Source organism: Symphalangus syndactylus, chromosome 4 (genome assembly GCF_028878055.3).
Source record: "Symphalangus syndactylus isolate Jambi chromosome 4, NHGRI_mSymSyn1-v2.1_pri, whole genome shotgun sequence".
Lineage (NCBI taxonomy): Eukaryota > Metazoa > Chordata > Mammalia > Primates > Hylobatidae > Symphalangus > Symphalangus syndactylus.
In genome coordinates, this window is record NC_072426.2 from 75,028,483 (window position 1) to 76,146,875 (window position 1,118,393).

Here is a 1,118,393-nt window from a genome sequence, read left to right on the forward strand (position 1 = left end):
AGTCTGTTTTCTTTCTGTTTCATTTTGGATCATTTCTACTGCTATGTCTTCAAGCTCACTAATCTTTTCTTCTGCAACATCTAATCTGCTATTAACCACAGAGATTTTTCATCTTAGACATCATAGGCTTCGTCTCTCAAAATTTGACTTTCTTTTTTTATATTTTCTATGTCTCTACTTAGCACATTTTATCTTTCCTCTAGCTTTTTGATCATACAAATACAGTTATAATAACTATTTTAATGTCCTTATCTATTAATTTTTTCAACTGTGTCAATTCTGAGTCAGTTTTGATTAATTTATGTTTATCCTTATTTTGTATTGTACTTTTCTGCTTTTTTATTTTTTTTCGTGAACCAGACATTGTGATTCTTACATTGCTGGCTTCTGAATATTTTTGTATTCCTCTCCATTTTGGTTTTTGTTTTTTTTTTCTGGTATATGATAAATTACTTCAAAATACTTTGATTCTCTTTGGTCTTGCTCTTAAGCATTGTTAGACAGGACCAGTGGAGCATTAATTTCAGGGACAATTTTCCTCCCTACTGAGGCAAAACCCTTCTGAGTATCCTACTTGATAAACCATAAATTGTGAGGTTTCCCACTCTGACTGCTGAGAAAATGGGCATTATTTTAGAACCTGATTGAGCTTTGGGTATATTTCCCACTAATTCCTCTGACTGATTATTTCTCTAGCATGAGTAGTTTCCTTACTGACATTCATTAACCAGTATTCAGCTAAATACTTGCAGAGGACACCTAGCAGATTTCCTGAGTTTTCTCTCTTTGCAGCCCTCTCCTTTCAGGTACTCCACCATGTGAAATCTAACTACCTTGATCTCCCTGCTCCCCTTTCCTTAAATCAGAGAGACTCCTAGACTCCATGTGGCTTCTTCCGCCTGCATCATGGCCTGGAAACCATCCACATGATAGCCTAAGTCAATCATAGGACACACCTGGTTTGTTTCCTTGTTTCAGTTATCCTTGCTCTTCATGACCCAGTGGCCTGATATCAATATCTTGTGAACTTTTTTTCCAATTTATTTTAGATTCAGTGAGTACATGTGCAGGTTCATTACCAGCGTATATTGCATGATGCTGAGATTTGGAGTACAAATGATCTCATCACCCAGGTACTGAGAATATACCCAATAGGTCATTTTTCAACAGTTGCCCCCTCCGCTCTAGTAGTTCCCAGTGTCTATTGTTGCCATATTTATGTCCAGGAGTACTCAATGTTTAGCTCCCACTTATAAGTGAGAACATGTGGTTTTCTGTTTCTGTGTTAATTTGCTTAGGATAACGATCTCCAGCTGCATCCATGTTGCTGCAAAGAACATGATCACAGGCTGGGCTCAGTGGTTGACGCCTGTAATCCTAGCACTTTGGGAGGCCAAGGAGGGCAGATCACTTGAGGTCAGGGGTTCGAAACCAGCCTGGCCAACATGGTGAAACCCTGTCTCTACTAAAAATACAAAAAAGTTAGCCGGGTGTGGTGGTGGGTGCCTGTAATCCCAGCTACTCAGGAGGCTGAGGCAGGAGAATCGCTTGAACCCAGGAGGCAGCAGTTAAAGTGAGCAGAGATCACAAACTGCACTCCAGAGTGAAACTCTGTCTCAAAAAACAAAAAAAAAAACAAAAAGATGATTTCATTCCTTTTTATTCCTTTTCATGGCTGCATAGCATTTCCTGATGTACATATCTCACATTTTCTTTATCCAGTCTACCATTGATGAGCACATAGATTGATGCCATGTCTTTGCTATTATGAATAGTACTGTAATGAATATGTGAGTCCAGGTTTCTTTTCGATAGAAAGATTTATTTTCTTTTCTTTTAGACACATACCCAGTAATGAGATTAATGAGACTGCTGGGTCAACCAGTAGTTTTGTTTTAAGTTCTTTTTTTTTTTTGCAACAGGGTCTTGCTCTGTCACCCAGCCTGGAGTGCAATGGCGTGATCCGCTCACAGCAACCTCCGCCTCCTGGGTTCAAGCGATTCTCCTGCCTCAGCCTCTCGAGTAGCTGGGACTACAGGTGCACACCACCACGCCTGGTTAATTTTTTGTATTTTTAGTAGAGACAGGTTTCACCATGTTGGCCAGGCTGGTCTCGAACTCCTGATCTCATGATCCACCTGCCTTGGCCTCCCAAAGTGCTGGGATTACCTGCGTGAGCCATCACACCTGGCCTTCTGTTTTAAGTTTTTTGAGGAATCTTCAAACTGCTTTCCACAGTTGTTGAACTAATTTACATTCCTGTCAGCAGTGTATAAGCATTCCCTTTTTTCACCAGTGTCCATTGTTTTTTGACTTTTTATAATAGTCATCCTGACTAGTGTGAGATGGTATCTCATTGTGGTTTTGATTGTCATTTCTCTGACAATTAGTGGTAGTGAGCATTTTTTCATATGTGTGTTGGCTGCTTGTGTGTCTTCTTTTGAGAAGTGTTTGTTCGTGTCTTTTGCCTGTATGTTGTTGTTGTTTTTTGTTTTATTTAATTTTATTTTTATTTTAAGTTCTGGGTCCATGTGCAGGATGTGCAGGTTTGTTACGTAGGTAAACATGTGCCATGGTGGTTTGCTACACCTTTCAACCTATCACCTAGGTATTAAGCCCAGCATGCATTAGCTATTTTTCCTAATGCTCTCCTTTCCCTGACCCACCAAAAGGCCCTAATGTGTGTTGTTCCCCTCCCTGTGTCCATGTGTTCTCATTGCTCAGCTCCCACTTATCAGTGAGAACATGTGGTGTTTGGTTTTCTGCTCCTGCACTAGTTTGCTGAGGATAATGTCTTCCACTTCCATCCATATCCCTGCAAACGGCATGATCTCATTCTTTTTATGGCTGCATAGTATTCCATGGTGTATCTGTACCACAATTTCTTTATCCAGTCTATCACTGAGAAACTATTAACAGAGTAAAGAGACAACCTACAGAATGAGAGAAAAAATTCACAAACTGTGCAGCCGACAAAGGTCTAATATCCAGAATCTTTAAGAAACTTAAACAGTTGAACAAGCAAAAGACAAATACTCCCTTTTTCAATTAATGCATTTGCATCTAGGTAAGACTAAGAAAGAGCAATAGAGATGGACAGAAGTGGATAGATTTTAGAGATATTCGGGAGGTAGGATCAACAGTAGTTGGTGACTGAAGGATTGTGCAGGAGGAGGGGCAGAGGAGGGAAAAAGAGGTGTTGACGTGTGCTGCCAGGTCGTGCTGACACTACTTCCTGACATAGCAAACCTAATTGTTTAAGTTTCTTAAAGATTATGGATATCAGACCTTTGTCAGATGCATAGCTTGTGAATATATTCCCCCCTTCTGTAGGTTATCTGTTTACCCCATTGATAGTTTCTTTTGCTGTGCAGAAGCCCTTTAGTTTAATTAGGTCCCACTTGTCAGTTTTTGTTTTTGTTGCAATTGCTTTTGAGGACTTAGTCATAAATTCTTTCCCAAGGCCATTGTCTGGAATGATGCTTGCTAGGTTTCTTTTAGGATTCGTGTAGTTTGAAGTCTTACATTTAAATCTTTAATCCATCTTAAATTAATTTTTGTATATAGTGAAAGTTAGAGGTCCAATTTCATTCTTCTGCTTATGGCCAGCCAGCTATCCCAGCACCATATACTGAATAGGAAGTCCTTTTCACATTGCTTTTGTCGACTTTGTCAAAGATCAGATGGCTGTAGGTGTGTGACTTTACTTCTGGGTTCTCTATTCTGTTCTATTGGTCTATGTGTCTGTTTTTGTACTAGTACCATGCTGTTTTAGTTACTGTAGCCTTATAGTATAATATGAAGTCAGGGAATATGATGCCTCCAACTGTTCTTTTTGGTTAGAATTGCTTTGGCCATTTGGAATCTTTTTTGATTCCATATGAATTTAAGAATGCTTTTTTTCTAGTTCTGCAAAAAATGACATTGGTAGTTTGATAGGAATAGTATTAAATCTGTAGGTTGCTTTGGGCAGTATGATCATTTTAATGATATTGTTTCTTCCAATCCATGAGCACAGAATGTTTTCCCATTTGTTTGTGCCATCTATGATTCTTTGAGCAGTGGTTTGTAGTTATAGAGATCTTTCACCTCTGTGGCTAGATGTATTCCTAGGTTCTTGTGGGGGATTTTTCTGTAGCTGTTGTAAATGGGATTGCATTCTTGATTTGGCTCTCAGCTTGAATCTTACTGGTGTATAGAAATGCTACTGATTATTCTACAGTGATTTTTGTATCCTGAAACTTTACTGATGTTGTTTATCAGTTCCAGGAGCCTTTTGGCAGAAGTGAACTCTTGTTTTGTATATTTATTTTCTAGTCTTTCAGTTTTACAGGTAAGAGGATGTATCTAGTACCTGTTAATTTCTTTTGGCCTGAAATGGAAATTTGACTCTTATATCCTTTATATAGAAAAGTGACCTGGAAGGAACAGGTGTAAACATGGAGGATCCAGTTGGGCTTTGCATTTGCATCCAGGTAAGAGGAGGAAGGAGCAGTAGAGATGGACAGAAGTGGATAGTTTTGAGAGATATTTGGGAGGTAGGATCAATAGTAGTTGGTGACCAATGGATTGTGCACGAGGAGGGGCAAGGGAGGGAGACAAAAAGTGTTGCTGGGTGCATGGTGACACTACTCCCTGACATAGCAAACTCTGAAAGGGAAGCTGCTGTGCATTGAGGTAAGATCAAGCTGGGATATGTCCGACTTCATTTTGATGGGTCAAGTGCTTATGGAGTAATAGAGACTTATTAAAAGGTAATCTTGAAGATGAAATAGTAAGAAAGAACATAGGCTGTAAAGAATAGAAAAAGAAAAAAGCTGTGATGATGCTTTTTTATGGTAGTTATGGATCATTGCTGCTCTCTTTTGTTAGAGGTATTTATTTTATTTGACACTTAGAAACATGGATGTTTCACTGACCACTGCTGACTGCTTTTGATATGTCAATAAAAAATTTAAATGGCCTCAACATCTGACTTTAAAATTAGGAATGTTCAAGATTTTTATTAATGGAGTAAATGTTTCATAATGAATATCCTATGAGTCACCATCTTTACGTATTTAAAAATTCTTGATTTGTACCATCAGGCTCTTATGTTACAAGCTGTCACATCCTATCAAGAAAACACTACTGCTAATGTAGAGATGGCAGAACTATATCAGTGGTCCCCAGCCTTTTTGGCACCAGGGACTGCTTTAAAGGAAGATGGTTTTGCCATGGATTGGGGTGGAGCGATGGTTTCAGGATGATTCAAGCTTATTACACTTATTGTGCACTTTATTTCTATTATTATTACATTGTAATATATCATGAAATAATTATGCAATTCACCATAATGTAGAACCAGTGGAAGCCCTGAGTTTGTTTCCCTGCAACTAGACAGTCCCATCTGGGGGTGATGGAAGACAATGAAAGATCCTCAGACATTAGATTCTCATAAGGAGCAGGAAACCTCCTTATGCATGCACAGTTCACAATAGGGTTTGCGCTCTGATGAGAATCTAATGCCACTGCTGATCTGACAGGAGGTGGAGCTCAGGTGGTAATACTAGTGATAAGGAGTGGCTGTAACTACAGATGAAGCTTCACTTGCTCACAGGCCACTCACCTCCTGCTGTGCTACCCAGTTCCTATCAGGCCATGGACAGCTACCAGTCTGTGGCTGGGGGTTGAAGACCTCTGAAGTGTATCCAGAGAAGTCAAAGCATTCAGCCAGATTGACAAAGCAAGGTATAAGAATTTACTTTGGGGACTGAGCATGGTGGCTCATGCCTGTAATCCCAGCACTTTGGGAGGCTGAGGCAGGTCGATCACTTGAGGTCAGGAGTTCCAGACCAGCCTGGCCAACATGGTGAAACCCCATCTGTACTGAAAAATATAAAAATTAGGCAGGGCGCGGTGGCTCACGCTTGTAATCCCAGCACTTTGGGAGGCTGAGGCGGGCGGATCACGAGGTCAGAAGATCGAGACCACAGTGAAACCCCGTCTCTACTAAAAATACAAAAAAAAAAAAATTAGCCGGGCATGGTGGCGGGCACCTGTAGTCCCAGCTACTTGGAGAGGCTGAGGCAGGAGAATGGTGGAAACCCGGGAGGTGGAGCTTGCAGTGAGCAGAGATTGCGCCACTGCACTCCAGCCTGGGTGACAGAGCGAGACTCCGTCTCAAAAAAAAAAAAAAAAAAAGAAAAATACAAAAACTAACTGGGTGTGATGGTGGCCACTTGTAATCCCAGCTACTCGAGGGGCTGAGCCAGGAGAATAGCTTGAACCCAGGAGGCAGAGGTTGCAGTGAGCCTAGATCATACCACTGCACTCCAGCCTGGGCAACAGAGCAAGACTCCATCTCAAAAAAAAAATAATAAAAAACATAAAGAATTTACTTCAGCATTCAGAGAAGATGCTGAGCTTGGACATAACACAATCAAAGAGAAAAAAAGCCTCATGGTATAAACTGAGAATTTTTAAATATGAAAAATAACTGTGCAAGAAAGTTATTATAAAATATTTATTCCATTAATAATCATAATAATAACTTTGAAATTCCTAATTCTAAATACAGCAGTTGAAACCATTTTTATTTTCTATTGACATGTTAAAAGCAGACAAAATTGTTTCAGGCTGAGTCTAAATGATCTGATTATGAGCCGACATCAAAAGTGTAGACAGTGTTAAGCAGGAATGGCAGACACCTGCTGAACTTACCATCATGTTTAATCCTGTGCTGAATTTTGAGATATAAGATCACGGTTTAAATACTTGTCTAACAAAAGAGCATCAGGCTTATGACATTGACCTTTATTTGTGTAAAACACACAGAATGCTCCCTCCTGTCAGTAAGCATAGCTGTCAGATGCTCTGTGCACAGCTACTAAACACTCTCAAGATTGCAAGTTGAGGCATGGACATTAAGTATACATTTAATCAGCTGCGGAAGGTGAGAAGGTGCTTTACACTAATTTCAATAGCAACTCTAATGCGCTCTTATTTATATTTGGTGTCTGGTAGATTCATTTAGTCACTGATTGCAAGGCATAGTGGCAAATACGGAGCAGGTTTACCTCTCTTTAAAGATAGTGCACATTTTAAAAATAAATCTATATTTTCAAAGTATATTGTCAAGAGTGGTAATTGGGGGAACATCTTTGGAGGGCAATTTGGCAATACCTATCAAAATGGAAATGTATATTTCCTTGAACCCAGAAATTGAGTCTAATATTTTATCCTATAGAAAGTCTTACATGTGTGCACAAAAACATATGGACAGAGATAGTCATTGCAGAGTGGAGGAACACAGTAAAATATTGAAAATGGCTTAAATATTTATCAATAGGGAACTGGTTGAATAAATTTTGGTATCCCCATACAATTGAATAAGGTATAGCTACGAAAATAAGAAAATACTACTTCTACATATACTGATGTGGAATATTTTCTTAGATGTGTAGATATATGAAGAAAACAAAACACAGAACATTGTATAATATTTTACTATTTGTGTAAAAGATGAGGAATGAGTGTAGATGCTATATGTATATGCTTTTCTCCGAAAGTATATATAAGAAATGCGTAATCGGCTGGTTGCAGTGGTTCATGTCTATCATCTCAGCACTTTGGGAGGCCAAGGTGGGAGAATCATTAGATGCCAGGAGTTTGAGGCCAGCCTGAGCAACATAGCAAGACCTTGTCTCAAAAAAAAAAAAAAAAAAACCCAGGCATGGCAGCATGCACTTGTAGCCCCAGCTACTCAGGAGGCTAAGGCAGGAGGATCGCTTGAGCCTGGGAGCTGAAGGCTGCAATGATCTATGATCGTGCCACTGCACTCCAGCCTGGGTGACATGCTGAGACTCTGTGTCAAAAAAAAAAAAATTCATAATCATGGTCATCTCTGGAAAGGAGAATTAGAAATGGAAAAGCAAGGGGTAAAGGATGGGGGAAAGGTTTACTTTTCATATATATCCTTTATCTCCTTTGAATATTTTACTATGCAATACATAATCTATTCAAAAATTAAAAATTAAAAATTCATCAAATATTAAAATGATATCAAACTCCATTATAAATTTTGACATCGCTTCACGAAAAAATATTTGACTAGAAGATGGAATAGAGGTACTCAAGAATGTACCAAGCCTTGTTAAAATTGCATATTTAAAGGAAATTAGAAGTTTCTGGTAAAACTAATGATCATCAGAAAGAAGTCAGAAATATATAAATAAAGGCGTTGGGATGCTTTCCTTGCTTGGAACATTAATTTCAAATTCTAAGAGAAAAATAATGACAGCTTTCCTGAACAGAAGACAAGCCTGAAAAGTCACTTAGTTCCTAGCAGTCCCTCCTCTTTGTCTTTGGTTGTTCAGAAGCTGCGGTTACCCAGCACTTACTAGGCTTTTATAAATAAACAGGTTGGTCTGGCCAACAGGGGAAGAAGAATCAGGAAAATGGGAAAAGAAACCATTTGAAATGAAATTGTACATGAACAAAGGAGCATGTTTATGGGGATTTGCATCTAAAAACAGTTCCTTTTAACATTCTGGAACAAAAATATTTTGTCAAATTTTTATATAATGAATTGTAAATATCTATCAAGAATGACCTTCTTTGTACATTACTTGTAAGTTTGTGGAAGAACATAGAGCATAAACAAGAGCATACAATAACATAGATGATAGGTAGTCACCACCTGAGCCTCCCTGCAATGCTTTGTAGCCCAGGGAAAGAACATCTAGGTCATAGTGAATATCTCTTCGTAAACTGTGTTTGAAGATATAAAATCTAAAATTATAACCACTGTTTTGCATCTATAAATGTCAGGAACTTTGTTAACACTTCGTTTTCTATCCTAAGAAGTACTTTTTAATGGTCCTTGTTCAAAGCCTTCATGCATACAGGCAGAATTTCTTTTTTTATTAGACACAAAGAACTCATGTTTTGTTTTCCCTTTCTGGCTTAAAAATGTTTAACAGCGCTTTGGGTAGCTGAGGTTGGGGGAATAGCTCAAAGCCAGGAGTTTGAGACCAGCCTGGGCAACATAGTGAGAATTATGTCTCTACAAAGAATTTTAAAATTACCCAAGTTACCAGTAGTCCCAGCTACTCAGGAAGCTAAGGCAGGAGGATCACTTGAGCCCAGGAGGTCAAGGGTGCAGTAAGCCATGACACTGCCACTGCACTCAAGCCTGAGCAACAGAGCAAGACCCTGTCTCAAAAAAAAAAAAAAAAATTGTTTTAACAATGATAAGCTGGTGGGTTAAAGGGTACTCATGAGGACAGTAGCCTTCAGTTAAAGAAGCAAATCACCAGGTTGAGGACATACTTCAAATATCAAATTAGCCTGGTTATGAATTGTCTTTGAGAAAAGTCACTTTTTAGGTGAATGATTGGGTTCATCAAGGTTTAATCATATTCCACAAGTTGTTCGATGTTTTCTTGGGCAGATTCCACTCTTGCAGAACTGTACTGACTCTAAATACAACTTATGAGAGGATTAAAAGCATATGCTCTCTCACACTCACAGGTGGTCGCATTTTAAAGAACTGAACCGATGCCAAATACAGACAGCAATTTTTATGGGAGAGACAAAAAGAGAGAAGAAAAGGAAAACAAAAAGACAATAAAAAGATGGGATACATCAGAGGATAAAAGGAGCTCATTTCCTGTAGAGGAACAAACTCCTTTCCTGTCTTCCTGTCTCACTCCCCCAAGCAGGACAGCTCCTCTATCTACAGCAGACCCTAAGTCACACCTCCGTTGACCCAATAAAAACTGGTCCCTATCACTTCTCTCTCCATTCGACTGCGTCTCTGGCATTCCACCCTGTCTTGAACAACTTTTTCATCCACCTTGTAGTCATTTATTGAATGCCTCCATAGGCTTTAAGACAGAAGATGAGCCAAGGATGGTTTATCACCAAGGTCACAATTGAGTAAATGATTTCTACCTCTTGACTTTGAAGCTTGCACCCAACAAGGCGGACCAGACTTCAACATCTTCCACCTTCACACAAACTTCCTACTGAAACAGGAAATTTCCCCTGACCCCTTTGTGGGACTCGTGACATGGGTGGCTTGTTTACTTATCCCATAGCTCTCAACCCCTCACGGGAAGGGGACCATGCAGGTGACCGGGTGCAGGGGCCAGGATGAATGCTTCTGGGTGCCAGCAAAAGCAGAACTCTGTGTGGCCCTGCGGCAGCATCTAGGGGGCACCCTTGACTCCTGGACCCCCAGAGGGTGTGTGTTACAGTGTGCTCTTTTAGCTTTGCCATCCGTGGACAGCTTAGGTGTTTAACAGCTCAGTGTGACAACCCTCTGTATCCCCAGCTCTTGTTCAGTGTCCGGGAAGAATTGGGTCACACAAATGAGTTGAAGATGGTAAATTCAGATTTTATTGCTGATGAAAGTGGCTGTCAGTGGGATGGAGAGCTGGAAAGGGAATGGAGTGAGAAGGTAGTCTTCTCCTGGAGTCTGGCTGTCCCCAGCTGAACTCTCTCTGAGGTTCCGCCATCAAGCCATCGCTCTGAAGTCAAGCCGCTTCTCACTGATGTTAAACTGCTTCTTCTCTTCTCTCCTTCTTTGCTGCTCTGCTTCCAGTGGAGACTGGAGTTTCTATGGGTACAGGATGGGGGCATGGTGGGGGCCAGGATGGTTTTGGAAAAGGCAACATTCGAGCAGGATAACAGGAATGCATGTTCTTGCTTTGGGCCGCTGGTCCAGGCTTGAGGGTGGGTGAGGCTCTGCCAGGGACCCTACCCTCTTCTACCCAGTATTTCTCTGTCTCCTGCCCATATCATCATCTATCTAATAACTAGATATTAGTCTGATTGTTGGACTGAACTATTTCCTCCAACTGTGGTTATTATTATTTCTATTCCTGAGATTTTCTGCACTGGACATCAAGTATTTGTATTGCTTCCTAGCATTCAATAAGGAAATGCTTTGTCTGCAACATGGAGTGTTGGAAATGTTCTCTCAAAACCATCTCAGCACTTGGGTTATATGAATCTGTGGATCAGGTCACCAAAATTCAGAGTGGAGCCTTAGTGACTGAATCATTCGTTGATTCTATGCCTTTTTTTCTTTTACTATTGCTGATTTATTAGAAAGGATACTAGAAAGGAGGCAAATGAACAGCCAAATGAAGAGATGCATAGGACAAGGTATAGGAGAAGGCATCCAGTGCTTCCATGTGCTCTATGGGTGCAATGCCCTCCGATCATCTCCTTGTGTTCAGCAACCTGGAAGTTCTCCAAGCCAAGTCATTTGGGGTTTAATAGAGGATGTATTACATAGACATGATGGATTAAGTCATTGGCCATCGGTGATCAGCTCAGCCTTCAGCCTCTCTCCATTCCCAGAGGTATAGGGGAGGGATCTGAATACTCCAGCGGTCTCATCACAAGGTTGGTTTCCAGGCAACCAGCTGCCCATCCTGAGGCTACCCAGGATCCCCTAGCCATTAGTCATCTCATTAGCATACAAAATGGCATTTGTCACCTTGGAGAGGGCAAATGTTTTAGGAGCTATGTGAGAGGAAACAGGGATTAAGACCAAATGTATTATTTGTTGTTATAAATCCCAATAACACAGTTGACCTCCGGTCTTGGAACAAGATCCCTTACAGCAAAAGGATCACAAAAGTCAACAGACACTGGCACATTCCTAGAATCCCATTAGTCCAGTCCATTTCATGTTATATGAAAATGTTTCCCAGGGAAAGGCCATTTAGGTTTGCAGGCTTTCATTCTCTCAGTAAACACAGCTTCGCCTTTTTGGGCATCTGGTGTAATGGAGCTAGGAGACAACATCTTGTCTTGCTCTGAATCTCTTTTGAGACATTAACATAATGGATGCTGATAGAAAACACAAGATTCCTGGGTCAGAGACAAAGGACTTTGTTACTCACAGCACAGTGTGTCTGTTCATTACCTCACCCACACTTAATTCCCATGGGTATGAAGCAATGTGGGCCCAAGTGGAGACTGTGCACACAGTGGGATTGAGGAGAGGAGGTTCCTCACAGCTGAGGAACACTATGCTTGGAGAACCCACTCCTTGTACACAAAAGGAAAGCCTGTTCGTTGTCTGGGGAGAGATGTGACCTGAAGTCTAAAGATTGCTGGCTTCAAACACAACCCTGAGAACTGGCCTAGATAAAGAGCCTTGCACCCTGCATACACCCTGCAAGATCCATAGAAGCATGACTGACAGTCTTTCTCACAGAAGGCACATATTTCACATCTGGGGAAGGGGAACATGAAAATAATTTTATAACCATAATAGGTTTGTTGCCCAAAACATATGGCAAGTCAATACACTGAGACACTGGGTTGCAGCAGAGAAAGAGATTTAATCATAGTGTCACCAAATGAGGAGATGGGAAGAAACCTCAAATCTGTTCTCCTCAAAGAGTTTGGGGCCAAGGTTTTTAAGGGTTTTGGAGTGAGCCAAAGTGTGCACATTATTGATTGACCAAAGAATGCAGGATGAAGTCATGGAACAGGGAGATAAACAAGCTGTACTCTCATGCTGATTTGGTTTCTCTGGGAAGGATATTCACTGGTTGGTGTCAGCTGTTCCACTAGAATTCAGGATCTGAAAAGCATCATAACCAATTCTTAAACAAAAGCCTTGTGATTCTAAGGTCAGAAATCCTATCTGTAAGAACAATGGGGGCTAGGCACAGTGGCTCATACCTATAATCCCAGCACTTTGGGAGGCTGAGGCAGGTGGATCACCTGAGGTCAGGAGTTCAAGACCAGCCTGGCCAACATGGTGAAACCCCTTATCTACTAAAAACACAAAACAATTAGCCAGGCATGGTGGCACATGCCTGTAATCCCAGCTACTCAGGAGGCTGAGGCAGGAGAACCACTCGAACCTGGGAGGCAGAGATTGCAGTGAGCTGACATCGTGCTATTGCACTCCAGCCTGGGCAACAAGAGTAAAACTCCATCTCAAAACAAAACAAAACAAGCAAACCAAAAAAACAAACAATTGGGATGTGAATGTATCTAGTGCCACACAACTTTGGGTTACAAGGAAGTGAGCGGGTCAAAGTGCAACCTGATTTATGCTTAATTCTAATCATATTTCTGTCCAGAATTCTCATTAACCCTGTGAGGACAGCTTCAATTAAATGAATCTGAATATTTTGGAATTTTGTTATGCATTTCTGTATGTGCCATTCTAGTATCCTCATCTCCTCAATGACAGGCTACATTAGAATCTGAGGCTGCATCAAGCTCTTACTATTCCCAGCACTGTGCTAGAGCTTTACATGAAGCATCCATTTAATCTTTACAACTCCATGAGGTAGGTACTGTTTATTAGTATCAGCATTTTGTGGATGTTGTAAGTGAGGTACAAAAAAGTTAAAACTAAGGTCACTCACATGGCAAAGTTGGATTTTTAATGCAGATCTGATTGACTTTAGAGCCCATTCATTGTTAGGAAACTTCTCAAATACCAAATCATTAATCAAGCCCTGCAAGCATATGTTTATGGCCCTATCAATTCAAACACATTTCATACTCTAAATAACATCTCTTTTCTTGGGTAGCCAAGATAGTCCTGGAAATATTCCTGGGTTTGCCACACAAGAAGGCAAGCCACATTGTCATGTTGAGAGCTCTGGGGAAGTAAAATGGGTAGAGATTCTTGGAATGAAGAGGTGAGAGCCAAGAGTAGGTGGGAAAGGAGCAGGAAGGGTTCTGCCTCATCTTCCCCTCACTTTAAGAATGAACATTGTTAGTTTCCTCAAAAAACTAAAAATAGAACTACCATGTGACCCAGCAATCCCACTTCTGGGTATATACCCAAAAGACGAGAAATCAGTCTACCAAAGAGATATTTGCACTTCCGTGTTTGTTGCAGCACTGTCTACAACAGCCAAGATTTGGAAGCAACCTACATGTCCATAAACAGATGAATGTCATATGGTTTGGCTGTGTCTCCCCCCAAATTTATCTTGAATTGTAGCTCCCATAATTCCCATGAGTTGTGAGAGGGACCCAATAGGAGATAATTGAATCGTGGGGGTGGTTTCCCCTGTACTGTTCTCGTGATAGTGAATAAGTCTCATGAGATCTGATGGTTTTATAAGGGGAAACCCCTTTTATTTGCCTGTTACCATGTAAGACATGCCTTTGGCTTCCGCCATGATTGTGAGGCATCCCCAGCCATGTGGAACTGCGAGTCAATTAAGCCTCTTTTTCTTTAAAATTACCCAGTCTCGGGTGTGTCTTTATTGGCAGCATGAAAATGGACTAATACAGAATGGATAAAGAAAATGTGGCACATATACACAATGGAGTACTATTCAGCCTGAGACCCTGTCATCTGCAGCAACATGGATGGAACTGGAGATCATTATGTTTAGTGAAATAAGCCAGGCACAGAAAGACAGACATTGCATGTTCTCACTTATCTGTGGGATCTAAGTTAAAACAATTGAACTCATGGAGATAGAGAGTAGAAAAATGATTACTAGAGGTTAGGACGGGTAGTGGGGGGACATAGTGGTGAAGGGGAGGTGGGGATAGTTAATGAGTACCAAAAAATTAGTTAGAAAAAAATGACTAAAATCTAGTATTTGATATTGGCTATAATCAATAACAATTTAATTATACATTCTAAAATAACTAAAAGCATAATTGGATTGTTTTTAACACAAAGGATAAATGCTTCAGGGGAGGGACACCCATGATGTGATTATTTCACATTGCATGCCTGTATCAAAACATCTCATGTACTCCATAAATATATACATATACTGTGTACCCACAAAAATTAAAAAAAAAATGAACGTTGTTAGAGTCTAAATTCAAAAAATCAATTGAGTACCTGTACAACTCACAGTAAGGATGTGTGGAGACCAGAGCATGACTCGGCTATTCAGGTCTACCTGTGAGTGGGGCCTGCCTGAGACTCTGAGCTTCTCATCAGAACAGTTCACGGATAATGATGCTTCTACCGCTGTGAGACAGATGGCATTCCTTGAAGGATTGTCCATAGAATCACCTAGGATGGGAATTAGAATTGTTATCAGAAAATGGGGTAGGTGTTAAAATAGGAAAGTAACAGCTTGGTGCTTGACACTGGGAGAGTAAAGTGGGGCATTGTAACAGGAGCATGGAGGCACCAACGAAGAGTGGGACAGGGTCAAATGTGTCTGGGTGGGGAAAGGGTGATGTCCTGAAGTGCTGGGCATCTATCCACAGAGTCCTTCGAGGGCCAAAGTCCCTCCTCTCCATGTCCAATCTACAGACTTATCATTACACATATCTTTGTTTAATAAAATTCTGTACTGCTACATTTTTTAGGGGGATGTACAGGTACATGGGGTAGAAGGGATGACAAGTGCTGCCTATATACCTAGAAGTACTTCAAGAGGCTACACTCAGCAACAAGTGATAGGGACAGGAGGCAGGGAAATTCTAGGCAGAAGAGGGTGGGTCTCCAGTGAGGGCCCCACCTTCAAGCCTGGAACCGTGGCTTAAAGTGAGAACATACATTCCTGTTTTCCCACTCCAAAGTTGCCTTTTCCAAAACCACCTATGGCCCACCCCACCCTTCATCCTGTGCCCACGAAAATCCAAGGCTCCAGAGGCAGAAAAGAGGAGAAGAGGAGAAGCAGCTGGATGTCAGAGACTACAGTCTAGGAAAAGCGGCTTGACTTCAGAGGGACAGCTTGATGGGGTAGCTCTGGGGGAAGAATACCATCCCGCTTCATCCCCTTTCCAGCTCCTCTTCCCACTGAGAGCCACTTTTATCAGCAATAAAATCCTCCCATTCACCACCCTTCAATTGGTTCATGTGACCTGATTTTTCCTAGACACTGAACAAGACCTCAGGTACCACAAGTGCAGGTGCAAAAGGCTGTCACACTGAGCTGTTAATACTTAAACCATCTGCGGACGGCAGAGCTAAAAGAGCACTGTAATACACACCCTCTGGGGCTTCAGGCATTGTGGGAACCCCCTTAGATGCTGCTGCAGGGCCGGTATGAAGTCCATTCCCGCCATTACCCAAAAGTACTTGCCCTGGCTCCTGCACCCACTCACTTGTGTGCTGCCTCCCAGGAGGGGTTGAGCATGGTGGGTTTGAGTGAATGAAGTTTACCCCTGAAGTCACCAAAGTGGCTGGCTAGCTACAGCACCTACACTCCAGCTTCTGCCCACGAAGAGGTCAGGGAAAATTTCCTGCTTCACAAGGATATCGTTCAAACTAAAGATTTGGCTTCTCAAGGAAGAGTGCAACTAAAACAAAGCTTACTTCAGTATGCACACACTTGTTTAAGCATTGAGGCACACAAAGATAAAAAAATGACACACACATATCAATTCAGTTCCAATCATCTGAAGTATCTAGAAAGAACTTCTCCCTCTCAGGTGAACTCACCATGCTGTCCTACCCCTTGTTCATCATTCCACTGTAATTGTGGGACACTGCTTGTGTGGATGCTTCCTCCAATCTGCTTTCTAGATTTCTGATTTCCTAGGCAGAGGACATTGACAATATAGAATCACTTTATTTTTATTTTATTTTATTTTATTTTAGAGACAGGGTTTCACTCTGTTGCCCAGGCAAGAGTGCAGTGGCATGATCGTAGCTTACTGCAGTCTCAAACTCCTGGGCTCAAGTGATCCTCCCACTTCAGCCCTGCCCCTCACCATCACCCCCCAGTAGCTGAGACTACAGGTGTGCACCATTATGTCAAGCTATTTATTTATTTATTTATTTATTTATTTTTAGAGATGGAGTGTTGCTATATTGCCCAGGCTCGTCTTGAACTCCTAGCCTCAAGTAATCCTTCCACCTCAGTCTCCCAAAGTGTTGGGATTACAGGTACGAGCCTCCACACTCAACCTTACAATCACTTTAGAAGTTGTATTTTAATGTTGCAGCAAGTAAAGCTGGAATATAAAACCAAATAGATCTTTGGGGACATTTTTAGTTACTTTTCATTCTTTCTTTTTACATTTTACAACATGAGAAATAGATTCAGTTATTAGTTTCAAGGGCTAAGGACCAAAATAGAAGATAAGTATCTTTACCCCCCTTTATTTGGACTCACTGACATTAATGGATAGCGCTTTAGGGTTAATAATTGGTAAATTACAAAAGTAATCATGAGAAAAGCTCATTTATGGTTGAGAGGAGTCTCTATGTATGGAACACTAAATTTTTTTAGATGGAGTCTTGCTCTGTCACCCAGGCTGGAGCACAGTGTTGCAATCTCAGCTCACTGCAGCCTCCACCTCCTGGTTCAAGCAATTCTCTTGCCTCAGCCTCCTGAGTAACAGGGATTACAGGTACCACCACCACATCCAGCTAATTTTTGTATTTTTTAGTAGAGATGGGGTTTCACCATGTTGCCAAGGCTGGCCTTGAACTCCCGACCTCAGGTGATCCGCCCGCCTTGGCCTTCCAGACTGCTGGGATTACAGGCATGAACCGCTGCACCCAGTCTGGAACACCAAATTTTTTTAACACTCTATTCTCACATGCACATGTCAATGAAAAAATTAATGAGTCAGTAATATACCACAGGACAGCCCAAGGGCAGATTATAAACAGTAACAGAGGCACAGGAATTTACAACCAGAGGCTATCACCTTCTTACTAGTCATACCCATAGCTGCCTGCCATAGGATCTGCTTAAAATACTTCATTGCAAATTCCAAATTATAATTACCAATTATTTATTGCCTGGCTCAGGGATTATAGATTTTAAAAAACTTTGAATGATTAAATAATGCCTAGAAAACCTGTCTCAAAATTTTACTTTCTACTATTTAAAAAAAAAAAGAAAAACACCTTAATTCATGAAGGGAGAAAACCCAGAAGATGTAGATGATTGTAGCTTCCAAGTCAAATCATAATTTGGTGTTATGTGCTATGTTAATTTCAGTTTTCCTACAGAAGAGTAAGGCTAATTGAAGGTTTATCTGACATTTCTTCTCTCAGTGCTGTGAATTCTATCCCTTGCCATTTTTCTCTGGCAAATTGATGCACACCATTACTCTTGGAGCACACTTGGAGGCAGCTGCTTCAGCAGAAGTTACCTTTTGCTGAATTCCACAGATTGAACCAGCTATCCATTAGAGAAGACAGCTTTGGCGTGGAATTCAGTAGATGGGCGTCTAGTCTCAGCTTCCCCACCAGCTTGCTGTGTGACCTTGAAGAAGTCATCGCCCCTCTGGGACCAGATTCTTTGAATCTAATTTTAGAGGGCTGCAGGAGATGGTCTCTGGGGTACCCTCCAGCCCTAATCTGATGGTCTGTGGCTATAGGAGAGAAATGTAGCCATGGTGAGAATAGAGAAAAAAGATGAGTTGCCTGAAAGCAAACTGGTTCAAGCTAAAAATCCAGGCCAGAAGTGGGATCCAAAAAAATGGCAGGTGGCAGGATTTCCAGTGCCTGCTCTTTGGTTTCATAGTTTCCATCTCAGGTCTTGGAAAACCAACGTCTCCAGACAGTCGCTTTTCCATTTTGGCATCCTCTGACTCCAAGTCAGCCCTGAGACCAAACAGTTGCTGCTAGTGCCCTAGTGAGGGACTCCCCATAGTCTGCACCTCCTCTTTCTTCCCATTTCCCTTTCTCTCTAATGTTGACATACCCATAGAATGAAGAATGAAAAGGCTAAAGGCACAGAAGCACTAACTTTCATGTTCTCACTCATTCACGAAACCTAAACATTAAAACAATTGAACTCATGGAGATAGAGAGTAGAATGATGGTTATCAGAGTCTGAGAAATGTAAGGGGTACAGGGGAAGTGGGGATGTTTAATGGGTACTAAAATATAATTAAGAGAATGAATAAGATCCAGTATTTTATAGCACAACAGGGTGACTGCAGCCAACAATAATTTATTGTACACTTTAAAACAAGTAAAGGAGCATAACTGGAATATTTGTAACACAGATAAATGATAAATGCTTGAGGTGATGGATAGCTCATTTACCCTGATGTGATTATTACACATTGTGTGCCTGTATCAAAATAATATCTCATGTACCCCATAAATATATACACCTACTGTGTACTCATAATAAACTAAAGATTAAAAAGAATGAAGAGGCAGAGAAAAAGTAAAGAGAATTTATGAATATGTAGCAACAAAATAAGGAAGATGAAGGACAACTCACTTCACAAAGGAATCCTAAGCAGAGTTTACCAAAAGGACAACTTAAGAGAGATATAAGATGCCCCACATCTAGCTAATGGATAATCTTGGAAAATATGGAAAGGAGAAGTAAGTGTCCCATAAGCGAGGGCTGGCTTGGCCATTCCCAGGAAGGATTGAATAAATCAAGAAATGGGAGTAAAAAAATGCTGAAAGCAGGAAGAGACTATATTATCAACTCCCACGGGAAGAAGCCACAGTCCTGTGCTGGCATTATTCAAATCCAACGAGCTGGGGCATCAGAAAGCCATTCCAGAGGGAACACTCCCCAGGGTCAGATGACTGGGCTGGGCCACAAGACTTAACACGTTCATCCTCGCTAATCTATTTTGGTGCAGCTACGGCCCACGGGCTCCAAGAACAGGAACCACATCGGTGAAATTACTCGAATTGATAGCAGTTGGACATTGGTTTATGGGAATAGCATCATAAATTGCTGGTTTTGGCAAACGGTATAGTGGGATACAGTGTGTTTTCCTTCTGGACACCCAAGGTTTTCATCGCCATAAAAGAAAAAGCCACTTCTCAATAAGCACACATTTCATAACGTGGAGGTCCTCATGGGATTTTCAGGTGGGTAAAGAGGTACGTGTTGGGAAGGGGACCATTTTATATTCCATCCATCGAGCTAAACAGAAGAATGTAACAGAAATGTTCAGACCTAACTAGCATGAGGAAAATATTCCAACCAAGACCCCAGCTGCTTCCATAGGCCTGTCCAGTCCAGCTGGAGGGGGTGACAGACTGCAGTTGGAGCAGCCTTGTCCCCTCCATGGCAAACAGTTACTGGGAGTGTCCTGCTAAGAAGAGGACACTGGTAGGTATCAAAGAACAATGATGCTTACTGGAGCCCCTCCAAATGTATTCCTGTTTCTCCCAGAGGACACTACCCTGTCACCCAGGATAGTCACTTCTTTTAGAGGAGAATACCTCTCATTGTGATGTAAAACATATTTGCAAGTGATTTCTGCTCCAAAACTGCAGCACCAAAGAAAATAGCAACCAAAGTTAAGCTATGCAGGGAGCAATGCGGTTTCAGGTCACCCACTCAGGTCAATCCACTTCATTGGACTCCTGAAATGGATTCCTCATTCCTGAAATGAATTTTTCTATTGCTACTGTGAAGCAAGTGAGTTCCTAGCTAACAAGAATTCAGGATTCATTTTCTCTGCAGTTTCTAAGCAAGCTCTATCTGATGGAGTTTTGAAATTCCAACGACCTTTTCTACAAGAATAGGGTGTCCTCCAGGATAAAACTTGACCTCCTTCTTAAACAGCTTAGATCCTAATCAAAGATTATAAGATTATACACAGGTTATAAAAGAATAAAGTTCCCTCCCTAAAAATCCAAACCTGTTGCCCGGTAACAACATTTAAAAAAATCAGTGGCTATTTAAAGTTAGTCCTGGGTTCATTAGAGTTTCAATACCATACCTACTACTGAGCTGATGACAGGTAGGGATTTTACAGAAATCAGTGGATCCAATTAGCACCAGGGGTCCACAAGTCAAGCACTTCCAGGCTACAAATTATTGGTGACATTTCTAAGCACAGATTGACAGCTGAATCCAGGACAGCTTTCTCTATACCTTTGAAGCATTATTAGGAAGCAAATACCCTACCCAAGTTTTCTAATCTACCATATTAAAAAGAGAGCTTCCTAAGAATTTTATTGTCACACCAGTCCATATTGCTCAGGTGACTGGTACATGCTTACTTTAATGAACCCAAAATAGGCTTGTTAGTGCTGTTTACATTTTATACTTTTAGGAACAGACATCTGCAGGCAACTAGATTGTGTAAAATCCATTATCATGATAAGATTATAAAGTTTTTGGTTAGTAATTGAGTAGATTCTCCTGTCCCTGTAAAATTTCAGAGCCCTGTCTTGCAATAAAGGAGTTAGAGTCCACTTCTGTTTTAAACTTGTCATTCTCAAACTGTTCCCATAAAATAATAGTGCTCTATAAGCCGTGTCAAAATATCCTGCAAATAAAATCCAAGGATATCAGACACAAACAAGTCCCGGGAAGGATATTGAGTTAATGACCATCAAGCTGGTTTTCCAACATATATTTTTCTTACACCCTCGGTGTTTGCTCCCACGTGTCTGTTAGAATACCACTGGCAGATGACAAAATAGAAGAACAAATAGCAAATGATCAGATGAAAACTCAGTAACTGAGGATCCCCCTGCTTCAACGGTCTGTTTCTTTTCCCATGTATCTGTGTGTTCATAGCTGTGGTTTTATGTCATAAATATACAGCATGCTCCCATTAAGCTTTGCAATCTTTCAGAAGAGGAGGGGTGTCTCACACACAGCTCAGTTGACTCTAAAACTATGTGTCTACCTCAAGAGAGGAAAAATCACACATGCATATTCTAAACACTGCTCAGGGACTGTGGCTTTTAACTCATTGCCCCTCAGTAGTAAGCGAAGGTCAGTTGAGGAAAACAAGGCTGAACGATATGTAGTTCATCCCTTTCTCAATCATCTAAAGCAGAAGTAAATTTTACCTGTAAAGACCAGATAGTAAAAACTTTAGCCTTTGTGGCCCACGTGGTTTCTGCCTCACCTATTCAACTCTGCTGTTGTAGCAAAAATGCAGGCATAGACATTAAAATAAAGGAATGTGATGCATGCCAACAAAACTTTACTTACAGACAACAGAAGTTTGAATTTTATATAATTCTCACACATCATGAAATATTCTTTTTTTCAACCACTTATTTTTAAATAAATCATATTTGACTCACAGGCCATAGTTTGCCAATCCCTGTCCTAAATTCTAGATCCTTTAAAATGCATCCTTGGTGTCTCAGTTTTCTGTTGCTTATAAGAGAATATCTGAAACTGGGTAACTTATTTTAAAAAGGGATTTATTTCTTACAGTTGTGAAGGCTGAGAAGTCCAGTGTTGAGGGGCTGAGTCTGGTGAGGGCTTTCTTGCTGATGCAGACTCTCTGCAGAGTTTCCAGGCAGCACAGGGCATCACATGGTGAGGGTGCTGGTTCAGGTTCCTCTTTCTTCTTCTTATGAAGCCACCAGTTCCCCTCTCTTGAAAACTCATTAATCTATTAAGCCATTAATCCATTAATCAATTAATCAGAACCTTCATGACCCAATCACCTGTTAAAGTCTCCACCTCTCTACTGCCACACTGGGGACTAAATTTCAACATAGTTCGAGAGGGGACAAACATTCAAACCATAACATGACTATTGGAGGACTGAGCACCTGGACTTTCTCATTTTGACCCTTCACCAAGTTACATGTGCTGAATTGGCTTTGCCACGGTACCATCAAATTGCACAAACGGAGGTATATGAAGCAGCAAATGAACCTCATGATTGGGTTTACTGTGAATATGCCACCAGAACATCATACAATGTGTTTCAGGGTGGACAATTTCTCTAGGGTAGTGATCACAGGAATGGTTGTACTCCTGGGAAAATGGCTTATCAAAAAGAATCAGAACACTGATCACTCTCCCTCTTTTCATCTGCTAGAAAGTTCACAGGCCAATTTACTCAGGTCTAGCAAGTATATGGGATTGCATAGCATATGTTCTGTGTAAATATACTCCACCTTTATCTTAGTTTTCCAGCCTAATTTTTTCCTTTATAATGCATTCCTCACTTTTTAAACATTATTGTATTGCATGAATTTCAGTAATTAGCTTAATAAGGCAGGATACAAGTAAAATAATACAAGTAAAATATATACATTATGCTCCTGTTTCTGTACTTAAGATTGTTGGCAATTTATTAATGAAAGGTGATTTGCCATAGTGTCCCCAAACAGAGCATGATGACTCCCAGAGCATGATGAGTAAGACCAGTGCATTTCTTTCTTTCTTTCCCTCTTTCTTTCTTTCCCTTTCTTTCTTTCTTTCTTTCTTTCTTTCTTTCTTTCTTTCTTTCTTTCTTTCTTTCTTTCTTTTTCTTTCTTTCTTTCTTTTCTTTTTCTTTCTTTCTTCCTTTCTTCCCTTTTTTCTTTTTTTGACAGTTTCACTCTTGTTGCCCAGGCTGAAGTGCAATTGCAAGATCTCAGCTCACTACAACCTCCGCCTCCCAGGTTCAAGTGACTCTCCTGCCTCAGCCTCTCAAGTAGCTGGGATTACAGGCATGTGCCACCATGCTCAGCTAATTTTTTTAGTACAGACAGAATTTCACCATGTTGGTCAGGCTGGTCTCAAACTCCTGACCTCAAGTGATGCAAACGCCTCGGCCTCCCCAAGTGCTGGGGTTATAGGCATGAGCCACCGCACCCAGCCAGACCAGTGGATTTCTGACTCATGGAGGCTGAACAGCCATCTCCTTGAAGGGAATCCTGGGCAAAAACCTAACAACGCAACATACAAAATGGAGCGGCTCTGAGTGAAGTGGAACTGAGAAGTGGGTACAAAGGCCACCTGAAGACACTGAAGACCACTGGGAGTGCTCTTTAAAATGACAGGTTTCCAGGCTCTGTATCTACTTCTCTCTAGCATTGAGCATGGGAATCTGCATTTTAAATGAAATCCTTGGGGGATTCTTTGAAACAGTAAAGGTTGAGCAACAACATTCAAGAGGCCTGCTAAGGGACAATTTGAAAAACAGTTTCAGGCAGTAGCACTCAGTACTGGGGAATTTGGAGAGGGTGGGGCTTTGGTGGGTTCTTGGTGTAAAGGCAGAGGCGTATGGTGATGAACACAGTCTCCCAGGATTTCTGGGTTTGAATCCTCGTTCTGTTGGTTAGTAGCTATGTAAACATGAGCAAGTCACTGAAGCTTCCTCTAAGTACATTTGTCAGAGGCATGTGAACCACAGCAACTCCATCTGGAGTGGGGGCTGGGTAAAATGAGGCTGAGACCTACTGGGCTGCATCCCCAGATGGTTAAGGCATTCTAAGTCACAGGATGAGATAGGAGGTCGGCACTAGATACAGGTCACAAAGACCTTGCTAATAAAATAGGCTGCAGTAAAGAAGCCGGGCAAAATCCACCAAAACCAAGATGGTCACGAGAGTGACCTCTGGTCGTCCTCACTGCTACACTCCCATCAGTGCTGTGACAATTTATAGATGCCATGGCAACATCAGGAAGTTACGCTATATGGTCTAAAAAGGGGAGGCTTGAATATTACACCCCTTGTTTAGCATATCATCAAAAAATAACCATAAAAATGGGCAACCAGCAGCCCTCAGCACTGCTCTGTCTATGGAGTAGCCATTCTTTTATTCCTTTACTTTCTTAATAAACTTGCTTTCACTTACTCTATGGACTCACCCTGTATTCTTTCTTGCATGAGATCCAAGAACCCTCTCTTGCGGTCAGGATTGGGGCCCCTTTCCTGTAACACGTTCTTCACCATCTCTGTCCCCCGTTGTAAAAGAAGGATGTTGATCAGCAAAGGTATTTTGGAAAGATGTTGTGAATCATAATCAGGTGCATAAAACAATCCCCATACCACAGTGAAACCCTTCTTCCTCTTCCCATCCACCCATCTCTTATCAGACAGTTCATGATGCTCTTTCCAGTGTCTCCTCCTATTTTTTCTTCTCTCTTTCCTCACTTTCTGTATCACCTTTTTTATTCCTTTTTTTTGTATTTGCCCTCTTTGATACCAAAACTCAATGTTGCAGAAGTGAACTCAATGCTGCAAAAGCGAAACTGCATCTTTATGGTTGAGGGTGTCAGGATCAAGCTAAAAAGATTAGGAGGAGGGTAGAGAGGGAGAAAAACTTTTTTACCTTGAAGCCATAGTGGAAACCCTACGAAATAGAGTGCAATGTACACATTACACTTAGCTGAAGTCACTTTCGCTTCCACAGTGGATAGAGCTAAATTCTGATGATTCACTGTAGGCCAAGAACTGTTTTCTGATGTCCAGCTTGGGTCCAAATATATCCTCACTCCCTCATCAGCCCAGCAGCTGCAGGGCTGACATTACCAGCAGGAGATGCACATACAACATGTGAACCTTAATCGCAACTTCTTTTCGAGCAAAACATTAAAAGTATATTGCAATCACATTGTGGTTTTGATTTGCATTTCCCTGATCATTAGTGATGCTGAGCATTCTTTGATGTTTGTTGGCAATTTGTAAACCACAATGCGATACCCCCTTATTCTTGCAAAAATGGCCATAATAAAAAAATTTAAAAAAAATTCGATGTTGCTCTGGATGTGGTGAAAAGGGAACACTTCTACACTGCTGGTGGAAATGTCAACTAGTACAACCACTCTGGAAAACAGTGTGGAGGTTCCTTAAAGAACTAAAAGTAGAACAACCATTTTGTCTGGCAATCCTACTACTGCCAGAGGAAAAGAAGTCATTATACGGAAAAGATACTTGCACACGCATGTTTATAGCTGCACAATTCACAATTGCAAAAATATGGAACCAGCCCAAATACCCATCAATCAACAAGTGGATAAAGAAATTGTGAGATATATATATACACACACACACACACACACAATGGACTACTCAGCCATAAAAAGGAACAAATTAATGGCATTCACAGCAACCTAGTTGGAACTGGAGACTATTATTCTAAGTGAAGTAACTCAGGAATGGAAAACCAAACATCATATGTTCTCACTCATAAGTGGGAGCCGAACTATGAGGACACAAAGGCTTAAGAGTGTTATAAAGGACTTTGGGGACATGGGGGAAAGGGTGGGAATGGGGTGATGAATAAAAGACTACAAATTGGGTTCAGTGTATACTGCTCAGGTGATGGGTGCACCAAAATCTCACAACTCACCGAACTAAAAAACTTACTCATGGAACCAAATACCACTTGTTCCCCAAAGACCTATAGAAATAAAAATTTTTTTAAAAAAGTACATTACAATCAGTAGCCAATTATTTCAAAAGGCTTCAGTCACATGTAGTGTATTAAGGAAATAAAATGTAATGTTTACTTGGTAGTAGAGTTTGCAGATGCATATTTTAGTACATGCATTTAAAGTTGGGGAATGAAAAATGGTTCCTGGGAGGCAAAGAAAAAAAAATCTTGGCTATTATGTTTTGTGGCTATATGGAGGGCCACATCACACAAACAGATACACAGTATTATCTGTGGAATTAAAATTTCATGGAAAGGAGAACAATTGAGGAAAAAAATACTTTAAAAAGGCACCAGTGGGGTGGGGGATTAATAATGAAAAAAAGATTGAGAAATAACACTTTAGTGGAATACATTGGTGGAAATATGGTGGTAGAAAAATCCTAGAATGATCAGAAGAGATTTTAAACTCTAGCCATTAAAATAATTCTGATGCCCTCTAAGGATTCAGAAGGGGCCTCAGAGCTGCTGGAAGACATCATGATTGGCAGAAGTGTTAAGATTTCCTGTAGGATGGGATTACATGAAATCAATGTATAGTAAAGGATACTACCTTGTGTTCTTAGATCATGGCCTGATTCTAAAAAGTCTTATTGGAAACTGAGAAATCATTTGTTAGAAGAGAGGAATCTATTCTGTGTTCTTGAATTAAAAATTATGCCACATGAATTCTAAACTGTAACAATAGCTACTATAAAATGATCGAGATGCTCAAATTCATCTAATCTCACATTCTGTCTGGCCCATTCAAGCACACACACTGAACAAAAGAATGAGCCGTGGCCTTTCTTCTCTCTGCTATCTGTACATAAGACGGAATGTAGGAAAGATTATGATCAAGTTCTGTCATAAACACTCAGACACAAAATGAAGATAGTGTTCTAGAGAGAAGATCAGTTTAAAATTTGGTCTATTAAGAGGAGGTAAAACCCCAAAGTTGAAAACAGCAGTATTAATATTCTGTTCAAATCATCCCTTAATTTCTGTTTCAAAGGGGACCGTAAGACAGCTTGATTTTTATTACAGTGAAGAAAAAGAAAATGACTCCTTTCCATTAATCAGAAAGAACCATAAAAATAGGTTTCACTAAAAGCTAACACTGCCAAGTCCAAATGGAAAGTTTGATTTTGTCAAAAGATAAAGAATATCTTTAGAAATATTGTAATCAATTCTGAAAAACCTAATTTTTTTCTTCCTTAGATTTTTAGCTATTGTGATCTTCAATCCCAAGTGCTTCTTTGAGCGATTTTATTCTATCCCACAGAAGAAAATGAACTATTTAGCTCCACGCTTAATGGCAAACTCCATTTCGGCATACACATTAAGCCCAGACTCCAGCAGGCTCTGATCAATACATTTGGTTATGAACCAGAGCCCCTTCACACAGTCAAAGATCCTCACTAGTGATAAAAGACTGGGAGCTGTCAATGATTGATGCCCTCTCAGCAGTGCACTGACAAGCCAGGCCCCAGGAAACAGAGAAGAAAACCATATGAAAGTCCTTAGGGAGATGCTGACCGGCATGGACCAGAGATCACATCTAAAAGTCAACAGAATTGAGATCTGGTGTAGCACAGGGTAGTTAATGTGAAATCTGGACTCTGTCTGCAAATTCTGCACCAAAGAAGTTCTACGAACACAAGGACTCTCTTGGACTCAAACTGGGGAAACTGCTTCAAGGAGAGGGTCATGGAAGTTCTAATTAAGTAGAGTGCTGTCACCACACCTCTGCAGTCACACTCTGTAGCTGGCTTTGACTGGTGGCTGTGATTAGACTAGTTACTACAACTACATTCTCCCTACTGTTTGCACTTAGCCTAACATAGCCCACAGATCAAACATCTAGAAGGGCAAGTGGTGATAGAGAATTGGCGATGGCAAAGTTCTTATCACAGACAGCTCTCCAGTGTGACAGTTCACCTGATTAAGATTCAGAGTTATTTCACTAGACAGGTATGTAGCAATATAGCAGGGTTCCTTTTTCTGAATGGCCTGCCAAATATTACACAATTTTGCTAGGAAACTTTGAAGCACATTAAAAGTTTTGAGGGCCGGGTGCAGCGGCTTACGCCTATAATTTCAGCATTTTGGGAGGCCGAGGCTGGCAGATCACAAGGTCAGGAGTTTGAGACCAGCCTGGCCAACATAGTGAAACCCCAACTCTACTAAAAAAATACAAAAAGTTAGCCTGGTGTGGTGGCGGGTGCCTGTATTCCCAGCTACTTGGGAGGCTGAGGCGGGAGAATAGCTTGAACCCAGGAGGCAGAGGTTGCAGTGAGCCAAGATTGTGCCACTGCACTCCAGCCCAGGCAACAGAGTGAGACTCTGTCTCAAAAGAAAAAAAAAAAGGTTTTGAGAGTAGCGATGGTAATTCAACCAGACACACAGCAAGCAATAGTAAAAAGTTAGAGAAAAGCAGCCACCATGAACATTTTAGCAGCTAGTCATGGATGGCTCACACAGTGAGAGGAGTGACAGGAACCTGGGTTCCTGGACTCTACACCTCATCTGAAGTGAAACCACAAATAGTCAAAACAAACAAACAAACAAAAACAATTCTGCCAATATGTGCACTACTTCATAGAGAGGATCGGAAAAGTCAAACAGTCAAAAATGTTTAATGCCTTGCTGTTAAACAGAAAAAATAAATAAATAAATAAAGAGGGAAAACATGTTTCAAGAAAGAGCTGACATGAAAGCTGACATTTGATTTCCAAAGATTACTGGAATAAACGTGCCCTTCGAGTCTGTGAGATGAAATGATTGTCACGCTTTCTAATGCATCTGCCCATCAGTTGCTAATGGAAGGACAGAAAACCCTTGTTTTTCACTCAGCGACTTCATACAGTTTGAATTCCCAGAAAAACTAATTACCGTTGAAACCAGATAACCCAAGTGAGAGTGTCTTGCACACAGTAGGCCCCTGATAAGAGCTAGTTTCCTTCCTAATATTTGATAGGTCAAGTTGCTTTTTTTTTTTTTTTTTTTTTTAGCACAGACACAGGCATGGCTATAGGAAAAGATGGCCAATAGTAAATATGCACAAATTCTCTCTCAGAAGACCTGAATATATTCCAGCACAGTGGCCTACACAGCGCTCCTCCAGTTTTGAGGTGAATTTTGATGCACATTATTCATTTGTTGCTATTCCAGGAAATCCATTTGAGAAGATATTTTGCTGCGATTTTTTCCCCTTCTCTTCTTTCTTTTTGATTTTGTTTTTAAATAACAACAGCTGTGCTCTGAATTTGCTTCTTTTTGTTCCTTTTAAAGTGGCTGGAATCTGGGAGGTTTGAAAGATGCTTCTCCATACCATTGATCAAAGATTCTTTTCCCTGAGAACTGGTTCACTCCCTAGCTATACATTAATCAAATCCTCCCCTTTTTCTCAAGCTCCAAACGTGTTTTCTTTCCCTCCCTCTAGCTGTGAGTCTGATTCCACATTAGGAAAGTTGATGAAGTAGCTCTGTTATGAGAGAGACCCAGAGGGGCTTTCATCTCAAAGGCCACAGATTCCATCTTGTTCAGTCAGACCTGTTTGCTAAACCATCAGGCCACATCTTATCTGACCCCTCGCAGCCCTCTTCGTCGTGGGGTTTGAAGGCAGCACCTGAGAACTGGCAGTGACCAATCTGGCGTGTTTGTGAAGTGCCGACCTACAAGGGACAGCCTCCTGTGGGCCATGACCCTGGAGCACACATCCCAGATCCTCTTCCAAAGGACAACTCTTTCCTTTCTTCCCTGTCAGCCTCTGTGCCATTCATCTTTAGTCATTCATTTTGGTTTTCACAGTAAATTTTTGTTGATCATCTATAATTCCATTAGATCTGAAGCTCTCTAATTAGGAATCGTCTTGGTCACACCCAGTCCCCTTTTGTCTGAGTAGCATTAGGGAACCATCGTTTCATCCCACAGAGCAAATGCCTTATGATGTGCCCAAATTTTGACTTCCTAATCATGTTCTAATTGACTGCATTTGCGCTTTTTCTGGCTTAGCCAGTCTTATTCTGAGACCAATCATTCTAATTCACAATGAATAAGTCAATAAATAGATAGTATTTGCAAAACCAAAACATTGCACCAGTCCTTTAAGAAATGAGGAGAACAGAGCTTAGAAATCTGTTGCCTAGCAACATGGTACTAACTTTGCCTTCCATTTTCCAAACCAGTTGATAGCCTCCTGTTGGTTTGTCAGCATTCCAATGCAAAACTTTTCCCCCTTTTAAATTAGAAATGAAATTTTGTTTTTTGCTTTTGGGTTTGTTTTAGTTTTCAGGGAATTGACTTTAACCATCATCACGTTTTTCTGCATTTCACAGTAATCCTGTTTCCCTGGTTCCCAGTCAATCCCGGTTTGTTTTCCTTCCCTGATAAAAACTACTTCTATCTTCCAATTAAGTACTATATCTAAGAACGATTTGCATATTTCTCAGAAAAGGACACAAGCCTCACATGGAAGTTTAATTGACTTTAATTAATAATAATAACACCAGGCAATTAAATGGCAGTTTATCCTTTGTACCATCCTTTCATGTCTGCTCATTCGTTTAATTAAAATTTTGGATGCTTATCCAAACTTCTTTGGTTTATGATACCATGTTCCAAGTTTTTCTGAACCGTGGTAAAGGGTGGCCCTTTTTCTTGTTTTGCTTTAAATTGGAAGACAGTACCCTGCCACTGTGTTTTCACATGGTAATTTGGCATTTCAACCCGCGTCTGGTCAGAAATCTAGGAGAATATCAAAATCAAATCTTTTCATCTGCTCCTTTTTCTTTTCTCCAATGCTGAACTCCCTTGTATAGGTGATAAGCCATGGTGGTGGTAGGGGCGGGGGTTAAACAGTGCCAAGTCCCATTTCCATCTCTTCCTGCAGCACCAGCCCCTGTGGGTCTTTGACTGACAGTGTCACCAAGACACAAGGAGAGCTGTGTATCCGCAGAGGCTCCTGTGTTCACAGTTATCTTGATGCCATTTTCTTGCTATTCAAGGTCTTTGAAAACTTCTCCAGATAAAAGATGAAGAATCTCTGACAAAGCATTTCCTTATATTTCAGAGCACGATTGCTTTCAAGATCACTATACGAACACATCAGCTGTGTCAAATTGGTTCACGAGGGTTAGTTTTGACACTGGCCTTCCTCACTGCACGTTGGCTTCCATGTTGATTCACATCATGGACTCGCATTAGATGTCGCCAACGTTGCAAGCACAGTGATTTCTATTCTTTGCAAATTCATGTTAGGAAACAATTTCCTGGTAAAACAAAATAAATCACCAAGTTGATTTAAATCACCCACATCTTTTCTCTTCAGTGAAAATCCTCGACAGGGGTCTTGATCTTTGCTTTTGGAGGTTGGAAACAAAGCTTGAGCATAAGTCGTCATAAAAACCATCCAGATAGTCAATGTAAAGATGTGAATAAATTAAGTTAGACGAGGGAATTTTCACTTCAAAGGTCTGTGTTTAGACATCAACAAAATGTAAGAGAAACAAATGTGTCCTAAAATATCCAAATCCTTTGGCAGCTGTATTATTTGGTTTGTGTTTCAGGATATGTGAATATGTATATTTTAAGGCTCCAAACATGTAAAGTAGAGAAGGAATATAGTTAAATAGTCATGCCGACTTCCCACAATGCTTTCACTGACCAAGTAAACCTTAGTAAAAAGGTGTTTCTTTCATTGTTTTTTTTTTTAATTCTTTCATGCCAGAAAAAGGATTTCCCAAGAGTCTCTTCCATTTTACCCCCTCATCCTCCTCACAGCAGGCAGGTGGCCTAGCCATCACCTTCAAGTGGTTCATCTCTTTGTAAAGCAGGGGGAAAACATGCCTGCACTTGTATACAGAACAGGAATATGCCACCGAATGAATGCCCTCTGGTCTGGACCAGTTACATAATTTTTGAGTCCAAACCAAAATGAAAATGCCAGGCCCCTGTTTCAAAACTTATTAAGAATATTTAGGTGACAATAGTGGAGGATTCAACCAAGCCCAGGCTCTTTTAAGCACAGGTCTCATTCCCTAGAAACCTGCACAGGTCTCATGCCCTGGGCGGACTGCACAGGTGTCATATGCCCTGCCTCTGGCAGAGGGAGCCCCACCCAAATGGGGCTGGACCCTCCAGAAACACACAAACAAAGCAGCCAAGGAGAGGATCTTCAGCAGGAGCAGGACAGAGAAAAGTGACATCATTGGTATTCTCCCTCAGCCTCCGTGTGTTCTCCTCTTTGTTACTAGGAGAGGCAGCTTGGGGTGAAAAGGAAAGGAAAAGAGCATTGATCAGTGTCAGGCATTATACAGATGGTCGTATTTAATACCTAGGATTGCATTGAACCCTAGAACAACATTCTGAGGAAGATATGCCAATTTAACAGATGAAAGAAACTCAAAGAATGTTAGCAACAAAAGCTCCCAAATTTTACAATTTCTAGTGAGAGAGATTGTATTTGAATACTGGTCAGGCTTCTCTCAAAGCTTGCCCCACTGCTGTCTGTAAATGCAGGAAAGCTTATCCATTTTTAATTTTTTAAAAAATTTTATTGATACAAATATCTGTACGTGCTTATGGGTAGATGTGATATTTTGTTACATGCATGGACTGTGAATGATGAAGTGGGGGCATTTGGAACGTTTATCACCTTGAGTATCTATCATTTCTCTGTGTTGGAAATATTTCAAGTCCTCTCTTCTAGCTGTTTTGAAATATACAATGTATTATTGTTAACTACAGTCACTCTGTAATTCAATAGTAGAACTTATTCCTTAGGCCCAGTAGGGTGGCTCATGCCTGTAATCCCAGCACTTTGGGAGACCAAGGCAGGAGGATGACTTGAGGCTGGGAGTTTGAGACAAGCCTGGGCAACACAGCAAGACCCCATCTCTACAAAAAATGAAAAAAATAGCTGAGCTTGGTGGTGAGAACCTGTAGTACCAGCTATTCCAGAGGCCAGAGCGGGAGGATTGTTTGAGCCCAGGAGTCCGCTGCTGCAGTGAGCGAGCTATGATCGTGCCACTGCACTCCAGTCTGGGTGACAGAGTGAGACCCTGTCTCTATTTTTTAAAAAAGACAAACTTATTTCTTTATCTAACTGTATGTTTGTAACCATTAACCTACCTGCCATCATCCCCCTCCCTACATCTCCTTCCCAGCCTCTGGTGTCTTTCATTACACTTGCTACCTCCATGAGATCAACTTTCTTAGCTCCCATATATAAAAGGGAATGCGATATTTGTTTTTCTGTACCCAAGGAAAAGGCTATTCTTAGCAATTCCTCTTTGCCATGGGACAAGCCTATTACATACAGTGAAAGAGGAAAATCAATGAGGTGATAAGAATGTTCTTCAAACAGCATCACAGTGCTCCCCTAACCTGGTGCCTACTCCCTCCAATTGCACCACACCCTTTGTCTGACCACTCACAGCTTTCCCAGCCAAACCCTGGGCCTTTCCCAAACTTTCCTCCCATCAAAATGTTCCTATCTTCCATCCTCTCACAGAAAGAGTAAAAAGAAAGTAAAAAGAGAGTACAATTTTAGGACTTTCTAGATTTATTATGCCAAGGGGAAAAGTTAAGCCCTGGAAACTGAGTCACATAATATGGCAGTTTTTCTTCTTTGGGGCATGACTGACCATGGCTTCCTGACCTTTGTGTTGAGTGAGATGTTATACAGCAGGGGTGTCCAATCTTTTGGCTTCCCTGGGCCACATTGGAAGAAGAATTGTCTTGGGCCACACATAAAATACACTAATACTAATGATAGTTGATGAGCTAAAAAAAAAAAAAATACAACAACAACAAAAAAATCTCATAATGTTTTAAGAAAGTTTACAAATTTGTTTTGGGGTGCAATTAAAAGCCGTCCTGGGCCACAGGGTTGGACAAGCTTGATACAGATGACCCAGGCTCTCTGTTCTTCATTCAAACCTAGACTTAATGATGTTGGCGATAGAGACCCTTGTGACTGGTATCTCTTTAAACAGAAGGTTAAGCAACTCCCTTAGAGTCTAATCAATTGTAGCCAATCACATCCTGTATCTATATGTTAGCCTTTGTATGGAAAATGTTGTAATTCTGTCAGCACCTCAATTTTTGTCTGTATAAACGATCTTTATTTTCCCCACATGAGGAGCGCTGGTCCATTTTTTAACGTCCATGTGTCTGGGACAGCTGCCCTCACACTTTGAACATGAATATACTCTTTTTAAGTGGATCCTGGGCCTTTTGGTCATTTTAGGTTGACAAATGGAAGGCTATCACCAGCGTTAACTGATCAGATCAACATGTTCATGAGTCAACGCTTTAACTCAACCCCAAAACCTGAATAATGTGTGACTTTTAAGGCTTCATAGGGAGACCAATGAAGTGAGCCTTCTTTTTTCCTCTGAAGGATGCTTTTCCGTATCCCTCAAATTATACCTCCTGGTTACCTTAGGCCTCTTGTGTCAACAGCATTTTTATCCGTATAAAACAAAATAAATGATTTAGCCACGATGATCAGATTTATAGGTGAGGTAACGGGTTGTAGGAAATAACTTCGGGTAACACCGAGCTTTCCCAGGGGGCAGCAATAAAATGCTTTCCTTCTGATCTGTAATATCCTGTATCCTGTTAGTGCCAGCCCTGCAGTGAACAAAATTGTCACTTCTGCCAAATTTCATGGTCAGTGATTCTGCGATATGGAGAGATGTCTGGGATGGATTAAAATGAAATCATCAACGACCTTACATTGACGACCTGTGACAGACTTGGACTGGCTGTCCCAAAAGCACAGAATATTTAGGTGCTTTCATTGTTTTTTTTTTTTTTAATTCTTTCATGCCAGAAAAAGGATTTCCCAAGAGTCTCTTCCATTTTATCCCCTCATCCTCCCCACAGCAGGCAGGTGGCCTAGCCATCACCTTCAAGTGGTTCATCTCTTTGAAAAGCAGGGGGAAAACATGCCTGCACTTGTAAGTCAAACCACTTCACTATGGAGTCCACTAAAACAGTATGAAAATACATGCGGAAGCATTTGTATAAAAGCTTACTGAGACTACTCATCGCCTTGGCTGGGCATGGTGGCTCACGCCTGTAATCCCAGCACTTTGGGAGGCCGAGGTGGGAGGATTTCTTGAGATCAGGAGTTTGAGACCAGCCTGGGCAACATGGCAAAACCTGGTCTCTACTAAAAATACAAAAATTAGCCGGGAGTGGTGGCCCACACCTTTGATTTCAGCTACTTGGGAGGCTGAGGCACAAGAATCACTTGAACCCAGGGGGCAGAGGTTGCAGTGAGCTGAGATCATGCCACTGCACTCCAGTTTGGGCATCAGAATGAGACTCTGTCTCAAAAAAAAAAAAAAGAATACTCATCACGTCAATATTGTCCTTACTAGAGATAATAGACTTTTATCTCTCAGGGTTCCCTGATTTTAATATTCAAATATTTGTATTTGACAAGAAGCCATATTGTTATCAAGCCTGGTATGTGCACAAATTTCAAACACATAGAAAAGAATACTCCATTTATATCTGGCTTTGGAATTTGATCTTACCCTTGAATGTGTACATGGTTATGTGTGATATTTTAAGAAATGACTTCTAACAAGATAAATAAGTCACACTATGCAGGTCTGATCCAGAAGAAACCAGAAGACTTTCCTAATCTTGTTCTTTCTGCTCATTCTCTGCAACATTTGCCATTATTTGCCTTCTTTTGCAACTCTTTTCTTGACTTCCTGAACAATGATTAATCTTTTCCTCTCCTAGTCTCTTTCTTCTTTGAGGTTCCTTTTCCTTTCCTCTGTCCTCCAAAAGTGATCGTGGTTCTCTCCTCCTTCGTTCTTTCTCACTACATCAGTTATTTCTCATAGCTACTTGTCACAATGTCAACTTATCACCTTGGCTCCAAACCCCTGTCTCCAACTCTCATCTCTACCTACATGAAATCCCGCATTTCCATTCATCTGTATTGCCTCTTTTCACCGTGAGTTCTAGAAATCTCAAACAAAACTCTGAAGGCTGAACACTGTTTAAGGAGAAAAAATGTCCCTGTTGTTGGTTTTATCTAACCTTGGGCTAAATGTTCCCTTGGCAAGGTGAGGTAAAGAGGATCTGAACACTGGAAGTGAGGTTGGACTGAGGAGCTTTGGTTAAGGTCCCATCAATAGGGAAACAGGGAGAGAGGGAGAGGGAAGAAGGAGGGAGAAGAGGTAGAGATTGCTTCACCTGGAGAGAGCACAGAGCTGGGTCTCGGAAAGTGAATAGGATTTTTTTCAAATGAAAGGAAGGCTGTTACAGGTAGAGTGACTGACACATCTAAGGCCTGAGAGAACAAGAGAATGTTTTAATATGTACCTTCTAAATCACCCAAGATTAAATGATGCTTAATGTAATTTTAACATTGAATAAATTGCATTTTAATTATTTAGAATTTTTAAATATTATAAGGGAGAAGTATTCCCAGAAAAAAAAGGTGATGCGTTTTTCACTGTTTTATTTTTTGAACCAGAAAGTGCTGGCAGTTCTTTATGAAGACATCAATTCACCAATGATGCATATCTTCTTTGACCTGGCAAGTCACCAGAATGATCCCTGCTTACTGAGATTTACAGAAGGGCTAAGATTGGTGGAAAGATGTCCTGGTGCCCCAGAGAGGAGACATTGTGTGTGAGTGAACTGAAAGATAACTGTCAGTGGAGATGTTAGGGGGCGATGCTGACTTTACATGGAGAACCCTGGCTGTGCTTGAGACTGGGGAGAAGCGATGACTGTGGCGTTAGTCACTCTGAATCTGCTCCAAAGAACATACTTTGGTTCAAGCTACCAAGCCCAATCATTTCAGTGGTCCAATCCATTCAGTGCTACCAAAGACTGAATATGTAAAAGATGGAAGGAAGCCCTTCCAGGAAAGAAATCTGGCAACATGTATCAGAAACTTTAAAAAAAAGGTTTATTTCCTTTGGCCCAATAATCCAACTTCTAGACCCAAAATGATTCAAAATGTGGCCAAAGAAGGCAACAGAAATATTATTAATGAATTCATTATCATAACAAAGCAATCTAAAAACAGTTGGAAGCAACCTTATGGCCTGGCATTTTGGTTATGGTTGTGTAAATTATCAAACATCCCTAAAATAAAGCATTTAGATGCAGTCATCTGAAGTAGTGCTTATGAAGAGCTTGTTGAAATGATAGAAGATCTTCATGATATTATGCTAAATTAAGGAAAAAATCAGTTTCTGACTGTGTATAGAGCATGATCTCAATTAGCCAGTGATGCCTCCTGTTGCCTTTGCTATCTCTTCCTCCTCTCCCTGTATATCAAATCACTTGACAGTAACTTCCACCTGCGCAGAAATCTTGTCTGTGTATCGGTTATGAACACAGTGACTCACACAGAGTAAGCACTAGATAAATACCTTTTGATGAATAAATTAACTTTGTAAACAATACATACAAACTCTTTGCTAAGCCCTTAATATTTGGATAAACTGAAGGCCTGGCCCATTAAAAGAAAAGCCTGATTATTAGTTTTTCAGGCACATAGTAGAGTTCAAAGAATGATGCCAGAGAATCATCACCTCCAAGTGCCGAGACCAGCTGGGTCGGGGAGACCTTAACCCAGCGGCGCTAGAGGAATTAAAGACACACGCACAGAAATATAAAGCTGTGAAGTGGGAAATCAGGGATCTCACAGCCTTCAGAGCTGAGAGCCCCGAACAGAGATTTACCCACATATTTATTAACAGCAAACCAGTCATCAGCATTGTTTCTATAGATATTAAATTAACTAAAAGTATCCCTTAAGGGAAACGAAAGGATGGACTGAATTAATTGCAGCAGGAACATGCCCTTAAGACACAGATCACTCATGCTTTTGTTTGTGGCTTAAGAATGCCTTTAAGCAGTTTTCCGCCCTGGGCGGGCCAGGTGTTCCCTGCCCTCATTCCCGTAAACCCACAACCTTCCAGCTTGGGCGTTAGGGCCGTTTATGGATATGTTACAGTGCTGCAGAGATTTTGTTTATGGCCAGTCTTGGGGCCAGTTTATGGCCAGATTTTGGGGGGCTTGCTCTCAACATCCAAGTTTTTATGGAGAATTCCAAGGCAAAGAATAAGAACACAAGCCAGGACTCCTCCTCTTCTCTCACATGCCCCTTACTCCCTAGATCACTCAACTCTTCACCATTCCCCAGATTCCATTTTCCACTTGGGTTTTCTCTTTCCCAATCAAGCCGTGGGGTGAGACATTTACAACAACAACAAAAAAAGACTTCTATTACAAAGTGGATCTGCTAAAAGAGAATTATCTTTTAGCATAACTCTACTATAGTAAAAGAGTCACTATTTTATTTTCCCCTGCCTTACCAAACACCTCCTTTTGTTCTGTAATGTGTCACTTGTTTGGGTCAGCATTTCCATCAGTGCTAGCAAGGACTGAATATGTAAAAGAAGGAAGGAAACCCTTCTTTGTCATGAATTTAAATGCCTTATGAAACTGGTAAGAGATTTATATACCAAATAGCAAGAGTGCTTTCCTCTGGGCAGTAAGATTCCAAATAATTGTTAATTGTATTTACACATACACACTTTTGTTTCCATTTCCTACTATTGGTATATAAAAATTAAAAAAAACAATAAACATTCTACAGCTATTGACAACATTTGCCAACAATGTTCAACATTGTTCTCTGTTTGTCCACAAGCACATTAAAAGAAACCATAATATAAAGAAGAAAATTAAGTGGCCATTAAGACACCCCTACAGAACAGTGTTTTCTTTGAACCAAATCTGAACAGAATCTCACATCACCTTCTTTATATGCTCTAATTAGATCATACCTCCTAAATTATTTTAAGGCAACACACAGCTTGTACAATGTATTAGTCTGTTCTCATGCTGCTAATAAAGACATACCCAAGACTGGGTAACTTATAAAGGAAAGAGGTTTAATGGACTCACAGTTCCACATGGCTGGGGAGGCCTCACAATCATGGCAAAAGATGAAGGAAAAGCAAAGAGACGTCTTACATGGTGGCAAGCAAGGGAACATGTGCAAGGGAACTCCCCTTTATAAAACCATCAGATCTTGTGAGGATTATTTACTATCACGAGAAGAGCATGGGAAAGACCCAACCCCGTGATTCAATTACCTCCCACCCAGTCCCTCACATGACATGTGGTAATTATGGGAGCTACAATTCAAGATGAGATTTGGGTGGGGACACAGCCAAAGCATATCACACAGTTTCTCAAAAGTTTGCTTTGCAAAGCTTCTTCCCAGTCGCCTTGGATGTCCTGCAGTTTAACTGCAGTGAAGCAGTGAGTCTGAATGCACTCTATACCCCTTCTCCTTAAGACTCCAGTTCAGTATTTATTAGGAGATTTGCATCCCCACATAAGGCAGGGAAATCTGAATCTCAGCTTTGGTGATGAAAGTGTTAATTACTATGAGAAGCCAGTCTAGATTTTATGCATTTTGCTGGCCTTACTAGTCATTGAATATACACCACTTTGGAAAAGAGAAAAACTTAGAAGGCATTCATAACAGTTATCATCGATATATATGTTTACCTAGTTACTTTATTTATTTCGTTAAATACAAGTCAGTTAAGTTTCAACCATGTTGTTGATCATTATGAGAGAATCAACAAATAAATGCAAAAGAGTGAATGTATATTTTGTCAGCGTGTGGCTCTTTTTTTTTTTACCCCGTGTGCAGCCATGGTACATTGTCTGTCAATTGCAACCATCTTCCTTAGTGACTCCCACATCTTTAAATGTGCACTTTGCCACAATACCCACATTCTCTGGCCCCTGAAAACAGACTAATTGAGAGGGCGTGCTGTATCACAAAGCATGATTTGCCTGAAAAAAAAGATTGCCATCTCGCTCATTAATTTTACATTACCATACTGTGCTTCTATTGATGTTATCACAATGCTTTCTACAGCTGCTTACTGCGATTGCAAAAATACACAGATTGTTCTGTCATTAAGAAGAGTAAACGATTTTTGGAGTGATGTAAGGAAAGGAAAAAGTTTTATGATCATTCTCTCTGGCTATGGTAAACTGTTCTTTGATTACAGTATGAGTTTATGTGTAAACAGTCGTGTGTAATATACATCGTGGTAGAGCTACTTCACTGCTCTGGTGTAATTGAACCATTTTGAGATGTCTTGGTCGCCTGCAGAATGTTAGTTTTATGGCACATAAACGAAAGAGGGTATTGACATTGTTATAAAGATATGACTCCATCTCAATTTTTCCTGTTATTCCTAAATCACTGAAAAATGAATGAGAAAGGATGGCCACAGGGGAACTACCAGAGTAGCTGTCATGCAGGCATGTCAATAGACCAAAAAACACCACCACCGTCGAAAACACTTTGGAAACAAAAATAGTATTTTGTTATGGAAAAAAAAGCACTGGACTGGGAATCAGAAAATGGGTTTGAGATCCCAGTCTGTCACTTATTTATGGAACACTATGGGTAAGTGCAGCATGTCCCTTTGCTGAGAGCCTGGGCTTTATAAGTAAGACAGAGCTCCACCACTTACACTGATGCGTGACCTTGAGCAAAGAACTCCGTGTGCCTCAGTTTTCCTCATCTAAGAAAGTGGGATAATAATAGTACCGAACCCATGAAGTTGTAAATATTACATGCAATAATGCATGCAAAGTGCTTAGCAGAGCGTCTGCTAGACAACAAACATCCAATAAATAATATATATCATTATTGTTATTAAGACATGATTCCTGGGCTTTAAATTCTTCAGCTCTGTAAGATAACTAGATGAGACAAGATCTAAGGGCTCAGCCAGGTATAGTAGTCTATGACTGAACTAGAGAATGATTATATTTTATTCATTTACTTATGCATGTATTTATTTGTTTGAGATAAGGTCTTGCTCTGTCCCCCATGCTGGAGTACAGTGGTGTGATCCTAGTTCACTGCAGCCTCTCTCTTGGGCTTAAAGGGCCTCCCACCCCAGCTTCCAGAGCAGCTAGGACTACAGGTGCATGCTACCACGACTGGCTAATATTTATTTATTTATTTATTTATTTATTTATTTTTTGTAGAGACAAGATCTTGCTATATTTGCCCAGGTTGGTCTCAAACTCCTGGCCTCAAGCTATCTTCTTGCTTCAACCTCTCAAAGTGATGGGATTACAGGCATGAGCCTCTGCATCTGGCCCTGATTATACTTTACAAAAGAATTTCTCACAAAAAGATTCAAATAAAAATCATATGTCATTTTATTCATAAAACATACTAATCAGGCCAGGTACAGTGGCTCACCTGTAATCCCAGCACTTTGGGAGGCTGAGGTGGGCAGATCACTTGGGGTCAGAAGTTTGAGAGCAGCCTGGCCAACATGGTGAAACCCCATCTCTACTAAAAAAAAATACAAAAATTAGCCAGGCATCGTGGTGCATGCCTGTAATCCCAGCTACTAGGGAGACTGAGGCAAGAGAATCACTTGAACCCAGGAGGCAGAGGTTGCAGTGAGCCAAGATTGCATCATCGCATGCCAGCCTGGGTAACAGAGCAAGGCCCTGTCTCAAAAAAAAAATTCATCTATATTTTAGAAAATTTATGTGTGGTAAAGACCTAAAACTAGCAAAAGTGTGGGGATTGAGACTGTGTTTCTCTGTGTTGTCTATATTTCACAGTAGACAAAGATTTTGCAGGCAGGGATTATGTCTTATTTGTCTTGGGAATCCTGATGTTCAGCTCATTGAGGGATTTTAAAAAAATGTAAATGAATAAATGATTTAATGTTAGAAACAAGAAGCCTAAAATCTCTGCCTTTACAGAGAATACTGTTGAGTAATAGGTACTTTAAAGAAAAATAAAGACATTAAAAAAATCCTTCACGAATTCTGAAGTTTTCAATAGAGTGTTTTAGAGTTGGGGGAGGAGAGCAGAGACCCTCAAGAACTCATTAAGACCATGAATTCTGTTTAAGTTTCAGTCTCAATCCCACATTCTCATTTCAGAGTAAAGACTAGAATTAATGTATCTCAAATGTATATGCCTTTGAGAGTGGAAGCTCCATCTATTCATCCAACCACCTGTCCAACATATTCTTCCTATTCCTTTGGCTTCATTTGAAGAAGGGAGCTGAGAAGAGTTTAGCTTACATCTATGCGACATTACTAGGCCACGATTCCTAGTAGTCTGTAACTTAATGTTTCTTAAAGGACTGTGACCAAAAATCCGTCTCTCTTGCTATCTGCCATTTCTGAAGGCTAATATTATGCCAATGACATGTGATTCTGTTGGGTCAAGCCATTGTTCTCTGCTATTAAATAAGTTTTCCTATCATGAAAAAGAAAAGTATAAAAGGGGCTAAAAAGGAAAAAAAAAAAAAACCCTTGGACTGAAATTTGCAATTTTAGTGAGAACGGCCAAAGAAGGCCTCACTGAGGATGTGACATTTGAGTACAGACAAGAATGTGAGGGAGTGAGCCACTTTGATATCTGGGGGAAGAACATTCCAGATGGAGGGGGAACACCAGATGCAGGGGAAACAGGTGCAAAGGCTCTGATGGGGGCGTCTGATTCGTGTGTTGAAGGAATAGGAAGAAACTGGTGTGGATGAGATGGAGGGAGCACAGCGGAAGATAAAGTCAGAGAAGAAAAGTGGAGGAGGCCCAGGTCCTACAGGGCCTTTCAAAGGATTTGGCTTGTACTTTGAGTGAAAAGAAACTCCTTGCTTGAGGCCAGAAGTTCAAGACCATCCTGCACAACATAGCAAGATCTTGACTCTACAAAAAAATTTAAAAATTCTCGGCCAGGCGCAGTGGCTTACAACTGTAATCCCAGCATTTTGGGAGGCCAAGGCGGGCGGATCAAGGGGTCAGGAGATCAAGACCATCCTGGCCAACATGATCAAACCCCATCTTTGCTAAAAGTACAAAAATTAGCTGGGCATGGTGGCGCATGCCTGTTATCCCAGATACTCGGGAGGCTGAGGCAGGAGAATCATTGAACAAGAGAGTCGGAGGTTCCAGTGAGCCAAGATTGCACCACTGCACTCCAGCCTGGCAACAGAGCGAGACTCTGCCTCAAAAAATAATTAAAATAAAATAAAAAAATTCCAGGTGTGGTAGAATGCACTTGTAGTCCTAGCTGTTCCATAGACTGAGGTGGGAGGATCTTTGAGCCCAGGAGAGAGGCTGCAGTGAGCTAGGATCACATCACTATACTCCAGCATGGGGGAGGAAGCAAAACCCCATCTCAGAGAAAACTGTTTTACTTTGAATGAACAGAAAACTCTGTTGTCCAGGCTGGAGTGCAGTGGCACAATCATAGCTCACTAAAACGTTGAACTCATAGGTTCAAGTGCTCCTTCTGTCTTAGCCTCCCAAGGGAGTGTGAACGGAGTCTTACTATGTTGCGCAAGCTGGTCTCAAACTCCTGGCCTCAAGTGGCCCTCCTGCCTCAACCTCCCAAAGCACTAAGGTGTAAGCCACGGAACCCGGCCAGATTTTGGAGTCTGAAGAGAGAGGCGACTTGACCTGAGTTGTTCAAAGTGGATTCCTTTGGCTGCTATGCTAAAGATAGTTGGAGAAAGGGGAAGAGGAATAAAGAACATCACTTAGGAAGCTGTTGCTTCTTGGATAGAGAAGTGATCATGGTGGTGGCTTGGCGCTTGATAGTAGAACTGATGACAACGAGTTACATCCAGGATAAATGGTGAAAGTAGAGCTATAGGATTTTCTCACAGATAAAATTTAAGATAAGAGACAAGGAGAGGAATCAAAGATGAGCAGCTAGAATGAAATCAGTTCCATTGGCTTCGATGTTAAGACTGGGAAAAACAGGTTTAAAGGGAAATATTAGAAGCTCAGCCTTTGACCTTTTTGGTTTGAGGTATGTAGGAGCAGGCATCTGAGCAGAAAGCTAAATAGCGAGTCTGAAGCTCAGGGTCTGAAGAGGAAAATTCCCTGGTTTGAGAAAGGAAAATACCTACTGAACAAGTTGAGCAGTTGGTTTTAGCTAAAGATCAGGGACAGTTCCTTCATAATCTTCAGCAATGAAGACGAAGAAGAAATGGGCAAGTTTATGTGGTTCTTTATTTTCATTCTTTTCTAATGATGAAAATAGATGGGCTTTTTTCTTAAGTTCGCATTTGATTAACAGAACAGCCCCGGAGTTATTATTCTAACATTGCAGATGTTACGGAAATCATTTTAATTCAACAAATAGCACTTTAACCTGACTTTTCAGGAATACATCTGTTGCCTGACATAAATTACTCCTAAACAATATAGCTCACTTCTGGCATCAGCCATGGCACACTGGTTTTTGGGAACAGACTTTTAAATATAAGTTTATCATACAGCATATGATTTCTTTATAACAGAAATATGTAATAATATCTCATATCTGAATTATCTTTCTATACTATGACACAATAACCTTTTAGGTTCCCTTTGATCACTCCCCATCTTCTCAGAATACCAATAGCCCCTATCATATATGTCATTTGTTCAACACTTCATCAACTAGAACCTTGTATTGTTGTCTATTTCCTGTGTGTGTGATATATACGCGTGCGTACACACCTATCCATGAATATGTTATGACTAACTATAGAATATGGTCCACTTTTGCTTGTATTTCTGCATTACTGATGATGACTGAAGCAGTGACCTCAAACCAAGCAAAACAAGGAAATTCCTGGAGAAGCAGTCATTGCCATACAGTCATAAATGCAGAGGGAGAAAACAAATAGAAGCATGAGTTCATGGTGAAATAAGTCTCCTGAACTACTGAGATCAACACAAATGGCGAGCCTATATGCATTCCTCAAAAGATGAGGCCGGGCGCAGTGGCTCAGGCCTGTAATTCCAGCACTTTGGGAGGCCGAGGTGGGTGGATCATGAGGTCAGAAAATTGAGACCATCCTGGCTAACACAGTGAAACCCCGTCTCTACTAAAAATACAAAAAAAGTAGCCGGGCGTGGTGGCAGGCGCCTGTAGTCCCAGCTACTCAGGAGGCTAAGGCAGGAGAATGGCGTGAACCCAGGAGGCAGAGTGCAGTGAGCCAAGATTGCGCCACTGCACTCCAGCCTGGGAGACAGAGCGAGACTCCGTTTCAAAAAAAAAAAAAAAAAAAAAGATGAGACAACTTCCTAAGACTAACATCAGATCATTTTTATTTTTATTGTATTTTTTTTTTTTTGAGACAGTGTTTCACTCTTGTTGCCCAGGCTGGAGTACAGTGGCGCAATCTTGGCTCATTGCAACCTCCGCCTCCCAGGTTCAAGCGATTCTCCTGCCTCAGCCTCTCGAGTAGCTAGGATTACAAGTACCCTCTACCACACCTGGGTAATTTTTGTATTTTTAGTGGAGACAGGGTTTCACCATGTTGGCCAGGCTGGTCTCGAACTCCTGACCTCAGGTGATCCACCCCTCTCAGCCTCCCAAAGTGCTGGGATTACAGGCGTGAGCCACCATGCCCAGCCATCAGATCATTTTTTAAAACAATTTTTTTCTTTTAAAAATTAGGCAAAAAAGGTATCCTGAGGAAGAGATGAACTGAAAATAAAATTCTTAGGACATACATCTTCCAGTATAAACCTCATATAGGGAAGTTGAATGTCACATATGCAGAATATGGAAGGTCAAATGTCATCCTTCATTGTGATTTGAGATCACAAGGATTTTCACCCTTGCACCGTGTCAGGTATAACTTGTACCAGTTCTTTCCCACGTAAGGTTGATTCTCCTCTAAGACTCACAGTAGGACTTTCCTTCTCACTGTAGGTTTCTCAAAGAAAAGTCTTATATTATCTTATATTATGGTAGCAGGCACATAATAGCACTGGCAATATATTTGTTAAATTAAATATTCACAGAGGGATCTTCCAATGATAACAAACATTTTTGTGGATTGCACTTCTTAGTTACTGGGTAGTACATGTTAAACCAAAATTGTGGCAAACATTATTTGCAGTAATGAACTAGAAAGTGCAAATTACAATGCTAATCAATAGCTTCTCACTGAAAATGATACATTTTAACATTTATTAGACTTAACTCTGTTGACAAAAAGTTACAATCATTGTATTTTCTCCATTTTCTGAGAAATGCAAAAAAGCACAAAAAAAGAAACAAATAATCTGAATTCATTTTTAACAGTTTATTATTCACTGGGATAAATATTTTTCCATATAGTTGGCATTTTATAGTACCTGTTTTAAAACATCATTTTTGACATAATTAATAATATTATGTGAATAGATTTCTATGTCATTAGTTTCCTAAAACATCCTTTTTAATGGCTGCATTAATATACAGATACACTATAATTTATTTAGCAAATTCTCTATTGTTGGTCATTAATATTATTCCTAATTTTTTAGTATCATAAATGATGCTAAAATAAATTTTTCAGTGAATCAATTGCCTAAAATTTATATCTATTTCTTTAGGTTAAATTCATCAAAGTGCAATTATTTTATCAAAGAGTAAGCATTATCAGGGCTTTGAATGCATGCTGCCAAATGGTTCTACAGAGAAACTAAGTTACATTCATTACAGAGAAAAATACTGTTTTCTCTATGATCTGATATTAGTCTGGGCAAGTTTCCTCCTTCTTTAAAAAGAGAGTATTATCAATTTTGAAAAAGCTGACAGATGAAAAAATAACTCATTTTAATTTGCATTCCTTTCAATGCTGGTAAGTCGGAGTTTTTTCAAATTTTCTGGTTGTTTATAGTTCATATTTTGCAAATTCTATTTATGTTTTTGCTTTGGTATGGTTTTCTTACATTGATGTGCTCTTCTTTTGCTTTTAATTTGTATATTTGTGTATCAAGGGCATTAGCTATTTCCTCTCACACGTCATAAATATGTTTGTTTTTAATTGTATTAAATGTTGTTTTTGATCTACGGGATTTTTTTAATGGTCAAATCTATTTATTTTTAGGTAGGAAGTATTTGTATTTTGACTTCCTGGCATCCATTTCCAGTTTCCTTTCTCCACTCTATTTAGGTACAACCTAGGGGAACTGTAATTAGAAGCCCCACCCTACTTTGGCCACAGGGTGAATATGTGATCAAAATTAGGCCCACAGGACATGCACTCTTCAACATTTAAATTTTAGCTGAGGAACAAAGAAACTGAAAAAGGTTAGAATTCACCTAATTCCTGTTGAAGTGCTCTGATCAGACTGTTTCTTGCTGTAAAATTATTTCTACAGCTTTCAATTTCCTAGTCTCCAAGGTTTTTATGGGAACCACCATTCCCCCAAGCCTTCCCATTTCTAAGTATTTCCATCCATTCTGTGAGCTCTTGATATTAGTCCAAAGACTACCTTTTTCTTTAATGAATCAGTCAGTATAAGCAAGACTATGCCAAGGTAACAACAACAACAACAAAAAACCCCAGAAACCTCAGCCAAGTTCATTTCTTACTCAAGTTCTGTGTTGGCAGGAAGGTTTTGTTCCTTATGGACACTGGGGACTCCAGCCAAGAGAACTTTAATATTAATACATGCTGCCGTGATTACAGGGACAGGGAAAAAAGCAGGTTAAATCTCTGAAATGTTCTGCTCAAAAATGAAACACCATCATTTTTGCTTACTTTTCATCAATCAAAGCATGTCACATGGCCCAGCAAGATGCTATAGAGGAAGAAAAGTATAACCCTTCTCTGAAGAGAAGCAGTAAATATTTGGACCTCATATTAGAATCTACTATCCTTTTTTAAATTTTTTCCATAGGTTATTGGGGTACAGATGGTGTTGGCTTACATGAGTAAGTTCTTTAGTAGTGGATTTCTGAGATCCTGGTGCACCCATCACCTGAGCAATATACACTGCACCCTATTTGTAGCCTTTTATCCCTCACCCCCCTCCCATCCTTCCCCCAAAGTCCCCAAAGTCCATTGTATCATTCTTATGCCTTTTCATCCTCATAGCTTAGCACCCACACATCAGTGAGAACATACAATGTTTGGTTTTCCATTCCTGAGTTACTTCACTTAGAATAATAACCTCCAATCTCATGCAGGTCACGCAAATGCCATTAATTCATTCCTTTTTATGGCTGAGTAGTATTCCATTGCATACATATACCACAGTTTCTTTATCCATTTGTTGATTGATGGGCATTTGGGTTGGTTCCACGATTTTGCAATTGTGATTCTGCTGCTATAAACATGTGTGTGTAAGTATCTTTTTCGTATAATGACTTCTTTTCCTCTGGGTAAATACCCAGTAGTGGGATTGCTGGATCAAATGTTAGTTCTACTTTTAGTTCTTTAATGAACCTCCACACTGCTTTCCATAGTGATTGTACTAGTTTACATTCCCATCAGTAGTGTAGAAGTGTTCCCTGATCACCGCATCTATGCCAACATCTACTGTTTTTTTTTTTTAATGTTCATTCTTGCAGGAGTAAGATGGTATTGCATTGTTGTTTTGATTTGCACTTCCCTAATCATTAGTGATGTTGAGCATTTTTTCGTATGTCTATTGGCCATTTGTACATCTTCTTTTGAGAATTGTCTATTCGTGTCCTTAGCCCACTTTTTGATGGGATTGGTTTTTTTGTTGTTGTTTTTTTCCTTGCTGATTTGTTTGAGTTCATTACATAGAATCTACTGTCCTTAATCAGAGGGTTTTCCAGTTGCTTATAACCAAAGAACCTTAATGGTACAATTTTTCTTTTGGAGTTCTGTCTTTGATATGTTTAGAAAGATCTTCCCAAGAAGAATTATAAAAATGTCTCTTGAAATTGTTCTCTAGCTTGTTTAGAGCTTTTAATCTAAACTTCCCCAAATTGGTGTTATACTTTGAAAATAAAAAGAGTTCCATGTAATTATGCCAAATGTTGCATTATAATAGTTTGTGAATTCACAAGGCACATTACCATTATTTTTAGAATTTTTGCAGTGAAGAAACCAGTATAGTTTAATTTGGAATTTCACAGATTTTGCCATAAAACTATTTTTTCATGTTAACCCTATTAATAGCTCACATGTTAGTGTTCCTTCAAACACATTTAGAAAATGCTATTTTCTCTTAATTGGAATTTATTTTGTTTGCCAGGAGGTAGAGGTCTACATTTTTAATCCAAAGAGGTAACCAAATGTCCTGACACCATAGATTAAATAAACTTTACTTTACCTAGTAGTTTGATATGTTATTTTTATCAGAAGCCGAATTTTTATCTATACTCGGAGTTGATTCTGGTGTTTATGTTTCATCGCTCTTTCTTTCAGTTTTGGCACAAGCAATACACTGTTTTAATCCTTATGGTTTTATCATGTTTATTTATCCATTACTGCAGGTCTTTCGCAACTTGTTTTTTTTTTTTTTTGAGACAGAGTTTTGGTCTTTCACCAGGCTGGAGTAAAGTGGCACCATCTCAGCTCACTGCAACCTCCACTCCCCGCCCAGTTGAAGCAATTCTCCTGCCTCTGCCTTCCAAGTAGCTGGGATTCCAGGTATGCACCACCACGGCTGGCTAATTTTTGTATTTTTAGTAGAGATGGGGTTTTGCCATGTTGGCCAGGCTGGTCTCGAACTCCTGACCTCAGATGATTCACCCACCTTGGCATCCCAAAGTGCTGGGATTACAGGTGTGAACCACCATGCCCAGCCTTTTGGAACTCTTTATCTGTTTGTTTGTTTCCATATTTCCATTCAATATTTTACCAAACTAGAGTACCTACTAATGCAGGGAATTGTAATAGGCAAATCACCTGAGAGGCATGAGTCATACATACAACTTATATTCCAATGAATATATAGCTATTAAACAATTACAAGTTATTTATTACAATTTTTATACATTGTATCTTCATACAATGTGGGGCCATAAAATTAAGAGGAAATATACTTAATTCCTCCTTGAAATATGTGACTTTGAACTGGTTCTTAAAGGACAGGAAAGAAGTAACCAGGACAAAAGGAAGAGAAAGAGAAATTAAAGCATGAAAAATAGTAAAGGTCTTGAGATGCAAACACACTAAGCATTCAGGAAACTAAAGCCATCGTGCCCAGGGCACGGAACAGGTCAGGAAAAGAAGCCCAGGATGTGCCTGGTGAGGGCAGGGGGAGCCATGTGATCCAGAACCTTGGAAACTGTAATGAGAATTTAGCTTTGATTTTAACAGTAAGAGGAAGCTATGAAAGGACTTTAAGCAGTGGAGTTACAAGATCAGATATTCCCCTTTGTTATTGTTTAAGAAAAACTAAATAAATTGAGGCTGCTGTGGACAGGAGTTGAAAAAGAAGAAACCAGTTAGGGCAGTGGTCCCCAACCTGTTTGGCACCAGGGACCGGTTTGGTAAAAGATAATTTTTCCATGGATGGGGTAGAGGAGATGGTTTTGGAATGACTCAAGCTCATTACATTTATTGTGCACTTTATTTCTATTATTACATTGTAATATGTAATGAAGTAATTATACAAGTCACTATAACGTAGAATCAGTGGGAACCCTGAGCTTGTTTTCCTGCAACTAGATGGTCCCATCAATATTTGAGTGTCTTCTCCACATATTTCTTGTAAGACTAAATTTTAGGAGTTGTGTTTTCTTGTTGCTGTTATGAATTATAATCTTTTTTTTTTTTTTGAGACAGAGTCTTGCTCTATTGCCCAGGCTAGAGTGCGGTGGCATGATCCCAGCTCACTGCAACCTCCACCTCCTGGGTTCAAGTAATTCTCCTGCCTCAGCAATCCCGAGTAGCTGGGATTACAGGCATGTGCCAACATGCCTGACTAATTTTTGTATTTTTAGTAGAGATGAGGTTTCACCATGTTGAATTATAATTTTTTAATGTATTTTTCCCCATTGCCACTTTCTCCGATGTGAAAGAAAGCTTTTGGCTTTGGTAATAATAATATTCATTATCACATCTAAATTTTTTGCATTTTATTCTTTCGGGTTTTCAGCAAATAATAATCACTTAATTTCTCTCTCTCTCTCTTTTCTTTTTTTTTTTTTTTTGAGACAGAGTCTTGCTCTGTTGCCCAGGCTGGAGTGCAATGGCACAATTTTGGCTCACCACAACCTCTGCCTCCCAGGTACAAGCAATTCTCATGCCTCAGCCTCCCGAGTAGCTGGGACTACAGGTGTGTGCCACGATGCCTGGCGAATTTTTTATATTTTTAGTAGAGACAGGGTTTCACCATATTGACCAGGCTGGTCTCAAAATCCTGACCTCAGGTGATCTGCCTGCCTTGGCCTCCCAAAGTGCTGGGATTACAGGCATGAGCCACCGCGCCCGGCCACTTAATTTCTCTTTTCCAGGGGCTCTACCTCCATCCATCAACTTCCTTTGCCACCTTACTGCATTAGCAGTAAATTCTAGAGATGATAGCAAGTATTCTTGTCTTATTCCTGGCTTTAAGTAGAACATCAAAGTGCAGTACTTTCAAAGAACATTTTATACCCATCTAACAGAGTTACACAAACAAAAGATTCCAGGGTCAAATGAGTTTGGGAAACACCAACATGACCAAGGCAAAACCGATTTCTTCAGTGCATTTACTCTCTCAGAATCCTTCATCTGTTTGTCCTGAATATCCAAAAAAGAATCTAGTATACACCATTTGCCAAATTTATTTGAACATACAAGTATACCACAGAGCTATTGTAGGTTCACTTCCAGATCACCATGATAAAGTGAATACAGCAATAATACAAGTTATACACATTTTTTGGTTTCCCAGTGGATTTATAAGTTATGTTTCCATTATACTATAGTCTATTAAGTGTGCAATAGCATTATGTCTAATAAACAATGTATATACCATAATTTTAAAAATTGTATTGCTAAAAGTACGCCAATGATCATCTGAGCCTCTATGTCGATGGCTGCTGACTGATCAGGGTGGTGGTTGCTGAAGGCTGGAGTGGCTGTGGCAATTTCTTAAAATAAGACAATAATGAAGTTGGCTGCATCCACTGGCTCTTCCTTTCACAAAAGATTTCTCTACAGTAGGCTATGCTGTTTGACAGCATTTCACCCACAGTAGAACTGCTTTCACAATTGCAGTCAGTCCTCTCAAACCCTGCTGCTAACTTTATGGAATGTTCTAAATCTTTTGTTGTCATTTCAACAATGTACACAGCATTTTCACCAGGAGTAGGTTCTATATCAAGAAAGCAATTTCTTTACTCATCCATAAGAAGCAACTCCTCATCCATTCAAGTTTTTTCATGAGATGGAGGCAATTCAGTCCCATCTTCAGGCTCTGCTTCTACTTCCAGTTCTCTTGCTATTTCTACCACATCTGCACGTACTTCCTCCACTGAAGTATTGAACTCCTCAAAGTCATCCACGAGGGCTGGGATCAACTTCTTCCAAACTCCTGTTAGTGTGGGTATTTTGACTTCCTCCCATGAATTACAAATGTTCTTAATGGCATCTAGAATGGCGAATTGTTTCCAGAAAGTTTTCAATTTACTTTGCCTAAATCCATCAGAGGAATCACTCCCTATGGTAACTATAGCCTCACAGAATGTGTTTCTTTTTTTTTTTTTTTTTTTTTTTTTTGAGACGGAGTCTCGGTCTGTCGCCCAGGCTGGAGTACAGTTGTTCGATGTCTGCTCACTGTAAGCTCCACCTCCTGGGTTCACGCCATTCTCTTGCCTCAGCCTCCCGAGTAGCTGGGACTACAGGTGCCCGCCACCACGCCTGGCTAATTTTTTGTATTTTTAGTAGAGACGGGGTTTCACCATGTTAGCCAGGATGGTCTGGATCTCCTGACCTCGTGATCTGCCCGCCTCAGCCTCCCAAAGTGCTGAGATTACAGGCGTGAGCCACCCTGCCCGGCCTAAATGTGTTTCTTAAATAGCAAGACTTGAATGTTGAAATTTCCTTGATCCATGGGCTGCAGAATGCATGTTGTGTTGACAGGCATGAAAACAATATCAATCTCCCTCTTCATCAGAGCTCTTGGGTGACCAGGTGTACTGTCTATAAGCAGGGATATTTTGAAAGGAATCTTTTTTTTTTTTTGAGAAATAGGAATCGTTTCGTATCAACAATGGGCTTAAAATGTTCGGTAAGCCATGCTGTAAACAGATGTGCTTTCATCCAGACTTTGTTATTCCATTTCTAGAGCACAGGCAAAGTTGATTTAGCATAATTCTTAAGGACCCTAAGATTTTTGAAATAGTAAATGAGCATTGGCTTCAACTTAAAGTCGTCAGCTGCATTAACCCCTAACAAGAGAGTCAGCCTGTCCTTTGAAGCTTTGAAGCCAGGCATTGACTTCTCTCTAGCTATGAAAGTCCTGGATGGCATTTTCTTCCAACAGAAAGCTGTTTCATCTACATTGAAAATCTTCTGCTCCGTGTAGCCACCTTCATCAGTGCTCTTAGCTAGATCTGGGTAACTTGCTGCAGCTTCTCCATCAGCACTTGCTGCTTCACATTGCACTTTTATGTTAAAGAAAGATGGCTTCTTTCCTTAAACATCATGATCCAACTTCTGCTATCTTCCAGTTTTCCTTCTGCAGCTTCCTCACTTCTCTCAGCCTTCATAAAATTGAAGAGAGTTAGGAGCTTACTCCGGATTAGGCTTTGGCTTATGGAAACGTGGTGTGGCTGATTTGATATCAGCAAAAAGGCTGTTTCACTTTCTTATCACTGTTCACTGGAGTAGCACTTTTTTTTTTTTTTTTGAGATGGAGTTTAGCTCTGTCTCCCAGGCTGGAGTGCTTGATCTCTGCTCACTGCAAGCTCCGCCTCCTGGGTTCACGCCATTCTCCTGCCTCAGCCTCCCGAGTAGCTGGGACTACAGGCGCCCACCACCACGCCTGGCTAGTTTTTTGTATTTTTGGTAGAGACGGGCTTTCACTGTGTTAGCCAGGATGGTCTTGATCTCCTGATCTCGTGATCTACCTGCCTCGGCCTCCCAAAGTCCTGGGATTACAGGCGTGAGCCACCGCGCCTGGCCCAGAGTAGCACTTCTGATTTCCTTCAAGGAACTTTTCTTTTGCCTTCACAACTTGATTGTTTGGCCCAAGAGGCCTAGTGCTGTCCTGTCTTTCCTTTCCAAATGCCTTCTTCACTAGCTTAATCATTTCCAGCTTTTGATTTTAAGCAAGGGATGTGTGACTCTTCCTTTCACTCAAACACTGGGGGGCCATTGTAGGGTTATTAATTGGCCTAATTTCAATACTGTTGTGTCCCTGGGAATAGAGAGACCTCTTCTCCAAAGAGAAAAGAGGGAGAGAGAAAGAAGATTGGCCCGTCAGTGGGGCAGCCAGAACACATGCAAAATTTAGTGGGGTATGGTGGCAGAAGCCTGTAATCCCAGCACTTTGGAGGCCAAGGCGGACAGATCACTTGAGGTCAGAAGTTCTAGACCAGCCTGGCCAACATGGTGGAACCCCATCTCTACTGAAACTACAAAGATTAGCCAGGCGTGGTGCTTGTACCTATAATCCCAGCTACTCAGGAGGCTGAGGCAGCATAATCGCTTGACCCTGGGAGGCAGAATCTCCAGTGAGCTGAGATCGCGTTGTTGCACTCCAGCTTGGGTGACAGAGCGAGACTCTGTCTCAGAAAAAGAAGAACACATGCACAATTAATCAACTAAGTTGACTGGCACCCCAAAACAATTATAATAGTAACATCTAAGCTCACTGATCACAGATCACCATCGCAGATATAATGATAATGAAAATGTTTGAAAGAATTACCAAACTGTGACCCAGAGACACGAAGTGAGCACATGTTATTGGAAAAAATGGCACTGACATATGTGCTCCAGACAGGGTGGCCACAAACTTTCAACTCGTGAAATAAACAAAGTGCAGTAAAACGATGTATACCCATCTTTACCCCCACTTTTCTGTCCTCTTCAGTATCTTTTAGGCTTCATATTTTGTGAGACAAAAATTGGACAATGCTGCCCACCTGTTCCACCATTGTTCTTCTCTTTGGTTGTGAGAAAGAACTACTCATCTAATTTTCCTAGTCTCAGTCCCAGAGTCCTGAGAGAGGGAATCTGCTTTGCCCAGCTAGGGCCAGAGATTCTCCCCACCCTCAGGACTGAACAAATTCTACACTCTGGGTCCCTAAGGGCTCACCCCAAGGGTAAGAAGACACAATTCTCAGTTCTGTAAATTCTGTAAAGTCAGGCCACCAGGCAAATCCAGCCCCGGCTTTCCACTGTGATTATATGAGCTACTCAAAAGATGCCTAGAAAAATCTCTAATGAATTGCCTCATTTGTATCTGGATAAATCCAAAAAACTGGACTCAGTTTAAAACTAAGGATTAAGGTCAAGTGTGGAGGCCATAATCCCAGCACTTTGGGAGGCTGAGATGGGAGGAGCACTTGAGGCCAAGAAGTCAAGACCAGCCTGGGCAAGAGAGCAGACCTCCTCTCCACAAAATAGTTGTTTTTTAATTAGCCAGGTGTAGTGGTGCACACCTGTTATTCCAGTTACTTGGGAGGCTGGGAGGCTGATGTGGGAGGATCACTTCAGCCCAGGAGTTTAAGGCTGCAGTGAGCTGAGATCATGCCATTGCTCTCCAGTCTAGAAGACAGAGCAAGATCCTATCTCTATCTCTGGAAAAAAAAAAAAAGAACACTAAGGATTAAGTGATTTTTCCTCCATTTTACCCACTGACCTATGCCTCTGGCACTGTCTGGCCACCTGATATAATGCTAGAGACTAGCGAAGATTGCATAGGTGGGAATAACTGATATTCTTCTTCTTAGTGATGGCCTAGTTCCAGTGACCTCCTTGTTTATATATGACAATTCCTCCCAAATTCAACCTACTCTTTCAGGATTAAATAAAAATACATTATCCTCCTTCATTTAACTTTTAACTTTTTCTAAATCACACATCAAAGCAATCAGTTCACATTACCAAGTGTAGCATAAGTTCAATGGATGTGTTAGGAGCAAAATACCCACCTCCATCTTTGCCTGATGAGGAAGCCCACAGGTGTGTTGTCTGGACTGGCACCCAAGTGCCTCAAAAATATAACCTTAATGCACAGAGGAGTATGCCTCCTAAGGCATTAACCATCTGTAGCAGTGTTATAACAGAGGCCCCAATCTATTTTTCACAGTGACTTCTTCATGGCGCGTGGTTCCACAATAATACTCAGAACTCAAATTGTTTCACATCCAGAAAGCCACAAACTATGAATACATATATAAGCTATACCAATAAACAGAGCCATTGCTTGAATAAAGGTATTTTTATTGCCACTCATTAAATTACTGTGTTTGAAATGTCTTAAACAAATGCTTTGGAACAGTATCATGCCAAACGTACCCACACACACAGAAAGGCAATTCGGCTTCAAAAACAATGTGCTCACAGCCCCCCATGCTCTGATTGGAGCCCCCACGCTCTGATTGGAGCCACCATGCTCTGATTGGAGCCACATGGTGTTCTGGGCTTCCATGTGTTGGCTTTTCCACCAAAACCAGCTCAGAACATTTCCTCCAAGAACCCCCTTTCCCATTTCCTCCCCTCTTCTGATTTTGGACACATTTGAAGAAACTTGAATGTTCTTTATCCTTTATCCAAGGGTAAAAGAAAACACAGAATGATCGTCATCAGATGTTTATTTAACATCTATAGAGAGCCCATATATATGTGTTTTTTAATCCCTGAGCCATCAAGACTACATTTTACCTGTTCAAATAAAGACTAACCCACCTCCCAGCCATAATCAGTATCCTGTTAATTTTTAGGAGGATGATAGGAGGATGATATACCACCTGAGTGGCTGCCTGGAGCCTGGGGCATGGAGTTGCAGTGCTTGGTGTGATTACCTGGGCAGAGCCAAGGTGCCTCATGAAGCTGCGGATGGGGAGAAGCCCTGGGATACTTCTCACCTGAAACACAGATTGGTAGAGCACAGCCCCAGCTCATGGGAGAAGAAATGAAATGATGAAAACTTACTTTACATAGGAAGAAGCTGAGACGTGAAGTTGATTCCGCTTGTCCAAGACCCCACAGCTCCTGAGAACTGGAAGAAAGAGTAAGACTAAGGTCTAACAGGCTTTAAAGACCAAACAGTTCCTGCCCCATCATTTGGAATCTAAAGAAATCCTTACAACACGATTTCACTTTAGCATCAGAAAAGAGTACATTTCAACCACAAAACAATAAAATATTTATTTCATTGAACGTCAGTTGTTCAATAGTTAGTACTGTTTAAAAGCAGAGTTTGGCCGGATGCGGTGGCTCATGCCTGTAATCCCAACACTTGGGGAGCCCAAGGCAGGCAGAGCACCTGAGGTCAGGGGTTCGAGAGCAGCCTGGACAACATGGTGAAACCCTGTCTTTACTAAAAATACAAAAAATTAGTTGAGCATGGTGGCACACATCCATAGTCCCAGCTACTCAGGAGGCTGAGGCAGGGGAATCACTTAAACTTGGGAGGAGGAGGTTGCAGTGAGCAGAGATTACACCACTGCACTATGGTCTAGGCTACAGAGAAAGATTCCATCAAAAAAAGAAGAAGAAAGAAAGAAAGAAGAAAGAAAGAAAGAGAAAGAAAGAAAGAAAAAGAAAGAAAGAAGAAAGAAAGAAAGAAAGAAAGAAAGAAAGAAAGAAAGAAGAAAGAAAGAAGAAAGAAAGAAAGAAAGAAAGAAAAGAAAGAAAGAAAGAAAGAAAGAAAGAAAGAAAGAAAGAAAGAAAGAAAAAAAGCAGAGTTTTACTAAAATAACAACAAAAAGCTTTGCCTTTAACTTGACTTGAACAGAGCATGAGTGTTTGTTTCATTACAGTAGTGCTTCCTAATGTGGACTATGTAATAGATATAATAAATGAAACACTATCTGACGATAACCAGGACACACATTTAAATGACCAGTGGCTTGGCAATATTTGCTGCAAATGAGCATCCTGTAAAGATGGCGCCCTGCCCCAGCTGTGCATGAATGTAGACACAAAGCTCTGAGATGCAATAAACAAGAGCCATATACTGAGCATTCTCACAGGGGCAAGAATTACATTTGCACCTCAATTCTCACTGTATTGCCTCCTTGCCCCTTGGCCTCCTGTAAATGCCTGGACCTTTCCTGAACTTCAAGAGAAGTTAGAACCTGCTCATCTGCTGCAAAAGAGAACTCAAGGATAGCTACTCCATGCCAAGAAAACAGATGGTCTTATTTTCTGGAAGAAAGGATGGAAGGAAAGGGTTCAAAAGGTGATCGATTTATTTTTAGAGGAAAAAGGTATTGAAAGGGGAGTGAGTTAACTAAATTGTTTTAAAGAATAATTTTAAAAGACAGGTGTGCTAGACCAGGGGTACCGTTTCCTGAAACCAGATCACATTAAAAAAAGATCTTAAAAAGGAAATGTGTGTCAATGCATCATCCCCTTGATGTTGGAAGCAATAAGGTTAACCATTCACCCCACGACCCTGTTTTCACCACCTGTCTCTAGGTCCCACTGCTACAGCCAGGCAGGATGCAAGACAGTGGTCTACAGAATGAATGATGCCTCTCTCCATTGGTTGATACCTTTCCACTCTGACCCAGTAAGGGATTTATTCATCCACTCAAAGGTGCTTTCAAATCTCCCCTATACCGAAGCATAATGTAAAACCTCAGAAGTTGTGAGCAAATATCTAGAGAATGTTCACAGAGAATGTGAAAGCCGCAGGACCTAGCAAATAAGGAAGTTGTTCCTAGGCCATAGTCACTGATGACAGGGGACATACAGAGTGCACAGGGAAACAAAGCCTCCCTGAGTGTCGTTTTGCAGATTCAGTCCTTAATATGAACTAGGAGCAAGAGCAGAAGTGGAGGATGAGGATATCCCCCAGCTGCTTTTCAGGGCCTGGCTCTATGCACTCAAAGGACACATGCCAGGGCCAAGGGCAGAATTGTGCAGACCCGCAGAAGAACAAGGAGGTGGTCTCATAGAAGGAGAAATATGGCCCAGATTCTAACAGAACCTGCTGTCCTACTCAAACTAAACTCAGCATTCTCACCAATTCCAACTAAGAAGAAATTGAATCTTTCTTTCTTTCTTTTTCTTTTTCTTTTCTTTCTTTCTCTTTCTTTCTTTTTCTTTCTTTCTTTCTCTTTCTTTTTTCTTTCTTTCTGCTTCCTTTCTTCCTTCCTTTCTTCCTTTCTTTCTTTCTTTTTCTTTTTCTTTTCTTTCTTTCTCTTTCTTTCTTTCTTTTTCTTTCCTTCTTTCTCTCTCTTTTTTCTTTCTTTCTGCCTCCTTTCCTTCCTTCCTTTCTTCCTTTCTTTCTTCTTTCTTTCTTTTGCCAAAATCCTGATAAATTGTGGTACCAGGATTGGAATGCAGATAAATTCATTTGTTGCCTAGATGACATTTTAACCATATGGAAACTACATGCAATTCTCATTGCATTCGTGGGTCCCATCATTTGTTCATTGCTGTCTGCAATTAAGATGGCTCCCTTATTTGTGGGGGTTGATTCTCACTATCAAAGCTCTACGATCCCCATAGGGAGAGCAGGTGGGTAGCCCTGCTGATGAACAGCCCAAGTTGAGCTCAATCTGCATGCCCCACGCCTCACATCCAGGCACATGGGAAATGTGCACTGTTGATAACTAGATTATACTTTCACTGCATTCCTAAATACGGCCTGAGTGCATGGCCTTTCAGCCATGGCTGTGACCCCACAAGGGCCTGAAGTCCTTTCCTATGACTATCACCTTCCAAGCACAGCCCTTCTTAGAGAAAGACCTCACTGGAGACAGGAACCATGACTTACTCATCTTCGTAGTTCACACCCTTCGCCCAAGTCACTCCCCCAATTCCCAGAACAGTGGCTTTTACACAACTCGCACTCGATAAATATTTATTGAAGTCAATCTGCTATAGCCTTCTTCATGCTAGCTCTTTGATGGTGCTGAACATCTATGCCAGTCATCTCGAGAATAACAAAGACTGCTTTCCTAAGGAGAAAGCATATTTTCCAATGACACTTGTGAGCTCTTTCTGATTACAAAAGTAATGCATATTCATTATAGAAATTTGGAAAATTCAGAAAAGCATAAATAAAAAATACAATAATTAATAATCCCATCATCTACAAGACAACTGCCATTAACTTTTTGCTGCTTATTCTTCCTGGTTTCTATGTGTTCCTCTACATATGTAAATTATAAAATTGGGATCACAGTCATTACTATTTTTAATCTTTTTAAACATAACTGATTAGCTTTGTCATACGTGCCCTTAAATATTCTTGAAGAACATGATTTCTAATGGTTGCAATGTGTTCCACCATATGGATGTTCTAGTATTCTGTAATTTAACCAATTTCCTTTGTTGGGCATTTTGGTTATTTTCAATTTTCTACTGTTATAAATAAGGATTCAGTGAACATCCTAGTCCATAAATCTTTGCACCCATTTTAATTATTTCCATACTTGAAATTCCTAGAAATGGAATTGTGCAAAGACTAAAAAGCAAGACTATTTTGAAGATGAAAAATGGTATGCAGGCCAGAATCTAACTTTATCTATTTGAGGAGATAAAAACCAGATAATGATCTGTTGGCTCCAAGGCATAACCTCTCGAAATCTGACTTTCAGTTCATGGACCTGTCATCTGCCCAGTCTAGGAAAAGACCATCCTCTGTTGAGAGTCAATGCCTCATGAAGAACAGAGACTTGGGCCAGGTGCAGTGGCTCACACCTGTAATCTCAGCACTTTGGGAGGCCGAGGTGGGAGGATCACCTGAGGTCAGGAGTTCAAGACCAGCCTGGGCAACATAGCAAAAACCCATCTCTAGTAAAAATACAAAAATTAGCTGGGTGTGGTGGCATACGTCTGTAGTCTCAGCTACTTGGGAGGCTGAGGCATGAGGTTCACCTGAAGCCAGGAGGCAGAGGCTGCAGTGAGCTGCGATGGCGCCACTGCCCTCCAACTTGGGTGAAAGAGTGAGACTCTGTCTCAAAAAAAAAAAAAAAGGAACAAAATAAAGAACAGACTTGGCTCTAAAGTATTACAGGCTTGTGTTCTAATCCTGATATGTCCACTTAATACCCATGTGCCCTGAGCTAATGTATTAAGCCCTACTATCTACAAATATGAAATTAAAAGTAAGACTATTGTGTAGAGAATGATAACTACCCCAAATTAGTTCTGCCCTTCTTCCTTACTACCATATAGGAAGGTACTGTACCTAGTCAATTTATGACAAAGTTTGTTTCCCTTGCAACTAGATGTGGCCTTCTGTATTAGAACTTAATCATAAGATGTCAGGAAAAATTGTTATGGAACTTCTGGAAAGACTTAAAAGCAGGGATAGTTGGAGAAGACCCCTTTTGTACTCCCTCCTGACTTGGTTTGGACCTGTCAAACCATGGTGTCCCCACCAAATCTCATGTCAAAGTGGAATCCCCAGTGTTGGAAGTGGGGCCTGGTGGGAGGTGATTGGATCACGGGGTGGGTTTCTCATGAATGGTATAGCACCAACCCCCTTGGTACTGCCCTCACGATTAGTGAGTGAGTTCTCATGAGATCTGGTCATTTCAAAGTGTGTGGCCCCTCCCCCCCCCCACTCTCTCTTGCTCCTGCTTTCTCCATATGGATTTCCTGCTCCCACTTTGCCTTCCATCATGAGTAAAAGTTCCCTGAGGCATCCCCAGAAGCAGGTGCCACCATGCTTCCTATACAGCCTGCAGAACCATGAGCCAACCTCTTTTCTTTTACATTACCCAGTCTCAGGTATTTCTTTATACCAACGTGAGAATGGCTTAATACATCTCCTTCCTGATGCTTGGAATGCAGATGTGATGGCTGGAGCTCCAGCAGTCATTTTGGGCTCTTGAAATGAAGACATACTCTGAAAATATCGGTAAACAAAAGCTGGTGCCTGGGACCCTTGTGATAGCATGGAACTGTCACATCTCATTCACACTGCTTTAGCTGACAGAATAAACCCTGTGTAGTGAAGCCAGCATTGTTTTGAGTTTTCTCTTACAGGCAGTCAAACCTAATCCTAACTGATGAGATATACATACATAGTCATTGTGGGGATAAAACAATCTATTAATATGCCTGGCACACAGCAGGTTAGTGGTACAAGTTGGGTCTTTTTTTACATAAACCAGAGAATGTCAACCTTCTGCTGATTCTCTCTCTCTTTTCCTGCAATATGAAGCCACAAAGAACCTCCTTCTCTGATGTCCAGTTGAGGATTTCTTCCTGATAATCTCAGCAGTTTATCTTCTGACATAAATTTCTTCTTCTCTCACTACTTTCTGCTTCCACCTTGAAACCTGGGTTTTCATTGATTTCCTAAGATTTCTGGACTCACACACCTCTTAGGGACACCAAAACCAAATCTGAGTTTCTTCAATAATGAACTTAAACATTTACTCCTAATATTTATCATCAATACATAATCATTAATCACACATTACTCCCGATAGCTATTACATACTCAGACATATTTGTGCCTGAAGTTCTAATTTACAGCTTGGATTACCTCACTGACCAGATCTGGCAGATGTCCTGGACTTCAGTGAAAAAAAAAAAAAAACTTTATTGTCAATTTGGAAATAAGAAAAATTACCTAATTGCTCCTTCTGAAGTACTGAGGACATGTCACTCAGATATATCTCTGTACTACTTTCTCTTAGTGGACTGAGAATCTGTAACCAGGGCAGATTCTAATTCTTGAATGCTTGAAATTAAATTAATTTAACCAGTCACAAAATAATTAGACTCAATTTGATCAGTTGTTAAATAAAAAGAAAATTATTTGAATTCAAAAAGTGCCTTCAAATTTGTTTGCAAATAGGCATGCAACTATAAATGAGACAAAATTACATTTAACAGCAAAAAATTGGAAACAATTTAAATGTGGCAGAGGGTACACACATTATGTTGCAAACATATATATAACTGTTAGTTATAAAAGTAATGTTTATAAAATAGATAATAACGAAAACATCTGTTTTATTATTATTATTATTATTTTGGAGATGGAGTTTCGCTCTTGTCTCCCAGGCTGGAGAACAGTGGCATGATCCTGGCTCATTACAACCTCCACCTCCTGGGTTGAAACAATTTTCCTGCCTCAGCCTCCCTAGTAGCTGGGATTGCAGGTGCCCGCCACCACACCTGGCTAATTTTTGTATTTTTAGTAGAGATAGGGTTTTACCACGTTGGCCAGGCTGATCTCGAACTCCTGACCTCAAGTGATCCACCCACCTCAGCCTTCCAAAGTGCTGGGATTACAGGTATGAGCCACCATGCCCAGCCAAGGAGAACATTTGCAATATTAGGAGAATAAATTAAATAGATAGGTGGCATAAACAACATGACTACTCTGTCCTTTCTAGTCTTTGCTATCTGCTAATTTTTTCAGTGATTCCCACACATTCGTGGAGCATTTTGGCATCTGAGTAAACACATTTCTCTCCACCCTACTTTTACTCAGTGTTCCTGGATGAGATAATTGTCCTAATGCAAGATGCATCTGCTAACCTGGTCTATGCATGTCTGATTTTGGGAATTCCAATGATACGCCTTTCTATGTAGCAACCTACTTCTAAAATCACTCTGGTTGTTACTAATCAGAATTCTTCTGTCTTATAAACCTTAAAATCCAGTATCCCATTTGCTAAGTGAATTATTATTACGGTTCTTCTACATTCTTACACCCCATACACCATTCTTTAAACTTATTTCTACCGCCAGTCGCTTAATCACTCCCTTTCACTCCCTAACCAATTCCTTTCCTTGCTCACTTTTCCCCCTTCAAGCAGTACACTCTGCATTCTCCATGCTCCTTTGGTTTTCTCTCGACCTCCTTCCCTCCTGTTCTGTGAAACATCACCCTTGCACTGACCCAAACACCAGAGTTCTCTGATTCTACTTTTGGGCTGCTGAAGAGATGGACCCAGCCACACACACTGGTATTGAGTCATGATTTCCAGTCTCAGCTGAGCCCAGTGCTCCCTGCTCACATTCTGAGATGTTCCGATTTCTAATTATTTCAGAAAAAAAAAAAAAAAACCCACACCCTTCTATTTATCAATATTCTCCTTCCTGCTTCCTTGCTGACTGTTCATAAGCAGAGTCCTGCTTCTGTCTCAAATTTATCCATTATTTTTGAGGCCCTCATGTCCCATTCCCTGGGATGCTCCTCTGTCAATCACTACCAATCGTTGTAGCTTCAATCTTTTTTGTCAGCATCAGAATCACTTTGCTGTCATCTCAAAAAGGGTGTGTTTGCCTCATGTCCATTCCAGCTGCCAGTCTTTGCTTTTCCTTCCAGAGTCAAGCTACCTAATTACCAACATATGGTCCCAGTTTTTAACCTTTTTTTCATTCATCAATGTCTCAAGTCCCACCTTTCTTCCCAAATCTGCTCTCCAAGATTACCAAGTGACCACTTTGTTGCTCAGCTCAATGGATAAACTTCGGTCTTCATTGCATTGACTACTCCGTAGACGTGGATATACTTTCTTTTGTTGGGTTGGGGTTTTTGTTTTTGTTCTGGGAAACATCTTTATTGAGATACAATTTACATACCATAAATTAATCCATTTAAAGTGCCCAATTCAGTGTTTGTTTTAGTATACTCAGAGTTATGCAATCATCACCACAGTCAATTTTAGAACATTTTCATCACTCCCAAAAAAAGCCTAAACTCTTTAAGATTCACCCTCATTCCCTTCATATCCCTCCCCAGCCCTAAGCAATTATGAATCTACTCTCTGTTGGTACAGTTTTACCTATGCATGTTTCATATAAATGGAATAATAAATCATACAATGTGTGTGTTTTCTGTGACTACTTTTTACTTAGCACAATATTTTCAAGGTTCATCCATATTGTGCTAAGGCTCACCACTTCATTCTTTTTCATAGACAAATAACATTCTGTTGTATGAATATACCATATATTATTTATCCATTCATCAATTGATCAATATTTGTATTATTTCCACCTTTTGGCTATTATGAATAATGCTGCTGTGAACATTTGTAGCAGAGATTTTTCTGTGGACATATGTTTTATGTTGAATATATACCTAGTAGTGGAATTGCTGGGTCACATGGTAACTTGATATTCAAACTTTTTAAAGAACTGCCAGACTATTTTCCAAAGGGGTTGCACCATTACATGTTCTGACCAGCAGCATATGAGGCTTCCAATTTCTCCACATCCTCATCAACACTTGTTATTATCTGTCTTTTTTATTATAGCCAGGTGAGAATAACATAGTATCTCACAGTGGTTTTAATTTTCATTTTCCCGATGACTAATGATGTTGAACAACTTTTTAAATCTTTTTTAATTAATTTATGAGATCCTTTATGTATTTTTTATGTAGTTTATTGTCAAATAAATAATTTCTGAATTTTTCCTCCTATTCTATGGGTTCCAGTTTCACTTTCTCAATGGTGTCTTTTTAAGAACAAAAATGTTTGATTTTATTTAGTCTAATTTACCTATTTTCTCTTTTATTATTTGTGCTTTGGTATTATATCTAAAAAACACCATCTAATCTGAGGTTATGAAGATTTTCCTCTTCTTTTTCTTATAAGAGTGTTATATTTATAAAACTATAGTTTTAGTTATAGTTATAACACCCTCATAAGTGTTATAGTTATAAAACAATAACACTCTCATAAGAAAAAGTAGGGGGAAATTTTCATGACCTCAAATTACATTGCTCTTACATTTAAGGCAATAATCCATTATGAGCTAAATTTTGTATATGGTGTGAGGGAAGGGTTGACCTTAATATTCTCGATACTTGAAACTCTACTTTCTTGGCCTTCAAAACTAGATTTCCCTAGTTTTCACCCTGTCTCACTTTACAGCCATTTAGTTTCTATAAAAAGGGCTTATTTCTTCTCCAATGTCATTGGACCCCAGGTTTCTATTGTAATTATAGGTTCAATTTTAACTCCCTTATTTAATTGTAAGATTGAGAACAGAAACTTCCTTATTTGATTTTGTGTTCACCAAAGCCTCTGACAAAGACTGGAATTCTGTGGGTATGATAGATATTTATATTAAAAACAAAACTGGCAGCAGAACAAAGGCCTGAAGGTAAAATAGAGAAAGCGTATGTGTGTGTGTGTATAAACATTATACATACACACAGATATATAGGTATAAGTCTTGCCTTTTTTCTATTCCTCAGGCTTTATAATAAAAATACTTGGAAATATAATAATTGTATGTTTTAAAATAATTAAAAGAGTGTAACTGGATTATTTGTAATGTAAAGGATAAATGCTTGAGGAGATGGATACCCCATTCTCCATGATGTGCTTATTTCACATTGCATGCCTGTATCCAAACATCTCATGAACCCCATAAATATATGCACCTACTATGTACTCACAAAATAAATTATAAATACATTTTTTAAAAATTGAAAAAAGACACTTGGAAACAATAAGGAAAACATCTGTATTTAAGGAAAAGAGGAAAAGAAGCTAAAACTTTTAACAAGAAGAATAAATTACTGCACTAACCACCCCACTGGATTGTGAGATTAAATGAAATCATGTAACTGAAAGCACCTTTTAATAGAAGCACTACACAAATATAAGGTAAAGCTCTAAACAAACCCCAGATATTGACACCCTTGTCATCACCTGGTAAATTCCTTTAGAGCAGGACCCATTTTATGTATTCCTGGCACAATGCCTGGCACATAGCACATCTTAATTCTTTTATCTATTCAACCAATGTGTCTGGAGGAGCCACCATGTGCCAGAAACCATACAACGTGCTGGAGAATTCAGAAGCCAGAAGAACATGGTTCTTGACTTCATGCCCTACTATGCAGTTGAAATAGGAAATAAATATTTACTGAGAAACATTAAATCAGCTTCTGTTCCTGATATGTTATCTTTTTAGAAATGAAATAATAATGACATTATATATTTCCAACAATTTTTTAGAAAGCTTTGGGAAAAAAATTAAGGAAGTATTAGCAAAATGAAAACCTGTTCAGCATTTACAGAGTGCCTGCTCCACATGAAACACTGTCCTAGAATCTCTGAGGAATGAAGAGAGGAGTGAGACCTGGCTCCCACCCTATTAAAGTGCAAAGCCTCGTGGAAAGGACAGGTAGACAGATATCTACAAAGATAAATCTAATCCAAAGCAAGTTATGGGAAATGCTATAATGAAGGTTTAAACAAAATGTAGAGACAGTTCAGGGGCAGACAGGATTCTGAGATGAGCATAGTGTTATCTTAGGGAGGTTTCTGCTCATGCCTGTCTGTCTGGCAACTTAGACAGCAACAGCTTTACAAGCAGATTCAAGTATCTGTGCTCCCATGAAGCATTTCCACCTCCCTGCCCACACAGATAGGATGATGGTGGCTCTGAGAGTGATCAGGGGATGCTGGGCTCCTGTGAATGTCTAGGACAAGACCTAGGTATGGATGAATTTTCCATTTCTTCTGAAATATATAGGTTCAGCACCGTAGTGCAGGAAGGGAACTCAGAGACCATCATTTCGACCTCCCACGTGGTACATTACTGTCTATTTGAGCCTATGTCCATGTTCAAGAATGAATATTCTTTAGGCTTCACCCTCCAGCAGACTATTGGATTTTTGGAGTTACCCACACTTAAAGAAAAAGTAGAAGAAATGAACATTCAATTAAATATAATTCAAACAGTCTGTTTTATCAAAGCAAGTTGACCATAAATCAGAAGAAAAGGTGGGGTTTACATCACATAAATGAGACAGGAACTTGGCAATGGCCCATCTTGGCAAGCTGTCATGCCAGGTCTACACAAGGTCAATATGGTAATTCATTTCCTGAAATTACTTAATTCTGCTGTCTGTAACCAAACAGCTATTTATCTTCTTATACAGGAGCATGTCACTTCAAGGTAAAATTGATATTTGGCAATCCAAGTTTACAGGCAAGTGAATTGTTACTATACCATAGGACTTGACTCTTTACAGAGGAACATTTATTAAACACACTAAAACAGGATTCTGTTTACAGATTTTTAAAAAATCTTTTTACACTATATTTTCTGTCACATAGTAATTGCACAGAACTGAATGTTTTTCTACAAAAAAGACTTCCCACTATGGTCAGCAGATAATGTTGGTGCTAAGGCAAGTTCCAAAATTTTTTTTTTTTAATACAAAAGATTGTTGTGAGGTGGGGGAGGGGGGAGGGACAGCATTAGGAGATACACCTAATGCTAAATGACGAGTTAATGGGTGCAGCACACCAACATGGCACATGGATACATATGTAACAAACCTGCACATTGTGCACATATACCCTAAAACTTAAAGTACAATAATAAAAAATTTAAAAAAAGTTCCAAAATTTTGAATGGTAAATGTCTTTCTCCTGCCAAGCCAGATTGCGAGAGATCAATTTTAACTTCTTTTCAAATTACAGTAATTAATAACAGATTTTTTTTCCTGTTACTGACCCAGGCATAAATGTAGGCTTGAAAAATAGCCAAAACAGATCTACACGATGCTCTAAAAGAAAGTTCCCTCTACGGATGGCATCAGTGCAAGCCTTATTCCAGATTTCTGGCAAAGCTCTTCTCAGTTGCCTTTCTCCAGCAAAGTGGGCCTACGCACACTGTAAAATAAACTCAGAGAATGTTCAGCAATCTGCTGGTGGAGGTGCCTGCTAAGTGAGCATCTCTCCCCTCCGTAAGCTGAAGTGTGATCATTTCTCTGTTCACCTCATTTGCATGATCTAATGAAAAATGCACAACCTTGGATTATATCTGAAGCTATGAATCTATTAGATCTTTACAATAAGAAGTCAGGCTCATGTAGATAGCTTCATTGCATATATATACGTTATGTTTTATTGTTCCCAAGACAGAGTCTTACTCTGTCACCCAGACTGGAGCGCAGTGGCACAGTCATAGCTCACTGAATGAAAACCTCAAATTCCCAGGCTGAAGGAATCCCTCCCTCCTCAGCCTGGGTAGCTAAGACCACAGGCACACACCACCATGCCTAGCTAGTTTTTATTATTTATTTATTGTTATTATTATTTTGTAGAGACAGGGTCTTCCTATGTTGCCCAGGCTGATCTTGAACTCCTGGCCTCAAGTGATCCTCCCACTTCTGCCTCCCAAAGCGCTGGGATTACAGATGGGAGCCACAACACCTGGCCTCACTGCATACATACTAAATCAAATAGGACGGCATATGCATTATTTGAAGATGTTGCTGAAATGCTTTATCTCTTTATAAAAGTCCGAGCATTTATTCAATAAACATTTCACAATCTATAAGAAGGCAAGGTAAGAAGCTTACGGTTTGGTAGAAAGAGATAAACATGAGGTAGAATGGAAGGTTGGATATGTTCTAAGAGAAATGGGTGGGCCCTCAGGAGAGAAGTTGATTCTATCTTGGGCCAGAGGATGCAAACTCAGTATATTTCATGTAAAAAGTTGGGATGAGAATCAAACCAGGTGATTCTACAAACATCACGCCTTCCTTACTCCAACATGAAAGCTTTCAAGTAATGATATCTTTAGCAGAGATACAAATATGTTTTTATTTTCCTAAAGTTGAAAGTGTATTTGGAATAAGTCAGGGGATGATGGCACTGAAAACTCTTTCTTCCAAAAATAATTGTTATTTTATACAGATGCGACTGCATCAGCTAGACTTTCTTACTGTCTGCACAATGCTCACCTTTCTAAGTTAGATGCTGCAGGTGAGCTGATGATACTTTCCCTCCTTTCTTTTGAAGATGAAAATGACAGCTGTACCTAACACAAGGCTTTGCCATCTGTATGCATTAGACAAGCCAATTTAACTTTTAGGATAATAGGACTTTCCAAGCCTTCAAAGCTAAAGGCAAAGGAAAAAAATTAAGGACAGCTTAGGCTTACTCAGATTCTGGAAGTGATTTTTCTCTCTTCTCTAAATTGAGATAATGGAAACTATCAATACCGCTGTATTTACTCCATAAGATCTGTTCGGTAATTGTATTTGAATACATATTACAACAAAGGAATAATAAAAGGTAAAGTGGGATGATGTGTCCGTGTTGGAGCTTGAGAGAACATACACGTTGGTGCAGATGGGGTCCTGTGTGGAGCGCTTGTGAATGTCAGAACACATCAGGGGCATCAGAAGGAGTCAGCGATTTCAACATGTTGCGAATCTGGGCCGTCGTTCTGTGTTTCCTATAGAAAGGCACAAGCAGAATCAATCAAATTGGGTTCTAATTAGAACACGAGTCAATCAGGGGACTAAATTCCAAGGCTAATTCTAACACTGTCCAAAAACCAAAACAACAAAAAAAAAGAGCTCAATTAGACATTGTCTTCTCGTTCCCAGCTAAAACGGAAGCATCTGCCTAATTAGAAAAAGACATCATTCATCCAACACAAATTAGGAGGCTCTTCCATGACGGTTGCATGCAAAATTATATGAGGATGGGTAAGAATTTCTATAACTCCCAAGAACATGTTTACAGAATTACACAGCCTTTGATGGAATTCTCACTGCATCCTGCTCTCAGGGTTGCGTGAAGGGAGTTATCTTTAAATGAACAAATGCCAAGAATATCCCACCCAATAGCCTCTCGCAGCAGAGCAAGAAAAACGTGTAAGTTTTTTTTTTGACTGAATGCACATTTAGCTTCCCTTTTTCTGTGCTGATTATATTTTCCAAACTCATTTCTATTGAATTGGCCTAGCTGAAAATTTAATTGGCTTCATTTAAGACAAAAATAGGTTTTATAACAGCTGTACTGATTTTTAATGCAAAATAGAAAAATAAAATAATGCAAGTGTATTATTTATTCAAGGGTGCCCATCTCACCCCACATTCCCACGTGAGTGATTCAATCCAGACCCCACATAAGTCATCTTAAGATGCCCAGAAAATTATTATACTTGTGAACATATAAAGCAACTTATCACTTGATTGAGAGGGAGTAAAAATTACCCATATTACAACTCTGCATTTTAATATACAGAAAGTAAGTCCATTCAGTCACACATTTAGTGAGAGCTCCTCACCAAAGAACACCTATTAAGAATCCGCCTGCACATATGGCTCTATAGAGTACAAAACAAAGCTCACCTGTTTCTGAGGAAACCGAAATGTCAGTGCCTGCAAATAATATACTGTGCAAAGATCATATTTTGTTCATGTGGAATTCAGTTTTCATGTGCAGAGTAAATTTTTAATGAAATATTTTTCTTCTCTCTACCCAAATATCATTCCCAGAATATTCTTCAGAGACAAAAAGACATATAATCTTCAAACTCAAATCCTTTTTTTCTAGTTCAAGTTGCACTCAGATTAAGATCTAGGGGTTTTATATATTAATAAACTGACTGTGTATGTAATAATGACTCTAGTTACCTGTGGCAGGTTGGTTAGTGCTTCTTCATTAGGAAAGATCTTTTCTGATTTGGGAGCAAGTCAGGGAGTAGTGTGAAACACAGCTCCAACCTAGAGAAAGACCCACCAGGTCATGGAGATGACTCAAGTCTCAGTACCAAGGAAAAGGATTAAAATGGTCCACCCATGAAAATCTCTTCCATCTCTTCCTCAATCTCCTGCAGAGAATGCAGCCTCAAGCCCTTGAGATACTAGAGAGGGAAAAATATTCTCTCTCCAATATTTCTGCGGAAGACTGTTGTAAGGCAAGAAGAAATCACCTGCTCTTGTGGGAATTCGTGGCAAAGAATTCAGTATACACCAAATTACCCATGTGCACTGCAAAAAAGAAGTGGAGAAAAATGTACATCCCTTTGCTCCTGGTCTTCAAGCCCCTTTCTTGCTCCAAATACATCTCCTTTCTTGGCATCTAAAACGTGCCTTAAGTACTCAGCCCCAGTTTGGTCTATATCAACCTGTCCATCCAACTATCTTTACCTCTTCCAAAAGATGTCTCAACAGATTCCTCACCTCTTTCATTGTCAAGATTTCCAACTTTCGCTCCTTTGATTAAAATACTCTAAGGCCTGTGTTCTCTCAGTTCTTTGTTTTGTTGAATACATCACACATCCATACAGAACTGAACAGGGTTGAGGTATCAATGGAGCCCATCACAGCTAACTCCTATGTGCAGCTTCCTTCCAGCCTCCACTCCCGCTCACTAGCACAGCTCTCATGCTGTGCTTTGCCTGGGAACAGCCATTGTTAGGACACACAGAAGCGTCCCACAGGCAGTCCATCCAGGGCCCAGGTTTGTGCCAGGTGTAGCACTGGCCAACGGGGTCAGTAGTAAATTGCTAACCAAAGTGGCTTTCTTGGGATTCAAACTGGGCATACAGAGAACGGTCAGTTTGTATCCACAGTAGAATAGAACAAAACAATGAAATACATCATGACAAAGAGACTGCATTGATCTGAAGAGGGCAGAGAGAGTCGCCAGATCCTTGATCTATCTCCAAGTCCAAGGCTCCAATTCTAGTCGGCATCTATCTTGAGTGAGTCTGTTGGTTAAAACAGAAAATGCCTAAATAAGTACTAAACCATCCATTTTGTCTCCAATTTTACCTCCTTCTCCTCTCCCCCCACACCCAAGGATCCCAACACCATTCTTCATGACTCTAGAATCTTCTGCCTCCCTCTACCCCTGCTCCTTCAGCAAATGTATCTCCCCCTACCCAACCACGGAGGCTGTTAGAGACAGCTAAGGCAATAGTCCTATACCATCTGTTGAATGCAGAAGAAACGTTCTAAAGCCACTTTAGTTTAAAAGCATTGGCTAGTATGTAAGAATAGTTGAAAGAAAAATGTCTGAAATATACAAGAGAAGCAAATTTTTGGAGACCATATCCAGGAAGAAAGCAGAGACCAGAACAAGTGAACATGTGTTAGCATCATCAGTTTCAGAAAGCAGTTTAAGCAAACGACAAAGACTGGGGGTAAGAACCAACAATTACTCATGATTTGGCTCTATGTTTGTCTGTTATTGGTGTACAAGAATGCTTGTGATTTTTGTACATTAATTTTGTATCCTGAGACTTTGCTGAAGTTGCTAATCAGCTTAAGGAGATTTTGGGCTGAGACAATGGGGTTTTCTAGATATACAATCATGTCATCTGCAAACAGGGACAATTTGACTTCCTCTTTTCCTAATTGAATACCCTTTATTTCCTTCTCCTGCCTGATTGCTCTGGCCAGAACTTCCAGCACTATGTTGAATAGGAGCGGTGAGAGAGGGCATCCCTGTCTTGTGCCAGTTTTCAGAGGGAATGCTTCCAGTTTTTGCCCATTCAGTATGATATTGGCTGTGGGTTTGTTGTAGATAGCTCTTATTATTTTGAGATACGTCCCATCAATACCTAATTTATTGAGAGTTTTTAGCATGAAGGGTTGTTGAATTTTGTCAAAGGCCTTTTCTGCATCTATTGAGATAATCATGTGGTTTTTGTCTTTGGTTCTGTTTATATGCTGGATTACATTTATTGATTTGCGTATGTTGAACCAGCCTTGCATCCCAGGGATGAAGCCCACTTGATCATGGTGGATAAGCTTTTTGATGTGCTGCTGGATTCGGTTTGCCAGTATTTTATTGAGGATTTTTGCATCAATGTTCAGAGAGCCAAATCATGAGTGAACTCCCATTCACAATTGCTTCAAAGAGAATAAAATACCTAGGAATCCAACTTACAAGGGATGTGAAGGACCTCTTCAAGGAGAACTACAAACCACTGCTCAATGAAATAAAAGAGGATACAAACAAATGGAAGAACATTCCATGCTCATGGGTTGGAAGAATCAATATCGTGAAAATGGCCATACTGCCCAAGGTAATTTATAGATTCAATGCCATCCCCATCAAGCTACCAATGACTTTCTTCACAGAATTGGAAAAAACTACTTTAAAGTTCATATGGAACCAAAAAAGAGCCCGCATCGCCAAGTCAATCCTAAGCCAAAAGAACAAAGCTAGAGGCATCACGCTACCTGACTTTAAACTATACTACAAGGCTACAGTAACCAAAACAGCATGGTACTGGTACCACAACAGAGGCATAGATCAATGGAACAGAACAGAGCCCTCAGAAATGATGCCGCATAGCTACAACTATCTGATCTTTGACAAACCTGACAAAAACAAGAAATGGGGAAAGGATTCCCTATTTAATAAATGGTGCTGGGAAAACTGGCTAGCCATATGTAGAAAGCTGCAACTGGATCCCTTCCTTACACCTTATACAAAAATTAATTCAAGATGGATTAAAGACTTATATGTTAGACCTAAAACCATTAAAATCCTACAAGAAAACCTAGGCAATACCATTCAGGACATAGGCGTGGGCAAGGACTTCATGTCTAAAACACCAAAAGCAATGGCAACAAAAGCCAAAATCGACAAATGGGATCTCATTAAACTAAAGAGCTTCTGCACAGCAAAAGAAACTATCATCAGAGTGAACAGGCAACCTACACAATGGGAGAAAATTTTTGCAACCTACTCATCTGACAAAGGGCTAATATCCAGAATCTACAATGAACTCAAACAAATTTACAAGAAAAAAACAAACAACCCCATCAAAAAGTGGGCAGAGGACATGAACAGACACTTCTCAAAAGAAGACATTTATGCAGCCAAAAAACACATGAAGAAATGCTCATCATCACTGGCCATCAGAGAAATGCAAATCAAAACCACAGTGAGATACCATCTCACACCAGTTAGAATGGCCATCATTAAAAAATCAGGAAACAACAGGTGCTGGAGAGGATGTGGAGAAATAGGAACACTTTTACACTGTTGGTGGGACTGTAAACTAGTTCAACCATTGTGGAAGTCAGTGTGGCGATTCCTCAGGGATCTCGAACTAGAAATACCATTTGACCCAGCCATCCCATTACTGGGTATATACCCAAAGGACTATAAATCATGCTGCTATAAAGACACATGCACACGTATGTTTATTGCGGCACTATTCACAATAGCAAAGAGTTGGAACCAACCCAAATGTCCAACAACGATAGACTGGATTAAGAAAATGTGGCACATATACACCATGGAATACTATGCAGCCATAAAAAATGATGAGTTCGCGTCCTTTGTAGGGACATGGATGAAACTGGAAAACATCATTCTCAGTAAACTATCGCAAGGACAAAAAACCAAACACCACATGTTCTCACTCATAGGTGGGAATTGAACAATGAGAACTCACGGACACAGGAAGGGGAACATCACGCTCCGGGGACTGTTGTTGGGTGGGGGGAGGGGGGAGGGACAGCATTAGGAGATACACCTAATGCTAAATGACAAATTAATGGGTGCAGGAAATCAACATGGCACATGGATACATATGTAACAAACCTGCACATTGTGCACATGTACCCTAAAACCCTAAAGTATAATAAAAAAAAAAAAAAAAGAACCAACAATTAAAATATGGTTCAAAACTGTCTTTGGAGGCCTGTGGAGAATGAGAATGAGAATCCAAGTAGCCTTTTTGGAAATGTGATATGTAAGTGAAGATGGCTCTAAATGATGACAATTTTCACCTCACTGAGGGTAATTGGCAGATTTTTCTTCCTCTGGCATACTTTATTTTTATGTTTATTCCTGGTTCCTGACATCTGATTAAGAGCAATGAAATCAACCCATCTTAGATCACGGTTAAGTAGCATTTAGCATTATGCTAGTCTGCAATTGGGGATGGGGGCCGTCTTTACCACATCAGTGACAGAAATCCAGCTTGCTTTGCCATACCATTGCAGTGTAGTCCATTTTGTAAAGGGTAGAGCCAGTAATTAACTCAAAGGGCGAATTAAACTTGTGTTTTATAGTAAAATAAATGCCTTTTAATCTTTTTAAGCCAAAAAGACTCATTCCCAAAAACCATTTAATTTGATTTCAACTCTGAAAAATCATCCCATAATCACCGCATTTTCTCCTTGCCCCTGGAAGATGGTACTTATATCTAAAAGCCAAAGTAGGCACTTTGATTCCTCAACCCAAGTCCTCATACCCTGGTGTTTCAGCCAGCAAACAGTCCATGCACCATGCTATGAGGTGTCTCTTCATCGCTTCCCCTGCCACAGTATATGTCATCATCAGCAAAATTCCTGGATACCAGGAAGTTCCCACAGATTAAAGTTTTATTCTCTATAGAATGCAAGTATTTGAATTAAAGGGAACCACACAAAGTGGGTTTGGCGTTAAAATCATCACGAGGAAGAAAACATCTCCTGATGTTTACTTTGTGGTCGAAAATGGTCCTCAAAAATCAAACAACAGAAACTTCTTGATGAAGCATGAACTAAAAAAAGATATCATTGGCTCCACTCTAGTTTTTGAATAGTCTCAGATTTCTCAGGACAAAGCTAATTTTAATTTGTGCATGCGTGTGTGTGTGTGTGTGTGTGTACATCTATAGGTTTCAAAAAGCACCTACAGAAAAAGAAATCCATGAAAAACATGATGAAGCCAAATAATATTAGACACAAAATAATTGGAAATACTGGACTAGACAATGTGCACAAAATTTTCCTTTACTTTTTAAACAAAATGCCACTCTATCCACATAATACCCAGTTCTCATCTTTCTCCAGTTCTCACACAACCACCTCATGCTTAGCAGAGTACAGTGCCAATATGAACTAGAGAAAAACCAGATATGGACCATTTATCCTGGGTCTCTTTGAAGATGTCCGAAAGCCACGGGACTGGAGGGGAAGTGCCTGGCCAAGAGGGACAGGTCTTCTCAGGCTCGGACATCAGGTCACAGTGGGTGGCCCTGCTGCCTTCCTGGCCACTTGACAATCCCTCTGAAATAGAGTTATCCTGGAGAGTGACAAATTACCAACCCTGGAGGCTATGGCCCAGTACTGCCAGGGCCAGAACCGTGCAAAGGGAAGGAAAGCCACAGCACCTAATCCATGACCCAGAGACAGCCCTTCAGGGAAACGGAGCTGCCAAATTTCAATTGGGTCAATATTTGGTCTTTGTTTTCAAAGTTGCCCTTGAGCTACAACTGTTTTCCTTTTGTGTGGGCTTTGGTGGAATAAGAGGCATGTCTATTTCTTGCAAAGGGGCTTAAAATGAGAGGCAGTTTCCAATCATCTCCGTTAATGTCAGTAGGATAAATATTTCTCTGGTAAGAAACTTCTGTCTTCCCATTTGTACCATGAGTTGTATCCGTCACTTTAGGATGTCATCTCTTCTAAGGAATACAGTAGCTATTCTTGGCCCTAATTACTGGGTGGAAACAGAAGATGTTAGTAAGAGTATGTTGTCTTTCTCAGAACTCATGTTTCTGAGTTTCTTAAGTATGAAATGTTCTGATATCTGATACATTATAATGATGATTTATAATGAGATCCAAATCTGGCCCCTGGATACAGGTACTGAGACGAGAGAGTTACCTGGCCCCCTTACAGGGTATGTGACAGGGGTCCAGCTCTCTGTTCAACTGCCAGGAGCCCAAACCCCTTGTGAGAGGGGGAGTGCAGGAGCTGGGGTGAGCACTTTGGGCTCCACCCCTATAGTAGTGTCTAGGGGTGGGTGCCTGCAACCCCAGTGTTACAATGCTCTTTTAGCTCTGCCATCCACAGATGACTTAAGTGTTAACAAGCTCAGTGCCCCCTCTGCCTTTCTGCAAAGGCAGAGGGCCAGTGTGACAGCTTTCTTTATCCCAAGATTTTGTCCAGCGTCCCAGAAGAATCGGGTCACACACAGACTCGAAGGATGAATGCGGAGTTTTATTGAGTGGTGGAAGTGGCTCTCAATGGGATAGATGGGGAGCTGGAAGGGAGGATGGAGTGGGAAGACGATCTTCATCTGGAGCTTGGCTGTCCCTTGGTCAAACTCCTCTCCAAACCCCCCTAGCCAAACTCCTCTCTGCATTTAGGAGTTGCTTCTCTTCTCTCTTTCTCTGCCACACTGTTTGTCTGCTTATCTCCTTGTCTGTTCATCAGCTTCTGAAGCCTGGGGTTCAGGGTTATATGGGTACAGGATGGGGGCACAGCAGGCCAAAAGGCAACTTTCTGGGTGTGAAAACAGGAATGCCTGTCTCCATTTAGGGCTGTAGGCCTCCAGGCTTGAGGGTGGGGCCTTTGCCAGGGAACCATCCTCTTCCACCCAGTATTTTTCTGTCTCCTCTCCGTGTCAGTAACATGTACAAAATTAGGTGACTTTATCAGCTATTTTCGTCAAAGAAGAACAACTCTCCCAGTGGTCCTTCCTCCCTGGTCTTGTTATCTGGCAATTGACTTACGAACACTCCCAGCATTAACTTCCTGCCTTCAACATATAAGACAAAGCAAGCCTGTCTCTTCTAATTCTCACGATGAAAATGTCTAAGTGTTTAAAAATGCCTTTCAAAATACCCACATGAAGAATCTTCCCACTTAGACCCTATTATGTTAAAAAACAAAAAATCAAATCTTTGCAGTGAATGTTAACCTGGGCTTAGCTATGTCAATCACTGAGGCATGACATCATACATTATTCATCCATTTAATGCAACTTGGGAAGGGCCTAAGTGACATAAAGACAGATTGTTAGTGTTGTTTAGAAGAAAAAAGTGATACACTACCTAAATATTTAGGACATAAATACTTTACAAAATGGTCCTTTGTAACCTAATTTCTGTCCTGATTTTACCAGGTAAACTTGATTCACTAAGTACAGAGTAGCCCCCTAGTTCCTTCAATGGGTACACAGGTCTAGAGGGAATTAAGTATTTTGTAGTTTTCAAGTTTTATACATTTTGCCAAATGGATCACGAGAAAACCTAATTTATGCCATTTCGCAAAAAGCTAATGGGGTTTCTATATCCAATATAGATTGATTTGTAGTTTTATAAACATGCATTGTATGGTAAAATAATACTACTTTTTTTTCTTCTTGATTTTAATAGAGCCACATTTTTTTAAACCCTCGGGAACGTATTATACATTGGGCTTTTGCGAATTAGATTATCAGATTAATTTTTCTTATAAATGTGAAGGACCTACCACCTTATCACCTTACCACTAAGCACTAAGTAAGAATAAAAGAAGAAATGCTATAGGCTTGGCATAGTAGAGTTTCCATACTGCAAATGGCTAAGAACTAACCCTTCACTTTTCCAAAGCCCAGTTGGCTAAGCTGGGGTTCTATAAGGAAAGGAAATTTTAAAAGTCATAGAATATGAGCACTGCCAGGGAGATTATTTGACCATCTACTATTTCACTCACTATACCTGAACTAAAAAGAGAAGAAGAGAGGGAAAAAAAGATAAATCAACACCTTTGAATGAAATGAGCCACTTTCAATATGTCAAACAAACATAATGCATTTTGTTCACACCTTTCCTTGTAACAGGTTTCTTTCAAATGCAAGGTATATTTTTACACTAGCAATTCTTTTAAGATCAGCAAATGCTGAGTTAAAAAAAAAAATCTGCAAAGTGCCTAATTCACATATGGACATTTTAAGAGGGGATGGAGCTGGTTAGGCCCAGAAGATATTCAGCATTTTCTAAATGCCTACCAGTTCATCCCTTTCCTCAGGAGGAAAGGCAAAAGCTGGCTTGCATTTTCCCTCGCTGTAAACATCGGTGTATTCATTTTCTGATCATAAAATAATAATGATTTATAATAGCAGCCCCTCCTGGTCTAAAATCTATTGGCTAGAATCATGTTACTAATGGAATTTAAGCTGTTTTCACTTATTATTCATGGTAATACTCAGGTTCGGCTCTGGGCAAAATTGTTAAATAGGCAAAACTGATCTTTGGTGCCTTACTTCTCAGTACAAATTTCTCCTCATGGGGAAATCTAGACCTAGACCCCTACTTTCTGAGGTGTTTATAGCTAATACAGCAAAACATTCAGTATTAACTCTTCCAGGGGTATTTGCACATTAATAAGGGATTCTTAACATCCCAGGTAAAGAAGTGTGATTCTCTGATTTTGAGATGCCTGGTCCTGATGGCCATCTAGAGTGGTGTGAGGGTCGCGAGAACTCTGCATAGCACCCTTCACTGTCTTCCATGCCATCTCCACCAACTCTGCCAAAGTGGAAGCTGACTCTTGGAAAATCAGGAAACCACTAAATGTTAAGCATAAATGTATCCACTAGTTATAAGTATATATTAAAATAAGCACTTCAATTTAACATAGAATTGCACTTTGCAATCTATGATGTAGAATTTCTGTTTCCTGTGCTTTTTCAAAGTGCAGAGAGCAAGACAAGTTACATTTTATTTTTTGTTTACCTAAAGGAAATTTCCATGAACTAAGGCAAAGAGGAAACTGTAGACTGTAGGTGAACTCACTGGTCTCCATCTCTCCATCTCTACCTCATCTACAGACATTACAGACATATTTCTTTTTTTTTTGAGACGGAGCCTTGCTTTGTCGCCCAGGCTGGAGTGCAATGGCACGATCTCAGCTCACTGCAACTTCTGCCTCCAGGGTTCAAGTGATTCTCCTGCCTCAGCCTACTGAGTGGCTGGGATCACAGGCATGCACAACCACACCTGGCTAATTTTTGTATTTTTAGTACAGACAGGGTTCCACCATGTTGGTCAGGCTGGTCTTGAACTCCTGACCTTGTGATCTGCCTGCCTCGGCTTCCCAATTTTTTAATTTTTTTTTTTTTTTTTTGAGACAGGGTCTCATTCTATTGACCAGGCTAGAGTACTATGGCGCCATCATGGCTCACTGCAGCCTTGACCTCCCAGCCTCAGGCAATCCTCCCACCTCAGCCTCCTGAGTGGCTGGGACTTCAGGTACATGCCACCATGCCTGAGTAATTTTTTTAATTATTTTTTGTAGAGATGGAGTCTTGCTATGTTGCCCAGGCTGGTCTTGAACTCCTGGGCTCAAGCAGTCCTCCCACCTTGGCCTCTCAAAGTGCTGGGATTACAGGTGTGCACCACCAAGCCTGGCCTATATCTTATTGATGAGAAAGAACAACAGAATATCCATGGACCTCATTGCCATCGCAACACTCTGTTTTCAGAATCATTCCTGGGGAAAGAGGAGAGCAGAATGGAATGAATTTTGGACAAAGAACTAAAGTTCAAGTCATGGACTTGCCATTGTGAGACCTTGAGCAAATCACATCTTCCTGAGCTGCAGATTCTTATCTATTTTGAGAACCAGTCATCAAAAATCCCTGCCAGCATAAAAAACATCTCGAATTTAAGAACACAGTAATAGGCAAACATGAATAATAGTCCAACCAAATCCCCAACTAGGAGTGATAAAGTATTATTTTAAATATTTGAATTACTAGAAATAATGAATGCCATTCTTATTTCCTCTTCCACATCCATTTTCACACTTGCACCTATTACAGCCATCCAATTATGATTCATTAAGAAGGAAGAAATCTTTCTTCCTGATTTAGTGAAAGCCCCATTTTTAATGTAATTCGGGTCAAAGTTGCCTTTTCTGTCTCGGATAAAATTACGTAACTAACTCCAGAAATAGGATTATAGAACTGGTAAGATAATGGCATTTCCAGTAACTAATGAGTCTGCTTGCCTGGTCTACACAGTTGATGTTTCATACAGATCTGTATTTATCCTATAGTCAGTCACAGGCCAAAATGAGAGGAATAGCTGAATGCGAGTTTTGGTTTGTGCAATCATTACAAAGGGAAAGCCCTGTCGATTGCCCTGCTTCACCGTATTTTGAGAAATTGCATTTTCCCTACTTCTTCTCAGGCAGGAACCAAAAACAGGAGAAAGTCTAAATATGGTTAACAGAACTTTCTTCCAGACGATTTCCTGAAGCTGAATGAGGATCATGGGCTGGATCGGTGCCTTTATTTTCATTTAATGTCGTTGTCAGATGAACACTTTTTAATAATAGACTACTCTTGGAGTCTCTGATTTAAGTAGTGACTATTGATTGACTAGTTAGAACTTCCGTGCTTTATGAATTGTTCTCTAGAGGTGATGAAATGAGGAAATCAATGCTCTTATTTGCGTTTATAGTCAGTCTACAGACTGAATTGGATTTTCAAACAGCAGAGACAAAGGGGTATTTTAGAATGTCATTAGTTAAGGGATAAAATTAAAGAGGGCTAATCATATCAAGGCAAATACTGCTAAAGATATTGCTAAACACTCCGAAATCAGTGATTCATATGAAAAGAGTCACACGACATATGGCTTTCTTTCTTTTTTTTTTTTTTTTTTTTTTTTGAGACGGAGTCTCACTCTGTCATCCAGGCTGGAGTGCAGTGGCGCGATCTCGGCTCACTGCAACCTCCGCCTCTCAGGATCAAGCGATTCTCCTGCCTCAGCCTCCCAAGTAGCTGGGATTACAGGCATGCGTCAACACACCTGACTAATTTTTGTATTTTTAGTAGAGACAGGGTTTCACCACGTTGATCAGGCTGGTCTTGAACTCCTGACCTCGTGATCCACCCGCCTCAGCTTCCCAAAGTGCTGGGATTACAGGTATGAGCCACTGCGCCCAGCCTGGCTTTCTTTAAAATAGACATTGTTGGCTGGGCATGGTGGCTCACGCCTGTAATCCCAGCACTTTGGGAGGCCAAGACGGGCAGATCACAAGGTCAGGAGATCGAGACCATCCTGGCTAACACGGTGAAACCCCATCTCTACTAAAAATACAAAAAATTAACCAGGCATAGTGGTGGGTGCCTGTAGTCCCAGCAACTCGGGAGGCTGAGGCAGGAGAATGGCGTGAACCCGGGAGGCAGAGCTTGCAGTGAACCGAGGTCATGCCACTGCACTCCAGCCTGGGCGACAGAGCGAGACTCCATCTCAAAAAAAAAAAAAAAAAATAGACATTGTCGCATTCATCACCATTTCCTTGCTACCTAATATATGCAAAGCCATCTGATGAGCTTGGAGTCAGGGTTCCTTCTGGCTGCGTGGCCTTTAGCAGGGCGCTTAGTTTGAATCTGAATCTGAGTTCCTTTTCCCATAAAATGGGCTAATAATAGTTCTTCCTCCTAGGGTTGTAAGAAAGAATAAATGAGACAACACTTGATATGGCATCTGGCTTATGAAAAGCAAATGATAAGCGTCATTTTACTCACAGTATTGCTATTATTATCACTAGTACATATTGAGTAGAGCCTCAGTTAAATGTTGATGGAGTAAACTTTGGAACAAGTTTTCAGAAGTCTGTCATTCCTTGGCCTGCCCCATGTCCCATCCTCACTCCCGCTATTTTAGCTTCAAGTGTCCTAGAACTTAGTAGTCCAAACCAAGACCCGTGACTCTGCCATTCGGACCTTTGCCTTTGGGTGTTAGTTGACTGAGTACGCTCCTGTACCAACAAGATGCAGCCTCCTGAGCCCTTCTCCATCCCCATCCCATATAACTAACACTTCTCAGCTGGCCGCATTTCTGTAACGATTGACCCCCCATGTGTAAACTTTACTGTGATGGGACTCCTTTTGTGCTTATTATCCTAACTGTGCTCAGCCTGAAGCCTCTGCAGGCTCACTACTTTGCCCGCACTGGCTAAGACCTGGGACCCTCTTCCATATTTGGCCATCCAGCTCACGTTCCTTTCTGTTCCTCCATCAAGGCCAGTGACAACTCCTTGCAGTTCTTCAACATTTTCAACCCTGGAAATATTTATCTGTACTTCATTATTCAGATTAGAACCACATCAACACCCTGAACCACTCTGGTTTCTATAAGTCCCAAGTCAGGGAACTCCTGTGCCTTCCTGTCCTCCCATTCACTTCACTCTTAAAGGGACACTAGAGCCGTTCTTTACTGATGAACACTAGTGCCCAGCTTCTTCCTCTTTTCTTCCAGACCAACTGCCCCTCCTAACCTCGCTCCCCTGCATCTCGTTTCCCCACCTCCCTTGTGTCAATGAATTGTTTTATAGAATTGTCCACTCTCTCATTCACTTGCCTTTCTGTCTACTCATATTCTGCATTCCTAACCCTAGGTAGGCCCCGTAAACTGCTCTTTCTTAACTGCTGACTGCTGTTGGAGATCAGAGGAATCTTCTGTGTGATTCATTGAAAACGCATATAATTACCCTTTATTTGGTACTATTGCTTTGCTTGGCAATTCATCTTTACTTTTTTTAAAATTTTACTTTAAATTCTGGGATACATGTGCAGAATGTGCAGGTTTGTTACGTAGGTATACGTGTGTCATGGTGGTTTGCTGCACCTATCAACCCGTTATCTAGATTTCAAGCCCCACATGCATTAGGTATTTGTCCTAATGCTGTCCTTCCCCTTGCCCCCCACCCTCTGACAAGCCACAGTGTGTGATGTTCCCTTCCCTGTGTCCATGTGTTCTCATTGTTCAGCTGCTATTTATGAGCAAGAACATGCGGTGTTTGGTTTTCTGTCCCTGTGTTAGTTTGCTGAGAATGAGTTTCCAGCTTCATCCATGTCCCTGCAAAGGACATGAACTCAGTCTTTTTTATGGCTGCATAGTATTCCACGGTATATACATGCCATATTTTCTTTATCCAGTCTATTATTGATATGCATTTAGGTTGGTTCTAAGTCTTTGTAAATAGTGCTGCAGTAAACATACGTGTGCATGTGTCTTTATAGTAGAATGATTTATAATCCTTTTTATTTTTTATACCTTTCCCAAAGTCACTATTCAAGTCCCTTTTCTTGGCCTCAAGCCATGGCCCTGGTCCTAACTTCCTTAGAAATGCTTAGGCCTACACTTTACACACACACACACACACACACGCATGCATGCACACATATGCACACACACACACAATTGTGTCCCTTCCATCCCGTATCCTCTCTCCCCTACCCACATTTTCTTCAACACTTATAATTTCAAAAGAAGTATCTCTTCTCTTTATAGAACTAATCCCGATTCTCATATCCCTAACCAATCTTTTCTGCTTTTTTTTACTTCTACCTAAACTCATTCTTTTCTTTCCTTTTTCTATAATTTATTTCTCTTGCCCGAATTCATTTCCCCACTATCCACAAAACATTCTCAAATCTGCCCATTCATTGATTTTAAAAACTTGTATTTCTTAAGGGGAAGGAAAAATGAAGGGAGAAAAAAGAATATAATGTATTTATACCACTGAACCGTACACTTAAAATGATATAGTAAATTATATACATATATTTTATCTCAATAAAAATAAAATCTGTATGTCTTCATTGACTACTTTATTTATCTACCATCATTCCCAACAAAATCTGTGAAAGACTAATTTCTGTCTGCCAACCACTCATTCCTCTGCTCTTTCTAAAGTGACTATACCTACAGCTGTTACTGAACCAAACATAGATCCACCTGCCCAAAGCACCAAAGCCAAACACTGACTTTGGGATTGCAGAGAGACAAGGTGAGGCATTGATTGCAGGGCTCCAAGCAGGGAGAATCAGGCAGCTCATGCTCCAGACCCAAATTCCCTGATGGCTCACAGTTAAGGGTTTGTAAAGGCGGAGAGGCAGAAGTTACAGCCAAAGTCATAAGTTCATACATGGAGGTTGCACGTTGGTTTGACTTAAAAAGGTAAGACATCTCAAAAACAGGTTCACAGGTTATGGGAGATGCAAAGACAGAAAATTTCTGACTTGTGATTGGTTAAGGAGATGAAGCTTTGTCTAAATATTTGGGGTCAGCAGAAAAAAAAAAATGTTATCTCTGGTTTGCGGGCATGACATCCTCCAGGCCCCTCAGGAAAAATTTAGAAAAACAAAACCGGTGGTCAGAGTTCAAGTCCTCAGTCTCCACTTATCTGAGGTCTATGTACCAGCAGATCCATTTAGTGAGGTTTTAAGTTTCTGAAAAACAACTTAGGAATGTAATGCTAAGATGTTATCTTTAGTTTCTCTAGAGAACAAAACATCTCCTGACTCTAACTTCCTTTGCTATTGTTTTCAGCTAGTATCACCCTCTTGCTTATCAAGTTGCCTACTTATTTCTCAGGGCTAGCTAGGTGCCTGAAATTTTTCTTGAAGGAACTCAAGGTTTTCCTTAATTTCATGCTCAGGGAAAGGGAATGTAGTCCCTTAAGAGAGGTCCCTGCTCCATCTCACATTCTCCCAAAAGGATCTCTTGACTCCAAAATAACCAATGACCCATGAGTACTCTAGTTTTCTAATCCCCATTCCCTTGACTTCTCTGCATCATTATAAAATAGTTACCCCTCCTCCATGAAACATGCTCTGTCCCTTCTTTTCTCTCTACATTCTTCTCTGGGCACATTTAAGTTACTTATATTCTTTGGCAAGCTCCCAAAATTTTCATCTTGCTTATCTTATCTCTCTTATACTTCCCTTCTGGCCATTTTATCTACTTCCATGGCATATATGAGGATAATTACTAAATATGTATCTCAACCTCAAACCCAAGCTTCTGACCATAGGGTATATCCATGAGTGTTCCAAAGCCTTCTCATCCACAACATGTCAAACAGCTTTATCCTTACATCCATACATCTATCTACATCTATCCTTTTATCCATCTATTCATCCATTCATCTATCTATTCATCCATCCATCCATCTATCCATCCATCTATCCAATCTATCTCTCCATCCATCTATCCAATCTATCTCTCCATCCATCTATCCATCTGTCTATTCATGCATCTGTCAATCTATCCATCCATTTACCTATTCAATTATCTGTCCCTCTATCCATCTGTCCTTTTCTCCATCTATCTATTCATCCATCTAACTATCCATCCATTTAGCTGTCTATCCATCCATCCATCCATCCATCCATCCATCCATCCATCTATTCATCTATCTATCCATCCATCTATCTATGAAATCTATCTATGAAAGCTGCCAAAAAAGCCCAGGTGCTCTTCTTTTGGTCTTGGAGGGAAGTTCAAACCATAGGCAAACAACCCTTTCTCTTGCCCAACTCTCTAACCACCATAAAATCTCCAAGCTGCTTTTCTTTGCTGTTCTCTCAAGCCAATTTTAGACTTGCTTGGGAGCCACTCTACTCTCCCCTAAAAAGCCTCACTATGTGAGTAAAAACTTTCTCATCCCTTCTTAGTGTGTGTGTGGCATCATCAGTCTCAACATCCAAGTCAAATTTTGGCTAAGATTCATCCTGATTCTGTAGGGTGATTACAACATGTACCTTATTAATGATCTATGCCTTACTGCAAATGTCAAACTACTCTGCCCAGCCTAGTTGCCTCATTAAATCCATTCACCAATTTTCATGAAGCTTAGATTCATTTATTTTACTCTGAAGAATATTCCACAATAAAGTAGAATATTCCCCTCTTTTCTTATTCCTTCAAATAAATTTTTGACCTAGCATTCAAAATCTTCCATGACCAAAATCTCAACCAAAATTTCTATACTTGTTTTCTATTCTCGTTCATGTACCCTAAAATTTCACTAAATTGTTGCCATCCACCTACCCTCAGCAGGCCTTGCATTTTCTTCTCTCTCTCTATTTTTTTTAAGGAGGGCGGCTGTTGCCAGGGCAACCAGCTGGGCTTGGATTTTGTTGAGAATTCCACCCTGCATTTTCTACACTTGGCACTTTTGCTCACAGTCTATTGCCTGAGATTGAATTGTCCTTGCCCCATTGCTTGCTGTCCAGACCACACCTGAATGGATCAGCTAGGACTTGTGGTTGGAAGAGACATAAAATTCATCCCAGATTAGAAAAATAATAAAAAATAATTTATTGGCTCATATCATTTAAAAAGCCAAGAGTAGTTCAGGCTCCAGTTGAGGCTTGATACAGGGGCTCATATAATGTCCTCAGGATCTAGTTTCTCTCTTTAACTTGAAGTTCTGCAAAATTTCCATTCACCTCTCTTCACAGTCCCAAAGCCAGTGGAGAGGTGGAGGTTATTTTTCCATGATTCCTGAAAAACTCCTGTATTAACTCTGAGTCATCCTAGGTGATATGTTACCCTGAAGCCAATCATAGCTAAAAGGATGCAAAGCAATGAATGGCTTGGGCTCCAAAGGAAAATGGAGTAATTTTAATGTGTATATTACTAACAAAGGAGTTTTGCTGAAGGTTTTCAAATAACAGCGGCTACAAATATACTCTTAAACATTTTCCAGGTTAGCTGGGCATGCTGGCATGTGCCTGTAGTTCCAGCTGCTCAAGAGGCTGAGACAGGAGGATCACTTGATCCAAGGAGTTCAAGGCCAGCCTGGGCAACATAGTGAGACTTCATCTCAAAAAAAAAAAAAAAAAATCCTGCAAGTCATCTTCTGGTTTTAGAGCAAAAAGCAACAGAGTGTTAAAGAGAAGTTACCTGTGTAATGCTCTTGTAGAAAAAATTTCTTTCTGGGAACAAAGTCTCTCCCATACTCCAGGACTACTCGCAAGCCAAGGAAAGAAGTTCCAAAGGCAGGGCTGCAGGAAAAGACTCAGGGATCACCTAGGAACTGAGGCTGCATGTGCTGGCTCCCCAATTTGCTATTGCTTCTTCTTCAATCAACAGACAATGTGTCCCAAATGGGAATTACAACGGAGGACATGCCAGGGGTGTGGAAGAGAGAAGGCCAAGGAAACAAGCTTGCATAACTAAAGTTGTCTTCTTGAGTTATTATTATAACTAAAGGTGTAAAACATGCCAAATTAAATTGCAAAATCTCTAAAATTTCTGGGAAATAATCAGCCTAGCTCCCCAGAATCCAATGCCAGTGAATTTTAATTTTTGGCTTTAAAATAAACATCATTACTCGAACTGGGAGGTCATTATGTTAAGTGAAATATGCCCAGCACAGAAAAACAAGTATCATGTGTTCTCACTTATATATGAGGGCTACAAAAGTTGATCTCATGGAGGTAGAGAGTAGAATGATAAATACCAGAGGTTGGGAAGGATGGGAGGTGGGGGGATAAAGACAGGTTGATTAACGGGCACAAACAAAAATTTAGAAGGAATAAGTTTTGTTTGTTTGTTGTTTGTTTTTGTTTTTGTTTTGAGACAGAGTCTCACTCTGTTGCCCAGGGTAAAGTGCAGTGGCACGATCTCAGCTCACTGCAGCCTCTGCCTCCCAGGTTGGAGTGATTCTCCTGCCTCAGCCTCCCCAGTAGCTGAGATTACAGGAGTGTGCCACCACGCCTGGCTAATTTTTGTATTTTTAGTAGAGATAAGGTTTCACCATGTTGGCCAGGCTGGTCCCAAACTCCTGACCCCAGGTGATCCACTAACCTCAGCCTCCCAAAGTGCTGGGATTACAGGAGTGAGCCACCGTGCCTGGCCAGGAATAAGTTATAATGTTTGATAGTAGAGTTGAGTGATTACAGTTAACAACAATGTATTGTATATTTCAAAATAGCTAGAAAAGAGGACTTGACATATTCCTGATACATAGAAATGATAGATACTCAAGGTGATGGGCAGCCCTCAACACCTGACTTGATCATTACACATTCAACGCATGTAACAAAATGTCACATGTACCCTATAAATCTGTATAAACATTATATAGCAATAAAATATATAAATGAATAGCATTTTTGACCAGGCACAGTGGCTCCTACTGCAATCCCAGCACTTTGGGAGGTGGCGGTGAGAGGATTACTTGAGCCCAGCAGTTCCAGACCAGCCTGGGCAACATAGTAAGACCTCATTTCTACAAGAAATAAACAAAATTAGCCAGGTGTGGTGGTATACACCTGTAGTCCCAGGTACTTGAGAAGCTGAGGTGGGAGGATCATTTGAGTCCCAGTTACTTGAGAGGCTGAGGTGGGAGGATCACTTGAGCCTGGCAGGTTGAAGTTGCAGGGAGCTGTGATCATGCCACTGTGCTTCAGCCTTGATGACAGAGCAAGACCCTGTCTCAAAAATATATTAAAAAAAAAATCATTACTATGCTCATCAATAGCATCTTTTGAATGGTTAAATTTAGCTCTCAGGGTTACATGTTTTTTCATTCCATCTCGCCTTACGATAATTTGAGTAGAGTAACAATCACTCTAAAAAAAAGTTTGAGTTGACATATTCAGCCATTAACACACTCTAACCCATTTGCTAAGCTTCATGACAAATCATTGCAAAAATTGTGAATGACTTATGACTTCCCTCCATAAGTGAAAACCCTGTACTTGGTTTCTTTGGTCCTTTCCCTACAATTGCTGGCCTGGGAGCTAATTATGAGCAATGTGCACAGTAAATAAATCAAAATGTAGAGGTTACTGTTTGGGCATCATCATGACAATTCATGTTAACTTAGGTTACCACAATGGGTCTTGCACATCTCCGAAATGGTATTTTTATTTTCTATTAACTTTTTCAGCATTGTAAGTGCTATCAGGCCAAATGACTAAATAAGTTCCAGTGAAGAGAGGAGAGAATGAGAATTTTGTGGTGTTATTTTTAAAAATTATATTCAAGGCTAGCAAAATATATGCTCAATGTTTTGATTTCAATCAGAAATGGAAGTTTCCTCCCGTCACTGCATGTCAATATTTCTTAGCGCAGCCAGTTTTACAGAATTTCATTCCATTTAAAATCATCTTATCTTACAAGTAAAAGTGACAGCTCTGAGTGAAATAAAGACACTCTCTTGAGTCGAAGCAGTAATTATTTCCATTTTTCATTAAAGCAACCCATTCAGTAGTTAGGATCAGAGAAAAATTTAAATGAAGGAATAAAATTGCCATTAAAACAGAAATGAGCTAATGGGAAAAATATGTAAACAAGATGAGCATGAATACTTCTGAAAATTAAAAAAAAAGCAAGTAATGATCAACACTAATAACAAATACTTTGCACTTCTAAACCTTATATCTAGAAACCCTAAGAATCAAAGGCAAATGAACAAATAATTATAATGCGTAAGAAGAAAGGTAGCATTCCCTGTAACCCAAGCAAAGAAAAATAGAAATCCAAAAGGAAAATAAAAATGCAAGAACTTTTTTTTCTGCTTCACTCTTCTCTCTTTAACATTCTTCTAAGAACTGACTTTTCTTTGAAGATATTTTTCTCTCAGTGGGTTTTCTAGACTCTGTGAGCTTCCTTGGATCATAGAGCAAGATATGCTTGGTGTGCGGGGGCCAGGAGGGTCATGTGTATTTTGGAAGGATACACTCCTTTCCCCCTCTGCTTCATTTTTCCCCCTGCTATGGTGTTCTGAGTTAAAGGCAAAAACAGAATGGGAAGGCACGAACTAAAATCCCTCCGATCCAGTGATGCATCCTCTAGAAACCTCCTGGGACTTATGCTTATGCCAAGCTCATCTGAATATATAGACAGGAGACCCAGAACCCACAGCATTCATTGGTAGCACTCATTGTGCCATGTGGTAGCGCTACAAGAACTCAGTCTTTGTGTTTTTTCTCTACCTAAACCAAGACATACCTTCTGTGACTGTATGTGGCCCTACACACTAGAAATTCCAGAAGAATCTTAATTCCACCTTGATCAAAAGAAATGTGGGGTTTCTTGTAAATCTCAAGATCCTCACCAACATTGTAGAAATTTTATCTGTTCTTCCGGGTGCCTACACTTTCAAAGGAAAAAATATACATATTGCATTAGTCTGTTTTCAGGCTGCTGATAAAGACATACCCTAGACTGGGTAATTTATAAAGAAAAAGGTTTAATGGACTCACAGTTCCACGTGGCTGGGGAAGCCTCACAATCATGGCAGAAGGTGAAACGCATGTCTTACGCAGCAGCAGACAAAGAGAGAATGAGAACCAAGCGAAAGGGGTTTCCCCTTATAAAACCATCAGCTTTTGTGAGACTTATTCGCTACCACCAGAACAGTCTGGGGGAAACCGCCCCTAAGATTGTATTATCTCCCACCAGGTCCCTCCCACAACACACGGGAATTGTGGAAGGTACAATTTAAGACGAGATTTGGGTGGGGACACAACCAAACCATATCAAATATATTAAGGAAAACAGTTATCGGAACCAAAGGAATGCTGTATTTGACATTCTGCCCACATCAATGCATGTATGCTGCCACCATCACAGTGGTGTCTGCTCCCTCAGCCCAGCGGGACAGACCTGATGCTGTCTCAGATGCAAGAGTCCGATTTCTCATATCCAGGACCGGAAGTCACTTAACTTCTACAGGCCTCAACTTCCTCATCTGTAAAATGGGAATTCAATTCGATCATGTGGCCTGCCACATAATCTGTGCTCAATAGCCATTCTATATTAATTATTAATTTTAGCCAGTGATGATTAAGAAACATGGAGGGTGGCCGGGTGCAGTGGCTCACGCCTGTAATCCTAGCACTTTGGGAGGCTGAGGAGGGCAGATTGCAAGGTCAGGAAATTGAGACCATCCTGGCTAACACGGTGAAACCCCGTCTCTACTAAAAATACAAAAAAATTAGCCAGGCGTGGTGGCGGGCGCCTGTAGTCCCAGCTACTCAAGAGGCTGAGGCAGGAGAATGGCGTGATCCCGGGAGGCGGAGCTTGCAGCGAGCTGAGATGGCGCCACTGCACTCCAGCCTGGGCGACAGTGCGAGACTCCGTCTCAAACAACAACAACAAAAAAGAAACATGGAGGGAAAAGAGCCATTAGTAACAAAGAGGCAAGTCTGTTTTAGAAACCATTTCTAGCTCACACCGTGTTTAAGTTTTATAATGAGCAGTTAATATCCCTCAGCTGATGGGGGATTAAGGTAATCATTCTACTGCAGTATCTGGTAGAGGGATATGGGGATAAGGAATACGCTAGAATACTTTCCTGACTTCACTATACATTTTCCCCAGATTCTTATAAACCTATTAGCCGATCGCTTGGATTCCTTTAAGACCAATGAAAGGTCATGTTGAGAAGAAACATTATTGCTTCCATACAAAGAAGATACCTGTGATGGTCAATTTTGTGTGTCAATCTGGGCTAAGAGATGCCCAGATTGCTGGTAAAATACCATTTCTGGGAGTGTCTGTGAGGATGTTTCTGGTAGAAAGTAGCACTGGAATTGGTAGACTGAGTAGAAATCACCCTGACCGATGTGAGCAGGCATCATGGGATCCATGGAGGGCCTGAATAGAGCCAAAAGGTGGAGGAAGGACAGATGCACGCTCTCTGCTTCGGCTGGGACGACCATCTTCTCCTGCCTTGGGTACCAGTGCTCCTGGCTCTCAGTCCTTCACACTTAGGCCGGGACCTACACCACTAGCTCCCAGTTCTTGGGCCATAGGATTTGGACTGAAACCACACCCCCACTTTTCTTCGGCTGCCAGCTTTCGGACCGCAGACTGTGGGACTTCTCAGCCTCCATCACTGCATGTGCTCATCTCTCCTAATACATCTCTTTCTATCTATCTCTATATATCTGCTGGGGTCTTCATGTTTGTGACCTCCTGAAGTCATATGTTGAAATCCTACTCCCCAAGGTGATGGCACTAGGACGAGGGAGCTTTGGGAGGTGATTAGGTAATGAGGGTGCAGCCATTGTGAATGGGATTAGTGATCGTATATAAGAGACCCCAGAGAGATCTCTTGCCCCTTCCACCAGGTGAGTGTTACCAGAGGTGAATCCTTACGGGTCTGCAACAACCTCAATTCTTGCCTCCTCAGAAGAAAGAATTCGACTGAGGGGCATAGGCAGAAGGAGAGACCAAGGCAAGTTTTAGAGCAGGAGAGACAGTTTATTAAAAAGCTATAGAGCAGGCCTGGCACAGTGGTATGCACTTGTAATCCCCGCAATTTGGGAGACCTAGGCAGGTGGATCACTTGAGCTCAGGAGTTTGAGACCAGCCTGGGCAACATGACGAAACCCTGTCTCTAATATATATATATACACACACACACACACACACACACACACATATATATATATACACACACATATATATACACACACATATATATACACATACATATATACATATATACATATATGTGTGCGTATATACATATATACACATATATACATATATGTGTGCGTGTATGCATATATACACATATATACATATATGTGTGCGTGTATGCATATATACACATATATACATATATGTGTGCGTGTATGCATATATACACATATATACATATATGTGTGCGTGTATGCATATATACACATATATACATATATGTGTGCGTGTATGCATATATACACATATATACATATATGTGTGCGTGTATGCATATATACACATATATACATATATGTGTGCGTGTATGCATATATACACATATATACATATATGTGTGCGTGTATGCATATATACACATATATACATATATGTGTGCGTGTATGCATATATACACATATATACATATATGTGCGCGTGTATGCATATATACACATATATACATATATGTGTGCGTGTATGCATATATATACATATATACATATATGTATGTATATATATATCTCCTGTGTGTGGTGGGGCATGCCTGTAGTCCCAGCTACTCCGGAAGCTGAGGTGGGAGGATAGCTTGAGCCTTGGAGGAAGAGGTTGCAGTGAGCCAAGATTGTGCCACTGCACTTTAGCCTGGGTGACAGGGCAAGACTCTGTCAAAGAATTAAAAAAAAAAAAAAAAAAAAAATGCTTTAGAGCAGGAATGAAAGGGAGTAAAGCACACATGGAAAACGGCCAAGCAGGTGACTTGGGAGATCAAGTGCACTGTTTGACCTTTGACTTGGAGTTTTATCCCTTGGCATGCTTGGGCCGGAGTGCATGGCAGTGGTGGTGTTTGTGTCCCTTTTTCCCCGATTCTTCCCTTGGGGTGGGCTGTCCACATGCGCGGTGGCCTGCCAGCACTTGGGAGAGGCCGCATACACAGTACGTTTACCAAAATTGTGCACATGCTGACTTGAGGCGTTGGTCCCTTACCAGGCTGCCATTTTGCCTCTTAGTGCGCATGCCTGAGCCCACTCACCCAACTCCTGAGATCTTATTGGGAAGCTGCTGATCACCAGTTTCAGGTGTTTCTATCTATTGGGAGACTGCCTTTCCCTGGCACCAGCTGTGACCAATTATTATTTTAGAGCACGGCTTAACAACTGCCTGATGGTTGCCTGACATCCCTGATGGGGGGAGGCCTCTCTGGCCTTGCTCATGTCTGACTAACTATGTACTGTAACACGAGGACACAGGAAAATGAGGCCATCAACGAACTAGGAAGTGGACCCTTACTAGACACCAAATCTGTCAGTACCACAGTCTTGAACTTCCCAGCCTCCAGAACCATGAGAAATAAATGTTTGTTGCTTATAAGTCATCCAGCTGGTAACAGTTTTGTTTTAGCATCCAGATGGACTAAGGCAATAGCCTCTTGGTTCTATTTCTCTGGAGAATCCTAATACAGTGTTGTAAGAGAAACTTACTGAGAAAAAAAATGAGGAATGTGTGGCCTCAACCACTCCTGCCTCCCACAGAGCTGTGTGACCTTGGGCATATCACTTTTTTTTTTTTTTTTTTTGAAACTCTCGCTCTGTCGCCCAGGCTAGAGTACAGTGGCACAATCTCGGTTCTTTGCAACCTCTGCTGCCTGGGTTCAAGCAATTCTCCTGCCCCAGCCTCCTTAGTAGCTGGGATTATGGGCACCTGCCACTGCGCCAGGCTAATTTTTGTGGTTTTAGTAGAGACAGGGTTTCACCATCTTGTCCAGGCTGGTCTTGAACTCCTGACCTCATGATCCATCTGCCTCAGCCTCCCAAAGTGCTGGAATTACAGGTGTGAGCCACCGCACCTGGCCCAGTATATCACTTAATCCTTTTAAGCAAGGCTCTGCTTCATCATCCATAAATGGTAATTTTATTTTTTATTTATTTTTTATTTTTATTTTTTGAGACAGAGGCTTGCTTGTTGCCCAGGCTGGAGTGCAGTGGCTCAATCTTGGCTCACTGCAACCTCTGTCTCTCAGGTTCAAGAGATTCTCCTGCCTCAGCCTCCTGAGTAGCTGGAATTACAGGCACCTGCCAACACCCCCAGCTAAATTGTTGTATTTTTTAGTGGAGATGGGGTTTCACCATGTTGGCCACGCTGGTCTCGAACTCCTGACCTCAAGTGGTCCAGCTGCCTTGACCTCCCAAAGTGCTGAAATTACAGGCGTGAGCCACTGTGCCCAGCCTAAATGGTGATTTTAGCAGGATCTGCTTCACCAGTTGAATGGTTCACTTCTCTAATGCTTAGCCAATGGTGGACTTTCAGTAAATATTACCTTTTATTTATTAATATTATTGCTTCTCTCTCAAACTGCAAAAGTTAGACAGTAAGCATTTAGAGGATGTTTCCATAATGAGGTCAGTTTAAAGATGTTACTCTTGGCCTTGTGCCTACCTAGTCCAGTACCTACAATAGCAAGTTCCCAACAGTGAAGCGGCTATACTCCAGTGAAAGAGATTAATTGCCTGCTCTGAAATCTGAACAGGAAGTAAGCACCTAGTGTTTGGTTATGAAAACAGAACTACCCTGTTCATCTGAATCCCACTCTCACCCCCTCCAGCCGATCCTTCCCCTCTCTTGTTTGCAGTGACTAGGATGTCCTGGTGACTGGTAATATCTAGACTCACCATCACTTCAAAGTGCTGAGACAGGAGCTGCATCTGGAAGTTACGTTACCTTTTAGCAGATGACTACAGTCCAGAGGCAGTAATCATTTCAAACTAGCCAGGAGACGGAGAAGGAGAGAACTATAATAATGTGAGTCAGGTAGCATTTTCTACCTTATCAGCTCCAGCAGATGCGAACATGCACTGACAAATACTACACCAGAGGGCAGGATAAAAGTGGAATTAGAAAATAACTACTTTCAGGAGATACTGGGCATCCAAATTCGATATGCAGTTGTAATACAGATAACATGGAGAAACAGATAATAAATACAGCTTTTAATTCAAAAATGACCTTCAAAGAGCTTTTTCCTTAGAAACACAATTGAAAAGCCCCAGTCTTTTGAAAGAAAAGATCCGAACAATAAGCTTTCTTCCTCATCCCCCCAGCCCTGATTACAGGGCACATCGGAGACCATTCTTCTCAATAATGGCCTTGCAGCATGCTTTTATCACATTTTATCGCATATTCTAAAGTTCTTTATCACATTGGAAAGATATGCTTCCCTTACCACGGTTTATCTGATCTGAGAAAGTATCTTATCAATATTCCCTGGGCGAGCATATGAGTATTTCTAAATGACAGTACAGAATAGTATATGATAAACGGGCACATTGCTGCCTCTCTGATCAGTGGGTGAGATAAAGAGAATGTGGCTAGTTGGAAAAATCAACTGGGCTTGGATGAAGTGTAAGGATCATCTGTAATGTGGCAGGGAATGATTCATCACTGAGCACAGGCACCCTCCTAAAGTTGTAGGGACCCAAGTAGCACAAGGTCGGAATGCCCAAAGTTCCTTGCAAAATTGCTCCCAACACAGCCAAGTGGATGCCATCCATTGTCCTTGAGAGGCAAGGGCAGCTTTGCATTAAACTGTTCTCTCCTGGAGCCATATTTTATGGGTGCCAGAACCAAAGCACTTTAATTGAGCTCAACTACGTGCACGGGCCTCTTAAGGACCAAGCAGGCTCCTTCCCACGGTGACATTGAAATAGGGACTGGTTCTGCTGCTTAACAGTTTGTAAATCACATGGAACATCTTGCAAGGACAGAGACCCCTGTCCTTGCTCCCTTTTCCACTTTCCATATCTTTGGTCTCCTTTCTGACGTGGACCATTTGTGTCACGTGTAGAAAACTTTCCACGGGATAAGAGGGTAAAGGAGCCGAGGGAAAACTTCCACTTTACCCTCCGAAGGTTCGCTGAAAATTAACTGTAAAAGGCAGATTAATAGGAGAAAAGGCATGCAAATTTATTCATGTGCATGGAGGTGAAAATCACGGAGTGATCACCACGTCATGAAATGGGGTACCGATGATTCTATACCCTTTTTCTTAGGGGAAAGGGAGATGGGGAAGAGTGGGTGATTTTTGAGGGATAATAAATGATTTTTAGGGAATTCAATGGGCTTGAAGAACACACAGTGGCTTGGGACAAAGACTATTGGGCCCACAGAGCAGATAATGATTTGTGACGAAAGTCTGTCCAGGTGTGTTGTCAGACTTTCGTCTTTCTTCCTGCCGTGAGTTCAGTTCATGAAAACTAAGGGAAGGGACCAGAGGTGATTGTTTTCTTCCTTAGTAAGTCCAGACTTCAGGCAGAAAAGAGAACTTCAGAGAACAACTTCATCCTGTGCTTTCAGAGAGACAGAAAAATGAGAGGCCGGAGGAGGAAGGTCTGAGAAACCACAAGGCTTCTTCAGCTCATCATGTCAAAGGGCCACATTTTGGGCTATCAGTTTCTGAGCCCCAACAGGGGTAAACATAAATCTTCCTCTCTCAAACAAGCATTCCAACATCCAACAGCTCTATTAATTTCCAAGAGTACCGTAAAATATATTTTTTCAATAAAATTATGTGAAAGGTCTAGTTAAGAAAGGCTGATTAAAATAAGCACATAATATGCCCATAGTACTGTTTACACAGAAGACTTAAATTCTACCAAATATAACAAGATGCACACACTCTCACTTCTAAGATAAGACCTGAAAAGTATTCTCTGATTAGTGAAATTAAAAAGGCACATGTTTGATCGGTAATAAGTAATAGGAATGCAATCCTAATAATTAATATATTAACTAATTCCAAAAGCAGATCAAGAGATACAGTTCAGAAAACTTCCTAATCTTATCAGTCACGTGCCTGTCAACCAGGTGCAAAACCAGCCAAAAAGTTGTGATGTTACAGATGACCTCTGAGGCAGGTCCGTGACCCCAATAGACACCACGGTCCGTTTTGCTGGACAGAGGAACTGCAATTCACAGGCAATTGGGCAGAAATTATTTCCTCTCTGGGGCAGTTGAACTAGCATAACAAAATCACGAATGCTGTGACTGGGTTAGCTTAGTTGTTTCAAAAACAATGCTAATGATGTCAGGGTTGCCGGGTCAAACCCCATATGGGCTCATTGTCTTTGGAGAAGGAAACATAGTATTCTCTGGCCTGGGTCACTTTGGGAGCAAATGTCTCTGGTCAAACATGGGCCTGGCACCAGGACTTCACCAAAACCCATCAGCAGTTCAGGACAAGTTATCTCCATCTAATTATACCCAATAAGCATGATCCCTGAAAGAAAGACACAGGTTATAATAGAATCTTGTCAGCCCAGAGTACAAACAGACAGCGAAATGGTCTGACTTTTATCTTATGTCGCCAAGCAGTCACAGAAGAGACAGCTAGGAAATCAGGACCGGAAGCATAATTGCTTTAGGGAGAGAAGGTCTCTCAGAAATAAAGATTGATCGAACAATCGCAAATGACTTCAATGGGAAGAAAAAGGAGAACAAGGTAAGAAGGCATAGAGAGTTCTAAAGATAGGAGGGTATCTCATGGCAGCTCCCAACCTCTAACACTCCCACCCTTCCTCCAACTCCAAAACCTTTAACACAGTCTCCCCACTGTACCCTGGAACTGTGCCCCCTGTTGCAGGGGAAAGCAGTTGTAGGAGACATGGCTCTTTCCTCTCTGCTACGATGCATTCTAAGTATAAGGCACATTCAACACACTACTGGACATTAATGCACAAGCACTAAGTTTTGTTTTGTTTTGTTTTGTTTTGTTTTTTATTGAGATGGAGTTTCACTCTGTCATCCAGGCTGGAGTACAGTGGTGCGATCTTGGCTCACTGCAATCCCCGCCTCCCAGGTTCAAGTGATCCTCTCACTTCAGCCTCCAGAGTAGCTGGGATTACAGATGTGTACTACCATGCCAGGTTAATTTTTATATTTTTAGTAGAGTTGGGGTTTCACCATGTTGGTCAGACTGGTCACGAACTCCTGGCCTTAAGGGATCTGCCCACCTCAGCTTCCCAAAGTTCTGGGATTATAGGCGTGAGCCACCACACCAAGCCACACTAAGTTTTAAAGTAACTTATTTATCATACTTTTCACTTTTTTTTTTTTTAAGACAGAGTCTCACTCTGTCAAACAGGCTGGAGTGCAGTGGCACAATAACTGCTCACTGCAGCCTCACCCTCCCAGGATCAAGCAACCCTCCTACCACAGCCTCCTAAGTAGCTGGGACTACAGACATGCACCACCACACCAGGCTAATATTTTTAATTTTTGGTAGAGAGAGGATCTCTCTATGTTGCCCAGGCTGATCTTGAACTCCTGGGCTCAAGTGTTATCCTCCTGCCTTGGCCTCCCAAAATACTGGGATTACAGGCATGAGCCACAGCACCTGGCCATAGTTTTCACATTTTTGTTTTTGCATCACTACTAGTTAAAGATTCCAGTGGAACAGAACAGAGGCCTTAGAAAAAATGCCACACATCTACAACCATCTGATCTTTGACAAACCTGACAAAAACAAGCAATGGAGGAAGGATTCCCTATTTAATAAATGGTGTTGGGAAAATTGGCTAGCCATATGCAGAAAACTGAAACTGGACCCCTTCCTTAAACCTTATACAAAAATTAACTCAAGATGGATTAAAGATTTAAACGTAAGGCCTAAAACCATAAAAACCCTAGAAGAAAACCTAGGCAATACCATTCAGGACATAGGCATGGGCAAAGACTTCATGACTAAAACACCAAAAGCAATGGCAACAAAGCCAAAATTGACAAATGGGATCTAATTAAACTGAAGAGCTTCTGCACAGCAAAAGAAACTATTATCAGAATGAACAGGCAACCTACTGAATGGGAGAAAATTTTTGCAATCTATCCATCTGACAAGGGGCTAATATCCAGAATCTACAAAGAACTTAAACAAATTTACAAGAAAAAAAAAAAAAAAAAACTCCATCGAAAAGTGAGCGAAGGATATGAACAGACACTTCTCAAAAGAAGACATTTATGTGGCTAATAACCATATGAAAAAAGCTCATCATCACTAGTCATTAGAGAAATGCAAATCAAAACCACAATGAGATACCATCTCACACCATTTAGAATGGCAATCATTAAAAAGTCAGGAAACAACAGATGCTGGAGAGGTTGTGGAGGAAAAGGAATGCTTTTACACTGTTGGTGGGAGTTTAAATTAGTTCAATTATTGTGGAAGACAGTGTGGCAATTCCTCAAGGATCTAGAACCAGAAATACCATTTGACCCAGCCATCCCATTACTGAGTATATACCTAAAGGATTATAAATCATTCTACTATAAAGACACATGCACACGTATGTTTATTGTAGCACTGTTCACAATAGCAAAGACTTGGAACCAACCCAAATGCCCATCAATGTTAGACTGAATAAAGAAAATATGGCACATATACAGCATGTATACACCATCTACAGCCATAAATGTAGCACATATATGCCATTTATACACCACGTACAGCCATAAAGAAGGGTGAGTTCATGTTCTTTGCAGGGACATGGTTGAAGCTGGAAACCATCATTCTCAGCAAACTAACACAGGAACAGAAAACCAAATTATGTTTTGTTTGAAAACACTGCATGTTCTCACTCATAAGTGGGAGTTGAACAATGAGAACACATGACACAGGGAGGGGAACATCACACACCAGGGCCTGTCAGGGGGTGGGGTGCTAGGGGAGGGATAGCATTAGGAGAAATACCTAATGTAGATGACAGGTTGATGAGTGCAGCAGACCACCATGGCACATGTATACCTATGTAACAAACCCGCATGTTCTGCACATATACCCCAGAACTTAAAGTATAATAAAAGAATAAAATAAAATAAAAAGATTACCACTTCTAAAGAGGAATTTGGTGAGTCAGCACCTGGAAAACAAATTAGTTAGACAGCAGCAGCATCAAAGAGCTGGCCAATAAGAGTTGTTCACCAGTTCAGACTTCAACCCTTTCCTACAAATATGTTTAGATCCTGCCTTCCTGCCAGGCTGCTGTATATGCCGATTACAATTCTCAATTTCATTTTTAAAAAGAGAAGATGGAAAAGGGTGAGTTGATTGATTAACACAGCTGACCAATCATTAAAAAAAAAAGATTGGATCCTGAATTCTAGCATTTCTCCAATCCAACATTTACCAACAGCTGGCATTCCTGAAAATGTAAGATACAACTGGTAGAGACGTTAGAAAAAGAGGCAGTGACTACAAAGGATTTGATGGCTGAGCCTGAGAAATACGTTCATCATGTCTGTGAAGGAGTCAATAATTAAAACCTCAGTTTCCCTAAAGGATTAGCCTTATCTTCAGACCTACAGATAAATGCTCTGATATTTTTCATAGTTTTTTAAATCAAGGCGTATGACCTTGGGAAACAAATACAATTGTTTCTCTTAATCCCAGGCCATTTAATTGCATCACAGTCAGAAACAGGCTTAGGGGAACACTACTCCCAAATTTTGCAGCCTTTTAGGTCATTGTCCTGGAAAACAAAATCAACAGGAAAGTCTAGGCATGTCTACACTCTTGTAAGTTAAAACTATGATTTGAGGAAGACTCTTTAAATGGTTTTCCTTGAGAATATATTTCTAGCTGTAACTGATCAGGAGAAAGTAGGAGAGAAAAGATCAACAGCCAAGAAGATAGTATTAACATGTTAGAGGATTCAAATAATCAACTTAAAAAAAAAAAAAAACTAGGGTTAATAAGAAAAATGAGAAATGTAATAAGCTTTTTTTGCTCCACTATAAACAGAAGAGTGATTTACTTTCTTAGCATCTTAATGGCTGCCTGCTGCCTACGTTGACAGAGCGGAACTTTTCACAAATGAATCAACCTGTGAAACCTGGTTGTGCCTTCTGAACCATCTTTTCCATCAATCCTTTCTTCTGATGCATTGTGTCACATCTGAATTCTATCTCAGCATTACTCCACCCCTTCCTGGGAATTTGTGATTGTTTAATTGATGTTCAGGGAAAACAGATAAGAAGGAGGGTTGATTCTGTTACTGACATCCTTGAAGTCTTGTAATAATGTTCAAGCCTTTTCAATGCCAAGCCCAGACTAACTGCTCTCTTCCTTTCCTCCCTATATGATCCCATCTTTAACATCCACTTAGTGAAATCACCTTTGCAAAAATTACAACAGTAGGAAAATTATGGCAGTGAAAGAGATCTGATTTAACCCACCCCACCATCTTGCCTTTCCCTTAATCACTCCTGGGCTTAGGCTAAGCTAACTTTGGAAGACATTAAGATTTTATATATATATACACATATATATATATACGTGTATATATATATATACACGTATATATATATATACATGTGTATATATATACACATGTATATATATATACATGTATATATGTATATATTATACATATATAAAATTATATACATATATAATTATGTATAAAATTATATATATAATTATATACATATAAAATTATATATATAAAATTATATATATAATTATATACATATAAAATTATATATATAATTATATACGTATATAATTATATATATATAAAATTTTATATATATATATATATATATAATTTTTTTTTGAGACAGAGTTTCACTCTCACCCAGGCTGGGGTGCAGTGGTGCAATCTTGGATCACTGCAAACTCTGCCCCCGGGTTCAAGCGATTCTCCTGCCTCAGCTTCCCAAGTAGCTGGAATTACAGGTGCACACCACCACATCCTGCTAATTTTTGTACTTTTAGTAGATATGGCATTTCGATATATTAGCCAGGCTGGTCTTGAACTCCTGACCTCAAGCGATCCATCCACCTTGGCCTCCCAAAGTGCTGGGATTACAGGTGTGAGCCACTGCACCTGGACTTAGTTTTTTGTTTTTTTTTTCTCGAGTCGGAGTTTTGCCCTTGTTGCCCAGGCTGGAGTGCAATGGCGCAATCTCAGCTCACTGCAACCTCCGCCTCCCAGGTTCAAGTGATTGTCTTTCCTCAGCCTCTCAAGTAGCTGGCATTACAGGTGCGTGCCACCACACTCGGCTAATTTTTTATATTTTCAGTAGAGATGGGGTTTCACCATGTTGGCCAGGCTGGTCTCAAACTCTTTACCTCAGGTGATCCACCCACCTCGGCCTCCCACAATGCTGGGATTACAGACATGAGCCACTATGCCCAGCCCTTAGTTTATACTTTAAATGATAATAGCCCTTCCCCTAAACTAAACCTCCTTTGTGAAGCTAATGAAAGGTCATCAGGCTAGGGTGATGGAGAGGAATGGGAAGATATGCAACAACACTATTGCAAGTTGGAATTTGAGGTATCTTTTCAGGCTTTTTGCATGTCTGACACCCATGGCTCTACCTGGACCCAAGGACCCCCTCACATCCTGTGGCCCCACCCAGAAGCAACTCAGCTTAACAGGACAGCATTGACCCCTATGATTTCATCTCTGCCCCAACCAATCAGCATCAAGCACCCATTACCTGGCCATCCCCAGCCCTTCCCCCAAACTGCCTTTGAAAGAGCCTTGAATGAGATTGACTTGAATACTATCTCCTATGTGGTATGGTTGATGCTGTGTCTATTCAACTCTTTCTTTACTGCAATGCCATGGTCTTCCTTTGTGCAGTGGGCAGGGAGAACCCCTCAGGTGGTTACATTAGTACTTACCCTACACCATGAGTTAGTTGTCTGTTTCTGTGTACTATTCATGCTTTCAGAGTAGATGGTCATATAATTGACACAGGAGCCATTAAGTGAGATAAGGAAAGTGATTAATGTCATATATTTCTATAACTTTCCCACACCATATAGCACAATACCTTGTATAGTAATCAATTAATATTTATTAAATATATGTATATTTTTAGAAGCATTTTGTTAAATAAGCTAAACTTCATTACTCAACTGCACAATGAGAGATTAAGATTAGGTGACCTTTAAATTTCTTTTGAGTTTTACTAGTCTATGATTGTCATCATTAATTTGCAATCAAATGTTACATTAACATTTCTCTTTGCACAATCTATAAGAAAAAAATGCTGACAAACTAATGGAAAATGTTTGAATGAAGGCTTTTTGTTGTTGTTTTTGCACTTCAGATGCAGATACTTGATTCAGATTGATAATTATAAATCCTTTCTATGCATTCATTTTGATAACATTTTTTCTTTGGTACCTGTTTTGTTCTTTTTTTTTTTTTTTTTTTGAGATGGAATCTTGCTCTGTTACCCAGGCTGGAGTGCAGTGGCATGATCTCGGCTCACTGAAACCTCTGCTTCTGGGGTTCAAGCAATTCTCCTGCCTCAGCCTCCCAAGTAGCTGGGATTACAGGCGCCCACCACCATGCCTGGCTACTTTTTGTATTTTTTGAGTAGAGACAGGGCTTCACCATGTTAGCCAGGCTGGTCTCAAACTCCTGACCTCATGTGATCCACCCACCTCGGCCTCCCAAAGTGCTGAGATTACAAGTGTGAGCCACCATGCCTGGCCCTACATTATTTTCTTTTTCTTTTTTTTTCTTTTTTTGAGACAGAGTCTCACTCTGTCACGCAGCCTGAAGTGCAGAGAGAGGGAGAGAAAGGAAGGAAGGAAGGAAGGAGGGAAGGAGGGAAAGAAGGAAGGAAGGAAGGAAGGAAGGAAGGAAGGAAGGAAGGAAGGAAGGAAGGGAGGGAGGAAGGAAAGACGGAGGGAGGGAGAGAAGGAGAGAAAGAAAAAGAAAGAAAGAAAAAGAAAAAAAAAGAAAGAAAGAAAGAAAGAAGAAAGAAAGAAAGAAAGAAAGAAAGAAAGAAAGAAAGAAAGAAAGAAAGAAAGAAAGAAAGAAAAAGGAAGAGAGAGGAAGGAAGGGAGGCAGAGGAATGAGTTGGCAAGATCTTGCCAAGTTCTTGTGTGAAATATTAAGAAGTTGAGGGCCGGGTGTGGTGGCTCACACCTATAATCCCAACACTTTGGGAAGCCGAGGTAGGAGTATCACTTGAGGCCAGAAGTCCAAGATCAGCCTGGGTAAAACAGTGAGACACTGTCACTAGAAAAAAATCAAAAAATTAGCCAGGCATGGTGGCACACTCCTGTAGTCTCAGCTACTTGGGAGGTTGAGGCAGGAGGATTGCTTGAGCCAGGGAGTTAGAAGTTGCAATGAGCCACGATTGCATCACTGAACTTCAGCCTAGGTGACACAGCAAGACCCTATCTCAAAAAAAAAAAAAAAAAAAAAGTTTGAACTTTATCTTCTGAGTGATGAGACAACTCATTGATGTTTTCTAAGATATAGGAGTAAAATAACCAGATGGTATGAAGCTGTAGTGCAAAGAATAAATGGAAAGTGGCCCAGACTTGGCATGAAGATAGCAGTTAGGAGGATGAGGAGATGGTGACCTGTGTCAGGGCAGTTACTACGTAGATAGAGAAGTGGTCAGTCATCCCAGACACTGAGGAAGCATCTGCAGGAATCTGTGGCTGGCTGATTACAGGAGTGAGCAGTGGAGAAGTTGAGGATCCTGCCCAGGGTTCTGCCTGAGTCACATCATTCATTGCAGCCGAGAACAGAGTGTCAGTGGTTTTGTGGGTGCAGTAACAGGGAGAGTGGGAGGGGCAAGGAGGTGTGAAGTCGAATTTGTGTGGTGTTGAATGCTTTGTGAAATATCCACTTGGAGATGTCTGAATGGCTACATGGGTCTGCAGGTCAGACAAGGGCTCTAACATGGAGATAGAATCCCATCAATAAACACACAGCGATTGAAGTCATTTGAAGACAGAAATAGAAAATTAAGAGGAAAAGAGAACAGGGACAGAAAAACTAATTAGTACTAATATTTAACAATGGTTAGAGGAAGAAGCTTGAGAAATAGAAAAATTAGGTGAGTGTGGACTCATAAAAGGCAAAGGAAGAGGGTGTTTGAAGAAGGAAAAAGAGATCAATGGTGCCAAGACCTACTAAACCATCTTTTTCATCAATCCCTTCTTCTGACACACTGTGCCACATCTGAATTCTATCTCAGCATTGAAATAGAATTGGAGATGAAGACACAGCCATTGGAGTTAGGGACAAATTAGTCCTTGGTGGTATAATTCAAAAATAAATTCTAAGCCCTCCGCCTGGCCGAATGGACCCCTCTTCTTGGCCAAGTGCATTCCAAAGCAAACCCAAAAAACTAGTTCAGGCCATGATGGGAAGAGGGGGTTGGACAGGCCTCATTACACCCTCCTTCCTTTGAAGTTCAGGCCCAATTGACCAACATTAACATTAAAACAGATATCTGGAGACTGAACAAAACAGACTCTTTGTAGCAATAAGATACCAAATTCCAATCTGACTCTAGTATAGCATCACATGGCAGATAGCAGGCCCTGAAAAAAATCAAAGTATTTTACCCTGAAATATATTTCTTTGACATATTTTTAAATGGCCTTGCAAAGCTGTGTCTTGTGGGGAAAATATACATTCTGTAGAGAATCCTCTTGCATTTCCAGGTCTTTTCTTGATCTAAGAGAGATTAACTAAGAGTCTGGCACTTTTAGGGTCTGATAAGAGACATTTACCATCTACTCTCTCCTACCTGGAGACTTCATCTACATAATAAGAAATTTGGCTTCTGTAACACCCCCTATCTTAACTACAAACAGTTATTTCTGCTGACTTCAACTCTTCAGGTATAGCTTAACTCTTACCAACCAATTGCAATCAGGAAATCTTTGAATTCACCTGTGAACCCACAGCTTCATAACCTGGAAACTCCCACTTTGAGATGTCCCACCTTTCTGGACAGAACCCATGTACATCTTACATGTGTTGATTTATGCCTTTGCCTATAAAATAAAATGTCCCCATAAAATGTATAAAATCAAGCTGTAACCCAACGACCTTGGGCACATGTTCTCAGTGCCTCCTGAGGCTGTATCATGGGTCATGGTCCTAGTATTTGGCTCAGAATAAGCCTCTTCAAATATTTTACAGTTTGACTCTTTTTCATTGACAAGGGCCTGGTTGAGAACAATTTAGTAAAGTGATTATTAAAAGCCACATTGGGCAGGGCACAGTGGCTCACATCTGTAATCCCAATACTTTCCGGGGGGCTTAGGTGGGTGGATCACCTGAGGTCAGGAGTTCAAGATCAGCCTGGCCAACATGGCAAAACCCAGTCTCTACTAAAAATACAAAAATTAGCCAGACGTGATGGTGGGCACCTGTGATCCCAGCTACTAGGGAGGCTGAGGCAGGAGAATCACTTGAACCTGGGAGGCAGAGGTTGCAGTGAACCGAGATCATGCCATTGCACTCCAGCCTGGGTGACGACAGCGAAACTCCATCTCAAAAAAAAAAAAAAAAAAAAAGCCACATTGTAGAACTCACCTTGCAGACCTCTCAGCAGTACTAGCCACAGCTGCCCACTGTCCCTTCCCTTCAACCCCACTGACCTCTGGCTTCCTTCACTCTAGGTTCTCTCTTTTCTATCCTGGACTCATTTCTTCCTGTTGGTATCCACTGAGCATGAGCGCACTCTAAGGCTTACCCCAGACTCCCTGCTCCTCTCCCCATGCTCCCCTCACCTCCTGACCCTGAGAACCATCCTCAGGCCTGCATCACTTCCCTGGCCAGACCCCTGCTCCTACAGCTGCCTCCCAAGAGTGCATCTGCCTCTGCCTCCCTCTTTCTATGTCTCTCTCCCTCTGCCTCCCTCTCTTTCTCTCCCTCTGTCTTTTTGTCTCTCTGTCTCTCTGTTTTTATCTCCCTCTGTCTCTCTGTCTCTGTGTCTCTCTGGATCTCTGCCTCTGTCTTCTGTCTATTCCTTTGTCGTTTCTCTCTTTTTCTCTTCTTCCCTCTCCTTCTGTCTTCCTCTCTCTTTGTCTCTCTTTCCTCCTTTTCTCTCTCCCTGTCTCTGTTTCTTTCTGTCTCTCTCTGTCTCTGCTTCTGTTTCTCTGCCTTTGTTTTTCTTTTCCTCTTCCTCTCTCTTTCTCTCTCTCTCTCCTTCTGTCTCTCTCTCCCTCCCTTCCTTCCTCCCCCTCTTTCTCTTTCTCTGATAGTGACTTCTGTGCCTTGTACCAGAACTATTCCATTACCTGTGCACTTTGCTTCTGTAATCCCTTCAACTAAAAGCGTCTTAAACTCATGATAACCCAGCTGAACACTTCACCACCTCTCCCTCTCCACCTCCCAGTCCCATTTCCCCATTCTAAAACAGAGGGAGAATTTTTCTCTTCTCTTTTGGTCCCTGCATCCAATCTGTTGAGAAGTCACATTCACCCTGTCTCCCCAATGTTACTCACATCTTCCCTGCCTTCTGTTATGCATTTGCCATTCTAGTCTAGGCCAGTCGTACCCTTTCTCTACATGAAAACCAGTTCCTCATCAGTCTTTTTACATCCAGCCCTTGCATTGGCCTGAGACCCAGCTCCAATCACCTTTCTCCTGCTTTGAAGTTTCAAGCCTTCTGTCGCTGAATGAATCAAGTGCAAACCTCTCCAGTGTGCCTTCAGAGCCCTCCATAACCTGACGTGTTATAGCCTACCTCCTCGGGGCACTGTTCCTCGACTTGCATGCCATGTCCCAAGCAAACCAGACCACTCACCATTCAACAAATTCAGCTGCTTTTCTTTTAAGATACAAGGACTTGCTTGATTGCTTAGGCTGGAGTACAGTGGCACAGTCATAACTCACCACAGCCTCGACCTTCTGGGCTCAATGGATCCTCCCATCTCAGCCTCCCAAGTAGCTAGGACTACAGGTGTGCTCCACTCTGCCTGGCTAATTTTTTTATTTTGCCAGACAGGGTCTCACTTTGTTGCCCAGGCTGGTCTCAAACTTCTGTCCTCAAGTGATCCTCCTGCCTCAGCCTCCCAAAATGCTAGGATTACAGGTGTGAGACACTGCACCTGGCCTCAACCCCCATTTTGCATCTGGCTTCTGCCTATTGTGTTTGATCTCTAGAAATACTTCTATCCCATAATGCCCATCTCCAATGCAATTCTTACCAACTACCAACCCCTCCCCACCAACAACTGTCTCACTGCCCCGCCCCCCAAAAAATCCTCCAGCATTTTTATGATACTTCTCTTGTGGCACTTAATGTTTATACTTAATTACAATCATTTGTGTCCTGCAATTATCACCCTCTGCTACAACCCAAGATCTTGTAGACCATATGCGTGTCTGCTCACCTGGGGCTTTTGGTGGGCAGTAATTGTCTGCTGGACTGAAGTCATGTGATTCCACTGCACCAATGTGAGCATTTGTTCGTAAGAGTTAATTTTCCCTTTTCTAATGGTATCTAGAACAGAGGTCCCAAATTGGCAGCTGGAGGCTGAATCTGGCCCACAGATGTGTTTTGTTGAATCCACAGTTATTTTTTTAATTGAGTCAACATTTTTAAATGGAATATTTTACACAATATGTCAGATTTTCAGCTTCTCTATAAAAGTAGACTGTTCTGGCAACACTCAAGCCCATACTCACTTCTGGCAGAAAATGCTTGAAGCTGGGGCCTGCACAGCCCCTGTGGATGAGACGTGTGTGCCTCAGTTCCCCTCTCTGCAGCCCTGGGGTATCTTTGCATTCCTGGTCCCCTTCCTCACTGATGTTACGGATGGGTCTCCCGTAGGTGTTAGAGTTTGCAACCCCTAGTCTAATGTCCTCACAAGGGTGGTCTGTAGATCCTATGTCAACCCCTGTTTCTAGCCTGGGACTGCTCCTAGAATCAAATTTGAGGGGTACTTTGGGCATGGTGGCTCATGTCTGTAATCCCAGCACTCTGGGAGGCCAAGGTGGGGGAACTACTTGAGTTCAAGAGTTTGAGACCAGCCTGGGCAACAGAGAGATCATATCGCTACAAAAAAAAAACAAAAACAAAAACACAAGAAATTAGCCAGGCAAGGTGGTACATACCTGTGGTCTCAGCTACTTGGGAGGCAGAGGTTGCAGTGAGCCAAGGTCACACCACAATACTCCAGTCTGGGCAACAGAGCAAGACCCTATCTCCAAAAAAAAAAAATGTGAGGGGTGAATTAATTGGATCACGGCCTTCCTTGTCTTCCTTTCATAACAGCCCTCATCTTCACTTTTACCCCACAATGCCCTCAGGGCTCTGCTGAAAAATCCTTCCATGTGGTGTGCCCTGCTCCTGTCTCACCAAAATGCACCTGCCTTCTAATGCAAGCTGGGTGATTAATATGTGTTCTAATGTTAATGAATTAATAATGATAATATTTCCTGCATGGGTATAGTATGACAAATCTGTGTCAAGAATGATGCTGTTTGCACACACATACACTCACACATCACAGCAGACATCACAAATTAGTCACCATTCTCTTTCCAGCTAGGTCTAAATAGATGTCAATACAGCACTTCAGGAAGCCACAGCCAGTGGCTTGGAGCTCCATTGCAGCAGGTCCCCACACCCTCCACAGTGCACCGGTGGCACCCAGATCTCACCGCTGGAGTCTCGCTGCCGAATAGCGTAGTGGACAGAAGAGGGATGACCATTACCATTTTAAAGATGAGAAAACAGATTCTGAAATATTTGTCCCTAGCGAACATCAAGGAAGATAAAGTTATTTGAGGTACATTTAAAATCCTGCCCCAGGTAGTGGGGGCGGGGTGTCAAAACCTGCTCTCCTATGAGAAGGGAGAGGGGTGACTTAAATAACAGCTCACCAGGAAAAGATTGATGGCGTTAGTTGATCTTAACTAAAAAGGAATGAAAATATGATGTGCCTCTTGTGTCTATCTGGAGGTGTGAGGCTGCCGCTCTCCTCTGTGCCTCTCAGGGCATCTATGGTGGGAACTGGGAACATTCTGGTTGCTTCCATTTAAAAGAAATAAACCTGTGGGGGAACCAGCAGCAAAGCATGAGAAGGTAAGTTGAAGGGATCGAGGGGGCCTCCGTTAGAAAACAGAAGAGGTGGGAATCTCATGAGAGACACCAGAAAGCTGACTTGGACTCAAGAAAGCAAGGATGTTTAAATGAATACGGTTGCTCACTTTGCAAGCCCTGTTATTGCAAACATTCCTCTGGGTAAGGAGAATCACAATGTGGGTCTAAGATTCTTTTCATCTCTAATATTCTAGGCTTTCATAGAAAAGTCGCTTAGCTGGGAAGGCCTGAAGCCAAATTTGCTGACACCTGGTCTGACACATGGACCCCTTCTCTAAGTCCTCTCAGATGATGTATTTGCATTTTAACACAGAACTTCAAATGTCTTAGAGCAAAGGAATGCATAATGTGGTGAATTTCAGGAACCTGACTGCTGGAGCCATTCCAGTTCTATTTTTATTGTATAGGGTGAGTTATCCCCAACACTCGTATTATTCCACAGAGCATTGCCTTCTTAACCTATATATAAGCTTGATCCTGCTGACAAAACTCTATAAAATGTCCAGGGATATTTTCTTCTGAAAGAAAAAAAAAAAAAAAGAGGCTGGATGCAGTGGCTCACGCCTGTAATCCCAGCACTTTGGGAGGCCGAGGAGGGTGGATCACCTGAAGTCAGGAGTTTAAGACCAGCCTGACCAACATAGAGAAACCCAGTCTCTACTAAAAACACAAAAATTAGCCAGGTGTGGTGGTGGGCACCTGTAATCCCAGCTACTTGGGAGGCTGAGGCAGGAGAATCGCTTGAACCCAGGAAATGGAGGTTGCAGTGAGCCAAGATCATGCCATTGCACTTCAGCCTGGGCAACAAGAGTGAAACTCCATCTCAAAAAAAAAAAAAAAAAAAGGATTAAGGCAAATCTACATAATCATCTGCATGAACTGTACCTTTTTGGATCTTCAGTTATTTGTTGAGTTTTGTGTCAACAAATAACCCACCTGCAGGAGCTCTGCTCTTCCTCTGTGGCACCTGGGCCTTGGAGGAGTGGAATCCATGAACTAGGGGCTCTGTATACAGGGAGGAGAGAATCAGAAAACAGACGGTTACAGAGAAGGGGTCCTCTAGACTGTGAAGCCAGCCAAGGCTTCTCACCAGACAGACAGCAAGACCTGGGTCTAAGAAGAGTTGACCCAGAAGGCACACAAGAAGCAGGTGACCAGAGGTACCAACAACAGCACACAAGGGCTTTAGGGGTTAAGATACAGCGGCCAGGGATGGTTAATGGGAACAAAAAAAAAGGAGTTAGAAAGAATGAATAAGACCCACACTTTGAGAGGACAGCAGGATGACTATTGTCAATAATAGCTGAATTGTACATTTTAAAATAACTTGGCAGGCGTGTTCAATCTTTTGGCTTCCCTGGGCCACACTGGAAGAAGAATTGTCTTGGGCCACACATAAAATCCATGAACACTAATGATCGCTGATGAGCCAAAAAAAAAAAAAAAAATCCTAAAACAATCTCGTAATGTTTTAAGAAACTTTATGAAATTGTGTTGGACAGCATTCAAAGCCATTCTGGGCCGCATGCGGCCCTGGATTGGACAAGCTTAAGAGTGTGACTGGATTGTTTGAAACTCAAAGGATAAATGCTTGAGAGGATGGATACCCCATTTTCCATGACATGCTTATTTCACACTGCATGCTTGTATCAAAACATCTCATGTACCTCAGAAATGTATACATCTACTATGTACTCATAAAAATTAAAAATAATAAAATAAATAAATTTTTTTTAAGATATAGCAGTGAGTCCGGAGAGCAAGCAGACCTGACCGCCACCCTGAGGCCCCAACACCCAGAGGACCCAGAGATGATCTGCATGTGGAGGAAAGTTCTGAGTCATCCAGGAACTTCAGCTGTGCTTCCTGCTAGGTCAGAGGCCCAACCCACAGCAGTGGTAGCCCAAAGGTCAAAACTGGGAACGGTTAGAGAAGAGAATATACCTACAGAGAAAGGAGAGGACATGGACGCTCAAGAACAAGTGTGATTCATCGTAATGGAAACCATCCCCCAGATTCGGGGACCTGCTTTGCAGATTCATGGCCGCTCCTCATGTTGTCTAAGATCTGCAGAGCTTAACGAAGAGTATGGCAGACAATCACTTTGTAAATTTCCAGAGCTGAGAAGTAATAAGTACATCATGGCTGGTGTACACGCACAGACTCAGGTAAGTTGCCATGCACACACACACACACACAGACACATCCATATCCACACATTTTTACTTATTGGTATCCTAAGCCAAAATATGACTCAATTATATAGCTTGACAACACAAATGGGGAACATGGAAACAGAATATTCCTGCATGTCACTATCTGGCAATGCTAATCTTACTCCAGTCTACCTCCCCAGTGGAGTATAAGCTTCACCTTCTGCTAGATTTTCAAAAGTGGTAAAACAAAACATACATTCCCAGAGAGCAAATACTTCTCTGCCTCCTAAGTGGCCGTGTTGTACAAAGCACTGTACACAGGTGGCTGCCTATTAAATGCCTTTCAATGATTCTGGTGCAATACCAGGACTTACCCAACCAGTGCAGAGAGAACAGGTTTCCTAGCCTGTGTTTTAAGATGTGCTGAATTCCCTTAGCACCCTAGGCTACATTTGTGGGAGAGAAAGGGCTAATAGCATCTCCTTTCACTCAAGTAGTCTTTCATACCAAATAACTTTGCTCCAAGGCAAACTATTAAAAAAAAGTTTCTTGTTGAAAAAAAATTCTAAAAATAATGATTAATGAGTATACTTAACAGGGTACTGCTGGCATTCATCTCTGTCGTGAAGTTGCCTTGATAGCTTTTGGAGGAAGTGGGTTTCTGGATGTCACCTTTTATTTCTTAAGACTGGCTGGTAGACTTTCCAGCCTGGGCAACATAGCGAGACCCCATGCTTAATGAGGGTTCTGTGCCATTGAGATACGAGGGACTGGAAAACATTGTCTGCCTTTCTCTAAACAGAAAATGCCACTATTTTTCCAAGTGCCACGTTCAGGGTCAGGATCAATGTCTAGTTTTAAGAGTCAGGCTTGGTTAATAATTCAATATTAAATGCTTGCTGAACAGGGTTCTTTCTAATCAGCTGTAGTATGCAATCTAAATCCCATTTCTAGGAGTGCAGAGGTAGGAAAAAAAGAACAAGGTCTCAAATAATCATACTCTGTTTAAGGAAAGAATATGAGGTCTGCTGTCAATAGACAGGATTGGATAGCATGACCCCACAACCCTGTAACTCTAAGGAAGCTCTGTCAGAACTTGGAACTGCTACTAGGTGACAGAGAGTCTTACTTACAGAAGCTGGAAATCTTGATCTTTCTTTCTAAATGCCTTCTAAAGTAATAGAGAGTTTTGTAGACCGCAATTCAATTTCTCATATATAAGTGATTTTATTGAATAAAATGTTCAATTAATTGGCCCACTTGCAATCTGTAAGAAAGTTACACCAAATAAGATGCAATTTATTTATTTATTTATTTATTTATTTATTTATTTATTTATTTTAGTGATGGAGTTTCATTATATTGCCCAGGCTGGAGTGCAGCGGCACAAGCATAGCTCCCTGCAGCTTTGAAATTCTGGGCTCAAGTGGTCCTCCCACCTCAGCCTCCCAAGTAGCTAGGTCTATAGGCAAGTGCAACCACACCCAGCTAGCTTTATCTATTTATTTATTTGTTTGTTTTTGGAGACAGAGTCTTGCTATATTGGCCAGGCTGGTTTCCATCTCCCGGACTCAGCAATCCTCCTGTCTCAGCCTCCCAAGTAGCTGGGACTACAGGCAAGTGCAACCACACCCAGCTAATTTTATCTATTTATTTGTTTGTTTTTGGAGACAGGGTCTCCCTATGTTGCCCAGGCTGGTCTCCAACTCTTGGCCTCAGCAATCCTCCTGCCTCAGCCTCCCAAGTAGATGGGATTACTGGTGCAAGCCACCATGCCCAAGATACAATTGTAAAGAAGAAACTAAAAAGAAATGAAACGGCTAAGCATGCCTGATACCTTCCTAATACTTGGCTTTAGCATCTGCTTCCATTGCACTCTGTGGCTCACTGGTGGGACTTCTGGGCCTTGAAGAATGGCTCCCCATCCACACCCACCACATTGATCACTACACTGACATTCACCAGGCTGCTCAAGCCAGATTCCTGGGTCATAGTCTAAGGGTGGTTTTAGAGAAACAGAAACAGATCCTCTCCATAAATGGGACATTCAGACAATGGTGGCACTTTCCATCTGAACAGCAATAGCCATTATACAAATCTTGATTTTACTTGGATAACATCAAAGTTGTCTTGTTACTGTTGATTTGCAGATTTAGGTCTCTTAGGACATTTTCTCATTGAGTGATCTAATCCCCTTTTAGTGGTTCATTTTGGATGTCAACTTGACTGGGCTATGGAGGTCCTCAGATGTTTGGGTGGACATTATTCTGGGTGTGTCTGTGAGGGTGTTCCTGGATGAGATTGATATTTCAATCAATAGACTAAGTAAAGCATCTAATATTGGTGAGCCTCAACCAGTCAGTTGAAGGCCTGAATAGAACAAATGCTGAACAAGAGAGAATTCACTGTTTCTGCCTGAAGGTCTTAAGCTGAGTCATTGGTCTTCTCCTGCCCTCAGGCTTGGACTAGAACCTACATCATTGACTCTCCTGGTTCTCAAGCCTTCATACTTGGACTAGAATTTACACCGCCAGCTCTCCTCTTGCAAGCCTTTGGACTCACACGGAAATTCCCACCCTGGTTCTCAGGCCTTCAGATTGCTGATCCTGGGACTTCTCAGCCTTCATAATTGCATGAGGCAACTCCCTATAATAAATCTATCTGTCTAAATCTACCTATCTACCTATCCATCCATCTGTCCATCTATCCTATTGGTTCTGTTTCTCTGGGGAACCCTGACTTATACACATCTGATGCTCAAGTATGGCTGTATGTTGTTCCACTCGTCACAAGCAAGTAGCACCTATGAAAGGATTTCTTTCTTTAAATTTTAAGTTCAGGGGTACATGTGCTGCCTGTGCAGGTTTATTATGCAGGTTTAAAAAAAAGGTGTGCCATGGTGCTTTGCTGCATAGATCAACCCATCACCTAGGTATTAAGCCCAGCATCCACTAGCTATTCTTCCTGATGCTCTCCCTCCCCACAATACCCCTCTGACAGGCCCCAGTGTGTGATGTTCCCCACCATGTGTCCATATGTTCTCATCATTCAGCTCCCACTTATAAGTGAGAACATGTGGTGTTTGGTTCTCTGTTCCCGTGTTAGCTTGCTGAAGGTAATGGCTTCCAGCTCCACCTATGTCCCGGCAAAGGACATGATCTTGTTCCTTTTTATGGCTGCATGGTATTCCATGGTGTATAGGTACCACATTTTCTCTATCTAGTCTATCATTGATGGGCATTTGGGTTGATTCCATGTCTTTGCATAACGTTACCTATGAAAAAGCTAGGCTCAGAAGTATTAAAGTAACGTATCTAATGCCCTGGGGCAAGTAAGTGGCTGCACTGGAATTCAAACTCAGGTCTACAGAATTGCAAAGCTCAGGGTCTTTCCATATGATACTCATGACGTTTCAACTGGTTCACCCCAACTTGCTCTCTCTGAATGGAGAAAGAGCTGAAAAAAGAGAACCAGGCAGCAATAGGTTCCAAGACTAAACAAGCCAATAACATTCAAGATGGAAGTAACAAAATTCAGGTCAAGGCAAGAAACTCAGAGTTCAAGTGAAGGCTGTCGGGTATTGCAGCAGCAGAGCAAAGAAGGCCAGAAAGAAGCTGACAGTGTCAGCAGCCCGCCGCCCTAGAAGGGAGGGCAAGGTCGAGGCTGGCTAGAAACGGGGCTGGCAGCACAGGGAGTGACATCACCCTGATGTCGAGACAAGGGACTTTCTCAAGACCAGATGCTTTTATTCTCATCTCACCTTGGTTGCTCCAGTCCTTGGTGAGCCTGGCCTAAAGCCCTGCAGGTGAGGAAAATGAGAAACAGCTGATGGGCCAGTGTGTGTGGGAGCAGGGAGCAGACCCTCTTCTCTGGCAAAGGCATTCCCCTGACAGGTGGCATGAGGAGAGCCTGTTCCCAATCAAACAGAGTTGGATGGGAATAGCTAAGATGAAACACAAACTATGCCATCTCTTCACAATCCCCACATGCGGGGGGAAGCAGTTGCAGATCTGGACCTCGGTAGGGGACAGAGAGGTCTTCCTGGCTGAGAATTGACACAGAAAGGTCTGTGGCCAGCTCCCTGAAGGCAGCAGAGTCCTGAATCCAGATGCAATTCTAACTCACAGGAGTCATGGTAACAAGAACAAGAACTCTTATGAAAACTCTTCACGGCCAAAGACCTGTCACACATTTCCTCATCTTATCATCCCAAGAAGCCTGGAATTCTCCCATTTTACAAGTGAGGAGAGGGTGTTCAGAATGGCTAAGTGACTCACCCCCCTTAAGGAGAGGCATGCACTCTTGTCAAAGAATGTCCCAAAGTTGAACAGAAGGACAGAGTCAAAAGCTTGTGCTCCTCCTACTGCAGCCTGTGGAGGTCTTTTTCCCTAGTCAAGACATTGGAATGTGGGGTACAAGGGAGAGGAAATGGACTCGGCATGCTGTCTGTCTATTCCTTGGGAAAGGTCATACACACATATGCACGTGCACACACACACGCACACACACACGTTCACAGGCTCACTCTCTCTCTCTCTTTTCTTATATCAAACTTTGCAGGCTTCAAAGTCATCCCCAAATCTTTCTGATTTTTTTTTTAATTTTTTTACTTTTTTGATTCAGGGTATCCCTCTGTTGCCCAGGCTTGAGTGAAGTGGTGCAATCTCGGCTCACTGCAACCTCCCCTTCCAAGTTCAAACAATTCTCCTGTCTCAGCCTCCTGAGTAGCTGGGATTACAAGTGCCTGCCACCACACCCAGCTAATTTTTGTATTTTTAGTAGAGACAGAGTTTCATCATGTTGGCCAGGATGGTCTCAAACTCCTGACCTCAAGTGATCCACCCGCCTTGGCCTCCGAAAGTGCTTAGATTACAGGTGTGAGCCACCCGGCCCAGCCCCAGATCTTTCTGTTTTAAATGTGTGTGTTTAAAATGACCACACACATCGCTTTTTCTCCCAGAAGATATATCTTAAAACCTATTTAGATGGGCTCATGGTTTTTAAACGGGAATATGAAGTCATTTATTCACATTCTTCTTAAAGGCAGGTTGCTTCATGATCATTGCCCAGAACTAAACTTTTTTCAAGATGGATTTTGTTTTACTTTAAAAGAATTATAACTCCATTTTTAAAATTTAAACAATATAATATAAATTAGTTATATAAGTTATGCAACACAGTCTTCATCCAGTATTCCTTAGTGATCCAGCTGAATTCTACCATAGTTAAGGGACTTGGATGAATTCCATAGAAATAGTCTCAGCTAGCATATTTAATCCTCTGATTTTAGGTCGGGAACTGTGGAATCTACCTGTCAAAATGTAAGTTATTTCTGCACACACACACTCACAAAAACTTAGACTTTTTTCCCATACCATTAACTAAAATGTAGACTATTTAGTACTTTTGCGTATCAAAGGGACAAGAATTAGAGGGTGACACACACACACGCAAAACTGTATCTCACTAGTTCCTCTCAAATCTTCATGTTTAATCTTAAACACACTTCATCTTTTAAAACTCAGTTCAATGAAGTTGGTTTTAGGGCCCACACACATTACTAGTCAGTCGTTCTTATCTGCAATTTTACTAACAATACCAGACAGACCCTTCAAAGAAACTCCCAGGGCCTGTCACTCCTAGAAGAAGTTCATCTATTCAACTGCACTGTTCTTGTTCCCAAATGGGCTCTCCCTAACAAGCACAGAAGCTGAAAACACCACCGGAAAAAATACCCTGGAAAATGGTTCCCAGCATTCTAATGGGTTACAGATGGGCTGGGAATCTTCCTGCCATTTTTTATTGTTAGCTAGCTTCCTTTCTTCTGTCTCAGGTTTTATTGCTTGTTTTCCTGGTTAGCCTCCTGGATGCTTGAATTAACCCACTGAATCTTTCCTTTGCCGTGAAGGTCTGCAGATCACTGAGAGGGTCCTGAGGCTTTCAATTGTATTAATATTTCCACACCGTCTGTAACAGGAGCTGTTCCTCTTAGCCAAGCCCGGCAAGATGGTTCTAAAGTATATTTCTGGAAAGATATTAAACGTACTTTAACAAAAAATTTTTTTAAATCCCCACAGTTAAAATGATGTCCTTGGAGACTAGGGAAGCTTATCCAGATCAGCCTTATTAGGTCGAATATCAATCAGTGAAGTCAGACTGCCAGAGGATTATGTTGTTGGGAAAGAAAGTCAGCATGTTAATGGCTCTGCCTGTTTGCAGTGTTAACTGGTTCACAAGACGGAGACGGATTATGCGCTGACACTTGTGTATCCTTGCTGAACTTGGAATGCGACAGCTCAGATCCAACCAAAATTAACTGCATCAGATGTCGCTGATGTGAAAATAAAAATCAACTAAGCCAAATAGCAGAAGAAAATGTGGATGGAGGAAGGGGAAGTCTTAAATTCAGTCCTCAGTGGCGCCCCCTTCCTCCAGTTCCCTAAGGGAAACTTCCCTGGGTGTTTGTCCAGCCTTCCTTCCCCTGCTGCTTCTGGGAAATGCTCTTCCTTCTCACTTCACCACGTGCTTCTAGTGGCTGCTGTCAATCACACTGCTCAGCCTGCATGTGACCCAAGCCAACCAATCACAGCCGTGCCCTGGGAATTTTTGGCTTTGAACTAAGAGATGAATCACTACGGTGTGTACTGCAGTCTGAGGGCTGCTGACAAGCATGTTCCTGCCACTTTTAGAGGAAGCAGGCCTATAGTACAAAAAAGGATGCTGGCCCCGAGAGCCACAGAAATAAGCAAACCAGAAAATTCCATGATTGCCCAGGTCCAATTCCATCATTCCTGAGGCCCAGATCCAACTTTGCCCTTCCATAGTTTGGGAATCACTACATTCCCCTTGACTTGAGTTTCTCTCACTTGCAACAAAAAAGTGCTGGTGGGTGAAAATGCTATAAATTAATCTCTCTAAGCGACGGTGTCTTTGAAGAAACTTTTAAAGGCCTTGTATTACTTAGGATGTCAGTTTCTCTGCTGTCAAAGAGACCTGAAATAACACTGCCTGAGTGTAAGGCAGGTAACATTTCAAAGCGAGTTTGCCACTCTGCTCTGTGAATATGTCAAGGACTCAAGCCCCTTCAGGAATTACCAGAGTGCTTTCCAAAGAAATGACTGCATGACCAGGGATCTGTTGCTATTTCTTCCCTGCAGAATTTTATCATTATTGGGGATCAGTTGCTATTGTGTTTCCCATTCTTCCCTTTTTTGAATGGGAGTGTTTATTGTCATTAATCTAACCCTGCACTACCATTATGTGTTGAGGAGGAAACAGATGACTTGTTTATACTGTGTAGAGGAAGCTCATGTAGACATGACAGAGATGACTGTACATCACCCAGAGGTCCTAGGCTTGGAGCTGGGTGCAGTAACTCCCTGGGACTTCAGGATGGTCTCCCTTGGGGAAAGGCTGGCTGGTCTATGAAGGAAGAAGAATACGCATGTGGATGTTTGAGCAGCCAAAATAGGGTACTGTGACAGAGACTGCCAATTGTCCCCCAATATCTCCTCCTTTATCTAAGAGAATGCCCAGTTTTTGACTGCATGGACCATTGTAGAATGAAGTGTCATTTCCCAGCCTCCTGGCAGCTCGGAGTGACCATGCGATTAAGTTCTGTTTAATGTGATATGGCAGAAGTGACTCATTCACCTGCAGGATCATGCCCTAAAAGGGACAGACATGCCCTCCTCTTTCTCTTTCCACCCCTCCTGATAGCTGATATGCAGAAGGGATGGTCAACCATCTTGGACAGTACAAATGAGAATGATGAATACTTTAGGGATGGCAGAGCTCCTAGACAGGAAGATCCTGGGTCCCCAACGTGGTGAAGCCACCCTATCAGCCCTGGACATGAGATGGAGAAATAAACTTCTCTCTTATTTAATCCACTATTTATTTATTTATTTATTTATTTTAGAGAAGGGGTCTTGCTCTGTGACCCAGGCTGGAGTAGAGGGGCACTACCGTGGCTCATTACAGCCTTCAACTCCTAGGCTCAAGTGATCTTCCTACTTCAGCCTCCCAGGTACCTGGGATTATGAGCATGAACCACAGCACCCCACTCTAGTCTACTTTATATTGGTGGCAGTTAGGGCAGCTGGATATTATTTCCTACTATTGCCAGCTATTTCCCAGCACTATGTAAATGCATACCCTGGTAGGTACTCGACTCAGAACTGAAGTTCCTAGAAGTCGAAGACTAGAAGCACTCAGTTTCTGGCGTGAATGTGAAAAGTGTAGTAAACACTGGAGAAAGAGTTGAAGGTGATTATGGCAACTAGCAGTGCCTCTACCCGGCCCTCCTTCCCCACCTCATGGGGCAGCTGGTACCTGCCTTCCTCCTGGAAGCAGGCCTCTTCCCAGGGCCACTTCATTTTTGCCAGGGGATAAAAGGCTCACCAAGGCTGTGCTGCAATTGAAATGAGCTTCCTCTTGGAGAGCTTGTTTTTTTTGTTTTTTTTTTGAGATGGAGTCTCACTCTGTTGCCCAGACTGGAGTGCAGTGGTGCAATCTCAGCTCACTGCAACCTCCACCTCCCGGGTTCAAGCGATTCTCCTGACTTAGCCTCCCAAGTAGCTGGGGTTACAGGCACGCACCACCACACCCTGCTAAAATTTCTGTACTTTTAGTAGAGATGGGATTTCTCCAGGTTGGCCAGGTTGGTCTCGAACTCCTGACCTCAAATGATCCACCCACCTCTGCCTCCCAAAGTGCTGGGATTACAGGCGTGAGCCACCGTGCCTGGCTGAGAGCTAGTATTATTATATAAGGCACAGGTGTGGCTGCTAGGACACAGCAGAATGATAGGGCCTTCATGCCACTGTGCCAGGCATGAGTGTGGACAGTCCTAGCAGCAGGACTGACACTTATACCCCAGTACCCCTCACCTTGCCCCTTACCTCCAGTGTCCAGCAATTGAAAGGTTAGTATATAACTTCTGGCTAGCAAAGCTCCCTGGGAATATGATTTGAGGCTAAATCTAGTGTCCATTCTTATGTATTGGGCTGTAAGTATGTGAATAATGAAATATTTCAAGTCATCTTTGCCTGTAGGTGCTGGACAATATTTTCCCACCCACCTGCATAATCAGGCCACCTGAATTGTCACAACCATGTGTCCTCTCTGTTTCCTGCCTGTTTTTCTGTGTTTCTATTGGAACTGGAGCCCCGTCCAGTCTGGCCTGACACCCTACCACATTCTTGCAAATTATCTTTCTTGCTCATTGGTCCCTGCCACAATTGAAAACAATTCCTAATTCCATTCCCCTGCCTGCCAACTTGACACATACAGCCATGCACAGCCCATCCAATGAGAGAGCCTTGACTGACACATGCCATAACCACAGTCATGCATGCTCTGTGGATTGCAGTTTAAGCTGTGCATTCAGAAGACTTGGGCTCAAATCCTACTTTCATCAAGTAATGAATGTGACCTTGGGAAAATTAACCTTTTTTTTTTTGAGACAGACTCTCACTCTATCGCCCAGGCTGGAGTGCAATGGCGTGATCTTGACTCACTGCAACCTCCATCTCACAGGTTCAAGCAATTGTTCCACCTCAGCTTCCTGAGTAGCTGGGATTACAGGCACCTGCCATAAGGCCCAGCTAAATTTTGTATTTTTGTAATTTTGTATGTTTCACCATGTTGGCCAGGCTGGTCTTGAACTCCTGATCTCAGGTGATCCACCTGCCTTGGCCTCCCAAAGTGCTGGGATTGCAGGCGTGAGCAACCGCACCTCGCTGGGAAAATTAACCTTTCTAAGGCTCAGTAGCTTCATCTTCAAAATGAACAGAGTAACGCTTGCCTTATCGAGTTGTTGTGAGAGTTGAATGGCACATAGTAAGCATGTAAGAAATTATAGCTGCATGGAGTGGTGCACGCCTGTAATCCCAGCTCCCTGGGAGGCTGAGGTGGGTGGATCACTGAAGCACGGGAGTTTGAAGCCAGCTGGGGCAACGTAATGGAATCCTGTCTCAAAAAAAAGAAAAAAAAGCAAGTCCAGGTGTGGTGTGCATACCTTTAGTCCCAGCTACTATGGAAGCTGAGGTGAGAGGATCACTTGAGCCCAGGAGGTTGAGGCTGCAGTGAGCTGTGATCACGCCACTGCACTCCAGCCTGAGCAGCAGAGTGAGGCCTTGTCTCTAGGAAAAAGAGAAAGAAGAAATTATCCGTTTTGTGGAGCATATATTCAAATGGGGGAAAGATACACATTTTAAAGTGTTTTTTCAAGATACTGGCAAAGAAAAAAACATTTTTTTTAAAGAAAGTGTAGCATCATGACCTGAGCTCCCCCTCCACCTGGCCAGTCACTGAGCTGCTTCTCAGCAGTCAGGCAGCCTCCGCGGCTGAGATCTTCTCCTCGAGCCATCTGGTCCGGCCTCTGTCCCTGGTCTACCTGACAGCGTTGCCAGCCCCCACACGTGAGTGTGCTCAGTGCCACCCACACCACGATGACCTTATTCATGGAAGGCTCTCAGTATGTGTTTAAGGAAACAGTGAACGAGAGAATGAATTAAGTACAGTGCTGGTATCCAGTGTTTTCAGAGATGCACCAAATATCATTTCAAAGCAAAAACCCATCCTGATTGCCGCAGGGAAGGCGCAAAGCTGGTAAGCATGGTGGCCTTCACCAAGGGGTTCTCCATCGTCTGTCCCTTACTGTCATTGTCAGAAAGGACAGTGTGAGTCAGTGGGCACATCATCTCTTCGTCGCCACACTCCCAGTCACATGCTAGGCCTACCAGGAGGGAAGATCACGCTTGCTTCTCAGTTCCTGGGGTTGACCTGATGCTAACACTCTGGTGGCCTCTGCAGTAGGCATGAGTCAGTCGAAGCAATCTGTGCTCTGCTCCCCAGATGGGACTGCCTCCTTCCATCACCCTGTGGTGTCCTGTCCCGCCGAGGGGCCAGCCAGCAGGAGAGAAAGGAGGGAACAAGGATGTGCGTGCCACCATGAGTCCCCTGCTAGGAAGGAATTCCCAGGCCCTGGCGCAGAAGCTGGCAGCAGTTGCTCCTGTCCTGGGAGCAGCTTGGCCTCTGAGAGCAGAGAAAACTGAGAAAATAGCAGGAGTGGGAAACTTACAACATAGCACCTGCCCCATGGAATGAGACAGGTTCCCACTCGGCCACCACAGTGTTTCAGCCCTCCACACTGCCCTACGGTTTAGAACAAAGACAGGTGTTCAGGTGGCTTTACTCCAATTATCATCTCAACCTTGCCTTGGGGAGCTGTATAAATAGCTGAAAACATTTCTTTTCCCCTTTTAATTTTTTTAGAGAGAAGGGGTCTCGCTCTGTTGCCCAGACAGGAGTGCAGTGGTGCAATCACGGCTCACTGCAGCCTTGACCTCCCAGGCTCAAGCGATCCTCCCCTGTCAGCCTCCCAAGTAGCTGGGACCACAGGTGACTGCCACCATGCTCGGTTAATATTTTTACTTCTCTGTAGAGACAAGATCTCATTAGAGCAGGCCAGGCTGATATCGAACTCCTGGGCTCAAGCAGTCTTCCTGCCTTGGCCCCCCAAAGTGCTGAGATCACAGGTGTGACCACTGTGCCTGGCCTCTTTTCCCCTTGCTGTTCTCTATTCTCAAGTGTAAATGTCAAGTCTTGGAAAGAATTTTCATCATTTTACAAAGAGGTGATAGCTGGGTGTGCTTATAGTCCCAGCTACTTGGGAGGCTGAGGTGGGAGGATCACTTGAGCTCAGGAGCTCAAAGCTGCAGTGAGCTATGATGGTGCCACTGCACTCCAGCCTGCACAACAGAGCAAGACCCTGTCTCTAAAAAAAATTAAAAATTAAAAAAATTTTTAACATGTTACAAAAGAAAGGGGTTAGGAATGAAAATGATCTTAGCAAGGGCTGCAGTGACCCAGGAAAAGTAAGCAATTTGATGAAAGAAGGCTGAAGATCAAGATAGATTGAGCAAAGGGAAGAGTTAATTCTGGAAGAACAGTTGATGGTTTTACATAACCGGACACACACAGGCCAATGACACCCTGGAGGGCTCACTGGTGCCAGAACCCATCTGCGTCTAGCCCTGCTTGTGGCATCTACAAGAGACACAGATGATTGAACTTAAAGTTTGAGTGCATGGCGGCAGGGTCAAAAATGTTATCAGAATAGTTTACAATGATTTGTCTCCCATCGTCTTGCCTATTTCATCAGTGGCTCTAAGGACAAGCAAGTGTCCCTGGAGAGGTTCAGACCCGTCAGCTGTGTGTCCCTGAGCTGCAGGACTCCCCCATGGATGCTTATTCTCTTCTTACATCTCCATCTGCCCGGCTTTGCTCCCAGCACAGGGAATGTTCCTGTAGGACTGTACCCCGCAACCAGGCCTTGGCAATCTGGCCTAGAAGGCCAGCGTGGCTGGAGGGCAGACAGGAGATTAGTGTGGCTGTGCAATTGGGGTCTCCCTTGGGCTCTGCTCCCCTAAAGCCCAGGCCTGCATTGCAGAATATTCCACAGGCCAAGCAAGTGATAGACCAGAGAAGGAAGGGCCATTTATTTCAGTACTTAACTTTCTTCACTGGAGCAGTCGATTAATTGCTGGTGCATATTAGCCTTTTTCTCTGCATTGTGTTACACGAACTCTTTAAGGATAAGGTGCTCATCCGAGTCATGGTGACTTTTGCACAGTGCAGAGCAGGATGCCAGGGATATATTGGGATTTAGAGTTTGAGGGTGGATGCACGGGCTTTGAGTCTCTGTTTTTGAGCCTCGTTCCCCATCCTAACCATCCTCTATCTATGAAAATGTGACTTCCATCTGTGGCAAAGGAGCATGAAAGTTTGCCAAAATTTTCCCTGCTGCAGAGCTTCTCTCTGGCCAAATATGACTCATTCAGGTCTTAAGCAAAAGGCCTGGAACGTCTGTCACTTCCAGAGGCCTCATGCCAAGCACAGGATGTGAAAGCTCACTTCTTCCTCCTACTGCCCACTTACACTGCACAAGAGAAATCTCGCCTCCACTCTCCAGTGACCTTCCTCTCAGAAGCACAAAGGCATTAGCTCACTTTGGGCTCAACATTGCCAGCAGTCACAGATTTCTGCACCATGGTGTCTCTTCTCTTTCCCTGGAGGGAATCCCAAACTTGCTCTCACCTTGGAATATTTTTGGGGCCCTGTGAACTGGATAGCAATGGCAAAAGGACTCAAAGCAGCTGGGCTTCCTGCATTTCCTTCTGAACCTCCTTGCTACCTCTAACTTACACTGGAATAGTAGACATAGAGCCAGGGCAGTGTCTAGCACATAGAAGATGCATAAATGGTTGTTGAAAGTTTTAGTGCAAAGACATAAACTGTCATGGATTTTCAAGTGCTCATGAAAGATTGTTAGACAGCCTTTCCTGCAGGTTACCTCCTGGAATCCTGTTAATCGGATTATTCTTGAAGCATGGATAACAACACAGTAAGTATCTTATACCTAAGATATATCAAGATAGACAAACAACCATTAAAGAATTACTTTCTCATCATTTCCATTAAACTCAACTAATATCAATTATATGACTTCTCTACACAAACCTCTATGCCAGCTGCAAGACCAGAATGAGAAGGACAGAGCATCTGTTTTCAGGAAGCACAACTCTATTGCAAGGATGAGTTTACCAGGCCAATGGCTTCCTGCTTAGTTAACAGGTTCTCAATGCATCTTCATCATGACGAACATGATGAAGATGGCTACCTCCAAAGTATGGAGCCAGCGTCAGTATTGATGTGAGGCTGGCTCTATGCTTTGAGTTTCTATGTAACAAACTGCAACCTAACTTGGTAAGTAAACAAAGAAAAACCTAGTTTAGGAATATCTTTCTGTTACAAACAGCCAATCATAGGCAGCCAATCATAGGAAGCTTCAGCCAATCATAGGCAGCCAACTGATCACCCCATGCCCAAACAAGGTAAATGCCTAGCTGTAGCCAATTAGATGATTTCTCTACTTCGCTTCTCTGTTCATCCTGTAAAAGCTTGCTGGTCATGCTGCTGAGTGTGCCTCTCTTCTGGTTCTGAATGCTGCCTGATTCATGAATTGTTCTTCGCTCTGTTAAATTTAATTGTCTATGCTGAACACAGTGGCTCATGCCCATAATCACAGTGCTTTGGGAGGTCAAGGCAGGAGGATGACTTGAGGCCAGAAGTTCAAAACCAGCCTGGGCAACATAGCAAGATCCTGTCTCTGCAAAATAAATAAATACATAAAAATAAAGACATTTAATTGTCTAATTTTTTTTTAACAGACCTAAGTCTTATAACACCCACTAGCATGATTGTTCCTGGAAGTGGGGATGGTGCAGGGAGGCAGGGTCAAGGTTGATTTAGGAAGTGATGTTGCCCTGGGCTTTGAGTGAGAGCTAGGGTTTTCCTAGATACCAGGTATGTATGGTGGGGGTGGGGGTTGCGGGAAGCAGGGTTAAGTGAGAGTGCAGAAGAACAGACTTTCCTGGCAGGGGAAATCCTGAGCATAGCCACAGAGGAGTGAAGACACGTGAGCTCTTTAGGAGCAGTGACTAACCTCACGTGCCTGCCTTCAGTGAGAGGTATGTAGGGGATGAGGAGTGGCCACAGGGGCTGGAATGACGCAATGGGCCTCATTAGAACTGGCATTACTTACCATGCTTGGGAAGCATCCTAGAAGCAGGTAGGGTTCCCCCACCCAATAATTTTATTTTATTTTGTTTGTTTTTGTTTTTGTTTTTTGAAATAAGGTCTCACTCTGTCGCTCAGGCTGGAGTGCAGTGGTGTAATTATAGCTCACTGCAGCCTCCAACTCCTGAGCTCAAGGGATTTTCCTGCCTGAACCTCTGGGGTAGCTGGGACTGCAGGTGTGCACCACTATGCCTGGCTAATTTATTTTTTGTAAGGATGGTGTCTTGCTGTATTGCCCAGGATGGTCTCAAACTTCTGGCCTCAAGCAATCCTCTTGCCTTGGCCTTCCAAAGTTCTGGGATTACAGATGTGAGCCAGCAGGCCTGGCCAAGATTTCACTTTAGAAATGATGTGATTATATCTGTGTTTCAGAAAAGCTAACCCTAGCAGAGGCATTTATTTCATCCATTTTAAAACTGTAAGAGATTAAGTATATGCTCTCTTACCTCCAGTGTCAATATACTGATATTGATACAAAAATGGCACCATTACAGGGAAAAATAAGATGCCATCAATGTGCTTGTGTAAAAGGCTGTGCTTTACAATTACCCTGGCCCAGGGGGACCTTCAGCTTGTTACCAAGCCCAGCTGAGTACAGGTAGGAGGGGAGTCTTTTTCCCTTTCATTCTCAGGATAGGTGTCCAGAGCCCTACCTCCTTCCTTAAGCATTTGCAGGGACATTTTCAGGGAGGTCCCCGACTTGAGGCTAATCAGAATGCAAAGCATTGGTGGAGGCACAGACAGGTCTCCATCAGCTGAGCAGCCATGGGTGGGATGCTGGATGTGGCTCACCCTAGGAGAGGCAGAACATGCATGAATCCCCTTCCCGACTGCCTGGTCTCATCTCCTGTGGGGCCTCCAGCCCTTCGCTCCATCCTCCCTCTCTGCCTGGACCACCCTAGACAGTTGTGCAGGAGGCTGAGAGGGAGGATGTGGTGAGGAGCCATGTTCTTACTCATAAGATTCTCTCACAAATGAGTCCTTGCCTTTCCCATTTGAATTTCACTGAAAGTCCAGAAAGAGCCATCTTTTTCTTTGCTTTCTACTCGCATTCCCCCTTTGAGATCAATGGTTACAGAATCGTCCCACAGCTTGAATGAGGGTAAGGATAAAATGGGAAATGGAAAGACTGGAGAAAATTGATATCATATTATTATTCTCCAGCAAAAGGATCCTTGGAAGGTTATCAGATTTTATTAACATGTCTACTTCTTACACATATGTAATGCAAAATTCTTGAGATTCATCAAACGCTTTCCTATGGGGTTTAAATGCATCAAAGTCACCAGAGCACAGGTATTGATAGACTAGGAGCTATTAGTAAATCCATCCAAATCTGAATTAATGCAGTTGTATTTCACCCAGATACAGCTTCACAGTCCTTATTGTGGCTCAATGACCATAATTGTGGCTAGTTCCTCCTCCATGGTGTCACTGAGTAATTACACTCAGAAAATATTTTAGATCACCTTTCTAAAAAAGGAACTCGAGATAGATAATTTAATTCACCCCTCATCTCTACATCTTAATCCAGTCTAAGTATATTCATATCTCTTTTAAATAGTCTCTTTAGTCTCCTTAAGCTTTCTTTTTTTTTTTTTTTTTTGAGACAGAGTCTCACTCTGTCACCCAGGCTGGAGTGCAGTGGCACGATCTCGGCTCACTGCAAGCTCTGCCTCCTGGGTTCATGCCATTCTCCTGCCTCAGCCTCCTGAGTAGCTGGGACTACAGGTGCCCACCACTATGCCCAGCTAATTTTTTGTAATTTTAGTAGAGACGGGGTTTCACCATGTTAGCCAGCATGGTCTCGATCTTCTGACCTCGTGATCCACCTTGCCTCAGCATCCCAAAGTGCTGGGATTACAGGCGTGAGCCACTGCACCTGGCCTAGTCTCCTTAAGCTTCCTAATCTCTTTTTTCAAAAAAAAATTGCTCAGTTCTGAAAAATGTCTCCCCTGGCAGCATACCTGGTCTTGTGAATTCTGTCTTGGATGACTTCCAACTGTGGAGATTCCACCACCTGGAAACCATAGGACAGGGTAACCCCACAAGGAGCTTTATGTCTTCCATGTCCCTGAGATACCGAGCCTCTCGGTAGAATCTCCAGAATGCCATAACACTGGTCTCATATCCTATTTTACTCACTGGTGTAAAGGTGTCAGAAGGTTTTATATCTGTTGTACCAGATGACATGGTCTAAAATGTTGGAACGGGATCACCCTAAGGGTGGTCCACCAAGAGATTCCCAATGACACAAAAACTGTCCTATTTTAAGATGCACTCACAGCATGACTGGGACAACTTTTTCTTCATTTTTAGCCAAATCTTAACCTTGGATCTTCACTAAGTCCAGAAAGGACTTTTCCAGGAGTCATCAGAAGCTAGTGAAAGAGGCTATTGGAGATTCTTGCCCTGCATTTATTTTTCTAGACCTAATATGTATATTTTTGAAAACATATCATTCCACCTGGCCATCCAATCTAGGTTTTTTCTCTGGTGATCAGAAGAGAATGGTTTGGGAAAGATGCCCTTGACTTGGGTTCCATTCATTTCTCTCAAACCTCAAAGGATTATTATTATTATTATTATTTTAGTATGCTTGTCACCTTACAGTGGTTTTTGCAAAATTATACATAAATGGAATCAGTTACTCACATAGTATGGTAACAGGTAGGAGTTCCCTTAATCCCTTCAAAACACTATATATGCAAGAGTGAGTGGGTGCCTGTGTGTGTGTGTGTGTGTGTGTGTGTGTGTACATATGTACAATTTCTTTTTTTTTCTTTTTTGAGATGGAGTCTCACTTTGTCACCCAGGCTGGAGTGCAGTGGTGCAATCGCAGCTCACTGCAACCTCTGTCTCCAAGGTTCACGTGATTCTCCTGCCTCAGCTTCCTGAGTAGCTGGGACTACAGGTGTGAACCACTGAGAGGTGAATGGCTACTGCTACAGGAACTGGAATAGCTGGTTTATCTACTTCATTATCCTACTACCACACACTCTCAGAGGATTTCTCAGACAGTTTGCAAGAAATAAAATCTATCCTTACTTTACAATCCCAAATAGACTCTTTGGCAGCAGTGACTCTCCAAAACTGCTGAGGCCTAGACCTCCTTACTACTGAGAAAGGAGGACTCTGCACCTTCTTAGGGGAAGAGTGTTGTTTTTACACTAACCAGTTGGGGATAGTACGAGATGCCACCCAGCGTTTACAGGAAAAGGCTTCTGAAATCAGGCAACGCCTTTCAAATTCTTTTTTTTTTTTAACCAACCTCTGGAGTTGGGCAGTGTGGCTTCTCCCCTTTCTAGTTCCCATGGCAGCCATCTTGCTATTACTTGCCTTTGGACCCTGTATTTTTAACCTTATTGTCAAATTTGTTTCCTCTAGAATTGAGGCCATCAAGCTACAGATGGTCTTACAAATGGAACCCCAAATGAGTTCAACTAACAACTTCTACTGAGGACCCCTGGACCAACCTGCTGGCACTTTTACTGGCCTAGAGAGCTTCCCTCTGGAGGACACTACAACTGCAGGGCCCCTTCATCGCCCCATCCAGCAGGAAGTAGCTAGAGTGGTCATCAGCCAAATTCCCAACAGCAGTTGGGGTGTCTTGTTTAGAGGGCGGATTGAGAGGTGACAGTGTGCTGGCAGCCCTCGCTCACTCTCGGTGCCCCCTTGGCCTTGGTGCCCACTCTGGCCACACTTGAGGAGCCCTTCAGCCTGCCACTGCACTATGGGAGCCCCTCTCTGGGCTGGCCAAGGTCAGAGCCGGCTCCCTCTGCTTGCAGGGAGGTGTGGAGGGAGAGGTGCGAGTGGGAACTGAGGCTGCACGTGGGGCTCGGGGGCCAGTGTGAGTTCCAGGTGGGTGTGGCCTCGGTGGGCCCCGCACTTGGAGCAGCTGGCCAGCACCACCGGCCCCAGGCAGTGAGGGGCTTAGCACCTGGGCCAGCAGCTGCGGAGGGTGTGCCAGGTCCCCCAGCAGTGCTGGCCCACTGGCGCCGTGCTCGAATTCTCGCCAGGCCTCAGCTGCCTCCCCGCAGGGCAGGGCTTGGGACCTGCAGCCCGCCATGCCCGAGCCTCCCCCACCCTGCCGTGGGCTCCTGTGCGGCTGAGCCTCCCCAACAAATGCCACGCCCTGCTCCACAGCACTGAGTCCCATCGACTGCCCAAGGGCTGAGGAGTGTGGGCACACAGCACGGGACTGGCGGGCAGCTCCGCCTGCAGCCCTGGTGTGGGATCCACTAGGTGAAGCCAGCTGGGTTCCTGAGTCTAGTGGGGACTTGGAGAACCTTTATGTCTAGCTAAGGGATTGTAGATACACCAATCAGCACTCTGTGTCTAGCTCAAGGTTTGTGAATACACCTATCAGCACTCTGTATCTAGCTAATCTGGTGGGGACTTGGAGGACTTTTATGTCGAGCTGAAGGATTGTAAATACACCAATCAGCACTCTGTCTAGCTCAAGGTTTGTAAATGCATCAATCAGTGCTCTGTATCTAGCTAATCTAGTGGGGACTTGGAGAACTTTTGTGTCTAGCTCAGGGATTGTAAATGCACCAATCAGCACCTTATCAAATCAGACCAATCAGCTCTCTGTGAAATGGACCAATCAGAAGGATGTGGGTGGGGCCAGATAAAGGAATAAAAGCAGGCTGCCCGAGCCAGCAGTGGCAACCCTCCCGGGTCCCCTTCCACACTGTGGAAGCTTTGTTCTTTCGCTCTTTGCAATAAATCTTGCTGCTGCTCACTCTTTGTGTCCGCACTGCCTTTATGAGCTGTAACACTCACGTGAAGGTCTGAAGCTTCACTCCTGAGCCAGTGAGACCACGAACCCACCAGAAGGAAGAAAATCCAAACACATCTGAACATCAGAAGGAACAAACTCGGGACACACCGCCTTTAAGAACTGTAACACCATGAGGGTCCGCGGCTTCATTCTTGAAGTCAGCGAGACCAAGAATCCACCAATTCTGGACACACTACCATGCCCATGTAATTTTTGTATTTTTAATAAAGACGGGGTTTTCTTTCTTCCTCCCTTCCTCCCTTCCTTCCTTCATTCCTTCCTTCCTTCCTTCATTCCTTCCTTCCTTTCTTTCTTTTCCCTCTGTGGCCCAGGCTGCAATCTACTCGGCTCGCTGCTGCCCCGCACCGCAGACTGCCTGGGACTGCCGGCGCGCGCCACCACCACTGCCTGCTTTTTCACCTCTGGCTGCAGGCGTGGTTTCACCATGTTGGCCACGCTGGTCTCCAGCTCCTGACCCTGAGTGCTCTGCCCACCTCGGCCTCCCGAGGTGCTGGGACTGCAGACGGAGTCTCGCTCACTTGGTGCTCGGTGTTGCCCGGGCTGGAGTGCGGTGGCGTGGTCTTGGCTCGCGGCAGCCTCCGCCTCCCAGCCGCCTGCCTTGGCCTACCAGGGTGCTGGGATTGCAGCCCCTGCCCGGCCGCCGACCCGTCTGGGAGGTGGGGAGCGTCTCTGCTCGGCCGCCCCTCTGCCCAGCCTCCCCATCTGGGAAGTGAGGAGCGCCTCTGCCCGGCCACCCATCATCTGGGAGGTGAGGAGCGCCTCTGCCCGCCCACCCATCGTCTGCCCAGCCGCCCCATCTGGGAAGTGAGGAGCGCCTCTGCCCGGCCACCCATCGTCTGGGAAGTGAGGAGCACCTCTGCTCGGCCGCCCATCATCTGGGAAGTGAGGAGCGCCTCTGCCCGGCCACCCATTGTCTGGGAAGTGAGGAGCACCTCTGCCCGGCCGCCCCGTCTGGGAAGTGAGGAGTGCCTCTGCCCGGCCACCCATCATCTGGGAAATGAGGAGCGCCTCTGCCCGGCCGCCCCGTCTGGGAAGAAGTGAGGAGCACCTCTGCCCAGCCGCCCCGTCTGGGAAGAAGTGAGGAGCGCCTCTGCCCAGCCACCCATCATCTGGGAAGTGAGGAGCGCCTCTGCCCAGCCGCCCCGTCTGGGAAGAAGTGAGGAGCGTCTCTGCCCGGCCGCCCCGTCTGGGAAGAAATGAGCAACACGTCTACCCGGTTGCCCCGTCTGGGAAGTGAGGAGCGCCTCTGCCCGGCCGCCCCGTCTGGGAAGAAATGAGGAGCACCTCTGCCCGGCCGCCCCATCTGGGAAGAAGTGAGGAGCATCTCTGCCTGGCCGCCCCATCTGGGAAGTGAGGAGCGCCTCTGCCCGGCCGCCCCGTCTGGGATGTGGGGAGCGCCTCTGCCCGACCGCCCCGTCTGGGAGGTCTACCACGGAGGCCAGAAGCAATGTGGGGGCTGGACGTGGTGGCTCACGCCTGTGGTCCCAGCACTCTGGGGGGCCGAGGCGGGTTGATCACTTCGGGCTAGGAGTTCGAGACCAGTCTGGCCAACATGGCGAAACGTATGAAAAATACAACAGACAAACCAACCAACCAACTCAGTGACAACAAAACAGGTCTACCCTGGAGTCATACTCTAATTTTTTCTATTTTCCTCCCTTTCTGATCCTTTATCCCACTTTCTTTTTCTTCCTCTTCCTTCTTCTTCTTCTTTGTCAAATAGAGGATTGAGTTATTATCACTGATCCATATAAAAAGTCCCTCTCTCATTTATTTAAATTCCCACCCCCCATTTCTATTCCCCGACTTCCCATGTGCAACCTTCCTAATATGTTTAATACGCATCTTTTTGTTTGTATGTATTTTTAGAAAATGTTTATTGTTTTTGTGTGCAAAAAAAATTAATTAAAAAAAAACAAAAAAAGACGGGGTTTTGCCATGTTGGCCAGGCTGGTCTTGAACTCCTGACCTCAGATGATCCATCCACTTCAGCCTCCCAAAGTGCTGGGATTACAGACGTGAGCCACAGCACCCAGACAGAATTTTTTTTTTTTTTTTGATACAAGGTCTCACTCTGTGGCCCAGGCTGGAATGATGTAACCACAGCTCATGACAGCCTTGACCTCCCAGACTCAAGGGATCTTCTCCCCTCAGCCTCCCAAGTAGCTGGGACTACAGGTGCACACCACCATACCCAGCTAAATTTTTAAATTTTTTGCAGAGACAAGATCTCACTATGTTGCCAGGGCTGGTCTCGAACTCCTAGGCTCAAGTGATCCTCCTACCTCAGCCTCCTAAAGTGTTGGCATTACAGGCATGAGCCACCACACCCAGCTGCAATTTTTTTTTTTTTTTTTTGAGATGGAGTTTTGCTCTTGTTGCCCAGGCTGGGGTGCAACAGCGTGATCTCCGCTCACTGCAACCTCCACCTCACAGGTTCAAGTGATTCTCCTGTCTCAGCCTCCTAAGTAGCTGGGACTACAAGCACATGCCACCACGCCCGGCTAATTTTGTATTTTTAGTAGAGATGGGGTTTCACAATGTTGGCCAGGCTGGTCTAGAACTCCTGACCTTAGGTGATCCACCTGCCTCAGCCTCCCAAAGTGCTGGGGTTACAGGTGTGAGTCACTTCATCAGGCCTGCAATTTTTTTAACCTAAAATCTCATCATTAATAAATCACCCACTTGGAATTAAACGTGTATGTGTAATTTTTGAAGAGTTTTATTTTTAGATATACCTGTAATAGGCCTACCAGATTAAGTCATTCTTTCTGCAAGTATCAGAACCCCCTGGATTATTCTTTAAAACTGCAGCTTTCTGGGCCTTTTCCCAAGCCTTCTAAATCAGAATCTTTGGTGGCAGAGGCCAAGCATCTGTGTTTTTAATAAATGCTCTAAGTGATTCTTAAGAACCCTAAAGTCTGACAACCACTGGATTAAACAGTAAGAGTAGCTATCATTATTCTAGCATATGAAGTCTCTCCACAAAGTAAATAAATAAATTAAATAAAAAAAAACTAAAAAGAAAACAAAAAAAAAAAAACACCATGGTCTATCAAGACTTGGTCTTTCTGTCAACTTGAATTCAAAGAAATAGTCTGTTGCCAGAATCCACGAATAAATTTTTTTAGAATAGATTCCATGACAATGACAGGGCGTGATTTTTAAAGAATAATTTATACCAAAAAGATTCCTAATAATCTTTTGCAGGCATCTCTCCTGCTTCTCCAATTTCTGTGGCTTTTTTTTTTTTTTTTTTTTTTTTTTTAGACAGAGTCTCTCTCTGTCGCCAGGCTGGAGTTCAGTGGCACGATCTCGGCTCACTGCAACTTCTGCCTCTCGGGTTCAAGCGATTCTCCTGCCTCAGCCTCTCGAGTGGCTGGGACTACAGGCGTGCACCACCACACCCAGCTAATTTTTGTATTTTTAGTAGAGACAGGGTTTCACCATGTTGGCCAGGCTGGTCCCCAACTCCTGACCTCAAGTGGTCTGCCCACCTTGGCCTCCCAAAGTGCTGGGGTTACAGGCATGAGCCCCATGCCCAGCCCCAATTTTTCTACTTTCAAGGAAAGAAAAAAAGCTATTGGCCGGGCGCGGTGGCTCACGCTTGTAATCCCAGCACTTTGGGAGGCCGAGGCGGGCAGATCACGAGGTCAGGAGATCGAGACCACGGTGAAACCCCGTCTCTACTAAAAATACAAAAAGTTAGCCGGGCGTGGTGGCGGGCATCTGTAGTCCCAGCTACTCGGAGAGGCTGAGGCAGGGGAATGGCGTGAACCCGGGAGGCGGAGCTTGCAGTGAGCCGAGACTGCGCCACTGCACTCCAGCCTGGGCGACAGAGCGAGACTCCGTCTCAAAAAAAAAAAAGAAAAAAAGCTATTACATATCTTTCATTCTTATGCATTGAAAAATAAAAGTTAAAAAAAAAACTTTGGGTATTTGAAGCAATGTGAATGGAGCTGTATATCAAATATTATAGCTAGGTGCAATCATAATGGTGTGGTGATGTATGTGAATGTCCTTGGTCTTTGGAACTACATGAGCCAAAGTATTTAGGCATGAAGTGTCATGACACCTTAAACTTACTTTCAAATAGCTCAGAAAAAAGGCATAGATATGTGTATGTTTTTACATACATGCATATATAGACACATATACATATAAATATATGTATACATGCATATATTTGTATACATGCATGTATACATGTATGTGTGTGTGAGAGAGAGAAAGCAAACCTGGCTATGGCCAGGTACAGTGGCTCATGCCTGTAGTCCCAACATTTTCGGAGGCTGAGTGAGGAGGATCACTTCAGGCCAGGAGTTTGAGACTAGCCTGGGCAACATAGCAAGACCAAAAAAAAAAAAAAAATAGCAGGATGTGGTGGAGTGCACCTATAGTCCCAGCTACTCAGGAGGCTGATGTGGGAGAATCACCTTTAAGCCCAGGAGTGCCACTGCACTCCAGCCCAAGCAACACAGCAAGACCCCATCTAACAAAAAAAAATTAGCAGGGCATGGTGGTACACGCCTGTTAGTCCCAGCTACTTGGGAAGCTGAGATGGGAGGATTCCTTGAGCCCAGGAGTTCAAGGCTGCAGTGAGCTATGGTCACACCACTGCACTCCAGCCTGTGTGACAGAGTGAAACCTTATTAAAAAAAAAAAAGTAGCTAAACGATGCTTGGTAAAACTAGGGTATTTGCTCTGTTTTTTTTCTTTTCAACTTTTCTGTAGATTAAATTTTTTTTAATAAAAAGTTGGGGAAAAATAAATCTCTTTCTGTTTTCCTTACTGCTCTCTCCCCTACCTCCCCTGTCCATTCCCACATCCCCCACCTTCCAGCTGGGGGTGACCACCACCTGCTTGACTATGTCAGACTCTTTGCCACCACTGGGGGACCCAAGGGTGATGTACTTCCCAGGTTTCCCTTGCAAGCCACAGAAGCAAGCAGATGTCTCCCCAGCCCCATCTCCTCCCAGAATCTGACTAATTTTCTTTTTTCTTTTTTTTTTTGAGACAGAGTCTTGCTCTGTCACCCAGGCTGGAGTGCAGTGGTACTATCTCGGCTCACTGCAACTTCCCCTTCCCGGGTTCCAGGGATTCTCCTGCCTCAGCCTCCCAAATAGCTGGGAATACAGGCATGCATCACCATGCCCGGCTAGTTTTTGTATTTTTGGTAGAGACACGGTTTGGACATGTTGGCCAGGCTGGTCTGGTCTCAAATTCCTGACCTCGTGATCCACTTGCCTCAGCGTTACAAAGTGCTGGGATTACAACCACTGTTCTCTAGTAAAGTATTAGTTCCGGATTCGCTCACACCATCCTTAGCACGAGATTGTTATACAAAAACATGCTTGATCAGCCAGAGAGGAGAGCTTTGACGATGTTCTGGGAAGCCTCTTGGCGTTGGCATCTGCCAAGAGGGGTCCCCAACCTCCTTGCAATTGCAGCTCTTCCGAGAGCTCACACGCAATAGGCCCCCAGCCCTCAAAGTCAAATAGGAAGGTGAGATGCAGCATCCAGCAGCCATTCTGGGGTGTTAAGTAAAGCAGGCAGCTGGAATTTCGTAGAGTTTACTGACGCTAAGCAAAGCCTCATAAGCAATTCCGTGATAAATGTCACTGGAGTTAAATGCCCTCTGGTTATGTGTGAGATATCAAAAAGCAACACCTCAACACAGAGCCACGCTGAAGGAGGTGGGTAAGGGGAGGAGGAGGAGGAGGAGGGTGGGAATCCCCCACCAAGGAGAGGAAGCAATAATTAAGATGGAACACAGAATTTAAATCTGAATAAAACAGACACTCGTCTCTTAGCCATACTTTGTGGAGAGCATTTCCTATCCCTTAGTTGAAGTGAGAAATCAGAAACTAACCATGGCAAGCCAAATAACTGCCACCCAAAGGTGCGCAAGTCCTACTCTGCAGAAGCTGTGACTATTACCTGGCAAAAGGGACTTTGAAGATGTGATCAAATGAAGGCTCCTGAAATGGGGAGATGATCCTACACTGTCAGGTGGACTCTGGAATCACAAGAGTCCTTTTAAGAGGGAAGCAAGGAGGTCAAAAGAGAAAGAACACCATGTGGCAATGGAAGTAGATTAGAGTGATGCAGCCACGCAGCAGGGAAGGCCGGGAGTCTTTAAAACCTGGAAATAGGCTGGGGGCGGTGGCTCACACCTGTAATCCCAGCACTTTGGGAAGCCAAAGCGGGTGGATCACCTGAAGGCAGGAGTTCGAGACCACCCTGGCCAACATGGTGAAACCCCATCTCTACTAAAAATACAAAAATTAGCCCAGTGTGTGGCAGGCACCTGTAATCCCAGCTACTCGGGAGGCTGAGGCTGAGAATCTCTTGATCCTGGGAGGCAGAGGTTGCAGTGAGCCGAGATCGTGCCACTGCACTCCAGCCTGGACAAGAGCAAAACTCCATCTCAAAAAAAAAAAAAAAGAAAGAAAGAAAGAAAGTGGATTCTCTCCTGGAATCTTCAGAAGGCATCAGCCCTGCAGATGCCTTGATTTTAGAAGTCTGAACTCCAGATCTGTAAAAGAATGCCTTTTTGTTGTTTTGAGCTGCTAAATTTGTGGTCATTTGTCCTAGCAGCAACAGGAAACTAAGCCACCAACCATGTCCATGTCTATTGCATATGGTTTATTGCATAATGGCTATGCTAAAGTTAGCTGGCTGGGCATGGGGATTCATGCCTGTAATCCCAGTGCTTTGAGGGGCTGAAGCAGGAGGATCGCTTGAGCCCGGGAGTTTGAGATCAGCCTGGGCAAAATAGTGAGACCCTGTTTCTACAAAAAAATTTTAAAAATTAGGCTGGTGTAGTGGCACAACCTGTAGTCCCAGCTATTTGGGAGGCTGAGGTGGAAGGATTGCTTGAGCCCAGGTGGTTGAGGTTGCAGTGAGCCATGATTGTGCTGCTACACTCCAGTTGGGGCAACAGAGTGAGACCTCATCTCAAAAAAAAAAAAAAAAAGGCAACTGATAGCAAACTGCAGCTCTCATTTCTCAGTGTAAGTTCAGTATTTCTCATTAATCCCCATATTTTATGTCTTCGTAAAATTTTGCATTAATGAATTCTTTCAAGAAGTGATGTAAGCTATAGAAGGGTTATCTGGAGGTTGTCAATCCTGCCCACCATAGCAATCCAGACAGGCTCTGATGGTGAGAAGAGGGAAGGACTCCACCAGTGCTGTCTAATGCGGGCATCGCCATCTTGACTGCAGAGCCCAGTCTTGGGATCCAAGAACTTGGGGGAAACCTGGAGGCAGCTTAATGGGGTGCCAAGGAGGCCAGTGGGAGGCAGTCTGATGTAGCAGAAACACAACACCCATGCATTTGCATCTCAGCTCTGCAATTACCAAGTATAAATTCTGAGCTTCTGTTTAATCTAAAAATCAGAACTAGGCCAGGGGTGGTGGCTCACACCTATAATCCCAGCACTTTGGGAGGCCAAGGTGGGCAGACCTTTTAAGGCCAGGAGTTCGAGAGCAGCCTGGCCAACATGGCAATACCCTGTCCAAAAATTAGCTGGGCGTGGTGGCGGGCACCTGTAATCCCAGCTACTGGGGAGGCTGAGGCAGGAGAATCGTTTGAACCCCGGAGGCAGAGGTTGCAGTGAGCCAAGATCGCACCACTGCACTCCAGCCTGGGTGACAGAGACTCAGTCTCAAAAAAATAAAATAATAAAACAATAAAATAAAAATCAGAAATAATAATACTTACTGGCCAGGCGCAGTGCCTCACACCTGTAATCCCAGCACTTTGGGAGGCCAAGGTGGGCAGATTGCTTGAGTTCAAGAGTTCAAGACCAGCCTAGGCAACATGGCAAAATCCTGTCTCTACGAAAAATACAAAAATTAAGCAGACATGGTGGTGTGTGCCTGTGGTCCTAGCTACTTGGGAGGCTGAGGTAGGAGGATCACCTGAGCCTGGGGAGGTTGAGGCTGCAGTGAGCCATGATCACACCACTGCCCTCCAGCCTGGGTTATAAAGTGAGACCCTATGTCAGAATAATAATAATGATATTGCCTAGCTTTCTTGAGTGGATGAAATTAGATTATGGAAGCAAAGTTCCTAACATGGTAACTATTACAGTTATTGTTTGTTAATAATAGTAAATGACTTTCCCAAGTCCATAGAGAGTGTTTTTGTCCAGAAGAGGATATTGTCTCTGGTGTCACTTCGCAACACAGTGCATTCTAGGACACCAAACACGACATCATTTCAGGGTTCGCCAGGCTGCCTTCGACTACCCCAGAGCTCCTGTCCCCCTGGCTGTCTGTCAATTCCATCCTTTTTCTGGCCACCCATGACTGCTGCCTGGACTGCCCTTAGTCCATTGCGTCAAACATTTGCATGATGCCAGCTGCATGATGTGTGCTGAGAGATTTGTGCTGAGAGATTTGAGGGGGTGGGGAGGGACTTGGATGAACAAGACAATGCCCCTCCCTCAAGGAAATGATATTTTAGTGGGTCTAGACAAGAACAGAATGGACATTTGTGATGTAGAATGAGTGAAGAGCCATCAGAGGCAGAGTGAGGTGTCACGACCATGCACCGGCAGATGAAATGTTCCCCAAGGAGAGTGCTGATTGAAGTAGAGACCCCTGAGAGCCCCAGGACCATGACAGATGGTGGAGGCACAAGGAGTATGTTATAAAAGCAAGGAGCAGGGACATCTGGGGCCTGCCTGGACCAAGGGCATGCTGTCTGCGTGGGTGGAATTTAGGGACATTGTGGACACACTTCCAGCCACTCCACTCGAAGTGTGAACACCCCGTCTCAGTCAGGACAGTTCTGCTCCATTCTTTACGGTCAAGACAGAGTGCTGAGAAGGGCGGGTTTTACCTGATGCTCAGACACTTCTCTCTTCCTCTGTGTAACCAACAAGTAAATACGGAGCTGATTTTCTTTTTTCTTTGTTTTAAAATTGTTTTCAGAAATGGAGTCTTGCACTGTTGCACAGGCTGGAGTGCAGTGGCACCATCACAGCTCACTGCAGCCTTGAACTCCCGGGCACAAGTGATTCTCCTGCCTTCACCTTCCAAGTAGCCAGGACTACAGGCGTACACCACTGCGCTCAGCTAATTTTGTTTTTTATTTTTTGTAGAGACGAGATCTCACTGTGTTGCCCAGGCTGGTTTCAAACTCCTGGCCTCAGGTGATCCTCCTGCCTCAGCCTCCCAAAGTGCTGAGATTACAGGTGTGAGTCACTGCACCCTGCCCGGAGTTGACTTTCACTCTTAGGAAAAGAATAGCTTGAGCTGCTTCTCTTAGTTAAATGATTGTAGAGCCAGCAGGCTCCCATAGGTGTGAGGAAAATGCAGAAGAAGACACGTTTGTGGCTGGAGGAAGATCCCAAGGAGCCCCTTGGCATAGACAGTTCTGCAGAGGGGCGTGCCAGTGTCCAGGGGGAGTCTAGGCCCTTGGTGTCCAATTCAGAAACTCTGATAAACTGGCTGGCACAAGCCAGGGGAGGGACCCTGACTGTGGTCTGTGGCTGGAAAAGACCCAGAAGATCCCAACAGGATGTTTACAAGAGGGAAAAAGGAGCCAAGCACAGTGGCTCACACCTGTAATCCCAGCACTCTGGAAGGCCGAGGCAGAAGGATTGCCTGAGGTCAGGAGTTTGAGACCAGCCTGGCCAACATGGCGAAACCCCGTCTCTACTAAAATACAAAAAATTAACCGGATATCGTGGGCGGCACCTGTAATCCCAGCTACTCAAGAGGCTGAGATGAGAGAATTGCTTGAACCGAGGAGGCAGAGGTTACATGAGCCAAGATCGCGGGGTGACAGAGTGAGACTCCATCTCAAAAACAAAACAAAACAGAAAAGGAGGGAAAGGGGAAGGTCTGTGCTGGGAACTGGGGCTCAGCAGGGGCCAGGCCAGCACGGAGCAGCATTTGGGAACAAATGCCTGGGAATGTGGGCATGAATGAAAGGGGCGGCATTCCTAAAGCCCAGTGAACTTGGGATATACAACCGAGACACACTAGGGATCCAGGCCAAGCTGTCAAGCAGAAGAGAGCCGTCCATCAGGCATCATTGCAGGATCGCTTTTTCCAGCGACAACTACCTCATTCTGAGCACAGAAGCATCCGTGCTAAACAACCGATCGGGCTCTCAGTTCTTTCTCTGCCTGCTGTTTGGAAGCAGAGCCAAACTTTTTAAAAATTTTTCATTTTATTTTATTTTAAGTTCCAGGATACATGTGCAGGACATGCAGGTTTGTTATATAGGTAAACGTGTGCCATTGTGGTTTGCTGCACCCATCCACCCATCACGTAGGTATTAAGCCCTACATGCATCATTAGCTATTTATCCTGATGCTCTCCCTCCTCACCCCGCCAACAGGCCCCAGTGTCTGTTGTTCCCCCTGTGTCCATGTGTTCTCATTGTTCAGCTCCCACTTATAAGTGAGAACATGTGGTGTTTGGTTTTCTGTTGCTGTGTTAGTTTGCTGAGGATAATGGCTTCCAGCTTCATCCATGTCCTTGCAAAGGACGTGATCTCATTCCTTTTTATAGCTGCATATTATTCTGTGGTATATATGTACCACATTTTCTTTTTCCAGTCTATCACTGATGGGCATTTGGGTTGATTCATGTCTTTGCTATTGTGAACAGTGCGGCAATGAACATACATGTGCATTTATCTTTATAATAGAATGATTTATATTCCTTTGGGTGTACACCTAATAATGAGATTGCTGGGTAAAATGGTATTTCTGGTTTTAGATTTTGAGGAATCACCACACTGTATTCCACAGTGGTTGAACTAATTTACACTCCCACCAACAGTGTAAAAAGCGTTCCAATTTCTCCACAGCCTTGCCAGCATCTGTTTTTTCTTGACTTTTTCATAACCTCCATTCTGACTGATGTGCGATGGTATCTCATTGTGGTTTTGATTTGCATTTCTCTAACGATCAGTGATATTGAGCCTTTTTTCATATGTTTGTTGAGCCAGACTCTTAAGACTCCTTGAACCCCCAAGATCCCCCAGTGTTGAAGGTGATGGAAGTGTCTCAAGGAGAAAAGCTTAGGCTAAAACTAGTGATGATGGGTCACACAACTATGTGGAGAAATAGAAGAGTGTTTATCACACAAGTACCAGCCGACCAGAAAGATCCTGCCATTCCCATAGGTACCAGTCGTGTGAGTGGAGGTTGTGGCCAGGCCAACATTCACATGTACACCTGCACCGGTGTCATCACTGTGACATGGTGACTTCCTAAGGGACTCTGGGTGTCAAGCATGCATGTTCAGCACAGAGGGTGACAGCCACCCCACCTCTGAAATGCTTTCAGAGGAGAATATTGGCGAACAAGCACTTGTTAAACATCTTTAGAATCTTTCCTATAACAGGATCTACGTGGATTCTATTAAATGCCTGAGTAACACCCTCATCCATTTGTCTCATTTGTATTCAGTCCTAGATAGAGGTCCCCTTCTTCCATGGCTTGTCACATATTATTTTTTAATCAGATAATTTAACATCCAAAACTTCACTGGTATGGAAGAAAGCAGAGAAATGTAAAGGAGATCAGACTGATACCAGTTGGTCTTCTGAAGTTCAAGCCCGGGTGCTGAACTGAGCATCTGGCTACATTCTTTGGTGTCTCAAATTCACTGAGATCAATAACCGTCCTTTCTCACGAGCACTCCTCATTTCCAATCTGTCTCCCCAACTGCACAACTTTGTGGGATCAAAGAGGGAAAGATGGCTCCTCAGATGGACCCTCAGAGAAAGATAAGATCAGGCCCTCAGGGAGGCCAGCCGTGTGTTCCTTCCACCTTGATGGTCACTGTCAGAGGATGTACAGGGAGTGTGGTGACAATTGCCCAAGGCTACTGACCTAGGAGGCCATGTCTTCCATTTTGCGAGGGAGACACTGGCAGACAGCTGCTCCCGGCATGTTTGTGTGTATGTAAATATCCACACACTCACTCTGAACTCCTAGAGCTGTCTGGCCATCTGCCACAAATGCAGCTTGTGTCCCGACGATGCAGCCCTGTGTCACAGATGGAGATGGGGCAAGCACCGTGCACCTCCACCAGGGTCTTAGACCTGGGCACACAGACAATCCCAGAACTGAATTTCAGAGCCTTTGAGGTTTTGCCTTCACATTATTACAATAAATCAAAACCACAATTTGAAAAAAATCTTGTCTTATGCTTCCATTGTTCTAAATGGGGCAGGAACACCCCAAAGCGTTATTAACAAGACAAGGTCGAAAATGCCCAGACAATAGGGTGTCCAGATACCCTTTCTCTCTCTTATCCAAAGCTGTACTCCAAACACAACCAATAACTCTCCCTCTCAGTTCAAAATCAACAGCGCATTGTAAAAGTTCCTACTTCAGATCCCAGAGACAAAAGTGAATAGCCAAGTAGAGTCTCAAATAAATCCTATTATTCCTTCTCCCGCCCTCCCTCTCTTCTTTCGACCTCAAAGCTTTGCTGTCTTAGCTTTTCCATCTTTCACTGGATTCTCAGCACTGCTGCCTTGTTTCCATAGAATCACAGAAGTCAAAGCTAAAAAAGACTTTGCGTATTTCCCTTCACACAAACCCCCAAGGGCAAAATGTTACCAAACTCCTACTCTTAGATCCACAACAGACTTTTCTGCTGGGAGCCAGGCGTAAACATGGAGTCACGCGTGATTATTGAGTTCTGTCATCCACACCAGGAAACAGCAGTGGCAGGAGAAGGTGGCTGCGGGAACATTTTCTCCTTCCAAAAGAGCTTTCATCACTCTACTTAGCTTTCATTTCTGGCTCAAGCTTAGAAGCCTCCAGTTCAGTGTCTTTCTAGGCAGTCTTGTGGTCCACTCTATCACACCTACACCAAGCCAAGGAACACTCAGAGAGACGGCTAGGGCAGAATACAGAGAGACAGGAAATCTCCATGCAATTCGGTCTTATCTGTGCCGCCATGGGACCTTGGGCCCAAGTTGTAGCGCCCAAGCCCATGGCAAGCAAGCAGGAAGGCAGTTGTTCAGGAGATGATGATCATTCAGAGCATCGGCCTTGGAACATCATTTAGTTTTGTTCAGCACCATTCACAAGCCCACTACGTACACGAAGAGATGTAAAGCTGCATAATGTTCCATGAAGCGCTTTTGTTGAATGCCTGAGTTATCGTCCCCTTTTCAGGGGGTGGCTTCTACCCATCTGAAGACCCAGGAAGTCTGCTTGGCCCCAAAGTCCAAGTTTCTCGGTATTAGTTTCAGATGCCTTACAAGCCGTACCCCCAATTATTACCAAGAATAAGCCCACAGAAACTTCACTGAGAAAAGGCTCCCTTTTCTCATTGGAAAGTAGCTTATCTTTGTCTATTTCAAAGTTGGTGCTAATGGTAATTGTTGACTGTTTTTGTCCTCTGATTAGGGGAAGACAAAATCCAGTTACCAGCCATCCCTTCCTTCTCCCAGACCAAAGCGTGCCTACCTCCTGTGCCATTTTGGGGGGGTCTGCTTGGCTAGTTAAGGTGACCAATTAACCCATAAAGCAGTATTAATAAAGTATGAAGATTTTTTATGTGACCCAGGGTACATTTTAACACCTTCAGTATCTTGATACTAAAAGTGCTGCCTAAAGATAGAAATGTAGGGCATTGAAAGCTAACTAGTGAGAGAAATATAGAAGAACCCAGTATAATGATGGTAGACGACCATCAGCTACTCGGCAGGGTCCTGTGTTCAGTCTTAAACAATAGAATTGGCAATATCAAGTTGATTTTCCACAAGTCTTCACATGGCATCAGTTTCATGTCACAAACGGGAATGGTGGGGCTCTAGGTGGTACACCAGATAGACAATAGGGACATGATAATGGCCCCAAACCTTTCAGCCTATCAGTCAGGCAATGGTGGGCATGTCACATGGCCAAGGACAAGTCTTTTCTATTGGACCAGCTCACCGGGGCAGCTTGGACCATTGCCCCTGTCAATCAACAGAGTGCGGGTTCACACAAAGAACAGGTACTTCATCATGAGCTGTCCAATTTCAAAACGATAGTCATTTTCTCTCCACACCAGTCTGAAAACCAGCCCCATTAAAGATCATGATCAGACCATACTGACCACTTCTCTAAGCATCTCTTCAAGGGATTCTCTAGACATACTTGACTGAGCTGGATTTAATTTAAGCACTTTACTGTCTACAAATTCTATCAGTTTAGCCTTGTGAAAATTAGGACATTAGGGCTCCAGCTTCCCTAAGGAACTCTAAGCACTGATGTTCTCGATGCCCTGCACCTCCCCTGCTTGGGAATGACCACCCCTCCTTGCCAGGGGAACCCTGAGTTGCTGGCACCTACTCATCCATCAAGCATACTGTCTTGCTACCCAGATTTCTCTTCGGAAAAGCAATGGCCTACAGAGTGAAAACTAAGGCCATATGCCCAACACTCTTAACACATTCCTTCCAACTCTGAGAGGCAAATTTGCCATTTACAAGGGGAGAAGAATGAAGCCACTTGAAAAAGCCACATCCCCTTCTCATCTAGTTTTTTAAAAAACATCTTTGCACAAAGAAATGACAAGTGCTTGAGGTGATAGATACCCCAATTACTCTGACGCATTATGCATTCTATGCCCATCTCAAAACATCACATGTACTCCATAAATATATCCATCTACTATGTACCCATAAAAATTCAAAATTTTAAAAAATCATCTTTGTTGCCGCCAGAGGGTCATTCTGGCCATGCCTGCTGGCCTGATTCTGTGAGTCACTGACAGTGGGGCAGAGTGGGAACTAGGGATATGCAGAGGAGATAGATTTTCAGCCCCTTTACTTTCTTGAAACTATTTCCTCTCATCGTATGAATGGAATTTTTAAAATGATATCTAAAGCACAGTAGGAAAATAATGTAAATCAAGTGCTAGGAAATTCTTCCCTCCAGGCACCATTCAAAAACCAAACTCATTTGAGAGAAGTTCCAGGGGTTCGGAACAGTTGAGAGGGGGCTTGCTTTAGCCTTGCTGGATGACATCAAGGCAAGAGATGAGAGTGTGCGGGGGATCAGTGCGGAGGTCCTGAGCTCAGAGCAGGAGCTGTGAGTCAGCCTTGGAGACACCCACTGCAAACAAGCATTCAGGCTTGTCGAGATGATTTCTGGAGGTTAAGTGTAGGTGGATCTCGTGTTTCAGATGCTTTCAGCGTATTTTGTCATCTCATTTGTTCCATTAAGGTTTGTTTAAAAGAAAAAAATCCCAGGAAGCTAACGTCAACAACTAAGAGAATTTTGTAAATATCATTCCTCCCACTTCAAGCGACATTGCCTACATCAATGCTCACCCATACATTGGTAATGCTTTTGAAAGGAATTATGTGAAGACAACAGTCTAAAGTTCCTATTATTGCAGAAAGCTTTTACCAAATATCTGCTTTCATTTTACACTTCTGAACACAAGGAACCAGGACCATACTTTTAAGTGTAAGCCTTATTCTGAAATGGATGAGCAATGTTGCCAAGAAACCAAGAAGCCGGTGGGCAGCAAAGCAGAAACGTGATGTGGAATAATGACTTCTGTGCAGTTCTTCACACTTATATAACATATGTCCCTGCATCTATGGGGGGCAAGCCTGTATGCTTAAATAGCCCACCCAAAAGGGGTAGAAAACTCTTAAACAACAATAAGAGCAGAGCGTTCCTCTAAGGAAGGTATGGTTGTAGTGAGACATCAAGAAACAGTCAGAGGCTGGGCATGGTGGCTCACGCCTATAATTCCAGCACTTTGGGAGGCCGAGGCAGGTAGATCATGAGGTCAGGAGTTCGAGACCAGTCTGGCCAACATGGTGAAACCCTGTCTCTACTAAACATACAAAAAAAAAAGAAAATTAGCTGGACTTGGTGGTGGGTGCCTATAATCCCAACTACTCGTGTGGCTGAAGCAGGAGAATTGCTTGAACCCAAGAGGCAGAGGTTGCAGTGAGCCGAGATCTCACCATTGCACTCCAGCCTGGGTGATAAGAGCAAAACTCCATCAAAAAAGAAAGAAAGAAAGAGAGAGAGAGAGAGGAAAGAAAGAAAGAAAGAAAGAAAGAAAGAAAGAAAGAAAGAAAGAAAGAAAGAAGAAAGAAAGAGAAAGAAAGAAAAAGAAAGAAAGCAAGAAAGCAAGAAAGCAAGAAAGAAAGAAAGAAAGAGAGAAAGAAAGAGACAGCCAGACATAATGAAGAGGCCAAGTGAAATGGTAGTCTTTTAGGTAACACTTGGATTGAAAAGGAGCTATGGTTTTTGTGTGTTTCTCACTTAAAACCAGAGTGTTATTATCCTTTACCATTGCATCAGCGGGAAGCATTGAAGGTTGTGAAAGTTCTTTTGGTTGGTTGGTTGATTGGTTGTTGGTTGATTGGTTGGCTGGTTGGTTGGTTGATTGGTTTGTTGGTTGTTTGGCTGGTTGATTGGTTAGTTGGTTGGTTGGTTGGTTGGTTGGTTGGTTGTTGGATTTGGGATACAGAAGCAAAGAAAAGGGAGGAGAAAAAGAGCAGTCAAAATGCAGTTGGTGAACAGTGTGCAGCTAGGAAGGAAATCTCTGCTCCTGGTGCTCCACTCAGAGAAAATAGAGGCTGCTATTTCACTAGGACCACAGCAAAAGCATCACAGTGTAGTACGGAATTTTCTGTCTCATCCTAAGGATGGGGTTGAAGCCAGCTCAAGTTTGGGACTGATTCAAACTAACTGAGATAATCTTTCCAACTAAGAAAAGACTTGTAATCCAAATTATGAAGTGTGGTGTGGCCCTTCCTCTTCCTTCCCTTCCCTGAACTATGTAGTCTTAGAGCTATTAGGTGGGGTAGAGCAAGGGTTGCAGTGAGGGAGATGCAGCAGTCCAGAGTGATGAAGAGGCCAAAAAGGATGAGGAGGACATCTGCTCAGATGGGTCACCTGCAAAGGGCATCAAAGCCCAAGCAGGGAAGGAGGGTGTCCTCCCCTGGGGCACAGCAGTAGGGGAATCAGTAGGGGATCACTGTGTTCAGAAGTGTAAAATCAAAGTAGATGTTTGGTAAAAGCTTTCTGCAATAATAGGAACTGTTGACTGTTGTCTTCACATAATTCCTTTCAAAAGCATTTCCAACGTATGGGTGAATGTTGATGTAGGGGTGAGCCTGGGTGGGGTGAGGGGATCTCTGTATGGGGATGGCTTCAGTAAGCACTGGAAACATACCGAGGAATTGAGCAAATAAGCAAACAAGCAAACCAAGAACAAGAACAATTGAGCAAATAAGGAAACAAGCAAACCAAGGACAAGAACAATTGAGCAAATAAGGAAACAAGCAAACCAAAAACAAGAACAATGGGATTCAGGTTTTTCACTGTCAAAAGAAGGAAGTTATAAATATGTAAAGAGAGGAATTAGAACTGAAAGTATTGATATGATTCCTTGGGATTTTCAAAATAGATGGATAGATAAATAGACTTTGATATAGATGCAGACATGAGTATAAGGGTAAATGTATATATATATGTATATGTGTGTTTGCATGTACATACACTGATCCCCTACAAACATATATACTCTGTCACTCTCTGTCCACTGACAGGGTAACATTGCAATAGCAATGGGCACACCCAGTACCCAGAAGTTGGCCTCTAAATACCCTCCTCCACGAAAGGAACTAGGGCTCCTTGGGGAAATGGATGATTCCATGGCCAAGGTAGGAAAAGTAAGAATGAGTTGAAACATCTAATTGTTCCAGAAAAGAAGGAAGTGTTCAAATAATAACTGGGGACAATGAGTCACAGAAGCCAAACCTAGGGCATTTAGAGAATCAAAATAATGCTAAAAATGGATCATAACTGATATGGTTTGTATCTGTGTCCCCACCCACATCTCATCTTCAATTGTAATCCCCAGTATTGGAGGTGGGGCCTGGTGGGGAGCGATTGGATTTTGGGGGCAGATTCTCATGAATGGTTAAGCACCATCCTCTTGGTGCTGTTCTCGTGATAGTGAGTGAGTTCTCATGAGAACTGGTTAATAGTGTGTAGCACCTCCCCACCCTCTTGCTCCTTCTCTCGCCACATAAGATGCTTACTCCTACTCTTCCTTCTGCCATTATTATTTTTTTTTTTTATTATACTTTAGGGTTTTAGGGTACATGTGCACAATGTGCAGGTTTGTTACATATGTATCCATGTGCCATGTTGATTTCCTGCACCCATTAATTTGTCATTTAGCATTAGGTGTATCTCCTAATGCTGTCCCTCCCCCCTCCCCCCACCCAACAACAGTCCCCGGAGCATGATGTTCCCCTTCCTGTGTCCATGAGTTCTCATTGTTCAATTCCCACCTATGAGTGAGAACATGCGGTGTTTGGTTTTTTGTCTTTGCGATAGTTTACTGAGAATGATGGTTTCCAGTTTCATCCATGTCCCTACAAAGGACATGAACTCATCATTTTTTATGGCTGCATAGTATTCCATGGTGTATATGTGCCACATTTTCTTAATCTGGTCTATCGTTGTTGGACATTTGGGTTGGTTCCAACTCTTTGCTATTGTGAATAGTGCCGCAATAAACATACGTGTGCATGTGTCTTTATAGCAGCATGATTTATAGTCCTTTGGGTATATACCCAGTAATGGGATGGCTGGGTCAAATGGTATTTCTAGTTCTAGATCCCTGAGGAATCGCCACACTGACTTCCACAATGGTTGAACTAGTTTACAGTCCCACCAACAGTGTAAAAGTGTTCCTATTTCTCCACATCCTCTCCAGCACCTGTTGTTTCCTGATTTTTTAATGATGGCCATTCTAACTGGTGTGAGATGGTATCTCACTGTGGTTTTGATTTGCATTTCTCTGATGGCCAGTGATGAGGAGCATTTCTTCATGTGTTTTTTGGCTGCATAAATGTCTTCTTTTGAGAAGTGTCTGTTCATGTCCTCTGCCCACTTTTTGATGGGGTTGTTTGTTTTTTTCTTGTAAATTTGTTTGAGTTCATTGTAGATTCTGGATATTAGCCCTTTGTCAGATGAGTAGGTTGCAAAAATTTTCTCCCATTGTGTAGGTTGCCTGTTCACTCTGATGGTAGTTTCTTTTGCTGTGCAGAAGCTCTTTAGTTTAATGAGATCCCATTTGTCGATTTTGGCTTTTGTTGCCATTGCTTTTGGTGTTTTAGACATGAAGTCCTTGCCCACGCCTATGTCCTGAATGGTATTGCCTAGGTTTTCTTGTAGGATTTTAATGGTTTTAGGTCTAACATATAAGTCTTTAATCCATCTTGAATTAATTTTTGTATAAGGTGTAAGGAAGGGATCCAGTTGCAGCTTTCTACATATGGCTAGCCAGTTTTCCCAGCACCATTTATTAAATAGGGAATCCTTTCCCCATTTCTTGTTTTTGTCAGGTTTGTCAAAGATCAGATAGTTGTAGCTATGCGGCATCATTTCTGAGGGCTCTGTTCTGTTCCATTGATCTATGTCTCTGTTGTGGTACCAGTACCATGCTGTTTTGGTTACTGTAGCCTTGTAGTATAGTTTAAAGTCAGGTAGCGTGATGCCTCCAGCTTTGTTCTTTTGGCTTAGGATTGACTTGGCGATGCGGGCTCCTTTTTGGTTCCATATGAACTTTAAAGTAGTTTTTTCCAATTCTGTGAAGAAAGTCATTGGTAGCTTGATGGGGATGGCACTGAATCTATAAATTACCTTGGGCAGTATGGCCATTTTCACGATATTGATTCTTCCAACCCATGAGCATGGAATGTTCTTCCATTTGTTTGTATCCTCTTTTATTTCATTGAGCAGTGGTTTGTAGTTCTCCTTGAAGAGGTCCTTCACATCCCTTGTAAGTTGGATTCCTAGGTATTTTATTCTCTTTGAAGCAATTGTGAATGGGAGTTCACTCATGATTTGGCTCTCTGTTTGTCTGTGATTGGTGTACAAGAATGCTTGTGATTTTTGTACATTAATTTTGTATCCTGAGACTTTGCTGAAGTTGCTAATCAGCTTAAGGAGATTTTGGGCTGAGACAATGGGGTTTTCTAGATATACAATCATGTCATCTGCAAACAGGGACAATTTGACTTCCTCTTTTCCTAATTGAATACCCTTTATTTCCTTCTCCTGCCTGATTGCTCTGGTCAGAACTTCCAGCACTATGTTGAATAGGAGCGGTGAGAGAGGGCATCCCTGTCTTGTGCCTGATTTCAGAGGGAATGCTTCCAGTTTTTGCCCATTCAGTATGATATTGGCTGTGGGTTTCTTGTAGATAGCTCTTAATATTTTGAGATACGTCCCATCAATACCTAATTTCTTGAGAGTTTTTAGCATGAAGGGTTGTTGAATTTTGTCAAAGGCCTTTTCTGCATCTATTGAGATAATCATGTGGTTTTTGTCTTTGGTTCTGTTTATATGCTGGATTACATTTATTGATTTGCGTATGTTGAACCAGCCTTGCATCCCAGGGATGAAGCCCACTTGATCATGGTGGATAAGCTTTTTGATGTGCTGCTGGATTCGGTTTGCCAGTATTTTATTGAGGATTTTTGCATCAATGTTCATCAAGGATATTGGTCTGAAATTCTCTTTTTTGGTTATGTCTCTGCCAGGTTTTGGTATCAGGACGATGCTGGCTTCATAAAATGTGTTAGGGAGGATTCCCTCTTTTTCTATCGATTGGAATAGTTTCAGAAGGAATGGTACCAGTTCCTCCTTGTACCTCTGGTAGAATTCAGCTGTGAATCAATCAGGTCCTGGACTCTTTTTGGTTGGTAAGCTATTGATTATGGCCACAATTTCAGAACCTGTTATTGGTCTATTCAGAGACTCAACTTCTTCCTGGTTTAGCCTTGGGAGGGTGTATTTGTCAAGGAATTTATCCATTTCTTCTAGATTTTCTAGTTTATTTGCATAGAGGTGTTTGTAGTATTCTCTGATGGTAGATTGTATTTCTGTGGGATCGGTGGTGATATCCCCTTTTTCGTTTTTTATTGCATCTATTTGATTCTTCCCTCTTTTCTTCTTTATTAGTCTTGCTAGCGGTCCATCAATTTTGTTGATCTTTTCAAAAAACCAGCTCCTGGATTCATTAATTTTTTGAAGGGTTTTTTGTGTCTCTATTTCCTTCAGTTCTGCTCTGATTTTAGTTATTTCTAGCCTTCTGCTAGCTTTTGAATGTGTTTGCTCTTGCTTTTCTAGTTCTTTTAATTGTGATGTTAGGGTGTCAATTTTGGATCTTTCCTGCTTTCTCTTGTGGGCATTTAGTGCTATAAATTTCCCTCTACACACTGCTTTGAATGTGTCCCAGAGATTCTGGTATGTTGTGTCTTTGTTCTCGTTGGTTTCAAAGAACATCTTTATTTCTGCCTTCATTTCATTATGTACCCAGTAGTCATTCAGGAGCAGGTTGTTCAGTTTCCATGTAGTTGAGCGGTTTTGACTGAGTTTCTTAATCCTGAGTTCTAGTTTGATTGCACTGTGGTCTGAGAGACAGTTTGTTATAATCTCTGTTCTTTTACATTTGCTGAGAAGAGCTTTACTTCCAACTATGTGGTCAATTTTGGAATAGGTGTGGTGTGGTGCTGAAAAAAATGTATATTCTGTTGATTTGGGGTGGAGAGTTCTGTAGATGTCTATTAGGTCCACTTTATGTCGAGCTGAGTTCAATTCCTGGATATCCTTGTTAACTTTCTGTCTCGTTGATCTGTCTAATGCTGGCAGTGGGGTGTTAAAATCTCCCATTATTATTGTGTGGGAGTTTAAGTCCCTTTGTAGGTCACTGAGGACTTGCTTTATGAATCTGGGTGCTCCTGTGTTGGGTGCATATATATTTAGGATAGTTAGCTCTTCTTGTTGAATTGATCCCTTTACCATTATGTAATGGCCTTCTTTGTCTCTTTTGATCTTTGTTGGTTTAAAGTCTATTTTATCAGAGACTAGGATTGCAACCCCTGCCTTTTTTTGTTTTCCAGTTGCTTGATAGATCTTCCTCCATCCCTTTATTTTGAGTCTATTTGTGTCTCTGCACGTGAGATGGGTTTCCTGAATACAGCACACTGATGGGTCCTGACTCCTTATCCAGTTTGCCAGTCTGTGTCTTTTGATTGGAGCATTTAGCCCATTTACATTTAACGTGAATATTGTTATGTGTGAATCTGATCCTGTCATTATGATGTTAGTTGGTTATTTTGCTCGTTAGTTGCTATAGTTTCTTCCTAGCCTCGATGGTCTTTACAATTTGGCATGTTTTTGCAGGGGCTGGTACCGGTTGTTCCTTTCCATGTTTAGTGCTTCCTTCAGGAGCTCTTTTAGGGCAGGCCTGGTGGTGACAAAATCACTCAGCGTTTGCTTGTCTGTAAAGTATTTTATTTCTCCTTCACTTATGAAGCTTAGTTTGGCGGGATAGGAAATTCTGGGTTGAAAATTCTTTTCTTTAAGAATGTTGAATATCGGCCCCCACTCTCTTCTGGCTTGTAGAGTTTCTGCTGAGAGATCAGCTGTTAGTCTGATGGGCTTCCCTTTGTGGCTAACCCGACCTTTCTCTCTGGCTGCCCTTAACATTTTTTCCTTCATTTCAACTTTGGTGAATCTGACAATTATGTGTCTTGGAGTTGCCCTTCTCGAGGAGTATCTTTGTGGCGTTCTCTGTATTTCCTGAATCTGAATGCTGGCCTGCCTTGCTAGATTGGGGAAGTTCTCCTGGATAATATCTTGCAGAGTGTTTTTCAACTTGGTTCCATTCTCCCCATCATTTTCAGGTACACCAATCAGACGTAGGTTTGGTCTTTTCACATAGTCCCAAATTTCTTGGAGGCTTTGTTCATTTCTTTTTATTCTTTTTTCTCTAAACTTCCCTTCTCTCTTCATTTCATTCATTTCATCTTCTATCAGCGATACCCTTTCTTCCAGTTGATCGCATCTGCTACTGAGGCTTCTGCATTCTTCGCATAGTTCTCGAAACTTGGCTTTCAGCTCCATCATCTCCTTTAAGCCCTTCTCTCCATTGGTTATTCTAGTTATCCATTCTTCTAATTTTTTTTCAAAGTTTTTAACTTCTTTGCTATTGTTTTGAATTTCCTCTCGTAGCTCAGAGTAGTTCGATCGTCTGAAGGCTTCTTCTCTCAACTCATCAAAGTCATCCTCCATCCAGCTTTGTTCCGTTGCTGGTGAGGAACTGCGTTCCTTTGGAGGAGGAGAGGTGCTCTGTTTTTTAGAGTTTCCAGTTTTTTTGGTCTGTTTTTTCCCCATCTTTGTGGTTTTGTCTACTTTTTGTCTTCGATGATGATGATGTACAGATGGGTTTTTGGTGTGGATGTCCTTTCTGTTTGTTAATTTTCCTTCTACCAGACAAGACCCTCAGCTGCAGGTCTGTTGGAGTTTACTAGAGGTCCACTCCAGACCCTGTTTGGCTGGATGTCAGCACCGGTGGCTGCAGAACAGCGGATTTTCGTGAGACCACAAATTCAGCTGTCTGATAGTTCCTCTGAAAGTTTTGTCTCAGAGGAGTACCCGGTTGAATGAGGTGTCAGTCTGTCCCTACTGGGGGGGTGCCTCCCAGTTAGGCTGCTCAGGGGTGAGGGACCCACTTTAGGAGGCAGTCTGTCCGTTCTCAGATCTCCAGCTGCGTGCTGGGAGAACCACTACTCTCTTCAAAGCTGTCAGTCAGACAGGGACATTTAAGGCTGTGGAGGTTCTCGCTGAGTTTTTGGTTGTCTGTGCCCTGCCCCCAGAGGTGGAGCCTACAGAGGCAGGCAGGCCTTCTTGAGCTGTGGTGGGCTCCACCCATTTCGAGCTTCCTGGCTGCTTTGTTTACCTAAGCAAGCCTGGGCAATGGCGGGCGCCCCTCCCCCAGCCTCGTTGCCGCCTTGCAGCGTGATCTCAGACTGCTGTGCTAGCAATCAGCAAGACTCTGTGGGCATAGGACCCTCCGAGCCAGGTGCGGGACACAATCTCCCAGTGTGCCGTTTTCCAGGCCCGTTGGAAAAGCGCAGTATTAGGACGGGACTGGCCCGATATTCCAGGTGCCGTCTGTTTCCCCTTTCTTTGACTAGGAAAGGGAACTCCCTGACCCCATGCGCTTCCCGAGCGAGGCAATGCCTCGCCCTGCTTCGGCTCGCGCACAGTGCGCTTCACCGACTGTCCTGAACCCACTGTTAGGCACTCCCTAGTGAGATGAAACCGGTACCTCAAGCAGAAATGCAGAAATCACCCGTCTTCTGTGTCGCTGGGGCTGGGAGCTGGAGACCGGAGCTGTTCCTATTCGGCCATCTTGGCTCCACCCTCCCCTTCTACCATTATTGAAAGCTTCCTGAGGCTTCCCCAGAAGCAGAGGCCACTATGCTTCCTGTTCAGCCTGTGGAACCATGAGCAAATTCAACCTCTTTTCTGTAAATTTCTCAGTCTCAGGTATTTTTTTTATACCTGTCTGTGAGAACAGACTGAATAGATTGATACAATAACTTAATAAGTAACAAAGAAAAACAGGAATCTATATTGATATAAATACGAATAGATTGAAAGTTTATGGAGCAACAGGATACTTACATAATTCCTAGTTCCTCTGCTCAAAACGCTTATTAATTACAAAGGGTAAAAGAATAAATGTGATGTGGAGGAGTCTGATAGATATCATAACCAAATATCTAAGTCAACCTCACCATTAACGGGACAAATTGGCTGAAGTTGTGTACCTCCTGGTAGGATGCATTAAGAAGAACACAGTGTCATCTCTGTGATATTTCTGCCAAAAATACATGATCAAAATCAAATCATGAAAATGCATCAGACAAGGGGTCATTCTACATTCATATGGCCTGTAATCTTCAAAAATGTCAAGGTCCTAAAGTCAAGCCAAGACTGAAAAACTGCTCCAGACTGCAAGACTATGGTGACATGATAACTGAACACAATGCCTGACTCTAGATTCTATCCTTTTGCTATTCACACCCTTACTGGGACGACTGGTAAAACTGGAATGAGGTCAGAGGATTCAATCGTAGAAATGGATCTTTTTTTCTTTTTTTTTTTTAATCAAGTTCTAGGGTACATGTGCACAACGTGCAGGTTTGTTACATATGTATACATGTGCCATATTGGTTTGCTGCACCCATTAACTTGTCATTTATGTTAGGTATTTCTCCTAACACTAACCCTCCCCCGTACCCCCACCCCACAACAGGCCCCGGTGTGTGATGTTCCCTGCCCTATGTCCAAGTGTTCTCATTGTGCAATTCCCACCTATAAGTGAGAACATGCTGTGTTTGGTTTTCTCTCCTTGCAATAGTTTGCTCAGAATGATGGTTTCCAGCTTCATTCATGTCGCTACAAAGGACATGAACTCATCGTTTTTTATGGCTGTGTAGTATTTCATGGTGTATATGTGCCACATTTTCTTAATCCAGTCTATCATTGATGGACATTTGGGTTGGTTCCAAGTCTTTGCTATTGTGAATAGTGCTGCAATAAACATAACGTGTGCATGTGTCTTTAGAGTAGCATGATTTATAATCCTTTGGGTATATACCCAGTAATGGGATCACTGAGTCAAATAGTAAGAAATGTATCATTTTTAACATCATTACTTTGATGATTGCATTATGATTATATAGGACAATGCCCTTGTTTGTAGAAAATACTCAAGAATTCAGAAATCAGGTGGGCATAGTGGCTCACATCTGTAATCCTAACACTTTGGGAGGCTAGGGAGGGAGGATTGTTGGAGCCCAGGAGTTTGAGACCACCCTGGGCAACACTGGGAGGCCCCAGCTCTACAAAAAATTTAAAGATTGTCCAGGCTTGGTGGTGGGTGCCTGTAGGCCCAAGTGCTTTGGAGGCTGAGGCAGAAGGATCACTTGAGCCCAGGAGGTCGAAGCTGCAGTGAGCTATGATTGCACCATTGCACTCCAGCCTGGGTGACAGAGCAAGAACCTGTCTCTAATAATAATAATAATAATAATAATACAGAAATCATGGGGCATTTGTTCAACAACTTAATCTCAAATGGTTCCAGAAAAAGGAAAGTACTGTGTTTGCAACTTTTCTGTAATTTTGAGATTGTTTCAAAATTTCTTTTAAAAGAACCTTGTAGGGAAAGTGAATTCTACAGGGATTTTGCATAAATTAACACAGCAGTGGGGCTTACTGGATAGTGATTGTAACCCAACAAGCATAACAGAATTGTCTAGAGAATTTTTTATAACACCCAGATACACAGGAAGAATCATCCGAGTTTAACTGCTTTCCTATCTGAGTGTGCTCTAGTAAGGAAGCTTTGACACGGGCTCACAGTGCTGGCCCATGGCTATGTGTGCCTCTTGTTACAAGGCAAAGGAAGTTTCTAAAGGAAGCTGGGCGAATGTGAAGAAACATTTGCCATCTCTCCTCCTATTGATATGGTACCAGATTAGCACCTAAGGCTGATAACACTCTTTGTAACCTACATGGTTAATTCTAAAAGTTTCTGTCAGAGTAACAGCAGGTGCTCAGTCAGCAGCAGCCATTGTCATCACTGCATGCCAGAAGCCCTAACAGTGGTGTCCCAGATCCTCACAATGACACTGCAAGCTATGTATCAAGGGAGTTATAATGACCCACTGAGTGATGAGAACCTGCCCACCTGAGACTCAGAGAGGCTGAGGCTCTTGCTCAGGATCACACAGCCAGGGGGACAGGTTCATGCCTGTAATCTCGACACTTTGGGAGACCAAAACAGGACAGTCACTTGAGGCCAGGAGTTCAAGACCAGCCTGGGCAATATAGTGAGACCACATCTCCACAAAAAAAATTAGCCAAGTATGGTGGCATTGAGAGGTGACAGCTTGCTGGCCGTCCTCACAGCCCTCGCTCACTCACGGTGCCTCCTCTGCCTGGGCTCCCACTTTGGCAGCACCTGAGGAGCCCTTCAGCCCGCCGCTGCACTGTGGGAGCCCCATTCTGGGCTGGCCAAGGCCGGAGCCGGCTCCCTCAGCTTGCAGGGAGGTGTGGAGAGAGAGGCGCAGGCGGGAACCGGGGCTGCGCGTGGGGCTTGTGAGCCAACTCGAGTTCCAGGTGGGCGTGGGCTCGGCGGACCCCGCACTCGGAGCGGCCGGCTGGCCCCACCAGCCCCGGGCAGTGAGGGGCTTAGCACCTGCGCCAGCAGCTGCTGTGCTCAATTTCTCAGGGACCTGCAGCCCGCCATGCCTGAGCCTCCCCCGGCATCCGTGGGCTCCTGTGCTGCCCGAGCCTCCCCGACGAGCGCCGCCCCCTGCTCCATGGAGCCCAGTCCCATCGAGCACCCAGGGGCTGAGGAGTGCAGGCGCATGGGGCGGGACTGGCAGCAGCTCCACCTGCAGCCCCTGTGTGGGATCCAGTGGGTGAAGCCAGCTGGGCTCCTGAGTCTCGTGGGGACTTGGAGAACCTTTGTGTCTAGCTCAGGGATTGTAAATGCACCAATCAGTGCCCTGTCAAAACAGACCACTCGGATCTACCAATCAGAAAGGTGTGAGTGGGGCCAGGTAAGAGAATAAAAGCAGGCTGCCCGAGCCAGCAGTGGGAACCCGCTAGGGTCCCCTTCCACACTGTGGGAGCTTTGTTCTTTCGCTCTTTGCAATAAATCCTGCTGCTGCTCACTCTTTGGGTCCACACTGCCTTTATGAGCTGTAACACTCACCGCGAAGGTCTGCAGCTTCACTCCTGAACCAGCGAGACCACGAGCCCACCAGAAGGAAGAAACTCCGAACACATCCGAACATCAGAAGGAACAAACTCCAGACACACCACCTTAAGAGCTGTAACACTCACGGCGAGGGTCCGCAGCTTCATTCTTGAAGTCAGTGAGCCCAAGAACCCACCAATTCCTCACACAGCATGACTGCGGAGGCTGAGGCAGGCGGATCGCTTGGGCCCAGGAGTTTGAGATTGCAGCGAGCTGTAATCGTGCCACTGCACTCCAGCCTTAGTGACAGAGTAAGACCCGATCTCGATCAAAATTCAAAATAAAAAAGATAACAGCTAGGAATGTTGTTACTCCTTTCTCTTCCTGACCCTGGATAGAGGCTGGATAGCCCTCCCCGCAGGCACTCTTCACTCAGCTGAACAAGATCCCCCACCCCTTTGATGACAAAGACCTACAGGGAAAACATGGAGGGATTTTTGGTGTTTCAAGAATCAGGAAAAAAAATCCCTTCTCTCAACACAGCACCTCTGAATAAGGCAAAGCTACTGCAGTGTCAAGACAGTGTCACTCTCCCAACCTGGGAAGGAGACTGGGGGTTAACCCCTCCCTTCCCTGCTAAGGGGATCACCCACTTTCTCTGCCAAGGATGTGACTGGGAAGAGAGAAGCTCAACAAAGAAGACTCCAGCACACTGGGAACCAGAGTCCTCCTGCTGTCCTGACCATGTGCAGGGGGACGAGATGCACGCCCCTGTCCCCACCCGCCTGTGCTAGATGTCCTCTACCTTTTCCCTAACTCCCATAACCAGCCTCATCATCACAGCAAATGTGATTAGGCAACTTTTGTTTGGTTGGTTTTTAGAGAGAGGATCTCACTCCATCACTTAGGCTGGAGTGCAGTGGCACAGTCAGAGCTCACTACAGCCTTGAACGCCTGGGCTCAAGCAATTCTCCCACCTCAGCCTCCCAAGTAGCTAGGACCGCAGGCGTGCACCACCTGCCCTGGTTAATTTTTTAAATCTTTTTATAGAGATAGGGTCTTGCCTTGCTGCCCAGGCTGGTCTTGCACTTTTGGCCTCAAGCAATCCTCCCATCTTGGCCTCCCAAAATGCTGAGATTACAGGTATGAGCCACCGCGCCCAGCCTATCCTAGCAATTCTAATGCCTGGACATGCAAGGTCTTTATATAGCCCCTGAGCAGCGCAGAATTGCTGTTAAATTGTTTGCAATTTTGTGAGATGCACTATATTTACACGAACTCTTAGCAAATTTTCATATGAAAATGTTTATAATTCCTACTGAAATGTGTATGAACTGAATGCAACTGGATTTCAGCCCCTGTCCTCGTGTCTTAATTTGATAAACAAGCAATTACCCTTAACACAAGCAATAGCACTTTGATCAGCTTGAGTGTGGGAAAACTTCCTCAAGTGAGTAAGGGAAACTAATATATGGACATTGTAGGCAATATAAAATGGGCAGAAATGCACAGATTAAGTGGTGGAAAATAGATTCAGTTTCAACTGTTACTTCCAAGAGGTGAATGGTCCAGTCCATTCACACATTTCACAAATATTTACCAAGAATCTGCTACATATTGGGCACTGGCCTTTCCTCTGAGTATACAGAGATGAACATGACAAACTGGGAACCAGTGGAGTCCCTTCCTCAAAGAAGACCAGCTTGGATGAAGAGTCAGGGAAGTCCAGCCAATTTGTACCAGCAGAGAATCAATTGCTCAGTCAGTCACTCTGCAAACAGTTATGGCCCACACAGTGTTCAAGGCTGGTGTAGATGGCTCATTTCTGGCTCTTCTAGCCCCAGTGCCATTCAGCTACTTAGGTTTTTAGGCAACATGGCCACGCGCAAGCACTTCCTTTGGCATACGTAAAAGAGAAGGTTGTGAAACTCTCATCTTTCTTTCTCTCAGTCAACAATACAGAAGTCAGGAGCTGATAATTACAAATTCTATCTCAAAGCGGGGCATGGTGTTGCCAGACACCAGCCATGTAAGCTTTGGAGTTGTACAGGGTCACTAATTGAAAATCAGGCAGTCTCATTTACTCTATAGCAAGCTTGTCCAACCCGCAGCCCACGGGCTGCATGCAGCCCGGGATGGCTTTGTCTGCTGCCCAACACAAATTCATAAACATTCTTAAAACATTATGAGACTTTTTTGCAATTTTTCTTTAGCTCATCAGCTATCGCTAGTGTTAGTGTATTTTATGTGTGGCCCAAGACAATTTTTCTTCTTCCAATGTGGCCCAGGGAAGCCAAAAGTTTGGACACTCCAGCTCTGTAAGAAAATGCACATCGCCTAAATAGACAGCTTTAAAAAATATCCTGGAAAGGAAAACTAAGAGTGACCCTCCCCTTCCGCAGTCTGAAGAGAGTGAAAACCCACCACCAGCTGGTTCCCGGGGCCAATTAGCTGGCCAGCTTGTACCCTGTCTGAGTGCAATGAGGCAGCCTTCAATGAATTCCACTATTTTTATGGCAAAGACAAACTTCTAGAGTTGTCTGGGATTTATTTCAGGCCCTCTTTATGATGGGAAAGTAAAGCCTCCCTATTTGTACAAGCCACTGCGTGTTTACAGAGAGATTCTAAACAGACTGCCAACCGGAGAGCACAGGGCTGGCCTAGTTTTAAAGAGAATCTTAATTAGTAACACCAGCAAAAATCCCATTTGGACCAAAATTTCATGTTCTAAAAGTTTTCCTCTCAACTCCCCTAAGGCTTATGGCTGACTCTTTATTTCTGGAACAGTCTAGTGAAGAGGGAGGAAGAGAATCCAAGATCATATATTTATCTCGTTATATCAAAGGAAAAATTTCAGACAACTCCAAAGTCACAAGTTGGAACGTAAGAATGAAACCGTATAAACACTGTTAAGGCCGGGCCTTGCATTTCCTTGAGAAATCTGTCTGTGTTAGGAACGAGTTCACCAAGAGCCTTTCTCTGCTTTCCTGGCCAGGCCACAGTCAGGCCTTCAAATTTGGTGCCGGGAAGAGCATCTTCATTTAGAAAACACATCTGTTGGTCGGGCACTGTGGCTCATGCCTGTAATCCCAGCCCTTTGGAAGGCTGAGACAGGCAGATCACTTGAGGTCAGGAGTTTAAGACCAGCCTGGCCAAAATAGTGAAACCCCAACTAAAAATACAAAAATTAGCAGGGCATGGTGGTGCATACCTGTAATCTCAGCTATTCAGGAGTCTGAGGTGGGAGAATCACTTGGACCCAGGAGGTAAGCGTTGCAGTGAGCCAAGATCACGCCACTGTACTCCAGCCTGGGTGACAGAGCAAGACTCCATCTAAAAAAAAAAAAAAAAAAAAAAAAAAAAGAAAAAAAGAAAGAAAGAAAAAAGAAAATGCATCTGCTTTCTAGGTCAGCGTTTCTCTAACACAAATGGGCCCATGAACCACCAGGGGATCTTGTTAAAACTCAGATTTTGATTCAGGAGATCTGGGATGCATCCTGAGAAGCTACACTCTTAAGAAGCCCCGAGGTGATGGCTGATAGTCTGGTCCATGGACCACGCTTTGAGCAGCGAGGTTCCAGATGATGATTGTGAGGCTGAAAACTCAACCACGTTGCTCAGAAGTGATTCCCAAATAAAGTCAGGAGGAGAATGCGATGCGGTAGAAGAGTGACTGGGCTGAGCAGCCTGGGGAGGAAGGCACTCTGGCTCCCAGAGACCTCAGCCTATGCACGGCCTCTTCCAGCCTCTCATGGGAGATGAGACTCAAAAAGATGCCACCTGATGCCCGGCAGAACAACTTCCAAAGGCTTTTCCCCATGCTTGCTCAGTGTTGCCCAAATCTTGTGCTGCCAAAGGACATAGAATCCCAGGTGCACTTTAGATTTACTAGAGCCTTGCTTTCGGGACTTTCCTCACTCTTACAAATTGGCAGACTTGCCTGACCCCCAAGCTGAGCTGAGGTTTTTTTTTTTTTTTTTTTTTTGAGACAGGGTCTCACTTTGTTACCCAGGCTGGAGTGCAGTGGTGCAATCTCGGATCACTGCAACCCCTGCTTCCCAGGTTCAAGTGTTTCTCCTACCTCAACCTCCCGAGTAGTTGGGACTGCAGGTGCTTGCCACCATACCCGGCTAATTTTTGTATTTTTGGTAGAGACAGGGGTTCGCCATGTTGGTCAGGCTGGACTCAAACTCCTGACCTCAGGTGATCCACCTGCCTCGGCCTCCCAAAGTGCTGGGATGACAGGCGTGAGTCACTGAGCCCACCACTGAACTGATCTTGGACAAAGGGACTCCGCTTGTCCTCAGTTTAGCAGGGCTTGTTATGAAGAGTCCTCACCTAGGATTTGGGGCTGCTGGACTCTGTGGTTCTGAGAAGACTTCTGGTATCTTCTCTGTCCCCCACACATCACTGATTAGTGGGTTGCTACCTGATGAAGCTTTTTGAATAAATATGTTTTCTTAGAGGAAGCAAGGAGTAAGATGGAGGAGGTTAATTAAAATATAACCTGGGGGTGGGGGAGAACAAGAAAAATAAAAACAACCATTCATGAGTGTCTTTTTTTGTTTGTTTGTTTGTTTTGTTTTTGTTTTTGTTTTTTTCATAGAAACAGGGTCTTGCTATGTGGCCCAGGCTGGCCTCTAACTCGTGGGCTCAAGTGATCCTCTTGCCTCAGCCTTCCAAAGTGCTGGGATTACAGTTGTGAGCCACTGCACCTGGCCATCATCAGTATGTTTGATGAAAGAGTGGAGTGTGAAACTGCTGGCTGAGATTGGCTTAGGTGTTCTGCTTCTATAGGGTGCCATGCAGCCTTCTGTTTTTCCTACATTTTTGGGCCCCTGAAAGATAATCCCAGTTGTGAGGAGGTGGGCCTGCCATGCAGCTGAAGCTCTTCATTGCATTGCCAATGGGGATGGCTCCTCTCTTGACATCCCAGTTCTTACTAAATCCAAAAACATTTTCCATGTGTGGGAAGGCCTGGTGTGGGGACAAAGGCAGATCCAGGTTCAATGTGAAATGTTCTGAGCACTACAGAACCTGGCTTCTCAAAGTGTGGTTTGAGGACCAGCAGCATTGGAATCACTCGAGAACTTGCTGAAAAAGCAGAATCTCTGGCCCCACCTTCAATCTACTGAATTGGAACCTGCATTTTAGCAAGATCATCACGAGACTTTCAAGGGCATTCATCTTTGAGAAACACTGCTGTAGAGTTCCAATGTTTATGGAATCTAACATTTTGACAACTCTCATTTGAGGCCAATTTGTTTTCTCAAGGAACCAGTCCTGAAATTAAAATGAACTGGCCACATAGCTTGCAATTCCATCCCATAATCTCTAGTCTGGAAAATAAAACTCGAGTGCCCTTCTTTCAGAGAGATTCTTCTAAAGAAAATGAGGGATATGTTTGAACATGAATGGACATTCTCATTTGTCTTTAAAACAAATTCTAGGACAGACTAACAAAGGTCCACAAATTCTGCTACATGGACCATAGCTGATGGATTGTAGTTTACTCCACCTCATGTTACATTTGTGGTATTATACCCAAGTCACTCAAGAGTCAGAGCATGGGCTTTGTTCTGTGTCACTGAGTAACAAGAGTAAGTAGACTTCCTCTTCTTCATGGCTGTCTCCAGTCTCTTACTACAATGATCTTTCTCTCCTGCTAACCATTACTGAAGTATTTCTTCTATTAGTCATTTGCTTGCTCCAAATTATAAATAGAAGTGGCTTTCTATTTAGGGGAATGATAAGAAGGTTATTTTGAACCAATCATTCTGCTGATAACAATAAAAATTTTCTGACTAAAATAAATAAACTACCGTCTTAAGGATATAAGACGGAAAGGAACCCATAGCCCTGAGAGGTACATAAGGACAGAGCACTTTTGCATTGAGAGCACTAGCTAATTTGGGAAAATAGGGATTTCATTCTGATCAGTTTGTGATGAAAGAGGGCACAGATCATAGTTCAGAGTTGACGAAGGGTAAAGTGGCTCCAAATAAACTGGCACACAAAAGAGGTACACTCTTAGGATAAGAGCAAACCAAAAGTAACAAATCCTTCTTAAAGATTTGCATCCAGATTCACATTATCTCAAGTTTTACACTTGGTTTAAGTGCCTGAGACTGGAATTAACCCCAAGCACTTTGCAGAAGCAAACATAAACCCTCTGCAGAGGAAGGGACTTTTAGGCTAGACCTCAAATTATTCCTAAACATAATTTTCAAGTAAAATGACCAACAATCAGTCAAAGATAATGAGGCAAACAGACAGGGCAGACACCATAAGCAGGAACTAACAGAAGCAAGAGCTTTTGATATTAGAGTTGTCAGACAATAATTATGAGCACAGTGTTCATTATATTAAAAATCAGAAAATGTTATCTAGAATGCAACCTGGGGAGACAAAAAGATAGAAAATATAGAAATAAGATTAAGAGGCATAGAAAACAAACTGAAATATCTAACATACATTTTATTTGATGTCCCAAAAGGAAAAGGAAAAGAAGAGGGAAGAACAAATATTAGAAGAAATAATAATTTAAAAATTTTAAGGATAATTAAAGATACTAAACTACAGATTTAAGGGGTACAGTAAATCTCAAGTAGAGTAAATAAAAAAACTCACACATCTGAAATAGGAATGCTTTTACACTGTTGGTGGGAGTGTAAATTAGTTCAACCATTGTGGAAGACAGTGTGGTGATTCCTCAAGGATCTAGAAGCAGAAATACAATTTGACCCAGCAATCCCATTACTGGGTATATACCCAAAAGATTATAAATCATTCTGTGATAAAGACACATGCACATGTATGTTTATTGCGGCACTATTCACAATAGCAAAGACTTGGAACCAACCCAAATGCCCATCAATGATAGACTGGATAAAGAAAATGTGGCACATATACACCATGGAATACTATGCAGCCATAAAAAAGGATGAGTTCACTTCCTTTGCGGGGACATGGATGGAGCTGGAAACCATCATTCTCAGCAAACTAACACAAGAACAGAAAACCAAACACCACATGTTCTTATTCATAAGTGGGAGTTGGACAATGAGAACATATGGACACAGGGAGGGGAACATCACATACTGGGGCCTGTTGTGGGGTAGGGGGCTAGGGGAGGGATAACATTAAGAGAAATACCTAATGTAGATGATGGGTTGATGGGTGCAGCAAACCACCATGGCACATGTATACCTATGTAACAAACCCGCACATTCTGCACATGTACCCCAGAACTTAAAGTATTAAAAAAAAAAACAACCTCACACATCCATACATCATAGTGAAACTGTGGAAAACTAAAGGCAAAGAGAAAAATTTAAAACAATAAGAGAACAAAAGACTGACAGCTGATTTCTCAAAAGTAACACCAAAAGCTGAAAGCCAATGGAAAAACATCTTGCACGTGCTGAAAAAAAGTTACCTTCAATGTAGAATTCTGCAGCTACTACAATAGTCTTCCAAAAACATGGGTAAAGGAAAAAATAAAAACGTGTCAACAGCTTACTTGGTGAAGGACCAGGTTTTGTGGGTTTTATATTTTTTGAATTTCTGATCTGTTATAGACTTGAGCTTTTGGTTTATACCTCGTTCAACAAGTCAAGTAAACTGATTGTGCACTTGAATATTGCAGCAATGTTAAATTGGTATGCAAGTTAGACTCTCATTTTCTGTACTTATGGTGAACTGGTAACAGTTTGCAAACTTACAACCATTCCATGGATCACACCTTCAGTAAAAAGTTTTAAAGGATGCCCTTTAGACAAAAGGAAAGTGATCCCATATGAGTGAGCAGAGATACAAGAAAGAATAAAGAGCCAAGGAACTGATTGATCTTGTTGAGTTCACACAGGAACAACATCACAGCTCTTTTTAAATAAAGTAAAGCTTGGTTAGCTGAAGTGGCTCATTATAGAAGTTTTGTAACCCAGCTTTTTACATGTGGAAGAAAAGAGTTAATCTCATTGCAAAGAGAGAGAGAGAAGTTTCCTACTCATTTTAAGATTAATACATTGTGTAATGATAGACACACAAACTGTTAGGGCTTATTACATTTCCATGACGATATAGGTAACTGTAAAAAACCACTTAAGAAAATTGCCCCAGAGAAACCTGCTAAAACAAATGTTAAAATCAACTGTATTTTCTCTTTGATATGATCATGAATAGCAAACTAAAACAAACTGTGGCTAGAGTGACGTAAGTTATGGAGTTCTCAGGATGAGATCCAATAGGACATGGCAGGATCAGGAGTAATGCTTCTATTTCGATTACTTTCATAAATAATAATGTGACAGTATAAAAGAAACATTTACAACCCAAGTCTAATATTCTTCAAAACAAGGAGGGCTTAAAAATAAGATTCTCACTGCTGACTGCAGAGGAACTGATCCTACCAACTAAATCAGAAACTGGCACTCCACTATTTCATGTTCTTTATATAAGAGTAGCAAAGACATATGTATTTGAATCTTGTCATTTCCTCTCCCTGTCTGAACTTATTAATTTATTTTCTTTTATCTTCATACATTATTTTCTTTCCCTATTCCTCATTAAAACCCATGATATTGTGTGTAATGTGTATATAGTCTCACAAAATACATATTGTTGTTTGTTGCACTGGTATTTTTATTATATACAAATGGTGTTGTATTGTACATTTCACAAATCCAGTGGCACCTTATTTTATCAACTCAGAGTTTCACAGAAGTTAAATTGACTTTTGAAGTCAAATCCATCTCTCCTTCCAGTATGGCTTTCTCCTACATCATGTATGATGTCCAGGCTGGATGCCTAGGCTGGCTTCAACATTTGAGTAGTAGGAATTGCAGCTTTGTAAGGGGACCAATTCCATAATGACAAAGTCAAAACTATGAGTGGTCTGATATGGTTTGGCTGTTTCCCCACCCAAATCTCATCTTGACTTGTAGCTCCCACAGTTCCCACGTGTTTTGGGAGGGACCCCATCGGAGGTAATTGAATTATGGGGGTGGTTCCCCCATACTGTTCTCATGGTAGTAAGTGTCACACAATCTGATGGCTTTTATGGGCTTCCCTTTTTGCTTGGCTGTCATTCTCTCTTGCTTTCCGCCATGTAAGATGTGGCTTTCACCTTCTGCCATGATTGTGAGGCCTCCCCAGCCACACAGAGCTGTGAGTCCATGAAACCTCTTTTTCTTTATGTTACCCAGTCTTGGGTATGTCTTTATCAGCAGCATGAAAATGGACTAATACATGGTCTCTTCCTTCCCCGGGGGCGAACGGGCTACCTGAAATGCCACCCATGGTGTTGACTCTGCACCAGGACCCGCTGCAGCATTGTGGCACAGCAGATGTCTCACCAGATGTCATTCTGCCATCTAGTTTTCTGGGCTTAGATTTAGGAATTGGCTTTTTCAAGACTTACTCCCTGGCCTGATCTTTATGAACTTTGCTTCCCTTGGGTCCATTCCCTGTTCAGATGTCCTCCTAGGCTCCCTGGCTTCTCCTGCATTATGTTTTGCCTTCCAGTGTCATTTCCGTTCTGGCCCCTTGCACACCCACTCCTCTTTGTCACTATTCCCTGGTGCACACCTGTCGCTAGAATCAAGCACTCTCTTCACCATCCCACCCACACACCTGGCTTGTGTGAGGCCTTTCAGGGCTTTGCTAACACTGCCCTTTTCTTCTAGCACCAATTCCTGTCTCTCCTCCAAGAACCAGGGCAATTTCCACTTCCTCTGTGATGTGTTAGAGACACCGACCAAGGGAGGGGACAAGTCCATGGTGAAAAGCGGCTGAGGAAAAATAGTCCCAATATAGGAAGGTTAACATAATATGGGGCTATGGCTGTTCTTTGTTGAACATAGCAGATTCCAACTTTAGTTGATTTAAATTATAAAGGAATTTAATATAAGGCTATCAAATATATCCTTGCACATAGAATATATCATAAAATCTAGAGAAGCCAGGTATGGTGGCTGATACTTGTAATCCCAGCACTTTGGGAGGCTGAGGCGGGTGGATCACTTGAGGTCAGGAGTTCAAGACTAGCCTGGCCAACATAGTGAAACTCCTTCTCTACTGAAAATACAAAAAAAAAAAAAAAATTAGCTGGGTGTGGTGGCAGGTGCCTGTATTCCCAGCTACTTGGGAGGCTGAGGCAGGAGAATTGCTTGAAACCAACAGGCAGAGGTTGCAGTGAGCTGAGATTGTACCATTGCACTCCAGCCTGGGTGACAAGAGCGAAACTCTATCTCAAAAAAAAAAATAGAGAAAAGATTTGGCAAACAGACTGGCGAGCAGGAAACAGAGCCAGGTGTCCCACAGAGCCTGTCATCGGACTGCCCCATCACCACTGGCATGAGGACATGGCCAGCACCACCACTGCTTCCAAGCCAGGCAGCACATCTTCCTGCTGCACTCACCATTCTTCAACTTTGGGTCTGTCTTGGATGCACTTCCTCAAAGTTTTTTATTATTTAGGGTTTGTGTAAACTTTTTTGTTTCTTTCTTTTTCTAGACAGGGTCATCTTGCTCTGTCGCCTCATCAGGAAGGCAGTGGCATGATCATAGCTCACTGCAGCTTCTAACTCTGGGTCTCAAACAATCCTCCCACCACAACCTCCCAAGTAGCTGGAACTACAGGTACACACCATCACATTTGGCTAATTTTTTAAAAAAATTTTTTGTAGAGACGCATCTTGCTATTGTTGCCAAGTCTGGTCTCAAATTCCTGGGCTCAGTTGTTCCTTCCACTTTGACCTTCCAAAGTGTGGAATGACAGGCATGAGCCACCCTACTCAGCCTACTTCCTCATCTAATTGCCAGGAAAGCATCTGATTGATTGCCAGGCCTGGATCTTCTACCTGCACCCCATTATCCAGGAAGTAGGGAGAGGGAGTAAGTGGCCCCTAAAACATTGTTAGTCACAAGTGAGGTACTTCCTCCACCCAAGCCTCACATGATCAGAAAGTTGAGACTCTAGACAGCCAGAAACTCATCATTCACAACAGATAGTTTAAAAAGTTGGTGGATGCGTCCAAGATGGCCAAATAGGAACAGCTCCAGTCTACAGTTCCCAGTGAGATCAACACAGAAGACGGGTGATTTCTGCATTTCCAACTGAGGTACCTGGTTCTTCTCATTGGGACTGGTTGGACAGTGGGTACAGCCTGTGGAGGGCAAGCAGGGTGGGGCATCACCTCACCTGGGAAGTGCAAGAAGTTGGGGGATTTCCCTTTCCTAGCCAAGGGAAGCCCTGAGTGACTGTACCTGGAGGAGCAGTACACTCCTGCCCAAATACTGTGCTTCTCCCATGGTCTTCGCAACCAGCAGACCAGGAGATTCCCTCCCATGCCTGGCTCGGTGGGTCCCATGCCAACAGAGCCTTGCTCATTGCTAGCGCAGCAGTCTGAGATCAACCTGGGACACGGGAGCTTGGTGGGGGGAGGGGCGTCCACCATTGCTGAGGCTTGAGTAGGTGGTTCTATGCTCACAGTGTAAACAAAGCGGCAGGGAAGCTTGAACTGGGTGGAGCCAACTGCAGCTCAGCAAGGCCTACTGCCTCTATAGACTCCACCTCTGGGGGCAGGGCATATCTGAACAAAAGGCAGCAGACAGCTTCTCCAGACTTAAATGTCCCTGCCTGACAGCTCTTAAGAGAGCAGTGGTTCTCCCAGCACAGCATTTGAGCTCCAATAACAGACAGACTGCCTCCTCAAGTGGGTCCCTGACCCCCATGATGCCTGACTGGGAGACACCTCCCAGTAGGGGCCAACAGACACCTCATACAGGCGGGTGCCCCTCTGGGATGAAGCTTCCAGAGGAAGGATCAGGCAGCAATATTTGCTGTTCTGCAGCCTCCACTGGTGGTACCCAGCCAAACAGGGTCTGGATTGGACTTCCAGCAAACTCCAACAGACCTGCAGCTGAGAGGCATGTCTGTTAGAAGGAAAACTAACAAACAGAAAGGAAGAGCATCAACATCAACAAAAAGGACATCCACACCAAAACCCCATCTGTAGGTCACTAACATCAAAGACAAAAGGTAGATAAAACCATAAAGATGGGGAGAAACAAGAGCAGAAAGGCTAAAAATTCCAAAAACCAGAATGCCTCTTCTCTTCCAAAGGAACATAACTCCTTGCCAAGGGAACAAAACTGGACATAGAGTAAGCTTGATGAGTTGACAAGTTTGCTTCAGAAGGTCAGTAATAACAAACTTCTCCGAGCTAAAGGAGCATGTTCTAACCCATTGCAAGGAAGCTAAAAACCTTGAAAAAAGGTTAGATGAATGGCTAACTAGAATAACCAGTGCAGAGAAGAGCTTAAATAACACGATGGAGCTGAAAACCACAGTACGAGAACTTCGTGAAGCATACAAAAGCTTCCACAGCCAATTTGATCAAGCAGAAGAAAGGATGTCAGTGATTGGAGATCAAATTAGTGAAATAAAGTGAGAAGACAAGATTAAAGAAAAAAGAGTGAAAAGAAACAAAGCCTCCAAGAAATATGGGACTATGTGAAAAGACCAAATCTATGTTTGATTGGTGTACCTGAAAGTGACGGGGAGAATGGAATCAAGTTGGAAAACACTCTTCAGGATATTATCCAGGAGAACTTCCCCAACCTAGCAAGGCAGGCCAACATTCAAATTCAGGAAATACAAAGAACATCACAAAGATACTCCTCAAGAAGAGCAACCCCAAGACACATAATTGTCAGATTCACCAAGGTTGAAATGCAGGAAAAAATGTTAAGGGCAGCCAGAGAGAAAGGTCGGGTTACCCACAAAGGGAAGCCCATCAGACTAACAGTGGATGTCTTGGCACAGAAACCCTACAAGCCAGAGAGTGGGGGCCAATATTCAACATTCTTAGAGGAAAGAATTTTCAACCCAGAATTTCATATCCAGCCAAACTAAGCTTCGTAAGTGAAGGAGAAATAAAATCCTTTACAGACAAGCAAATACTGAGAGATTTTGTCACCACCAGGCCTGCCTTACAAGAGTTCCTGAAGGAAGCACTAAACATGGAGAGGAACAACCAGTACCAACCACTGCAAAAACATGCCAAATTGTAAAGACCATTGACATTATGAAGAAACTGCACCAATTAATGGGCAAAATGACCAGCTAGCACCATAATGACAGGATCAAATTCACATATAACAATATTAACCTTAAATGTAAATAGGCTAAATGCCCCAATTAAAAGACGCAGACTGGGAAACTGGATAAAGAATCAAGACCCATCGGTGTGCTGTATTCAGGAGACCCACCTCACATTCAAAGACGCACATAGGCTCAAAATAAAGGGATAAAGGAAGATCTACCAAGCAAACAGAAAGCAAAAAAAAAATCAGGGATTGCAATCCTGGTCTCCAATAAAGCAGACTTTAAACCAACAAAGATCAAAAGAGATAAAGAAGGCCATTACACAATGGTAAAGGGATCAATTCAACAAGAAGGGTTAACTGTCTTAAGTATATATGCACCCAATACAGGAGCACCCAGATTCATAAAGCAAGTTCTTAGAGACCTACAAAGAGACTTAGACTCCCACACGATAATAATGGGAGACTTTAACACCCCACTGTCAATATTAGACAGATGAATGAGACAGAAAATTAACAAGGATATCCAGGACTAGAACTCAGATCTGGACCAAGCGACCTAATAGTCATCTACAGAACTCTCCACCCCAAATCAACAGAATATACATTCTTCTCAGCACCACATCGCACTTATTCTAAAATTGACCCCATAATTGGAAGGTAAAACACTCCTCAGCAAATGTAAAAGAACAGAAATCACAACAAACTGTCTCTCAGACCACAGTGCAATCAAATTAGAACTCAGGATTAAGAATCTCACTCAAAACCACACAATTATATGGAAAATGAGCAACCTGCTCCTGAGTGACTACTGGGTAAATAACGAGATGAACGAAGAAATAAAGGTGTTTTTGAAACCAGTGAGAACAAGGACAAAATGTACCAGAATCTCTGGGACACATTTAAAGCAGTGTGCAGAGGGAGATTTATAGCACTAAATGCCCACAAGAGAAAGCAGGGGAGATCTAAAATCGACACCCTAACATCACAATTAAAAGAACTAGAGAAACAAGAGCAAACAAATCCAAAAGCTAGCAGAAGACAAGAAATAAGTAAGATCAGAGCAGAACTGAAGGAAATAGAGACACAAAAACTCTTCAAAAAATCAATGAATCCAGGAGCTGGTTTTTTGAAAAGATCAACAAAATAGATAGATCGCTAATAAGACTAATAAAGAAAAAAGAGAGAAGAATCAAATAGAAACAATAAAAAATGATAAAGGGGATATCACCACCAATCCCACAGAAATACAAACTACCATCACACAATACTATAAACACCTCTATGCAAATAAACTAGAAAATCCAGAAGAAATGGATAAATTCCTGGACACATACACCTCCCAAGACTAAACCAGGAAGAAGTTGAATCTCTGAATAGACCAATAACAGGTTCTGAAATTGAGGCAATAATTAATAGCCTACCAACCAAAAAAAGTCCAGGACCAGACAGATTCACAGCCGAATTCTACCAGACGTACAAAGAGGAGCTGGTACTGTTCCTTCTGAAATTATTCCAATAATAGAAAAAGAGGGACTCCTCCCTAACTCATTTTATCAAGCCAGCATCATCCTGATACCAAAGCCTGGCAGAGACACAATAAAAAAAAGAGAATTTTAGGCCAATATCCCTGATGAACATTGATGTGAAAATCCTCAATAAAATACTGGCAAATCGAATCCAGCAGCACATCAAAAAGCTTATCCATTACGATCAAGTTGGCTTCATCCCTGGGATGCAAGGCTGGTTTGACATAGGCAAATCAATAAATGTAATCCATCACATAAACATAACCAATAACAAAAACCACTTGATTATCTCAATTGATACAGAAATGGCCTTCAACAAAATTCAACAGCCTTTCATGCTAAAAACTCTCAATAAACTAGGTATCGATGGAATGTATCTCAAAATAATAAGAGGTATTTATGACAGACCCACAGCCAATATCATACTGAATGGGCAAAAGCTGGAAGCATTCCCTTTGAAAACTGGCAGAAGACAAGGATGCCCTCTCTCACCACTCCTATTCAACCTAGTATTGGAAGTTCTGGTCAGGGCAATCAGGCAAGAGAAAGCAATAAAGGGTATTCAAATAGGAAAAGAGAAAGTCAAATTGTCTTTGTTTGCAGGTGACATGACTGTATATTTAGAAAACCCCATCATCTCGACCCAAAATCTCCTTAAGCTGATAAGCAACTTCAGCAAAGTCTCAGGACACAAAATCAATGTGCAAAAATCACAAGCATTCCTATACATCAATAACAGACAAACACAGAGCCAAATCATGAGTGAACTCCCATTCACAATTGCTACAAAGAGAATAAAATACCTAGGAATCCAACTTACAAGGGATGTGAAGGACCTCTTCAAGGAGAACTACAAATCACTGCTCAATGAAATAAAAGAGGACACAAACAAATGAAAAAACATTCCATGCTCATGGATAGGAAGAATCAATATCATGAAAATGGCCTTACTGCCCAAAGTAATTTATAGATTCACTGACTTTCTTCACAGAATTGGAAAAAATTACTTTAAACTTCATATAGAACCAAAAAAGAGCCCACATATCCAAGACAATCCTGGGTAAGAAGAACAAAGCTGCAGGCATCATGCTATCCGATTTCAAACTTTACTACAAGGCTATAGTTAACCAAAACAGCATGGTACTGGTATCAAACAGATATACAGACCAATGAAACAGAATGGAGGCCTCAGAAATAACACCACACATCTACCACCATCTGATCTTTGACAAACCTGACACACAAAAGCAATGGGGACAAGATTCCCTATTTAATAAATGGTGTTGGGAAAACTGGCTAGCCATATGCAGAAAACTGAAACTGGACCCCTTCCTTACACCTTATACAAAAATCAACTGAAGATGGATCAAAGACTTAAACATAAGACCTAGGACCATAAAAATCATAGAAGAAAACCTGGGAATACCATTCAGGACATAGGCATGGCCAAAGACCTCATGTCTAAAACACCAAAAGTGATGACAACAAAAACCAAAATTCACAAATGGGATCTGGTTAAACTAAAGAGCTTCTGCACAGCAAAAGAAACTATCATCACCGTGAACAGGCAACCTACAGAATGGGAGAAAATTTTTGCAATCTATCCATCTGACAAAGGGCTAATATCCAGAATCTACAAAGAACTTAAATTTACAAGAAAAGAGCAGACAACCCCATCAAAAAATGGGCAAAGGATATGAACAGACACTTCTCAAAAGAAGACATTTATGCAGCCAACAGATATATGAAAAAATACTCATCATCACTAGTCATTAAATGCAAATAAAAACCACAATGAGATAACATCTCATGCCAGTTAGAATGGCAATCATTAAAAATGTCAGGAAACAACAGATGCTGGAGAGGTTGTGGAGAAATAGAATGCTTTTACACTGTTGGTGGGAGTGTAAATTAGTTCAACCATTGAGGAAGACAGTGTGATGATTCCTCAAGGATCTAGAACTAGAAATACCATTTGAGCCAGCAATCCCATTACTGGGCATATACCCAAAGGATTATAAATCATTCTATGATAAAGACACATGCACATGTATGTTTATTGCGGCACTATTCACAATAGCAAAGACTTGGAACCAACCCAAATGTCCATCAATGATAGACTGGATAAAGAAAATGTGGCACATATACACCATGGAATACTATGCAGCCAAAAAAAGGATGAGTACATGTCCTTTGCAGGGACATGGATGAAGCTGGAAACCATCATTCTCAGCAAACTATTACAAGATTGGAAAACAAAACACCACGTGTTCTCACTCATAAGTGGGAGCTGAACAATAAGAACACATGAACACAGGGAGGGGAACATCACACACCAGGGCCTGTGGGGGATGGGGGGCTAGGGGAGGAAAACATTAGGAGAAATACCTAATGTAGGTCGATGGGTGCAGCAAACCACCATGGCACGTGTATACGTATGTAAGAAAACTGTACGTTCTGCACATGTACCCCAGAACTTAAAGTATAATAATAATTAAAAAAATTAACTTATTATCAGCTGGGCACAATGGCTCATGGCTGCAATCCCAGCACTTTGGAAGGCTTAGGCAGGCAGATTACTTAAGCCCAGGAGTTCAAGACCAGCCTGGGCATCATGGTGAAACTCTGTCTCTACAAAAAAATACAAAAATTAGCCAGCTGTGGTGGCATGCACCTGTAGTCACAGCTACTCAGGAGGCTGAGGTAGGAGGATCACCTGAGCCTGGGAAATTGAGGCTGCAGTGAGCCATGATTGTGCCACTGCACCCCAGCCTAGGTGACAGAATGAGATGAAAGAAAAAAAAGAAGAAAGAAGAAATGAAAGAAAGAGAGAGAGAGAGAGAGAGAAATAAAGAAGAGAAAGAAAAGAAGAAAGAGAAAGAAAGAGAAAGAAAAGAAAGAAAAAATGAAAGAAGAAAGAAAAAGAAAGAGAAAGAGAAAGAAAGAGAAAGAAAGAAAGAAAGAAAGAAAGAAAGAAAGAAAGAAATGAGAAAGAAAGAAAGAAAAAGAAAATTAGCTCATTCTTTTTGAGGCAGGGCCACATTTCCCAGTCCAATTATGTAATACGCATCTTGGCAAACTTGTGAAAACAATCTCAATTCTCTCAAAAAAGGAATGTAAAATATTATCAATATCTGATGAATCTTAAATGACAAATATCCGAAGCTTGGTGGAAACAGGGCTGCAGCTCCTGCTTCTCTCGTGGTGAAAGACACCAGGTCAGGTTGTGAAAGGTGTCAAGAAACACAGGGAGCTGTGATCACAAAGATGTCTCTTTCATCAATTTTCTTTCCTAGCTTGACTGTGTGAAGACCTTTTTTCATTTCAGAACACTTGCATGATTCTTTCCAAGGGCCTAAACAGTGATGACTCACTTGCCGTTTCTAATGAGGTCAAGTCTCAAGGCCATCCTGTATGGAGTTAAATGTCACTCTCATAAGTATACCCAGAAATATCTGCCACCGCTGTCTGTACATTGTTGTGGTCAGAGATGCTTCCAGCTCTGTCTTGGTCGAACAGCTTGGGGGGCAGCCCAATGAGCTATTATTGGAGAGGTAGCTTAGGAGGGGATGAGGCTCTGGAACTAGGTCTTCTCACACAAGTGGAGCAGGCTCAGAGACACCTCACCAGCTGGACAAGTGGGAAGGAAGGCAGGCAGGCTAGCGCAGGGCCGAGTTCACAGCAAGGTGGCTCTCCAGCCAGCCGCCAGCATCATTCTCAGCAGGTGAGAAGAGCAAGATGCCACAGAGACTGTTGGGTACTTAGCCAGCATCCAGCCTTCCCTGCTTCCTCCGTGACTGCAACGTGCCATTCAGTGTGGCCATGCGCCCAGGGGAAAGCCTGCACTTCTCCCTGCTCCTGCAGCTAGGAGTGGGCAATGAGATGTATGTGCAAATTGTTGAATGGGATTTCTGAGAAAGCTCCTCTATGGCTGCTATTCCTTCCCTTTTTTCTTGTGTGGAATATGGACCTCAGAGCTGCAGTTCCCACAGCCATCATACTGAAGATACCCGAAACATCATAGAGATAGGAGGAGCTGGGGTCCTCAATGACTTCATGAAACCAACATGGCTGTACTGGATGGCTCACCTTTAAGCTTTCTTTAATGGGAGTGAATGAACGCTTCCTCTGTTTATGCCGTATATTTGGGTCTCTCTGAGCCCAACAATCCTCACTCATACTATGGACAAAAACAGGCACAGGAACAGGACATTCAGAGGCCCAGGCAGGGAAGAAGCTGCAGATGCTGGGGAGGAAGGCCAGTAAAGAGTGAGGTGTGAGCCACCACCCCGTGTGCAAGTCAGGGCTCTCCCTCCAGCCTCCCAGGGACCTGGGCTGCTGGTCATGCTGTCCAGATGGAACTTTGTCCAGGGAAATGGATGACATCCAGGTTCCAGACTGTGTACTCGAAACCAGAACCGAGTTCCAGGAACAAATAAAAGCACAATTATGAAGACCAGCTAGGGCCTGATGTCAAAGCTGTATGAGCAGCAAAAGGGATTTGGTGCCAAGTTCTTAAACCCCTCTAGCCTGGAGTCAGGACGGGTGTAGAGAGCCAGGTGAGGGTCAGCATGTGGGCGGATGTCTCTTGGCTTCGGCCCATGGCAAGGGTGAGGGAGGATGTTGAGGAATGGCAAGGCCACAGGAGCAGGCTCCCTCTCTCCCCTCTGGGATGGTGAGGAGCCAGGTCCTCCCAGAGGGGTGAGCCCACAGGGTCTCCTCTCATGAGAAGCTCCATCAACCTCTGTCCCCATCAGATTCCATGCCTCAAACAAGACTGAGACAAAGGAGGGAGACAGCAAGGAGCTCCCTATTGCTCAGGGAGAGTCAGAAGGAGGTCCTGGCGTCGGGGAAGCTGCTGACTATGCCAGCTCCTGCTCTTGGAGGCACCCATGGAGAATTCTCCATCAATGGCCCTCCTGTAGTTGACTCCTGTGGGGACGGGCCCTCCTGAGTGCAGCTGAGTGTTTCCTCGATGTGTTAATTGGGAAGCTGCAGCTGCCCATGATACTAATCTCTATGAAAATGGTGCTAGAGACCTAGCAGAGTGGATCCTGCCTGTAATTCCCAACCCTTTGAGAGGCCAAGGTAGGAGGATCCCTTGAGGCTAGGAGTTCGAGACCAGCCTGGGCAATGTAGTGAGATCCCATCTCTATAAAATAATTTTTTAAAAATTAGCCAGATGCAGTGGTGTGCATGTATAGTCCCAGCTACTCAAGAGGCTGAGGTGGGAGGATTGCTTGAGCCCAGGAGGTCAAGGCTGCAGTGAGCCGTGATTGCACCACTGCACTCCAGCCTGGGTGACAGAGCAAGACTCTGTCTCTAAAAATAAATAAATAATAAAATAAAATGGTGTAATAAACTGTGTTTGTGTCCCCCTAAAATTCATACGTTAAACCCTAATCCCAAATGTCATGGTACTGGAGGTGGAGGCTTGGGAGGTGATTAGGTCATGAGGGTGGAGCCCTTGTGAATGGGATTAGTGGCCTTATAACAGAGGCCTCAGAGAGCTCACTTACCCCTTACACCACGTGAGGACACGGAAATGGCCATCTATGAACTAGGAAGCCTGCCCTCACCAGATGCCAAATCTGTAGGCACCTTGATCTGGGACTTCCCAGTCTCCAGACCTGTGAGAACTAAATTTCTGTTTGTTGTATAAGCCACCCAGTCTATGGTATCTTTGTTATATCAACCCAGACTTAGAATAGACAAACACAAACAGCTTAAAGGTGAAGGACATTTATTATTTCCCTTAGCAAGAGGCCTAGAGATAGTTTATTTCAGGTTTGCTTAATTCAGCAAGTCAATTTATTTCAGGGTTGGTTAATTCAGCAGGACAGTAAGCCATCCATCACGTCCATGCTCAGTTTACTGACCTTGCCCTTCTGCCTTGTCCAAACTGTCCCAAATGGCTGCCACCGTCTACAGTGCCATATCTATATTAAAGAGGAAAGCCTTTCTCATACTTTCCCTTGTATCTAATTGGCCCAAATTGAGTCATATGACTGTGCAGGAGGGAATGCCAAAATAAATAGGCAGGGCATGTTTTCAAGTCTTTGTGAGAAGTGGCTTCTGCCAGCAAAGAAGCAGGATGGAAATGGATGTTAGTAGACAATGAGGGGTGCCTACCCTGGGGTTGGCAGGCATTGTTCTGCAAGAACAGCCTACACTGAGGTCTTGGGAGCTTCCTAGAGCCTTATGTCATGAGAATTTATCTACATACTTAAGAAAGATGGCATCGAAATAATTGTTTTTTCTTCACCCAATCTTGAAGGAACTGCCAGGCAAGGTATGCTAAACTAGCATTGGCCAAGGGGTGGGCCTGTGGTCTTGGCACTAAGAAGGGATGTCAAGTGTCACAAGCCACTCAAAACTCTTGCATCTGGTTGGGCATGGTGGCTCACGCCTGTAATCCCAGCACTTTGGGAGGCCAAGGTGGGCAGATTGCCTTGTTCAACCAAGTTCTGAATCTCAAACAAAGTAATAAAAATAGAGGAAATGATGAAAGATACAGTATTCAGACTCAGCTGTCCTTTAGGCTCCCTCATACACATCCTTCCAGATCCCTGGTTGTGCAGATTTCTTTTTCTTTTTTAGATATGTGAGCCACCCAATATCATTTAAATAACTCCTTTCAAATCAGGGGCAGCAGTGTTGCTGTTGCTTGCAATCAAAGAACCCTGGCCACCACAGGTGGCATACAACCTGTGACATGTGTTTGCAGGGAGGCAGAGGCAGGTATAACTCCCATCTTGTAAAAACACAACTCTAATTCTACCCACTAAAAGATTTTTAAAAGCCAATTTTTGAACTGCTTTTCTTTTACTCAGGCCACACTTTTAACACTGAAATCAGCCCCTCAAGGTGAAGAACAAAACATCTGCTTGAGGTCTTATACTAATCGACAGTCTCAACTCAACCTAAGCTTACATCTGATTTCTCAGCAAATAGATATGAACCCAATCTTGCAGCTACATGCTAGAAAATTGCCTAGCAAACAATGCATGAAACTTCTCTGTCTCCAAAGTAAAAGAACACATTAATTTTATCAGGGCATTCAGAGCTGGGATTATGTGCCTGCCTCTCTCAATCGCCCCCTAGAGATTTAGCCAAACAATGTCTCTCAGTTGTGAAAAACAAAATAGAAAGCAATTACTATTAGGAATATTAAACTTTACCCTTAGCTTTTAAAATGACACTATAGTCCTTTCTCCAAAGAGTTCTTCAATCAGGTATTCGCTCTGTACTGCAAAAGAAACCAAGGATGCCTCTGTTAAGCAGGGATTATGAGATAAGATCCATAATAGACATCCAGCCTTATTGAAGTAACAATATTTCATTACCCTGCATCAAACTAATGCACCATTATAATGATCTGATCATTAGAATAGTGGTTCATTCAGACTAATAGCCCACAAAATGTCAGACTATAAAACAAAGCTCAGCTTGGTTATAGGCACAGATAGCCCACTGTAGGGCCATATCACAGACTGGGGAGAGAGAATCTTGTGTCTGCAATCACAAATCAATGCCTCCACACCCTGGGAGGAAAATCTGGAAAGACACTTGTGTATTATGACGTGCCTGTTGTGAGAAGTGGCCTGATTGTCAGCTGGGCGCTGTGCTATTCTCTTGACGTCTGCATGGTATATTATCGTACTATAGCCACTCGACCCAATGTTCAATTAAAAGAGGGTTTCTTAGCAACCAAAACAATATTATTGTGCTGTCAAAGGAAAAACACCAGATTAGCAGAAAATCTCGATTCCAAGTTCTGAATCAGGACTTCCGGCCAAACACATGCTCTGCCCTTGACTCAAAGAGGCCTCCACAGCCAACACTCCCCACGGGGCTCTCCTTCTTGGCCACAACAACATCTCTGGCACCGCGTGGTGCGTGGGTGCCGAGTGAGGCACCAGTCCCAGTGCTGGGCCTGTAAGTGACCAGGTGGGGGTGTGGGAGGCCCAGAAGGAGCCATCCCAGAAGCACCCGCCGTAAGTACATTCACTGTTGCGGTGCAATCTGCGAGGCCCTGCTTGCCCCGGCACCATCCCCGGCCGCCCTGTACGTTCCCTCTTTTGGAGGCACCTCCCTCCTGTGCTGCTCGACATCATTTCAGGGGGTATCACAGGATGTCCTTGGAGCTCTGCTCTTTAAACAGCTTGGATTCCTCCCCTAAGAGCTAGCAGCCTTCCTTGCCCCACGAGAAAGTTGCTGGAGCTACATCTGGGAATGACTGTCTGGGAGGATGGACATTGCAGAACCGGGTTCTGTGCACGAGGGCCTGTGGAGGCTCGGGGCGGGGAGGGAACGACTGAGCTGAGTCCCCATTTCCCTTTCCCCATCTGCCACTCTCAGCTCAGTGTGTGGGGTGCAGAATGAGACAGATGCCCTCGCTCTAGGACTCTTCCCTGAACCCTAAGTAAGATGTCCCTCCCAAATGCTGTCACAGTAACCTGTGTGTATTCTTGTGATTTTCATTCACTGTAGTAGCACAGACCACGTTATAGATTAAAAACGCCCAGAATTTCTGCTTTGTGGGGATGAGACTTTGCCTTATTCACTGCTTAACTCTTCCGTGTAACACAATGCCTAACGGGGGGAAAAAAGGTGAAAAACATTCAATTCGCTTCATACACAGCACAGGAAGAGTGTGTTGCAGGGGCCACGGTGGTGCTCTTGGCCACTGAGAGTTTAGAACCTAGGAGAAAATGAGGATAAAAGTGTGGACTCCAGGGAAGCAGGGGCTGGCAGAGAGGTTCAGCAGGCGGTTGGGTGAGCTCCCAAGCTGGGGAAGGGACCAAGCCTCCAAGTGAGGAGCCCTTCCCAGGCAGCGCCTCTCCCACCCACCAAGCCCCAGTGTTGGCTGTTGGAGGAAACAAAATGAGTTCCTCTCTTCCCTTAAGAGGAGCCCTATAAATGCCGGCTGCTTAAATTTTCACCTACGATGTTTTACATCTCTCTCTGTTAGGCTGCCTTTTAAAACCCCAACTCAAAACACAAAAATTAGCCAGACGTGGTGGCACACGCCTGTAATCCCAGCTACTCAGGAGGTGGAGGCAGGAGAATCACCTGAACCCGGGAAGCGGAGGTAGCAGTGAGCAGAGGTTGCAGTGAAGGGAAGTCCTTAAATGATCACATTTTAAGTAACACAGCCCCTCTCCTCAGCCAGGTCATATTGGATTATATGTGGACAACTGATCAACAGGCAAGCCAGTCTCTCTACTGATCAATGGCACCTGCCTGGAAAAATGTAAGATGTGCTAATCAGATTCTTTTTGTGAGAAATCTGAACTGTGAAACTGAATCAAGTTAGCAGCAAGAATCTTATCTGAAAGGGTGCAAAGAAATTGCTCCCAGAACACGGGAAGCGCTGCACGTTTATTGAAGGGATGAAAGGCACTCTGAGGTAGAGTCATGGCCAGCCCATGTTCCAAAGAAGCAGGAACTAAAAGGTACAGACCAGGTGGACAACATGGCGACCCCCTTCCAAACGTCAGCTCGAAACACGCCATATTCTTGATACATGATGCTGCTACTACCAAGGCTAGTCTTCAAGGTCTTCCTTCCGGACAAACAATAGGTTTTGTTAGGAAGCCCCACATGTGGCATATTTTCCTTTGAGGGTGGATTCGCTCTTATCCTGGCATTATTTATAGCCAAGTCTTAAGCTTACTGTTTGTGAAACAACTAGCTGAAGAATGTAATGAAGACTGTCCCTGGGATTGAGCATGCAGATCTGCAGATCAGGGGTTTGGACAAGGACATCACTGTAGTCTTCTCAAGAGCCACCATGGGACATTCTGCCACTGTGATTCCCACCAATCCCTTCCCTTCCGCACTACGTATAGATATGAAGAAATACAGGAAAATTTCCCGGGAGGATGAGACCCCATAGAAGGCAGATGTTGGGAAACTTGATGAAAAGCTTAATAAAATTTAGAAAATGATGCTTATTGCCAGCAACATCAGCAGGACTATGTCATCCCTTGACATCCCTGCCCCCACCTCCATGTTCTGGTCTTGACCTCTGGATTGCAGGCCGTCTTTCTGTTACAGTACTGATTCTTCCTGCCAAGGGATGGTTGAGTTACTTTCCCAAACATCTCTAACTTGGGTTGTGGGACCTACATGTCAAATTTCAAAAGGAACCCTCACCCCGGGAATATGTGATTGCAAACATTGACTTTCCATTTTCTGATTTTCTCTGTTAGCGGATTTCCCAGTAAGCATCGTCTCTGGAGACACATAGGTACAAACACAAGAGCACAAATCGAACCAAAATTTCCCTAGAAGAAGAAAGCCAGGGAACTGTGGAGAGAATACCAAAGACAGCGATACAAGTTGCTTTGGGTGGTTGTGAATAGAGGAAATGGAACAAAGCTCATGGTTCAGCGCCTGGAAAACTGGAGCCCTGCCAAGTGGCAAACCCAGCCACTGTCTCTTCTGGACAGGTGCATCCGGCACTGCAGAGTTTCTTCATCTGCCTTGGTGTTTGCTGCTCGTGATGTTTGATCTGAGGCTGAGGGTTGGGATTTGATAGAATAATCTCCCCTGTTTTGCAGGCATGTCATGGATACACGGTTACTCTCTCCATCACCACATTTTGAGATGCCTATAGAAAGTGTCAGGAAACATTAGGTGGAAAATGTTCTGAAGTGAAGGCTGGTCAAAGGGAAATGGCAGGAGAGAGGCTTTATTTGCCTGTCTGGTCTCCCAGCCACTGAAGTCTGATGGTGCCATTGGATTCAGGACAAAGCCAGTGGCTGGCGAGGCTGAAAGAGGAAATGCGTGCCAGGCAGGCTCTGGGACATTGTGTGAGCTGTTTTCCGCAATCCTCCTCCCTGTCAGATGCATGCATTTGAGAAGGATTTGAGTTCGGCAAGGTGAATGGAATTCAAATCTCTTATGGGGAAAAATGATAAAGGAACAATGTCTATAGTTCACCGCCTTCCCAGGAAGAATTGTTCAACAAAAGCTGCAATCTGGGCTCCACGCTAGAAGACCGTATCGCCACCAGAGGTCTCAGCATGACCTCACAGCACAAGCTACCACTGAGGCCGCTCTTATTCTAAACTTGTCCAAATGGAGCTGAGAGAAAAGCGGGTGACCTGGTGGCCCCAGAAGTGGAGGATGGTTGGGGGCTTCTGTAACTGAATGACCAAGTCTCTGAGCTCTCAGAACATTGACTTCTATGAGGATGTAGAACTGGAACTCCCATACACTGCAGGTGGGAATGTAAAATGGCACAACCACTTTGGAAACAGCTTGGCAATTTCTTAAAAAGGTAAACATACACCTACTGTGAAATTCAGCTGTTCTACTCCTATTTACCCAAAGGAAAGAAAGTTCCTTCCATGCAAAGGCTTGTATATGAATGTTCGTAGTAGCTTTATTTGTAATAGCCCAAACCTGGAAACCCCCGAGAGGTCCACCAACAGTAGATAAATTATGGGGCTGGGCGGGGTGGCTTATGCCTGTAATCCCAGCACTTTGGGAGGCTGAGGTGGGCTGATGACCTGAGGTCAGGGGTTCAAGACCAGCCTGGCCAACATGACAAAACCCTGTCTTTACTAAAAATAGAACAATTAGCCAGGTGTGGTGGCACATGCCTGTAATCTCAGCTACTTGGGAGACTGAAGTAGGAGAATCGCTTGAACCAGGGAGGAGGAGGTTGCAGTGAGCCAAGATTGTGCCACTGCACTCTAGCCTGGGTGACAGAGTGAGACTCTGTCTCAAAAAAGTAATGAATAAATAAATAAATAAATAAATAAATTATGATATACCCATGCAGTGGAATAACACTCAGTCAAGGAAGGAAAGAACAATTGATATGATCTGGAAGAATCTCAAAATAATTATGCTGAATAGAAAAAGCCAGACCCCCCCAAAAAGTACATACTATATACTTTTGCTTATATAAAGTACTAGGAATTGGCTAGGCGTGGTGTCTCATGCCTGCAATGCCAGCACTTTACGGTGCTGAGGCAGGAGGATTTCTTGAGGCCAGGAGTTCAAGACCAGCCTGGGCAACATAGCAAGACCCCATCTCTTTAAACAAAAATAATTAATTAATTTAAAAATAAAATTCTTCACATGGACACAGGGAGGGGAACATCACACACTGGGGGCCTGTTGGGGGTTGGGGGGCAAGGGGAGGGAAAGCATTAGGACAAATGCCTAATGCATGCGGGGTTTAAAACCTAGATGACAAGTTGATGGGTGCAGCAAACCACCATGGCACATGTATACCTATGTAACAAACCTGCATGTTCTGCACATGTATCCCAGAACTTAAACTATAACAAAAAATAAAAATTAAAATAAAATAAAATACAAGTTGAAATTTAAAAAATAAAAATTAAAGTTCTAGAAGGTGAAGGCTAATCTATATTGACAGAGAGCTTACCAGTGGATGCCTGGGGATGGGGTGAATGCCAAAGAGACGTTACAAAGGAGCACAAAGAAACTTTGGTGGTGAGGGGTGTGTTCATTTTCTTTACTGCAATGGTGATTTCACAGGTGCGTTCACGTCACAACTTACCAATTACAGCCTTCAAACATGTGCAGTTTTTTATACATTAGTTGTACCTCAGTAAAGCTGTTTTTAAACATATGCGTTTTTCACACTCTTCCTGGAACTGCCTCCTGTTTATCCTTAAGACTCAACTTCAGCATCTGTCACCTTCCCAAGGAAGGGTTCTTGGCCACGGCTCCTTCTCTCTCTCACATGTTCACTCTGCTTAGGCCTCCTCTATGTTCACCTGTTTCTCTGTAATAACATTTATTAGAGTGTTTGCTAATGACTGATTGGAGTGATGAAGGATGAAGGACAGGGCTTCATCTTTTAGATGTATCCTTGGAACCTGCCATAGGGCCAGGCATATAGATGCTCAGCAAGTGTTTGTTGAATGAATGAATAAATAAAAGAATTTTATAATGCAGGAACAGAAAACCAAGTACTGCATGTGCTCACATATTAGTGGGGGCTAAATGATAAAAACTTATGAACACAAAGAAGGAAACAACAGACACTGGGGTCCACTGGGGGCAGGGGGTTGGGAGGAGGGAGAGGAGCAGAAAAGATAGCTATTCCGTACTGGGCTTAATACGTGGGTGACAAAATAATCTGTATAACAAATCCCCGTGACACATGTTTGCCTGCATAACAAGCCTTCACATGTACCCCCGAACTTAAAATAAAAATTAAAAAAGAAGAATTTCAAAGTATTTAGTTTGAATCTTCTAAAACACTAGACACCTCCTTTGGGACAAAATATATGCTTACTCTTCAATAAATGATGGATGGATGGATGGATGGATGGATGGATGGATGGATGGATGGATGGATGGACGAATGGATAAATGGATGGATGGATGGATAGATAGATGGATAAATGGATGGAATGATGGATGGATGGATGCATAGATGGATGGATGAAGAGTTAGGGATCTAACAGCCTAACCATACCTCAGCCTGAAGCATCTGCGGCCAGGAGTTCAAGACCAAGCTCTATTTCCCTATGACCTAGAGTTAGCTTCTGAAATCTCCTCTTGAACCCTTCCCAATAACCACAGCGCCCCCACGCCAGCAGCCCAGATGCCCTGCTCCCTCCACATCGGGCATCCCTAGGCTCAGTCCACTCCAGAGCCCTGGCTCAATCTGTTATGACATCAGGACTTTTGCCAGGCCTTTCCACAACAATATTTCACCCGGAGAAGGTTCTACTTTGTCACGGTGCTGAGTGGGGGAAAATGGAATAATTTATTCCAGTTGGATGCTTTCCTTTCTTTCTAATAAGCCCCAATTTCCCAAATTATAATTAAAAGAAAAATATTAGAGCACAAATAGCATTATAACATTGAATCGCTGTATTTGGTGGACTTTTTTCTCTAAATCCACATCAATAGGCAATTTAACAATAGGAGAAATCTCAATGGGAGTTCAGCAGATGAAATTAACACAGTGCACAGCTCTGGACTGAAATATTTCTTTGCCCATGTAATTGCTTGCAGCCACCCTTGTGTAAAAGCCCCCATCAGATTACAGGATTTGTTGTATGTAAATTGAAGACTAAATGGTTGGTAGCACCTTTCAGCTCTGCAATGCTGGAAATGAGTTTTTTAATAGGAAATTAGATTAGTAATATTTTAGTCAACAAAAATGTGGAAAAATTCTGCATAAAGATGAGAAAATTATTCATGCAAAAAGACTTTTAGAATCAACAGTGAACAATTGTTGAAATTTGTAAATGGTTACTCAAAAGAATTTCTCTACCCTTCTCCTGGTCAAAGTTCAGGGCAAGAGAAAAAAATGATTTTCTTCATACCTTTATCACAGGATTCCACCGCAATTAATAGTGCGGATAATGACAGTGCAGTCCCTTTTTCCACAGCTCCCTATAGTTTGTGTGTAATCTGGAAGTTTAAATCGGTTGCAGGGTAATTACTTAGCCTTCTGCAGCCTAATGCACTGGTGTGGGCAGGATGCTTCCTTAGAAAGTTGGCATGTTCTGGAAGCCTGGAAGGTGGGAGGTGGAGGTTATGGGGAGGGCGTGGGCTGGGGCAGATAGAGTAGAATCTGGGTGTCTGACCTTCCTTTTTCCAGCCAATGCATCTGGCTGGGTTCTAGGAACCAGGGCTAGGCAGGCCTTACTGTGATTCTAGGCCAAAATAAGGAGAACATGGAACTGCATCTTTCTGTCTCACCCTAGGAAAGCTGGGGTTGGGAACCCAGTACAGGGCACAGTCCCAGACAGAGCAGTACTTACGGAATGGGTCACAGAGGCCTCAAGTGCCATACTAAGGGGGGCGCACCAGAGGGTTCTTTTTCAGGGACAGCACCCAGAAGAATCCCTTGAGTAAGGATCATGGTTAATGGAGTGTGAAACTCGTACAATTAGGGGATGACTCCTTAGGAGAATACATGGCCCGGCACGGTGGCTCACGCCTGTAATCTCAGCACTTTGAGAGGCCGAGGCAGGCAGATCACTTGGGGTCAGGAGTTCGAGACCAACCTGGCCAACATAGTAAAACCCTGTCTCTACTAAAAATACAAAATTATCCAGGTGTGGTGACACACGCCTGTAGTCCCAGCTACTTGGGAGGCTGGGACAGGAGAATCACTGGAACCCAGGAGGCAGAGGTTGCAGTGAGCTGAGATTGTGCCATTGCACTCCAGCCTGGGCAACAAAGTGAGACTCTGTCAAAAAAAAGAAAGAAAAAAAAACAAAAGAGAGAGAGAGAAAGAAAGAAAGAAAGAGAAAGAAAAAGGACGGAAGGAAAAGAAAGAAAAGAAAAGAAGAAAAAAGAAAAGAAAAGAAAAGAAAAGAAAGGAAAGAAAGGGAAAAGAAAATTATGAATACTCCATTAGGCACAAGGTCTTGGAAGGGGCTCTGGAACTTAAGCTTCCTGAGTTACCCTGTGAATCCACCTCTGCCCACGAGACAAACTGCAAAGAGGCCGGGAAGATTGTATGAAGCTGCGACCCAGGGCTGGGGAGAAAACTACACCAAGAGGTGAGTGGTTTTGCTTCCCCGAGGTTGGGTAATGCAGAGAAAGCAGGCAGTGCGGCGGTGTCTGGGGCTGGTCCCCAGAATGGAACCTACAACTGGCTGGAGGTGGCCCATTCAGCCCTCCTCCACCGGAAGCAGGGACGATGGTGCGTGCGCCACCGATAGGTGCGGGCCTTCTAAGAGCCGAGCTCCTCCTTCAAAATGGACACTCAGGGTCGGGCGCGGTGGCTCACGCCTGTAATCCCAGCACTTTGGGAGGCCGAGGCGGGCGGATCATGAGGTCAGGAGATCGAGACCATCCTGGTTAAGACGGTGAAACCCCGTCTCTACTAAAAATACAAAAAAAATTAGCCGGGCGCAGTGGCGGGCGCCTGTAGTCCCAGCTACTCGGGGGAGCTGAGGCAGGAGAATGGCATGAACCCGGGAGGCGGAGCTTGCAGTGAGCCGAGATTGCGCCACTGCACTCCGGGCTGGGTGAAAGAGCGAGACCCCGTCTCAAAAAAAAACAACAACAACAAAAAAAAAAAAAAAAAAAAGGACACTCAGAGACCTGCGCTGGCTGGAATCAAGTGCCCAGGGAGCCCCGAAACGGGGCTTCTGGCTCCCTCCTTCTTCACTGGGGCAGCTCTCCAGGGATGGCTCTGTCCTGTGCCCAAGGCTGGAATGCCTGAACGAGAGGGAAAAGGGCCTGGGGAAGCAGCTCACGTGAGAGGGAAATTTAGCAGCCGGAGCCATTGAGAAGTGGTGCCAGCCACTCCACACAGCCAGTCCTCAGATTGCCCCGGTTCCATGTCTTACTTGTCATAGTGGAGAGCATTGACTCTAGGAAGAGCCACACTGCCTAGGCTGGAATCCTGGCTCAACCACTCATTAGCTGTGTGACCTTGGACAAATAACAGGCCTGTCTGTGCTTGTTTTTCACATCTGTAACCTGGGTACTGTATTAGCATCTACCTCATAGGGTTGTTGTGCATTAATGTCCATAAAGCACTTAGGACAGGGTCATCATAAATATAAGCGATTATTATTCTCATCTGTTCTCTTTTAAATGACAATTATGCAGACCAGTGGATCTCCAGTGTGGTGTACCGTAGCATCACCCAGCAACACTTTTTAAAGTAAACCTTATTTGAAATATAACGAACAAATGGGAAAAAAATATACAAATCATAACTCTGCAGCTTAATGCATTTTCTCAAAAGTACCTACCAGCCAGACCATGAACAGAACACGGCTGCACATGAAATGCTTTCATAAATGCAGATTCTCCTGCCTCTTTCTAGAATTTCTGATGATGGAAAATGGTCTTAGAATTCCCAGCACCAGGCCGGGCACGGTGGCTCACGCCTGTAATCCCAGCACTTTGGGAGGCCAAGGTGGGTGGATCACTTGAGGTCAGGAGTTCAAGACCAGCCTGGCCAACATGGAGAAACCCCATCCCTGGCCAACATGGAGAAACCCCATCTCTACCAAAAATGCAAACAATTAGCCAGGCGCGGTGGCAGGCGCCTGCAATCCCAGCTACTCAGGAGGCTGAGGCAGGAGAATTGCTTCAACCCAGGAGGTGGAGGTTGCAGTGAGCTGAGATTGTGCCACTGCACTCCAGCATGGGTGACAGATTGAGGTCCCATCTCAAAAAAAAAAGAAAAAAAAAGAATTCCTTGCACCGGGAGGCATGATGGGGAGGTATTTAGAAGCAGCCTAGAACAGGTGTCTTTCCTAAGTTGAACACTTCTTCCCTTCTCAGCCACATCTTGGAGGAAGAGAGGGGTGAGTCCTGGGGGCTGCACCAGGTCAAGTGCCCTCCCTCCCAGCTCAGCCTGCCACCTGGGGGTCCCACTGGCTGGGCAATGGACAAAGTGCAGTGCTAGGCACTGCGTTTGCAGTGGGCAATTTACTTAACCTGTCTTAGAGACTCAGCCTCTGTGATATGAAGATAAAGTACACCTTGCAGGCACTATGAGTAGCAAGTGCGTTGGCAACTGCATCACGCCTAGTCAATAACTAGTACTCAATTTCATTTCCATTACTCCATGCTTTGAGATATCTCTTGACCCTCTGCAAGAAAGCAACATCCATCCTGGCCTCTTCCCTAAAAATTTCTGGCTCTTCCAGGTCCCCTTCACCCCCAAGACTCTTCTTTGTAGCTTTCCTTTCTGATCTCTCTTTTGTCTTGGAACCCACCACTCACTACCTTTCTACATCTAACTCTGGAGTCCAGTCAATTTAGCACTTTAATGAATATGGTCTTTTATTTTTGGCTTTTTCCTAATTCTTTCACGTTGCAAATGAATTCTCCTCCTAAACAGCTGGCTGTTTGAAGGTAGGGGATGTGCCCAATATATATATATTTTTTAATATTTGGCACTGTGTTTATCCCATGGTACCTGCTCAACACTTGCTGAGTTGATTTGAATTAGTTCTCATCCCTTGATCAGAAGGAAATTGATTGGATCATGTTGTCTTTCTGTGCCACCATTAGGCAGGACTTGCAGGATTGACAAGCTGACAGGTTCCCAAAGACTCTGGACTGGTTTTAAATTAATTAGTGAGTCAAGCACATTTCAGGGAAGCCCATGTGTGGAAAGCACTGAGGGGGAGATGAAGAAAGAAAGTGCAGTCTTCGTCCCTCAGAAGTTGACAGATCAGTGAGCCCAATAAAGTGTGAACACACAAAAGAGTTTCCAATGAAGAACCAAACACGAGTGCTCCACGGGAAGCTGGACATGTCACCAAAGAGCCCTGTGTGTCAAGAAACCATGAGGTTAGAGCAGCCAGGGAGAGTTTTATAGAAAGGAAATAGAAATTTAGGTCGGCATAGTGGCTCATGCCTATAATCCCAGCACTTTGGGAGGCCAAGGCGGGTGGATCACTTGAGGCCAGCCGTTTAAGAAATTGGGTTGGGGCTAGGCGCAGTGGCTCACACCTGTAATCCCAGCACTTTGGGAGGCCGAGGTGGGCGGATCACGAGGTCAGGAGATCGAGACCGTCCTGGCTAACACGGTGAAACTCCTCTCTACTAAAAATACAAAAAATTAGCCAGGTACGGTGGCATGTGCCTAAAGTCCTGGCTACTTGAGAGGCTGAGGCAGGAGAATCGCTTGAACCCGGGAGGGAGGTGAAGGTTGCAGTGAACCGAGATCGCGCCACTGCACTCCAGCCTGGGCGACAGAGCGAGACTCCGTCTCAAATAAAAAAAAGAAAAAAAAAAAAGAAAAAAGAAATTGGGTTGGACATTGAGGGGTGAGTAGGATTCAAGCAAGCAGAATGGCTGGGGATGGGGAGACATTTCAGTCCGGAGTAATGGCGTGGACCAAAGAATCAGACAGAAACGCAGGATATGATTTGATAGAAGGAGAAGTTCAGGGATGGGACGCGATGGGAGAAAAGGCTGGGATGGTTAAGTCTGGCTCATAGAAAGCCTTAAAGCCAAGCTAAGGAAGTTGGATATTTCATCATAGACCATGAGAATCAATGAGACTCTGGGGCTGCAGAATGACTTGATAATGTCAATTCTGAGAAGGGCGGATCTGGCTTCAGGGTATAGCCCAAACTGGAAACTCCAAGTATAGTTGGCCCCGATTCATCTAGAAAGTTACCCCATGGCCACAGGACAGCCTGGTCCTGCCCACCAGGGACTCTTCAGGGTCCTTCACTTTTCCCGTGTCCACCCACACATGGACATTTGTCACTCACTCACGTTTGGATATTCCTTCTACATGCTGGCCTGTCTTTCAGGAAGGCAGCCCCTCTTGTTGCAAAAGAAACAAAAACAAAAGCAAGAATGAGCCATTTGAGAATTCTTGCAACATCCGTGCAAGCTGGGTAATCAACAAATATTCTCTTACCTGGGACCGTATCCTCACTGAGCTGCAGAACCAGGAAAATTAAAGAACTAATCAATTTAATAGGTTTTTTTAGTATGTCCCCCCAGACAGTACCCAAGTGTTCCCCACAGTGTAGAATTAAATTACTCCAAAGTACAACGGCTTCCTGAGAAATCAGATAATTTTAATAATTTAAGGAATTTAGGAAAAATAATAAGCTTAAAAAACAAATTATGATTTTGAAGTTATTTATGCAACTTCCATAGAAACACGTTGGGGAATTCACTCGGAAGCATAATAAACCTAAAAAGCTGTCAAAGTAAACATCCCAAATGCATCTCCCTCATCCTCAGGAAGCAATGGTGTTGTCACTCACAGCAGGCCCCAGGGTGAGCTGGCTCTCTTGGGAACAGGAATGGTGGTCTCTGCTCGTGGAGGAAGAGTCGAATCCATAAATCTGGAAAAATTCTTGGGAATGGGGTCCCAGCCTTGGAATAGGAGGCTCTGATCGAGTGACAAGAAAGCAAAGCATCCCATGGTCAGTTTATACAAAAGGCTTCAAGTGGAGGAGATGAGGGAACAAGGAAAAGGGGACCATGGATGGGCAAGGGACAACATACCGATGTTCTTTCTGGGACATAGGTTTTTGTACATCCCTTCTAGGCCCCGTGGACAGAGAGTGACTGCAAGGAAAAACAGGGAATACTTTCCCAAGGGAATTTGTGAAGAGTCTACGAATCTACATTCTTTTTTTTTTTTTTTGAGCTGGAGTCTTGCTCTATTGCCCAGGCTGGAGTGCAGTGGTGCAATCTTGGCTCACTGCAAACTCCACCTCCTGGATTCAAGTGATTCTCCCGTCTCAGCCTCCCAAGTAGCTGGGATTACAGGCACCTGCCACTACACCCTGCTAATTTTTGTATTTTTAGTAGAGACAGGGTTTCGTCATGTTGGCCAAGCTGGTCTGGAACTCCTGACCTCAGGTGATCCACCCAACTTGGCCTCCCAAAGTGCTGGGATAACAGGCGTGAGCCACCACACCTGGCCAGAATCTACATTCTGAGGATGGAACTAGGCACTTGCATTACCAGTTAATCCTCCTAACAACTCCATGAGATAGGAATTGTTACTGTCCCCACTTGATGGTTGCAGACACTGAGGCTTGGAGGAGTTAAATGACTCATCCAGGATTAGCCAGTCAGTGGCAAAGCTGGGATTCAAAACCAGGTCAGCTGACTGTGGAGCCCACGCCCTTAGACTCTGCACTAAACTGTGTCACAAGCAAGGCTGAGAACAATACTACGCAGAATGGAGGAGATGAGAGGGAGATGGGGTGCCCCCATGGGGCAGCCTGGGCTCCAGGACACCAGGGCCTTGAGCAGAGGCATTGCTGAATCCACAGAGGGCACCTGCAGTGGAGGCTGTGGCTTCTTGGGTGGCAGATGGGGGTAAGGCAGGCCAGAGTGGACACCACGAGAGAACCAAGGGGCCCCAGAGACACTGGGGGCTCAGCGTCTTCAACATGCAGATGGTATGGAAGAGACTGGTCAGGAAAGGGACAGAGAGAGAAGAGGACATGGCACCAATCCTAGAGGAACTCCAATACTTCAGGGACGAATGAAGGGAAGGGATCTCAAATTCAAAACCAGGAAGGAGAGGGTCAGGATTCCGTCAATTCGACTTTATTCAAATACGTGGAATTTCATCGGGGTAACTCCCCAGTGCACTCAAGAGCCCAGGAGTATTTGCCTTCTTAAGTTTCTCTACTTCAGACTCACACCAACATCTCTTTCCCCATAAGCTCTCCTCCTCTATTATCATTTATAGGAATATTCCATGTTTTCTTTAAGCACAAAAAGGAAAATGAGACTCTACAGCAAAAGAAAAAAAAAGTATTCCTTTAAAACTTCATGCAAAGAATTCATTCCACAAATATTTATTGAGTGCCTACTATGAGAAAAAACCCAGGAGGTGCCAGATTAATTTCATAGTCAATTAATTTCATGAGATTAACCTATCAGAAATGATGGATATTACTGCCCCAGGTGCCATCTGGGGATGGCAGAGTGTGATCCAAGCCTGAAGTGCACTTGAAAAGATACAGCTGAGCTCTTTGGTCAAACCACAGAATACTGGAGCACTGGTGACCAAAGAAAGACTTGCTTAGGGTAGAAGTAAAACCAAAGCCAGAAATAAACCTAAAACACAAGACTGGGATTAGACGAATCCTTGAGGTTAGCTGAGTGAAAAGATCAATATGGGGGAATGTAGGCAGCGGAATCCTGCCTCCCAGCTAGGCTGAGAGAAGGGACACAGGGTACACAAGGGATATCAAAGGGCTCCAGCTTTTTTTGAAAACAATAATCCAAAGTTTCATCTGGATTTAAATGGATCTGAGCCCTATGGCATCTGGGAAAATCACTTTATAAGGTGTTGCAATACCCCTTTGGAAATCTTACCTTCAGATTCACCAAAATGGAATGGAATGTGTGTCTCTAAAAATCCTGGTAGCAGTGGGGCTTTTTTCTCCCCAGCTGATGATTCCATTTTCACAGGAAGACCGTAGATCTTAGCAAAGAAAACTCTATAAAGAAAAATGTCTCAGAGAAGATGCACAACGATTAAGTCAGGGTAGGGGAGACAACATCTGAAAGGAAAAGAGAGCAATAAAGGATCCATTAAAGTTACGCTGTGACAACAGTCAGAAAGCATATTCTGGCAACAGATACTCCTTAATGTCGAGATTTCTTTAATGTAGGCTATTAACCATGCCGCCCACCTTCGGCCTTTGTTCTCCTTTGTAAGAGACTTTTAATCAGAGAGGGAATGGCATTTCCTCCCCTTCAAGGGTGATCAATACTCACACTTGTGCCAAGAGACCATCTGCCAGTGCCAGCCTTTTCGCCAGTCTCTCCCAGACTCAAAAGGAAAGTCGGCTGTTCTGAGCGGAAGATGAATCTTCGATGGTCTCCTAAGGCCAACATTATTAAATAGGAACTGTGTGTCTCTAGACGCCTCAGCCTCTTGTCAGCTCAGGATTCCAAGGGCAGCAGAAGCCCCAGGCTCCCATCCCTTGTCTCATCTCCTCATCCTTCCAAGCATAAGCTGAACAACTTGCTTCCTCAATTCCCAGGATGTGACATGAGTTCTCTGTGTCTCTGGCTCACCGTCAATTTGAGCTCCACGGAAAAAATAATCATCTTAGGAACACATTCTGGAAAAGTGGTGGTTTGGCCACAAGTGAGAGGAGAGAGCTCTCAGGAGGCCCACCCTGTCAAGAATGTCTGCATTCCACAGAAAGCTCGGGTCCTCTTCCTCCACTAGAGTCTCGCTCTCCATCCTGGATATCAATCAGCAGACATTGTGAAGGTCCTTATTTCTGGTATTTGTAAAAATTGAGCTCCTAAGCAATTCTTTTTCAGATTAAACTTTAAAATCTTTCAAGGCCAGTGGGAAAAGATCAGACCAAAAGTTCATCAATGCAAGAGAACTCTCACTTGGTCTAGGCACTGCATTATGCAGAAGAAAGGGGATGATCCGAATGTAAGGCTGTGGCTTGAGAGCAGTCCTGCCCATCTAGGGACCTAGAGAGAGGAACGCCCATCTGTGCTTCCACAGGCAGGCCAGCCAAATTTGGCACTACAGCCATGGAATTCAGTTCCAGCCCCTCTCACCTGTGGTCTGAGGGCAGTCCTGCCTGCCCAGGGACTCACCAGGAAACATACCTGTCCATGACTCTGGAGGCAGGCCTGCAGACCTTGGTCTCAGCTGTGGACCCTCAAGCAGCCTGTGACTCAATCCCAGTCCCTCTCAGCCATGGTCCAAAGCAAGTACTTTCTGCCTAGGGGCCTACCCAGTGGCTCAGGGAAAGCCCTCCTAGAGACCCAGAGGAAGCCACACCTGTCTGTGCAACTGGTAGGAGGCCCACTTTCTGCAGAAGCAGACTATCATTCCAGCACCAGCCTTACTGACCAAGGAACTGGAGGTAGTCCAGTCTACCCAGAAACCAGATAGAATCCACACCCACTAGAGCCCCTGGTAAGAGGCTCACCAGCCCTGGGCCCCACTGAAGACTCAACAGCAGCCCCATGACCAGGCTCCAGGCCCACTTGACTGCAAACCTGGAGGCAATCTTCTCATCCTGGGTACACGAGACAAAGACTTTACCTATCAAAACCAGACTGTAAAGACTTGAAAAGGTGTGGCTCCTTCAGATTCACAGAAACCAATGCAAGGCTGCACAGATAACAATCAAGTTAACACCACCAATGGAGACTAATAAAGCTCTAATATCTGACACCAAAGAAATGGATATCACTAAATTGGCTGAAAAATAATTTAAAATAGGCATCTTAAAGAAGCATAATAAGATCCGAGAAAATGCAGATAGATTGCTAAATTAAATTAGAAAAACAATGTGTGAACAAAATGAGAAGTTTAATAAGGAAATAGAAACCATAAAAAGGAACCAAACAAATCCTGGAGCTGAAGAATATAGTGACAGATCTGAGAACTTCAAGAGCGGATACAATCATGCAGAAGAAAAAAATTAGCAAACTCGAATATAGGTCATTTGAAATTAGCCAATTAGAGGAATGAAAAAGAAAAATATTGAAAAAGAGCAAAAAAAAAAAAAAAGCATAAGGGACCTATGGGATACTATCAAGCATATGAATATATAAATTATGGCAGTCCTAGGAGGAGAAGAGAGACAGAGAGGAGAAGAGAGCTTATTTTAAAGTATACTGTCTGAAAACAACTGAAATTTTAAGAAAGATATGGACATTCAGATGCATGAATCTCAAAGGATCCCAAATAAGATAAACCCAAAAAAGAACACTCTGAGACACATTATAATCAAATTGTCAAAAGCCAAAGACAAATAGGAAATCTTGAAAGCAACAAGAGAAAAACCTCATCGTGTATACAGGAACCCCCATAAAGTAGACTTCTTGCCAGAAACCTTGAAAGCCAGAAGGAAGTGGGATGAGATATTTAAAGTTTTGAAAGAAAAAAATTGCCACCTAAGAATCATATGCCCAGCAAAACTGTCCTTCAGAAAAATATAAGGACATTCCCAGACAAATAAAAGCTGAGGGAGCTCATTAGCATGAGACCTGCCTTATAAGACATGCTAAAGGTAGTTCTTCAAGTTGAAATGAAAGAATGCTCAGTAATAATATGAAAACATATGAAAGTATAAAACTACTAGAAAAGATAAATACATAGTCACATTCAGAATAATACTGTAATGGTGTTGTGTAAATCACTTTTAACTTTAGTATAAAAGTTAAAAGACAAAAGTATTAAAAATAACTATAGCTAGAATAATTTGTTAACAGATACACAATATAAAAAGATGTAAAATGTGACATCAATGGCATAAAATGTAGTGGGAAGTAATCAGTGTGTAGAGTTTTTGTATGTAATTGAAGTTAAGTTGTTAGCAGCCTTAATTAGAATGTTATAAGATGTTTTATACAAACCCCGTGGTAACCATAGAGAAAAAAACCTCTAGTAGATACGCAAAACATAAAGACAGAGTAACCAAAGTATACCACATAAAGGTTTAACAAATCACAAAGGAAGAGAGCAAACTGGAAGAAAGAAACAATGAAACTAAAGAACAGTCAGTAAACAATATCAAAATAACAATAGTATTTTCTTACCTCTTAATAATTACGTTAAATAGAAATGGATTAAATTTTCTAATCAAAAGACACAAAGTAGCTAAATGGATTTAAAAAACAAGATCCAACAATATACTGCTTACCAGAGACTTATTTTAGCCTTGAAGACACACAGGCTGAAAGTGAGAAATGAAAAAATACATTCCATGTAAAGGGAAACCAAAATAGAGCAGGGGTGGCTATCCTTATATCAGACAAAATATACTGTCAATCAAAATCTGTCAAAAGAGACAAAGAGGGTCACCATATGATGATAAAGATGTCAATTTGGCCGGGCGCAGTGGCTCACGCCTGTAATCCCAGCACTTTGGGAGGCTGAGGCAGGCGGATCACGAGGTCAGGAGATCGAGACCATCCTGGCTAACACAGTGAAACCCCATCTCTACTAAAAATACAAAAAGTTAGCCGGGTGTGTTGCAGGTGCCTGTAGTCCCACCTACTAGGTAGGCTGAGGCAGGAGAATGGCCTGAACCCAGGAGGCGGGAGCTTGCTGTGAGCCGAGATCTTGCCACTGCACTCCAGCCTGGGTGACAGAGTGAGACTCTGTCTCAAAAAAAAAAAAAGTTCAATTCATCAAGATAAAATAACAATTAGAAATACATATGTATCCAACATTGGATCACTTAAATATATAAAGCAAATTTTAACAGAAGTGAAGAAAGAAAGTGACAACAACACAGTAATAAGAGACTTCAATATCCCACTTTCAGCAATGGATAGGTCATCCAGACAGAGAATCCATAAGGAAACAGCGACTTGAATAACACTCTGGACCAAGAGGATCTAATGAACATATACGGAACATTCCATCCATTAGTAGTATAATACACATTCTTTTCAAGTGCACATGGAACATTCTCCAGGATAGATCTTGGGCCACAAAACAAGTCTTAACAAATTTAAGGAGATTAAAAATCATCTCAATCATTTTTTTTTCTCACCACAATAATATAAATGAGAAATCAAGAACCAGAAAAATTTTGGAAAATTCACAAGTATGTGGAAATTAAACAACACAGTCCTGAACAACAAGTGGGTCAAACAAAAAAATCAAAAAGGAAATCAAAAATTATCTTGAGACCCAGAAAAACAGAGACACAAAATACCAAAACTTGTGGGAGGCAGCAAAAGCAATGGTAAGAAAATTTTAGCAATTAATGTCTACTTTAAGAAAAAAGAAAACAAAGAAACAGTCCAACTTCACACCTCAAGAAACTAGAAAAAGAAGAGGATAAACAAAGACCAAGTTAGCAGAAGAAAGAAAAAAGATTAGAGCAGAAATAAATGAAAGAGAATAGAAAGACAAGAGAAAAGATCAACAAAACTAAGAGTTGTTTTTTGAAAAGATAAACAAAATCAATACAACTAGCTAGACTACCAAGAAAAAAAGAGAAGATTCAAATAAATAAAATTATAAATTAAAAAGAAGACATTGTAACTGATAGCAAATAAATACAAAGAATCATGACAGACTAGTGAGAACAGTTATATGCTATATATGGGGATATATTCAGAGATGGGTTAGGCAATTTTGTCATTGTGTAAACATCATAGAGTGTATTTACACAATCCTGGATGGAATAGCCTACTATACACTGAAGCTATATAATATACACTAAAACCTGTATATCTTGTTATCATACTGAGTACTATAGGCAGGTGTAACATAATGGTATTTGCATACTTAAACAAAGAAAAGGTGATGAATCGCACTACAGTGTCACAATGGCTATGAAGTCACTAGGTAATAGGAGTTTTTCAGCTCCATTATAATCTTACGGGATTACAGTCATATATGGAGTTCATCATTGATCACAACATTGTTATGTGGCACATAACTGTATTGAATAACTTAGAAGAAATTGATACATTCCTAAAAACAGAGAACCAATCAAGACTACATTATAAAAAATAGAATATCTGAACAGATCAGTAACAACTAAGGAGATAGAATCAATAATCAAAAGCTTTCCAACAAAGTAAAGCCCAGAACCAGCTGGCTTCACTGGTGAATTTTACCAAGAGTTTCAAGAAGAATTGATGGCAATCCTTCTCAAACTCTTCCAAAATACTGAAGGAAGAGGAACACTTCCAAACTCATTTTACAAGGCCAGTATGATCCTCATACCAAAGCCAGATAAGAATGCTACAAGAAAACAAAATTATAGGCCCATATTCCTGATGAATTTAGATGCAAAAAATCCTCAATAAAATACTAGCAAACCAAATTCAACAGCACATGAAAAGGATCATACACCATGTTCATGTGTGATTTATCCTTGAGATGCAAGGATGGTTTAACATACACAAATCAATCATATACACCATATTGACAGAATAAAAAGATAAAAATTATATGATCATCTCAACGCATGCAGAAAAAGCTTTTGACAAAATGTAACATATTTTCGTAATTAAAAACTCTCAACAAAATAGATGTAGAAGGGATGTACCTCAACATAATAAAAGCCACATATGACAAGTCTGCTGCTAACAGCTCTTCCTCTAAGACTGTTACCAGAAGTGAGGGAATCCTCAGTTCTTGCCTAACCTGGAAGAAAAAATTGAGCCAAGAGATGCATAGCAAGGGTTAAGCAGCAGAGTTGACTGAAGGAAGATAAAGTACATGCCTAGAGAGCAGTGGAAAAAGTTCCAGGCTGGTCCAGCTGGAAAAGTCATAGTAGCATAGTAGCAGTGTTTATTTAAAGAGGCAGTAAGCTCTGAAAGACGAGAGAGTAGGCCGCACAAAAGAAAGAGCCAGCAGCCACTAGTGCTGGGGAAATGCCCTTCATGAGACTCTTACATGATTATTCACGAAGGGGCATGAGGGGGTGTCACTTACAATCCTGTTTCAGGAGGTCCCTTTGGGCGCACATGGTTGTACATGCCATTACACACATCGTGTGTCTCATTAGCATTTAAAATCTCCATCCAGGGGTGTGCTTTTTACTATTATAATGAGCAAAAGGCTATTCTAGAGTGAGTTTTTGGAGGAGTGCACGTGCTCGTCAATGGGGAAAGTCCTTAGCATGGTTACCTCCAGCTAGGGCTTGATAAATCCCCTTCAGGGCTGGAGGAGCCCCAACCACAAGACCAGATGTGATCTTGTCCTTTTTGCTGACTGCCAGTGGGCAACATCTCTAAGACTTCTTTTCCCAGGGGGCTCCTGGGCTGCTCGTTTCTGGCTATCTGCTACTCTAACAAGATCAGGAACAAGACTCAGGTGCCCACTCTCAACACTTGTATCCAACATAGTACTAGAAGACCTAGCCAGAGCAATTAGGCAAGAAAAAAAATAAATCAAAAGCATCCAAATAGGAAGGGAGGAAATTAAATTGCCTCTGTTTGCAGATGACATGGTTGGATCCTGGCTCCTGCCATGTGGTGTTTGCATCTTAATTCAGTCCCCACTCCTCCATCTGAACGCTTAAGTTCTGCATGAGGTTGCACGCTGGGGTCATCAGGGCAGGCTCAGGTTCCATGACCTTTAACCTGAGGGTGTCCATGGCAGCTGAAAAACAATTCAGCTTTGCTACATAATCCAAACACTAGGTGATAACTTGTTAATATTGGGGTTATTTCTTCCCTTTCTGTACACACACACACACACACACACATAAGCACACATATGTATCTATACACACACATTTACACATATACATGCATATATATGTGGCCATGATGAAGGCACAATTTGATATTTTAGTATCTTTTATTGAACATTATATTGTGACTATATTTCTATATTGGTGGAATTTATTCATAAACATTAAATTTAATAGCTATAATACACTACTACATTCTATGCCATAATTTCCTTAGCCATTTCCTTAGTTTGGGATGTTTACGTCCAATTTTTCTGGCCTATAAACAATATTGTTTAACAGCTTTGGGTATAAATCTCTGTCTACCTTTTGAGTTTCATCAGCTATATTCTAGAAAATGAAACCTTAGGGTCACAGGGGATCAAGTTTTTGGGATCTTGATATATTGCCAAATTCTTGTTGGATTTTCAAATCCTTCAAGACTCAGTTTACAAATCACTCCTCACAAACTTTCACTGTCTCTTTTTTTTTCTTTTGAGACAGGGTCTTGTTCTGCCACACTGGCTGGAGTGCAGTGGCGCAATCATGGCTCACTGCAGCCTTAACTTCCTGTGCTCAGGGGATTCTCTTGCCTCAGCCCCCCAAGTAGCTAAGACTACAGGCACACATGACCACACCTAACTAATTTTTGAATTTTTTTGTAGAGATGAGGTCTCCCTGTGTTGCCCAGGCTAAGTGATCCTCTGGCCTTGGCCTCCCAGAGTGCTGGGATTATAGGTGTGAGCCACAGCACCTGGCTCCCATCTTAATTATGTCTCCTTTCCCTCTTATTCCATCACAGCAACTCTGTTTTCACTGCTCTTGTCACAACATAATGTACTCTATCTAGTAGTGTGTTTACTTAATTAATGTTTGCCCCTGCCTCTGGACTGTCATATTTATAAGAACATCAAGGTCTCTTCGTTGTTGCTATAGTTGTGGAGATGGGGTTTCACCATGTTACCTAGGCTGGTCTCAAACTCTGAGCTCAAGTGATCCACCCACCTCAGCCCCCAAAGTGCTGGAATGAAAGGTGTGAGCCACTGCGCCCGGCCTAGGGTGTCTTTAGTTCACCACTGAATGCCCAGTGATGAAGACATTGTCTGGTATATTGTAGGCCCTGAATGAATGAATGAATGAACGAATGAATGAATGAATGAATGAACGAATGAATGAATGAGTGAGTGAGTGATGTCTATCATCAACACACCAACACACAGCAGGGAAGCGGGATTGGGAATTGGGGCTGCTATGATGGGTGGAGCTATGACAGCCACCTCTAGGCACAATGCCCGCATGCTCCCGGTGAGTCCTGCCTCAGCTCCTAGGGGTGGGCAGTGTTTAGAGCTGAGCGTCTGCCTCCCCTCAGAGACCCCATGACACATCCTGCCCCACACCCCTTTCTGCTTCAGATGTCAGAAGGAAGCCCAAGACCTCTAGGTCCCATCTTTAGGTGGTCTCACCTCCCTCAGGGATTGTGCAGCCCCACTCTATTCTTGCCCTCACTGACACTTGCCACCTTCCCAGTGGTGGCTGCTGGAGGCTCCCCCTGCACATATTTGGGGGTTGGAATTGGGACAGGTGTCTTTCTTACTCCCGCTGACACTTCCAGGTTGTCGTTCTTCCTTTCTCAGGAATGCCTCCCCTTCTCCCTCAAAGCCTGTAATTAGACCATGCGTTATTTCACTCCTTCTCACCATCTCCCATAGGCTTGCATTCTGTGAAGGTTTTAGCATTTGAATCGCGGTCTTGCAACCATATTTGTTGTTGATGATGATTTTGGTGTCCTCCAGCACACTGGTCTCCCTGCTCCTTGACTGCTTCACTATCTCGCCTGCCGCCTCGTGTCCACCACGTGTCCCAGGCCACTCCTACCGATGTCACTCCTGCCAGTATTCCCTCCAGAGTCTCTAATGAAAGCAACCTAGTCTTATACAACATGGATCCCCCAACTCCAACCCGTCTGCTCCTTCTCACATCCTAGTCCTGAATCCTGCTTTATTTTCTCTGCACCAAGCATCACTGTCTGAACATTACATAGCCTGGCTATTCCCCGTTAGTGTAAGACTGGTTTATTCCCTAGTGAGTTTCCAGCATATACATGGCACCTAGCCTATAGCAGGAGCCATGAATGAGTGAATGAATGAATAAATATGAGATAATTATTTTCCCTAAACTGACTGCATATTCTACATAGTAAATTTCAGGCCACATAAAGTGGCATCTTAAAAAAAAATCAGTATTGGCTTCTTTGTGGCCTTACAATTACCTTGAACAAATCACACACACAGGATATCTCTGAGTATCAATTAGTCCGGAGGGAACCACTAAAAGGACTTAGGATACAGAGCAGAAGATACCAGCGTAGTCTGCAGAGTAACCAGTCCGAGATTAGAAGTCCCTGATGAGCCATCCCCGAATGAATGGAGAGAACATTTCCTGGCTTACGGGAAGGAGAGCCAGAGCCAAGGGAAGTGCCTCGTTCAGCTGGATTAGTTATTGGAAACTCGTTTCCCTAGGCCAGCCAGTGCTTCCAGACGCTGAGAGTCTGTGGCTGTCTAGTCTCTTCTCCAGGGGCGTGGGATCACGGGAGATGGGCCTGCTGCTTCAGCTCCTGGCTCCTGCCTTCCAGCCCCCGCAGTCCATTTAAAGGCGCATGGAGGAGAAGCGCCTGTGCCCTGAGGGCCAAAGCCGCTAGCCAGTCCTAGAGAGCTTCCAGAGAGAGGCCCTCTAGTGCTAGTCGGCTTCCCCAACTCTGCCTCCATGCTCTGAAACTGACCCAGAAAAGCAGGCATGTTAGCAACTGGCAGTGTTTCTCTCTCAGATACGGGAACTGTGCTTGATTAGGATCTTGAGTGAAATAAGCCATCGTTTCATTGGGAATGTCTCAGAGCTCAAAGTTTCTATGTATGCATAATTAATATTCTACCTCTTTGAAGATAAATTTTATCTATCCAACTCTGTAAATGGATCATTTCCCCTTGGCTATTACTATGTCATCTCCTTTCCCAAAATAAAATAAAATAAAATAAAATAAAATAAAATAAAATAAAATAAAATACAAAGACAAAATGGTATGTAAAAAAAAAAAATCCTCGCTAAAAATGATTTACATTTTTATTCCCAACATGAAAAGCTCAAGAATGTTTTTAATGCCTGTCCAGCTTGAAACCCGCTGCAAATGTCTTACAACATTTTGTAACAGGCTTTTCCCATCTGTGCTGAAAGCAGCTGATGATTTAATGCAAATTGTTATTGTTTCACAATCTCCCAGCGATCTTTTCTATTTTGGATTAGCATCCGAGGCCTTTTTTTTTGCATCTGCTACAGAAGCCCGCCTGTGAGGAAATGGCGTTTCATCATGGCCATTCTGTGTTCCGCAGAGTCCTGCTTTCCTCATGTTTCAGATCCTCCTCAGTTTCCAACATTTTCACTTAACTCTTCCTTTTCTCAACCTTGAAACCTGGCTTAGAAATGAACCCCTTCTGGTCTGAGGGTCTTAAACACTGAAGCAGAGGAGGCAGAGCATGAAACCGTGGTCACCAGCAAGGGAGCCCGGGAGGCTCTGCACATCCACATGGAAGCCTGGCTAAAATGTCTATTTCAGTAAACGTTGCAAATTTATGACACCCAGTGCCTGAAGTGTGAATGAATCACTATATGTATATGTGTATAATGTGTTTGCATACATATATAATATGTAATTTTATAATATAAATGGTATTATGATTCATAAAATATTTTAAATTAAAAAAATTTTTTAGAGTCTCGTTCTGTTGCACAGGCTGGAATGCAGGTGCATGATCTTGGCTCACTGCAACCTCCACCTCCTGGGTTCAGGCGATTCTCTTGCCTTAGCCTCCCTAGTAGGTGGGATTACAGGCATGTGCCACCACACCCAGCTGATTTGTTGTTGTTTTTTTTTTAGTAGAGACGGGGTTTCATCATGTTAACCAGGCTGGTTTCAAACTCTTAACCTCAAGTGATCCATCTGCCTCGGCCTCCCAAAGTGCTGGGATTACAGGTGTGAATCACCGTGCCCAGCTTTAAATTAAAAAAAAAAAAAAATTGTTTAAAGACATGGTCTTGCTCTGTTGCCCAGGCTGGAGTGCAATGGTGTGATCATAGCTCACTGCAGCCTTGAACTCCAGGGCTCAACCAGACCTCCCATCTCATCCTCCCAAGTAGCTAGGCCTATAGGTGCATGCTGCCATGCCTGGCTAATGCTTTTTTACTTTTTGTAGAGATGGGGGTCTTGCTATGTTGCCCAGGCTGGTCTCAAACTCTTGGCCTCCCGCTTGGCCTCCCAAAGTGCTGGGATTAAAAGCTTGAACCTTTCACTGTACCCATAAAATTAATTTTCAAAGGATTACTAATTTTGCAATTGTTTATACATTATGTTGTGCTTATTTTCCCATCAACGAAATGTACAATGACCATCAAGTAAGGAATTTAAAATTGCCTAAAGTAAAATCTTTTTATTTGATGAAACCTTTGTATCACAAGTAGGGGTCACAGTTGGGACAATGAGTTTTGGGTTCTGATTGAGCCACTCATCACCTGGCAAGTCTCAAATTCTTGGTTTCTCAGTGTCCTCATGTGTAAAATTGAACTATCATCTCTCTAGCCTGCTTCCCAGGGTTTGGGGACTCAAGAAGAAAAGATGGGAATGTTTTGCAAATTGTAAAGTGCTACACAAATAAAGCGATCAAAAAAAGTAAGAAGCCAGGAGCGGCTTGTGGACTTTGCGGGTTCAAATTTTGTGGGAATGCTTTGGTTGCTGGGACCGGAATGGGGGCCCCTTGAGCCTGGATAGAAGTCAAGCCAAGCAGATAAAATTAAAGCAAGTTTGGAAATGGAGCTCCAAGTCAGGGCATGTGCGCAGCAAATTCACTTTGAGGCTTTACGAGTTCAAAGGTTTGCTATATTCCAAAGCACCCCACGTTCTTTGGCCAGCCCTAATCTGACCCATCTCAGGGTTGTCAGCCCACGTTTTTACCCATTTAATCCCATCATAAAAAACTGCAATGGATATGTTGCTGCTGACAACTCGAGCTGGGTAAACGCAAGTCAGATACGAACTGAACCCTGAAACCAGATCATTAGCCCGGGTCATGATTGGTTTAGAAATTTGTGTTGTTTTCTTTCTCTCACTTGCCAGCAGTCTATGGCACTTTCCCCCCTCATAGTTTGCAGTCAGCTGGGCCCAGAGCCATGCGAAGCTGTTTTTAATGGCAAAACCTTCAAAGTTGTACTTAAAATATTTGCATCATAAAATCCCTCATGGAAGCCAAACCTCGGTTTCAGAAGGAAGCTTCCTGCAAGCGGGGAGACTGCCTCCAGGGAGCGAAGAAGGGCCCCTGCTCACGCTCCTTCCTCCCGCAGATGATCCGCTGAGGCTGCCGACACCCTGCGGGATCAGATCATCGAGAGGCATCCACAGCATCTAGGAACAAACTCGAAATAGCTTTTCTAAGCCAGCAACGGTGTGAGGTGACTCAGCAGTTCACCGTGCAATTCAGAAAAAAGGTGTTTTCACACATTTAATTGATCCTGTGAGCAAGTAAGTGCTAAGCAGGAAAGATGAGGAATTGTTCAGCTTCACAGTGGGAAGACTCAGTTCCTTGACTCCTGCCCTCTACTCCCATGTCCAGTGTTAAACAGACCCATCCGGAGTGGGGCAGGCCAGCGCAGACAAAATGTGCTTAAAAAACATACAAATCAGGAAATAAAAAATGATGATTTAAATCGGAGCTCAGAAAGGGGAAAAAATATGAGAAAAAGCGGTTATCTTCTTCAGAAAAGGATTCTCGATCTTAGGGGATCCATAATGGAATTCTTTAAAGGTGAAATTCCCTATCGTGTCTTAGCCTTTTTTGGCTAAGATCAAGTGTGAAAGTGATGGGGCTTATGATGGGGCTTAACTGAAGGCAACGAAATTTATCGACAGAGGACATCCATAGGCTTTTCCTTTGCTGAATGGAATATGAAAGTCTAGGAGAGGAGAAGGATGCGTGCTGGCGAGAAAGATGCTAAATTCTGTAGACAAGAACCCATCTAGCTGGGTGTGGTGGCTCACCCCTGCAATCTCTGCACTTTGGGAGGCTGAAGCAGGGGGATTGCCTGAGGTCAGGAGTTTGAGACCAGCCTGGCCAACATGGTGAAACCCCGTCTTTACTAAAAATACAAAAATCAGCCAGGTGTGGTGGTGCACACATAATCCCAGCTACTTAGGAGGCTGAGGCAGGAGAATCACTTGAACCTAAGAGGCTGAGGTTGCAGTGAGCTGAGATTGCACCACTGCACTCCAGCCTGGGCAAGGAAGCAAGACTCTGTCTCAAGGGAAAAAAAAATCCTTCTATGTGGGATGCAATGAGAATCTTTCCTTTCCCCCATAAGCACCAAAGCAGAATATCAGTTTCTTGTTTAAAAAAAATTCTTTAAAGCTTATGTTCAGAATTACAACCCTCATCCCTGACACATTTTAAAAAAGTCAATTTTGTTCCACCAGCTTTTGTGATCTAATCATTACTCAGAGCTGAAGGTGGTTTTCCATTAAAGCATCTCCGTCACTCTCACTTTCTGACCTGTGAACGTTCTTATTAGCTGCCTTATTAAGATGATATCCTGTCTCTGAAGAAAAGATTATCTCCTTACCTGACATGTCATTATCCAAGTAATTTTTGTTCCCTCCTCCCCACCCCAGAAGAAAAAAGCTGACTGTTAACTAGACATTTAAATATATGGTACACTGTGCTATCGGAAGGAGGACGTTTCTAATGAAATGTACCTGGAGGCGGGTAGTTGAACCTCATGACTTACTCTTCCATGACTAGCAAACAAAGCCAGAAAGTAAGAACTACCTGCCTCATCCTAGATTGGTTTCAGAAACACCTGAGCTTTAAGGACTCATCGTATGAAACAAGAAACCCATTAAAATAACCAAATATAGAATGACATATGCAAAACTACATTAGAAAGTGCAAATGTGTGCACTTTCTAATAAAAAATACTGGAGCAGGGCAGCATTCTTGACGACTGCCGTATGTGGGTGAAACAAGGGCAATGGCATGGACAGAGAAGCCACCGGGATGCCTGGTCTCCCACCCGCTGTCTCCTCGTTGTGATACTTCTTGCGGCCAATGATCACAAACAAGATTCCTGACAAAGTAGTTTGCTTATTTTCCACCTCTTTTCAAACTCCATGAAAACAGAAAATTCACTGGGTTTGCCCTCTCTCATTGGATCTATTGGACTTCATTGGCAGAAACCCAGAGAAGTTGGGGTCCTGCTCTCTGCGTGTTCTGGGACAGCCCTGTCAATTGTGGGGTGCTTTTGTAACCCAGGGTCCCCGGGTTTTCTGGGAGCCTGTGGAAAAGTGCCCACTGGTAACTGTTGCACCCTGAGTTCTCCTTGCTTCACAAAAGTTCCAGGAAGCAGCCCAGACCCAGCAAAATAAAAACTAGTTGGATCCAGAGGTGCCTGGTTGGAGGGAACTTTGGTGAACTCTTTTTACTGCGCTAAACACCCCGCTGAGGGAGGAACTTATTTGCCATTTTCTACCCATGTGAAGGATGTAGAAGCATGATCAATGACTGTCCCTGCACCACCCTTACTCCACCTCACAGGGGTGGCCAATCTTTTGGCTTCCCTGGGCCACGTTGGAAGAAGAATTGTCTTGGGCCACACATAAAATACACTAACATAAACGACAGCTGATGAGCTAAAAAGAAAAATTTTTTTATTCGCAAAAGAAAACCTCATAACATTTTAAGAAGGTTTACGAATTTGTGTTGGGCCACATTCAAAGCCATCCCGGGCCACATGTGGCCCTTGGGCTGCAGATTGAACAAGCTTGACATACGATGACTCAGCTCACCAGCCCAATAAAAGCTGTTTTCACCTCGTTCAGGGAGGTACTGCTTTTGGGAACTATCCCTGGCGTCCTCCTCACGTGTTGCCAATAATAAAACCCTTGGTGAACTCCTCCTTGGCTGTGGTCATTGGACCATGAACCGCCAAGTGATTGAACCCTAACACTTTGACCTTTGAGCTGCCCTCGGTCTGACCACAGAAAGAGAAGGTGGATGGCAGTGCTTCAATTACATATAACATAGATACACTATGCAGTATTATTTTTATAATTTCTAATACAAATGGACTAAGAGTAGAAATGATGCCATAGTGGAGACCATCTTTTCCAAAGGACAGGTGAGTTCCCCTACCTCCATCCTCATCTGATAGTGGGCTCCAGGGTCTCCCTGGCTCCCCTTTCCTGCAGTTTTTGCTGGGCAGATCCCAGTGCCCATCTCGACAGCACCTGGGCCGGCTGCTCCTTGGGACAAGCCCTCCCAGGGGATACCCTTGTGTCTTAGCAAAAGGTCCTGAAGCCAGGAGGCTGGTCCGCTGAGTCAAGATTGCTTCATAGAGCCTATTTTGACTTCTGGACCATTCCTACTTCTCTTCCCAGTGCCGCTCAAACTGTCAGTTTCAACCCACAGGTCCCTTTGTGACTTGAGTCCCCACAACATGCGATTATTGCCTCTCCTACTCTGCTGTCCGCTGTCAGTTGAGACAAATAAGCCATGTGTTTTGGCATTAGCAATGGGCCTCCTGCTCAGGGAGAAAATGAACAAACCTGTCCATCTTCCCTTTTCACTTCCCACACCTGGCATGCTTGAAAGAACCAAGGAGGTGGTATTGCCTCGGCTTGCCACGCACCCCTCGTTCCTAATCTCGAGGTGACAGAATTTGGATTTAGTGACAGGATGAGGGTTGCTATGACAACCCACTGATGCTAGGTGCTCCATAAGAGGGCATTTTTGACAGGTCCTCGCAAAGCCTGCCATTTGCGTGGCGACCAAATCTCCTGTATTTGTGCACAAGACATATCTAGGGACATAGCACCCTTTATGCCTTCAAAACGCCACACGCATATTTGTGGGTGTCCCTCTTAAAGAAATAGCAAAGCCTTACTTTGTAATTTGGGAAAAAGAACCAGGTTTGTATTGGAAGTGGATGCGAATCTGGACCTTTCTCTGGGCTCACAGGACTCAAGGCCAGGACTCAATCAAAACATCTGGCTTGCTAGGATGATTCCAAGGGTGCAAAGGGCAGTCATGGGAATATCATGTCGCTTTCTGCATAATTTTTCATTCATTTAGTTCGAGCTGTACTGGCTCCTTCAATTCAGAACTCCTCAGGCTTCTTTAGGCAGCCTGGGCCTTGCAGTGGACTCATGAAGGTTCTTCTCTCTCCCCTTCCCCTCTCTCCTCAGGTGCTCAAATATGCAATCAACCACCAGTTCCTGTGTTTGCAAACTTCCCACTTTGAGACTTCCAACTGTAAGACTGTATATTGTCTTAATGGACTAAGAGTGAGAATGATGTCATAATGGGGACCATCTTTTCCAAGGGACAAGTGAGTCCCCTTCTCCATCCTCATCCAAGAGTGGGCCCCAGGGTTCTCCTGCCCCCTTTCATGCAAAGTTTCCTCAGATGTGAGGAAACTTCCAACTTTCTCTAAATATAAATATATATATATATATATAAATATATATATAAATATATATATATATAGATATATATAAAAATCACATCTGTTAATATACCTTTTAAAAAACCCCAGCTAGGCAAGGTTGCCCAGGAACACCAGAGACACCAAAAGAACAGGAAGAAATATGCCTTTTATTAGGAGTCGCATATGTACAGAGAAAGCTGTTTCTCACAGCTCAGGGGAGGCTGTGAGAAAGAGCCACTGTCATCCAAGGTCACTGCGCGTACACTGGTAATACCACTTAGACACCACCGCACATGATTAAGAAACAGAACCATGACACAGAAATGCAGAAGAGACACAGGTATGTGTGTGGACACATCATTTCTAAAAACAAGTCAACACAAAAATACAATGTGCCAATAAAAAAAAATAGGTATATCCATACATGTCTTTTTTTCTGTTTTTCAAGTGAATACATGGTATGCTGAGCTTTCACCTCCAGCTTTTTCCACATCGGGATTCACAGGCACTTTAGCACCCCAGCCGCAGTTTACAATACAGGATGTTCAGAACGATGAAGGAAGATGGGAGTCACCGAGGTCCCCGAGACCCACACACACACTCAAATACTGACGCAAGAGTGAACTTCCTGCCACCGCCGCTGTGGGACCCAAAAATGTTCTCTGTGTGATGTGTAACGGCTTTTCCTTTGTCTTTTATGTTTCATGGCAGAATTACTTAGGAGCGTGGCATCGCCAGTCAGACATGCAGTGTGTGGATGCGTTAGACAAGCATCAATTGCCTCTGACTTGAAAAACCGTAGAGAGCAGATCAAAATGACTGTCTGGTTTATCTCTGTCCCATTCTGTGCCCTTCCTGACAAGCTGTCAGAACAAAAACTAATTAAAATAATTACGGGGATGTACTGGGCCATGAGCTCTTCCCAGGAGAATTTCTTTCTTAGCTCTCCCCTCATGATAGACACAGGGCCAATGGCAGGCCCAGCTTCCCCCGGCAGGAGCCACTCCTGTCTCCCACGTTCCCCACACAGAGCTGTGGTGACTCAACCCACGTGTCAGGAACAGGAGCGAACAAGCGTATGTATAAACGCAGACTAGGATCATCACTTTATTGGTAATGTTGAGTTATAAGGCAGTTACAAAAGGACCCCCATGGTGACCAAACAATGTTGGACTATGGCTTAGCTTCTGTAATAGGATGACCGACTCTCCCGTCACAAGGAGCTGAGAAAGGAAAGAGAAAACCACACTGATGACAAAGTATGACAAATGGCTGTGCTGTGAAGTACCAGAAAGCCCCAATTTTTGGTGCATGTCGCCCACTTTTCCTCCACCAAAGGCTGAGATGTCATCCCATAGCTAAGAGAACTTAGAGGGAAAAACAGGGCCGCACGTCATCCTCCACTTCAGATGAATTTGTCACTCCAAGTGGTGCAGGGATGTTACAACCAAGCCGTGGACAACTCATGAGTCAGGCCGAGATTCCTGGTACTGTGGAGAGGCGCAGAGCATATGAACGCCTCGAACAGATGATTGTCACAGGGTGGGAAATCCTTCCATGAAACAGACACTTGAGACATAGTGGCAAAGACATTAAGGCCTTCCATTTCTCTGCCTACACCGCTTAAAGGCACTGATACCAACAACAGAAATACTCCATAGTACCATCGAGGTTTTAAAAAAACTCCCAAAATACAAGTCTTCATAGGAAAATGTCTTTTATTGCATGACATGAAGCATCCGTTCTTTGCGCACTCAGGAATAGAAGGGCCTCCCTTTCTCAGGAGTCTGAAGTCTGTTCAGCCTCGCAACCTGAGAAGGGGAGGGGGGCACGTCTTGCCGGAAGGGCCCCTTAGGAGGGGCGTAACTGGGGTCCTGGACTTTCTTATACGAGTCATAGTTGCTGGGCCCCTCGGAAGGAGGCTGCTTCTTCATCTGCTGCTCCTTCCGCCTCTGTTCCTGGCGAAGGAGCTCCTGAGTTTCCAGCATGACCCTGGCGTTGAAGCCATGTCCTCCCAGGTAGCCGTTCCTGGAGCCTTGGTAGCTGGAGTACCTGGGGTTCTCTTTGGCACTCTGGAAGCCTTCCCCGGGGGAGTAGTTCTGCTCCCAAGAGTCCTGGGAGACCGAGCTGGCATTTTTCCTGCTTTGCCTAGAAAGCAAAACCCAAAGGTTAGTGTGAGGGTAGGAAGAAGGAGGGAGAGGGAGGAAAGGGGGCACGATGGGATGGAATATGCATTTTCATGTTTCAGCAAATATTCCTGTTCTCTCATCACATGCCAGACACTGCAATAGGGGCTGGAGAATTCAAAAATGACTGTCCTCAGCAAGCGCATAGTCTTAGACAACTAAACTAACAACGAATGAACAGGAGAGAGAACTAGACTGTGCAGCTACTTAGAAACAGGGTCATCCTCCTGTATCTGAGAAAGTTGTGTCTGTTCTGCTTAGGGTACCAATATCTCCTGCAATTTAGACACACTGGCAAAGTATAGAAGCATTAGAGGTTTGGCAGCTTCCATGGCAGGAATAATTGCTCACCTTAGAACATTACAATTCAATTCTAAACAAGCACAACAAATATTTTACACAGCTGCCACCATAATGCCAGAAGCGCTAGCTAATATGAAGTACATGTAATGGATGACAGTATGAGTTCGGTTATGAAAGATTTAAGTCTAGACTCCTTTATGATAAAAAATGCAACAGGCAGTCCCTTAAAGCTCTGGCTTTCGAGTTGTGTATGTCAGCAACTTACACTCTCCGGGACACCTGCTCATCGAGATTGGACGGAGAGTCCGGACGTCTGTAGAGTAAGCACTATTTTCTTATACATTTACCTTCACCAATGGCCAGGGTGACCTACTTAACTTGCTTTCTGTCGCCCCAGGATAGGCAAGTAAATCAGAAATTTCAAATTCTTCCCACTTCTGCAACAGAGTTGCGCGTGATTTCCAGGAAACATTATTGTTTTGAAACATCTTTAATTTACTATCAAGTCTCTAGATGATTTTATGAATTTACAATAAGATCGGCTATGATGAAGTAAAACAATTCTGTGCCAGAAAGGAAGACATGCCCTAATTTTTTTGCCTTGAAAATAGAAGAGGGGGAGAGACAATTGAGTAATGAAACAAAATATATTGCTCCATTTATCAATAAGAAAATCATTTGGCAACAGTATGTATTGCTCAGCCCTCTCCATCAACACACGCAACACGGCTGAATGTTCACAAAGACTTTCACGGAAGGAAAAGAAGGTCTGGGAAGCCACTGCATCTCCTGCAGGAATGATGCAATTTGCATTTTTGGACATTCACAATTGCATCAATATGGTTTGGAGTGAAACGCACCCATTCTCCATATGGCCTAAAATGTAGTTGGGAACATTTTCAGTAAGGAAAATGACCGTAATGTCCAGCATCATCTCTGGCTACGACGATGACTGGATGAGTATTCCATAGAATGTCTGTCTGGGTCTCTTTTAACGGAAGACTGCACTGTTTGTACAGTCGGCCCAGGCAAGAATCCTTAGATGTGATGGAATAGTTTGTTTGCCTAAAGCACTGATTATCTTCACTTAAAAAGTCATAAATTAATCTGCCCAGAGACAAGACTGTTGGAAAATGCCGGCATGAAACCAGGGATTTGACATTAATCGTGAAACTTTAATTAAAACAAGGAACTTGTGACTGATATTACAGCAACAAAAATGGGATTCCTTTATGAGTTATCAGTCTGAAGATAATCAGAAATAGGCTGCAGACATTTCACCTCTTTTTCATCCCTGGCCTACTAAGATCCACCAACCCCCTTCCTCCCCAGCTTCATGGAGCCCCAGGCTTCACTCTACGGCAGCTGTGCACCCTAAGTGGATTCTGCATCATCCCCGGAAGACACGGTCTTTCTACATTTAAACAGGGAGAATTCACTAAAGGTTTGTTAGGGATGGAAATTACAACAATGTGGGAGAATGAATTTTTTGTAGCTAAAATTTTCTTCAAATTAATCAGTATAGAGAGAAGGAAGCAGACTGCCCTGAGGTCTGAAGTAAGATATGTGGGTAAAATGCACATAAGACAAACAGACACACACACACACACACACACACACACGCACGCACACACACACACGCAGACACACACAAACGCACACACACACAATTCCTTGGTAAGGAAGTTAGCAGTATCTATGTGCTCTTGATTAAGGAGAGAATGAGAAATGGGCCAATTGTAGAGACCAAGGGAAGGAAACAGACAATAAGAGTTTCCTGCACTAGGAAATCAGGCATCCAGGCAGCAAGGCAAGGTGGGAGTGGCTTAGGCTCAGAGCAATGTAGATTCAAATCCTGAGCCTGCCACCGCCTGGCTGTGTGACACTGGGCGAGTTATGCTCACTGGGCTCAAGTTACCTTACCTATGAAACAGGCATAATCTCTAACCCTGAAAGGTTGTGGGGAGACAGAAATGAAATAACACACGTAAAGTGCTTAGAAAAGTGACTCGCACTCAGTAAGTGATTGACTAATAGGTCCCGGAGGAGTAGTTTGAAGACAAAGTCACTCTGCCTTCAAAGATTAGGCTCTGAGCCTGGGTGTGGTGGCTCAGGCCTGTAATCTCAGAACTTTAGGAGGATGAGGTGGGAGGACTGTTTGAGGCCAGGAGTTTGAGATCAGCTTGGGTAACATAGTGAGACCCCATCTCTACAAAAAATGTTTTGAAAAAATTAGCCAGGTGTGGTGATGGGTGCCTGTAGTCCCAGCAACTTGGGTGGCTGAGGTGGGAGAATTGCTTGAGCCCAGGAGGTCGAGGCTGCAGTGAGCCGTGATTGCACCACTGCACTGCAGCCTGGGTGACAAAGTGAGACCTCATCTCTAAAAGAGGAAAACAAGAAAAAAAGGCTCTGGATTTAGGGAGGCATCTTTTTGACCAAAGAAGAAAATTGTTTTTAATTTAATTATTTTGTTTTTGAGACACAGCCTCACTCTTTTGCCCAGGGTGGAGTACAGTGGTGCAATCTTGGCTCACTGCAACTTCTACTTCCTGGGTTCATGTGATTCAACTGTCTTAGCCTCCCAGGTAGCTGGGATTACAGGAACAAACCACCACACCTGGATAATTTTTGTATTGTTAGTAGAGACAGGATTTCACCATGTTGGACCAGGCTGGTCTTGAACTCCTGAACGCAAGTGATCCGCTGACCTCAGCCTCCCATAGTCCTGGGATTACAGGCATGAGCCACTCTGCTCGGCCAAAAATTGTTTTTTTAAAGTTAGCTTTCCCTTCCTTGGTTGGAGGGATTGAGTAGAGATACCAAGACACAGAAAAGCACCGGAGGAGAAAGGAACCCTTGCTAAGCGAGGGCAACTTTGGCACACTGCTGCAGAGATCAGAGGGAAGCCCGTGTTCTTCCTGCTGTCCTGTGAGCCCTTGGCTAAGGCCACGGGTAACAACAGCAACAAAATATCAATCTCCTTCCACTGAATTTCTTTATAACCAACACATAGGATTGCTTGGTCCTGCAATGAGCCCCTGGACATTGCTAAATCCACTCAAAGCAATTACTGCGGTTTGGCAATAACAATCACCTAAAGATTATCACCTAAAGATTACAACCACCTCCAACATGGCCTGGAGACCATCAGCATGGAGAGGACTCAGACCAAAGATCTGATGCCCGAGGAAAGCCATTAAGCCACCAGGGTGAGGGGGACACAGAGAGATGGAGGAAGACAGAGGGAGCGAGGCTAAGAAGTTGGGAAGTAGATTGGAGACATAACAAATGGGTCTCGTGGAGAGAACGTGGGAGGGAGCAGAGACACAGCTTGGAGGGTGAGGTACACAAGGCTTTCGAGGAAGTCAGACCACAGCAGACGGGGAGCCGAGGGAGGGGAGAAAGATGAAGAGGAAATGGAGAGGCAGGAAAAGAAAATGAAGGGAAACACCAAACCAAGAACCTTATGTCTCTTTACCAGTGCCTGTGACTACGCACGCCTCTATTCCGTTTGGGGGCTGCCTTTTGGATATTAAGGAAAGAAACTAATTTCGGAATTAAAAAAAGATGATGTCAAAGGGTACAAATCTCAATGACAGAAGAGCAATTTTTCTGTTTGTTCTATTGCACAGCATGGTAGGTATAGTTAATAACAGAGTATTGTACATTTCACAACTGCTGAGAGAGTAAATATTTGAGGTGATGGATATGTTAGCTAACTTGATTAATTAAACTTAATTAATTCTTTTATGCTGTATTCATAGATCATAACATCACTTTGTGCCCCACAAATTATACAATTATAAACTGTCAATTTATAATTTTTTCTTTTTTTTTTTTTGAGACGGAGTTTTGCTCTGTTACCCAGGCTGGAGTGCAGTGGCGCGACCTCGGCTCACTGCAAGCTCCGCCTCCCGGGTTCACACCATTCTCCTGCCTCAGCCTCCCGAGTAGCTGGGACTACATGCGCCCGCCACCACGCCCGGCTAATGTTTTGTATTTTTAGTAGAGACGAGGTTTCACCATGTTAGCCAGGATGGTCTCGACCTCCTGACCTCGTGATCTGCCTGCCTTGGCATCCCAAATGCTGGGATTACAGGCGTGAGCCACCACACCCGCCCTATAATTTATAATAAAAAATAAATTATTTTAGAAAAAGAAAAACAAACAAAAATCCTACTCTGATTGAGAACTGAGTGTGGGGCCACCACACAGGTCCCTTTTCCTGCCAACTAGTGTTACCACCTGGCCAGTGCTTCTCATTGACATTCCAAAATATGACTTGAATTCTGTCCATAGAGTTTCTTACTTACAGTTAGAATTTACAAACCACTCTTTCTCATATACATGCCTCTAATTCAAACCACCTTATCTAATGCAAGTGATACAAAGCACAGACCATTTGTTTTATTTTATGCTCCACTTTGTAACTATACTTTTTTCTGTGTGTAATCTTTTTGGTTTCTAATGCCATACCAACTTGTTTAGACAAAACTCTGTTAATTGTCAACATCCGAAAAGCAGAGGTCAAGTGTCTTTGAAGAATATCACATGTCAGAAACTTGGACTTGACTCACGCTCATGGAGGTGGCTGCGGTCCCCCTGACCTCCTGTTTGCTTTCTTTCCCTTCCTTCAGATCTCTGCACAAAGCCTGCCGCAGAGTGGGGCTGCTTTGCAAGGCATCAAGCTGGATGCAGGGTTCTACGTTCCTAATCTCCCTCACAGACAGGAAGATTCCCATTGATAAACTGTTCTCTAAAGGAAGACAAGAAGATACTGCAGAAGCCTACCAGCCTCTGCTGCCCAAACTTACATAACCCTTTAAGTTGAGGATGTCTGCTTTTCTCATATCTAAATAGGATAAAATGACTAAAAATAGGGAGCTACAATTAACCCAGAGGGAAAGCTGTAGTTATTTAGGGCAACACTAAATAACAGCGGAGGCACTAGCGGTAGCGGCTGCAACCCTCCTCTGCATGTAAATATAGATATCTCTACCAGGCGCTTCCGCAGGGAGAGGCGGAGAAGGGAAGAGATGTCGGGGCTGAGAGTAAAGAAGGGAGAGGAATGGGAAGGTGAGGACGAAAGGTTCGGTGGGAACGCATGAGCTACTTTGGAATGCAACCAGGAGAAATTCAGTGGAAGCACCTGCCTCTGTCTTTTGCCTCTTCTGAGGACTGGGACCCAAGTGCCCCTTCTCCCTTGCAACTGCCCTGCCTTCCCGGCCCACCCACCGCTGTCTCTCCCTCCTCCCTTTCTCAGCCTTTGGCAGCTCCCACGTCACTGCTCTCATTATACACACTTTGTTATGTTTCTCTTTCAATCCTTAGAGACACTCTCAGGCACGACCAAAATATATGAAGCCAAACAATTGGCCAATAAAAATAAGAACACAGACCCTGCCCTGACAACACCGTCCACACAAGCTATGAAGTGCCCTGGCCCACCCGTGTGGTCGTGCAGACAGGGCCATGCCAGGTGGGCCAATTCGTCCATGCTGTCAGCTCACCCTTCTGATGGAATGCAGCCACACAGACTGGAGGGCAGTGGGGGGTGGGGGGGAGTGGCGGAGTGGGGGATAGGGTGGATTTTACACAGACGAACCTTGATGTCTAATTCTTCAAGTGCTTAGGCATTTGATTCACTGGGTTGATTCACACAGTGACCTCCTTCTAAATGCTGAGGGCAGGAGAGCACTGAGGGGAACTTTGCACCTGTTAATATCCCAAATTTGGGGCCAGGCGTGGTGGCTCACACCTGTAATCCCAGCAGTTTGGGGGGCTAAGGTGGGCAGATCACTTAAGTAAGGCCAGGGGTTCGAAACCAGCTTGGACAACATGGCAAACCCCTTCTCTACTAAAGATACAAAAATTAGCCAGGCGAGGTGGTGCACGCTTGTAATCCCAGCTACTTGGGAGGCTAAGGCATGAGAATTGCTTGAGTCTGGGAGGTGGAGGTTGCAGTGAGCCAAGGTCACGCCACTGCACTCCAGCCTGGGCAAGAGAACAAGACTCTGTCTCAAAAAATTTGGGAGCAGAAGCCCTTGATAGCAACAGGCCTTATAAAATCATGGTTTAGGGCATGGGCAGGTTCAGGTTTGAATGCTGGCAAAATGACTTACTAGCTGTGTGAGCTGGGGGAAATTTACTTACTCTGAGCTGTTTCCTTGTAAGATAAGATTATCTCAAAGGTCCTATAAAGACCAAAACTTTAATGACTCTTACCTAGAGCAGGCTAAAGAACCTGGCAATTCTCCTCTTTAAAGGAAAAAATAATTTAGTACTCAAAGGGATATATATAGCCTTATGGATTGAAAAAGAACAACTGAATGAATAAACTGCTGCAACAGATGGCACTCATCCCCATGGAGACTCATTCACATCCATGTCCCCTTGGCTGACCTGTGTCCATGTGGTGAAGTCCCTCGTGGTTGTTACAGTGATTATTTAACATGTAAAGAAATTCATCTTTTCAAGACAGGGTCTTGCTCTGTCACCCAGGCTGGAGTGCAGTGGTGTGATCTCGGCTCACTGTAACCTCTGCTTCCCAGGCTCAAGCGATCCTCCCATCTCAGCCTCCCACAGAGCTGGGATTACAGGCATGTGCCACCATGCCCGGCTAATTTTTGTATTTTTTATGGAGATAGTGTTTTGCCATGTTGCCCAGGCTGGTCTTGAACACCTGGGCTCAAATGATCTGCCTGCCTCAGCCTCCCAAAGTGCTGGGATTACAGACCTGAGCCACCGTGCCTGGCCAGGACTCATCTTTATTAGAAATTGATCAAGATCACTCTACATTGGTCAGTCAAGATAAGCATTTGTCTCCTAACTCCCCAAAACCGTTTTGCTCAAAGTCAAAAGTCTACCTGATATCAACATGGCAAATGAATCTTTTCCCACTTAAAATATGTCTTTGTCACCTGATTTTGAAATACAGCAACAAATGCCTATAAGAATTGTGACTACAGGAGTCACCGGTTTTGGGAAGTTTAAAAAGCTGAATGTTTTTCAACATTTTTATTCTTTACTATGCCTGGAAGAAAAACTTTGATGGAAAAATAGTTACTGTTTCAATGTACTGGCACTCAGTCACCCTGAGACCCTTGCAGGCCTTTGTCAGAGAACTGGGCCTAGGCGTCTCCCCTGGGGAGCAGGCAGGTAAGGGTTTCTTGCTCGGTTCCCAGCTAACAAGCTCAACATCCCTGAGACCCTCTAAAGTTAAACATGGGTGACAGCAGTGATGATGGGACAGTAAGAGAGTGAGGTTTGGGACCACGGATCCCACACAACCACGGCGTATGCAGCACTGACTCTCGAGCCTTTTATGGAGCTCTGGATTTATGAAGTATCATTTATTCTAATTACCCTATGTGCTAAGCCAAATAAGGGTTATCTTCCCATTTTTCAGATGAAGATACCGTCTTGTCCACACAGGAAGCAGGAGAGCCAATACTAAGAAGCCAGTACACGAGTCGCTTCACTTTTTTAGGGAGCTTGTGGGTGAAAATACTGGCATCTCCTGCAATGGGCATTTCCCCTGGCCTCTCAGTACGACAGCCCCCCAACCACGCTAAGGAACAGTAGCCACCGGACATTTTTATTGGTTCCTCTGTTGCTACCAGGGGCAAGCTGGAGAGGCCCCAGGGACTTGGGAAGGAGCGCGTTCCTAAAGGGCGGGGGATCTTAAAGGGCCGGGTGCATCTGAAGGCTCGGCCAAGCGTCCTCATACCGAGGCAGAGAGCTGTACTGGCGCTGGGCCTGCTGGGAGCTCTCGCGCTCCTCCTGCCGCTGCCGCTGCATCTGCACCTCCACGGACACCGAGTGCCGCCCGCTCTGCGTCGCCGGCCGTGCGTTCGGCTGGAAGAGGAAAATACAAGCACATCGTTAACCAGAAAGATCTGTACAGATCACACAACTGGTTGACTCCATTTCGATTCTTATGAATTGACTTTGAAAATTTTGAAAATTCTGTGATTTGTTTTTCAAAATCGTTTCTTTGAAAAAAGTGGCATACATATATTTGCTCTTATGAGCCCACAAACACTCAATTTTCTTAAACTGTGATTTTGGCTTTGGCATGTGGTTTAAATTGAAGAGATCAAACTTTCTAGTCTTCTTTAGTTTTTTTTTTTTTTTTTTTTTTTTTTGAGATGGGATCTCACTCTGTCAACCCAAGCAGGAGTGCAGTCGTGCAATTATGGCTCACTGCAGCCTTGAACTCCTGGGCTCAAGTGATCCTCCCACCTCAGTCTCCCGAGTAATCGGGATTACAGGCACAGGCCACCATGCCTGGCTAATTTTTTTTTTTTTTTTTTTTTGGTAGAGATGGGTTTTCCCTATGTTGTCCTGGCCTCAGGCAATCCTGCCTCAGCCTCCCAAAGTGCTGAGACTACAGGTGTAAGCCACTAAACCCAGCGTCTAGTCTTTTAAATGAGGCTTGGTAAATGCTGACATAAGACACCATTTACCTCTCTCCAGAATACACAGAGCAGATACAATAAGAATGAGGCTCTTCCAAAAACTAGAAGATGTTAATGCCAAAAAAATAAAAATAAAAATTTGCTCCAGCTCTCAAAAGTGGGAAAGTCCAGGAGTGCACACTTGTGAGGTGGCCATGTTGATGAATTTTGGGGGGTAGGTATATATTTTAGTTTTACAGCAGGATACAGTATAGCTGATTCCCCTTTTATTACAGGATGACAGTGAAATTTTAAGCCAAGATTAGTTTAAACTAGGTACCAACAGGTCTCCTGCAATCCATAGATGGCAGCCAAACAGGGAACAGAAATGCCTATCAAAAGAACAAACCCAAAAGCTAATCGCTACTTAAATTGGTTATTAGGTGATGCATTTTACCTTAGTTATTAGGAAATGGCAATTTACCTAGGTTAATCATCCCCTATAGAGAACACTTCAATCCTCCTAACTAAATACTTTGGTTAGCACTCCATTTCAGGAGTTCAAGACCAGCCTGGGCACCATAGTGAGACCCTGTCTCTGCAAAAAATATTTAAAAATTAGTCAGGTGCAGTGGCACATGTCTGTGATCCCAGCTACTTGGGAAGCTGAGACAGGAGGACCACTTGAGCCGAGGAGACTGAGGCTGCAGTGAGCCATGACCGTGCCATTGCACTCCAGCCTGGGTGATGGTGCAAGATCCTGTCTCAAAAAAAGAAGAAAAAAAAAAGGAAAAACGAAAAGAAAGAAAAGAAAAAACATACTTTGGTCAGCAAGTCATTTGGTGATTGGTGCTTCTCACCGAAATCAGATTACTGAATGTGTATACTGCATTGTACAGATCAGGTTTCTGGGATGCTTCAATTTCTCACTGACAATGGTTAGCTTACCTTCTAGATCTGGCCTTTTGAAATAAAAGTAGCTGTGCTCAAAATAGACAATGATGCCTCTACATTTACGAAACATCCCAATGTTTGTCACAGCATCAGCAGTAGGCCCCTTAAGTGATCCTTTTCAGTCCTGGCCACCCTCAGTTCCCCCTCTGTTATGCAACGTTGTGCAACAGGCATAGTCTGAGTGAGGAATGTCTGTTAGAAACAAGTTATTGATTTTCTTTTAGAGTTGAAAGCTAATGGTAGACTTTGCCCTGATAATGATTTTCTAAAACAACAGAGTCTGAGCATTCATTTGGCGAGTTGTAAGATAACAGGTAGCCTTGTTACCAAAAGAATGGCTCCTATGGTTGGCTTTGGCCAGCACAGAAAGAAATCAAGCATCATCTATTGTTCTCTTTCTGCAAAGCCAGCACAACCTTACTTGTTGACAAGCAGTAATGAAGCAATATACAGGACAAACATTTCAAAGCATATGGGCTTAGTTAGTGAGCATATTAAAAATATCCCGATACAAAAATAATGTGTGAGGAGATTAGGCTTTACAACACCCCAGTCTCTACTAGGGGCTTTATAACCACACTCACTGGAACAAATGTGTGTTCAGAGACCCGCTTCACAACACCGTTCAAATAACACATCAGTGAGGCCGTCAGCAAGAAAAACACTTCGCTGAGCGAGTTCTGCTTATGCAAACAATGTTCATCAACTGCATTAAAAGAGACAGACATTTTCTTCCATAACACTTGACGAGGCTGGCCAAAAAGGAAACTGAGCTGTTTTCTTGTCATGGTGAGCAATGGGAAGCTTGAGATAAACCACTGGACAGAAAGAAAACACTACACCATTTCCTTTACACCCTCAAAAGAACCACATTTCCCTTTCCTTTTCACTCAGTGTAAGCTATATGCATGTGTCAAACAGTCTTGAAAGATCTGGCATTCTGCAGCAGGATTTAGTAACCAGCTTTTTAAGCTCGTGCTGTTCTGTGACAAGCTGCTTGTGGAGATGTGAAGGGAAATTACAAGGTCTTGTAGAAATTTCAGGTGTATTTTTAAGTTGTTTCTCCCATAGGCCTGAAAATTTGATTCTGACAGAGAAAAAAGAAGTTGAAGGACTTGCTTTTTCTGCTGTGTGTTTTCTGACACTGTTCACCTCAAACTTTATCAGCTACAAGTATCTAGTTGGATCTGGATACATTCCAATGATGACATTATCAGCATATGGGGTCTGAAAACTTAAAAGGAATGAAAGAGTTTGGGATCAGCAAACTGACATATTTCATACTATCATGCTCACCAAGAAGAAACATAAACACTGGCTTCACCATTAATATTTTACTCCATTTCTCTTTTCAGAACTTGCAAAAGGGTGGGTTACTAAAGAGAATCACTCTTATCTTTAAGATAAAACTCTCTAACAAGTCACATATTTCAAGGAAGATTGCATACATGACCAGCCCAGAGCAACAACTAAATAAGTTCATCCTGGCAAGTTTGACACTTGGCCTGAATAAAAAATCACCCCTCTAATTCACAATTTAAATGAAGACCTCTTAAAAACAAAAACTGGATGAACAGCATTACAATGGCAATCTCGAATTTTACACACTGTGGCTTCAATCCCTATGGCAGGAACAAAATAATGTATCTGAGTCCAAGCACAAAAATAAAGTGAAGAAAAGAGGTAATTTGTAACCTCACAGAGAAGTGTATGTTTTCAAATAAAATATCATCAACAACTGCAGCGACAAAGTAACACCCACATAGGGAAATACCTGGGTAGGCATAATTGTAATAACTCTGGAGATTCACCAGAGAACAAGGCGAAGCTCTGTTCTAACAGTGCAAATTACAAATAACCCTGTGATGAAATTGGTTACAAGCAATGACCTTTTAAATAAAAAAACAACCACGGCTGCCAGGGCCATAATAACAATAGAGACTGTAAGATGGAAATAAACACACGAGTATATATTACACAGGATGCTGGAGAGCCACGATATGTGAATCTCTTCATGGCCTATGTTTAAAACCACAAGTGAAAAATATGTATTTTTTTTGTAAGTGGACTACAAAGTACTTGTCTTTCTCATAGATTATAAAGGGATAATAGTTCAAGCTTGAGGAAGCTATACAATGTTGGTATCATTTAGTAGGGTAAAATATAAAAAATATTTTCACAGTTGTTTTTTTTTTTAACATTTTTTGTTTTTATTTTAGAGTCAGAATTTTGCTCTGTTGCCAAGGCTGGAGTACAGTGGCGCAATCATAGCTCACTGCAGCCTCAAACTCCTGGGCTCAAGCTGTTCTCCTCAGTAGCCAGGACTACAGGTATGCACCACCATGCCTGGTTAATTTTTTTTTCTTTTTAATTTTTGTAGAGGCAAGGTCTTGCTGTGTTGCCCAGGCTGGTCTTGAACTCCTGATCTCAAGTGATCCTCCCACCTTCACCTCCCAAAGTGCTGGAGATTACATGCTTGTAATGGTCTCATACGGTGTTTTATGAATTAAGTCATTAAGCATTTCTCTTAATTAAATAAAATCATCGCTTCAAAATAAAAATAGAAAAAAATGAAAATACAAAACGAAATATTTAATAGTTAATAAAGAACAAACATGAATATCCACAGTACAAAGTTTCAGTACTAATTAGAACTAGGTAATACTGTAAGACTTTGACAGCTTAATATGCAAGTGTGCTGCCACTTATGAAATAAAATCATTGTTATATTAACATTTACATAGAATATTCAATAATTTCATATAATCTATCATTTTTCTTCTTATAGATAAGGAAAATAGTGTGTAAGTATGTGTGGGTGTGCATGTGTATATATATACCCACACACACGTAATATTTTTATAAAGGATCATTTTAAGCAGATTTTCTCCTTAAATGATGAATGATAAAAATCTGCAAAATTTCGTATGTCCAAGGGCACATATAGAAAACAAAAAATAAAATACAAAACATTCAAGCACTTTGAATGAAAACCTGTGATGAAGATGATGGTGAGAATGATGCTGATGACGAAAAGACCAATGGCATTCCCTTGAGATTCACAATCCTTACTTTAGCAATTCATACGAGCTGTGACCCTAATAGGAATTCCATATTCTGATAAGAGTAGCAATTTAAAGATTTGGTAGGGAGCAGAAATCATTTTTATGCCATTAAATCATGTAAAGAGTGTCAACTGTTGACTCTGTTGAAAAGTGGCCAGTGCTAATATTGGTAATTATTTTCTTCAGTAGACTTATGTACAACTTTTAATCAAAACAACGTTAACTTTTGTCTACCCATCCTGCCTTCCCAGCCTTCCGCACCCACCCACACATGCCATAATTATGTAACTATTGACTGAACTCTTGTGGGTCTTGAATGTTGAAAAGCTTAATTGCTACTAAGGATGTGAGTAATGGCTGAAAAGACTGCAAAGCACACCCGTTTCCCTCATGAAGTTTTTAGAAATGAATGTTTTGGTATTAATAGTATTTGTCTTCACCTCATCTTTCATAGCAGTGCTTAGATCTTTTATCCCCGCCCCCAACTTAAGCAACAGGAACACTGAAAATAAAAAGGTTGCTCTACAAAACAAGCCAGGCACTTTAGTATCTGGGCTAATGGCAACCCAAGGTAGCTTCAGGAGTGCCCACCACCCAAGGCTTCTGAGCATAGCATGGCCATGAGTCACAGAGCCTTTGGCTAGGGGACAGGTCACAGAGCAGAACAAAGTGCTGACTTTGCGACAGTACAGAGGCTCTCTCCATGTGTGATGGGCACCTTTCTGCAGATGGCTTATCTCCAGGTCTATTTCTTTCTTTCTTTCTTTTTTTTTTTTTTTTGAGACAGAGTCTTGCTCTTGTCGCCAGGTTAGAGTGCAATGGCGTGATCTTGGCTCACTGCAACCTTCGCCTCCCGGGTTCAAGTGATTCTCCTGCCTCAGCCTCCTGAGTAGCTGGGATTACAGGTGCCTGCCACCATACCTGGCTAATTTTTGTATTTTTAGTAGAGACGGGGTTTCACTATGTTGGCCAGGCTGGTCTCGAACTCCTGACCTTGCGATCTGCCCACCTGGGCCTCCCAAAGTGCTGGGATTATAGATGTGAGCCACCGTGCCCAGCCCTCCAGGTCTATTTCTATGGGAGGTGATTTCCACCCAACTAGAGCTAGGGTCATACTCATTTCAAGGCTGTCAACTAAGGCAGCATTTTTTGAGTCAAGGCATGGAGGCCGCTATGAGAAAATGACAGCAGATACTTTTTAAGTCTTAAAAAAGATGGAAACAAAAGGAAAACCACCATTTTCTGAAATTCCCCAGGCACAGGGAGGCAATCTAGTGGTACAGAGTGGCTGTGTGCTGTGATTGCCTTGCCAATTAAAGCAGGCAGAGCCCTAAGAGGGCAGGGAGAGCTATTAAAGTCTGAAACAGGAAAAGGGAGAAAAGGACAGATTTTGTTATTCATTGAAAGACAGACAGCTAGGAAACAAGCAAGCTTGAGGGAGAAGAGGATATTCACATTGCAGAGTATCAATTTTCTACCTGAAGGACTAAACTACTTTCAGTCACTCCCAACCTGGGATGGAAAGGATTTAGCAATACAGCTATTATTAAAGGCTCCATTATCCCATCTATCAATCGTCTCAGCCAGCAAGTCTCCTTGTGAGCAACACTCAGGTATCTGCAAAGTTTTTAGGGCATACTGTACTTATGTCTGCAGCCTGCAATTTAGTTCTTTTAAAAGCAACACTAAGTCCTGTACATATCAAAGCTCGGTGATAATAACCCTAACCTCACCTATTGTTCCATTATCTTAAGACAGATTTAAAGCAACTTGCTGCTTTATTTATGTTGCACCTGGCACTACGTGAGGAAGAAGTTGCTTTTTCTTCTTCTCTTGCTCAACTTGGGAGAGAATTCACTTCAATTATGGAGCTAAGGAAATTTTCTGGGCCTCTGCTCATCTAAAGAACTTTTGTGCCCCAAATCAGCTCCCTCAGGCCCAGGAACAGGTGCATTCTGTACTGCTAGAGCTTATAGAGAACATTTTCAAAATAGGTGGATTGAAAGGGCTACTTGGATGAATTTTCTGCAGCATCCTGCTCTGTATGTAAAGTAATTGGCTTACATATTTTTCTATATGACACATCTGGCTGCACTTTGTGTGTGGGCATTTCTAACAAGCATGACAATTTCAACTAATATGGGCTCAGTTGTACACACAGCTTGAAGGTGAGTTTGTGGTTCCTTAAAACTAAAATGATTACAAACTATTCCAGTGAATGAGATCATGGTCCTATCCCTTCCAAATACAGTGACCCTTCAAGGTCAGAATACATAAGAGAAGAGAAGAAAAGGATTCCAAGATGCAAAAAGCTCATTTTGTAAAACAGATAATTAAAACCACAGACCAAGCTACATTTTAAACAACTGAGCAGCTCTTCCTAAGATAACCATAAGAATTGGTATGAAAATTAATACACTAAGTAGAATTCCAGTCACTTTAAGCTCATTTACATGATCAGTAAAATGGTGCAAGATCTCAGTTGCTTGAAAATGGAAAAAAAGAAAAGAAAAGGTCAACTTGTGACCCATAATTTAGGAAATTATTCCATTTCTAAGGTAATCAGCCTGTCATCCAAATAATTCCCTGCTCACTCATTACCAGAAATGCTAATACAAGCCAAGTTGTCTGTCTGAAGTTGCTATGGCATTTTGATATACAATAATTTGGTCCATGACCCTCAGTAGTTGAGTTTCCAAAGGTACAAGATTTTTTCAAACATTTTCCCTAACATGATTGTTCATATTAAGTAGATAACACAGAAATGCATTCCAGCCTATTCACTGTTCTCATTCAAAGTTAAAACCTTATAAAGAAACCAAAACGAATTTCAAATCATTTTCACTTTTCCCAATGAAAAACATCTAGAACTAAGAAGTAGGAAACACTCATTTAGCCTCAAACAAACCTGGAGGTCTCGCATGTGGATACGATGTCAGAAACCAGAAATAAACTCATCAATCTGAGTTCTCAAAGACATATGTCTGCTTCTCTGTTATATATTTAAAATATATTCCAACTTCAAAGAGGGGTTCTTTCAAGCCTTTTCTGACCACCGCACACTGATGTGGTCCTCACAGCTCCGTGGTTCTCAACACCCCATGCACACCCCTAGCCTACCTCTGCTATATGGTACCAAGTATTCCTTTATTTTTTATCGGTTCCACTGGAGAGTTCTGAGGGCATTTTTTCTTTTCGATCTTTGTTCTCCCATACCAACCACAATGCCTGGGACATAGTAAGAACTCAATGAATTTGATGAATTAAGTAATTAGTTAAAGAGTAAATGTCAAGATGCTGGTTTGGAATCCACATTCCCAGGCAAAGTCAAATGACGAACACTGCTCCTCATGGCATGGTATGGAGAATGATAAGCTCAGGCGAGGCTGTGCCAGGTTGGAACTGTGTGCATGTGTGTTAACTATTTCCATATTCAGCTGCTGTTTTCTCCTTCAGCTTGACACCATGCTCATTACTCTTTTCAGCCTCTTTGTGTAAAAATACATAGTTAAGAATGTATTTATCACACATCACAAAAGAATCCTGTTTCAAGAAATGTAGTAGGAATGGATTGAGTTAATTATGCCAAACAATATAAGCAGATTAACATAATTCTGTCATGTTGCTACATGGAAATGACTCAATTTGCTTGATCATCTAGGAAAATGAACTAAATACCTTAGAAAAATGCCATTAATAGTAATATTGTTGCAGAAGACAATTAGAGATTTTCCAGGGAACTTGTTTTATAACCTCCCAAAGTTAGGCAAGAATTGATTTCACGAGGTGCTTTTACACCTGGATGCTGATCCCACATTGCCAGTTGCCCCATCTTCCTCACCTGAACTAAGTTAAAGCTCTTCAAACTACAGTTGACCCTTGAACACCGTGAGTTTGAACTTTGAGGGTCCACTGACACACAGAGTTTCTTCCACCTCTGCCAACCTGAGACAAGACTTACTCCTTTCTCCTCCTCCCCTGCCTACTCAATCTGAAGACAATGGAGAAGATCTTTATGATGATCCACTTCCATTTAATGAAAAGGAAATGTATGTTCTCTTCTTTTTTTCTTAATAATATTTTCTTTCTAGTTTATATTACTGTAAGAATACAGCATATAATACATATAACGTACAGAGTGTGTATTAACCAACTGTCTATGTTATTGGTAAGGTTTCTGTTCAACAGCGGGATATTAGTGCAGTAGTTAAGTTTTCAGGAAGTCAGAAGTTGCATGGGGATTTCTGATTGTTTGTGTGAGGAGGAAGGGGGATGGCCCTCCAACCCCCGTGTTCTTTAAGGGTCAACGGTAGTACTGCTTCTCGCATATTTTCCTCTTTGCCTTTCCTCCAGAAAACTAATCTTCCTCAAACTCTAATTTGGTCACTAAATCCCTTAATGAGCAGCATTTATTGGTTTCTTGCTTTATGTAGAGTAATATATTGTGAGCATTGGGTTTCAGGACGAAAAAGGACCTCAGAGATCGTCTAGACTTTAGAACAGTGATTCTCAAAGTTGAACTTGTTTCAGAATGAGTTGGAAAGCTTATTAAAATACAGATTCCTGGGCCCCACCCGTAGAAGTTTAGATCTAGTAGGGTCAATGCAGGGCCCAAGAGTCTGTATTTCTAACACGTTTCTAGGTGATGCTAAAGGTGCTGTTCTGTGGACCACACTTTGAGAAGCTCTGATCTTCAGCAGCAGCTAACAGGATCCAGCCTCTATAGTCAACTAGAGGGGTTCTACTTGCATCTGCTTTACATTCAGCTTCTTCTTAAACTTTCATTTCATCAAAGGGTTTAGTAACTGACATCCAATCATTTATTCTTTTTTTTTTTTTTTTTTTTTTATGCAGAGTCTTGCTCTGTCACCCAGGCTGGAGGGCAGTGGTACGATCTTGGCTCACTGTAACCTCCGCCTCCCGGGTTCAAGTGATTCTTCTGCCTCAGCCTCCCGAGTAGCCTGAATTACAGGCATATGCCACCAGGACTGGATAATTTTTGTATTTTTAGTAGAGATGGGGTTTCATCATGTTGCCCAGGCTGGTCTCAAACACCTGGCCTCAAGTGATTCGCCCATCTTGGCCTCCCAAAGTGCTGGGATTACAGGCATAAACTATTGTGCCTGGCCTGCAATCATTTATTCTAATCTTGGTTGAGAGATAAGAAAACTGAGGCTGGGAGAGCCGGGCCACCTGGCTACTGGGCCAGTGTTCTTTCCTAGCACTATTTCTCTTCAAACTTTCAATCTAGCATTGAAGGCTCTTCCTACATTTCTACCTTTAATCTCCCCTTCCCTTCAACATAACCAACCTCTCAGTTCCACATCAGCTGGGTAGTTTACCCTTCTTCAAATAAAATGCTCCTTTTTTTTTTTTTTGTAATGTCAAGCCTTTTTTTTTTTTTTTTTTTTTTTTTTTTTTTTTTTTTTTTTGAGACAGAGTCTCACTGCAATCCCAACCTCCCAGGTTCAAGCAATCCTCCCAACTCAGCCTCCTGAGTAGCTGGGACCACAGGCGTGTGCCACCACATCTGGGTAATTAAAAACATTTTTTTTTTGTAGAGATGGGGTCTCCCTATGTTGCCCAGGCTGGTCTCAAACTCCTGGGCTCGAGCAATGCTCCCGCCTTGGCCTCCCAAAGTGTTGGGGTGATGGTATGAGCCACCATGCCTGGCCTCCAGCCTTTTATAACACTATTCTTCCTTCTGTCCTACTCTTCCAAATATCTAGTAAATGATATTCCCAACACTTTGTCTGAACTGAACTTGTCAACTTTGTGGACATTAATCTCCACTCTACTTCTGTAACTCACATGCAAAGATGGCACGCCTTAGACCTCAACATCGTCTGAACTATCACCTCTACTTCCAAGATCCTAGAGTCCAAAAACTACACTGTTTTGACCACAACCTCCTAGGCTTGAGAACCCCTAGATCCTGAGCCCTCTTGCACACTGCTAGGCTGTGAGGCTAATCCTTCCTTGAGCTATACTTGCCACCCCACCTGGACCACACGATGCTTCCCCAGTGTCCTTGGTAGGACTCCAGCACCTGCCTTGGCTTTCTGCCATGTCTATCTTCCAACCCCCACTAAAGAATTAATCCACAAATTTATTCCTTCTATTCCCAGTCCTCTAAGCATTGCCGGTTAGGTCAAATTACCATGCTGCCTGGACTTCCTAATACCCCATGCTAGAGTTTCCTACCTTAAGGAGCTTATTTATTCACCTCTAACAGACTCACTCTCAAGTCTCCCAAAGAGATTCTTCAAACTCCCCATCATCTCAAAAAATCTGCCCCAACACCTCCACTCTCAGAAGTGCTGTCATCTCTAGAGTGAGACACAAGATCAGAACACAGTTCTGGCACTGAGAAAGCCATCTGAAGTTTTTTCACTCTGGTGGCTATGTGGAGGATGAACTGGAATAAGACGGATTCAACAAATACACAAGGGGGATGCAAAAGATTAAAGAATCAAGAATTACTAGACCTGGCACAGTGGCTCACAACTGTAATCCTGACACTTTGGGAGACTGAGGAATGAGGATCACTTGAGCCTAGGAGTTCGAGACCAGCCTGGGCAACACAGTGAGGCTCAGTCTCTACAAAAAACTAAAAAATTGGCCAGGTGTGGTGGCACTTGCCTATAGTCCAGCTACTCTGGTGACTGAGGTAGGAGGATTGCCTAAGCCTAGTAGTTTGGGGTTGCAGTGAGCTATGATCGCACTACCGCACTGTAGCCTGTGTGACAAAGCGAGACCTCATCTCTTAAAAAAAAGAATTACTAAACACTGTACTTTGTACATTATAGGCACAATGGAGAAGTGTTGAACACATCAATTTTGGCTCTGATTCTGAGAATATCTATCTATAGAAAAATATTTACTAAATTTAAAAAAATGCTTAGTTGAGAGTGAGAATACTTTTGCTATGTCTTGTCATAAGGCTAGTGAAACCTATTAGGCAATGGACAGATGGTGGAACAAGATATAAAATGAAATTAGCAATGATGAAACCTAGATGGAAATGAGGAAAAGGTCAATATGTTAAAGGTCAAAGGAATTTGGCTCCATCTTGTCTCGTTTCATAGAGCATTGAGGTCATAGCTTAGTGGCCTTTGCTGCAGGGAAGTTGTAGGACCATTCAGTGTGCTGAAGAACCAATTACTTACCCAGGGTTGCTCAAAGCTATAGGTCCGTCGACGATCTTCTACATCTTCATCCTGCTTTGCTTGCTGAAATTCTTGCCTCAGACGCTGTATCCGATCATGGTTGCTAGGAGTTGATCTGTTACTGAAAGAGAGATGAGGCGGCAGTGAATACCCTTCAGAAATATTATCTGTGCACTACAGTTGCTAGCAAAACATGGCAACTTGCTGTGAAATGATGCCATTTAAGAGAAAGTGAATTTTTATAACAATATTTGGGCATTTAAAATATGTTTTCATTTTGGTTTTAGGATTAAGGCTTATTGAGGTATTTTAGATATTCAAGAGGGTAAACAATATTTTTAGATATTCTTTTTTTTTTTTTTTTTTTGCACTGTTCTTTAAAAGCTTGATTTCCTTTCTGTTATCTGGCAAGGTGTTGGCAGGGAAGTTTTTTTGGAAAGGACATTGCATTAAAAGTCAGAAACAACAAGGTCTGGTCCTAGCTTCTGTACCTTCTTAGACTAACGTACTTAAGGTTTCTAAGCTGAAGTTTTTTAAATATATGAAGTAGAGATAATAATTTTACTCTAAATATCTGAGTTGTAATAATCAAGTAAGAGGACACCATGAAATACAGCTGCACAAATGTACAGCAATATTTTCATGACACGAGGTTCCTATTTATGAGTCATCAGAGGTCTATAAATAAAATGCGATTCTCACAGCAAAAATGAAAAACACTTTAAAAATAAGTTCAAGTAGTAGTTTGATTTAACCAGTTAGTTAATAACAATACGGCCTTCTTTTTGTATAGTATTGAATTTTGTTTTATTCTCAGAAATGCCTTATAAGATAGGTGCAGAACGTAGTATTTCACACACCCACCCACCCACCCACCTACGCACACGTTTACAAATGCAGTAACTGACATTTAAAGAAGATAAGTGGTTTGTTTGGGGATCTCCCAGCTGGCCAGTGGGGAAAGTGAGACCAAAATCCAGATTTTCTGGCTCCCAGTCCAACCCTCATTTCACTATGCCATGCATATCACTTTGTAAAACATGTATCAGGCTCCAAAGCTCTTCATTTGTAAAATACGAATTTTAAAAAGAGTATTTTCACAAGAGTAATAGAGATTGATGACCAAAATTAAATCAATCATAAATCTCACAGCACTTTTGGTCTATGCCATTCACTAAAGCAGTAAGTTTCATCCTATCAGTGATGTGGACAGGAGACAGGGAAATACTGGGTAGGAGAGGGCGGTTCCTCAGCAAAGGTCCCACCCTCAAAAGTCTGGAAACCCATAACCCTAAATGGGAACAGGCATTCCTGTTTTTGCACCCAAAAGTTGCCTTTTTGGCCCACCACGCCCCCCTATCCTGTACCCATATAAACTGCAAACCCCAGGCTCCATGAACAGACAAACAGAAGGGCAGAAGAGTGGCAGAATGGTGCGGCAGAGAAGGAGCATCTGAATGTCAAGAGGAGTTTGGCTGGGGATGGCTGGAGAGGAGACTGGGCCACTGGATGGCCAAACTCCAGGGGAAGATCATCTTCCCACCCCATCCCCTTTCCAGCTTCCCATCCATCCCACTGAGAGCCACCTCCATCACCCAATAAAATCCCCACATTCACCATCTTTCAAGACCGTGTGTGACCTGATTTTTCCTGGATGCCAGACAAGGGCCTGGGTACCAAGGGGGGCACTGGGCTGGTTAACACTTAAGCCATCTGAAGATGGGAGAGCTAAAAGAGCACTGTAAGATGCCCACTGGAGCTTCAGGAGCCGCAGGCACCCACACCTAGACACTACCGTGGGGCTGGAGCCCCGGCTCCCGTACCTGCGCTTCTGCATGCTCCCCCTCCCCTAAGGGGTTTGGGCACGCACAGCAGTCGAATAGACGAGCCACACACCCCTGCTGCATGTCCTGTGAGGGGAGGCAGGGAACTCTCTCATTTCATCAGGAAAGCTATTCAAGCCCATCAGGCATCTACTGTATCCACAACAGAACGTCAGACTTCTTGAGGACAAGAACCACATCTTCTTCTTATCATATATACCCTCCAAGCTGCTAGCAGAATGGAAAGCTGCAAAGCTATTAGGAAGACCAGGTCTCTTCACAAAAGCATGTTGCCCTGGTTACTCAGTGTGTGCCAGGGTTCTGCTGGCTGCACCCCTCCTGGGTGATGTGATTTGTGAGAGGTAGCTTGGAAAGAGAAATTCTGTCACAGTAGAGTACATAAAATTCTCAAACGGACATAAGTCTACATATAATTCCACACATTTTGAAGAATCCCAAAGGTTTAAGAATCTAAAACTGAACATGTTCATGTACAGGATCATCATGTTAACATCTTCTAAAAATATGGAATAGTCTTTCATCATTTAACATATTGGGAGGGGTCCCTGTACCTTCATGTATCAGTTTCACTAGAGCTTCTAGAATATACTGTCAATACATTCAATTTGATTATTTTCTCAGTCAATAAAAGCTTGTCTTTCTTTGCTTTTCTTCTGACAAATCTGAACTGATTGGCCTGGAACATTAAAGGTGAACAGGTCTGTAAATTGGGCTGCTTGATGACACAAGGCTTCAGTCCACGTCACTTCAAAATGTCCCTCCACACTTTTGAGACAGGCAGGTTGTTATTCCTACTGGCTTTAAAAATATATAGTGTCCTATATTGTTGCACTGTCCAATCTAAAAAGCACTCTATTCTTTATGTGAAACCGTAATGGTGTAGGCATGAGTGAGGATGGTTACCTTCATAAGACAAAAGAGATAGGAAAGTGGGCATTCCTGAATCTCACTGCCATTTTTCCACCTGTGCTTTTTTGTTTCTGGCATACTTAACAGCTTTTATGGGAGGATTATAGGAGGTTTGACTGACAAAGTATTTTACAAATCTAACCAGAAGTATTCTTCTATTATTTTCATGCAGCACAGAGAGTTTTAAGCCCATAATTATTAGGATCATGAAGTTGAAACCATTGATAGAAACTGACCTCCTACTATTTGCAATTCACTGAAAGTCTGTTTTCCCGACAAAGAGAGTTGACCAAGTATCCTCAATGTTAACTTCTGGTGACACTGGTGTTTTTCACAGCAAAAGATAAGTTCTGGAAGTCACTTCTGCCCTTGTTTCCAAATCTGGGGAGCTAGGCAGACCTTTGGTTTCACCCTCTTTTCCTCTGCTCTTTCTCTCCCAATACTCTAGAGAAAGCTGGCTGACTTGTCTAAGACTGGCAAAACCACTTTAATGGCTGAAGTTGGAAAACAGGCTGCAGTGGTTTTCATGATTGATGATGATTTCCAAAGACTGGAAGACCGTCAAGCCCCCTTGGGGAACAACAATTGGCAGTCTGAAGGTGAAATTCTGGCTTTGAGAGATGAAACCATTGCAACTGCTCAGTTCTGTCTCTCAGGCCAGTCTATAATGAGCCAATAATTCAAATTTGGACTTTTAAAGTTCTTGGTGGGCTCTTCTGCCAAGAAAGCTAAAGGAAATTTTACATATTCATTAGCAATAGTGACTCATCCCTACACATCCTAATCAACTTATATTTAGGTTCACTGCCAACTTAAAGTTGGTCATGATTTTTTGTGTGAGAAATATAATAAAAATAACATCCGAGTTGATCAGATGGGTGAGACAATAAAACCCTTAATGAAGAATCAGAAATTCTAATTTACAGATAGTCCACATGAGTGGGATCAACACAGGGATGCTGAGAGGAACAGAGAGATACTTTCTGTATAAAACATCCACACAGACAGCTGTAAGACAGTTTCAGTCCAATACCAACACTCAGCCTCCGCCGACACATTGGCTTTGTACCCAACTGGAACTTAATTTCATGTTCTAACTAAATGAAGAGGGTTTGCTTTTGGTTCAGTAATGATCTGGGTTTTGGTTTTTGTTGTTTTTTCCTGACAGGTTTAAGGAAGGGTACCTAGGATCACACACTACAGAGATTCCTAGCCCAGCGTGCACAGAACTATGTGACCCTGAATTATATGGAACGTCCATATTTACCACGGGGATTGCAGTCTTTGATGTCAGAGGCAGACCATGCGGTGAACAAGGCTTCTACATCTTCAAACTGGATACTACTATGTGTTTCCTGAATGTGGCTAAGGATACCCACGCAGGCTAAAAGGAGCAACGAGCCTATCTGCAGGGAAGCACTGAAGCCTGCCCCGCACCTGTGCCCCACAGGCATGCCAACTCAACCACTTCCTTAGGTGCGATGAGAGGGAACAGAAACCTTAAAACAGCGGTTCTCATCTATATGCACTGTGTATATGAGAACCATTCAGAGAGCTTGTTAAAAAATACTGATTGCCAAGGCTTGCCTTGAGAAATTCTGAGTCAGTCTAGTGCAGGGCCCAAGAATTTATACATATACGAATTCAGAACATACTGCAGGTATATGGACAGCACTCTGAAGATAATGCCTGCAGTTAGCAGACTACTGCCACGAAGGGACGCTGGCCTGGTGTTGCTTCTTACTTAAGAGAAGCTGGAAAGACAGTTTTCTCTCCCAAATTTAAAATGTTCACTTACTTTACTTTTGAAATTCTAGGTAAGCCAAATAACAATTTTGTCCATTGGTGGCTAGCCTGTAACCACTGGTTCACGTTATGCAACACTGCCTATTTTATCTGTCGCTTCTCCAGGCTATTTACTTTCATTGCACCAAAACAATAAGGCTGGTGGTCCTCTAGTAACAGTCCCCCAAAATATGTTAAAACTGATAACCAGGCACTGTCCAGATAGTCTTGTTTCTCCCAGACTGTCCCCTCCTTCTGAGCTGCCTAACCCTGAACCTGGGTATCTTTCCTTGCAGGCTTGAAGTCTCACCTATCTATTCAGAGGAGTCTATGCTGAGAGAGGAGTTTGTGATGTGACTGATTAATTCTTCATGGATTAAAAGTACTTTAACATTTGCATTTTTAATTATGCAAAAGGAATCTGGAAACCTGGAAGAGATTAGTTTTAAGATCCAGAATTCAATAGAAGGGAGAAGTAACCACTCTTTTTTTAAAGTAAGGTGGTCTCGGTATACACTATGCTTCCCATAGCAGGGGGGAAAAAAAGGAAGAGAGAAGGTAGACAGGAGGAGGAAATGAATTGTGGCAGGCTCTCCACATTGTTCAGAAGGCAGAGATGATTATAAACTCTGGTACAGGAGAAGAGAAGCTGCCAAAGAAGAGAGGAAAATACAGTTGCTCAGGTTTTTCTTTCCTTAATACTCTCTTCTTTCCTTTCCATCTTTCCAAATTCTACCAGTAAGTCTAAGACATCAATCTACTTCCTCGCAGCCTTTCCTCACTACTCCAGCCCATGTTCATCTCTTCCTTTCAGTTCATCTGTAATTGTCCCCTGACCCAAATACTGACTTACAGAGTTTACTAGAATTGGCATGTGTATGGGCTTTTCTCTCTTAGGTTTGTGCCTTCATCACAGCCATTCAACATGCACATATCTTGTATGTCACTTCCCTGTGGCACAACAAATTGATCACCAAATATTTGTGATGGATGGATTTAAGGTGGCCCTAATGTCCACACCTTCTGGGGTTCACAACTTTATGCACTCCTCTATCCTTAAATGTGGACAGAACCCACACTTGCTTTTTTTAAGATTTAATTTGATTTTAAGTGCTGGGATACATGTGCAGGATGTGCAGGTTTGTTACATAGGTAAATGTATGCCACGGTGATTTGCTGTGCACTTGCTTCTAACCAATGAGAAATGCAGCAGTGATCATGCAGTGTTTGTGGTTACAATCGTGGTGTCCCTCTTGCTTGCCTCTGTCTCTCTCCTTGCTGGTACCGAAGTTGCAAGAAGCCAAGAATCCCACAGCTGCACGGAACAGAATGCTGTCAACAATGATGGAAGCAAGGAAGCTGATGTTTCCCTAGCAGAAGCCTCTATGTGAGAACCCAGTCTGGCTGACTCCTTGATTGCACCCTGAGGGAGACCCTGAGCAGAGGATCCAGCTCAGTCATGCTGGAACTCCAGGCCCACAGACACTGTGATATAATCAATGTGGGTTGTTTTAAGCTGCAAAGTTTGTGTGACTTTGTTTTGTAGCAAAAGAAAACGAATACCCCAATGTTGTTGGCCTTGGCCATGTGACTTGTTTTGGCCAACAGGATGTTTGTGGATGTGACACAAAAGGAGTTTGAAACTGATTGTATGCTGGGTGTATTCTTTGTGCTCCTGACTTCTACCATAACAAGAACATGCCCACAGTCTAAGAGACACATGGAGTGAATATGAATCCAACCTGCAGCTTAAAGTCAAGCCCAGTGGAGCCTGGCCTAGATCAGCCAACCCCTAGTCTCTCTGTAGATGTCTGCGCAAAAAATAAATGCTTGTTATTAGAAGCCACTAGGTTAGGCAATTTGCTATGTGACAGCATTGCAGCAATAAACTCTCTAGACCTCCCTCCTCAGACCACCCCCACATCAATACTACCACCCCATCACTTTAAACAGCATTATGGGGGCTGTATATTCTTGTTAAATTCAAGGAAATAAAGTATGGACGCATTTAAGGTGGACCTAATGTCCTAGAAACACATAGGCCCTTCCCACAAGTGGAACCAAACAAATGGCACTTGTTGCAAAAGTATGTTGTTAGAAGAGTGGAATAAAAGACAGGCATCACATTTTACGAGTGAGGTTTACCACAATCATTCACAGAATTAGCCACTGCAAAGTTCTGGTCTCTGGGAAAAATCGCACAAAGTAAATACTATTGCAGAAGATGTAACTGAAAAATGCTCACTGCCAGATCTTAATACATGAAACGAATCAAATGTGCTTTCCAGTGAATACCAGTCTATAGTCAAGAATGTCCCATGGAAATCTATTCAATTGCTTAGGGTGATACCTTTTGTCAAGCTCCCCACTACTGCACCCAAAACACCTCACTAGGGCTCTGTGATCTCCGAAAGTCAGCCTCCCAAGAGACCAAGGCAAGAATGTGAGTGCTTTCCTGGAGCCTGGTGAAAATATACCTGTCAACCAGGTGATTCGGTAAAACTGAACTCAAGGGCTCATTGCTGGTTTCTCTTTCTGGCAGAGATTGATGACCTGCTGGGATCTGGGTCAAACACACGACTCACAAAAAGATAATCCCTGTTAACATTTGATTTACTTAGTTTGCCAAGAGCTCAGGACTTAAAAGATGCCCTTCAAATCCACTACTTACAAAAGCATAGGTACATGGTAAAGATTTTTTGTTAACCATATCAGCTTATATCGTTTGGCCATTTTCCTTTTGCTATCTACTTCTCAGCCCTAGCAATTTACTTTTTGGCCTATGTACAAAATTCTATTCCAAATGCTAGTGAATTTCACACCTGCACTTGGCATCCAATTACTGCAGATGAAAAAGGGACATTATTCTTTACCCAATTAAAAAAAAAATTCAAAAAGTTAATTTCCAAATTGTATCAGCAATCTTGGAAATAATGCAATACCACACTCAAAAAAAAAAAAAGCTTTTTCCTATTGATACATTTCTATCACTCTGACAGTTTTCCCATGTACACATCACAGGGCAAAAAAAAAATTCTATAGTTCTGCTAGCTGCCAAGCTCTCTGCTTAAGAAAACCTTTTCTCTTTCACCAGTCAGCATTCATAGTCCGACAACTTAAGACACATCACCATGGTCTGCATCTCAGCACACAGAAAGGAGAAGATAGTAGGTTAAAGCTTCTAAGACTCAATTCATTTATACTCAAAGATCCTATTTTCTTGAACCCTGACTTTTCCAAGCCTTGCTGATGTCTTTGGGTAACAACTCAATCTTCACAGGAGGTTCTTGCATTTCAGTCCCGTCATTTAAGAAAAATGTATCTCTTTACTGACTTCCTTCATAGTTCCACAAGTGGAAGAACTCAAGATCCAGCCCATTAGTAAAAAACCCACTTTCCAAGAACATTGCTTCATCTTCACTGGAGAAAAATGAAAGCATTTTTTCCTTCCTTGCCCAATGACTAATTCTTCTTGTATCCTGGGAAAAAAATAATCTGGGTTATTTTACTTGTACCAGTGGTTAAGTCCAAACTTCAGCTATTTCATGGATGTCATTTAAAGCAGACACCAGGACTGGAGTAGGCAAAAAGTGACTCCAGGAGAAACAGATGTAGGGCAGACCTGTCATGAAGCCTTAGTAACAGGCAGCCAGCAGTGACCACCAGCGTCTCAGATCATTAAGCAATGTCTTACTGTGATGTCATGCATGGATGTACAGAGTTGTAATCCTTTCAAAACAGACAGACTGTCAGCATGACAAAGTGGATACAAACAAGTTCTTGAACTGGGATGACTAAAGCATTGGGGGGATAAATGTCACTGAACTAAAAAGGGATCCTATGATACAGAACTACCAGATATTGACACCATTCAGGGAGGCAGGTAAACAACCTGCTTCCCACTTAGATATTTTTCTATACTGATTAGCAATTCCATAAAATATGCCTGATCTCTAGATAAATAGTTCTAATCTAAAGATGTCAGAACTGAGTTCTTAATTGCTGTAAATTAGTGAGCAAACACAGGTTTCTCATTAAACCCATTATACCCCGTATATTAAAATGGAACACTTGTCATTTGCTTTTGTTTTTTGCTTTTGTTTTTTTAGAATATTTTTCTCCTGGCTCTCAAATCAGGAGCATTCTTGGTAAAATTCTAGATATAAACAGTGAAGCAGAGATACATGGTCAGGATATGTGTGGCAGGTTCCTGCCCCTTGAAGTGTTTATTCTTGGAGAAAAAACCTTTAAATAGCAATGGATTTGTCTAAATTTTAATGATGAGCAGTATTGTGCCTTTATCTTTGCTTTCTTAAGAAATGGTAAATTGATGTCACCCCCTGTGAAAGCATTTGCACTTTCTCCCATGGTACCTGTTCAAAGCACACGGTGTGCCTCCTGTCGCCTGTATCACCTGTACAGTTTGTGAAAAAGTATTAATCACTAAATTAAGACAGAAGGGAAAGAACAGACTAAAATGTCACAGAAAAGCAAGCTGTGAACTTTCAAATTAGTTAAGCATGAGACCAAGCTGGCTAAAAAGACTGTGGCTATTCACTATGGCTCTATCTCTCAGGCTGGAAGACTTATGAGGAATGGAGGAAGGGTGGGAGGGTTAAACCAAGAAATGTATCAATTATCAAACTACAAATAAAAATAGCTCCTCTGCACAAGCTTCATTAAGTTTTATCAACAAGTATCTTGGGGTCTTACACTCAAATCACAGGTCATAAATTCACAGTAAATCCCCCATATGTTCACCAAACACCTGAATTCAATTTCTCTTTTGGTTGTGAAGTAGGAATGTGGTGCCCACATTAATTATGCATGCAGAGTTAGTTTCTAACAAGGGCCGCTTTTTTTGTGATGCTTAAGGGTATTTATAACATCTGAAATTTTGGGATAGATCCTTCTTTAATCTTACCACTTGTATACTAGTATGTAAGTCTAAACTCCCTTTTCCAAATTTGAACATTGAAAAAAATTATAGTTGGTAAATATCTTGTTATAGTCTTTGCATTTTTCTATGATAATCCCAGACATTTATGATATTGCACAAATGGTCTTGATACTGACTTTGAGGTTTTTAGACAAATATTTCTGTGGTTATGTACAAATCACCCTGAATTATAGAGAAAGTCTAAACTGAGGCTAAGTGGCTATATTTATATGTGTCTACGTATACATGTGAAATTAACTACTTAGGAAATATCATGTCATTTTCAGTTTATTTTCAGTTTTACTCATCATCTGTAATATAAAAAGAATTATGAGAAACTCATGCAAATCCCAAAGGTACTCACTTTGCTCAGCTGATAAAATTCATTTCCAGATTCTGACACCCATGATTTGTTGTCCATTTCACACCAATTTCAGTGTAATAAATCATAACAAATTAAAAACATACAGCTATGTTCTCTGGGTTAAAAAGGTGGTCTCCAAAGCTGTTAATCCTGCATTTGCTTCTGATGTGATAGTTCCAGTTCTCCGGATGCTTTATGGATCACAGGGAGGTCGTCTCTCTATTGGAAAGCCTCAGGACTAGATCTTACTCCGAGTCCCTCTGTGGTCTCTGGGTAACAGGGCTATCATTTTATAAGCGACAAAACCTCAGGAATGTACCCCTCGCCCTATTTTATTACCTTCATCACTCTTCCTTATTAGCTTGTCATTGGTCTCAGGCAGGAGTGAGAAAAATTTAGTTTTACTTTTTGAGGGGAAGTCCTCCAGTAACAGAGAACACACACATGCACAGACATACATAATTTCAGGACCCAACAATAAATACACACAAGAAATCCCTAGGTAGCTGATCTTACCTAGTGTCACAAAAATGATCCAAGCTGGTTTCTACTCAAAAGGACAGCTGAATCTATCACAGCCATACCTCCAATGGGGCATCTGCTGAAAACTCAGCACTAAAGTAACACTACTTAGCAAGTTTTTAAAAATTATCATTGTCAAACTAATTGTCAAGGTTTTGGTTTAAGAAACCATATTCGAATAAGAGTGACTATTGTGAGAATGTGTGTTAAGAGCTTTAAACCTCAAAGATGGTGGACTTCCTCAGGATCCTGTGGGGTATGTGGACAAAGGGCAGGGGCTGAGGTCTCGGCCTCTCAAGTCTCTTGACTCCCTAGCAGGCAATCTTAACATAGATTTAAGCAAGTAAAAGATGAGAGAAAATGTTTTCAGGGTATACCTATGAATTTAAATGCATTTTAGAAAATAAAATGTTGGCTGGGTGGCGGGGCTTGTCCCTGTAATCCCAACACTTTGGGTGGCCAAGATGGGAGCATCGCTCTAGCTAGTAGTTTGAGACAAGCCTGGACAACATCACAAGACCCCATCTCTAAAAAAAAAAGAAAAATTAGCTGGGTGTGGTGGTGCGTGTAGGCCTAGCTACTTGGAAGGCTGAAGCAGGAGAATTGCTTGAGCCCAGAAGTTTGAGGCTGCAGTGAACCATGATTGCACCACTGCACTCTAGCCTGGGTGAAAGAGCGAGACTCTGTCAAAGAAAAAGAAAGAAACAAAGAAAAGAAACAAGGGAAAAGAAAGGAAGTGGGGGGTGGGGAGGGAGGGAGGAAAGAAGGAAAGATGGACGGATGGAAGGAACAAGGAAGGAAAGCAAGAAGGCAGGAAGGCAGGAAGGCATCATTTTTCTTGGCACAATGCAAGAAAGCAGTTATAATGGTTAATGCCCAAAGTGCACTTACTTTGCATAGTGTGATTTTCCTGAATTCTCTAACAAATGGCAAGGACGTGTAAGGGATTCTAATAGGTTGGAGAACTGAAGAAAGTTTGTGGATTATATTATTCATTCAATAAAACCACTGGGGATACAAAGTTTAGCCAGTTGTGACCCACAGTTGAAGTCTGTGCCTCAAACTAAAATATATATTTAGGTGTCTGATTAAAGAGCAAATGAAATTCAATGTTACAGGTGAAAAATCTTGACAAACTAAAAAGAGTGAAAAACAGGAATACATTATAAAAATTTGAAATAAAGGCTGGGTGCGGTGGCTCATGCCTGTAATCCCAGCACTTTGGGAGGTCAAGGCAGGTGGATCACGAGGTCAAGAGATCAAAACAATCCTGGCCAACACAGTGAAACCCTGTCTCTACTAAAAATACAAAAATTAGCTGGGTGTCGGGGCATGCGCCTGTAGTTCCAGCTACTTGGGAGGTTGAGGCAGAAGAATCGCTTGAACCCAGGAGGTGGAGGTTGCAGTGACCACCTCCTGGGTTCAAGCGATCTCAAGGAGATTGCGTCACCACACCCCAGCCTGGCAACAGAGCAAGACTCTGTCTCAAAACAACAACAACAACAAAAAATTGAAATAAAAAGGCAATGGAAATTAAATACCAAAACCTGATGGGTTTTGATGACACGATAAAATGATTATCATGTTCTTCTTCATATTAGAAAGGTTTTATCATACAGGCATAGAAACTAATTATAGAACCATTATTTTAATTCTTTAATCATGAAATGATTACAAAGAATTCAAGGAGAACATTTTCTTTGTTTTTGCTTTCTGTCTTTAATGACAGCATAATTGCAAAACACTATACGAAACTAAGCTATGTCTTTTTAAAAGAAAAAATTCCAGTGCAACGCAGTACTTAATTCTAAATCATGTCATAATTCTAAATCATGGCTAAATTCTACAGGCTTTCTTGAAATGACTCAGAATATTAAATAATGTAACAGGAGATATATCACCTGTAAGTTTCTTAAGAGGCTAACTCTGAAACTTCTTTGAGAATTAGAATAAATGTAGTGAAACATACATCTAATAACCAGTTTTCTAAAAAGAAACCATTAATGAAGAGTTTGTATTACTGTTTTTAAAACATTTTAAAGATCATTAAAATATTCTTCCTGATTGATTTTTTTACTTCTATTTAAGCTCTTGATAAACTTCATAATTATTCATTAATAATTTTCTGAGATTTTTTTTTCTATTTACAACTTGGCCATTATTTATCTGGAGAGAGGAATAAATGACATAGAAATGTTAATTAATTTAACTTCTCATTTCAGATTTAGTTAAATTATTATATTAGGAAAACAAAAACAGTGTGACCATATTGGTTTGGAGTTACTGATAGATTTTGAAAACCGGAGTTACTGACAGATTTTGGAGTTATTGATAGATTGTGAAATGGCTTGCAACATTCTTTTGTCAATTACATTTTTTCAAAGTAATACTACAGGCGCATAGTTTACATTTTAAAATGTTAAAATCCTTAAAAGAAATTTCTGCTTCATCACATCTTGTCTCTCTGACCACCCAATCCTAAGACTTTTAAAGCTTTCAGTCGTTTTCTATGACATTTCTTTTTAACTCAACCTGAGATACTCTGAATCAATTGTAATTCCTGGTTTGTGATACACTCTTGCTAGTGATGGTTTCATTGCTCACTTTCATTTAATTATGATTTTCAGTGCCATGCTCAGTATTATTAAATGTAAGTTGCCAATATGAATCTATTACACAAAGCAAAAGCTAGAGATTTAATAATAACCCATGTCTAACCAAATTCCTCTGGTATTTAGATATTTCTGAGTAATATATTTATATCACTATCTCCTGATTTATTACTGTTAAACACACCTGTTGACTTCCTACGAAGGTAGATGAAGCATTAGCTCTCTTACACTCAAATCCAAATTCTGACTCCAAATTCCCATCTTCCACATCTTCCCAATATAATTACAGCAAAATGTATATGAAAATTTTTCAATCTGATTTTTCAGATTTCCAGGAGAACAAATCTATCATGGCTTATTAAGGCCAATTTTTTTCCTGGAGCCCTCTAACCTCAAAACCTCCCACCACATACTCCAATCTGGGCTGCCTGCTCCCTGGTTTTCTGCACAGCAGAAGTCCTGGGGCTTGTTAAAGCACACATTCTGTAGCTGCCTAAAAGGGTATTAGAAGTAAAATATTTTGCATTTGCATGCTTTACATGTATATATTCTATCATTACCACTCACTGACAGTTTGGCTAGGTATGGAATTTCAGGTAACAAAACATTACCCTTCAACATTTGTATGTGTTGCTCTATTATCTTCTAGCTTACAAGATTGATGGAAGAAATCTGATTATATTCTGATTCTCAGCTCTTCACTGTATATATATATATATATATATATATATATTTTTTTTTTTTTTACAGGATCTTCTCTTTCTGGTATTCCAAAACTTCACAACGCTGTGCTTTTTGAAAAATTGATTTTGCTCAGCACTAGGTGATTCTTCAATCTGGAATCTTAAGTTCTCTGGTTCTGGAAAAGATTCTTGTGTTACTTCTCTAATAATCTCTCCATTATTATCTCTGTTCTCTCTTTCTAGAAATTGTTTTCTTTAAATGTTGGATCTCCCAGAATGAACTTTTCACTTCCTTTCTTTCTCACTATACTGCTCTTTGTCCTATAGCTCATGTTTTCCTTTATGGGAAACTTCTCAATCTCATCTATCAAGCCTTCTATTATGTTTCTTAATACTGATATCATATTTATTATTTTCTAAGAGTTCTTTCCCATTTACTCAATAATTCTTTCAACAGCCTCCTGTTCACCTTTGATGGTTTTAATATCATTTCTATTTCACAGAATTACTGTTTATAATCCCTTAATATTTTTCTCTTAATTTTATGTTTCCTCCAAGTTCTTAAAAAAAAGAACAAACTTTGTTGTTTTGGACTCTGTATTCCACAATTATGGCTTTTCTGAAATGTTTCACATGTTTTTCTGCCCTTTTCTATTTAAGAGTGAGGCACTAAAAAGCAAATTAGTCACTGTGTGCTTCAGGGGGGTTTATGAAATGGTGGACAGGAAGGCTGGGCAGAGCGTCACTTTTTTAGTTGGGAATTCTCATGACAGTGTATGCGGACTCCTTTTCCAGGGCAATTCCATGTCTTCCGAAGAGAATCTAGCAATCTTTGGTGTGGGGTGCATAAGCTTGATTCTTGACATTCTGGTGTGACTCTGTCATTCTATATTAACTATGCCCATTTTCACAAAAATAGAGTTACTATTTCTGTATCTCATTCTGTTTGTTGTTTTGGAGTGATTTCCGAAAGGAAAAGAGGAAGAAATAGCTTTACTCTCTAATGTTAGACTTTCTAATTTCTGTTATTCTTAATTCTCCATTATTTTCAAATAGCTTAAATATCTTTTCAAGAATAAAACTGGTATATGGATGCTTATATATTTAAGTAGATGAAAGACATAGATGTGAATGTTCCAAAATGGTAACGGCTACTGGTTATAATCACAGAATTATGTCCACCACTTCCTAACACACTTTAGGAATAATTTCTGTATTACTTTTTTACAATATTTATGGTTAATTTCGGGAGTAAGTTTTTAAAACATTGAGTTTGTAATCTACAAAGCTCCAAATACAAATACCGTTTTAAAGATTTAACCAAGTCCTCCAAACTTTTTCTCCCAAGCACATGACCTGATGCTATACTCAAACTAGTTTTCCTTTCTTTGACATGTGATGAAAATCACAGTTTGGCTTTAGTTTTTGCCCACGTTTACTTCTGATGGTCAATGTGGTGACTGTGACATACAATTTTTAATCCTCTGTTTCAATCTTTGCTGGTCTTCACTCTTTGTTCTCCTGCTAGAGTGACCAGCTCCTATTCTGATCTCTCAGGAGTATCCCACTGATGCTGGTGATAAAGAACGTATCCCACTTTTCCCACTGCATGCTCCTATCACCACTATGGAAGCGCATGCCTCGAGAATACAATTTCAGGCTCCAGCACATCCCCACCAGTAGATACTGTAGTTTTGTGGCTAAGGCGTGCAAATCGATACAAGTAAACTGAACCTGATATAAGTTCCTGAAAATCACCGTCTTAGAAGAGCCAAGTGGTAAGCTGATTAGCCAAAGGTTTACTGAAAGCCTTTTTTGTTTGTTTCAATCCTTGTGTTTGAAAATCCTTCTAGAAAGCAATAAAGGTCTCATCCATCTTGAAAAGAAGGAACAATGGATATTCAAATTAAAAAAAAAAAAACTTTTGAGATTTTCATGACTCATTGTTGAGTACTTTGTAGAAAAAAAGGACGAAATTGAGTTCTTTTGCTTTCTCACTATTTTTCTGACAGACCCCCCACCTCATCCCAATAACAGCACTTTTATAGGTATCTACCTCTTGTTTCTAAAAGTGTAATTTGGAAACATATTGGCTAACTGTGGGTTTGCTTGGTTTCTAGCTAATTGGGACTTTATTGTATTCTTGCTTAATACATGATTTTAAAATTATACTGCAGCTGATTAAAATGAGAAAAATATATCTTTACTATTGTGGCAGAGTTTTTTCTTTTTTTTCTCTAGTTTGACTTTTTTTTCTCTCAATTTCAGGGATTTTCAAATTTCTAAAACAAAAACAAATCAATATTTAATTCCAGACTCAAAATGCTTAATACGTGGATAAAGACCTTTTGATCTTTATAAGTTTACATATATAGTAAAATTTTCCCTTTACAATGTCTACATTTGTCTCTACATAATAAAATTTGTCTCACAATGATATCTACTTTAATTTGATACTTTACTAACTTTGTTTTGGGAAAAAATCCCAACTTAATATGATTATAGATTTTTAAAATATTTGTTTTTCTGTTTATATATATAATTTTTTTTAAAAAAACCTTTCAGCTCCTATGAAAGGGCTGGGAAAACAGAGTACCAGTATTACCCAGCCAAGGTGCTGCCAGATCATGAGCACAAGGGCCAAAGGTCACAGGAATTCAGGTGCACATTTCAAAACCACCTGGTGCCTCAAGGCTCAGTAAGGAAGAGGCAGTGCCAGCTTCTACCTGAGGACAGAGGAGAAAAGAATGGAGCAAAGCATCTGCTAAAACTCAGCATGATCCTTCCCAAGCAGATTGGAACACTGCTTTGCCTGTATTTTATACTTCCGACTGATGTCCAAGTACTGGTGTGTAGGGAAACTAAGCCAAGACCAAACGGGACTAATGATGGGTTTGGAAGCATCAGAAGCCCAGAATGAATAGAGAGAGATACAGACAAACACACTGACATACATACGGACATAGGCATAGATTTAGATATAAATATCAGCAATTGTCTAACCCAGCCACTTACACTGAAGAACCACTTTGGGATTCCTTTTCTTGAGTTGGAAAAGAAAAGACTTAGAAAATCCATACTGAAATAATAGCCATGTTTGCACAAGCCAACCACCTGACATGAAGCTACATTAAGCCTCAGAAGTCACAGGCCTCCACAGATACCGTTTTGTTTTGTCTTTTCTCATATTGTAATGTCTCTACAGACTGGCGCTGATATTGTTTCATTTTGATATCATAATAGTGTCTCCATGGATTTTGGCTGACATTTTGTTTTGACATAATGTTACAACAGACCTCCACTGACATTTCATTTTGTCACCACGACATTGTTTCTATAGGTTTCTGCTACGTTATTTTGTTTTGACATTAAAAATGCCATCTCTGTGGTCTCAGTACATTGTCTAGAGAACTTTTGGAGAAGGTATGGGGGTGCATGAAATAGCTAAGTAAAGTGGCATCATGCAGAACATTTAATGAAGTTGAAGATGTTTTCCATAGAGATAAATTTATATGATACTTAATACCCGCAACATTGTTTCCAAGTCCTAGGGTTTATTACAATATGGATTCAGTTAAGGTGTTAATGCTCTGTCTTTCCAATAAAAGGAGACCCCACAATCCCTTTTACATGTCAAAAACTTCAAACAATTAATCCTCTATCCCTCTATTGCCAGAACCAAGTTTTTTTTTTTTCTAAATGAATATGGTCTGAATTTTGTGTTGCAGAACTGTAGGAAGTATTTACGAAGTAAACAACTATAACCCTTTTAATTGTTGAACTTAAGAAACCATTGATCATGACACATTTTATAAATGTCTAAGAAGACAGAAAATGCTGTCAATTAAAATGCCATTGTATAATAAGTATCTTGATATCAGGGATTTTAAATTGTGAAAAGCTGAATCTTATAATGGATTAAAAATGGTGATGGTATGTATTAAAATTAGCACTACCAGAAACAGCAATAAAAATAATTGATGACCATTTGAGTATTTTTAAATAAATAATAGGATAAAAACATGAATCTTAAACTGATTTTGCAGTTTTAGGTAGAAATCATCTAGTGATTATCCTGAGAGAGGTTTGAAACCGACTTCCCCCTTTCCTGGTAGTCTCCTCTTTCTACTTGTATTCACAAAATTATCTATGAACATTTTACTATTTGTAATAAGACCAAGCATATTGATCTCTAAAGCTGCATACTTTTAAATTCTATTAACTTAAATCCCAGGAAAATATCTTTACAACGTAATGATATATCTTCAGATTTGACCAAAAGCCAGTATGACAAATGGTCATAATGGGAACATTTCTGTGTCTTTGCAAGCCTATATTAAAAAATGTTATTTGATTTGTTATATAATTTTTCCTCTATAATGTATATAGACTTCACAGTGAAATTATATAGTACAATTTAATGCCAGAGAAGGTGTTGCTACAGATGATCTCATATTTATCAAACAATTGAGCATAAGAAAATTCATGAATCTCAAACAAGTCTTCGTTTGAAAATGCTTATTCTGTTTCACAATTTATCTGTTACAAGTATATACGTTAAGAATACTCCTAGAATTCAGCACTAGTGAAAGTATTCTCCACATGAACTAACATATTTCCTCTGATCGCAGATTAAGGATTTGACGTTGTTCTTTTTGCCGTGGCTGCCAGGAAACTCTGAGATAAAATTGATGTACAATTATAATTACTCGGTCTTTCCAATTAGGTAGTCATATCAATTTTGTAATGTTCTTTTTATCATTTTTGTGTCCTTGTAAACTTCATTTGAACAGCTATTTTAAGAGGCTGCTTCAAATAACTTTTTGGAAATAAGGTGGTCTTAACTGAGAGGGTCACAATGACCAATTTGTTAAGTATGAAATATAAAGCACAGAGTTTCTTGTCCTATTTTGAATAATTTCTTTTGATACCCCTTATAGAAATAATTGTATTGGCTTCAAGTATATGTGAATAATATGAGATGAGATACAAGTAAACATCTAATCCAGTGCTGACCACAGAAGAGGCACTTCATAAACACTCAGTACAATGAAGAATAAGGACATCTAGGGAGAGACATAGAGTGGGTCATTAGAAACCCATGCCTGCAGCTCAGGAGAGAAGTGAAACTGAAGATACAGCTTTGGCAGTCATCGACATACACACAAGTGTAATGTAAGTCATGGAAGTGGACGAAATCACAGTGACAGAATATGGAGAAGAGGGCTGGAGATATATGATAAACCCAACCAACAACATTCTTAGAAAATAACGATTTTTACTTTTCATAGTAGTTGAGTCACAGCAAGAGAGAAGCAAAAAAGAAGCCTGGCTTGCTCATGAAGTCGGGATCTTGTGGGAAGTTACAATGTGCTGGGTTTGAGAGCAGTATGTGAGGTGATGTGCCAGACTCTGTCGCAAAAGATTCATTGCTGGGAGCAGGTGGGAGACCTGAATCTCGCTGCTCCCTCCAGCTGGGCCTCAGGCTTGGGGAAATACCTGGGCTACGGCAGGTGAATCTGCTTTGCTGGTGAAGAGTTTTCTCAGGGGCTGCCAATCCAATTACTTCTATGAGTGCTAAGGTTTCACTAGTTACCAAAAACTCTAAAGTAAATTAAAAATTTGTTTAAATTAATAAAATATGACAGCTCTAATGTATTGTTATCATAATTATCCTCTCCAAGTCCACCTCTAAGACTAACCTTCCTACTTCCTCAGTGTGAGATGAATACCTGTTGTCAAATACATGTTTTGTCCCTTCTATAGTTTGGCTAGATTTCTCATGAAAAGAGGGAAAGAAATTGTATCCTTCTCTTGACCAAGTTCACCATATCCTCAGGATTTCTTTGCAGAAGAACTATTTAGTTAATGCAGTTTCTAAGGCCCAATGACTAGTATTGTGAAAGAGATTTTTCAAAGAAAGCTGATTGGACATCTTCAGTATACACCAATACTTTCCAAATGAACAAACAAAAACTTTGTAAGCTTCATTTTTTTTTCCCCTTATAACTTAGGACTATGAGTCTGTGCAGGATTTAGAAGTAATTATCAAGTTAAAGATTTAATTAAAGATTTCACCAAGAAATGTAGTCTGATTAATGACAACAAGGAGCCAAAGGACAGTAAGCTTTTTGAATTTTTGAGAGAAAAGTCAGGATTTGTTATCAGTAACTGTGGCTTTAGTCGATGTTTGGAAGATCAAGATGTTTGGCACTGCAGAGAAGAGAGGTTTTTTTTTAAATTTTATTTTACAACAGTTGTAATAAAATCCTCATTGTAAAAACATGAGCGTATATATGTACAACTCCAAATTTTCCAATTAAAGCTTCAGTTTGATGTATACATTTTTTTATCCATTTTGTATGCATTAGGGAAAAGGCCATGAGACCACACTCAAATTCAATCCATAAACGACACATTGTTCACATCTTGCCAAGTCATAACTGATGTTACAAAGGGTTGAAAAGCTTCAATTTTAAAAAATACAGGCATCCTCTCCTTTTCACCACATTGTGTTCTTAGAAACCACATCATCAAGCGGATCAGATTTTCCCATAGGAGCAATGCTATAATTGGAGGTTATGTTTCTGACCAAGGAGTTGGCTCCATGATATAGCAACAATGGATCACACAGGCAAAGATATAATATCTCTAAATCTTTATAGTAATTTTAATAGTAAAAGTAGATTGCAAGTACCATAAGACAGCTTTAAATATATTCTGTTACTTATTCAAGAGACCTCAAGATTCTATAAAATATACATATACAGTACTAAGGAATTTTTAGAACTTTGGCAAATGAACATGCTAATAACTAAATATTATAATACTTTTGCCTCTTCTTAAAAGACCTAAAATGGCTCTGCAGAGGTCTTAGATCCGAGTTCTTGAAGAGGAAGAAGGATGTCTTCTGGTTAAACCCTTTAATTTTACCCCAGAGACCCAATGTGCTTCTTATGTGATTTTTCACAAGATCTTTCTTTTACTTTGGAAAAATGTCCCTGTAGCTAGTAGAGACTTAAAAAAAAATTCCATCAACCTTAGAACTACAGTCATGCACTGTTTAACAATGCAGCTACATTCTGAGAAATGGGTTGTTAGGCAATATCATCATGTGAATATAATAAGAGTGTACTTACATGAACATAGATGATGTAGTCTACTACACAGCTAGGCTGTCTGGTGTAGCCTATTGCTCCTAGGCTGCAAACCTGTACAGCATGTGACTGCACTGAATACTGCAGGCAATTGGAACACAATGGTATTTGTATATCTAAATATATCTACATATAGAAAAGGTACAGTACAAATGTGGTATTATAATCTTATGGAACCACTGTGATATGTGCAGTCTGTCATTGACTGACCTGTGGTTATATGGCAGAGAACTATATTCCAAAATGCTACAGCCAGGTCACAGATTGCATCATTAAGTACTTCGATGTGTGCTGATCTCTATCATGGCATCTAATACTTTATGGTTTTTTCAAAAGAATTATTCAATCATTTTTCAAAAGGATTATTCAATCATTTCCCAGATAATTGATAGAACTGGCATAGAACAGTATCCAGTCTGTACTTGGATTGTTTGCTTTCCTGTTTTCCCGTTCAGACACTGGCTGTACATAGCACTGAATGGAAGGTTAAAGACAGAGAAAAGTAAGATGTAGGTGTAATTGTTGTGGAATGAGTGACAGAATTAAAGAGCATTCCAATGACAAGGTAGCTTTGTGATTATCAGGAGCAACCTCTTCGCCTTACTGATGAGGAAACTGAGGCCCAGAGAGATCCAGTGACATGACAAAGCTAATAAACTAGGCAGATGGATGACTTGGAGCAATGCAGAGGTGTAGGTCCCTGCCCAGGGCTACTTCAGCTTGGCTAATATTCTAACATTCAACTGCTAAAGTCTTCCTGATTCACAGAAATTGGGGGAAAACTTTTTTTTTGAAACAATTTCCCTCTATCACCCTGGCTGAAGTACACTGATGCAATCAAAGCTCACTGCAGCCTTAAACTCCTGGGATCAGGCAATCCTCCCACCTCAGCCTCCTGAGAGGCCTCAAGTGATCCTCCCAACTTGGCCTCTTAAAGTGCTGGAATTACAGGTGTGAGATACTGCACCTGTCCGGGAGCCATTTTAATCTGTGTCATATTTGAATTAGGGGAGAGCTCTCCCTCACACACACACACACATACTCATGTGTGCACAGACACACACACACATATAATAAACTTTTAGTCCATAATATGAATATAAAGTAAACCTGATACTATTTATTTCACATGAGACCAGCCAATTGAAGTCCTTAATGTACAGTATTACTAGATTAGTACATTTGAGTTTAATAAACAACAAAAAGAAACCATCTTTTGGCCATTTAAATTCAGATTCCCTCAGAGCAAGCCAAATTTACATAACTCCATGGTCCACACTGTATGTTTTATCAGTAGTCAGTTTAATTCAAAAGTCTTGTAGAAAAGATGAATTAAATATTCATCAAAGTCCAGAGAATTTTAAGCATCTATTCCATTATCTTAAATGGAACTGCAGACAAACCACCAAAGCGAACCTCTTTTTTCCCCCTTACCCTTCAACATAAATAAGCCTTTTAGTGTTTCCCCTTATGGTGTAACTCATACCAAATGATGACACTATTTACAGTATCTTCTTTAAAAGGGCATAGCTCCTATGCTTATTTCAATTAAAGCCCTTGTGCAATTATGCTTTCAAGAAACAATTAACAGAGGGAAAAACCATTTCCCTCACTCCAGCCTTTTTAGAACTGGGAAGTGAGTACCCTTTCTTAGCACTAGCGGCATTGAAGTAATTATTTAATGTTAAGGTTCAATTCCTTGGGTGTAAATTTTGGTTTTAGTTGACACTAAAAAGAAACATCAATTTATTAGGAGATAAAACTTGTTCTCCAGTAATGGAGCAGCTGCATACATAAATTTATTGCAGTTTAATGTTCTCACACATAAAGCAATTAGAGCTTTCTGACGAACAGACTTTGCCACTAAATGATCATGTGTATCGTGGTGAGGATGGCCTGTGAGACGGGAAAGTAGAATGTGAGGCTTCCATGAAAAAAACTGCAGAAATGTAAAACAATACTACTAAAAATAATATGTGTCGGGCAAATAAAAGTGAGACCCTCTCCTCCATCCATGAGTTTGAATGAAAAGAAATGCTGCAAATTTAGTAGTCATGGTGAACCCCCACACTGCAGCTTTCCTGGCAACAGACTTACTTAATGATGCCTGGAATGAAGCCTGCTCAGATCCTGAGCAAGGGAGGATAAAACACATTATCTTTAAGATAAGCATCACCTGATTTTCCTCATCAACAAGGAACAACAGCAGACAGGTGAGCAGTTTAAAAGTAATTCCAATTGCTGAATATCTAGGTCATATTTGCCCTGTAGAAGACTAAAGCGCATTCACGGATTTTGTTTCTCCCCAGACACTGCCCTCATCTTTCACATACCACCTCTCACGTTTCGAGACAGAGAGAGATTTATTTCTTTGCATCCATCCCTTCCCCTCCCCTGCAACACTATTCTGCCAATGTAGTAACTACCTCCAGGTGTTGAAACTCATGGGTTGTGCCTGAGCATGTTTCTTTCCCGGTTAATTTGGGAAGACTGATTGAGACTTAGAACTACTATAAACATATTTTTGTAATTTGTAGTGACAATTACCATTGTTATTTACTAAGCACCTACTAAATGCCAGGCACTAAGTAAATTGTTGAGAATACAGAGGTGTGACAATGGTTCCTATACTCAATGGTCAGGTAACAATAATAGACAAGACATTAAGTGATAAAGTTAGCGTATGCTTTTTGGGGAAAATAAGAGGAGGGAGTGATCATTTCTGAAGGCAATGGTAGAGACCAGGCCAGATGCATTTCCATAGGTTCCCTGAATTTGGGCTGGGTTTGGAGTGAGGAATGGAAGTCAGGTTGAGTGGTCAGCCTATGTGAAGGGAAGGCAGGTTTAAGAAGTACCAAGTGGTTCCAGGGGTCTCTGGACCGGGGACTGATTATTCTTTAAAAAGAGGCTGCTGAGATGTTCAAATAAACAAGACAGATCGAACACATCTATGCAGCCTCGACGCTCTTCTAAAACCCCACTAAAATGCCAACAAAGGTATAAAAAGTCTTTAAATCACTAGATAACAAGAATAACAATAGAGGAGACTACAGTAAACGACAGATAACATTTTAGGAGCTGTTAATGCTAATGCATGGGGCTTAGCATATTGGAAAATGTAGAACCCTAAGTTTACATGAAGGGATAGAGTAAACGGCTAAGTGTTGGTTCAGCAGAACTCCAGAAAGACTTGGGAATTGGAGGTACTGGGTACCTCTGAAGACGGGTGATGGGTCAGGGCAGAAGATGAACCTTGGGGCATTTTTGCTTTTCACAGTTTTTTTTTTTTTTTTCTTTTGTCAGCTTCAGAAACCACAAGCCCTCTAAAAATGTGTGTGTGTGTAGCATATATATTTATATTAATTTTATTTTGCTCTCGTGGCAGCAACAACAGGATCAATGAAAGGAGCACAGTGGAGCAGTGCTGACCATGGGGGGTCATGCAGATGCTCTGTGAATTGAGCATCTATTGCTGGGACCACTGTACTGAGAGGCAGGAGGCAGATCCAACACAGTCCACTCACAATGCACAACCTGTGGCTTAAGTTGACTTACAAAAGCAGTACAACAAACACAGCTATTTAGCATAGTCCGAGAGGCCACAGCTCCCACCTGATCTAGAGGCTGCTCCCACTCTGATAATTTTAAGACAGTACTTTCAGCAGGAAGTGGGAAGCCTGTGCAAGGCATGTGACCTCAAGGCTACAGATAAGTATTAAATTGGATGACTGATTCTCATATTTTTCTGGTTATTATTGTTTTTAGAGACAGAATCTCACTGTCACCCAGGGTGGAGTGCAGTGGTGCTATCACAGCTCACTGTAACCTCGAACTCCTGGACTCAAGCAATCTTCCTGCCTCGGCCTCCCAAGTAGCTGGGACTACAGGTACAAGCCACTAATTTTTTCATATTTTTAGAGATGGGGTCTTGTTATATTGTCCAGGCAGGTCTCAGACTCCAGGGCTCCAGTGATCCTGCTTCCTTGGCCTCCCAAAGTGCTGGAATTACAGGTGTGAGTCACCATGCCTGGTTTATATGAAAGGAAAGAAAGAAAAGCTTCTGTACATTTCATCTTACTATAAATACCCAAGTGAAGAAAAAAGGTAACCATGAAGGCTCATCCCACTCAATTTATTCCTGTTGGCATTCTTTCAGTGGAAAAAAGGAGGGGGAAAAAAACCCTGCCCTTGAGGAGGAATGCAACATGTAAAAACCTGTGCTGAATCATGAACATGATTATTGTATGAGAAGATTCAAACTGAATTGTAAAAACCTCATTTTATAGCTGTTAAAAACCCTGAGAATAGATGTACATTGATCTCAGCAAACGTACAAAAGAACACGCATTATCAAGGGCAGAGACCTGCACCCTTGCTAGGGAAGACAAGGGTGATGAGGGGGCAGAAGATCCTGGCTTGGACAAGGCAAGGTTCCAAGGATGAAAATATCCTTCTGCTGGCTGAGTCAGATGCATCCACACATCTGAGTGCCCTCTGTGCTCAGCTGTCTTAGATTCATGCTGCGTTGTGGCTGTTTGTTTACTGGACTTGCCTCTTTCAGGAATTCAGAAGTCAGATTTTGAGAGCAGGGAGCCAGTCATATTCACCTTTGTTTCCTTAGCCCTGATGCCAGTGTCAGACAAGTAAGCACCCCATGAACTCGAATAAATAAAGACCTCTGATCTACACTGTCCAGCCATGTGCACCTTTTCCTCCCATTTTTTCTTCTTTTACAAGTATTTATATTCTCTGTCTGCACCTCCTAACACAGATGATCATGAGTCCATGTACAACAATTTTCCCCATAAAACTAACTAGAAAGGACTCCCTATTCCCAAATCTGCAAATTTCACAATAAAACTGTTTTGTGTGTGATTCTTCTACCAAACTTGTGACGCATACTTAAAATCTAAACCATCATCTCCTTCCTATAGAGGGTTCCCTATTCCCAATGACACATGCCCAAATGAAGCACTTGTTTTTCATGGTTCTGATACACATAAAACGGTGATATAAAACATATGACAAAACAAGGATAATACTGTTATGGAAAGAGATGTTGGAAAATTAGAAAAAGAATTCTGTTTATCATGTTAACTACAATTCTAACCCAGGATTTTTCAAACTTTGACCACAACCTACAATAAAAGTGACATTTCATGTAGCAACCAGTACAAATGTACATAAATATAAAACTGCAACAGATTATGAAATAAAACCATTTCTATTTTCAACATACTCAAACATTTTCTATTCCTTTTACCTCATTCTCTTTAAACATTGCTGATGTCAGCCTACTCAGACAATTTCAAAGCCTGACAATGCAAGGTAACTCATGCCTGTAATCCCAGCACTTTAGGAGGCTGAGGCAGGAGGATCTCTTGAAGCCCAGAGTTGGAAACCAGCCTGGACAACGAAGCAAGACTTCGTCTCTCCAAATAAAAAACAAACAAACAAAAACAAACAAACAAAAAACCACAAAAGAGAGAGAGAAAAGACAAATTAGAGTCATCAAGACCCATGAGGTAGGAGACAACTTTTATGGGAGGCACTAAAGAACCTAGAATCTTCTGAAGTCATCTCTCTCCATTTCTTCTCTCTTTGGCATCTCCACTCCTGTGGTTTTCTTGGATAGCTTCTGTGTGTCTGATTCACAATTCTTTTCCATTTCATGTTACCCATGCGGCTAAGGCTAGGGTGACAGCTAAGCAAGATGCAGGGTGGAACCCATGGAGACCTAAAGAAGCGACTGCTGCCCAGGCCTGACTGGGTCAGTAGAGCTTCATTCACAAAGGCAAGAGGAAGACTTCCAGCCCACCTATAAGAAACCAGGTCCCAAGCCCTGGCTAGTGAGAAAGAGTGTGTATATGGCAACTATCTCTGTGATGATCCCCCTAGAATGCTGTCCAACACAACTGTCTGCCACGATGGAAGTGTTCCATATCACTAGTTACTGTGGTTGCCACTAGCTACAAGTGGCTATTAAGCACTTGATGTGTGACTAATTCAACAAAGGAATGAATTCTTAAATTTATTTAATTTTAATTAATTGAAAGTTAAAGAGCCAAATGTGGCTGTGACTTCCATAGTGGACAGACATAGCCCTTGAACCTATCAAAGATGGGTAAGAGAAGTGAGGTCGAAAGGCTTTGGGACAAGTGAGAATTTGAAGACGAGACATCTAATGGAAAGGATGAAGATTGAATTGCAGCATTTTGCATTCTCAAATCTTGAAAAAGAAACAAGAATTTATGGGACAAAACAACCACAGAGATTCAACTATGAAATGTATTCACTGGTAATAAACAATTCCTTTCAACTAGAACTGCAGTGAAAGGTGCTGTACAAACAGTTGCATATTCTTTTAAGTTGAGGGGAGGCAAGAATCTAGTTCATTCTAAAGTTTTGGAGAGACCTAGGTTTTAGATTCTGCATTGTCACTGATTCGCTGAAGACCTGGAGGAGATTATACGTGTTCTCTTTAGCTTCTACAGCTACTCATGTGCTGTTGAGTAGCAAATGAGTTGGTATAAGTAGGGAAAGCACTCAATGCTGTGGTTTATGGTGGTTATTCACCACAGTCAATAGTGTGTGCACTCAGGCAGATTTGCAAATAACTCTTTCACTCTGCCTTAGGATAACTACCCATTAAATCACATAGGTAGAAAGAAGGCTAAGTTTATTCATTTTACATCCCTGTAACTCCCAAGAAATGATGAGGTAATCAAAAAATTGTGGGAGATAGGATAATCTGAATAGCAAATGTTCCAACTTCTAACATCTAGGCAACTAGTAAGTCCTGAAAGCTGGAATATGGCTGGTCAAAATCAGAAGTTCTCTGAACTAAAAGACAGTTTCAACAAGGTCCTTATCCATTAGTGTATCTACAACAAACAAAGCTAATGTAGCTATTTAGCGCTTTCTATACACGAGGCTCTATTATAGGCACTTGGACCTCATAACAATTCTAGTAGGTGAGTACTATTATGCCCATTTTATAGATGGGGTTAAGAGAGTGAAATTGAAAGCTTAAGTAACTTGCCCAAGATCAACAGCTACTAGGAAACCGAGCTGGAATTAAACAGAGTGCACACTTTTCATCACTGCATGAATCTGCCTTGATATGAGGAGTGGACTCTACCAAGAGGGCAGTTATCTTAACATTTTCACCCAGGAACTTGTGTTTAAAATAAGCATGTTAATAGCATCAAGGGTGCACTGGAAGAACTGAAAAATCATAGAGGACTAGAGAGAAAGTAGATAGAATATTATCAAAAGAGACTAAAGTATTTTAACGTTTTGGAGTTATTTAATATAGAGGCAATCAGTTCCTTATGTCTTATTAACTCAACAAAATAATCAATGCAACAATGCAAATAGATGGCCTAGAACCATAAAGTAAGGCTCAGTTATCATTTGAATGCACTGTTGAGAAGGCAGGGAATCATTAAATCCTAAATATAATATAGGGAAAAACTTTGATTCTTAAAAGTAATAAGTGTTGGTTATTTGGATGATTCACTGTATTGAGCACATTGCACACTCATGCAGAACTAATAAGGCTTCAATTAACAAAGCAGATTGATCTCAATGTCCTCTAAGCACTAATACTCAAGAGGCAGTATACAGCTTTGTACAATCAGTAGGCACCAACACATCAGCCTTCAAGAGAACTTCAGTTTCAACACTGCTGTTGATTACATTTTAAAAAAATGTGCTAAAATGATGGGCAATTGAAACATTCTGAAATTAGGTCTAACACAGTGAATAATTGCTGTGCAAGTCACACTACATTTTGCAGACTGTGTTCTTGCATTAAACAAGATGCAGAGATTGCCTTTAAAAGGTATAATCTTCTATAATCTTTTTTTTTTTGGTGCTCAAAGCAATTGCTTTCCAATGGAAAAATAAAGCAAGAGAACAATGGTGCACATCCCCAGACTTCTTACCAACATGTAAACTTTGACTGTTCACAGTATGCAGTTATTGACAGCTGGACTAAAGGACAGTGTCGCCATTAACTTACTGCAACCTCATCTGAAAAGGAGTGAAGTGCCTTTGGAACCTGTTTCTAGTACCTAGGTCTAACTTAGGGAGCATGTAGAGGAAGATTTAATCATCCCATATGAGGTTAAGTTTTAGGCCAGTGCCAACTAGGAAGAAGTATTATAGTTAGAAGAGAGACTCAAGGCCAGGTGTGGTGGCTCATGCCTGTAATCCCAGCACTTTGAGGGACTGCTTGAGCCCAGAAGTTTGAGACCAGCCTGGGCAATAGTGAGACCTCATCTCTACATAAAAAATTTAAAAAATTAGCCAGGATGGTGGTGCACACCTGTAGTTCCAGCTACCTGGGAGGCTGAGATGGGAGGATCACTGGAGCCCAGGAGGCTGAGACTGCAGTGAGCCAAGACTGTGCCACTGCACTCCAGGCTGGGCAATAGAGTGAGACCCTGTCTCGAAAAAAAAAAAAAAAAGAAGAGAATCGAGTTAGAATTAGCATGAAATGGGGAGGAGAGGGAGTGGGGAGGGAGTGCTCAACTGAAATTCAATGCCAAGAGAGTAAAGAATGAATTAATTCAACTATTTTAACAGTGTATAGTAAACATTACACTGTTACCCAGTGTAATGCCTACATGACCTAGGTAAATTTCTGCCTGCCTTAATTCTGCTTTACTTTAGGAAACACGATGCTTGAAGTCAAATCCCCTGCATAACCAAACTGGCTAAGACTGGTGGAAATCCAAAGATGCTGGCTCACTTGACCTCTGAAGAACCTCTAACTTCATTATAATCTAATTTCCATGCTAAATGACACTTCCACCAGCACCATGATGGTTGACATTCACTATGACAATAGCTGGAAAAAAACATAAAAGAACAAAAAGGAAAGTGGCAACTCTGGTTCCAAGAAGTTTGCTGTTCAAGACATGAATATTACTCCCTTTGCTTTTAGTGCCCAATCCATTCATTAAAGATGCCCTGTATCTGTGACTTCCTGGCTCTCACAGGCTGAGAAGCTGATCTGTGATTCAAGCTCCCACTCAATTCCATGGCCATCCAATTAAAGCCTGCACTCCTTGACACTCGCTTTCAGTTTTCCCTGTTTGGTAACAGCAAAAGAGCCCATTTGGGTGGGACCAGCTTTGTCAGTAATATTAGTGTTATACCTATAGGAAATACAAATATGAATGAAACATAGTCATTGTAGTTGGAAATGCATGACATATATGCACATATGTTAGAGGCAGGAGGCAGAGAACTCTCCTCGGTAGATAGGGGAGGGTCCCTGAAGAATCTCCAACCCACCCCCCAAGTGTTTATACCACATGTTTTGTGCAGATAAGGCAACCTGCACAGGGAGTTTGCCTGAACATGCCCAGAGCAGACTAAGGGACCATATGCACACTGTGGGGAAGGGGTGGAGCCACCAGGAATTCAAACCTTACACAAATAGGGAACCCAGCGCCATCAGCTTGGATATATAGAAGCTCTCTTATTCAACTGTTAAGGGGGGCAACTGGCAACCTGCTTTCGGGACCCCTCTTTTTGCTGAGAGCTTTCCTTTTTGTTTAATAAATTCTATTCCAGTCACTCTTCGATGTCTGCATGCCTAATTTTTCCTGGTCAGGAGACAAGAACCTGGATCTAGCTGAGCGAAGGAGTTTAAAAAATCCTGTGTCACATACACATGTGAGTATGTATATACACACACACGTGTTATTATATGCATTTTGGCAGTGCCTACTATGCTATGTGTTATGCATAAAGTGATCACTAGAAGAGCATGTTTCCTGTCCTTACAGAACAACTGTGCTAGTAATAAATCAACTAGAATTGTGTTATGTGCTGGGAAAGAGAAGAAGAGAGTGTAACTTGATTGAGCTAAGCTTGCTACATTCACCTGAATTCTGATTTTGTGAACTAAATGGAAATGACTAGTAAGGAAACTCCACAAAAATTTGACCTGATAGGCTAGAAGGGCCCCACAAGGAAGGAAAGTGTACTCCAATGGGCAGTTAAAGGAACCAGCCTGGCCACACACTTCCAACAGGACTGTGAGAATTCAGACCCACTCCCTCAACTCCTGGAGGAGCTGCCCAGATAGATGCCACCACCACCACAAAGGAATCTGAAACCACATAATTTCAGGGCTGGACATAGTTCAAAAATCAGCAAGTAGGGTTCTGGGTGAATGCTCTACACACAGAAGTAGATTATTACATTACATTACATAATTACATAAAAAATAATTACCTAATTACACTAGGTAATTATTTTTGACTTCAGAAACAAATGACTTGTCGCCACTACATGAAAGACAATGGCGTTTCAGTCCAATACCCTTGGCAGGACTTAGAGTGGCCACCACTCCTGGGAGGGAGTTGAGTATTCACCTAGGAAGCTAAGTCTTGGGGATGAGGCTTGTGTTCCTGGCCACTCCACAGCCGGGGGGTGGGGGAGGAAACACCCACAAGGCATGGGAGAAAACAATTAGACTAAGATTGGAGCCATCCAAGCTGGAGGAACCAGATAAGGCTTCTTGGGTGAGGTAGCATATATGCTGGTTCTTAAAAGAGAAGCAGAATCTGAAAAGATGAAGAATGGGCATGAGATAAAAAGATAGCACAGGCAAAATGTTGTAGTTAAATAGAAAGGAATGTTGGTTTGGCTGGGACACAGAACACTCAACCACAGAAAAAGAAGAGTGGAGATCACACTAGAAAGACACAGGGACAAAATCCTTTACAGTGGAACTGGGAACCACTAGCAAACTTTTTCTATAAAGGTCCTAATAATAAATATTTTTGGCCTTGTGGGCCAGTCTGTTGCAACTACTCAACTCTGCCATCATACTGCAAAAGTGATCACAGGAAATGCATAAACAAATAGCCCTGGGGATCTGGTCTGTGGGCATAGTTGCAAATCCTTCTGTCAGAGAGATGTGATCTGCTCATGCACAGTTATGGGGGAACTGCTCAGGCAGAAGAATGAGAATCCAGGATGTTTTGCAGCAAGGATCTACTGGAGGAAGGAAGGAGTCCAATGAGTAACATTAATACTCTGAAATAATGAATTCTTGTTATTCACATCAAATGGCTACAAGAGCAATAAACACTTGAGGGAATGAGGTAACAAGGAGCAAAGTAACTAAACTGGATTCATATTCCATTTGTTAGTTTAAGCAATTATTATTATTTTCTTAATATGTCAAGAGTAAACATGCACAAAATATGGTTGATTAAACCACCACACTCATAGGTCTTGTGAAAGGACAGCGAGTAGTAAATCACACATACAGACATTGCGCAAAGTGGAATGAGAATTCTACTATGAGAATTCAAAACAAAGAGCCACGAACTAAGGAAGAAAAGGAAGAATTGGCCATAAAAAAACCTGCTTCTGTTTTTGTATCAACTTTGAAAGATGAATAGGAAAGTCTTTTTATTTCCAAGGTGAACTTTAATCAATGAACTGTTAACATCATTAAATACACTGAAGCATGTGCACCATTTACTTCTGCAAAGGGCAACTGTATGCAACTTCTGAATGCAACTGCCCTCATCATTCTTGTAATCTCCAGGAATTAATCAAAAATCACAAATTTCAGGTCATTTGATGTGATAAGAATACACTTATAACAAATACATTTTGTCACATCTGTAAATATTCCAGAAAGGAAAATTCTAAAGCTTTCAACTAAGAGTAGTATTTGTTGAACTATTCTCAGCAGAATATGACAACGTAAGACAACAGAATTGTGATGATAAGCAGGGGTCTGAATGAACCAGAGACCAGTCATTTATTTTTCTGCTTTGAGAAACATTTAAGCAAATTCCAGTGACAACTTTTGTGGATGTGTTTTATAGTTACAGCAGAAGATGACATGCAGTTTTCCCGTGCAGAAACAGCCTAAAACTGAATTGTATGCAAAGTTGTTCTTTATTCAAAAATCAGAAAGTACTACTTGTAGTTTCCCTCCTAGCTGGATGCACACACATACACACATACACAATTATTTCCACAGTCATTTTTGGGGATTAGCGAAAACAAGCAATAGCATTTCTGAAGCACACTGACTAAATGTATTCATAAGAGTAATCAAGTCATTTATTGAAAAGGTTCTCAAGAAATCACCGGGCCTTGACCCATCACTTTCAGCCAACTGCATGTAAGATAATTTAACATTGATACTAGACTCTCCTTTTTTTCTCTTAAAGATTCTTTGTGGCCCCTGTTAGAAGACCACCCTAACATTTCATTATCTTCTAAGATACAGACCAAAAAAAAAAAGCTTCCTTGAATTTCAACTAATTTCTCTTTATTTGGGTCTCTGGAGAAACGGGGAAAACTTGTCAGACTCATCCTTATAAAACCCTTTGTGTCTCTGAGAATATGAAATAGGTCTCACCCAGTTTTCTCTTTTCTGAGCTGAACTGATCTCAATTTTAACTGACGTGGAACCTCACATCCATCCCTTCAGTAGTGTCTGCTGAGCTGGCCAGCTTCTTCACTTCCCTTTTGAATGTGGAGGATATTAAAAATTTTACTGTGGCCTGCCATCACTATTTCTAGCATGCCAGAACAGTCTTATATTAAAATCAGGAAACTTCGAAATTTTAAGAGCCAGAACCATGTGTTTGCTGGAGTTTTCCTCAACGTCTAGCATTTTGCAAGGTGCCATCGGGCGACAAACCTCCTCGTGCCCCAAGAGGAAAAACCGCTTTGTTCTTGCACAAGGCTAATGCACAGAGCCAGTTCCACCCCTCTCTGCCTTCTCAGCACCCAACAATTTGGCCTTAAGCTCCCACTGCATTCTCAAATGATGGTCTAACAGCTTAATAGAGTGAGTGGCCTGTTTTTGGTCTTCATATTTCTTGCAGAACTTGACCCTGCTGGCTCTCCTTTGTTGACTAAAATGTTAATTCTCCATATTTGTTAAGGAGCTACCCAAATTACTGCTCATCTTTTATATCTCTTTGTTTGCTCCGTTCTCATTCATTGGCTGGTATATCCCATATCATGAAAATGGTCATTTTCATGCAGTGAAATCTACCTCATCTAAAAAACACAACCATTATTCTAATCGCCTGGTAAGTGTTTCACCCGAATATGCTGACAACATTTTGAAATAGACATATACAAGAAAGAGCTATCTTTCTCTCTAACCTTCCTCTATTTCTATTGTCCCTTTATCGGTTAATGCTATCACTATTCTGTTTTTAAAATCAGTCACTTGTTTCTTTCTTTCCCTAAACCTTCCCTCAAATTCACTGAGCTGGACTTACAGATGTGAAGTACTTTATTGCTGATAAAATGTGAAGCTTTGAAAAAGTTGTTCTATTGGGAAAAAATTAGAAAACAAAATTAAATTTAGCAATAGAGCTTGGTGTGTTCCAAAGCATGGACTATGCTTTCTTAAGTCTTGATGGATGTTAACTCTTTCCCTGAGTCTCAAGGCAAAATTCCATGTGACCCTGACATAAGCAAACACCAAAAATCTCACTTGCATTAAAAAAAGCTCAGGCCTGGGCGAGGTGGCTCACACTTGTAATCCCAGCTCTATGGGAAGCCAAGGCAAGAAGACTGCTTGACGCCAGGAGTTCAAGACTAGCCTGGGTAACATAGTGAGATCCTGTCTCTACAAAAAATATATATTTTTTAATTAGCTGGGGGATGGTGGTGATAGTCCCAACTACTCAGGAGGCTAAGGCGGTGGGGGGCGGGGGATGGAATTGCTTGAGTCCAGGAATTTGAGCCTACAGTGAACCATGACCATGCCGCTTCACTCCAGCCTGGGTAACAGAGTAAGATCCTGTCTAAAAAAAAAAAGAGCTCAGAAAGGACTCTAAACCCATGTACCCTGGCTGGGACTGGCCTGAGGTCCCTTCCTTCCTCCGGGATGAGTGTCCACTCACAAAACACCAAGCAAGCACCCCAACAACACACACAATAGCCAACCTATAATTCTCCTTAAATACTTCTTTTTTAAGAACACAAACTAAACGAGAACCTTAAAGATTGTTGTAAGATGTGTTTTTTCCTCCACTCCTCCTTAAGGAAAGGTGGCTGGCACGATTCAGCATCAACATTCCAAATATTCTATCTGAAACTATACACTCTGTTGGAGTCACTATTTGCAAAACAAAACTATCACACTAGTGAAGGGAGTGATTTGTGAGAACAAATTAAAGACGCATGACCAATTTGTCTGGGCAGTAATGATGTAAACCTGCTGTACCACTAAAGATTTACACCTGCTGCAGTGTCGAGCTTGGATTTTCTGCTGTCTAAATCTGCTGCTTAACGGGCCTGGGTCTGTGTGAGGCAATAACCTGTCAAGGAAATCTCCCACTTATCCACAATCACCAATTATATGCTGTTCACTAATAAGTATTCATATAGACCTTACCTCCAAAATGTTTGACTATAATAAAGTATCCTTAGTTCAAAATTACGCATAACACCTCAGGGTCACTGTGAACCTCAACCATCGTTGCATAGGTCTGCCAGCATGTGCATTTTGGTGTGTGATGGGTTACTGTGCTAGACTGCATGCTATGCCATGCACAATTAGCCTGCCAGTAATGCTTTTTCACTTTAATGGTCTACACTAGGAACAGCAATGCGCAGTTTTCGTGAAAAGGTGATCCATAAATGACAAGACTTTTTCCTTCTCTGAAGAAATATGAAACATTAAAAAAAAAAAAACCCAAAAGCCCCAAAAACCCTCAAGTCCTGAAGTTACTTCTGGGTTAGCAGTAGAAAATGGCAAAAGGTAATATTTAGGTATATATAAGGAAGAACATCTGAAATGAAAAAATATGAGAAAGCATATGGAAAGCAGAACCGAATAAAATAGAAAAACGTTTTGCTTAAAGGCAGTTTTTTCTTTGATATATGCTAAGCTTATTCTATCAACTTCAGCCAGAATAACTTGTTTATGCTTGAACATGTCTCTGCTCTAGGAATGGAAGGTCATTTTATAAGATGTATTTAATTTCTAATTTGTTTTATAATTTAATTATTTTGATAGCTTCTCATTTGTGTCCTCTGATACAATAATTAACTCTTGATACTAATTGAAATATCTACTGACCCTATGTCCCCAAATCATGGACTACCATGAACAAAAAAAGGGTGACCTCTGGCCTTCATGTTCCCAGGGGTGCAAGAGTGTTATGTTGAAACATGGGTTTTTTGGAGCAAAGGTCGTGTCATAGTAATGACTTGATATGGTTTTTTTCTTTTCTTCTTTTTTTCCTTAATGAAAAGGCTGAATATTTGATAGAACTGTAACATTCATTTTATAGCTTTGGTATCTGTTGCTGAAATAGTGTTCTGAGATATGAAGCTTAAATATTTTATGAAAAATACCTCCTCCAACAGAAATGTTAATAATTTAGTATATGATAAACTACACATGAAGTTTCAGAAATAGTTATTTAGTGGTAGTTTTATATTTGATATGAAAGCCTAGTAGATCACTCCCCTGCTACATACTCTGATTTAAAATGGCAGTTTTTCTGCAAAATTATCTAGTATAAAACATGTCACTAATTTTAAAGTGACTTTGATTCTTTATTTTTTGCCTTTAATCCAGAGAACTGAGAGCCTGTTGATGAGTGATGCCAACATGTCTTGCCAAAGCACGATTTTGATGTTAAATATTCAAGGCCACACATCGCTATGTGGTTCCATTTAGCCAATACTTCCTAAGACACTGGTGGGCCTCTCTAGGGCAGGCGTGTGATTCGGTAAGTCATCGGGAGGGCGAGGAGCTGCGCTCTGATGTGTCCTGACAGGCTCTCCCCGCACAGAATTCTTTGGCTCTGAGGCAGTTACTGAAAAGAGCAGCTATAATCAACAGCTGTGTCCTGATGTTTTGCCAGTCTGTGCTCATAAAACATGATGTTTGGTAACATATTTCCAACACAGTTTGCCTTTGTCTTTTCAACACCAAAATTCCCACTTCTGTATTTTCTTTCATCTAAGAATTTCTAAATAGTTTGAGGGCATTAATTATGCCATACAAAATCCTCTCACAGTAATTATTGATGTTCCTGCTTCCTAATTATGTGTAATACCAACAAATCCACTTTCTATACTGGATTGCACCAACACTACCTAGAAATATCTGCTGCCTTGTTGACAAATAAAGAGCTCTCAAATGTAGAGTACAGAATCTTCTCTGCTCTGCATCTTGCTTTTGCACATTAGATTTTGGTGCTGAGCTTCTCTATGTAAAATGCCTCTTCTGTATACAGTACACACTTTCCCCTGTGAATAGGAATTAAGTTTACCGGCTACATTTCTTGATCAATTTCAGACAAACTGGGGCTAGGTATATCAAAGACAGAAACAGCTGCTAGGAAATTCAATTTCTATGTGCTGTGCATTGCAGAAAATACAAAGAAGATCTGTGCAATCTTTACTCTCAAGATGCTTACAATTGCACAAGAAGATAAAATATAGAGCACAGTGCAAGAATATAAGTTCCATTTTCCACGATGGTGACAAAAGGAAACAGAAAATAGCTTGGGAGAAGACACGCAGGAGAGCAGGAGATGACAAAAGAAGCTGGATATTCTGGCGATAAACTTGGAGTTGAAAGTTCATCCCTTCGTTTTACTGACAAATATAATGAGAAACTTGAAAACTCTAAGGGGATGATACATGAGGCAGGGGATGGACAGAGAAGAAAACTTTGAGGTGGTCAGCTGTTCCTCCTCACTACTAGGGACCAAATGGAGAAAAATAGGCATGTGGGGATTTAGATGAGAGAAAAAGAATACCTTTCTGACAGAAAGACTTATTAAACACACGATGGAACAGGTTAGAGAAGGAAACGATGAAGATGTCATCTGTGAAAGTCTTTAAAACTGGGATATAGTTTCAACAACCTAAAGAACAGAGTGAAGGATGGCACGTACAGACTCGTGGAAACTACAGTTAAGGCATTATGGCATTAAGTTCCGACAACTGAATGAAGGCTCCTTGGATACTTCTGCCTGGGGTTCTCTCTCTAAGAATGATGGCCATAGTGGGCCACCAGCTTCTTTTACACAGCCTCCCCTGCCCTGCAGGATGTATCTGCAGGGTGCCCAGCGAAGAGGAGCCCAGATTGTAACCAGAGAAGCAAGGCTCAGCTTCTGTGTGACATGAGCTGACAACACTAGATTCACTTGCAGAATCCTTAACATATACTCAATCCACAAACTCAAGTTTGACATTATTAGATGTTTATAGCTTTTCAGAGCTAATTTAGGATACTTTTGTTTTTGCTATTTTTTGAGACAGGGTCTCACTCTGTTGTCCAGGTTGGAGTGCAGTGGTGCAATCATAGCCTACTGCAGCCTCCAACTTCTGGGCTCAAGAGATCCTCCTGCCTCAGCCTCCCAAGTAGCTGGAACTACAGTTGCACACCACCACACCCAGCTAATTTTAAAATTTCTTGTAGAGACCAGTCTTGCTATACTGCCCAGGCTAGTCTAGAACTCTGATGTCAAGCAATCCTCCCACCTCAGCCTCTCAAAGTATTGGTATTACAGGTGTGAGCCACCATGCCTGGCCCTTAGGAAACTTTTTCAGTCATGGGTTTATTAATTCAATAACTTCATTGAGTGCCTCATCTGAGTTAGGTAGTAGACACAGAGATGCACAAGACAGACACTACCCTGGGGAAGACTGGCATGTAAACAGTTAATTATACACCACTGTGACAAACATTAGGATAGAAGTAAGCATAGAGTGTGTGGGAAGCACAGATTGTAGACACTGACCCTAGACAGAGGGGTCCAGGGAAGGACCACAGACAGACACTGGGTTGATCCTAGAAGGAAAGAGGCAGCTGATGGAGGAGGAGAAAAGCCTTCTTTCTAGATAAAGGGCATGGCATGATTAAAGACATTCCATGTCACAACAAAAGAGGATTATGAGAAAGCCTACAGCAAGAGGGAAACTGGCAAAAACACCATCTAGACTAGAGTTCTATTTGCCTTCTACTGCCAAGGTTGCTTTTTAAAATATTTAAGTAAGACCTTCAGCCTTGATTAGTGCATCTGTCATATGAATATGTATTTGCTGGCTCCCTGGAATAATGTGCTAGACGCAGAATTCAAATGCTCTTTCATTTACCAATGGCTACTCAGAGCTGTAATCAAGCCAGGTCGTCTTATCTAAACAAACTCACTAAGTTTAGGGATAGATGTCTAAATAGAAAACATGATTAATTTGATCATTGTTTTCCTCCACCATAAACACTCTCTCTTTATTCATGACATATAGTCTCATATGTATACACACGTTTATACACACTATCCATCCATCAAAAAAAGATGGTATCCATACAATCATTGAATGTATAATTTGACAAGCTAAAACTCAAGCTTTACTGAAAGGCAAAAAGAAGGTTAATGGATCTTTTACATTCCCTGGTTATGCATCAGCTCAAACTGAAACACAAAAGATAATCAAGGTTGCCTTTTTCAGTTCATCACACATAGAGGCTTTTGCAGCATCATGTTCAGCAATTTTTCCTCTCACCTTTTGTCAACATTGCTAAGATGCTGGCTAATACTAAATATGGACAAGATCTCTGCTGGAGCCCAAAACCAAAAATTCCACAAAGTGATATTAATTTAACTTGTAGAAGTAAGGGAAAGAAATGTTAATGTATGTTTAGTAAAAATAATGGATTTTGACAATGTTGCAGGAACTGTGTGTCCACTGTTTCAACGCATGAGACTACATGGTCCTCCTACCCCTCCTGTCCTCCCTCAGATGTTAGAAAAGAAGTTATTCACAAATACAATCTGCACAGTCCTGTATCAAGATTCAGAGTCCTCAGGCCAGGTGCGGTGGCTCGCACCTGTAATCCCAGCACTTTGGGAGGCCAAGGCAGGGTGGATCACCTGAGTTCAGGAGTTCAAGACCAGCCTAGCCAACATGGTGAAATCCCGTTCCTACTAAAAACATAAAAATAAGCCAGGTGTGGTGGTGTGTGCCTGTAATCCCAGCTACTCAGAAGGCTGTGGCAGGAGAATCACTTGAACCTAGGAGGTGGAGGTTTCAGTGAGCCAAGACTGAGCCACTGCATTCCAGCCTGGGTGACAGAGATGAGACTCCATCTCAAAAAAAAAAAAAAAAAAAAATTCAGAATCCTCAACTCAACCCCCAACTTCTCTGGGTCTTTTCAGTGACTTCTTCCCATTTCTCTTTTTCCCAATCTCTCTACCCTTGTGAAAGATTTACTAAAAAGAGGTTTTTTTGGACAGGGAATTGCTGTTGTAATGCAACCTTCTCAAGGGTTAAGTGTAAACGAATCAGAAACATGTGGCTTAAATTTCCCACAAAATTGAATTCATATGGGCTTAAATATAAAAGGGAAAATAGTGTTTTCCAAAATATGACTTGAGTTTTGAAAAACTCCAAGTGCTGGGAAAATAGTTTAGGTATTCACTAAACTTTTAACTACGGTCAGAATCACTCATCCATAGTACTATAAAACTTCATTCTACTAAATAATGTGTCATGCTCAGAAAAAATTGCATCTATAGACATTAAACACCCACCTTCACAATTTTGTAAAAAGCTCCAACATAACAGAATGAGAATGGAACACTAAAGGCTTAATGCAAATATCTGAGACGAGTGATTTCTACCATGCAACGTGCATGCGTGTTATTTAGGGATCTTTTAAAAATGCGAATTCTGATTCAGTGGGTCTGGGGCGGGGTGTGAAAGTCTGTGATGCTGAGACTGCTGTGCATGGACCACATTTTGAGTAGCAAGGACTCAGATCTCCCATGCTGTATGTCACAACTCACTGCACAAGTCAGTTTATGCTGTTACAAATCTTCTGAGATTCACCATTTGGTGACAAAAAACAAAACAAAACAAAACAAAACAAAAACCCACCCAAGCGAAATGACATAAATGGGAGTTAAAATATCCTGCTAAAAAGGTACAGATAATTGCTGTGAAATTTACATAACAATATTCACTGATCAGAAGTAATGAGTAATATATTCATTATTACATATGAACAATGAGAAAACAAATAAGAAACAGTAAATATTCATCATTACCAGCTCTGCTACTACTTTATATCCTACTCCATCGGGAAACCCTTTTATGAAATCCTCCAAACCACTTCAGACATCAGAGATATTGCCTGTTTTGAATTCAAGCACTTCTTTATTTACCGCATGACTAATTAGTCAGGAATCGTCTAGCCCTATTGCAGGCATTAATTTTGCACATATGGATGCCTTATTTTCACAACTACATCTGAATCTCTGTGCAGGTATGGGCTGTGTCTTCCTCCTTCCTAAAAACCCGGAAGACTTGCAACATGGCTTCCTGGTTGACTGTGAAATAAACTGTACATCCTGACAGAGTACTGGCAAACCTCAGCTTGTAATATTTCACGGCCATGCAATAAGCAAACCCATGTCCACAGTAACAGGATTTGTGGTGTTCAGGTTGTAATACATGCAGTTCTGTTTGTCAATGGGGATCAAGAGTTGAGGACAGGAATGAACTTTGGGAGCTGCATACAAAAACATCCAATGATCTGAGAACACATTTAATACTTATCCACAGTCTTGTTGTAAATATTGTAACTTTTTTCCTCCACCTGGCCCATTTTTCATATATGTAACTTTACAGGGATCTTGTTAAGATGAAGAATGCTATAATTTTCCACTTGAGTAAACTGAAGTATAGAAGAAATTAACTTTTACATATACCACACCTGTATACCACAATGGCAAAGCTAGGGAAAGTGTTTATCAAACCCTCCAACATCCCAGCCATCATTTTCACTTTTCTAAGAGGAAGACACTAATTTGACTGCCTCTCTAAGGGCAGGTCATCACCAGCTTCTAGAAAACCAGCTTACACACTCTGCTACTGAATAAGCCACCCAGTCACTGCCCTAAATTTCCACATCAGAGCTCCTGGCTTCATTTGCCAAACACCCAAGGCAAATGAATAAGTTTAACTGGTGAATGTGGCCCCAGGAATTCTAGCTATCATCTCCCATCTCTGTTTTGAGTTTTTCTACAGCCAAATCCCAAGGTCCTAGGTCCCTATCACCAAAGGAGCTTTACCTAGACACTGCTGCAACCCCAAGGCAAGAACTGATATGATTTCCTCATATCAGCATGTTACATGGTTGGTCATGAAAGCAACATGTGCCGGCTGGTGGATGGACTGTTAGACCTCCGTGTCAGGGATGTCACCAAGCATAACGATGCTTCATTAGGAAAATGTACTTCAGCATACACGTGGCCAACTAGAAACACACTTAAGTGCTCTATTCTAGTGGGGCTGCTCAGATTTTCGGAAAGATACTACCATCATAAATTCATCCGGTGAGAATTAACAACTATATGCATGAGTACTGCATTAGGTTGAGCTTGAGAAGAGTGCAAGTGTTTTTCCCTTACTTTTTACTGAAGACACTTGCAATCTAGATGGGAAGATAAGATGTACACACATAAGCAGGTAAGTAGTTTACAGAGCCAAGGATCCCAATGCAAGAGATATTATGAAACTGTATCCACTACAGAAAAGAAATGCTTGTGTTACACATTGAAGGTCAGGAAAAATGTGTAAGAAAGAGGGGAAGAGCATTCAACGTTGGTAGAGTGGAGTCCTAAAACCCTGGTGCTTAGTGCACAGTGAGGCCACCTGTCTGGCTGGCATAAAAGGGACAGTATCAGGCAAAAATTTAGGTTGTGGATGAAGTGAGGAAGTCATCAAAGAGCTTGGGTTCTATCCAGAGGATGATAATTTTTCAAACAGTATTTCTCAGAATTCTATGAGTCTACAGAGGTGCCTCAATATTCTCAAAGATTGATATTAAGAATAAATAAATGTGGTGACTTTGACCTTAAAATAAATTGATACTAGTAAAATAAAATTGGTTTGATTGTTCTTCTAGATTATGGTTCTATATATGATTTTATTGGAAAAAAATAATGACACTGATAATGGGAAACCATCTTTTTAGTTATCACATGAAAAACATTATTTGTTAAAGTATTTTACTTATAATACAATTCACTTCAAAATTAATTTAAGATTCATTGTATTTTTGTCTTCTTAAGGCCAATTCATTGTATTTTAAAATTAATATATGTGCTTATTTTGACACCCGGAGTTCCTCATATCTAGAATGGGGAAGTTTTTACTAACATCATTATTAATTATATCAATCTGGCTGCATCCCATTATGTGATGAGAACTAATTAAATCGGAGCATGTACCATTATGGGATTTAACTGCACATGGTAAAAAAGAATCATTTGCCTTTATATACACAAAACCCACATTAACTTCATGGAGAGCTAAGCATCGAGCAGGGCTGGCAGATGATGTGCTTTTGTCCTTGAAGACTCTAAAGATAGATATTAATTTCAGTTTTGCAACTCATTCAGAAAATGCCTGGATAACTTGGGAAAGCCCTGTTTATGCTTTCTGCTAGTGTGTGTGTATGCTTATGCCTGTGTCAGAACCCAAAGAAACCATGCCAGCCATAAAGGAAATTAAAAATAAACTTAAATATGCTTCCATATGCCAATGCAGGGGCCCCAGAGACTGGATCATAAACTTGCACATTTAAATTGTCTACATGAATTTTTGATTCAAAAAGTATACTAAGCAATTTTATCATCACAGTCACATAAAGTAAAATATATTTTCACCTGGGGAAAAATATTCCTTAGGCAAGCAATGGGATATTTTATTTAGACATTCAAGTAGCAGACAATTTATAATAAATGAATGCTCTGGATTTTAAAGAGGCTAATAAAGCCAGTACTTTCCCTTGTATTAGAAGGAAATACAAAGTGAATATTATAGGATATAGGAAAGGGAGTTTAAAACAATCAGTTTTATAGGATGACTGAGAATTTTAAAGTAAAATTATATGAACAATTTAAGTGTTAAATCCCTACATGTCAGTTTATTCAAATCCCCTTATATTGCTAAACAGAACAGGTGTTTATGTTCCTAAGCTACCTGCATCACACTCATAACAATCTCTTCCCTTCTTACTGAATTGAGACAATTTTCAAACGGTGACTTCAGTCACTCAGCATTCTTCACACACTGAGAATAATTCACAAACAGATAAATTAGTAGGTAATTAGTTTAGCAAATATGTTTCTCTAAAACTTTATTTCATATTTTTGAACTAAAAGTGATCATTCTAATTTGACATGATTTTTACCATAAGGTGTCAGTATAAAAAAAGGCGGCTATTCTCATGCTGCTAAAGTTACTAGGTTTTGTATGCATTTGGGCTCCCTTCTTTGACGTATTAGAGCCAAGAAAATGAAGAGTTAAATCAATTTAATTTTAATTTCAATTTTAAAAATTGTCCTACAATAAAATGGCAGTCACCAATTTCTAAGCCAAGAGGATGCAAAAGGAGAGACTTTAAGTCTAATATGTAACATTATTAAGAAAAATTGGAATGAGTATAAATAAAACAGGGACAGGGCAGGAAAGCACAAGAGATTAAAGTTGTAGACAGATGTGCTTGTTAGCAGAAAATCCTCTTGTTTATTGAGAGACAGCCTCAATTAGCTGATGGTGGAAGTAGATAATATGTTTATTGTTTCCACTTTGAGGAATGGTTTTCTTACGCATTTCCAACCAAAATAACGGCCCCAGTGGTGTTGACTTTGTCTCTGGGGCAGCTCCTGCCACCTGTACCGTTCCCCATAATCTCCACTCCCGGCTCTCAGGCTTGCCAGTCACTCTCTCCAGCACCATCAGAAAGAAGCCTGGACTCTGGGGTAAGAGACTTAGGTTTTGGAAAGGCTGATGCAATCAGATCAGAAAATGACTACACTTAAAAACAAACAAAAAATACAGCTTGCAAAGGAGTAAGCAAGGCTGTGCTGTGGAGATAAAGTCAGCCAATGGTAAAACCAGGGCTTTCCTTGGTTACAAAATTGTCAATGGAAAGTGATTTGTAATTGTGCACAATCAAGAGTGTTTTTCTCTTTAAAGTCCTTCCTTAGGAGAAGCAGGTGTGTGTGTGTGTGTGTGTGTGTGTCAGGGTGTGTGTGTGTGTCAGGGTATGTGTGTGTGTCGGGGTGTGTGTGGTGTGGTGTACATGTGTGTTTGTGTGTCAGTGTGGGGTCTGTGTTTGTGTGTGTGTTGGTTTGGATGGGATGATTTACCCTCTCATTGAAGGAACCTATACTATTGTTTTGCTTTTATTATAGATGTCTTGGTCTTATAATTTAAGGCTAACATATACAGGTATGCTGAAGGCAAGAAAGAGCAAAAGGATATATAATATTTAAAAAATATGAAATATTTCAAATTTCACCATAGCCCAGCAGATGTGGAAGGTAGTAGCAAAAAATAACCCATGTGCTGTGCACCGCTTTGACCCCATAACTTTTCCAGCCCCTCCTCATCTCCCTATGCAGCTCCTGTGCTATTATTTTTTTCCATTGGGAGCAAACCTCTTTCAGAGCTTTGATTTTCATTCATGATCTGATAGAATAAGATAAAAGATTAGACAAATGCCCCCCAAATCAGTTTGACAAGTATTCATCAGCCAGATTTCAAAATGTTTAAGAAGGAAACCCTCTACCTTGGACAAAGTAATTAAGAAGAAGAAGAAAAAAAGTCATTCTTCGTTCTCTCCGATTTGGTCTGCTCACTGGGTTGCTAGCTTTCAAGTCTGACCTTTCCTTGATATCCACTTATTGTCCCCAAACCTCAACCCACTGGGCAATTAGAACGCAAGACTTGCCTCCCAGGGCTGCCTCGTTTTAGTAGAATGCATGATCAAGGAGTTCTCTTGAAAGGGCAGGAAGCCCACGCCACTCAAGAGAACATCACAGGCGCTTTAAAGACTGGTGCCTGCGAACCGCTCATATCCGCCCTTCCAGTTACCAGAAAGACACCAGAAAGTGGGGGTCCTCGCTTTCCTTGGCCCTTTCCCCTTAATCTGCTGCATGTGTGCTTCTTTTCCCTGCTGAGGACTTCTGGCCCTCAGCCATTCTAATTTCTTCAAGTGCTTCTCACCTTATAAAGTTATTGACACAAATTACTATCACTGGTCCAGAGACATACTATTGCAGGAAAACATAACCTAAAATATACATATCAATGTCTGCATAAGTATTTTCTACTGACTTAGCTGTAAAAAAATAACATATATACAGGAAAGGTTTATGTTTGACAAAAGTAACCTAATTGGAATAACACATTTTTGGCTGCAAATCTCTGAAAATCATGCATTTATTAGCGACAAGGGGATAAAAGATGCATTGTGAATAAGCTAAGCCTTCTCTAATAAAATGAACACTGACACCGATGAACTTGCCTCTGACATAATTACCTACAGCAAAGTTGGTTTCTTTTATTCATAAATCCAGTTTCAGCAAGCGGAAATCCTAAAATTTCAGCAACAAAAGAAAAGATGAATTTAGATCAAGACATTCCAGGATCAAGTCAGCTTGGTCAACAGCCCACAGATCACTTTGCACCAGACCACAAAGACGGAGGTGCCAACATTTTTTAATCTTTTCAAGGCAAGATAATGACTTTTAATGTCCCTGGGCAAAAAAGAAATGCAGGAGGGATAGCATGTTTCACAAACACTGACCTTTAGCGTAAGAATTTATCCCAAGGAAAAACAGGGATAAGAAAGTAAACCTCCTGGATCCCCCTGAAAATAGCTCCTCAAAATCTGCAATCACAAGGGAGAACAGACTGGTCCTGCCTCCATTAAACTCATCACAGAGATGCTAAACCTTTAGGCACAGGGTTTGGGACCTACAAAGGAGTAGACATTTGCCAGCTCCAAGAAAGAAAGAAAGCTCTGTGGTAGAATGAAAAAACAATTTGGTGATAATGGATATAATAATTTTAACTTCCCATAATTTGCATAGTGGTCACCTAATAGAATGCTTTCATAACTTTAACAAGGACCCAGAATATTATCATAACTGCCTTACCAGTGATGGAACTGAGGTTCCACGAAGATAAATGACTTGGTTAGGATGTGACAGGAAACAAGAATTAGTGTCAGGACTTGATGCTGAGTCACAGCTGACGACCTCTGCAAGTTCACCCAGACCACCAGGCAAACACACTGACCCTGCCCCAAATGCCTCACCTCCCAGGGGAACTGAGGAAGGCAGAGAAGAAAGCAAGGGAAAATACCAAAATAGGGAGAAAAGACATCAAATATTTCTCCCTGTCCTTCTAACACAGAAATAGCACATAGGGAATTCATTTATAGCACGCGCGTGCGCGTGCACACACACACACACACACACACACACATAAAATTTAGAGACTGTATTTTTAAATTTATTGCAGGTCACAGAGGCTCTAAGTGGAGGTATCTATAACTAGCAAGGGGCTCTGGAAGGATAGCCCTCCAGCGGAACATTTCTGCTGTGTGAATGCTGCTCCTTCTCCAAATACCCGTGGATAAACTGCCATTCTTTTATTGGGAAAGCAAGGAGCAGAGAATGGTTTCTATCATCATGGTAATATGAGATACCTGAGTGTTTCAGTGGAGGAAAAGCAAAGCTTCATATAAATCAACTCAAAATGTAAACATACCACTTAAATATTAATCAAGGTAATTATAGAAAAATAGTCCAGAAAATCGCTGTAACAATCCAAGATAAATAAGTGTCCCTTCGCTAAAAGGAAACTCAGAACTCACTTGTTCATAACCTAACTTGACTTTCTTTGCACAACTCATACCAAATACCATATGCTTGGCTATATCTGTTTGAAATGAAATTATCTAATTTGAATCCAGCAAAGCTACACGACATGCATATTCAGGTTTATGAAAGGAGAAGACTGAGTCCAAGGTAAAAAGCAAATAAAATAATCACAATATACACCAAACTGAACCACATTATATTTTAATAGAGCAGGTTTCTCAACTATGTCCTTTAGGAAAAAGCAAAAGAGGAGAAAGGGCACATGTGCAGGTAGCACGTATGCTTTAGGTGGGACTGTGGTTAAAATGCCTTATTTTTTTTTAATTTTTAATTTTTGTGGGAGCATAGTAGGGGTATATATTTATGGGGTACATGAGATGTTTTGATACAGGCATGCAATGTGACATAAGCACATCATGAAGAGTGGGGTATCCATCCCTTCAAGCATTTTTTTTTTTTTTTTTGAGACGGAGTCTCACTCTGTCGCCCAGGCTGGAGTGCAGTGGCACGATCTCAGCTCACTGCAACCTCCACCTCCTGGGTTCAAGCGATTCTCCTGCCTCAGCCTCCTGAGTAGCTGGGATTACAGGCACCCGCCACCACGCCAGGCTAATTTTGTGTTTTTAGTAGAGACGGAGTTTCACCATGTTGGCCAGGATGGTCTCGGTCTCCTCACCTCATGATCCGCCTGCCTTGGCCTCCCAAAGTGTTGGGATTACAGGCATGAGCCAATGCGCCTGGACCCCTTCAAGCATTTTTCCACTGAGTTGCAAACAATCCAAATTACACTGTTTATAAAATTCCTTATTAACACAGGATAGCAATAACAGAGGTGGAGAGATTAGAGAGGCTAGTTCTAGGTAACTGCAGGAAGGAGAGTCTCCCTTGAGTGGTTTGAGACACCATTTTGCTGCGACAGCGTGGTCATAACTTGAGAAGAACGTAAAAATGATTTAACACATGAAAAAATTATTTAACCTTTTCATTTGACTTACACTGTAGTAGAAACATACATGTGTGAACATAAAAACCTGAAAAATTCACATACCATTAATTCCTACAACTTGGAAAGAGCTAGACTACTGAAATTGGCTTTTCTACTAATTTATAAAGTTTTGTGCAAATTTGTGGAAAATCTAAATCAATGGGAATCTAAGGAAACAACCGCCCTCCTGTTTTGCTGGGAGGAGGAGTCTAAGTGCTGGCCTGCTTGAGCTCTCTAAAGAGAGGGGAGTTGAGTCCTAAATGACAAAAAGGACCTTCTATCATGAGAAAACAGAACTGCAAACAGAAGACACAGCAAGTGCAAAGGCCCTGGAGCAACACCCAATGTGCTTGTGGAACAGAAGCAAAGCCCAATATTTTTGGTCACCAGGGGAGCAACAAACACAGGTACTTATGACTAGCTGTGTGTCCTGAGGTGAGCTACTTTACCTCTCTGAGCCTTAATGTAACATGGGGCTAATTACTACCATCTTGATAGACTGTTGTGCTGATATACAACTGACACACTATACCTGTGCAACATTACTGCTAACACAATATAAATATTCCTGGCTTATACCCATATCTTTAAAGGAGAACATTCTGTAGTGGATTTTCTTTTAACAGGTCATCAACTTCTTGAGGTACTTCAAACTAAAGTTCAAAGACCAATGACAACACCAGACCAACTATAAACACTGATCAGCCAGCTCTGAAGCCTTAACTCAGTGGGAAGCTATGATCCAGTTAACAAAAGTTGGGTTTGTAAATCACTGTTCAAAAATACGTAGCTGTATAACGACCAGTTTGCAAGTTGAAAAACATTCATACGCAAAAACTCAGAGGGATGATGATATTGATTTTTAGTCTCAGAATTTCCCCACCAAGCCACGTAAAGTGCTATAGAAGAAATGAGTGAGAGAACATAAACGATGCTTTCAAAAGGCAGATACAACCCAAAGTGTCACATCACCACAATCTCTCATTGTTTCTCCGTATGTGTTTAGTAGATGCATACACAGGTTTCTACTCTTAATATTTACAAATTTCCTCTGAAATTAGTTAACACTAGAGGTCTCCTGCTTGTAACAGCAACAGGTAGCCAGTCATCTTTTTGGAACCTGCTGACATCTGGTTACATGAGATTGCTCTGAAACTTCATCATTCAGGAAGCTCCTGCAGGAAACATTGTGTTTGACCTCTATGCAAATGACTCTCTGGACTTTCAGAAATCGCTACTGACAGTGCATCTGATGCCTCCAAAAAAGACATACTTCCAAATTTTAACATCAAGATTCTTCCAAGGACAGGGTAAGGATAGAGGGAAAAGGTGCACAGTTGGAAACAGGACTCATCCTCAGAGACTGCCCCAGTTTATCACATTAGGGTAAACCAAATGTGTCAGATAAGAATTTGTTGAATTTACTTCGGCTAACACTGCTCTCTTTCTGAGTCTATACGGCTGATGAAAAGCCAGATGTTTTCAATCTGGAAAGCTTAACACTACTGCACAGCAAAACCAGCTGGCAGCAGCCTGAGAGAAAGTGCATGTCTTGCTGGGAGGAGGAGTCCGAGCGGTGGCTTGATGGTCCACAGACCAGACAGAGCTCCCCTGCCCCCGGCCATGCCTACCTTGCTATTCTGACAGGCAGCTCCAGCAAGGACTGGCCTCGTTAGCATCATCTGTCCTAGAGTTCAAAATACTTGAAGAGAAATATTGACACTTCTTTACACATAGATTTCTCTACGTATACTAGTTAACTCGAAAGTAACATAAAAATGATTTAACAAAAAATGATCCACTTCATCTGACTTACACTTTAGTAGAGATGTATGTGTGTGTACATAAAAACATCTCAAGAATTCATATACCATTCATTCCTACCACTTAGAGCTAGACTGAAATTGGCTTTTCTACTAATTTATACAGGGTTATTGTGCAAATTACTTGAATTTTGGGTACATCTAAAAGAATGGGAATCAATTTTGGAAAACACCTGCTATATCCAACTTTTGAGGACCTGAAAAGTAACCTATCTGTTCCATTGTGATACCAGCCAAAAGATCATGAACAAATCTTATCTATTCAGTAAATGCAAACTCCCTCAGTACCACCAATAAGTGGCACTTTGTTGGTTTAGCCTCAAACTACATTTCTTTAAAAAAAAAAGTCATGAATACCAACAGTCCTTTAATCTAACAGGCCTGATTTAGTGAGACGTAACTATTGGTGTAAATGGGTTCTCTTATGCCAGGTCATTACTCTCCTCTGTGCATAGTGTCTTTCTCATCAGAAATTCAAATATATACAGCAATGTTTACTCATAAATTACATCAACATTGCAAAAACATTTCAATTATCCTAACATCTATGTCAGATGAGCAGACTGGGGAAACAAAAAACACATGATAGAGAATAAAGAAAGTATCACTGAGCCACTAGACCAAGAGCAGGGAATTGCTCTTCTCATATATAAGCCTTTGGGGGATAACCCCCATGTCTAACAGGGAGCAAGAACTCAAAAACTCCTATCTGTCAAAGAAAGCAGTGACTAAGTGAATAAGTCAACGCATGAATGAATCTCTGAACTGACTATTAACGCAGCAACAGAAATACTGATTGCTAGTATGATCCAGCTGCTGCATATCTTTTTGATACAGGGTCTTGCTCTGTCGCCCAGACTGGAGTGCAGCGGGGTGATCACAGCTCACCACAGCCTCCACCTCCCCGGGCTCAGGCGATCCTTCTAATACAGGAGTTATTAAGAAATAATTTTTAGGCAGATAGAAAGGGTAAAAAGACTTCTTGATAAGGGTTTTTTGTTTAATAAAAGCAATCTCCAAACTGTTTCTCTTCTAACAGAAAGGCAGCTTGAAGAGCCAGACTGGCAAGTTTCAATAGGCAAATGCGGGCGAGTAGAAACTGGGTCTACCCAACATGGCGATTCCTGCCCTCTTCTCCTCACCAGGTGTACCAAGTGTCATGGCCACCTGCAGATAACACCATGTGTTCAAAACATCATGGCGTCTGCATTTGCATATTAAAAGTCTAAGGTGGGAGGGCCAGGTTTGCGCGGGGCTACGTAAACAACACACCTGGGCCCTATGCAAATCAGACACCATCTCCTCCAGCATCCCAGTATAAGCAACCACTTTTCTGCCGCACATTGGGTTTCTCTTTGTTCCAAGCCCCGCCCCCTTGTCTCTGTATGGGGAAGCTGTTCTCTTCTTTCTTGCTTGCCTTAAACTTTTCCCTCCTTAAAACCACTCCACGTATATACGTGTCGTTAATCCTATTGGCATGAAACCAAGAACCCTGGCGTTCCTCCAGTCATCGGAGCCATATCACTCCAACTTCAGCCTCCTGGATAGCTGAGACTATAGGTGTGCGCCATCACGGCTGGCTAATTTTTGTATTTTGTGTAGAGACAGGGTTTCTGCTGTGCTGCCCAGGCTGGTCTCTAACTCCTAGGCTCAAGCAACCCACCTGCCTCAGCCTCCCGAAGTGCTAGGATTACAGGTGTGAGCCACTGTGCTCAGTCTGCACATCCTTTTATATTGGGAATAGCGAACTGAGTCCAGACCTTCACACTGAGGTTTCCGACCAAGTATAAGCAGAGCTTTGAAAATGAAGAGGCGAACAACAGGAGAGGAACTGAATTGTTAGTTGATAGCCTTCACTCATGGTCATAACATCCAGGTTTGTTTCCCACACAGTCTGATCAACATTCTACCTTGGTTGTTCTTTCTCATAAAAATTCCACTCAACCTCTTCAGCTCCCAAGCTCGCAGTGTTCTCTAACTTGCATATCCACTCTGTCAAGAATCACTGGCCCTCCTTCATGATTAGTTACTGATGGCACCCCCTGGCTCATAGGGGGTTTAGAGAATTAATTGTTTGCAAAGTGCTTGCAGATCCACAAGCCGGGGGGATATTATATAAATGCAAATTATTAGCATTATTCTGTTTTCCAACGGGGCAGACTGCCCAGAGCGTTTATTCATGCCTTATAAGAAAACCAAAGTCTCTTTAACTAGGTCTTCCTCTGTTCAAGGGATTGTCGATTTACAACCCCAGCTCACCAATGCCTGCACATTATCCTGTGTTCCAGGCCTTTCGGTTTTTTTTTTTTTTTCCTCAAGGAGCTATTTTTGTGCCCTTGGTTCTTATGCTCAAAGCCTGCAAAAGAGATCAGAACCTACCATGAAAAACACATCCCATCTCCAGAAAGGAGCTTCACATCTCACTTTCTCATCTTTTGGAGGAGATAAGACAGAGGTCTTGACTTTTAGAAAGTTCACTGCATCCCTTGGTGGGACCCTGGGAGGCCCTGGCCAACTTCTACTTTGAGTGATGACATTCTGCTCACCCCAAGCTCTGTGCTGCTTCAGTTGCACAGAGGAGTATTTATTGCTACTTCCTGCCCTTGAATGTTTTGCAGACTTTCTCTATTCTGTTTAAACAAATGCTGTGTTTCACCTGTCAGAGCCCCATCCCCTGGAATAAAGGAGGCCCAGAAATCTAACACCACGGCTATCACTTTTAGGGCCTAGACCCCTGGTTTATTTTGTTATGTAGATTGGATGAGCTATTAATATATCAGGTTTACATGTGTAGTTTCTGTCTTTGTCTCTGTTATTTGCACTTGAAACCTGGAAAAACAGTTGAGAGGTTATGTAAGCATTGTCCTGGGTCCTGATCTGCAAATTTCTTTGCCAACTTTTATTGGTCTTTGAAAATTGCATTCCTTTGTCCTAAAGAATGCTGTCTTTCATATCCTGTCATTAGTATTATATAATGTTAGGAGCCAATTTGTCATATAGATCTCCAAACATACTTAAAAAGAGAAAAGGGTTTAAATTAGTCTTCGTGTATATTAAAAACAGAAAAAGACAAAAGGAAAAGACTGAAATCTTTTAAAGTAATTCCTTCATTTACTGGATTTTTTTTCTTTTTTCTATTCAAGGGCTCATATCTCAACAGTTACTGGATATTTATTGAATTACTATATGCAACACAGACACGGCATTTATCTTTAAGATATTTTTTGCCTCTCATGTTTTAGCTCCAAGACATCTAAGTCACTTTGGTAGAAAGAAGCCAGGGCAGGCAGTGCCCACATCTCCTACTCGAGGCTTCATTTCTCAACTAGAGCAGTTACAGAGAACATCACAGGACCCTGAGTAGGCAGCCAGGTAAAATAATAAAACTGAACAAAGTAACATCTTCTATATTATATTATATTATATTATATTATATTATATTATATTTGCATAGGAGTATCCATATTACACATTATATTGCAGAGTTTTACAGTTCAAAAAGTGCTTTAAAATGTGCCTCCTTTAATTCTCACAACCCCAGGGGTTACATATCATCTTCATCTTACAGAGAGGAAACCTTTGCTTCCAAGGAGTTGAGCGGCATGTGTAAGACTGCAGGGCCAGTGAAGGAGCTCAGCTTGAACTTAGGCCCAGGGAGCAGTCAGGACTTGGAGAAGGTTCTCTCTCTCACCGTGCAACCCAAACAACAAGCAGGAGGGAGGCATCACATGGGGGAGGAGATGCAGGAAGAAAAGGAAAGCTCAGGCCACGAGGACACAACTTCCTCAAAACCCAGCCCTAAGGCCGGACGTGGTGGCTCACGCCTATAATCCCAGCACTCTGGAAGGCTGAGGTGGAAAGATGGCTTGAACCCAGGAGTTCAAGGCTGTAGCAGGCTATGATTGCACCACTGCACTCCAGCCTGGGTGACAGAATGAGACCCTCTTAAAAAAAAAAAAAAAAGAAAAGAAAAAAAAAAGAAACCCAGCCTGCCTCCAGGATGCTCCCCAATCAGATTCCCAAACACTGGGATTTTCAGGTGCAGGCTGGAACATTGTCCCCTAATGGTTCTGACCCTCAATCTCACCTCACTGTTGGACTGAGAGAGCCATTCTGGAAGAAGTCATCACCAGGACCACAACCAGTTGCAGACTTTATGTATTACAGTTTCTTGTTTTCCCTCTGATGAGCCCAGAGTGAGCTACCATTCCCAGGGAAGAACAAGGGGAGCAGTTGGGGAACAGGAGGAGGACATAAGCAGTGGTAACCTCAAAGGGCCATGTAGGATGCCATCCTGTGACCCGTCAGCCTCTCCTTCCTCTTCCCTGGGTGCCAAGGACTCAGCCATCTGTCTCTGCCCACAGACCTTCTGCTGTCAGCCCCTCTCTCCTGTATTCTTAATGGCTGAGGTCTCCCCTCTCCACTCCAACCCTTCCCAACAGGACTGTGACTTCCTAAAGGCAAAAGCAGGGCTTCATTTTTCTTGGTCCTCCCTGTAGAGCTAGCTCCAAGCCAGGCATTCCAAAAATGCCTACTGAATTAGCTCTTGAAAAATCCCAAGTCAAAACCTCCCTTTCCTCTCTCCTGCTGTTTAATTGATAGTATGAACTCACAATTCAGTGCTTAAGAGCATTACCTTCTGGAGCCCCAGCACTGGCCCAGCTGTGAACAATGAGTGGTGTTTCAGTTTATTGCTACGTGAAGTCTTGGGTCCAAGTTTTGGGGGTCCCAGGGGTACATGGGGGTAGAGAGTGGAGATGTTAAAGAACCGCCCTTGAAAGCTGCCAAATGCCTTCACGTTTTACCATTTAGAGATGCTTTAATAGCAGCAAGAGACAGAGTACTGGGCAAGAAGTATAACAGAGCATCTCAGTGCTATTGAAGGGGCTCCACCATGACAATGCAGGGAACTGTCATTTAAAATTTCCATCTGTTATAAACATGTCTAAAAGTCCCAGGTCAGAGCCCACACATTCCTGTACCCACCACAAGTACAACAAAAACAGATGCTTGGAAGCTCCACTTTGAACAAAGGCAGGCTCATTCCTAGTGCTGATTAATTTCCTCTGCATTTCCTCTCACAGGGGGGGGAAAATCAAACCACAATATTCATCAAGACATTGTCTAAAAGGGCAAAACAACAAATTCCATGCTAGAAAGCCTTAGCACAAGGAAGTCACAAAGCATCTAAACAACAGTTTAGGGGAGTGATGTAAATTTAGCCTCTAAAATGTTTTACACCTTAACCGCCTTTCTGTGATTCAGATCTCCTCATGTTTTACGGCTAAATTGACTTACATGACATTCACTATCCACATTGGCGAACTGTTCTCCAGCTGAATGGAGATCAGTAACATGTTCCTTCTTTTTCCTGGGCAATGTTAACTATGCTCTCCAAAGGAAAGCAGCAATGCTTTGATTTTAAGGTATTCCACTAAATTACTTTAAACCAACATATTCAATCTAAGATGAACGATATCTTATCTCTCTACCGTGGCGACGAAAAACTTCCTGTGACCCTTTCTAGGATGGGACAACTAGCTGTCTGGGTAAATATGGCTGCGGAGGAACGTGGAGCTGCAGATAATTAAAGTGCTTTAGAACACTCGCCAATTGATTTTCCTCTTGTAAAGGTAGCTCAATTGAAATGTTCAGCATAAATCATGTGTTAGAATTATCTTCTGAACTAAGAGCTGAGAGCATATTGATTAATAATTATTTGCACTAACAGACTCAACTAAGGCAATATCATCAATTACCTCAAAAAATTGGCTCAGATCAATCACAATGGAATCGCCTGAGTTGGAAGATTCATTGTCTTTTGTTTGGTATTTAAAGAGATCAACAGAGAGGCAAGGAGGCTCTTGAACAGAGTCCTAAGTAAGCACTGCTGGGTTGGTTAGAATCATTTGCAATTACTTCTGAATATTATATTGATCTAGACCTTTTTAACTCAGGAATGTGTCTCCCACACTTCCACTGACTGGGAGGTCTTTAGGGTAAACAATCGCTTTTTACTTATGATCCAGGATAACATGTAGAGTCTAAGGAATGCACTTCTGAAGACAAAACACAAAGACAACCTGGGCCAGAAAAGAATTGCCCAAGATACCCACCAGCCAACGGTACACGCACATACAAGCTTTACGTACACTGACACATGTGCATGCACACCCAAATTCATTCACAGAATAGAAATAATACTATTCTGAAATAATACCAGAAAATACTTCAACCTAGTTTCACACAATTGAATGTGATTTGGAATGAAAACATCACTCCAAAGGGTTGAAGAATTTGGGGCTTACGTAATCATCCTATATTCATATGGCAACTTAAAATTGCTATTTTTTTTTTTCAGCAATGATGTTCAGTTCCAATTTTCCACCTCCCCAGAAGATGCTCCACTCTCTTGCTACCACGGTCATTCTAAGAAACAAATCTGACCACAGCACTTCTCCCCTCACACCCTTCCCAACATAGCATGGACTCTGCAACCTGGTATGAGGGGCCTCTGCTTCACTCCAGTCAGTCCCATGGCCCCCAAAGTGTGGTCTGTGAACTCCTAGGGGTCTACAAGATCCTTCCAGAGGTTTTATGAGGTCAAAAGTATTTGATAAAAATACTAAGACATTTCTTGGCTGGGAGCCATGGTTCATGCCTGTAATCTCAGTGCTTTGGGAGGCTGAGGTGGGAGGGTTGCCTGAGGCCAAGAGTTCAAGACAAGCCTGGGCAACATAGAGAGACCCTGTCTCTACAAAAATAAAAATAAAAATAATAAATAACCTGGGCATGGTCCCCAGCTATTTGTGAGGCTGAGGTGAGGGGAGGAGCCCTTGAGCCCAGGAGCTGGAGGATGCAGTGAGCCATGATAGTGCCACTGCACTGCAGCCTGGGTAATAGAGCAAGACTCTACATTACAAAAATAAAAATAAATTTTAAAAATGCTGCTAAGACATTTCTTTCCTTCTTTATGGAGTTAACACTTTGTTGGTGGTACAAAGGCCATGGGGGGGGCAAAACAGCTGTCAACTTGGCACAGATCAAGGCAGCCAGTGTCACCAAACAATACTAGTGTTCACTGCATTTGCCCCTCTGAGCACTTGAAGGAAAATCAATGCCAGCATCACTTAGGCATGCCCTGGATGAGGCAGTAAGTATTAATTTGGTAAATCTTGATCCTGAGCAAGTATCTTTTAAACAGTCTGTTAATGAGAAGGCAAGTACATGTTTCCATGACCTAATGAAGTATGATGTTTGTCTCAAGGAAAAGCACCTGTGCAATTGAGTTGTGAGCTGAGCTAGCCACCTGCTTCACAGAACACCACTTTTCCCGAAAAAGGACAACCTACAAAAACCTGTTATTCAGACTTTGGCATTTAAAAAGCCATTTTCTTGAAAATGAGCAAAATGAGCCTGTCCCTTTGAGGAAAACCACTGACAGTATTTGTTGCCAATAATAAAATTTGAGCTTTCAAGTGAAAATCAGAACTTTGGAAAACTTGTATCTACCATCATGACTTTGACGGTTGCATAATTAAGATTTCTGTTATCTTTTCTTATTGTATGGCAGAATGTACCATCTGTTGGAGGATTTGCATAACTCAGTGGTCTCATATTTTCCAAGTGACCAATGCATGGTATAAGTAAAATATTCATGGGCAAAAGGGCTATTTGAGGTGCAAGAGAGATAAGCGGTTTTAAGGTAGCCGTAAGGAAAGTTTCCTCAGGTTTCAGGTTTCACATTACAATATCTAATAAGAAGCTACCACTTGTCAAGTTTTGATGCAGAAAAATATCTGCAATTAGATTGTATTGTCTTCACAGACATTAAACAACACAATGAATCAGACTGACTAAAGGAGCAAATAGGAGAATCTTGTTGTCTTCCCTTCATAAGCCAGACACAAAGAAATTTCTAAAAATCTAAGACAATGCCACTGGTCTTACAATTTTTTATTCTGCACAGTTATTTATATAAAATGTATTTTATAATAATACTTAATAAGTTCATTATTATTGATTTTGAAGGAATAAATTATTTTTAAATTTCCCAGTTTACATTTCAGTGGGAAATATCAACAGATATTTACCCAAATAATAAACTAATGTCCTTTGAGTTTCTCAACAGTTTTTAAGAGTGTAAAGGGATCCTGGGGTCACAAAGTTTGAGAAACACTGCGCTAGTCTTATCTCTGGGCACCTTCTCACCCAAACACAATTTCTGCCCTTGGGAGCCCATGGCCTAAATGGGAAATACACCAGGAAACAACCCTTTAGAGTACTGCATGATAAATGCTATAACCAGAGGCCCGAATGCAACAAAAGAGAGCGTGACAAATTCAGCCTGGGAGGGTGAGAAAAGAAAAAACTCTCCAAGGAGTAGGAAAGTGAGTAGGAGTTTTCCAGGCCAACTTGGAGGATGTCGGTGAGGAGGAGCAGAGAAAACAGCATATGCAAAGGCACAAAAATATAAATGGCAGCATGGCATCTTGTGGGTCCTGTAGTTCAACTAGGCTGGTATGTGGAATGTGGGGAGGAGAGGAGACATATGAGTGCAATGTTAGATACAGCCCAGACCCCTTAAGACAGGAAAAAAGTTAACAAGGGAGCATCAGAAAGGCCTTAATCAGGAAATGTTATGTGAGATTTGTGTTTTAAGAAAAAGCTGTTTCATCAACGGTGTGGAGAAAGGAGTGAAGAAGTGTGTGATGAGATGGGAGAGCAGCTAGGAGGCTATTGCATAAACTCAGGTAAGAAATAAAAATGGCCTAATGATAGCATTGGCAATTTGCAAGGAGAAGAGGGCTGATAATGGCGTCATCAACCAGGAGAGATTTAGAGTGGAGAATAAGCCACTACAGAGGAAAGTTATCGAGCTGGATTTGGAATATGTTGACTATGGTGAATGTGGGGTATCTAGGAAGTGGGCAGCTAGATGTAGTCTGTGCTATAAGTAGAGGAATCACTAACCCAACCAGTCACTGGCTGAGAGGCAGCCACTGAAAGTATCAAGCAATCAAAGAGGGAGAGGAGCTTTAATTGACTGGAAGGCATCAGGCCCAAGTCCCATAGGAGAAAAATCTCCTGGCCCAAGGAGGAAACACCAACTGTGACCCTTCTGATTAAACCTAAGTAGACTTGCTGGATATTTGGAAACAGATGTCACCAGCCAGAAGATGCTTTTCAACTCACAGTCCTGGATGGTTTGGTCTGTGCTTCAGCCTTGGGGGTGGGGGTGAGGATGGGTCTGGGAGCCTAGGGGGAGGGAGGATGAAAGAAGTCTGGCATTGATTCAGAAGGATTCCTGGCCCTGCTGAAGAGACAGAGCAGATCCAACTCCCCAGTGAAGAATAACAGTCTCAGCGTCATTTTCTAATTCCCCAGCTCAGACACAGACAGGAACTTCAGATTAGGGAACCTGAGTCTAAGAGAGAAATTGTACACTGCACATGATCAAAACTTAATGAATGATTTCTCATCTGTGAGGCCAGCAAATAGAGACTATAGGCTTACAGGCTAAAACACAGGCTCAGCTGAAATTGGAGGAATATGTGATCTGGCAGAAAGCAAGAACTCTCACTAAATGAAGTGGTCAGTGGAACACTTCAAAATCAGGCATTCTGAAAACTAGCAAAAACCACTTTCCTGTTTGTTTTTTGTTTTTTTTTGTTTGTTTGTTTGTTTTCCTTTTTGAGACAGGGTCTGGCTCTGTCATCCTGGCTGGAGTGCACAACTCATTGCAACCTCTGCTTCCTGGGCTCAAGTGATCCTCCCACCTTGGCCTCCTGAGTAGTTGGGACTATAGGCATGTGTCACCATGCCCAGCTAATTCTTGTCTGTGGGTTTTGTTTGTTTATTTTTGTTTTGTTTTGGGTAGAGACAGGGTTTTGCCATGTTTCCCAGGCTGATCTCAAACTCCTGGGCTCAAGACACCCTCCCACCTTGGCCTCCCAAAGTGCTGAGATTCCAGGCGTGAGCCACCATCCCCAGCCCTGCTCGTTTTTCTATCTGTCCTTTTGGTTCTTGTGTCTGAGACAGAAACAGCGCCAACCTTAGAAGTCAGTTTCTGTCTTCTCCACACAGATCTTATATTTCTTCAGTACTTTGCTTGTTGCTTAATGCTTCGTAAAAAAATGTTTCATCTACTTAAACAAAAGGCTTCTAAACTGAGACCAAATTCCTCTCCTCCTCTCCTGTGCCTGGCACAGCTGGAGGTTGGACTGGACTCACGTGGCCCCAAAGAGTAAAGGTGACCTCCTGGACATCAGAGTGTGGAGGGGCTGTTGATGGCACAGGCCGGCATCCTTCCTGTCTTGCTCCTAGAATGTCCTTAAGATCCAGGGATAACTAGATGGCTGTGATCTGTGTTATCTCCAGGCTTTCTAAGAACCCATGAAATCCAAGTACCACGTGCCATTTCTATGAATGGGATAGAAATAGTGATCCGCACATCCACCCACTCTCACTCTCAAATTATCATGCCCGCCTCTCTAAGTCTGTTTTTGAGGTAAAGGCATTAAAACTAGAATGTATTTTTATGGCATTCCAATTCTTAGCTTAAACCCAATTTTAAAGTTTAACTGAACCAGGGCAAGCTCCTAAAACTGATTTTTGGAGCTTTGAAGGAAATGGAAGTACCGCTAAGGACAAGCTTCTCAGAATTATACAAAACACCTTTTGAATTAAACAAGTAAATTCTTTCCACTGAAGTATCTAATTTGAATTTAAACATTTCTTTACATGCTACCTTAATTAGATGCACGTTTCTCTCAGCATCTTAATTTTATGCATTTTACACTTCTAAGCAGCTTGCTAGTGAGGATTGCTTATTTGCATTCATTTACATACAATTTGCAAGAAATGTTGAAAAACCTAGAAAGGGAGAGATTGTAAATTCATGGTTTTTTCCCTAAATAAAAATGTCAGTTCTATGAAGAAACAAACAGTGCATTTTTTCCCCTTGCTTACCTATGGTACTTTCAAAACTACTTTTAATATTTGTATACACAAAGAGCTCCGTTTAGTGAATATTGGAATAGGAACATTTTCCCCTACAAGTTAATAACAACGACGAAAAAGGCTCCAAACTTCTAACAGCCTTCTTACTAAGAAGATGAAACGTCCTCAAGCAGATGATGCCTCCCGACAAATATTATTTGCAAAGTGCATCTTCTCATACAATAAGGACATATTTGATCAATTCTGCTCTAAAGATTCATTCAATTTAAAACCTATTTCTTTTAGCAATAGGTAGTTTATTCTGTATGACTTTCACTTCAGTTAATTGGATTTTCTGCACTTCCCTCTCTTCTCTTCAGCTCGAATTTATATTCACAATAATTCCTGCCCGTCCTTACAAGAGCTCTAAGTGAAGCTGGAGGACCAGCGTGGGCCACCCTTTATGAGAGAAAATTCAGTTGGCTATTTTTCAGAGATGAAGGCTGTTGATACTTCCCTGGTTTTCAATGCCCTGAATTTTCTACTAACATCACAAACTACGGGGTGCTTCTCTTCCTGTGACCTTGGGCATGGGCTTGGACAGGGCTCTAGAAATAGATTTCCTATAGCAGCTGCTTCTGCAAGGACTGCAGAAGGAGCAAAATGGTAGAAAAGCCTCCAACATTAAAATTTTATCTCTCCGATTTCACTGAAACATGGCAGGGAGCTCCCCCACCCAAGCTTCATAAATAACCACTGCACTTCCAGAAGGCTCTCCCTCTACATATTGAGAGTAATTTTAGGTTACTGCTCTGAGCTTCAGAGAAGAAAGCTGCTTCTCCAAAATAAGACATACTAAGCAAAATTTGAGTTGTGACATTCTTCTAGCTGTAAAATAATGTTATCTGGCAGATGGAGTTTATCCTTGAGAAACAGTTGAAAAGGCAGACGTGGAAGTTGCCCACCCAGAGCAGTAACAGGAGGCACACCCACCACTGTTTCAGAAAGCTCCTGACACAGCACACAGCAGGTTCAGGAGCTGCTTGTGTGGCCCGAGCCGCTCTTGTACGTCCCTGTGCCTCACTCCTCCTGATGTAAAACCAAGATCTCACAGAGAAAGCAAAAAACAGATGCTGCACTTGAGATGATCTCTCTAAAGTAAACAAATTAGGGAATTTATGCATCAACTGTGGTTTCTGGAAATCAGTTGGAACTGTTTCCTAAAATAACTCAAGAAATCACTATGAATATCCCGGAATATGCCAAAGCTTTTTTTTTTTTTTTTTCTTAAATTAACACTTTTTTTTCCCCTCCATGTTCAAGGCAGTGTTAGGTGGCTAATGGGGAGATGGACTGAAGATGAAATGTATAAGTTATTATTCACAGTCCCTGAAAGGGAACAATCTCTGTGCTTAAAAATACTTAAGTTTCTTAGTTATAGTTTGTTAAATACTTGTTTATAGTTTATTAAGAATACTTACTAGTTTACTGTCACTGAATACTTAAACTATATAGCTGAGGTGGTTACATGTATTAGCGAAAGTAAAATTTGATGAACTTTATCTAAGATAAAATTTCAAATTTTATTTACTTATAAAACAGATGTGCCACATTTGGCCTGGCAGAATAAGCTTGTCCTGATTTTGTACCTTCCTATCTCAAGATATACCAATGTAATTTCTCTATGTAAAGTTAACAGGAGAATCCAAATTGCTTTACTTCACAAATAAATATGCCAAACAATGTCTCTTAAGGACAATTGCAATCAATAATTAACGGAGTAGCTACAAAATAAGTTGCAAAAAGTTGAACACAATCCAGTGTTTATGCTTTCTTTAATAAATATTCATCTTTTCTAATACTAACTTCAAGATAAACTTAATTATTTTTGTATGCCCATTTTCAGACTTGTAATAGGATCCTCAGGGCTGACGGGATTTTCTTCACCATACTGAGCAAAGTGTCTACTCTTTTCTTTGTTGTTCAAGTAGTGCCTGGCACTTAGAACTGGCATTCTGTGCATATAATGAATAAAATGCATATGGACAGAAAGCCTGCTACAAATACACACACACACACGCGTACTAAAATGAGTATTAACTGAAAACACACAGTAACATGCTAGGTGCTTATCAGAGAAAAATCCTTTAAATAGACATAATCAAAAGAAACACATCAAAGGCAAACACTTCTAGAGTGCTTATGTATTGGACAGGAAACACATTCTCCATCCTCAAGAAATCAGCTCCAGTTTAAGAGACAAGATGTTTACATAACTAAGAATATAAGGCATCATATGTTCGGAGAAGAATGAGAAGGGACAGAAGGTGACATAGAGGCAACACTGAAAACATGTATTCAGAGTCATGTGGATGGGTACAAACATCCCAATCCAGATTCTAGGAAGAGGTGTATGATGTCATCAAATAGCACAGGACAGGGTGTATCATCGCAAACCTGAAAATCTTGCCACTCGCTAGCTATGAAAACGAGGCCAAGCTCCTTAACCACTACCCCAAACCTTAGTTTCCTGGTACGGTACACGTGGATAACAGTGGTAACTCACTGAGTTGCTGTGAAAGTGAAATGTTGTGAAAACTAAACCCACGTAAAGGGCTTATGCAGTGCCTGGGGCACAGAATACGCATTCAAGAAATATTAGCTATAATAGAATTGGTTTACTTTCAACTTACTTCACTCTTTCTTAGCCCAATTATTCATACTTATGCCACTCAATTTGCTCTTATCATGACTCTTCCTATCATTTTAATCAATTCTGTTGCTGGCCTGTGAGCTCCTTTGTCTACAGCTTTCTAGAAATAAGTGACCCAGACGGAGTTCTGTACTCCTGTGCTCTGCAGGGTTACGTGGCGTACAATGACCACATCTCCACTTTGTGACATAATACATAATACCTTTGAATAGAGTACATTAAGCTCCGCTTGTTAATACCCCATCAACTCTAGTTAAAGAGCACTCTCATTTGAGAGTCACTTAAAAAAATCACCTTTATTCTGAATATCTTGGAATCTCCTTATATTGCCCTGGTTCTTATGTTGATGACAATTTTTGATACCATACAGGATGGTCCTAGCTCCCATCTTAAATTGAACAATGCTTGAGACAAATGATTTTCACGACAGTAGCATTTCTTGTTACTTACTTTTGACTGTATTGTCTTTTGAGTTACAAATACTTTGTGCCCTTTTCTTTTCTTTTTTTCTTTTTCAGATGGAGTCTCGCTCTGTCGCCCAGGCTAGAGTGCAGTGGCTCAATCTCAGCTCACTGCAAGCTCTGCCTCCTAGGTTCATGCCATTCTCCTGCCTCAGCCTCCCGAGTAGCTGGGACTATAGGTGCCCGCCACCACGCTTGGCTAATTTTCTGTATTTTTAGTACAGACAGGGTTTCACCTGTGAGCCAGGACGGTCTCTATCTCCTGACCTCATGATCCACCCACCTTGGCCTCCCAGAGTGCCCTTTTCTGTTCTGATTGCTAATGCAGGTAAGGAGACCAGCCCAAAGGCCTGTGTCTGGGTGACAGCCCACGAGGTGCCTCCCATGCTAATTCTTTTGATACTGACGTTACTTTGTCCATCCACCTCACGAAATGGCTGGTGGTATCTGGAGGCCAGGGAGGCATTATGCTTTGCCACCCTGTGCCTTCCCATTTGCACCCTCTACATGAGCAATGTTCAGCTCAAAACCAAGTTAAATTAATCTGAAGAATGCAGGGTCTTCAAAAACTGTGTTCTCCCGATTTAAAGTGTGTGTATGTACACACACTTAGCTCATAATCTTAAATGATTTATCACAGTGACCAAATACCATCTATTGTTAGGAAAAATGCTTGCTTGCTTCTCAAGATTGAGCTGGCTTCTGACTATTCACAGATGCTCTTCATGTGTTAACTACTCAATCTGAGGGGACTCACTGGACCAGGCCTGGAATGAAACCTTCCCCCTCCTGGTTTTTGTCCACGAACTCCTAGTTCAGAATGAACACTTAGGACTACACGTTCTCCTCTCAGAAGAAACACAGACCACCTGCCCATTCCCACCAAACAAACCTCCTCAGAAATCAACCTCCAAGCTTCCAGCATGTGTTCCTTTGTCAAACCTTCAACAATGTAAACATCATTAATTTGCATTTAATGACTTTGGGACATAAAAATTGTTCTATCCCTTCTCTCTTACTTAGACTAGGTGTATGCTGCGTGAGCTAATAAATTCAGGCCTCCAGGTTACCTTAAAGTATTTTTAACACAAGTTAACTAGTTCTTCGTTTGAATTCTCCACTATATTTTGCTGGGTAACCTTTGCTCCTACTGCAGGGGGTGAGCTGTTATTTATTTATTTATTTTGAGACAGAGTCTCACTCTGTCGCCAGGCTGGAGTGCAGTGGCGCGATCGCAGCTCACTGCAACCTCTGCCTCCCAGGTTCAAGCGATTCTCCTGCTCCAGCCTCCCAAGCAGCGGGGACTACAGGCGCACACCACCATGCCCAGCTAAGTTTTGTATTTTTAGTAGAGACAGGGTTTCACCATGTTGGCCAGGATGGTCTTGAGGTCTTGATCTCTTGACCTCATGATCCGCCTGCCTCAGCCTCCCAAAATGCAGGCGTGAGCCACTGCACCTGGCCAAATCTGCTGTTATTTAATGAGAAGCTAAAAGTGAAAAATGGTTTTCGGACCTTGCTATTCACATTGCAGCTTCTAACATTAACAATGATAACAGCAAGATTCAGAAATTAAAGTTGTAAAAAATTCAATAAGCCAAGCAAATAGATACTTTCTAGCCAATTTTAAAATTACTTCATTTTTTGATCTTAAGGAACCATATTAAATTCAGGATAATGCAGCTATTTTAAAAAGAAGATAAAAATCACACATAATGCTGGTGATTATGAGTTTCACATTTTTGTCTTTTTTTCTGGAAACAGTCAACATTCACTTCGTGACTCAGCAAAAGACAGATTTATCATATTTCACTAAGTTCCAACCTGGGTATCAATTTTAACTAAAGTTAATTAAAAATCCAGAAGAATGCCTATTTGAAATCACTAACTGCTGTGTGTGTGTGTTTGTGTGTGTGTGTGTGTGTGTGTGTGTGTGTGTGTGAAGAGATAACTGGAAGGATGATCCTAGAAGATGTCAGTGGGAAGTGGGGTCATTATTATTTTTTCTTTATATTTTTCTGCATTTTAGAACATTTATAATGAATGCTGTTACCTTATTTAAAAAGTTAAAATTATTCTATTTTGATAGAAAATTTTCACTACCTGTCATTTTGTTTTACAACAGTCAACTGAACTGTACCTTGATGTCCTTTAGAGATTACAAAAATTGCCCCAAACAGTCAACCCCTTAGAAAGGTGTCAAAAAACAGACAAATACAGAGGGAAAGTCAAACAGTCAGATTTAACCCCAGGCCTCCCATGTATTTGGGACTGTGTCACGATGGGTGATCATTAATGCTCAGGAGCCCTGCTCCATTGTGGAACAGCTGTAACAATGTCAGACCAATCTGGTTCAACTTTTATGTAACCAAGCTGTGAGTTGCTTTTCGGTTGCCATGGACTCTCAGGTTAAAGGTCACAAAACCTGGGCATCCCTAGATGATCCAAGCATGCAACCATGGTCAGAACCTAAGCACTGGGACCAAGGAATGGGACAGAATTAAGTGGACATTACATGGCAGGATCCAGAATCCAATAAGATGGAGCTCTGGCATCACCCCATGACGGGATCCAATCAGATTGTGCCTCCCAGCATCACCTCATCTCAAAATCCAATCAGATTGGACCTCATTATCCTATGCTCATAAAATGCAACCCAGGCCTCAGCTTTGGGAGATAGATTTGAGCATATCTTCCTGTCTCCTTGTCAGTCAATTCACAATTAACCTTGCTTGCTATAAAAACCTAGTGCTTTGGTGTTTGGCTTTCTGTTGTGAACAGGCAAATGGACCCAGTTTGGTTCGGTGACAGGGCTTAGCCTGGAGAAGCCACAGACATCTCACACATGGAGCTGGTATGAGGTCTAAGGGGTATTTGCCCTAAGCTGACAATCCCCAGTGGCTGGTCAGTGAAGGCAGAGCTCAGAGTCAATGAGGTCATGGCCATGGTTTCATGAGGGTGACCAGGGAGCTTTGTTCTGCCCTACAGCCATGGGCGGCACCCCTAACCCCGGTTACCTTCAGCAAAGCCTGGCCTGCTGTGTTAAGCAAATCTGAAAAACCTGAATAAAAGCATGAATAGAATTTTAAAAAATAGGAGTATCAAACATTTACTTCCTACTAGTTGTGGAGCAAGAGCACCTCCTTCCTACTTTCAAGAATAAAGGATGCAAGCTTTCCCTTCTGAGCAAGTGATTAATGAGAACCAGAGAAATCAGTAACTGGGCCATAAAACCAGGCAAGTTCCTCGTTAGAGCAATTTCTACCTGGCTTCTCCTAGGTTCTTTAGCAACAAAGACTATTCGAATGTGTTACAACTGCCCAACCCAAAGAAAACAGAATACCACGTCCATGAAAAACGGTTTAGTGATTCCAGGATATTGTGTTATTATCCTGAATTTGGTAAAGTAGAGGAAATCATCTTGACAGCCATGAAACATGATTGGTAAATGAAGGTCATGGTCAAAGAAAGTGGATTTTTATAAATGAACTATCTTTGTGAGCTATGATCATGTGGATCTTGGTTACAAATAACAATCATAATCACAATTGATCTCTAGCCATGTTAAGCGGCTTCAATTCATTATCTCAGTTCATCCTGAAAACAACCTTGTAAGATAGGGAGTTTTATAATTCTTCTTTCATGGAAGAATATAGCTTATAGAGTTTAAGTAACTGGTATAATGTCACCTAGCTAATTAGAGGCAGGAAGAGCAAGACCCGAGACTGCTGACTTCCAACACCTCTTAAGCAATAACAGGAAAAAAAAAAAATCTTCGTTCTCCTGCAGAGAGTAAACTTATTGGGGGATGGCTGATTATTTGTGGTTGCTGCCCAATGGAACTTTTGCCAAAGGCTGAAGAGTTAACAAACCCTCAGGAGAGGCAAGAAATGCAAGTCAGGAAATGAATCTGCGGCAGCAGATGGGGTCTATCTGCCTCCTTGCCTCATCTCTAGTTAAGGAGTCTTAGTCTGTAGCAGAAAGAGGAAACTGTTGCCAGCCCTCTGCCCATCCGTCACATGGCTTAGTACTTATTGAACCCTGATAAGGCATCAACAGCACATCAGTGATGGTCCAGCCACTCACTAGATGGACAACAAAAAATAGAGGACTAGCTGCAGACACAGAGTCATGACAACAGGAAAAGGAGGGGACAAAGCATTAGTTACTAGGCTACTGGCTTTCTCCACTCTAGGGATATTGCTGCATTATGGAACAAAAGCTCACACGCAGACGCCAGGGCTATAAGAGCAGATGGTTTTTCAGCTGGCTGCAGTGGTCGACACAGGCATCTCAATGAATGTAGCTGTTCCTGCATCAGCTTCTGCTATTTCAGAATCAGAAACAGGGAAGACACTGAACAAACCCTCTGGCAGCTCCTTGGCAACCCCCTGCCCCCCACTGCCTGCCTTTCCTCCCTCCAATGTATGTGTGAGTGCCTGTGTATACATGCAGACACACGCACCTGCCAAATTATCTTTATAAACTGTATCTGTTTACAGGGAGGCTTCTTGGAATACGAAAGGCATGGGATTTAGAGACAGACAGAACTGGGTTCCAATCCCATCTCTGTCACCATGTACTATGGGCCACTCTGAGTCTTTAAGTTCTCATCTGTCGAAGAAAGATGCAGTCATGTACCTTGGGGGAGCTCTGAGGATAAAGGGAACCAAGGCAGGTTACTGAGCTAGCAGTGTGGCATACTGCACTCAATGAATGCTGTTCACTAACACTTCTGTTCGTTGCTGCTTCAAGAAAGGCTAAGAAATCATTTTATTTCCACTGAAAAACTTATTGGAAGAAAACAGTATTCTCTCATTATTTAAAAGCAGTATTTTATAACAAAGGCAGATCCTTATCTCGGCATAAAAAGTTTATTTAAATAAATTATGAAAAAATCAAAGAGAACTATAAATAGAAGGAAATGAAAAGCCATTTATACTAAGGGCATAGAATGCTTTGGAGAGAGAAGTTTCAGTTGCTGGTTCATCTCTTCAGAGTGCTGAAAGTGACTCTTTCAAAAGGGGAGCCATGTTTTAAAATTTTATCTTTAAATTAACATACAGTAAAATGGACTTTTTTGTGGTATGCAGTTCTGTGTGTTAAAATTCAAAGAGTTGTCCACCCAAAAAATCAACTCTAGGGTATGTTAAAAAATAAAATGAATTTTAACACATCAAGAGATTCCTGTACTAACCACACCATCAGGATATTATTGTAAAAACTGAAGGGAAGAAACGTGGTTCTGTTTCGCAAACATTCACTGAGCACTCACTTCTGCTGACCCTTGTGCTGGATGCCAGGGAGGAAACACTGAAGGACAGGAGCCCCGCCCCAGTGCACCATTGCTCTTGGAGAAAAGGATCAGGGGGCTTGCAAAGTATCGTTTTTTGTTTTTATTTTTACTATTTTTAGCCAGTCAGATTTTAGCAGTGGGGGGTTAACACCAACTTTTGTGACACTAACATTAATAAGTTCTGATAACCCACTACCATCGAACCAGACTATTTTTATTTCTTTTAGAGACAGGGTTTCTCTTTGTTGCTCAGGCAAGAGTGCAGTGGTGTGATCATAACTCACTGCAGCCTCAACCTCCTGGGACCAAGCAATCTTCCTGCCTCAGCCTCCGGTGTAGCAGAATTACAGGCACATACCACAATACTCGGCTAATTTTTAAATCTTTTATAAAGATGGGATCTCACTATGTTGCCCAGGCTGGTCTTGAACTCTTGGCTTCAAGCAATCCTCCAGCCTTGGCCTCCCAAAGTGCTAGGATTATAGGCATGAGGCATTGCATTTGGTGAAAATATTTTAAAGACTTCTGAACATATTCATTATGTATACCTTCAACTTTTTACAGATAAGAGGTGTGAAAGAGCCCACTGATATTGACAGCCACTCTTTGGAAGAGGAAAGCATCATTTCTAGTCCAAATGTCCACTGCATAAACGATACAGGCATGTTAACAGAGGTACAGAAAGCTAAGTGACTTTACCACATCACACAGATGATCAAGAACCAGGCAAGAGACTAAAACTTTGCTCAACATATCTGAGAACTCAACAAAACATTCTCTTCCTTTTACTCCCTGCTGCTTTTGCAAAGGGTGGCATTTCTTATATGCATCAATATAGCCAAATTACATTCTAGAATCTATTCTTTATACGAGTTTATCTCCAATTTAATAACAGAAGGAAAAAGAAGGGTCTAAGTATGTGCTTAATATGTTACTTTCCTGGCAATACTTGAGGCACAATACATGAATCTATTTCCCTTACTGTGATGTACAAATGGCTCAGATTCAGAAAAAAACACAATGGTAAACCCTCTCAGTGACAATGGCTGTACTGAGCTGGCTGTGACTGAGAAGCAGCCACAATGTCTGGCATCCTGAGAGGCTAGAACTTCAATTCACTGAGGTCTGCACTTGAACACAACCAAATGGGCACAGTTACCTTTTGCTAACGCCCCTACTCCAGCACCCTGGCCGCACTGCCAGCTGCAGCCCCAGTGCACACATCCCCAGTTTCTCGCTCTGCCTGTGCCAAGAAAATATGATGGTTTAATTTTGAAGGTCGTTTTATGGCACTTTGGAGTGTGGGTACACTGCAAGAGAGAGAGAGCTCTGTTTCTATTTGCCTCTGCCAATAGATAGAAAAGCAAAACACTTCAATCTATACGCCAAACCACTGAAGAATGAAGGCAAAATGGATTAACCACCCATAGCTCATACAGAGAAATTCTCATTCTAGACACAGATCAAATGAACGGCTGTTCTGAGGTTAGTAAAGCTCCCACTGACTCCCAGCCTTCTGCATTCATCTGCAAAGCTTCTGAAGCTTTCCAAATACAGTTGTCTCTTGGTATCTACAGGGGATTGGTTCCAGGACACCTTGTGGATACCAAAACCCACGGATGTGCAAGTCTATTATATAAACTGGTGTAGTATTTGCATATAACCTACCCACATCCTCTTGTATACTTTAAATCATCTCTAGATTGCCTATGATACCTAATACAATGCAAATGCTATGTAAATAGTTGTTATACTGTGCTGTTTAGGGAATAACAAGGAAAAGAATATCTGAACACGTTCAGTAGAGATGCAATCATTCATTCATTTTTTTCCCCAGGTATTTATGATCTGTTGTTGGTCAAATCCATCAATGCAGAACCCATGAACGCAGAGGGCAGACTGTATATTCAGAGACAAGTACCACCAGGAATCCACACACCTGAGTTCTATTGATCTGTCAATGCCTGGTTTTGCAACAGCAGAAGATACACTCAAGTTATAAAATAAGGGATAATGTGAAGACATTTTGTTCATGTGCAAGGGAAGTTTGGGAGATATCTAATATCTTTCAAAGAAGGTTCTAAATGCCTCAAAGATGCCTCTCATGTTATGATTAAAACTCAGTGGCAGCTAGATTGTAGTTAGAATTTTCATAAGTCAGAGTTCTATCACTTGATTACAGGTTTCTGAATAGTAAATGTGTTGACTAAGCCTAGATCTCACTTAGCAAATGGGAGGTATGTAGAAAGGTAAGTACATCAACATTTACTGATAGTGTTGACAGTATTGATGTTAATGATAACATATTCCTTTTTCAAAGAAAGTTGCAAGTACTGTGTGGAACCTCTATTAACCTCAATAGGGAAGGCACCAAGTTCAAGAGGCCACAGGAGAGACCCAGAGCAAGCGAATGACACATGGGGTTTTATTAGGGGCTTACATAAAGGAAAGAGAGTCCAGTGGCAGTGGGATGGACAAGATATCCACCTTACATATGGTCCAGTGGTGGCAGGCTGGACAGCATAACCTCACGGCGCAGTGTTGGCAGGCTGGGTAGGAAAACCACAACCACTTGCAAACAGCATGCAGTTTATACAGCGTTTTCATTTAACACCCTCCCCTTAACGACCTCCACCTCGCAACCTTCATTTAACCCAAAACTCAGGGCTCCAATCCTCCATACAGCTTGTGTTCAACAGAACAAGATGGGAGCTCAGATGTTCCTCACAGACAGGGAACAAATCTCTGGGTTGGCTACTCCTGGATGCCCTAACTTGGAACACACATTCAGATGCATCTGCCATACAGGATCATCCTAAGGGTGTGCTTATGTTATTGCTATCAGATACATTCCCCCTACAATAAGAGGATCTGAATTCATTTTCAAATTATCTTTCTTGATGTAAACACGAGCCAGCATAAGATTTTGAATTCGTGGTATCTATATTATGGCCTCATAAGCAGAAATGTGTAACTTCATAAGTAGAACACTTGTTTATTTGGCAAACTTTGGATGTGCTTCTCTTATACCTGATTACAAGTCCATTAATTTTTATAATCATATTAAATAACTCCAATAAAACTTTCAATGACTCCAGGGGAAGGTGGTTTTAGACAGTCAACTGTAATTAAGCCAAACGATTGTACCTGCATCATTATAGCAACTATAGGGAGTAATTTGAGTCTGGGGATGATTATCATCAAAAAAGTTGGAAAACAACACACTGTAAACCTTTGCATCATAAGCACATTTCACCAACATCAGCCTCAGGGCTCCAGTGAAATCAGTTAGGTGTGTTATATACCTGCGGGAAAAAAAATCTTTGATTTTATATTTCTCAACTAAGAGACATCTGATGCTGAAGTCACTGGGACTTTCAGGTGAGAATCAGCAGGAAATGAGATCTTTAACACCTGTTTGTTGAACTTGCCTAATCTGACTATATTTAGCCTGTTATGATGACATCTGAACTCAACTGATAAATATTCCTATGCTGGCCTAAATTCTCTTAACATGCTAGATAGGCCAGGTGAAATGAAAAATGTTTTCATGCGTTAGAAAACAAATTAATAAAGCATTCAAATCCATCTGCAGTGTTTTTAAAAAATTATTTTAAGAAAAACACTCTCCTCTGTTCACTTCATCAGTTTTCAGAAGTCAAATCCACAAACCTTAATCCCGTATGAGTGCGGTAAGGTGTCAGATGCAAAGGCAAGCAGAGGGACTTGAATTTTGAAAGAAGAATGCCAGGCTCTAAGAAGAGGAAGTGGTCGGCCAGGAAGAGGGTGAAGCGATGTGTGTGGTGAAAGCCTGGGAGCTGGAGAGGAAGGGGATGGCGGCAGCAGAGGCTGGGCCTGAAGATGGGCAGGGACTCACCTCCTGCACTTCCTCTTGCCCCTTCACTTTCCTAGCTTCCTCTGGGGTCGAGAAGAAGCCACATATCTTAGGATTTTGACTTGTTCCTGCTGTGGCCATTGTGGTTGGTGGCAGGCAGAACACCATAGTGTATGCTCTGGATACAGTCCCCCCATCCCTTGGGGCTGGGCATCTGATGGCTGCTGCCACTAAACTACAGCACTTCATGGCTGAGGACCGATGCTGATGTTGGGAGGAGGGGCAGCACCTGTGGCAGTGTGGGGTCTCGCCTCCTACCTCACTACTAGATTGAGGTCTTGTCCCACACAGCCAGAGAAAAGCAGATAAAGCAGATCCACATGGATCATTTGAAAAACCCTTTCACATGTATAAATCACAACAGTCAAGCATAATTTGACCGCCTCTTCACTTAAGTCCACGGAAGGGAGGAGAGGCATGGTGGGAGGTCCCAGTGCAGGTGTGGAAGGTGGCTGCTGGGCCAGGAGGAATAAGAACAGTGGCAGTCAGTGGCACAGGCTGCTTGCTGGTCCAGGGCTCTAGTGCCCCTGGCTATTCATTGCACATCTTCAGCACATTGGGGTATAAAACCAGACTACAGGTCTCAGATGTCATTTGCTATGGTGACAGTTTCAGCAAATCCAGCACAGGTAGGAAATAGGAAATGGGCGACATTTGCCTGCAGTGAGCCCCTTTTATGGCCTTCCTTCTGCTACTAAGATTTGTCAGCTCCTATTGATACACGACAGGCAAGCCCCAAAATTGGGGCTTAGCCCAGGAAGGTTCTTGGCTTCACTCAGGAAAGAACTCCAGAGCCAGTCGGTGATAGAAGAAAACAGCTTTATTGAGGACGTAGTGTTACATCTCCCTGACTGCTACTGCAGAGCAGAGCTACTCCCTGGGCAGTGGGTGGAGAGAAACAGCTCGAGGCAGTTCTACAGTCATGTTTATACCCACTTTTAACTACACGCAAATTAAGGGATGGGTTATTTACACATTTCTAGAAAAAGGGTGGTAACTTCCAGGCTGCTGCCATGGAAAGCAGTGGAAACTTCCAGGTGTTGCCATAGCAATGGTAAACTGACATGGCACCGGTGGGTGTGTCTTATGGAGAGGTGCTCTCACCTCTTCTGTTTCACCCAGTCTTCAATCTGGTCTGGAGTAAAGTCTCACCTCCTACCTCACTACTAGATCGAGGTCTTGTCCCATACAGCCAGAGAAAAGCAGTATCACCTATAATTCCACAGGATCAATCCTGGACTCTAGATTACACAGCTTCATCAACTGACAAGCACCTAGCTGTCACTTACTGTGTGCCCAGCTTTAAGCCACCATCTGCCATGGTGTGTGTTGGCACACAGGTATGCTCACCTGTGTGTTTGGTTGGCATGGGTGAGGGCTCTCTGCTTACAATTTAACTAGGAAAACAAGACTTATCAAGCCTACATCAGCAATTCACGCCTCAAATACTTCCTCCTTTATCTCACACAGGGGCTCATGATGAGTTAAGATTCAGTATTCTGATTATCTCCCATTCAAATGGTTGGTTGTTTTGTCACTCTTGGGTGGGGACAAAAAGGGAACCAAATATATTTAAAAATAAGCACAGCAGCAAGTGTTTTCAATAAGCAACCCTCACCCTAACTGCTGAGAGATGGAGCTGATTTCCTACATCTCTCAGCATTAAAGTAATTTAATGCAAACAAGTCAGGACACAGAAAAAGTGAAACCCCAGCCGTGGGGTTCTGGCAAAAGCATTTCCAATGGTAGGAGTAGAACAACAGTCCTTGGTCCTCAGATGGAGTGTCAGAGGTCACTGCAGGCTGGGACACCATGGATCAAGTTTCACTCACTTCAGGACAAAGCAAATTACACAAATAAGGCATAGAATCATTCAAGGGTTAAATGCATACACTACCTTTTCTTTTACCAAGATGGTATTTTCACCCTTTTTACAAATCCCCAAAACCGCCCACTAATGAAGAGACACAGTAAACTTTATGGACATTCCAACTGATATTTACCAAGAGTTTCGTTTTAAATATCTTAATCCCTATTTTAAATAGAAATAACCAGCATGAATCTAGTTTTTAAGGTGACACAATTTTCTTTAGAATGAACATCGAGGCTTTATTAGAAAACCCAGAATGACTGATTTTAAGAAGAATGCCTCCTGTCCTTTGTCAGAAAATAGACATTTTTCTGTCAAAAGAGGCTGTTATCTAACTTTCTGTAAAAGAGAAAAAAGTAATGAGCTCTCTCTGGATAATATATGCCTGAGCTTCTCATGCAAAGAACACACCTTTTTATTTCTCAAAGCTTGAGTACTGTCTGTGGTGTAAAACAATTGTAAGTGCCTTTGCTAATTAACAGGCTGCTTTAGCTAGAAATCAGCAGAATTGCATTTTTTAGAGACATAACCATGAACACATGATTTATTTTTTTTCTTATGTGTCTTCTAAAAAATAAAAGTCTCTGTCATGGACACAAGTCAAATCAGGTTATCATGAACTACGCTGCAAAGTGTAAATAATAACATTCATTAAAGAAGAAACATTTCAGCGAAGAAAAGTAATTGGCAATAAGGATGGTACCTAATTGAAGACTGCCTGCAGGTGGCCTGAATGGGGGCGGCAGAACCAAATTATAGAGGCTTTGCATAACTAGTTATCCAGTTGTTCAGTAAGAGAACAGCAATATTAGTGACTTCTCATCTAACGTTACTAACACGTCTCTTCTATCTTATGAATCCTTGCCAGGACCACCAGGGGAATGCCAACCTTTCAGTACGTTTTTAACAAGGCTGTTTACTAATAGATCACCCCTCATGGCACAAGCATCTATAGCTGATTTCTTGTGAAATCATTTTGCAGAGGGTTAAGGATGCAGAGAAGAGAGGTAGGCAAAGATGGCTACAGAAATGTGTTAGGCATGACCCAACGGTCCCCTAGAACTGCTCATACAGGGCAAGCGTTCAGGAAACAGGAGCTGTACCACCCAGCTATCAGTCTTTGTGAACCTCAAGGAGCCGAGGGCCATCAGAATCCTAGGCAGCCAGGTAGCTATCAGCATGGTGTGGGGTTAAATGTCTGAGGTCCTTTCAGACATTTAACAGTCGAGGGTTTTGATATCATTGAAAAAATTAAAAAGGGAGCCCACAGTTCTTCAATGAATATTAAATGTTTGAAACTTCTATAAATAAACAGACATGTTAGAATTACTCCAAGAATTTAAATACCTCAAGTTCTTTCAGCTTTCAGAAATATACTTGTCTAATAGATACATTATGGTGAAAAGTTAAAGTAATAGTATTTGAGAATGACCATTTTAATGCAAACTAAAATTTCACATATAATATTCTGACTAAGAATAAAAAAAGTAAGACAAAGTAAACTTTAACTAGAGGGAAAAAGATGACTTCAGATTTTCTTTCTACTTGGGTGACCTAGAATCCCTTCTTCCTTTAATTCTATTTCTTGGGTCAAGAGATGAACAGCACTTTCACTGAAAAATGCACTGGTTGTTTGAATGAGAAACAAACTTCATTTCACAGGAAATTTCTCATCAAAAATCTAGCAGAATATTTAGTTGGAGGGTTATTTGGTTATCAGGAGCAGGAGCCGCAAGGATTCTTTTAATGTCATGCTATTAAATATTCTCGACATGAACAAGGCAGAGCTGATGTGGAGATGTCATCAGGGGCAGTATCGGAGTTTGAACGAGGAAGAGAATTGCTTCAAGAAGCCAAGTATGGTTGATTCTGTCTTCTGTGAGATAAATGATTTTAAAATTAATGTTAGATATTAGTGTGTTGTGGGGGACAGTCAAAAATTAACATCTTTTATAAATGGAGAAAAATATTCCTCAATTCAGTTTTCCTAACCAAGAGCAAAGAAATGGGTCAGAGAGACATAGGTTCAAATCTAGGTTCCCACCAATTACTAGCTATGGGGTCTTGGCTGAGTCACTTCTCTAAGTTTCTACATATTCTGTGTACTATAATGTGGTTTTTTAAAAGTGTTCACCTCACAGGGATGCTACAGAAACCAAATGAGAAAATGCATGCAAATTCTTGGGAGAGAAAACATTTAGTAAATGTTAGCTATTATTAGTTATCATTAACATTATTACTTTTATCACAAAGTTGTTATAATGATAAAACTGTATCAGGTAAGATATTTATGGATAGAAATCCAAAATAAGTCACCACTTTAATATTTATATGTAAAATTCATCCTCAGTTACCAAAAATCTTACCTAGTGGAGATGAGACTCATTGAATTTCTAACATATATTTTATATGCTGTAAATTTATAAAATTAGCCATACATTGCAAGGCTAGAAAGTTTTAGAATTCATACCAAAATGTGAACATGTGAGTGATATTGTATCTTTATGAAATGTGCTCAATGGGAGGCCAGGACTAAGGACTTCCTAACATATAACATATAAACACCTATCTTCTCTGTTATCATAATCAATGCAAAAACAGGTCATGTGTGCACTCACACATGTATTGTGCATGTATGTATGTGTGTGTGTGGTGCAGGTGGTGGAGAGAAGAGGAATTGGAAGAGTATGAGGAATATTTGAGTTTTCTTTCTTTTATTCAGTAAGCTTGTGGTTTAATTCTTCCGTGACATGTTAATATAAGTCAGAACCACTCTTTCACTAGTGAATTGCTCCCACATACTTTGCATGTGGATGTTGGTTGAGACATTTAGTGGGCTGAGTGGCGATGGGGAGTATTTCTTTTAGACACCACCTTCTGCACTGGAGCCTGCTGGCCTGTGGAGTATACGTAACAGCTCAAGGTGTTATGACCTTTCTACTTACAAGGAGAAGAGATACATCCAGAGGTACAAAGTGGAAATAATTGATCATTCTCTCCTGATTGACATAGTAGATATTAATGATCAAAAACTTGATACCTGGGAAGGTGCTCAGACTTTCACTTCAACAAGAGTGACTCTAACTCTGTGGTCTCCTAGAGGAAGTTCACCACATCACTGTCATCACAGCCACGGCCTGGACTTGGTTCTCAGGAAATAGGGTGTCTGGGATGATTTCAACCATGTAATTTCTAGGAAAACTAGAATTCAGTGCACAATGGTCATTTAGGAATACAGACAATTTCTTCCTGACTTTTCAACACAGTGTGGTGGTAAGGGGTTGGCTGCACACTCTCCTATGACCCTGTGCCCCCAATATTAAAGGAACGTACTGTTTTTCACCTGTTCAGGTGATACCTACCAATCATAAGGGAGGACAGGTGACATGTTTATGGGCTTAGGAGGAGTGAGGAACTGTGTCAATGTCTTTGCATATGTTATCTCATTAACACGGATTAACAGAACCTACTTCACTGGGTTGACATGAGAATTGAGAACAGATACACAGCTCTTCAGCCTGTGACAGGCTCATGAAAAGCACAGATAAACATTCTTCCCTGGACCCTTCATTCTTACATTTCTGTGAGGGCAGAGAAATCACCTCCAACCAAGAGATGTGGAAATGTGTCTAGGGTCGTAAAGATAAGAAGGCGGCTGCATAAGGATTTGGGCCCAGTTCTGGCCCATCTGACCCCAAAGCCCTGGTAGGCCCTTGCCTCTGCCAAGTCACCTCCTATAAAGTGTGTGTTTCCTCTTTCAGATCACAGTTACGCCAGCGGGAAGGGAGTGAGGATACATTTACAAATGCTCAGAACTGAGTGGGGCATATGCAGAGAGAAGGCAGAAGAAAAAGGGAAAGCAGGAAACGACAGAGGAAGGGAGCAAAGTTCTAGTTAGAATATGGAAGCCAGGAGTGATGGCTCACGCCTGTAATCCCAGAACTTTGGGAGGCCGAGGCAGGCGGATCACTTGAGGTCAGGAGTTCGAGACCAGCCTGGCCAACATGGTGAAACCTCGTCTTCTAAAAATACAAAAATTAGCTGAGCATGGTGGTGGGCACCTGTAATCCCACCTACTGGGGAGGCTGAGGCAGGAGAATCGCTTCAACCCTGGAGGCGGAGGTTGCAGTGAGCCGAGATCAAGCCACTGCACTCCAGCCTGGGTGACAGAGCGAGACTCCATCTCAAAAAAAGAAAGAAAAAGGAGTAGAGATGCCTGTTCCTTTCCCCAGGATTCTCACTGTCTGTGAGCACATCAGTATCTCCACCTTCCCCGGGGTTATCCCAAAGATCTTCCCAAGGCTCTTTCTGGTATTTGGGGACACTACACTTCCTTCTTTCCATCAAGAGAAAAGGCCACTTTTTGGTATATCACGTAAGATATTACTTCTTTGGAATCTCAGAGTGCTCTAAGCTTTTTTTTTTTTTTTTTGCTCCCATATATTTCTGCTCTATTTTGCTTCCATGTGTATTTCTGCCCTCTCCTCCCATTCTCACATCTACTAACTTAAGTATGCTCAAATCACTATTATCCTAATTTAACTGATGATGCTATCAGGTGATCCATGCTGGGGAAATCAACACTTACCATCATGACTCCTCCCCCACCCCCGTGACTTTATTCCGCTGTGTTCCCACAACTTCTCCAGTAGAGATTTCTGAAACATCTCTAATAAAATCATGTCAGAACTTGAAGTCCTGTTATCTAGGTCATTCTTCTGGATCTGGTGGTTGTCAACACCTCTCTAAGCAGGCTTCAGTTTTCCTCATCTTTCTAGCCTGACCCCTGACAGCAATGTCTGCTAGCTCAAATTGGTATTGTTATTTTGTATTCTGTTCTTTTCCCACAGCTTTGTTTCCATCATTCAAAAGTCTGAATACTCTGCTAGGCTATGAGGGCACAGATATATTCAGAAAAGGGTCTCCCTTAGGGAAATAACTCCCAATGTGTCACCATAAAATGTTAAAAATACAAGGCAGACATGACCAGGACTGTACCTGGTGCCCGTCGTGGAGTAGGGAACAATGGGAAGGTCAGTCGGGGCGGGGGGTGGAGGGGGGTTTCTGAGGGGGGCAAAGGCTGCAGAGGTGGATGGAGTTCTGTGGAGCAGCTTGAAAAGCCATTAATAAATCAGGAGTTCAACCTTGTCAGAAAACCCTTACATTGAGGATGAACTGGAAAAAAAGAAACTCACAATTAAAAACCAGTTCAGAGGCCTTGCAAACATCCAGGAGAGTCTAACTTATCTTCACCAACACTGCCACCAAACCTCAGGCTCAGAGGCATCATCAGAACATTCTTCTCGAAGCCCCTTCATCTTTCTTCATCTATTTCACTCTTAAAATCAGCTTAAGTCACCCTAAAAATTCACTGGCTTCTCTTTGCTCTCCACACTATCTTAGGCCTTTCCAAAGCTTGCCCAAGTGTTTTATCACATTATCTTAATCTGTTTTGTGTTACTATCACAGAATACCTAAGGCCATGTAATTTACAAAGAAAAGAGTTTTACTTCGCCCACAATTCTGGTGGCTAGAAGGTTCAAGATCGGGCAGCCGCATCTGGCAAGCGTCTCAGCCTGCTTCAACTCATGGCAGAAAGTGAAAGGGGGGTGGGTGTGTGCAAAGAGACCACATAGCAAGAGAGAAAGCAAGAAAGAGAAACTGAGGAAGCCGGACTCCTTTACTCCTTTAACAATCTGCTTTGCTGGGAACTAATCCACTCCCACCAGAGCAAGAACTCACCCCTATGGGAGGGCATTAATCTATTCATGAGGATCTGCCTCAATGACCCAAGCACGCCCACCATGCCCCACCTCCCAACACCACCACACTGGGGGTCAAATGTCAATATGAGTTTTGGCAGGGATGAACTATATCCTAACCACAGCGCAGCTGAAGCCAACCTTTATTTCATTCTCACTTCTTACATTCCACTCAGGCCTGGAAAGCCTATTGGTCTAACTTGACTCAGTTAATGATTAAATAAATGTTTACAGACAATTATAAGGGTTTGGTTTCCTATTTGGTTGTGTGGGAGATGTAAAGATAAAAGAGAGAGGCCTTCAAAGGGCTCTCAATCCTATAGCAGAGATAAGATGGCTACATGATACCAGGGATAAAGGCGAGGTAAAACCACTGCCTGGCAGCAGAGGACAGGAGGTGATGTGGGCAGTGCTGCTCCACGATTCATGAATGTTTCATGTGATAATGACAAACGATTGACTTTTTTCTGTTATACATTTTTCAACTTATTTTGATTTTTTGCAGGATATCTTTTTATATTAATTCTTTTTTTTTGTTTATTTTTTTAGAGACAGGGTCTAGCTCTGTTGCCCAGGCTAGAGTGCAGTTGCAGTGGTGTGATCATAGCTCACTGTAGCCTTGAACTTCTGGGCTCAGGCAATCCTCCCACCTCCGCCTCCTGAGTAGCTGGAATGACAGGTGTGCACCACCACGCCCAGCTAATTAAAAAAATATATTTTTTGTAGAGATGGGGTTTCGCTACGTTGCCAAGACTGGTCTTGAACTCGTAGCCTCAAGTGATACTCCCACCTCGGGCTCCCAAGCACTGGGATTACAGGTGTGAGCCACCGTGCTGGCCTTATATTAATTCTCATGTGTGGATGCTTTTGATTAAGTAGAGTACCTAAATTTATAGCTCTTCAGGGTCCACAAATTGGAGGCAGTGGGTGTTGTGATTTCAGAAAGGCCTAATAACGTTATTGCCATTATTAGTCTGGCTATACATGTGATTCTTATCAAAAAATTTAATAATTCTTCCTTGCACATCATCGATGACAAGCTAACCTGACCACAAAGGCCCTTATGGTTTTGAGCAGCATAAGCAACATGGGGTGGTGATGCCCGTTTCTGGGCACATGGGAGAGAAAAGCAGCCTCCCTTTGGCTCTTCCTTGCAGACACCACCACCAATATATAAATGAAAAGAAGTGGCTCATGCCTCTAATTCCACCACTTCGGGAGCTCAGGCAAGAGGACTGCTTGAGGCCAGAAGTTTAAGACCAGCCTGGGCAATGTAGCAAGACTCTGTTTCTGCAAAGAATAAAAAAATATATATTATTTTCAAGTGTGGTTGTTTACATCAGGTTAATCATTGTATAATGGATATCTGAAAGTATCATATAGAGAGGACCCTCTTTCTCAGGAGAAGCATAACATCAGAAGTGACATTTTGAAGATAATTAAAAATTTACAAAGTCAAGACATTTCAGTAAAGAAAGACTATGAGAGGAATTCTCAGTACTTCGAAGAGTCTAGGCCCGTTGAAAAAAAATCTAAAATGATGAGGCCTGGTTTCCTTTAAGGGTGAGACGCAGTCAGGAATGTAACATGCTAGTTTTGTTAAGGGTTGTCACATCAACATTAATTGCAGTGGCCCATTTTGCTTATCAGGGCCCTCTCACCTATTGGCATTCCGGGCACCTTGCATCAATCCTGCAATAAAACCAATTAAAATCTCATTAAAAGATAAAACCTAAAACTTTGCCAATAAATGCTAAATACACTTTAAATACACTCATTTTGCCTCATTCTTGGAAGGTATAAAATGGAAAAGAATGGTGTGAATGTTGCAAAGGCTTATTGAGGACAGTACCAATCTCAGGAGGTCAGCCTGGAAAATACAATTAAGTTAGTAAACTGTGCCCAGACTTGTCAAATTTCCAGGTCTGGTTTCCATCAGTATTGTATTTGAGGGATTTCCCAAGTTTTATGTGAAACTCTGTTTCTACCTGTAATAAAGTAAGGGAGATATTTCTGAGATAAATATGTATTGAAAAATACATAAAATGTCATGATGGGCAAGCTGAAATGTCACTTTCAAAACTCTATCCTTTAATCCAATTCATAGCACATATGTTTCACCAGAAAGCGTGGAATTCGCTCTGTGAACATCTTTTACAGAAATAAGAAGTTACATTTTAAGCATGAAACTTAAGGACAACTTGCATGAACAGAGCTGACCCATCAAGAATTTTGAAGACTTCCAACTCCATGGATTATAAAAATGTCTTTTAGTTACACTCTTCAGAAGTACATAAACATAGGCTTAATTTCTATCCTTCTATAATGTTTGTAGGACTGCAAGAGGTAAGAATCTTCTAAGGAAAGCCGTATTTCCTTTAATCAAAAAAGATAGCGAATTATATTCGCAGTTAAATGAGTGCTTAGCAAAGAAGTGTGTGTGTCACACGCAGGCACAGGTGAATGGAGGAGGGTGTATTTAAAAATAATACCTAAAATACTGCTAGCATCCAAAAATTCAAAATAATTGTCATCGGGTGGTGACATCTGTGGTTTGCATTTGCTTTTCTGTATTGTATACACTTTTTGCATTAAATATGTAGTTGTTAGTATTTAGAAAAATAATTGCTCTATGAAAACAAATAAATGGGTATTAGAAATACAAAGAGAGTAGCTGACTGAATCTACTTGACTGGTCCCAGAGAAAAGAAAATATCCAAGTCAGATGGTTGACATTTATTTCTTACATCAACTGCATTCCCTCATTCAGGCACAGCTGATGGTCTAAGATGGCGCCACAACATTCTTGATGTCCTACTACCCAGTTCAATATTTGTATGCAAATATTTAAGAAACATGCACGAAATTGAGCAAGTGGGATATACCACTTTAACAATAAGCATTCATAATGCTATTTGTACGACTACCTGCAGAGAATAACACTGGATGATCTCTTTGGAAATTTTATAAATGGAATACTGTCAAGTTTGTAAGCAACATTTTAGACAGCAAATATGTTGCTTGGATTTTAGCCGTCTTAAACACTGCAAGCGGCTTAACCTTATCTCCTAGTGCCACTGCCTTCCTGGAGTAATTGATGCTTGGAGTCCCCAATTTCACATAAACCAGGACACTGTGTTATTGTATACAGCAATCTGACCGCTGGCAGAGACAGGAAACTGCACTGAACCCAGATCAATAGACATGTCAACAGTAAGCTGCTTAATCTAATTCAGCCTATCTCATCTTAGGGCACAGAGTTTGCAATTTGGCTGTTGGGTCCCTCTGGCAGGAAATGATTTGGAAAGTTTAGTCTTAAGAAGTTTAAGTGATATGCTTATCCTTCAGGCTCTTGAATGTTTATTCAGCAGAATAGCTGCTTTAGATGTTTATAAATGGCAGTAATGTAAACAAGGCATGTCTGACATCCCTCACATGTGAAAACTATAATGGTAATTTCCATGACTATGGACACAAAGATTAACACTACAGCCAATTGCACTTTGGAGGAAATTGCTTGGGTCCACATTTTTAGCTAATGCCATCTTTAAACTCTGCCCCATCTCCATCCTCATTGAATGGCATTCTTCTGAGAAAAAGAAATGCTTTGATTTATATAAATATTTGTCTTTTTAACTATATTAGGCAAATGAATTCTGTGGTTATGAAACCTCAAATGATTATCCATCAGAGCATCATTCTTCTTCCTTGGAATAGTGTGATAGTGTGGGTGACAGGAAATGGTGGGTTGGTATGGAAGACACAGTGTGAAATCCAGTAACTCTAGCCCGCCTTAGACATCACCATCTTGGTGGGAGGATGTCCACCTCACTGCTTCCCTGTCCCTGGGTGCTCGCACTTGCTTGTTCTTGCGCTGTCTCTGTCTCTCTCCAGGAAGGGAGAACTAGATCGTACACGTCATCACTTGGAAGATAGAGAGTGTTAAATACCTGATAGTGCTCACAGCTTCGGTGCAAATTGTCCTTGAATTATCAAAAAAGGAAGGGTACATATCATTTTCTACCCTTGTAAAAACACTCCCTTTGTACAAGACTCAATACTTGCACGTATAAGGATAAGCCTTTGGAAAGGCTAATTCATTATCACTGTCATCCTTAAAATGACCGTTACAGAGGTGTAACAGGTGGTGCGATCCCACTTCATGGGTAAGGAAACAGAGGGCCGGTCTGTCGAGTGCCACAGCTTGGAGCAGACAGCAGACTACAGGGATAGACGGGCATGGAACCATGCTCGTGGTGTGCACTGAGACAAGGCAGTGCATGAGGAGAAGCTTTATAATCATGAAGTACAGAGGCAGTCAGGTATGACTGTGGCCTAAGGGTGAGATGCTTTTGGATTTTGAATCGTGGGATATTTATTCAGCTCATATTTACTGAATTCCTATTGCAGGTCAGGCTTTGTTCTAGGTACTAGGAACACAATGTTGAACAAGACAGGCAGGATTCCTCCCTCTGAGACTCTAAAGAGGGAGGCAGACACCAAAAGGTATATAAATAAGTGATATAGTTTCAGATATTGATGGACACCTTAAAAAATATAATGAAGTCATGAAGAGTGATGGTGGGAACTGGACACACTGGGGGGCAGGAGCTGGCCCCTGAAGACGTGACATCTGGGCCCATGTTTGTGACTGATGCCAGAATACTACCTCCCTTCCACAGGGACCTCCTGCACGCCGCTACGTTCCTGAAACATCACTCACAAAGGAGATTCAAGACAAGGAAGGAACACCATGCACACCTGACTGTTGGTCTTTTAACCTTCAAATACTTGTAGTTTCCAAATTATGCTCTGAATCTCAGGACTTCTCAACCCATTAGACTCTATTCTGGAAAATTCTATGGAAGGCACATGACATCTTTTCATTCTTAGTATAGGAGTTGGAGGAGTTGGCACACAGGACCACACTTGGTGCTCTGTCATTGTTTGCTGAATGAATAAATTAATAAATAAGACCAGAAAAATCTCATAATCAACTTCTGTTAACTAACCATCATGAAAAAATAAGCTACAGATGATCACCCTGAAGATGCGAGTCATGAGAGTATCTCTAAGCACCATTTAAAGCAGACTAGCTTCTAACCACTCCGTCCCCACCCAGCCCTGCACAAACCTACTCAATTCTGAGATGTGCCCAAGTAACGGACTGACTACTTAGCAAATCACTGGTAAAACTGGGAAGGGCAGGAAATACTTTGCCATTTGGGGCACTTCTCTAAGGGAAAAACAAAATTTTTTTTTAAAGTTTTCAAACTCAAAGAAGGTGGTGACAGCAATGAAGAGGTTGGAAGAGGAAGAAAAAAGAAGAATTAGCCATGAGTGGAAAGATGGATTGGAGAGGTCATGGAGGACAGGAGATGGAGAGGGCATGGGAAATGGGGGACGGGAGATGGCATGGGGGAGGAGGGATGTCGTGGGGGCTGGGGGATGCAGAACCAGAAAGAGGAAGAGAAAGGGTGAAAACCTGACTGTTCTATAATCAGTGGCACCTGAAAATAATAGCCCATAAAGGTATTTTAAGATCAGATCCACATTCCAAGTCCATCAACCAACACCGAATAAATAGTTCAAATCATCACGGGATTTCAGGATGGGCCAAAAGTAGCCATAGTATTTAAAGGCCTAGAGCAGGAAGAAGAACTCACTTTAAATGTTCACACTAAAAAGTCAAAATCCTTTAAAGGTATAGGAATTATTAGTTCACTTTTTCAGCTGGGCCTGCCCACTTTATGTCAAAATCAAAATGAAAAAATCTAGTAACCCATTTTCTGGATTTCTCAATAATCTCAGCCTCCCACTTTTTTCAAGGTCAATCATACAAGGCGGTCTTAGGAGGCTGATATCCCAAATGCAGCAGAGGGGCCCGGCAGTAGGAAGAGTTGCAGAGAATGCCTGAAACACTGAGAAACAAAATACTGACAAACTCCATTAGCAGAAAGAAAATAACTGCAGGAAAAAAAATGGTTCCATTCATTATGGTACATATTTTTTAATTAAAGATGAGGAAGAACCCCCACAAAAGATGCCATTAGCTCTTCCACTTTAGCAGGGGTATGCACCCCCGTCTTAATTATGAAACAAAGCACACCTTCATGCACCTGGTGATTTTCTATGCAATGGCGTAGTAGAATGTTCAACAGGGATTGTTTTAATAGGGCTGGTAATGAGATCTGGGTGAAAAATCTCTCTGTTAATTTAGCAGGCCTCCTGAGATGTAAAAATTCTAGTTTGCAGGTGTTTTGAAGTTCCTTGCTGAGCCTAACCTCAGCCTGCCCCCTAGTTTTGATGTTAGGATTTAAATATCACCTGTAAATCTCTTAGTCATTTTGTCCCCATCAAAAATCACTTCTAGTCTCTTCCTGCCTCTCCACTAGTGTGAGTCTATTTTGATTTGCCTGGTACTAACTAAAATGCTACTAAATTTGGCACTGTACTAATCTATAAATTTTGAAAGCAAGACTCTACAGAGTTTAAACCCTAAGATCTTTCCGATCAAAGGCTAGGCAACCTCAAATGGCCAGGATCGAATGGAGCAGCTGCTGTCATTTCATGACCTTTTTGTTTTACGAACACATCAGTCCCCGTAAGCCTACTTAGATAAATGACTTGCAAATTAAAAGAAACATTTTTATGATTCACTGCAGTAGCTTGCTTTTTGGGATACAAGGTTAAAAGTGAACAGTAAACCTTTTAAGGTTATTGAAACTAAATTATTAACGCGGGGTTTCACCTTCCTTTTGTCCTCTTTATGGCATTCTTCCTAATTACTCACTGCAACTCCACTCCTACAAGTTGTAAATCAAATAAAAAAATCTTTAAAGCACAGAAACACCTGATTAAAATATTCAACCACAAGGGAACCACAGAGATGATGGGGAGTGACATCCCGCATTTTAAGAAAATACGAAGCTTCTGATAGCCTTTGAAAAAGTATGTTGTGAAAATTGCACTTTCATCTCCGGAAGTAACCAAAAGAACAGTCCCATGTTTGAAATCCACTTGTAACCTTCGAAATAATGAGCATTTTTCTCTACTCAGATTGCACCTGGTGCCTCACACCCAGAGTGCATTTTACCTGTGCGATTTTGTGCTCAAACAAGAGCTGTTTCAAAAAGGGCTGGTGACTCTCGGCGGAGACTGAAGTTTTCCTTCAGCCCTCTGAATAGGGGGTGATTGACAAAGCTCTGAAACCAGAATACAGGTACCCGAAATGTAATGGAGGAATGCCTAATTCCGCCTTACCTACTCGGGGCCTCCATTTCCTAAGCTGTGAAATGGGGGTGATGGCACCTTCTGCTTAGGTCCTGGTTGGGAAGATTATGTGCACTTCTCAGCACATAGTTGGTTCAATAACATATTCACAGTGGGGACTAATGTGCTACGTATTTTATAAAAGTATGGTTCTATGATTCCCCAAACAGTTTGAATTAGTTAAATGGATTCTGACTAATAAAGCCTACCCAATCCCACAGCTTGGTATCGACGCATTATATCTGGGATAGCTGCGGGAGAGAGCTATTGAATGTGAGGAAAGGGCTAGGAATGGGAGCGGGGCCACCTTTGGGAGACGGACTGGCCGCTTCAAATGGTCTGATTTAAGGGGCTCCCAAAAGCAGTGCCGTCCCCAATATCTTCCCTTCCTGCAGGGCTGGGTGAAACATCTGCTATGAGCAGGACCTCCTCTGTGGGTATGCGACCCTGACAGGCACACAGAGCCCATGCATGGAGGGGCTCTGCTGTTCCCGTCTTGCCACTCTCACTAATTTATCTTTGAACTTGTGTAAGTGAAGTCTGATGGGTTAAAGGCGCACGTGCATGGTGCATGGGAGAGGCCATCCGGTGATGTGCACGTCAACCGCTTTCCTTGTAGCCACATTTGTATGGCCACCCTTGACGCCCTATGAGGGCAAGCTTCCCATGGACCCAGGAAGCCTGGGAGTTCTGCAGAGGTGCTGAGAGCCTCGGGAGGCCATTCTTTCCATTCAAACCAGGACTTGCCTTTTTTTTTTTTTTTTGGTAAGTAAAAATTGTAGCTATTTATGGTATACAATATGATGTTTTGATATAGGTATAGGTGGTGGAATGGCTAAATCAATTAGCATATGCATGACTTCACATACTTATTTTTTTGTGGTGAGAATACTTAAAATCTACTCTCTTGGCAATCAGAACTTGCTCTGAATGCAGAAAGAAGGCAATGGCATTTTATAAAACACGAATGACCAGGGAGCCCTATCCGTTCCTTTCTTAACAAGTGTGTTATATCTCTGTTAGTCAACCACTTACACCAAAGATGACATAGAAAGAAAAAGATCAGGCAACCTATAGTACCCTTCCTTTTAGTCCTTCCTCACTCATCAGTAAGCCAAAAGTCAAGGGCGTGGGCACAATGTCCATGTGTAAAGAAATGAGATACAAACTGCTGAGTTAGTTTTGTGTCGTGTTTCACCATTCTACTGACAATGCAATACACATGCACGTATAAGCTATGAAATACGAGTTAAGTCATTTCAGTGATTCTACATACCAGCTAAACGCTCTTACATTTGCTTTAAAACTGACATTCATCACAACAATGTGAATACACTTAATGTTACTGAACTGTACCCTTAAAAATGGTTAAGATGGTAAATTTTATTAAAAACCTCTAGCATTGCACCATGTAAAGACAAATGGTAAAATTCATGCTAACGATTTAAAATTTTATTTTATTTTTCTCAGAGTAACATTCAATAGCAAATTAAAAACATCATGACAAGTCGGGAAGGAGACCACAGAAGAAAGAAACATGCCTTTTATTTTAATACCTTCAAATGGATTTTTTTCTTGCGCTCTGAATAAGGGGCCCAGCATTTTCACTTTGCACAAGACCTCACAAAGTATTAACAGCTAGCACCGACCAGGAGCCAGTTATTTGAGTCAGTCTTTGTCCCTGGAGTGGCATAAGGACAACTAAGGCTTGCCCAGGAAGGATTAGGACTTTCCCCTTGCCCTGCAGAAAGCAGTCCCTCCTACTAGGGACTGACAACACGAGGCCCCAAATGGGAGACTCCTTCAAGATCTAGGAACCCTCTATGTACGTACCTGGCTGCTCTTGCAGTAAATGTGAACAAACAAACAGCAGCAACAGCAGAAGCTTTCTGGCATAACCAGGATAGTAATAAATGGAGAGAGAGAGAGAGAGATCCATCTGGTGGTGAAAGGAGAGTGTGGTTCTCACCTACGTGAAGGTACCCCAGGTCTGTGAGCGTCCCCAAGGTCCAGAAAGCACTTGCCAGATGCTCAGAACTGGACCAGCATTTTACTTAATTTCTACCTTCAAAGGGAGGTTTTCTGCTCTACCGGCTCTGCTGAATCTGCTGCCTCAGTTTACAGAGTTGCATTGCTCCTCTGTATTCCAAATCACAGCACAATAAATCCAAGAAAGGAAAACAAAAACAAAACCGCTCTTTTAAGCATCTGCTAGCTTTGACCACACTCAGGACACTCTCTGCTCCCATCCTCGCCTGGCCCACCCGGCTCTCCTCTCACCTCTCTGGGGAGCACTCCTGCACCTATTCAGCTGCTGAAAACCTTTTCGCAGGTGTACCATGTGCCTGGAATTGTTCAGGCCTTCTCCTCAGTCATCTCACTGGGAACTCATAGTAACCCTCTGTGTTCTGTAAGTCCCATGGTTGGAAGAGAAGCAGGTTCTGAGAGATGAAGCTGGACGTGTGGAGTCTGAGAGCAGGGGCAGAGCAGGAAACACACGGGGCCTGCAGACCACACTTTCCCATCACCTCACGAGGCTCGCAAGGCAGGAGGAAGCCACTAGGCAGGATCGGAGGACAGGACATTACACAAGACAACTGGCCCAGATTCTGCCAAAATGCCACCATCAAGAGGGACATAGAAAGGGGAAGGGTGGCAGAATGAATGTTCCAGGTGAGAAGAAACTGAAAAAGACATGACGGCCAAATGCAATGCACACAATTTAACTGGATCCCAGATCAAAAACAAACTATCCCAATTAGGGGAACTTGAAAACAGGTTATATATTAGATACTGTTGAATCAGTATGTTTATTTAGTGTTGGGTGAGTTTCTAAAAATAAACAAGGGACACAAACCCATCTCAGGAGACTGCTTAGCTCTTTACGTGCGGAAGGCAAACAGGGTGAGAGATAAATTTGACCATATCCATAATGTGTGGTTTATTTAATAAGAACTCTAAAGGATAAAAAACAATCAAGAGATACCATATAAGCTGCAGACTGCTATGGAGAAATTGTATGGGCTTAGCATAATCAAGTTCATGTCAGCACAGAAATAGTTGAAAACGGTAATAATGACAGCCATCTATTAATAACTTCTTATGCACAAAGTAGGTCCACCCAGCCTCTATGTATTTCCTCGTTAACCTTTGTAACATCTCTGTGAGACAGGTATGAACACTGCTTGTATAGAATCGGAAACTGGGGCTCAGAGACCATGTCACACACTCAAGGACACAAAGCCAGCAGGTGGCAGCCCATGGATTCTAACCCAGGTCTTCACGGCTCTAAATCCCAGCCTAATCACTTTTCTAAATGATATGTCTTAAACTACATCAGAGGCAAGACAATAAAGGTGGATATTTTAAAGCTTGTTCTTAAACCTTGAGCGTGTACTTGATCCTTACAGTTTGATATGGTTCAAACTCCTGAGCAGGTCAGCCTCAGGAGGGAGAAGTCGTCTCATTCTGACAGCCTAAGCCAGATCCTATAATCATCAACGCCCTTATATTCCTGTCTCAAAACAACAAACTTTAAGAGATTGACCTAAAAGCTTTTCATAAGACATAGTTAAGAAGATCAATATCTGAATACATTGCTCAGTGAATCCTGCTTAAGTTGACAATATGGAAAGATAACTTCTTGGCTGGATTGGGGAAAATCTCACAAGATTTTGCAGAGGTACATGGGGGAATTAGAGCAATATTTCTTCTTCTTTCATCAATGTTTTAAGCATATTGAAACTCTCCCTCAGGGGAAGAGGCCAGGTGTCACTCGAGTGTGCATGTGTCTTCCACAGGGCATAGGGCACAGAGCTTTACACACTCTAAATCCTCAGTAAATATCTGTGGAGAAAGGAGACTAGATTCTCTCTCACCTAAATATGCAGAGATATAAACAAACTCCAGTGCAGCAAATTTAAGATAACTCTCTAAGGCACTGGTTGTTGTCACACCTGTGAAGTAGGAAAACTTAGGTGCCATAACAGGAAGTGCACAGGGCAGGCAGAAGGACAAGTGCCCATCTCTTCAATCAACAGGGGGCCGTGAAACCCTCGGCCGAACAAAGCACAGAATGACTGGGAGTAAATAGCAGAGTGGAACTGGTCGCGTGTCTGCTGTCATTTGAGGGTTTCCAGGTTTTCTTAGACATGCTATTTCATTAGGCCTGGAGCACTTATCCATCATCCTGTTCAAGTCCCATTAAATCAGTGTCCCTTTTTATATGTCTATCTCAAAAAGCTACAAAGCAGGTCTACTGAGTATTGTCAGCTAGAATGATTTATTCCTTTTCCTGAACAAGTTGGTTCCCTGGCTCTATTTTCATTGTTGTTGTTGCTTCAAATGCTTGAGTGTTTTAAATTTTGAAAGAGAGACGGAAAAAAAGGAGACCAAGATTTTCAAGGTTTAGAGATGTTAATATTTAATCAAATTTAAACAAAAATATTTTAGGTCCTACTATGTTTCAGCCACTGAAAACACCAAGATGAATAAGCTCATATTCCAGTAGGGAACACAGACATATATACATCATGACAATACTGGATTTCATATTCAACAACAGACAAATGTACACAGAGATAAATAGGAGGAAGCTGTATCAGAGTGGAGAAGAGAGGACATGGAATGTACCACAGAGAGCTTAAATATCCAAGATGGGTTCCGGAAGACAAACGGAAGTTCACCAGGCAGACTGGCCTAGTTTTTTTTTTTTTTTTTTTTCTTTTTTTTTAGGACAGAGTTTCACTCTTGTCGCCCAGGCTGGAGTGCAGTAGCACGATCTTGGCTCGCTGCAACCTCCACCTCGCGGGTTCAAGTGATTCCCTTGCCTCAGCCTCCCAAATAGCTAGGACTACAGGTACGTGCCACCACGCCCAGCTAATTTTTGTACTTTTAGTTGAGACAAGGTTTCACCATGTTGGCCAGGCTGGTCTTGAACTCCTGACCTCAGGTGATCCACCCACCTTGGCCTCCTAAAGTGCTGGGATTACAGGTGTGAGTCACCATGTCCAGACAGACTGGTCTATTTTAATTATCGGTTAAAACATACACACATGCCAGCAAGATAACTTGAGTTTCTTACCTCATCTCATATGCAAAAATTGTCTCAAAATAGACCATAGGCATGTATATAAGAGCTAAAACTGTAAAATTTCTGGAAGAAAACATAAGAGAAAAATCCTCCTGGTTCTGGGATAGGGAAAGAGTTCTTAGATATGACACCAAAAGCATGATGAAGGAAAATAAAGTTGATAAATTGGATTCATCGAAATTAAAAACTTTTATACTTCAAAAGACAACAGTAAGTAAATTAAGAAACAAGCTACATTGTTGTAACATTGGGCATTAAAAAAATAAAAAATAAATAAACAAGTCCCAGACTGGGAGAAACACTGGTAAATCATATATCTATTACAAGACTAGTACCCAGATCTATAAATGACTCTTACAATTCAGTAAGAAGATAAGCAATCTTATAAAAACGGAGGCAAAGGATATGAATAGTTTACCAAAAAAGAAATAAAATGGGCTATTAATCAAACAAAAAGATATTCAACATCATTAGAAAAATGCAAAATAAAATCATAAAATACCACTTCACACTCACTAGGATGGCTATAATAAAAAGGACAGACAATAGGCTGGGTGTTGTGGTTCATGCCTGTAATCCCAATGCTTTGGGAGGCTGAGGTGGGTGGATCACTTAAGGTCAGGAGTTTGAGACCAGCCTGACCAACACGGTGAAACCCCATCTCTACTGAAAATACAAAAAGTAGCTGGGTGTGTTGGCACACGCCTGTAATCCCACCTATTTGGGAGGCTGAGGCAAGAGAACTGCTTGAACCCAGGGGGCAGAGGTTGCAGTGAGCCAAGATCGCACCACTGCACTCCAGCCTGGGGGAAGAGCAAAACTTTGTCTCAAAAAAACCAGACAGACAATAAGTAGTATTGGTGGAGATGTGACTATATTAGAACTCTCCAAACATTGCTGGTGGGAATGTAAAATGATTCAGCCACTTTGAAAACCAGTGTGGCAATTTATTAAAAAGGTAAACATACAATTAGCATATAACTCAGGAATCTCACACCTGGGAAATAGAACGTGTCCACAGAAAAACTTGTATGCGCAAGTTCATAACAGCATGATTCATTGTAGCCCCAAACTGAAAAGCTCAAATATTCATCTACTGTTGAATGAATAAAAAAAAAAGTAGTATATCTTATAACGGAATACTATGAAGCAAAATAAAGGAAAGAACTATTGATATATACAACAGCATGAATGCTAAGTTAAATGAACAGATGAATGCTAAGTTAAAGAATCCACATGCATGGCAACGATTTCATGAAGAAGACTCAAAAGCAATTGCAACACAAACAAAAATTGATAAATGGGACCTAATTAAAGAGCTTCTGCACAACAAAAGAAACTATCAACAGAGTAAACACACAACCTACAGAATGGGAAAAAATACTTGCAAACTATGCATCCGACAAAGGTCTAATATCTGGAATCTATAAGAAACTTAACATGCAAAAACCAAACAGCTCCATTAAGAAATGGGCAAAGGACATGAACAGACACTTCCCAAAAGAAAACATACATGTGGCCAACAAGTATATGAAAAAATGCTCAATCAACATCACTAATCGTTAGAGAAATACAAATCAAAACCACAATGATCTCCACACCAGTCAGAATGACTATTATTAAAAAGTCAAGGCTGGGTGCGGTGGCTCATGCCTGTAATCCCAGCACTTTGGGAGGCCGAGGTGGGCAGATCACCTGAGGTGGGGAGTTGGACACCAGCCTGATCAACATGGAGAAACCCCATCTCTACTAAAAACACAAAAAACTTAGCTACTCGGGAGGCTGAGGCAGGAGAAGCGCTTGAACCCAGGAGGCAGAGGTTGCAGTGAGCCAAGATTGCACCATTGCACTCCAGCCTGGGCAACAAGAGCGAAACTCTGTCTCAAAATAAATAAATAAATAAATAAATAAATAAATAACAGATGTTGGTGAGGTTGTGGAGAAAAGGGAATGCTTACAAACTGCTGGAAGGAATGTAAATTATTTTAGCCACTGGTGGAAAGCAGTTTGGAGATTTCTCAAAGAACTTAGAACTACCATTCAACTCAGCAATCCCATTACTGGGATTATATATATATATATATATATATATAATTTATATACCCAAAGGAATATAAACATTCTACCATAAAGACACATGCATGCCTATGTTTATCACAGCACTATTTACAATAGCAAAGATAATGGAACCAGCCTAGTTGCCCACCAATGGGAGGGAACAACAGACACCGGGGCTTACTGGAGGGAGGAGTGTAAGGACTGAAAAACCGCCTAACCACTACTATGCTCACTACCCGGATGACAAAATAATGTGTACACCAAGCCCCCACGACATGCAATTTGCTCATGTAACAAACTTGCACATGTACCCCTGAACCAAAAAATAAAAGCTAGAAGAAAAATAAAAAAGAATCCACATGCAAAAATTATACATATTAATGGTTCCACTTACATGAAATGTCTAGAAGAAGCAAATCCACAGAAGCAGATAAGCTGGGGTGAGAACACTGTTGGAATTTTTGTGGATAGAAATGTTAAAAGACTAGATTGTGGTGACAGTTGCACAACTCTATGAATTTACTAAAAATTATAGACTTGAGAACACTGTTGGAATTTTTGTGGATAGAAATGTTAAAAGACTAGATTGTGGTGACAGTTGCACAACTCTACGAATTTACTAAAAATTATAGACTTGTACACTTTAAACGGGTGAATTATATGATATGAACATTATACTTCAATAAAGCTGGTATAAAGTATTGGTTAGGATGAAAATGGCGGGAGAAGATATGGGATTTTAGGCAGCACAGGAGCTGAATCGTGTTCAACAAAATTGCTTAAATGAAAAAACAGACCCTGTGCTCCCAAACGCAAGCTGAGACATCCCTCCACCAGGTGAAACTCTCTTCATCTGTCCCTTTATTACGCATGTGTGTTTCTGAGGCAGGTAACTCTGGGATTATATTCTCTCTTTTTTGCTTTTTATTTCTGTAGTCACCATACCTTGTCTGAGATCACACTTCTTTCCTCTTTATATCCAAGTTACTCCACGGCCCTGGTCTGTTTCTCTTGAGTGGAGGGCTGATAAGAACATCATAACAGTGTTTCCTTATTATTTCCTTCAGTCTCCAAACCTCCAGCAACTGGGTCCTCTGTCCCTTTGACTCAGCCCTCACAACAGCCGCACACCTAGCCAGTGGGATCACCAAGCCCAGCTTCTCAGCATCAGCTATATGACTGCTTCTGCATGAGATGACTCTCCTCCAAATACAGCTTAAAAAATTTTCCTCCTCCTTATTTTATTTAGAGACAGAACCTTGCTCTGTCACCGAGGCTGGAGTACAGTGGCATGATCATAGCTCACTGCAGCCTTGAACTCCTGGGCTCAAGCAATTCTCCCACCTTGGCCTCCTGAGTTAGCTGGGACTACAGGTATGTACAACTATGCCCAGCTAATTTTGGAATTTTAGAATTTTTATTGTAGTGTAGAATTTTATTGTAGTAATAAGGTCTCGCTATGTGACCCAGGCTGGTCTCTGAACTCCTGACTTTGAGTGATTCTCCTACCCTGACCTCCCAAAGTGCTAGGATTACAGGTGTGAGCCACATCTGGCCCAGACTCTTCTTTTTAAATATATTCCACAACTATTAAGCCTAAATATGTCTCTTTAATACTATAATTTTGCTCTTGTTCATACATCCCTTGGTAATTCTTCTCTAGTTAAGGGGTGTGTGTGTGTGTGTGTGTGTGTGTGTGTGTGTGTGTTCAACCTGCTCAAAAACTAGAGGTCACAAACTCTGTTCTGCCCCATATTTCTTATGTTTTCAGCACACCTAATCAAGTTTTGTGGTTTTTGTTGCTGGGCAATGAACAAACAAGCATACAAATAACCAAAGAAGAGAATGAGTGAAGTGCTGATGCAACAAAGAAACGTTTCTTTCATTTTATTCATCCAATTTGTGCATTTTAGTACCTTTTCTTACATAAAAGTTTTAAGTGAGAATTATTCATCTAGCTTTTGTCATGTGGCTCTCAAACGAATTCCTATTTGCATTTGGACACCTTAAAAACACTGAAGCTTTAGTTCATATTTATACACTTGGGCAGCAATGAGGTGCGACAGAAAAGGCAAATACATTACTGTCAAATATGAATAACCTTTCCTTGCCCAGCTCTGGGGAGGCCCTGAGCTGAGGAAACAATGTGGCCTTCTGTTTTTATTTAATACATTGAGCAACCACAAATCAAAGACTGCAACCAATAAATAAATACATACCATAGAACATAAACCTGCCCAGCCACAGAAATCGGGAAAGACTCAACATGTGGACTTCCTCAGCAGGGAGAAACACACCAGGGCTTAGTCCACCCAGCAGCAGCAGGTACTATCTGGAAGAACTGTGTGCCTCTTCCATCATCCCCCTTCTACCTCTACTCTAGACCTCTGTATGAAGACAGATTCCGTTCTAAATTCACATTGGTAAAGCTAAGTATTTTGTCTATATTTGCCAAAAAGCAATGTACAAAGACATCTCAATACAGCCAATATCTAGAGAAGAAATAGACTGAAAGTTTTCCATACCTAGCAACTCCCACTAGTCACCTGAATATAGGTCTGGACTGGCTCTACCTCCTCCAAATTATTTTTCCTTTAGTCAACTGAATACTGAGGATGTCTTGTCATATTTTGGCCTTTTCCTTCTCAATGCAAACCAATCACCAGGAAAGCTAGAAACTCTTTTTCTCTCCATTCTAAAATGACAAGTTTAGAGAGTAGAGAGGAAACTGTACAACCGGCAACTTAAAAAAAAAATAGGGGCTGGGATTGGTGTGGTGGCTCACGCCCGTAATCCCAGTGCTTTGGGAGGCTAGGGCGGGAGGATCACTTGGGGCCAGGAGTTTGAGACCAGCCTGGGCAACACAATGAGACCTCATCTTTATCAAAAAATTTAAAAACAGCTGGGCATTCGGGTGGGGATACAGTCCCAGCTACTTGGAAGACTGAGGTGGGAAGATCTCTTGAGTTCAGGGGTTCAAGGCTGCAGTGAGCTATAATCGCACCACTAGCATTCCAGCCTGGGTGACAGAGCGAGACCCTGTATCTTAAAAAAGAAAATGCCAACTCAAACTCAGGTTACTCCAGTTGTATCCAAAAGTGGAGGTTCATCCTAGCCACAAAAATGTCTCAGTTTGTCATATTTGTTTTAGACATCCACATATATATACATGTTCAACAAAATTTATTAAAATAGCTTTATATATTCTATTCTTACAGGGAAAAATATATGCATGAAAAAAATATATATCCTAGTGTTATTAATATAATCTTAGGCAAAAAAAAAAAAAAAAAAAAAAAAAAGAACTTGTTCGTGAATTATTTGCTACAAAGAATCAACTTTTGGTTCCTGAACTATATTACTTCCAGAAGTCACACTACTGGAAATATATTAGTTACCTCTGAAGGTCACAAAATTTCAATCAGTTTTAGAATGTCAGGGTTGTCTATGGCATATTCCAAACCTCGGCATTCAAAGTGGCAGCTGTGGCTTACAGATGATCGTCTTTCAGGTCCATCTTTAACTGACACAATTTCCACAGGGCAGAGATGTGCAGAAAACTTGTATGAGGCAAATGTCTTCTCCTGAATGTCTCTACCACTCTCCCTAAACAGCCACCCATTATTCTCTGACATGGACAGATTTGCTTTAAATCTTCATCTTTTTTTTTTTTTCTCTTGAAGCTCTCTTGCTTGTTAACGCCCTGACCTTGGCATCTGTGCTCAGATGACAGCTAATGTGATCTGCTCCAACAATGCCGACTATTGGCAAGGAACATAAGCACGCTCAGTGATGTCACTGAACTCATTAGGGATATATTTGACATTCTGGCCCAAGAGAACATACTTATTAAACACAACCTTAGTGAACAGCAGTGTGGCCTGTTGATAGGTAAAGTAAAACAATACATGTTTTGTCCTCCTATAAAAATAGCACTTTGACGAAGAAATAGGCTTTCTGTTCTTATCTCCTTAATTATAGCAGCAAAGCAAACTAAGAGATAACTTACATACCAAGAGATAATAGGCCGAAACACTCCGCGCTATGTTAGAAACTTTACAGAACTGGAATAAAGGTCCAAATATTGATCAATCATTAAGCAAATACTTCATTTTCCCAATCCTGGTTTGAGAGCAGAGTCAGAGGTTAATGCTGCTGAGATAATATTACCAGATAACATGTCTTATAGGTATTCAATAGCAATATCTAAATTATACTATTAGTCCAGATATGAGATATTTGGGGACCGATAAAACTCACAAAATGTTTCTTCCAAGGACTCCAGTCAACTGCAATTTTATGACCCTATCTATTCAGTAAAGATGACTTGACCTGGATATGACAGACAGAAAGGGGAGCTTGAAAAGGTTACAGTAACATTTCTGATCTTTAGCATCACAGCATATACCTAAACAGTTTAGGAAACCTGCTAAAATGCTGCCATGTGGGCTTCTCTTTAGACCTCATGAGAGGCAAACCTTTAATCAGGACTTAAAATCCCAACAACTTATCTTCTGAGATTTTTCAAACAAGATGACTTTTATACATGTGAATAAAATTTTCCTCATTTATAGAACAGTATGATAGAAGAAAGTTCAACACAAAAGTCATAAACTAATGAATATTGTGCAATACAAACAAGAACTTGATCCCCAAATTACAATATAGAGAAAGTAACTGGGAAGGGTAGGTAGGATTGCCGCCCCATGGCAGGTATAGTCAAATGTTTTCCTTTTGTCTTTTAGAGACAAAGTCTTGCTGTATTGCCCAAGCGGGAGTGCAATGGTGTGATCATAGCTCACTGTAACTTTGAACTGCTGGGCTCATGCAATTCTCCCATCTCAGCCCCACAAGTAGCTAGGACTACAGGCACATGCCATCACGCGTGGCTAATTTTTTAATTTTTTGTAGCGATGAGATCTCGCTATGTTGCCAAGGCTGGTCTCAAACTCCTGGGCCTCCAGCAATCCTCCAGTCTCAGCCTCCCAAAGCTCTGGGATTACAGGCCTGAGCCACCGTGCCTGGCCCATCCTCAAATGTTAATTTTTTTTTTTTTTTTTTTTTGCCTAGCTCCAAGTAGGCCCTGAACTGAGGAAACAATTTGGCCTTTACATTCCCTTGGACTCTCTGTGTCAGAATGGAGCGCCCTTGCCTCCCATAAACTCTTCAGCCTACTACCCCATCAGGCATGTAGCCAGATATCCTCATGTGGCTAAATCCATGGACATCATTCTGTTACATCTTAAGCATCTCTTAGCTCCACTAGAAACAGTGGACCGCTGCCTCCTTCCTGTCTTGGTTTCTATAGGACTGCACTCTCTTGATTTCTATTATTCCTGCTACTCCATCTCAGTTTCCTTTGCTCCTTCTCGCTTCTGTACTGATCTCTCAACACTGGAGATTCCCAAGGGCTTAGAACTAGCCCTTTTCTCTCTTCCATTCTCTCCCTAGATGATATCATCCATTTCCATGGTTTTAAATACCATCCGCATGCTGATTTCCACATCCATAACTCCAGCCTACATGTCTTCTCTGTCCACCATATTCATATATCTAACCATTTGCTTGACATCTCAAACTGAGCATGTTCTGAACTCAACACCTACAATGCTCTAAGCCTGTTTCTCTTGCTTTCTCTATCTCAAAAAGCAGTGCCCCAGGTATTTAGTTGTTCAGGTCAGAATCTTGTCAGTCATTTTTTATTTCCTACCCAATAAGCATCAGGTCCTATAGGCTCAAGGTTTAAAATCTCTCTCAAGTCTATTTATTTCTATCCCATCCCACTTCCTAGTGCAAACCTCCATGATTCCATCCCAGGACTGCAGCAGCAGCTCCCTCACACAGGCTTCCCTGCCTCAAGGCTGCCCACCATGCTGGGTATTCACCTACTGTCTCTGAGCTCCAAGGTGGCCCCTTACACTCTGCACTGTGATGTGGGAGCTGCCTTCTGCAGTTATTATCTCCAGTTACCCCTGTGTTGTCTTTTTCTTCTACTTCCAACACCTGTGTAACCAAGCCCCTATACTAAATCTCATCTGTTTGAAGTACCTAGTGCAATTTCTGATATAACTACTGATAATTAACTACTTTGTAATCAATTTCTGATATAACTACTGATAAAATTACTTTGGCTGATGTAACTACTTTGTAATCAATTTCTGATATAACTACTGATATAACTACTTTGGCTGATATTACCACTTTGTAATCAATTTCTGATATAACTACTGATATATAACAACTTTGTAATCAATTTCTGATATAACTACTGATATAACTACTTTGGCTGATACAACTACTTTGTAATCAATTTCCCTCACAAAAGCCATAGGGATGTTTCAGAATTATGAATTAGACTATGCTCACAATCAAAAGAACACTATATGGCTCCCCATGACATCCGGAATAAAATTTCGTATTTTAGCCTTGCCTCGGTAGGTTCATCTGCCACATACCTCTCTGATTTCTTCCCATACCACTCAACACATTGTAGCCACACTGACTACCTTCTAGTTTCTGGCCCATGCTAAACATCTCCCTGCCTTTTGCTTTGTCTACATAGCTCCCTTCTACCTGGATGGCTCTTTCCTCCCTTCTCTGCATGAATGACTTCTTTGCATCCTTCAGTACTCAGCCAAATATCATCTTCCCAAAGAAACTATTCAGCACCTTGATTATGCTCTTATCATGATGTATTACTAAATATTTATTCATTTATTTTATTTTTTAGTTAACTCCCATCCCCCATGCTAGAAAAGGCAAGGACTTTATTGAACTCACCACTATGTACCCAGCACAGTGACCTCCAATATATATTTGCTCAATGAATGAATGAATGAGTAAATGGATATCATTCTTATGTTTTTGTAAATGAATGACTTTCAAATGCCACAAATATTTGGTAAAAACAGAAATACCTCTATTTCTTATTAAAATGATTTTGCAAGGCAAATTGATAACATACATGCACTTTAGGGAGAAAATAACTTAAAAATACTAGTCCATGGGGCCGGGCGCGGTGGCTCACGCTTGTAATCCCAGCACTTTGGGAGGCCGAGGCGGGCGGATCATGAGGTCAGGAGATCGAGACCGCGGTGAAACCTCGTCTCTACTAAAAAATACAAAAAAATTAGCCGGGCGTGGTGGCGGGTGCCTGTAGTCCCAGCTACTCAGAGAGGCTGAGGCAGGAGAATGGTGAACCCGGGAGGCGGAGCTTGCAGTGAGCCGAGATTGCGCCACTGCACTCCAGCCTGGGCGACAAAGCAAGACTCCATCTCAAGAAAAAAAAAAAAAAAAATACTAGTCCATGGCAGATTCTTTAGAAATTGCTTTATTTACCAAGTTTTGTGCTATTTGTAAATTTTCGTTATCTATTTGCCAAAGCAATTTCTCCAAGGAACTCCACGAATCTGACAGTAATTAAGTTACTATTAATTTTTTAAAAAGATTCTACAATTCAGATTACTAATTTGGTTAGGTCTTTCTCCTGCTTAATGTGAATTTATTAAGTTTTGCCATATTTTCTTCATTCATTTTTTAAAGGTAAAATTATTATGTTATAGAACTATAAAAAATTCTTAAATTACTAGGTTGAAATTCTCAACAAATCTTCTTGGAACTATAAAAGCTAATGTCAGGGCTGAAGCATCTGAGAGATTTGCAGTCAGCTCAATTCTGCTGCTAAACATGACAATGACTTGGGTGAGAATCAGCTCATGGGTTGGTAAGATTCTAGGCATGCTTCCAGAGTCGACCACATTGACTTTTCGTATAACCTCATTCAAATTGTTTGCCCTTGTCATGTTCTCTCCTGCTCACAGATATTTTTGTGATGGATATGGCATTATTTGCAATTGGTGGCTATTTGTGGATAATTTGCTTTCTTCCCCCAATTCATCTATGTGTTTATAAAACGCCACATTAACTACCACTGACGTTTAGTTACTGAGTTCTAATGACTGATATAAACAAACAAATGTGTGTGTGTGAATGTGACTGGCATGAAATTGGACCTTGCCGAGTTCTGACTAATGATATCCACTTGTGGTCTTACTGGTCTGAATGTGAGTCAGGGATGCACATGTATGAAGAAGGAAGGTTGCAATAATTGCTCTGGCTTTTGCATGTCTTTTATATTTTACATTGTACTAAATGATTTTGATTTGTTCTCAGAAAATGTCGGACAATAATATGCAGTTCAATGCATTTTCCAGTTGAAATGTTTCCAAACACGGTATTTCTCTCTAAAAATATCCAACCATATAAGTACATTCAAACACTTTTAAAAGTATTTGAATTAACAGAGATACCAAGAAAACTCTGCACAACTAAAAGGGTGTCACTAGGACAATGTCATCTTCTCTATAGTTGGTGAATGACAAATGTTGGAATCAGAGTTTAAAAAGACCTTGAAGATTATACCTAATCCAACCATCTATTGAAGTACAAGGCTAGTTTTGGGGTATGTGACGGCTATAATATGGGTAACCTACAGCTTATGATCCAAGGAAATGGGGAGAGAGAGCACTTACTGGAGAGCTGATGACTAAATTTCACAATCTACACAGCCTACTGTCTGTCCAGTGATATAATATCCATCAAAGAAAACTGCATCTGTAGTAATAGACACCATTTACTGGACTAAACACAGATATTGAAGCTTATTTTTTTACTTCCCACTCTTATTCCACTTATTTCAGTTTCCAGGGCTGCCTGACCGGGACTACTTTAACACCACCTCTACTAAAGTTTTCCAGAACTATAATAAAGAACACGTAACACATTTGTGCCAATACAGGACTAAAGATAACAACATTTTCCAATAATGAGTATATGACAAATAACTAAAAGCTTTAATTATAAAAATATTCTTTTCCTTTTAGCAAGGTAGAAACCTTTTGTTGCGCTATTGTTGTTTTTCCTGTTTGGTATTATGGAAAAATTGTCTTGCAACCCTGACCACCTTGCAACAACTAGTTTACAGGAAGGAACAGACCTAGACCCATGCTAGTGCTCAAGACGGAAAATGTTAACAGATGTCCAAATCTCTTAAACCCAATGTGAAATGTTCAAAAGTTTTAGTGGGATTCAATAAGAAATAATGTGGGGCTAAAGACCTTCACAATTCTCTTAGCACCAATCAAGTCTATTCTCCAATAAGTCTGGATGACTGCAACTCTTTTCATCAAGGGAGTGTAGGGGTAGAGTGAGAATTAGGGTTCTTAAAAGGATTGGGAAACTAAGAATAATTTAGCTCTTGGAAAATATTATTCCCAATATTTATCAAAGTTGACGTTAAAATAACATAAAATTAGATCCTCTACAAAAAGAGTGTTTAAATTTATCCAAATAACAGAGAAGCTGTAACTGACAGATGCTGAGGTCAAGACATCTAGCCTTTTACAGCTAATACAAAACCTATTACAGCCCTCAGTACACATTGCTGGGTTGTGAGAATGAGCATGTGTCTGTAAACTCTTAACCACAGATTAGAGGCTTGCTTCCTGAGGGTTTTTAGTTTCTTTTAAACAGATGGTCCAAAGTGAGGATGAAGGAAGCTGTTTTGATCCATTGTGTAGGTACAGAATGTTATCTTTGTTTTGTTTAAGCACTACACTGCCTAGAGTTAAATAATTGGATGAAAATTCTCAGCTTTAACTTTGAAGCTAGAGCACATGGAGGCAGAGTGTTTGATAATTTTCCTTAGTGTATTTGCATAAATGTTTACTCTCCTGCAAATATGAATATAAATACAACTATTCTTATTTATTTAGTTAAGGGTTAGGTGTACTTCTATACACACTGTATATATATTTTTTAACAACTATGATAGTTTTTTGTAGAAATAGGAGAAATGCTGCTGTTTAACAAGTTTAATTAAGGATGGGGGAAATACTTATATGTAAATTTCCATACAATATCTCAAACAGCTTTCAAAAGGCAGGAAGTAAATCTTCCTGACACATCTTTTGATTATATAAACTATAAACATAAACAAGTGAATATAACTCTGAAATTTTGATTTACTCAGGGACATTTGATTAGGACATTATTCTGATATATGTTATAATCCCACATTACATTGTTAAAATAATAAAGCTCAAAGTAGTACTTCTCCATGTATGGAGGATTGGGAATTAAGCACGTTGTCTTTTTAAACTTAGCATTTGAATGCAGTATTTTATATGCCTCTCCTGGCCTGGCTTCACACTGGTAAATGGTGTTTCATCAGGCCAAATGATGGGAAGGTGGTCCATGAATTTAGTTTATGAATACTGACATATTTCAACCCACAAATAGGAATATAACATTGCATCAAAATAGAGTGAAAAGAGAAAAAAGCAGCAGCCAATAGGAAAATCTAGATGAACTAAACAAAGGCACTTAATTTAATAATGAAAACCACTCCAACTTACAATGTACTGTACTCCACCTCTAGCCATTGAATTATTAAAATAAATGCATATTCAGATGTTTCCCAAAGATGCTTTCCTTCTCTTTCAGATTCAAAAGAACGCCTCTCTAATCCAATACAATTCTTTTCACTCTGCATTTCAGCAGCTGTCTTTCCTGATTTCTAATCAAAGCTGATGATAACTGGCTTTGGCAACAGACTGTAGTATCCCAAATGAGTAATTAAGGCTATAAATGTGCTCACTTCTTCCTCAAAACCCAGGGTGCATTTCATAGCCTAACAGATTCAGGCTCAACAAGGCTCTCCTGGTTGTTTTAATTTGGTCAGAATTTTTAATACATTAATAAAAGAATAGCTGAGGTTTTGTGTTAGCATTTTTCAATAGCTAGTTCTACTTAAACAATACAAATGTCAGCAGGGCTAACAAACTCCCCCAGTCCCAAACATCTCCCACACATAGGGGTCCCAGACAAAGAAGCTGGTAGCCAATCATCGGTTTTGACTAAGAAAGAGAAATACATGCCATTAAAAAAAAAGCCTAAGAAAATATTATCAAAATCACAGAAAATGCGTTTTAAAAAACCATGCAGTGCTGAACACTTTAAAATCTTCTCAGAGTAACAGTGGTGATGGGAATAGATGCTCACTTGGAAGATGACTGTAACCTGAAGGAATATGTCTCTCTTCTAACTCACTCTACCTCCTATAAGAAAGATTCTGAGTAACTCATGAAATGGAGGAAAAACCTAATAAATCCACTGTGTCAACCTGATTAAAAATAAGCAGCATTTTTTCCAGCTCTTAATAACTGCACTGTATAACCATGAATATACATGGTTTTAAATATACATAACTTCAGAATAGAAATTTAACACTGACAAATCATTTTTAACTTTTTTTTTCTTCCTCATGCCACCTAGTTTAAGAGCATTGACATATTTTAAAAGGAGACTAGACCTTCATTAGAAATATAGATGGGTATTTTAAGAAAATAATCTAAAATAAGAGAAACAGTTCACCATTTCGGAATTTGTTTGCTTACATGCTTGACATGATTTGTTTTAAATTAAATCGAACGTTTTATTTAAGGTCATGTGAATTCTTAAAGATAATTGGTGAATTACTAAGCTCTGATAGGCCATTTCTTTAATCTAACACCATCCTGAGGCTGGCAGCCCACTAAGTGCTGAGAGGATAAGCAGAAAGAGAATCTGGAGAACAGCTCCAGGCACGGTGGACGATGGAAGGGTGCTCTCTGGCTTCTTTCTGAAACAGCCTGGTGGGAATCAGTACCAAAAGCGGAGCCTCAGCCTTGAGCAGAGGGCTCAGTGGAAGAAGTGTCAAGGCAGAGGCAGACACAGCCTGAGAGAAGTGGGCTGAAGTCTACTTTCAGACGGAATCCTGGCTCCCCTAAGATCTTTCTGCTAAAACCAAAGTTTTTAAAAACTGGTGTTTGTGGGCCTGGTATGGTGGCTCATGCCTGTAATCCCAGCACTTTGGGAGGCCGAGGCGGGTGGATCACTTGAGGTCAGGAGTTCGAGACCAGCTTGGCCAACCTGGTAAAACTTCGTCTCTGCTAAAAATACAAAAAATTAGCTGGGAATGGTGACGTGTGCCTGTGATCCCAGCTACTCAGGAGACTGTGACAGGAGAATCACTTGAACCTAGGAGGTGGAGTTTGCGGTGAGCCAATAACGCGCCACTGCATTCTAGCCTGGGCAACAGAGTGACAGTCTATCTCAAAAAAAAAAAAAAAAAAAATAGGTGTTTGCCTTAAGTAGAAATACCCTACCATCTTTTGATAATATTATCTGAAAATGAAAAAAATACGAGTATTTTTAGAGTTTAAAAATATTTTATTGGCAGGAAATAGGACAGATCATGGACATCAATCATAGTTCATTTTAAGTTGTTACAAGATAGTAGGAAATTAGATAAACAGAAACAGCAGCTAACAATCACTGAGCAATCCTACGTGACAGGAACATTCCCAGTGATTTAGCGTATGACCCCCCGTCTAATTCCTTTAGGTTGTTTAAGGCACAATTATGATTCCCTTTTACAGACCAACAAACCGAGGCTTAGAGGTTAAGCAACTTGACCGAGATAAATCATGTAGCCACTTAAAAAATGTTCTCGTACGAGAATACTGCGTGGTCTGGAAAGATGTTCGTGACATATTAGGTAAGAGGGCACATTACTAAAGAGTTATGTAGAGGATAGAGTATGATTTTATTTTCAGTTCTGAATAAGTACAGACGTGCAAATAACTGTATGTGTCTAAGCATATACTCTAAAATATTAAAAATTATTGTTTTGGGGGCTGGATAATCTCTTCCCTTTTCTATGTTTTGTAAGTTTTATACAAAAAAGTATCACTTTCAAATTCAGATAATTTTAAGCTTTAGTCAAAGGGATCATTCTATTTTTGTATTCAATGATAATAATTATTAGGAGTTTTAGTTTTTCAGAAGGCATGTGAAATTTTGAATAGCAAAATCTTTGACAGACAGGCTTTTAATTATAGCTGCCTTGAGGTAAGGTGGGATTTTTGGATTTGGTGAAAAGAAGTTGCTTTAAAAACAAGAAACAGCAAGCACCATAGAGGGCTTGTTTTGCTTCCTGGTGGAGACTGTCTTCTTGGTGGCACACCCAGGAGTCGGCCTCCTTTTCCCCAACCTCCCCCTTCCTGTCTCCAGAGCAAGATTTTCTGAGGAGAGGTAAACAGTCCCTCCCACCAAGCAGAATTCAAAACTATAGACAGAAGGACCTAGAGCAGACAACACAGACAGAAACTGCCTGAGCGTGCACTACCAAACAAAGAAACGCTCACAGGTGAGGATCCCATACCCTGCACACACACATCCATGAAACCAGTGTCAACTGAGCAGCCACCGTCTGCCAGCCGCTGTTTCGGGGCTTGCAGACACACAGCTTTACAGGACAGATGGGGTCTCTGCTCTCCTAGAGTTACACTTAAGAGGGCAGAATCAGAAATAGAAAAACACAGGGATGAACAGGGCAATGTGAGATATGGATCTATGTATAAAAAGCCTTCAAAAGGGACCATGTGCTTGAGAGGACGTGTCTGTGGTGGGGCTTGGCTTGTGCTTTAGACGGGACGTCGGGGAGACCATGCTAAAGAGGAAACTCTGAGTTGAGCCTGGGTAACAGGAAGATGCCAGTCATTTCAAGATCCAGAGCAGGGCACCCAGCAGATGAAATGGCAAGGGCAGGGGCACTAGCAGCCTAGGACTCTACATTTGGCCTAGTCAAGGAGTGCAAGGAGGCCAGCGTGGCTGGACGGTGAACACTGAGGAGCACGGGTGGAGGGGAGGGTGGTGGGAGACCTGGTGGTCCTGGTGGGCCTCAGCAGCGGGAGGGCACAGGGTGTCTGGTGTTCACAGAAGTGAAAAAGCAAAGACAGGTCCATAAAAAGAGAAAAAAGGAAAAACACAGAACAGAGGAGCGGAAAGCAGCACTGTAGTAGGCAAAAGAAGAAGGAAACAGACTGAGCTCTCAATACAGAGCAGGGCAACACGTCTTAATCACAGCTGCAATGAAGGGCCATCAAGATGTTTCACAAGAACCTGAAATGAACTGCACAATGGCCACAGGTGCACTCCAGGGTACTACCACCACTTGAGCCTGCGGGACATGGAATTCAGGAGGGAGTGAGGTCTCAGTGCCAACGCCAGAAGAAATGGACCCAGATGTCCCAGACCACTGCATTCTTACCAGGTTCTAAATAGGCGTGATCAGTACTTCAACATTCAAATCACATTTGTCTGGCTTACTCACAAACAGCTGTATCTGTTTAACTCTCAAGTCAACATAGTTATAACTATCAGTATTGTGCATATTGAGTCTCTCTTTTAAAAAAAAAACTCTTCTCATTTTAAGTCCAAGTAAGACCCTTAACTAGGTATCATTTAAACAGAAATACCTCAATCCAGGTATATTTATGATAACCAGCTGGCATGGTCAAGTGTATTCTACTTTCCAAAGTTGCTATCATATACATCTTTGCATTTGAATTCACTCCTGGAGCTCATGGGAGAGGTCAGTACACGGGTCATTATAATCATAGTGGAACATAACACTCTGGTACAGCTTTATGTTTTTATGCACGCTTTCATATGTATAATTTACTTGATCAGTCTATCTTCCTTTTAAAAGGAAGATTTAAAGGAAGATTTCCTACTAAAAATACAAAAAATTAGCTGGGCGTGGTGGCACACACCTGTAATCCCAGCTACTCGGGAGGCTGAGGCAGGATAATCACTTGAACCCGGGAGGCGGAGGTTGCAGTGAGCTGAGATCGCACCACTGCACTCCAACCTGGGCAACAGACCAAGATTCCATCTCGAAAAATGATAATAACAATAATTTATGGAACCAATTCTCCATTTGTAGCCACAGTTTAAGAAACAGGAAAATCCATTTGCATTTCTATCTTGTTAGTATCTGTGTTATGCTGGTGTTAACTAATAACATACAATATTTAAAATTTGTGTTACACACAGAACCAATTATAATTACCTAGTGAGAAAACAGTTTTATATTGGGAATCTTAAAATAATCTATTTTACCACTACAACAAATCACACACGTTATGAAATACTACTGCCAATTAATGTTACAGTGGTTCATGTACTGACAGTTCAAGTTTGAAATGCTCTCATCCCACCTGATGCCCACATTCAAAACACAGGACCTGGAAAACACTAGATAGCTGCAAATCATCCTTATGCATATGTAATGTATATTAAGTACATTGCCCAATATGTCACATTCAGAGATTATTTCATTTTGTTTACTCCATAGATGGCCCGCAGTTTTTACAGATTAAATTCCATTTAAAATAAACTCCAAGATGTTTTCCAATATTTTATGATGTGCTAAAATGAAATGCTTCTTCAAGTAACTGCGCTACTCATTGAAGTCTGAAGATCTACTTACTGAAAGAATTTTTTAAAAATCATAATATGGCCGGGCACGGTGGATTTCCTCACGCCTATAATCCCAGCATTTTGGGAGGCGGAGGTCAGGAGTTCCAGACCAGCCTGGCTAACATGGTGAAGCCCTGTCTCTACTAAAAATACAAAAATTAGCTGGGCGTGGTGGCGCGCGCTGAGGCAGGAGAATTGCTTGAACCCGGGAGGTGGAGGTTACAGTGAGCTGAGATCGTGCCACTGCACCCCAGCCTGGTTGACAGAGCGAGACTCCGTCTCAAATATATATATATACACACACACACATATATTTTGTCATCAAATTTGACCTGTGCCATAATTAAATATATGTATAATACTGCAACCCGTCACTATGCCAAATGTTTTAGCTAGGTTAGAGCATTCATCCTGCACAATAACCCTACAAGATAGTGACTATAATTATTTATTTGTATACAGTTATCTAATTTTACAGATAAGAAGAGAAAGGTGTTATGCTTCCCAAGTTCTCAGTGCTTAAGTTTGAAAAAAGAAAAATTCCTTGTCAGTATTAGTTTTTCTATGTGGCTGATTAGTTAAAGAATATCAATAAATTCATAAATGTGGTAATAAGCTTAATATTTGTTTCTATTGCACCTCAACTTCAATATTGCAGTACAGTAACAGGATGTTACTTCAGACAATGTCTAATTACCAGTACTTTTGCTCAGAATTTGAAACTAATTGAAGTAAGATTTTGTTTAGTATAAACAGACATCTCAAAAAGAGGCTGATTAAGGGATAATATATTTCTTACTCAGGAAACATTTAAAGGAATCAGCAAAATGTTGCGTCTAGTTAAACACAGTGCCCAGTCTTGCCTGAATAACTGCACAGGAAGAAAACACAGACGAACAGAGATACTGAAGGGCCTCAAAATAACCTACACACTTTGTTTCCTTTTGATACCTGTTCTTGAATCCAGCAGTATCAGGAGGATATTATATCATGACCACTGCTTAAGAAAAAAATGCAACGTTATCAATTCTAAATTATGGTTACTTCTGAGGAAAGAAGTCCTAGCAAAAAATTACAGTGTAATAATAGATTTGTAAAGTGATATATTCTGTCCCATGTCATTGATATGTTACTAAAAATCTTACACAATCTAATTTAAAAAATTGAATCATTTTTACATGCTGAGTTCACATGCTATATAAAGGAATCTTCTTAAATAGATGAATCGAGTCATTAAGTATCTTGAAGTCATCATTTTTCATTCATTCATCTTACATACTGCCTTTAAATTCTCCAAAAATGTACAAATGCATTTGGAGGGGATAAGGGTGAATTAAGACATGGTCCTTATCCTTATCTCCTTAAGATAAGTTCTTATTTCCTTACAGGAGAGCTTGCCTTGTACACAGTGATCCCACAGCCCTATGTATGAGACTGTTTTCTAGCAGCAGTGTGAGTCCTAAAAACAGATCTCAGGAAATGCCTTAAAGACTTCCCAACATCACCAAAGAAGACGTCCAGAGAACACGGGGATAAGTACAAACTGTGCAAAAAGTGGAGGGGATACAGATAGCTTTTAACAATCCTGTTTAGACACCCAACGAAGTCTCAGCAGACATACAAACTCTGTCAGATCTGAGGATGGGAAGAGATTCATTCCAACTAAAAGTACTAAATTTGCAGAAAAGATGGCATTGGAGAATCAGGAGAGGGCTGCAGCAGGGCATTCCACACTGATGAGAAGGCATACGTAACAGGAGTAGGAAAATGCTAGACGCAATCTGGGATGGGAAAGAGCCCTAGGTGACTAGTTTCGATGAGGATAAATACTGGGGATTGAGTCAGCAGGGCTTCCCTAGAATGAGAATGCCACGCCAAGTACGTTGGACTTAATCCTGCCGTCGTTCTTTGGAGAGGGTGAGTGAGGCCACCCTGACTAGAATTTAGAAAGGTAACAGACAGGACTAAGAGGGATCAAGGGGGCTGAGAGGGGTGTGGACATGTAAATGCTGTGACTTCATTATGCCACACAAGGGGTAATACATCCCTGAAACAAAACAAAACAAAACAAAACAAAACAAACAAACAAAAAAGGAATGTGTGGAGAAGAACTGATCTGAGAAAAAGTATAGAAATAGAATCAATAACACTCCAGAACCAGGTATGAGGGCTAAGGACGGAGAAGCAAGAAGAGCACAGGAGATGGGCAGGGTGCTGGTGAAAAGAGCAGAGAGATGGTACACGGTGGCAGCCATGGTCTGGATAATAAAGACCCCACCAGATCTGTCCCTGTTGAGTTTGTGATGCTGTCAGGATGCCCAGAGACATGTGTGCAGAGCCAGGCCTGGTGTGTGGCACAGAGCGGAGCTACTCCGGTGTCAATGGAAATCATACCAGTGATAGCCAAAGACGTGATAGGGAGAGACCTAGACAAGGGAGTAGGCACGTGAGAATCACAACAGGGACAAATGAACTCCCCAAAAGGTGGGGATCAGCAGTGAAGACACAGGACAGCACTAGAGACCAAGGAAGAAGGGTGTCCTGTAAGTCAAATGTGGACACATTTTCGTGATGGCCTCCAGATTTGGCAATTTTGTCACCTGAAAAGAATCTTCTTTAGTAGAGAGGGGCTGAAGCCCATTTTAAGGGGTTAAGAGTAAGAATGAGGTAAGGAGATGGTAGAAGCCTTTGGCAGAACAATTGTGCAAATTGTTTAAGGGATTTCCACTTCCAGCAATAAGAATATACAGTAGTCCAGAATTAACTTCCTACTATAAGCAACTAGAAAACTAGTCAAAATATAGGAAACAACTATTTTCAGCAGGAATTGGGGGCCAAGATGGATAAGACTGTAACCCCTGAGAAAAGGAAATAAAGAAGGGGTGCTCCACCATCACCTCGGCTTTCTGGGCACTGCAGTGCAGGGAGCAAAACCAAACCACATTGCAGCCACCCTGAGTTGAGGGGACAGAATTATGAATTTGGGAGGCTAAGGTGGTCTGCATCTTTAGACAGATGACCTGAGAGGAGAGAGCTACACAGAGAAAGAGCTCCAGAAATCAGCACAGGCCCTCTTCAGTCTTTGATTCCCACCCTGGGCATGAGTAAGGGAAAATCCTGCAACCCAGACAAGAACAACTTCAGTGAAAAGAATAAATACCCGGCGGTCGTAAGATGAACAACTGTGGGCACCCTAACAGGTACCCACGCAGAGGAAGAGATTGCATTGACCATGCTGGCTGAATACCCTGGGTATTCAGTCAAGGAGGGCTACGCCTTGGAAATGGGGCTAAATTAGGCCTTAGAATGAAAGTTACGCTGAAACTGGTCTAAAAGCAATTAAAAAGCAATTTAAATATAAAAGATTAGCATGTAACTTAACTGCCTGCCAGGAAAGATCCAACACACACAAAATACAATGAAGCCAGGTGTGGTGGTGCATGCCTGTAGTCCCAGTTACTCAGGAGGCTGAGGTGGGAGGACTGCTGGAGCCCAGGAGTGTGAGGCTGCAGTGAGCCACCGTACTTCAACTTGGGTATCAGAGCAAGAGCCTCCTTCCAAAGAAAAAAAAAAATGAAACCCAAGCCCTCAGTAATACAAAATGTATAATGTCTGACATCCAATAAAAAATTATTAGATATAGAAAGGAAGAGGGAAATGTGGCCACAATCAGGAGAAAAATCAATCAATAGAAACAGACAGGATAGACACGGTGGTTCACACCTGTAATCCCAGCACTTTGGGAGGCCAAGGTGGGATCACCTGAGGTCAGGAGTTTGAGACCAGCCTGGCCAACATGGTGAAACCTCATCTCTACTAAAAATACAAAAATTAGCCAGGCATGGTGGCAGGCACCTGTAATCCCAGCTATTTAGGAGACTGAGGCAGGAGAATCGCTTGAACCTGGGAGGTGGAGGTTGCAATGAGCCCAGATCAGCGTGACACAGCGACTCTGAAAGAAACAAAACAAATAAAACAAAAAACACAAAAACAGACCCAGAATGGACAGTGACGATAGAATGAGAGAAAAAAGAACTTTTAAAAAGATGCTTCAAATACATGCTAAAGAACATAAAGAAAAACAGGAACATAAAGAGGAGAGAAATGAAAGATAAAAATATTTTGATGGTACCAAGGAGGCTTGGGATGGAATGAATACTTAATTCACTGATTAGACTGAAAGACCACTAATACTAGTTACATTGTTTCATTGCTAGATACAGAAATTGGTGGTATTCTGACTCAGAATGATGTATACATTGGGCCTTTTGTTAAGAATCGGAAAAGTACAGTCATCCTCCTTTAAACCTTAACTGTTTAAAAAAAAAGTTACAACTAAGTACTACGATACTCCCATTTTTTACATTCAAGTATTACAACATCATTCAAAATAATGTAACCTGTGCTTTGTACTGATAAGTAACTGATTTACGGTAGTCCTACACATTTTTAGGCATCCCCAACCACACTAGGTACATTCCTTTCTAGATCATTTCACATACCAGTTACCTACAGTTCTTTGATGCAACAAATTTCCAATGACTGATGAAAGATAATCTGCACTTTATCCCTTAAGATGGGTGTTTATATCACCAAGAGCTTGGAAAATGGATCAATTCAAGATAAAACATTTTGCTAACAACTTTCATGGTTCACTGGCAAAGAAAAGAAGGCTTATTAGCTTGGCACTCCAGATATGGCCTTGTCCATATGGCAAAAAAAAAATACCAGATTTTTCAAAAGTCAATCAAACCATTCTGGCCTAGCTATTAAAATAAACAGCATGGTCAATAAAAACCGGTGGTGGTATTTAAGTCCGTCTGTTATCTCCCAAAAGACTGGAAGAACATTACTATCAGAAATTGAATCTGTATTTCTCTTTCAACCCCAATAGCTTCTAACACAGAACATGATGCATGGCAAGAACATATTCTCTAAATATAAAAATCAGGACACAGCTGACATATGGTCTAACAATAGGACAAAAAAATGGAAATACAGATGAATATAATGATGCTCACAGAGGTCAGATAATTTGCCCAACATCCAAGTAAGTGGCAGAGCCAGGATCTGAATCCAATGCCTCATGCGTCTGTCTACAATAGCACCTCTCGGCACCAGCACACACCTGCACACACAGGTAGAACAATACCTGTGAAGCCGCAAAGGCAGGCTGAGATCACAAAGTTAAGGCCCAATGAAGAGACAGTCTATACTGAAAACTTCCAGAATCCTGAAGATCATCATAAGCAAAGAATAGTATTAAAATTCATACTCATACAAAGCAAGCCATGTTAACTCTCTCTCTCACACACACACACACACACACACACACACACACACACACACACAAAGTGTTAGAAAGCACTATCAATAAATATTCCAAAGGTAAACAAAATGTGAAGAGTAGCCTTAGTTAACCGGGGATTGATAATTTTAAATGGTGGTTAAAATCTCCTAACACATAAGAGTTCTTTTACTTTTCCATCAGTAGATATTTATATTGGTGGCTCCTTAATTTTTTTAGACTTGTGTTTGAAACAGAAATCTAGGGGTAAGGGAGACCAGCATTATGTTTCATGGAAAGTACCAGTAAGTTAATAAAAGGTCTAGTCCAATGAATATACTTACACTTCTGAATACATATACATCTACCAAATTTTTTCATTTCTAATTTTTAAGAGTAGGCATCTCATTATGTTGCCCAGGCTGGTCTCAAACTCCTGGCTTCAAGCAATCCTCCCACCTCAGCCTCCCAAAGTGCTGGGACTACAGGCATTAGCCAGCATGCTGGGCCTGCATATACCAAGCTTTTAAGGACACAAATTTATTCCTTAACATTTAGCAATTTTTACTCAGCATCAAAACTGGCACAGCTAGTGAAAGTTAATAATATGCACTTTATACAAACCATTTAACATGGTTATAAAAGACAGACATGCAATATTTCATAATCTGGAAGAAATGAAAAATACCTATTTACACATTTATCTATTTTCTTTTCTCATTGCCAGCATCAGCCGGTCAGAATTCCAGTCTGTGCTGGGTATATTTTTACGTTTTAGATTAGCTACTCTCCCCAAAAAAAACTAAGATATAACTGTGTTTAAAGACAGGTGCCTGGAATTTTGGCTTTTAAGAAGTTCCAACCATATGTCCCCCACCCTGTAGGGTCTGTCCCTGGCTCTGATCTGATCATTCATATAAAGTCAAGGTACAGTTTAAGAAGAAGAATGGCTCTTTTCTGCACAAGCATCCTATTAATCTGAGGGCCCATCTCTCAACTTCGCTGCATCAGAGCCATACTCCCTAGGTGGCAGCACAGACGCCTGGGATAGCAGCCACTACCTGAGTCCACCAGGCACGCTGCACATCCGAGGACACGTGCTAGGCTGCATCCAAAGCAACTAGAGAAATATTCTGAAAATAAGGTATATGCATGGATAGCGATCTCATCTGGTGAGCATGCCACACATGAGATGCTTTGTTCTTTCCAATTGATGGCATACTCTAAGAATGTGGCCAAACTACGTACTTCCTGCCTGCTGCATACAATAAATCCATCTTAACTCTCAGAACATATGAAATAGAAAATTTACATGTTATTATCAACTGTTTAAAGAATTAAAGAACACTGCCTAAACACACACACACACACACACACACACACACACACACACACACACACACACACAGAGAGAGCTTTCCACAGCCTAGAACTCTTAGCTTTAAGTACAGTTAAAAAAAAGAAAAAAAAAAGTTGGATCAATTAGCAGCCTTCTGAATGTTGGAAACATCTTAACAGTGTCTCAGAGATGAAACAGCATAATACAGAACGAGAAAAAGAGAGAAAGTTAAATTATGTCTGCAGTCATAATGAATCAAAGCCCAGAAGGAGGTCTGCAAATCAGCAGGTTCTAATGAAATATTAAGGTAAGTGATTATTGATGAAAAATGAATAAGGCTTTTTGATTTCAGCAACCTTTAAATCACACCTAGCTAATTAAAACAACTCAAATGCATTCATTTATTCCTTGACAGGCATTTAGCTATCCTTGGATATACAGAGACTTCATTTTAGGAGGTATGTATGTAGTTGACCCCAGGTAAGTGGAAAAAACGTGCCAGAAAAAGACATACTCGGTAATAAAAGAAAAAAAGTAAGCCCCTTTACAGATTTTATCATTTCCAAGCTGGAAATAAAAAAAAAAAAATCACTCAGGATATTTCCTGTTTACCATAAAGCAAACATCAATAATAGTACACTACGTATTTATTAACATAGAACTTATTTTAATTAATTATCATATAATGATACAAAGCATTTATAATACTAATATTATACAATTCCATGGCAGATTTTATTTAAATGTATCATAGAGCTATTGAAGACGGCCTTATCATTCCCCTCCACACTTCCAGGAGGAAAGCAGTTCTCTCTTAAGAGTGAGAATTATCCAGGTTGCATCACAAGCTCTGAGAGAATCTGACTCCAGGCCTGAGGTCTGCACGATCTTCAATCACATCCTCTAATATCATAAACCTCTTTCACGTTAGTCTCCTGTTACAGAAATTAATCTTTAGCTATTCAAGTGAAATACTATACCAAATTACTAAAGATTAAGATGCTTCCTAATTACAGAAATTAATCAAATGTCCATAACCATGCCCATTTTAGCAGCAGTATGTAAGGTAAAGAGGTACAGACATCAGTTGTATCAAAAAAAATACAAAGGTGAGAAATCTAACTTAAGTGGTGTTTACATATAAAAGATGCTACAAATAAGATACAGAATCCAATATCATACCCATGCAAAAACAATCTCTGTGGCAAACCTTTTAGCTTTGAAATGTCCTTAGAACTCAAGAACAAAGACGATGGTGATGGTAGTGGTGGCATCATACTAATAATAGCAACTAACACTTATGGGACTGCTCTGTGTGCTAGACAGTGTTCAAAGTGCCTTATATGTAGTCAGTCATGTCATGCTCACAAAAAAACCCCAGTGAGGTAAGTGTTATTATCCCCATTTTGCACAGAAGAAGTAAGGCACAGAAGGTTAAATGGCAGAGCTGGGATGTGAACTTAAGCTGGCTTCAGAGCTTGTGCTCTTAAAAATACCTACATCACATCTTACCTTATCATCTTATGGTGTGGTGTTGTATCAAATCCTCTTTTTCTTCCCCCCTCCCCCAAAACTATATAAGTTATATGAAACCTGTAAGAATTATAAGTTTAACGTACAATAAGCAAAAGGGACTTTAACAGTTAAAATATTTAACTATATTTTGCTGATAGAAATTCCAGGTTTCTTTTCTAAAAACAGGCCCTCTCTGCTCCTACACAGCTTACAGTCTTATCACATATAAATCCCATAAACTGTCTTTGCTGTGCTGATGAAGAGTTTGGTTTATCCATTCCTTAATTTATTGAACATATTTGAATGTCTATGTGGTAGAACTTAGAATACAGCAGTGAATGAAACAGACAACACCCCCTGCCCCACTCTAAAATGCAACTTCATTCTAGTTGGAGGAGACAGATGATAACATTTTTAAAGTGCGTTTATGCCACATCATAATGCCATAAGGACTAGTAAGAGAAGGCAGGGAAGGGAGTCAGGGTGTGCTGGGGAGGGGGAGGGGAGAGCTGCACTTTTAAATTACCTGCCTGTTGTCACGTCAACTAACTCCAGTCACTGCGTGGTGGTGCTGCCTGCCTGCCCCCAGCTGCTGTGCTGTGGGGACAGAGCCAGGCCTCTCAGAGGCAACTGAGGTAACTACAGGTGTGTGCTCCTGAGAGCGTGACATTCCATGCAGAAGCACCTCTGACTCACTCCCTCCTAAGGACTGAGGCTCCTGTGACATCCCAGAATTTGCCCGGGCTGCCAACCAACTTGTTATCTCCTGGCCCTTCCTCTCCCTTCCCAGCTGCTCTCCTTGGAAGCCACACAGGCAAACTTAACCCTGATGGCCATGGGCAAGCGCTGGCAGAGTCCAGAGAGGGGTCAGGAGAGACAGTTCATGGAAAAGGGTGCTTCCTGTCTGCACACACCTCTCTACAGTGATGGGGAAATAGTAGCCTTGCTGATCTGTGTCTCAGCCCTGGATCATCCCGATACAGTGGAGTTTATCACCAGTACCTGCAGGAAACATCATTGTTTATTTTACCATTATTCTGAGAATACAACTTCTGTGAATATATATGTTTATGTGTATGTATATATATAACTTTTATATATATGTGTATGTGTGTATGTATGTCTATATATATACATATATATAGGCACAGTTGTTGGTTACACATTTTCAAGAATGGACTAGATATAAAAGTGGGGAAATGGTGCTCTCATGCCCTTGCTGTAAAGGAAGTCATAGTGAACGATCAGAAAACCACCTGCACTTTTAAAAATCAACTGACATACTGTTTCAGTTATAAATGGGTAGGATGTAGGAAACTGGAACCTGTTGGTCTGCAACAGTGGTCAGCAAGGGTAACGCTACATTTACATCTAGTTTGCCTTGATCTGGTATAAAAGCTGGAAATCTTATTAAAAAAACCAAGACAATTCAAAGATGTGCTGGTCTTTATAAGAAACTGTGGGAGTAGGTTTTAGATTTGTCTGTTACAAAGAGAGACTAATGGAACTCTCCCAGATGCAAATAAAATTCCTTACAAATAAATATCAGAAGCAAGGTGTGGACTCAATCATTACTTTGTGACATTTGTCTGTGTCTCTGAAATGGCCTAGTAAGGTAGTTTGTGTCAAGTAGGTGCTCAACAGATACTGTCCTTGACTCACATTAGTTCTTTCACCCCTGACGCTCCAGCAAAGCCCACAGGCCCTAGCAATACTGTAAATCATGTGTCATTCGCAGTCATGAATGGCCAAACCAAGAATGTTAAATTCCTCAAATGCTTAAAACTATATTAAAGACATCGATATTCTGACAGACCTACTCTGGAACTGATCCATACAGTCACAATCACCACCCACAGTGATGAGCCATGGTACCTGAGGCCTAGAAGCCATCTGGTTGCTACCTTGGAGGGTCTGCAGCATCTCTTCATGGCCTGGCTCTCCCTCATTATCCCGCAGGTCCTAAGGCCTCAGCTACCTGAGGTTTCAGGACATCATGAGTGTAGAGGCTAAGCAATCCATAATTGCTGAAATATCATGGAAAGTTTCAAAGAATCAGACCACTCAGAGAGGACACAGCAGTCTGCCGGTGGCTTTGGGGGGCAAGAGGTATCTAGGAACTTTCATAGTAAAGTGTTCATCGTATTTAATATTTACCAGGAAGATATAAATCCAGTACCTTAACTAGGTCCCCTGTCGGTCAAAACTAGGTCAGCATATTGTCACTCATAAGTGGGACATTAATAATGTGGACACATGGAAGCAGACTGTGTATGACGGGCAGCAGAGACTTGGAGGCGTGGAAGTGGGAAGCAGCTGGATGATGGGAAGTTACTCGGTGGATACAGCATGCACACTACTCCAGTGATGGGTGCACTGAAGGCCCTGACTTCCCACAATATAATATACCAAAGTAGTAACACTGCACTTGTACCTGATGAATATAAACAAATTAAAAAATTTTTAAGGCTGGGCATGGTGGCTCACGCCTGTAATTCCAGCACTTTGGGAGACCGAGGCGGGTGGATCACAAGGTCAGGCGTTTGAGACCAGCCTGGCCAACATGGCGAAACCCCATCTCTACTAAAAATACAAAAATTAGCTGGACGTGGTGGCAGGTGCCTGTAGTCCCAGCTACTCGGGAGGCTGAGGCAGGAGAATGGCGTGAACCGAGGAGGCAGAGCTTGCAGTGAGCTGAGATCGCACCACTGCACTCCAGCCTGGGCAACAGAGCGAGACTCTGTCTCAAAAAAAAAAAAAAAAAAAAAAAAAAAATTAAGATAGAGTTACATTTGCTATAACATCTATGATCTCTCTTTTTGTCATTGTAATTGCGTAATCAACATTTAAAAATAGTGATGAAAGGTATTAACATCTAGGTAGGTATACGTGTGTGTGTGTATGTGTGTGTATATATAAAAATTTAGCTCTTTCCCATTTAGGAATTCAGGATGCAGCTCCACCACACCACCCCTTAGAAGCCCATCCTTCCTCAATCCGAGTCAGTCTCCTTAGCATCCTATTTAATTCTTATCACTCTGTAAACAATACATTGAGTGTGGTCTGCTATGTGATACTAGGTGGGGTGACCTTGAGGGGTGAACAGGTCTAATTCATTTCCACCCCTACCACTGGCACCTACCACAATTCTTGGCCCACAGTCACCGCCAAATTGTGGGGAAGTGAGTAATCAGTCACAAAGGCTGCCAGATACACTGACAGACAGATGTGTACAAGAACTTTGGGCTTAGGCAAAGACTTTAAACCCTTGACTGTTTCACAGGGCTGAAACATACAGACCAAAGGAAAGAAGGAAATAGAAGGAAAAGAGTAACTGGAAGTCTGTATCCTCAATCAGCTTTAGTTTTTGTTACAAAGGAGGTATTTTTAAAATTATGCTAATAGCTTGCAAAACCCCCAAAACCCTCCCCCATAAATTCTGTTGCATCCAAATTCTAGCAATTTACGATTTAAATCATTTTTTAGGTCTCCCTCCTTTCCGCCACAGACCACACAGTGACTTTGTGAAATACAGAGAAAACCCTCATTCCTCAAGACACTTAGCTGCCAACTGCCAGAAAAAAAAATTACCGCAAGTGTTCCACTCCACGCTGTAGTTTGATAGCACCCCTTGGAGTTGTATTGTCTGTACCTTGCTCAACTGGTCCTCTAAATCCCCAGGACACCCCAATTCCATTTGCATCCTGCCCTTCCTTTCTTTAAAAATCCTAGGTAATAACAATTAAAAACCAACTTGGAGTTAAACTTTTATTTTACCACTGCACTGCCTTCTAAGTACCTGATGCAGGTTCAGTGTATTATATAACTTTCAAAAGACTAAAAAATTATTGCTTTTCAAACTTTCTGCCTGGCAATGAATGACCTGTTAAGTAATCAAAGCAGAGGCCAGAGAAAAGAGGAAAAGATATCTGTTATGTGGCTGTCATGCAGATTTATCTGGAGGGAACTGTTTTCAGGTCATGATCATCAGTAAGCTGTGAAATGGCAAACTTTTTTCCTTTTAAATAACACTTTTCTTCATGGAAGATGACAAACTCTTATTTTTAAAATATATTTTCACAATTCCATAATTATATGAAGTCAACATGAAACTATAGCAGTATTTTTCACAGAGGTGATTTATAATTATTTTACATGTCACTATTTGTAGCTTTTGAAAATTTATAAAGAAACTTACTTTTCCATTATTAAGTACATTTTTCTATATAAACTTACAGTATAAATAAGATTGTAGGGGGATTCATTTGAGGGGAACTTAGAATAACTACCTTCTATTCCAATGGTGTTGGAATCAACACATGAACCACATCAAAACAAAATTTAAGCAAATCTGATTTCAAAATTGGAATTAAAAACAATCTATAGTAGAGTTTAAAAAATAAAGATTTACTAACTGAAGCAGTGTGAGCCTTTCATCTGAGTTGCTGGATACACTTTAAAGTTCAGAATGTCATATCTTTCAACATATTCACTAATTATTCACTAATTCAGACTTTATATTATTTCCTCTACTTAGATGGACATTATCCATCAGTTCCAAGTAGTGAAGCTTTTGTCCGAATTTGTGCACATCAGGAAATCCTCTGGCCTCATGAACTTGGTATTCACCATTTCATCTGGACAGTCTGCAGCTTTGGTAATGAGCTGAGCTCCATGGGCTTCTGCTCTGTCGTTTGCTCCACACTTGGTCAGGCCCCAAACCCTGGCAAGGGCCAGGCTGGCCTCTCTTGGAGGCAGTCAGGACCTTCAGTTAAAATAAAGGTGATAAAGAAGTGCAGTCTCAGGCTAAGATCAGTTTCTTGTCTGTAAGTGATATTTAATTTGCATTTAGACTCTGTAAAAACAGTTAAGCTGCAACAGACATCCACCCACCTCACCAAAAGGAATCACCTTGGAGACAACTACCTGGCCCAAAGCATTTTGTTTTAGGAACAAAATACTTTCAAATCCCTGTATTCTTAAAGAGTCAACACAAGACCCCCTATATAGTCTATGGAATAGAACTAGTAATGAAAGGCATAAACTGATACAGAAAATTCAGTTTAAAAGTATCTGTGAGTTTTAAAGAAATGTATATATACAATAATCTACATTAATTCACTCTAACATTGGAGTCCATTTTGTGCAATGTCAAATGCATATTCAAAGTAGTTATTACATAGCCATAGAACAAATGAATTCTCTAGTTACTTCCTGTTCTGTAACAACACAGAAAGTTTATAATTTTCACATTTCTATGTACACACCTGTTTTAATGAAAAATGCTAAGGATATCTCAACTTGCTTGATTGGAAAAGAAACAGGTATCTTAAAATCAACTACTGCATCTCCTTTAGTTACACAAAATCAACCAATGGGGGAAAAAATGGAAGAAGAAATGAAACAACAAGAGAAAGAAAGTAATCATATAGTTATTTACACCAAGGACTTAGGGCACCCAAGGAAAAGCTCTAGAACATCTGGGAAGTTAATTTAAAACTGGATTGTGGATTTAGGGCTCGATAAAGTCTCCCAAGAAGTTGAAAATGCATCTCACAACGGGACTCCACATAAATCCTCATGAATTTTTATTAATAGTTGATTGATATTCCATCCTTATGCAGGAGCACGGAAGAAAATAACGCAAACTTAAGATCGAAAAATACCAACAAGATTGGTACTTGAAGCCATGGGTTTGGACTTTCTAAAGGACAGGAGAACCAAGCAATTAGGTTGAAATAAAAAGATGAGTTATCATACCAAATTGTACATGAAGCAGGATCTTGGAGCTTTTGTTAGAAGGCTAAAATCAAAAGAAATAGCAGGCACTTCCAGGAGATTTTGATCATGGAATGGCCTAAAATCTCTTTAAAGACCCAAAAATTCAGTGGTTCTCGAAGGGAAAGACATTAAAACAAAAATGCAGATACTCTGCTGGAGGATTATTTCCCTGCTAACAACCAAAGTCTAAAACAGTTTTCATTTATCCCCATATTTCTGCAGAATATTTAAACCTCCTCTAAGGCTAAAATAAATATATAAATAAACAACCCCCATTACACATTACTTCTACAAACAAATTGTGGTTTCAGGCAATGTTAATCAACAAAAAGAATTAAACAAGAAGTCTTTAAAATTAGCCATGACCTTATTTATGGCTTCATTACTTTCAAGATTTCATTTGTTGGGTGCTTTATGTCACCTCAGCCTTTAATTTCATTGCTGCATCCCTAACTATATTAGAATAGCTTAATGGATGGTGATTGCTTGTTTTTAACTCACCAAAATTTAACATTTGCAAAATGTATAACACCAAAGAGCCATGTAATTCACCCATTTATTAGATGCAATTGGATTTATCCTTTCAAACTGATCCTCTAGTATGATGTGAACCAATATGACACAGTCTGATATAATTAGCCTGAGACTGGACGTCTTATAGGCCCATAAACACCATACTGAGGGCTTAGACTGCATCTTGGAGGCAATAAGCCACAGAATTATTTTAAGCAAGGGAATGACATGGTCATATTTTGTTTCAGGTACAAAACTCCAGGTACTGGGTGAAATATGGACTTGTGGAGAACAAGACTGGAGATGGGAGAGGGGTCAGGAGATGACCATCAGTATCTATGGGCCGCACGACAGAAGGAGAGAAGGATGTGGAATTACTTATAATTGCAAATTGGTAGGGCTTTGTCTCTGACTAGGGGAGCAGGCTACAAAAGGCTCTGGCTTGAGATGTGTGGGTTGTGACTGCATTTGCTGAGATTAGGCTGTTGAAACTAGAGGGTTTAGAATAAGAATGATGAATTCTGTTTTGGATCGGTTGGGATCAGGTGACTGATAGGCACAGGAAATGTGCATTCCCAGCTGATGGTGCTGGAGAAATCTGGGGCTTGTAAAGAGAGAACTGGGCTAGTGAGATCAGGCATCATAATACCTAATGGTAGTTAAAACCTTAACCAAGAAAATCATATAGGAAATAGCAGTGGTCCAGAGCTATTTCCCTAGGGAATCCAAAATCTAAGAGGAAAAAGTAGAATAGAACCTCTAAAGAGACAGCTAAAGAATAGTTCAAAAGGGCACAGTGGCTCACACCTATAATCTCAGTGCTTCCGGAGGCCAAGGTGGGAGGATTGCTTAACCCAGGAATTCAAGGCAGTATAGCAAGACCCTATGTCTACAAAAAATTTCAAAAATTAGCTGTGCACGGTGGCACATTCCTGTAGTCCCAGCTACTCGAGAGGCTGAGGCAGGAGAAGCGCTTGGGCCCAGGAATTTGAGGTTGCAGTGAGCTATGATTGCACCACTGACTCCAGCTTGGGTGACAGAGCAAGACTGTCTCTAAACAAAAAGGATAGTTTCAAAGGAAGAAGAAAGCAGTACCACAAAAACAAAGAGAACAGAGTTTCAGGAATGCCACAGAGTAATCTAGAATGCAAAGGACTCAAGTTTCATTGAATCAGCCTTCTAGGAAGCCATTAGGAAACAAATACACCATGGGTACTGCAACAAATCACCACAAGTGTATTGCCTTGAGACAACACACATTTATTATACTATAGTTCTGGCAGTCAGAAGTCTGAAAGGTGTTGGCAGGGCCAAGTTCCTTCTGGAGGCTCGAGGAGAGAATCTGCTTCCTCGCTTTTTTTCCAGCTACTGGAAGCCAGCTGCATCCCTTGGCTCGTGGTCCCTTCCTCTGACGTCAGTCAATAGGGCAGCATCTTCAGTTCCTTCCTCACTCTGCCCCTTCTGATTCCCTCTTTCACTAATAAAGCCTTGTGATTACACTGGGCCCAAAAGGATAATCCAGGAAAACCTCCCCATTTGAAGGTCCTTTTCGCCTTATAACATTCACAAGTTCCAGAAATTAGGGCGTGGGCATCTTTGGGGAAGCATTATCATGCCCATCACACAATGAGAGGAATGAACCAGAGATGTGGGAGAGAAGATACGGCAGTCTACGTCAAATATATTAATAATCCTTCAAGAAGTCTGAATTAGAAGTGAAGTAGAAAAATAGGGAAGCAAATAGCTAGATGGTAAAAAGGGAATTTTTCTTTTTTTCTTTTTGGGAGACAGAATCTCATTTATCACCCAGGTTGGACTGCAGGGTCTCATTCTGTTGCCTAGGCTGGAGAACATTGGTACAACAATCATAGCTCACTGAAGCTTCAAACTCCTGGACTCAATGATCCTCCTGCCTCAGCCTCCCAAGTAGCTGAGACTACAGGTAGGTGCCACCATGCCCAGCTAATTTTATTTTTTGTAGAGACGGGGTCTCACTGTGTTGCCCAGGCCGATTTTGAACTCCTGGGCTCAAGCAATCCTCCTATGTCAGCCTTCCAAGTAGCTGAGACTACAGGTGGATACCACCATGCCCAGTTAATTTTTAAATTTTTTGTAAAGATGGGTTTTCGCCATGTTGCCCAAAGTGGTCTCAAACTCCTGGGCTCAAGCAATCCTCGACTTGCCCTCCCAAAGTGTTGGGATTACAGGCATGAGCTGCCACACCTGGCCAATTTTTTTCTTTTTAAACAGTATGGTAGACATTAACATGTTTACATGGAAGTTCCAGTAGAAAGGCAGAGGCTGAAGACAGGGGCTCAGAGGAGACACTGATGGAGCAGGTACCTTGAAGGGGTGGGGCTGGGATCTGGAAGACTGTTTAGAGAGCTGGCCTGGAAGGAGGAAAGATGATCTTAAGCTATTAAGGAGAGGCAAGTGGCCCAGGCACAGATGTGGATGGGCTAGAGGTCTGGAGCTGAGTTGTGTTGAAGGGAGCAACAAAGTTTGGAAGAGTTGCTAACATGAACGGAGAAGAAGCTAGCCAAGGCCAGAGATATTAGTAGACAGCCAAGGACACTGAGATCAGGCCCAGGTTGGATGGAGCACATTAATTAGCAAAGGCACCAACTTGCAGAACTCACATTACAATGAGATTGACTACCTTCAAGAATTACTTTCTCATATTTCAAGAAAAGCAGAGGTAAGTAATACTAAGCAAACATAAATAAAGTGGTATTTGACTTTTTCAGTAGCAAATACAACTTTGTTATATGACCCAACATTTCTAAAAGAGCACATGTTTAATAAGTGCCTATATCTAAGAAAATTAGTTTTGTTCTGTGTTTGCCAGGCTTCCCTTTGACACAACCAGATTCTGATTTTAACGGGAGGGGAAACAAGTTCACAAAGGTCTTTTCTTTTAAAATCGACATTTTTCTCTTTAGTGGTAAAATGCATGCAAAAAGCATGTGATTATGGTATTTATGTTTCCATTAAGGTGTCCTCAGCAAGCAGGGGGAGTCTAGCCTACTATTTTCTTGCTATTTAGATTTATAGTGACACAGTCCGTATTTTATTCCCATTATATTTGAGGACAATGCACTCCTGGTGGCAAATGATTGCATAGTGACAGTCAGCAAATGTCCATTAAAGCTGTCTTTCTGTAGAATATTTAACTACAGATTCTGGTCTCTGGATATAAAAATACAAATTGCATGGTGTCCTCAAGCAAATAAGAAAACATTATTGACTAGGATTTTATCATTTCTTTGTTAAGAATTTAAAGTGTACTAAACTTTCCAAATTAGAATTGTGTAACCTATAGGAAAAGAAACTTTCTGGTGTCAAGAAACACTGAACAGGGGCCGGGCACGGTGGCTCATGCCTGTAATCCCAGCCCTTTGGGAGGTCGAAGTAGTTGGATCACTTGAGGTCAGGAGTTCGAGACCAACCTGGCCAACATGGTGAAACCCTGTCTCTACTAAAAATACAAAAATTAGCCAAGCATGATGGCACGTGCCTGTAATCCCAGCTACTCAGGAGGCTGAGGCAGGAGAATTGCTTGAACCCAGGAGGCGGAGGCTGCAGTGAGCCATGATCACACCACTGCACTCCAGCCTGGGTAACAGAGTGAGACTCTGTCTCAAAGAAAGAAAGAAACAAACAAACAAACACTGGACAGAATGCAGTTTAGGAATATGACACCTGCAAGATGACCTTTTAAACAAAATGATTATTTGATCATAGATGCACAATGGCCATTATAAATGCCAGGATAAAGCTGTGTCTGACAGAAATGATAAATTATTTCACAGCTTCACTGTTAACAGTAACAAACTAACTCATACTGGAGTTCCAAACTGTTTTTTTATTAGCCCAAGAGTAATATTTTCCAAAGGATGGCTGCATCAGAGTCAACTGGGGTACTTGTTAAAAATGTGGGTTTGTAGTCAACTACATCTACTGAATCAAAATATCTATGAGGGGAGGTCAGGATCTTTGAGAAGTGCTCCAGGGTCTTTCTACATATGCTAAAATTAGAAAAACCACTGTTTTAGAACAAAGTCTATTACAGTTTTTTTTTTTTTTATGTTTTTATTTTTTAGAGACGAGGTCTCACTCTGTCGCTGATTCTGGAGTGCAATGCTATGATCATGGCCCACTGCAGCCTCAAACTCCTGGGCTCAAGCAACCCTCCCACCTCAGCCTCCTGAGTAGCTGGGACTATAGGTGTGTGACCACCATGCCCGGATAATTTTAGTGTTTTTAAGAGACAGCATCTCGCTGTTTTGTCTAGGATGGTCTTGAACTCCTGGCCTCAAGCAATCCTCCCACCTCTGCTTCCCAAAATGTGGGGATTATAGATGTGAGCCACTGTGCCTCGTCTTTACAGTTCTTAAGATCATGATTCAGGCTTGCCTGTCCCTCTAAGATATAACTTGATGTAAACAGAAATGCCAACATTTTAGACAAGGTTTGAGACGTTCAAGCGGCCCTATTTCCATGGAGTATTGCAAATTCAGACTCAGTAAGAATTTTATGAAAGCAAACCAGGAGGAACTTCAAAGAATTTCATGCAAGCACAAAATGAAAACCTTCAAATTACCAAACCAAAGGCTGAAATTGATTGAGAGGTCAGGTCCTTATACCATGACCCGCCTGTCACTCTCAAATAAGGCATTTCATGCTATCCAGCATTTACTTTATTCTAAATATTTATATTATAGAAGCCATCTGGAATGCCTTATCCTGAATTCAGTAACTCCTAATTTAAAGAGAAACAGTTCATGATGTGATGTAATTTATGGAGAATACTTAGGAGACCAAGCTATTTAATGAAGGAAGTGGCATCAGCAGAATTGCATTCCCACACTCCTATATCTATGTTAAGTATAAAGAATCAAACCTGTCTTTATTGATTTCAATTTCATTCCTTGCTTGTTTCTGCATCTATGTGGCGATGCTGAAAGCATATGTGCTTTCCTGAGAGTAAAAGCCCATCTCCTAAGTAACCGTTGCAACAGCAAACAAATAGTGCTTACTACAGACCATGATCAGTGTGAAGTGCTTTATATGTCATTAACACAGTTAATCCTTCCCAAACCTAATGAGGCAAGTACCATTATTATCCCCATTTTATAGATGAGGAAAGTGAAGCAGAGACTTTACACAGCTGATGGTAGAAGAGCCCAGGAGGAAGAGCACGGTGGCTCACGCCTGTAATCCCAGCACTATGGGAGGCTGAGGCAGGTGCATCACTTGAGCCCAGGAGTTTCAGACCAGCCTGGGCAACATAGCGAGACCCCATCTCTACAAAAAATAAATAAAAATAGTTGGGCATCATGTCATATGCCTGTAGTCCTAGCTACTCAGGAAGCTGATGTGGGACGATTGCTTAAGCCCGGGAGGTTGAGGCTGCAGTGAGTCCAATCATACTCCAGCCTAGATGACAGAGTGAGACCCTGTCTCAAAGAAAAAAAAGAAGAGCCCAGGATCAAACTCAAGCATTCTGGCTCCATAGTTCATTCTCTTGTACATTACACTCAACTGCTTCTTACTTTTATAGCAGGATTGTTGGTGGAAATAGGAGTTATCAGAGGATAGTAGTGTCTTAAAGAATTAAGAAGAATAGCTGCTGGCAGACATTTGATTGGTAACATTTCTTTAATTAGACGCATAACAAAATGAAAGGCAGAAGAGCTAATTGAGCAACACTGGAGAATACTGCTCATTACTTAATTTCACAAAATATTGTGGAAATTATTTGACCAGGGGATAGTTCTCCAAAATATACACAATCTTGATCAGAAGACAATGATTTCCTTTGAGCTCTTCTGTGCACAATTCATTATACAGATGGTCCCGGACTTGCTATGATTCAACTTAAGATTTTTCAACTTTAGATAGTGCAAAGGTGCTAACTATTCAGTAGAAACCATACTTTTAGTACCCACACAACCAATCTATTTTTCACTTTTAGTACAGTACTCAATAAATTGTACAAGATATCCAACACTTCATTATAAAATAGGTTTCGTGTTAGAATAGATGATTTTGCCCAACTGTAGGCTAATGTAAGTGTTCTGAGCACGTTTAAGGTAAGCTAGCTAACCCATGATGTTTGGTAGGTGAGGTGTATTCAACGCATTTCCAACACGTTATTTTCAACTTATAATGAGCTTATCAGGACAGAACACCATTGAAAGTTGAGAAGCATCTATATTCAGAATGGTTTTTGGCTTCATGAAATAGAAACCTGATTGCAGGTAACTTAAACAAGTAACAAATTCACTTTTCACAGGTGATGAGAACTAGAAGAGCTGCTCACAGGACCAGACTGCTATCCTCTTCCTTCATGTAGCCTACACCTTTAGAATCAGGGAAAATGGTAAAGGACAAAATGAGTCAGCCCCATTTCACTCAGGAAAAGACTAGCTTTATAGGAAGTCCCCACTCTAGGTCTGCTCCTCACTTAGGAGTAAGAACTATGTCACAAGGTCACCTCTTAATGCAAGGGAGCCTGGGAAACTTTTAGCTAGGCACTCTGCTAGCCAGAAAAAAACTGAGATTTCTTTTTTTAAGAGACAGAATCTTGTTCTGTCGCCCAGACTGGAGTGCAGTGGTACAATCATAGCTCACTGCAGCCTCAAATTCCTAGGTTCAAGTGATCCTCTTGCCCTGGCCTCCCAAGTAGCTGGGACTATAGATGCATGCCATCATGCCTGGCTAATTTATTTTTATTTTTGTAGAGACGGGGTCTCACTTTTTTGCCTAAGCTGGTCTCAGATGCTGGGCTTCAAGCAATCCTCTTGCCTTGGCTTCCCAAAGTGCTGGGATTACAGGTGTGAGCCACTGTGCCCGGCCTACGCCAACATTTTTGTGAGTTTTAAGCCTTGTTATTCATATCAAACACAACGATAGGATCTGCTTCTCTTTAGTATCAATCCAACGTGAAAAATCAAAATGTTACCCACGACACTAATAAACAGTAGTAACAGTGGCACTGTGACTACAGCCTACAGTTCATGTTATAATAAAATTAAACAGACATGGGACTATTTCTAGACATAGCATGATGCTATCTGATAAAAAGCATTTTATAAGTAATACGTGGAAATTGAGAAAATGTCCGATTTTGATGCCAAACTCACCACATTTAATAAATCATCCCTGGCTGTTTCCATGTGGGGCTACCAGATCCATATTTCTGACTATAAGATCAATTAAAATGACTAAGCAGTGAAATGTAGAACACTGCTTCCTCACTGAACAATGAAAATCCCAGAACAGATGCAGGCTACGCGTCAGACTGTCAACTGCCTGCATTCCCATGAAATCCGAAAATTTGAATAGTAAAGGTCACTGGACACCAATTGCAAATTTTGGTGGAATTTAGTCGGCTGACAGGAGTTTCTCTATTGTGTCTCTTCTTCATACAGGAAATAATCTCTGCGGAGTTCCAAGTTGCATGTTTCCACTTGAATAATTACTTTTCAAAAACGTTAGTATAAGCATATTCTAGATCTTCTTACAGGCATGTTATTTCACTGTCTGAATTTGGGTTTACACACATGAAGGCACTATGGAATGCTATTTTCACTGTCTCCAGTTAATGACAACAGAAGCGGGCTGAACTTCGTGCACACATGATGTCCCTGTGGGAGGTGCAGGCCAAAGGCTGCTGAACAGGAACATACAAAAGAACTGCAGAAATTCAACAGAGAAAAGGGATGGGCAAGACTGTGGGGGTCGGCAAACAAACCCAAATGAACCTGCCATGGAGCAGCCACCACCATATTCATGATTTGTGCAAGAGTTTAGATTTAAGAAACATTACTGGCCACATTAAGTTAATGTTGTTCATTTGAATGTAATGGCTTTGCCATTTTGTTTGTATTTAATTTGTAAAGATGTTTGGCTTTATGGTTGTATAATGGTTGTCAACAGAAGGAGTTTAGTCCTATTTTATTTTTACACATATTTAAGTAACATTATAATCAAAACAATTTAGTTCAATACTGCAGTAGCAAGAGATTGTCTTTCCATAAAAAAAAAAAATCCTATACTCCTCAAGTCTGAGAAACACTTTTCTATATAGCTTTTTCTCCAACAGGAACAGACAATGGAGGTGATACCATGACATCAAAGCCAAATTCACATTCTGTTAAAGGTAGGTGAAGAAGTGCTTTACAGGTACGATCATTCCCAACTTTTTGGATTAGTAACATCAATCTTTGTTTAATAGACATCTTATTCTCTGCAAAAATAATAATTACAAAAAACTAAAGTTTCCATAGTCCTTTTTCTTAAAAATATAAATTATGTCTCTCCTGAGTTGGAAGCATCTCACAAATTATCTAGTCTAATCACCCTTCTGGAGCACAAATGCATAAAAGTATCATAAGTCTGACAGCTGCTTAGGCTGTGCTTGGGTTAGGATGAGAGGGGCTTTTGAATACAGCAATGTCTAAGATGTGATTCTGAGTTACTTACTGTTTGGTGTAACTCGTCCTCATGACTAAAGTCTCCTCCAGAATGTTTCGCTGAGTGCATTTTGGCAGAAATTGGGAGGCTGAGTTTCAGCTTGGGGTTAGCACAGTACAGGGTACGGACTCCAGGTGGGGATGCTGGAGTCCAGAAGCAGAGGCTGTTCTGAGCATGTAAGTGCGATTGAAAATTTGCAGACATTTACATGCAAGATTTAGACTCTTGGAGGGCACTATGATTTAAATTGGGGTTTAAAGCAACCACTTCTGGGCCTCAGGAGCTGGGAAGACAGAACCCATCTGACTCCTGGCTTTGATGTCACGTGGGACTTCTGAGCTGTGTGAAAAACTGCTACCTGGTAGTCTACTATTTTTCAGGTTTTCAAAGTGGATGTGGAAGGTGCTGAAAATGATGAGTGCTTTTATCAACGATCAATAATATGTCAACTAATTTTTTTTTTTTACTTCCTCCAAAAGTTACTAACTGACAACACCAGTGTTCTGGTGTCCTTTCTCTCAGGAAAACAATTCCAGTGGGACATCCATGGCCTTCAAATGCTGTTTGACCTTCTATAAGCAGCATTCACAAGTATGGCAGAAACCAAGTAAAAGCTTTTAAAGAAAATGTCACTGTCACTGATAATAATTGTATTCTTTGGATCCTGACATATCTGTGGTTAGATAATAAGCAAGTGAACCTTCTAGGTGATCACAGCAAATAAACCATATGCCTCCTATGTTAACTTACATTATTCAGTCATTATAGTCAATATCAAACAGACCTACAGATTTTCATAAGACCATAAGGAAAACCTAAAACCCAACAAAGTAAAACAAAGCAACAAACCAAATACTCTGGCTATAGCATTTCACATTAAGATCTGGCTTCACAATTGTTATTTTTAAAAATATTTCTTCCTGGGTTTGCCTGAGAGTTACCTGTTGCATCTGCAAACCTCTATTAAAAACAGCTGGAAGTAGCTAAAATAGAAACTGCGTGCAAAAGGTAGCAACCAATAACACATGGATGCTATGGATGAAGTAATTCCAGTACACCTCTAGCCTTGTGAGGGTTCTTACAGTGCCATCCCCAGGACCAATGGTACCAGCATCAAACCTGGACATGGGTAAGAAATGCAAATTATTGGGCTCAACCTCAGACCTACTGAATCAAAATTTGGGGAGAGTCCATCAATGTGTGTTTTAAGAAGCCCTCCAGGAGATTCTGACACACACTAAAGCTTGAGAGTCCCTGGTTTTAATGAAACCTGCTGTTCATGATGTTCAAAGCCCAGTTCCTAAATAGAGCAACACTTATAAGAAACCACTATAAGAGATGATGGGCTGAGGGTATCATTTATGACAATAACATGCATATGTCTGACATAAAAAGAAATGATTATTTGTGAACTAAACTCCTCATGGTGCTTGAACATACAAACAAAAGAGCGGGAAAAGATCTGTTTAAAATTGTTTCAGTTAAAATTTTAAATAAATATATAGCCATTAAAACACAAATAACATGCAAATCAAAACCACAGTGAGATACCATCTCACACCAGTTAGAATGGCGATCATTAAAAAGTCAGGAAACAAAAGGTGCTGGAGAGGATGTGGAGAAATAGGAACACTTTTACACTGTTGGTGGGACTGTAAACTAGTTCAATCATTGTGGAAGACAGTGTGGCGATTCCTCAAGGATTTAGAACTAGAAATACCATTGGACCCAGCCATCCCATTACTGGGTATATACCCAAAGGATTATAAATCATGCTGCTATAAAGGCACATGCACACGTATGTTTATTACGGCACTATTCACAATAGCAAAGACTTGGAACCAACCCAAATGTCCATCAATGATAGACTGGATTAAGAAAATGTGGCACATATACACCATGGAATACCATGCAGCCATAAAAAAGGATGAGTTCATGTCCTTTGTAGGGACATGGATGAAGCTGGAAACCATCATTCTCAGCAAACTATTGCAAGGACAAAAAACCAAACACCGCATGTTCTCACTCATAGGTGAGAAGTGAAAATGAGAACACTTGGACACAGGAAGGGGAATATCACACACCGGCACCTGTCATCGGATCGGGGGAGCGGGGAGGGAAAGCATTAGGAGACATACCTAATGTAAATGACGAGTTAATGGGTGCAGCACACCAACATGGCACATGTGTACATATGTAACAAACCTGCATGTTGTGCACATGTACCCTAGAACTTAGAGTATAATAAAAAATAAATAAATAAAATAAAATAAAACACAAATAACAGATAAACAAATACTGAAGCTGAGGGATACCCCAAATATCCTGACATGATCATTACACATTCTATGCATGTAAAAATTACTCACATGTATCCTATAAACATGTAAAATATTATGTATCAATTAAAAATACAGTTAACATTGCACTCCTGTGTGCTACACTGATATACATAATTCAGACCTGTGGTCTGTGGCTGTTAATAAGCAATCTGTTATACTACACTATTCTTCTCATTTACCGATTCTTTCATAATATAAAGTTATGCTGCCTAAGAAAAAAAAGTGATCCATGTAAATCATAAGTGGAACAAATCATGTCATTCCCCATCTATTTAATTGCCACACCTAAAGGCTCTCCTAGCAATAAAAGGACATATCACTTAAGTAGAAGAGTCATAATTTTAAGTTTGCTTTTTATTTGAGTTATAAACTAGAGGTTGGTTCTCAGGTATAAAACCATCTTAAGAACAAAATGAAATATGTTGGAATCATTAGAAAAGCCATCAAAACCTCTGCTGATCCTTCCATTAGGTTTCAATTTGTGTAAACTCAATACTTTTAGACACAACAGCTTTTTAAAGGCCATTAATAAAAGGCAATTCTGGTTTGAGGATTGATGAACGGTCTACTCCCTTGTCAGAAGCTATATAAAAGTTGATTTGGAAGCAATACCATGATTGCCCCTGGCGCCTACCTGTCTACAGGTGAGGGTTTGGAATTCCGCGGCTTCTTGACTTGGGCATACAAAGCATCCATCACATGCCCTTCTCGTGGGCTCTGAGGTCTAGCGTTGAGAGCCATGGAACCTTCATAAGAAGAAACTCCCCCATACATCAACTCATCATCACAGCCAAACGTCCGATGAAAATCTTGAATTTCAGCATAGTCACGCTCTCGAGCTTGTCGTTCTCTAAATTCTCGAGTTTTGGCTTGAATCCTATGAAATCAGAACAAAGTCGAAATAAGAGAAACCTTTCCTTTTCTAGGAACTGCATATAGAAACATTCATCAAAATATGTTGTAAAATATATTCTATTTCTTGCAGCTATAGAAGATTAGTGGTATAAATGATAGGTCATACACATTCTAGATTGTTAAGTAATGCTATGGATGCTCAAAAAGAATAATTTTAGATGCCCTTTGTTCATGTCAACAAGATTGCAGTCATAATTTAAATCTTGTTTTTTTTTTTTTTTTTTGAGACAGAGTCTCACCCTGTCCCCCAGGCTGGAGTGCAGTGGCATGAGATCTTGGCTCACTGCAACCTCCGGCCTCCCAGGTTCAAGTGATTCTTGTACCCTAGCCTGCCAAGTAGCAGGGATTACAGGTGTGCACCACCACGCCTGGCTAATTTTTGTATTTTCAGTAGAGATGGGGTTTCACCGTGTTGGCCAGGCTGGTCTCAAACTCCTGACCTCCAGTGATCCTCTTGCCTCAGCCTCCCAAAGTGCTGGGATTACAAGTGTCAGCCACCGTGCCTGGCCATAATTTAAATCTTAAGTTTAAATTTTTACTTATTAACTAGCTTTAAAAACTCACAAGGAACAGATCATTTCTGGCATCTACTTGGATACTACTCATGAATTTGTTTAAGGCAAGAAATAATTTTTTTAAAGTTATATACAATTTATATATGAAAATACTTCTATGTAATATGTATCTATCTTACTCATTATTGATACACCATAAACATTCAACCTACTATGAAGCTTAAACACGAATCCACACCGTAATTCTTCATTAGTGGCAAAAGAGGATCTCAGCTTAATGACATTGACTCTGTCATTTTATGGGATGCATACAGAAATGGGGAATCCTTAAATTAAGGACTAGAAGGCATGCATCCAATCAAATTTTGAAGTAAAACTTGCCTACATTACAACTAAGAAACAAACCTTAAATGCTCACCTTTACTGAAGTTAACGTTTCGTTTACTATGATTTTATTAAACTATTTGGTACAACGTCCTCTTCAACTTATAATATATTGGTATAATTTATGCCCTAAGTCAATCTTAGTTACCTGGAAATAATTTTAAAACCTTCAATAGAATTTTAAAGGAAAAAATATCCCTTTATATACTTACAAATTTAAATATATACTTAAATGCAGTAAAATCTTACTTCTATAAAGCAACACTTTAGACTGAATTTAATCTTTTATTTCAGTTACTCTTTTCATGTTTGAAGTAGACCTCTGCTAGCAAAAACAATACATAAACATATATTCAAAAGAATCCAGAAAAGATACCAAAATCAGATAAAGACAGCAGCAAAGAAAAGGAAGAAAGAAAAGAAAGCCATATAGGCCAATATTCCTCATGAATATGAAAGGAAAAACCCTTAATGAAATATTAGTAAATGAAATTCAGCAATATATAAAAGAAATTATACACCATGACCAAATGGTATTTACTGCAGAAATTCAAGCCTGGTTCAATATTCAAAAATCAACTACGACAATCCATCATATTAACAGATCAAAGAAGAAAAGTTACATGATCGTATCAATTAAGGCAGAAAAAGCATTTGACAAATTCAACACCCATCATGTCAGAAAACTAGAAATAAAGTGAAACTTCCTAAACTTAAGAGCATCTACCAAAAACCGACAGGTTCCATCGTGCATAATGGACAAAGACTGAATGCTTTCCCTATGATAAAGTAAGGATGTGTGCTCCTACCACTGTAATTCCACATAGTGTTGGAAGTTCTAGGCAATGCAATAAGCCTAGAAAAGGAAATAAAAGTCCACAGATTGAAAAGGAAGAAACAAAATGCTTCTTACTTGCAAATGACATGAGGAACTACAAAGAAAATTCCAAAGAATTTACAAAAATCTCCCAGAACTAAAAAGCAAGTTCAACAAGGTCAGAGGATACAAGATCAACATATAAAAATCCATTGTATTTTCCATATGCTGGCAATGAACACATAGTCACTGAAATTAAAAATGCAATGCTATTTATAATCCCTAACAAAACAAAACACACAGATACACATCTATAGGCCAAACTTTAGTTTATGTAGATCTGTGTAAGACAGATACGTTGAAAACTACACAATGCTGCAGGAAAAACAATTCAACGTAATAAAATAGTTTTTTCAACCAATGGTGCAGGAGCCATGAGATATCCATAGGCAAAAAGAAAGGGAAAAATAAATTTCATACCTTACTAAAAAATTAACTCAAAATGGGTCACAGGTTTAAATGTAAATGTAAAAGTATAAAACTTAAGAAAAAACATAAGGGATTCTTTAGGAACTAGTGAGTGGTGAAGGGTTTTTAGGACTAATACGAAAACCATTATCCATAAAATTTTAAAAGTATATACATTGAACGTCATCAAATAAAAAACTTTTCCTGTGAAAAGCTCTAATTAGAAGATGAAAAAATAAGTACAGACTAGAAAAAAATATTTGCAAGGCACGTATCTGACAAAGGACTTATATCCAGGAAATATTTTTTAAAACACTCAGTCAGCCTTCTCGGCTCATACCTGTAATCCCAGCACTTTAGGAGGCTGATGGGGGCGTGCTGCTTGAGCCCAGGAGCTCAAGACCAGCCTAGGCAACACAGTAAAACCCTGTCTCTACAAAAAATGCAAAAATTAGCTGGGCATGGTGGCGCACACCTGTAATCCCAGCTACTTAGCTGAGGTGAGAGGATTGCCTGGGCCCTGACTGTGCCCACTGCACTCCAGCCTGTGTGACACAGCAAGACCCTGACTCAAACAAACAAACAAACCCCTGAAACCTCAACAATGAGAAAACAATCCAATTAGAAAATGGCAAAAGACATGAAAAGATGTTTCACTGAAGGGGACATATGGATGACAAGCATGTGAAAAGACGTTCTCCACCACCAGTTAATAGGGAAAAGCAAATAAGACTATGATGAGCTATTACTATACATCTGACTGGTTAAAATAAAAAACAGTGACAATATCAAATGCAGCCATGAATGTAGGGAAACCGGGCTTCTCATACGTTGCAGCTGGAAATTTAAAATGGTACTGTCACCCTGGAAAACAGCCTGGTCGTATCTTTAAAAATTAAACACATACTTATCATACTGTCCAGCAATTGTGCCTCCAGGTACGTATCCCAAAGTTGTGAAAACTTATGTCCAAGCAAAAATCTGTATGGAATTGTTCATTGCCAAATATTACCTTATTTGTAATATTTAAATATTGGGAACACCCAAAATAGCTCACAATAGGTAAATAGTTAAAAAAAAACAAAACAAAACTGGGGTGTGTCCATATCACAGAACATTACTCAGCTGTACAAATGAACAAACTAGTGATACATACAGCAACTTGAATCTGTCTTAAGGGCATTATGCAATGTGAAAAAAACCCCAGCCAATCTCACAGGTCATATATGATTTCACTTATATAGCATTCTCAAAATGACAAAAGTATGGAGTTGGTGAACAGGTTAATGATGGCTAGGGGTTAGCTACAGAGGAAGACCTCTGTGATGAAATAGTTCTGTTTCTTTACTGTAGGAGTCGCTACACTAACATGCACAGGTGATGACACAGAACTACACACACCCTATACCAATGCGAATTTCCTGGTTTTGATGCTGTACTACAGTTATCTAACTTAACCACTGGGGGAAACTGGATGAAGGGTACATAGGACCTCTTTGTACTATATTCATAACTTCCTACGAATCTAAAATTATTACAAACTTAAAAGTTTTTTTAAAGACAGGAAATTGTCACATAGCATTACAAGCAAACTTTGCATTTTCCTTGTTTCTTTCTTGTATCTAGTGTATCACCATCATCCTGCTCTTGTTTTCCAATTTTGAATACAGGGGATCAAATCTGTCTGACTTTTCTTCTCTCCCAGCTATAAAAAGTACATAAATTCACCTAGCTCAGTGTTTCTCAACCCAATGACATTTGAGAAGGAGCTATTTGTCATCACGCAGGACTTTTACCAGAACTGGTCATAGCCACAGGTAATCCAGCAGTGTCCCCAACAGGGCAACCAAAACTGCTTCTCATGTTCCCCAAAACTCCCTAGGAGAAACTTATTTCCTGAGGTGACAACCAATGACTTTCTTAACTCATAAGTGAATATTAGAAAGTTAGAAATTTTTATCAGGACTGTTCTAGATTCTAGTAACTCTAAGACTGTAGGTTCCACAGACAGAATACCCACAAGAGAAACAGCAACTCAAATTCTAATGTCAAATTTAGCTAAAATTCTACTAGACATTTTTAAAATTTTTACTCCATTTATCCATTTAAGAGCAATTATGACAGTTAAGGATGCTATTATAAAAGCTGGTTACCACTAAATACTAGCTATCCATAATGGAAAGTTGATAGGAGTTAGGAGATAATTTTATTCTTTGCACCATAATGTCTTTTTGACTCTTGATTTGGCCAGAAATCACTAGCAGAAAGAGGAAAATGAGTTCTTTCTTATATTCAATGGGATATTAATTTGAAACTCAATTATGATCACTTATCTGACAACCCACTATACTATGATATTTGGTCACCATTCGTCAATCACTTAATCATAGGTAATATCCAGGGTGACTAGGCATTCACATAAGTCTTGAAGTTTGGCAAACTAAAGAAGTTTGAAGGAACACAACAGACCTAAGTATAATTATATAAATATAAAGCTGAAATTTCTGAATCTGAAGAACCTCCAAAAATCAAAAAGAATGACTCTGACTGATTTATTAATGACTAAATTCTATGATACATGAAGCTCAATTCATTAAAAGTGAAAAATCCAGCTTACCTATGTCAGAAAATGCATCCCTCTTAAGAAAGAAAGCTATCAGAAAGAGAATAGGAACATACTCTTTTCAAGGGAGGCATAAACCTAAATAATCTCCCAAACTTCTTGCACATCAGTTTCATTATATTACCGATGGGTTCTGGATTTGAATATTCTTTTGTTCCAAATGACACAGAAAATAATATTAATTAGCGGTCAATTTCTAACAAGTCAATCTCTCAAAAGAAGTGCTCAGCAGCATGAAGTACTATTTATAAAGCCCAGATCTCAACTGACTTCTTTTACCCAAATTTGTACATTATGACTAATCGCCACCAGTCATTGAGCCTAATAAACATTAAAGCCCCATCTGTAGTACCTTCCAGAAGCACTGATTTTTTTCAAGGCTCCAATAATGAAGGAATTGTATTTGTATTGCTTATCTTGTCATCACCAATAATCAATAATGTTGTCCCCAAAGTTCTAAAATCTGCATCACTGCTTTCCAATGTGGCAGCTTACACTGGTGATGAAAACCTTAGAATAAAACTATAGCATACATGTGGTCCACCAGGTAGAACTACTGCCACAAAAGGCTAACGGATCTGGTCAGTAGCCTGAACTAATGTGCATTCTCAAGTTCATTCTAGAAATTAATGCTAATGAGCCTTGCTGTACAAATAGCACTTTAGAGTAGACTTTTGAAACTAGGCATGCACTGTGATTTTCATAAATTTTAGTGGCAATTCACAAGCAAAATTAACAAAAGACACAAATGAATTTATTATACTCTTTGATATTTGAATGTCTTGTTACAAAGTGAGAAAATGAACTTTCTAACACAACCAAAAGGTTATATTTGCATGTTATGTATTTCCACGCTGTGGAGATGTGTATTTCAGTAAGAAAATATTTGGCTCAGGAAGAAAACATGTTTGGTGTCCTCATAAAAATAACATGACTTCTTAAGGAAACTTTGAAAAGACAGTGAGTATCTTGCAGTTGAGCCCTTAATGGATCCAGATGGCCAGGGCTATAAAAGCATACCCCCTTTACTCTTTTATTGCGACCCTGAGGTCACAAATTATCTCCAAGATGTAAGAGTCACTCATTTTTCTGAACAGTCAGATTGTTGTTCAGCATTCTGTATCCCATTTATCTCAGGCCAAACCTCAACAACGACAGAAGTAACTGATTAGTCCAAAACCCAGCAAAAAACATAAATGTCTATTGCTTTAAACATTTCAGTAAGTCCTTCCTGGTTCTAAAAAGAACTATTCTGAAGTTCAGATTATCACAGGCAGTTGTACCACCTGACATTGATGGACAACATTTACACTGTTTCCTATCCTTGAAAATTGAAAAAACAAATTCAAACAATTAAAACCTTTTTATCAAGTCATTTTTAACTTAATAAAGAACTTATCATTTCAACTTGTTATGTTCAAGCATAAATACATCTTTCCCTTTTGTAAAAAAAAAAATAAAGTGTTCCATTATGATAATGAAATTGCCTTGAACCTGCACAGAATACACAAAATAATGTAATATACTAAATAAAGTAATAAGGTTAATTTCTTTCCTGCTGTCACTAAATTCATGCTAACAGTCTCTCTTCAGCTTGACATCAATTAATGATTTTAATTCCAGGCTCTTGTCACAGTGTTCACCATCCTTTTTTCTAATTAAAATGGATGACGCTCGATGAAGATAAAACACACAAGACTTCTGTTTTTGTAACATTTCTATTCATTAGTATTTTTGCTTTTACAATAAATGGCTTTTAGCACTAATTGCAGTAGAATAGGATGAAAGGAACTTTTTACAAACATAAAGTCTAGTCTTTATATATCCAGAAAAGGTACCAGGTATGGGAATAACCACCAAAGTGACCAAACTCCTTAGGATGGAAAACCAGTGGTGTCCTTAAACCTCTCAGTTACATACCAAATACCTCCATTTCCAAAGCTATGATGCTGCAACACATCTCTTTTTTCATGGTGTATTTTTTTAAAGACTACAAGAAATAGAAACTGTCTTTTAATAATTTTTTTTTTTGAGACGGAGTCTCGCTCTGTCGCCCAGGCTGGAGTGCAGTGGCACGATCTCGGCTCACTGCAAACTCCACCTCCCAGGTTCATGCCATTCTCCTGCCTCAGCCTCTCTGAGTAGCTGGGACTACAGGCGCCCGCCACCACGCCTGGCTAATTTTTTGTATTTTTAGTAGAGACGGGGTTTCACCGTGGTCTCGATCTCCTGACCTCGTGATCCGCCCGCCTCGGCCTCCCAAAGTGCTGGGATTACAAGCGTGAGCCACCGTGCCTGGCCTTAATAATTTTTAATAAAAAAAGTTGTTATGTCTACAGAAGATAGAATATACTAATATTAGTTTAACAGAAAAAATGTTTTTAATAAATTTCAGATTGCTACATATCAGATAGTTGTTGACTATCTTCAAAACAATGTTCAGGATCTTGAAATCAACTCTTTTGGGAAACATTTTACCCCCAACTTACTGCACTGCCATCCAGAAGCCTCATTCTAGGAACAACAGTTCGTGGATCTTTTCCCAACAGTATTTCTTCTCTCAAAAAGTCAGTATTATAGAAATTGATCAAATAAAACCCAAATTCATGGCGAAATGAAATTTAAGCTACAAAACAACTGGAAGGAACAGTTTGTTGCAAAAGCAGTTTTAGTCACTATGGAAGGCTTTATTTGGCCCTCAGAGTACTTCAGCAGATGGCAGACTTCAAAAATACTACAGCTCAACTCATCCATCCTTTGGGTGATCCTCCCCCTGCCAGGTGAATCTAACAACTGCCTCCTAACAGTAGGTAAGTTGCCAGTTTGGTGCCTATGCTGAATTCCCAAAAGAGAGATACTATTCCACTAAATTTCTTACTCTGGTAACAGTTCCAATTTTAAGTGGGATTTTAATATCTTTGTCTTATTAGGGTAAAAGCTGATTGAGAAGAAAGGACTTCCATATTCTAAATGGGTCCTGAAAAAAATTTTCTTGAGTGAAAACAACAGTTTTAAAGGTACACTTCCAATTCCAGGGAAGAATGCAAGTTGCTGAAATACATAGTGGTCCCTCAGAATAGGTGGGAGGGAAAGTTAACTTGCATCCCTCAATGCTAAAATGAGATGAAACCGGTTTTAAAATACAAAATGGTTAAAAGTTGAAAAAGAGATAAAAGAAAGCATTAACAGGGAGACAACTAACCACTAATACAACCACAACTCGTAAAGAATCCAGGCAGTTAAAAGACTGCCCACCTTCCATAAGCCTTTGTGCTTAGGGGGAGACTGAACGTGAGGGTAGAATTTTTCTAGTTTGCTAAATTATACATATTCTTGGGAATAAGATCTAGCTCCCAAACTACCATCTCTATGAAGCAGTCACTACTAACTCCAGCCCCACTGATCGCTCCCCTTCCCAAAGCTCTGTAATCATCTATTTTAACAATTGATTATATTGTCTTTTCCCCCCCAGCCCAGAGACAGGGTCTTACTCTGTTGCCCAGGCTGGAGTGCAGTAGTATAATCATAGCTCACTTCAGCCTTGAACTCCTGGGCTCAAGACATCCTCCCACACCAGCCTCCTGAGTATCTGGGACTACAGGTGTGTACCACCATGCCCTGCTAATTAAAAAAAATTTTTTTAGGGAAAGAGTCTTGCTATGTTGCCCAGGCTGGTCTCGAACTCCTGGCCTCAAGTGATCCTCCCACCTCAGCCTTCTGAGCAACCTTACATCAATTTTTTAATGTTAATGTGTTTAAATCTTTTTCTCTTAACAAAGGTAAGGGATCCCTGAAAGAGGAAAAAACATTTTAAAATAGTAATTTTAAAAAGACTTATACTATCTGATATGGTTTGGCTGTATCCCCACCCAAATCTCATTGTGAATTGTAGTTCCCATAACCCCCACGTATCATGGGAGGAACCAGGTGGAGATAATTGAATCATGGGGGCGGTTTCCCCTCCTATTCTTGTGATAGTGAGTTAGATCTCACAAAATCTGATGGTTTTATAAGGGGCTTCCCCCTTTGCTGGGCTCTCATTCTTCTCTTTCCTCCCACCACATAAAGAAGGACGTATTTGCTTCCCGTTCTGCCATGATTGTAAGTTTCCTGAGGCCTCCCTAGCCCTGTGGAACTGAGTCAATCAGACCTCTTTACTTTATAAATTACCCAGTCTTGAGTATATCCTTATAGCAGCATGAGAACAGACTAATATACTGTCTGATACACTTAATATATTGTGAAACAACAAAAACAGTTGTCTTATACTGACTAATAAAACACTAGAATAATATTTCCCTAACCAACAGACACAAACACATCTCAATAGATACTCACTCAAGTCATGTTCAGGCTTTCATGGGTATTAAAGCACCTACAATTATTGCCAATGCAGAGAGATGCTCTTAAGCCAAATATATCTAGGACAGCTCTCATCAGAAAGCAAACTGCATTTTCCTACTTCATTTGCAGTATCTGTCAATAAAATCAGTTTCAGATATATAGTATGCCTAAGGCTTAATTTTTCTCAAGTAATCATCTATATTTTTTCCTGTTTTTTTTTTTTTTTTTTGTTGTTGTTGTTGTTTTGAGACAGGCTCTCACTCTGTCGCACAAGCTGGAGTGCAGTGGCACAACCACAGCAGCTCACTGCAGCCTCGAACTCCTAGGCTGAAGTGATGCTCTTGCCAAAGTGTTAGGATTACAAAGTGTTAGGATTACAGGTGTGAGCCAACACACCCAATCACGTATTTATCTAAGTAGTTAAGTTCTACAAAGCAGGTTAACAGATTCTTAAAAATTCTCATTTACCTGTGCAATAAAAATTTTTAAGAAAAACTTGAAACTTAGCCTATTGATTAGAATTGACTTTTCTAAAGGATTCACAAGGTCAAAGAAACATGAAAAATGCTGCTACAGGATAGAAAAAATGTTTCCCATAAAAGGTTAATTTTTAAAAGGCAATCTTCGCATGACAATAAGTGATCTAAATGCAAAGATTATTGTTAGGAAAACAAACATGTATCACCTGCTGAAAAAAATCCTACCAACTGAGATGACAAAAAAGTTCAAGTAATTACTCAAAGCAGGTTACTGAGAACAGCTGGTAAAATTAGAAAGAGAGGAAATGGCATGCAGAAAATCCACATAAACTTGCAAAATGACACACCAAGAACGGGGAGTATCCCACTGAAGGACACAGACAGTTCAATGGTCTGGTATAGAAAACACAAGGCTTTGAAAGATGATTAGAACATTGAATAATGGAAAGTTTCAGATCATCTATTTCCTAAGGAGATTTATAAATATTCCTTCTATACTGGGAGGATTTCATAAGAAATTAATTAACTTTTACGTATTTCCACTAGAAGCATTCCGTATCCCTGGAAATGTTCCCAAGCACAACTTACTATGTAGATATAGATAATAATATTGTAATAGCTTTCAGTGGCTGAATAATTACAAAATACAAGCCAGCTAACATTATAAACCTCATTTAATAGAATGAATAACATGAGGAGAATATTATTTGAGAGTTGGGAAATTTGGCCAGATATCATAGCTAATATTTCATGTTTCAGAACATCTTTCCTTCTTTCTGTCCCTCTTTCCCATTTGTCTGTTCACACAGACCTGACCGTGATCCAGAAAACATTTAACATGATTTTCTAGGAATGCATAAAAATGCAAAATAAATAAAAATGAAAATAGATCTCAACTTCTTAAAAGTACATAGGTGTGGAAAATGTGTACCTTATAGGAAAAAAATGATTAGAATGGCACAGACCAGTATGTTACCAGTGTGTTAATACAGATAAATTTTTGTTTTCTGATTGTCATTTTATGGGTTTCTCCCAAATTTTTCTGTAGTTTTTAGTATTAGAATAAACTTGGAAGTAGAGCTTAAAAAGGTAAATGTTTTAAACAAGTGAGAAAGATGGGAAAGAGAAAACTGAAAAAGGAGGAGCAGTGGTAAGCACGTACTTTCATTAAGTCCACAAAACAGAAGCCAGAAAGTAGAGACAGGTTACAACACTGCTTTAAACTTGCTCGCATTTCTGGAAAACAATCAACTCCGGTTTCTACAGCCAGTTAGAGGAGTAAGCTGGACACGGCTGAACCAGGAGTCAACGGTCTTTACTTGCCCTTGGTATTTCCCCAGTGACTCAGAATGCTGCGGGATGTCAGTATTCCAGGAAAAGCAAAAAGTGAGGGGTTGGGAAGCTGTTTTGAGAAGAAGTAAGTTTGGAGAATGGTGACTCTCTGTTCCTATTTTGGTGACTCATAATGTACATGAACTTGGTAAAATTTTGTGAAATAACAGAGTAGAAAAATATGCATATACTGGTTTAAACAAGTGTTTTTCTAACATACTTGTAAATAGAACACATTCTCTACTGCTGAACACTGGGCAATCCTGTACCACATAGTGTATATACTACCATTTAAAAATACACGGAGGTATCACTGGAGCAAAAACAACAGAAAGCCAACATGTTATTTGTGATGCTTGGTCAATAGAGAAATCTATCACTGGGCTTTGTGCGGGAGGCTAAGTAGACATGAAGTTACTCACTTAATTGGAACATGTTCTGTTTTGAGTTTGGAGCCTAAACCTTTAATGTGGTGGAAATGATCCAGTAGAGGCGCTGTCCCTAGGCATGCCTGAAACACAAGTCAGAGGCACGAAGCACTGAATTCACATTTTTGCTTAGCTTCCCAGTCTATCTCCAATGTAGCCAACAGCATCTCTGAAAAAATAGGGTACCTAGGTTCAGTGCTCCAGAATGAGAAGTCAAAAATAGCATGGCGGAAAACCCGTTAACTTCCCCCTTGGCATCATGCCCAGACTCCCCGCTTCTCAAGAAGACCGTACTCATGGAGGCTCTAGTCTGAGGCAGGGCAGGGCTAGTAGAGCGGAGCACACATCCATACAGTGATCTTCCTAGTCCATTTCTCCCACATGGATGGCATTTACTCAAGACCCAACCTCACAGTGTTGGTAGAGAGTGACGGAAAGGGAAGGAAGTTAGCAAGAATGAAGTCAAACTTAATCTTGGACCCTGTTCAGAACAATCTAGTTTATTGTCACCATCTAAATAGATCTTAACATTGAAGAAAACACATTTAAAATTATATTCATAGCCCTTTTAGTTTTTCAATATTTATATCTTGAGCAATATTCAGGATTCGCAGATGTACATAGGCAAAAAAAGTTCTGGTTTGTGGACAATCATAACTCATGGGGGAATGTTGGGTTTTCTATTTTTATATGGAATCATCCAAAATAATTTTTGGAATTCAAATAGCTACAGTGGTAAATAATACCCTGAGAGATATTTCACTACTAGTCAGCAGTGAGGGAAAGGTTGTAAGGAGAATATAAGTGGTGGTTTATTTATTTTTATTGATTCCTCCAGTCAAAATTTTTTCAAGGAAGCTGCAGTTTCCATTCTCAGAAAGAACACTGCCAATACCACAGACAGAACAGACAGGACGACATATGGAAGAAGGCTTGCCCTATTAAAATACAAGTGCCAAACCTACTCCACTTCATAGTTCAGTCCGTTTCTTGCATTCACTTGCTCTATTACAAAATCCATAAGTTTAAATAAAACATACTTGCAAAAAGTTGTTACTGAAATACAAAGTATAATAATTTTCTTAAATTATGAACCTAATTGATTTTTTTAATGGACCATTCACTTATTCCTTGACCCTGAAAGATTTTTATTTTAGGCCTCCTGTACATTGTAAATTCATTATGATCAACCTAGTTCCCAGAAGTATTGCATCATTAGAGGTACAGAGATGGAAATTAAAAGCAAAACTGAGAAGTGAACTGTGCCTTAGGCAAATTAATAATACAAGTGAAACCATTATGTAAAAATCATTGTTGGGCTGGAAATATTTGACTAAGCATCATAAAAGTATTTTGGAAAATGTTGATAGAATTCTGCGTGGAAACAGAGCAGTCACCTTAAACTGCAAAGAAGAAATATTTAGAAGATGAAAAATAGTACAGGATTAATGAAGCTATCTATCCCCTGTGGAGGGTATCAAGATATAGGGGAGGTATAATGTTTCTGTCGCTCAGATTACTCTCTAAGTAAATTACATATTTGCCTGTGGATGAATCTGAGTTCACACATTTACCTGGTATAGTCTCCTCCTTTAGGGAGAAGAAATTCTTCTAGGATAGAAGTTTATACTTCCGAGTCACTAAATGCTATGGCACACACACTCAGGAACACTATGCACCCAAACCCCAAAATAGTGAGTTCACTAATAAGTTTGGGAATCCCCAAATTGATGAGGATTAGAAAGAGTCCTGCAAAATAAGGTGAAATGATTTTTTAAAAATAAAAATTGAGGAAGAACCAGCAGTCTCGCTTCATAAATTTAAAATCCATATTTTTTCCCACATACATTTTCTACCCTGAAAAGCTACAGAGACTCAGAGTAACCATTCTATTCAAGAAGAACCTCAGAGGTATTAGAAGGATGAATGAAAAAATACCCAAACACTAATTTCTTTTAAATAAAACTGTTGTAGGATACTATTTTTAGTTATTTCATTCATTAAGTATTAGAGTAAAAGCATCCTAGCTTTAGAATTATGGTAGGAATATTGGACTTAATCTTAAAGATGCTGGGCTACAGTCCTAGCTATGGACAGTACTTAGCATTATAACCTTCATCAAAGTACCAGAAACTCACTGAAATCCCAGATTATTCAAAGTAAAACAGGCATAGTACCTCTCACTGTGGCTGCTCAGAAAATGAAATGTGATGACAGAGAGAAGCTCACTGTGAACCTGTAAACTCTAATAACAAAAGTGTGAGATGGCTTTCTCACCCCCTGGAATTATAATGAGAAAAATTCTAATCACTTAGAAAAATGGTTTTCGAGTGCCTGCTTAGAGTAACTCTTTTCATTCCTTTCATTGGTCTTTAAGTTCTCAACATGGAAATGATTCAACAATAGGTAACAATCTATCTGGAAGACATGGAAAACTTAAGTGGAAAATGTCACAAAATGTGAAGATGGTAAAATAGAAGGAGAATCAAGAAGTAAGTGTCAGGTTTGAAAGAAAAACAACATAATGAATAACAGCCTCCTGAATTCTTATTATATTTAAAATGTGATATAAAAATTCGGAGTTTTATTTCCAGAAGAGTATTTCTTTAAAATTATTATAATATGCTAAATATCCATATATCAGTGAGGCAGGATTTTAAGTACTTTTTGTGTTATTTTAAAAAATCATAAATTCAGTATTAATGTTCATTTATTCATCTAATATGCTCTTCTATTTCCGATGCAAAAGATCTTAACTAAAGCAATTAAAATCCACTTTGATGTCACAAATACATATAAGGTTTTTTTTTTTAATCTCTCTTTACAATATATTCACCCACAACCGGCAATATTTGGGTTGATACAGGAAATATAAAGAGTAATTAAATGTAAAATCTTTACATTAAAAAAGTAGAAAGTAGAAAGAAAAAAAAAGAACCTCTTTCTAAGGAGGTTTAATCAAGTAACTGAAGTCTACCTCTCCTGTTCCTGCTTCATTCGTATCCTCTCCTCTTCTGACGTAAAGGATTCCTGTATTTTTATTTTACCCGTTTTCTCAATCTTGTCATCTTTTCGATGTTTGCCAAACCTGTTAATAACAAAAAATTCTAACTTGTCAATATATACAAAATGAGCTTTCTTTTGTTTGTGGTAATGACATATACCCAATGAAATGCATGTTAGCTTCTTCAAAACAGGGACCAGGCGTCTTCTGCAGTCAGTAGTTTGAGTCAAGACTAGTATTTTGAATCAGATTATTTTATTCAGTTTTAATTAGAACTTCCCAGAGAAAACTCTTGAGGAAAATGATCTCAATAGCAGTTTTTCTTTTAGCAAAACAAAAACAAACAACAAGAGTTGTGGTTTATCCTTATTAAACAATTAATATATCTGTAGGACTAAGTGCTGAATACTTTAGATGCTAGAGGAAGAAAGATCTGCATTGGAGTGGGTTTTTCTTAGGACTAAAGAACGATAATCCACAATTATCTAGTTAATAATCTCTCCATAAACAACTATTCTTTATTTTCACAGCCAGGCTTATTGGAAACATTCATCATAGTTTAAAAACTGACAAAGAAGGCCATGTTTGCAAGGTTTAAAGTACAATGGATAATTTACGCTGCACTTTAATTAAATTGAAAGGTTTAAGGTATTCTCATCAAATACTCTCCTAAATGTGATAAAAAGCAATTGCTAAATGTGGCATCTATGACTTATAAATCCACATCTGATCAAAAACAAACACATGGAACAAACCCATGATTGAAAAACAGTCCACACAAACTTCTGCAGATCAGTGCTGAGCTCTTTAAGAAAACACTAACATTATTCTTTTCTGGCATCCAAAATATCCCAGTTTGATACTCAAACTTGGTATCAATTCCTTTCCCTGCTCTGTTATTTTTCTCTATAAAAGACCATATTGCCTGGAATGCATGCACTCTATATCCATAAGCAATCTTCATCTGTAATGCACTGGTCACCAGATGTTTCAAAAAAGAAATATTTTATAGACAGTCACACAACTAAGCATTCAGAAATAATTAAAGCATATTGAGTATTTCTTTCTGAAGAATAATAGCAATCTGGCTTACTGTGACAATTTCATATCAAAAAAGAGGGTCAGGCCCAGTGGTTCACGCCTGTAATCCTAGCACTTTGGGAGGCTGAGGCTTTGGGAGACTGAGGCAGAAGGACTGCTTGAGCTCAGGAGTTCAAGATCAGCCTGGGCAACACAGCGAGACCTCGTCTCTACTAAATATCAAAACAATCAGCCAGGTGTAGTGGTGTGCACCTGTAATCCCAGCTACTCCAGAGGCTGAGGCAGAAGGACCGCTTGAGCCTGGGAGTTTCAAGCTGTGTGAACCGTGATTGCGCCACTGTGCTCTAGCCTGGGAAAAAGAGGGAGACCCTGTTTCACAAAAAAAAAGAAAGAAAGAAACAGAGAGGAGGAAAGGGTCCCAAAGTTAACATAAAAGAGAAAAAATTATTTCTATTAATGGCTTGGTTGATAGCATCGTCTTTTTATTAATACAAATCTAATTTCCAATACTTGTCTACATATGAATTAAAGTATATGTGGGCATACCTCATATGTTGATTAAAGTAACACTATGTTTGAAAGGGGTCTCTAAATATGGAAAAGAAAGTATTCTTAAAATGTTAAAACAGAAAAAAGGTAAAACACCACCACCACTACTTTAAAAATTACATATATTATTCAGTATATTATACAGTAATCAAAAACTGGCTGTAAATTAACTTTATAAAGCAAATCTATCCTTAAAATTAAATTTTTGATCACTGCAATTGCAAAAAAGAAAAAGAGAAAATTCTCCAGAACTGAAATCCAGAATCTGACCACATTTCACAAGGTATAAAATACATGCTATGCATTTAAAACTAATAAATACAAAAACTAATAAATACAAAACATTAAAAATAAAAGACTTTGCACTATTTTTGTCAATATATCAATAATGCCTCAGAATTATGCATAATGATGGGCTTTACAGAATGAATGAATAAATGAAAAAATATTAAAAACTGATAGATCTCAGGAGAAGTCAACATCTAAAACTTCACACTCATTCATCAGACAAAAATGTATTGAGCATCCACCATGCAGTCAGGGCTTATTTGGGACACCCAGGCTATAAACGGTAAACAGAGCACATTAGGTCATTTCAACTGCCATAGAGCTTCTACTGCTTATACTCAGGTAACGAATTAGCATATAACACATCAGAGTGCACAGTGCTAAGGGGGAAAGCAAAGCAGAGTAAGGAGACCAGGAGTGATGGGGAGGGGGATGGCCTCTCTCCTTAAGTCGACATGTGAGCAGAGATCAGAACTAGAGGGAGCCAGCCACATTGGCATGAGTCAGCAAGGCAGAGGAGCAGGCAAGTACCAAGGCCCTGAGACACAGGGAGGCTGAGTGTCTTTGAGGAATGGCAAGGGCAGTGATAGGGCTAGAATGGGAGAGAAAAAGAGAAGGCAGCAGGAAATGAAGAAGAGCAGCATCAGGGGCCAGACCACGTGGATTTTGGATTTTACTGAGATGACATGAAAAGCCACTGAAGGATCTGGAACACAGGAGCAGCACTGGTGACATTTTAACGACCCTGGATGCAGTGTGAAGAACTGCAGGTGAAAAGCTGAAACCAGGGAGAATGGTCAGGAGGCTATGGTGATGAACCAGCTGGTAGTGGAGGAGAGTGAGAGAAATGCTTAGTTTCTGGACATATTTTGACAGCAGCACCAATAAAATTTGCTGATGGGGAGGTCATGGACGTTAGGGAAAGAGTCACTGATGATTCCAGGGTTTTAGCCAAGCAACTGGAAGAAAAGAGTTACCATCCAGCAAGATATTCAGGGCCAGGGAAGGAAAACGTTTGGAGGACTTGGGGGTGAAGATGTCATAATAGCAAAAATTCAAGGCACAGCTTAGGGCTGGATGGATTAATCTGGGTGTCAGCAGACAGCATTTAAATCCAGGGCATTCACTTCGTCCTGGAAGTTCTGCAACACTGAGGCATCTCAAAGTATAAAATGTACAAATCCTAACTTCCAGAAAAGTGTAAGTTCAAATTTTAGTACATCATTTTACTTATAATGAGGTATTCCGAAGGTAAATAATTTTAACCATTTAGTGTTTCTGTTCATAAATCTTTCAAATGATACAATGTTGCCACGTTGACTTACTGATTTTTAAGACACTGTGCTGGTTCACATTCCTACATCCCACATGACAGAAATACAACTCTGCACCATAATTGAGAAACACCATGCAGTGACACAGAGAACAATCTATTCTCTATCTGTACCAAAAGGTACAGTTTAGTCTTTAAGAAATAGTGTACATATGCTCCTTAAGTTAGTAATGGTGAGGAAAGATTTAGATCAGTTGATTGCACGTGTTTTAAAACAGTTTAGATATTTTCAGCCAAAACCTAATGTTGAGTTAATTCGCTATGTTAAAATCTTTGTAGAAAATGGTATTGGTCCTACATTGTAAAGAAGGTTTCAGTTTGCCCACGTAATCTCATATATATATGAACTCAGTCAATCAACCTTCCTCTTTTTCTCTTAAGTACATGTGACATATTTTAAAGAGTAGATTCCTGATTCATACTTAAGGATTGTATATTTTCCCACTGTGTTTGGTATCAAAATATTAATTAGTTTCCTAGACCACCCCCTAATCACTGGAATAACTATTTTATTATTTGTAAATGTATTACCAAACTGTTATAACACACTTTCCTTTTTTAAGAGTACAGATTTGACTGGGTGCAGTGGCTCATACCTATAATCCCAGCATTTTGGGAGGTTGAGGTGAACAGATCACTTAAGGTCAGGAGTTCAAGACCAGCCTGGACAACATGATGAAACCCCGTCTCTACTAACAATACAAAAATTAGCTGGGCGTGGTGGTGCACGCCTGTAGTTTCAGCTACTCAAGGGGCTGAGGTGTAAGGACTGCTTGAGCCCGGGAGGTGGAGGCTGCAGTCATCCATGATTGCGCCACTGCACTCCAGCCTGGGTGACAGAGTAAGACCTTGTCTCAAAAAAAGAATATAGATTCAAGATTAACGTATGAAAATTAAAGAAACCATAGGTAAAATGTTCATAGGTCGGAATTGGACATTTCTTTTAGTAATTGCTTTAGCTAATAAATTATGTGATTTCTTTAAGGTATACTATAAAATCACAGCATATTATTTTATAATTGGGGCAAAAATGGATCACTCACAGCTGTAATTTTTTGACAAATGAAATCAACTGTAAATAAAAAATACACCAGCCATTCTAAAATGTAAAAAAGAAAAAAAGTATCTATATCCATATTCACCCTAATAGCCAATATTACTGTACTTCCTAATTTATAGTTGCTTAATTCCTGAAAAGGGGAGGCAGTCATTGAAAAATTTCACCTATACATATACTCGCAAAGACAGTTTCACAGCTGAAATCGGCAATCAACCTATGAAGACAACCACTTAAGAGCAAAATGCTCAAAAACCTGGAAGATATCAATTATTTGTATGTTATCTTTTAAAAGCCATGGATGAATGTCAGATGAGCCACCTTTCAAGAAACAGCATAGCTGAAGAAATACTGTGCTAATGGTTTCTCCACAACCAAACCCATTCTCAGCATAGAATCAGAGTTTTGCAATCTGCTCTGACTCACACAAATGTTCAAAGAGAAAACTTTACTACCCAGCAGGTGTCAGGCTGAAAGGTAAAGTGGCCACCTACACTGGTACCTCAGGAAGAATTTGCTAGTCATGCCTTAAGTCATATTAACATAGAAGAATGACCTTCTTTTTTGGAGACAGGGTCTCACTCTGTCACCCACGCTGGAGTGCAGTGGTGCAATCCAATCTCAGCTCATTGCAACCTCCTGGGCTCATGGCTTCTTCCCATCTCAGCCTCCAGAGTAGCTGGGACTACAGGTGCATGGTACCTACCATGCTCAGCTAATTTTTGTATTTCTGTTGGTAGAGATGGGGTTTCCCATATTGTCCCTGCAGGTCTTTTTTTTTTTTTGGTGGTGGGGGGAACATAGGCTTGCTTTGTTGCCCAGGCTAGAGTGCAGTGGCGTGATCTCAGCTCACTGCAACCTCCGCCTCCCAGGTTCAAGTGATTCTCCTGCCTCAGCCTCCCAAGGAGCTAGGACTACAGTCATGCGCCACCACACCTGGCTAATTTTTGCATTTTTAGTAGAGGCGGGGTTTCCCCATGTTGGCCAGGCTGGTCTCAAACTCCTGGCCTCAAGCGATCCACCCGCGCCAGACTCCCAAAGTGCTGGGACTACAGGCGTGAGCCACTGCATCTGGCCAGATCTTAATAATAATAATAATAATAATAATAATAATAATAATAAAAGTAGAGGAATAAAAAGAAAATACCTTTAAAAAGTTGAGGGAAATAAAAATTGCTTAGTTGCTTAGAGGTAGCGCTGCATTAGGAGTGAAGGTACACTTTTAAAAATGCCACACTCCACCAGAAACTCCTTCACAGAAAGATGCAGTGAGTGAACCCTGTCTTATTCAGAGCAGAATTGATTGTAACACGTCTTAAATGTATGGCTTTCTTCATAAAGGACACAGCAATGTCTTCATTCAGCTAACGTAATCTCAAACTAATCTGCTAAATGGGTTTTACAATAACGCGTTACAAATGAGGTCCTGCTATCTGCCAGATCAGCCATATGTACCATTACAGTCAACAATGATGGACAAAACCTGAACTTGAGGATGAATGGTGAAAGCAAAAAGCAAACAAAATGACAACAAAGGATGGCAACAAATTCTATTGTTTTTATAATGAAATAAATGTCATTGAAAAGTAACTACTGGCAAGAGTTTCCTTGCTATTAAAACCATCATTTGGGGTTTCAGCAAAGTAACATAATTCTCTCTGCAATATAAATACAACTGAAATATTTTACTATTTAAATAGTAATATTTCTGCTGCTATCAAAATTAGAGGTCTTAAGAAAAAAAATTACGTGGAATAATAATGCATAGCATCCTGCGATAAATAAAAATACAATTAATTTTGTAATGAATGTGTTTTTCCTAATACCATACTTTGAAACATGATACAGTTTTAGAAAAAGTCTTAAAAATCTGCTGCCATATTTAAAAATCGATGAACAGAATATCCGGAACCAATTATCTTGTAGGGTTTAGGGATAGTCTTTCAAATAAGTTTTCTTCAAAACACCCCACTGAAATGTCACCTAGAAATCTGGTATTTCTCACTGCTAATTACCCAGGTCTTCATGTCTAAGAAGTCTTTGCTACACCGCATGTCTATTTACCCAAAGAAATTTGTAGGTTATGTGATACTGCTTGGCTGGGGAAGAGAATTTAAAATGAATCTAATATGAGTTCAATGTCAGCTACCAGAAGCCACATATCCTCTGCAAATGCCCAACTCCTGCCCAGGAGTGGTCAATATAGTCACTAGTTCAGTATTCTGCCTTGTGTCTGCCTCTCATTTCTACATATTTGCACTATCACATGATCCATTCTGTCCTTTTCTTCAGGAATTCATTTTTTCTTTCTGGAACCTTCCTGTTCTTTTTGAAGACCATGTGTTTGTACAGCCATTGCATAACCTGTCTTTGACCATGGCCAGCTGTGGTAATGCTGTCATTTGTCCTAAAGATCCTTGAGAGATACCAGCTGCCCAATGAGCTGGCCTCAAGATCCTGTACAGCAAAAGCACATACCCTGTCCTGTGTCATTCCTGTGTCTCAATCCAGTTCTCTGCATAGTCCAGAGCACATTATTCACTCAAATCAAAACAAACCCATGAACTTTTCATATCATTCCTCTATTCCTCTGAGTCATACATCACCTAAATGGTTTTTGATCCAAGTTTCTCTGGGAAACTTTTAATTGATTCTCGTACTTTTTCCACATTCTTGGTGCAGAACTAACTTCCCTCAACCAATTACCCTGGTCTCTAACACAATAACAAACTTATTTTTGCTTAAAGTCCTAATAGGTAATTGCTCTAGATTTTATTCAAAGGAAAAAAAATTTAGCCATATATCTTTGTAGATTGTCCTACTACACTCCTGTTCATATGCACTGAAGATGTATGTCCACATGTTTCTGAAAACCAAAGAAGATTAAAAATCCCACTGCAAGCTAGGACAAGGGTTCAGTTCAGCTTGTAGCTAGTTTAAAAGGTCTCAATTGGTCTGAACTTGGATACGCTTAAGAGAAAATGAAATTCCAAGACCTAGGAAGTTCACTTTGTGTAATTCCTAAGTGAGACATAATTATGCACTTGTTGAATGTTCTTTTGATTATTACACTTAGCTAGAATTTATTGAATTCTTATTATGTGCTTTTATCTCATTGATTCCCACAACCAGCATGCAAGACAGGTGTTATCATCCTCATGCTTAGGGGAAACCTCAGTAAGCACAGGGGCTTGAAGGATTTGTCAGGTCATATAGTGAGTGAGCAGCAAAGCTAGAATTCATGCCCAAGACACTTTTTACCACAGCCAGACACCTCGTAAACTTTAGGAACCAAAGACAGTGACTCTGTGCTCTCACACTGAAAGTAGCTGGTTAATAAGTCTATGTTTAAATAAATGAGATGGGACTGGGTGCACTGTCTCATGCCTGTAATCCCAACACTTTGCGAGGCCAAGGCAGGAGGATCACTTGAAGCCAGGGTTTCGAGACCAGCTTGGGCAACAGAGCGAGACTACCCTCTCCACCATCAATCAATGAGTAAATCTTGCATTGCTGGTGGAAATTAGGTCCAAAGGACATTGTTCCTGAATAGAACTTATCTCGGAAGGCCAGGGATTAGAAGGCAAGGTCAGGAACTGCTCCTAATCATTGCAAAGGATCAGAAAAACTGCCCACATACCCATTCACAGGATGCTGCCAACCTTTCTAAATGCAGTGACACTCCAAATGTCAAAATCATCTGTGCTGGCATATGCAAATACTGTCAGGCAACAGCAGAAGCACGTCAAACTGCCCAAACCCATTCAGAGGGTAAAATAACAAGGAATTCACTGCATGCAGTTACAATTTGTAATGACATGCTCATGGATTCTGGCCACATTTTTTGTACCTCAGCCTCCATTTTACAAATGGGAAAAAGAAAAAGAAAATAAGTCACTTCTAATATGTCCTTCCTGTACAGGATCTTACATATTTTAGTGTCATTTTAAGAAATCGCTACCATGAAAGAGTACTGATTTGCTCAGCAGTAGATTGTGGCAATGCTGGATGAATCAGCGAAGAGGAGGTTGATTATGAAAAGCAGAAAGCTCCTATTTAGCCAAAAAAGCATCTTGGTAATCAACAATGATGAGAGAGGAGCCTTAGAAAGGGTACATGACAACTTGATAGCGCTTTTGTAAGACAGGATGCTGTTTTAAGTTGGTGGAGTTTGGCAGAGGTTCTCTTTAAAAGGAAATTCACAAACTTGAGAATAATTATTTGATTGTGTACTTTTCATCAGTGCCAATCTGATTAGATTTAATAAAATAAATTTGTATTGCTTGGCATCTTGGGAAAAAGAGGTAACTTTATTATTATTATTATTATTTTTTTTTTTTTAAGAAAAAGCAGCTTCTACTTAACCAAGCTAGAACAATCTTTAAATGTGCAATGCAACCTTAATGAATAACATATCCCTTTCAGGACTACCATTAAATGTCCTTATAAGTGCACTCCTACTCCAGCATAGCTTGTGTTAGCTAATCAAGGATGCACTGATATGCCTCGTAACCTGACACTTCAGAAATCCCAGAAGCATATGGAACAAGGAAATATTAATGCAATAGATGAGGAATTGGAAATAGGGGGGACAAAGGGAACCCAGCACAAAATCAATTTTGACTTTACAAGAACCACCACAAACTCCACAGATCTAAAAATCAAACAAATAAACAAAAAACTGTGGGACTCAAACATAAAGATTTAAGAGAAAAGAAAACACAGTAATCCTTCAAAACACAAGATAAATACACAAATCACTGAAATAATATATATAATCTATACTTAAAGCCATTCCAGTAAAATGAAAGAAGATGAGTGAAAGCATATCTTAATTATGATGCTGAAGCTTTTGGGATATCAACTAGCTCATAGACAAGAAGACATAATTTCTGTGGCAAAATATTCCCTCTTTGCAAAAGATACACCTTTGCTTGACGCACTTGATTTTTTTCATATTATACCCATCCAGGTAATCAAACCACACTAACCCCATAACCCCAAATACCCAAATGCAAATAATAATCAAATTATATTTCTGTTTCCCCCAACTAAATGGACTTTATTATAAAATATATACAAACATACTATAGATATACTTTAAATATAGTAAAAGCACGGAATTCTGATTTTTCTAAATGCTTAATTTGGCATTGAAATCAGTCATGTCCACGTAAAATGATTTTGAGAGTGCCTTTCACACTACTACTTCTGTGGATCCTTTCTTTATGATTATACTCCTAATTCTTGCGCTGTTCATTTTAATGCATTATTGTTTCATAATACAATACTACAAATTGCAAATTACATTTGGCTCAAGGAGTGATTATGAAAAATACTATCACTGCTGCCTTTGCTCGAATAACTCTGATAATAATGAGAGATTGATTGAGCTTTAAGCAGCCCAAGTGATGAGAAGGGTCAATTTGAACATTTCTATTAAGCTTCTTTTGTTAAACCCAACACTTTGCCAGGTCGGAGGCAAATAATCATACCCTACATCTGGTTACCATGGTTTTCCTTTTCCTAAAGCAAGGGAACAATTTAGTAAGTGGTACTGCCCTGAAGGCAGTCCCCATAAGAAATGCTAATGAGACCTAAGTCACAAAAGCACATCCATTTAAAAGGGCACTTGAAGGAAGAAAAAGGAAAAGGTGGAATGATATTTCACTACACACCTTTCTCTAGGAGGACAAGCAACAGGAGGTATTCAGTAACAAAGATAATAATTCGGGTTGCCATCTGCCTAGCTAATCAAATGGCTATCCAGGTTGTAAATGCTTATGAGGTAGTACAAACACACGCACAAGGTAAGGATATCTTTTTTTGAGTTATAAACATCCACCCTCAATTAAATATGCATTGTGATTCAAATTCTATGTTTCAACTACTGATAGGAAGTGATACACATACATACGTTACAGCAACTGAAACACCCTCAAATATTTTCTTACCCTTGTATGTTCATAGAGCAGACTAAAGTCACAAACACAGACAAATAACGTGATCATTAAAGTTTTGGGATTGGTGGTGGGGGAACCCCAGGCTCTTTGCATAGCTTCTGGAAACTTTGAAAGATTAAAGCTTCCCTAAGGATCTCATTATCTGTAAAGTTAAGGTGTCCGTCAGCACTTTTTTCTGTCGATTACAGGAAACAATTTCTTTTGATTCACATTTCTTAGTGAATGCTCTCTACAGAGTAAATTAAGAGGTGCAGATTTTCTTTTTTTTATCTTTAAGTTAATTCGCATATTCAGATTCTACATTAGGGAGCTGACATGTTTTTAAGGCCCAATAAAGGGCTCTCTGGACAAACTGCTAAGAATTGGAGACTAAACCTAATTCTTAGAACAGGGAAGAAAAGACTCCCACAGACGGAGCAGGTTCAAGTCAAGAGGCAAACACCCGCCATCTACCTGTGTCACAACGCCCTTTTGAAGAAAAAGGGACTAGAGGTCACATATTTGCTTAAAGTCACCATCTGTGCAGCATGCCTGTATCCTGGAGAGTTTAACACACAGAGAAAGCTCGGCATGGTAGACCACGCCTGTAATACCAGCACTTTGGGAGACAGGGGTGGGAGGATCCCATAGGACAGGAGTTCAAGACCAGCATGGACAACATAGTGACACCCCACCTCCACAAAAACTTAAAAATTAAAAAACACATACAGAAAATGATGGTGAGACACCAAAAAATGTCAATTCTCTTCCAGAAAAGATCCTTCACTCTTTGTGCTGTGGTTTCTCTCTACCAGGATGTACAGCACTAAATATTATTTATGACTCAACTGTGGTTAAGAAACCAGCTAGAAGTAGGATCTGAAATCCTGGGGTGGGTTCAGGGATGAAGCAGCAAGGAGTCAGAACACGGAGATGTGTTGTCTCATCTCCAGTCTGAATGCTGCTCATGTAAAAGGGAACAAGAAATTCGGCAAATGTCAAACCACCACATTCTTCCTTATTTGACCAAATAGTTCAACAAGCGTCCAAATACACAACTTGTTGATTTGTGCACTGGCCTGGAATTCCCCTCATCCCATTTCCATCTTCTCAGAACTGTCACGTCTGCACTGCCTGCTGTGTGGTCTCAGTCCCTAGACGGGCTCGCTGGCCATCACAAGCAAGGGTAAAGTTCTGGGGGAAGCAGATCCTGTTTATCCAAGACGGCATCCTGGAACTGAAGGCAATGCTTCATCACTGCCTTCAGTCTCATTGTCTGAGTCTCCTCCAGTCAGAGCTGCTTTTGCAGGATATCATCATGTTGCTTTTCCCTGGTGCAGGTGGAAACTATCTTGTCTAAACTAGTGTGTATACTCATGACGTATTAGCAAAACTCACTTCACTGCGGACAGTATATACACAAATCTCAGAGGGTAGAAATAACCTATATATCTTTTTTTAGCAAAGGAGTTCAGAGACTCTATTGAGGAAATAATACAGGAATAATTAAGTTAAGGGCAGAAAACCCTGCGAAAAGGAACTTAGTGAACAACATGAGCAGACAGATGTACTCTGCCTTAAAATTTCAAAAGCCTTCCATACCCATTCTTTCATTTAGTTCTTAAAATTAAATGTGAAGAACGTGGAAAGAAGGAAAACTGAGGCTGATATGTTTAAATGCCAGAGGCGGTGGGGCAGGATGGGGCTGAGCTAGCTGGGTTGGGCAGGGAAGGCTAGAAAGTCTAAATCCCAAATTCTCTCTACTACGGTATACTCATCTCTCTCTGATTTACCTCCACTGCTTTCAATGACTAGGTTCTTCATTTAGATTTACACATTAAGAGTTCATGAAGTAAACTATATTACATTTTAAAATAAGTTATTGACGACCCAACTATTAGCCTTTGCACAAAGAACACGTTGGACTAGAGACAGGGTCTTGCTCTGTCGCCTAGGCTGGAGTGCAGTGGTGCAATCATAGGTCACTGCAGCATCAAACTCCTGGGTTCAAGAATTCTGCTGCCTCAGCCTCCTGAGTAGCTGGGACTATAGGCATGTACCACCACAACCAGTTAATTTTTAAATTTTTTGTAGAGACAAGGTCTTGCTATGTTGCCCAGGCTGGTCTCAAACTCCTGGGCTCAAGCAATCCCTGTCTCGGCCTCCCAAAGTGCTTGGATTACAAGCATGAGCTCATACCTGACCAACTCATTATTTATTATACTAAAATTTATTAAAATAAACTTTAAAAAGATCGGTATATAAGAATCTTTAACTAGACTGTAAAATACTTGGATGTGGGAAATGTAACCTGGACTCTTAAACGTCTACCAAAATGCATGATGTGATATTTCTTAATACAGAGTAACAATCAGTACATGCTGATGGTGGATGGGCTTGAAAGTATCAGACATAAAAGTATCAAAGCATTCTATCTAAGTCCCAGAAGACAAGATCTAACATGCTAGAACAAGAATACTTTGAGGGATATTTTCAAAGTAATCACAAGAGAGCTAGGCACCATGGCATGTTCCTATAATCCCAGCTACTTGGGAGGCTGAAGTCAAATGAGTTTGAGAACAGCCTGGGCAAAGAGCAAAGCCATCTCTTAAAAACAAACAAACCAACTGACCAACAAACAAGACCTACAAGACTAAAAAGACACCAAGGTCAGTACAACCAACATTAAAACACCATGATAAACAGCCTCACTCAGCCTGGGCATTGTGGCTCACAACTGGAATTCCAGCACTTAGGAATGCTTGAGTCCAGAAGTTCAAGACCATCCTGACAACACAGTGAGACTGCGTCTCTAGAAAATATACAAAAATTAGCCAGGTACAGTGGCGCACGCCTGTCGTCCTAGTTACTTGGGAGGCTTAGGTGGGAAGACTGCTTGAGCCCAAGAGTTTGAGGCTGTGGTGAGTTATGATCACGCCACTGCACTTCAGTCTCAGTGACAAAGCAAGACCCTGTCTCTAAAAAAAAAATAAGTAAATAAATAAGAGCTTAACTCTAAAATCAAAAAGACATGGGGTATTTCATGTGTGATAACTGGCACTATTAAATTATAATAAAACTACTGTATAAAAAATAGTAATAGCAAAGATAAAATGCAATCATTTTTTAAAACACATAGCACACTGCTGGCAGAAATCATCACTGAATATGTAACAGACACTATTTCCTGACAAGAGTATCTAAACACTGATCTCCTCCTCCATTTCCAGGTAGCTACTCTAGTCTACCTCAGTTTGGAAGCCCATGACCATTTCAGTGGTAGCATTTTCCATCATTTGTGGTCTATTGTGTGTCTTTTTGGTTAAATGAAAATGATCTGGCCAGTGGTGGTTAGTCTTGGCCAGCACAATAAAGTAAGGGTGGACAGCAGCCCAGAGTTACAAAGCAGCTGCACTTTCAGAGGCCCGAAGCCACCTGGCTTCAGAGCAGAGCAGTGAGCTGGAGAGGCAGGTGCTGCGAGCTGCTCACCCAACCAACGTCCATTCTCTTCTTTCTCCTTACTACTAAAACCCTGATGTGGCTGGGAGAGGAAATGTACCTATTTGGGATCAAACTACATTCCCCAGCTTCCCTTGAAAACAGGAGCTGAAGATAAAAGACAGCAGTTAAGAGCATGGCCTCTGGAGCCAGAATCCTGGGTTCAAATTCCAGATCTGCTTCTTCCTAGCGTTATGCTGTGAACTGGCTGTGAGGGGCAACTCATTTAACCTCTTTAAATCTCAATTTCCTCTTTGGTAAAATGTAACCATTCTCACAAATTTATTGTGAAGACGAAATGAATTATTCAGCCCTGTGTGTTGGCACGTAAAAACACTAAATAAATATGAGCTATTTTATTATCATTGTTATCCTTAATTTCTGGTTCATAGAAACCGATGAGTGGCACTTGTGGAAAAGATCTGGAGAAAGAAGCTGACTTAGCTAGAGTTGTAACCCTGAGGTGACACTGAGGATAAAAATGCATGTTAAGACACTCACGTTCACAGCAGCCTTATTACAACAGCTAATGTGCATCAACGTGTGAATGGATAAACAAAATGACGTAGATACATACAATAAAATACGACTCAGCTTCAAAAGGAAGGAAATCCTGACACACACTACAACACAGACGAACCTTGAGGACATTATACTAAGTGAAGTCAATCAACGGCAAGAAGATAAATACCAATTCGGCTTATATGAGGTAGCTTGAGTAGTCAAACTCATAGAGACAGAAAGTAAAGTGGTGGTTTCCAGGGGCAGGGGAAGAGGGAACTGCGGAGATAGTGGCTGATGGGTACAGAGTTTCAGTTTTGCGAGATGAAAGTCGTTCTGGAAATTAATGGTGGCAGTGAGGTGCACAACAATGTGAGTGCACTTACTCCTGCTGAACTAAACGGCTTAAAAATGGCTATGGTGATAAATATTAGGTATATTTCACCACAATTTAAAATGATAATATTAATAAAATACAGATTAAGGATGGTTGAATAAAAAGGTGGTGGTGACACTGACAACACTGCAGCGACCTATGATCTTTGGACTTCCAATCCCCAGACTTAATGAGAGAAAATAAAACTCTGGCTTGTTTAAGCCACAAGTTTTTGAGTCTGTGCTACAACCAAGACAATTTCTTACAGATCAAGGCACAGAGATAAGCAAGCAAGGAGTGTCTGCTTTCATCTATTTGGCTTCCCAGTGAGAGAAAAGAATATATCCTTTGTAACATCTTTGGAAATGCTCCCATCTTCAGATCAATACCTAACTTGTTCAGTCTTATAGTTCCCAACAACTGATTTTGTCAGGATGGTACCCTCAAAGTCAACCCACAGTGGCCAACAGGGTGCGAGGAGGAGCCCAGTGCCTCCCAAAAGGCTAAGGGCAGAACTAATTGAGACAACTGCAAATAAACACCAATAGCTATTCAGGCCAAGGCTGCTATTCCAGCTGACAAAGACTGTTAGTACTGAAAACAAAGGGAAAACAACAATCCATGAGTCAGAACTGATTTTCATTTTCTCTTCATTGTTTCTGATGCTATTTGGGTACTCTCCAGTTGGTGATGGCTTCATGCACTTTCTATTATGTTGGCTGTTAATAAGTGCTTTCTCTCTAATCAGACGGCTGTCCACCAGCTGTGTGTATAGACAACGGTGGAAGACACTTCTAAAGGGAGAGGTCCTTTTCCTTTGCTGACCAGACTAAATGGAAACAGGATAAAAATTCTGCTTTTATGACTCAGATAATGTCCATCTTACGAGATAATGTTTAAAGAAATTCTGTCAAATAGACAGGAGTGTAGCCAAAGAGTAAAGCATAGAACTTTGAGAATAAAAGATAATAAGGCCTGCATGGAAAAAACTAATTTGAATGTGGGACCTTCTGAGAAAGGAGTTCCACAGGAAAAATGCTATATAAATTTTTCTGTTTGTTCATTAAAATTAACAAAGATAAAATCTTAGTGGTAACCCATTTAAAGACTGCAATGGTATCTATTACCAAAATTACCAAACAATGGCTAACTGGTTACATGGTCTACCTTTTTAAAAATAATAATTAGTTCATAATACTTTATTACTGAAAATATAAAAGAAAATCAAAATTGTGTCACAGTGGGAAATACATATAAGTCTACACTTTTCTGGTAAATATACTTTCAGAAATAATTCCAGTTAAAATGTTTCTGAATGCAATAACCGAAGAGTACATAATACACAGAATGACTCAGAAATTAAAAATGCATGTACAAATAAAAAGTTCGCATTAATAGTTTGAACATACCAAGGAATTTATGTCCCTTTGGATAGACATGAAAGATGGACACTGTTGCCCTGAAAAACAAAGATATCTGCAAATCATAGTATATTACAATTTTTTTGGAAGTCATGGGAATAGAAGCATTCACGAATCTTGGAAAAACAAACCCTGGGAAAACACAGTCCGGAAATGTATGCAAGTACATAGTGGGGGCTCCTGATTATGTGTTATAATGGTTAAATGTCACAATATTGGAAAAGAAAAGCTTCCTAAAAAGGTCATTTTGGCCAGGCATGGTAGCTGACACCTGTAATCCCAACACTCTGGGAGGCAGAGATGGGAGGATCACTTAAGGTCAGGAGTTCAAGACCACCCTGGATAACAAAGTGAGAAACCATCTCTACAAATAAACGAATGAATGAATGTGCATGCCTGTGGTCCCAGCTACATGGGAGGCTGAGGCAGGAGGCTGCAGTGAGCCGTGCTTGCTCTACTGCACTCTAGCCTGTCCAGCCTGGGTGACAGAGCAAGACCTTGTTTTAAAAAAAAAAAAAAAAAAAAAAAATGGTAGGGCTGAGGGCAATTTTAAAGCTTGGACTTTGACAAAACAATTTACTGACTATAAGTACTTTTCTTGTTCTGTAAGCATGAGAGAAGACTGGAACTAGGCAGCTGATTTAGAGTAGCTAATACCACGAAGATCCTTAACCCACAGATACCTCTAGGAAGGTTGTGTTCAGCAGGACAACTCCCAACATACAAGAGAAAGGCAGAGACAGTGAATGACAGTCTCTCACCACGGAGGGTAAGAAGTGATCCTACAGGCAGCAAAATCAATCACCAAATTTATTTTTCCTGCAACTTTTATTTGTTAAGTATTTACTTACAAATTAATTCCTTATATCCTAATAGCTACAATCCTTTGTGAGAAGCTGCAATTAGGATTCACCTAATGTCACCTAAAACGTCATTTCTATTGCTCAAAAACTATGGAAATCTGGCACAGGTTTTGTGCCTGTGTTTTTATCACAGTGCCACGAAAAAAGCTCTGCTTCTTAAAACAGGGATATGCAATGTTCTCAACTTGAACAAGCAGTAGCATCAGGGATGCTAGCCACACCCGCATCATATAGAAATATTCAAGTATATCACAGAGTGCTGAGTAACCCTTCAAAATAGGTCCAGTTGACACCTACTGACTAATCACTCCATGTAGCCAAGACCAGGAAGACTTTCTGACCTCTCAGCAGGAACAATGTTGACCACATCATTCTAATTAATTAAAAACACATCCTTGCTTTAATGGCTTAGTGACCGCACTCTTTTGGTTTTCCTCCTCTCTCTGCAGTGGCTTCTTCTCAGTTACCAACAGCTCCTTCCTCTGCCCCACTCCTGCCCTGAACTCCAGTGATATTCAAAGGGGCCTTAGAACTCTCTCTGGCCACCTTCTATTACTCCTTCCCTCTATATGCACTTCCCAGACCATTCGTTCACTCACACTGCCATGGTTGCAAGCACCACCTGACATGTCTTTCATTTCCAAATCTCTATGGTGCCAGCCCTTCCCCCTCTTCCACCCTCCAGTTACCTCCAGGTAGACATATCAAGGGCTTATGAGATACAACATGTCACACGTCCTCCAAATAGGATCCTCTTGCAGTATTTACTAGTCGGTGTGTGACTACCCACCCAGCTGACCAGGCTAAAACTGTGGCAATTCTTTCTTATTGTTCTTTCTTCTTTTTTTTTTTTTCTTAACATCAAATCAAATAAGCAAGTCCCCTAGAGTCTACCTGAGAAATACATCTATATGTCTCTGTCCCTACGGCTACCTCCATCACTGGCCACAATTTTTACAAAAGCTTCTTCACAGTTCCTGACATCACTCCGGTCTAGCCCTTAGGTTCACTCTACACACTGTGGTTAGAGGAATCTTTTAATTTTCTAAACACTGTAAACTTTATCAAGCTATTCTCTTGAACGGCTACCTACTATCTTTAGGAGCAGAGTCAAGCCATATCAAGAGTCATTTATGAGAGGCCACCCGCCTCTCCAATGCCTCCAGGTTCCTCATCCCACCCTCGCAAACCGAGAGAATTTCCACCATCTAAATGGTGTTTTTCAAATTTTGTTTTGGAACTCACTGAAGACCTGAAATTGATTTAGTGGCACTTACTTACCATTTAAAAAAAAAATGAATTGCAGAATATTAGAATCAACAGCAGCAGCTAATACCCACAAAGTACTTACTTTGTACCAGGAGGAGTTCTAAAATGCTTTGTATCTATTAATTCCCATTAGCTTCAAAACAACCCTGTGAGGCAGGTACCATTATTATCCACATTTCACAACTGAAAAAAGTAAAACACAAAGAGGTTAATTAACTGGCCCCACATACAAGGCTGGTGAGCATACAGCTGGGATTTGAACTCCAGACATCTAAATTTAGAGTTTAGGTTCTTAGCCACTACCCTATGCTGCTGCTCAATAAATATATCACACTCCATCACATTGAGAAGGGCAGGTATCATCTGTTTTGTGAAATGTTTGTTTTAGCTATTTGTGCCCATACCTGTACATGAGGTTGCAAGGTAGGATGTATTTCTTCTTACAGATGATATCAAAAAAGGTTAAATCCCACTGATGCAAAACACTCCTTTTTCCCCTTTGAGTTCAGAGAAAGAAGTCAAAACCTCTTTCAGACCTCAGTTTTTTGGTTTTTTTTTTTTTTTTTGAGACAGAGTCTTGCTCTGTCGTCCAGGCTGGAGTGCAGTGGCGCGATCTCGGCTCACTGCAAGCTCCGCCTCCGGGGTTCACGCCATTCTCCTGACTCAGCCTCCCGAGTAGCTGGGACTACAGATGCCCGCCACCGCGCCCCGCTAATTTTGTTGTATTTTTAGTAGAGACGGGGTTTCACCATGTTAGCCAGGATGGTCTCCATCTCCTGACCTTGTGATCCGCCCACCTCGGCCTCCCAAAGTGCTGGGATTACAGGCGTGAGCCACCGCGCTCGGCCCAGACCTCAGTTTTAATGTCATTTTTCAGAAGAAGGCAGATGGCTTCTAGTCTGCGCTAGGCCCATTTGTGGCAAGTTCCCACAATTTCCCCATCTCCCTTTCATGAGGTCCTGGAGCAGGACCTACTTACTCAGTGACTGTCATGTCTCCTGTATCCACCACTAAATCCCCAACACCTCTAACAGTGCCAAGGATGTAGTTAGTAGGCACTCCAGTAAATATTTGTTGAATGTATGAAACAAATGGTTTTACCTCTCAATTACTAAAATCATCACACCTGCTCCACAACCAAGTTTAAAAAAATCCACCTGCCCATCATTAGAAACCATTTTTGCCAGGTGAGCAATAAAATGCTCAGAATTTATTTTAGAATTTATTTCACTGCCCAGGTGAATTTTTTTTTGTGTGTGTGAGGCAGGCAAAATTTTATGTGAATGTGTTCTGCCTAAGTGATTATCAATGCTTTGCCACTGTGCTCAAAGTAACATCAGGCAACTGGCTGTTGCCACGGCCTAGAAAGAATATCAGAGGAAAATTTCCATCCTGTTAGAGTACCTACTTGCAGTTGATCTAAACTTTACTTTTTCAAAATTGTTCCAGAATCAAGACATCCTGAGATAAATTAAACAGACGTCATCACTTTCTCAATTAAGAAAATGATTTTATTCTTGACACTGAGCTTAAGACCTCCATTCCAGAAAAAGGAAAATCTTTTTACTACTATAAAAGGAGATAAAATTTTTAAAAAGGAAAGAAATCTGAAATTCTAGGAATTGAAAAGTTCAACTTGGGATGTTTTCCTAATAGCTAAAATCAGCTATAAAAGCATGAATTCGATAAAATGGTTTTTTTTTCTCTACAATCTTCAGTTAGTGGAAATTTACAAAGGTCAGGTTTGAGGATCCCAGACAGATGTGAGACAGGTGATGCTGAGCTTGAATAGCCTCCCAAGGAGCAAAGCCCTGAGAGGTGAGCCTGTGTACCCGCCAAGGATCAGGCAATTGTGATCTGGGCGGCACTGACAGGGCATCGGTTGAGGTGGAGATGAAGAAAAGGAAACAGAGGTATGAGCAGAGGATGCAAAAACTGCTAACACAGTCTGCGGAAAAGAAGTATGACCTCATAATTGTTTTGATAGGGAAAAATAAGAGGCAGCAATGGTGGAGCAAGATAGAGGTACAAGGCGGCATGCGGTAAGGAAAGGGGAAAATGAGGGTGGGAACAGGAAGAGGCAGAGACAGGACAGAGCCACCTGGAAGGAAGAGAGCCGGAGGAAAGAGGGCATTGTTTTAAAATCATCCTCGTTCGTGTTCTGGAGCAGGGATGGCTACCATCACATCTACACAGACAGGTTTGAGAGTCTGTGAAGAGGGAGAGAAATTAGACAGCTGGTAAGCTTTTCATTAGCAGTAAAAATCCTTAAGAATTATTTTGGCGCCAGGCATTGTGTTCCATGCCTGTAATCCCAGCAGTTTGGGAGACCGAGATGGGAGAATCACTCGAAGCCAGGAGTTTGAGACCAGCCAGGGCAACAAAGTGAGTCCCCATCTCTACAAAATTTAAAAAAAAAAAAAGAATTATTTTGGGAAGAGAAGAGACCATAGACAGAGAAAGCTATGGAAATCAAGTAGGAATAAAATGTGAAAGTCAGGTTCAAAAAATACTAACTTCTACATTTCCAAGCTAGTAACATGTGAGTGCTTTTTTCCATAGCACTCACAATAGCAATCCCATGTGGCATAGCAATCTTGGCTCCCACATAGGTTTTATGGGTGGCAAAACCTACCCGGAAGAGTAAGAAGGCTCAGATGGTGCAGGAGAGTGTTAGGAACATGGCCTTTGAGGTTGACCATTGTTCAAATTCGGTGTGACTCTACCACCAATTACCTTGTTACCTTGGTAAGTTCTTCTCCAAACCTTTATGTTTTAGTTTCTTCATTCATAAAACAGGGCTAAAATTAGTACCTTATAGGGTTATTATGAGGTGTAAAGGGGTTATTGAAAACAATGTTCTCTGCAGTGTCCACCAGTATCAACATGCAATGAATGAATGCTGACTGCTAGCCACAGTATTGGCTACATGAGAAATAGCTTATTGTTTGCCTTAAAAAGTCAGAATGACCAACATACCACCTAACAAAATCAGAAATGGAATAAAAACTGATAATAGAGCATCCTCTAAATTAGCCAGGAGAGTGGAAATTGAGAAACCTTAATATAGCAAGTTAGAAAAATTTTGTAGTTGGTTTCCATCATTTTAAAGTATCTGTTCAGTTCATTTCAAAGTATCTGTTCCTTTGTATGAGCAGAGACTGTAAAGTTCTTCATTTCATTTTTTTTAAAAAAGACTAACATTGTTAGATAATATTGTCATTATAAAAGAAATGGAAGGCACAATATAAATATTATAAATGTCATGGGAGAAGAAACTAAGAAGGTGAGGTTGTCATCAGCCTGTCAAGGCATAGCTCAGATTCCAGGCCCCAGGTGTGGGCTGGGCCCTGGTGCCTCTGGAGAAACGTGTGGATACCTAGCAGCTGTAGTGAAAGGGAAAGCCCAAGAGCGCCTCCAGTGGGCGAGGCAGAGGTTGTCTGTAAGTGGCCCATGGCTGGGGCCTTCAGAAGGGGGGCCTTCCACCTGCTCATTTGCTCTGCAGCAGCTGCCCACAAAGCTTGTTAAGGAGTAAAACCAGTTTTGACTTCTTTAGAAACAGAATCTTACACAACTCCTAGACTCTGATGTTTTCAGGCGTAGGCAAACATGAAAGGGCAATTTTAACACAAACTCTTTGCTTAAATCTATCACCACTCAACTATACAATCCTCAGCCTGAAAACAGGGAATTGCCCAACATGGAATATTTAATCTGGTAATCATAATTATCTTTTCTGACAGTCTTATGTAGAGAATACTTAAATCATGGCTGGGCACGGTGGTGCACGCCTGCAATCCTAGTAGTCTGGGAGGCCAGGCAGAAGGATCACTTGAGGCCGGGAGTTTGAAAATACCCTGGGCAATACAGTGAGACCCCGTCTTTACAAAAAGTAAAAAATAAAAAAAAATAGCTGGGCATGGTGACATGCACCTATAGTCCCAGCTACTCAGGAGACTGAGGCAGGAGAATCACCCAGGAGTTCAAGGTTGCAAGGATCATATTAATGCACTCCATCCAGCCTGGGTGACAGAGCAAGATCCTATCTCTAAAAAAATTCTTTTTTATTAAAAAAATTCAAAATCAAGCCAGGCACGGTAGCTCACGCCTATAATCCCAGCACTTTGAGAGGCCCAGGTGGGTAGATCATTTGAGGTCCAGAGTTGGAGACCAGCCTGGCATACATAGTGAAACCCCATCTCTATGAAATTAGGTGGGTGTGGTGGCTCATGCCTGTAATCACAGCTACTTGGGAGGCTGAGGGAGAACTGACTGAACCCAGGAGGCAGAGGCTGCAGTGGGCTGAGATCGCGCCAGTGCACTCCAGCCTGGGCAACAGAGCAAGAATGTCTCAAAAAAAAAAAATCAAAGTTAAATTTTTTTTTAATTTACAAAAATCATCTATGGCTATTTTTAGCAGAATAAAAGAACCTCAATAATAAACCGGGCCGGCTGTGGTGGCTCACGCCTGTAATCCCAGCATTTTGGGAGGCCAAGGCAGACAGATCACAAGGTCAGGAGTTTGAGACCAGCCTGATCAACATGGTGAAACCCCGTCTCTACTAAAATTACAAAATTAGCCAGGTGTGGTGGTGCATGCCTGTAATACCATCTACTCGGGAGGCTGAGGCAGGAGAAATGCTTGAACCTGGGAGGCGGAGGTTGCAGTGAGCTGAAATTGTGCCGTTGCACTCCACCCTGGGCAACAAGAGCGAAACTCCATCTCAAAATAATAATAATAGTAGTAATAAACCAAATACCATGATGTAGATCCATGGAGCATGAAAGGCTGCTCTTTGGGGACTGTGTGTGCAGTCACAGGTATGTACATATACAAAGGCAGAGACGGCAGTGACACTGCCTTCCAAAGATGGGAACGCCAGCACTGTCCTGGTATGAAGACTTGTCATAAATTGCAAAATTACCCCCGACAGAAGTTTCCAGCATACACTATTTACCACTGATTCCAAAAGTTGTTTTTTTTTTTTTTTTTTGAGATGGAGTCTGGCTCTGTCCCCCACGCTGGAGTGCAGTGGTGCCATCTCGGCTCACTGCAAGCTCCGCCTCCTGGGTTCACACCATTCAGCCTCCCAAGTAGCTGGGACTACAGGCACCCGCCACCATGCCCAGCTAATTTTTTTTGTATTTTTAATAGAGATGAGGTTTCACTGTGTTAGCCAGGATGGTCTCGATCTCCTAAACTCATGATCCACCTGCCTCGGCCTCCCAAAGTGCTGGGATTACAGGCATGAGCCACTGCACCCGGCTCAAAAGTTTTATTTATTCATTCACTCAACACTGTTTTAGTCTGGATTTAATCACAAGCAGACCCTGGGACAAGGATTCAGGACAGTGGTTTAAGGGAAGAAACACTTGGGAGGGAAGTGGAGACGCCATAGTGGGGAGGAAAGGCTGTCACAAAGGGGTGTTACTGAGCCTGTGACACTGTGGGTAAGGGGAACACAACCCCATAGGCAAACTCTGGGAGCAGGGTAGAGGCTGCTGCCTCTCGACCTGAAATGTGCACAGGAATCCCCAGGGTTGTTAAGCTGCACATTCTAATGTCAGCAGATGTGGGCAGGGCCTGGGATTCTGCATTTCCGACAAGCTCCTGGTCTGAGGGTGAAGGGTGCAGACCTCATGACTTAGTGCTATAAACCCAAGGGCCATGGGGACTGGGGTACATTTACATTGGCATTGAAGGCTGCTCCAAGGTGTTGTTATTCCTGGACACATCCAGCAGGCCCAGATGGAAACACAGAGCTGCCTTCCAAGGCTTCGGAGAGGCCTCGGACACAGAGACAGAGAATGGCTATTGAAGGGGTTTGGCAATGGGCATCTGTTACACTTACTGGGCACTGATGATGGACGCATCATGCAGTCTGCCAGGGATACATACAGCAGGGGAAAAATGGGTTAACATTCTCTGTCAATGTCAATGTATATTTACATCAATGAGTGGAATCTATCATATCTCAGGTGGGAGTGCAAATGCGAAAAATGATGCCAAAAAGTGGGTTAGAAAAGTGTCAGCGTGGGAGGGAGCAGAGTTTGCAATTTTGGCTAGACCCTCTAAAAAGCTGACTCTTGAATAAAGATGTTAAAGGTGCAAGAGTGAACCTAGGAATACCTGAGAAAAGGCTATTCCAGATAGAGGGAGGATCAAGGGAAAAGGCTCTAGTGAACCTGGTAGGTTCAGGGAAGAGTAAAGTTACTGAAGGAAAGAGTGGTAGGGACAAGGTCAGAGAGGTTGGGGTGGGGGACCAAGTTCTGTAGGACCCTAAGGATTTGGCTTTTGCTCTGAGTGGTGCCAAGGGCTACTGGGGGGTTGAACAGAGGAGGGAAAAGTGACTTCTGGCTGTGGTGGTGCGAATACACTGCAGGAATCAGGGGTTGAGGCAGGGAGCACAGTGAGAGGGCTACTGCCTACGCCAGGAAGAGAGCACACAGAGCTTGGACCACTGGGGCACAGTAGCAGCGGCGGCGGGGCTGAAAAGTAGGATTGCAGATGTGTACCAAAAACAGAGCTAACGGACTTTTGCTTTTATACATTCATAAACTACTTGTGAGGCATAAGGGAAAATTAGGTGTCAAGGATCACTCCAAAGCTTTGGATGTAACCAACTGAGAAGACAGAACTGCCATTATCTGAGAAAGGGAAGGCTCGCAGGAGCAGTTTGCAGGGAGGGGGAATCCAGCAGTGAGTTGGGAGCGTGTGAAGTTTCAAGTGTCTGGTTGATCTCCAAGTGAATGTGTCAAGAAGACGGTTGAAACTACAAATGAAGAGTTCCAAGAAAATGTCCAGGCAGGAGAGGTGAATTTGAGAGTCATCTGCCTATAGGCTGTATTTGGATCAAAAAGGCTGTTTCCTGAGAATATCAAAATTCTGTGTTACCGAAAAGAGGAGGAAAAAAAAAAAAGGACTTTGGACTGAGCCCTGGGGCACAAGACCTGGATGACAGAGTATGGCACAGAATTAGCAAAGGAGACAAGACAGGGTAGGCCAGGGAGGAGGAGGGAAAGCTGGCAAAGGTGATCTCAAAGGAGAGCCATGATTAACATGCTGGGTACTGCCAGTGGACCACGATGAGGGATGAAAATGGACCCCGACTTCCCAAGAACGAGGGAACTGGTGACCTGGACGAGAACAGGATTTGTTGAGTGGAAAGGGTGAAGGATTCACTGAAGCAAGTTCAAGAGAGAATGGGAAAAAAGAGACAGCAAATATATCAAAGGGTCTGCTGTGGTGGGCACAAGAGGACATGAGATCACAGTTGGAGAGTAAGTAGGGCTAAGACAGAATTTTCTCTAAGATGGAGGAGGTGACAGCATGGCGCAAAACAATGTGAATGATCCTGTAGAGAGAAGAGCAATGCCAGGGGCAGTGGCTCAGGCCTCATCACAGCATGCTGGGAGGCAGAGGCCAGAAGTTTGAGACCAACCTGGTCAACAAAATGAGATCCCACCAATATATAAAATTTAAAAAGTAGTAGGCACAGTGGTGCACGCCTGTAGTCCCAGCTACTGGGAAGGATGAGGTGCGAGCATCACTTGAGCCCAGCAGTTCAAGGTGCAGTGAGGCATGATTGCACCACTGTACTCCTGCTGAGCAAGACCCTGTCTCAAAAAAAAAAAAAAAAAAAAAGAAAAAAAAAAAAAAAAAGGCAGTCACAGATGGATCAGATGGATTTAGAAGAGAGAAGACATAATTAAAAATTGTTGGGGCAATGTCCTGCAAGAGGGAAGAGAGGACCAGAATGGTTTTTTGGGAGCTTGGCCTTGGTTTACAGCATAGGATGGCGGGGGGGTGGGGGGGCAGAGGTTCAACCATCTCCCCCGCCCCCCCAAGAAAAAAAGAGTAGTCATGGATGATGCAGAAAGAATTAAGAATTGCCTGCAAGAGGCAAGAGAGGACCGGAATGGTTTGGCTTTTGGCTTAAAGCATGAGATGCAAGTGGGGAAAAGGGTCAACTATCCAAAAAAAAACAACAAAAATTGCAAGCAGAAAGGTTAATAGGAGACCTGGTTATTTCACAATGATCCAAAATTTAATCTGATTTTAGTCTTTTGCTTCTAAATTGGCTATTATTAAACATAGGTCAGAAGAAAACCATTCAACACTCAATTAGGAAAGAGGTCCCCCAGTGAATTCTTTAAAAGATTGTCAGGATAAAACAATTACCTTTATATACTAATTTGTGGCTTGATAAAAATACATTTAGGAATAACATGTACTTGATCTATTATATTTAATGTAAACAATATGGAACCTTAATGGTAACAAGTAAAAGCATTCACAAGGAATATTTCCAACATATGTTGTGGTGAATATCATTAGCTGAGCTTGTCTTCTAAGTGCATTTTTCAGTGGTGCGATAGTATTTATTTACCCTGTGTTATTAGAAAGTGAATAGTCAGTAGCCTTCAATTTTCACATCAATTGCAGAAAAAAGATTCCATTTTCCACACAGCCTGGAATTGAAATTGACTTAGCATCTCAGAACTGTCAAGAATTTCTTTTGCGAAAAGGTTTGCTTTACAGAGACTATAAAGTAGGTGTCATCCTTGACACTTGCATTCTATATTCACGCCACAGGTCTATGGAAAAGAAACATTAAAGAATGTCAGAAAAGGTCTGAGAGAGGCCCGGCCGTCATGCTTTGTGCCTCCTCAGCTTCCTCTGCATTCAGCCTGGGCGCTGTGGATGTCAGAGGTTCTCTATTTAAAACTGCTAACCAGGAAAAGAAGAATACTTGAAGAATATGATATCAGCTACCTTAGAACTTGTCTTTGCTAGCAGGTCAGTTGGACATTTATTTTCCTGTGTTAAAAATGGGAACCTCTGTTTCAATTCAAATTAATAGAAGCATACATTAAGTCCTTAGGATTTACAAATTCAGAACTCATTCCAAGGAAACCTCCCAGGGTGTATAATCACAAAACAGAGCTGTTCTTTGTCCAGGTGACAAACAAGAAAGCAAATAAAATTATGTAAAATCTCACTGTGTTTCATTTGGAGAAGCATTGTTTTCTATGTGCTTACTTTAACTGCATTCCTTAAATCATCAGCAGATTGCACAGGATGCCACTTGATGTACCAATGTGAAGCTGGTTACATTAATCCCCATGGCAATTAGGCCCAAGTCATAAAAAACTAGCATGACAAGTAAACACTTTTCTGTGTGTCTCCTTACTAGAACTGAGGGGTTTCACTTGGGCGGGGGTGAGGGTAGAACTGCAAACTGCTTTCAAGTCAGAGCAGAGGTCAAGCCTTCTCACAGGCACTCAACCCAATCCACAATACTCTTTATCAGATGGTTTTCAAGACTTTAGTTATTTTTTATTTTTTATTTTTTTTTAATAGAGACAGGGCCTTACTGTGTGGCCCAGGCTTGTCTCCAACTCCTGTGCCTGGAATTACAGGTGTGAGCCAATGCACCCAACCCATGTTTATTTTCAGTAAGAATGCAATGCTAACATTTTCAGGAAAAAGAGTTAACTAAATATACAGTCTCTGTCTCAAATCCTGGGAAGCCATGAATAATGAAACTGTGAATTAAGGCTTCTTACAAGAGAGAAGGCTTCAAACCATAGTAAGGACCACTGGAGATCCACCTGCACTAGCATTGGATCTGTGATTCGAACACTTGGCCAGGCAGACTCTTTCCAGAAACATTTATGAAAGAGTGTGTGCTCTCTCGACACGTGGTCTCAGCACACCTTGGGATTACTATGTGCCAAAGTAGCTCTGCTTTTTTCACACAGGAAGAACCTGCTGGTTCAGCCATCTAAGCACAGAAATTTATTTTCCTACACCACCATCCCCCCCAAAACCACCCATTTTTGGTCTAAACTCTGTAATCCACAAAGGGACTGAAACCTTTGCCAAAAAGGCCCTTTCAAACTGGTCCATCTGGTCATGAATCTATCCGTTGCATCTCATCCCTGATGGGCGACTGTACCAGCCCACATACCTCTTTGCCTCTGCCCTGCATCACCTGTGACATCTGCCTGTGTCCCAAAGTCACTGGTGGTTACACAACACAACCAAATGGGTGGTGGCCCTTTACAGAATCTTGAAAACTCTGATTCTAATATCCGATGGGTGTGTGCTGATGATTTCTGAATACGCCAGCAGTGAGAGGACTATGGTTTTCCACTATGAAAAGGGGCCAATAAAGAAAGGAAAGAGAAAAAAACACGTCTCTGCCTTTTCAAGCATAATTTAAACCCCAAGCTTAAAATCAAGATCCAAAAGTTCCAAATGGATTAATAAAGAAATTACTAAACCATCAAACTGCTGATGTCGTAAACAAAATTCGTCAACAGCCACTAAGAATTCATTAAAAGTAAATTTATTGTTTGTTTAAAAAAAACAACAACTGTGCAATATGTGTTGCTCAAGACATGTTTTGAATCGCTTTGTTGTTCATCTCTTCTCGGGCTTCAGTTTGGCAAGGCTAAATGAGAGACACGGTACAGACACACAGTTAGTACAGGTGAGGAAAGCAACAAGAATCTGTGTTTGTTCTTTTCTCAAACGCCTAAGATGTATAATCCAAACTACGACATTCAGTTTTTAAAACCTGATCATGTTCATTGTGTTCTGAAAATGATCATATTCTAAAAAGGAAAAGAGAGCAATATATCTGATTTCAACCAAACAAGGTTACAAACTAAATTATCTATTTCCTCTTCAAAACTGAATAAAACAATGCTTCAGGGACCCAGGTAATCATTTTAAATGTAATTGGAGGATTCAATTTTAATGGTAATATTGCAACATTACTTTTGCTTTAGCTTTCTGCAGTGATAGGTTCTCAGCTATCACATACGGACAACAGCTAGAAATAAATCTGAGACATGTGCAATAAGGTCATGTCTAAGAACCTTCAGTTTTAGAGTACATACAATTCTATGATATTCAAACGATAACAGTTCCAATTTTGCAGCAAAGCAATACCAAATTACACTTACTTTAGGGCTCACAAAAAGATTTTAACTTCTTAATATCTGAGAATACACTATTTTATTATCTTGCTGGTTATTTCAATTTGGAGATTAAAAACTAAGGCAAAATCACGTTGCTTAAGGCGGCTGCTTTCCTTTAAAAACGAACACATTTAAAACATTAAAAAACATATCTCCCTCCTTCTAAAGTACATACTCAATTTCCTCTTTCATGACAATTTCATACAATTGAAGAATTCTCAGAAATATCCTCCAGTATTAAATTTGAATAGCCGAGTGTCTGAGAATCAAACATACACAGACTCAAACTCTGTGCTCCCCGCTCTGTTCTGCAATCTGCACACAGAATGATTACAAGTCATGTTTACCTGTTTTGCAAGCACACTCAGGTTTCTTAGATACAAAGCCATTTTAATTAAGGTGACAGAAGCTCCTTGTGTGCAAAAGATGTAGTATGTATGAGGAGTAATTAATACAAACAGGAAAAACTTTGCATTTGTTATTTGATTCCTTACAGACTTAAATTTCTGATTTAAGATGTGCATTAAGGCGGCTTTTGTAGTTCATACACTCCATAATTTATAAACAGAAGAGTGATTCATATGACTCACATTCTTTCCTAGAGCTGTTTATCAATAATTAAATCATCTTTGTGACTACCATTCAATGTGTGAAACAGAAAACCATGCTATCTGTATATGCCAATGACAAAATATCTACTCAAGGTACCATCATTTCCTCTGGTACAGTTTTTAAAACAAGGCCTATCTATTTGACTCTCATCATATTTAACCAAATATCATAGACAACCTGCTGGGGTAGGAATAGTGTATGAGTGGGGGTTGCGAGGAGGCAACAGGATGATGGGGGTAGGACAGGATGGTAGAGGGAGGAGAGTCTGTGAGCCTGTTTTTAAAGGAAAACATATTACTTCTTCAAGCAGACTAAAGAGAACAAGCTCATATGCTGTTATATTTACCTACAAAGCTAGACTCCCAATACCGAATGTCCCTTAGCCTTTTGTTTTCTGAGCTACAAGATAGAAAGAAAAGCATCACACACACCCAGACACACCCCTACTTTATACTTCAGGCCTGCATGGTCCTCCATACTTGAACCCTCTTGCAAACCGTACTAAGAAATGTATATGCACATGCATGTTCTGATTAAGCTGTTTAAAAGCAGAACTGCTAAGGAAACCACATCCCAGTTTTCTTAAAAGAACAAAGAGAAACGAAGAGACCAATTTTTAAATCTTATTGTAGTCCCCTATGTTGTTAGGAGAAAAAAAAAAAGAAGGAAACGTAAAAGAATCAACCTGAGGATATATTCATCTCAAACAATCAGATCCAGTAGGTATGGAAGGAAGGTAGTTTAAAAGAATGTTTTGAAAAATCTAACAATGCTTTAAGAGTCTTCTCGAAGACTAATGACTATCCTCATCGTGTGAAGGAAGGATCAAGAGCCAACATTCAATAACAAAAAAGCTTATTTCGTGTTTAATATATTATTCTGAACTCATATTCAAGGGGCAATATGTGGCAACCCATTGGGAAAGGGCTGGCGCAGCGGTCTGCAATCTGATAGAACCCAGCCATGCCCAGGGGCACTAGACAAGATGCTGCCACTCTGGTCAAAGGTATTTACATTCACCGTGGGGTGCTGTGTTGCTCTGCTGGAAGAAGAACTCTGTTTTGTGGAATTCCATAGACTTCCTAGTATAAACACTGCCACCATGGCAAATTTTCAGCTACCAGCATGATGTCACTAAACATGGGGCTGGGAAAAGCTGCACAGTCGTCGTCATATAGTATTAGCCCCATGTCCGTGCCATAAATGTAAATAATTTCAAAAGCAGAGATCATAGTAAAGTATAGCAAAAATAATTAGGAAGTGATGCATTTTGAGTATTAATTACCTTTGCTTTTTAGATAATGTATTTAATTTTTAATAATGGCTGTGTCTGACAACCAGCTTGCAAAGTTTCTAAAAATTGACCAGTTGGCTCTCACCAGCCAAGGTGGGCTGACTCCAATAAACCACTGATTCTACATACCTAAAAAAGTATGAATGTCTGTTATTTTCTTAACAGTCATTCTTAAACACTGGGAGAATATCAGCCTAATTTTTAGGGGGAAAAAAAAAACCTTCAGCCCCTGCACCTGCATATAGAATTTTATTTCCAAGAATATGCAGGGTCAACTTCTTTATCATAAAGCTGGCTTTCATTATAGTTATGGGGACAGGCTGTAAATACTGCTCTAGAGAAAGCATCATGTAATGCTTGATAGGACTCCTGGAAGAAAGAGAGTTGTGTGGTGGTGTTCTTCAAGGTCCCTTAGAAACAATACACATTTCTCCCACACTCTGCTCCTCTGGCCCCAGATAGAAAGCTCTACCACAGGCCTTTCTTCTGGAGTTGCAGGTTACAGAAAAAGATCACTTATAATTAATGGAATTCTAAGATACTAGAAGTATATTTTTTATTCCATGACCAGAACAGAGCACTTAAACAGATAAATGCTGGCCAATGAATGAAAACTAACAAGCCGTTAGCGCTTTCAGTAAGACGTCAGGAGAGCCCCTGGAAGTGAGTGTGTGCCACAAGTCTCAGGGGAAGGTTTCTCCCATCTGTAACTCTGTAATTTGAAGAAGACAGTAGTACAGATTCCTTCCATGTTAACTGATAGGCAGCAGCCTTATTTCTGTGCACTGTGGAGGTGCCAGTTTATGAGCTGTCAGTCTGCATATATGGAACAAAGAGACCCTTGGCTAACACAGAAACTGAAATAAAGTGGCAGTTAGAGCAATTTCTTCCTGTATGATTCTTGAACACAGAGTATAATGAAGAAACATGATCTGACTGAAAATGCATTTGGGCGGGGGGGCCTATATAAACTAGAAAAACTCTAATGAAAAACTATGAAAATCCCACAGTTCTGAAGTACTGAGAGACAGAAATCTAATCATATTGAAAGAAAATACTGCTCATAGGCCAGGCTTTGTGTTAATGCAAGTCTAGAGTTAACTCTCCCTCTTCTATGCACTTAATCAGACATCTACAGAACACATCTGTTGAGCTGTATAGCCTTTAGGCTGTGCCATGGTTCCTCAACTTTCCAGGTCTGACTTATCTATAACTCCCTGAGTTATGGAGGTCAATTTCAGGATTGTAAATCAACTAATTCTATGAAAATGAAAACTGTTGTTCACATTTTGCAATTTAAAAAAAAGTTTTTTAAAAGGAGGGGATCCATAATGCAGGATAACTACTTTTCGAAAAGTCAAATGGCTGTGCTGTATGTTTTCAATTTTAAACCATCACCTTGATATGTTTAGGGGTTTAATTTATGGAACAATCAAGCAATCTTTATATTTAACATTAAATGCCTGAATATTATAAATCATCTCAGATGAACGTTTATCGGAGAGTTTCAGTGCAACTTCTGAACAACTTGTCACTTTTATTGTATGGCAATGATTTGTAAAAAATGATATGCTAAGTAATCCTAGAGTATAATTTAGGGGCACAAAAACAACTGTCAAGAAACAGCCAGAGACCACGTTTAATGAAATCTTTACAGACCGAAGTAATAAGTATTAAATTAATCAACACAGCTTAATTGAAGCTGTATTTAACTTTTTTTATTAGACTTGTTATTAATGAACCTTTAAATGCTACCACTAACTTGAGCTCTATGTTTAAATTTAAATAATGAACCATTGTTCACACACAAAAAAGGGCAAACACTGCTTCAATAGCCCTTTGTCTCAATGGGGCTTTCACTCTTACGCATAACTAAGATACAGACATGTCCCTCCTACCTCTCAACAATTATTTACATGGTTGGCAAGATATAATCATTTAGGCTGCTAAAATAGTCTGAAAATACCTAACATGAAATCCATAACAAAGTAAAAATGAGGTAGGAAAAGATTATGCAAGAATTTTGGTTGATCTCAAAGATAATGTTTTCAAATCTGTGCTTTCAGTGCTTTTATTTTATTTTTTTTTTAGAGAGAGAATGGAATGATCTGTTGCCCAGGCTGGATTTGGAATCCTGGGCTCCGGCATTCCTCCCAACTCAGCCTCCCAAGTAGCTGGGATTACAGGTGTGCACTACTGTGTCCAGTTTTTAGTACTTTTTGCTAAGCTCACACTCCTGTATGTTTAAGGAGATTCTGGTTTGGGATGGTAAAGACTTACCTGAACATGTCTCCCAAGCCCTTCAGCATTCCCTTCTTGGCTTTCATTTTATCCTTCTCCTTGTCTCTATCTTTCTTCTTTTCCTTTCCAGTTTTATCCTTTTTTCTATCAGTCTTATCACCTTTCTCTTGGTTTCCATTCATTTGTCTCTCCAGAGAGTGGGAAGGCTGATCACTGGCTGTGGATACAGACTCTCTCCCTGATCTTGAACTTTCTTCTGTGTCTTCTTCCACTTGGAAGGAAAGAAAAAAAATACGGACACAGTGAACCAACGCAACAAAAATAATAAAGCTAAAATACATTCAAGGACTTTACTTTCCCACACTTTTACTGCAGTACGGCCCTGCCAGCAACATGGATTGCAATGCTGTTTAACTTTGAGTAGAATTAAAATGGAATATGTGACGTGGATGCCTCCCACGTGAAGATCGTGTGCCAAGTCAGTAGTAGCAAAGCAGCAGCTTTCTGGTGGGATGCTGATGCACCCACAGAAACACCCTCTAAGAATCAGACTGTACACTACTGGGGTGCCCAGCAAGACCTTGTTATACAGCGCAGACCTCTAAGGGTACCGTGTACTATATGTGCAAGATGAAAAGAAAGAAAACAAGCAGCCCTTCCCAAAGTGCTTCCTTTCTTCTTGGGTAAGAATAATGCAGATACACTCTGGCTCCTCACTAATTTGCTGGACTACACCATTCAATGTCAGCACAAGGACTTCTTTCCTTAGGCTCCCAACATATCCTGCTCACACAGAAGAGCAGATTATTTTGGCTTTTATCTACAACAGATCTGCACAGCCTCTGTAACGTTTCTTTGCATAAGGCCAACATCAGAAGTAAATGCTACTATATATTCTAATCCTAAACAATCTTGCACGCCTATCTGCGTCATGGCAGCTGAACAGAGGTAGAGGAAGCCATGAAAATGAGTAAATCAATAAGAGCACTTCTCTGGACTTTGCAGATAAAAGATCTACTTAGTGATAACAACATTCCATTCCTTGAACCAACACTTCGTAAGCACATGGTCCAAGGGCACTTCAATACTCCAAACTTTTTGCAGTTGAAAGAACGACAAGTAACTGAAGTAGGTCTCCCCCTACCAAAAGAGCTTTAAACATTTCTCTATTAAGTAAGAAGCAGAGAGGCACATATGAACAGCCACTCCCAGAAATCTTTCTCTCGAGACTGGTCACCTAAGGTTCTCCTCCAAATACAATGAGAATTATAGGGGCCATGAGGTTAATTACTCCGTGAATTCTTAAGTCATTTTTCTTTTTCCAGCATCAACAAAGAAAGTATAGATCATTATTTCTGAGTTTCTTACAACAAAGAGCCAAACAGAATGGTTCGGCCTCTTCCCAAACTTTTGCAAAGAACTGACCTCCAAATCAAGTTAATATATCCTCAGTAAAATTCAGTCCTTCCTCTCCACCAGCAAGGAGCACTTTCAATAGCAATATACAATTATCATGGGTATAATAAGACCAGCTAAAAGAGTCCCAATATCTTAGATTTCTGCTATTAAACCCTTACAAATCTGAAAAGAGACTATCAAATGATGGTACAGCTATGCCCAAGTAACACAGTTGTGTTTTTTTGTTAAAATGCCAGCTATTTGTCATAATGCAAAAAACAAAACTCAGAATTTTTTTATTTTTATTTTTTTGAGGCAGAGTCTCACTCTGTCACCCAGGCTGGAGTGCAATGGTGTGATCTCGACTCACTGCAACCTCTGCCTCCTGGGTTCAAGCCATTCTCCTGCCTCAGCCTCCCGAGTAGCTGGGATTACAGGCACCCACGACCACACCCAGCTAATTTTTTGTGTTTTTAGTTGTTTTGTATTTTTAGTAGTCGAGTTTCACTATGTTGGCCAGGCTGATCTTGAACTCCTGACCTTATGATCTGCCCGCATCCAGCCTCCCAAAGTGCTGGGATTACAGGAGTGAGCCACTGCACCCAGACTTTTTTTTTTTTCCTTTTCTTGAGATGGAGTTTCACTCTGTCACCAGGCTGGAGTGCAGTGGTGTGATCTCGGCTCACTGCAATCTCCACCTCCCGGATTCATGTGATTCTCCTGCCTCCGCCTCCCAAGTAGCTGGGACTACAGGCGCACACCACCACACCTAGCTAATTTTTGTATTTTTAGTAGAGATGGGAATTCACCATGTTGGCCAGGATGGTCTTGATCTCTTGACCTCATGATCCACCAGCCTCGGCCTCCTAAAGTGCTGGGATTACAGGGGTGAGTCACCGCGCCCAGCCCAAGCATATAAATGACTTCAGAAAGGTTAGCCTTCCTCTGTACTGCGAGTTATCTCATTGTAAGCCATTGTCTTCCTCCAAAGGACATGGTGGCTTTTAAGAAAATTTGCTCCTTTTCCTCTGTATTAAGATATAAATAGTAATTGTGCAGGTTTATTAGAAGAAGCCAGTTACAACTAGAAGGACATAGTGAAAATCCATAATCTTACAAATAATACTGAGTTCAGGCTATAATTTTTTGTGGTGTACACAGAGCAGGGAAAGAACATCCTGGCAGTTGGCCCAAGGGCTTGCTAATTATGTGTAGCCTTTTCAAATGAGAGCTCCCCCAAAGAATGTAAATATAGCTCAAGAAGGGCTGTAGTGTGTTGCTTAATGCCCTTGAACGTGGCTGTGTTCTATCTGTTTCTGAACCAGTACTTCAGCTCTTTGAGATATGGGTGTGGCCACAAATGTGAGACAGTTGACCAAATAATTACAGAACAATTCCCAAAAGTTCTCTGGAGCTATAAAAACCTAGGACTATTGGTATACTCAAGCTAGATAAATGGATGCTAGTGAATTTTGTATAATTCCTGCATGGAAACCTCCTTTCACCTATACTTCCAAAGCCCTTTCTTTGTACAATCTTTTGTTATTGCACTTCTCATATAATATCACATACATGTCTCCCTCCCATTCTCTAAGCTCCTCAAATGAAGACCGTGGGGCAAACAGCAGCTGCTCATAAATGGCTGCGTAAATGGAAGACTTTTGGTAAAAACTGACTTGTGACTTTATCCTGACCATACTTTATCTAATTGCCAGGTATCACCATTCCTCTAGCTTTAGAAAAATGCTTACTGTTCTCTCATCAAGCCTGACAAGACTAGCCACAATCTGACTACAGTAACACTAGGTAGGAATGCTCGTGATATTTGGTTTAGCTCTAATTAGTTTCTGGTATATTTTCATGCTATTATTGTTAGTGCTAGATGCATCATTTAATAGATTTTACGACCCTCTACAATGTCTGAAACTATAAACAGAAAAATGAGCTCAATAAATGTAAATGATTTAGTCTTCCACAGCAACCATTATCATAAATCATGAATGGAACTATCAGTAGCGATTCTGTTAGTTTTCTGCCTAATAGTTTTGGCAGAAGTTCAAGGGGCATATGTCGGCTCTTGGCTTGGGAACAGAATAATGGCAGTGCCTTCACAACTCACTATATGCTGAAGTCATGTTTGTTGCCAATTCTTTTCATATTCAAAATAATTTTCTGGTGTATGTAACGCAACTTATTTTCTAAAGTATGTGAAATAAAGTTAGTATGAAATCAATTATTAGCTTCAGGTTTTGTAACCTTATTTTATAAAATTAAAAGTCCTACCTCTGTTTCCTGCCCCAAGCCAGTGGACTGTTTAAAATGATACTTGCACATTGGAGGATTCTTTATGCTTGTTCTGAACATTCTAAATTAGATAATACATTATCGCAGAAACTCTTCTGGGGGTGTACTGATTTAACTAATCCCTTTGAATGCCAACTAATTAAAAATATTTAGCAATATGTAGCTTCATATGTACAAACATAAGATGTTCTTTTAAAGTACTGAATTATATATACTTCAAATTCTGAAATTATTTGATAGAGAAAAATCTTTATCCTGCTCCTATGCAGAAATATTGTAGTTTCAAAACCTCAAATAAATTGGTTACACATGCTTAATTTTTGAAAAAAATATACATATTCAAAGTCACTGATGTACTAGTCAGATTTTAGGTTTTAAAATAAATACGTACATTTAATATTAGCTTTATAATTAGGTACATAAAATATCTTTATTCCCTTAAACTAAGAAAACATGCATATTAACCATTTTTCAAGTAAGAAAAGTACTAGTAATATATCAGCAATAAATGGCTTGATCTATTGTGTTCATACAGCAAATTACAAGGTAAGAACTCATCATAAATCTACATTTAGATAATGTACTATTTTAAGTGCTATATACATTTCTTGATTTTTTTCTCTTTAATTTTGCTCATTTTGACAGACTATTTGCTTTCCTTTTGCAGATAGCCTACACAAAGAGAGATGATTATCTCCTTCCAAACAAATAGAAATTTCTATTTTTGACAACATTTCTGCCTGTTTAAACCTGCTCTACACACTGAACTATCAGCTATGTTTCCATGTGATTACCTATAAAGATGGGTACTTTCAAGTTTCTTTTTTTAAAGAAGGTGTAGAATGAAGCTGCTTATTTCACTTTAATGTGGCAGAGTCATTCTGCAATTAAGACATACCTAATTACCATGTTTTCAACAGATGCAAATGTAGCTCAATTAAAATTCTAGTCCATGTTACAAATTAAGTCACTCAACTCTGAAAGGTATCATGTTAGGACTGGATCACCAACAAGTTTGGAAAAGATCAGGCATTTAAGTGCTAATGATGATGGAGAAAATGACTTTGGGTTTTCATTGAAGCACAAAGTTCTGCAGCTTCTGCCATAAATAATCTATTTCTATCTAAACTTTACATTTTATGGTCAAGGTTGACTCAAAGCCTCAAGGTCATTAGAGTCTATTTTTTCCCCCCACTGAGAAGTGATGTTACTGTTGATACTATAATGATTTCTGTTGGCTGCTTATCCAAAATCCATTTCTCCCTTTATTCTTCCTAATAGAACTCTGTGTCCAGGAATGCAACCTAGCTCCAAGGGGTGAATTCATTACTAAGTTTATGGATGCCATAACCCCGCAGATTTGCCAGTCCAAGGTTATCAGACCAAGAATGGCCCTGTTGGACTCAATGGACATATTCCATGCTTAGGGAGAGGGCTCATTCCCTTCTGTTGGACAGGAATAAGACAGTAAAATTACCCTATGGATAGCTGAATTATGGAATTATTTTGTGGGTAGCTGACTCATGGATAGCAGAGCAGAAGGGGCAGAAAAATGTTGGGTCTTTGGAGAAATCTCTCTGAAGAACTCTAGAACTCAAGTTATGTAGGAAAATGTATTTCCTAATTGTTTGAGTTGGTCTGAGTTGCACTTTCTATTACATACAGCTGAAAGCATCCTAAAAGGTACACTGCATAAAGCAAGTGTTAGAGCAGCTGTGGAATATCTATTGTGTTATTTGTCTTAAGTGTATAATTTAGCAGTAAATATCATTTTAGGTAGCTTTGGCAATTTTATTAGATTTAAATAATTTGTTTAGATTTGCTACTAGATTAAAATGAATTGTTCAATAGGTATAAAGAGATATACAAAACAAAAATAACATATTACTTTTTATTTAAAACTCAACAATACTCTCCTCTGAGGGAGAGGCCCCAAGAAGCATCATTAAATACTAACTAAGCAATTAAATGAAGGACTGAATAAGCAGCCAACAATATGAAGAACTGCCCTTTGTTGCACCCATTTAACTACAAACTACCCTAGAATTAGGAATACTTAATAATAGGAACACAGATTCTTGAGCAATTTACAATTTATATTGAAAGATAAAGGATGAAAAGTAAAAATTCTACACAGGATGACTCAGTCTTCACAAGCTATATTCTTAAAACAAAACTTTTAAGTTAAAATGAGACATTCAAAATAGAAAATTTCACTGGATTTAGTAAATCCACTGACCACTACCAATTTCTATTAGTGTTAGGTAAAAAGGTAACACAACTAAATGAGGACTGGGCTTTCAGTCACTGCAAACTCCTGCAAAAGAATCAAGAACGCTGGGGACATAGATATTGTTTTTATTTCTTATTTTGGTGGAACACTTTGACTTTGGAAGAGAAAGACAAGATGTAGGAAATGAACAGCTAGTGATACACAGATGGTGTCGAATAACAGGATCTGCTGTTCTGGACTCTGACTTTTAACATTAGAATGATGAGCTCTTGGCAACAGAAAAACTTAGCTTTTTCTGAAAACCAAAAAAATAAAACCACACACACACAAAGCTGGCATGAAACAGGAAGACTTTGGAGCTTTTAGACTAATACATGGGGTGAGAATAACAACTGATACGGCGAAGACTGTGAGGAGGTAAAAAGCTATGAAGGAATCAGGTGACATTTATTAGTGGTATTGTAGAGCGGTTTCAGTAACTGAGAGAAAGTTCAAATAGATGACTCCTCAGACACTCTACTCTAAAAATAGCTTTATTTCATTTTTAAAAAACCTTTCAATATATGTGGGTGAAGAAAGGAAAACAATAGGATCACTCTTTTAAAGAGTTATTACCAAAAACCTTTCTTCACTTTTACCTGACATTCTAAACTTCTCTTTAGCCCATCCCCCTCAAATGAAGCAGGTAAAATGCTCCCACAGATAATGGTAGAATGTCACCTCCATTATCCCTCCCTTCCCAAGACAATGTTGCACAGCATGCACAATGAGGGTCACACCCTGAATTTTCTGAACCTTTGCAAATTCGCTTTTAGTGTCCAGTTGATTTTAACATTCAAATGACAGCGCACAGTGGATGCTGTTTTCTGTCCATGGGGACAATTTAAAATGAAGCTGAAGGCTTTTTAAAAACCAATTCTGACCAAAAGGGCTGGCTACACAATCGAAATGACAGCATTCCTAACCCTACAGTTGGAATTGCCACTAAGAATTTTATTTTAATCAAGGAGTGAGCTTAACGTACACAACGTCTGTTTGAACAACATACAAACTTTTACGGTCAAAGAAAGAGATTTCAGGCCACTGCTCAGACTCTTTTAAGTGAAACACAAAAATTAATAGCATAAAAATGTTTAGAGATTATAAAATCGTGAATGGCTAGCAATGCTTTATTTTGCTTTTGTGTGTGTGAGAAATAAGAATACCTGCTCCCCAAAAGCGGATGTTCTTAACTACCATCAAACATTATCTATATTGAGTGATCCGCAAAAATTTCCTGATGTTAAAAAAATAATTTGTACTAGAAAGTCTCGGATGCACTGTGTAGAATCAGCTGGAGCTTAAGAAAAACTAGATTGTCAGGGGAAAAGTTTCTTGGAGAAGGAAAACGACGTATAATATACACACATTAGAGGGTTGGGGGAGAAAGAAGATACACCTTATGAAGTGTGCACCGCATGGCGCAGGCAATGGTAAGCACGGACACTTGAGGGGCTGTGAGAGTCAGAAGGTGACTGCAGAGCTCACTGGGCACATCTAGAGACAGGAGGCCCAGTTGGGAGACACTAACAATACCTTCTGATATTAAATAGAGAGGGTCGGGCCTGGACTGCAAGTAAGGGGTGAGATTAGATTACATGTGGAAAGATTAAGAAAGCTTGGTAATGGAGTGGTGACACAGTGAGATGATGATTCCAAGTTTCTGAGCCTGGGAGTGCTAATGAGAGAAATCACATCATCATCATCATCCATCTTTGTGTGAGAGACGCTAAGCCCGTAAACAGTTTCTTCCTTTGCTCTGGCACTGCCAAGCATCATCACTCACCTGGATTATTGTACTACTATCACAGAAATGAGCTCCTTGCCCTGACATTACTACTTATCATCCCATCCCCGATAAGCCACCCTGTACCCCAGAGTCCCATCATATTATTTTATTTGAAATGCAAGTAATTTAAAATAGTCTGTGATTTTGCTGTCTACATCTTTTTTTTTTTTTTTTTTTTTTTTGAGATGGAGTTTTGCTTTGTCGCCCAAGCTGGAGTGTAGTGGCGTGATCTTGGCTCACTGCAACCTCCACTTCTCGGGTTCAAGCAATTCTCATGCCTCAGCCTCCGAAGTAGCTGAGATTACAGGCATGCAGCACCACACCTGGCTAATCTTTGTATTTTTAGTAGAGATGGGGTCTCGCCATGTTGGCCAGGCTGGTCTCGAACTCCTGATCTCAAGTGATCCACCTGCCTCAGCCTCCCAAAGTGCTGGGATGACAGGAACCTACATCTTAAACCTCACTCCTCACTATGCTTTCACGTGCCCCACACACACCAACCTAACAGAACTACCGCAGCCCAGAGATGGCTCCCCATTTCCTATGTTCCATATTTCTCCGTGCATCCAGTTAGACTCTCAAGTAGTAACACTCAACTCAGCCAATACCTCTCTTCTGGAAATCTCCTCCTCTACTTTCCTCTCCTCCCTAATTCCACATCAGCTGGGCACCCCTACAACCCCCTCCCCAGTGTCACACTAACCTACACACTACAATGGAACTGAACCACACTCCTTATCAAGTGCTCATTTATCCACTGGGTTGAATCATCCCCCAACCCCAAGCCCTTAGGAACTAACGGCCCAAATAGCAGACTTTAGGTATACACTCTCCAGCAGTTTTAGCGCAATGGGCTTTCTGTTTAGAAGTGTGTTTCATATTCTAGAAAAACCACAGGACTGGGAATTAGAAGATATGCATTCTAAGATTCAGTTCCTATGTGTAATCTTAGTCAAATATATAAATACTATTTCCTCTTAAAAAATGGGGCCTGGCGTGGTGGCTCACGCCTGTAATCCCAGCACTTTGGGAGGACAAGGTGGGCAGATCATGAGGTCAGGAGTTCAAGACCAGCCTCGCCAACATGGTGAAACCCCGTCTCTACTAAAAATACAAAAATTAGTTGGGCATGGTGGCACAGCCTGTAATTCCAGTTACTTGGGAGGCTGAAGTAGGAGAATTGCGTGAACCAGGACCTGGGAGTTGGAGGTTGCAATGAGCCAAGATTGTGCCACTGCACTCCAGCCTGGGCTACACAGTGACACTCTTTCTTTAAAAAAAAAAAAAAAAGTTAGAAATGAGGATTCTATCATTCAAACACTTCAGATGTGAATATTCATTGTACTTTCTGCTAAGTTACATCTTATCTAGAAAAAGAAATGTAAGGAATACCTTTGGTTATTTCACAACATACACCCATACTATGATCAGAAACCTCCTAAAAATTCATCAAAGCTCCCTTTCTTAAACTGCAGGTTAAGTATATGTATCATTTTATTCGCATAAAATGATGTGATAGTTTATTCTTCTTCTTAGCATTTCAGAACAAGTATTTTTATAGATCAACATCCAATTATCCATTAAAATGGATTAACCAAATAGCAAACAGTTTACAAAGTACTCTGACTTTGAAATCTGATCCCAAATTCTTCCACAATAGATTTACTGTAATCCACTGTGTTTTGCTTATGATAAAATTATACTTAGTTTGCATTATTTTTGCTGAAATAGGTGGTGATGAAAGGTGGCTAGGAGTGGGTAGAATACTGAGAGTAGAACATCTGAGATATCAAATGCAATGTTACTTCACAGCTAATAAAACAATAACAAAATTCCTCTAGAAGCTCTCATATTAGTTGATTTAATAACGTAAATTCAGTTTCTTCAAATTTCATACTGAAAACCTAAATTATGTGTATTCTGGAGCAGTGCTTTTCTCCTATCTCCTAATAAGAGCTCTATTGGAAAGTATGCAAGCTACCTACTTCATGTTTGAAGAACAATGCCTTCATGTTTGCGAGGCACAAAGTTTGTCACATTTAAAATTCTGAACTTGATATATCTTAAAATCAATAGGTACAATTAATAGGAGATATTTAGTTTTGCTGTTTCCCTTCTTAACCTTAACAAAAAGCTGTTACAAAACTGAGTGCAGCGCTTACAATTTCTGGCAACTTTTAATTATGAAAAAGCAGAATTAATGTATTTTTTAAAAGAAAACAAAGCAATCTTACTGCATGCATTTTCTTGGTAGCAATAGAAACGGATTTATCAGGGGGAAAGTAGAAGTCGCTTGCTGAGAGCCAGGCTGGGCATGTAATTTGCATAGAAGAGGGAGCAGATTGTCAATGCCCTGACCTGTCAAACACAGGTAGGGCCTCGGAGATAATGGGTCCCAGAATACAAAGCTCCATCTTGATCCAGACAGACGCACACAACGTGGAGAGGCCAGATGGATTAAATGAGAGACAAAAATGCTGGCTTCTGCCATCTCCACAGGAAGAACGTAAGTGCTGCAGAAGATGACAGATACCAGATACCACATGGATCCCACCCCAGTCTCTTGGCCCCATTGCTGTGCCCATGCCATGATTTCCACACTGCTGAGAAGAGGCCAGCCTGTTCAGTGCCATGAATATAGTCACTGGGGAGGGGCTCGACCCAACTGACAAGAGCAATCAACCATGCCTACGCCTACATGTCTTACTTGTAAAGAGGAAAAGTGCCACATGATGGTAGAAACCAGAGCCTGCAGCATGGTGCAAGGAGCTCTCTGGTCCTGCTGACCTCCATAACTAGCTTTTCCACAATGGCTCAGTCTCTAGCCACATGTTTCCAGGGTGCACTGCATCCTTAGGAAATGTCCCATGTGACAAAAAGACCATCTGCCTAGACGATGGTCCTCTTTTCAGATCCAGGTTCAAGGGGTATGTGGCTTTTTAATTTCTACGGGCAGCTGTAACTGAGTCGGACCATCGGGACAAGAAAGAACCCACTTCCCCTGAGGCCCACTTAGCACAGACAATGGAGGATGTTGGACATGCAGCCAGGGGACACATAGCTAAGGGACAAGCCCAGAAAGGCAAAAATGCAGGAGCACAGCCACAGAGACAGCAAGTCCAGAGACTCTGCTGTGCAGGTCCACAGGCCAGACCCTGAAAATGGTGTGGTTAGGAAACCGAAGGAGGGCTAACTGAGCCGGCCTTCTTTCCAAAGCTGGAGGCAGAAAGTGCCTTTGCGTCTTCAGTTTTACGTAAGCTGATCGCCACCGGCAGTAACACCACATTTGATAGACATTTTTTTTAAAACAAAAACAAAGAGTTTGCTGAAGTATTGAAGACCTAGTGCATACAAGGTCCAGTGTTGGATACCTCACTCACCCACTCAAAGATTTGGCAGACATTCATTTAATTCTACGATTTGCCAAGCTTTGTGTTTGGTAACGCAAGATGAAAACAGATGGAGTGTTTTCCACATGGGCCTCGCAGAAGGTGAGGGGGTTAGCACGCCAGATGTAGGGCAGTGAGGGGGTACATAGAATCATGGAATGTTAAACTAGGAGGGACTTCGGAAACCATCTAAACCATCTAAGCCAGAACTTTTACAGCTTTTTCCTAAATACTCAAAAACACCCTTTTTAAAAACTAAAATTTACAAAGGATCCCCATGTACAGAAGTGAGTAAAACAACTGTCAAGGTGGTGGTGGGGGAAGGTGACGCTGGTGGCCTTTCCCACTCTCCAAACCCATTGAGGTACTGCTCCTGACCAGAGATCACAACACACCAATTAAAAGTCAATGATCTAGTCCAAATCTTCAGTTTTACAAATGAAGAAATTAAAGCTCAAGCAGTTGAAGTTTTGACTAAAATCCCAAATTACTTAGAAGAATGTAGAGGAGGATGCAAGTCACTTGAATTCCACTTCTGTGTTCATTCCACCCTACAAACACGATTTTAAGAACCAAAATTGGAAAAGTTTGGAATTTACAATAGTTGCCATTCTTTTGCCATATGCAAAGTTCAGAAAACTGGTATGCAAAAAATAATAAAAACAGGACTTTTGAAAAATACGACATTTGGTGGTTGTAGGTGCAACGTGTTTTAGGGCACCTACCACACATGTATTTCCCAGGTCTTATCCAGAACTTTATCTTTGGTTTGCAAATTGTAATTTGTCTATCCATGTGTTTCATTTCACTTTTTTTTTCTGAAGGACAGATACATGAATGAATTTGAATATACTGTTATTTCTCATTTTGTTTTTAAAAAATAAGTTTACATAGGGACAAAATCAGATGTCCACACTGGTGGGACACTCCAGAGGCTGTCCCTACAGAATTAAAAATATGCCTTATATTCATATGTATTCTATCTCCTGTTACATTTGAAATGAGTGAAATATTGTAAGAGCAAACTGCATCTTTTAAGGAAAATTAAATAACATTTTAACCAGAACAAGAAAAAAGTTCAAAAGCATCATCAATTGTAGATACTTAAAAAATATATACCAAGGGGCCAAAGCATAGTAATTTTTTATTAAATATACACCCAAGACAGACAGAAGCAAGCTCTATAATTGTCAAGTAATATTGATTAGGATGGCAAGGAACCATTATTACAAAGGGAAAAAAATCAATAGGATCAAAAGCTTATATGACTCAGGATCTTGCAGACCAGGTTTGGCAGCAAAAATAGTAAATATGCTCTTCATCCTGCAAGAATGGGCTGCATATATTCACAGCTGGGAGGAAGTGGGCCTGGAAAGGACGCTGGGAAGCTGCAACTGGGTCTGGAGAGGCCGACCTAAGGAAGTTCTGGGCCTGGAGAGGCTGCCAAAAGGGAAAAACTGGGCCTGGAAAGGCCCAGTTGTGAGGAATCTGATCATAGTGAAAAAACTGCCTGTATTGAGATGGAGAATCAGGCGGAGGTGGAGAGAAGTGTAGCAATCCTCTAAGTTATGCTTCGCATATTACGTTATGACAGAAATATTCATCTTCCCAAACGCATTATATGTATAAGCAAAATACATAAGTTTTTCCTTATTCTCAAAATGTGATCTTTGTTACTTAAAACTCTTCTTCCCACAAAAGTCTTCCTTAGGTATATGTGATAGAAGTGGTCCACTCAAATGTTGAATTGCAAGTAATTTACAATCTACACAAATTATCTCTGGTCTCTGCTTTAGCCTTATTCTGTGGTCCCTCCAACTATTCTTACAATAGTTTGATGGGTGAGTCACATTTGAGGTTAAAACACTAGAAGGTAAATTAGTAGTTATGAACAATATAAGATACTCAATAATTTTCACTATTAGGACTCCTAAGCCCTTTTGCTTCTTAGTAAATATATCAGTAGAGTTTTTCCATTATTTTTTAATAGAATGGTTACTTTAATATAATAAATGTTTAACTCTCTAGAAGGATATATTTGTACCTATCTATAAATTTATTTTTTCTTCAATAAACCATGGAAGACATTCATATTAAGCTTTGACTTTTAATAATCTTGGCTTTAAATATTTTGCAATTTCAAAATATACACACACAAATATAGCTTCCTAGTTTAGTTATCGGAAAGCAAGAGTAATTCCTGAAAGCAAAAAAAGAAAAAAAATGTGTTTTTAAGATCACAGATTATTAGAGATACTCAATGGAGACATCCTATTTGAGACACTACAAAGTAGTGGTTTTCAAACATTCTGATCTCAGGATGACTTTACACCCCTGAAAATTATTAAGCACTCGAAATAACTTTTTTATATGTGGATTACATCTAGCAACATGTACTGAATGAAAACTGGGAAAGTTTTAAAATATTACTTTTTAAAAACAAGCAACTTCATGTTAAAAGAAATTACATTTTTACCAAAAAATATATATATTCCAAAAGAAGTGAGAACAATGGCACTGTTAAATATTTTTTCAAAATTTTTAGTTTAATATTGGCCTATAAGACAGATTCTCATATCTGCTTCTGCATTCAATCTAATGCAGTATCACAGGACATGTGGCCTGCAGAAAACCCCAATGTATACTTAGAATGTGAGTAGAGGGCAAATAATATCGTCTTCTTATTATGAAATGAGAGATTATTAGACCTCAGAGATCTCAGAGATTCCCCTGAAGAGTCTTAGAAAACCCCCAGGGCTCCCTGGAGCTCACTTTAAGAAATAGAGTCTAATTTTAATGTTATTCTTTCAGCCATTATAAACTTACAGGTCTCCATGCCTTCATCATCATCATCTACTGTGGGTTTATCATAAGATTTGTCGATGGCAGCTCTGAAGCTCTCATTGCATCCCCTGCCTCTGATTATCCGTGGCCGTGGACGATGGAAAGGAATATCCCCATTCAAAGTCACCTCAGCAACTGCAGTCTGCAGACTCTCTAATGAGCTTGACTTCTTCAGACCCAGAGAAGGACCCACATCTCTGCTGGGAGAACCTGGGAGGTTTACAAAAAAAAAAAATGTTAGTGTGAATTAGTGAAAATTATGTACCAGAATATGCACTGTCGAAAACTTCAGGTACGTAACAATTACTTGCTCAATGATGAGTTCTGGAATGTAGATGGAAAAGACAAAGAATAAATGAAGTAATAGTTACTAATTTTTATTTTTCCCAAATTTATATTAGACTTGGTCTATTTTCTCTCTTTGCATTAGGAAAAGCTCTAAGTCATTACTTTTTTAAAAAAATTTCAACAGATGAAATTGTTGTCAAATCATTTTGCTCCAGTAATAGAAATAATCTAAAAGAACCAGAATAACCCGGAAGCTCATTTGAAAAGCAAGGGAAGATGAGGAGAAGGCTAAGGTAAATAACCAAGAATAAGCTTTGCACTTAATTAAAACCTTTTTTTTTTTGGCAATTTAAAATTATTTAGAACAGAAACTAGACATGCACATCAATGTGCTCTGTCAAGTCTTCCTTGCTAAAATGTAGACCCACAACACTGCATAAGGAGTAAGACCACGGGGGCTGACATGTCACCAAAACAGGGCAACCTGGCAGCAGGTAGAAACCCAACCCTGGGAAATATGGATATTCTATAGAAAGAGTAACACTAGCTTTGAACGGAAACAGATTACATAAGGGCTCTCTCTCAGAGGGAAATAAAAAAGGAGAGACTGGATATGAGTACTTCTATCTCTAGGCCTGGGAATAATATGTTTGAAAAACAGGTGATGGACAGAAGAAAGACAACTTAGCAATTAACCAGAACATTTCATGAGGATGACAGGGACAAATTCCGGGAATTAAAAATTTGGCTCTATTTCCTGAGGATCTAGGGCAGAAGGACCCAAGATAATACCAATAGTACCAAGCTGTGGAAGGCAATCAAAACTGATCTCTTTAACGGGTAAGACAGCCTCATCCATCACTGCCTGACCTGACACTCAAAGGTAGACTAATTTAGCTTCCGGATGACTGAAATACCAGCTCTGCACCACCACCTGGGCAATCCAGGTTACAGAACTGGTTCTTCACATATACTGTTAAAAAGACAGGTGAAAAAAAATAGAGGGTAGGAGAAAGAAAATAGTTTATCTCTGCATGGGGTCATCAACCCATATGTTGATAATGTTATTACCCAGAAGACAAATAGTTGTGACATAGGCTTTCCACAGCTCAGAAAATAAAATAGAATTAAAATTACACTGAAAGACTCAAAACAAAATTTAATTTTTTAAGATTCATTGATGTTAAATGAAGCTGTTTTAGGTAAGAATAGATATGTTTAAAATGTAGCACAAACAGGAAGGCAAACACATGATTCTAATGAAGACATAATATTCCACAAATTGTTGTGCTGGAAAGAAAAAGATGTCATATTTAGCTTTCTCAATGCAGGTCTGTCTATATTTATTTGTTTTATGACAAAAGGTCATGAGATTTATTTCTTTGAATGAGATCCATCTTACTTTTTCTCTGGGTAGCACTACAATTTTTGACAACTGCATTTTCTAAATTACTCATAAAAGTCATGTCATGGGAAGGAAGATGAATTTTGTTCCAAAAACCTACATAATAAAAAATCAAGGAATCAAAAAGAATGGGAGAAGATCATTCCTGAGCAGGGATATTTACCTTTATAGTTCCTAGAATTAGCACTAGAAAGATCTTTTTGTGAATAAATGCCTATCAATTTTCATAATTTACCAGCTATATTTGGCTTCCATAAACATGTATTGGGCAAATATTTGGTGCTTTAAGTTTATGAAGGATATGTGTATGTGTGTATGTATTTGTATGTGAGTATATATCATGAAGATTTCATGCTTCCAGAAAAAAATTCTCATAAAAACACCATTTATATATATTAAGCTTTTCTTTATGTAAAGTTAGCTGAGATTTTACTTAGTGTACTGACAGCAATAAAAACTTAAATAATGAATTTCAGAAATGGCATGAGTATTCATTAAAATTGAGTGTCCCTAAGCATAAACACAGGCAAGCTTGGAAAGAAAAACAATGGTCAAAGTATAATTCAATAAACGATAATTTTGTAAGTGCAATTCAGAGTTTACCTACCTATTTGTTTCCCTAAATTCATAACAATAACCTTTTGGCAAAATGTTGACCATTGTGGATGGTGGGCCCTGGGTTTGTGGAAGGTCAATGAACTACTCTCTGTATATTTATGTATAGATGAAAACTTGTATAATAAAAAATTATACAAAATGTCAATTATCTACAACTTCTGAATCTGCAACACAGATCAGCAAACTGTGAGTCAAATGTGGAAAATTTTACTAGAACACAGCCATGCCCATGTATTTACATATTGTCTATGGCTACTTTCATTCAACAATGATAGAATGTAAAAGTTGCAACAGAGATCTAAAATATTTATCATCTGTTCCTTTACAGAAAGAGCTTGCTAACTTTCGATTTATAACATGAGTAACATACATTTTAGTACTATATTTGACCAAGAAACCATAACAAAGATTTTGAATGATATGTTAGGATTTCTCAATGAAGTTATTAAAATCCCTAACACATTGATACAGTCAAGTGCCTTTAGAAAAAATTAAAAGGATTCCCTAACAATATAAACTTAGCATTTTACTAGTAATGAAAATTTAAAAAGTCTTTTTGTACATAAAATATATGGAAAAGACTGTTTTTATTTACACCATAAAAGTCAGTATCTTTTGTCTTAATTTTAAGACAATATTTTAAGCTCTTACTTTACACAAATCTTTTAGGTCATTAGCATACTTTGCTAATCTTTATACTTCAAGAATGAAACCATTAGAAATCCAATTCTCTTCTTATACCTGTTCTCCCTTGTTATAATTTGGGAAGAAATATTTATCCCCAAGATATGATACAAGATTCCTAAATCTGGAAAAAATAAAAAGGGAAATCATAATCATACTATTTTCCTAGATCTGTTTTCTATTCCTACTTAGTAATATCCCTCTTGCCAAAAAAGAAAGGAAAGGATGCCTTTTGCAAGGGGCAGGGGGAAATGTAATTCAATTTTCATTATGAAAGGCTTATGGCTAGGCTAGACAGATGTTCAATGCTAAAATGCCACTATGATTCTCCCAAAAACCTTTGGACTAATCTATAAAATCATAATCTTTCTTGAAAACTCAAGTCAAGAGAAGTGACGAAAGAAAAATAAGTGAAAATCTTTTCACTCTCTAATACTAGGGGACAGGGACATAATAAAATATCTACTTTAGGTATTTTATTCATTTAGATGTAAAATCAACAGACCAAGTATTTTGACATCTTTGTAATAGCTTTTTGCCCCAAGATTTTCTAATTTAATTTGGTAGAATAGACTGCACAAAGTGCAAAAAAAAAAAAAAAAAAAGTTCTTTTTCTCTAGAATCTAGCACAGTTTGATTTTTGATTAGACTATAAAATCTGCCTTGAAACTTACGTAATGACTTTCCATGAAAGTTATCTAATGTGCTGAGTTATAACTTGGATATCATTATGTTGTACATCACAATAAACTGTCCTTTTCCTTATAGTAGCTGTGAGTTGGTTAAATTAAGTATTTTTCTTATTTTACCTAACTGACATTGTATATGAAGTCAGGTCCTTTAACCTGAGCAGCTCAATTTGGTTTTTATGGCCATTTACTTGGATCAGGGTTATTGCTTATACTGCTAACTCTAAAAACTAACTACTATTTTACATATGTGAACTATCCCATAACATTTCTCTTTAGCTCTGATTCAATAAACTTTAGGTTTCATAAGAAAAACAAACAACTCAGTAAGGGATAAGGCTACGGTTAATTGCCTTGCAATACAGTTAATCTTATGATTTATTAGATGTCTTTTTTACAATCTATCTTATACTCCACAGAATATAACTCCAACCATGTCCACAATAATCTTTACATATATATGTGGGATACACATTTTTTAAGCAGGCTAAAACTAATTTACTACTGCAGGTTAAAAAGGCAAACTGAAGCTAATTAGTGCTAAGTAGTGTAACTACATCATACTGGATACAGATTAAAACACTATTCCAAACTTATTGTCATAAATGGTCAATTATACAAAGCACGTTAACTACACTTAAAACAGTTTCCTGTGGGCCGGGCGCGGTGGCTCACGCTTGTAATCCCAGCACTTTGGGAGGCCGAGGCAGGCGGATCACAAGGTCAGGAGATCAAGACCATGGTGAAACCCCGTCTCTACTAAAAATACAAAAAAAAAAATAAGCCGGGCGTGGTGGCGGGCGCCTGTAGTCCCAGCTACTCGGAGAGGCTGAGGCAGGAGAATGGCGTGAACCCGGGAGGCGGAGCTTGCAGTGAGCCGAGACTGCGCCACTGCACTCCAGCCTGGGCGACAGAGCAAGACTCTGTCTCAAAAAAAAAAAAAAAAAAAAAAAGAGTTTCCTGTGATTACTGTCATACAATAACATAAAAAGCAAAATCGATTACTATAATGCAAACCCAGTTCAATATAATCCATTGTTTCTATGGAATGATTTGGCAGTATTTTAGAAGTAATGAATTTAGAACAAGCTCAGAAAGTTAAGATATGAAGCCATATACATTATATAGTCTAATCCAATGTCAGGTTAATTATAAGCTAATTCCAGCATCAAAAAAAGAATACGCCTTTCTGAATGACTAATGATAGCAATAACAGACGTTGTCCTACAATGAAAAATATTTATATTGGCACTATTATCTTTCAAATCAAAATCACCACTCTGAGAATCACTTTTTGGATGTTAACCTAGACATCACATAGCTGACTTAAAAACCTAGCAGTCTACCATTACAGATCATGTTTGCAGGATTTTGATTTTTTAAAAATTGGGATAAAACATCCTTACATGAATATAATTAAGAAAATCTAGGTTGTTTCTGGCCTTTTTGAAGCAGTAAATTATATTACTATTTAGTAAGTACACCACTGATAAATTTCTACTAACAGAAAATATTTCTTTTCTTATGTAATTTGATTTCTCACAATGAAAACATCTGTGTAAGACTGGAATATGTATGTTTACATGGCATATGATTGGCAGCTCTATAATTGTGATAAGCTCTGTGGGCCATGGTTTCTATGGCAACAGTCTAACTGTCCATTCTTACCTGCTTTCTGGTCATCCACTGTATTGAGTTTAGTCTCGTCAGCTACTGTTAAAAGGTAAATGTATAATGGTTAGCCCAGTTAGTTCCCATAGCCCATCATGCTTCCACCATTCCCAGATCTTTTCAGTTAGGTGACGATCCTCAGCTAATATTTCATGCAAATACAATGAAACATCAAGCAAACATTCATAATCAAAAAAGGAGGAAAAAAAAGCAGTGTCTCCATGCAATATGCCAGTCATTTCATTTCACAGACATGTGTGTTATATGTTAGCATATCACAATTAGCCAAGGCAATGCATCACCAAATTTTTCTTTATGCATATGATAAATTAATGCTTTTAGTCTTGGAATACAAACAGCCACCAGAGAACAGCATAAGTTACAGTTGATTAACAAAGGTTTTAAATCATTCAGTGTACAGATATAATTAATTATTTTATTTTTTTTTTTGGTGGATTTGGATTTAAAGAGACACTACCTGATTGGTGTTTGAACAACTATGATTATTTTCCTCCTCTCATTTGCCCTTAAATACTTTCTATAATAAATACTCTCAAATTATTACTTTGATCAAATGCCTTAATGATCAAAATATGAAAGCTTCCAATAAATAAACCTTAAAGAACAGCAATGAAAGGAAGACATCATGAAGTAACCAAATTCTAGACATGGATTGAGATAATGGTTTCTCTCCAAAATTTTCTCTTCTAGTTCAAAAATCCCACAACCAACCAAATACAATTTCAATGAAATTGGTTTTAAATAGCCAAAGTCTTAAAACATTTCATTTTGTAAAATAAAGATACATGGACATAGCATGATATGCACATGTGTTTGTTTCCATTCTCTTAAGAAAACATATATTAACATATTGCATATTATGTAAACATGCCACTTATGAGTAATATCGTTATCTCAAACTGGGAGAAAAACTAATTTTTGCCAAATTGCCACATTTCACATTTATTTTCTCTATTGCTTAAAGTAAACAGACATCTGCTTGGGACCATCAATTTTATCCTGAAAGCATTTAAACCTTATTTAGATAAAGATTCATGGAGATTGTACTCACTACCTAAATCCATGCTTTTTGATTTTCGTGTTTTAACGAAATCCAATTGACTGGCATCTGAAAATTGCTTTGTGCGTTTTTCTGACATACTCTGACGTCCAAATCCTTCTCGTTGAAAAGCAAGAACTGGATCAACATCTGGACTCAAAGAGCTGGAGTGAAGAAAAATATAAACATAAAAATATTTACTAAAAATAGCACACATCCATTTTAGGGAGGTTCATACATACCTGCACGTGTAAATATACATATGTATATTCCTCAAGAAAAATTGAACTAAATAATACAAATACAGTCCATTAAAAGAAAAACTGGCTGTATAGAAGGTGATAGAAAAATACAAAATTAATTTAACATTTAGAGTAACTCTTTCTCCATGTGAATTTTCTCCTTCTCTACTTTCCCCTCTGTTTCTTCACTCTATTTGACAATACAGAATTATTTCAAGGTGATTCTAAAAAATGAGCCTGATATTGGAACGACTGAATTTTTCAGGAAACCTGTCATATATTATATACAAACACTAGCGGTGAACAAGTGACCATATAAATTGTAATTAAATAGAAGTTTCAAAAAGAGTATATTCTAGCCTTCTTATGTATCTTTTATGTTGTGTTTTAAGGAAAGAAAAAGAATATGTCATTATGGCATGCCATTTCATAAAGCTGCAGTTTCTCTGAAATATTAAATCAACAAAGAAATCAATTCAACAAACATTTATTAGAACCTATTCTGATGAAGGTAATGTGCCAGGTACATAGGTCCAAATAACAGATAAGAAAGATCCCTGTACTCTATGAACTCATAAGAAAAATACTAAACCAGAAGTATGAAACAGATGCTGAGGATGCATAGAGTGAATAAACAGTACATGAGAATCAGGAAGAACATGACTAAGTTTAGATGACATTTGATTTGGGTGACACCAACACAGTGGCTCAAGTGGGCATGATAAGGAAGCATATGGCAAATCCCTGGTAACAGGATGCCTTCTGAAGTGTTCCTCCAATGCAAGTGGTTGAAGATGTCCCAGAATCACTCCTGTTTGTAAAAATCTGTGAACACATTCTAAAGTGCTATAAGGTGTTCTAGCCACAGTTCATAATATGAAAAGGGTTTTCTTTGTGCTGGGCACATTGGGTAAGTAAGTATACTAGCTCTACTATATCAGGTCCAGCCACCTTGCCTATCTGGCCAGGTGAGAGAACATCCCTCTACAGCTAACTGAGCACACTAAAAATGCCAGGGCTCCTTCCACTGTCAGCTGAATTTATGATAGTCTTCCTCATGTTTCTGATGGAAGCAAGTTTTTCTAACCCTTTATGGCCTTATAAGAACTATCATCCACACTAGTAAAAAGACAGTCAATCTTTGGATGTACATCAGAAATTTAGTTGCAATTACTGTGCATGAAATGAGAGTTGGCTCTTAAAGAGCTATGGTAAAAGTTTGAAAAGTAAGATAGGCAAAAGCCCTGCCACTGGGTAGGGTGACTTGAAATGTTTTGAGCTCGTTATGTATTCAATAAAGAGAATAGTTGTCTCATTCACTTAAAAAGCTAATGAGAGAATTTAGCAACCTAAGGTGAAAGCCCCCATGTAAATTGCTAACTACTAAACAAGTCAGTCGTTATCCAATGAAGACTATCTCAAATTATCAAATACAAATTATGATGACAGACATCTACCCTCAGATGCTCCTTCACATACTACTATGCTTTGGTGTAAATGGCTTACATGATGAGAGCACATACACCCAAGTGAAAAAAACACACTTCTAGAAGTAAAAAATTAAAACCCATATGATAAGTAATATGACAATCTTGCAGCAGCAAACTCTAAATAATGTATTTCCAATAATTCTTTTATATATTGTCAGTGGATCTCTTCAGTCACTCTGTACATGCTAACCAATTCTTTTTACCTCTTCCAGAATAATTTAAAACCTCAACTCCCTACTAGGGAGGCTGAGGCAGGAGAATGGTGTGAACCCGGGAGGTGGAGCTTGCAGTGAGCCAGGATCGCGCCACTGCACTCCAGCCTGGGCGAAAGAACGAGACTCCGTCTCAAACAAAACAAAACAAAACAAAACAAAACAAAACAAAACAAAACCTCAACTCCAATACTGCACCAAACTTGTGAACAAAATGCATTTGAAATACAGTGTTAGTAGAAATTGTTGGTAAAAGATTTTTCAAAGAAATACAAAGTGTCACTGCCAATCTTGCCTGAAAACCACATATTGGTGTATCTTTAATTTTATATCCTCTAAAATTATGTTACCATTAAGATTAGAATTTGCTATTATTTCCTTTCCCCCAGAAACACATTATTAATGTTCTCTCAATTGATTAATGGATTGAAAATAGTATATTCTATAAGTAAACAAGTAAGTTTAGCCATTTGACATAGCCTTCGACAACTGTGCAGTGAACTACAGATACAATTTAAAATGTCAAATGAGTTTGTGCATTAGTAAGAGTCTTAAAATAACTAAATATTCTTAAACTATGAAAAAATTAATTCTTCCCTATCAATATTCCCATTAAACTAATTTCAGACACAATAAACAGTACACTGGCATATTTAACAAGTTAGATTGCAGGAATGACAGCTGATTCTTTAAAGAATGTAACCATATCCTGACCCCTAATGTTATTAAAATTCCAGTTATTAATCCTGTCTTATTGGCCTTTTGTTTTCATAGCATTTTCATCAAGGATTAAGGAAGATATTGTCAGGCTGGAAAAGCTTGCATTTTCTGCTATGATTCAGAACAGCTGGCATTCTTGTTTGGATAACCCTTCATTCATATTATTTTCTTTGCCCCACATTCCCCACAGCAAAATTATACAAGTCCTCACCATTTTGCAAATCCCCCTTAGGGAAATTAATGCCACGAGCTATCCCTTCTAGTTATTTATCTATTTTCACTAATATACTGCTTTATAAGGCCCCAAAGACTATGACCACCTCCACAATTTCGCATCATGGTGGAGATTTAAAGGCTTTTGTCCCTAAGATGAACACTGCGTCTATCTAATCCTTGCTTTCTCTGTTGTTACTTTCATTTTCAGAAAGAGATATGAGACACAGCAGTCAATGTAACACCATCTGCAGATTTCAAATGGGTTTTTACTTTATATTGTATGTAGTCTTCCCTTCTATGTTTAACCAAAAACCTCATTCAAAGACGGGCCATTATCATGCAAGTTTGAGTGTAGTTCTATTTTTAAATCCTGTGCTTTCAAAAAGAGAATTAAAAAAGAAAGAAATGAAAAGCTAGAGATGAACTTTTCAAGGTCCCAAATAAGAGGTGTGATTTATTCCAAGAGAACATCTTCATAATTAACAGATAAATGAACTGTATTTTGTGTGTTCATGTGGAGAGTCAGGGAAGAGGACTGGGGGAGTGGTTCACTTTGTTAAGATCATCACTAAAAGTGTTAACACAAATAAATGCCAGTCCCCCAGACACCTCCTATCTAATATTTAATGTTGACACAAGCCAGTAAAACACTAGGAAGCAGGAATGGCTAAGTGGTGAAGGAACAACACCATAACATTTAAATATGATTTTGCTGATACATTCATAAAAGACACCAGAGAAAGGGCAATGAGAAAATTCTGGTACAATACTTCACATGGTTTGTGTTAATTATCACTACAACCTTGCGAGGTTGTCCCCAAGAGGAGCTTTGCTTTTGCTTATTGATGTCTATAATTACTAGGCATAAACATTAAGGCACACATCCACATTTATGAGCCACACATTGGCTCAGTAGTATCAAATGCTTTCTTCTATTTTGAAAGACACAGGAAAAAAAATAGCAGGGAGTGCCCCAGAAGTCACTATGTTAAAAGCAATTACAAAGCATTTTAAACAATATGGTTATAGCACTCTGAAAAAAATAACACACTTTAAAAAAAGCCTCCTCCCACTCTTAGAACACATCAACTCTTAGTTTTGCAAAGTTATCTAATTGTTGCCATCAATTTAGGGAGTTGCCAAGAATTTACTTATTTAATTGAAAAACAATGCATCAAATTAACACAGATGTGAAATAAATGATAAATAGTGAAAGTGAAAAACAAATGAGCACGGTTTTTTGATTGGTAGTTTCGTCACTGTTTTGGTTACATTACTAATTATAGCTCTTGAAGGCTAAAACAATTAAATTTACAGGGTTGGGGTATAATCTTTTATTAAAAGAGTGATAAGTATATAAAAACCATAAAGACAGAGCATGGCTATTAAAAAAATGATTAACTGTATTTAGTGGTAAGCCACTTAAACATAAAATGGGACTGTAATTAATTCATGTTTTCCAACCCTGGATGATAAGCTTACCAGTCGGCTGAATCACTGATTGCAGCCTTCGCCCAAGTACCAGCATCTGCTGTCACGAACCCCACATCATCATGTGAGCTGGAAGAAGACTGGTCAGAGAGATGTGGAGGAAGCACTGGCAACCTGTCATCTTCTATAATGACAGTGTCATCTTGGGGCATATTCACTGTAGGGGACAGCTGGTATTTACCTGTCCAGTGAAAAAAGAAGAAGAGAAATTCTAGACATCGATCAAAGTGTTACATCTATTAATTTTAATACTTTGATATATTAGTAAACGTCTAACTTTCCACATATCTGCTCAACCTGGTAGAACGAAACAGAATTTAGCACATTTACTTTTCATAAATGATTGTCAAACAGAGACCTTGAGTCTATTACTACTTCTGATGCTACAACTATATAGCTCAGGGCAATGGATGCAATTTTTCTGGTTTTAAGTTTCCTAAAGCCAAAGATAGTCTCTCAAATGTCTTCTAATGTGAAAATGCTAGACGCATTCTAAACTGTGAATGTCCTTTGAAAAATTATCGGTAAATTTACAAAGAAGCCCCACTAACTCGCATTGGTTATTCATTCATTCATTGAGCAACTGCTGCAGAGCAGGTACTGCAAGACACAGTCTCTGTCCTTAAAGGACATATGCCCTAGTGAAGGAGAAAGAATTACAAGCAGTGATAATTGTATGGTAGTGTAGAGATGAGCCCAAAGCCATTCACTTGTGTTGTAATTGCCTGGGTTACTGGGGGTAGGAAGTGCTGGAAATCTTGGCAAAAGTTAACATCAGAATTAGGTTTTAAATAGTCAATATGATCTTTTCTGCCAGAAGAAATGATGATATTTATTTTAGATATCAGCAACATCATTACTAAATGCATGATGGAGAAAAGCCCATTATGCAGTCAGGTGACACTTAAAAGATGAGTATCACCAGAAACAAAGCCTAGAAAAGGAGAGATAACTTGAGTGATCTTGATGCAAAAAATTAGGATCTGAGTGGCCAGAGGTTTTTCAGGCCATAACTGAGGATGTTGGGATGGCATACACAAGCGTGAAGGATTTTAAAAAGTCTGTATTGTATTGTTCTAGACATTTCAGCAAAGGAGCAAAATTTATTTAAATTGCTACATCTTTTCAGGATAATCCGCAAAAAGTAAACTTGCCAGGGATTTCAATTGCATTCCTCATTTAAGATCAACTACACTATTGTGGTAATACTGTAAGTTCACTGAAACCTCTTCTCAGCATGTTACCAAGAAAAACTTTCTACTTTGATTTCAAATGCACCCATTTTGACAAACTATGAAAATTAACAGCTTATATAAATGCTAATGATAAAAATGTAAATCAAATGTAATACTTAGCCATTTCCCTTACCTGAATTCAAATTACTCATTTATTTCTAATACAGTGTTAGAATATTAGGATAGAAACCTGTTCAGCAAAAGTATCATTCATCAATAAGGTGGGACTTTCTAGCACTATTAGCCAAAGAAATGTTTCCTTCTCAAGACATACTTTTTTTCTTCAAAGTATATAGAATTATAAAACCAGTTACCCCAATGGACAACTCACCACTGACGAGGCATGTCACAATATTAAATACCAAATCCTCACACGGGCATAATTTATTAAAAGGAAATATTACAGTATAATCATAGTGCATTCATTCTTAAACACAAAACTAAAACTTCTGGTTTTACGCAATATATTCTGAGAGATGGCCTAATAAGCAATATGGAACACTGAAAGGTGAATATGATTTTTTTTGTAATCTGTTGTTCTGAGTAGAAATATTATACCTTAACTGTTGTGATACAATATTGTATACATAGATAAATGGCAAGAAATCTTCCTCATAGTAAGAAAATAATTTAGCATTATTTTTCTCACCCATGATTTCAAAGGCTAATATTTCACAAGATTTGAAAACCCATACTTTCCACTTCTTAACATGCTTGCCAGGAATATAGTTTTGGGTTATGGCTCCAAGATTATACCAGGGTAATGGACAGCTAAAAAGTTAACTACATATTCTACTAAGCTCCACCTAGACAATACAATGATCACTTAATTATGTTTCCTAGTAGTTGGCACATCATAAATGTGAAACCTTCTATGACTTGAGAAGGCTTCAATTTATCTTTGATAGGTAAACTTTCCTCTTTCTTCAACTAGTTAACTAGTGACCTACAAACTAAGTAAACTAGTCAGTATCTTGTAGAGGCGTGAAACAATGAAATACAAAATGTTTGTTTACTAAACATTTATTCATTGGCAAATTTACATAGAAGATAACACCACACATGATACTAGAGGAAAACTGTGCCAGTGACATGACTCACAATAAAAACATTAATGTTCCATTTTTCCATGTCAGATTGCTAACAAGATAAAAATGTTCTAAATATGTCTTCTTAAACTCACCACATATATATGAATATACAAACTACTGAGATAAATTCTAAAATGGATACAACAGATTTCAGTTTTCTTTTAAAAAGAAAAATTATTCAGCTAAAAAAGTTGAGAAATAGTTAAAGTCCCAGGCTTACAAATGACAATGTGTGATGTCTTTTACAAAATGGATGTGCTGGTTAAATTAGTTATGCCAATTATCCTTGTTGCTGGTTTTTTGTTTGTTTGTTTGTTTTTGATATGGACTCTCACTCTGTTGCCCAGGCTGGAGTGCTGTGGTGTGATTTCAGCTTAATGCAAGCTCTGCCTCTTGGGTTTAAGTGAGTCTCCTGCCTCAGTCTCCCCAGTAGGTGGGACTATGGGTGTGCACCACCACATCCGGCTAATTTTTGTATTTTTCATAGAGACAGGGTTTTACATGTTGGCCAGGCTGGTCTTGAACTCCTGACCTCAGATGATCCATCTGCCTGGGCCTCCCAAAGTGCTGGGATTACAGGCATAAGCCACTGCGCCCAGCTGCCTTGTTGCTGTTTTTTATTGTTAGTTAAGAGAGACCAACCATTAGAAAAATGTTTAAGGCTTTTCAAAGGAAGAATCCTATGTAGGCAGCCCCACTACAGGTTACTTTCTGACGAATGTCCAGGACTATTACAAAATCCATGATTGTGGAAATTCTGTCAACAGAGATGACAGTTAGAGAAATCTTGCCTTTGGTCACAATCCTGGCTGACCCCAACAAAAGCTAAGGAAATCCTAATCAGGTGTGACTCCTGATAAAGAAAAACATGCATCCAAATTTTGGTTCAGAAGTACAGAAAGCGTGCAACTTCTGTCAAGTTAATTAATGTATTTGCTCCATAACTCCCCCACATATAAGGTAAGTTGGTTGGAGTATGTGGTTTGAAGGCTGTTTTCAAAGATTTAACGTCTTTGATTTTTTTAGTCACCATGGGTGCCAGGATAGAATAAGATCTGGAGACTTTCGAATAACTGCTTACAGATGTAGATAATTATAAATTGATAATAATAAAGAATGAAGATCTCAGCATTCCCCAGAGAGGGCTATTTTTAGAAAAAGGAAATAGCCAAAAACAAAGTAAAACAAAAAACATCATGGGATATCAGGACTTAGTTCCTTCATCTGTTAAGTGAGAAAGTGTGACTGATGACATCTGACATCCTTCCAACTCTAAAGGCTCTTCCTTTTGGGGTGTATCTTTTAAAAGCCTTTCTCCAGGGATGTGTTCACATAGGAATGCATCACAAAGCCTCAAAGCTCTGTTTAGCCTAGAGTCCTATATAGGGGATTACTCCATATGAAAATTCAACCTGTTAACATAAAATTAATAACTCCCTAAGGTAATCAGCCAGAATTTCAGTACAAAGTTCCTTTTGTATCATAGCAGATCATGAAGTAAATACCTCAACCTCCACTAATGTCTACAGAGGAGTGATTCCAAACATATAGAAGACAATCATTAACCAAACAATCTGAGGAATTTCCATGCGCCTAGATACTGTGCAAATCAATAAACACTGTTGTTATTGGTTTAGGTGAATGGAAATCCAATGTCCTGATGTCTTTGGAACTATGGAATTCATGACTCAGAAAAACATAAATCCAAATTTTGGTTCAGAAACTGTGTGATTTGTCAAGCTTCTTAATTTTTTTGTCCCATACCTCTCCTAATGCCTTGTTTGGGCATTCTGTTGCAAGGTAACATCTTGAACAGGATGTCTAACTTTAAGTGGTAACTAATTTCACAAATCGTATTTGATTCTTACGGCCAATGATACTAGAATAAGGACTGACAAAGAGTGAGGAATTTTCAAATTTGCAAAACACAAGATGAATCAAAATATGCATATACACTTGTCAGGGTAAAACTATTTAGAATCCCTAGTTTCCGGTACAATTGTAAAAAATTATCTTAAGAAAATATCCAAATCATAAAAACATCAATTTAGCCTACCCTTAAATAGTAATGCATCTGTCACCCCCAGCCCAAAGTGGTAAAAGGGCATACACATCACAAAACACAGAACTGGGAGAGAAGTTACTGCCCTGGGGAAGCATCTGGAGTTTTAAGAGTTCAGTACATATCTAGCAGAAGGAAGAGGAAACAATGTCAACTGTAATGCAAACCAAAGAGGACTAATGAAGCTGTAGCTAACAAAATCAGGGCAACAGACTAGGAAGAAAATGAATGACTCTTCAACTCATATATACAGCATTTCAAAAGGTTACTAGCTGAATTTAGGGATTTTTTTGGTTTGAGTTTTAGTTTTAGTTTTTCGCCTTCCTCTGAAGCATCAGGGATTGGAGGCAGGATGCAGGTTACAGGAACTGGTGGACCAATGGTCTGATTCAGTATGGCAAGTCCTATGTTCCTATAATAAAGGGGAAATTACAGCATATCACTTTGTGTGCACACATATCTAGGGACACATGCACACTCTCTCTCTCAAGGGGATTGAAATTTCATCAATAAAAAGATAATTTAACAAAGATAAAGATTTATACCAAAGCCAAGAAAGTACGGAAAATCCAACAGCAGTGAAGAGAGTGGTAAGTAACAAGGAAAGATTTAAAAGTGATAAACTATGTACAAAGCCTTTCACCTGACAGGTGTTCAACCCAACAGGTGTGGCACTCTTCCCTGACATTCACTTAGGCCAAGCATGTAAAAAGAAAAATGTTGACAAAGTAAAACCAGAAAGCTGGCTTGTCTAAGTTCCACATGTAACAAGATAAGAAATTACATATTCAGCAATTTTTCTAAACTAGAAGGCTAGAGAGATTAGAGGAAGAAAAACAGACAATTCTACTAGACATGTTTATGTATGTTTTTGATCATGCCCAGTAGAAAGTTCTTTGAAGGCAGAGATTGCTTCTTACTCATCTTTGTATCTGCAGCAAAAGTATATACACAATGTCTTGCCAATAGCAGGCTTCCCATAAACACCCACTGACGAATAAATTACTGTTTCAATGAAGCTCCATAATGGAAACTTGAATTGTATTAAATCTGCATTAAACGTACTAAAAATGGAGTTAAATTTAGGGTTTTACTTTAAATGAAAGCCTTGCAAAATATACCAGTAATAAAAGTGTTTTATGTCAGGTGTTATTTTAATCAAAATGGCTTCTTGTGTTTTAAATTAGAAAACTCTCACAAGCTAATCGCAAGATGAGCAACTCAGTAAATCCAACCACTCCTCTGGCAAAGCAAGTCTTTATTAACTGGATCTGTTAGTAGAAAGCTGAACTGCTGCAAAGCAAGTGCAAATAACCTCATTACCCACTGGGGGCCATGCAGATAGGATGGTACTGAATCCAAACAAAGGATGCAGAAGACTAGTTTCACGATTTTAAAACTAAGGCTTCAGAAAAGTAAAATACAATTAAAATACAGTAACATCCTATTAAATACAAACCAGATACATGTGAATATTTTACATATGTGTGCATATATCTGTATATAAATATTTTTTCTCCCCCCTCCAGGCAGTGCCACTGTGAATGATATGTAACTTTTGAATCCTTTTTGCCACAAGCCATTAAATTTTGATTTCTTTTTAAACATAGCTTCACATATTATCTCAAGTAAGTAAAGAATATCTTGATCACTAGAAAACATTTCCATATGATCCCTTTCTTTTTGGTTCCTTCCTCATGTTACAGGATCTAAAAGTCACTTAAATCAATGGATTGATTTACCTCTTCACATGAACACTTCCTGAATGATTTTAATAAACCTATTCTCTTTTGTCTTGAAAACATTAATATTTTTATTTACATTAATATTACACTAATATTACATTAATATTACACCAATAACCTCTCAGTAAACCAGTGAAAGCATCAAAATAAGATGTGATAAACAGAGTTTTACCTGACTCACCCATTATTCTACTGAGGGCAGCATTTCTGCTGGGTGATTCATCAAGCCCCTCAATCCCACTGTAGAGGGAATGGGAAATTCTTCGTTCTCTATCATCCAACGCTGTTTCAATGGGCAGCTCAGGTCCAGGGGGGCTCCCAGGTGACTTCAGCTACAGAGTAACAGGCATGGGGCAAAGAAAAATCAGTACCTGGAGGCCCATTAGCAGCATGGGAGAATTATAACAACTTGCCCAAGGCCTGTATCCAACTGGGTACCAAATGAACTAGAACTTTTCACCCTGTACCAAAATAATTTGTGATGACAGCTCTGCCTAATGACCAACTTTCTGTGCCACTTTATACCATGCCTCCCATGAAGTTCTGTCAGATTTCAACCACTGGAGGAAAAATATGTATATTTAAGGCTTTTTTAAAATCAGAGCTTGTTGTTTATTTTTCCAATTTGACTGTTAGTGTCTGTTTAAGTCAATTTAAGTTACAGTGTAATTCAGAATTCTTTACTAGATGTTACTCTATAAAAGGCACGCTTGATCAGAATGGAAGCTGCAATTTAGCTATAGGTCTTATACTTATGGTATGTAAATACATCTAACAATTAGCACACATTTTTCCATGTGTGCTGGTGGAATTATTACCTACTCTACAAGACCTAAAGACTCTATCAGCTCAGGTGTCTTGAACAACACACTGATTTTAAATTCCTCCTACTAGAAATTAAGAATAATCATGGTATTATCTTTACTGTAATGTTTAAGTACAAGATAGTAGCTGCAATAATCACTTTAGTAGTGTACAGAACAATATGCAAATCAGGACCAAATATTCTAATAAAGCACACAAAGATAGGAGGACTTCAAAAACATATACAATCTAATAAATAAGCAATGAATGTATGTCAGTTTTGATGACAATACATTAAAATGGTATCGGGCATTTCTTAAAACAGCTAGCTGTGTCTAATAAGTCATATTTTACATAAAAATAATATAAGTAAAAAATTCATCTTAGTAAGGCCTTCAAACAAATCTGTTTTAATGAAGAACAAAGTACATTTAACTACAATCCTCACGACGCAGACTGTGAGGTTCACCACAAGGACTGGTATCTCATGATGCTTTGGTGTTAGACAGACAGGGAGGGCCAATGTGGGGGAGTGGGCAGGAGGGCAGCATCACACAGCACAGCGAGAGAGAAGGCGCTCCTCTCACACAGGAAACCACAACTGTCGCACTTCCTTCAGCTGAACAAATTATTATTTCTGTTAGAAGCTATCATCTGTTTAATATAAATGAGATATTTAATGAAGTTCCGAATTGTAGACTTATCTCTCCCAGTTTGATAAGCACTGGGGAGATTTAATGCATTGAAGGGTCAACACAATTACAATTGGAGGCACGTCAAACTGCAGGAGAATAATAAACTTGCAGCTCTAGTGAATTAGGCTCAATAAGGTTTAAATTGTGAAATGAGGATTTGTTTTATTAGGTTTTTTTTTTTTAATTGTAGATTACAACTGACAGCTTTACTGAAAAGTAAATTAAATATTCAAGGTCTCTGATGTAAAGAAATAAAAGAACAGTTTCTAAAAAAATGTAACATCTAAATTCCAAGAGACTCTGGGAAAGTAAAAGAAAAAAAAAGCTAATAAAAAGAATATCCTATACCAGTAAGAACAAGCATGGTTTTTAAATTAACACACACACTAAAAAGTATACCTACATAAAGATTTGCTATACAAGACTCTATAAACAAATCCTGCTTACTATATAACAACTTATCAAAAGACAGACAACATATCCTCAAGCTCGCCTGAAAAATGTATTTAATTGAACTGTATAATGCTGCAATTTTCTACATGATAAAACCTTTATAAAACTTCTTGAGAAATCCCTAAATATCCCAAAAGGCTATTTTAAAATTTTATAAAGCCAAATAAAAATTCCACTAAAAGGTAGTACATGCAGGTTTTCTAGAGAAAAACAGTAAGAAAAAAAAAAACAGTTCAGAAAAAAACCAAGCACTTGAACATTTTCATAGGAAAGATTCTCCACCTCCCCTACCTCTCTACCCATGTTTAATTTACATCTCAAAAGACAGATTTAAATGAAGACATCAATAGTTGACTACATAAATATTTAACAGAAGATACAATGGCTTTTAATTTCTTTTAAAAAAAACTGGGGTTACAGTTTTGTTTTAAATCTTTTGATGATTTCTTGTTGTTGCAAGAACACCAGCTTAGGAAATAGAAATGTGTCAGAGGGGGCACCAGCGAAACTGAGGAAGAGAGGTAACCTCAGTGGTCCTGGGAGAACGGCTGGCCTCTGCTCCCCCGGCTGCTCTCACGCCCTTGCAGGCTCCTTATATTAAAATCTTATTAAAAGTAAGCTTTGGTTGGGTGTAGTGGCTCACGCCTGTAATCCCAGCACTTTGGAAGGCCGATGCAGGTGGATCACGAGGTCAGGAGTTCAAGACCAGCCTGACCAATATGGTGAAACACTGAATATACTAAAAATAGAAAAATTAGCCAGGCGTGGTGGCGGGGCACCTGTAATCTCAGCTACTTGGGAGGCTGAGGCAGAGAATTGCTTGAACCCAGGAGACAGAGGTTGCAGTGAGCCGAGATCACGCCACTGCACTCCAGCCTGGGCAACAGAGAGAGATTCCATCTTGGTGGGGGGGGGGGGTGGGGCGGGAATTAAGCTTCATTAGAAGAAGAAACTAAAGTAAGCACAACTGCGATTTTCATTTTGTTGTCTATTTGTGGTTTAATGTGCAAAAATTTTCTTGACTCCAACTAAATACAGTCCCCTGTAGTAGTGGCTGTTTAGCCCCTCAGTTCCATCCCAAGGAAAGTCGTTCTACTTATTAAAGAACAAAAACAGCTTTAGGTTGCAGCAAGATAACTCACACTCGTAGGAGTGTAAAGTGATACAGTCTTTTGCTACAGTAACTTGGAAATATATTACCACAGGGCAAAAAAAAATCTTATTTTTAACTCTTTGAACAGGCCTTTATTTCATGTTGTGGTCACTATCCCAAAGGAAATAATAAGCTAAGTGAATAATGAAAAGTCATGTGAATTTATCTGTGAGGTTTAATAAAATCTCCGTTTGTTGTGAGTATGCATTAGCAAGTCAAATAGTGTCTTTCACTTCAAGAAAATGTATCCCACCATCTCCACTACAAACACTGAGAAGTTCGTATTGGAATGGCCTTAACCCCCTTCAACAAACCTAAAACTGGATTCTCACTGGTGATTGGCAAGATATTATTCAATATTTCAGGGTTTTTTTTTTAGCATATTGTATTTTATCCCCAACGCCTAGCGTAGAGCAGGCACTGGTGGAATAATTAGATTAATAAATTCATTCCTAAAAGTGAGTGAGTCATATTTTCCTTAAAACACACTACATTATGTGGAAATAGGCTGTTAAAAACAAGGACACAGAATAATGTTGAAATTAAAAGACATTTAACCTAGATTACAAATATACATTCTGGAAAATATTAGCTTCCAGAGGACAGGTGAACATAAAGCAACTAATGAAAAGACAGATTTTAGTTTTGGAGGAGAGTGAAGGAAGATTTAGAGTACAGTTCCACATTCTCTTTTCAAACAGGACCACATTTATTTTCCTTCACATCCCCATGAGGGCAATGGCAAGAATCAGAAATGTGAGGTGGGCTCCTCAAGTCAGCACATGGCAGAACCAGAATTTCAGCGATTACATCAGATTGTAAAGCCCATGCTTTTATTGTACACTACTTCCCAACGCAACTGGGATATAAAGTGCCTGAACAACACAATCGCAGTCAATTAGATCCACTCACCTGTGTAAGAGAAACAGACATTTTGCTTCTAAATTACTTTGCCACCTATGTTGGCCTTGCAGCCATTAAAGCAAATCATTTGACCTCTTTGCATTTATTTCTTAATACAGAAAAAGAAGAGATTCATAAATGATACCTTAGGCCCCTTTCCTATTCTAATACACCTTTCTCATTCTAAGAGGATTAAGCCTAGAGAAAAAACTCATTTTAAAGAAGTCCTTGATGACTAAATCCCCCAATATGAGGTCTAAGACAGAAAGCTCACCTGGCGATACTCTCTACTGGCACTAAGAAAAAGCTTTACATAAAATCACTTCTAACATGGATATAATAAAATGCCTGGAAGCTATGTTAAATTATAGTAATTTCTACAAATATTAATGTCCTTAAAATATTTAAAAATCAGCATAATTCTCATATAGAGGCTATTTTCAACACTCAAGGAATGATGCCTGGCATTTACTTCCATTCCCCTCCAGTCTCGTTTAAAAGTCTTCAACAAATGTGTCCTTTGGGGTAAGTGAAAACAATTTTTCTCTTCTTATTTTGTGTATTCCAAAACTGAAACAATGGAAAAGAACGCCGGGACTCAGTTTTTCTCTAAAAAAGTGAAACAATCCTTTAAGGGCTTTAAACAATGGGAAGCCATCTCTTTTTCTTTGAAGCAAGAAAAAAGAAAACAAACAATGATTGCTTATACAATGTTTTTAAGTGTAGTTAGGTAAAACCATTAGATCTATGGAAAGAAGGAAAGCAAAGGAAATAAAAATTACTGACACCAAAATCATTGTGTTTGACTTGTCTGAGGGTGACTTTGGAATTTCAGTTTCTAATACTAACAAGACCTCTTTTTCTTTAAAAAAAAAAAAAAAAAAAAAAAAAGCCAGATGGTAGCGGGTACCTGCAGTCCCTGGCTAACACGGTGAAACCCCGTCTCTACTAAAAAATACAAAAAATTAGCTGGGCGTAGTGGCGGGCACCTGGCAGTCTCAGAATCCACAATTCCAGCAAAAGAAAATCAAAGAGGAAACCACGATAGTGTGACAGCTGCTGGGTGAAGGGGAGTACACAGGGCTATGAAAATACTTTGGAAGAGAAAATGGAAAATGAAAGACTGTGTAAGTCTTTGCTAGGATGAGGGGCAGATAGACTCAAGTGGAAGACCTAGAGGTGTAAAAGAGCATCCCATGTCTGAGAAAATACCAGAAACACTGAGTAGCTAGAGCAGAGGTGCTGCAGGGGCTGTAGGGCACCAATGACAATCAGGCATGTCCCAGTGGGCCCCATGATGGAGACTGGTTGATCCTGGAGATGTGGAAAGCCTCTGAAGGGATTTCAGCAGGGACTGACATGATCAATGTGTTTTGTAAAAAAATTTGCCTGACTGCAGTGCAGAGAATGGATTGAGGGAGAAAGCCTGATTGCAGAGAAACCCCTCAGGGAGCTGCAGCAGTGAGCCTGGTGAGAGGAAGAGGTCTGAACTCAGGCAGTGGGAGAGGGGAGAGAGGGGAGCGGCTGAAGGAAGAGAGATTCTAGGCCAGGTGCAGTGGCTCACAGGTATAATTCCAGCACTTTAGGAAGCTGAGGCCAAAGGATTACTTGAGTCCAGGAGTTTAAAACCAACCTGGGCAACATAGTGAGATCCCATCTTTAAAGAAAAAATTAGTTGAGTGTGGTGGTGCATGCCTGTGGTCCCAGCTACTAGGGAGACAGGTGGCAGGATTGCTCGAGCATGGGAAGTCAAGGCTACAGTGAGCTGAGACTACACCACTGCACTCTAGCCTAGGGGACAGAGCCAGAGAGCAAGACTCTGTCTCCAAAAAAGAAAAGAGGGAAATTCTAGAGGTAGAAGCAACAGGCAACAGGCATAGTGACAGCATTTGAGAGGTCAAGGGTGACCCCAGATCTCTGCCTTCTACAACAGAAAGAATGTGGTGCCTTGTGAATTAGGTGCCCATAAGACATGCCAGGAAATATTTCCCTAGGCAGGTGGACAGAAGGATCTGGTGCCAGAGTGGAGTTGTGAGCTGGAAAGAGGATGATGATATTCATCCTAACAAGTGGTTTCAGGCGGCAAGGGAGTAGAGATCAGCTAGGGAGCATGAGCAGAGTAAAAACAAACAGACCTGGTGGGGCGCAGTGGTTCACGCCTGTAATCCCAGCACTTTGGGAGGCCAATGTGGGCAGATTACAAGGTCAGGAGTTTGAGACCAGCCTGACCAACATGGTGAAACCCCATCTCTACCAAAAATACAAAAAATTAGCTGGGCATGGTGCACACCTGTAATCTCAGCTACTCAGGAGACTGAGGCTGGAGAATCGCTTGAACCCGCGAGGCGGAGGTTGCAGTGAGCTGAGATCGCGCCACTGCACTCCAGCCTGGGGCGACAGAGCGACACTCCATCTCAAAAAAAAAAAAAAAAAAAAAAAGCAGACCCAGAGGAACTTTGAGAGACAGGAACAATGAAAGAACAGGCAGAAAAGAGGAATCCTTAGAGAAGACCCAGAGTACGGTAGCAGAAAACTAGAGAGAGTAGATAGGAGACACTTTGAGAATGAGAATAGTGCCTGCAGATTCCTGAAAGGCTAAGGAAAATAGGCTAAGAAATAGCTCCCAGAGAATGTCTCCAATGTGCCCTGTCGGGAATAATGTTAGGGAAATACAGGGCTTTACCATAATACCTAGTGAAGGGGGCTGACAAATAAATTTAAAGAAAACATATTGGACCAGGTGAGGTGGCTCATGCCTGAAATCTCAGCACTTTGGCAGGCTGAGGACAGGAGTTGGAGAACAGCCTGGACAACATAGCAAGACCCTGTCTCTACAAAAATGAAAAATAAAGAAGACATATTAAGATAATACATAGCACTTCCATGTATAAGAGAAAGAAAAATGTGACAAAGAACAAAAGATTTTCTTTTACACAATCTCACCTTCTCTAACTAGAAATTAAATATGCAAATATGAGATAGCAAAATACATTTTTCTGATTGGCAAGGATTGGACTATACAGCTGATTAAAAGACCTAGAAAGAAAACTCAGCACATTATTTTGGCTTGAGATTTGTTCAGGACAGCATGATGCCCTATGCTTATATCAATATTTACTGTAACATAATTTACACATACCCTCCCAGTGTGCAAAGGAGAAAGTTTTCCAAAGGTAATGCATAAGTACAACAGCAGAAAAATCATGTCTTATGCCTTATTGGAAGCTAAATTGACATGTTCTGTCTTCATGTAATTCTTTAGTTAAACCCTATCAGTACAAAAGGGTTCTTGCTAGTATTACAAAGATAGCACAGCACTCATAAGATTTTTTTGATATAATTGCTTTATAAACTTATGCTGTCCTAAGAAACAGTAATAACCAGCAATGTATGAAAATGATACCATAAGGAATATTGAATATTGCATCTATTACTGTCTATTGCAGCTGTTTCCTTACTTAAATCATATTCATTCACAAAAATTCATATGGAGAAGTGAATAAGACACAGAGATATTTCAGGGTGATTCCAATTTCATGTCTCTTACAGGACAAGAGGGAATAAAATCAGTGCTTTTATCAAAACATTTTCAGGCTGGTACACGTTTACTTTGTCACTGTTTGGGGGGAACAACAGGGAATAATCTGAATCAGATAAAAACAGAACACTGATCTTCAGTTCATTTCTGCATTTCAAGTCCTCCTATAGCATTCAATGTTTTCTGTGAAGGAAAATGTTGAGAAGGTGTTAAAAATTTTAATTGGTCTCTAAAAGACTAAGGTGATATGTTGTCCAGTAGAATGCATGCCATCTGTCTTATTCACTGCTATGTCCTCAGGATCTAACACATTTTCTGATACACATAAGATGCTCAATAAATATCTGTGGAATGAAAACTGTCCTGTGGAATGGGAAAGTATTCAGGTGGCCAAAAGAAAAAGGCCTAAAAGAGAATGATATGTTTTGTAAACTTACAGTTGAGACATTTTTATATACTGCTTTGTGGGACTTAAGTTAAAAGATCAGCTAATGATTTCGCAATGAGTAAAAACTATTATTCAATCAGTCCAGGACGGAGGGAAGAGAGAAAAAAATATCAGTCCAGTATCCTACTGGAGGGATTAGCTTTTATATTTACCTTACATAAATTAATGTTTTTATGTCCCACTCTTCTCCATTCTGAGATTTTTTAGTTAAGGTTATGTTGTTCTCTTGATATCAAAATTCATTTTGTTGATTACTGTTAACTCATTCTACATTTAGCAAATAAAAATAATAATTCAGTGGTCAGTGATCTTTCAGAATATGTCACCTCTATATTGACTACTAACTGAGCTCGAGAGTGTATTTTCTTGGTAAAATATGCTTGTATCATAGGTTCAGATGAGTGGTCACTGCAACCTGAAGTTTGCTTTATATGTTTATTAAACAGAAGTTTAAAAATTAAGAAAAACACTTAAACAATTTAGGTAAAATTTCCAGTTTCTATTATTTGCTAATCATTTTATCTTAGTTGATCTTAAAATGTGGGAATCTGAACATTGATTTAAGAAAAACTTCACATTTTCAACAGCTCATTTTGCACATGGGCAAGTCTGACTTATTTTCTACAGATGGCACATAATTTATAATGAATCCAGGAAATTTAGCTTTTTTCAAGCTCCAATATTATCAAGTCTACATATAATTTATTTTTAACTTTCAAATGTCCTATTATACAACAAAGTATGTTTCTATACAACAAAGTATATTTTTCCATATTTGGGAAAATAGATGATCCTACCCTTCAAGAGAGGATGCCCCGTGTCCTCCTCACTCCTAATTCCAAACTGCAACATACATTTAGAACAAGCAGAGTATAATACAATACAGATCACTGAAAAAGGAGGCATTCAAAGAGAACAGACTCAATCCCACAGAGAAAGAGAAAATGGGGACTGAAGAGAAGGAGGTATACACTATTGATAATCTCACAAGAGAACACCATCATCTAAGAAAGCCAGACCATGAGCCGGGTGCTATGGCGCGTGCCTGTAATCCCAGGACTTTGGCAGACTGAGGCAGGAGGATCACTTGAGCCCAGAAGATGGAGGCTGCAGTGAGCTGTGACCACAACACTGAACTCCTGTGTGGTCAACACAGTGAGATCCTGTCTCAAAAAAAAAAAAAAAAAGAAAGGACAGGGAAAGAAAGACTGTTCCCTACTAGGGGCTTTGTAAGAGGCATCCCATTTTAGATAAACAAATGAATAAGCAACTGTTTCTCTGCATGATTCACCTCCCAGGTATAACTCTGCCAACTAGAAGAGAAACTGTTGGCTCTGAGAAGGAAGATGTGACACAGATTTCAAAAAAAAATCAGCTAAAGGGGCTTTTGAGATCCCAGTGTTTCCTGCTGAGTTGGCAACAGGAGTATTAATATCCACTTAGGAATATGTTGATCACAAGAATTAAGAACACAAATCACAATCCACCTACAAAATAATAAAACTACAATAAGCAAAGATAATTTACGGTCTTTTGATGTAAGGTCCTGGAATCTAATACCCTTTGCCTAAAATTAGGACAGAAATGTCGTTTTTTTACAATTTTAGATGCTAGCGCATTTTGCATTTCTTACCTCATTGCACTTGCTTATTCTCCTTGCAACAATAAGCTGGATCATTCCTCGTTTATTGCCTTCAGTAGACATAGACCTTCTTAGGGTTTCCATGGCATCTTGGTTTGTCTTGCCCAACAGGGATTCTCCATTTACTGCTATCAGTTGATCATTCACCCGAAGCCTTCCATCCTGGGAAGAAAACAGGTAAAAATAAGTGCTATTAAATAGACTGCTATAAAAGAAGTAGCTTTTCCTTTAGTTAATAAATAAAATAAAAACAAAGCAAAAAAAAAAAAGTGGGGAGCTTTAATCCTAATGGATTATGCCCAATTGAACACTGGCATAATAACGTCTAAGCAGCTATTGTAGCCTGTGTCTATTTCAATCATTTATACATTTGTAAATCAAGTCATTATCATAATCTGTTTACCAAAATAGCATACTAATTCAAAGGACACAAAGTGATTACTTTCTTGCTTCCAGAAACACCCATAGAGGTTATTTAGAAACCAAGACATGTAAAAGCTCAAGGCTATTAGACAGTTGCAGAGAACTGTCCCCTTAACAAATGGCCAGGAAATTTTCTCTAGGCTGAGAAATAGAGTAAGTGACCCACAAACAAGGGAGGGGAGGGGAAAGATTAAAGTCTACTATACGCCCATTCTGTGCCAGGACCTATGCCAAGTCTTTGCACAGATTAACTTCATTTAACTAGCATGCCAATGGGTTGTATGTTCTGTGAGAGAAAAAATGAAGGGTTGAAGTTATGGACTCCATCCCCACATGACACATCACTGAGCTATCTCCTAGTTGTTTGATTGTGAATGTGGGTACTATGAAGAAATGAGAAAACTTCTGTTAACTGTATATGTTTTCAAAATAGGAACAGGGTTGAAATTAAAATTTTTATTAATAGGCATACGCATGGTAAAGTTGACACTCACTTTAGATGCTGCTCCTCCATTAATAATGGACTTGACAAAGATTCCCAAATCTGCGTGGTTCTCTTTTGACCGGGTACCTTTGACACTGACACCAAGGCCGGCAGATCCTGAATCATTAAGTGGGACTTCAAACGTCAGAAATTCCCTGGTGCCATCAGGTGTGAGAACAATATCCTCATCTTCTGCTTTCTAATAGGGAACAAAATTGCACAGCACATTATATTCCAATGTTTCTTTCTCAAAGTTATTTTTAAAGACTGCTAATGAGCAGTTCCTTAATCACAAGAGGCAAAATATTTCCACCAAGGTTCCAGAGCAAGATTCATGAAAACACTACATCTGCACCCACTCCAGAAGATTCCTGGAACCAGCTGTTAATATTTTTATGTAGCAATTATTCAATATTGAACAAAACTTAAATCAGATTTGAGAAAGATAGAGGGAAAATGTAGTGGAAGGACTAAAGACTAGTAGATTTCTAGAGTTCGGGATTTTTTTGGTCTAATTATATATTCTAAACGACAAGAAAAACAGTAACAACAGGAGTAAAAATAAATAAATATAATTCATTTATCTCCCTTTTTATGAGGAAATTCTGAAGCTATCAATATATTTAATGTTCACTAATGGTGTTTATTCACAAAAAAATAACAAATCCTGATCATACAAAATCAGCAGGAAAAAGGTATCTGGGTTCAGAGAGCCTCTAAAGAATTCTAACGTCAACATCTGTGAGACAAAGTAGAGATATACAACATCACAGAAAACTTTTCCACAATATTGTAGCATACATAATATAGCTGGTAAATATTATTCAGGTAATCTTGTTTAATTAGTTATATATCAAGATTTAACTTCATAGTCACCAAGTATAGAAGACAAGGAAGACTTTTAAAATAAAAAACATTTAGTAGATACAAATTATTGTTCACCTCCCTTAAAACAGAGGAAGAAATGAAAGCTTAATGTAGAACTGAATAAAATGCATTAAGATGACAGTCTATCATTAAGAAAGGCTACACTCAAGAAGAGGAAGCACTCAGCCTTCTGAGCTCCTCCTCCTCAGCAATCCCCATGACCAAGATTTCCACCATCTCTATACTGGTCATGTCCAAATCAGTAAGGCCAGGACTCTTGTTCAAGCACAAACTCTTGCTCCAACCACAGAACAGACATGTGGCACAGGCTCTTCATGTAAAAACTGAATGGCACATCTAGTTCTACAACCTATTTCTCCTCCTCTTTTCCCACGTTGGAAATATTTCTCCAGCATCTGTTTAGTCATTCAAGCTTGACTTATCAAATTATAATTGAAGAATAAGAAATATAATGGTACACAGATATGTAGGAATATATACTTTAAACAGATTGTGCTTTTACAGAATGTTCAATAACACAAAAAAAGTAGGTGACTGCATCCTACCAAATTTTTGAAATGTCCTAATAAGAATAAAAATCAACCCAAGGAATTTGGAATTCAAGGAAATTTGGAATGCAAGGAATTTGGGGCATAAACATGCAATCTCAGTTGTCTCAATTAGATAAAATACATTTTGAGAGTACACTATCTTTAAGTGAATTTTTTAGATCATCATAAAATAAGCAATATGCTATTTATAAATCTTTAGACCCACAGTAATGTGATGTTTCTAATTTACAAATATGTAAAGTTAACACTTTATGGTGGGACATCTTTGTGCTATCTCAAAGGATGGCCTGATAGTTTTTAAAGACAAGGAACACTTCAATTACAATAAACTTGCTAATGGGTTAAAAAAAAATTAAAACTTATGTAAAGAAGAACTCAAAATAAGAACCTGAAAAAATACAGGGTAATAGTCATGTTAACTATGCAAAGTAAATACATTTATGATCAAAGTCCAAATAAAGCCTTAAGCCTGCTCATTATAAAAACTAGATTTAAAATATTCCCAGGCTGGGTGCGGTGGCTCACGCCTGTAATCCCAGCACTTTGGGAGGCCGAGGCAGGCAGATCATGAGGTCAGGAGATGAAGACCATCTTGGCTAACATGGTGAAACCCTGTCGCTACTAAAAATACAAAAAATTAGCCGGGCGTGGTGGCAGGTGCCTGTAGTCCCAGCTACTCGTGAGGCTGAGGCAGAAGAATGGTGTGAACCCAAGAGGTGGAGCTTGCAGTGAGCGGAGACCACTGCACTGCACTCCAGCCTGGGCAACAGAGCAAGACTCTGTCTCATAACAAAAAAAAAAATAATAAAAAAATAAAATATTCCCAGAGAACAATTTTAGCTCAAATAAAACCAATGTATTATGGGCAAAAAAAGATCAAATATATCAAATACTTTGATACAAAAGTATCTTTATATACATGCTTTGCACTATAAACATGAATATTCAATACACTTTTTATTTTGGTCTATGTGGCTCAAAACAAGTGTTTTGTTGTTTGTTTTTTTGAGACAGTCTCACTCTGTCACCCAAGCTGGAATGCAGTGGTATAATCACCACTCACTACACCTTTGACCTCCCCAGGCACAGGTGATCCTCCCACTGCAGCCTCCAGAGTAGCTGAGACTACAGGCGCATGTCATCAAACCAGGCGAATTTTTGTATTTCTTTAGAGATGGGGTTTCACCATGTTGGCCAGGCTGGTTTCAGACTCCTGGGCTCAAGCAATCCGCCCACTTTGGCTTCCCAAAGTACTGGACTTACGTACCCAGCCCCTTGAAACATTTACAGAGTACAAAATAATGACTGTGTGTGAATGAACTGCACTACCTCAATATAAAATGTTACAAGAATATAAAGTACGATAAATTTTGATGTTTAAAATACAAAACAACATCAACACACACCATAGTTCCCCTTGACTTTAAATTTGGAGGTTACTGAAATAAAAAATTATTCTGTCAATCAGTACTTATAAGCCTGGAAAAGCTACATTTGAAAAAAAGGAAAACATGAATATTCTTTCTATGGACACATCTAAGTCTCATCATTCACTATGCTTACTTGCTTCAACTCTGGAAGGTTCTTAACTGTTACTTTCTGATTTGAATCTTCAGTTGTCTTTTTAGTGTTTACTGAGTTTTACATTTCCGTAACATTTTACCAAGGCTCACAATTCTCATATTTTTCCTACTTGAAAGATCAGGATAAGGAGCTGACTGCATATATGAAGAAAAATTTTAATCAAGTTGCAATATTTTCTGACTGCCGAACTCTGAACCTGTTTTAAAAAAGAGCATATTCTCCAGGGGATAGTTTCATTTATTATAACAACTGCAGAATGGGAATAATCTTTTTCAGCTTTCTTATCAAGTCTTAAGTCATTATTATCACTAAGAACATTGACGTGAAACATTGCACGTTTCACGTGATATTCTGTTATTAATTCATTTGGCTTTTGACATAGACAGAAATTAATGCCAGCTTTTAGAACTTAGTTCTCTGGCAGAAAAATGTTTTTAAAAATTTTGCTCTTCAAAAATCATTTGAAATGCTATATTACTGAGAACGTTTATAAAGTCAGATAGTATAGGTATCTCCATATTCTCATGTAAAGTAGAAACTTTCTATCATCTTGTTATTCCATCCATATTCTGCACCTTATCACTGTTTCTCGAATTAAGATCTTTCTACAGAAACGCAAAAAAAGCTTTTTTCTTTAACTCGCTCCTCATGTCATCTGTGCACAGTCATTTCACTCAAGCACATCTCCCTCACGCACATACATGCATGTATACCTCAAGTGATTGTTTTCAGCAATAAAGCCTGTCAGTTCTTCCTTTGCCCATTTCTCCATTACCATTTGTTGTCTTTAAATGCCCAGAACAAAAGGGCACCTTTGCTAAGGAACCTGCTGAATGGGTATTGTGAAAGCTACTTACTATCCCACCCTCCAGAGAACAGCAGAAAAGATGTACATTTCTATCTGCAGTGAGACAGAGAATCACAAGTGGGCACCATCATGGCCCCTTTTTCCTTCTTCCCCAAATAACAGTCCAAAAAAATTGAGAATAGAGCTGGCCTATAGGCCTGAATCCACAGTTTATCTGCAGGAAAGGTGTTATCTATGAAAAAGGAAATAAGAGTTGATTGTGTCAAGCAGCAGAAAAACAATCATGGGAAGGGTAATCTCTGAGCTGCAACAAACGAAAATTTGGATGAGAATGTACAAAATATTGTGAAGAGAGGCAAAAGAAACATGGTCTGTGCACAAATGATAGAAGACCATAAAATTATAGGAGTGAGTTCAATAGCCGATTTTCAGCTTTGTAACAAAATATGTGAATCAGCAAAAGTTTTATCACTCTCTCAAGATCTGCCCTTATCTACAGAATTATCTTTTTTTTTTTTTTAAGACAGGGTCTTGCTCTGTCATCCAGGCTGGAGTGCAGTGGCATGATCATAGCTCTCCATAACCTTGAACTCCTGGACTCAAGCGATTCTCCTCCCTCAGCCTCCCAAGTAGCTAGCTGGGACCCCAGGGCACACCACCAAGCCTGACTTTTTCTCTTTTTTGTAGAGACAGGGTCTTGCTATGTTGCCCATGTTGGTCTCAAACTCCTAGGCTCAAGCAATCCTCCCACCTCGGCCTCCCAATATGCTGGGATTATAAGCAAGAGCCACCATGCCCAGCTGAGTTATTAGCAAATAGCTAGTAAATTAATGCACAAATCCCTAGTAAATTAATAACAAAAAGATAAGCAGTCTGCATCAAACAGGAAAAGGATGTAAACAAGCCATTCACTGAAGAAAGATGAGCGAACCAATAAATAAACCTCCAAGTACAAGGTTCAATCTTACTCGCAAATCAATCAAAGGTTATCAAATTGCTCCATATATTTTCTTTAAATTAATGATATCCAACAAATACTGCTATGCCATAGAACATTTAAAAATAAATAAAAATAATGATATTTAATACTGTAGAAGGTGTGGTGAAATGGGCATGTTCTTGCACTGCTGGTGAATGTAAAAAAATGGTACAATATTTATGGAAACCAATTTGACAATGCTTATCTAAACCTTCTACAATTTGCCTTTTTCGTAAGCTAGAAATATTACTTTTAGTGATATGGCCCACAAAAATAGTTGTGATCATGTACCAAGATTTAACTGTGAGGATATTGTTTTAATTACGATAGCTAAAAATTGACATGTATGACAGTAAGTTAGGAAAATTAAGATATACCTACACAATGGAACGCCATTCAGCTAATAAAGTGTCTTAGCAAAACATTATGTAAGACAAGAAAGTATTCGTGACTAAGAAATTGAGTTTTACCCTTTGGACTTTCATAACTTCCAGTACACCCATCAAAAACCTCCACAACATATTTTTATGAATTAATGTCTGCCTTCAAAGATCACTAGAAGTTTCTCAAGGTAGGAATTTATGTCAGTCTTCACTCGTGCCTGGGGCATGACATTTACTAACAACAATAGGATATGTGGCTGGGACATGATACATATTAAATAGGTAGACAAGAACATCTTTTTATTTATTTATTTTTTCTGAGATGGAGTCTCGCTCTGTTGCCCAGGCTGAAGTGCAGTGGTATGATCTTAACTCACTGCAGTCTCACTTCCCAGGTTCAAGCAATTGTCCTGCCTCAGCCTCCCAAGCAATTGGGACTACAGGTGTATGCCACTATACCTGGCTAATTTTTATATTTTTAGTAGAGACAGGGTTTCGCCATTTTGGTCAGGCTGGTCTCAAACTCCTGACCTCAGGTGACCCGCCTGCCTTGGCCTCCCAAAGTGCTGGGATGACAGGCATGAGCCACCACGCCAGACCAAGAAAATCATTTAAAAAAATATATTATCTTTGGCTAGGCTCACAGACAGAAATATAAAATATATATATATATATATATTAAAATGATGATACTGAAGTCACAGAATTATAAGTGATTTTAATTTTCTTCTACACATGACTGAATTTTCTACAGTTGATATGCATTATCTTTACAATACAAAAAATCCATTGTATACATTTCTTTAATTCTGCTTCCTCTAAAAGCACTGCATGGGGGAGGGGAAATTAGTAGAGGGTTATACAGATGGTCCACAACTTACAATGTTTCGACTTAATGATTTTTCCACTTTTGATGGTGCCCATGAAACCATTCTGTTGTTCACTTTCAGTACAGTATCCCAGAAATTAGATAAGATATTCAACACTTTATTGTAAAATAACTTTGTGTTAATTATTTTGCCCAACTGAAGGCTAAGGTAAACCTTCTGAGCACATGAGGTAGGCTAGGCTGGGTTACAGCGTTGTAGATTGGGAGAATAACTGCATTTTCATCATAACAATATTTTCAACATACAGTGGGTTTACTGACAAATTTATGGGGAAGTAACCCCATCATAAATTGAGGGGCACCTGTATATGATGGGCAGGGGCTGCTGCTGGGGACAAAGATGGGCTATGAATGAGCACCTTAGGACAGCTCTAAAAAAACAACCATGCCATGACAGCAGACCATCATAGCGTCATGGAGAACAGAAATTTTCACAGACATTAGAGAGAGAATATACTTATTAAACAAACAGAGATTCAATAATATGCAGGTAGGTATCTGAGACAATATGAACAACCATTTATATTTTTAACTAACAGAAGGATTTTTTAAATGGAGAAATTATCATGGCTCTTAAATTTAAGAACCATGATAAACCTCTTAATAAAAGAATAACCCTCCAATCAGACTCCAAAATTTCCTTAAGTTCCCCATTTTAATTTAACCCATATGTGAGATGAACATTTCTGTATGTTATTTGTGCTGATATTATAAAGTTCATTATTCTTATAAGTAAAGTTCAGATGTCATATCTGGCTTTATAATGCTCTTTTCTAATTCGAATGGTAGATGCCAAATACATTTTGAAAGACTTTTAAATTTTTTGCTTGGTAAAATAATGCTGAGGAAAAAACGTTTTGCACAATTATTAATCTCTAATGTTAACCCCCAAAATACTCACCCAATCAAAGAAACATCAGACAAACTCAAATTGAGGGACATTCTCAAAGTAATCTGCCCCTTCAAAAATTAAAAATTTGCTTGGAGTAATTTGTTCTTGAGAAAATATTAACAAACATAATAGGTTAAAGGAGATTAACGAGCCATGAGAACTAAGTGTCATACATGATCCTGAATTGGAAACAGGACCAAATTCTATTCATACTTGTAATTCATTCATTCTCTCATTCATTTATGATATAAAGAACATTAATTGGGACAACTGATAATACAATCAATTTAATCATTTTTGTAACTATAACACAGTTACATAAGAAAATGTCCTCCTTCTGGCCAGGCGCAGTGGCTCACGCCTGTAATCCCAGCACTTTGGGAGGCTGAGGCGGGCAGATCACGAGGTCAGGAGATCAAGACCATCATGGCCAACATGGTGAAACCCCGTCTCTGCTAAAAATACAAAAATTAGCTGTGTGTGTTGGCACATGCCTGTAATCCCAGCTACTCGGCAGGCTGAGGCAGGAGAATCACTTGAACCAGGGAGGCAGAGATTGCAGTGATGCGAGATAGCACCACTGCACTCCAGCCTGAGCAACAGAATGAGATTCTGTCTTAAAAAAAAAAAAAGAAAAAGAAAAAAGAACGAAAATGTCCTCCTTCTTAGGATAAATACACTCAAGTACTCAGGGATAAAGAGAAAATATGTCTATAATTAATCACAAAAATATTATATGGGGGCCAGACACAGTGGCTCACGCCTGTAACCCCAGCACTTTGGGAGGCCGAGGCAGGAGGATCACTTGAGGTCAGGAGTTCGAGATCAGCCTGGCCAACAGGGTGAAACCCCGTTTCTACTAAAAATACAAAAATTCAAAAATTAGCCAGGTGTAGTGGCGGGCGCCTGTAATCCCAGCTACATGGGAGGCTGAGGCGGGAGAACTGCTTGAACCCAGGAGGCGGAGGTTGCAGTGAACTGAGATCATGCCACTGCACTCCAGGTTGGGCAACAGAATAAGAATCTTTCTCAAAAAAAATAAAAAATATTATATGGGGAAGGGAAAGAGGAAGAATAGGTAGAGGAAGGAAGACGGGGAGGAGGGAAGAAAATTATGTAGCAAATGTGGTAAAATATTAACAATTGAGGAATGTGGATAAAGAATTCTTTGTAGAGTTCTTGGTACTATTCTTGAAACTTTTCTAAAAGTCTAACAGTTCAGAATAAAAATTACATACAGTAATTAAGCCACAATAGTTTTGCTGTATCTAAAACCATCTTTATTATAACTTAAGACTCCAACAGCAAAAAGATCATATAATAAATCATAAAGATATTATCAATTTTATCACTATGTTGCAAAGTGCTACAATTAAACAAAAACTAAGATGTATTCCCGAAGGGAAAACACACCCAACATTAAAAAATGGCCATATTAATATAATAATAGTAAGCCATCTCAAATGAATTCCGTAAAAACTGCTGCAGGTATTCACTATCCATAATCATTACCGTTTCTGTAAGATCATGAAAACATCATTCAATTCCAATTTTGGAATAAGATTGTTTTAAAATAAGTCTGAATCAACATTTAAGGCACCAGAAGTGGCACACATTTTATAAAATTTAGTTGTGACAACAGCAACATTTGCTGCTAAAAATCAAACTATTGAGGTCAACATATGATTACTGTATGTCAGTATAAATCTTCAACAAAAATCTAGAGTTTTGTATACTTCCATGTATGTTCTCAAGAATATTAAAATTAATTTGCATTATAGGCCTAAAGAAGTATTTGACGATGAGTTTATCACAAAGAATCTATACACTTTTGGATTAAGAGGATTATAATGGCTCACAGATTCACTCCTCTTTGAGGTTTCTCTTCACTTTGTCTGACTCAACTGTTTCCTCAACTTACAGTAGATCAATATGGCAGCCTAGGCAGGGCAAGGTGGCTCATGCCTATAATCCCAGCACCTTGGGAGGCCAAGGTAGACAGATCACTTGAGGTCAAGAGTTCAAGATCAGCCTGGCCAATATGGTGAAACCCCGTCTCTACTTAAAAAAAAAAAACACAAAAATTAGCCAGGCATGGTGGGGGGTGCCTGTAATCCCAGCTACTTGGGAGGCTGAGGCAGGAGAATTGCTTAAGCCTGAGCGAGAAGGTTGCAGTGAGCCAAGATCGAGCCACTGCACTCCGGCCTGGGCAACAGAGTGAGACTTGGTCACACACACACATACACACACACACCAACAATATGGCAGCCTACACTAGATCTATTAATATAACTGTTAGCAAAATAAACCTAATAAGGCCCATGCTTAATTCCTAGCTCATTAAATTTCTAATTTGAGACTCTAATCTTTCTGAAGTTAGCCTATCAAGATGGCTTCTGACCTTCAAAAAAGTTCCTAAAGAATCCCCAATGTATCCCTGTGGTTTCTGTAGGGAAAGCCCACTAACACTTTCTAGAATGCATTTTGAATTCTTGAACATTAAGCATGTGGCTGGGCATGGTGGCTCAAACCTGTAATCTCAGCACTTTGGAAGGCCATGGTGGGTGGATCACTGAAGGTCAGTTTGAGACCAGCCTGGCCAACATGGCGAAACCCCATTTTACTAAAAATACAAACAATTAGCCAGGCTTGGTGACGCATGCCTGTAATCCCAACTACTCAAAAGGCTGAGGCAAAAGAATCACGTGAACCCAGGAGGCAGAGGCTCCAGTGAGCCGAGATCAGTGAACTTTATTAATAAAGCAAGACAAATGCATTCTACAAATAAACACGAACAAAGACAAATATGATAAAGAACTACAAAATGGGAGAGAACACTAGTTCCGGTTAGGGTAAGCCTCATGAGATAGGTAGAAGTCAGTAGGATTAGAAGTTGGCGTCCGTATGAACAGGCAAAGAAGGTGAGAGCAGGCTGGGCGTGGTGGCTCACGCCTGTAATCCCAGCATTTTGGGAGGCCAAGGCGGGTGGATCATGAGGTCAGGAGATTGAGACCATCCTGGCTAACACGGTGAAACCCCATCTCTACCAAAAATACAAAAAATTAGCCAGGCGTGGTGGCGGGCACCTGTAGTCCCAGCTACTCAGGAGGCTGAGGCAGGAGAATAGTGTGAACCCAGGGGACAGAGCTTGCAGTGAGCCAAGATTGCACTATTGTACTCCAGCCTGGGGAGACAGAGCGAGACTCTATCTCAAAAAAAAAAAAAAAAAAAAAAAAAAGGGTAAGAGCAGCCCAAGTCAGGAGAAGTATTTGCAAAACTGGTCACTGGGCTGAGAAAGGACAGAAGTGTCCATGCAGTAGTTAATGGAAATCAATGGTACTAAACACGTGTTCTAGGAAAACCTACTTATCAATCCATGAAAAATGTTAAAAAAAAAAAAAAATCAACAAGATCTCTTCCCACTATCTTGACTAATGAGACGGCATCTAACCCTGGATTTCTTTATTACTTATTTTTTTTTTAAAAATTCAATCACAGTTTATCAACCCCCAACATGGAACTCATAGTGTATTACCTGAAACTATGTATGTAGCTTAGCTTTTTTTTTTTCCCCTCAACATACCAAGTCATATTAAGGAGAAATAAAATCTGCCCTGCAGATTCTGGTGTCAGACAACCTGAGTTTATGGCTGGCTCCAAGATGTGGAGTGTCCTAAGGTTAATTCTTTGTTCCTCCCCTTTCAATAGGATAATATCGCCAACTAAGTCAAGCTTGTCCAACCTGAGACCTGTGGGCCGCATGTGGTCCAGGATGGCTTTGAATGTGGCCCAACACAAATTCCTACCTAAGCTTTCTTAAAACATTATGAGATTTTTATGATTTATTTATTTATTTATTTATTTATTGGCTTATCTGCTATCATTAGTGTTAGTGTATTTTATGTGTGGCCCAAGACAATTCTTCTTCCAATGTGTCCCAGGGAAGCCAAGATATTGGACGTGCCTGAACTAAGTCATGGACATTGCAAAGATTAAATAAGATAATCCACATAAAGAGTTTTTTCACACAATAACTGATGAATAAATGCCAGTCATAGATAGGACTGCAATGTTATAAGCAGTGTTAAGCATTAGAGGTGAAAGAAACTGTCTTCTATTTTTTGTATGCCTGTATAAATCACATATAGTTCCTGACAGAAGTAATATATCTCCTGCAGGAAAAGAAAAAGAATCATAACTGTATGCACAGGTACCATTCCTGTGGTTTAAAGTGGATACACCATGGTTTGCTCCAAAATCAACCCTGAGAAAGCCCAAAATGAAAGTGAGCATTGGACTTGGATTTGTGGTGAAATCATTAGTGCTCCCCTCCTCCCCATTTCTAGGCATTGACAAAATAGATAATCAAAGATTTCACAGACCTAGAACCTAAAACAAGTCATTAAGAAACACTAGTAAAAACAGCAAAAGCCTATCATGGAGTTTTCCTTGAGCAATACTATGTGCCAAGAATTAGCAATATTCAAAAAGCCTAAAACAGATCCTTGGCCATCAAAAGGTAGAAAGGCAGAGACTGTGCCCCTGTCAATTTCTTAAATTATCATGTTAATATTAAGCCTTTTACAACTCAAAATGATACTGCATACCTGGAGCACAGAGAGGCATAGATGTAAGAGCACGCATAAAAAATTAAGAAACAAACAATATTTTAAACTATACTTTTAACTTAGTTTGGGAAGCTCGTATTAGAAAAAAAAGTCCAAGTGTAACCAGAAGTCAGACACATGTAAAAGTATATATGACTTCCTTTTTTAGGTGACTCCCCATCTCCATGTCATGCTACCATAAACACACAGCTTGTGAACTGAACTGAAATGCACCTTGCATTTCTTAACAGAATACCACATCAAAAGATGCTTCTTTCCCTCTGGTGAGTGAGGAGTTCACAGTCGATCATCAGTTTCCTCAACACGACTGACTACATGTTTTTTGTTGTTGTTTATTTTTAACTTTTTGGTAGAGATGAGGTCTCGCTATGTTGCCCAGACTGGTCTTAATCTCCTGGGCTCAAGTGATCCTCCCAAAGTGCTAGGATTACAGGTGTGAGCCACTGCACCTGGCCCTGACTACATGTTTTGAAAGAACATCCCTATCTTTACTACTCAAAGCATCATTTTCCATCTCAGATTGTCTCAGACATTAATAGATTAGTTTGTGTGCAAAGTCATTGTGTTTTCCAAAATATTCTATGATACTTATCCTAAACCATAAAGGAATAGCTCTTCCCCTAAGGATCACATTGTAAATACTTCCTCCTTTTGCATTTATTCTATAACTATTTCATGGTACAGATACAAAAGGTGTGTGTGTGTGTCTGTGTGTATAAATGACTGTGGATCTATTTTGTTTTATAGATCTTTTCCATTTATTTTGAGATATGGTGAGAAAAAGCTAATTTTTCTAAGTAAATGGGCAATTGTTATAAACACTACGTAAACTATCCTTTTAAAGCCACTAATTTGAAGTGCCGTCTTTAACATACATGCACATACCAATACACATCATGTCAGTTTCTGTAACCCTTAATCTGTTTAAATGATCTATTTGTTTACCCCATAACAATGCCATGCTGTTTTAGGTATTGTAGCTTTACATTATACTCTGCCACAATTATTGTCTTTTCAAAGAGTAGTATAAATTGCTATTGTACCCCATTTTATTATTTAGAATCAATTTGTCCAATTTCCCCTTGTCTAACCTACCCCCAACACATAAATACCAGTGTGATTTTGATTAGATATAATTGCCCTATTTATTTTATAAACCAAAAATTAAAGCTAGGAATTGTCTACAACACATACTTATTAATGTGGAATATTCTCAAGGTTGTTTACTGATTTTCCTCCAAGATGTAATTTGTCATCTGTTTTTAGAATTGTGGAATATTTATAGGAGGATCACTTGAGCTCAGGTGGTCAAGGCTGCAGTGAGCCATGAAATATGGTGAGATTCTAGACTCAAAAAAAAAAAAGAAGGAATATTTGAAAAATAACATTAGTTCAAAGTTGTCTGTTTATAAAGCTGTACAGAAAATGAAACCTTCTTATTATGTTATTTAAATTCTTTATATTCTTACTTTTTTTAGTCAACAATGTAAAAATTTTTGGAAAGGGACATAGATACTGACATTACCTACTATGGAAATGACTTTGCTAAATTTTCCATTTACAATAGTTTGAGAATGAATGTTTTTGTGCTATGTTGTTTGATGTAAAAAGGAAAAAAGATCCTGATTATTAGAATTTCTACCATGTCAATATAAAATGCCCTTTTTACTCCCATATAGCACATCATCACAGAGACTGATAGGGCAATCCTTCCTTTTATTGTGTTAGTTCTGCCTGCTGGAACTAAGCTTACTCTTTTATTCCCAGTCTGTCTCAGGACTTGTTTTCCTAACAGGATGCAACTATGTTTGCATTTTAATGTGAGCTGTGAGTCCTTAACCTTTGTTAAATTATCTCTTTTATAGTTATTCTAACAACTATGCTTAGCCTAATACTGACACATCACTTTAATTTTCCTGTGTATACTTTTTTTACTGTATTCTCTTAGCCCTCCCTTTTTTTCCATGACTGAATCAAGTTTTTTAACTTTTCTTTCCATTTTGTGGCCATTTATAATTTAGCATTTCACAACTCATGAAATACTTTGCATATATGCCAAACAACTAAGCTTTGGTCCTCATTATGCAAGTGAATAGGAAGTCTCTCTCTTTTTTGCATCTATCTGACCAAAATTAATCACAAAATATACTCCATTTGGGGTGGTAACAATAAGTCACCTTAAAATAAGACCGTTTTGGCACTTAATAAACCCATGTATTAAATATTATGAGCCAGGAAAAGGCAGGACAAGTAACTTCATGTTAAATTAGTAAGAAGTTAGTTCCATGTATCTTTCCAACATCTCTGCATCCTTCAAAAGACAAAGCTCTTACCGTTTCTTTTGGAATCTGCATCTGGCTTGGCTCTGCATTCTAGAAGAATTGAAGAAAAACATAAATACAGACTGACCAAAGCCATCTTCAACACATAGGGACACAATGATTTATTTTAAAGAAAATTTTGTTGATTCTTAAAATCCACAAAATATATAAAAGGTAGTTATATGATGGCTGATGTAATGCTCTGTCTTCCAACCTTTTGCTGATGTGTGTGTTTATGTGTGTGTTTTAAGAAATTTTTCTAGATATACATTTTTACTTGCTCATTCACAGTACATCATGAATTTATTATCTGGAGGAAAACAAGTCTCACCAAACTGCTTTTCTAATCATGGCACTGTTTCTAATTTTGCTTTAACATTTTCCCAATCAAATCAAAGTTTTAATGTACAGAATCATTTGATAGCTAGACCAGATAATAACAGTTTGAACCACAGTCTGAACCACAGCTTTATACTTTAAAATGTTGCACAGGAAATAAATGTGGTTTTTTTTCATATAATGTTGATTTGCCTTAATTACCTAGGAACTTACAAGGATGATTTATAAAAAAAAAAAAAAGGCACCGATTGATAAAAGTATTTAGATTTAGACACACAGAATTTAAACACAGACACCCCAAACAGAGGAAAATAGTTATGTCTACTGGATTCAAGATTATTTTTAAATGCCCCTTCCCTTTAAATTTTCAGGATTTTATTCTCTTAAATTTTGAAAAGCAGCTGCAACATGCATAATAGACTGACGGCCTACTGGCGTACTCCTTAATGAAAAGCTCACAAGCAATAAATTACATAACCAAGAAAAAAAAAAAAGTAGGTAGCAGAAGGGAAAAACAGAAGCCTGGAAGATCAAAATTGGACAAGAAGAACCTGAATAACCTTAAGCTGGCTATATGCTGGCACTAACTCTGGAAAAGCCTGCTTAAGAGCAGTGCCTAAGCTTTGGCAATCTAATAATGCTAACTAGTGCACTCCGAGACACTGAGGAAGAATTAAAGCTTCAGCAAATCACATGGAAAGCTAGTTGTTTTTTTTTTAAGTGCTCATTTACAATTTAATAGAGACATCTCCAGATTTAGGATCAGGTGGCATTTTAAGCACAAAATTGGATAACAGTGGGGGGAAAACGAAAAACTGAATTTAAATTGAGAAATAATGCATTAAACATTTTTAAATATAAAGAAGTTTTCATAATTTATTCAAAATCTACTTAAAACAAAAGTGTTCACTTTTCAACCCTATCACAGTCTGAAATTTCCACAAAATCCACATTAAGTTTTAAGACCTGTGTGTAACCAGGGGATAAGATATTATGACTAAAATTTACTTTCATTTATAATATTTATAGAAATACATAGTTTATATAGAGAATAAAATATAGTTATTGTATTTATAATAAAATATAAATTTTATCATAACATCCATACTTGAAGACATAACTTAAGAGAATTTGGGCTATATGATAAATTTGGAAACCTCATTCCTAAAACCTTGTCACTCTAGATTATACAAATTAATTTTTGTTTAGAGCTAAGAGCTAGATGAAAAAGATGTATTCCAAAATGATCCAAGTAGAATCTGTTTTGAAATATTTAAAATACCACTTGTACTTGAAATAAAACAATTTTCTTACCACATCAAAAGACAAAGGCAACTCCTCCAATTATGTCATTTTTATATATAAATGAAACCTAGCACTTTTGCAGAAAAACACTCAGAACTATGTACATTTAAGACATTTATTTCATTCACACCAATACCATGTAAATACTCAGATGTATTAATGTATGTATGGAAAGTGAAGGAGATAGGTTGCAGAAGTTGTAAATGCCTTTTCATTTCCTTCATTTATGTCATCCTAAATAACATGATCTATATTTGTATAATTAATAGCCATAAGGCTTATTGCCACTTAGGTCTTTTTATTTTTAATAATAATTTTTTTAAAAAGGTATTCCTTTTCATACAACAGTAAGGAAGCAAGCATCTATTTGGCTTACTGACATGTACTATGAAAATGTGAAATATGAAAATTTGTCATATGCAGTGTGGAAGATGGCAAGCTTTCAGCAACAGTCTGTGGAGTGACAGTTCTGAAATAATCGGCGTCTCTGTATTCAGTCAGTACATCTGAGGGTGTACAGTGATGAACATTTGATGCCCTTGAAAATATCCCTACAGTCTGATGTTTAAGTACCTCTCCATTCATTACTGAGGATATCCATTTCTGAAACTAAGGGAGTATTAGAGAAAAGAATGTTTGTATTCAGTGAGGGCTGAAAGAAATATAAGATCTAGAAACTCCTTGGAAAATGTCTCAATAAACATTTGCCATTAGGCAACTAACCCAGACCCCTGGCTGCTGCATATCAGAAATCTTTCATCTACTATAAATTTACACACCAGTTCCCTTGGGTGGAAGGCGTCTTCCTGGCGAAAGACCAGAAGGCTCACAGTTCCTTCCATCTTAGTGCTTCTCAACAGGGAAACAACTTCCTCTTGGGATTTGCCCACTAAGTCTACTCCATTTACCTAAAACAAAACAAAACAAAAGTTTTCAGCTGTAATCCTGTGGAAACAACAGGAAAAAAAAACACACACACACACTCCAGGACTAGCCATACCTGCTATGGAACATAACTCATTTCATGCACAATTCTGCCATGATCTGGGAACCACTAAGCTTTTGTGACTAATAAAGAAACTAGGACCAGATATCTAGAAGTAAGAGAGGAAGTGGTCAATCTTTTAGTGTTCATCATTAAACCCAAAGTGACAATCACCAGGGCACTGACAAGTACCAAGTAATAAATATTTCAAAAATGTCAAGTTAACACAAAACTTACTGGCTTAGAACAGAGATATTTTGATAGCCTTGTGCATCATAGGTTTTCTTATACCAAAATAAAAAGGTGTTGCTCTTATAAAGGGTAATAAAAACACACCAAAAATATTTTGGTACAGTATTTTCACTTTCAATGAAATTTTACTGATAAATATAAATAAAACACTTTACCTCTGAAAAGTAAACATTAAAGAAACACAACTACAAAACAATATTTTTTAGCAGGGAAGCAATATTTCAAATGAAATTTTTTCAATGCTATGAGAAAATTCAAGCAGGAAAAAAATTTAAAACAACTTGTTCTTAGGGAATCTTTTATCTAACAGGAAGTATAACATCATTATCAGAAAGCACTATATACTCCACAGAAATGAGAGCATATGTTTTCTTTAAAAGGTATTCTACATTTTTCTCTTTAGACAAAAAGACATTTTGTCCAAGGCAAATAAGTTTATAACCTAAATTGCAGTTAAAATATATTTCAGAATATTTCCCCTTCTGAAAAAAATCAACCTCATATAACTCAAGGTATTACTATTAAGGAATTGCAGACAGAAGGACTGAATTCAAGTTCCAGTGGAGACTCTTACAAAATAAAACAAGCTATGACTGCACACATGGGCTAACGTACCACTCAATTTATACCCCAAGGACAAGCGGCCTTTTCAGGAAGCAGGACCCTAAACATAATTTGTACTCAAACAAAAGAAAGTGAAAAAAAATCTAGACAATTAAGTCACTTGATACTTTTTTCTTTGTATGATTCTAATTATCTGGACACTCAGAGAAAATGCACATAAGTATCAATATTGTATAGCTACAACTGTAGATACTAGAAGGTTGGGCTTAAAGCATGCAGAAATGAAGTTTCCATTTTAAGACAAAGATGACAGCTATGGAAATAAAGCCTAACTCTAAAGACATACAGGTTGCAGGTCTTTCTCATTGCTTTAAAATAAAAAAGGTTTTTCTAATATGTTGAAAGTAAAGCGATTATGTGATAAAAGAAAAAAGTGACTCAATAATAAAGCAATTATCTTTAGAAAGAAAGAGGGAGAGAGCCAGAAAAGGACAGACATATTTTTTTGGACTCAGAAGACAGGAGGACTGAATTCAAGTCCCAGCGGAGACTCTTACAAATAAAACAAGCTATGACTGCAGACGTGGGCTAATGTACCACTCAATTTATACCCCCAAGACAAGTGGCTTTTTCAGGAAGCAGGACCCTAAACATAATTTGTACTCAAACATCTGTTATTTAGCTTCTAACAGTGCCTATTTAACATACGTTGTCACACGCACAGGACCAAAACAGTGGGAATAAAATTTAAAGGATCTAGGCTCCAAATGTAGACATGGAAAAAAATACGGACAGTATCCCTCTCCTCCCCTACTTTACAAAAATTCTTTAGGAGAACTCAATCTGGAGAGATAGAAACCATATATGAAACTATAAGAAAAAAGGATAGTGTGGTAAAAGTTTACCTTAGCATTAATATTTGAATACTAGTTAATTAGGAAATGCAGTATCTGCTAATAAAAATACAGACTATATTTTCTTTTAAAAAACTAAGAAAAATGGTTAAAAACATATTTTTCAATTTTCTCTTTTATGTGCAAATCATCACACAAACACAAATTATATATGTTAATGTATTTCCAAGGCAGCTTCAAATACCAATGAACCCAAACTCATAAGACAGAAAAAAAATTCAAAAACGATTTTTCTTTTCTTTCCTGACATTTGACTCTTATGACTCAATTTATTCTCCATGCTGCCATTTCAAGATTACCTTGCTCCTCTTATCAAGACACACTGTTTTCATTTATTTCATCTGTCTCTGTTCTGAATACATTTCCATATTGCCAGACATAAATATAAAGCCATTTCAAAATGTAACCTTACAGACATTTTATATGACAAAATGTTACCTCATAAACCAAATATCTGAGTAACTAAAAATTTATAACTAAACTAAATGAGGTTGGGCATGGTGGCTGACATCTGTAATCCCAGCATTTTGGGAGGCCAAAGCAGGAGTTCAAGGCCAGCCTGGCCAATGTGGTGAAACCCTGTCTCTATGAAAAATACAAAAATTAGCCGGGCATGGAGGTGCACACCTGTAGTCCCAGCTACCAGGGGGGCAGAGGCAGGAGAATCACTTAAACCCAGAAGGTGGAGGCTGCAGTAAGCTGAGATTGTGCCACTGCACTCTAGCCTGGGCAACAGAGTGAGACTCCATCTCATAAAAAAATAAATAAATAAATGGAAAGATAATTTCTCATCAGATAACACGGAAAAAAGAGCTGGGCACGATGGCTCACACCTGTAATCTCAGCACACTAGGAGGCAGGAGGATCACCTGAGGCCAGCAATTCAAGACCAGCCGGGGCAACATAGCAAGACTCTGCCACTACAAAAAATTTTAACAATTAAAAATATATATATATAAAATAACATGGAAAATCTAAACGTAAAACAGAAACACATTTTGTGATGCATACTTCCGCTAAAATGTATATAATTGAATTTCATATTTTATGAAAATGTTTTTAAAAGTTGGCTCCTGGAAATGGAACATTTCAAGAATTAGGGAACATCCTGCTGGGGAAGTCACTTACCTCTATAAGTCTGTCTCCTGCCTTAAGTCGGCCATCCTGAATGGCCGCCCCCCGGGGGAGAATGTTTTTCACATAGATTGGAGCTGAGCCACCTATAGTTACATCTCTGGAAGTGATGCTGAATCCCAAACCTTCTGTACCTAGGTATGTGAAGGGTAAGGAAATAAAATGAGATATCTTGAATTTTGCAGGTGTATTGCACTAGTATACTCAACCTCAACTTGACATTTTGTAACTTTCACAATGGTCCACATTTCTTCTAATACTTTAAAAGTTGTAATAAATTTTTCAAAATAGACTAAATTGTGGAAGGTTTAAATGGTTTACATATTAACAGTTATTAATCTAAGAAGAAACAGCAATCTTCTCAAAGACAGATGAAAGTTAATATGTAAATATGACTGCTAAAAGTTTTTAAATCAACGTAAATCTTTGAATAGGAAATTCACTCCATGAAGAAAGAAAAAAACTTCTGTTAAGACCCACAGTACCTCAAAACTCAAGTATTATTGTGCAATAATGACATCCAAATTTGAAGGGTAGGAGGTATGAGCAAGGAAAACGAAAATGTCCAGGGAGATGGAAAAGAATAGTGAAATGAGAGATATCTCTATATAGAGGTAATGGAACCTCCCCAAATCATAATTATTCAAAGCAGTTTACTAAGAGGATAAACCATGAACCAAATTATCTTTGCTTAGTTCACTTCTAATTCACCTAAATCTTACCATGTATATTTCCTTCCCCACTCCCAACTCCCAAAAAAGGCAAATTACTCAGTGAAGACTCCATCTCAGATCATGGCTACCAAATCTGGGGATCATATTATGTTTAAAGGTACTAAATTAATGACGCATTTATAAATTACTCTGATGATTCACAGAATTTAAATTCTCATTTCTTTGGCAGCTTTCTTGACAGGCAGTCTTACATACTCAATACAAAGCAGAAAAGCGTTTATATGTCACTAGAATCAACATACAAGAAGCCAACATGTGCCCAGGAAAAAATGGGAAGATAATGATACATTTCTAATGAATCACAACATTTTTACAATGATTTCTATCTAAGCTTTTTTTAAAAGTTACTTCTTAAGATATTAGTTTCCATTTCAGTTAAAATATTGTTAAGGCAAATGCTTGCTCATTATGGGAAGAATAAAGAGATCTGTAAAGTTGAAAAATCTAGAAAAGAGTATATTAATCTGATACATCACTCAGTGTAAAACTGTAATGAAAAGTATAAAATATAAGTGAACAAAAAATGGGTGAATAAAAATGTAGATTAAAGAAACATTAAAGGAGAAATAAAGAAAACACTCCATAATTATTCCTGTAGCAAAACCTACCATAGTTATTCTCAACATCAAACAAAGCATTCATTTACTCCTAGTCTGAAGTCACTTTAGGGTGCCTGGACTATTAATATTTCTGACGTCTTCCATGCTGAACACCTGAATGGCATACTGTCTATATGAAATGTTTGTAATTGCTCTGGTGAGATTTTTCCATATGTCTCTGCTTTCACGAAACTCTAATGACTTGCAGTAACATTTATTAAGAAATAATTCTTAATTACTCTCCTTTTGCAATGCTAATTTTTTTGAACTATGAATGCTGACTGCTGTAGGAACCTCAATACTATTAAAATATCAGCAATAACCCCTAAATCTGTAAGCTAAAAGTTCAGGCAATGACCTTTCAAGGAAAGATAAGTAGGTATCAATTTTCATTTAACAAAGCCAACAAAACATTCTGCACTGACTGAAACAGATTACTGACCTTCTCCTCTGACTTTATTAAAAAGCTAATTTCTAGAAAGAGCAGGGTATTTGAGAATACCAAAATGGCAATAAATATTAAGAAATCATAATTATGGAAGCAAGTACACTGAGGCTATTCTGTTGTCACGTTATATAATATAGCTCCAAAATTAGGCCAAAGAATCATTATACTGACATCTTTTTTGTACTAAGAGTTGATCCCAGTTTTTGAAGAACTGCTGCCACTCAAAGCACATTAGCTCACTTTGAACTGAATCTGAAGTTTAACACTGACACATCCTACGTTTTTAATGTACTTCACTAATAAATGTAATAACTGGTAAGAAAAAAATCTGCTAGCTACAAGGAAAGCCTGTTCAATTCTCCTACATTCATTATTATTAAAATATATGCATTTAGTCCTAATCAAAGATAATCAGCATTCTTCCCCACATTTATAGTAAACATAATTTTTATATAAAATATTTGTAAGTATTGGCAACACGCACAAGCAGCATGTGCTTTTTGTCATACATTCACACAGCTGGTAAAGTAAAATCAAGATAGATCTATGGGACTCTATATCATTAAGATTACTCAAGGTCTGAAAAACACTTAAAACCATTGTTTCTCCTTACAGTGATTAAGCATAGTCTTCCTAAATTAGCTTGTGTAAATGCAATATTTTTCATTAAATGCTATTAAAATAATATCTGCATTCAAAACAATGGTACTTTTAATGGCAAATCACCTCATTTAAAAAGTTCATGTTATATCATGATTTGTCAAATATCCCAATTTTTGAAAAACCATAATTAACTAAATGAATATTGCTGTATCAGTGTAAAAAGGAAAAGATATTTATGAACCAATATCTTTATGACAATGGTGAAGCAAAATACTGTACCTTTGTTTAGAGATCTCAAGCAGAATTTTATTTTTTATACAATTCTATTTGTGGTTCTTGGTATGTTTTTAGTTAAAAACAAGGGCCTGTCATTTAAGTAGAGCAAAAGGAGGAAAGAGGATGTGATACTTCTCTCATTTAGGAATTGACAGAGCTAAAGGGGTTTCTGTTGATATGACTCTGTGTTTGCAACGAGGCAAGCTGTCAACTCCTGATCATGTCAACCAAGTATTTAGAGCTTAAAAGCCAGTAACCAGAAATAAGAAACTTGAGGTTCACATAAAGTTCACTGAAAGAATATGAGTTGGAAAGGAAACAGCAGTCTCAGAGTTTACAACCTTGTAAATGCTACCCCAAATGTAAAGAAGAATGGTCTGAATATCCGGATATGGAAAACATTCTAGTAAGAATCTGTGGCCAACAGCCACATGACCTGAGGAAATAATGAACCTCTCTTGGAATCATTTCCATCCAACTATAAGAGTTGATGGTTGAGCCTATAAAAAAAAATAAATATTCTTTATAATAATACCATTTTGAAAGACATGATTTAAAAATATATCAAAATGCTCAGCTAAAACGGATCATGAACAGTAAAAGTGTATCTTGGTGCCTGGACGAAACACTGGGTGAAAATCGTAAAGTCAAGTCCAATAGTTTGCACTCCACTTGAAGGAGGCAAACTTCAAGAACATGCTCTCTATACAGCGATCCACTGTATACAGGAAGGGTACTAAAATACATAATGGATGGAAGATGTATGAAGAATCGGTAATCGCCATCATGACTTCCACATCACCATAAGAAAGAGAAGCAGGACTGGACATGGTGGCTCACTCCCATAATCCAAGCATTTTGGGAGGCCAAGGTAGAAGGACTACTTGAGGCCAGGAGTTCCAGATCAACCTGGGCAACATGGCAAGACTCCAACACAACAAAAAATTTGTAAATTAGATGGGCATGGCAGCACGTGCCTCTAGTCCCAGCACCTGGAAGGCTGATGTGGGGTGTTGCAGGCTACGGTGAGCTATGACTGCACCACTGCACTATAGCCTGGACAACAAAGCAAGGCCTTCTCTCAAAAAAAAAAAAAAAAAAGGAAAAGAAAAGAAAAAAAAAAGAAAGGGAAGTAATGCAGTAATACAAGAAAACAAAAGACAAGAGCCAATGGCCTGGCTTCTCAGCAACCTACTATAAACTACTGGCAGCCTCAAACAAATTGGTCCCTCCCCACATCAAATACTGAGATTGATGTGCACTAAAGTCTTCCTTGAGGGCTGGACTTAGACAGCAAATGGGGCAGTCAAAATGGTCAAATCCTTACTATTGTTCTGCATTTGATATTAATGTCCTGAAGACATTTTCATTCACAATCAAAAATTTTACTACAGTAACTGCTATCTTCTTCTCATAGACATATTTTAAAGTCTTATTCTCTGCACTTTTACATTTTAATTTCTACAGAGCAAAATAAACCTGAGACATGTAAGAAATACAATTTTAAATATGTTAAAAGGTAAGCAGCTTTAAAAAATCTATCAGTTCTTTCACAAAATAATTAGATAAGACTCAGGGTGCTTTGGGTTAGTAGGTTGACTTTTAAAATAAATTTCATTTCTACCCTTGTGTGTGGCTACTAAGAAAAGAAATTCCACAAAACAAAAACAAGATAGGTTGTACCTTTCTTAAGCTGGATATTAAGCCTCTTGCCTATTTTTTTGGTGTTATAACCACTGCTTACAGTCGTACTAAATACATTCTGAGGTGCCGAGGCTGGAGCGGATGGTGGTTTTCCCGAGGGGTGTGCGCTATGAGGTAGTCGTGAGTGAGAGTCTATCTGCTCAGGCGGGTGGTTCAGTCGGGGTGCTCTCTGTACCGTGTGAAGCCCTGTACTGTTCACACTCCTGTTGTCAATATACTGGCTGTCAGGGCTAAAACGGCTTGAATAGTAATTGTTCTTCTCACTTTGGGATAGTTGTTCATACTGCTCTTTATTTGCTGCAGGAACCACATGGAACCAAATGATGGGTGTACGCATGGCTTGGCGAAACATATGTTGTGCTCTGGGTTTGAGAAAGAATAGAAAATTAGCAAATTAAGACTGGCAGACTAGAAGATATTATGAGCTTAATTAAGTATACTAATTAAGCAATAAGAACTGACAGGCTGTTGAAACTGAAAAGCAAAATTCTAATAACCCATTTATCAATCAAGTTTGCAGCTCTGATCTATGAATAGCTGTTTCTTCAAATATAAATTTCTCATTCTCTCAATAAAAATAGAAAAATTATCTACAACTACAGATAAAATTCTGTTCTCTCAATTGTAAATCATTAAACATGTTTTAAGTACAACAGAGGTATTATAATTTCAATAATAGAAACCAAATGGAACCTTCTCTCGACAACATTGTCTAACACAACCTGTAGACATTACAAAATACTTTCATTTAAGTTTTCAAAGAAAGAGCTTTATAATTATATTTAGAATCTTGGATTGGGTTAGATGTGTATTTAAAATTTTTAAAATACACACACACACACACACAAGACTATAGAAAGTAACTATTAATTATTTATTAAGCTGGTATATGTAAAAATCTCAACAACAGCAATCCAGGCTCAATAATTCAAAATGTTAACAGCTGTGGGTCACAGCGCAACCATACAACCAGCCTGGGAAGCAGCTCTTTCTCATGCTGGTTCCCTGGTCAGGACCTCAAGTTCTTAAGAGTTCTGTTTCCTCCTGCCTTGTTTCAAAAGAACTGGCCAACTTTTATGTTTTTCATTGACTAAGGGCCTGAATCAAGATAAAGTGTATCTGAATATAATCCAATATTGTTCTGAATACAACCTCAAGCAGATACAAACAGCTTCATCTGCTTGTTTGTATCTAGAGAAACTGTGCGTAGCAAAGGTGGACGGGTGAGTTAAAGTATGATAAAAATGGGCACACTGTCAATTTTCCAAAAGGAGAGGAACCAGCAAAATTGTAAAGTTGAAATGGGGGCCATACTACTTAAGAAGAGCTATATCCATCAGAGGACATTTTGAAATATGGTCTAATGGTATTAATTACTTTGAGTATGTTTAAATTTTTAAAAGCTAATGGCAGAAAATATTCCTCTCCAGTATACAGACTGAGATCACAGACATGTTTGAAGCATTTCAAGTGACTGCACTCTGTCGTGCCTAATTCAAGTAAGAACCGAAGTGCAGCGAGCACACACTTACTGTTCAAATCTTCTATTTCGAAGGTCGCCATCATTAATCCTGACAATGCAATCGTTCTCATGAAAAAGATTTTCATGTTCAGCTTTACCACCTTTCTCCAATCGTTTTACTAATAACCCCAGGGTTCTGGAACATTAAGAATGCAAATGATTACACATGTAATATCTCCACCATGCATATTGCCCTACCACTTTAATGCTGTTATTATATTTACAAAGATTTCCTTACAAAGGAGCATGTTAAAATCACTATTCATACATTTTTAAACGACAGACAAAAACCACAACAGTTTAAATGACATGTAAAAATGCATCCCTTACATAAATGTAAAAAATCATTTTCTGGCTGGTCAGTATTATGTTTCGAGAACAAGCTATAACACTCTCTCTGTTTACAAATGCCCCAAACAGAGCCCACCTAATGGTTGAGTGGGTATTGCAGTGTGGAGGATGGATAAGCATGTATTTTTGAATGGCTTGGGCAATTTTCTGTTTTAAGCCAGCTGGTACGCTAGCTTAAAGGACGACTGCAACTCCCATCTTTCTGTGAAAGTAAAGGTAATGAGGAAAAGCTAACCTCATTGCACTGCAGGTTTGAGAATGATAATAGGAAAGATTTCAGAAATAAAAGAGTTTCCGTGCTTTGCATTTGAATTTGATAGTGCTTAGTACTGTGAATTTCAAAACCTGTTAGGTCTCCCAAAAGTAAGTCATTTATTGTCAATACTCCCATTTGGAAAAACAAATGACCCAACAGAAAAACGTCAGTGAGAGGGTCAAATAATGCCAATCACCATTCATCTCTTCCATATATGTACTCACTCAGGTTGAAAGAAAAGTGTGAATGACCTTTGAGAGACCCTCTACTTGCTCTAGAACACTAACTTCATAACTGACAGGACATTCTATACAGACTGGGACAAATAAGAAATACTTCTTTAAATCACAGTATAAGTGACAGGGGTCTTAACCTAGCTCTGATTGCTGTTATTTCTATTTTTTAGTCTTATTTTATTTTATTTATTTTTGAGATGGAGTTTCGTTCTTGTCGTCCAGGCTGTAGTGCAATAGCATGATCTTGGCTCACTGCAACCTCCACCTCCTGGGTTCAAGCGATTCTCCTGACCCAGCCTCCTGAGTAGCTGGGATCACAGGCATGCGCCACCATGCCCAGCTAACTTTTTTGTATTTTTAGCAGAGCTGGGGTTTCACCATTTTGGCTAGGCTGGTCTCAAACTCCTGACCTCAGGTAATCCACCCACCTCAGCCTCCCCAGGTGCTGGGATTACAGGCGTGAGCCACCGCGCCCGGCCTGACTGCTGTTAATTACTTGATGGCTGACATAAATTTTGTATCATGATATTAAAATTTTTATATGAACTTATTCTTTTTACTTCCAAAATTTGTATTTTCTTTCATAATCCTAATAAAGAGACAAAAATGCCTAGACAGGCACTAAAATTGAGAATCTAGCATAAATTAAAATTGAAGACACCCTAATTTTCAAATAATGTCTATATGATTTCCAAGAGAATTACAACTTGCAGTCATCTGTGTATGTTTTCCAGTAGAAATATACCAAAATAGCTGCTGCTTCTATACTTTTCCAGTAATTGTTGTATCTGTTCCATGGGCATTTATCATATTCTTCTGTTATATACATACTTTATCTCTATTAGTGCATTGTAAGCTCCTAGCAGACAGAGAACATAAGATTCGGCAGTTCAAGCACTGAACTAGTAGTAAGGTCTTGATAAATGACAACTGAATGAAGGCATGATTGAGGTTAGCTGAGGCAAACAAGTCTATTTCTATAAGCTTTTTGCAAAATAGAATACAAGTGAACAGAACTTAGATTCAGATCCTTTCTTCATGAAAGTATCATTTCTACTAAAGATACGATGAAACTGAAATAAACTCAGGCAAAAGTCCTATTTCACTTGTTATTTTGCAGTTTAACATTTTTACAATATTTATAAGGTCACTGATTAATTTCATTCTAATTTTTATTAATAAATATAAGGTGGCATTATACTAGAGTCAAGCCTATCAGCTTGCAAGAATTGTAATTTTAGCAGTTGAGAATCAGCACCTACTACTGTATGAGTCTAAAAATATTAGTGACTAGTAAAAACAATATTATGTAGGTAATATTTAGTTACTTATTATCATTTATTGCAGCTATATAAAGACATAAAATTATCTCAACTCAAAGGTAAGAATAAAGTACACTGATTTACCTTCAGGAGCAACTTAACTCTCAGTTCATATTTGGGAGAAAGAGATTCCATAATATGCCAAACCAAAAATTAAGTTATTGTTTAAATGTGATCATGTCCATAATTTATCTCCCTAGGATTCCCTATTGTTTGTTTCTATCTGCAACTGAACAAAGTGTTCTATCATAGGAATCAAAGGAATTACTGGCCGGGCACAGTGGTTCACACCTGTAATCCCAGCACTTTGGAAGGCCGAGGCGGGCAGATCACCTGAGGTCGGGAGTTCAAGACCAGCCTGACCAATATGGAGAAACCCCGTCTCTACTAAAAGTGCAAAATTAGCTTGGCATGGTGGCGGGCACCTGGAATCCCAGCTACTTGGGAGGCTGAAGCAAGAGAATCGCTTGAACCCAGGAGGCAGAGGTTGCGGTGTGCTGAGATCGCGCCATTGCAACTCCAGCCTGGGCAACGCGAAACTCTGTCCAAAAAAAAGGAATTATTAAGATATTATCTATGATTCCAATGAATGAGGAAGATTAATACAAGAAATTAAATTAAATCGCAGTTATTGGTACCACTAGAAAATGCAGAAGATATCTGACCACTTCACTTTCAAAGAACATCTTGAAGGAAACGATGTCTCAGTCACCCACAGGTAATCACAACAGAACCACATGTGAGGTGCCACAGCTGTAGTTAAAAGCCACCACTATAAACCAAACACACTTTGGAATGTGTATGCTTTCAGTCCTTGCAATAAAAATACACCCTACCAAGACTCACTCCAGTTAATGAGTTTTTAATTGGTGAAATCATAAGCGATTTCTCAATATGACTGCAATATAAATACAATATTACTGCAATATAAGTGACTAACAATTAGTATGTTTTTATGTATTATATTTTGTGTAATCTAAAATAGTCCATAGAAAATTTTTACAAAAAAATATATATAAACTATCTTCAATGGAAATTACTTAGCAGTTAATTAGCACTGATCATTTATTTAAATTTATAAAGCTATCTTGGATACATCCTTTCAGTATTTATGACAACTTAAAACAGTATAACTTATAAATCCTTTCACTTTAATTTTTTTTGAGATGGAATCTTGCCGTCACCCAGGCTGGAGGTATACTGGGCTCAATCACAGCTCCCTGCAAGCTCAAACCCCTGGGCTCAAGCAATCCTCCTGCCTCAGCCTCCTGAGTAGCTGGGATTAGAGGTGTATGCCACGACCCCTGGCTAGTTTGTTTGTTTGTTTTGTAGAGTTGAGTTCTTACTATGTTGCCCAGGCTGGTCTTGAACTCCTGGACTTGGCTTCCCAAAAGTATTGGGATTACAGGCTTGAGCCACTGTGCCAGCTGAAATCTATTCTTTAATTCTAGAAGTAACATTAATAATTTTTTTCAGATAAGTAGATGAATAGATTTATATTCATCTCATAATTTTTCTGTTTTAAACCTATGTGTTTTTTTCTGGTAATCATTCTAGACTAGTAATCCAAAGTAAAAAAGCATGTCGTGTTCCATTTCTTGAATGGTTGTCTTTCTAAATAAGTCCTCATCAATGGCCAAATGCATTAGTAATCCTAACATACAGTAGAAATTCTACAAATCATAAATACACCGCATACGTACAGAAAATATAATGGAAATTTATTAACTGAGGCTTTAGCAAACAACATTGTTGTAAGTTATGAAAATCTCAGATTCCTTTTACTCAGTACTAGAGACCTGATGGGGGGCTGGGAGTTAGAGAGAGGAAGAAGACTGCAGAAGAGAAAGAACATCACCCTGACTGACACAGCAAGAGACCAGGGAATCAAGGGAACAGACTGAATCAAGGTGAAGTTAGTAGCCTGCTGATTTCTAAGTACTTAACCACACTATTAGAATCATTCTCTCAAAAAGAATGGATTAATTTAAAAGGAAAGTGGTACAATCTGCAAAATTATCTCATTTACTCCACTAGGTGAAAATGATTACAAAGGAATGGGAATGAACTATCAAAAGAAAAAAAAAAGTCACAAGAAAATTGAACTGATAACAGCTAGACTGAGAATGAAAAGAACCTCTGAAGGAAATCAAAAGTAGTAAGAAGAGACACTTTCCTGAAAAATGTGTGCTCGCAAGCAGATACATTTCCATAGCCCTCATTTGCAACTTAAAGCTATATCAAACAATATAATTAAAAACAAATTTTAGGGATATATTTTGTAAACTCAACTAGAAATCAGAATTTGTTCTAAAGTAATAAAGAACCAACTGCCTATGGTATGGCTGCTGCAACAGTTTTATTAGAGAAAGTAATCAAAGCAAATGAAGTTCTAGACATTTTGGCATGTCAGTGTGCTGGTAGAGAACAGTGTCCCTTCTTGGCAGCTAATACCAGAATTCCTTATTGGGGCAACCATGTTCCATCCTAAGAAGAAACCACTTTGCAAAAAATAAAAAAGGTAGGTGTCAGTAAAGGAGACATTGGAGTAAACTGTTTGGGGAATGGTTCCAAGAGCAGAACAACCCCAGATTGGTTATGCTAGGACAAAAGACATAAGAGAAAAGAGTTGGGCATTTATTAGTGGAGTGGTGCAGATTTAAGAAGAAATGACTATAGGGTTTAGGGTTATGTGAAACAGAACCTCCTCTACCTTCCTTATGAATCTAAGGTAAACCCTACTTGGCTTTATGCTTTTCAAGCAAATGGATTTTTCCTGATGGAGGTGAAACATCCCCAAATCTATTCCTCTTCTAGTTTCCTATATTTTCTTCAAAATTTGAAAAGAAGAAAACACTACATCTGCTGCATAAAAATATCACTTCTGAATAATTTTCCTAATACAAAAGTATGTTACACGCATATTTCTTTCAAGACTTCATCGTTTTTGAACAATGTTTCTTAAAAAAAGAAAGACAAGCAAGGGTACAGTAGCACAAAGTGAGCCATTGAAATGCTGCATCTTTGTACATGATTTTGGATGCATAATTAGAATTTAACTACTTAGATTATATTAAGGATTACACCACTACATTTTTACAAGGTTCATTAGCCTAATTATACACTTAATTAAAACAAACGCAGTCACACATGTTAACATTTTCAATTCTAAGTATAAATTACAACCAATGATAAAACTGAAAATAAGTAACAAATGTTTTATTGACATCCAAATTGGCTGAGTAAGTCTGAGTTTTGCGTTGATAATGTAAACTACCACAACTGCCACCCAGCTGTATGGAAATGATTATAATTCATCTTAATAAAGGTTGACACAGTATAAACATCACAACGGTAGGGAAGGCAGAATATGAGTGGGCAGAATAGGGTCTCATCAACAAGAACCGCTCAGCTCCCTGAGTACAGCCCATGGGGGCCAGCAACTACCTACATGAGCCCAGAAAGTACTGCCACTGAAAGCATGAACACCGAAAGGAGAACGTTTAAAGGAATGCCAAGTTAAAACTTTAAATCTTAATTTTAGAAAAACTTCAATGAATGAGATAAATCAGGCCAAAAAGGTAAATAAACATGGAGAATTCCTTTAGATTAGAGCAGAAATCACAGATGTCATATTGCTATATATAAAGAGACATGATTCATGTTAGTGTAAACTGCAACTTCTCTCTCTAAAACCAATGCGTATGTTATAGTCCTTTATTATAACAAATGAGTCTGCAGCTGAGAATGCACAATTGAAAACTTTCGGACAAAAGACTATTGATTCAGCAAATAAAGTTAAATTGCGTTTTTTTCAAAAGTAATTAAATTAAAATTAAGTACTCAAAGTTCAAGAGCATATTTATTCTCAGCTATTTCGTGAAGTTCAAATTGACTGTAATTCTTCATTAGCGTATGTACCCAATTAACTAAACAAATGTGTATTGGGATTCTCAATTTTATGAAATAATAGTAAATTTTCTCCCAGATTCATGATATAAGAGGAAAATGATCACTTTCTCTCATTGGGTAGACTAATCACTACCTACCTAGACAACCAGAATACCAAGCACCACAGGAGGGAATTTCAAGGTACATAACAAAAGATAAATTGAGTATAAAATCTCTTCTCAAGATTTGATCATTCTTATTAGCTGCCACTGCCAAGGACCTTGCTAAATGATTTACATATATTTTCTTATTTAAACCATACAAAAGTCATGATTCCTATCCTTCATATGTAAGGAGTAGGGCTAAGTGAAGCTAACTTGCCCAAGGCCACACTACGTAAAAATTACTGAGCGAGGTATCCTTATCCAGTCCTCACAATCCCCGTGCCAATAAAACGAGGACAACATAAGGTCAAGTCAGTCACTGACTGACACAGAGAGGGAATACAAAATTCCCAACTCCCAATCTGGGGAAAATAAATTCTGTTTTCAATACATAATAGAGCAAAAAATGATAAAGAATATCTTAGATGAACAAAAGGGTATAACAAACAATATAATTTTTGTGTGTGTGTGTACACATTTAGTTTCATTGTAACAAAGCAACTTGTACACTTTTTTTTTTTCTGTTTTTTTGAGACGGAGTCTCACTCTGTCGCCCAGGCTGGAGTGCAGTGGCGCGATCTCGGCTCACTGCAAGCTCCGCCTCCCGGGTTCACGCCATTCTCCTGCCTCAGCCTCTCCGAGTAGCTGGGACTACAGGTGCCCACCACCACGCCCGGCTAATTTTTTGCATTTTTAGTAGAGACGGGGTTTCACCGTGGTCTCTATCTCCTGACCTCGTGATCCGCCCGCCTCAGCCTCCCAAAGTGCTGGGATTATAAGCGTGAGCCACCGCGCCCGGCCTAACTTGTACACTTTTAACGTTTAAAACTGAGCATCATCTTTCCTTTCCAGTGAAACAAAAAGAAAATTTAAAAATAAACAGGAACAAAATTACAATAGAGAATGGCAATTCCAAGTAAGATCCTACAGGTTCTGCTGATTCCCCCATTGAGTGGCAGGGCTCAAGTCATCATTAGGAGAGAATTTATTTTAAAAGTGTCATCTTAAACGGCAAGGATGTCTTGTCAAATATCACAATTAAACATGCCAAAGGAGAAGCCATGTTGTCAAAATGCCCACTTAACCCACCCAAACATCTCAAACCCACCCTTTGCTGACCTTCTGTAACCCCATTTTTTTAAGTTTTTTTTTTTTCTTTTTTTAAACAAGAGAAAGTAGACAGATAACACGTTGGTAAATGCTAACTGTCCATATTCACATAGAGACACAGTGTACTCTCTGAGCCCAAAATACAGAGAAAGGAGGAAAAAAACTAGAATTCTATGCACTACTACCCAGGGGCCTAGCACCCTCCAGCTTCCAGCAGAGCGAAGGGAGCAGGTTTTTCTTTTTTCCCACAGAGCTCGGTGGTGTTGATTCCATACAGTTTTTGTTCAGACAGGAAGGGATAAAAATGACAAACAATATAATTATAATCATGTAAATCTTAGTTGAGGGGAGAGGGAAGCTCAGATTCTGCAGAATTAAATAGATGAGTATGGTATGTCTCAAGACCATCCAAAGATGTTTGACTACTAGTCTTGTAGACAGAGAAACATCAGTTTATATTTGAGGGGGAAATTATTGAAGACATGAATGCAGGATGTAAAAAACAAACTTTTATATTTCAGTGATTTTCTGAATATAGATTAATTACACAATACAATCTGCATATAGATTATTTTAATCACCTTCTAATTAATCTATATTCAGGTTTAAATAGAATGCAAATAATACTTATGAAATACATATTTTCCAACAGGGTCACTTTTATTTCAACTCAAAAACACAAAACATTAAAAATATTCTCTTAGTGGCCAGGAGTGATGGCTCACACCTGTAATCCCAGCACTTTGGGAGGCTGAGGTGGGTGGATCACTTGAGCTCAGGAGTTCCAGATCAGCCTAGGCAACATGGGGAGACCCCGCCTTTACCAAAAATACAAAATATTAGCCAGGCATAGTGGTGTGTGCCTGTGGTCCCAGTTACTAGGGAGGCTGAGGTGGGAGGATCACTTGAGCATGAAGATCCTGCCACCACACTCCAGCCTGGGTGACAGAGCGAGACCCTGTCTCAAAAAATATAAAGAAAGAAAGAAAGTAAAAAAAAAGAATAAATCAATTTTAAAAATAAAAAATATTCTCTTAGAGATGTGATTTCATTTTTCAGCTTCATGATGGAATTTATGGACAATAATGTAACTAAGCAAATAAATAAAGAGGGGAAAAGTCATAAAAATAAACTTTAACACAGAAATTGATGAAGCTTTTTCCAAAGGATGTGGACACTTCACCTAATATTCTGAATATTGTATTGAAGATAAACAGATGAAAAAAATTATTTGGGATAAAAATCAAAGTTAATCAGACAAATCAAATGATGATAAATCTGTAAAAAGTTGAGAATAAATTAATAAATAAGATATCTGCCAACATGAGTCAGTAGCAGAAAGCCAGCCCTACACCCAGAGTCCCTGCATTTCCCTCACCACCATCTTCACAGGGCCTGATTTTCTAACTGTGAAACTTTAGATTTTTCCTTAAGTCTTATGATTGACAAGTAGATGTTAAGAAAGATTGTTCCGTGAGTACATACTACTAATGAGAGTTTGGTAAATGGGTTTATATGGTTTTTTCAACTTCCCTTCTTCCTGAGAATCAAGGGCATGCACTGCTAGGAATTAATATGTAGTTACAATAAAAGAGGCTTTCTTATCAAACAGTAAGTGGAAATCAAAATCCTGTAGACTCTTGTTCCCCAGAGATATGAATAGAAAACAGAGGTTTCATCATGTTGGCCAGGCTGGTCTTGAATTCTTGACCTGAAGTGCTCCGCCCGCCTAGACCTCCTAAAATGCTAGGATTACAGGCGTGAGCCACTGCGCCCAGCTGATGTTTCTCATTTAAATCAGGAGGAAATGAAATGATATGGGTGAAATAAAAATTGATTCCAAGGTAATGAAACATTTTAGGTAAATGTTTTTCTACTAAGAAAATAATTTAAAAAAAGGAATCACCGAAGTAATGAAACTGTGAATGAACAGTTATAGATGAGGATCAGTTAACTTTGTTTTTGAATAACATACAAGGAAATAACTCAAGAAAAACATTATCATGGGGAAGATAATATTGTCTCTCTACCTATTTGTCTCTATTTCTAAGTATCAGCAGGTAGTCAACTAAGGCAGGGGTTGGAGGATGAGCTAATTGCCATTAATGCCCCTCATTGAAAACCAATATTCAACTTAGTCTAGAAAATAGTTTTGAAAGTAAGCAGTGCAAGATTCTTATTTTAAAAAACTTAAGCCAAGTCATGGTGGCTCACGCCTGTAATCCCAGCACTTTGGGAGGCTGAGGCGGGCGGATCCCTTGAGATCAAGTGTTCCAGACCAACCTGGCCAACGTGGTGAAACCCCGTCTCTGCTAAAAATTCAAAAACTAGCCAGGCATAGTAGCACACGCCTGTAGTCCCAGCTTCTAGGAAGGCTGATGTAGGAGAATTGCTTGAATCAGGGAAGCGGAGGTTGCAGAGAGCCAGGATCTCCAGCCTGTGCGACAGAGTGAGACTCCGTCTCAAAAAAACAAAAAACAAACACAAAAAACCAACAACAACAAAAAAAACTTCATCACACATCAGGCCATAATAAGGTCTAAATGGCTGTAAAAATCTCTCTAACATTAACTTCACAAGCTTACATTACTGTTTTCCTTAATGACATTTGATACTTGAGGTGGTCTGGGTTATGTTCCTTCTCTTCAAAATATACAATTGGTATTCTGCATTATTCATTAGATGCTTTGACTTTGAAAATCTAAATGAGAAAGCAATACTGACATGTATTTGTCACTTTTATAAAAGTAAGTATTCAGCAACTGTTATTCAATTAGTTATCCTCCAAAATTGAGAAGGCTCAAGAATGACTGGAATTTTATATAAGGGAAGTTATCTTGGAAATTTCTACTTATATATCATGAATATATATTATTGTATTCCTACTAGATATATGTGCAATTTCTTAATTTCACTTAATTTCTTCCTTCCTGCTACACTACATTGCTTAATTTGCTCTTGCACAAGCCACCATGAAGTTGACACAGCTACCTTTACAAGCTATCATCACATTTAAAATCATCTTCCACAACGAGCCATTTTCAGTTACCTAATTCAGACCATTCTTCTCCTGTCAGCTCACAGAGCACCTATTATATAACTATATCAACATTTATCACATAATTATAATTGTGTGATTTCTTGGCTATCACTCCATCTAGACTGCAAATCTCTGGAGGAAGAACATACTCTGTTCATCTCTGTTTCCTAGCGCCTAACACAGGGATTGTCACAAGAGAAATGCTTGGAAAAGTTTCTTATGAAATAACAGGAATCCATTTCTGAGCATTTCTGAGAATGAGGAAGGTGGGTATCTCTGGGTTTTTGGAGATTTGTATCTGTCAATCTGAACAGACCACCTACTTTTTCTCTCCCATTATTAACCCAACTATGAGGAACCATGACTATCAATTCCACAAGGAAGCTTAACCATGTAACACAGGTATTGGAGAATCACAAACTATTTCTGTAATGCTTCCATATGAAAATTGGTGATGCCTAAAATGAGGTTATAAAGAATCTGCTTTTCTTAAATTTCTTTGTCTCTTTGAAAATCTCTGTGCCCAACTTTCTTCATTAAGTGTCAAACTAATAGGGCTTAAAAATGACTCAGCTATAAAAGAACTTCTAGTTCTGCAAAGACATACTTGTTTTCTTGAATCTGTTTGGTTATCAAAACTAAATGCCATGGTAACCAGAAACTGTGGTGGATTTTGTGAATGCCTTCCTTTGACTTAATCTAGATAGTAAGTTTACTTTTCCATCTTACTCTCCTTTTGCTTTAGGCTTTTCATCTGCTCACTTTACCCTAATATCCTTTCACAGTGAGGTAGAAAATACACAATAAACGACAGAAAATATAATAACATGTAATTGAAATGCTGGCTCAAAGTTGGTACAGACACAATTAAATCTCATTTGTGATGAGTTATGTTTCACAGGCATTTTAAGGCATATGCATATTGGGAAGCTATAATCCATGCATTTTACCTTATCTTTTTTTTCCTACTCAGGAAAGAAATGAAAACAAAATTTAACTTTTGAGGTAATTTAGAACTCAATTTCTTACATGAAATAAAGGCAAGGCCATGTTGAAAATAATATTGTTTATAAGTTATTTGAAGAAATATTAATGCTTCTCTCAAGTTAAAAAAAGAATTTTAAAGAGAATTAAAAAGTAAAAGCAGCCACAACTCTGTGAATATAACACCACTCGAAAATTCAAGGTGAATTTTATACCTTGTTATATAACACTACCATTCAAGCCTCATTCATATTCCAGCAGAGTTCTAAGTCAAGTTTCAGCTTTAGAACATTGCATGAACCATGAGAGATGAAATCTGAACTCACCACAGTTACTTACACGTAACAAGAAAGTACTACCATTGCTCAAATACTCATTTTAAAAAATAAAATGCATACTTTAATCCCACACATCTATCTTTTACAACACCCTAGATGCCTGTAATTACTTGACAACAGTTTAAACTATGTTCTACGGTCTCAGTCACTGCTTTAAGTCTACCCTCCAACTTCCCCACTTTTTCTCACCATGTAAAGAAAGTTAAAATTAAAAGAAAAAAAAATAAGGTGATAACGATAAAAGAAATAAGTTAAAAATTAAAAAGCCAAAATAGTTCATAAATATATCTTCCCAGGTAATCATTAGAGAGCAAGTAAGAGAAGATGCAATTAAATTAAACAAGTTAAACATGCACAAGTTCAGACTCATGGGAAAGGATGCAGTGCACCTCACTTGTCTATTACAGAGGTCTGCCAAGCCTTTGTTGGAAAATCAGTTCATACTATTTGAATACATTAAAACCAAAAATATCACAACAGTCCTTTCACACACAAAAAGGAACAGAATCAAGGAAACTGATATAACATTTGAAGTTTTTAAGGACACATGTTCTGTAAAGTAATGAAGTTGAGATTAACAAACAGTACAACATTTTTAGACTCTTTGTTCAGAAATCTATGGCTTGCCTAATTTTTTAAAATTTCACATTAAAGGTTTTTAACAATAAAAAAACTCAAAAAACTGAAGAACTAAATAAACACAAATTTAAAGATTAAATCAAATTTAAGTCCTCTAGATAATTTTTATTGCATTAAGCTTTCCCAAAAATACTGCTTTTAAGCTCTCCTTAACGTTGCAAATCCATCTGGAGTTCTGACTTCAAAGTTCATCATCAATTTACAGCAAAGTAAAATGTTTGCTTGAGTGTGATGAACAATAAATTTATTAGGATAATTCAAATGCAGTTTCTTCACGTTCCTGCAAAACCTCTCTTCATCAGGCTAAGTGCTTTCTGTGATTATGACATATATATAGGAATGAAGAAGCAGTTGCCTCCAAATGAGAATGTTTCCTATTAAGCATATGCTAAGTCAACATCACTCTCTATCTGAGCATAAATGAAGATAAAACACTCTACATTATGATTCAATTAAAAACCTCCAAGATACGTTACCTGCCGCCTCGAGCACTGAAAGGCACTACATGGATTCCCAGAGGCCCTCCATCGTTGGGGACTTCTACGAGCTTTACCATATCACTGTGAGACAATGATGAATGAGGGAGCATGAACGTGTACTGTAAACAAACCAAAACCAAAACAAAACAAAACAAAAAACTGCAACAACACAGACACACAATAAACAACAAAAGAGAACAGAACAAAAATCCCACCAAGTGCACAGGCATATATATACATATTCTGGAATATAAGCATGGTGATGAAGGCAACATTAAACACTACATACCTGAACACTAGTCTGATGGCATGGAGGGAGAGCAATCATCAGAGATAACTACATTAAAATGACACAGAACATTTCTCTTGGACCGACCCTATTCTTCTGTGTAATACAAGTTTATGTCTTTCAAGTCAAATCTTTAGACTTACACTGAAACTCTTCCATCCCAACACCTTTGTCAAGGACTCTAAAGATTAACTGAATAAAGATGTTGTGGCTACCAAGGACTCTAAAGATTAACTGAATAAAGATGTTGCAGCTACAGAACACTTTCTAATTTACAAAGTGCTCTTTTATATGTCACATCATTAATCCTTCCAATAATCCAATGACATCAAAGTTTTCACTCCTGTAAATGACAGCCCAAGGGAGATCACCATTGTCCTTACTGCTCACTACTTCATGACAATTCAAAGTCACTATTTCCCTAAACTGCTATAAGAGTGCTGCAAGTGCAGCTTGCAAAACTCCTTTCTCAAAGCCAACAGGCATCTACTACAAAGCAAATAATTTTCATAAAATTGCTCGTAATTAATTTTCTTTTTAGAAAGGGAGTCTTGCTATGTTGCTCAGGCTGGCCTAGAACTCTTGGGCTCAAGCAATCTTCTCGCCCCAGTATTCTGAGGAGCTGGGACTACAGCTATGAAGCTATTTATATTATATGACATAACATGAAGTTACTTCTATTACAAAACTATTCTGCATAAGGAACATAACCTTACATAACGTATGGATTTGTCAAGTCTATGAATCTTTACTATTAATAAAATAAAGCCTGAGTTTAATGAAAATTGGTATAGACAATGTAATTTTCTAAACTATTTAAATGAGATTTTGCTTTCTTTGTAGATTTTTTTATATATACATATTACATCAGAGGTCTAAGCAGTATTTACCTAACAACCAATATTTGGAAATAGTACTTCAATTAAATATCTACTTTAAGCCAGCTGGAAAACAATCAATTATTACCAGTGAATTTCACAAAGATCACAATATAATTTTATGTGATGGAAAATGCCAATTTTTCAATTATGTTTCTAATATAAAAACCTGAAGTTATCCTATGTACTATGAATGTCCTGCATAAAGACAGGAATATCAAACAAATCAAAATTGAAAATATGTGCACAGATTTAATCACATGCACTAATTAAAACAACATAAAAATTCTGCCATACTGCCAAATGGTTAAATGGATTTTTTATTACTTTTATTTTTTTTTACCAAATTTCATAAAATTCTATTTTGGATACCGATTATCCCATTTGAACACCTATCTAATCATTGGTTTGTAAGCTAAGAATAGCATAACTTCAATAAATTGATTTTATCTCACATTCTAAACAGAACTATGGCATGGCAAGTACTTTACTAAATGTAAATACTCAGCGTGCTGGCTGCCATACATTCAAACAACATCTGATCCTAGTGCCTGCTTCATCTCACTTCTCTTGGAAGACCAAGAGAAGACAGAATTAAGTACATAAGTGTCAATGTCTATATCCCCAACTTCTGTCCAAAGTCAAAGAAAAAAATCCAAAATGACTGCCCTCCCTGCTCTAAGCTACCAAGGAAAGAAGTCCTGAGAATGCCTACCATTTACACATGTCAATATTTAAAATAATCAGAACATCGGGCCGGGCGCGGTGGCTCACGCTTGTAATCCCAGCACTTTGGGAGGCCGAGGCGGGCGGATCACGAGGTCAGGAGATCGAGACCACGGTGAAACCCCGTCTCTACTAAAAATACAAAAAATTAGCCGGGCGTGGTGGCAGGCGCCTGTAGTCCCAGCTACTCGGAGAGGCTGAGGCAGGAGAATGGCGTGAACCCGGGAGGTGGAGCTTGCAGTGAGCCGAGATTGCGCCACTGCACTCCAGCCTGGGCGACAGAGCGAGACTCCGTCTCAAAAAAAAAAAAATCAGAACATTGTGGAACAAATAGGAGATTTTTCTTTGTCCTTTTATACTTAAAATCATTTTCAAGGTCCCTAACCTAGGACCTCCCTTTTTCATTAAATATCTTGAGAGATTCTATTTCTTCAAACAACAATAAATACATATATATACACACACACTATAATAATTAATGCTAACATGATCTAACTAGTTTTTCAAGTATGTCCGCAAATTTTTTCAATTTAGCAAAGTGAAGAACAGACACATGATCAAAATATTGACACACAAAGCAGTCTGAAAAGAGTTACGGTGTTTACAGTGTTGTTAACATGACAAACATCTTCAATCAAATACTATTTTATATTATAATTTAATAGTATTTGCCAGGGCATGAAACTCAGGACAGGTACACATGAACTTCCATGCTATACTGCTTACATTACATAATTAACTCAAGAGATGAAAGATGTTCTTTAGAAAAACAAATCAATGCACGGCATGTTTTTAACTAAGCACAAACATTCCTCATGCCATATGCTTTCGGAATACTTGCTGCAATTTATGATGCTACATGTATATTGCAAATTTAGTTGAAACCATCAGTAACTTACTCCAGTGAAAAGTTGGGTATATGCTCCAAACCCGTGTCAGCATGTCCAACAGGTTCAACACGACTGTTATCCTCTTCTGTCCCATCCTCATCCTAGAGACAGCCAACATAAAGAAAAGTACACTCTGTGTTAGGTTTCTTGCTACAATGTGAAAGGAAACTGGATAAAATGGGAGTCTAATAGGCATTATGATCGTGGTAACTGTTTCCTCAAAGAAGGATGACCTTTAATGATAGGATCAGTGTGTGCTGTAAAAAGCTAAAATTGAAAACAAGAGTCTCATGAGATAGTGTATCCCAGAAGGTGAATAAGATATGCTACTGGGATAAGGAAAGAAAACAAACAAACAAAGAAAAAAACTTATCTTTATGCTAATTTTCTTATCTGGTCATTTTTCATTTCTTTTCATGTATATTTTAGGAAGTAATTATATATTACTCCATTGTTACAATGTATTGATAAACAAATATACATGACATTGGAAATGCATGTCTGAAAACAGCTTCATACTCAAAACAGTTAAAACGATTATAAACCATAACCATTACCAAAAGCTTCAAAGTCATATTTCTCAGTTCTTGATTCCTACTAACGCAGCTTGTCAAAAGGAGCAGGCAGTGGTATAGTTCCAGATTTTACAGCCTTCATCCCATAAAATTTCACACAAAGTTACCCTAAGCCAATCGACTGATTATTTAGAGGTATCTGTAAAGTCATTAAGGTCTTAGCCATAATGGACCACTTTTGTTTACTTCTGTGCATGAAGGACCAAACAAAAAGACAAGCAAAAGTAACAAAGTACTCAGCCCCCATCCTCCTATGCTTCCTTTGACAAAGGCAGTATTTTGTACAAATTGCTCCAATGTGTTGCAGAAATTCAATAAGTTTGCTGGTGTTTACACATGTCAGTTTATTGAAGTTATACTATTCTTAGCTTACAAACCAATGATTAGATAGGTGTTCAAATGGGATAATCAGTACTCAAAAAGGTGCATGTGTAATAAACGTGGTAGTTCACAAAAATAAATGAAAAGCCACCCAAGAATCTACCTTCATTTATAATCTCGGCCACTGTCTTTTCATTAGAGAGTTCACTATTATTAATAGTTAAAAGTTGGCTTTTCAAAATCATTTGAATAATGATAAAGATACTTGACTGAGATCAATGGACTTACTAGCCAGATTAGAACAGTGAAGAGATCCTCAGATTCTCCAAACACAATGATGGAGACAGTCTCTGGCACCTAGTAGAAGCTTTGTAAATGTTTTGCTAATTAAAGTAAAATCATGCCTAGGAATCTCTGTGGTAATATGTTCCCCCAAATACAACTAAGTAAAATGTATTTAATCTATTTCTTAGAAGTTTATATGTATAATTTATGTATACATATAATTTGTTACGTATATCTTTTCTATTACATAAATTTAACAATGGTGATTTTATTGTGAACTTTTTTCAACATAATTCATAGGTGCACACATTGGAAACTTATTAAGCCACCTATATTAGGGCAGGAAGTCCAACATTAGAGAAAAATTTTATATTTTCAATCACGTTATTTGAGAGACTCACAGTAGAAAGGTGTATGCCATCAATAGGAACAACAGATAAGCAAGAGTTACAGGTTCAAGATACAATGTCAAACAGTATATTAAATCACTGAAGAGATACTAAGAGAAGACAAGGCAGGCAGTAAGGCCCAACTGACATTTCCTTTGCGAATCTATGAGAAGTAGAAACTAAGGGCACCAAACTTTTCTGTGAGTCATAGCTGTGCTCTATGCTTTCTGGATGGTGGAGCTCTGCATGAAGCCAGGCTATTTGATTGATGATGCTGTGTCTTGAAAGGCTCTAACGTGTACTTCTCAGTCATCTGTCTCATTTAAGCACCAGCACATAATACATTTCAAAGGTTAACCAGCATCTTGAACCTGCCTGAGAAGTGCACTTGGAATGTAAACACGAACTCCTAAAACTATGCTTTTCCAATGGGAGTGGGTGCAGGAAGGACAGCAAATGTGATTTGTTTATAAACCAGATGTAGGACACAAAAATAATCTTACACATTACAGATCTTTTTTTCAGGATTCATTAATAATTTAAGGACTACTGAAACGCCACCAAGATGTATCACCACTTGAAACACCTATGTTGCACTACGAAACAGCCACATAAACGAAATGCCCCAAACTACAATGATAAAACAGTCACTGATAATTCACACATTGTTCCCACAGTGGCCGTTATCAGGCATCTAAGAGCATGGAGAATATTATTTCATGAAGCTACATACAGTGTCCAGTTTGGATGGCAACATTCACTGCCCTGAGGCTGAGCTGCAGTTGCTGTGGAACCTCAACTTAGATTTTCCCAATATTTGGATGTGTAAATTATCAGATCCTATATGGTTTTATTCTGTTGTCTGGTACTTTTTTTTAAGCTGTGACTGAATGTAGTTACTTTTAGCAAGAACTATACACTGAATTCCATTATAACTACAGTAAACAAAGCTGTAATTACGTATGTCAAATCAATATTTAAGAACTATACAGTATTGGCTGGGTGAGGTGGCTTATGCCTGTAATCCTAGTACTTTCAGAGGCCGAGGTGGGAGGACCACTTGAACCCAGGATTTCAAGACCAGTGTGGGCAATATGGTGAGACCCCGCCTCTATTTTTTTCTTAAAGTAAGGAAAAAATAGAACTATATAGTATCAATTTAAACTAAACCACACCAAACAACTTTCAGATGAGACAATACAGTCATTTGTTTTTTTTCTTTTTCCTTTCCCTACTCTCCATTTCACAGCAGAGTACAGACATTAAGAGCTTGGGTTCAAGAGTTAAACAGACCTGGGTGTGAATAGCAATTCTATCATTTGCCAATTTTATAACCTTATGCAAGTCATGTACCTTTCCATGTTTCTATCCCTTCTTCTGTAAAATGTGAACAATAAAAACATCTTCCTTGGCTGGGCTTAGTGGCTCACACCTATAACCCCAGCACTTTAGAAGGCTGAGGCAGAGAATGGCTTAACACCAGGAGTTCAAGACCAGCCTGGGCAACGTAGCAAGACTCGGTCTTTACAAAAAACCTGGTGAGATAGTGCGTGCCTATAGTCCCAACTACTGGGAAGGCTGAAGCAAGAAGCTTGAGACCGGGAGTTCAAGGCTGCAGTAAGCTATGACCATGCCACTGCACTCCAGCCTGGGTGACAGAGTGAGACCCCATCACAAACACACACACACTCTTTAAAAACTCTTCCTCTTAGTACTGAGAGAATCAGTAAGAAAATCCTCCATATCACAAGCATTAAATGGTGCCTTGACACACAGTAATTACCCAACAAATGGTAATTTTATAAACATTATTGAAGACAGAAATAGATAATACATAATATAGAAAACATACCTTGATAAATCTTTTAGGGCAATTATGTACAAATATATGACATTTTAAGAGTATATACATGTATTCATCTATTCATACACTGTGCCTTGCAAAACAATTTAATATGAAACATATTACCCAATCAAATAAAAAACATACTATTTATAATTTAGAAACTTGCTGACACCTGATATTTACTGTGCTTTGCTATATACAAAATATTATCACTGTAAAATGTCTTTAGGACGAGTAAAGAAACCAAGAAAAAGATAACTAAATGCTATATACTATCAAGTGCATGGCAAGAAGAAGAAAACTCTATGGGGTGGTGGTTGAAGACATTTTCAGAGAGAAAGTAGATGTAAAAAAAGTAGGAGGGGTCTAGAATTTTTACCCTACCTGAAAGCTACAGCTTCATCAATGCTGGCAGAAGGCAGAAGATTCCTGGGTCACAGACAAAGAACTACTCACAACTCATAGCCACACCGTTAGCCAGAGTATCATGCTTTTATGTAGTGGTTCCTCAGCTAAGATTCTCACAAGGTGATGTGAAGAGGATCCAGGGACACTGGCACACACAGAAGAACCCTAGGCTTAGGGAACACGAATCTTTTACACAGACAGGGAGTATCCTTGCTTGCTGCTGTCGGAGGAGATCCTATGTCTATCTTGCTCTATAAACATCCTTGAAAAGATTGTCCACAATGAAGACATTTGTTCTGTTTTTTTATTTATGTATATATACCTCCTCCTCGTAGATGAGGCATCTGTACAAAATGCCAAGAGAACCAGAAGGAGTTATCTCCAAACTGCAGAGTTTAATCGAAGGATTGACAAATGATGTGGATGATTGCTAGCAGATTAAAACTAGGAATATTATTAACAAATGATCTATGATAACAATGCCTTCTGAATAGTGATATTAAATTCTACTAAAAGTCATATCTTCTACACTGAAAAAACAATTCAGTGTAGAACTACATGCTCAAAAAGATCAAGCATGAAAGATAAGAGAAATTTTGAGACTTGCAAAGAAGATCTTTATTTCCTTCGCATCAACACTTTCTTATATAAAGCTCTTTTTGGATGTGCTCCAGCAAAATCCAGAAAACACAATAAGAAATCAGTCAGAACCCAAGGAAAGTCCTAGAAGATGGGAGAAAGGGCAGTTTAAGGAAGCAGAAATCAGTTCAGATAAGAGCAGGAGGATGGAGACATCTAGTAAGTACATCTCCATGAGAAAAAAAGAAACTAATAATTGGTCTGATATCGTTCTAAAAGTTCTTTCACTCCCCTTTAGTTTTTCTCTTTTTTTGACATGGGGTCTTGCTGTGTTGCCCAGTTCTGACCTCAGACTCCTAGGCTCAAACAATCCTCCAGTCTAGGCCTCCCAAATAGACTACAAGTTTGCACCTCCTCCCTGGGCTCAGGTCTGATACTTCTGAGTATTTGAAAAATAAAAGGCATCTTGACAGACCTGACACAGAATGCAAGGGGAAAATCAAAAATATATACAGAGAAAACAAAGCAACATAAAAAAAAATTGCTCCAGGAGAAAAAAAAACTGTAGAAGAGGAAATATAATCAGAGTATCCACTTGGTTATGCAGTGAGCAATTGTCACATTGCCATGTGCTGTGACACTGGCTATTGACTGAACTTAGACTTTGGATGTAACAGCATTGAGAGGATGGGAACAAGAAACTAGAAGCAGTATAAAAGGAACAACTCTCATCTTCCATATGGCAAGTCAACAGATGTCACTAACTGGTAATCAGGAAAGAGCAACATAAATATATTATTTAGAAACATGGAAGTAAATATCAGAGCAGACATTTAGGGAGAAAGATGGGAACTGTGGCACAGAGAGGCTGTTCATTTTTATGATAAGTCTTTTAGCATTATGTCTTTATTTTTATTCTGAAATGCCTGCCAAGGGGGTGGAGGGGCTTCTCAGGTCTAACTAACATGCAGACTGTCAAGGCCCCCACAGACCGCCTGGCATTGATTGACAGTGCAGGGTGTAAGGCAGGAGATCCCACTAGCCAACAAGGCTGTATCATGCCTTGTTTTCCAGAGGAGTGTGCACCCAGTAGTCCTCACAGCTGTGCAGGAGCCATTCTCTTGGGGTCTCTAGCAGACAGCTCAGGTGTCAGGCGTGGTGACTCACATCAGGAGGTTTCAAGAGCTACCACGGCTGAAAAGCCTCATGCCCCAGAGAAGCCAGTGTCTCTTGGAACAATGCCATAGGTGTAACCTGCTTCTCAGATATTTATAGTTTTTCAAGTCTTTATACGATTTACCAATCAGTGGTTACTTATGCCATAAAAAAGGCAGTTGACATACTACCTTTATTAGGATTCCAGAAAAGGGGGGCCAAAAAATAACTAAAGTTTAACTTCTCATGCAGAAATTGGAAAAGAGCCAGGCACGGTGGTATGCACCTGTAGTCTCAGCTACTTGGGAGACTGAGACAGGAGGATCACTTGAGCCCAGGGAGTTCAAGGCCGCAATGAGTTATGTTCATACCACTGCACTCCACCCTGGGCAACAGAGTGAGTCCTTATGTCTAAAAAAGAGGAAAAAAATCCAAAAACTTAAGTGATCCTACCGCAAAAAAGTACGGGACTTGTAACTAGAACACATTAGACTAGAATCCTGCCTCCATCTCTCACCACAGAAAACAGGAAAACAAATGTTTACAAAACAAGAAAAACAAACCACACTGTCTAATTCAGAGGAATACTATAAAACTTAATCTAGAAACCAGTCATCTGTATATCTACATTCAAATTCTGAGGTCCAAGAAGTAAATATTTTGGATATTTATCACTTGAAAGAAAAGCTTATATTTATAATTTAAAAAATGTTTTATAAAAACTTAAAGTTACACTTCTCTACTTAAATTTCCTTGTATCTATCTTTTATTTTTATGTTTAGACAGCACAAAAAAATGAAAATTCTCATGGTACAATTTACAATATTTTCTGTCAAGTGTTTTTAAAAAATTATTCATAACAGTAAAATATTTTAATCAGTTCAAATATATTGTTAAACACTCAACTAAATGTTCTTTTTCATACTTTTTAGAATCCCTCCAAGATTTTCCTAACTTAATGAGAGACATGTTAACTATTAGTGAGCTATGGTATCCTAGAGAAAATATTTATTAGGTTGTTGACAGAGTGAATTAAAGCACTTTTTCTTTGGATTACATTTGATGAAAAATAATTCCAAAGGGAATCTGTTTCCAAGTCTCCTAGGTATCACAAATAGGATTCCAGAAGGCGTTCGTGTTAATGTCCCAACTACTTGATTAACTGGCCGAATCGCCAGGAAAAAGTAATTTCCCATCATATATTGAAAACATCAGTAGGAGAGAGGTCTTCACAATTCAAAATGATAAATCTATAGCAACCTTCCAAAGAAATAAAGTCAGGAAATGTGTAATACAATTTTAATTCATGATCATTATATTCTGCCAGAATAAAAACATTCATGAAAAAAATGCAAATACTTTTTAGAAAAGACAATATTAGATAAGATATAATAATATATAGCAAAAATAAGATATTTTAAAATTAAAAATATTCCCTTGTAGAGGGAAATTAATAGTTGTTATAGTTTTAGACAAAGTCCAGTTCCTTATAATATAAACTATGCTCTACTAAACAAAGCTCAACATCAAATTATTTAGGATTCTATGAAGAATTATTCAGCGCCTGTGATGTAATTACTGTGTATGAGCTTCATCCCCTCAACCAGATTCCTACTATTCTTATCTCAAGCTAGTACTGATCAAATGTAGTACACAGTCCATGAAATTTCCATTTCCCAGAGAAATGAAATGCCTCCCGTCTTGATACATATACAACATGACGCCATACAACCAAAGGCAAAAGAAGAACAGATGGTGCTGATTTGTGAAAGCTATCTAACCACAGAGAACAACAAAAAGTATGTATCTTTGCACCAGTTCCATGCATAATGGAATTTTAAAATTCAGTTCCAATGTGTAAGTCTTCTCATTGATTATTAGGATTCCAGAGCATGGAGGAATCTTCTTGGAAGATATTTAGTCCAACATCCAAAAGTACACTGCAATTTGTCTTCACATTCTTCTTCCACTTTGCCTGTCATCAATGATTCGCATAGGAACATTTACATATTGATGCTTACTAAGAATCACTGAATCTAATAACTAGTCCCAGCACCTCACCTGCTGTCATCTGCCGCATTCCTATACTTATTTATCCCAGATGACCACTCAAGCAGATACCACCATGCCAGGAACGCTGGCACCGCTTGTTTTGCACGAACTGCCTCTGCACTGTTCAGGGTTCTCCCACCACACACTAGTGACCAAGTGGCCACCCTCTAGTTGACATGATTTTATTCAGACTAAACAATCTCTTTTCAGAAGCAGCTTGCTTACCAGAGTAACGCTTATTTTTCTTTTGAAAATAAAACTCATTAGCTATGTATTTGTTGCATTGTCCTTAATTCCCAGTATATGATACAAATGTGAAACAAAAATTAAGATATTAAACAAATACAATAAAGTATTAAACATGTTATATTTGATATGGCAGCTGAGCACAGTAATAAAAAAAACATGGATTTTGCATGCAGAATCATTTTGACAAGTTACTTCTCTGTGCCTCAGTTTACTCACTTATAAACTGTGGAAAATAATAGTATCTATCTCAGAGTTTCCATAAAAATCAAATGAGCTAATTGAAGTACTCAGAAAACTGTCTTGTAACTATTAAGGGCTAACTAGGTGCTCAACACCACCCTCTAGATAAATTAAAAAAAGAAAATGGGAATTTGGTAACATACTTGTTTTAAAAAATAAGTGTCCTTCATCTTCTGTGGCACAAAAGTTCGTTTAGAGTGATTAAAGAACACCAGGTTCTCCAGGACACTGTTGTACTGATGTGAGATAATTTCTGTCTTTTCCTGTTACCTTTGGTGTTTACTTCCAGTTTTTTTTTAGATCATATAGGTTATTTTCTTACATAGTAATAAAATATAAATATTTAATGTATCATTTTATTGCAATCATTAAAGAAACAATTTTTAATGATTCAATATTCTATCGGGTAAATATATCATCATTTCACAATTCACTCATCAAAGAACATTTCAATTCCAGTAACTTGACAGATTTCTAAATAAAAGCATTTCAATATTTAGGATTCACTTCTTTGAAGGAAGTCTATAACATAATGTTTCAAATGGCATGATCATTTTAAGGTAGCCAGTATCAAACTACTTTCTAAAATGACTGAGCCAATTGATATAATTACCAGCCTGTTATTAAACTGTTCATTTCACAACTTTTATTTTCTGTGTTGGGAGACAATTCTCCATTTGTCTCTTGCAAATCTGCATGTCTTACAAACAGAGGCACTGATTGCTTCTGTTCTGGACTTGTTTTTCAAAAATATCTGTACAGAGATAAGCTGTGGGGGATAGAGACAGTGTCTCCCTCCAGGGCCAAGGGGAGTGAGTCTTGCTTACTGCCATTATAAAAGATTCCTCAGCTCAGAGGAATGTTACAGCTCTCCTGTAATATTACCCATAGAGCATGCAGGCATCCATCTGGGCCCAAGGGCATCACTTCCATAGGTCTAGGGAGTAAGGAGAACTGAACCAAATATGCTGATGCTTATGTTGCATGCTGTGCTAAGAGTAATACAGTTTCTCATCTCTGACCTAGGAGCCTCATGTCTTCTGTCAGCAACCATGAAACTGAGGCAGGCTAACTTGTTAGCTTGCAAGTAGGATAAAATCTTAGATCCTTCTCAGTTCTTAGACAGCTGCTCTAACAGACAAGAGATGGGGGAGGAAGGAGATAGGGAAATAGACAAAAAGACACACATACCCCTTATTCCCTTTAATCTATCAGCAAAAAGTCTTGCTGCTATTCTAGCTGGAATTTAAGATTGTAAGTGAGATTAAAGATATCATAGTGAAAGTTAAGTTTATATGTCAACTTGACGGGGTCCCATGACATCCAGACATTTGGCCCAACATTATTCTGGGTGTGTCTGCCAGGGTGTTTCTGAAAGAGACTAACATTTAAATCAGTAAACCGAGAAAAGCCCAGTGTCCTCCCTAATGTGGGTGAGCATCATCTAATCATTTGGAGACCTGAATAGAATAAAAAGGCTGAGGAAGTAGAGTCCTGCCTGACTGCTGAGCTGAGATAATGGCCTTTACTTGGCCTTTGGACTGAAGTATCAGATCTTCTGGGGGACTAGAGCTGCAGGCATTTGGCTGATCCTTACACCATTGGTCCTCCTAGGGGTCCTGCTTGGTGACTGCAGATCTTGGGACTTTTCAGTCTTCATAATCACATGAGCCAATTCCTTATAGTAAATGTTATATGTGCGTATATAGCTAAAGACATACATATCTAAGATAGATAGATAGATAGATACATAGATAGATAGATAGATAGATAGATAGATAGATAGACAGACAGATAGATAGATAGATAGAATCTCCATTCTACCAGTTCTGTTTCTCTGAAAAACCCTAATACAATCATATTTGTGGAATGATTACGTATACTCTTTGCAAGTTTATCAGGAGTTTTTTTCCTATGTATTTTAACAAAATCTTTATAAGCTAGTCGTGTGTGTGTGTGTGCGTGTGTGTGTGTGTGTGTGTGTATTTCCTCCTTTTTTAAGAGACAGGGTCTCATTCTGTCACCTAGGCTGGAGTACACTGGTATAATCACAACTTACTGCAGCCTCAAACTCCTGGGCTCAAGCAATCCTCCTGCCTCAGCCTCTTGGGTGGCTAGGACTAAAGGTGTGCACCATCACACCTGGCCAATTTTTAAAATGTTTGTACAGACTGGGTCTCAGTACGCTGCCCATTTTGGTCTCTAACTCCTGGCCTCAAGCGATCTTCCCACCTTGGCCTCTCAAAGTGCTAGGAATACAGGCATGAACCCCGGCCCCAGCCAAACTAGCCATTAGTCCCGTAGATATCACATAGATTTTACCAAGCAATGGCGTGTTTTCATTTTATGTAAAATGCAGATGCTGATACAAGAGAATAACACTTTTTAAAAAGCGATGTACTCTCTTCATTCCTTTCCTTCCACTTTAATAAGGACCCACACTTTACCTCCTGTTCCACCTTCCTTTTCTCCCAGCCCCAGCAGACATCTACTATCTGCATTAAGGTGTAACCTTTAGAAATATTTCTTACCAGAAATGGTCTTAAGAAAAGAACTGTTTAAAAGTGGTGACAGCACAGAATGTCCATTTCAACAAACTTATTTATTACTAAAATATCTTGAATCAGAGAAATGAATTAAATGCTGGGAAATCATTTCATTAGATTTAATAACCATATCATTTGCTTTTGATTACACAATTTGGCCCAATTACGTTAGTACTTTTGGTTTCCTCAGGCTCTTCCCCTGGGATATAATTAAATCCAGGATTCATGATTTGCAAATGGACTAAAAGAACTTCAGCTCCTTTTATATGAAACATTTTCATACCAATATTTACCAGAAAGAGATGCCTTTAGAGACAGAGACATTACAATTTTTAGAAAAATGATTAAACAAATGATACATAGGACAAATAAACAGAAAATACAGAAGATATTACTTTCATTTACAAAAATAAAAGATTTGAAATATTTGTTGTGGTCATACTGGGGGATCAGAACTGTTTTACTCTTGAAACGTTTACTCTTAAAATGTTCAGATCGGCCGGGCGCGGTGGCTCACGCTTGTAATCCCAGCACTTTGGGAGGCCGAGGCAGGTGGATCACGAGGTCAGGAGATCGAGACCACAGTGAAACCCCGTCTCTACTAAAAATACAAAAAATTAGCCAGGCGTGGTGGCAGGCGCCCGTAGTCCCAGCTACTCAGAGAGGCTGAGGCAGGAGAATGGCGTGAACCCGGGAGGCGGAGCTTGCAGTGAGCCGAGACTGCGCCACTGCACTTCAGCCTGGGCGACAGAACGAGACTCCGTCTCAAAAAAAAAAAAAAAAAAAAAAAAAAAAAAAAAAAAAAAAAGGTTCAGATAAAAGAGGATCAAGATGACTGCTTATTTGTTCTGAAATAATAGACTAGGGTGAACTGGGTTACTAGTAACAGAAATTTTCTGTCTTGAAAAAACGTTAGGCAGTACTTCAGATATATATATATATACACACACACACACACACACACACACACACACACTCTATATATAAGACTTTGTAACTGATAAGAAACTAAAGTCAATTTTAAAATATCAGACTGTAGGTGTATTTTTAAAAACCATAACACCTATGCATTAATACCTGACTCCAGAGCATGGATGTGTTTAATTGTGTGTAGGAACAATGGGCAGTACAGTCACACAAAGACAAAGACAAGGAAGGTGGGTTCAGAAGCCTTTCACACTTTTCCTGGAAAGTCAGCTTGGTCTTTTGTTATTCAGATTAGCGTTTCAAGGGCCAGCTCTACCTTTTTTTTTTTTCTTCCACTTATTTGAGAAACCTTTTGAATACCAGACACTATTCCCTATTCAAAACCCTGAATCTGTCATTAGGCAATTTCTAAAATAAGTCTCATAGCTCTTTTATCCGGATTCTTCTTTATCTCTAAGGGTCCCGAGTTACCTGCCTCACAGGTCTCTATCACCACGCTGAGTTTCGCAGGCTTAGGTCTGTCCCTTGGACATTAAGTAGGAAACCCACTCCTCATGTGGCCAAACCATTTTGGCTCTGTTCTCTATCATTCTGAAAATCACCCCTATATATGAGGATTTTTTTAAAAAATTGGAATTGCAAGGGAAAGGGAGAGCAAGTTGATGACTATAAATATTCTTTAGAGTAGCAAGTCAGATATTAGTAAAATTCTACCCTAAAAGAATCATTAAACCATGAGAAAACTTGTGACACTAGTAACAACATTGCAAATGTCAAAGTAGTTGAGTTAAATAATTGACAAGGTCAAAGAGATTAATAGTTAATGATCTCATTTCTTCTGACAGTGTAAAAGAAATCCCATCTAGCCTGGGCAACACAGTGAGACCTTGTCTTTACAACAAAGAAACACACACAAAAAAACTGGCTGGGAGTGGTAACACGTGCCTATAGTCCCAGCTACTCAGGAGGCTGAGGTGGGAGGATCACTTGAGCCCCAGAGGTCAACACTGCAGTGAGCTATAATAGTGCCGCTGCACTCCAGCTTGGGTGACAGAGCAACTCCAGCCTGGGTGACAGAGCAAGACCCTCGCTCTTAAAAAAAAAAAAAAAGGGAGGGGGAAGAAATAAATATCATCAAAGTACAAAGTACAAATCATATTTAAAAAATAGAAGCATGTCTACTGTACCCACATGCCCGAGAAGAGCACTGCTATGGCTCAGCTGTTTTCTCAAGGCACTTAAAACCCCATGACATCGCTAGCCATAAAACATCCTAAAGGAACACTTGGTCGGCCTTGCAACTAGGATAGGACTGAGAAGCTGGAAAGGATCAGTTTTAAATCACATCCTCAGGTCAAAACCCTAGGGTTCCTATAAAAGCTGAATCTACTGACCACAGTTAACAACAGTCTGGCTGGGCGTGGGCTCACACCTGTAATCCCAGCACTTTGGGAGGCCAAGATGGACCAATCGCTTGAGCCCAGGAGTTCAAGACCAGCCTGGGCAGCACAGCGAGACCCAGTCTCTATAAAAAAAAAATTAAAAGAAAAAATAAACAATCCATTGTATATTTCAAAATAGAAAGCAGAGAGGACTTGAAACATACCCGAGGTGATGGACATGCCCAGTACTCTGATCATTATATGTTCTATGGATATAACAAAATTTCACATGTATAAGTATTATATATTTAGAAAAAAAAATAAAAAAAATTTAAAACGCAACGTCACTAAGTAAATACTGGGAAAAGGAAACTGAAAATACCTCCCCAAGTGCCTCTACATCACAACTCTTCCAGGGACTCATAGAGAGAGGAATAGGGGTGGGCAGACCAGACAAGCAGATGCAGACGTGCAGATTCATTTGCAGTAACCAGAAGTTTGATCTTATAGGTGAAAGACAAAAATCAACGCAAGGAACAGACTGTTAAAGCCATGACCAGGAAGAAGAACCACCAACTTCTGGAGGAATAACCACCAACGCGTAGGAACTGGTGTGAAGAAATGAGAGAACCAGGATCGTTTTAATAAACATCTAATAGAATCTCCACAAACAAAAAAAAAGGGTGGGGGGGGAAGCCCTATATGTAGTGTTTGTTGATACCTGTTGCACAAACACTCCCACCCTGGCAACCAATATAGTGTCACTGAACACAGAGTTTGGAAGACACATGCACAGTCAGCTCAGGAGAAGGGAGAAGTCAGCCAAGTGAATGAAGTGGTACTTGAGTACCATTAGAAAGAAAAAGAGTTCCTAGAAGATCAATAAATAAGCAAAATCAATAATATAAAGTATCAACACTCTGAATAATACTCATAGTTGGCCAGATTATTGCTTTTATATGTATTGTTTTACATTCTAGAAAGCCTATTCATATATCACATGTTTAAATGTTACTTGAACCAACAAGTGAAATGCTATCAACCAATGAATTTATAACAAACCAGTCAAACAGCAAAGAATGATTCTTATCTAAAAAGGAACCCGAACTGCATAAAAGACCAGTAGAAAGGGATTAAACACCACAGTGCCTCTGCCCACGGGTATGGCACCTCAGTGGGATTAAGGAAAGGAGACACTTGGAGGGGACACAGCTTGGGGTGCAGTGTATAGGTGGCATTGCACCCCCAAATATACCCATCAACAAAGTGGTCCTGAACATAGAATTGCTATTTGGTGTTTTATAAGTATACCTATTAAGTGCATACATACTGTCTGGAGAAAGCAGTTTATCTTATGGATATTATACTTAAATACTAAAAACAACTTTACATGGAGGGTACCCTCAGAGGGTAAAGATGGGTAGGAGGACAGAAGGCATTAACTGAGTGGTCATAGATTTAAAAGCCTTCATGAATCTGCCAGGCACTATACACACGCTGTTCCTATTCTAGGAATAGAGAACTGCAGCTCAGAGTGGTTAGGTAATCCATCTCCTGTCTGTGCTATCAATCCACGAAGTCTTATGTGTATGTAGGTCTACCCTCCTCAAAAGAGAGCTACTTAAGAATAGGACACACCACTTGTAAACAGAGTGCAAAATACACATTGCCAAAATCACAAGACGTAAATGGGAAATAGAGTTTACTGGGGAAGGTGTAACAGGTAGGGAAGGAGCAGAGAGAGCCCCACAATAACCCAAATCTTGTCATGTCACAGGCAGCTATGCTTTGAGCAGACGTAACTAGACTAGATGCACTCTTAAAAGAGGTCCAGGAGAGTGGCTCGTTTCAGTGACACTTCACACCAATATAAGGAGGGCAGGGGGGACTTTGCAGAGAACATCACTAACAACAAACAACATGAGTTTCCTGTTCAAAATGAGACCATGTCAGAAGAAGGCAGCCTGCAGAGATGAGAGGTTCTATAATAACAGTGAGCAAACTCAGCTCCTCATTAAGCACCTAGCAGGGCCAGGCTTCCCTCAGGCATCTTTGCACCTACAGCATCTAGCTCAGTCCCTGATTCTAGTGTTTAGTTGTCCAGAATGCACTGGATTACTAAGGGAACAACCTGATGCAAAATGAAAATGAAAACCTAGCCAGACACTGCCCAGTATTAACATCGACATCCATTTGCTAGAGATAGAATATGGAAGGTGAGACTATGAACAAACAGAGGTGGCTGCAAATAAAATAGTGTATGAATTTTGTGACTTTAAATACCTTTAAAAAAGATCGTATTACAACATGAACTGCAACGGCCAGATTGAAATGTCTTTGCAAAACTGTAACAGTAGGAATCTGACATACTTGACGTCATCTTGCTTCTAACCTCCAAGCTGTCTTTCATCATTCCTGGTCATAGGCCAAGCTAACTTTGGGAGGAATTTATAGTTTAACTTTAAAGCAAGGATGATAACAGGGGACCCTTTACTCATAACTCAATAGATCCTGTGGTCCCACCAAGAGGCATGAGGAATGGTTCCCACACCCCTATGATTTCATCCCCACCCAATCAGTAGCACCCATTCCCCAGCCCTCTGCCCACCAAATTGTCCATAAAACCCTAAGCTTCAAGCCTTCAGGGAGACTGACTTAAGTTACAACTCCAGTTCTTCAGCATGAACCCGCATTGTGTCAATTAAACTTTCTCTACTGTAATGCTGTGGTCTCAGTGGACTGATTTTGTCTGTGCAGCAGGAAGGAAGAATCCATCAGGCGATTACAGTATTCAGGTAAAAATGAATTCACTTTGCAGTTTTAAAAAGCCACAGAAAACTGGGCGCGGTGGCTCACGCCTGTAATCCCAGCAGTTTGGGAGGCCCAGGTGGGCGGATCACAAGGTCAGGAGATCGAGACCACCCTGGCTAACACAGTGAAACCCAATCTCTACTAAAAATACAAAAAATTAGCCGGGCGAGGTGGCGGGCACCTGTAGTCCCAGCTACTCGGGAGGCTGAGGCAGGAGAATGGCGTGAACCCCAAGAGGTGGAGCCTGCAGTGAGCCGAGATCACGCCACTGCACTCCAGCCTGGGCGACAGCAAGACTGTCTCAAAAAAAAAAAAAAAAAAAAAAAAAAGCCACAGAAAAGAACATGGATTACACTGAATTACCTATGCTCAAAATTTTTATTTGGGAAAACTTCAAACCTCAAGAAAATTGAAAGAATATGCTCAACATCATATCCCCTTCACCTATGAACCATCAACATTGTGTCTCCTCTCTAATGATTTTTTTCTTATTTTTGAATCATTATGATTAAGTTGAAATAGAAATTCTTAAAGGTGATTTGAAGGTAATGATTAATTATTTTCAAAATAAAGAAAATAATTTTGATTGGGTTTATTTTGAACTTGAGGAAATTTTTGAAAGGAAATAATGAGTGCATTTGTCTTAATGGTTTTCAATTACCAACTGCATTTACTACTGTTCAGCTTTTCTGACTTTTCACCACAAAAAGGAGAAAATAGGCTGAGCCTAAATTCCACAGGTACTTTTTAACGTGGTACAAAGAGAAATATCCTTCCTTAACCAAGTTACCAACGTGATTTCATAAAAAATTTCCACTGAGTTGGCCGGGCACGGTGGCTCATGCCTGTAATCCCAGCACTTTGGGAGGCCAAGGCGGGCAGATCATGAGGTCAGGAGATCGAGACCATCCTGGCTAACACAGTGAAACCCTGTCTCTACTAAAAATACAAAAAAATTTAGCCGGGCGTGGTGGCGGGCACCTATAGTCCCAGCAACTCGGGAGGCTGAGGCAGGAGAATGGCGTGAACCCTGGGGGGGTGGAGCCTGCAGTGAGCTGAGATCGTGCCACTGCGCTCCAGCCTGGGCGACAGCGAGACTCTGTCTCAAAAAAAAAAAAAAAAAAAAAAATTTCCACTGAGTAAAAATGACCAATGACCCATCCAGAAAAAATAAAGTTCCTCTTTCAGAGTCTGGAGAAAGTAGCAAGACAAGTCTAAAATAAAATTTTAGAAATTAAATATACAACATCTTTTTTCAGTAAAAGCATATTCATAAAAACTTAAGTTCATAAAAATAAATCTATTTCAGAGCTATTCATTTTCAACAATTTGTCCTAACTCTGAAAAAGGAGTGTAATTCTATACTCTAGAAGCAAGAATAGTGAACTTCGAAATTTAAAAAGTAAATTTTAAGTATCTATCATTTAACTTTTCAAGACAGTAAAGTGCCATGGATGATTATATTATATATATTTTATTTTTAGATATTTACTGTTTGAGAGATGGTCTTGTTCTATCGCCCCACTGGAGTGCAGTGGCTTCATCTTAGCTCAATGCATACTCGACCTCCTGGGCTCAAGTGATCCTCCCACCTCAGCCGCCTGAGTAGCTCAGAGTGCAGGCACTCACCACCACACCTGGCTAATTCTTATATTTTTCTAGAGATGGGGTTTCGCCATGTTGCCCAGACTAGTCTTGAACTCCTAGACTCAAGCAATCTGCCCACATAGGCCTCCCAAAGTGCTGGGACTACAGGTGTGAGCCACCGCACCCAGCATATATTCTTTATTTCGCACATTTACCACATTTCCAATGGGAATGTGAAATAACTGTTACTCTGCAAGCCTTAATCCTTTATCTCACAAACATGAGCAAATAAATTACAGGTCTACTTAAATATTCATGATTATTAATCTTTAGAAAATTACCTAAACCTGTTTCGGAAATGTTTAACTCACTAGTCTTTATTGAGTGACTAACTTCAAATCACTGTAGATGACATAAAAACATTTGTCCAGTGTGTTCCATTTTCAGAGGGCAAGTAACTCCAACCTTGTCCCCTGAGAGAGCTTTAGAATTTCCGTATTTTTTTGGAGACAGGATCTTTCTCTGTCACTCAGACTGGAGTGCAGTGGCATAATCACAGCTCACTGCAGCCTCCACCTCTTGGGCTCCAGCAATCTTCCTGCCTCTGCCTCCTGAATAGCTGGAACTACAGGCACATGTCACCATAACTGGCTAATTTTTGTATTTTTTGCAGAGACAAGGTCTCACTATGCTGCCCAGCCCAGGCAGGTCTCGAACTCCTGGGCTCAAGCAATCCAACTGCCTAAGCCTCCCAAAGTGCTGGGATTATAGGCATGAGCCACTGCACCTAGCCTAGAATTTTTAATAAAAGACATGTGTTCATAAAATTAAATTTAAACTGTTGAATATTAAAATCTAAAAATTTATCATCAAGTAAATTATAAATAAGAGCAAAGGTTCAGTGTTGAGGGGAGAATGGATAAGAAGTAATGCAAAGAAACAGGCCAGGTGTGGTGGCTCATGCCTGTAATCCCAGCACTTTGGTAAGCCGAGGCGGGCAGATCATCTGAGGTCAGGAGTTCAAGACCAGCCTGACCAATATGGTGAAACCCCACCTCTACTAAAAATACAAAAATTAACCAGGCATGGTGGCATGTGCCTGTAGTCCCAGCTACTTGGGAGGCTAAGACAGGAGAATTGCTTGAACCCAGCAGGCGGAGGTTTCAGTGAGCCGAGACTGTGCTACTGCACTCCAGCCTGGGTGACAGAGCGAGACTCCATCTCAAAAAAAAAAAAAAAAAAATAGAAAAGAAGTAATGTGCAAAGAAACATTATTTAAGGCAAGGAAAACCAATCCATTTCAGTTTGGAGTGTATGTATGTCTACTTAGAAAATGTTTTAAATGTTAGGGAGTTACTAGGCAGTATTTCGCCATTATTAAGTAGTTTCACATTTAATTAGTGGTAAAGTATATAAAATACAATATTTCACCCTACATTTCTATTCCAACTCTCCCTTCAGAAAGAATTAACCATCATTACAATTTGGAAAACAATTCTCTATTATTTTATATATAGGACATATCCATATACTCAAGTGCAATTTTTCACAAGAATTAAAACATACAAATTATGTAAAACTTGTTCTTTTTACTTAACAACATGACTTGCAAATATTTCAATACCTAGGAATTTATTTTTACTTCAACTGTATTGACTAATTAATTGATTGATTGGGACAGAGTCTTGCTCTGCTCTGTCAGCCAGGCTGGAGTGCAATGGCACAATCTTGGCATACTGCAGCGTCTGCCTTCTGGGCTCAAGTGATTCTTCCACCTCAGCCTCCAGAGTAGCTAGTACTACAGATGCATGCCACCACACTCGTCTGATATTTTTAAAATTTTTGTAGAGATAAAGGCTCCCTATATTGCCCAGGCTAAATCAATTGTTTTAATAGCTGTAGAGTATCCCCACAGTGCAAATATAAAATCATTGATTTAGTCACTCCTCCATTAATGGACACTTAAGCCTGTTTCTAGCACCGTTTTTACTGCTACAGTTAGCATCCTTATTCACCTGCAAATATTTCTGTAGATACGTGAAGACGGATTTCTTTATTCCTACTTGTTTTAGTAAATTATTCACTCTGATCAACAGCATTCAAACTTTTAACAGTCAGTTTATACATAGGAGACAGATGCCCAAGATAAGGGTGTATGATCTTAAAGAGGATGAAACATTAAATAACTCAGAGATCATGATCCTGGAATTCAATGGGCCTCACTATGTTTGCATCCACACAAGTGTTCCTGCTTTTAAGTTTACTGAATGTGCAGCATTATGGGCAACTATTTAAAAGACAGACGACAGGAGTCCTCTCTCTTGATGGTCACTGCCTAATCAACTTTGTTACATATTTTACATGTACATGTACAATAATTCTTGTAGAAATTAATAAAAACACATCACTTGCATGCACAAATAGAAGACAAAGACTACGATGGCAATTTGTACTGTGTATTTATAACAAATATGTAAGCATTAAATCCCACAGTTCGGTTTCTTTTCTCAAATGGTGACATTCAAAAATATATGCATGTTAACATGTTCAGAACAAATTTTAATAATCTTCAATCTGTAATTTGAAACTGTAAAACAGGCCAGGAGTAGTGACTCATGTCTGTAATCCCAACACTTTGGGAGGCCAAGGTGGGGGGAATTGCTTGAGCCCAGGAGTTTGAGACCAGCCCAGGCAACATTGCAAGGCCTCATCTCTACAAATAAAAAAAATGAGCCAAGCGTGGTGGTGTGCACCCATGGTTCCAGCTACTCAGGAGGCTGAGGTGGAACTGCTTGAGCCTGGGTGGTCAAGGCTGCAGTGAGCCATGATCATTCCACTGCACTCCAGCCTTGGCAACAAAGCAAGATCCTGTCTTGAAACAAAACAAAAATGAAATGCAAAGTATAATTTATCTTTCCAAAATGATCCCAAGGAAAACTGCAAACTGAACTAGCATTTACTAGTTATTAACGTATATTATACAAGTTATTGTACTAGTTATTAATAATTATTATAACTAGTTATTTAAGTAATAAATTATAATATTTAAAGTAAATGTAAAATTATTTAAAGCATAATTAGTAATTAGTTATATTAGTTATTAATAATTATAATAGTTATTAATGTAGATTATACATTTCTATGCCTCATATACAACTGCAAATGAGCATCCATGCTTTTTTTTTTTCATTCAACTTAAAAGCACAGGGATCACTACCGCTTGAAGTAAACTTTGGGTCCGGTCTGTTAAAGTGAAAATCTGCTAAAAACCATGAACTCTTTTCCTAGCTGCAAGCTCATTAAACAATAAATCTTATTTGTGAATTCAGAGAGAATTCTCACCCTGAATCATTCACTTATTTATTCAATTATTGAATGCCTATGATATGCTAAGTGCCATCCCAGGTGCTTAGAACAGATGAGTGAACAAAACAGAAAAGATTTCTGCCCTTCTGAAACTCATATTTTAATAGGCAGGGAAAGAAAATATACAATAAATGTAAAGAATTGTATGTATGCTAGTGCTATTAAAAATGAGTAAGGTAAGGAGACCCGGGAATACAGAAGTTTGGAGAGGTGGGGACGTTGCAGAGGCAGCAAGATAAAGTTGTAAACAGAGGTCAGAGAAGGTCTCAGAGAGGAGGTGAAATTCAAGTAAAGACTTGAAGGACCCAGGAGAATTAAGCAAGGGGATATCTGGGTAAAGCAATTTCCAGGCAGAGGACCAGACCAAGGGCCCTAAGGAAGGAACAGATTTCACAGACTTCCCACAGCACATCCAAGGACACCCACTCTCACCCCTAGGAATCTCAGTTTATGAATAATCCACCTTTGTCTATGCAGTTATAATTTAGTAGATAATATCATGGATTTTAAAGTTAGAAAGGCTGAGATTTAAAGCCAAGGTATATTTACTGTGTGACCTTTAGCAAATAATATGGCGTTCATAACTCAAGTTCCTCATCCAGAAAACTGACGTAATAATGTTAACGTCTACCCCATAAGATCTGTTTAAGAATAATGTATATAAAAAAGTTAGCAGGGTAAAATTCAAGACATGCTAGTTCTTGTCAGATATGAACCCAAAGCACAGGTAAGAAAAGCAAAAATATGCAAACAAGATTGCACCAAACTAAACTAAAAAGTTTCTGCATAGCCAAGGAAACAATCAACAGAGTAAAAAGACAATGTAAGGAATAGAAGAAATATTTGGAAATTATATATCTGGTAAGAGATTAATACCCAAAATAAAAAAAAAAAAAAAAAAAACTCAAGAAACTTAACAAAAAGAAAACAAATAACTCGATTTAAAAATGGGCAAAGAATCTGAATAGACATTTCTCAAAAGAAGACATACAAATAGCCAACAGGTATATGAAAAATGCTTAACATTACTAATCATCAGGGAATTGCAAATTAAAACCAGAATGACATATCACCTTCCACCTGTTAGAATGGCTACTATCAAAAAGATGAATGATAACAAGTACTAAAGAGGATGTGGACAAAGGGAACCCTTGCATTCTGTTGGTGTGAATATAAATTAGTACAGCTATTATGAAAAAGGGTATAGGGGTTCTTCAAAAAGTTAAAAATAGTGCTATTATATGACCTAGCAATCCCACCACTGGGCATGTATCCAAAGAAAATGCAATCAGTATGTTGAAGAGATAGCTGTACTCACATGTTTATTACAGCACTATTTACATTAGCCAAGATATGGAATCAACCTATCTTGTTGTTTATCAACAGTGTTTATTAATAGACCCTGAATAAGAAAAATGTGTAATACACAGATACATACATACACAAACAAACACACACAACAAAATACTATTCTGCCTTTAAAAAGAAAGAAATCTATCACTGTGGCAACATGAATGATAGTGGAGGACATTATGTTAAGTGAAATAGGCCAGGGACAGAAAGACAAATACTATATGATCTCACTTATTGTGAAATCTAAAAACACCGAACTCATCAAAGTAGAGAGTGGAATTGTGGCTACCTGGGGTTAGAGGTGGGTAGGGACGTGTTGGTAAAAGTATACAAAATTTCTATTAGGAGGAAAAAGTTCAAGAGATCTATTGTACAACATAGTGACTGTAGTTAATAACAATATACTGTATACTTCAAAACTGCTAAGAAAACAGGTTTTAAGTGTTCTCACCACACAAAATAAACGAAGTAAGTGAGGTGTTACATGTCTTAATTAGCTCGATTTAGCCATTCCATAATGTATATATTTCAAATAAAGTCGTGCACAATATATACATTTTTGTCAATTAAAACATTTATAAAATTTGAAAAGGAATAATTCTTGTAATTGCTGTTATTAACCAAAAATTACCCTAAATATAGCACAATGATTCACATATACACAAATACATATACAACTGAATTTGGGCATGTTTTTAAAAAGCTACTAATGTTATTACTATTATCAAAATTGTTTTTATGAGAACCAGAGTTTCAAGTAGTTATGTCAAATTATGCAACAACTACCTAGGTTTTCCAGACCACCTTAAAATCATAGTGGTGTTTTTCAACTCACAGAACCGTTATTAAAGTTCAAATATTAACAAACTGGCAAATTTATAATCACATGGGGAATTGAAAAGAAATCATGAAACTCTGGTGCAATTTTTATCTACTTATTCATAGGAAGTCCCCAAGCAATATTATTCCAGCAAAAGCAACTCACCACAGACTGAAGATTAACCCTTAAATTCCCTTTTATTTTTAAGGTCATATATATTTCTATATTTGCAAGTGTTGTTATTGTATATTAACATCTTACCTAATATAATACAACACAAACATAATAGAAAAGTCAAAGAGCAGCTAAAAATTGATGAACACGTCCATTCTTTTCTTACATACAGCAATGCATGCAGGGGATGAAAAATAAAATCACCAGTCATATCATTTTCTCTAACAAACAAACATAAAGAGTTTCTTAGGATGAACAGAGATTTTAGTAGCTGAATCCCCTGGGATAAGAATCAAGACCAATGTTATTTAATACATTCATAATAATCTGTTGGAAGAAACAGGCAACAAGATGTATTCGAGTAACAGAAAACCGTTTAGGTAAGTAGAAACCAGAAAGTCTTTGAAAGACTCCAGAAGGAACTAATCAAATATGAAGCATGATGAAATTGGGCTTAGTAATTCAAGTAATCAAGATTCTAACTTTAAATTAATTAATTAATTAATTAATTTATTTATTTATTTTGAGAGCTCTGTCACCCAGGCAGGAGTGCAATGGCATGGTCTCAGCTCACTGCAACCTCTGCCTCCTGGGTTCAAGCGATTCTCATTCCTCAGCCTCAGCAGTAGCTGGGACTACAGGCGCGCACCACCACGCCGGACTAATTTTTGTATTTTTAGTAGAGACGGGGTTTCATCATGTTGCCCAGGCTGGTCTCAAACTCCTGACCTCAGGTGATCCACCCACCTCAGCCTCCCAAAGTGCTGGGATTACAGGGGTGAGCCACCGTGCCTGGCCTAACTTTAAATTTTGAGCAAAAAGACCTATTACATGAGAAATGGCTCTCTCCTATCAGCAGTCAATTGGGCAAAAATCTCCTTTACTATTTAAAAAATTAAAACAAAGAAGGTTCCTCTATTTCTCTTAGCATTCCACATTTTATACCTCCCATTTTCTTCACAGCCTCCTAGAAACCTGGGGCGTGTCCCTCCATTCTACCGACATTGCTGTGAGCCATTTTTGATCTCTCAATCATACAAAAATCACATCTTAATCATGACCAAGACCAATTTTTTTTTATTCTACCTCCTACTCTTCCAATTTTTTTCTGTCTCTACTGGAATAGCCTGCATTTAGAATATTTTTGCTCACCCTCCTAACTAAGCGTTCTCTCTTTTGTCTCTCTCTTCTCAAATCCATTTTCATCATACTTTAATGAATGAAACATTCATTTGGAAGCAATGTGACACTCTAGACCCCTTCTTTCACCAACATTGCCTCTTAACGTTATACATTTGGATACTTTCACAACCAAAACCCAATTTAAGTTCTATGCACCCTGGCCACTCACAAACAACTCTCAACACATCAGACTACTCACAAACGAAAATTCCACCAATTTGCCTTTCTTTTCTTTTTTGGAGATAGGGTCTCGCTCTGTGGCACAATCATAGCTCACTGCAGCCTCGAACTCCTGGGCTCAAGGGATCCTCTCACTTCAGCCTTCCTAGCAGCTGGGACTACAGGTGTGCACCACTATGTCCAGCTAACTTTTTTACTCTTTGTAGAGATGGGGGTCTCCCTATGTTGCTAAGGCTGGTCTTGAACTCCTGGACTCAAATGATCCTGCTGCCTTGGCCTCCCAAAGTGCTGGGATTACAGGTGCATGTCCCTGTGAAAATAGGTGGGGCTGGGCATGGGGACATGCTACTGTAATCCATTTTCACCTAAACTCTGACTTTTTGTCAAGGATTTTAATCCCCTTCTAGTTTAACTCTTACTGGTGCTTCAAAGCCTAAAGTCAATACTATCTATTCACCCAAAGCAGCTTTAGTGTTTTGGGCAGAGTACCCAAATCTCTATTCAACTGTCAAAGTCACTGAAACGTTCACAGATGCTTTACATCCACCTATATTACTTCATCATAAACACAACAATGATTCCAATCTTCTGTGGACCCAATAAACTATCAGGTATGTGAGAACAGAGTTGAATTTTTTTTAATCTACACTGAACACCAACGCCTAGAGTCAATACTAAAGAAATATTTAACTGAGCAAAAACAAAATGGCAAATTTAGTATTATATTTTCAACTATACAAGAAAAAGGTTTAAAAACCAGAATCAACTGGTTTTTAAATTGTATCTCTATCACTTACTAGGTAGGTAACATGCAAACAGTTTAGTAAAAGGATGAGTTTTCTCCCCTTTAAATGGGAATAGTAATGCCTGCTTTACCTACAAGATCATGAACACTTGATATTTAGCACAAACCTTGGTACATGGTGAACATTCAACAAACTGAGTTTCCTCGTTACTCGTAGCATTTTCGACATAAATGTTAAACAACTGAAAACACAGTAAACAGAATCCATCCACTTTTTGCATGTGCTTGGTGGCTTACTTTACACTAAAATGTCCTTTTGGAGAATGGTATTCTTTTGTAGAAAAGGGATAAAGAGAACCAAAATAGTTACAGTGCTATAGAATCCACTTCTATAATTAAAAAAATAAGACAGGCAACTTAAGAAGCAATAATTACATGATTATTCCAAAAAATTTACTTGTTAAAATATTTCTAAATAACAGTACCATATCGGCTTCAGTTTAAGACTAATATTTAGTGGTAAATATTTGTTCAAATGAATGTCCTTTTTCTTCACAAGTACCTCAGTGTTAAAAATGTAGGAGACCTTCAATAAGTTACAGTTAGAAGATGAGTCACAACCAGAAAGGAAGTAGAAGAAGAGCAATCCCAGAATCCCAGGCATGTGGATGTTGCGGGAAGTCAGGAATCTGAACGGAGGGACCGGCTGAAGCCATGGCAGAAGAATACAAATTGTGAAGATTTCATGGACATTTATTAGTTCCCCAAATTAATACTTTTATAATTTCTTACGCCTGTCTTTACTGCAATATCCGAACATAAATTGTGAAGATTTCATGGACATTTATCACTTCCCCAATCAATACTCTTGTGATTTCCTATGCCTGTCTTTAATCTCTTAATCCCATCATCTTCGTAAACTGAGGATGTATGTTGCCTCAGGGCCCTGTGATGATTGTGTTAACTGCGCAAATTGTAGAGCATGTGTGTTCGAACAATATGAAATCTGGGCACCTTAAGAACAAGATAACAGCGATTTTCAGGGAACAAGGGAGATAACCTTAAAGTCTGGCTGCCTGTGGGCCGGGCATATTTCTCTTATTACTGAAAACAGCTAAGAGAAATATTGCTGAATTCTTTCCCCAGTAAGGAATATTAATAATTAACAGCCCTGGGAAAAGAATGCATTCCCAGGCGGGGCCTCTCAAATGGCCGCCCTGGGAGTGTCTGCCTTACACAGACATAGATAGGGATGAAACAAACCCCAGTCTCCTACAGTGCCCCCAGGCTTGCTAGAATTAGGAAATTCCAGCCTGGCAAATTCTAGTCAGACCTGTTCTCTGCTCTTGAACCCTGTTAAGATGTTTATCAATGACAATGCGTGCACAGCGGGACATGGAAGTTCATTAGTGATTCTAATTTCGCCCTGACCTTGTGATCTCGTCCTGACCTTCTGCCTTGTGATCTTTTGTTGCCCTTAAAGCATGTGATCTCTGTGACCCACACCCTATTCCTACACTCCCTCCCCTTTGAAAATTGCTAATAAAAACTTGCTGGCTTTACGGCTCAGGGGGCATCATGGAACCTGCCGACATGTGATGTCTCCCCCGGACACCCAGCTTTAAAATTTCTCTCTTTTGTACTCTTTCCCTTTATTTCTCAGACCGGCTGACACTTAGGGAAAATAGAAAAGAACCTATGTTGAATTATCGGGGACAGGTTCCCTCGATATGTGGAGGCGACGAAGGGGTAGGGGGAAGTGGCAACTACATAGCACAGACACAAAGATACAAATACCCCATATCACCATGTAGAGGAATGGGGGAGCTGGACAGTGAGGTGGAATATGCAATGGCAATGGGCAAATGCTACCTGAGAGAGAAGGCAGGTAGACCAAGGCTCTTGCAAGGTAAGCAACTCCCAAGAAACGACATCATCCCACAACAAAACTCCAGCACTTCCCTGATCTTCAAAATAGGACAACTAATTGAGGAAGACTCTCTCCCAATCAGCAAACCTCCAGCACTTCCCCAATCTTCAAGATAGAACAACTAATTGAGGAAGAATCTCTCCCAATTCCCCTAACTCTAGCGATAATAAAAATTTTAAAGCAGTATGACTTACAGGATTCTTATGAATAAGCCTAGTTGTAAGAGACAATGCAAAGAGCCCAACATAACTAAAAGCTCTTCATCTACTCACAAATACCTACGATTGCTTTATTGCTAAAAATGTCTTAAGCCAGGTGTGGTGGTGTGCGCCTGCAGTTCCAGCTAGTTGGGAGTCTGAGGCAGCAAGATCATTTGAGCCCAGAAACTCAAATCCAGTCTGGGCCTAATAGTGAGATCCCATCTCTAAAAGAAAAAAAAAGTCTAAAATTATATAAATTGTCTTTATTTCAAACATTTATATCTAGAAAACTCATTTATATTAGTGCACAAATTAATTCTTCAAAATACAGTTGAAAATGATGTAGCCCCCTTCACTGTTCAGAAAGAAGAAGACAATAGCTGTGTTTTCTCTGGAGTAAAGAGGTTAGAGCCCTGCCAATAGGACAAAAGGGCCAGGAAGGATTACAAAGCTAGTGGTTTCGCTAATTCAAATCACCGGTGGGGTGAGAGACTGTAAGAACTATTTTTTCCTACATTATAAACTAAAGGAAATCATGCAGAAACACTAACGCTAAATTTTATGTAAGCTTGCACAAACACAAAAATATATACACACATCCAAAATAAACGTACGAATCAGTCAAGGAAAATTCGTTAGCAATGCAAAATGGTGCACCAAAGAAAGAACTCTTGACCAGACTGGAGGTAGTAAAGAAAAGAATAAACAATAAACAATTATTTTTAAAACCACAGTATGCATATGGAAATTTTTTTAGAAGTCATAGTCAAGAGTAGAATGCTTATAAATTCAGGTTGTAAATGAATTCACATTGAAAACATCATACAAATTAATTCCTTTTATATTTTAAAGCCAAAAGAAGGTACAGTGCAGAACTTGAAAAAGACTTCGTTTCTATGAGAAGAAAAAGAAAGTAAAATCTCAGAAACTGGGAAAATGCATTTTTATATCCCATGTATGCTAGATAAAATATTCATGAAATGAAATATTTCATTTTATATATATATTATACAGTCATGAATGAAGGTTTTAGTGACAAAGTTACTTCTGTCTAGACACCTCTTTGAATTTAGGCAAAGATTAACCTAGATGAGAAGCATTAGAACCACAAGTAAATAAAAATCTTTTTTTTTTTTCCTTTTCTTGAGACAAGGTTTCCCTGTGTCACCCAGGCTGGAGTACAAGTGGCACGACAATAGGTTACTACAGCCTCCACTTCCTGGGCTCAAGGGATCATCCTGCCTCAGCCTTCTGGGTAGCTAAGACTACAGCCCCACTCTAACCCAGTTTTTTTTTTGTTTTGTTTTGTTTTTGTTTTTTTTTGAGATAGAGTCTTGCACTGTTGCCCAGGCTGGAGTGGAATGGTGTGATCTCGGTTCACCACAACCTCCGCCTCCCGGGTTCAAGCAATTCTCCTGCCTCAGCCTCCTTAGTAGCTGGGATTACAGGTGCCTGTCACCATGCCCAGCTAATTTTTTGTATTTTTAGTAGAGACAGGGTTTCACTATATTGGCCAGGCTGTTCTCGAACTCCTGACCTCATGATCTGCCCGCCTCAGTCTCCCAAAGTGCTGGGATTACAGGCGTGAGCCACCGCGCCCAGCCTAACCCAGTTATATTTAAATTTTTTTGTAGAGATGCATTCTCATCATGCTGCCCAGGCTGATCTCGAACTCCTAGGCCCAAGCAATCCTCCTGATTTGGTCTCCCAAAGTGCTAAGATTATAGGAATGAGTCACTGTGCCTGGCTATAAAAATCTGTTTTATTTACAAAAAGCAGCTTAGCCATAATGCTAGTACTTCTTAATAAGATATTAAGAAATACCTTATTGAAAGCGTTTATACCATTCAAGTACAATCTGAGAATATGCCAACTGGCATGTTCTTGAATTATTGGCTATATGGTATTTTTTCTTTTGTTATCAAAGGATTTTAACCATATGTATGACTACATGAAAAATATAACCATCTAACGCATATGAGAACTATAAAGATAATACTGATCATATACTACAAATTTTTCCTAAATTTTAAAAATCCTAACCTAGAATATCTTAGAATAGAATAGACTATTGTATGTAATTTACTTATATTATTCTAATAAGGCCTTCCATTTTAAGCAGCAAGTTGACTTCCTAATGATAGAATATGACTATCAAAAATTTGTAGCAATCACTAGGATTGGATAAGCAGCGAGAAGAAAAATACATTTTATATTAGGCCTGAGTGAACTAGCATATGGTAACTAAAATAACTAACATTGATTAATATTGAACTATATTATTTTACATTATCTTTACTGAAGTCCATGAAATCAGTTCTATTATCTACCATTTTGCAAATAAGAAAACTAAATCAGGAAACAATCAATATTGCCCAAGTCACACAACCAAAAGATACAGAAATTTTAGTTTTTTCTGGATCAAGAGCATAAGCTGTCCACTGTGGTATTAAAGCTTCTGAACAACTGCATAAGGAAGAAAGAGGCAATTTCCCCAATTATCCAGATGAGGAAATGGAGGCTCACAGGGGTCAGTCTAATGAACATCTCAGAGAGTCAAATCTAGGCCATCTGATTGTGGGCATATTACACCACTTCCTCACAGGGTGTGACACAGAGGGAGCACCACAACATCTTTTACTCCACACAAATGAAAAGGAACATGTAGGTCATGTGATAAAAACTGATTGGCGTTTTCTAGACAGATCATTAACTGAAATAAATGATTTGGATTCCACAAAATCCACACACTTTGTTTTTTGGATATCAGTTTTCATTAAGTGACCATTTTAGCCCAGGTTGAGGCCCCTCAAGGAAACTACAGATTAAGTAGCTTACTCCAGATTCCAGTTAATAAGTATGATGCTGAGATCCATCTTGGGTCTGCACATGAATAACACCCCTGATCCTACCCCTTCATTTTCAAGCAGAGTGTCTTCTTAGTGTGAGCATCAATACACGTGATCAAAGACAGAATTAAGTAATGAATGACACAATGCTGATTCAAAAAGTGGGGGGGAATCTAGCACTGTAGGAATATCTGAAGTCAGAAGGAACAGAATTGATTTTAAAAGGAAGGCACAGCAGTCCACCAGAGCACAAAATATGCATGAGGTCATGGTAGGAGATGATGCCTAAAAAAGTTAAATAAAAATTTGTGCTGGGCGTGGTAGCTCAGGCTGGGCACAAGGGGCTCATGCCTGTAATCCCAGCACTTTGGGAGGCCAAGGCGGGTGGATCACCTGAGGTCAGGAGTTCAAGACCAGTCTGGCCAACATGGTGAAACCCTGTCTCTTCTAAAAATACAAAATCAGCTAGGCGTGGCGGTGCGTGCCTGTAATCCCAGCTACTTGGGAGGCTGAGGCAACAGAATTGCTTGAACCTGGGAGGCAGAGGTTGCAGTGAGCCAAGATCACACCACTGCACTCCAGCTTGTGTGACAGGGGCAAAACTCTGTCTCAAAAAACAAACAAACAAAAAGCCGGATGTGGTGGCTCACACCTGTAATCCCAGCAGTTTGGGAGGCCAAAGCTGGCAGATCATGAGGTCAGGAGATCGAGACCATCCTGGCTAACACGGTGAAACCCCGTCTCTACTAAGAAAATTAGCCAGGCGTGGTGGCGGGTGCCTGCGGTCCCAGCTACTTGGGAGGCTGAGGCAGGAGAATGGTGTGAACCTGAGAGGCGGAGCTTGCAGTGAGCCGAGATCGCGCCACTGCACTCCAGCCTGGGCTACAGAGTGAGACTCCGTCTCAAAAAAAAAAAAAAAAAAAGATAAATAAATTTGATTGAACTTAAATCAAAATACAGTAGGGAGTTTTCTACATGCTTTTAAACTTGCAGGTGAGGCAATCCAAGTGGCAATTTGGAAGACTAAGCAAATAGGAAAACACAGAATTGATTTTAAAAAAGAACAGATGGAGAGGGAGACAAATATTACACAGGTCTAGTCAAAAGGAATATGGCTGAAATGAGAACAGGTGCTGTGAAAATAGAAAGATATACACGTGCACGCACACACACACACACAGAGGAGTAAAGGTATAATATATAGTACCTGGCACTAGGTAAGACATGAAAAATTAGAAAGAGAAGATAATAAGAGAGTAAGTTTGAAGCCTGGGAGACACAGAGCAAAATTAAAAGAAACAAGAAAAGAATGGCCAATCATAGAATTTTCTGGGTGTAGGAAACACCAGAAATTAACTACTTATGATTTCACAGGGGTAAGGTAATTCTGCACACAGAGGTTACTATATATGGCCCAGATCCATGGACAATGAGGTTCAGAACTGGCAGTTTCAAGTCACATTGCCCTTTTTATTAGGGACCACTTCTCGTCTCAGGGAAAACATAAAGATGGTTTACCTTCACCCATGTTGAATCTGAGTGATCAAAAAGATATCTAGACAGTAGTGACCAGCCAGTCCTTGCAGGTAAGCACAAGTCTGAAGGAAAAGGAAGAGGAACTAAAGTAACATATAAGTTCACCAAGGAAGAGCATGTAAAAACCCATCCAGAGAAATGATCGGCATTCATGGAGGTAGAGCAAAAAGAAGAATTTCTATAAATAATATGAATGAGCTTAGAAACAGAATGTCAGACGAGTGAAGAGGGAAGCTTCTCCAGGGTGCCACAGATCCAAAGTGCTATTTCAGCCATTTACTAACAGCAGGAGGAAAACTGCACATGTACCTTAAAGTACATTTAAAGTACCTTAAATAAAACGTTTACTTTCAATAAAAAGTTTCTCTGCATATTTTACCATTTCAAATATATTTAAGAAAATAAGACACAGGATTCTACCTTTTATTAAAATCTACAACCAAAGGAATAACAGTTAACTGTTCTGTAATAATGTGTAATCTAACATAACTTACTCCCAAGTCAAAAGCAAAAACTTAAAAATTCAAATAGTCACTATATTGAGCCACAGAAAATACACCAAGTCACTGCCTAAGTCATGTCCAATATTAGACAACTAAATTACCAAAAAGTTTCACAGATTGCTCAATGGAAAAACCTCTTAAAAATAACAAATACACTATTTTATTTGAATCAAGACCTATTTTTCTTGGCCAACCTACAAAAATATGTTTCTCTTTCTAAGAGTTCAGGACATTAATACCAAAGTCTCAGCCAAAAGTTTATGAAAGTATTACTGAACTGGATCTGTTTATGATTATAATACAGAGTTCTCAGGAAAATTAGTCCCCCAAGGGACTTAAAATATGAGTAATTCAAAAAGCCTAGATTTCTGCTGATATAATCAAACTAACATTCCTTGCCCTCCCCTCAAACTTTCTCCAATTTAATCTAGAGAAGATTCTTGAAAAGTTAAACATTCAATGTAAGAAAATATATACTATCTATGGAATAAGATATTTTTTATCAAAATGGTTGCTGCAAAAATGTTTTAAGAGAAGAACATTTCCAGATATACAAATTACAAGCAGAAAGCCCTTTATAATAACAAATGTATTCAATAAAAGCATGGTTACGCTAGGCTGCAAACATATGTGACAGAGACCCAATGCCTCCACACATTGAGTCATGCCTCCTTCGAAAACAAAGCAAATTAAAAACTCAGAGGAACAGATATGGGTCCTGCCCTCCTTAAAAAGAAAGACATAATTAAAATGAAATTTGGAAAGTGCAAGATGGGGAAAGAATAAGACACTATTATGTGTGCCTCACATTGGTTTTGGCAGGGATCGGGTATGGCTAAGAATAATGAGCTGAAGGAGGCAGGTGGCAGGAGATCAGAACAGCAGACCCTAGGCAGGAAAAAGGGAAGAGTTGGCCAGCATGTTCAAAGACCCAGAGATGCAAGAACAGGGTAGATCTGGAGACTATAGTGAGTTCGGCAGGGCTGCCTAACCTGAGAATGCACCCTGGAAGCAGCTGCAATCCACACGGTGAAGGAACATCAGGAAGACTCAAAAAGGACAAAAACACCAATATCAACCCTCACACTTATAGAGTATTTCATGTGTTTTAGCTACTGTCTTAAGAGCTTTCCATGACTCATCTTATCTCATCCTCACAATCCTCTGAAATATATCACAATAGATTATGAAGCTTGCTTTGACACTTAGAAAATTCAGGAGCTTGGTCAGCATAAGACATGCTGTGCAATTCCAATCCAGGCTGCTCCAACTTCAAGCAGCTGTTAATCACTTCACCCACGGTGTTCCTGGGTATGGTCAGAGCCCCAGAGTGTGTCAAGCAGTGCTCCTGACCACACATCAGTCTAGCCACAGTGGACAAAGAGATGTAAACAGGGAGGAGGGCTGCAGTGTTGTGTAGTGACCCAGGTGAGAGCTGTTGACAGCTTGGACTTTGGAAGTAGTAATGAAGATGCGAGGGACGAATGAATTTAAAAAGACAATTGCCAATATTAGAGGCATACAGAAAAGAGGAGGAAAAAGTAAAGAACACCCTAAATATCAATGGCTGATAAAAGGTGCAATATCAGGATCCTGGACTGTCTTTTCCTTAGTGAAAATAGCCTCAAAACAACATCATAACTATCACATTCATACACCAGCACATATTCACATTCACACGAGGCTTTGCTGTGAGCTGCACAAATTCTGTATTTATTTTGATCAAGCATAAAATTAATTTAATTAATTAGAACAAGTTGACACATAAGAGACAGAAAACCAAAATAAATAAAGGTATCAGGGAATGGTAAAAGACATTTAAACATTCTGTCATTCTAAACACTTACATGCAATTTCAGAAATTCCACATTTGATATCTAATATTAATTTAATATTTATCCTGTGTATATGTGTGCATAGCTGTTTCTGGTTTACATTTTGATATTACAAATAACAGAAAAAAAAAAGGAAGTCACTGTGGCTATCTCTGGTACTTTCTGTTGTAATTGCAGATGGCAACACTTCATCATCTCAACTTCTTAAACATCAGAAAGGGAAAAGTTTGGAAACATCAAGAACAATCTAAAATCAGTTGCTTCCTAGAGCCAACTAATCAATATACCCAAAGACACAGAATTCTTACCAGCCAGGACTTCCAAATACTCATTTAAGCCAATAAATGGTGGAACAATGAAAGAAAGAGAAAGACTACCAGATCTGAATAGGTAGTAAAATAATGAGAATACAAATTGCCAACAACCTTCCATGGAATGAGAAACGTTACAAATGAGACACTAATATCTGTTGACTAAGCCCCCAAATAGACCAATCCCATCAACAGAAATCTTGTATCTTAATTAGGTGTGCTTTCTTCAGTGAACCCGAGCAATCGAGAAAAACACAGTATGTTTACGTTTGAGAAGAAGACCACATTCATTCACAAAAGTTTAAATATTTCACATAGGTGACTTCTATACTATCATATAACATACAGTCTAAGACATAACAGGAAAAAAGTTAACACAGAAGTAAATTACAAAGCACCCCACTAAGGGAAGAAAACACTGTGGATTCTGTTCGGACAGAATTTATGGCCAAAGTTACTGTTGAGAACACAGCATAAAACTCTTACTTTTCAAGAAGCACTTAGTGAACTACACACCTTAAAAAAAGAAAATCTTGTCCTTTTCTGTCCCTGTCATTCTACTCATTTTCATTCTAGCAAAGTATGCAAAAACAACAACTATCAAATAGGAGATAGGAATGGTCAGGGGTAATAACTCAATTCTAGTTGTTAATATAAAAATATGAATCAAATACGAGATTTAAAATATGAAAAGAATACATAAGTTATGCCAAAGGTAAGAACTTTCAGAAAGTCTCATTTGATTTATGTGCATTTCAGAGTGATCGACATCTGAGCAAATGCTAAAGAACTGAACTCTGTGCTCTGACACAGCAACAAGAACTCAACTCCCTCCCCAAGACGTCCCTTTCCTTAACTGTTGTTTATTTGTTGGAGGAAAGGGGAAGGTTTTGAATGGTCTGTGCTCCTAAACAGTATAGGAAGCCCACTTGCAGCCTGTATGTTGGCCAACTGCATCAACAGCCTTCTGCTTTAGAGAATGTGTAAAGGGAGATATTTTAAAGGTATAACTGATCAAGTCAGTTTAATAGACTGCGTACAACATCATGTCACAATGTGAGGTGATAGAATGAACAGGGTCTCTTGGGCATTGCTTGTGGAGTGCAACATGGTACAATGTCTACTGAGATCAGGTTGACAACATCTATCAAAGTTACAAACGTATATAATATTCCTGTACAATGTGTAAACGTACAATTTCATTTTTAGGCATATATCTGCGAGAAACTCAATACAAAATGACTTATCTATAACAGGTTATTTACTGCAGTATATTTATGCAATAGCAAAGGACAGTAAATAACCTTAATGACCATCAATAAACATTGGCCCAGCTATACAAAGGACAATTATCAAAGGGTTTCAAAAATGGACACCCTTTATGTGCCAGTCTGTAAGGACTGCCAAGCTATATTAAGAAAAAAAAAAATCAAAGCACAGGATACTGTAGTACTATTTATATAAAAAGGTGAAAAGAGAATATGTTTTCATATTTGCTCATAAAAGCATGGTACCATTTGAAAGAGCCACAAGAAACAAATAACCGTGGGTGCATATGGGGAGGAGAGCTAGCTAATAGACAGTTGGGGGATGGAGAGTACTATTTTGCATATCCATGTATAATGTTTGATTTTGGAACTGTGACTATATTACCTTTGCAAAATTCAAATAAATATTTTAAAACTTAGAAAAAGAAATAATGTTATCAAATTAATCCCCCTATAGTCTGAAGAGTTATACCGTATCCCATGGGAACAGGGAAGATTAGAAACCTGTGTCTCATATAGACGTCTAATGAACCCTAATGATAATAAGGAATAGGGACACCTATCATCATCAACTCAAAAATACAAAAAATCCTCTACAGCCTGTATGGGGTATCCTCACACCAGGATACACTCCATTGACTAAGAAACTTCTAATGCAATACCATAATGAAGAATATTTCCTCTGTATTTGAAAATGATTTCCAAAACTCAAAATAATTCTCATACCAAATGTCAATTTCTACCAAATATCCATGTACAAAAAAAGCTTTACTCAGAGAACTGAGTAAAAGCTATATACTAGGTATTACATATTAATGGTAGATCAGAATTTGTAACATCCATATTTTATATATTGAACATGTAAGCAAACATCCATTGTTCCTAGAATAAGAAAAAATTCATCTCCAAGAAAAAAATTTTGCCAGTTTGGGGTCCTAAATTAACAGTATAATTTATTTTCTTTTGAATAAAAATGAAAAACCCCTGGACTCTCTGAAGAAAAAAATTTTAAGCAGCTAAAATCAGCTCGCAAACAAATAAAATACATAATATTTTATGGAAAGAATATTTAACTATGTTCAAATCCATTGCTTAAAAATTATTCAATATAACCAAATGGTTTGTTCAAATATTGTTTTTCCAATTTAACAGAAAATTTATGTCACTTTAGGTATATAAACATGAAGAGTTATTTAATATTTCCTGATAATTAAACATCTTAAATATTTAATTAAATATTTAAATATTTTTAGAGCTAATAGAGTTGACAACTATCTTGGGCCTATAAGAACACTTTTGTGGCTTTTCCTTTTGTCCCACAAAAATCTCACATAAGTAGCTCACAGCACCTCTTACCCTCTGCCCCCTCGCTCCCTCTACAAAGCCTCTGGAGAGCTAGGTGGCTTTCCCAAGGCTACTGTGATCAGCAGTGATAGAGCAGACACCACTGGACACAGGCCAGCAGGGATAGACTGAGCGTGCTCATCTTCCAACACTTGAATCCATGCTCAACTACAGGACATTCTTGAAGGAAGTTCACAAACGATTAAACTTATGCACAGGAAAGGCTGTGCTCTCCATCATATCAAGATTTTAAAAAATAGGAACATTGCATTACTTTGAGAGAACTTACATTTCCTCCCATTTCTTGGTCTTTTGGTTTATAATCATTTTTTTCTTTTTGTCATATGCAGATGCTAAGTTATAAGCAATAATGTCATCAAAATAGTACAACTATTTATGAGGTTTACAAATGTACATGTCTTCATCAAGTTTTCATTTATTTACCTATCATCTACAGTTTATAGCTCATAATTAAAATCACAATATCACATTACATGGCATTATAAAAGAGTCAATATAGTTCACCCAACAAAGATCCACCCATAATACATGATATCAGAAAAAGTAAGGACATTATGAACTTTTTCCTTTCAATTTATTGAAAGACTATTTACCCAAAAGTATATGAGGGTTCACTAGGAGCTACAGTAAACAAGACAATGCCAGGGCAATTTTAGGACAGCAAAACAGACAGAAAGATTTAGATTCATATATATCACAGAGAAAAGGATGGTGAGCAAAGAGACAATAATGGAAGGCTGCAGGGATATCACCCGCCATTAAATGGGGGGATGGAGGAAGGTCACTGAGAGGAAGACAGGTGACTGCATGAACGCTAAGTGGGAACCAAGTGTGTGAACTGTGAGGGAGCACAAGCCACGCTGGTGCCACAATGAGACAGGGGTTTGCCAGGGAGGACTAGGGTTGGTCGAGCCTATCTGCTGATAGGAAAGTTCTAGCAGAGAGAGAGAAAAACAAGAGACATTCATGACTGCATAGACAGGAGATTATGTGCATGACTCCATAGACAGGAGATTAATACAAACACAACATCCTTATACTGGGAAGGGTTGGGAGACAGGATGAGAGTGAAAACTTTGATGTTTGACAGGTCAGGGAAGCTTCTGCATGCGAGGAAGGGCAGGGCTGTAAAAATGGTGGTGAGAACCACACTTTCATTTTTTCAATTGAATAAAAAGCTAGGTCAGAAGAGTTAATGAATTACTTCAGAGAATTAAAGGGCTTACTAAAGGTAGGAAAAGAGGTGGTGCTTCTCAAAGGGTTAAACTTAATTCCAACACATATCAAGACTGCAACTCCATCTTACAATTTGGAAATGACAGTAATTTGCAGAAAAAAAAAAAAGCTCAGTCTTCCAACCTTGCAAAGTTATGTATTAAAAATAAAAACATTTTTTAATTTTTTTTTTTTTGAGAGACAGTCTCACTCTGTTGCCCAGGCTGGAGTGCAGTGGTGTGATCTCGGCTTACTGCAACCTCTGCCTCCCGGGTTCAAATGATTATCCTGCCTCAGCCATCTGAGTAGTTGGGATTACAGGCGTGTGCCACCACACCCAGCTAATTTGTGTATTTTTAGTAGAGACAGGGTTTCATCATGTTGGCAAGGCTGGTCTCAAACTCCTGACCTCAAGTAATCCACCTGCCTCAGCCTCCCAAAGTGCTGAGATTACTAAAACTAATAACATGTCAAAAGTATTAGATGCCTACTATAAAGGACAGTAATAATATTGACACATGAAATGAAACCCAAAAGCCTATGCCAACCCTACCCCAATACCATACTTTAATTTCTTTATAATTTGTTCAGCTATTTAAAAAGATAATCTACAATCTCCTACCGCCATTAGAGCACAGGAAAAAAAAATTTAAAAATAAAGGAAAAACACGGCTCATTTATCTATGGAAGTCACAAAAATACTATAGGGCACATATACCCAGCCCTCAGTGGTGGGAAGAAAACATACAACCATTGGACAAAATGTTTGAACACTGAAGACTGGAATTTTTTAGGGCCATTTCAAGACCATGTTGAAGGTAACTGGGAAAATCCTGGATAGAAACAGATTAAAAAGTCTATATAGCTAGATCATAAAATTCCAAAATTAAAAATGACTTATAAAAGTGATTCAATTTCTAAAAGCAGGCTTGTAGGACACAGGCAGTGAAAACAACACATTGTAGGCTGAAAACGTTAATGCAATTTCATAACCAGTATTTTTTAAAGAATAGCAGTTGCACAGCTCATGGAACGTACATGGAATGTGGAAATAAAGAACAAAATTTCAAAAGCAAATGACATACAGATGGGTGGGAATAAAGAGAGTTATAGTATAAAGCATGTATTCCTTCCATTGTCGTATTTAATCACACAGCTCACAACAAAAATCTTTAAGACTGCCTGCAATGAAAATATGCAAAGGCACCTGAAGGTCAAAGTTAAAAATGAAAATGTATCTTTATCTGTAGTGCAAGCTCTAAATGTCTAGTTCTAGCAGCAGTATCCACAGGTAAGAAAACCATCAGCTCCTAACAGATTTCCCCTGAAGGTTAATCCACACACCACCAAAGATTTTTCACTCAGTAAAATTTCTAACTTACTTCCCCGCTGCTTGCAGGCATTTAGCTCCATAGGCCAAAAAAGCAATAAATAGACAGTTGTAAAATTTGTTTTAAAGGAGAAATTGATGAGTACACCATTCAACTGCATACCCCAGGTCCAAAAGCAAATGAGTGATGCTGTGCCCTCCAAACTCCATTTATATCACAAAGGAACCCAGATGCTTAGCAAGTGGCCAAGCAGAAGCTCTTAAAAAGATACTTAGCATTCTTAATGGTATCCTTACATTTAATCTTATTAAAACTACACACACTCGCCAAAAACAAAAAAGAATATAAGGAATGGAAGCAGACATAGAGATTAACACTGATGTCATTTTTGTGTCAGATCATGTTCTTCAGAAAAGAACCAGAGATGATTTTAAAAGGTTAAATTTTATTCTAATTCTGATAAGATGCCACAGAAGCAAAAATCAAATTGCGAAATGACGATGGGGGCATTAGAAATACACCAGGGATGAAAATAAACCACCCCAGCATACCAAATGGTACTTCCAATACGCAAGGAGAAAAATAAAATTTAAGAAAATGAGATACCCAATACATGAGGGAGTTGTTGAGGTGTAACCAATAAACCTAATGTTACCTAAAAAGATAGGAAAGAAAACATCTTATGAGTGTCTTCAATATACAAGAAACTGGGTCTGAACTGGAATGTGTGCTGTGTCACTTCAGCTTTGCCCACAAAGTTAACATCTGACAAATGGGTATGATTTTCCCTATTTTGTATACAACAAAAATGAAGTTTGCATAGTTTGTCTATCTTTGATTATTTCTATACAACCAGTCTTAGGGGTCAGAAAACAGGACACATTCATTGGAGGGGCAGCTTTCCAACCCTGAAATATGCTTACCAGTCTCACTATGTCTTTTGTTGTTAAATATATGGAAAAGTAAAATGCCATCTAGTACTCCTAAAAGTAACCCTGCACATGACTGGAAGCTCCCCAGAAAATGTGTGTATCCTTCTAAGAAGAACGTCCACCAGAGCCCCACACTCCGGTCCTGTGCTTCCACTGCGGTTTCTAACCCAGAATTCTTGGATAATAAAAGCAGAAAATATGTAGGGATCATGGAAAACAATGTGTCCCATACATACAGGGTGTTTTGATCATTGTTTTTTAAAAAAATAATTTTAACACGTGTTAGAATACCAGGCATTCTATTATCAAAGCACAACAAAATAATCTGCTACTGGCATTAATATATCCGGGTAACAAGTCTCTTAAAAGATTGTTTTGGTTTTATTTTGGGTATTACTGGGAACATAACAGATTTCTCTTATAAGATAAAAGCTCTGGTATTTTATAATGAAAAGTAAGTTTAATTTTAAAACAATCTCGATGTTTTTAGTTTCTACATTTGGTGTTGCTAGAGATAAACATGATTATTTTGCTTCTCTACAAATTTTATGAAGGTTTGCCAACTGGTAAATAATATTAATAAATCCCTTCCTTTCCACAGAACTTTTAGAATTTGGAGGCAAGGGGCTTAGTTTATTTTTTTTTTTTTTGTGACGGAGTCTCGCTCTGTCACCCAGGCTGGAGTGCAGTGGCGCAATCTCGGCTCACTGCAAGCTCCGCCTCCCGGGTTCACGCCATTCTCCTGCCTCAGCCTCTCCGAGTAGCTGGGACTACAGGCGCCCGCCACCACGCCCGGCTAATTTTTTTTTGTATTTCTAGTAGAGACGGGGTTTCACCGTGGTCTCGATCTCCTGACCTTGTGATCCGCCCGCCTCGGCCTCCCAAAGTGCTGGATTACAAGCGTGAGCCACCGCGCCCGGCCGCTTAGTTTATTTTTAATCAAATAATATGAACAGTCATTTGGATCCTCATTGACTGCAGGCTACAGAATTAACAAACCCAAAAAAACCCACATTTTAATTACTATCTGGCAGCATCAGAATCTATCCTTAAGTCTCACCAATGATGGCAGATACCATGAACCCCTATCTATTCCTATATCAGAATTTCTATAGCTCTTCCACGGTTTAATGCTGTGACCCCTCAGTCATTTCCCTGACCGATCTGAAGCTGTTGTAGTCAGACTGCTGAATAAACCATCTCCTACTGTAATTAAGAAAATATAGGCATTGGGGGGAGCCCTGGTGGCTCAGGCCGGTTGTCCTGGTGCACAAGGAGGCAAGGCTACGCATTCGAGGCCAACCTGGGCAACATTTAAAAAGCCTCACATCAGTTTAAAAAAAAAAAAAAAAAAAGAATGAAAATACAAGCATCGTGGCTCACACCTGTAATCCCAGTACTTTGGGAGGCTAAAGCAGGAGAATCACTTGAAGCCAGGAGCTTGAGACCAGTCTGGGAAACATAGCGGGACCCCACCAGTACAAAAAAATTTTTTTAATTAGCCAGGGGTGATGGTGCGCATCACTAGTGCCAGCTGCTCAGAAGGCTAAAGCAGGACGATTGCTTGAGCACAGAAGTTTGAAGCTGAAGTGAGCTATGACTGCACCACTGCACCCCAGTCTGGGCAACAGGGCAAGAACCCAGCCTCTGAAAGATTAAAACAGAAAAAAAGATAAGAAAACATTATCATTTCATACTCCAGAAAACATCTTCTTTATGTCATCTGGATAGTTCTAGATCTCAGAGAAATGAGAATTTTTTTTTTTCCACTTAGAAAAGGCCAGTAAGCACTTGGGCAAGGAAGGGGATTTTCTTCTATGTAGGCAGATCAGTGGAAAAAAAACAACTCTGGTAAGTCGTGTGGACACAGGAACCACAGGTTGATCATCCCAGACACCGACCATTTTATAAGAACAAGCTAAAACCTAGGCAAAACTTACTTCCACAATTATATTGACTAGCCTGGAGAAAAATACATTTTTTAAAAACTGCCTCCATAAAACCTGGATATGCTGAAAAACGTTTCTTCACTAGTTTTTAAATTTACTTTTGCCCTCAATCTTCAAGAATTCGGCTGTAAATTATAATGAAAACAAAAAATTAAACTTATAGAAACTTACCTTTTCAAATAATTTGTGAATATAACTTATATATTGTGTATTGTATTAGTCGGTTCTCATGCTGCTGATAAATACATACCTGAGACTAGGCAATTTACAAAAGGAAGAGGTTTAATGGACATACAGTTCCATGTGGCTAGGGAGGCCTCACAATCATTGTGGAAGGCAGGGAGAAGAAAGTCACGTCTTACATGGATGGCAGCAGGCAAAGAAAGAGCTCGTGCAGGGGAACTCCCATTTTTAAAACCATCAGAGTTCATGAGACTTACTATCATGAGTACAGCATGGGAAAGACCTGCCCCCATGATTCAATTACCTCCCACCAGGACCCTCCCACAATATGTGGAAACTGTGGGAGTTACAATTCAAGATGAGATTTGGGTGGGGACACAGCCAAACCATACCACGTATCATGTGAATACTGTTTATAATGCATAAATATTCTGAAAAGTATAAAGAAAAAGCATCACAGCTGCAGAAAGTGACAAAGGTATATAAAATAAAAAGGAAAAAAGGTATCATCATTACTCCCAAAACTTTGGCCTCTGAGACTTTGAGACTTGACACTGGTTGGTGGGATTCCTTTGTGGCTGCCAAAGGTATGAAAATGACGTACACATTGGCATTGTGTCTTCATCAATAAACATTTAAGTTAGTTTTCCCTCCAATTTGCCTCAGTTTGTATAATCTCCAATTAAGTGATGTTTTTCTTGATGGAGAGAGCCCTGAAACATGGAAAAAATATGGATTTTGCTCTAAAGGTCAGGGCAGTCATTCCCCTATAACAGAGCTTAAGCAGTGGCTGGAACGTGCCTTGTGCCTCTTTGCTGTTTCTGCTAATTGGGCTCAGGCCTATTCATCAAGAGAAGGTTGTGAAAATGGCAGGCTCCCAATTAACTTATGTTTTCCTTAAGGTCCCTCTACCTTCTGGTCCTAAATTCTTCCAATCATGTATCACAAAGTTCCTGCTGCCTCTTCTGTGGAATTTATTAGTTGCAATAAAGCGTGGGGATATAAGAACAAAGTTAGCTTATGACCTATTATCTGCTAATATCAAACTATATTCTTTGCTGAGTCAGGACACAGTTACCATTAAAAAGGAATCTGAACTTCTTAAAACACCATCAAACATCAAAACTAAAAGTGTTGTTTTTTGTTTGTTTCTTGAGTGTCAGAGTCAAAATTTCAGAAGCATAAAAATGTGTTCAAAGTAAGACAACGACAAACCATTTAGTTTTCGAATCTTTTGTTTCCACTGACATCTCCTCTCTCATGTCAAGACTGACATAAAAGGATGCTTAAGAGATACACAGTCCTCTAACTTGTGAGATGACTCTGATGTAGGATTCAGCTATGGGCTATTCTGAACAAGGTGATTAGTCACTGAAAACCCCGGCTACTCTTTTTGGAAATCATATTGTGCTTGCTGCTACAGACTTCTAATAAGACACACAACCTATCTTTTCTTATTGAAGTAAAACTAACCAATATTCTTATAGAAAGAAGATTCATTATCCCCGTAAGTAGGACCAACACCACCCAAAGAATAAGACACCCCAGACTTCTAGAGGGGCCGGCTGGCTTAGCACTTTAAAGCACTCGTTTGCCTTTCCATTCCTTCTGCTTATTCTCACTGGAAAAGCTGACAAGGTCATAACTGCCTTCAGAAACAGACAATGAGAGATAAGCACTAAGTAGAAAACAGAGCAAAAACACATAAAATCTAGACCTCTGCTGACCTCGCTCCAGACCACACAACTAAAGGAAGACGGCCCTCAGTTTCACTCTGGCATTCCCAAATTGGAAAGGCAGAGCGTTGTTTTTTTTTTTTTAAGCATACAAAATATTTTTTCATCTACATGATGCAATCCTCCTTATTATATGTTTAATAGCAAAAACTAAAGAGAAAAAGAAAGCCTCAGAAGAGACATCAGGTCATTAAAGTCAGACGACTTTCTGGGAATGGTTAACAGAATAAATCCGTAATTAAATGGGAATAGTTGGAATAGATTTCTAGTGTATAAAGCATAACCTAAGATTCCTCTTCTGCACAAACAATAGTGCTTACTTCTGAAAAAATTTGAGAGGGAGTTTTGTTTTGTTTCTGTGGTTCTTGTCCTCTTCAATAGATTTTAGTTTAATTATTCTACTGGATGTGAAAACATCAATGGCTTCTACTCTTCTAGTATACAGTCTCACTCAAATCAAATTTCAGGAATGGAACATCATGTTTTTACACTTATGCCAAAGAAGATGTTTCTAGACTTAGGTACCCTCTCAGTCTACAGAGACAACTAACTCAAATAACTTCAACAGAAGCAAATCAAAGCTCGGTCTTTGGTGTGTGTGGCTTCTCAATGCCATCCCTTTTGCTTAAAAAGAAACTATTTTATAATAAAATTACAAAGAATATACTACTTCCTTAAAAACAGGTCTACAAAGACAATAGAAACATAAAAGTTGTATCACATTTTAGAAACTCTGGGCTACCAATCTTTTTCTACCAATTTTGCAGTATTTTAAAAAAAAAAAAGGTCCTATTTAGCATACTCAGCCAACTTCTGGTTGTGACTCCCCACCCCTGCCCACATATCCCTTGCTTAACAGATCTGACTGTGTGCAGTGATGGGAAACTGTGTTTCAGGGAAGGTAAACAAGGGAGCGCCCACCGCAGCCCCAGCTCCAGGGGTCAAGCTCTATCCATCGAAACCTGTACTGGTACTTTTACTCCCTTTGATTTTGATATGGGCAGAAGAATAGGGCAATTCCAGCCAACAAACATGATCAGGGATCTGTCAGGAGGTTATTAGGAAAAATGTATTTGCTTTTACAAAGAGCCACAGGCCCTGTTCCCCTTCCTCTGTGCAAGGATGTGGCTCTGGAAGAAAAGGACAAGCTAGAGCACAGAGCTAAGGTGGCCTTCAGGAAGGCTCCCTGAAAAAATGTGAGTGAGGTTGCTAAGCTACAGACTTAACTCCCACATATTCCCAAGCTCCAGACTTCCTGATACATATATGCCAAACATTTCCTCATTCTAGATTCCAGGTTGTCTGTTATCTGTCCTATTATATTAATAACGTTGAGTATTTCTAGGTACTAGGCCTGTTTCTAAGCCTTTGGCGGGTATTGTATCACTTGACATGGCAACCCCTGAGACAAGGTCTACAATTATCCCTATTTGCTGGATGAGTAAACTGATGTATGGACAAGTAGAGTAATGTGCCCAAATCTCATATACGGAAAACAGCTAGTCACCAGTCAGTCTGACTTCTGGGTCCATGAGAAACTATCTAAATCTTAAAAACATTTATTTCAAAGTAATAATAAGATACTAACATCAATTAGTTACAAATTTGAATTACGTTGAGAAAATCATGTTTCCTTCATAGAACTACCATGGCTGTTTTATTATTTAAAATTATTTCCATCACACAACGTTTGTATGCTAACACTTAATATATGATAAAATTAAGACATTTCCTGTGCCAACACGGTGTGCAAGGCAAGCTGTCCCTTTTTGCTGTTTCATATTTGAATACCCTACATCCACAAAGTTACTTTAGGATCTTTATACCATAAAACATAGGCTGAGATGAAATATGTAAAACACTTATGATTTCTTTCTACAGCTGTCATTAATCTAAATTAAAAAATAATTCATTCCAGTATTTAGTCAACAAAATTATTAATAATTTTAAAAATTAATAAAGCAACTAAACTCTCTCTGAGTACTCACCTTGTTTTCCATCCGTATAAACTTTTTAAAGAAAATAAGCCAGGCGCGGTGGCTCACGCCTGTAATCCCAGCACTTTGGGAGGCCGAGGGGGGCGGATCATGAGATCAGGAGATCAAGACCATCCTGGCGAACACAGTGAAACCCCATCTCTACTAAAAATACAAAAAATTAGCTGGGCGTGGTGGCGGGCACCTATAGTCCCAGCTACTTGGGAGGCTGAGGCAGGAGAATGGCGTGAACCTGGGAGGCGGAGTTTGCAGTGAGCTGAGATTGTGCCACTGCACTCCAGCCTGGGCCACAGAGCGAGACTCCATCTCAAAAAAAAAAAAAAGAAAATAAGTGACCAACTAAACAAACACACGGCTTTTTATTAAAAGCACTGAAAAATGCTCAACATCACTCATCACCAGGGAAATGTAAATCAAAAGCAAGGTAGGACATCACCTCACACTGGTAGGATGGCTGTTATCAAAACATCAAAATACGGCCGGGTACAGTGGCTTATGCCTAAAATCAGCACTTTGGGAGGCTGAGGTGGGTGTATCACTTGAGGTCAGCAGTTTGAGGCCACCCTGGCCAGCATGGTGAAACCCCATCTGTACTAAAAATACAAAAAATTAACTGGGCATGGTGGTGTGTGCCTGTAATCCCAGTTACTTTGGAGACTGAGACAGGAGAACTGCTTGAACCCAGGAGGTAGAAGCTGCAGTGAGCTGAGATTGCGCCACTGCACTCCAGCCTGGGAAACAGAGCAAGACTCCGTCTCAAAAAAAAAAAAAAAGGCCAGGTGCTGTGGCTCACACCTGTAATCCCAGCACTTTGAAAGGCCGAGGTGGGCAGATCACGAGGTGAATAGACCAAGACCAGCTTGACCAACATGATGAAACCCCATCTCTACTAAAAATACAAAAAAAAATTAGCCGGACGTGGTGGTGGGCACCTGTAATCCCAGCTACCTAGGAGGCTGAGGCAGGAGAATTGGTTGAACCCAGGAGGCGGAGGTTGCGGTGAACCGAGATCACACCACTGTACTCCAGCCTGAGCGACAGAGCAAGACTCTGTCTCAAAAAAAAAAAAAGAAAGAAAGAAAGAAAAGAAAAAAGAAAGGAAAAAAAAGTCAAAATATAAGTGATAATGAGGATGCGGAGAGAAGGAAACCCTGGCATACTGCTGGTGGTAATGTAAATTAGGACAGCCTCTATGAAACAGTATGAAGTCTCCTCAAAAACTTAAAAAAATAGAACTACCATATGATCCAGCAATTCTGCTTCTGCATATATATCCATGATAAATAAAATCACTATATCAAAGACATATTTACAATTCCATGTACACAGCAGCATAAATTCACAATAGCCAAGATATGGAAACAACCTAAGTGACCTACAACAGATGAACGGATAAAGAAAATGTGATATACGCTGCGTGTGTGTGTGTGTGTGTATATGTGTATGTGTACACATAAATGTATACAATGGAATATTATTCAGCCTTTAATAAAAAAGGACATTCTGACATTTGTGACAACATGGATGAACCTTAAAGGCATTATGCTAAGAGAAATAAGCCAAACACAGAAAGACAAAATCTGTAGGATTTTACTTATAAGTGGAATCTTGGGGGAAAAAAATGAATTTGTGCTAACAGAGTACAATGGCGGTTACCACAGGGAGTGGGGTGTGGAAAAAGGAAAAATATTGGCCATAGGGTAAAAACTTTCAATTGTAAGATGAATGAACTCTGGAGACCTAACGTATAGCATGGTGAGTCTAATAAACATATTTTATACTTGAAATTTGCTAAGAAGCTAGGCACAGTGGCTCATGCCTATAACCATGACACTTTGGGAGGCCAAGACAGTAGGATTGCTTGAGGCCAGGAGTTCAAGACTAGCCTGGATAGCAAAGTGAGACCGTCTCCACAAAATAAAACATTTTTTTTTTTAAATTAGCTGGGCGTGGTGGTGTACACATACAGTCCTAGCTACCAGGGAGGATGAGGTAGGAGGAACACTTGAGCCTAGAAGTTGGAGGCTGCAGTGGGCTATGGTTGACAGAGCAAGACCCTATCTCAAAAAAATTAAATTAAATTTAAATTTAAAAAATTTGCCAACAGAATAGATCTCAAGTGTTTTCACCACACATACACACAAAATTATATCTATGTAATGTGATGGATAAATTATCTTTTTTTTTTTTGAGAGGGAGTCTTGCTCTGTTGCTCAGGCTGGAGTGCAGTGGCACGATCTCAGCTCACTGCAAGCTCCGCCTCCCGGGTTCACACCATTCTCCTGCTTCGGCCTCCCGAGTAGTTGGAACTACAGGTGCCTGCCACCACGCCCGGCTAAATTTTTGTATTTTTAGTTGAGACGGGGTTTCACAGTGTTAGCCAGGATAGTCTCAATCTCCTGACCTCATGATCCACCCGCCTCAGCCTCCCAAATGCTGGGATTATAGGCGTGAGCCACTGCACCCGGCAGATAAATTATCTTGATTGTGGTAATCATTGTATTAATATATACACATATCAAAACCTCATACTGTACCCTTTAAATATATATTATTTTTATCTGTCAATTATACTTCAATAAAGCTGGGAAAAAGCACAATTAAAATTATAAAACACTGGGATTCCCTACTACAAAAAACCCATTGTGAGTCAATAATAAACAACTGAGGCATTAAAAAAATAACACTGAAAGAATTAACTCATCAGGGGGTGGGGGGAGGGGGGAGGGATAGCATTAGGAGATATACCTAACGCTAAATGACGAGTTAATGGGTGCAGCACACCAACATGGCACATGTATACATATGTAACAAACCTGCACATTGTGCACATGTACCCTAAAACTTAAAGTATAAAAAGAAAAGTGGAAAAAAAAAAGTAACTCATCAGATACATTCTGAGTCTTCATATGAAAGGAGGACTTTTCTAACAGTGATGCAACAACTTTGTAAATAGTCATTCTTTCCAAGTCAGAAAACAATTGTTTCTGAGTGGTAAACAATTCTTATTTCACGAATCGTAGGTGGCTGCACTGCACAGTGAAACAGGTAACTCTAAAGACTGATAAACCTAAAATAGGTCCTTGAAATTTATGAAAGGATAAGTGCCCAAACATGACAAAATACCGTAATCTAAATTCTAAAACAACACCATAGGATATATTTCTCTCGTACAGTGAAGTCAGATACAACAAAAAGTTTTAATTTGCGTCTTCAGATCCTTCGACTTATTGCCTATCAAAGAAGAGAAGAGCCTTGAAAGTCTACTAACAGCATGATTCACTGCCAAACATCTGTGCCTCTGCAGCGTTACAAACTCTAAAGCCCTGAACCTTCAGAATCTACTGCAAATATTCATAACTGCTCACAATAAATCTGTGATCAGAGACCAGCCAGAAATATCCTGCATTTATGTTAGATAAACTCTGACACAGAGACTGGTACTTAACTAAAGTTTGTTAGAATAATTAATTTTTAATCATCACCAATGATTGAGATGGGAGAAACATCTTTGGGGTATGGGACAGGATGTTACAGCAATGACGCACATATAAGGATTTGTCATGTTACCTGTTCTTGTTTCTCCAGCCACTTGCCCACCATTGGGTGACTGGCACTCAGAGACGAGCGAGCATTGTCTCTCTGAAATTGGTTAGACCAGTTACTAGTATCCCGTGGGAGGCTTCTGTAGTTTTCATCTTTCTATTCAAAAAGAAACAAAAAGGTGTCTTGTAAAAAACTAGACCTTGCAAATCAGTAATGCACCTGGTTTTTCAAAAGTAGCAGAAAAATGATTCTACATATTTAAAACATCTATCCAATCCTACACAAAATAGCTGATTGAGGACATTCCACTCAGATTAGACCTCGGAATTATAACCACATGCTGAGGACAGGCAAGTCTAATAATTACAGCAGGAAGGGTGGCACACACACGGCACACAACAGATAAAACACTACACTTTGCACTCCTACCCAAATCCATCACCTAAACCAAGTATGTACACCGAAAAGTGAAAAGTACTTCTATACGAGACTTTCACTCTCTCTCAACTATGGCATTTTCTCTTCTTTCCAGTCTCATAATTAAATTATGAGATACCATCTTAATTCATCAGAAATGCTAAAAATAAGGAAGACTAATAAATTTGCCCTTTCTTCAAAGCCTTATGGTTTTGTGATTTTTGGATAAGAGATTTAGATTATTCAGGCTGTTTCTATCACCTACTTCACAAGATAGTAGTTAGCATTAACTCAAATATCAGGGGAAAAAACTGGCCTATCACAATTATTTGTTACATAACAGATACGTAATTGTTCACTGTGACATGGATATGACAAGTGATGTTTTTACATAAATATTTATCAACTAAGTTTTTAATACTCCCCAGAACAACCAAATGCTACTTGATATTTCCTTCAAATAAAAAATTATAATAACTTCCTTTGGCTTATGAGCTGTAAAACTTCATTTCAATGTTCTGAAAAGAAATGAGAAAGCTAGGATAAACTAGGGGAGTCAAACTTTTTAGTTCAGCGATGAAATCTAAATCATCTCCTACAAGAACAAAGTAAAATATTACCTTCAGTTGGATCCACTTAACTCAGTACCCCAAGTTAAAAGAAGTACTAACATATTATCCTTAGTAACACTGTTAAGAGTAATCTGGCTATAAGTATTACATGCGTGATTGATACTTACTCTTCATGTGCTAAACTATATGAACACCCAATACAAACACAGAAACAAAAAAGTGCAATATAATAGGTTTGCAATGTATAAAACTTAGTTATAGATCAGGATACTATTTGCTCTTCCTTCATGAGTTCCATCAGGGAATAAAACTTGAAAATGAATTGATAGTCTTGGGTTTATGTCAATATTGGGACATATGTTCAAACAAAAGGAAATTGATAAACATTTACCAACATAAACTTTGACATGAAACTTTATAAACTTTAAGAATTAACCTGCAAGAAATAAAATCTTTAAAAACTCAGTAGCAAGATGAAACTTTAGCAGCAAGTTTTTTTTTTTTTTTTAATAGAAATGGTAAGGAGAAGACATGGACAAAAACTAACTAAGGAAGCAAACTAGAAACTAAGGTTCACCATATCTCAAGATACTAACAGTCTCTCCTTAAAACTTAAGCTTCAGAAAAAAGGAAAGGAAATACCGTTTCATATGATAGTCCATAGATATACTGATAAGCTTATTCTGATAAGAATTTCTTATACTAATAAGAAATTCAGATAAGTCATAAAGGGTAAACTTATTAATGACAGAACTTTATTTATTAGTGACAGAACCTCATGTGTCTACAAAGAGAAGGAGGAATTCAAGTACGCTAAAATGCAAGTATAATTTTTATGTCAAAAATAAAAATTGAGGCTATCATTGACTAGGGACCAGGCTTTCATACTCATTTCCCACCATTTGAGGTGATTATTACACCAACTGCTTACTTAGAAAATGAATAATTCACCCAAAAGTATTTTTAAAAATCTACCCTCTTTTTTCAGTAGGAACTGTATTTCAGAGAAATCAACAGTACCAGTTGATGAGGGGAAACTTGTCTTTTCAGAAGAATGCCAAATAATGGAAACAGAACTAATAACAGAATTAGAAATATGACCATTTTCAACTTGTAATGAAATAATTAATTCAGGCAAAGATAATCATACTAAAACTATTATGTTAAGAGTTGATAGATAACTGGATATTTGCGTAGTGACAAAATATCACTTGAAAAGAAAAAGAGTCTACTTTTGAAATGAAGAGATCAGGCTCCACACAATTCTCACCTTTTGGTGTCTGGAATCCAGTATGCTACTGCTACCAACCCCTCTGCTCCTTCCTGAATCTATGCCATTTTTCCTCTTCCCGTAAATGGTCTTGTTGGCTCTACGGACTGCTGATTATTATCTCTCTGGACAAGCTCAAAAAGTGCGCAATTTCACCACGTCTTACCCTGACAATTTTTAAGCACAAGTCACGAAAACGAAACTGTTTCCTGAATTCATGATCTCAGTTTCCAACAAGAGGTCCCAAAGATACCTCGCAACTGAGCTCCCTATTTTGACTTGGGCACTGTTCCCTAAAATATTTAGAAGTAACTTTACTCTCTTTCCTCCCTCTTTGATCTCCACAGCTTCTAAGTCTTATTGATACAACATTTTTGCTGATTTTGGTCCTCAGCCATAAACCTAGTTCAGGGTCAACTTGTCTCTTACCTGAAATTTTAACAGTGGCTTTCTAACTGGACACAGGCTCTGGCCATATCCTCTCTAACAATGTTCTGCACCACTTTCTGGCAGAGGAGTTTCCTAAAACATGTTGGATCACATCAAATCTCCAGCAAACACTATAGGTAGACCAGAGGGAATTTCAGACAATGGTGCTTGCTGTACCACACAAACTTCTTCACCTTCATTCTTGCTTTGAGACCTGTACTTCCAATATCATTTCTTCTATAGAAATACTGAACATTCTTCAAAGCCCAGTTCAAATGCTACTTTCTAAGAAGCATTGCCTGATTCTCAATAGAACTAATCATGCCATGCTTTTTGTTACCAGTCTGTTCTAATTTTATTTTAATTATGGTTCTAACTTATAATTTAGTTAATTTTAAAAATTGCTATTTCTAATCTTACAGGGAAGCCTAGGCAGATCATCATTCACCTTTAAACCCAAGCACTTAGCACAGTGGCTTACACCAATGTGGATGACTTTTTCATGAATATTTTTTATGTTCCCTATTTCACATGGTTTCAGAATCCTGGAATTTTAAAAGAACATTTTGATAAGTTGTTTTAAAAATTGTTTAGGGAATGCTTCAAAGAGGCATTAAGATAAACTTTAGTAAAATGTATTTTCAGTGAAATGTAATCACTGTATGTTTAGATTTATACTAAAAGATGTATACCACTGTTACATGCCTATTTCAATTTCATGTCACACCTACAGCATATGATGTCTGTGGCAAATGTGATTATTTCCAATTGCATAGAAAAAATAGTACACTGTTTCTCCATGTAAGTCAATTATGACATGCAGTACCTGCAGCACAGCAACATACAATAATCAGAATAAGAGAAAGAATGGCTGAAGATGGCAAGGTCTGCACTTTTCCACTGCATTTGAAGAATTCTACAATTTTATATTTGTGGAATCAACTTTGAGTTCATGGATAATAAAACTAAAACTAACGTTCACTCTCATAACAAAGCAATTTTCCTAATTCATGTAAAATCAATAATGAATCCATATATTGACTTCTAAATAATGTATGAAAAGTACAGTTATTTACAGCAATCTTGAATTATTATCAATCAACTGAAGAATCTTTAAAATATATTATTAATTCCCATCAACATATTTGTTATATTTTTGATAGCATCATGCAGGTCCTACTAGCATTTCAGCCACGTTTCTTCCTCCCAATCCTGAAGTCTGGCCACAAATCTAGTTCACCATCTACTGCATACAATGTGTATCAAGTGCATACAAGGACTGTAGGCCTGTAAAGCTGTCTATCTGTATTTATGATGGAAAGGTATCCATAAACATCGCAGCATACAATGTGCTAAATATTTTCTACAACACAACTTATACTAGATACCACTGTCCACTGAAATATACGTCATGCACTCCATTTTCAATTTGAAAATATTTGCTTTAGTGTAAATAATTGTTAAAATATGGCAGTCGTAACCAATCTATTCAAGACTATATACACTCACTTATGAATCAAATTATAACTATAAATCAAAAATTTTAAATCAAATATACATAATTCTAACTATAAAACTTACTAATGGCATAAATTAATTTTAGAGCTATTACTTTATCTAAAAGATTATACAAGAAAATGCCATAAGAAATTACTCTCCCTTTTTTAAATTATAACGTTAATCCTCCACTTATAAGGCTGCCCCAAATAGCTGCTCAGCTTTGTGCTAGGTGGGAAATTTTCCTTCTTGCCAGGGAAAAACAGATGTTCCTGCTGTGATCAGGGATTTTTCTTATCATCTAAATGTACTGCCACAGCATCAGGTGTCAAAAAGCCACTCCGGCTGGGAAATGCATATTAATTTGCTGCTCCCTGGTAGCGGTATCCTGGCTATGGAGAAAATTTCTTTCAGGGTAAGGAAAGTAAGTGTCTTCTCCCACATTAGCCCTCCCCAAGCTTATTACAATTCAGGAAAATCACATAGAGCCCACCCAATGCCTTGAGATAGAAGCTCATTCCCGGCATACTAAGCTGCAACTCCAAGGCTTTATCTCCCAGAAACAGCTATTTAGCTGATGGTCAGATTTCTTGGCAAGACTATATCCCTGTGTTGCAGAAGTCAGAACTGGGGTTTCATGAACATGATAGAAGTCATAAACATTTCTGTGTTGGCATAGGAAACCCAACGATGTTTCCACCTCGTTTCAGTGCAAAAATCTCAATTTTTTTAAGAATTATGAGAAATCATAGCATATTTTGAAATACAAAACACTCAATGCATATACATTTCATTCAGAACCTTCTATGCATCATATGGTTTCAAATATTCCCGTGTGATGTTAAGATTTTACATTTCCCACATTTTTCAACTCTGCAATTATGGTAAAACAGAATTCAATGTTCTGCTTAATTATTTCTCCAGGAAATGATACACAAAAAACAAAGGGAACTATTTTCAGGATATCTAATCTGAAATTAGGAGACTGAAGTAAAATTAATAGTGATGGCTTAGAATAATTTTTTTTTTAGACAGAGTCTCACTCTGCTCCCGAGGTTGGAGTGCAGTGGCGCAATCTCGGCTCACTGCAAGCTCCGCCTCCCGGGTTCACGCCATTCTCCTGCCTCGACCTCCCGAGTAGCTGGGACTACAGGTGCCCGCCATCACACCCGGCTAATTTTTTGTATTTTTATTAGAGACGGGGTTTCACCGTGTTAGCCAGGACAGTCTTGATCTCCTGACCTCGTGATCCACCCGCCTCGGCCTCCCAAAGTGCTGAGATTACAGGCGTGAGCCACCACGCCCAGCCAGAATAATTTTAATTACATGAAGCTTGCTAAAATTATCAGCAATCATATTATTGATTTAATGTAACAGACTCCTTACTGCCTTTGGGGCAGGAGTTTATCTTTTGTACCTCCTTGTGACTACACTAGAGCATGACCTTGGAAGCAATGCCATAGCTAAAGTGTATGAGAAGATAACAACCAGAAGGTGATCTGTAAATATGATCTGTACTTTCTGACCTTCATTCATTTATCTTCTAAAAAATAAATAATAACAGAAAAAAAGAGACAGATAAGGGTGAAATAAAATGACTCACACACACAAAATGCAGGCTTAATCACCAACTTGTAAAAGAAGGAAGAAAATTTGGCAGTTCCTCTTGGTTTAAATAAACTAAATGCCTATTAAGACTTTTTTGAAAATACGGAAACCTAGAATTTTATTCCAAACACAGTATTCATTATCATTTACCCTAGGTGCATGTCTATTCCTAAGTATAGTGAACTAACTAAAAAGCAATATTTGAAATCCATGCAAACCAACTTCCTACGTGTAATGCCTAATGTTGTAGAACTGAGGCCAAGTAATCTGTTCCTATATTATCTGTAATTCCTAAGCCAGTATCCAGCACATAAATCAGCACTGGTACATGTATACATCTTACTTCTCCTTTTTGCTAACAGGTTTCCCCCACATTCTTTGTAACTATTAATGAGAGGTGTGGAAAAGACAAATGAAAGAGTATGTGTTTATAAAGTTTTTGTAACAGAACTATGGCAAGACAAAGAGGAAACTCAAACATCCATACATTTTTGTCAAAACAACCACATTGGGATTATTAGTGACAATTAATAGTTTGCTAAACTATGGTGGAGTTTGAAACCAGAAACACTGGTCAGAATCCAGAGATTTTGAATGCCAAAAGACGTATTGTAGCACCTCTTTAGCTCAAATTACTTAAGTAATATTTCATTTTTAAATGTCAATTTTCAAGAAGGCTTCTGACTTTATTAGGGATTTATACTCCCGTAGTGGTTTGTGAACTCTTATTAAAAATATCGCATCCAGGCTCCAAAATTTTATCAATAACACCTTAGGATTTTATCACTTTGAACACAAAACATTTAAAGCATATGAAGGCAGACTGTATTCCTAATGTAGCATAGAAAAAGATGAGACTAGGTTACCAGTAACTCAGCGAGCCCAGCGTATTGTAGAAATGATTATAACCATAACTGACTGAAAGTTCGAAAATGTGCTGCATTCAAATTAAGGTATTTTAATATGCAAAATAGAAGGTTAAAATTTATAGTTATAGAGACCTCTAATAGGAAATACAAATGTTGCAGCAGAATAGTTTAAAGTCTACTCTCAGCTGGATCTCCCTTGAAACTAATGCCGCAGAAAATTAAAGAAAGCTACAGGTCTGTCACAGAGGACATGTGATTCTAAAGAACTATCTCAGCTCATCCTTTAAGCTTTTGGATGGTTACCATAATGCTGGAAGCTACGCTTGGCTCACAAATAACCAAATGATAAACAACTTCTTCTCAGCAGCAAACTGGTCAAGTGTATTTTGTGGTTTAAAATAATCTTCTTCAAATCCAACAGAGCGTAAAGGGAAAAAAAATAAATAAAATGAACTTTTAAAAACGTAATTTAGAAATAAAATAGTGCTTTCGAATTTACTAATATGACAGTTGGCCTTGTAAATTAGAAAGAATAAATGAGGAGAAGCAGAAATCAAGAAGTCAAACTGGTGCAGGCGCAGTGGCTCAGGCCTGTAATCCAAACACATTGGGATGCCAAGATGGGAGGATCACTTGAGCCCAGGAGTTCAAGATCAGCCTGGGCAACATAGTGAGACTCCATCTCTTAAAAAAAAAAATAGCTGGGTGGGGTGGTCCATGCTTGTAGTCCAAGCTCCTCTGTGGGCTGAGATGGGAGGATCACTTGAACCCACAAAGTTGAAACTGCAGTAAGCCATGCACTGAACTCCAGCCTGGGCAAAAGAGTGGAGCCAGACAGTGGCAAAAGAAAAGGAAAAGGAAAAGGGAAGGGGAAGAGGAAGAGGAAGGGGAAGGGAAAGGGGAAACGGAAGAGAAAAGGGGAGAGGAGGGGAGAGGGGAAGGAAGGGGAGGGGAAAGGGAAGGGGAAAGGGGAAGCGGGGAAGGGCAAGGGGAGGAAAGGGAATGGGGAGGGGAAGGGGAGGAAAGGGAAGTGGGAGGGAAGGGGGAGGGGAAGGGGGAGGGGAAGGGGGAGGGGAAGGGGAGGGAAGGGGGAGGGAAGGGGGAGGGGAAGGGGAGGGAAGGGAAAGGGGAAGGGGAAGGGAAGAGGAAAGGAAAAGGGAAAGGGAAGGTGAAGGGAAAGGGGAGGAAGGAAAAGGGAAAGAGAAGAGGAAGGGAAGGGGAAGGAAAAGGGGAGGGAAAGAAAAGGGGAAGGGGAAGGGGAAGCAGAAGGTGAAGGGGAAGGGAAGGGAAAGGGAAGAGAAAGGGGAAAAGGAAGGGGAAGGGGGGAAAAGGAAGGGAAAGGGGGAAGAGGAAGGGGAAGGGGGGGAAGAGGAAGGGGAAGAGGGGGAAGGAGAATGGAACGAGAAAGGGGAGGGGAAAGGGAAAGGAACAGGAATAGGAATGGGAAAGGAATGGGAAAGGGAAAGGGGAGGGGAGGGGAAGGGGAAAAGGAAGGGAAGGAAAAGAAGAAACGAAGGGGTTTTGAAAGGAATGAAGGAACACACAGAAAGAAACAGTAGACAGAAACATTGTTTTTATTAAGGCTTGTATCTAGAAAAATATTTCCAGTTCTATTTTTATATTGATAGTCAACATCCAATATTAAATGAGTTGTAGGACTTTTAAAAGACTCAAAATTAATTTTTCATTTGAAAATGATAAATTTGTGCAATCTAAGTATGAGAGGAAGTGAAATGTCACAAACCCAAATACAGCAAATGCACTAGATTCTATTCTGCACTCGCTTAAAGAAAAGAGATCTCAAAAAAAAATTACACAGTCATGTACCCCATAACAACGTTCTTATAAACAATGGACCACATATACAATGGTGATCACATAAGATTAAAATCCTGTATTTTTACTGTACTTCTTCTATGTTTAGATATGTTGGATACACAAATATCTAAATATGAATGCATTGTGTCCCAGCTGCCTATTCAGTATAGCTACATGCTGTATAGGTTTGAAGCCTAGAAGAACAGGATATACCAAGTAACCTAGGTGTGTTGTAGGCTACACCATCTAGGTTTGTGTAAGTGCACTCTATGATGTTCACACAAGGATGAAATCGCCTAACAGTGCAATTCTCAGGATGTATCTCTGTCATTAAGCGAGGCATGACTATATTCCTATTTGCTCTCCCTTAAAGTGTAACCATACTTTGTTTTCAGCTAGACACGAGGTTCTGGCAGGGGGAAAAAAAAAGACCGAGCCCTGAAAACCACAGAAGAGCTTTAAGGAAGCACACAAATTTTCTGGAGTGGGTAAAGGAATCTGTTGGTGTGAGTAATACCTGTGTTTCATCTCTTGGAAGTCTACAGGTAATTCTGATGCACACCCATGTAGAACCCTTAAGCTATCTAGTAAGACAGTAAGTTCTGGAACTCAAGAATAGTACCAGCTGCTTGTTTCCTTCACCACCACCCCCAAGCCTCACTCCTATCCTATTTATCTAGGACTTCTCAGAGCATTTTATACATCCTAACTAATTCATACTTTATTAGTCTAGAATTTATGTGAAACAATTACTAATAGCTTTAAAAATGTTCATTTCCTTACCAAATAAGTCTACTTGAGGAATCTAGTCAAAGAAAATAATCGGAGATGCCAACATAAATTGATACATAAGGACATTCTCTGAAGGGTACTTGTAAAGGTTATTTATAAAAGCAAACAAAATTGGCAAAAATATAAATGTCATACGACAGAAAAAAACCATCAAATAAAGTTAAACATTAACTATAAAACTCAGCACATAATATAACATTATGCAAACTATCCATATTTATGAGGCATAGGAAAATTCTCTCAATACAGCAGAAATTGGAAAAATTGCAGGAAATTAAACTATACTTGGATGGTTCCCCCTGGTAATAAGAATAGCCAACATCTGTATAGAGCCATGCTCCACAGAAGTCCTGAAGTTAACACATCAAAATGTCATTACTACTCATCTTCAAAATTTCAAATTACAATCATCCCTCAGTATCCATGGGGGACTGGTTCCAGAACCCCTTGCAGATACCAAAATCCACAGATGCTGAAGTCCCTTACATAAAATGGTGAACTACTGCACATAACCTACGCACATCCTCCCATATAGTTTAAATGATCTCTGAATGACTTACATGACCTATTACAAAGAAAATGCTTTGTGTAAATAGTTGTTATTCTGCACTATATAAGAAATTAGGACAAAGAAAAGTTTCTACGTGTTCAGTACAGACACAACCATTCTTTTTTTGTTGTTGTTCCAAATATTTTCAATCTAATCTCGGCTGAATCCATGGATGCGGAACCCATGGACACAGAAGCCTGATGGCATTTCCTTGCTTCTATATACCCTTCATTACTGTACATATGCAAAGAGCAAGCTGTATTACTATCAGGGAAAAAAAGGGGTTTGGGGAACCTTGAAAAATACTTCAAAAATGTTTATAAAAATAATTTCCTAAACGTAGACAAAACATCTCACCCTTCTAATAGAAAGAAAAGCGAGATGACAAAGACATAACTAAGAAAGCATCTCTTACAAGAGGTTGTGTGTATCGGGTGTATTGGAAAGATATCAAACATGCTAAGCAACTAAACCAAACAGAAATAATAAACCCAAGGGGTAAGAAACATTTCAAGGTCTCCATTTAAAAAATCAAAAGAAAAGGAAGCTAATGATGTCAATGCAATAGGTTCTCTTTATTACTTTCTTGCCCTTTCCCTAATCAGGTGAGAATCTCTTTTGGAAACTTGTCCAGACCTGGTTTTTATACTAAGTCTAACTATGTTAATTGTTTAGGGGGAAATGTAATTTACAAAAACAATGCCACTCATTATTTAGAGGGAAGGAACAATGGCTTACAGCAACTGCACAGTGAAACAGTCCACAGTCCTTATCCCCAGCACTGCATGGAAAGCTGATTCTTCTAAGAGCTCATTACATCTTTCTTGATGGGATGAATCACATGCTCTCCACAGACTAGCTGGCCTCTTTATTCACAGCAACACTGACTTAATAAGGAAGACCAAAGAGGTGGCAAGGTGATTTAAGTATTCACACCAATTGAAATACTCTTCCTCAGGATAAAATATTAACCACATGTTAACTCTCAAACGAAAATACAGCCTCTAGCAAGAAACTTTCCACACAAAGTATGAACAAAATGTTCCCTAAAACAGTTGGAAAAGGTAGTCAGCCACAAAATACTGGACACAAAGGTGAATTTCAAATAACTTTGAAAAAAGCCACAACTCCCTTACCCTCTCCACCTCACTTCCAAATGAAAGCGTGAAAAATTTTAAGAAATCCAGAAGCCTATGGGACCCTCGGCTTCTTCAGGCTCTCAAGCAACTGAGTATCATCATCATCTGTACACCCTGCCCACTAAGCCTAATAGTGGAATGAGATTATGACCACTATTTCAACAAAGAAGACTCCACCTCTCATTTGTGGTTTTGAACCAAAGGAGAGGGTTTGACATGATGGTGCTCTAACGTATCAGAATACAACTTTCCTGCTTAGAAACAAGATTTTAATTGATTGGTAACATTATTCTAAAATAATTTGCTCATTTAACTTGGAAGAATATAAACCACTTAACTATGTGGATCAGTTATTTAAGAATGTTAACTTATTTTAACCACTAGAGATCACTAAATCAGAGGGCTATGAATGCACAACTAATTTATTTCTACACTCTTATACGGAAAACCTGAACCACTACAGACTCATAAGAATTTATAACATCTTAAAGCATGAAAGCATAGGTAAGCTCTCATGGGCTTAACAGAAATAAATAAATTGAATGCTTTGTACCTAAGCAGCAAGTATGCTTTCCTTCCTTCTGAATATTGAAAAGATGAGAAGGCTTTTTATAACTGAAAATAAAATGCCATTTAGTCATATTTATATATGAGCTCTCAGACTAAAATACAAACAGCATAAAATGCAGACAGCAAGATTAGTATTTGAAGAGTAAAGCCAACGAAAATTGAAAAGACTAATTCATTACACATTACTATTCAAGTATATTGTATGCGACTATCACTTCATTTAGAAATATATATGTAGATCAAGGCTTTTCCTATGGGAAAGTATGGGCATCTGGCTACATTAAATACTGCTCCATGTAAGTAAAAAGATTGTTGAATATGTAACAATTTTTAAGATAAATATTATATTTAGGGATGTCTCACAACACTGATACTTAAAATGTGAAAAAAAGAGAAAGAGCATCAATGTCCAAAATCGAGAGAAAACAGAATACAACCTACAATGAAATGTTTTACAATCATTAAAATATTTATAATAAAATTCACACCAGGGAAAATCCCTATTATATGAAAAATAATGTTGAAATAATCAGGATGCAAATATATGAACATAGCATGACTCCAAGGTGTGTGTGTGTGTGTGTGTGTGTGTGTGTGTGTGTGAATACTGGTTGTTGCTGGGTTCTGGAGTTATGAATAATTTTATTTTGTTCTATTCTACAAGTTTGCCAAATTTTCTACAATGATACAAGCATGTTATTCAAAACAATGTCAGGCTGGGCATGGTGGCTCATGTCTGTAATTCCAGCCTTTGGGAGGCTGAGATGGGAGGATCACCCAAGTCCAAAAGTTTGAGACCACCCTGGGCAACACAGCAAGACCCCGTCTCTAAAAAAATTAAACAATCAGCCAGGTGTGATGGCTAGTGCCAGTAGACCCAGCTACTTGGGAGGCTGAGGCAGGAGAATGCTTGAACCTGGGAGGTAGAAGTTGCAGTGAGCTGAGATTGCACCACTGCACTCCAGCCTGGGTGACAAAGCAACACTCTGTCTCCAAATAAATAAAATAAATAAATAAATAAATAAATAAATAAATATTTAAAAATGAAACTACGTCAGCTAGGTGGATGTGGTTAATTGGCAGTGAGGGTCTCAGCGCTCTCCTAACATGTTTTCCTGTGCTGCAGAGGTTTTAACGCTAATGCTCTATTTCCCAGGCTTTTCTGCGGATAAGGGTCTAGATACAAACTGAACTCCACCTACTCAGACTCAGTAGCATGAGATTTTAATAGTGGTGTGAAACAGAATTTTCCTGGGTTGTTATGACTGGCAGCATTTCTACGGTGGGTCTCCACTTCACAAGTGACAGAAGCAAGGTGAGTACACCTGGAGGCAGGGCGGTGCATAGTGTGTAATAGGCAGGCTCTGATGGGAGGAGTTCAGGCCCCTGGGCTGCAGCACCTCCTTCACCACGAAAGCCCAGAGGGTAGCTCCACAGGCAAGCCACACGTTTGTTACTGCATGGTTTTAAAGGTTCTCCAGGACCACCTAGGACCTGCTTTGTACCCTTCCAGTGATTTTGTGAGAAAAAAATTCTAAGTGATAAATCCCTTTTATTTAAAAATGTTTTATGATAAAAACAGGTTCTGTTTGCTGCAACTGAAACGGACTCACACATCCAAGATAATGAATGACTTGAAAAGAAACTACAGTATGCTTCCAACAGTTGAAAACCTAGTTAAAAAAAATTTTTTTAACTGCCAACTTGACTTGTTTACACATTTGTGAATATCCATGTAAATTAAATTAGGTCTATTCTAAAAAAAGATTAACTGCCACGAGACCCACTGATAAACTGGATTCTGCTTCTTTGGATAGTCTACTGCAAGATAAAGTCCTCAAAAATTTCAAGCTAATCTTAATGAGAAGATCTTCCAATGTGGCTCCTCCACACATCTATAAAAACAAAGTATTTCAGGAGACTAAGCCTAACAGTTAAGTTCATAATTCAAAAAAATCAGAAACTAAATACAGTCTTTTTTTCAAGTAGATTCTTCTCAGTTTAAACCTATGTTTTCCATGCACTTTTTTGTTACTTGAACTACTACAGAGAGCAGTGTGCTGAAATGCAAAACAAAGTTGAAAGAAATATTTAAAACAGGTATTTTTATACCTATGCAAAGAATAAATCAAGCAAATATCAAGCTACATCCTTTTTAATCTTATGTGATTAGTATTATTTCGACATTTCTCAATATACACTGTGCCAAATTACTGGCTGCACTGAAAAAATGTTTATTAATTCTTTCAACAGAAGTTTATTGAGCATCTACAGATTCAAAAGTGAAAATGACAGATTCAGCAAAACGCACATTAAATAAGAGGTGAGAAGTGTGATAAAAAGGAACAACAAGGGTTCTGACAAAGAGCATCAACATTTTTTGTTGTTGTTGAGATGGAGTCTCACTCTGCTGCCCAGGCTAGAGTGCAGTGGCATGATCTCGGCTCACTGCAACCTCCGCCTCCTGGGTTCAAGCGATTATTGTGCCTCAGCGTCCTGAGTAGTTGGGATTACAGGTGCATGCCAGCACACCTGGCTAATTTTTGTATTTTTAGTAGAGATGGGGTTTTGCTATGTTGGCCAGGCGGGCCTTGAACTCCTGGCCAGGAGTTCCACCCGCCTTGGCCTCCCAAAGTGCTGAGATTATAGGTGGGAACCATCACGCCCAGCCAACAAATTTTTTAAAACAGAAAAAACAGGTTAAAATAAAGTTTATTTATTCGGATTAAATAAATTAGGTCAAGGACTAAAATAAATTAGGTCAGGGAAGAAAGTATTATGAAGACTAGACAACACACTTCCATTTACAAGAAGACTTAGGATAAAATGATCAATTGGGTAGTCAAACTAAATTACCATGAAGTCCACTTTCATCCTTAAGAGTTCATAATGTTCTAAGTTCCTTAATGTACCTCATGAACCAATATAAATATCTGCTTATAAATGTGTCAAATATCCCTGTAAGAACATAGAAAAAGCAAATAAAGAGGCTGCCTGTGAGGAGAAATGGGAGAGGAAACCACGAGACACAGCAAGAAAGGGACTTTATATGGCACACAATGTGTTGAATGTTTTCATTTTTAATGATATGCAATGGAATCTATTCAAAAAATGGATATATTAATAAGTGCACACCATACATGGCACTAATTTGCATCAGAAAATCCAAGTGTGATATAAAATAGGAGACTATCTGAACTTTGATATGAAAGTTGGTACCACACTCACAAAAGGCCATCATGAAGACGCCCTGGAAACCAATGCTTTACCCAAGACACAACACTCATCAAGGACACCAAGAAGTCAGGAGGGGCAAGGGATGGCAGCAAACAAGCAGAGGTGGTTACCTTCCTGTCGCAGGTTTTAGGACTCCCAGCAGTGTTCTGCTTGAGGAAGCCAGCTGTTGTTGACCAGCGTGTGGGATTTTTCCTTGAAGGCTCTTCAGAGGAAAAATTATTATCACTGACAGAAGTGGAGAGGCCAATTAGAGCTGGGTCACTACTGCGTCGAACATGAAGAGGCATATCTGTAAACACAAAAGCACTATGGTAAAAAATAAGATACTAATGTTGGTAAACTACATGTTAGGAGAACGTACGGAAATCCTAAAGATTAAGCAACAGAATTACACTTTCGTAAAAGGGGACAGTGGGTCACTATTCTAAACACAAATTCTTTTAGGTCCTTTAAAATACTACATGGTGAAAGAGATGAGGTCAAGTGTCAGCTCCGAGCAAAACGGCCCAGGTTTGTATTTGGACTTCACGCCTTGTTATCTATGTGGCCCTGGCCAGGGTGCCTAACTGTTCTCTGCCTCTAGTCCTTTCCAACTCAAATGAAAATAAAACAATACCTCTTTCATCAGGGTAATGTAAGGACTAAATAATATAAAGGGGTTAAACAGTGCTAGACATATAGTGTGTACTCAGTAGAGAGTAATAACCATTACTACGATCATTACCCCAATATTTCTAAATAATCATCACATAAATCATTTAAAAAATAATAAATCTAAGCAAGTAAACAAACTTCACCTACCTTTTAATCATATCTACTGGAATAAAAACACAGAATCTACATAGTTGACAAATAATTTATTGTATATTTCAAAGTAGCTAGAAGAGAGGATTTGAAATGTTTCCAAATACAAAAAAAGATAAATAATTGAGGTGTGAATATCCTAATTACCTTGATTTGACCATTACACATGGTATGCATGTATCAAAACATCACATATTCTCCATAAGTATATAAAATTATGTATCAATTTTTAAAAATCTATAGAATCTAGACATTTGGCTGCTCTACTGAAAAATTTTGTTGATTAAAATGTTCTCTTTTGTTCAATAAAGTATTATCAGAAAGTATAGTGCCCAAATACATTATTTATACTTAAGACAGAAAATACTCAAAGTAATATGTTAATTCTGCAGGTAGTTTCTGTCATATACTCACATATACAATGACACGAAAAGTAGTTTTTTAGCAAATGTATTTGCATAGAAGAGCTTGCTTGCAATTGCTGTAACAACATCAATAATAAACTCAAGTGAACACTTGTATCATTATCAGTAACAGTGAGAACAGCCTGGCAAATATGATCACTGTCACAGCAGACAAGAAACAGAATTAAAAATGCAAAGCAAAGAAGAAAAGAGTATGCAACAGCTGCAATCAGAACTAAAAGTTCCACTCAGCAACTGAGTGAAATCACTCAAAAACATAACACAAAATTTAAATTATGTTTAGAGTACTCTGTTTTTAAAAACTAGGATGTAAGTATTTGTTTTAAAGCCTCGAACAATACAGCTTGATTGAGTGATTAAGACAGAATCTGGCTCTGTCACCCAGGCTGGAATGCAGTGGCACGATCTGGGCTCACAGCAACCTCCGCCTCCTGGGTTCAAGTGATTCTCCTGCCTCAGCCTCCCAAGTAGCTACAGGCTACTACAAGCGTGCACCACCATGACAAGCTAGTTTTTGTGTTTTTAGTAGAGACGGGGTTTCACCATGTTAGCCAGGCTGGTCTTGAACTCCTGACCTCAGGTTATCCACCCGCCGCGGCCCCAAAAAGTGCTGGGATTACAGGTGTGAGCCACCACGTCCGGTCTAATGACATAGCTTTAAACATGAAGCAGTAAACTCATCATTTATTCTAGGAGGAATATTTTTGAAACACTGGTGCACTGGTCACTGGTAAAGATATGGAAACCTGGAGGATACCAAACTAAAGACAGGCTATTTATATACAGTGAAGGCTATATTTAAACCACTGTCAATCCAATAGTCTCCAATGTGAAAGCAAATTAGAACTTATCAGAGCAAACAGAAGCATATGAAACATAGTAATAACAAATTTAACACGGATTTCTACATCATGAGGATTCGATAATAACACGGTCTGAGCAACATTACTAGAGCAAAAATTTAGTCAACTCCGAATTTAATACTGTTGGTGGCTATCTTAATTTGCTGGCAGAAACATAAACATGAGGATTTTAATAATTTCTGGATTTTAGTGTCTGTAAACATTCATGACAGTCTTTGCTGCTTATTAATTTACACCCCCCAAAATAAAAATAAACACCAATAAGAACTATACAGTCACTCTTAGAACAAGGTCGCAAAAATACACATCTAAAAAATCAATGTGCATTAATATTACAATGCCTTTACTATAAGGAAAGTTCTCTACCAAGAGGAACCAAAATTTCCAGAATCATCAAATTAAAAACTATAAGCAAAAAAGCAACAAAATGGGGAGAGGTGGGCAGGAAAAGACTAAAAACTTTTAGAACACAGATTCTGTTGCTTTCCAATTACAGGGTTAGTTAGTTATTCAGTTGTTAAGTACCTCTGTACACCTCAATTTCTCTCCCTCTTCCTGTCACCCGTCTGTGTGTAAGTCTACAAGAAGCACTATTAACTCAGAAGAGAAGGCCTTTAAAAAATAGCACAGACATAGGACCAAAAGCAGTATCCAATACCTATAGTAAAATAATCAAATAAAAGTATATTCCAACCCCCCAATAAATTCAGGGACTATACACTGAATTTGCTTGGTCACAATAAAACTGCTTACCCTACTTGTGTTTGAAATTTTCCTCAGGAGAATATACATGATTTCAATTAAATAATTAAGACTATCTTCTTAAGACTAGATAGAAACATTGAGTTAATGTGTTAGTCTGCAACAGACAGACAGAAATAACTAGCATTTATCTCTATATACCTGTAGCTCTCGAAGCAAAATGTGGACTGGGAGAAAAGAGGGGATTTGAGAAGAGGAAAATAACACAGGGAGCTCCAGAACCTGCGGGATGTCTCTTATGGTGGGTGATGGAGCTCGTGGATAGGGTGGGGTTTGCATAAACTGCAATGTGAAGGATGCTACAGGGAATGCTCTATCATGTAGCCCTTCTTGTGAGTTCTTCCAACATTAAACTTTTTGTTTGCATTTCAGCAATATTGATAAAATAAATTAAAATAAATATAGTCTGGATCTTCTATTTGTACTACCTCATCACTGAGTACTCCCATGCAATTTCAGGTGCCACGTTTACATTTATGTCCACTGTCAAATTCAGGAAGGAGTCCTAGATTTGATTACCATGCTGATGAGAAAGAACAAGACCCAATAAAAGAAGTCAACAAGGCCAGGTGCAACGGCTCACACCTATAATCCCAGCACCTTGGGAGGCCAAGGTGGGAGAACTGCTTGAAGTCAGGAGTTCAAGACCAACTTGGGCAACACAGTGAGATCCTGTCTCTACAAAAAATAAAAAAAATTAGGTGACTGTGGTAGCACTTTCCTGTAGTCCTAGCATAGGAGACAGGACTTGACTGCAGAGGCAGGGCTTGGACACCAGACCAAACTAAGGACTAGCTAAAACAGGGCTGGGACAGAAGCAGTTTTCCATCAGACACATCACCAGCTGTCATGTCAGTTTACTATTACCGTGGCAACACCTAGGTGTTACCTACCGTTTCCGTGGTAATAACCTAATGTCCCAGTTACTACTCCTTTCCTAAAAATTTCTGTATAAACTTCCCTTTAATCTGCATGTAATTAAAAGTGACTATAAATATGATTGCAAAACCCCTGGGCTGCTACTCTCTGCCCATAGAGTACCCCTGCTCTGCAGAAGCAGTCACAGAGCTGCAACACTCTTGCTTAAATAAAGCTGTTTTCCTCTAACCCCAGCTTGCCCTTGAATTCTTTCCTGGGCAAAGACAAGGACCCTTATGGGCTAAGGCCCACGGTGGGGCTCACATGTCCTGCATCAGTCCCAGCTACTCAGGAGTCTTAGGTGGGAAGATCACTTGAGCCCAGGAGTTCGAGGCTGCAGTGAGCTGTGATTGTACTACTGCACTCCAGCCTGGGCAACAGAGCAAGGCCCTGTCAGTCAGTCAGTCACTCAACAGCATTTTCTCATCAAAGGATGGCCAAATGACATCATAATGATGTTGAAATCAAGGTTTTCTTAAGATTGGAAGTGCTGTAAGACCTGAGTCATCACAGTACATAAAGGCAGCATAACCCAGGTCCAAATAAAAAGACCCCATGCCATCCCAGGGCAGGTCTAGGTTCATACAGCCTACAATTTAGACTCGGCAAGACATCTTCATCTCTCACAATGATGTGCTTCTATCTGATGGATCTCTGTTACACATCTGGATGTGTATTGGTTTATGATTTCTTCTTGGTTTTATGATGCATGAAAATCATAAGGCATTTTTATGGAGTTTTCACACATACATACACACATGTGCACATACAGTTTAGTAACATTGTACTAGAACCCACCACTTAAATGGAGGGATCTGAAATTTTTTTATTTAAATAAGGCACTACATTAGACACATGGAAAAACATGCGACCCACGTCACAGATGAGTAAGCTGAGGCTCAGAGAGATGACATGAAAAGTCAGTTTTCCAGCGAAGACTTCAGGCTCCTGAGCCCAGTGCTCAATCACAAATCACAAATTATGAAATCAGATCTATTAAGTTCCATTTCTAGCTACAAATGTTAGTTTGCTTTTTAAAAGAGAAGAATTTTGTTGTTTTCCTAGTAAAATTATGCCCTGAGAAATTGTATCCTGATTTTAATTCATAGTATGATTTCATTTGGGGAAGAGGAAGAAACGTTACATTAGCCATAAACATATATTGTAACAGACATCCAAATTTCAGAAATGTTAAGATAGGAAAAGGAAAAAAATCTATTGTTAAATGGGGGAAGTACTATATATAAAATAGGAAAGCATGCCTGCAAGGAAATAGGACTAGATTCATGGTTCCCAAACTCTGATCTCAGGGCCCTTGCACACTCTAAAAATTGATGACCTCAAAGAGTTTTTGTTTATGGGAGGGTAGAGCTAGTGATACTTACCATTTAAGGAGTGAAAATGAGAACAACTTTAAAATAAGTATTAATTCACTTTAATAATAATAAAACCCATCACATGTTAACACAACTCAATTTTATGAAAATTGTATTTTATAAAACAAAGCACATTTAGTGGAAAGAGCAGCAATGTTTTACATTTTGCTTAATAGAAGACATCTGGATTCTCAAATCTGCTTCTGCATTCTCAGCTGCCATATGAAAAAGTATATAAAGGAAAAACAGAACTTCACAAATATGTAGCTGGAACAGGGAATAACATCTTAATAGCTTTTCCAGAAAATTTTAGATTTTCTTCTCTGATACCACACCGTAACTCAACCAGTGGTGGTTTCTAAAAGGTCAGCTACAATATGAATGTGAAGTTTTCTTTCTTTGTTACATTAAAATCTATTTGTCTCACATTTTGAATTAAACTTCTACACATGAAAAATTCCATAACATTAGTCACTTGGAAAATATTAGTTACTGAGTTATGCCAATCTTCCAAATGTTGATACATTTCTTTATTTCAGAAAATCACATGTTAATATCTCTGCCAATTTAATCAGAAATATCTTTATGTACTGGGAAGCAGTCATGCTCACAGTGGGCATAAGTTTTCCAAAACCTAATTTTACCTAGAAAGTTTGACTTTTATCTTTAGCAGCAAATATTGCCCATTTTTTGCCTCATAGTGACAGGCTTGTGTCACTCGTTTTTAATAAACTCTTTGCCAGACACTCAGGTCTAAATAACCAGTTTTTCTGTCCGTATTTCAAATGAAAACGCTGTTCCATGAGAAAACCTCACCATGTAAATCAAGCCTTCGCATAAAAGTCAAGACGACCACTGAGAAGCTGGGCGCAGTGGCTCACAAATGTAACACTAGCTACTGAAGGAGGCTGAAGCAGAAGGATCACTTGAGCCCAGGAGTTCGAGGCCAACCTGGGCAACACAGTGAGACCTTACCTCAACAAAAATAAAATTAAATTAAAATTTAAAAAGGAACCACTGAACTTCCATATGTTGGAGAAGTGCTGTATGCCTACATCATCACACGAAATGTTAAATTGTATATTAAAGCGTCAGGTTTTAAGTAATTAATTTTGTTTCTTCATCAAAAACAGTGGGTGAAAATGGCTTTTAAAAACACTGTGAGTGTGTGGGGTAAAGAATACATTTGGTAACACTGTCTTGATTTGTGCCAAGTGATCTCTACATTTTTGCCCCTCAGGGCCTGGGCACCACTGATGTAGATGTCAACCAAGTGAACAACACAAAATTGGTTTTCATAATACTCTGAAAACAGTACTGCACTCACGGCCTTCCTGAAATGATCTTAGTGATCCCTTAGGGCCCAGAGACCACACGCTAAGAACCACTGGCCTAGACCTGTGATACTGGCACATCAGTCGCCTCTCTGGGCCTCCATCCCTAATTTATAAATTCAGAGGCTGCATTGCTGGGTTTAGAAGTTCCCTTTAATACCAAAAAGGTGCGAGTACACATGTTCATACACCCCCAACCAGTGATCATCCACCAAATCTCATCCTGACAGAATAACAATTTATGAAAAATGTATTAGAAAAAAACATAAAAGCACTGCAAAGCAGTCTCAGCAGCCATGCTCAGGGTAGCTCCCCACAGGTCAAAGTATGACAAGCAACACAGAGTTCTAGAGAATGGTGCAGTAGTAGCCACAAATGGCATGAGGTCTTTTCACGAGTTTCACCTTATTTTAAGGAAAGACATTCGTATAAATATCTGGCCTTATCAACAAAATGAATCATGAAACACAACTGCTTGATTCATCTAAAAGTTCACCTAAAAGGTTTCCCACCTCTAACTGTCCTGACTAAATATAATATTGCATAAAGAAGGTAATTTTGCTTTAGCCTCAGATGAATAAAACACAATCTTCTCACCTATGATTTGCTACATTTCTGGGGCCCATGGCCTATTTCAGCATTATTAATAATCTGATGTAATTTGTGTTCATTACAGTAATTAGAAATAATAGGAGCTTCTCATTTAAGGTAATTTGTTCACTATTATGGCCACTCCTCTCAAATTTTAGCAAAACTGATGCATTTTAAAATATGATAAAACTTTATAATCCCAGAATCTTCTGATTTATTTAATATATAGATTTTCAAAGTATATCCTCTGAAATATTAAAAAGAAAATTCAAAGACAAGGATCTTCAATAATTAAGCTGCTGCATGAGCCACTGGTGCGATGTCACTGGGTCCAGAACGAGTGTGGAGACTGTTTGATGTGTACACTGCTTTGAAGAGGGGATAAAACAGCAATAAACCCTCATCACAAGATCTGAAATTCTCCATGGCAGTAATGCACTGTAAATATTGATGTCTCTCTCTAGGTAAGGTGCCTTTTAAATAAGTGGAAGAAATGGTGATCTAATTATGAATTAGAGCAAATACCAAAGGGCAGACATACACATTTTTAGCCGTTAAATATCCCACCCTTTCTTCTCATCGACTTGCCCAATGTCTCTCTTCCTTCATTCTTCAAGTTGTTTTTTCAATTATTTAACCACTTTAAGCAATGAATAAACCTCTGCCAAGAAGACAGGCATAAATCATCTAGGTATTTAATCGAATCTAAATATAATATGCAGTTACATGTGTGCTTTTAGAACTTATGATACAAACAGCAAAATTACTCTTCATGCAAAATGAAAACTCTCTCTCTCCCATCTTCAGAGCAATTATACGTTTCCTAAAGAGACATCTAACCATGGGAAGAACCAAGTTATTATCACATGCTGTGGGGATACAAACCTGTCATCACGATTGCAAAACCAACCTTCAGATATGTGTTACTCCTTTTCATAAAGGTATTTATCCATATTTCACTTATTTCCTAGAATCTTTGGAAGAAATTTGTGGAAGGCAGGGCAAGAAATAAGCTTTGAAAAGCAACAGATGACTCAGAGAGAAGGATATAAAAATGAATCTTATCACCTCGTTATTAAATATTTTTTTCTATATAAGCAATAAATACAGGATACTATGGTTGGAAGATGCTTAGTGATAAACTGAAATATTACATTTTACAGATAAGTGCAATGAGCACCACACACATAGTTTAAGGGCTAGGTCAATCACTGTGCTCCAAGAAGACTGAGCTGCATCGGGAGTACTTGGTAATTGACTCTGTATCCTGTGCAATTCAGATCTGATCACATTGCTATCCAGACAAAAATAAGACATATCAAAAGTACAAGATGCCCATGTTGCACTTGAAACAACAGGTGATTTAATGGTAAGTTTAAGATACATTTCTGTATGTAACAGGATGTTTTCAATGGTTGCACTGAATCCAACACACATAAGGAGGGAAAACAAAGTCAAGGGGAAAAAAATATACGCAATTTTCTTTCGAGACGGAGTTTCACTCTAGTTGTCCAGGCTGGAGTGCAATGGTGCTATCTTGGCTCACCGCAACCTCCGCCTCCCGGGTTTAAGTAATTATCCTGCCTCAGCCTCCCGAGTAGCTGGTATTACAGGCATGTGCCACCACAACTGGCTAATTTTGTATATTTAGTAGAGACAGGTTTTCTCCATGTTGGTCAGGCTGGTCTCAAACTCTCGACCTCAGGTGATCCGCCCACCTGGGCCTCCCAAAGTGCTGGGATTACAGGCGTGAATATATGCAATTTTCTAATGACATATTAATGTTTCCACCCCAAAGCCAAGCATTTTTCTGAGGCATATTAAATCTATACCATTACAATTCTCACTCTGAAGCTGACAATATAACCACTCTGATCAAAAATCTTCTAAACACTCACCTGAGTACAAGAGGAAATCTGAATAAGATTGTATACACTTTATATAAAGGCTGATATTAATGTTCTATAAATGTTAATATTGTGGTTATGACAGAACAGGAACTTTTCTCAAAATCTTACCATTGAAATGAATCTCTCTGTATCATTTCTTATAATTGCATGAGATTCTATAATTAGCTCAAATTTAATTTTTTTTTTTTTTTTTTTTTTGAGACGGAGTCTCACTGTGTCGCCCAGGCTGGAGTGCAGTGGCGCAATCTCGGCTCACTGCAAGCTCCACCTCTCAGGTTCACGCCATTCTCCTGCCTCAGACTCCCAAGTAGCTGGGACTACAGGCATCCGCCACCACACCCCGCTAATTTTTTGTATTTTTAGTAGAGACGGGGTTTCACCGTGTTAGCCAGGATGGTCTCAATCTCCTGATCTCGTGATCCGCCCACCTCGGCCTCCCAAAGTGCTGGGATTACAGGCGTGAGTCACGGCGCCCAGCCTTTACATTTTTTTTAAAGCACAAAGAGTTAAACAAAACCCCAGGTGCAAATTCTCAATGTCAAGGCCTGCCACAATTGAGACTTAGGGTACCTTCCTAACATCATTTCCTGTAATATTCTTCTTATCACCCAATGTTTAGCCCCTATAGCCACTGCCGGTGCCCTGTAGCCTGTCCACACAGACAGCTCCCTGAACATGCACCACGGTAGACAACTGCATGGTGCACCAGTGCTCGAACTTCCGTTATCAGGAACCTTTGCCCTCCTCTCCACCCACTTCAGTGTGTCCTGTACTCTACAAGTCCTCCTCAAATGACACCACCTCCTCCAACCCATCAGATCTAGTATTTGTGTCCTGGCAGCAAGTGTTTGGCAGACTCAGAGAGGGGTCTTTGAGGACAGTTTAGCGGAAAGACTGTTTCTAATACATGGCAGGATTAAGGAATGACAACAAAGGGTATAGTGCCCTCTGCTCACATGAGGCAAGGAGAGCTGTGACATTCCCCAGAGGGCCACAGCTACACAAAAGCCACAGCCAACAAGGCTGAATAAGCCTGCCTTTTCCATCTTTCCACTTCCGTCAATGCCCTGCTGCCACAGTCCTTGCAGGCACAAGGCGAGGGCACAGCCTGGACAGTCAGTGTGAGGGGCTGGCCTCTTGGCATATGGAGCAGAGCACAGACAGGTGTGGAGGACCAAAGGAAACGATCCAGCTCAGACGTACTAGTAAAATTCCTCTGCCTCTTTCTCCTACTGCACCTTGCTTCTCCTTTTTTGTTTTTTTTAGAGACAAGGTCTTGCTCTGTCACCCAGGCTGGAGTACAGTGCAAGATCACAGCTCACTGCAGCCTCGAACTCCTGGGCTTAGTGCTCCTCCAGCCTCAGCTGCACCAGTAACTGAGACTATAGGTGGACACCACTACTCCAGGTTAATTAATTTTTTATTTTTTGTAAAAATAGGATTTCACAGTGTGGCCCAGGCTGGTCACAAACTCCTGGCCTCAAAGTGAAACTCCCATCTCAGCCTCCCAAAGCCTTGAGATTACCAGCATGAACCACCTCGCCCACCTGTTTCTACTTTTAATAGCATCGGCCAGTTATTCAGCTACAGGACAAGTATCGACTCTATTCATTTTTACAACCCATCCACTCTAAACACACACCCCAACAAAGCAGGAACAAAATGTTTTAAAGTTGGCTAAGATATATCAGTCAGGAACAAAAATACTTCCCAATTCGTTTTTTAAATAGATGTATTCCAATATTTTATTTTTATTTTAAACTTTTATTTTAGCTGCAGGGGGACATCTGCAGGTTTCTTTTTCTTTTTTTTTGAGACAGAGTCTTGCTCTGTCACCAGCCTGGAGTGCAGTGGCACGATCTCGGCTCACTGCAACCTCCGCTTCCCGGGTTCAAGCTCTTCTCCTGCCTCATCCTCCCAAGTAGCTGGGATTACAGGTGCCTGCCACCACACCTGGCTAATTTTTGTAATTTTAGTAGAGATGGGATTTCACCATGTTGACCAGGCTGGTCTCAAACTCCTGATATCAGGTGATCCACCCGCCTCAGCCTCCCAAAGTGCTGCGGTTACAGGTGTGAGCCACCGCGCCCAGCCTCAGCAGGTTTCTAATACAGGTAAATTTTGTGTCACAGGTTTGGTGTACAGATTATTTCACCACCCAAGTAATAAGCATAGTATCCAATAGCTGTTTTATTTATTTATTTTTATCATCACCCTCCTCCCTCTCCCTCTCTCTCTCCCTCTCTCCACCCTCATATAGGCCCCAGTGTGTGTTCAGGGACTCCTTTCCTTTCATCCCCAGGGTAGACCAGAGTAGTTAAGGGGCATAAGAAATGGACATCAGAGGTGAAAAGCCTTTGACTTCTCTCTTCCTGCCTCTCAGGGGAGAGTGAAGGACCTGGCCTGAGGCAATGATGTAAATGACCAGCTACTTACCAAAATAGGCATTGGCTACTGAATCCTGTGCATAAAAACGCAGTATCCCCAGGTCCTTTGCTAAGCCAGTACAGTTCAGCGGAAAAGTTAGTTGAGCCCCTGCCAGACACATCAGGGAGTGATCTGGCCACCCAGAGAGCAAACGGAAAGCAGCAGTTCACAACAATGACTTTTTCTCTTTTACATATATTTTGGTGTCCCTATTTTGCTATGGTAGAGATACCATCTAGCTACTTCAACCAATAAATATTTGATTAGCATCTAACTAGACATCATTATCCTAGTGATTTTCAAAACTAATAAATATGGGGCCAAGTTGTTGAGAGTCATTTACGGTAGAAAAGTAGGAAAAAAAAATCACTCTGAAGTGAATCCCATTCTGACCATTCATTCATTCATTTGAGACAGGGTCTTGCTCTGTCTCCCAAATGGGAGTAGAGTGGTACAATCATAGCTCACTGTAGCCTTAACTCCTGGGCTCAAGCAATCCTCCCACCACAGCCTCCCATGTAGCTGGGACCACAGGTGCCCCCCACCATGCCCAGCTACAGGCACACACCACCATGCCCTGCTAATTTTTGCTATCTTTTTTTTTTTTTTTGAAACAGCATCTTACTCTGCCTCCCAGACTGGACTGCAGTGAAACCATCATTGCTCACTGCATCCTCGAGCTCCTGAGCTCAGGGAATCCTCCTGCCTCAGCCTCCCATGTAGCTGGGGCCACAGGTGTCCCCCACCATGCCCAGCTCATTTTTTTATGTTCTGTAGAGACAGGGTCTCACTTTGTTGTCTAAGCTAGTCTTGAACTCCTGGCCTCAAGTTATCCTCCCGCCTCAGCCTACCAAAGTGCTGGTACAGGCATGAGTCATCATGCCCGACCTGGCTAATGTTTTTATTTTTTAAATTAATGGGTCTCGCTATATTACCAAGGCTAGTCTCAAACTCCTGGCCTCAAGCAGTCCTGCTGTCTCGGTCTCCCAAAGCGCTGGGATTACAGGTGTGAGCCCCTGCCCCAGGCCTCTGACCATTCAAAAAGGAACAAATCATCTAACAGATTGCTACTCCCCAGTGATTGGCTCTGGACAGGTAAAAGGCAAATGTTAGTAAATGTCCAACAGGGACAGTTAGAAGAGCACTAAATACGATGAGAAGCCCAGATGAAAATAACTAAAGGTATTTACACACCTGGTACCAAAGACTTTCACTGAGAGAATATTATGGAATTATTTTTCTAGATTCTTTTTGTACTTTCAGAAGCATACCTTAATGAGCAATGAGGAGACTGAAGCTGAGACCAGGGGAATATAAGATGGAAAGAAACTGAGAGAAGAAAAAAGAAGCAAGTAAGAAGGAGGATAGAGGGGCACGTGAGCAGGTAAGAGTGAGTTATTTTCCTTAAAATAAAAAATAAAAAAAAAAAAAATGCAAGTTGCTGTGGCTCATGACTATAACCCCAGCACTTTGGGAGGCCAAGGTGGGTGGATCACCTGAGGTCGGGAGTTCAAGACCATCCTGACCAACATGGAGAAACCCTGTCTCTACTAAAAATACAAAAAAAAATTAGCCAGGTGTGGTGGTGCATGCCTGTAATCCCAGCTATTCAGGAGGCTGAGGCAGGAGAATAGCTTGAACCTGGGAGGCAGAGGTTGCGGTGAGCCAAGATCGCGCCATTGCACCCCAGCCTGGGCAAGAAGAGCGAAACTCCGTCTCAGAAAATAAACAAAAATGTGTTTCTCTTGCAGATGATAAACAAAAATGAACAAAACATGAGAAAGAAAAAAGACACTTTGGGAGGCTGAGGCAGGTGGATCACTTGAGCCTAGGAGTTCGAGACCTGCCCAGGCAACATAGTGAGACTTCGTCTCTACAAAAAATACAAACATTAGCTAGGCACAGTGGCACACATCTGTGGTCCCAGCTACTCTGGAAGACAAGCCACGATAATTGCTTGAGACTGGGAGGTCATGGCTGCAGTGAGCCCATTTCATGCCACTGCACTCAAGCCTGGACGACAGAGTGAGACTGCTACCAAAAAAAAAAAAAAAAAGAGAGAGAGAGAGAGAAAACAGAAAAAAGGGGGGAGGCTTATGTTATTGTTATTTATAATATTGTTTTGCCTCATATATGTGCTGAGCAGGAGATGTGCTACCTTTCTATTTCCATATGGCCAACAGCCCCAGCTAGAATGTAAGACCCACAAGGGGATAGAACGTATCTTTCTTCCTCACTGTCTCACCCTCAGTGCCCAAAACAGTGCCTGGAAAACTAATACGGTTGATTCTAGTTTTGCACAATAGTTATGTTATATAAAGTAACTGTAAACACTGAATTAGCAAATACTCAACCATTGCTCCTAGGAGAACGACAAGGTTAGGTAGAGCCTCTGACCACAACCCTGTTGTTCACCATTCAATACAGAGCCTTGCCTTAGATGTGATCTGTATAAAGACATCTTATTTAATATATATTGTTGATTAAACTCACGGCCAACAGGACTATAACTCATATCTGAACAAAGCTTACCTAATACATATATTTTCTCCGGAAGGTGTATCACAGACTAACTGTGCTTAGGAATGCTAGACAGCATGTTGGTATTATGCTTGGGCGCCATTTTAACAGCAAAATCACCAGCAAAAAGCATGAAAAAGATGGCATCAAATAGCCCATGAAAAGGACACTTTTTTAAAATACGAAAACCAGAGCAAGAAGGCAGTTTCCCATTCTTCAACCTCAACTGGAAACATATTAGTCAAGTGACTCAAACTGTTTGCCATCCAACACATGTTCATGAATGAGCACAAAGGTGCCCCGAGTATTAATTTAGGAGTTACAAATAAATTTTAGCAAACAGTTAAAGTCACAAATATGGACTTCACAAAGCATGAGAATTTTAGGTAAATATTTGCTAAATGGACGACTCTTATAAATCTTTAAAGGAACTATACCACTGCCTCTGTCAGATTCCATTCCAGACACTGCTCTTGTGCTTTTTTTCCTCATAGGCAATCTTTTGACACAAGTGTGCTGTTTCATTGCTCCTCTCCAGTACTCAACTAACATAGTTTTTGTTGTTGCTGTTGTTGTTGTTGTTTTGCCAAGAGTGCCATAAATGTCTTTCCCTTTATCAACCTATACTTTTGAGCCCCATGTCTCTAGAATCTCATAGTATACAACATAGACCTGGTCTCTGCCCTCGTGAAGTTTTCAGTGCCCTGGAGAAGGTAGACATTATCCAGCACTTCAGTGTGATCCTGCTGCTTCATAAGTACACAGCACTACAGGAACATCTAAGAGAGGCACTGTCTTTAAGAGCTTTAGCAAAGACTTTAAGTGAAAAATAACTGCTAAATTTTACCTATGAACCTTTTGCATTCTCCTGCAGGCCAACTCTTGTGGAAAGCCTCTGACTACTCCTCCACAAGCTCCTTTCGTGGCTGCCAGATCGTGTCACTGTGTTTGCCACGCTGCCCTCCAAGGTTTTAGGACCTTCCTCCTCATTGGCAACCCACTCCTAGACAACCCCACCTTTCACTGTCATATCCATAGAGGCCAGGCCCTTAAAAGTATCTTAGACAAGTCTCAATCAATTTAGAAGTTTAGGCCGGGCACAGTGGCACACATCTGTAATCCCAACACTTTGGGAGGCCAAGGCAGGCAGATCACCTGAGGTCAGGAGTTCGAGACCAGTGTGACCAACATGGTGCAACCCCGTCTCTACTAGAAATACAAAAATTAGCCGGGCGTGGTGGTGTGCACCTATAACCCCAGCTACTCAGGAGGATGAGGCACAAGAATCCCTTGAACCTGGGAGGCAGAGGTGGCAGTGAGCCAAGATCATGCCACTGCACTCCAGCCTGGGAGACAGAGCAAGACTCTGTCTCAAAAAAAAAAAAAAAAAAGTTTATTTTTGCCAAGGTTAAAATATGCCCCCAACACAGCCTCAGGAGATCCTAAGAACAATTGCCCAAGGTGATTTGTTACGGTTTGATTTTATACATTTTAGGGGACAGAAGTTATAAGCAGACATTAATCAATACATGTAAGGTGTACACTGGTTTAGTTTGGAAAGCTAGGACAATGAAGCAAGGGATTCCGGGTCATGGATTCAAAGCTTTTTGACTGTCAATTGGTTGAAAGAGTTAAGTTATTATCTAAAGATCTGGAATAAACAGAAAGGAGTATTTGGGTTAATATAAGGGGTTGTGAGGCCAAGGTTCTTACTATGCAGATGAAACCTCCAGGTAGCAGGCTTCAGGGAGAATAAATAGTAAATGATTTTTAATCAGACTTAAAAAGGTGCCAGACTCTTTACAAGAGAGATTTGCGAGGCCATTTCAAAATACATCAAAGAAATATATTTTGGGGTAAAATACTTTGATTTCTTTAAGGTCCAGCTACCTGTCACTTCGTTATATATTTTATTGCTACAAAGAGACTACAAGGTGGCTGTTTTAATGTTTTGGGTTTTTTGTTGTTTTTTTTTCTTTTGAGACAGGGTTTTACTTTGTCACCCAGGCTGGAGAGTGGTGGCACAATCATAGATCACTGCATCCTTGAACTCCCAGGCTCACATGATCCTCCTGCCTCAGCTTACGAAGTAGCTGGGACTACAAGTGCACGCCATGATGACTGGCTAATTTTCTTATTTTTGTAGAGACAGTGTCATGTTGCCCAGGCTGGTCTCAAAATCCTGGGCTCGAGCGATCCTCCCACCATGACCTCCCAAAGTGATGGGATTACAGGCACAAGCCAGCCTATTTTAATGTTAATGCTGGTCAGTAATGCCTGAATTCCAAAGGGAGGAGGGTATCAAAAGGTACATCCAATCGCCCTTTCCTATCATGGCCTGAACTAGTTTTCAGGCTTACTTTGGTATGTTCTTGGCCAAGAATGGGTCCATTCAGTTGGTTAGGGGTCTTAGAATTTTATTTTTTGTTTACAGTCTGTTTTGGTTTTGTTTCAGGGCAATGGTGGTGGTGCTTGGCCAGATGAATGGGGCAGAAGGAAAAGAATACACGAGCAGAGAAAACTGCAGGTGCAAAAGCCAGACACTGAAATTCAAGGGAATTAAAAAAACTATAAGAAATTCAGTATGGCTATACCAGATGTGATTGGAAACAATGTGACTGGAAGGTGACAAAGCAAGCAAGGTAGTTCTGGATGAGGCAATTCAGTGTTTTTTAAGTCAGAGACTATGGAAGGTTGATGTGCACAGAAACCACCTAGGAATCTTGTTAAAGAGCTTCAGTAGGTCTGGAGTGGGCAGGATCTGAAATTCTGCATTTCAATGTCCTGGTGACATCAGTGCTGCTGGTCTGAGTGACTGTTACCCTTTTGTGACTCTGAGCAGCAGGGCTATGTCATGCTATATACATATAATTGCTATATATAAAATAAATATATTATATATGTACACATATATAATTCAGCTGTGATTTTTAAAAATGTGAACTTCATACTGGCAGTCACGGATCCTCATCATTTCTCAGCTTGATTTATTCTATCCCTCCAGGCTTGGCCGTCTCCAAGTCATCCTCTACAAAGCACTCATGATACCTCTTCCAAACCACAAATTAGATGTCATAACTCAGAATTTTCGGTCTGCTTGGGGCACAATACCATTAGAGTACCCTCTGTGAGCTGAACAATGTCTCTGCACCCTTACACTCAACTGGAACACTCTGCAACTACAGAAGGCCAAAGAGGCTTCCCAGTTCTCTCTTCTGGGCCCTCTTCTCACCCACTCTCTTTTCTAAGGTCGGCCAGGCAGGCATTGCCATCTCTGAGAAGTTTAACAGGTTTCTACAGCCTAAGTGAAATCATGCTTGATTTCACTTGTTAGATCTGGTACTTTCTCATCTATCTGCCTCATTAAATTTTGTGATTCTACCCCCAGTTCTTAATCCAGCAAAGGACACTGAGAAATGTTTGTTGAAGTGTTACTGTACAAATAAATTAAGAAAATGAATGATTTCCATCTAGAGATACAGGACTTCCATCTATCTCTGCCTTTTCACATTGATTGTCTCAAGTATTGAAAGGGCAATCTCTGTAGCAAAGAAACAATTACAGATGTTGGAAGGCCCCAGAGAACAAAAAAAGAGTTTTCTACCAGGAAAAGGACAAAGAATTGCCGCTTCAAATACTGGTGATAAACTCCCTGGCTAGAAATCCCATCTAGGTTTTACTTTATTTTTTTTTTAACTATTAATTTTGCACTATGGTCCTTCATGCAGTGCTGACTCCCTTATGAGAATATCTGAGTGGGAGTCAATCTAAATTAATTCTTCACATATAATTTTATAGGTATATCTGCACCAAATTCCTCATATCACTTCCACTTTACCAATTTAGTTCAACAATCATGTAATTAAATTTTAAAATTATAACTTCATCTAACAAGTAATTTGTCTTTCAAAAATTGACATTGACTATTGATTGCATTGAAGATATTCTCTAAATGCTCAATGCCCTCTCCTTTGACATTTGTCTTCTATTATTTTATTAAGGATTCAAGTACAGCAGTAACTGTCAAGTTAACTTTCGATGAGCATTATTTCCCCCATTTCTTTATTATTATAACATTTACTCCACAATAACATATAAAAGTGTAATCTTTTTCTCTTACCTGGGGACTAGCAATTTGCCAATTTCATTTGCCAGTTTTCTGTCACCTCAGGATGTGCGTTTGAAGCTCCTGCACTTTACAAGATTTTATAATTATCCCAGTGTATGTTGACCATCAACAATTACTTCACAGCAGCAAGCCTCTCTACAACTATGAGGTGTTAAACTTCCACTCTAATCTCCATACTTCATTTTTATCAGAGCTGGGCTTTTCATCTTGCACATGAATTTATTTTTATTTATATATTTGTATGTATTTATTTTTTGAGATGGAGTCTCGCTCTGTCACCCAGGCTGGAGTGCAGTGGTGCAATCTGGGCTCACTGCAGCCTCAATCTCCCAGGCTGAAGGGATCCTCCCACCCCTGCCTCCTGAGCAGCTGGGACCACAGGCACTGGGATGCACATGAATCTTCATGGTACTGAAACCCTTTTTTTTTTTTTTTTTGCCCCCGACATCTAAATCTCTTTTACTGGGGGAAGTGGGCCTCTCATGGACGGGCAGAGTGCCCTCTGTGCATGGCTTGCTCACGGGCACTGCTTCCTGTGTCCTTGGGCTTCCTAATCACGGGATGTGCAGGGCCTCAAGGGCGTCGTCCGCCTGGAAGCCCGGCAGCGCTGTGGCCGGGGCTGTGGCCGTGCACTTTGGCTGGTGAAGCTACACTCGCCCAGTGTCTTGCCAACATCCAAGAGCTGGTCATCCTTGTACAGCTGCTGAGGATGCCCTCAACAATGCACTTCAACTCAAACACCATGCTAGACACCCTGGCATCTGTGAAGATGGTGATGCAGTGGCGCTGGATCATGAGGAACACGCTATCCCTGCAGCCACCTCTCCCTTCAGCATGCATGCGCGGCCACGCTGCCGGGTTCCCAGCCCAGCATGCCATGTGCATGGCCCCGCCTCTTGCCCGCCCCACTAAAAGCTTTCTAAGGAGTTTTAAAAAGTCTTTCTTTCAAAGACAAATATCTACAGCTGGACACAATGGTTCAAGCCTGTAATCTCAGAACTTTGGGAGGCTGAAGTGGGCAGATCATGTGATGTCAGGAGTTCTAGACCAGCCTGGCCAAGATGGTGAAACCCTGTCTCTACTAAAAATACAAAAATTAGTTGGGCGTGGTGGTGCACGCCTGCAGTCTCAGCTACTAGGGAGGCTGAGGCAGGAGGCAGAAGAATCGTTTGAACTGGAAGGCCAATAATCCCTCCAGGATGTTCCATTCTGGTGAGGACAGGACAAAGAATACACATGTGAACATAGACCATGCCATGAGGAGATCAGTGCTAGGAACGAAAACAAAGTAAAGGATTGGATGCTGCCAGAAGTTGAAAAGCTTTATTTTCTACAGGGGGAGTATGACGGAAGCACTTTAAAAACATTCAGATGGCTCATTATCCACTTCTCTGTCTTAACTGTTCCAGTTTCAAATTAATTCCTTACCACACAACCCTGTACACACTGGCGATTAATAAAGCCATTTGGCACCAACTGGTTGCTCCAAGGCGGCAATAAGACTTCATGGCTCTGAAACACATGGCTGCGTGTCTGTTTATATTACCTTCGAAGTGCAGAGATCTTTCATAGCTAATCTAAACCATTCATTCTCCTCCTTAAGGAAAGAGTAATGTAAAAGTAAACATGCCTTGATCATTTATAATAAGCCAATTAAGTCTGTAATCACTAACATTTGTTGAGCATTTACTGTGGGCTATGTATATGCTAAGAACCTTAATGTCATGACTGATCAAATCCTCAGAATAAGGCTATAAAATAGGTTCTATTATTATTCCCATTTTATAGGCATTCCTATTTTATAGGTATGAAGACTTGGTGTTACAGAGATAAGATATCCTGGCAAAAGTTAATCTAACAATAATTAGTGGAGATAAAAATCCAAGCCTCAGTAGTCAAGCCACAGAAAACATGCTCCTATCCAGTATGCATGAAATCCAGGAACACCAAGAACTGAAAGAAAGAGACTCTGGCTTATTTGCACCTTTCTCACCTACATCTACCATCACTGCCATCACACGGTAGGAGTGCAGTAAATGCACATTAGCTGAACTCAACCACACTGCAAGTCAGAGCTGGAAGAAAAGACACTATTCATTAGACAATGACTCATCTCATGCTTGGATCTTGTAATCGTTCTTCACAGGGAAAAAGAAAGACCATGAAAAAAATTTTAAGAATGAAATAAGTTCCCTTTAGCTAAGACAAGCAAACAGAAAATTCATCACAATTTATTTTATTATTAGGGGGATTTGTGAGAAGAAATGGGGAGTGGTACATTGAAGGAAGGGCACATTACAGAGAGAGAGAGAGACAGAGAGAGGGTGTGTGTACACAAAACAAAATGCTCGTGCTTCATATCTATGTCAGGAACATTTACTGGGATTAACAGAAATGAATTGGGTGCCCTTAATCTATACATTCACAAAGTATGTCACTAACGTCTTTGCCTCCCGAAAGGGCTGGGATCACAGGCATGAGCCACCACGCCCAGCCTGTCAATACAGTCTTGTATATTTTCACCAAGAGAGTCTTCTCAGTCAAATGTTTAGTCAATTTAAGATAATATACTTAGCACTCAGTACAGACTAACTCTTTCTTACATATATCGCTCCTATATTAACCTCAACAAAAAGTGGAAAATCCAGTGCAGTACTTAAGACCTCCCCATCCAAACGTCACACTTGTTTGTATACTCTTTGAGTTATATATGTGGTTCTAACACTTCACCAGTCATTAAAATGATGTGGGAATACTCTGTAAAATGCTGGTTCCAGGATCCCCATCAGAAATACTGAAAATTTGGTCTAGGAAGAAGCCCAGCAATTACTTTCACAAGCTCTTCAGATCATTGTAACATGCAGCCAAGACTGCTCTAGAAGAGAATTATTGCTCTAGAAGAGACAGCATTGCATATCAGCCCTAAGGGACCTCATGAAAAATACGGATTCTGAATGAATAGGCCTGGATGGGGCCCGAGACTGCAATTTCCATCAAGTCCCCGGATGATGGAGTCACTAGCCACACTAGCTATTTAGATTCAGCTCCTCAGTTACCTTTGCCTCATTTCAAGGGCTCTACAGCTTCATGGAGTTAGTGGTCACAGGATCATGCAAAAACACTGAAATTTTTTTAGTATTATGCAATGTTATAGGACACTGAATTTAGCTAAAGAAAAGTATAATTAAATAACCATTAATTATATACTCTCAGTTCTATTAACTTTTAATCACTCAGAAAAGATCTGAGGGATTTCCACTACTTTCTAACTTTAATTTGAAAAAGTTATATAGAAGTAATTGTTTTTCTACTTATCAAACATAGGGCAAAATAATCTGCATTTTCTAACACCTCTTTGATTTTTTTCATGAAATATGTTTATGTTTGTCCCTCTTGGGAATGATAATACATGCACATGACTCCCCAAGGAAGTAAACAAATTTACAGAAGCATTTTTTTTATTAAAGTGCTATCTTTAGAACTAGCTCACTGTGACAATTCGAATCCTATTGCAAATTTGTATACAAAACAGGAAATTTCAATAATAATCAAGGAAAACAATAATTCTCTATTTAGCATTTTAAGAAAACCAAACAAATGCTTGGCTGCTTTTTAATTGAGGAGATAAAGCACTTTAATATTGATAAAACATTTCTGTTATTTAAGTAGCACTTTTACAACTCTAAAGCCAAGAACTTTATCCATAACTCTGCCAGTCTGTCAGACAACCAGGCAAACAGAATTCAACCCAGTCATGGTTTCCTAGGCAACAAGCAGATAGAACCACTGGGGGAAAAAAAATGAAAACAAGAAAAAGCACCGCAGTATTTCCGGTAGGCTTAAGAAATGTATTTTAATTGTCAAAATGTCACAGACAACAATATTGAAAATCATTTCCTTGGAAATGATTCAAATCAGAATGCCATTTTCATTACAGCAAACGAAGTGTGGAAAAATAGAAAAATTAGATTCCCTTCCTTTGCTCTGAATTAAGTAGGGATGGTGATCAATCTTATTTGATTTTACAAAATGTTATCTACATTAGTACGGATTTCTAATATGCCTCCTTAGTTTTCTCTGCAAATATTACCATACATTGATTCAACCTAAAAAGAAGAGTCATCCGGGATGACGGGCTAGCATAGGATGAAGCATGTGGCTGAAGATCATCTGCTGCTGCAAAGACAGGCTCGTACCTGCTCAGGTCTTAATTCACATGGTAAACCACACATTTCAAAACACAGATTCAAACAGAACAAGGCTGTCCATATTCACGTGCGGCTCTAGTTTCCTCATCTATAACAAAAAGGGCTTACCTTCTATCTTAAAAATTTCTGGCCCTAACAGCTTTTGATTTTTAGAAATAAAATATAGAAGCGCTGTTCTGTCTAGAAAGACTGCTTACAAAATAAATACTATATTCTAAAGCATTTTAAAACTTTTTCTTTACAGGACCTAAATATTGACAGTTAACCTTTAGAAAATAATATTTGAAATGTCCTACCACATGGCTATTAAAATGTCTAAACTTTACACCAGCTTTTGTAACCCTGACGGCATTTACTCTTATATCCTTGTCAGAAACATTTACTTGGATTAACAGAAATGTGTTGGGTGCCCTTAATCTACACTTTCACACAATATGTCACTATAATCTTGTGAAATCATCTGTATTTTCTTCCAAAGAATCTTTTCAGTCAAACGCTTAGTCAGTTTAGAAACTTAGGTCGAATTGATTAAGTAATTCAGTCAAAACTACCAATTTAGTAGCTGCAGGCAAATATCGCTAAAGTGTTTTTCTGATAATTCACCTCTCAATGACTGGTAAATGAGGGAATGAATAGCAAAATGGGAATTCCAAGAAAGAAAGTGTTTACCATTTTTTCTGTCTACCTTGTATATCCACAAAGCAAAATTAATGTATTATAATTCATTTTTCCGAGCCAACCACCTGCCATTGAACTTCATTAGATCAATGTTAATGCCTTAGTCAATCAGTTGCACTACTGGAGTGGTCTTGAGTATCTGGCTGCATTTGTGCATATTTCCCTTTGTGATACATACTTCTCATATAAAAGCTAGTACAATGCAAGACATGCAAGTTATAAAAGAATAAGTTGATAATGCAAAGCAAAGTAAATGCCAAGAAATGGAAGCATATGCATACATTACCTTATTCCAATGTCTTTAATCAATTCAAAAAAATGTGACCTGTCTGCATGTGGCACAGGGGATCTCTACTCCTGGCTCATACCATTGCATGAGAGAGAATTATTAAATTTTCAGGAATTTCTGAGAGTTGATGGTTAAATAAAATTATTAAAAATTTATAATACAGGCCAGGCACGGTGGCTCATGCCAGTAATCCCAGCATTTTGGGAGGCCAAGGCAGGCGGATCACCTGAGGTCAGGAGTTCCAGACCAGCCTGGCTAACATGGTAAAACCCCATCTCTACTAAAAATACAAAAATTAGCTGGGTGTGGTGACAGGCACCTGTAATTCCAGCTACTCGGGAGGCTGAGGCAGTAGAATCACTTGAACCTGGGAGGCAGAGACTGCAGTGATCCAAGATAGTGCCATTGCACTCTAACCGGAGCAACAAAAGCGAAACTCTGTCTCAAAAAAAAAAAAAAAAAGAAAAGAAAATTATAGTACATAAACTTCCAACTAAGTTATATTAAAACAAAGATAATACTCAAAACTCTTCATGTTCTAATTATTTTACTATATTTTATTAGTATCTACACACGATGCATCTTCTCCATCTGTTATCATGGAAATACCATATTACGGTTTGCTACCATGCATCTCATCCCAACTCAACATTCAGTGACATCAATTTGGTAGCCTGAATCTGGCCATAATACTCATATTTACACCATGGAAATGGGAAAATGTGACAAAGCCAGGTTTCTGCGGTTTTCAGAGAGCCAGCTATTAAACATTTCCCAACACAGCAGTGGATCCAGAGAACCCGCACAAATTCCCTACTCTCTGGTAGTCACCAAAAATACAGGGCGCTACAGGATTATGTAGCAACTCTATGGAATCCGAAAACACCTACTGAAGAAACTGTTACTTGACCAGATGCCTATGGCATAAGTAAGGTTAGACAGGAGAACACCAAAGAGAAGTTTTACCAGGCAAAGGGAAAAGAGAATGCCTAGAATTAAGCAGGAAGAAGACTCATCCAAGAAATTCAGAGGCCCAGCGTGCTAGTCATGAGGTAGAAAAGAGACAAGGCTACAAAGACACAAAACAATTCTTATACACTTGAACAAAACATACCAGTATTCTTAACCGTACTGGGAAGCTACTGAAGGTTTTTAAGCATGGAGGTAGAAGGAAGAGAGATGTGAATTATTAAACGATCACACTTGACTAAACTGGAGAATGGATCAAAAGACTGCCCAAGAAAAGATGCAGAAAAAGTGACTAGAAAGCAGGTTCAGTGCCTCCAAACTTTCCTGATAATATAGCCCTGTTAGGAAAATCTTTCTGAGCACGCAGCTGTATAGGACTTTTATTTAATGATCATTTAAATGCTCAATTCCACTAATATAAACATTATTAAACATATACAAGGAATAGGAAATTTTACAATGTGAGATAATAAAATACAGATATGTTAAGTCCTGATATTCTCTTTTCAGTAATTGTTGTTCCCCAATCCCCATGTTGATCAAAGGTCCCCATTCGTTTTCCATGCCTCAATGGTTCCACATCACACTTCACAGATCACTGATGAAGCCAGCTTTGGGAGATGAAATGTAGGATGCACTGGTAACAGGATTGATAAGGTCTGCAGAGCTGGAGCCGATTCCACTGTCAGGGAAGACCAAGCTCATGCTCAGACATTCCACACTAGGAATAACCTCTTCAAAACTTAGCACCATGACTGTGACCAACTTCCAGCCCCCCACCCCAATTTGCCTACTGAAGATAACACAATGGTTGAGCCCAATTTCCTGGCACTCAATTTCGCCGGGGGCAAATAGAAAATGTTAAACTCATTGAGATGCCATTGCTTCCTAACTATTTGTACTCATAAACAAAAAAGGCAAAAACAAAAAACAAAAACCCACAGCTCAACACAAGCACAGTGGTCACTGTGTTCTGGCATCCTACTGTAGACAAGCAGATCTGCCCATCATTGCTTCTGACACCTGCCAAGTAAGACCTCATCCAACACACAGTCACGGTGCTCACAGAAACGTCAGTCTACAGTTCTGTAAGAAGTTCATCAGAGTCCAAATAAAGGAAAATCTGAATTGGCAAGGAGAACCCACGTTTATTGGTACCCTTGGAAAGATTCATCACTTGGATAATCAAGGGTAGACTCACTACATTTTCAGACAAAGCTGTGAAAACTGAATTTAGAGCCAGAGTGTTCTTGATGTTAACTTACTTTTAAGCATTTGCAAAATAAAAGCAATGATTCCAAATAGTGGTCTCTGAATACCCTTTCCCATTAATAGGGGCAAGGCTACTTTGAGAAATGACTGATTCCAGGTATGGGGCAGAAAATATATTAGAAGAGCATGAAACACACTGTCACAGCAGAAAGTGAGGATGCTGCTACCAACTGCTCTCAGGAGTCAGCTTAGAGGGGTCTGGCTATTCAAATGTGGGGCAACTGAAACATCAGTAAGAAGAATAATGCAACCAGCTGCAATAATAACTATGTTGATGTTTGTGAGTTCTTAATGATACCTTTTAAAAAGAAAAAAAAAAACAGTAAATATGAACCGTGAGGATGTGGCCCTAGAAAACCAACTTATTTTTTCTGAAACCAATAAAGGAAGAGGCCAGCCATGGTGGCTCATGTCTGTAATACCAGCACTTTGGGAAGCTAAGGTGGGTGGATCACTTGAGCTCAGGAGTTTGAGACCAGCCTGGGCAACATGGCAAAACCCTGTCTCTAGAAAAACACAAAAATTAGCGTGCATGGTGGTGTGCGCCTGTAGTCCCAGCTACTTGGGAGGTTAAGGTGGGAGGATGCTTAAGCCCAGGAGGTCCTGGCAGTGAGCCAAGATTGCATCACTGCACTGGGTGTCCAGCCTAGGTGACAGAGTAAAACCATGTCTCAAAAGGGAAGAAGAAGAAAAAAAAAAAGAAACAAAAACAAAACTGATAAAGAAAGAGATGAAATTAAGCATTTGGCCTACATTTTCTGTATGAACTGTATACCTCAGAGTAACTGGCAAGAATAGCTGAGAAGAAAAAGTTTCTGTTTATAGAAATATTGCCTTAATAAATAAAGGAAATACAGTAATAACAGGTAGATAGATAAAAGATCCAGGCAATAATTACGAGGGGCTGCTCACAAAATGATGAACAACCACACTCCCCCCATCTGCTGATGGAACCATACAACAATGCCTGGAGATAATATTATTACAAATTCAAATCAGAGTTATATTAAGACTCTACATCCACCTATCAGTTGATAAGAAACACCGAGGTTATAGAACATGGTAGATACCACAGGGATGGATTCAGCGAAGTCAAGACAGGACGAAGCTGCAGGAGAAAGCAAGCCCGATTTCAATGAAGAAACTGAAACACATGCACAGGGGTCAGGCAGGAGGAACAACCTATAGACTAAAAGAATCTGAAGAGATATATCAATCAAATGTAAGGTGTGGATTTTGTGTGGATTCTAAACCAGCCAAGTATAAAGCAACATTTACAAAACATTCAGATATTTTAATAACACTATTACATATAGCATTAAGTATTTTTGTTATTAAACAGTACTATTTTTAACGTTTCATGTTTTGAAAATGTATACTAAACATTTTCAGAAGAAGTGACATGAGGTCTGAAATATGTTTCAAAATAATCCTGTTTGGATGAGTTCGTAGGAGTATAGATGCAGCAAGATTAGCCATAAATTAGTAATTGTGAGAGCTGATAGTTGAGCTGTATGTTTAAAATTTTCTGTAATAAAAAATGAAATAATGTGATCCAGCAATGCAGAAGACTATAAAGACCAGTGAAAAGTATCCAATGTAGTAACACTAAATACCATTGGTCTTCCTATCTGTTGGTTCCACATTCATGGATTCAAACTGAATCCACGGATTGAATCTCAACAGTTTGAAAATACTTGAAAAAGAAAATAAAAATAACAAATAATGCAAAAATTAAAAATACTGCAAATAAAAACAATATAGTATAACAACTATCTATATAGCATTTACATTGTGTTAGGCCTTATAAGTAATCTAGAGATGATTTAAAGTGTTCAGGAGGATGTGTGCAGGTTATATGTAAACTATTACACAATTTTAAATAAGAAACTGAGCATTTTCAGATTCTGGTATCTGCAGGAGTTCCTAGAACCAACCCCCAAGCGACACTGAGGGATGACAGTGAGAGCTTTTCCCCACAATTAAGGTTATAGTTTTTTTAAGAAAAGCTGCCTAAAGTCACACGTTCACCATAATAATTTCTACAGTATTTTCTGCACTACAGTGTAATAAATCTCTTTAGAAAAGGTTATGCTGACTTTATACAACATTCATTGAGAAGAGGTATGGTTTTACTGAAAAGAATTGCTAAATCAAGCCTCCTAAAATGCTGTTCCTCACAAGTTAAATAAGCTAGGAAGCAACATGAAATTTAACAAGATGATCAGTGGGTCAAGATGTGGCCTCAACTCAATTTACTTAGATGTGCTTCGACTATGAAAAGAAGTAACAAATATTATTGTAGTGTGATTTCTTCCATCTTTAAAAAAGATGAAACACATTTAATTATAATGAAGTTACAAATGTAAAACAGTTGCATTTTGCCCACACATACTTAGCTCTTGGAAAATAATTCAAGGGGCAGTGAAGCAATATACAAAAACCGTGATGAAGAAATGTAAAGTGCTTTTTTTCTCCTCTCCTACCTCCTCAAAGAACTTCTTATATTATTTTGATTTCCATAAGATATATTACTATAAGATGTTCAAAAAGATTTATTTACCAATAAGATTGTAGGTAAGTAGGCAGAAAAAAACCAAAAATTTCAAATACGAGTAGCATAGAATCGAGAAGCTTGAAACCCATAGGAACTGACAGCAAATTATAAGAAGAAGTCAGATGTAGAAAGAGACACTTCAGTATTTCTCAGCTTCATTTGATTAATAATTCTTTTAAAAGTCTGAGGGAGATACACAAGTGTGGTATGTAGGTATTCATTTCAAAGACAGTGTTGAGGAAAATAAATCTAGAAAATAATCCATGGAATAACATTTCATTTATTTAAGACATATTAGTCACTGTCCCGTGAGTTTTATACACATCATTCTCATTTCATACATGCCATTTATGTCACGCTTTATTCCTGCTATGAATACTTGAAGTAAAAAGGCCACTATCCCCTGGCACAGTGTTGCTCACACCTGTAATCTCAGCACTTTGGGAGGCCAAGGCAGGAGGATTGCGTGAGGCCAGGAGTTCGACACCAGCCTAGCCAACATGGCGAAACCCTGTCTCTACTAAAAACACAAAAATTAGCCAGGTGTGGTGGTGCACGCCTGTAATCCCAGCTACCTGAGAAGCTGAGACACATAATCTCTTGCACCCAGGAGGCGGAGGTTGCAGTAAGCTAAGACTGCACCACTGCACTCCAGCCTGAGTGAAAGAGCAAGACTCTGCCTCAAAAAGAAATAAAAAAAAACAAAAATTAAAAAGCCTACATTAATACTCAATTTCCAGCCAATAAATAAGGATAATCACTTACGTGTGAACACAGAAAAACAAAGGTAATGAATCACTGCAACACATACACACACTCCTACCTTTTTTAGACACTTAGAATAGCACTGAAGTAATAGCCCTGACTCTTGCCTAAGAAAGTATAACACACATATCACCATTTTCATTACCAACAGATGGTGAAACATCATTTACTGTAGATGAGTCCAGAGGAAGACATACAGCAGCCAAATTCCTGAGAATAAAAGTACGCCCCCAATGGTTACTCAATTTTTGTTTAGCTCAAGACTTTTTTCTCTAAGTACATGTTCTTTTTTTTTTAAGTTGATAAGGAATAATATAATTACAAAATTATAGCTAAATCATCCTCTTAAGCAATAAAGCTTTGTTCTTAGATTTTAACAAAATGCAGCAGTCTAGAATACTTTGACAATAAAAAGAATATGTGAAGATGGATGATAAATTAAAAACCAAATAGTTATCGTTTCAGATGTGCTTTCAGTAGCTATGTTTTCTAATCAAGGGTATCTCCATTTTCTACGACGATAGACTACTGCACTGGACACTCAGTAAGCATATACCAGGTGAGGATATAGACACAAAAAGTTATTTGTGAGGTTTCCATATAAAATTACAACCTTGGAAAATGTATACAAATTGAAACAGATTTTTTAAATTGCATCCAGTGGAAAATAGTGTGAAATATTTCCTCAGTGTAAAAAAAAAAAAAAAAAAAATCCCATTAAAGGAATCTGCTAAGATATGAAGTACACGTTTAAACATGGATCTGTTGAAATTTTATAACATATGAATAGTCTTTTATCATGCTGCATTATCTAGAACCTGAAATGAATTAAGCATACTCTCTATTGCTCTAAGCCAACTCTGCCCAAGACCATGCAGCCCTTCCTTTTGATGTCACACTGCTAGTTTGACAGGGCTGAGAAGAAAGGAGAGTCCAGCCATCTCTCAGTGTCTGTGGGAGATTGGTCCCAGATGCCTGAGAATGCTCAAGTCCTGGATATGACATAGTACAGTATTTGCATATAACCTACACACACCATCCAGGACACATTAAATCATCTCTACGTTATATACAATACCTAATACAATGTAACTGCTATGTAAATAGTTGTTATACTGTATGACTTAGGGAACATCCACAAGAAAAAAAGTCTGGGCCAGGCGCGGTGGCTCACACTTGTAATCCCAGCACTTTGGGAGGCCGAGGAGGGCGGATCACGAGGTCAGCAGATCGAGACCACGGTGAAACCCCGTCTCTACTAAAAATACAAACAAAAATTAGCCGGGCACGGTGGCGGGCGCCTGTAGTCCCAGCTACTCGGAGAGGCTGAGGCAGGAGAATGGCAGGAACCCGGGAAGCGGAGCTTGCAGTGAGCCGAGATCGCGCCACTGCACTCCAGCCTGGGAGACAGAGCAAGACTCTGTCTCAAAAAAAAAAAAAAAAAAAGAAAAAAAGTCCGTACATGTTCAGTACAGATGCAATCTTTTTCAAACATTTTCAGTCCATGTTGGTTGAAGCCATGGATATGGAACTCACAGGCACAGAGGGCTGACGACATACTTGTTGAATGCAAAGCATCAAACCCGTGCTACACACATACAAGGATGATGATGTGATTCTGACTTTATAAAACCTTATGTGCTACAGAGATCTGAAAGTAGCTACAAAATAAAGCAGAATGTAGGACACACACAAAACTAGAAAAGGGTGCTATGCTTAAGAAAATTTTAATTATCTAAAAGATTAGCAAATGCCCAAGAATGCACTTTTTCACAATCGAAAGAAGAAAGTAAGTTGTAAAACAAAAATGGCCTTTAGGTCAATGTGCTCATGAAGACTCATTAGAACCAATCTTCCATCATTTTTTAAGTCTCTATTCAAAACAGAATTATTTAAAATGTCTAAAATAGGCCAGCCACGGTGGCTCACACCTGTAATCCCAGCACTTTGGGAGGTCAAGGCAGGCGGATCACCTGGTGTCAGGAGTTTGAGACTAGCCTGGCCAACATGGCGAAACCTCATCTCTACAAAAATACAAAAATTAGCTGGGTGTGGTGGCTCATGCCTGTAATCCTAGCTACTCAGGAGGCTGAGGTGGGAGAACAGCTTGAACCCAGGGCATGGAGGCTGCAGTGAGCCAAGATCACACCACTGCACTCCAGCCTGTTATGTTCCAATAACAAAAGTTACATAAAATAACATAAATTATAATAACATAAAATGAATACAGTAACATAACTTGTGTTACAATAACTTAATGCCTAAAAGTAAAATAAGTCATACAGAAGGGAAGAGGAGAGCTTGAACAAGAGAGTACCAGTGAAAGAATGAAACTTCCTAACATGCACAATATTCACAACCTGTACATAATTTTTCTCATCAAAATTTCACATCTACAGCACTAAAAATTTACTATAAATATTACGTTTAATTGTGCAAAAGAGCTAAAAATAACCAATTTGTTACCACAGATTTTTGTTTTTTATCAAGCAACCACAATTATATAATGGCTAGAGTTTTATTTGTACAAATATTGCCCCATATGGCTCACCTAAATAAAAAATGGTCTCAAAGAAATACTCACTGATATAGTTTGGATACTTGCCCCCTGCCCAAATTTCACGTTGAACTGTAATCCCTAATGCTGGAGGTGGGGCCTGGTGGGAGGTGTCTGAATCCTGGGAACGATTCCTTCACGGTTTGGTGCTGTCTTCATGACAGTGAGTTCTCAGGAGAGCTGATCATTTAAAAGTGTGTGTGTGGCACCCCCCTCTGCCCGACTTGCTCCTGTTTTCACCATGTGACGTGCCTCCTCCCCCTTCAACTTTCACCATGATTGTAAGCTTCCAGAGGCTTCCTAGATGCCAAGCAGATGCCAGTGCCATGCTTCCTAGAAAGCCTGCAGAACAGTGAGCCAATGAAAGTTACCCCAGTCCTAGGTGTTTCTTTATAGCAATGTAAGAATGGGTGAATACACGCACTAGATCATTACTGTTCATTACTTTCCTTCCCAAAATACTGAAATCAAAATGATCAGCCCATTAATATCACTGGGTCAGATGCTGATTTCATATTATCATGGAAGACGATGTATTTGTGAAGTGCATTATTTTCACACTACCGCAAATATTTAAATGTATGTAAAATGTGGTAGGCAAAATAATGCCCTCCCACCCCCCTCCCTGTTAAAAAAAAAAAAAAAAAAAGATGTCTACATCTTAATCCCTAGAACCTGCCATGTTACCTTACATCATACATGTGATTAAGGTAAAGACCTTGGCATCAGGACATCACCCTAGTGGTATGGAATGAATGTTGTGTCTACCAAAACTCAAGAGTGGAAATCCTAATCCCCAAGGTGATGGTATAGGATGTGGGGCCTTGTGGGAGGCTGTGTCCTCATGACTTAGATTAGTGCCCTTATTAAAATGACCCAATGGAGCTTGTTTGCTCCTCCCACCATGTAAAGACATATTGAGAAGTAAAGATCTATGAGAAGGCAAGCCTTCACTAGACACCAAAACTGCTGGCACCTTGATCTTGCACTCGCAGCCTGTAGGACATGAGAAATGAGGTTTGGTTGTTTATAAGCCACCCAGTCTAAGGTATTCTGTTGAAGCAGCCTGAATGGACTTAGACAGTGGGCTCATTTGGATGATCCTGAGTCTCACTCAATTCAAGACTATGTAGTCACATGAGTCTTAAACATGGAAGAGAAGGTCAGAAGGGGAGTCAGAGAGAGACGTAACCATAGAATAAGGGTCCATAAGGTACAAGGTTGATAATGCTAGAGATGGAGGAAGGGCCATACACGAAGGAAGGCAAGTGGACTCCAGAATCTGGAGAAGGCAAGAAAACAGATTCTCACCTAGAGCCTCCCGCAGGAAGGCAGCACTGCCAACCCTGGATTTCAGCCCAGTGAGATCCACACCAGACTCTGACATGCAGGACTGTAATAAACTCTTTAAGCCCTAACATGGTGATGATTTGTTATAGCAAGAATAGACTAGTACTAATTGTGTGTGTAGTGATATATAGACACACACACACACACACACACACACTCAGAACTACATATACCCTGCTTTCCAAAATTGGAAAAAATAAACTATACATTAGACTTGGCTAGGTGTGGTGGTGACTACCTATAGTCCCAGCTACTGGGGAGGCTCAGAGAGAGGATTACTTGAGCATAGGCAACATAGCAGGACCCCATCTCAACATAGCAGGATCCCATCTCAAAAAAATAAACAAAAAACAACAACTTTGATTAAACTAATTTCCCACTTTTGAAGAAAAGAGGACAGATCTTAGAAAAGGGGGAGAAGTGAGGAAGGCAGAGCTGGTGACTTCTCTTCCAGCAGAAGCACAGACACAGGCCCATGCATATCCCTGCCCAGCTGGCTTTCCTCCCCCTCCTCATAAGGGATCCAACTGAACCATGGATCGCAGACTCATACTAGAATTAAATGCAGTTTTATGCCTCAGTGTCCTTGTTTCTGCCTCCCATTCCCAACTCCCTTATTCTGGTTATTAAAAAAAATTGGCTATTATCAAATATTAGAAGATACTCATGTACTACTTAGACAAACTGATCACCAGCTGGTTTTTCTTGTTCTAAGCCACAAATCATTAGGCTATAACATCTCTGCCAAGCAATACAATATTCTTTTCCAATTCATTAACACAAATTCTGTATTTAAAATAAATACTTCTCAAGCTGTTTTAAATAACAAATTAACGAATCAGTCGGCCATGGCTCAAAATGACATTTTAATTAAATGTGATGATAGGTTGAGTACCCTAGCAGTTCGCTAAAATGCCCTTTGCTTACCCTTTTTCCATATTATGGTTGTGGGGAGGCATCCCTAACTGATCTAACTGTAATTTCTCATCTTAAACATGGGATCTATCTTTAAAAGATAATTTATTTTTCTTAAATTACATGCTATTCCTATAATCCTTCCATATGTAACCTCACTATCAGCTCTGTGTGTGCATATGTATATATATATTTATATATACAGACATTACATACTTTTTTAAAAAATTACTACCAAAGTACTACTAAAAAGACAAGAAAAAGAGGCTTTGTGTGATATGGTAGAAACACACCACAGGATAGACAACAGGCTGCTGTGATGGCTATTACATATTCACCCTTTCCTCCATGAGGAGGAGTGGGAAAGTGATTTATAGTGGCTGTTTAATCCCTAGGGTAGAAAATTTAAGGTGCAGAAAACTTTCTACAAGTTCTAGAGAGAACATAGGTAGAAAGGCATTCTATGCTGGGAATACACAGTGTGCCAGTACACAAGAATAAACAGGTTGATGGTTTGGATTTACGAGAACAAGAAAGGAGAAATAGTAGATGATGTCATAATGCTCCTTTTATAGAGTTATGAAAATCATTCATTTCATATATGGTTAACTGCTTTCAAATGCCAGTGAGAAAAGCAGTTAAAAAGCAGGGATCAGTTCTGAGACATGGAGATTTTATAAAAACAAGCTTTACTCTGGGAAAGTGCTATCATCAACCCATTCTTGAGCAAAACTATGCTCACTGCACTTCCACATTCACAAGCCATGCAGTGCACACACTGGAGCCCCCAGATTTTTTTTTGTAAGAGATGGGGTCTCACTCTGCCACCTAGGCTACAACGCAGTGGTATGATCACAGCTCACTGCAGCCCAAACTCCTTGGTTCAAACGAGCCACTTGCCTTGGCCTCCTGAGTAGCTGTGAGCCACCAGGTACAGCTATTTTTATTTTTACTCTTTTTGTAGAGACGGGATCTTACTATGGTGCCCACGCTGGTCTTGAACTCCTGGCCTCAAGTGGTCCTCCCACGTCTGCCTCCCACAGTGTTGAGATTACAGGCTGAGCCAATGTGCTTGTCCCCAAGATTAAAAAAAAATAAAAAGAAAAGTATTTGTTGATATGTAGGCAATAAATTGACAAATAATAGTTTGTAAATTACTAATTTACCAATCAATATAAATTGAGTAAACACAAAATAACACCATGAATTAATAAACTGATTTAGACTTCTTTTTTTCCTTTAAAATGTAGCCCAGAGAGAGACTACTAGCTGTCCATTCCATGGAAAAGTTAGAGGTGAGAATCTCAGAGGCACACTTATCAGCACCTTGCTGGCTTGTGGGCAGCTTTCTCTTAGTCACTGAAAGAGAAAGGAGTCACTGGTTGGGAGTGACTCAGAAATTCTGAGATATGAGGCACCTCTCCAGCTGGGTAGAGGAGCCAGGCAGGAGCAAACAGAACTGGGGACACAAAGCCACTGCTGACACTAAAAACAACGAACAAATAAATAAGCAAACGTATTCTCAAGAAGTAAAGGAGAGATCTACATCAAGTGCAGCAAGAAGAGGGGAAAGGATTGCATCTGCCAGGCTTTCATGCTGACAAAATAATCCACAATATGGGTCTCTGTGTGACATGCACCAACAGAAAAAAGAACCCAAATACCTGGTTGGATTGAAAGATAAAAACAAAAAACAAGAACTCTTGTTTATTGACCAGTGTACAATCTAATCTTGGCAAATGAAACAAACACTTTCATGCAATTATTTTCTCCATGTAACACGCATCTTATTACCATTTGGAAATGGGATTTCTTGCTTTGATTTAAATAGGCTTTCTTAACATATTCACAGCTACATTCCTATTACAAATTTTCAAGTGTAAGTAACTATTTCTGCTTCTGATAAACCGGTAACATAATTAGGCAAATAAGGCTTATTCCCATGCAAAAGTAAGAGTACCAGGCAAGACCTCAGAGTCAAGTCAAATGTAATAGTCAAGGGTAAAAAGAAGTGAAGAGGGAAGAATTGGGCAGTGGGGAAATCTTTTGTGTGGGAAAAAATGAATGTGTAAACCTGTTCTGCCCTAAGATTTCATTAGGTTTTGAATGATACAGAGAGCTTTGTGCACAGGGGGTCCAGTAGCACATGGTTTAGGTCTAATTTCAAAGGTAAATTCTGGTGAAATCTGTCACTCACGCCATCCTAAAGGACCACATGTCAAGGCTCTGTGGATACCCTACAGGCAGCCCTGTGGACCCCCAACAGGCAAGCCTTTCCAGATGAACGCCAGGCCAATGTCTACATCTGATGACATGGGGCAGAATATCTCTAAAAAATAATACTTCCCCGGCCAATGGACTGTGCCAGTTACTATTATAAAGTGTAAAATATTATATTACATACATGTAAAGATTTTTAATTTCAGGCGTCACAGAGATGCAATTAAATATATGGGCCAAATGTTTATTCTGCTTAAAGACAACTTAGAAATACTGATGCCAGGTTGCATGTGGTGGCTCACGCTTGTAATCCCAGCACTTTGGGAAGCTGAGGCAGGCTTGAGGTCAGGAGTTCGAGGCCAGCCTAGCCAACATCATCAAAGCCCACTGCTACTAAAAATACAAAAATTAGCCAGGAATTGTGGCAGGTGCCTGTAATCCCAGCTACTCGAGAGGCTGAGGCAGGAGAATCACGGGAACCCAGGAGGTGGAAGTTGCGGTGAGCCGAGATGGCACCACTGCACTCCAGCCTGGGCAACAGAGGGAGACTCCATCAAAAAGGAAAAAAAACAAAAAAACAAAAAAGAAATACTGATGACATGACAGATAGGAACTGCAAAGATGCTTGGGCCCCACCAAAGTCAGGAGTTTGGAAATGCCACAGATCTTGAGGGGTAATAAGTATTCATACATTTTCAGCAATACCTCTGCTTGTCTTGAATTTGGAGACCTGAGCTGCAGTTGTGCCATGAGTACAGAATATGTTATTATTTTACATCGAGCCTCAATTTCCAAATGGTAAACATCAGGAAGGTGAACTGCGAAGTTTCCTAAGGAGCTGTTACACCCAACAGATTTACAAAAATCTTTTCCAAATCTCTCCTATACAATATATTGATGGCCTCAATGGGGAGAAGCCATGCACATGTCTCAATTTTCATGAGCCCAATGGGAGCAAAGAATTCCTGGGTAACACAAGCAGACATAAATGACGTGATACACTGAAAAGAGTATAATGTTACCTAAGTCTGCTCCAATGTCAAGTCCACAGATGAAATGTTTCAGTCCACCGAGGTGATCACTCATATGTTATTAATGTGTTAGAAAACCTAATATTACTTATGTCGCTATGTATGGAAAATATATCTTGTTTGTGTTTTACGGATGAAAAATGTCAACAGGCAAATTAAAAAACAATTTTACAACAAAAATCACCATATGTTAACGGCCATTTACTTGGAAATCTGAAGGATAAAATAAATTTCACTGTGATTGCAAATATCAGTGAAAAAGAAGATTTTATTTGTGTTATTTAAATATAGTTCTCTGAAACACACAAGTTGGTTCACAGTGCGCCTGCTGCTGCACTGCCGCCGCCTGACAGCCTGTCTTATCTGCCAAATTGCTCATTAGGTTTGGCAATTTTCACCTGCGCCTCCAGTTCATATTTCAACAGGGAATACACATCAGCCTGCTTTTACCATCTTCTGCAGTGAGCTTCCAACACCCCCACAATAGCACAGTGTCCCTGATCTGCAACCCTCCAAACACATCTTGCATATACACCATTATTTTTAAATGCCAATACAGCTCCCAGTTTTCTAACCAAAACTACGGGAGAATATGCAAAATAAGCCCTGTATTACAAATACTAAGATGACCGATAATTTACTTAATTTTTTAATGCAAAAAAGAACACACAAACCATATAAACTTAATTTCTTAAATGCTCATCTTAACAGAGTATTTCTGAGTGGGGCGCAGGGGACAAGAGGGCAGAGGATCCTCTTCCAATTGGCTCTGACCCCTCCAACCTTTGTTACAGGTCGGAAAAAAGAGTACTCCAATTTATAAATAAACAATAGAGGTAACGTGGCAACGGGAACAAAGAGGTAGCTGAGCGTACTACTCAGCTCTCTGCCTGTGCCTGATTTTGCCGATCGCTGCCAATGAGCACTGTGACATTCAGATCGACTAAAAAAAAAAACAAAAAACAAAACAAAACAAAAAAGGAGATACTTTGTGGGCAAAAAGCACCAAAGATATAAAACAAAATGTCTGAAACTCCATAAAACAACTTCTGATGGAATACTGTTTTTCATTTTGCAGAAGTAAAATATTCACCACCAACCCTGCAATTAGCTAGAAAATTACAATAATTACAGCAATTTTGTATCCCATCTCCAATCCAATTAATAGATATATGACCTTGTCAACATGTAATAATCAGATTGCATCTACAACAAAACTGGATGGGTTTTATATGCTGAATAGAACTTGCACAGTAAGAAGGTAATTATTTGAAATACTGAGAATACCATTTGTATGCCATGCTCCAATTCACAAGTTAAAAGGAAATACAATAGGAATATTATTTCTATTTGCAATATGTATTTAAATCAGATCCAGAAAATAGTACTCTGATACCAGCAAATGTTAGGAGGACAGATCTCTATACCAAAGGTCTTGGATATTCTAGAAAGACAAAATCAATCTGTATATTCTTGCTAAGAAAAAAAATTAAGAAATCAAGAAGTTGGGGGGGCACTAATTTAGGCACAAGCTTTCTATAACAATTATTGATATTTCTTTAAGGTCTAAATGTTAAGAAGATAGTAAAATCTTATCAGTTAATTAAATACCATCATTTCAGACAAATTTCCCAAGTAATGGATAAAAATTAACTAAAATTAACACAGCTAATAAAAGGTTAAAAATGACAAAAGACTTAAAAGGCAGCAAAAAAAGAAATGTAATAAATCAGATACTTTGTTTCCCCAAATTTTTATAGCAATACCATTTCCAGAAATTTCACCATTCCTCGGGCTTACATCATTTTCAAAGGAAACTTCGTTCTTCACTTTAGATCTTCCAGAGGAGACATTTAAAAATTTGAATTGTGAGGTAAAAGGAATCTAGCCATGACCTAAACCTGGGCTACCCTCAAATATCTGACTTCTATAAAAAGTCCTTGGGAATTGAAGAAGAAAAAAAATCACAGAGTGAAAAAGTCATACACAAAATATCACCAGCCTTGGACTCAATGATTTGCACCTGAACTGTGTGACCCTGAAAGCTTTAGATCTAAGCCTGATTTGTTAATATTGAAAATAAAGACAGTTAAATGTATATCACAGACAAGGTTCCAATTTGACTCTGTAAAAGTTCCATTCCATCTACCTAAGGGGCCACTAATGTCCCATTCCAGAATACATGTCCTAGTTACTTGGGCTGAGTAATGTCTCAACCCCTTTACACATCCCCAGGAAGTGGATCTGCACTCAGGAGACATGATCGTCCACACCATTCCACAACTAACTGTTAGTCTAGTGCTTCTCCTGTGTCACGGGCTGCATTAGAACTGTGAACATTATCTCATTACTATACAAAACCATCCTGAGGCAGGTACTCAGAGGGGCAACCAGTGTAATTACCTACTAACCTTGCCCAGTGGCCAAGATGGTGTGACTCTCTTTCCTGTACTCTTTCTAAAATGTAAACACTCTATATTACAAAGGAGTATCTGCATAACAAGCTCATGTTGAAAGTATAAAGTAGAATATACTCCCATAAAGAATAATATACACTCAAACTTATCAAAATCTGGGTGGGGGAAAAAACCCCAACAGTTATGTAGAATATCTAGTAACCAGTTTCCTTTAGAGCAGAACATGCAACTGCCTGGGAGCATGCAAAGACCTTCCGAGAGATACATTTTAAGGTATCCCATGTCAAGCTCTTAGTGTTCAATATGCATCATTCCCTAAAAAGGTTCTACGAGCCTGAAAACAAGGGGGTCAAGGTGTAATGCGGTTTGTTCCCACCCAATTCTCCATGGTCAACAGCCCCAAAGCCAGTATGTCCATGAGGCAGTGTCCAGGGCCACAATTAGTTTAGAAGCCCAGGATAGTGTTTTATTTTCCTTTAAAATCAAAAAAGAAAAACAAATTTTTAGAGTCAAAGAAAATGTTTTCACTTTTTTCTCACATCAGAAGAAAATGATACTCTTAGGGACCACGAAAATCGATTCAATGTTGCATAAAATGGAAAAAGTACAATATTGAAATATTTAAAGTTATATAAAATATAATTTTATGACTGATATTATTATGGTGAGGGCAGCCCATGATGGCCAAAGTGCCCAGAGTCCGGGAAAGTCATGATGGTGTTCTGAATAGCTCTTCTGCTTTGCAAAATTTAAAAAACAAACAACACGCGCATTGAAAAAATGACAAAACAACAAAAAAAAAAGCATCACCTGTCCTGAATCTTACAATTGATGTACAACTGTGCATAAAAACTTCCAGGATGACAAAGCACAGTTTAATACAGCAGCCTCAAGACTGAGAACATAAATGCTTCTGGATAACAAACACTTTTGTCACTCAACTAGTTTCTAGATCCCTCCTTTCAACAAAAAAGAAGGACATCATAAGCCAGTTTTTAGCTCATTGATGTATCTGTAAAAATTTCTGACAAAGGATCACTAATTGGTGTTTAGCATTTAACTTGGAGGTAATTAGAAGAATTGAGTAATACTAATGTAACAAAATTCCATTTACTCCCTAATTTCTGACTCTCCTTCCAACGTAGGAACAACCAGAGAAAGCCAAATATGAAATTCTAAACAATCACACCATATATGCCCCTCTTCTAGGTAGCCCACCTGCAGCTACCTCATGCCAGCAGTTTCCAATCAGAGCACACCCAAGCCTTCTCATTTCTCCATGCAAAAGCATTCCCACTCCTCAGTCTGCCTGGGAGCCTCTGCCAAAGGCAAGCCATGATAGCTGCCCCCTAACTACAGCAAGCTCTGAATAAATAGCCTTCACCTGTTCTCATTTGGATGGTCTTCACTTATTTCCACATTAAAAAGCAAAACATGTTACATATTTGTATATTTGTGCTATTTTGATCTATTATATATTAATAATCACACAGTACTATATTTAAAATTTTAATGTACTTTGTTTGTTGCAAAGAAATAAGATGACCAATAAAAATATTCAAGCCTAAAAAAGATTAGGTTAAAATTCGGTGCCATATGGAATGGGGGAAAAAAGTTCAAAGAGAAAAGTAATTAAATAAATCTTCAAACTACTAAGAAGTGCTTTAAGTGTGTATTTCCTTTATTTTTTTTTAAGTACCTTTATTAAGGTAATTTTGAACCAACATATAAAAGTAGACAGAATAGTATACTGAATCTTTAGGTAACCCATCCCCTAGCCTGTACTATTCTGAAGAAAATTCTACAGATATTGTATTAATCATAAATAACTCATTACATGCTACTAAAAGGTAAAGGTTCTTTTAAAAATAATTTCAATAACCTTATTGCATCTAAATAATTCCTTACTGTTAAATGCCCAATTTGTGTTTTATTCATCAGCATACAAATGTCATTCTTTATATTAAGCTACATTTAAATCAGGATTTAAATAAGATCCAGACATTATGATTGGATGTTACATCTCTTAAAAGTTTCTAATAACTTATAAATTCCCTCTCCATCTCTTTCTGCCCCTGCAGTTGATTTTATTGAAGAACGTGGGCCATTTGTCTTACACAGTTTCCCACCATCTTGACTAGGCTGACTGCACCCCTATCGTGTTCACATGCTTCTCAGGGTTCTGTATTTCCTGTAAATAGGCACTTGGATTTAGAAGTCTGATCAGATTCATGATTAATTTCTTTTGTCAAGACTACCTCATAGGAGGTGTTGTGTTTTTTTCATCAGGAGGCATACAATGTTTGGTTGTCTCTCCTTGATTATTATTTTTTAATGGTGACTGTCTTAGTTCATTTTGTCCTGCTCTAACAGAGTACCTGACACTGGTAATTTATAAAGAACAGCAATGTACTCTCTCACAGCCCTGGAGCCCAGGAAGTCCAAGATCAAGGGTCTGGCATCTGAAGAGGACCTTCTTACTGCATCCTCACATGTAGGAAGGTGGAAGGGAAAGAGAATGAATGCAGCGTCCTCACATGACAAAGCGACAGAGTAACCCCAATACTTCAAGCTCTTTTTATACTAAGTTATTTTTATGCTAAACTCTTTTTATACTAAGAAGTAATTTTTAGTACATATATACAAAGTGATTTCCTCTTCATCTACTATTTGGTTATACAGTGATACCACTCAAACAAAGGATATACAAAATAGATTTCTTTTTTTCTTTGTGACAGAGTCTCTCTCTGTCACTCAGTCTGGTGTGCAGTGGACAATCACAGCGCACTGCAGCCTTGATCTCCCAGGCTCAAGAAATCCTCCTGCCTCAGCCTCCCGAGCCACAGCGAGTGCAGTCACACATCACCATGCCCATCTAATATTTTGATTTTTAACAGAGACGAGGTCCTTTATAAATTACCAGCCCGGGCTGTTAATTTTATCTTTCTTTGAACAGTTTTCCAAATAATAAGCAACTTTATGACTTGAACACCTCCCATTAGGCCACAACTCCCAACACTGTTGTACTAGGGATTACATTTCCAACATGTAAATTTGGGGGGACACATTAAGACCCCAGCAATGATCAGTACCTAGATCCATTATGTCATCAGAAGTTGCAGAATAGTAATATTCCAATGCTATCATTATGTCTTCATTTATTAGCTGAAATACTTACATAAAAAGCAAGTATTTGGATATCCCGTGAAACCACACTACAAGGAAATGCAGAATAGATGACTTATTCCTGCTTTCCTTTATAAGGTTTCCAAATAATAAGGTGGTTCACTGGTAGCCTTCTCCTTGCTTGCTGGCTTCTTTATTATCATTATACACTCATGCATGTATTGCTGTTGCTATCTTTATTGATGCTCCCACTGTTCCATCTTTGGCCAGCAGGAGCATCGTGTTGTCTCCTAGGCCCTCTGGCCCACCCTAGTAATCTTTCATAACTGCCCTATTTTCTGATATGACAGGATGATCCAGGATGATCTTATACATTTCCTGTACAGACTCGCATTCAGGCATTTCTCTAAGAAGCTCTGATCCCCTCAAATGAAAAATGCTATTTCCAGAGCATAGTCTGGATTGAGAAATGCTGAGTTACTGGGCTGGTCATTGATTCCAGATCTTTTCTGTGAATATACACAGGAGTTTTTCTTCCCTCCAGGATCCTTTTTTAAAAACTAAAATATATCAGGAATTAATTATGACATGTCTAAACTGAGGACTATCCAATTTTTGTTCATTCTCCTTTAACTTATATCTGTACACTTTTTCTTCTATACTAAGAATACTGGGTACTCAATGACACCAGGAATGAGAGAATTAGAATATTACAATTTCCCATCTCTTTCATCCTGTAATACCCACCCAAAAATCTAAGATTAACAATACCAACAACAAACAGTTTCAGGGTCCATGTCGTTAGGCAGTTCTTTTTTTCCTTAGGATACATCTCCCTTTGTTTGTACAAATTGCTTTGGTTTAAAGTTAATTGAAATAGTTACTCTTGTTATATTTAGGCTACCAACTAAAAATATATTTACAGTCAGATATTTCACTTATTTTTTGTTTTTAAAATTAAAATTTATTGTGTATGAATATTAATATTCATTTGAAATGTTTACTGTAAAAATTAAAAATTGATCATTTTATAATTATGTAAAAGATGATATAGCTCCAACCTCAAATATACAGAAGGAAGTAGTATACATCTAGTTTCTATTTTACTTCCTCCATCCTATTCTCTCCCTTCTCCATAGGTTGGTTAGTTGGTTTGTTTGGAGTCAGAGTCTCATTCTGTCGCCCAGGCTGGAATGCAAGGGCATGATCTCAGCTCACTGCAACCTCCACCTCCTGGGTTCAAGAGATTCTCCATGCCTCAGCCTCCCAAGTAGCTGGGACTACAGGTGTGTGCCACCACGCCCAGGTAATTTTTTTGTATTTTTGGTAGAGACAGTGTTTCACCATGTTGGCCAGGCTGGTCTCGAACTCCTGACATCATGATTCACCCGCCTTGGCCTCCCAAAGTGCTGGGATTACAAGTGTGAGCCACCGTGCTCAGCCTGAATTATCTTACTTAACTTTCTCATTTCTTAAATTTTTATTAACTAGTAATCACATGTTTGTCTTCTAGTTTAAGGGTGTTATTCAGGATATTGTTCAATATACTGGAATCAACAAAATGTTTCTCAAGTTTTAAGTTAACTGCTATTTTGACTACACAAACAATGATGTATTTAATTCAGGGTTTCTAACCGTGGCACTACTGACATCTGGGCTGCAGAGTTCTCTGATGTGGGATTGTCCTGTGCTTGTAAGGTATATACCAGTGTCTTTGACCTCTACTCAATGCCCAACTCCACCAGTTGTCACAACCAAAAATATCACCAGACACTGATAAATGTTCCTTGGGGAAAAAACACTTATGTGGTTGAGGAGCAATGATTTAACTAAATCAGAGTTCTCTCTGTATTTTCTACAAAAAAAGCTCAAGGCTAAATTAATGGCAGCTTCTAGGGAAACATAAAAAGACCTCAAGATGAGAATTCTGTGAAAACCATCTAGGCTTTATCTTAATACCCAAACTTCGTATCTATTTTTCTATGGAAAAAAATACATACTCTATATATATTTTTCTCAATTTCCACCAATTCTTTATGGAACAAAGGGAATGAGTGAATTCATTCATTGGAAAACACAGGAAAGCGACCACTCCTTCTTTAAGGCAAAAATTAGAAATTTATTTATCTGAAAGCCTTTATCAGTCATGTCCCCAATTAGTGTCAATTATCCTTCAATTAAGCAAATCTCTACATATCGTTGGCTTCTTTCTTTTCGTATCTGTAAATAGTTAGACTACTATTCACTACTAACTATAGCTCCTTGATAGCAAGCGCTAGATCTTATTAACTCAACCCTGGACTCACCACCTAGCACAAGGCATGGCCAATACAGACAAACTCATGTTCTATGTCTGAATGAATGTCATTAATACAGTATGAAAAATCACCTTGACAGGTAACTCGTGTGATGCATTACGTTCACATAGTTATGGACCTGTGTATAGCAGATGCTTAACCCAATGCCTGCCAAGATCTGAAAATCTAAACCTTAGCATACCAAAATGAGAATGAGAAAATAAGATTTGCATATTCTCCCACTGGTGGCTGCAAGACAACACATATGCTTCAAATGTAACTTACTTTTCTCAATAAAAACAAGCTAAAAAGAGATATTTGGGGTTTAAAACACCATTTAAATTTTAACACATAAGGCCAGTCAAATGTGGATGGTTATGTGTTAGAAATTTTGTTGAGTCCAGAGGAGTCAAAAGGTAAAAACTGATGGAAAGTATGTCAATCAAATTCATAAATCAACATAAAGAAATTAACCTTTCTTCTGATTTTTTTATGGTGCAGCTATATTAAAGCTACATATTGCTTTAGAAAAGATACAAGTACAATACTACAACAATAACACAACAAAGTTCTGTATTTAAGTATATACATTACAGTGTTATTACTCAAATAAAGACACTATTTTCCAAACTTCTGGTATCTGAATACCTGAACTATTATTTAATTAAAATTTTCCGTGAGTCAAATTTAGGCAGTCTACATTGCATACACAGGATCATTCCAAGCAGATATCCACTAAGTCATAGGCTTAATGAGCTAGTAAAAAATCAACCAGAGTAACTAGTGTACCATCTACACATCATTTTGTATACCCTGTATGGTACATGCCTCACCTTTTGAAAAACACTGCCCAAAGCAAATCCAACGTAAGACTTTTTAAACAGTATATCCTAGTAGTAAACAAAATTGTTTTCACAAAATTAGTTTCTTGCATACGTGCATAAATAAACCTAAATCTCTTGCATATAAAAAATATTCAACTAAAACAATTTATAGATTCTGTTCCACCCCAAGTATCCTTGGAAACATTTGTCGTTGTATCTGAGTCCGATCTTGTCTGGATGATAAAAAGCAATTGTAGGAAGTGGTTAGCACTGGTCTGTAGCTGCACGCAACCCTCTAGAGTATCACTTACATATCCCGTCTTGAACTACACCTTCTAAATTCTCTACACTCTGTATGGCACACTTGTCCTGTGGGTTCTAACAGATCTCTAACTGTTAAACTTCTCTTCTTTCCTTGTTCTCTTTATATACACCTTCAAGGGACAATAGAAGCAGAAGTAGTCTGTAAACATCTAGAAGCAAATTGCCAAATTACTACAGATTGCTATCAATGCAAAAAACGGGAATTAGGATGCATTTTTAGAAGAATAATTATACATTCTAAATATTATCTACCTATATTCCATATCCCAATTATATATATATTTTATTAACATATATTATTACCCATGTATTTATAAAGATCTACTGAAGACTACCAATCAGTAAATACATGTAAGACCCAAATTTTCTACCTGAAAAAACTGAAGTGTTTCCAAACAGATGTACCTAAAAAAATAAATAATTTTTTTTTTTTTTTTTTTTTCTTTTCTCACTCTGTTGCCCAGCCTGGAATGCAGTGGAACAATCTCGGCTCACTGCAACCTCCACCTCCAAACTCCAATTGTTCAAGCAATTCTCCTGTCTCAGCTTCCCAAGTAGCTGGGATTACAGGCACCTGCCACCACGCCTGGCTAATTTTTGTATTTTTAGTAGAAACGGGGTTTCACCATGTTAGCCAGGCTGGTCTCAAACTCCTGACCTCAGGTGATCCGCCCACTTCAGCCTCCCAAAGTGCTGGGATTATAGGCATAAGCCACCTTGCCCAGCCAAAAAATCTTTTAAGCTTATACATTTATTGAAATTGATCTTCTAACTCTTAACAATTGCTCAATTACAAGATTATACAACTACGAACACTAAATATTTGTAGCAAAAATACCTGACTTTTATGAGTACCTTCCAAGAATGGCTAACAGAACTCTTCAGGCAAGTATCCTGGATCTGGAATACCCAAGGTCCTAGGATTCCTCATATAGGACTCACTATGTCCATATTCCCCCTCCCTAAGGAGGTATTCTAATCACTGCTCTCCCAAACCCCTGAAGATGACTTTGACATGGAGGTCTCTTCTTCCCCAGCTCTTCAGATAAAGTTCAAATAATATAAATGATGGCTGTAACAGAGTTGACTGCAATGAATGATGCCATGTTTTGTTTCAATGCAAAGCTCTTTGGTCATTTCTACTTGTTCTAGCATTCAGATAAATATATGGAAAGGAAAATCCAAATAATTTAACTTGAACTATTGTCCTTATTTACAGTTAGCGAGTCATGGAAAGTCTACTAGTTGAAAGTAAAGTAAGCCTAATCTATTACAATGTAAAGAACTGCCTACTTCTCTTGCAAAGGACATTTGCCTGGGTCCTAAACTTAATTTTTGAAAAAAAAAAAAAAAAAACAGGTAATTAATTCCATTTATAGGGTCATGGATGAATAACAAAAGTTGGTATTCCTGTAAATTAAGATGCAATGTGAAGAGAAGAAAGAGCTTTCACTTACTTGCTCGAAGGACTGAAGGTGTGACCTCAATTTCACTTGTTGCTTGGTAAGGCTGAAAAGCTGAGACACTGTTGGTGCCAAGCTCACTACCAAATATCTCTGGGCTCTGGGTACCCGTGGAACTGGCACTGGTGCCATCACCTCCATGATGTGGATCCTGCTCATCAAACACTGCTACCAGCTAGAAATGAAAGGTAAATGTGCACTTATAAATAAAGGCACTTAATTTACTACCAAAATTTTGTACTATTTTGACATAATTCTATAGTGCAAAAACACTGATATAAATAACCCTAAAATGGTAAGTTTTAGGAAGAAAAACCTCAAAGAAACAGTGCTTCCCTAAATTTTGATGCTTTACTTGTATAATTCTAAGTCGTACATTTCATATTCAAAAGTCTATGGGTGAAAAAATAATAAAATGGTTTGCTATCACAGCATGCTACGTCAGGGATAGATATAAATCTTCTTAAAAATATAGGATATATATTTAAATGGAAAAGAAAAATGCAAAAGAGTGTGTGTGTATATATATGAGTACACATATATATCTGTGTGTGTGTGTACACACATGATATGAACTACTATTCACATAAAAAGGGGATATTAAAAACTAAACATGTATCTTCTCATTTGTGCGTAAGATACATGCTAAAGAAAAACTGTCATACAAATATTTATTCTAGTTAGTAAACTTCTTTCTCTTTAGCAGTTCTTACTCTACTACACCGCCCCCCCCCCCACACACACACAAAGAATGAACAAATGAGTGCAAATATTTTTGATAATGAAAGCAGATGTTTTCACAGTCAGAAACAGAAGTTAGAGAGAAGAAAAAGCTAGAATAAACTGATGTTCAGAATGGAATCCAGGATATCAGTATGAGCTCAGTTTTTGTTTGTTTGTTTTGTTTTGTTTTGAGATGGAGACTCCCTGAGACGCCCAGGCTGGAATGCAATGGCACAATTTCGGCTCACTGCAACCTCTACTTCCTGGGTTCAAGTGATTCTCCTGCCTCAGCCTCCCAAATAGCTGGGATTACAAGCGTATGCCACCACACCCAGACAATTTTTGTATTTTTGGTAGAGGCAAGGTTCCACCATATTGGCCAGGCCAGTCTCAAACTTCTGACCTCAAGTGATCTGCCCGCCTCAGCCTCCCAAAGTGCTGGGATTACAGGCGTGAGCCACCGCTCCTGGCCAAACTCATAGTTTCTATAAGTACATAGTTAGGTAAATACACAGACAAATGGGTAAGTATACCAACAAATGTTAATGAATGTGTGAGTATAAAGAGTTCCCAGCTCTGTCCACACAGAGATCCTAGAAACAACGGCATCCCCAGTGCCACTGAGCATGCCTAGTACCCAGATCATGGTTTCTAATACCATTCTCCAATTAATGAACAAGGGCTCCTTGAAAAATGGTTGATTTCAGGGCTGTGGTCAGGGAAACACGTGGTAAGCCTAGAATGCCTTGTGATGTCAAAAAGGGGTACTCAAAAATGATGAAAGCACATCAAAGGGAAGCAGGTGTCAACCTGAAGGGGCTCCCAACGGACAAAGCTGAGACAACTTATGAACTAAACAAATCATACTGGCAGTGGATCATTATCCAAAGAATAAACTAAAGACTAAAATCCATGAGTCCATAATGATATAAATAATTGAACAAATAAATGGTAGACAATAAACAGCTGTTCCCTGCTGTAGCATTCCAAATAATAAATAGAAGGAAAGATGGCAACAGAAATCATCATTAGGCAACCTCCACAGTAAAAATTGTTCAGGTAAAACCTACTAATAGATGCTAACATTAATGGGTGTGAATATGATAATAAACAGGATATTTGCATAGCTCAAAATGTCTCCCCAGGAGAGTCATTTTGACTAAAAAGCAAAACAGTAATATCGTTGAAGTGGAGAAACCTGGCAGCCACTGCTGTACCCAGGTTAACGTCATTTATAGTAAGATGTAGCAATATCACGTACCATCTGATAAAATGCACTGGGAAGTATATAACATTACTTTTGTGGTATTCTTGCCAAAAATGTATAACGTCCATCTAATTGTGAGGAAACATCAGACAAACCCAAATTGAGGGATATTCTGAAACATAAATAAGGCTCTCCAGAAGTATCAACGGTCATGTAAGTAAAAGAAAGAATGAGGAGAATGAAGAAATTGTGCAAACTGGAGGAGTCTGAGGAAGAATGAGAACTACATGCAGTGGGAGGATAGAAAAAGGGCATTAGTGAAAAAATAGGCACAATTCTAATAAGCTCTGATTAGTTGACAGTACTGACTCAGTGTGAGTTTCTTTCTTTTGATAATTGTTCTATGATTATGTAAAATGTTAACATTAGGGATAGATGAAGCATATACGGAAATACTCTGTAACTATTATTCCAACTTTTCTGAAGTATAAAATTATTTCAAATTAAAAATTTTAAATGTTATAATATTTTTAAAAAGCTATAAAAATAAAAATTGACTCTGTCTTCTTATAACTAATACAGTTCTTAAAATGCTAATATACTTCTTCTTATAAATCCCAAAGCGTAGGCCAGGCGTGGTGGCTCACGCCTGTAATCCCAGCACTTTGGGAGGCCTAGGCAGGTGGATCACTTGAGGTCAGGAGTTCAAGACCAGCCTGGCCAACATGATGAAACCCATCTCTACCAAAAACATAAAAAACTAGCCGGGTGTAGTGGCACACATCTGTAATCCCAGCTACTCAGGAGACTGAGGCAGGAGAACTGCTTGAACCCAGTTCAAGAAGGCGGAGGGTGCAGTGAGCCGAGATCCTGCCACTGCATTCCAGCCTGGGAAACAGAGCGAGACTCCATCTCAAAAATAAAATTAAAATAACATAACATAACATAACATAACATAACATAACATAACATAACAAACATTAGAAAATAAATCCCAAAGAGTAAAAAACTTCTAAGGATCCACAATGGCTGTCACCTTGGAGATTCACCCTTCAATCCCACACCTAGCAACTCAGCTTTGCCTTCCAAGAAAAGAACCATGACTGGAACCAAAATGAACCCCTCTCCTGCCTCCAATCCAAGCTTTTTCAAAGCTAATACTTGTCTCCGGTCAAAAACAGAAACGCGAATGTACAGAATATGAGTAGGACTCATAATTACAATCCTCATTTTTATAAATGGATTTTCATTTTGAACAAATGCTATTTCCATGAACATTTATATATCATCGATCCATTTACCACCGACACAACGAAGAAAACCATTGTACAGTCACAAAGAGACAGGAAGCTCAGAAACCTGCTGATGTATAGATAGAATCAGCTGATTAAACAATCTGGAAGAACCAGAACCAGGGTTCATACCATACCAGGGTAACTGGTATGAAGAAGTCACAGTAGGATGAATAATTGGGCCACTCAACCTTATAATGAACAATATAAATCGGAAAAGAAGTCCTTAATAGTTACAAAAAAAATGGAAAGGTATGCATACGTAAACACCAAAATATCTATATATAGTAAAACCAGTTTGTTTATCTGACAGTGACTGGCAAGTGTCTGCCTGTATAAGAGACACAGACATTCCACTAAATTAGGGGTCAATCGGCAAACTTTTTCTGAAAAGAATAAGACAGTAAATATTTTTGGAGCTGTGGTCCGTACTGTCTCTTTCATAAGTACTCTACTCACCAATTATAGTATGAAAGAGAACCCATAGACAATATAAAAACAAATGATTGTGACTACATTTGAATGAAATTTTATTTATAAAATAAACAGGCCAAATTTGGCCCATGGTCCCTAGTTTGACAACCCAGCCCAAGTATAATGCCAATCTTTCTAGTAACATGCAATTTTAGTTTCAGTTTGAGCAATAAAACTAAAAGTCAAGGTACCTCTGTAGCCCAAAAAAACTAAAAATACTCATTTCAAGCTCTGCATGAGGATTTTGTATTGCTACACTTGATTTTAATATCATCATACTTTTCATAAGGTGTGTGGCTTAATATGCATTTTGAAGATATTAAGTTTTGACATTTTGGTGCTTAATTGGAAGCAAATGAAATTCATGTTTTGTTATTAACTTTTCACAATGATGTGTTCTCTCAAGAATCGAGTCCTTTCTGCAAACTGAAAATGGAGATTGAAAATTACAAAGAACAAGTCTTTAAATGCCACACATGATGGAAGAGCTTATACATATATATTAGTTTCAATAATTATCTCCAGCATTTTTAGAAAACATTATAGAATCACAGTTGGTGATTTGCAATATGCCAATAACGTACAATTCTACAGCTTTCTTTTAAACAAAAACTTAAGTGCCAGGTCCGGATATGAAATAATTTTGTGTTAAATTGGGAAAGATATATAATTTTAGAAAATCTACTCTATAAGAATACATATAGTAACACAGCAAAAAAAAAAAAAAAAAAAGGTGGGGGAGAACCTTCACAAAAAAACTCCGTATTAAAAATCTCTATCATGTCCTTCAAAAAGTAAAGGAAAAGTCTTTTAAATTTGTGAAATGCTACTCAAATTCTAATTTAACAGATGGAATCTTCACTGCTGTCCACAAAGTAGACCATTTTGAAAGTTCATTTTTTCCTTGCAATAATTATTAATCTCTCTTCTGTCCCATTCATCTATCAAGTCTCCATGAGAAAAGACAGGCAGAATTTGAATAACACCTAAAATAGCCCCAGTATAAATAAACTCTAAACATTGTCACCCACTTTCCCCTACCTCAGGACAAGTCACTTTAACCATGAAACATCAGAATCACCCAACAGAAAACCTGTTATAGAAACATCACACAGAAATGCTTATAAAACCCTTGGATCTAGGGAAGTCCCTTTAATAGGTAAAATTAAGACCTGAAAGCCCACAACTGCATGTAGTAAAGTGGCTAACAGCAATAGAGAATCAGAGAAAGCTACATTCAAAGCCAGCTCTGACCTTATTTTTTGGGTAGCTGTTGGTAAATCCAGTGGCCTCTCTAACATCTCCAGACCTTACTCTCCTCATTTGGAAAAGAGGATGGTGGTTGTGGGTAGACAGAATAATGGTCTCCCCAAAGTTACCCACGTCCAAACTCCTGGAACCAGTGAATGTTACCTACTAAGGCAAAAGGGACTTTGCAGACAGGATGGAGGTTAAGAACCTTAAAATGGAAAGATTATCCTTCATTATCCAGGTAGAGCCCCATCTAATTACCTAAGTCTGGAAAAATGGAGAGCCACGCCTGGCTGCGGCCAGAGAGAGATGTGATGATGGCCAGAGAAATACTACACTGCCCACCTTGAAGATGAACAAAGGGAGTCATGAGCCAAGGAAAGTGATCAGCATTTAGAAGGCAAGGACATGGATTCTCCCCTAGAGCCTCAAGAAAGGAGCATGGTTAACACGTTGATTTTACAGCATTCCGACCCATGTCAGCCTTCTACCAAGCAGAATTGCCAGGTAATGAATTTGCATTGTTTTCAGCCACTTATGCCTGCTCTGACAGATGTGGGACAAATAAAGAGATAAGGTATACAACTTCCAGAACACAATAAGCACGTTTACTATGAGCTTTTATTAAATTATATTGTGATGGTTGATAAATACGTTCTACTTTTGTAAATATGAGAATTAGTTTCAAGAGTAAAGAAGACTGATGCAAAGCTCAATTGCTGTGTCTTGGATCTACACAGGAATAGTAAGGGGTAAAAGAACACGGAAAGAAGACAACATGCTAGAAAATGCATGTTCAACATAGATATGGCACAAAATGAAGACCTTCCACAGACGCTCTACATCCTCCTCTAGAGGGCCCCACAGAAACACAAAGTCGTTTTTATTATTTCACTTAATAGGAAGCAAAGCTGAGGCTCAGAGACTAGCATATAAATAAATACAGAATAAATTTGAGATGGGAAATCAAGTCAAAGATCCTATTTTCTCCAAATCTTCCTGCTCTGGAGCATCTAACATATCCACAGCACAGGCCACTGGCAGGCTACAAACTAAGATTATCTGCAGGCCTCTGAATAGGATTCTGTTCATTTTTGATTAATCAAACGTAATAACCTGCCTTTACCAAATTAATGCAATTTTGATGACACCACTTAAAATTTTTCTGAACATATCTGAGGGTAATGAAGATCATCACAGACAATTCATCCTGCTGATGCCATCACTCAGTCTTAACCAGAGGGCTTAAAAGGATCAAAGAACTTGCAGATTCTACCCTCATACAGGAAAATGAAAGCTGATTTAAGCCAAGTCTAAGTGAAATCTCAAAGACCTCTAGGTTCAAACTCCACACACCCTGAGAAGCCATTTTATTGTGACACCCTGTGAGCGATCTCTCACTTTCCATTGCTTTCTTCATGTATAAGCTAAACATATCCAGGGAAAGTCAATTATGATGGGTGTCATTGGATACTCAATGTCAATATATGGAATTGTTTTCCTATGAAATAAAGACTTTTAATTCTTTTAAAAAGGCATCATATTTTGGCCCTGGATAAAGTACAAAACATGTTGGAGAATACTAGAAACAAGAATAAACTTGAAGATGCCTCCATCACCCTCTCTTCATCTAAGAAACATGAGCAGCCTCCATGAGTCAAGCCACATCCAGCGGCTTAGTCAACAAGAAGCACAACACAGAAAGTGCATGTTTGAGAGACGGCAGGGAGATGTCATGGGCAGATGTGCTTATAAAGAATGTGACAGAAGAGAATAGAAAGAAAATTCAGCAGATATGGGAGAACTACAGCACAATGCAATAAATTTCAAAAACTTAACAATAAAACTAAAGGAGGTAGAGATACACGCATTTTTTAAGTTTGAAGTGAGGCTGTTCCATGATGTATAATTCTAAACTATCACTAATTGAAAAATCACTTTTCCTCTCCATAGTTTATAAATTATAGATTTCTATAATTAGGATCATACCTACCAATACATTTAAATTCTTCTGCCCTTTCACTCAAGGATGTCCAAAAAATTATAAATTAGATCAAGTATTTGAGTTTCTGATTCCCTTTTTTCTATCTCTTATTTTTTTTTAAGATTTCATTTACACTTGTCTCCCATAAAGCACACTTGATAACCTGCGGCACTTACATAAAAGAAAAACTAACCAAACACTAACATACTTGTGTAGATTATCACAGTGTATTATCCAACATAAGAAAGGGAGCTAAATGAGATCAACCTTTAATAAAGCCATTTCCAACAAAATATCATGCAGGAGAGGGCAGAACATTCCCGCTGCTTCCTGAACAACTCAGGAGGCCACCACCATCATAAGCTTCTATCTGTCAATTGCCAAAGGGAGACCTATCCCACAAGAGCTAATGCCATCCTTTAAGAAGAAAGTATTTCTTGAACACTCATGCCTAATAGAGATATTCCACTGCATCTGGAAACCACAGTGAAAGATATTCACCTATGATACTCCCTAGCCCTGATGCTTCCATTTCAGAGCTGAAATTTAATTCTGTTGTCCCTCAGGGTGACACAGTCTATCACCCACTGAGCCTTCTGACTAATTAGATTCCCAATTTAAGACTTATGTTCAACTAATAGCCTTGAGTATGTCAACCACAAACCACAATGAAAATATGCAAATTTGTATAGCCATCAGCTAACGGACCCACCTGCCAAATATGATATAAACCCCTCTTGCTCTACTCTCTATCATGAGTGCCACTGTTACACTGGTACCCACCCACGAGGTTACAACTACATTACACTACTGCTTAAGTATTAATAAAAAGTAAGATAGCACAGCAAGACAGAACAAAATAATTCTGAAATGGGCTAATCACATACAGATAGGTTGACTCCAAACTGGAGGAAGTGGCACGAGTTGTGATTTTATCATGAACACATGCAGTGTTCCATCAAAGAGAACATGGTAAGACTGGCAAATGGGCAAGATGAATAATCTCAGAAGCAAATGCAATGATGTAGTAACTAATTATTATGTAGACACAACAAAGAGGGAACTAAAAATCAATTTGTAAGCTTTCTGATGACTGAATTTACTTTAATGACACAGAGACAATACTAAATCCTTAATCATTCTCTGAGCCTTACTTGCTAGCATGGTTCATTAAAAACTCATTTAAATAGAGCTAGTGTTTAACTGGACGAGTAAGCAAAAGGATATATTTGAACCAATGATGTTTTGTAATCATAGTAATACAAACTATACCAATAAAAACTCGCTACAGAACAAGAATCTCAAGCTTGCCATTGGAAAACTTTAAATGTTACGCATGCAAGATTAATTCCACACTTCATCAGCATTTTAAGAAGTGTATACACTGTCTGATAAAAAAGACCCAAAACTTAGAAAGGAACACTAAAATACCATGAGCACATTAAAGACTAGCGAATGTTCCTACTGGCTAAGCCAAGAATGGCAAAATGTGGGTAGACTTTCACCTACACAGTACCAGGAAACTCGACCTCAAACCCGTCTCAGGCTCTAGCCCCATGGTTTGTGATATTAGAGCAGTTCCTCACCTATGGGTATATGTTCCAGCCTTGCCACTCTGCCAACCTTCCAACATATCTAAGAGGGAGCAATGTGGAAACAGGGGTCAACAGCGTGGTGTTCTAATCTGTGAACAATTTAGCTTGACAATTCATATGTTTACGTGTATCCAGAAATGCCTCCATTAACAAATGATAAACAAGAGAATCCCTCAATAGTAACTCTTTAAATTAACAACATAGTCTGCAGTAGGGATTTTGCTTAAAAGAAAAAAAAAAAAGATTTTTTTTTTCCTAAGAGGCGTGAGCCTCTGTGCCCGGCCAAAATATTTTTATTAATCAAAAGTCCACCAGGCATGGTGGGTCATGCCTGTAATTCCAGCACTTTGGGAGGTGGAGGTAGGTAGATCATGAGGTCAAGAGATGGAGACCATCCTGGCCAACATGGTGAAACCTCGGCTCTACTAAAAATACAAAAATTAGCTGGGTGTGGTGGCATACACCTGTAGTCTCAGCTATTCGGGAGGCTGAGGCAGGGGAATCGCTTGAACCTGGGAGATGGAGGTTGCAGTGAGCCGAGATCGCACCACTGCACTTCAGCCTGGTGGCAGAGAGAGACTCCGTCCCAAAAAAAAAAAACAAAAACAAAAACAAAAAAAGAAAAACAGTCCAACATCATGTAAGAAATAGATAGGTCTTAATGAGATAAACGAAAATCTCTCTCTCTTTCTCTCATACACAGACACACACAGCCTCTCTAAACTGTAATTAAAAGACAACCACCACCAAAACCCACAGCACCAATCACAATGTTAAACATTACTGAGCAAGCAACTGGAGGTGAGATACTTTCCACCTTCTTCCTACTCTCCACGAAACACCACTCCCTTCACTCCCAGGCATAAGTCAAATCCTGAAATCTCCCCCAGTCCCTACGCTGTAATAGTCCCAGGGCATGAAAAGCTGCCAATGTGAATGCATAACCCAGAAACACAGCAGGACAGTTACGACCAGGCCCTGCTCTCCTGCTCCTCTGAATGTCTGCCTCCATTGGTGAGTCCACAAAAACAGAGCTGAGATCCTTAGTTAGGAAGGCCCTTTCTAGTCTTCCAGAGCTGAGATCCTTAGTTAGGAATGCCCTTTCTTTCTAGTCTTTTTACCTCTTCAGCTAGCTGGATAGAGTAAACCAGGGCCAGGTTCCATGGGTGGGGAGACCTTGTCTCCATACCCACACACCACCCTCAAACCCTCCTCCTGCCGTGCCACCAGCAAGTTACGAATGTCTAGATGCAGGGAAAGTAGGAGTCCCACTTAAGTTACAACTGCCTCCTCCTACCAACTTGTACCATTGAGCTCCCTGCTACAGTTCATATCCAGGGTCGTCAGAAACAAGGGTAATTCCGTTTCTACCATCAAGCAACACCATCTCACAGAACCGAGACATTCCCTCGCTGGGCTTCCTTAACCCATCCATTCCATTGTTGAACTTGTAAAAAAATGACTCATCACTAAAACGTCTTGGCATTCAAATCTGGTAAACTTTATACTTCATTTTTTGGCAATCAGTAGTGGAAAACTTTTCATTCTAAAATAGAAGCTTGAAGGATCACTTCCTTAGTCCTAAATTTTGCAAATTATATTTAAAATGAGAAGCACCAGAAAAGAAAACTTGGCTGTGGCTTTGGTCAATCAATCAGAACTGGGAAGCAGTTAAGCAATTTGCACAAAGTCATGGAAAACTTCTCCGCACAATGTTAGGTCTAGAGATGACGCAGCAGGGGCCAGCACATCACCAGCCCTGGCATTTAAAGACAAGATGGTATTTCCAACTCTAAGAACTAGCCTCGTTTCCAAGGCAACCTGCCCTTTGTATAGGGGACTCACTTGGGAGTTCATAATCCCCTTACCTGCCGACTTCACAATTTGAACAAGACCCTCAGCGATGACTTAGCTTCCATCTAAAAGCATCACAAGAAAAACTGAGAGCAGTTTAACTACTTTAAAGGAAGAAAGGAATTCAGATGATTCTATTAAGACACAGGCTGGAGTGGGGAGGGCAGATAGAGAAGAAAAAGGTGATTCAGAAAAAAGGAAAAAAGTAGAACTAGGAGTTGCTGCTTAACAGTGATTTATTTTCAAATTAAGATATATCAAACCCACTACTTCTGTTCACTTCAAGTTCTGAATGAAAGTCCAGGTGAAAATGACACACAATGAAAACCTCGAATTCATTCTGACAACCACAAACCAATATTAGCAAAAGATCAAAGTTCAATAAATTTGTTTTGTAAAATGTAAGGCTAATGTTACAGTACAAAATGACTTTCAGTTTAATTTGCATGCAAAAAGGAAGCGTGTGATTTTTAAATATCCACCCAGGGGCACAGATGAAAAACTTCATTTTCTGACTCCTTTTTTGCTACTCTCATTATTTCAACACTTTCTACAAAGGAGAGATAACTGTGTCCTTGACATTAGCCTAAATTATCTTTAGTATGCAATACAATACTGATTAAATTAGGCTCATTTTAATCAACTGGCAGATTTATTCAAAAAGTAACTAAATAATAAAATTCTTTTTATCAACTCTTCATTAGTATAACCTGTTTAGCAATGTTTTTAAAAAATTGAACACAGAATAAATATTAATTGTGTGCCGATCTTTTCACCCCCATATTTGACAGATAAAAGAAATAACTTGCAAGTTAAATATTTCCCCCAATCCACAAATTGCTTTAATACTGAAATTTAATGCCAATCTTCTGGAAGGTAAATACTAGTGCCATCTAATGGACTTACTCAAGCACAAAGAGTTTAGAAATTTTAAGTTTTAAAGAAAATCTATTCTAAGGAAAGCCAAAGCCTCTACTTGCCTTCATTTGCTTCCCAAGACAACATCCACACAAGTGACCCAGAATAATGGAGATAGAGACACTTTATCCTGCGGTTTGCCAGGAACTCCACTCATTCTACTACCACAAGGTTGCTAATCATGAATGAGCTCAAGATGAGTCAGCCTCAAAGAAACAACTCACCAGCTGCGTGCCCCTCGGTAACTTCTTCACTTCTCTGGCCTCAGTAGTGATAGGTTTTGTTTTGCTTTGTTTTGTTTTCCCCATAAATTTCATTTGATTATGACAAATTGCTTAGGATGTTTCCTGTAAGTAGCAAGTTTTTAAGAAATGTTACTAATATTTGAGAAAGTTTCAAGAGACTGAGGTAATCAAGAGAGGAAGATGAAAGACAACTAAGTTAAGCCATATAAACTTTATCCTGAAAACTGCGGGGGTGTCATTAAGACACAGTTTAATTTGCATTTATTCTGCATGAGGTTTCAAGGGGTATAGAGAAGGACTAGGAGGGTAAACACTTGTAGCTCATTAGTCCAATAATGAAGAAGTCATGAGGGCCAAGGCTAATGGAAAGGTGGTGAAAAGACAATCAGGATGTATAATTATTCAAATGCAGAATGGAGACTTATTTAAAAGGACTTGGTATGTGGCAGATGGGTGCCATTATGAAGGAAAATGACAGATTTTAGGTGTCTAGGTTTGTGATTTGGGTGGTTGGGCAGAGGACAGGCACAAGGACAAACAAAGACAAAAGATGCATTCAGTTACAGGGAAAACTATCTCATGCTCTCACCCAGTTCCTGGGACACAACTGGAGATGGGAGTCCATGGTACAAAAAAGAGTTCGAGGCTAACTACTTGTAATTGGGTACCGTCCACACTTAGGTACAATTGAAGCCACAGGTTTCATCCAATCTGAATGCAGATCACCCATGGAAATCAGAACCCAAACCTGGGTAACTGCTGAGATTGCAGGTTCCTCTTCCCTTCCTCCAAATCACTTTCAAAGGATTTTGAGAACTGACTAAAGAATATAAATAAAATCAAGGAAACAGGGTTTCACAAAACTAGGGAAAGAAAAGTAGCATGGAATAGCTGGATCGGCAGTACTCAAAACCACAAGGAGGCCCATGAACTCTTTCTCTAACAAGGACACATGTGCACTATTACTCCGGTGCTACTAAACAGGTGACCCCTGAACAACGCAGGAGTTGGATCCCCAGTACACAACACCACAAGGAGGCCCATGAGCTCTTTCTCTAACAATGACACATGTGCATTATCACCCCAGTGCTATTAAACAGGTGACCCTGGAAAAATGCAGGGATGCAAACCCCCCACACAGTCAAAATCTGAGTATAACTTTTGACTCCCCAAGAAGTTAACTACCAAAGCCTACTGTTGACTGGAAGCCTAGCCACTATCATGAAACAGTTAACACCTATTCTGTGTGTTATATGTATTCCACACTGAATTCTTACAATAAAGTAAACCTAGAGAAATGAAAATGTTATTAAGAAAATCACAAGGCAAAGAATATATATTTTTTTACTTTACTTTTTTTTTTTTTTTTGAGATGGAGTCTTGTTCTGTCACTCAGGCTGGAGCGCAGTGGTGCAATCTTGGCTCACTGCAACCTCCACCTCCCAGGTTCAAGCCAATTCCCCTGCCTCAGCCTCCTGAGAAGCTGGGATTACAGGTGTGCACCACCAAGCCCGGCTAATTTTTGTATTTTTAGTAGAGACAGGGTTTCGCAATGTTGACCAGGCTGGTCTCAAACTCCTGACCTCAAGTGATCCTCCTGCCTCAGCCTCCCGAAGTGCTGGGATTATAGGCCTAAGCCACCGTGCCTGGCAGAAAATATATTTAATAATCATTAAGTGGAAGTGGACCATCATAAAGGTCTTCATCGTCATCATCTTCATGAGGAAGAAGACGAGGGGTTGGTCTTGCTGTCTCAGGGGTGGCAGAGGCAGAAGAGGTGGAGAAGGTGGAAAGGGAGGCAGGAGAGACAGGCACCTCTGTGTAACTTTACAGAAATACATCACAATTTCTGACTTTTTGTGTTTTTTTTTTCTCTAAAAATATTTCCATACAATACCAACCCTTCTTCCACTGTTCGATTTAATTACAGTACACGTATCAAGGAAGGGTCCGTATTATAAAAGAAGTCAAAAATAGTCTTGAATAATCAGAACCCTTCTGTCCGATGGTGTAATTTCAGTTTTTTGGCACTGCTTCGTCTCTGCCTTCTTCCGCATGATCAAGCACTGGTTCGGAAATACTCATCTCCATCAAGTTATTTTCTATTAATTCCTAAGCTGTGGTATCTATGAGCTCCTGAATTTCTCTGAGACTGTTATCTTGAAGTTCTTCATCCCCCACTTTTTTGGCCATATCCACAATCTCTTTAATGATTTCCTTGACTGGCTTTGTTGTCAATTTTGTGAAGTCATTCACAATATCTGGACCCAATTGTCTCCAGCAAGAATTTGTTATTTGGGATTTACTGGCTTTCACGGTATTTCTATCACAAGGAAGGCATTTTCATTGGTAATTCTTCCAGACCTTCATAACAATGTTCTATCAGTGTTCCCTTCCATAGTAAGGACCATCCTTTCCAAAGGGTACTGTGTGTAATGAGCCTTACAGGTCTAAATTAGAGCCACTGTGTTTGAGGCAACTAGACTACTTCAACGCCTTGAACTCCTGGGGTTCTGGGTAGCCAGGGGCATTGGTCAGTATCAAAAGAACTTTAAAAGGTGACAGGCCCTTACTGGCAAGGTACTTCCTGTCTTCAGAGACAAAGGATCAATAGAACAATCTGGAAAAGTGTTCCCAGTGTCCAGGCCTTTATGTTGTGCAATCAAAAGACTGGCAGCTGGTGTTCATCTTTTCCTTTCAAGGCTCAGGGGTTAGCAGCTTTCTAGATGAGGGCAGTCCTGACTGCCTCTGCTCAATACAATGGAGTTAGCCTATCTCTTCTGGACTTAAATCTTAGTGCTTGATCCTTTTCCTTACTAATAAATATCTTTTGTTGGCATTTTTTCCAGCACTTCTGTCTGCATTAAAACCGTGTTTAGGCAGACACTCTTTCTCCTCAATGATTGTGCATCTGGAAACTCATCTGCTGCCTCTTGGTTGGCAGAAGTTATTAATGCTTCTGTTAGCTGAACATTTTTTTTAAGCCAAGCCTCTTTAAAAAATTTTAAAAATCAAACCATCCTTTGCTGGCATTAAATTCTCCAGCTTTAAATCCTTCACCTTCTTGTTGCTTTAACTTGTCATGTAATGACATTACTTTTTCTCAAATCATATTAGTCAATAGGTGCTTTTCCTTTAACCATCCTACATCCACATAAAAGCCGCATTTTCAATATGAGATGAAAAGGTACTTCACAAAAGTACAAGGTTTTGTGCCTGCTGGCATACCTGCAGCAACGGCTTCAGGAATTTCCTTTCTTGTTTTTTATAATGGTCCCTACACTGGATTCATTTATCTTGACATTGTGGGCAACTGTAGCAGCTGCAAACTTCAATCTATGGTACATATCAACTCTTTGTTGTAATGTCATGACTTTCCTTTTTTGGGAGCATTTCCAGCATCACTAGTGGCACTTCATATGGGTCCTTTGGTGTTATTCAAGGTTTACAGTTTCATATTAAACATGATGAAAAATGCATGAGAACCAAGAGCAATTACTTTTTATTGTGATATGCAATTTCCTGGGAAGACAAATTGCTCACAAGGAGATGATGAGCATCACACTTCACATTAAGCAGACATGCACAACACTCGAGCTCACTGCAAGTAACAACAGGAGGGGGCTATGATATTACTACAGTAGTGCAGTCTGTGCTACAGTTAATTTTATGCAGTTACGATTTAATACTGCATCTTTATGGTTACTTACATTTCTCTCAACTGTGAATGGCACCATGTATGCTCTGCGTATATGTACGTTTTGATAAATTTTAACTTCTTATAATAGACTTTTGTATATTTTATGGTTGTGACAGGATATCTATATATATTTTACACATTCATGACATATATTTTTAATTTTTTTTCCTCATCTCACTACATAGTTCATCTAAAATTTTTAATATGCCAAATCTCCAAAAAATTTTCCAATATACTTACTGAAAAAGATCCATGCATATGTACACCCAAGCAGTTCAAACACAAATTGTTCAAGGGTCAACTATACTTTTGTAACTATTATTTCTGAGTAGACAACTTTGCACTAGCTTATAAGGCTGGGCTCATCACGTGTTTTCTTTATATTTATTCTTTTGTTCACACCATGTGCCCGCTATGTGCCACATGGTGTGAATTGCATGAAGTGCTGCTTATAGAACACTTTGTTAATCTAAGAAAGCTACAAATAAACTTTCTCCATAAAAACATGCACAGAGTTGTTTCGTTCTGGATATACTTTTGGCAGATTCATAGATCCTTGCTCTATGAGAAATTAGAAGAAAAAATACATTTTCTAACATTCACTTAAATATCAATGAGCATTTCCTCAATTCTATTACATCACTCTGACACTACAAAGTTACATATTAGCAGAGTGTGAATTTCTTCTGAATATCTAACTCTATTTTTACACTGAAAGATCTCTTCCAGTTGTTCTACTCCATTTTTCTACCTTATGATACAGTCATGTCACTTAACGACAGGGATACATTCTGAGCAATAAATGGTTAGGTGATTTCATTGTTGTGTGAACATCGTAGAGTATATTACATAAACCTGAAGGTATAGCCTATTACACACCTAAGCTATTATGTTACAGCCTATTTGCTCCTAGGATACAAACCTGTACAAGATGTCACTGTACTGAATGCCCTATGCAACTGAAACACAATGGGTATTTGTACATCTAAACGTATCTAACTGAAGAAAAAGTACAATAAGAATATGGGATTATAATCTTATGGGACCATCATCCTATATGCAATGCAATATTGACCAAAATACTGTTATTCAGTAAATGACTGTATAAATGTTCAAAGGCAGAACCTAAAAGTAAGCAATGTTTTAAGTACACCTGGACATAAAGATGGGAGCAATAGACACTAAACATTACTAGAAGGGGGAGGAAGGGAAAAGGGCATGCACTGAAAAACTACCTACTGGGTACTATGCTCACTACCTGGGTGGCGGGATCATCTATACCCCAAACCTCAACATAACGCAATATATCCATGCAACAAACCTGCACATGTATCTCCTGAATCCAAAATAAAAGTTGAAAATATTTTTTTAAAAAAAGCAATATTCAATCACTCTATATCAACTATAAGAGAATTATAACATGAAAATATCAAAAATATGATTGCAGGCAGGGCGCGGTGGCTCACACCTATAATCCCAGAACTTTGGGGGCCAAGGCAGGCAGATCACTTGAGCTCAGGAGTTTGTGACCAGCCTGGCCAACATGGTGAAACCCCACCTCTACTAAAAAATACAAAAATTAGCCAGGCGTGGTGACACATACCTGTAATCCCAGCTACTCAGGAGGCTGAGAGGAGAATCACTTGAACCTGGGAGGCGGAGGTTACAGTAAGCCGAGATCGCGCCACTGCACTCCAGCCTGAGCGACAGAGCAAGACTCCGTCTCAAAAAAAAAAAAAAAAAAAAGACCTAGAAGGAATGTGAATGCTGTGGAAATGCAGACAGGAGGAGTCCGTCAGGGTCAAGTCAATGGAAAGAGTTGAGTTCCACTCCAAAGGATGGGTGTGCCTCTCAGGCTGAAGAGCAGCAGGAGAAATTTGAGGGGGTAGCCCTGGAGATCAGAAGACAAAGATTCAAATCCACACATTTTCACTGACTAGTGGGTGACATTGAATGGGTCACATGAGCTCTCAGTGCCTCAGTTTCTATTCATCTAATAAATGAAGAGGGCTACAATGCCAACCACAGGAAGTTGCCATAAACTTCCGAGGTCATTATGAGCAAATGTGCCTGTATATGTACAGTAAACAAAATCACAGGCACAAAGCAAGTGAGCCCAAGGTCCAGCTGCAGAACAGTGGGGGCAGTGGTTGATGTTGTTGTTGCTATCATTAGAATCATCCTATTTTAGGGCCAGGCATGGTGGCTCACACCTGTAATCCTAGCACTTTGGGAGGCCGAGGTTGGGGGATCACTTGAGGTCAGGAATTCAAGACTAGCCTGGCCAACATGGCAAAACCATGTCTCTACTAAAAAATACAAAAATTAGCCAAGCATGATGGTGCATGCCTGTCATCTCAGCTTCTCAGGAGGCTGAGGCAGGGGAATTGCTTGAACCTGGGAGGCAGACGTTGCAGTGGGCCAAGATCATGCCACTGCACTCCAGCCCGGGCGACAGTGCAAGACCTTGTCTCAAAAAATGAATCATCCTATTTTGTTTATTTTGCAGACAAACTGTAGTCCTGTGCAGGATACCCAGGATTTAAGAATAATATTAAGTGCAACAAAAAAATTATGTAACAATCTACATAAAACTCTGTATAAGTAGCTGCTTTGAATATTCCCACGTTTTAATCCCCATATGTCTTGAGGAACTATATTGGCATGGGTAGAAGCAGGAAGAGATTAGGAGAATGGAAACAAGAAATTCTTCTAACACATTAGCAAAAAGTGTTAAGTATTGGGGAAAAGATCAAAGGGCTTATCGTCATCAGAGAATGCTGTCTTGGTGTGCCTGAAAATCCCCCATCTAAGACACAAAAGGAAACAGGGAAATCAAAACGGATACCAGACAGTTCATGCAATGAGACAAGAGTATTCCAGCATCTTCCATGACCAAGAAGAGAAACACGAATTAAAACAGAGCAACATTAAAGTAAGACAGGTTTTGGGGTTTTGTTTTGTTTTGTTTTTCGAGACAGTCTCACTCTGTGGCCCAGGCTAGAGTGCAGTGGTGCAATCTCAGCTCACCGCAACCTCCATCTCCCAGGCTCAAGTGATTCTCCTGCCTCAGCTGGGATTACAGGCGTGCACCATTACCACCTGGCTAATTTTTGTATTTTAATAGAGACAGGGTTTCACCATGTTGGCCAGGCTGATCTTGAACTCCTGACATCAGGTGGTCCACCAGCCTCAGCCTCCCAAAGTGCTGGGATTACAGGCATGAGCCACCCTGCCTGGCCAAGACAGTTTTAAATTAATGTTTAGCCCACAATTATCTTTAAAAAAAAAAATATTTAGGCTTTAAAAAGCCAAATCTGATTATAATTAACTCCCTGTCAATGCTCAAAATTTTGTTGGTACAAAAATGCTTTTCCTTCAAACACAGTAAACTTACTGGACAAACACCCGAGCTGGTTTTTAGTAATAAATCTAGTCAGTACTGTTATTAATAGTGTTGTTAAAAAACTGAGAATGAGAGTGTATTCTGTCCATCAAGAGCTGATAAAACATTCCAAAAATAATCCCAAGTTCTTCACCACTGATTCATCACCAATTCAAAACTCTCGTTGAAAGACTTTGGTGTCTCTCCCACCATTCACCTTGACCTCTACTTAACACCTACACTTCCACATATTGGAGCCACTGGTAGGACTTCAGTATAACAAAAAAAAAAAATTTAGAATATTCTAAGAGTTTTACTCACTCCCTCAAATATGCATATAAAAAGTACTTAAATCATTTAATGTTGTTATATCCTCAAATCTACAGTGATGACAGTGACTTCACTAAACAGAAGAAAATTTGGAGAAAAACTAAGGCTCCATTAATAATCACCCCAAACATCTATGAAAGAAGTAACACAGTGCTAGCAGTACTGCTTTAAATACCAACATGTTTCAAAGACTGTAAATAATATGTCAAGTATCCAAGTGGGAAAAGGCCTAAGCTCTTTTATCTTTAATCTCTCAGTTTTCTAAAAACACTATTTAAAACCTATATAAAGATATTACAAGGAAATACAGTACTGAATCATTATTTCCCAAAAACCATCACATTTTCTTGTAGAAGGTCCTGAAAACATCTCACAATCTTTAGTGTGGACAGTGTCCACACCAGAATACAATCACCAGTGTGAAATCTTGAATTATGGTTCTCACCATTCTTGGTTGAACCTTTGCAGTGGTACTTCCTGTCCCTTTGGGTTGGCACAGTGGCCTTGACTCATCACCCTGCTCTTCTAAGCAGAAATCAACACAGTCAACACCTTGGATGGGACATAATTAATTTAAAACATTAACTGTATTCATGACCAAAAGACTGAAAGAAAAAAGTGATGAGCCCTCTAGGTGGGTAATTGAGCAAAAGAAAAATTAGGGCTTCAGTGATAAACTTAATTGGGGTCAAAGTTAGAAATATAACAGGAAGCAACTTCTAAGTTTTGTTTTTCTGTTAAAAGACAAGGTCTTGCTCTGTCATCCTGGCTGCAGTGCAATGGGTGTAACTAAACTCACTGCAACCTCAAACTCCTGGACTCAAACGATCCTCCCACCTCAGCCTCCAGAGTAGCTTTGACTACAGGTGCATGTCACCACACCTGGCTTATGTTTTAATTTTCTGTAGAGACAGGGTCTTAATGTATTGCCTAGGCTGATGTCAAAATTCCTGGCCTCAGGTGATCCTCCCACCTTGGCCTCCCAAAGCACTGGGATGAGCCACCACGTCTGGCCCGTATTCTAACTTTTTGATTCCTTCTCTTGAAGACCTAGTCAATTCTGAATTGAGTTATATTCTGGGTAAAGAAAATAAAGAAAAAAATGAAAAAACAATTTCTGGTGAAGAATGAGAGACCCAATGACACAGAAGGAAATAAGAGCAGTACTACAAGAGGAGCAACCGGGATGCATCTGCCAAAGCCAAGGAGACACTGAGTGTTCACAGATTCGAAGTCCAACCAGCCCAGACCTTGACTACACTGGGGTCCTACACTTCCCACTAACAACTTTATCTCTGCAACCACAGAAATTACTAGAAATGTCTTAATGTCCCAGGAACTGGAAGCCACTCTGACAATAAAATCACTTTCATACACCAGTCCCCACGGACCATGGTAATAAGGAGACATGACAGCAAATACAAAGAAAAGCCATTGCTTAGACATCTAAAATCAGTTTTTATGTCTTTCAATACCAGTCCAAGAAAGAGAAACAGAAACTCAAACACTGACCACATTAGTGTTTATGGTGAAACACAACTCTGATTAGACAATTAACATCCAGGCTGCCTAAAACTAAAAGCAAGCTTCATATAAACAAACCACTAATAAGCTGTTGCTTCTTCTTTGGAAAGAGAAGGTTATTTATAAATTGCTGCCACCTAAAAACTGACCTGATTCAGTACTGTCAGACAGCGAAGTACACTTAGGCAAGTGGCAAATGATAAGGGGAAAAAATCACCTCAAAAAGTGTGACACCTCATCCTAAGTGTAATAAATGAACAAAACAGAATATTGCACAACAAGACTGTGAATTGTTTAGCCGAGATGCGCCACTGCACTCTAGCCTGGGCGACAAGAGCGAGACTCCGTCTCAAAAATAAACAAATAAATAAATAAAATGTAATGTTTATAGTTTCCCACTCATAAAAGTAATACTAAAGAAAAACCTCTGAATTCGGTGAGTTAGGGTTCCTAGCATCAAATATTCCACGTAAGATCTTAAAAACAACAGGAACATCAAGAAATCAGAGCACCTAGCACGTATGACCACTCTGGGAGACACTGGCTCAATTGCCTCTGTCCCCTAATGCAAATTCACCAGCTGAAATCCTTCAGAGATACATTCACTGATAAACAGGCTACAATAGGTGTAGAAAGATGTGGGTAATGACTGACTAGATCGTAACCTGTCTAAATCATAGAAATTGAAAGAAAATAAGCTTTGCCAAGACACAGAAGCCAAGATTTCAAGCACTTTGGGACATGCAGTTCCACTGCTGGGATGTTTATTCAGAGGTGGCTGTAAGTTTCACTTCACTCTTTCAAGTATGTGCTCGGGGGCTGCACACCAACCAAGGGAGTGAAAAGAAAAATCAGATCAATCTGGCATGAAGCACTTGGCGAGGAGTGGAGGCCAGACGAGCTGGGCAGAAAGAATGAAGTACAGGAAGAGTCATGAAGGGTGGAAGAGTCACTGGGACAGGAGCCTTCTAGGAAGTAGAGGCTGCAGAAACGCAGGGGTGAGGTGCCGCTCTGGCAGGGCACCAATGATCCAAGTAGGAGATCATGCTGAGTTTCTTCTCCTTCTCATTGTGAGAAAGCAAACACACAGGTTCTGCTAGACCTGGAACACCAACCTTGACATGCAAACACAATGACACAGATTCATGATGCCTTGTCCACAATTCCAAAATCAAATGAATCTCAAAATGAAAATTTTTTCGTAAGTTTGTTAGAAGTACATTTGGTGGCAAAAGCAACTCTGAACCAATCCAAGATTATTTATAGTATTTATTTACTCAGTGAATATTCGCATTTTGCTACAGAAATACCAAATTTTGACTACAGGGTCCTGCCTCAGACATCACAGGAGGTGTTACATCTTATGACACATATTCCATATTACCTGCCTAAAATCTGAACAACTCAGTATTCTAACATCCAGCCATAACGATTTTAGGTAAAGTATTGTGGTGCTCCCAGATGCTGGAGCCAGTGAAGACTGGCTCATGAGGACTCTTTAAGTTTTCAGGAATTTTGCAAGCCAGTTATTACCACATTCATCATTTAAAAATTAAGATATATAAACTTACAGTTAAATAAATTAAAAAGCAAAGTAATAAATAAGTAAAACTCAGCCAGGCGCAGTGGCTCACGCCTGTATTCCCAGCACTTTGGGAAGCCAAGGCGGGCAGATCACCTGAGGTCAGGAGTTTGAGACCAACATGGCAAAACCCCCTCTCTACTAAAAATACAAAAATTAGCCAGGTGTGGTGGCGGGCGCCTGTAATCCCAGCTACTCTGGAGGCTGAGGCAGGGAGAATCACTTGAACCTGGGAGGCAGAGGTTGCAGTGAGCCGAGATCGTGACATTGCACTCCAGTTTCGGTGACACAGCGAGACTCCGTCTCAAAAAAAAAGTAAAACTTCCTATCATCTGTGTTACATTTTACTGCTCTGTGTGGCCTTGGATTGTCCTAGGTCTGTTGTATCTACATAGTGGAAACACTATGTAAAAGTGTATGATGGTGTGTTCTCCAACTCCACACTCAGGGACATCCCATTGGCTTCCTGAAATAGGCCAGAGCGGGAGTGTGTACACCACAGAAATTGGCAAACACTACAAATCAGTCTCCAGTCCTTCAGCCTCAGCTGAGAGTGGTTGTGAAACATTTTACGAACACACTATCACTTTAAGCTCTCTTGAAACCATACACGACTACCTTTCAGATCTTCCTATTTAGAAAAGGAGTTCCAGAAAACCACACCGAGTGTGGAGGGTGGAATGGGGAGTCAGAGTCCCCGGAACAGAAGCCTCAGGAGCCACAGTGTCCTTTCCCAGGGTCGTGGCCCTCAGTTGCAGGCAGCTGTAAGGCTTCTTCATGCTGCCTGCCTCCTGCTTCCCAGGACATTCAATTACAGGTTATGCTGTCAAACAACAGCACACATTAGAGCAGGATTGCTCTGCTGCATCCCCAGGACCTAGAATAGTGTCTTGCACATAGTAGGTACAGAGTAAATATCTATTGAGGGAATGAACAAATCCTCCAAAGCTCCCTGTGATTCACAACACACTGTATTTAAAAATAAAAAAAAATGCCAAACATAGTATCTGCTATACCTCGTCTTCTAGCACGAGAATTCACGGAAGGAAGGAAGGTGGATGGCGGGGACACTACTCCAGTATAAATACAAAGATATAAGTATATAATGTTTCCTTTACTTGGCCAGGCATTGTGGCTCACACCTGTAATCCCAGGACTTCGGGAGGCTGAGCTGCCCGCTCAGCAGATGGCTTGGGCGCGGGAGTTCAGAGACCAGCCTGGACAATATAGCAAGATGCTGTCTCTACAAAAACAAACAAAAAAAAAATAGAAAAATTAGCCAGGCGTGGTGGCCGTTTGCCTGTAGTCCCAACTATTCGAAAGACTGAGGTGGGAGGATTACCTGAGCCTGGGAAGCTCGAGGCTACAGTGAGCCATGACCACGCCACTGTGTTCCAGACTAGGCAACAGAGTGAGATCCTGTCTCGGAGGGGACCGGGGGTGTAATTTTTTTACTTTCTGATTTAAATAAGTTATTTTTATTGAGTCTGGAATATATTACTTGCAATATTGTTTCCATGAGAAAGTAAAGTTCCAAGTAACAGATTTTACAATGAAGTTTTAGAACAATGACCCATTTCTGAATTGGAGACATCAAGCTTAAGTATATAGTCACCATAGCAACTTTTTCAAGATCCAACATCCTTAATTTAAGATATAAGTAAAATTTTAAAGCAAAAACAAAAAGCCATTCAAAAAATTAAATAATAAAAATATTCCATAAAGCCATACCGTGAATAGCAATATAGAAAATTGTGACTGATTTTTAGAAGACAAAGCCACGTTTCTTTTCCAATCTTTTTAATGAGGCACAAGGAGGATGGTTTATTTATTCCCTAGGGAGAAACCTTCATCCTGTACATAACTGCAGTATAACTGATATTTCACACATGGTATTTGTATAAGAAACACAAATGCAAAGAGAAGGGAAGGACTTCCAGTGTGCTTAAGAACCAAAAACTATAAATGTTTCCTTTAGAGAAATGAAAATTTAAATCTCTCAAATCTGCAGTATGAGACACATAAAGCCATCTGCCCCAAGATACAATCTATATTCCTGAAGGGACAACAAAACTCTCTCATTCTATATGAATCTTCTGTATATGAATTCTGAATTCACAGGCAGCCTTCTATCTCAATCTTGTACAAAACCCTGAAGCCCAAGAAGGCACAACCTTTTCACGCTAACAGCACAACCTTTGTCTCCTGCTCATGTTTAGACCACATCTCAGAGAATCTGCCTTGTGTGTGATGTGTCAGATTATAGTGAGGAGGCCCCTGGGAAGTGCTGGTGCCTAAACTGCAGCTATTTTTAAGTGTCCACAAATGCAGTGTCCACATCCAAGGAAAACAACATTTATTTAACAACTTTCATTAAAATTAAGCCAATATTATATGTATTCATCAGTACATATCCCATCCACAGAGAACCCAGAATAAGCAGTATTCTTCAATCTTGTATGCCTCGCTGTAAGTAAACCCACATAGAGTCAAAACAGCTCATCTTCACCCCACATAACGTTTTTTGGGTGGGAAGGTGGGGCAGGGTCTCACTCTGTGGCCCAGGCTGGAGTGCAGTGGCATGATCATGGCTCCCTAAAGCCTTGAAGTCCTGGGCTCAAGCAATCCTCTAGCCTCAGCCTCCCGAGTAGCTGAGACACAGGCGAGCAACACCGCCCCTGGCCTATGTACATTTTAAAGTGAAGACTAACTGTCACAGGAACCACCCTATTCAGAAAAATATCCTCACAAACATTTTTAAAGAAAATGATATGGAATGAATAGAATGGAACAAAATAAAATAGAAAATATCAATGTACACTTACAAAGTAGTAAGGTTGCTTGAGGTGTGTGTGTGTGTGTGCGCACGTGAACGTGCACACACATGCTTGCATTTACCCACTGGGCTGCCAAGTGAAATGTATTTCTTACTCTAGAGTAGTGATTCTCAATGAGGGGCAATTTTGCCCCCAGGGGACACTGGCAGTGTGTGAGACATATTTGGTTGTCACAACTGGGGTCAATATTATTGACCTCTAAACAGTATAGGTCAGGGAAACTGCAAAACATCCTCAATACACAGGACAGTCCCACACAACAAAGAATAATCCAGTCCAAAATGTCATTTGTGCAGAGGCTGAGAAACCCCATCAGAGGAGACAACCAAAAAGTTAAAGGCCACTGACTGACCCTATACTTCATCCCATCTGATGATCACTCCTGTAGAACATATATGGATTTATATGTGCATTGCCTTAAGCAAAATCTGATAATATTTACAAAGCAAATGTAACAGTAGCCTCTTAATGGGCATTGTTAAAACATGGTTACAAATATTTTTCTTCTGATTATAAAATATCATAGGTGCTCACTGCAGAGGACTGTAAAACTAAAAAAAAAGCATCGTATCACACAATTTTAAAAAGATGGAACAAGGCATCATCATTTATACATCATTTACCAGAAAGTGATACATTCCTGTGATATACATATTGTGAATAAATTCACTATTTTTCAGAATTTTTGTTTAAACTTCACTATTTTCACACAAGAATTTTAATGATAAGATAATTCTCAGGCCATCAGAACATGCTAGAGTCAGATGTTAGGGCTGACTAAAACAATTCTAAGATGACATGAAAGAGTCCAAATAACTCAACATTTATTTACATCCATGAACTTGGTTTGGATCCATAAGGAATATTCTGACTTTTTTTAAAGGCTTTTTTTTTTTCAAATTTAGAAAAAAAAAAAATCAGCCAGACATGAGGGTCCCAGCTACTCAAGAGGCTGAGGTGGGAGGAACCCTGGAGCCTAGAAGGTCGAGGCGACCATGAGCCATGATCGTCCCACTGCACTCTAGCCTGGGCATCAGAGCAAAACCCTGTCTCCAAAAAATAAAAATTAAAAATTAAAGGATTTTCTCATGTTTCTATGTAACATAAATAAAAGAATAACATTTTGCAAAATCCTAAAATATAAGCTAATAAGTGAGAAGAGGACTGGAAACTGAAAAGAAGAAGAAAAAAAGACAAAACCATGAAAAGACAGAAATCTACTTGCTGTTCACCATGCATACTTCAATAAACCAAAACGCAACTTAAAGTTCTTGTTGAACTTTTCTTGTGCAACCTGTTCCCAGGCAAGGCCACTATAATGGAAAACAGGAGAGCGTGAAGAATGGAACATAAGCTCCTCTTTGCTTTTCAAACTATGGAAGATGTGCAACTATACAACAGAAGAACAAACTACAAAGTCTTAAGTTAGAGATTTTGTCAAAAATATTTTTTTAATCACAGTCTAAATTTTAGCCATTATATTTAAAAGAACCCTAATTACATTCCAAAGAAAAGTGGGTATGCGCACTGTCACTAATGAGATCTCAGGGCATGTGAATAATTGCAGAAGCAGAAGCTAGTATCCTAGGATGCCTTTTTTCATCATTTGCATTAAGCTGAAATTTTATCAGAAGGCCAATTAATAGTCAATGTAATAGCTTTGTGGAAAGACCACTAAATTAAGTATGTCAACACCATATATTCAGTACCTGCTCCTGTCTGGCACTCATCAAGAAAATTACATGAGTGAAGCTTAATTCTCACAGATGATGGCAGATCATTGGCAACTCACAACAAGACTTGGTTGACAATTCTAGTTATCTTCAACATGTGGTAAAAATCATGAAGTTAAAAGGAGCTCGGTTTCTGCAGATCTTTCACAGAGAGCTATAAAATAAATTTAAAAGGCTCCTAGCCTAACTTTTCTTTTTGAATTCTGCATCTATTAACACTTAAAATTTTGGGGAAAAAAAACATGTTTAAGTGAATAAAATTCACTAGAAACATAAGTAGTGTCCACATTCAAGGAAAATATTTATTTAACAACTTTCATTAAAATTAAGCCAATATTATAGGTATATACTTAGGTGCTATCAAAATCCTCAAAAATCTAAATCATTCTATTTCTGAAATAACTAGGTCATTCTAGCTCTAAATTTCCTTAATAATAAAAAACAATTCAAATTTAATTGCTTGGGGCATATGGCACTATATAATATCAAGTTTGCCCATCTTAAATGTTATTCACATGTTATTCAAGTTTATATAATTTACTGGCTCAAAATAACACCTGCCTTTATAATACATTAACCCAGAGTTTCTCAAAGTGTGGTCCCTCCCAGTAGCACCAGCATCACCTGGGAACTGTTAGAAATGTAAATATTCAGGCCCCATCAGTCCTGCTGAATCAGAAACTCTGGGGCTGGAGTCCAGAAATCTGTAATACCAACTCAAGTTTGGGAAACTCTGTCCTAACCTTATAAAGATGACAATTTGGGAATAAAGGACAAGAACAAAGAAAAACTACAGTATTTATGAAGACTTGCTGTACCAAGTGACATCCATAAATTCATTTTGTTTAATTCTTACAGTAATGTTAGGATGTAGTAACTATTATTCTCATTTACACTGGAGCACCTCTTGCTTAGTGAAGTTAAGCCATGAAGCAAAGACACTAAGAGGTAATATAAAGCCCACCATTAACCACTACTACAAGCCACAGGCAAGAACACTTTCTGCTCTTATAGTACCCGTACTGAGTTTGTGCACTCAATAAATTGCCAAAGAATTTAGGAAAAAAGGGGTTCTGTCAAGACATAATTTCAGTCTTCTATCACATGAGCTTCAAAACCCAACATGCATAATGCTGTTCCCTCTTCAAAAAATAGGAAGGGTGTTAATGGCTATCTGATTCCTCTTTCATCAGATTTTTATTTAATTACCTGACTCAACAATAACCTATGAAACCCACCTTACCTAATCTTTGCAACCTGATCACCTGTTTCAGCATCAAGCAAATTTCCACAACTGGTTCAACTCAAACCAAAACTTCAACATTCCAAATCTAAAGAGCAAGGTCAGATGGTTAAGAACTTAACAGATAACCTGGGAGTAGAGTTTTCAAAGTAACATCTCCCTCAAACTCAGGTGTCAGGGCCAAACACCAGCACTGCCCCAAAGCACTTGTCAACAGATATAAACATTTGGACATGGTGTCAGTAAGAAATTTGTTGACATGTTCGTTGACAGAAAAAATATTATAATTGCCTTACAAAAAATCATTTAAAACACCCTTAAACATACAGAATAAGAGACTAAACAAACCACTTTATATCCTTTTTTTGAGATGGAGTCTCGCTCTGTTGCCCAGGCTGGAGTGCAATGGCACAATCTCGGCTCACTGCAATCTCCACCTCCCTGGTTCAAGCAATTCCCCTGCCTCAGCCTCTAGAGTAACTGGTATTACAGGTGCCCGCCACCATGCCCGGCTAATTTTTTTGTATTTTTAGTAGAGACGGGGTTTCACCATGTTGGCCAGACTGGTCTCGAACTCCTGACCTCAGGCAATCTGCCCACCTCGGCCTCCCCAAGTGCTGAGATTACAGAAGTGAGCCGCGGCACCTGGCCTTTATATCCATTTTAATTAAAACCTATGTAGTTATTAAAATATATATCCACAGGCACAGAAAGGCAAAACTAGGCACCAAAACATTAACATATTATATGAAATACTTAACATTATAGAATTATAAGGGATGTATTTTCTGCTTTGCACTTGTTTTCAATTGCTTGCGCTATAAGCATGTCTAACATAAAAGTATACTTATAATAAAATGAAATTAGAAATACAATAAATAAAATACATGTTGTATACATTTAGAACCTAACAAATTACCAACATATAGTAACTGTTAATATTTTTTAAATGATGAAAAGTTGTCTTACATTTTGAAGTTAACACTATATAAACAGTTAAAATGTGGCAAATTTTAGGCCCAGCACAGTGGCTCACACCTGTAATCCCAGCACTTTGGGAGGCCGAGGTGGGTGAATCACAAGGTCAGGAGTTTGAGGGCAGACTGTCCAACACAGTGAAACCCCGTCTCTACTAAAAATACAAAAAATTAGCCCGGCGTGGTGGCAGGCACCTGTAAGCCTAGCTACTTGAGAGGCTGAGGTAGGAGAATCACTTGAATCCAGGAGGCAGAGGTTGCAGTGAGCCGAGACTGCACCACTGCACACCAGCCCGGGCAACAGTGCAAGACTCTGTCTCCCGGGCTGGCCTGGCAAATTTTAATTTAAATAACTACTGTAAAATACTGAATGTACTAGATGAACACAATTTTACACAAAGAAAAAATAAGCACTTTGCAGATCATAGCAATTACCAATATCCACCATTATCAATAAGTTCCAGAGTTTCACTGGGTATAAATGTATAGTTTTAATTTTCATTGGAATTAACCGAACTGGCTTTCCTATTATTTCATAATTTTTTTTAGCTATTTAATGTATTCTTTAGGCTAAACACAATGAATGAGCACATTAGAATTTAGGACCATTCTAGAAGGACCCCTGACAGCCAGATAAAGCACAGTTATTACTGTCAGAACACAAATGAAATAATCTGAAAAGACAAGGAATTGTTTAGCCCATCAAACACACAAAAGCAATACTTTTTAAATGTTTAGCTCACTCTAACAAGTTATTTTTTATAAAATTTAGTTTCTCAACATATGATAATAAGAACACAGAAATTTGCCTAGACCACAATGGCTGATGAAACTTAAACCTTCATGCAAATTTATGGATTGTCTGACATTATTGAACAGTTCATCAAAAAGCTAGAGGGACACTCCCTTTGTCAGCCTGTGCCCATTAGCAGGTCAATTCAATGAACATTAGCAATTAACAGTAATTTACAAGAGGAAATACTTAAAAACTGGATTACTTACTGTGCTTAGTTTCTTACAGACATACAAGCATTTAAAAATAGAACACTGGGGTTTCAAAATCACATGCACAGCATTTTTTACAATACATTTTAAACATAAACAATATAAACAATCTGCCAGAATTATGCCACATCATTTTTCCCTTTGGGAAGGCTATAAATGTTACATATACCATATGTATTAAATAATTATGACTAGAGATAATCTTAGCACACATAAAATATGGGCATCATTGCCAAGAACTCATCGAGATTTATTACATTGAGATATACAGCTCCTGTGCTCTGTAAGGAAATGACATGTTTAACTTTAACATTACATAGAAAGGATCACTGAAGGCAGGGTAGTGGATAGTAAGTACTTGGGTGAGTTCCCAATAGGACAGGTTATCACTGAGTGCGCTTTCCTTTTCTTCCCATGCCATGACCTGACATCTATTGACCAAGTGGTGACTCCAATTAAAATGCTATTGCTTAATGATGACAAAAAAATGCATTGCGCAGATGAAAAAAAAACATATTTCAGGCAATGATGATGCTTAAAAAATTTAAGCATTAAATTAACCAGCAAATTCTGGCCCTGCGTGTTGGTAACTACTGAAAAAATAGCCTACATTACGAAGTGTTAACATAAAAAATTCCCCATGATGTCATAAATATTGTTGTACATCAATGGGCTCTAAAAGCTAACCAGATGGTGACAAGCAAATTATACAAAGGTATGGACACCTTCGGGCCACTCAGCTTCTACTGATCAAGCACACAGTCTTTGCATTTGATTTTTTTAGGTTATAGCAGTTAGGCTATACTTCAAACACTGTAAGCAACAACATTAATTAATCCAGGAAACTCCATTTTCTATAAGTCATAGGCAGGCTCTTTCTCTCTTCATTTGTCCATCTCATTTCCTACAGAAGTTTCCCCACTGTTTAAAATAGTATGGGCAGCCGGGCGTGGTGGCTCATGCTTGTAATCCCAACACACTGGGAGGCTGAGGCAGGTGAATCACTTGAGGCCAGGAGTTGGAGACTAGCCTAGGCAATGTGGCAAAACCCTAACTCTACTAAAAATACAAAAAAAAAAAAAAGCCAGGCATGGTGGTACGTGACTGTAGTCCCAGGTACTCAGGAGGCCAAGGCACAAGAATCACTTGAACCCAGGTAGCAGAGGTTACAGTGAGCCAAGATCGCACCACTGCACTGCAGCCTGGGCGACAGAGCAAGACTCTGTCTCAAAATAAAATAAACTAATAAATAAAATAGCGTGGTCATGTATGAAGGATATTTTAAGATAACAGAAAAAAAAATAAAATAGCATGAAATTAACTACCAGCTGGCATTAAAATTTCATCCTAAACACAGCAGTCACTCAATAATGTGGTTTATGAACAATCTTCCTTGACATTCCAGTCTCTTCTGTGGGGAGACTTGCCATTCTTTTCTCTGATTCTAAGGAAAAGGCCAGGAACTAAATAAAAGGGCCACCGAAAAGGCAGCCTTTTATTGGTTTTAGTTTTGCAAATACTTTGAACAAAAATGACAGTCACTTCCTACAAGTCTTTCTTTGGTCTCTATCACGTCCCAAATTCAATTCCTGTTCAGCACTCTAAAAAAAACAGTCCACTTTCAACTACTTGGACAGGAATAATCCAGGTATATCCGTTCTTAGACCTTACATCAGCCAGGTCCAAATTAATCAAACAGTGGCTGCCCCAGCATTTCCAGAGAGTGGGCTGCAGCAGGAAAACAAAACTGCAGCCAACAGGTAACTCAGGGCTTGACAATTGCATTTCTGTGTGTTTGTAGCTGATATTTTCGCAAACAGTAGAAATGTTGATCCAATATGTTTTTTCATACAATTGTGATAACGTAGATAATTCAGTGTTCTGGAAACTGCTGGCAATAGAACTTGTTCCCATGAGAAATCCTCTGAAGAGGAGCTCTGTGGGGATTACGGGTATGTGTTTCAACAGAACTTGGGTGGTTGCCTTTAAAGAGTACCTACAGTACAGTCTTATTTAATTAATATACAAAACCCTATTTTAAATAATTTTTTCCTTTAAAGGTCTTAGATTTTGATGGATCTCATAGTCCAACATTACAAATATGTAAAAACTAAAAACATTCTCTTATCCATAGTCCCTGTTTTCACTTTTCAGAGATGAGATTCTCTTCTGAAGTCCTACAAAGTAGCCCACAATTCACCAACACAAGGTAAGAATGGGATCTGGTTTTTGTTTGTTTTGGCTGCTGATTCCATTGAGATTCTGCACTTTGTCAAAAGTTAGCCAGTCCCTGCAGCCCCACCCCCATCCATGCAGTTGTATTTTTTCATGACGCTGATTACCAGTTAGCAACAAAACATTTATAACATACCCTAAAATACACTCAATTACACATTGGCTAGAGTTGTATTTGGAGGGGTTTTGCCACTATTTTTAAAATTTTCATGCTACTATCCTCAAACAGGAATAAATTTCATTGAAACTTTATTTCAAACTGTAAAGTCACCATGTCTGTCTTTCGATGAGGCATACTCTCCCACTGTCTCCTTCTGTGGCTGAGGTGGGCTGTGTGTCTCTGAGCACACAGAAGGTAAGAAGGTTCTGATGACAGCACAAGCATCTAAACCCTTCAAAATTTCCAATTCTCCTCCACGACCAGGCCCAGAGAGCTGGACAAGCAGAAACCAACCAGCATACAAATGTAAGTTCCAGTCAACAAGAATTATGCTGCTTTAATCACCAAGAGCCTTGCTGGACCTTCTCACATCCTGGCCGACTACGTTAAAAGAAAATCTCACAGGCTCCATGAGGTGAATCACGGTCCACTGGTTGATTCTTTCACAAACATCTGGAGCACGTGAATGTGCGAGGTAGGGCTTCATGCACACATGCATGGTGAGGAGGACACTGTCCTTGCACATCACCACAGACAGGCAGGTCACTGCCATGTGCCCTCCGCCTTTTATCTTTGAGACAGGATCTCACTCTGTCACCCAGGCTGGAGTGCAGCGGCAGGATCACTGCCTCAAAGTACTGGATTCCAGTGATCCACCCACCTCTGCCTCCCAGGTAGCTGGGACTACAGGTGTGTACCACCACACCCGGCTAATTTTTATATCTTTAGTAGAGACAGGGTCTTGCCATGTTGCCCAGGCTGCTCTCGAACTCCTAAGCCCAAGTGATCCTCCTGGCTAGGCCTCCCAAAAAGTGCTTGGATTACAGGCATGAGCCACCTCGCCTGGCCTACCGGCCACCTTTAATGCATTAGAACCTATACCACCTAGAAAAAAAAAAAACACCTTCCTTTTGAAAAAAACATTAGAATGCAAAATAAAAAATTTCAAGGAAATCATTGTTCACAGACGCTTAAGAAAAACAAATGTCCCTCTCCCCAGGGCTCACTTATTTTAAGTCACTCCATATTTGGAGATAATTAGGATTTCCTTCCAACCCAGAAAAAAAGAAATCGTTGTGCTCTTTTAATTATTAGTTTAAAAATAAAACAGCAGGAGTATGATATTAAAAGACTTCACTTCAAAAACAGAATATTTTTCATTATTTTAATAATCTACTCATTTTTCACCTATGCATTATTTTAAAAAACACATCTGCACAATCGCAATCTAAAACATCACAGATACAGTGTTTTGTATTACATATGCCCTTCACTTTCAAGCATGAGCAAGAGCTCCACTTATGCAGGTCATTTTAATGCCATAAGTAGTAGAGAAATTCTCTCAAATTTACCCAGCTCTCCTGAGTCCGGTTACAAAAATATACTAATTCTGTAAGTGCAAAATGTATGTGCAAAAAAAGAGTAACCCAAAGCAACTGAAATGATCAATGAAACCTCATATGAATTATAGGACACACTGCTTGGCTATGAATACTTGGATATGAAAGTTCAAAGTCACAAAATTTTGCACATCCGTATGTCAAAGGGATAAGAAGAAAATGCTCATATCCCGAAGCAGTGCCCTGTTCAGCCCCTCCAGGAAGCAGGGTGGGATGCAGCAGGCTCAGCCACCAGCATCACCAGCTCTACCTGTGGACTCAGTCAATTTTAACCTACATGACTGCTCAACCAATCCATCGAAATGCCTTAAAGTCATACACAACATACAGAGTCACTTCTTAACCGTTACACTGAGTCCATCCACTCACTCAAATGAACACAAATAACGGACTCTAACAGGCCACCTCAGGGTCAAAGAGCCTAGGAGTTCACTGACACCACCTTTGATTCCAATGGTAACAGCGCTTGGGCTGGAGGTTTATGGAGAGGGCTGAGAAACTGCCCCAAGTAGAAAGCCTCCTGCACCCCGACTCCTGCCTGGGACCGAAACTAAGTGAGAAGAATCCAGACAGGGGCAATACCGGGGGTGTGGGGGGAGGCAGAAGGTTTCCCCAGCAATTAAGCATAGGTTCCAGTTCAGGCTGCGGTTAGGCCAGGACGTAAGGGCAGCGTGTGATGGGCACTGGGGGTGGCCACGGGGAAGGAGAGAGGAGCAAAGCCTGTGTTCCCCAAAGGTTCTCTTAAAGCAGAGCATTGGATGACACCACAGGTTGGAGGAACTGTGACCTCACAGGAGAAGCCACCAGGATTAGTCAATGCATTTTGCAGAGACAAAAAAAATCTCATAGACTGGAGTAGCAACACAGTGTTACTGTCACCCCCAAAGGTTGTCTGTCTTGACCCTACACAAAAAAGTACTACCCAAGACTTGAGGTAAAAGGAAAATTCCACATAACGGTGTATGTTCAAAATTGTGTTTTAGGTAGTGGCATCTCTAAAAAAAGACCTCTAATCATATTTCTCACTCAGTGCTTCAAAAAATAAATCTAACTTCAGAAAAAATCATCATTTATTATAGAGACAGAGTCTCACTCTGTCACCCAAGCTGGAGTACAGTGGTAAATCATAGCACTGTAGCCTCAAACTTAGGGCTCTAGCAATCCTCCTGCCTCAGCCTCCCTAGTAGCTAGGACTACAGGCATGGGTCACCATACTTGGTTAAATTTTTTTATCTTTATGTAGAGATGCTATGTCATCCAGGCTGGAGTTAAACTCATGGCCTCAAGTGATCCTCCCACATCAGCCTCCCAAAAGGCTGGGATTACAGCAGACAGCCACCACACCCCGCCTACCAATAATTTAAATCTAAATTTATGGCTGGGAGTAGTGGCTCACGCCTGTAATCCTAATACTTTGGGAGGCCAAGGCAGGTGGAAAACCTGAGGTCAGGAGTTCCAGACCAGCCTGGCCAACATGGTGAAACCCCATCTCTACTTTTAGCACGAAAAGTAAAATTAGCCAGGCATGGTGGTGCATGCCTGTAATCTCAGCTACTCAGGAGGCTGAGGCAGGAGAACTGGTTGAACCCGGGAAGCGGAGGTTGCAGTGAGCTGAGGCCTCACCATTGCACTCCAGCCTGGGCAACAAGAACAAAACTCCGTCTCAAAAAAAAAAAAAAAAAAAAATCTAAATTTACTTTTCAGGAATCTAATTTTTAACTATTGCCTATGACCATGACTAATTTTAAATTTGAAGAGACCTTTAATAAATGGACTGAAAAAACACTTAAAATATCAAAATTACTATTAAAATACATTGCTGCAAAAGTAACTGGTTAATGGCAAAAACTGTAATTACTTTTGCACCAACCTAATATAACAGTAACACCTACTGAAACCACGTCAATGCCAACTTGAAGTGACTTCATTGTTAGATGAAGCAGCCACTTCCAATACTCAAATGCCCTATAAAATGATGCTACATAATGAACTAAACAACATACTATGTGACTGTACTTAAGGACAGGCACATCCTGTGTGACATCCTGGCAAAGACTTAGCAGAATGGAGGTAAATTGCCATCAATCCACCAAGCCTGGGAAATGGTCTCCTCCATGGTCAGCAGCCAGGTTCAGAGTGGTGGAAATGACCGGAAATGACTACCTGAGTGCTGTGATGGTTGCCAAACATGATTCCTAGGTCAGAACCATGGAAAGGGCTGGTTAAAGGAGGGCTTCCTCCCCAGTCTCTGAATCTGAGTGCACACAGCAGAACCCAAGAAGCCACACAAAAATATGTCCTGGGTACTGTGACTGCCAGCAATGTTTTAGATTCAGAGAAGTTAAGGCCTTTGAAAGTCTTTTATTAATAACAAACAATAGAAATTGCATGACCAAGTGGAGGAATAACTGTAAAATTAGGGTATGGGATAAATAAATGGCAAACTCTCAGCAAAACCACAAAGAGGGAAAGGGGGATAAACAGATGAGAAAACTGTCTTGCTCAGCACAGCACACGCAAGGTACTGGCAAGTTGGGTTCTCATGGAACATGCTAAGGAGAGCAAATCACAACTAAAGACAACTCGGGATGAAAACAGAAGCACAAAACAAAAAGCAAGCATGAGATACAAAAGCTTACATGAATCGAATGTTGGGGTTTTAGGAGAATGGTTTGGGTTGTTATTTTATTAACCCCCCTGGATCAAATGAGCTCAACACATAAATAAGCAATGTTTTTGTTCAAAAGAGGTCTAAGACACTTAACCCAACACTCACAACACTAAAAAGGATGCTTTGGAATTCTGCTGAGCGGATCCAGTGGCTGCCATCTTGAGGCTCTGATAAGGTAAATACTACAACCGCCTACTGCTGTTTTATGAATTTTACTGCTAGACTAGTGATGCATTTAATGCACAAATGCCAGCAATTCCAGGCCAGGATACAAAAATTTACTGTGGATGTGCTTTAAGTTAATGTTGATTCCAACAGTTTACATTCCATCAGCTATTCCAGTGCCAATTAGCACCTTAAAAATTGTGTGTAAATAATTGAAAAACATGTTAGCAATTAAAAGGAGGAAATATTCCACATTAAAATCAGGAAGAGACTTTAGGTTAAATGCTAAAAGGCAACTGTATCCTCAAAACATCAAGTTTTCACAGCATAATGCAAAATGTTATATGCACTCTAAAACAAAAATGTAACATGTAGATCCTGTTTAAAATTCAGTAAATGCCAATTATTATTTACTGCTTTCAAAGCTAATAGGTTCTCTAATTGAATATAAGGTTTTAAACTTTGTGCATCATTAACTTATATTCCATGTTAGTAATGAAGTGTTGACAAATGCTTTCAATGTATTAAGAATGTGAAAGATTCTGAATGAGGGTAGCTTAAGATCTTTCTTTGTACCAACTTTTAATGAAGGCCTTTTTTAAACAACAGGAAAAGTTAAAATGTCTAGCACATGGTTTTAATACAAGCTTTATTCTTAAGTAATTTAAAAGGGAGGATATAGATTTCTCATAACTCAAAGACTTTAAATTCTATGGAAAATAAATCTAGCAGTTACAAATAAGTAATAGAAACACAAAGAAACTTAATACTAGTTACAATTAAGGCCAATGACAACTCAGTGGCCTTTCGTTAGGAATCAAAATCTCACAGTACTGGTGCTCGTTTTTTAAAAAATTATCCAGCTTTAAAATTGGAACAAAAATTATTAATATGAGGGATGGATATATTTATATTAAAATCAAATTAACTTTTCACAATGAGACAAACAGCCAAAGGCATTCATTCATGAACAAATATCTAGACGTCGAATACCAAAATACTGAGATGACAGTCTAGTATTTCAGAATCTATTATTTAATCGAGGGTAAGTAGATATAGTCTTTTAGGTACAGAAATTCAAGATGGAGGAATGAATGCACAGAACACAGAGGATTTTAGGACAGTGAAACTATATTGTCTGATACTGTAATGGTGTCATTATAAATTTGTCCAAACCCATTGAATGTACAACACCAAAAGTGAACCCTCATGTAAGTCATGGACTCTGGGTGATGATGATGTGTACATGTAGGTTCATCAACTGTAACAAATGTTCCACTGTGGTGGGGGACGTTGTTAATGAGGAGGCTATACAAGTTTGTGGGGGAAGGGGATATAAGGACATTTCTGTACCTTGCACTGAATTCTTCTGTAAACCTAACATTGCTCTAAAAAATAAAGTCCTTTTTTTTTTTTTTAAGGCATTTTGAATGTTCCCTTTAAACACATGAACTACGATTCCATTCCATCTCAACAGAATGATACGATCACTTTTTTCCTTGAAAACGATGGGAAGTTTTGGAATTCACTTAGAATACAAAATCTTTTACACTGCCTGCATGGGAAAATGGTCTCCTAGGAAAATTTTATATCAGAAATAATTGAGAAACAAAACAAAACAAAAAAAGGACAGGATCATAGAATAAGTAATACCTCAACTTTTGCTTTAAATATTAGGAAACATTAAACCAAGCTGGATCATGGGCTGTATGCTTATCTTTTACATCATTATTTAATTGTCCTTATTTTTCTTACACCCTCAATATGTATGTCTTTTTTAATCCTATGTATCTTATAAGGTACCAGTTTATCCAAGCTCTGGTGGTACCCTCCATTCTCTGGGAAATACCACCACCCGCCCACACACCTACCTACCTACCCCCCATCCAAAGGAGTGAGCCCTGGGGAAGCACAGGTGTCCTGGATGACTCCACCCTATCACCCACAGCCACAGCCACCTTCATTGTCATCACCCTGCACCACCTCCTTCTAGCCACCACTGATGAGATCAGGGTTGGACCCTTTGATCTAAGTGGAACCAACTAGATTATCTCTCCACAGAACGTGGAGGTAGGACAGAGAGAGAGATCTCTAATCGTGGCTAGAACTATCATAAAGAAAACTTTGCAACATTAGTCAGACAAACTGTAACAAGGAAATAGAGAGTTAAAGAAAGCAACTCAAGGGAAAGAAGAATAAAGCAGAAGTCCAGAAGAAAGCAGAAATCAGAGACTGAGTGGAGGTACTGCTGGAGTTCTCGATGTCTTTTTAGTTCTTGTTTCCCTTAACTTTCGATGCTGGTTGAGGTCATGAAGAATCCCGGTAGCACCGTTACAACAACGTTTTTCTTTTCTACTAAAGCTAAATTAATCTGGCTTTTGTTATGTGAAACATAAAGAAACTTAAATGAATATAGTCTAACATCCTATGTGCAAGAAGAACTTAATAGACACAACTGCGCTACCACCCTCCCAATTTTTTTTTTTTTTTTTTTTTTTTTTTGAGACAGAGTCTCGCTCTGTCGCCCAGGCTAGAGTGCAGTGGTGAGATCTTGGCTCACTGCAAGCTCCGCCTCCCAGGTTCACACCATTCTCTCACCTCAGCCTCCGGAGTAGCTGGGACTACAGGCACCCACCACCACGCCTGGCTAATTTTTTGTATTTTCAGTGGAGACGGGGTTTCACTGTGTTAGCCAGGATGGTTTCGATCTCCTGAACTTGTGATCCGCCCACCTCAGCCTCCCAAAGTGCTGGGATTACAGGCGTAAGCCACTGCGCCCGGCCCAATTCCTTTGTTTAAAGAATTTAGATGAGCGAAGTTAGTGTTTATTATTTTTTCTGTCCATGTCTGTTCCAGTCATGAACTTCAAGAGTTACCTAACCCTCCCACATAAAACCACACAAACCGTTTCCTTTCCCCTAGTCCACTGTCCTGTACTGGGCTACGTTCTACACCCTAATTATGTATAAAGGGATACTCCTGTTCACAGATTTTGTATTCTCATACAAAACCTTTCTAGACATATAGATATACCTGATTCTACCCTACTCCCAAGCCAAGCCAGGTGAGATGTCCTGTCCTTTAAATCCTAACAGGTGGTAAAGGAAGGTATAACTGCTGGAGTTATATGTTCTTCCTCAGCCAATAGCTCAGCAACGTTCAATGGACCCAGGGGTCCACCCTGCGGAGAGGAATTTCAACCATGTAGCTGACTTTCTGCCAGACAATATTGACTCCATGATCTCTTTTTCTTTACTCTTGCCAAAGTAGGCCACTCTTCCTGCTAGAATGTGTGCTTATCTCCGAGTATGTTGGTTTTGGGGAGAAAAATAGGTTATAACCAACCAAACGACTTGACAAGAGGGAGTTTGCTCTATTCACTTGTATCCTCAGTACCCAACACATCATATAGAATATGGTATATGCCTAGAAAATAGTTATCAAACAGAATAACTAGAAAATACAAAAGAGCCAGGGTCAGTAAAATCCCAGCATTTTGGGAGGCCAAGGCAGCAGTATCGCTTGAGCCCAGCAGTCTGAGACCAGCCTGGGCAACACAGAGAGAGTCCCATCCCTACTGTTTCATTTTTTTGGTTTTTTTTTGAGATGGAGTTTTGCTCTTGTTGCCCAGGCTGGAGTGCAATGGTGCAATCTCGGCTCATTGTAACCTCCACCTCCCAGATTCAAGCAATTCTCCTGTCTCAGCATCCTAAGTAGCTGGGACTACAGGCGCCCGCCACCACACCAGCTAAGAAGGTTTCACCATGTTGGCCATGCTGCTCTCAAACTCCTGGCTTCAAGCGATCCACCTGCCTCGGCCTCCCAAAGTGCTGGGATTACAGGCATGAGCCACTGCACCCAGCCTTCTAACTCTATTGTAAAAAAAAATTAGCTAGGTGTGGTGGTGTGCTATCTATAGTCCCAGCTACTTGGGAGGCTAAGGTGGGAGGACTGCTTGAGTCCAGGAGGTTGAGACTTCTGTGAGCTGTGATCGTGCCACTGCACTCCAGCCAGCCTGGGTGATAGAGTGAGACCCTGACAAAAAAAGAAAAGAAAAGAAAAGAAAAGAAAAGAAAAGAAAAGAAAAGAAAAGAAAGAAAGGAAAGAAAGGAAAGAAAGAAAGAAAGAAAGAAAGAAAGAAAGAAAGAAAGAAAGAAAGAAAAGAAAGAAAGAAAGAAAGAAAGAAAGAAAGAAAGAAAGAAAGAAAGAAAGAAAGAAAGAAAGAGAAAGAAAAAAGATATCATAAAACTGTTAGTATTCTTGTTATGATTTTGCCAGGGCTATTTTTCAATCAAAAGATGACGACAACTTTGGTGTTGCTGGCTGTATGTGCTAAGTATGGCTCCCCACACTCCTCTACAGAATACACTGAACATTTCTCACCGTGTTCTCACTTTGCATGTGGACTGCACATCTTTTTGCTAAAAAAAAGTTGAATAAGTAATTATATTCCCCATTGCAGCAACCCAAATGAATCTGCTACTGCTATTTCAGAGGTTTATGTATGATCTACTTATTCCAAAACATATTTGAGTGGATGCTATTACAAAGTTTTCAGTAGCTACAGTTCTTAATAGGACTTCTGCTTCACTGTATTAGTCATATGGGATTATAAGCAAGAATCATAAACTATCGTATTGCTTTGATCTTCAGAATAATTGATAAAATACTTATCATTCCTGCTACCTCATTTCCTCAAAGTGTTAAGTCAACCATGATTGAGGAATGAGTTCTATCTCCTTCCTGACAGTCCCCTTGACTCTAATTATACTAAATCTGCAATAGGCTAAAGGGGTATTATTCCAGAGAAAGTGTGCCTCAGCTTCCATTGCCAAATATCCCATTCCCAGAAAATGTACACATTTATCTTTACTCCAATTATTAATTACATAAATGCACACTGCCGGCCGGGTGCAGTGGCTCATGCCTGTAATCCCAGCACTTTGGGAGGCCAAGGTGGGCAGATCACTTGAGGTCAGGAATTCAAGACCAGCCTGGCCAACATAGTGAAACTCCACAGATCTCAAACCCAGTCTCTACTAAAAATACAAAAATTAGCTGGGCTTCGTGGCATATGCCTGTAATCCCAGCTACTCGGGAGGCGGAGGCAGAAGAATCACTTAAACCTGGGAGGCGGAGGCTGCAATGAGCCGAGATTTCGCCACTGCACTCCAGCCTGGGCAACAGAGTGAGACTCGGTCTCATAAGTAAGTAAGTAAGTAAGTAAATAAACAAATAAATAAATAAATGCTGCCTTCAAATCCACACATTTTTTCTAGAAGAATCTTCATTAGAATTGAAAGCTCTTTTTTTTTTCAGTTAGCCTCTAAGGTCACCTCCCTTTGCACTTTCTGGAGTCCCTATGCCAAAGCACTGTGACTTTCTCATTCACCTGGACTTCCACAAGTCTCTAACTTAGGCACCATACTCGGCCTTATATCAGTTAATTGCAGACATGTCTCACAAGAGCTCAATTTGATTGAATTCATCTTACTGGCAAAGTAGTATTTTTCACTGATACAAGATTCAAACGCTTGTAGGCTAATTGATACAAAACTGTTATGATTTTCTAAAACCCACGCCTTCGGTGGAATGTCTTGGCTTCTTATTTGTAACTGTTAAGTACCTACAATTAGCCATGCATTTTTAGGCAGGGGTCATAAACAAACATCCCAACACATCAAGATTCTCGAAGTGAATGCCCACTCATCAATGCCACAATTGCTTCTGTAAATCATTATTCCAGAGTTTAATAAATGGAGTTACTCACCCAACAGAGACACACAATAAGTGATGAAAAGGATGACTCCCAGGACAGAGATATAATTTGACCTTACCTACTTGATGAGAATAGAAGTGACTGTAACAACAAAAATGCACTTCTGAGGCTTTGGCTGTTACCACTCATCAAAATGGAGAAGGGCACAATGTGTGTTAGTTAAAATGATCCTGGGAGATGAACTGAGATCGTTCACATTATATAGGGCATTTCAAATGAGTCAGTGAAGAGAGAAGCTTGAGAGTTCCTTTTTTAAGCAAAACATTTTAAAAGTTTGAATTGAAGGCTGAGATAGGTCATATAATTATTTATCTGCATCATAAAAACCAATAAATCTTACTGCACATACAATTTCAGAATAATTGAAAATATTGGTAAATCTTTGGCTTCCGAGGAAATAGAAATTATTTCTAAGACTCACAGGGGAAACCATAGCTAACCATAATTCCTAAGGAAGGTACTAAAGCCAAAAACAATTATTTGGTGGAAATTTTCCTTGACCTTCAGTTTCTAATGTTACTTTACTGTGAGTATTTTTTTTCAATAGGTTCTATACAGGGGTGCTGGCACATATCAATCATATTTCTCAAACCCAAAACAGCTGTTCAGAACACTGCCACGCAGGAAAAGGTAATGATACCACAGATACTTGTCTAAGCAGACATTTGTATACACATCAATTCTCGTTCTAATATTTGACGAGTTCAGGGGGTTGTTACATGTGAAGGACTTGATGATGAAAAGAGGACACAAGCCCAATACAGACAATGTCACAAAAAACTAAAACAATCTACTAAGTGAAAACACATTTGTTTTTTGGTTCTTCTATGAGATGCATTTGCACAATTATTTTACTAAATGTCTGTAGTATTAACAACAATTTCTACATTTGAAAGTTAATGTCAACAGATGCAAGAATTTTATTTTTAAAATTCCAGAGAGACAAAGCCTTTTCAAGAATGGGGGCCTGTCTCCTGTAATTTGGGGAGATGGGGTGGTTCGGAACAGCAGAAAGCACGGCATGTCCACCACGTTCATTTTAAGTCTTTTTCTTTTGAGACAATCGTGTTAAATAAATTATGATCACGTTTTCATGAGGTGCAAAGGATAGCTAGGGGAATAAATGTCAGCACCTCATCTGAATCTGGTGAGGTATTTAGAACTCAACATTTTTATGCAACAATGTCAGAACTGTATTTCAAACTGCTCTCAGACCTTCCCTCTGGGCATGTGCGCAGGTGAGGACTCCCTCAAACCACTATTTGGGATAAGCTTTTAAAGCAAAAAGAAATCCTGGTGGTAAAAACAAGCAGCCCTGCTACTCGGCGTCAAGCGTGCAGTTGCTGACATTCCAATCTTGAGAAGAGGAGAAGGGCCCAGGAAATATAATTCTGAATACTCCAAACGTGTGATGCAAATTATACCGACTCTAATCTTGAGGGGTGTGAGGTGGGAGGAGGAATAAGAAAATCAAAAGGTCTCTGAAATCCTTTGGCCACCATCCCCGAACCTTTTTCTTCTCCAGGGAATGAAATGACTCCAGCCTTAAAATACAGTTTTCATCATGACAATTGTAAAGGTGAAATGACAGGAATCTTATCTTGTTAAAGGTTTACCAACTGCTTTGAATTTTTCCTCTCAATCCCAAACCAGTATTTCATTTGTCAGTTCCAGTTTCCATTTATCTTTATACAAAGTCATATTCATTAAAACTGGGTACAGTAGGAAAGCCATGTTAAAATGTCGTTTTCCACAACAGATGTCTTAGGAAGCTGTAACGCACATTTAAAACTATCAACTCTCAGCCTGGTATGGTGACTGACACCTGTAATCCTAGCACTTTGGGAGGCCAACGTGTGTGGATCACTTGAAGTCAGGGGTTCAAGACCGGCCTGGCCAACATGGTGAAACCCCCATCTCTACTAAAAATAGAAAAAAAAAATAGCTGGGTATGGTGGCAGGCACCTGTAGTCCCAGCTACTTGGAATGCTGAGGGAGGAGAATCACTTGAACCTGGGAGGTGGGGGCTGCACCGAGATCACGCCACTACACTCCAGCCTGGGTGACAGAGCCTGACTGTCTCAAAAAAAAAAAAAAAAAAAAAGCTGGGCAGGGTGGCTCATGCCTGTAATCCCGGCACTTTGGGAGGCTGAGGTGGGCGGATTACCTGAGGTCAAGAGTTTGAGACCAGCCTGGCCAACATGGTGAAACCCTATCTCTACTAAAAATACAAAAATCAGCTGGGTGTGGTGGCATGTGCCTGTAATCCCAGCTACTCGGGAGGCTGAAGCAGGAGAATCACTTGAACCAGGGAGTCGGAGGTTTCAGTGAGCCGAGATCACACCACTGCACTCCAGCCTGGATGACAGAGTAAGACTCTGTCTCAAAAACAAAACAAACAAAAAAACTGTCAGCTCCCATCTACCACATTTCCCCACCAAGTGGCATCAGCAGCACTGAGCTCACATGCAGGGTTACTCTACAGGCACAATCTGCTTTTCCATCTTCCAAGCTTCGTGTCAGAAATTTCATGGGACAAGTCCCACTTTTATTTTTTTAGTCTATCATTTATATAAATGTTAAAATCTTTTTTTTTAAACCAAGCAAAACATAAATTGTGTCAACCAAATGATACACCATCGTTATCTGGAGAGAGGAGAGAAAGAGAGAAATATGGTCTTTTTAACTTATTAAAACTAATTATTTTATTTTTTTTTAATTCTAAGTACAGTGTCTCGCTCTGTCACCTGGGCTGGAGTACAGTGGCTCCATCACAGATCACTACAGCCTCAAACTGCTGGCTTCAAACCATCTTCCCACAACAGCCTCCCAAGTAGCTGGGACTACAGGCATGTGTCGCCACGCCTGGCTAATTTTTATATTTTGTAGTGACAGGGGTCTACCTTTGTTGCCCAGACTGGTCTCAAACTCCTGCCTTTAAGCAATCCTTCAACCTTGATCTCCCAAAGTGCTGGGATTACAAGCATTAGCCACCCCACCTGACCTTATTTATTGATTTTAAAAAACAAATCCATTTTCCTAATTCAATGAATATCAGTTAACTCTATACTAACCATAACACTACAATCATTCATTCTTCTACATACAACCATATTTTGTATCATCATTCTTTCAGTTACTCAGATTATAAATGTAATATTTTGAATATGGGCAAAAATGAATACTTTTTTTTTTGATTATCTAAAAGCCTGAAAATAAGGTTGAAGTCACAGGCTGAATAGAAGTATGTACATATCACTGCATAAGAGCTAACGAAACATTTCATAAATCCTATATTCCATGTTTTTCTGTTTGTTTTGAGACAGAGCCTCGCACTCTCACCAGGCTGGAGTGCAGTGGCACGATCTCGGCTCACTGCAACCTCCACCTCCGGGTTCAAGCAATTCTCCTGCCTCAGCCTCCCAAGTAGCTGTGAATACAGGTGCGCACCACCACACCCGCTAATTTTTTTTTTTTTTTTTTTTGAGACAGAGTCTCACTATGTCACCCAGGTTGGACTGCAATGGTATGATATTGGCTCACCGCAACCTCTGTCTCCCGGGTTCAAGTGATTCTTCTGCCTTAGCCTCCTGAGTAGCTGGGATTACAGGCATGTGCCACCAAGTCCAGCTAATTTTTGTATTTTTAGTAGAGATGAGGTTTCACCATGTTGGCCAGGATGGTCTCGATCTCTTGACCTTGTGATCCACCTGCCTTGGCCTCCCAAAGCGTTGGGATTACAGGCGTGAGATACCACACTGAGCCCATGCATATTTAAAAAGAGCTAATTCATTAGGAAAAATTTTGCTAGTATGACAATATAAAACACCATGTCTTGTGTATATAATCTTTTCATAGATAAAATTCATACCTGTTGTCAAAAATAACTAGGGTAAATCAGTGTTGATGATAAAATAAGATTAACAGTACATCTAATATCCTGACACTTACTGCAAATAAAAAATTACATGTCATAATGGGAAAAGCACAAACCTTTGGAGGATCACATACCTGCTAGCAGTTACTTGTTCTAGCACCTTCGATTACTGACATTCTCTATACATAAAATGAACTTAATTTCAACCCCAAAGCATTTTTTATGAGAAGTAAAAATGTTACATATGCATATAAGATTTATGTTTCATAAAATATCAATTAACCATCTCCTGACAGAGAAGCAGTGTGTCGTCCAATGTTAGCCTTTTAATTTATACATGAATATTGTTTATATATAAAAGTACATGATGCAACAAGACAAGGTTGGCTAACTCACTATCCATCCAACCTTCCTTCTTCACTAACAGAACCCTGATTTTCTCAGGGATCTACTTTTCTCTGGTTGACCAGGTAACTCACAGTAAATTTCATTCCATTTCAGGATTTGCTTAGAAAAAGAGAAAAGACACAGGTCTTGCTCACAAGTCATCAGCAATCTTCTGAGGGTTTCGGGGACAGGTTTCCAGCTCAGGTAGCTGGAATGTGTGTGATGGAGCTGCTGTAGCCTCTGTGATTCAGAAAAGAGCTAGCCAAGAGGCAGAGAGGGAAGAGAAAGAGTTGGGTCCTTGCTAACATTACCGCATTATGCAGTTAATTCACAGTCAATCTATTTTGTGATTATGCAACATACAGATCCTTTATTGTTTAAATCTCTTTCAGATGGATTTTCTGTTACTTGCATACAGGTTGAATGAGTAGACATTTAGGATGTTCTTGTTTTGTGAAAATATGTAACCACATTTGATGATCTGTCTACAATTGCAAGCCATTAATATAATTTTAATGTATGAAATACAATAATCAACACATCTCAAATGTTCATGCAACTCATTTAATTCTTATAACAACTTTACAAAGTAGATACATCTCTTATCTTCATTTTAAAGATGGGTAAACTGAGGCCCAGAAAAGCCAAGAAACTTGCCCAAGTGCACAGAACTAATTAACTTCTAGAGCCAAGATCAGGCAGACCGGCTCTCAAGCCCACACTCATTATGCAGAGCAATACTGTCTATAAAACGAACAACATTAAAATAACTTTAGACCATCAGTGATATTAATTGCTGGCCAGAAATCTAAGATCATCTAGTAGCCAAGTATACTTCATCATGAAAGCTAGTTTAATTATATCAAGATAGTTCTTCGTCTGGTCACTACAGAAGACCATATGGTCAGATAAAAGACAAAGGAGTAAGGCTTTTTTTTTTTTTTTTTTTTTTTTTTTTTTTTTTTGAGACAGTCTCGCTCTGTCACCCAGGCTGGAGTGTGGTGGCACAATCTCAGCTCACTGCAGCCTCTGCCTCCTGGGTTCAAGCGATTCTCTTGCCTCGGCCTCTCGAGTAGCTGGGATTACAGGCGTGAGACACCACGACCAGCTAACTTTGTATTTTTAGTAGAGACAGGGTTTTGCCATGTTGGCCACGCTGGTCTCAAACTCCTGACCTCAAGTGATCCGCCCGCCTCAGCCTCCCAAGTGCTAGGATTACAGATGTGAGCCACCGTGCCCAGCCGGGACACTTTTTTCTTAACTCCGTAAATAACTTGCTCTTTAACAACTTTGTGTTCTCGGTTCTTAAAATCCTCGTTTTTAAGAAGAGATTTTGATGCACAGTGTGCCTCGCACCACGGCTTTAGATAAGCTGTTTTATCTTTATGGCATTCACTTTTCAGATGTGGAAAGACAGTGGCCCCTTCCCTTAAGATCCTGTGGAAATTGACAACACTAATCAGCTCACCAGGTTTTTTCTGAGGGGAGGAAAGCTTCAAAAAATGTGGAATTCAAATGATGGTGATAATTGGCTTTTCATAATTTGTTCCATTTTTCAAATTCAAGGAATAAAAAGTCGTGATTCAACTGATTTTCCATTGTGTCAAAAGGAAAATACACATCTTCATTTTTCAATGATTAAATACAGTCCAGTGAACTGGCACTGATGATCCAACTCAATACATTCCATCGATCCTGGAGCCACCCCAGTGATAACGCAGGAGGACGGCTGTTCTTACTACATGAGGTCTGGGGCTGAGTCAACAATGTTTTGGGATGGGAATGAGGAATAATGTCTGGCCCTGTTACCACCACAACCAACAAATGACATTTTCTATTTTGCAAAAAGTATTGAGCTATTTTGTTTTTCTCAGAGATGGACAAACAGGGGGGCTTGTGTATTCCTGAAAGGGATGTGAAAACAACAGGAAGCACCTCTGTGGGACATTTCTATACAAGTCATTCAAAGCATCTACAAAGAGGAAAGCCTTGCAGCCTTTCACAGGCTTAATCTTACAGCAAAACACAGATTTTGACTAATTCCAAAAACAGATTAAAACCCTTGAAAATGAGATCACATTCATAACTTGGTCTTTTCTGACCTGCAAGTGCAAAGATACCCTGGGGTGAAGGCCAGCTGGAGGCTCAGAGGTACAATGACTAAAATGCATGGTAAATACATTATCCCGGAAATGCAGCCTGAACAGCTGACCAAAAATGGTAAGAAGGTGGTGCAAAACAAACCAAAATAAAAATTTTACCTGTGTATTATCTCCACCCTCTCGCAAAAAAGCAGGTGTTAAATATGTGAGTTTTTTCTCTTACCTAAATGCACGAGAAATGTGTTCTTTTGCCTTTACAATAGAAAATATTACACAAAAGTCCTATCACAGTCATTGTATAGAGTTCTATCTAGATACTGACTAAACAAATTAACCAACGTTTTTTTACAATTGGCACCATCCATTCCCGCATCAGGCTAAATAAAGCACAAGACACTGATGTGACTGCAGTTGAAGCCAATATTGCTTGAAGATAAGAATATATCTTTAAGTGTTATTATTAACACTCGTTTTTTGAATGTACTATTTTAAAGAGTAAAAATGACAAGAATATTTCTAAAATGGTTCAGATACTGCCACGATTTTTTTAAGTGTATTTTAAGATAACATTTAACTTCTTTGACTATAGTCACTTCCTCTATAAAGACTTGGAAATAAAGAGGAGTATTGACAAGTTAAGAAAGACTGCCACACAGGAAACAAGTAACAGGAAATGCAATTTATAGCTGTTAGTATAGTGCACCACTCAAAGAAAACACGAGGTTAATGAGACGTTGTTGAGCCAACCATTCCTAAAAGGAGGATTGCTAGGTGATGTGCAATAGAGAAAACGATACTGAACAAAGTACTGATATCAACATTTATATGTGTATTATGTGATGTACTGATTCTGCATGTGTTCTAAAAATAAACGCTAATCCACTATACAATTTTTTAAAAACAACGTCAACATAAATGTTCACTTCAAAAATAATGGTAAAGAACGGAGACTAACGAGTCTATTTTACATTAAAATATTAAAATATATACATATGCATGCGTGCTTAACATACTGTGATTATCAATATTATAAAAATTTAAACCGCCAAGTCATTTGTGAAATAGTTTTAAACCTTAAGAAAAGTTGAGTCCTTTGGCAGCATTTTCTTTTTACATAGGTTTGACTTAGCATCAAACAAGTAGTCTAGTCAGAATTATAACCACTCAGAGGTTAAATTCATCCACAGCACTTCCTACAAATCCTTAATTAACACAAGGACAGACAGATACAAACATCAGTTATGCACTTTGACAATTTAATCTAATTTAAATTTTTCAGTGGCTTTTAAAGTAGTAATGACATTATTCATTTAAACAATAAGATAAAAATAGGAAGATCTGAAACCAGCAGCTACAGCTGGACGTGAAGCTATCAATATTGTACCAAGAAGCTTTGCACAATAGATGTGACATGAACAATTTCAAAATTATCCTCCAGCCATCTGTCCTCAGAATCGTGAGATGTAATTGTTGCAGGGTCTAGCTAGCAAGCATGATTAGTTCACCACAAGGCACATGTTACCGAGCCCTACATCCAACAAAAGAGAATCTAGTTTTGTCAGTGGGATAATGACTGCTCATGGGCGGGTTAAGGAACAAAACCAACCATCTTCCATTCACCAGGCAGCTTTCTTCCTGTGGGGCAATCGAATATTCTGCTCTCTCATCTCTGCCTCCCAGTGTCCATCTGCAATCACCCTGAACCATATTTGAGTCTGTTATCCACGGTTCTTAGTGAAGAGGGAATGAGTTTTAGCAATAGGCTTCCAAAAATTGCATTTTATGCTGCTGGAAATATCACTGACCATAAAGGTAAATAGAAATTTACCCTGCTAAAGTTAGTATTACAAGTGTGGTTGAAGTTTGCCACCATGATGATCACAGGTTTATATTCAACAAGTCATACGGTGATGTTTCCATTATTGGCAAATGAGATATCCTTTAAGAGGCCTTAATTCATTAGGATTTTAAATACTTCTGTTTTGAATAAAAATCTTGTTCGTTTTCAAAGTTTCTAGACAATAAGAAAGAAAACTGGTCTCTTTGACAATTTTACCAAAAAACCGCTACACATTTTATTTCATGGAATTTACAGAAATAAGATATAAAAATCATAAGGATTTAATTTTTTACAAAGACTACAGAGATTACATTCATTTTCATAAGTAACAAAATTCTGAGTCTTAAGAATAATGATTTACACAGTCTTGCAGCTGTGGGGTGGCAGAGCACGTGGAGTGTTCTCAGATACAGTGATTTCCAAGCTAAAGAACAGAGATGCTGCAGTCAAAGAAGACCTAAAGTCCTGCTCCAGAACTTGCTGTTTGACTTCAGGGCAAATTAACCTCTCTGAACTTCAATTTCCTCAACTGTAAAAAAGATGCACTCAAATCTTAATTGCTCAATTCCTACTCTTCACTTTTCTAATAATACTGAATATGAAACACTTCAACCGGCAGAGACTTAATTACATTTTCAGTATATATTATTATCTCCAAATAAAAATGTTAATAAAACCATCTAAAAATAAACACTAAGGTTATTGATAGTCTAATCTAAACTCATCAAATTTTCCAAAGTCCTGTTCATACTAAGTAAAAGTATTAAAAAATGTTTAATGCCAGATGAACTGTATTTTACAAATAATAATCTAAGGAATAACTTTATTTTCCTTGAGAAGCAAATCACTGTGGCACTCTCCTGAGTAAGCAAAGACAGCAGACAACATTAGCCAAATACAACATGAGAAAAATTGTATTGCATTAAGGTTTAAACATCAACATATGGAAATTGTAGAGAAATGCAAAATCATTCAACAGAATAATGAGGGTTTGGGGAGGAGCTGTTCATATTACCACAGGACATTTACTATCGGATAATTTACAGTGGATATTTAATTTGGGTTTGATTTTTAAATATTTTTAAATTATGAGGGAGAAATCATTCACAAAGTAAATTTGCAGTGCTTAAATATAACAGTGTTACACGTGACTTTTTTTTTTTGAGACAGAGTCTTGCTCTGTCACCCAGGCTGGAGTGCAGTGGCATGATCTTGGCTCACTGCAAGATCTACCTCCCGGGTTCATGCCATTCTGCTGCCTCAGTCTCCCAAGCAGCTGGGACTACAGGCGCCCACCACCACACCCGGCTAATTTTTTGTATTTTTAGTAGAGATGGGGTTTCACCGTGTTAGCCAGGATGGTCTCAATCACCTGACCTCGTGATCCGCCCGCCTCCGCCTCTCAAAGTGCTGGGATTACAGGCGTGAACCACCGCGCCCGGCCTCTACACATGACTAATTTTATTAAAAAGTGGACATAAGGCTGGGCGTGGTTGCTCACACCTGTAATCCCAGAACTTTGGGAGGCCAAGGCGGGCGGATCACAAGGTCAGGAGATCGAGACCATCCTGGTTAACACGGTGAAACCCCGTCTCTACTAAAAATACAAAAAATTAGCCGGGTGCGGTGGCAGGCGCCTGTAATCCCAGCTACTCAGGAGGCTGAGGCAGGAGAATGGTGTGAACCCGGGAGGCGGAGCTTGCAGTAAGCCAAGATAGCGCCACTGCAGTCCAGCCTGGGCAAAAGAGCGAGACTCTGTCTCAAAAAAAAAAAAAAAAAAAAAAGTGGACATAAGTCAGCATGACTAAATGATATCAAAACTTATTTTTTAAAAAATCTAACCTCGGGAAAAAATGCTAAACTAAAGTCATTCGCAATGAAGGTTAAAGAATGAAGATTAAATGACCATTAGTTATGCAAGCCTTTTCTTCCTACTCAAGCAAAAAGAAACAGATTAGATTACAAACATTTTTCATTTTGTTATTAAAAGCTGTATATCTTGCCAAAATAAAGAACAGGTGATTCCAATGTTATCATAAGACTTTTTATTTCCCTCAGAGACAAATATTAGGCTCAGACAAAATTTTCTCAAAATAGAAAACTTAATATAGTACATCTATCTAATCCTATAATAAGTAAAGAAGTTTTAGTTTTGAATTATAAAAGTTGCTTACTCTCCCAGTTCTGGCCAAAATACTCAAATACATATATTTCAATTTCTACCCATTGTTGAAGTTACTTTATCAATGCAATACAGCATACTATGTGGTTTTCTAACTGTGCTTGATAATGTTTGTCTTCTTACTGGTAAAGTTTGGGGTACCAAGGACTTTTCAGGAAAAATCAAGATGTATAGACTATTTTTGTTTCCATTGAGAATTCTAATAGTTAATTACTGAGTTCCAAATTGTGAGAGACACACTAATATATTACTAGATGAAGTTAAAATTGCCACTCCCCTTTAGATATTAAAATGTTCAATTCTGGGATTCTATGAAAGATAACACAGAATAGACTTTTCAAAATTTTTTACCTAACACTGCAGTGAGACAACTGAGTTGCCAAATTCAGACTTCCAGGTGGGACTTAGGAGCTGTGGCCTGCTCCCCTCCAATTTAGACTAAAGTTTCGATGCCTTGCGAATCTGGATGCTCTTAAAAATCACGGAGAACTCCAGAGAGCTTTTGTTCATGTGGGTGAAATCCATGAACACTACATATCAGAAACCAAAAAAGAAAATTTTAGAAAAATAATAGAAAACCGCATATTGTCACAAACACACTGTCAGACAGATGACACTCCAGCACATGAAGAAGCTACAAGGAAAATGCACTGTACACTCTAGAGGGAACAGGAGTTAAAAGATAAATGACAGCATTATTATGAAAATACTTGTGACCTCAGTAAATCCTAAAAGGGTCCTGAGGATCCCAGGTGTCCCTAGACCACATTCTTGTAAGTATCAAGTGTTCTGATCATCAGGCATATAAAACTACTCTCCTGCAACAACAGGTGGAAGGGGCAGAACTACACATATCAAGCACCTATAGTCCTATCTAGAGAAATGTTTCGACTGGGTGCATTAGTTCATGCCTGGAATCCCAACATTTTGGGAGGCTGAGGAGGGAAGGATTGCTTGAGGCCACGAGTGCAGGCCAGCCTGGGCAACATAGCAAGACCCTATCTCTACAAAAAATTTTTAAAAGTAGCTGGGTATGATATTGCACACACCTATAGTCTTAGCTACTCAGGAGGCTGAGGCTGGAGGATTACTTCAGCCCAGGAAGTCACAACTGTGGGGAGCTATGATCACATCACTGCACTCCAGCCTAGGTGACAGAGGAAGACCCTGTCTTAAAAACAACAAAACGAAGTATCTTAATTGATAAAATTTTGGCAAAGATTTTATATTTAGAATAAATTTCTTCTTCAATTACAAAGATAATGCTGCTGATGATATGAACAGGATGATGATGATAAGAGCAGCTAATATTGACATGCACTGTTCTATGTCTGTTACATATATCACTCATTTGGGCTTTACAATCCTGTGAGGAGGATTAACCATTGCAAATCAGATACTATAAAACATAAAGTCACAAGGCTTCCTCTTCAGCATGATGTAGCAAAACTAGCAATAATTCTAAATGTAAAAAATATTATATATTTGGGAAATAAAGCAAACGACACACCAAAAAATTATAAACCAAAGAACAGACAGAATGGAAACTTTTGTTGAAGAAAGCAATGACTGATTCAATTAAGAATGCTAATATACCTAGTAAGGTTGAACCAACAATTCAAGTTTTGGGAACACTGGGTTGTGAAATTACTCTTTTATTTAAATGCAGGTATTAATATCTGCACCAATCTGATGTGCACCGCTTTTACAAGGTTAGCTATTCAGGTAAACAAAAATATTTGTTTTTTGAAAAAAAGTTACCTAACAAGCAAAAATAATGTTGGACTCCAGATTTAGTGGGAGAATACAAATATTATTATGCTCTATCTGGTAAGAAATTATTTGCCTTTGCATTACCCAAGCAACTAGAATTTCTACAAAAAAAAGACACTTTTCAAATTGTGATAAATATGAACATTTGGAACTATGAATTACTAGATCAAGCAACTATTAGCTCTAAATACCTTCTACAAATTCTTTTGTATCTTGAAAATATTACTGATGCTATAAGGAAGAAAAAGATTTGCTTGACTAACAAAACTAACCAAGACAGAAATTCCAAGTAAGATTGTGACTTGAAAAAAGCACAGTGAGGCTGGGGGAGTGGCTCACACCTGAAATCCCAGCACTTTAGGAGGTTGACGTGGGGGGATCACTTCAGCTTAGGAGTTTGAGACCAGTACGGCAACATAGTGAGACCCTATCTCATTAAAACCTAAAGAGGTGCAGACACAGTGGCTCATACCTATAATCCCAGCACTCTGGGAGGCTGAGGCAAGCGGATCACTTGAGGTCAGGAGTTCAAGACCAGCCTGGCCAACATGGTAAAACCTTGTCTCTACTAAAAATACAAAAATTAGCCGGGCGTGGTGGGCGTGCCTGCAGTCCCGGCTACTCGGGAGGCTGAGAGGGAGGAGAATTGCTTGAACCTGGGAGGCAGCAGTTGCAGTAAGCCAAGATCATATCACTGCACTCCAGCCAGGGTGACAGAGCAAAACTGTCTCAAAAACAAACAAACAAATAAACAAAGAGGAAAAGGCACACTGAGCTCAGATGAACCATTAAGTAGTGACTAAGTTAATTTTTGACTGATCAGCATCAAAACTAACAGGGCTTTTGTTGCTCTTCATCTGTCATCTCTTACGCAGGCCTTATGGCCTGATTTTCTTTTTCTTTCTAAAGCTACAGATAAAACATAACAACTAGCTGTGTTATTAAAAGTGATAATGCAATTGTGAAACCTAATAATGAATTTTAACATAAAATCCATTTCGGTGGCAGAATTTTTTAAATAATATCTTATTTTCTATTTGTATCCTAAAAAGGTCTCAACGTTGTCTACCTTACATATTTTCCAGGGGACACTGCATACACAGATACTCCAAATTTTGAAGATTTAAAATAGCATCTGTACTTAACATCAAGAATTTCAAGGATAAACCAGGTGATGGCTCACACCTGTAATCCCAGCACTTTGGGAGGCCAAAGTGGGAGGATCCCCTGAGGCCAGGAATTCAAACTAGCCTGGGCAACATAGCAAGAGGCCCCATCTCTACAAAAAAGTTCAAAAATTAGCCAGGTGTGATGGCACATGTCTGTAGTCCCAGCTACTCAAGAGGCTGAGGTTGGAGGATCACCTGAGCCCAGGAGGTTGAGGCTGTAGTGAACCATGATCACACCACTGCACTCCAGCCTAGGCAACAGAGTAAGACCCTATCTCTTAAAGGTAAGTAAGAATTTCAAGAATGTATTACAGTCTTCACTAAGTAAGAATACACAGAATCGAGCAGGTGCAGTGGCTCACGCCTGTAATCCTGGCACTTTGGGAGGCCAAGGCAGGCGGATTGCCTGAGCTCAGGAGTTCAAGACCAGCCTGGGCAACATGGTAAAACACCGTCTCTACTAAAAGACAAAAAAAAATTAGCCAGGCATGGCGGCATGCACCTGTAGTGCCTGCTACTAAGGAGGCTGAGGCAGGAGAATTGCTTGAACCTGGGAGGCAGAGGTTGCAGTAAGCCGAGATCGCACCACTGCACTCCAGCCTGGGCGAGAGAACAAGACTCTGTCTCAGAGAAAAAAAAAAAAAAAAAAAAAAAAAAACACAGAATCAGCCTCCACGTACTGAACTACACTTGCTTCATGCACACACTCTTCATAAATTGCTACCGTGAAGTATTCAAACAGGAGTTTGTCAAGAAGAGCTCTGCCACCCAGCAGGAGGTGTTTTGACATTGTGAAGGCATTTGTTTCCAGTTTAGTCATGCTTGAGCATTTTTACATACTGGATTGATATTTTTATTATAAGTTACACCCTTTGTATTTATCTTTTGAGAGCTAATTAGCCTATAATACAATATATCCTATAATGTTAATATTATAAATTAATATAGTATATTCTATAAGAATTCAGATACTTTTTTCTATTGACCTATTATTCATTTATTTATATTTTCAGTTAGGTTATATTTTCTATGAATTTTATTTTAGGATACCAAAAGATTTACAAAATATTGATTATAAAAAGGGGACACTAGATTTATGGGTTAAACATCATTACTTTAAACATTCAAAAGCAAATGATTTTAATTATCTTAATTGTGCCAATCCTTCCTAAACTCCTCCCTTGAATGCACAGTTTCACTGACAGACATATCTATTCTCTCAGCATTCTGATCTGACCATCACCAGATTTAGACACTTGTCCATAATTCCTGTGTCCTCCAGGCCTCTGAACAAGCAACACAGCAACATTCACTCCTCAGTGCTCCTGCTACCAAGAGGAGCATGGAAATCCTCCGCATTCACCAGGAATCAAAGACACATGCAAAATCCAAAGTTACATGACTCCAAAATAGTAACCCGTCCCAGTGCATATGCCTGAAAATCACCAAAAATGGCTTTCAGGCCTCACTCAGGCAGTTTAGTTTCCTCAAATGAAAAATAAAGGAGTGAAGCCCAATTCACTCTTCTATGGGCTTTATTAAACTATGACTCAAGTATTTATGGCAGTGTTCCCTTTAGACAGAGAACCACAGAACCAAGATATAGGAGCTCCTTCTCCCTGTCTCTCAAAAAATACTCTTGGGAAAGAACAATCATAAGCCTGGAGGACCTCCAAGCACTTTGGAATAAGAAACATTTTCAAAATTGTCAGCAAAAACTAAGTTCCTAGGCAGCCATGCAGAAATATCTGCTGTTCTGGCACCATTTGCACTAATAATTTTATCCAGAACAGTTTCCACAAGAGTCTTTATTATGAACACATTCATGAAGTGGAAAAGATTACTGAAATGGTTCTTCCCCCCTCCCCCACCCCCCCCTTAAAGAGACAGGGTCCTACTCTGTCATCCAGGCTGGAATGCAGTGGCGCAATCATAGCTCATTCCTGGGCTCAAGCAATCCTCCTGCCTCAACCTCCCAAAGTGCTGGGATTACAAGCATAAGCCACCATGCCTGGCCTTAAATGTACTGTTTCTTAATGAAAGTAAAACAAAATTCTGAGAATGCACAAATTCTTAAACCAGATTCAACATCCCAGAATTTTTATTGTATTATATCTTATGTGAGGCTTAATATTACACAATAATGCATTATTCATAATTAAGACCAGTGATTACTAATTTTTAAGTCATCTTATTTAAAGGAAATTGAGATTTCAACACCAAATTTTAATTCGATTTTAAACTCTTGGGACATAATCACAAGGGAGTAGGCTTTATCTATTTTCCTCAAATTGGAAAAATTTGGTAGACACAGAAATAATTTGGATCCTATCTCGTATTTCTGCACACAAAGAGCACACCCTTTAGGATAGGGTTAGCTTCTGTGTAATATGAAACCCCAGGCCTGACACAGGAACTCATATTTCTATCTCCTAAGTTACAGGAGCAGCGCTTTCCAGTGACACTCATAGAAAATCAGGTATTTGGCCAGGCGCGGTGGCTCATGCCTGTAATCCCAGCACTTTGGGAAGCCAAGGTGGGCAGATCACCTAAGGTCAGGAGTTCAAGACCAGCCTGGCCAACATCATGAAACCCCGTCTCTACTAAAAATACGAAAGTTAGCTGGGCATGGTGGCGGGTCCCTGTAATCCCAGCTACTCAGGAGGCTGAGGCAGGAGAATTGCTTGAACCTGGAAGGCAGAGGTTGCAGTGAGCCAAGATCACGCCATTGCACTCCAGCCTGGGTGTCAAGAGTGAAACTCTGTCTCAAAAAAAAAAAAAAGAAAAAGAAAGAAAATCAGGTATTTGAGCCCTTCTCTGTAGGTTCTAACTGAGATGCACCAGGCATGGGCTTAGCCATCTTTCTTTTCTACTGACTCATAAGAACGAGTCAGGGAAATGTGTGTGGCTTCTTCAAGCTCTGCAGGTGATGGTTATGTGCAGTCCTGAATGAATAAGCTGCAGAATCAATGATGTTTGAAAGAGAAGTACAGGATAAGCCCTCCCCCACAAAGTCTCAATCTATTACTTTCAATGGGAGTCCTTGATAAAGTGTAACAAAAGACACTATGCTTAAATATACACGTCCACTTAGGTGCTGTGGAGGACAAAATCCTAAACAACATAATACAGTTCACTTGCCTCTGGCCTCTCTTCCTCACCCCAATTCTCGCCATCCCGACCTTCCAGAGGGGCTCTGTCTGCTTGCTTGTGCATTCTCTCATCAGCAATGTTTGTTTCACCTTTTAAAAGTTGTTAATAGCCAAATCAAGGAATCTTTAAAAATAAATACAAGTCAAATTAAATCACCCATAGAAACACACTGCACTCTTTACATGTTAAGGCAAGAAATTTTTGAAGATGATGATCTGAAAAGAACAGGGAAAAAAGAAAAAGAAAAGACAAAAGCTTTTACTGGACCATATAAAATTATAGGTAAGCAGATAACAGCTGGTTTCCATTTCACCCCTCTGCTCACCCCTAATTTAGTGTGTCACCCCCTGACTTCACTAATCAGAACTGTATTGAAGGAGATGGCTGTGTGAATTTACTGGGAACTAAAGAAATCACTACAGAAACAGTCTCCAACCCAAAGATAATCCTGTAAGCTGACCAGTGTCGAGATCTGAATATAAAACATACAAAACCAAATTCAGATACCTCTATGATATTTTTAGTTACAGTGGAATGAACATGTGTCACTATATAGCTTCTCTGCATCTAATGCATAAAAATGAAAGGAAATCTAGTTTTCAACATCACACTCCCACTAAAACAACTTGCAATCAATTAACGTCATCAGCAGCAAAACTCAATTTTCTCCCCTGCGTGTGGGGGTGAACGTACAGAACAGATTGATAATTCCCGTTGAGAGTGTGGCTAAGTGTTTCTAAGCAACCTTGCTCCATCATCTTCTCTGACAAAAACAAGGGAAAGGGTTTGAACTGCAGGCTGATGGAGTTCTGAATACTAATGACTAGGCAAAGAGGAATGGTTCATTACTGACTTCAGGCAGAAAAACACAGGAGCAGCTTCGAGCTGTAAATAAATTCTAATTAAAATTTAGCCTGCATTTCATATACCTGAACTCAAGCCTACATATGAAGTTCCCTCAGTGACTGTCCATTCATGTGAGATGAACTCATTAATACACCTGCAGAGTTTTAGCAAATGATGCATGTGTGTTTTCTGAAATTGCTTGGGGGAAAAAAATCTTCCAAATATGTCCATTTATATGCTGTAGAATTTGCTTAATCCTCTTAGGAACATTTAAACCGACAACATTCTTAAATTAGCATCTCTGCCCAAGAGACCTCGCACCGAGGCACAAGCACTGAGCTGCATGATGGCCCCGAATCAAAATTTAGAAATGTTTCAAACGGCTGGCCACTCGGCTGAAGGCAACGCAGCATAGCAGAATGAATCTGATTTGAATGAGAATCAATAATGTGTCTCTGTTCACAAACCTTTCCTTCTGTCTGAATCCATCATTCTATCACTATCATAAAATGAGCACCGTATGGCTCATCTCCTCTGTCTGTAAAATGGGGATGAAAAAAAATTTTATCACTAACTCCACAGGACTACTAGAATATGTGTGGGAGTGTGAGCGTGCGCACATGCACACACGTGGGTATACAGATGGATGCATTTCATTAAATTTTAAGATGAAGGCTTTATGCTGACCAGGCATAGAAATTCTTTATTTAACGCGTTAGTCAATGCAAGAATAAACTTTTTTTGTTTGTTTGTTTTAACAGACAGGGGTCTCACTCTGTCAACCAAGCTGGAGGGCAGGGGCACAATCACAGCTCACTGCAGCTTCAAACTCCTGGGCTCATGCGATCCTCCTGTCCTCGGCCTCCTGAGTAGCTGGGACTACAGGAACATGCCAGCACATCTTGCTACATCCGGCTATGTTTTTTGTTTTCTGTTGCTCTTTTTTTTTTTCCTTTGTAGAGACAGTGTCTCAGTATGAATTCCTGGCCTCAAGCAATCCTGCTGCTTCAGCCTCCCCAAAGTGCTAAGATTAGAGGCTAAGATAAGCTTTTTTAAAATGTGATACCTCCTCACAATATTCCAACCAAAACACAGCAAAACTTTATGCTGAAAAAAATTTTTTTAAGTGTTTTACCTGAATCATCACATACTGCCATCCTTAAGCCCATTTATGCCTAGTGTTCCATTACTGGAACACCAAGCATGTGAGCATTGTTTATATCCTACTGCTTGAAGTCATTGTCAAGGTCTGATTTTCAAAATTCAGAAAATTGCAACCTCAGGCATAAATGGGTTAGAACATGCCACTTTTCTTAAATAAGAAAGTATTCCCATACCAATGAGCAATAGAATTATCAAAGGATAAGTTTTAAAATAGCAAGAGCAACTAACATTTATTGAGAACATACTATATGCCAAGCACCACTGTTGTAATTTCCACACATTAGCTCATTTTAACCTGACAACTCAGAGGTGAGTTCTATTAGCCCATTTTACATATGAAGAAACTGAAGCTCTGGGTGGTGGAACATCAAGTACTTTGTGGCGCTAGAATTCAAATGCAAGCTCCCTTCTACAGAGGCCCTTGCGCCCTTACCAAGCTATATTCAGTGTTTCCAACTTCTCAAATACACTCAGTCGCTGAGGGAACACATTACTTACTTGTCTAAGAGTGAGTTAACTACCAGTCCTTGAATTATACATACTAATCAGACTTTTATGTGGCTGAAATTTTTAATTTCTTCTTTTATAATTAGTTCAGGTTGAATTTATACTACTTATAGGTAGAGGTGCTGAGGAAGATGGAGGGGAGCTAGATAGCCTAAGCATATAAATTTTCAAGCTATCTGCTTATTCAAAGAGAAAATTATAAGGCTGGGTGCAGTAGCTCATGCCTGTAATCCCAGCACTTTGGGAGACCAAGGAGGGTGGATCACAAGGTCAGGAGTTCAAGACCAGCCTGACCAACATGGTGAAACCCCATCTCTACTAAAAATACAAAACTTAGCTGGGCATGGTGGCATGCACCTGTAATCCCAGCTACTCAGGAGGCTGAGGCAGCAGAATCGCTTTAACCCGGGAGGCAGAGGTTGCAGTGAGCCGAGATCACACCACTAAGCTCCAGCCTGGGCAACAGAGTGAGACTGATCTCAAAAAAAAAAAAAAAAAAAAAAAAAGAAAAGAAAAGAAAAGAAAGAAAAGAAAATTATTAAACCAATGTAGCAGCATCCTTTTCAATAAATCCCGGCGCCTCTAAGCACTACCTTGCATGAGGATGTGCATCTCTGGCTCTGCTGTCAGGTAAGCCCTTCCGTAACTCCCCCTGCCCCTCCTAGGTGCCCTAGATGACCTTAGTTTTCTCACTTGTGAATGGGCATTTGGTTAAAAATTCGACGAAAAAAATATATGTAAGAAGCCTAGTTCACTGTCAGACAACATGAGCTAAATAAGAGCTACCATTTTCTCTCTCTCTCTCTCTCTCTCTCTCTCTCTCTGTGTGTGTGTGTGTGTGTGTTTTGACAAGGAGTTTCGCACTGTCTCCCAGGCTGGAGTGCAGTGGCATGATTTTGGCTCACTGCAACCTCCGCCTCCCAGGTTCAAGCAATTCTCCTGCCTCAGCCTCCTGAGTAGCTGGGATTACAGATGCGCGCCACCACGACTGGCTAATTGTTGTATTCTTGAGACTATGTTTCACCATGTTAGTCAGGCTGGTCTCGAACTCCTGACCTCGTGATCCGCCCGTCTCGGCCTCCCAAAGTGCTGGAATTACAGCCTACAGCTACCACTTTCACTACAGAAAAAAAAAAATTTTTTTTGAGATGTAGTCTCACTCTCTCCCAGGCTGGAGTGTAGTGGTGCAATCTCAGCTCACTGAGGTTCATCTGCCTCCTGAGTTCAAGCAGTTCTCCTATCTCAGCCTCCTGTGTAACTGGGATTACAGGTATGTACCACCATGCCCGGATAATTTTTTATATTTTTAGTAGAGATAAGATTTCACCATGTTGGCCAGGCTGGTCTCAAACTCCTGACCTCAGGTGATCCACCAACCTCGGCCTCCCAAAGTGCTGAGATTATAAACATGAGCCACTGTGCCCAGCCAGAAAAGCATTTTAAATTTTCCAATTACAGCATGCTTGGCCAGGCACAGTGGTTCATGCCTGTAATCCCAGCACTTTGGGAGGCCAAAACAGGTAGATCACTCGAGACCAGCCTGGGCAACATGACGAATCCCCGTCTCTAGAAAAAAAAATAAAAAGTAAATACAAAAATTAGCCAGGCATGGTGGCATGTGCCTGTGGTCCCAGCTACTCAGGAGGCTGAGGTGGGAGGGTCACTGGAGCCTAGGAAGTCGAGGTTGCAATGATCTATAATCTCACCATTGCAGTCCAGCTGGATGACAGAACGAGATCCTGTCATTCATTCATTCATAAACAAATAAATCAAGCTTGATTGAATCCCAAAAAGCATTTTAATATGTTTGCAGAAAACTGTAAATTATCTATTCACCATACTTTTTACTAATCCTGCCTGTGGGCCGTAAAACATTTGCCAAAAATTTGGTATCATCTCCCACATTTAAATTTTTAAGCTTGAAACTGTGATCAAGCTTGGGCACATAAAGATTTCCACCATAAGTTAGAGAGTAACCACAGATTACAATAGCAGGGCCACTTAGAGACACAAGGTATTATTCACCACAACTTCCAAAACTTCAGAACAATGACAGCTGCTCACACGGGGAAACGTGTACTATTTGAACTGGCACGAGTTTTAGCTGACTCATAAGGTATGATTTTTAGCAGACTCCTTGTCTGACTTACATGGTCTAACACATTAATCATTTAATTTTTAAAAGAAAATATAAAACATTATCAGTGTGTGAAGTGACATTGTTTTGTTTCCCCTTTTCTTTCCCCCAATGAAATACAGGTATCACGCTAAAAATTAGCTTAAGTACTTGAACTCATCGTAAATAGCCAATGTTAAACACATCTTGATTTAGATTCCTTTTAAAGCTCATAATTATTGCATTGTTTAAATATAGCATTTTTAAATATAAATTAATATTTATTTGGGATTCTTGGGAACTCTGTTCTAGAAATTTATTTAGGTTATTTTTCTTTTTTTTTTTTTTTTTTTTTTTGACACAGAGTCTGGCTCTGTCACCCAGGCTGGAGTGCAGTGGCGCGATTTCGGCTCACTGCAAGCTCCGCCTCCCGGGTTAACGCCATTCTCCTGCCTCAGCCTCTCCGAGTAGCTGGGACTACAGGTGCCCGCCACCACGCCCGGCTAATTTTTTTGTATTTTTAGTAGAGACGGGGTTTCACCGTGGTCTCGATCTCCTGACCTCGTGATCCGCCCGCCTCGGCCTCCCAAAGTGCTGGGATTACAAGCGTGAGCCACCGCGCCTGGCTATTTAGGTTATTTTTCAAAGATTTTTGTTAAAAACCATTGAACAGAGTTATAGAATTTCGGAAGTGAAAGGAAACAGTATTTTAACTCAAGCCCTTGTCTGAAATGTGAGGATACTAAAGCCTCGAGAGACACATCCGTTTGCCTGACTCCCATACTGCAAATCTAGAACCAAAATCCAGGTCTTTGCGAACCCAGGACTTGTCCTCTCTTGGTGTAGAGTTGAACCACAGTGCTGGAGAGGCTGTGAGAGGCAGTCTGGGAAAGAAGGGATTTCATTCGTTGTGGATGAGAAACAGAATCTCACAATAACGATATTATGGGCAATCCCTCTTGTGTCTAAAAACTACTATTTAACATGCTTGACAACTTAAACACGCATGAGTTGATTCATTGGCTAACTAAAGGCATTCTTTACAACACAGCAAGCTGTTTTCACATTAGCTCTACAACAAAGGAATGTTAAGAATAGAAAGCTGATATCAACTATTTAAAAATTTACGCCAAGAACCAAAGAATTCCCCAGCAGAAATATAAAGACTTGCTGGAAGTTTCATTATGTGAATTTATTGCCAATTCAGTCATCTTAAAAGTTGTGCTAGGCCGGGCGCGGTGGCTTACGCTTGTAATCCCAGCACTTTGGGAGGCCGAGGCAGGCAGATCACGAGGTCAGGAGATCGGGACCACGGTGAAACCCCGTCTCTACTAAATATACCAAAAAAAAAATTAGCCGGGCGTGGTGGCGGGCGCCTGTAGTCCCAGCTACTCGGAGAGGCTGAGGCAGGAGAATGGCGTGAACTCGGGAGGCGGAGCTTGCAGTGAGCCGAGATTGCGCCACTGCACTCCAGCCTGGGCGACAGAGTGAGACTCCGTCTCAAAAAAAAAAAAAAGTTGTGCTATAAAACATATTGTCCTTTGCTGTTCCAAATAACACTTGAAATAAATAATAACTTTCTTAATGGTGTTTCTGGAATTTTCTTCCATTCTCTAAAGCCAATTCTTAGACTCCTAAAGAAATGGAGAGCTGGCATTTTGCCCATCATTCTCTAGGCAATTACTGGTTCCAGTAAAGAATAAGGGGCAAAAGAATTCACACAGAAAACTATTCTAGCACCACACTGCTTGCATTTCCTCCTGAAGACTTTAGAGATAATGTGAAAATTAAAGACAGTACAGAAACCCAGCGTTAGGATAACTGATTAGAAAATGACTCGTGGGAACAAACATGCTCACCAATATCCTCTTGTAGCCACTTGTCCACAAATCACTTCAGGTGTCGCTTTTATTGGTCTAAAAGAATAAAGCAGTTCCTCTAACAATATATATATATATGTATCTCCACATAAAGAATAATTGGTCACAAAATCGTAACCATTATAAACCAAAGCCATGGAGTGGTTGAACTGAAGCATTCTCACTACTGATGTGTTATGCGCTATATGTGACACAGACTGAGCGGTGCCTACACCAACATCCACTGTTCTATTACTCCTTCATAAGGAAATTCTGTGTTGAGCTAGGCAGTCATGTGCTTACCTTGCAGTAAGCTGTTTTCGCATGAGCTTTAAGAAGTTAAAGACAAGAATGCTAATTGGTACCTCATAAAAGCATCCTAAGAGGGAAACCAGGTGCCCTTCTTCTTTCTTCCTTTCTGCTGCCTGGAATGTCAGCCTGATGGCTGAAGCTCAGGCAGCTACCCTGGACCATGAGGTGATTTGCTAAGAATGATACTTCAGGGAGACAAGTGTCTGGTTCTCTGACACTGGGACTGTCAATACATACCAGCCCTGGACTGCCAACTGCTTGACTTCTTTCACGTAAGAGAGAAACAAACTTTTAGCATGTTTAAGCTGTTATTATTGTGAGGACTTGGGATTAAATGTGGTGGTATATAACCCCAACTAATAAAGTAAAAAAATTACCAAAATGCACCTACAAATACTGAATAAATATAACAAATGACACGATATAACCATCTAAGTTTTTGGTTTAATGCCATGAAATTTAAATCAAATTTAAATATATGCCAGTAAAACAACAAAACACCAGGAAGAAAAAACAAAGTTGTCCTTAAAAAACGGACATCTAAGTGCTCTATTCACAAAAATAGACTGTCAAGAAAGCTGCTACTCTAAGTGTTAGGATCAGAGAGATACATGTGCTCCCTGCTTTTATTAGTATCTCTGGGTTTTAATTTTTGTCTTTTTGATTTTTTTTTAAATTTTTGCCTTTGGAAAAATAAGTGAGACTGATAGTCAAACCATTTCAAGTGTCACTTTTATTTTTAGAATCTCTATCTCTTATTTTCCTCTGCCTTATTTAATGTTCCATCAATCAGTCCAGCCTTTTAAATTGAGGAAATTGAGGCCCAATCAATCTGCCTTTACACAGAGTTAAGAAACAGACATTAAAAAACATAATGAGGAAACCTTATCTTCCAGAAGTTACTGCACAGATGAAATGTGAGAATATATGTGAATCCACTTTGTAAACACTAAAGTACAACAAAAATGACATTAGTATTGATCTTATGTTAAAATAAGAAAACAGACCATTTTCCCTACCAGAAGCAGAATGTTCTTTACAATTTTCTATCAATTTAATGCTCCAATTTTTTTCCTACAAAATTGAAGATTTAAAAAAAAACAGTGCAAATTAGGAATTAATTTTAGTTACTTCATCTCCACCTATTTAATTCATATCTATGATGCTACCAATTCTAGATATTAGAGCCTTTGGTATACATAAATCATCATTTATTAGAGCATAATAAATTTTTAGTATCACTCAGATTATACGTGATACACAAATTTGAAGATATGAGGAGACCTGGCATGCCCTACTGATTTTTCAAGCTATTGTTTTTCAAACTATTATTTCTTCTTAGCCTAAACTAGACATGCATTTGTTGACATGACACTCTTTAACAAAAGGGCAACCCATCATTATTGCTTTAGAGACTGAAACCTTACCTTCCTCTTTGTCCATGTAGACCTATCCCTTACTGCTTCCTAAAATGAAGAATGAATCACTGATGTTGTCTCAGAATATTACAATGCAAAAGTCTTTCTAGTGTAGTAAGGAGGAAAGAGTTATGCACTTGGCGGAAAGACCTAGGGCTTTCAGTTCCACTTTGGCCATGGATTCTCTGTAAGGCATTTGGTAAGATATTGCAACATCTCTAAGGTTAAGCCAAAACACATGTAAAACAGAAAAAATGGCTTTAGTAAAGTGCATTCAGATGCTAGTTTCTTGGCCCCATTTCATCTTTTCTCAAGCTCCTGTGTACAGTACCTTGAAGAAGCGAGGTACATGGTGTCCAACTAATCGAGCGGAGTTTCCTAATAATTCACATGAAAACAAATGTTACCTCACTCAACCAATTTTTATGTGTCTCTGTGATGTTTGTCTATTATTTTTCAGTTGAGAGACAAACCTTTTTTTGAAAACTTCCATTACTGCAGAAGTTCCTGGTTTGCCCAATCATAATGTCCTCTAATGATAGCTGTCAATTAAGCTAATTGGGCAGACAAAAAAATAGGCTAGTCACCCGAGATTACTGTTTGATATGTTTTCATTATATGGAATAGAACACTTTAGGCTCATTAAGTTTTCCCCTCTCTTGATCCTAGGGATTTATCCATCCCCAGAAACATTAGTTAGCTTTTTGCAAAGACATCTTTTTCATCTTTTGTTGTTTTACTAAACTTGCATGTTTGACCCTACTGCTTCATTCTCAGTAACACATAAAAAACAAGAAGAAAACATCTCGCTCATGATCATCTGTGGATTTAATATATTGCTTAGCTAATTCTTCTAGATCATTAAATGAAAAGATACACATTATCCTGTGGTTCAGGATATGTTTTCCTGATATGTTTTCAATTGCCACTAACTCTTGGACAGTTTATTACACATTTGACATTTCTTTATCCAATTCGGTTAGTTTGGTGAATAAGATTTCAAAAAATCCCTTACTCAAAAATCATGATATTTAACATCTACAGCCTTTTTAAAATTAAATAATTCCATAGAGCTATCAAGGAAAGCAATCGGGTTTTTTTATGATTACTACTTTAAATTCTTTAGTCCTGCACCCATTAACTTATAGATGTTTACACATTCTTGTTAATGTTTATTTCATCAATCTATTAGGAATTGAAATTAAACTAACAGAATGTTAATTTAAAAAAAATCTGCTAAACTTCACCTGCTAATTCTTTATTATTTCTAGTACTAAGGCTCACCACTTTTTCTAATTTTTCTTTTTTTTTCTTTTTCTTTCTTTTTTTTGGCAAAACTCTGGAAGCCTACAGATAGCACCATCTCTGTGTGCAGAAAGTGAAAATTGTGGTGTGCGGGTGTGATTTCAGAGGTTACTTAGCATACCTACTTCCTATCATTCAAATCACTCTGTCTGCACTGCTTATAGTTGTCTTGAAGGCTTCTGCCTTTTTTAAAATCCCATAACATTAATTTATATACTTTTGCTAAAGGCTTAGAAAACTGAAAATTATCTAAAATGAGAGGAAGGTGTATCTGCATTTGCTCATATAAGCATAAACTATCTCTAGAAGGACACACACAACAGACATACACACTAACAACACTGCCTCCTGAGAAGGAAACTGAATGGCTCGGATATGGTGTCGTCAATTACATATTTTGAATTTTAAACCATGTGAATGCACCACTTATTCAAAAAACGCAGGTTATTCCAGACCTGAGAACCAGAATCCTCCACAAGATTTTTATCAGTAATTTAAAAAAATTACCTTCCCAAATCCTGTAACATTCAAATATCCATGAGGAAAAAAAAAAGATAAGTCATATCAAGTAACAACTGCTACTTTAATGCAGATTAGTTTTCAGTCCCAACTGATGGATACAGAAATCTCTGAAAATAAAGATACGGGTGAATAAGGTAAAAAGAACCAAGAATATAAAAGAAGTAATGACCCTATGGAAACCTAATCATGTTCTTTGAAATAATTACTTGATTAAAGGAATTCAGGATCAAGAATTTGAATAAGCACCAAAAGGCAATCTAGTAGGGTAAGTAGGAATAGACCTCAGACCATTTTCAACATACCTCGAGTTTCTTAACAGAAAAATATTTCCGTGACTTCCATAAGGGAACCTGCACAGCTCTCATAATGTAAAGGGAGGGGAAGGGGCAGAGAAATGGAGATAGGTCTAAAGATGTATGACTGAGCACATCAGTGTCTGTGTTTTTATACAGATCAATTGACAAATCCATCTTATTCATCACTGAGCCATAAGAACACTACGGGGGGGGGGGAAGATACTTTGACAGCCTTTGGCACTGAAAAATGCATAATGATTAAAGAAGATTTCGTTTCTAGCCATATTTGAAAAATATTTGCTAGATGATTCTAAGCATTAAGGCACTCATGGCTGGGTGCAGTGGCTCAGGCCTGTAATCCCAACACTTTGGGAGGCCAAGGCGAGTTGGATCACCTGAGGTCGGGAGTTTGAGACCAGCCCTCCAGCCTGGGCAGAGAAACCCTGTCTGTACTAAAAATAAAAATTAGCCGTGCGTAGTGGCACATGCCTGTAATCCCAGCCACTCACGAGGCTGAGGCAGGAGAATCACTTGAACCCGGGAGGCAGAGGTTGCGGTGAGCTGAGATGGCGCCATTGCACTCCAGCCTGGGCAACAAAAGAAAAACTCCATCTCAAAAAAGAAAAGAAGGCACTCATATAGGGGTGATACGGGACAAACTCATTTTTCTAGTCCAGTCAACTGGGATCACAGCCCCAAAATTGACATCCTAATGCCCACCATGGGTAGACATGGTAAATTAAGCAGAATGAAAATATAAGCCACCGAGGCTAATGTTTATTTTTTTAAATGTGTTTTTTTGTTTGTTTGTTTGAGACAGAGTCTCCCTCTGTCACCCAGGCTGGAGGGCAGTGACACAATCTCAACTCACTGCAACCTCCACCTCCCGAGTTCAAGCAGTCTCCTGTCTCAGCCTCCTGTGTGGCTGGGATTACAGGCACCTGCCAGCACACCTGGCTAATTTTTATATTTTTCGTAGAGATGGGGTTTCACCATCTTGGCCAGGCTGATCTCAAACTCCTTGGCCTCCCAAAGTGCTGGGATTACAGGTGTGAGCCACCGTGCACAGCCTAACCCATGAGTTTTATAATCTTGTATTATGATGATGATGATTGTTCCCCTCTGAAAAATGCAATGAATGTTGCTCCCAGAGTTAAATACCACCATTAAAAAGCAGGCACAGTGCTACCTCAAGGACAAAGGAGAATCATCATCACTGGGCAGAGGAATTCATGTGTCATACCCTAGATTCCTTTGAAACTTTGCAAACGGGCAAGTTATATATTATAATCACTGTGGTGTTGGTGGTGATATTCTGTGTTTTAGACACCAAGATATCTACAGTCTCAGGAGCAACTTGCTTTAGCTATGTCTCCCGCATGCTAATGCTCCTCCATGCTCTGAGTTTTGTGCAAATACTATGCAAAACCATGACTAGTTAGAAGTATACGGATTTTATCACTGGCCAATAAAAGCCATCATCTTACAAATCATTGCGGATAAGTGCCCTGAGATAATTTCCATCAGCACTCCCACACAGCTCAGGGCTGGCTCCGTGGGTGGTATCACCTGTATACTCACACAGGGGCCACAGTAGGTGTCTTGCTTTGCAGTGACCAGTTCAAAATTCTGAATCACTTTTAAACAATGACCCGCATTTTCATTCTGCATTACTAAGATGAAGCAGGGACCCCTCTTACGGGCCTAACCCCCACCCCCTCCAGGCATGGAAGTAAAGAAAAAGCTTGAGTTCATATGAGGGAAATTCCAGGCACCTCACTAGCAATTTGTAAATGAGCAATTTGATAAGAAGGTAACAGTTGCTTAAAACAGTAGCCAACAAAGTTAGAGTCATGAGACGTTTTGGTCTCAACAGAAATGTAAGATAACATCTTAGCATATGTTCCTGTTTTTCAGAAACTTGGACCCCTACTAAACAGACCTGCTGGCACACAGAGCTCAGGTGAGAGAAAACTGAGGGCAGGCCTCTGACAGCTCTTCTTGTTCTTTGCTGTAAAGTCCGTCTGAGGTGACACAAGCCACAGCTAACATTCCTTTCTGGTGACCCCAAATATTTAAACAAAGCTTCTCTTCCTTAACCAACTGCAAATCTGAAAATTTTTAAATCTACCTATCATGTTTAATCACCCGGTGCTTCAAGAAAGCCCACCTCTATAGGTCAAAACCATGTACAACCTCCATGTATGAATTTATTACCATACCTGTAACCTCTGCCTCCCTGCCTTTAAAAATCCCTACCTGTAAGCCATCAGGGAGTTGGGGTTTTAAACATGGGCTGCCTGATTCTCCTTGCTTGGGGCCGTGCAATAAATATCTCACTTTCTCTTGCTGCAATCCCGTTAGTGTTCGGCTTTGCTACACTGAGTGGTTCTGTAACACTGAACCTGCAAATTGTGCAGCCACTCCTGGCTCTATTCCTCAAGCTATGGTCTGAGGGCTGGCAGCATCAGAATCAACTGTAGAACATGCTAGAAATGCAGGATCTCAAGTTCTAACCAAGACTTACTGAATCAAGATCTGCAGGACATTAATATAACCTCAAAGTCTGAGGGGTACTGCTCTATTGGGAATAATTCTACCTTAAAATACAAAGTAGCACAGACTCCGTGGCTCATGCCTATAATCCCAGTACTTTGGGAGGCCAAGACAGAAGGTTCATTTGGTCCAGCCTGGACAGCATAGTGATACCCTGTCTTTCTCTCTTTCTACCATGTATACATAGAGAGAGAGAGACATAGAAGATATGTGGAAGATACATGACAAATGGTCCAAAACTCAACCAACCTGTGAGATTACATAGTAATGAGTGGAAGTGAAATATTTTGCTCTATAAAAATCAATGTAAGAACTTGGTTAAACAGAGCCAGAGTGTACCCTCAAATTCATTTATCAAGAGCTCCCCACAATCACTTAAAAAAGTGTACTACTATTATAGGTTGAACTGTATCCCTCAAAATGTCATGTTGAAGTCCTAACACCCAGTACCTCAGAATATGACTGTATTTGGAAATAGTCTTTAAAAAAGAAGTTAAAATGAGGTCATTAGAGTGGGCGCTAATCCAATATGACTGGCATCCTTAGAAGAAGAAAAAATTTGGACGCAGACGCACACAGCAGGAGAACTCCATGTGAACATAAAAACGACCATCTGCCGACACCTTGATCTTGGACTTCCAGCCTCCAGAGCTGTGAGAAAATAAATTTCTGTTGTTTAAGCCACCTAGTCTGTGGCACTTTGTTATGGCATCCCAGCAAACTAATATAAGTACATGTCAAAAAAAAAAAAAAAAAAAACCAAGGATGTCGAAATATCGTTTCTTCCTTTTTTGGACAACATCCATGAACTCATTGTATCTTGTTAATCCTGAATTCACAGTTTTACTGGGGGGGCTGGGGTGGGTGGGTGTTAATCAAGTGTTGCATTTTTAGAATTCCCCAAATGGCCTTATATCAGAATACTCAAGTGATTCCATGTACAGAAGTCATATGTATCAGTAACAGACAGTATTTATTCATAATTTCTACTGCTATGCACACTAGAACTTGCATGCTAACAGGAAGCAGAGAATGACATGGACATCATCTGTAGTGATCCAAAACCTCCATTTTTGTCATGTATACAAAGATGGTGAGCATTACCACACCAGGATCATTTCATACACTTATTTCCATGAAATGCCAATTGCCAGTCTCACTCTGGGTCTTCCTAACATGGATATAATTATACCTTCTACGAAAAACCATCTCAGCAGGACGTCCTTCTCAAGGCTCTTCTCTTTCACTGCAGATGGGCAGTGGAGGGCTGTTCACCAACAACTCTTCAAATCTAATTTAAAATTAGTGCTAAAGGAGGGGCAGGACTCACAATGTCCCCCTGATGCCCTGCCGGCCAGCCCACACCAACGTCCACTCACAGGATCCTTAAAATTACAACAAATCAAATGTGACTTGCATCTAATTGCATTTCAGCATATATGAGGAATTGTTGCCTGAATGCCTTCTCCTTTTGTTTTCCCCTACTTCCCAACTTTTCCCTTGGAGGGAAAGGACAGAGAAAAGACATAAGCATTCACTGAAAACTGTAATACTATATAATCCATAGTTGATTGCATTTTCATTGATTCATAGTAAAATTGTTACTTATTTTTTAAAACTGGGAGTGGACAGAGTGGTTGGAAATGCAGCTAAAGAACAGCAAGGGAAACGCCAGCTTTTGATTTTTGTGTTAGCCAAAGGAGAGGTCACGTTCAAAGGTGCCTTGGCACTCTCTTCTCACTGTCAGCTAAGGATCCCTGTCCAACAATGATCACGCTTAGGGCATACTTCCTGGTGTATAAAGAATCCTTCCCGAAATGGTTCCTAAAAGAAGAACTGGAGATGGGCACGCCCAGAATCTAGATTTGTCTTTTAGGACTTCTCCTATCGAAATCCTGATTCTTTAAAAATGCACAAGAGAAACCTCATAAACGCTGTGTCCACAAGCAGCTGCATGAGACAGGCACTGCAGGCAAAGCACCCAGATGCTGGAAAAAATCTCTTTCTGTCCTTACTAAGGCTGTTTATTACTCCCCCGCCTTTCCTTCCTCCGCCACTACTGACCCCACTGACACCTTGAAATGCCTCCTTCTGGCACACATAAAGGTCTGCAATGGCAGGACAACCACGAAACAGGGCGGGAAGTAACAGGGGAAAACACACCTGCACACTATTCTGTCCCAACCCAGAGGGCCCCAGCCCCAGTCACGAAGACCAGCTTGTTCCCAGATCCCCCATCACCCCCTCCCCACCCTGCTCCACATCGTTCATCCACCTCCGGTAATGGAATACCAATTTGTGAGCCTGGACCTCCTTGCCAATAATAAATAAATCTTACTTTATCTCTATGTGTGCCCAAACAAAGGGTCTCCATTACCCAGCTCTCAGTAAGTGTTTATAATTAGTAAATATGGTCTTTCTGTTTTCCTATTACATTTAAGTGGGGCTGGGTAAGGAAAACAGATACAGGAAATGAAGCCAAGGTGTCTTTACCCATTCATTCTCTCATTCAACCAACATTTGAGTTTCTACCACATGTCGAACATTCTAAACACTGGCTACAGCAGTGAGCCAGACAAAGACCTTACTCACATGAGCTCATATTACACTAATAACGTAATATAATATAGTAAAGTAAGAATTAAAATAGGAGGATGTGATGGAGCATGACTTGTCGATCAGGGGAGACTTTTCTTAGTATCAAGACTGAAGACAAACCCAAGACAAAGAGAAGCCCACCTAAAATCAGGGGACGAGAATTCCCAGTGGGGAGACAGAATGCAAGGCCTTAATCCAGAAATGAAGTCGCTGGTCTCAAGGACTGAAAAGAAACTCCTTATGACCATAGTGTTGGTGGGTATGGTACAACTTGTGCAAGCTAAGCCAGGGGAGTTTCGGTCAAGGTTAGGAGTTTCTGTACTCATTGTTACTACACTTAAAAACCTAAACATGCCGGCTTCCGGGATGAGCCAACACAATCATGATTATCACGCCCTGTCCTCTATGTAGCCGCAGGCCTAAGGTACAATGGATGGTAACAGCAGAAAGCCACAAGGGAGATTAGCAACGACTTGAAACACAGACAGGGATTTAGAACACACTCCAGTAAGCGCCACCATTCCAAAGTTCTTCACTCCTAGATTCCAAAACTTCTTTCCTCAACCTTCAGTCCTGACACAGACCCAAACTTTAGGTGCTCCTAACTAACCACCAACTTTAATTATTTATCCTTAATTCAAGCCTCCACAATATAGGCACAGCTTTCTTTTCTGGACCCATGATGCACAACTCCCAGTAAAGTATGTCACACTATTTGTTCATCACACTTGGAACTTGCCTGTAACACGTACTGATGTAATAAATTCTATTAGAACAGGTGAAACCTCCCTACTTTAAATCACCTGGGACACTAATTTTTTTCCTCTGTGCATGGTAACTGATACAAAGATACAGGTGAGGACATGGACTGAATAACTGACATGTCCCTTCTCCTAGAATGTAATATTAGAATGCATTCTATCCTATTAGCATTCTATTGGAAGGCTCCATAGAGCACCCCATACAGAACACTGCCATCACAAAGAGGACTGGGCTGGGTGTGGTGGCTCACACCTGTAATCCCTGCACTTTGGGAGGCCAAGGCGGACAGATCACCAGAGGTCAGGAGTTCGAGATCAGCCTGGCCAACGTGGTGAACCCCTGTCTCTACTAAAAATACAAAAACTAGCTGAGCATGGTGGCGCACACCTGTAGTCCCAGCTACTCAGGAGGCTAAGGCAGAAGAATTGCTTGAACCCAGGAGTTGGAGGTTGCAGTGAGTGGAGATCACACCACTGCACTCCAGCCTGGGCAACAGAGCAATACTCTGTCTCAAAACGTATATAATAATAATAATAATAATAATAATAATGCATATTTCACAGAGAAGGAACTAAGCCTCAAGGGATGAAATGACTGCTCCAAGGTGACACAAAAGAGGCACAGTCCATTCAACTAGACCTCCCCAGGATCTTGGAACCATGTTTTTTCCTTCTTCCCTTCCCATACTCATTCAATACATTACTGCATGCCTACCTGGGCGAGATACTTCTCAGACCCTACAGATGCAGAAGGGAATGAAATGAAAGACAAATGGATGCTGCACCCGTTGTTAAGCTGTAACATCGTAAAGGAAGAGGGTAGTGAGAAAGACACAAGTACATCATCAATGTGGGTTTGAGGCAGAAATGTTACAGAGCAGAGCCAGATATTGCAAAGTGATAAAGGAGCTGTAAGGAGAAAAATGAAGGATGAGAAAACTAGTATTTGCACAACAGAGGCACATAGTGTAAGTAATCAAATCAGATAAATTCTGCATCTGCTTGAAAATAAAACATTAGAACTAAATATATACATCTGTGATTCCTGTCTACATATATATGCATATACATTTAAAGGATTTTTAAAATTCAACAAATATTTCTCAGTTGAGCACGAATTTATACCAGGTGTATAAAACAATGTATAAGTTCAATGAGACACAAATAAACCATACCAATATTCACCAGTCACAGAGATAATACATATTTTTATGATATAGAATGTGCATCATTTCTAATCACCTATTTAGATTAACTAGGATGAGCTCACACACACACACAGAGAAACACAAATGCACCTCCCAGCATTCAAACCTATAAATCAGTGAATATCTCAGGGCTATTAGAAAACATTAATTCAATTCCTCAAGCTAAATTACATTTCACAATTTCCATCAATGGACTTGAATAGAACCTTGAGATGATTAATGTTTTATCAGAGATTACCCAGACAGGGGAACAGAGAGCCTGCCATTTCAAATTTAGAATGTTAGTTCAGTACCACCTGCACAGGGAAGACATGAGCTACCATTCGTATGAGCATTATTATTTAAATTTGGTAAAAAAACTTGAAAAAGTTCAACTTATTTAGGAATTCATTTCTGTCATTTAAGACTCGATATTGTTCTCTTGCTAGAAATCACGAGACTGGAGATTTCTGAGAAGCCTTAGAAATCCCACTGTTAAGAAGATGGATAATTCTTCTATGATCTGGGCTCCAGAGAGGAATACCGGGGCATGGTTTTGCAAGACTCTGCGACTCAGCTGTTTGAAGCTAACCCATTTTTCATGGATTTACATTTATTACAGCCTACAATTATGACTTATGCCTCTCCCAAGCCCTCAGACTATAGCTTCCTTTTGCACCTCAGAGAAAGCAAAGGGTTATTACTGTAATAGTCAATCATATGCCCTGAGGACAATACAGAGCACAGGGCACGTGTTCTGTTAGTAAGACTTTCTGTTCAATCTAAGCATGCTCTTGGAGGGACCTAGTATGTGTGTAATCAATGTGTAAAAACAATGTATTGGAAATGACCCACAGTTTCCACTTAATTTAATGACTATTACTTTTAAACTCATATTTCCAACTACCAGAAAATCTTGAGGAAAGTGTGTACAGGCACTGCTGTTACAAAGAAGTGAACTAAATGGGCTTCTCCAGTATTTTTATTAACTGTGTGACGCACTTACATCAGTATACATATCCATGAAGCCTGTATAAAAAGCTTTTCAACTCAGTTCTCACCTGGCTATGCAAGAGACCAGAAAACCTCAAGAATGGAGTGAGTGATGCCAGGAATTACGACAACAGGATTATACTACCTGAAAAGTCCTGAAAGTAGAGGAGGATGACAAAAAGAAAATGGGCTTCAAAATAAGTCACCCAGCCTGTGCAACATGGTGAGACCTCAACTCTACAAAATATACAAAAATTAGCCAGGTGTGATGGCTCATGCCTATAGTCTCAGCTACTTGAGAGAGTGAGGTGAGAGGATCACTTGTGCCCAGAGAGGTCAAGGCTATAGCAAACATCATACCACTGCACTCCAGGCTGGACAAAAGTGTGAGACCCTGTCTCAAAAAAAAATAAAATAAAATAAAAATAAAGTAAGTCAGATCAGGGCTTTTAACCCAGTTCTGGCATCTCCAATGTGGTACATCTTGGTCATGTGACTCTCTTTAGTTTCTCCATGTAGCACCTTGGAGTTGTTCTCCTTCTAAATACAGTAATGTATTAAACACACAGGACAGAGCCCAGCTACAGTCATGTAGCAAAGGACTGTTATAATGATTATTCTTAATTTGCTTGCCAAACAACCAAACTTGAGATAGGAGTTCCACAGTTCAAAAACATGAACACTTTTTAAGGCTTAAAAGTCACAACATTCTCTAAGAATATCAGTACGTCAAGTTCAGACTACAGTTTGTGACATTCTGTCTCCCTTCTTCCGTTCTAGCTTTGAAGAAGTCAAATTTGCCTCTCATTAAATGTTTAAGTCTTTCTTGTGGGATGGGGTAAGGAGCAAAGATTAACAAACTGAAACTACAATAGAAACTTCCATTGGAAAATATTAATGGCCTACGTATTTACTGGGTATTCATTCAGAGTATTTGTTAAAAGTCATCTGAAAATATAAAAATAAAAAAAATTTACTTAAAACTAGAACTTAAGTCTACTATAAAATGTGACTACATTCCATAAAGCACCTTACAAGGCACAATGCCATCAATTTGGTTAAATTTCAAGTTGATTTCACTACATTTTCTTATCCTAACGAGTACCCAGTGACACTCTACATGCCAATTACAGCGATTCTTTTCAGTCCTTCCCATCTAAAGTATTTCAAGGAAGAAGAGTGTCTGGTACTATAACCTTCTAGGAAAAAGAATAAAGTTTCTGTATGCTGTAGTGGAATGAAATAAGCTTTTACACTGAAACAGACACAAAATAAAATTTTATTTTCACTTAGTTATTTCAAATATAAGGAATTCATTATTTAGGTTAAAAAAAAAAAAACACTCCGTCACAGTTTATACATTAGAATTTCCTTGGTTTTCTTTTTTTCTATTCTGCCTCAAATACTGAATAAATGAGGCCGGTGCAGTGACTCACACCTGTAATCCCAGCACTTTGGGAGGCCAGGGTGGGAGGATTGCATAAGCTTAGGAGTTTGAGACCAGCCTCCCCAACATTGTGAGACCCTGTCTCTATAAAAATAAATAAATAAATGACGAAGATAAAAGCTTAATACTACCCTTGTATTGCATACCAACTTTTTCCTTGAAAAACAATGGAAGTGGGGAAGTGGATACCATATTACTCTTTAAGAATCAAACTTTGTTCAAATTATTGCTTTTGTGCCCAAGCTGTAATTCAAGTTAAATGTGAGAGTCACTACAGATCAGATGAGATTCAGCATGCCTGTGGAAATAACCTTGGGAGCATTCAAGTTTGTAAGCAATATCCATCAAATCCAAATTTTTACTTTTTTTTTTAAAGGAAATGTACTCACTTAGTTAACCATACCTGCATATGGAATTTCCTTCTATCACAAACACACAAATGTTTAAAGCCCTTGTATTAGTCTGATCTCACACTGCTATGAAGAAATACCTGAGACTGGGTAACTTATAAAGAAAAGAGGTTTAATTGACTCACAATTCCACACGGCTAGAGAGGACTCAGCAAGCTTACAATCATGGCAGAAGGCACCTCTTCACAAGATAGCACCAGAGAGAATTAATGCAGAGCAAAGTGGGGAAAGCCCCTTATAAAACCATCAGATCTCGCGAGAACTCACACACTCTCACAAGAACAGCATAGGGGAACTTCCCTCATCATCTCATCACCCTCTACGAGTTCCCTTCCCCAACACACAGGGATGACAATTCGGATTTCAACTCAAGATGAGATATGGGTGGGGACACAGAGCCAGACCATATCAACCCTGTAGAAAATGCCAACACACACCACAGGTGCTAACCCAATTCCAGGCGCTGGGAGGATGAGACAGGGAAGGGCAGGGCTAGTGATTCCTTAGTGCAGAAATCTCAGAGAGTGCCAGAGGTTTGCACTCACAATTTGTAATATATTACCTAAATCTTAAATAACTCTCAAGAGAGACTGCTAAGGAGAGTGGGGATTGCACTAGTTTTAGGCACATCAATAAGAAATTGCTCCCAGCTGTAGGCTTACATATAGGGAGTGGAAATTTTACACTCCCTGTGCTAAAGACATTCCAAGAATTTGCCTCACCAAAGAAATACTGAAAACTACAGAAGGTTCTAGGCTTCTATCAGAATGGTCAAGGAAAAGATTCTGGGTGTTACGTTGGAGCAGGGAAAACATTAGTACTGAAAGGCATTATCAAGAATATACCAGAGTTAAGAACAGTTGGGAAGGGTTTGGTGTTGTCAGTCACCTTGGATTTGTGGTGATGGCAGGACCGGTATGGCAGCTGCTGCTCAGAGCACCTGACCTCCAAGAAGCATAACTGCACCTCCTCTTGTAGTATAATTTTAGTGCTTTTTTTGTTTTTGTTTATATTTATATAAAATATAATACTGATATACTGCTTGTGTGTTTTTATAATATATTTTTGGCTTTCAATCATCACCAATAAATTTTACTGGCATCAATATCTTACTTTTTTAACTTTTTAATTTTTATTTATTTATTAGTATTATTATTATTTTTGAGACAGGGTCTCACTGTGTCACCCAGGCTGGAGTAGGAGTATCACAGTAACAGCTCACTGCAGCCTCCAACTCCTGGGCTCAACTGATCCTCCCATCTCAGCCTCCCAAGTAGCTGGGACCGCAGGCGTAAGCCACCACATCCAGCCAATATCTTGTTTAGAAAAACAATTTTCTTTTTTTCTTTTTTTTTTTTTTTTTTTGAGACGGAGTCTCGCTCTGTCGCCCAGTCTGGAGTGCAGTGGCGCAATCTCGGCTCACTACAAGCTCCGCCTCCCGGGTTCACGCCATTCTCCTGCCTCAGCCTCTCCGAGTAGCTGGGACTACAGGCGCCCACCACCACGCCCGGCTAATTTTTTGTATTTTTTAGTAGAGACGGGGTTTCACCGTGGTCTCGATCTCCTGACCTCGTGATCCGCCCACCTCAGCCTCCCAAAGTGCTGGGATTACAAGCGTGAGCCACCGCGCCCGGCTAGAAAAACAATTTTCACTTTGCCATATTCAAAACATTGTTTCAAGAAAAACAATTCTTAGAATTATTCTAATTTTCTGTGCATAGGGAAGATGAAGCTGGGGTAAGCTGGGGTACACATGTGGAGATGGAAGAGGAGAAGATGAAGTCTCTGGGTATGGGGACCACACCTTGACCCTGGCTGATTGTCCAGTGAGCTGGGCTGGGGGCATCACTGTCTCCAGAAGCAGGAGGGCGAACTGCGCTTTCAGTCAGCAATTAAGCCTTAAATATCTGATCTTGAAAGAAAAACGGATTCTGATTTTTGCCACTGGGTGTCAATTACTATTTGTTAAGACTCTGAAGTAGTGGCTTTCTCACAGGCCCTATACCCACCTCTATAAGAAACTATTAAGAACTCTGAAAGCCTTTGTCTTTGAAAATTCAGACATTTATCTACTTTTAAAATGAGCTCATAAGTAACAACTATGACCCATAAGTGTCTATCTGTAACAGCTGAAAAGTATTCCTGAGCTGAGAACTGCGGAACGTAGTTAATTATGCACATTCATATCATCTACTTAGGACACTGAAGAAGAGAAGGAATTCTAATATGTTCTGAGGAACAAGGGATCTCTGAAGTTGCCCGCAGAATAAAAGTGAGCCTAACGAATAACACCTACTGAAAGGAAGAACACAAAGACACAATTACAAAAAAAAAATGATATTATAAATATAGGAAAGGTGGAATTTTAAATATAAATAAAATACTGAAACACAGAACTGGCAGCAGATGTCAGTTTGAAATTAAACTTTCAGCTTTATGACAAGGAATGGTCCACCCTTGATTTCTATATCTTAGTATTCAAAGGCAAAAATAAATAGAACATTCAATGACCGTTATACTAACTTTTCAGAGCACTCTCTTGACAATATGAGAACGAAAAAAATATTTTTTTAAATTGAGAGAAGAGTGAATGTCTGTAAACAAGGCTCTTTTTCCAAAACATTTATTAAGCTGAACTATTATTACGCATGCTTCATTTTAAACCAGGACTTCATTAATAAATGGGGTTATACCCCATTACCAAATACATTTGAAAACTGGGGAAAACAAGGGCAGGGGGTCAAGAGCCATCAGTAAGTCCTGGGGGTACCAGCAGTAAAGAGTTATAAAGAGCCTCTAACACAGGAGACAATGCTACTGCCATAGATCTGCAGTTACAAATCCGAACACTCAGATTCGGCATATCTTGGCAAAGCGTTCCCAAGACTGAAAGCCCAAGCCCCTCAGCACCATGAAGGATGGCCTTTCAGAGTCCAGCCCCTACCCACCCTGCCCGTGATGGTCCAGAACTGCACACACAGAACCCTGCCCTAGCCTCTGCCAGTGTGGATAACTCTCCCAACACCAGGAATATCCCTGCGCCTTCCCCTGCAGCTAAACTGACCCAATCAACACAAGGGTCATGTCTGAAATAGTTCCCCACTCTCTACAACCATCACCCGTCTCTCCCCACACTCCCCCAAACAAAACAAAACCCACAAGCAAGCACATCCCCACTTCTGTCATCAGCACATTCCGAAGATGACTCCATCATAAATCTTAGCATAAGCATGGCTTGGAATTTTCATCACTGTCACCTAATTCCTTCATAAACGCTAAAATTCATCTTATCCAGCACCAGACACATGAGGGTTAAACAAATGATAGCTAACCCTCACTTCAGCCAGACCCAATTCCACGGCTCTCTCCACCGTCCAAAATGATTAAATCACTCGGCTTTAAATACAGACATAAATCAATAAAATGTATATGAACAATTCCACTCATTGGAAGATTATGACAGAACAGGCATTATAATCAGAATTCAGACTGCCGGCATGGAACTGAGAAACCTAACCCCTACTAAATCTTACTTAAGAGACAACTCAGACTACGAATGTTGTTATCTTAAGTATTTGAATGAACCAAGTCTACATAAAATTCAACTTTAAAATTTTACTTTATGACCTCATTCAAATTAATGTCAGGAAAAAAATAGCCAACAACTGAAGAGATTCTCTCATTTTACTTTCATAATTCGAATGACCTTATGTGGGCTTACTTGGTTACTCTGTGGATTCAGAAGTCCAGATCACAGATAGCAAGACCCACATTCAACCTGAGGCCCACAAGACAGCAATGCCCTTTCTTTCCACTACAACATGTTCATGAAATCATATTAAAGCCATGTTTTAAATTTACTATGGCATAACTAAATTTTCCTTTTAATAAAAGGCCTTCTTGGAACTTCTTTAATCTGATAAATGGTATCTACAAAGAAGCCTACATTTGTCAAACTGGAACCTTTCCTCTAGGCTCATGAACAAGACAAAGCGAGACATGCTACTGTCACCATATTTGACACTGTGACAAGATCTTAGCCAGCAGAACAAGAAATAAAAAAGAAATAAAAGGGCCAGGCTCAGTGGCTCATGGCTATAATCCCAGCACTTTGGGAGGCCGAGGCAGGTGGATGGCTTGAGCTCAGGAGTTCGGGACCAGCCTGGGCAACATGATAAAACTCTGTCTCTACCAAAAATACAAAAAAAAAAAAAATTTAACCAAACGTGGTGCTAGCTACTCAGGAGGTTAAGGTGAAGGATCGCCTGAGTCTGGGAGGTGGTGGTTGCAGTGAGCCAAGATTGTACCACTGCACTCCAGCCTGGGCGACAGAGCAAGACCCCGTCTCAAAAATAAATAAACTAATTAATTAATTAAAATAAAAGGTATGAAGATTGGAAAGGAAGAGGAATACTGTTGTTATTTATGGAACACATGCAGAATGTCTGAAATGAAAAAAAAAATTAGTAATATCCAGTGTTAGGGAGGATGTGAAAAAACAGCACCCATGTGTCCACCAGAATATCTGTACATGAATATTGAAAGGAGACATGTTCAGAGCAGGACCTTAAGCCAAGGAAAGGGAGGCAAGGGGACTGACCCAGATACAGGCACTAAGGAACAGACTGAAAATCTGAAAACAATTAGTCTGAAAATTAGTCTTGTTTTTATGATCACCACATACTAGCAATTTCAAACAATGTCACAGATAAAAGTCTCCTCCCCAAACAGTATCATTTTATTCGTCTAAGTTCTAAATACTTGGTAAGGCTACCATCAAGTTTTGTTTTTGTTTTAATATTTTGAGACAGATTCTTGCTCTGTTGCTCAGGCTGGAGTGCAGTGGCACCATCACGGCTTACTGCAGGCTTGACCTCTCAAGCTCAAATGATAATTCCCACTTCAGCCTCCCAAGCAGCTGAGACCACAAGCATGTGCCACCATGCCTGCTCATTTTTTAAAATTTTTTTTGTAGAAATGGGGTCTCACTATGTTGCCCAGGCTAGTCTCAAACTCCTGAACTCAAGCAGTCCTCCTGCATCGGTCTCCCAAAGTACGGGGATTACGGGCGTGAGCCACTGTGCCAAGCCTAAATTTTAATTTCAATTTAAAATTCAAGGCCAGGCACAGTGGCTCACCCTTGTAACTCTAATGCTTTGGGAGGCAAAGGCACGAGGAGGATCACGCCTGAGGGCCAGGAGTTTGAGACCAGCCTGGGCAACACAGCAAGACTCTTATCTCCACAAAAAAAAAAAAAAAAAAAAAAAAAAGCAAAAATTAGCACCAAGTATAGTGGCAGGTGCTGTGGTCCCAGCTACTCAGAAGGCTGAGGCAGGAGGATCTTGAGTCCAGGAGTTCAAGGCTGCAGTGAGCTATGACTGCGCCACTGCACTCTACCTTGGGTGCCAAAGTGAGACCCCCTGTCATTCATTCGTTCATGAATAAATGAGTAAATAAAATTCAAATTAGTATATTAGGTTACATGACACAAATATAACTATGTTATTTATGCTTTAGCGAACATTGTTTTTCACATGGAAGTTAATTCAGAAAACTCATTATAGAGCGGCCCACCCCACAGGTATCAAGTCACAGATTCATTTCAGGTAAGTTCCTAAGAGTTGAGAACCATTCAAGCTTGCCCTAAGCACAGCTTGTTTCTCCAATCCCTGTGGCACTATGGAATCCTTCAGTTTCACACTACATTTGAAATTCATTAAATATCATTAAAAAATGATAGCAAAGTTTATTGCAATGATAAAGAAATACAACTTATTTCCATTCTGTCATTCTACATGGGCCCTTGGACTTTTTATGTGTGCTTAAAATTTTCAACTATGGAGACATCATTTGAAACTCACTAGTTTAATCCCCAGAAGCAGAAAAAAATTGCAATTCCTGGAATTTACTGTGAAATGAGATGTTTATGAAACTCAGGCAAAATTATCTTTTATCTGTAAGACATTTCCTAATTACTTGTATAGAGATTGTTCCTTTATGTGAAAGAAATTTTTCAAGATTAAAATTATAAAAAAATAGAAGTGTACTTTGTCGAACTATAAGCAACAAAGATACTGACAAAACTCACTATACTGTCTTACTGAACATGAATATATGGCAGAGATAAATTCTGAGAAAGTCGCTGATAAATTTGCAGAAGACTCAAAAGAGAAGCTTCAATGCTGTTATTCATTACTGGACAGGTCAATATGTTTACACTTTTCACTTTAAAAAAAAAATTTCAATGTTACTAAAAACTATTAGTCAATTTCTTTTTTCCTTCTTTGTACAGTAATATTTATTTTTAACTGATAGAATTAAATATTGTAGATCCACTAATGGAAAACTTTCACTGAGTTTCTCTTCTGGTGATTATTATTATTATATGTTTCCTGCTCTAATTATTAATGAAAATAATTTTGTTGTATACTAGGGTAGTGTAAAAATAATCCATGCTGGATGTCAACTACACTAGGTATGCCACTGATTTCAAACAGCCCCAAAATGAAAATACTCTTAAATGTCCATCAGCACTAGAATGGAGTAAAAAAGAAAAATTGTGGAAAAAAAAAAACAACAAAATACTGCACAAGATGGACTACTGTTATACCCAACAACACAGATGAATCTCACAGATATGAGAAAAGCAGCCAGCAACGAGAGAGTGTATAATGTATGTATGTATAATCTATGGTGTGAACATTGGGCAGGATATTGACTGGGAAGGACACAGGAGAGCCTTCTGGGCACAGAAAGTGTTCTGTAGCTTCATCTGCGTGAAAGTTACATGGGTTTATAGACATGTAAAAACTTCTCAAGCCTTCACTATATATCCTCTTGAATATTTTTTTAAAGGCCTCTACTGCCCACGTAGGCACACAATTAACAGAAAGCAAAACTGAGGTGCAAAAAATGTCAAATGTGTATGTAACATCATTAGTACTTAAAAGTTATTAGAGATAGTTAACAATAGTTGACAAATAATAGTGCTGTGGTTTTGAAATTTCAAAATGTAATTATGTTCTATCCTTTGGAGTGACAGTTTGGTAGAGAGAGATTAAGAGAAAGAAGAAAGTACAGTCAAGTCCTGGAGCAGCAGACAACTGTCAAAATTAACAGACATGAGGGAGTACACCAGAAAAATAAATGTGGTGCTTGGAAAACTACCCCTAGCTGGCAGGCTGTCAAAATGTCCCAGAATGAAGCAATAGTGCCTTGGTGGGCTGCAAGTTTAAATTAGAACCACCTGCCTGGTGTTCCTCAGCTCTGGTGTTAAGTTGCGTCCTTGTGTCCCTTAAGAGCTCATCTCTGTCCCTGATGGCAACCGCCCTTGGCAGAGAAGACTTGATACATTCCAAGAGCCCCAAGGGTTAATGTTCTTTGCCCAATGACATTATTAACTCGCCTAGGTTCAATCTGCAAAGACTGTCTCTTCTGCCTAATTTGTTCCAAAATAATGCAAACAGGAAGGCAAACAGTCAAGAAACACACTGAACAAGAGATGCTGAGTTCAGGATGGAACATCTCATCTTTTGTTTGGGCAAAGGGGCTTCCAAGTCAATCAGAGTTCAATATGCAGACCAGAACCTTGATTAGCAAACTAATTAGCAAAGAGGAACTCCAAATGACTCACTTCTCTGCCATGATCTTCAGAACCAGATGCATGTAATAGTACGTGAGGCCATAATATTCATCCCAGCATATTAGACAGGGAGTAGAAAGATCAGAGGAGGCAGAAAATGAGCACAGAATGAAAACAGAAAAACTGTACCAGAAAACATTAAATTTGCATGTGGTACTCACAGCAAAAAGAAAAAGATGGGCAGGCAGTTAAGCTGGTTTAGGCCACTGCCCTGAGCTCAATGACAGACAGCAACCAAGGGCACAGTACACAGAGAAAACTGTCCGACACACAACCAATCCCTCCATAACCAAATCCTGCAGTAAGGCGGTGACAGTCAAAGGTGTCTTCAGTCCCAGGTGCTTCCAGGAACAAGAAATGTAAAAACCATCCAGTTTTCCCCCCAAAACCTACTACCTTAAAATCCTCTTAAGAAGGGAGTAAATCCCCTCAGGCCACAAAACAGGGACCAAAACCAAGGGCAAATGTCCAAGTGAAATAAACTGCAACCCATCGGTCAACAAGTACAACTAATTTCTTGTTAGTCTCCCCGGTTTTCGGAGAAGGAAACTGGGTATGAGATGCTTAATACTGAGTGTCAACTTGATTGGATTGAGGGATGCAAAGTGTGAATCCTGGGTGTGTCTGTGTGGGTGTTGCCAAAAGAGATAAACATTTGACTCAGTGGGCTGGGGAAGGCAGATCCACCCTTAATATGGTGGGCGAAACCTACTCAGCTTCCAACAAATATAAAGCAGGCAGAAAAACATGAAAAGGAGAGACGGGCATAGCCTCCCAGCCCACATCTTTCTCCCATGCTGGATGCTTCCTCCCCTCAAATATCGGACTCCAAGATCTTCCATTTTGGGACTCAGACTGGCACTGTTTGCTCCTCAGCTTGCAGACAGCCTATTATGGGACTTTGTGATCGTGTAAGTTAATATTTAATAAACTCTCCTTTATTTATATATATATATATAAAGATATATAAAATATATAAAGATATATATGATATATAAAACATATATATAGAGAGATCCTATTAGTTCTATATTACATATATAGATTTTTGAGATTAAAATTATAAAAAATAGCCGGGCGCGGTGGCTCATGTCTGTAATCCCAGCACTTTGGGAGGCCGAGGTGGGTGGATCACGAGGTCAGGAGATCGAGACTATCCTGGCTAACATGGTGAAACCTCGTCTCTACTAAAAAAATACAAAAAAATTAGCCGGGCGTGGTGGCAGGTGCCTGTATTCCCAGCTACTTGGGAGGTTGAGGCAGGAGAATGGCGTGAACCCGGGATGCAGAGCTTGCAGTGAGCCGAGATCGCGCCACTGCACTCCAGCCTGGGCCACAGAATGAAACTCCATTTCAAAAAAAAAAAAAAAAAAAAAAAAAAAAAAAATTATAAAAAATAAAAGTGTACTTTGTCGAACTATAAGCAACAAAGATATTGACAAATCCCGCTATACCGTCTACTGAACGCGAATATATGGCAGAGATAAATTCTGACAAAGTCGCTGATAAATTTGCATAAGACTCAAAAGAGAAACTGCAATGCTATTATTCATTACTGGACAGATCAATATATGTTTACAGTCTTCATTTTTCAAAAAAAATTTCAATGTTACTAAAACCTATTAGTCCATTTTTTTTCCTTCTTTGTATAGTAATATTTATTTTTATCTGATAGAATTAAATATTATAGATTCACTAATGGAAAACTTTCACTGAGTTTCTCTTCTGGCGATTATTATTATATGTTTCCTGCTCTAATTATTAATGAAAATAATTTTGTTGTATACTAGGGTGGTGTAAAAATAATCCATACTGGATGTCAACTACACTAGGTATGCCACTGATCTGAAACAGCCCCAAAATGATTTTTTTTTTTTTTTTGAGACAGAGTCTGGCTCTGTCACCCAAGCTGGAGTGCAGTGGCACAATCTCGGCTCACTGCAAGCTCCGCCTCCTGGGTTCACGCCATTCTCCTGCCTCAGCCTCCTGAGTAGCTGGGACTACAGGTGCCCGCCACCACACCCGGCTAATTTTTTGTATTTTTAGTAGAGACGGGGTTTCACCGTGTTAGCCAGGATGGTCTCGATCTCCTGACCTCGTGATCCGCCCGCCTTGGCCTCCCAAAGTGCTGGGATTACAGGTGTGAGCCACCACATCCAGCCAAAAATACTCTTAAATATATATATATATATATATATATATATATATATATATATATCTCCTATATATATATATATCTTCTATATATATATATATCTCCTATATATATATCTCATATATATATATATGAGGATAAACTCCCCTTTATATAGATATATCCTATTAGTTCTTTCTCTGTACATATACAGAACTACATATGTCTATATCCCTATACATATATAAAGGGATATGTGTGTGTGTGTGTGTGTGTATATATATATATATATATATATATATATATATATAGTCCTGTTCCTTTAATAGAACCCTGACTAAAACAGCATATGTCTACAGATGTGTGCAGGTGTGCACAGGCACGTGCTCCGGGTGGAGAGAAAGGCAGTATAGGCACCACAAACTTAGGCAGCGTCACCAAGAGGAGGAGAAAGATGAGGCTGGAGGCAAGTGAAAAAATCATGGCTGCTGGATCCAGTTCCCCTCCTCAAATTTGCATGCTGTGGAGCATGATTTTCGAAGATTTCTTTTGGTTGGTTGGTTTTTTCTGGGACTTGGAAAATAAAGAAGCGACATTTTTATAAAAGTTGGGAGTATCAGCCTGGCATGGTGGCTCATGCCTATAATTCCAGCCTTTTGGGAGGCTGAGGCAGGAGGATCACTTGAGGCCAGGAGTTCAAGACCAGCCTGGGCAACATAGTGAGACCCCCATGTCTTCAAAAAAAAAAAAAAAAAAAGTCTGTCTATCAATAAGACAGCTCTCGCTGGGCATGGTGGCTCACGCCTGTAATCCCAATACTTTGGGAGGCCAAGGTGGGCGGATCACGAGGTTAAGAGATAGAGACCATCCTGGCCAACATTGTGAAACCCCATCTCTATTAAAAATTAAAAAATTAGCTGGGCATGGTGGTGCACGCCTGTAGTCCCAGCTACTTGGGAAGCTGAGGCAGGAGAACAGCTAGAACCCAGGAGGTGGAGGCTGTAGTGAGCCGAGATCACACCACTGCACTCCAGCCTGGCAACAGAGGCAGACTCTGTATTAAAAAAAAAAAAAAAAAAAAAAGCCAAACACAGCTGGAGCATGAGCATGAGCATGTAAGTAGCTGTCCAGATTTGTAGATAGATGCATAAGATGAGAGGCCACGTTGAGAAATGTGTTTCAGCACAAATCTTAATCTTTGGGGGCCCATCTAAGTTCCTGGAAAACTAGTACCAAGTTTTCTTCACTTTACAGATTTCAAAACTGACAGAGCTTCACCCTATCCCACCCACAAAGTCATTACTCAAGACCCATTAAAAGTGTAAGAAATTCCAGCATTTTACAGATAAATGCACAACACAGGCAATATGTATTTGCAAACAACCCTCCAGGGTACACACGAATGTGCTAAAAAATGCAGTATTTCACAGACATATCAGAAATAAGACGATGACAACCTCAAGATGAGGCTTAAGTGATGGATTTTGTGCCAACAATAGGAATTATTAATGCATAACAGCTAGAAGAGCCACTGAATAATTAAGTAACTTCCTGGGATAGTGGGAGGGAAAAGAGTGCAAATGTAGAATGAATGGATTTAAAAAAGGGATATTCTATGTTTTGTACAAATTCTAGTAATTACACAAATTCCAAATGACAGCTACCCTAGGTGATATCTGTTCACATGATCCTTTTTCTGTTGCAAATGTGTTGGTAAAAGGCAGGAAAAGGTAAGTCCATCCTTTGGCAACTATAAGACACTTCTGCTTGCATCACGGACACACTCCTGTGAGCTCAGTCTACAGTCTGTGGGAGGACCAATGAAACCTTTAAAGATCTAGAATGTTTAGGGCTAAGTCAACTCCCATGCCATTCTGTTGTCTCACATTAGAATTAAGAACCAAAGCTTTGTGAGAAACATTTAGGTGCTTTTCTTTCACCTAACATCAGATCAGAGCAGGCTTTGTGGATACCACCCACCCTGGCATCAGCACAGACCTCCCATTTATTTATTTGTTTATTTATTTATTTTGAAGCTCTGTTGTCAATGTCTTGAAATTCTTAATTTTTGAACAAAGTATCCTGCACTTTCATTCTGGACTGTGTCCTGCAAATCATGCAGCCAGCCCTGAGTAATCCTGAGTAAGAGTCTGTTTGTTCTTAGGGGCTCACTCCTCTTGCTGGCTGCTCTCCAGACTCTTCCACATACTGACATGTGCCAAGCCTCTCGATGCTGCACGGTCCCAACACAGGATGCTGCAGCCATCAGAGAAGGGGACTTCAGTTCTTCTGAATTCCATGCTGGTAAAACATACTAGAATTAAAATAGACTGACAGCCACCCACAACCGTTTCTCCATGATTTCTGCCTGGCTCTTCCACAATTACTACCCGCACCCATAGATTCTTGACAATGTATATAGCATAAGAGATAATACAAAAGCTGGGAAAAATGGAAATCATTGTATTCTCTATTACATATATTTAAAAAGGACAAAAAACCTTCCTAGAGCCATCTAGTTCTTAGGCAACACCACAATCAGCTCTCTGTATCCATGCATTCCGCATCTATGAATTCAACCAATCTCAGATTGAAAATATTCAGAACAAAAGAATACAGTAAAAAAGAATACAATTTTTTTTTTTTTTTTTTGAGATGGAGTCTCACTCTGTCGCCCAGGCTGGAGTGCAATGGCACGATCTTGGCTCACTGCCAACCTCCACCTCCCAGGTTCAAGCAATTCTCCTGCTTCAGCCTCCCGAGTAGCTGGGATTACAGGTGCCTGCCACCACGCCCGGCTAATTTTGTATTTTTAGTAGAGACGGGCTTTCTCCATGTTGGCCAAGCTGGTCTTGAACTCCTGACCTCAAGTGATCCGCCCGCCTTGGCCTCCCAAAGTGCTGGGATTACAGGCATGAGCCACTGCACCCAGCCTACAAATTTTTAAAACTAACAGAGTATAGCAACAATTTACATAGCATTTATATTGTATTAGGTATTATAAGTAATCTAGAGATCATCCACAGTCTACAGGAGGGTAGAAATAAGTGATATGCAAATACTGCACCATCCTATATGAGGACCTTGGGCATCTTCAGATTTTCTCTGAACTGACTAGATAACCCCTGTTAACAGGTGCATCAAAAGGCCCAGAACATTTAAAAAATCTTTACAATCCTAAGATTCCAGGAATGAATAAGTCATTCATAATTCGACTAATTTTGCACTCAAGTCAGTATTTCCTCTAAAGCAATGGCATAAACATCCTTAAAACTAACAATTGTATTTAAAATTTAGAATCCCCAGGTACATTTTCAACTCAGTTATTTTTGTCAACTAATTATAAGAGTCTAAAAGTAATTAATATTCACACAACATTAAAATAAGATTCCTCTGTCAAAAGCAGGCCAAAATTATTACCAGTAGATAAATATAAGCTCCAATAATTTAGTATGAGAAAGTCTGTAGGGCAGGTTTTGTAAAAACGGCAATTTCAAACAATGCAAGGCAAACACCACCAATCTCAATACTGTCAAGACTGTGTGGATACTGAAACCTGCTCTTAGAAGTATAACACACTCCTGAGATACTGAGCCAGTTGGTTATGGAGCATAAGAAGAGATCGAGGTCTTGAGTACTTAATTCCCTCTTTTTGTTTGTTTAGAGAAAAGGTCTCCCTTTGTCACCCAGACTGGAGTGCAGGGGCACAATCACAGCTCACTGTATTCCTGAACTCCTGGACTCCAGTGATCCTCCCATCTCAGCCTCCATAGTAGCTAGGACTATCTAGCCACCATGTCCTGTTACTTTTATTTTTTGTTTTGTAGAGACAAAACAAAAAACCTGTTGTGCAGGCTGGTCTCAAACTCCTGGCCTCAAGCAATTCTCCCACTTCAACCTCCCAAAGTGTGCCCAGCCTCTTCCTTCACTCTCTTGATCGTGTTTTTAAAACCACCAGAAATTAGCAGAATGTTACAAAGTGCCACGCAATAAACTATGAGACGAGAAAAATCATTTGACATTACCGTCAGAAAAGCTGGGAAACCTTCTGCAGAATTATTATTTTTATTAAGAGTAGTGAAATTTCTAGCTACTGGAAATATACCAAAACTTATGTGGAGGCCAGCTGTTTCAAAGTTCAGAATTTTATACCAAAGGGGCCTTTTATTGAAGCTCTGGTTATTCATGACAGATTCATCCACATCTACTCTAATCTCTCATAGTATATTCCTACACTATTTAAAGTACATTCTATTGGCAACGACTGGAAGTAATATTAAATATATTGGCTAGGGCACGTGGCAAGAAGGATGAGAGTCATTAAACTCTCCTGAAGTTCCAATCAATAATCCAGGTACCCAGCAAACCATCCAGGGAACGTGAAAGTTGCTGAATGCTCTTGATTAGGAGGCCACCGATATGGCTATTATCATAAGAAATGCTCTGATACATACAAAGAAAAACTGTCACTACATTCTGTCACTGTTCAAAAAATTTAAAAATGGCAGTACTCATCAAGAATTGGTCAGAGATTATGGGAACAGAATACTCTAATATTAAACAGAAATCTAGCCTCAGAGCAGCTAGGAAGATGACCCAGTAACCCCAAAAGGGTTACATGTGGACCTGAGTTAATCAAAGAAGGAAAAATAAGCATGCCTGTAACCAAGAATGAGTATGAGGAAAATTCTCAAGAGCCAGTATGATCGTGGGTGAACTATGGAGTTCCCAGAATATGCTACACATATTAGGAGTTTCCTTTTTTGAAATATATATATAATGTGGTTGCTGACAGCATTTTGTTTTATTTCAGTTCATAATCTTTATTGTTTCTGAGCAAAATTAAAATGCTAAACATTGTGTATGTATGATTAACTAATAGGTATACTCTAAGTTTTGTAAAGTTTGGTATGCAATAAAACAATTAGAAGTACCCATAGCTGGCCGGGCGCGGTGGCTCACGCTTGTAATCCCAGCACTTTGGGAGGCCGAGGCGGTCGGATCACGAGGTCAGGAGATCGAGACCACGGTGAAACCCCGTCTCTACTAAAAAAATACAAAAAATTAGCCGGACGTGGTGGCGGGCGCCTGTAGTCCCAGCTACTCGGAGAGGCTGAGGCAGGAGAATGGCGTGAACCCGGGAGGCGAAGCTTGCAGTGAGCCAAGATTGCACCACTGCACTCCAGCCTGGGCGACAGAGCGAGACTCCATCTCAAAAAAAAAAAAAAAGAAGTACCCATAGCTTTTGATTACTGAAAATATACAAGACCTATTTAATGTCTGTAAAGTGTGTGTGTGTGTGGTGATGGGGAGAGGTGGGGGGGGAGGGGAGTTTGAAATTTTCAGCTCTTAATGATTTTAGAAAGTAAGCAGCTCCCAGGGAAATACATTCAGGCAATGACAGAAAAACTAGGTGGCTTTCTTTTCCTCTTTAAAAAATACCTAGTTGCTGAAAATATTCTAGTCTTTGAACAGTTTAGCAGAGTTGAAACTGGTCTATGTTAACGATGCATCCCAAACTCAGTCCCAAAAATAGATGAAAATCATGCACCTTGAGTGAGGCAGAGTAAGGGCCAGTTTATTCTTACATGTATTAATGCTTCAGTGCTCGGATAAAGGAAAACTATGATGGCTGGTAAAATTAATTATAGTTTTCAAAGGTATTCTCTGTTTACTAGCTACTTCTACAACGTAAGGTAACATACACATAAATAAATGTTTTCCATCACAACTTTGTACCTTTAGTATGACATTTTAGAAACATGTTAGCTGAGTTAGTTTACTAACCCTTGGTTAGGCATTACCTAACCATGTACTATCCGAACTGGAAAGCAGAACAGATCAAAACCAAACTATCAAAAGGAACGCAGAGCATACACCAAGGACGGCAAGGAAAAGACACTTGCAGGAGTAATTTCGGGATTTTCTGATGCCTTTTAAATTTAATTTCAAATATGACCAGAAAAATTAACTGGACAAATCACAAGATGAATACTATTTTAGAATCCCTTCCTTCTGGACTTCTCATAAGGCAAATCAGAATACAATTATAGGCCGTCTAGGAAAAAAATCTGGATCTTGAACCAACCACAAAAATCCCGTTGACTCCTGAGGCCCCATACGCAATTTTCCATAATGAAATGGGGGTGGGGGAGAGCTAAAAACTGCTGAATTTATTTTAATCCACGTATATGAAGATGGGAAATAAATGTGATACATTTCTTTTTTTATTTTTTTTTTTTTTTGACATGGAGTCTTGCTCTGTCGCCCAGGCTGGAGTGCAGTGGCACGATCTCGGCTCACTGCAAGCTCCGCCTCCTAGATTCACACCATTCCCCTGCCTCAGCCTCCCGAGTAGCTGGGACTACAGGCACCTGCCACCACGCCCGGCTGATTTTTTGTATTTTTAGTAGAGACGGAGTTTCACCGTGTTAGCCAGGATGGTCTCGATTCCCTGACCTCGTGATCCGCCCGCCTCGGCCTCCCAAAGTGCTGGGATTACAAGCGTGAGCCACCGCGCCCAGCTGTGATACATTTCTAATAAAGACACTGAAATGTAGTATGCATCTATTCACACAGTGTATAACCTATACAGAAACATAACCATAGGCTAGAAATGTGTGTATTTAATTGTATGTTTATGCCCAAGTGTTTGAAAGTTGTGTTTAATATGAAAAATAATAATTAAAAACAATTTTAACAAATCCTATTCTAAATATACCACCAAAATATTGAAATATACACATATTTTCCCTATCACAGAGAAATTATTTCTTAGGAAGAGGACAACCATTTTGTTTTTAAAGCCTAATACAATGGAAGGTTAAAAAACACTTAGGAAAAAGAAAAAATAAAAAGTAGCTCTTTACCTACTTTTTCCAAAGGATCGACATGGACGTGTAAGATGACAATCGTGTGAGAGGCATGATGTCTGGTGCTCTACATGCACAGTCCTAGCTCAGCTCCTTAGGAATTTCACCCAACTTTGGCAAAGCCATGTGAACCTTGATGATTAATTTCCTTACTGGAAAACTGGGGCAACAGTTCTTACCCTAGAGGGCTATAGTGAGGTTTTATGAGCTAATGGCTGCAGAAAGCTTCTTAATGCTGGTATATAGTACCAGACACAATGAATAAAAACCATTATTGCTAGTCATCATAGCAGTGCTGCAAGATGGATATCATTATTCTCATTTTGGGAAAATATGAAGGTATAACTTATTTGCCTGTGAAATAATTGAGCAATTGTGGACTGGAAAACAGCTGAAGAGGTGATAAAGTAGTTGAACAGCCAATCAAATAAATAATGCTAGTTATTGTTTCTCTGTATCTTCAATAAAAATTAATCTTTTAAAAAGTTAACAGATATAATTATCCACATAGTATACAAAACCTAAACCTACATAGGTGACCATAAATCAAGCAAAGCTACAAACAGTACAAATATTAATATTTCTACCTAAAGTCCAACATACAAAGTAACTCTTTTTTCCTGAATTTATAAGGCATGCTCAGAACTAGCCTACAATTGCTCAATCATTTCGTTATTTTAAAGCATTAAAATAAGTGTATCTTTGCACTTTTATAAAAATACATTTAAAACATTGCAAAGTGAAAAACAAATCAAAAAAGCAAATTCCCCTCCTGATTAACCTGTGTGCACATACACACTCACTGACCACCTGCTTTCTTTTTGATTCAGCTTTTAGTATCACCTTTCTTAGGGCTTGTTAGTGAATTGCAAAGATATATAAATTCTTATTTTCATTAGAAAGCAGCCCCAAAACACTTTTATGGCTTGAAATTTGAGCTCAACAACATCTGTGCAATTACAAAGTATATCTTGTAGGAATAATAGAGCTATGTATCATAAATACATACCAGTAGCCCAGTGTTAAAATCATTAACTCTTGGGCCGGGCGCGGTGGCTCACGCTTGTAATCCCAGCACTTTGGGAGGCCGAGGCGGGCGGATCACGAGGTCAGGAGATCGAGACCATGGTGAAACCCCGTCTCTACTAAAAATACAAAAAATTAGCCGGGCGTGGTGGCGGGCGCCTGTAGTCCCAGCTACTCGGAGAGGCTGAGGCAGGAGAATGGCGTGAACCCGGGAGGCGGAGCTTGCAGTGAGCCGAGATCGCGCCACTGCACTCCAGCCTGGGCGACAGAGCGAGACTCCGTCTCAAAAAAAAAAAAAAAAAAAAAAAAATCATTAACTCTTATTTAATTACTACCCACTCTCTGAAATGCACATGGTCCAGCTTACAATTAATCATAATTATTCAACCTTACAGCATAGCCCCACACAGCATCCAGAGGATTCGCAAATGTGTGGCCTTCTTATTCATTCTGCCTATTATAAGAACAGAAAGAAAATTCAGACACGATGGCACCACAGGAAAAAGGGCAAACAAATTCATTTCCTGTAGAATAAAAAAAAGGTTTAAAACATAGTTTTCTCCTCCACATTCTCTGGAGATCAGCTGCCAAGATTCTCAGTTTATGGGAGAAACCAATTAGGGTCAATGTGTAGAAACCATTTTGCATCTTTTTCTAATAACTTTGTTAATTTTTTAACTTGCTTTTTAAAATGATGTTGCATCACAAGCTATGAATTTATCATCTATTGTCAGCAAACCCTTTCCTGAACTAATACAAGATATAAAACTATAGTAATCATTAAGAATATACTACCTAGGCTATCCTTATAGGAAAAGTTTATAAACAGGGAAACATGAGAACATGTATACTCATACATACATGTGTTTGTATGCTTGATCTAGCTTTCAAAGGCAAACGGCTAAATTCAAGGAAAGAAAAAAAAAGTTTTCCTACTGTAAAAATTTATTCCTTCTTGGGAAAAGTAATAATATTAAGTCGACAACACAGAAAAGTAATGTGAGGCAATGACCTCTCTCCTTTTGCTCCGCTACATGGGATGAAGGACTAAATCTCTGAGAGGAAGGACCAGGAACCTGGGAAATTATTTCAGAGTTGGCTCTAAAAAAACAGCTAACCAGAGCAGAAGCTCTAGAAACTAAATTTGAAAATATCAAGAAGTTCTCTAACAATGAGTAGTCAGAAGATTAAGGGAAAAAAAGAAATAAAAACCATAAATTTAAAAGAAACCAAGTCAGACATTAAAAATAAGTGTCCTATTCTAGGGTAACAAGGCTGATTATGAATGATAAACAGTTTATTAACAAGTTATCTCATTGGACCCGTATCATTTCTTTCTTTAAATCATGCGGACATAAACATAACTAAACATAGACATATATTTTTAAATGTTTTAAATATAAATGTCTACATATATTTAAAACATTTTAGAGATGTCTAAATGTCTAACACATATTTAAAACATTTTTAATACTGGTTGATATTTTTGCTTAACTTTCTAAATAAAAGTTAAGTACATTTCATATTACCCAAAGTGATCTACAGATTGAATGCATCTTTATCTAGACACCAAGGACATTCTTCACAGAAATGGAAAAAACAATCCTAAAATTTATATGAAACCACAAAAGACCTCAAACAGCCAAAGTGACACTAAGCAAAATAAACAAAGATAGAGGCATCCCACTACCTGAGTTTAAAAAACACAAAGCAGGCCGGGCACGGTGGCTCATGCCTGTAAATCCTAGCACTTTGGGAGGCCAAGATGGGTGGATCACAAGGTCAGGAGATCGAGACCATCCTGGCTAACACAGTGAAACCCCATCTCTACTAAAAATACAAAAAAAATTTGCCGGGCGTTGTGGCGGGTGCCTGTAGTCCCAGCTACTTGGGAAGCTGAGGCAGGAGAATGGCCTGAACCTGGGAGGCAAAAATTGCAGTGAGCCGAGATGGCTCCACTTCGCTCCAGCCTGGGCAGCCTGGGTGACAGAGCGAGGCTCCATCTACTAAAAACAAAAACAAACAAAACAAAAATAAAAAACAAAGCAACAGTAACCAAAACAGCATCAGCATGGGAGTGACATAAAAACAGACACATGGACCAACAGAACAGAAATAAATCCAATAAATGTAGCCAACTGATTTTCAACAAAGGTAAAAAGAACATACATACAGTCTCTTCAACAAATACCACTGAGGAAACAGTGTAACCATGGGCAGCAGAGTGGAAGTAGACCCCTACGTCTCTCAATATATAAAAATCATCTCTAATGGATTAAAGACTTAAATGTAAGGGCAAAACTCTGAAACTATTAGAAACAAACATAGGAAAAAGGCTTCCCGACATTGGTCTGGGCAAAGATTTTATGGCTAGGACCTCAGGCAACAAAAGCAAAAATAGACAAATAAAATGATATCAGACTAAAAGCTTCTGCACAGCAATAGAAGCAATGAAGAAAGTGAAGAGACAACTACAGAATGGGAGAAAATATGTGCAAACTATTCATCCAACAAGGGAGTAAAATATACGATATATAAGAAACTCAACAGACAAAAACCAAATAATCCAATTTAAAAATGAGAAAATGATCTAAATAGAGATTTCTCAAAAGAAGACATACAAATGGCCAAGAAATATATGAAAATATGTTCAACATCATTATTCATAAGAAAAATGCAAATCAAAACGACACTGTGATGCCATCTCACCCCAGTTAGAATGGCTGTTATCAAAAAGACAAAAAATAACAGATGCTGGTGAGGACGTGGAGAAAGGAGAACCCTTCTTGTGCACCCCTGGTGGGAATGCAAATTAGTATAGCAATTATAGAAAGCAGAATAAAGTTTCTTCAAAAAATAAAAAGCCTGTAATTCTAGCACCTTAGGAGACAGATCGATCACCTGAGGCCAGGAGTTCGAGACCAGCCTGGCCAACATGGTGAAACCTGTCTCTACTAAAAATACAAAAATTAGCCAGGTATGATAGCACACACCTGTACTCCCAGCTACTTGGGAGGCTGAGGCACAAGAATTGTTTGAACCCAGGAGGTGGACTTTGCAGTGAGCTAAGATCGTGCTACTGCACTCCAGCCTGGGTGACAAGATGAGACTCTCCCTCAAAAAAAAAGAAATAATAATAATAATAAAGCAGAACAACCATACATCCAGCAACCCCACTGCTGCATATACACCCAATGGAAAAGAAATCAGCACATCAATGAGATATCTCCGTTCCCATGTTCACTGCAGACTTATTCACAATAGACAAAATATTAGAATCAACCTAAGTGTCCAGCAACTGATGAAAAGGTAAAGAAAACGTGGTCTATACACACAATTGAATAATATTCAGGCAACATGAATGACCCTGGAGGACGTTATGTGAAGTGAAATAAGTTAGGTACAGAAAGATAAATACAGCATGTTCTCACTTGTAAGTGGAAGTTTAAAAAGTTGATCTGGCTGGCTGTGGTGGCTCACGCCTGTAATCCCAGCACTTTTTGGGAGACCAAGGAGGGAGGATTGCTTCAGTCTAGGAGTTTGGGACCAACCTGGGCAACACACGGAGAACCATCTCTACCAAAAAAACAAAAGCCAGGCATGGTTGCATGGGCCTATGGTCTCAGCTACTCAGCAGGCTGAGGTGGAAGAAACATATGAGCATGGGAGGTCGAGGCTGCAGTGAACCGAGATCACACCACTGCACTCCAGCTTGGGCAACAGAGCACCTGTCTCAAAAAAAAAAAAAAAAAAAAAAAAATACTAAATTAAAAAGTTGATCTTGGCCGGGGGGCGGTGGCTCACGCATGTAATCGCAGCACTTTAGGAGGTGAAGGCAGGGATCTCTTGAGGTCAGGCGTTCAAAACTAGCCTGGCCAACAAGGTGAAACCCTGTCTTTACTAAAAATACAAAAAAATTAGCCAGGCATGGTGGCAGACACCCGTAATCCCAGCTACTCAGGAGGCTGAGGCAGGAGAATCACTTGAACCCGGGAGGTGGAGGCTGCACGGAGCCGAGATCAAGCATCATTACACTCTAGCCTGGGTGACAGAGCAAGACTCTGTCTCAAAAAAAAAAAAAAAAAAAGTTGATCTCACAGAAGTAGAGAGTAAACCAGTGCTTACCAGAGACTGGGAAGGGGAAGGTAGGAAGAGGTTGGTTAACAGACACAAAATTACAGCTAGATAGGAAGAATTAAGTTCTAGTGGTCTAAGGCCCTGTAGGGTGAAAACAAATACTAATGTATTGTATATTTTCAAATGGCTGGAAGGGAAAATTTCTAATGTTCCCAATACAAAGAAATGAAAAATGTTTGAAGTGACTGATACACTACTTACCCTAATTTGACCATTACACATCACTTAAATATCACACCGTATGCCATAAATATGTATAATTTTTGTCATAATAAAATAATGTTTAAAGTGCATTTCTATTTGTCTATAGATAACACAGTATTTGGTCCACAAGACCACAACCAAGTGATTATTTCTCAAATTAAAAGCAAAGCACACACAGACTGAAGGCAAGGGAGACACGAGTCGGCAGCTTTCATGGGACTGGCTTCATAAACTTAAACTCACAAAAGGGATGGCTCCTTCAAGGAATAAAGGGCTACACTCTAGGGACTCAGCCTAGAGAGATCAAAATTATACATTTTATTTATTTATTTATTTTACTTTTTTATTTCTCAGATTGGGTTAAAACTGTGAGAGAGAAAATTTTTAAAACATACAATTTGTTTTGAAATTTTAAAAGTAAAACACTTTAAAGTATTAGCTATAGCTTCTCTATACACTTTGGCACTCAACTTTATTCTGATGGAAAAATTACTTTCTTTTAATAGAGGACCCTCAAAACTGGACCTTTCTAAACTATAACCACAGGGCTGTTTAAAAATATTAAAAATAAAGCACAAATCCTCTACCAGTTCCCTCTGAAATTTGGGGTTCCTAATCTGTATTTAAATTTTTAAGAACTTTAAACATAGCTCTATTTATTAAGTGTTCAATGATTTTCCATTAACAATGACCTACACTCAATGAATGAATCCAAATAAAAAAGTCTTTTAACCTAAGACCTCCCAATATCATAAGATGTGCAAGTCTCCAAGCTCCTTAGAAATTCTTAGTTTGCTTCAAAATAGTGACTCCCGCAAACACTGAAATAGATTCCTTTTCCAGCATACTTAAAATAGCTTTTCTTAACTCTTGGTGACATCAAGTGACATCTTGTACTGTGAAGTCAGCATGTAAGAACGCTTCCACAACAGTGACAAAGTAAGTCACAATTCAGGTAAAAATGAAAAAGTGACATCTCCAAAAACAAAGTAATAGTACTCTGGTAAACATGCCTATCAATTCATTTTAAAAGAAACCGGACTCAAAAAATAATAGACCCAAACTGAACCAATGGTATGTATCAATCAGGAAATAGATGAACCACTTTCAAAACTTCGAATGTCTTCTTAGCTAGGACATCCTTCCTGACTGACTTTTCCAATGGGATTTCCAAAATATCACACTCTACACATCTAAGATCACACCGCTTTCGACCCGTTCTACATTTCTGTCTGGCAGAGGCACTGGCTTTTTGCAACCCGCTGGAGTCATGCACACCTCCTCCTCTCTTCTCAGTTACACAGGTGGCTCCTCAACACAAAGGTAATATTTAAGGTCAACCACAATATGATCCCAGGCTCCTTTCTGGTTTCACTTGGTGCCACTTCTCTAAGGTTTCCTCTGTGTCCTCAGAGCACACCTCATGATTCCAAGAACTTAGCTTTCATCATCCCACAGCTCCTCACTGGATGCTCTAGAGTTCACCCATATAGTCCCATAAAGCTTTTTTTTTTTTTTTTTTTGAGACAGAGTCTCAGTCTATCACCCAGGCTGGAGTACAGCGGCATGATCTTGGCTCACTACAACTTCCACCTCCTGGGTTCAAGCAATTCTTGTGCTTCACCTTCCCAAGTAGCTGAAATTATAGGCATGCACCACCACACCTGGCTAAATTTTGTACTTTTGGTAGAGACAGGGTTTCGCGTGTTGGCCAGGCTGGTCTCGAACTGCTGACCTCAAGTGATCTGTCTGCCTCAGTCTCCCAAAGTGCTGGAATTACAAATGTGAGCCATCATGCCTGGCCCACAGTCCCATAAAGTCTTTATGGTGTAGCTCAACTCCACCTTCTCCTAAAAAATTGTGTTGTTCTCTCTTCAACTACAATGATGACGCTGACACTTATGAAGTTTATTGGCATTCAAATATTTATTGAATGAATAAATAGCTTAAATATCCTGCATTTTATTGTATAGAATTATAATCTGTTATTTGCCAACTTTTTTCTAATTTTTATTTTACCACCACCACCATGAGATTGGGAATACTCCAGCATGGGTAGTCATCTCGTTTCTCACACTGCTGAATCTGTCTCCTGTGATGCTCACATTGTTATGGAAACAGTAAGTGCTCAAATATTTAATGGAGTCTCAGAATATAAATAGCATTTTAGGATCATCCGGTTTAACTACCAGTTAAAAATCTTTGAATGTCCTCTACAATATTTCTACTGCTCACCCTTTACCTGAACTCCCTTCCTCCACAGGCAGCCAACCGCAATGTTTGAGAGCTCTGACTTCAGGAAACTGTTCCTGACACTGGTTCTCCAGGCTTCTCCCTGATATCGTATAAAATAAGCTTACTTCTCTCTGTTTCTGCATAATATAATAGCAGAATGAACCCTCATGAAGGTTCATCCCTTCATGCATTCATTCAACAAATACCCTGAGGCCAGGCACCTGGGATATAAAGAACACACACACCACCACCACCTCCTCCTCCTCCTCCTCAGAGACCCCACTCTCATGGAGTTAAAAATAAGCAGAAAATATAGACATTGTTCAAATAATCACCCATGCCATATATGCCCAGCTCATCAACCACTGGCATGTGGTATAATCTCACCTCCCCTTGGTCATTCTGGGTTCTTGCTCCCAAATGCCACCAATTTATTCAGAAAACATCACCCACCTCTCTGACAACCAAGATATGACTCCTGCTCCTCCACTGGTAGCCAAAGCAGTGAAACCCATGCCCATTTGTGATCCCAGATCCCATTTATAAGGTCCAAATTCACCATTCCTGGAAACCAAGAGGTTTTTTGTGATGTAAGAAGTGTCTCTCTTCCTCATTCTCCCATCTGAAACAGGAGGACCCATTTTGCAAACAAAACATTTCACAAAACCCAATACATAAAAGAGCAAAAGTCAACATTAGCATAAATTTATCTTTTAATTTGGAATGCATGCCCATTTCTTATTAAAAAGACAAAGGAAACAACGAGGCTGTTTGATGAACAAAACAGTAACTGGAAATTGGGATGGAGCATTACATCAACCTTGAAATCCAATTTGTTTCTGCATTTCTGTTCTACTTACAAAGCATCAGCTTAAACCTCTCACAGATAAACAGATAAAAAGCTCACCTTGCAATTTCAGGATGCTCTTTAATTAAATTGATTCAAAAGCTTGAAAAAGAAGTGGGAAATTTCTTAGTCAAAAAGTTGAATCACTAACAATGAACCAGCTCTCATTTTTTATGAATACTGCAGGAGAAACAAGCACCCATTCCTTAGAATAGGCCAATAAAGAAAAAAGAAAAACCACATATGCACAAAAAAATACATCTTGCCACATCTTGCTGCATATGTTCTTTCATTATTACACAAGTGAAGCACCTACAACTTCCCTGGCACTTAACTAAGCCTGATGTACAAGTGCAATTGCCACATACAAAAATGGTACACATTTACCAGAGTGGACCAGGGTGAAAACCCAACCTTCCCCAGTAATAGTACATTGGAGAAACCTTTGAACAGAGATGGCAGGAGATGCCAGCTCTAGTCTAAGGTTTGCGCAGAAAAAGATTTCATCTGTCAAGACACACGAAAGAATCAGTAGTTTCCACTTTTTTTTGTTGTTTGTTTTTTTGGGGTTTTTTTGGGAGGAGTCTCTGTCGCCTAGGCTCACTGCAACTCCGCCTCCCAGGTTTAAGCGGCTCTCGTGTTTCAGCCTCCTGATTAGCTGGGATTACAGGTATGTGTCACCACGCCCAGCTAATTTTTGTATTTTTAGTAGAGACGGGGTTTTGCCACATTGGCCAGGCTGGTCTCAAACTCCTGACCTCAAGTGATCCACCCACACTTGGCCTCCCAAGGTGCCGGTTCTACAGGCGAGCCACCGCGCCCGGCCTAGTTTCCAGCTTTTAACTCTGGAACATGACGTATTTGTACATTCCTAGCATTTCAAGAACACTCTTGGAAACCCCTAAGACAGAACCCAAACCCCACAGTTTACTGCACAAACTGAAAGAAAGAGCACTGCTACCTTGACACCTTTTAAAAAAATCACTACACTGATTATTTACACACTACACTTTCTAAAGGAGCATGGATATTGTTATTGTTCTCTACAAGTTTTTATAACAAACTACTTCAATAAACACAAATGCAATTACATCATGCGCAGATTTTACAATTTTTTAAATGTCAGAATTTTTTCATGTTAAACCAACTTCATAGTACCAAAACTGAAAAAAGATTGTGTATCCAAACATTAATTCATGTAAAATGTATTTTAATAAAGTAAGTTCCCAAACCATGGTGCTCAGAGGTTATAACAGTCCATGTAAGTTGAAGAAAAAGAGTTATCAATCAATACGTGACTATCAATCAGAAAGTGTTATCAATCAATACGTGACTATCAATCATTTATTTAATCATTATTTAATTTTCACACATCTTAAAATTCAGTAGAAGAACCAGCACTCAAAGGTGGCCATTCCTATACCTGCCATCGATTACATTATTTTACTTAAATCAAGCTTATATTACATCTGACAACATTCCTTGTTAAAGAATAGAATTCCTTAAACAGGGCAATATTACACATCTAATAGATGTGTATCTATTAGAAATATACAGAAAAAAAGATAATTATAACACTCAATTTGGAAAACATTCCGGGAACATAAGTCCAAGATCATTATTTATTCTGAAGAAACGAATTCGTTCAGATTTATACATTTTGCATGTATTTGATATAAATTCTGAATTTTCAGACTGAAGCTGGTTTAAATTAAAACTCAAAGCCTCAAGATACCATGAATTAACATACAAAGGGACATCAGATAAGCAAATTATTTGTTTCCTTCTCTGAAATTTCTAAAAATAATACATTAGAACTTTCATCTAAAAAGCTGGCCATTTCAATTGTTAGAAAAGCACAGGTTCAAAAATATTTCTCACAAAAGAAGTTATTCCTTCTTTGACGGTTGGGGGAGAAAGTCATTTCAGTGATAAAAATAGTTTGTATTTGTAAGCAAGATTATCAATTCCCGTTAGGCCCCATCAGGCTACATGGAAACACTGAATAAATTACGGTTGAATGAATTTCTTGGACAAACTTCAGTCAGTCGTTTTCAGTTTCTTCACAAAAACAAGAAGCTTTTGGGAAAACAAGATGATTTTGTTCGGAGAAAATCTGAGGCCGAACAGTAAGAGAGGTGTCTACAGGAATCAAACTGTTCAATGACTTACAACTGCCTGAGTTGGTTTTCTCTTTTTTTTTTTTAGTACACAGGGCATATTCCATATTAATATTATTTCTTATAATCCTCCTGAAATAATCACTATGAAGAGTGTAAAGTGGGTCTTTTCAGAACCTTTTTCCCATGTATTTCTTTTTTTCCTCACAAATGGACTGTGGTGTTTTCCTCTCCTGGTCCCTCAGCCATGCATAAGAGCTGTTAAGAGTGTACAGGTCACATGTGAAACTTCAGTGTTTCTGGCCCCGAAGGCAGAGTAAGAAAAGTGATGAAATTGCAAAAATCCACCCTGAGAGTGCTCTACAAAGACACACAAAAGCATATGGGAATATAAGCTGGGCTTCGACAGTCGAAAGTGAAAAATGATACTTTCACGGCTGTGTCGTTAACACATACAAGAGAAGCCCAGGAACACCACCCAAGGCTGTTCCCGCCCATGAAGGACCCGCATTTCTCCACGTCTGACATGATTTCTGCAGACAACAAGTATTTATGCACATTAGATACGCATTATTTAACGGTACTACTACACCAAAATGGGAATTGTCTACAAATCTTTGAATAGGCCCTCAAACTCTCCTTCCCTTCAATAATCACATTCAGTTTTAAATAACTTAAATCTTCAACTTTAATTGAAAACAATGCATCTCTATTTAAAACATCTGGATCAGAGTGTTTTACTGTCTTAAAAAAACAAGTGACTGAAAGGAAGACTAAGAAAGACACTTCCTATAGTTAACCAAGAGGAGTTGAAAAAGCTTTAACTGGGTACATCTCAGCAAAAGTAACAAACCAATCCACTCTTGAACCCCCTAAACCCTGGCTCCACCCACTCCGTACAGGCCTGTTTAACAATGTCAGTGTATGGCCAGATGCAGTGGCTCATGCCTGTAACCCCAGCACTTTGGGAGGACGAAGTGGGGCGGATCACGAGGTCAGGAGATCGAAACCATCCTGGCTAATACAGTGAAACCCTGCCTCTACTAAAAATACAAAAAATTAGCCAAGCATGGTGGCGCGCACCTGTAGTCCCAGCTACTCGGGAGGCTGAGGCAGGAGAATCACTTGAATCTGGGAGAAAGAGGTTGCAGTGAGCTGAGATCCACCACTGCACTCCAGCCTGGGCCACAGAGCAAGACTCCATCTCAAAAAAAAAAAAAAAAAAAATGTCAGCACGCGTGCAGCTGTCCTTGATCTGCTGGTCCCAGGCACCAGCTGCCTGGTCTCTAGGAGCTACATGTGATTGTGTGCACACGGCTCCTATTCCACATGGTTTTTTGTTGATGTTTCCCATCATCTGCCAAGGAGACTCTAGAATCCTTCAGTGAAGAACTGCGTTTCATGACTGCATGCGTCTCCCACAAGTTAAATGGCCCTTTCTGCTGGGAAGGTAGCAGTTGGAATAGAAGCGGCAGCTTTGACCTATCAACCATGATGTTTTGACCCTCATCCCACAGCTGTGAGGAAAGAACTTATTGAAAGAAAACTAGGTAAAAAAAACCACAACGAAAAGGATCTGTTGTGACTAAGGGCAGTCTTTTCAGACAAATCGATTTCTGCTCAAAGCCACAGAATCGGAATAAACAGTCCCTGTTCATGTACCCGGAGCAGAAACAGAGTGAGCCGTGTCCCTTCAGGGTCGGGTGAGGCCTCTGAGATGTCAAGATCCTTGGTGCACTCAGTGGCTGATGTAGCCAGCGAGACCCAATGTCAGGCACTGAGCCCAGAAGCCACCAGGAGGACAGGCCTTCATTCAACTGGCTCCTCTGGGCCTCCCTGCAGACAGGAGGATGATGGTGGAGAGGACAGGAGGCTGACACCATACCCTGCACAGGCCCCTCTGCAACGTGGATCCCCAAGAAACCCCACAGTACCAGCTGCTCAGCCCGCTCTGATGTCAACCAGGTGAGGGCTGTCGGGGCTGCGTCCTCCAGGGCCCACATCCCACTGCAGCAAGACAAGGCCCCAGACAAGCTCTGAGAAAGCCTCCCATGCAACCCAGGTCACACTGCTGGAGAACCGGCTTCTCAGGGCTCAGGCCAGGGGTATGGGTCACCAGACCTTAACAAGCACATGTCAACAGCTCTGAGCCCTGGGCTGCAAAGACATACAAGAGCTAAGAAAGGTGACCTCTCACGGAGCCCTCAGCCCTGGACAAGCTCAACCATTCAGCTTCCACAGGGACCTTCCTCCATATAACTGATTTGGGGGCATAAAAACCATGTTAACGGTCCCCAATGCTGTCAAGGATCTATAACAGAGAGTCAAAAACTGAGTGTGCCTGTAGATTCTGAGGCCACAGCCTATTCTTTCAGGTTCTGACTGCAGCAGGAAAAGCTTTAAAATGTGCTTTCTAAGCAAGTAAGACTTTACAGTTCTCACGGAGGCTCCTGGAACTCTTACGAGTACAGCCGGCAGCAATTACTTTGTGAAATCAGAAAGGAGCTTAAACAACACATTTACTGAGCACCAACTATGTACCTGGCAAATTTCTTGGTGTAAATCTGGGCTGCTGGTGAGACCCAACTCAGGGAAAGCCCATCTCCACGTGCAGAAGCACAGCAGGTGCCTGCGCTGGCGGTGGGCTTGGGGACTCCACATGCAGGTGGTTTTAGTCCATGCACTCAAGTTGACACAATGTAGCTAGAAAAGTACAAGCTCGGTCATTTCCTGTTAATGAGGCCTGAGTGGAGGGTTTTTGACTTTTGAAAACAAAGGAATTGAAGGGATTCAAAGTAAGATGAAAAGTCAACTTCAAGGCCAGGCGCAGTGGCTCAAGCCTGTAATTCCAGCACTTTGGGAGGCTGAGGCAGGGGGATCACCTGAGGTCCGGAGTTTGAGACCAGCCTGACTAACATGGAGAAACCCTGTCTCTACTAAAAATAAAAATTAGCCAGGCGTGATGGTGCATGCCTGTAATCCCAGCTACTTGGGAGGCTGAGGCAGGAGAATAGCTTGAACCGGGGAAGCGGAGATTGTGGTGAGCCGAGATCACACCATTGCACTCCAGCCTGAGCAATAAGAGCGAAACTCCACCTCCAAACAAAAACCAGTCAACTTCACCAGAGCCCCATCTTAATGTGGGGACAGGTTCTTAAGTCTAACTCAAAAGAGATGCCAAGACCTTGCCTAATCAATATTCTATCTCAAAATATCTTCAGACCGCCCAGTAGTAAACAGATTGCTATTGTTTTGGTCTCCTCAAAGACGAAGTAGCTGGCTTGTGTTCAAGGGTCATAAAAGACCACTCCCTCTTCCCCAAAAAGAAAGGAGGACCTGTAAACACTGGAATTACATTCAACGCAGCAAGATGCTGACCCTGGACAGCCAGGAGTTGGGACCAAGAGAAGAGCAGACTCACACCTGCATTTAATGCTCATTCTCTCATGTGTTCATGGAGTGGAATGGAAGGTACACTAGCAGCCCTTTTCAAGTCACTCACTGTCCCTGTGTATGTACACTTTCTCTCTCCCCCTCCTCTCTGTGTGTGAAGTGCCTTATCTGTTTCTCTTCTCTCTCTCTTTCTTTCTGACTCTCATCCCCTCTCTGTGTGGGAATACAGCTTGTTCTTTTTCACTTCTCTTTCTTTTGGGGGAGGGCAAGGGATGGAAAGGAAGACAAAGAGAACAAAAAATGTAATTGGACATTATTCTGTGATTAACTCATAACTCTATATTTTGGCATTATATAATCTCTGAAACCACTCACAGGGCATATATTATATCTGTTATGACTAAAATGTAAAATAAAGAAGAAAATGCTGACTGCTTTTGAGAGCCCTAACTCATATTTGGATGCAAACATCTGAAAATTAGCCAAGGAACTGACAAAACACACGAGAAGAACATGGTTATGACACTCAAATCTAACACAGTTGCGCATACTATAATTTCAGGGCAAGCTTTCAAAAAACACTCCCTTCCTTCTAACTGCAGCCAAAGATATGAGTGATGGAATGTGCACATCCAAAGTGAAATGTTATAACCACCACGACCCACACCTAGGCCCATGCATAAGCCCAGGCGATCGTGTTCCAGACTTTCTAGGCTCAGAGGATGACACGTCATCTTCGCCTGGCTATATTTTTATAAGACTCCACTTTCAAAGCCAAATATTCTTTTGAATTATATTGATCTGAGATACCCACCTTTTTTTTTTTTTTTTTGGAGATGGGGTCTTACTCTATCACTGAGGTTAGAGTGCAGTGGCACAAACACAGCTCACTGCAGCCCTGCAGCCTTGACCTCCTTGGCTCAGGGGATCCTCCTGCCTTAGCCTCCCAAGTAGCTGGGACCACAGGCATGTGCCATCACAACCAGATAATTTTCAATTTTTGTTTTAAACAGAGATAGGATCTCACTTTGTTGCCCAGGCTTCAACTCCTGAGCTCAAGCAATTCTCCTGCCATCACCTCCCAAAGTGCTGGGATTACAGGCATGAGCCACCATGCCCAGCTGCCCATCTATTATGAACTGAATTGTGTTCCCCTCTCCAGACAAAAAAATACGTGAAGTCCTAAACCCCAGTATGTCAGAATGTGACCTTACTTGGAGATCGGATCTTTATTGGATTAATTAAGTTAAAATGAGGTCATTAGGGTGAGCCCTAATCCAAGATGACTAACGTCCTTATAAAAAGGGGAAGTGTGAACACAGAGGCAGACAGACGCAAAGGGAAGATGCTGTGCAGACACACAGGGAGAAGGCCAGGTGAAGGTGCAGGGCTGGACTGATGCACCTGCAAGGCCAGGAACACCTGGGCTTCTGAAGCCAGGAAGAGGCACGGGGCAGGTTCTTCTCTAGAGCCTTTGGGGAGGGGGGCGTGACCCTGCCAATGCCTTGATGCCAGACTTCCAGCCTCCAGAACTGTGAGACAATGAGTTTCTGTGTGTTAAGCCATCCAGTTCTTGGTACCTTGTTATGACGTCCCTACAAAACTAACAAACCAGACACAAGCCCTCTGACTGAAATAGTTTAAAGTGTTATGTGGGAAGATTACTGATTGCAGGAAGAAATGGTGGGAAGAGGTGGGTACACACAGGTTGCCTCATCAGCCTCATGAAGAGTCCAAAGTTGCTGCAAGCCCTCTTGGTGGACAGAGTCTGCTTCCTGCTCTAAAGCCCAGGCAGAAGAGGTGCTGAGTTTACATGCTGTGCCCTCATCTGCCCCACTCTCCTGGGATTTGCACAGCCATGATGAGGGAACCAATTCACAGTGAATGCAGGATGTTCACCCATGCTACATGGGAATACTTTCCAAACTCTGGCAACTTCTCTCCCCAAATTCTTCCCTTTTCCTGTTGAGAGATACTGCACAGCAGCTTAGACAAGATTTTGATTTAATAACAATGGGATGGGATGATCCATCCACAAGAAATAAGCTCAAGCACATACTCTGCTGTGTCTTTACTACAGAGTGTTCAAGTAGTCAAATGCCAGGGACCAGTGATTCTGTGTACATATTAAGTAAAACCTGATTGGGAAATCTGTAATAGGTCCATTCAGTCAACATTTATTGAATTCCTGCTACAATTTAGGTGAAGGCTCAGCACACTCTTCCTGTAAAGGGCCAGAGAGTATGGATTTTAGGCTTTGCAGGCAACATATCCTCTGTCCCAAGAATCGCCAATGCTCAATGCTGTCCCAGTGAGAAGCAGCTGCAGTCAGTACAGAAACAAGTGGGTGTGGCTGTACTCCAATAACAGAGCTGCACTTGGCCTTAGCCGTTGGGGAGATAAGGCAGCCCTGCCCTGGAGTGAGTGGCTTCATCACGCCTGAGAGACAGAGGCCAGAAAGCAAAGAGCTTTGACAGCCACACTGCGCAGCACTGATGGGCCTGACCAGGACGGACAGAGAGGCAGATACACCTGTGTTTGGAGCAAATATAATTTTAGAGAGTGAGGCAGTGAAAAACTGGAAAACAACCAAAAATTTAAAAATGAAAAAAGAAAGTGGAGAGAAAAATGACGAACAAGAAACAAATGAAAATTCCACGCATTACAGATAGGAGTGGTTTGCAAGACACCAGCCAGTGTTGCAGGTGACATGAAAATTCCCTACATCCTTCAAATATGATTTTTTAAAATCCCTGTGAAAAGCCAAATGGCCTATAAATGGGTAAAAGAACAGGTCTTTAAGCCCTCCCCCAAAATGGGGAAAGAGGGGTGTTAAATTCTTCCTTCACCACGATCTCTACCAGCCATCTAATATTGCAGAGTTATGAGGTGAGAATAATGTACCCAATTGGTGCAGTAATGAAAAGTCCCTGGGCAGAAACACAGGCTCCATCCGCCCATATACTGTGGACATCTATTTTAACAAGGCTGTGTGTGATTTACTGCCCCGGACTCTCATATTAAACATTTTCAATATCTTTTAGCAGTTCGATAAAACCTGTTAAAATTAAATTCCAACCACAACTCACTCATCTACACCTTAGGAGGCAAAGGTTATACTAATGTGATCTCTCTTTATAGCCCTTGACAAGAAACAAAAGGAAGTCTTTCCGTCTGCATGTACAAAAGTAGTGATCCAAAGGCACAAAGGGGGGTATTTCCTCAATTTACACATGTGTATGTGCACATGCACACACACACACACACACACACACACAAGTTAAGGTCAATGAATCCAGATTTGGGAATAGGTTTTGCTGCTCGGAGCGTGGCTAACTGAAAACTCAAGAAAGATCACTTCTAATCTGCTAGACGAAAACCTACAAAGACGGCCTCAGCTGCACGTTTCTTATGTATGTACACAGATTGATCGAAATTAATATTGCATTGCATTATTTGAGACCCATTAAAAAGAGACCACCCAGTGGCTAAAATGTTTGAGATAAAACACTTCATCTGGTTGTCATAACCCTTTGTTTAGTGACTTATTTAAAACAATAAACACTAAAATATTCAAGACCCGCAGCTTTTATTAGGAGATTTTAAGACTGTTTTTGGGATAATCTGTCATTTTCTGTAGGTCAGTGGTCCACAGTGTTAATTTATTCAATAAACAAATATTACAGATAGAATATGCATAGATATTAAATTTATTTCATATATGTAGATATTTATCTAAGTATCTGATGTATAACAAAACAAAACACACAAAGAATACATGCAGCTGTCCCCAACTGTGGTCAGTGAAACATGGCCTGTATTACTCATGAAAACGTGCAGCCCCTACACAGGCTGCCTAAACTTACGGCCCATCAAACTAGAAGAGGGAGGGAGAGAGGAGATGGAAAAAGTGATCTAAAATCACCAACAGAGCAATGGTACTCCTGGAGTTTAGAAACGTAAAGCATTTCAACTCCTTGTGGGCCTGCACTTACTCGGCATGGAGCTGGACCCTTGATCACCAAAACTGGAAAAACAGATTCCCTTCTGCATCCATGACCAGGCCTTGCCTGATTTCAAGGAGGTTTAAAACAATGGTCAAAACACCCTGCCCAGATCTGGCAGAGACTCCTCCTGTAGGAATGCAGCTTTTCACATCCAGGTTCCCAACCTCCAAACACCCATGACCAACTATGGCCACAAGTCCCAACCAGAGCATCCTAGTCCACCCTTATCCTCCCTCTCTCTCTCCCTCTCTCTCTCTTTTTTTTTTTTTTTTTCCGGAGACAGGGTCTTGCTCTATTACACAGGCTGGAGTGCAGTGGCACAATCTCAGCTCACTACAACCTCCACCTCCTGGGCTCAAGTGATCCTCCCACCTCAACCGCCTGAGTAACTGGGGACTACATGCACAAGCCACCATGCCTGGCTAATTTTTGTATTTTTTGTGGAGACGGCGTTTCACCATGTTGGTGTCTCGAACTCCTGAGCTCAAGTGATCCTCCCACCTTGGCCTCCCAAAGTGCTGGGATTACAGGCGTGAGCCACTGCACCTGGCCTCTTATTCTCCAAGGCTGTGCTAGGAAGAGCAAACACACATAGTGATTTCTGTAAACAGATTTATTTATTTATTTATTTATTGAGACAAAGGGTCTCCAGGCTGGACTGCAGTGGTGCAATCTTAGTTCACTACAGCCTCAAACTCCTGGGCTCATGCAATACTGCCGCCTCAGCTTCCCAAGTGGCTGGGGCTACAGGTGCACACCACCACGCCTGGATAATTGTTTAATTTTTTTGTAGAGATGGGTCTTGCTATGTTGCCCAGGCTGCTCTCAAATTCCAGGCCCCAAGTGATCCGCCTACATCAGTCTCCCAAAGTGGTGGGATTACAGGCATGAGCTACTGCGCCCAGCCTAGATTTTTCTTTTCCAGCATCCCAAACCCACAAGTCATCATAATTAGCAGAAGTGATCACTGAGGCAAAATGCCCATGTGATTACCTTTCTGGGTGTACCCACTCAGCCTCTCCTCTCCTGCCCTTCAACCATCAACCCAACATTTTCCCCTTAAAATGTGGTACAAAAACACAATCACATACGGCCTGAAAAGATCCGTGACGTCAAGGCAAGTACATTGATTGAAGTAACCCGAGAGAGAAGGGATGGGTGCAGCGAAAACATTCTCAAGGTCAAGTCATCAGCCCCTTATCCTTAGGAGGGGGCAGTGATTAAGAGGTGGTATGAGAGCCTCGTTTTTCATTTCTATAAGTGCCGGTAAAGGACCTGACCCCACTTCCTTACCTACTGCCCGCCCAGGTAACTGATGCCTACAGCATCACAGGAATTGCCAAAATGCAGAAAACAAATCCTAAATTGTTCTAATTTCACAACACAAAGGCTGGTTTTTGGCTTGAAATAATCAGGCAAATATATAATGTTCTGTCACCCAGGCTGAAGCGCAGTGGCACAATCTTGGCTTACTACAGCCTCAACCTCCTGCACTCAAGCAATCCTCCAACCTCCTGAGTAGCTGAAACTATATGCACATGCCATTATATCTGGTTAAATTTTTTATTTTCTGTAGAAAGGAGGTCTTACCATGTTGCCCAAGCTGGTCTCAAACTCCTCGCCTCAAGTGATCCACCTGCCTTGGCCTCCCAAAGTACTGGGATTACAGGTGTGAGCCACCATGTCCGGCCACTGAGATCTTAATAGGTGGATGTTTTGGATTTTTTAAGTGACAACGTTGTCCATTTTTAGGTCTCTTGTATTGATGTTTAATTAGAAATATTAGCCTGAGGCCAGGCAGAGTGGCTCACGCCTGTAATCCCAGCACTTTGGAAGGGGGAGGCTTTTGAGATCAGCCTGGCCAACATGGCGAAACCCCATCTCTACTAAAAATATAAAAATTAGCCAGGTGTGGTGGCAGGCACCTGTAATCCCAGCTACTTGAGAGGCTGAGGCACCAGAATTGCCTGGACCCAAGAGGGGGAGATTGCAGTCAGCCGAGATTGGGCCACTACACTCCAGCCTGAGCAACAAAGCAAGACCCTGTTTGAAAACAAGGACCTCAGCAGTGGACTCCCTGCTGACTTTAGCGATTCCAATCCCTAGATCGCCCCCATCCCTAATCCTGAGAACCACTCCCAGAATCCAGCCCCATCCTCTGCGCTAAGGAGGCCACCACAACCTTCACACGCCATTAGCCAGGGGACAGTGGGGGATCACTTTCTCCTAAGCGAATCAGGCCCATGTAGAACAAAGGAATTAACTTTGGTTTTAAGGGGCTGGCAAAAGACAGACCAGAGAAGAACAGTACCTCAGAAGAGGGTATGAACAGTTCGAAGTAGGTAAACACAGATAATACTGCCAATACCAGCTCCTCTGGCATCTGTACCAGGTAGATACACATCAGAAATGCTGCTTTTGAGAGAAATTAGAAATGGGGTAGCTAAAAATGTATATTTTGAAAACAAGAATCTTATGCAGTCAAAAGCTTATTATACTGATTATACATAAATACAAAGCATTAGTAGCATACAGCTCTAGAGGATAAACTCACCAAGTCTTAGCTTCATCAAAGCATCTGTAACACGCCAATAGATTCAAACAGAAGGAATCAATTACCATTCTGATTGTGATTTTTCTAATGCATGGTTGGAGTGTTTTTACTTCCCGTTGGTATAACAGAGCTCCAGTGGCCACAGGTGGCTCAGGGAGGAACCGAGGAGGCTGTGCAGAGGCTAAGAAGGGAGGCCAACCTGCAGGCCAAACAACGGAGCAGGGCTTTCATCCCCAGAGGCTCCCCTGACTTGGAGGCTCAGGATTTGAGATTTCTTAAATTTCTCTTGTATACTGACAAGTTATCATTGAGGTACAAAAGTGATGTTATTGTTTAATACAATGTGGAATGAATAAATCAAGTTAACTAACATTTCCATCCCCTCAAACATTCAACATTTTTTATGATGAGAACATATGAAATTTACTCTCAGCAGTATTAAAATGTACAGGACTCAATTATTAGCTATATTCACTACAGAGCTCCAAAAAAAAGAATAAGAAATAAATCAAACCTATGCCTCCTATGTAACCCAGGCTTTGTACCCTTTGGTTACGATCTCCAACCCCCCTCCCAACCGCTAACCTCCCAACCTCTAACCCCCATTCCTCTTTGCTTCTGTGAGTTTAATGGTTTCAGATTCCACGTGTCCGTGAAAACATGCAGTATTTGTCTTTCTGTGTTTGGCTTATTTCACCTAACACAATGTTCTCTAGTTCCATACACGTTGTCACAGATGACAGAAGTTCTTCCTATTTGATGACTGACTAGTACTGCACTGTGTATACATACCATCTATCCATCCGTCCAACGTAGGCTGGTGCCGTATCTTAGCTATGGTGAACGGTGCTGCAACAAACACGGGCGTGGAGACATCTCTTCGACATATTGATTTCAAATCTTTCAGGTAAACATCCAGAAGTAGGATTGCTGGGACCATATGGTAAGTTCTATTTTTAGGTTTTTGAAGAACTTCCATGCTGTTTTCCATAATGTCTGTATTAATTTACATTCCCACCAACAGTGTATGAGGGTTCCTTTTTCTCCACATCCTCACAACACTGGTCATTTTGTGGGGTCTTTTGGATAATAGCTATTCTAACAAGAGGGAGGTGACATTTCGTTGTGGCTTCACTTCGCCTTTCTCTAGTTTTGAGAGTTTTAAGTAGAAGGCCATTACTGTCTATTTTAACCCCTATTCCATACTCAACTATGCTGACCTGTCTAGTTCCAGCCTGAGTCCTCTGACCTGTCCCTTTCTTATTCAAAAGGTAATCGGTAACAGACCCAGGAAGCTACACAATGGCAGGACTAGATGACACTAGAAGATGAAGCCCCTTCCTAAAGGAAGCAGAACTGGAAGAGTACTATTTGGGGAGAACCCTGGGAATAGATCCAAGGCGGCTTGTTTGGAAACCCAGAAAAAATAGGGGAGTTGTGAGAAATTATCCCCTAATTACTAAGGAGCTGTTAACAGATGAAGTCAATCTATATTTGCTGATGCGGAAACATATCCAAGATATATTGGCAGAACAGTACGTATAGCAGGAAACCATTTGTGCGTGTGGGTGTGCTTAAAATGCTCATATATGTGCAGAAAATTTCTGGAAGGATGTGGGAAAAAAAAGATAATTGTGTTTTCCCTCCAGGGGAGGAAAGGCATGTGGTATTCAGGACAGTTTTATTTATTTTCCAGTTTACACGCTTCTCCATTTTCTTTCCCATTAGCATGTACTACTGCTGTTATAACTAAACAAGAAATACTCAGGCTTTAAAGAAACAGAAGAAACTGAAAGCAGGATAGGTACAAGGTTTTAAAGAATTGTTCCGTTCAATAAGAAGGAAAGAAACAAAAACAGGGCAAAAAATGCTCTTACATGCACAAAGAAACAACTGAAAACAAAAGTACCTTCAAATGAAACATGGAGACAGCTTTGGCTTTTTGCTGAAACCCTAAACTTGGTGCTTTCAAATGAATTACGGGCAGAATGAAAGCTGCAAAGTACCATTTCCAGAACTGGGAGCTGTTTCAGTTTGTTGGGTGACTTCTAGTTAAGACTGAAGTTGGAGCGCTGGGAACAAAAGGCATCAAAAAGCAAAGAGGGGGAATCTGAACATGAATGAGGTGAGGGGACAGCCATGATGGCATCACCACAGGCGAAGCAGGAGTCCAGGGCACAGTGGTGCTTAATGTCTACCGTCCACCTGAAGAATGGCAGCCTCCACTGGGTCCCCAAATAGTCACTGTGTTCCAGAGCACACCCAGATGGCATCACGATGGCTCCACTGAAAACACTGCTCAAAACCGGAGATTCACTTCTAACATGAGTTTATAGAAAAATACATATTTAAGACATTTTCAAAGGAGGAGGAGAACTGGAGAAATGTAGCGATGTGTTCAAGCTCCATGGACGAATTCAAGGCTTCTCCCCATGGGTGCTCTCAGCCCACCATATTGCCAGTCTTCTGATTCTATTTGCAGAGAAATGCTAAAGGCATAGGATTTCAAATAGTGGTAGCCAGAAAGTATTGGGCAGTAAGTCAGCTTGTGGCTACCTGTCTGAGCGAGACGTGCCAGGCATAAGGCTGAGGGCTTGGGCCCTAGAGCCAGAGAGTGTGCATTTGGGGCTCAGCTCCTTTTCCCCACATGGGAAAGTGTCTTAACTTTCCTGCCTATCCTGAGGGACCTCAGGGGTAAGACAATGATGGCAGTGGTAAGGGGTCTCAATGTGACAGGGTTGCTACAGAACTAAGGGAGATAGTAAAGCACTCAGAACAGCACCCAGTACGACTCAAATTTATACGCCTATGACTCTGAACACATCAACCAAGTCTGCTAAATGGTCCATTCCTTGAGGTTGGTCAACTGGCATGCAGAAAACACTCAATGAGATATTTGTTTTAATTTTTCTTCTTTGCTATTCATTCATTCTTAAAGGATGATGTACGAAGAGAAAAGAACAAGTGAGCACCTACCAGTATGTCCCAGAACTAGCTGAACTTCTATAAATACAGTAGAACTTTCTCCTCACATTTGCTGTGTGAGTTGATATTACCCAGATTATTAGACAAAGTCTGGGAAGGTTCTGGAACTACTCAAGGCTGTAAAGCTGACAGTGTGTGGGCAGACTGGGTCTTCAACCCCAGGTCAAAGAGAACAGAGCCTGGACACCTCCCAACCCATATTCCCTCCACAGAATTTTTTTTTATGCAAGGATAACTTTTCTTAAGTAACTTTTCTTCTATTAAAAAAAAAAAAGAAGAAGAAGAAAGAAGAAAAAAAGAAGAAGAAAAAAGGAAGGAAGGAATGAAGGAGGAAGGAAGGAAGGAAGGAAGGAAGGAAGGAAGGAAGGAAGGAAGGAAGAAGGAAGGAAGGAAGGAAGGAAGGAAGGAAGGAAGGAAGGAAGGAAGACGGAAGAAAGGAGAAAGAAGAAGGAAGAAGACGAAGCCAAAACTCTTCAACGTTTTTCATCCCTTGCCTGAAGGATAGATTTACGCGTTTGCATGTGCCCAGGGCCCTCATCAGTTTAAACCAAACCAGGGCCAGCACTCCCTGTACACCTGCAGACAAACCCTCCCCTGCAATCCAGGGAGACCCACCCTGTTTCCACTCTCTTCTTCCCAAATCTCTACTTTCCCTCTGTCATCCAAACCCACACTGCTGCCTCCTCCATCTGCGCTCGGGGCTAACACCCCTTTGCTCCGCTGGCCCTTCTGAGGCCAGACACACTCTGGCGTTAATTCACTGAGGGCCCCCTGCCCAATCCCTCCACCCCACCACAAAGGCCGCTGGTGAGCAGCTTTGGAGGCACAGGACACATGAACCCAGACAGTTACTGCGCAGGTGCTTCTGCAGGGGCAGAGGCATAGAAAACGAAAATCACACTGCACCTAAGTCACCTCACGAAGAGTCAAATTAACCATGATGCTTACGATGGTGTGCTAGTTCCCGTCAAGCCTAATGTTGTCACCCAATTAGAATAAATTGATTTCCTTCATAATGGGCTCTGTCTCCGCGTTAATTTGACTGCATGCGCTCTAGGGGAGGATTCGTGCCTGGAGAAAAGGTGGGGCAGGGCGAGGAGGCCCACAGGAAAGACCCGACGCCGTGACGGGCAGCAGGAGGGTGCACCACTGCACACGACAGCAATGCACGGCTTATAAAAAATAAGTAAGCACGAAACAGGAAAACCAAGAAGGGCAAAGGAATTGTGCAGTTGCTCCTATAGCATGAAAACCTTTCAGGCAAGTGCCTGCCGAGCCTTATCCATTCACAGCTCTGTTAGGGAGCAAGAAAGTTGAGAATAAGGCATGAACTTAAAAGAAAGGAACTTAAAATCAAGATGACTGCCCGAGACATGTTGCACAACTGATATAAAAACAAATCTGAAAGTACAATTATACCCTATTGCAAGGATTTAAATAGTTAAGTGGTCCAGTTTAGTGCCCACTTTATTTCCAGAAATCAATAAGTAAAATAAACCTGTTAGCCAGGACTCCATCAGGTGCTATGAGCCCAGTTTTGTGCAAGATGGATAAAATAATCCATATGCCTTTATTTGCAAGGATTTTCCATTCTTTTCAAAAACAACGACAAAGCCAGCATGCAAGCTTTTTCCCAACTAACTCCTTTTATTTCCACGCCTCATAACTATTCAAGGGATAAAAGAAAAAAGGCTCCTTATCAAAGGCCTGCCACATATTTTGAATGTTGTACAATGAGAAACGTCCATTAACGTGAGAGCTCGCCCCCATCCACAAGTGTTAGTTTTAATTACAAGTGATCCTGTGTATCAGGCCCTGCCGGAGAGACCAGTCGCAGAGGCTCCGAGAATTTCCCGGATCGTGCATTTGAATTCACTACAATGCTTTGTCACTGGGAGTTTCAGTGTTCAGTAATAATGTGCTTTGTTCTCAAAAATGCCCCCCACACCTGCCAACTGAAAAGAAAGCCAAGGAGACCCTTGCAGGCTGCTGTGCAATCACGCTGCCCCCCAGTGGGCACTGCCGGTACAGCAGCCCTAAAGAAGGGCAGAGCAAATGGGGAATCAGCACCTCTGCATCAGGCAGGCAGTTTGGAAAGCGCCTGACACCAGTGAATTGAAGGAGCAAGAGAAACAAAAACAGAAGTGAACCTAAGAGAAAAACCAAGTGATCTCTTCTAAAACTTCCATGCACATCAAATAATCAAGTTTGCAGGCGTGAAGTATATTCAAAAGCCAGGTATACAAGCATGTCTACACAGTACTTAAAACTTTTACATAGGAAAAGCTGAGGCAAAAACAACTCTGTATCTGCAAGTGTACACATAAACAAGACACACGGATTGTGCACCCGCCATTCTTATAGTGGAGAAAACTGACAATTCAGTCCACAGAATATAATGGCTGTGCCAGTCTGGTAGACAAAAGAATAACCAAAAGATAATTTGGACATTGTGGAGAGTGGACTAAAGGAGGCTGTGTGATTCTCCACTTCAAATGCAATCATTTCCCAGGATTCACAGCAAGGAAAGAAATACTTGAGATTTCAGAAAAATTAAAAATCCACAGTAAGTCATGAAGCCACCAATAGGAAACTGCCATGCTTTCTTCTTGGTTACACATCAAAAATTAAACATTTTCCCCTAAATTCATAAGTACTGAGATTTCCTTTATATAACTCAAATTCGAGGAGAGGCAAAGTAGGGATCCAGCCACGTGTCAGTAACAGTCCCCAATTAGCTAAACCATGCTAAGTAGCTAACTGTAAAATGTTCAGTACATCTAGGTAGCAGGAAACAGCAATATCTTCTGTGACACCTTCCAAATGCTATTATGACACCTATAATAACTTTCATGACAACATTCTAAAATAAAATGTAACTATTTCCACATCACACTCAGACCCATTTCCTCTGGGAAGTGCAGGCGCAGGCTCACTCAGCTGCCAGCAAGGATGCTCACTCACAAACTGGCAGTGCCCTCTGCTGGACAGTCCATGAATCACACCCAAACAAGAAAAGTATTGCTTTCCATTTCCGGGTATTTTGAAATAAAAATACCACAAAACAGCTCAACTATTTATCCTTAATATAGTCCTTCAACCTGTTTGGCAAAACCATGTAAAAATCTTATGCTTTCAGCAGGCTTGCTCTGATGTGTAAATCAGTTCTAAATTGAGTTCAATCCTCAACAAACATTCTTTGTCTTTGTTACTATATACATATGATTTATAGTTCTCTCTCTGGGGAAATAAAATTAAGTTCTTTCACAATTCTTAGAACAGAAATATGAAATACAGCTCTATGAAGTTATTTCAAAGATGACTTCTAACTAGGCCTAGGATCCTCATGCCATATGCCATTAGCATAATGTCTAAAATTTCCTGTTGTCAAATTCATTCTAATATATGAAAGAAGATACAAGTAGGCATGAAGATGTATAAAGATGATACCAAATTACACCTGGGTGCAGTGGCTCACACCTGTGATCCCAGCACTTTGGGAGGCCTAGGCAGATGGATCACCTGAGGTCAGGAGTTCAAGACCAGCCTGACCAACATGGTGAAACCCTGTCTCTACTAAAAATACAAAAATTACCCGGGCACGGTGGCACGCAACTGTAATCCCAGCTACTCGGGAGGCTGAGGTAGGAGAATCCCTTGAACGCAGGAGGCAAAGGTTGTGCTGTGAGCCAAGATCGTACCACTGCACTCCAGCCTGGGCAAAAGAGCAAGACTCTGTCTCAAAAAATAAAAATAAAAGTAAAAATAAATAAATAAATACATAAGAAAACACAAGGAAAAAAAACCACGTTTTTAAACAAACAGGAATGAAGCATTTCATGCCCTGGGGCACATCCCCATTAGCGTGGTGGAGGATGAGAATCAGATCTCAGCTTTACCACACACTAATGGTCTTGAGGCTCACACCTTATTAAATTACAAAACACGGAAAACAGACTGGGCACTGTACCTCACACCTCTAATGCCACCACTTTGTGAGGCCAAAGCAGGAGGACTGCTAGAGGCCAGGAGTTCAAGACCAGCCTGGGCAACAGAGCAATACCCCATTTCTACAAAACATTTAAAGAATAAAAAATTAGCTGGTGGTACATGCCTGTACCTGTAGTCCCAGATACTTGGGAGGCTGAGGTGGGAGGACTGCTTGAGGCCAGGAGATCAAAGCTGCAGTGAGCTATAATTGCAACACTGCACTCCAGCCTCGGTAACAGAGTAAGATCCTGATACACACACACACACAGTAAAAGAGCAGCTACCTCGCAGAGTGTTATGAGAATCCATTTATGTGAAGCACCTAGCACATGGGTTATATTCATTAAACACCATGTTACATACAAACATAGATAAAAGACAGACATTCCCTTAATTTCTCTCCATAAAACATCCCAAGATTCTATATTCAGAACAGAAGAAAATACCAATCCCTCTGACTAGCAGTCTCAGTCTTCCTCTTGTACAACTGAAGAACGAACAAGTGAGGCTACAGCAATGAGGGTGGAGTGCACCATGACACAGTGAGGCCCACAGCAACTGCACAGCACACCTGCCCCATCCCTGGGCCCGGAGGCTGCAGGCGTGAATCCTACAAGAGCAAAGGGTCTGGGCACCCTGAAAGGTTCTTTAAAAGATTCTAATGCTCAGTGAAGCTGGAACTGAAAATCATATGCACCTTTTAAAAGGCATTTTTGGCTGGGCACGGTGGCTCACACCTGTAATACCAGCACTTTGGGAAGCCAAGGCGGGCAGATCACCTGAGGTCAGGAGTTTGAAACCAGCCTAACATGGTGAAACCCTGTCTCTACTAAAAATACAAAAATTAGCTGGGCGTGGTGGCATGCACCTACAGTCCCAGCTACTCAGGGGGCCTGTCTAACATGGTGAAACCCTGTCTCTATTGAAAATACAAAAATTAGCTGGGCATGGTGGCATGCGCCTATAGTCCCAGCTACTCAGGGGGCTGAAGCAGGAGTTCGCTTGAAACCGGGAGGTGAAGGCTGTGGTGAGCCAAGATCGCGCCACTGTACTCCAGCTTGGGCAACAGAGTGAGACTCCATCTCAAAAAAAAAAAAAAAAGGCACTTGTAGGGAACACAATTTGACAACACCTATCCAAATTTTAAATGCACGCTCCCTTTTACCCAGCAATGCCATTGCCAGCTATATATTCTGTGGGATGTATTCAAACAAATTCACTGCAGTATTGTGTTTAATGAGGGAAAAAAGGGACAGCGAGGGAGGGAATGTGATATATTAATAAACGTAATAATTTTCCTCAAAAAAAGGGTGGAATGGGTTTAGCATGTGCTCATCAAGAAATAAATCCAAATTATAAACTAAATTTTCAAAGGAAAACTTCAGAAGAGTATACCTTAGTAGATTTGTTTAAACATTTACAATTTCCATAACAATATACACACAAAAGTATTTGTGATTAATTCTGGGGAGTTAGGTGGGGGAGGAGATGAAAGGCACTTCCAGTTTCTTCCCTGCAGCCTTCTGTGATGTGACCTCCTTACCACAAACACACTTTATTTTATAATTAAAAGAACTCCAATAATGAACTCTTACTTGAATTAAACACAAATCCAAGGAGGCCAACAAGGAAATCGCAGAGGCCAAAAATGCAAGCCAATTAAAATTAACCACGTTCTCCCTCCCGGCACCTGCCCGTGCCCTGAGCTGCCGGGGAAGCCTCAAGGAGGCTGGAGGGGGCACTGGGGCTTGGCCTATCTTTGCTTCTTCAGCAGAAAGGCACAGTCCTACCTGGGCTAACATCTGCAATGGCGGAACCTGAAAGTATTTGAGCCCTGCATTCTGGTCTTCGACTAAACAGTGGTCTTTACTGGCAAATTACATAATAGTAAAAGGCACTGCATGAAAAATCTCAGGGCCTGGAGGAAGCCTTGGGGTGCGAATAAGAAACAGGAAGGCCGTTCTGCACATGGCCCCAACCCACCCAAGTCCTCATGGCCCAGCACCCTCTCACCGATGGCCTCCACAGATGAGGCAACATAGTTCTCCACACGGTGGAGCACCGCGCACAGCTGGGTGAGCTGTGCCGCAGTTCATCAGCCCTGAGCCTGCCCCCATCCGTGAAATGGGCTGATAACCCACTGGCTGGGAGGCATGCACCTCGTGGGAACAGCTCAGTAGGTGATGGTTGACAGACCATGGAACCCTGTCCTGCACGTGAAATACAGGCGCATGAGGCGTCCAGAAGGGAGGGTGGAGGAGGGTGCAAGGGTGGAAGTGGCAGAGGAGAAGGGAAACAGGGCCTCCCCACCAGCTGTGCCCGACTAGAAACTCCCTGGCTGTGAACAAGACTAAATGGTAATGAACACCTAAGGTCCCAGGGCCGAGGGGTAGCACTGGGACACTGTGCCCTGAGCCCACCGGGGGCACATCAGCCCCTGCGGGCAGTACCCACTCACCTGGGGCCCCTCGCCCTGTCCACCCTGGGCTCACACCTGGGTACATGGGATCCCCACCGACCCAAGGCTCATGGCCCCCATGCACACAGTCCCTGCCTTCCTGAGCCTCCTGCCCTGCCTCGCACCCTGTCATCCCTTGCTGCTTCTGTACTCTCCACCTCCCTCTCTCTACTCAATCCTTCCAACTACCACGTCAAAGGGCCCAGCTGTCATGAATCTTTCTAAAAACATTCTTTTGCTTTCTACGCCCTCTCAAATGATAGCCCGCCCTTGACCCTCCTCTCCCTGATCCACCCAGCCCCGTCTGGCCCTGCCTGTCACGGCCCAACTCCTCGCCTTCCACTCACTCTGCACGCCCACACCCTGGCTCTGCCCCACCAGCCTGCTCTCCCTGAGACCCTGAGTCACTCCGCCTGGCAGAGAACTTCCAGGTCCATTTCTCCTCCCCAGGCCTCTCCTGAGCCCCTAGTTTGATTACCTGCACAAACTGCAATCTGAATGCTACATGGCACCCCCACTCGGCATGCCCCAAATTTGCTAAGTGACTGCCCAAATGTCTTCCCTTCTCTGTGGTACCCGTGATAAACCCTGAGGACAGCTACCTAGACGGCCCCCTCCCCATGATCCCCAAGAGAGCCCTTCCAATCCACCTCCCTAAATAGCATCTCTCAAATCTGGCCACCTTGCCCTCTTTCCACTGCTGGTCAGAGCTACCCATACCTCCTGCCTAGACTACAGGGCCTCTTACCTGGATCCATCATCTACAGTGCAGCCAGATGACCTTATTAACGCCCAAGCCTGATCACTCTCCAGCAGACCCCCCACTCTGTGGCTTCCCATTGCCCTGATAACTGACTCAGAAACCTTCACATGCCCAGAAGGGCCTTTGCTGAAATGCTCCCCCGTCAGAGAAAGCGGACTTGGCCAAAGACTCTACTCCACACATGCAGTGCTCTATCCTGCCCTGTGGACTCCGTCACACTGATCTCCACCTGAGGCGGCACCATCAATCCCCCCACAACATAAAAATCACAAGCACAGAAGACGGCTTGCTCGGGAACCTGGAATCGGCTGGGTCCTGCAGTCACTCGGTGTCTGCTGGCTGGAGGGACAGAAGGCCCCACGGCTCTCCCTACCTCACCTGGAGCCCCCCCGTCTTGTGTCTAACTCTCCCTTTACGTGCTCTGTGGTACAACTTCAGCTCCTAACTGTGCGTCCTCATTGCCTCAAGTTTACAGTGTGACTGCCATCAGGGCAGGGCCTCTGTGTCCCCTGCCTCACGTCTCCAGCCATAGCACGTGAACAGAACCAGCTCAACAAACCTCTGTCCAGTGAAAGTCAGTCTACGTGCATTATAATAGTGCCTCTATGGCCAAAATACATCAAAGCATCAAGTACTCACAGAAACATAAAACAAATAATAGAATAGGCATCAAGGCCTTCTGTAATTCTGTTAGTGCTTTGTTATGTATAAATATATTACCATAGGGAATTTCTTTAATTCAGAGGATTACACTTTAAAACAGCATCACTTCTCATGTAAATCTAAAATAAAATTATAGGTCAGGTGTGGCGGCTCACAGCTATAATCTAAGCAGTTTGAGAGGCAGAACTGGGGAGGATCACCTGAGACCAGGAGTTAAAGGTTCGCCTGGGCAACATAGTGAGACTCTACCTCTACAAAAAATTAGAAAATTAACTGGGCATGGTGGTGTGCACCTGTAGTCCCAGCTACTTGGGAGGCTGAGGAGGATTACTTGAGCCCAGCAGGTGAAGGCTGCACTGAGCTATGATTGCAGTACTGCACTCCACCCTGGGCAACAGAGCGAGACCCTGTCTCCAAGTAAACAAATAAAAATAATGAGAATTACAAAACACACAAAAGTGGAAGACTCCATGGAGGGATGTGTATGTGCCTTCGTGTGCACACGTGTATGTGTGTGTTTTTCAGATTTTTAATTTACTATTTGCATAAATTTTTTAGGCTGCAAAATACTACAAAGCTGTCCACCGTGACTGGATACTGGACTCTGAAACCAATACAACACAGAAGAGACAAGAAACAAAATTCAAAACTATTTATCCCTGCCTGCCCTTTGGGGCTTGTAGAGTCACATCTGCCAGCAACACATCTTAGTGCCTAAGACTGCAGCCCAGGGGAGACATCTGCCCTGCAGCTGAAAACTGATAAAACATAGAGAGGGACCCAAAGGACACAAAGTCTTTACCCAGCTCAGTGGGACTTTTCCAAGCTTAATATTTTAAAACTGCTTCATACAAGCAGCAGCTAAATCCCAAGGGCCAGCCCCATGCTCCGACAGTTCTCTGAAATGCTATGACATTAAGTGCAGGCTTATTCTCTGGTGCCACAGCACGGCTGGTGCCGGCTGACATGGCCCAGGACAGCTGCAGGAGGGATTTGCGCTCAAGGTTTCAGGTACGTTAAACCCTTCAACCACTGCCAGTGCACAGGGAATCCCAAAATTCTTAACTGGTGGCTTATTTCAAGAACAAATCTATGGAATAAGGACAAAAGATGTACCCTGACAGTCTGACTCTCATTTCTCAGGGTCATCACTTAAGGGGTATAACAACTATGAAAAGCCTTTATGTTTGGGCACATCTTAGTGACTGATGGAGATTAGACCTTAATTTAGCACACACAGGTCTGCTAGGACAAGAGCATTCTCAGTGACAAAAACAGTGGAATTCAATTTCAATTTCTCATACAGTTTATGAGTTGCAAGGAATTTAATTCCTGAAGAACTAGTGGTAAAACTACATGTTTTATTTACTTATTTTAGAAATAGGGTCTTACTCTGTCGCCCCGGCTGGAGTGCAATGATGCGATCCTGGCCCACTTCAGCCTTGAACTCCTGAGCTCAAGCAATCCTTCTGCATCAGCCTCCTGAATAGCTGGGACTAACCACACCCAGCTAATTTTTTATATTTTGTAGTGATGGGGTCTCACTATGTTGCCCAGGCTGGTCTCAAACTCCTGGCCTCAAATGATCCTCTCGCCTTGGCCTTCCAAAGTGCTGGAATTACAGGCATGAGCCATCACACCCAGCCAAGACTATTTTTATTTTATTTTATTTTATTTTGCTTTATTTTATTTTATTTTATTTTTTGGAGACACAGTTTCACTCTGTCACCCAGACTGGAGTGCAGTGACATGATCTCGGCTCACTGTAACCTCTACCTCCCAGGTTCAAGAGATTCTCATGCCTCAGCCTCCCCAGTAGCTGGAATTACAGGCGCATGCCACCACGCCCAGCTAATTTTTGTATTATTAGTAGAGACGGAGTTTCATCATGTTGACCAGGCTGGTCTCAAACTCCTGACGTCAAGTGATCCACCTGCCTCAGCCTCCCAAAGTGCTGGGATTACAGGTGTGAGCCACTGCGCCTGGCCAAGACTACATATTTTAAATGAGCAAAATAAAGCCTGTACATTATGCTAAATTTACTTGTGTCACTGGATTATTTACCTGATTTTCCAAAACAGGCATCTGTTACCATCTGACCAGCAGGACAGTATGGCTTAAAGAAAACAACATGAAATAAACCAAGATATGCAGAATCTAGAAGTCGCTCTGCAGCTGCGGCTGGGAGCAACTAAGTATCTCTGGAGGTGCCCGTTCTCGCTGGGATATTAAGAAACCAAGTGTTTTAAAAAGTAGACATGTGAAGGAACGGAAAGGTTATCAGCTGATGAGCAGATTTTTAGAGCAAATTATTAAAATGTGTTACTATATCTGACATGTTCTAATTCTTCCTTTTTTTATTTTTAGGTACCATTTTACTACTAAAAGTAAAATGCCAAGCTAAAATCCAAAATGGAAAAGAAAATCTCTTTAACTGATTAGCTCTTGGGAGAATCACCAGCACAACACAGAACCAGGATAAGAGTATATGTTGTAGGAACTAGGCCAGAACCCCCAAAACATAGTGAGACACAGGAATAGTCACAAAATAGCATTCTTCACAAAACAGGCAAGTTAGAAATAACTGAATATATGGTTATCATATGTAACCGCTCACAGTCAAAAAATAAATTGTTTTACCTAAATAAAAACCATCAATAACTCCTCATTTTTGTTTTTGGATTAGTACAGATGAATGACTACAATTAGCTAAGCATTTTTTTGTAATCGTAATTAAGTCCAGGTACATGAAAAACAAACTCAACTCCCTGATGAATAATTTAGAAAATAATATACTTTATTACTGAAATGTTGCCCTAAAGCTTTCTCTGCTGTCCAAATAATTTCCCAATTGCATTTCAAATTAAACTCCTCAGTTTTCACCTCTCTCCCCTAGGGTGTTTTTCTGCATTACAACATATTTTAATATGTTTAAATGATAGCAATGCTATAAAGTGTTATTTCTCACTGAAAACAGATTAATATCACTTCATACCTCAGAGAGTATAATAGTAATAAGGTAATAAAACAAAGCAGGATCATCACCACTAATAACCTGAGAGGGAAGTCCTGCCAAGACTTCATCTCTATCACGGAATATTCTGGTCATTACTTAGATGGGAGCGTTTCCCATATCACATCTCTAATTCAATAATTGCTTTTCGTGTGCGTGAGACAGGGTCTCGCTCTGTCGCCCAGGCTGGAGTGCAATAGCACAATCATAGCTCACTGCAGCCACCACTTCCCTGCCCCAAGTGATTCTCCTTAGTGATTCTACCTTAGCCTCCCAAGTAGCTGGGACTCACAGGTATATGCCACCACCCCCAGCTACAATTTTTTATTATCATTATTTTTTTGCAGGCTGACAGGGTCTCCCTATACTGCCCAGGCTTGCATGCACTTTTATATAATTACTGTCTTCCTCCTCAAATTTCCATATACCTCTGATGGTCTCATAACATGTTTGACATCAGAACCATACAACTCCCACTTGGGTATTTATTTTTTGGAAATGTGAACATATTTGCTTTTATTTCAGCAAAGAGCTTTATCAACTACTCATTCATTCTGACTGCTATAGTATGCTTTAAAGAAGGCTTTTTATACCTGGAACTTCAGCATGTCTGTAGTTAACCAGAATCATGTTTTGAAGATCCATCTATTATTCATCCCTTCCTGTGAACAACCTCACAATGTTCATTATTTATTATAAACAACAAGTCGTAAGCTGGAGTCTAAGGCCATGAGGGCAGGGGCTTTGTCTCCATTCACTACTGCATCCCAGCATCTGGAAGAGCACATCGCGCACAGTAGTATGTACTCACTGAAGGGTGGAGCGGATGAGTTAAACAAGGAAGGTCACTTCGAAGTGTCTGTTTTGCACGGTTTTCGCAAAGCCAGCAGTCCTACTGATAAGACTCCACAAATTTAAAGTTGTTCTGTATTCTCACACATAAACAGTACCAGGGCAGTAACAATGAAAACGTCAAGGACTTTTCAAGCCCACAGAAAATACAAAAAATCTGTCAGAGTTTTTATTCCAAAAAGTTCTTTATTTCTAGTTTTTCTCTTTTAAGCTTTGTTGGGCTTTTGACTGCACCTTTTCTTGACGCAGTCAATGCACCAAACTTAATGTGTAGCTCTTTTTTTCTATTATCATAACTTGAATTGCAGTTCTAATTATCTTTTAGCTAAAATGCAAGTAAACATAAAGCTTCCCTTTCTATCTTCTAATCCATATTTGTAGTTGCTAAGGCCTATTTGAGAGAAATTGTAGGGTAGGTCAGTTTTTGCAAATATTCAACCAAGAAATGATAAATATATTTGGAAGCCTAGCTTTGTATGGTTTGAAGCTAGCAGCTGGGAGTAGGGATATTTAAGTGCTGCTTCCTGGGCCTAAATTAAAACCTCAGAGAATGGGATCAAAGAGGAGGGTGCAGTGAGACCCCTGACGTTTCATTATTCTTCTCTGTACATGTAGATATGTGCCAATTCTAGACCGGAGTCCAACATACAAATAATATCTGAAGTACTCAGGAATCTGTTTATAAATAGAAACATCTTCTTCACCCCAGGATCGCCATGTGGCCTGCACATGAGTCTGAGGACTGCATTTGATTTATACAAACAGACTCCAACCTCGTCTTAAAATTCATATGTGAACCCCAGATGAAAACCTATAAAGCCCAGTTGAACTGCAGAGCAACTGTAATAAATGCAATAATGTTAAGTCAGCTTCAAAGACATTCTTCAAAGAAACTCCAAAAACTTTCATGAATGTTTTATAGTTATTTTTAATATTGATGTACTTCATTTTAAAACCAATGCCAAGAGCTGCTGTGAATGGCTCATCTTTTCATGCTGGTGTGCTGCCTGGAGTCTCTGAGAAGACCAAAAATTACTTCACAATATTCCAAGATCTAAACCAGTGGCCCCCAACTTTTTTTTGACAAGGACCAGTTTCATGTAAGATAATTTTTCCACAAATGGGGGCTTGGTAGGATGGTTTCAGGATGAAACCATTTGGCCTCCGCCTCAGATCATCAGGCATTAGTTAGATTCTCAACAGGGGCGTGCAACCTAGATCCCTCACACACACAGTTCCGCTAACACTGATGCTGACCTGACAGGCGGCAGAGCTCAGTCGGTAATGCTCCCTCCCCTGCTGCTCACCTCCTGCTGTGCAGCCTGGTTCCTAACGGGCCATGGACCAGTACCAGACAGTGGTCTGCGGGTTGGGGACCCCTGATCTAAACAATACTACACAATGTGAAAATCTATGTCCTTGTACGTGACATTTTTAAGGAAGCCCAGCAATCTCAGAGGGCCGGTCACTTCATACATCCTAGATGAACCAGGAGTCCTGCTGTTCTCTGGGGAATGGCCAGGATAAACTCACTATGGTCACTTACAAATGAATCCTCCAAACAAGAGACACCACCATCATCAGTTTTAAATATGGCTGTGGAGCTATGTCTGCTAAGCATTAAATGAACCATGTTTGGGAGATTCCTGAACTTTGATGGATTTATAGCCCCAAAAGTCACAGCTGACAGATGACTGTACAAGTAGCCAGTAAAGGCCAGGCATGACATGAGCATACAGAGACATGCAACGCTTAACAACAGGGGCATACTCATTCTGAGAGATGCGTGGCCTGGGCGCAGGGCTCACACCTGTAATCTCAGCACTTCGGGAGCCAAGGAAGGAGGAATATTTGAGCTCAGGAGTTTGAGATTGGCCTGGGCAACACAGCAAGGCCTTATCTCCATAATTAATGAAGGTAAAACAGAAATGTGTGATTCAGGGATTTCACAGTTGCGCCATCAGGCTAGAGTGCACTTACACAGACCTAGAGGGCAGAGCCTCCTACCCACCTAGGCTACATGGCATAGTCTCTTGCTCCTAGGCTACAAACCTGTACAACATGTTGTCTTGAATACTGTAGGCAACTGGAACACAATGGTAAGTATTTGTGCATCCAAACATAGACAAGGTGCAGTAAAACATATGGTACAAAGGGTGAATGATGGTATGCCCATAAAGGGCACTCACCATGAATAGAGCTAGCGGGACTGGAAGTTACCCTGGGTGAGTGAGTGAGTGAGTGGTGAGTGAGTGTCGAGGCCAAAGGCATGAGTGTATACCACTGTAGACTTTAGAAACACTACATGCTTAGGCTACACTACATTTTCTAAAGATTCTCTCTTCCACAATAAATTAAACTTAGATTACTGTAACATTTTTACTTTATACACTTCTAATTTTGTCAACTTTTTGACTCATAATAACACTTGGATTAAACACACACACATTGGACAACTGTACAAAAATATTTCCTTTCTATCCTTATCCTATAAACTTTCTATTTTTAAATTATGGTTTACTTTGTAAACATGGTTGGGAAAAACTAAGACACACACACACATTAGCCTAGGCCTGCCTACACAGGGTCAGGATCATCAACATCACTGTCTTCCACCAGCGCCTCTGTCCCACTGGAAGGGCTTCAGAGGTGACAGCACACATGGAGCTGCCGTCTTCTGGGAACTTCCTGAAGGCCCTGCCTGAAGCTGTTTTACAATGGGCTTTTTTTTAAAGACGGATGACTCTCTAAAATAACAATAAAAAGTATAGTAATACATAAGCCAGTAACAGACTCAAAGACTGTCATGATCAAGTACTATGCACTGTGCACAACTGTATGTGCTAGACGTTTATACAACCACAGCACAGTAGGTTTGTTCGCAGCAGCAGCATCACGAAAGACACCTAAGGAATGCGCTGCAGGTCGACGCTATGACGTCACTAGACAATAGGAATTTCTCAGTTCCATTATAATCTGACGGGACCATTGTGGTTTATGTGGTCCATCACCGACTGAAATGCTTTTATGCTGCACGTGACTGTATTTGTATTTGCATGTGAACTGCTAAGCCAAAGACACAGCACGTGCATCTTGTGGGGTGACGAATAGGGTGTGCAGTGAGACCTGTGTGCCTGGGCAGGGGGAGAACTCTAAAGATGAAGTGGATTTTTTTTTTTTAAGTTGCTTCAATGATTAGAGAAAGCCAGACAAAAACTGAGTCTTGAGGATTGCTCTTAGAAATTGTCTTCATAATCAATTCACACATGAAGGTACATGTTGCCAGCACTTAGGTCAGAAAGTACAAAAGAACACTAAAATGAAAAACCAAAAAGTGCAAAAACAAGCACACTCCAGCTGGGCACAGCGGCTCACGCCTATAATCCCAGCACTTTGGGAGGCCAAGGTGGCCGGATCACCTGAGGTCAGGAGTTCAAGACCAGCCTGACCAACATGGAGAAATCTTGTCCCTACTAAAAATACAAAATTAGCCTGGCGTGGTGGCATATGCCTGTAATACCAGCTACTCAGGAGGCTGAGGCAGGAGAATCGCTTGAACCCAGGAGGCAGAGGTTGTGGTGAGCTGAGATTGTGCCATTGCACTCCAGCCTGGGCAACAAGAACGAAACTCCGTCTCAAAAAAAAAAAAAGGCAGCACACTTGCTCACCCTTTGGATGTACTTCACTTTATGGTGGCGAAGGAATCACAGCCGCCGGCACACGGCTGAGTGTGTGAGGAACTATGTGTTCCCAGCTTCACTTTCACAAAACTACATGGTCCCAGCATCACTTTCACAAAAATTAGATTTTTGCTCCAAATGGCAAAAATCAATATAGTCAAATACTTCCCATGTCTTCTTTTTGTTGTTCTAAGAATGACACACACGTCCTCTTAAGACTAGTCTTTCTCTCACATACTGAGCACTCACAACCCCTTAATACTCCCCTCTAAAGGGCATGTCACCGGCTCTCTCTGTGCAGAGGAAGAAGCCTGCACATAAAGAAGAGAAAGTGGGAAACAGACTTACACCAGGAATTGGTGAAGTCCCTTCCCTGCCCACCAGCCAGACGTGGGTGTCCCCTAGACAGAGACTGCTGCTCTGGGCAGGAAGTGTGGACGATGAAGCCAATGACTGCATTTTCTACAGCCAACCGCGGTCCCTGAAGAGGGGCTTGCAGTGAAGACAAAAACCGTAAGCATTGCTGACAGATCAACAAAGGCCAGGCCATGCTGGTTGTTTTTTTGTAAGCGACGTTAATATAGTATGCTGGTAAGAGACCCAGGCTTTGCAAAAACTGTATCGTATTAGTTACTTAGACCCTTTTCATCATGGATAACAAGGAATTTTCTGTTTTTGGTAGAACAAAGTGGACAATCTGGCCACTTATCTTCTGCTCATGCTTTAGATTTCGACACAATTATTTTTTCCTAAGAAAGCTGTAAGTGAAATTCCCTTATTCCAGTTGTACCATACCAATCACCCTCCTGGCAAATTTTATACTTCAGAGTGCAGTCACTTCATTGATTAATGACTGGCCCCTAAGAAGTTCCAAGAAGCAGGCACAGTATCTGTTCTTGCTTAACAAGCAATCCCCACTGTCAGTCACAGCGTCTGACCCACATGGCCAGCATTTTTTCCTCCAGGTTCTCACTGAGCTCCCAAGCAAGCTGGCTGGAATTTGCTATCGTTAGAGACAGGGTCTCACTATGCTTCCCGTGTTACATCTGAACTCCTGGGCTCAAGTGATTCTCCCACCTCAGCCTTCTAAGCAACTGGGACAAGAAGCGTGCGCCACTGCACCAGGCTCGCTGGCTGAAGCTGTGTAAACACTAGCCTCTCTTCGTGTGTGATTTTGGGACAGGTCGACTACTTTGCCGGTCCACTACCAGTCATCAAGAAGTATGCCAAGGAGCAAGGACAGAGGCTATTGGCTGAGATGAAAAGAATAATGGCCCAAGAAGCTTTCACATATGGGTGTGATGGGGAGAGGGGTCTTACTTTCTTAGGCAAGTCACATTTCACTTTCTTCCCAAGCTAACCACCAGATCCCAGAAAACAGGGAATGCATCTAGTTTGAGAAGTTTGCTGAAGGACCACTTGGATGGTGAAGCCAGCAGGGTAGAGACGTGATAGAAATACGACTCCAAGACAGTCAATATTCTTCAAGTAACAGACAATAGCATAGATATGGATGGATCAGCCTCACATAAAAACAATGCCCTTACTGAAATGCATGCTGTTTGGGGGATGGATCGCATCTCACTCACACCTAACAAGGAGATGACTGCCCTCTCGCAGTGTGCTGATGATTTCCCTAGAAGATTCCATACGGAAAAGACAGGCATGCATGTACGTTCTAGAAAATGAAAATACGTTAGTGCAAGGCAAACTGCAACCATAACTAACAACTACGTGAATTCTTTAGTTATAAGAAGGAGCTTATATATAAAGTCAACAGTGTGTAAGTGGGTTAGGTTTTGCCTGTTATACAAAAACTTGCATTTCAAATAAACAATGAGTAGCTAAGGCAAATGGACCGATGAGCCCGGGGGACATTTAAACAGAAGTGCTCATTTTAATGACAAACCTTAGAGCGCTAAAGGAAGGGAGGGGGCACAGACTGGCCAAAAAAAAAAAAAAAAAAAAAAAAAGAAAACACGTGCTTAAGAGAACAAAGTGTGTTCTGTGTTAGCAAGGATCACTTTTAAGGATGAGAAAGGTTTGGAGGGTCTTATATAAGTGATAGTAATCAGAAAAATGGTATTTTGAGCTGTTACAAGGACTGCATTCTTTAGGGGGAAGCAAATTATGTTTGAACATTAAAAAAAAAGATAATATTTGAGAGTAGAACCCATTGAGGAAAACAGCCTGTTTCCGATACTAAAATGTGCAACATGTGATGTCTCTCTAGAGCCCGACTCACATCATGCTCTCTTAGCCAGCAAGAATCCCACTGGCTTCTTCCCCCACATCCAATAATACTCTTTCCTCAGTCCCTCAACAGAAACAGGTTCATCATGTTTAAGGACTGAAAAGCCATACATCTTCACCTTTGCCCTTGTTTTGACAAACTTTCTCTTCTCTGAAGAAAAAAGAAAAAAATGCTCCCACAAGGAACACAAAAACAGCACATATAGCACGCGATACCACACGAACCATGATGATGAATCCAGGTTTGGAAGGTAAAGAGGAAAAGACTTAGACCAACATCACAGTTTTATATAAAAATGCATTTGAAACTGCCAGGTGTGGTGGTGCACCTGTGGTCCCAGCTATACAAGAGGATGAGGCAGGAGGATCAGTTGAGCCCAGGAGCCCAAGGATGCAGTGAGCTATGTTCGCACCTGTGAATAGCCATTGCACTCTAGCCTCGGCAACATGGCAAGACCTCATCTCCAAAACAAACCAAAAAAAACACACACATATGAAGACGGGATTTCTGGTCTTGATCATTCCAGAAGACCCTGAGATAGCCTCAGCATGTCCACTGGCTTAGATTTTGCTCTTTTTGACTTAGATTACTTGGAGATGTGATTACAGGGCTGAAAGAGAAATGTTTGTGCCCATGTACACAGACATGCACACCAATTATGGTAAGATGCATGCTTATACGTTGTTTCACATTAAGACAGAGCGAGTTAACAGAACAACTCACACTTTGTCTTTATTAATTGCTTGAATATTGAACTGACAACCTTTATACAAATATGAATGTAATCGCATGGCTCTAATGGGGACTAGGTGTAGATAAACACATTTGGTGCCAGTAAAATTGTTAAAATAAAAAAGGTTCAAAGAACTATCATAAACATTATTCCACTACTTGCTCCTGGGAAAGAATTTGCAAATACAAAAAAAAAAAATAGCAAGAATAATAGCTAACATGTATAAGGTGATATCATATAACAAACAATGCTTTCACCATCACAACATCCCATGCAATCAGTACAATTGTTATCATGATTTTACAGACGTGCTAAAAGGTTAAGTAACTTGCCCAAGGTCACACAGCCAATAAACAGCAGGGCTGAACTTTGAACTCAAGCCAACAGAATCCAAACTCTCTGCTCTAGAATCCAAGCTGCACTGCCTGCCTTTCTATGGAAAAATATCTATAACTCTCTATGGAATAGCACAAGTTCAACTGATGAAAAACAAAAATAGAGTCCCAAGTTCCACAAAAACTCCTGCATTGCTAAGTTATATCAAACTGCACACAAAAACCAATCACAATCTAATTCTTACTTCTCCATTTCCCACAACCCATTTGCCCTGCGATCACAAGATGCTCCAAGTTCACCTCTCATGTGGAGCTTTCAAGATCTTCCATCCTACAGCTCCTCCCAAGTCACTCTCCCGCAGACAGTCTGCCGTGATATGGACACACACTGCACCTTTCCACATCCATGCTTTCCTTAATTACGATCAATGTCCAAAACAATTTTGACCCCCACCTTTTCTAACATTGCCATCGGTCCGTGACTACACACACCTGTTACCAACTTTCCCCATCTATGCTCCCGTTGCCTTACAGTAAGAACCATTAAATTGGCACTTAAAAATTACCTTATATTCTTGTTATGAAAACGGACGTGCCCGGGACAAATCCTTTTTCTGAGCCCAACATTTCCACCCACCATTTGCTGAGGACATCAACAACTTTTATAGTAATAGTTGCAATTCGAACCTGTTAAGGAAACAGCTACTCCCTTTATCTAGTATCAAGTGACTTTTATGTGCCTTAACATACTTGCTCTGCAATCTTACCTGTGTTATACTGACAATTTGAAGACAAGGTTTGTTCAAAGGAAAAATAAACTTAACGCCCTATCAAAACATTACAAAGTGGAGTTCGAATTGTATGCAACATAAAGGTATATGTGAGTTTCTCTTCTAGGACCCCCATTTAGCTTTTTTCAGAATGCACCTGTTTGTCTATAAATTGTTCTAGAATATTAGTTCACATTGATTTGTGTGTTTTATGTATAACATACAATAGGCACCGCCCTAGCCTGTGTTTCTCCTGATCATACAGGACTGTGGGTGTGTGTGAGATGGAGAGAAGTTCATGACATTACAACCAACCCTGGAGAAAAATGCAGAATGGGGAGGAGCATAAATTACTAGCACATGATTCATACTCCAAAACTCAACTTTGATGTCTGGCTTTCAAGACCTTCCATTTTATGGCTCTTCTCAAGCTATTCTCTACCAACCCCGCAGAGGAGGGCAGAATGCAGAGGAGAGTAAATAAGGGGATGAGAACACTGACAAATATAGCCATTGTCCCTTCTTCAAGGGCAGTAATAAAGTTACCTTACAAGCTGTTTAACCAAGAGCCTGGAGGATGACAATACAAAGAGTAGACACAAGGGGGAGCCAGTGGGTCCATCTTAAAAGTAACTGGAGACCAGGAAATTGGGCTTTTAAGAACTTTAAATTCCACAGACAAGCCACAAAATGGGAATGAATGAAGTCTAAGAGTAACAACAGATGCCATGAAGGAAAGCAGCAAAGAGCAGGAGACACTGAGATTTCTGGTTTTTAAATTCAGTTCTGAACTGAATTAAAAAACCAAAAGAACTTTTCTTAATCGTGTTCTTCAATGTGAACTCAAAAACAAACATTTGAAAAGGATGGCTTGGGAATGGCTCACTCACATATTAGCAAAATGTCAAAATTTTTTATGGTATACAAATTTGATGTTGAAGAAAAAAGTAAAGAGTAATTTTTAAAATTCCCTGCCTTTGTTAAACTTATTTAACACCACTGCCCCCCATAAACCACAAAAACTGTAATGTTAATGGGCTTCTCTTAGCTTCTCCTATATTGTATTCTATTTTTAACCTTCAAGATAAAAAACAACCTATCTGAAATGCATGTCGGTTCCAGATAAACTGACCTTAATTCCAGGAAGTGTTCTATGATAAATATATTATCGATAAAGGTTTTAACTATTGCTACTAAAGATGTAATTATAGATGCTCAAGTTTTCGTGCTATTGAAGTACATTAATTAAAACTTGGCACAGTTGAAGGAAATCAGAGAACATATGAAAGGAGAGTGACGTGCATTTCATATCAAGGGTAGCATAATTATTACCTTTGATAAAGATGTTCGGAAGAAGGCGAGAGCGCTGTGCCTGTAATAACCTTAATCATCATTCAATACAAAAGAACCAATCCATCAAAATCCAAAGGGATTTGCTTATTGTTATGCTTTTAGAAAGCTCATCAGGTATTTCCAAATGCTTCCTAATGACAATAATTAAACACCTGGTAATGGTGACCTACTTGTGGCTGCTGAACTTCCTTGGATAGTCTTTTCCATTAATTATGTACATGCTGGGAACTGAGAGAGAATTTACATTATGAATAATAACTCAGGACCGCAGGAGAAGTCAGAAATCGACAGGGGCAACTCCCTGCAGTCCTCACTGTTATCTGTATTAAGGCCTTGTTAGCACTCTTGTATTTGGGAACAGATGCTACATAAAAATTGCAAAAGCACCAAGCTAAGGCATGCATGCATCTTGATGTAAACATGTTGTGAGGAAACAGCCTTCTAATAAACATTGAACACTGTGCCTAAGGGTGGGGAAAGGCAAGCTGTCACATTTTCTACATTTTACTCTGTGTGGAATTACGATCTGTTGCAAACTTTGACCCTAAACTTATCAAATAAGGCCCAGGTCTGTTCTAGCCTTGGCAATAGCATAAATAAGAAAAGCCAGATCACAGCTGGGCACGATGGCTCACGTCCGTAATTCCAGCACCTCTGGGAGGGCTGATTGAGGCCGTAAGTTTGAGATCAGCCTGAGCAACAGAGGAGATCCCACCTCTACAAAAAAAAAAAAAAAAGTCAGAAAAGCCAGATCGAGAACATGCACACTTTCAAACATTTCATAGTTCCTTAAATTTCAGGGTGAAATGGGAGAGAAAGGTAAGAACTGAGACGATGACGTTTGTATTGGCCTGAAATTCATCTGGTGATGAAATAATTATTGTCAAAAAAAAAAAAAAAAGTCTACTTGGATCTATTTAACAATCACCTGATAACTATTTACTCTCATTGGATCTGTGTCCTTCCCCAAAGCCACATGGTTTTAGTAATTAACACATCACTGCTACCTTTATGCTTCTCAGCTTTTTTTTTTTTTTGAGACGGAGTCTTGTTCTGTTGCCCAGACTGGAGTACAGTGGCATGATCTCGGCTCACTGCAACCTCCGCCTCCTGGGTTCAAGTGATTCTCCTGTCTCAGCCTCCCGAGTAGCTGGGATTACAGGCACATGCCACCACGCCTGGCTAATGTTTGTATTTTTAGTAGAGACGTGGTTTCGCCATGTTGGCCAAGCTGGTCTCAAACTCCTGACCTCAGGTGATCCGCCTGCCTGGGCCTCCCAAAGTGCTGGGATTACAGGCATGAGCCACCACGCCCGGCCGCTTCTCAGTTTTTTCAGAGATCAACAGCCGGGCACAGTGACTCACGCCTGCAATCCCAGCACTTTGGGAGGCCGAGGCGGGTGGATCACGAGGTCAGGAGATCGAGACTGTCCTGGCTAACACAGTGAAACCTCGTCTCTACCGAAAACACAAAAAATTAGCCGGGCGTGGTTGTGAGCGCCTGTAGTCCCAGCTACTTGGGAGGCTGAGGCAGGAGAATGGCCTGAACCCGGGAGGCGGAGCTTGCAGTGAGCCGAGATTGCGCCACTGCACTCCAGCCTGGACGACAGAGCGAGACTCCATCTCACACACACAAAAAAAGATCAACAACATGAGTGGATTTATTCAAATGTTTTTTTAAAAATGTGTTTTATACCTTTTGGTAAAGATGTAAAAATAAGTACTAGTACTAATAACTACATACTATTTTAAATTACAGTATTCCTTAGAATAAATTCAATTTGCTGAATTCTGAATATCATTTAATAAATGCCAAAAATAAGGTCAGGATCGAGTAAGGAAAACAAATCCTTAATGTAAGGAAGAGGGTAAACAGGTAACTGCAGCACACCTACCACCCGCGGAGCTGAGGAAATTCGGTTATGAGAACCTAGAAGCTTGAAGGCAGCACCAGGGGCAGATGGTACCCACCCTCTGAGGAGAAGATGCTGGGTGCTGAGGCTGAGGCATGAGGAGCTTAGCAGAAGGACCTCGGTGCTGATTCCGTCAAGGGGGCCTAAAGATGTGGACAGGGGGAAAAAAATCTAAAAACTAGAAGGAACTGCCAATTAATGACTATTGCTGGGCAATGCAGACAGGAACAGGAAGCAAACAAGGGCCATGTCCCCCCTCCTGCCTGCCAGGCTCCAGCGCCCTCTAAAGCTCCTGGGGGCAGCTAGCAAAGGAGACATCTCCTCGAAAAGCAGAGCACAAATTGCTGAACTGCAGCTGAGAAATAACAACTTAATCCTGGTGCATTGTAAGCCTCAATTTCCTCACCTATAAAATGGACAACACACCAGAGTCCATTCACAGAGTTCATCATGTGTGTTAAAATACAGCACTTATAACTGTGCACGTCACAGAAGACACGCTAAATTTATATATATTATTTTCAAAGTGTTTTAGTTTCTACAATTTCACTGCTTAGAATTTACCTACAAATGCCATGTTCTTAGTGAAGAGTAACGCAATGCAAGAGTACACACAGTACTGGCTTGGTGCACACCCTCAGGAATCGGATCCTGAAAGGCAGACCGAGCACAAAGCGAGGAACCAGGAGACCTGCACCTCCCAAAAGGCTCTGCCTCCAAGGAGCCTTGACACACAGGGCAAACCAACACATGTCATCTGCCCTGAGTTTCTTCCACTAAATAACAGAGCAAGATAAAATTATTTCTAAGGGTTTTTTTCCCCAGTACTTAAAAATGTTAATTACAAAAACTCTTTTTAGTTTTTTTAATGATCTAATTTGCCAAACTTGCAAAAAAGTAGAGAGGATAATTTATTGAACTCCTATGTACCACTCGCTCAGCTGTAGTAATTATTAATCTTCGCCAAAACTGTTTCATTGCTTCACTTTTTTTATTTTTGGCTGAAGTATTTTAAAGGAAGTGCCACTCACGTTGTAGCACCCAGAGGCCATTTCTTAATGGTTCATAGGATTATGCTAGATGATACATAACATGTAAATGAAGACATAATAGCATACATGAATAAGGGTGTATTAATTCTTTTCCTTAAGGTATAAATCTGGATCACTTTTTATTTTCCCCCCACTGTGAATCAATTTACATTTTTAATGTAAAATGATGGTGAAAATGACTCCACTGAAAAAGCCACCAAGCTCCACTCAGGATAACGCTATTAATTTCTAATTCATACCACCTGATTCAGTAAAGCCTTACTTCTCTTCTTCCTGTAGTGCAAGTTAGGTACCTAGTTAGAACCTGTTTTACTGAGCCATGCCATCTAGGTTATAAAATACAAACCCAAGGGCCTTCAATGGTAGGTACTTTTACTAAAATTAACACTATCATGTTGCTTCCACGCATGCATTTTCTTCCCTAGAAATAATCCATTCAAAGGTTATTTACATTAGCCACAAACTAGAATTAGCATCTTCATTTTCATAAAATGAATTTACTAAAAAGTACTCAGAAATCTCTCAGAATTTATTTAACTTTGTGGAAGGTAGAAAACATATTAATTTAAAATGCATATGTTTTCCCCAAATCTTCCCCTCTATGGTTGAAATAACCCATAACATCAATAACTCTAAGAAAACACAATGTAAACTGTAACCTAAAATACTAGCCAAACATCGCTACATATTACATGCAATGTCCCCGCCGCCCCCACCTCTCCCTCCATTGTTATGTATTTCTCTCCCAACTCCAATTATTGGGAGATGATCATTTTATAATTTGAAACTATAATTTCTAAACATTTCCTTTATTTTAATTAAGGCTTATCACAGGACAGAAGTTTAGGTAAACACGAATAATACCTAGATACATTATCTATGCTTATTTTTCTCTAAAAAGGGGCCATTTAAAAGTTAGAATAAAATTTTAGTACATAAAGAACATCTTTAACACAGGGGTATTTTCAAAGGAGCTTACAAAAATGTATGTCACTGTGCACAGGGCTCTTCTACACACCTGCGTTTAAGGGAGCCTCAGAGGGCATGGCCATGTACACAGCAGCCCTCATCACACAGATGCTGAAATGCACAGCAAAACCAGGCAAATGGTGATGCATTTCAGAATAAAGTGTATCTGTCAACCGCTCACTGACCTGAATGCACACCAATGCATGTGCGAATGGACAATTCTCAGGGTTAGAAAGTGTAAGTTCAGCAACCACTAGGCATCCCTTGGCTGAAGTTGCCAACACCAGATTCCATCAGTACCAAATAGGATAGCAATTCCTGCACAGCAAGAATGCAAGGAACTAAGGCACAAAACAGAAGCTATGCTTGGCTGTTTCCAGACTGGAAAATTATTTTAAAACATCACACAGAAGTATTGTGTTTCATTATAATTTTTAAAATTTGTTTTGGTTGTGTGCCAATTTATCCCTAATACTCGATACTACCACTGAGGAGCTGAATCTACTAACATAATGAAATAGTAATGTAAATAAATGTTACTTTTTAAAAAATTGAATTGACAACATTCTTTTCTTTTGCACATTAAATTCACTTTTTACATGGGGCAGAAACACTCAGATTATGACTAATGAAACTGGTAGAGATAGTTTGAGGATTCTGTGTAACAGAGAGGTTTTCAGCTTTTGACATAACATAGCCCTTCAGAGCATCGTGGGAATCTCAGTTTTTTTTAAGTCATTTTTAATTGAAGCTATAATCACTCTACTTGAGAAACAAGGAACAAAAAGATGCATTTCTTGTACCCAATGTGCTGACAAAGCTAACTCATCTATAATTAATAAAGGAACAGTTTATTATGTATGAAACAATACAGAGTTTCAAATATGCTAAAAGAAATGTACAAATAAAGTACCTCGGGACATTTATACAGTGCAAATGTCAACCTTTTGTATTGATCATGCCTGATTAGGTTCTCTTTTTTTTCCCCAAATTTGATGAAAGAACATGAATTGGCTAACCACCACTCTGACGGTCTGATGGGTTAATCAATACAAAGCAACCTGGTAGGAGAAAAATGGGCAAATCTATTTTCTACGGAGGTTAGAAAAAGCAAGTTAGAGCTATTAGTAGAGCCGGATGTTTTATTGCATAGAATAAAGGGGGAAGAAGCAAGAATGAACATGACCTATTTATTCATCTGCAGCAAAAACTGGGCCTGGCTACAGTCCATCCATCATCTGGCCTTCATCCAGATTCAATGGTCTATGATTAAAGAATCACAAAGATCAGAATTGTTATCAAATCTTGGGCAAAACAGCTGTCAAAGGAGGGACTGCCCAGACAGTAAATGAGGTAACAGAGAAAAGAGGCTCTGACTTTCAGACAAGCCCTTCAGTGTGGAAGGTGGGGCATTTTGTCCAATCAATGTTAGACAAAGGTTCCCAATCATGGAGTAGTGCAGCAGTCCAAGAAAGAGGCAGATTTCTACCCCGAAAGCCCCACTGGAAAGAAGATCCTGCAGCCAGATCCTGCACGTAAGCACCCTGGGGAGACGGTCAAATTCTGCTCCTTTGACCTGCAGGCCTAACCAGGAAGGCTACTACCAGGCAGGGAGCTACTTAAGACAATTGCTTGGCTGACATCTCGGAGTGCCTAAAATGAACTTCGGGCCCTTTCATCAGTATTCCTCATTCTCAAAATGCTCCCTTTCCCCAACATCACTGATCATCAGAAAAATGCAAATCAAAACTACAATGAGCTATCATCTCACCACAGTTAAAATGGCTTTTACCCAAAAGACAGGTAATAACAAAGGCTGGCAAGGATGTGGAGAAAAAGGAAACCTCATACACTGTTGGTAGGAATGTAAATTAGTACAACCACAATAGAAAACTGTTTGGAGGTTCCTTAAAAACTAAAAATAGAGCTATCACATGATCCAGCAATCACAATGCTGGGGATATACACTAAAGAAAGGAAATCAGTACATCAAAGAGTTACCTGCACTCCTATGTTCACTGCAGCACTATTCACAATAGCCAAGATTTGGAAGCAACCTACGTTTCCATCAACAGATTAATGAATAAAGAAAATCTGGTACATACACACAATGGAGTACTATTCAGCCATAAAAAAGAATGAGATCAGCCAGGTGCGATGGCTCGCACCTGTAATCCCAGCACTTTGGGAGGCAGAGGCGAGAGGATCACTTGAAGCCAGGAGTTCGAGACCAGCCTGGCCAACATGGTGAAACCCCATCTCTACTAAAAATACAAAAATTAGCCCAGTGTGGTATTAGATGCCTGTAATTCCAGCTACTTGGGAGGCTGGGGCAGGAGAATCCCTTGAACCTGGGAGGCCAAGGTTGCAGTGAGGTGAGATAGTGCCACTGCACTCCAGCCTGGGTGACAGTGAGAAACTGTCTCAGGGAAGAAAAAAAAAAAAGAATCGAACTGAAGATCATTATGTTAAGTGAAACAAGCCAGGCACAGAAAGACAAACATTGCATGTTCTCACTCATTTGTGGGAGCTAAAAATTAAAACAACTGAAATCATGGAAATAGACAGTAGATGATGGTTACCAGAGGCTGGGAAGGGTGTGGGGCTGGGAGCAGGGGAGTGGAGTTAATGAGTACAAAAATATAGTTAGAAAGAATGAGTAAGAACTAGTATTTCCTAGCAGAGCAGGGTGACTATAGTCAACAATAATTTCATTGTACATTTAGAATAACTGAAAGAGGCCAGGTGCAGTGGCTCATGCCTGTAATCCTAGCACTTTGGGAGGGCCGAGGCGGCCAGACTGCCTGAGCTCAGAAGTTCAAGAAGCCTGGGCAACAGGGCAAAGCCTCATCTCTACTAAAAATACAAAAAAAATAGCCAGGCGTAGTAGTGCATGCCTGTAATCTCAGCTACTCAGGAGGCTGAGGCAGGAGAATTGCTTGAACTCGGGAGGTGGAGGCTGCAGTGAGAGGAGATCGCACCATTGCACTCAAGCCTGGGAAACAGAGCTTTGTAACACGAAGGATAAATATTTGGGGTAGATACCCCACTTAGTCTCATGTGATTATTAGTCATCACATGCCTGTACCAAAATATTTCTTATGCCCCATAAATATACACACCTAATATGTATCCACAAAAATAAAAAATTTTAAAAAAAAGTTCCTTCTCTATTTCCAAGCATCTGATTTTAGACAAAGATGGAGCTGACAGGCCCACTGAACACAGTGGGGTGGCGCCCTGTTTATGCTTCAGAGGTTCCAGAAGTGTCAAACATTTTAAAGAAGCTGTGTCATTCTATTCATCCACAAAACTTTTCATTTCCCCCTCAGTTTTTGTTACTCCCAAAGAATTCTTTAAAAGAAAAAAACCAGAACATATATTCCGGGACCAATCACTGAAATTCTGAAGATGAGCTGCAGTAGCTGGCCCTTGGGTCTGGATGCTGTCCTTCATGGAGCCCAGGCCTGAATCTGCAGTGTACAATGTTTAGGCACCTCATTCGACCAGCCCTGGTGTTGCTTCATCTTTTCGCCTTGGCACTCCAGTTCTGCCTTCTCTTGGCTTAGCAGGTTGGGGCCTCAGGGCCGCAGCAGCACAGGCAATGTGTCCAGCTGCGATGTTTCCCTAAGGATGACACTCCCTTCCTCATCTCGCTTCTGCCGCCAAGACCAAAGAGACCAGAGGTGCGAGTTCTTCTTTTTAATACATTTGGTTACGTCACTGTCTGAATTAATTGCAAAGGCAATCGGAAACCTTTTTCTTTTTTCTTTTGAGACAGAGTCTCGCTCTGTTGCCCAGGCTGGAGTGCAGTAGTGTGATCTCAGCTCACTGCAACCTCTGCCTCCCGGGTTCAAGCGATTCTCCTGCCTCAGCCTACCAAGTAGCTGGGATTACAGGCGTGCACCACCAGGCCCGGCTCATTTTTGTATTTTTAGTAGAGGTGGGGCTTCACCATGTTGTTCAGGCTGATCTCAAAATCCTGACCTTATGATCCGCCCACCTCGGCCTCCCAAAGTGCTGGGATTACAGGCGTAAGCCACTGCACCTGGCCTTTTTTGAGACGGTGTCTACCTGTGTTGCCCGGGCTGGAGTGCAGTGGTATGATCTCGGCTCACAGCAGCCTCTGCCTCCCAGGTTCCAGCAATTCTCCTGCCACAGCCTCCCGGGTAGCTGGGATTACAGGCATGTGCCACCACACCCAGCTAATTTTTGTATTTTTAGTAGAGACAGAGTTTCACCATGTTGGCCAGGCTGGTCTCAAACTCCTGACCTTAGGTAATCTGTCCACTTTGGCCTCCCAAAGTGCTGAGATTATAGACGTGAGCCACCATGCCTGGCCCAGAAACCTTTTTCTTAGTCAAATTAGCAATTGCTACAGTCTGTCATTTCAGACAAGGCTGTGAAGAGGTGTGTGCCGGGCAGGTCTTAGCGTGTAGAATGTTGAATCCCCTTCTCTGATTCACTTCTATTCTATGATGGCTTACAGAGAATTTGTAGACAGTACAGAACTGCTTCCTGGTGTGTGTGTGTGGTGTGTGTGAAGAGAGAGGGAGACACAGACACAGGGAGGGAAAGAGACGGGGAGAGGGATGGGGATTCTACTGAATAGAGGCAACATAAGTAAAACCACAATTACAAAGTTTTTTAAAAATAAAAAAAGCTGCCTAACTTTTCATGCCTAATACAATCAATTAAAGTTATTAATAATTAAGATTTCCAGAATGTGTTTATTAAAATAGCAATTCAAATAAGCTAGGTGATTATCATACCAAAAAAGAAATTCTAAGGCCGGGCGCAGTCACTCATGCCTGTAATCCCAGCACTTTGGGAGGCCGAGGCGGGTGGATCACCTGAGGTCGGGAGTTCAAGACCAGCCTGACCAACATGAAGAAGACCCGTATCTGCTGAAAAAAAAAACAAAAAAAAAAATAGCCAGGCATGGTGGCACATGCCTGTAATCCCAGCTCCTCAGGAGGCTGAGGCAGGAGAATCACTTGAACCCGGGAGGTGGAGGTTGCAGTGAGCCAAGATTGTGTCATTGCACTCCAGCCTGGACAACAAGAGCGAAACTACATCTCAAAAACATTAAAAAATTAAAAAAATTAAAAAAAAGAAATTCTGGGCCTGGCATGGTGGCTCACACCTGTAATCCCAACACTTTGGGATGGCGAGGCGGGTGGATCACAAGGTCAGGAGTTCGAGACCAGCCTGGCCAATATGGTGAAACCCCACCTCTACTAAAAATACGGACATTAGCCTGGCATGGTGGCGCGTGCCTATAGTTCCAGCTACTAGGGAGGCTGAAGCAGAAGAATCACTTGAACCCAGGAGGTGGAGGTCGCGGTGAGCCAAGACGGCGCCACTGCACTCCAGCCTGGGCTTTTTGAGACTTCGTCTCAATTAAAGGACAGGACAGGACAGGACAGGACAGAAAAGAAAAAGAAAAGATTCTAGGCCAGGCGTTCACACCTATAATTCCAGCACCACGGGAGGCCAAGGCAAGGGGATTACTTGAATCCAGGAGTTTGAGATCAGCTTGACAACCAAGTGAGATCCTGACTCTACCAAAAAAAAAAAAAAAAAAAAAAAAAAAAAAAAATTTAAATTAGCCAGGCATGGTGGCATACGCCTGTAGTCCCAGCTACTTGGAAGGCTGAAGGCTGACGCGGGAGGATAGCTGAGCCCAGGAAGCTGCGGTAAGCCAGGATTATACCAGTGCACTCAAGTCTGGACGACAGAGCAAGATCTTATCAAAAAAAAACAAAACAAAACAAAAAGAAAACAAGCCAATTCTCAAAGAAAAATCCCCATTTAAGTATAGAAGGTACATTATTGAACTCCGGCACATATATATTCATACCATGCTGACTAATTACATGGCTGATCAAGCAGCCAGAAACTGATCCTGATTCCAATTACTATTGAGTCTCTTCATGATACAGAACAAAAACGTCTGAGAATCTCAAGTTCTCCACGCTCCTTGACAAAGCTTAGACGTTAATTCAGTATTACCATTAGACTCTAGGTGGCACTCGAGGAATTGCTCAAGAAAACCCCAAGCACACTGCCAGATACTTAGGTCCGTCCTTACTAACCTCCAGGAGTCCACAAAAGGATTCCTCATGTGTTGTGCTTCTGCTTCTGGACTCCTTGGCCTCACCCTCAGCCCTCCAGGCAGGAAGAGAGGCACAGGGCAGGCACACCTAACATGGGACTGACAGTTCCAAAACCTGAAGCCTTCAGTTTTCAATCTGACCTTGTTTGGAGGACCTAATTTGGAAACCAGACCTTGATTTGCATACAGAACCTTCCACCTCACCTACCCCTGCCCCTCCAAAAAAAAAAAAATATATATATATATATATATATATATATATATATATACATAATATATAAATATACATATATAAATATATACATAAAATATACATATATATTACATAAATATATGTATATATAAATACATATATAAATATATACATATATAAATACATAAATACATATATAAATATATACATAAAATATACATATATATAAATATGTATATATATATATATTTCAGACCTTTTAGAATATTTCAGATATATTCTAAGCTTGGCTGGGCGCAGTGAGTCATGCCTGTAATCCCAGCACTTTGGGAGACCAGGGCGGGTGGATCACCTGAGGACAAGAGTTTGAGATCAGCCTGGCCAATGTGGTGAAACCCTGTCTCTACTAGAAATACAAAAATTAGCCGACGTGGTGGCGCATGCCTATAATCCCAGCTACTCAGTAGGCTGAGACACGAGAATCGCTTGAACACGGGAGGTGGAGGCTGCAGTGAACTGAGATCACACCACTGCACTCCAGCCTGGGCAACATAGAACAGGTAGTGTATAACAAGATTATTGATACATAAGTTGAGAAATAGGTTTGAAAATCCAAGAACAAAATCCAAACATTAAAATGAACAAATCATCTGCAGCAAATCTAGATAGCTGGTAGGAGTGATCTTTCTGCTAAAGAAATGCCAATAGGTCAAAAATAAAAGTTTCATTTCTAAAGAAAGAACAGACTAAACCCCAAATGTCATTCCACAAGGTTTCACAAAGCACATTTGTCAATGTCTAAAGCATCCCAGAGGCAGTGATGGGAAGATCAATGGTGCCTTTCTCTGCAGTGGCGTTTACCATGGTGTTACTGATAGTAGTGCAGGAATTTAAGGCTACAAAATTGTCACCTATTCATCAATGAACCATAAAAACACAATTGGGAAAAAAAAAGATATTTGATAGCCTTTGGCAATGAAAAACGCCTAATGATTTAAGATGATTTTGTTTCTAGCCATATTGGAAAAGTATTTGCTAGATGATTCTAAGCATTAAGGCATTCATATAGGGGTGATATCGGACAAACTCATCTTTCTAGTCCAGGCCAGTGAGACTAGACCCAAAATTGACAGGCAGCTTGAATAGGCATGGCAAATTAAGCAGAATATAAATAGCCACTGAGGCTAATGTTTATTTTTAAATTCCACAAGAAATAAATAATATTGTGATGACATTATTAAGGATAACACATCATGCTAAGCTCCATTCTCCTCCATGCAGCCTGAAGGAGAAATCACCTGCTGCTTTAATGTTCCAAAGTCACATAAAGGGGAATGAAAAGAAGGGATGTTCTTAAACCAGGGGAAGAGGAGGTGCAGTACACTAATGGTGCATATCTCCTGCTCAGCCTTTAACTTCCTGCATGGAGTGAGGATGGATATGGATTGTCCTCAAGCGGCCTGAAATGGTCAAGGTGGAAAAATAAGCAAGACAGTAACTACTACGGGTTCACAAATGCAAGAAAAAAACAGCTAAGCAACAAATAATTTCTCATCTGAACAACTACAAATGAAAACCATCAAGACTCCAGGACTATGTGCCGAGACAAGCCTCTTTTCTGGCAAATGTCTTGACCTTATCAAAAAAGCTCAGTAAATTTCTTGGCCTTATCAAAAAAGTTCTGTGGTTACTAGCATAAAAATACCTTCCTCTGGAGAACCCTTCTCTTTTCATTACAGTATTGTCTATCATGGGATTTTGTGGGTGCTCTCTACCTGATATAACCTGCTCAGTGTAACTGAATCATTGTTACTGCAGCATATCAAAGTTTTGAACTAGGAGTCAGTTATCCATCACAGTTCACATCCATGTGAACAGCTTCAAGAGAGTTCAAAATCCAGGAAGAGCAGAGAGAGGAAGATGAAAAACAGACACCTCTCCTCCAAACCTGGCTCTATAGCATTCATTATTGTGACTCCCACAATATATATATTCAAACACAGGAAGAAGAGAACACTCCAAAGCCTTTTATCTTCAAAGTTATATCTTATGGTACATATTTAATTTTCATTGATAAGCAAAAGAAGAAAAACTTGGCCAGGCACAGTGGCTCACGCCTGTAATCACAGTACTTTTGGATGCTGCAGTGGGAAGATCGCTTGAGCCCAGGAGTTCAAGACCAGGCTGGGCAACATAGCAAAACCCCGTCTCTACTAAATTTTTTTAAAAGTTTGATTTTTTTTTTTTTAAAGAGAAACTTATTTGCATAATAGGACCTTCTCAAGGCAAAGATAGATTGGGTATTAATTCGTTTCCATTCCATTCACTCATTCATTCATTCATTCAACAAATGTTTACTGAATGCTTACGAGCACTGTTCTAGGACACAGGGATACAGCAGTGAACAGAACAGATTAAAACAGGTGGGAATGTAAATTAGTACAACCTTTATGAAAAACAGCATGGAGATTTCCCAAAGAACTAAAATTACAACTACCATTTGATCCAGCAATCCCACTACCAGGTATCTACCCAAAGGAAAAGAAATCATTATATCAAAAAGATACCTGCGCTCATATATGTATCTCAGCACTAGTCACAATAGCAAAGACAGGGAATCAACCTAAGTGTCCAACAACAGATGACTAAAGAAAATGTGGTATATAGATACAATGGAATACTATTCAGCCATAAAAAAGAATGAAATCATGTCTTTTGCAGCAATATTGATGGAACTGGAGGCCATTATCCAAAGTGAAACAACTCAGAAAGTCAAATACCACACATTCTCACTTATAAATGGGAGCTAAATAATGTATACACACGGACACAGAGTGTGGAATGATAGACGGTGGAGACTCAGGAGGGTGGAAGGATGGGAGGGAGTGAGGGATGGGAAAGTACTTAATGGGTACAGCAACATACATTATTTGAATGATGGTTAAAAGCCAAGAATTTACCACCACACAATATATCCATGGAACAAAACTGCACTTGTATTCCTTACATTTACACAATTTTTAAAACATTAAAAAAATTACCATACCTACTAACAAAATTATGCACCACAAGAGAGAAGGAGGTGATGATTTGCTTGCAACAAATGAAAAGGAACAGGACCCTTCACAAAATACTTATTTTCATACAACTTAATGATTTTATGTTCTGAGTATCTGCATCAAAATGTGATTTAAAAAAAAATTATCTAAGGTATCTGACACCTCATGTGGTCCTCAAACACAGGTACAAAAACATATTCCAAAAGTATGTATTTAAAATTTGGCTTTCAATCCTATGATAAAAGTAAAATTCTACTAGGGAGAATAAAAATACTCTTTGACAAAGCTATTTACGTGTCTAAAAGATTTGTAGTGAAAAGGTCATTCAAAGTTAGATAAGCAGAAAATGGCTAACATGACCAAAGTTATAGTTTATGTTAGCAGGGCTGAGAGATTCTTTATTAGTAACCAGGTTAGAGACTTGTATATTGACTTTTTAATTTTGACCCCAAAGCAAGTGGCTTATCCGTGCTGTTATCACGTATAAAGACCATCTCTCTGGCCTGGGAATCTGAGCAGCAGTTGGTGGCTAGCCTCCCATCTCCATGCACACGCACCTCTGTGCAGCTGCAGGTGCTTCCTCAGAACATGAGAAGCCTCAAAACACAAGGGACGCCTTTCACGAAAGCTGACACTAATACCAGCCAGTGCATGCACACCGGCTCACCAGGCCGCCGCTGGCTCTCAGGCAGGTGATCTGCACCACTATGCTTCTGATTTCTTACTGGGGTGAGCACACGGCATATGCTCAAATGCCACTGGCTTCTTTCTCAAATCTGTCACTAAACAGTTCTATTATCTTCATATCACCTGGTGCTCTAGACTTCAGCTTCTTCACCTGGCAATGTTTAGGCCAGATTCACTCTGGGACCTTTGCGGGAGGGAGTGAGGGCACCTGACTAGCCCCGACCCCATCCCACCACCACTGAAGATTCCGATTCAGCAAGTCCTGAGTGGTTTCTTGGGCATCTGTGGGGTGGGATGTGTGAGTGTGTGCATGTTTTAGAGTATCTATAAGCACCTAGTGAAACCATGGTTAAGAAATCCTACACTAAATGACAAAGTCAAATCAAGCTACAAGAACTCAGGATCCAATCCAATTCCATCCGTGAACAGTTGCAATCCCTTCCCTTGATCAAAGAACTTTGTTGTTGGTTTTGTTTATGCTTTCAATCTTGTTTTTAAGACACAAACAGGGAAGGAACTTGGATCATCATCAACCTGAAGTTGTGTGTAACTGGACCTCCCAGAAAAGACAATATATTCCTACCTCCTCATTTTACAACTGATTACTTTAGCAACACATTGGTGGCCATCAAGGTTTACTAAATTGAGAGCAGACCAACTCCAGAGTCATCGGACAGAGGCAGATGAGGTAGCATCTGGCTAGAGAGATGGCGGGCACCTGTCAATGCCTGCTCTTGCAAAAGTTACTGAGACTCACAGTAAGAATTACAGCCTTCAAATCAAAAGAAATAAGTGTTTAGGCTGCAACACATAGCATAAGACAGTTGCTATGAGACTTTGCCTGTGAATATAATTTCTGTTGCAATGTCATGGTTCCAATGGAAGTGGAGAAGCATTATACAGAAATAGTTAACTGCTTTCTGCTTTTAAGAAATAGGTTTGAGTCAGGTAACCCAAACATATCAATAGATATTCTAACGACATAAAATGTTGATTTTGCTAGGGAAAAATAAAGTGATGCACGCAAGTCAAACTTTCACATTAAATAGGATGAATTTAAAACCTCCTTCCTCAAGTAATACATTCATCTAGGCCACAATGTTGAAATCTTAATTTTAAAAAAAGTTTAAAATTCTTTGGCATTTCATATTAAAATATAGTGGTAAAAAACTAAGAAATCTTATATGCATCACAGCAATGAATACAATCTTTCAAACTGCAGAAGAAAATTAAAATCAAGAAAAATACCAAGGGGTTGCTATCACCATACAAGGCTACAAGATAAATTTAAACATCAAGAAAAGTAGGAACTGAAAGGGGTAAAATGCTTGCCAAAATAAGATTATATGTATTTCCACATCAGGGAGAATTGATTCTTTTCACAGTTAATATAAGTTGTTCTATCTATTGCAAAGATCAGCATTAACTGTACAATCTGTACTTCCGCAAGAATTCAGAAGTAGCACTCCTAAGGTAAAAGAGAAGCAGGTCATGAATTACAAAAACATGCTTTACAGTTTTAAAGATATAACTCTAAGATTTACATATCACAAAAAACTGGGTTTAGTTACATATGATTTTTATTCAAAAGGATAACCTTGGAGGCCAAGGTGTGAGGACTGCTGGAGGACAGGCATTCAAGACCGGCCTGGGCAACATAGGGAGACCCCATCTGTACAAAAAGTAAAAAATTAGCCGGGTATGATGGTGCATGCCTGTCAGCTACTGGGAGGCTGAGGCAGAAGGATCACCCGAGCCCAGGAGTTCGAGGCTGCAGTGAGCCATGATCACGCTACTACACTCCCACCTGGGTGACAGAGGAGGATTCTGTTTTTTCAAAAAAGAATAACCTCTTCTCTCCCTTTCACAACTGCCATTAGTATTTATGCATAATTTTTATCTTTCTCACCCACATTTAAGATGGAGTACAACGCTGAAAACTTTTACAGCACAAATTAACATAAATTACAGTGCAGTTGGTTCACAACCCAAAAAGGTAAACAAAAAATTTACCACCAGCTGAGCACCCACTCATTCTAACGAAGCAGCTGCAGTTTCCCGGGCAGCATGCTCCATTCATTCTGATCTTACAGAAACAGCTCCTCGCTGTGATCATGTAATCATGTAATCATGTAACAGTTCTCAATATGTACCGTGTTTCCTAACTTTAACTGCATTATATCCACTTTGTATTCATAAACACATGAACGGCCCGGTGCATTGGCTCATGCCTGTAATCCTAGCACTTTGAGAGGCCAAGGCAGGAGGATTGCTTGAGGTCAGGAGTTCAAGGCTACAGTGAGCTATGATCACACTACTGCGCTCTAGCCTGGGCGACAGAGCGAGGCCCTATTTCTAAAAACACGTAACGAGTATGCTCCTTGTAGAAGAACTGTTGCCTTTCAGGAAATATGTATTAATCCTCTAACTGTATGATCTATGTTTTTTTCTTCAAAATAAGCAATGGTTCCATGTTGATCCTCCTGTACTTTGACATCTGCTGCCTGCTTTACTTAGTATTATGAAGTGGCAAAAATTCTATCTGGAGTAAGGGATGTGGAATAAGGGTAAAGCTTAAAGACCTTGTCTTGCTTGATTCTTTCTTGATTGAACTGTATTCAGCAGTCTTTTTTGTTGTTAATATCTCTAGGATGATAAATTCCATCCTCTCTCTCACCTATATGTACTTCATTTCTCTTGAACATCTAGGGCTTCAGTGATCTAAACTATTCTAGTCTTAAATCCAACCTTATCTCAGCATAGTTTAGACTTGGCTTCCGTTTCTGGAAAAAAAAAAAATCATCATGGAGAACCAGGAAGCACCGGAAGAATTAATGCTCAACATACTGCATGATATTTCCTTAAAAATAACTAAGGAGAACCTGCTTCAATCCAAATCAGGAATCCCTCTATCTAGGGAGAGCATGCTTTTGGGAGAAAGCTTATTTGCCACAGATTAAACTAAAGATAGCAAAAACTAAAGGAGTTTTTTGTTTTTCATTTTAAACTAATACCTTGAGTACTGTGATATGCACATTTTTACCTAGTTACATAAAGCTAAACTTAATTATTTCAAAAATTATAAGCTATCCTTGAAAATATGAATTGTATTTAAGTTTTGGAACCTCTCATTATTTGTTGTTGGTAAAGGAAGCCAGAACACACAATTTGCACAACACAAGAGTAACAAGAAATCAAGTTCCAGAATATTTTCATATTTACACAGGAAAGCAATGTCACAAACTTATCAAGAACACAATACTCCTTTAGGGCTGGGGTGACATTAGTAGCCAACACCACCTTTTCTGCTATGATTAGGAAACTAGTAATGAAGACAATCAACACAATACAAGTATCCACACATATATATTCTGTTTTCTATTTAGGAATCAAAGTTATTGTCTCTACTACAAACAAGAGACAGAGAAGAAAAGAGATCAAGACAGAGAGAGAGAAAGAGAGACAGGAAATTGAGACCAGTCTGGGCAACATGGTGAAACCCTATCTCTACTAAAATACAAAAATTAGCCAGGCATAGTGATGCATGCCTGTGATCCCAGCTATGTGAGAGGCTGAAGACTCACTTGAACCCAGGAGGGAGAGGCTGCAGTGAGCCAAGATCATGCCACTGCACTCCAGCGTGGAAGACAGAGCAAGACTCTGCATCCAAAAAAAAAACAGGAGGAGAGCTCTAATTCCCAACTTGTTACATATTCTTAGCAAGTAGTTTTCTAACACAGCACTTAGCCAGAACATAGGTATATTTTAATATTTTTTGATGAACAGTTTTGTACTCAAAATTATCCTGGCTATATCTGCATTTCCTCATTAACAAGAAGTAGCACTGTCTATTGTACAAAGAATGACTATAAAAAGCACCTCTCCACAAGACATCCCCACCAGCTCCTTGACAGTTTAACACTGCCACAGCAACACCTGAAAGTTACCACTTTTCTAGAAATAGCAGAATAACCTGCCCCTTAATTTGCATTAATTAAAAGTGGGTATAAACATGACTGTAGAACTGCCCCTGAGCTGCCACCCTGCACTAACTGCCCAGCGGGTAGTCCCGCTCTGTGGAAGCAATCACAGAGCTGTAACACTACAGCCTCAATAAAGCTGTTTTCTTCTACCACCTGCACACGCTTGTTTTTTTTTTTTTTTTTTTTGGAGGCAAAGTTTCGCTCTGTTGCCCAGGCTGGAGTGCAGTGGCACAATCTCGGCTGACTGCAACCTCCATCTCCCGGGTTCAAACGATTCTCCTGCCTCAGCCTCCCAAGTAGCTGGGATTACAGACGCCTGCCACCATGCCCAGCTGATTTTCGTATTTTTAGTAGAGACAGGGTTTCACCATGTTGGCCAGGCTGGTCTCGAACTCCTGACCTAAGGTGATCCACCTGTCTCGGCCTCCCAAAGTGCTGGGATTACAGGCGTGAGCCACCATGCCCAGCCCTCACTCTTGAATTCTTTCCTGAGCAAAGCCAAGAACCTTCCCGGTCTAAGCCCAATTTTGGGGCTTACCTGTCCTGCATCAATTTAACTATAATTCTACTGCAAGCCAATTTGAGTAGAACACAGAAAACTATAAAACAACACATCTTACTATGTTGTCTTCACACATGTATATGCACGTAATAGATATTATAAATCTCTAGATTGCTTAAATATAAAATCCACCCAATTTGCTTTGCTTCTTACCTTTTCTATCAAGGGGATTCACAATTACCTCAAGGCCTTACAAGATCAAGGCAGCGTTATTTTGAGTTGTGTCTTCTATTAATACTTCCTTGAAAAGAAAGTCTTTTTAACAGGTAAGCTATAATTTATATTTCTAATTTACAGCTTTTAAAGCTTTTTTGTTGAATTTTTAAAAATCATCTAACTTTCTGAGTTAGCATCATTGTTTTTCCACTGTTAAGCAACTTTGTCAGATTGTATCATTCTGATGGACTTCTACATTTTGGCTGTTATTTTCTACATAATCAAAACCTAGAAGTCAGTATACAGATTCAGATATATAGATAATAATAACCTAGGTGTCAAAGAAGATGATTGAAGTCCATGAACCCAGTCATACAGACATCTGGATGCATGAATTTCAACCATTTACTTCAAAAACCATGTTCTACTTTTGCTGAGGCAGAAATTTCAATCATCTATGCTATAAACTGAACCTCTCACCCAGTGAGCTCAGAAAACTCCCCAATATATGATACTTCAGCTTCTCTTTTTTATTCCATTTAATACCCCAACTTTTTTTTTTGAGGAATGTGAACCAAAGTTTTATTTGTTCATTTCTTGCATTTAAAGTGCTCTTCAATGACATCCTTGGCCTGAGATTCCTTATAACTTCCATAGTCCTTAACTACTACACAACTTCAACCAACCTTTCTACAGGGTTTTCCCTCTGTCAGTATTACAGAGGCCCACCCATTCCCTAGTTTCTTGTTTTCATCAACCTTAATTAGGCTAATCTGGTGTTCAGCACATGGGCCTCCACCAACTTAACACACACACACGCTCATCACAGTTGGATACCGGCACACAAAGATGGGCTTGGTACTTGTCTAAGGCTCTGGCGGCTCCGCGAATCTCACGTGCTGGGCCAGCATGGACGAGAGTGGTCTTCAGCACTGCTTGTAAAGCAGTGTTAACAACTATCACACCGCCAGCAGCAATGCCCTCCTCAGCCACCAAGGCAGGCCACAGGTAATAAGTGAAGCCCCATCTTGAACGCACCCAAGCCTCCACCTCTATAACTCAACAGCAGCAGGGAAAAAGCATGGTCTCAATTCTCTTGACAAATCTCAGAGGTATTATACTCTTATTCCAACTACATCTCCCTCCCCAAAGAAACGCACACAAAACAATTTTAAAACTTATGTTTTCTATGGAAACCTTACCTCAAAGTGATGCACAAAACTGAAATTATACGGCTGCTTAAATGTCACATCCTGGCTCCTAGCAGGGAAACAAAATGCTCTGAAGAGGGGATGGTTCCTGCTTGAGGGGGAAAAAGTCTGTCTTTCTTATTAGTGCTCCTTCTCACAATAAACAAATGATCTAGGAATTTTGTACAAGAAGTCTACATGATTCTTCATCTACCTGCAATGTCCCCATCCACACACATCCTCCAAAAGGCCACATCTCATCTTTAAGATGAAAAGTAATTCCATTTTACCTGCCAGCTTAGAACTTAATAATTTAAAGGCATGTTTACAAGGGCAGAACATCATCATTATCATCACTACCACTGGAACGACATGCAATTAGAAGTCGTTTAGGGAAGGAAGTTAGAAATGCTCGGCAGAATTTAATTAGACAAATTAGGTTTTGGCAGAGATCTCTAGGTCAACACCCTACTTCTATAAACAATGTCATGGGATTCTTAATGACAATACAAGGCACTCATTCTTAAATTCTCAATTGGCAAATACCAACACTTAGGCCACCACCCTCAGGTTCAACGAGTTTTAAACTCTATGATTTTTCAAAAGGGAAGAGAAAAGATTCTGCCAACTGAATCAGCAACAATACTTTTAGGCAGTCTCTGAATTTCCTCATTCGTTTCTGGTATTACTTTCTGCATAGTCTACACGGAAGGTTTAATGTCTTAAAAACAGGTTTTATTCTGTGTCTTTACTCAAATTACATTAATTTGAAAAAAATATTACATTGAAGAAAATCAGGTTTGCTGAAAATTCTTTACCAACAAACATCCAATATGGTGGCAGTTTCTGCTGGAGGAAGTATGTTACATATAAAATAGAGATTTGGAATGTCTTGGACTTGATTTATTTTCAGTATTTCAATGTTGTCCAATAAGGAAAATATAAGAAAGATGATTAAACTGGCCAGGCACAGTGGCTCACACCTATAATCCCAGAACTTTGGGAGGCTGAGGCAGGAGGACTGCTTGAGGTCACGAGTTTGCAACCAGCCTGGGCAACATAGTGAGACCTCCATATCTACAAAAAAAATAAAATTAACAGGGTGTGGTGGCACATGCCTGTGGTCTCAGCTACTTGAGAGGCTGAGGTGGGAGAACTGCTTCAGCCCAGGAGATTGAGACTACTGAGAGCTGTGATCATGCCATTGCACTCCAGCCTGGGCAACAGATCTAGACTCTGTCTCAAAAAAAAAAAAAAAGAAAGAAACTAAAACTACAAGATTTAGCAGACATATGAGGACCAAAATAAGTGTAGAATTGATGACATATTAATTTTAAGTGTCTATTCTATAAACCATTAAGAGATATTCCCAAAACACACATCATTCATGAACTGGCCAGAATCAATATCACACATTTTAGCTGAATTTGTACTAAGAGGGAAAACAGTTCTGAAGCACCTACCTGTAATGCTGCAAGGCACCATTCTTCCCCGGGCAGGGGGACACAGATATCATGACTAACTCTCAATGGTTTCACAGCTCGAAAATCACTGTTCTAATGAAAGACCACTGGAGGGCACACATAACCCATGGCACTCATCCAAAAGTAAAAATAAAAAAGCACATTTTGTGTGCAGGGTAATCTTTACTTTTTATCTGTTATTGTTGTTTGGTAATTACAAACTAGCTCCAAAAATATCGACATTAAGAAAAGGAATCTTTATAACACTGTTAAAAGATCCACTATATATTGATTGTATAGCCTAAACTTACACAGTCATATATCCAGTAGCTTCAAAGAATTCTTTAAAAAAAATTTTTAATTTACTTATTTATTTTTATTTTATTTTATTTTTTTTTTTTTTTTGAGACAGGGTCTCACTCTGTCACCAAGGCTGGAATGCAGTGGTGCAACCTCAGCTCACTGCAGCCTCAACCTCCCCAGGCTCAGGCAATTCTCCCACCTCAGCCTCCAGAGTAGCTGGGCCTATAGGTGTGCAACACCATGCCTGGCTATTTTTGTATTTTTTGTAGAGATGGGGTTTCACCATGTTGCCCAGGCTGGTCTCAAACTTCTAGGTTCAAGTGATCCACCTCCTTCGGCCATTCAAAGTGCTGGGATTACAAGCACATACCACCACGCCTGGCCCAAAGTATTCTTCAGAAAAAATATTTTTAATTCCCAATAATGTACAGAACTGTGAAATTACAGAAACACTAATTTGCTTTTATTCTATTATTTTGTTATACATAAAAATCAATTAATCCTTTTTAGTGAGATGTTTGGGTAACATCAGGGTCTCCGTTAAAAACATGTTTTAGTAAAAGATTCCATATGAGTAGTAAGGATCTGCTAACATCACAACTTGTTAGTATTGCAGCATATAGTAACTTAAACCCTTGCAATAAGTGAATAAACATAAACACTAATAAATAATAAGCATTCACAAATCTGATAGCACAGAAAATATCAGTATGATTTTGAAAACAGAAAAATGTTCAAAAATTAATCAGGAAACTTTTTCAAAATAATATTAAGGAATAAACACAAAGAGTAAGCATGACTTTCAATTCCCGCCCCACACCAAAAAAATAAAAATTAAAGGGGTGTTTTAAGGAAGTTTCTGTACCAACCTGCCTTTTGCTGACTTCTGAAGTGGCTCTCTTGAGGTTCAGTGACCTTGAAAATCTTAGCGCCTTCACCGAATCCTTCCGAGAGGTCCCAGAAAAAGAGTAATACCTCTTTGCAGGTTTCCCCTTCGCTCTGTCTGCCATCTCAATCCATTAGGAAGACGAAATCCTCAATAGCATAAACTTCAAGACTAACTACAGAATAAAATGATCCCCAAATAAACAGTCCAGCCAAAACCTAAATAAACAACCTGTTTTGCTCAGTCCTCAAGGAAAGGGCAAAACCTCAAGTAAAGGGTAAAAAATGGAAAGCAGGTGGAAAGTAGGGGAACACATTCCACCACCTAAGTAACCCCTCAATGGACAGCACAGACGGCATCCGGCAGTGTGGACTCCAGGTTCACCAGGGAAACCAGCTACGCCTCAACTGCACCAAATTAAAACTGCACTAGTCAAACAGGCCGGAGGTAGTTTGTCAAGAGTAAAACAGGGTGTAGCAAAACACCCTGGAGTCAGCAGAGTGTGAGAGCACACATCAGGTTCAAAGAAGTCTCTCAACGCATTCCTTGCCAAAATAGACAGAGGGCTACAGGATAGGATCAAATCACCACTCCTACTTCAAACCAGGAGCCCTCGGAGTGTGACTATTTTGTTAAGCTCTTTGAACACTCTCTTCTTCCAGTGAATGAAAAATGGAGTGATCAGATGCTCAAATACACACATTTTACTCACAGAAATACAAAATAAAATAGTCACAAGCATTACGAATTAGGAGTCTGGAACGCCACCCCCCATGTCACAGAAAGAGGAGGGAGGGTGTTTTTATATCCTTTCAAAAGACAACAGGAACATCTTTCCTTCATTTTATCTCAGGTCTCACTGAACTGAAGTTGAGCACGGGAACATGTCATGAAAATAAGACAAGCCGTCTGTGCAGGAACAGGGATGGAACTGGAGGCCATTATCCTATGTGAAATCACCAAATCAGACACCGCATGTTTCACTTACAAGTGGAAGCCAAACAGTAGGTACATAGGGACACACAGAGCAGAATAACAGACACTGGAGACTCCAAGAGGTGGGAGAGTGTGAGGCGTGAAGACAGAAAATTACCTTCTGTGTACAATGTTCACTATTCAGGTGATGGATGCACTAAAAGCCCAGACTCCACCACTACCCAATATGAGCATGTAAGAAACCTGCACTTGTACTTTCTAAATATATAAAAATTAAAAAAAAAATTTGAAGAAAAAATAAAACATGAGAAAATGAAGAAATAGGTCTCTAGAGAAAGTACTGAATACTATGAATATCTGCAATACAATTATACTTATAATACTATTAACACTAGAGCCCCACAAAACCCAATGTTTTAGGACACCTACAAGCCTAACCCAAGGATTGAAAGATACAGTACATTCAGGCCAGTGTGACAGCTCATGCCTGTAATCCCAGCACTTTGGGAGGCCGAGGCGGGCTGATCACTTGAGGTAAGGAGTTCCAGACCAGCCTGGAAAACATAGTGAAATCCCATCTCTACTAAAAAATGAAAAAATTAGCCAGGTGTGGTGGTGGGAGCCTGTAATCCTAGCTACTCTGGAGGATGAGGCAGGAGATCACTTGAATCCAGGAGGTGGAGGTTGCAGTGAACCAATATCACGCCACTGCACTCCAGCCTGAGCGACGGAGTAAGACACTGTCTCAAAAAAAAAAAAAATAAATGAGGGGAGGGGAAGGGGAATGGGAAGGGGGAGGGGGAAAGATAAGAAAGAAAACGTCCAAGGTAACAAGAGGCATGGAATTACTTTTAAAAACACATACCAATCATTAAAGAAGCTACATAACCAAACAGCCTATGCCAGAAATATACAGCTGGTGAATAATATAAACACAGAAAATTTAAGGACAGCTGTATTTAACAGTGTTATACAATGCAATATTACTCAAAGTGTGGTCCCAGTCTGCATGAAGTACAGAAATAGAGTAAGCTTTTGAGAACATAGCAACTTGACGGAGTAATTTTATATCTGTTAACTCTAATAATAGCTAAAATAAAGGCCCATAAAACACAAGCCACTTTATCCTAGTAATTTATTTGCATTGTATTTTAAAAGTATTGTTCTGCCACAGGTTGGAGGAAAAAATAAAGTAAATCTAGTCCTTCACAGCGACAGTTTGAGAAGTAATTAGTTGTGTTAACTAAAGGTAGAAAGAATATTCAAGACTGCCTTTTTGGGGAGGGAGGGAAAGTTAGAACTAGCCCATCTGGAGGCTGACCTGAACACACCTCCTAATTTATCCAGCCTGAATATTCCCACCTACATATGGGACTTTTCTTGCTAAAAGTACGTGGAATGCAGCTACACTAAGAAAAAAAGGATACAAAACTTTATATACCTTATAGAACATGGAACACCACTGTTGTAGCTGCAAATATTTTGCTAACATTTTCCTTTATTATATATAATATATATCAAATATATAGCATTATATATGTTATATATAATATACATGTATATAATTAGTTTTTTATATTTTATATATATATATATATATATATATATATATATATATATTTTTTTTTTTTTTTTTTTAAATTAAGACAAGGTCTCACTATGTTGCCCAGGCTGCCCTCGAACTCCTGGGCTCAAGCAGACCGCCCACTTCGGCCTCCCAAAGTGCTGAGATTATAGGCGTGAGCTACCAGCACCCCGCCAACATTTTATCTCCCCATTTTACAACAGATCCCTAAGGACAAGTGTTCTCTATTTACTTCAATCTATCAAGTCCTGCCTAGAATGGAACAGATGCTCAATAAATATGTGAGGGCTAGATGAAAGAAAAGGATGCTGTTACAGAAATGCAACTGCAGTGTCATCTCAACCTCAAGTTCCCAGCAGCCAAGAGATCCCTGTTGACACTACCCAGAAGTGCTGATAACAAAATGCCTGATAGTGGACGGTCATCATTCAACTGTGCCCTTGAAAAGGAGTATCTCTTGACAATCTTTTGTAAGAAATTAAGTCAAGCAGTATACTACACATTCAGATGCAAGGAACTTCAGAATTCTGAAAGACAGAGTGCAGATTCTCTAATTCTCTTATTCCAAGGAATCTCTGATTTTATACTGTGTGCCTTTATTTTATATTAAATAAGCACTTTCCTGAATGGCAGTCAAATGCCATCAAACATCAAATGGTTATAGCTGTCGAATTTCTTGCAGCTTTCTGAATCTGATTTAAGAACATATCTTAGAAACCATATGACAATTTATCTCATGTCTGAAGAGTCACTTCCCTTTGTGGTATTTCAAATTCAGCTGGTTATTTTTTTCTCAAAATTTAAATTTTATGTTACTCTCACCCAGATGTTTAGACACAGGAGAATTTGCGGAGTTCCCCTCCCACATTAGAGACTCTATTTCTTAATTTAAATTTATTGGTATTTTCCTTGACTGAGCACGGTGGCTCACAATTTGTAATCCCAACACTTTGGGAGGCTGAGGGGGGTGGATCACTTGAGGTCAGCAGTCCAAGACCGGTCTGGCCAACATGGTGAAACCCCGTCTCTACTAAACTACAAAAAAATTAGCCGGGCATGGTGGTGCACACCTGTAATCCCAGCTACTCAGGAAGCTGGGGCAGAAGAACTGCTTGAACCCGGGAGGTGGAGTTTGCCTTAATAATGTATTGAGAATCCTCAAATTCTAACATACAGAAAATGAACAACGTATGTCTTACAACAACTATCTCTGGGCGCCAAGTATATACCATGGTCTCTATAAATTCATAGAAATAAAAAAATAAGTGAAACTGATTACCTACGGAAACTCATTTCATAACACAAATATCGAGGATAGCCTGGTTTGTTTGCTCGCTTGCTTGTTTTTAAATCCTCAGGCCAGGTGCAGTGACTCACACCTATAATCTAAGCACTTTTGGGAGGCTGAGGCAGGAGGATCATTTGAGCCCGGGTGTTGGAGGCTGCACTGAGCTAGGATCATGTCACTGCACTCCAGCCTGGGTGACAGACCAAGACCCATCTCAAATAAACAAACAAACAAAAAGCCAGGCATGGTGATGCACATCTGCAGTCCAAGCTACTCAGGCGGCTGAGGTGGGAGCCCAGGAGATAGAGGTTGCTGAGATTGCATCACTGCACTCCAGCCTCGGTGACAGAGCGAGGGCCTGTCTCAAAGAAAAACAAAACAAAACCATAGAAGCGGTTACTAAAAGAATGAAGAGCCTAATTTGACAATGGTGGTGGTGGTGGTGACGGTGGCCGACAACGGCAACCATAATCAACATTTCTTGGGACCTTATTTTTGCCGAGCACAAAACCTTAATGTGAATTCTAAGGCTTAATCTTAAACTTAACCTCATAATGAAATCATGTCCTTTGCAGCCACATAGATGGAACTGGAAGCCAACACCCTAAGTGAAATAACTGACACAGAAAGGTGAACACCGTGTATTCTCATTCATAAGTGGAAGCTAAACAATGGGCACACATGGTCATAAACATGGAAACAATGGACACTGGCGACTCCAAAAGTGGGAGGCGGGGAGGGAAGCAAGGTTTGCAAACCTATTTACCGGGTACTACATTCACAGTTTAGGTGATGAGTTCACCGAGGCTCAAAGCCCATCATCACCCAATATACCTATGTAATATAACTACACATGTATGTCCTGAATCTGCAATTTAAAACAAACAAAAAACTCGTAAGATAGGTACTATGATTATACCCCATTTACAGATGGGAAAAATGAGGTAAGATAAGTCAAGTAAAGACAGCGTGAAGCCGGGATTCAAATGCAGGCAGTGTGGCTCCACAACCCACCATATGAGATGCCCGGCACTTCCAAAGCAACAGAAAAGCACAGCACGGCACACTAAGTTATCAAGCCCCAGCCTGGGACTGGTGTAACTGAAAGAGTGAGAGCCTCTGTCCCCTGACTCACTGGGTGGCCCCAGATAAGCAAGGTCCAGAGGGCTTTCGCTAGAAGGACTGAGGCCCAGCCCAATCCTGTGCAGGCTGACCCCAAAGCTCCTACTGCTGGTGAGGACCCTCACTTCTCATGCAGGAGGCCTGGCCCCCTCCCGACTCCCTTTCACTAACACCTCACTGCTCTACCTGTACCATATCTGGGCCCTGTGCTCCCATGAATTGATGAACTATAGCCAAACCAGTACCCACAAAACACTTAAATGTTGGGAAGTCATCCTTCTGAATTAGTTAGCCATTTAGTGCTCTGCTTGGCAGCAAATTTAAATATTTGCTTCTTTACACTCTAAAATAAGCTCACTTAGGAGGAAATGAATAAAGTCATCTAGTTAATGAAGTCAATTTATACAAGTTATTTCATTTCCAGGTTATCAAAATCTTTAAATCATTCATTTCCTATGCCAATTCATACTAAAGTTCAAAAAAAGATGTTTCTATTCTAAGCTATATTTATAACTAAAGCTAATGCTTCTTTCCTACTGGAATTAAGCAGAAGCAGAATATGGAGTGGACAGTGAAAACGAAAACAAAACAGTGAACCACACACACTGACCTCAGAGATGACCAGTACTGACACTTCTTGGTCTACCCCTCAAACTTTTTCCAATGTATATAATTATTTGCACTAAAGTTAGATTATATTTGGTACATTGTTTTAAACTGATTTTTAACAAATTTATATTGGATTCACACACTCATCTATGGTTAGTTCCAAATATCCAGCTGCCTAACTAACAGCTCCAAGACACTCAAACTCACATAAGACAACACTGAACCTAATCTCCCATCCCCAGTCTGGCAACCTTGCAGCAGTCCCTACCTTGGTGAATGCCCCACCATCTCCACCCAGCCCAATCGCCATCAATTTCAACCTCCTTCCACAAAACCGGCAGCAGCCACACACTGCCTGCATTCGAATCCCAGTTCCAGAAAACCTGCTGACTGGCCTCTGCCTTCCATGCTGCCTCCTCATTCATTCTTCACACAGCCACCAGGGGGATATTTCTCAAATGTAAACCTGATCACTTAACACCTGCTGGTCTTTCACTTACACATCTATAAGACTTTGCCTTGATCATATATACACACACACACACACACACACACACACACACACACACACACACAGTATAGTAGCACTAAGCCCAATGCCTGGTACATAATAGGTGCTCAGTAAACTGAATTACCTAAAAATATTAGTCTGATTTTCTTGCAAAGGAAATTATTCCATATGCCATCTTTTAAGTTATTCACGCACTCTGGTTTGAAAAACTTATTAACCTTTGAGAGGGAGAGGGAGGCCACTTAGCTTTGATTCAATATTGAAACTAGGTTTTAATTTATTCCATTTAATCTTAATCTCAAGTATTCATCAAAAGACAGTAGGGTATGTATTGATGAATAAGTAAATTATTCCTTTTGATTAAGACAATAGAAAACACATTTCATAAGTTTTTCATTATACTGTTTTCTGTAAGTAGGATTTATGATAAGGTATGCCTTTAGAAAACACTGCTTCTTTAAAATGTGTATTTCCCCAAGATGGAAAGATTAAGATGCCTGCATTAAAAGCATGTTCTCCTGGGCTACATCCACTTCACCTGAAGGAAGGCAAGGAATTCAACAACTCACCTACCTGATCAGCAAAAAACAGTACACTGGTCACCATGTAACACCCTAGGCAGACATCATAATTCATGTTAACTTACGGAAATTAAGCCACAATGTGCACAAAGGAAAAAACTCAGAGTAAACCGGTGGCTGAAACATTCTAAGGGAGTTAACAACTTAATGCACGTGATTTCCACAATCATTTTTATAATTACTATTATTATTATTTTTTTGAGACGGAGTCTCACTTTGTCGCCCAGGCTGGAGCGCAGTGGGGCAATCTCAGCTCACTGCAACCTCCGCCTCCTGGCCCTACACGATTCTCATGCCTCAGCCTCTCAAGTAACTGGGACGACAGGCGTGCATGACCAAACCTGGCTAATTTTTGTATTTTTAGTAGAGGCAGGGTTTCACCATGTTAGCCAGGCTGGTCTTGACCTCCTGACCTCAAATGATCCACCTGCCTCAGCCTCCCAAAGTGCTGGGATTACAGAGGTGAGCCACCATGCCCGGCCTTTCTGCAATCATTTTAAAATTCGAGGTAGTAATCATATGATGCCACATCCTAACAGAAATTAAACACATTTCTGAGATCCCCACCCTGCAACCCATCCCATTTTTGCATGTAAAACACTGAACTCAAATTAATTTCACATGTTTAGTAATAATTAAAATACTACTTACTTGAAATAAGAACACCTTAGTTATTTCAGGTATCACTGCTTTTCACTAACACATAATTTACTTGAATTCCTTAAGTGTGAACTACAATTGGTACAAATGTAGTATCTGAAGCCCTCCCTCATTTAATATGTCTTGTTTTTACAGCTTGTAGCTCTGTGAAATGTTAAATTAGAATCTGGATAATAACTTACAACCTCGGTCCTTGTGCGTTTATTTTCCTATGGCTCTTTTCTGTCTTTTCACTACATACTCAAGTTGCTTTTAATATTTTGTATATTTTAATGTTAAAGGAAACTGGCCATAGTTGAAAATTCTATCTACCAAAGGCATTTCCTTAGGAAACTTCAGTATGTATTAATAAGAACTCCTTTTAAAAAAAAAACAAAATAGGGCCAGGCATGGTAACTCACGCCTATAATCCCAGCACTTTGGGAGGCCAAGGCGGGTGAATGAACTGAGATCAGGAGTTCGAGATCAGCCTGGTCAACATGGTGAAACCCCATCTCTACTAAAAACACACACACACAAAAATAGCCAGGCGTGGTGGTGGGCACTTGTAATTCCAGCTACTTGGGGGGCTGAGGCAGGAGAATTACCTGAACCTGGGGGAAGGAGGTTGCAGTGAACTGTGATCGCACCATTGCACTCCAGCCTGGGCAACAAGAGCAAAACTCCATCTCAAAAAAAAAAAAAAAAAAAAGCCAGGCCAGACATGGTGGCTCACACCTGTAACCCTAGCACTTTGGGAGGCTGAGGGTGGATCACTTGAGGTCAGGAGTTCGAGACCAGCTTGGCCAACATGGTGAAACCTCGTCTCTACTAAAAATACAAAAATTAGCTGGGCGTGGTGACGGGCACCTGTAATCCCAGTTACTTGGGAGGCTGAGGCAGAAGAATCGCTTGAACCCAAGAGGCAGAGGTTTCAGTGAGCCGAGACAGTGCCACTGCACTCCAGTCTAGGCGACAGAGCAAGACTCTGTCTCAAAAAATAAAAATAAAAAAAAATAAAATAATAAATTAGAGAATAAAAAATTATGAACTTTTTACATTAAAGCATGTTCCTTACCTGAAAATTCTGCAATACTTGTATTTCAAAAGCAAAAATTATTATAGCACATTTCAAAAATACCAATATAAAATGCCTAAAGGGGCAGTAATTTTATTACCATAAGAGGTACCAAAACAACATCAGTATGTAAGTTAGAGACTATACCCAGGGCAAGGGGGCTGGGGAAGGATGGAAATGTGCCCCTCTGCTAGCTTTTCCTCAGCACGTGGAATTGTTGCCTGCCTGTGATCCCCAATAAGTTTTTTAAAGTTTCTTCTTCTTCCCAACATTTTTCTAACAGAGGAACTGGCCAAATCATCCCCTGGAAAATCCCAAATTCTCTGATAAACATCAACAGGCTTAGCAGCCAGCAATCTCCGCCACAATCCTTCCCCATGCCTGGCTTCGGCATAAACGTGCAAACTCTTCAAACTGAGTTTACACAGCCACTCCATCCAAGACTTCCTCCACAAAGGTTAAGAAAGAGATAGTGCAAGGTATCTCACAGGGTCACCACCAAAACAGAACATACATGACATCATTCCTGCTCAAAGCAAAATTACATCCAAGAACGACAAAGGAAGTGCTTGATATTACATCTCTGAATCACTTTCAGCACCAAAGACAGTAAAAGATGACAACATGGGGAAGATCAGCAGACTTTCTCCCTGCTGATCACCCATAGAAAAGTGTACTTCCCTGCCACCTACCGACTCCACATGCCTGGTCAGTTACACCTGAAATCCCTTTTTTTTTTTTTTTGAGACAGGGTCTCACTCTGCTGCCCAGGCTTGAGTAGAGCAGCGTGATCATGGCTCACTGCAGCCTCAACCTCACAGGCTCAATGTGATCCTCCCACCTCAGCCTTTGAGTAGCTGGGACTACCGGCCCACACCACTACACTCAGCTAATTTTAGTATTTTTTGTAGAAACAGTCTCGTTAGGTTGCCCAGGCTGGTCTCAAACTTCTGGGCTCAAGTTCTCCACCCGCTTTGGCTTCCCAAAGTGCTGGGATTACAGGCCTGAGCCATGGCGCCTGGCTCTGAAATCTGTGTTTATGCCCCTTACGATCAGTCTCAGGTGACTGGCCTGCGCAGGAACTGAATCCCAAGTATTTTTATTCTGTGATAAATTTGGAAAAATTACCCACATTTCTAAATTTGCTGTACTACCCACAGGGAACAAACGGGAGTGGCCTAGACCCACTGTTGAGAACGAAGGGAAGGTCCTGAAGTAATAAATGGCAAAGACCAAACCAGACAGAGATTCACACAAAATACAGCTTGTCCATCAGGAAAGCTCACGTACACAAACACATGACAGCTGCTCTAGACGGCGGTGAAGATAACATTAAACTGTTTCAGTTTTTCATAATTTGGCAAAATGTCAATTGAGAAAACTGAGACTGCGATGCTAAGAGTAAACACGACATCACTGTTCCCTTACTGGAAAGCAGAGACACAGAGAAAGGACAAACAAAACAAAGTAGGTTTTTACACTCAAGGAGATCTAGAGTATTCTACACCTTAGAAAATCAAACCGACTCCAAGGGGCCAGGGCAATCTGTAATAGTACCATTTGAACAAATTTGGGTAAATCCTGGAAATGAGAACTGTATAGGCACTAACAGAAAGCTTCCTCAGTGCTGTGCCCTGAACGCTAATAATTAAAGGATAATGAGGAAAATCAGGGGTAATTAAGTACTTAACTTTAATTTTCTTTTGCTATCATTTAAAATATTGCCTCTTCCCCTCCATAAAAAATAAGTTTTTAATAACGTTACAAATTCACAACGACCAAGTATAAAATTTGCATGTTCAAGAGCATCTTCCCTACTACAGAGGCAGAGCCATTAAAGCTGTGGTTTCATAACGTAGTGAGCCTAAATAGCAGCAGGAGGGGGACTGTAAAATGCAGATGCCCAGGCCCCTTCAAGAGATCCTACTTCCCAGGCTAGGTATCTACATTCTCAACATGCATCCAGGGGATATTCACAAAACAGGACCTTTTTTTTAGATACGTTATTATTTAAGAGAGGTATAATGCTTATTCTTTTTTCCTTAAACCAAAAAGCAAAACAAGTGTGAAAATCCTTACTCAGAGTAGCTGCCAAAAATAGTTGAAAACACTCCAGGATGATTAAATCAGGATCGAATGTCAGAGCCACGGAAAAGAGCCATGCAACCGACTGCATCACACAATCCCTCAGTCTGAATAATGCATCCAGCCATGCCTGTGAATCTGGGTGAATTATGAAAAACTGGGTGTTGTGAGTCTAAGCTACTAATCATATTTCTTACAGTTTCAACTTACAATGGGCACTTTAATCTAGGAATGTCACTCAACAGTATTTAAATCAATTATGCATATATTTTAAAGTATTTCTGAACAAATAAAAAATGGCTTTAAAAGCTACTTCAGTCTACGGTATAAGATGCTCTAGCATTTTTCTATTTGGAAACTGATTTCAATCAACATGATATAAAATTGTCTAAAGTGTTATTTCACCTATTAATGTTTAAAATATTTTTTTCAGGTTAAAGGACATTCTAATTTGTATAGGAAATATGATAAAAGATTCTAGAAAATATATTTTTTATCATCAAATTTGCAGAAGGATACAAAATCTAAAATGTCGTTTATTAAGAATTGTGTAATTTTAATATGCCGCTATTTAAAAAGATCAAGCATAGTTTGCCTTTACTTGGTTTTGTGTATAATCTAACCAAGATTATACACAACTCACACACTAACTCATGCCTGTAGTCCCAGCACTTTGGGAGGCGGTTAAGGTGGATGATGTTGTTTTGGATCTTTACTGAATAATGTGTTATTCAGCAACTGAAAGTCATGCACTCTTGTTTTGACACAATTAACAGTGGGCGATCTCAGCTCACTGCAACCTCCATCCCCTGGGTTCATGCAATTCTCCTGCCTCAGCCTCCCAAGTAGGTGGGATTACAGGCACATGCCACCACACCCAGCTAATTTTTGTATTTTTAGTAGAGACGGGGTTTCGCCATGCTGGCCAGGCTCATCCTGATTTCCTGACCTCAAGTGATCTGCCCGCCTCAGCCTCCCAAAGTGCTGAGATTACAGGTGTGAGCCAGCATGCCCGGATGGCCTCACTGATTTTTACAACAGCCCAATGACTGCAGAATACATTATTTTCAAGTACTCATAAAACGTCCAGCAAAAAAGGCCATATGCTAGACCAAAAAATATGTCTCCATACATTTCAAAAGACTTTGCAAAAATCATTGTGCTGAACATCTACATCATGATGTTCTACTGGCTCCAAACATAAACTCTGAGGGCATCTAATGTCGGCTGGAGTGCAGGGGGACAAATGGAAACAGTAATTGGTACTGCATAACCCTTCAGGCCTTACTACATTGTGCTGAACATAAATGAGTCCATTGAGTTCAGCATTCTCAGAAGCACTGAGATGGTACAGCCCCATAAATCCTACTTGTGCAACAACCAAACTTCCACAACAGGTTATTCCAAGCCATGCGCCAGGGTCAGGCACATCCCAGAAAACATGTTATAAGCCATGCCTCACTTGCTCTATGGAAAGGCACAAAGTCAAGGTGTAAAGCAGGATGGCACCACCCCCGAGGGAAAGCTTGAGTCTGTAAAAGTAAAAAGGAAACGTGGTGGAGAAACAGGCATGCTCATCCCAGCTGCTCAGAGTACAGAGAGTGCCAAAGGGAAAAGTGTACAGGTGAGCACAGCAGCTGTCTCCATAGTCATCTCAGTGTCCACAGCAAGTACAACGAGACTGTACATGAATCCATACATCAAAACACAGCCGGGCGCAGTGGCTCATGCCTATAGTCCCAGCACTTTGGGAGGCGGAGGCAGGAGGAGCACTTGAGCCCACGAGTTTGAGACAAGTCTTGGCAACACAGTGAGACCCCGTCTCTACAAAAATGTTTACATAAATTAGCCAGGCATTGTGCAGTATGCCTATAGTCCCAACTACTCAAGAGGCTGAGGTGGCACCCAAATAGGAAGAGAGGAAGTCAAACTCTCCCCTGTTTGCAGATGATATGGTTCTATACCTAGAAAACTCCACAGTCTCTGCCCAAAAGCTCCTTGATCTGATAAACAACTTCAGCAAAGTTTCAGGATGCAAAACCAATGTATAAAAATCAGTAGCATTCCTACACACCAACAACATCCAAACTAAGAGCCAAATCGGAAACACAATCCCATTCCCAATAGCCACAACAAGAATAACATGCCTAGGAATACAGCTAATCAAAGAAATGAAAGATCTCCACAATAAGAATTTAAAAACACTGCTCCAAGAAACCAGATATGATATAAACAAATGGAAAAATGTTCCATGCTCTTGGATTGAAACAGCAAATATTGTTAAAATGGCCACACTGTCCAAAGCAATTTACAGATTCAATGCTACCCCTATCAAACTACCAATGACATTCTTCACAGAATTAGAAAAAAAAATAATTCACATGGAACTGAAAAAGAGCCTGAATAGCCAAGGCAATACTAAGCAAAAAGAACAAAGCTGGAGGCATCACATTACCCAACTATAAACTATAGTACAAGGCTACAGTAACCAAAACAGCATGGTACTGGTACAAAAACAGACATACAGACCCATGGAACAGAAGAGAGAGCCCAGAAATAATGCCACACACCTACAATCATCTGATCTTTGACAAAGCTGACAAAAACAAGCAACGGGGAAAGGACATCCCATTCAATAAATGGTGCTGGGATAACTGGCTAGCCATATGCTGAATATTGACACTGGACCCCTTCCTTACACCACACATAAAAATCAATTCAAAGGGCTAGGCTTGGTGGCTCACACCTGTAATCCCAGTACTTTGGGAGGCCGAGGCGGGTGGATTGCCTGAGGTCAGGAGTTCAAGACCAGCATGGCCAACATGGTGAAATCCCATCTCTACTAAAAATACAAAAATTAGCCAGGCATGGTGACATGCACCTGTAATCCTAGCTACTCGGGAGGCTGAGGCAGGAAAATCACATGAACCTAGGAGGCAGAGGTTGCAGTGAGCTGAGATCGCGCCATTGCACTCCAGCCTGGGTGATAAGAGCGAGACTTCATTTCAAAAAAAAAAAAAAAAAAACAATTCAAGATGGATTAAAGAATTAAATATAAAATCTAAAACTATAAAAACCCTGGAAGATAACCTAGGAAATATCATTCTGACCATAGGTCCTGGACAAGACTTCATGATGAAGACAGCAAAAACTATCGCAACAAAAACAAAAATTGACAAATGGGACCTAATTAAACTAAAAACTTTCTGCACAGCAAAAGAAACTATCAACAGAGTAAACAGACAACCTACAGAATGGGAGAAAATATTTGCAAATTATGCATCCAACAAAGGTTGAATATCCAGCATCTATAAAGAACTTAAGCAAACTAACAAGCATAAAACAACCCCATTAAAAAGTGGGCAAAGAGGCCAGGCGTGGTGGCTTACGCCTGTAATCCTAGCACTTTGGGAGGCCAAGGCGGGTGGATCACCTGAGGTCAGGAGTTTGAGACCAGCCTGGCCAACATGGCAAAACCCCGTATCTATTAAAAATACAAAAATTAGCCGGGCATGATGGCAGGCACCTGTAATCCCAGCTACTAGGGAGGCTGAGGCCAGAGAATCGCTTAAACCCAGGGGACAGAGGTTGCAGCAAGCTGAGATCGTGCCACTTCACTCCGGCTTGGACGAAAGAGCGAGACTCCATCTCAAAAAAAAGTGGACAAAGAACAAGAACAGACGCTTTTCAAAAGAATACATACACATGGCCAATAAGCTTATGAAAAAATGTTCAACATTACTATCATTAGAGAAATGCAAATCAAAATCACAATGAGACACCACCTCACACCAGTCAGGGTGGCTATTATTAAGTAAAACAATACATCCAAGTGGTGTGAGAAATTCGAAGAAAAAAATTAAAAGTCAAAAAATAACAGATGCTGGCAAGCGTGTGGAGTAAAGGGAATGTTTATACACTGCTGGTGGGAATGTAAATTAGTTTGGCCATTGCGGAAAGCAGTGTGGCAATTTCTCAATGAAGTTAAAACAGAGTTATCATTCAACCCAGCAATCCCATTACTGTGTATATATCCAAAGAAATATAAACTGTTCTGCCATAAAGACACATGCACACATATGTTCATCACAACACTATTCACAATAGCAAAGATGTGGAATCAACCTAAATACCTTTCAGTGGTAGAGTGGATAAAGAAAATGTGGTACAAACATACCATGGAACACTAGGCAGCCATAAAAAAGAACAAGGTCATGTTTTTTGCAACAACATGAATGGAGCTAGAGGCTATTATTCCTAAGTGAACTAACATGGGAAAAGAAAACCAAATAATGCATGATCTCACGTGGACATAAAGAGGAAAACAACAGACAGCAGAGCCTACTTGAAGAGGGAGAGGATCAAAAAATTAGCCTACTGGGTACTATGTTTATCACCTGGGGTGACAAAATAATCTGTATGCCAAACCCCTATGACACTCAATTTACCTATATAACAAACCTGCACATGTACCCCTGAGTCTAGAATAAAACTTTTTTAAAAATAAGAGGCTGAGGCAGGAGGATCACTTGAACCTGGGAGGTTGAGGCTGCAGTGAGCTGTAATTACACCACTGCACTCCAGCCTGGTTGACAGCCTGGATCTCTAAATAAGTAAATTAAATTAAAACAAAAGACTACACAGCCATGTTGGCATAGCTATGGTTCACGGACACAGAAATATATATATGCTAACCTCAAAACAAAAAACTACTATTCAAATCTCTTTATTAAAAAGAAAAAGACTGTGTTTCTATCTATCTGAAGAAAGGGAAGAGTCAGGATGAAAATCTCAAACAACAGTGATGAGCTCTCAGCAACAGCAGGATGGCAGCTGATTAGTTCCTTTGTATGTTTCTGCATTTTCCAATTTTTCCTCACAAGGAGTTGTGCTATTTTTACATAGGAAGTAACAGCAAGAGAGAGGGACCGAGAAAGAGAGGGAGGAGAGAAGAAAAAAAAAAAAGAAACAAAAAAAAGAAGGAAGAAGAACGGAGAAGAGGAAGACATTGAAAGACTGATACGTTAATTCATCCCTTTCTAATATTCTGGTGGAAAAAGAGCACCTGTTTAAATTCTTCATAAATCTCTGGAGAAATGGCACCAAGAAAAATAGCATCAGAACATAAGTCGGCAGAAAACTGCCTTTTTTTTTTTTTTGAGACGGAGTCTCGCTCTGTTGCCCAGGCTGGAGTGCAGTGGCATGATTTCGGCTCACTGCAAGCTCCGCCTCCCAGGTTCACGCCATTCTCCTGCCTCAGCCTCCCGAGTAGCTGGGACTACAGGAGCCCGCCACCACATCTGGCTAATTTTTTGTATTTTTAGTAGAGATGGGGGTTTCGCGTGTTAGCCAGGATCTGCATTTTTTTGATACAATGTATTCCTGGCCCACAGGAGCCACATGGGACAAATTCCACCACGACAGGTGCAACAGTGAATCTAATCTTCCAAATTTATACAATATTTGGTATTTGATATTTTTTGTCTTACTTGAAATTTCAAGAAAACGTTTAAGATATGCACCAACTCTCAGCCAGGCATGATGCTGTCAGGAATATAGGTGTGAACAAGACACAACAGCTGTGTGCATCCAGCTCACAGCTGAGGGAAAGAAGAGCAGGCCGGCAGGGAGAGGGCCAGGAACCAGAGGGAGCCCCAGTAGGAAGGAGAGTGAGTATCTGGGTGATCTTACCATCTTCTGACCTCACGATGTAACCTAGCTGGTTAAATATCCTGTGCTACCGCAGGGAGGTTTTAGGAGTCAGTCAACCAGGCCGCTGCCTACATACAACCATGCTGATGTAACTATGTATGTGGCTATGAGCCCTTCTGCAATTCCTTATAAGCCAAATACAAAAGGAGTGGCCAGGGCTGGGTGCGGTGGCTCATGTCCGTAATCCCAGCACTTTGGGAGGCCGAAGCAGGCGGATTATGAGGTCAGGAGTTCGAGACCAGCCTGACCAACATGGTGAAACCATGTCTCTACTAAAAATACAAAAATTAGCCAGGCATGGTGGCGCGCGCCTATAATCCAACTAGTCAAAAGGCTGAGGCAGGAGAATCGCTTGAACCCAGGAGGCAGAGGTTGCAGTGAGCCGAGATCACGCCACTGCATTCCAGTCTGGGCAACAGAGCAAGACTCCATCTCAAAAAAAAAAAAAAGAATTTGCTGACTTCTACATCCAGAGCCAAACATCCTGTCACACATTCTCAAAACGCTGAATGTTCCTCCTCCCCCTCCTCTTCCTCCTCCTCATTCCTCTCAAGAGTACAGAAAAAAAGTGGGGCAGTGGGAGGGAACACTGAAGAGCAGTAGGTGGATATGTCCAGGAGCCAAACTCACAGATCACAGTAAAGACTGGGGAAGCACACACAGAGCATCAGAGCACTGATGGAGAAAAGGCTGAGCTTCCCGAGACCCAGGCCCTGCATGGGAGAGGCTGCCCGGGACACAATTGGCCCATCGCACAGCAAGGCCAGGCTTCCTGAGGGCCAGGCCCTGCACAGGGTAGGCTGCCTGGGACACACTCGCCCATTGCACAGGAACACAGTGCACCACCCAGGCCACTGTTGGGATGGATCTTCTCTGGGCCAACGCTGGGACCAGAATGCAGAACGGCTGTATGTTGTATATACAGAGATGATAAGGACAGGCCCAAGTTGTGAAGAAAGATGTTATATTTGGTTAAATTAAGACGGAATATGGCATATAAATCTTTTTTGTGATATTTCCATTGTAAAAGTGTAGTTTTAAAACCCCAAAACCTAGTGTTAAGTCCCAGGTATCAAGAAAATCATTATACCTTGGTATTCAGGACAGTGAAGATTCATGATACTTAGAGAAAATATACTAGAGTAGGTGGCCCAAACATAATTTAAAGTATGTGTCTAAAACAGAAAGGAAAAGAATCGCACCCGCTCCCTAGTCCTCAAAAAAAAAAAAAATGCATTCAGAACAGGTTCCCCAGGACTTGAACTCACTCTGTCTTTATCGTCTGCTACATCACAAAGAATGTCATCAAGGTCTAGTATTCCTCCATCTCCATGTTCCAAGCGATGTACCTGTATCCAGTAGTTTGGATCCTATACGAAAGAACAGAAACACTGAATATATCAAGTTAGCATCACCAAAAGGGAATTAGACATTTTAAACTGTGATAACTTCCTGCCCATAAAAAGGAATCAACCCCATATCAACAATACTGCAATTGATTAAAAATTCAGGCAGCACCCTAAGTTTGGTATTGAGTCACTGCTCCTTTTATGATGGAGTGACTCATACACACTCTTCCCTTTGGCTCTGATGCTGATACTCTATTATGATAGGAACTGCACAAACCAGCAATATGTACTGCATAAGTAATACTGATTTCTCTAAAGCACACTAGATTTCCTATTGCCCAATATATGAAATACTTATTATACTTATTAACCCCCTAGTGCAATCTACAGAAATATTCTAATAAGCAAACAGCATATATTATGTGTCTGAAGAATTTGTATTTTTGCTTATCTGCAAAAAGTAGGTTGCACACCCTGGTGGCTCCAAGTGTTTCTTACAACTAGGTCTAAAGATGACACAGAAGGATGCTGACAAGACCATAGTGAACAAAGCATATCCTGTGTGGTTTCAGCCTCTTTTTACAGAGACAAAATCACACACACACACACACGCACACACACACACACACGTTAAAATGCCTAAACACACACACACGTTAAAATGCCTAAACACACACACACACACACCCCTCAAAATTTGCAGTGGTTATCCTGCAGTGGGATTGGGGAGAAGGAAAAAAAAAGGACATCATTTTAAATTTTATACACTTCTATATGGTGTACGCATATTTTAAAATCCTTAAAACTCTGCTTTCAAATGATCTGAAGAAGAAACATAGTTGTGTGTTTCTGAACTTCTACATCACTGTCACATACATATTCAGATGAAAATATACTAAATTGCATGTTTCACCATTCCCTACTGCTTTCATTCTGCAACACAATTACTATCCAGAAGTTCAATCCTCCATTCTTCAAACCTAAAGATGATGTTTGATACAGTTCTTTCCTGAAGCAAAGATTGGAAGAAGGAGGCAAACGATTAATGAAGAGTTAAAATACAGATTCCTGGACCCTGCTCCAGATCTACTAAGACCCTGGAGCAGGGGTGCAGGGAGAATCCATATTCTTAAGAAGCTCTCCAAGTCCATCTCTAACAAAGCATGCCTAAGAATCACTGAAATGGAACACTTATTTTAAAAATGCAGAATGACCAATCCTTGTCACTTTTTAACCAGCACAGCAAGTAACTCAGACCTTAATCCTCAAAGTTATTAAACAGTACCATTAAAACCATTTTGCAAGTAACAGGGTTCCTGTGCACCCTCATCTATCTGGACCTCTATGAAAGGAATCATTTATCTAGAACCCAGAGAGTAAGTCTGTAAAACAAACACTCACACTCACACACAAACACACACGTTGGCATCCTCTTCATTTGTGGGGCCTATTCTGACTGCATATGAATCCCAATTACATTATCATCCAGGAGTCCTTGGGACACCTGCCACTGAGACATCTCCAGAATTTGGCATCTCCAGATGTGTTGAGCCCCCAAAGAATGAAGTCCCAAAACCATTTACTAATGGTAAATGGTATTTCCTCTTCAAGGAAAATTGGAAATAATGTCCTGGGGGTGAATAAGGAAGAGGTGTCCCCTGGCCACTTAGAATAGCCACATCCTGCCCACCTCTTCCCACCAAGCAAGCTCAAGGGTGACCCAATCAACTTAAATATCAACTTTTGTTTCTAAAATACTTCCACACACACAAGCACACCGACCTCCAAAATGTGGCTTATGAAACCATTCTTTAAGCCTCCTAATCCTGTTCACTCCCTCCAGATGAGATCATTATCTGCAGCCTTTATATAATATTTGTAGCCATCCCTTGGAAATAAATCCACACCTATGGACTTTCTCAGCCTCATAACTTCATCCTTCAGAACTTGCTACATTTCCGCCTTTTCCCCAGCACTTTCCCTTTCACAGCCTGTTAGGCCCTGCACAATTTTCCCCCGACTCCGTGCCCATGGCCTCCAATGCCTGGACCCCACCTTACCCTCCAGGCCAGCCCTGTCCGTCCATTAAGACTTCTCAGGCATCCTCTTCTCCAAGAGCTTTTCCTGACCATCACACCCCCAAAGCAGATCACAGTCTAACTCCAGCCCACTGTTTTCCTTTGTTGAGAGACAGTTTCGCTCTGTCATCCAAGCTGAAGTACAATGGTGCAATCATAACTCAATGCAGCCTCCAACTCCTGGGCTCAAGCAATCCTCCCACTTCAGCCTCCCAAAGTGCTGGGATGATAGACATGAGCCACTGAGCCCAGCCTGTCCCACTGTTAATGTTCCTAAAAATCACAATCGTATGGAAGATAGAGTCAGGTGTCAAGCGTGAGCTTTTAAAGGCTGTGAATTATTTTTACACATGCAGCCAAAGCCTTTCATTGACACTACTTTACCTTCCAGTTATTATACTAATTCTCTGATGATCTTCACAGCAATTTTTTTTTTTTAAATTGTCTATACTTGCTTCAAGCGTGTCTTCCTCCCATAACCCCATTCCAATCAGGCTTCCTCTTCCATCATATCCACAGCAGCCTCCACAATGCTTAACACAAAAGTCTGTTGTCTGTCCTCATCTTATTTGGTCTATCAGCAGAATATGTTACCCCCTCTTTGAAATACTCTATAAACTTGGCTTGTAATCCTTCAACTAACTGATCAAGGCTTTTCTAATTTTGAGTCCACGGTTGACTCCTGCCTCCGGAGGGGTCCTGACTCAACAGTCAGCTATGCCAAGCAATCATGATAACATGATGCCAAGGCAAATATCACACTGCCACTTACTAAATGCCTCTCCACAAAAATGTGCTGAATGGATATGACGTTTTGAAAAGAACTGAGCAGGAGACCAACAGTAACCCCAACAGAGCATGCTGCATTAAAAATAAAAATAAAAATAAATAAAACATATAAAAATGACCTCCTCCCATAAGAGTTTAAAAACCAGGAAGGATATTTTTGCCACTGAGAAATACAACTCCGTAGAACAGTGGTCTCTTGGGAGATTTTAAGTGGCAGCTTTCATGACATAATTCTCTTTCAATGAACAGAGGACTTGCTTTATTTTCAAGGGAAGAGTCCAGTATCCAGTAGAGAAAAAGTTAGAGCATACTTATTGATTCCACTTTGTAGTAGTTTGCATTATAAAGTTTAAAATAATAACGGTAGGAATCTCTGCTGTCCAGTCCACAGACACTTAGAAATGTAGCTAAGCAAAAAATTGTGATAAGGTCTGGCATGATGGCTCATCCCTGTAATCCCAGAACTTTAGAAGGCCAAGGCATAGTGACCCACACCTGCAGTCCCAGCTAATTGGGAGACTAAGGCAGGGGGATCCCTTGAGCACAAGAATTCAAGGCTGCAGTGAGCTGTGATTGCACCACTGCACTCCAGCCTGGGCAACAGAGTGAGGCACCATCTCTTAGGGGGAAGATAAAAGTTATGATAAGCCACTTTTTATACTACCAATAAACTCTAATTCTACAATAATTGTATCAGTCATTGGGTGAATAAACAAACATGATACAACATTCAATTAAAAAAGAAGAATGTTTCTCATTCAGGATATGTCCATTTAAAATAACAAAAGACTTAAACACTAACAATAATTGTTTATTATGACAACCAAAAGTCCATCACACACAGCAATAAATGGGGAGCAGAGTTCATCCATCAAATAGATGATCAAGCAGTGAATGTCCTCATGGGGCAAGGCTCCCAAGGATAGGTCCAAACCCACAGAAGAAACCTGGAGACAAAACCACATGAAGAATCACTGCTCTTATTCAGATAAAGAACATGAGCTTCACCTTGCCTAGTGCTAGACACAACATTTCCTAAGTCTAAGTTAGAATGGAAGCAGAGGTAATTCTACAAGATGCAAGTTGCAAGGAATGCTGAGGCCCACTCTACTCCAGAATGTGGTAAGGGAAAACAGTGCAAAGTCCTAAAGCGAGACTACCTCCTAGCCTACCTTCAGGAAATCTCTCAGATTCTACAAACAGCATCTTTATACTATGCAACAAGTTAATGAGCTTTTGTGAGTTGTGACATGTATAATGCATAGGCTCCGCATATTACTCGCATGTGCAAATTTCAAGAAAAGTATCTGAAACTAGAAATAGCACTCTACTTTTGCATTAACCATGGCATACAGCAATGGTCAATATCCTGTCTAACTTAAGACCAGAAAAAGATCACTGAAAAAAATCTATGTTCATAAAAAAATTTTTGAGTATTTACTATATGCAAAGCATTCCATGAAGGCAAAGAAACAATCATCACCCAACATCAGAAATTAAAATTTATCTGACAGGCCAGGCGCAGTGGCTCACACCTATAATCCCAGCACTTTGGGAGGCCGAGGCAGGCGGGTCACCTGAGGTCAGGAGTTAAGAGACCAGCCTGGCCAACATGATGAAACCCTGTCTGTACAAAAAGCACAAAAATTAGCCAGCATGGCGGCGTGCGCCTGTAGTCCCAGCTCCTCCTTCTCCTGTAGTCCCATGAGAATCACTTGAACCTGGGAGGTGGAGGTTGCAGTGAGCTGAGATCACACCACTGCACTCCAGCCTGGGCAACAGAGCGAGACTCCATCTCAAAAATAAAATAAAATTTATCTGACAAAACATAAACAAGTCATAAAAAAGAAGTAGACGTGTTCAAAGAAAACTTCACCAAAAAAAAAGTTTTGTGAATTCAGGAAGGAAAGATCACTCTCACTTGGAAAGGTCTTCATGGGGAGGTTTTAGCAGAATCAGCTCTTAAATGAGCAGACCAGAGGGACAGGGTACAAGAGGAGGACCCTGAGCAGGGTGAGGGTGTGAGCAGCAGGGAAGAGTGGCAGCGGTGATTCAGAACACTGTGAACACAAAGATAAAAATATCATCTCAAAAAGACACACTTTTATTTTTATTTCCTCCTGAAAGCCCACTGAAACCACAATACACATTGTGGGGATTTTGTTGTTGTTGTTGTTGTTGTTTTTTCCAAGCATAATCCCACAAAGACAAAGAGAACAGAGGGAAATGAGGGAAACACAGTTTTTGGAAGCTGAAGAGCAGGTGGCCCAGAGGCGACACACTTTGCAGAATCGAGAAAGGGAACACCAAGGTAACTGTGGGGAAGGCCAGGAAGCAGCAAGACTTCCCCGACAGAGCCGGGAAGAGGCTCTGGAATGGGGAGAACCAAGAACGTCAGAACACAGGAACAGGGATGGGAAGAGGCCAGGCATGGTAGTTTATGCCTGTACTCCCAGCACTTTGGGAGGCAGGGGCAGGAGGATCACTCAAGCCCAGGAGTTCCAGACCAGTCTGGGGAACGTAGTGAGGCCCCATCTCTACAAAAAACTGGAAAAATCACCGAGGTGTGGTGGTGTGCGCCTGTGCCTATAGTCCAGCTACTTGGGAGGCTAAGGTGGAGGATCTCTTGTGCCCAGGGGTTCGAGGCTGCGGTGAGCTTGTTTCTAAAATATAATAATAAAACAATTTTGGCTGGGTGCGGTGGCTCATGCCTGTAATCCTAGCACTTTGGGAGGCCAAGGTGTGTGGATCACTTGAGGTCAAGAGTTCGAAACCAGCCTGGCCAACGTGGTGAAAGCAAGTCTCTACTAAAAATACAAAAAAATTAGCCGGGCATAGTGGCGGGCGCCTATAATCCCAGCTGCTCAGGAGGCTGAGGCAGGAGAATCACTTGAACCCGGAAGGCGGAGGTTGCAGTGAGCTGAGATTGCGCCACTGCACTCCAGCCTGGGCAACAGAGCGACACTCCATCTCAAAATAATAATAATAATGAAACAATTTTTAATATCAAAAAAAAAGAGCCAGGCATGATACTGCATACCTGTAGTCCCAGCCACCTAGGAGGCTGAGGTGGGAGGATCACCTGACCCTGGGGAATTTGAGGCTGCAGTGAGCCATGATTGCGTCACTGTATTCCAGCCTGGGCACAGTAAGACCGTGTCTCAGAAAAAATAATAATAAATTAAAATAATAATAAATTTAAAAGATGGGAGGAAAAATAACAATACTGTCTGAAAGTCTGTAGTAATTAAAGCCCCAGCTTCCCAGTGCTTCCAGAGAGCGCAGTGACTGCCCCTCCCGGCCCCTGGCAGCTCACTACAGGCTCAGACAGCATGCCTGGACTGAGAAACTAGAGGAGGAACAATTGTAGAGGTGCCTTGTTGAAAATGAGAGGAGCCAAGTTAATATTTATATACTGATTGCAGAAAAATCCAGCCCTCTGCTTCCACTTGCTCTCAGAATGCCAGCCAGGGCTTATCCCCCGCAGGCTAGAGGTGGGAAGATCTTTCCCAGGGCCTCTGTCCATCTCAAGAGAAAAGGCAGGGGGGAATCTGGCCCAGTCCAGGACCCCCAGTGAAGCTCACAGTGTACGCCCTTGCCTGAACTCAGTGCTCTCAAGTTACCATTAGTGCCTTAAGTCAGAGCCAACCATGGAGAGACAGAGTTTTAAGAACACCCCAAGGATGGAAGAGAGAACAAAACACAACTTGAAAGGCTGTATAAAAAGACACTATTAAAAATCCATCACTGATATCCTAAGAGAGGTCAGATAACGGTACATCCAGGTTGCAGAGGAAGATGAGAAGGGAGGAAGGCAAGAAAGGAAGAAACGTGCTGAGGGAGAATTTTTTTTAAAAAAGTATTTTGGAATTAAAATATGAAAAACAGGCCAGGCACAGTGGTTCATCCCCGTAATCCCAGCGCTTTGGAGGCCAAGGCAGGTGAACTGCTTGAGGCCAGGAGTTCAAGGCCAGCCTGGGCAACACAGCAAGATCCCATCAGTACGAAAAAATAAAATAAAATAAAATAAAAATACGCCAGGTGTCGTGGCATGCACCTACAGGCCCACCTACTCAGGACGCTGAGGCGGAAAGATTGCTTGAGCCCAGGAGTTAAGGCTATGGTGAGCTATGACTGGGCCACTGCACTCTAGCCTGTGTAACAGACACTCTGTCTAAAAAAACTAAACAAGTAAAATACTAAAAATGAAGAGCTCAACAGGAAAATTAAGAGAAGTTGAAAATATCTCCCCTAGGAAGTTGGAAAAAAAAAAAAAGACAAAGAAGATAAAAAAGGCTAATAATAAAATTAGACCAGTCAAGTAAGTCAAGCAACTGAATAACAGGAGTTCTAGAAAAAGAGAATTGGGAAAACCGAGAAATAACCAAAAACAATTTCAAGTTAATTCCCCAAAATGACATATGTTTCTACATTAAAAAGTTCCATAGAGACCCCAACACAATGTATAAAAGCAGACATACACCAAGGCACACCAGAACACAAAAGAAAACAGAAGATTGGTGGGGGGTAGGGAAGGAGAACGTCCAGAAAACACAGCACAGGCCACAGTGAGGGATAAGGCAATACTGGAATCTAGACAATCATCTACCAGTGACTTCAAAACTCCTACAAGAAATAGTCCCCCATCCTAGAATTCCATTTCTTGCCCAAATACCAGTAAAGTATGAAGGTAGAAAAAAGACCTTTTTTAGAAATGCAACGTTTCCAAAAACATTACCCCCTTTGTAACTGGAAGATGTGTTCCAACAAAATAAGGCAATAAACCCTGAATGAGAATGACATAGCATATGAAAACGGGAGACATAACACAGAAGACAGCTCCCGGGACGATGGTGAAGGTGGATCCCAGATTCCAGGACGTCAGCTGCAAACCTGGAGCAGAGTGACCAGTCCAGACACCCCAAATGTGACCCCTTCAAGATGGCACTGAAAGAGTACCCAATGCAACTAAACACAGCAAGACACAATTTTAACAACTGACTAAAGCTGAGGCTAATTATAAATATACAGAAGACCAACCAAAGGAAAAAACATTCCTCATTTCAGGAAAAACACAAAAGTTGTGAAGGAAAGAAAAGGTGATCAAGGTATCATACATGGTTCAGTTATAAGCTGCTTTAATAATAAAAATAATGTGAACCTAGAATAATTAATCAAATTTGTAACCATATTTGTAACAAAGCGGTCTAAAAAGCATGTGTGAGAGAGCGAGGAGAAAGGCAGACACAAACACGCACACAGAGACAGAGATTCTAGAAGTGGCTACCTATGAGTGGGGGCATAGCACACATAGGGTAGTGAAATAGGGTTAAACCTTCCATGTTAACTCAATAGATGACAAACAACAGGAAAAAAGAAACGAGATAAGCAATTTCCATAAAAATATTAAAGTAAATATCAAAAGAACCAGGAGCAAGAGTTGGAAAAGGCAACCTCTCCCAAGAAGGCTCTGCTTTTTCATAACAATCCTAGTAGTGCTATCTGATCATGTGCACATGTCACGTTGAGAAACACGAAGACTAAAGAGAAACAAGTTTGAAAAGTCCTTTAAATAATAACCATGGCACACAGTTTACAGTTAGCATCCACCAACCAGATTAGCCACACGATAGTTAAGTTACCAAGACAAATAAAGTCCTAGTGATATAACAAATAGAAAACATTTCAATTTTTTGTTTTGTTTTTAAAAATGCCCCTCAGACTTCTAAAACACTTCATTTTAAAAAGTCAACAAAAGAGCACGATCAGCAGGAACTATGCTTCTCTCTAGATTCTCTGGGTAACTCTCCAATTTATTTAAGCCAAAAACAAACATTTTTAGAATATATTCTGAAGTTCTGTTCTTAAAAAAAAAAAAAATGAATCATTTAGCACTTCAAGACAGATATCACACATGCAATTCTGACTTTTCCTGATTTAATCAGCTTCATTTGTAAAAATGCTGATTGGCCAGGTGCAGTAGCTCACGCCTGTAATCCCAGCACTTTTGAGAGGTGGAGGCAGAAGGATTGCTTGAGCCCAGGAGTTCGAAACCAGCCTGGCCAATGTAGGGGGACCCCATCTCTACAAATAAGTTTTTTCTTGTTGTTATTTTTGGTTTTTTAATTAGCTGGGCATGGTGGCGTGTGCCTGTAGTCCCAGCTACTGGGGAGACTAAAGCAGGAGGATCACTTGAGCCCGGGAGGTGGACGATACAGTGAGCTATGATCGCACCACTGCACTCCAGCCTGGGCAACAGGTTGAGACCCTGTCTCAGGAAAAAAAAAAAAAAGCCAATCTTTTCCAATAAACTGAAACATAGGACCCATCTTCAATCTTGTTACAGGAACACTGCTAAACATTATACAAATGTTTGTGTTGCCTTCTCAATACAGGCAGAAGACAGATGTCATAGCTAATGTTCAACAACAAAATAATGACCTGTATCACCACAAGGGAAGGACTAATATCTCATGCTAAGTACACTGCTCGGCCCCCATTCTCCACTCCAAACCACACCCAATACCAGTGCCAAAACCTCAGCACCACAACACAAGACAGAGCAAACCACAAACCTGCTGCCTCCCTTGACAGGTGGATAGCTTCATTTATCTCATCAATCAAAGGTGAAAATGGAGGCATGAAACCAGGTGAAGTCCAACCTCAAGGAAGTAACTTCTGGCATTTAGTCTTACTAGAACTAGCACATAATCTCTCACAGGTCACACATTATTCAATAATATGAGAAATCAGCCCATCGAATACCTCCAAGCTCTGACATGACTTTCATGCCAACACAAAGTCATGGAAGTCCTTCAACTCCTCCGCCATTCTACAGAAACGAAGGGAATGGCCTCAGACTACAGCGCTGGCACAGGACACAGCCAAGGCAAGAATGAGACAGCAGTAACCACCAGTTAGATCTGCACTGCATTTTACAATTTTAAAAAATGCATTCGTGTGCATTATCTCATGTGGAAAGAGGGCTTATAATTCCTATCTTCAGATGAGAGAACTGAGACTCAGAGAGCATAAATTGCCGGCAAGAGGTCACAATTCATAAACGCTGACAGCCAGGACTCCAGCCCAGGTCTGCTGATTTATTCCCAAGTCCTTTCTCAGACTAACACTGGCAGTTTCCAATCTGAAGCGTCAGGGTTGCTTGTCTTCTTTCCACAGCCCCTCCTCCCAGCCTCTTCTCAACAGCTTCATTTGTTAATATAGTACATAAAGAGAAGATCCAGGCCAGATGTGGTGGCCCACACCTGTAATCCCAGCACTCTGGGAGGCCATGGCAGATTGCTTGAGTTCAGGAGTCCTAGATCAGCCTGGGCAATATGGCAAGACCCTGTCTCTACAAAACACAAAAATCAAAACAAAACAAAAAAACTTAGCTGCGCATGGTGGCAGGTACCAGTAGTCCCAGCTACTCAGGAGGCTGAGGCATGAGGATCACTTGAGCCTGGGAGGTTGAGGCTGCTGTGAGCCATGATTGTACCACTGTACTCCAGCTGGGGTAACAAAGCGAAACCTTGTCCTAAAAATTAAATTAATTAATTAAAATAAATAAAAAGATGAGGTCCATAAAGTATTTATTTTAATAAAAAGGGCCAGGTGTTGTGGCTCACACCTCTAATCCCAGCACTTTGGGAGGGCGCAGCGGGAGGATCATTTGAGCCCAGGAGTTAGAGACCAGCCTAGACAACACAGTGAGATCCTGTCTCCACAAAAAAATTTTAAAAATTAGGGCTGGGTGCAGTGGCTCACACCTGTAATCCTAGCACTTTGGAAGGCTGAGGTGGGCAGATCACTTGAGGTCAGGAGTTTGAGACCAGCCTGACCAACATGGTGAAACCCCATCTATACTAAAAATACAAAAATTAGCCAGGTGTGGTAGGGCACACCTGTGGTCCGAGCCACTTGGGAGGCTGAGGTGGGATGATCACTTCAGCCCAGGAAGTCAAGGCTGCAGTAATCAGTGGCATGCCACTGCACTCCAGTCTGGGTGACAGAGTGAGACCCTGTCTCAAAAAAAAAAAAGAAAAGAAAAGAAGAAAAAAAGGTGTGGGCAGTTAAAACCAAGTCTGAAAAGCCACTCCGTAAAAAATTCTATTACATGTTCTAATCATATCATGATTTAAAGTGGTGGTTCTCCAAGTGGGAGTCCAGGCCAGCATCACCTGATGAGAATACACTGGAAATTCCAATCCCAAGCGGGATACACCACCAAAAAAAAAAAGTCTCTGGAGGCAGGACCATCTATTTATACATTTAAACTAGCTCTCCAGGTGTTTCTGATGCACACTGAAGTTTGAGAACCAGTGATTCAGAATGAGGGGCGAGAAGAGATCAGAGAGGAAGCTGAAACACCTTGTGCCTCTTCTATACACTACATTTCAGCCCAACAACTCGTGGGTTTAGTGCTTCTACCCAAACTTCGGAAATCAAACAGATGTTAGCTATTACATCTTTAAAATGGTTACCATGAACACACATACATATTTGTCTCCTATAAGCTTACAGATAATCTCAGTGTTCACTGTCAGAGTCTCTTTCTCAGTGTTATTTCAACTCCAGCCTCTGCAGGGGATTGCTAAAGCCCCATCTTCAGACCAGAACCCTCCCAGCACTCCCACTTCAAACATCCACCTCTCACTGCACCTCACCCTGGGAGCAGTCTGAATCCTCCAAGGAGCTTGTTTTAAAAGCCTGCCAGGAAATTTTTATGCAACAAACAAAAGAATACCCATTTGGGAATTACTTATGACTGGACAATGTTTGTATGGAGTCCTATTTTACTTCAAATAGATAAAGCTTATATTCCTTATCTTCTCTCTAACAGCAACTTCTTGCCTTCTTCATTCCTACTGATGGCAGCATCCTCCTGATTTAACCTAATCAAAACATAGCCTAACTTCTTCTCTACAGGAAACACAGGGGATAGAGAACCAAGGTAAACGACACCATAAGGAAACAATCAGACAAATCCAGAATACGAGGGTTTTTTTGTTTGTTTTGTTTTGTCTTGAATTTTTTTGCACTGATTTTTAAAGGAAAAAAAAAGTCCACTTCATCTGATATCTAAGTGTAATTTAATGTATGATCCTGGAGTGGATACTACATCTGGAAAGAAAAAGTAACTATGAAAAAGGAAAGGAGAACTGAAGAAATTTGTCAAATTAAGTTCCGTAATGGAATCATACATTGATAAGTTTTCTGAATGTGATCATTGTACTATAGTTATATAAAGAATAGTCATTTTTTTGAGGAAATGTATGCTTAAGTAATAAGGGTGAGAAGTGTTATATCTGTAGTTTAGTCTCAAATGGTTCAGGACAAAAAAAAATGCATACTATTACTAATGTGTATCTGTATGTTTATAGAGATGGAAAAACAATGTAGCAAATGTAAACAGCTGGTGAATCTAGGTAAAGTGTCAGTGGTGCATTTCACTAAAGTGTACGTTAGAAATTTTTCAAGAGAAAATGTTAAAAATATGTTTAAAAAAATAACCTGAGGACTTTTCTAGATCAAAAAGATTAAGGAGGAATATCCAAATTCAAGGTGTGAGTGGTGTTTAGGTCCTTACTGGGGTTAAAAAAGAAGTCACTGTAGAAGACATCTTGGGAACAATGAGGGAAATTTTAATATGAGCTTAATACGAGATAATATTAGGAAATGATTCTTAATTGTCCATGTGATAATAGCTTTGTGGATATTTAAGGAAACACCCTTATTCTAAGGAGTTGTGTTCTGAAGTACTTAAAGTGCCATGTCTGAAAAGAGTGCAAAAAAAATACATATACACATACGTACACATGAGTGCAAAAAAATACATATACACACACGTACACATATACATACATGGACACATACATATAAACATACAGGTGAGAACCCCTTAACCCAAAATGCTTGGGACCAAAAGTGTTTCAGATTTCCATTTTTTTCAGATTTTGGAATATTTACATGCACATGAGATTTCTCGAGATGGAACCCAAATTTAAACAAAAATGTCACTTATGTTTCAAATATGCCTTATACACATAACCCGAAGGTAATTTTGTACAATATTTTAAATAATTTTTTACATGAAACCAAGTTTGTATTAAGTCCAAGTTTGTGTTAAATACTTATGTGTGGAATTTTCCACTTGTGGTATCATGTCAGGGCTCAAAAAGTTCCAGTTTGGGAGCATTTCAGATTTTCAGATGACAGATGCTCCACCTGTACACACACATGCAGGAATAAATATGTATTATTAGGAGTGCGAACAGGAAAATGCAAATCATCTCAAGTATTTTAAAGAGAGGGAAGTTAATACAGGGAACTGGTACAAAAATTTGTAAGAAGAGTCGTGACTCTAAACCAGGATGGCAGTGGAGGCGGGGGCCACCCACAGGTTAGCAGTAGCAGGAAGCTATGACTACCCCTGGGCTGAGGGGATAAGGGGAAGTAGCACCAGAGCCCAGGGTGGCGGAAGTGGGAGCCATGGCAGACTCAGGGGCAGGAGCTGGAATTTGGGGAGAGACTTGTTTGCTGCAGAGATACAGCCCAAAACAGAGAGGCAGAAGGGACCTACTTTGGGGCTATCTCATCACAGGGCCTCCTATGTCCCACCAAACCTCCCACTGGCCAAACCCAACCAGAGGTCAACTGACACAGCTGTGCTTTGTATGATTCTCTCAGCTACTATTTGAGTTTTTCATAACAAATTGGGAAACCAGATTAATTTTAAACGAATTTAATGACCCACGGTTCATGAGAATACAGGAAGCCAGCATTCTCACACACTGCTCCTGAGTATTTTGCACACATTTTTGGAGAGGCGGGGCGACAGGGAGGTAGAATTTGGTACCATGCATCAAAATGCTTAAAATGAAATATACCCATTGATCCAGAAATTTAAAATGTGGAGAAAGATACATAGTCAAGATGCATATATTAAATGGGATATTTCATACATAACAATAGAGAATGGGAACTAGCTATACATGCAAAAATAGGAGACAGGTTGAACACATTCAATGAAACACAACAGAGCAATTCACAATGTTGTTCACCGACTGTTACATAAGACGTTGTTTCATCCCTAGTTTGAAGACTACTATCTACAGCCATAGACAAAAGAACTGCTATACACAACTGGCAATGCTATATTTGTCTATATTTCCTGGCATTCCATAAGAAATATATATGTGCAGTTTTAAATTTTATCCTCTTAAATAACTAGTGAATACATTTCTTTCTTTCCCATCCCTTCCTCTCCTGTTCCCAATAAAATAATCACTGTCTAATTCACTTCTAGACCCCATCTCTTCAATCCTGTACCACATCTTGCTACATTTATCTTTGTAAAATATTTCTTTTATTGTGTCACTGTCCTGTAATATGAGTCATTTCCAAAGACTACTTTCTAAAAGTCAAAATCCAGTGTCCTTGGCCAAGTACTCAAAGCTCATCCAAAACTGGTTTGTGACCAGCCTCAGCGTTGCCTCACCATATTTGGATGTTCAATTGTTCTGTTCACTGATAAACGCCAAGCATCCAAAACAGTGTCTGAGACAGAGAAGATGCTCAATAAATACTGGTCGAGTGAAGAGACCCTTATGTTTTTGTTTATTCTCTTCCACATATCTGCAAAGCTTTCACCCCCAGAGTTCCAACTACCCAAATTGTACATATCTTCCCAAATCCAATTTATAAACCATCCCCTTGGCCGGACACAGTGGCTGGCACCCATAACCTCAGCACTCCAGGAAGCCAGAGCAGGAGGATCACTCAATGCCAGGAATTCAAGACCAGCCTGGTCAACATAGCAAGACTCCATCTCTACAAAACAATTAAAAATTAGCCAGGTGTCAGGGTGCACACCTGTAGTCCCAGGTATTCCGGAGGCTGAGGCAGGAGGATCACTTGAGCGCAAAAATTCAAGGCAGCTGATGAACTAAGATTGCATCGCCACACTCCAGCCTGGGTAACAGACCCAAACCCCTAAAAAAAAGAAAAAACAAAAACTCCTCCTCTATGAAATGTGCTCCAACTCAAAAGTACTTACCTAGGCCAGGTGCAGTGGTTCACACCTATAATCCCAGCACTTTGGGAGACCGAGATGGGTGGATCACTTGAGGTCAGGAGTTTGATACCAGCCTGGCCAACATGGTGAAACTCCGTCTCTAATAAAAATACAAAAAACTAGCTGGGCATGGTGGTGTCTGTAATCCCAGCTACTCAGGAGGCTGAGGCAGAAGAATCACTTGAACCCAGGAGGTGAAGGCTGCAGTGAGCCGAGACAGTGCCACTGCACTCCAGCCTGGGCACAGGGTGAGACTCTGTCTCAAAATAAATAAATACTTACCTAGAACACATTCGTCACTTAATAGCCCATTTCCTGTATATGCATGGTAATTTTTTTTATCTCTAGATAAGGTCTCCAAAGGCAGGGGTCATCTTCAGCTTTTTTTAGCATAGAACAAAGAACAAAGCACTGTGTTGCATAACTAGTGTGTCCTAGAAAAAAAATAAAAATAATACCCCTATTGGGTATAGGAAAGAACTTACGCAGGAGTTTCTAGGAGGATATAATCAACAAACACAGGCCTGTGCTCTCCTAGCTGCCAAAAGAAATGCGTGGACATGCCAGGCCATGTCAGGATCAACGCCCCCATTCACCCTTTATCCTGTCCCTCAGAGCTGGCTCAAGAAATGCTGTGCGATTATTCCAGTTTACATTCCAGGCAACATTTCAGATGTGGGGAAAGAAGACATCCAGATACTCTTCCCTTGCAATGACAACGAACCCAAATTGCAATATGAGTACCTTCATCCTCACCTGCAGAGGTGGGTCCCCAGCATGACTGGCCAGGAATCTTAGGCAGAAGAAGTGAGCTTAAGCCCCGATAAATATCTTACTGATATCCCAGAAAAAAGAGGGCAAGCCAAAACTCACCTTGGCCAACCCAGTTCTCCCCACTCTAGTCCTGATGGATCTAAGAGTGTGGAAGGGTACGAACAGTGCATAGTACTGTTACCTGATGAACTGGCAGACAGAAAACAGAAGGTTTTACTGAGGGAAGGTAGTGAATATGGAATAATCCAAGCCTAAGTCCCTAAACCACAGTGTGGACCTACAGGATATTCTGTTCCAGAACTCAAATCTGCATCTGCAAGCTTCACAACCATCAGCACCATGAAAGCAGGCACCTGGCGCTGCGTCCACTTCCTAATCCATTCCATTCCTTCACCCTCACTCCGATTACAGAGCACTTCTGACATGATACCTGCTTTCCCATGTGACAATCCTGCAAGATCAATGTTTTCAGCTGTATTTTGTAGAAGAGGAGACTAAGGAATAGGACACTTGACTTGCCTGAGATCAACACCACATAATGTCACAGTCAAGCACAGCTTAGGCTCAGACGCTAACCTGGAAATCCACATTTTCCCTTTAGGACACACTGACTCTTCCAAAAAGTTTGCCAAGGGGACACATTAGGAAGGGAGACACTGTCGCAAAACCCAAGATAAAAGGGGGTACACATGGACATAAAGATGGCAACAATAAACACTGGGGACTACTAGAAGGAGAAGGGAGGGTAGGGAGATAGTTGAAAAGCTATTGGGTACTATGCTCACTACCTGGGTGATGGAATCAATCGCACCCCAAACCTCAGCATCATGCAACATACCCATTAACAAACCTGCACAAGTATCCCTGAATCTAAAATAAAAGCTGAGGCCAGGCGCAGTGGCTCATGCCTGTAATCACAGCACTTTGGGAGGCCGAGGCAGGCAGATTGCTTTAAGTCAAGAGTTCGAGACCAGCCTGGCCAACATGGTGAAACCCCGTCTCTACTAAAATACAAAAATAAATTAGCCGGGCATGGTGGCGGGCACCTGTAATCCCAACTACTCGGGAGGCTGAGGAAGGAGAATCACTTGAACCCGGGAGGCAGAGGTTGTGGTGAGCCGAAATTGCACCACTGCACTCCAGCCTGGGCGACAGAGTGAGACTCCGTCTCAAAAATAAATAAATTACTTAATTAAAAGTGGAAATTATTTTTAAAAATAAAATAAATTTTAAAATAACCTTTTCTTCTTAGAACAGAAAAAAAACGGAATAGTGAAAGCTGTATCATCCACCAGGTAATATGCTAGACTAATTTCACTATGAAGAAGTCACGCTTTGCACCACGTTGCCTATCACAGATAAACAATCTAAGACGCATTCCATTCCATGCTCCAGGCAGTGCTAGATTCAAAGCTGTAGAAAAAACAACCAGGCCAGGTGCGGTGGCTCACACCTGTAATCCCAGAACACTTTGGGAGGCCAAGGCAGGCAGGTTGCTTGAGGCCAGGAGTTCAAAACCAGCCTGGGCAACACAGCGAAATCTCAATCCTACAAAAAAAATTAAAAATAAAATTAGTCAGGCGTGGTGTTCTGCACCTGTAGTCCCAGCTGCTCAGGAGGCTGAGGCAGGAGGATCACTCGAGCCCAGGAGGTCAAGGCTGCAGTAAGCTATTATCCCATTACTGCACTCCAGCCTGGGTGACAAGGAGAGACCCTGTCTCAAAAAAGGAAAAGCAAAAAGAAGCAAAAAGAAACAAAAACAACCATAAACATAAAATAGGGTCACGGATATCTCCAGGCAGAGGTCTGCCCTGAGGCCTCTAAGGCCAGGTAACTATTATATTGGGAGGTATTTTTAAAAACTAAAATGTTGAATATTTCTCTCCTATTTATAAAAGAAATAATCCAAAACAACCAACCTGGAAGAACTTTAAGGTTACTCATCCAGCCTAAGAGAAAAAAGACCTACCCTCTCCTGTTTACTTCTCCCTAGCAAACAAGAGATGTTGACTCAGACCAAAAGGAATTTTTCTGACCTGGAAAGAAAAGCCTCACTGAAACATGATAAATTCTAAATGGCTCTGAATCCTAAAACCAACAAACAAAAACTTGACCCCGAAGTAGCTCCCCACTTCCCTGTCACATTACTTAATCCAAAAATGACCTGATTTTTCATAAAGAAAGGCTCCCAAATGACTTCAACATACAAGATTAATTCCTTACACCTGGCTATATGAACCCCCAACTGCATCGGAAGAAATACTTCTACATGAATATAACAGAGTAGACTATTATTAGGAAAAAATGGACCCTGATGAAGGCCTTGCACCTACCTCTGATTTCCTCTTTGGAGCTATGGACAAACAGTTATCCAACTGCATCTCGTGGCATCTGTACTTAAATCCAGCACACCCCACACTGCGTGGGGTCCAAGTTAAAGTGCCACAGCACCCCAACATCCTAAGTGTGGCCCCAAGGGGTGGATGCCATACCACGGCACAGCTTAGATCACAGCCACTTGTGAGGGCGGAGGGGCCTGTTCCCAATGTCTCCTCAGGATTGCTGATGTCTGAGGTGGGGTTCCCATCTCCTTGCAGGATACTCCTACTCTTAGCCAAGGGAGGGATCTATGATAGTATCTTCACAAGATTTCCATAAGATCACAGGGTGCTCCTGAGTCTCATTACCACAAACATCTTTGTAAGCAAAGAACACACATCGACTTTTTTTTTTTTTTTTTTTTTTTTGAGATGGAGTCTCACTCTGTCACCCAGGCTGGAGCGCCATGGCGCATTCTTGGCTCACTGCAACCTCCGCCTCCCAGGTTCAAGTGATTCTCCTGCCTCAGCCTCGCAAATAGCTGGGACTATAGGCATGCACCACTACAGCCAGCTAATTTTGTATTTTTTTGTAGAGACGGCGTTTCACCATGTTGGTCAGGATGGTTTCGATCTCTTGACCTCATGATACACCCACCTCAGCCTCCCAAAGTGCTGGGATTACAGGCGTAAGCCACCACGCCCAGCCTAACTTTTTTTTTTTTAAGAGACAAGGTCTCGCTCTGTCACCCAGGCTGGAGCACAGTGGTGCTATCATAGCTCACTGCAGCCTCGAACTCCTGGCCTCAAGCAATCCACCTGCCTCAGCCTTCCAAGTAGCTGACACTACAGGTACAGGCCACCACGCCCAGTACATTTTTAAATTTTTTGTAGAGACGAGGTCTCACTGTGTTGCCCAAGCTGGTCTCCAACTCCTGGACTCAAGTGATCCTCCTGCCTCGGCCTCCCAAAGTGCTGAGGACTGCACCCAGCCCTATGCATCAACTTTGAGGAAAGAATATGAGCATGGACTGAGCCATATACACAGGGGATGTACCTTCATATATGACAAGATACGAACCATGAAGTCCACAGGATCTCCCTGTTGCTCAAACTTGTTATCTGCTTGTCTGTACCTCCTGGAAAGCCATCCCTACCTCTTCCCTTGCAGAAATCTTACCCACATTTCAGTTCCTGGCTGAAATGTATCTCTGCAAGACAACCATCTTCACTCCTACTTTTATCTTATGCCCAGTCCCCCCTCCAAAGCACTTAAAATGATGTCTTGAAGATGTGCATGCTTTACTGTTTATCACCATGATGAGTCCCATAGGCCACAGTATGCATTCATTCCATAAATATTCACAAAGCATCTACCATGTGGCAGGCACGGAACAAGACGCAGGGTCATCGCAATGAATGGGCCCCACCCTCCTAGAATCTGTGGTCTAACATATGAATCAACTAGAGCTCCCTCTTAAACATAGCCCCCACACCACAAAACATTGACTGAAGTCTGTTACTGGTTATCTCAAGCCAAAGATCAATTTCTATTCCCTTGCTAACCTATTTTGTTTCCAAATTTACTGGCACTTAGATTTTTCTGAAAGGCCCTAATATTATGACTCAAGACTTTATCTAGGCCATCTGGTCAGTTTCAAATACAGACATCCATTTAAAATAGGAGAATTTTAAAGTACGGGCTCCAAGACACCTTATAAAATACACATAAAAAAGATTTTATACATTAATTCCATAAAATTCATAATTCCTTACATACATGGTTAGTTCTCTGTTCCTATATTCCCTTATAAGACATTTGAAATGTAATGCCTGTGCCTTCAGTTTATTTATTTTAAGAAATTATGGTGGCCAGGCGCAGTGGCTCACGCTTGTAATCCCAGCACTTTGGGAGGCCAAGGTGGGCGGATCACGAGGTCAGGAGATCGAGACCACGGTGAAACCCCGTCTCTACTATAAATACAAAAAAAAAATTAGCCAGGCGTGGTGGCAGGCGCCTGTAGTCCCAGCTACTCGAAGAGGCTGAGGCAGGAGAATGGCGTGAACCCAGGAGGCGGAGCTTGCAGTGAGCCGAGATTGCGCCACTGCACTCCAGCCTGGGCGACAGAGCAAGACTCCGTCTCAAAAAAAAAAAAAAAAAAAAAAAGAAATTATGGTACATGGTATCTCAGAAAAACAAAGTTTAACACAATGCATTAAAACAGAGAATACATCAAGCACAAATACAACTAGTCTGCACTGGTAATATTCCGTAGCATACTTAAAAGTTTCTGATAAAATCCTGCATGGAAACAAATTAGCTGTATGGGAACTCAGGGAAAACATAATTACACAACTAGTAATTAAAGTGTGAAATGGACTACCTCAAACAACAATAAAACTTGTAACTATAAACTTAGCAGATGGGAGGAGGGGACAAAAGAGCAAAGTAGGTTGTGAAGCTTGAAAGCAAGCTTGTCCAACCCACGGCCCCATGGGCTACGTGTGGCCCAGGATGGCTTTTTTTTTTTTTTTTTTTTTTTTTTTTTTTTGAGACAGAGTTTTGCTCTTGTTGCCTAGGCTAGAGTGCAATGGTGCAATCTCGGCTCACTGCAACCTCTGCCTCCTGGGTTCAAGAGATTCTCCTGCCTCAGCCTTCCGAGCAGCTGGGATTACAGGCATGCGCCACCACCCCCGGCTAATTTTGTATTTTTAGTAGACACAGGGTTTCTCCATGTTGGTCAGGTTGGTCTCGCACTCCCAACCTCAGGTGATCCACCTGCCTCAGTGCTGGGATTACAGGTGTGAGCCACCGTGCCCAGCCTCAGGATGGCTTAGAATGTGGCCCAACACACATTCATAAACTTTCTCAAAATAATATCAGATTTTTTTTTTGCAATTTTTGTTTTACCTCATCAGATATTGTTAGTGTATTTTATGTGTGGTCCAAGATCACACTTCTTCTTCCAATGTGGCCCAAGGATACCAAAAGATTGGATGGACGTCCCTGCTTTAAAGACATACAGATAAATTGTGCACAGCTGGTGACCTGGGCCTTGATGACAAGGGCATCTAGTGAGTGCAAGCCTTATCTGTCAGTAGCCACAAAAAGGACAATAAAATGACTCTGTGGTTAAGTGGCCTGAAACTGCACAAGTCATTTCCTCTTTGTGGGCACCCAAGTCATTTTGTATAGAAATGAAGGAGCTGGATGGTCTCTGGGGTTCCTATATTGCTCTACCAGTCTATGATGCTATACCAGAAAAATTAAACAAACTCCAGGCAGCCTTTTTTCCACAAGTAGAAATAAAACAGCCATTCCTACCAACACATAATTAGGTCTTGAAAACAACCCATAATACAAAATTAAAAGTGCCTAATCTCCTCTACAACATTCCGTGTTAAACATGCATTTATAAGCATGTTCCCCTGCAATCGCAGAGTTCAAAGTTCTGTAGACACCATTCACCCAGAACAGCTTTCCAAACCCTGAGAGTCTGGTGGAGGTGCTGGAAACACCATGAGCAAGCAAGGTCACAGTCCCACGCAGATTACTGGAAAAGCCTCCTAAGAGCAAGAAAAGTCAAATATGGAGAAGAGTGTCCACGTGGCTACTACTGGACACATTTCTATATTTACCATGCACTCTGACAGCAGCTGGGGATAGCAGGATGGCATGGTGCACACCACCAGTGAATTAAGAACCAAACACCCAGTCTGAAAATAATTGTGTTATGCAATAACAGCGGTACAGCCAAATCTATAATAAAACCCCTGTTCTACAACACTTAAATATCAATTTTGGGGCCAAGCGCAGTGGCTCACGCCTGTAATCCCAGTACTCTGGGAGGCCAAGATGGGTGGATTGTCTGAGCTCAGGAGTTCGAGACCACCCTGGGCAACATGGTAAAGCCCTGTCTCTACTAAAATACAAAAAATTAGTTGGGCATAGTGGCACACACCTGTAATCCCAGCTACTTGGGAGGCTGAGGCAGGTGAATTGCTTGAGCCTGGGAGGTGGAGGTTGCAGTGAGCCAAGATGGCGCCACTGCACTCCAGCCTGGGTGACAGAGACTCGTCTCAAAAAAAAAAAAAAAATCAATTTTCGGAGGCAAGCCATAGGTATATGAAAAGGTCACTAACAATACTCAGTTATGCAAATTCTAAGTGCCAACCAAGCAGTACAGGAATTGAGAAAATACAGAAAACACTAAAGACAAAGAACGCTTCATGAAGAAATGGTCATTTATTTTCAATCAGGAGAAATCTTAGGACAAAGGTGAGGAAGTCAAAACATGCACAGTGAAGCTGGGCACGGTGGCTCACACCTGTAATCCCAGCACTGTGGGAGGCCGAGGCCAGAGGATTGCTTGAACCCAGGAGTTCAAAACCAGCTTGGGCAACAAAGTGAGACCAAGTCTCCACAAAAGGCAAAATAATCGCTTGGCCGGGCGCAGTGGCTCACGCTTGTAATCCCAGCACTTTGGGAGGCCGAGGCGGCCGGATCACGAGGTCAGGAGATTGAGACCACGGTGAAACTCTGTCTCTACTAAAAATACAAAAAAAAAAAAATTAGCCGGGCGTGGTGGCGGGCGCCTGTAGTCCTAGCTACTCGGAGAGGCTGAGGCAGGAGAATGGCATGAACCCGGGAGGCAGAGCTTGCAGTGAGCCGAGACTGCGCCACTGCATTCCAGCCTGGGTGACAGAGCGAGACTCCGTCTCAAAAAAAAAAAAAAAAAAAGGCAAAATAATCAGCCAGGCATGGTGGTGCATGCCTGTAGTCGCAGCTACTGAGAGGCTGAGGCTGGAGGATTGCTTGAGCCTAGGAGACCAAGGATGCAGTGAGCTGTGATCACACCACTGTACTCCAGCCTGGGCAACACAACAAGACTCTACTCTATCTCAAAAAATGAAAATAAATTGGCCAGGCACGGTGGCTCACGCCTGTAATCCCAGCACTTCAGGAGGCTGAGGCAGGCGGATCACCTGAGGTCAGGAGTTCGAGACCAGCCTGGACAACATGGTGAAACCCTGTCTCTACTAAAAAATACAAAAATTAGCCGGGCGTGGTGGCAGGTGCCTTAATCCCAGCTACTTGGGAGGCAGAGGCAGGAGAATCGTTTGAACCCGGAAGGAGCAGGTTGCAGTGAGCCGAGATTGAGCCATTGCACTCAAGCCTGCGGGACAAGAGCAAGACTCAAAAAAAAAATAAAAAATAAAAATAAAAACGCATGGTGTATTGGAACAACCAGGGAAAAAGCCTAGAAACAATGCACTCCTTCACAACTTGTGGTTTTGTCCTTATTCATCCTTTCTCCCCACAATATACTGATACGTTGAGTTGAGCCAGGCACGTATAAGATCTCTGCTAGGGGTAGACTAGGGCAGAGCCCTTTTTAGACCTGTCTGAAAAAAGCTAGCGCTCGAATCCTAACCTTCATGTCATCATTAATTGTGATGTTTGTTCTAAACAACCTTAAAGCAACGTAATACACCACCAACAGAAACAGCAAATGTAAATCCAGAATTTGAGGTTTCAAGGGAATAAAAGCATTTCAAAAGGCCCCAAATAAATTTTAATTCTAAAATTTTAAGGATTATTTCATTTTCTTATATCCTCCCTCTACTTTTTTTAAGTTAAATCCCTTCTCATCCCTCCAATCGTTTAATATTAATAGTTACTTAATACATTCCTGAGTGCAGTGCAGCAACACTTCCTGTTTATCAAAAGACTAAAATAAATAGCAGGTCAACAAGACTAGACAAGGAAAACACAAAACTCGTTTGACAACTGAGGCCAGAAACGTGAGTATGCATGCGAGAGAAACAACCACCTATCTTTTTAGTTGGACCTGCTCGATATCGTACAGCAAGCAGATTATTTCAGTAGAACCCTCAATCCATGACCCTCTTGCTTTCTCCCCTCCAAAAAGGCATTTAAAGCCAACCAGAGATTTGAGCAATGAATTTATGAACTTTAAGTTCAAGACTTTTAACTTTCCTATTACAATGTAGTGATGAATATTACCAATGTGATATGATTAACAAAATTAGCACCTCCTCATATGTGAAATATGGTACTAAAGCCCATTCTTGCTGAAAATCTAGGATGATAAACAACTCACAGGGCAAACGCCATGTGGTTAGGTGGGTGTTTGTTTTGATGCGAAGCCTCCAGTTTTGTTCCTGTCTAGGCCTGTCCCACAGTCATCTGACATTCCTGCAAAAACTTGTCTTTATTTTGGATGGACACACAAGCAATGGAATTGGCACTGAAATTTCAGCTTATGGTGCAGGGTATGTTAGGATACAATTTCCCCCTGAAGTAAATACTGAAACACTGACATGTGGGTTTGTTTTGCTTTCTTACTTTTAAAAATTTGCGAACGGGCATGGCGGCTCATGCCTATAATCCCAGTACTTTGGGAGGCCCAGGCAGGTGGATCGCCTGAGTGTCAGGCATTCAAGACTAGCCTGGCCAACATGGTGAAACCCTGTCTCTATTAAAAATACAAAAAATTAGCCAGGTGTGGTGGTGGGTGCCTGTAATCCCAGCTACTTGGGAGGACAATTGCTTGATTCTCTGAGGCAGAAGAATTGCTTGAAACCAGGAGGCGGAGGTTGCAGTGAGCTGAGATCATACCACTGCACTATAGCCTGGGCAACAGAGCAAGGCTCTGTCAAAAAAAAAAGAAAAAAAAAAAGCCTTGGAAATAATGCCACTGTGTACTATCTCAAGAATTCTAGCCAGGCGCAGTGGCTCAGGCCTATAATCTCAGCACTTTGGGAGGCTGAAGCGGGTGAATCACCTGAGGTCAGGAGTTCAAGACCAGCCTGACTAACATGGAGAAATCTTGTCTCTACTAAAAATACAAAATTAGCCAGGTGTGGTAGCACATGCCTGTAATCCCAGCTACTTGGGAGGCTGAGGCAGGAGAATCACTTGAACTCGGGAGGCGGAGGTTGCGGTGAGCCAAGATCACGCCATTGCACTCCAGCCTGGGCAACGAGAGTGGAACTCTGTCTCAAAAAAAAAGAAAATAATTCTCAACCCACCTAAAATAAACATGATAAAGACCTAAATAAGTCATGATAAAGACATCTGCCAGAGCATACACCACCAATCATAAAAACATTCCAAAATTATATAGTAAGGCTAAATCCACCATAATTTACACAAAATAATTTGCCTTTAAGGATTTTCACTCTCAATTAAAAGGCCCAATGTTATGATGAAGTAAAAGAAAACACTTTTCAGGCTGATTAGAGGACACAGCAGAACAATGAGCTGCATTATTCCAGAAAGGCAGTAGAAGTATCCTGAGAGTCATGACTCGTTTGTTCTAAATCTATATCAACTATTCAAATAACTTTGAACAAGCTTACCTAAAGGAATCTGATACACAGGCAGAAACTTACTCGGTTATATATCAATCTTAAGCAATGTCATGCTCCTTACAAAAACCAACAGCAACCAAAAGAAATCAATTCCAGAACTGAAGAGACTGCATTCTAAAATTAACAGAATTTTAATATTCAAATTAAGTTATTTCCTTCCTGTACCTCCATCCTGTCTTTGAAAAGAGTCATGGAGCAAATAGGGCGTAAAGTAAGCTATGTGAAAAGAAGAAAAACCACAGAGACCAATGCCACAGGAATGCTGAAGCTGCACACACAGGGTGTGCCTGGGCAGCCAGCAAGCTGAGGGCAAGGAAGGAGTCTGACCCTCTCCTCCAACCCCATCACCAGCGAAAAGGCGATACCCTGAGAGGGGCTCCAGAGCATTCCCCAGGAGTGCCAGGCATTCACAGTGATAGCTGAGTGACCAGGGAGCTCAACTACTTGCAGGGTTCCCAAGGGAGCAAGGCCCTGCTCTTCCACATTGCAAATCTCACACAGTTCCTGTACAGCCATCTCCTGGAGACATAAGATTCCCAGCTGTCACCAATTATGATAAAAATAAAGTGAGATCCATTCAGTTATCTGCTGGAAGATATAACTAAAGCACTAAATACCACTGCTAATCTGAGTTATGTGAAAAATATATATTTTGGGGTTACACCAATACCTTCAATTAAGCATGTACTAAATTACAACATACAAACTCTAACACTGGAAAAACAATGGCTTTAATATTGTCTAAACAGGCTGGGTGCAGTGGCTCACGCCTGTAATCCTAGAGCTTTGGGAGGCCAAACCAGGCAGATCGCTTGAGTCCAGGAGTTCAAGACCAGCCTTGGCAACATGGTGAGATCCCATCTCTAAAAATAATAATAATAAAAAATACAAAAATTAGCCAGGCATGGTGCCATGCACCTGTAGTCCCAGCTACTCCAGAGGCTAAGGTAGGAGGACCACCTGAGCCCAGGGAGTTCAAGGCTGCAGTGAGACATGATGGTGCCACTGCACTCCAGCCTTGTGATAAAGTGAGGTCCTGTCTCAAAATATGTATTTTTGAGACATATATTTATATATTTTTATATATATACTGTTGTTTTATGTATATATATGGACTGCTTATCTATCTATATATAGATTGTCTAAACAGTAACAAGTAAGATTTGCCCGTCACTACACTGTCATTCACTCCTGCTATCTCCAGTGGTTATCGCCTGCACAGAAATCAAATTGTAGTTTACCTAGTCCAAGTTTTAATAATAAACTGGCTCAATGCTTCTGCACAAGGTCACTATAAACTATAATCATAGAAAACATCCATGTATGTGTTTTGAGAAATGAGGATTGAAGAACCAGCCTGGCCACTTAATCTCCTGTGACAGCAGGGTAAGATCAGGCTTGATGTTCAACATGGTACTCTCTGGGGTCGTTCCATCTCACTCTCCAGGGCAGGACACTTTGGGCCTCACACTTCCTGTGCACTTGCCCCACAATCTTCTTGCCTATGCTCTGAAAGCTATTGATAGCCTTCATCTCAAAAACATTTAACTTCATATATTTTGCCTCAGCATTTAGAATATCAAAAAGCATTTTGTAAGCCACCTTTCAAAACACAGTATCTTCTTTAGAAAGTGAGGCAGAAGGCAGGATATTAGCTTAATATTCCTTTTTTCCAAATACATACATTGAACATGATGAAATATTTACCAGTGTAACTATCTGATATCTAAGATTTATTTCAAAATGATGGAATGGAAATAGTGCGAGGGTATAGAAGAAACAAGATTGGCCAAAAATGTGAATTGCTGAAGTTGGGTGACAGGTACATGGAGGTATGTTATTCTCTTAACAATTATAGTATATTTGAAATTTTCCCTAATGAAAACATATTTTTACAAAAATACATATATTGGCCAGGCACAGTGGCTTACACCTATAATTCCAGCACTTTGGGAGGCTGAGGTGGGAGATCACCTGAGCTCAGGAATTCAAGACCAGCCTGGCCAACACGGCAAAACCCTGTCTCTACTAAAAATATAAAAATTAGCCAAGCATGGTGGCACATGCCTGTAATCCCAGCTACTTGGGAGGCTGCGGCAGGAGAACCTAGGAGGCCTGGGCAACAAAGCGAGGCTCTGTCTGGGGGAAAAAAAAGAAATCATATACTGACTTGAAAGGTTAGAGGATGCGGCCGGGCGCGGTGGCTCACGCTTGTAATCCCAGCACTTTGGGAGGCCGAGGCGGGCGGATCACGAGGTCAGGAGATCGAGACCACGGTGAAACCCCGTCTCTACTAAAAAATACAAAAAATTAGCCGGGCGCAGTGGCGGGCGCCTGTAGTCCCAGCTACTCGGAGGCTGAGGCAGGAGAATGGCGTGAACCCGGGAGGCGGAGCTTGCAGTGAGCCGAGATTGCGCCACTGCACTCCAGCCCAGGCGACAGAGCGAGACTCCGTCTCAAAAAAAAAAAAAAAAAAAAAAAAAAAAGAAAAGAAAGGTTAGAGGATGCCTTTGATTTACATGTATCCAATAAAACCATACAAGAAAAAGGCCATCAATGATGGCTGAAACAGACAGCCAGAGAGACACACAGAAGCAAAGTCACTATGTTTATTATGCATTTCTGGTTGCTTTTTTCCTTAAAGAAGCATAGTGCCTTTGACTTCCGTTTCTGACTTCCCAAATTTTAAGGTCACCTCTGATAAGATCATAAACTTCTTTGAGCTCACATCACCAATTATTTCAAACTCTGTTTGAAAAACCAAAACGTATTAGATATCAATCAGATCATAGTAATTAATCTCAGCTTTATGATGTCAGAAGACTTTTAAACTTCCCATTTTCCACAGCTTGTTCCCCGCCTGGGGAAAAAACTCAATCACTTCATAAATCTGGCATCTTCCTAGTACACTGTGTTTTAAAATACGCTCAAGTATTGATCACGGTGATGCAGCGGAGGAACCGCGGGCTTGAGCACACCGCAGGGATGCAGGACCAGGGATGAGGGGGCTTCTTTAGGGGACATCTGTAATCACACCCTAGGCTCACAATGGAAGGGTGCCGCAGGCTGGGAGCTGGGCTCCTTTCACTTTCCAGTTCAAGTTCTCTTGTCTACACTTCACTGGTGGATCTGTTACTGATATTAAAACCCAAAGCCACCAGCAGAGAGCACTCAACGAGCACAAGCTTGGTAATTCCTGTTCACTGCAGAGGGAAACAGGAGTGCACATCATTAAAGCAAGAACACATTCTTAATGGAAACTTCATATGGAGCATGGGGGCAGTATAATCCGAAATTCAAATAAACTCAAGTGTTCGTGAGAAAATAAGCATGTAATCCTAAAGATTCTATGAAATGCATCCCATATTGTTTAATTATTTATCTCTCAGGGTATTTTTTTTTTAAGTCCATGCAGTATGGTTGGAAACTGCATTGTGATCTATGGCTTTCTCCATGCAATTAAAATAGCCTTGCAAGTCATGCCCATTTTTAAAAGCTTATACAAGCACCTATTCTCTTGCAGTGGTGAAGATAGCACTGTAATTTCCCTTCAGTTCTCTTACATAACTAAAGAGTTTTTTGTTTTGTTTATAAGCTCATACATTGGCTAGAAAAAATTATAAATTTGCTGGTACATCTCTAAACTTGCTAGGAAAAAAATTAAGTTATATATAAGAGGCTTCCCTGTTCTAATCCCAATAAAGTATTTAAAATAATTTTATTATGATCACAGTAAACACAGCACATAGAACTAAAGGAAATACTATAGTGAATATATATAAGCTAAACTGGCTAGTTATCACTAAACCCAGGAACTAGAAAACTGACCATGAAATATTTTTGTTTTTCTTTTTTACTGTTACGTTGTATTATGAACTCAAGACAAAGGCAGGGGTGTAGGGGGAAGAAGAGCTCTGGGGATAGGTCAAGTCAGCTGGGCTGTGCTACCACGGGCAGGAGCAGTCTGCAGGAGAAGCCCTGCACATCAATCCACTGGATGCTGTAGCCCAAGTGACAATGAAATAACTGTGGAGCAACTGCTGGAGCAGTAGAAATGCTAGATCTTCTAAAATCCACTCCGTGAGCTGATTAGTCACAAATATGAAGGAAGCATCAGCTCATTCAGTACAAGCAATGGAGCCTAGGAATTAACAGTGAAGACTGGACATAGCTGGAGCAAATGACTTAACCTCTCTCTGCCCCAGTTTCCCTCATCTGAGAAATGTGAGTAACAAGAGTCCCTTACTCATAGAATTGTTAAAAGGATTTGAATGAGTCAAAACTTTATTTTTGTGTGTGTGTGTGTGAGACGGAGTCTCACTCTGTCGCCCAGGCTGGAGTGCAGTGGCGTGATCTCAGCTCACTGCATGCTCCAACTCCCAGGTTCAAGCGATTCCCCTGCCTCAGCCTCCTGAGTAGCTGGGGTTACAGGTGACTGCCACCACACCTGGCTAATTTTTCTATTTTTAGTAGAGACGGGGTTTCACCATGTTGGACCAAGGTGGTCTTGAACTCCTGGCCTCTGGGCGATCCACCCGCCTCGGCCTCCCAAAGTGCTGAGATTCCAGGTGTGAACCACCATGCCCAGCCGAGTCAAAACTTTTCAAGCTCCCCGAATAGCTCAAGGCATTCAGTCACTGCTAAGTATTCGTTGACATTCTGATAAGCCAGGATTTTCACAACAGTCCCTACTTCCTCAACTGTGTGGACTAGTGTTATTCATCGTTAAAATCTACCCCTGGGGGGCACAATATCTAGTGTCAATCTATCTCAAAAGGGAATGAGGGAATACATGGTGGTTCTCAATCCTGGCTATATCAGAAACACCTGCGAGCTTTACTAACTACACAACACCCCAACCAAGACCAAGTGAATTAGAAAGAAACCCAGATGACACAATGTCCAGCCAGCTTGGGGAGCTAACACCAGGACTGCAACTGAACAACAAAAGTTACTTTGCAAAAAGGCAGATATTTTACTGCACCTAAAACGTTATTTGCTTGCTGTGGACTAGTTCTACTGTCTTGAGTGAATGCATTTGTGTGTTGTTGTTTTTTTAACCCCATGTTCTCAGTCATGTAACAGATAACTGCAGTATCTAAGCATACATGTCTTTAGAATGTCGTTTGGTTAAAGTTCTTTCCAGCCTTAAGGGAGTGTAAAGGTAATCAATTAGCACCACAAGGATTTCTGCCTAACATGTCTTTTAACCATCAACAGATGTCATATAACTTCCTAAAGATCTTGGCTGTAACTATTTTTATACTTAGAACAAATCGAGTTAATGTTTTACTAAAACAAAAGCTTGGCCAGGCACAATGGCTCATGCCTGTAACCCCAGCACTTTGGGAGGTGGGTGAATCACCTAAGTTAAGGAGTTCAAGACCAGCCTGGTCAACATGGTGAAACTGTGTCTCTATTAAAAACACAAAAAATTAGCCGGGCACAGTGTCTCACGCCTGTAATCCCAGCACTTTGGAAGGCCAAGGCGGGTGGATCACCTGAGGTCAGGAGTTTGAGACCAGCCTGGCCAACATGGTGAAACCCCGTCTCTACTAAAAATACAAAAATTAGCCAGGCGTGGTGGCACACACCCAGAATCCCAGCTACTCGGGAGGCTGAGGCAGGAGAATCACTTGAGCCCAGGAGGCAGAGGTTGCAGTGAGCCGAGATCGTGCCACTAAACTCCAGCCTGGGCGACAGAGACCCGGTCTCAAAACACACACACACACAAAATTAGCCGGGCGTGGTGGCAGGCACCTGTAGTCCCAGCTACTCGGGAGGCTGAGGCTGAGGAGAATCACTTGAACCTAGGAGGTGGAGGCTACAGTGAGCCGAGAATGCGCCACTGCACTCCAGCCTGGACGGCAAGAGTGATCTCCGTCTCCAAAAAAAAAGTGGGGGGAGGTGAGGAGGGGTCTTTTCTGTCTCATATGTATAAGGAAAGGCCAGCATTACATCTTTATACTTTCTCCTCTCTGAGCACAGACCTCTGAACTTCTCCTCTGACCACAGAGCCCTCTATTGTCGGCAACTTTCCACCCTTTTCTGTGGACAGGGAATCAAGTCCAGTCTTTGCTTTGCCAATAACCAGCTGGGTAAGCTCAGACAAATAAAAGCTCTGCCCATTCTCCAACCTTTATTTTACTGCCCATAAAATAAAGGGGAAGTAAAAGATCTACAGGCACCACTGCTCTTACCATTACACTGTCCTTAGAGCCCACAAAGCAATTCCCCCTGCACCCTGTGTGGTGGGGGATTCCATCCTTCCAATATGTTTACAGACTCTGGCTCAAGAGTCACAAGCTCATGAGCCTATGGGAGCCAGGCAGGTAAATGAGGGGCGGGATGAGTGCGTGCCTGCAAGCCTGAGAGCATGAATCCTATTTAAGGAACAGCTGCCACTGGTGGCATACAAGCTTGCTCTGACCCAGGCTCCCCAGGTCTCAGGAAGCACTGCACATTCCCATGTTTTATGCTGCATCTTCTCAATTTCTCAGGCTGGCCATGACAGACATCATTAAAGCAATGTGTTCTAGCCTTCTCCCTGCAGGCAGGACAAGCCTCATAGGACCGAAAGTACATCAGTCCTTCCAGACTGCTGACACCTGCAAGCACAGAGAACTACCACCTTGTACTCTGTAGTCAAAATTTATTTAACTGAAGCAAGTCTGAGCACAGCAACAAGAGAGATTGCTATGTTTATTTTTCTTGAAAGACAACAACAAAAAAAAACAGTCCAAGTTTATATACATAATGATTTATAGGCACTTTGAAGCCTTTAAGTTTTTCTTTCTGCTCCTGGTCTCTCATCTCTCCATTCCCAATCATACACTGACTGTTACCAGAATAACATTCCTCCAGCCCTGTTATGAAACCCCCGCCTGTTGGAGAATGAAAAGCAGGTTTCTCTATTGCAGGTGAAACACAAGTATGCAACCCCCTCCCTCTGCCACACACACACACACACACACACACACACACACCCACCACTTCCATCCAACCCCTCCAGACTCAACCATTACCACACACTGGGCACAGGCCTTTTCAGCACCCGATATCTGACAAGCAACGTTCAACAATGTCAACCCGGAGACAATACAAGATCCTTGCAATGCATTCTGGATCAACAAGTAGGTATATTAAGTCTAATTTATTAGACTCTAGGCATTTCGAGGCTTCAAAGTATGTATGATGAATCTGTAGGCAAGAAAAACACAAAGCAAAAGCCCTTTATTCTCTATTTTTCTATCTAGTTAAGAATTTACCAAATTTACCGTAAGTAATAAAATATTGTTTTTAGAAAACACTCAAATTTAGGCTCTTCAATATTTGACAAAATTATATACTGCTTCAAATACATACAAATACACTTCAGGAAGCCTGTATATTAAATAGCAAATAAAGTATCTAAAGGATTCTGACACTATATGTCATTTCTGAACATTTTTGTAATTTAGAAAAATAGTCACATTAGCAGCCAGCTAGTCCCACATCTTGAATACTTTCACAGAATTGCAATGACGCAGTGGCACTTCAGGGAAAAAAAGCACCAAACCTCTCTTCAACCCTGAAATGTGTCCTAACAGATGAATAATAAAAATGGAAAATATGCACCTCAAAGTACTCTCCACTTTAAACTGATACACTTGTGTTTGTCCTAATGCTGCTAATCAGTTTCCAGTAAATATGTCACATTGTTGTCTATTTCTACGTGCTCCCAATTTGGATGAAGTCATCCCAAGCAGCAGTAAAAGGCTTTTATTGCACAGCAGAATACAACCATTTCTGTACTTGCCTTTTGTTTCTCATTACCTAGATGTAGCAATCAAAAAGTCCAAATTTTCAAGAAGTACATTAGTTTTTTAAATGGTTTCTCATATTTAATATAATATTCTAGGTTTCATATCAGGCAAAATTCTCAAGTTATCCTCATGCAGCCATGCACTGCATAACATTTCAGTCAACAACAGACTGCACACGGACAGTGGTCCCATAAGACTGTAATACTGTATTTCTACTGCACCTTTTCTGGGTTCCGATATGTTTAGAAACACAACTATATACCACTCTGTTCTAATTGCCTGCAGTATTCAGGACAGTAACATGCTGTACAGGTTTGTAGTCCAAGAGCAACAGGTTAGACCACACAGCCGAGGTGTGCAGTAGGCTCTGCAACCTAGGTTTGTGTAAATTCACCCTATGATGCTCGCACCATGAAACTGCCTAACAACTCATTTCACAGAATGAATCCTCCTTAAGCGATGCGTGACTATGAATATAAATCCTTAAAATGCTGAACACAGCCTATGCTTTTAAAGATATGATGCTATGGGCCAGGCGTGGAGGCTCATGCCTATAATCGTAGCACTTTGGGAGGTTGAGGTGGGTGGATCACTTGAGGTCAGGAGTTCAAAACCAGCCTGACCAACACAGTGAAACCCCGTCTCTACTAAAAATACAAAAATTAGCCAGGCATGGTGGCGGGTGCCTGTAATCCCAGCTACTCGGGAGGCTAAGGCAAGAGAACCAGTTGAACCCAGGAGGCGGAGGTTGCAGTGAGCCAACATCACACCACTGCACTCCAGCCTGGGCGACAGGGCAAGACTCCATCTCAAAAAAAAAAAAAAAAAAATAGATATGATTCTATAAAAAAGGATTGTTGCGAGAATTTGAAGGATTCTACATGTAAAATGGAAGCTAAACATCTATAAATAGTAGAACTTGATTTAATATAGAAGGGTCTTCTACAATAAATGAGCCTGACAAGTAAGTGCCCCAAAAGTTTCCATTTAATTAAAAATCCACTAAGGAAGTTACACACACAAATTAACTTTATTATGCAGCGAGCAGTCTCCTGGAAGAGCCGGAAAAGTAATCTGACCGTGGTCCAAGGAGTTCCTTGTACTTCACTCCTGGCTATTGTGTACGCATCTGTGATCCATCCCCAGGGAGAGATTAAATTTAAACGGATTGGAAAGAGAAGGAAAGATCCTTCCTTCCGATAAAAACACATCCAACATCACCTCCCTCCCCTAGAAATCGGGGGCTTTCAACATGTGCTTTGGAGAATTTTAATAGGTTTTATAGCCTGAACCAGAGCTAAACAGCAATTCATTAAGAATTTTAGTGTGTTTCTTAAAATACTCAATAAAACAAAATAATGTCTCAGGGCTATATCCTCACCTAAAATATTTTATAAAGGCCAGAATAAACCTGATACCAAAATCAGACAAATATGTATATATCTTCTCCCTCATGAACTAAGGTACAAAAATCAGCAACAATATATCACCAAATTAAATCCAACAATATATAAAAAGAAGTGGATGGGATACAAAAGCAACGCATCTACAAATCTCAACTCTCTCTCTCCAAAATCCAATTTTTTTTTTCCTAAAGGATAAATTAACCAGACCTGGAAATTAATGAGTTTGCAGATTGAAAAGTTTTCATCAATTTTATACTGCACTGTACAGCTATAAATTTACATAATGCAGGACTACTTTTTAACAATAATATAGAAATCAGGGGAAATCAATTTTTAAAAAACAAGATGAAGCCAAAGGCAGTATTCAAAATATACTCCATGGCCAGGAGCTCACGCCTGTAATCCCAACACTTTGGGAGGCCCAGGAAGGAGGATGGCTTGAGCCCAGGAGTTCAACACCAGCCTGGCCAATATGGCAAGCCATCGTCTCTACAAAAAAATTTAAAAATTAGCCATGTGTGATGTTGCTTGCCTGTAGTCCTACCTGTACTGGATAGGCTGAGGTGGGAGGCTTATTTGGGCACAGGAGTACAAGGCTGCAGAGAGCTATGATTGTACCACTGCACTCAGCCAAGGTGACTCTGTCTACAAAATAAAATAAAATTGAAATAAATAAAAATTTAAATTTAAAAAACATACTCCATTAGGTCCTGCAAAGCGAGTAGACACTGTGAGGATTCCAGCAGCCTTAATGAGCGCACACACACAAGGAAAGAACCACAACTATTCATTTCTCTTGTGAAATGCTTAAACCAGCCCACAGTTTGACCCGGTTATATAGCTCTATTAGTGTAAGTACATAACTTTGTACCCCAAACTTAAGAATTTCACAGCTACAAATTTCTAAGGACAGGGTTTCCATATGATAAAGATATTTGTGCATACTTAAGTCATCATTATAAGCATCTGTTGAATATGCTTTGAGCAATTTCTTTACGCTGTTTTCTCTCACCTTTATAACGACCTTCCAAATCAGAAAAAAAGTCAAAATATAAAATTAAGACATCTTCTTTTAGGAATTCTTCTATAGCAGGACTGAGTTCCAACTTGCATGGCATAAAATGTATGCAAAGAAAATGTATTCTGATATAAGACCCTCAGTTGCCTACAGACTTCAATCAACTCATTTGGAGAGCTGTTCATTACCTCCTAGTCTTTTCAAGTCTTACTAGTCTTTACACAATCCACTGACATGGACAGCTGTAAAAGTTACACTTGCTGCTCTAGCACTGACTAGACAAATTTGTAGTGATTAGCACATTACCTGAACTATCATTCCAAGTTTGTCTGAAAGCAACACAACAACCTATAGCTACATGTCCTATAAAATTAAAGTTTCTCATAAAATGACCACACTCTTGAGGTCATAAAATAATAAAAGTACTTATTTGCCATTAAAATCACAGAACTTTAAGAGATTGCAAAGACTCTAGAGGTCATCAACAACTGAGAAAAGTTAAAGTTCAAAAATCAAAAAGTAATTTTGCTCACAATCAAATAGTTGAATAGCAATATCCAACATTCCCATCTCCTAACTCCTTGTTCCACAGTCTCCTAGTTTTTTCATCATGCCACATACAGCTTACCAAAATCTTTATTTTTAATTTAAATCACAGGAAAGGCAAATGCTGTAACGAGTCTGCAAATATTTACAAGAGAGGAGTGAAGAAATAAGCCCATGAAATTCAGTGAGACAAGTATAATGAGAAATAATCCCAAGGCTCATTTTTCTCAGTTTCTCAGAATTGATAGGATAACAATAAAAGGAAGGGAAGAAATGTTGCAAGACTAACTCTCAAAAAGAATAGCTATTTGCAGAATGAATCACAGCTATTAATCTTTTCTTGAAAAATATATGACAGCAGGGTATTTTCCCTGTCTCTGACTTTAAAAGACCGGCTGCCAAAGGGCTATTCAATGAAACCATTACATACTATCATTACCATATGCACTCTTTCAACCTGAGAACGCTTATTGAAAGGTAAGGGAAAAAAAGGTATGCAATCTTCTGAAAACGTTAAACTACAAGGCAGTCACATTAACAAAAGTACAGCTAAGCCCGACAATGCAGGTCTTCTCAAGTATATGCAAAAGTAGTAAAATGGAGACACTCTAGGGTAGGAGGCCTGAAGTAAACTGCACTAACCCCTTTCTCCACCCCCACCCATACAAAATGTCTTTGAAGTATTTTGTGAGGTATCTTGATTTTATTTTTAAAATACGTACAGGCCAGGTGCAATGGCTGACACTTATAATGGCACTTTGGGAGGCCAAGGTGGGAGGACAGCGTGAGGCCAGGAGTTTGAGATCAGCCTGGGCAACACAGCAAGGCTCCATTTCTACAAAAAAAATTTCTTTTAATTAGCCAGGCATAGTGGCATGTGCCTGTAGTTCCAGCTGGTTGGGAGGCTGAGGTGGGAGGATTGCTTGAACCCAGGAGTCTGGGGCTACAGTGAGCTGTGATCATACCACTGCACTCCAACCTGGAGGACAGAGAAAGACAATCAATCAATCAATAATAAATAATTAGTAATTCATCAGTGATAAATAGGTAAATGAGTTAAAATTCATATAAAATTTACGTTACGCCATAATATTTGTCTTCGCAATACGAAAGTTGAGCCTTCAGATAAATGGAAAACCACCTCTGACAAACCCATACCTCCCCCAGCAATACTCACACCCAGTGTGAGGAACATACTGGAAGGCCACTACAAATAGCAACATAAGGGACAGCCATCAGGCACCAGGTAGACGAGGGACCCACGGAGGAGCTCCTCTGTGAAGACTCCAGTCTAGTGTCTCTTCCCCGCCTCCCACCCTCTCTTTGAGCTCCCTCTCTCTCCTGCCCTCTACAGGAAACAAGCTGATACTAAAATAAAGGGGTCTGGGACAAGGAAACAAGAAGTTCACCTCTCTCAAAGGAAAACATAAAAGTCTCACTACTACAATGAAATATTTGCCTCTACTTAGACTTTATACCAAAGTTCAAAGTTAACACCGTTAATCACCATCCACAAAAGCATGACTAACCAAGTCATGATTAACTAGTCATCTCCTGATTGCAAATGCAAGTAGAATTTTCCCACTATCATTGACAGTGACTATTAGAATGTGTTGAAAATCCCTTACAATCACTCTTCCAAAAATGCTTTAGGACAAAATTTAAAGTAAAATAAAAATTTTATTCACTGACAGCTGTCTAAGATTCCAATACAAACATAATTCTATGTTATGATTAAAAAGAAAAATTATTCAGCTTAAAAAAACAACTAGTGACAAACATGATTAGAGTTTTGTTTTGTTTCTTTTGAGATTGAGTCTCACTCTGTCACCCAGGCTGGAGTACAGTGGCACCATCTCGGCTCACCACAAACTCCTCCTCCCGGCTTCAAGCAATTCTCCTGCCTCAGCCTCCCAAGCAGCTGAGATTACAGGCGTGTGCCACCAAACCTGGCTAATTTTTATATTTTTAGTAGAGACAGGGTTTGAGATCTGTGGGGTTTCACTATGTTAGCCAGGTTGGTCTCGCACTCCTGACCTCAGGTGATCCACTAGCCTTGGCCTCCCAAAGTGCTAGGATTATGGGCATGAGCCACTGCACCCTGTTATGGTTAGAGTTTTTATCAGGTATTTGTTCTGGAAAGCAGACTCAAAATTAATATAAACCATCTTTCTCAAAACTCCTAATATAAAGCTAACACCAATTCACAAGAGAGTAAATTATGATTCTGCAAAAGTAAAATCAAAGCTGTTTTTTTTTTACCATAAGCAGTCATAGAAAGAACAAAGCTGTTTTATACTTATTTCCCATAGACAAAATTAACCCCATATATAACAATCACTTATTCAGAAAAAGAAGTGTAAAGAGTAACCATATGGCTTTAATGTTTCCTAATCTCCTAATTTATTATTTAGAATGTTAAAACTTATTTCTCAGGTTCAAAAAAATCCTTTAAAAAACTTTTACCATAATGCCTTATCAGTATTACTCAACTACCAAAAAGTAAACTCATGACATTATATCAACACAGTACTACAAAAAGGCACGTGAGTGATACACTTCTGCACTTGAAAATCTGTCAAATTCCCATCATTGAAGATTACACATGTAAGAAATATATGGGGCCTTTTTTTTTTTTTTTTTTTTTTTTTGAGACGGAGTCTCACTCTGTCGCCCAGGCTGGAGTGCAGTGGCACGATCTCAGCTCACTGCAAGCTCCACCTTCCGGGTTCACGCCATTCTCCTGCCTCAGCTTCCATGGTAGCTGGGATTACAGGTGCCCGCCACCATGTCCGGCTAATTTTTTTTTGTATTTTTTGTAGAGATGGGGTTTCACTGTGTTAGCCAGGATGGTCTCGATCTCCTGACCTTGTGATCCACCCACCTCAGCCTATATGGGCATTTTTAAAACAAAAGAAAAAACAAAAAACTTCACATGCTGTGTTGAAACAACTGGCTTTCCTATTGGAGGAGTGTGGGGAAGAAATTAGGTCACTATCTTACGAAATACAAAATCAATCCCATATGAATTCAAGATTAGATTCTAAATGCTTTCTTTCATTAATTTTAAGCTATTAGATATAAAAAGAGAATATTTTTGCAATTTAAGGTGAGGCCTTCTTAAGCAAGACACTAGATGTTAATACCCAAAAGCCAGAAAGTTTAACATTTCTGTACAAAGTATGGTATATGACATTTTAAAAAGTTAAACAGCAGACAAAAAACAGAAAATATATTTTCAATGTGTACTGCAGTTAAAGTTACTATTACAAAGGGCTTACGGAAAAAAAAAAAAAAATCCAAGAGCAAAATGGATAAATTAATAGGAAATTCTGAGAAAAGGATGTAAACATGTGAGAAAACAGTAAAATTCCCTGGTGCTAAGGGAAATTAAGGCAATGATGATGTAGCACTTTTTGAGTATATTCAAATGGACAAGAGAAAATAATAAGTAAATAACCTAGTATTCATGAGAGAGATCAATTATCTTTTTTTAGGGCAATTTGTCAATAATAAGACGTAAGTTGTACATTTCTTTTGCTCTAAGCTACTCATAGCTTCCATACACAAGAATAAAGCTGTAGAGATGCTACAGCACTAGTTATTTACAGCAGAAAATTTGAGAAAATATTCTTTTCATTAAAGGCATAAAGTTATGATAGTTTCATGATATTATGGAATATGCAGTAATGATTACAGGACTTCTCACTAGCTGCAAATTGAAATTCTGACTCAATCTGACATTGAACCCCAATACAACTAACCACATTCAAAGTTCTGTCCCTGCTCCTTGAATGATCTGTTCCAACACAACAGATCTGCTGCCATTCCCAAAATCTGGCTTATATTAGGCATTCCATCTCCCTGACTTCATCAGCAATGAATATCAAAATGGGCTAACCTACCCACATGGGCTTCCAAATTTTCCCATAAGAAAATAAAGTAGATATATGCAATGATTTAGCTGAAAAGATTCTCATCAGGCCCTTTGCAGTATAAAAGGAAAAAAAATTTGAAACAATTAACCCCCCTTATTTTTTATTCCTTTTTTTTTTTTTTTTTTTTTTTTTTTTTGAGACGGAGTCTTGCTCTGTCGCCCAGGCTGGAGTGCAGTGGCGCAATCTCGGCTCACTGCAAGCTCCGCCTCCCGGGTTCACGCCATTCTCCTGCCTTAGCCTCTCCGAGTAGCTGGGACTACAGGCGCCCGCCACCACGCCCGGCTAATTTTTTTGTATTTTTTTTTTTTTTTTTTTTTTTTTTTTTTTTTCAGTAGAGACGGGGTTTCACCGTGGTCTCGATCTCCTGACCTCGTGATCCGCCCGCCTCGGCCTCCCAAAGTGCTGGGATTACAAGTGTGAGCCACCGCGCCCGGCCTTTTTATTCCTTTTAAAGTAAGTGGCAGATATCAGTACACTTTGCCTGTAATCATTTCAGCCATGCAATATATGTACTGTAGTATAATCTCATTTTTAACAGAAATATTTTATATATATATGGTATACGCTCCACTTGCGTAATGACATTTTTCTTGGTGTAATAAAAATAGGGTCTCACTCTGTTGCCCAGGCTGGTCTCAAACTCCTGAGCTCAAGTCATCAATCCTTCTGCCTCAGTCTCCCAAACTGTTCAGATTACAGGCATGAGCCACCACACCAAACTTGTTACTTTTTTTTTTTTTTTTTTTTTTTTTTGGTGATAGGGCCTTGCTCTGTCACCCAGGCTGGAGTGCAGCGGCATGATCACAGCTCACTGCAGCCTCAAACTCCTGTGCTCCAGTGATCCTCCCACCTCAGCTCCTGCATAGCTGGGAAGACAGACACATGCCACCACACCCAGCTAAATTTTTTTTTCATCAGCAGACAAATCTATAAAAGAAATGAAACAAAAATAGATCACTTGAATCCACACTACTGTCTGTGTTCATAAAGAAAATGACAACTACACTGAAGAAAGAGTTATTTCAAAATGTTGGAAATAGGTTATTTTATTTATTTATTTATTGAGACAGAGTCTTGCTCTATTGCCCTGGCTGGAGGGCAGTGGTGCAATCTAGGCTCACTGCAACCTCCACCTCCCAGGTTCGAGCAATTCTCCTCAGCCTCAGCCTCCCAAGTAGCTGGGATTACAGGCATGTGCCACCACGCCCAGCTAATTTTTGTATTTTTAGTAGAAATAGGGTTTTGCCATGTTGGCCAGGCTGGTCTCGAACTCCTGGCCTCAAGTGATCTGCCCACCTCTGCCTCCCAAAGTGCTGGGATTACGGGCATGAGCCACCATGCCCGGCCAAAATAGGTGACTTTAGACATCCCAAAAGGTCAGAAGCAACAAACTCATTTCTCCCTCCCCTTTTACGGTTGAGATGCTCCACAAGCCCAACTGAGAACAGCAAGGTACAGTTACAGAAACAGAAATGAGAAAGTGGGTGAAGGGGAGAAAGCGGGATGGAGAGAAGCAGGGGTCTGCAGTATTGACCTGGTCCCAAGAATACGGGGTCTTTATTTTGGTGGTTGAGCAAATAGTCAGTGAGGTCAAAGGGATCTCGTGGGTACAATGTGCCTTTCACTTTTTAACAGGAGCCAAGGGTTATTCTGTGACTATGTGCTCAGGCAAGGAGGATTTCCCACTTCTCCACTAACAACAGTCAGAAGCCGAGAAAGCTCCACTCAGGTGCTTGGCTACATTTGCCTTAAAGGACAGGTGAAGTGGTGTGGATACCTCAGCCCCAACAAGAACTGAGAAAGACGCCTGACCCACATTATGGAGCCGATTTCACCACAGAGGTGAAAATCCTATCCCCTCCCACAACGAGCATTCTATTTGGGGGAGGCAAAACCACGGTGCTCTGGTTTGAACATTTGTGTCCCCTCCACAATTCCTGCTGAAACTTAATTCCCAATGTAACAGTAGAGAGGAGGTGCCTTTAGAAGGAGATTAGCCTTAGAAAAGGGCCCTCGGCCCCCCCCCACCACGTGAGGGCTCAGCTGCAAGGGACCAACCTAGCAACAGAATCCAGGCCCACACCAGACACTGGCACCTAGTTTGGACTTCCCAGCCTTCAGAGTCGTGAGAAATAAATCTGTTGTTTTATAAATCACCCAACTTCAGGTATTTTCTTATAGCAACACGAATGAACTAAGACACATGGCAAACCAGCATGAAACATCTAGGAAAATAGGAACACAAGAACACAGCACACCACGCTAGGGACGCCTGGGCCCACAGGTGGTTCTCAGAACTGCCATTGAGAACACCCACAGCAAAGGGCCCATTAGGCAAAGGCCCAGAAGGAAGAAGGCAACAGCAGATGGGGGCGTCTTGCTGAAAAAGCTGAGACTCTGGACTGCCTCATACAGGATATAGGTCTTACTACAGGCAATACCCTCGAATATTTTCTACTCTATTCTTTCTCTGTCTTTAAAGCCAATTTTAACCTACGAAGAAATACAACCTCTTCTTCTCCCACTCTTGCCCCACCACCAAACACAAACACACATATGCTAGACTAACCATCCTACATGATACATGCATGTATGATTTTAAGGAAAACACTACTAATAACGTAGTTGGAGGGAATATCAGGATTTTATAAGCACCACTAGTCCTGGGAAAGCTGGTACTAGATCCATCTACTCAGACAGGAAGAATCCCATTTTTGTTTGTATTTTATTTTAGAGATGGGGTCTCACTATATTGCCCAGGCTGGTCTGGAACTCCTGGCCTCAAGGGATCCTCCCGTCTTGGGGTCCCCCCAAAGTGCTAGGATTATAGGTGTGAGCCACCTCACATGGCTTCAGAATCCCATTTTTAATAAGCTCCACAGCACATCACTTTACCTCATTAAAGCACCTCATTAAAATGGAAGAAAAGCCAACATAGGGAGACCCCATCTCTACACATAATTTAAAAATTAACCAGACATGGTGGCACTCATCTGTGGTTCCAGCTACCAGAGAGGCTGAACTGAGAGGATCACCTAAGCCCAGGAGGTCCAGGCTGCAGTGAGTGAGCTGTGTTCACGCCACCGCACTGCACTCCAGCCTGGGTGACAGAGTGAGACCCCGTCTTAAAAAAACGGGGCAGAAGAGGTCAGGGGGAGGATGGGTGACAGAGCAAGACCCTGTCTCAAAATAAGGGGACAGAAGGGGTCAAGGGGAGGAAGCCTATTGCCACTTCACACAAAGTACTGCTAATTTTATTTGTAAAATGTTTAGAGCACATTGTAGCATAAAACATAAAACCAGAACAAGCACAAATGGGGGTGTTCAGTAAATGGTAATGATGGATATATCTGAACAAAAATTTATAAATGGATGTAAAGTAACACTTCAGCTACCAGAAAGTAACTCACTTTCTCCCTTTTGTTTAAGGGATCACCTCCTTAAGCAAAATTACCAACTACTGAAATGTAGGTAAAGTTTTTATTACATAAAATGAAGTTGACAACTAAATGCAATGTAGCCCTCTGGACTGGATCCTGGAATAGAAAGAGGACACTAATTGAAAAACTGGTGAACAGCAAATAAAGTCTGAAGTTTAGTTAAAGTCAACGTTGGTTCATTTTGACAAATGCATCACAGTGATGTAAGATGTTAGCAAAGAGGATGAGGTGAGGAGTACACTCTCTGTACTATCTTTGCAGTTTTTAATAAATCTAAAGTTATTTTAAAATAAAGTTTGTTAAAGAATGACCACACCAGAGGGCTGTTCAAGAAATGAGGAAGGGATCAACCATATCAAGTACTACTGAGGAATCCAGCAAGATAAACATCCACCTGACTTATATTAATTAAAATGCTGAAATCCCAGGAGTGCTGGGAGAGAGGTGAGGGCAGGCGATCACAGGAACTTTGTTGCAGAGTTGCAGAAGGCCTCAGTGCTTCCCTCTGTCCCAGAGGTCCTGTGATATCCCCTCCTCTTGCCCTACAAGCATCACGGTCCTATTGCTATGAACCACCTTTGTGCAACCTCAGTGGTGCTTTGGAATGTTCTAGAATGAATCAGAAGATCCCTACAGCTTTCCCTAAACTTAGGAATGCATCCTAAACTAAGGAATGCATCCTAAACTACTGAGTTCAGTATGATATTCAATAAAGTGGGAGCAGGGGATAGAAAACGCCCCATGCACTGTCCTCTTAAATCCTGTGCAAGATTCTACACATAGAGGATCTCTGCACATATCACATAAAATGTTTTCTGAAGCTTGCTGGAAAATATTCCCTATCTCTGTCAAAGAAAGGGGGAAAGGATAAGTCAGGAGGAGGGCAGAACCAGAGTTGGAAGGCAAGGACAGCTGCTAGGGTTCACCCTCCTACACACTGACCCGCCAGCGACTCCGTGCAAGTTCATGGAGAAGGGAAGGGAAGAGAGGAAAGGTGTCAGCTGACTTGAGCTGGAGAGAGAGAAAAACACAAAGGCGACAGCTGGTGAGAGCCTCCCGCCCCCACCCCAAGAGGAGAAAGGGAGGAAACCTGAAACCACTTCAAGAGGAAAAAGAGGCAGTCCCATTGCAGCTGGCTGCCTCCCCCGGTTCCAGCAGAGCCGGCCGGCTGGGAGACAGCCCCAGCCTGCTGGGAAAGCCCCCTGGGAGCTGAGCTGCAGAAGAGAGTTCCGACAGCCCTCCTGGGTTCTGAGACAGCAGTGAGTTCAAGGAGACAAGGATGCTCTGAAGGCAAAAGGATAAAAAATGGATCAGTGCATCTGGTCTCCCTGTCAACAAACGTATCCTTCTGATGCCACCTCTTTCACGACCCAAGAATCTTTTGCACAAGACAACTTCCTTGACAATCACTGTGCCGGTTCCAACAAAATGCAGTTTTCTATCATCAGTGAGACAGGTGTGTTCAGAGCTGAGCTGTTCTTCTGACTCCCGCCCCCATCTCCCCCTCCCACTCCTCCTACCTGTCAGCTCCCAGGGCACCCCAACTTTCACACCAAGCTGTTCTAAGGCTTCCAAAGGTCTCCCTCACCAGCCTTTTCTATATCATGTGAACAACAAACCACGTTCCCTCCCTCTTTTCCTACTGATTCAGACAGAATGTTCATTCTGAACAACAAAAAATTGACATGTATCTTTTGAGATCTAGACTTCACAGCATAAAAAAATTGGTAAAGCCTACTAATTATACCAAGTAGGGTAAACAGTGGTTAAATTTTTTTTAATGTGAAGCTTGACTAAAGTCTACTTATGCAGAACTATCACTATATGAACAATATGGTAGACAGGTAATGTTGGTGTCTCAAATAACTAACTCGAGTTCAACTTTTAACAAAAGTATAAATGCAAATAATTTGTTTACACAAGACTTTTTCCCCCTGAAACAAACATTATGGCTTATTGGTACTGGCCTATTTGTGGGTGAGCAGACCAACAGGCTAACAGACTATACTGACTATACTCAATACTACATCTCTAAAGGCAGTAAAATGCCAAACCTACAAATTGCCTATGGAAAAGTCAACTGCTGTGTTTTCGTAAACCAATTTTTTTTTTTCTTTTTTTTTGAGAGAGAGTGAGTCTCACTCTGTTGCCCAGGCTGGAGTGTGGTGGTGCGATCACAACCAACCACAGCTTCACCTTCCTGGGCTCAAGTAATCCTCCCACCTCAGCCTCCCTAGTAGCTGGACTACGGGCATGCACCACCACATCTGGCTAAGTTTTTTTATTTTTTGTAGTGGTAGAGTCTCACTATGTTGCCCAGGCTGGTCTTGAACTCTTCAGCTTAAGCGATCCTCCTGCCTCAGCCTCCCAAAGTGCTGGGATTACAGGCATGAGCCACTGTGCCCAGCCTATTTTTATTTATAAAAAGAAAATTCTGGGTAAAGAAGAAAGGGAATATCTAATTCTCATTTATGTGGGGTTTTTAGACACCAATCCATGCAGAAGCGACAGCCCCTGTGCAGAGGAGCACAGCCATCTACAAATGGACCACAGACCAAAGAGAATGCCCTGCTGTCAGCACAAAAACTCACCCCATGCTGGTCAGTGCCACTGTGATACCCAATTCCGTGGAGCAGAAGATCCTGGGATCATACTGTCCCTCACTGTGTATGGATTCAGTAGGCACTACTGAGAAATCTCTTATAGTTTAACAGAAGTTAATGAAGCACACACAACACAGGAAAATTAACAAAAGTTGATAAAGTACTTCAAAAAGAACATTACTGGTTTTTGTAAACTCACAGGATGATTTCAGATTTTGCAAGCATTAGAACATAAAATACCTGAAAATTTCTTAAAATGTACAATATAACAATAAGGTAAATTCATAATAAGCAGGTTCAGCAACAATACTTAGAAGCAATGAGACAATCCCATCCCATTGCCTGGCACAGGAACTGCCTATTTAGTTTTCAAGGTGTTTGTACTTCTTTTGTCTCAATCTCCCCAGCACAACCTTGGGAGGATGAAAATTCACATGGTATCTGCATGCTACTGAAACTTGGTTCTTCCAAGTTTCCTCCACTCAATTAAACCTCCAAATTACTTGCCTTTGATAACTATTTTTAAAGACAAACTACAAACAATCATAGAGTTTACAAGGGCCGAAACTGGGGTGAGATCAGAGGCACTTGCCTCTGACACTAAATGTAAGGGGGGACCAAAATCTCAGTAGTCACGATAAATACTATAATGCAATAATTCAACAAAAGAGATTGTTCTGCTAGAGATCAACAGATTAATAGACTGATTAATAGAGATTAATCCAATCCACTGCCACAACAGATCTCCAGGTTTGCAGTCCTTGGCTGGATGGCCTCTACAAAACACGGCTCCCATGGGTGGTCTCCGTCTCACAGACCCTACAGGCTAAGTTCTTTACTTTTCAGTTTCCGTGTTCATTAAATGTCCTGGAAGCAGAACTGCATCGTAAGATCAATGGCGATTACTCTGACCTAAAAAACAGAGAATCTCATAGATGATCTAATGAATCACATCCCAACCAACCAATCCAGGGTTGATCTACCCACATCCTGTACTGCGTGGAGGCTTTTTAATACCAGTCACTACTAGGGAGTAAAGCGTCAAAAAGAGATTGCATTCCTTAATTTTGCATTGCTTGCAATTATCTGTAAAAACTAATTTTTCAAAAGATGAAGGGAGACAATGTAGGAAGGCCTCTCCATATTGATAGTGAAGAATCTGCAATCACCAACAAGGCACAGCAAGCTGCAACATCTGAAACTGCAGACCCTACGTTCCTACCACAGGCTCCTTCGCTGAAAGCAGGAGCTTCAGAGTCACACAGTCTTGGGTGCCAAGTACCACTCAGCCATTTATTAATATCGCCAAGCCTCAATGTCCTTTTGTACGAAAGGAACATAATATCTAATTAATTGGATTATAAATTCATATGTTGAAGCCCTAATAGTATGCACTGGACTTAGCAAATATTCAATTAAATCTTATCATCATCTTCTCATTATTATTTTTCCATTGCATCCTTCCCCAAGCCAGAAAATCTCTAGGTTCCATGAAAATGTGTTCACAGAAAGAACCAAAGGCATGGCAGAGCTCCATGTTAGGCCACGGTACTCCTCTGCTGCCATCTTCAACACCAGGTGACTGGTTTCCTAAGGAACTAGACACACAACTTGTCAACAGCGTTCGTCTTCTCATCTGCACTGCTCCCAGCCAATGACCCAACACAGCTTTGTCATCTTGGGAGAGAAGGTGGTGGTACACCTTCAGATCAACTTCTTTGATTCACCTAAGAAACATACAGCTGAATGTGGGATGCATCTATCCTAATAGGACTCCAACATAAATCAGCACCTGTCACACAGAAGACCACATCTCAACCTCACACTTATCTTTCAGAATAAATTGAAATCTACACTAAATTTCAGGTCCGAAAATCCCATGCCAATTAATAGAGAGCACAGAATCACAAACATAAGTAACCAAACTCTCCTGTATCTAAAAATCTACTTTCTCGAGCCACAAAGACAACCTAACTAGCCTTGAGAGATTGTACATACAGCACTGCCAGTGATGGGTATCTGAACTTGAAATCATTGTTCCATTTCACATGAAGATTGAACCTGACATCGGCTGTCTAAAATCAATGCCAAGGTTGGAGGAGGGAGAGGAAAAACAGGGTTGGTCTGAGAGCACACGGAAGCTGTGTGACCGCCCCCACAATAATGCCTGGCTGCAGCCCCCAGATACGGGCATGGTGGGTCCTCCCCTGCCACCCTTCTCTGCCATATATAGCAGTGCTGAGCACCTGGCACAGACTCCCTTTGCACTCATGGCTGCCTGGAGAATTGCGCAGAGTAACAGCATGTCTCGGCTAGTTAAAAAGATCTCCAGACACTCTGAGCCTGTGAAAGAAACAACAAACGGCCAGGCCCGAGCCAATCCAGATGACTGCTGGAGCAGCAACAATCTCAGCTGTGCCAACTAGACCAGTCACCATGCTCCTCACTGCCCATCTCCCTCTGGCCACATGGCTCTCTATGGTGTCCCTTAGAAATAACAATAAATAGCACAACAACTTAATTTTATAGTTAAAATGCAACAAGCCAGACAGTACATTAGCCATTATCCATGCAAATCTTGAAATATTTTCCATGCAAAATCCCAGTTTTAATACATAGTCACCATGAAGAGGAATTCAACAGCAAGGATATCACATTTACCATCTCAAAAATAAAAAAACTTTTTGTAAATTAATCCAATATTTGGTCATTTATGATTTACCTTCCAAGATTAAAAAACTGAAAGGCTTCTTTTGTCCCCAAGGGGAGAGACTGGCAGCAGCTTTGAGGTCTGCCTTCCAGCTGTTTTTGTTAGGTTTTTACAACTGCTATTGCTCAGCAACTAAGTGAGCATAAACAGGCATCGCTTACCAGCGCTTCATTGGAATCTCTTGATTAAACTTCCAAATTACTTGGGTTTGATAACTACTTTTAATGACAAACTACAAGGAATCATAGTGTTTACAAGGGCAGGAACAGAGGTGAGACTATAGGCACTTGCCTCTGACACAAAATTTAAGGGGGGACCAAAATCTCAGTAGTCAAGAGAAATAGTTTAATGTAATAATTGAACAAAAAAATTGATGCACAAAAATCCAAGATAAGCAAAATGCCAAAATTTTAAATAAAAACAGACTCATCTGAGTGTCCTGTCTGATAAGAGGGAATATTAGAAACCTTCTCTCCAGACGGTCATCACAATCACAGGGGACCCAAAGAGCTTCAGGGGACTGCAGGAAGTGGGTGCACACCCAGGAGCTCGGGCAACTAGGACCCTCTGCATCCTCGACCTCCCCTTGCACCTGTGGTCTCCCAGGAACCCAGTCTCTGGCCTGACCCCAGAAAAATCAACAGCAATAACCTAGCAACCAACCTCATCATTTTACAAATAAGAAAAACAAGGCTGGTTATAGTGGCTCACACCTGTAATATCAGTGCTTTGGGAGGCCAAGGCAGGAGGATCACTTGAGGCCAGGAGTTTGAGACCAGCTTGGGCAACAAAGCAAGATCTCGTTTTTACAAAAAATGTTAAAAATTAACCAGGCTTGGTAGCACGAGCCTGTAGTCCCAGATATTTGGAGGCTGAGGTAGGAGGATCTCTAGAGCCCAAGAGTTGGAGGATGCAGTGTACTATGATCACACCACTGCACTCCAGCTTGGATGACAGAGCAAGACCCTGTATCTACAAAAGAAAGAAAAGAAAGGAAGTAAAAGGAAGGAAAGAAAGGAAAGGGAGGGAGGGAGGGAGGGAAAGAGAGAGTGAAAGAGAGAGGGAAAGAGAGAGAGAGAAAGAGAGAAGAAAGGGAAGAAAGAAACGAATACATACACTCTGGGGTGTCGACTGTTGGAGGAAAGGCTAGGACAAGAACCTAAGCCTACCACCCCAGGGCTTTGGGCATGCAATCCTCAGATGAACCATCACCAAAGGAAGACTCAGCAATGTGGACAGGCCTTCTATTGCTTAAAAAATTTTAGCTGGGCATAGTGGCTCATGCCTGTAATCCCAGCACTTTGGGATTACAACTGATTTCAGGAGTTCAACGCTGCAGTGAGCCCTGAGCCATGATCACACTACTACAGTCCATACTACGTAAAGGAAATGGCACAGTAATTCTTAGAAAATAATTAAGAAATGGCCAGGCGCGGTGGCTCACGCCTGTAATCCCAGCACTTTGGGAGGCCGAGGCAAGCGGATCACGAGGTCAGGAGATTGAGACCATCCTGGCTAACACGGTGAAACCCCGCCTCTACTAAAAAAAATACAAAAAACTAGCCAGGTATGGTGGTGAGCGCCTGTAGTCCCAGCTACTCGGGAGGCTGAGGCAGGAGAATGGCGTGAACCCGGGAGGCGGAGCTTGCAGTGAGCCGAGATCACACCGCTGCACTCCAGTCTGGGCGACAGAGCGAGACTCTATCTCAAAAAAAAAAGAAAAAAAAATTAAGAAACACAGAAGCTGCTAAACAATAACTCTACTATCAAAAATAATTTCTTGGCTGGGCACGGTGACTCATACCTGTAATCTCAGCAGGAGGATCACTTGAGGCCAGGAGTTCAGGAACAGCCTGGCCAACAAAGTGAGATTCTGTCTCTACAAAATTTAAAAAAAAAAAAAAAAAAAAAACTTTGGGAGGCCGAGGCGGGCGGATCACGAGGTTAGGAGATCGAGACCATTGTGAAACCCCGTTTCTACTAAAAATACAAAAAAATCAGCCGGGCGTGGTGGCGGGCGCTACTCGGAGAGGCTGAGGCAGGAGAATGGCGTGAACCCGGGAGGCGGAGCTTGCAGTGAGCCGAGATTGTGCCACTGCACTCCAGCCTGGGTGACAGAGCCAGATTCTGACTCAAAAAAAAAAAAATTAGCTGGGCATGGCAGCACACACCTACAGTCACCACTACTCGGCAGGCTGAGGCAGGAAGACTGCCTGAGCCCAGGAGTTCAAGGTTATAGTGAGCTATGATCACCCAGCTGCACTCAACCTGGGTAACAGAGTAAGCCCTTGTCTCTAAATATAATAATAATTTCTTAATACTATTTTAAAATAGTAACATAACTTATTTATTAAAGCCATGGAAGTCAAACGTCTCAAATTTAAGATTCTATGTACTTTTGCAAATATGCCCATAAGTAGCCCAAACTTGTAGCCCGCTTCATATCAAGTAGAAATAATCACAAGCATCTGTAATGAAAATTGTCAACTTCACTGATTTCACTACTTTTTAAATGATAAAAAATTATGAAAGACACTCAAAAGAGCAGCTATGTACATACCCAATTTCCTTTCTGTGTTAAGTTTTTAGGTTTCCAGGAATCTCCTCTGAGAAACAGGAATTTATTTGTTTCTACTAATAAATCAATTGGAAATAACATAAAACATAAATAAATTTCTGTGACATTTTTACTAAAAGGGAGCCATATCTCCCTCTAGACAGCTGGAGAACAACCTTTCAGCCATGCCCAGGCGGGACACCCTGTCTTCTGCAGTGGACACCCAGGCTGCTGGGGTTCAGGGTCACCACATTTCTGCTCCTCGACCCTTCCCTGCGGGGATTAGAAGGCAGAGAAAGCAGCACTGGTTCCTGCTCTCATATGTGATTTTGTGGAAACCCTGCTTATCATGGAAACCAAGTATCTTCAATTAAAGCTTCTGCTTCTGCTGAGATACCAGCTTCTGCTAAGATTATAAAGAACAGAAATTTGTACATTGGAAATCAATGTAAAAATCTAATGTACATTTTCTGACTGGTTTGCTTTTTTGGCTTTTTTTCTTTTCCCTTTAGCGTTAGGAATTAGGAATATCATTTGAACCATGATTCTAAGGCAGCTGGGGCGGCAGGGGCTGCAGACAGCCACTCTAGAGAGAGACAGCATCTCTGGAGGAGACTAAGGTGGCAATTCGTTTTCCACGTGGAAATTCTTCTTGAGGATCTAAGTACGAGCCCAAACCACACAAGGTTATGTATTTCAATAAAGAGGCCATTTCTAAATGTTCAAAACATATTATTCTCCTACTTTAAAAAAAGAAAAGCAAAAATGGATCACTAAATGCAAAGTCAAATCCTCATAGTGGTAACTTTTACTGCCATCTTATCTCAACTAAAAATGAAGTTTTCATTTTCAACTACTCTTTGCCAATACTCTCTTCACTGAGCTTCAAGGGGCTTCCACGACACCCAGCCCGGCTCCCTCCATCTGAGTCTCTGAGAGCTGGTGTCATGGTATGCCCATCATGCCAGGTTCCCTCACAAGAGTTCATCTAATCAAAGCTTCCATGACTAACAACGATTTAAAAGCCACTTGTGAAAGATGTTGAAACATGTTCACATACAATGAATAAAGTTTGAAAACGGCTTTTATAGGATGGTTCTGGGGCAGACACTGCAACTGGCTGACTCAGCATCCACTCCTAAGGCCCTCTCTCCCTGCCTTTCTTTGCCTACAGCGGCTGGAAAAGTAAAAATCTTGTACTCACTGGCCCAGGCTCCCCTTGTAGCTGGGCATGGTCACATGACAGTTTCCTAACCAAGGAGACCTAAACCCAGGCAGCCATGGAGCAGAGAGGAAGCACAGGAATGGACATGGGGGTTACCACCATGACAAACTACTTTGCTGTCCGGAACATCATGGAAAAAGTAGAAAATGTGGGAAGAGGTGTCTAGGTCAGCCAGCCATCAAGAGCTGCAATCCACATCTCAGCCACCGGAACCCCTCCATGCTGCATCACTTAGAAAGCTCTGCTCTTGGCCAGGCGTGGTGGCTCACGCCTGTAATCCCAGCACTTTGGGAGGGTGAGGCGGGCAGATCACTTGAGGTCAGGAGTTCAAAACCAGCCTGTCTGACATGGCGAAACCCTGTCTCTACTAAAAATACCAAAATTAGCTAGGTGTGGTGGTGTGTGCCTGTAATCCCAGCTACTCAGGAGGCTGAGGCACAAGAATCGCTTGAGCCCAGGAGGCGGAGATTGCAGGTTGCAGTGAGCCAAGATCAGGCCACTGCACTCCAGCCTGGGCGACAGAGCGAGACTCTGTCTCAAAAAAAAAGAAAAAGAAAAAGAAAGGAAAGGAAGTTCTGTTCTCAGTCACCTCCACATCCTCCCCTCCCCCTCGCTCCTCTGTAAGCACTCCACACCTCAGACAGACAGAACAGACTTGCCCTGAAGTCTGGAATCAAACCCCCTGTAACAAACTCTTCAAGTAGCAGCATCCCCCTCTGCTCCCACTCTCTCTACCAGCAAAAACCTGGCTCACCTCCTCCACAACACTGTCCAAGAACCACAAGGAACAGTGAAGTGGCTTCATTCATGAAGACAGACTTGAGCACCTACTCCATGCTGCAGTGCCTGCACTGCAGCAGTAGAGGTGGGTGATGGTGCCTTCTAATAAAATCCTATGACGCTGTAACTCAGGACACATTATAACATTCGGGCTTCCACTGCACTAGTCACTAAGGATGTTCCCCTCAGTTGTACTCATCAACACCCAGAGTGGCCCTGGGCCACAGGCCCTTCACAGTGGATGTTATCTTCCTTATCTTTGTAGCACCTGTCAGACCTGATGCACAACTGGCTGTTAAATACTAACGGAATGAAGCATAACCCATCAACCTGGGGACTGACCTCAATTTCCTCCCACTAGATTTGTCCATTACGTACTTTCCAAATTCTAGTCCTATTCTCTTACTTCACCCCATATACTTTTGCTTTTATTTTCCCTTTATCTGTTTCCAAAATTATAAATATAGCAGTCACATGTTCTTATGGTAGACCTTGATGTCCTGACACCAAAGATCATTATGATGAAGTCTCACATGTAGTTAGATGCTTCCTAACACCATGATTATTTCCCATTATTCTGGAAATGCTAGCCAGCGCAATTAAACAGAGAAGTAAATGTTTGCTACAAATACAGAAAGCAGGCAGCGTTATTATTTGCACACAATAAAACTGCATACTCGGAAAACCCAAGAAAATAACTTGAATTAATATACAACTAAGAGGATTCTTAGTTTTGAAGGTTATAAAAATGAAGGTCATAAAAAATATATAATAAAATAATAAACTATATATAAACTGTAACCAGTTTAAAAAAACATAATAAGAAAAAACTGAAAATAGCAATGTAAAGTTTAAATCCCTAGGAAATACTTAGCAAACATATAGAACTTATATGATGTATACAGAACTTTAAAAAGTGACAAAAAAGAAGACAAGTGAAAGAGCATTTAATATGTATTGCTGGATATATGTACTTCTTGGATAGTCAGAAATAACTACTTGAAAGATGTCAATTCCCTCCTAAAATAATATATAAGGCCAGGCACAGTGGGGCTCACACCTGTAATCCCAGCACTTTGAGAGGCAGCAAGGCAGATCACTTGAGTTCAGGAGTTTGAGACCAGCCTGGGAAACATGGTGAAACCCCATCTCTACTAAAAATACAAAAAGTTAGCTAGGTGTGGTGGTGTGCACCTGTGGTCCCAGCTACTCAGGAGGCTGAAGTGGGAGGATCCCTTGAGCCCAAGAGGCGAAGGCTGCAATGAGCTGAGATGGCACCACTGCACTCCAGCCTGGGCAATAGAATGAGACCCCCTCTCAAAACAAGTACACACACACACATACACACACACACACACAAAACCCGCAGTCTCAATTTAAAAATTAACAGAATGTGTTATTTTCATCGGATGGGTCCACTTTGGCAAAATGAGTCAAAGTCATAAGCTTGGAAAATAAAAGCAGAAAATTCACAAAAATTATAAAATAATACGAAAGTACCTTTTTAGAATTAAAAACAGTTTGGGATTGAAAACAGAAGAAGAGAAAAAAACAAAACAGTATATATAATTCAGAAAAGGTCAAACATATATTAATCTATGGAAAATAGGACATTTCAAGCAAAAGCAGAAAAGAGTGATTATTTTTAAAATAAAATGATCAAGAAATTCCATTTCTAGAAAACTACAGACACACTTGCAGTACCAACATTACAGTTACATCCTCTTTCTCTCTTTCAACCACACACACACACACACACACACACACACACACCCTAAGACTATAGAGGACAGGAAAGTTACACAGAAGGCACAATTTACATGTTTACATTTACGGGAGAGGAGTGAGGAGTTAGGGGCAAGGAGCCTTATTTCTTCTCTGAACTAATTAAGTTTTATAAATGTTAATGCATTTTTAATGATAATTTGGATTATTCTTGGTAATTACATAACAATTTTTATTTTTTATTTTATTTTATTTTTTTTTTGAGACAGAGTCTCACTCCGTTGCTCAGGCTGGAGTGCAGTGGCACAATCTTGGCTCACTGCAACCTCCACCTCCCGGGTTCAAGTGATTCTCCTGCCTCAGCCTCCTGAGTAGCTGGAATTACAGGCACACACCACCACGCTCAGCTAGTTTTTGTATTTTTAGTAGAGACGGGTTTTTGCCATGTTAGCCAGGCTGGTCTCGAACTCCTGACCTCAAGTGATCTGTCCGCCTCACCGTCCCAAAGTGCTGGGATTACAGGCGTGAGCCACCGCGCCCAGATGACATAAGAATATGTCTTATTTACACTCTCTTGCACTGTATATTAGGAGTAGGAGGCATAGAGATCAGTTCAGGTTTTGCCAACAGACAGAACCAGGTTCACACCCGTCACTTCCACACACTGTTGATGTGTCTCAGGGAAGCTGCTTATCTCCCATTAAGTCCATCCATTCAGCTGCAAAATGGGGATGATACCCTCAACTGAGCTGTTATAAGTATCAAATGTAATAAAAAAAAAATAGCCTCGTATTTGGTACATAATTACCTAATAAGTGGAATTGGTTGCTGTGCTGATGATGTGGGTCAAAATAACAATTATCTTGATACTCCATGCTTATAAGACAGAGAGGTGCGGTGGCCAAAGCAGCTCCATCTTGGGTATTAATCTGCCATGCTGACTTCTGATTAACCCCAGTTCTGGGAAGGCCTCTAAGATTTCCCGTTTATCTATTGCAAGAGCTGGCATTGCCCAGAGGTCAAACAACCTTGACATTATAGTACTTTAATTGTCCTATACATCCCTTCAGAGTCACCCTTTCCCCACAGCGTATCAGCCCTGGGTCTGGGGGTAGTGCAGTGACACAGACATGGCTTCTGTTCCTAAGTCCCAATTAAACCTTTCTCTCTTTTTTTGAGATGAGGTCTCGCTCTATGACCCAGGCTAGAGTGTTGTGGGGCCATCATACCTCACTGCAGCCTCGACTTCCCAGGCTCAAGCAATCCTCCTACCTCAGCCCCCCACGTAGCTGGGACCACATGTGTATGTCACCACGTCTGTCTAGCTTTTTTTTTTCTTTTTTAATAGAGATGAGGTCTTGCTATGTTGCCCAAGCTGGTCTCAAACTCCTGGCCTCAAGTGATCCTCCAGCCTAGGCCTCCCAAAGTGCTGGGCACCTCACCTTAACCTAAATGTTTGTTTATGAGAAACTGGAATTGTGAGCCTCTTTCTTTAGCCTCTCAGCTTCCTTGGACTTTGCGAGTAGGTTTGTATAGGCCTGCCCACCAGAGAACAGGAAGTAAAGTTGGCCGTACATCTAAGACATAGTTTTCCTAATTTGTTAACCTAATGCTTTTCTCAGTACATGATAATTTAGTCATATTTTCTTATAGAATAACAATGTATTTTTGTGGGGGGGTTTTCTGTGGGATGAGAAAAACCCAGCTTCTAAGGTTGCTGCAAAACTGTCACATACTGGTGGGTCAAGCTTACCACGGAACAACTCATCTTCCAATCACATTAAAATAAGTATGTGCATTCTTTTTGCCTTTAGCTAAAAAAAAAAAAAAAGTAAGATAAAAATTAAAAAGAAGTATGTGATAAAGGCTATCTCTGTCCCATCCCCAGTTCAAACCTTAATGAGACAACTTGAAAATAACTTATTCAAGTCAGCATGTTGTGCAGCCATCACTACCAATTTGGCATTATGCACTGACTACTGCACTACTGACACAGTCAGCCTTTTATATTATTTATAAGCTTTTAAGACATTTAAATGCTCCAAAAGCCACAGCAAAAGCTAACAGTCTTGTGGTGAGAAAAAAAAAAATGGAAGCAAAGTCAAGAGCTGACTGCTGGCCGGGCGCGGTGGCTCACGCCTGTAATCCCAGCACTTTGGGAGGCCGAGGCAGGCGGATCACGAGGTCAGGAGATCGAGACCACCCTGGCTAACACAGTGAAACCCCGTCTCTACTAAAAATACAAAAAAATTAGCCAGGTGTGATGGTGGGCGCCTGTAGTCCCAGCTACACGGGAAGCTGAGGCAGGAGAATGGCGTGAACCCGGGAGGCAGAGCTTGCAGTGAACAGAGATTGTGCCACTGCACTCCAGCCTGGGCAACAGAGGGAGACTCCGTCTCAAAAAAAAAAAAGAGCTGACTGCTATGAAGATGAGCCATGGCACTGTGAAGTGTTTTTGTGTGATCAAGTGTAATCATTACATCAAATACTTGCTGCCTCTCAATTCAATAGAATATCTTTGCAAAATATTCAAGCAAAATGCAAGTGCATTTTGCAGTGCATGTTGCATGCTATGACTTATATCAGAAGGCGGACGCTATTACCAGCCACACAACTTAAGGTGGAAAAATGGGAATTTAGTAATTACCAGAAGACAGTCCTTTGATTTGGGGTTATGATCTCCTTATGCAGAGGCAGGGGCTGTGTGAGAATACCTCAGCTAAAGGCTAGTGTTTCAAGAAAGCCTATCCTTACCCTACCAAAACAATTACAGAGATTGGTCTCAAAGTCAGAGTGGAAATTCTTTTTCTTTTTCTAAAACTACCTGTTTTTCCAAATGCTCCATTCATGAGATGTTTTCTAATGGAAGAAAACAGCCACGGCAGCAGGCGAAAGCCTCTTCCTTAATGCACTTCAGTCATCTCAGCCTGTTGTTTCAGTTCCAAGGACAGGGCTTCAGGATTGGTCCGAAAAGCACCTCGATTCTCCAGCTCCAGCAGGGGTCCTGATTGCTGTGTGTACAAACGAAGTCTCTCTTCTTCATACATGCCCACATGAGGAGCCAAAGGGGCACTCTATCCACACCCCAAGGGCATTTGGACTGACAAATGGAAAAGCAAACTAAGAGCTGGGGACAAGCTTGGAGAAGCTGGCAAATAAGCTCCAGGCAAACCTTGAAGAACAGGCAGACAACTGGTGCAAGCCCTGAGCCCTGTGTGCCACATCTGACTGTTGGAAGACACCAATTCACTTCGTCCTTACTATCCTCCTACAGAAGACCAGACCACCACAAATGAAGCCTTGGAATACAGCCATTTAACATGGCAAAGGCCCACACAAATATTTCTAAAGACCTTGCCACATGGATAACACAGAAAGCAGCTCATGCTCTGGTGAATAATGCAATTTTGTATTTTGCTGATGCCTGTGAAACCACCCAGTAGGATAAAAATAAATATTTAGCCTACTTATTGATAAAAATATCCTCCCAGTAGCCCATCCCTGGAGGGCATGGCAGAGGGTTGTGTGAATTCTGGACATGCAGATGTTTGATTAATAAAATCCAAGAGGACATTGGTTTCAAATCTTCTTGTATCTCTAGACCAGCAAATCCAGCCATGGACAGACGCAGAGAATCACAGACAGGAAGAGCATGCCACGCAAAAGCCGGGGCTGCACAGGCCATCTCAAAGTATGCAGGGAGTCAGGGAAAGGACAAGGGAGAACACACAACCTTAAAACAAAAAGGAGCACACAGTTCTCATCTAGGATACTTTTAAAGTGGCTTCCCCTGAATAAGTGTTTTTTATGATAACATAGAAAAATCAAAAATGGTCATCGTAGATCAGACAACATATGGAATTCTGGTTTTATTTTTTTTAGAGACATCGTCTCCTTGTTGCCCAGGCTGGAGTGCACTGACGCAGTCATAGCTCACTGCAGCCTCCTGGGTCAGATGATCCTCTCATCTCAGCCTCCTGAATAGCTGGAACTATAGACACATGCCACCATATTTGGCTAATTTTACTTTTTGTAGAGATGGGATCTTGCTATGTTATCCAGGCTGGATTTGAACTTCTGGCCTCAAGCAATCCTCTTGCCTCAGCCTCCCAAAGTGCTGGGATTACAGGCATGAACCACCATGCCTGCCTGCAATTTTTTATGCTGCTAGATTAATTTATTGAGAAACATACAAGCATCTATTTACCTTACCAATAAAAACACTTTCAAGTCATAAGTAGCTCTTTCTACAACCCCTGTCTAGGAAACATCACGTGCCTTGTCCTGTACTTTCCCAAATAAGCAAGTTCTCAAAAAAAAAAAAAGCAAGAATCATATTTTACATTTACCTATCGTGTACACACCCACATGGTTACACAGGACATACTCAAATACTTTATTAATAGTAGGTCTTTTGTTGCAACAAATCTCTCCTTTTCATATCATAGATAAAATTGTTAAAAGCCACTAATTTTTAAATCAGGCAGATTTTCTTTTTCCTTCTTTTACTAACATGTACAAATTCCAGGCTTCTGTGAACAAATTGGACAGGGTGAAATGAAACTATGCCAACCTCCAAAAACTATTTCAGACTGTGTTGGATTACAGACAATCCCCTGACTTAAATTATACACATACAAATACCTCATCAGAAATAATTCTAAGAATAACCTTCCTCCTGTTAATAAATGACATTTATGAGTAACTAATAACAGAAAGAGACACTTCAGCTAAAGCCATGATGTCAGCAGTGATGAGAACATGAGGTGGGGCTTATAAGCAGAGATGTACATCCTTGACCACAAGGACGCAAGACTATGTGTAAGAAGTCCTTAAAACTTATGAGCAAATGGAAAGTTTTCGTCAATGTGAGATTGTCATTTTTCCAAGGTCCTTAAAACAGGCAGAGTGAGCCAAAAATCGACATTTTCAATGAGGCAAAGGATGACTGACAGCTTCAGGAAGAATTGCTGGGCCGAGGCTGGGCGCAGTGGCTCACGCCTGTGATCCCAGCATTTTGGGAGGCTGAGGTGGGCAGACCACTTGAGGTCAGGAGCTTGAGACCAGTCTGGCCAACATGGTGAAATCCCGTCTCTACTAAAAATTAAAAAAAAAAAAAAAAAAATTAGCCAGGCGTGGTGGCATGCACCCATAATCCCAGCTACTGAGGAGGCTGAGGCAGGAGGATCGCTTGAGCCAGGGAAGCAGAGGTTGCAGTGAGCTGAGATTGCGCTGCTACACTCCAGCCTAGTTGACAGGAGAGAAACTCTGTTTCAAAAAAAATAACAGAAAAAGAATTGCTGGGCCGATCACAAAGGCCCAGGGAAAGGGTATGCCCTCCCACAGCAAATCTTCCTTTCACAAGGCTCGACCAGCAACTTGAGAGGTCATAACTTGGTGTCTGTCTATGCTCAGTGCAACTAGGATCTGGATCTGCTTGTAGTTAACAGATAACCTAACCTGGCCTCTGATGTTGGCATCTGATTGGCTTCTCAGCAGTTTTCTCATCAAATGATTTCCAAGAACAGTCTCTCCTCAAGGATATGGATACTCAAAGATTTGTCATTAAACTGGGAATTGAGATGAGGAATGGGAAAAAGAAAACATTCCATCCTAAGCATATATAACATGCTTTTTTTTGCCATTTTTCCCCTTCTGTCTCGATCAACCAATTACAAAACTAAAATGATAATGACAAATCAACAAGATAGGCATTAATGTTAAGGCCCAAACAGGCTGTGCTTACCTGCTTCAAAGGCCACCATATCTGAGAATTGTACCTACTGGCCCCACTTGCTCTAGTCCTGAGGACTAACAGCTTCCCACAATCATAGAGATGCCCATGGTCCTTTACTCTGGTCTCACACAGGAGCACCAAACTTACAATAAGTTGTTAAACCAAACCAGCACAGGGGCTAGGATGCTAATCTGGGTTGATATCACTGTACAGGTTGGCAGTACCCCTCACCCTCCTCCAACCTCCCCATGGCAAAAAAATGCACTTTTCTTTTTTTGAGACGGAGTCTTGCTCTGTTGCCCAGGCTGGAGTGCAGTGGCACGATGTCAGCTCACTGCAAGCTCCGCCTCCTGGGCTCACGCCATTCTCCTGCCTCAGCCTCCCGAGTAGCTGGGACCATAGGCACCCACCACCACACCTGGCTAATTTTTTGTGTTTTTAGTAGAGACGGGGTTTCACCATGTTAGCCAGGATGGTCTCGATCTCCTGACCTCATGATCCACCCGCTTCGGCCTCCCAAAGTGCTGGGATTACAGGCTTGAGCCACTGCGCCCGGCCAATGCACCTTTTTAGTAGTGGTAGTCCTGAATGCCTGAGCTCAAGTGATCTTCCTGCCTCAGCCTCGACTAGCTGGGACTACAGGCATGCACCACCACACTTGACTAGTGTTTTTACTTTTTATAGAGATAGGGTCTCACTATGTTGCCCAAACTGGCCTCAAACTGCTGGCATCAAGCAATCCTCCCGCCTCAGCCTCCTTAAGTCTGGGATTACAGGTGTGAGCCACCACACCTAATCAAAGCCATTCATCATTTTAAAGACAATCTCTGTCCTTTGAACCAATAAAATAATCACAGTGCAAAGCTCCAAGTTCCTGGTGAACAGGCTGAAAAGACAAAAGGGAATACTGCTAACAGATTTTCAACCACTGCTTTCTTCTCCGAAAATTTTATTCTTTTACTTTTCTGCATGAATCTTAGTTTCAAGTTTTAGACTCAAATCACCAAAAGGTACTGTCAGCCCCCTAAAAGAAAGGTTCTAAAATCATAAACAAGATAAATAACACAATGTCTTGAATATCTGTGAGGAAAAATTTCTCCTTGATTCCTCTGGTAGGTGCAATGTTTTTTATCCAAATCTATTTTCAAAGTCTATGACAGCATTTTGCATCTTTTTCTTTACTTTGAGCCTTCATTTATATAAGAACTTCCTCACATCTAAAATACATTTTTCCACAATATCTGCACAAGAGGTTCAAACACAGTGATCATGACTGAAAATTATAGTTAATTATTAGTCAGCACTAAAAATAAAAAATTTAAGTTCTTATTCTCATCTAACATAGTATCTGGTTAACAGAAAGTTGCAAATAACTGTGAGGTGTGACATGCTACAGACTGTCCTTCATCTACCTGCCTTTCCTTTTCCACTTCCTGACTCTTAAATTGTCTTTAAGAAAACATGTCCTGGCCGGATGTGGTGGCTCATGCCTGTAATCCCAACATTTTGGGAGGCCAAGGCAGGCAGATCACTTGAGGCCAGGAGTTCGAGACCAACCTGGCCAACCAACATGGCAAAACCATGTCTTTACTAAAAATACAAAAAAATTAGCCAGGCACGGTGGCTCACGCCTATAAACCCAGCTACTCAGGAAGCTGACATGGGAGAATCACTTGAACCAGGGAGGCAGAGGTTGCAATGAGCCAAGATCGTGCCACTGGGCGAGACCTGTCTCCAAGAAAAAAAAAAAAAGAAAAGAAAAGAAAACAGAAGAAAATACATCCTGAAAACCATCGCAAATTCTACTCATGCCAACTAGGACCATGCCCAGGATTCTGGTCCCCAGTTAACGTCATCAGTGACACATTTTTCTGCCGCTGGACATAAAATTCAGAGTAAACGATGCCCCATTTTGTCCTTGCACTGGAAGGGCTCTGCTGATGATGTTTCAGTATACTATTCGAAAATTCTCCTCTCTTCTAGATAAACCTGCATCTGTAGACATAAAATGTTTGGGCATAAAATTTCATTTCCTAAACCAGCTTCCTTATTGGCAGACTTTGATACTTACTCCTAAAAATGCATCTGTTCCTGACCCCTTTGCAAGCACTCAAAAGTATTCACTCTGTAGTCCAATACTGGCCTAAACTATGAAATGCTAGAAAATGCTATAATTATCTACATGGGCCACTTTAAGAAAACCTCATGCAATCAGGGCTTAGTACTAACATGGGAAAAGCCAGGATAAACATTAGCTGAGTAAAGAAAAAGTTTTAAAATCACATCAACTTTTTTGGAGTTGATGTGATTTCCACATGCCATTGCTATATGTTATTCTACACATTCTTTTTAACAAATCCCTTCAAGAAAGGTAGTATGCTCCCCATTTTACAGATAAGGAAACCCAGGTTCAGGGAGAGGTAAGCAATTTTTCCAGATAACACAGCTAGAAAGTGGCAGAGCATTATTCCAAAGTCTTTCCACTCCACCACACTATGCCTCATAACCATCTGCAGAAGAGCAGCTTTGGAATGAAGGATATTAGGAGAGGCAAGTGAATCGTCACTGGGAAGTCACTGTGTTGCCCACAATTTCCTTCTTCCTCTATCACGTCACACTCTCTACAGAAGGACACCTCATGATGAGTCATTTTCTAGTTGGGGCACTCAAGCACTAAGGCCCTTCAACTTACAGTGTAATATGGAAATGTGTTTCAATCCTGGAAGCACTGAGTTTGGATTAATTTCACTTTACTCATTCACAGAAGAAAAAAATTCCTAAGAACAGCTCCTACCCAAAATGCAAGAACTAGAAAAGTCCAAGCCCACCCTGTGAAAGGGCACACCTGGAAGCTCCTTAAGTTGGTGACGGGTGACAAGGAAGGTTTAGCAGCACAGGAAATTCCCCCATGGTATAAATTATACTAGGTGTGACCGAAACAGCTAAATTGGGTCATGATAGATGGTTGTGTCAGACAGAACAGGTTATGCAAACAAAGGCTATGATATGGAGGATGATTTTTGCTGCACAAGAAGAATAGAAAGAGGCCGAAGGAAAAAGCTACAGAATCATAGGCACTGAAGATAAATGAAAACTAAAATAGCCAGGCGCAGTGGCTCACACCTGTAATCCCAGCACTTTGGGAGGCCAAGGCGGGCAGATCACGAGGTCAGGAGATCGAGACCATCCTGGCTAACACGGTGAAACCCCGTCTCTACTAAAAATACAAAAAATTAGCTGGGCGAGGTGGCAGGCGCCTGTAGCCCCAGCTACGCGGGAGGCTGAGGCAGGAGAATGGCGTGAACCCCGGGGGGCGGAGCCTGCAGTGAGCCGAGATCACACCACTGCACTCCAGCCTGGGTGAAAGAGTGAGACTCCGTCTCAAAAAAAAAAAAAAAAAAAAAAAAAAAAAATGAAAACTAAAATAAATGAAGACAAAATTAAATGGCTTCCAGTAATCAAAATTCAATACTGAAACTTTTTTAAAAAGAAAAAAAGAAAAAAAACTCAATACTGAGAATAAATACAACTCGATGAGCATTGAATATGAAGCGCTTTTGTTTTTCTAATAGGAACCAAAGAAATATACTACAGCATAGAAAACTGGCTCAGAACAGGGTTTGCAATGGATTTTATTCACACTTGTAAATCTTTAAACTTAGGCCCTAAATGGTCCCATCACATTAGAAGAAAAACAATGTACATAATATTTAATCAATGAGTAAGCACCTACTAGATACACTGTGCTCTTGAGAACTGTTTCACAAGTGGCCTTGCTAAAGTAGAATATCACATTTTAGCTAGAACCACCCAAGTATTTCTAAAAGTGACTGATATCTATTCCACGCATCAGCAAAAGGGAAGAAGAAACTTCTAGAACTTTCCACCTCAAACATTTCACTGAAGGATGATGCACGTAGCAATCAAACATTCCGATTTTAAGCAAGTGAAAGAGAGCAAAGAAAAAGTATTCATATAAAACAGGAAGTGAGAGGGACAATTTGAGGCAGCCAATTCAACAGCACCTCACCTAAGGCCAAGGCAGAATTATTTTCAGCAGGCGACATGCTAAGCACAAGGATTTCAGCCAGCATAACGTGTGTTCTGGGGTAAAAATACCACTGAAGAGGATTGTTGAATAAAGGCACCCACCATGGCATTTCACAAGTCACTTTATTCCGCATGTGGAGTCAGAGCCAAACTGTCTTATGGCTTAATTTTTAACATCATGTGAAAAGCTCTACACATATTGCTGTGCTTTCTGATTTTTGTCTACTTTAAATATTAGCTGAGAACACTTATGAATCTAAAAATACTTCGTTTTGGGGAGTGGAATTCCTTTATTCATATTTGCACATGACTTTACCTGTCAAAATCTTTCACAATGCCACTAGGTATATAGGTTTCAACAAGTTTAGTATAATTCCACTCTTAGCCAACTATATTATATAAGTAAACTCAATGTGGGAGGCAGCCTCTAAAATGATCTCCCTATCTTCTGGTTTTTATGTCTCTGTGTAAACCCCTCCCCAATCTACCTTTTTTTTTGGCAGGTGGGGTGTGGGGGACGGCGGTGTAGAAACAGTATTTACTATGTTGCCCAGGCCAGTCTCCAGCTCCTGGACTCAAGTGATCCTCCCACCCTGGCCTCCGAAAGTGCTGCAATTACAGACATGAGCCATTATGCCTGGTCCCAATCTACTACTTTTTTTGTTTTGGGACAGGGTCTCACTGTGCCACCCAGGCACATCTGTCCCAGGCTGGAGTGCAGTGGTAGGATCTCTGCTCACTGTAACCTCCACCTCCTGGGTTCAAGTGATTCTTGTGCCTCAGCCTCCCAAGTAGCTGGGATTACAGGCACCTGCCACCATGCCTGGCTAATTTTTGTATCTTTAGTAGAGAAGATCGTTTCACCTTGTTGGCCAGGCTTTCTAGAAATCCTGATCTCAAGTGATCTGCCTGCCTCAGCCTCCCAAAGTGCTAGGATTACAGGCATGTGCACTGTGCCCAGCCCCAATCTACTTCTAATATAATAGCAGAAGTGACAGGATGTTGCTTCCAAATTAGTTTATAAAGGGCATGTGCCTTCTGTTTTAGGCACTCACTGGCTCTCTCTCAGATTAGGAGCTGCATGTGGTGAGAAGTTGACACCTCCTGTCAACAACCACCTGAATAAGCTTGGAAGCAGAATGCCCAGCCCTGCTCCAGCCTTCAGATGACTGCAACCTGAGAGAGACAGCCGTGGAGATCCAACTAACACACACCTCAAGTCCTGCCCCACAGAAACTGTGTCAGTAAATGTCTGTTTTTCAAACCACTAAGTTTGGGGATAATGTGTTATACTGCAATAAATAAATTAAATTAGATAAACTGGATAATTAATATATTTCTTTATATATGATCCTGTCACAGAACATATAACATTATTTGGACATGAAGTTCAACCAAAAAAAAAAAGTGGGGTGAAACACAAATATATTCAAGTACCTAGCCTTAAAAAAACAAAAGGGGTCAGGCACCGTAGGCTCATGCCTATTATCTCAGCACTCTGGGAGGCTGACGCAGGCAAATCACTTGAGGTCAGGAGTTCGAGACCAGCCTGGCCAACATGGTGAACTTCCATCTCTACTAAAAATACAAAAATTAGCCAGGTGTGGTTGCGTGTACCTATAGTCCCAGCTACTCAGGAGGCTGAGGCAGGAAAATCACTTGAACCCAGGAGGCTGAGGTTGCAGTGAACCACAATCACACCACTGCACTCCAGCCTGGGTAACACAGCGAGATTCTGCCAAAAAATAAAAGGAATCCCCATTTGGATGTATTATCTTTCAAACATAAAAAAAAAATTAGACACATATTCTTGTATCTAGGCTAGTTTAAAACAAAACAAATTAGATTATTTTTCAGTCCTAAAAAATAATTAGTGAAACATTTTAGAAATATAGCCAAGTTATAAAATTCCTGGGAGATTTCCAGTGGCAAATAATGGCCTATTTCTTCTACTACTCACATAAAATGACTCTAGCATCCCTCCCTTGATGATTAAAATGAGCAGATTACCCTAGAGAATCAATGTTAAGCAAAGACAAATGCCTGCCTTCCATTATCTTTTTGTAGTATTTTATGTTCTGTAGTGCACTATTCTTCTACAAAGAAAGGGCTACGGCATTCTACTTAAGAAAATGATGAGTGCTAAAGGAACAAAGTACAGCCACCAAAATAATTATGCATGTTATGATAAACCAACCAGGGAGGAAGATGTGTCAAGGATGGGATTTGAAAAAGTGCTTCCACACATATAAACATAACATAGATATAAATACAAATACATATATATTAAATATGTGATTTGAACACACCCACAAAAGAGCATTCAATTTTACTTCACGAAGCTATTTTGAAGTCCTAGCTTACACCCATACTTTTATTGACATTGAAATAAGTTGGTCTTTAAAAAAGAAAATCATATAAACAGAAACTCTAATGCTGTTTCCAAACCTGAAAGTCACCCAGGTCACTCCTACAACAGGTTCAGGTTCTAAAACAAAACCCTAAAACATTTATCAATCCACTTTACTAAACAGTTTACTTTTTTGTGGGTGAGAAAGAGAGGGAGGGAGGAAGGGAGGGAGGGAGAGGGAGAGAGAGAGAGACAGAGAGAGAGAGAGAGAGAGAGAGATGGGGTCTCACTCTGTCGCCCAGGCTGGAGTACAGTAACACGATCACAACTCACTGCAGACTCAACCTCTCAGGCTCAGGTGATCCTCCCACTTCAGCCTTCCAACTGGCTGGGAACACACGCACATGCCACCATGCCTGACTTTTTTTTTTTTTTTTTTTGTAGAGATGGGGTCCCGCTAGGTTGCCCAGGCTGGTCTTGAACTCCTGGACTCAAGCAATCCTCCAGACTCAGCCTCCTGAAGTGCTAGGATTAAAGGTGTGAACCACTGCACCCAGCCAAAAGTTTACTTTTTAAAAGGCTCTATCTATATGATGTTAAATACTTGACAAAAACTCTTACGTTCCACAAAATAGTCTTGATGTATTGGAGACTGGGAGTCGGGGAAAATGACTGTTGCTAGAACCGCTAGCCATTTGTGCTGGGCTGGCAGGACTCTGCACTCACAGTGAAGATGAGCCATAGACATGACTTCTAGAGTTCCCACATTCAGCTACCAGCAAACCTACCAGCTACCACTCGAAACACTAAATTTACTTTGCAAATACAATACACACCTGGGTATGTTTTAAGACTAAGAAACACTTTACATGAGACCATCAATATTATCACATGATTCAAATCAACACTCCATACACTGAAAATTTTCTCACCGGCGGAGGCACTGAGGTACAGATTCTATCAGAAGGCGTATTTGTTCACCATCTTAGTAGTTCTTAAAGGGGCAGAACCACTGCCCAGAGGGCATTCTGGAAATGTTGTTGTCATAATGACTAGAGGTCACTGCTGGTATTTAGTGGCAGAGGTCAGGGACCTCTAAACATTCTGCAATGTGTGGGACAGTCCCACAAAAGGAAGAAATTGTCTTCAATATCTAAAGGTCCCACCAGACACTCGGGTCAGAAATTTGTGTATAATTTTCTGAGCCTTGAGCTCATAAACACAAAGTATTTTTGCCCAGTGTTGACAGTGCATGGGCAATGCATTCCTGAAATAGTAACTTTCTAAGGAAAGGTCACTATTTTTGAAGAGCCGAGGGCTGCAGCTAGGCTGTCTGTGATAGAGTGGCAATGCCACCCACCTGCATCAGCTTGCCATCCTGTGTCCTCTGGGGGAAGCTGGGAGAAAGATACAGGGTCATACCCTGTATCATTGCAACTTCCTGCAAATCTGTAATTATTTCAAAAGAAAAAACAGAGATGTTGAGTCATATGGGGCTGAGAACCACCACCATGAACTTATCAGCTTTAAGGTAAGGATAAATGTCACCACTCCACCCCACCAAGGCCAAAGCAATCTTCATCTCATTTACAGCCCATTTCTAACCCACCACCTACAAACCAGACACCTGCAGCTGTGTCTAGCCCAAGGCCACCTGGGTGCTCAGGAGAGACGGCAATGTGGGCACTAGAACCCACATCTCCTGGCTTCCAATTCAATGCTTTTGCCACAACACAGATTATGTGATTTTCTGCCACCATGTATACTGGGTAGAAATATTCCCAAATATTATAATTATTTTTTAGGCAGCACTTTCTTTTCAGAATTGAAATAAATTCAAATGACTTAATCTCCTCCCAGCCATATACTAATAAGATCCAAATATGTCAGTGAAGTCACTGGATTTTCACTTAGTTTACCAATAAATAGGTACTGGTTCCCAAGCTTTTATACTCAATGGCATAAAAAGAAAATGGAATTTGTACAACACCATGGGACTACTCATACCCGGCCTCCTCAAGGACTAAGGTGCATCACCGTCCTGCATGCTAGTTGGGAAGCTGACCCAGGCACTGGTCATATATTATTGCAGGTTTACAATTCTCAAGAAACCCAATAGAAGTTTGTTAATCAACAAGAGTTTGTCTGCAAGACCTTAAGGAAAATGGGCAACCTAGGATTTCTTTGAAACTTCTGAAGGAAGGCATTCAAAATGCAGGGTGCTCATTAAATATAAGATCTCCTAATTATACACTCACCTGACATGTTATGGCCAGCCTATGTACTTTAGCCAATGAATGCAATCTCCTTGAATAAAAAATGGTGGTTGGAAAATACAGTTTAAAATAGAATTCCTTAAGAGTCCTTCCTCATCTTTGAGTGATACACATAGAAGAATCTACAGGAAAAATGATATATTTTGGGGGATTTGCTTTAACTAATCCAGCAGGTACTGGAGGAAGTGGGGAAGGGAATTACAGATAAACAAGACCGGCCATGTGTCTGTGCTGGCAGCTGCTGGAGCTGAGTGGTGGGTGCCTGAGTGCTCATTATTCTACTCTCTGCTTACTTTGAAAATTTCCATAATGAAACATTACTTAAAAAAATAGCTTGGTGTGTGTTACGGGTAGTGTGCTAAGAGGTAAATGGTGAGAACTGTTGACTGGAAAGAAAATGAAGGTAAAACTGAGCCCAGGAGTGGGAGCAGGGTTTCCCTCTCAAGTTGGCTCTGAACCACCCTTTTCTGAGACAGCTCTTCTAGATAAGCACCTGGCTGTCTTGTGTTTCTCATTAGCCCAGCACACAGTGCTCAAAGTACTGTAAGACGAAAACATTTATCTTCATAAATAGCCTGCACTCTCCATAATCTATGTACTTCACCTTCCCATAAGATGAAAAGTTTACGAAGTTAGGGTTAGTCTCATCCTTCTCAGTGCCACCCACAGCAGGAAAGACAGCTATTTGCCAACTATTAGACTTTAGCATCCTCCCTTCCTTTCGCTATAGGAGAGCTAAAAGTATACATAGTATTGAGAGAAAGACACACCTGCCCCTCCCCCCAAAAAGATACAGTTCAAATTCAACGCACTGGTTTTCTGGTACCTTTATCCAATACTTCCATCCCCAAAGAAAAATACAAAGTTTAAGGGTGAAAGCTCAAATCTAAGCAAGATGTCCAAAAACCCATACTTCCAATTTAAAGCATGCCATCCATACGATTTGTGTCCCAGGTAACAGCTAGTGCAACCCCCAGCTCAGGAGAAAGCAAGCTACACTACATAAACCAGGCATGGTTTTGAGTAGCGCATTTCTTCTTAAGATTTGGGCTCCTTCGGCCAGGCGCAGTGGCTCACACCTGCAATCCCAGCACTTTGGGAGGCTGAGGCAGGTAGATCACCTGAGGTCAGGAATTTGAGACCGGCCTGGCCCACATGGTGAAACCCCGTCTCTACTAAAAATACAAAAATTAGCCAGGCATAGTGGTGCATACCTGTCATCCCAGCTACTCGAGAGGCTGAGACAGGAGAATCACTTGAACCTAGGAGGCAGAAATTGCAGTGAGCTGAGATCACACCACTGCACTCCAGCCTGGGCAACAGAGTAAGACCCAAAAAAAAAAAAGATTTGGGTTTCGTCCAGCCTTTGTACTAAAAACAGGAGCAGTGATATCGTTTAGCGCTTATTTCTCAGAGGAGAAGGAAGAAGAGCCCTTAATGGTAGCATTAAAGTGGCTAACATCTCTGCAGGGATCGTGAGCCAGGGAACATTCTCAACAATTTTCATTTATCAACTCATGTGATCCTCATTCAATCCTAAAAGTAAGTACTATTATTACACACACACCCCATTCCACAGATGAGGAAACTGAGGTACTGCAATGTTAGGTAACTTGCCTAAAGATTACACAGAGCTGAATTTCAAATCCAGACAGCCTACCTACAGTCTGTGCTCTGAACCACCCCAATAGGGAATCTGAAGAATCAAACTATCTTTTATTGAAATTACTCCTTTTAGTGTTATGAATCAACAGTCCATGTTAACAGTGCATTTGTTAACGATTCACTGGTTACCAAGTCAATCAACACGTTGTACTTGCATCAGAATAAAGCATCACGGATTAACCAATACTAAATTATGTTTTATTACTTGTATTTTATCAGACTTCTTAGTAAGGATCTGTGTAATCCTGTATGGGGGACGCAGGGAGATCACCCAAAGCTGACACTAGCAGGTCAGAAGTGGGTATTTGCCAAGGGAAACACTTCAAGGTACAAGAGCAGATTTAAAATGCTCTGATTCAACACAGACATCTGCTCTGCCAGAAGCTACCATCTGCTTCATATCCCAGACAGCAAAACATTTCAATAAGGAAGTGTCAAATCTGACTCCTAATCAGGAAACAATTATCTACATTTGCTACTAGCCCCAAAGCTGATTCGAAACTCCTGAGGCAAAAGTTAATGGAAAAATCACAGTACAGGTACACATTCTAATGAGACTAGACATCGGCCAAGATTCCTACCAGCTCTAATATTTTAAAAATACTTGACAAAAAAAAAAAAAAACCCACAAGATCTAAGATGAGAGATGTTGAGAAAATTTTCAGAGGAGGAAAAAAAGCAGAGGTATAGAAAACAAAGGCCTTTGAGGAAAAAATTCAAGGGACTCCCTGACTCAAAGGGACCTACCGTCAGACAACTATGCACACAATTACAACACAGGAATGTGGTGTAAGCCATCTTTAAGATAATTACAGTGACTTTCGGAGGCTCAAACAGGCAAGCACTAGAGCCTGTTAGGATGTTAGGAAAGGTTTTGTGGAAGAAACCAGCAATTGAGTTAGGTCCTAAAGAATCCGCATGTCCTCAGACCTAGACTCAGAAAGGAGGCATTCCAGGGAGAAGAGGTCCCACAAGCAGCACATCCCTAACCAGGAGCTGTAGTGCCCAGGACTCCTGCAGTGTCATTCATAAAGACGGCCTGAGACAGTGGCTTGGGGCAAACTGGAGACAGAGGCTACAGAAACCCTCTGGTGTTCAAGCAATGAACATATATTCAGCACGTACTATGGGCCCAAGGCTGGGGATTCAGCATGAACTAGAAAAACAAAGCGCTTGTCATAACAGAGCTGGGATTCTAGGCAATGAGACAAAGTCAAACATGTAAGATAATTTCAGTTAGTAAGAAACACGCTGAAAAAAATAAAACAAGATCATGAGATAGAGAGGGGCAGGTGGAGTGCCACCTGACGGCACAGCAGCTGGGAAGCGTCGCTACCTGAGAACTCACCATGTTCCTCTGAAAGGTGTGCTCAGGGCAGGGGCGAGAGGAACACAGCTCAGGAGGTGCACATCCTATTAACTGGCCCTCACAGAGTGCCCAGAACACTCAGCAGCCTGACGGACTCCGTGACTTTTTAATTCAACCTCATTAATTGAGCTAATGAGAGGTTACTTCCAAAATGACTTTGGTGTGCTGGTGGGACTATACAATTACGGCCTTTCTTCTGTTTGTTTGTCTGTTTTGTTTGTTTTTTGAGATGGAGTCTTGCTCTGTCACCCAGACTGGAGAGCAGTGGCGTGATCTGGGCTCACTGCAGCCTCCGCCTCCTGGGTTCATGCAATTCTCCTGCCTCAGCCTCCTGAGTAGCTGGGATTACAGGCGCGTGCCACCACACTGGGCTAATATTTTTGTATTTTTAGTAGAGACGGTAAAATACAAAAACATTCTCCAGACATGGTGGCGCACCCTTGTAATCCCAGCTACTTGGGAGGCTGTGGTTGCAGTGGGCCAAGATTGTGCCACTGCACCCCAGCCTGGGTAACAGTGAGACTCTGTCTCAAAAAAAAAGAGATTTTTAAAGGGATGAAAATATAAAATGTTAAGCGATCACATTCTAATCTTTCTATAAGAAGCATGAATTTGTTTTCAAAAACATACGTGCAACATCTCCTTATGTTGTCAGTCCATCACTTAACTAGACTTCAGTGCTCTAAGGATATTTTACAGTCCAAGTTCTCCATAAATAAGCCTGTGAACTCCAAAAATCTGAGACAGGTCTCGGTCAATTTAGGTAGTTTATTTTGTCAAAGTTAAGGATGCACGCCTGTGACACAGCCTCGGGAGGTCCTGATGACAAGTGCCCAAGGTGGTCAGAGCACAACTTGGTTTTATACATTTTAGGGAGACATGAGACATCAATCAATATATGTAAGATGAACACTGGTTTGGTCTGGAAAGGTGGGACAACTCGAAGCAAAGGCAGGACAACTGGAAGTTGGGAAGGGGCTTCCAGGTCATAGGTAGATAAAAGATAAGAGACAAATGGTTGCATTCTTTTGAGTTTCTGATTAGCTTCTCCAAAGGAGGCAATCAGATACGCATTTATCTCTGTGAGCAGAGGGGTGACTTTGAATAGAATGGGAGGCAGGTTTGCCCTGAGCAGTTCCCAGCTTGCCTTTTCCCTGCTTAGTGATTTTGGGGCCCCCAACATTTATTTTCCTTTCACAAGCCCTATTACTCAACATTCTGAGGGTGTCACAGCAGAGTGAAAAAGAGAAGGGAAAACTCACTTGGCCCTGGCCCACTTTTCTTCTCTGCACTCTGGATGGTGGAGCCAGGCAAATGGCTTGGTCCCTGGCTGCCAGCCCTGGCTGAAGCCCTGCACACATGCCACTCCCTGCTGAGCGCACTCAGGGTGCGGCTCCACCCCAGGCATGGTGACAGAGCTCTGATGGGAGGTGAATATCCAGTTCCCAGCGCCGAACTCCAGTTCACGTCACCCTCGGTACCCAAACTTTACCACTCAGCCCACCTAAGATACTCTGCTCATTACCCGCCCTCTCAAGGCTCGGATCAATAAACTCCCTTGACTTCTGCCTCCTGCCAAAACTGAATGAATTCCATTATCCCACCGTCTCTCAATCTCAAGCCGGTGTCACTGTCAGCAAACCTTCACCCTCCACATAAACAAGGTGGCCCCTTCTGCTCCAAGTCATGCTTTGCAGCTGTCTGCACAGGGCTGATGGCACAGGCGACCCCCAGGGCTTCTAGGATGCTGGCAGACCTCCACGGATACCGAGCACCACCGGTACGGCGACCACCAGGGCTAGGCCTGCCTACCAACACCCTGACCAAATCAGTCACAAGCTTATCTGCCCACCCCTATAGCCACATTCTCACTTAAAATACTGCCTCCAAACGGCTTAACGGAATGCCTCTGAAAACTGAACACCAAATCAACACTGCCAAAAACGCAGTCAGCCCTGAATTCAGCCCACCTCCTCCCATTTATCCTCTCCAGGTGAAAATCATTACTGTAATTTTTTTTCTTTGTCTAAAACCATACCTCCCAGCACTTTGGGAGGATAAGGCAGGTGGATCACTTGAGTCCAGGAGTCCAACACCAGCCTGGGCAACACGGCAAAACCCTGTCTCCATAAAAAATACAAAAATTAGCCTGGCACATAGTGGCACGTGCCTGTAGTCACAGCTACTCAGGAGGCTGAAGTGGGAGGATCGCTTGAGCCCGGGAGGTCAAGGCTGCAGTGACCGTGATTATGCCACTGCACACCAGCCTGGGCAATAGGGAGAGAGAGAGACCATGTCTTTAAAAAAAGAAACAAACAAACAAAAAACAAGAAAACCATACCTAGTGTTCTTCAGTTATACACTTTTCTCAAATTCACACACACACACAATTATAACCATTTCATACTTACAAGGGGTCCTTTCCTAAGTGACACTAATTCAGAATGTGGGGGTCCCCTTCTCTAGTACACCCTTACCATCAAACCAGCTCCATCTGGTTAAAATACAGTCCCAATTTCCCTGCTCAAAAATTTTCACTGGCTCCCAAGGACTTCCTCAGTATTAGCTGATGGCCCTTCATCCAAGACCCTCTGTGACAGTCATTTCCTAGCCTTATCTTCTGCCCGCAGCCCACATCACCCAGCCAAATGTTTCCTGCTCCTTAGACACAAGTCATCCCTTCATGCTGTTCCAGTCACCATGCCCACACATCTGTCCTTCTATGAAGATCTGGTCAATGCCATCTCCTCCCAAAAGTCTATCCTGGTTAGGGCCAATCCATGATCATCTCTCACACCTTCGAACTGCAAAAGCACTTTCTACTGCTGATTAAAACTATCACTTTTTGCCTGGTATTCTAAACATTCTTCAATGGATATGACACCTCGAGCCCTCTGCTAGCCTGTAAACGCCTTGAGGGCAGCACCTCCAACCAAACACCCTGCACATAAAAGGGTTATCTGGATGTGATGAAGTAACTTGCTCCCAGACTTTTCATCCTAGAGGCCCTGAGGGTCAGGAAGAACTGTAAGTGAAAGGGAGCCATGGGCATTTCTGAGCAGGAGACTCTTACGCTGGACCTGGATTCTGAGAAAATCAAGGCGTCCCGGCAGAGCAGAAAATGCTAGCCTTGCAGTCAAGACTCACCTGCCACTTACAAGGTATGTGGCCTTGGACAGATGACTCTCCCACCATGGACCACAGGAATCTAATCTAGAACTTTTGCTTTGAGAGTAAATTAGGAAAGGCAAATAAATTATATCTTAAGTTCCAGTTTCCTAGGGGTATCACCTGCGATGATGTAGAGATTCCAAGACTCCAGACAGGGATGTGCCCTGTTCTCAGTCTCCATGACAGACCCGGAAAGGTGGGCAGCAAAGTGAGGCCATGGATTTGCCAGCCCTGGGCCCTGTGATCTTTAAGGTCTGACATCACTGGATTTGGGGAGGCTTTGAGATGCTCCTCTGGGAACTCAAAACCCTAAAAGTCTATGGGGTTGTTCTGCAACGGAGATGCAGAACTCCCTGTGACAGAAGAGAGAAAGGGAAAGAGGGAGAGACAGGGGGAAGGAGGGAAGGAAGAACACTAACCTAGTATTAAAATGGTCACTTGAAAACATGCAAGCCCTTGTGATTTTCATCAGGAAACTGCACAAAAAGTAAATTCATAATGTCTTTTAAAAGTTTGCATTCCTCTGATTAAAAAGTTCTGGCTTTTGAAAGCAAATGGTGATGCTAAATGTGCTGGGCACAGTGGTTACAGCAGGAAGAAAGACAGTGAAGCTCAGAACGTGGCTCTGCCTGTCCCTGTGGTTTGACTCAACATTGCTCAGCCTCCCCTCTTCATCTGAGGTAATAGCAACAACTATGCCCCCCACACAGGATCACTGTGAGATTAAAGGGGTCCCACGTGTAGCATAGTGCCTGGCACATGGGGAGTGAAGAGTGAAGGAAGGCTGGCTACGGTTATTATCACCATCATCAAGATCATGACTATGTCATTAGCAGCATATTTCTGTCAGCGTGTTAATGCAAAACAATTTTTTAAAACAGAAAAGTTACACAAAACTGAGAAAGAAAAATAACGTTGGTCAGCCCGACCTAGTCTTACAAAATTACTTGCTGGCTTTTCTTTGGTGTCTGGTTTTGATGCCAGCCAAGGAACAGTTGTCACTAACTCTTTTCAATTTGGTGGTTTATCTTATGAAGCAATAGGTGCTTAGACAAAGACACACACATGTTCAGGCTGGTATACAGAAAAGAACCGATCTGATAGAAATGAACATCCTGTGCTTTTAGGTAGAAACAAAAGAGTTTTTCAACAGAGTGAGCTCAGACCTTGTTTTCTGGAGCTTCAGAGGAATACAGCAAGTTAAAATGACACTTTTTCCTAACAGCTTGCCAGGATAAGCCAATGAAGATGGGTCACACCTGGAAACAACTTCTATCAACCCCTGGCAAGGGTAAGAAGTCATTCGTGGATCCCTTTCACAAAGGTAAATACCAAGGAAGTTCTGCAGTGTGGAAGGTAGAGTGGCCTACATTTATCTCGCCCGACAAGCAGAATGCAAGATGCACCCCTCCATGGGTTTCTGCTTTCACTCACAAATCCAGAATGCCCTGGTCAGTTCTATAGCAGAAAACCCAAGCTCACTGGGCATGGTGGCTCACGCCTATAATCCCAGCACTTTGGGAGGACAAGGCGAGCAGATCAACTGAGGTTAGGAGTTCAAGACCAGCCTGACCAACATGGTGAAATCCTGTTTCTACTAAAAATACAAAAAAAATTAGCTGGGCATGGTGGTGCATACCTGTAATCCCAGCTACTCGGGAGGCTGAAGCAGGAGAATCTCTTGAACCCAGGAGGTGGAGGTTGCAGTGAGCTGAGACTGTGCCACTGCACTCCAGCATGGGGGACAAGAGCGAAAATTTGTCTCAAAAAAAAGAAAGAAAAGAGAAAAGGAAAAGAAAACCCATGCTCAACTCACACTGGATTATAATGCCTGGCACAAAATAAGACACTCAAGCCCACTTAAATTGACTTAACAAACCAACTAAGTACAGCTGGATATAAACACAAGCCCGGTATATAAAAGTCTTGAACAGGGCACATTAGCAGGTTTGAAGCCCACCCTCTCAAGTCAGCTAATCTCTCTGAAACCCTACACGTCATGGCAAAATCTCCCACATCTGCTACTGAAGCATTTGCTAAAGGAGCTGGCAGGCAAAGGCAGTGCAGTCTGTGCTCATCACAGCTGTCAATGCTAAGGGAACCAGGGTGTAAGGAGTATTTTCACTACATTAAACAACTGACATGCATATTATGTATATGGCTTTGCTGTTGCTGCTGTGAAGGGTGCATGACATGTAACTTGAGCAAGTAACTACTTAAAACAGCCACGACAAACAGACCCACAGTAGATCTTTGAACAAAGGAAATTATACTAAACTTGGCAAAAGTGGTGCCCTGACTCAATTATATTAAAAATGTGAATGGAAAATAATCCAGGTGATTACTTTAACAGAGCTTAAAAATGTTAGATTTAATATTCAGAAATGGACCTAACAACTCCACACATTGAGGATGTAGTTTTGAGTTTCAACACACACATCCTTAAGAATTCTTAATAAAAAGCAGGAATCAATAAGCTCAATCAGGCCAGCCTTTGGAAGGTAGTCTATCAATACTTTTATTTATTTTTTTGAGATAGCGTTTCACTCTGTCACCCAGGCTGGAGTACAGTGGTGCAATCACAGCTCACTGCAGCCTCGACCTCCCAGGCTCAAGCAATCCTCCCATCTCAGCCTCCTAGGCTCAAGCAATCCTCCCATCTCAGCCTCCCAAGTAGCTGGGACTACAGGTGTGCATCACCACACCTAATTTTTATTTACTTATTTTTGGTGGGCAGGGGGTGAAGATATGGTTTCACCATGTTGCCCAGGCTGGTCTCAAACTCCTTCACTCAAGCAATCCATTCACCTCAGCCTCCAAAAGTGCTGGGATTACTGGCATGAGCAATCATGCCCAGCCTACCAAATACTTTTAAAAATATGTAAAGTACCTTAAGTGTTAGTAATAAAGCAATAAACAGGGCGAAATTTTCCAAGAAGCACAGGCAACACAATGAGAATGAATGTTGAAAAGGAGACTAATGTAATGCTTACTCGACCTTTTTTTAATTGATTTCTCCATATTCCCTTTATTTAAAATGCCTATTTATAGATACTTCTCTAAAGGAGATATATAACCAGGACGCAACCTCCCAAAGAAAGGAAAATTTCATTCTCTGCCCACAATTACCTTCTGAAGCAGCTTCAACTACTTTTGTTTCAAATCAGTTGGCACCAAATGTGACAGATATACATTTATATTTAAAATTTCACTAATGCATTCCAAAATGTTTTGCAGAATATTTTATTCCACTGTGTTCTCATGATTCAAAACAAAAGGAAGCCATTTTTTTGGAAGCTATTAAAATAAACCTTGCTAATTTTCTATAAACTATTCTGAATTACACACACCTTGCCAAAAGTCATTTGGAAACACAATGTATTTTGCAGCTAGTATTAAACTGTGTGGGTTTAACATTAAAAAGTACATCACTATTCAAATGTCAAGTTTATTCTAATACGGTGTTTTCAAAACAGTATTTCTATAATGGAAGCTCAAGAAAGGGGGAGGAGTACTCTTTTTGATGTTTCAGCAATAGGGAAAGCAAAGAGCAAACAAAATCTGCTCTCACAGCTATATTAAAATAACGCTAAAAACCAGGTGCACTGAAGTTTCTTCCCCACAGTAATTAATTTCAAAGTCTGTAATTTAAGTAGAAGTTACTTTCTGCAGAGCCTCCCTACTCCTGGTCCTTAACAGTCCAGAGGCATCAGCATCACCTGGGAACTTGTCTGAAATGTAGACTCTTAGGCCTCACCCCAGGTCTCCTGACTCAGAATCTGCCTAAGTACAGGATCCTCCCCAGGGACATGCGTTTGAGAAGCATGGCTGTAGAAAAGTATGGCATTAAAAACAAAACCTTTCTATAAAATATCAAGAGAAAACCAGTTAAAACCAGGCCTCTCAAATGCGGCAGTGATAAAAACCCAACAGTCTTACTGTAATATCCAAATGACAAATTTTGCATACTAAAACTAAGAATGTATGGGGCCTGAAAGAATCCCCTGACTTCACATCAGGGCTGTTCCAAAAATAATAATAATAATGAAATGTGATTATCATAAAGCAGATCATTCTAACACTTTGCAGTTTCCGGAAAGTTCTAGGTTAAGTTCACAGTTTAGATAAGTAAATTCATGTGCAAGTTATAAAGATGATTGCTGGGCTATAATGTTGAGTTGTTAATGAATGAGAAAAATGGAGCGAAGATTCTTACGACAGATCTGTCTTCCTCATTGTACTGTAATTTTTCAGACAGTCACCTGTAATTCTTGATTGTTTAACATCTTTAAGGTTTTTGTGCTCTTCTCTCAGGAAAGAAAGGAAAAGAAACAGTAAAGAATGGGAAATGCTAGCGAAGAGAAAAACAGACCTCAGCTCACAGGGTAGCTGAAGATTGGCACAAAAGTTCTCTACCATGAATAACATCCAAACCTTTCTAAAAGAAGACATTGTATAGTAAAATCCTCCCTGAACTCTCAATACCTTGCCAGACAACCTCCAATCTTTAAACTATTTCCTTTCTCCTTTCTTGCCCAGCCCAAAAAGAAATTTTTAAGCCTTTCACTGTTCCTCTTACCCTTCTTTTGCCTGCCTCCAATCTAAACTGCATTTTTGCCTCCTCCTTCTCAAAGAAGCATCCATGTCTCTTGCATCTGCCCTTTTGAGTCCCACTAGCATCTTTGTTCAGACGCTCATCACTTCACTACCTATGCTATGCAAGCGTACTTCTATTCAGTACTGCAGACAGGTCGCCTGTCTCCCACCTCTCCAAATTAAATCCATCCTGCAGATCCCTGCCAGCATAGTCATCTTAAAATATCTTCCTAAAATATCATCGGAAATGTCACCTGTTGAAAACTTCACTGGGTCCCCATTTCTTAGAGAACAGGGGGGCCAGGTGCAGGGACTAACACCTGTAATCACAGTGCTTTGGGAAGCCAAGGTGGTAGGATCACTTGAGGCCAGGAGTTTGAGATCAGCCTGACCAACATAGTGAGACCTTCATTTCTCAAAAAAAAAAAAAAAAAAAGCTTTTTAATTAGCCACACGTGGTGGCATGCACCTGCAGTCCCGGCTACTTGGGAGGCTGAGGCAGGAGGATTGTTTGTAAGGATGCAGTGTGTTGTATTGAGACACTGCACTCCAACCTGGGCAACAGAGTGAGATCATGTCCCAAAAAAGAGAAAGAGAATAAGGGAGACATTCCCAAATCTGCATGTGACATCAGCCTCACAACCTCTCCTACCTGCCTTTCCATGACTCCCAACACCTACCCTCTGAGCCACTGGCAAACTGTAGTTCACTAGAACCTGCATATTTGAGGTTGCTCAAGCTTGTTGTCTGACCTGCAATTTGTTACCCAAAGACAGTCCAATCTTCAAGACCAAGGCCTGCTTTCTTCGGGGAACCTCCCTTGAGCATACAAAGCTACAGGGCTCTCCATGTCCCAAAACTCCAGGGAGAATTCACATTCGCTTTCTTCTCTTGTACTATTAGGGAGCCACCATAGGTTCTGTCAGGGTAATGACTATGTTTTGAATCCTTTTATAATAGCAAACCCAGGAGGGGATCAACAAATACATCAGGGAGTAATCACTGGCTAAGCCTGCAACAAAAGGAATGTCTTCTGAGTTGGTGCTAACACCCACCCAAATATTAAGAAATTATTTCTTTTCTGGATGAAGAAGGAAAATGAGATCCCTCAACGTGATTTTTTTCTACCAAATGTTATATCTGCAAAAGAAGTGTAACTCTCACTAATTTCTAAAACTTAGGCCTATGCCAATTATTTTATTCTAAAAGCAGAGATGAATCTTACTTTCTAAAACACCCTCTAAAATACATAAGTGCTGGGACACCATGTATCTGTAAGGGCCTCACAAAGTACTTGGGATCTAGTAAGTGACCAACAAACATTTGTTGAATAAATGGATGGAGGTTTCCTTTTGCTCTGATCCATTTCTCATACAAAGAGACTCCAGTAAGCATAGAACTAAAGTTCCCAAATGAAAATGGAAGAGTTGAAGAAACTCAGTAAAGAATCAGCTCTAAGCAGAATTTAGCTCCTCCCCTATTTCTTTTCTCCATCCCCCAAAAAGCAAATTTCATTTACTTATGAGGTTCTTTAGAAGATGCAAATTTAAATGAAAAAGCATCATTATACTGTGAATGACCAGCATGCCTTTGGACTCAAGTAACACTTGCCATAAAGCACACATATTAAATGCAACAAAATGCAGAAAATCCACTACCAAAAACATGCGATCTTACTTACTTAATGAGGAGTAGATATCTTTGAAATAGGTGTACGTGTGGGAAAGACAGCAAATACTATACACTTTTTAAAAGTATACATCCATACATGCCTGTGTATATGATAGACAATTATGTATTGTCAACCTAAAAGCAAGAAGCTAGGGCAAAATTAATATAAGTTGAGAGTTTATTTGAGCCAAGCTTGAGGACTGCAACCCAGAAGCATAGATTCAAGCTGCCCTGAATAATACTCCAATAAGCAGCAGTTACAAGTGGATTTTTAGGCCAGGCAAGGCAGATTTTCAGGAGGCCGAGGTAGGCAGATTGCTTGAGCCCAGGAGTTGAAGACCAGCCTGGGCAACATGACAAAACACAGTCTCTACAAAAAAACACAAAAAGTAGCCAGGCACGGTAGCGTGCCCCACGGGTCCCAGCAACTCAGGAGGCTGAGGTAGGAGGATTGCTTGAGCCTGGAGGCAGAGGTTGCACTGAGCCGAGATGACACCACTGCACTCCAGCCTGGATGACAGAGTGAGACCCTGTCTCAAAAAAAAAAAAAAAAGTGGATTTTTAAAGGCGAAAGAGGGGCACAGACAGTGGACTGACACATGGTTGTGAGGAATTCTCACTAGTTTACAGAAATAACATTGATTAGTGATTGGCTATACACTACAGCTACAGGGAGTGGGTTATAATGTCAGTAGCAGACTAATCTATACCTACTTGTGGCAATAGCAAGCAGTTTCAAGACACAAGCATGTTATCCATGCATGGTGGCACATGCCTGTACTCATAGCTACTCAGGGGGTCCAGGCGAGAGGACGGCCTGAGACCAGGTGTTCAAGGCTGCAGTGAGCTATATGATCACGCCACAGCACTCCAACCTGGGTGACAGACGAAGACCCTGTCTCCAAAAATTAGTAAATAAAAGAGATGACTACATAGCTAAAGGGGGGGAGTAAGGTGTTACTGCTGTCTCATTTTAATGTCTCTCTGAGCCTGATCATCAAAAGGACTTGCAGCCGGTTACAGTGGTTCACGCCTGTAATCCCAGCACTTTGGGAGGCTGAGGCGGGTGGATCACTTGAGCTCAGGAGTTCGAGACAAGCCTGGCCAACACAGTGAAAGCCCGTCTCTACTAAAAATACAAAAAATTAGCAAGTCTGCCTGTAATCCCAGCTACTTCAGCCTGGGTGACAGAGCGCGACTCCATCTCAAAAACAAATAAAAAATAAAAGGACTTGCATTCCTCAAATAAAAGTTATTTTCTCATTATCAATTGTAAACCTGTTTTTAAATGTTGATACCAACTGACAATATCAAATGTAAGACGGTATCTTTGAAATCAAAGTAAATAAAAATGATCTAAAGCTTTAAAATGAGGAATATACACCGGGCATGGTGGCTCACGCCTATAATCCCAGCACTTTGGGAGGCTGAGGCGGGCAGATTACTTGAGCTCAGGAGTTCGAGACCAGCCTGGCCAACATAGAAAAACCCTGTCTCTACTAAAAATACAAAAAAATTAGCCAAGCGTGGTGGTGGGCGCCTGTAATTCCAGCTATTCGGGAGGCTGAGGCAGGAGAAGTGCTTGAACCCAGGAGGCAGAGGTTGCAGTGAGCCGAGATCGCGCCACTGCACTCCATCCTGGGTGACACAGCAAGACTCCATCTCAAAAAAAAAAACAACTATTTCTACATGGTTCTATAGCTTGTATTCTCAATGGAGCAAGAAAGCCTGTAATAAATACCTTTGCAAATACAGAACACTCAGCAGACAGAATCTGAACTTTAAAATATGCCCTTAACATGTTACTTTACCAAAATTACTTCTCATTCATACCCAGGCATCTTGGAAAGCTACATCCATTTACACAACAAATGAGCAGTTTGTAGAACCACACGGCACACCAAAAACAGCTGACACATCTCCTCGGATTTAAAATAGTCATCCCAGCATCTCATTTTCATCCTACCACAGCCTTATCTAATTCTTTAATGTTCTCTTTACTTTGATGAGGAATTTAATTATAAACAAAAAAAAAGAAAATACATCTATAAACGCTTACCCCACACAACTAATAACACTTAGATATTACGTTAGTTATAACATGTTTAACCTCGTTCTCATCAGTGTTCATGTAATGTTTTACCTTTTTTCACTTGGCCTAGTACAAGCACGTTTCACTCTGCTATATAGTCTCTACAACCATTAAATGGCTGCACGTTGTTTCTTCTAATGAATAACCGTGGCTGACTTCACCATTTTCCTGTTGTTGAACTTCTGAAGCTATTCTAATGGTTTTGGAAATTAAATAATGTGGGACCGAATAACCTTACCCATAATTTCAGTTCCCTAGGGATAACTAGTATTATAGGGGACTGCAAGGGCATGAACATTTTTGTAGATCTTGATAATCATGCCAAATTGCTGTTCCGGGGAGACACAGTCTTTTACACATCACCAACAATGTCCAAATGCACCAGGCCACTGTGACTTTGCAGCGTCAGGTATGTTAATCATTTTTGGTTTTGCCAATTTAACAGGATATAGGATAATACTTTAACTTTTGAGTCTCTGAAGACTAGGTTTATTTGGTGCTTTTCTGTGGCTTTTTACTGGTTAATTCCCTCCTTTGTGAATTGCCCACTTGGGTCCTTTGGGCAAACATCCACTAGGCACTTAATGTTCTTCTCATAAATTTGATGGAGTCAAAGTGCCTCATAAGTGTTCTGCATTTTCAATTAGAAGCTTTCATAATATGAAAGAATAATAGAGACTTAATTCCATCACTGATCAGTTGGATAAATGTTCAGAAGTAAACCAACATTATCACTACCCCCAAGGACTCCCACCTCTGGGAAATAAAATGTGCTTTACTTTAAGCCAGTGGCTCTCCAAGTTTAAACACAGCCCACATTTCTCACCCATTACTACTTTCCACTAGAACAAACTCAGTGATAAAAATGGACTATCACCACGTAAACAGAGGGGAGAAAATACACACCTATTTAGAAACAGAGTCACAAATGAGTCATATTTTAACAGCAAAACATACCTGACTTCAATTCTCATTATTAGGAAATTATAACTCCAAAGCACTGTTGATGCTAAAAATGCAGCACTACATCCTATAGATCTGGCCAAAGAACTCACAACAAACTGCATGGAGTCACCTTTTAGGCAAGGCTTGGCCTCTAAAATCAAGGCTAAGGTTAAGACAAAATTATCCTTGAAAACTACTTAAATAGCACACACAGTAAGCACATGTGGTTTTCTGAGTGCTGCATTACCTTTCACAAAGCCTAACCCTGCCAATTTTCCTGCAGCGTTGGAAGGGATTGCTGTTTCTATGGCTGAATACCAGAAGAAACACATCTGGCCTGTATTTAAGGAGATGTTGCATGAAAAAAATTGTATTGTTAATTATTTTTAAGCAAACATTTAGACTTGAATTAGTATAAGTTAAATGCACATGACACAATGCAACTGTAAACTGATGATAAAGACAAATGAACTAATTTATAATTTAAAACCAAAACAAAAGCAGCAATTGAAAACCACAACCAACTCAACACTACACTGATCTTATACCGATAAAACATCCTTCTCACAATTGGCTTGAATTAAAACTACCTGCATGCACATATGTCATTGCTTTGCAATCCTGCCAAGTACTAAGTGACATCCAGACTTTAGAATACTGAACTGAAATCATCAATGAAATCTAGCAATTTCACTGGTATCTGTATTTGACATAATTTTTCATTTACAGATACCAAATTTCAGTGACTCCTGGAAGTTTACCTAGTTATGAAGATGTATGGAATAGTAGAACCCAGTGGAGGATTTACATCAACACTCACGGTTTCTCAGTAATTGTGCTCTGAAAGTCACTGCTTTGAAAACAAGTGCCAAACAGATAAAGGAAACAAAAAATATGAGCAAAAGTGGGGATTTTTTAAAGTCACAGATCCTTTCAATTTGGAGACTTACACAACATGGAAGCAGCATAGAACTCAATATTTCAAGCTCATACGACAGAGCAGCTGCTCAAAATACAGCAGCACTCTAAATTTATATGCTACTGAACCAAGACTGACCACCAAAAGGAACAAATCAGTCAGGCATGGTGGCTCACACCTGTAATTCCAACAGTTTGGGAGGCTGAAGCAGGAGGATCACTTGAGGTCAGGGGTTGAGACCAGCCTGGGCAACAAAGCAGGACCTCATCTCTACAAAAAAACTAGCCAGGCATGGTGGTGTGTGCCTGCAGTCCCAGCTACTTGAGAGGCTGAGACAGGAGGATCGCTTTAGCCCAAGAGTTCAAGGCTGCAGTGAGCTGTGATGCACGACTGCACTCCAGCCTGGACATCACAGCAAGACCCTACCTCAAAAAACACACAAAAAGAAAGGACAAGTCCTTACAGGACCAAGCCTGGGCAGGCAAGCAGAATGCAAGGCTGCCAGTTCAAGGTGCCCTTTGTCCAAACAATCTACTACAAGAGATATATGTCTGTCTCTCTTCCTTCCTTCCTTCCTTCCTTCCTTCCTTCCTTCCTTCCTTCCTTCCTCCCTCCCTCCCTCCCTCTCTCTCTTTCTTTCTTTTCTTTTCTTTTTCCCTCTCTGGCCCAGGCTGCAATCTACTCGGCTTGCTGCTGCCCACGCCGCGGACTGCCTGGGACTGCCGGCACGCGCCACCGCCTGCCTTTTCGCTGCAGGCACGCCTTCGCCATCTTGGCCACGCTGGTCGCCAGCTCCTGACGCCGAGTGCTCTGCCCGCCTCAGCCTCCCGAGGTACTGGGACTGCAGACGGAGTCTCGCTCACCCAGTGCTCGGTGTTGCCCGGGCTGGAGCGCGGTGGCGTGGTCTGGCCTCGCGGCAGCCCCCGCCCCCCAGCCGCCTACCTTGGCCTAACAGGGTGCTGGGATTGCAGCCCCTGCCCGGCCGCCGCCCCATCTGGGAGGTGGGAAGCGCCTCTGCCCGGCCGCCCCGTCTGGGAGGTGAGGAGCGCCTCTGCCCGGCCACCCACCGTCTGGGAAGTGAGGAGCGCCTCTGCCCGGCCACCCACCGTCTGGGAAGTGAGGAGCGCCTCTGCCCGGCCGCCCCGTCTGGGAGGAAGTGAGGAGCGCCTCTGCCCGGCCGCCCCGTCCGGGAAGAAGTGAGGAGCGCCTCTGCCCGGCCGCCCCGTCCGGGAAGAAGTGAGGAGCGCCTCTGCCCGGCCGCCCCGTCCGGGAAGAAGTGAGGAGCGCCTCTGCTTGGGCGCCCCGTCCGGGAAGAAGTGAGGCGCGCCTCTGCCCGGCCGCCCCGTCCGGGAAGAAGTGAGGAGCGTCTCTGCCCGGCCGCCCCGTCCGGGAGGAAGTGAGGAGCGCCTCTGCCCGGCCGCCCCGTCCGGGAGGAAGTGAGGAGCGCCTCTGCCCGGCCGCCCCATCCGGGAAGAAGTGAGGAGCGCCTCTGCCCGGCCGCCCCATCTGGGAGATGAGGAGCGCCTCTGCCCGGCCACCCATCGTCTGGGAAGTGAGGAGCGCCTCTGCCCGGCTGCCCTGTCTGGGAAGAAATGAGGAGCGCCTCTGCCCGGGCGCCCCGTCCGGGAAGAAGTGAGGAGCGCCTCTGCCCGGCCTCCCATCGTCTGGGAGGTGAGGAGCTCCTCTGCCCGGCCACCCCGTCCGGGAGGAAGTGAGGAGCGCCTCTGCCCGGCCGCCCCGTCTGGGAAGAAGTGAGGAGCGCCTCTGCCCGGCCGCCCCGTCTGGGAAGAAGTGAGGAGCGCCTCTGCCCGGGCGCCCCGTCCGGGAAGAAGTGAGGAGCGCCTCTGCCCGGCCTCCCATCGTCTGGGAGGTGAGGAGCGCCTCTGCCCGGCCACCCCGCCCGGGAGGAAGTGAGGAGCGCCTCTGCCCGGCCGCCCCGTCCGGGAAGAAGTGAGGAGCGCCTCTGCCCGGCCGCCCCGTCCGGGAGGAAGTGAGGAGCGCCTCTGCCCGGCCGCCCTGTCCGGGAAGGAGTGAGGAGCGCCTCTGCCCGGCCGCCCCGTCTGGGAAGTGAGGAGCGCCTCTGCCCGGCCGCCCCGTCCGGGAAGAAATGAGGAGCGCCTCTGCCCGGGCGCCCCGTCTGGGAAGAAGTGAGGAGCGCCTCTGCCTGGCCACCCATCGTCTGGGAGGTGAGGAGCGCCTCTGCCCGGCCACCCATCGTCTGGGAGGTGAGGAGCGCCTCTGCCCGGCCACCCATCGTCTGGGAGGTGAGGAGCGCCTCTGCCCGGCCACCCATCGTCTGGGAGGTGAGGAGCGCCTCTGCCCGGCCACCCATCGTCTGGGAGGTGAGGAGCGCCTCTGCCCGGCCGCCCCATCTGGGAAGTGAGGAGTGCCTCTGCCCGGCCACCCATCGTCTGGGAGGTGAGGAGCACCTCTGCCCGGCCACCCATTGTCTGGGAGGTGAGGAGCGCCTCTGCCCGGCCGCCCCATCTGGGAAGTGAGGAGTGCCTCTGCCCGGCCACCCATCGTCTGGGAGGTGAGGAGCGCCTCTGCCCGGCCACCCATCGTCTGGGAAGTGAGGAGCGCCTCTGCCCGGCCACCCATCGTCTGGGAAGTGAGGAGCGCCTCTGCCCGGCCACCTATCGTCTGGGAAGAAGTGAGGAGCGTCTCTGCCTGGCCGCCCCGTCTGGGAAGTGAGGAGCTCCTCTGCCCGGCCGCCCCGTGTCTGGGTAGAAGTGAGGAGCTCCTCTGCCTGGCCGCTCCGTCTGGGAGGTCTACCACGGAGGCCAGAAGCAATGTGGGGGCTGGTCGTGGTGGCTCACGCCTGTGGTCCCGGCACTCTGGGGGGTGAGGCGGGTTGATCACTTCGGGCTAGGAGTTCGAGACCAGTCTGGCCAACTTGGCGAAACATGAAGAATACAACAGACAAACCAACCAACCAACTCAGTGACAACAAAACAGGTCTACCCTGGAGTCATACTCTAATTTTTTCTATTTTCCTCCCTTTCTGATCCTTTATCCCACTTTCTTTTTCTTCCTCTTCCTTCTCCCTCTTCTTTGTCAAATAGAGGATTGAGTTATTATCACTGATCCATATAAAGTCCCTCTCTCATTTATTTTAACTCCCACTCCCCATTTCTATTCCCCGACTTCCCATGTGCAACCTTCCTAATATGTTTGATACGCATCTTTTTGTTTGTATGTATTTTTAGAAAATGTTTATTGTTTTTGTATGCAAAAAAATTAATTAAAAAAAAGTAAAAAAAAAAAAAAAGAGAGATATATGTCTGAGAGAATGAAGAAATTTGGGTGCAAATATAAAGGAAAGCAAAGTAGATGAAGTATTGCTATGAGAGTTTGTCACTTACTGCCTAGAGAAACCAAAGAAGTGGAGAGAACTCTCTCATTTTTTAACCACACAAATTTGTACAGAATCAAGATGTAAAGAGAAATCTGTAGGTATTATTCTAGAATTTAAAAGACATATCATAAGAACTCTTGACCCACTTCTGAAGAAGCAATAAGCAAAGCTATCATCCTCACCACCTTCATGCTTTTCAATTAATAACTTTGTTCATTTTCCAAAGTAATATATGGCCAGGCATGGTGGCTTACACCTGTAATCCCAGCACTTTGGGAAGCCAAGGCAGAAGGATTGATTTAGCTCAGGAGTTCGAGATCAGCCTGGGCAACACAGTAAGACCTTGTCTCTACTAAAAATTTATACATACAATACTATAGGCTCATGGTTGAAATTTTGGAAAAGCACGAAGCCAATAAAATTCATCCATAACTCTGACCAAAAAAGAATTGATCAGTTAGGCAGCCAAGAACCCTGGAAGAAAGTGAGAATATAATTTTGGAACTAGTAATAAGAAGACAAGGGAACAATAAACCCAGCAGGACACCATCTCTAAGCTCTAGAGAACTAATTTTGACAAGTCCAAGAAAAATATACCTCAGACACCTATAAGAGATTACTATTTATGTGGCACAGGAGACACTAACGTACGACAATCTGAGAAAGACAGAATGGCATGATCCAAAGCAATTAATCTGACTGGCTAGGGAGCTCAGTTTTTAAAACAGCAGATCTAAACACTTCAGGGGCCAGCACATGGCCAGGGAGGAAACAAAAATGTGGTATGAACCACAGGGAACTTTGTCAGAAGACAAATCCAGAATTAGCTGAAGTTCTTGAACAATTTTTTGTTTTTTTTCAGTAAGCAGAGGAAGGACAGCAAGGTTTTAAGCTATATTTGGGGCCAGGAAGAGATAAGCTACAGATAGAATATAGCTCCTATTAACTAATCATATGTTCTCTTGCTCTTTCACAACAGAAGAATCTTCAAACTACTGAAGGAACAACATCGTGAGCAGAAAATTAGAAGCCTCCTCCCATCCGAATTCCACCATTAGTGGAAAAAAAAAATTAAGGAGACTATTTCCAAGTATTTTCAGTAGTTTTTTTTGGGGGGGGTGGGGTGCAGGGATGGAGTCTCACTCTGTCGCCCAGGCTGGAGTGCAATGGCGCAATCTCGGCTCACTGCAACCTCCGCCTCCCAAGTTCAAGTGATTCTCCTGCCTCAGCCTCCTGAGTAGCTGGACTTACAGGTACTTACAGCCACCATGTCTGGCTAATTTTTTGTGTGTGTGTGTGTGTGTCTTTAGTAGAGACGGGGTTTCACCATGTTGGCCAGGCTGGTCTCAAACTCCTGACCTCGTGATCCCCCCGCTTCAGCCTCCCAAAGTGCCGGGATTACAGGCATGAGCCACCGCGCCCAGCCTTCAGTAGTCTTATGTCATTTCCCTGCTTTGGAACCTTCGAAGACTCCTGCCTGCTCACAAAGCAGGGACATCTTTCTGTGCGACAAAGGACTCTATACTCAGTCCTTCAAGCCCCTTCCGTCCACCATCCCATCCTCTTCCCCTGGTGGAGTCGGCCAGATCTGCCTCAGATGTCAATTTCCCTGGCTGGTCTCTAACTCACCATCAGCCTGAGAGGAGTTGAGAAGGCCTTCCCTGCAGCCCCATGTCTTCACATATGTGTCTCCTACTCCATTTCCACCTTTGCGAACATTTTACACAACCTCTCTCTCCCTGCACAAGGGGCTCTTAGAGGGCATCCTCACAGTGCAGCACCAGGTATACAGTAGATGCTCATTAGACATTTGGATAATTTTTATTTTTTAGAGACAGGGTCTCACTCTGTCACCCAGGCTGGAATACAGTGGTGCAATCGCTGCAGCCTCGAACTCCCAAGCTCAAGCAATCCTCCCACCTCAGCCTCCTGAGTAGCTGGAACTACAGGCATCCATGGCTCTTGAGTTAGAGCTTTATCCTCCAGCAGCCTTCAGAGGTACCACTGTCCCTCCGTATCCGTGAGGGATTAGTTACAGGATCCCTGTGGATACCAAAATCCAAGGATGCTTAACTCCCTAATATGAAATGGCACAGCATTTGCATATAACCTCTTGTATACTCTAAATCAGCTCTAAATCACTTATAATACCTAATACAAAACTCACTAAGCTCCAAGCCAATGTGTGTGGCTTTAGGCAAGACATTTAAGCTTGTGGTATCTCCAGGTGTTCATCTATAAATGGACAGAGGAAATAGGGAGGAAGGTTGCAGTCTGCTGGATTCTAAATCCCTTGGGCCAAGGACAGAAATGAGGCAAAGCCTGGTTCAAATCCACTTGTTTGGCAAGTAGTTGGCAATTTCACTGTGCTGCCTTAACCATCAGGTTCTCAGCTTTAAGAACTGAGCATCATGAATAAAGGGGAACAGACTTCGTCTGTGTTGCTAAATGGCAAACATGAATTAACAAGGGGGAAAATGCAGCAACAATCAGGCCAACAGAGCATTTTCCAATAAGAACTGTTATCCCTTAGAACTGGCTGCCTTGAAAGCTGCCAAGTGCATGGCCACAGACAATATTCTCCAGCAGAGACATGGTGGAGGAAAATTTCTACACTGTTTAGAAGATCTACACATTTAAAAGGGACCTCTTAGGTTCCTTTCAAATCTAAATTCTATTTTATGAATTACATGACTAAGAAACTATATGTATGCTGAAAAGATGTAAATGACAAATTATGTTTTTAATAACATTAAGAGCTTGCCGCTTCCTTCCTTCTTTCTTTCCTTCTTTCTTTTCTTTCTTTCTCTCTCTCTCTCTCTCTCTCTTTCTCTCTTTCTTTCTTTCTTTCTTTCCCTCTGTGGCCCAGGCTGCAATCTACTCGGCTCCCTGCTGCCCGCGCCGCGGACTGCCTGGGACTGCCGGCGCGCGCCACCGCTCCCTGCTTTTTCTCCTTTGGCTGCAGGCACGCGTTCGCCATCTTGGCCACGCTGGTCGCCAGCTCCTGACGCCGAGTGCTCTGCCCGCCTCAGCCTCCCGAGGTACTGAGACTGCAGACAGAGTCTCGCTCACCCGGTGCTCGGTGTTACCCGGGCTGGAGTGCGGTGGCGTGGTCTGGCCTCGTGGCAGCCTCCGCCTCCCAGCCGCCTGCCTTGGCCTACCAGGGTGCTGGGATTGCAGCCCCTGCCCGGTCGCCGCCCCGTCTGGGAGGTGGGGAGCGCCTCTGCCCGGCCACCCATCGTCTGGGAAGTGAGGAGCGCCTCTGCCCAGCTACCCTATCTGGGAAGTGAGGAGCGCCTCTGCCTGGCCACCCCGTCTGGGAAATGAGGAGTGCCTCTGCCCGGCCGCCCCGTCTGGGAAGTGAGGAGCGCCTCTGCCCGGCTGCCCCGTCTGGGAGGAAGTGAGGAGCGCCTCTGCCCGGCCACCCATCGTCTGGGAAGTGAGGAGCGCCTCTGCCCGGCCACCCATCGTCTGGGAAGTGAGGAGCGCCTCTGCCCGGCCACCCCATCTGGGAAGTGAGGAGCGCCTCTGCCCGGCCACCCCGTCTGGGAGGAAGTGAGGAGTGCCTCTGCCCGGCCACCCCATCTGGGAAGTGAGGAGAGCCTCTGCCCGGCCACCCATCGTCTGGGAAGTGAGGAGCGCCTCGGCCCGGCCGTCCCGTCTGGGAAGTGAGGAGCGCCTCTGCCCGGCCGCCCCGTCTGGGAAGTGAGGAGCGCCTCTGCCCGGCCACCCACTGTCTGGGAAGTGAGGAGCGCCTCTGCCCAACCACCCACCGTCTGGGAACTGAGGAGCGCCTCTGCCCAGCCGCCCCGTCTGGGAAGTGAGGAGCGCCTCTGCCCGGCCACCCATCGTCTGGGAAGTGAGGAGCGCCTCTGCCTGGCCACCCATCGTCTGGGAAGTGAGGAGCGCCTCTGCCCGGCCACCCCGTCTGGGAAATGAGGAGTGCCTCTGCCCGGCCGCCCCGTCTGGGAAGTGAGGAGCGCCTCTGCCCGGCCGCCCCGTCTGGGAGGAAGTGAGGAGCGCCTCTGCCCAGCCACCCATCGTCTGGGAAGTGAGGAGTGCCTCTGCCCGGCCACCCATCGTCTGGGAAGTGAGGAGCGCCTCTGCCCGGCCACCCCATCTGGGAAGTGAGGAGCGCCTCTGCCCGGCCACCCCGTCTGGGAGGAAGTGAGGAGCGCCTCTGCCCGGCCACCCCATCTGGGAAGTGAGGAGAGCCTCTGCCCGGCCACCCATCGTCTGGGAAGTGAGGAGCGCCTCAGCCCGGCCGTCCCGTCTGGGAAGTGAGGAGCACCTCTGCCCGGCCGCCCCGTCTGGGAAGTGAGGAGCGCCTCTGCCCGGCCACCCACTGTCTGGGAAGTGAGGAGCGCCTCTGCCCGGCCACCCACCGTCTGGGAACTGAGGAGCGCCTCTGCCCGGCCGCCCCGTCTGGGAAGTGAGGAGCGCCTCTGCCCGGCCACCCATCGTCTGGGAAGTGAGGAGCGCCTCTGCCCGGCCGCCCATCGTCTGGGAAGTGAGGAGCGCCTCTGCCCGGCCACCCATCGTCTGGGAAGTGAGGAGCGCCTCTGCCCGGCCACCTATCGTCTGGGAAGAAGTGAGGAGCGTCTCTGCCTGGCCGCCCCGTCTGGGAGGTCTACCACGGAGGCCAGAAGCAATGTGGGGGCTGGTCGTGGTGGCTCACGCCTGTGGTCCCGGCACTCTGGGGGGCGAGGCGGGTTGATCACTTCGGGCTAGGAGTTCGAGACCAGTCTGGCCAACTTGGCGAAACATGAAAAATACAACAGACAAACCAACCAACCAACTCAGTGACAACAAAACAGGTCTACCCTGGAGTCATACTCTAATTTTTTCTATTTTCCTCCCTTTCTGATCCTTTATCCCACTTTCTTTTTCTTCCTCTTCCTTCTCCCTCTTCTTTGTCAAATAGAGGATTGAGTTATTATCACTGATCCACATAAAGTCCCTCTCTCATTTATTTTAACTCCCATCCCCCATTTTTATTCCCCGACTTCCCATGTGCAACCTTCCTAATATGTTTGATACGCATCTTTTTGTTTGTATGTATTTTTAGAAAATGTTTATTGTTTTTGTGTGCAAAAAAAATTAATTAAAAAAAAAGAAAAAAAAAAAACAAAAAAAACAAAGAGCTTGCCAAAAAAAAGAGCTTGCTGTTTAAAATGCCTGGTATGATTAAATAAATCTCATTTCACCTATCGTTTCCTTAATGTGAAGTAGACCAGTATTTTTGTTCACAAAGGACTGACAAACAGCAGCTAATTGAGAAAGTTGTCAGATTCTGACTTAGAAAAATCTAGCATCCTTCAGCATACATAGTATACTTAGTCATTCAGTATTAATATGTTTAAAGTTACAGTCACCATCCAAATAAACTAAAGCAGGCCGGGCACAGTGACTCATACCTGTAATCCCAACACTTTGGGAGGCTGAGGTGGGCAGATCACTTGGGGTCAGGAGCTCAAGACCAGCCTGGCCAACATGGCAAAACCCTGTCTCTACTAAAAATACAAAAATTAGCCAGGTGGTGCACACCTGTAATCCCAGCTACTCAGGAGGCTGAGGCAGGAGAATCGCTTGAACCCGGGAGGCAAAGGCTGCAGTGAGCCAAGATCATGCCACTGCACCCCGGCCTGGGTGAAAGAGCCAGACTCCATCTCAAAAAAAAATAAATAAATAAAACAAAAAATAAAATAAAGCAGCCAGGTATGGTGGCTCACACCTGTAATCCCAGCACTTTGGGAGGCCGAGGCCCGGCAGATCACGACGTCAGGAGATAGAGATCATCCTGGCTAACACAGTAAAACCCCGTCTCTACTAAAAATAAAAATTAAAAAAATTAGCCAGGCATGGGTGGCGGGTGCCTGTAGTCCTAACTACTCAGGAGGCTGAGGCAGAAGAATGGCGTGAACCCGAGAGGCAGAGCTTGCAGTGGGCCGAGATCACGCCACTGCACCCCAGCCTGGGCGACACAGAGTGACTCCGTCTCAAAAATAAAATAAAATAAAGCAACTATGCAGATACCACCAGCTTTTAAATTTTCTTCAAGAAACCCTCTGGATTCAGTCCTTCTGTGAAGAAAGATGCATTACCTGACACACACAGGCAGGCAGTGGAAGACATTCATTAGCTAGAACATTTCAATAGCAAAGCATGCAAAACTGCAAATGCCATCTAGACAAGATCCATGCCTGGACACATCCAACGTGGCACTTTCAAGGAGACGTGCCCATTTCAAAATCCTACACACAGGCGAATTCCTTGGTGATTTTCTTGGGTCTGTCTTCTCTGAGTCCCTTCTAGCTGTAGATCTAAATGCTCGGAAGTAAACAATGACACTAATGCCACCGAGTGGCACCTGAAATCAACTGTGACTCTCTACCATTCCCCATCTTATTCTACTTCCCTCCATCTTCTTCTTTCCCCGGAAGATGCATTACACCTGCCGGTAATCCCCATGGAAACTACTGTGAAGTTCCTTTTAACTCTGTTTCTTTTGTATGAATGGTTTTAAAGTTGCTGAGACTTATTTTATTAAAAAAATTAATTTGCTCTTGACACAACTAACCTCACAAACCAATCACCAAATACCTTCCTGGTTTTCCATTTCTACCTCCTGACCTGAATGCTCTTTACCATGGAGATGTGGAGAGCACTGGCTGTAAGTCCAAGTACTGGTTTATGGCAGATGTCTTGGAGATCTATCTCAATAGCCCTCTCAAAACACGTTTGTAATGATGTTGAATATAAAATAACAATTTACATAATAAGGTGCATAAGCACCTCCTTTGCACTATTAATAAATTTTTGTTGGCAATATTTTCTAGGGATAAACATCTAATTATTACAAGCCCATAATCAGAAAAATGTCTTATGAGCGTGACATTCAGGAATTATTTCTTGGAGGTCATCAGGCGTCACAATAGGAGGAAATCGTGCCCTGCTGTTAAAACTCTACCAGAATTCATTAATAAAAGCACTGCTAGGTAGAAATGCAGTCTTTGGTCTCCTGTCTATTTTATCCCCAGGGACAACAGTATGCCCTTTCTTTTCTCTTGCCGCAGTTTTTTACAGAAGCTGTATTTTTTATCATAAAAGGAAGGGAGGCTGCCATTCAAAATTGCTGTTATTTTCCTATTCTGTTTCTCTGGATAAAATAAGACTTCTAAACTAACAAAGGACAATAATCAGTGAGGAGGCAAGATACACTGAAATAAGGAAATGCTGAAAACTAACATTCACCATGCCACACATAAAAAGCAGCTGAAACTCAACGTGAAAGCTAAACCTCAAGATATGACTTCACACAGCTATAACGGGAAACATAAAAGCAACTTGGGATTTCCTCTATTTGAAGGGATGCATTTCCGTTTACTTTGTACTTTCCTTGTACTTGAGGCAGGACATCACTCTCGCATCCCACGCTTCTCAGCTCAGGCTCGGTATCCAAAAAAAGCTCTGTGCCTCTGGGAACCTGGGGGACCCCTCCCCCCTCTAGCCCGCTGGAGCACCCACATGTGCAGAGGCTCACACGAGCATAAATCAAGGGACATGGCTGACACTAAGCATTGCTGAGAGCCTGCACAGCTGCAGACGCTGCTCACAAGTAAAAGAGATATCCCTCTGCAGGAGGCAGCTGCGGTATTTCACTTGCCCCTCTGACCAGGACCCACGCAGTCCTTGGAAGAGCTGGGTGCTCCCTAGGGCAACTGGTATTTCCTGTCTGCTCTCTGGTCACTTCCCATTCTTTTTTACTGGTTTCTGGTGGTTTCCACATGTGGACAAATAGAGCAGAATAAAGAGGTCCGCCAGATTTCAGCCTCCTTTCACAGATGAGGCTTGGTTTAAAAGGAAAATGAACAAAAGAAAACTTACAAAACCAACAGCCTGATGGTACTTTTAGGAAAAGGTTAGTATGGTTCTGTATGAATGGTAGGTGACAGCTGGATCTGATTCTCTAAATATACCAGGCCTTTTCCTACAAGACTTCATAATAACTTATTTGTTCTTAAATTCAGGTGGGGCCTCTGGGAGGAAAAGTTGAGGGCAGGAAAATAGAACAAAAATTAACAATTTCCAACTGTACCATGCTCAGCACTATACACAGAGTGTTAAAGATATAAAATATTGCCCCCGACCTAGAATACACAGTTCTGTGGGGTAAGACAGCCAAATGCCTGAACCAATGAGAGAACACTGTGCTCTATCGGATAATCCAATCTGAACTGATTGGTCCAAATAATCACAAACATGCAGAGGGCAGTGGAAATGTTCTTGCACGTTTTGGACAAACAGAACTGCATAATTAATGGATTTTTCCCTTCACAGTACATAAACATTCTGAAAGGTAGTACCTAAATCTGGCACCTACTGAGAAATGGTGACACAGCAGCAATGATTTTTTAGATATTTTTAATTTGTAAAGAGAACAGAGTAAGGAAGTGCACTTTGACCCAATTTTAACCATCTGTAATTTTTTTTCTTCCAATCATCCTAACTGGCTTCTAGACCCAAGTGCTAATATGACTGCAAAAGGAAAGCTGCCAACAAATTATGGAGGCCTGATTTAAGGACAGCATGTAACCTGAAAACATTGCAGTCAAGCAGTGTGTATGAAGAGAGCTATGCCTCTAAGGAAAGACTGAAGTTCTAAGACAGCAGAGGCAGAATACAGCCTCCTCCGTTGGGCACTGGAGCAAAGTTTTAGAAAGGTTACCCAGGGAATCTTGACAGGGGACTGCAACATGCTCACAGGCAGCCAGAGGTGCTCAACCAGCCTTAGGGCACATCAAAAAACCTCCAGTGAGAACTCTCCACCCTTCTTAATCCCAAAATGTTAAAATCAACTCCACATCCATTCTTTTTAAATAACTTTAATCCTCACAATGACATCAAAACATTTTAAGCACTAACCACTCCACTTTTGGCTGATCAAAAGACTTAACAGCAGACATTATTTCCTCTACACATAAAACACTGTTACCTCTACCCAGCAACTTACAGAGATTAATTTATTTTTATCCCATCCCCACTCTACACCAACTTTATTCCAAGAAGGACTTAAAGTGAGAATATACAAACATTAGGAAAGTTTTTTTGTTTGTTTTTTTTGTTTTTTTTTTTTTGAGACTGAGTCTTGCTCTGTCACCCAGGCTGGAGTGCAGTGGCATGATCTTGGCTCACTGCAGCCTCCGCCTTCTGGGTTCCAACAAGTCTCCTGCCCCAGCCGCCAAGGTAGCTGGGATTACAGGCATTCACCACCACACCCAGTTAATTTTTGTATTGTTAGTAGAAATGGGTTTCACCATGTTGGCCAGGCTGGTCTCGAATTCCTGACCTCAGATGATCCACCTGCCTTGACCTCCCAAAGTGCTAGGATTACAGGCGTGAGCCACCATGCCTGGCCAAGGTTAAAACTTATGTACTTTAAAACATTTTAAGACATGTTTGTCAGGGTGTCAAACCTTAAGATTTAGTTGAGTCAAGTTGAATTTATTTAATCCAAGGAACAATAGGTAAAAAGCATTAATTTGGGAGTGTAACACACTGAATGATGCCACTCTCATCTACAAATTGGGTTTCTAAATACACTCTCTAAAATACATTTATATGAATTTTTAAATATTTCTGATTGGCCTCCATTTTTATTTGGAATAGTTTTGCCTCAGGATATATTTTAATTATTTAAGAATATAAGTCCTCGGCTGGGCACAGTGGCTCACGCCTGTAATCCCAGCACTTTGGGAGGCCGAGACGGGCGGATCACAAGGTCAGGAGATCCAGACCATCCTGGCTAACACAGTGAAACCCCGTCTCCACTAAAAATACAAAAAATTAGCTGGGCGTGGTGGTGGGCGCCTATAATCCCATCTACTCTGGAGGCTGAGGCAGGAGAATGGTGTGAACCCGGGAGGCGGAGCTTGCAGTGAGCCGAATCACGCCACTGCACTCCAGCCTGCGCAACAGAGCGAGACTCTGTCCCAAAAAAAAAAAAAAAAAAAAAAGAATATAAGTCCTCTTGCACATTTATAACAAAAACAAGTGATTATACAGTTTTATCACAAAAATATAATCAACCACATCATAAAAACTTTAGAAAGAAAAAAAGGGAGAACAACCCATAATCCCATTACTCCAAAGCAAATACTATTATTGGCTTAGTACGTTGCCAATCACTTAGTGCATTTTTTTTTCTAACTATTTGGAAGCAGACTATATATGTAACAGCATCTCATTAAGTGGTTTTTCAAACTTTCACAGTTTTTATAACTATCACTCTGTCATTTAAAATCAGTATTCTAGGCCAGGTACAGTGGCTCATGGCTGTAGACCCAGTACTTTAACAGGCTGAGGCAGGAGAATCATTTGAGTCCAAGAGTTTGAGATGAGCCTGGGCAACATAAAGAGACCATGTCTCTACAAAAAACTTTTTAAAAATTAGCCAGGCATGGTGGTACACGCCTGTAGTCCCAGCTACTTGGGAGGCTGAGGCAGGAGGACTGCTTGAGCTGGGGTGGTGGAGGCTGCAGTGAGCTGTGACCATGCCACTATACTCCATCCTGGGTGATGGAGAGACCTTGTCTCAAAAAATAAAATAAAAACTCAGTATTCTAAAAAGTTAATAAATAGTATTCCAAGTCATAAAATATAAATAGCAATATATAAAAGAGTAAAGAAAGAAAACTGTAGCCCCATGTGAGACAGAAGGAGAAAAAAAGACCCATATGTTTCAGGATCTTTCACATTCCCCAGTGAAGATGTGAATACTAACAAGAGTAGAACAAAGTGGAGATAAACACTCTCCTCGTATTTTCCAATATACTTTTTTTTTTTTTTTTTTTTGAGATGGAGTCTCACTCTGTCGCCCAGGCTGGGGTGCAGTGCTGCAATCTTGGCTCACTGCAACCTCTGCCTCCCAGGTTCAAGCAATTCTTTTGCCTCAGCCTCCCAAGTTGGGATTACAGGCACGCGCCACCATGCCAGGCTAATTTTTGTATTTTTAGTAGAGACAGGGTTTTGCCATGTTGGCCAGGCTGGTCTCAAACTCCTGACCTCAGGTAATCCACCCGCCTCAGCCTCCTAAAGTGCTGGGATTGCAGGCGTGAGCCACCATGCCCGGCCCCAATATACTTTTTTAAGGATTTTCTTCCCCTTTTTTTCCCCCGTCTCTTCATCTCTTCTCATCTTGTGGAAGGCTGGGAAAGTTAAATATCCTCACACTGTCAAGCAGAAACATCACTGTTCATCAGTGCGAAACCTCCCTGCCGTGATGTACAACAGTAATTTTTCTAGCATTCATTCCCATTTTCACCTCTAATGTCCTCTTCGAAAAGTTAGTGCCAGAAATCTCATCACTAACTAAGTTTCCTCCCTGCCTTAGACTGCTGGAAATGGCTAAAAACGATACTGGAATTTATTTAAATTAATTTATAGGAATAAATATTAAACTGATTACTTAATATATGTGCTGCAGAAAAATTCTATACGTGGACTACTAGACAAAGAGTTCTAAGGACTGTTACGGGGAAAATAATTGCTAATGCCTCATGCAGGAATATCATTAATCTTTCAGTCTATGCAAAGCTATCTGTTGTTATACTTTTGTTTAAACACACAAATGAGATATAACTTTATCTTTTAAAAAATAAATGGTTTTTCAAATCTCAAAAAACTTCAATATCCAAAAATCTGCACATGTATCACACACTTATGCTTTTGAAACCCCAGAAATATAAATCCACAATTTTATATCCTTAATTTTGCATTTTGCAATTTACACTCTTGAAGTACAGAATAACCTTCTTGAAGTAAAAGCATTTTTTGCATCATAGTTTTTTTTTAGAAAGAGAAAGAGGCCAGGCACAGTGGCTCACGTCTGTAATCCCAGCACTTTGGGAGGCTGCGGCAGGCAGATTGTTTGAGCCCAAGAGTTAGAGACCAGCCTGGGCAACACGGCAAGACCATGTCTACAAAAAAATTAGCCAGGCATGGTGGTGCATGCCTGTAGTCCCAGCTATTCGAGAGGCTGAGGTGGGAGGATTGCCTGAGCCCAGGATTTCAAAGCTGCAGTGAGCTGAGATCACATCACTAACGTGCATTTATAAGGCACAAATGGGACAGGCTCATGTGAAGGTCTTATAAGACATGGGTGGACCGTGTGGACAGAGAGGAATTTATCTAGACATTAGGAAACTTTTGAATTTCACTCCACGTAACATTCCAGAGAAGAAAAAAAATTAATATTATACATTGCTCCTCAAACTGTTTTATACAGAACCCTAGTTCAAAGAAGCACTTTGTATGTCTCCCTGAAAGTGTAGGACCAGTCGATGTAGTTACGTGTCATCTCCTGGGTGACAGAGTGAGACCCTGTCTCAAAAAAAAGGAACAGTGTCTTCCCTGCATTTCTCCCCACCCTGCGCATCTTCCTTTTCTTCACTTGTGTGTGGTAAAGCCAATAATCAGTGAAGTAATGTCAACAGACAGAGGCAGACATACAAATGAAATCACATATGAAATACAGAACTCTGACAATTTACTTTTTCCCTCTCACCCAGCTAACTGCCCATGAGGCTCTGTGGAAGCTCCATCTTGCAAATATTCTCAGCTGATGAGCCCACTCCATGTCCCATCCCAATGTCAGAGTTTTCACTACATGTTATTTACTCTCACTATGACTCTTCCTATCAAGTATTTTGTGTTCTGGCCAAGCTTTGACCCATAACTACTGACTAAAAGTGGTCAACAGATGAACAAATAAACCAAAGAAACAAAGAAACATATCCCACTAGATGTTAAAATACACGTTTTACAGCATCTAGGCCCCCTAAGAGAAATAACAAGGAGGATCTTAGGGATGGCAGAAGTCCGCTGACATTTTGAACAGCCTTATAAACAACAGTGCCACCTGGGAGGACCGATCAGCAATTTTATGAATGGCAAATGCAAGTAACCACAGACCTAGGCATCTTATTACATCTGGGGATTAGAAAGAAATGGAATGTGCCTGCCAGCGTATGACAGGGACAGATCTCCATGAGATCCACACACTGATCCAATTAATGTTTCTATTTAAGTACTCTGTAAAGAGCCACTTAAAATTTATCCACTCCTGACACTTACTGCTTACTATGGGGCCTTTTAAAAACTGAAAAATGAGTTTTAGGGTTCTATATATATTTCTTTTCCAATATACATATATAGATTTGGTTTTTGGAAGGCCAAAAATGGCATGCAGAGTTCAAAGAGATCATTATTTTAGGTAGATCAAACAAAAAAACTGGTAGATAGACAGTTGCAATGCTCTAAACACACGTTATCTAAAACGACTAGTCTAAAAATTAGCACCACATCCAGCTCAAAAGTCAAGTAACCAGAAAACTGCTAGATCTTTTACATCTTTTATCAATCCTTGGAGACTTAGCAAAAATCCCTATGAATCTACTATACACCAAGAATATAAAGATGGGCCAGGCGCAGTGGCTCACGCCCGTAATCCCAGCACTTTGGGAGGCCAAGGTGGGTGGATCACGAGGTCAGGAGTTGGAGACTAGCTGACCAACGTGGTAAAACCCAAACTCTACTAAAAATACAGAAATTAGCTGGGTGTGGTGGCAGGCGCCTGTAATCCCAGCTACTCAGGAGGCCGAGGCAGGAGAATCGTTTGAACCCAGGAGGCGGAGGTTGCAGTGAGCCGAGATCGTGCCACTGCACTGCAGCCTGGGCAACAGAGCGAGACTCCATCTCAAAAATAATAATAATAATTCCAAAATGGCAGAGTCTTAAGGAAAGACAAAGTACTAATCAGATAACCAGATGAAGTTACCCACGTCCGTAAGAAGGTGAGCAGCCAAGCAAGACTTGTCAAGGAAAATGCTAAGGACAGATGCTCTTTACACCTGGTCTCAGTAAGGCTGGAGAGCATTTGAGCACAGACAATGCTGCAGAGAGGTACTCAGCATTTTTATATCTCGTTAAAGACGGAAGCAATCCCTGAAGACTGAAAAAGCAAATTACATGTGTATGTTTTGAAGGGGAGAAAAGATAACCGTCATAGTCATAATCCAGTCAGGCTAGCAGGAAAGATATGAAAAATGTCCACACCCAAAGCACACAGCAAATGGGCAACCAACGTCCTTTTTTTTCTTTTTTTTTCTTTTTTTTTTACTTTTGAGACAGGGTGTCAGTCTGTTGCCCACGCTGCTGTACAGTGGCACAACCAGAGCTCTCTGAAGCCTCGAACTCCTAGGCTCAAGCAATTCTCCCACTTCAGCCTCCTGAGTAGCTAGGACCGAAGGCACACAACCACCATGCCCAGCTAAATTTTTTTTTTTTTTTGTAGAGACAGGGTCTTGTTATGCCATCCAGGTGACTAGCGAATTCCTGGCTTCAAGCAATCCTCCTGCCTTGGCCTCCCAAAGTGTTGGGACTACAGGCATAAGTAACCTTGCCCCAGCCCCAGTATGCATTTATAAAGCATAAATGGCAGAGGCTCATGTAAGGGTCTTACAAGACCACGTGGACAGAAAGGAAGTTATCTAGACATCAGGAAACTTTTGAATTTCACTCCATGTAACATTCTCAGGAAAGAAAAATTAATATTACACATTGCTTTCCAAACTATTTTCTACAAAACCCCAGTTCAAAGAAGCACTTTGTGTGTCACCCAGAAAGTGTAGGACCAGTTGATGTCATCTCCCAACTCAGCACTCCGCTCCATTAATATGGAAGACTCTAAACACCAGACATAAGATCAGCCACCACCACCACCGCATCTACCACGCAGCCACTGCCTACCTGGGGCCAAGCTCTAGGTCCAGTTTTTTTTTTTTTTTCTTTTTTTTTGAGACATAGTCTTGCTCTGTCACCCAAGCTGGAGTGCAGTGGCATGATCGCAGCTCACTGCAAACTCCGCCTCCTGGGTTCAAGCGATTCTCCTGCCTTGGCCTCCCGAGTAGCTGGGACTACAGGCATGCACCACCACGCCCAGCTAATTTTCGTATTTTTAGTAGAGACGAGGTTTCACCATGTTGGCCAGGATGGTCTCGATCTCTTGTAGGTCTGGTTCTTTACATATGTATCTCTCATACAATCTTCAAAGAGAAGAGGGTATTACAGCTCCACTAACATATGATCAAAATGAGACTGGAGACTTCAGTCCTGGGCCCAGCCACTCAACAACGGCTGCAAAAACAGTGGCAGCACCATCACCTACTGACCCAGGAGGTCCCCCTCCTTGGCAGAGGCAGACAGCACTCTCCCATGCAGGCCAGGTGTACACTGGCACACCCCATCTAGAAAGCAAACTGGCCAAGTGCAGAAACTGAGGGCCTTGAAATGTTCCTAATTTCCTATCCAATAATTATACTTCAGAAAACTTAAGTCAATAATATACACTAAGATTATTACAATATTTTAAATGGTGAAAAATGAGAAAATTAATTAACTTCCCAACAATAGTTAACTAGGTTAATACTTATATATCCACATAATGAAGTGCTATACAACCTTTAAAAAGTATTATGGGCTGGGCACAATGGCTCATGCCTATAATCCCAGCACTATTGGAGACCAAGGCAGGAAAATAGCTGGAGCCCAGGAGGCCAAGACCGCAGTGAGCCATGAAGAATTGTGCCGCAGCACTCCAGCCTGGGCGACAGAGACTTTGTCTCAAAAAGGAAAAAAATTACCAAAATTTTTGTGAGACATGGGAAGACACTGATAAGTAAAGTAAGTAGGAACAACTGTGTATGCATTATGATTTCAATTATCAATATTTTTAAAAGCATTTGGTCAGGTGTCATAACTCACACCTGTAATCGAAACACTTTGGCTGGCCAAGACAGGAGGATCGTCTGAGGCTAGGAGTTCAAGATTAGCCTGGGCAGCATGGTGAGACCCTGTCTCTACAAAAAAAATACAAAAAATTAGCCAGGCATGATGGCACGTGTCTGTAGTTCCAGCTACTCAGTAGGCTGAGGCGAGAGGATCACTGGAGCCCAGGAGGTTAAGTCCACCATGAGCTGTGATCGCACCACTGCACTCTTAACCTGGGCAACAGAGCAAGATCCTGTTACCCAAAAAAAAAAAAAAAAAAAAAAAGCATTTGTATTTATATACACACAAACAAACAGAAAGACTGCGAAGAAATGAAAGAAATGCTCTTTTGTAGATTATTCTGGGTGGTGAGAATATGGGTGTTTACTATCTTCTTTAAAATCATCTGTGCTTCCCAATTTCCTACAATAAGTATGAATTTATTTTATTATAAACGATTAAAGCTTAACATTTTTCAAGAAAACATCCAGCATGCTTGCTCAAACCAGTGTCTCCATGGCAGAATCCTGAGCTCTGGGATGCTGAACCAGAAACTATACAGACAATTCAGTGGCAGGAGCAGACTGTTTGAATCATGGGAAAGCTTTGAGTTGGGATAAAACTTATCATATTCTGGGTTAATTATTGATGAATCTGGAAATTGCCTCATTTATTAAACACTTATGTGCTTTCGAAGGTGGAGGCATGGTGAGCAAGCAATTTCTAGACTGTAATGGGATTACTTGTGGTGTTCTCAAAGGACAAAATCCAATAAAATAAATTGTAGAGTGTATTTGTTTAAATAAAATACGCTCACACATTGTCTTCTACTTCCTCTGCTGGTACTAATTTACCAATCAGTCTGATCCCTAGGGAGGCACGCACAGTAATGACGCTGATGCAGAAACAAGAGGAAGAAATATGCTAAAATTATTTCACCGGGAACAGCACTGAGCAGCCACAGCAGAGTAACTGAAAGTGACAGAGAATGGAAACTTAGCAGCTCTGCTCTCCCCATGATAAGGCTAGCAAGCCCGGACTGAAATCCTCCTATCCTTAGGATGCTTCTGTTAGGGCCAGAACTGCTGAAAAACCAGCATCCATGCAATGCAGAGGCTGCAAGCGAATGAGAAGCTGAAGTACCAGGAAAGAGGGAAAAAAAAATGAGTATTCCCTTTAAAACGAAGCAAAAAATAAATAAGTTATGGCTGAATTGATTAAAAAATTTAAAAGATGAAAAGTTTTATTGTAAGATTTGTGTAAATATTCCAGCAAATGTATGCTAATGTAAGTAGGGTTTTTTCCTTAAGATTTACTAAGTCATGCAAAAACTGACTGCATTTCTTTAATCTGTAAAGTTACATAAAAAGATCATTTAGCGCTTGAAAGAAACCAAAAAAATGGCCTGTGACCCAAAAATAAATTCCAAGCCTTTCCTGGAAATTCCAACAGTCAGTCATGGCCATCCCTTCCAACCCAGCCTCCTACACGCATGCACAGGGATGCACACGCATGACACGTGCATGGGCGCACACACAGACACACACATTTACTGATCATTCGAGAGTATCAAAAAATACAAAATAACTCACTTGGAAGAAAAGACGAGTGCAGCCCAACTGTATTCTCAACTGCTTACTCCTCTATTCAGTTAGATAATAGGAAATACGACTGTTTCCAGTAACAGCATACAAAACCTGGCTAGACATAAACTATCACTGCGTAACATTCTACACTGCCCTGAGTGAGAGGCACTGACACTTGTACCCGTCACTAACGAGCAGCAGCTACATAGGAAGCCAACAGCCAACACAGGCAACCCTGACAGTCCCGGGCAGAAGCTGCTGGCCTGAGTCTCATCACCTGTGTCCCTCTCGATGCTCCACCACACTGCTGGCAGCCGCAAAACCAAGGCTCCAAAGCTCCCCAGCATCCCACTGTGGGCAGCGTCATCACCAAGCGCGGGACCAGGCCAGGGCCTCCTCCCCAGGAAGCTGGCTCGAAGCCAACACTGAGCCCTGGATAAAGAGGACGAGCTCCTGAGCTCCTCCAAAGGATGGCTTCAGCCCTCACGTGAAGAGACAAGACACGGGGACATGTGGCAAAGAAGGACAGTGAAAGAGATGGGTCCCCACAGCCTCAACCCGTCACAGCCAGGCATGGTGGTGAGCACCTGGAGTCCCAGTGCCTTGGGAGGCCCAGCTGTGACAATCGCCTGAGGCCAGGGGTTCAAAATCCCATCTCCACAAAAAAAAATTTTTTTAATTAGTCACTGTAGTCCTAGCACTTTGAGTGGCTGAAGTGGGAGGACCACTGGAGCCCAGGAGGTCGAGGCTACAGTGAGCTGTGATTGCACCACTGCACCCTAGCTAGGCAGACACAGCCACACCCTGCCTCGTTAAAAAAAAAAAAAAAAAAAAACACACACACAATCAGGACACTGGCTGAGACTCTTCCCACGGAGCCAAAATTGTGGCTGTCACCTCCTCTGACCCAAGAGCCTACAAACTGAATGCTTTGTTACACACGGACTTCCCTCTCCGCTTCCTGCTTTTTCAACTCCACTCCAACCTCTTCTGAGCCTCCCTCGGCCACTTCCCAGGACACATCACGTGCTCGCTCAGATATGTGCCTCGTTCCTGCCTCACAATGTGCGCCCACGTGCTTGCCCCTGACCTGCGCACCACTGCACCACTAGCTCCTCCGAGAAGTGCACCCACGTGGTCTTTGCGGAGCTCTCTGGCTCCGCCCAACGCTGGGCGGGAGAAGACCTATGGAGACAGAATGGAGTCTACAGGCTCTTCCCTGTAGAAAGAAAAGTACAAGGTCTCGCTATGTTGCCCAAGCAGGTCTCACACTCCTGGCCTCAAGCAAAGCGCCTGCCTCAGTCTCCTGGGACTGGAGGTGCAGGCACCGCGCCCAGCACCAGCTCTCTGTTTTTCTTTACTATAGCAGCACCCATTCTCCCATTATCAACACGTCACAAAACTCTACTTAGCAGAGTATAGCAAATGCTAAAATATACCTCAATATTCACTTATGTTTAACTATAAAAGATTAAAAACACTCAGAGTCACAAAGCCAGGAGTATTTCTTAACAGCACTAGTCGTGGCTGCCCTGCAGTTCTCAAATACACTGTTTCCCCACAAGGATACATGTCCCCCTGTTCTGTCTACCTAGGAACAAGTCGCCACCCCCTGGAGTTGCACCTGCACCCAGGAGCTCTACAGTGACCTGTGCAGCAGCAAATCCAGCAGCAGGAAGCAGAGGACTCCAGGCACTGCTCAAGCCTACAGGCTGCTGGGTGAACACCCTCCCCAAAGAAGGAGACTGCAGCAATCCTCCTTGATGGTATCAGCTCAGTCTCTCTTAAATGTTCATCCACTTTTAATTATTTACGACTAATAAAACATGTAATAACATGGTCAAAATTATCGGAGTAACTTCCTTTCAAAAAGCACATGTTTGTACAGGGACTCTTTATATACCTTGAACTCAACATAATCTACTTTTGCATCTCCCTGGGTTGTGGGTGGAGAATCTGCAAAGGCACCACCATCTGGGCAGTGCCTGGGGCTGCAGCAGGGACTGCAGGCGTGGGCTCCAGCAGTGGCACTCAGTGTGGCACTGAGAAGCCCAGGGTGGTGCAGACAGCCTTGAGCCCACCTGGGGAGCTGGGGGGCCGTCCCAGAGGCCACAAAGAGCTTTCTGAACAAAAAGCACAGCTCTGGCAGCAGTGCAGATGAAAAAATGGGAGAGCCAAGAGAGAGAAAAGGAGGGGCAGAGTATCCCAGGCCAGGGACAACACACGAACGCAAGGGAGCTGGAGGGCAGTAGGACTCCAGGGCAGCAGTGAGAGTCAGTTCTGCCATGATCAGGGAGAGGGAAGGAAGGGGTCGTGGCGGTAACAGGAAAAGGGCAGGCTGGGGTCAGTTTTCATGCTGATAAATTTGAATTCTACTTGGAAAACCACATAGAACCCATGGAGTTCTCTGTACTAGTCAGGGATATAAAAGCTATCCATAGAAAGTTTACTCTGGGGAGGCTGGGCACGGTGCCTCACGCCTGTAATCCCAGCACTTTGGGAGGTCAAGGCAGCCAGATCACCTGAGGTCAGGAGTTTGAGACCAGCCTGACCAACATGGAGAAACCCCATCTCTACTAAAAACGCAAAATCAGCTGGGCGTGGTGGCACGCAACCATAATCCCAGCTACTTGGGAGGCTGAGGCAGGAGAATTGCTTGAACCTGGGAGGCAGAGGTTGCAGTGAGATTGCACTCCAGCCTGGGCAACAAGAGCGAAACTCCATCTCAAAAAAAAAAAAAAAAAAAATTTACTCTGGGGAAACGTGAAGGGTGGATCATTTCACATAAGACTGCAATATTCATGAACCAAGAGATAATCCGTAACAAATGGTGGCTGAAAAACTGTTTATTCCCAAAGCCTGAAACCATCAATTAGATGTAAAGTATCTCATTTTAAGAAAAATGAATGAATTTAAGAAATACCACATTTACAGTGGACTTGCATCTTATTCAAAGGATAAGCTCTAAACAGCAGAGGTAAGCAAACTCAACATATGGTTGAATTATACTTGAAAACTCCATTTAATCTCCCATAAGTACAAAGAGATGCTCTCACAATCGGCGGGGGGTGGGGGGACTCATGAACAGATATCACACAGGGGACAAGGGTTTCCACTTGCAATGTCACCTTCAGTCCTGGCCACATACTCCATACAGGGATGGCCACATAACCACCTATACCCTTTCCACTGTATGTTTCTGCCTCTGCTGAGGATGTAGACTTTTTAATCTATTAGACATCCCTGCAATGCCATACCCCTAAAACTTCTCCCAAAAAAATTTCACTTCAGAAAAATAACTGACTCTTCTTCAAATATGACATTTCTTTGATAAATAGTATATTATTTATTACCAGGCACACAAAAGTTAATTTCTATCATTTTCCAAAATCTTATCTAAGAAAGGCAGATTCATAGAAGTTCTATCAGTAAACAGATCACTACAAGAACTGCCTTCTGAACACTGTTCATTAGTAGAATGATGAAATTACTGCATTCCCACCTCTGTGTATGAACTTGGGGGTACTACGGCTTATGGACTTCACAGTATATTCCCATAAAGAAATGAGTGGAACCACCACTTTGAATCTCTTAGAAGATGCCACATAAACCTAAGATGTTATTATCATTACCTCTTTCTACCACATAGCCTGGGAAAGTTGTTAGATCTTTGGGCTCATGAAATATGAACACAAACTACTTAAGTTTGTCAGCTTCAAAAGTTCAGGACATACATTTTATTGCCCTTGCCCAGATCAACAAAAAGATGACTTTGAAACATGACACATAACAATAAAAATGTTTGATGTTATATGTGATACACACGCATATGCACACACACATATCTATGGCAGAATAAAGATAACCACAAGGCCTTGGACACTCCTCACACTGACAAGTGGAGTCTGCATGCCCTGCCCTGAATCTAGGCAGGCTTACTGACTAATTTGGCAAATAGAATACAGGGACAATAAAGCTGTGCTGTCTTCCAGGTCTAAAACTTGAGAGAGTGACAGCTGCTTCTTCCTGACTCTTGGGATACTGTCTAGGAGCTCTGAGCCACAGTACAAGAAGTCCAACCATCCGGAGACCTCTATGCTAGAGACACCATATGCAGGTGCTCCAGTCAACAAGTCCCAGCTGAGGGTTGCTTGCACTGAAGGACACTGGCTGTGGGATTGATTGTGGCTTTGGCAAGATTAAAATCATGGCAGGTCCGGAGGGTGATGCCCAATTCCAGTTCACTGGTAGTAAAACATATTTCAGAGCGGGCATGGTAGTTCATGCCTATAATCCCAGCACTTTGAGAGGCCAAGGGAAGAGCCTCACTTAAGCCCAGGAATTTGTGACCAGCCTGGGCAACGTAGTATGACCCTGTCTCTACATAAATTCAAAAATTAGCCAGGCATGGTGGCACGCATCTGTAGTCCCTGCTACTCGGGAGGCTGAGAGGTGGGAGAATCACTTGAGCCCAGCATTTTGAGGCTGTAGTGAGCTGACTGCACCACCGTACTCCAGCCTGGGCAACAGAGCAAGACCCTGTCTCAAAAAACACCAGGTGTGGTGGCTCATGCCTGTAATCCCAGCACTTTAGGAGGCCGAGGTGGGCGGATCACCTGAGGTAGGGAGTTCAAGACCAGCCTGACCAACATGAAGAAACTCCATCTCTACTAAAAATACAAAATTAGCCGGGCGTGGTGGCGCATGCCTGTAATCCCAGCTACTCGGGAGGCTGAGGCAGGAGAATCACTTGAACCCAAGAGGTGGAGGTTGTAGTGAGCTGAGATCGTGCCATTGCACTCCAGCCTGGGCAACAAGAGTGAAACTCCATCTCAAAAATAATAACATAACATAACATAACATAACATAACATAACATAACATAAAATAAAATAAAAAAGTCAACTCTTATACTCACACAGGTGGGATGAATTGACATATAGAGACACTGCTTTCATGATCTTACACTTCAAGTTAAGGTCTTTAAAAACTCCAGCTGTGAAAGCAGTATACATGGGTTCTAAACTGTGCCTCATCTGTTAAATTCCTAGGCTAATCCAAGTTCCATGGAAAAGCTAATGTCAACTCATCATGTGATAATTCAATTTGTACAATAAACTATGAACCTGAAAAAAACAAAATAAAAAAAAGTCCCAGCTGAGCCCCACATTCTAGTTAGTTACCCCCACCAAACACCAGATATATGAATGGAGCCATCTAGGACTTTCCAGGCCAGGTCATCATCTGCCAGGTAAATACATGCAAGTAACCCCAAGTGGCACAGAAGAATAACCCAGCTCAGCCCTGCCCAAATTCCTGGCCCACAAAATCATGAGATGTAATTAAATCATTGTTGATTTAAGCCATTAAGTTTTGGGTTGGTTATGCAGCAACACCTAAATATAAACTAGTGTTCAAAAAACATTTTTACTATCAACTTGGGGTTAAGCGCTATTTGAAACTGCTGAATATTATTTTTAAAATTCTTACATGGACATTACTATCAGACATATTATGTCTTTAGAGTAATTTCTATCAGGTCTATAAAATTCAGTACTAGTCAGTTCCTACAGTTGCAGTAGATTTGAAGAAAATATTTTAAAATAGTATTTCAAAGAACTGCACTTTGCAGCCCTGAAAGTACCCTTGAAGAAATTATTTCCTGGCCAGATGTAGTGGTTCACACTTGTAATCCCAGCACTTTGGCAGACCGAGGCAAGTGGATCACCTGAGGTTAGGAGTTCAAGGCCAGCCTGGCCAAAATGGCAAAACCCCGTCTCTACTAAAAATATAAAAATTAGCCAGGCATGGTGGTACATGCCTGTAATCCCAGCTACTTGGGAGGCTGATGCAGGAGAATCACTTGAACTCAGGAGACCGAGGTTGCCGTGAGCTGAGATCGTGCCACTGCACTCCAGCCTAGATGGCAGGGCAAGATTCCATCTCAAAAAAAATAAAATAAATGAAATAAAATAAATCCATGGACATACAAATTGTCAGACCCATGGTTAGGTTCATGAGGCAGCACAACCAGGAGCTTATATTTGCCAACAACAGCCAGGCCCACTGGCAATCTGGTGTCATGAGGGGACTTGTTCAGTGGGACTGTTACAAGGAGCTAAGTAAGTGGTTGACAAGGTCCTGCTCTGTCACCCAAGCTGGAGTGCAGGGCACAACCATAACTGACTGCATCCTTGAACTCTTGGGCTCAAGCGATTCTCCCACCTCAGCCTCCCGAGTAGCTGAGACTACAGGTGCATGCCATCCTGCCTGGCTAATTTATGTTTATTCTTTGTAGAGACAGGGTTTCACTATGTTGCCCAGGCTGGTCTCAACTCCTGGCCTCAAGCAATCCTCCCACTTTCAGTCTCCCAACGTGCTGGGATTACAGGTGTGAGCCACTGCACCTGGCCAAAGTAAAGTCTAAACATGTAGAAAACAAATCCCTTACCTACTTTGTGAGAGTGTGCTAACAGTCTTCTCTAATACTACTGCTCCATCCAACAAAAATGGATGTGCATCCACAAACAAGCTTGAAAAGCAACTCTTGCAAGAGAAGTATTCTGTCCACTACTCAGAAGCCCTCATCTCTGCTTTACCCAAAACCAAATACCGTAGTTGACCTGTTTCTATATATACAAACACCCAGAGGACATAACCTGGCTCAAATGATAACTCATATATTTTACTCAAACTGGCCTTTCCTTCCCCCATCTCATTACAACTCCCCCGTGCTGCCTCTCACTGCCCTTCCTTAACCAATTTCTGTTTAGTAGAAGTGGCTATTAGACTAGACATCATTTAGAGTCAACAGCTAAAACCTAAGGACGACTTTGCACATGTGTTGTCTCTGTTTCTACAAATAAAACTCAACAAAATTAACAGGCAGGAGAATTGAATGACTTCAAAAGTCAAAAATGAAAATATATCCAGCCTGGGCAACAGAACAAGACTCGGTCTCAAAAAAGAAAACACACAAAGAAAATATACAGACTGGGTATGGTAGCTCACCCCTGTAACCCCAGTGCTATGGGAGGCTGAGGCAAGAGGATCACTTGAGACCAAAAGTTCAAGATTAGCCTGGGCAACTTAGCAAGAACCCATCTCTACAAAAAGAAAAAAAAAATGCTTAATGAGCTGGGCTTGGTAGCATGTACCTGTAGTCCTAGCTACTCAGGAGGCTGAGGCAGGAAGATCACTTAAGCCCAGCAATTTGAGGCTGCAGTGAGCTACTGATGGCACCACTGTACTCCAGCCTGGGGAACACAGCAAGCGCAAAACCCTGTCCCATGAAGAAGGAGGAGAAGGAGAAGGAGAAAGGTGAAGAAGAAATGAGAAGAAAGGAGGAGGAGGAGGAGAAGAAAAAAAAAAAAACAACCATGCCGGGCGCAGTGGCTCACAACTGTAATTCCAGCACTTTGGGAGGCTGAGGCAGATGGATCACCTGAGGTCAGGAGTTCGAGACTACCCTGACCAACATGGTGAAACCCCATCTCTACTAAAAATACAAAAATTAGCCAGACGTGATGGTGGGTGCCTGTAATCCCAGCTGCTTGGGAAGCTGAGGCAGGAGAATCACTAGAACCCGGGAGGCGGAGGTTGCAGTGAGCCAAGATGGCGCCATTGCACTCCAGACTAGGGAAGAGAGTGAGACTCCGTCTCCAAAAAAAAAAAAAACCCCACACATACAGGCTGATCCACTGTCACACAAGCGACCAGCCCTTGGGCATGCTGGCTGATCCTCTCAACTTGTGTTTTGGAAATTTCCATGCACAGTCCAAAGGCGAGCAGGGTTGCAAATCACATAATGCAACAACTCCAAAGGGTCTGGAGGTTGGCCTGGGCCAGGAGTCCTCCACCCTGGCTGCACAGACAACCACCTGAAGAGCTTCCTGAGGAGCTTTACAGAAACACCAATCTCCAACCCTGACCCAGAGACCTCACCCCCTTGGTTTATACGGAGCTTAGGTATCAGCATTCTAAAACCTTTGCTGCCAAGGTTAAGAGCAGTTGCTCTAGCACCAACTGGGGATGTCACTCAGGCTGAAGTGCAGTGGCGTGATCTTGGCTCACTGCAACCTCCACCTCCCGGGATCAAGCAATTCTCCTGCCTCAGCCTCCCGAGTAGCTGGGACTACAGGCGCCTGCCACCACACCCAGCTAATCTGTGTGTTTTTAGTAGAGATGGGGTTTCACCAGATGGGCTGGTCTCCAACTCCTGACCTCAGGTGATCCACCCGCCTCAGCCTCCCAAAGTGCTGGAATTACAAGCAGAAGCCACCATGCCCGGCCTCAATACAGATTCCTATACGGAAGTGTCTAGAATGGGCGCCGACATTGTACATTTCCAGCAAGTTCCCAAGAGATGCCAGTGCTGCTGGCCCTTAGGCCACACCAGAGAAGCAAGGGTCTTTGACAGCTAGCTATGCGCCTTTTTTACCCTCACTAGCCTGAAGCTGATCCCAAAGGTGGACTTCTTCCCTGAACCCATAAGCCATTCAAGCAAACCCAAGTCAGGAAAAAACCCTGTTCTTCTCCCGTGGGATCACTTAGTCTTTCTTATGGAATTGGAGCATCCTAAAATGCACATCAGTTTGTCATGGTATAGCGATTCACTGTGCAGGCTCTGAAGTTAGAGTCTGCCAAAGGCAGCCAAGTCAGCTGGGTACGGTGGCTGACACTTGCAATCCCAGCACTTAGCTGAAGATCAGCTTGTGCAGAAAAGTAAAACCTCGTCTCCACAAAAAAAAAAAAAAAGTTAGCCAAGTGTGGTGGTGCATGCCTATAGTCCCAGCTACTTGTGAAGCTGAGGCAGGAAGATCACTTGAGCCCAGAAGTTCAAGACCAGCCTGGGCAATACAGTGAGACTCCATCTCTACAAACATAAAAATAAATTAACTAGGCATAGGTGGTACACACCTGTAGTCCCAGCTACTCGGGAGGCTGAGGCAGGAGGACTGCTTGAGCCCAGGAGATTGAGGCTGCAGTGAGCCATGATCATGCCACTGCACTCCAGTCTGGGTGACAGAGCAAGACCCTCAGTTGTGCAACCTCCCAAAAAAAAAAAAAAAAATGTTTCTTATCCTCTCTAGCCCAAGCTTACTCATCTGTAAACTCTGGATTACACCAATATCACAACTCCATGAGATTAACATATACACATAAAGCACTGAGCCCAGCACATAGGGCCTGATACAACATGTGCCGTGAGTGCTTACCATTACTCTTGATAATAATGGTAATACTGGCCAGGCACGGTGGCCCACGCCTGTAAATCCCAGCACTTTGGGAGGTCGAGGTAGGCGAATCACCTGAGGTCAGGAGTTCAAGACCAGCCTGGCAAACATGGTGAAACCCCATCTCTACTAAAAATACAAAAAATTAGCCAGGCGTGGTGGTGGGCACCTGTAATCCCTGCTACTCGGGAGGCTGAGGCAGGAGAATTACTTGAACCCGGGAGGCGAAGCCTGCAGTGAGCCGCGATCATGCCACTGCACGCCTGGGCGACAGAGCGAGACTCTGTCTCGAAAAAATAAAAAATAATAATGGTAATACTACCATTTTCTGATACCACTGTCTCCTGGATTTCCTCCTTGCTGTCTGAAACTCCTTCACAGTAAGTTAGGAATGAAAAACAAGTGACAGGTTTCACTGTTGTTAAAACGGTACCTTTCCAACAACCTCCCAAACTAATAGGAAGATAAATAATGCCCCTGATAAAAGCACCTCTTATGCAAGAGCTTTCGATCATGAGTCCTGACCTAAAAAGCTTTCTAACACCAAAAGCAGAGACTGAGCTGAAAATACCACTCCCCGGAATCTATAAAGCAAGCAGCTTCATTTCTCATCGGTAAAGAAACTATGCAGGGCCAAAACTCTTCTGCCTCGGACTAAAATCTCCCCTATCAAAACACACTAAGTTCTGTCGAAAATTCTCCCAATTATTTCTCTGCAATTTTGTTATAAAACACTTGAGTATTCTGGAAAGTTTTTGAAAGCATCATTCATCACTTTCATTAGCAAAGCACAAAAACAAAGGGGAAGCGTGAAGGCAAGAGACAGACGCACATAAATACATTCCAATCTCCCGTGCTGCTAGGTCCTTTTCACATCCTGTAGGAAACTAAAACTTGGAATTTCAAACACACTCACATGAAAAAATGTTTACAAATAAATACAGGAAGGGATTAGAGTCAAAACAGGAGCGCTGCGCCACTAGATAAGCTTTATTACTTCAATCACTGCTTAGTGACTTCTCTAAATACATATGGGGAGTGAGAAGAAGCATTATTTTAATTAATGAGATGTTTAAGGTCTTCAAAGAGGAAAACAACCCCTTCAATACTGTGGTATGAAAAAGACGGATGAGGCCGGGCGTGGTGGCTCACGCTTGTAATCCCAGCACTTTGGGAGGCCGAGGCGGGCGGATCACGAGGTCAGGAGATCGAGACCACGGTGAAACCCCATCTCTACTAAAAATACAAAAAATTAGCCGGGCGTGGTGGCGGGCGCCTGTAGTCCCAGCTACTCGGAGAGGCTGAGGCAGGAGAATGGCGTGAACCCGGGAGGCGGAGCTTGCAGTGAGCCGAGATTGCGCCACTGCACTCCAGCCTGGGCGACAGAGCGAGACTCCCTCTCAAAAAAAAAAAAAAAAAAAAAAAAAAAAAAGACGGATGAGAGGAGGTAGTCCTCTTGAATACAAAGCCAGGGTGTTGATAACTGCAAGTCTGACTTCATCGCACTGCCTGCCAAGCCCAGAATGTGAATGAGCCTTCAAGACGCCACTCCCTATTTAGTATGATAAATAGGTCAACTCCTGGGTGAAGTCTTCAGGTGATTGGCACTGGGTGCCTTTAGCTGAACTAAAGTATTAAAAGTTGCATCAATCTGTCAACCCTTACAACTACCTACCTAAGCAAAAGATGTTCTGTGTTCCTTTATTGCTGATTTAGCTGCCCGAAATCACCATCTTATGGTGCCCAAAATCACATCTTGAGAATTATGGGCACATGAATTATAGAGGCCTATATAATAAGGATTAGAGAAGTCACAAAAATGTCAACTTTTCCATTTATTTTATACCACAGATTATCTATTTGAGCTCCAGGGTATTCTCAGAACCATTACTAATTAATAAACACTAAAGGCCTTTAAAACATCTCTTTTTAACATTTATCCTTTCCAAGTTTTAAAAGTATTTTTAATGAAAAATGTGTAAGTGATGCCTTTTAATATACTTTAAATACAGCAAATAAATTTTATGTAATTTCCTTTGAAGCAGCAGTGTTGTGGCTGCAATTATTTAGGCAGTAACAAGTAGAAAGTCCTACACAGCTAAGACAGCTAGACAAACACAATTCTCCTTGACCTGTAAAAGAATCAGCTTAAACTGTTGGGTGATCTTTAGATCTTCATTCTTAGCTAAATGATGCATACATACTAACACTGGAATTTCTAAAGCACTTTTAGAAAAATAAAAAAAGTAGCCCTTTAACAGACAACCTGGAAAAACAACACTTGATATCATAAACAAGAATCAAGCTGACTTTCTGAAATAGCCATTAAAATTTTGCCTAATATGTTTGAAACTTGAAGAGAAAGAAAAAGATCTAATACTGACAGAATCTATTACATGAAAGGGGCATTGTCTACAGCGAATCACTTAATCTCCATGACACCCTACAAAGATGACAATCCCAAATTACAGATAGGAAAACAGACTTACAGAGCTTGCATTATGTGTCAAAGCTTTGGTCCGGGGGGCCCAAACCAAAACCTGGAAAAGCTCTTCCATTATGGACATGTTTGGAGCATCCAAATCAATATCACTGGGATTTTATTTCTTAAATTGCAAAAGAAGGTTTCCTTGGTGACTTTTTTTTTTAAGGGAGACAGTTTTGCCACATGATTTCCCACATGTAGTGAAGTTCTAATGAGGACGAGATAAAACAATTTAGAAAAGCCTATTCTAGTGAGCCTTAATCACTGGCAAACACTCCTGGTAAAAACAAAGGGGCAGTACAGCTAACATGTAGTCCACCTGGCCTCCTACAATACTTTTTCACATTCTCTCTTTGAACCCAGACAACAACCCCACAAAGCAGGTGGTATTAAAAGGCAGGACTCCCAACCAGGCACGGTGACTCACGCCTGTAATCCCAGCCCTCTGGGAAGCCGAGGCGGGTGGATCACTTGAGGTCAGGAATTCGAGACCAGCCTGGCCAAACCCCGTCTCTACTAAAAATGCAAAAAAAAAAAAAAAAAAAAAAAAAAAAAACTAGCTGGGCGTGGTGGTGCATGCCTGTAATCCCAGCTACTTGGGAGGCTGAGGTGAGAGAATCAGTTGAACCCAGGAGACGGAGGTTGCAGTGAGCCGAGATCAAACCACTGCACTCCAGCCTGGGCAACAGAGTGAGACTCCGTCTCAAAAAAAATAGAAGGCAGGAATCACATGCTCACAAAGGTACTTCTCTTAACTCTCCATAAATGTCTGGGAGAGATTCCTCTTCAGAATCCTGATCCATGATGTGTTGCTCTGATGTTTTTGCTTCCTAGAAGCAAAATACCCATCACCAAACTTTCCACTTTCAGCTAACGGTGTTTTTGCAAACATCTGTGTGAGTCTTAAAACGTAACAGATAAAAATGACCCCACCATAGAAAGTTCAGGAGTTGGCTGGGCGCGGTGGCTCACGCCTGTCATCTCAGCACTTTGGGAGGCAGAGGCGGGCGGATGACTTTAGGTCAGGAGTTCAAGACTCCATCAAGACCAGCCTGGCGAACACGGTGAAACCCCATCTCTACTAAAAATACAAAAATTTAGCCAGGCATGGTGGTTGGAACCTATAATCCCAGCTACTTGGGAGGCTGAGGTTGTAGAATTGCTTGAACCCAGGAGGTGGAGGTTGCAGAGAGCCGAGATCGCGCCATCGCACTCCAGCCTGGGTGACAGAGCAAGACTCCATCTCGGAAAATAAAAAAAAATAATAAATAATAACAGTAATAAAAGTTCAGGAGTTTATTAGCATTGCAAGTTTCCTTGGAAAAAATATTCCTGATAGGATGTGCCTTCATAATTTAAAATATATTTATTTCATATTCCTCAACAGGACAACTGCTAAAATGCCACCACCTTCCAGATGCAGTAAAAAATAGTTACCAATCCAAATGATGCACTTAGAGATCTACTTGATTTTCGTTTTTTTGAGATGAAGTCTCACTCTATCCCCCAGGCTGGAGTGCAATGACAGGATCTCAGCTCATTGCAACCTCTGCCTCCCGGGTTCAAGCGATTCTCGCTACTCAGACTCCCAAGTTCCTGGTATTACAGGCGCCTGCCATCACACTCAGCTAAATTTTTTTGTATTTTTAATAGAGATGGGGTTTCGTCATGTTGGCCATGCTGGTCTTGAACTCCTGGCCTCAAGTGATCCACCCACCTTGGCCTCCCAAAGTGCTGGGATTACAGGCATGAGCCACTGCACTTGGCCAAGATCAACTTGATTTGTCTAGAAGATTTTTTTTCCAGATCTCTAACAAAGTGGTAAAGGTACCAAATCCTATGTTCAACATTAATGAATTTAGTGATTAGTCATATCCTGTGTTGTAGTACATCAGGAACCAATATCCTGCACATTTTACCTCCTTCTTCTGCAGGTGCTGCTGTCTGTAATAAAAGAAATCCAAGTTTAGAGTATAACCCTGCTGGGCAGGAATCTGGCTAACCATTATTCACATATGGCTTTGCACACTGGGTTTCAGCATTATAAATGACACGTGTTAAATGCCTTTGTGGTATAAGAAAATACGTTCCCTGGAAGAGTTGTTTTCTTTTTTCCTTTGTCCCTCAGACTTCTAAAGAGTTTATTTTTTAATTTTGGACTTAACATTGGACTTAGAGAAGAAAATTAAAACAGACATAAAAACTTTTTTCCAATTGTATTGTCTATGTAAAAGAAATTTAACAAAAAAACCTAGTCTCATATATACCACCTACACAAAAACAACACTCCTTTCTTTGTGTTTTTAATATTAATACACATCTTTTGATTGGTTAGCAATTTTAGGTTTTTGAGACACAATATCAAGTTGATTTCTTAAGTGTTGAAGAAGGAAACACTGATTTTTAGTGTAGTCTATCTCAAAGAGGCTTTTTGAAACATATAAACCCTATAATATAGATTAGTTTTCTAATCTAAAGGGATGCGGTACAATCAACAAAAAGGGAAAGGCCGGGCGCAGTGGCTCACGCCTATAATCCCAGCACTTTGCGAGGCTGAGGCAGGCGGATCATGAGGTCAGGAGTTCAAGACCAGCCTGGCCAACATGGTGAAATCCCATCTCTACTAAAAATACAAAAAATTAGCCAGGTGTGGTGGCAGGCGCCTGTAATCCCAGCTACTCGGGAGGCTGAGACAGGAGAATCGCTTGAACCCAGGAGGCAGAGGTTGCAGTGAGCCGAGACTGTGCCACTGCACTGCAGCCTGGGCAACAGAGTGAGACTCCGTCTCAAATAAAAGAAGGGAAAAACCAGACACTAGAAAAATATACATCTGAGTTCCAAAAACTTAAATCTTACAGTGTCTGAATAGTTAAAAACACCAAGATTGGGAGAACGTTGACTTGACTGTCATCTCTAAAATGACTTAAATTTATACCACCATAAAACATCAACCCCAGAAATACACACGTATGTGCATATATATATATATACCGTACAGTTCATATCATGCAATATCATACATCTGTAATTCACAAAGGGAACTGTCTTAGTCACTTCTGAGCATGATGTGATTTACATTAAAAGATACTTATCTTGGGACAATAAGAAATTCTAGGGCCGGGCGCGGTGGCTAACGCCTGTAATCCCAGCACTTTGGGAGGCTGAGACGGGCAGATCACGAGGTCAGGAGATCAAGACCATCCTGGCTAACACGGTGAAACCCCGTCTCTACTAAAAATACAAAAAAATTAGCCAGGCGTGGTAGTGGGCACCTGTAGTCCCAGCTACTCGGGAGGCTGAGGCAGGAGAATGGCATGAACCTAGGGAGGTGGAGCTTGCAGTGAGCCGAAATCGCGTCACTGCACTCCAGCCTAGGCGACAGAGCAAGACTCTGTCTCAAAAAGACAAAAAAAAAAAAAAAGAAAAGAAAAAGAAATTCTGAAGGGCACCCTAGACAAATTTTTTTTTTTTTCTGTTAGAGACAGAGTCTCGCTGTGTCACCCAAGCTGGAATGCAGTGACACCATCATAGTTCACTGCAATCTCAAACTCCTGAGCTCAAGCAATCCTCCCACATCAGCCTCCTGAGCAGCTGGGACTAAAGATGCACACAACCATGCCTGGCTAATTTTTTTTTTTTTTTTTTTTTTTTTTTTTTTGAGATGAATCTCCCCATCGCCCAGGCTGGAGTGCAGTGTCACAATCTTGGCTCACTGCAACCTCTGCCTCCCAGGGTTCAAGTGATTCTCTTGCCTCAGCCTCCCGAGTAGCTGTGATTATAGGCGTGCACCACCATGCCCAGCTATTTTTTGTACTTTAAGTAGAGACGGGGTTTCACTACTTTGGCCAGGCTCGAACTCCTGACCTCATGATCCGCCCACCTTGGCCTCCCAAAGTACTGGGATTATAGGCGTGAGCCACCATGCCTGGCCTATGCCTGGCTAATTTTTTTAAAAAGAGATGGGGTCTCACTATGTTGCCCAGGCTGGGTCTTGAACTCTTGGCCTCAAGCAATCCTCCCACCTCAGCTTCCCAAAGCACTGGGATTACAGGCGTGAGCCTTCTCACCCAGCCAACCCTAGGCAAAATTTACCCTAACTCTCAACAGCATCCATTTGACCTGGAGAGCAAGCCCTGTCATTTCAAAGTTGGGGGGAGGCAAAATATTCTCACAGCATGGGTGGGAGGAGTAAGAGGTCCTGGACCCTGTATAACCATCTGAAAAGCCACTGCACATCACTTATGGTCCCATGAGCACCAAAACCAACCATGCAGAGCAGGAGTCCCTGCACAGCTCAGGGAACTGGCAGTGGGAGTCCAGCCCAGCACCTCTGAATATGAGAACATGGGGAAACAGAGGCTCACAGAGCTTGTAAGATTTGCCAAAGCTCAAAATTTCTGGGAGCCAAAGCCAAATGCTGGAAAGGCTGGTCCATTACGTGCATCCTTGGGGCATTCTCAACCTCCACTGCACAAAGGTAGCTGGCGAGCTGGGTAAAAGGAGTCTCTGGCTAAAGAACAATTGGTGAAGCCCTTAGAGGAGGTAGGGGGTAGCACACAGAGACCAGGGGACCTGGAGGCTCAGCAGCCAGGAGCTTACCAGACAATAAACAGGACACACTGGTCAGGCCTGAGAAAGCAGGGATTCCACACTATATGGAAAACTCCTGAAGACAGCCAGTTTTCATTTGAAGTGTTTTGAGCATCTCTGATACACATATATATGTCATTTTATGAAATGCTCAGAACTATAAAATACCTAAAAATGGAGCATTGTTCATAGTGGCTTATGCAGTCTATTTTTCTAACATCTTTATTGACATATAATCACATAACCATAAACTCCATCCATTGAAAGTATACACTTGAATAGAACTGTGCAACCATCACCATGATCTTAGAATATTTTCATCATCCCAAAAAGAAACCTCATAGCCATTCACGGTCTCCATTACCCCAAACTCCCAGTCGTAGCGAAACACCACTCTACTGTCTCTATAGAGCTACCCACTCTGGTCATTTTATAGGAACAGAATTATACAATATGTGGGCTTGCTGCCATGAACACTGATATACAGTTTGTGTGTACACATTTTCATTTCTCTTGTGTGTTTGTGTGTATACATATAAAGAGTATATATAAAATATATACAGAATAGAGTACAGAGAGCATATACAAAATATACTCTGTTTAGGTGAAAAAAATAAATAATTGATATTTAAAGTCACTTGGATGTGGAGCTTGAAATTTTATTTGCAAGGACCAATATGAGTTGATGGAGAAAAAAGGAATACACAAAAGTAATATTTAAATGGCAAAAACCACGTAAAGATAGCAGGCCAGATGCAAGAAGGCACAGACCTATACACGAAAGTTATTTTAACTTTATTTACTGAATTTACTTTTATTTATTTACTAAAATTTTTACTTATTTACTAAGTAAGTTAAAACAAAGTTATTTTTACTTATTTGCTAAAATTTAGGCCAGGCATGGTGGCTCATGCCTGTAATCCCAGCACTCTGGGGGACCAAGGCAGGTGGATTGCTTGAGCTCAGGTGTTTGAGATCAGCCTAGCCAACATGGCGAGATGCTGTCTCTACAAAAACTACAAAAATTAGCCAGGTGTGGTGGCACATAACTGTAGTCCCAGCTACTTGGGGGGCTGAGGCAGGAGGATCACTTGAGCTTGGGAGGTTGAGGCTGCAGTGAGCAGAGATCACGCCACTTCACTCCAGCCTGGGTGACAAAGACCCTGTCTCAAAAAAAAAAAAAGAAAGAAAGAAAAAACTTGTAAATAATGACTAAAAGACGAAAAAAATCAGTCACCTTTCTACTTTATTCACTGAACTCGGCATTTGTTTTGATAAAGATTTGCTTTTGTACAGAAAAGGTACCCAAAACAGGTAAAACTGTATACATTTACTGATGTCCAGCTCTACTGCCATTGACCTTGGTCCCAGCCAGGAATGCTGAGCGAGTGGCCAAGCAGGATGAAAGCATGCTGTGTGGGCTTAGCATGTCATCTCCCCCTGCTGGAAAATTACCTATAGAAAGCACCTTCTGGCCCAATCTTACATGTTTATTTCCATCCTTGAAAAAAAAATAGAGGGCTCTAATCATCTATGGGGAGCTCAGCATCACCAACTTTCACCCAACTCTGTGGGGAGGTAGAACCTCCCAGGACAGATGGAGGATCCATCTGTAGGTTTGCATCCAAGTGGGACTTTAAATATTCCCTCCACAACCAATTCATCCATGTCTACCATAAGCCAAGAAGCGCTTCACATCCACCAGATTCTCTCTGAGAATCTCAGATCCTAAACATTCCTACTTAGTCCTGGCACTCAGCCAAGCATCTCAACTGACGGAATCAGAGGCGCCAGACCAAGCATAGGTGTGTTCCAGGGCCAGATTCTCACACAGCCCTGGCCACCTGCCTTGAACCTCACCCAGTGCGAATCCCAGGAGGGTTCTCTGCTTGATCTGAAAAACAAACTGAACTCCCTCAAGACAGCTGATACGAAAGAGTAACTTCTAGGTACTCCAAACCTCATTAAATCTTAGTTTCCATTACAAGCTGTTTGTGCCAGTATGTCAAACACACCAAACCTTAAAGTCCTTTAAATTCACAAGTGCTGATGATAGTCCTCTCAGCAGAAGTGTATTTTTGTGTGAGACCAGTGTAACATGTTGATTCTCAACTTTCTATTTACTCAACATTCTGACTGCAATGTGACAGAAACGGGCTATTAACTAAGACTGAAGCTCAGCCACCACTTCAAACATTTCACCCGGAGGGAGGAAGGGTGCACAGATACACTTGAAAACCACACAGCACAGCCCAAGCATCTGAGTCGGTACAGGAGCTACACCCAGGACGTCCCCAGTAGAGGCAGCAGGCAGGGAGAAAGATCCTCTAGCAGCTTGGAATGGAGAGCTAGCCTCCTGGAGATGGCTGTCTGGGCTAAGACTCACAAATGAGTGCAAGGAAGGAGCAAACATTCCAGGGCAGAAGAAACAGAAAATGCCAGAACAGAAGCAGCAAAGTGTATGTGAGTCCCAGGGGGTGGAGCAGCTGCAGAGAGAGTGGCTGGAAGGCAAGAGGGGTCCCTACAGGGACAGGCTGTGCTCAGAAGGCAGGACTTTGAGAACGTGGGACAAAGGCCCTTCAGCACCAGAGGACAATGTGACTTGAATTCTAGAAAGATCAGCCTTTCAAAAATGTTTAGTTTCTTTTTCCTTTTTGAGAGGGAAGGCAGAAAATGTTAAAAAAAAATAATAAAGCTGCTTTCATTTCACTATTTTTATGCGTGCCTCTATTTTCTTTCAATCTCTGCAACAGTACAACTATTTTCCTAAAAGTTTCAATACACTTGTAAATGAATAACATGCAGTCACACATTTATTCACAGAAAAATTCCATACCAACCACAAGATTTTTCATAAAAACCATGACTGTCATTATGTTACTAATCAACAGTCTCCCGCCACCAAAAAAACACATTTTCAGAAGTTTCTGTCCACGAACTCAACTTTTTAAAAAATACAGGTCAAGCATCCCTAATTGAAAAATCCAAAATCCAAAATACTCCAAAATCTGAAACTTACTGAGCACCCACATGACGCCACACCTGGAAAATTCCACACATAAGTACTTAACACAGACTTCTTTTCAAGCACAAAAATACTGTATAAAATTACCTTCAGGCTATGTGTACAAGGTACGTAGGAAACATAAATTCTAACAATACATTAGACTTGGGTTCCATCTTCAACCTATCTCATTATATATACAAAAATATCCCAAAGTCCAGAACAATCCAAAATACTTCTGTGGTCCCAAGTATTTTGGATAAAGGATGCTCAACCAGTAATAACAGGTTGCTATTAAATCACTCTAAAGTGATGTGCTTGGGGACAGAAGCCAGAGGCCCCAATAATCAACCTGTAATCAAGCCAACACCCACAGCTTTTGCTTCCCCAGCCCATACACACATGCAACACACAATTTTGTTCTCCCGATTGTGGTGCTGCACGTCATTCAACCTAACATTCTTACCTATCCTTCAGTGAAATTACATGCTGCATTTTTAAGTAAAGGGGAAAAATCCAAGCAGCAATAGTGGGACACTTGGGAAAGTTCCCTGGGTGTAAAACTGCTTGGTGGATAAAACATATTGGTGATTCCATTCATCTTTATGAAACAGCTAGTATGGGCCGGGCCCAGGACTTTAGAGTTTCCCTCTCATCATCCTGTTCAATACTTACATTAACCCTGCCGGGGAATATTCCACTTGAGATAATGGGGCCCTGTAGGGTTGGTGTACCCAAGGTTAAATGGCTTGTAAACCTAAGTCACCAAACCCAATCCAAAGCTCCCCTACAGGCTGAGAGGAGGGCTATGAGGGAGGTGGAAACAGTGAGCAAAGGGGCTCCAGCACCTCCTCGCCCTCACTTTTGCCCTTCACTCTCTCCTTCCCCTTTTGGTCACTCAACAACATTTATTTAGAATGAAATGCTAAGGAATTATCCATCCAAACCTCATCTAAGGTTGCTCAGGTCATCCTACTTGTTACCCTGACTCTTAGCTAAACACCACGGTCCTTCCTACTGCACGAAGTCTCAGGGTCTTGCCCTGACATTCCGTCCTCCTCAGTTTGATCCTGACCCCCTGGGCTGAATGCCTGAATCGCCTTTGTCCATACTGCCTTCCTGGAATGCCCTCCCTTTCACTTCTCAGAATTGTAGCAGACATTCTGCAGATTCACACACCTAGACCCCAACTGCAGACCTCAGACCCAGAGCCCATCTGCCCCTGCAGGCAGGTGCCTTACCCAGTTAGCAAGCACTGCCCTATATCAAGGTCAGCCTTCCCACCAGCCAAGCCCAGTTCAAATCCTAGCGACTAAATGAGACTCCCACACACACCCCATAATGATAGCACCCACCTCCAAAATCCAGAAGCGATTACTGACTGTATCACACTGGTGCCAATTAATGCTACCACCTACTGTTATTTATACTGTTATATATTCTTCCTGTCTCCTAGATTATACTTTTTTTGAAAATTGCACGAATTCAGTCTTACATTTTTTTCATAGAGCATGACTTTTTATACACAGTAGCCCTTCAACCAACCCCACACTTAGCGCTGCAGCTCAGCACCGTGTCCACCTGGAATCACGGGTGTCAGGTCGCAAGCGCAGAAGAACAGATGCAGACACAGTCCATCCTCCCATCCTGCGCCCTCATGAGAACGGTCCATGTAACGCGGTTCCCAGTGTCTAGCACCGCACTGCCCTCAGCGAGGCTCCTAATGCAGATGGGTGGATGAGGATGAACAGCTATTCCCACCCATCAGTGATCACAACCACAAAAACATCTTTCGTGAGAGGAAAAAAAAAAATGTCACACATGACTAAGCGTAAGCCTCCAAATATCTACTCACTGAGGACATGTCTAGTATTAAATCATGACACTTCACTATCCAGAAAAATTGATTTGTGTAACCTGAAGAGAAAACAGCTCAGATGCAATGCCAGAAAATTAACCCCACCACACCAGAAAATGTTTACTGCAGAGAAAGCCTTGGTCATTTGAGAGTTGGGACCTTTCTCTTTTCCTTTTTATTTTTTTATTTTTGGCTTGGTTGGTTATTATACAAAGCCATAAACATGATCTGCCCACATTTTTCCCCACCAGATGGGAGTTCATCACGCCACATGTCACCTAGCAACCTAAACACCACTCCACAACTATCCAGCCACCCAATTCTTCACACAGAATTTCTCTTGTTCTATTAGGCAATACGGGTAAGGAACAGAGAATAAAAGTTAAAAGTGTTAAGTACATATTAACACTTCCTCATCACTTAATATAGAATGGGAAAAGTAGTAAGGAAGACTAAAAATTAATCTTAATCATTGTCTAGCAATTTCAGAAGAAAAACGAGAAAAAGGAAACCTAGAAGACGCTCCAGCTCTGGCAACATTTGAGGGTCAACAATCTTGGGATCCAATGACTGAACTTGGTATACTGCAAAGTCCCCGTTAACATTCAACTACAGAACTCTAAGTTGTACTTAAAGAACATGTAAGTGTTGCAACCCCTGACCCATCTCTGACCCTCCCTCTCATCTCCAACTCCCATGTCACTAGCACCCTCCCTTCGTTCAGCTCATAGGCCCCTTTTCTCTTTGCGACACCTTCCCAGACACCCTTAAGAAAACTGCACTCCCTTTTCTATGCCCTGTGAAACAACCACTGCTAATCGTTAATAACAAGGACCAGGTCCGTGACCAAGGCCCTGCACTCTAGCCACCCAGCATTCCAGAGGCCACCTCTTCTCCCCATGTCACCACCAGCTCCTTCACCTGGAGGATCGCGCAGCCTCTTGCTCAGCCTCTCACAGCCAGTGGGTCCCTTAGACGTCCAGCACCCAGAACAGTGCTGTGGACACAGTCAAAGCTTCAGAATTTCTGTAAAACGAATGCCTCAAACAACTACATTTGAACTACTGCCAAACAGGCAGTTCAGCCTATGTCTATTTTGTGCACGATCAAACATGGGACACAGTAGGTAAAACAATTTTAATCACATAAAATTAGTAAAGTGAAAGAAAATGTGGATCACCCTCTCCCTATTCAGGAGCCTAGAAGTACTGCAGAGTGCGTATTACTTTATTTCTCTTTCCTTGCACAATTTATTTTGTTGGTTTCCAGAGTGCCTGAACAATTTGAGTACTCTTTTGGAACATTTAAAGCATAAACTGTCACACATAAACAACACTTAAAAATGCTAAATGTCCATTTAGATGGTTTTCTTTCCCTTTGTCAGCTTTGCAAGATAAACAGGTGCCCAATTCCCACTAATTTTATTTGATTTTCAATAAAAGAGTTCAACTGTAAGGAACATAACAGAGCTATTAAAGCCAACGTCTTCTATCCTTGTGTCGTGTCTCTAAACGTCCCCCAAAATTATCTTTAAAAGGCCAAATTTATGCTATTTTTTCCAATATATACTAAAAGCAAAACAAAAGTCTAAAAAGCTTTTACTTCTTAATTTCTGAGAGCACTGAAGATGCCACCGGAGTACCCCGTGTACGCTCAATAGGGCTGACCAAGCCACTTTCCAACGTCATTTGCAGCCCCCAAGCCCACAGGGGCCAGGCCACTGTCGGGGACAAATGGGAAATACTGCACCCAAGCGAATGCGCTCCCCACCAAAGAGGACTCTACTACAAAAGAAATATATCCCCGGGTGCTTGGGAGAAACTTCAGCGTGGGCTGTTGTCAAACACAGACGCAGTCGGTAAAACAATTTAACAAAATGCCTTTTCACTTCTGACACATAGTAGAGGAATGCTGTGAAGTGGAGACAATGTTATCACTCCACCAGGAAAAAGGGAAATCCACTCAACTCCCAAGTCAGGCCGGCTCCGCAGCCCAGCCACATGGAACCAGCCCGGGATAGGTAGGAGCTGAGGTCCTCGCAGGAAAACTTTTCATTCCGCGACTCTTCCAAGGTTGTGCTTTCCAGAGCCCAGCAAGTGGGATCAGCTCAGTAAATGCTCGCAAGCGAGTGCCGAGTGCCAGCGGTAGCCCTCCCGGGAACGCCTCCCAGACTCCAAGTCGGCGACTCCCCAAACCCTGCAGCCCCCGGACGCGCCGGGCTGCCCCTGTCGGCCCCTGCCAGCGGGGGACAAGGAGGAAAAGACCCCCCGCCGCTGTCCCGCCCCCGCCCCCGCCCGAGGAAGGGAGAGGAGACAGAAAGCTCGCAGCCCGCCTCCGTCGGGAGGGCAGTCACGAAACTCTCCTCACACCAAAAGTTCCCAGTCCCCGGCCTGTGCCCGCGGGGCCTGGGAGCCGGGAGAGGCCTGGGGCTGGATTTCCCGGCCCGCGCCCCCTGCGCGCCGGCTCGGGGCTTGGCTGGGTCTGCAGACTCCGGGGAGGTGCCCAGGGCCGGCCTGTGCGCCGCTGCCCGGCTCGCCCTGCGCTACCGAGGCCGGAGCTCCCGGGCGGAGGGTGAGGGCAGGGGCCGCGGGACCCGGCTGGGTGCCCCCGAGCCTGCGCCCCGGCCCGCGCGGAGAACTTTGGCGCCCGCAGCCCGGGGCGGGGGCCGCCCGCGAGGCCGGCCCGGCCGCACTTTCCCTTTCCCCGCCTCCCTGCGCCTCTCCTCCCCCTTCCAGGAAGCGCCATATTGATCCCGGCGCCGTCCCCGCCGCCGCCCCCTCCCCGCCCGCACCCTCGGCCCCTCACCTTGGCGATGGCCTTCCGGTAGCGGGTCACCGCCTGCTGGATGAGGCTGAAAACTTTCATGTGGCCGTCCCCGCACGGCACGACCACCCGGGTCCGTCCGAAGCACACGGTCACTTTCATGCCGCCGCCGCCGCAGGCGGGCCCGCGCCCCTTGCCGAGCGCAGCCGGAGCAGCCGAGGCCGGGACCGGGGACGCTGGGCGCAGAGGAGCCGCGGGGGACTCGGGCGCGCGGGCGGCTAGGGGCGCGGGCGGGCGGCGGCGACGCCGGGGGGCTGCTCAGCTCGCATGCCCGGCCCGGCCGCCCTCGCCTTGCCTTGCTTCGCCCGGGGCTCACCTCGCCTCTCCCCGCCGCGGCGCCCGCAGCCTCCGGCCACCTGTTCGGCGTCTCGGCGCGCTCGCCGGCGGCTGCCCGGGGCTGTGTGGCGCTGGCGCTCGCTCGGGGCCGCTGGGGGAGGGGACGGCGCGAAGGGAGGGGAGAGGAGGGGGAGGAGCAGGGCCGGGCACACAACACCGCGCACATGCGGCAGGGGGAGGCGCGGCCGGCTACCCGCGCGGGGCGGAGCGCAGGACCGCAGCCCGCGCCCCCACCACCGCCCTCCGGGGCCGGCCTCCCTCCCTCCCTCCGGGGGCGCGGGACCCCTCGCCCCAGTGCCAGCCCGGGCAGGCGGTCGTCTGCCCCCACCAGCCCTGGCCCCGGGCGCCCCCCAGCCCCCTTCGCCCCGCCCGCCCAGCACCCTGCAGGGCTGCGCTCGCCCCTCCTCGGGGACGCCCCTTCCACGCCTCCAGAGGTCTCCACGGAGCCCCCTTTCCCCTTCCTTTGTCACTTTTAATCCCATTCCTCGGACTGGAGGGTTTCGAGTGCAAGCGCTCCCGGGGAAAGCAGTTTGTGCTCAGCGCGGCGAGTCCCCTCCTCACCGCCCCAGAGGCTCCAGCCCGAGCCTCTCCGCCCGCGGGGACTCGAGCCTGCAGCTTGCTCGGCTGGGTTTCTGCCCTGCCCGCTCCCTAGCTCTGCTGCAGGGCAGGCAGCGGCAGTTCTGCCTGAAACGCAAGAATCAGTAGTCTGCTCTGAGGAGACAGTGGGGAAGCCGTGAGCGACGGGGCCTTTTCCAGAGGCCACTATTTACCTTGAAGTTTCCTGTTGACCCTCTGCTGACCCACCCTCTTAAATAGATTAGAACTTAAACATCGCAATTCTGATACGTTTATTTCTTTGAAGTTCTGCAGCATAAGCAATCCTAACGCGAATCCGTGAACAGTCTATTCCGACGCCGCGGAGAAATCTCCCGCGGGGATCCCCATGATGTGCCCGCGCTTAACGCAAACGCCTGAACCCAGGGGAAGGCTGCGACTCCTCGATGAGTGGCATGAGGGCTTGAACGTGGACCGAGTTAGGGAACGTAACTGAAGCTCATTTTGTCTTAGTTATGGACTGTGAGTCCTTAATAAACGTATGTCATTATGTTTAAAGAATGATAAATGTCAGCAAAGAGTGGTCCCTGTCCCAAGCCCGTTCCAGACTATGTGAAATTCTTTTTTGCCAGTTGTTTCCAAGGGACGTGAAAGCAATCAAGCTCCCCTGGGTTGGCGCAGAACTTGAGCACTTAGAGCTGGAAGAGCTGGCGATCGACCGTCCATCCCACTCCACCTCCAATCTTAAAACAAGGAAACAAGACACGAGGTTCGTCCGCTTGCCACACTCCCTGCGCTTTGCAGCACCACAGCTGTCCCAGCATAGTGCAGTTTCTCCTAGGAAACATTGCCCTTCCTCTCCTCTCCCAGCCCTGGACCACCACTTTCCACCACCTGTCCCAGCAAATCAGTGCAGTGGTGTTAGCCCCATCTTACTCCAGGACACTGACCAAGGGCCAAAGTCACTTGCCCAAGGCGGCAGAGAAAGCTCAAGGCAGACCCAGAAATAGTCTAGGTTTCCCTCCTTCCACTCAGCCATGGGAAAGGCTCCTCCTACTGCTGTTTGGCTGCAGCACTAGACATTTCTAGCCAGTAATTAAGTTTGTGACAACGATAACAACAACTGTTGCTGTGGGCTTTTTGCTTCTTACATAGATAACTTGGATCCACAACAACAATTACTGATAATTATAGGTGTTGTTTCTGTTTTCATGCATTGGGAGAGTATACTTCTAGTTTAGAATGTATACTACTTTATGTTGTGTTTTTTTAATTTATTTATTTTTCTTTTTTTTTATTTTATTTATTTATTTATTTATTTTGAGACCAAGTCTCGCTCTGTTGCCCAGACTGGAGCGCAGTGGCGTGATCTCGGCTCACTGCAACCTCCACCTTCTGGATTCAAACGATTCTCCTGCCTCTGCCTCCCGAGTAGCTGGGATTATAGGTGCCCGCCACCACACCCAGCTAATTATTATATTTTCAGTTAGAGACAGGCTCTCACCATGCTGACCAGGCTGGTCGATCCACCCGCCTCAGCCTCCCAAAGTGCTGGGATTACAGCGTCAGCCACCGCGCGGCAGAGAATGCATACTAGTTTTGATGCTACACTAGTTCAGAGGGGTATACTAGCTTGAGTATAATAAATTAGAGTGGGGCTTTCTCAAAATAATTCTAATCGAAAGTCATTTTTCAGTAATAACCAGAGTACATAGGACATCACAATGATCTAGGTTCAGATCCATATTCGGCCACTTACTAGTGCCTTAGACACAACACTCACTCTCCAGCCCGTTTTATCAGCTGAAAAGTAGAGAAGTAGAGCGTATCATATACATATCCATCTCATAGGTTATGAGTCAGTCTTTCTTTCTTTTCTCTTTCTTTTTTCTTTTTTTTTTTTTTTTTTTGAGATAGAGTCTTGCTCTGTTGTTCAGGCTGAAGGGCAATGGCACAATCTTAGCTCACTGCTGCCTCAGACTCCCAGGCTCAAGCAATCCTTCCTCAGCCTTGAGAGCAGCTAAGACTACAGACAAATACCACTATGCCCAGCTAATTTTTAAATTGTTTGTAGAGATAAAGTCTCACTATGTGGCCCAGGCTGGTCTTGAACTCCTGTCCTCAAGCGATTCTCCTGCTTCAGCCTCCCATAGTGCTGGGATGACAGGTGTGAGCCACGGCACCCGGTCATAAGTTATGAATATTAAATAAAATACTCTATCAGAAAACAGTACGGCCGGGCATGGTGGCTCACGCCTGTAATCCCAGCGCTTTGGGAGGCCGAAGTGGGCAGATCACCTGAGGTCGGGAGTTCGAGACCAGCCTGACCAACATGGAGAAACCCTGTCTCTACTAAAAATACAAAATTAGCAGGGCGTGGTGGCACATGCCTGTAATCTCAGCTACTCGGGAGGCTGAGGCAGGAGAATCACTTGAACCCAGGAGGCGGAGGTTGTGGTGAGCTGAGATGGCGCCATTGCACTGCACCCTGGGCAACAAGAGCGAAACTCTGTCTCAAAAGAAAAAAAAAAAAACAGTACATGCTGCCACGCTGCCACATGGGAATGTATAGCATAGTACAGTCCAGTTACCGTAATGAAGGCAGAGGGTAACAAAGTCCAGGACAGGATAGCAAATGATGACATTGGAGGAGACGGGAGAGATAAGGGGGATAGGAGAAGACCAAGGCTCAAAGAAATGACTACCCAGGTGATACAACTTTCCAGTGACTGGGCCAGGACTACAACCAGAAACTCCAGCTCTGACTCTCAGGCCTGCACTCAATTCACTTAAATTTGATTCCACATGCAGTTAGTAAAGACCTTCCTTGCAGGACGCACTAGCTAAATAATACAGAATTATAAAGGTGAGTAAAAGAAGGACAATCTAGAGGTCAGAATAAGATAGCTATTCCAATAACTGTAATTCAAGACATTAAATATTTAGTGCCCGCAAAGCGTTTATGGCAGTACTAGAGAAGGGGGAAGCTTTCATAACAGAGATGACATCAGGATATGTGGGTACCATTTTATGTATATCAATTCCTTTAACTATTCAATACTTAATAAGGATATGGATGTTTTTAAAAAATATGATCCAGAGGATTAATAACACTGATTCCACCAACCAGATAAAGCCTTACAGCTTCATTTAAATCTACCTAGTTTATCTAGATGCAGTGATTCCCTTTATATTAATAATGGATGAAAAACTAGTACTGTATAATTCTAGATGCCAGAGCCTTTGGTGTCTTGAGTCAAAACTCATGAAAATTTTTTTGTAATTCATAAAATTTCATGACACATTGGGAATACATATCCAAGTCCTCACCTGCCCAAATAGAGCCCCCTTCAAAATATTCCAGGGTTGCCCTGAACCAGTCCATCAGCAACCATCACCAAAGTATCCACTGCCTTTTTTTTTTTTTTCTTTTGAGATGGAGTCTTGCTGTTGCCCAGGCTGGAGTACAGTAGCACGATCTTGGCTCACTGTAACCTCTGCCTTCCGGGTTCAAGGGATCCTCCCACCTCAGCCTCCCAAGTAGCTGGGATTACAGGCGTGCACCACCACGCCCGGCTAGTTTTTGTACTTTTAGTAGAGACAGGGTCTCACCATGTTGGCCAAGCTGGTCTCAAACTCCTGACCTCAAATGATCCACCCACCTCAGCCTCCCAAAGTGCTGGGATTACAGGTGTGAGCCACCATGCCTGGCCCTTCTCTGCATTTTCGTTCTCCTGTTCTGGTACCCAGACACTGCTGGAAGGTATGTCAGCACTGCCCTGCTGAGAGAGCCCACTTTGCAAAAGCTTGAGTCCAGGCTGAGATCACCACTTCTAGAAGCCCCGGTGTCACCCAGCCTCAGAATGCCACAAAAGGCCCAGGTTCCCTGCAGAAAGCAAGCACCCATGTTTGCCATGACCCACTGCTCAGAGCCCAAGACCCCAGTCAAATATCTCCCTCCTTCCCAGGTCCCAGAGCTGAAGAATGAGGGAGCTTGTTGGTGAAGTCCATGAAAGTTGGCAGAACAAGGTGGAGGCTGGCAGAGCTGGTGATATTAACACTCAACTCTGTTAAAGACAAATCAGCAGCAGAGTGGAATAAAGCCACCTAAGCCACTCACTTTCTGGCGGTCCAGCTTGACTGGAGGCAGGAATTGGAGAGTCCAGTGATATGAAGAGGTGATGCTTTATAAATGCCAGTTCTAGCTGGGTGTGGTGGCTCATGCCTGTAATTGCAGACTTTGGGAGGCTGAGGTGGGAGGATCACTTGAGCCCAGGAGTTTGAGACCAGCCTGGGAAACATAGTGAGACTCCATCTATACGAAAGTTAAAAAGTAGCTGGGTGTAGTGGCACACACCTGTGGTTCCAGCTATGAGGCTGAAGGATCACTTGAACCCAGGAGTTTGAGGCTGCAGTGAGCCATGATCGTGTCCCTTCACTCCAGTCTGGGCAACAGAGTGACACACTGTCTCAAAAAATAAAATAGGGCTGGGCACAGTGGCTCACGCCTATAATCCCAGCACTTTGGGAGGCCAAGGCGGGTGGATCACCTGAGGTCGGGAATTCAAGACTAGCCTGGCCAATATGGTGAAACCTCGTCTCTACTAAAAATATAAAAAATTAGCTGGGCATTGTGGCAGACACCTGTAATCCCAGCTACTCGTGAGGCTGAGGCAGGAGAATTACTTGAACCCAGGAGGCGGAGCTTGCAGTGAGCTGAGATTGCACCATTGCACTCCAGCCTGGGCAATAAGAGTGAAACTCCATCTAAAATAAATAAATAAAATATAACTATAAATATAAATGCCAGTTATTTCAGCCGAATCTTTGAGAGTGAAGTTCAGAGTCAAGTTCTTCAGTGAGGCTTAGAGTGCTGGCCTTCTAGGTTGCTGGGGGAAGCCAAAGGTGCAGGTAGTAAGATTGCTGCTATTTGGGGGAATTTCAGCATTTGAACCAGGATTCTCTGGTGGGTAAAAGTCCATCCTGCCTTCCCTCTGAGGCAGGCATGGCTTTATCAGGAACCTAAGGTACTGAAAGTTAACCGGATGTGGTGGCTTACACCTATAATCGCAGCTACATGGGAGGCAGAGGTGGGAGGATCACTTGAGCCCAGAAGTTCAAGACCTACCTGGGCAATGTAGTGAAACCACATCTCTACAGAGAGTTAAATATTTAGCCAAGCATGGTGGTGCATGCCTGTAGTACCAGCTACCTGGAAGGCCAAGGTGGGAGAATTGTGAGCCCAGGAGTTGGAGGCTTCAGTGAGCTATGATTGCACTGTTGAACTCCAGCCTGGGAGAGAGAGTGAGACCCTATCTCTATAAAAAGACAAAAAAAAAAAAGTACCAAAAGTTTTCTTTCTCTCTCTCTCCCCTTTAAAAAACTTTAAGAATGGCTGGGCGTGGTGGCTCATGCCTATAATCCCAACACTTTGGAAGGCTGAGGCAGGTGGATCACCTGAGGTCAGGAGTTCGAGACCAGCCTGGCCAACATGGCAAAACCCTGTCTCTACTAAAAACACAAAAAGTAGCCAGGCGTGGTGACAGGCGCCTGTAATTCCAGCTACTCAGGAGGCTGAGGCAGGGAGAATCCCTTGAACCCAGGAGGCGGAGGTTGCAGTGAGCCGAGATTGCACCATTGCACTCCAGCCTGGGCGACAGAGCGAGACTCTGTCTCAAAGAAAAAAAAAAAATTAAATGGCTCAAATTCTCAAATCCTGAAACAATCTGGATTGGTAAAAGAAACACTTTAGCTGGAGCCTATAATCCCAGCTACTGGAGAAGCTGAGACAGGAGGATCATTTGAGGCCAGGAGTTCAAGGCTGCAGTGAGTTATGATGGCACACTGCAGTGTAGCCTGGGCAACAGAGTGGAAAGAAAGAAAGAGAGAAAGAGAGAGAGAGAGAGAAGGAGAGAGAAAGAAAAGAAAGGGAAGGAAGGAAGGGAGAGAGGGAGGGAGGGGAAAGAAAAGAGAGAGAAGGAAAGAAAGAAGAGAGAAAGAAAGAGGAAGGAAGAAGGAAGGAAGGAGAGAGAAAAAAGGAAGGAAGGAAAAAGAAAGGAAAGAAAGAGAAAGAAAGAAAGACAGAAAGAAAGAAAGGAAAGAAGGGAGGGAGGGAAAGGAGGGAGGGGAAGAAAGGAAAGGAAAAGAAAGCAAAGGAAAGAAGGGGAGGAAAAGAAAGAGAGAGAGAAATAAGGAAAAAAAGAAGGGAGGGAGGAAGGAAGGAAGGAAAGAAAGAAAAGGGAGGGAGGAAGGAAGGAAGGAAAGAGAAGGGAGGGAGGAAAGAAAAAGAAAAGAGAGAGGAAGAAAAAGAGAAGAAAGAAAGAAAGGAAAGAAAGAAAAAAGAAAAGAAAAAGAAGCAAGGGAGGGAGGAAGGGAGGGAGGAAGGAAGGCAGGCAGGAAGGAAAGAAAGAAGGAAGGAAAGAAGGAAGGAAGGAATGCTTTAACTAGAGTCAGTGTGTGGTGGAAACAAATTAGGTCTAGGACCAATGGCCCTATCTGGGTTTCCAGCCTCAAGCCTCTCCAGCACTGCCTCCAACCTACCTGGAGCAGGAAAGTCCTCTTCCCAATAGGTTCTCCAGAGCCAGACCTACGGGTGTCAGAGGAGGTGAGTGGCTTTGAGGCTGCTTCAGATGAGGCCCAGAGCCCCGGGCCCCTGACATTCTGTGTAATAATTCTGGTATGCTGTACCAGTGCACATCCAGCCCCAGTAATCCCCTGTACCTGATTTTAAATGGCTGACTCATCCCTCCCCGCTCTGTCAAGTTACTCTGTTAAGCCGGGAGTTCAATTTCAAAAACTCTCTGTGGTACTTTGGAATTTCATTCGCTCAGTGTCGTGGCAGAGGCACCATGCTTGTTCCAGCTGGAGAGGTTTACTTGGATGGAACACAAGGCAGTGGATCTGCAGTAGTAGATCCAGAACCCACAGAAATCTTTCGTTGTTGTTGTTATTGTTGTTTTTGGAGGCAGTATCTTGCTCTGTACCCCAAGCTAGAGTGCATGTCGCAATCATAGCTCACTGCAGCCTCAAACTCCTAGCTTCAAGCAATCCTCCTGCCTCAGCCTCCAAAGTAGCTAGGACTTCAGGTGTGTTCCACCATGCATGGATTTTTTTTTTAATTTTTTTGTAGAGATAGGGTTTTCCTATTGAGAGGTGACAGCGTGCTGGCAGTCCTCACAGCCCTCGCTCGCTCTCAGTGCCTCCTCTGCCTGGGCTCCCACTTTGGCTGCACTTGAGGAGCCCTTCAGCCGGCCACTGCACTGTGGGAGCCCCTTTCTGGGCTGGCCAAGGCCGGAGCCGGCTCTCTCAGCTTGCGGGGAGGTGTGGAGGGAGAGGCGAGGGCGGGAACCAGGGCTGCGCGCGGTGCTTGTGGGCCAGCGCGAGTTCCGGGTGGGCGTGGGCTCGGCGGACCCGGCACTCGGGAGTGGTCCGCCGGCCCCGGGCAGTGAGGGGCTTAGCCCCTGCGCCAGCAGCTGCTGTGCTCAATTTCTCGCTGGGCCTTAGCTGCCTTCCCGCGGGGCAGGGCTCGGGACCTGCAGCCCGCCATGCCTGAGCCTCCCCCCGCTCCGTGGGCTCCTGTGCGCCCCTTGCTCCACGGCGCCCAATCCCGTCGACCACCCAAGGGCTGAGGAGTGCGACTGAAGCCAGCGAGACCACGAACCCGCCGGGAGGAATGGACAATTCTAGACGTGCCGCCTTAAGAGCTGTAACACTCACCGTGAAGGTCCACAGCTTCACTCCTGAGCCAGCGAGACCACGAACCCACCAGAAGGAAGAAACTCCAAACACATCCGAATATCAGAAGGAACAAACTCCAGACGCGCCACCTTAAGAGCTGTAACACTCACCGGGATGGTCCGCAGCTTCATTCTTGAAGTCAGTGAGCCCAAGAACCCACCAATTCCGGACACACTATGTTCTCCTGGCTGGTTGTGAAGTGGTCCTCCTGCCTCAACCTCCCAAAGTGCTGGAATTACAGGTGTGAGCCACTGCGTCCAGCCTTTCTTTTATCTATCTATCTATTTATAAAGATGGGGATCTAGGCCAGGTGAGGTGGCTCACGCCTATAATCCCAGCACTTTGGGAGGCTGAGGAAGGCGTATCAGGAAGTCAAGAGATCGAGACCATCCTGGCCAACATGGTGAAAACCCGTGTCTACTAAAAATACAAAAATATTAGCTGGGTGTGGTGGCGCACCTGTAGTTCCAGCTACTCAGGAGGCTGAGGCAGGAGAATCACTTGAACCCGGGAGGTGGAGGTTGCACTCCAGCCTGGTGACAGAGGGAGACTCCGTCTCAAAAAAAAAAATTAATTAAAAAAAAATAAAGACGAGGATCTCACTATGTTACCTTTCTGGTCTTGAACTCTTGACCTCAAGCCATCATCCCACCATGGCTTCCCAAAATGCTGTGATTACAAGCATGAGCCATCATGCCTGGCCTGGTCATCTATATTTTAGGATGACCTCCTGGTGACTCTAATGCACAGTGAAGTTTGAGAGCCACTACTTGTCTCAAACTTGTCTACCAATTAGAGCCAAGGTATTATAATATATTCAATGTGAGACCCTAGAAATCAGTACATAATTTTTTTTTTTTTTTGAGATGGAGTTTCACTCTTATTGCCCAGGCTGGAGTGCAATGGTGCGATCTTGGCTCACCACAACCTCCACCTCCCAGGTTCAAACGATTCTCCTGCCTCAGCCTCCCAAGTAGCTGAGATTACAGGCATGTGCCACCATGCCCTGCTAATTTTGTATTTTTAGTAGAGACGGGGTTTCTCCATGTTGATCAGGCTGGTCTCGAACTCCTGACCTCAGGTGATCCTCTCACCTCGGCCTCCCAAAGTGCTGGGATTATAGGCATGAGCCACTTCGCCTGGCCCATAAAAAGTTCTTAATTCATGGGTTGAATAAATTTGTAATAGATGAATATATTATGTAATGGTTGAATAAATTATGGATGATTGAACTTAACGGTCATTCCTAGTGTGACGTGGGGCCTAGAATACTGGAAAATGAATTACATGGTCCCCTCTAGTTTATGTAATTGAAATCTGGTTAAAATGAATGTCAAGGCTGGGTGCAGTGGCTCACGCCTGTAATCCTAGCACTTTGGGAGGCCGAGGCGGGTGGATCACGAGGTCGGGAGATCGAGACCATCCTGGCTAACACAGTGAAACCCCATCTCTACTAAAAATACAAAAAATTAGCCGGGTGAGGTGGCGGGCGCCTGTAGTCCCAGCTACTCGGGAGGCTGAGGCACGAGAATGGCGTGAACCCCGGGAGGCGGAGCCTGCAGTGAGCCGAGATTGCGCCACTGCACTCCAGCCTGGGCTACAGAGCAAGACTCCGTCTCAAAAAAAAAAAAAAAAAAAAGTGGAGAGTGTGGCCCTCTTTGCTTTGGACACACTAGTGTCTGCACGTGTCTGTGTATATGTGAGTGCACACGTGTGTTTGTATGTGTGCCTGCCAGCACAACCTCCCTTTGCTGCTCTGGATCCTCATGAGCCCAGCAATGGTGTGGAGCTGAGAACAACAGCCTTTCTTCCCTGCATCCTATGGCTGGCGCGGAGGGTAATTCAGGCAGGGTGTCCCACGGAGCAAGTGCGGGAAGCAGGAACGGGAGCACTGGTGACCAGGAAGCTTTGTGGAATTGGAGGATTCTTGGAAGTGAGTGGCCGGAGGAAAAGGGTGTAAAGTATATTACGGGGCAAGGGACGGTGGCTTATGCCTGTCATCCTAGCACCTTGGGAGGCTGAGGTGGGCAGATGACTTGAGCCCAGGAGTTTGAGACCAGCCTGGCCAACATGATGAAACTCAGTCTCTACTTAAAAAATACAAAAATTAGACAGGTGTGCTGGCGCATGCCTGTAATCCAGCTACTCAGGAGGCTGAGGCATGAGAATTAATTGAACCCTGGAGGCAGAGATTGCCGTAAGCCCCAATCTGGGTGAAAGAGTGAGACTCTGTCTTAAAAAAAAAAAAAAAAAAAAAGTATATCTGGGGACCTGATAGTGGTGGGCCTTTTGTGCACAAATTACTCTGTTTATTCAGACAGGGGTCTTTGAAGGATTTGGAGTACAAGAGTGGGACTGAAAAAGTGCTTTGGAAAAGAGTCACATCAGCTAAAGTGGCATCCAATTCACCATCCTGGCAGAATGGTAACAAGCAGACATTCTGGGGTGGGGAGTGCCCTGCACCCTGCAGCTAAAGCTGGAGATATCAGGGCTCCCCCTGAATGGACAGCTGCTCCGCTCCCCGAGGTGCTGGGGCCTCCAGCTCCCTCTGCTGCCCTCCTTGGCATGGCCACTGCCACACTCTCCACTGCACTGCTGCAGCCTATCCCTCCTATCCCTATCCTGCCCCAGGCTGGGACACCTTTGTGCTCCCCATACTCCAGGGTGAATCCCAAGCTTGTTCGACCACCTCACTGGCCACAGCTAGAGACCAAGGTGCCATGCTTCCTCCTAAGTCCCTCAGAAACTTTCCCAGGGGCCTAAAGCTGCCCAGAGTCAGACACACTGCCCTTACAGTCAGTTGGTGTCTGTAAGCAGTGGCCCTGAGGCCACACATCCTCCCCAATGTCCTCTCTCTGAATACCTGGGTCCTAACCCTGGATCCTGGTGCCTCAGCCACCTTCAAGCCTGTTTTCCACTGCAGCACAACCCCTGATTTCACATGCCTCCAAGGCATCCTTGTAGATCTTCCAGTCTTCTGCAGAAAATTCATTTCTTCATTCAACTTTTACTGGGCAATTAGTATTTTGTCAAGCAGTATGTTAACTAATGGTGATAAAAAGATAAGATATAGTATCTGCCCTCAAGGATGTTCTCTTCCTGCAAGGAGGGGGCTGGAGGTTGATATAAATAGGCCACTGTAATACAATATGTAGTTTACTACGGGAACAAAGACTAGAAACCTCTGTGGGGCAGGATGGAAATGGATTATAAACAGATTGAGGAGTTCCTCTCAGAAAGAATCAAAAAGACTGCAGGCTGGGCATGATTGCTCACACCTGTAATCCCAGCACTTCAGGAGGCCAAGGCAGGAGGATTGCATGAGATCAGGAGTTGGAAACCAGCCTGGGCAACATGGCAAAACCCCATCTCTACAAAAAATACAAAAATTAAGCGGGTATGGTGGTGTGCGCCTATAGTCCCAGTACTCAGGAGGCTGAGGTGGGAGGGTCACTTGAGCTCAGGAGGTCAAGGCTGCAGTGATTTGAGATAGCTCCACTACACTCCAGCCTAGGCGACAGAGCGAGAACCTGTCTCAAAAAAATAAATAAATAAAAATTTGAAAATGAAACTGCGTCAATGAGGTGGATGTGGTTAATTGGCAACGAGTGTCTCAGTGCTCTCCTAACATGTCTTCCTGTGCTGCAGAGGCTGGAAGGCTAATGCTCTATTTCCCAGGCTCTTCTGCAGATAAGGGTCTACGTACAAACTGGACTCCACCTATTCAGGTTCAGTAGCATGAGATGTTAATGGTGGTGTGACTGAGCTGTTGTGACTGGCTGCATTTCTGGGGTGAGTGTCCAGCTTCACAGGTGACCAGAAGCGAGGTGAGTACACGTGGAGGCAGGGCGTAGTGTGCAGTAGGCAGGCTCCGGTGGGAGAAGTTCAGGTCCACGGACTGCAGCGCCTCCTTCACCACTACAGCCGAGATCAAGCCACTGCATGCTAGCCTGGGCGTCAGAGTGAAAAACTGTCTCAAAAACAACACACACACACACACACACAGACACACACAACTGTAAAATGAGCAGATATAGAATAAAATGGAAGAAGAGAACAAAGATAACTAAAGTTCGATACTGTGATAACAGGAAAATTATAGGGTCATTGACAGGTATAGAACTCAGTAGGCTTATCAGGTTTTTTGTTTGTTTGTTTTTGGTTTTTTTAGTTGAAGTCTTGCTCTATTGCCCTGGCTGGAGTGCAGTGGCATGATCTCAGCTCACTGCAACCTTCGCCTCCCAGGTTCAAGTGATTCTCATGCCTCAGCCTCCAGAGTAGTTGGGATTACAGATGCACGCCACCACCCCGGGCTAATTTTTGTATTTTTAGTAGAGACAAGGTTTCACCATGTTGGCCAGGCTGGTCTCGAACTCCTGACCTCAGGTGATCCACCCGCCTCGACCTCCCTAAGTGCTGGGATTACAGGCATGAACCACCATACTTGGCTTAGGAGTATCAGTTTTAAGATGATGAAAATGATGTTAAATATGTAAAGATTCCACGGTTTATAGGGGAATGTGGAATATAGTTCAGAAGAACACTGTTATTGCAGACTGTAATTGTGTGGCTTTATTACATCACGTGCACTAGGGAATCTTGTGCATCCATTGAGAGTGGGCTGGGAGGATATTTTCTGGCAAGTAAATATCATTGTAGAACAGCACTCTGTATTGTGAAATGGCAAGAATACGTTATTTAAACCCAGAACACCTGAATTTGAGCCTTCTCTCCACTGGCAGTGTGGTTGGCCACGTTAAGTAACCAATAATTATGACACTATTTCTACCTCTGTACAATGTGAAAAACTCAAATGCATAACTCCGGGGTTGCTGTAACAATCAAATGAGGTGTTTTCTGTTTTGTTTTTTTGAAACAGGGTTTTGCTCTGTCACCCAGGCTGGAGTGCAGTGGCATGATCATGGCTCACTGCAGACTTCACCTCCTGGGCTCAAGCAATCGTTCCTACCTCAGTCTCCCAAGTAGCTGGGACTGCAAGTGCATGCCACCACACCCAGATAATTTTTTAACTTTTTGTAGAGAGAGGGTCTCACTATGTTGCCCAGGCTGCTCTTAAGCTCCTGGGCTCAAGTGATCCTCCCACCTCAGCCTCCCAAAGTGCTGGGGCTATAGACATGAGCCACCAGGCCTGGCGTCAAATAAGATTCTTAAATGAAAATGTTTTGTTAAATGTAATACGTTCTATAGATGTCAGTGATTATGGTTCCTATTTCATTTTTCAGCTTGCCCTCTTTCTAATATTTTACAAATGTCTTCGAAACATCAAGGGCAGTGATTTTTTCCACTAATATTTTAGGGGTACATGTTTATCATTATGGTTTTCTGATTACAAAAATAAACATGCTCTGTTAACACAATTCAGACATAATGTAAATAGGAGAAAAAGTGAGTAAGACCCATCTGCAACCACCACCACCCCTGCCGCCCACAAGAGATATCTGGAGTTTGCTACATCCTGTTTCCAGACATCTTCCTCTGTTTATCAACCTAGTCTCTCCATTAAGCCCAACAGGAAAATGTCATAGAAATCCCACTTTATTTTTGTTTCCCTCTGCCTTTTTAAAATTTATTCAGTGGAGGCTGGGCCCAGCGGCTCATGCTTGTAATCCCAGCACTTTGGGAGGCTGAGGTGGGTGGATCACCTGAGGTCAGGAGTTCGAGACCAGCCTGGCCAACATGGTAAAACCCCATCTCTACTAAAAATATACAAATTAGCTGGGCATGGTGACGCGTGCCTGGAGTCTGAGCTACTCGGGAGGCTAAGGCAGGAGAATCGCTTGAACCCAGGAGGTGGAGGTTGCAGTGAGCCGAGATCTCACCACTGCACTCCAGCCTGGGCAACAGAATGAGACTCTCATCTCAAAAAAAAAAAAAAGTTTATTCAGTGAGGAACTTTTCCTGTCCTGCTGGCTGGAAACTTGGCAGTCCCCTCAATTTTCTTGCTCAGAAGACTGTCATGCAATCACAAAATACAGTGTCAAATCAGAAATGAGGTTTGAGATTTCATTCATCAATTCAGCTTTGATTCAAAGACAAGATGTTTCCTTTCCTGAAGGTGGTGTGGTCTGGTCTTCTTTCTCTTTTATCCTCTTTCCCTCTTGCTTATTGGCAAAGTCAAGGGGGATGGAGAAGAGAAGGGAGGCCAGGCTTGGTGGCTCATGCCCATAATCTCAGCACTTTGGAAGGCTGAGGCGGGCAGATCACCTGAGGTCAGGAGTTTGAGACCAGCCGGGGCCAACATGGTGAAACTCCATCTCTACTAAAAATACAAAAAAATTTAGCTGGGCGTGGTGGCTCGTGTCTTTAGTCCCAGCTACTTTGGAGACCACTGCACTCCAGCCTGGGTGACAGAGCAAGACTCTGTCTCAAAAAAAAAAAAAAAGTGACGGGGTGGGTAAGATAAACAGTCGCAGAACCAGTTTTCAGTATTTACTTTGAAGATGCCTCCAAGGTGGGCTGTGTCACATTCCATTTAATATCTGATATCAGACCTTAATCATGCAGTAGAAAGTTACATTTTAACAGACAGTTCCATGTATTAGTATATATGTAAATATGTTTTTAAATAAAATGTTATATTATGAAGAAAGTTTTGCAGTTTAATGTTTTCCACTTATATCTTGGACATCTTTTCATGTCAGTACAAACAGACCCACCTAATGAATGCAGAGTGTTATAATTACCGTGGAGAGCACAGACTCTGTAAATGTAAAGAAATTCTGTTGTGATTTAAAACTGCTTCTGGAAGAAAATGGTTATTTAACCTAGCTTTCGGCCTCGACAGCAGCAAGGAATATGATTGCTATAGGCCTGGGCTGGGCAGCAGTGATGGGTAGGTGGTGGGTGGTGGGTGGTGGGTGGTGGGGCAGGAGGCTGGGGTAGTATGACAGTGTTCACTAAAGGGCTGTGATTAGAGTAGCTGCTCTACAGAGTGACACCCTGGTCCCTAGATGCACTATTTAAATAATGGGGTGGGGGCCAGGCACGGTGGATCCTGCCTGTAATCCCAGCACTTTTGGAGGCCGAGGTGGCTGGACCAACTGAGGCCAGGAGTTCGAGACCAGCCTGGGCAACATGGTGAAACCCCAGTCTCTACTAAAAATACAAAAATAAGCCTGGTGTGGTGGCGGGCGCCTGTAATCCCAGCTACTCTGGAGGCTGAGGCAGGAGAATCACTTGAACCCAGGAGGTGAAGGTTGTAGTGAGCCAAGATTGTGCCACTGCATTCCAGCCTGGGAGACAGAGCAAGACTGTGTCTCAAAAAAACAAAATAGGCCCGGTGGCTCATGCCTGTAATCCCAGCACTTTGGGAGGCTGAGGCGGGTGGATCACAAGGTCAGGAGTCTGAGAGCAGCCTGGCCAATATGGTGAAATCCTGTCTCTACCAAAAATACAAAAATTAGCTGGCTGTGGTGGCGGGCGCCTGTAATCCCAGCTACTCAGGAGGCTAAGGCAGAATTGCTTGAACCCAGGAGGCAGAGGTTGTGGTGAGCCGAGATCACGCCACTGAACTCCAGCCTGGGTGACAGAGCAAGACTCCATCTCAAAAAAAAAAAAAATTAATTAAATTAAATTAATAATAATAATAATGGAGTGGGGAGTAAAAGTGCAACCCTCCTGCCTTTTCCAGGCCCTGGGTCCAGCTCATTGTTGTTGCATGGTCCAAATGCATCTTGGAAAAGCACTTCTATTCTTCAGGCTCTTCCACTTTTCCTTTCTTTCTCCCTCAATGCTTGGGGTTGAGGGGAAAAGAAGATGAGTAGGAAATGTTAATAATTGCAGTTACCATTGAAGGGGGAAGGTGGGTGCTATTTAAGAGAAATACAAAGCAGCAAGAAGCCTGAATGAGATGCAGCAAGAAAGGAAGCAAGAGCAAACACTTTCTCTCTAAATCATCCCCATTCTTTCCTGTCTTTCTTCCCCTACTTCTGCTCCACTACAAAGAGATGTGAGCAAAGTTAATATCTTAGCTCCAAAATTGCATACCTTAGAGAAGAAAAAAAAACTAACAAAGCGCTGTTCATGACCATTTCTTGCTCTATCCGATGTGGCTCATCAATGTGATAATAATTCATTAACCATCTGATTGTCAGAGGTTGTAAACATCTGGTGCAAATATGCACGGAGTGAAATTGCAATCTCCTGAAATAGGGGGGTTTTCATGGAAACGACGTTGGAGAGCTGCTGTCATCACAGGCAGAGCCGTTGCACAGGGAGGATCTATCAGTGTTAGACTGTTTAAAATTGAAAAGAACATTTGCAAGCACGATGCAAGGTACGTGCTTCAAAGAATGGTTTAAACATCAAAGGATTAAAAAAGGCCCTTGGGAAAACGAATCAAGCTAGGGGATATTTTTGTAAAAACAATTCTTTTTATAAGATTGTAAAATCAACCAGGAAGCAAAAACCAAATGTACAGTTGTGTCAGAAAAGTTCCTCCCCTCTCCAATCATGCATTCTTGGTTTATTTCAAGACTTAGTCTTTACATCTAAGTAAATCTCTTTTTATGTGAGACTACTGTTCATTTTAATTTTGTATTTTATTTTTTATTTTTTTGAGATGGAATCTCCTCTATCGCCCAGCTTGAGTGCAGTGGAACGATTTTGGCTCACTGCAACCTCCACCTCCCAGGTTCAAGCGATCCTCCTGCCTCAGCCTCCCGAGTAGCTGGGATTACAGGTACTCGCCACCACGCCTGGCTAATTTTTTTTTTTTTTTTTGAGATGGAGTTTCGCTCTTATTGCCCAAGCTGGAGTGCAATGGAACAATCTCAGCTCACCGAAACCTCTTCCTCCCAGGTTCAAGTGATTTCTCTCCTCAGTCTCCCAAGTAGCTGGGATTAGAGGCATGTGCCACCATGCCCAGCTAATTTTGTATTTTTGGTAGAGATGGGGTTTCTCCATGTTGGTCAGGCTGGTCTCGAACTCCCAACCTCAGGTGATCCACCCACCTTGGCCTCCCAAGATGCTGGGATTACAGGCATGAGCCACCGCGCCTGGCCAATTTTTGTATTTTTTAGAGACAAAGTTTCACCATGTTGACCAGTCTGGTCTCGAACTCCTGACCTCAAGTAATTCACCCACCTCAGCCTCCCAAAGTGCTGGGATTACAGGCGTGAGCCACCATGCCCAGCCTTGTCTTCATTTTTAATCATGATCCTAAAAGATAACACAACGTTTGCATTTTACATTTTCTTTTCTTGATTTGTGCACACCAATAAGCGCTGCTTAGACTTTTGATCCCCAAACACCTTGGGCACAGATGACATGCAAAGCCTAGTTCTGGGGACAAGCCTTCCCCATACCTACCCTCCAGGAACTGGAGCCCAATTAGAGGTGTGCCTGAACAACACCACCAGTGCTTTGGATGGCTTTCTGCGGGCCTGCCTCTTCTGCACCGCAGCGTGGTTAAAGGTAGGCCTCAGATCCTCCATGTTGAGGCCACGGGATGCTGCCTTGGTATCCTGTGCCTTCTGCTCTGAGGCCGCTGCAATGCCTGTAGCTACTGTAGAGACTGAATCAGTGTTGGGCACTGATGGGTCGTGACGTTTACATTGTAACTGTCCAGCAAACTTTCATCCATCACCTGAGATTCACAACTCCATGTTATGGTTTTGTTGGTATTCCAACATGCAAGTGAATTGTCTACACATTGTGCACCCCTGACTTTAGCAGTAATTCACTTCTGCTTTCAAATATGGGCATGTACCATCCACAGTTAACATCTGCTGGGTCAGAAGCTGTGACAAGGTGGCTGGGTGTGGTGGCTCACGCCTGCAATCCCAGCACTTTGGAGGCCAAGGCAGGCAGATCATTTGAGGTGAGGAGATTGAGACCAGCCTGACCAACATGGTGAAACCCTGTCTCTACTAAAAATATAAAAAATTAGGTGGGCGTGGTGGCACGTGCCTGTAATCCCAGCTACTTGGGAGGCTGAGACAGGAGAATTGCTTGAACCCAGGAGGCAGAGGTTGCAGTGAGCCGAGATTGCACCACTGCACTCCAGCTTGGGCGACAGAGTGAGACTCTGTCTCAAAAAAAAAAAAAAGAAGAGGAAGAGGCAGAAGCAGAAGCAGAAGAAGAAGAAGAAGAAGAAGTTGTGACAAGGGGCTGTGTAGTCCAAGTTCCTGTCCCTTGCCCTCTTGTGTGTTTGATATCTTCATTGTAGCATATTCATTCACTTAAGTGCTTCCAGGAAAAACAACCCCATGCAATCCATGCTTTAACTTTTATTTAAATTTTTAAAGAGTGCTTTTAACCCTAAAAAATCAGCTTGTTTTGTACATAAGAACTGTTTTTTAATACTAATAAATCAAGCATTATCCATGGGGAAAAAAAGACATAGTTCAGGCCAGGTGCCATGGCTCATGCCTATTATCCCAGCACTTTGGGAGGCCAAGGCAAGTGGATTGCTTCAGGCCAGGAGTTCGAGACCAGCCTGGGCAACACTGTGAAACCCTATCCCTACCAAACAAAAATAAAAACAAAAACAAAAATTGGCTAGGCATGGTGGCACATGCTTGTAGTCCCAGCTACTCAGGAGGCTGAGGTGGTAGGATATCGTGAGCCTAGGAACCTGGGAATTTGAGGCTGCAGTGAGCCAAGATCATGCTAGTGCACTCCAGCCGGGGTGACAGGAAGAAAAGAAAAAGACTTAGTTCGTCATTATAATATGATATAACCTTACTCTTCCTAAACATAAATTTTGAAGTTTCTCACATTTTTTGTTTCATTTTTCTAGATAAATTTCAATCAAATATTTAAAAAATAAATTCATATGAAATTTTATTCCCCATTAGAAGTGGATTCCAGGAAAGTGTCTTTTTTTTTTTTTTTTTTTTTGAGACGGAGTTTCACTCTGTCGCCCAGGCTGGAGTACAGTGGCACAATCTCAGCTCACTGCAACCTCCACTTGTGTTCAAGCAATTCTCCTGTCTCAGCCTCCCGAGTAGCTGGGACTACAGGCGCAAGCCACCATGCCTGGCTAATTTTTTGTATTTTTAGTAGAGATGGGGTTTCACTATATTGGTCAGGCTGGTCTTGAACTCCTGACCTCAGGTGATCCGCCCACCTTGGCCTCCCAAAGTGCTGGGATTATAGGTGTTAGCCACTGTGCCCAGCTGAAAGTGGCTTTTTATCCTCAGATAACAGAGGCCTCTTACGTGGCATACATGCACAAAGAATAGCATATTTTTTAAAGCTTAGCAATGGATCATTCTCCAGGTTGATGTTAAAAATGGAAGGAAGGCTTTTTCAATCAAGGGTCCAAGCCAATAAAGTTCTCATTCCCTGGAGCTCTTCATGACCTAGATAGGAGGAAACTCGGTAGCAGTCTTAGCTTTCCATAAACACTTCCCATCACCCAGGCAATAATTCCACTATTGAGCATCTTTTCTGCATATCAAACTCTTAGAGAATTACAAAGGAAATAAAATGTAGTTAAAAAAAAACCCCACACATTTCTTGTTCTCAAGCAGATTGCAATACAAACACACACAGTTATTTATGAACTCCAAATAAAGAGTCTTCAGAAAATGTAAAAACCTTAAACACAGCTTGCTAGAACTTGTCCTGAACAGATCACATCTATTCCCATGAGACTTTTTGTTTTCAGGCAATGGCTGGTACGAGAAAATAGTGCTTGCATTAACAATGGTGACTATTTTAGTCATGGGAGAAAAAATTTAATAATTTCAAATGGGAAAAAAAATGAAGCAGTTTCTAAACAGAACAGTGTGACAGGTGACTAGTATCTTAGCAACCATCAGATGCAACATAGCCAAGAGGTTCTCTGGTAGGAGCCCAGGGCCTGTGGGGTTGTGGGAAACAGGGTGGAGAGGCATTGGAATGGGGGCTTGCGAAACCTGAGTCTGCGCATCATTGGGCAATCGAAGCACCTTGGCACCCACCAGTCCGAATTGAGATCCTAGATCTCAACATCCTCATTCATAAGAATCTGTAAAAATAGTAATTTCTTTTAGTCTGGGTGTTGTCTGAGTGATGAAGTAAATAAAGCAGCAGAGTACCTGACTTATAACCATTTTTATTAAGCAGTATCTATTATTGCACCATGGTCATTGTCACTTTTTAAAATAATACTTATTCTGCATTCCAGAATTACAGAAGAACCTTGATTTTTTTCAAAATAAAATTGTGGCAACACTCTGTTGACAGTAACTCAAATTCTATGTTTCTTATCACTTTTTGTTGGGGGCGGTGCATGAGGGGACAAAGTCTTGCTGTTACCCAGGCTGGAATGCAGTGGTATGATCATAGCTCACTGAAGCCTTGACCTCCTGGGCTCAAGTGATCCTCCCACCTCAGCCTCCTGAGTAGCTACGACTACAGGTGGGTGCCACCATGCCTGGCTTTTTTTGTTTTTGTTTCTGTTTTTGTTTTCTGAGACAGAGTTGTGCTCTTGTTGTCCAGGCTGGAGTGCAATGGCGCGATCTTGGCTTACCACAACCTCTACCTCCCAGGTCCAAGTGATTCTCCTGCCTCAGCCTCCTGAGTAGCTGGGATTACAAGGGCCCACCACCATGCCTGGCTAATTTTTGTATTTTTAGTAGAAATGGGGTTTCACCATGTTGATCAGGCTGGTCTCAAACTCCTGGTCTCAAGCGATCTGCCCACCTTGGCCTCCCAAAGCGTTGGGATTTCAGGTGTGAGTCACCGCTCCCGGCCAACATTTCACTCTATTGAATTTTCCCATTAGTATACTAACAAGTTCTAAAATCTCATGGATTGAACGACAACAACAACAAAAAGAGCAAACACCTTCCCTTCACTTCCTCCAGAAAAATGCTCCCATTTTTCTGTTACTCTTTATTTTTCCTATTTTATTTTATTTTATTTTATTTTTTGAGACAGGGTCTTGCTCTTTTGCCCAGGCTGGAGTGCAGTGGCACAATCTCAGCTCACTGTAACCTGCGCCACCCAGGTTCAAGTGATTCTCCTGCCTCAGCCTCCTGAGTAGCTGGGATTACAGGCATGTGCCACCACACCTGGCTAATTTTGGTATTTTTTTCTTTTTAATTTTTGTATTTTCAGTAGAGATGGGATTTTGCCATGCTGGCCAGGCTGATCTCAAACTCCTAAGCTTAAGTGATCGCCTGCCTTGGGCTCCCAAAGTGCTGGGATTACAGGCATGAGCCACCATGCCCAGCCTATATCCCCCATCTTGAAGCATCTCTTCATCTCTTGGCTTCCATAATATCATACTCTTCTATCTTTCTTCTACTTTCTTACCTACTCATTTTCCTTCACCATGGCTGGATGTCTGGAATCTAAAGAGTCACTAAACTTTGGAGTACCACAAGGATCAGCCCCATTATCTTTATCATTATCTCATTTAGAGCAAAACTTTGTGAAGGGTTTCATCAGCCCCATTGTCTTCTCCATATCTCCTGGCTGCCTAGATAACCCACCAAGTCACATGGGCTTAAACAGCACCCACGCCTTTTTCTCTGCTAGAGAGACAGGTCCATGGGCAGAGGGAAGGGCATAGTTATCTAGCCCCCACTTTCTCTCTGAATCCCAGGCTCCTCTTTCTGTCTGCTCATGACATCAACTCCTGGATGCAGAAAAGGTGTTTGAAATTGAACATGCCAAAAGAGACTCCCTGATACCCCATCCATTCACTTCCCCCAGACTTCTGAAACTCAGTAAATGGCCCCATTGTTCACCCAGCTGCTTAAGTCATAAACCTGAAAATCACCAAGTCTTCCCTTCCCCCTGACCCCATGGTTTATTGACTCCATCAGCAAACCTTCCCCTGAATCTGCCCAGTTGTCTCCAAGTTCTTTGCAAGCACCACACTCTTCATCTTGATCATTCCTCTTCTGACACCTGTAGGTGGCCTTCCACCACACTCAGAATAAAAGCTTTGCAGGATCCCAGGAGATCCTGGGTGTTTTGGTCCCTGCCTTGTCCATGTTTATTCCCCACCCACTTCTCCCGACTCCTACACCCTGACACACTGGCCGGCCTTCTGTTCCTCTGTTCACCCTTGGGCCTCCGTACATTCTTTCTTTTCTTTCTTTTCCTTTTTCTTTCTTTCTTTCTTTTTTTTTTTTTTTTTTTTTTCTGAGACAGAGTCTCACTCTGTCGCCCAGACTGGAGTGCAGTGGCGTGATCTAGGCTCACTTCAACCTCTGCCTCCTGAGTTCAAGTGATTCTCCTGCCTCAGCCTCCCGAGTATCTGGGACTACAGGCACCCGCCACCATGCCCAGCTAATTTTTGTATTTTCAGTAGAGACTGGGTTTCATCATACTGGCCAGGCTGGTCTCAAACTCCAGACCTTGTGATCTGCCGGCCTTGACCTCCCAAAGTGCTGGGATTACAGGTGTGAGCCACCATGCTTGGCCTTCTTTTTTTTTTTTTTCTTTGAGATGGAGTCTCTCTCTGTTGCCCAGACTGGAGTGCAGTGGCAGGATCTTGGTTCACTGCAGCTCACTGCAACCTCCACTGCTCAGGTTCAAGTAATTCTCCTGCCTCAGCCTCCCAAGTAGCTGGGACTTACAGGCGCATGTCACCATGCCCGGCTAATTTTTTGCATTTTTAGTAGAGATGGGGTTTCACCATGTTAGCCAAGCTGATCTTGAACTCTTGACCTCAAGTGATCCACCTGCCTGGTCTCCCGAAGTGTTGAGATTACACGTGTGTAGCCACCACACCCGGCCAGCCTCTGTACTTTCTATTCCCTCTATCGGGAATGTTCTTCCCAAGGATTTTCCCAACATGTCTGCTTCTTGTCATTAGGTCTCCGCACAGTCGTTAGCTCCTCAGACAAGCCTTCCCTGACCTCTCACTCTAAAGGAACCCATATTACTGCCTATCCCACAACCTTGTTAATCATTTGCATTGCACACACATACTACTGTCTGATATACATATATGTACACGTACAGAGAGAAAGAGAGGATTTTTTTCTTTTTTTTTTTTTTTTAGAAAGTTTGTGCTCTTTTGCCCAAGCTGGAGTGCAGTAGCACAGTCAGACCTCATTGTAGCCTCAAGCCATCCTCCCACCTCAGCCTCCTGAGTATCTGGGACCACAGGCGCACACCACCACACCCAGCTAATTTTAAAATTTTTTGTAGCTGGGCCCGATGGCTCACGCCTGTAATCCCAGCACTTTGGGAGGCCCAGGCGGGCAGATCACTTGAGGTCGGGAGTTCGAGACCAGCCTGACCAACATGGTGAAACATGGTGCCCGCCACCACATCCAGCTAATTTTTGTATTTTTAATGGAGACGGGGTTTTAGTATATTGGCCAGGCTGGCCTTGAACTCCTGACCTCAGGTGATCCACCCACCTCGGCCTCCCAAAGTGCTAGGATTACAGGCATGAGCTACCGCACCTGACCTGGAACTGCCTTCTCTGGCTGATGTCTGCATTGTACGGTTGCCTGCACCCAGCAAGCAGCCACAGAGCCCCTACTGTGCACCAGGAACTCAACTGCTGAGACTGCAAAGATGAATGTCACTCTGCCCCCAAGGAGCTCATACTCTAGGGAACAGAGAGACACACAGATGGTTGCAATCTGCAGTGGTCCTTGTAATGCCAGACAGGGCAGGATTGCTTGGAAGTCCTGGGCCAGGATACCCAGTTTTAAAAAGTTTTCCTGGAGGTGGAACCACAAGGCTGACTCTGAAGGCATGAGCTGGGGATGGCCAACCAGACAGGGGGACAGCAGGAGCAATGGCTAACACTGGAGATTAAAGTGCACAGCGGGCGAACAGAAAGAACTCTGCAGAAAAGAAAGAAAAATCACAGAAAAGAGCTCAGTCTACTTGTGTTAGATTGCTAGGGCTGCTATTGCAAAGTGCCACAGACTGGGTGGCTGTGGCCACAGAAACAGTGACATAGAAATTAATGACTGTCTTCTCCCTGTGTCTTCACATGGTCGTCCCTCTGTGTGTGTCTGTGTCCTAATCTCTTCTTATAAGGACACCAGTCATATTAGATTAGGGTCTGCCTGAATGACCTCATTTTAACTTAATTACCTCTTTAAAGACTGTATCTCCACATATAGTCACATTCTGAGATACAGGGGGTTAAGATTTAAATAGATGAATTGGGTGGAGGCAGGGAGGTGCTGGGGCACAACTCAGCACATAAAATTAGTAAACAAAGGACATTTTATCATAAAGACGCCAAGACATCACATGACAAGAATGCCACTGAGGCCAGGCACAGGGGGCTCACGCATGGAATCCCAGCACTTTGGGAGGCCAAGGCGGGAAGATCACTTGAGCCCAGGAGTTTGAGACTAGACTGGGCAACATGGTAAAACCCCATCTCTACTAAAAATACAAAAATTAGCCAGCCTTGGTGGTGCGCACCTGTAATTCCAGCTACTGGGAGGCTGAAGCAGGAGGATCGTTTGAGTCTGGGAGACAGAGGTTGCAGTGAGCCAAGATCATGCCACTGCATTCCAGCCCGGGTGACAAAGCCAGACCCTGTCACACAAAAAAAAGCAGCTCAGTATGTGAAAAGTCTCTCTTCCTTTCTCTGTCTCTCTTTTTTCCTCTCTCTCTGGCCCCCTCGTTCTTACATCTCTCCTTCTCTCTCTTTCATATAATTGTATAGATATTCATTAAAAAATGATAATAACCATCTATATAACTCTTCTATAAGAAATAGATACTTCTAGTATCTGTTAGAATACTAACAGTTGCATATCTTGTTTTTTTCTTTCTTTTTTTTTTTTTTTTTCCAGACAGGGTCTTCTCTGCCACCCAGGTTGGAGTGTAGTGGTGCTACACGGCTCACTGCAGCCTCTAGCTCCCTGGCTCAAGTGATCCTCCCACCTCAGCCTCCTAAGTAGCTGGGACCACAGGCACACATCACCATGCCTAGTTAATTTTTTGTAGAGACGGGGTCTATGTTGCCCGGGGCAAGCTGGTCTCCAATTCCTAGGCTGAAGCGATCCTCCTGCCTTAGCCTCCCAAAGTGCTGGGATTACAGGTGTGAGCCACCACACCCGGCCTTAGAGACATTGTTTCTAAGTAAGCCACAGAAACACTGTGATTCTAAGCCCCTTCCATTCATCCTCTTTCCTGAGTTTCATGTTAACCGTCTCCCCTTTTTCCTTTGTTTCATGTGATAAGTACACATCCCTAAGCAACATGTTCCTTCAGTTTTGCCAATTTTATACTTCATAAAAGTGAAATTGTATGGTAGTATATGCTTTCTTTTTTTTTTTTTTTTTTAGATGGAGCCTCACTCTGTTGCCCAGGCTGAAGTGCAGTGGCATGATCTTGGCTCATTGCAACCTCCACCTCCCGGGTTCAAGCAATTCTCCTGCCTCAGCCTCAGGTAGCTGGGATTACAGGCACGTGCCACTGCGCCCTGCTAATTTTTGTATTTTTCGTAGAGACGGGGTTTCACCATGTTGGCCAGGCTGGTCTTGAACTCCTGACCTCAGGTGATCCACCTGCCTAGGCCTCCCAAAGTGCTGGGATTACAGGCATGAGCCACTGGGCCTGACCGATTATTTTCCTTTATACTTAGTGCTTTTTGTGTCTTGTTTAAAAAATCGGTACCTACCTCGAGGTCATAAATGTATTCTCTTAATGGTCTTCAGAATTTTTTCATAGTTTTGCTTTTTAATTTTGTCTTTAATTAATCTAGAATAGATTTGTGATGTGTAAGGGAGCAATCCAATTTACCATTTCCTGTTGGATAGCTGATCGATTCAACAGCATTTATTGAATTCTCCATCCTTTTTGCATTGATGTGTAATGCCTGCTTAGGTATAAATAGATGTTCCATATTTTCATTAGTCTGTTGCTGTTTTTTTTTTTTTTCTCTTGAGATGAAGCCTCACTCTGTCACAGGCTGGAGTGCAGTGGAGCAATCTCTGCTCACTGCAACCTCCACCTCCCGGGTTCAAGTGATTCTCCTGCCTCAGCCTCCCAAGTAGCTGAGATCACAGGCATGTGCCACCACACCCAGTTAATTTTTGTATTTTTAGTAGAGACAGGGGTTTCACCATGTTGGCCAGGCTGGTCTCAAACTCCTGGCCTCAAATGATCCACCCACCCCGGCCTCCAAATTGCCACTGCGCCCAGCACCAACTGCCTTTATTACAATAGCTTTATGATGATAAGTTTTTATACACTAAACCAATCCACTACTTCAGTAGTCTCTAGACCACTTTTCACTCTTAGCTCTTCACACATTTTAGAATGTGTTTATGAAGTTCTAGACAGGGAGGGGCAGGGGAGACCTCTTGAGACCTTGATTTAAAATGAATTGATTAGAGCCAGGCGTGGTGGTGCACGCCAGTAGTCCCAGCTACTCCAGAAGCTGAGGCAGGAGGATCGCTTGAGCCCAGGGGTTCAAGGTTGTAATGGGCCATGATCACCCCACTGCACTCCAACCTGGGCAACATAGCAGAACCCCATCTCTAAAGAGAAAATAAAATGAATTGATCAATTTAGGAACAATTGATATTGAGTCTGCATTTATGAATATGATACAGCTTTCCATTTGTTTTGCTCTTCCTTAATGCAACCCATAAAAATTTTAAATTTCATAAAGAACTTGCTCATTTTGAAAGATTTCTCCTTTGCTATTCTATAGTTTTGCTGCTACTGCAAATGGTGTCTTTTTCAAAATTACATTTTCTCACTACTTTTGCTAATGCACAAAAATGCAATTGGCATTTATGCATTGATTTTGTATTCAGCAATGTAGCCAAACTCTCTTATTGATTTTCATAATTTTTCTATAGATTCTTTTGGGTTTTCTATGTGTATAATCATATCATCAATAAATAATATGTTTTTTTTTTCGTTCTAATCTTTATGGCTTTTTATTTTTCCTCACTGGCTAGTACCTTCAGCAGGATGTTGAATAGAAGGAAGGATAATGCACATGTTTGTTTTGATCCTGGTCTTGGAGGAAATGTTTTAAACCTTCCATCATTAGGAATTAATTTTGCGGCCAGGTGTGGTGGCTCATGCCTATAATCCCAGCACTTGGAGAGGCTGAGGCGGGCGGATCACTTGAGGTCAGGAGTTCAAGACCAGCCTGACCAACATGGTGAAACCCTGTCTCTGCTAAAAATACAAAAATTAGCCAGGCATGGTGGCAGGTGCCTGTAGTCCCAGCTACTCGGGAGGCTGAGGCAGGAGAATCACTTGAACCCAGGAGGTGGAAGTTGCAATGAGCTGGGATTACGCCACTGCACTCCAGCCTGGGTGACAGAGTGAGACTCCATCTCAAAAAAAAAAAAAAAAAAAAGTAGATATTTCTGGCCGGGATCTTCATTTGTATTATGCAGCTCAGCCCACCCTTTCCTATCTGTGTGACGCGGGCATACACCTCTAATAATATTCTCTCACTCAGGATTTTGCTATTAGACCACGAGAAAGTGAGCCTGCTTTGGCTAGGGGCCGCTCCTGGAGGAAGTTGGAGCTGTGGGGGTCATTGCTGTAGTGAGAGTTGTTTGCAAAGAAAGAGGAATACAGAGAGGGGGAGACACTGTTCCCTCAGGCATTTAGAGATATATAATTCCAGTCTTGTACAAACTCTACTGGGGAAAAAAAGCTGGAAGTCATCTTACTCATGTATTGAGGTTAGCAAAATATTGATATCAAAACCAGAAAGGATAGTATGAAACAGGAAAATTGCCCATCAGTCTTACCCATGAACATGGATGCAAGAGTCCTAAACATTGCTGAGTGCGACAGCTTATGTCTGTGGTCCCAGCTAGTTGGGAGACTGAGGTGGGAGGATCCCTTGAGCCCAGGAGGTTGAAGGTGCAGTAAGCCATGATCACCCCACTGCACACCAGGCTGGGTGACAGAGCAAGACCCCGTCTCTAAAAGAAAAAGGAAGGGGCTGAATGGCTCACACCTGTAATCCCAGCACTTTAGGAGGCCGAGGCGGGTGGATCACCTGAGGTCAGGAGTTCGACACCAGCCTGACCAATATGGTGAAACCCTGTCTCTACTAAAAATACAAAAATTAGCTGGGCGTGGTGGCACGTTCCTGTAATCTCAGCTACTCGGGAGGTTGTGACAGGAGAATTGCTTGAACCCAGGAGGCGGAGGTTGCCGTGAACCGAGATTGCACCACTGCACTCCAGCCTGGGCAACAGAGCAAGACTCCATCTCAAAAAAAAAAAAAAAGGAAAGAAAGAAAAAGAAAAGGGAAGAAAGAGAAGAGTCCTAAACAATAAATAAGCAAGTACATCATGACCAAGTTGAGTTTACCTGAAAGTTCACTTAACATTAGAAAACCGATTTGAGGCCAAGGTGGGAGGATCACTTGAGCCCCAGAGTTCAAGACCAGCCTGGGGCAACGTAGGGAGCCCCAGTCTAAAAATAAATAAATAAAATAAAATAAAGTAAGCGGGGTGTGCTGATGCATGCCTGTAGTCTCTGAGGCAGGAGGATCACTTGAGTCTGAGAGTGACAGAGTGAGACAAATTTATTTTGATTAATGTGATTCACCACATTAACAAATTAAAGAACAAAAAGCATAGGGTCATCTGCATAGATGCAGAAAATTCATTTGTAAAATTCAACATCCATTCATGATGATTCTTAGTAAACCAGAATAGAAAGTAGAAAGGAAGTTGCACCGGGCGCGGTGGCTCATGCCTGTAATCCCAGCACTTTGGGAGGCTGAGGCGGACAGATCACGAGGTCAGGATATCAAGACCATCCTGGCTAACATGGTGAAACCCCGTCTCTACTAAAAATACAAAAAAAAAAAGAAAAAGAAAGAAAGGAAGTTGCTTCTAATGCAAAATTAATTCGTGTGTGTGTGTGTGTGTGTGTGATGGAGTCTCACTGTGTCGCCCAGGCTGGAGTGCAGTGGCTCAATCCCGGCTCACTGCAACCTCCACCTCCCAGGTTCAAGTGATTCTCCTGCCTCAGCCTCCCGAGTAGCTGGGATGACAGGCACCTGGCACCACACCCGACTAATTTTTGTATTTTTAGTAGAGATGGGGTTTCACTATGTTAGCCAGGCTGGTCTCAAACTCCTGACCTCAAGTGATCTGCCCGCCTTGGCCTCCCAAAGTGCTAGGATTACAGGTGTGAGCCACCGCTCCTGGCCCAGAAACGTCTACTTCTGTAAGTGTGGTGAGAAATGAGATGAAACAACAGCAACTGCACCCCAGCCCTGTGTACTGTGTGAAAGAACTGGGGCTTTATCTCACTCCAGCCCTGTGTGCTGTATGAAAGAGCCAGGACTTTATCTTACGAGTGACGTGGAACAAGAGAAAGCCTTTCAGCAGTGGCATAATGGGTCAGATTGCGATGTTAAGTATATCAGTTACTTTGGTGGCCTTGTGGAAGGCTGACCCAATGAAGATGAAAGTGGAAGGATGAACACCAGCTCAGAGGTTGTTGGGTATTCCAGGAAAGAGTTAGTGAAAGCCCGATCACCTGGGATTATAGAACCAATGCATTGGGGGACATAGATGAAAAATATTTTGGAGTTATAATCAGAAAGTTTTGAGATGTACTGGGTTAAAAGAGTGAATGTGACATAATAAGAAATATGTATTTGGTGTCTATCCCCAGTTCCTGACACGGAGCCCCCAAGACCCTTGTAGCTTCCTGAAGGATGGGGTTACAGGAGCAGCTTTCGTTATAATATTTGGTCTTGGTCCGTGGTTCCTGACACAAGAATTTTTAAGATCCATATGGAATCTCCAGAGTGATGAGTGTCCTTTTCTATGCTCATGAGGTGACTGGGGTACCCGGAGCTTCAGGATGAGTCTGGCTGCTGGAGCCACCATGTGGTTAGAGGATTGGAGCTTTCAGCCCCACTCCCCAATCTCCAGGGAGGAGAGGGCATCTGGAGATTGAGCTCAATCCCCAATGGCTAATGATTGAATCAATTATGTCAATGTAATGGAACCTCCATAAAAACCCTAAGAAACAGGATTTGGAGAGCTTCTGGATTGGTGAATGCATCCATGTGCCAAGAGGGTGGTATCTCCCTCCACAGGGTCAGAAGCTCCTGCACCCGGGACCCTTCCAGACCTCACTCTGCACACCTCTCCATTGGGCTGTTCATATGTCTCCTTTATGACATCCTTTATAATAAACCCGTCATAGCAAGGAAAGTGTTTCTCTGAGTTCTGACAGCTGTTATAGCAAATTATCAAGCATGCAGAGGTCATCATGGGAACCCCCAATTTGTAGCCATCAATCAGAAGTCCTGGAGGCCCTAGACCTGAGATTGGCATCTGAAGTGGGGACAGTCTTGTGGGACCAGGCCCTTAACTTGTGGGGTACAATGCTAACTCCAGGTAGATAGCATCAGAATTGAATTGAAATAAACTGTGCAACATCCAGTTGGTGTCTGCAGAGTTGGAGAATTGGTTGTTACTGTGGAGGAAAAAAAACCACACATTTCTCAGAAATGTCGAGAGCATAGAAACAGGGTTTTCTTTTACTGAGAGAAAAGGAAGAGTCAAGGATATTTCCCCAGTCATATTCTATATATGGTGGTAGACAGTGTCCCCACCCGAAAGACTATAAAAGGAAAAACGAATTAAATAAAAACAAATAACATACACAGACTGGTCAATTTGTCTTAACTGGTATAGATTTGTTAACCTGTATAGAATGGGATCATGTCTGTAACTTTTACCATCACCAGCTTTTATGAAGGATACTGATGATGTCAACCTTTTATATTACATGTTTGCAAAGTACAATATCTATTCAATGTAACCACATAGATTTATTTTCCCAGGAGTCTTGAAAAATAAACGAACAGGCCAGATGCAGTGGCTCATACGGAGGTTGCAGGGAGCCAGGATTGCCCTACTGCACTCCAGCCTGGGAGACAGAGTGAGACTCTATCTCAAAACAGTAAACTAAACTAAACTAAAATAAAATAAACTAAAATAAAATAAAAGTAAATGAGCAGTATTAGCACCATCATTACCCATCATCATCAATACCACCAGTCTTCTTTTAGAATTTTACTAAATTACTTCAGTCAACTTAAAACTTGTGAATTATGTTGTAAAATATTCACTATTGAGGTTATACTTGTGTATTTGGAGGTGAAGGCATGTCTAGCTTTTGTTTGTTGTTTGTTGTTTTGTTTGTTGTTCAGACCACAGCACTTTTCTCAGCTTCATTTTTGCTCTTGATGTCTGAAGGAGTCAAGCCAGTGATTTCTGAAGTCCTCTCTGAATCAACCAGTACTGTCTGAGAGTGCCCACCCTCTCCCCCACCCCCATCCTGAGACTACAAATACTTAGGCGGCCATAGCCATGTGGTTTTTCTTTTTTTTTTTCTTTTTGAGACGGAGTCTCACTCTTGTCTTGTCGCCCAGGCTGAAGTGCAGCAGCACTATCTTGGCTCACTGCAACCTCCGACTCCCAGGTTCAAGCGATTCTCCTGCCTCAACCTCCCAAGTAGCTTGAACTACAGGCATGCACCACCATGCCCGCCTAATTTTTGTATTTTTAGTAGAGACGGGGTTTCACCATGTTGGCCAGGCTGGTCTCGAACTCCTGACTTCAGGAGTTCGCCCACTTCGGCCTCCGAAAGTGCTGGGATTGCAGGTGTGAGCCACTGGCCTGGTCTGGCATGTCTAGTTTTATTGCTCTGCACATATGTCACATTTTAAAATACAAATTGAAAGTTGGTGGCAACCCTGCAAGTTTATTGGCACCATTTTTGCTGACATTGTGTCTCTGTGTCACATTTTGGTAATTCTTGCAATATCTCAAACTTATTATTGTTATTTGAGACAGAGTCTCGCTCTGTTGCCCAGGCTGGAGTACAGTGGTGGGGTCTCAGCTCACTGCAATCTTTGTCTCCCGGGTTCAAACTATTCTCTTGCCTCAGCCTCCCAAGTAGTTGGGATTACGGTGTGAGCCACCACGTCTGGCTAATTTTTGTATTTTTAGTAGACACAGGGTTTCACCATGTTGGCCAGGCTTGTCTTGAACTCCTAGCCTCAAATGATCTGCTCATCTTGGCCTCCCAAAGTGCTGGGATTACAGGCATGAGCCACCACAGCCAGCCAAATGTGTGTGTTCCCTGTCTCTCTCCTTTTCCTCAGGCCTTCCTATTCTCTAAGATACAACAATATTGAAATTAGGCCAATTAACCCTACAATGGCTTCTAAGTGTTCAAGTGAAAGGAAGTGTTTCCTATCTCTCACTTTAAATGAAAATGCTACTCCAGTGAACACACAAATGATAAGAAGGCTAAACAGCCTTACTGCTGATATGGAGAAAGTTTGAGTAGACTGGATAGAAGATCAAACCAGCCACAGCATTCTCTCTTTTTTTTTTTTTTCACGTTGATAGTTTGACCCCCTCCCATGACTCATGAATGTTCTTTTTTTGTTTTTATTTTTTTAGAGACAGGGTTTCATTATGTTGCCCAGGCTGGTCTAGAATGCCTGGACTCAGGCGATCCTCCTGCCTCAGCCTCCCAACATGCTGGGATTACAGATATGAGGCACCACACCCAGCCCATGAATGTTCTTAATGGCATTTAGCATAGTGAATCCTTCCCAGAAGGTTTTCAATTTACTTTGCCCAGATCCATCAGAGGAATCACTATCTATGGCAGCTATAGCCTTACAAAATGTATTTCTTTTGTGGTTGTGGTGGTGGTTTTTTTGAGACAGGGTCTTGCTCTGTCACCCAGGCTAGAGTGCAGTGGCACAATCTTGGCTCACTACAGCCAGCCTCAGTCTCCTGGGCTTAAGTGATCCTCCCACCTCAGCCTACCAAGTAGCTGAGATTATAGGCACACACCACCATGCTCAGCTAATTTTTTTATTTTTATTTTTTAAAGATAGGGTCTGCCTATGTTGCTCACCTTGGTCTTGAAATCTTGGGCTCAAGCAATCCTCCCATCTCAACCTCCCAAAATGCTAAGATTAGAGGCATGAGCCACTGAGCCCAGCCTTTATTTAATTTTTAGTCATTCAATAATTACTCCTCTTGGCTGGGTGCAGTGGTTCATGCCTGTAATCTCAGCACTTTGGGATGCCAAGGCAGGTGAATCACCTGAGGTCAGGAGTTCGAGACCAACCTGCCCAACATGGTAAAATCCTGTCTCTACTAAAAATACAAAAATTAGCTGGGCGTGGTGGCAGTCGCCTGTAATCCTAGCTATTCTGGAGACTGAGGTAGGAGAGTAGCTTGAACCCAGGAGGCGGAGGTTGCAGTGAGCCGAGATAGCGCCATCAGACTCCAGGCTAGGCAACAAGAGTGAGACCACATTTCACAAAATAATAATAATAATAATAATTACTCCTTTTGAAAGAAAAGCTGAAAGATTTGGGAATATACTATTGGGAGAGAACGAATGTTAGATCAGAGAAGACACGCTGTTTGCAGGAAGACATCTTTGGGAAGGCTGTGTTGACCAACATATGGAGGGGAAGAGATCTTAGCAGATGTTCGGAAATGTTCCTTAAAGCAGGGGAAGATTTGATGCTATAATTGGCAATATAAAAGAGGAATATGATCTTTCCCCTAAAATTAAAGATGTAGAGATCTGGATTGTAAAATTGAGGTCTGGGGGCCAGGTGTGGTGGCTCACGCCTATAATTCCAGCACTTTGGGACTTTAGGAGGCCAAGGTAGGCAGATTGCCTGACCTCAGGAATTTGAGACCAGCCTGGGCAACATGGCAAAAGCCTGTGTCTATTAAAAATGCAAAATATTAGCCAGGCATGGTAGTGAGCACCTGTAATCCCAGCTACTTGGGAGGCTGAGATATGAGAATCACTTGAACCAGGGAGCCAGAGGCTGCAGTGAGCCAAGATCATGTCACTGCACTCCAGCCTGGGCAACAGAGCAAGATTGTGTCTTCAATAAAAGAAAGAAGAGAAAGAGAGAGAGAGAAAGAATGAAAGAAAGAGAGAAAGAAAGAAAAGAAAGAAAGGAAAACAAAAGAAAGAAAAAAATAAAATTGAGGTGTGCATGCACTTCTATATCCTTAGACCCAACCAAGGGGACATAAAATAAATAAAAGATAGCAATCTAATGTCTTAAGAAAACTTGATGGAATTAAAACTTATGAAAATTGGTAGGAAAATTTGTTTTTGTTGTTTTTTTCCAGAAGTATCTACTTTTACAAAAGGAGAACCTTCCTTCTGCAACTGCTGAAGAGGCTCCTCCTAAAGTTACACAAAAATATTCAGCCAGAGTCATGATAAAATGATCATCTGAAAAATTCAAGTAGGAGATGACCTGCTTTCTCCTGGGAGAGATCCTTCTAAACTCGCATGTGGCATAGGAATAGGCCTTTGGGATATGATAATTTCATGGTGTATTTCCCCACACATTCAAATCAGATTCAGATTTCACATTTGCATTGTCTGAGAGGCCTCATCAAATAGAGCGATGTCCAAATGAAAAGAGGCTTCATCTCATTCCCTAAGGATTATTTTCACTAACTCAGCTAAATTTGAGATAGATACAAATTATACAGCCACATTTTTCCATGTTAATCATAAAACATTTTCCAGTAGGAAAAATAACATTTTTATAAGAACCTAAGAATGCCATTGTAACTTTGGCTTTCTACTAATACAATTCAGCCATGAGCTAGCAAATACACAATTTCTGAATTACCCGTGAGGTTGTCTGAGATGATTATTAAGAGTCTATGGCTCTAAAATTATGAGCTGTTTTGAGGAATTTTTTTTTTTTTTTTTTTTTTGAGACAGAATCTCGCTCTGCTGCCCAGGCTGGAGTGCAGTGGCACGATCTCGGCTCACTGCAACCTCCGCCTCCCGGGTTCATGCCATTCTCCTGCCTCAGCCTCCCGAATAGCTGGGACTACAGGCGTCCGCCACCACGCCCAGCTAATTTTCTTGTATTTTTAGTAGAGACGGGGTTTCACCGTGTTAGCCAGGATGGTTTCAATCTCCTGACCTCATGATCCGCCCACCTCGGCCTCCCGAAATGCTGGGATTACAAGGCATGAGCCACTTTACCCCACCACAAGTCTCTTAAAAAAAAGGATAGCACATCACAGGCTGCAATTTGTGGCAAGATAATATGCTTTTATCTATCTCTTTACTGTTAAGCCTGTAGATATCTAAACGCATTATCATTTACATATATCTAATTTTTTTTTTTTCAGATGGAGTCTCGCTCTGTCACCCAGGCTGGAGTGCAGTGGTGCAATCTCGGCTCACTGCAACCTCCACCTCCTGGGTTCTAGCGATTCTCTTGCCTGAGCCTCCTGAGGAGCTGGGACTACAGGTGCTTGCCACCACGCCCAGCTAATTTTGTATTTTTAGTAGAGACAGGGTTTCATCATATTGGCCAGGCTGGTCTCAAACTCCTGACCTCGTGATCCACCCACCTCGGCCTCCCAAAGTGCTGGGATTACAGGCGTAAGCCACTGTACCTGGCCTCTGATTGTTTAAAATACATAAAATTGCCCTGAAAAATTCAGGCTGTAAAAAAATTAAGAATGAAAAATTTGTGTTTGTAATGATATGGCCTGGGTAACTTTGCCTCATACTATCTTCTAACCTTTTTTTTTTTTTTTTTTTTTTGAGACAGAGTCTGGCTCTGTCACCCAGGCTGGAGTGCAATGGCACGATCTCAGCTCACTGCAAGCTCCGCCTCCCAGGTTCAAGCAATTTCCTGCCTCAGCCTCCAGAGTAGCTGGGATTATAGGCGCCTGCCACCACACCTGGCTAATTGTTGTATTTTAGATGGGGTTTCATCATGTTGGCCAGGCTGGTCTCCAACTCCTGACTTTGGGTGATCCACCCACCTCAGCCTCCCAAATTACAGGTGTGAGCCAACACATCCAGCCCATACTACCTTCTTTTTAAAAATAATTTTTAAGTTGCCTCAGTGCAGTAGGCAGCATGTCAGTCTCAAAAAAATATTTATTTTTTTATTTTTATTTTTATTTTTTTTTGAGACGGAGTCTCGCTCTGTCGCCCAGGCTGGAGTGCAGTGGTGCAATCTCCGCTCACTGCAAGCTCTGCCTCCCGGGTTAACGCCATTCTCCTGCCTCAGCCTCTCCAAGTAGCTGGGACTACAGGCGCCCGCCACCACGCCCGGCTAATTTTTTTGTATTTTTAGTAGAGACGGGGTTTCATCGTGGTCTCAATCTCCTGACCTCGTGATCCGCCTGCCTCGGCCTCCCAAAGTGCTGGGATTACAAGCGTGAGCCACCGCACCCGGCCCAAATATTTTTTAAAATATCATAGCATGGAGAAAACTTGAGCATAAGCACATTTTCATTAAAAATATCATAATAGCTTATATTCTCTCTTAAAAGAAAATGTAAATTTAAAGTTTTCCTGAAGGTAATCTTTTTACTCTCCTGCCTTAAAAAAAAAAATCTAAACTAATTTAAGGTTCTTTGGCATGAGCATTAATAATGTTGAATAGGCCGGGCGCGGTGGCTCACGCTTGTAATCCCAGCACTTTGGGAGGCCGAGGCGGGCGGATCACGAGGTCAGGAGATCGAGACCACAGTGAAACCCCGTCTCTACTAAAAATACAAAAAATTAGCCGGGCGTGGTAGCGGGCGCCTGTAGTCCCAGCTACTCGGAGAGGCTGAGGCAGGAGAATGGCGTGAACCCGGGAGGCGGAGCTTGCAGTGAGCCGAGATTGTGCCACTGCACTCCAGCCTGGGCGACAGAGCGAGACTCCGTCTCAAAAAAAAAAAAAAAAAAAAAAAAATGTTGAATAATGTATGCTTTAAAATAAAAGTTTTCTTTTGCGTGTAAAGAAGGCTTTAGTATAAAATAGTTTGACCTCTTAGAAGAGTATTACAGGAAACTAAATGCAGGGAAATCAAGGAAAAACTAAATGTGAATACAGGAGGCTGGAAGGTCAGTTGTATTATCAGGAAGAGCTGCAGTACTAAGAGGTGGATCCTGGAGCCAGACTACCTGGGTTTGATTCTGTCTTTGCCACTTACACCCATGTGACCTTGGCCACACCAGTGAACTTTGCTGGGACTCAGTTTGCTCATCTGTAAAATAGAAATAATAATAAACACCTACCTCATGAAATTGTGATGAAGATTAATCAATACAATACGTATTCATTGGCAAAGTGCCAGCATGCATTTGTTCATACATTCATTAATTCATGAAACATTTCATGAGCATCTTCTGTGTGCAGGGCACTATTTTATGTACTGCAAATACATCAGTGAACAGAAAAGATCAAAATTCCTGCCCTCATGGAGCTTACATTCATGTGAGGAGCAGAGACACTCCGGATACATTTTGAAGGTACAGAGCTCAATAAAGGTCAATTATTATTATTACTATTATTATTACTTCAGACACGGAGTGCAGTGATGCCACCTCAGCTCACTACAATCTCCACCTCCTGGGCTCAAGCGATCCGCCACCTCAGCATTCCAGGTAGCTGGGACTAAAGGCACGTACCACCAAGCCCAGCTAATCTTTTGTTAGAGACAGAGTTTTCTTATGTTTTCCAAGCTGGTCCCAAACTCCTGGATTCAATTGATCCTCCCTCCTCAACTCCCGAAGTGTTAGGATTACAGGCGTGAGCCACAGCACCCAGTCATTATTATTACTGAGAAAAAGAACATAATATACATGAAAATCATGTAGACAGATTTGTATTGATTGGTTGAGTTAATGAAAATTTGTATTTAATAAAGGAATAATTAAATAAATATATATTATTTAATAAAGCCTATGCATCTAATTGAAGAAATAGGAACAGTTCCCTGTTCCTATGGTAACTGAATACACATTAGGAACCTGTGAAGACAGCTTGTTCAAATGCAGAAGTGTCACACCCACCCCTGCACCCCCCCCCGCACCAGTGTTCTCGAGGCTCTGAATGGCTGTGCTTTCTCAGCTTCTCTTTCCTTTTTTTTTTTTTTTTTTTTTTTTTGGCGTGCAGTGGTGCCATCATAGCTCACTGCAGCCTTGAACTCCTGAGCTCAAGGAATCCTCCTGCCTCAGCCTCTGAGTAACTGGGATTACAGGCATGTGTCATCATGGCCAGCTAACATTTTGACATTTTTGTAGAGGCTGGGTGTGGTGGCTAACGTCTGTAATCCCAGCACTTTGGGAAGCCAAGGCGGGCAGATTGCTTGAGGCCAGGAGTTTGAGACTAGCCTGGCCAACATAGTGAAACCCTATCTCTACTAAAATAACATACATTAGCTGGGCATGGTGGTGGGCACCTATAATCCCAGCTACTTGGGAGGCTGAGGCACGAGAATCCCTTAAACCTGGGAGGCAGAGGTTGCAGTGAGCTGAGACTGCATTACTGCACTCCAGCCTGGGCGACAGGGCAAGACTCTGTCTTAAAAAAAAAAAAAAGAAATTTTTGTGGAGACAGAGTCTCACTCTGTCCCCCAGTCTGGACTTCTCAGCTTTTCAAGACAAGGCTGCCTCATCAGACCTCTGCTCCCTCACATCACCCGTTTCATCCTGGGGCTCATCCCACTGTGTTCCTCCAGGTTACATGCAGCCCCTGAACTCTTTTTTTGTTTGTTGTTTTTCTACTGCTTCCTGGATTTCTGTCAGCAATCCAGCTTCACAAATTACTTGGCTGAGGTTCATATTTGCCGTCTTCCTTTGAAACTGTGATTCACAGTGTACACCCTTTAAACAGAATCCTCTCAGCCTGCAAGACGAAAAGCTTGTTTTAAAAACAAATTGCAGAACAGGCTGTCTACCCAGGGTTTTCACGCAGCATGCTCAGATGGGCAAATATAACTAAGAGGGCACATTCAAAATCTCTATTTTTTAAATGAGCCAAAATGTTTTTAGATGCTGATCAGATGGTGATGTCACTTTGCACCTCCAGGGTGCCCAAGACAAATCCAGTCAGCTGAGAAAACAAACTTTAACATTAGAGCTTGATTACAATTTGTCTAAGATATATTCAAATTGGATGTTTTGATTTATTATTTATTTATTTATTTTTGAGATGGAGTCTCTCTCTGTCACCCAGGCTAGACGGCAGTGGCATAATCTCAGCTCACTGCAGCCTCTGCCTCCTGGGCTCAAGTGATTCTCTTGCCTCAGCCTCCCAAATAGCTGGGATTACAGGTGCCTGCCACTATGCCTGGCTAAGTTTTTTTCTTTTTTTTTTTTTTTTAGATGGAATCTCACTCTGTCACCCAAGCTGGAGTGCAGTGGTGTGATCTCGGCTCACTGCAACCTCTGCCTCCTGGGTTCAGGTGATTATCCTGCCTCAGGCTCCCGAGTAGCTGGGATTACAGGCATGTGCCACCACATCTGGCTATTTGTTTGTATTTTTAGTAGGGATGGGGTTTCACCATGTTAGCCAGGATGGTCTCAATCTCCTGACCTTGTGATTCGCCGGCCTCGGCCTCCCAAAGTGTTGGGATTATAGGCATGAGCCACCACACCCGGCCGGTTTATAAATTTTTAACTCTAGACAGAGCTTATGGTTATCACTTCTCCTCCCCATCTCTCATGTGTAGGAGGGAAAGTGATTAACATTGGCCTCTTGGTATTATTTAGGGAATTCAGTAAGGTAATGTATGTTGGCTGGACTTAGTGGCTCACGCCTGTAACCCCACCACTTTGAGAGGCTAAGGTGGGAGGACTGCTTGAGTTCAGGAGTTTGAGACCAGCCTGGACAACATAGCAAGACCCTACTCCTACAAAAATAATTTAAAAATTAGCTGGGCATGGTGGTTCATGCCTGTAGTCCCAGCTGCTTGGGAGACTGAGGTGGGAGGACTGCTTGAGCCCAGGAGGTAGAGGCTGCAGTGAGCTACTATGATGGCACTGCTGCACTCCAGCCTGGGTGACAGAGTGGGACCTTGTCTCAAAAACAAACAAACAAACAAACAAAAATATATGTCAACAGTACCATGCCTGAGCAGAGCAATTGTTCAACAAATGTTGGCTGTTATTGTTATTTTCTGCGTAGCTGAGGCAATGTGCACCTGCCTGAGGAGAAACAGGGGGACAAAAGCCTGGCGTTATGTCTATGACCTGTCCACCTGCAGCATCATAAGAACCCCTGGCTTCTGGCAGGGTGTGATAGCTCATGCCTGTAATCCCAGCACTTTGGGAGGCCAAGGGAGGCAGATCACTTGAGGTCAGGAGTTCAAGACCAGCCTGGCCAATATGGCAAAATCCTATCTCAAGCAAAAACACAAAAATTAGCCTAGGGTGGTGGCACGCACCTGTAATACCAGGTACTTGGGAGGCTGAGGCAGGAGAATCATTGAACCCAGGAGGCAGAGGCTGCAGTGAGCCAAGATCTCACCACTGCACTCCAGCCTGGGCAACAGAGGAAGACTCCATCTAAAAAAAAAACCCCAGTCTTCTTGTAAATTATTTCCCACTGTTTCAGAGAACCCTGCAGGAGCGTCATAAATCTGTTTTGAGAAGTGAGCCCTCTTAGTTGCTCCAATGTTGATGTCGTTTTTCCTAAGCGTCCAAACACTCTGACAATGGCCACATGCAGCCCTGCTTATCTGCCCCGGACATAGCCAGCCAGGTCCTCCTGAGGCGACCAAAGCCTTCTACCCTTCACTTGCCTGTTAGGATGCCTTAAGGAGACATGAATGGATCAGGACTTTCACTGTTACCACCTGTTCTGCTCAGGGTTCCAGCATGTATTCCATCCCCTCCTATCTGGGCCCTTTTCTCTTGCCCGATGTCTTCCTTCTGCTGAGTTATTTGCCTGGGGTGGCCCTAGAGGATCTGCCCAACCTGTTCTACAAAATCCCTGGAATGATTCAGACTTTCCCTCCCTCCCTCCCTCCCTTCCTTCTTCCCTCCCTCCTTCCCTCCTTCCCTCCCTCCCTTCCTTCTTTCTTGAGACAGGGTCTTGCTCTGTCCACCAGGCCAGAGTACAGTGGTGCAATCATAGCTCACTGCAACCTTGAACTCTTGGGCTCAAGCGATCCTCCTGTCTCAGCCACCCAAGTAACTAGGATTACAGCCATGTGCCACCATGCCAGGCAATTGTTTCGTTTTTTGTAGAGACAGTGTCTCGCTATATTGCTCAGGCTGGTCTCAAACTCCTGGCTTCCAGTGATCCTCCCATCTCAGCCTCCCGAGCAGGGTGTTCATGGGTCCCAGATCCAGTGCGGCACTGATGGTTGTGTCGATTTGGACAGCTACTGTCCCTTTCTGTACCTCAGCTCCTTCTCTTTTAAGTGGGGATAACCATATCCCTGACAGGTTTCACAGTAAGGATTAAATGAAACAACTCAGGTACAGTGGTGAGCATGGCGTCAGGGGCAAAGTCAGCTCTCACCATTGCTGCTTTTATTATTCCCAGATCCCTATCGCCAAGAGTACAATTCCAGGCAGACTTCCGGCCAGCACTGTCTCTGCAAAACTGTTGCTCTTCCCTCCTCACCTTTATCTACCACAGCAAGATCCTGTCATTTCTAGCCCAGAAACACCTTCCAAGTCTACCTACCCTCCTCTCCATACTGGCTAACATTGTCTTCCTTCAGACCTTAACGGAGACCCTGGAAGCATTGCAATAGCATCCTAACTAAACACGAACTCCTATCTTGCCCCATTTCCTTCCCAAACATTCTGCACATTGCAGAGATGTAAAGATAGCTGACCCATTCACCCTTGCCGGCAAGAAAAGGCAAAAACTCAACACACTGGATAGACATGAAAGGCACTTCACAATCCCCACACCTGCACCCTCAGACTCAAGGTGCACCGCTCTGCCCTGAGGGCCTCTTGCTTTCAGGCATCCGCACTGTTCTAGGTCTGTGCAATGAATCTCACCACCCTCCACTGACTGTGCGGGGTTTATACCATGGCCCCTTACGCTGACAAGTCATTCTGTAAGCTTCTGGGGCTGACCTTTGGCTCTTTGTCTTGGAAATGAGCTCGTGACCCCTCTCTGAGTCTGGGCACCTGAGTAATCACTGCCCGTGCCTTCTACTGAGCTCTGAGGGGCATGGCTTCTGGGGCATCTCTACCATCAGGGAGAGGATAGCATACCCTGGTCACCTAAAACTTCTCATCTATCTGCTCAATAATCCAGTGTCTCTGAGCTAGGTGTGATGGTGTGTGCCTATAATCCCAGATGGTACTCAGGAAGCTGAGATGGGAGGATGGCTTGAGCCCAGGAGTTGGAGATCAGCCTGGACAATGTAGCAAGAGACCCAAACAAAAAGAAAATAATCCAGGGTCTTTGTTGGCTGTTTATTTTTTTATTTTATTTATTTATTTTTTTAGACAGTCTTGCTTTGTTACCCAGGCTTGAGTGCAGTGGCGCGACCTTGGCTCACTGCAACCTCTGCCTCCCAGGTTCAAGTGATTCTCCTGCCTCAGCCTCCCCAGTAGCTGGGATTACAGTCATGTGCCACTGTGTCTGGGTAATTTTTGTATTTTTAGTAGAGATGGGGTTTCACCACGTTGGCCAGGCTGGTCTTGAACTCCTGACCTCAAGTGATCCGCCCACCTCATCCTCCCAAAGTGCTGGGATTACAGGCGTGAGCCACCGTGCCCAGCCCTTGCTCATCTTTTTATATCCAGCTCCCAGCAGACAACATAGTATGCTGCTATGTAAGTTCATCAAATAAATATTTGATGAATGGATGTATGAATGGAAGCTGTGGTTTTTGTTTTTCTTTTTCTTGCAGATAAGTCACAATTCCAAGACCCAGTAGTCTGAGAAAGTAGAGAATAGTAGTTTTCCAAAGGGCAAATTCCCAGAGATTTGAAACAATTTCCCAAATAAATCTAACACTGATAACCTCAACTATCAGAAAATGTCCTTAATTCTCTATTTTGCTTTGTGTGTGGAGATCAAGTCCTTGAGCAACTAACAAGAAGGACCAGATACACCAGGGCCTTGGAAGGTTGCCATCCAATGTGAATCTAAACCTCTGGGTGATACACTAACATGCAAACATTCCTGCTATTATATAGCTTTAGTGAACAAACTGAGGCCTTGAAAATGAATCTCTGGGTAAATGTAGAATAATTTCTAGCTATGGCCCTTCCTCAACAGAGTGTAGTAAGATTGTGCGATGTAAGAGGTTCTTAACCTCATTGTGCATGAACATTATTCACAATATATTAGTAGTAAATATATTTAATGCTGGCTGGTCATGGTGACACACACCTGTAATCCCAGCATTTTGGGAGGCCAAGGTGGGAGAATCACTTGAGGCCAGGAGTTCAAGGCTGCAGTGAGCTATGATTGCATCACTGCACTCCAAACTGGGTGAGAGACCAAGGCTCTGTCTCCAAAAACAACAAAACACACTTAATGGTTACTATGAGACAAGCATTGTGCAAAGTGTTTTATATGCACGAACTCATTTAACTCTCATACTAATCATGACATATGACATGGGTTCTATGATTAACCCTACTTACAGATGGGCAAACTCAGGCACCGGCACAGGATTTGACCCCAGTCAGGTCTCGAGCCCCCGCTCATAACCTTATGCCAAAAACAAAACAAAACGAAACCAAAAAAGGTGTTTTGAGAACTATATTTAAAATGTCTTCATATTGTCTCCTACAGCATTCTTTTCTAAAAGGAACATTCCAAATAGTGTGTGGTCTTCAGACCTAGAATCTCTGCAGCCCAAATTCTGGCTGACTGCTCACAGAAACACATGAGCAGCCGCGAGTATGGGCAAAAATTCTGCACTGGCCAGGCGCGGTGGCTCACACCTATAATCCCAGCACTTTGGGAGGCTGAGACGGGTGGATCACCTGAGGCTTGTTTGAGACCAGCCTGGCCAACATGGTGAAACCCCATCTCTACTAAAAATACAAAAATTGCTGGGTGTGGTGGCGTGCGTCTGTAATCCCAGCTACTCAGGAGGCTGAGGCAGGAGAATCGCTTGAACCTGGGAGGCAGAGGTTGCAGTGAGCTGAGATTGCACCACTGCACTCCAGCCTGGGTGACAGAAAAAAAATTGCGCCCAGACCTCAGTGGTCTCCTCCTGTAACTGAGGCAATGCAACCTGCTTTGTGGACAGGGTAGGGTGGGAGAGATGAAGGCACCAGCACTCCTGGGTTTGTCTGAGGGCCGCTCTGGATGACCACCGCAGATGCAGGTCTCTGGATGACCTGTTTCATGGCAGTGGGGCTGTCGGACAGAGTGCCCACTCTCCAAATCTTACCAAATTATCCCCTGCATCTGCATGTTTCTCTCTTTATATTCAGTTCCTTTGAGAAAAATGTCCTTTAAAAAAAAAAAAAACTGAGATGGGGTCTTGTTGCAATGCCCAGGCTGGTCTCAAACTCCCGGGCTCAAGTGATCCTCTCGCCTTAGCCTCCCAAAGCGCTGGGATTACCATCCTGAGCCACTGCAGCCAGCCAACAGAAAAACTTTCTACCTGCTTCTTCAATTCATACTCGATGGCCTTCACAAAAGAGCAAGAAAAATAAAGAAAAAAGTTAAAGAGTCTCCCTGCCAAGGATGAAGACAGAGCTCCAGGGGCTTCTGCAGAGGGAGAGGGGCTGAAGATTCTAATGGACATAGGAGCCAAAATAACAGTATCAACAGCTACATCTTCCGGACTATCTTTTCTTCTTTTTCCATTTCCTAAAAGTATAACTGCAATACTTTATCTTAAATGCTATTTATTTATCACCATCTATATAGTTTCTGGAGGCTGGGCACCATGGTTCACACCTGTAATCCCAGCACTTTGAGAGGCTGAGGTGGGCGGATCACTTGAGCTCAGGACTTTGAGACTAGCCTGGGAAACATAGCGAGACCCTATCTCTACAAAAAAAAAATACAATAATTAGCTGGGCCTGGTGGTGCACACCTGTAGTCCCAGCTACTCGGAAGACTGAGGTGGGAGGATCACTTGAGCCCAGGAGGTCAAAGCTGCAGTGAGCTGAGATTGTGCCATTGCACTCCAGCCTGGCAGACAGAGCAAGTCGTTGTCTCAAAAAATAATAAATATATAAAAACTAAAAGACAGTTTTTAGGGGTCCCCCAAACCCAATTTTCCCATTGGATAAAACCCAAATAGGATATAAATGCATAGAAGAGCTCAGAAGCAGACCCTTATATTTTCAAAACAAAAAGTACCACCCTTGACTTGGTTTGCAGAGCAAATATGAATCTTAGAGCCCTCTCTGAAGCTGGCTCCCTTCTCACAGGCGTGGCAGGCCTTGCCTTCTGCACTTACATGTCCCAAGAGGCATCAGCCTGCCCGCCGAAATCCGAAGCCACATAATGTCAACACAGTACTCCTGTGTAAATATCTGGTCCAGGGAAAATGCCTTGAACGCTTGTACGACCAATTCTCTGGCAGGCAGTGAGATGAAAAGGAGGATTAATGCATGCATTAAAACAATTTCTTTTGAAAACCCAAACAATTGCTGTGCATCCTTCATCATAACACACACTAAATGGCCTTTTCCTACCACCCTCTCTCTCTCTAGGCATCCTCCCCACCCCCAGCTCTCCTAATAAAGAGCACGCTAAGTCTTTAGCTCTGCTGGCAAGGAGAATTAAATTGCTATTTGCCACCTGGTGTTGTCTTACTTAACGTATTTCCAAATTGCACTTAAACCTCCCTTTGGAACTCAGAGTTTAAATACTAGAACGAAGGAAACAAAGTAAGAGAGGAAAACAGAAAAGTGAGAAAATTTACGTAATTTGCAAACACTGTCTTTTTAAGAGTATTAAAAAAGTAGTCTTTTTTCTTCTCTTTGCCTTCATCTTCTGTTCATTATCTCATTTGTTTCCTCTTGTTCATCTTTATTTTTATCCTTCAGAATTTAATCAAAGAAGAAACACGTTTCTTCCCATTACAAAACCATACTTGAGTTCAAAATGGGGTACTCTGAGCGTTTTAAATAGTCGTTTTTTTTTTTTTTTTTTTTTTGAGATGGAGTCTTGCTTTGTCACCCAGGCTGGAGTGCAGTGGTACAATCTCGGCTCACTGCAACCTCTACTTTCTGGGTTCTCCTGTCTCAGTCTCCTGGGTAGCTGGGATTACAGGTGTACACCACTATGCCCCACTAATTTTTGTATTTTTAGTAGAGAGGGGGTTTCATCATGTTGGGCAGGCTGGTCACAACTCCTGACCACAAGCGATCCACCTGCCTTGGCCTCCCAAAGTGCTGGGATTACAGGCATGAGCCACCGCGCCCAGCCATTTTTAGTAGAATTTTATCCCAGAAGCTCTGTGATCCTGTCCATTGTAACCTTGTTTTTAAGTTTTCAGGGTCCTTTTTTTTTTTCTCCATTTAATTTCTTCTTCTCCTCCTCCTTTTTCTTCTTTTTCCCCCCAACAGAGTATTGCTCTGTTGCCCAGGCTGCAGTTCAGTGGCATGATCATGGCTCACTGTAGCCTCAACCTCCCAGGCTCAAGAGATCCTCCCATTTCAGCCTCCTGAGAACTGGGACTACAAGTGCATGCCACCATGCCCGGCTAATTTTCTATTTTTTGCAGAGATAGGGTTTTGCCAGGTTGCCCAGGCTGGTCTCAAACTCCTGGGCTCAAGCGAACTGTCTGCCTTGGCCTTCCAAAGTGCCGGAATTACAACTGTGAGCCACCACGCCCAGCCCATTTAATTTATTTGTTCAGCAAACACTTTGTTGAGAATTGATTCTTGTCTAGCACCATGCCCTCTTCTTTTCCCACTGTTTTCCTTCTGTTTAGCTCAATTATCAACTACCAAGGCAGCAGAATCATAAAATTCAAGAGCTCCCTCAACTGCACAAAAGTCCACTCTTTTCAACTGTAAGACATTCTTCCCTCTGCAGTTTTTTGTAATATGAAGAATTTTAATTAGCAAAAAGTTTTATAAGACTTTATCAAATAACAAATACTTAATTTCTTTTTCTTTTTTCTTTTTTTTTTTTTTGAGATGGAGTCTTGCCACCATACCTGGCCTATTTACAGGCATCCTGTTTAAGAGATGTTTCAGGCCAGGCACGGTGGCTCACACCTGTAATCCCAGCACGTTGGGAGGCCGAGGCGGGAGGATCACAAGGTCAGGAGATCGAGACCATCCTAGCTAACACGGTGAAACCCTGTCTCTACTAAAAATACAAAAAAATTAGGCGTGGTGGCAGGTGCCTGTAGTCTCAGCTACTCTGGAGGCTGAGGCAGGAGAATGGCATGAATCCAGGATGTGGAGCTTGCAGTGAGCCAAGATGGCACCACTGCACTGCAGCCTGGGGGACAGAACGCAAGACTCTGTTTCAAAAATAAAAAATAGAAGAGAAACATTTCAGGCCAGGCGAGGTGGCTCATGCCTATAATCCCTGCCTTTGGGAGGGATTATATAATTCCTGCCTAAGGCAGGAGGATCACTATAATTCCTGCCTAAGGCAGGAGGATCACTTGAGCCCAGGAGTTCGAGACCAGCCTGCGCAACATGGCAAAACCCTGTCTCTTCAAAAAAATACAAAAATTAGCTAGGCATGAGTGCATGCCTATGGTCCCAGCTACTTGGGAGGCTGAGGTGGGAGGATCACTTGAGCCCAGGGGGTTGAGGTTGCAGTGAGCCAAGATTGCCTCATTTCACTCAAGCCTGGGTGCAGAGGAAGACTATGTCTCAAAAAAAAAAAAAAAAACCCACGTTTCAGATGTTTATAATTCAGGTTATCATATTCAGCTTAGAGGGAGAAGGCTTAACGTTAGTTGGGTACTAAGTGCAGACAGATGAAGTATCATTTCCGTTGTCCTCCCAGCAGAGCAGATCCGTGTCCCTCTAAATAAATTGGTTGAGAGAGAAGAGTCTTGAGCTTTGATGCAGCAAAAAACTAGGAAAAAACAAACAAACTCAATTTGAGGCTCTCAGCAAGGAGCAGCAAAATGTTGAAAAGGTAATTAACATCTGTATTCCAAAGAGCAGCAGAGAGCAGGTTAGAACAGATGGTTTCAGAGGTCATAAAAATAACCTAGGACAGTCTGTCTGTAGGTGGAAGAAAGAGCTTACTCCACGTGAGTGACAAGGTACTGTAGTAAATAGTTCATTAGCATTTTCTGTTGTCTTAACACTTGCTTTAACCGGGTAGTTTGGGCATTAATAAGGATATGGCTCACGTATTGTTATTGTGATGAATAACTTCTTCAAAAAAAAAGTACTTGTAAATGTAATGAGTGGTGTATCCTTGCCTATCTGTTCACGGCACCTGGAAGTAAATCTAATCCGGGTCAGAAACTATCAATAAAAGAGTGGCAGTTAGCAACAAGCCATAGAGCTGAAATCTAGCCCTACGTGAAGTGCTGCAGAGTGAAAAATCTCACACACAATAAAAGTGGTGCTTGGTAAAAGGTAAGAAAACAAAATATAACAGGAAAAGACCCATGAGTTAAAGCCATAGTTATAGAAAATCTAGTAGAAGCACTTGTTTTCCAAAGGCTGAACTCCAGACAGCAAATAATTCACTGATTTTGGGAACTTTCCAAATAACAAAATGTTCTGTTTCAGAAGTGTCTTGAGCTTTTAGGAGATCAGAATAGAGAAAGGGTACAGTGCCCATTCAGGTCTTGCTTTGTGTTTATGCTGAATAAAAGTTCTCCACGGGAGAATACTGAGTCTCCAATAAGATAGGATGACATTAAGAGAAAACAATTTTTTTATTTTTATTTTTTGAGATGGAGTCTCGCGCTGTTGCCCAGGCTGGAGTGTAATGGCATGATCTCGGCTCACTGCAAGCTCCGCCTCCTGGGTTCAAGCAATTCTCCTGCCTCAGCCTCCAGAGTAGCTGGGACTACAGAGGTCCACCACCAAACGCAGCTAATTTTTTGTATTTTTAGTAGAGATGGGGTTTCGCCATGTTGGCCAGGCTGGTCTCGAACTCCTAACCTCAGTTGATCCTCCTGCTTCTAATTTTTTGTATGTTTAGTAGAGACAGGGTTTCACCATGTTGGCCAGGTTGGTCTCAAACTCCTGACCTCAAGTAATACATCTGCCTTGACCTCCCAAAGTGCTGGGATTACAGGTGTGAGCCATCGTGCCGGGCCAAGAAAACAATCTTTATTCCCATTCAAGAGAGCTATCTAAGTGTGTTTAATCCTTATTTCAAGTTAAGTGCTTAGAGTTGGTTGTTTTTCTGTACAAGCAATTATCTTACCCTAAATGCTTTCCTTCACCATGTGTGTGTATGTGTATTTTTAGAGACAAGGTCTCACTCTGGTACCCAGGCTATAGTGCAGTGGCACAATCACAGCTCACTGCAGCCTCGACCTCCTGGGCTCAAGCAATCCTCCCACCTCAGCCTCCTGAGTAGCAGAGACTACAGATGTGTGCCACCAAGCCCAGCTAATTTTTAATTTTCTTTTGTAGAGCCAGGGTCTTGCTATGTCACCCAAGGTGGCCTTGGACTCCTGAGCTCAAGCTTCCACCTGCCTCGGGCTCCCAAAGTGCTGGGATTACAGGTGTGAGCCACCATGCCTGGCCCATATTCTTTATTTACAATGAGATTTATAAAACAGTTAGTAATAAGGCATGGATTGAAGAATTTGAAAACCTAGGAGACATTTATCAAGAAAATTCCCCAGGATTACAGTAACTAAAGTGCAGTTAAGGCGAGACAGTTCTCAAGTTGTTTATCACCACCTACTAGGATCCAATCCCTTTTTTTTAAACTTGCCAAACCATTTGACAATGTACAGATGTTATTTTATTTATAAATTTGGTTATTCTACGGATTGTTAAATTTGATTTGCAATATAATCATAGTAGCAAAAAGTCATGTTAGTTTTGTATTTGATAGAAAAATATTTTAATAGTAATTATAACAGCAAATGATAGTGATTTACCAATAATACTGAACACTTCTGTAAATTTTGGAAAACCAAAACTGATCATGTTGAAAAGTTAATGCAATTCAGGAAAGAGTTAAAAACCCAATATAGTGTTAATTGATCCTGACAATGATTTATTTTTGCAGTTTGCACAGAGCCCTTAAAAGGAGATATTTCTTGAAGGATGAATAGGGATTTGGCAACTGAAAGCAGGATAGCACAATGCTCTAGCAGAGGGTACGGTGCAGGCAGAGGCACGGCCATCAGGAGAGGCCCTGGCATTTGGGAGAGGGGCTCCAGTGACCAGGGCATGCGTTGTCTCTATCTCTGGGGGTGCTAGCTCATGCAGGCTTCACTGAGTCCTATGAGAAACGGAAGAATGATATTCTATTATGAAAGAAGGGCTGGGCACGGTGGCTCACGCCAGTAATCAGCACTTTGGGAGACTGAGGCAGGCGAATCATTTGAGGACAGGAGCTCGAGACCAGCCTGGCCAACATGGTGAAACCCCATCTTTACTAAAAATAAAACAATTAGCCGGGCGTGGTGGCACGTGACTGTAATCCCAGCTACTCGGGAGGCTGAGAAAGGAAAATCACTCGAACCCAGGAGGCAGAGGTTGCATTAAGCTGAGATCGCACCACTGGGCAACAAAGCGAGACTCCGTCAGAAAAAAAAAGAAAGAGAAAAAGAAAGAAAGGAAGGAAGGAAGGAAGGAAGGAAGGAAGGAAGGAAGGGAGAGAGAAAGAAAGAGAAAGAAAGAAGAAAGAAAGAAAGAAAGAAAGAAAGAAAGAAAGAAAGAAAGAAAGAAAGAAAGAAAGAAAGAGAAAAGAAAGAAGAAAGAAAGAAGAAAGAAAGAAAGAAAAAGAAAGAAAGAAAGAAAGAAAGAAAGAAAGAAAGAAAGAAAGAAAGAAAGAAAAAAAGAAATGTAGTAATAATGATATATCCTAGAAGGAAAACAAAAAACAAAAAAGCCCCCTGTGCTCATTAAATTCTGTCTGCCTCTGTAGATCCTCTTGCCTGTGTTCACTCTGCTCTGTGCCCTGGGAGGGCTCCCTTGTCTTTCAGTTTCCTGTTGGGCTGAACCAATGGGAGTGCCGCCAGGGCATCAGTGGTAGGAGTGGCTAGGGACCGGCTGCATGGGTTCCCTGTGGCCTCTATCAAATGTCACAGTCCCCTTCAGAAAGCCCTCTCCAGGCAAATCCCCATCTGGTACCCAATAACTATTCATTTCCTCTGCCTCTATAGGCCTAGGAATAACAGCTCCCTGTGGTTTACTGTACAACCAGAGTTGTACACAACCAGAGTATACAATGCCAGGTAGTGTGTACTCTGCTAGGTCTTATGGATTTCCTTAAAATTTGCACTCAACCTTGTAAATAATCCCTTCATTATATTATTCTTTTATTACTTTTTTTTTTTTTTTGAGACAGGGTCTCTGTTACCTAGGCTGGAGTGCAGTGGTGCCATCATATCACTGCAGCCTCAAACCCCTGGGCTCAAGTGATCCTCCTAGCCTCCTGAGTAGCTGGGACTAGAGGCGTGCACCACTATGCTTGGCTAACTTAAAAAAAAAGTTTTTTTTTGCCGGGCGCAGTGGCTCACGCCTGTAATCCTAGCACTTTGGGAGGCCAAGGTGGGTGGATCATGAGGTCAGGAGTTCAAGACCAGCCTGGCCAACGTGGTGAAACGCTGTCTCTACTAAAAATATCAACAACTAGCTGGGTGTGGTGGTGCACTGACATTTTGGGGCAGATAATTCTCTGCTGTGAGGGTTTTTTCTGGGGATTGTCAAATGTTTATATCACCCCTGGCCCCTACCCACTAGATGACAATAGCACCCCCTTAGTTGTGACAACCACAAACATCTCCAAACATTGTGAAATGTTGTCTGGAAAGGAAAATTGTCCCCAGTTGAGAACTGCTGTTTTACAGGAAAGATCTTGCCTTGCTGATTAAAGGGAACCAATGTACCTGGTACCTCCTTGTCTCTCCTTCTTCCTGCCTTGAACAGGATGTGAGGATTGCAGCTGCAATAACCATTCTGCAACTGTAAGGAAAAAGTGAAAAGATTCTCCTTGAAACCGTTGCTACTTAGCAGCAATCACCTATCCTTTGATGTCTTACTATGTGAGGGGGGAAATGCTCTTTATAGTTAATGTCACTATAGCAAAACTTTCTGAACTTTGAACCAAACACATCCTGTCTTAGTTTGTGTTGCTGTAACAATACCAGAGACTGGGTGATTTATAAAGAAAAGAGGCTTATTTAGCTCATGGTCCTACAGGCTGAGAAGTTCAAGGGCATGGCCCTGGCTTCTGACAAGGGCTTTTGGGCTGCATCATAACATGGTGGAAGGTCAAAGAGGAACAGACACATGCAACAGGCTGAACACAAAGGGCGCCTGTACTTTATAACAACATGCTATCGTGGGAACAAACCCATTCCTGAGAGAACTGATCAAGTTTCATGAGCGTGAGAACTCACTACTGTGAGAACAGCGCCAAGCCACTCGCAAAAACAGATCCCCCATGAACCAAATGCCTCCCATTAAGTTTCGCCTCTTAAAGGTTCCACCTCCCAGTGTTGTTACATTAGCAATTAAGTTTTTGTTTTTGTTTTTGTTTTTTTGTTTTTTCAGACAAGGTCTCACTATGTTGTCCAGGCTGGACTCAAACTCCTGGGCTCAAGCAATCCTCCTGCCTCAGCAGCCTTAGGAGCTGGGGCTATGGCAGTTAAATTTTAACATGAGTTTCTGTGGGGACAAATCATATCCAAACCATAGCACATTGTGCTCAAGATACTGGCAATGCAGTTCATGGTTTAAAAAACATTATGGGAAGGAGTAGAGACTGTGCATATAATAAAGTATGTATAGTGAAGCAGGGTGTGGCATGCTCTCTACTTCAGCATAAATGCTGTACTGAAGATTGCAGGATTTGTTTAATATGATTTTGCATATTTGACTAATATGTGAAAATCAATTGTATTTCTATTTAAATTGAAATTAAAACATTTATAATGGGCCAGGCATGCTGGCTTATGCCTGTAATCCCAGCATTTGGGAGGCCGAGTTGGGCAGATCGCCTGAGCTCAGGAGTTCACGACCACCCTGGGCAACATGGTGAAACCCTGTCTCTACTAAAATACAAAAAAATTAGCCAGGCATGGTGGTGTGCACCTGTAGTCCCAGCTACTCAGGAAGCCGAGGCATGAGAATAGCTTATGCCCGGGAGGCAGAGGTTGCAGTGAGCAGAGATCCCACCATTGAACTCTAGCTTGGGCTACAGAGTGAGACTCCATCTTGAAAAAAAAAAATTAGTGACTTAGAAAAATATTTAATACTTGAAAATAAATCTGATGAAAGATGTACAAAATGTGTACATTGAAAACAGCAAGGCCGGGCACAGTGGCTCACGCTGTGGATCACCTGAGGTCAGGAGTACAAGACAAGCCTGGCCAACATGGTGAAATCCTGTCTCTACTGAAAATACAAAATTAGCCAGGTATGGTGGCACATGCCTGTAATCCCAGCTACTTGGGAGGCTGAGGCATGAGAATCACTTGAACCTGGGAAGCAGAGGTTGCAGTGAGCTGAGATTGTGCCACTGCACTCCAGCCTGGGCAACAAGAGTGAAACTCCATCTCAAGAAAAGAAAAAAAAGAAAATAGAAAATCATTGCTGAGAGAAGAGACCTCCATAAATGGGGAGATAAATCATGAGTTCCATAGTGTTGAGATGTTTGCTCTCCTCAAATTGACCTATAGATGTAATGCAATAGAATCTCAGTAGTCTAAAAATAATTTAGAAATTGGCAGGCTGATTCTGAAATTTTATAGAAATGCAAAGGAGCTAGAATAACCAAAATACGTTTTAAACAATAATGTAGAAAACTTATGCTACCTCATTTCGGATCTACTATTAGGCAATCAAGGCAATGTGGCATCAATGTGAAGATAGACATATAAGTTAATAGAACATAATAGAGTCCAGATACATACATACATACATACATACACACACACACACACATATATATATATATATGGTTAATTGATTTTGACAAGTATACCAAGCTAATTCAATGTATCCGGTTGGTCCAAAGGTAATTCTGGTTTTTGTGATTACTTAAAAGTAATGGCAAAATCCACAACTACCTTTGCACCAACCTAATAGAATGGATAGTCTTTTCAGCAAGTGGTGCTGGAACAACTGGATATCCCTATGGAAAATAAAAAAATACCATTGAACTTCTAGTCTCCTGTTTGGCATGTAAGGAGATTAAAAGTGACTACTCCATCTTAAGTAAAAAGCTGATCAATTGGAAAACTCAACAAGTCTTAGATTCATAAGAGAGGTCACAGGGCAAACAGGTGACCCTGTTTAGAGAGACAGATGGACACAGAGAATTACAATTTACTGGAGTAAAACCCTGCACAAGAACCAGTGCTGGGGTAGGAAAACCTAAACTATAATTGACAAATTGCTGGAGGCTCAGTGTGGACAAGTCTGAGTTAAAACTCCAGGGACACCCAGTCACTGGGGATGGGGGGCACACTTTCATGAGTTCAGTTCTACCAGGCTCTCATACTCAACACTAGAGAAAAATCTCCTTGTGTTTCTGGCAAGGGGAGAAGGAAAGAAACTATTTTGAAATACACAAGAGCCATTCTGTTCCTATACATTTATTTATTTATTTAAGACAGAGTCCCACTCTGTCACCTAGGCTGGAGTGCAGTGGTGTGATCTCGGCTCACTGCAACCTCTGTCTCCTGGGTTCAAGTGATTCTCCTGCCTCAGCCTCCCAAGTAGCTGGGATTACAGGCACACACCACCATGTCTGGTTTTTGTAGAGACGGGGTTTCACCATGTTGGCCACGCTGGTCTTGAACTCCTGACCACAAGTAATCTGCCCACCTCGGCCTCCCAAAATGCTGGGATTGCAGGCAAGAACCATCATGCCCAGCTGCCATTCTGTTCTTCTTAACATTGCCTGCCCTCAGGGGAAACTATTTTACCAGAGCCTAACCTTGGGTTCTATGAGAGCCTAACTAACCTTGGGAAGAGAAACACCCAACTCCAACCCACTCCAATCATCATGTCCCACCTAAGGAGGGAAGGTGCTGAAGTATTTGTGAAGTTCACAGTCCAGAGGCACAGGCTCACCAAAGGACTGAAACCTAATCATAGGTCTATAGAATGCTTCTCCTCTCTCCACGCCTTACCACCACAGAACTAAAGGCCTATTTACCACCAGTCCTTTTACTCAGTACAACACACCTGGTGATCAAGAAAAAATTACAAGCCATACTAAAAGAAAACACAGTTTGAAGAGACAAAACAAACATTAGAACTAGACTAGGCAGAGATGTTGGAATTATCAGATTAGGAATTTCAAACTACTAGGATTCATATGCTAAGGGATCTAACGGGTAAAGTAGACAGCATACAAGAACAGATGAACAATGTAAGCAGAGAGATGGAAGGTATAAGAAAACAAAAACAAAAAGAAAATCTAGAGATCAAAAACACTGTAACAGAAATTAGGAACAAATTTGATGGGCTTACTAGCAGGCTGGACACACCTGACAAAAGAATCTCTGAGCTTGAAAACATCCCAGTAGAAATCTGAAACTGAAAACAAAAAGAGACTAAAAAAAAACCAAAACGCCGGGCGCGGTGGCTCAAGCCTGTAATCCTAGCACTTTGGGAGGCCGAGGCGGGCGGATCATGAGGTCAGGAGATCGAGACCATCCTGGCTAACACGGTGAAACCCCGTCTCTACTAAAAATACAAAAAATTAGCCGGGCGTGTTGGCGGGCGCCTGTAGTCCCAGCTACTCGGGAGGCTGAGGCAGGAGAATGGCGTGAACCCGGGAGCCGGAGCTTGCAGTGAGCCGAGATCGCGCCACTGCACTCCAGCCTGGGCAACAGAGCGAGACTCCGTCTCAAAAAAAAAACAAAAAAAAAACAAAACACGGAATATTCAAGAACTGTGAGAAAACCACAAAAGGTATAACATATACATAATGGTAATACCAGAAGGAGAAGAAATAGAGCTAGGAACAGAAGAAATATTTAAAACAATAATGACTGAGAATTTCCCCCAAATTAATGTCAGATACCAAACCGCAGATCCAGGAAGCACAGAGAACAACAAGCAGGATGAATACCAAAACAAAACAAAATGAAAAATACCTTGGCATACCATATTTAAATTACAGAAAATTCAAAGATGGGCCAGGCATGGTGGCTCATGCCTGTAATCCCAGCACTTTGGGGGCGCCAAGGTGGGTGGATCACCTGAGGTCAGGAGTTTGAAACCAGCCTGGCCAACATGGTGAAACCCCATCTCTAATAAAAATACAAAAATTAGCCAGGCGTGCTGGCTCACGCTTGTAAATCCCAGCTATTCGGAGGGCTGAGGTATGAGAATAACTTGAACCTGGGAGGCAGAGGTTGCAGTGAGCCGAGATCGTCCCACTGCACTCCAACCTAAGCAACACAGCAAGACTCCATCTGAAAAAAAGGAAAAAAAAGTAAATGGATGGAAAAAGATGTACCATGCTAACACCAATCAAAAGAAAACAGGAGTCGCTATATTAGTTTCAGACAAAGCAGACATCACAGCAAGGAAAGTTTTCAGGGATAAAGAAGGGCACTACATAATGATAAAGGGGACAATTCTCCAAGAAGACATAACCATCTTTAACATACTTGCACATAACAAGAGTCAAACTACATGAAGTAAAACTAACAGAACTGCAATGAGAAGTGATTAATCCATTATTATAGTTAGAGACTTTAACACCAATCCATCAGAAATAGACAGGTTCAGCAAGCAGAAAATCAGTAAGGACATGGTTGAATTCAACAACACCATCAATTCACTGGACACAAGGGCAACTATTGACTACTTCGTCCGGCAACAGCAGATTACACATTTTTCTCAAGTTCACATAAAACACTCACCAAGATAGATTCTGGGCCATAAAACAGTATCTTAACAAAATTTTAAAAACAGAAGTCATACAATGCCTGCTTTCTGACCATAATGAAATTAAACAAAAAATTAATAACAAAGATAGCTGGAAAAATCCCAAAATACTTGGAAATTAACACATTTCTAAGTAACACAAGGGTCAGATAATTCTTCAAGACAAAATTTTAAAATATTTTGAACTAAATGAAAATGAAAACACAACTTATCAAAATGTGTGAGATGCAGTAAAAGTAGTGCTTAAAGAGAAATAAATAGCATTGAACGCATATATTAGAAAAGGAGAAAACTCTATAATCATTAAGCTTGTATCTTAGGAAAGTAGAAAGAGCATTAATTAAAGAGTAAAATTAAATCCAAAGTAAGCAGAAGACAAAAAATAATTACAGCAGAAATCAAGGAAATGAAAAACGAGAAATCAATAGAGAAAATCAATGAAACCAAAAGCTAATGCTTTGAAAAGTTCGATAAGGCTGGGCGTGGTGGCTCACACCTATAATCCTAGCACTTTGGGAGGCTGAGGCGGGCAGATCACTTGAGGTCAGGAGTTTGAGACTAGCCTGGCCAACATGGTGAAACCTTGTCTCTACTAAAAATACAAAAATTAGCTGGGCATGGTGGCAGATGCCTGTAATATCAGCTACTCAGGAGGCTGAGGCAGGAGAATCACATGAACCCAGGAGGCAGAGGTTGCAGTGCGCCAAGATCACATCATTGCACTCCAGCCTGGGTGACAGAGTGAGACTCCGTCTCAAAAAAAAAAAAAAAAAAAAAAAAATTCAATAAAATTGATAAGCTTCTAGTCAAGTTAAGAAAAAAAAAGGAACACACATTATTAATGTCAAAAATGACATATTTCATATTTCATGGACATTAAAGGATAACAATGAATGCTATGAACAACTCTATGCCCATAAATTTGATAACATTCATGCAATGGACCAATTCCTTAAAAGACACAATCTGCCAAAACTCATACAAGAGGAAATAGATAATCTAAATAGGCCTATATTTATTTTTAAAATTGAATCAATAGTTGGTAACTTTCCAAAACAGAAAGCACCAGGCTCAGATGGGTTTAGAGGTGAATTCAACAAAACATTTAAAGTGGAAATTACACCGATTTTCTACAATCTCTTTCAGAAGATAGAAGCAAAGGGAATACTTCCCAATTCATTCTGAGGCCAGTATACCTTAATGCCAAAACTAGACAAAGACATTTATTTACGAGAAAACGACAGATCAATATCTCTCATGAACATAGATGCAAAAATCCTCAACAATGAGATCCTTGGTGGTCTGTGGTTCCGGAGCTTCCTCAGGATGTCAGTGGACTGGCTGAGGGGCAAGGTGGAAGTCAATTAAGAGATTATCCAGCGGCTCCTTGAGGAGAATGACCAACTGATCCGCTGTATTGTGGAGTATCAGAACAAGGGCCGAGCGAACGAGTGCATCCAGTGCCAGCTTGTGTTACATAGAAATCTCATTTATTTGGCTACCATCGCAGATGCCAGCCCAACCAGTACTTCAACAGCAATGGAATAATCTTTCATTTTTTTTTTTTTTTTTTTTTTTTTTGAGACGGAGTCCCGCTGTGTCCCCCAGGCTGGAATGCAGTGGCGCGATCTCAGCTCACTGCAAGCTCCGTCTCCTGGGTTCACGCCATTCTCCTGCCTCAGCCTCCCGAGTAGCTGGGACTACAGGCGCCCACCAACATGCCCGGCTAATTTTTTGTAGTTTTTAGTAGAAACGGGGTTTCACCGTGTTAGCCAAGATGGTCTCGATCTCCTGACCTCGTGATCCGCCCGTCTCGGCCTCCCAAAGTGCTGGGATTACAGGCGTGAGCCACCGCGCCCGGCTGCAATGGAATAATCTTTCAAAAGCAATGGAATAATCTTCCAGTTGGCTGTTGTGAGTAGTAATTGAATGTAATCCATCTCTTACAAAATGGAGACAGGATCTTTACCAACTTACCTGCTTAAAACATGAATGACACTTCTGTGGCTCTTTTTAAAAATGTGAAAATGTGGGCAGGGCGCAGTGGCTCACGCCTGTAATCCCAGCACTTTGGGAGGCCGAGGTGGGTGGATCATGAGACCATCATGGCCAATACGGTGAAACCCTGTCTCTACTAAAAACACAAAAAATTAGCCGGGCGTGGTGGCGGGCGCCTGTAGTCCCAGCTACTCAGAAGGCTGAGGCAGGAGAATGGTGTGAACCCAGGAGGCAGAGCTTGCAGTGAGTTGAGATCGCGCCCCTGCACTCCAGCCTGGGCGACAGAGTGAGACTCTGTATCGGAAAAAAAAAAAAAAGTGAAAATGTGAAGAAAGCTACCAACTTAACTGTATTCTCAATGTAAATATTTTTAAAATAATTAAGCAAATCCCTCAGTAAGTTGGGACCAGATGTCCTCTTTCCTGAACTTGGAGCATATTTGGATAACTAAGACATCACTGGGATGTTCAAGCCTACTTTTTAGTTTCAACCTGAAGAGGAAACTGAGTAGGTGTTGGGCAGGAATTGGTGAGACCCCTTGACTTGAGACCTTGCTAAATGGACATGTATCTGCTTGCTCCTTCCTAACAGTTGTAAATGTGGTCCCCCTGACTGTTGTTTTCAGATTGCTTTGAAATAAAGCTTAATTTTCTACAAAAGACAAAAACAATCCTCAACAAAATATTAGCAACTTGAATGCAAAATGTATTAAAAAATTATACACTGCAAGCAAATGGAATTTATCCCAGGTATGCAAGACTGGTTCAATATTTGAAAATCAATGTAATCCATCACATCAACAAGCCAAAGAAGAAAAATCACGACTGGGCACGGTGGCTCACTCCTGTAATCCCAGCACCTTGGGAGGATGAGGTGGGCAGATCACAAGGCCAGGAGTTCAAGACCAGCCTGGCTAACATGGCAAAACCCCGTCTCTACTAAAAATACAAAAATTAGCTGGGCATGGTGGTGCGCACCTGTAGTCCCAGCTACTCAGGAGGCTGAGGCAGGAGAATCATTTGAACCCAGGAGGTGGAGGTTGCAGTGAGCCAAGATCACGCCACTATACTCCAGCCTAGGCAACAGAGCAAGACTCTGTCTCAAAAAAAAAAAAAAAAAAAAGAAAAGAAAAGAAAAAGAAAAATCAGATCAATAGATGCAGAAAAAGCACTTGACAAAATCTAACAGAAATTAATGAAGTTCTTTATCAACTTGAAAAAGAACATCTACAAAAATCCTACAGCTAACTTCATACTTAGAGGTATGAAACTAGAAGCTTTCCTGCTAAAATCAGGAACAAGGAATGGAAGTCTCCTCTGACTACTCCTTTTTCAATACTCTAGTGGAAGTCCTAGCTAATGCAAAAAGACAAGACTTAGGTAATAAAAAAATATACTGATTGAGAAGAAAGAAATAAAACTGTTTTTGTTCACAGATGACACAATTATCCATGTAGAAAATCCAATAGCATCGCCCAAATAACTGGAACTAATAAGTAATTTTACAAAGGTTGCAGGATACAATGTTAATACACAAAAGTCCATTGTTTTTCTATTACCAGCAACAAACAAGTGAAATTTGTTTTGATGTTGTTGTTGCTGTTGTTGTTGTTTGAGTCTGAGTTTTGCTCTTGTCTCCCGGGCTGGAGTGCAGTGGCGCAATCTCAGCTCACTGCAAACTCCACCTCCTGGGTTCAAGCAATTCTCCTGCCTCAGCCTGCCGAGTAGCTGGGATTACAGGCGCCCGCCACTACGGCCAGCTAATTTTTGTATTTTCAGTAGAGACAGGGTTTCATCATAGTGGCCAGGCTGGTCTCAAACTCCTGACCTCAGGTGATCCACTCACCTCAGCCTCCCAAAGTGCGGGGATTATAGGCATAAGCCACCGTGCCCAGCCTTTTTTTTTTTTTTTTTTTTTGAAATTTGAAATTAAAACATATTATGTAGTAACATTTACATTAGCACCCCCAAAAGTAAAATATTTAGGTACAAATCTAAGAAAACGTGTACCAGTCTTATGGGAAGAAAACTACAAAACTCTCATGAAAGATACCAAAGAGAAACTAAATAAATGGAGAGATATTCCATATTTACCAACAGGAAGACTCAATATTGTCATGATGTCAGTTCTTTACAACTTCACTTAAAGAGTTAATGCAATCCCCCATCAAAATATCAGCAAATTATTTTGTGAATATCAACAAACTGATTCTAATATTTATATAGCAAAGCAAAAGACCTACAATAGCCAACATAATATTGAAGGAGAGAACAAAGTTAGGAGGACTGACTGTCTCCAAATTCAAGACTTACTACAAAACTACAGTAATCAAGAATGTAGTATTAAATTAGCCAGGCGTGATGGTGCATGTCTGTAGTCCTGCTTGCTACTCGGGAGGCTGAGGTGGGAGGATCACCTGAGAACAGGAGGTCAAGGCTGCAGTGATCATGCCACTGCACTCCAGCCTGAGCAACAGAGTGAGCCCTTGTCTCTTTTTTTTTTTTTTTTTTTTTTTTGAGACGGAGTCTCGCTCTGTCACCCAGGCTGGAGTGCAGTGGTGCAATCTCGGCTCACTGCAAGCTCCGCCTCCCGGGTTCACGCCATTCTCCTGCCTCAGCCTCTCCGAGTAGCTGGGACTACAGGCGCCCGCCACCACGCCCGGCTAATTTTTTGTATTTTTAGTAGAGACGGGGTTTCACCGTGGTCTCGATCTCCTGACCTCGTGATCCGCCTGCCTCAGCCTCCCAAAGTGCTGGGATTACAAGCGTGAGCCACCGCGCCCGGTGAGCCCTTGTCTCTTAAAAAAATTTTTTTTAATTAAAATTAAACAAATATTAAATAAAATGAAAAAGTAAAGAGTGTGTGGTATTGACAAAATGATAGGCAAATAGATCACTGGAACAAAGTAGAAAGCCCAGAAATAGACCCACATAAATACAGTCAATTGATCTTTGGCAAAGGAGCAAAGGCGATACAATAGAACAAAGATATCTTTTCAAAAAATCCTACTGGAATAACTAGACATCCACATCCAAAAAAAAAAAATGTTTCTAGACACAGACTTTACACCCTTCACAAAAATTAACTCAAAAAGGATCATAGACCTGAATGTAAAATGCAAAACTATGTAACTCCTAGACAATAACATAGGAGAAAATCTAGATGACTGAGGGTTTTATGATGACTTTTTAGATACAACACCAAAGACATGATCCATGAAAATAAGAATTGATAAGCTGGACTTCATTAAAATTAAAATTTTCTGCTCTGAAAAAGACATGCCAAGAGAAAGAAAAGACAAGCTACACACCAGAAGGAAATACTTGCAAAACACTTAACTGATAAAGGACTGTTATTCAAAATACACAGAGAATGCTTAAAACTCAGCAATAAGAAAACAAACAGCCCAATTTAAAAATGGGCAAAAGACCTGAACAGATGCCTCACCAAAGAAGTTACACAGATGGCAAATAAGCATATGAAAAGATGCTCCCCATCACATGTCACCAGGGAAATGCAAATTAAAACAATAATGAGATACCACTGCACACCTATTAGAATGACCAAAGTTCAGAACACTGACAACACCAAATGCTGGTGAGGATGTGGAGTAATAGGAACTCTCATTCATTGCTGGTGGGAATGCAAAATGGTACAGCCAGTATGAAAGGCAGTTTGGCAGTTTCTTATAAAACTAAGCATTCTCTTACCATATGATGCAGCAATCACACCCCTTGGTATTTACCCAAAGGAGTTGAAAACTTATGTCCACACAAAAACCTGCACACAAATGTTTATAGCAGCTTTATTTTTAGTTGTCAAAACATGGAGGCAGTGAAGATGTCCTCAGTAGGTAAATGGGTAAATAGACTGTGGTATATCCAGAGAGTGGAATATTATTCAGTGCTAACAAGAAAGGAGCTAGCTGGCCAGGCGCAGTGGCTCACACCTGTAATTCCAACACTTTGGGGGGCCAGGGCAGGCAGATTACTTGAGGTCAGGAGTTTGTGACCAGCCTGGCTGGCCAACATGGTAAAACCCCATCTCTACTAAATATACAAAAATTACCCAGGCATAGTGGTGCGCACCTGTAATCCCAGCTACTCGGGAGGCTGAGGCACAAGAATCACTTGAACCTGGGAGGCGGAGGTTGCAGTGAGCTGAGATTGCACCACTGCACTCCAGCCTGGGCAACACAGTGAGACTCCATCTCAAAAAAAAAAAAAAAAAAAAAAAAGAAACGAACTATCAATCCATGAAAATATATGGAGGAAACGTAAATGCATGTGAAGTGAAAGAAGGCAATTTGAAAAGGTCACATCCTATGTGATTTCATCTATATGACATTCTTGAAAAGGCAAACTCTCGAGACAGTAAATAGATCAGTGGTTTCCAGAAGGCAGAAGGAAGGGATGGATGAACAGGCAGACCAGAGGATTTTTAGGCCAATGCAACTATTCTGTGCTATAATGGTGGATCCATGTCATTACACATTTGTCCAAACCTACAGGGTGGGCAACACCAACAGTGAGCCCTAAAGTAATCTATGGATTTTGTGTCAATGTAGGTTGATCACATGTGACAAATGTACCACTCTGGTTGATGCTGATAATGGGGGAAGCCATGCGTGCCTGAGGGCAGAGGGTATATGAGATATCTTTCTACCTTCCTCTTAGTTTTGCTGTGAATCTAAAACTGCTCTTTTAAAAAGTCTAAAAAAGAAAAGAAAAAACAGGCCAGACGTGGTGGCTCACCCCTGTTATCCCAGCACTTTGGGAGGCCGGGGTGGGAGGATCACCTGAGCCCAGGAGTTCAAGACCAGCCTGGGCAACATAGCAAGACCCTATCTCTATATTATTTTTTAAAATAAAAAATAAAATTCAAATTAAAAAAAAAAGCAATAAAAACAACCTCAACCCTTTTCTTACACCATATACTAAATTAACTTGATGATGGACCTATGTATAAATGCTAAAACTATCAAATTTCCAGAAAAATCTCTCTCTTTTTAGAGACAGGGTCACCCAGGCTGGAGGGCAGAGGTAAGATCATACTCACAGTAGCATCAAACTCCTGGGCTCAAATGATCCTCCTGCTTCAGCCTCCCAAGTTGCTGGGACTACAGGTGCACAGAAGATCTATTCTTACTTGGAGTAGGCAAAGATTTTTTAGATAGAACAAAAATATCAACCTACAAAAGAAAGGAATTGATAAATTGTACTTTATCAAAATTAAGATCTTCTATTCCTTCAAGGCCATTGAAAATAAAATGGCAACCCACTGAGGAGGAAAAATATTAATATTTGCAATACATGTATCTGACAAAGACCATGTTTCCAGAGTATATGAAGGACTCTTACACTCAATAATGAGAAGGCAAAAAAAAAAAACCCAAAAAAAAACCCTTTATTTGCTTTTGATTTTTGAGAAAGGGTCTTGCTCTATTGCCCAGGCTGGAGTGCAGTGGCACAATCATAGCTAATTGCAGCCTCAAACTCCCAGCCTCAAGCGATCCTCCCACCTCAGCCTCACAAAGTATTGGGATTAATGGTGTATGCCACTGTGTCTGGCCCCACCTAATTTAAACAAGGGCAAAAGATTTCAACTGACATTTTACAAAAGAAAAAATAGGAATGGCCAGTAAGTCCATGGAACGATGCTCAAGTATCATTAGTCATCAGAGATGACTAATGATAGTCATCAGATAAAAGTACATTAAAGCACAATGAAAACTGTCCATACTCACCAGAATGGCTAAAACTAAAAAGACTGACCAAACCAAATGTTGGTCAGGATGTGAAGTAACAAAAACTCTCGTAAATGGCTCGTGGGAATGTAAAATATGGAACAAGCAATTTGGAAAACAACTCAGCAGTTTCTGTTGTAAAGTTAAGAATATGAGCCAGGCACGGTGGCTCACCCCTGTAATCCCAGCACTTTGGGAGGCCAAGGCAGGGGGATTACTTGAGGTCAGGAGTTCCAAATCAGCCTGGCCAACATAGTGAAATCCCATCTCTACTAAAAACACAAATATTAGCCAGGGAAAAATACAAAAAAATAGGCTGCACCTGTAGTCCCAGCTACTCGGGAGGCTGGGGAAAGAGAATCTCTTGAGCCTGGGAGGTAGAGGTTGGAGTGAGCCGAGATCGCGCCACTGCACTCCAGCCTGGGCGACAGCAAGACTCTGTCTCAAAAAAAAAAAAAAAAAAAAAAAAAAGAGAATAAGCTTATAGTATGATCCAGCAATTCCACTCCCAGGCATTTGCCCAAGAACAATAAAAACATATGTTCACAGAGACTTTTACATAAATAGTCCTAGCAGCTTCATGTATAATAGCCAATAACTGTAAACAACTCACATATCTCCTGACTGGTGAATAGATACACAAATTGTGGTATAGACAATGGAATGCTACTCAACAACACAACATAAAACATTGATGCAGGCCGGGTGCAGTGGCTCACGCCTGTAATCCCAGCACTTTGGAAGGCTGAGGAGGGAGGATCACGAGGTCAGGAGATCGAGACCATCCTGGTTAACACGGTGAAACCCCGTCTGTACCAAAAAAATACAAAAAATTAGCTGGGCGTGGTGGCTGGTGCCTGTAGTCCCAGCTACTCGGGAGGCTGAGGCAGGAGAAAGGTGTGAACCCAGGAGGCAGAGCTTGCAGTGAGCCGAGATCGAGCCACTGTACTCCAGCCTGGGCGACAGAGCGAGATTCCGTCTCAAAACAAACAAACAAACAAAAAAAAACACTGATGCAAAAAACCACATAGAACAGTCTTAAAAATTTGCTGCATAAAAGCGGCAAGACACAAATGAGTACATACTATAGGATTACATTTAAAAGAAATTCTAGAAAAAGCCAAACTAATCTATAATATAGTTGCTGCCTGGGTTGTGGGGGAGTTGAGATTTTCTGCAAAAGGACATGAGAGAACTTTCTGGAGTAATAGAAATATTTTTTTTTTTTTTTTTTTAGCCCAAAAGTGAAAATATTGATTGATTTTATTTTATTATCATTATTTTTTAGAGATGAGGTCTGACTCTGTCACCCAGGCTGGAATGCAGTGGCACCATCATGGCTTACTGTAGCCTCAACTTCCCAGGCTCAAGCCATCCTATCACCTCAGCCTCCCAAGTAGCTGGGACTACAGGCACATGCCACAATGCCCAGTTAACTTTTTGTATTTTGTAGAGACAGGGTTTCACCATGTTGCCCAGGCTGGTCTTGAACTCCTGAACTCAGGCCATCTGCCCACCTGGCATGTGCCACACTGCATCTGGCCTCGAAAGATTCTACATGTTGATTGTAAAGACGAATACACAAATGTACAAATGTGTCAAAACTCATCGATTTGCACACTTTAATTGGGTTCATTTTCTTTGTAAGTTGATTTAAGGAAAGATCAGGTCTTGTCTTCCTTCTACTATATGGTTAGCTATGGGGAAAGCTCTACTCCTGAAGCAATGAGCCTTAGGAAGTGGCTGTGATTGCTCAGCTCTGACTGTGATTAGATTTTATTAGGGTGAAATTGTAGGGAAATTGATCTGATTGTAGATCTAAGCTACATTTGTCTTTTTTTTTTTTTTTTTTTTTTTTTTTTTAGACAGACTCTTGCTCTGTTGCCCAGGCTGGAGTACAGTGGTATAATCTTGGCTCATTGCAACCTCTGCCTCCTGGGTTCAAGCGATTCTCCTGCCTCAGCCTCCTGAGTAGCTGGGATTACAGGTGCCATGCCTGGGTAACTTTTGTATTTTTACAGGGGTTTCACCATGTTGGCCAGGCTGGTCTCCAGCTCCTGGCCTCAAGAGAGCCACCCACCTCGGCCTCCCAAAGTGCTGGGATTACAGGCGTGAGCCAGCATGCCCAGCTAAGCTACACTTTTCATTATCAATAATAAAAGAGGTACCTTTGGAAGTACTATATAACTTGCTGATCCAGACATTTATTTCTGTCCAGATCCCTCACTCTCCTCACCCATGCTAGAATGTAAGCTCCACAAGAGCAAGACTTTTCATTTACTTTTGTTCATAGCACATAGTACGTGTCAAAAAGATATGATAGATGCCTATCTGTCATCTTCTGTGTCTTACTTCTCATTTCACTCCAAACTTAGAAGGGAAAGATGGCATTGTTATTTGTCTCCTAAAATTCCAACACTTTTTTTTTTTTGAGGCAGATTCTCACTCTGTCACCCAGGCTGGAGTGCAGCGGCGTGATCTCGGCTCACTGCAAGCTCCACCTCCCAGGTTCATGTCATTCTCCTGCCTCAGCCTCCCAAGTAGCTGGGACTACAGGCGCCCGCCACCACGCCTGGCTAATTTTTTGTATTTTTAGCAGAGACGGGGTTTCACCGTGTTAGCCAGGATGGTCTCGATCTTCTGACCTCATGATCCACCCGCCTCAGCCTCCCAAAGTGCTGGGATTACAGGCATGAGCCACCGTGCCAGGCCAACACTCTTCTCTTACAGATAGTAACAACAGCCTAACAATAAACCATAAATCAGCCAACATCTACTGGGTACTTATTATGTGTCAGTTTTACACAATGTGTAAAAATGTGTATGTACATTTTATTTTTCAGTCCTCATAATGACCTAATGAAATGGGTACTACTGAGATTTCCATTTTGGAAATGACAAAACCAAGGCTCAGATAGGTTAAGCGACTCTCCCATGGTCACACACTTAGTAGGTGGAGAACTAAATTTTGATTCCAAGTAAGCGAATCCAAAAATGATGGCCCTACACACTACTGCTTCCATTCTTCCCTGGCTCCAGTCCATTGTCCTCACAACAGCCTGAGCAAGATATATGTTTAAAATCAACATCTGGGGCTGGGCGCGGTGGCTCACACCTATAATCCCAGCACTTGGGAGGCTGAGGCTGGCAGATCAGTTGAGGTCAGGAGTCTGAGTTCAGCCTGGGCGACATGGTGAAATCCCATCTCTCCTGAAAATATGAAAATTAGCCGGGTGTGGTGGCAGGTGCCTGTAATCCCAGCTACTTGGGAGGCTGTAGCAGGAGAATTGCTTAAGCCCAGGAGGTGGAGTTTGCAGTGGGCTAAGATTGCGCCACTGCACTCTAGCCTGGGTGACAGAATGAGACTCCATGTCAAAATAAGTAAATAAAAATAAAATCAACATCTGCTTATAAAGCCCTGCACAACCTGCCCCTGCCATCCTTTCCAATGTCATGACGGAGCAATTTCCCCCTCACTTACCTCACTGAAAACCATCCTGATCTTACTTTGGGTTCGTCACATGATTTCCTGCCTCAGGACCTTGGCACATGCTGTTTTCTTTGCACAGATCCCTCCCTCAGCCTGACATAACTCATTCCTCAGGCTCTGTTAAAATACTACATTTTTGGAGAGGCTTCCCTGACCCCTCTTTTCCAAATCCAAACAGACCTATTACTCTCTTTCATTTTAACCTGGGTTTTACAGCCACAGCACTTGTCACAATTTGAAGTTATCTTCCTATTTCTGGGTATAACTGGTATATCCTGCTTCACCAGATGAAGTGAAACTAATTCATACTGCCTTCTTCAAGTCAGAACTGGCTCTCGTTTCCACTTGCCACATTTCCAGGAAGCTCGTTACCTCTCTTGAGTTTCTCTCCTTCTATCACATTGCCCCAAAACTTCAGGGATTTACTTAGCTTGAAGGAGTCAATTCTGATCTCAAATACTTTGACAAGTATAAGATAGAGGCTCTGATCAGTTTACAAGTTTACTGTTTTCATTTTGTTCTGTTTTGTTTTTAACTGTTATTGCTCCTCATGTTGTTAAAAACTGGCCCCGGCCAGTCCCAGTGGCTCACACCCATAATCTCAGCACTTTGGGAGGCTGAGGCAGGAGGATCGCTTGAGCCCAGGAGTTTGAGATCAGACTGGGCAACATAGTGAACCGCCCCCCATGTCTCTATAAAACATAGAACAGTTAGCTAGGCATGCTGGCACATGCTTGTAGTCTTAGCTGTGTGGGAGGTGAGAGGAGAGAGGGTCGCTTGAGTTCAGGAGGTCAAGGCTGCAGTGAGCTGTAACTGCACCACCATAGTGAGACTCTGTCTCTAAATTTAAAAAGTAAAATAAATAAAGAAAAATAAAATCGGATGGCTTCGAGAGACCTGCTGGTAGAGAGAACACCTAGGGTCCTGAGGGGAAGCTCGCGAGGAGGGAGGAGGTCTCAGGTTACCCTCCTGCAGCAGATGCTTCGAGGAGAAACAAGGAGTCAGCCAGTAGTTTACAGATGAGCCCTGGGGAGACGGTTAAGGGAGTCGGGAGTCAAGCAGGGATGTGCTCTCTGGAAAAGCTCCCAGGGGGTAGTAGCTTCAGCTGGATCCCACAGCGGACTTGGGTGTCAGTTTACCCCAAACTTATCTACACTCTGAAGTGAAAGGGACAGGGCCACAAAACTGATAGAAAGGAGTCTTAGTGGATCTGAGCAGAACCTGACTGCCAAATGCTACAAAGGGGAATCCTGCAAACTGGAGAGCAGGATGAAGCATGGGGACCTGGACAGTCAAGGTGGGTGTAGAAGGTGGGGGCCAGGGAGATGACCTTCGTCCAATCTGGGGCTAAGCCACCCTTGAGCCTCTCACCCAGACATGGTGAATCCTCTTCGGAAACCACTGCCGACCAGGTCAATATCTTACCTAAGTAGAACTGGAAGTCCCAGGGGATGAGCTCTGGCCCAAAGGTGGCCCAAGAACAGGGGACAGTGTGATAGCCACCATGCCTGGTCTCCATTTGAAAGGTTCTAAAGCACTGCCTCTACTATAAAGCTCTCCTTTCATTTCTTCCCAGTAAGTTCCTTGGCCTCTATCCAAGTGTGCCCACCTCCTCCCTAAGGCTCTGATTACCAGGAAAAATTAGGAAAAGCAGCTTCTGTCAAGCCACACACACACAGATGCCTTTTTCATTCCTTGCCCTCGAGTCATGCATGCCCACTTACCCTCTCATGACCAAGAAGGGCTATCCAAGTGCTTCTTTCCAACACAAAGGCAATTTGCTCCCAAATAATTGAGAATGTCCCTAGAAAGAAACTGTGAAAAACTTTTAAATAGAGGCTCATTTCAGATTTTAAAAGAAAAGAATACCGTTTACTAAGCGTTCACCAGCTGCAAATTGGTCCGCCTGGCTTAAACCTCAGGTCTTCTGCTTTTTTGTAAACCCAGGGCTTCTTGTGATGGGCGTTCAATACATATTTGTTGGATGAATGAATGAGTCACCAACTCCAGAATAAAACTATCAGTAAACTAGGACAAGAGTTTGAGAACTAAAAAATTAACAGAATTATCTCATCATTGTATAAAATGCTGATCATTGGTGGATATGTATGTGTGCATATACATGCAATTTTACAGAAGTTTTCTTCTTTTTAAAGAAGAGCCCCTCGGGCCGGACACCATGGCTCATGCTTGTAATCCCAGCACTTTGGGAGACCAAGGTGGGTGGATCACCTGAGACCAGCCTGGCCAACATGATGAAACCCCAACTCTACTAAAAATATACAAAAATTAGCCAGGCATGGTGGTGGGCTCCTGTAGTCCCAGCTACTTGGGAGGCTGAGGCAGGAGAATCGCTTGAACCCAGGAGGCAGAGGCTGCAGAGCCGAGATAGTGTCACTGCACTCCAGCCTGGGCGACAGAGCGAGACTCCATCTCAAAAAAAAAAAAAAAAAAGCCCCGTCTTTGTATTTTGAAATTTGAAAAAAAGATTTCAGACATTCAAAATGTCATAAAAAGTAATATAAGAAACACCAGGAAACCCACTATAAAGCTTAAGAAATAACACGGCTGGGTGCAGTGGCTCATGTCTGCAATCCCAGCACTTTGGGAGACTGAGGTGGGAGGATCGCTTGAGCAGGAGGTCAAGGCTGTGGTGAGCTATGATTGCACCACTGCACTCCAGCCTGGGCGACAGAGCCAGACCCTGTCTCAAACAAATAAAATAGTAGAAGCCACCTGCGTATGCCTTCTCACTTTCTTTCCCACCCAAAGGAACAATTGTCTTGAGTTAAAGAAACTTCCACAGTCCCGGGAGGGATGGCTCAACATGCTCACCTTTTCCTCTCTAATCACAGGTGATTAAGCCAAGGTGGACACCTGGCACACCTGTGCCAATCAGTTTCTTCCTCCCAGGAATTTACAAATGAGAGCCTCAGCTAATTTGCTGTGATGAGCAAAACTGACAGGTCATGCTAATTTCAGGGCTCAGACTTTTTTCTAGGGGTGTGGCCATCATGAGCCCTGTGCAAGAAGAAGAATGTGAATAATTGGAAGGAAAAAGAAGACAGAGCAGACACACAGAGAAAGGAAAAGGAGGAGAGGAAAAAAAGAGGGAAAGATGCTTGTTTTTTTTTTTTTTTTTTTGCCTTATTTCTAAATCATTTCCCAATTCCCCTCTCCACCCATCTAAAGCCTGCCTGCTTTTGCTATTTCTGATTTGTGAGAGTTCTTTATAACCTTCCCATGACCTCCACTTTTCCTTGAACTAGAATGGATGGATTCTATGATTTTTAACTAAATTATCCTTAAGATATGCTTTCCTCATCAAAAAAAAAATTAATCACTAATTACAAGTGGACAAAGTTCCTAGGATCATATAACTTTTTTATTTTTAAGTTCAGTGGTGCAATCCTAGCTCACTGCAGCCTCAAACACTTGGGCTCAAGTGATGCCCCCGCCTCAGCCTCCTGACTAACTGGGACTACAGGTGTGTGCCATCATACCCAGCTAACTTAAAAAAAAAAAAATTTAGAGGCTGGGCGCCATGGCTCATGCCTGTAATCCCAGCATTTTGGGAGGCCAAAGTGGGAGAATCACTTGAGCACAGGAGCTTGAGACCAGCCTGGGCTACGTAGTAAAACCCCATGTCTACTAAAAATAGAAAAAAATTAACTGGGCATGGTGGTGAGCACGTGTAGTCCCAGCTACTTGGAACCCTGGAGGCAGAGGTTGCAGTGAGCCAAGATCATACCACTGCACTCCAGCCTGGGTGACAGAGGGAGACTCTGTAAAAAAAAAAAAAAAAAAAAATTTTTCTTTTTTTAAGAGATGGGGATCCACACAACCTTGGCCTATCAAAGTGTTTGATTACAGGTGTGAGCCACCACACCTGGCCTTTTTTTTCTTCTACTTTTAGAGTAAGAGTATTGCTTTGTTGCCCAGGCTGGAGTGGAGTGGTATAATCATAGTTCACTGAAGCCTCCAATTCCTGGGATCAAGCAATCTTTCTACCTCAGCCTCCCAAGTAGCTGGGACCACAGGTGTGAGCCATCACCATGCCTGGCTAATTAGAAACATTTTTTTTTTGTAGAGACGGGGTCTCACTGTGTTGCCAGGCTGGTCTGAAACTCCTGCTCTCAGAAGACCCTTCTGCCTTGGACTCCCAAAGTGCTGGGATTATAGGCATGAGCCACCATGCCAGGCCCAAAAAGTGTGTGTGTGTGTGTTTTTTTTCCTGAGAAAGGGTCTCGCTCTGTCACCCAGACTAGAGTACAGTGGCACAATCTTGGCTCACTGCAACCTCCACCTTTCAGGCTCAAGTGATTCTCCTGCCTCAGCCTCCCGAGTAGCTGGGATTACAGGTGCGCACCACTGCCACTGGCTAATTTTTGTATTTTTAGTAGAAACGAGGTTTCACCATGTTGGCCAGGCTACTCTTGAACTTCTGACCTCAAATTATCCACCCGCCTCAACCTCCCAAAGTGCTGGGATTACAGGCATGAGCCATCGTGCCTGGCCACACAGTCTTTATCAAGCTTATAAGGCCAGAGATGTACAGATCCCTGGTTACCTCTTTGACCTCATTGCACCATTCTCCCCATCCCATCTTGGCCTGAAAGCCCCCTGCAGCTGCCATCCCTTGCCATTTCCAGTACACCGTCAGGGCCTCTGCACTTAGAGACTTCAGCCTGGACTGCCCTTCCGCAGGTGGTTGAATGACTAACCTTATGCTGTTCTCTGCTTAAAGGTCCTCTCCACCACTCTGTGGCAGACTGCCACAGTTACTACTTGAGACTGTCACTACGACAGTTACTACTGTTACTACTTGAGACTCTCATTACGTCATTACGAGACTGAACAAAGGGACGAATGTAGAAATGAAAACATAAGACAAAAGAAACTGTTTTAAAGGAAGCGGCCAGGGGAAGAAGAAGAGAGCTCCCTGCTTCTAGTGAGCAAAGACAGCAGCCCCTGGGCTTCTACAGCCCTTCGTATTTATTGGGTAGAAAGAGCAGGGAGGAGGAGGTAATGATTGATGAGCTGCTTAATTGATCACAGGTTCATATTATTACTAACAGGCTTCAGATGTACCTAATCACAAGAAACACTGCAGGTGGGGCGTGACTGCCCTCAGCATTCCTTCTGGGTGGCAGACGAAGTTTGTCGGTCTGCCAACATTCTGCATTTATGAGAAACAGTTGGCTGCTTACTCATATAGCCTCCAGTGATATACTGAGTTGATCACGACCCTCAATCTTTCCGCCTCCAATACCACCCCATTTAAAATATCAGCCACCGGCCACCACTCTCTATTTCCTATCCTGCTCTACTTCTTAGCATTTATCACCTGTGTGGCAGGAGCCAACATAGGTGATGGCTAAAATCTCAGCAACTTGGGGTGCTGAGGAGGGAGGATCCTTTGAGCCCAGGAGTTGGAGGCTGTACTGAATTGTGACCATGCCACTACACTCCAGACTGGGCAACAGGGCAAGACCCCATCTCTAAAAAAAAATGAAAAATAAATATTATCACCTATGTCTATGTCTATATGTAGATTTCTCTTTCTCTTTCTCTCTCTGTATATATATGTTTTGAGACAGAGTCTTGCTCTGTTGCCCAGGCTGGAGTGCAGTGGTGCAATCTCGGCTCACTGCAACCTCTGCCTCTTGAGTTAAAGTGATTCTCCTGCCTCAGCCTCCTGAGTAGCTGGGATTACAGGTGCCTGCCACCATGCGTAGCTAATTATTGTATTTTTAGCAGAGATGGAGTTTCACCGTATTGGCCAGGCTGGTCTCGAACTCCTAGCCTCAAGTGATTGCCCGCCTCTGCCTCCCAAAGTGTTGGGATTACAGGCGTGAGCCACCATGCCCGGCCTCTTTCTGTATATATGTTTGTTTAGTTTGCCCTCCCACCGCCACCCCCCCCCCATTAAATTGTAGGCTCTATGAAAGCAGGGATCTTGTTTATTTTATTCTGTGCTGTATCTGTGGTGACTAGAACAATAAAAGGTACTTAGTAAATATTTATAGCTGGAACAAAGGAAACAGGTATGCTTCAATGGGAGAGAAGAGGTCTGGTGTTGCAGAGGTAGAGTGAATCCCTGTAGGGTCTCTCAGTTCTGCCACTAATCTCTAGCTGAGTGACTCTGCACAGGTTAAGTAACCTCTCTAAACTTCTGTCTTCATCTGTCAAATGGTGATGATAACAGTACCTGTTCACGCCTGTAATCCCAGCACTTTGGGAGGTCTACTAAAAATACAAAAAGTAGCTGGGCGTGGTGGCGTGTGCCTGTAGTCCCAGCTACTTGGGAGGCTGGGGCAGAAGAATCACTTGAACCTGGGAGGCGGAGGTTGCAGTGAACCAAGATCACGCCACTGCACTCCAGCCTGGCAACAGAGCGAGACTCTGTCAAAACAAAACAAAAGCACACAAAAAAACAGTATCTGTGAACTACAGAAAGTTGTTGGGGGTATTAACTGGAGTCCTGGGTTGAGTGAAGTGCCTGGAAGTGAGAAATAGCAGCTATAGTGACTGTGTATTGTGTTAGCAGGGGAGGGGAGCCAAGACTCAGAACCAAGATGCTCAGGGGAGAGCAACCCTCCTGCAGGAAGGGAGAGGACAAGGGGGAGGTCCTGGGCAAAGCTCAGAGGCTACAGGCAGGATATCTGGGCTGGAGGCACAGGTTGCTGAGCTGGATGATGATAGCTGGCAATCTGGGTCAAATCTTTTCTTGAAAATCAGTTTTTTGTATCTCCCAACCTCACAAGGTTTCTTTGAGGATCAAGAAAATGTATTGCATACAAAGAAGCTCTCTTTAAACCATAAAGCACTGCATAAAGGCTTTTATGATGATTTCCCAATTTTGCCCATGCCTGGCTGGATAAATACATACCCATCCTGTCCCTCTCAGCAGAAGCTGCTTTATTCTCCAGAAACTCGTGTTCCTGGGGCCTGGACAGGTAGGAACATGGATGGTTATCTGCATCTATCTCTGCTCCAAAGACCCAATTTCCCCCAATCAATTTTATGTTATTTTAAGCCTATCTTAACATGGGCTCTTAGCAGAACAAATGCACTTCTTCTATTATTCCTTTATCATATTATAATTCCTTTAGGAGATATTATTTACTTTTGAAAAATGGCCAGGTTTTTCTAATATAAACATTATCCTGACCTGTTGACAGAATCCCTTTGTTCAGTTTATCCTGTTAAATATATATATTACTTTGGTTCATTTTTACTCCTGTAATCCTCTCCCTAGTCTAACCTCCACAGCATCATTATGATATAAATTGTGGAACTACTTTCTTTTACTCACCATTATTCATGCCTTCATTTGATCATTTGTTCACTCAACAAACATCTATAGAGTGCCCACAATGTGCCAGGCACTGTTGTATTGAGGTTAAGCAGCTAACCCAACAGATTTAATCATCAGAACTATGAAGGAAAATAAATCAGGGGATGGGGTCGAGGGTTTTGACTATAGGGGTTTCAACATTAACTAGGGATGGCCTGAAAGGGCTCACGTGAAGGTGACCTTTTTTTTTTTTTTTAAGCAATGAGGTCTTCCTGTGTTGCCCAGGCTGGCCTCAAACTCCTGGGCTCAAGCAATCCTCCACATCAGCCTCTCGAATAGCTGCGACTGCAGATGTGCACCACCACACTCTGCTCAAAGTGACATTTTTGTAACGATGTGAAGGAATTAGAGGACAGTTCCAGTACCTTGCAGAGGAAGTGGGAACAGCAGGTACACAGGCCCTGGGAAAATGAGTTGGGAGAGAAAACATCAAGGGAAGAGAATGAGGTGGGGGCACAGTGGGAGATGCGTGCTCATGGGAGGGAATGTGCAGGGGGTCACTGTCAAGACTGACTTTCTTTCTTTTTTTTTTTTTGAGGTGGAGTTTCGATCTTGTTGCCCAGGCTGGAGTGCGGTGGGGTGCGATCTCAGCTCACTGCAACCTCCGCCTCCTGGGTTCAAGCGATTCTTCTGCCTCAGCCTCCCAAGTAGCTGGAATTACAGGTGCCTGCGACCACACCTGGTTAATTTTGTATTTTTAGTAGAAACGGGGTTTCTCCATGTTGATCAGGCTGGTCTGGAACTCCTGACCTCAGGTGATCCGCCTGCCTCGGCCTTCCAAAGTGCTGGCATTACAGGTGTGAGCCACCGCACCCGGCCAAGACTGACTTGCTTTCTGAGTGAAATGGGCAGCTGTGCAGAGGTTCTGGTGTTAGGAGTGGCACAATCAGACCAACACTGTCACAGGGTCACCCTGGCTGTTCTGTTGGTGATAGTCTGAAGCAGAGCTGTTCTTCAGCCAGTAGGGACTAGAGCCTGGCATTCTTTCTGCCTTTTTTTTTTTTTTTTTTTTGAGACAGAGTCTTGCTCTGTCTCCCACACTGGAGTGCAGCGGCATGATCTCGGCTCACTGCAACTTCTGCCTCCTGGGTTCAAGGGATTCTCCTGCCTCAGCCTCCCAAGCAGCTGGGATTACAGGCGCCCACCACCACGTCCAGCTGATTTTTGTATTTTTAGTACAGACAGGGTTTCACCACCTTGGCCAGGATAGTCTCGAACTCCTGACCTCAAGTCATCCACCAGCCTCAGCCTCCCAAAGTGCTAGGTTTACAGGCATGTGCCACCACACCTGGCTCTTCCTACATATTTTTTACAGCACCTTGGTCTGAAGGAGACAAGGGTGCACACAGGGAGACAGATCAATCAGAGAGCCATGGCAACCATGCAAGTGAGACATTTGGGTGGCGGGGACCACGGAGGTGGCAACAGATGTGGTGAGAAGTGGTCGGATTCTGGACATGTCAGTTATTATACGGGAAATGTGACTTCGCTAGTATGACATCCATTGGGTTTAAATCATTCATACTGAACACTCAGAAGGCTGGCATTCATTATTTCCTATGGATCTTTTCCTGTGATGTCTCATCCCAAATTCCACCCAACGATTTCAGTGAAGCCACTTTCTCCCACCTTCTGGACTCCACAGACGCAACTCCTCTGCGATAACTTTCCTTCCTCAAAGGCCTGGCCGGGGACCCTGCTTCCCAAATTGACACTCTTCCCATGGTATACCTCAGCCTCTGGCTCCCTAACCTTCTGGATTTATTTTTTTCTTTTTTATTTTTTTTGAGACAGAATCTCACTGTGTCACCCAGACTGGAGTGTGCAGTGTTGTGATCTCGGCTCACTGCAGTCTCCACCTCCGGGTTTAAGCAATTCTCCTGCCTCAGCCTCCCAAGTAGCTGGGATTGCATGCATGTGCCACCGTGCCCAGCTAATTTTTGTATTTTTAGTAGATACGAGGTTTCACCATGTTGGCCAGGCTGTTCTTGAACTCCTGACCTCAGGTGATCCGCCTGCCTCGGCCTCCCAAAGTGCTGGGATTACAGGTGTGAGCCAGTGCTCTTGGCTCCTTCTGGATTTCATTGACATTACAAATGCATGTGCTTTGACTTGAAAATGAAACAAAAATACTCTTCATTTTCTCTTCAAAAGCTCGACTGGTTAAAGCTGATCAAGGGTGAAAATGGCACTTAAAAGTCATCGATCTAAGTGTGTAACCTAAATTATGCCATTGGCTACACGAAGTGGGGTTTCTTCACGAAACACCATGATAGACAGTGGAGCTGGATGCTCTGTGATGTTATCAGCCAAGCTGCCGTCTCCCCAGGACTGCAACCCTCAGGACACCACCTGGCATTTTGCTCTCGGTAGCTTTAAATATCCTCAGTGATGGTCTAACGCAACTCCCACAGGAACACCGTTTGCTGCTTTCTTTTGTAGTTCTTAGTAATAGGAGTCCTTTTTTTTTTTTCCCTAATGACAAATGCACAACCTGATCTTGTGTCTTTGTTTCCTGCATTGCATGCATTTCATGCTGTCGTGTTTTGTGTTCTTATATTCTAAACATGTAGAAAAAAGAATAGAGATCTACAGGTGTAAATAAATGCCTATAAAACCATCCACTATCCTGAGGGTGGATAATAATAATACTACAAACTACGAAATTGATTATATGTCACTGAGTGTTGTCAACTCCTTACATTTTATTCCAGTATGTTCCATGAATAGAACCGGGAAAATTTTAAATCCCGATTAAACAACACTCATTTTCTGACCCAAACCAAACTGAGCTTCCTTTCCTGTTTCCCCAGAGAATATAAAGGGATACAGTTAAACTGCCATGGAGCCAGTATTTTTTTTTTTAATTTTGAGACAGAGAAAAAAAAATACACAACAAACCTTTCTCCTTTTCAGTTTTGCTTTATATTCTTCATCTACTTTTAATGTTGTTTTTGCTTATAGCAAACAAATATAATAACAATAATAACAGGCCGGACACAGTGGCTCAAGTCTTCAATCCCAACACTTCGGGAGACTGAGGTGGGTGGATCACCTGAGGTCAGGAGTTCAAGACCAGCCTGGCCAACATGGTGAAACCCCATCTCTACTAAAAATACAAAATTTATCCACGTGTGGTGGCAGGCGCCTGTAATCCCAGCTACTTGGGAAGCTGAGAACTGCTTGAACCTGGGAGGCAGAGGTTGCAGTGAGCCGAGACAGTGCCATTGCACTCCAGCCTGGGCAACAAGAGCAAAACTCCATCTCAAAAAAAAAAAAAGGTAATAACAAAATCAACCACCTACAACCCACACTCATGTCATTAACCTTGAGTCATCCTGGAGTGGCAGCGGTTGGTGACAATGAGTGTTCTACTTGAATCCTGTTCCATCACTTGATAACTTTTGGGTTTTACTTTATTTTTTTTTTAGAGATTGGGTCTTGCTCTGTCACCCAGGCTAGAGTGCAGTGGCACAATCATAGTTCATTGCAGCCTCCAGCTCCTGGGCTCAAGCAATCCTCCCAGCTCAGCCTCCTGATCCCTGTGGTCAGATGGAGGATACTGTGATTGATCAGATCCACAAGAAATGGCAGAGAGGTGATTCCCCTAAGTAAGTGATGCTTACAGACAAATACAACATAGTCACCTCCATTCCAAAACCATAACCTCAACAAAAGAAAACATAAAGTCCACTGCCTGTGTGAGGTAGAAAAGTCCACCAGGGCCAGGCATGGTGGTTCACGCCTGTAATCCCAGCACTTTGGGAGGCTGAGGCGGGTGGATCACGAGGTCAAGAGATGGAGACCATCCTGGCCAACATGGTGAAACCCCGTCTCTACTAAAAATACAAAAATTAGCTGGGCATGGTGGCATGCACCTGTAGTCCCAGCTACTTGGGAGGCTGAGGCAGGAGAATCGCTTGAACCTGGGAGGCAGAGGTTGCAGTGAGCCGAGATTGTGCCACTACACTCCAGCCCAGATGACAGAGCAAGACTCTGTCTAAAAAGAAAAAAGAAAAGAAAAGAAAAAGAAAAACCACCAGAACTTTCTTACTTAGACAACTTTACTTCTTTATAAGGTTGCTTGTTTTTGCTCATTGTAAATATCGTTCCATAATATAAGCAGCAGAGACTCAATGGTTAAGAATCTACCCAACTAAACTGTCAAACAGGAGGTACAATAAAGACATTTTTAGACTGGTAAAGTTTCAAAATATTATGTCCTATGTACTATTTCTTAAGACTATCCTGGAAGATATGCCTCATTTAAATGAGGAAATAATTTTTTTTTTTTTTTTTGAGACAGAGTCTTGCTCTGTTACCTAGGCTGGAGTACAGTGGCGCAGTCTTTGCTCACTACAACCTCTGCCTCCCGGGTTCAAGTGATTCTCCTGCCTCAGCCTCCCAAATAGCTGAGATTGCAGGTGTGCACCACCACACCTGGCTAATTTTTGTATTTTTTGTAGAGACAGGGTTTCACCATGTTGGCCAGGCTGGTCTCAAACTCCCGACCTCAGGTGATCCACCCACCTTGGCCTCCCAAAGTGCTGGGATTATAGGCCTGAGCCACTGCACCTAGCTAGGAAATAAATTTTTAAGAAGAAGATTACAAATATCCTAGAGGATATACCTCATTTAAAAGGGGGAATACACTAAAAAAAAAAAAAAAAAAAGACACAGGATGAAGACAGCAGGAAGTCCAGCACAGGAGGTGGAGAAGGAACCCCCAGGGTGGTGGGAAGAGCCTCCCAAGATGACGGCTCCACAGAGAGCAACCAGGACAGAGGGGGAACTGGAGGCGGGGGTGTGCAGGAAAGATCAAGAATTCTCAAGGGGGAAAAACAGCAAGATAACAATAAAAATAATAAAAATTATTCAACAAAATAAACATAAAGCCAATAGATAACAATGATTCTGAATTTATTAAGGGACTGATTGTGCTGTGTTGAGAAAGTTAGAAGGTGGCATAATAGGAAAATGTGAAACCAAGTGAAAAAAACTCAAATGTAGAAACAAAGAAGTTCAAATCAATTACTATCTCTAGGGGGTAATAGAACAAGACAAAAAATGTATTCATAGTATACTCAGTGGCTCTGTTATGAAGAATACAATACAGATCATAAAATGTAAACAATTAAAATTAATTAAACAAAAATTGTGCTACAACCCTATTGATAAGATTGGGGGTATTGAAAAGCAATGTGTGTGTGGAGTGGAAAATAAACAAATGCTTTTCTCCACTTGCACCCAGTATAATTAATAAGTTGACGTAGAGAACCTTTTTAATTTTTTATTTTTTGTTTATTTTATTTTATGTTTTTGAGACAGAGTCTTGCTCTGTCACCCAGGCTGGAGTGCAGTGATGCAATCTTGGCTCACTGCAACCTCTGCCTCCCAGGTTCAAGCGATTCTGCTGCCTCAGCCTCCCGAGTAGCTGGAATTACAGGTGCGCACCACCAAGGCTGGCTAATTTTTGTATTTTTAGTAGAGATGGGGTTTTACCATGTTGGCCAGGCTGGTCTCGAACTCCTGGACTCAAGTCATCCACCTGCCTCAGCCTCCCAAAGTGCTGGGATTATAGGCATGAGCCACTGTGCCCAGCCATTGCCCTTTGTTTTTTCAAATACACACTATTTGAAGTTTTCCCCCCACTCAGAGAAACAATGTTATATTCAGTGACTTTCAGGTAATAACAGGAAGTTTCTTTTTCAGGTGCTAAAAGTCTAATCATGTCTATTCTGATATCAAAACTTCAGTCTAGATTTTGCCCTGGGTACATTGGACTTGAATATAGACACCTCCCCCATAGAAAACAATGATCAAACCTGAACATGACATGAAAAGCAATGACGAGAAAGTCCTGGAGCATGAACAGAAGGTGACAGCGGCCGGTGAGGAGTGCAGCTGGAGTGCTGGTGCATGCAGGGAGAGAGCCAGACAAGCAAATCCCATCTCTGTGGCTTTTTGCCTGTGGCCGTGTGCAGTCCATGTAGCATGAAGGCCAGTAGACATGGCAAATCCACAGGTTTTCTGGCATGGGGAGCAAGAAAAATGAAGCCAGAAAACCATGAATGCTGAAGAGAATGAGAGGGTCCCAGAGGGAAACATTTAGAAATGGGATGCTCAAATTATATCTCTGACAGACCCCAGAGGCACACATATGTGAAACAGGCTTAAAGCAGCCCAGCTCAGGAAATTAAATCTAAACTGAGAACACAGCTACCATCCAAGAGACACTCTTCACGCTAAAATTTCCTGCTAACACAAAGGGAGAAAAACATGCTTTGGAGAAAAATAACAGAATCCAGAATCTCCACAATTTAATATTTGAATTCCAGGAGCAGTCCAAAATTACCTGCCATATGAAGAATCAAGAACATGGAATTTGGCCAGGCGTGGTGGCCCACACCTGTAATCCCAGCACTTTGGGAGCCCAAGGCAGGTGGATCACTTGAGGTCAGGAGTTTGAGACCAGCCTGGCCAACATGGTGAAACCCCGTCTCTACTAAAAATACAAAATTAGCTGGGCGTGGTGGCATGTGTCTGTAGTCCCAGCTACTCAGGTGGCTGAGGCAGGAGAATCCTTGAACCTGGGGAGGCGGAGGTTGCAGTGAGCTGAGATCGTGCCACTGTACTCCAGCCTGGGTGACAGAGCGAGACTCTTGTCTCAAAAAAAAAGAAAAAGAAAAGAGAAAATGGAATTCATTCTCAAGAAAAAAGAGAATCAATCAAGCCACATCCCAATTTGAACCCAGCTGAAACTCACAGACAGGATTTTAAAGTAGATATTGTAACTACCGTCAATGAAGTAAAAGACACATGTTTTCAACTGAAGAAAGTCTCAGCAAATAGAAAATCTCATCAGAGGAAAGACTAAATGAAATGCAAGATAAGTCCATCAAAATTACCCAGGCCGGGCGTGGTTACTCATGCCTGTAATCTCAACATTTTGGGAGGCTGAGGCCGGAGGATCACTTGAGCCCACGAGTTTGAGGCTGCAGTGAGCCACGATCATGCCATTGCCCTCCAGCCTGGGCAACAGAGCAAGACCCTATCACACATACAAAAAAAGAAAATTGACCCCGAATAGTCATAGATAAATATTCTAGAAAACTTTTATTGAACTTTTAATGAAATGATAGCCTTTTTTGGGCAGCCCAGCACACAAAAATCTAGTTATTTACAAAAGGGGAAAACTCAGGCTGGCCTTGGATTCCTTTGTGCACTATTTTAATCCATATTAAACAGCAGAACAACACTCACAAGATATTTAAGGAGAGAAAGGGACAAGAGTGGCCTGTTGAGCCTAACTGTCCTTAGGTGTGTGTCTAGAGATGCAGTTTTTTGTTTTGTTTTGTTTGTTTTGTTTTTGGGACAGTGTCTGTCACTCACTCTGTCGCCCAGGCTAGAGTGCAGTGGTGCAATCCTGGCTCACTGCAACCTCCGCCCCCCCCAGGTTCAAGCGATTCTCCTGCCTCAGCTACCCGAGTAGCTAGGACTATAGGTGTACGCCACCACACCTGGCCAAGATGCAGAGTATATTGATCCTTGTGTCATCCTTAAGGACACTACTAGGGTGTCTACTTTAGCTGAGTAAGAAATAATTGGAGTAATGAGGGTAAGATACTCTGGGTGGGTCTTAAATATCCAGAGCCATGGAACTAAGACTAAAACAGATGGGGTGGGACGAGGGTGACAGAACAGACTGCAAATGGCATATGCTTGACAATGCAGAAAGGATGCCACCAACACAAACAGGGAGTGGGGAAATGAGGTAGGAAGGAGGATAAGCTCATGAACATGTCATCAGTAGTAACTGGTCAGCCGGGCGCGGTCACTCACACCAGTAATCTCAGCACTTTGGGAAGCCAAGCCGGATGGATCATGAGGTCAAGAGATCAAGACCATCCTGGCCAACATGGTGAAACGCCATCTCTACTAAAAATACAAAAATTAGCTGGGCATGGCAGCGGGTGCCTGTAGTCCCAGCTACTTGGGAGGCTGAGGCAGGAGAATTGCTTGAACCTGGGAGGTGGAGGTTGCAGTGAGCCGAGTTCTCACCACTTCACTCCAGCCTGGCGACAGAGCAAGATTTCATCTCAAAAAAAAAAAAAAAAAAAAGTAGAAACTGGTTGTCAAAGGGTACCATTTAAACCTGGTCCTTGACCCCCTTGCCCTCAGATCCAATCCTCACCCCTTTGCTGCTCTGATCAGTGTCACGAGAAGGCTGAGCCCTGCAAGCTGTGTTTCACAGCTCCTGTGTCTCCTGATTTTTTTCTGGGTCAGCCATGTCAAGACACAAGAGGACAACTGGAAAGTGACAGGAAGGAGAGAAGCTTGGGCAACATTGCCAGTAGCAGCTGCATTGCCTCTGGGGCTAAAGCTCCTACCCCACAACATTTTTATTTTATTTTATTTTATTTTGAGACAGAGTTTCACTCATTTTGTATTTTTAGTAGACACCAGGTTTCATCATGTTGGCCAGGCTGGTCTCAAACTCCTGACCTCAGACGATCCACCCACCTCAGCCTCCCAAAGTGTTGGGATTACAGGCATGAGCCACTGTGCCTGGCCCACACATTTTTCTTAGGTCACAGCTACTACCGGGTAACCCCTGTCCCCAAACAGTCACACCACCTCCTCCCACCCACCTAGAGGAAGTCACGGCTTTCTGGTGTTACTAATCTGTGGGTTCCTACCCAGTCTCATGTGGCTTCTTGACTCTTCTACCACCCATATAGCCAATTTCCTGAATTAAAGTCAATCATTAGTTTTTTGTTGTTGTTGCTTTTTCTTTTCTTTCTTTTTTTTTTTTTTCTTTGAGACGGCGTCTTGCTCTGTTACCCAGGCTGGAGTGCAATGGCGTGATCTCAGCTCCCTGCAACCTCCCCATCCTGGGTTCAAGCGATTCTCCTGCCTCAGCCTCCCAAGTAGCTGGGACTACAGGCGCATGCCACCACGCCCAGCTAATTTTTTTTTTTTTTTTGTATTTTTGTAGAGACAGGGTTTCACCATATTGCCCAGGCTGGTCTTGAACTCTGACTTCAGGTGATCCACCCACCTCAGCCTCCCAAAATGCTGGGATTACAGGCATGAGCCACCGCGTCTGGCCTAAAGTCTTTAAAACCTAAAATTTTAAATGTTTTAGTGTGGTTTCTGTTTTTCTAGACCCTGACTGATACTAAAATTGACAGCTCAAGTAACAAAACTGTAAACATATTAAAAGAACAAAGGATGGCCGGGCGCAGTGGCTCATGCCTGTAATCCCAGGGCTTTGGGAGGCCGAGGTGGGCAGATCACCTAAGGTCGAGAGTTCGAGACCAGCCTGACCAACATGGAGAAACCCCCGTCTCTACTAAAAATACAAAATTAGCCAGGTGTGGTGGTGCCTGCCTATAATCCCAGCTATTCAGGAGGCTGAGACAGGAGAATCGCTTGAACCTGTGAGGCAGAGGTGGGGGTGAGCTGAGATCGTGCCATTGCAGTCCAGCCTGGGCAACAAGAGCGAGACTCTGTCTCAAAAAAAAGTTATCATTATAGCTGGGTGCAGTGGCTCACGCCTATAATCCCAGCACTTTGGGATGCTGAGGTGGGTAGATCACTTGAGGTCAGGAGTTTGAGACCAGCCTGGCCAACGTAGTGAAACCCAGCCTCTACTGGAAAATACAAAAATTAGCCAGGCATGGTGGCACACGCCTGTAGTCCCAGCTTCTCAGGAGGCTGAGGTGGGAGAATTGCCTGGACCCAGGAGGTGTAGGTTGCAATGAGCCGAGATTGTGCCACTGTACTCCAGCCTGGGCAATAGAGTGAGATTCCATCTAAAAAAAATAAATAAATAAGGACCGGGCGCGGTGGCTCACTCCTATAATCCCAGCACTTTGGGAGGCTGAGGCAGGCAGATCATGAGGTCAGGAGATCGAGACCATCCTGGCTAACACGGTGAAACCCCATCTCTACCAAAAATACAAAAGATTAGCTGGGCATGGTGGCACGTGGCTGTAGTCCCAGCTACTTGGGAGGCTGAGGCCGGAGAATTACTTGAACCTGGGAGGCAGGCTGCAGTGAGCCAAGATCACACCACTGCACTCCAGCCTGGGTGACAGAGCAAGACTCCATCTCGAAAAAAATAAATAAAAATAAAAACTAAATTTCAAAATAAAGTTATCATTATAAAGGCGTCTACTAGAAAAAATATACTAATTTTTCTAAATATACTAATATACTAATCTTTCTAAATATACTAATCTTTCTAAATATCAGAACTACATATAAAAAACAAAGCAAAAGCAAACAGACAAATTAAAAAAATGGAAAACAACATAACAGATCTAAGACTAAACATACCTTAGTCACATCTGTGAATACAAATGGGGTTAGCATCCCAACTAAGAGAAAAGCATTTTTAAGTTAAATCGTAAGGCAAAACATAATTCTCTCTATCTGAAACACAACTAGAACAGAATATTGAAAATGAAAAGATGAGTAAAACTGTATTAAGGGAGAGTACACCAGAAGAAGGCAAAGGTCATTTTTTTGTTGTTGTTTTGTTTTGGTGGAGTTTCGCTCTTGTTGCCCAGGCCGGAATGCAATGGCGCGATCTCAGCTCACCACAACCTGCGCCTCCCGGGTTCAAGTGATTCTCCTGTCTCAGGCTCCCAAGTAGCTGGGATTACAGGCATGCACCACCACACCTGGCTAATTTTGTCTTTTTAGTAGAGACGGGGTTTCTCCATGTTGGTCAGGCTGGTCTCAAACTCCCGACCTCAGGTAATGCGCCTGCCTTGGCCTCCTAAAGTGCTGGGATTACAAGCATGAGCCACCGCGACCAGCCAGGTCATGGCTTTAATTTAATTTTAGGTAAATTGGAGTTCAGGTCAAAAAAAAAAAAAAGATTAAGTAAGACCAATAAAAACACCTTGTAATGCTAAAGGCTATGATTCACAGTGAAGATATAATAGTTATAAATAGCTGAGTACCAAATAACAATGCAATGGCACTCATAAACTTGGAATTACAGGATACAAAAGGAGAAAGAAACAGAATCATGCTGGTTTCATTCCTGACTCTATAGTCTATGACAAATCAAATGAATAAAAATGAAATCAATAATATAGAACTCTCATATAATCTACGTTAAACAAGATAGTTCACATATATATATATATATATTCTCTACACATAGAGCGTATTCTTATTTCAAGAATATTCAAGAATAGAACATTCAGGAAAATTGACCACATATAAGGCCACGAAAAAAACCTCAATACATTCCAGAACGTAGAAATAGCATAGGCAACCTTCTTTGGTCACAATGCAATAAAATGATAAATTAATGTTTAAAAACAGATAACAAAAATTCCTTTTCACCTGAACATTTTTAAAGTTTATCCTATATGAATTTAAAGAAATTCTTCTTAACTCTTGGATCGAAATATAATATTAACCTAAATCACAGGACTTCTAGAAAATAAAAATAACAAAAACAATACATTTTCCACACCTTGGAATCTATGAGATAGTGTTAAGGTAGTAGTGGAAGAGAAATTCATAGGTTTAAATACTTAAATAAATAATAAATAAAAACCAAACGAACCAAGCATCTAGCTTAGAAAAAGAACAATAAAATAAACTGAAGGGATGTAGAAAGAATGAATTAATAAAAATAAAAACAGAACTTTCTAACTTAGTGAATTAGAAAACAGAAAAAAAAGAAGTAAACTGAGTCTTTGGGGAAAAGAATTAAAAAATAGAAAGGCACTAGCTAACCTAATACAGAAAAAAAAAAAGTAGAAAATGCAAATATACAAAATAAGAAAGACTAAGAGAAAAATAACCACGAAACTATATTAAATTAAAACAACCATAAGGAACTACTTTGGTTAACTCCATGAAAATAAAATTTGAAAACTTAGATGAAAAATACAATTTTCCTGGAAAATGTAATTTAGCAAAATGGATCCCAAAGAGAAAAAAAATCAAAGCATTCTGATTCTCATACAAGAAAGAGAAAAAGTTGTCAAAGAATTCCCTCAGAAATGCCCAACTAGTGTCACAGGGACATTCTAAGATACCTTTAAAGAGCAGGTAGCACTCAATTCTGTGTAAATTGTTCTAGCAGATAGAAAAGAAGGAATATGCTTGAATTATTTTATGAAATATAACATTGATTTCAGAACCTGAGATGGCACACTTCAACCAAGAAAACTACAAATGTATCTCATGTATTAATGCAAAAATCATAAGAAACAAATAACTTTCAAAAAATTACATGGGAATAATTTGGGGACAATTTTGTGACCACTGTTTAGAAAATGCAATCTGACACAACTTCGAGTCTGCACCAGTTGCCTCAGGTGAATGCTGGGTGCCGGACCTAGAATCAGCCAATGGCGGTGTTCCTCTCCCAGATGGCTGCCCGACACCACACTCTTAATGCACATTCTTTCGTGGGTTCATTCTTCAGCAGGCAGCACAAGGCCATTCACTGCTCCTACTGCCTCTTTTTATATAGTATCAGAAAGTTCCAGAGAGACTGGGCACAGTGGCTCACGCCTATAATCCCAGCACTCTGGGAGGCCGAGGTAGGTGGATCACCTGAGGTCAGGAGTTCAAGACCAGCCTGGCCAACATGGCGAAACACCATCTCTACTAAAAATACAAAAATTAGCTGGGCATGGTGGTGCAGACCTATAATCCTAGCTACTCGGGAGGCTGAGGCAGGAGAATTGCTTGAGCCCAGGAGGCAGAGGTTGCACTGAGGCGTGATCGCACCACTGCACTCCAGCCTGGGTGACAGAGCAAGACTCCGTCTCAAAAAAAAAAAGAAAGAAAGTACCAGAGAGTTCCAGAAACTTCTTTCAAAACTGAAAGATTCCTGGCCCTTAGTCAAGAGGCCCCTCCTATGACTAGCTGCCTCCTCAGATAAACAACATTTCCAGTGATCTTTAATGGATGATTATGGGGTTCTGTGATGCCCTTCGGTGTAACATATTTGTGTATTTTTTGTTTGTTTTGCAGAGACGGGGTCTTGCCATGTGGACTAGGCTGGTCTCAAACTCCCGGGCTCAAGAGATTCTCCTGCCTTGGCCTCCCAAAGTGCTGGGATTACAGGCATGAGCCACCACACCCAGCCCATATTTGTGTTTTAATTGTGGACTTCCTTCACTTTTAGCTCCTTTAAATAAAAGATTCAGGCACTGGAGGTACTGTGTCCTGTTAAGAGGAAGGACATTGGGGTGGGGGGGCTAATAAGCATTTGGCATCTCCCATATTACACAGTGTAAGTGACTTTTTTTTTTTTTTTTTTGAGACGGAGTCTTGCTCTGTCACCCAGGCTGGAGTGCAGTGGCGCGATCTCGGCTCACTGCAAGCTCCGCCTCCCAGGTTCACGCCATTCTCCTGCCTCAGCCTCTCCGAGTAGCTGGGACTACAGGCGCCCGCCACCACGCCCAGCTAATTTTTTGTATTTTTGGTAGAGACGGGGTTTCACCGTGGTCTCGATCTCCTGACCTCGTGATCCGCCCGCCTGGGCCTCCCAAAGTGCTGGGATTACAAGCGTGAGCCACCGCGCCCGGCTGTAAGTGACTTTTGATGGCTTCAACAGGCAGCCTCACCTATTAGTACTGCAGCTGGGGACCCACATGGTATCTGGTATTTCTACCACAAGTTAGCTGAAGTATTTGTAAAATCAGCATATTCTTAGGTTCATGTTGTCTAAGTCATGACTGCCAAGTTCCCAGGAGGAACTCGATTATCCTGTATTTCCGGGATTTCTCCCCTTTTCAGCTGCACCTGGTTGAGCACTTGCTTATAAGCCCAGGTCTCCATGCCTAGAACTAATGATTACCCCAAGGCCCTCTCCTTGCCCTGCACCTGGATGGAATGTAGCCCATGAACTCTAAAGGGAACCTGGCAGACAGAACATAGCAGTCACTACCTTTAGAAGAAGCTTCCTCAATTAATTCTCTTTCAGGCTGGAGTTACTCCCGGACTGGGTCTCACCCAGCTTCAGGGAAGGGCTGTCAACCCTGACCCCTGACCCCTCAGGCACGGGGTTGGCTTCTGCAGACATTCCCAGGGCACCCTCTTCTGTCAGGCTTGGGTGTGGACAAGTGTAACTAATCGCGTCCTCACCACCAAAGCTTGTTCAGATTTGTCAGTTGGTTGTTTTTTTAATTATTCTGTTTGTCGTTCTTCTCATTGGGGCAGCAGGCTGTTTATCCTACAACACACAGGCAAAGGTAAATCGTGTTAAATGCAGGGAGAATTAGGGGAGAAGGATTTGGTTTGATGGGGAATTTTCAGAGGAAACGAAAATCAAGTTTATAGATAAAAACAAGGTAGGAAGCAAAGGATTGGGAGATTTTCAGCCTGTGCTACAAAGAATTGACTCTTGCTTCTTCCTAGATGCTGAGTCTACATGGATTAGAAGAGAGACGTTCACTCATCCAGGACACAAAGAGAGCAAGCTTGCAGAGCACTTGCCCAGGCCTGCATCCGCTTCCCTGCCTTCCCTAGGATGGGGCTGGTTGGTTGCCGCGGCCTTCACCACATAGGGTAGAAGCAGGGAGACATGCAAATTAGAAAACCAAGAGATCGTCACAACAGATCAGTTTTCAAAATCTGGCCTGGACACAAACTGGAGTACTTCTAATCTGATCAGGACACCTAGGGCGGTGGCAGGAAGCAAATTCTATTTTTCAAAAGACAGGAGAATTGCTCTGAGTATCGTGATGGCTCACACCACCTTTTCCACCAAAATTCCAAGATGCCTTAGCATTGCTGGATATGTATTGTAAGCCCTGCAGCCTTCATCTCGTCCACACACTCGAGATAAAGAAATGTTAGCTGGAGTTTAAACCATAACAGATATGACTGAAATGGACCTCATTTCACTGGAGATTCCCAAGTCAGATTCACAAACACATGGGGCGTCCTGGTAGATAAACCTTTCCCCAGGAGACATATTTGTGAAGAGTCTTGGCCCCCAGTGTTGAGACTGATTCTGTGTCCTGAAATAACAACCCGCTGCCGAGGCACTCCACTCGGAAGGGCGTGAGAGCCTGACCTCTGAGACTGAAATTACAGACCACCCTGTCAGGATGCATGGAGCACGTCGAAGAGGAGGAGGCTGGTGCCCGACAGTTGATGCAGCCTGCCAGCCTGTTGGCCACAGGGAGCCACTGAAGGCAGATCTCACATCACGATCAATGGCCTCTGCACGTCCCTGTGAGGCTGGGGAAATGTCAGGGACTGAGGCACTCCCACTTCATCGGCAAGGGGAACAGGGAAAGGCCATCAGTTCCTTAACAAGAACAGAAAAACTTCCAGAGCAAATTGGAGCATGTCACTTGGTGCGATGCACATGCCTCATAGCCAGCCACCGCCACTCCCCAATTTCTCCTCTGCTGGGAAAGCCCTAGTTTTGTCATGGTGTCCACATATCTCCTCTAAGGCTCAGAGGCAAACCTCAGCATTTTCAGCCAGTTCTAATGGCTCCATTACCCCGGGCACTGATTTATCTAGGGACGTGTCTGTGCCCATTTCTGGCCATATGCAAAATAAGAAGGAATAGGGAGGGAGTTCTAAGAAATGTTTTCTGGTTTATAAAGAGCTAGGAGGCCGGGCACGGTGGCTCACCCCTGTAATCCCAGCACTTTTGGAGGCCAAGGCAGGCAGATCACAAGGCAAGAGATCCAGACTGTCCTGGCCAACATGGTGAAACCCTGTCTCTACTAAAAATACAAAAATTAGCTGGGCGTGGTGGTGTGCACCTGTAGTCCCAGCTACTCAGAAAGCTAAGGCAGGGGAATCGCCTGAACTCCGGAGGCAGTGGTTGCGGTGGGCCAAGATAGTGCCATTGCACTCCAGCCTGGACAACAAGAGCGAAACTCTGTCTCAAAAAAAAAAAAAGAAAGAAAGAAAGAAAAAGAAATATTAAGCGATTCCACATTGAATTCCTAATACAAAATAAAAGAAAGAGAAAAAAAATTAGGCAATATGAGAGGAAAAAGCAACAACCATTTGTATTACATATATTATTTATCATATGGAAATGATCCTGCAAGTTAGATATTAATTTCTCTGGTTTGTATCTGAACAAACTCAAGTTCAAAGCAATTAAGCAATGCTCCCAATTTCACCCAGCCTAAGCTCATCTCTTTCCACTGTAGGCCCGTGCAGATATTTAGGCGGAGAGGAAACTGCACCACTAGTAAGACCTAAAACAGGCTTATCATTTGTTTTCCTTCTGGCAACAGGAAAAAGAAAATCTGTCCAGATTTCCAAATCTGTCCTCTGAATGGGTCTGTGCAAACATCAGGACCTAAAATAGATCTTACGATAAATAACACAAAGTAGGGGCGACAGGAGGAAGAAGTACACCAGCCATATAAAATAATACTGTCCTCTGTTCCAGGAGCATTACATATATCATGTCATCTCCATCAAAGCAGGCATTATGATGTTCATTTTCTAAATAAGGAAATGAGAAAGTTAATTCATTTCCCTAAGGTCATGGAGCTCTGAGTAACTGAACTGGATTGGAAGCCCTCTCTGTGTGAGGCCAAGGCCTGAGCTGCTTTTCCCTTAATTGCAGTGTACATGTGTAAGTGTGCATACATATGCACGTGTGTGTGTGTGCACTTGTGTGCATATGCGTGTACAGTTTCCAATGTTATGAGTTTGGAAACTTTCTGTATCAAGTCAGAGTATACGCATCTGTCAGAGTAAGACAGGAGTAAAAATTGAATTAAATGAAAAGTAGGACTACTAAGCAGGAGATCAAATTCTCAGCACCAAATCTCAGGCCCAACACAGGCACCTCCCACCTACCACTGCCCACTCTGGGGCAGCCCAGAAACCCTGAGTTCATCAGGACAGACCCTGGGAGACAGAGCACAGAACTGTAACCCGGGCTGGCAGAAACAACTCCTCCTCTGACGATCCCCCAGCAAGGAGCCGGCTGCTCTCACCCCCACTTGCATTAGCTAACTTTTTCAAAAATGAATCAGAGTTTCAGATGAAGCTCCATAAAACCGTGGGCTGCTCTGAGACTGCAAATTGCTAGCAGATGTTTTTTTGGTTCGAGTACAGTCACATTCCTGCCAAGCATAAAAATGAGAGGTTAGAGAACAGATCATTTTATTATCACATAAGGAAAACCAGCCAATTAAGCCTTCATGTTTTTCAGGTATATGTGGCATGGATTTTGAAATCTCCTGGCAAAAGGACCATATCTTTGATAGCTAAAAAAGGCTTGGCTCTTCAAGGTGAAGTCTTTTGCATCTGAATTTTATTCATTTAAAAACACAAAATAGGGTGTGTGCTTCTTTCTTTCCTTTTTTTTTGAGACAAAGTCTCCCTCTGTCACCTAGGCTGGAGTGCAATGGCTGGATCTCGGCTCACTGCAACATCCACCTCCTGAGTTCAAGCAGTTCTCCTGCCTCAGCCTCCCTAGTAGCTGGGACTACAGGCATCTGCCACCATGCCCGGCTAATTATTTTTAGTAGAGACGGGGTCTCGCCATGTTGGCCAGGCTGATCTTGAACTCCCAACCTCAGGTCATCCGCCCCCACCTTGGCCTCCCAAAGTGCTGGGATTACAGGGGTGAGCCACCGCTCCCAGCCAAGGGTGTGTGTTTCTGCATTTATTACCTATCAGGGCAGAGTGATTTTCTTTTAAGCTTTATTTAAACATGATACAGTCCACTCTAACACACTTTATTATTAAAATTTCATTCAGAGTTCAGAGCCTGAACCATTTTCTTATTTGTTCTTGTTCTATAATCATATGTAACAAATTATAGGATTTCAGCTGAAAGGAGATGTGTGTGTGTGTGTGTGTATATATGTATATGCTATAATTTTTCTTTTTGTGGGTAGTGGGTGGGGCTTTATGGTGCATATTTTTACTTATCAGGCTTAGAGTGTGTTTGTCACAAAATTTCCATTTTAAGAGTACTTACTAGTTTGGTTAAACACTTGTAAAAATGTCAATGGTCAATAACCTTTTAAATGAATCAGCTGAGCTTGACTAGCGGTGAGCTTACTTTAGCAATTAGCCTGGCCAAATTGTCTGTTATTATACAAGAAAAGTTTATAATAAAGAACATGCCTCAGTATAATAACTTTTGCCAGGCACAGTAAATCAAAAACCATACGTCTGCTGAGTCAGCTCCAACTGCAGGGACGGCAGCTAAAAATGTCTCTGACTTACAATGAAATTTGTATCCTCAATGTTTAACATTAAACCTAAAGACAAGGCCGGGCACGGTGGCTCACACCTGTAATCCCAGCATTTTGGGAGGCCAAGGCGGGGGGATCACGAGGTCAGGAAGTCGAGACCATCCTGGCTAACACGGTGAAACCCCTGTCTCTACTAAAAATACAAAAAATAAGTCAGACGTGGTGGCAGGTGCCCGTAGTCCCAGCTACTTGAGCAGCAGAGGCAGGAGAATGGTGTGAACCCAGGAGGCAGAGCTTGCAGTGAGCCGAGATCGTGCCACTGCACTCCAGCCTGGGCTACAGAGCGAGACTCCATCTCAAAAAAAAAACCTAAAGACAAACACTGCAAGTTCAAGAATACCAGCAGAGTTATATTTTCTCAGTGCAGTTCAAATCCATGAATCTGCTAGCTTCTTTGTGATAGGAGACTATGAAGCTCATAGGGGGAAAAACTGGCCATATTTCTGAATAGTGAATTCAGCTAGAAACCAGCAGGCCTATAACACTTGTTTTTGTTTGGCTACAGATGGCCCTGAGCCACAAAACATTGCAGAGCAGCCTGGGAGCTGCTACAAATGAACTCTGTTGCCCACCCCCTGCCAACCCCATGACATTTTCATCCGGAGTCTGTGAGTGTTTTGATGCTCCTCTGGTCTTAATCATATAACCCTTCATCATTCAGAGCTGAATCTCTTAGATGAAATGGTTTTCATCTTGTTTTTCTTTTTGTTTTGAGATGAAGTTTTGCTTGTCGCCCAGGCTGGAGTGCAGTATTGCGATCTCGGCTCTCTGCAATCTCTGCCTCCTGGGTTCAAGCGATTCTCCTGCCTAAGCCTCCCTAGTAGCTGGGATTACAGGTGCCTGCCACCACGCCCAACTAATTTTTGTATTTTTAATAAAGACAGGATTTCATCATGTTGGCCAGGCTGGTCTTGAACTCCTGACCTCAAGTGATCCAATCGTCTCAGCCTCCCAAAGTGCTGGGATTATAGGTGTGAGCCACCATTCCCAGCCAATGAAGTGGTTTTCTGGTCCTTTTTTTTGAGACTGACTTTCACTCTGTTGCCTGGGCTGGAGTGCAGTGGTGCGATCTTGGCTCATTGCAACCTTTGTCTCCTGGGTTCAAGCAATTATCCTGCCTCAGCCTCCCAAGTAGCTGAGACTACAGGTGTGCAGCACCACACCTGGCTGATTTTTGTATTTTTCGTAGAGATGGGGTTTCACCGTGTTGGCCAGGCTGGTCTCGAACTCCTGACTTCAGGTGATCTACCCACCTCAGCCCCCCAAATGCTGGGATTACAGTCATGGGCCACAGTACCCAGCTGGTTTTCTAGACCTTTAAGCTGGTTGCAGCACAGCCCACTCTCCAAATTTACAAAGCACACTCCCCACCGCCCCTGCCCACACCACCCCCCCATCAGATGGATGCATTATTTACCATTAGCTCCACCACCAAGACCTAAGCAGAGAGCAAGGAGCCTATAATCAATCAACCAACCAGTCAGTCAATCAATCTGTGTTTACTGAGCGTCTGCCAAGTGTCCAGCCCTTGCTCTCTAAATACCATCTCTGGAGATACAAAATGAGTGAGCAGAATGGAGGTCCAAAGCATCACTATGAAACAGAAAACAGTATCTGCTGACTTTCCATCAACAGCCTAACTCAAAAATAGCACAAGGCCGGGCACAGTGCCTCACACCTGTAATCCCAGCACTTTGGGACCCGAGGTGGGCTGATTGCTTGAGCCTAGGAGTTCGAGACCAGCCTGGGCAACAGGGTGAGACCCCAGCTCTAAAAGAAACCTAAAAATTAGCCAGGTGTGTGGTGCATGTTGGTATTCCCAGCTACCCGGGAGGCTGAGGTGGGAGGTTTACTTGAGTCAGGGAGGTTGAGGTGGCATTGAGCCAAGATCACACCACTGCACTCCAGCCTGAGTGACAGAGCAAGACCATGTCTCAACAAACAAATAAAAAAACAAAAATAGTACAAAATAGTGAGTGCAGTATGAGGAGGACATTCTGGGAAAGTTAAGATGTTCAGAGGTGAATGTGAGTGGACAGTGTGGTGATCCAAGCAGCCCCATCCTGGAATTAGTGGGACGAGGCACCCGGCACCTGCTGTGGGAACTCTCCCTCTGCAGAAAGAACTGCCTGGCCTTGCCCTTCCTGGCCTCCCCAGCTCTCCTATCACCACCAGAGCCCCAAATCCCCCACTCCAGGCCTGGCCCAGCCAGAAGGGACTTGGTGAGCTCTGCCCCACGCCACAAAGTGGTAGGATCCACATAATGTCTGAATGTGAACTATGGCAAGGAGGCATGACAAATACAAGATCCTAGGAAAGGGAATGGTTGAGAAGGCTACCTTGGTGCTTCCACTTCAAAAGTTTCTGTCCAGCCGGGCAAGGTGGTTCACACCTGTAATCCCAGCACTTGGGAGGCTGAGGTGGGCGGATCACCTGAGGTCAGGAGTCTGAGATCAGCCTGGCCAACATGGTGAAACCCTGTCTCTACTAAAAATACAAAAAAATTAGCTGGGCATGGTGGTGGGTGCCTGTAATCCAGGCTACTTGGGAGGCTGAGGCAGGAGAATTGCTTCAACTCAGGAGGGGGAGGTTGCAGTGAGCCGAGATCGCGCCATTGCACTCCAGCCTGGGCAACAAGAGTGAAACCCTGTCTCAAAAACAAAAAGTTTGTTTCCAGCTCTTTGAAATAACACACAGCTCTATTTTATTGTTGAGTTGTAAGAGTTCCTTATACAATCAGGATACAAGCCCCTTATTGGATATGTGATTTGTAGACATTTTCTCTGATTCTGTGGGTTGTGAGTGTTGAGTTGTTATTTCCCAAGGGAGGCTGTTTGGTTGACAATTAACTCCTTAGACAGAATCCTAGGGGTAGTGTTAGACATTGTTATCATCAGCCATAGTCTGGAAGTCTAGAATGTCGGCTTCTCATTAGTGCATCTTCGTCCCTGACAGCTGACCACCTGCCTCATGTGAGGGATTGGCTTGTGGAATGATTTGGAAAAGAGAAAGAACAACTCATTTCTCTTGTTAATTAAAAATTATCGTCTCATAGCTTCATCTTAATGTATTTTCAAATTAGCCTCCATATGGCCAAATTACTCTAGCATGATAAAGAAACTCACATGGTTGGCCGAGCATGACGGCTGATGCCTGTAATCCCAGCACTTTGGGAAGCTGAGGAGAGAAGATTGCTTGAGCCTAGGAGTTTGCGACCAGCTTGTGCAACATAGTGAGATCCGGTCTCTACAAAAAATTTTAAAATTAGACAGGCATGGAGGCTGAGGCAGGAGGTTCATGTGAGCTCCCAAGTTCTAGGCTGTGGTGAGCTATGATTGCACCAGTACACTCCAGCCGGGGTGACAGAGTGAAGCCCTGTCTTGGGAAGGAAAAGAAAGGAAGGGAAGGGGAGGGAAGGGGAGAGGAGGGGAGGGGAGGGGAGGGAAGCCGGGCATGGGGGCTCACGCCTGTAATCCCACCACTTGGGGAGGCTGAGGCGAGCAGATCACGAGGTCAGGAGTTCGAGACCAGCCTGGCCAACATGGTGAAACCTCGTCTCTACTAAAAATACAAAAAAATTAGCCGGACATGGTGCCACGTGCCTGTAATCCCAGCTCCTCAGGAGGCTAAGGCAGGAGAATCTCTTGAACCCAGGAGGCAGAGGTTGCAGTGAGCTGAGATCATGCCACTGCACTCAAGCCTGGGCAACAGAGCAAGACTCTGTCTAAAAATAAATAAATAAAAGAAAGAAAAGAAAAGAAAAGAAAAGAAAAGAAAAGAAAAGAAAAGAAAAAAAGAGAAAGAAAGAAAGAAAGAAAGAAAGAAAGAAAGAAAGAAAGAAAGAGGAGGAGAGGGGAGGGGGAGGGAAAGAGAGTGAAGGAAGTAAGGAAGGAGAAAGAAAGAAAAGCAAAGAAAGAAAAAAGAAATGCCGCCCACGTGTGGTGGCTCATGCCTGTAATTCCAGCACTTTGGGAGGCCGAGATGGGCAGGTCACTTAAGGTCAGGAGTTCCAGACCAGCCTGGCCAACATGGTGAAACCCTGTCTCTACTAAAAATACAAAAATTAGCTGGGCGTGGTGGCACGCTCCTGTAATCCCAGCTACTCGGGAGGCTGAGGCAGGAGAATCGCTTGAACCTGGGAGGCAGAGGTTGCAGTGAGCTGAGATCATGCCACTACATTCCAGCCTGGGCAACAGAGTGAGACCCCATCTCAAAAAAAAAAAAAAAGAGACAGAGAGATAAATGCACATAGAAAATGTTACCTGGCCACCTAAGCCGATTTTGTTGATCATTTTGAGTAGATGATCATGTAGTTCAAATGGTAACCATTTCCTCAAGCATCCCGTAAGTTGAACCAACAAGCAATATATTATCTACAGAAATCATATTAACATTTTCAGGAGAGTCACCTACTAATGATCTAATGATGTCTGCTTGCCTCCTTATGACAGGCTGAAAACTTGTTTTACTTTTCCTGATAAAGAATATGTAGGAAAAGTCTTCATTTCCTGAAGATCTTCTCACCCAGTCTGCCATGAACACTCTGAGATGCAAATGACTCTGTGCCCAGAAGAAGCAAATCTCACAACTAGTGGTTCCCCGGCCAATCACATTCTTCTTTTCTTTCTTTCTCTTTTTTTTTTTTTTTTTTTTTTTGAGACAGAGTCTCGCTCTGTTGCCCAGGCTGGAGTGCAATGGTGCGATCTCGGCTCACTGCAACCTCCACCTCCTGGGTTCAAGTGATTCTCCTGCTTCAACCTCCTGAGTAGCTGGGATTACAGGTGTGCACCACCACATCCAGCTAATTTTTTGTATTTAGTAGAGATGGGGTTTCACCATGTTGGCCAGCCTGGTCTTGAACTCCTGACCTCAAGTGATCCGCCCACCCTGGCCTCCCAAAGTGCAGGGATTACAGGCATGAGCCACTGTGCCTGGCCTACATTCTTTTTTCTAATTGACAAAAACAATTGTATGTACTTATGGACAAACAACAATTGTATGTATTTATGGGGTACAAGATGATGTTTGCATATATGAACACATGGTGGAATGACTAAAGCTAATTAATATATCAATTTCCTCATATACTTATCTTTTTTTGTGGTGAGAACATTTAAAATCTATTCTATTAGCTATTTCAAATATATAATACATTGTCATTAACTATAATAATTAGTGCTTTTTGAAAAAGACAAAAGATCATGAGTCGTTTCTACACATACTTTTTTTTTTTTTTTTTTTGAGAGTGAGTCTCGCTCTGTCACCCAGGCTGGAGTGCAGTGACACAATCTTGGCTCACTGCAACCTCCGCCTCCAGGGTTCAAGCGATTCTCCTGCCTCAGCCTCCTGAGTAGCTGGGATTACAGGCGCACATTATCATGCCTGGCTAATTTTTTGTATTTTCAGTAGAGGTGGGTTTTCCCCACGTTGGTCAGGATGGTCTCGAACTCCTGACCTTGTGATCCACCCATCTGGGCCTCCCAAAGTGCTGAGATTACAGGGGTGAGCAACCGTGCCCAGCCCTACACATTCTTTTCCATTCTAAAAACTAGTTATTCATGGAAACAGGATTCTTAGGAACACTAATTACATCAGCATGGAAAAGTGTCTAGTAAGATGTGGGTAATGATGGAAGCCAAAGTGAAAGTTCAAGTAATCTCCATCTGAAGCAACTGTAAAGCCAGAAAGGAAGCCCTCAGAATTTTTGGGGTGCTCCATGCAAAAAGCAAAGATAGGTCTTAGATGGTGAATTTATTTCTGTATCAACATTTGATCACCTCACAAGGAGAGAAGATGTGGAAGAAGTACCTTTTAAAGAAAACAGAAATTCAGAAGATATGAAGTGAGTTATCCCCTACTCCAACTGAATGCCAGGATTCCTACACAGAGTGAAAGAGCTTTTACTCAGCAGGCTTATTATGTAATATGTGTTCAGAGTTCAGATTCTTAAAGGCAGAACGTAACAACTTCAGCCTATAAAGGTAGGTCAGAAATAGCTTTTTTTTTTTTTTTTTAGAGACAGGGTCTCACTTTGTCTCCCAGGCTGGCGTGCAATGGTGTGATCTTGGCTCACTGCAGCCTCGACCTCCTGGGCTCAAGTGATCCTCCCATCTCAGCCTCCTTCATAGCTGGGCCTACAGGCACTAGCCACCATGCCTGGCTAGTTTTTAATTTTTTGTAGAGACAGGGTCTCACCATGTTACCTAGGCTGGTCTTGAACTCCTGGCCTAAAGCAATTCTCATGCCTCATCCCTAAATGTTGGGATTACAGGCGTGAGTCACCATACCTGGCCAGAAGTGGCATTTGATGGCACAGAGAGATACTACCTGGAAATCATCATATCCACATAACAAGTAGCATCTTTAATTTAAATGTAAATGTGATTTCTTTGCAGCTTGGCTCAATTCCATTCAGGCCCTGAAACTGTTAGTCAAAATCAACTTGTTGAGCAGAGTTACATGTTCTGAGTTGCAGTACTGCAATGTAAGAAAGAAAACAAGGACAGATTGATGATTTCAGGACAGCATCTGAGTTTACTCATTCCATATCAGAGCTGTCTGAAGATTGCCTCGGAGTGGCACAGTGTTGATGTTTCTGCCTGTGTTTAATTTCTTGATTTCATGAGCAGCTTGGATTTTTTTAAAAGTGCTTCTGACTCATTCACATGTGGTTGCCTGACATAAGCCCACACACCATTTGCTCACAAATATGTCAATGACTGAATCCAACAAGAGCCTCGACCTAAGAAAGCTGGGCCTAGATTACTGAGAGGATCTGTGGCTGCTTGTATACAGTCTTTCTCCCCATCAGCTCCATGATTCAATATCATATGTTAACATGGAATTCTCCCTTGTTAACATGCAAATCGCTTTGGCAAAGTGTTATGTTTGTATGGAGAGCTTAGAGTTAATGTCGGGAGGAATTTCATTTTCTTTTTTTAAATTTTTTTTTTTTTTTTTTTTTTTTTTTAGAGAGAGATGTGGTCTCTTTATGTTGGCCAGGCCCGTCTTGAACTCTGAACCTTAAGCAATCCTCCTACCTCAGCCTCCCAAAGTGCTGAGATGACAGCCATGAGCCACCGCACCTGGTCTTCTTTTTCTTCTAAATGCTGAAGTTAGATTCTACAGGGACCTAAAGGGAGTGTTAGTCCAAAGTCTTCTTTGCCCCTCAAAGATACTCTTTAAAAATCCAGTTCTTATCCTCGTAACTCATAAATACCAGACAGATGCAAGGTGCAGGAAGTCATGCCCTCTGCATCAGTGGATTCACATCCATGGATTCAGCCAACCACCAATCAAAAATATTAGGGAAAGGACTGGGTGCGGTGGCTCACGCCTGTAATCCTAGCACTTTGGGAGGCCAAGGCAGGCGGATCACCTGAGGTCAGGATTTCAAGACCATCCTGGTCAACATGGTAAACCCCCATCTCTACTAAAAATACAAAAATTAGCCAGGCGTGTTGACGCATGCCTGTAGTCCCAGCTACTCGAGAATCTAAGGCAGGAGAATCACTTGAACCTGGGAGGAGGAGTTTGCAGTGAGCTGAGACTGCACCACTGCTAAGGCAGGAGGGTCACTTGAGCTCAGGAGTTTGAAAAATATTAGGAAAAAAAATTGCATCTGTACTAAACATGTATAGGCTTTTCTTTCCTTGTCATTATTCCCTAACAAGACAATATTCACACAACATTTATATTAAGGTTTTTTGTTTGTTTGTTTTTTGTTTTTGTTGTTTTTTGCTTTTGGAGACAGGGTCTTACTCTGTTGCCCAGGCTGGTGTGCAGTGGCACCACCATAGTTCACTGCAGCCTTGAACTGGACTCAAAAGATCCTCCCTTCTCAGCCTCCCAGGTAGCTGGGAGGGACTACAGGTGCACGCCGCCAAACCCAGCTCATTAAAAAAAAAAAAATTGTAGAGATAGGATCTTGCTATGTTGCCCAAGTGGTCTTGAACTCCTGGCCTCAAGTGATCCTCCTGCCTTGGCCCCCAAAGCACTGAGATTACCACACTTGGCCTCAAACAGCCCTCCTTGTCCCTGTTAGTCTAGTAACCTCGTCTAATAACTGTACCTCGTGTTTATTGACTCTCAGGGAATTGCATCCTCTTTTGAGACAATCTCATGTCTATGACTTGAGTTAAGCATCAGAGATGTTCTCTTTTCACAGAGCTAACAGTAAATTACTGGCAACTGACATTAAAAACATGACCCACACCCACCTCTGGGGAAGAGCTGCCCTGGCACTCGGCAGCCTCCTGCGAAAGGTAGTTGGGGTGAGGGTGTCACCCCCAGAAGGAGGTGGTGAAATGAAGCATCCACATCATACAGTGACAACCAGAGGAGGAGAGCTTCCTACATTCCTGGACCCCAGCCGTGCCTCAATTAGCAGAGTTTTTACTGGAGCCGCAGAAGCGTATTAACCACACGACCCCATGACTTGCACAGAAGTGGGTTCTTTCTCCACACTCCCTGCCTCCGTGGGCTACGTCTTCATCCTTAATATCCAATGTGACATGAAATATCTACAATAGCAACCAAATCACTGACACCAGATGCGATGTCAAATGTTCTGCATTACCCGAACAGCTGAATCCGAGCCGCCATCCGCACTTCCAGCTTCCGCCCTGGAAAACGACCCTGTAGGGTGCACTGGGGCTGCAGCTGCAGCTGTTACCTGGCAGCTTAGCTCAGGGAGCCCTCTCCTCTGCCCTTCCGGGCTGGCCAGGTTAGGGGCTCTCTGGGACAGTGACCCCCGGAGGCTCCTTTTCAGCTGCTGTCCTTTGTGTAGCATCAGTTGCTCTCCAGGGTTCACCACCTCCTGAGAGGACTTCACAGCTGCTCCAGGAAAGAACCACCCCCTCCTTGCCCTTTCTTCTCATTTCATTTTCCTGAGAAGTCAGAGCCATTCACCGCTCACTGCATAATCAGTCTTATCAAGATACTAATGAATTTAAGAGGCTTATTTGTCCCCTTGGATGTCGCTAAATGCCCACTGTTCAGAAATACAGCTGTGTCATCCTCCCTCAATTTCCATCCGCACTGAAGCTATGACGGAGCAGGAGCTTTGTTTTGCTCGGGGCAGCTGCCACTCTGTGACACACATCAAAGTGTGTGCGCTTCCACCCGTATCTCCCAGGCGCGCAGTAAGTGGCATTTCAGGGAGTTTGATGGAACCATCTGAGTAAGTACTTGTGTTTAATGAGTTTCATTCTTCATGTGTTCCCACTAGCTGCAAGACGGTTTTGCATTTACCGGAATTGTAACACCATAACACTCCATTTTAATGATGGCCAGTGGCAGCTGGCATTCCAGTTCACAGCACCAACTTTTTGTTAATGATATGCAATTGGAATATATTTATCCCCTATTGAGAGATGGGAGCACAGCAGCCAGTTGGCTTGTGCTTGTCTGACTTAAGCATAAGGATCAGAGTAACAAGGACCCAGTTTTCATGACCTGTTATCTTTTGCTACGTCCCAGGTCCCGAGAGCCTTGAAGACTCATAAATCCCCACTGAAGATCATGAGCCTGAGCATCTGAGAAGCAGCCAGGACTTTGTTCCTAATTATTTGCACAAACAGGTAGGCTTGCCTCAGAGGTCCTTTGGAATAAAATCAGACCTCAGAAGGATGCCTACAGGTAGGAAGAACATGAAGAAATTCCATTCATTCATTTATTCACTCAGTAAACAAATTCAAACAATAAACAATAAAGAAGCAGGCTAGGGCCAGACATGGTGGTTCACACCTGTAATCCCAGCACTTGGGGAGGCTGAGGCGCATGGATCACCTGAGGTCAAGAGTTCAAGACCAGTCTGGCCATCATGGTGAAACACCATCTCTACTAAAACTACAAAAAATTTATCCTGGCGTGGTGACACATGCCTGTAATCTCAGCTACTTGGGAGGCTGGGGCAGAAGACTCCCTGGAACCCAGGACATGGAGGTTGCAGTGAGCCGAGATCACACCACTGCACTCCAGCATGTGTGACAGAGCAAGACTCTGTCTCAAATAAATACATAAAGAAAGAAATAAATAAAACAAAGAAGCAAATATGTAGAACATCAGAAGAAGAATCATGAAAAGAAGTAAATTTTGGTTAAATAAAGAATGTTGGAGTCTCAAATTGATCAAGGGGATGTTTTTGTTACCTTAGGAGGGTTCAACTGAATTGCAATGATAAGAGAGCTGAAATTGAAACATTTTAAAATCAGCAAGTCAACTCTAAAAGATCTCCAAGGCAAAGAAACCCTGACCTTCCCACAGTGATTTCAGCTCATTTTTAGACCCATTTAGTGTCTAAGGTTTAGAGGCACAAAAGATCAGAATCTGCCTGTCCTGACATAGCATCCGATCCTGAGGACAATGAAATGGTCGCCCTCATTTGAAAATTTTTTTTTCTTCTTATAAAAATTATACAAATTCTGGCCAGGCGCGGTGGCTCACACCTGTAATCCCAGCACTTTGGGAGGCCGAGGTGGATGGATCACCTGAGGTCAGGAGTTCAAGACCAGCCTGGCCAACATGGTGAAACTTCATCTGCACTAAAAATACAAAAATTAGTCGAGTGTAGTGGTGGGCACCTGTAGTCCCAGCTACTCGGGAGGCTGAGGCTGGAGAATTGCTTGAACCCAGGAGACGGAGGTTGCAGTGAGCCAAGGTCATGCCACTGCACCCCAGCCTGGGCAACAAGAGGAAGACTGTCTCAAAAAAAAAAAAAAAAAAAAAATATATATATATATATATATACACACATATTCATTGTAAAGACTGCAGTCATTATCTATAGAAAATGAAAAGGAAAAGAAAGAAAAAGAATTGAAAATGAAAAGTGAAAAGAGAAAGAAAAAGAAAAAGAAATAAAAAGTGAAAGAAAAAGAAAAAAATCATCCATAATACCATCACCAAAAATAGCTTCCATCAAATATTGGTTATACATGTGTTTGCATGTGTTTATATTTTTCCCACAAAAGGGTGAGCATACAGTATATCTCAGTCTGTTTGTCTTGCTACAAAGGAAAATCAGACTGGGTAATTTATAAAGAGAGCGATTTATTTGGCTGGCAGTTCTGCAGGTTGTACAAGAAGCATGGTGCCAGCATCTGCTTCTGGGAAGGCCTCAGGAAGCTTCCACTCATTGGGGAAGGTGAGGAGGAGCCAGTGTGTGTGGAGATCACATGGCAAGAGAGAGCGCAAGAGAAAGAGAGGGGAGGCACCAGGCTTTTCTTTTTTTTTTTTTTTTTTTTTTTTTAGTTTGAATACTTTAATTATATGACTAAATTGACAGGATGCTGAACACTGATGACTCTTCAGGGAACAAAAGTTCTAAATAGGGTGAAGAGAAGAAAGTTAGTCTGAGTGAAAGTGGAAGAAGCGAGATATTAAGAAAGTAACGCCAGGTACGATGGCACGCCTGTAATCCCAGCACTTTGGGAGGACAAGGCAGGCAGATTGCCTGAGGTCGGGAGTTCGAGACCAGCCTGGCTAGCACGGTGAAACCCCGTCTCTACTAAAAATACAAAAATTAGCCAGGCGTGGTGGCAGGCGCCTGCATTCCCAGCTACTTGGGAAGCTGAGGCAGGAGAATCGCTTGAAATCCGGGAGGCGGAGGTTGCAGTGAGCCGAGACTGCGCCATTGCACTCCAACCTGGGCAACAGAGTGAGACTTCATCTCAAAAAAAAAAAAAAAAAAAAAAGAAAGAAAGTAACAAGTGCCCTGGCTATTAGAGGATAATGGCAGTAATTATAACTAAGTTTTCCATTTTGCTACTGGAGAATTATCTTTCAAGCAAAGACAATCTTTCATTGCTCCTTTAGAAACTGAATGCTTTCGATTTTCTTTTTTCTCTTTTTCTTTGCTTGTAAATAATTCCTTAAAAAGCTTACGTGGGCTAGGTATGATGGCTTACACCTGTAATCTCAGTACTTTGGGAGGCCAAGGTGGCCGGATCACTTGAGACCAGGAGTTCGAGACCAGCCTGGCCAACATGGTGAGACCCCTGTCTCTACTAAAAACACAAAAATTAGCCAGGCATGGTGGTGCACACCTGTAATCCCAGCTACTTGGGAGGCTGAGGCAGAAGAATTGCTTGAATCCAGGAGGCTGAGGTTGCAGTGAGCTGGGATTGAGTCACTGCACTCCAGCCTGGGCGACAGAGTGAGACCCTGTCTCAAAAAAAAAAAAAAAAAAAACTTAAGTGGATTTCCAGTCAGATAGCTCAGTAAATTACCCTTTCGTGCACTCTCTTTGTTTCATATATATATATATATATATTTTTTTTTTTTCTGCATGTATTTTTTTTTTTTATTAATTTTTTTGCATACAAAAACAATAAACATTTTCTAAAAATACATACAAACAAAAAGATGCGTATCAAACATATTAGGAAGGTTGCACATGGGAAGTCGGGGAATAGAAATGGGGGTGGGAGTTAAAATAAATGAGAGAGGGACTTTATATGGATCAGTGATAATAACTCAATCCTCTATTTGACAAAGAAGAGGGAGAAGGAAGAGGAAGAAAAAGAAAGTGGGATAAAGGATCAGAAAGGGAGGAAAATAGAGAAAATTAGAGTATGACTCCAGGGTAGACCTGTTTTGTTGTCATTGAGTTGGTTGGTTGGTTTGTCTGTTGTATTCTTCATGTTTCGCCAAGTTGGCCAGACTGGTCTCGAACTCCTAGCCCAAAGTGATCAACCCGCCTCGCCCCCCAGAGTGCCGGGACCACAGGCGTGAGCCACCACGTCCAGCCCCCACATTGCTTCTGGCCTCCGTGGTAGACCTCCCAGACGGAGCGGCCAGGCAGAGGAGCTCCTCACTTCTACCCAGACACGGGGCGGCCGGGCAGAGGGGCTCCTCACTTCCCAGACGGGGCGGCCAGGCAGAGACGCTCCTCACTTCTTCCCAGACGATAGGTGGCCGGGCAGAGGCGCTCCTCACTTCCCAGACGATGGGTGGTCGGGCAGAGGCGCTCCCCACTTCCCAGACGATGGGTGGCCGGGCAGAGGCGCTCCTCACTTCTTCCCGGATGGGGCGGCCGGGCAGAGGCGCTCCTCATTTCTTCCCGGACGGGGCGGCCGGGCAGAGGCGCTCCTCACTTCCCAGACGGGGCGGCCGGGCAGAGGCGCTCCTCACTTCTTCCCGGACGGGGCGCCCGGGCAGAGGCGCTCCTCACTTCTTCCCGGACGGGGCGGCCGGGCAGAGGCGCTCCTCACTTCCTCCCGGACGGGGCGGCCGGGCACAGGTGCTCCTCACTTCCCAGACGGTGGGTGGCCGGGCAGAGGCGCTCCTCACTTCCCAGACGGGGTGGCCGGGCAGAGGCGCTCCTCACTTCCCAGACGATGGGTGGCCGGGCAGAGGCGCTCCTCACTTCCCAGACGGGGTGGCCGGGCAGAGGCGCTCCTCACTTCTTCCCGGACGGGGCGGCCGGGCAGAGGCGCTCCTCACTTCCCAGACGGGGCGGCCGGGCAGAGGCGCTCCTCACTTCTTCCCGGACGGGGCGGCCGGGCAGAGGCGCTCGTCACTTCCTCCCGGACGGGGCAGCCGGGCAGAGGCGCTCCTCACCTCCCAGACGATGGGAGGCCGGGCAGAGGCGCTCCTCACCTCCCAGACGATGGGAGGCCGGGCAGAGGTGCTCCTCACTTCCCAGACGATGGGTGGCCGGACAGAGGCGCTCCTCACTTCCCAGACGGGGCGGCCGGGCAGAGGCGCTCCTCACTTCCCAGACGGGGTGGCCGGGCAGAGGCACTCCTCACTTCCCAGACGATGGGTGGCCGGGCAGAGGCGCTCCTCACTTCCCAGACGATGGGTGGCCGGGCAGAGGCGCTCCTCACTTCCCAGACGGTGGGTGGCCGGGCAGAGACGCTCCTCACTTCCCAGACGGTGGGTGGCCGGGCAGAGGCGCTCCTCACTTCCCAGACGGTGGGTGGCCGGGCAGAGGCGCTCCTCACTTCCCAGACGGGGTGGCCGGGCAGAGGCGCTCCTCACTTCTTCCCGGACGGGGCGGCCGGGCAGAGGCGCTCCTCACTTCCCAGACGGGGCGGCCGGGCAGAGGCGCTCCTCACTTCTTCCCGGACGGGGCGGCCGGGCAGAGGCGCTCGTCACTTCCTCCCGGACGGGGCAGCCGGGCAGAGGCGCTCCTCACCTCCCAGACGATGGGAGGCCGGGCAGAGGCGCTCCTCACCTCCCAGACGATGGGAGGCCGGGCAGAGGTGCTCCTCACTTCCCAGACGATGGGTGGCCGGGCAGAGGCGCTCCTCACTTCCCAGACGGGGCGGCCGGGCAGAGGCGCTCCTCACTTCCCAGACGGGGTGGCCGGGCAGAGGCACTCCTCACTTCCCAGACGATGGGTGGCCGGGCAGAGGCGCTCCTCACTTCCCAGACGATGGGTGGCCGGGCAGAGGCGCTCCTCACTTCCCAGACGGTGGGTGGCCGGGCAGAGACGCTCCTCACTTCCCAGACGGTGGGTGGCCGGGCAGAGGCGCTCCTCACTTCCCAGACGGTGGGTGGCCGGGCAGAGGCGCTCCTCACTTCCCAGACGGTGGGTGGCCGGGCAGAGGCGCTCCTCACTTCCCAGACGGTGGGTGGCCGGGCAGAGGCGCTCCTCACTTCCCAGACGGGGCGGCCGGGCAGAGGCGCTCCTCACTTCCCAGATGGTGGGTGGCCGGGCAGAGGCGCTCCTCACTTCCCAGATGATGGGTGGCCGGGCAGAGGCGCTCCTCACTTCTTCCTGGATGGGGCGGCCGGGCAGAGGCACTCCTCACTTCTTCCCGGACGGGGCGCCCGGGCAGAGGCGCTCCTCACTTCTTCCCGGACGGGGCGGCCGGGCAGAGGCGCTCCTCATTTCTTCCCGGACGGGGCGGCCGGGCAGAGGCGCTCCTCACTTCCCAGACGGGGCGGCCGGGCAGAGGCGCTCCTCACTTCTTCCCGGACGGGGCGGCCGGGCAGAGGCGCTCCTCACTTCTTCCCGGACGGGGCGGCCGGGCAGAGGCGCTCCTCACTTCTTCCCGGACGGGGCGGCCGGGCAGAGGCGCCCCTCACTTCTTCCCGGACGGGGCGCCCGGGCAGAGGCGCTCCTCACTTCTTCCCAGACGGGGCGGCCGGGCATAGGCACTCCTCACTTCTTCCCGGACGGGGTGGCCGGGCAGAGGCGCTGCTCACTTCCCAGACGGGGCGGCCGGGCAGAGGCACTCCTCACTTCCCAGACGGGGCGGCCGGGCAGAGGCGCTCCTCATTTCCCAGACGGGGCGGCCGGGCAGAGGCGCTCCTCACTTCTTCCCGGACGGGGCGCCCGGGCAGAGGCGCTCCTCACTTCTTCCCGGACGGGGCGCCCGGGCAGAGGCGCTCCTCACTTCTTCCCGGACGGGGCGGCTGGGCAGAGGCGCTCCTCACTTCTTCCCGGACGGGGTGGCCGGGCAGAGGCGCTCCTCATTTCCCAGACGGGGCGGCTGGGCAGAGGCGCTCCTCACTTCCCAGACGGTGGGTGGCCGGGCAGAGGCGCTCCTCACTTCCCAGACGGTGGGTGGCCGGGCAGAGGCGCTCCTCACTTCTTCCCGGATGCGGCGGCCGGGCAGAGGCGCTCCTCACTTCTTCCCGGATGGGGCGCCCGGGCAGAGGCGCTCCTCATTTCTTCCCGGATGGGGCGGCCGGGCAGAGACGCTCCTCACTTCCCAGACGGGGCGGCCGGGCAGAGGCGCTCCTCACTTCCCAGACGGGGCGGCCAGGCAGAGGTGCTCCTCACCTCCCAGACAGGGCGGCCGGGCAGAGGCGCTCCCCACCTTCCAGATGGGGCGGCGGCCGGGCAGGGGCTGCAATCCCAGCACCCTGGCAGGCCAAGGCAGGCGGCCGGGGGGTAGAGGCTGCCGCGAGGCCAGACCACGCCACCGCACTCCAGCCCGGGCAACACCGAGCACTGGGTGAGCGAGACTCCGTCTGTAGTCCCAGTACCTCGGGAGGCTGAGGCGGGCAGAGCACTCGGCGTCAGGAGCTGGCGAGCAGCGTGGCCAAGATGGCGAACGCGTGCCTGCATCCAAAGGAGAAAAGGCAGGCAGCGGTGGCGTGCGCCGGCAGTCCCAGGCAGTCCGCGGCGCGGGCAGCAGCAAGCCGAGTAGATTGTGGTGTGGGCCAGAGAGGGAAAGAAAGAAAGAAAGAAAGAAAGAAAGAAAGAAAGAAAGAAAGAAAGAAAGAAAGAAAGAAAGAAAGAAAGGAAGGAAGGAAGGAAGGAAGGAAGGAAGGAAGGAAGGAAGGAAGGAAGGAAGGAAGGAAGGAAGGAAGGAAGGAAGGAAGGAAGGAAGGAGCACCAGGCTTTTCTTAATAGCCAACTCTTGAGGGAATTAAGAGTGAGAACTCACTCAAACCCCCACCCCAGGGAAGGGATTAATCTATCCATGAGGGCCCCACCCACATGACCCAAACACTTCCATTAGACCCACCCACAACACTCGGATCAAATTTCCACATGAGGTTTGAGGCAGGGACAAACATCCAAACTGACACCCTCCATTTTGTTCTATATCTTCTGTTTACGTTTACTTTCTCTCCCATGCCACTTAACATCTGCACAGTCATTTAGAATTGTGGGATCATTGCCTAGTTTTCCATAGAATAGATGTAGCATAAATAACTTTCCCTAACTCCTGGAAGAAAGAAAAACAATGTCAGGGTGAGGGTAGAGTTTGTTATTCTGTGTTGCTTGGTCAGAATGCCTGACTGAAAGGCTGGGCTTGGTGGCTTGCGCCTGTAATCCCAGCACTTTGGGAGGCTGAGGCAGGTGGATTACTTGAGGCCAGGAGTTCAAGACCAGCCTGGCCAACATGGTGAAACCCCCATCTCTACCAAAAATACAAAAATCAGCTGGGAGTGGTGACAGGTGCCTATAATCCCAGCTACTCAAGGGGCTGAGGCATGAGAATTGCTTGAACCTGGGAGGCGGAGGTTGTAGTGAGCCAAGATTATGCCACTGCACTCCAGCCTGGGTGACAGAGCAAGAGTCCATCTCGAAAAAAAAAAAAAGAGCTCAGGCGCAATGGCTCATGCCTGTAATCCCAGCACTTTGGGAGGCTGAGGGGGGCAGATCATGAGGTCAGGAGTTTGAGACCAGCCTGACCAACATGGAGAAACCCCATCTCTACTGAAAATACAAAATTAGCTGGGCATGGTGGCACATGCCTGTAATCCCAGCTACTCGGGAAGCTGAGGCAGGAGAATTGCTTGAACCCAGGAGGCAGAGGTTGCAGTGAGCCGAGATTGTGCCGCTGCACTCCAGCCTGGACAACAGAGCAAGATTCCATCAAAAAAAAAAAGAGAGAGAAATAAATAAATAAATCTCGTCTCTACCAAAAATAAAAAAAATAATAAAAATAAAAATAAAAAAAAGTAGCTGGGCGTGGTGGTGGGTGCCTGTAATCCCAGCTACTCGGGAGGCTGAGGCAGGAGAATCACTTGAACCTGAAAGGCAGAAGTTGCAGTGAGCGGAGATTTCACCACTGCACTCCAGCCTGAGTGACAGAGTGAGACCTGGTTAAAAAAAAAAAAAGAACAAAGTTGGAAGTCTCACACTTCCTAATTCTAAAATTTATTACAAACCCACAGTGATCAAAACAGTATAGTCCAGCCTGGGCAACATGGCAAAACCCTATCTACAAAAGATACAAAAATTAGCCAGGCATGGTGGTGCACACCTGTAGTCTCAGCTACTCAGGAGGCTGAGGAAGGATCATGTGAGCCCAGGAGGTTGAGGCTGCAGTGAGCCAAGATTGTGTCACTGTATTCCAGCCTGGGCAACAGAGTGAGATGTTGTTTCAAAAAACAAACTGTGTAGTATTGGCATACAGACAGACTTATAGACTAATGGAATGGAATAGAGAGCCTGGAAGTGCTCATTTTGGCAGCACACATACTAAAATTGGAAAGATACAGAGAAGATTAGCATGGCCCCTGTAAAAGGATGACAAGCAAAAATGAAAAATTATTTTAAAAAATTAAAAGAATACAGGGTCCAGAAATAAACTCTCATACATATAGTCCAATAGTTTTTAAATTAGCGTCCCAAGACTAGTCAGTGGAGAAAGGAGTCTTTTCAACAAATGATTTTAGGAAAACTGGATATCTGCACGCAAATGTCAATGAAACTGGACCCTTACACTATATACAAAAATTAACTCTAAATGAATCCAAGACCTAAATGTAAGACCTAAAATGATAAAACTCTTTTTTTCTTTTTCTTCTTTCTTACTTTTTTTTTTTTTTTTTTTTTTTTTTTAGCGATGGGGTCTCACTGTATTGCCCAGGCTGGTCTTAAATTCCTGGGATCAGGCCATCCTCTCACCTCGGCCTCCCAGAGTGCTGGGATTACAACTGTGAGCCACTGTACCTGGCCTATACAACTCTTAAAAGAAAACATAGGGAAAGCACTTCATGACAATGGATTTGGCAACGATTTCTTGGATATGGCACCAAAAGCACAGACAACAAAAAAAAAATAGATAAATTGGACTACATCAAAATTAAAAACTTCTTTTTTTTTTTTTTTTTTTGAGACAGAGTCTCACTCTGTCGCCTAGGTTGGAATGCAGTGGTGCAATCTCAGCTCACTGCAACCTCCACCTCCCAGGTTCAAGTGATTCTCCTACCTCAGCCTCCCGAGTAGGTGGGATTACAGGTGTGTGCTACCGCGCCCAGATAATTTTTTTATTTTTAGTGGAGATGAGGTTTCACCATGTTGACCGGTCTGGTCTTGAACTCCTGAGCTCAGGAGATCCACCTGCCTTGGCCTCCCAAAGTGCTGGCATTACAGGCATGAGCCACTGCGCCTGGTCAGATTTTTTTGAAAATATAGTGGACACCATGTAACTAATACAGAAGAATTCTAAAGGAAATAAAGATGCTGAATTTCCAGATTTCTTTATAGGAGATGAAATGAAAAAAATCAACATCCTATTATAGTTGCTGGAAAACAGACGATGGATTTTGTTAGAAGAAAATACCCTTGAACTTGAACCAAGGTAGTTGTACATAAGCCGCCCCTGTGTAACTGCCTTCAGTACTCAGAATTTATTGCCCTCAAGCTGAAGAATGTTAGGCTGGAGATGACACTTTATTTATTTATTCATTTTGAGATGGAGTCTCACTCTGTTGCCCAGGCTGGAGTGCAATGGCGTGATCTTGACTCATTGCAACCTCTGCCTCACAGGTTCAAGAGATTCTCCTGCCTCAGCCTCCCAAGTAGCTGGGATTACAGGTGCCCACCACCACGGCTGGCTAATTTTTTGTATTTTTAGTAGAAACAGGGTTTTGCCATGTTGGTCAGGCTGGTCTCGAACTCCTGACCTCGTGATCCACCTGCCTTGGCCTCCCAAAGTGCTGAGATTACAGGCGTGAGCCACTGTGCCCAGCTGAGATGACACTTTTGACAGTAAACAGATAAGCAGCTGGATCCTACCCAACCAGAGCGATAACCAAAAAATCTTCCGAACAGTGAATGACATCACAGCAACAACGGCCTTTCTAGGAATTTTCCAATTCTATGTTTTAGATTTTAGAGGCCCTAGGCAAAACAGTGAGAAAATTATCCTCAGAGAGCACCTCCACCACCATAAGCTCTTCTCCCCCAAAACAACCTGTGTGTGTCTCCATTTCAGCACTTCATATGGTAGTCTATGTGCCTAAGCCTCTCCCGTTCTCTGTCAGAAAGTAGGTGTTCCTGGTCCCTTCCCTGCTTCTCAAGGTGACAACCAGCGAATGCCATCACTGAATCTAGACTAACACAAATTGCATAAAAATATGGCCCTCCTTTGGCCACACACTCACATACTGGCATTTGTATTTTTTATTATTATTTTTATTTATTTATTATTACTTTTTTTTGAGATGGAGTCTCACTCTTGTCACCCAGGCTGGAGTGCAGTGGCGTGATCTCAGCTCACTGCAACCTCTACCTCCCGGGCTCAAGCGATTCTCCTGCTTCAGCCTTCCAAGTAGCTGAGATTACAGGCACCCACCACCACGCCTGGCTAATTTTTGTATTTTCAGTAGAAACGAGGTTTCACCATGTTGTCCAGCTGGTCTTCAACTCCTGACCTCTGGTGATCTGCCCACTTCGGCCTCCCAAAGTGCTGGGATTATAGGCGTAAGCCACCATGCCGGGCCCATACTGGCATTTTAAAGCACCTTCTCCAGTGTCACTAAGAAACCCTAGAGAAATACAGTTGATCCTTGAACAACACGGGTTTGGATTGCAGGGGTCCACTTACATGCAGATTTTTTTTCAATAAAAGTTGCACTAAGTGCGCCTGCCTCTCTTGCCTCGCCTCCCACTCCCTCCACAACTTCTGCCTCTGCCACCGCTGGGACAGCAAGACCAACCCCTCCTCTTCTTCCTCCTCGCCCTCAGCCTACTCGACATGAGGATGATGAGGATAAAGACCTTTACGATGATCCACTTTCACTTCAGGAATAGTAAATATATTTTATCTTCTTTATGATTTTCTCAGTAAGCTTTTCTTTTCTCTAGCTTACTTTATTGTATAAATATAGTATAGAATACTTATACTAAACATGGGTAATTGACAGTTCATGTTACAGGTAAGGCTTCTGGTCAACAGTAGGCTATCAGTAGTTAAGGTTTTGGGGAGTCAGCACTACAGGGGTTGCCAACTCAGCCCTCACGTTGCTCAAGGGCCAACTGTACATTTTTTATTTATTTTATTTTTTTTAGAGACAGTGTCTCGTGCTGTAGCCCAGGCTGGACTGCAGAGGTGCAATCACAGCTCACAGCAGCCTCAACCTCCTGGGCTCAAGCAATCCTCCTGCCTCAGCCTCCTGATTAGCTGGGACCACAGGCATGCACCACCATGCCTGGCTTTTTTTATTTTTATTTTTGGTGGGGTCTCCCTATGTTGCCCAGGTTGATCTCAAACTCCTGGGCTCAATCTATCCTTCTGCCTTGGCCTCCCAAAGTGCTGGAATTGTAGATGTGAGCCACCGCATTGAGCCCAACTGTATCTGTCTTTTTTTTTTTGAAACCGAGTCTTGCTCTGTCACCCAGGCTGGAGTGCAGTGGCATGATCTCAGCTCACTCCAAACTCCACTTCCCGGGTTCAAGCAGTTCTCCTGCCTCAGCCTCCCAGGTAGCTGGAATTACAGGCGCACACCACCACACCCAGCTAATTTTTGTATTCTTGGTAGAGATGGGGTTTCGCCATATTGGCCGGGCTGGTCTTGAACTCCTGACCTCAGGTGATCCACCTGCCTCGGCCTCTCAAAGTGCTGGGATTACGTGCTGGCATGAGCCACTGAGCCTGGCCCTAACTGCATCTCTAACGGTGGAACTCCCAATATTTGATGGGGATGTGAGTTAGGGACTGGGGGCAGAGAGATTTTGCCCTCCTCAAAACTGGGCAGCTGTCTCCTCCACCAGTGTTGAACCCCAGGGCAGTTCTGCTCTGACAAAGGCTGGAAGGCTTGACTGAGGGGGAGAGAGAGCTGGAGAAGGGAGAGAGGGCACCTGCTTTTCCATTTTTGGCTGGGATTCAGTTGAAACAGTCTAGCCAGCCAAAGGGGTATTTGCTATTCCAATAGTTCCTTGGAGAATCCCAGACAGAGAGCAGCCCCTTCTAAATACTTGATCCGCCATTCCTGTGTGGGAAGTAGACAGCGAAACTGCCATGTCTGGGAGGAATGCAATTTCCCTAAGCACATTCTCTGAGCAAAGTTTTCAAGTTTCATAGATTTACAGTTTCCCCACATTGCAGGAACAAAGTGTTGGTGGTGGCCCTGACTGTCATACTCTTGATCAATGGGCAGAACAATGGGGCAGTTCCTGCTGGCCTGTGTGGATTGTTAGTACATGCATGGCACCCAGTGGTACCAGCCTCAAGTAACCCAGCCCTTTGTCAGCTGCATATGGATAAGGCAGCAGAGAGCAAAGCCGGACATTTTCCCACTTTGACCCATGACGACACTGCCCGTGCAGTGGTCGTCTATGTTCTTAGCAGCCTGCAGCAGCAGGATAAATTCTCCTCAGTAATGTTCTCAGCCAACTCTTTTTCTGGACTCATTTTTTCCTTGTTCCCTGTGCAGTTTTTGTCCCTGGAACATCTCATTTTAAAATGCATGAGGCAGGGCATGGTGGCTTGTTCCTGTAATCCTACTAGTTTGGGAAGCCGAGGCGGGAGGATCACCTGAGGTCAGGAGTTCGAGACCAGCCTGGCCAACATGGCAAAAACCCGTCTCTACCAAAAATACAAAAATTAGCCCAGTGTGGTGGTGGGCACCTATAATCCCAGCTACTTCGGAGGTTGAGGCAGGAGAATGGCTTGAATCCAGGAGGCGGAGATTGCAGTGAGCCAAGATGGCGCCACTGCACTCCAGCCTGGGTGACAGAGTGAGACTCTGTCTCAAAACAAAACAAAACAAACAAAAAGCCAAAATGCATGAAAACCCAGTGTAATGACCCATTCATCTTAAAAATATCCAACTGAGGAACAATGTAGATCTGTTATCTTATTATTTTTTTTTTTTTTGAGACGGAGTCTTGCTCTGTCACCCAGGCTGGAGTGCAGTGGCGCAGTCTCGGCTCACTGCAAGCTCCTCCTCCCGGGTTCACGCCATTCTCCTGCCTCAGCCTCTCCGAGTAGCTGGGACTACAGGCACGTGCCACCACACCCAGCTAATTTTTTGTATTTTTAGTAGAAACGGGGTTTCACCGTGGTCTCGATCTCCTGACCTCGTGATCCGCCTGCCTCGGCCTCCCAAAGTGCTGGGATTACAAGCGTGAGCCACCGCACCCGGCCCTGTTATCTTCATTTTACGACTGAAGAGACAGACAGAAAGAAGGATGGTAGTGATGACCATGATGAGGAACAGCGAAACCCCCTTCACGGCTCCCAGAGAGGGCAGGTGCAGCCATGGGTGTCCTCGGTAAACAGGCTCCGCCTCTGTCCCCATACACTCATCAGCCTTTACTTGCTTCCAGGCACCCTCCTGAACATACTCACCCTTTTAATTTATTTACTTATTTTATTTTATTTATTTATTTATTTATTGAGATGGAGTTTCTACTCTGTCGCCCAGGCTGGAGTGCAGTGGCCTGATCTCTGCTCACCACAACCTCTGCCTCCCGGGTTCAAGCAATTCTCCTGCCTCAGCCTCCTGAGTAGCTGGGATTACAGACATGCACCACCACACCCGGCTAATTTTGTATTTTTGGTAGAGACAGGGTTTCACCATGTTGATCAGGCTGGTCTCGAACTCCTGACCTCAGATGATCTGCCCATCTCAGCCTCCCAAAGTACTGGGATTACAGACATGAGCCACAATGCCTGCCCTTTATTTACTTATTTTTAAATTTATTTATATATTTTAGGCCAGTCGCGGTGGCTAAGTTTAGGCCAGTTTGCGAGGCGCGAACTGCGGCATGTGAAACTCAAATGCAGAAAGGCAGAGAAGGGAACCAGGTGTGCGAGGCTGGAGCTCAAATCTGGGGTCTGGGGATGTCTATTATTTGGGCCTTGATGGCAGATGGCATCTGAAGGTGAGGATGTAGAGGAAGTCAGCAGGGAGGAGAGGGTGCTACGAGAAGAGAAGGCCTTCACCTGACCTCTGAGAGGAAGCTACCAAGGAGTGGCCAGAAAGACAAGAGGTGCAGCCAGGGAAACGCAGGGGACACAGCCAGGAGGGAGGAGGAGAGGTAAGCGAGGAGGGGACGTAGCTGCCAAGTGATGCTGAAAGGTTGTTTAAGAGGAGACTGGGCCAGGCACGGTGGCTCACGTCTGTGATCCTAGCACTTTGGGAGGCCAAGGAAGGAGGATGGCTTGAGCCCAGGAGTTCAAGATCAGCCTGGCCAACATAGTGAGACCCTGTCCCTACAAAAAATACAAAAATTAGCTGGATATGGTGACACATGCCCATAGTCCCAGCAACTTGGGAGGCTGGGGTGGGAGAATTACTTGAGCCCAGAAGGCAGAGGTTGCAGTGAGCCGAGATCACACCACTGCACTCCAGCCTGGGAGACAGAGGAAGACCCTGTCTCAATGAAAACAAAAAAAAAAAAAAAAAGAGGAGACTGGAAAAGCATCCATTCCACTGGGGGCCATGGCCATGGAGTGGAGATCCCACTCAGGAGGGGGAAATGGAGACAGCGGCCTCCTGAGAAGTTTGTCTCTAAAGGAAAGTAGAGCAGGGCTGAGGCGGGAAGGAGGTCTTTAAATGATGGGAGATAACACGATGGAGTTTGGATCCTCACAGGGACTTCTCAGAGGTGTGCGCAAGCCTGGGCTAAGGGCTTGGCATATCTGGGAATGCTGGTCTCACCCCCGCCCTGTCATTCATGTGATGTGTGAGACCTTGGGGACTGGGATGGAATCCAGTTCAAGAGCCATGCTGCGGGGGTTTGGGGATGTGACACACGCTGTGGTCACCAAGATGATGGTCTCACATTTGGCTTTCACTTCCTCTCACCCCCTGCCCTGTCAACTGCTAAGCACTGTCAATGCCATTATCAACATATCTTGTTGAACATCCGTTCCCTTTCCCAGTGGCCTGTCATCCTCTCGTGCCCAGGTAATGTGACAGCCTGTGAGGGTCTCCTGACCTCAGAGCTCTCCCCCCGCAGCTGTTCTCCCTTCACCTAAAGCTCAGCTCTGATGTGCACCAGGACACTGACGTAATGCACAGCTACTGGACTGAGTTTCTCAATTTGCAGAAGCGATGCAATCCTTTTACAGAAACTGTGAGTCCTAAGGCTCATCTTTTTTTTTTTTTTTGAGATAGAGTCTCGCTCTGTTGCCCAGGCTGGAGTGCAGTGGCATGATCTCGGCTCACTGCAAGCTCCGCCTCCCGGGTTCATGCCATTCTCCTGCCTCAGCCTCCCAAGTAGCTGTGATTACAGGCACCTACCTCCATGCCCAGCTAATTTTTGTATTTTTAGTAGAGATGGGGTTTCACCATATTGGCTAGGCTGGTCTCAAATGATCCACCCGCCTTGGCCTCCCAAAGTGTTGAGATTACAGGCCTGAGCCACTGCATCTGGTCGGAAGCTGGTAACCTTTTATTTTGTTTTTTGTTTTTTAACAACTTACTAATTGAACTTAAAACATGACAAAATCCCTTGAGTCCAGGAGTCCAAGGCTGCAGTGAGCTGTGATCTCACCATTGCACTACAGCCTGGGTGACAGAGACCCCCCAACTCTAAAAGAAAAAAGAAAATCAATTTAGCCCATTAGGAAAAATATATCTCATAAGAATCTTGACTTTTTATATGACGTCAAGTGGAAAATGGGCTTCTTACAAAAAATTATTATAATATCTGTTTTGAGAAAAAGATATTCTGAAGTCTATTGGTGAAAACTTCCAGAGAATATCTGAATTTTTTCCATTTTACCTACTTCCTTTTCTTTAAGCAAAACAACTAGATCTTTCCCCTTGCACAATACATCTATTTCTCATTCTGCCCTTTCTTCCTTCCTTCCTTCCTTCCTTTTTCTTTCTTTCTTTCTTGCTTGCTTGCTTTCTTCCTTTTTCTCTCTCCTTCCTTCCTTCCTTCCTTCCTTCCTTCCTTCCTTCCTTCCTTCCTTCCTTCCTTCCTTTCCCTCCCTCCCTCCCTCCCTGCCTGTCTCTCTCTCTCTCTCTTTCTTTCTTTCTTTCTTTTTCTTTCTTTCTTTCTTTCTTTCTTTCTTTCTTTTTTTCAGAGACAGGGCAGGCCTGGTGCCATGCACCTGTAATCCTAGCTAATCAGGAGATTGAGGCGGGAGGATTGCTTGAGCCTGGGAGTTCAAGGCTGCAGTGAGCAATAATTGAGCGACTGCACTCCAGCCTGGATGACAGTGGAGAAACCTGGTAAACACTACCCCACGTGGAGGATCAAGGAGAGCATCAGCAGTAAGAACTCATGCTCATAGTACATGGAATGACACTTTCCCTTCCTCTCAAAAACCTCAAACCCAATTGAATCATGAGAAAACCAGGCAAATCTTAATAGAGCAGCATTCTACAAACACATGAGCAACACTCCTGAAAACCAACAAAGATTGGAGCCAGGCACGGTGGCCTGTCCCTATAATCCCATCTACTTGAGAGGCTGAGGCAGGAAAATCACTTGAACTTGTGAGGTAGAGGTTGCAGTGAGCTGAGATTGTACCACTGCACTTCATCCTGGGTGATAGAGTGAGACTCTGTCAAAAAGAAGAAAGAAAAAAGAAAAGAAAAGAAAAAGAAAAAGAAAAGAAAAAGAAGAAAAGAAAAGGGAAGGAAGGAAGGAAGGAAGGGAGGGAGGGAGGGAGGGAGGGAGGGAGGGAGGGAGGGAGGAAGGAAGGAAGGAAATCAGGTGAATCACATAAAGAATTTCTTTCTTTTGATAGGGTCTCAGTCTGTCACCCAGGCTGGAGTGCAGTGGTGTGATCATGGCTCACTGCATCCTTGATCTCCCAGGCTCAAACAATCCTCCCTACTCAGCCTACTGAGTATCTGTAACTATAGATGCACACCACCATGCCTGGTTTTGTAGAGACAAAGTCTCCCTATGTTACCAGGCTATGTTACCCAGGCTGGTCTCAAACTCCTAGGCTCAAGCAATCCTCCTGCTTCAGTCTCCCAAAGTGCTGGGATTTCAAGCATGAGCTACTGTGCCCAGCATGATTTTCTTTTCTTTCTTTTCTTTTTCTTTTTTTTTTTTTTTTTGAGACAGAGTTTCGCTCTCTCACCCAGGCTGGAGTGCAATGGTGCGATCTTGACCCACTGCAACCCCCGCCTTCCGGATTCAAGTGATTCTCCTGGCTCCGCCTCCCAAGTAGCTGCAATTACAGGCACATGCCACCACACCCAGCTAATTTTTGTAGTTTTTAGTAGAGATGGGGTTTCACCATGTTGGCCAGGCTGGTCTCGAACTCCTGACCTCAGGTGATCCACCTGCCTCAGCCTCCCAAAGTGCTGGGATTACAGGTGTGAGCCGCTGCACCCCGCAAAAAGTACTATTTCTGAAAATAATTTTTTGTTAGATATTTAGGCGTCACAAGTGCAGATTTCTTAACATGCATATATTGCACTGTGGTAAAGTCTGGGCCTCTAGTGAACCCATCAACTGAATAGTGAACATTGTACCCATGCGTAGTATTTCAACCCTCAGCTCTTCTTACTTTCCCACCTTTTGAGTCTCCAATGTCTATTATTCTACTCATGGGTACCCATGGTCCAGCTCTCACTAATGAGAACATTCAATATTTGACTTTGTGTTTCTGAGTCATTTCCCTGAACATTTCACTGAATAATGGCCTCCAGTTCTATCCATCTTGCTACAAAAGACATGATTTCATTATTTTTTATGCCTGAGTAGTATTCTGTGATATGGGCTAGGCGCAGTGGCTCACACCTGTAGTCCCACCACTTTGGGAGGCCGAGGTGGGCGGATCACCTGAGGTCGGGAGTTTGAGACCAGCCTGGCCAACATGGAGAAACCCATCTCCATCAAAAATGCAAAAAATTAGCTGGGTGTGGTGGTGCATGCCTGCAATCCCAGCTACTTGGGAGGCTGAGGCAGAAGAATTGCTTGAACCGGGGAGGTGGAGGTTGCAGTGAGCCGAGATTGGGCCACTGTACTCCAGCCTAGGCGACAAAGCAAGACTCCATCTCAAAAAAAAAAAAAAAAAAATTAAAAAACTTTTTTTTCTTTTTTAAAAAATAGAGATGAAGTCTGTGTTGCCCAGGCTGGTCTCCAACTCCTGGACTCTCTCGCACATGCTGAAGTGCAATGGCAAGACCTCAGCTCACTGCAACCTCCGCCTCCCAGGTTCAAGCAATTCTCCTGCCTCAGCCTACCAAGTAACTCAGATTACAGGTGGCTGCCACCATGCCCAGCTAATTTTTTGTATTTTTAGTAGAGACAAGGTTTCACCATGTTGGCCAGGCTGGTCTTGAACTCCTGCTCTCAGTTGATCCACCCGCCTCTGCCTCCTAAAGTGCTGGGATTACAGGCGTGAGCCACCGCGCCTGGCCTCGTTCTTATGTTTTCAGTTTTTTTGCTGCTGGTGCAGAATGACATCAGGCACCAACAGCTGAACCGCAGCCTGGATTCCCGTCTCTGCTGGCTCTCCTGTCCTAAAGCCTAGCATCCCTGAGGGCCTTCTGGCAACCTGAACGTGGTGGAGCTGTGGTGCCCTTCTCCCTGATTTTTATTGCAAGGCAGCAAGCAAGACACAGTCAGTAATTACCTCCCGGGTAATTGCACAACTTTTTTGTTGTGCCTCACAAGCCTGGTCTCCAGCCACTTACATACGTGCAGAATGGAGAGTCTACGTGATGGGATCTGCCACCCCAAAGGGCATGACTAGAAGATAACCGGCTGGGTTGTGCCAGAGTTTTGTTTTGTGATCTCCCAAGGACACAGCCTTCAGAGAGTTAGAACCAAAAGATCTTAAAAAGCCTTGACATTTGCATAACAAACACTGTTTATTTGTCTCAAATGTTTGGAATAAGTCTGTAGATAGAACACACCAGATTATTATTGTGTTTCTAGAGAAGAAACACATGGAAGTTAATTATGACTATGTAAAATTAAAAGTACCCTGCTGAAAGGTGACAGGGAGGGTGAGGGAGGTAGAGAGAGATGGAGCCCGGAGCTGTTGCTTTTCATGAAGACTTTCTGTGCAATTTGGATTAAATAATAATAATAATAATAGAGGGCTGGGTGCGGTGGCTCATGCCTGTAATCCCAGCACTTCGGGAGGCTGAGGCAGGCTGAGGTCAGAAGTTCGAGACCAGCCTGGTCAACTTGGTGAAACCCCATTTCTACTACTAAAAAAAAAAAAAAAAAAATTAGCCGGGCGTGATGGTGCGTGACCGTAATCCCAGCTACTTGGGAGGCTGAGGCAGGAGAATTGCTTGAACCTGGGAGGTGGAGGTTGCAGTGAGCCAAAATTACGCCATTGCACACTCCAGCCTGGGCAACAAGAGTGAAACTCCATCTCAAAAAAAAAAAAGTAGAGACAGGGTCTTGCTCTATCCCCCAGGCTGGAGTGCAGTGGCGTGATCATAGCTCACAGTAACCTTGAGCTCCTGGGATCAAGCCATCCTCCTGCTTCAGGCTCCTGAGTAGCTGGGACTACAGGCACATACCATCACGTGTAGCTAATTTTTTTTTTTTTTGCAGAGATGGAGTCTCACTATGTTGTCCATCCTGTTCTCGAATTCCTGGCCTCCAGCAATTGTCCTGCCTCAACCTCCCAAAGTGCTGGGATTACAAGCATGAGCCACCCACCACACCTGGCCTGCCAGTTTGGAATTTATTTATTTATTTATTTATTTTGAGACGGAGTCTCGTTCTGCCGCCCAGGCTGGAGTGCAGTGGCACGATCTTGGCTCACTGCAATGTCTGTCTCCTGGGCTCAAGCAGCCTCCCAAGTAGCTGGGATTACAGGTGCCTGCCACCAGGCCCAGCTAATTTTTGCATTTTTAGTAGGGACAGTGTTTCACCATCTTGGCCAGGCTGGTCTTGATCCGTCCAGCCTCGTCCTCCTAAAGTGCAGGGATTACTCCCTAACCTCTTGATCCGTCCGCCTCGGCCTCCCAAAGTGCTGGGATTACAGGTGTGAGCCACCGCATCCGGCCAAGCTGTTTGGCTTTTTAAAACCAGGTGCATGTAGCAGTTTTGTAACAATTTTGACAAAATTAAGTGATATACTAAAAGATATTAAACAATTCGTTTACACCCACCCACAGTCATATAGCATTAAACGGAAAGCAACCTTTGGAGTCTGGGGACTGTATTCAAGGTGCTCTGTAAACATCCATTATATTCTGCTCTTATTCCTTTGCTGCCATTGAAGGTTGAAGTCACATCAGTTACTTAGCAGTCTGAGAACGTGTTCAGAAATGAGCAGAGACATTCATCAAGAGAAGCACATTTGACAGGGTGAGCTGGAGTCCATCAGACCTCACAACCAAGGGCTGACAGGAGCTGAGCCCAAAGACTGGCCTCTCCAGAACCATCTTTCCACCAAGGGAGAGGCTGGGAGGCAGCGTGGATTTGTCACACAAGTACATTGTATTTTCTGGCCTTAAAGGAAGAAGCCAGCTGGGCGCGGTGGCTCATGCCTGTAATCCCAGCACTTTGGGAGGCCAAGGCAGGCAGATCACCTGAAGCCAGGAGTTCGAGGCCAGCCTGGCTAACATGGTGAAACCCTGTCTTTACTAAAAACAAAAGTTAGCTGGGCGTGGTGGCAGGTGCCTGTAATCCCAGCTACTCGGCACAAAAATCACTTGAACCCAGGAGATGGAGGTTGCAGTGAGCCGAGATTGTGCCACTGCACTCCAGCCTGGCAGACAGAACAAGACTGTCTCAAAAAAAAAAAAAAGGGAAGAAGCTGGGGTTAATTTCTGGGCTGGAGCAAGTAGATGCATGGCAGGCGCGGACTGGGCCAGTCGAGGATACCCCTCACCAAAGGTCAGGCGGCCCCCTGGCTCTTCCATCCTCTTTGTCAGAAAGAGTATTTTTTGTGATCTTCTAGAATTTTCGATGTGTTCTGCAGAAGGCTCTTCCCGAAGGAGAGGACTTTGAAGCAAAATCTGTCCACGGTCTCCGCAGGGGATATTAGAACATGGTGTTCTAATAACAGTCCTTGGCTGCAGCCCGAGAGCTGTCAGGCTTCCTCCTGGGGGTCAGGGTGCAGTTGGCGGGAAGATGAAGCAGGCTTGGAATGGGAATGCTTTCTACAGGTATCCTGGGAACGTGCTCTCAGCAGGCCACCCCAGGCACTGGGGACGCATGGAACAGCTGCTTTTCTGGGTTAAGTTTCCTTTTTCTACAGGTGAGTCCCAAGAAGACCACCGAGACTGTCAGAATCCCACAGACTTTTTCTCCAAGGGATATTCAATCCCAAATGAATAGAAACTTCCCATGTTCCCACAGAAGGCTTTTTTTTCTTTTTTTCTTTTTAATTCTTAGATTTTATTTTGTAGAGACAGGGTCTTGCTATGTTGCCCAGGCTGGTCTTGAACTCCTAGTCTCAAGATGTCCTCCCACTTTGGCCTCCCAAAGTGCTAGGATTACAGGCATGAGCCACCACACCTGGCCCATAGAAACCTTTGTAGTTAGCAGGTGGAAGGGAACAGGCTTAATTCTTTCCAAATAAACCCAAGTGTTCCAACTAATTTGTTTTAAAAAGCATCCTTTAATATGCCCAACGTTTACTTTTTTAAAATACTGCTATAATGTTGTTTTTCCTTAAGGTTTATAAACACAGCATTCAAGAAGTTTCTTTTCCTTGTAGGATTTTGTCTACAATAAAGAGCATGCTGCTCGGGGTGATCATGTGGTTCACACTGCCTGGTCAGCCAGATGTGGAGCAAATTAAAAGAGAGATGATACTTTTTAGATTAAAAATCGGCCAGGCGCAGTGGCTCACACCTGTAATCCCAGTACTTTGGGAGGCCAAGGTGAGTGAATCACAAGGTCAGGAGTTCGAGACCAGCCTGGCCAATATGGTGAAACCCTGTTTCTACTAAAAATACGAAAATTAGCCGGGCGTGGTGGCGTGCATTTGTAGTCCCAGCTACTCGGGAGGCTGAGGCAGAAGAATTGCTTGAACCTGGGGGGCAGAGGTTGCAGTGAGCTGAGATCACACCACTGCACACCAGCCTGGGCAACAGAGCAAGACTGCATCTCAAAAAAAAAAAAAAAAAGAATGAAAGTCTTGGCTGGGCACAGTGGCTCATGCCTGTAATCCTAGCACTTTGGAAGGCTGAGGCGGGTGGATCACCCGAGATCAGGAGCTTAAGAACAGCCTGGCCAACATGGTGAAACCCCATCTCTACTAATAATACAAAAATTAGCCAGGCGTGGTGGCACATGGCTGTAATCCCAGCTACTTGGGAAGCTGAGGCAGGAGAATCGCTTGAACCCAGGAGGCGGAGGTTGCAGTGAGCCGAGATCACACCACTACACTCCAGCCTGGGTGACAGAGTGAGACTCCATCTCAAAAAAAAAAAAGAGTAAAAGTCTCTATTTAAAGACAGTTATGTGGGCCAGGGTGGATGTTCACACCTGTCATCCAAACGCTTTGGGAGGCATTGGGTCCAGGAGTCCAAAATCAGCTGGGGCAACAATGAGACTCTGTCTCTACCAAAAAAGAAAAAAGAAAAAAATTAGGTGGGCACAGAGGCACATGCCTGTAGTCCCAGCTACTCAGGAGGCTGAGTGGGGAGGATCACTTGAGCCTGGGAGGTCGAGGCTGCAGTGAGCTGTAATCATGCCACTGCACTTCAGGCAACAGAGTGAGACCCTATCTCTATAAAAATACAATATAATAAAGACAGTAATGGTAAACCAATATTTTTTAAAATGTTTCATTTCAAAATACTGTGCTTTCTGAATAAAATCTAAAGAAATGGATGTTTGGCCGGGTGCGGTGGCTCACGCCTGTAATTCCAGCACTTTGGGAGGCCGAGGCAGGTGGATCACAAGGTCAGGGGATCGAGACCATCCTGGCTAACACGGTGAAACACTGTCTCTACTAAAAACACAAAAAATTAGCCGGGCGTGGTGGCAGGCGCCTGTAGTCCCAGCTACTCGGGAGGCTGAGACAGGAGAATGGCATGAACCCGGGAGGCACAGCATGCTGTAAGCCGAGATCGTGCCACTGTACTCCAGCCTGGGCAACAGAGCCAGACTCTGTCTCAAAAAAAAAAAAAAAAGAAATGGATGTTTATCCATTTGTTCAACATATATTTATGGGGCACTGCTCTGTGGAAGACACTGTTTTCAGCCTGGAGTACAGTTATGAATACACAGAAGCTGGGTGCAGTGGCTCATGCCTGGGATCCCAGCACTTTGAGAGGCCAAGGTGGGCAGATTGCTTGAGTCCAGGAGTTTGAGTCCAGCCTGGACCACGCAGTGAGACCCCATCTCTAAAAAAAATTTTAGAAGTAGCCTGGTGTGGTGGATTGTGTCTGTAGTCCCAGTTATTTGGGAGGCTGAGGCAGGAGAATGGCGTGAACCCAGGAGGCTGAAGCTGCAGTCAGCTATGATGGTGCCACCGCACTCCAGCCTGGGCGACAGAGCAAGACTGAAAAAAAAAAAAACCCAGAGAGAGGGAGAGAGAGAACAATCCCTGCCCTCCTTGAACCAAGGCTTTCACCTTCTAGTGGCAGAAAACAGGTAGGAAATAAACAAACAAGCAAACCACAGTATTAGATGGCATCAGTGCTATGGGAAAGAACAAGACAGGGAAAGGAGAGGAAGCCTGTGTGGGCATGCAGGTGTGTGTGTGTGTGTGTGTGTGTGTGTGTGTGTGTGTGTGTGATGGTGAGGTGAGATGGAGGGGCTGCAATTCCGAGTAGGGGGTAGTCAGATAAGGTTTTGCTGAGGACAACATTTGAGTCCAGATAGGAGGGACACAGCTACGTGCAAATCTGGATATGAAACAGCTGGAAGGCCTGCATGACAGGAGTGGAGTGAGGGAGTTGGAGGTGGAGGTGGTTGGGGAAGCGGAGGGGGTGGGGAAAGCAGGATCCCGCTGGGCGAGGGGAGCACAGACAAATCCTACCAGGCCCTGTAGGCCATTTCCCAAAGAGGATGACTTTTCTCTGGGTAAGATGGGGTGTTCTAACACAGAAATGACACACCATCTTTTTTTTTTTTTTTTTTGAGATGGAGTTTCACTCTCAGTGCCCACCCAGGCTGGAGTGCAATGGCGTGATCTCGGCTCACCGCAACCTCTGCCTCCTGGGTTCAAGCGATTCTCCTGCCTCAGCCTTCCAAGTAGCTGTGATTACAGGCATGCACCACCATGCCCCGCTAATTTTGTATTTTTAGCAATACATGGTTTCTCCATGTTGGTCAAGCTGGTCTTGAACTCTCGACCTCAGGTGATCCGCCTGCCTTGGCTTCCCAAAGTGTTGGGATTACAGGCTTGAGCCACCACGCCCGGCCAACGTACCATCTATTTTAGCATTAAAGGCACTGTTCTGGACCAGGCTCCATGGCTTGCCCCTATAATCCCAACACTTGGGGAGGCTGAGGCAGGGAGATGACTTGAACCCAAGAGTTTGAGATCAGCCTGGGCAACATAGGGAGATGCTGCCTCTACAAAAATAGAAATTTAAAAAATCAGCCGGGTGTAGTGTTGTGCGCCTGTAGTCCTAGCTACTCAGGAGGCTGGGGTGGGAGGATCACTTGAGCCCGGGAGGTTGAGGCTGCAGTGAGCCGGGATCATGTTATTGCATGCTAGCCTCGGCAACAGAGCAAGACCCTGTCTTAAAAAAAAAAAAAATGCTGACCGAGCGCAGTGGCTCACACTTGTAATCCCAGTACTTTGGGAGCCTGAGGCAGGCGGATCACGAGGTCAGGGGATCGAGGCCATCCTGGCTAACACAGTGAAACCCCATCTCTACTAAAAACACAAAAAATTAGCTGGGCGTGGTGGCAGGCACCTGTAGTCCCAGCTACTCAGGAGGCTGAGACAAGAGAATTGCTTGAACCCGGGAGGTAGAGGTTGCAGTGAGCACCAAGATCGCGCCACTGCACTCCAGCCTGGGTGACAGAGCAAGACTCCATCTAAAAAATAAAATAAAATAAAAATTAAAAAAAGCACTGCTCTGCTCTGCTGCTGTTTTGATAATAGAGCAGGCTTGAGAGTGTAGAATCCAAAGCTGGGAGTTGAGCTAGGAGGTGTTTGCTGTAATCCAAGAAAGACCACAGCAGCCTAAATCATGTTGGTGATAAGTAGTAGAAAAAATCCGAATGAACATAGACTTGACAGGATTTAAACATAAGATGTGAAAGAAAATGAAGATTCAAGGATGATCCTACATTTTGGGCCCTGGCAATGTGGAAAACAAAAACAAGATCTCGGGACCCTGAACTGGCTATGCCAAAGGGAAAGTTAAGCCTGGGAAATGAGTCATGCAAAAACTGCCTTCCTTTTGTCCCTGAACAGATAGCAATAGTAAGCTGTAATTTTACATGCTTACTTTATCTTATGCAAAATGTAGATTTACTGAGCATGAGATGAATGCATAATTGCCATTTCCTCTGCTCCTTCTTTTCACATGTAAAATGTAGATTCACTGAGCACTGATCAAAGCCTCACAAGAATGTAAGTGACTACTTGCCTCATTACCTATCCTCCATCCATCCACATTTTTCCTTCTTTTTTCTTTTAGAGACGGGATCTCGCTCTTGTCTCCCAGGCTGGAATGCAGTGGCGCCATCTAGGCTCACTGCAACCTCCGCCTCCCAGGTTCAAGTGATTCTCCTGCCTCAGCCTCCTGAGTAGCTGGAATTACAGGTGCTCACCACCACGCCCGGCTAATTTTTGTACTTTTAGTAGAGATGGGATTTCGAGACCAGCCTGGTCTCAAACTCCTGACCTCAGGTGATCCACCTGCCTTGGCCTCCCAAAGTGCTGGAATTACAGGCATGAGCCACCACGTCTGGCCTCTTTTTTCTTTTTTAAAAACAAAGTCTCATTATGTCACCCAGGCTGGGGCTGGAGTGCAGTGGCGCAATCATAGCTCACTGTAACCTCAAACTCCTGAGCTCAAGCCATCCTCCTGTCTCTGCCTCCCACGTAGCCAAGACCACAGACACAGGCCACCATGTCCAGCTAATTTTAAATTTTTTTATAGAGACGGGATGTTGCTATGTTGCCCAGGCTGGTCTCAAATTCCTGGGCTCAAGCAATTCACCTGCCTTAGCCTCCTTAGGTGGTGGGATGTGAGGCATGAGCTACTGCATCTGGCCTGCCTCACTTTTTTTCCTTTCTTCCTTCTCCTCCTGCTCACTCCTTCCCATTTAAATATTGAAGTGCTTAAAACCTCTTTGGAAAAAGCACAGATCACAGATGCTCCTGTGGTCTGTGTTTTTTCCCAAGCATATCCTCAACCTTGGCAAAATAAACCTCCAATTGATTGAGATCTGCTTCAGTTACTTTTTTATTTACAGCAACTATTTTAGTGAGCTCAGGCTGCCATAATAAAATATGGTGACTGGATGGTTTAAACAACACAAATTTATTTCTCACAGTTCTGGAGGCTGGGAAGTCCAAGACCAAGGTGCCAGGATAGTCTGTTTCTGGTAAGGACTCTCTTCCTGTTTTGCAGACAGCCACCTTCTCCCCTGTGTCCTCACATGGTGGAGGGAGAGCTCTGGTGTCTCTTCTTTTTTTATAAAGACACCAGTTCTATTGGATCAGGGCTGTATCCTTATGACTTTGTTTAACCTTAATCACTTCTCTACAGGCCCTATCTCCAATATGGTCAAATGAGGGGTCAGGGATTCGACATATAAATTTGGGATGGGAAACATAATTTAGTCCATAGCAGCAACTGAAAGGATGGACTTGCCATTTACTGAAATGAGAAGTCAGGTGAGAAGCGAGTTTTGAAAGAAAGAGCAAAAGGTCCATGTCGGACATGTTAGGCTTGAGATATCTGTTCATCAAGCCAGTTTGTTATGAAGTTTGGAATTAAAGGGTCAGGTCTTGGCTAGAGGTATGAAATTGGGAGGCATCAGCCCATTGGTGGCCAGGATACTAGATTAGATAACCAGAAGTGGAGAGGACCCAGGGCACCCCGACAGGCAGAGTTTGGGGTGAGGAGGACAGGACAAGAGACATAAAAGGAGCAGCCAGGGACGTAGGAAGAAACCTAAGAGTATGCAGTGTCCCTGCAGCCAAATGAAGATAATTATGTAGGGAAGAGGGAGTGATCAACTATGCCAAGAGCCCCAGAGAGGTCAAGGAAGAGGACTAGGAGTTGAGTCTTGGATGTAGCCCCATGATAGCCGCTGGGGATTTTTTTTTTTTTTTTTTGACAGAGTCATGCTCTGTTGCCCAGGCTGGAGTGCAGTGGTATGACCTCGGCTCACTGCAGCCTCCGCCTCGTGGGTTCAAGCAATTCTCCTGCCTCAGCCTTCCAAGTAGCTGGGATTACAGGTGCCCACCACCATGCTTGGCTAATGTTTTGTATTTTTAGTAGAGACAGGGTTTTACCATGTTGGCTATGCTGGTCTTGAACTCCTAACCTCAGGTGATCCACCCACCTTGGCCTCCCAAAGCGCTGAGATTACAGGTGCGAGCCACCACATCCAGCCTTTTCTCTTTCTTTTCTTTTTATTTTTTTTTTGAGACAGAATCTTGCTCTGTCATCCACGCTGGAGTGCAGTGGCATAATCTTGGCTTACTGCCCCCACTGCCCAGATTAAAGCAATTCTCCTGCCTCAGCCTCCCGAACAGCTGGGATTATAGGCACCTGCCACCACACCCAGCTAATTTTTGTATTTTTAGTAGAGACAGGGTTTCACTATGTTGGCCAGGCTGGTCTCAAACTCCAGACCTCAGGTGATCCACCCACCTTGGCCTCCCAAAGTGCCCCACCCATCTGAGCCCTCACCATTGTACTCTCTTCCCTGGGTTTTGTGAAGCAGGGAAACTGAGTTTAGTCTTTCCCATAGGATCTTATATCATCTACATCTTGCTTCTGATACAAAACTTCAGTTATAAAATTTTCACTAAATGCCAGAAAATGTTTTCTTTTAAGGGAGCTGTCTTTCATTCAGGGAAAGCATTTTCAAACTCTTCAGCAGACGACTTGAAAGGAGCTTCCTATGTCTGACTTCAGAGGCACTCCCAGCCAGGCACAGCCCTGCCCTGGGCACAGACTCACTGCCCGTCCTCACAGAGGCCCTTTCCTTCCGCACCAAGGGCACCTGCTCTGAAGCTGACCCAGCTGAAGGCTGGGGAACAGTCACAGGTGTCGTCAGTCAGCATCCAGGAAAACAGGAGTCGGAGAGGAGAAAGGGCATGTAGGAAATGGAACCAGTCACTCTATTTTCTTTGACTTGGTACCTTTTCCTCTGCCGCTACTCCCATCTTTTGTCTTTTGTGGTTTGTGATGCTTTTCTCTTTGTCTCTTGGGAGGCCAAGTTGACTAAAATCATGAAATGGGGCTGGTCGCATTGGCTCACGCCTGTAATCCCAGCGCTTTGGGAGACGGAGGTGGAAGGACCACTTGAGCCCAGGAGTTCGAAACTGCGATCATGCCATTGCACTCCAGCCAGGGTGACAGAGCCAGGTCCTGTCTCAAAAAAAAAAAGAAAAAGAAAAAAATTCAATCTAGTCCAAGTCCCTTTCACATAATAGACGGGGACTCTTGGGGCCTGGGGAGGTTATCTCACTTCCTCAGTCACTGAGCCCACTCGTGGGAGAACCAGGTCTAGATCCAGGCTCCTGCCGTCACAGCTTTATCTGATGCCCCAAACCTGAATAAACTCAGCAGAGAGCTGGCGGGCTGGTTCTTGAGGGGCTCAGAGGTCACTGCATAGGTCTGGGGTCACTCCAATGCCAGGAGCGGCCTGTACCCTCAGCTCACTCAGGGGAACACTTGTGCCATTTATTTTATTTTATGTATTTATTTTTGGAGTGAGGCCTTCCTTTGGGTGGCATTTATTAGTAGCACCATTTATCCCGTGTCTACTGCATTGCATGATCTCAAGTGCTTTGCCTACAGTTTCTCAGTTTTCACCCAAGCTCTGCAAAACTCTATCGGTTCTATCTGACACAGGAGGAAGTGTTAAGCAACAAGGTCAAGTTCACACATTAGTGAGCTGGGAGGCTAAGAATGGAGCTCAGACCTGTCTCATTCCAAGCCTGCGATGGTTCGATACTGATGCAGGCTCCACAAATTCACACTCTCTCAAGACTGAGTGGCCAATGCAAATGCACTCATCTCCCTGGAAGGCATGTATTACTGTGTATAACCACAGGACTTGTTTCAACCAATCATCACAGCCTCTCCCCAGTGAGAAAACTCACTTGGAAATGCAAATTAAGATGGGAAAGTTACTTACTGAACATAAAGACAGAACAAAGGAAACCCCATATCCTTAGAGGAACCGATTATCAAAGCGATAGCCTAGTGAGACAGCAGCCTCCCTTGTGGGGCCGGCTCCCACCCCTGCCTAGCCGGTGGGAGGAGGTGTGTCAGCCTGCCCCTGCGACCGCTCTGACTCGGTGCATCTCTGGAGCCACCTGGCAAACTCTTACCCTGACTCTGTCCTTTGTGACCACATTTTCACAGCTGTGATTCAGTCTCCCTTCCCCAGTTACATTTCAGAGGAGTCACAACTCAGGGCTCATTTTGCGGTGGGTACATTTTAAGTAGTCGCTTTTTTTGTCGTTTTGACAGAGTCTTGCTCTGTCACCCAGGGTACTGTGCAATGGCGCAATCTGGACTCACTGCAACCTCCAAAGAAACCACTTCTTAATGGAATCTAGGGATGGTCCCTGCGCATCTCCAGACAATAGTTAGGCAGCATTGCCTCTGGGAAAAGATTAGCTTTCTAAATCTCATTTACTGTAAATGCATTCAAGTACATGTCAAAGACTTCGGACCTTGCTTGACTGGAATCCCATAGCCAACAGGAAATCCAGTTTCTGTAGGTCTGTAGTAGCCGCTGTTTACTATTGACACCCAGAGTTTTTGTTTGTCTCTTTTGTTTGCTTTCAATGACAGCACGTGCTTCTCTCACAACAAACAGCATTTAAGGGAAGACGCTGTCCTCCCAACCTTGACATCTGATCCTCAGTTACACATTGACATTTAGTTATTTTCAATTAAAAGTGACAAACTGTATTCCAAAAAGTGATTATGTGCCTCCAGGTCCACCACAGACTTTTTTTTTTTTTTTTTTTTTTAGACGGAGTTTCACTCTTGTTGCCCAGACTGGAGTGCAATGGCGCAACCTTGGCTCACTGCAACCTCCACCTCCCTAGTTCAAGCTATTCTCCTGCCTCAGCCTCCCAAGTAGCTGGAATTGCAGGCATGTACCACCATGCCCTGCTAATTTCGTATTTTTAGTAGAGACGGGCTTTCTCCATGTTGGTCAGGCTGGTCTTGAACTCCTGACCTTAGGTGATCTGCCCACCTCGGCCTCCCAAAGTGCTGGCATTACAGGTGTGAGCCACTGCGCCTGGCCCTACAGACATTTTTTTAGATGTTAAACTTCATGCTCACTTCAGCAACACATTTATTAAAATTGCAGTGATACAGAGATTAGCACGGCTCCTGAGCAAGGATGACACGCAATATAAAATTCAAATTGAAAAAATGTTTAAGTTAATTCCATTTCTTATCTAAGCCTTCATTCTCCCTCTCTCATCCAGCTCTTGGCCCTAAGGTCTCCGTGAACCTGGAGAGGAGGCAAATCTCAAATCCTTTTAGCTTCCTGACAGTAGATCTGACAAAGGATTTAGTTTCAAATGTAATTGAACTAATGGGCAAAATTCTGGTTTTTGATTAAGTTAGGATATTAGGATCTGGAGTTGCATTGTCTGATATAATAGTATGGACGAAAAGAGTCAAACTCTGTAAAATATTTGAAGAGATTTGTTCTGAACCAAATATGAGAGACCATGGCCCATCACACAGTCGCGGGAGGTCAAGAGAACATGCACCCAACTTGGTGGGGCTACAGCTTGGTTTCACGTTTTGGGGAGACATCACAAAACATCAATCAATATATGTAAGATGTACATTGGTTTAATCTGGAAAGGCGGGACAACTGGAATCCAGGTTTTTGAAACCTGGATTACACTTACCTGGGTAGTGTCAGAGGCATTTGAACAAGAGCAATTTCATCTTGAATACGGGCTGGGTAAAATAAGGCTGAGACCTACTGGGCTGCATTCCCAGGAGGTTAGGATACTCTAAGTCACAGCATGAAATAGGAGATCAGCACAAGACACAGGCTGAGGCAGGAGAATCACTTGAACCCAGGAAGTGAAGGCTGCAGTGAGCTGAAATCATGCCACTGCACTCCAGCCTGGGCAACAGAGTGAGACTCTGTCGCAAACCCTCCCCCAAAAAGAAGTAACAATAAGTATAAGCAGTTGAGCAGCCCGTGCTGCTGCTCCGCCTGTGAAATAGCCGATCTTTTGTTTCTTGTTTTTTTTTGTTGTTGTTGCTGTTGTTTTGAGACAGAGTCTCGCTCTATCCCCCACACTGAAGTGCAGTGGCTCGATCTCTGCTCACTGCAACCTCCACCTCCCCGGTTCAAGCGATTCTCCTGCCTGAGCCTCCCAAGTAGCTGAGATTAAAGGCACTAGCCATCATGCCCAGCTACTTTTTGTGTTTTTCATAGAGTCGGGGTTCTGTTAGGCAGGCTTGTCTTGAACTCCTGACCTGAAGTGATCTGCCCGCCTCAGCCTCCCAAAGTGCTGGGATTATAGGCCTGAGCCTCTGCGCCCGGCCTTGTTTCTTTCCTTCTCTAATAACTTGCTTTCACTTTACTCTATGGATTCGTCTTGAGTTCTTTCTTGCACAAGATCCAAGAACCCTCTCTTAGGATCTGGATCAGATCCTTTTCTGGTAAGAATAGGGAGATTCAAAGATTTTCTGATTGGCAATTGGTTGAAAGAGTTTATCTAAAGACCTGAAATCTATAGAAGGAAGTGCTGAGGTTAAGACAAGACGGTGTAGAGACCAAGGTTCTTAATACTCACGTGAAGCCTCCACGTAGGAGGCTTCAGAGAGAATAGATGGGAAATGTTTCTTGTCAGACTTAAAAATGTGCCAGACTCTTAGTTAATTTCTCCTGGATCAGGAAAAAGACCTGGAAAGGGAAAGGGATCTCTATATAATGTAGATTTTCCCAACTGACAGCTTTGCCGGGCCACTTCCAAATATATGGAAGAAATGTATTTTAGGGTAAAATTCTTCCATTTATTTCAGAGCCTGCTTTCTATCACATTAGTATCATATTTCTACTAAGCGTCTGGTCAGTCTTAAGCTCTCTGTTTTAATGTTCATGCTGGTTGCTGTACCTGAATTCCAAAGGGAGGAAGATAGAATGAGGCATGTCCAACCACCCATTCCCATCACGGCCTGAATTAGTGTTTCAAGTTAACTTTAGAATGCCCTGGACCAAGAGGAAGAGTCTGTTCAGCTGGTTGCGGGGGCGGGCATAGAATTTTATTTTTGGTTTACAATAGCCACTAGTACTGGTGGCTATTTAAATTAAAATTGTTGAAAATATCATAACATTGCAAATTCAGTCCCTTGGTTACAGTAGCCTTATTGTTATTGGAAAGGGGTTCTGATTTAGACCCTAAGAGAGGGTTCCTAGATCTTGTGCAAGAAAGAATTCGAGGTGAATCCATAGACTAAAGTGAAAGCAAGTTTATTAAGAGAGTAAAGGAGGCCAGGCATGGTGGCTCAAGCCTATAATCCCAGCACTTTGGGAGGCCAAGGTGGGAGACTGAGGCAGGAGAATCGCTTGAACCTGGGAGGCAGAGGTTGCAGTGAGCCAAGAGGTTGCAGTGAGCCAAGACTGCGCCACCACACTCCAGCCTGGGCAACAGAGCAAAACTCCGTCTCAAAAAAAAAAAAAAAAAAAGAAAGTGAAGGAATAAAGAATGGCTACTCCACAGGCAGAGCAGTGACATGGGCTGCTTGATTAAACATTCCTATAGTTATTTCTTGATCATATGCTAAACAAGTGGTGGATTATTCATGAGTTTTTCAGGAAAGGGGTGGGCAATTCCCAGAACTGAGGGTTCCTCCCCTTTGTAGACCATATAGAGTAACTTCCTGACGTTGCCATGGGATTTGTAAACTGTCATGGCACTGGTGGGAGTGTCTTTTAGCATGCTAATGCATTATAATTAGCGTATACTGAGCAATGAGGACAACCAGAGGTCACTTTCATTGCCATCTTGGTTTTGGTGGGTTTTGGCCGGCTTCTTTACCACAGATTGTTTTATCAGTAAGGTCTTTATGACCTGTATCTTTTTTTTTTTTGAGACAGAATCTCGCTCTGTTGCCCAGGCTGGAGTGCAGTGGCATGATCTTGGCTCACTGCAACCTCACCTCCTGGGTTCAAGTGATTCTTCTGCCTCAGCCTCCCAAGTAGCTGGGACTACAGGTGCATGCCACCACGCCCAGCTAATTTTTGTGTTTTTTAGTAGAGGTGGGGTTTCACCATGTTGGCCAGGCTGGTCTCGAACTCCCGACCCAGGAATCTGCCTGCCTCGGCCTCCCAAAGTGCTGTGTGAGCCACTGCTCCCGGCCTATGACCTGTATCTTGTGCCGATCTCCTATCTCATGCTGTGACTTAGAATGCCTAACCTCCTGGGAATGCAGCCCAGTAGGTCTCAGTCTTATTTTACCCACCCCCTATTCAAGGTGGAATTGCTTGGGTTTAAACACCTCTGACATTATTTCAAGTGCTCACTAAGCATATGCAGCTCATGTCTACCATCTTGGATAGATCAGATGTAGAACATGCCAACACTTCCATCATTGCAGAAGTTTCTATTAGCACTATTCTGGAAGGCCCAGGAGCTGGATGGCACAGACATTTTGTCTCCCCTGGAGATGGCTCAGGAGCTGTTCTGAGCTTCTTACAGGCTTCTGACTCTCCACAGCTTCACCTCCAGGCACTAAGCCACTGTTTCCTCTGCCTGGAACATTTCATCCATTCCCACCTCAAATCCTTCACCTAACTCCAGTAAGGTCCCTCCTTAGAAATTACTCCCTCCAAGAAGGCATCCCTAACCCCTAAGAGTCTAGATCATGGCTGCTCATTTGGCTGTCCCTATATACCCCCAGCCCATTTCCCCCATCACAGCATCACATCACTAGGTATTATAATGATGTGTTCATCTGTCTGTATCTCTCATTCATCCATTCACTCATTCATTTATTGAGCACTCATTAATTGCCAAGCACTGTACTAGAGACTGGGGATACCCTGGTGAATGAGGCAGGCATAGTCCCTGCCCTCACATACTATACAGTATAAGGCAGGGGCCACAGCAGCCCTGCCCATAGCTTATTCCTATCTATGTGCTAGGCACATAGTAGGTGCTCAATATGTATTTGTTAACAAAATAAATGGAAAGTTTCTTATGAATGGGCTGTTCTGACTCCTCCTTCTGAGTGAAGGCTGAGACACAGATAGTGCATGGAAAAAATGAAAACATGGCTGGGCGTGGTGGCTCACACCTGTAATCCTAGCACTTTGGGAGGCCAAGGCAGGCGGATCACCCGAGGTCAGGATTTCAGGACCAGCCTGACCAACATGGAGAAACCCTGTCTCTACTAAAAATACAAAATTAGCCGGGCAATGGTGGCGCGCCTGTAGTCCTAGCTACTCGGGAGGCTGAGGCAGGAGAATTGCTTGAACCCGGGAGGCGGAGGTTGCAGTGAGCCAAGATCGTGCCATTGCACTCCAGCCTGGCGACCAAGCAAAACTCCGTCTCAAAAAAAAAGGAAAAAAGAAAGATGGGGGCAGAGCCGGGAAAGGTGCGGCTACAAGCTGGCAACATCAAGGACTACTGCCTGAGATAGAAGTCAGTGCTTCTCCGGGAACCCAGGAAGGCTGGCAAGAGGGTCAGCCTTGGGGTCCACCATAGCCACCTCCTGCCCTTTCAGACTTTGACATACACACTCCTCCCCTTTCCTGACCAGGGGCTGACATGGCCTCTGAAAAACATCTAAAGGAAAAACTGTGTTCAGTACAATTGTACAAATGTAGTACACGGGAATGTCAGATGCATTGTCAAAGCTATCACAGTAATGTGGTGTATCCATTTTATATATGTTTCCAACTTCAATTCATTCTTTAATGTATTTTCATACTATTTCCCATCATGTAGGTTTTAGCTAACAAAGTGAGCAATCAAGGTGTTACTCTCCCAGTTGGGATTTAATATAAATTTCAATAATTCCTTCCTCCTCCTCAAGTAATCTCATGGTGGACCATGCAAAGGGAAGAAAGATCTCTGGGGACAAGGTGGCCTTCCCCAGGCCCTTCTGTTGCCTCCAGGATGGCAATAGAAGCAGTGAGCCGTGTTAGATTCTGGATCTACTCCAAAGGTTGAGCCAAAAGCACTTCCTGGTGGATTTGGATGTAGGATGTCTTTATCTCACAATAAAGGAAGGAGTTAAGAATGATTCCAGCTGGGCACAGTGGCTCACGCCTGTAATCCCAGCACTTTGGGAGGCTGAGGCGGGCAGATCACAAGGTCAGGAGATTGTGACCATCCTGGCTAACACAGTGAAACCCCATCTCTACTAAAAATACAAAAAAAAAAATTAGCCGGGTGTGGTGGCAGGCACCTGTAGTCCCAGCTACTCGGGAGGCTGAGGCAGGAGAATGGCGTGAACCCAGGAGGCGGAGCTTGCAGTGAGCCAAGATTGCAACACTGCACTCCAGCCTGGGCGACGACCGTCTCAAAAAAAAAAAAAAAAAAAGAATGATTCCAAGGCCGGGCGCGGTGGCTCATGCCTGTAATCTCAGCACTTTGGGAGGCCGACGTGGGTGGATCACCTGAGGTCAGGAGTTCAAGACCAACCTGACCAACATGGAGAAACCACGTCTCTACTAAAAATACAAAAATTAGCAGAGCACAGTGGCAGGCACCTGTAATCCCAGCTACTCAGGAGGCTGAGAATAGTCGGGCGTGGTGGTGGGTGCCTGTAATCCCAGCTACTCAGGAGGCTGAGACATGAGAACAGCTTGAACCCGGGAGGCAGAAGTTGCAGTGAGCCAAGATTACACCATTGCACTCCAGCCTGGGCAACAGAATGAGACTCTGCTTCAAAAAAAAAAAAAAAAAAAAAGAATGAGAATGATTCCAAAGTTTTTGACCTGAGCAAGTGGAAAAATGGAATTGCCATTAATTTAGATGACCAAGAGTGTCCGAATTTTTTCATGTAGCATTGACTATGTTTGTTTGTTTGCTCTGTTGCCCAGGCTGGAGTGCAGTTATGTAATCATGGCTCACTGTAGCCTCCACCTCCTGGGCTCAAACGATCCTCCCACCTCAGTCTCCCAAGTAGCTGGAACTACAGGCACACACCACCATGCCCAGCTAATTCTTTTATTTTTTAGTAGTGGCAAGGTCTTGTTATAGTGCCCGGGCTGGCCTCAAACTCTTGGTCTTAAGTGATCTGCCTGCCTCAGCCTCTAAAAGTGCTGGGATTACAGGTGTGAACCACTGCTCCTGGCCACATCATTTCTGAAAAAGTAATTTTCAGAAATTTTCCTTTCCTTTCATCCATATCTGATAATGGAAGCTAATAATGAGGAAGAATAAAACATTACATTAAGAATATTCTCCAGTGTTTGAAGCTACACATGGTTTCAACTATATGCATCTTTTAATCTGATTTTTTAAATGTATCCTATTCCCCAAATGAAAATAGACGTTTGCTTTTCATGACAACTGCAGAAAATGAAGTAAAATCTAAATCCCAGATCTTTCATTTAGTAATTGTCTGTCAGTATAAATGCAGATAGGCAGTAGTTTTCTATCTTGTATATTATTCCTTGGGGAATGACAGTTCTTTTTTATTCAGATCTAACTTCACATGGCAATAATACTGAAATACATTAAAAGCACACAGTCAGATATAATCTATTCAAAGAGGAAAGAAATACTTTTCTGAAATATTTTTTTTATTCAGAAGACTATAGTCTTATTTTTTGAGAGTAAAATATAACATAATAAGGCCGGGTGCTGTGGCTCACACCTGTAATTCCAGCACTTTGGGAGGCTGAGCCTGGAGGATCACCTGAAGTCAGGAGTTCTAGACCAGCCTGGCCAACATGGTGAAACCCCTGTCTCTACTGAAAATACAAAAAATTAGCCAGGCATGGTGACAGGCACCTGTAATCCCAGCTACTCAGGAGGCTTAGGCAGGAGAATCACTTGAACCAGAGAGGCGGAGGTTGCAGTGAGCTGAGATCATGCCACTGCACTCCAGCCTGGGTGACAGAGTGAGACTCTGTCTCAAAAAAACAAAAACATAATAGGACAATTCTTCAAATGATAAAGTGAACCTTGATGTACTTATACAGCTTTAGCTATGATTTTCACAAATACAAATAAACTATGCCAAATCCTAGGAGTCTATGTGGATTTATGTGTTGGTTATCTACAGCTGAATCATTATTTAATTAATTTATTTGCTCCTGCCCCTTCCCCAACTGATTATCATTATTATTAATTTGCCAAATGATTTTCACCTATGGATCGGAAAATTGTATTTATTACTGTCAGAGGCGTTTGAACCAGGCAACTCCATCTTGAGCAGGGGCTGGGTAAAATAAGGCTGAGACCTATTTTAGGAACTGCATTCTCAGGAGGGTAGGCATTCTAAGTCACAGCATGAGATAGGAGGTCAGCACAAGATACGGGTCACAAAGACCTTGCTATAAAACAGGCTATGGTAAAGAAGCTGGCCAAAACCCACCAAAACCAAGAAGACAACGAAAGTGACCTCTGGTTGTCCTCACTGCTCAGTATATGCTAATTATAATGCATTGGCATGCTAAAAAGACTCCCATCAGTGCCATGACAGTTTACAAATGCCATGGCAATGTCAGGAAGTTACCCTATATGGTCTACAAAGGGGAGGAACCCTTAGTTCTGGGAATTGCCCACCCCTTTCCTGGAAAACTCATGAATAATCCACCACTTGTTTAGCATATGATCAAGAAATAACTATAAAAATAGGCAACCAGCTGGGAGCGGTGGCTTACCACGCTGTAATCCCAGCACTCTGGGAGGCCAAGGTGGGCAGATCAACCAGCTGGGCGCGGTGGCTTACTGTGCTATAATCATAGCACTTTGGGAGGCTGAGGCGGGCAGATCACTTGAGGTCAGGAGTTCAAGACCAGCCCGGCCAACATGGTGAAACCCCATCTCTACTAAAAATACAAAAATTAGCCAGGTACTTGGGAGACTGAGACAGGAGAATCACTTAAACCCGGGAGGTTGCAGTGAGATGAGATTGTGCCACTGCACTCCAGCCTGGGCAACAGAGCGAGACTCCATCTCAAAAAAAAAAAAAAAAGGCAACCAGCAGCCCTTGGTGCTGCTCTGCCTATGTAGTAGCCATTCTTTTATTCCTTTGCGTTCTTAATAGACTTGCTTTCACTTTACTCTATGGACTTGCCCTGAGTTCTTTCTTGTGCTGGATCCAGGAACCCTCGCTTGGGGTCTGGATTGGGACCCCTTTCCAGTAACATTACCATTATACACATTATGTGTGAATTTCATGCATGAGTCACATTAATTATTGGTATAATATGCGTTTTTACTTTTAATTTTTATTGATTTTTAATTGATTTTTATTTTTTTGAGGCAGGGTCTCCAATGCCCAGAGTGCAGTGGTGTGATCCTAGCTCACTGCAGCCTTGATCTCTGGGGCTCAAGTGATTCTCCTACTTCAGCCTCCCCAGCAGCTGGGACTACAAGCACACACCACCATATCCAGCTACTTAAATTTTTTTTGTTTTGTAATAGAATGGGGTCTTGCTCTTGCCCAGACTGGCCTCAAATTCCTGGGCTCAAGCAATCCTCCTGCCTTGGCCTCCCAACGTGCTGGAATTACAGATTTGTCGAGCCAATGTGCCCAGCCTAATACGCAGTTTTATGTTTCAAATTTAATTCACTCATCAAACACTAAATATGCCCTTTGGACTAGATTTCTGGGGACAAACACCCAAAACCTCATTAATTATATCCCTTGCTAACTTTTTCTAGCTGGTCTTATCAGTCATTTGAGTACTTCCTCCACCCTTAGCCATTTGCTCAGTCCTGAGACCCCTGAGCCATCCTGTCCACCACGACATCAAAAGCACAAGGAAAGTGCCTGATTTAGCCCTGCACATGGGAATAGACTAGGTGGGCGCAGGGCTGAGCAGGGTGATCCCGGAGGCAAGAGGAGGGAAGAGCATTCTCAGTTAAGCAGAGGCCTTCCTGAACCTCTCCAAATTTTATTTCCACTAGAAGTATCTGGAAGTATTTTCTCTCGGTTTTTGTCTTATGTTTATATATATATATATATATTTTTTTTAGACAGAGTTTCGTTCCTGTTGCTCAGGCTGGAGTTGCAGTGGCGCAATCTCAGCTCACTGCAAACTCTGCCTCCCAGGTTCAAGAGATTCTCCTGCCTCAGCCTCCCGAGTAGCTGGGATTACAGGCATGCGCCACCACACTGGGCTAATTTTTTGTGTGTTTTTTTTGTTTGTTTTTTTAGTAGAGATATGGTTCACCATGTTGGCCAGGCTGGTCTTGAACTCCTGACCTCAGGTGATTTGTCCACCTCGGCCTACCAAAGTGCTGGGATTACAGGTGTGAGCCACCGCATCTGGCCTATGTTTATTTTTTTTAAAACCAAGTTTGCTCTTAGATATTCAATTTCCATGGTATTGGTTTAAAATAATTATCAGGCTGGGTGCAGTGGCTCATGCTTGTAATCCCACCACTTTGGGAGGCCGAGGTGGGCGAATCACCTGAGATCAGGAGTTCAAGACCAGCCTGGCCAACATGGTGAAACCCCTGTCTCTACTAAAAATACAAAAAGTTAGCCAGGCATGGTGGCGGGTGCCTGTGATTCCAGTTACTCGGGAGGCTGAGGAAGGAGAATCGCTTAAACCTGGGAGGCGGAGGTTGCAGTGAGCGCCACTGCACTCTAGCCTGAGGGACAATCTGAGATTCTGTCTCAAAAAAAAAAGATAAAATAAGTAAAATAATTATCAGCCTATTATGGATGCAGATACCCCACCTCCCATGGGAGCAGACCCTTGCATGTCTGAACCAACCGAGTTCCGAGAATTATACAGAGGCGGCACACTGGGTTGGTGAGGAGTATGAGCTTCGGAATAAAGCAGAGTTGAACTTCAGTCCCATCCTTGCTGCTCACCAGCTCCGTTACTTGCTGGACCTCCCAGTTCCTCATCTGCAAAATAGCAAACCCAATCACTAAGGTAAGGAAGCATCTGCCAACCCATAGTAGGTACATTAACATCAGATTATTGCCTCATAATGTCGTTTGGAGGACTGAATTGATACTTGCTCAAAAGTCTTGTAAACTGTAAAGTGCTATAGGAACTTTGTATTAGCAACTTATTTAGGCTGCTGGGAGGCCCTTGAGGTGGAAGAAGCTAGAAAAGGTAAATTGCTTTCTTCAGTCCCCAAGTACCTGGTTCACTGCCAAGAAACCACTCCCGAACTCAGGCTGCTAACCTGGGCTGCCGGCAGGAGGAAGCAGCCCCGGAATGGAGCCAAGCCAGAGCCAGAGAAACAGGTTCCTGCCTTCTCCGCTGACAGCCTGAGGCTCATGCTCTAATCTGCAAAAATGGCAGAAGTCACTGTAGTGTCGTAGAACCGAACTGGGGTTGGCTTCCTGGTGTGGTTAGACCAGATATTTATACTGACATTGGTAGTGGGAGAAAGCAACGTGTTTATTTGTAGGGAGCCAAGTGAGGAGGAAAGGGAGTCCCCACCTTTTTGATGGCTTGTAGATAAGGATTTTTTTTCCCCTTTTTTTTTGTTTTGTTTTGAGACAGAGTCTCACGCTGTCACCCAGGCTGGAGTGCAGTAGCATGATCTCGGCTCACTGCAACCTCCGCCTCCCAGGCTCAAGCAATTCTCCTGCCTCAGCCTCCTGAGTAGCTGGGATTACAGGAGCCCACCACCACGCCCAGCTAATTTTTGTATTTTTAGTAGAGACGGAGTGTCATCATGTTGGCCAGGCTGGTCTCGAACTTCCGGGCTCAAGTGATCCACCCGCCTCAGCCTCCTAAAGTGCTGGGGTTCCAGGTGTCCACTGCCGCTCTGGCCTAAAGTGGCTTTTAAGAAAAGTTGCCACCTAGAGTATGGCATGTTCCACACCTTGGCATTTGGCTCTTTGCTCCCCTGGCTCCACTGGAAGCTCAGCAAGCTCACAGGTTCTCTCCCACACCCTGACTCAGGTCCCACGTCCATTTCCTCAGGGGTCCAGAGAAAGTCCTCATCCCTGGGCCTCCCCAGGACCCCAGGGACACTACACAGGGAAGACACATTGGAGACAATAGCCATGGAAGTCACAGGGTCCTCAACAGTGACATCAATTATATAAGGTTTGATGGCCTCACTTTCTCACTATAAAGCAAAGAATGCTGCCCATCTGGCAGCCAGGGAAAGTTCTGGAGTCGGGAACCCAGCCATCCCATGGTGCTGCCTTGGTTTTTGACTTGGAGACTCACTGGGGCTCGGGGGAAAGCCAGCCTGGAGCTGCCTCCTCTTCCTTTGCTTTGACAGTGATTGGATGCCCCCATCACCCAGTTGGCCTCACCCATACTGGGCCCACTGCAGTCCAGGCCTGTGCCACCAGCCTCCTTCCAGACTCCCCCTCCACCAGCGGGTGACAAACTGAATGTCCCAGAGGAGCCAGTATGTGCTCCAAAGGAAGGCCGCATGGTTGTTTCCTACCTCCAGTGCAACAACCAGACTAGAAGAAGCATCTTTTGTGTTGATTCACACCTGTCCCCACTAACCTACTTATCAGAAAGTGCTCTCAAAGCCACAGAGCACTACCCAAATATAAAGTGGCATTTTGATTGCTGTGGCCAAACTGCTGGCATCCAAATGAGTTTTTCTGCAGGATTTCACAATCTTTCTCCTCCAAAAGCATGTGATTTTAGAGAGCACAAGGTGTGTACTTATTTTAAAATGCAGGAAATTAAAACGATTTTATTTTTGGAATTTCACAATAGCCCTTGGAATAATTCAAGACACCTGGGGGTGTCCTAAAATCGGGGCTGGGAATCATGGATTTAACCACTTCAAAATTAGCATAAATAGGGTTGGGTACCCAGGGGGACTTGAAAATCTAGTTCGAATTTTTTTTCAGCACTCTATGTCTATAAACTAGCCTGGGCAAGGAAAGGTGGGGTAAGGAAAAAGAGAAGAGGACTGAAGATTTGGTAAACATAATTCTCTCCTCTGGTCAGCGTCTCTGGGAACATTATTTTTTCCAGTTAGTCATGAGGTTTTTTAAAAATTTAGTTTAGGCCAGGCACAGTGGCTTATGTCTGTAATCCCAGCACTTTGGGAGGCCAAGGCGGGTGGATCACCTGAGGTCAGGAGTTCAAGACCAGCCTACCCAACATAGTGAAACCCCGTCTCTACTAAAAATACAAAAATTTGCCAGGCATGGTGGTGCATGCCTGTAGTCCCAGCTACTCGGAGGCTGAGGCACAAGAGTCACTTGAATCCAGGAGGCGGAGGTTGCAGTGAGCTGAGATCATGCCACTGCACTCCAGCCTGGGTGACAGAGCGAGTCTCTGTCTTAAAAAATAAAAGCAAAGACAAAAAATTTAGTTTAGGCCAGGTAGGGTGGCTCACACCTGTAATTCCAGCGCTTTGGGAGGCCGAGGTGGGTGGATCACTTGAGGCCAGGAGTTCAAGACCAGCCAGGCCAACATGGTGAAACCCTGTCTCTACTAAAAATATCAACAACTAGCTGGGCGTGGTGGCGCACGCCTGTAATCCCAGCTACTCAGGAGGCTGAGGCACTAAATCACCTGAACCTGGGAGGCAGAGGTTGCAGTGAGCCGAGATCATGCCACTGCACTCCAGCCTGGATGACAGAGCAAGACTATGTCTCAAAATAAATAAATAGGCTGGGCGCGGTGGCTCATGCTTGTAATCCCAGCACTTTGGGAGGCCGAGGGGGGAGGATCACGAGGTCAGGAGATCGAGACCACGGTGAAACCCCATCTCTACTAAAAATACAAAAAATTAGCCGGGCGTGGTGGCGGGCGCCTGTAGTCCCAGCTACTCGGAGAGGCTGAGGCAGGAGAATGGCGTGAACCCGGGAGGCGGAGCTTGCAGTGAGCCAAGATTGCGCCACTGCACTCCAGCCTGGGTGACAGAGCCAGACTCTGTCTCAAAAATATATATATATAAATAAAAATAAATAAATAAATACATAAATAATTCAATTTATTTTTATAGAGATGGGGTCTTACTATGTTGCCCAGGCAGGTCCTGAACTCATGGCCTCAAGCAATCCTCCTGCCTTGGCTTCCTAAGGAGCTAGGATTACAGGGGTGAGCCACTGCTCCCAGCCCATCATTAGCATGAGGAGGAGCTTCTGTTTTCTCCTTTCCCTCTTAGCCACTAGAGGTACCCATGGGTGCAGTGCTTCTTTATCTTGTCTAACCCTCAAAGCTGTGCTTGTCCAGCTCGCCAGGATGAACCCTGCTGCCATAACCCAGCCACCATGAGTCATCAATCTGATGAAGTGCACAGAACCTAGGGGAAGAGGAGAGACCCACTTACACCCAGGGGAAGGGATGATGCCCGTTTATACCCAGGTCTCCTGTTAGTGAGCTTTCTTTTAGCTCTCTTTCTTTTTTTCATTTTTTTAGACTGACTCTCGCTCTGTTGCCCAGACTGGAGGGCAGTGGCACGATCTTGGCTCACTGCAACCTCTGCCTCCTGGGTTCAAGCGATTCTCCTGCCTCAGCCTCCTGAGTAGCTGGGATTACAGGCACGCACCACCACGCCCAGCTAATTTTTGTATTTTTAGTAGAGACGGGGTTATACTGTATTGGCCAGGCTGGTCTCGAACTCCTGACATCATGATCTCCCTGCCTCGGCCTCCCAAAGTGCTGCGATTACAAGCATGAGCCGCTGCGTCCCACCTTTCTTTTTTATTCTTGTCTTGATATTACTTCTTCAAGGATTCTACACTGCATAGTATCAGGACACACTTTCAAGGGTCAGGCGTGGTCTCTAGATTCTCCCTCTCCTCAGTCCTGTCCGATTTCCCAAGGCACTCCCAGAGGCACAGCCAGGCACTCCCGGAGGCAGCCTCATGTAGGGTGAGGGCTCAGGCCTTCCCAGCCTCACTCCCTGGATGGTGGTGGAAGTGGCCAGCTGCTGATGCCTCTCAGGAGCCCTTTCTGGCTGTGTGTGCAGTGAGTCCAGGCCTGACTGACAGCCTCTGAGCTCTGGCTGCCCACCTGGCACCTGGGTCCCTGACCACACCAGGATACAGTGCTCATTCTGCACTGGAGTGCGAGGCAGCTGGGGAAAAGGGGCACAGTGGCTGGACACAGCAGCATGCACCTGTAGTCCCAGCTACTCGAGAGGCTGAAGGAGGAGGATCATGAGTTTGAACCCAGCCTGGACAGTATGGCAAGACCCCATTTCCAAAAGAGGCATCTTCGCCTGCCTCTCCTCTTAGCCATTTTCTTTTTCTTTCTTTTATTTTTATTTATTTATTTATTTTTTGAGACAGGGTCTTGCGGTCACCCTGGCTGTAGTGCAGTGGCTCAGTCACAGTTCACTGCAGCCTCAACCTCCTGAGCTCAAGGGATCCCCTGCCTCAGCCTCCCGAGTAGCTAGGACTACAGGCATGCACCACCATGACCAGCTAATTTTTAAAAAAATCTTTGTAGAGAGGGAGTCTCGCTATATTGCCCAGACTGGTCTCAAACTCCTGGGTTCAAACGATCCTCCTGCCTCAGCCTCCCAAAGTGCTGGGATTATAGGCTGAGCCGCCACACTCAGCCCAATCTGTCTCTTTCTTCAGAAAGTGGTTTTTATAATTTGCAGCAATGTTTTCACTATGGAAGCTCTTTTCCCCTACCATGCATTTCCAAAAGTGAATTTCAACAGAAAAAAACACAACGTACATCAGTCACCAATGTGCCCAGGGTCTAATTTGTGAATAAAAGAGTAACTGGACTGAGGTCAGGCCCTGTGTGTATTTGGGGTGTGGTGGGGGCTGCTCTCTCTGCTGAGTGCCAGAGGGAGGATAGTTAGCAAGTCAATGAGGAGAAAAGGAACTCATGCCTTTCCACTCTGGGACAGTGAAAGTGAATATGGACTTGACACTGTGTGGTGTCCCCATTGATCAGTGATCTTTATTTTTTCATATTTATTTATTTATTTATTTTTGAGACGGAGTTTGCTCTTGTCTTCCAGGCTCGACTGCAATAGCATGATCTTGGCTCACTGCAACCTCTGCCTCCCAGGTTCAAGCAATTCTCTTGCCTCAGCCTCCTCAGTAGCTAGGATTCAGGCACACGTCACCACACCTGGCTAATTTTTGTATTTTTAGTGGAGACGGGGTTTCACCATGTTGGACCAGGCTGGTCTTGAACTCCTGACCTCAGGTGATCCGCCCACCTCGGCCTCCCAAAGTGCTGGGATTACAAGCGTGAGCCACTGCGCCCAGCCGATCAGTGATCTTTATACTATTAAACAAACAAAAAAAAAAACTGTGAACCTCAAAAGTTAATTAAATGTGAAGTTGTTCTGGAAAGTTCTCCTTTGCCCTGCAGATTCTATTAAAAGCATTTCTGGCCGAGCATGGTGGCTCATACCTGTAATCCCCGCACTTTGGGAGGTCAAGGTGGGTGGATCACTTGAGGTCAGGCGTTTAAAACCAGCCTGGCCAACATGGTGAAACCCCGTCTCTGCTAAAAATACAAAAATTAGCCAGGTGTGGTGGTGTGCGCCTGTAATCCCAGCTACTCCATAGGCTGAAGCAGGAGAGTTGCTTGAACCTGGGACACAGAGGTTGCAGTGAGCTGAGATCGCGCCACTGCACTCCAGCCTGGGTGACAGAGCGAGAGCCCATCTCAAAAAAAAAAAAAAAAAAATTCCTTGCAGTTCCTCCTGGGCTTCCACTCTGTGTTCTGTGATCTGCCATCCAGCTGACATGGAAGCCAGACATGCCCAAGGGAGCCCTGGCTGCCTGTGGCCAGTTCACTCCAGTGTGTCCATTTTCACAGATAACACAGACCCCTGCTGGGCTGATGCTGCCCTTTAGAGCTCTGTGTGACAAATGGTCCTTTCTTCCTACCCCTTTTCTGTTCCTTTGCTCTCCAGGGCTGGTTCATCGCAGAGATTCTCACACCAAACACAAAGCTTTAGATTAGGCAGGTTGTAAAAAAAATTATATATATATATATATACATATATAAAATATGCATACATATGTATGTGTGTGTGTATCTACCTATCTATCTATCTATCTATCTATATATATATATATATTTTTTTTTTTTAGCTGCAAAACTGCTATAAACATGCCACTAAGTGTATGCAACTTCTGCCTTCCTTCATGGCCACCTCTCCCTGAGGTGAATCTCAGCCAGCTCTCTGACCAAAGACTCAGTGTAATTTCAGAGGACTGCTGTTAGGATCATCAAGTTTCAAATGTTGATACAGATCTGGATCTTCAGGGCCCTTGGGAAAGGGGAAGTGAGGGGTATGAGCTTGTGAGAAGGCCTTGGGGAAGAAGGCACCAGCTTTCCAAGGGCCTTTCTTTCCTAATTAAAGACATAGCTCCCTGCCTACCCTCTACTTAAGTGCGGCAAACGAGATGGCTTCTTTGCAGCCCTTAGACTAAAGGAGTAAGAGGAAAACCAAAGCTTCCGAGAATGTTCCACCTACCCCTCATGAAAATGGCAATGCATCCTATTGCTTGACAATGCTAGAAGCTGGCTCTATTTAAAGATCACAAAGCCTTTTTCTTTTTTATGCTTTTTTCTTTTTTTGAGACGGAGTTTCGCTCTTGTCACCCAGGCTGGAGTGCAGTGGCGCGATCTCAGCTCACTGCAACCTCCACCTCCCAGATTCAGGCAATTCTCCTGCCTCAGCCTCCTGAGTAGCGGGGATTACAGGTGTGCACCACCATGCCTGGCTAATTTTTATATTTTTAGTAGAGACGGGGTTTCACCGTGTTGTCCAGGCTGGTCTCGAACTCCTGACCTCAAGCGATCTGCCCTCCTTGACCTCCCAAAGTGCTGGGATTACAGGCATGAGCCACTACACTCAGCTTTTTAAATTCTTTTTATCAAAGTAATATGCATACATAGCCCAGGCTGGAGTGTAGTGGCAAAATCATAGCTCATTGCAGCCTTGAACTCCTGGGCTAAAGTGATCCTCCCACTTCAGCCTCTTGAGTGTCTAGGACTACAGGCATGCAACACCACACCCCGCTAATGTTTTTGTTTTTTGTAGATACAGAATCTCACTATATTGCCCAGGCTGGTCTTGAACTCCTGGCCTCAAGCAATTGTCTCACCCTAGCCTCCCAAAGTGCTGGGATTACAGGCATGAGCCACCACGCTGCATAAAATTCTATTGAATAGTTCCACATAATGTAAAGCCACTTTCCCAACAGAGCATTTAAAATCACTTCCATTCCCAGCATCTCTCACCACTAACGGATGGATTTGGGGGGTGGGTTTCACCTATCACCTGGACCTTTGTCCCTCGTTGATTTGGAACTGAGTGGGGAGGGAGGCAGCATGAGAGGCCTGCGTTTTGCAGGTGTGGGTTGTGGTGTGCAGGCTGGCCTGCCGCTGATGGCTGGGGCAGTGGCCATCTGGCACAGCGGTCCCTGGTTTTGGTAGTGGCTGCCACTCCCTTGGTGGCCATTTCTGAGTGCACTTAGGAACCTGTGTGGAAGCACAGCCTAGAGTCTCCCTCTTCAGGTCTCCCCATGAGTCCTGCAGCTGCAGATATTTCATTTTTTCTTTTCTTTTTCTTTTTTTTTGTTTTTTTGTTTTGTTTTTTGAGATGGAGTCTTGCTCTGTCACCCAGGCTGGAGTGCAATGGCGCTATCTTGGCTCACTGCAACCCCCGTCTCTCGAGTTCAAGCGATTCTCCTGTCTCAGCCTTTCAAGTAGCTGAGATTACAGGCACATGCTCCCACACCCAGCTAATTTTTGTATTTTAGTAGAGATGGGGTTTCACCGAGTTGCCCAGGCTGGACTTGAACTCCTGAGCTCAGGCAATCCACTTGCCTCGGCCTCCCAAAGTGCTAGGATTACAGGCGTAAACCACCACACCTGGCGATATTTCTTAATAAACTCATGTCTTGCTGAGTGTGGTGGCTCATGCCTATAATCTCAGCACTTTGGGAGGCCAAGGCAGGAGGATCGCTTGAGGTCAGGAGTTCAAGACCAGCCTGAGCAACATAAGAAGACCCTATGTCTGTTTTAAAAAATTTAAAAATAAATAAATAAATAAACTTGTCTTGGCGCTCGAGACCAGCCTAGGCAACATAGCCAGTCCCCCATTTCTACAAAAAATAAGAAAATTAGCTGGGTGCAGGGGCACATGCCTGTAGTGCCAGCTACTTGGGAGGCAGAGGTGGGAGGATCGCTTGAGCCCAGGAGTTTGAGGCTGCAGTGAGCTATGATTGTACCACAGCACTCCAGGATGAGTGACAGGGGCACACCCGTCTCTAAAATTAAATAAATAAATAATAAACTCCTGTCTTTTTTTTTTTTTTTTTTTTTTTTTTTTTTGAGACAGAGTCTTGCTCTGTCGCACAGGCTGGAGTGCAATGGCGCAATGTCAGCTCACTGCAACCTCCACCTCCTGGGTTCAAGCGATTCTCCTGGGTCAGCCTCCTGACTAGCTGGGATTATAGGCGCGTGCCACTACAGCCGGCTAACTTTTGTATTTTTAATAGAGACAGGGTTTCGCCATGTTGGCCAGGCTGGTCTCAAACTCCTGACCTCAAATGATCTGCCCGCCTCAGCAGGTGAGGAGAGTTGACGTGAATTTCAGGAACACAGCCCGGGGCCAGGGCCATAGAGGGATGAGTGTTCGGCCTCCAGCTCCTCACACAGAGCTATCCTGCCCCAAACCACCCAGGGCATTGTTTGCTGCCAGCTCCTGCCTCTGGAAAATATTTTTTTTTTTAGATAGAGTCTTGCTCTGTTGCCCAGGCTGGAGTGCAGTGGTGTGATCTTGGCTCACTGTAACTTCCACCTCCCAGGTTCAAGCAATTCTCCTGCCTTAGCCTCCCAGGTAGCTGGGATGACAGGCGGGCACCACCAGGACCAGCTAATTTTTGTATTTTTAGTAGAGTCAGGGTTTTACCATGTTGGCCAAGCTTTGATCCACCCACCTCAGCCTCCCAAAGTGCTGGGATTACAGGCATGAGCCACCGCGTCCAACCTGCCTGTGGGCATTTTGTCTTTCTCCCTCTGTCCCCACTCTCACATCCCACCTCACATGCACAGAACCTATTCCCTCCACCCTTCTTCTGTGCTTATTCTTGGAAAAAGACACAACAAACCCATGCACACTCATGCTGGTGATTAAGACTGTTACCTGCTCCCCAGCAAAGCTTATGCTGTGGTCCCAGTTACAGAGGCCTATGGAAATCCAGCTTCTTGTGCATACTTTTCTGATTTTTGTCTGTTAAAAACCAACCAGTGTGTGTTAAAATATTTTGTTCATGGGCAGGCTCTGGCCCACAAGACAGGGGAAAACGCCATGTGACAACAGAAGGTGGGAGAGACCTGTCAGAAGCCAAGAAATGCCAAAGATGACCAGCAAACCACCAGAAGTTAGGCTGAGTCAAGGAAAGGTTTTCCTCTGCAGGCTTCAGAGGGAGGACGACTCTGCCAACACCTTGATTTTGGACTCCTGAGCTCCAGAACCAGGAGACAATAGATTTCTGTGGCTTTAAGCCATTCAGTTGGTGGTGTTTTGTCACGGCAGACCAGCAAACAAACACAGATTTGATACTTTATGTCCTCTGGCTGAAGGTCAGACTTTAAGAAGACACAGGGAGGCAGCTTTGTGTGCCATCTTGGAGGCCACCAGCTGGCAGGATGGCCCCATTCACATGGCCCGTCTTGCAAGGGGGTCCCAGGGCATTTAGGTCATTGAGTGAGTGTGTGCTCCCAGCAGCCAGCAGGGCATCTGGCATCACAAAGAGATCCAGAAGTGAGTTTGAGTTCTGTTTTCTCAGATGCCACAGCTCTCTTTAAGGACTCTGGCCCAGACTCTATTGGGGACTGACCTGCTGAGCCAGAATAAAAGTGCAGAAAGTGCACCCCAAACGCTGCCTCCCCCGAGCAGAGAAAGCCCATGGAGAGGTTGCTGGCTGGGACTCTGCCTGGCTGCACATGGACTCCTGCCTTCAGAATTGGCTTGGGGCTTTTGATAACAGGATTTCAAGGAGAGTGTCTGGGTTTATGGAAGTAGGGCCTCTAGACAGATAGCGGCTGCTGCTTCTTCTTTTAAAAAAAAAATTCCTCTCTGAGCTAGATTCTAACATCAAGTCAGCAGGCAGAACCATTTTAAGAGGACAGGGCACGGTGGCTCACACGTGTAATCCCAGCACTTTGGGAGCCCGAGGCAGGTGGATCACTTGAGGTCAGGAGTTCGAGACCAGCCTGGCCAACATGGTGAAACTCCCATCTCCACTAAAAATACAAAAATTAGCGGGGCATGGTGGCGTGTGCCTGTAATCCTAGCTACTTGGGAGGCTGAGGCAGGAGAATCGCTTGAACCCGGGAGGCAGAGGTTGCAGCGAGCCGAGATCACGACACTGCACTCTGGCCTGGGCGACAGAGCGAAACTCCATCTAAAACAAAACAAAACAAAACAGGACAGGACAGATCTGCTGAGAGCTAGGGTCACAGGATCTAGAACCCGAGCAGGGTCTCAGGTTGCACAGAATCAGGAATCAGGCTGAATTATTCCTCAGAGTGGACACAGAAGAAACCCAGGGGGAAACCAAGTATGGATGTGTGGCTAAAGAGGGAGCAAGGCAGCCCCAGCGGAGCTGCGTGGGCGGATCCCAGGTGCAGGCAGAGCAGCAGCCGCAGGACTCAGAGGTTAGGTGGGCTCTGGAAGTGGGTGCCAGGCAGGGCGAGGCCCCGTGCGCAGTAGAGAGTGCCAGTCAAAGCAAGAGCACTGGGGACTTGTCCCTACGGGGAGTTCTCATGTTGTGGCCGAAGGGTGGAGAGTTGGGCTAAAGAAGCAAGCTCAGGCCAGATTGGGCACAGTGGCTCACACTTGTAATTTCAGTACTTTGGGAGGTTGAGGTGGGAGGATCACTTGAGGCCAAGAGTTCAAGAGCAGCCTGGGCAACAGAGAAAGACCTTGATTCTAGAAGAAATTTTAAAAATAATAAGGCCAGGCACGGTGGCTCACACTTGTAATCCCAGCACTTTGGGAGGCTGAGGCGGGCGGATCATGAGGTCAGGAGATCGAGACCACGGTGAAACCCCGTCTCTACTAAAAATACAAAAAAAATTATCAGGGCGTGGTGGCGGGCGCCTGTAGTCACAGCTACTCGGGGAGGCTGAGGCAGGAGAATGGCGTGAACCCCAGGAGGCGGAGCTTGCAGTGAGCCAAGATTGCGCCACTGCACTCCAGCCTGGGCGACAGAGAGATACTCCATCTCAAAAAAAAAAGTAAAAATAATAATAATTAGCCAGGCGTGGTAGTGTGCACCTGTAGTCCCAGCTACTCCGGAGGTTGATGGGAGGATTGCTTGAGCCAGGAGTTAGAGGCTGCAGTGAGCTATGATCATGCCACTGAATTTGAGACTGGGCAGCAGAGTGAGATCATCTCTAAAAAATAAAAATAATAAAAAATAATAAGAAAATAAAGAAGCAGGCTCAGGCCAGAGAACAAGAGGAACAGACCTCTTGTCTCCTCTGCATGACTGAAGAGGATTCTGCTCATGTCTTTCACAGGCAGAGTGGCTGAGTAAATAGATACAGGGTGCCCAGGGCACTGAGAATGCGGGTCCATGCATCTGGTTATCCTGCGTCTTGCCTTTGCCCATGGAGCTTTCAGTTGTGGCCTCCGGTAACATGCACATTGGAAAGCTCACCTCTGACTTCAAGGCCACTGCCATGGTGGATGGCACCTACAGGAAGGTAAGGCTGTTGGACTACAGAGGGAAGCACATAGTCCTCTTTTTCCATCCTCTGGACTTCACTTTTTTTGTTTTTTAAACAAAGTCTGGCTCTGTTGCCCAAGCTGGAGTGCAGTGGCTCGATCTCGGCTAACTGCAACCTCTGCCTCCTGGGTTGAAGCGATTCTCTTGCCTCAGCCTCCCAAGTAGCTGGGACTACAAGCACGTGCCACCCTGCCTGCTAATTTTGTATTTGTAGTAGAGATGGGATTTCACCATGTTGGCCAGGTCAGTCTTGAACTCCTGACCTCAGGTGATTTGCCAGCCTCAGCCTCCCAAAGTACTGGGATTACAGGTGTGAGCCACTGAGCCTTGGACTTCACTTTCGTGTGCCCCCACAGAGATCATCGCATTCAGCGACCATGCTGAGGGCTTCCGAAAGCTGCAAAGTGCTGGGGACCTCGGTGGGCTCAGTTTACCCACCTGGCTTGGATCAACATCCCCCGGAAGGAGGGAGGCCTTGAGTCCATGGACTGCCCTCTGCTTGCTGACGTGACCTGAAGTTGTCTGAGAATTACGGCGTGCTGAAAACAGATGAGGGCATTGTTTGCAGGGGCCTCTTTTTTTTTTGAGACAGAGTGGCCCAGGCTGGAGTGCAATGGCGTGATCTCGGCTCACTGCAACCTTCGCCTCTCCGGTTCAAGTAATTCCCCTGCCTCAGCCTCTCGAGTAGCTGGGATTACAGGTATGCACCACCAAGCCCAGCTAATTTTTTTGTATTTTTAGTATAGACGGGGTTTCACCATGTCAGTCAGGCTGGTCTCGAACTCCCGACCTCAGGTGATCCGCCTGCCTCGGCCTCCCAAAGTGCTGGGATTACAGCTGTGAGCCACCACACCTGGCCTGCAGGGGCCTCTTTATCATCCATGGCAAGGATGACCTTCCCCAGATCGCTGTTAATGATTGGCCTGTGGGATGCTTTTTGCATGAGGCCCTGAGGCTGGTCCAGGCCTTCCAGTACACAGATGAGCACCCGGAAATTTGTCCTGCTGGCTGGAAGCCTGGCAGTGACATGATCAAGCCCAGCATGAATGACAGCAAGGAATATTTCTGCAAACACAACTAGGCTGGCTGGTGGATCGTGAGCTTGTGCCCCTACAATGGGTGCCCTGTGTTGACCCAGGAAAGGCCAGATCTGCCCCTCTAAACTGTACAGTCTGGGACCCTGGAGAGCTAGGTCAAGGCCTTCTCATGTCTCCAACTGGGAGCAGGTGAATAGTGACGCCCTCCTGCAAACCCACCCAGCTGCACACAGGCCTAGAGATGACCAATAAAGTATTAGGGACAGAAAATAAATAAATAAATTAATTAATAAATTAATTAATTAAATATAGGACGCCCAGTTAAATCTGAATTTCAGATAAACAGTGAATAATTTATAATGTAAGTATGTGCAAATACTCCACGGGAGGCCCGAGCATGATGACTCGCATCTTGGCCGGGCGCGGTGGCTCATGCTTGTAATCCCAGCACTTTGGAAGGCCGAGGCGGGCGGATCAGAGGTCAGCAGATCGAGACCACGGTGAAACCCCGTCTCTACTAAAAATACAAAAAATTAGCCGGGCGTGGTGGCGGGCGCCTGTAGTCCCAGCTACTCGGAGAGGCTGAGGCAGGAGAATGGCGTGAACCTGGGAGGCGGAGCTTGCAGTGAGCCGAGATCGCACCACTGCACTCCAGCCTGGGCGACAGAGCAAGACTCTGTCTCAAAAAATAAAAATAAATAAAAAAGATGACTCGCATCTGTAATCCCAGCACTTTGGGAGGCTGAGGCAGAAGGATTGTTTGAGCCAAGGAGTTAGAGACCAGCCTGGGCAACATAGAAAGACCTTATATCTGAAAAAATTTAGAAATTAGCCAGGCATGGTGTTGTGCACCTGTAATTCCGGCTACATGAGAAGCTGAGGCGGGAGGATTGCTTGAGCCCAGGAGGTCGAGGCTGCAGTGAGTTGGGATTACACCACTGCACTCCAACCTGGGCAACAGAGTGAGGCCTTGTCTCAAAAAACAAAGGCAAAACAAATAAACAAACAAAAAAACTCGAATCAATCAAACCAACAAAAAAACAGATATTGCATGGGACATATTTATACACTAAAACAATAAATAATTCCAATGTATGTCCTAAAAATTGCATAGGACATACTTATACTAAAAAATTCTTCACTACCTGAAATTCTGATATATCTGGGTATCCTGCATTTTCATTTGCCAAATCTGGCAACCCTATCCCAGGCAACAAAGAAAGCACCTCGGCCGGGTGCAGTGGCTCACGCCTGCAATCCGTCTCAAAAAAAAAAATAGAAAGCACCTCTTTCAGCATCACATTTTGCATCGACACTCAATAAATATCCACATCAAGGAGGAAAAAAAAGCCACTGGGCTGCAGAGAAGAGCAGAGAAGAGCAGGGTTATTGGAACCAGCAGAAACATGGTAAATTAAGCTTCTCTTCCTGCTTCAAGCATTGAAGGTCATAGTGATGACAACTCTCTAGAAACTCAACCCAGAAGCTCCAGACCAAACCCGAGGAAGTCGCAGGAGTTTTCGACTTCTCTTATAATTACTACCCGAAGGCACCATATTGAATGCAGCTTGGGATGCCAGCAGCGTGGTTTGGGATGAGGCCCAGTGCAGTTTTTCCCAGAGCTATTATAGGGAAGTAGTCATGAAACAAGACGGATGTGCTATGGTTGAGAACTGCAGAGCTGACCCAAAATATTTCTAATGTGTGGAACTAGCTGGCAAGCGGAGAGCCTGAGAAAACAAAAAGAGCTGCTTGACTGCTTTGAAATGCCCAGATCCTCGAAGTGTGGCTTTTCCTCCGTGCTATTAGCTGTGTTCCAACAGGCAGAGAGCCAAGGGAAGAATTCCAGTGGGGGCCATCTTGGCAGGCGCACAGTTTGGCCTTGACAGCTTCATTTGGAGGGCAAGGCAGGGTGAGAAGGAGGGAGGGCCCGGGGGAATCGAGAGGCCAGAGAACAAGCCCTTACCTCTGTGGGGTGCCTCAGAGGGTCACCAACACTCACATGTCACTCGCTTCTTGCAAAGACTGCCTGAAACAGGTACTGTTTTCTCCATTTTACAGACGGGGAAAGTGATGTTTCCAAAGTTATCTAGTGGCTTAGAATTCAGACTCAACACTTTTGTTTTGTTTTGTTTGGTTGAGGGGGGAGGTCTTGCTATGTTGCCCAGGCTGGACTGGAACTCCTGGCCTCAAGCAATCCTCCCTCCTCAGCCTCCCAAAGTGCTGGGATTACAAATGTGAGCCACCACTCCCAGCCTCAAACCTTTTTTATTTATACTTTTTTATATTTATAATAAATATATTTATACTTTTTATTTTTTGCATAGGCAATACATTCACATGGTTCAAAACCCAAAATATACTTAGGGATATACTGGAAATCCTGTCTCCCTGGGCCGCAGCCTCCTGCCTCTCCTCTGCAGAAGCCTTTGATGTTTTTCATTTCTTATGTAACCTCCCAGAGATTTCCTTTCTTTTTTTTTGAGACAGAGTCTTGCTCTGTTGCCCAGGCTGGAGTGCAGTGGGCACAATCTCAGCTCGCTGCAACCTCTGTCTTTCAGGTTCAAGTGATTCTCCGGCCTCAGCCTCCCTAGAAGCTGGGATTACAGGCGCCTGACACCACGCCCAGCTAATTTTTTGTATTTTTATTAGAGACGGGATTTCACCATGTTGGCCAGATTGGTCTTGAACTCCTGACCTCAGGTGATCTGCCCACCTCGGCCTCCCAAAGTGCTGGGATTATAGGCATGAGCCACCACGCCCAGCCCAGAGAGATTTTATAAATACATATTTTTCTGCTTTTCTTTTTTTAGACAGATGATATTTACTATACACACTACTCTGCTATTCTCACTTCAATCAAGCTCTTTCAGTCTTGATCTAGTGCTCCATCTTTTATTATTATTACTATTATTATTTTAGAGACAGGGTCTCACTGTGTTGCCCAAGCTGGAGTGCAGCCATTTCTCTTACTGTCTCCTGTCTCTGAAGAGCAGGAGAAAGTAAAAGTTGAAAAACAATAGGGATGAAGTCAGTGGCAAGACCAGTCGGTGCCACTGATGACCCAGCCTGAGGTTAAAAGATTAACCGCCCCCCCACTCTAACCACATGTGCTCTCAATCCATCACGACCCTTTCACGTGGAACCCCTTAGAGTTCTAAGCCCTTAAAAGGGCCAGGAACTCTGTCTTCGGAGAGTTCTGCTCTTAAGACGCGAGTCTGCCAACGCTTCTGGCCAAATAAAAACCTCTTCCTTCTTCAATCTGGTGTCTGAGGAGTTTTGTCTGTGGCCCGTCCTGCTACATTTCTTGGTTCCCTGACCGGGAAGCGAGGTGATTAAGGGACAGTCGAGGCAGCCCCTCAGACTGCTTAGGACTGCCCTGTGGAACATCCCTGCAGGTGACTCCGACCAGCTCAAGCAAGGTGGATCCTGAGAGCGCTCCCGGGTAGGCAATTGCCCCGGTGGAACGCCTCCTCAGAGCAGTGCGTGGCAGACCCCCGCGGAGGATCAACGCAGTGGCTGAACACCGGGAAGGAAGTGGCACTTGGAGTCTGGACATCTGAAACTTGGTAAGACTGGTCTTTGGAACTTGCCCACTCCATCTGAGTGGAAGTGTGGCCTGATCACCCATGGCGTGCCTGTACCAGCACTTTGGTTCTTGTTTTTGACTTGACTTGAATTGCTTGATACTTGGTTTTGGTTTTGGTTTTGACCTGGCTTGGATTTCTGGATACTCCGATTTTTGGTTTTGATTCTGGTCTGATGTAAACTGAAAAAGTGTGTGTGTGCCCTTTTTACCCATTCTTTGTTCTGTGGTGTGCGTGTGGTGTGAGCGTGGTGTGTTGTCTTGAGGAAACATGGGTCAGACACAAAGTAAGCTGACTCCACAAAGAGCTATGTTGAAAAATTCCCAGGAAGGATTTAGTGGAGACTATGGGGTTATTATGACACCAGGGAAACTTAGAACTTTGTGTGAAATAGATTGGCCAGCATTAGAAGTGGGTTGGCCGTCAGAAGGAAGCCTGGACAGGTCCATTGTTTCTAAGGTGTGGCACAAGGTAACTGGTAAAGGATAGCTAGACCAGTTCCCATACATAGACACTTGGTTACAGCTGGTGCTAGACCCCCCACAGTGGCTAAGAGGGCAGGCAGCAACAGTGCTAGTAGCAAAGGAACAGATAGCTAAGGAAGGATCCCGCTCCACCCGCCCAGGGAAATCAACTCCAGAAGTTCTGTTCGACCCAACATCAGAAGATCCATTGCAGGAGATGGCACCAGTGATCCCAGTGGTGTCCTCCCCTTACCAGGGAAAGAGGCTCCCCACTCTAGAGTCCACAGTGCTTGCGCCTTCGCAAGACAAGCATATCCCTAGGCCACCCAGAGTAGACGAGAGAGGAGGTGAAGACTCGGGAGAAACCCTCCCTTAGCAGCTCGTTTACGATCCAAAACTGGGATACAAATGCCCCTGAAAGAGCAGCGGTATACTGGGATAGATGAAGATGGTCACGTGGTGGAGAGGCGTGTTTTTGTGTACCAGCCCTTCACCTGTGCCGACCTTCTCAACTGGAAAAACATTAACCCATCCCATACCGAAAAGCCACAAGCTCTAATTGATTTGCTCCAAACTATTATCCAGACCCACAACCCCACCTGGGCTGATTGCCACCAGTTGCTCATGTTTCTCTTTAACACAGATGAAAGCTGGAGAGCTCCAAGCAGCAACTAAGTAGCTAGAAGAACATGCACCAGCTGATTACCAAAACCCCCAAGAGTATGTAAGGACCCAGTTACCAGGAACCAACCCCCAGTGGGACCCAAATGAAAGAGAGGATAAGCAAAGGCTAAACTGATACAGGGAAGCTCTCTTGGAAGGATTAAAGAAGGGAGCCCAGAAGGCTACAAACATTAACAAGGACTCTGAGGTCATTCAGGGAAAAGAAGAAAGTCCAGCACAATTCTAGGAGAGACTCTGTGAGGCCTATCGTATGTATACTCCCTTTGATCCTGATAGCCCTGAAAATCAGTGCATGATTAACATGGCTTTAGTTAGTCAAAGCGCAGAAGACATTAGAAGAAAACTGCAGAAACAGGCTGGGTTTGCAGGGATGAACACATCACAGTTATTAGAAATAGCTAACCAGCTGTTTGTAAACAGAGATGCAGTAAGCCGTAAGGAAAACCACAAAGAGAATGAACGTCAGGCCTGGCGAAATGCTGACCTGTAAGCTGCAGCAATCAGAGGTGTCCCCACAAAGAAGCAAGGGAAGGGGGATCCTGGGAAAGAAACTCAGCTTGGCTGTCAGAGTTTGCAGCATAACCAGTGTGCTTATTGTTAAAAAAAAAAAAAAAAAAAAATAGGACATTGGAAGAACAAATGCCCTCAGCTAAAAAGAAAACAAGGTGACTCAGAGCAGGAGGCCCCAGACAAGGAGGAAGGGGCCCTGCTCAACCTGGCAGAAGGGTTATTGGACTGAGGGCGAACCGGGCTCAAGTGCTCCCAAAGAGACTATGGTCAGAATGATAGTCGGGGGTAAAGACATTGATTTTCTTGTAGATACCGGTTCTGAACATTCGGTAGTAACCGACCCAGTCACCCCCTTATCCAAAAAGACTATTGACATAATCAGAGCCACGGGGGTTTCAGCAAAGCAAGCTTTCCGCTTGCCCCGGACTTGTACTGTAGGAGGACATAAAGTGATTCATCCTTTTTTGTACATGCCTGACTGTCCCTTGCCCCTGTTGGGAAGGGACTTGCTTAGCAAGCTGAGAGCCACTATCTCTTTTACAGAGCATGGCTCTTTGCTGCTAAAGTTACCCAGAATGGGAGTCATTATGACCCTTATGGTTCCCCAAGAGGAGGAATGGAGACTTTTCTTAACTGAGCCAAGCCAAGAGATAAGACCAGCTCTGGCTAAGCGGTGGCCAAGAGTATGGGCAGAAGACAACCCTTCAGGGTTGGCAGTCAACCAAGCCCAGGTACTTGTAGAAGTTAAGCCTGGGACCCAGCCGGTTAGGCAAAAACAGTACCCAGTCCCCAGAGAAGCTCTTAAAGTTATCCAGGTCCATCTCAAGCACCTAAGAACTTTTGGAATTATAGTTCCTTGTCAGTCTCCACAGAACACTCCCCTCCTGCCTGTTCCCAAGCCAGGGACCAAGGACAACAGGCTGGTACAGGATTTGCACTTGGTTAATCAAGCTACAGTGACTTTACATCCAACAGTACCTAACCTGTACACGTTATTGGGGTTGCTGCCAGCTGAGGAGAGCTGGTTCACCTGTTTGGACCTGAAAGACGCTTTCTTTAGTATCAGATTAGCCCCTGAAAGCCAGAAGCTGTTTGCCTTTCAGTGGGAAGATCTGGAGTCAGGTATCACTACTCAGTACACTTGGACCCAGCTTCCCCAAGGGTTCAAGAACTCCCCCACCATCTTTGGGGAGGCGTTGGCTCGAGACCTCCAGAAGTTTCCCACCAGAGACCTAGGCTGTGTGTTGCTCCAGTACATTGATGACCTTTTGCTGGGACACCCCACGGCAGTCGGGTGCGCCAAGGGAATGGATGCCCTACTTGGGCACCTGGAGGACTGTGGGTATAAGGTGTCCAAGAAAAAAGCTCAGATCTGCCGACAGCAGGTATGTTACTTGGGATTTACTATCTGACAGGGGGAACGCAGCCTGGGATCAGAAAGAAAGCAGTTTATTTGCAATCTACTGGAGCCTAAGAGCAGAAGGCAGGTGAGAGAATTCTTACGAGCTGTGGGGTTTTGTAGACTGTGGATCCCAAACTTTGCAGTATTAGCCAAGCCTTTGAGGTCATGAAGGTGGGGGACAGGGAAACTTTTGAATGGGGATCCCAACAACAGCAAGCCTTTCGTGAGTTAAAGGAAAAACTTATGTCAGCCCCAGCCCTGGGGCTACCCAATCTGACAAAGCCTTTTACATTGTATGTGTCAGAGAGAGAAAAGATGGCAGTTGGAGTTTTAACCCAAACTGTGGGGTCTAAAGGAGGGCCCCCATGTTTGAGGGCCTTGGCAGCAACTGCCCTGCTAGTACAAGAAGCAAATAAGCTGACTCTAGGGCAAAACCTGAACATAAAGGCCCCCCATGCTGTGGTGAGTTTAATGAATACAAAAGGACATCATTGGCTAACGAATGCTGGACTCACCAAGTACCAAAGTTTGCTCTGTGAAAATCCCCATATAATCATTGAAGTTTGTAACACCCTGAACCCCACCACCTTGCTCCCGGTATCAGAGAGCCCTGTCGAGCATGATTGTGTAGAAGCGTTAGATTCAGTTTACTCTAGCAGACCTGACCTCTGGGACCAGCCTTGGGCATCAGTAGACTGGGAACTATACATGGACAGGAGCAGCTTCATCAACCCACAAGGAGAGAGATGTGCAGGGTATGCAGTGGTAACCCTGGACACTGTTGGTGAAGCCAGATCATTGCCCTAGGGCACTTCAGCCCAGAAAGCTGAACTCATTGCTTTAATTCAGGCCTTAGAACTCAGTGAAGGTAAGACTGTAAACATTTACACTGATTCTCGGTATGCCTTTTTAACCCTTCAAGTGCATGGAACATTATATAAAGAAAAGGGCCTATTGAACTCTGGGGGAAAAGACATAAAATATCAACAATAAATCTTGCGATTATTAGAAGCAGTATGGAAACCGCACAAGGTGGCAGTTATGCATTGCAGAGGATACCAGTGAGCTTCCACCTTGGTGGGTTTGGGGAATTCCCGCGCTGACCCAGAGGCTCGAAAAGCAGCATCGGCCCCTTTCCAGGCATCAGTCACAGCCCCTCTGTTCCCTCAAGCACCTGATCTTGTACCTACTTATTCTAAAGAAGAAAAGGACTTTCTCCAGGAAGATGGAGGACAAGTGATGGAGGAAGGATGGATTCGGTTACCAGATGGGAGAGCAGCTGTGCCACAGCTGTTAGGAGCTGCAGTTGTACTGGCTGTGCATGAAACCACCCATCTAGGTCAGGAGTCACTTGAAAAGTTGTTAGGCCGGTATTTCTACATCTCGCATTTGTCAGCCCTTGCCAAAATAGTGACGCAGCAGTGTGTTACTTGCTGACAGCATAATGCGAGGCAAGGTCCAGCCGTTCCGCCCAGCATACAAGCTTATGGAGCAGCCCCCATTGAAGATCTCCAGGTAGACTTCACAGAGATGCCAAAGTGTGGAGGTAAAAACTATTTACTAGTTCTCGTGTGTACCTACTCTGGGTGGGTGGAGGCTTATCCAACACAAACTGAGAAAGCTCGTGAAGTAACCTGTGTGCTTCTTCAAGATCTTATTCCTAGATTTGGACTGCCCTTACGGATCGGCTCAGATAACGGGCCGGCGTTTGTGGCTGACTTGGTACAGAAGACGGCAAAGGTATTGGGGATCGCATGGAAACTGCATGCCGCCTACCGGCCTCAGAGTTCCAGAAAGGTGGAGCGGATGAATCGGACTATCAAAAATAGTTTAGGGAAAATATGTCAGGAAACAGACTTAAAATGGATACAGGCTCTCCCTATGGTATTATTTAAAATTAGATGTACCCCTTCTAAAAGAACAAGATATTCCCCTTATTATATAATAGGCCCCCTCCCATATTGCGGGGACTTCCAGGCACTCCCTGAGAGTTAGGTGAAATTGAGTTACGGCGACAGCTACAGGCTCTAGGAAAAATTTCACAAAGCAATCTCAGCCTGGGTAAATGAGAGATGCCCTGTTAGCTTATTCTCCCCAGTTTACCCTTTCTCCCCAGGTGATCAAGTATGGATTAAGGACTGGAATGTAGCTTCTTTGTTCCCATGGTGGAAAGGACCCCAGATTGTCATCCTGACCACTCCCACTGCTGTGAAGGTAGAAGGAATCCCAGCCTGGATCCACCACAGCCATGTAAAACCTGCAGCACCTGAAACCTGGGAGGCAAGACCAGGCCCAGACAACTCTTGCAGAGTGACCCTGAAGAAGACGACAAGCCCTGCTCCAGTCACACCCAGAAGCTGACTAGTCCACGCACGGCCAAAGCATGAGGAAGCTCATCGTGGAACTCATTTTTCTTAAATTTTGGACTTGTACAGTAAGGACTTCAACTGACTTTCCTCAGACTGAGGTAGGGCAAAAAGTTAAAAGTCATTCTGTTTAAAAGGGACTTGTGTGTATAATGCCACCCAGTACAAGGTATGCAGCCCAGGAAGTGACCAGACTGATGTGTGCTATAACCCATTAGATACTTAATCCCCATTGGAAAACAGGAGAGTATGTAACTCCAGGAGTCAATGGAACTGGACTGGCAGGAAGACCTAGGTAATGTAGATGAGAGTGAGAACTCCCACTAGTGAGTGAGGTTCTCAAAGAGGGGGATGAAGAGGGAGCTATTTCTCTTACTGTCTCCTGTCTCTGAAGAGCAGGAGGAAGTAAAAGTTGAAAAACACAGGAATGAAGTCAGTGGCAAGACCAGCTGGTGCCACTGATGACCCAGCCTGAGGTTAAAAGGTTAACCTCCCCCACTCTAACCACATGTGCTCTCAATCCATCATGACCCTTTCATGTGGAACCGCTTAGAGTTGTAAGCCCTTAAAAGGGCCAGGAACTCTGTCTTTGGGGAGCTCGGCTCTTAAGACGCAAGTCTGCCGACGCTTCTGGCCGAATAAAAACCTCTTCCTTCTTCAGTCCGGTGTCTGAGGAGTTTTGTCTGCGGCCCGTCCTGCTACAGCACAATTGTAGCCCACCGTAACCTCGAAGTCCTAGGCTCAAGCGATCCTCCCGCCTCAGCCTCCTGAGTAGAGTAGCTAGGATTACAGGCATGTGCCACCATGCCAAGCTAATTTTCTTTAGAGACAAGGTCTCACTATGTTGCCCAGGATGGTCTCAAACTCCTGGGCTCTTGGCCTCTCAAAATATTGGATTTTAGGATTATAGGCATGAACCACTGCACCCGGACTGCTCTTTCTTACAAAAAAAAAAAAAAAGTATTTTCCCATTAGAAAATATAGTGAATTTGATAAATACAAAAAAAGTGGAAAGAATAACATATTGCCTTTTGTCCTGCCCCCCAAAGCCACCGCTGTTAACCATTTGCTGTTTCACTTCAGGCTTTGTTTGTAAATGATTTTGTGTGGACTCTTTCTGCTACACCACAGTCACCTCTTGGGGCAGAACTAGGGATGGAGAGACAATGGGGCCAGGTGAGGTGGCTCCTACCTGTAATCTCAGGAATTTTGGAAGCTGAGGCGGGAGAATCCCTTGAGTTCAGGAGTTCAAGGCCAGGCTGGGCAACATAGTGAAACCCTGTCTCTTTAAAAAGTAAATTAACTGCGCATAGTGGTGGACACCTGTAATTCTGAGGGGCTGAAATGGGAGGATTGCTTGAGCCCAGGAGGCCAAGGCTGCAGTGGGTCATGGCACTCCAGCCTGGGCAACAGAGTGAGACCCTGTCTCCGGGAGAAAAAAAAATGGGAAGAAGAGAAGAAAGAAGCAAATATGTCCAGTGGGTGTGGGACTGATGTGAGCCAGGAGAGGTCAGCTGAGAAAGTGGGTGTTTAATCCATCCTTTTGAGGACCTCTTTTTTTTTTTTTTGAGCCCCTAGTACCTGCACTGTGAAAATATAGATGCTAAGATAAAGCCAAGGCTGGGTGTGGTGGCGCATGCCTGTAATCCCAGCTATTCAGGAGGCTGAGTCAGGAGAATTGCTTGAACCCGGAAGGCAGAGGTTGCAGTGAGCCAAGATCGCGCTCCAGCCTGAGTGACAGAGTGAGACTCTGTCTCAAAAAATAAATAAGTAAAAAATAAACAAAACTGAGAGCAGAGAAAAAAATTGAAGGAACTGGCCATTTCAACACTGCGACAGGTGCTAGGACAGACAGAAGCACAGCGGGCTGAAGAAGCCTGACAAGGAGGTGGGAGTCAGAGAGGCCCCTGGGGGAGCCACCCAGAGCTGATCCGTGGTCACCAGGTGATGGGTGGGAGGGCATTCCTGCAGAAGGGATTGCAGAAGTAGAGATAGTTTAGTGTAGTGGAGCTGGGAAGTGCCAGGTGTGTAATGTACAAGGAATTTTGACTTGATCCCAAGGGTAACATGAAGCTCTTGAAAGTTTCAAGGCAGGAAATTGACAAGATTGGATTTGCACTTTGACCAAGTCTGGCTGCTGGGGGGAAACTATTAGGAGTAGAGGAGGTGGAGGGGAGTCTGGAGATTGGAGAATTTGTTACAGGACTGTTGCATGTATCCCAGAGAGACAACGCGGTGGCGTGAACTAAGGTTGTAGGGATGGAGGGACATGGGTGGATTCTTAAGAGGCTACAGATATAGAATCGGTAACTGAGTGGGGATCAGAATGGCTCACACATGGAGGCCTGGGCATTTATTGACTCAAGATTCCTCACTGGCCCTCCTTTATCTACAAAGATTTAGGCTTCTGGGTTTGGCATGGGGATCCTCAATGGCATCACTTCAACCATGTTTTGTCATCTCTCTCTCTCTCTCTTTCCCTTCTCTACTTGTACTTAAAGTGCATTGGGTGACAGGGCGAGGCTCTGTCTCAAAAAAAAAAAAAAAAAAAGTATCAATGTCCATGTATTTAAGGATCTGTGTCTGGGCCCTCTATTCTGTTCTATTGCTGATTGTTAGACCATCACAGCATTGGCTTATTATTATACAATTTTATAAGTCTTGATGCTTAGAAGAGTAAGTCTTTCCATCTTGCTTTACTTCAAAGAGGGATCTTCTTTTCTTTCTTTTTTTTTTTTTTTTTTGAGATGGAGTTTCGCTCTTGTCACCCAGGCTGGAGTGCAGCGGCAAGATCTTGGCTCACTGCAACCTCTGCCTCCCAGGTTCAAGCGATCCTTTTGCCTCAGCCTCCTGAGTAGCTGGGATTATGGATGCCCGCCACCATACCCAGCTAATTTTTTGTATTTTTAGTAGAGACAGGATTTCAGTATGTTGGCTGGGCTAGTCTCCAACTCCTGACCTCAGGTGATCCACCAGCCTCGGCCTCCCAAAATATTGTGATTACAGGCATGAACCACTATACCTAGCCCTCTTTTTTTTTTTTTTTTTTTTTTAATGAGACAGGGTCTCACTCTGTCACCCAGGCTGGATCACAGTGTGCAACCGTAGCTCATTGCACTCTTGAATTCTTGGGCTCAAGAATCCTCCTGCCTCAGCCTCCTGAGTAGCTACGACTACAGGCATGTGCCACCATGCCCAGCTAACTTTAAAAAAATATTTTGGCCGGATGCGGTGGCTCTGGCCCGTAATCCCAGCACTTTGGGAGGCTGAGGCAGGTGGATCACGAGGTCAGGAGATCAAGACCATCCTGGCCAACATGGTGAAACCCCTTCTCTACTAAAAATACAAAAATTAGCTGGGCATGGCAGCACATGCCTGTAGTCCCAGCTACTCGGGAGGCTGAGGCAGGAGTATTGTTTGAATCTGGGAGGCAGATGCTGCAGTGATCTGAGATCATGCCACTGTACTCCAGCCTGAGCGACAGAGTGAGACTCCATCTCAAAAAAAAAAAAAAAAATCAGATTGTCAAAAAAAACTCTTGAGATACAATAACACTGCATCTATACATCAATTTAGGGATATCTATATCTTTACAATGCTGAGTCTTTCAGTTCATAAGCATGGCATATCTCTCTCCATTTATTTAGCTGTTTTTAGTTTCTTGAAAAGCTATTTTACAGTTCTCTATATAGGGATCTTACTCATGTTTTATAAGATTTATTTTTAGGTACTTCATATTTTTCATATCACTGTAAGGGGTATCCTATTTCAAATCACTTAACCAGCATTTGTAACTAAATTTTTGTATACTGACTTTGTATTCAGCAACTTATTAATTTTAATAAGTTCTCTGTAAATCTTAAAAGATTTTCTAAGTACATAATAGCATTGTATTCAAATAACAGTTGGTCTCTTCTTTGCAATTGTTGTGCCTCTGATTTCCTTTTCTTGATTTATGACACTGGCCAAGAAACGTTGAATAGCCATGGTGACAGCAGATATCCTTATCTTGTTTCTGACATTAAAGAGAAAGCTTTCAACTCTTTGCCATTAAGTCTTTGGTATTCCTGGAGATTTACTAGGTCTGGCTGTGGATTTCTTTTTTATTTATCCTGTTTGGATTTGGGGATTTTCGGTCTTCTGAAAACTGCGGCTTTATGTCTTTTGTTAGTTTTGGAAACTGTTCAGCTAAAACTCCTCAAATATTACTTCTGTTCCCTTTTCTCCTTTATTTGTGGAACTCCAATTAAATCCATTTAGACCAGCACTAATACAACCTGCTGAATCTGTGTCTATGCTGGGGCTATTAAGCATTTGTGTTATATTCTGGTATGTGACTATTAAGCATTCGAAATGTGGTTAGTGCAATTGAGAAACTGAATTTTTACATTTTATTTAACTGCAATTAATTTAAATTTAAATAACCACATATGGCTAGTGGCTACCCTATTAAACAGTGCAGATTTAGAACCTTCCAACTCTGCCATAAATGTCTCTTGCTCTCTCCTCTGTATGTTCTATCCTTCCCATATATCTTCCAGTGCCCTTATTCTCTCTTCAGTTGTGTCTAATCTACTGTTAAACCCTTCTATTGTGTTCTGAATTTTATCTATTTTATTTTTCACTTCTAAAATTTCTTCTAATTTCTTGTGCTGGTTATCAATGTATTGCCTCTTGCCTCCAAATTCATCCTTTTAGGCCAGGCATGGTGGCTCACGCCTGTAATCCTAGCACTTTGAGAGGTCAATGCAGGCAGATCACCTGAGCTCAGGAGTTCGACACCAGCCTGGCTAACATGGTGAAACCCCATCTCTACTAAAAATACAAAAATTAACTGGGCATGGTGGCAGGCATCTGTAGTTCCAGCTACTTGGGAGGCTGAGGCAGGAGAATCACTTGAACCCAGGAGGCAGAGGTTGCAGCGAGCCGAGATCATGCCATTGCACTCCAGCCTGGGCAAGAAGAGTGAAACTCCATCTCAAAAACAAAACAAAACAAAACAAAACAAACTCACCCCTTTCGATACTCTGTGAAAGTGGACCTTGTCCTTTAAGTATTTTTTTCCCATGCTAGCAGATACCAAGGCTTTCTCAGTAGAGAATGATGGACAGACACTTCAGGTGAAGGTCCCAGTGTACTCGGCTGGGCAGGCTCTTGCAGAGTGCATAGCTTTTCCAGTGCAGGCTTCTGCAGTGAGTGCAGCTTCCTCAGCACCCAGCTCCAGCAATGCACCCAGTACTCCCTCCCCTGGCACTTTTGTAGTAGAGCATCTCATCTCTAGTGATGTCCTTTCCTGTGGACAGCTTTCCCCAGCACCCTAAAGGGCAGTGTATTAGTCTGTTTTCACACTGCTGATAAAGACATACTTGAGACCGGGCAATTTACAAAAGAAAGATTTAATGGACTTACAGTTCCATGTGGTTGGGGAGGCCTCACAATCATGGCAGAAAGCAAAAGGCACTTCTCATGTGGTGGCAGACAATAGAAGAGGGCTTATGCAGGGGAACTCCTCTTTTTAAAACCATCAGATCTCATAAGACTTATTCACTGTCACAAGAACAGCATGGGAAAAGACCTGCCTCCATGGTTCAATTACCTCCCACTGGGTCCCTCCCACAACATGTGGGAATTCAAGATGAGATTTGGGTGGGGACACAGCCAAATCATATCAGGCAGATTTCCAGCAGTTCCACCAGTGCAGCAGCTCAGCAACTTGTCTGCCTTCCAGTGAGCCAGAGCTGTCCATGGCCTCTCAATAGGGTCAGAATCTGAGCCCTGGGCATGGGCTAAGGTGCTCAATCTCAGCCCTGGAGTTAGCGACTGCTCTTCAAATCTGCCAGTTCTATATTTTTTAGAGGCATTTACTTCTTACTAGTCAATTCCTTGCTACTCTAATGCTTTGGTTTTTTGTTGTTGTTGTTTTTTGCAGACGGAGTTTCGCTCTTGTTATCTAGGCTGGAGTGCAGTGGCACAATCTCGGCTCACTGCAACCTCCACCTCCTGGGTTCAAACAATTCTCCTGCCTCAGACTCCCGAGTAGCTGGGATTACAGGTGCCCGCCACCACGTCCTGCTAATTTTTTGTATTTTTAGTAAAGACGGGGTTTCACCACGTTGGCCAGGCTAGCCAGGCTGGTCTCAAACTCCTGACCTCAGGTGATCCACCCACCTCAGCCTCCCAAAGTGCTAGGATTACAGGTGTAAGCCACTGCACCCAGCTCTAATCCTTTTCTAATCGTTTGTTACACAGTAATTTTTTTTTTTTTTAGCTAGGGTCTCACTCTCACCCAGGCTTGAGTGCAGTGGTGTGATCATGGCTCACTACAGCCTTGACTGGGCTCAATCGATCCACTCACCTCAGCCTCCTGAGCAGCTGGGATTACAGCCATACATCACCTGACCTGGCTAATTTTTGTACTTTTTTGTGGAGATGAGGAGTTGTCATGTTTCTCAGGGTGGTCACAAACTCCTCAGCTCAAGCGCTCCTCCTGCTTTGGCCTTCTAAAGTGCTGGGATTACAGGTGTGAGCCACCATGCCTGGCCAATAATTCTTTATATTAAGTATCCCTGTTTAAATTACAATTTGTTTTCTCTCTTGTATTTGGACCTAGGCAGATATATATTTTTTCAAATATGCAATGTCACTTTTTTTTTTTTCCCCTGAAACAGGGTCTCACTCTGTCCCCCAGACTGGAGTGCAGTTATAGCTCACTGCAGCCTCAAATTTCTGGGTTCAAGTGAGCCTCCTACCTTAGCCTCTGAAAATGCTGGGATAACAGGTGTGAGTCACTATGCTCAGCTAATTTTAAAAACATTTTTTGACCTGGCACGGTGGCTCATGCCTGTAATCTGAGCACTTTGGGAGGCCGAGGTGGGCAGATTACTTAAGGTCAGGAGTTCGAGACCAGCCTGGTCGACATGGTGAAACCCCATCACTACTAAAAATACAAAAATTAGCCAGGCACGGTGGTGTGATCCTGTAATCCCAGCTACTTGGGGTACTGAGACACAAGAATTGATTGAACCTGGAAGATGGAGGTTGCAGTGAGCCAAGATCACGCCATTGCATTCCAGCCTGAATGACAAGTGAGACTCTGTCTCAAAAAAAAAAAAAAAAAAAAAAAAAAAACAATTTCTGTAGAGACAGGATCTCACTATGTTGCTCAGGCTGGCCTTGAACACCTGGGTTGAATTGATCCTCCTGCCTTAGCCTCCAAAATTGCTGGGATTATAGGCCTGAGCCACTGTGCACAGCCCAGTGTAACTTTTTATAGTTATAGTTCCTTCCTGAAAATGTTGGTTTCCATCTCCATGAACATAATAGGCATAATGAGTTTAGTTTGTATGTAGTAGTTGCACTATCAGGAGTAGCTGTGAGTCTGTCCCTACTGTCTGCTGATATTGATTCTCATTATTTGGCCTTGTTCCCTCAAGCAGTAAATTGGATCTGATTTTGTGTTGGTCATTACAGTTTTGTTTTTTTGAGACAGAGCTTTGCTCTGTAGCCCAGGCTGGAGTGCAGTGGCGTGATCTCGGCTCACTGAAACCTCCATCTCCCGGGTCCCAGCTCAAGCGATTCTCCTGCCTCAGCCTCCTGAGTAGCTGGGATTACAGGCACGCACCACCATGCCCAGGGAATTTTTGTATTTTAGTAGAGACAGGGTTTTACAATGTTGGCCAGGCTGGTCTCCAACTCCTGGCCTCAAGTGATCCGCCCACCTCAACCTCGCAAAGTGCCGGGATTACAGGCATGAGCCACCACACCTCGCTAATTCTCTATTTAATCCTATCTAGACTGTGAGTTACTTGAGGGCAAGTAACTCTTTGTATCCATGGTGTCTATCATGGTGCCTGGCACCTAGGAGACATCCAATAACTGCTATGTGAATGAAGGAATGGTTAAGAAAGGATTTATTCCAATTTCTTAAATTTTGACATTTCCTCCAAAAAAGTGATCTTATCTTTGGGAGCAAGAGTTCAATCTGTTTTTCAAGGACTGAATCTTAAGGATTGAACCTGCAGAGCCTGCTCAGGCTTGCCGTAGATGCTTTTCTTCCTCTTTCTCATACAGCCAATCTCTGCTTCACAGAGAGCTTTTCTTTCCAGGTATTCATGTTTCAACAAGTCAGGAAGCAAATGATTTGACATTAATTTGGTGTCAAAAAGAAGTCAACCCAGGATCCCAAAAATAGATTTTAAAAAATCAACGCATGGAGATTAATTTACTTTAAAATACTGTAACTTTCTTTAAGATACTTTGGCAAGGATAATGTGATGTATGTAGGCATGCCTGCATATGTGTGTGTGTGTGTGTGTGTGTGTGTTCATTTAAGACACACTTCAGGGAAGTCAATGTCTTTAATCAGGAACTCGCTCTTCAAGAGTGGTCAGCTAACATTTCACCTTAAGGCTGCACAGCAGAGTCAGCTACCACAAAGGCTTCACTGTACATACGTTGATCAATAGGAGTGGGGTTTTAGTAGCAAAATGAATGTCATAAATCGGTTTCATCTGTAAAATTAGTGGCTTGCTAAACAGTATGATGAATGTCAGAAATGGGCTCCTTTCCTACAAAGAAAACACCAAGCCCAGTTAGTTTCACAGGCAAGTCAACTTTTTTGAAAAATGTCATTCTAATTTTATAGATTTCCCTAGAGAGTAGAGAAAAAAAGATTACTTCTCAACTCATTTCATGAGGCCTATATAAATTCCATTAAAATAATTAGTATCCTTTAAAATCAGGAAGAAGACCAAGATCATCATGTCTATTCCATATATTCCGGCCAATACAAGGAAAACAAATTCAAGTCAAAGGCCTGAAAGGGAGGAAATAAAACTGTAATCATTTTGTGATTGTATGAATCCTCTCCTAGAAGACTGAATATATAAAGGAGAGAGTTTAGCAAGATGATAAACAGAAGATCCACATATAATATGCGACAATGCATTCTATTCACTAGCAACAATATTACTAATATTGTTAGTAATATTACTTCTTTACTATTTATTTCATTTATTTTACACTGGCATTTCCTGTCTTTAACGTTGTTGGTTTTTTTTACTTTGTTTTTGTTTTTTGCTGATGTGATCACATCCTCCTTTATTTTACCTTTCCTACTTGTTATTTTGGAGATTGGCCAGCAAGTTGCTTTCCAGCTGGAAAGATGTATGGTGAGGGACCACTTAGTGATGCCGAGGAAGTGACCCTGACTCTCACTCCCACTCCAAAGATGTGGCCTTCCTGGCTCTAAAATTGACTCAAGAAACGCAGACCCCCAAAATTAGATTTTAAATGTTCTCACCACAAAGATCTGGGCGTGGTGGCTCATGCCTGTAATCCCAGCACTTTGGGAGGCCAGGGCGGGCAGATCACTTGAGGTCAGGAGTTCAAGCAGCCTGGGTAACATAATGAAACCCTGTCTCTACTAAAAATACAAAAATTAGCTGGGTGTGGTGGCACATGCCTGTAATCCCAGCTACTCGGGAAGCTGAGGTGGAAGGATCGCTTGAACCCAGGAGGCGGAGGTTGCAGTGAGTCTACATAGCGCCACTGCACTCCAGCCTGGGCGGAGAGCGAGATCCATCTCAAAAAAAAAAAAACGTTCTCACCACAAAGGAATGACAGTATGTGAGGTGATAGATATGTTTATTAGCTTGATTTAATCAGTCCACATTGTCAACATGTATCAAATCACATTGTACTCCACGAATACATACAATTATTACTTGTCAATTAAAAATAAAATTAGGGGCCCAGCATGGTGGCTCACACCTGTAATCCCAGCACTTTGGGAGGCTGAGGTGGGCAGATCACGAGGTCAGGAGATCAAGACCCTCCCAGCTAACACGGTGAAATCCCGTCTCTACTAAAAATACAAAAATTAGTCAGGCATGGAGGCGGGCACCTGTAGTCCCAGCTACACAGGAGGCTGAGGCAGGAGAATCACTTGAACCTGGGAGGAGGAGGTTGCAGTGAGCCGAAATCGTGCCACTGCACTCCAGCCGGGGAGACAGAGCAAGACTGCATCTCAAAAAAAATAAAAAATAAAATAAGATTAGGTCAGGTTCTGTGGCTCCTGTCTGTAATCCTAGTGTTTTGGTTGGTTGGCTGGTTGGTTGGTTGGTTGGTTGATTTATTTATTTATTTATTTATTTTTCGAGACAGTTTTCCTCTTGTCACCCAGGCTGGAGTCCAATGGTGGGATCTTGGCTCAACTGCAACTTCTGCCTCTTGGGTTCAAGTAATTCTCCTGCCTCAGCCTCCCAAGTAGCTGGGATTACAGGCAAGTGCTACCATACCCTGCTAATTTTGTATTTTTAGTAGAGACAGGGTGACAGGGTTTCACCATGTTGGCCAGGCTGGTCTTGAACTCCTGACCTCAGGTGATCTGCCTGCCTCGGCCTCCCAAAGTGCTGGGATTACAGGTATGAGCTACCGAACCTGGCCTGTAATCCCAGGGCTTTAGGAAGCCCAGGCAGAAAAAATACTTGAGGCCAGGAGTTGGAACCAGCCTGGGCAACATAGCAAGACCCCATCTTTACAAAAAATTTTAAAATTGGCCAAGTATGGTGGCACATGCCTGTGGTTCCAGCTACTCAGAGGTTCAGGCAGGAGAATTGTTTGAGCCCAGGAGTTTGAGGCTGCAATGAACTATGATCATGCCACTGCACTCTAGCCTGGGTGACAGAGGGAGACCCTGTCTCTAAAAAAAAATGAAATAAAAACAAATTAAAATTTAAAGACCCTCATAACTAGATGGTACATTTAAACCTAAATAGATTAATATTTTTATTGAACATTAATGTCATAAATACTCCAATAAAAAGACATAGATTGTCACACACATACACACACACACACACAACAAGCAGCTCCTCATGTTTGTATCCATTCATTACATGGGAGTATTAAGGTCGTTTATATAAATTTTTCCTGAACAGAATGCAAGTTCTAAAAAATAAAGGGCTGTTAAACACCCTAGAATTAAACCTCTCAAATCAGGCAAGATTCTATCAGCACCAAAAAACACATATTTTTTAGTCCTGCATGATATCTTTATTAAGCTTCTGTGTCCTTGGCTAAAGAAATCAAGAATTTCCAGTGTATGGATATGGAAATCGGAAGTGGGGATGGAGCAAGGAATGGGTATGTCATTCTGTCACTCCTTAACAGACCTGAAAAATGCAAAGTTCTTATGTAATTTTCCATATCACTAATGATTCCATTCTATACTGGATACACATAAACAAATATTTCTCTACCATTACCTGTGAAAAGAAAAACAAAAGCACAGTATGAAATATTTCTGTTCACCAAGGCACTCCATTCCTTGGCCAGTAAGACAAAATCTTAAGAATGCTGTAACTATCCTTCTGCTCCTTTACTCAGTATTGCAACACACACACACACACTCATTACTCATCACAGCAATCTTGTGGTCTTCTTTCTGATTTACTTATCATTTGATTAGAGTTCTTCTGGAATATTTTTATCAAACAGAAGTAGGTGTAGGATTTATTTTCTAAATCTTGTGTAATTTTGAATATATTTCTTTTACCTTAACAGTTATATAGGCTGAGCGCAGTGGCTCACGCCTGTAATCCCAGCACTGAGGGAGGCTGAGGCAGGCAGATCACTTTAGGTCAGGAGTTCAAGACTAGCCTGGCCAAAGTGCTGGGATTACAGGCATGAGCCACCGTGCCCAGGTCACCAGGATATTCCTTAAGTGTTTTATTAATCCAGATTGGAATTTGGTGAATTCTTTCACTTCGAATACTCAATTTCTTTTTAGTACGTATGATTTATTATTATTATTATTATTGGTTTGGTTTAATTATAGCTTCTCTTCTACTTTTCTTTTAAAAAACCTTTCTAGGCATTTTACTGTTTACATGTAAGATTGTCTAATCCAGACTTCAAATACTTTGTCAATTTCTTCAATATTTCCATCTGCTTGTAATTTTATGTTTTGAGATTTTTCTCTCACTGAATCTTTTGGGCCACTAATTTAGCCTGCAACTATCCTCTTCTTCAGTCATCGACTGAAATTTAAAATGAAAAACTCGTGTTTCTTATTTCTTTTTCTTTTTTTTGAGACAGAGTCTTGCTCTGTTGCCCAGGCTGGAGTGCAGTGGCACGATTCGGCTCACTGCAACCTCCGTCTCCTAGGTTCAAGTGATTCTCCTGCCTCAGCCTGCTGAGTAGCTGGGACTACAGGCGCGTGCCACCACGCCTGGCTAATTTTTGTACTTTTAGTAGAAACGGGGTTTCACCATGTTGGCCAGGATGGTCTCGATCTCCTGACCTCATGATCCGCCCACCCTGGCCTCCCAAAGTGCTGGGATTACAGGCGTGAGCTACAGTGCCCGGCCTTGTTTCTTATTTCCACAAAGTATTTTATGCTGTAATAGAATCTCTTCTATTTTGGCTGGGCACAGTGGCTCACAACAGTAATCCCATCACTTTGGGAGGCTGAGGCAGGTGGATCAGTTGAGCTCAGGAGTTCGAGACCAGCCTGGCCAACATGGTGAAACCCCGTCTCTACTAAAAATACAAAAATTAGCTGGGCGTGATGGCAAGCGCCTGTAGTCTCGGCTACTAGGGAGGCTGAGGTGGGAGAATTGCTTGAACCCGGGAGGAGGAGGTTGCAGTGAGCCAAGATCGCACCACTGCACTCCAGGCCTGGGCAACAGAGTGAGATTCCATCTCAAAAAAAAAATCTCTTCTCTTTTATTTTATTTTAGTATATAAATTTAAGGGGTACAAGTGCAGTTTTGTTACATGGATATACCTTGTAATGGGGAAATATAGGCTTTTAGTGTAACCATCACCCAAATGTTCAATTTTACCTTCTTGTTCCTTTTTGGTCCAAGTTGTTGAATGCCTTCACAGATTCCGGCTTTTCCTTGGGCCGGTTCCTTTTAGATGGGCCAGTTCCTTTCCTCAGCTCACTCATGAGTCTATTTATCATTGGGGTCCAGATCCAGCTAACAGGATACTTTTGCAATCTCTCAAGTAGTACAAGGTCTAGGATTGGCTTCCCCTGTGGTAGGTGACATGCCAGCTGGCAGGTTGAAAGGGGATCTGGGGAGCTTTACTGTCCCTGCTGTCCTCAATGGCAAAAGCTAGATCTGTGCAGCCTCAGGCCTGTGGGACACCATCTTTTCATCCTTGAAGCTCTCTGCTTAGGAGATCAGCAGTGCATAGATTTTCTCCAGCCCAGCTCTCCCCAGAAAGGGAGCTCTGGTCATTGCTCTGGGCTTCTTACTGCTAGTCCCACCCTCATCCTGCTTCAGTCATTCCTGTTGGTTGAACAGGAGGCACCAAGCTTCACCTGCCTGATGGCCACAGCTTTAGCTGCACTCAGGAAGGGGAGTTAAGCTGGTGGTTGAAATAGATGTAGGAAGAGAAACTTGCCATTGTGTCTCATTGGTTTAGGGATGCGGAAGCAAGGCAACTTCCACGAAAGGCTGCAGAGAGAAAAAGAGAAATATTTAGAGCAGTAATTTTTTATTGCTGCCTGTAGAGTCTGAATCAATGGGAAGGCAAATATTATTTATCAAACACTTAAAATAGTATGTCAGGCATGGCGCTAGGAACTTCAGATAAGTTATCTCATACAATCTTCACAACACTATAATTTTTGTCCATTAAGAGATGTGAAGGAGCTTGCTCAGGGTCACCTCGGCAAGCTATTCAATGGAGTAGAATGATTCATCTTCCAAATGTCTACAGTTCCCCATTGAGCTGGAGAGAGAGGGCAGCCTCCCTAACGAGCCAGCTCTACAGCTTCAGCTCCCAAAGCTTGCAGAGTACCAGTTGCCATGACAACAGGACAAAATGCAGAGATCCTAGCTGCTGGGAGAAAATGACATGAGCCACAAGAGTAAAAACTCACCCTGGTACTGGAATGTATGAGTTACTTACAAAGAATACCTGTAATTTTGAGAGCTTAAACACCAGAGGGAGACAGAGATTGCCACAGGCGGGGGAATCTGTCCGTATTCCAAATGCAGCTGCCTCCCAGCGCTCCCGCCTTTTCCCCACACTAGGGGCCTCTGCCCAGTCTCCCAGGCTGACCCTTCGTCTTTCAGAGCTCCTCAAACTATCTCCTCCCAATCGGAGCTCAGGACTTGGGACCTGGCCCCTTGAAGGTGACAGAAAGGTGACTTGTATCTTCTGGGGGAGAAAGCAGAGGCAATCAGAAATGAGAGCCCTTCCAGAAAACCAGTTTGCACAATGACCAGGAACTCTGACACCTTACGCCCATGGGAATCTTGAATAGAGAAATCTTAGACACTGAGGTAAGGGTGGTGCTCAGAAAGTGTCTTGGTTGAGATTTTTCCAAACCTTTCGATTCACAGTGGCATAGATGCTGGCAACCTGCTTGCTAGTCGCCCAAGCGATTCCAGCCTGGTGTCAGGGAGGAAGATGCCCTCCGTCCTCTTTCATCTGGAAAAAACCAGGGTAGCATGTGTTAACTCTTATGTATCAAATTCCTCTAGGCATTCTGGGGATTCCTTTTATTTGGCTCAGAGAGGAAACGCCTAGAACATTTATACTCTAACCCAGAGAACTGAGGTGGCCTCCTGGGTATTTCTGATGTACATGAAGAAAGAAGCTATTTCATTTAAGCCAAAACATAAGTGGGGGCTGGATTCAAAAGCAGACTCTCCCCTTAAAACAGCTTCTTTCTTTGCTTCTAGTCATTAGGGACAAGTCATGAGCCTCTTAAGTAGTAAGCACGTGAACAATTTGTCTGGTTCTAACAAGTGGCCCTTCCAGCAGGACTTTAGGGAGCAGAAGTGTATGCACTGCTGCAGAAAATGAGTTAGAAACTATCATAAAGGAGGAATGTTGAGCTTGCAGGGAAAAAGCTATGAATAATTACCATATAGCAGGGGAATTACATGCCTTCCCTGCTGCTCCAGAGAACTAGACTAGAACCAAAGGGTGGTCCTGGGCATGAGGCATGAGGAGAACTAGGTAGGGAAGAGGTCTGTGGAGAAGTAGTAGAACGGAAACAAACAAACAATCAATGCAGATACAGTCTGATTCTAGCCAGGGCTTCTAGGCAGCTCAAAGCCTAGTGTCAGAGGATGTAGTAAACTCAGCACCATTTGGGGCAATCACTGGGACCAGGCACTCCACGCCAGCAGGCAGGGCAAAGGATGCTAGGAAGCTTTCCAAAGATCCTTCCTCAAAGGACCATCACAGCTGGTGGTGGGGAATGTGGAGGGCAGGAGGCAAAAAAAAGAATGCATGGTACCAGCATTCCATCACCAGGACAAGGCCCCCGGTATTGGCAGGAAGCTAGGTCACTGAATAGAAACTAAGGGGCTAGGTTCAGTGGCTCAACCCTGTGGTTAAAAAAAAAAATTAAAATTTGACTTTAGTCAAATTAAATTTAAAGGAGTTTAATTGAGCAAAGAATGACTGGCAAATTGGGCCATCTCCTGAGCCAGAGTAGGCTCAGAGACTCCAGCGCAGCCACGTGGTGGAAGATTTATGGGCAGAAAAAGGAAGGTGACATACAGAAAATGGAAGAGAGGTGTAAAAACAGCTGGATTGGTTATAGCTTGGCATTTGCCTTATTAGAACATGGCTGGAACAGTTGACCACATTTGATTGGCCAAAACTTGGTGATTGGCACAAGAGTAGGCTACAGTCTGTTTACAATTTCATTTAGCTTGTAGTCCACAATGTACAGAGAAACCTTTAGGTCGAACTTAAAATATGTAAGGAGGTAGCTTTAGGCTAAATTTGATTTAATACTTATAATCCCAGCATGTTAGGAAGCTGAGGTAGGAGGATCTCTTGAGGCCAGGAGTTTGAGACCTGCCTGGGCAACATGGGGAGACCCTATCTCTATAAAAAAATTAGCCAGGGCATGATGGTGTGTGCCTGTAGTCCCAGCTACTCAGGAGGCTGAGGTGGGAGGACTGTTTGAGCCCAGAAGCTTGAGGCTGCAGTGAGCTATTGTACCACTGTACTCCAGCCTGGGTGACAGAGCGAGACCTTGTCTCTAAAAAATGAAGAAAGAAAAAGGAACTAAGGGAGTAGACTCTTGGTTAAAGCCCAGCTGGTCGACTCAGCCAATAAAACAGGAGGATTAGGCAGGAAGGAGAAGCAAGAGGAACACTTGTGGCTTGAGGTTGCTTCACACGGCCCAGGATGCACGAGGCCTGTGGTGTCCTGCCATGAGAGCTGTGGCAGAGCATGTGGCATTCTGGAATCTCTGAACTTCTCACAGTAACGTTTTTCAATGCTTGAAATAAAATACCCAGGATTATAAAGGAAACCAACAACATTGAAAGATTGTTATCAAAATAGTATTAGAAAACACATTTTTGAGGCCAGGTGCAGTGGCTCACACCTGTAATCCCAGGCCCCCGCCTCCAGCTCCCCCTCTGTCCTGGTTGCTCTCTGTGGAGCCGTCATCCTGGGAGGCTCTTCCCACCACCCTGGGAGTTCCTTCTCCACCTCCTGTGCTGGACTTCCTGCTGTCTTCATCCTGTGTCTTTTTGTTTTTTTTTTTTTTAAATGAGGTATATCCTCTAGGATATTCGTAATCTTCTTCTTAAAAATTTATTTCCTAGCCAGGTGCAGTGGCTCATGCCTATAATCCCAGCACTTTGGGAGGCCAAGGAAGGCAGATCACCTGAGGTCAGGAGTTCAAGACCAGCCTGGCCAACATGGTGAAACTCCATCTCTACTAAAAGTACAAAAATTAGCCAGGTGTGGTGGTACACACCTGCAGTCCTAGCTATTCAGGAGACTGAGGCAGGAGAATCGCTTGAACCTGGGATGTGGAGATTACAGTGAGCTGAGATCGCACCATTGCCCTCCATCCTGGGCGACAGAGTGAGACTGTCTCAAAAAAAAAAGAAAAAAAAATCTGGGCCAGGCACGGTGGCTCACGCCTGTAATCCCAGCACTTTGGGAGGCCGAGGCAGGCGGATCATGAGGTCAGGAGATCGAGACCATCCTGGATAACATGGTGAAACCCCATCTCTACTAAAAATACAAAAAAAATGCTGGGCGTGGTGGCAGGCGCCTGTAGTCCCAGCTACTCGGGAGGCTGAGGCAGGAGAATGGCGTGAACCCGGGAGGCAGAGTTTGCAGTGAGCTGAGATTGCACCACTGCTCTCCAGCCTGGGTGACAGAGCGAGACTCTGTCTCAAAAAAAAAAAAAAAAGAAAAAAAATCTGACATAGGGATATGTAGCAACAACAGATATTCCTATGTGTTAAAGTACCTAGGGGCTGGTGAGAGGTGTAGCAGAACATGTGGGTCTGGGGAATGGAGTGCAGCGTGCAGAGCTGGGGAAGACCAGGAAAGACAGAGGGAGGGACCACAACACAGAGCCCACTGAAGAGGCAACTTTGGGAGGTGATAATGACTTAAATACCAGAAAAGTTCCTACAGAGGTCAGAGAACTTGCTGTCGGGCTGCTGGGAAGCTGGTTTTTCAGTGTGCGAAAGGTTAAGCCTTAAGACTCAAGTCAACCTCCATCCTCCTGGAGCCCAGGAGACATAAGACCCAGGAAGTACCATCTGTAGGTCCTCACTATAGCCACCCAACTGTCTTCCATGCTTTTTGTTTGAGAGCTGAGTGCTTCAGAAGCAGGATCCTGTGGCATTTCTTGTTTGAATGGTGGCAAGTCAGCTTGACTGCCAGCTCAGCTTCCCCCAGTCTCCCCAGCCTGGGACCTGCTGACCTCCCTTGCAGGCATTGCTCCATTCTAGCCTCTGGGTCCATTCCCTGCCTTAGGGTAAGAGGCCCATGGCCCAGCCCTGCTCATTCAGGCTTGTTTGGTGCCCATCAATGATGCATGAATTTCCTCCTGCTTCGGAGACCTTCAGGCCCTAGTTCGGTGTACTAGACATCTGCCTGGCTTCTTCCACTTGGATCTCTGTCATGGAAACCTGCCTGGTGCTTCAGTTCCTCCAGCCCTGGGCCTGGCTTGCCCATTCTGGGCTCAGTAGCTGGGGCACTGGTAACTGTGGACTTCCTTCCTGATGGCATCTTCTGCTTGTCCACCCTGCTGAACATCCCTTGCCTCTAGTCATCCTGATATATTGATCTGGCAGCCTACTGCTTTACACACATCTGCTGTTCTGCTGGCCTACCGTCATTGTCTCTGGCAGGACCTGTCTGCCAGGTACTGAATATGTTCTGAAAGTAGAGCTGGCCAGGCATGATGGCTCATGCCAGTAATCCCAGCACTCTGGGAGGCCAAGGTGGGAGGATCGCTTGAGTCTGGGAGTCCGAGACCAGCCTGGGCAACATAGCCTCTTGAAAAAATAAGAAAATGAAAGTAGAGCCAACAGGGCTTCAAGATGAATTACATGTAGAGTGTGAAAGACATGAGTAAAGGGCCGGGTGCAGTGGCTCACATCTGTAATATCAGCACTTTGGGAGGCCAAGGCAGGCGGATCATCTGAGGTCAGGAGCTCCAGACCAGTCTAGCCAACACGGTGAAACCCCGTCCCTACTAAAAATACAAAAATTAGCTGGGTGCAGTGGCACGTGCCTATAGTCCCAACTACTTGGGAAGCTCAGGCAGGAGAACACTTGAACCTGAGATGCCTTGCACTCCAGCCTGGGTGACAGAGAGGGACTCCGTCCAAGAAAAAAAAAAAAGACATGAGTAAAGAAAAACTCCAAGGGTTTTGGCCTGAGAAACTGGAAGGAAGGAGTTGCCATCAACCGAGATGGGCAAGGCTGGAGGAAGATTGTCTTGACTAGCTCAGATTACTATAACAAAATACCTTAGGCTGCATAATTTATAAACAACAGAAATTTATTACTTATAGTTCTAGAGGCTGGGAAGTCCAAGATCAAGGCAGCAGCCAATTCTGTGTCTGGTGAGGCCTCACTTGCTCTGCTTCACAGATAAGGGTGCCTTCTCACCCTTATTCCCTATAGCTGCAGGGCTGAGATTGCTGAAAAGCAAACACAGAATTTCACCCTGGGTCTGGCTGAATTTCATTGCAAGTTGTACTCCTGGCCTTGCAGAGTGCCCACTATTAAAGTGAGAGCATTGATTGAGAAAGAATGGTATCTTGTCAGTTGAGGTGGGGATGTGTGGCAAGATCCTGACAAAGCAGGGGGCACTTAGCCCCTCAATTTTGATGAGTCTTTTTGCCAGTGGAAGAGGTCTCTACACCCCTATTGGTATCAACCTCTCTCCGCACAGTGGTATCAGCCTTTCCACCCAGGCAGGACTCACAGGTCCAGGAATCAAGGGGTGAAAGTGAGAGCGTCACTGTTCACTATTACCCCTGGTAACCCATTAGCAAAATCTTGCTTCCTGGCCCCGTGACCGTATGCTCTGGTGACCTAGAGGTCTTAGTTCCAGAAGGAGGAATGCTTCAACCAGGAGACAGCAATGATTTCATTGAACTGGAAGTTAAGAGTGTCCCCAGCCACTTTGAGCTCCTCATGGCTCTGAATCAACAGGCAAAGAAGGGAGTTCTTGTGATGGCTGGGGTGACCCATCCTGAATACCAGGAGGAAATTGGACAGCTACTCCAGAGTGAAGATCAGAAAGAGTATATCTGGATTACAGGAGATCCCTTAAGGTTGTCTCTTGGTACCACCTATGATTAGGGTCAATGGAAAACTACAACAACCCAATTCAGGCAGGACTATTAATGGCCTAGACTCTTCAGAAATAAAGGTTTGGGTCACCCCACCAGATGAAGAGCTACAACCAGTTGCAAAGGGAATATATAGTGGGTAGTAGAAACAAGGTGGTTACAAATATCAGCTATGGTCATGTGACCAGTTACAAAAACAAGGACTGTAATTATCCTATTTCTTCCTCATCTTGTTATGAATGTTTGTGTTTCTATTTTTCATCTTAAGTTATGGACTATTAAGAGAAGAATAAACATCACTGAAGGATTTTACCTCCTCTTTTGGGGAAGGGATTGGTGCGTTTTCAGTTGCATATAGGATAGTTAGTTGTATCATGTTAGGTGGAACTATGACCTTGTTATTGACTTTTTTGTTTGTTTGTTTTGAGGAGTCTCGCTCTGTCACCCAGGTGGAGTACAGTGGCATGATCTCAGTTCACTGCAACCTCCACCTCCCGAGTTCAAGCGATTCTCCTGCCTCAGCCTCCTGAGTAGCTGGGATTACAGGCATGTGCCACCACACCTGGCTAATTTTTTATATTTTTAGTAGAGACAGGGCGTCACCATGTTGGTCAAGCTGGTCTCAAACTCCTGACCTCAAATAATCTGCCCTCCTTGGCCTCCCAAAGTGCTGGGATTACAGGCATGAGCCACCATGTCCAGCCTGTTACTGTTTTCATTTGGAGATTAAACATGTTTTACAGGGAGGCATGTGGGTGCCAAGTTGACAAGAGGTGGACTTGTGATGGTTAATTTTACGTGTCAACTTTACTGGCCCTCAGGATGCCTAGATCTGCTTAAACATTATTTCTGGGTGTGTCTGTGAGGAGGTTCTGGAAAAGATTGGCATTTGAATCAGCGGACTGAGTAAACTAGATTGTCCTCTCCAATATGGGTAGGCACAATTCAACCCTTTGAGGGCCCAAGTAGAAGAAAAAGGTGAAAGAAGGTTGAATTCTGTCTCTTTATTTGAGTGCTTGAGATGAGACATCAGTCTCCTTATCTTGGAATGTGAGTTATGCCATTAGCACTCCTCCTCCTTCTTAGGCCTTCAGACTCAGACTGGAATTCATGCCATTGGCTTTCCTGGGTTTCTAGCTAGTAGACAGCAGATTGTGGGATTGGTCAACCACCAATATCTTGTGAGTCAATTCCTTATAATAAATCTCATTTTGGGCTGGGCACGGTGGCTCACACCTATAATCCCAGCACTTTGGGAGGCCGAGGTGGGCGGATCACTTGAGGTCAGGAGTTCAAGACCAGCCTGGCCAACATGGTGAAACCTCGTCTCTATTAAAAATACAAAAAATTAGCCAGGTGTGCTGGTGCATACCTGTGAACCCAGCCACTCTGGAGGCTGAGGCAGGAGAATCACTTGAACCCTGGAGGTGGAGGCTGCAGTGAGCTGAGATTGCACCACTGAACTCCAGTCTGGGCCACAAGAGTGAAACTCCATCTCAAAAATAAATAAATTTCATTTTACATATACAGTCAGTCCTCTGTATTCAGGGTTCCACATTCATGGATTCAACCAACCATAGATCAAAAACATTTGAAAAAAAGAAAAGAATAGTTGCATCTATACTGAACATGTACAGACTTTTTTCTTCTTATAATTTCCTAAGTGACACAGTATAACAACTACTTACATAGCCTTTACCTGGTGTTAGAGATTATAAGTAATTTAGAGATGATTTAAAGCATACAGAAAAATGTGCATAGGTTCTATGCAAATACTACATCATTTTGTATAAGGGACTTGAGCATCTGTGTATTTTTGTATCCGTGAGGGGTCCTGGAAGCAATCCCCAGGAGATATATGTATATATATATATATATACATATATCTCCTGTGGGTTCTGTTTCTCTGGAAAACTAGAATACACAGGGTATTAGATGATTTTCATAAAAATGAACATTCTTTTTTTTTTGTGTTTTGTTTTGTTTTGTTTTGTTTTTTTTGTTTGTTTTTTTTTTTTGAGACGGAGTCTCGCTCTGTCACCCAGGCTGGAGTGCAGTGGCGCGATCTCGGCTGGCTGCAAGCTCCGCCTCCTGGGTTCACGCCATTCTCCTGCCTCAGCCTCTCCAAGTAGCTGGGACTACAGGCGCCCGCCACCACGCCCGGCTAATTTTTTGTATTTTTAGTAGAGACGGGGTTTCACCGTGGTCTCGATCTCCTGACCTCGTGATCCGCCCGCCTCGGCCTCCCAAAGTGCTAGGATTACAAGCGTGAGCCACCGCGCCCGGCAAAAATGAACATTCACACCCACTGCAAATACCCTAATTTTGAGTTCACATTGCACTTCACATTACACTTGTATTTTTCAAGTGTATTTTTTGGAAACCACAGCACTATAATACTGTGTTCTCCTGCATCCCAGGAGATTCCTCAGTTGGCCACATATTTGCCCTTTTATAGATAGTCCCTAGTGGGTTTGATGGTCTAGCAGGGATCAAAATGAGCTGGCTTTCTGACCCTTCCCTTCATCTCTGCTTCCTAAACAATCCCACATTGGTTGCTTCAAGGACTTCCAATTGCTGTCAGAACTTTCAGATCTAATTAGATTGGATTTTAATTACCGGGTCAGCAGTGAGCCTGATCTGACTTTTGGAGAGCTAAGGTTGACCCCCACTAAGGGTGCAACGGCCCAAGAAATGCAAACTGGCTCACTCCATTTAGACTTGGAGGCCAAATGCCAGAAATAGTTCAGAAAAGTAGCGGTGGCTGGCTATGGAAGCCTCTTCCTTAATTTGAGTAGCTCTCTTCCTGCTTTACGGAGCAGTGGAGATGGCGGCCCAAACCAGAGCCAAGTAAGTAATTTACAAGTGAAGGCACATGCACCTTCCTGACTGCTGACACCATGTATTTCCAATTTACCATTACTAAGTGGCTGCAGGTCCTCATCTTTCTTGGCTGTCAACAGTTAGAGACGATTATTTTAAAATATACAATCTAGGACAGGTGTGGTGGCTTAGCCTGTATTCCCAACACTTTGGGAGGCTGACCTGAGGTCGGGAGTTCGAGACCAGCTTGACCAACATGGAGAAACCCTGTCTCTACTAAAAATACAAAATTAGCCGGGCGTGGTGGCGCATGCCTGTAATCCCAGCTACTCGGGAGGCTAAGGCAGGAGAATCGCTTGAACCTGGGAGGCGGAGGTTGCAGTGAGCCAAGATCACGCCATTGCACTCCAGCCTGGGCAACAAGAGCAAAACTTCATCTCAAAAAAAAAAAAAAATTAGCTGGGCGTGGTAGCACACGTCTATAATCCCAGCTACTTGGAAGCTGAGGCAGGAGAATTGCTTGAACCCAGGAGGTGGAGGCAGCAGCGAGCTGAGACTGCGCCACTGTACTCCAGCCCGGACGACAGACTGAGACTCCGTTTCAAAAAACAAAAACAATAAAATGTACAATTTAAACAAGGTGTCTCAGATATCTACTTTGTAGCACTGCATTGATCTGCATTTGGCGAGTTTCCTTTAACGTCACCATACTTCTCCCGCATCACTGACCTCCTCAGGCCAAAACTAGACCAGCGTTCTTTTGTTTTGTGTGTGTGTGTGTGTGTGTGTGTGTGTGTGGTTTTTTGTTTTTTTTTTTTTTTTTTTTTGAGATGGCTCTGTCATCCTGGCTGGAGTGCAGTGGCAGGATCTCAGCTCACTGCAGCCTCTGCCTACTGGATTGAAGCGATTCTCATGCCTCGGCCTCCCGACTAGCTGGGACTACAAGTGTGTGCCACGCCCAGCTAATCTGTGTATTTTTAGTAGAGACTGGGTTTCACCACGTTGGCCAGGCTGGTCTTCAACTCCTGACCTCAAATGATCTGCCCACCTCAGCCTCCCAAAGTGCTGAGATTATAGGCGTGAGCCACTGCACCTGGCCACTAGACCAGCTTTGTTTCTGCTAAAAGTAGATCTGAGCTTATATCTGTTTTTTCCCCTAGAAGACAAACAACCTGAAAACCATCCACTTAAGAATGCTGAGGCTCTCTGCATAGGACTGAGTACTGAGCTAGGGACAGCCCCATAAGCTAATCGATATCCGAACAGGGCTGCTTATGAAAGTCACAGAAAAGTTTCATCTTTTTTCTGCAACACCAAAGTTCCTCCAAGGAAAATATCAGTCTGGCCATCCAAGTATAAAAATAGCAATCCACTAAGTTTACTCCTTACCCGAGGCTGCAAACTTCAATACAGTCTACAATTCTTCAATTACTAGAACTATAAATAGCAAGTTACTAACAATGGAGAAAAAGAAAACAATAACAAAACATCTAATACCGCCCTTTGTTATTCAAATTCTTTTCCACAAGTTGGTTCCCAAAGATTTCTTCCTTTGCTGATGATTCCTTTTAAGCTTGCCAGGAGTGCAGTGCAAAAGCAGTAGTGGGCAAAGATTTATGAATATAAGAAAGAACCGGCCGGGCACGGTGGCTCACGCCTGTAATCCCAGCACTTTGGGAGACCAAGACGGCTGGATCACGAGGTTAAGAGATGGAGACCATCCTGGCCAACACATGGTGAAACCTTGTCTCTACAAAAAATACAAAAAAATTATCTGGGCGTGGTGGTGCATGCCTGTAGTCCCAGCTACTCGGGAGGCTGAGGCAGGAGAATCACTTGAACCTGGAGGTGGAGGTTGCAGTGAGCCGAGATCGCGTCACTGCACTCCAGCCTGATGACAGAGTGAGACTCCGGCAGGTTCACTTTGGGCTCAATGACCCCACTTCTGTAAATGTGTCCTCACCTCAAAGCGGGGGTGACAAGACCACTCACTGAAACACAGGAAGGCAAATCCTAGAATGTATTAATATATAAATAACTAAAGGAAAAATCTCATTCCTCTTCATTGCTGCTTTTATGACTTAATATGTCTGCAACATACTCATGTGGTAGTAAATGTTTGTTATTCTCTAGTCACAATGAACCTGGAAAGTGTTGACTCATGGGCTGGGGTCAGAGAAAGGAGAATGGTTCAAACAGCTTCTACAGATTGGTTTCTAAGAATCAGGATGGGAACACGTGCACAGTGAGCTGAATTTCAGCCTTTACGACCAACCACCTGCTGCACTTGGACATCTCAAAAGCACATCCAGTGCACACTGTCTAAAACCAAGCCTACTATCTTCCTTCTCCATTTGGGCTTCTAAGATCCCCCTAACTCGCTAAATGGCATTAGTTGTGAAAGCCAAAAATCTAGGTTGCCATCCTTGATTCATCCATTCCCCCACTCACCCTGTCACAATCCATAAGTCACTCCAGTTCATCCACTTGATCCCTCTGAAAGTAGCCACTGTCATTAGGATCACTCCTGAGCCAGGCACGGTGGCTCACGCCTGTAATCCCAGCACTTTGGGAGGCTGAGGCAGGCAGATTGCTTGAGGTCAGGAGTTCGAGACCCGCCTGGTCAATATGATGAAACCCCGACTCTACTAAAAATACAAAAATTAGCCGAGCGTGGTCATGCACCTGTAATCCCAGCTACTTGGGAGGCTGAGGCATGAGAATTGCTTGAACCTGGGAGGCGGAGTTTGCAGTGAGCCGAGATGGCACCACTGCACTCCATCCTGGGCAACAGAGCAAGACTCTGTCTCAAAAAAAAAAAAAAAAAAAGATTACTCCTGCCCAGACCGCCTGATTTCTTCCGATGCATTTTCCCTTAAAATTTACAAATATTGGCCGGGTGCGGTGGCTCACACCTGTAATCCCAGCACTTTGAGAGGCTGAGGCGAGTGGATCACCTGAGGTCAGGAGTTCGAGACCAGCCTGGCCAGCATGGTGAAACCCCATCTCTATTAAAAATACGAAAATTAGGGCCGGGCGCGGTGGCTCACGCTTGTAATCCCAGCACTTTGGGAGGCCGAGACAGGCGGATCACGAGGTCAGGAGATCGAGACCACGGTGAAACCCTGTCGCTACTAAAAATACAAAAAAAATTAGCCAGGCGCGGTGGCGGGCGCCTGTAGTCCCAGCTACTCGGAGAGGCTGAGGCAGGAGAATGGCGTGAACCCGGGAGGCGGAGCTTGCAGTGAGCCGAGATTGCGCCACTGCACTCCAGCCTGGGCGACAGAGCGAGACTCCGTCTCAAGAAAAAAAAAAAAAAAAAAAAAAAAAAAATACGAAAATTAGCCGGGCATGGTGGTGCGTGCCCGTAATCCCAGCTACTAGGGGGGCTGAGGCGGGAGGGTCACTTGAACCTGGGAGGTGGAGATTGCAGTGAGCTGAGATCGTGCCACTGCACTCCGGCCTGGGCAACAAAGCGAGACTCTGTTTCAAAAAAAAAAAAATTACAAATATTATGACATAGTTCACAAACGTGAAAGCAAAATAATATACAAATATGTACACCATAAAGCATGTTAACAAAATGAATATTCACACACTGACTAGCCAAGTTGTGAAAACATTACCATCATCTTTTAAAAACGTAAATATAACCAAATCACTCTTTGCTTAAAATGCACATAATTCAACCACACTAGTCTTTTTGATTTCCAGGTTCTGGCTGCCTCTTATCTCAGGATCTTTGCTGTCACTTCCGTTTAGAATGTGCTCTCCCACCTTCATTCTCCACCTGTTAACCTCTCTTATGAAATCCTCCTGAGTAGTCAGGATTTCCTTCACAAGCACTTACCACATCTGGAATGACACAGTTCTGACAGATTGTTAAAGACCGGAAGCTCCATGTGAGCACAGACAGCATCTTTTCTGCTCATCACTGCTTATCTTGTACCCAGCATAATGCCCTGGTACCAGTACCTGTTTGCTAGATGATAAAACGAAGAGGAATTTCCTGGGTTGTGGATAGGGACCAGGGGAAGAAAAAAAAAATCTCTTACAATTTTGTAGGTAGTACAGCCATTCCTTATGAAAATTATCATTCTTCCCCATCAGTAAATCCTACCTTTAATGAATTCTAGCCTATGGGGCCATATATTTCAAAGGATTGCCTAATTTAATTGCTTTGGCCTTGATACACTTCAAGAACACCGCAATCTTCTACTAGTGGGTCTCTCCATATTAATTTCCACTCATTTGGCTATGGCCCATGTGCAACAGCCCTTAGGACTAGTATTTTTATTTATTTATTTTTTTGAGACCGAGTTTTGCTCTTGTTGCCCAGGCTGGAGTGCAATGTTGCAATCTTGGCTCATTGCAACCTCCACCTCCTGGGCTCAAGCCATTCTCCTGCCTCAGCCTCCCGAGTAGCTGGGACTACAGGCGCGTGCCACCACGCCTGGCTAATTTTTTGTATTTTTAGTAGAGACAGGGTTTCTCCATGTTGGTCAGGCTGGTCTTGAACTCCTGACCTCAGGTGATCCACCCACCTCAGCCTCCCAAAGTGC

The 1,118,393-nt window shown here is 41.7% G+C and overlaps 1 protein-coding gene, 1 long non-coding RNA gene, 2 other non-coding genes and 3 pseudogenes across 34 annotated transcripts; 4 read left to right on the top strand and 3 right to left on the bottom strand.

Moving 5' to 3' along the window:
• Positions 1-213,633: 213,633 nt before the first annotated feature.
• PARD3 (par-3 family cell polarity regulator) lies at positions 213,634-925,778 on the bottom strand. 31 transcript variants are annotated; one of them, XM_055275111.2, is made up of 25 exons: positions 925,653-925,778; positions 794,796-794,897; positions 614,773-614,953; positions 567,568-567,746; positions 552,714-552,845; positions 502,841-502,932; positions 500,046-500,129; positions 487,249-487,374; positions 485,696-486,078; positions 481,347-481,486; positions 478,283-478,411; positions 475,872-475,910; positions 461,947-462,135; positions 461,021-461,191; positions 451,575-451,725; positions 445,252-445,441; positions 440,992-441,053; positions 439,827-439,871; positions 434,457-434,684; positions 420,518-420,749; positions 387,175-387,285; positions 372,527-372,769; positions 235,563-235,683; positions 223,705-223,832; positions 213,634-215,634 (listed from the first exon to the last, which is right to left on the bottom strand). In XM_055275111.2, exons 1-25 carry the CDS (start codon positions 925,770-925,772, stop codon positions 215,241-215,243), a joined length of 3,972 nt encoding a protein of 1,323 aa, XP_055131086.1. In that variant the 5' UTR covers positions 925,773-925,778; the 3' UTR covers positions 213,634-215,240. The 31 variants fall into 31 exon arrangements, with proteins under 31 accessions (XP_055131086.1, XP_055131079.1, XP_055131077.1 ...); XM_055275104.2 differs by having other exon boundaries at positions 440,905-441,053; XM_055275102.2 differs by having other exon boundaries at positions 440,902-441,053.
• Positions 300,084-305,920, top strand: LOC134736402 (uncharacterized). Its single transcript, XR_010120404.1, has 3 exons — positions 300,084-302,877; positions 303,303-303,467; positions 305,884-305,920. It is a non-coding gene; the product is annotated as an uncharacterized lncRNA (long non-coding RNA).
• Positions 586,025-586,412, bottom strand: LOC134736403 (elongin-B-like; annotated as a pseudogene).
• On the bottom strand, positions 773,940-777,505 carry LOC129480385 (small ribosomal subunit protein eS12-like; annotated as a pseudogene).
• Positions 925,779-1,037,720: 111,942 nt separating the features above from the next.
• On the top strand, positions 1,037,721-1,037,828 carry LOC129481366 (U6 spliceosomal RNA). The gene has a single exon (XR_008657376.1). It is a non-coding gene; the product is annotated as a U6 spliceosomal RNA (small nuclear RNA).
• A 22,011-nt stretch (positions 1,037,829-1,059,839) lies between these two features.
• LOC129481408 (U6 spliceosomal RNA) lies at positions 1,059,840-1,059,946 on the top strand. The gene has a single exon (XR_008657411.1). It is a non-coding gene; the product is annotated as a U6 spliceosomal RNA (small nuclear RNA).
• Positions 1,059,947-1,081,235: 21,289 nt separating this feature from the next.
• LOC129480101 (peroxiredoxin-2-like) lies at positions 1,081,236-1,082,435 on the top strand (annotated as a pseudogene).
• The last annotated feature ends 35,958 nt before the right edge of the window (positions 1,082,436-1,118,393 follow it).

Bases quoted from the DNA above. Each gene is read 5' to 3' on its own strand.
- PARD3 (XM_055275100.2), bottom strand. From the start codon at position 925,772: ATGAAAGTGACCGTGTGCTTCGGACGGACCCGGGTGGTCGTGCCGTGC. The intron at 552,846-567,567 runs GTAACCACCTCT...CTTTTTGAATAG, and splicing joins CTAAAACCTGCGACAGGAAG to AAAGATGAAAACTACAGAAG. The intron at 478,412-481,346 runs GTAAGTGACTTC...GTTTTGTTTTAG, and splicing joins CAGGAGACAGACTTATAGAG to GTAAATGGAGTAGACTTAGT.